We start from the raw sequence: 1,153,433 nt of genomic DNA, 5'->3' as shown, positions 1-1,153,433 counted from the left end.
CATTATGTAACCCAGAGTCATTGGTAGCTTCTTGTGGTTTGCCATCAAAGAAAGCATGCAATCTTATTTTCCTGAAGAATTTCTGCAATTCAACGGTTTGGAGAAAATTGTCGGTTCTGGGAGTAGGGACCAATCCGAGCCCTTTTTGTAAGACCCTCTCTTGTTCTTTGGTTAGCTGGTGGGAGGAGAGGTTGACTACAAGGCTCATTTTTTATTCGTTTTGCTCCGTGTGTCCATCCCTTGTGGTGTCGTGTCCTCCCATTGCACCCGTTTGTCGGTTGCGTTCCCTCTCTTTCGCCCTCGCCCTCTGCCCCAACCTCTGTCTAAAAAAGGCCTGTTTCCATGGGGGGCAAATTGTGGGGGGTACTGAGGTCCAAACTGTGGTATGGCATGGGGGAATTGAGGATACTGCCACATTGGGTGCCCCGAAAAATGTATTTGGGGATGGGGTAATGGGTATTGTCCCCGTCTTCCACCTCTTCCGCCACGTCGTTGGCGTAGTTGCCATTCGTCCCCACTGGAATTGCTTTCACTATTGGACCCTCTTCTCGAGGAGTTATTACTGGAGTCAGAGAGGTACCCTGTGCCTGACGGCGTGTAGTCCTTTTTAAGGTATGGGTACACTTTCTCCTTATCAAAGCGGTCAATGTCTTTTTGTAATTTATTGACTTTTTGTTTCATCAGGTAATCCTTGTGTTCACTGATCTCTTTATTGATTTCTGGCAGTTTCGTTTTGAAACCTGGGTTGGTGACTGCGTTTTTTAGCGTTGCCTCTAAAGCTTGGATCTTTTCTAACAGGGCATCCGCCAGATGCTTGGAGGTGTTTACGATCAAGATCAATAAGTCATGTGTGCACTTCCACGATATCTGAGACCATTCAACCTTGAATTGGCCATCTTCCCAGAATATCTTAGGGAAAAGCTTCACAATCAAACCATTAGGGGCGATATTTGCTTTGAAATATTCTGCCCTTAGTGCACCATGTAGGCTGACTCTAATCCATTCTCTTTTGAGATCGGAGAGTGTTTTCCAGTCAGCTGTGTTGCTACCCGATGCAGTGTCGTTATCCAAGTTTAAAATAGAGGGAGTTCTGAGAATGGCTGCAGCATCATCCTCACCAAAACTTAGTCCCTGCCCTTCCATATTGTATGGTGGGGGGACTGATTGGGGGATGTAATCTTAGAGACAGAGCCTGGCTTTATTTGGGCTAGAGAAAGGAGAAGAGTATGTGGGGGATAGAACTGATCTTACCCACCGGAAGAGAAACTCCTACGGGTGTTAGCCGTGCAAAGGAATGGATATCAAAGAGAGGAGTGGTGGGCTATTACTGCTCTAAAAGAGTAGAAGGTCCACACACGATGTGCCCAACTGATAAGTCCAAACAAAAGTTATTGTGTTGTTCCTGAGGAGGAGAAACAAAAGCTGCAGACTGGGATGCCGGTGAATTATGGCAGGGTAACCGGGCGGTAACCCATGGAATCCATTTTGTTGGATTTAATGCCCTCACACACCCTTTCAGGTGTCATGCTTCATCATTTGGGCCTGCTCCTCGTTGGGTCGGCGGTGCAATACCCAACGGGCAACACCTCGTAGAGGGGCTCTTTGGCGGAGATCTTTTTCCAACTGCCGTATGGATGAAGTGCGGGTGTGGGGCCAGATCAAAGGGGTAGACGTGATGTAGTGTGGGAATTTAAAATAAAGCTAGTGGTACCGGGAATACTTTATTCATAAAGGCCACTGCTTTAGTTAAAAACGATATTTTCTAGAGGAGGGTTATGGAAATTAATGTTTCCAACTATCGTCTAGAAATTCTAATGTTAGACGGGAAACCTGAGGGTCAGCCGAGCAAGGGGGAGAGGCCTCCTGGTGAGGGTCCTCTCCTCAGATCGTACGGACGAGCAACCACCCCCCCTACAGATGGACGCCACACAAAGATAGGTTCTTAACACATTTATCGGTATTCTTTGGCAGGTTATTGCAACAATACAGAAGGAACGGGATACTGGGATCCCTCTAAACTTAGTCTCTGTGGGAAGGGGGTAGCGGGACAGTCTTAGTACCGGTCTGGTACAGGGATGCTTGACGCACAGCTCTCAATCCTCGAGCTGGAGGGTTCTCTGGTATGGGCCGCGGCAGCGCCAGCAGGACTCCAAGGATGGTTCACGAAGATGAGCCGCGGCAGCGCCAGCAGGACTCCAAAGATGGTTCACAAAGATGAGCCGTGGCAGCGCCAGCAGGACTCCAGAGATGGTTCACGAAGATGAGCCGCGGCAGCGCCAGCAGGACCCCAAGGAAGGTTCACGAAGATGAGCCACGGCAGCGCCAGCAGGACTCCAAGGATGGTTCACGAAGATGAGCCGCGGCAGCACCAGCAGGACTCCAAGGATGGTTCACGAAGATGAGCCGCGGCAGCGCCCGCAGGACTCCAAGCATGGTTCACAAAGATGAGCCGCAGCAGCGCCAGCAGGACTCTAAGGTTGGTTGCAAGAAGATGAGTTCGTCTCGGTGTCTCTCGACTCCAGGATACAACTGCCTTCCTGCTCTGGAGCTGCTCCAGTTATAGGGCTGGTGCCCTTTGATGTCCAGACCCTCGCACTTGGAGGTCGGAGGGTCCGGGATGTGTGAGTCCAGACACCCAGCAGGGGGGTGGAGCCAGCGCCCAGGGAGGCTGGGGGCGATCGAACCCAGGCGGATGGGGGTCCATCGAAACTTCTTCCCCCATTGACTCGTCAAGTGGTCTCTTTACCCCCTGGTTGGATCGTGGTGCCTCGATGTCGGGGCTTTGCTGGGCCTGAGGCTGGGGTCGGGCCGAGGCCACGAGGCCTGATCGTGGAGGGTCCAAGATGGCGGCTGGGCCAGAGCCGAGGATCCGGGAAAGGGTCCGGACCAGCCGAGAGGGTTGAGGAGATGAGGTCGAGGTCCGTCGGGTAGAGATGGGTGCGGCCCGGAGGGGCGGCACTCGTGGAAGGTGGAAGGGGTCGCTCTTGGCCGGGGAACAGGGGTCGAGGTAGTCCGGGACCCGCCATGCGGGAGGAGTGGGGCCACGCCACGAGACCAGGTCCAAAACGCGTCCCCCTCAGCTGAAGGTAGGGAGAGTCACCCATCTTCTTAGGTATTCTCCTCGCCAAGGCGGAAGAAACGGGACAGGCCGTCTGCGTTGGCGTGGTCGTTGCCGGGGCGATGCTCCACAGTGAAGTCCATCCCTTGCAGGGAGATGGACCAACGCAACAGCTTCGGTTTCTCTCCTGGCATCTGCATCAGCCATTGCAGAGGTCGGTGGTCAGTTTGTACCCAGAAGTGGGTGCCAAAGAGGTAGGGTCGGAGCTCCTTGAGGGCCCACACCACGGCAAAGGCCTCCCGCTCAATGGTGCTCCAGCGCTGTTCTCGGGCCAGCAGACGTTGGCTAATGAAGGCTACTGGCTAGTCAATTCCCTCTGCATTGATTTGGGAGAGGACTGCTCCGACGCCGTGATCGGAGGCATCGGTCTGTACTATGAATTCCCGGCTGTAGTCGGGGGCTTGGACCACGGGGGCGGTGCACATTGCTGTCTTGAGGGTCTCAAAGGCGGCCTGACACTCCGGTGTCCATTGTACCTTCGGTGGGTGTTTCTTCGACGTGAGTTCTGTGAGGGGGCCCACAATGCTGCCGTAGTCTTTCACGAAGCGCCGGTAATATCCTGTGAGCCCCAGGAAGGCTCGGACCTCTGTTTAGGTGACCGGGGGTTCCCAGGCCCGGATGGCGGCGATCTTGGGTTGGAGGGGGGCCACCTGGCCACTTCCCACCTGGTGCCCCAGGTAGGTCACGGACCCTTGGCCGATTTGGCACTTGCTGGCTTTTATTGTTAGTCCTGCCCGTCGGAGGGCGGTCAAGACCTCCTGGAGGTGGTGGAGGTGTTCGGCCCAGTGAGGACTGTACACCGCAATATCGTCTAGGTAGGCAGCGCTGAACTCCTTGAGCCCCGCCAGCACCTTATTCACTAGTCTCTGGAACGTGGCGGGGGCGTTTTTCATCCCGAAGGGCAACACCTTGAAGTGGTAGTGGCCATCCGGGGTGGAGAAGGCGGATCGCTCCTGGGCGCCCGGGGTGAGACCGATCTGCCAGTAGCCTGCAGTTAGGTCGAAGGTGCTCAGGTAGCGGGCGGCCCCCAGGCGGTCGATCAGCTCATCAGCCCGAGGGATGGGGTGAGCGTCTGTTCGGGTGACGGCGTTCAAGCCCCGGTAGTCCACACAAAATCTGAGTTCGGGGGCGACGCCAGGGGCAGCGGCCTTGGGGACCAGCACGACCGGGCTGGCCCATGGGCTGTCGGAGGGCTCGATCACTCCCAGAGCAAGCATCTTGGATACTTCTGACTGGATGCAGGCGCGTACCCAATCGGGAACTCGGTAGGCCCGGTGCCGGATAGGTGGGCTATCCCCGGTATCGACATCGTGGAGGCACCAGGGGGTGACCCCGGGGGTGAGAGAGAATAGATCGGCAAATTGCTGTAATAAGTCTTGGCAGCCTAGGCGTTGTGCTGGGGTCAGGGTGGAAGAGAGGTTGACTCCTTCCACTGAGCCGTCTTTTTCGAGGGTCTTCAGGAGGTCGGGTAGGGGCTCGGAGTCCTCTTCAGCCCCACTGTCGGTAGCCATCAAGAGGCTAAGTTCTGAGCGGACAAAGTGAGGCTTAAGTCGGTTGGCATGGAGGACCCGGAGGGGGTTCCTGGGGGACTCCAGGTCCACCAGGTAGGTGACAGGGCCCTTGCGCTCCACCACTTTAAAGGGCCCCGTCCATTTGTCCTGGAGGGCGCAGGGTTCGACCGGGGACATGACCCAGACCTGTTGTCCCGGCTCGAACTCGATGGATGAGGCGTTTTGATCATACCACCGTTTCATGTCTTCTTGGCTGGCTTCGAGGTTGGCCTTGGCAAGTTCCCTGAACCGCCGAGTCTGGTTCCGGAGGGTCAGGAGGTACCGGTACACATCAGGAGGAGCATTCTGGGTGGTTACCTCCCATCCTTCTTTGACCAGACTTAGGGGACCCCGGACAGGGTGCCCATACAATAGTTCGAAGGGGCTGAATCCCAGGGACTTCTGTGGGACCTCCCGGTAGGCAAATAGGAGGCAGGGTAGCAACACGTCCCATTGGCGTCGTAAGGGCTCGGCTAGGCCCATGATCATACCCTTGAGGGTGCGATTGAAGCGTTCCACTAGTCCGTTCCCTTGCGGGTGGTAGGGGGTCGTGAACTAGTATGTGACCCCGCATTGTTGCCAGAGGGACTTCATGTATCGGGAGATAACGTTCGTGCCACGATCACTGACGACTTCTCGGGGGAAGCCCACCCGTGAGAAGATCTCCATCAGGGCTCGGCCCACCACGGGCGCTGTCACGGTCCGGAGAGGTATGGCCTCGGGATAGCGGGTGGCATGGTCCACCAGGACGAGTATGAACCGGTGACCTTGCGACGTCCGGGGCTCCAGGGGCCCCGCGATGTCAATCCCTACCCGCTCAAAGGGAGTGTTGACGACCGGGAAGGGTTGCAGGGGGACTTTTATTTTTCTGCCGCTCTTCCCGCTGGCCTGGCAGGTGGGGCAGGCTCGGCAGTGGTTGATCACGTCGTTCCTCATCTTGGGCCAGTAGAAATGGGTCACCAGGTGGCTGTAAGTTTTGTCCTGCCCCAGGTGCCTGGCGAGATGTACATCATGAGCCAGGTTCAGGAGGAAGTCTCTGAATCGGAGGGGGACTACCAGCACCCGGCTGGCCCCTAGCTCGGCAATCTTCTGTTCGCTGTAGAGAAGCTCATTGTCCCAATAGACCCAGTGAGCCCCCGAGGCATCTCCTGTGCTCTGGGCTGCGGCTTGCTGTCGGATCCCCTCGAGGGAGGGACACGTTTTTTGTTCTTGGCGGAACTGTTCTTGAGTGATGCCACCTTCTTGGAGCCACTGGGCCAGCTCTGGGAGGTCGTGGAGTGGGTCAGGTTCTTCGTTGTTGGGCCCCGGTGGACCGGGTGCGGGGGTGGTGTATTCTGTGGTTACGGGCGGTGGAGGTTCGGGCCACTCGGGTTCTTCAGTGGAGGGGATGGCGCGGGCGGCCATGGATCGGGTCGTCGCACAGACCCATTCAGGGAGGCCAAGCATTCCCAGGTGCTCCCTCCGCTCAAGTGCAGCCCAGGGGGAGCTCTCAAGGTCGTTCCCGAGGAGGCAGTCTACCGGGGCATCGTCTCAGACGGTCACTTTCAGCATGCCCGACACTCCCCCCCCATTCAAAGGGGATGCGGGCCATCTGGCACATGCTTTCGGAGTTATCTGAAGACCGTACTGGGCATAGCACATTGGGCAGGATTTGATCCGGGGTCACCAGATGGCAACGGACGGCCGTTACGCTGGCTCCCGTATCGGGGAGGGCTTCGGCCCGGTGTCCATTAATGGTGACCCACTGGCTGTACTTCTGGGTGTTGGCCGGGATGGGGGCCCGTGGGACCATGTCTCTCTCGCCTAGACATACCAGGGACATGGCTGCGGGTTCCCACTCGGGCTGGTACTGTTCACAGTCTTCGACTTCTTCTTCGCCTTGTTCCTCCCCTAGGGAGACGGCGTTGATCTGGCGGTTTAGTGGACCCGTGGCGTTGGATGGTTGGTTTCTTGGACAGTTGGGGTCATTGGCGTAATGACCGGGTCGCTGGCATTTGTGGCAGGTAACGTTGGAGCGGAATCCCGGCCGTGCTGTGGGGCTTCCTCTCCCGGCCAGGGACGGGGGAGTGCCAGGGAGAGGCACCGTGGTGGTGTCCCGACCCCGGCCCTGGCCTCCTCCTCCTCCTCGAGGACGGTGGGACCCCTGGGAGCCTCAGCCTTGATCTCCCGCCCAGTTCCGGGGGACCCGGGTGCTCTCCCATCGATCCGCTTCAATGGCGAGTTTCCGGGGCTCGGTCAGTTTACTGTCGAGGAGATGCTGCCTTAGTTCGACGAAACAGTTGTTGGAGAGGTGTTCCCATACAATGAGATCGAACAATTGTTCGTAGGTGGTGACCTGGCTGCCCTTGATCCACCCTTCTAGGGCTCTGCTAAAAAAGTTCACATACTCTACCCAGGTGGTACCGGGGATCCTTTTACAGTCTCGGAATCGCTGCCGGTACATCTCGGGGGTGAGCCCATAGCGAGTGAGGAGGGCGGCTTTCATATGCTCGTATGAGGTCATCTCAGCATCGGGGAGCTGTAGCAGGGCATCTCTCCCTTCGTTGACGAATCTCCCCGACAACCCGACACCCCTAGTCTTTTCGCGGAACCCGGTGGGAGGTCATAGCTACCTCGTAGGCCTTAAATCATTGCTGGATGTCGTCGTTCTTGTAGTACTCTCGGACAACGTTTTTGGGGATGTGGACCTTGGTGTCCGTAGAGGGAGTGGAGCTCTGGTTCTCGGAGACGCCGAGGTCCCTGTTTTGTTTCCTAATTTCTAGTTCCTTCAAACCGCGCTCGTGTTCGTACGCGAGTTTCTTCCCCTCCAGCTCCCTCTGGCTTTTATTCTCTTCCCGTTCTCCCTGTAATCGTAGGTGTTCAAGGGCTATCTTTTTTTCCGCTAGTTTCAGTTCCCCATCTAAGCGGGGTCTAGCCAGTTCCAACTCATGGAGCCGGCTCCTCTCTCGTTCTCAGGCCTCCTCGTGAGAGAGGCCCGTGTTCCTCTCTTCCTCGGGGGTTGCAAGGTTCTCAGTGATTGCAATGTTTTCGTTCGCTCCCGTCTCCACCCAAGTCTGTAGGGCCTGCTTGAGGTCGTCTTTGGTACTTAGTCCTGTGGTAGCGATAGCCAAGTCTATGCAGAATTGCTTCAATTCCTTGTGAGTGTAATCTTCCAGCCGTTCCATCCTGTTTCTTTCGTCGTCATGGTCGCTGTGTGTTTTTCGTTTGTAGTGGGGCGAGCTACTCTCCGTACGATTTACGTCGGCTAGAATCTCGCCGCTGGCCACCAATGTTAGACGAGAAACCTGAGGGTCGGCCGAGCAAGGGGGAGAGGCCTCCTGGCGAGGGTCCTCTCCTCAGATCGTACGGACGAGCAACCACCCCCCTACAGATGGACGCCACACAAAGATAGGTTCTTAACACTTTTATCGGTATTCTTTGGCAGGTTATTGCAACAATACAGAAGGAACGGGATACTGGGATCCCTCTAAACTTAGTCTCTGTGGGAAGGGGGTAGCGGGACAGTCTTAGTACCGGTCTGGTACAGGGATGCCTGACGCACAGCTCTCAATCCTCGAGCTGGAGGGTTCTCTGGTATGGGCCGCGGCAGCGCCAGCAGGACTCCAAGGATGGTTCACGAAGATGAGCCGCGGCAGCGCCAGCAGGACTCCAAAGATGGTTCACAAAGATGAGCCGCGGCAGCGCCAGCAGGACTCGAGATGGTTCACGAAGATGAGCCGCGGCAGCGCCAGCAGGACTCCAAGGAAGGTTCACGAAGATGAGCCGCGGCAGCGCCAGCAGGACTCCAAGGATGGTTCGCGAAGATGAGCCGCGGCAGCGCCAGCAGGACTCCAAGGATGGTTCACGAAGATGAGCCGCGGCAGCGCCAGCAGGACTCCTTAGACGGTTCACGAAGATGAGCCGCGGCAGCACCAGCAGGACTCTAAGGATGGTTGCAAGAAGATGAGTTTGTCTCAGTGTCTCTCGACTCCAGGATACAACTGCCTTCCTGCTCTGGAGCTGCTCCAGTTATAGGGCTGGTGCCCTTTGATGTCCGGACCCTCGCACTTGGAGGTCGGAGGGTCCGGGATGTGCGAGTCCAGACACCCAGCAGGGGGGTGGAGCCAGCGCCCAGGGAGGCTGGGGGCGATCGAAACCAGGCGGATGGGGGTCCATCGAAACTTCTTCCTCCATTGATTCGTCAAGTGGTCTCTTTACCCCCTGGTTGGATCGTGGTGCCTCGATGTCGGGGCTTTGCTGGGCCTGAGGCTGGGGTCGGGCCGAGGCCACGAGGCCTGGTCATGGAGGGTCCAAGATGGCGGCTGGGCCGGAGCCGAGGATCCGGGAAAGGGTCCGGACCAGCCGAGAGGGTTGAGGAGATGAGGTCGAGGTCCATCGGGGGAGAGCTGGGGGCGGCCCGGAGGGGCGGCACTCGTGGAAGGTGGAAGGGGTCGCTCTTGGCCGGGGAACAGGGGTCGAGGTAGTCCGGGACCCGCCATGCGGGAGGAGTGGGGCCACGCCACGAGGCCAGGTCCAACATCTATAGTCCGGTCGACATGTTTCTCGCTACTGTGAAATTTGATTAGCGATTCTTCAGGACCTAGTTGACTATTAGCAGATATCTAATCTTGTAAGACTGTCTACGCTACTTGAATGTGGTGTTTATGTGTTTGTATAACTACCACAAATGTGGTTGAAGGGGAAACAGTATTATATTACCCTTCTTCTAGTTGTGATTGTTAGTACCTGTCGAAAGAAAAGGGGAAAACATATCACAAACAGAATGGTAACAGGTGCATCAGTGACTGTAGAACTTGTGTATTTTTCATGCCAGTGAGAGTCAGGCGTGCCACAACACCATAACACAAGTGTATTAAACCCTCTCACTTGTGAGAATTTTTTGAGAGTGGCATGTAAAAGTATCTAAAAGCATTAGGATAAAATAGGAATACACATTCGGTATTCATAACTCACAGTCATCTAAAACTCACCTATAGTTAAAAACAATCAGACAACGACAGTGTCCAGCGGGTAAAGCTCCAGGGAGTTCTTTCACCACAAGGCTATGTAAAAGAAAAATCTTAGTGCCTTGTGATCTGTACATGTATACAAACTGACTTGATGGTAATTTTAATCAAATATGAAAAGCTATGTCTTGATGGCTTGTTTTATCTGGCATTACTCGAGAAAGGTGTGTCCCTATATATCAGCGTTAGGCAATGTTGTTGTAGCTCTAGGATCACCAACGGTTGTTGTTATTCTACAATTGCACTCGAAGTAAGGCTATTTTAGGCATATGCGCCGAGTGTAACCCTAAATAACAGATAAAGACTTATCGTTATCTAGCCGTATATCACTTACTTGGTAATGCCTGGGCTTTGCTGTATGCACCTACCCATCGCCGCTGGAACCGGGTGGAGAGCGAGGGAGGGGGAACTTCCGGTTTTAAAGAGTATGTGCCTTAGCTCTGATTGGCTAGCTTCAATGAGGGCCATCTTGTAGTGTCTAAAGTCATTGACAATGTGAGACAGGTATCGTATCGCCTCAGGTAGATAACAATTCGGCCATCTTGTGTAGGTGGGTTCCCGATGTTGACAATATTACATTAAAGTTAATCTAAGAGCTTCCCGTAGAGGGCTTTTTAGGAAGTGTTGTAATGTTATGCTCTTCAATGTAACTATACAGATATAGACAAGGGGGTTTGTAGATGTCATTAGAGGCTGGCCCAGGGTATATCTTCATTTAGCCCGTTCCTGTCAGAAGATAATCTATGGATCCAGCGCTGTTCTTTGTAGAATAACCCTTCCTTGGATACCTGTTGACTAGCTTCAAGGATAAGCCAGTGAAGAGAGTCTGGGTTGTGATTCGATTCCAAGAAGTGTTTACACATCTTGGTGTTGTTTTTCTTATACCTGAAATTGCTGCGGTGTTCGGATATTCTGGTTTTTATGTTGCGTGTCGTCATGCCAATGTAGTACAAGTTACAGGGGCATATGATCAGGTAGATGCAGTTTGTGCTGTTACAATTCGTGTGACCTCTCATTTCCCACTGGAATGATTCTGAAAGGACAATACTTTTGTATTTCTTAGTGAAAGGGCAAGCCGCACAGCCGCCACATGGATAATGTCCAGTAATGGGTGGTAAATTCCATAGTGTTACTTGGCGGTTTGATTCCTTAGTATTTTTTGGTCTAGTGTGGATCAACATATCTTTTATATTTCTTGACCTTTTAAAAGCAAACCTTGGTATGTCTATGTTCAAGGAACCAGTGTTAAGTATGGACCAATGGTGTTTTACGATTTTCCTTATCTGGTTGGGCATTGGTGTGAAAGTTGTTACCCATATCATAGGTTGGGTGGTCAGGGGATTCCTCTCTTTTGGTTCTAACAGGCTCTCCCTGTAATTGTTTTGTGCTCTCTTCATGCTTCTTTTGATATCTCTAGTTGGGTACCCTCTTTCTCTCAAATTCCTAGATAGGATTGCAGACTCAGTTTTGTATTTGTCCATTGTACTGCAATTGCGTCGTATTCTAAGGAATTGCCCAAATGGTAGAATAGATCGCTGGGCTGTAGGGTGATGACTCGCATAATGTAACAAACTGTTACGGTCTGTGCTTTTCTTGAATAGAGTGGTACTGAGGGTTCCTCCTTCGATACTTATTTTTAAGTCCAGGAAAGCTATGTCACTGTTGGAGGCAGTGATTGTGAATTTTAGGTATGGATTGATGTTATTAATCCATTCGAAGAACTGTGTGTATGAGTCTTCATTACCTGACCAAAAAATCAGGATATCGTCTATGTAACGTTTCCATAGCTTGATATTCCTGTGATAGGATTTGTCAATGGGGATATATGGCTCTCTTCGAAACTAAAATTGAGAAAAACATCACGTTTAATTTTTCTTTCTTACATAATAGCTTGTAATATCAGCATTTATCTCATCATAGTAACATTTGTAAATACAAACAGATTTATTTTTCCAAATCTTTTTAGAATTATTTTCTTTATGTCCCTTGAGGCTGATGAATATTTAGATACGAAAACCATCCTTTTGTTGATCGCCTTAGGTTTCTTTTGCAATAACTCCATCCTAGGTATTGTTTTTATCTTATCCAAATGTGCCTCCAGCAATTTCTTGGGGTAACCCCTATCCAAGTATCTCTGTTTTTGTTCAATCAAACTTTTCTCACATTCTTCTTCATTTGGAGATATTCTTTTAATTCCCACTTTCTAAATTGTGCAACATCTTTCCCTTAGAGAAAACACAGCCACTCGGTTATGACGACTTAATATTGGATTTTACTATTTTCCTACATTCGTGGTAAGAAGTCTCTGATCGTACAAATTCAATACAAGTGAAAATACCTCCACTTTGCATCAGGAGTAATCATATTTCCTTGTTCTTCTTTTCCTTCAACGCAGACCCCCGACGAAGGGGCCTCAGCCCCGAAATGCATTGGGTTTTGATCAATCATTTTTGTTTGGAAAAATAAATCTGTTTCTATTTACAAATGTTACTATGATGAGATAAATGCTGATATTACAAGCTATTATGTAAGAAAGAAACATTAAATGTGATGTTTTTCTCAATTTTGGATAAAAAATAAATAGAATGTACTAAAGGAGAATTTGTATTGTAGTAGTGCGTACTGGAGTCCTGGTGACTTGTAGCACCAGGCCACATACATTCCTTTGATCTAGTTAGCAGGCACTAATCTAGTACAGCACACATATCGGATTAACGTTCTAAACTAGTTGAAGCTGAGTGCAGCACCCTTCCACATTCATTTCTCTTCGAAACTAGCCATGTACAGGCATGCTATACTGGGGGCTACCGTGCTCCCCATGCAAGTACCCTGTATCTGATGGTAGTAGTTGCCTTTGAATTCGAAGTAGTTCTCTGTAAGGACCTTTTCAGCACATTCCATTATAAAGGTAATGGGTGTTGCAGAAGTCCATTCAGTTTTTTCAAGGGCCGCCTCCATAACACCTAGGGAGGCCCTCTGAGGGATGTTAGTGTAGAGGGCCTCAACGTCTAGGGTTATGAGGAAGTCAATGGATTGGGCTTCGCCGTAGTCTTGCAACAGACGTAGTAGATCTGTTGTATCTTGGATGTATGAAGGGATTTGCTTCACCAAAGGCTGTAGGAAGTGGTCGCAGAATTTTGATAAAGGTTCCAGTACCGAGTCAATGCCTGAGACAATAGGGCGACCCGGGACTGGAGTTACCCCTTTATGTATTTTGGGCAACGTGTAAAAATACAGAACCCTAGGGTTCTTTTTCACTAGAAAATCTGCTTCTTTTTTGCTTAGCCAGCCGTCACATTCCGCTGACTCGACCATAATCACAATAGACAATGTGAGGCGTTCTGTCGGATTCTGTGTGATAGCCTTGTAGTACCTAGTGTCATCAAGTTGCCTTTGACACTCTGTCTCATAATCAACAGTATTCATTAATACAGTTGCATCCCCTTTGTCGGCTTGTTTGATCGTCACAGAGGGGATGTTGGATAATGTGTCTAGAATGTTTGCTTCTTCTCCCGACAGATTGTTATATGTAGAGGTATTAGATAAGTTGTTGATACTGCTCAGAACTGGTTGCTCAAAAGTGAGTACCTCATTTGGTACCATGCCGCTGTGTGGGGTGAAGGTGGAAGCATTATGTAACCCAGAGTCATTGGTAGCTTCTTGTGGTTTGCCATCAAAGAAAGCATGCAATCTTATTTTCCTGAAGAATTTCTGCAATTCAACGGTTTGGAGAAAATTGTCGGTTCTGGGAGTAGGGACGAATCCGAGCCCTTTTTGTAAGACGCTCTCTTGTTCTTTGGTTAGCTGGTGTGAGGAGAGGTTGACTACAAGGCTCATTTTTTGTTCGTTTTGATCCGTGTGTCCATCCCTTGTGGTGTTGTGTCCTCCCATTGCACCCGTTTGTCGGTGCGTTCCCTCTCTTTCGCCCTCGCCCTCTGCCCCAACCTCTGTCTAAAAAAGGCCGGTTTCCATGGGGGGCAAATTGTGGGGGGTACTGAGGTCCAAACTGTGGTATGGCATGGGGGAATTGAGGATACTGCCACATTGGGTGCCCCGAAAAAGGTATTTGGGGATGGGGTAATGGGTATTGTCCCCGTCTTCCACCTCTTCCGCCACGTTGTTGGCGTAGTTGCCATTCGTCCCCACTGGAATTGCTTTCACTATTGGACCCTCTTCTCGAGGAGTTATTACTGGAGTCAGAGAGGTACCCTGTGCCTGACGGCGTGTAGTCCTTTTTAAGGTATGGGTACACTTTCTCCTTATCAAAGCGGTCAATGTCTTTTTGTAATTTATTGACTTTTTGTTTCATCAGGTAATCCTTGTGTTCACTGATCTCTTTATTGATTTCTGCCAGTTTCGTTTTGAAACCTGGGTTGGTGACTGCGTTTTTTAGCGTTGCCTCTAAAGCTTTGATCTTTTCTAACAGGGCATCCGCCAGACGCTTGGAGAAGTTTACGATCAAGATCAATAAGTCATGTGTGCACTTCCACGATATCTGAGACCATTCAACCTTGAATTGGCCATCTTCCCAGAATATCCTAGGGAAAAGCTTCACAATCAAACCGTTAGGGGCGATATTTGCTTTGAAATATTCTGCCATTAGTGCACCATGTAGGCTGACTCTAATCCATTCTCTTTTGAGATCGGTTCGTGTTTTCCAGTCAGCTGTGTTGCTACCCGATGCAGTGTCGTTATCCAAGTTTAAAATAGAGGGAGTTCTGAGAATGGCTGCAGCATCATCCTCACCAAAACTTAGTCCCTGCCCTTCCATATTGTATGGTGGGGGGACTGATTGGGGGATGTAATCTTAGAGACAGAGCCTGGCTTTATTCGGGCTAGACAAAGGAGAAGAGTATGTGGGGGATAGAACTGATCTTACCCACCGGAAGAGAAATTCCTACGGGTGTTAGCCGTGCGAAGGAATGGGTATCAAAGAGAGGAGTGGTGGCCTATTACTGCTCTAAAAGAGTAGAAGGTCCAGACACAATGTGCCCAACTGATAAGTCCAAACAAAAGTTATTGTGTTGTTCCTGAGGAGGAGAAACAAAAGCTACAGACTGGGATGCCGGTGAATTATGGCAGGGTAACCGGGCGGTAACCCTGGGAATCCATTTTGTTGGATTTAACGTCCTCACACACCCTTTCAGGTGTCATGCTTCATCATTTGGGCCTGCTGCTCCTTGTTGGGTCGGCGGTGCAATACCCAACGGGCAACATTTATTTATTTATTTATTTGGACATTTTTAAAGCGCCTGGTGACGCCAGAAGGCGTGTCCCCGCGCTATGATAAGTGAGCAGTTGCCAACCCCCCTCCCCCAGGAGCTACCTGCTAAAAAGGTAAGTTTTTAATTTTTTCCTAAACAGGGCCTCTGATGGCTCAAGACGCAAGTCTGGGGGCAAGACATTCCAGCACTTGGGAGCAAGGTATCTGAAAGATCTCCCCCCCATCCGCGCCTTCCTAACTCTGGGCACCACAAGTAGTCCCGTCTGAGAGGACCGTAAATTGCGGGTAGGCTCATAGTGGGACACCAAACTCTGAAGTGGCACAGGGGCTTTGCCGCTCAGAATGCGATGGCACGTTGAGAGGGCCTCGTAACACCTCGTAGAGGGGCTCTTTGGCGGAGATCTTTTTCCAACTGCCGTATGGATGAAGTGCGGGTGTGGGGCCAGAACAAAGGGGTAGACGTGATGTAGTGTGGGAATTTAAAATAAAGCTAGTGGTACCGGGAATACTTTATTCATAAAGGCCACTGCTTTAGTTAAAAACGATATATTCTAGAGGAGGGTTATGGAAATTAATATTTCCAACTATCGTCTAGAAATTCTATAGTCCGGTCAACATGTTTCTCGCTACTGTGAAAAATTGATTAGCGATTCTTCAGGACCTAGCTGACTATTAGCAGATATTTAATCTTGTAAGACTGTCTATTCTACTTGAATGTGGTGTTTATGTGTTTGTATAACTACCACAAATGTGGTTGAAGGGGAAACAGTATTACATTACCCTTCTTCTAGTTGTGATTGTTAGTACCTGTCGAAAGAAAAGGGGAAAACATATCACAAACAGAATGATAACAGGTGCATCAGTGACTGTAGAACTTGTGTATTTTTCATGCCAGTGAGAGTCAGGCGTGCCACAACACCATAACACAAGTGTATTAAACCCACTCACTTGTGAGAATTTTGTGAGAGTGGCATGTAAAAGTATATAAAAGCATTAGGATAAAATAGGAATACACATTCGGTATTCATAACTCACAGTCATCCAAAACTCACCTATAGTTAAAAACAATCAGACAACGACAGTGTCCAGCGGGTAAAGCTCCAGGGAGTTCTTTCACCACAAGGCTATGTAAAAGAAAAATCTTAGTGTCTTGTGATCTGTACATGTATACAAACTGAATTGATGGTAATTTTAATCAAATATGAAAAGCTATGTCTTGATGGCTTGTTTTACAAGACCCACATAGGCGCATACACGCCCACATTCATTGGGAGAGCTCCAATATTTTCAGCCCTGCCACATTAATTGCTAGCAACAATTCATGTGATACATGGGTTCCTAAACCACTACAAGATGGTGTCCACGATCCCCAGCCCATCACTGCTGACCTTTGATCAGCAATTAAACACTTCATACGGACCACCTTTCACCAATTAGGGCCGGATCGAGGGTTTATAAATCGAACAACCTCCTCCAAGTCCTCACTCCCGAGGCACAAGTTGGGGTAGGTCATTGGTGAAGTTCTCCAATGGCTGACATGAAAACTGGATCCTTGGCTTTACAAATTACGCATTTACCCATGCTAGTATTGCACGCCTCTACAAGCTTTATACAAGACAGGTCTGTATGGCGCTATTTTATGATTTCATATCTTCCTCCCCAGGTCAATGATTTTACATTCTGCAGGTACACTTATAGGGTACTTATTGTTTGAACACTACTTGTTTTATCCCTGGACCCAGACACTGTGTACATCAGTTATATATTTATGGTCCTGCATCTTGACTAATTGACAGTATGAAACATGTTAACCATATAAGTCACCAGGGCTCATTCTCTCCACTGAATAAGTTAGGCATACTCATTGATTAAAATTTGATTTGAGACTTGCCGAGTCATTTTTTAAGTCATTAATCGCTACATCAACACCTAAGTTTCCTCAATCTCCACAAAGGGCCCTTAACTTACACTTCACATCAAAGCTTTGGAAAAAGATCTCTGATGAAGAGCACCCTTGAGAATGCCCTCAGGCATTGCAGCACTGGCCCGACAAAGAGGAAGCCCGATGATGAAGCATGACACCCTCAAGGGTGTGTGTGTGTGTAGGCTCAAATGTAACTCCTCAGTCTAAGTCCTCTAGGCAGTGCTACAGCTGCATTCTTGGTCCTGTCAGTAAATCCTCATTCTAAGTCCTCTTGACAGTGCTGCAGCTGTGTCTCTGTTCATACATTCACTACACTCCAAACCAAAACACATATGTAAAAGACACTGGGCCAGATACATGACCTCCAGTTTGTAGCCGCAAAAAAGGGTTATAACATGTACAAATGCTATTTTGCAAGTCCCTGACTCGCAAAATAGCATTTGCGACTCTCGCTATTAGGAAGGGGCGTTCCTTCTTAATAGCAAGTCAACATGCTATGTACTAGTGTTTTGCGACCGTATTTGCGGCCTCAAAAGATTTGCAGTTTACCACCTACTTCAAGTAGGTGGTAAACCACTTGCAAAGGGGGACCCCTTCCCCTTTGTGAGTATGTTGGAAAATATTCTTTAAGAGCAGGCAGTGGTCCCAGAAACCACTGCCTGCGCTTAAAGAAATGAAACTGTAAAGTATTTTTTTTCTAAATGCAGCCCATTTTCCTTTAACCCCTTCGCTGCTCGTGACGAGCTCAGCTCGTCATGAGTCACACTGGAGCTGTGCTTATGACGAGCTGAGCTCGTCATGAACAATGGTAAATCCTGAGTTGCAGCACAGGAGGAAAATCTCCCTAACAGCCAAGGTGTTAAGGAAAACGGGTTGCATTAAAATAAAAAGCTGCTTTATTAAAAAACAGTCCCAGACATGGTGGTCTTCTGAGCCCTACAAAAGGGGGTGGTGATGGACGGAGCATCTGAATCAATCAAACACTCACACCCAGTCAAAAGATCTGGGTTTAATCCATCACTGTTCTTTAGCCCACTCTGCCACCCCAGTTCAGACATGGCTATATGCAAATCAGTCTGACCCTGTTGCCTCATGGGAACAGTCCAGCCCGAACTGCCAAGCCATGTCTTCCCTGGACCGGAAACAAGCTTCCGAGGATCGGTTTCTGGCATTCCAGCCGTCTTCAGCCCGGCTTGCTTGAATCCAGTGGCAAAGTCTTCTGAGCCCAGCAGGCCACCATCCGTGGGAGGGCTGTCATTTGTAATAGGCTCGCAAATTGTGAGAGACTCATTAATATTAATGAGTCTCGCAATTTGCGACCCCATTAGAGGTATTAGGGCATTAGGGGTATTAGTGAAATACATCGTTGTACATCGGAAAATGAGCATTGCAAATTGCGACTCGCAAAAGAGTCGCAATTTGTGATGCACAATTTTCTTGGCCGTACATCTGGCTCACTGTCATTTACAATGCCAATAGGTCTAACTCTAAAAAATGTGAGACCTACTGCATTGCAAATGTTTGTTAAATTAAGCTCAGAAGATGGCCCGCCTCTCATTGTTCACGTCTTAGCCCATCCTCCTCCACGTTTGAGTATAGTTTCACCACCGTCCCAAGAATAGTGTTGCCACCTGGTCAGTTTGATACAGAAATGATAGTTATTTTAATGTCCCACCAGTACAAAAATTAGAATCACCTAAAACTGATATGTTTGCTCCTTATCTGTACACACCACCTACTGCATTTCAAATGTTTGTTAAATTAAGCTCAGAAGATGTCCCGCCCCTCATTGTTCACACCTTGGCCCATCATCCCCCCCGACCCCGCCCAAGTTTGAGTATAGTTACACCGCTGCCCCAAGAATAGTGTTGCCACTGGGTCGGTTTGATACCAAAATGAAAGTTATTTTAATGTCCCACCAGTACAAAAATTAGAATCACCTAAAACTCGTATTTTTGCTCCTTATCAGTACACCCCTGAGGTATGTGTAGGGTGCTGTGAATGACTTTGTAAGTTTTAAAGTGTTGAGACAGTGTGGAGCATGGAATGCGATTAGAAGACGGTTGGAGCACTGGTCGCTTCTTGGGCTCTCCATACTTGTTACTTGTGACTATTTGGATACTACCAATAAAGATATCCATACAACAAAGAACAGCGTGATGTATTATTCGGCAATCTCACATTGGCGAGGAGGATAACCTGGTAGCGGTTCCTGGCATGTAAAATGGTGAAAGAAGGTGACGCTGTTACCACTTGAGAGCCTGAGAGACTAATTGCCATTTTTCTTGGGATACAGCGCTAATCCTAAGAAGCTCGGTTCCTGGTAATGTTTTGTTACTTCAATTACTAAATTAACTTTGCCTTCAGTCACAGGTCAGATACCTTTTGAGCTGATGAGATGAAGGTGTGTCAGCTCATGTCTTTGTCCGGATTGGACCTCGGGCATTATCAACAAGTAGGTGGATGGGAAAGTATTGGCTGGGAAAGCCAAAGCTACTAGTGATGAGGCTAGCAGGTTCAGGGAGAGTGAAATGGTAAGTAAGACTAAATGCAAAAAGGTTGTGGAGGTACAGGTCAGTGATTGGGTTCGGGTTATAGACCTTCTTGTCCAGAAGAAAGCTCTGTCCAAGTTTAGAGAACCCATCCAGGTAAAAAGGATGTGTGCAAATTCTGTACAGATAGCGAATAGACAATGGTGGAACTTGTCTCGTGTGGAGGTAGGTGGTGAGAACTCAGTTGGTCAAGAGTATATGGGTAGCAAAAGTGTGGCCAAGTCTAGTGAGGATTCGGTTGTGTCACCCAGAAGGAGTTCTCGTGTTAAAGAAATACACAGAAGATGTTGTGTCTAATTCCTGTGTTTTTAGTGTTGTGTGTGTTGTTTGTTGTGGGCATGCCATGAGGGGGTTTAAGTTTGTTGATTTAATATATTATGTATCTCTCCCTGGTCATTTATTTGTTAAGGGGAAGATGTGTGGAATGTGTAGAATGCTGTGAATGGCATTTGTAAATTCAGAGTGTTGAGAGAGTGTGGAGCGTGGAAGGTGATTAGAAGATGGTTGGAGCATGGGTCGGTTCTTGGGCTCTCCATACTTGTACCGCCGACTGGGAGGTACAGCCGACCCTAGAGGGAAGGCTGCTGTAACGGGGTGTACAAACGGGGCCCGCAGGAACGGAATATCCCTGTACCTCCAGGTGCTAGTCTACCCCTCGAAAAGGGAACGACCCAGGGTAGGTCCGACTTAACTCTTGTTCCCTCCCCTCCCCTCTCTCTGTCTCAATCACAGGACCCAGCGGCAACCTGGACTGAGATGAACGCTATGGACTGGCCCTTTAACTACGAGGACAACACCGAGTGGGAGGAGTCGGCATTCCAGCCCTGCCCCTCAAAAGGAGAACCCGACGCATCTCAGGTGTGCTTGTTCACCTGGAGGACGGAAGGCGAGAGTGTACGGAGGACGGAGATTCGGGAGGAGGAAGGTTCAGAACAGAGGAAGGTCGACGCCCAGGAGGAGAGAGCGGGAGACGACACTGAAGACCCTGAGAGTCAAGCAGCGGGAGAGGAAGTGGAGAGTCGGACGACAGGAGTGGAAAAGCGAGCAGAGTCGGCGCCTGCCCAGGACGGAGGAAAGCCAGGAGGCCACCGTTTCCACGAGCCGCCCAGCCACTCACCCAGGGGAGGTGCGTGGCTTCTCCAGGTACGTGACCGTCTCAGGGGCTGGGTAGGAGGTCAGCGTACGCTAGGTACAACCCCGCGGGACGTGTAGTTTTAACGGTATCCTTCAGGTACCCTTCACCGCCGTTCACTCGTTAACTGGAGCACCGGGAGTCCCCTCACTTCCCCTACCCTGCACCGTTTGTGAATTGGAACAGACCCCTGACACTTTTCTTTCTTTTCCTTTCCTCTGGCTGGGTGATCGCTGGAGAGCCACTCCGACAGTCGGGACGGACTCCGAGGAGGAAGAGACCCCTATCCGAAGACCGGACGGAACTCGGAAGAAGGAAAAGGCCATCCACCGGCGACGGAGTCGAAGCCGGTCACCGAGGAAATATCCTGCCCGTAAAAGCTGTACGGATCAACTGTTTGCCTCAATAAAACCTAAGTTGCCAAGAGCTCGCCTATTGCCCATCTCTTCTGCGCCGCAACCCGTACCAATTGTAACAGTGGTGGAGAATGCGGGCAACTTAAATCTCGATACAGAGATGGAAACCATTCTGCAAGAACTCGTGAAAGGACAGGAGAAGCTCGGCTGGGTGGCGGAACAACAGCTGACCTCGGCCCAGGCTGACCGGGAGATCCTAAAGAAAGCCCTAGCCGCCCGAGAGGAGACTCAACAGCCCTGGGTAGATCCCGTCGTCACAGGGGGATCTAGAGGGGAAGGAACCATCCCCCACGGCTCCTCTGCAGTGGCTCTGCAGAAATACCACGCCGGAGACGACCCTGATGCCTTCTTGCTAAATTTTGAAAGGGCCGCAAGGGCCTGTGGCTGGCCCATCAGCAAATGGCCCTTCTTTTTGGCACCCCTCCTGTCTGGGGAAGCACAAGCCGCCTACCAGGTCGCTAACCCTGACGGTGATACCTCCTACCACGATATCAAGAAGATCATTCTCGATCACCTAGGATTGGACACCGAGGCCTACCGAATACGGTTTCGGAAAGAACGGGGCACCCCCGGAGAGACCCCTAAAACCCTATTCGTGAGGTTGAAGATGGCCGCAGAGAAATGGCTGACCCCTAACACTAGCACTAAGACCGAGATAATGGACCGTATCTATCTCGAACAATTCCTGGAAGCCCTTCCCTATGCGACGCAGCGTTGGCTCCGCCAACACCACAACCTGACGACTGCGGAAGCCGTGGAGATGGCCACCACCTTCTCCAGAGCCCAACCTCGCTCCACAGGGTGGGAAAGTGAGCGCCACCCGAAGCAGCCCATGAAACCCGAGAGACGCCCCGTCCAACGACCCATCGACCCTCCGAAGACCCGTAGCTGGAAACCTGAGGGTCCATCTAGCTCGGGACCCCAATGCTTTGATTGTGGGAACTGGGGCCACATCGCCCGGTTCTGCCCCACGAAGAAAACCCAAGAGGAACCGATGGAGGTGGGATACCTGCCCCGGACCGTGCTTTACTCCGCGGAGATGGGGAGCACTTATCGGGTGAGTGTACAGGTGAACGGAGCGGTCATCCAGGCTCTCTTAGACTCAGGGTGCAGGCAGTCTGTTATTCAGGCCCCACATGTTCTAAGGTCTCAATACCTCGATAACCAAAACGTGGCAATAAGATGTGTACATGGGGATGTTAGGACATACCCCCTTGCCCAAATTCCCCTAGTCCCAAAGGGAGGACCCCAACAGCTAGTGAGGGTAGGTGTCCTCAATACCCTCCCGGAGCCATTGATAATAGGCACTGACAATCCACGATTCCTTCACTGGTTCAGGCAGAGTCTGGGAACAGGGGAACACCGCATGCAGTCAGCGAAGCCGGCCCTTTTAACTCCTGAACCCTGGGTAATGGACCGGAGCTTCAAATTCGCCCAGATCAACGACACCATCCTCCTTAATGCATGGGAGCAGGCCCACAGGGAGATGGACGACCCTCACCCCAGATACCCCCGTTTTCTCATCTCCAAGGAGCTACTGTACCGTCAGGCTAAGGAAGGCGAACCCGAACAACTACTGGTGCCTGTATCTTACCGAGAGCAAATTCTCTTTTTCGCCCACACCCATCTAGTGGCTGGGCACACCGGGAGCGAAAAGACCACGCAGCTGATCTTACGTTTTTTTTACTGGCCCGGTATATATAAGGACGCCCAACGCTATTGCCAGGAGTGCACCATATGCCAAACCATGAACATGACTAGACCACCGGCAGTGCCTCTCCAGCCCCTCCCCATTATCGGGAAACCGTTTGAGCGAGTCGGTATGGACATCATCGGACCGTTACCAAAAACCCGAAAAGGGCACCAGTATGTGCTGGTTCTGGTGGATTACGCCACTCGGTTCCCTGAGGCTTTCCCCCTCACCGCTACCACAACGAAGCAAGTTGCCGACAGAATGATCGAGCTGTTTAGCCGTGTGGGATTCCCAAAGGAACTACTGACAGATCAGGGGACCCCATTCGTATCACGGCTGATGAAAGAAGTATGCAAGTGTCTAGACGTGCACCAAATCAGGACTTCCGCCTACCATCCGCAGACGGATGGCCTCGTAGAGCGCTATAACCGCACCTTAAAGACAACATTGAGGAAAATGATGGAAGTGAATGGGAGTGAATGGGACCAGATACTTCCTCTGGCTCTATACGTTATAAGAGGGCAACGTCAAAGCAGCCTCGGCGTGTCCTCGTTTGAGCTCCTATACGGTCGACAACCCCGCTCTCTGATGGAGATGACAAGAGAAGCATGGGAGAACGAGGTTCCCGAAGAAACCTCAGCCACTCTGGATTATGCCCAGAGCCTCAAATCTAAACTGGGAAAGCTCCGAGACCTGGCCTATGCCAACATGGGGAACAATCAGCAAAAACAAAAACTATGCTACGATAAAGGCAAGCAGTGGAGACAGTTGAAGATAGGGGATTGGGCCCTCGTATTGTTACCCTCCTCCACTCAGAAGTTCCGTGCCAGTTGGACAGGACCTTTTCAAGTTGTCCGTACCATTGGAAAAACCACCTATGGGCTACAAATCGGACCCCGAAAAACGCAAACCTACCATATCAACTCTCTAAAAAAATGGTTGGGAGCTCCGCCCGCCTCCGACGTACGAATCCTGATGAGCAGTAATACGTCGCCTTCCACTCAAGACCAGCTGAACATCAATGATGAGTTAACCCAAGCACAAAGGAGGGATATTCAAACAGTACTCCACCAGCATGAGGGACTGTTCTCAGACCAGCCCGGACTGACCAACCTGGCCGAACATCGAATAAACACTCCACCCGGAAAGGTCATTAACATCAAACCCTACAGAGTTCCTGAAGCCCGAAGACACGCCATAAAGAAAGAAGTACAGGACATGTTGGAACTAGGGGTAATAAGGCCGTCCACCAGCCAATGGTCCAGTCCGATCGTCATGATTCCGAAGCCAGACGGTAGTCGGCGTTTTTGTATGGACTTCCGAGCCCTCAATGAGATTTCGGAATTTGACGCCTACCCGATCCCCCGAGTGGATGAACTCATAGAACGCCTTGGAGAAGCCCGGTATATCACGACACTCGACCTTACCAAAGGATATTGGCAGGTGCCCTTACGGGAGGAGGACAAGAAGAAGACCGCCTTCAGCACTCATGAAGGGCATTACGAGTTTACCGTCCTCCCGTTCGGGCTCCACGGGGCTCCCGCCACCTTTCAGAGACTGATGAACTCCGTTCTGGCCCCTGTAGCTTCCATGGCATCGGCCTATTTAGACAACATCGTCATCCACAGCAGGACCTGGGAGGATCATTTACTACACATCCATCAGGTGTTTCAGGAACTAGAGAAAGCCGGACTAAGAGTAAACTCCAAGAAGTCGCGGCTGGCCTACCAGAAGGTGAAGTACCTCGGTTATGTCTTGGGACATGGCATGATAGAGCCGCAGATTGAGAAAGTCCGGGCTATAGTGGACACCCCTTTCCCCTCCACCCGGAAAGAGATGAGGGCCTTCCTGGGGTTGGTGGGGTATTACAGGAGGTTCATCCCACTCTTTGCAGACATTGCCGCCCCCCTTACAGATGCCCTACGCCAGACAGGGAAATCCAACACTCCCATCAAGCCCACGGAGTGCATGGCCGATGCCTTCAACCACCTGAAGCGCATCATAACCACAACCCCTGTCCTCACCTCACCAGATTTTTCTGTCCCGTTTCTCCTCCATACCGATGCCTCGGAATACGGCATAGGCGCCGTTCTGTCACAGATAGGCAAGGACGGGCTGGAGCACCCTGTAGTATACGTCAGCCGCAAACTCTTCCCCAGGGAGTTGAAATATGCTACAATCGAAAAGGAATGTTTAGCTGTACGGTGGGCTATTGATAAACTTGCCTACTACCTCGAGGGCCGACCGTTCCACCTGTACACTGACCACGCTCCCCTCTTATGGATGTCTAGAAACAAGTCCAACAATGCCAGGGTCATGCGCTGGTTCCTGGCGCTCCAACCGTATTCGTTTACGGTGCACCATAAAAAGGGAACTGAGAACATTAATGCGGACTTCCTGTCTCGCCATCCGCTCCCCGATCGGGAGCGTCCTAGGGGGGAGGTGTGTAACGGGGTGTACAAACGGGGCCCGCAGGAACGGAATATCCCTGTACCTCCAGGTGCTAGTCTACCCCTCGAAAAGGGAACGTCCCAGGGGAGGTCCGACTTAACTCTTGTTCCCTCCCCTCCCCTCTCTCTGTCTCAATCACAGGACCCAGCGGCAACCTGGACTGAGACGAACGCTATGGACTGGCCCTTTAACTACGAGGACAACACCGAGTGGGAGGAGTCGGCATTCCAGCCCTGCCCCTCAAAAGGAGAACCCGACGCATCTCAGGTGTGCTTGTTCACCTGGAGGACGGAAGGCGAGAGTGTACGGAGGACGGAGATTCGGGAGGAGGAAGGTTCAGAACAGAGGAAGGTCGACGCCCAGGAGGAGAGAGCGGGAGACGACACTGAAGACCCTGAGAGTCAAGCAGCGGGAGAGGAAGTGGAGAGTCGGACGCCAGGAGTGGAAAAGCGAGCAGAGTCGGCGCCTGCCCAGGACGGAGGAAAGCCAGGAGGCCACCGTTTCCACGAGCCGCCCAGCCACTCACCCAGGGGAGGTGCGTGGCTTCTCCAGGTACGTGACCGTCTCAGGGGCTGGGTAGGAGGTCAGCGTACGCTAGGTACAACCCCGCGGGACGTGTAGTTTTAACGGTATCCTTCAGGTACCCTTCACCGCCGTTCACTCGTTAACTGGAGCACCGGGAGTCCCCTCACTTCCCCTACCCTGCACCGTTTGTGAATTGGAACAGACCCCTGACACTTTTCTTTCTTTTCCTTTCCTCTGGCTGGGTGATCGCTGGAGAGCCACTCCGACAGTCGGGACGGACTCCGAGGAGGAAGAGACCCCTATCCGAAGACCGGACGGAACTCGGAAGAAGGAAAAGGCCATCCACCGGCGACGGAGTCGAAGCCGGTCACCGAGGAAATATCCTGCCCGTAAAAGCTGTACGGATCAACTGTTTGCCTCAATAAAACCTAAGTTGCCAAGAGCTCGCCTATTGCCCATCTCTTCTGCGCCGCAACCCGCACCAATTGTAACAGCTGCTAACCCCACCCATGGGCGGCAGCAGAAGTGCACGAGAACACGAGAAAAAGGAAAAGGGTCAGTGAATGGCCAGGGCAGTTGCTATTCAAAAGACCCAATCAAGGAGGAGAGGCGTGGCCACGAGCATGGCCATAAAGGCGACCGGGACAAGCAGTTCACAGGGTTGTCGCCAGAAGAAATTGATGTCGGCACTACCTCAGATGCCAGAGGAAAAAGCTGAACAAAGATCACCTCAGAGATGATTCCCAATGAGCAGAGGTACTGGCGTCATTGTCAGCTCCACATCTGGCCGCAGAAGCGTGGACATTAGCGGGCGATTAACAAAGAAGAAGCCGAGGAGCACACATATACTCGAAGAAGACGGGAAGTGTATGGGCGATTATCAGGGGAACAGGAACAGCAGGGCCTGCAGTGCAGGCTTTCCAGAAGCACCAGGAGCCAATATGGCTTTGCTTATGAAGAGCAGCCAGGGTGTCCCACAAAGAAGATCTGGCGGATGACACTGATCCCAACATATAGGAGCATGCAGCCAGGATGGTGGTGCCCGCGAGGCCCATCAGGGGGCACAAGAACAAAGTAGCTAGCAGTACCTAGGAAAGCAGCCCAACTGGGGCATGGGTACATCTGACTTGGTGAGGCGTTCTCTTGGCAGGATGGGCAGCTTGGCAGGTCTCGCAGCACAGGGGAGGTCGGTGCGGGCAGCAGTGCCCGAAAAGCCATTGAAGTCAGCACTTACCAGATACCTCAGACAGTCGCGCCCAGTTTTTCTGAGGTAAGCACGGACTGGCATCTAGCAGGCTCCAGTCACCAAAGGGGTAGAGGGAGGGGGTAGCATATACCCTCGATTGATTTCTGCTCCATGCTGAATTTAATTAAGTCAGGCGCAGTTAAGAGTCTAGAGCACGGAGACGAAGAATGTAGGAGGCTGTAGACAGGAATAATAATTATGACCACAGGATCTATTCCTTCCCTCTAAAATATCTTGTATTGTACGTTGTGGTAAAAAACCCTATTGCAGCTGCACAAAATCGGACGCAACATAATCAATTCGGCTTATCTAAGGCTATTTAGGAGATTAATACCTCCCGCACAGGTGAAACTATGTTCAGGTCGGTGAGAATCAGGTCAGTGAGAATCGGAGGGGGGGGGGGGGCTGTTCGAGGAAAAAATTGCACTTTTAAATGAGAAAGGTCTTAGGGCCAGATGTACGACCTGCTAAATAGCGCATCACAAATTCCGAGCTATTTGCGACTCGCAATTTGTGAAGCGCTATTCTGCATGTACAACAGTGTGTTATTAACACTGTTTGCGAGGCTCATGAATATTAATGAACCTCTCGCAATTTGCGAGCCCATTGGGAATGACAGGCCCTCCCAGGGATGGTGGCCTGCTGGGCTCAGCAGACTACCATGTCTCGGACTGCTTTTTTAATAAAGCAGTCTTTTTTAATGCAGTCCGTTTTCCGGAAAATAGGATGCACTTAAAAAAGAAAAATTAAACTTTTCTGTTTCACTTCTTTTAAGGGCAGGCAGTGGCCTCTGGGACCACTGCCTGCTCTTAACAACAAATATTTTCCAATGTACTACCCATTCCCCTCTGCGAGTGACTTACCACCTACTTGAATTAAGTAGAAAACTGCAAGTTTTTTGCAGCCGCAAATGTGGTTGCAAAACACTAGTACATAGCGTGTTGACTTGCTATTAGGAAGGGACACCCCTTCCTAATAGCAAGAGTCGCACATGCTATTTTGTGAGTCAGTGACTAGCAAAATAGCATTCGTACATGCTATTACCCTTTTTTGCGGCGGCAAACAGGAGGTTCTTCCGTTTGTGGCCATAAAAAAGGCTTGTACATATGGTCTATAGTTTCAACTCCCCAGTTAATGCCTGGGTAATCTTAGAATGGCAGCAGAGACATGCGCTGCAAAGGGCCCGTCGCTACACAGCTGCTGATTAAAGCCAGGGACGCAGCAAACTAACGCAGCAACTTTATTCCAAATGCGTGGATGTTGCTCGCAGAGAGGTTACATTGCATCTTTGGTTCAGATAAATTATTGCATGCACAGATTGAGATACATGTCTGCAGTTGTGCCGGCAACCATTTGGAAATAAATCAACTGGGGTGTAAGAAAATGGAGGGAGGTGAGTGTTAAGCTAGCGGGACGCTGATAGTGGTGGCACATAGCAGAGGGTTAAACAGTGAGAAGTCACATCGCAAAAGCAAAGCAGCGGGTGTGCTCATTGGTACGCAGATAAGAGAAGCACTACAAGGGAAGAGAACTTGTTTACTCCTTGGAGGCCAAGCTTGCAATAGGGACATGTAGGTCCGGCAGAATATGGCCTAGACACAAAAACAGTGGGGCGTTTATAGTGGAGCAATGCAGCAAAAGAAACACAACACGCAGCACAAAGCTCAAAACTAGCCCGTCAGACGCGTTCAGGAAGCAGAAGGGTGTAATGTTGTGGAGGCAGTGGGACAGTCCACGTCTCCCCCTGTGTTGGGAGGTGGTCCCGATAGACCACCGCCCCCCTGTAAGCATGCTTGAATAAGTTGGCTCGGCATACGCCAAGCACAATGTCTTGTGTACAATAAATAGCCCAGGGCTCTGGGCGTGGCTCTGTTTAGAGCTGGCCACCACTGTAACTGTGCCTCTTGGGTCTTAATTGTGATTGCCTCCAGGCCTAGGCCTAGGCCAAGACACGACACTGGCAACAAGGTGGTTCAGCTCTCTGCTGTCCTACCTCTCACCCACCATGCCTGCCACCGTCATCTTCGAGAGCGCTCCTGTTGCACCTCTCAGGCCTGCAGCCTTTCTTGCCCGATCACCACTTTCTCCACCCACGCCGGTCTCTGGCCCTACACGCGCCTCAACTTCGGAACCTCAAGCACAGCCGAAGTGTTCCAGAACACCATCAAGACCATCTTGCAAGGGCTGGAGGGAGTGCTCAACGTGAGCAATTATATCTTAGTGCATGCTCCCTCCCTGGAAGAACATCTCCTACGCCTCAGTGCTGTGTTCACTCGCCTTCGAGACTGCGGATTAACCCTGCACAGGGAGAAGTGCGAATTCCTGAGGCAAGATATCAGATTTTTCGGGTATCGATTCTCGGCCAAAGGCATTGGACCAGACCGAGACAAAGTGAACGATGTCTAGGAGGCGCCCGCCCCCATATCAGTGTCAGGAGTCCGCAGCTTTTTGGGTATGGTCACTGTTGGACCCGGCCCTTTTGGCAGGTTCACCCCGAAACTTTTTGCTTTTGCCTAGCCTGTTTCTGTAACCTGGTGTTAGTGATTTTAGGTCCCTGCGCACTTTTTCACTGTGGTCCCATGGTAAAGTGCGTGCGCTCTCTGTGTGTGTGGTGAGTGACCTGCCCTCCCATAGGAATGCATGGCGGAATATGTGTGACCATGCTAGTTCCTGATGTGTGGGGAGTGCAGGGTCGAGTTTGGTATGTGCGAACTCGTGAGATTGAATGCTGCGCAATGATGTATGCGGCATGATTGTGTCTAGTGTGGAAGTGCCACTTCTAGAGGTTGGCATGTTTGTGTAATTTGTGTCCGGCGTGTGATTGGCTGGAGCTGGCTGGTGAGCCTGGCTCCAGGAGTCAGGATGGGTCTGCCCTGGTGGTGAATGGAGAGATTAGCATGCTGATGTGAGGGAGGGGTGCACCTGGGACCTGAATAAGGCTGGGCTTTCCCCACACAATGCTGGCTTCACCCCCTGTGGTGCGTCTGATGTCCCTAGCCTGGCCAGTGAAAGGGAGTTCCCCATAACCAGTTGTAGCTGGTTCTTACATTGCCTACACCCAGCTAGACAAATGGATTTCTGTGTATAAAAAGAGGCTGTGACCTCTGGTAAAATGGTCTTGTTTTTGCTGAATTGAATCAACCAGGGGCGTGCTGCTGCTGGTGGCCAGGGAAAGGCTTGCCTCCCTGGGCCCTGCCCAGCCCCTGGATGCCCTGGATGCTGGAGGACTTTTTTTTGGACCCTTCTGCCCTCTGCTCCTAGGAGGACTTTCCTGAGGGCCCTGGTGCTGTCTGTGCCCCCAGCGCATTGAGGGCGCTTTATTTCTCATTACTGGGCAGAGCGCTGTCGTTTTCCCGAGGAGGGAAGCGCTCCTGCCATTTCTTTGCCCCCGAGTGCTCAGGTGCCCACCCTGCGTCTTGACTTGCATTTATTTATTTATATACGGGTGCCCACCCCGTTTATGTGTGCCTTAGCGAGTGCCCACCTCGCTTCTACATTTGAATTGCCAACCGAGGGTGCCCACCCCTCATGTTGTGCCCCCAAGTGGAATCACCACCGCCGGCCAGGAGATCGTGTAAGGAGGCGCTGTGCCCGCCTCCCTACCAAGGGCCGCGCTGCCATTGGCGGCCCTCAAACAGGAAGTCAGGCAGGCCAGGCCGTGACGAGGGCGCGGCCTGCCACCAGGCGGAAGTGCGGCTGCGAGAGAGAGGTAGCCGGTGGATCTGCACGGGGCTCCCGTATGGTGGAGAGAGCCCCGTGCCGAAGGAGGAGATGCCGCCGCCTGAGGGAGGCTCCTGAGTGCCGCCAGGGAGGAGACGGAGAGAAGGATTGTCGACCGCCCCGCCTACCCCCCTCCGCGAGGAAGAACCCGGTGAGTGACGGGCTAGAGGGAAGCTCGGGCGGATGCTACGGTGCCTGTTGGGGGCACAAGCTGGAGCGGCCCCAGTTGACAGAGGGCTGCTCCCCATGTCCTAGCGGTATCTCGCTGAGCCCCGTGTGGCTCCCTGGGGGCCGGGTGATCGCCAGCGCCAGTGTTCATAGTTTTAAAGGCCCCGTGGGGGTCTCATGGCCTCGTGAGCATTTTTCTCCGGTGTTTGGGGGCCCATGTTCGTTCCACATTCTTGGGGGACATGTTTGCTTCAAGAGCCACGGTGGCTCCCCCGCACTCCATAAATTTGTTCAGAGCCTCAGAGCCTAGAGGGCTCCTGTGTTTGAGGGGCCAAAGGGCTCCAGGGGCCAGGTGTGTTTCCCGACCCCAGATGTCTCCAACGAGGCGACAGTCGATGTCAGAGCCTAGATGGCTCCCTGAAGTAAATTAGTTATTTAGAGAGCCTAGGTAGCTCCAACGTTGGCGCATTCCTGATAAATGGTTCCAGAGCCGCCCATGTTTGTGCCCACACTTGTGCCTCATTATGCTTTCTGAGCCAGATGGCTCCAGCGCCCCCATGCTTCTTTCCAGAGCCCAGAGGGCTCCAGCCATTTGCGGGCATGTTTTGTGTCAGAGCCTGTTAGGCTCCAACGTTTGGGGGCAGTTTGGTTTCCAGGGCTAGGGAGAGCCCATGCCGCAGTTTTCCTGCTGTCTCAGCTGCCTAGCAATTAGTGGGTAACTGCACCGTTTAGGCGCCATTTGAGTGAAAGTCCTTGTGAGGGACGGAGAGGGCACAGGGGTGCCAGGCATTCCACAGCTTTTTAAGTAACAAGGGAGACCCAACAGATAGCTAAGTACCATGGGTATAACAACGTTATAGTGAACAAAACGGTCCTTAGCTTAATTCAAGATCAACAAACCAATGCTGTATAGAAACACAATGGAAAACTATACGTGTTATAAAATTTCCAAACCCAGCCGGGAAAGGAGTTTATTTTATAAAGAAGCAATGTTCAATTCAGTAATACATTCGTAATTACAAGACACAAGCCTGTGTCGTACATGAAAAGAAGGAAACAGAAAGATAGCATAAGGGTGAAAGGGGTGTCTATCAGGCAAAGAGCGAGAGCAAGGACAGGGTACTGTTTATAGGTAAAAAATCAATCACAGTATCGCCTGGAGTGGAATATAAACAATCTTATTCATCAATGTTGTAAATATGAACCCACTCATGGGTGTCGACGTTTCGATCCCTAATTGCTCTGTAAGATACATGGGATCATCATCAGGACATTTGTAATGAACAAGACATGCCTGATTGTAAAAGAAGCCACGCAGAGGGATGACAAGGTGGTTTCTTCGGAGGTCCGGACGCAATAGGTAAAGTAGGATACTTAACCCGTATTGGTCGTTTTTCAAACGCGGAAATGGCGCTTGAGGTGCTCAATTTGGCAAGCCCACCGGGGTTTCTTTTGAACAAAAGAAATTAAAATAAAAATATATGTGTAGGTATCATGGACCATACACGTGGGATCCCAACAATGGGGATTTGGACGTCAGTCCCGATGAGGACTCGTCTTCCCGTGGCTCCTCGGTCGATGCCGAATGCCTTCTTTTACAATCAGGCATGTCTTGTTCATTACAAATGTCCTGATGATGATCCCATGTATCTTACAGAGCAATTAGGGATCGAAACGTCGACACCCATGAGTGGGTTCATATTTACAACATTGATGAATAAGATTGTTTATATTCCACTCCAGGCGATACTGTGATTGATTTTTTACCTATAAACAGTACCCTGTCCTTGCTCTCGCTCTTTGCCTGATAGACACCCCTTTCACCCTTATGCTATCTTTCTGTTTCCTTCTTTTCATGTACGACACAGGCTTGTGTCTTGTAATTACGAATGTATTACTGAATTGAACATTGCTTCTTTATAAAATAAACTCCTTTCCCGGCTGGGTTTGGAAATTTTATAACACGTATAGTTTTCCATTGTGTTTCTATACAGCATTGGTTTGTTGATCTTGAATTAAGCTAAGGACCGTTTTGTTCACTATAAAGGCATTCCACAGCTGCGCAGCACTTAGTACCAGCTGCAGCGTTTAGGTCCTTGGGATTGTCATCAGCTGCCCAGCAATTAGTGGGCAGCTGCAAAGTTTGGGTTTGCGCCGGTGGCGCACCCATGACTGGCACTGCATTGGCAGCGCGCCCTGACATTCTGGACACAGGGCATTTGAGCCCCTTCTTGAGATGGCCAGTTGGCCAGGGGGCTGGTATGTGGGTAGGGCGCGAGGCCCTAATGTGATTTTATTATGTTTATAATGGCAATTGCCTAATGTGTTTCATGGGCTAGAGTGATGTGGTGCTAGGAAATGTAATGCATTTAGTATGTTTTATGCACCCTGTATTGATACCTCTAGAGATGGTTTTTCCTGGTGAGGTTTATGTTAGTGAGAGTTTACTTCACTGTGAGTTACGCTCCTAAATGTGATTTATTCTTAGGAGGCAGAATCTAATGTGTTTAGACTAGTGAGAGATTGCCTACTGTAGTTATACTGTTTAGGCCTAAATGTGAGCGCTGCGTAATGTGCTTTGCCTTTATGCTTGTGTTATACTTCTAAAGGTGCTCATGCTTAGAAGTTTGCTTTGCCTAGTATGTTATACTAGAGAGGTTATGTGTCCATGCTTGATCTAGGCCTATGGTTATTAGTATTGCGTAGGGTGTACCTACCTGTTACCAGTGGTTACTGGTTGTGATCTATACTTGTTATTTGGTGTGACAGTTATGCTAAGTGCTAGTTCTACTAAGTGCTGATTCTGACAGTGGCCCACGTGGACCTGTCCTGGTGTAAATAATCCCTTGTGAATATTGCCCGTGCCAGTTGGCACAATGTATATTGTGTGGTTACTATCTGATGTGTTTTGACAATACAAAACTTATTTTTATATAACCTTGTGTGGAGTTCCTTTTGTGTTGTGCCTAGGATGTTGTTGCAGTTTACACATTGCCTCCGGGATAAGCCTGTCTACTCGTGCCAAGCTACCAAGGGGATGAGCAGGGGTTATCTTGGCGTGTGTCTCCCTTGCCCTGACTAGAATGGTGGTTTCTGCCTGGCTTTGGCGTAAGCCTTAGCCAACCAGAAATCCCAGTGCTAACAGTCACATACTGCGGACGCTTCATCAGAAACCTCTCGGATCTGACTGGTCCTCTGCGAGATCTAACCAAGACCACCACCCACTGGATATGGGGTCAAAAGCAAGAAAAAGCATTTCAGCAGACGAAAGCTGCCCTATCTGCTGATACCAAGCCAGTCTACTTTGATCCGCGGCACGACTCCCAGCTTGTGGTCGACGCCAGCCCTACAGGCCTAGGTGCTGTCCAGGCGCAACAACAAGACTGTGGCAAGTGGGCACCTATCGCCTATGCAAGCTGGACCCTCACACCTACTGAACAGCGGTATTCTCAAATCGAGAAAGAAGCCATCGCAATCCAATGGGGGTGCCACATATGTTTGTACGGTCACCCGTTCATAGTCATCACAAACCGTTGGTACCGCTGTTCCAGGGCTCCTCATCTCGCCCTCCCCGCAAATCGAGAAATGGATCCTGCAGCTCACCGTGGAATACAGACTTAGCACCCGGAACCCAGCTGACTTCTTGTTGCAGCACACTCGGCCAGCCACGCCTCCAGAAGCAGCAGCCACTGAAGATTACGTGCGGCTAGTGGTCGAAAGGCCGAAAGGTCCCGGCCTCTCCCAAAATCCCTGCAAGAGGTCATAACTGCCACACAGGACAATGACTGCATCCAAATCGCTATCCAGGCTGTATCTTCAGGCGACTGGAGCCTCCTACAGAGTCCTTCATCACAACGGACGGCATCAGCCCAAGCAACTTTGAAGTCCCTGCACCAAGTCCATCACAAATTGTCTGTGTCAGCCGATGGGCACCTACTGAGAGGCCCACGCCTTGTCCTGCCGGAGAGCCTAACAAGACAAGCAGCTCTTCTTGCACATGGTCCTCACCAGGGAATTGTCAAATCGAAGAACAGACTCCGCAGTTAAGTCTGGTTTCCGGGCCTGGACCAACAAATTGAGTCCGTGATGCAGCACTGCCCTGTATGCCTGGTGTTAGATCTGGGGGTCTCTAGTTGGCAATGGTATTCACCTTTGTCCAAATAGGTACCCTTGCTTCTAAGTCAGGATAAGGGGATTACACTCCTAAATAACCCTTGCTCCCCCCCTTGGTAGCTTGACACAAGCAGACAGGCTTATCTCAGAGGCAGTGTGTTAAGCATTTGTGAATATACACAGTAATACAGTGAAAACACTACAGATGGACACAACACAGGTTTCATAAAAATAAGTATTCTTTATATATACTTAACACAAGACCACAACGACAAAAATCCACAATACTGTACTTAAAGTTGACTTAAAGATGGTAAAAGTTACTTAGTTCAAGTTGATGATAAATGCGACAAAGTTCTCAACAAAGTACCTGGATGCATAACGCAAAGTGAACAAAAGGCTTGCAAAAGGGGAGATGCGTCGGTTCCGTGATCCGGGGGAAATGATGCGTTAGGTCTCAATGTTTGCGCAGAGTAGGGGATGCGTTGTGATGCTTACAGGTGTGGGGTTGATGCGTAGGTTCTCGGCTTGCGGTCCGGGTGAGATGCGCAAGATGGCGCATCGATGCGATGCGATGATCCTGGTGCGATAAGAGAAGATGGTGCCCTTGATGCGACTATGCGATGACTCTGCGATGATAATGCGTAGGCACCCTGGCAGCCTTGCGACAACTTTGTACTTTGGAGCTGGAACAGGTCCTGTAACACGCTTCTCCGATGATGCAATGGCAATTCTCTCGATGGCGTCACGCTTCTACGGTGATGCGACTGCAGGCAGCTTTGGATGAAGATACGCCTTCTGGGGGATGCGGCAGCGGCACGCTTCTCCGGCGGTGCAACAATTTCAGCTGCGACGGCGACACGCTTCTTCTCGTTGCGTTGCGTGTCCTGCTCCCAGCGACACGCAGGCTTCTGCAGTTAGAATTCCCAGCAAGGAAATTCAGGGGGGAGGTGGAGGTGAAGTCTTTTGTCCCTGAGACTTCAGCAGGAGGCAAGCACAAATTCAAGCCCTTGGAGAATATTCTGTAGATGATCAAAGTCCTTAAAAAGTTCCTTCTTCTTTCCCTTGGCAATAAAGAAACTACTGCAGGCCAACCCAGCAAATAGCACACTGGCAGAGGGGCAGTCCAAACTCCTGCAGCTTCCTTGGTTCTTCTCCTTGGCAAAAGGTTTCTTGTTACCTGAAATGATCTAAAGTTCTTGGGTCTGAGTCCCAATATTTATACTGCTTTTCACTTTGTTCTCTGAAAGCCTCTGCCTAGTCCAAACCAGTTCCTGAGCACTCTGTTTACAGGACTCCTTCTTTCCTTTCACAGTGCATGGCAGAAACATCAGACGCCCCACAGGAGGTGGAGCTAGCATTGTGGAGGGAAAGCACAGCCCTGGAGCGCTTTGTTGGCAAGATTCCTTTTCTTCTTTCACAGTGCAGGGCAGAGACATCAGCCGCACCCCAGGAGGTGGAGCCAGCATTGTGGAGGGAAGGCCTAGCCCTATTTAGGTCCCAGGTGCAACTCCTCCCTCCCATCTAGATGCAGATCTCCCCATTCACCACTGGGATGATTGATTCTGCCTCTTGGAATTCCCCAGCCCTGTAAATCAAACTCCAGACAAGGAATACACAACCTAGCAGAGGCAGGCTTTGGATAGTTTAGACAAGAAAATACCTACTTTCTAAAAGTGGTATTTTCAAACACAGGATGTTAAAATCAACTTTACTAAAATATGTATTTTATCATTCTGAGTTCAGGCATACTAAATTCGAATTTCTACCATGTTCCCTGAGTCAGTTAGGATTACAAAATGTAATAATTAACTGCCCATTCTGGCCTATGGAAAACAGTTAGCCTTGCAATAGTGTAAAACGAAAATGGCTGTAATTCACTATTAGGACATGCTACACACACCAGGGCATGTCCTACCTTATACTTACAATACACCCTGCCCTTGGGCCTACCAAAGGGGTGTCTGATATGAAGCAAAGGGAAGGTTTAGGGACTGGCAAGTGGGAGCACTTGCCAAGTTGACATGGCAGTCACAGACTGCACCCAGGCCTTGCAATGGCAGGCCTAAGACACACTTTACTAGCTGCTTCTGTGGGTGGCACAAACAGTGCTGCAAGCCCACCAGCAGCATTTATTTACAAGCCCTGGGCACACATGGTGCACTGTACTAGGGTCTGACAAGTAAATCAAATAACCCAATCATGGAATCACTAATTAATACATTAATTTAACATAGGGAGCACTTGCACTGTGGCACTGATAGCAGTGGCACAGTGCCCAAATCATAAAACCAGCAAAAACATATCAAAACTGAGGAGGCAATAAGTAAAAACTGAAGGGAGACACACGCCAATAATGCCAGGTCTAACACCTGGTAAACAGCCTACCAAGCAAGCCAGCACCAGTTATCACTGAAGCAGCTCCGAGTGCCCCCTGGGAGAGAGTGAGTGCTGACTTTGGCAGTCTGTCAGGAGGGAAGTATATGCTGGTAGTGGTAGACGACTACTTAAGGTATCCAGAAGTTGAGTTTGTCACATCTACATCCGCGGCCGAATTGATCCCTAAACTGGAGAAGCTGATAGCGACCCACGAGCTCTTCGGTGACCTCCACACAGACAATGGCCCACCGTTCACCAGCGCGGAAATAGCCGAATACCTCACCTCCCACAAGATCAAGCACCGCAAAATCACACCAAGAAGGCCCCAGGCCAAAGGGGAAGTAGAACGTCTCATGAGGACATTGAACAAAACGATTCAAATTGCCCTAGCCGATGGGCTCAATATCAAACAGGCAGTGTACCAGTTCTTCAGAGAATACCGGCTCACCCCTCATTGCACTACGGGCATATCCCCAAGTCGATTGTGTTTTGGCCGGACTGTAAAAGATGCCATCCCACATCATCCGTCATGGGCTGAGATGCCAAACCCCCAGAACCAATCAGACTACCAGCGAACCGGCGAGATAAAAGCAACAAAGCAGACTCCCTGAAAAGACACGCCAGAGATAGCCCTATTGCTGTGGGTGACCGAGTGCTGGTGAAAGATCACCTGCCCGGAGGAAAGTTCCGTCTGTCCTTCGAGCTCCACCTCTGGATTGTCACGGTGGTAAAGGGCACTATGGTGACTGCCCAAAGATTGCACGAGAAAGTAACCTGCAATGTATCATTCTTCAAAAAAGTCCCATCTGATGATGAGAGCGACTTCCCAGCAGCTGGCGGACACCATGAAACCTCCTCCAAGGGGTTCCCAAGACCCGACAGCGAAGTACCCGGACCTGATCAACCAGCCACAGTAAATCAGACCCCCAGTCCTGTAGCCGAATCGACCCAAGACTGAGATCCTGCAAGTGACTGGAATCCATCCCCTTGCGGCAACCCACTTGAACAGTCACCAGCGCCTCAGCCCCAGAACAGCCAGAACTGATACAACCTGCGACCCTGTCCGAAGCCCTCCCAGAAGTACAAGGACAATGTATCCAGTGGCTAGACAGCGACCGCTGGGCGGGCAGCAGCTTGGCTGACTGGCTGAGGAAGCTAACCAAGTAAGACTGTTCCATTCATACTTCGCCCTAGAAGTTGTGTTTATTGGACTGATAATTTGTGTACTGCTTTATTCTTTATGTTTAGTGGCGTTTGCATTTCCTTAACATGTCCCTCCTGCTAAAGGAGGAATGTAATGTTGTGGGGGCAATCGAACAGTCCACATCTACCCCTGTATTGGGGGTGGTCCCGATAGACCACCGCCCCCCTGTAAGCGTGCTTGAATGAGTCGGCTTGGCGTACGCCGAGCACAACGTCCTGTATATAATAAATAGCCCAGGGCTCTGGGCGAGGCTCAGTTTGGAGCTGGCCACCAATGTAAATGTGCCTCCTGGGTCTTAATTGTGATTGCCTCCAGGCCTAGGCCAAGACACGACAAAGGGTTTAATGGCTTACCACGCAGCTTCTGTGCGTTCTCGCTCATTTGTCGGCCCATGACCGCCTCTCACTGTTGGGATAGAGCTCAGCCAGAGCACCCACTGAGACGGAGCCTGTCTGCACAAGAAACTGGGAGTGGCAAGCTCTCCGCCTGCAACAGCCTCCAGAGAGCAGGGGCTGCCGGGAAGTTGAGGAGGGAACTTTCTTCATAATGTTCGCTCGGGAAAGGCTGCCTCTCACTGTTGGGATAGAGCTCAGCCAAAGCACACACTGAAATGGAGCCTGCATATACAACGAACTGGAGTAGCAAGCTCCCTGCCTCCGACAGCCTCCAGAAATCAGGGGCTGCTAGGACGTTAAGGGGAACTTTCTGGGTGATGTCCACTCTGGAAAGGTTTATAGACCTTTATAAAGGAATATAATATCACATAGAAATCATTTTCAAAGCCTGGGGAAAAAATGAAAACTGTTCACTGCCTTTACCTCATTTGCCAACCCCACACCCCACCATATGCAGCAATGTTAACTTTAGCAGATTTCAGTTCTTGACATTTACATATCCATCTGAGGCTACAGTAACTCAAAAACATGAGACTACATTGAACAGCAGGCCATTGCAACTTTGCCTTTTCACGAAAAGACCTCCTCACATGAGCTGCATTTTAACAAAAGCAGTTCTATCAGAGAATATTTCCCCTGAATTAAGGCGCTGAACCTAAAAACTTTTATAACCTTATCCCGAGCAGATCTGGGTTGACCATCGGGTGTAGCATAGATAAATGGACCGATCGAAGGGCAGTCAAACAAAAGTGCTCAGGGTGGAGTGGCCCTTCAAATTTATTTCCTGCAGCCTCTTTTTTACACATATGTAAATGCTATATTGTTTTCTAGCTGCTTTAATGGAATCTATGATAATTCAAATAAATATGCATTTTGTATGTTTGTTTTGTGCAGCCCTATTGTCTATCGGTTTTAAATATTTAAAATCATGTGGTTTCCGTTTCAGTAGACCTCACAACCCATCAGGTAGCAAGCATAGGAACTTTCTGGAATCTTTACTGTTTATCGTTACTAGCGATTCAATTTTAAACATAGAAACTGTGGCAGGATGGCAATAAAATGTAGGATTCAGACAAGTGTGACTGGAACCATGCAAACTATTTAAGAATTGTCACTGATTAAATTATTGTAATAAGGATAAATAAGTCCAGTAGCCAAGATGTAGATTGATGATGAAGGTGTAATGACGAAGTTCTAGATTTAGACAGGTAGATAGAATGAGCACCATCAGGAGCAGCTCCCTTGCTGCTCAGCCCATACTCCCAACTGACACTGCACAACCAGGCATCCCCAACATTCCATTACCTCACCATTCACACCAGAATTCCACAGCACATCCACTCTGGCTGAGCAGCAAGGCAGAGAAGCAGAAAAGATGCATTGCACTGAAAACCAGATGCCACACATCTTCCCCTTTATATAACAGCAACAAAATGAACACAAGAAGTAAAAGTAAGCATGTTAATAGAATAAGTGACATCAATGTGTACATGCTGCAAACAACGTAATGGAAACTTGCAAAGCAAGAACATAGAGCATTTCATGGAAAGACTTGCAATAAATCCCTAAGATGAAATTAAATGAAACATCACATTATGGAAGGAGAAGACATTACAAAGAAATAATAACACACACAACTTCCCCTTTTAGGAGCAAACTGGAAAATAGTAATAATAAATAGAGGATGTCAGATACCAACAATGATTTTATTAAAAGATCAAATTTAGCATGCTAAAAGGGCTGTAGTGAACAAAATAGTGTTCAGAAAACACATAAATGAGTCACCAACGCGCAGCAATAACAATATAAGTATATAAAGAACTCAGGACAAGACGTTCAGAGTCACGCCAGAACACACCAGTTGGCCAGACTAGCATGGAATATATAAACAACGAATGCAAATCAATGAAAAGTAAAAACGTAACAACCACAAAATACAAAAGGTACTCCCAACAAGAGAAACCAGAAAGGATTCTCTTACACACGTACTCAGAAAGAAGGGTGAAAATACACCCGCTAGGAGTACATAAAAGAATGAAATAGGTGAATAAACCTAAAATGCCAGACTATTCATGTACAAAACCTTTGCGCAAAGGTAGAATAGACCGTGACAAATTAATGGAAAAATCAATGTAAAGAGTCCCACATACTAAGAGTAAGCAAACCAAAATACTGAAAATGCACAAAACACATAGGTGACAAATCAACGCCAAATATATGCACCAAAGCCACATAGCTACAAGGCTATAGCATCGCATACCTCAACCAGAGGAAATTCCCAAAATGAAAACTTGTAAGAAACTAACTGTAAAGATAATAATTATGCAGGGAATGTATAGGTGACTAAATATGCACCCAATAAATTGTACAGATGCAAAGTCACTTTGCCAAAGGCTATCTAAACACAAACCTCAAACAGAGAAAAATATCCCCTTACGTTAAACTTGCAAGCAAAGTGCAGTAATGGAATATATAAAACACGAAGCAAGTAGGTGACAAGTCTTTGCAAAGTAATATGCAAAAGTGGCAAGTAACATAGTTAAAAGGCTATCATAATGCAATAAAACAAACAGAGAAAAATTCCATACAAAAATTTGCACACAAAAATATCATGCACAAAAATGACGTTGAAAAGTCCACCAGAATTTGCACACAGGTGTAGTATTGATGAAAGGACGCTCCCTGCTGCTCAGCCCTTCATCCAACTGATTCACACACGCACACATTCCAAACACTAACATTCCATCAGGCAGTCATTCTGGCTGAGCAGCAGGATACCATAACAGGTGGCCAAGGGCTATCATATTGCATACCTCAAACAGGAAAAATTCCCATAAGGAACTTATAAGCATAGTACTGTAAAGTAAATTATCATCAAGTAGGTGACAAATCCAAGCACAAAACTTTACGCAACAGTGGAAGGTCACATAGCAAAATGCTATCACCAAGCATATCTCAACAATGAAACAGCATGTTAAAATAAAGGAGAAAAGAAAAGAAGAAACGTATACTGTGACGATTATAAAGAGCTGGTAGTTCACCCCGGTGAGCGACTCTTCACCTGAAAACAAGGCAAGAAACTGAATCCTAACAACCACACCACAAAGTTCCTCAAGGTGGTGGCGGGAAAAATAATTGAAGGGTCAGCTCCCAACAACAGGAAGAAAAGGCAGTCATAGCGTAGAGAACTGCGTAGGGGCACCTCAACTCAGAGACCTTAATGTAGAACCCCTGTAAAAGAAGTAAAGTACTTGCAGTAAAACAGGAGTATCAAATGAACCTATCTGAAGTCCTCGTCGAAAATAATGGAGATGCTGAAGGGGTACGGCAAGTAAGCAGTGTGAGAAACATCTTCAACCTCTCAAAACTTTATTGCGACACCAGGCTAAAACCGTGCTTGGCAGAAAACACAGAGAAACGCAATACAACAGGGAACAGAATGCCTCCAAACGTAAGATGGCGGCACGTAATGTGACGACGCGCCAGATGGCTCCAGGCACGTTGAAGCATGCAGATGTTCAGAGGAAGCAATGCAGGACGAAGTGCAAGAGATGTCACAAGGAAATGGAATGAGGGCTTGCAAGGCAGAATGATGACGGTAAGAGCGCACGCGGGATCTGTGTGCGCTCGAGGAAATATTTAAAAGACAGTGGCGGTTCAACTGCCATGGTAAGGCGCACCACGGAGACCATGTAGAAATTTAAAATTAATAAAGTACTCACTACCAATGTCTCAAACCCACGCAAATAAAAGTGCTGGATGACTGCAAATGCTGATGATGTAGTACAAGGATCTCCTTCACCTTCAAAAGCTGTAGAAGTTGTTGAAACACGCAGCGACGGCAGAGACACACAGCAGCGAAAGAAGTTGACACTTTTCGCAAACAGGCGATACTCTCCCAAGACAGATTACAGCAGGCAGGAAAAATGTGGCAGAAACTGGGAGGCAGAAGGGCAAGTAGAAAACAAGGCGAGCAGGCAACATAACATAGAGGATGGGAGGAACTGGAACATTTTGGTTAGGGCGACCAATGGCAAGGTCACTGGTGGGGCTAAGAAGTGTCAGTATGCTTTAAAATGCATAGCTTGTGGTTTCCAGAGGTTTATTTTCTGGGAGTTTCTTGAGGTTTCAAATAATTGTAATCCATTAGATGACAATCGCAGATTCTTTCCAGATCATCGCAAAATGTAATAAGGGTAAATAAGTCCAGTAGCCAAGATGTAGATAGATGATGAAGGTTTATTGATGAAGTTCTAGATGTAGATAGGTAGATAGAATGAGCCCAACCAGGAGAAGCTCACTTGCTGTTCAGCCCATACTCCCAACTGACACTCCACAACCTGGCATCCCCAACATTCCATTACCTCAACATGCACACCAGAATTCCACAGCACATCCACTCTGGCTAAGCAGCAAGTCAGAAAAGCAGAAAAGATGGATAGCACTGAAACCAGATGCCACAATGATGTCCTTATCACCACCTTGCATGAGTAGATCAGTTAGCTGTCTTCCCTTATCGGCGGCATCATTAGTGTTATTACTTATTATTGTAGATAAAGGCTCTCCTTGGGCTACAAGGAACGCTGAATGCACTTTGAGACATCTGGTTGAGGAAGCACATGCACATCTTAGCACTGCATCTGATTTTTAAACTTGACATACTTCATTTGGGGATTTTTTACGTACATGTTTGCACGTTCCCTAAATGGAAACCAGGGACAGAAAGTTCACTGGTGTCAAAGTGGGTAGAGGCCTGAGCTGCCGACTTTGGGGAAATTGTCCAGCAGGTTCAGGGGCCCCCAATGGGAGCCGGTATTCAGTCAACCATAGGAGCTGTGTCAGTAGTTAGAACATCATCAGGCGAGGACTAATAGTTAGCGGCAAAGTATTAGGTGCACGCTGGACTACGACACAGTAAAAAATGCAGCCAGTGGACCAGGAGCACAGTCTGAATGCTTTGGAGGGGGCTCTTTTTGCCCAAAGAAAGTATGGAGGCAGATGGTGAGCTAGGTCCCACACAGTAAACGAGGGAATAGCTGTGAAACAGGACAACCTCAGACAATAACGCCTGGTCTGAAACGCAGATTATGATACATTGGGAGAACAGAATTCCCAAGGGGACTGCATCGGAGCTCGAGTCATAGCAGTATTTAACTTTTAGCAGGAATAGAAGGATGGAAGCAAGGGGTAGGTTAAGCACTCGCAATGAAAAAGAAAATAGAAGGGACCAGGGCAAAGGACAGCAGCCCCTGGGATAGATCATGGGTGATATTACATGAGGTGAACAAGATTTCAAGGGGGCGCATCGGGGCTCAAGTCATAGCCAGAAATTAACCTTGGTCATGAGCATATAATTTAGGAATCAGGGCTTCAGATTAAGCCCTTGCAAGGGGCGATTGCACAAGCCTCACCCTCTGAATGGATGAGGCGGGGCAGGAACAGAGATTAAGTCTGAGAACCCTTCCTCCAGGGTGTCCCCAGAGGTAAACAGACGAAAGGTTCAGCTGCCTGGCAGAGAGTGATAGGTTCCCCCGGAACATTGTACAAGGGCTGGAACTAATTTTTTTGTGGGCCTGAGGGGTGCAGTTAATGGTCGGTAAACCACATCCAGTGTGGCAAGTCACAAGGTTTAACAATAAATCCCTTCACATAAGGATGTATAAGGGCAATTTCCCGAACAAGGTTCTTGGGATGCCTTAATGGCAGGGACTCTTGAGACAAGTGCAATTTCCCAGACAAGGTCCTTGGGATGCCTTACGGCAGGGACTCTGGAGACAAGTGCCCGGACATGGTCCTTGGGATGCCTTATGGCAGGGATAAGATAAAATGGTCAGCGCAGGGCGGACGCGGCACTTGCATCCTAGGCATGAACATAGGGCCACAAACACCACGTATTCTGTTGAAAGTTGAAGCCTCAAAACCAGAACCCTATGTAACAAGTGAGTGTAGTATAGCTGTCACAGCAGATGGTAGCAATTTATGACAACCTGGAAGAGACATCATGGCTATAAGTTTGATGCTTTAAAGAATTAGACAAATTATGGTCATTAGGATGGTTACGGGATGGCTTGCGCTGTAATACAAGCCAAAATGAGCATGTTGATGATCATTGCCATCATGACAAGTGTGTACTAAAGTATGATGTGAATAAACTGCGGGGTTCTAATGCACAAAGGTCTTGGGGCCAGATGTACGACCTGTTTTTGCATGCGCAAATGGGTTTGCGACCAGTTTGAGCATGCAAAAACCTAATGGGACATTGTAGCGACGGCAACAGAGACTGGAGACGGAATGAGTAGAATCCAGGAGTTTCTTTTATTTGCAGGATACAAATAAGATACAAAGTATCAGGACCCATAGCAGAAGGAACTGCTCAGAGCGAAGGTCAAGAATAGAATAAATCTCTCAGAGGGAAAACAGTAAAGACAAATTGATCTCTGATACAAATATCCACAGAATTCATGAAGTCACAGGTAGAAATTAGGACACAAAGAGCAGCAAAGTATTCTTCAATTGATTCATCTCAGGCTTGTTTGCGTTTGAAGAAACTATGCCTTTCCAAAAGGACATTAGGTTCTTCGGAGAATTGTTTTTTAAGTCTTTCTTTGGCTTCAAGGTAAACATTCCATTTACCATCATCAGCAGGGCGTGTAAAATGAGGTAAGTTATCAAGATCTTTTGTGCAGCAATGCCAAGATGATTGTACAGAAGTGCATTTTTCCGTGCTGGTGAATATTCCAAGCCAACAATGCCAATGAGGTAATTTTCAAAAATAAGAATCCATTGTTTCCAAAGGATTTCAGGTTTAGCTGGTTTCTGAAGAAATGGAGGAGGATGCAAGCTACCACAACCACTTTGGTGTGAAGATAATTGTAGAGACTGTACCAGTGGTTTTGAGAACAGGGGCGGCTGGAGCAGAGCTTCCACAACCGAAGTAGTGGGTACAAATCAGCTGAAGAGCAGGCGATTTGATATAGAAAGGTACCGTTGGAGCCAAGCTCCCACAGCCAAAGCACGTCACAAAGCTGATTGATGAAGAGAAGGGCCGGCCTACGTGAAGAATGCAAACGGCGTCACAATGAGAAAAAGTAGTGCCGGCCCAGGAAAGAATCCTCTGGTTGTGAAAGCAGCGTCAAAGAATGTAAGCAGCGTCACAATGAAGAAGTGAAAAGAGGGAAACCTATGGTTGCTATGGAAGCGCCAATGCAGGTAGGGCAGCGCTGGTTGCTATGAAAGTGCTGATGCAGGTAGGGCTGATGCGTCACAAGGAAAGGCATGAGCAGGAAATTGAACGATGCACGCTGGCTCAAGGAAGGCAAGCTGAAACAGTTGAGGCCCCCGAGAGACGCCCAAAAATTTGACCTGAGGCTTGTGGGTCCCTGGGAAGAATATCAGTAGTCTCCGGGTCAATGCAGTTGGTGGAGAAGTTGTTGGCGTACCAGGACGAATAAAACGGGTGGAAAAATATAAAGGATTTCCCTTTTCTTCACCCCACTGTTGTAAGTAAACATGTAGGAATGACCGAAGTAGCCAGGAGGTATATTTTCAAGTAGAGGGTTTATTCATAAGAAGTTACAGGTTACAAGATAGTTTCATGAAGATCTCAGAAAGGTCATATGTAGATCCTAAATTGGTCCCACCAGGAGCAGCGTCTTGGCTACTCAGCCCACTCACCCCAACTGTCATTCTCCACACAAGCAGGCACACCAACATTCCAATCTCTCTCTCATCAGGCACTCCAACATTCCACACAGACACCACATTCATCCTGGCTGAGTAGCTAAGGAGAGGATGCATCAGGAGTAATCAAGTTACAACACATCCCCTTCCCTTGGCAAACAATGAACAACAATAGTCTACAACTTCTCTGCAAGGAAAAAGAAATGGAAGTAGTGTGGCAGGGATGAAAGAAATGAATAAGTAGAACAAGGAGACTAGAAAGAAGGGAGAGTGAAACAGTGCAAAAAGCTACAGTGTAAAAAGCTTCAAGATAGCACATCCCCTTCCCTTAAGGAAAGAAAAACAATTAATAGAAATAATCACACATTGCAAGTAAAACATAGCATGTAAAACACTGCAAGTACAACATTTGAATAAATCAAAAGTAAAGTACTGAGAAAAGAGAACATAGGATAAAAATGAGAAAAATATGATGAAGAGAAAGAAGCAAGAAAGTAAAGAAAACATTACAATTATTTGATTAAATGGGGTTAGGTGTAGTTAACAGACCCCATCGCGCGTGAACAAAGAAAGTTGCTCATAGCACATTACATTTCTCAAATAAAGTAAGAATTAGAAACCATAGCGCATAAAACTTGAAGATGGGTACTTCGCCCATAGCGCAACAAAACTAAAGGTGGATACACTGTCCACAACATGACAAATCCAAAGATGGGTACAAAGCCCATAGCGCAACAAATCCAAAGATCCAAAGATGGGTACAAAGCCCATAGCGCAACAAATCCAAAGATGGGTACACAGCCCATAACGCAACAAATCCAAGGATGGGTACACTGCCCATAGCGCAACAAAACCAAAGATGGGTACACTGCCCATAGCGCAACAAAACCAAAGATGGGTACACAGCCCATAACGCTAAAAACCAAAGATGGGTTCACTGCCCATAGCGCAACAAAACCAAAGATGGGTACACAGCCCATAGCGCTAAAAACCAAAGATGGGTTCACTGCCCATAGCGCAACAAAATGAAAGATGGGTACACAGTCCATAGCGCTAAAAAACAAAGATGGGTTCACTGCCCACAGCGCAACAAAACCAAAGATGGGTACACAGCCCATAGCGCTAAAAAAAACAAAGGTGGGTACACAGCCCACAGCGCAAAAAGCCCATTGAGTACAACAAAATAATGAGTACACACAAGAAACCGTAAATAGAAATAGAACACGTCATACTGCTACATGAGGATATGTAAATGGTAATGTGAGTGAGAAACTGCTAGGGAGACAAATCTAGGGAGAAAGAAATCAGTTGAAAGGGTGTGCACTACCCACACTGAAAGAATACAATAATTATATAGAGACCAGCTCTTATAAAACACATTCCCTAAAGAGAAGTCCTAGCGCCAAGCAAATACTTGCTATTAGAAACAAACTCATGAAAACCTACGCTCTCACTAAGTCACCACAGTATGGGAAGATGCTCAACACATGTATATACTAACACAGTATGTTTGACCTAACACACAATGTACCTAACGAAATAGCCACAAGGGAATAAGCTTAAATAAATATGCATGACACTCATGACTGCAAAGTCAAATAAGAACTAACTAATGTGCCAGACAACAAAATAATAACTAAGCTGTATGCAATAGATTAAACAATGTTTAGGAAGATAACAATGATATATAATAAATAAAGGCATAAGTGAAGTGGTACAGTTAATAAGAAATAAGTACTCATTGTAAACTAACATTAAAATAACAAAATGTCGAAGTAATGTGAAAGTAACTGTTCCACGTGAAAGCAAAGAAGTGCTGGTGAGCGGTATCTCACCCGATCCGAAAATGAAGGCTGAGAATTAAGGAAACACATCTTATGTACACTTTCAGTCAGTGTAAATACGGAGCAATGTTGATGTAAAGCCCAATTTGCCAACGGGAACTCCAGGTAAACCAGTACTTGTAAAGAGGCTCGTTATTACGATCCTAAGCAGGTGAAGACGATCTACTGCGGGATAATATCCGACAGGAATGCCAAGCGATGCTATGCCAATGCCAAGCCATGCCTCTTGAGATGCGGTGTCCCCGGAGACTCGAAGATCAACAATAAACAGAACGTGGATGACCAACAGCTGCTGAGGAGTCCACGTACAAATCCAAGATGGCGGCACGCTTGTTGACGGCATGCCGGGTGGTTCACTGCACGCCAGGGCAGCAAGACGTCTCATCAGCAGCATTCAGAACGTCACTGAGGAGGCTACGACCGTGTCCTCGAGATGTAGGTAAGTGCGTGCTTGAGCTTGTGGCGCATTTTCAAAATTCGAAACTGGCAGTTGATAATAAATGTACACGACAGGACAAGGATTAAGTCCAATCTTGAATTATTAAAAACATGTCTCACCTGTCCATCGGTACGGAGCATAGGCAACCAGCCAAAAGCGATCGAAACACCCAGTAAAAAGTAAGTCAAGTAGGTGCTTTTTTTTCCCTCACAGGACCAACGTACACTGCAGGTTGCACTCTCCATACTTGTTGGGACTTCTCCCTCTCCTCGCATTCTACATAGAATGTTCCCTGCGTGGAACACTTGGTTGATTCTTTCCTTGGCAGTTGCTGCCGGGGAGTTGCTGTGACTGGACGTCTAATAAAGTTGTGGTTCCACTTACCTGTCGTGTGGATCTTACTTCTCTTCAGTGGCGACGATCGGTGCCAGTTCCCAGCCTCCCCAACTCCGAGGAAGATCTCTGCACCCCTGTTTTTCGTCCAAATTTGTAATCGACATCTTCTTGTGGAAAGTGCTGTTCTTGGGCCCATCCTCATCCCCGAAGCTTCATACGGTGTCCAGTTTACCCGTCAACCTCCTCGATCCTTCCCGACTGAGGAATTAAGGTACTCTTTTCATTTTCCCTGTGCGACCGAGCCTTGCGCTACTCTCGCGTTATTACGCGATCGTGCCTGACCTGCCTGACGACACTAGCGAGACAATTGACGTTGCGTGTGGTGGCCATCTTAGAGCTTACTTGCATCCTAGCAACTGAAAGCAAGCCACGCAACAAATTCTCCGCTGATGCGCACAGCATAACTTGGCCAATCTCGAGCGCACAGCTATTTATGCTTATGTTTTATCGCTGATGCTCACAGTTCATCTTCTATGCTCCTTATATCCTCGATTCTACGCTGATGTGCACAGCAATGCACTTCCTTACTTAGTGACCAATATTAAGTGAGCACAACGCTATTCACTAGCGCAACGTTTTTCTGGCTCACTGAGCAAAGTTCCTGCATCAGTATTGTTGAGTACAGCATTATTATGCATTGTAATACATTATTTTATCATCGTTAAATGTAACATGATTGTGTGAATAATTTGAAATTTAAAAAAGTTTTCGAATTATTTTCTGTTGTGTGTACTGTGGCAGCAACTCACCCACGCAATGGATCGTGTTTTGGCTCCTCCTCCTTTCTTACAGACAGCTGGCACTTCCCCTATTCCGTGGGAGCAGTGGAAGGACACTTTTGAAGCCTATTTAGAAGATCAATAACAAACTGCATGTCATCATCAGAGGCAATCCCCTCCAACCACTCACACTCCGAAAGAGCACACCCCACAGAATCACATAAAGAACCAACAGCACAAACTACTTCCAAATCATCACACACAACACTGTTGTCGTCACCATTAGAAAGAGGTAGTCTGGATAAGTAATCAGCAACCAAATTCTTCGCCCCAGCCACATATTCAAGCTGATATTGGAATTCCTGCAGGTATGCAACGGTTACCACGCATATTTTACAACGCGGTACCGTTACAACGCTATTTTTACCACGCAGGTCGTTACAACGAAATGCGCTGGGGGGCGCTCCAGGATAGTAAATACTTTAATTTACTATCCAACTCCTTTCCCTAGAGTCCACGGGGACTGGAGTTGGAATAGTAAATTAAATAATTTACTAACCAGCGCCCCTAAACGCAAGTCGTTGTAACGACTTGCGTGGTAAAAGTAGCGTTGTAACGGTACGCGTTGTGAAAGTACGCGTGGTACCGTCATACATCCATTCCTGCAATCTGAATTGCCACTTAGAGATCCTTGGAGTCACCCTGCCACCACCCTTGGTCGTGAATAGATCAATCAAGGGCTTATGGTCAGTCCTCAAGATGAATCTATTCCCCCACAAAAAAAATTTGAAATGCAAAACTCCCCACCACATCGCTAGGGCCTCCTTTTCAATGGTGGAATAAGTCCCCTCAGCACCCCTCAAGGTTCTGGAGGCAAAGGCAATGGTTTCTTCGCGACCATCACCCCTTTTCTGCATGAGGACAGCCCCCAAACCCACATTGCTAGCATCGGTGGAAAGAATGCACAAGTCATTGATGTTGAACAACTTCAGAGGGCGAGCTTCAATAATCTCTTGCTTGATGATATTGAAGTTGCTATCACAATCATTATCCCAGACAAACTTGACATTTTTCTTGAGCAGGCCACGCATAGCAGCGGTTTTGGTAGAGAAATTCTTAACAAACTTGGAGTAATACTCCACCAAACCAAGATATGAACGTAATTGATCCTTGTTCGTAGGAACAGGAGCATTTTGAATGGCATCAATGATCTTGACTTTTGGTTCAACACCATTTTGGGAAATGTGGTGACCAAGATAGTCTACTCCGTCTTTAAGAAATTTGCATTTATCCTCCCTCAAAGTTAACCCACTAGACCTTAGTATGCTGAGAAAAAAGTTTAAGGGCAACAGGAATGGCACCCTCTTTTAAAATTATCCTGTGTTGGAAACCCTTGAGTTTGCCTAATTCCCCACTAAAAACTTCAGGAAACATGAGAGCCCACTTGGTGTTAGACACATGAGATATAGCAAGAGTCTTTGGTGATGCCTACATTGTAGAGTAAAATTCACACAATTCATTGTGAGATATTACCATGTTTGGAAGGTTGGGATCTAAAACAATGTTCACATCTCCTTGTTCATCCCACCCCAACAAATTGGTACCATCATTAACTATGAACACAACACAAGTAATGTGATCCCCATGAAACTCAAGTTTAACAGAACATTTCCCCAAAACCTCAACCCTCTTGCTATTATAAGCAAAAATCTTGATACTAGAAGGTTCTAAAAGTACATTAGAAAGTTTGCTAAAGTCAGTGAAATTCAACAAAGTAAAAGGAGAACCAGAATCCGCAAGGAATTTGCAGACAACCCTATCCACAGTTATTAAACAAGAAGGAGACTTTCTTTTCCGAAGGCCAGATGAAGCGGACAGTTCTACCACTCCGGCCTCGTGCAAAGTAGAAGACAGCATCAATAGTTCATAACATTCCTCATCAGATTCTTCTGAAATATACTTCACAGAGGGAACAGGCTTGTTTGTGGAAGTAGCTTTGCACATGCGGGAATAGTGACCTTTCTTCCCACACTTGTAGCAGGTTTGATTGAGAGCAAAACAAAATTTAGCAGAACCCAGATGTGACCTACTGCCACAACGAAAACATATTAATTCATTTTGCACAGATTTGTTTCTGGAAGAAATGTTAGATGGGACAGAACGGGGAACACTAGGCAAAACAGGTGCTTTAGATTTGAAAGGAGGTTTAGAATTCAATAATTTGACTTCCGTAGAAGAAGAGGTCGTTGATGAAGAGGAAGAATTCATTTCTTTAACGCAAAATTGAGAATGTTCAATACTTTTGGATAAAGTGAAAGCAGTCTCTAAATCAGGATCGCCAGAAGCAAGTAGTTTCTCTTGAATTTTCTTGTTGGAAGTCCTTTCAATAAGTTGATCACGTATGATCTCATCTCTGAATTCTCTGTAGTTGCAGTTGATAGCAAAAATGCGAAGTGCTGCCACAAAATCATCAATTGATTCACCAGGGGTTTGGGCACGTTGAAGAAATTTATGGCGTTCGAGTACGACGTTTCTCTTGGGAGAGAATCTCTTGTCAAGAGTTTTGATCAAAGTGGCATATTCGTCAATAAGAAGTGATTCTCCAGCATCACCACCACTAACTGTAATGCTGACCACTTCAAGAGTCAAAGTTTTTAATATGTTTCTGCCTTCATTGCCTAGGTTATAGATAAGCAGGGCTTTTTTCTTTTTGCCAGTAAAGGTATCGCCATCGATAGCTTCTAAATACGTTGGTATTAAACACGTTTGCACGTCGCTCTATCATCCTCGCAGCAACAGTTTGGTTGAGCGTTTCAACCGTGTTGTCAAAGAGCATCTTCAACTGGCTTTGGTGAATGGTTTGCAGTGGCGTCAAGTGGTTGCCGACATGTTATGGGCTGTAAGAACTACTCCGCATGTTTCAACTGGTGTTGCTCCTTTTACTTTGTTGCGTGGCAGGGTCGCTGGTACCAAGTTGAACAAAGAGTGGATGTCCAGGAAGGTTGTGGATGCTACTGTTTTAGCTAGAGTAGCTGATGTCAGGGCTTCGGTTCAGAGCAGTTATGGTACCAGATCAGATGTGTTGTCTTCTTGCAAGGTGAAGGTTGGCGATTGGGTGAGGATAAAGAAACCTGGATTTCTCCGTAAAGGGGAGTCACGGTTTTATTCTCCCAGGAAGGTGGCTGCTGTGAGGGATTATGTGGTGGTGTTGGAGGATGGAAGGGTTTGGAGTAAGAGTATGGTTTCTATCATTCCTGGGCCCATGGTTGAGAGTGTTGGGAAGCGGTTGGGGGTCAGTATTTCTCCTTCCGATCCCAAGGTGGGTGGTGTGGTGCACTCTGATGGAAACCTTCCAGGGTCAGTTCTGTTCCTGCCAAATTTCAAGACTATGTGATGAAGTAATTCCTATACCACGTGGTGGGTGCAATGTATGTTGTGATGTTATCATACAATGTTAGCTTTTCTTTATAATTGATGCATTTTATTTACCTTGTTCCCTTCTTCCTTCAGCTTCTATTCTTTTCATTTTTGCATTCTTTTTCCTTCTTACCTTTTCTTTTCTTTTGTTTTCTTTGTGAAGAAAGGGAGGTGTGTTGGGACTTCTCCCTCTCCTCGCATTCTACATAGAATGTTCCCTGCGTGGAACACTTGGTTGATTCTTTCCTTGGCAGTTGCTGCCGGGGAGTTGCTGTGACTGGACGTCTAATAAAGTCGTGGTTCCACTTACCTGTCGTGTGGATCTTACTTCTCTTCAATACTGTACACACATTAGGAAATAGGCGGGTGGCAAACAGGTTTAGTAGTAAATAAAGATAACACTGTTGTTTGATCACTTGCTCCGTTAAAGCGCTGTCTCCAATACTAATGCAGTTGGTGCTTGCTGCACAGTGAACACAGTTACACTCTAATGAAATGAAATCCATGTCCAGATAGATCGGCAGTTTGCTAGCCTTCATAGTAGCAGTCAATGCTGGGTTGGTACTAAACAAAAGTGTGAATTTTCCCAGCAAGCAGGAAAATAGGAACGTGAATCGCCCTGGGCAGGCTGTCCAGGTGGTGGAGGACACTGGTGGGACACGGGAGGGCGTTCTTTTCCTTCTTATAATTTCAAAGTTGCTTAGCTTTGTTTCTTGTCAGAATAAAGTTCAGAAAAATTGTAAGTTTCCTCACCTCCTATATTCTTGTGGCTGTAGCACGTAGGGTTTCTTCAAGACTGTTGCCAAAATGTTGTAAGTAAACATGTAGGAATGACCGAGGTAGCCCATCCTCGTCGCCAAAATGTTGTAAGTAAACATGTAGGAATGACCGAGGTAGCCAGGAGGTATATTTTCAAGTAGAGGGTTTATTCGTAAGAAGTTACAGGTTACAAGATAGTTTCATGAAGATCTCATAAAGGTCATATGTAGATCCTAAATTGGTCCCACCAGGAGCAGCGTCTTGGCTACTCAGCCCACTCTCTCCAACTGTCATTCTCCACACAAGCAGGCACACCAACATTCCAATCTCTCTCTCATCAGGCACTCCAACATTCCACACAGACACCACATTCATCCTGGCTGAGTAGCTAAGGAGAGGATGCATCAGGAGTAATCAAGTTACAACACCCACTCCTGGTAGCAAATTATGTAGCGACGGCGAAGGAGACTGGAGATGGAATGAGTAGAATCCAGGAGGTTTTTTTATTTGCAGACTACAAATAATTTGCAAAGTATCAGGACCCACAGCAGAAGGAACTGCTCCGAGCGAAGGTCAAGAATAGAATGAATCTCACAGAGGGAAAGATTCTAGAAGGGAGAATGGCAAGAAAGGAATGGAAAGAATTAAAGGGCAACAAACAGACAGAGAGAGGAAGGAGAAAAGACCGGTGGGGAAAATAGGATATTACAGACATGTGCAAACCCTATTTAGCGAGTCGTAATTTATTTGCGACTCGTTAAATAGGATTTGTGATTCGCAATTAGGATGGGGCGTTCCAAGGGCGTCCCTTCCTAATTGTGACTCGCTACCCCATGAAAGAATGTTTTGCGACCGAAATTGTGGTCGTAAAACACTTTAAATGTACTGCCCTCTTCAAAAGGGTGGTAATGCACTCGCAAATGGGAAGGTTCCCCTTTGCAAATGCAGGAGAAAATATTTTTTAGGGACAGGCAGTAGTTCCAGGGACCACTACCTGGACTTAAAAAAATGAAACGAAAAGTTTCTTTTTTTTTTAAATGCATCCCGTTTTCCTTTAACCCTTCTCTGCATGGCTAATTACCCCACGGTGCGTGGGGGTGAGCGCGGCACCGCTGTGCTTGTGACGAGACCAGGCCGTCATGAGTCACAGTGGAGCTGTGCTCATGATGGCCTGATCTCGTCACGACCCCACCCACTCATTAATTCTCCCACACAGGAGGGAAATTATTCGCGTGTGGGCGGAGCGGCGCCGTTATGATGAGACCCGGCCGTCATGAGCACAGTTCAACTGTGACTCATGACAGCCTGGTCTCGTCTTGAGCACACAAGGGGTTAAGGAAAAAGGGATGCTTTTAAAAAAAAATGCTTTATTTAAAAGCGGTCCCTGACATGGAGGTCTGCTGAGCCAAGCTGTTGGAAGTCCAGAGGTCAGGAAAGGAAGGACACGGAAACGTAGAAAAGAGCAATGGGGTTTAATCACACGTCTGCTCGTAATCAAGTCCAGTCAGTAATAATCAACCTCCCATGACAACAATCCCAGCAAGATTCCACATCTCTTAAAACATAACATTCTAAACATGACACGAGTCAGTCACGAGCTGGGACAAAGAATCACGCTTGTGTCTGCTCGTTTCAACCTATAATGTTCCCAACACACCTTCCCCCCTTGAAATGAAAAGAAAAAAAAATGAGTAACAATAAATATAGAATTAATTAATGACAAAATCTTTGTACTTAACAGGTAGGCGATGGGTGCGCACAGTCCTAGGATTTCCGGAGATTCAACCGGAAAAGGAATGATTCCCTTGGTCACTTTGTTGCCAAAGATCTAAAAATACATTGCTGTCATGGTCTTCTTGACCAGAAGTAACACCTTTAAACAAAGAGATTCTGTTTAGATTCCGAACAGAACCACCATCAACTCTAACAGCATTCCTGAATACTTCAATTAGTTTTTTGGGACTGGACCATATGGGAAAACCCTTATTAACACCTTCTTTTTTTTATGCGAATTAGATCACCAACATTTATCATATGCTTAGTTGTAGAACCTATTTTTGCTTTCATAGAATGTTTCATTCCGTTTTTAAATAATTCAACTCTGCGTTGGACTGCCTCATTATCCACACTTAAAAAATAATTGAATCCACTTATATTTTTCTTCAACCACCAAGGAGCCAATTTGGTGCTATGTTTGTGCCCTCTTAAAAAGTTCAAAAGGACTGATCAAGGTGACAGAATTGGGAGAAGTCCTATATGCCCATAACATGGATTGTAACGCATTACGCCAATTTAAACCACCCTTAATAGACAATTGAATAGCCTCTTTAACAACACGGTTGAACCGCTCAACCTGACCATTGGCCTCTGGGTGGAACACAACAATTCTCCTGTGAGTAATTCCACATTTCACCATAAAATCCTCCATCTCTTTGCTAACAAACTGGGGACCGTTATCAGTTACAATTTCTTGGGGGATCCCTTACCTGCAAAAAATGTCATCCAAGAACTCAATAATATTACGAGAAGTGACTTCCTTAACCATCTTGACCTCAGGCCATTTGGAGTAGTAGCCTATAAGAACGATGCCTAAAGCTTTATGCTTAGGTAAACTGCTAAACGGACCAATGATGTCTAAACCACGTTTACGCCAGGGACCAAGAGGCAAATCAATAAGATGAGGTTCGGGATGTAAAGCCACAGCAGATTTGTCACTATTTAAACAATGAATGCAAGAACGTACAAAATGGTCCACACAACTGTCAATGCCTGGCCACCAAAAAGATTCTTTGACACGTCTCCTTGTGAAAGAAATCCAGAGAATTGTATTCTTGAGAGAAAAAGGAGGTATAATTGTATCTCCCCTCAAAATTAAACCATTCTCAACAGCAAGTTCTTCCTGAACTTTAAAAAAACTCATCATGTCCCCTGATAACTTCCTCTGTTCAGGCCAACCTTGTGCCTAACACTTCTTGACATTACACAATTCTAAATCCTTTTCCATTTCCAAAAGCCAAACATCTTCTTGTAAATGTTATTGTTCACCATACACTAAATTAATGTCACGGATGGTGAAAGCCACTTCACAATCTTCATCTTGGGCCTTGTCTGGAATTTTGATAGGCGAAATCAATCTGGACATGCAGTCAGTGTGTACGTTAGCTCTTCCTTGAACATACTCTATCTGAAACTGGAAAGTCTGTAATCTAGAAGCAAGTCTTGCGAGATGTGCCGACTTAGGGCCTCATTAGGATGGCGGTGAATCCTCATCCTCCGGGCCGGCGGAAGCCACTGCCGGCCCAGAGGATGCGGATTCACCGCCGCGGCCACAGAATACACCCACCGCCAGATTAGGATAGCGGTGGGATTGTGGTGGGACCAGCGGCGGACGGCAGGACCATCCGCCGCTGATCCGTGGGTGTGGAGGGCCATTTGGTGGCGGTGTCTGCAAGACACCGTCAGCCAAATTAGGATGTGCATTGTCACATGCTTTTCCACAGCGGCTTTTCCGCCGTGGAAAAGCATGCGGTCTTTGGTGTTTTGGGGCCCGTTGCGGGCCCCCAGGGTGTCGGGGTGCACATGGGGGGTACCATAGCATTTACATGCACAAAGCGGCAGGCACCGCGTGGTGCCTGCCGCTTTGTGCATGTAAATGTTAAACAAGCCTTTTTAACCTTGCGGCGGCTGCTGCTTCAAGCAGCACCCGCCGCAAGGTTAAAGATACAGGATGTGACCGCCAGGGTGGCGGTCACATCCTAATTGCACCGGATGACCGCCGCTGCCCCTGCGGACGGTCCCTCTGTTGTTAATAGAGTTAAGTAGGCAGCAAGACACGTCTTCAGGTATTAAGATACATTTATTAAGTTACAAGATAAGATAAGACAGCAGAGCAGTAAAACCCCACAGCTGACCAGACCAACTGCCAGGGCTGGAATCCTCAACACCACAGATAGAACACACATAGGTAACATGGGAGATAGAGAAGGTAGGAACACTAAGAAAGGACTACGGACACCAGGTAGTCATTTTGATGTAAGTATAAATATACAACACCCTCCACCTCGAAGTGGCGGACGGATGCAGGTCCGTCCACCATCCTTATGAGGCCTATAGTCCTGCCTCCACCCGGAGCCATTAAAAACACAAGAGGTTTATGGTCAGTTTTTATGATGAATTTTGTACCCCACAAAAAGGTTCTAAAATGTTCAGCTCCCCCAAACACACGCTAGTAATTCCCTCTCTATAACGGAGTAATGTTTTTCTGCATCTCTCAATGCTCTAGAAGCATACGCAATAACCTACTCTTTTTCATTATCTCTCTGTAAAAGAACACCACCCAAACCGGTGCTACTAGCGTCTACCATGACAATGCATTTCATTCTACAAACAAAAGGTTTGAGGCATGGGGCATTCACAATGAACTCCTTCAATTTTTCAAACGCCTTAGTCATTTAACAGACATCTAAAAGGATCTGCTTTAGAAAGAAAAATTTGGTATAAACTTTGCATAGAATTCAATGAGACCCAGAAAAGCTACAAGTTGTTCTTTGGAAGTAGGTAATGGAGCTTTTACAATGCTTTCAATATGGTTACGTTTAGGTGTGATCCCCATTACACTAATAGTATGCCCAAGATACTCTACTTCGTTTTCCTTGATTTTGCACTTATGAAGACGGAGAGTAAACCCATTTTTTGACAAAGCAGCAATAACACATTCTAGATTTGCATCATGTTCCTCATCATTTTTGCCGTAAACAAGTATATCGACTTGAAATGCAAAGGCACCATTTAGTCCCTTCAAAGTGTCTCTCGTGAGTATTTGAATCACTGAGGCAGCACTAGCAAGGCCAAAAGGCATGCAACAATATCTGTAAAGACCTTCAGGAGTGAGGAAAGCGGTGATGTTTTTAGATTCCTCAGAAAGAACGACTTGGTGGTATGCTCTAGCCAAATCAATACAAGAAAATTCCTGTGCACCCGCTAGAGTGGAAACCATCTCATGAACATTGGGTAAGGGGTGGGCATCTACCCAAATGGCATTATTCACACTGCGAGGGTCCACACACAACCTAAGCTCACCTGAAAACTTAATAGAAATAACGATGGGAGAAACCCAAGGAGATGACTCAATAAGTTCTATGATATTTTTTGGGCATAAGTCTTTAAGCAGATCTTTCAATTTGTTGCTGTATGTGAGAGGCACGTTCCTCACTTTATGACGAACAGGAACAACGTTGTCATGTAATTTGATGACATGTTCAAAACCTTGATACTGTCCTAGGGCCCCACTAAAAACATTTGGAAATGATTTCCTTAAATTATTCACAAAGTGGGTATTCTCTTTGTAGGAAAAATCTTGGGACTCAACAACATAGACTGGGGGGTCAGCTCTGGGATCAAGTTTAATTCCTAATTGTTGTTGATGCAGCCACCCTAACAGTGATTGCCCTGATCTTGCTACATGGATTTTCTTAAAAGTATGACAGCCAGAAAATAATAAATTGGCACAAAAAAAACAACTTGATCAATCGTGTGTCCTGTGTAACCTCCAGGAGATCCATCAGGTAGTGAAAGTATTTTCTTAGGCCACTTGTCCTGAAAAACGCTTAAAGAAATAATGATGTACCATGCACAGGAATATACAAGAAATTCTAGATCAATGTTATCAACAGTAATAAAACATGAGGGAAATTTAGTACATTATCCACCCTCACAAATTTTAATAACAGTGTTAACTTCGTACTCATTCTCATCATATGGACTATCATTATCACATATGTCATGAATATAATTCACTCTTCTAGGAATTGATCTACAAAATTTCCCAAAATGACCCTTCTTGTTACATTTTGAGCAAGTTCTCCCTATTGCAGGACAGTTTTTACAGTCAGCTAGATGTCCGTCGCTTCCACATCTGTAGCAAAGTAGTTGAGAATTATTTTTCTCATATTAGTGGAGAAGTGTGGCTCAGGGGTTAGAGGCGGCAGACCTGGAGCTTGAGTTTCGGCCCTGGACCAGGGTTCAATTCCCCGCCTCGGCGGGTCTTGGGCTCAATAATCCCACGGACTCGATAATTCTCGCTCCGGTGCCTTCTCGACTCATGGGTTCACACTCTGCGACTCTGGGCAATAGCTTGCTTAATCTCCACATTGGCCCTTCGCGGCGGGATGCCTGGCTTTCACCTTGTGGATACCCTTCCAGGGCTATCTCACAGGGGAATACCAGGACGGGTTCCCTAAGCAAGCGCGGAGATGCCCCAGGGTAAGTCCTGCGCTATATAAGTTTCATACACACACACACACACATATTTGGAACTTCTGAATTTGCTATCAATTTTAGATGAATTGTCGTTTCTCTGTGAAAAATATTTCCTTAGTTTATCAGGCTCCTTAGAAACATTAAAAATATAATTTTTATCATTCCCTCTAATTTCTTTCACAAACTTTTCGGAGCGTTCAATGGATTTGGCTATATCAATAGCATTATTCAATGACATATCAGAAGTAGTCCAAAGACGTTCTTGAACTTTCTTGTTATTTGTCCTCATTAAAATGTGGTCTCCAAGAACCTGTTCATATGAAATGTGCTCAAAATCACATGTGACAGCTAATGACCTGAGGGCTGATACAAAGTCTTCCACAGGTTCATCTGCTCGTTTTTTCCGTGAAAAAAAAATAAACCTTTCCATCACAATGTTATTCTTTTTACCAAAAAGCAAATTAAGTTGCGAGGATGCATACTCATATGAATTAAGATTACCTGGATTATGAAGTGCAGGTAAGGTTTTAAATTCTTTCAAGGCAATACCACCTAACAATGTTTTAACAGAGAAAGTTTTCTCTTAGGTTCACATTCCTCACCCTCCAAAACCCCGACATAGGCTAGAAAAACAGGTTGCCAGATCTCCCAGGACATGGGAGGATCACCTGGTGATGATGGAAATGAAGGAGGAGGCACAATACCTGACATTGCAGGTTGAACAATAACAATGGTTAATTTAATAATACAATAAGAAAAATAAAATGATATTATTGTAATACAAAAATATATATATTAAAGAAGCACTGTATATATATATATATATATATATATATATATATATATATATATATATATATATGTGTGTGTGGCACGCGGTGTGCGTGTCACCGATGGATGTAGTAATTACCACAAAATCCTTGATGCTTCGAAATTCTGATGCTGCCACTCTAGTACAAGCTCCGGTAGAAGAAGCAGTGTTACTAAGATACAATAACAACCAAAATGACGCTCACGCTGTGATCCACTGCGTGATTACGCTAATTAACGTAGCGTGCGTCAGATGGAGTTTCTGCTGCAAAGGCTGACTCATTTGGAGTTCCAAGAAGATTTGAATGGAGTCACAAGTGACAAAATAGTTAGAATTCTATAGCAGGACCGGAGGCTTCTGATTATGCTTTCTCATTTCTTTACTGCACAAACAGCAGCCAATGAAAAGTAAATTACAATGGGTAAAAAACAACATTTCCCATGAGGCTTTGAACCACGCCTCTAATGACCGTAACCAATCACAATAGTAAGAAGCATATAAAGTATAGAGACACTAATCTGGCCTCCTCTTTCTTTGCTGCTCCGCAGCCCAGATAAGTGCTCTCTACTTTATATGCTCTTACTTGCTCAGTCAGGCCTATGCCTAGTGTATCGCCTTGGCGCTCTGAATTTCACTGTTATCGCTGTTTTTTCGTATACATTTGCTATTGTGGTTACCTTATGCGCTGTGCCGCTATTGCGGACTGTTCGATTGTTACTGTTGTTATTCCCCCTTCTATCCTTTTAGCTTCGTGATCGGAGCTTCTCCCGCTCCGTGTCCCGACTCTGTTTGAGGTGCGTGTTGCGCCCGTAGGCCCCCGCTCTCTCCCTTTGTATCGCTGCTTTCAGCGGCTGCTTGGATCGCGGTCCGCGCCTGTGAGGGGTTTAGCCCCCCCCCTCTGGGAGGGAGGTGCACGTCGGAGCCCTGAGAGGCCCTGCGTGCGTCTCTGAGGTCTCGCGCGCGTCAGTGTGCACGCGCAGACCTCCGATTGTGCCTGCTTGACGCTCTGCCCCCGGCTGAAGTCGGGATCTACGCAGCATTGGCCAGGAGCCGAAGGGCGATTTTTGAAATCTATTAGCAGCGTTTTACACCGCAAAATTGCACCGGAGCTTCCCAGCATTAACCCCTTGCTTTCCAGTGAGTGAAGAAGCAGGTCATAATTTTTGGAACCCCTTCTCTGGACTGCAGAGAGGGTTACTCACTCCATTAGTCCTAGAATTGGACTTATCCTTCATATATTTACCTGGTATTTCTGGCCTCTGTGCCTGGCACTTCCCCTTATCAACGCCCTCGCCTGGGCTAGTAACTGTGCTTCCCTCTGGGGACTGGAGTGGAATTGGCTAATTCCTTGTGAATATGGCAGATACTGAATACTGCGATGAGGAGGGTGCTGCGTGTGACTATCAGGGCAATGAGGAATTCTATGAGGAAGAATTCATGGAGGATATTATTGACAAAAAATTGGACGCTAAACTTGACAAAGCCCTTTCCTCGGCCCTTCTGTCCTTGGCCAAGAAATTAGAGCTTTTAGTCCCTGGTAAGCCTCTTCCCCTTCCTGGCAAAGATCTTTCCCGTCCCCCCCCCCTAAGAAGGTGGCTTCTGATCCGGCCTGGCCCCATGCCCAGTCCTATGATAAGATCTATAAATCAAAAATAGTATTTTTCAGCTGACAAGCCTTTATCCTCCCGCCTGCCCCCCTCCTCCTCCCCTAATGACACCACTACTGATACTGGCACTGATACGGACTCATTGGATGCTGCTCCTCGCAAACGCACTAAGAAGCGTAAGCATGCCTCTCCTTCTGTCACTCCCTCTCCCTTCTCCTTTGACCCGGCGGACATTGTACAACCTAGGTCCTCTGACTGGGTCCTCCCCTCGGCTGTGGTGGAATACCTGGAGTCTCACCTCCGTAAAGGCTTTGATAAAGAGGTAAGAGCCTGACTTAGGTCCTAGTGTCCCCGCCCCAATTTGCCCCACAAGGTGGCCGTTACCCCGGACATTGACCCCTCCATGACCACTTTTCTGAAAAAATATAAGAAAGACCCCAAAAAAGGGATTGATCGCGCGCTCAAAGCGTGCCAAGATAAGGTCCTTGACCTTTTGGGACCTTTGGCTAAGATCCTGGACTTGGCCCTTCAAGCTCAAGAGACAGGGGATGCCATCCACCCGGAAGTCCTAGCGGGTTGGGCACAACGGGCCATTTGCATGCTGGGAAATGCCAACGGTGCTCTAGCCTCTGAAAGACGGAAGTCGGTCTTGCTCCGGATTGATCCTCAGTTGGTAGAGTTGGCTTCCCCGGAGCCGGGTCCTTTGGCGGAAGGACAGTTGTTTGGGGACAACTTTGTGAAGGACATTGCAAAATTTGTCAATACATTTGCGTCCCTGGATAAATCTCAGGCCTCCTTGAAGAGGGTGTTGCACAAGGTCTCTAATAGGGCCGGACGTTGCAGAGGACGCTCGACCGGCCGCTATTCCAATTAAAGCCCTGAACGAGGTTACGCCCCTAGGCGTGGCAGGGGGTACACACAGGAACCGGACCAGGCTGGTTTTTACCCGTCAAGATCCCGCTGCTTCAGAGGCCGCTATAATCGAGGGGTCAACAGAGGCTACAAAAATTTCGATAATCAGTCCTCTGGTAAGTCAGGGGTATCCTTTGGTCCCTCTAGGGGGAAGGTTGTGTCATTTTGTAACGAACTGGATGAGTCTCACTGCATGCTTGGGTCCTACAGACAGTCCAGGGCTACGTGATAGAGATGGTGGAGTGCCTCCTGCAACCTTTTCCCCCTCCTCCTCTCCTTTTTTCCCATCTCGAACAGAGTTTTATCGACTCAGAGCTGGAAGAGCTTTTGACAAAAAAGGCTATTGCGGTAGGACCCTTTATTCCAGAAGGCTTCTGCAGCAACGTCTTTCTAGTTCAAAAGAAAGGGGGTGGTCAACGCCTTGTATTAAACCTGAGAGACTTCAACCCCTTTGTAACTTATTGCCACTTCAAGATGGAAGGCATCCATCTTTTACGAGACCTTCTGTTGGAAAACGACTGGTGGTCCGATTGGACTTAAAAGATGCCTATCTGACAGTCCCCATCTGCCCCTCTCATCAGAAATATTTCCTGTTCCCTTGGAAAGGGCGTTGGTATTGTTACAAGGTGCTTTCCTTCAGTCTATCCTCAGCCCCTTGGGTGTTTACCAAGCTTCTCAAACCGGTGATCTCTCGCCTTCGAGAGATGGGAGTACGTCTCATTGTTTACCTGGACGACATGCTCATCCTAGCCCAAGACCGGTCCCTTCTTCTCACTCACTTGGAGTGGACGACGTCCTTGCTGCAAAATCTGGGATTCGTGATCAATACCAAGAAATCGGTGATGATACCGAATCAGCAGATGGAATTCCTGGGCTTCCTGATAGACTCTGTTTCAGCGCAACTGCTCCTTCCCCTTCACAAGATCAGGCCCATCAAGAGGGAAATAAAATCCACTTTGACCAAGGAGAAGCTTTCCTTGCGGGTGCTGGCACGGATTGTGGGCCTTCTAGCCTCATCGATCCAGGCCATTTTTCCCGGCCCCTTACACTCCAGGGCCCTGCAGAGACTAAAAATCTTTTACTTACAGAGGAAATTTCATTATGATCATCTAATCCCTCTTTCACCCGAGGCCCGGGAGGAACTCCAGTGGTGGCTGGAACACATGTCAGCCTGGAATGGCCGAGCCATCGTCGGCGCAGCCCCGGATGTGGTAGTCGAATCAGACGCCAGTCAGTGGGGCTGGGGCGCTTGCTGTGGAGAATTTACCACAGTAGGACGGTGGTCAGCAGACGAACTCTCACTACACATAAATTGTCTAGAGTTGCTGGCAGGGTCCTTTGCCATCAAGTCTGTCTCATCGCTGAAGAGCAATTGTATACTCCTCCGAATGGACAATGTCTCAGCGGTGAGATACATCAACCGATTAGGGGGACGAAGTCCCGAATGCTGGTCCAGATTGCGAAGGAGTTTTGGCATTTCTGCCTGGATCGCAAGATCTCCGTGGTGGCGGAATACCTTCCGGGGAAATTCAATCAGGTAGCGGATTGGAATTCCCAGTTTCTCCGAGACTTCCGCGATTGGAGACTTCACCCATCGCTGTTTTCTCAGATCATGATTATGCGAGGCCCCTGTCAAGTAGACCTGTTTGCGTCTCGCCTTAATGCCCATCTCCCCCTATTTTACAGTTGGAGACCGGATCCAATGGCTATGGGGACGGAAGCGTTCCTTCACCATTGGGGGCAACGGAGGAATTATGCTTTTCCACCGTTTGCGCTGATTCCTAAAGTAGCGGCGATAGTGTGTCGGCAGAGGGCGACAATAGTGTTGGTGACTCCGTTCTGGTGGACTCAGTCGTGGTTTCGACACTGTTAGAGTTGTCTGTGGATCTCCCCTTCCGGCTCCCAGTCTTCTGCAGGACCCAGTGGGGGCTTGCCACCCCTTAATTCTGCAGAACCAGTTGACCTTAATGGTGTGGACGCTCTCCGGAGACATGAATGCCTTGCAGGCCTTTCACGAGAGGCTTCCGGCTTTCTGCAGCAAACGTGGGCTCCTTCCACCCGGAAACGATACTCTGCATCTTGGAAGAAGTGGGTGGGTTGGTGCCTTTCAAAACAGGTGGATCCCGTGGGATCAAATGTGACTGACATACTGAATTTTCTGTCTGAACGGGCAGCCTCAGGTCTGGCTTACAGGTCGGTTAATAATTTCAGGTCGGCAATTTCTGCTAGTCACGACCACATTGAGGGTAAACCTGTGGGGATGCATCCCTTGGTTTGTAAGTTGCTTAAAGGTGTGCGTGTGGCCAATCCTCCTTGGCCCAGGTATTCCACCATGTGGGATGTTACAAAGGTGCTTAACTTGCTGGAATCCTGGCCCACTAATGGTGAGTTATCTTTGAAGCAGCTCTCTGCCAAGCTCACTATGCTTCTGTGTCTCATTTCATGTCGTAGAGTTTCAGATGTGAGAGCTTTAGATTTGGCTCGTAGGATGTTTTCCCCTCAAGGTGTCTCCTTTGCTATTTCACGAAGAACTAAGACCATGTCACGTTCTGTTGAGTATCCCGCCTTTCCGCATAACAGCAAGCTATGTGTGTTGCAGTGTCTCAAATGCTATGAGGAACAAACTATTGCACACAGGGTTGATCCTTTAGGTCAGTTGCTGATTTCTGTTCAGAAACCCTTCAAACCAGTTTCTGCATTTACCTTGGCCAGATGGGTTAGATGGATTATGTCGGAGGCTGGCATTGATATATCTGCTTAAGGTGCTCCTTCAGCTAGAGGTGCGATGGCCTCTAAAGCCTATCTACTGGGTTCCCGCTTGGAGGATATCCTTAAAGCGGCTGATTGGTCTTCGGACTCAATGTTTAAAGTGTTTTATTATAAACCTATTCCTCATGTTTCTGATGCTGTGATTGAAGAGCTTTGATTGATGAGCTTTGAACCAGCATAATCAGAAGCCTCCGGTCCTGCCATAGAATGCAAAATTTTCTAGCTATCGCGACAAGAATTTTAGATTCTATTAAGGACATTGAGGCGAGGATTATCCCACCCGTTGGGACAGTTATGTAACTGTAAAGTTGTTTGGAATTATGTTGTTTAACAACTTTGTACCCGCCCTCTGAGAATTATAGTTTGTGGGCTTCGTTCTCAAACTTCTTTTTCTGTTTCAGGAAACGACTCCAACAAGAGTTAAGTACCTCCTATGGATTGTGCTGCTGACCCTTCCTGGTGGAAGATGTTTCTTCATGGTTATGGATATTTTCTCCGTTGAGAAGTCCTAAGGAACTGTTCTCTCCGTTGAGAGTTAAAGACTTGTTCACTGTGACTTGACTGTTCGCGCAAAGAAAGAGGAGGCCAGATTAGTGTCTCTATACTTTATATGCTTCTTACTATTGTGATTGGTTACTGTCATTGGAGGCGTGGTTCAAAGCCTCATGGGAAATGTTGTTTTTACCCATTGTAGTTTACTTTTCATTGGCTGCTGTTTGTGCAGTAAAGAAATGAGAAAGCATAATCCTCGCCTCTGTGTCCTTAATAGAATCTAAAATTCTTGTTGCGATAGCTAGAAAATTTTGTACTCCTGGCCAGTCAAAAGATGCGGTAAGATTTCCTCTCTTTAAATAATAAAGAAAAATAATAGAGAATGCAATCCATACAAAGAAATGAGAAATCCTCACGTACGATGATCTCCACAGATAAAGGGCTCCTCACTCGTTTAGTGATCCGAGACAAGCTATCAAAAAAAAATAAAGTTATCATTAAAATGAATATTGCGGTGAAATTAATCCCATCCTCGTCGCCAGTGTTGGAAGTCCAGAGGTCAGGAAAGGAAGGACACGGAAACGTAGGAAAGAGCAACAGGGTTTAATCGCTCGTCTGCTCGTAATGAAGTCCAGTCAGTAATAATCAACCTCCCACCACAATCCCAGCAAGATTCCACATCTCTTAAAACATGTCAAGTCTTAACACGACACGAGTCAGTCACAAGCTGGGTCAAAGATTCATGCTTGTGTCTGCTCGTGTCAACCTATAATGTTCCCAAAACCAGCAGGCCACCATACCTAGGAGGGCCAGCCATTCTCAATGGGGTCGCAAATTGCGAGTGCCTCTTGAATATTGATGAGGCATGCAATTTGCGAACCCACGGAGAATTGCTAACAGTGACACATGTCATTTTCCGAGTCGCAAATTGCGAGAGGATCACGAGATGCTCGCACAGCTGGGGGGAGGGTGTTAATTGTGATTATTTGGATACTCCCAATTACGATATCCATACAACGAAGAACAGTGTATTCGACGATATCGTAACACATTAAATGTACGAAAAAAAACTATTTAAAATGTTTTGCAGCCACCCTTAATAGCCCGACTGATAATTTAACAAAAACAGAAAGGCCATGTTGACAACGAATACAGATGTCATATAAAGTTCAATTTAAGCTCTCCGCAATAACCAGCACTGAGTGGTGCTTGTAAATACCCAACCGGGTACAACGGTAGACACCGCCTGGGGCGCCGGCTCACGCGCGGCTTCAGCAAAGCCTTCCGGAGCAGCTGGACGGTTGTCTCCGATGTTGCTGTTGGTGCGAATTCGTTCCGGGATGGGCGGGGCTTTTTAAATCTGGGCGGGCCACTTTTCCCTAACCAATCGTACGATTTACGGGAAAGCACAGCCCGAAGCTCTCAGTAGCACCGCCTCTTTGGCATGTCACTCACTGAAAACCTAGCCTAGTTTCAATTACCTTCCTCTAGTTTTCATTTATTGAAGTTGGCTGAAGTAGGAAGCGCAGCACAATCATTCGTATTCCTAAGAGCCTATGGCGGAAGGTAAGGCCGTCGTTGTGTGTTTCCCATATAAATTGCGAAGGGTTGATATGTAGAGATGAGCAAGCTTGGTGGCACATGAGAAAAATTCATCATGTTTTGGGATACGGTTTCCATAATATTTGACCAAAGAGGGTGATTTTTTTTTCTTCATTTCGCTAAGTGCTGTCGTAGATTGTGTTTTCCTTTTGAAGGCAGTGCTTTAAATGTGCAGGTACTGGCTATCTCCACTTCTTTAAAAAAGAAAGTACCAGCACTTGTGAGCAGCGCCGCAATACTTGGAGAGGTTGAGGCTCTTCTCGGTAGCAGTAGCACCATAATCGAATGAAAGGCTGAGTTGCATATCGCCCTGAAGTATCTAATCATTTGTTTCCCTAACCCGAATGTATCTGCTGCCAAGATGACTTAATTAGTGTAAGACACAGCTCAGCGATCTGCATGATAACATACTGAACATATAGCTAGGGTGGTTAATGTACTTGCTACAGAGTTCTGTGTGTAATCAGATGGACGAGGAAACATTTTAAACGGTTAATGTGCCTTGCGAAGAGCATTCCAGGCACAGCGCAGATCACGTGTTTAAACCCGAGTACGATATTTCAGTAGTTTCCTGTATTTTTTGCAGCGATCATTCACGTGTAATAAGCCCATGTGCAGTAGGTTATTCACCTGCTTACAACATGTGCACATAAGCATCAAGATGGAAGTGTGAATGCTCCATGAATAAACTATGTTTCCATTGTCTCTATTGAACATGGGACGTGTAATATCATACAACCAGCAATTACATTGGTCTCCTCTTGTTCTTCTGGTATTACTCGTATTTTATATAGGATTTCTTTATTTTATCGTTTTTTAAACTGTAACTGTTTTATATAGGGGTTTCTCTTGATCAAGATAACAGGCATGGTGCATCATTGTTTCCCCTGATGACCTACTGAGTATTTGCAGACATCTGACACCCATGCCATGGCACAACTCTTGACAAACGGGATTGCTGATTGTTATAGATGACAGCGTGGTCTGCCAGCCTTTTTAGGTCTTGCTTGAGAAAGAGCATACGCAGTTTCTTGGTTAGACATTATGTTAGCTTATAATGGGCTTAGAGCATGCCCATTCTCACCATTGGTTGGTTTTATCGTCCCTATTATTTCAATGCTTCTCTTTGGTTAGTCCTTGCCAGCTTTACTTCCTCTTCATTTGTTTGTCCCTCCTTTGAAGCATGGCCCAAGTACTGCTTCCATTCCTCACTTTTTTCTTTTACGCCTAGGACTCCAAAAGTTCGAATATGCTTGCAGTCCTTCTCCTTCCCATTCTTCTTCCCTTCTCCCACTAGTTGTTGCCTTGTCATTGTTGCTTGCCACATCAACCTCCGCCCGCATTGTTTCTCAACCTCTTCCCCTGCCTCTCTCCTCTTGTTTGCTTGCCCCAACCCCCTACCCACTCCCCTGTTGTTGCTTGCCTCTTCCTCCTGCCAGTAAAAAAACAGTTTGATATGGCCCACTTTGGCTGCCTCATAATAATTTTTTACTAACATTTAGCCATGCTGCTGTACAATCCAGCTAAAACGCATTGGCAAAGCCAATGGCTTTTGCATTGATGAGACCCATTGTCTTTTCCAGTGCTTGTTCCTTTTTCTTCCATTGATCTTCGAACAGGTTGCTGGGTATCGAACATTTTGAAAGAGGGTGATTCAAGTAGACTATTCTTGCTTCTTTGGATTCACCTGACTCTTTAAGTATGGTGGCAAGATGGGGCAGGTAGCTGAGGTTGACAGCTGTGTAGACAACACAACCCATCTTCAACTTTATTCTTGCGTTGACAAAAAGCCATTGAAAATTAGCAAGGATAGGTGTGATGTTAAATTTCTAGGTAGATGGCACAAGTCTGGCCGCTGCATGTAGGACAGTATTCAATGACATAAGAGCACTGTGAGGGTTACCTTTATCCACCGCTGGTAACACACAGAGGTCAGACCCCTACTGAAGAAACGTTTCCTGACCACAGCAAACTGAAGAACTTCCAGGCCCATCTCTCTGATTTCCTTCCCAGCTAAAGTTCTATAGAAGGCCATCAATTGCCAACTAACCCAACACCTGAGAGAAACTACCCGAAAGGCACCTCCCAACCCGGCTTTCGGTCCAACCACATCACCAAGACCACCCTGATTGCTGCCACCGTCAACATCAGGACCCTCCTTGACCATAGGGAAACTGCAACCGTGGTCCTACTCGACCTCACAGCAGCATTTGACACCATATCCCACCACAGACTCATCAGGAGACTTCAGCACATCAGGATCTAAGGAGATGGTCTCAAGTGGATCTTATCCTTCCTCACAGGTGGAACCCAGAGAATCCGTCTCCCGCCCTTCACTTCGGATCCTAAAAGCACCATCTGTAGCGTCCCTTAAGGTCACTTTAGTCAGCACTTACATGATGCCCCAGGCAAACATTTTCAGAACCCATGGCATCAACATCATATCCTACCAAACAACACCCAGATATCCTCTCGCTCCCAGAAGACCCCTCCACCACTAACTAGGGCCAACTTCCACAACTGCATGACATGTGTCGCCGACTGGACTAAGAACCACTGCCAGAGTTCAACACAGACAAGACGGAAGTGCTGATTTTTGGGAACAATACCCACCTGTGGAACGACATCTAGTGGCCCTCCGAACTCGGACCCATGCTGACAGACCACACCCTCAACTTTGGCATCATTCTGGATAGCAAACTCAGCTTCCACACCCTCCACTTGCTTTGAAAGATCTTCAGATGGCTCCCCATTAACACTAGGAGAACTGTCACTCAAATCTTTATCACCAAACGGCTGGACTACACCAACGCTCTCTATCCAGAAAACTCCTGAGTAGACTCCAGATGATTCAAAACTCAGCTGCCAGACTCAAACTCGACCTTACCAACCAGATCCACATCGCCCCCCACCTCAGGGCCCTCCACTGGTTCCCCAACCAGAAAAGATTCCAATTTAAGATGCTGATACATGCCTACCAGCTCAAACACAACCAATGTCGAGCACACATCAACCGCCGCTTGAACTTCCTCCAGACACCTGCGCTCTGATGCCCTTGCTCACACTCCCCACATCGGCCGGAGCTACAGTGAAGGGCTTTCCTTCCTCTACCTTGCCGCCAAGTCCTGGAACAACCTTCTCCATTCACCTCCAAACATCTTCTTCTCTCCTGGAATTCAGAAAGGGACTCAAGACCTGGCTCTTCGACTGATCCCAGCGAGGAGCTAGCACCTGGATACCCTCGCGGATGAATCGCCGCGTTTTATAAGTCTGAGTTGATTAATTGAAGGACTTCTTGAACCGTAGAGAAAAAAGGAAAACGTTTTTTGGAGGGTTTAACAAACATCCAGGCCTGCATCTTGAACTCGATGGCACACAGTGAACGCATGACAAATGACATTGCTGCAGAATGTTTGAATCTATATGCAATCCTGTAAGTCGGAGATTAGTGTTGCTTATGACCCTATACTTTTCTCAATTTGAAGAAAAGTTGGTCTCTAACTCCAACAAAGTACTGTTGTCTCTTCATGATGGCAGGTTTGTTCTGATCATTTTACCTAGTCATGTTTAGAGTTGTCGTAATAAAGGGCTATGCAGTTTGATATTTTTCATCTTGTTGGAGTATGAACTTCCTACCAGAGTCATTTCTGCTGCTTGATTGATTGACATGTTATGTTGCTTTTCCTTCAGTTCTCTGGCTCTATCTTGATAATCAGATCTTTATTATCAATTAACGTCAAGTGATATTTTGTTCACTAATGTGGTCGGGATTTTCATAGGTTGGACTGTCCATGTCAAAGGCAGCTGCTGTGGTCCTGTTCCCTTTCTTTTGGGGGTTTTGTTTCATGTTATATGTTCAGTTCTAATTGGTGTGTTTCACCCTAAGCTCTAAAATAAGCAATATAGAATTATTTGCCTCCCTCAGAGTTTTACCCATCTTTTTATGTCTCCTTGGAGTTTTAGCGCAAGAGCTGAAGAGTACAGGAAACAAGGTATTATTTAATGGGTCAAAGGTGAGGGTTCTCCCAGGAATGGAATCTATGTTATTTTTAAATACTCTTTGTAAGACATATGAGAAGAGAATACATTGTGGTCATAGTTGTGCATTTTTAAAGTCCGAGACGAAGTTCAACGTCTGGTTCAGGTATAGACAGAGATTCCATATCAAATGATTTGGATAACTCCTTACTGCAGTTGAAAGCTCGGCCCAGTGCCAAAATCTTCTTTCCGAGGGGGTTGAGAAGATGTTTGCTACATCCTATGGCCTGCTTGGACATAGCGAGGTTTGATTTGATCAGGTGTAAACTGGGTCCTCTATTGCAGGCAGAATCTCACTATAAATCAAATTAACCATAGCCACCGGAATACCTGCTGTCACCTCTTGATAACCCGTCTCAGCTGCATAGCATGTGAAAAGGAATTTATACTGCCTTTTGTCTATTTCGCTCCTGTGGAGCGAGAGTTATATCAGCCAGAGCAGTACGCATCGCATTGTCTGACAAACACGGCGCAGTCTACTTTCCTTACCCCCTTATCACCAGCATTCTAAGTACTACCTTTGGCAGTGGGAGAGGATAATGCTTGTTGGTACTGCTTATCACACTTACACTGTTGCTGAAACTGATGGTCTTTGTGTTATAAAGTTTAGTTGCTGTAAAGTATCTCTGATACTGTTAAATATTAAGTCTGGGAATAAATCCACCCATACCTCTCTAAAACTAAAGCAACATTTTCTTCACAGGGCCTGGACACTGAGCACCAAGTCAGTGAACACCTTATCCAGAAGTAATCAGCCAAATCTCTTATCCCCACGCCGATGTCACCGAAGCAAATTAGCCACACTGTAAGTCTTCTTACTCTTGACAAGTCTCTTTTGCTTTAAAGCTAGGTTTTTACTTAAAATACCTAGCCTCACATAAATATGTACCAGCGAGCACTCCTGTTGCTTGTTATCTCTCTTATGCCACAACTCCTAAAGTATCCCACAATTAGTTATCCATATGCCTTTATGCAATAGACATTTTATTTTCTTTTGTAGTGAATTTTTGTGAGTCTGTGAACCTTGCATTCATTGCCTGTAGGCCTGTTGTTGGAACAGTATATCGGCTCAGGAGCCATCCATACCCTCCATTACCCCTAGGAGATGGGCAAGGGCAAGGGGACTGTCCAACGTAGTATATCGCTATGTTCTGTCATTATTGCTGACCAGTATCTGGTGAGAACAGTGCAAGACCAGACCGTGTGAAAGAAGTCTGCACTGGCGTTCAGAAGTAGGAAGGACAAAGTTTGATCAGATGAGCTTTATAGAGGTGTTTGAAATACCTATTCAAGCAAGTATTTTGAAAGGGAATAGAGCTTGGTAGTCTACTGCAATACCATTTTTTTACAAGGGCCCAGTGAACCAGTGAGGGCTTTGTTACAGCACTTAAACTGTTTTCTAAGAATTGTAATTTAGAGGCTTTCAATTCATGATTGATAAGTTATTAGTTTGTTGCAAGATGTTTTAAAAAAATGCTCAAAAGCAGCTCTTGATATCCCACAATTCTACCATCTATATAGTTCTTGCATCACATTCAGCAATAAAAGGGCCTAAACAGTTTCTAAACAACTGCAAAATGATTAATTTAAGAGCTGTGCTTGTGTCTCCTCCTCACCATGTCCTTATAAGCGCTCGACCATTAACAAATGAGGGCACACTCTGAAACTGCACATGTTATCCAATATATTCAGTCAGAGCATTTCATTCAGCTCAAGAATAGGTTGCAGTATTTGAACCATAACACATTTTCCAGGCAGTAATGTGCTCGGCAGTCACCTGCTTCAAATGTAGTTCACTTTCACCCATATCTAGTTACTGGAATTACCCTGAGGTTTGGGCGGTATGTACAGATGTGGGAAAACTGGACACTTCAGCAAGGTGTGCAGAGGTATGTTGCGGAAGATCATGAGAGTGTGTGACAATACTGAGGAAGCATCTGTAAACAAATTGGAAGAATTGATTTTGGTTGTGGATATCAAGCACACTTGAATGTTGGAGACTTCCAGTAAATGTGCTGATTTCCCACACTCAAGTACTAATAAATAAGTTCCCTGGTGATTTATTGGTAGATTTTGAGGCGAAGATAATGAGCATTATTCAAAGCACACGATTCTATCACCATCAGATGTTACTATAGTAGCATTTGAGGGTAGCAGAACTAACATAACTGGTTATTTTGGGCTAATATATCCTTTAAGGATTGCGTCATGGGAGGCAGAGTTTATGTGGATAAAAAGGGTTTGAATGTTTTGAGGCGGTGTCACCAAGCAGATTATAAGGTGATCTTAAAAACTGGCTGAGAAAGTACCAGTGCTAGTAGCAGAGAATAATAAAGTGGAGACATGGTGTGAGATATTCAAAAGTGTGTACAGTATTTGTTCAGGCACCATTGAAATCCATATGCCTGTAACCCAGATTAAAAATTATTGTGTATCACTTAAGCTCAACTTTTGGGTGTGCCACTTAGTGGACGTGAAGATCTTCACAGGTCAGAAATGCTAATCAAAGGGGAGTGAACAAGGCTGTTGGTGCTACATTGTGGCTATCTCACCTCATGTTGGCACATAAGAAATCTAATGAGTTGCCTGCCTGTGAATATCTTAGGTAAATGAATGAAACCTTGTTAATTGAGGATTTTCCCCTTCCCAAGACTGAGTATTTATCACGTAGTGGTCAAGCAAAGTGGTTCACCAGGTTGGATTACTGGTCAGCATATCACTTATTAATTCTGCCACATGCCATTTGGTTTCTCTTTAGTTGCTTCAACTAAATTTTCCCAGCCCAAATTCAACAGCATAGTTAAAAGATTTAATCAGGAGCTTGTGGATTGCATTTGAAGTACTTGGTGTCGCAGACGAGATGTGGGATAAAGCTGCTTGGTGCATTTGGGAAATGGGCATCTGAAAAGTGCAAATCCAACACAAGGTTGGAAAAATCCAGAGTAGCTCTTAGTCGCATAGAGAACATTACCAAAATTTGCAAGGTCAACGCATATTGTGAGGAAAGGTTTGTTAACGCTTTGTGACCTAGTCTGCAGCCTGAAAATCAGGTGAAATGTTGTGAGAGTAGTTGGACAACGGTGCCATGTCAGAATGTTGGTAAGAGCCCCTGGGGACACTTCATTGATGAAGTCTACAAGTGATGATGAAAAGGTTGTTTCATCAAACATTTCCAGCTTAAAGGAACCCCATCTCAGTACTTCATTTTTGAAAATCTTGTTTTTATTACCCTTGGATTCCATCCCTCAAAAGAATGTATAATGTCTACTCTGCTTTTGTTTTTTAGTTTATTATTTGGTGCTTTTAAAAAAAAAAAAATATGGTGACTGTTCTCTGATGGCCTTTGTTTAATAGAACATACCTAAAAGGTAAAAAGGGACCCCCTGAAACTAGTAACCGTTCCTAGGACAGGGCAACAGTACTTTAAGTAGTAACAATTCCTAGGCAACTGAATACTTGTCTAAAATCAGGTTTGACACATACAAAATGATAAACAGGAACTCAGTGTACTGACAGGCAAAAAAAAAGTTTTTTCATTTTATTATTGCGTATATAACATTCTGAATTGTAAAACAATCTCAATGTCAAACAAATATCATAAACTGACAATACATTTAAAATAATTATTTAATCAAATCACAAAGAAAGAGAAATCTCAACATCAAATGGAAAAATATTACAAGGGTTACAAAGAATAAGTAGATAAGATGACGATCTCTACCCGCGTTTCGGCGTAACACACGCCTTCTTCAGGAGAACCACTTTAATTTCTTTATACAAGAAAAACATACACATAAATTGACATAGTATATATAACAATAACACTGAGTCTGTTACAGAGAAAACATGGTGCATGAGACGTGTGTAATATAATGTGGTGTTACAACAAAGCACTCAGGGAAAGATAAACCAAAGGGATACAAAGCGAAAAATGAATTGAAAAATTGATGAAACAGAGTATACCAAACAAATGGAGAAAAGGCCCAAGATGGACCCCCGAAATAGTGACAAAGATATTAAAGTGTAGAGCAAAGAATATGTGTAAAAGAAAAACCAAATAGTATCCTGTGATGAAGACAAAAGATAGTGTGACCAGAAAGCATACTATAAAGTGCCCCAATATTTAAAAATTATTAAACCGTACCTAGAGATTTTATGTAATAAAAAGCCACGGTGAGCTGGACAACGTTCTTTAAATGATTGAAGCAGCTGTTAAATGAAATAAACAGGAAAGAGGGGCTTTAAGAAACCCTATTCAATGAAGCATCTAAGCAAAAAGTCTGTCTTGATAGTAGATAATTACCCATCTGATGCTTTAAAAGTGCAAAGTAGAAGATATACGACAACACAGGGTAATAGAATCAGGACTCCAGAAAGCAAGATCTAAGAAAATATATGTAATTATGTAAGACACATGGCAATTAAAGAAGAAAGATTCACTGAACTTTCTAAAATGGACCGTTTTTGTAGAACTACCTGATCGTGTCCGGTATAACAACCAGGAAGGTAAGTAGACCGCCAGAGATGAGGGGCTTAGTCTGTACAGTTGTAGAACTTTAAAAGCCGTCTAGTGAAACAAATAAAACTGAAATACACAAATTAGGCGAGATGTAATGAATAAACTCGTCCTGTTTTAAACAAACATTGCTGCCCTTCTTGAGGGGTGACTAGATTACCCACATATGGTTACCTGGGCTAAATTATAACAATGTAGATCCAAGGTCCGGGATGGACTGTCAGATATATAAGTTTGAAGGCGACGTCGAAGGCGCCTACAAATGATCTGGAACAAAAGACCAAACAGGAATGTTGTAAAACAACATACAAAGGTTAGCGTAAACGAGGAGGATATAAAAGACAAATCAAATATGCTGTACGTTTTTTTGTCACTACCGTGACATTTAATTAAGCTTTTCCGCTTGGCATCGATACCTTTTTCTTATCTTCCGAACTACAATTTGGCCTGGATTTTAGTGCACTGTTAACATTGACCGTCTGAGTACGTGCACCGTATCCCAACCAACAATCCATGTGCTACACTTCCTTGTGTCAATCTGTCACCCACATGATACGCAATAAAGTTTCCTCCGTTCGGATGAATTTTAGCGTTGCAGCGCTCTAGTTTTCAACCAGAGAGACGGCATTGTTTACCTCAGCGCAACCGTCCATTGGCGGACACCACGCCGGCGCACCGTAGCCACGCCCACCCCAGAAATGCGAGCACGCTCGCCCTGTCCACGCTACTTATTCCGCCCATCAGAACAGGGCTCCCATCGTCGAGACCCGGTTCAAGGGGAAGGTGCAGGTTTACATACGGGTGCCTGGCGTCGCGGGCGTGAGGGCTTCTGAGTCCGCATAATTTACACCAGCTAAGTACAATTGATTGCTCCTTTTTAAGTCTGTTCCCTTGTTCGTTTTTTGCAGGATGTGCCAAATACGCCATCACCCCCCTCCCGTGGTCTATGTGGTGATATCCTCTCACCTCCCAAGTGAGAACCTTCGCCTTGTTGCTATATTATTGCGGGGGAGAGGGGTCACCGGCCTTTGGCCCATTGATCCGCCTGTGACACACATGCAACGCGTCCTGCGCTGCCTAAGTGCTTACAATTAAAGCCTGTCTGTCCTCCATAGTGTCACCTATTCCCTTGGCCCCTTCTGGCGCATTGAATCACACACGTGCTCCTGTGGGCAACTTTCTATGCCCACCGGCACGGGCATTTTATTTTGATCGGCATTACACCGAACTGCTGTCTTTTGACGCAGCTCAGCACCCGCCTGCAGGCGGTGCCACTAACTTTACAGATAGTGTATTGATGTGTGTATTTGTCGGTCCACTTGAGCACTAGTCTCATTCATTTTACTCCCAAACTCGTGAGCATAAACTAATTGTTTGTATGTCTCTTTATGTTTGTGGGTGTCGTTTGCTTCCACAGGTACATTTTAATTTTTTTGAGGCCCTAATCCAGAGACACCTAGGGGTTCTTACCACCAAAATATTTTTATTTGTGTGGCCCCCCCTTCCCATTTGCACTTTTTCAGACGACTTTTAACTTTCACGTCCCTTGGTAGGGTGGGCATTAGCGTGTCCATACCGCCAGGGTATAATTCACCATAGGTCTTGACGAATGCCAGGTTAATAATACCGACATTGGCAGAAACATGTTGACCATCACGTAAGAGTATTGGAAACAGACCATTCAACTTAGTTGGTTTAGTTTTCCAACACATTTTTAATATGTCTTTTTGATCAGCCATTAAAATTAATGGCGTTGAAGCACACTGGGGTGGCATTCGGTCACTCCCAGTGGGGCCCGATGATGAAGCATGTCACCGACCAGGTCAGTGAGTGAGGGCTATCCAAACACACCAAATAGGTGTTGTTTTACTTTGTGATCAAATACCTTTGTGTTTTCTAACAAACTGCACTCTTTCATTGTTGTCCATAAGGAATACATTACCCAACAACATATCTATGTCAGCTAAATTCATAACACACGCATCAACTGTCTGGGACAACTCCTTATAATAACCACCAGGATTTTTACGGGGGTCAGGCAAAGTCTGCTTAAGAGCCAGGACCTCCGCTCTCTTCCAAGGAACATGTACCCACACTCGCTGAAAATGAGGCGGTGCAGCTGCAATACCTTGAGTGGCATCAGCCAAAACTGCCTCTCTCCATACAGGGGGAACCTCTCTCATCGGGTACTGCTTCACTTTTCTCCTAACAGAAGGGTCAGGTTCAATCAACGATTGAGAAGGAAGTCTACACCTAAATACAAGAAGCGTCTCTACCGCTTCCTCAACATCTGGACCCACTATCGTCCCTTTAGCAAATTCCGACTGAACATTAAGTAGTTCCAATGGAATTGGACCCAATTCATTATATTCCCATTCTTCACGGAGGAAAGTACACATAACATCAAAAACATACCTTTGTATTGGTGCCTCCCACTGCAGGAAGACATCCATAACCATTTGTGGACTATACTTGGAGGCATTCGAAACCCATCTACGAGCAAGGAGATCTAACACTGTCCGCTCCTCGGAACTAGGGAGCTGACTACGCGTTTGTTTACGTGCAGAAACAGGGGTCATATTCAGTGACCCAAAGAGAGGAGACAAAAGGCTAGCGACAGTCTCAGTCATTCGTTGTCGAGCAGAAGGAGAAGAAGTTGACATGAGGACAGGAGACAACGTGTTTTGAGGTGACAGAGACGTAGGGTCAGTAGCAAAGGAAGTCGAAGTTAAAGGAGAGTAAGGCAAAGGAGTTTGAGGCAGAACTGTTAGCAAAGCTGGCGGCCCTAGAGGGGACTGCGCCGGGGGAGGAAGAACCAACTGTGGAGGAACGGGTGGCTGGACAACAACAGGGGGTTGAACAACTGGGGGTCACAGAGGTGCCGTAGCACTCTGCACATAAGGGGGTGGTAATCTTGACAAATGCGACATCAAGGGATCCTTTTCAGGGTCATTAGTCACATTTGGAAGAAGAGGTGGCAAAGTGGGGTAACATTTGTCAATGGCCATGCAATGTTGTCTATCTGACACCTCAATCGCAAGATCTTCTTCGTCTACTTTAAACTGCCTAGCAGCTTGTATTATCGATATATTCTTTTCTTTCCTTTCTCTCTTAGCTTGCTTAAGTTCTCGCTGTTTGGCTTCCTTACGCCAGAGGCGAAAAGAGTCAAACATCGCCGACCGGGCTTTCTTCTTAAATAGCGCTACTTCTAGATTGTCTAAAACATCTGATTCAAAACTACCATGTTGGGGCCATCGTAAGACACCATCTTTCTTCGTATAGCGGACCCATACTTCATTAAACGTAATGGGACCCACGCCATGCTTTGAATAGAGCTCATAAGTCTGAGTTCCAACCGGAGGTATCGGACACGAGTCCTCCAATCGGGAATCCCTGTTACAACTACAACAAAACCATTTCCTAAATTTGCTAAGACCAGGCATCTTATAGCTCCCTAATCTAGCTTCAAACTTCAAGGGGTTATCAAAAACGATATACTCGCAAATATACGAGCCCCTTGGCAAAGACCGAATCAAAGAAACCCAAGAAACAAAACAAAGTCGTGGGAGCCACCCACTTGTACTTAACCAAAATGTCTGTCACGCCACCAGAAGACCGTCTAACGTCTCGCCTTACAAATCATCACAAGAGGTTCCAAGACAGGGCGACAGTCAGGGCAGCAGTCCTTCATAGCCGTTGGAAAGGGGAAGCCTTGCAGTAAAAATCTTCAGTCCACGTTCGACATGCAGGGGTCGATGAAGTGGGGGCTCTCCTCCAGAATTTCCTCACGAAGCTCCTCGCAATCTTCGGGCTTGGACCGGTACTGCTGAAGTCACCCCACTTGGGGGCCAGTTGAAGAACCGGGTTTTAGACCAAGCGGCGCCAGGGGCATGCCCAAAGTCTTCGGATTCACCTATCTTGGTATACAGAGACACGGAATACTTCTGGGTGGCGTCAAATACCAAATTTGTTAGCTGCAGCTAGTAACGGTGATCCTAGAAATACATCACGGTGTAAATTCTCAGGAGACTGCTCAATTTTGTATGGCGAAACATCTCTTTATATACCCAATATTCACATTATAAATGGACACCCACTGCACAAAATTCTAGCCAATAAGGTATATTTTCAAACAAAGTATCACATGACAGAAAACTCAGTTTGCAATAACCCAACCCAAAGTTAATTAGTAGAAATGCCCCAAATTCAATCTCCACAAGCCGGACAACCCATAATTGAAAGCACAATGCATGTAATGAAGATACATAGAAAGGAAGCAATGACCGATAACGAGCAAGATAAGGCATGTGTAAAGAAGCTAAAAGTTAACGATGTCCTGAACATTGATTGGCAATCTCAGACAACGATCAACCAAGAAAATTGGCTTAGCAGGGTTAGTTTCAGGTGAGGGGGCAGGTCCTTACAGTTCACCTTAGAGTCAAGAAGAACCTAGTTAATCTATACCGGTACGAAAAGGCAAGGTCGCTTTATTCGTTCAACCACATTCATCGTCCTATGTGATGGCAACACAAAATGGAGGCACGGACAAAATGGAACCCATATTCGAGACAAAGTCTCTGAATATGTAATGAACTCGCTAGTTAACGTGACGAATTCACTCCATATTAGCCGAACTTAATAAATACAGTACGACATCACCAAAATCGAGATTGAACCATAACAGGATTTACATAACCTCAGGGCCTGTTTGTTCTCTTGGATTACCACAAGCATTACCTACAAGAAACACAAATGCATGCAGTTGCCCATATCTTGTAAAATACATATACAAAGTGTTTCTTAAGTGACATCTTAAGTGAACAAACATTGATTCAGACACTTCTTTTTGAGTTTGGATCTAGATTTTGTTTTAATTACAATAACATTTTAATGTGGAATTCTGTGTTTGACCATCTTGCTACTCTTATTGTAGGAGAACATGTTTGTTGTGACTTGGTTATTGGACTAGTGTATGGCATTTAACATAAGACATGATGCTTGAATTGGTAGCTTTTCTTGATGGATAGTTTTAATCGGAAATCAATCTCCCTTCACTGCTGACGTTCTTGCTACAAGTTTGAAAATGAAAACGCTTGTGTTATGATTTCCACCATTCAGGTGGCTACAATCTGTTAATTTTCTCCCTGATTTCTCTTCCTCTTCCTGGTCCATTTTCCCCTCTTTACTTGTGTGTGCACCCCTCTAGCTAGGCAATTACCTGCGACCATAGGAGAAGTGGCACTGGCAGGACAGGAGAAGCACAGAGTCAGAGAGAACAGTATAGAGAGAAAGAAAGATGAGGTAGCCAGAAAGAAAGATAAAGAGGGTAATGGAGTAGACCAAGAGATGAAGCGTTGTTAGAGTGCTGTAGAGGAGCAGAGAGAACTTAGGATAGGAGAAGGAATGTAGAGAGAAGTAAATGAGTTCAGTACTCCAAGGGGTGAAGCAGGGAGAGGGAATAAAGAAAAAGGTAAAGGAAAGAAAAATAAAGGCAGGAAGAGGTAAGTTGACATGAGGAAAAACAACGATGCAAGGTAGAGAGAGCAAAATGAGAAAAGGTTTATAAAAATGGGTCAGGAAAAGACAGAAAAGAGAGGAAGATAGAAAGTGAAATATGGTGTAATTGAAGAGTAAGTTGTGTGACACATGAAATGGATAAAAGGAGATTAGGTTTGATAACCGGTAGAGAGTTATGTGATAGAGAAAGAGAATTACAGTGAGGTAGAGAGATCCATAAAGAAAGCGGATGAGAGAGAAAGTTGAGATTGAGGGCATGAGTTGAAATGGAGAAGAAGCTCCAGAGAATGGTGTGTGTGTGTGTGTGTGTGTGTGTGTGTGTGTGTGTGTGTGTGTGTGGTGTGTGTGTGGGTGTGGGTGTGTGTGTGTGTGTGTGTGTGTGTGAGAGAATGAATAAATATAGCAAAAAAAGAGGTGGGAGTGGATAATTAAATTAAATTAAAACTAACCAGAAAAGAGTAGGATATGTAGATAGATAAAATAAATCAAGCCAAAAGGGAAGGTGGTGAGATTATGTGGAAATCTAATGGTGAGATACGTTGAGAGGTTAGATAGTGAGAGTGTGTGATGGTGGAGAGAGATGTGTGGGAGATGTTAGGCAAAGAAAGAAATGAAATAGGTGACGGGGACAGAAAGAGCTGAGAGCGGGAGAGGAGAGGTAAGGTAGCAGGGAAATGGAGAGAGACAGATGTGAGGTAAAGATAGAGATGTTTCAGAAGTGAAGTAGGTGTAGGAGAAATAGAGGAGGGTTGGATGGAAAAAGAGCAGTGAGATACAATAGAAAAGATGTGACAGAGAAAGAGTTGCAGGAAAGTAAAATGTGAAGTTTTCTTTTCTCCAAACATTTATAACTTTGCGTGTGTGCTGTTCTGTACAGCACACATACACAGAGGGACACATTTTAAAGTATGTCTAAGCATAGTATTATGCATGCGGAGGGTAACCTTCCAGTACAAAAGCTATGCTACATTCACTCGGACACCTTGGCACTCAGTTGTGATAGATGTGCGTGTGTGCGCGCGTATGTTGATTTGTATGAGTGGCACTAGGCAATGTTGGAGTATGCCAGCACTTTGGAAGATTTGGTGCTATCCCACTCTTTCCCTTTCACGCAATAACGCGCAGTGACATTGGTTGCTGCATGGAATGGAAAAAAATTGTAAATTTGGCCCAAGATCTTTTTGAGCAGGCCCAGTAACAATTGGGAAAAAGAAGCTGTTGATGAACAACTGCCCCACCCCCCTTACCGGGGTGGGCCCCCTTCAAAGGGGTGGGCCCTGGGCAATTGGCAACTTTGTTCAAGCCTGAAAACATCTCCGGTCGGAGGGAAGCAAGGAAGGGCTGCGTTTCAGCATGGGACACTCCTGCTGTCTGCAGCGCCACAGTACCTGCCCCTGAGCCCACACCCATTCTGGTTCCAAGTAAGGGCTTCTGGCCGGTTAGAGGCCTCAAACTTTTCCGAATGTAAAGAAATATGTTACCTGCCTTCCTGGTTGGCTCTGAGGACCAGAGTGCTACAGATTTGCCTCTGCTTACCAAATTTAATGCTTATTTGACAGACAGCTTAAAAATTGAATCTTCTTGTTCTTGACAGGAAACAACATAACTCCGACATCGGGCAATAGAAATTTCTACCCCTTCCTTTATGAACACATGTGTAGATTCTGCCACAGAAAAATTGCACTAACTCTTGCCTAACATTGATTTTCAAGGCCTATTGTCTCTGTGCAAGAAGTAATCTTTAGTGCACTTTGGAGCATTTCTAAGTTGAAGTGCTACATATACCTATAATCAGAGGTTCCACAAGTTCAAGAGGGCACGCTGATAACTGCAGATCAGGCCCAGAAAGATGGCCTTTTCAGTTAGCCTTTCATGTAATGGTGATAAAATACTATGGAAACAAAGCTCCAAATCTAGGGTAAAGAGATCAAAGCTTTTGAAGCATCCTTGGTAGAAAAAAGCCTCGCTCTAAATATGTCACTCATCACATGAAAAGCATTTGAAATTACCATGTGTGTTAATGCTACATGCTGTCAAGGGCCCTCAAATATGTGTCCCAAGAGAAAGCCTTTTTAGGTCTTGTCTACAGATCGCTTTGTCTATCTGTCCGAGACCTTTCATTTTAAATATTTATAGAGTAGGTGTAAGAAATTGGATTATTATTTGCAGTGGGTAATTAACTGCCCTCCTCCAGGAAAAATCACATTCTGCTGAAATTAAGATGTGAAGCAAGGCATCAGCACATGCTCTTATCAAGCCATCATATCAATGTATTTCAACTTACTTCACAAATTGTTTACACATTTTAGTGTTCTCTAAGTACTATCGTGTTGGGTGCATTTTCTGTAAAGTTTGGAGAACATCGACAGAGTGACAGAGGAGAAACAAGAACATGGACATTCTGTTTTTTAAGGGAGATGACATGGTTGACTCTGAAGAAGAGAAAAGCACCAAATGCATTTGGCAAATTGAACATTTTGTGGGGTGTAAGAAAAAATGGGAATTTTAGACAACAATACATCACAGCAAATCATAAACTTGGATGAGCGCTTGTTTGTGCTATTGAACCAACGGAAAATAAGTCATCTGTTTTGAATCTAGGATGAGGTTGTTGTATAAATTTGGAGTCTGGCAAATGAGCACGTAAATTCAGCATTATATACTTAATGGCTAAGAACAAGTTAATTCAAATGGAGAGGGTAGACTGGAATATACAAATCATGCAAACTCTTACACCATTATACTTAGTCTCTCATTTATATCTTATTTCCATCTTTCACACATGACAATGGAGTTGTTAAGTAAAGTGAAGTTAGTGCTGCAACGTTTGAATTTCACATTTTTTGAGTTTTTCAGTTGTAGCCAGTATTGGCACCCGCAACAACGATGTCTGTCTTAACTTGCCTTTAACTTAATTTTTTGTGAATTTACATGTACAGTTCACTGTTCATGTCACCCATATTGATAATGTACAAAGTCGCGTGTTCAGAAATCTTTGGGTTTTAAGACCTCGGGTAGTCTTCTGAGCCCCTCTTGCCCTATTTGATATTTAGTACAATTTAGTGAAGCATATTAACGCCTGGTTGGAATTGCAGAGGTGCTGATGGGTGCTTGTTTATTCAAACGTCATTTGCTGTCACAAGCAAGGTGTTAGCAGACATATGGGTGGAGGATTATTTGTGATAAAGACAATGCATTTTCACTGTACTTCACCAATATACCTTCAACGTAAACTCAATGCCTACTGCCAACCTAGATCTCTGCATTATAGGATTGCCCCACTCCTGCCCACACCTTCCTTCAAAAAGTCTTGCACTGGCTGAAGCTCTTTCTCAACCTGGATAACCGAGCCACAGAACTCTGTTCCTTCCAGAAAAAGAAGAAGTAACGACCATCTTCAATTTCGTAGAACTAACAAAGTTGGCTATTTCCTCTTGCATGATTCAGTTGAACAGATCGCTGCTAAAGCAAACAGAATGGTGTGTACTTACCCCCACATCTTAGGCTTTGCTTACACCTTGCTGTGGCATCCCATGCTTGATGGAAGCTACAAGTTTCTTGCACCACAATTTTGGCAAATATCCCTACCTCACACACCTCACTCGGCACCTTTCAATTAAGTGTAGCTTCAAGACAGCCCACCAGGCAAGCTCTCACTCAGGGCACCTAGTACTCCATAAGAATCGAGGTGCGTTTCAGCCTTGTCTGGCTCCTGAGCTACTGTATACATTCTGCAGGACAATTAAACATTCTTGAGATATAATAAGCAACTTGGAATTGAAGGTCGCAAACAGAAACTCCTACAGTGTCAATGGCTTGATGCATGTATCTAGACTGTTCTTACAATTCCTTTGAAAGGGCATGGTGGTGCCAGAGAGATTCATTGTTGCGCAATTAGGGCACACGTGCAAAAATGGCACCATGTCTTTGGGGGCATATGGAATGGTGATCTTGACTCTCTTTTTGTCAATGTTAGCTTTAAATTTATAGCTCCAACTAAATGTTATTTGTAGTTCTCAGTCATTGTTTTGTCACGTTTGTTCTTCCAGAGATCCGCCTTCAGGAAATGGCTTCGATTAAATTTGTCCTAAATGTAACTATCTTCTCCTTGGGGTTAGCGGTAGGATTCATGTTTTGCCACTTGATGTTCACTGTTGTGCTTGAGGAGAAGCCGAGCAATCCAGCTAAAGTTCTGCATAATGACCCTCATGGAAGACATTCCGAAGAGAGAGCAAAATGAGAAAAGGTTTATAAAAATGGGTCAGGAAAAGACAGAAAAGAGAGGAAGATAGAAAGTGAAATATGGTGTAATTGAAGAGTAAGTTGTGTGACACATGAAATGGATAAAAGGAGATTAGGTTTGATAACCGGTAGAGAGTTATGTGATAGAGAAAGAGAATTACAGTGAGGTAGAGAGATCCATAAAGAAAGCGGATGAGAGAGAAAGTTGAGATTGAGGGCATGAGTTGAAATGGAGAAGAAGCTCCAGAGAATGGTGTGTGTGTGTGTGTGTGTGTGTGTGTGTGTGTGGTGTGTGTGTGGGTGTGTGTGTGTGTGTGTGTGTGTGTGTGTGTGAGAGAATGAATAAATATAGCAAAAAAAGAGGTGGGAGTGGATAATTAAATTAAATTAAAACTAACCAGAAAAGAGTAGGATATGTAGATAGAAAAAATAAATCAAGCCAAAAGGGAAGGTGGTGAGATTATGTGGAAATCTAATGGTGAGATACGTTGAGAGGTTAGATAGTGAGAGTGTGTGATGGTGGAGAGAGATGTGTGGGAGATGTTAGGCAAAGAAAGAAATGAAATAGGTGACGGGGACAGAAAGAGCTGAGAGCGGGAGAGGAGAGGTAAGGTAGCAGGGAAATGGAGAGAGACAGATGTGAGGTAAAGATAGAGATGTTTCAGAAGTGAAGTAGGTGTAGGAGAAATAGAGGAGGGTTGGATGGAAAAAGAGCAGTGAGATACAATAGAAAAGATGTGACAGAGAAAGAGTTGCAGGAAAGTAAAATGTGAAGTTTTCTTTTCTCCAAACATTTATAACTTTGCGTGTGTGCTGTTCTGTACAGCACACATACACAGAGGGACACATTTTAAAGTACGTCTAAGCATAGTATTATGCATGCGGAGGGTAACCTTCCAGTACAAAAGCTATGCTACATTCACTCGGACACCTTGGCACTCAGTTGTGATAGATGTGTGTGTGTGCGCGCGTATGTTGATTTGTATGAGTGGCACTAGGCAATGTTGGAGTATGCCAGCACTTTGGAAGATTTGGTGCTATCCCACTCTTTCCCTTTCACGCAATAACGCGCAGTGACATTGGTTGCTGCATGGAATGGAAAAAAATTGTAAATTTGGCCCAAGATCTTTTTGAGCAGGCCCAGTAACAATTGGGAAAAAGAAGCTGTTGATGAACAACTGCCCCACCCCCCTTACCGGGGTGGGCCCCCTTCAAAGGGGTGGGCCCTGGGCAATTGGCAACTTTGTTCAAGCCTGAAAACATCTCCGGTCGGAGGGAAGCAAGGAAGGGCTGCGTTTCAGCATGGGACACTCCTGCTGTCTGCAGCGCCACAGTACCTGCCCCTGAGCCCACACCCATTCTGGTTCCAAGTAAGGGCTTCTGGCCGGTTAGAGGCCTCAAACTTTTCCGAATGTAAAGAAATATGTTACCTGCCTTCCTGGTTGGCTCTGAGGACCAGAGTGCTACAGATTTGCCTCTGCTTACCAAATTTAATGCTTATTTGACAGACAGCTTAAAAATTGAATCTTCTTGTTCTTGACAGGAAACAACATAACTCCGACATCGGGCAATAGAAATTTCTACCCCTTCCTTTATGAACACATGTGTAGATTCTGCCACAGAAAAATTGCACTAACTCTTGCCTAACATTGATTTTCAAGGCCTATTGTCTCTGTGCAAGAAGTAATCTTTAGTGCACTTTGGAGCATTTCTAAGTTGAAGTGCTACATATACCTATAATCAGAGGTTCCACAAGTTCAAGAGGGCACGCTGATAACTGCAGATCAGGCCCAGAAAGATGGCCTTTTCAGTTAGCCTTTCATGTAATGGTGATAAAATACTATGGAAACAAAGCTCCAAATCTAGGGTAAAGAGATCAAAGCTTTTGAAGCATCCTTGGTAGAAAAAAGCCTCGCTCTAAATATGTCACTCATCACATGAAAAGCATTTGAAATTACCATGTGTGTTAATGCTACATGCTGTCAAGGGCCCTCAAATATGTGTCCCAAGAGAAAGCCTTTTTAGGTCTTGTCTACAGATCGCTTTGTCTATCTGTCCGAGACCTTTCATTTTAAATATTTATAGAGTAGGTGTAAGAAATTGGATTATTATTTGCAGTGGGTAATTAACTGCCCTCCTCCAGGAAAAATCACATTCTGCTGAAATTAAGATGTGAAGCAAGGCATCAGCACATGCTCTTATCAAGCCATCATATCAATGTATTTCAACTTACTTCACAAATTGTTTACACATTTTAGTGTTCTCTAAGTACTATCGTGTTGGGTGCATTTTCTGTAAAGTTTGGAGAACATCGACAGAGTGACAGAGGAGAAACAAGAACATGGACATTCTGTTTTTTAAGGGAGATGACATGGTTGACTCTGAAGAAGAGAAAAGCACCAAATGCATTTGGCAAATTGAACATTTTGTGGGGTGTAAGAAAAAATGGGAATTTTAGACAACAATACATCACAGCAAATCATAAACTTGGATGAGCGCTTGTTTGTGCTATTGAACCAACGGAAAATAAGTCATCTGTTTTGAATCTAGGATGAGGTTGTTGTATAAATTTGGAGTCTGGCAAATGAGCACGTAAATTCAGCATTATATACTTAATGGCTAAGAACAAGTTAATTCAAATGGAGAGGGTAGACTGGAATATACAAATCATGCAAACTCTTACACCATTATACTTAGTCTCTCATTTATATCTTATTTCCATCTTTCACACATGACAATGGAGTTGTTAAGTAAAGTGAAGTTAGTGCTGCAACGTTTGAATTTCACATTTTTTGAGTTTTTCAGTTGTAGCCAGTATTGGCACCCGCAACAACGATGTCTGTCTTAACTTGCCTTTAACTTAATTTTTTGTGAATTTACATGTACAGTTCACTGTTCATGTCACCCATATTGATAATGTACAAAGTCGCGTGTTCAGAAATCTTTGGGTTTTAAGACCTCGGGTAGTCTTCTGAGCCCCTCTTGCCCTATTTGATATTTAGTACAATTTAGTGAAGCATATTAACGCCTGGTTGGAATTGCAGAGGTGCTGATGGGTGCTTGTTTATTCAAACGTCATTTGCTGTCACAAGCAAGGTGTTAGCAGACATATGGGTGGAGGATTATTTGTGATAAAGACAATGCATTTTCACTGTACTTCACCAATATACCTTCAACGTAAACTCAATGCCTACTGCCAACCTAGATCTCTGCATTATAGGATTGCCCCACTCCTGCCCACACCTTCCTTCAAAAAGTCTTGCACTGGCTGAAGCTCTTTCTCAACCTGGATAACCGAGCCACAGAACTCTGTTCCTTCCAGAAAAAGAAGAAGTAACGACCATCTTCAATTTCGTAGAACTAACAAAGTTGGCTATTTCCTCTTGCATGATTCAGTTGAACAGATCGCTGCTAAAGCAAACAGAATGGTGTGTACTTACCCCCACATCTTAGGCTTTGCTTACACCTTGCTGTGGCATCCCATGCTTGATGGAAGCTACAAGTTTCTTGCACCACAATTTTGGCAAATATCCCTACCTCACACACCTCACTCGGCACCTTTCAATTAAGTGTAGCTTCAAGACAGCCCACCAGGCAAGCTCTCACTCAGGGCACCTAGTACTCCATAAGAATCGAGGTGCGTTTCAGCCTTGTCTGGCTCCTGAGCTACTGTATACATTCTGCAGGACAATTAAACATTCTTGAGATATAATAAGCAACTTGGAATTGAAGGTCGCAAACAGAAACTCCTACAGTGTCAATGGCTTGATGCATGTATCTAGACTGTTCTTACAATTCCTTTGAAAGGGCATGGTGGTGCCAGAGAGATTCATTGTTGCGCAATTAGGGCACACGTGCAAAAATGGCACCATGTCTTTGGGGGCATATGGAATGGTGATCTTGACTCTCTTTTTGTCAATGTTAGCTTTAAATTTATAGCTCCAACTAAATGTTATTTGTAGTTCTCAGTCATTGTTTTGTCACGTTTGTTCTTCCAGAGATCCGCCTTCAGGAAATGGCTTCGATTAAATTTGTCCTAAATGTAACTATCTTCTCCTTGGGGTTAGCGGTAGGATTCATGTTTTGCCACTTGATGTTCACTGTTGTGCTTGAGGAGAAGCCGAGCAATCCAGCTAAAGTTCTGCATAATGACCCTCATGGAAGACATTCCGAAGATACCGGAAGTGAGCAGCTCGTGGGGCAGATGAACTTCAACGCAGACATCGCACAACATAAAGGTATTTTACTTAAGTCTGACTGGAATGATCAGTTAAAAAAATAACGTACGCAATTACTTTTTTTGTGCACGTGACAGGAAATATTACATTTGGATAAACATCCGTGTTTTGTTAGCTGCATTGCAAGGTAATAATTTTAGATTGCCCTGCCATCAGCACTTCATATTAAGTGTATCATCCTTTCAGACTAACATGGGAAATACGTTTTGCTTGTCTCTCAAATACAAACTAAACATTTTTGTTAGTAGTATGTAGATTGTCTTGCCTATATTCTTGTTATTAAATGTTTTCCTTTAGTGGCACTTAGACATCACTATGTTGCAGTGGTGTTCAAGATACAGGCGTGACTAGCTGCTTAACAATATCCTCCTGTAACTACTTCCGTCCCTCCTACAAAAAGCCAAAATAACAGATGATGAATGGAATGCAGAACAAATCAAACATTCATCCCCAGTAGAAGATCTGGGTTAAATCCATCCTTCTTTTGCTCACCACGACACCCCTGTTGGGATCCAGCCATATGCAAATCAGTCTTGACCCTGCTCCCCATGGGGACAGTACAGCCCAAACTCCCAGACCAGGTCCTCCCTGGACAGGAAGCAAGTATCCTGGGACCGGTTTCAGGGTATCTCCCCTCATCAGCCAGGCTAGCTTGGGAAGAGGATGTAGCCTTGCAGTTAGAGCTGTCGACTTCGATGCTGGGGAAACCGGGTTAGAGTCTCGGCAACAAGTCTCAACATCCTGTGTTTCTGGGCAAATCACTTTATCTTCGAGTGCCTAACAAAAATACATGTGTCCGTCTGTAACGGAACTGGTGCTCATGTAAAGGGCTCTGATACCCGATGTCTTGTGTCTTGTTCGCGCTATATAAAACTCTTAAAAAAACAAAACAAAATCCAGTGGCACAGTGAGCACGGGACCCACGTCTGGGTATACCCTTCCCACTTAAGCTGACAACAGCAAAAAGATCAGATGATTTTGGAATGCTGAGCAAATCAAACATTCACAGAACTGGGTTTAATCCATGTGTTTTTTTGCTCATCAGGATCAAGACTGATTTGCATATGGCTGGCTCTAAACTGGGATGGCATAGTGAGCAAAAGAATGATGATTTTAACCCAGATCTCTTAACTGGGGATGCATGTTTCAAAAGTTTCAGCACTCTCTCCATCATCTTGTTGTGTTTACTCCTATAAAAGGTAAGCCCTGCCTCCTGTTCAGCTGTTGGTGTAATGTTTGCATAGTTATGTCCATATAGTTTGCAAGGCTCCTCTATGATGAAAGGAACTCTCAATTCGCCCTCCTCACTGCCCCTGGCCTCCTTTAAGTGTGTATAGATTTCCCTGCCACTCTGCCACCCCACAGCTTCTGTTACCATCTTTCAATCTTCCACTATTGGAAATTCTCATTAGCACCCAACACCTGCTTCTCCTTCCGCCATTAGTCTTGCATTGCATTTTCCTCACTGCTGCACAGGTCCAGTTCCTTGGCGCCCGTGTTCTCCTCCTCGACCAGTGACGCTGGACATCGGTTGGGAGGAGTGAACTGGCAGACAGTAGTTGGAGGCTACTCCTAAGTTGGACTTTGGGCTCTGGTGAGGCAGTAGTCACTGTGTGGCTGAACGGTCCCCTTTTTTGCCACAGAAGGTGACAATGTGTCCTACCTGTTTTGCCGCCATTTGATCATGCAAGAAGGCGCTTCTAATTAATTTGTTATCCTTCCTTAAAGTGTTAAGGTGGGAGAATTGTGTGCGTACTTAGCTATGAGCCATTCTGTACAACTTCTGTCTGTGATTAGTTCTTACGCTGCTGCTGCAAAGGTAGGAGGTGAATGCTAGGGTCTCTTGTAGACACCTTTCATCCACACAAAAGCCATAACCAATGGGCTTCTTGATGCCTGTTGTTTCAATCGAAGCTTGCTCTAAATTTGTTTGCTAGTACTTCTGTTTAAACATTAAGTAATAATGTCACACAGGCAGTAGCTTGCTATAGCAAAGATCTAAACCTTGAAGAATCTCTAGTTGTAGCTTGGCTCTTTATCATCCTCCCTTCAATTTTATGAATGTTGAAACATGACACAAGCATGCCTTTATCTGAATGACTATTGATTAAAATAGATGTGCATTATTTTCTTGTTGGTTCTTCTCTGCTTCCCTTTACCATTTCAGTAAACATCAGTGAGGTCTCTGTGAAGGCCATGCTTGGCACAGGTTGTTATCAGACTGCAATAAAAGATCCTATTCATGGATCCCTCTTCCGTCCCCTATGTTTACTGAAAAAAACATCCACCGTGAACATTTAAAAGACTGCCATTTCTCTCCAACCCTATCGATTCAATGTAGAGCAACGTATGTGAACACTTCACTCTCATGCTGATTTTCTCTTCAGGACGATGGGACACATGTTGGGCTCGTCCCCATATGTGTGGACACTTACTGGCACGGTGTGAAGCTCTACCTAGACTAATACATCCGCAAGGCCCCAAAAACATGTTTGTCAGTTATACTCTATGCCCCTCTTACCTGCTACCCACATTACTGTGATGACTGTAGTGCCTGTGGCCACAACTGGTGCTCAGAACATCATCTGTGTATCTCTCCTGGCAACTGCGGCACGTGTTGAGGCCCTTGCAGCTGCCAGGTAGAGCAGCTTGTAGCAGTTCAGGGCTTCCCTCACCTTCCATCCAGATCTCATCCCTGCCAGCGGCTTCAGGAAAACCAGACTCCAACAATCGATGTAGTGTTAGCCTTGATTACTTCCTTGCCCCAGATTCTGCATATATCCGTGTCCTAGCCACATCTTTTCTCGCCCCATTCCCACCACCCTCACAGTGGCCTCCTAACCTCCACAGAATCTCCCTGATCAAGCCCACTCTTGTCATCCTCAGAGCTCCAACACATTACTTCCGAAAGTGGCTGGTTCAGTTGAGCCGATGGCCAGGTAGGAGAAGGAACCTAAATGGTAAACACTAATGGGAGAAGATGGGATATTAAAGAGGATACCATTTTAACCTTCTTCTCTCAATTGATCAATGCATTTAAATACCATAAAGCACTCTGTGCAAGGGCAGTGGAGCAGAATAGAATAGAGAAGAAGGAAGAGGATGGGAAGGGGGAAATAGAAATGGAAAGAGAAGAGTATAGAAGTGAGATCTAGAAAACGAAGAATAGGTTTTTAGCGTTCAGCTGAACAGTCTGTAGCAGCGTTTCTTGACCTGTGATCCGTGGACTCCTGTGGGTCCATGAAGCCTATACAGAAGGTTTTTGACTGCTTGGAAAATAAAATAATATTAACAGATAATTAAAGTGATTATATAAAAAAAGAAACAAAATGTAAAATTGGAAATTTTGAAACGTTCTGTAAATGTGACCGAATTTAAAATTTGGAGGCTAAAAATTAAGATGGTATCCCCAGATTATATTGTGGGAGTAGTATAAACTGATCATACATAATATAGTATGGAAGATGGGTGGCCTCAATCGATTTAAGAAAAACACCAACCTTCTAATCAAATATAAAAATATTCTTTTTTTATGTTTGTGAATTAAGTAAAATATTTCATTATGTATTTTTTAAATGTATTTTTGAGTAATGGTTTGTTATTCCAATCATCAAAATTTCTTAAACTGGTGCTCTTGACTTCCAGTAATGACTCTTTAGGGGCCCCGGATTCCAGTAATGATTAAGAGGGGTCCACAGATGTCATAAGGTTAAGTATCACTATATATAGCCTTGCTCATCACCAACAGAGCTATGGAGGGAGTCCAACATGCAACCCTATAGGTACTCTGTGCGTGGTGCTACTCTGCTAATGTTTCCCCAGATAGTCTGCATCTCACTGTATCAATGCAGTGTTACTTCAAACGTCTCCAATAATAGTTTGCTGATTACAGTGTTCTTTTATTCTTTAGATGAGAATCGAAATCTTGCGGATAGCCTTTTTAAGAATGTACGCGTCCTCTGCTGGGTGATGACTGCACCTCAGAATCTGGAGAAGAAAACCCGACATGCGAAGGCGACCTGGGCTCAACGCTGTAATAAAGTGCTGTTTATGAGTTCAGTAGAGAACCAAGACTTCCCAACTGTGGGGCTAGAAACAAAAGAGGGCCGGAATCAGCTGTATTGGAAAACAATCAAAGCCTTCCAGTACGTGCATGACCATCACTTGGACGATGCTGACTGGTTCATGAAAGCGGACGACGATACCTACGTTGTGCTGGATAATCTGAGATGGTTGCTATCCAAACACAACCCGGAAAAGCCCTTGTATTTTGGGAGGAAGTTCAAACCTTTTGTGAAGCAGGGTTATATGAGTGGAGGCGCTGGGTATGTGCTGAGTAAAGAAGCTCTGCGTAGATTTGTGACTGCATTTAAGGAGAAAACATGTACTCACAGCTCTTCTGTGGAAGATCTTGCCCTAGGCAAGTGTATGGAAAAGATTAAAGTGGAAGCTGGTGATTCCAGAGACCCTCTTGGAAAAGAAACTTTCCACCCTTTTGTTCCAGAACACCTTCTAATTAAAGACTATTTACCAAAAGACTTTTGGTACTGGAATTATAATTACTATCCTCCAGTTCAGGTAAGATCTGCATTCATAATTCGTTGGTTTATTATGGTACTTTCTTCTCACCCCAGATAAAACCTGATTTCAAATTTGTAGTCTCTGCTGGCAAGTTGAGTGTGGTGCTAACAACCAGAAATGGAGGTACCAGTGTGAGGCTGTGAGCACCGTTGTGTGAGTGGCAAGTTCACAGACGGAGTTAGTCATATCTCTTCTCACAACCAGTTCAAGCACCTGCTCAAGTTAGTAAAAATGTGTTTTATGCAAGTGCCATTGATGCGTAGAATAGCAACACTTTGTTATATTGCTCGTCATTTGTGTTCAAATCAGGAAGGGCGGAGGATTCCTTTGTATTTAACCAGAAGCATTTTTTTCCCCTCTGTTTAACAGTGTCTGGACTGTACCCTAATGCAGACGCAATCCTTGACCGGTTGCAGGTGCTTGCAGCCCACATCCTGTGCTATCCATCAGTGCTTGGGTTGTGCAACCCACCTGTAAAATGGCTAGGGTTATGTGTAGGGCCATCTAGATGTTGCATGAGCCTCATTACACCTTTGATAGGTTGGAAGCTGTGCACTGTGGGTTAGCATATAGCACATCCCTGGACGGTATGTGATAGCCTGTAGCATGTCTTGATAGGATGTGGTAGCATGTAGCAGAGTCTCATATGCATTAGGGACTAAAGTAAGTTCGTGTGGTGTCACTGTGTGTGACTGTTTCCCACAATGAGTGTTTGCATACCCGAAGAACCAATTTAAAATCATTTTGTCAAGGTCTTGTAGTACATTTCAATTAGCAAGCCTACTTCTCAGGCTAAACTTGAAAGTTTTCCAATAATGCAGTATTTAAAGCGTTATAAAACAGGACACTTCATACTACGTGCTATGCAAAAACAGGTTATAAAACGTGTTATGCTACAGTCACTTGTCTACAAATTCCGTATTTTAGTATTACTCATATCTCTTATTTTCACCTTTCGGCCTCTGAACAAGGAAATCCTCTGGGAAACAAAAATGTACCCTTCATTTTTTACGTAGATCAATCTCTGCAGCCTTTCTTTTTCTGATATTCACATCCTTGGTCGTTAACTTTGCACTTGCATTCTTTGTGCCTTTGTGTACAGTCCAGTCCCAATGGTTTGTCCTAGCTTTGTCCTTGGGTTTCGAATTGCTTTCTTTTTGTAACACCCACTTCTGTTAGAGGTTAGTTCTATACATTCAGATACATTTATCTAAAAAATATTTCCCTAAGTTCACCTTTAAAATAAATAACAACTCCTACTAATAAATGTCGGCATTAATGCAAACACTTTCTACTTTTTAAATTTAGATTTTACAAATGAGAAAACAACGAAAATACAATATAAACTGCAGCATCTAGGGAAAATTGTGTCCGCCACTTTATAGTTGCCTTTTTCAGGCTAGTCTAACTTAATTTGAATCAGCGTTCAACCAGAAGAAGCATGTTATCATTGTTTTACTCTATCCGAGCAGGACTAGAGATCTCTCTGGGTATGTAACTTGACATTTCCCCCATTCATTTGGGTTGAGGAATATTAATCTCTTCGCTTCCCAAAATTAAAATGTTCTGCTCCCTGCAAAGGACAGGCATAATGCAAGGATATGGGATTTATTTTTCGGCGGACGGGATATCCGCCACCATTTTGACATAGTAACCCGTCTGTCAAGAGCTAAATCTGGCACTTAGTCTCTCCCCTCTAGTACTATGGATGGATCCATACCTGATTAATAAAAGGTTTCCCATTCTCCTGTCTGTTCTCATGTTCTAATAGCTTGCAGTTGTTTTGGTCTGAAGCCCGCCTGTTGGAGCCAGCTGATGGCCAAGTGCTATTTATATACCATCAGAAACAGGATTAGATCACAATTCTTTATTTATGTACTTCTTTATATTGGGAGAACTGTACCAACCACCACACTGGCCCCATCGATCTGGTCAGTGTCTACTTCAAAAAAGAAGTTCAGATCTTTCAAAGATTTCTCCTTCGACAACATAAAGCTCAAACTCCTCCCTGACCTTACTACTTTCACGTCTTACTTCAGTACCTTTCTAACTTTCTTCACCTAATTTCTTGAAAACCATCAGAATATCTGCACTTTAACTAAAACACACAGAGCGATCTTTTCAGAGCTGCTCATGCAGCTGCACTGAGCAGCAGTGGGAGTCTTCCGAGGTCTACACACAACAGCACCCTGCTTAAACTGTTTTCAGTCTCTAGACGGAGGTTTGTCATGGCGTCGGTGGGTATCCGGGTTGGTGGTGTGGTTTGCGGCCCCATGGCTGTTTAAATGCTACCTCACGGTGACAATTCGATCTCCTTCTCGTCAGCAGCAACAACACCAGTCACTTGGCTCACTGCAGGCTTCCCGACAGTACAGACTTCACACGCTTCGCTCCAGTTCTTCATGAACTATAGATATGGACAACGGGATCAAGGGTCACTCCTGGGTCACTCTATTAGGTTTGACTCCTTCATCTGGTCGCTCCACATAACGAGAACATTCTGGGTCTTTCCTCCTGGCTCTCCTGCAGGAACAGGCATACTCTTTACCTCTCTTAGCACATAGGCAGTTTCTGGTCAACAGGGGTACGAGTGCATAAGTAACTTAAGAGTTAATTTGCGGAGAAGATTGAGAACAGAATAGGGGAAACTGCAAACATGTAGGACACGCACTTTCGGAGCAGTGTAGTTCACTATGTCACATCAGCCACTATAGGGCTGGCCAGAGCGATGCACTTCCCTGGTCAGTCTAGGCAGAGTAGTGTGTAGACATCCCATCCGAGCCAACGAGTATCTGACAGAATCAGTTGTTCTGACTCCTTTGCATTCACTGTAGTTCACATCCAGACTTTCATCCCTGCACCTTTAATATTTTACTCTGTTGTTGGTTCCCTTTTCCCTATCCCTCTTTAGACTGCAGCGTTTTTTTGGTATCTTTGGTGCTTGTTCTTTCCTTGCACTTCTATTTATCGGTGCTTAAGAAGTGCTTAAATTCGACTTCGGTTCTTCAACTAGATTCTTGGCTTGTCTAAAGGCTAGTCATATACTACCTACACTCTGCACTTGGAAGTCAAATCATTGTATGTTTGCTTTACTCCATGAGTATACGTGTCCTTCCTTCCTTATTGTGCTCACCCTCTTTTGACAGATATGTCTACGTCCCTCCACTTGGTCCTAGACGCTGTGCCATTACTGTTGGACTTGTGAATCCAGTCCAGGTCTTCAAATCACCTCTGTCCTCTTTACTTCGGTGTTTGGCTCCCTACCCTCCAGCCAACGCAATGCAGACAATACACTTCCACTACCTGAGACAGTTAATTAAACCCTCAGCCTTTGCCCATACTGCAGCCTGAAGCCTCCAAAATAGGTCCCACTGGCTTCCATACTCAGAGAGACAGACACACACACACACACAGATAAACACAGACACACACACACCGCACACACACAGACACCGCACACACACACACACATACATACTTACACAGACAGACTCACACACACACACACACACACACACGCACACACAAACGCACACAAACACACGCAGACAGACATAGACACAGTCACACACTCACAAAATTCACACAGGATGTCACTACACGTTTCTAGGTTCCACATAACAGTGGAACTTTTAAACACAAGGGTTCAGTAGACCAACTCTCACTGACACAAAGAAAAAAAGGTCGACACACACTTCAGATACACAAAATGCATTATGATTCTACCACCGCTTATGTGATACAACCAGGATAGGGACAGTAGATCCCTGCCTACAGTAAAGGCATTCCAGGTTACAGACCAAGTACTTGAGCTCGCATTGCCTGGGGTGGGTTCAGTCAGGAGGCTTTATGGTCCAAGAATCCATTTTCCTTCAAAGGAAATAATGATTTTATTACAAAATGTAATAAATATAATATTAAATCGTTTTTTATTAGCATAACACATTGCATGAAAGTACATTACATTGCATTGCATGGAGAAGTGTGGCTCAATGGTTAGAGCGGCAGACCCTGATGCAGAAGTCCAGCCCGGGACCAGGGTTCAATTCCCCACCTCGGTGGGTCTTGGGCTCAAAATTCCACGGACCTGATAATTCTCGCCTCGGTGCCTATTCCAATCATGGAGTCCCACTCTGCAATTCTGGGCAATAGCTTGCTTAATCTCCACAATGGCCACTACAACGCTAAGGATGCCTGGCCTCCACCTTGGGGGTGTCCAGGAGTGGACGCCTCACAGGGAATGCCATGATGGGGTCCACAGCGGTATTCGTACAAGCGCCTTGAGACCCTTGCGGGTGAGTATTGCGCTATACAAGTATCAATTTTACATTATCGCCTTCAACCCCTCGGGCCAGCTACAATATAAGCAAAGAAGAAAAAAAAGGCTTATGATTTATAGGTTATCTGTTACGTTAGCTGACACAGCATGCCGCCTACAACCCATCTTGGGCCGGCTGCGTAATGTGGGGAAACCATTAACGGACCTGTCATAAGGATATATGCATCTTAAGATCTACAACACAATGGGTATGCATATCACAGTGAGATGCCGAGTCGGTATATCCCACTAGAGGCGATTAAGCCTGCCTTTTAGGGTGAAAAAAAGGAAACATAAACCGAACAATAATTAAATCAAAATTAAGAATCCCAATGCCCTCCCCTCTTCAGGTGAGCTAGGAACTATACACTAACAAACGGGTACAGTCTGGTGTGTTGGTTAACGGATCCCGAGGGGCCCAATGAGTTCAATCAGGATACCATGAGCTAGCCGCCTTCCTGAGTCTCGGGAATCAGTCACAAGATCGGAAGGTAAGCGGAACATGACATTTCCCGAAATTCCGTGGATAAAATTGTGATAAAGGGGGCCCAGATCTTGGCATATTCAGCTTTGTCCCCTAGATTGGCCATAGATGTCTCTCCATGTCAGAAAGTACCACCATTGGTGCAGCCATAGTGTGTGTTCTGGGATCCTGCCTGTCCTTCAACCAGCTAGGAGTACCCCATGTTTAGCATTCAGTGCCAGAGCTATCTGCCTAAGTTTGATAGAAAGCAATGGGAAGGTCAGTGCGTTGCAGAATCCTAAGATAGTGTAAGCAGGGAACCTGGGAATGGAGGTGTCAAAGGCCTTATCTATTTCGTCAAGGATCTTGCCCCCGTATCTCTTAAGCTTCGGGCAATTCCACAGCTAGTAAAGGAGGGTACCTAGACTCCCGCAGCCACGCCAGCAGAGGCACTCGCACTGGGGGTTCCATTTGGTTAAGCGAGCTGGAGTGAGGATACAATTTTAAATGCGGTCTCCGTGTGGCCCATAGAACGTGCGTTGGGTGGGTCCTATAAAAAATGTCCTCCCACTCTTTGTCCAAGCGGGTGCAACCTATTTACGCATCCCACCGCGTCTGTCCTGGGTCGGGGCTCTCTTGGCGCTCTGGGTGAGGAACAAATAAATCTCTGAGATGAATTTGCAGTAATCTTTTTTCAAGAAAAGCCACTTCTCAAACGGTAGCATTGGTCTACTAACCAGGGGGTGCATTAGGGGACCTGTTGCCTAATGCAGCATCTGCGTATGCAGGAAGAGGTCCGAGTCGGCGAGGCCATAGTCCGCTCGGAGCTGGTCGAAGGGGATGGTGCCCTGCAAATCAAGCAAATGACCTATGTGCTTGCACCTGCTCTCTAACTTACGCCTGCCAACCTCCTTTTCCATTCCAGGAGGGAATTCGGGGTTTAAAAAGATGGGCAACAGGGGGAGGGGATTGCGTTAAGATTAGCCCGTTAGGACACTCTAGGAGAGGGTCCCATATGAAACGCTCAATTTCAGTTTGTATGTGTGCGAACGAGCTCGGTGGAGGCAGCAAAAGGCAGAGTCTGGAAGAGCTATAAGGCTTGAGGCAGGACGTTCATTTTAACCGCTGCCAATTTACCAAGCCACATTGGAGGCAAGCGTCGCCAGTGAGGAAGATCATTCCGAATGCTGGGGAGTAGGAAGGAGTAGTTTACCGCTGCGGTCTTGTCCAGGCTCTCATGAAGAAGCAGCCCCAGATATGTGATAGCCTCTGTCACCCAGTCAAAGTCAAATCGTGCACACAAGGTGTCCACTGTCGGGGGAGTACGGTTCAGTACTTGTGACTTCTGTAGATTAATTTTGAATCAAGATACCTGACTAAAAGCCTGCAGATCATCTACCATGGCCCGCATGGAAGTCATGGGGCGCGATATTAAAAAAATAACATCGTCTGGGTAGAGTTTAATTAAGTGGCGATCAGCCCCAAATGGGATACCCTGCTCCTGTGGATTGTCTCATAGTTTTTGGGTAAAAGTTCCATATACAGAGCAAATAGTTGGGCGGAGAGAGCGCTACCTTGCCTGGAGCCCCTTCCCACCGCAAAGTCGCTCAAAAGGGCCCCATTAACCCTGACCGCGGCAGTCGGAGAGCTGTAGATGCTTGCGATCCACTTGCGAAACCCGACTCCTAGTCCAAAGCGCTCTAGATTGGCAAACAGATATGGCCCGTGCACGCGTTGGAAGGCTTTCTCGGCATCAACTGTCAGCAGTAAATCCTCTTCTTTAGAACGGTGTACCTTGTCGATTAAATGACAAATCCTTTTAGTGTTGCCTCCGCACTGTCTACTCGGGATGGAACCAGATTGATGCGGGTCAATCAATTCGGGCATGAAAGGATTCAGCCTCTGGGCCAAGATGCTAGAGAACAATTTTGTGTTTATTCAAAAAGGAAATCGTCCGGTATGAGCCGCAAAACACCAGGTCTTTCCCTATTTTAGGGATGACCGAGATAGTCGCCTGCAGCATGGTAGTCGTGAGAGTACCCGTGTCTGCAAAAGAGTTTAAATAAGCGGTTGAGCAGCGGAGCCAGCTCTGCGCAAAAGGTCTTGTAAAAGAGGGCACTGAAGCCATCCAGACACGGTGCCTTTAAGAGTTTCAGACAGGCAATGGCAGATTTTACCTCTTCAATCTGGTTAGGGGCCTCCAGCCCTTCCGCCTCACTAGTCGGAAGCGGGGTGACTGCTGCACTGCTCAGATACTCACAAGGGTCCGTCAGAGGAGTGGATTCGGCAGAATAAAGATGCTCATAGAAGAACTGAAAGGCAGCTGCAATGCCAGGATTGTCCGAGGTCTTAATAAGAATAATAAACTTTGATGTTTTTTCCCTACCTGGCGGCCAAGACATGGAACTCCCTCCCCATCCACCTACGGCTGACCCAGGACCATCTCTCCTTCAGGAAGCAACTCAAGACCTGGCTTTTCGAGCATTAACGGACTCCTCCCCCCCCCCCAGCGCCATGAGACCCTAGCGGGTGAGTAGCGCGCTATATAAATTGACTGATTGATTGAATGTACTTGTAGTAGTGGGGAAGTGTGGCTCACTGATTAGAGCGGCAGACCCTGATGCAGAGGTCTGGCCCGGAACCAGGGTTCAATTCCCGACGCGGCGGGGTCCTGAACCCAAAAATGTCCACAAACTCGATAATTCTCGCCTCGGTGCCTATTCTAATCATGGGGTCCCACGCTGCAACTCTGGGCAATAGCTGCTTAATCTCCACTACGGCGGCCCACCCGCTGCGGGATGCCTAGCTTTCACCTTGGGGATGCCCAGTAGGGGTTATCTCACAGGGAAAAGCCAGGACGGGTTCCCAAGGCAAGCGCCTTGATGCCTTCGGGTGAAAAGCCAGGACGGGTTCCCAAGGAAAGCGCCTTGATGCCTTCAGGTGATACGTGCGCTATATAAGTCGCAATACAATACAATACAATAGTAATGTTATTTGTGTAAATCCCGTTGTAGGAGGCTGCACTAGAGGACAGATGTATGAAAGTCTACACTTATGTATAAATATACACTCTAATATCGTGATTAGCAAAATATTTGTTGATTTACACCTGCGTTTAGTTGTAAATATACACAAATAAATCTAAACATGTATATTTACCATTGTGAAAAGGCTCAAAGTCTCGTGATTTATCGCTTTGCTGGGTTATTCTAAGGCCAGCTACACGACCAAGTTGGATTTTGGAACTATGTCCAGTATAGAGTAGAACAGCTCCCTCAAATAAGATCTGTCCGTTCACTTTGCTTGTTGTTTGAGGCCGCTCACGTATATTCTCTCTCCTTGCTCCTTCTCCTGCTCTAATTTTCTTTCCAGGTACTCCCCCCCCCCCCCCCCCACCCCCCCCCCCCATACTTTCTAGTCTCTGCTAAGTATAATTTTTCAATGGTTCGACGGCTTTTAACTTCTACACTTCTGGATCTAACTGCATCTGCGTCTCTGTGCATGTTCTTATTCTTCATGCCCAGGGTTGACTTAAAATCTTGAATATTGTGCTCTTTTTCTTTCATAAGGTCTTCCTATATGTCATGTCTGAGCAAGCAACTGCCAGGCACTGTGCAGGCCTGCTCATTGTGAGGTTCCGTGACAATTGTAAGTGGTGTTTTCGACTCGCACGAATATGGTCGAGTCTGGTATCTACGAACCGCAAATGACGAGTTTAGTAAGTGTGCGCAGTTTCGCTGTGCTAACTTAAACCGTTCGTTTGTTATGTGGGTTTTTCATCTGTACCCACGGGTTCCATCTTAGATACGGCATCCATTTTGTCTCTTGCCCTCAAGTAGCCAGCGAACGGACGCTGTCCGCTTCGCGACCCTGGGACTCCCCAGATATTGGCGGAAGACACATGTTCTTTGTAAGTGTCTTTATGACGAGGGGGTTGCTGCTGTAAGGCAGGTGGCGCCGCTCGAGGCTCATCTTGCCGCACGGACTTATTGTCTCAGCCGTGCATCTCATTAGGCGCGTCCCTTTGATGCCTGTATCTCGTGTTTCCCGATACCTCCCCTTTTACACCCTTTCCGACCTCCCCACTGTCTCCGTCTTCCTCTGCACCTGTCTTCGTTCCTATTTCGATCTACTTTACTGCTGATTGGAATTTGCTAATGGTGGGAAGATGGGTTTTTACAGTTGGGAACCGCCAAATGTTTCCGCACTTATGTTCCGGACCTTGTGTGTTCCAAAGTGACCAAAGCGACCCCTCTGGGAGCTAGATGTGGGAACTGGGTTGTAAACTTTTGTGTTCAATGTTATCCTATGGGTAAAAACTGTATAAAAGGAGCGATCCACAGAACCAATTTGAAGCAGTCTCCCCGAACTACACTTGATGTACTTCCTGTGACTTCTGTGTTCCCTGCAGCAAATAAACCTTGAATCTTTGACGCCGAAGGAAGTGTCCCGTGTCTCTGTGACTTGTACGCCGGAGCAGGTTACCCACGAAGGTTTCAGGTGTTGTGCCCTGGCACCGCTGGGTCCAAAAGAACCCAGTCCTTCAGTTGGCGCCCAACGTGGGGCTGCATCAGTGGTACCGGTCCAAGCCCGACGATCGTGAGGAACTTCGTGTGAAATCTCCGAGGGAAGGTGCACCCCGCTTCATCGATCCTGTTGTCGAAATAAGTGGCCCGAAGACTTTTCCCGCGAAGATTCCCGCCTCCTGACGGCTGCGACGGACTGCTGCCCTGACTGTAGACCTGTTTTGGCGCCTGGCGTAGACCTTGGTATAGCGAGACGATTGACGGGCCTTCCTGAGGACGCCATCGATCTTTGAGTTAAGTATTTGTGGGTCGCTCCCAGAGTTCTTGGTTGTTGACACTTTAGCGAGTGTTTTTGTTGTACACGCTGTGAGTGTTTTTGTCGGTGACACTTTGCTAGCGTATTTTGTTGTTGTGTTGTTTGACGACTGCAGCCGCCAAAAACCGAGGGTTTTGTTCTTTGCTGGGACTTGGTAAATCCCGTAACCCTTGAAGTTTGTGAAACTCGACTAGTGTGCAAGATGCCTGGTCGCAGTACTTTGTTCAGTTGTTTTAGACCTTGTGGTGCGGATTCCCTGCTGGAGGACTCATGTCCGATACCTCCGGTTGGAACTCCTACTTACGATCTATATAGCAAACATGGGCTAGGCCCGATTGCTTTTAACGATTATTGGATTAAATATACAAAGAAAGACGGCGATCTTCGTTGGCCACCTCACGGTAGCCTCGAGGCGTCGATCTTAGATAATTTGGAAATAAAGTTGTTCGAACGTAAATCTAGGCCGGCCATGTTTGATGCCTTTCGGTTGTGGCGCAAAGAAGCCCGACAGAAAGAAATCAGACAGAATAAATGTAGTCAGCGAGATAATGTTGCTACTATAGTGAAGAAAGCTGAGCAGTTTCAGCGTGATAAGGAGGATAAGGATAAGGAAGTGTTTGAGAGGCTACAGCGTATGTCCATAGATAAATGCTATCCTGCTTTGCCTGTGGAGTCGGATAAGAAGGAAGAGGCAGTTGAGGATCCCTTAATGTCCTATCTTATGAAGTCACCACCTCCGTACGTACAGGGTACCGCAGCTCCTGTGGTCCCTGCAGTACCTGTTCTTCCACCTATTGTTCCTCCGCCTGTTCCTCAACCTGCACCCGCTCTTCCGACTGTTCCTGCTCCTTTGTCTGTTTCTATTCCTACTGCTCCTCCGCTTCCACATACTCCTGCTCCCGCTACTGCTCCTGTTTTGTTAACCCCTGTTGTTGCTACTGTTTCTACTTCTCCTCTTGTTAGTCCTGTGTCTTACTCTTCTCCCTCTACTCGTAATCGTAACTCTCCCCTTGCGACAAATTTCTTTCAGTCGCTCGGACCTGTTTTTGGGTCTGCTGGATCTGATGGTCCTCAGAGACGTAGTCAGCTTCCTGGTAACAGAGAACGTGTTGCACTATATAATATGGCGATGGGTTGGATGGTAAATCCTCAGAGAAATCCACCTCGTGTTGTCCTCGAAACGTTTAATCAATTCAACATACCAACTCAGAGATACGTGTTTGACGAAATGTGCAAGTTCCTACATGATCAGATAGCGGCCAATGCGCCTGACGAGGTGCTGACCGCCCTGTCTGAACTTCGGCTTCAGTTCGCAACTGGACTGATAGTCGATACTAATGTCCGACGGGCTATTGAGCGGTTGCTATCTCTTCGTCCCGCTCCCATTCCTCATGCACTGTTTGTTGAGGATATTGAGAAACAAGATGAGTCTGGCCAATACCCTATGCGTGAAGTTCCGCCAGTTTGGATGCCAGGTAATCCTGGGGCAAACCCCCCGGTTCCGCCATTCTTCCAGAGAGTATGGATACATCTCCCATGGAAAAGATCGGAAGTGCTACAGGTGAAGCAATCTCTGCCTGACCCTCGCAAAAATCCTGCAGGGTATTACAAAGAATTATCGCAGCTCGTAGATGCTACGGTAATGAATCTCGCCGATATCGACATGTTGTTCGGTAATGTCGTACCGCAACCGGTATGGGCTAAGATTCGTCACCAAGATCACGCAACTGAATTAGGTGGGGATTGGGCAGCCATTGTAGCGTCAGATGGGTTGCAAGACGGTGGTGCTAAGCCTGAACAATTGATTACTGCTCTCCCTCAGCGAATAATAACGTTAATGAAGACTCTTATGCCAGCTATGAGGGTAAATTGGGACAAGTTGTCAGCCTGTAAACAAAAGAAAGATGAGAGTGTTTCCGATTTCTTTACGAGGTTCGAAGAAGCATTCATTGATCATAGTGGACAGGATATGGGTACTGAGGGTGGACAGAGGTTGTTTGTGGATAAATTCGTGTCGAACTTGTTGCCCGATTTGAGCAATAAATTAAAGAATTCGGAAAGTGCATGGGCCGTTTCTACCTCAGCTCAGATATTGGCTACGGCACAATATTACGAGAATAGAGAGAAAGAGGAAAATGACCGTGCTGATAAAAAGACGAAAGAGCTAAAAACTAAAGTGTTGCTACAACAAGCGTATCCGCCACGTACTAATCAGAGTGCGCCTCAGCAGAATAGATCACAGTCGCAATCGAATCGATCGCAGCCGCGTAATGATTCCTCTTTCCAAAGATCTTCGTTAGGGTACAATCAATGTGCTTATTGTAGACAGGAAGGACACATTAAATTCAATTGCCCTGCCTTAAATGAACGTAATAGTGGTAATTCGTCTAAAGGAGGCCGTGGTGGTTCACAGCACGCATCACGTGGTAGAGGTCGTGGTGCTCAGAATGATCGCTCTGACAATTCATCAAATTCTAATAACTGTTTCGATCAACGTGGATCATCGCAAGGACGATCTGCGCAGTACAATGTAGACGATTATTACGTCGATCAGGGAACTGACGATAGTAATTACTAGGACAGCCAAAGACAAGGAGAGGGAGTGGTATCAGTTCCGGTTGATCAGAGAGGGCCTTACGTCGCAGTTGCTACATCGGGCGTCGTTGAGCCTTTTCTGTTGGACACTGGTGCAGCGAAAAGTTCTATCATGCATTCGAAACTCCCTGGCGCACCTTTGTCTGGCTTAACAAATGTATCCGTTGGATTCTCTGGCGCCCCCGTTAGCAATCCCGTTTCGCGCCCTTTGCCCCTTCAAATTGGGCCACGTGAGCTCCAAGCTCCGTTGATTTTGACCACTGGTTGTGGTGAAAATCTTTTGGGTCTGGATTTGCTTAAACGTTTGTATGCAACATTGTATTGTTCTCCTGCGGGTGTAAAGCTTACGTTAGGAGAGAGGGTAGTCTCTCCCATGTATTTGTCCCTCGATAAGCTTCCACCGGAATTGAGTTCTCTTCCTGCGTCTTTGTGGGCGACGGGTCCAAATGATGTGGGCCTACTTGATATCTCCCCTTATGTTGTTCAGTTGAAAGCTAATGTGCGGCTGCCACGTATTCCCCAATATCGTATCTCCCTTGATGGTGAGCGAGCTTTGTTAGCGATCATCTATGATTTGATCGAGAAAGATGTTATTGAGGAGACTCGGGGAAACGTGTGCAATAGCCCTGTATTGCCCATTCTTAAACGTACTGATCCTACCAAACCGCCTGTTTATCGTTTTGTTATCGATTTACGGGAGGTAAATAAAATTGTGGTTCCTCAATTCCCTGTTGTGCCTGACATCACGGCGCTACTGACTCTGATTCCAGCTACTGCATCATGGTTTTCGGTGATTGATTTGAAAAATGCCTTTTTCAGCATCCCGATTGCCGAAGAGAGCAGGGACCTTTTCGGTTTCTCTCTTGGTGGACGTAGCTTCCGGTTCAAACGCGCTCCTCAGGGCTACTGTGAAAGTCCATCGATTTACAGTCAAGCTTTGAAGGGTCAACTGGATGCGTTTAGGTTGCCGGTTGGTGCGGCTTTAATCCAATACGTCGACGACTTATTGGTGGCTGCTGATACTCAGGACATTTGCAAAATTGCTACAGTGTCGTTGTTGCAACATCTCTGTGAGTTAAATCACAAGGTGTCACCTTCTAAACTCCAATATTGTTGTCAAGAAGTAACCTATCTAGGTCACTTATTGTCAAAGGAGGGAAGGAGATTGACCCCAGAGAGAATTGCAGCGATTGCGCGAATGGCTGTGCCACAAACCCAAAGAGATGTGCGTGCCTTTCTAGGTATCACGTCGTACTGCAGGCAGTGGATTCCTAATTTTTCATTGCTAGCGAAACCATTGGTGGCTCTTACGTGCAAGGATGTTTCAACTCCTTTACCATGGACGGAAGAATGTCAGAAAAGTTTTTCTGAATTACGTGATTCATTGTGTTCGGCTCCTGTGTTAGGTACCCCTGATTACAGCAAGCCGTTCACGTTATATGTTCACGAGAGGGAAGGTTGTGCTTTGAGTGTTCTAACGCAACCTTTTGGTGGTAAGCAACGTCCATGTGCATATTTTTCCTCGACCTTAGACCCAGTAGCTAGAGCATTGCCAAGTTGTTTGAGAGCAACTGCGGCAGCTGCGGTCTCCATCCGACAATCAGCAGGATTGGTCATGGATAATATGCTTACGGTGATGGTTCCGCATGCAGTCGATACTCTTTTGAATCGAACGAAAACTCAGCACTTGACGAGTGCGAGGTTGTCTGGGTACGAATTGACGCTCTTGGCAAGCCACATTCAGATAAAACGTTGTAATGTCCTAAATCCGGCAACTTTGTTACCAATTAGTGCAGAGTCAGATGAAGTAGCAGAACATGACTGTTACTTGCGAACGGAAGAGGAAACAAAAGGTCGAGTGGACCTTAAAAACACCCCATTGGAAAACCCGGATGGCACCCTGTATGTGGATGGGTCATGTTTTAAGTTGCCGAATGGCGATGTGACTACTGCTTATGCTGTTGTAACATTGAATACTGTTGTTGAGACTGCAAGATTGAATCAGAATTCTGCCCAAGCTGCAGAGCTGATCGCTCTCACTAGAGCATGTGTTTTAGCAAAAGGGAAACGTGTGAATGTGTACACCGATAGCCAGTACGCTTTCGGTGTAGCGCATAGTTTTGGACGATTGTGGCGAGAGCGTGGTTTTTTGACGTCGCATGGCACGAAAATACAGCATGGCCAGCTTGTGAACGATCTTTTGGATGCATTGACTTTGCCTGAACAAGTTGCAATTGTTAAGTGCAGTGCGCATCGTAAAGTGACGGATGATGTTGGTCGTGGTAATGCGTTTGCAGATGAGATTGCTAAGGAGACTGCCCGGAACCTTAGCACTCGAATGTATGTGACGAGTTCGGTTAGGTGGCCTACAGAATCAAGTATGTGTGAAGATACTGTTGAGAGCGTGAAAGCAATTCAGAATGAGGCCACTGAGACTGAAAAGACGAAGTGGAAGGAAAGTACGGGAAAGTTGGATGCGAATGGTTGTTGGATTGATTTGTCGGATCAGAAAAGATGGATGTTGCCTGATGCGTATGTGCTGGCCGTTGTGACAATGGCACATGGGTTAGCACATATTAGCGCGAAAGGCATTTGCAAGTTGCTGGCCGATGTGTGGAAGAATGATGGTATTACAAAGTGTGCTGAACGTCTGGTGAAGAATTGTATGGTGTGTATAATGTACAATCCTGGCAAAGGAACCCCAACTCCCCCTGGCAGTTTTGCTCCTCCTTCGTATCCCTTTGAGGTGATCCAATTGGACTTCATCCATATGGAGCGATGCAATAACCTGAAATACGTTTTGGTTGTGGTTTGCGCATTCTCCCGATGGATCGAGGCCTATCCCCTCAAAGACAATACCGCTTTGTCTACTGCGAAAATCCTACTGAAGGAATACTTTCCTCGGTATGGAATGCCTAGAGTCGTGTGGTCAGATAACGGAAGTGAGTTTGTTGGAAGTGTGATGAAGAGTGTGTGTAAGGGCCTTGGAATTAATCAAAAATTCCATAGCGCCAATCATCCCCAGTCAGCTGGATTAGTTGAGGGATACAATGGTACCCTTAAACTAAAACTAGCGAAGATTCAGGCTACGACTGGACTTTCGTGGCCTGATGCTTTGCCCCTAGCATTACTGTCAACTAGGGCGACTGTACACTCCCGAATAGGGCTTAGTCCCTATGAGATAGTGTTCGGCCGTCCTGCGAATGTGTGGGGGGTTCCTAGGCCAGGAATATTCTCTGATCTTGAGTATCCGATGTTGATTGACTACTTACATGACTTGACTGCTAAACTGAGGTTAATTCACCAACAGGTTTACGACGCCTTGCCAACGCAGACGGAGGGTCCGGGCCACCAGCTCCAGCCCGGGGATTGGGTGGTTACTCGTAACTTCTCACGCAAGAACAATCTGGACCCCCGATTTACCGGACCTTACCAGGTACTCCTGGCCACGAGGACTGCCGTTCGTCTTGAGGGGCGGAAAAATTGGGTACATGCTACCCATTGTAAGCGAGTCCCTATTCCTCTGCCGGCAGACCCGTGGGTAAGGAAAGGCATTGCGTCAACAGAAACAGGAACATTGCCGGCGTTTGTACCTTTTAGCGACGCACAGCTTGTTGGAGAACCCTCAGCGCAGCAGAAAGCCACTGTTGAACACTTGTCAGCAAAAGACTCAAGACCAGATCAACCAACTGATCAGCAGGACGCTGTCTCTTCAACGGATCCTTTGTTCGACGAGCAGACACGTCCCGGGAAACATCGATATTCTTTGCGATCTCACACTAAGGACAAATAAAATTCTCTTGCTTTGCTGAAATTGACAACTGCAATATCTTCGTTTCCCATGATCAATTTTGAACATTCGTATTATTGAAAATTTTCTGTACATATATCAAGCTTCTTCCTTGTATCTTTTTACTTCCACAGCTGAGAGACACTGTGCCTATATATATATATATACATATTGTGTATTGAAGGCCGTAGGGCCGCGCGCGTACTTCCTTCTGGACAGTAGGTCTTGACGCTAGGTTAAAGGCCGTTGGTTCCTAGGAACTCCTGGGGATTGACTATTGCTGCACAGAACGAAGTGCGTCAAGAAACGTTGCGGACGGTCATAGGGAATGGCATTCTCGAAGCTGAATGATTTGGAAGGGGCTCAAGGCTATAGATTCAAGCTGCAGCAACTCAGTCGTACCAAATGTTTTATATTTCAATTGTTTGTGTTGTTTTTGACTGCTTCTGCATTATTGGCGGGTGGGGTGTATTACACGATGTGTTACTTCTTACCTGTTACTCTTACCCCTACTCCTTACCCTAATCTTACCACTACTGCTTCTCCCCATTCCTTTCACATGTTACCGGAACACGAGCAGGCTAGACGTGTAGAATTCCGCAACAATTCCTTTATTCAGCTCCTCCATCAGCATCAGTTAGTGGTGAACACTACTAATTGTTGGGTGTGTGGGCTGATGCCACATACTACGGATAAGGGAATTCCATATCTGGTGTTACCGTATAGTTCCCAAGGGTCAGCTCGAGCATTCCAAACAATGTTTCGAAGCGCACTGGGTTTCCACCCCATTCACGAACAACGTTCCCCCTACTCTGGTCCTACCTCGTATCAGAAGTTGCTATCAATGGCAATAGAGGATATGGAAGATGAGATCCATGATCCTTTTCTTATCCCTGAAGAAGAGGTGCAAGCTTATAGGGTCCTAAGTAGAGGGGAATATAGTAAGTCTATTAATGAAAAGCAGCTTAAGAGCTCGCCTCCAATATGGGTCGTACCCCAAACTGGTAATTTGTGTCTTATGGGTCGTGACCGAGGTCTGCAAGCCCAACTTGGAGAAAGTGCTTGCACTGAAACCTACATTGTGCCAATGTCCTCGTCCCCTGTGTTTCTGGCTGCCAAGGGTACCTACTTTATCTGTTATGATCGTGCATACACATGGTTGCCCGCAGACTTCATGGGCTCATGTTTCATTGCAAATTTGTTGCCTCCGACGTTCACTGTAGATGCCGATTATCATAAGACTAGAGTTGTACGAGGCGTAGTTAGCGAAGAGGATACTGCCGGTCAAGAGGCAGGAGACTTTTTCAAGGGTTTCCTCCCGTTTTGGGGACCTATGGTTAATAGTAGGAACCTGAGACAGTTGACTCGAGTGGTAGAATCGACAGCTAATATTACTGCCAGTGCCCTTGGTAATATCACCACAGAACTTCAGGCGGAGAGACTTATGACGTTACAAAATCGTATGGTTTTAGATGTCATCTTAGCAGATCGCGGTGGGGTATGTAAAGTGATCCATTCGAGCTGCTGCATTTTCATTCCAGATAATGCTCCTACTGTCTATCAAGCCATCTCGAAGTTGCATAAGATCTCCGAATCCATACACGTGGATGTAGGGGATTGGACGCTGCTTGGATGGTTTTGGGGCCTGATGTCGACTTGGGGTTGGAAGATTCTGATGATCATCGGAGTTGTGGTAGTGTTCCTGTTCACGTGTTGCCTTTGTGTGCAGTGTGGTCCTGCCTTATGTGGCCTCTGTGCTACAACGTGTATGAGACAACCATCTGCTACCAAGGGGACTCGGTTGGACAGAGCTATGCTGCAACAACATCTTGATGGTCTGATGAATATCGAATATGATTCCGACTAGTGCTTGCCTACATGAGGGCAAAAGGAGCGTCTGAGGTTCCGTGACAATTGTAAGTGGTGTTTTCGACTCGCACGAATATGGTCGAGTCTGGTATCTACGAACCGCAAATGACGAGTTTAGTAAGTGTGCGCAGTTTCGCTGTGCTAACTTAAACCGTTCGTTTGTTATGTGGGTTTTTCATCTGTACCCACGGGTTCCATCTTAGATACGGCATCCATTTTGTCTCTTGCCCTCAAGTAGCCAGCGAACGGACGCTGTCCGCTTCGCGACCCTGGGACTCCCCAGATATTGGCGGAAGACACATGTTCTTTGTAAGTGTCTTTATGACGAGGGGGTTGCTGCTGTAAGGCAGGTGGCGCCGCTCGAGGCTCATCTTGCCGCACGGACTTATTGTCTCAGCCGTGCATCTCATTAGGCGCGTCCCTTTGATGCCTGTATCTCGTGTTTCCCGATACCTCCCCTTTTACACCCTTTCCGACCTCCCCACTGTCTCCGTCTTCCTCTGCACCTGTCTTCGTTCCTATTTCGATCTACTTTACTGCTGATTGGAATTTGCTAATGGTGGGAAGATGGGTTTTTACAGTTGGGAACCGCCAAATGTTTCCGCACTTATGTTCCGGACCTTGTGTGTTCCAAAGTGACCAAAGCGACCCCTCTGGGAGCTAGATGTGGGAACTGGGTTGTAAACTTTTGTGTTCAATGTTATCCTATGGGTAAAAACTGTATAAAAGGAGCGATCCACAGAACCAATTTGAAGCAGTCTCCCCGAACTACACTTGATGTACTTCCTGTGACTTCTGTGTTCCCTGCAGCAAATAAACCTTGAATCTTTGACGCCGAAGGAAGTGTCCCGTGTCTCTGTGACTTGTACGCCGGAGCAGGTTACCCACGAAGGTTTCAGGTGTTGTGCCCTGGCACCGCTGGGTCCAAAAGAACCCAGTCCTTCAGTTGGCTCCTGAGTGTCTGTGTTCCTCTCTGACATTTCTCCTTGCTCAACATTCCCTTAAGCAGTCTACTTTAAATGGTATTCAAAATCTGACATGGGTCTTCTTGTGTGTTCCTTTTGGGATATTCCACCTACTTCAGTGAAAGAGATTGAACCTGGCCATCGGGCATTTCTCAGGCGAGCTATTTCATGTGTTGCTTAGTTAAGTTTTCTGGGGCGATGATACATAGCCCTCCCAAGCAAGACCACAGCACCCCACTCGTCTTTCTCATGTTACAGATGTTAACCAAGTTTCTAATTCATTTTTAGGTCTTGCCTAAGCCAGCGCATGCGTTGCACTGCAAGACATTTAGTTAGTGGGTTTTGAAAGGGCTACCACAGGCTTTTGCTGGCCTCAAGCCTGCGGTTACGCGCTCTTGCACGCGTGCAGCCGCCATCTGTCATTCCTCCATCACGGGTCATTAAGTGCATCGCGATCATTTTCACTTTCGCTGCCGCTTTACTTTCACGGCAGCGCAGCCAATGCTTGTTTATTCTTCCTTCAAGCGTGCGCCCGGCCATCTGTGTTTCATCAGAGTGGGCGCGCTTGTTTTTCCAATGTTTGTTTCATGTAGTGCCTCTTGCCACCTATCCTGCTCTAATGAGTGCTAAAGCTAATCAGTGTTACTTTTTACCCAGTTTTCCTCTTAGAGAGCGACCACGGAAGGATGAAAGGCTGATTTTGCATTAGTGTCATTAAATCGCTTGACTTACTGAGCATGTTTTTAAGTCCTTGTTATTTAAGTGAGAACACCAGCATGGTGTATAAGAGGCACATGTGTTTGTTTTTGACATCTGATGTACTAATCCATTCAAAGTGAATGTTATTGCATCAAGACCATTTCGTACCATGCTAGGGTATTTTACCGAAAGAATGCACTATTGTTATTTGGGACTTGTTTCTCAAATTTATCCATTGAAATTATGAATCCGCACACGCTTTAAAATAATGAAGGGCCCCGAAACCGAAAGCATGAATTAAACAGCTACCTAAAAATAATTATGCCAGCCCTGAAACTAACTCTCAGACCGACATTTGCTAATCAGACACATCTTCCCTGAATGCTGCCTGCAAACACTCCTCTTCTCAGCGTGCTTTGTTTCTGGAGTGCCCGCGCCTGCCAGCTCTGACCTCTTGCAACGCGTGTCCCGCTGCAGCGCAATCTTTAAGATCGGCAGCTCTAATCCGCCCACTGCATTGTACAGCCAGTGACATTAAATGCGATGGCTTAGGAGCATTCCTGTCGCTGTCTGCCCGGGTGCCACCAGCCTGCCAGTCTTTGATGTTAACCCCATCACTCACACATCAAATCTGATAGAACATCTGCTCTCTTAATGGAGGCTTTGAGAATCAGCATTTCAAACCCTGATTGTGAACTTAGAGGACCTTCGACACGCCCAAAAAATGTTGACCTGCAAATACAAATTCCCTCTGTTAACAAATAAAGTGCTTTACCCCGGACTTTCTCTTGGTTACTCTCTTCATGGTTTCTAATCTTTTGTTTTTCAAGAGTATACCTAGGGACAGGCCTACTGCCTTTGTTTACTTTCACAATACATTTTTATTAATTTTATAACATCTGACATAATTCCCAATCACCCCTATATCCTTCCTCATTAGTTTATGGGCTGCATTGTAACTTTCTTGAGTGACTTTTCGGGGCCTTACGGGGGGGTAGTAGGGTTCAACACTTGGGAGAGTGTTCTGGGGGGCAGGGGTTGTAAATGGTTGTGAAACAGACAAGGGGTCTGTTTCATGATGGTCACCACGCAGATCCGCCCAGGCATCGTTCGCGCACGTGACGTCAGCGAGGTCACATAAGTCCCACCCCAGTGCGCCTACGTCAGTTTTTTCTTTTTCCGCGTGCAACGCGGATCCGGTTCATGCTCCCGGCCTATTTAGGGCTTTCCCTTCGCTATTACGTGTGTTTGTGGACGTCTGATGTTGGGGATGGACCCTCACCTCATTTGCATGTGGTGTTTGGGGGAAGATCATGGATCCACTGATTGAGAGGCGTGTCAACGACTGAAGCCGAAGTCGCGGCGGGAGCGCTGCATGAAACTTCTCTCGGCTTGCAAGTCCAGATCGGCTTCGTCGCCTCGCTCAGCCTCTGCTGAAGGTTTTCGACGCAGCCATCATCGTCGCCGTCCTCATCCATCCTCTGTGCTGCAAGAGCGTCGCTCACCTGTTGGTAAATGTCGCAGTTTGTCCCCGAGGGCTGGTTTCTGACCTGTTGGGGGCGTGGGCTCTCCGCAGGTGATGCGGCCCCGCGTATTGTTCCCCCATCCACCGGTTTCCCGGTGAGGGGGCGTCGAGAGCCCAGATGAAGACATATGCAGCAGCTTTGCAGGCCTCGCTGGCTTCTCCTCCTCCTCCGTCCCCTCCTGGGAAGTCTGCGGATCTCTTGCATGGTGCGGGGCCCTCCACGGCGTCGCCAGCGGCTCCAGCGCTGACTGGCTGGAGGATGTGGTGCTGTTTGGGTGCGGCTCTTCGGGGCTTCCTCCTTTGGACCACGGGTCGCATCCCCGAGCTCCTCTCGGCCCTGTGGACATGCCTTGTCTGAGGCCAAAGTGATGACGCTACGTCGCCGGTGGCTGCTGGCCCTGGCGGCGCCACAGGGGTTGAGGGACCCCCCTCGTCCCATCATGGGTCGAGGCTGGCGGGGGACTCCTTGTCCCTTCTCGTGGCCCCCCCTCGTCCCTCCTTGCTAACGACTGCCTAGCGTGTGGTCGAGTCGGCCTTGGCAACGTCATGGGGGTCGGCGGGCCCTTCTCATCCCCTCATCGGTTGAGGCTGACGGGGGTCTCCTTGTCACTCCCCGGGTACCTCTCGTCCCTCCACGCAGGCGGCTGCCTCGTCGGAGGTCGAGACTGCGCTGTTCCAGCACCGTCCCTTGACCACCTCGGCTCTGGCCCAGCATCGGTCTCCTGTGTTGTGTGCTGTGGCGAAGGCCTGTCCGGAGTCGCCTTTGGCGTTGGATGATGACAACGCTCTGCTCCAGGTTGCGGACTCTAAGGCACCGGACAGTCGTCGGGTCGTGGACTCGTCTTCGGACATCCCCTCATCCCCGGAGGTTGGGCGGCTGCTGGTGTCCTCGCCGGAGACGGGCCACCGCATTGTGGCTTTTTACCCCGACGTCTTCGAAGGGTGGTTCCACGCTGTTGCCGCGGTTTTTGCAGAAGGAACCGCAGATCCCCCACTTCTCGGGCCTTTTTCTCCTTTCCGGGCCTGGCCCCTCCCTGCTCCGATTGGCTTCGTAGATGGCCTCCTTAGCCTACAGCCGTCCCCCACAGAGGAGCTGCTTTTCCCATCGCGGGGCCTCACGGAGGCAGGTGCGGCCTTCATTCGCGCTGTTTCCACTGCCGTGATAATTTTGTGCGTGGGTGACCCCTCTGCCCAATTTCCCTCGGATCATCTTCTGTAGGTTCTCCATCAGGGCTCTGGTGGTAGGGAACTCCTGCATCCCTTTTGAAGGTTCGTTCCATTCTTCTATTGTGGGGACTTGAAGCTGTCCTGCCAAGGGGGACCCGGTGCCCTAACACCTTCTGCACTGGCACCTTCCAGCACTGCGTGACCCTGTGTGTCTTTCCCTCCACCCCTCTGCCAGTGGGCCCCTTTTGCTGACTGCCTTTCCCTTCCTGCTGTCGCTGTTGTCTCCACCATCACGGGATGCTCGCTAGCTGGCCTCTTGGGGGCGCAATATGTTCGCTTCCACCAGTCGGCATCTCGGGCCCTTAACACTTTGTGTGCTGGCTTGGGCAACCTCTTGTTTGTGGGACTCGGCGGAGTCCCTTGGGTCTGCAGCTTCTCAGGAGAGTGCTGGTGTTGATTTGCGACACCATGCTTTAGATGGCCGGGAGCTGGCAGCGTTTATTCTTCGCTCCGCTCTGGACATTTCGGAGGTGCTTGGTCGTGCCATGGCTTCTTCGGTTTTCCTTCGCCGCAATGCTTGGCTTCGGGACAGTGTGTTCCCGGAAAATGTTCAAGAATGGCTTGTGGATCTTCCCTTCGATGGCACTCTTTTGTTCCACGCCCCAGCGTGCTCTGCCATTCGGAGGTTCTTGGCGGGGCTTCGGCCTCTCCTCCTCCTCCTCCTCCTCCTCCTTCTTCTCCCCCTCAGTGAGTTGATCTGGTTTTTGGGAGCTGTCCTTTTGTCGTGGTGTGTCGCCCCGGTTGTGTGATCTGTGTGCTTCATGTGCCTGCGAGTCCTCTTTTGTTGGGACTGTGACTCTGTTGGCTGCCCCTTCTTTACTTTGTGTTTTTGTTGTTATCTACACCAGATTAGCCCTGAGATTAAGCCTTCTGTTTTTTTCTCTTTGGCTGCTTAATAAACCTTCGGCGGGGGGTTTTACCCGCAGATCTTTCTGTTGTCCTCTGCTGCGAAAGTTTCTTCCTAAGAGGGTTCCCATGTCTTGGGACTTAACATACCCTATGTGGGGTAGTGGTAGCTGTTATATAGCTTGTTCTGTGCTGGGGAGTTGTGGTTGCCCTCAGGCCTCTGCTCTCCATGGCGTTATGTACATTGCAGGTGCAATTCCTTTATTGTTGGGTTGGAATGCCTTGGTGGCGACCCGGGGTGTCCCTCTCCGGGGCTGCTCCGCTGTTCGCCAGGTCTGACCTGCTGTCTATGGCCTGGCATTGTGGCTCTGGTTCTGCTTCTTTTTGGGTCATGTGTGTGGACCCCTCTCTGAGGTGTGTCTGGGCATTTTATTCACTCTTATGTTTTCTGTCCTGAGGGCTGGGATGGTTTTTGTATTCCTCCCTCTTTCAGGCACAGCCTGCCCAGTCTTTCTGGGTGCCTCGGGCTACTCTTCCTGCTTTCGGCTGCTTCTTGCTGTTGGCGCCATTCTTTTGATCTTCCTCTTCCTTGCCTTTGGCTTGGATGGAGGTTCTGTTTCTTTGTAGGGGCGTGCGGTGCTTCGGTCTCCCCGTGCCTTGCCCTTGTTTCCTCTATTAAGTGTGAACGGGCTTCTTGTTCTTTAATTTCTTCTTCCTACCCCCTCTTTGGGTCGGTGGTGTTCTGCTTGTAGGTGTTCCCTTTCCCTGGAGGGACGAGGTTCCTCACCCTGTAAGTTGAACTGGTCCCCTGAAGGACCCTCTGTTATGTCCAGGCTGGTGGGGTCCTTTCACAGATCCTCCTTCCCCGTGGGTATGACTATGGTATCTATTCTACGTGAAGGAATCACTGGCTAGTAGTCTCTATCAGATGTAAGAGTTACTTACCTTCAGTAACGATGTATCTGGTAGAGATGATTCTAGACGCAGATTCCTTCACGGCCCACCCTTCCTCCATGTTCTCCGTGGACCTTTGGTTTGGTCTTCTGCACTCGCTTCCCGGTGGGGTGCTGTGTCTTCAGTGAGTGCATTCTCTCGCTCTTTGGCGGGCTGATCTGTCTTGTTGCTTGTGCCTTCCTTTTCTTGGTGCGTTGGTGGATGGGTTTAAAAGGTAATCTTCTGCCCCTCTGCTCTGGTAGCTCCAGGATTGGGGGCTTGTCTTCATTCTCTTCCCTCCTCTCACTTTCCCCTTTTGTTCATCCTGAGGGTCCTGTCCCCTCTGCTACCCTCTGGGCTGGGCTCCTTTGGTCCTGCCTTTGCCCTTGTTCCTTCGGGGGGTGGTAGCCCTCTGAGATTTGTCGTTCCTGTTTGTCTTGAAACTGGCTCTCCTTCATTGTCTCCTTTTTGGGGTTGTAGTCCTGCTACTTGTTGTCATGGAGTTTTGCATGGGTCTTTGTCTCGGGGGGGGGGGGGGGGGGGGGTGAGCGGGACATGCCTACATACTGACAGGGCGGCTGCTCAGGGCTGTGTTCCTTATTCCTTCCCTGCCTTTCGATACTGTAGTGTTGGCACTACTCCATTTGGTGTGTTCGTCACCAATCCTTTTCCAATTGTTTCTGCTTTCCGCACACTGTTCCCACACTCCCACAGTTTTGTCTGATGGCTCCGCGTTGTGGCGTGGAAAAGTTCTCCGAAGAAAACTGATGCAGGCGCGCTGGGGTGGGACTTATGTGACCTCACTGACGTCACGTGCGCGGACGACGCCTGGGCGGAGCCGCATGGTGTCTCCTCCCACCTCCACCGGCGCCCAGGGATGCTTTGGAAAAAAGTTTTCTGGACCCAGTCTCACGCCTGGGGATAATTCTACTTGAAGGAATCTGCGGCTAGAATTGTCTGTACCAGGTACATTGTTAGCAAACGTAAGTAACTCGTACTATAAGGACCTCTGAGCACCCATCCAACGCTACTCAGATGTTCCATATAGTTGAGTATCACCAAGCTCAAAACAGGATCAACAATAAAAGTAAACAAACAGTTGCAGTCCCAACCAAACACAAGACCCAGAACAGCACACACACTTGCAGCATAGCTGAGAGGCATGAGGTACTATAGCAGCCAATGGTTCTTCTCCAACTCGGCTTATCTCATTGGAAGTCAACAAAGAGCTCAACTGCAGGCACATATTCTTCTCACCCCTATGGGTACTCAGGAGGATGCTGAAATGGGGAGTAGCATCAAGTGTTTCTCACGTCCCACCCTGTGATGGGGTAGGTGGGTAATGAGGGAGTGTTTAGTCACCTAGCCGGGTCTCATGCGAGGATGATGCAGGCGCCGTCTGTGATTGCTGTTGGTCAGAGAGAGGTGTTGGAATTTGAAGGCCTACATTAATTACATTGTTGAAAGATTCAGAAAACAGGATCATCCTGAAAACAGGACAAAATATTTTTGCTCACACCTCCTAGCTGTACAGACCTCCGTTATTCGGCCACTGAAAGTCGGTTTGTTTGATGTAGGTTCTAGTTCACTGTCCATCAAGCATGGAAGGGAAAGTGTGTAAAGAATTAGATAGGCAAATAGTGTTTGACCGTTTGCCACCTAATTTACCTGAAATAGCTGTTCTGTTTCCCCCACTTTACGGGGCTTGGGTAACCAAGCAGAACCCCAGTTAGGGAAATGTGCTGACGATTAGCCTCACAATCTTTTTTTCTGTAATCACCTTTAATGAATACAGGAACATTGTAAGCTTCGAAGTACCATGAAAAGCATATCCCTAAATTACAATTTTGCATACACCCTTGATGCTCGTTTCCTTCATATCTGCTCTAGTCTTGAAGGGAGGCTTAGAGACCGCTTCGGGAGTTTAGTAGATAAGAACACACAATAATTAAAGAGGGACTTTGGTTCAGCCCCCTTCTGCAATGTCTTTCATAGAAGTGCTGTACACGGTTTTGGTTCAGCCAACAAGACAACTGTATAGAGTCTGGTGTGTTGCCACACAAGGGGGATGAGCGCAGCAGAGGTGATATAGTGCCAAGGGCCATATCTGCACCACCTGGGCTGTACTCGTTTCACGCTCTGCTTCTGTGTGTGCCCCGGAAGCCGTCAGTCATAGCTTTACAAGATCTACACAGAGTGAGGAGCGCCACCCGCGATGTACTTTTCGTTAGCGTAGGAGACAGCTGGGTTTTTAGGTCGAGCATATACGGCTTACGCTGTCACTTAGCGACTGACCTCTTGTGTATACTTTAGCAGTTGAACTCCTCCCATTGGTGCCAGATGGTTTTTATTTGGCTGTGTTACTGTTCATCACAAAAACATGTTTGCCAATGGGTAATCCTCGTTTCATGTCCCTCCTTTTCGTTGCCGTTTTGGCCGGATGCAGCACTGCCTGTACTATATTGTTATGCCTTAGGTGTTGATGTCTATGTCTGAGGACTTATTTTCTTGTTTTTTTTAACGGCACTCTGCCAACGTGAGTCTTCTTTTCCCCAGTAAGGCAGTGCTCATCCGAACCCCAACGGATCTTAACACACAACATCTCTTGCTGTGCGTGAGGCTACTTCGGCGCTCTGCCAAAGTGAGCCTTCCTTTTCCCCAGCGCGAGCGCTGCTCATCAGACCCCCGCCGATTTCTTCACACACTGCACCTCTTTCTGTGTACGAGGCTACTTCTGGACGCCTGCCTGCACGCATGGAGCTTGGAGCTTTGGTGCAGCCTACTTAATCAGGAAATGCGCTGTACTCCTACGTTTATTCAGCCATTTTTAGTGGCTTGCCTCATTTAAAACAAGCAATGGCATAGCCAATAGCTCTCGCTTTTGGGACTGTAAGTATTTAGTAATGCAGCACAATATCCTTGGTGCAACAAAATTAACTGCTGCATGCTTAAAGACTTATAATGTCCCAAAGGCGAGACCTATTGGCTATGCCAATGCTTGTTTATTTTGAAAATCTGGTCACCCTACTCTGACTAAGCATCCCACAGTTGGGATAGGATGGCCACAGTGGCATTATCACCATCCTCTGACTATAATGTCCCAAAGGCGAGACCTATTGGCTATGCTAGTGCTTGTTCATTTTGAAAATCTGCTCACCCTACTCTGACTAAGCATTCCCCAGTTGGGATAAGATGGCCACAGTGGCATTATTACCATCCTCTGACTGAGCATACTGGGAAACATCCTTTACGATGCAACTTTTACCACGCTGTACCTTTACAACGCAGGTTTTTCAAAGCAAGTCATTACAACGACTTGTGCTGGGGGGCGCTCTAGGATAGGTAATAGTTTAATTTACTATCCAACACCTGTCCTACTATCCACAGGGACTGGAGTTGGAATAGTAAATTAAACTATTCACTATCCAGCACCCCCCAACGCAAGTCGTTGTTACGACTTGCGTTGAAAAACCTGCGTTGTAAAGGCATGCGTGGTAAAAGCATGCGTTGTAACAACGTACATCCAGCACACTCAGTACAATTGTGCATATGTATTACTCAAATCAGGATTGACTGAGCCATATGTTGAGAACTGTGTAGATGGCGCATTTCTTGTGTGTTAGTACATGATTCTGATCCTGTTGATGCATTACACAAGTGCCTTTTAACAAATGTCCAGCCGTGGAATGTGCTTTTATCTTAAGCATGCCTGTGGGAGGTGAGTGTTTGCAGCCAGCAACGAATATTTTTACTCCAGGGTTGGCCTTTCTTCTCCAGGGAGGCAGTGAAGAAAATATCACATTATTTCCACCTGACATTAATTCATTGAGCCCCTGTAAATACAGGTTTAGCAGCAGCGTCAAGTAGCCTCACCACCTAGCCACTATTGTCCATGCACTGCCAATGTTTCTATTTCTGTTTAAATTAAGAACTCAACACTGGAATACAAACCGAAAGCACTACAAACGTGTTTTTGAACTGAATACTCTATGCTCAAATCCTTATTGTTGAAGGCAATGGAGACTTGTGCTGAAAAATGAATACTTGAGTTTATCCTCGAATTATTACTGAGGTGACGGCTCCTAGTCCTTTAATAATCCGACATGCACAAAAACGCGCTATTTGTCTCTGAGTTAAGTGGCTCCAACCCTGGATGAAAGCAGTGGGGTAAAAGGCTTCAAATAACCTCGGCCACAATCAGGTCCATTATATTTTTACGCCACCCTGCCACGCCACATAAACAGCTAAACAATGCAGCTATGGTTAATTTCAGTGAGATGCAGTTTCCGCCTGTACATTGTATCTTTTCTCCGTTTTGTAGTCTTTCTTCTATTGCAATGGCATGCACTGTACTGACTGACATTCCATAATCTACAGCTGGACTATGAGTGGACTAATGACATCATCGCTAAGTGATAGATGTCGCAATTGTTTCTCTCATTCCAAGTACAGATGAAGAACTCCCAACAGACGGAAAAGACTTTATCCAGAGCGTACACTTCGCATTTTGATGCATTGTGGGCTGTGTAGATGTTCCTGTATTAGTACAATAACGTATTACGGAAACTAGGTAGATGGACCAATGAATGATGCAAGCCAGGAATGGGGTGTGTTGTCAGAACTGGGTTGATTGTCTCAGAAGTGAGATGCTGAAAGGAGCCTTCGGCTGCAGGTCAGAGTATGTATGTGTGCGTGATGGGAGTCTTGTGCTTATCTCCGTATTAGAAAATTGCTGCATGGAGCTGGCCAGGATAGAGGTACATTGAATGAGCTCCCCCTTGTGACTCAGGAGTGGGAGAAGCAGCGTTGGTTTGGCAACTTACTTGGTTACTTGGGGGCTCTGCCTTTAATAATTGGCCTGCTGTTCTTTACTTCGTGTTTAACTGCTGGCGATTCGTGTGGTGTGTAAATGCTGAAGCTAATAATAACAAGGATACATGAGGCAAATTAAACTGACGAAGAGGGAGGGGGAGAAGGGAGGGGGGAGTGCGAGCAGAGGAGCATGATTCACAGCATAAAAGACACAAATGAAGCTGACCAGGAGGGAGGGGGAAAAGGGAGGGGGTAGTGCAAGCAGAGGAGCCTGATTACAGCAAAAAAAAAACAGATGGCAGCTGTGCATGTGCACGCGCGCGTGAACGCAAGCTGGAGGCCAGCAAAAGCCTCTGGTGGCACTTTTAAAAGCCACGTGCTAAATGTCTCGAAGAGTTGTGGTGCCCACCTAATCGCGCACTGTTCACTTGGTGCACCGCACCTTATCTTTTAAGTTTTTTGAGTATACACTGTAAACCGACTCTTTTTCTTGTATTATCAATTTTAACGTTTAATCATGTTTTTCTTTTTCAACATTTCATATAGTTATTCATTGTTTTCATAACGACATGCATTTGAACTCAATATTTAGTCCATATCACATTAGTTCCAATACATTCCAACATTGTTCAAAAATCATATTAACAATTTTCATGGTTGAGCCCAGTGCATTTCGGCACCATTTTGGCGCCTTCATCGGGGGCAGTTCTGAAAAAGTAAAAATACATGGTGTAAGTGTTTAATCTTACATTTTAATTGGGGGTTCACGTGAGTTTTTGATGTGTAGGTTTGCATACCTGAATATACCTGTTGTGTGACGTATATGTACGAGGATCCGCCTCTAACGAAACAAATCTGTCAAAATAAATTACAAACTGCTTTAGCTCGCTTGAACATTAGTAGCTGAAACCTAATTGACCTCTCATAGATTGACAACATACCTCGTGATCTTTGCCGTTGTATTCTGAAACAACAAATGTAAACAACCTTAAAAACCTGCTATAATCTCCAATGATCACTGAGTAAATCAAAAAAATCTCCACTCCGTACCTTATCTTCTCTTTTAACTGGCGTCTAAAAAACCGAAAAAGAAAGAATAATAAGTTGCCATTGAGCTGCCGACTCGTGTGGCTATATTCACTGCGGCTCACCATTATGCCAGAGTAGCTCGTACCTGTATGTCCTGCGTACTCTCCTTAATCAAACACCGTCGCCCTGCGTATGCTTTCGTGACAACTCCGCTCTGGATTCATTAGTTATGTTAACTCTGCGAACTCCGTGGAAGTTGCGTAGTCGAAAGATAAAGATAAAAAACGGACTATACGCTTTGCTCGTTATCAGCAGCGGTTCTGACTTGACGCCATATTCAAATGGTAAAAGTTACCCCCTACTAGGTAAGCTCATTAACACGACTCGCTCGATATCCCGGGGAGTGTAAAACGAAAACCAAATATCCACACTACCACACAATCCTATTCATCGTGTATGTTTGTTTAACTTTACCTGTGTACGGGATCCTACCTAGTCTACAAAGACACTTATGATGTTTAGCAAATGTGTTCGGCCATGTTGGAATGTCGTTAGTGCAAGCATCAGTATTGTCACTATAAAGTGTTATGTTGCCTCATGATTTCTTACAACAGATATCATGTTTCAAACAAAATAGTAAACATACAAAATGGCATTAACCTGTACATTTTTGCAAATAATTTTGACATTATCATCTAGCGGTACTATTAAGAATGTTTTTATACATTTGTATTCATTCTGTACTAGTCTTTTCGTTCAGTATGCTTGTTCTAAATTAGACTTGTTCTATGCTGACTAATCCAACTTTTATGTTCTGTGATTCTAACCTTTATTTTCCTCTCCGTTTTGCCTATGTACATTTTGCCACACGGGCATTTGATGCCATACACAACGTTCTGTGCATTGCAGTCACTGGTGTGTTTTAATTGTATCTGTTTTCCTGAAGTTGGGTGCGTGCAAAAATTGCCTGTTATCACATTGTTGCAATTTATACAGTTGAGACAGCGAATTGTTCCTTTGTATGTTGCTATTGTCGGTGGTTGGTGCTTATGTTTTAATCTCTCTTTCAAGTTTAATCCTCTGGTGTATGCGTGTCGTGGAGGTTCTTTGAATAATCCATTAACATCTCGCTCGTGTGGCAAAATGTACATAGGCAAAACGGAGAGGAAAATAAAGGTTAGAATCACAGAACATAAAAGTCGGATTCGCAATGAAAATCTAACTTCGCCATTAGTACAACATTGGAGACAAGAGAAGCATAGCATCTTACAGCTCAGATTCTTGGTCCTAGAACAAGTACACACAAAACCAGGGATCAATATCCATCAAAAACTGTTACAGCGAGAGTTGTTTTGGATCAAATACCTTAACACCATGGTACCCACAGGCCTCAATGACAAATACGATCTAGCTTGTTACCTTTAGTCAGCATAGAACAAGTCTAATTTAGAACAAGCATACTGAACGAAAAGACTAGTACAGAATGAATACAAATGTATAAAAACATTCTTAATAGTACCGCTAGATGATAATGTCAAAATTATTTGCAAAAATGTACAGGTTAATGCCATTTTGTATGTTTACTATTTTGTTTGAAACATGATATCTGTTGTAAGAAATCATCAGGCAACATAACACTTTATAGTGACAATACTGATGCTTGCACTAACAACATTCCAACATGGCCGAACACATTTGCTAAACATCATAAGTGTCTTTGTAGACTAGGTAGGAACCCGTACACAGGTAAAGTTAAACAAACATACACGATGAATAAGATTGTGTGGTAGTGTGGAGATTTGGTTTTCGTTTTACACTCCCCGGGATATCGAGCGAGTCGTGTTAATGAGCTTACCTAGTAGGTGGTAACTTTTACCATTTGAATATGGCGTCAAGTCAGAACCGCTGCTGATAACGAGCAAAGCGTATAGTCCGTTTTTTATCTTTATCTTTCGACTACGCAACTTCCACGGAGTTCGCGGAGTTAACATAACTAATGAATCCAGAGCGGAGTTGTCACGAAAGCATACGCAGGGCGACGGTGTTTGATTAAGGAGAGTACGCAGGACATACAGGTACGAGCTATTCGGGCATAATGGTGAGCCGCAGTGAATATAGCCACACGAGTCGGCAGCTCAATGGCAACTTATTATTCTTTCTTTTTCGGTTTTTTAGACGCCAGTTAAAGAGAAGATAAGGTACAGAGTGGAGATTTTTTTGATTTACTCAGTGATCATTGGAGATTATAGCAGGTTTTTAAGGTTGTTTACATTTGTTGTTTCAGAATACAACGGCAAAGATCACGAGGTATGTTGTCAATCTATGAGAGGTCAATTAGGTTTCAGCTACTAATGTTCAAGCGAGCTAAAGCAGAGTTTGTATTTTATTTTGACAGATTTGTTTCGTTAGAGGCGGATCCTCGTACATATACGTCACACAACAGGTATATTCAGGTATGCAAACCTACACATCAAAAACTCACGTGAACCCCCAATTAAAATGTAAGATTAAACACTTACACCATGTATTTTTACTTTTTCAGAACTTCCCCTGATGAAGGCGCCAAAATGGTGCCGAAATGCATTGGGCTCAACCATGAAAATTGTTAATATGATTTTTGAACAATGTTGGAATGTATTGGAACTAATGTGATATGGACTAAATATTGAGTTCAAATGCATGTCGTTATGAAAACAATGAATAACTATATGAAATATTGAAAAAGAAAAACATGATTAAACGTTAAAATTGATAATACAAGAAAAAGAGTCGGTTTACAGTGTATACACAAAAAACTTAAAAGACAAGGTGCGGTGCACCAAGTGAACAGTGCGCGATTAGGTGGGCACCACAACCCATCATAACCATACATTAGCTACTAGGAGTGACTATCCTAAATAATCGCGGCACCAGTTGGTTACAATACAAATAAAGTTTATCAAGGAGTGCTCCTCACAAACTCAACTTACAAATGTCTCGAAGAGACAGCGCATGCCTTGTCTCAGGTGAGACCTAAAAATCTTGGGGTGGGTTTTGTGTCCCTGATGTATTGTTCTTTTGCAGTTTAATATACTGCGAACTTGATTTGCAGGTATTGGACCACTTTGCATGAGCACCAGTTGCATTACACAGTCACGTTGTGTTTATTTTTAAGGCACAGGGATATTAAGAGTTTTGCCAGACTCAGGACATGTAAGGGACACAGCTTACTTTTTTGGACATGTAATATTATCGCACTTGGCAACTTTATGAAATCAAGCGCCATTGCGGAGTTTATGGATATGAGCAGTTGCTACGTGTTGTGTACCGGAGATACTTTGGTTGGGTTGTGCCCCTTAGTACAAGCATTTTCGTGGTTTGGAATAGCTCTGTCCACACCAATGGAGCAGCCTCTGAAAGGGGCATCGTTGAATCCGCATGACTAACAATGGTTTAGATTGACATCCACTGAATACACTCTTGTCAACATACATTCCTCTCGCTCCTAGTGGGCATCAGATGCAAGATCCTACGGCGGAGAGGCATGGCCTCTGTTTGACCCCCACCCAGTGTGCCAGGCGAGCTGCGAAGGGAGGCCCCATCTGGAGCCGCGGCAGCTTGCCTGGTGCCTGCTGCTTGCAGGGGCGGAGTGGCTCGCCCCTGCCCCTCGTATGAAAGTATTTCTGTGAAGTGCACAGAGATGTGCTAGTTCAGTTCACAATGTTCCCTCCACCCTAATACCCGGTCACACTGTGATGTCTAGCACAAGTGTCAGTGAGGTCAGATGGCTTAAAGTGATGCAGTGTAGCAGCACATAGCAAGTGCCAGCTATCAACAGTGCTTGCCCTTGATCAATGGCTTTGGATTTAGAGGTTTTGCCTCAAAATGCCTCTTGTGTCACATCACTTTCTGTTAAGTGGATGGCTCTCGTTTTTTTCCAGCTTTTAGGCTACGTTTTCCTGAAAAAAAACGTTTTCATATACATGTGGTTTACACATCTGAAAGACAACCCCGCAAGTCTACCTGGTCCCAGATTTTAATTTCTGTCATTCGAAGCATGGCCATCACTTGGTTTATTTTTAGTATTTTAGTGGCAGTGCTCACTGCAGGACAACTTTCAGTTATTATATTTTCTGCTCCTAAACCTCTGCCATTGGTAAGTGAATGTAATGAGGCGCAAATCTCATCAAAGCTGCTATATTTTGATATGTGTTCTTTCTACATAAAATAAGCAAGAAGTCAGTTTTTAAAGTGTAATATACTTTTTTTTAAACTGGGTTCAGGTTGGGAATACCTTGCTAAACAATATCACATGATTCATAATAGTGTCATTTATTTGGCACTGCCCTTATCAGAAAAGTGGCAGTATGTTGTGGGAATTCTGCGAAACTGCATGAATCAGCACACTGAAGTAAAGAAACAGGATACACGTCATTTACACTTGTTACACAACAATTTGCAAACATCAGAACCGCGAAAAGCAACACAGTGGTAGAAAACCAACACTGTTCTGGATGAACGATTGTTTGAAGCGTAAGGTAGTATTCCAGATAATTACAACGAATTTCTCAAGCATAACCTAAAATCTACAATTGCCATTTATTTGCATGCAGGAGATAGTTTTCAGAAATACGGGTAAACCTAAGGGCAACTGGCACTTGCAGTGCAATAGGTCTCACATTTGCGAAAGTTTGATCTATTTGCATTGTAAATGAAAATACCTTTTATTTTATGTGCTTACAAAACTTGCAAGTGGCGTTTACGCGCCGCCTGCAGGTTTTATAAACACATAAATAAAAGGCATTATTATTTACAATGCCAATATGTCAAACTCTCGCAAATGCGAGACCTATTGCACTGCAAGTGCTTGTTTCACTTCTCTTACAAAGGCCACACTCTCCTTCGGCCTGCTTTTCAGCCGCAGTTTCAGCCCTGGCTGGAAACCATTATTGTCTAGGGACATTTACTATGTTACCTCTTTTACCAAACCTGAAAAAGGCGAGGAGCTGAAATAGGGTGCAAAAAAGGGCCACAATGATGAAATGAAAATGTTGCAAAGATTATCCTCTAAGCGTATTCTGGATGGGATAAAATGAACAAATATCAAATTTAGATTGAGCTCAGTTGATACATGAAGAGGATAATAGAACTTCACTGTAAAAACGAAGGGACGTTCCAAAGGTCAATTTAAGGGAATCCACTAGGTAAAAAACATAAGAATACATCTGTGGGTTCCTAGCTCTTTGCATCCATATCTGCTAGCCTGCCCCTATCATTTTCGATTATTGACTCATTTCTGTCTTAGAACATTGTCTGACTGATAAGCATCGGCAAAGCCAATGAATTTGACTTTGATGTGCTGCAACCTTCGGTTGCAAAGACACCCTGCTCACCCTGTAGTCACACAGGAACACCGCTTACCATGCAGACACAGCGGGACACCATGCAGTCAGGCACACCATTCACCATAAACTCACACAGTCACAACTCACTCTACACTCAGAAAGAGACACCACTCCCCCTGCATTCATACAAGTGCACACGGCTGACCCTGCACCTACACCAACCCTCAACGTACACACTTTGACTCTGGAAAAACTACACTTGGGCACCTTACTCACCTTGAACTCTGTCGCACTGCTTATCTTCACTCAAAGAGGTACATTCATACACCCTTAGTGCTCACCATGCATGAAACACACTGTTCACCCTGCACTCACACAGACACTCATACGGAAAATCCACTCAGAATACACACCAAAATCCTGCAACCAGAGACATTTCTCACCCTGTACTCACAGTAAACCCCACTCACTAGACACTTAGCTGCAAAGGACTGCCGTCCTTCCCACTTTGCTTAATTTCCAACCTGAGGTTATGCTGTGGTCACAGTTCAAAGCCAGAAAGTTGTGCTGAGGTTTGACCATCCATCCCACTGTTGACTCCTCTCCCTGCAAAGCAGCGATCCCAGGATGTCCCTCGTAAGGCACACGTCAAGCATCTCGTGAATCACATGAGTTTTGCAGGTTAATCCTAAAATAAATACCTCTGCCCTGTATAAGTATGTCCCTGGCCTTCTACTGTAAAGTCGAATCATTTCGGGCTGGTTTGTGTTACTGTACTATCGAGGAGATTCATATCTGCATTACGATTCATGTGAGTAGGAGTTTAAATAGTCTCTGGACATTCTGCTTGGACATCAGTGACTTGAGTTTTCAAGTGTTGCCCACCAAGATCGTTCATAAAGCTATCATTGGCAAGGCCTGCTTAGGTATTGGTTTTGTCTTTTTTGCTGTTACCATTTTTTTGGTATTGTAGTAAACCAGTGTATCTGGTGGTCAGCATGGCTAAAAGTTGAGAGGGGGGGCGTTGGGGGGGGGGGGGACGCAATAACGCAGCCAGTGTTTACTGCTTTTTTTATTGCCGCAAGAGGTAGGGCTGTGTGAGACCACACTGGGCATGGGAAAACAAAAGCTCTATATGTGGGAGGGCTGCCTACATAGATAATGGATTGGGACTGTCGCGTGCAATGGAGGGAGGCAGGAGGGTGCCAACCCCAGCAACGGAAAAGGAATAGACCCAGGGCAACTAGACCCAGGGCAACACAAACAATGAACAGAAGGAGGGACGGAGACAAGAAGGAAAAGGGTAAGCGAACATAGACAACAAATGGAGGAAGGACAAGTGAGGGCAAGCTAACACAGAAAGCGAATGGAAGGTGGGATGGTGAATGGGGCAAGAAACAAAGAACTTAAGGCAGGGGCGGGTAGGGGCAAGTTGACTAACACAGGAGAAACACGGAGGGAACTGAAGTATTCGAAGGAGCTAGCTGAAAAAGACACACTGTGGTGGAGTGCTTAAAACCTAAGGAAAAGCATTAAAAATGCAAAAGGTCTTGTCTTTTATTAAGTTAAAGCCATTTGCTTTGCTATACATTACCATTAGCAAAGCAAATGGCTTTAACTTAATCAAAGGCGAGGCCTATTGCATTTTTAATGCTTGTTGGGGTTGCTGGCGCCTATTGTTGATCCCAATCCAACACTGGGCTGGGCAGAGCAGAAAAGAAGGCTCAGAAGTGACATCATGATTATGAAATGACTGTCCATGGAAAGGTCACAGAGAACAGCCAGCATCCTCTCCCGCCGATGGTAGAGGGACAAAAAGAGTAAATGTGACCATGAGGGCAGCCAGAATCCGGTGGATGCCGCCGGTCTAACCTAGGATGGCGGGGCAGACTGGAAACAGCTGGTGGCAGGGGGTTGCCTTCCAATATATTCGACTTCCGACCTGACAAAACTTCACTAGAGGAAGCGGAGGAGAGGCGTCCTTGATAAGGACAGGCAGCACGAGGCTCCAGGAGACGCCGTTGGTGATAAGTGAAAAGGGAAATTCAAATAGCCCGGCGAGTTGGGGGAAGGGGGGGGGGGGAGTTCACAAGCACATAGAACCCCTCCTTCTTAAGCACACACTGGGCTCTGCTCCTTATCGGGTCACCCAGCAGTCCCTTTGAAGCCTGCCACCCTCCGAGTAGCTAAGCAGCAGACAGCCGGGATAAAGGAGCTGTTATCGGCCTTTCTCCCTTGCAGAGTTTCACTCGTGTACACACACAACGGGGCAGAGAATGTCAACTGAAAGGGACTCTGTGCGACTTTTCAAACAGGTGCCTTGGCAAGGGCACCTGTATCAAAAGTCCTATTTCAAACGGTGGTTTTCCTCATAGAAAGTCAGGCATGGGTGTAGGAGACACTAAATTTCTGGAGGGGACAGGGACAACCATGTGGACTTTCCAGTGACCCTATACAAATCGCCCAATGTGCGAGACCGTACGCGCGTTAAAAGTATACAATCGGGGGGCGTGGCCAAGGTGGCGGCGGAGTAGGACGTGTTGTGAGTCCCCTCCGGTGCCAGGCCCTGCATAGCATCAAATAGCATCGGCCCCGGGGTTCCCCTTGGACTTCAGGCAGCTCCGGAGTATCCCGAGAGATGGTGGCCGCCAGTACGGAACCTCCCGGGGCGTTGGAGCTGATTTTTGCCGCCTGAAGCCGACGGAGGCCCTAGCGGCGGGTCGGGCCGATACGCGAGCCCGTGGCGGCACCGGGCCTGTGCAGACGGAGCAGAGCGGAGGACTGTGGAGCATCCCGGGGTGCGGATCCTGCTATATCAAAGGCTGCTGGACCCCCGGTGGGGCTCTGAACTGCTCGGTCCTTGACGGCCCGGGAGGGGGAGGAGCCTAACGGCCGGGTGCCCAACCGCCGCAACGAGGCCGGCCAGCTAATCGAGGCCGGGGACTGCGGCCTAGAGCGGTGACGGAAGAAAGGCCCCCGACCTCCTTCGACTGCTTGGACCCCTGGCGTGTGGCTGATCCCTGAGGCGGAGGATCACACGAGCGGAGGGAGTGCCTTCTGGGGCGGCGGTGAGTGCAGCAGCCCCCGGTGGAGACAGTGCAGAGACTGGCTGGGCCCCTGGGTTGTATTACCGGGCACGGAGGCGAGGGACAGCTCTGGTGGTGATTCATGTAGCAGACTCTGCTGGGCAGGGACGGTCCACGTGGCGAGGAGGCCGGCTTGGGGGAGGCATCACTGGCAGTGGAACGGAGGCCTTCAGTGAGGGTTTGACCTTCCCTCTCCCCCCCGAAGCAGGGGCAGCACACTGGCAATGGACACTGTGAGCACGGGGTAAGACAGCGTGGACAACCGGGGGCTGGGAAGCTGATAGCGGGGAACCTGCACGCATGGTGGACAGCAGGCACCGGTCATTCACGGAATCTGCGCATCTCACACCGACAATACCCCTAGTCTGGAGTTGCAGTGGCGAGCTAAGCCAAGAACGCAATACCTGCGTGGACACAGTCGCACCAGCACGGACCCCGGTACCTGAGCTTGAACTGTACGCGGCCGGCCGGCGCAAGGGGGGTAGTCCTGCCTAATCGCGACGCTGTCTCTGGCATGGTACACTGGTGGGCCTGCTTTTGATCACTGGGCCTGGCGGCCAACCTGCCTATGCTGTTTGCCCTGGTCTGGTTCAGCTGAAGGGGAGGGACTGCGCTACCCCTGTACACCATTATCGGACTTACCTGAAGAGTTGGGGATACCTTGTCCCCGCCACGACTGCGGTTCCAAGATGACCACCACACTTCGCAAGGGTAGGCCGGGGAAAGACGGAGCCCCTAAATCTTCGCAGCAACCGGCCTCTCCGGGAGCCAGTGGCTCATCAAAGCAATCGGATGACGAGGCGCCGGCCACTAAGGCCTTTATGACGGAACTCTTCGCCTCCATTAAAGAGGATATCTCAGAACTGCGTGCGCAGTTGGCTTCGGACTTGAGGGAAGTGCGGAGGGACGTGGATGGCATCGGAGAGCGAGTGGCGACGCTGGAGGATCACGACCTGAGTGTGGCGAACGATGTGCACCTGCTGCAACAAGACATCATCCGCCTCACCGAACAGAACCTGGATTTGCAAACCCACACCGAGGATTTGGAAAATCGTTCCCGCAGGAACAACATTCGCATTCGGGCGGTGCCATGGGACGGGGAGGCGGGGGACCTGCGTGTTTACGTGCAGGCCCTGTTTTTGCAGATCTTGGACGAGGAGGATGTGCAGGAAATACGAATGGACAGAGTAGGGCTACCTCGGCGGGGGGGTCCTCCGCCGGACATCCTCGTGTGTGTTCACGATTTACCAAGTGAAAGAGCGCATACTGCGAAAAGCAAGAGCCATCCAGTCTTTGCAGTTTAGGGACCACCGCCCGCGGCTCTACCAGGATCTGGCGGCCTCAACTCTCCGGAAGCGACGAGAATTTCGCCCCGTGACCTCCTTCCTCCGGGACCGTGGAATCTCCTACTCCTGGGGTCATCCCTTTCGTATCATCTTCCGGTGGCAGAACAGGCTGGCCCAGATTCGTTCTCTTCAGGTAGCAAAGGACCTCCTCGGCTTGGATGACGTCGCACCATCCCAGGAACCTACCGCATCACCGTCGAGGAGGCGCCATCGCTCGTCCTCATGGCATAGAGTGGGCTCGTCTTCCGGACGTCAGCGGCCGGATCGGGCTGCCAGCCTGCAGGAAAGAAGAGATGCGGTGGCGTCGGTGGCTTCGGCAACGTTGGCTGACTCCCAGCAAAGCTCAGGAGCGGCCTGATATTTTGTTTACTAGGGTCTGGCGCAGGAGGGGCTCTGGCCGTATGGTGCAAGGGCTTTGGTTGTACTTTTGGAGAAGACGCCTCGGTCAGTGGCCGTGGGGGTCACCTTTTCGGCCCCCCTGCCCTGCTTCCAGTCCAGAAATGACCTGTCGAACTATGGCCTACTGGAACTGTTTGGAGACTGGTTCAGGTTCAGTGACTTGAGTTTTTTCTTCTTCTTTTCCTTGTTCCTTTTGTTGTGGGGTGTGTTGGGGGGTGGGAGGGGATGGGGTCGGGGAGGGTCAGTGGTGGTGACAAGAGTGCTAGGTGGTATGTATGGCTGAGTTGCACGTTGGAACAACGGAAGTTGGGGGCGGAGGGGACGTACTCAAGATGGCCTGTTGTCCGGCGGGAGGAGTAGGGTGGGCCGTGGCGGGTAGATCATCGGTAGCATATGTGGCGGGTGAGTTTAGGCCTCTGGGTGGGGGACCTCATGGGCTGGCTTTAGCAGGGATCGGGGTGACACTATGTGATGCCTGTTAGCATAGGGACTTGGAATGTTAAAGGGCTTAACTCGCCGCAGAAACGACAAAGTCTGGAAATATGTGACTGATCATCAACTGGATGTGGTGGGTCTCAAGGAAACTCACCTAGCGCGCAAAGACGAGCTGCGCCTTAGACATAAGGCTTACCCTCTTATTTACAGGTCTTCGGCTGCTACGAAACACAGAGGGGTGGCCCTCCTTTTCCGCGCCACGCTGCACTTCCAACCTGTAGAGGTGCGTAACGATAAGGATGGCCGATGGTTGATGGTGAAAGGGGTTGCTCAGGGACGAATGTGTACCTTTGTGGTGGTTTATCTTCCTAATGTTGGCCAAAATAAGTTCCTACAAGACTTGCTGCAGAAGGTGGGGGATTTCGCTGATGGGCACTTGTTCCTCATGGGGGACTTTAATTTGGTGTGGGATAAGGTTGTGGACAGCTCTAGGACTCACAGGGCTGATACGGGTGTGTTTTCGGATGCAATACAACAGCTGATGGGGGAAATGGGGATGGTTGATGGATGGCGATTTTATCACCCTACTTCTCGAGATTACACATTCTTTTCCCATGTACACCACTCCTACTCCCGCTTAGATTATATTTTCCTCAGTCAGGCCCTTAGGGGTGATGTCCTCGATTCCACCATTCTCCCGCTATCAGTCTCCGACCACAGTTTGTTGGTCCTCACCCTTCGCTGGACGTCATCCGGTAACGGACAGCGGAAATGGTACTTCCCTGCCTCGGTGGTCAGGGATGACGCGTCGAACAGGGCATTGCGGGGGGCCATTAGGAGCTTTTTTGATCTCAACCCCACAGCGGACACATCGGTAGTTAATACTTAGGACGCCTTTAAGGCGTCCATCAGGGGTACGTGTATAAGCCTTAATGCCAATCTTAATAGGCTGCGGCGGAAAGACCGGGAGGACTTGGAGGCCGAGTTGGCCAAACTCGAACAGGCGCACAAGCTCAACCCTTCGAGGGCGACTCTGCGTCCTCTTACGGCGGTCTGAGGGAAACTGAGAGCCCACTACAACAACAGGGCTGAACTCACGATGTTGAAGCTGGGGCGTCAATCATACTCTTCGGGGAATAAGGTGGGTAGGCACCTAGCGCGTCAACTGCGCGACAGGAGGGAACGTGAATATATCGGTGGGATTAAGGATGGCGCGGGCGTATTACAGCATAGGGACGAAGTGAAGGCGGGCACCTTTGGACGCTTCTATGAGGCCCTTTACGCAGGTGACGGTCTCGACACAGAGGCACAAAGGGAGTACCTAAGGCGCCTACCACTTCCTCAGATATCGAAAGAGTGGAACAAACTGTTGGAGGCCCAGGTCACTAGGGAAGAGGTACTCGAGGTCATCAAAAATCTGAAACTACACAAAGCACCTGGGCCGGATGGCTATACAGCCGTCTTCTACAAGACATACGCCACCGAGCTCTGCGACTTCTTAGTGTCCCTCTTTAATGATATGGCCACCTCTGGTTCCGCGACCGGAACTCTGGCGGAGGCGGTAATTACGATCTTGCCAAAGCCGGGGAAGGATCCTACTCAGTGCGCTTCCTTCCGCCCAATAGCCTTACTTAACATAGACGCTAAGCTATATTCGGCGATTTTGGCGCGCAGGTTACAAGACCTGATGCCAGCAATTATTCACCCGGACCAGTCCGGATTCATCAAGGGGCGCTAGACTCATGATAACACACGGAGGGTGGTGCACCTCATTGAAAAGGCGGATAGATTCGGCATCCCGGCGGTCCTGGTTGGGTTGGATGCCGAAAAGGCCTTCGACCGAGTGGATTGGGGCTTCTTGTTTAACACGATGACAGCATATGGCTTTTCGGATAAATTTATTACGATGGTGAGGGCCAATTATTGCGACCCCAGGTCCCGGGTGACAGTGAATGGTCACCTATCGGCGTTCTTTCCACACTCCAGGGGTACCAGGCAAGGTTGCCCTCTTTCACCACTCCTGTTCGCTCTGAGCATTGAGCCCTTAGCGATGGCAATATGGGAGAACGAGGGGATTCGGGGCATCCCTTTCACGGGAGAGCAACATAAAATCACGCTATTTGCGGATGATGTGTTGTTCTTGGTTGGCGGATCCGGAACACTCACTACCCTGCATTAGGGAGGCCCTGTTGCAGTTTGAAACAGTGGCCGGTTTCAAGGTCAACTATAGTAAGTCATATATCTTGAACCTCACCCTATCGCAGGCAGAGGTGGAACGAGTTCGTCCTTTGACGCCCTTAGCATGGGCCACTAACTCGATAGTCTACTTGGGGGTCCATTTGGCGTCGACGGTGGGTGGATTGTTCTCAGCCAACTTCCCCCCCTATTAGCGAAAACAGGAGCTGAACTGGACAGGTGGAAACCTAAATTCCTGTCCTGGCTGGGTAGGATCCACTCTGTAAAGATGGTTCTCCTTCCCAAATATCTATACTTATTCCAGGCGCTGCCCATTCCACTGGATAGCGATTTCTTTCGACGCCTCAGGACTCAGATATTGCGATTTATATGGCAGGGTGGGCGGGCGCGCCTTCCCTTTACGGTCTTGCGTCGACCAAAATCTGAGGGTAGGGTGGGACTCCCGGACCTGCAGCTCTATTATAAAGCGGCACAACTGAGGGTGTTAGTGGAGTGGTCGCAGCAAACATCGGAGAAGCACTGGCTCCACATGGACCGGAGTGTTGCTGGTAGATCAGTATGGGACTTGGCGTGGAAGCCCAAAAAGGACCGCCCCCTAACGCTTACATTAGCACCCCTACAGGGATGACGTTGAAGGTCTGGGACACACTTGCTTCAGACGAGAGGTGGACCACATTCCCCTCACCCTTCACACCTATACACTTCAACCCAGCCTTCACACCGGCGCTCCAGGAGGGACCCTTTGATGCCTGGAGGGAGGGGGGCTGTAGAGCATTGACCCATTTGTTCCATGGGCAGGATCCTCTGTCCTTTACTAACTGTATGCGAGACTACGGGATCCCTCCGACTGAACGATATCACAGATGCTCCACTGGGCTACGTCGCCTGGAATACGGGAGGCGGCTACTAGGCCGCCATCGTTATTTGAGGCCTTCCTGCTGCAGACATCTACCGTGAAGGGAACTATCTCGTTCCTGTATCAGCTCTTGCTACGATCTGTTGAGGCCCCTCGGCCTCGTTACATGGAACAGTGGGAGGAAATGGTGGGGAGAGATATCTCTGATAGCGAATGGACTGCCCTGTGGTGGGACCTGACCGCGTTTAATCACTCACTGCACCTGAGGGAAGCGCACCTTAAGACACTTCTGCTATGGTATCTCTGCCCGACTAGGCTCCATCGCATATATCCGACCGCGTCCGATAAATGCTGGAGGGGTTGTGGGCGGATCCGGAACACTCACTACCCTGCATTAGGGAGGCCCTGTTGCAGTTTGAAACAGTGGCTGGTTTCAAGGTCAACTATAGTAAGTCATATATCTTGAACCTCACCCTATCGCAGGCAGAGGTGGAACGAGTTCGTCCTTTGACGCCCTTAGCATGGGCCACTAACTCGATAGTCTACTTGGGGTCCGCCATATATGGTGGGACTGCCCGGTGATTCGGCCTTATTGGGAGGAAATTCTCTCGCACATTAAGGATATTCTTCAATATCCCGTCGAGAATTCCATCGCCTCTGTCTTGCTGGGCCTCCGGGAACCTGGTCTGGAATACCAGACTCGGGCGGACAAGAAGATCTTGTGGCTCTGCATAGGAGCGGCCAAGCTCACGCTGGCTGCCGCTTGGAAACAGAAGGGGGCTCCAGCAATTTCCCTGTGGCACGCAAGGCTGTGGAGGCTTTTAAGTATGGAAAGAATGGCGGACATCTTCCTGGGGAACTTCCAACTTCAGTGGGGCCCGCTGGTTGCCTTTCTCTCTAAAGGGTTGCCATCAGCTGTGTGTCCGGCATCCTTAAGATCACTACACCTCTTTCAAGTCTAGAATGAATGATAGAATGGCAATTGGGGCGTATGGTGTCACCACCATGGGGCGGGAGGGTGGGGACTGGGAGGGGGGGTTTGTTTGTGTTTCTTTGATCTTGGGCCCTCTGGGGTGCATATTGCTGGGCTCCTTGGCCTCTGCTCTCGCTGCACAGCATCTTCTGCTTATATGTCGATAGGTGGATTGAACTTTTGCGTTCTCATTGCAGACTTAAGTGGGATCCTGATGTACGAACTTTGACCTTGACTCTACTCCTATGTGATGTCATCGCTAATGGTCGACAAATGAACCCCTCTGTGCGGGGAATGTATGGCACCTGGGGGGCCCCTGTTTTGTCTTTTACACTGTTTAAACCAAAATAAAAATTTTACAAAAAAAATAAAAGTATACAATCTCATAGTTATGAAGAGAAATATTGAGAAAGGCAGGCAAGTAGTCACAGTCTGCAAGTATGCTTTACTTTTATTTACATTCACAATAAAGTATATGACACAGTCGCCCTCATCCTCCTCGACCTCTCCGCAGCCTTCGACACAGTCTGTCATAGCACCCTGTTACAACGCCTCAGAAACATAGGAATCCAAGGAAAAGCACTGGAATGGATCACCTCGTTCCTTGCCGGAAGAACACAGAGAGTCCGCCTCCCACCATTCAAGTCAGAGGCCACTGAAGTCATCTGCGGCATGCCACAAGGATCTTCACTCAGCCCCACCCTCTTCAACGTATACATGAGCTCCCTCGCGGCCATCGCACGCCAACACAACCTCAACATCATCTCCTACGCTGATGACACTCAACTGATCCTCTCACTCACCAAAGACCCTAACACCGCCAAAACAAACTTACATAAAGGAATTAGAGAAGTAGCCGAGTGGATGAAGCTCAGCCGTCTGAAACTGAATTCCGACAAAACAGAAGTCCTTATCCTAGGTACCTCCCCCTCCGCCTGGGACGATTCGTGGTGGCCAGAGTCCCTTGGAAAAGCACCCATCCCGACGGACCACGCACGGAACCTGGGCGTCATTCTGGACTCCTCACTCTCGATGACCAGACAGGTCAACGCCGTTTCATCATCTTGCTTCAACATCCTTCACATGCTCAAAAAAACATTTCGCTGGATCCCCACCGAAACTAGAAAAATGGTCACCCACGCACTGGTTACAAGCCGCTTGGACTACGGAAACACCCTATACGCCGGTACCACCGCAAAACTTCAGAAAAAACTCCAACGCATCCAGAACGCATCAGCCAGACTCACACTAGACATTCCGCGTAAAGACCACATTTCTGGTCACCTGAAAAACCTCCACTGGCTCCCCGTCAATAAGAGGATAACATTCCGCCTCCTAACCCACGCACACAAAGCACTTTACGAACTTGGACCCGAATGCCTCAACACACGACTTTCCTTCTACACCCCCTCCCGCCAGCTACGCTCCTCCCACCAAGCCCTTGCTGCTGTACCTCGCATCAACAAAACCACCATGGGAGGAAGATCCTTCTCCTACCTGGCAGCCAAAACCTGGAACTCACTTCCCACTCACCTTCGCCTCACTCAGAACCACCTAGCATTCAGAAAGCAACTTAAAACCTGGATATTCGGCAAGCAATTCCCCACCCTTCTCCAAGCGCCTTGAGACCCTCTGGGTATGTAGCGCGCTATATAAATCATTTGAATTGAATTGAATTGAATTGAATCTTGCATCTTCATGCACCAAGAAAACAAAGGCGGGACAAAAAAGGAATAATAAACTAAACGCTCTTAGCGACATTCCTACATCTCAAAATGCAATCGGACAAATTAGAAATTGTTTTTCTTGCTGCAGGAATCTGTTTTAAAATGATGAACTTTATTTTAAAAAGCCAAATAATTTCTTGCGCCGTTCATTGCAGAGGACAAATTCTTTCTCTATTCTATGCAGGTCAACTGAGTCCATCATCTCTTTATGTATGTTGCATTGTTTTTAAAAAAAACGCTTTTCTTCTGGGGAAACATTTTTTGAGTGCAACTTGCTTCAAACAAATAATAAAAAGCCGCCTATTGGATAACTTGTGTTATTCTCCAATGAAGCGGCCTTGGCGTTTCGGTGATATTTACACCCCTCCACCTGGCCTCGACGCAACTGTAATGTTATAACCTTTGGGATTGGAGGGAGGGGGGGGGGAGGTTATGCTTGTGCATGTCAGTGTGTGGATAGAGTCTATTAATCTCTTAAATCAATAGACCAAATTATATGTAAATGGCACCAGAAACTATGAATCTAATTTTATTGCACAACATCCAGCGCCTGGTGTTCAGTATAGCGACTTCAGAAGGATGAAATGCTGAGTCAGCAGTGATATGTACATCAGCACATATATAACTTAGATGGCAGCAGTAAGTCTTTTGTTGTTTATTTTAAGCCCATAATACATGAGTGCGCACCTAGTTAAACAGCACTGAGATTGTGACATGATGAGAACATCTAAGCCGACACAGCTCCTCCTTTCAGCAGCGCACTGGTTGCATTGCATCATTGTGTTATGTTGTGTAATGTCATTGCTGGACAGCTCACTGGAGCCCCCCATACACCTGCGAAGACCCCATTTCCACCTCTCCCCCCCCCCCCCACCCGCCTGCGCCCGTAATGCCGGCCGTGACTGCATATTTTTCTAAACTGCATCCCAAGGTCTGATTTAACAAGGCTAAAGATATCCTGAACTCTGAAGGTATTGTCTGCACTGAATATTTTGAAAGCAGGAATACTTAAACGGGCTCGGAGGGATTATTGTGAAAATAATGGTGCTGCTGAACCGGAGCAGAGAGTTGAAGCGGCGGCTGTGCGCCTACAATATTTCACCAACCCAGGCACGTGACCACAAAGCCTGCACCAGCCTCAGTGCCCCAATGAGAGGTGACGGTACTGCAATGTCTGGAATTACCTTCCTTTATAATGGTTGTCATTATTACTAGTGATAACTGGTAATTCCCCAATCCCCACCCTTCCCTGCTACCCCTCGTCCCACCCACCCCCATCCCTTGCTAAACGTGTGTTGGAGAGGTGCTTGTAATGTGTGGAATAAATTATTGGCCAGGGATGATTACAGGACATTTTACGATTATCACAACTTTATGTTAACTAATAGTTTACACTTGTCGGACCACTGATTAATAAAATGCAATTGGGCCTAGAATGAATAATACATATGCAAACAAATGCTATTGACGTTCGTTTCTGCGTGTATATGCATGTATCTGTGTGTGCATTTATATTTTTCGAAAGGGCTGTCATGGCTGCCCTGAAATTTGGCAGATGGCAAAGGTTTTCGTGAGGCCTATTTGGAATGGAGGGATCTGATGCAAACAGAGCACTTGCCCCTTTTTCTGCTGTTAGCAAAATGATTGTAAGGATATTTGCAATCATGGACCCTCTGTGACATCCAAGGTCACAGCTTTTGACCCGTTGGTTGGGCACAGATGTGTGCAGACGGATAGGTACTCTTGTACAGAAGGGCCCGAGGGATCCGCATCACTGAGAGAAGTGAGGCAGAGCTGAATAGAGAGACTAGAGGACCAAGAGAAGGATCTTTGTAGATCAAAGGGCAAGCAGAGTTTGGAGACAGAATTCAAGAGGATGAGAAGGAGTGTGGGGTAGCTGCGTTCAGAGAGAGAAATCACAAGGAGGTGTGAAGAGAACACAACTGGGCTCTGAGGAGGTGAAAAAAGGACTAGCGTGCTGGTGAGGGATCAGGCTTGTGGTACGTTGAAGAGAGTGCTATAAATCAATAGTGCGCTTTTCCTGCCAAATCTCTGTTTCACCTACTCTATATGTAAAGGCAGGCCTCATGAATGCGTACTGAAAAGCATTTCCGTGCATCCTACCAAATTATTGCACTCCGGTTATTACATGAAGATAATTGTGTTTTGACTCTCTCCAGCATTAAGCAGCCCGTGGGGAAAATGAGCAGGTATTTTTGCATGGTAATGTCATATGCACACTTTGTTATTCCCTTCAGCCATTAGTAGGGCAAGTTAGGTTTGCTTGCTGTGCTCGCTCGCCATAGTGCACTCGGTCACAACCTGTACACCCCACACCCCACCACTTTCAAATGTCACCAGGCGCCCCTGGCAGTGTAACAGCCCTTGCCCCTACTTACAAGTTAACTGAACGTCAGTCACTTCAATGATATAGGAACTCACGCAGGAGGGAGCTCACACTTTGTGGGAGTGTGCGGCTGCCTGCAGCCCTTCCGTCTTCAAGCCGGCAACAGACATGGGGTGAGCCAGCAAATCAACCAGAGCCCTGGCTACAGGCAGCTGAGGTGAGAACTAAAGAATTACCGTAGCCTCAGGGGTGCTGCGCCACACAAAGAGTTCAAAAGGGCAGCGGCAGGGGGGCGAGTGGCCTCTGACGTCACCTCATGCTGTGACTATCGGATCATTGGCGGCTCACAGACGGGTAACTGGAGAGGCGCCAGGTCAAGTGCAGGGCCATTAGGTCACGCAATGGCCTGCCAATCTCCCGCTCAGGAGGTAGATGGGAAATTTGTTTGACCCCTCGTCCCCCCACCCTTGTCCCCTGTGTCTCCCCACTCCAAAATCTGGGGGAATATGTCCCCAGCGTCCCCCACAGTTCCTACGCCCATGAAGTCAGGTGCCATGGTGTTAAAGGTGTGCATCTGTATAGAGAAAAATAGAAGGTACCCTGCCAATTATTTATAGAGGTCCCAGCTAGAGGATCCTACTGTGATAAAGAAAGGGGGTGGTTAACCCAGAGGCTGAGGCTGCACAGGACAAAATTAAGTCATTCCAAACAGGTTCAACAGCATATTGTGAAAAAATACATATTTTTTTATTTTTTTTCTCTTCTTAGATATATTCAAATGACATACATGTATAAATTTATATATTCACTGATATTCCAAAAAACACAAAGACAAAATTTCTTTTCAGGATTAAGATCTGCCCACACTTCATACAAACTACCACACTCATTCACACAGGGATTATTCTAACTACGATGGAAACTTTCAACTCTCATTCATCCATTTCTCTAGTCCTGGTGCAGACAACAGTAGATCTTAATTTAGTTGTCTAACGCGGGGGGTTCATCCAGGAAGATGGTATTAATACGGGTCCTGATGTACTTGGAGAGGGTTGCCGTATTCCTGGGACAACGTGCCGACGCGCGTTTCGGTGGGAAGCCAATAAGGCCACACCTGACGAAGGTGTGGCCTTATTGGCTTCCCACCGAAACGCGCGTATGTATTTTTTCACAATATGCTGTTGAACCTGTTTGGAATGACTTAATTTTGTCCTGTGCAGCCTCAGCCTCTGGGTTAACCACCCCCTTTCTTTATCACAGTAGGATCCTCTAGCTGGGACCTCTATAAATAATTGGCAGGGTACCTTCTATTTTTCTCTATACAGTTGTTTTCTCCCCCCTTGGCCTGCCTACATATCTCTAAGAAACCCTACGGGGAGCCCCCTTCTATTGTTGTTAAAGGTGTGCATAACCGCGCCCCTGTGTTTATGTACATGCACATGTTAAAGGACATACACACTTAACTCAGAATTTCTCACGTTAGTGCACACGCTGCTGAAAGTACAGCTCGGAAACACTGAGTAGTCAGTTGCTTCATACTGTTTCCGAGCTGTGCACACTTTAACTCCGAGAAACTGCAAGTTAATTATATACAACTCTCTGGTCCACGTGAACATACACCGGAAACACCCATTACATCAATGTCAATTTATTACGGTGCTATCGCACCGCGACTTTTACATCGCAGGATCGTTGACATCGCATGCTTTTACTACGCATGCTACAACGGCGCGATGCCATTAACATCGTTTACAATTACAACACATGCGATGTTAATGGCAGCTTTACAGGCCTCGTGCAAATGTGTATCACGCCAAAATAGGCTCCCTAACTTCCCAAGTGCCACCATTTTTTATTCAGCTGCTTTTGACGTCACCGGCAAACACCAGCGCAACCGAAACTGGCTACAATCTAAAAGAAAGGCCCTGCTGGTTGGGTGAGACAACTTTTCCTTGTCAGCAGAGCATCGCAAACAAAAAGTGTAGATGCTGTGCAAAATACAGACAAGCCCCCTAATTCAGCTTAAAATCTTTCCAGTGTACTGACAGCTCAAAATCAATGGCAACTGCAAACAAGTTTGCTGCACTTTCTACCTCTTCTGTAAAGTCACGTATGAAGGCTCACTGCTATCGCCTTTTCTTCCAACTCTTTGTCCTCGACAACCAGCTTTACAGGCCTCGTGCAAACTGGCTATGTAAACCTGAGATGGTGGGACCGTATGATGTGTGTGTGGTGGGTGGGTCGATGGATGGATGCATGATGTGTGGGTGGATGGATGGATAAAAGTGTGGATGGGTGCATGATAGCGGATGGATGGGTGTATGGATGGATGCATGGATGGATGGATGGATGCATGGATGGGTGTATGGGTGGGTGGATGGATGTATGGATGAATGGATGAGTGCAGGATGGCGGATGGATGGATGAATGTATGGGTCGGTGGATTTATGGGTGGGTGGATGTATGGATGGATGGATAAAAGTGTGGATGGGTGCATGATGTGTGGGTGGCTGGATGGGTGAGTGGATGGATGGGTGGACGCATGGATGGATATATGGGTGTATGTATGGATGGATATATGGAATGTATGTATGGATGGATAAAAGTGTGGATGAGTGCATGATGGCGCATGGATGCATGGATAAGTGTCTGGATGGATGGATGCATGGATGGGTGGATGGATGCATGGGTGGGTGGATGTATGGATGGATGGGTGCAGGATGGCAGATGGATGGATGTAAGGGTGGATGGATGGATGGGTGGGTATCTGGATGGATGGACGGATGGATGTAAGGCTGGATGGATGGATGCTTAGCATAGTGTGCCGACCGACTTGTATTTTGCTGTTTCCGTCATTGCATCCAAATAAATGATTCAAGTCACATCATAAATCCAAGTCAGGACTATTGGCTTTGTAAGTGGTTGTTAGTTGCACAAGATAAATATGCAGCAACTATGGCTTGTATATAATATTGAAAAAGCTTCCTTTAAAGCCCTGGTGACACAACGACAATGTTGCTGCTCCTAAGATTCAAAAAGAGAAGGGAAATCCAGAGAGAAAATGGTTCTTTAAAGAATTTCCCTTCCCCTCCAACGTTCACCTGGCATGAGGTCATGCCGTAACTTCTCCAATAGTGAGAAGTGAGAAATGTGAGCACGCGCATCGATGTACCTGCTGTCACTGCAGTCCGGAAGAAAACGGACCGCCTGTGCCAGGGCACAAAACAGTGCCCGATAGAGACCCGTTTGGAGGTGCTCAGACCCGATGAGACCTGGCCCACTTAAAGCCCTGCCCCTTCATAAAGAACACTAGCGACCGTAAGTAGTCTCCAGCTTTTTCCTAGCTCTTCTAACTTTTAATCCACCTTCGAGAGTCTCAGGCGTTTTAAAGTTGTCTCTCTCTGCACTCGCACCAACCACTAATAATGTTCAAACTTCACACCTGAATATTGCTTGCTGCCCGTGTCCACAGCTGGGGAAAGATTTAACCTGAAGGAGAAACTATTTTTGGGCCAGATAGAGTGTGACAGGCAGCCATGCTCATCTGAGACAGCCCGGGCGGTGGTATGCACGAAGAGCACAAGCTGGCAAATTCTTTGTGCATTAACCATCGCGGTCAGGGGTGGTCGTGGGAGCAGCGGGCATCCCTGGCACTGGGAGCAGCTCGCATAGCTGGTGGAGCCGTGGTCACTCAAAACAAAAATCAAAGGCAGGACTCATGAGGGCAATTTTATTTACAGAAAACAAACCATCTGCACAATATATTGGCATTCCTTGTGCTGTTTTCGAAGCCAAATATTGAAACGTCCAGTGTGATTCTACCAGGCACAGAGGTTTTTCCTAGACACATAAAAATACCTGCAGCTGGTAACGATCGCTTACAAAACGAAACAAGCATTGGCAATACCAATAGGTTTTGCATTGGTATGCCTACAATGTTTTTATTGGAGTGGTGACTGACGGCTGGCAAGCATATGCCATTGACAGTAAAATATTAAATTAATAAAGAATAAAAATTCTGTAACGCAACGGTGCACCAAAAATAAGTAATCTATAACACTTCAATAGTAAAGAAAAAACTTCAACAGACCAATCATCTGACCGAAACCCACAATATGAAAATTATTAAGTGTGTGTGTTTTTATTAAACTTTATTAATTCATTTTGTAAAACGTGAACATACATGAATATAAATATTTCTATTATTTGTTTTGAAACATGAGGCTGGAAAGAAAGTTTAACCTGTCTCTAGGCCAAACCTACAAAATGGAAAAGTAGAAAGTGGCAGATGCTGCTTTCAGGACATCGCAAGTATTAAGAATGTATGAGTCTCACTTCCACTGACCCAGAAGCTTGAGGCAAACTACTATGAACATCGCCTGTATCCAAGAGCAAAGAACCCGTTGTCCTGACGCGCGATTTAAAAAAACTGCGATGTAATACGCGACCAATAGGAATCACCGCAGTAGCGATGCAACAATGTACGATGTAAAAACTGCCGGGGAAAGACACTTTGCAATGTATTTGCCGCGTTGTAAAGGCACGCGAAGAAAAGGTTACCGATGTAACGTCATACAACCACATACACCCTCATGATATGAACCCAGAAGTCAAATAGTTTCTGATAATGTCCACTCAGCAACAGGAAATCTACGAACTAGCACAAGCCAGAGATCACGAGTCGATGTCCTAACTACCAAAAACAATGAAAGAGCACACGCAAAAAAAAGCGCTTGCCAGACAGCTACTGTTTATTTTTGCATTGTGCTTTCACTTTAAGCGCAATGCAAAAATAAACATGCGGCCTGTTTTCCTTCTGTCGTGAAAGGTTTCTTGTCTTTATAGGGCAAAGTGTTTGAAACACATGGCCCCATAAAGATAAGAAACCTTTAACGACGGAAGGAAGTCAGACGAGTCTGTCCAAGTAGGCCGTCTGACAAAGAGAAAATTCTATGTCGGACAAACCCATTTTCAAATTGCTGGCCACCATTTAGCATAAATGGTGACGCCGGCCAATGGAAAAGAGGGGCGGGGCTTAAACCCGTTACTGAAAGCTACTGAAAACATAAAATCTCGCTGAGCGAGCTGCGCATGTGCGCAACCACGCCAGCCGAGACCTAAAAAAAAAGTAGCAGGGTAAGGACACAAGTAATGCATACATGCTCCATGGGTGGGACAAACACACAAAGAGGAAGGAAGCCTACAACAGCTGACCAATAAGAAACAAGCATATGACTGTTACAGTGAAGCCAACCTGTGGTAAGCAAGGGGTGTCTCTAAGCCCTCTGATAGAAAACAAAAGGTTTCAAAGAGTTTTCACATGCGCTGTCTAGCGAGACCTTAAAATCTCTTGAAAATTTCAAGCATGCACCATGCAGGAGCAGCGATGGGCATTAACTATAGAACAGGCTGTGCCAGATCATTTCAGGTTAACATTAAGTGATTTTGTTTGGTACGGTCTCTTTCTGCTCCTCTGCTGGCCTACTCAATGTGAACAGGTAAAAAATATATTAGTGAGAGAAGGAAGTAAAGCAAGATGTCTGCCGGGGCTTCAGAGAGAGTTTGTGGTTGCTGCCCACTTGCAGTGGTGTCAAAAAACACACTTAGACCGAGTGTGCAAAGTGTGCTCCTACACCAAAGGATATTCAGTATTGTTTTTAATACAGTAACAACGGGTTCCATATACAGTGTTTGCTGGCATTCCCCCAGAAAATGGAGAGATGGAAACTGCCAACATCATTCTCCCCCACCTGCTGCGGTTATAGCTATCCATATGACACTTCTGCCATTCCTAATGGCAGGTATGCCTTCCTTGTTGGATTCATTATGTGTTTGGGTCTAGGACTATGGCTTTAGTTGGTTTCATTGTGTATGGGAAGCTAGGGGATTTGCATCGCTTAGGTGTTCTGTATCTTCTTGGCCTTATAGCCGTGTATGAAATAATTGTGGCAGGTTTTTTAGGGATTGGGGTGTGCTTTTGAAGTGATTTACTATTTTTAAGTGTCAGGGGTGTTCTTAAAAAGGGGGCTTGGAGGGTTTACTCCCAATAAAAATATATTTAAAAAAAAAAGACACAAAGCTATTGTTCTAATCCTCATATTAGAAGCAATTTATTTTGTGTAGAAAATTCAAGCTAGCAAAGCACTATACTCGCCAGCAGAAGTGCGCAACTGACACACATTTCGTTGTGATATTACACAGAGAATGTGCCTGTCGCTGCACTCTCCCTGTGGCACATTGCCCTGTGTTCTCCGGGGTAACCTAGCTTGGTGTTCTGCTGTCATTCATCACTCTGTCGCCTCACAACACTACTTTGTACATTCTCCTTTGTGTCTGTTAGCCTGTGTCCACAGATGCCTGTATGAATGTTTTTTCCTTTTAGAGTTGGCCTCGGTGCAAGTGAGCTTGTGTGCCAAGTCTGCATGTGTGCGTGCACCTTGTGCACTGCGCATAAGCACTGTGGGAAAATACAATTTTACTATTAAAACTATCTTTGTCCGTGCATATTCTAGTTACTGCTGCTTTGCATTTTTTGCCCAGTTAATGTGCCAAGCATCCGTGTGACAAGCAAGTTGTTCCTAAATTTCTTCACGGTGGCTTGTTCCACGTGGCATTTTCTTTCATACGTTTTTGGTTTATCACCTGGAGCTGAAGTACTCGTTAACAAACATTTGCAAAGCAAACACTATTAACAAAGGAGTCGTACAAAGTATCATTCAGTTCTTCTTGCTTAAGCACTATGCTGAGGGCGAAGAGTTTCACACACCTCTCAAACAAGGGCAAAGCTTTCTTTTTGTACCTTTGAAGGACTTTTTCCATTACAGTAATAGTAATTTATTGTAATGTCACCCAGGGCAGTTTTTCACGACCTACGAGGTTATTTTATATCTGATAAATCAGAAAGTGCAATTGTTTGATACCACACTAGACTAACAGCTAGATTCATGAAGCCAAATTGCGATCGCAATAGCTGTGAAAAAGCAATTGCGATCGCAATTTGTAGAAAAGGTATTCAACAAACAAAATAGCGAATTCGCTAAATATTTATGCAAAATCTCTATGAAATTTGCAGAAACCAGGAAGAACACAATCAGCGAATCGGTAATAGCGAGACAGCAGGTATTCTGCGGATAAAAGTGCGAAATCGCTAAAAAATCGCTATTGCAATTCATGAAAAATCGCAAATTGCAAAAAAAAACAAAATCGCAATTTGCAACGCGCAAATTAAGGAGAACCCAAACCAGGTGGTAACCATGAAAGAAAAATAAACACATCTGAAAAATAGTATTACTAAGTACCCACAGGTGCTGGCTTGAACAAATACACTTAAGGACATGCAGCTGGAGCCTCAGGACTCTCACAATGTCAGGACTCTACATGGTGTTCAGGCGGCGAAGGCTACAGCAAGCAGTACGGAACAGACGACGTATCCAGGAGCGGATATTCCGTCAGCGGATCACCCTACTGGGCCAAACCAGGGAGCAGATCTACGCAAAGTACCGCCTAAGTGGGGCAATAATAATTAAGCTGATCCGGGATCTAGACCCCCTCCTGCAGCACCCAACAAGGAGGACCAACGCCGTCCCCACACATGTGCAGGTATTGTGCAGCCTGCACCTACTGGCCTCCGGAAGCTTCCAGGGAATAGTCGCTGTTGCAGGGGGTATATCCCAGCGCACCATGTCCTGCTGCCTAAGGAGTTTCCTGGAGGCCATGCCGACCCGCCTACACCACTACATTTCATTTCCCACCAGCCAACAGGACTTGAAAGAAACTAAGCTGCAATTTTACAATGTAGCCCCATTTCCACACATCATAGGATGCATTGACTGTACCCACATCCACATCTGCCCACCTGCACAAACAGAATACATGTATCGGAACCGCAAGTCCTACCACTTCCTCAATATACAGATGGTATGCAATGCAAAGACAATCATCACGGACATAGTAGCACAGTACCCGGGGAGCACACATGACTCCTTCATATTCCGGCACAGTGGCCTCCACACACGACTGGCCAGGGGAGACTTTGGTGAAGGACACCTACTGGGTAAGTACACATGCCACACAACAGTACAATATGCTAATGCCGCTGCGCTGCACAGGCACTCACCCTCTGCTCCTATCATGCAGGTGACAGCGGCTACGCTCTCCGTGATGCCCCAATTCCCCCTATACCTCAACCCAGCAACACCACAGCAACGGCGTTACAATGCAGCACACATTCGCACTAGAAATTGCATTGAAAGGACATTTGGGCTTTTGAAGAGCAGATTCCGCATACTGCACAAGACTGGTGGGGCCATCAAATACGATCCAGAGGTCTACTGCCGCATCGTGGCCGTGTGTGCTGTCCTACACAACATTGCTACCAAGCGCAGGATACCTGTAGACATCTCAGGCAGTGAGTCAGAAGGGGACAATCGGCCACCTGCACATGTGCGTCACGCACGCGGGGAGAATCCAGCCGAAGGACACAGGCGCCGCAACAAAATCTGCATGAACTATTTCTAGTGGACCCACTCCCCACACCCAATACTCAACTCATGCATGACAACATTAATAATGACATGAGGCACTTTACATTATTCAGAATTTTAGTTACTGTTACTGCACAATAAACATTGCATTCTGAAAAGTGTTCAAAGATTGACATATTGCGTCATATGTCCAGGTGAGTCTGAATGGCATGCTTGTTTTGTCAGCATGTGGCCTCTTTGGAATGCACCACAGTTCAGTGGCGTCTGCGGGTAGTTGCCCCAGACCTCCTCTCTACGTCCTCCTCCTGATTTTGCCGTGCGGCGGCAGAGGGCCTGCTGCGACGGGGTGCCACGACCGGTGGTATGGACTGGCTGCTGTGGCTTGATGTTGCCTCACTGTTGTCGTCTGCCCCCCCCCCCGCCTGGCCATGGACCCTAACCTGCATGCCCTGCATTGCCACTGATGTGTTCTCCAGGGCTGTAGCTACGTCCTGGCAGCACTGCACCATTTGCACCTGCATGGCCAGGGATCGTTGCGAGAGCTGTGAGGTGGCGTTACCAATCATGTGATTGGACCTCGTGTACGCCGACAGGCGGGTCAACAGTTGACGGTGTCGGCGGCGATTGACATTCCGCTGACGGGACATTGCCTGAGTGTTGGCCTCCACAGCTGCAGTCATTTGTGCGACGTTACGTGCGTCTTATCCAGTTGGAGGTTGATGGCGGCTAGGTATCGGGCCTGGGTCTGGTGAACACTCAGCATCCTGCGCTCAATAGAGAGCCCACCAGCTCTAAAAATTCTGCCCCTGCCAGCGCGGGATGTATTGGTGCGCGGCTGCCTGACCAGACCGCTCGTCTGGCTCCTCACAGCCGCAGGGCGGCGGGTTTGTTGACGACCTGCTGCTGGTGTTGCAGGTCGCACTGCTGGCTGTGTGCTGCGTGGTACGACTGCAGTGCCTGTTGTCATGGGGGTGGCATGGGCCACAGGGGCGGGTGGTGGGATGACCGGTGTGTTCGAGGCATGTGGGCCGCTAAATTCATATCTTGTGCATAGATCGCCGCCTAGTGTTGGGTCCGGATGATTGCACCTTGTTGTCCTGTGTTAGACCTGACATCATTGGCTTGAGTCTCTCCTCCATTTTTTCTGTTGGCCTCCACTGTTTTACAATGTTTTTGCTGGTATATGCTTTGGGCGCCGTGCCACTGCTGATCAGTGCCACAGCGCAAGTGATCCCGATGTTAAATTGATGTATCGATTGTATCGTTTGGCTTATTTGGTTTACTGTCAGTCCCTAGTCTAGTGCACCAGGAGTGCCGGGGCTTGTAAATACAAATGCCGCTCGTGGGATGCAGCACGTGTTGTGCCACCCACAAGAGCGGCCTCGTAAAAGAATGTCTACGGGTCGGTCATTGCGAGACCCACGTGCAGCCTAGTGCTGTCACGCAGACTGCGCAAGTATACCTACTTGCCAGCCCCTCAAACCTTCCCTTGACTTCATGTTAGCCACCCCTATGGTAGGCCTACAGGCAGGGTGCATTGTAAGTATAAGGTAGGACACGCCTGACCAAGTTGGCATGTCCTAATAGTGAACAACAGCCATCTTCGTTTTTCACTATTGCAGGGTAGCCTGCTCTCCATCAGTTAGAATGGGCCGCTGGGATTATTAATGCTATAATCCTAGCTGGCTCGGGGAGCATGGTGCAATGTCGAGTTTGGTATCCCTGAACTCTGGGTTTAATTACGCATCCGTTGGTGTGGATGGTTTTTGGACTCTGGGTTTGAAAATAGCACTTTTAGAAAGTGTCTATTTTCTTGTCTAACCATATCCGGTTTCTGCTGGTCTTGCGTGTGTGTGACAGGAGCTGGGTGGCTCCACAGGTCTGGATGAGTCAGTGTGGGATGAGTGGGACATTTGCGTTGAGAGTAGGGGGAGAGTAGTTGCTGATAGCCTGCCCTGCCTGATACAATGCTGGCTCCACCTCCTGCTGGGCGTCTGAGGACCCAGCCCTGCTCAGTGAATAAGCCAGGTGCTTCTGCCTGGCTCCACCCACAACAGACCCAGGATGTTGGGAAAGTCCCCGGCATGGACAAAGGGATCAAAGCCGAAAAGGGGTATAAGAGAAGGACCCCTGAACCAAGAATTTAGATCACTTCTGACAAGGAACCCTGTAACCAAGGACAAGAGGCCTGCTGATCTGAGGACTTGCCTACCCCTTCTGCCAGTGTGTTGTTTGCTGGGGGGAATCCTGCAGTGCTTCTTTATTTTTGCCAAGGAACCAGGAGAGAGGAACTGTGTGTGTACTCTCACGCTTGCTAAGAAAATCTCCAAGGACTGGAAGAGTGCCAGTCTCCTGCTGAAGTCACAGGGCTAAAGGACTTCATCTGCTTTAAGTGCTATTTGTTGGAACCTGTGAGTCCAGCACCTCTGAAAGAACCAGCAATCTCGACGCCGACGGACGTCGCCGAATCCAGCTCGACGTAGTGGGTAACGGCCCCAGTGTCCCGCTTCCTCGACGACCAGCCGCCGGGCCCGACCGACGCCAGCAGCACCGCCAGTGAGTGGGAGTACGGCTCCAGCTCCAAGGGACCTCGTGTCTGCACCGCTGCTGATCGCATCGCCCTCGTGCCCTCTCGACGCCGTGAGCGCTGCTCACACTTTGCAACCGCATCATCGACAACGACGCCTGCTGAGGCCTGATCAACACCGAAGACGCGACGCCGGATTGCTAGACGCCGCTGATCATCGTGTGGTTCATTTTTCCTAAGGTACTGTGTTGTTGGGGGTCCGTGTGACTCCGGGCTCGACGTAGCGCTCCTCGCGGTCGACGCCGAACCTTTGGATTAACTTTACCTCGACGTCGTGTAGCTCCTGTGTGAGTTACCCTGATGCTAAGAACTGTGTTTCCAAGAAGAAGATTTGCTTTTGATACTAAAGACTTTTGTGCTAAAGAAGAAACTACCTTGAACTATTTTTCCCTTCCCAGAGTATTTATTAAGATTGTGTACATTCTTGTCGTTATTTGGTCTTGTGCTAAGCCTTATATAAAAATCTTTATTTTTATAATACTACTGTGTCGTGTCCATTTGTAGTGTATTCACTTTATTACTGTATGTGGTCATAAATGCTTAACACACAGCCTCTGAGATAAGCCTGTCTGCTCTGCCAAGCTACCAAGGGGGTGAGCAGGGGTTATCGAAGGGTGTGATCCCCTTGCCCTGACTAGAAAAGGTGTGTCCCTATTTGTCAGAAGTGTATACCTCTGCCAACTAGAGACAGCCAGTTCTAACATCCTGGAAGAGTCTTTGAAGTATCACGAGATAGGTGGCTCCTCCCCTGGACTACAGTGCGCATGGGCATCCTCTCCATCCTCAGATTGTTTTTTTACCGCCATTGGGTTCGGATGTGTTCCGTGACACTCGTTCGGAACCTATTGGAAAAACTTGCGTCGGTATTGTACTTCGTTCAGTTCTGAGTTAATTTATCCGGTTCCCGGATACTTGAGCACGTGTGCTCCCAGCTTTTTAGCCCCGATCGAAGGTTGACATTGACAATGGAATTCCAGGCCCCGTTTAAGCGTTGCCCCGTCTGTAACGCGAAGTATCCTCTCTCCGATGTGCACCCTGTGTGCAACAGATGTCTGTCTCCAGACCATGACGAGGAGAGTTGCTTGGCCTGTTCGAAATTCAGGTCGGAAGAGGCGCTCGCTCTTCGACGTGAGCCGACACTACCGGCGCGGAGAGCGTCGGATGTGGAGGATATCTTCGAGGCTGGGGACGACGTGGACGTCCAAGAGGAGGAACCGGAGCACTTCTCCGACCCGGCCTCCTGTCCAGAATCTTACTACGGAGACGAGGTACACGATGAGAACATCGAAGACGATGAAGCCATCGAGGTAAGAGACGACGGTATGGCCATTGGAGCCGCAGAGGGCGGTTCCAGCGATGAGCAAGACCCGACCGAACATTCGGGTCGAAAGTGACACTGTCTTGTCAAAGGCTCAGATCGAAGCATCGCCGGAAGGACTTAGCCAAGATCTTTATACTCACTCTACAGCCCCGCAATCTGGCCCGGCTAAGAATATTTCAGAGCCTTCGTTGGGTGCGCCTTCGAAAACGAAACCGAAACTGACTAATGACAAACCGAAACTGAAACTGGTCAAACCAGTATTCGTTTCGCAAAGCCTCGTTCCATCGGATCCTAAGAAGGCTCAGAGTGTCATTGCCCCTTCGGGGTCACAGAAAGGTGCCAACCCAAAGATCGGTACATCCAAGAAGGTGCCAAAGGCCCAAAGAGACGGAGCGACGTCATCTAAGGCTGCCCTCGGGGCGTGGACACTGAAGACTGACTTGAGTCGCAGCCCCACCTCAGTCCGGATGCATGCAAGTTGATGCTGGTGAAGGTTCTCGAAGACAAGCACAAAACGGCCGCGTTGGAACGTGACGCATCAAGCCGCGGCCATTTTGGGAATCCCAGCGCAACGCCTCGCTCGAAGTTGGCGATGGCCGTGAAAAAAGTCAAACAGCCATCGTGGCCTCCACCTATAGTTTTTGGACTGCCTCCGACCGCAAGACCTAAGCGTCTAAGCCAGCACAGGGCACCGACCCTGGTAAAGTGATGTCAAAACTTAAGGGAACGTCCGCCACTCCTGAAGGCGTCGGTTCCACTCCACCTTCTTCTGAAGGCTCAAAGAAGTTGTACATTGACTCTGCAACCGGAAGACTCACCCTTTTCAAACGGAAGATCTTGCCGGAGAAGCCGATGGAATCCTATCAAATTCCACTCAAAAGGAAAAGAGACTCTGCTTCCTCGCCAGTTCTTTTCGAGTCCATAAGGCCTTATGGACAAGCCTTTACTCTTCCCCCACACACACTAAGGATGGTGGGGGGGATGACCAGAATGACGAGCAATTCAACTATCCTGATGAATCTAATCAGGATGACTCGGAGGATGTGCTCGACGATCAAGGCACGGCGGACACCCAGTCTTACCAAGTGAAGACGGCCCCCGCAGAGGATACTGCGGCGTTCAACGCTCTAATTGAAAGGGCAGCGTTGAACCATGATGTGGTCATGCATGCAGACCCAGTTGAGGAGGACTTTCTATTTGATACCTTCTCTACGTCGGACAGATCAGTGAAGACGCTGCCGATGCTGAAGGGTGTCCTTAAGCACGCCAATGACATTTTCAAGGACACAACCATAGCAAGGGTGGTGAACCCACGTATTGAAAAGAAATACAGGCCTGCCCCTGTGGACCCTACGTATATAAGGGGTCAATTGCCGTTGGACTCTTTGGTGGTCTCCAATTCCCGGAAGAGGGCAAACTCACAAACAAGTGGTGATGCTCCTCCCCCAGACAAAGAATCTAAAGTATTAGAAGCCTCTGGGAAGCGGGTTGCTGCGCAGGCAGCGAATATTTGGAGAATAGCCAATACACAAGCTCTACTGGCTAGATACAATAGGGCTCACTATGATACCCTAGAGAAATTGTTGCAACACTTGCCTGATGCATATAGAGAGGGGGCGGAAATGTTGATTCAGGAAGGGAAACTGATATCAAACGCTTCTATCAAGTGTGCCCTAGATTCAGCAGACACTGCAGCCAGGGCCATTAACACTAGTGTAATGCTAAGGAGGCAGGCATGGTTACGAATTTCAGGGTTTAAGCCAGAAATACAGACAAGTTTGCTCAATCACCCCGTTAACCCAGATTTCTTGTTTGGGCCCGAAGTTGACACGATTCTTGAAAAGAACAAGAAGGACACCGAGACGGCTAAGTCTATGGGGGGCTTGCAGTCTCAACAGTTCAGAGGGGGTTCTTTTCGTCGCTCAGGTAGTAGAGGGCCGTCAAGGGGGCAAACATCTCAGCAAACACAATACAATAAAGGTGGTGCACAGACCACCTTTAACAAGAACAATAGAGGTGGATACCGTGGGAACAGCTCCAAAGGCAGAGGACGTGGAAATAATAACACCAGGTCCTCAGCAAATACCAAACAGTGACGTCTTGTCACTGCCCCCGGACCATATAACACCGGTCGGGGGACAACTCCAGCAGTTCCTGCCAGTCTGGGAAGGCATTACCACAGACAGGTGGGTGAGGCAACTTATCCAGTACGGGTATTGTTTAGAACTGACATCCACTCCACCCGACATACCACCAAGACACCATCCTATGTCCGCAGAGCACTTAACCCTACCAAGGGATCCAACCTCTCCATGGTCAATCTCTTACAGAGGCATGTGACTGCCTTGTATTTCCCTGCAGCAGTCACCACATATTGACATCCCAAAGAGGTCCGAGGCTCAGTATAGCCCTACTTCCAGTGCACCCAAATAGCTGCCGTAAGGGCTGTGTGTAAAAAAGTCTCCCCCTCTTAGCTCAAATAGCTCCTGCAACACATGGAAGGGCAACATAGTCACATCCTCGTAGAGGTCCCCAATGGTAGACAGCCCTTTCTCCTCCCAGTCGCTCAGATCCCGCCATGAGCCCCTGTATGGGAGCGCCTCACACATAGCTAGTGGTATATCGGGAGCATGTGGCAATACCATATCCGTTCACTTAACACTCCTCCTCCAGCACTGCCTCAGTGTCTTAAGGTCCTCAGGGAGGTCGCCCAGCCGAACGGGAAGGTCCAAAAGGATTTGTGACAGCAACTTCAGCTCAGGCTCTCTCCCTCTTTCCTACTCTGTGCCTCTCAGCCTTGCCATCAAAGCTGTGTTAACCACTGCAATTGGCATGCCAAATAATACGTCTCAAAATCCGGAACCGCCCATCAACCCTCCGGGCGCTGTAAAATAGATAAAGCTACTCTGGGCGCCTCCCAGTGCCCCATTAAAAGCCGGTAATCTTTGATTAAGTTGCTTGAACACCCGCGTCGGTATCCAGACCGGAAGGGTTGTGAAATAATAAAGCAATCTGGGGAGAGCCACCATTTTAAGTAAGGCCACTCTGCCCACCACCGATAGTGGCAGCATGCTTCAAAACTGCCCATCAGCCCTCTTAGCACTCTCAGCACATTCCCTTCTAACAATTCCGACCTATCATGATATATCTGAACCCCCAAGTACGGGAGGCATCCGGTTTCCCATCGCACTCCTGCCACTCTCTGCAAGTCCCCTCTGGTATTGTCTGTCGGAAATAGACAAGATTTGGACCAGTTAACTCTGAGGCCAGACACCTCTCCTAATGCATTCAGTAGTGCTTTTGCCCCCTCCACTGCTCGCTCCGTATCCACCAAGAACATGAGTAAATCATCCGCATCCAGTGCAATATGGTGGGTCTGGCCTCCCATTCGTAGGCCCCGATAATGCTCCCCAGTTCTAGCCTTCGCCGCCAAAGGTTCCATAGCCAATGCGAATAGGAACGGGGACAACGGGCATCCCTGCCTCGTACCCCGACTCACTTTGCATGCTTCAGTTATCCCCCTGCCTGTCCTACCTCGTGTCGTGGAGGACCAATAATGCCGTCCATGCGGTAAACTCATCTCCCAACCCGAAGCCCGCCATGACACTGGATAGATATGGCCATTCTAAGCTATCAACTGACTTTTTTTATATCAACTGCAAAAAGAACTATTGATGGACAGAATGCAGAACAATGTCATACATTCACCCCAGTACAGAGATCTGGGCCTAAATCCATAGTTTTTTTGCTCACCATGCCATTCCAGTTTGGACCCAGCCATATTCAAATCAGTCTTTACCCTGTGACTCATGGGAACAGTCCAGCCTGAACTGCCAGGCCAGGTCTTCCCTGGACTGGAAACAACCATCCTAGGACCGGTTTCGGGGTTTCACCCCACTTCAGCCAGGATAGCTTGATTCCAGTGGCATAGAGAGCACAGGACTCACGTCTGAGCATACCCGTCTCACTCGGGGTGACAAATGCAAGAACTATTGATGGACATTCTGTCCATCAATTGTGTGTCTTTTGTTTTCTATATCAACGGCAAAAACTGCGGCAGTATCTTTTGCATAAGTGTCTGAGTCAAGCACCTGTAACAAGCGCCTGATATTTAAGGCCGTGTTTCGAGCCGAGTGGCCAAAATACGACTTAGTATTTTATAATCCTTGGAGAGTGGGCGATACGCTGCTCTATCCCACACTGGCTTTCCTGGAATAATACCCACTTCCCTTGTGGAGGTCGGGAGGTGGCCCAGGCATCGGGCCTCGTTATATAATGCCACCAAGTGTGGGCTAGGAGTTCAGAGTAACTTAGGTAAAATTCAATCGGGAGGCCATCTGACCCCAATGTCTTGTTCCGTGCCATGTGTTTAATTGTTGCCTACACCTCTCTCACTTCAATATCTCCTCTCAGTGCCTCCACTTGCTCATCGTCCAATCGCGGGAGTTGCAGTCCACACATAAACTCGGCTAAGTCCCCTTCTGTAGAGGATGTCTTACTCCTGTATAGTTCCCTGTAAAACTCATAGAATAACCTGTTGATACACTTTTGGGTAAAACAGGCTTATCCTGATCATCCCTGGTCTCTAATATCGGCATCCCTCTTCGTGTCGGGCTAGCTAACCATGCCAACAGGGCTCCCGATTTGCCCCCTTCACATGGGTACGGGCAAGATAAGATTTATAGTCAAAGCAGCGCAAACGCTCTACCTGTCCTGCTACCTCCTCTTTTGTCTCAAGCAGCTCTGCTTGTTTGTCAGGCCTCTTGGTCGGTCCCTTTCCACCTCTCACAGCCGCCGTTCCGCTTCCGTCACTTCGGCCAACAGAACCTTTCTTACCCCTACTGTCTCAGCGATACAGCGGCCCCGGATCACCACCTTAAAGGCATTCCATTCCGGGGGGCGGAGCTAGCCACAAAGCGAGAGGGCTGCTTGTTAAGCGAGATCCTCGCAAATGCCTTATATATCCTTAATAATTCTTCCAACACGCACCTAACGTGAATGCAACTGGTAGAGAGTTGAAACCATCGGCAGCGAGAGCACTCGAGAGCCAAGACCTGCCCCTGGTAATACCCAAACACAGCAAAAAAGAGACCAAAGAATTGCGGCCTCTGCTGCAAAAACGAAAGTAAAGCCAAGGACAACAGTGGAGAATTGCACCGAGACATACGTCACGCAGCGCGGGCGTGAGAGGAGGTCGGCCCGCTGCAAACATATATCTGACCCCGGACTGCGAGCAAAGGACCGCGGCTGCAGGTGACAGGAACACGGCGGGCGCAGGGGCGATCCGACACGCATCGGGCACACACAGGCGGCATTGAAGGAGATACCATGCAGGTGGGAACCGAACCCTGTAGCCCGATCAGAGATCTGCACACTTCACCCACCGGATTGGACACTGCGGCCCCCACTTAAAAGAGACCAAAACGGGAGAAAAATACACTAGCAGGTGCCTTGAGCAACACGAGCGAGAGAAGACAGACCAGTGTGAGAGGCGCTCCTCCGTGTGTGCAGGGTAGGTCACGAAAGTAAGTGAATGGCGTAACACTGGTGCAGAGTCTGCTTGGCAACACTGGAAATGTGGCGCAGGTGAATGGTAGAGGAGACGGCCTGGACAAGTAAGATATGCGGACCCTTCGAGCGCGTGGGCCCCCGAGTAACAAGGACTGCTAGTGATAGTCGTGAGCACACACAGCTGGATCCTAGGGCCACCGGTGAGACTCTCACTGTGTATACTATAACACCCTCCTTAGGGCCCCGATGTGCATGGGGCACCACCCCCCTGCCCCCCTTCTGGTTCCTCACGCTGGAAACACTGCTGCGGCGATGACATAGGTGGAGAGGCCAAGACTGAATAAACCACAATTTCAATTCACATATGGGTGGGCAGCGTTCTGGAGAATAGGCGCTGGAGATTACAGAGCTGCTGGTCCACTGGAATCCTCGTATGTAGGTGTCCCGGACGGAGTTAAAGAGGCACCAGATTAGTATAACAACACGTATTACACAGCGAATTTCCTCAATCACACCTCTATCTGACTATAGAACCCACACCTACACCAGAGGCCCAAGTCCCAACTTGGAACAGCGCTAAGACTAGAAAACTTGTTTGCGGGCCGGGCATCCTCTGTGGTATAGACACCGTCTACACTACTGCACAGGCCGAGGCGAACTACTTGGCAGCGCCCCTACTTTTGCGCTGCTATAGTCGGCGAACCTGCGGGCCGGGAAGATGCGCAATCGCACCATGGGCAAGCCAGACCGTGCCCAACCAAAAATAAACTTTGAGCAGGCGCAGAAACAACAAGAACACAGCCCTGATGAACAATCGACAGCGCAATCGACAGCAGGGGCTACAGGAGGAGTCCAGGCCGCACTGTCAAATATTGATGGCAAAATTGACTCCTTGTCATATAGAGTTGACAGGACGTCCGAACGAATAGACAAACTCACGGAGACAATAGCCATGGCAGAGCGCAGGATATCCGAAGCTGAGGATGGCCCAGTGCTGATCGACGTGAAACAGAACAGGATGGAGAAACAACTGGCGGCAATGATGGTGAAGACTGAGGACTTGGAAGCAAGGTCCCGAAAAAACAACATCCGCTTAACGGGAATTTCAGAAACAACAAACACTGGTCCAATGGAACGTTATGTGGAGCAGCTGCTCATATCCATGCTGGGACGAGACACCTTTTCTAATATCTTCATTGTCGAGAGGGCCCACAGGTCGCTAGCGTCAAAACCGCCAGCTGGAAACCGACAGAGACCGATTATTGCGAAAATCCTAAACTACAGGGATAGGGATGCAGCGCTCCGAAAGGCCAGAGAACTGGGTAAATTGTCTCATGAAGGTATGGACCTATCCCTGTACCCAGATTTCACGTCGTCAGTGCAGGTAGCAAGGAAAAATTCAACACAGCGAAACAGAAACTAAGAGATTTAAATGTACCATACTCCATGCTGTACCCAGCCGGACTCAAAATCACCGACGATGGTAAGACGCGGCTCTTAACTGAACCACAGGGAGCGCTGACGTTTATACAACAGAAAGGGCAGATGAGCACGCGGAGAAGATCGCCACGAGGAGAGCAAGGGGAACAATCCACCACGTCTGATGTTGAGTCAACAATATATAATAGACATACGATAGACATTGTGGTGAACCGTCTACGTGCTGAAGTGGGCACTCCCTACTAGGCGGTGTCCAACATCGTATTCTCAGACGATGCTTGAATACAGGGTGATCTACAATATGCAGGACCAGATAAGTTGACACTCAATATTTGTAGTCTATAATTTAATTGTGTCGCCACATCTAATAAATACCCATGTACTGATTTGTGCCATTGGCCGCTGCTGTGAGGGTGTTCTCTAACAACCCTATTCAGGACTGATGTAACGTGTTGATATTCGTAATATGTGCAGCTAGGGCGTTCACCCATGTGGCCTACGCAACAAGCAACGGGATGGCAGCTCTGACTCCTACGTGTGAACCACACAAGCCTTTGCATTGTTTTTTCCCTTTTTTGTTTTGCGGGGACATGATGTATGTTATTGTTGAGAATGTCTCCACTAGTAGGGGGATGGTGGAGTGGGTGGTAAAGGGAGTTAAACAAAAAATTCTAACTGGCACTGAAACAGCAGTCAGACACAGAGGAGACACTATCAAACACCTTAAGCACCTACACTGGATAGATGACGGAGACTCGACAGATGACTGACACTCTGAAACAGCGTAGATCGCTGACGTTCCTGACCTGGAATGTCAGAAGATTTCACAGCCCACAGAAAATATGTAAAGTGCTAGCATACTTAGATATGCGTAAAGTAGATGTGGCCTGCATACAAGAGACACACCTGACAGACCTCAGAGAGAAGCAGATAGGCGCTAAATGGGCAACATATAGGCTGGCATCGTCCTATTCCTCATATTCTAGGGGGGTCCTGCTCTTGGTGAGACGTAACACACTTTTAACGCTTATTAAATCTGTAAAGGATGATCAAGGACGCCATGTGATAGTGAAAGGTTGCTTTGGCGGCACAGTGTTAACAATTGTTAATGTGTATGGACCAAATAACGATGACCCCTTCTTTTACGCACAACTCTGGACGCAACTGCCTGATTTTCAACCCACTGCCGTCCTATGGGGCGGGAATTTCAATACTTGCCTAGACCCCACACTAGACAGGTCAACCGGGAATGATAGGTGGCCCCACCCCCGCGGCTCCGCGTGAGTCGCCGACGCGGCCTGCTCCATACCCTGCGGTCCCTGGCCAAGGCGCGTCGCCCGAGGAGATCGAGGCGGCCCTCATGGCCATGAGGGCACTGTCTCCTCCGACGGGGCCTCCGGCGCCTGCGGGCCCTGTGGTCCCGTCAGAGGGACCTAGCAGTTCGGGTGCTCCTGCCTCGACGCCGTTGGGTGCTCCGGCCCCGGCGGCGCCGACGGCTCCGACCCCGGCGGCGCCGACGGCTCCGACCCAGGCGCCGCAGGGCCCTTCAGGGTCGACGCCGGCTGGTCAACCGGCCTCTCCGGCTCCGATTCCATCGGGGCAACCCCTGGCGCCGCCCCCGCGCGGCGCCGGGTCTCTGGCTCCGGGCGGCGCCGCCCCCATTCCCTCTCCGACTCCCGACGCGGAGTCGAACCGGCGTCACCCGACGCCGATGGGGCCTGTGGACCCCGGGGAGCCGGTCTACATTGTTGATTCCGAATATGGTGAAGATGTAGATTACGGAGAGGAGTGGGAGGGGTCTGAGGACCCTCTGACCCGTGAGTGTCAGTACAATGTGGACTGGACGGGTGACGCCAGTGGTCTGGATGACTCCCCCAACCCTGGCTTTGTCTCGCCTCCTACCGTGGCTTCGGAGGAGGGGGCAGCTTATTCAGTGGTGTTGATGAGGGCTGCCAAGGCCTTGAACCTTGAGCTCCCCGTCGCGGCTGTGAGGACTAACATCCTCACTGAGGTCCTCAAACCGCAGTCATGCCCACAGGAGCCACTGCTGCCGTTCAACGAGGCCTTAACTGATGTTCTTTTGGGCACGTGGTCCAGGCCCGCTTCAGGTTCGCCTGTTGATAGGAACGTGGCCAGACGCCACCGTCCTTGTACGGATGACCCCAAGTTCTTGTCGACCCATCCCACCCCTGAGAGCCTGGTGATCCAGGCCTCGACTTCCCAGACCGCATTCCCGTCGGCCCCGCCCGACCCGGAATCTAAGAGGTACGACCAGTATGGTAAGAAGGTCTTCTCGTCCCTCTTGGGCCGCTATACCCACTCTCTGTGGGATACGGTCGCGGACCTGCTGCCTGAATGCCCGCCGGAGGTACGGGCTAAGCTCGGCAAGGCTATGATTGAAGGCCGAGACGCAGCAAGATACTCCATCAGGTGTGGTCTTGATACGACCGACTCACTGGGCAGAGCGATGTCCACGACGGTGGCGATTCGTCGCCACGCCTGGCTGAGATCCGCCAACTTCTCGGCAGATGTCCAGAATGCATTGATGGACATGCCGTTTGATGGCAGTCGCCTGTTTGGCGACAAAGCGGACCACGCGCTAGAGCGCTTCAAGGACTCCAGGGTCACGGCCAAGTCCTTGGGTCTCTCGACCCAGCACCAGCAAACGGGTTCGTTTCGCTCCTTTCGTGGCCAAGGAAGGGGCGGTCCCACACGTGCTGCCAGCCACGCGCCGCAACAGACTTATCAATGCGGTGGCGGCCGTGGAAACCGCTGTGGTGGCGATCGGGGACAGCGGCGGGGTCAGACCACACCTCCCCCCACAGCATCTGCCACTAAATCCTCCTAGTCCGTGCTTTCAGGCCCATGTGACGCCAGTGGGGGGCAGGGTTCGCCATCACCTCTCCCACTGGCGCACAATAACATTGGACAGGTGGGTGCTGCAGCTTGTCCGAAGGGGCTACTCCCTCCCCTTCGAGACCACTCCTCCAGCCATGCCACCGCAGAACCACCGTGTGTCGGGGGACCACTTGGTACTTCTGAGGGAGGAAGTTACGGCCCTCTTGGCCAAGGGGGCCATCGTGCGCGTTCCTGGGCCATAAGTAGGACGTGGTTGCTATTCCTACTGCTTTCTGGTACCCAAGAAGGACAAAGGGGGCCTACGTCCTATCTTGGACCTAAGGAACGTCAACGGCTTCCTCCGGAAGGAGAAGTTCAAGATGTTGACTTTAGCTCAGGTCTTGGCTGCTCTAGACCCGCAAGACTGGATGGTAGCGTTGGACTTGCAGGATGCGTATTTTCACATCCCCGTCCTGCCGGCCCACCGGCGTTACCTGCGGTTCACGGTAGGCCACGAGCACTTTCAGTTTATCGTGCTCCCCTTCGGCCTTACCAGCGCCCCACGGGTGTTCACCAAGGTGATGGCGGTGGTCGCAGCCCATCAGCGCAGATTGGGGGTTTCAGTCTTCCCCTATCTAGACGACTGGTTGTTGAAGGCGGGCTCGCCCCAGACAGTCGTCCACCACCTTCAGATGACGGCAGACCTGCACGAGCTGGGGTTCTCCATCAATGTGCGGAAATCACACCTGTGTCCCTCTCAAAAGCTCATTTTCATCGGAGCGGTTCTCGACTCGGCGCAGTTTCGTGTCTATCCCCCGGGATCGGCGAGTCCAGGATATACAGGCTTTGATTCCCATCTTTCAGCCGTTATCCCGGGTTTCGGTCAGGTTGACGCTGCGGCTGCTGGGGCTGATGGCTTCCTGCATCCTTCTGGTGCATCGCGCCTGGTGGCGGATGCAGGCTCTGCAGTGGGACCTGAAGTGTCAGTGGGCCCAGCATCAGGGCAACTTGTCCGACCATGTCTTGATCTCGGAGGGCACTGCGAGACAACTGCAGTGGTGGCTTACGGACCGCGATTGGGTCAGAGGCAGATCCCTCTCCCTTCCCCAACCGGAGCACGTTGTTGTGACGGACGCGTCCCTCCAGGGCTGGGGAGGCCACTTGGGAGAGGCAGAGATGAGAGGCATCTGGTCTCCGGCCGAGTCCCGGCTCCATATAAACCTGTTGGAGCTCCGGGCGATTCGTTTGGCACTGAAAGCATTCCTCCCCTTTGTCAACGGGAGTGTAGTGCAGGTGTTCACGGACAACACCACCGCCATGTGGTACTGCAACAAGCAGGGCGGGGTGGGGTCGTGGACCCTTTGCCAGGAGGCTCTGCGCCTCTGGCAATGGCTGGAACGTCAGGGCGTGACTCTGACGGTACAACACCTGGCAGGTTCTCTGAACGCCAGGGCGGACGAACTCAGCCGTCGGTGCTCGATGGATCACGAATGGCGTCTGAACTCGGACGTGGCGCGAGGCCTCTTTCTGCAATGGGGAGAGCCTTGGTTAGATCTATTCGCCACAGAAGAGAACGCGCAATGTCATCAGTTCTGCGCGTTGGAGTTTCCAAGACGGCCTGTTATATGCCTTTCCGCCTATACCACTTCTGCCCAGAGTGCTGAAGAAGATCAGGCGCGACCGGGCCCAAGTCATCCTTGTGGCTCCGGACTGGGCTCGAAGGTACTGGTATCCCGAGCTACTCAGCATGTCAGTCGGTCCCCCGATCCGCCTGCCACTTCAGGAGGACCTTCTGTCGCAGCAGCAGGGGACGGTCCTCCACCCGAACCTGTCCAGCCTCCACCTCCATGCGTGGAGATTGAGCGGCGACAGTTGAGGCCATTTGACTTGCCTCCTGAAGTCTGTGATGTGATTCTGGCAGCCAGGCGTTCCTCCACGAAATCGGTATACGCCTGTCGGTGGAACAAGTTTGTGGCATGGTGCACAGCAAAGGCTGTGGATCCTCTCTCTGCCCCTCTTTCTGAGGTTCTTCTCTTCCTTCTTTCTCTTGCCCAGCAGGGCTCTGCTCTGGGCACTATCAAGGGCTACCTTTCTGCCCTTTCGCCCTTTCTGAGGCTGCCTGATCAACCTTCTTTGTTCAGGTCCCCCATTGTAACAAGATTCTTGAAGGGCATCACTCACATGTATCCACCTGTTCCGTTTGTGATGCCTCAGTGGGACTTGAACCTGGTTCTAACCTTCTTGATGTGTGCTCCCTTTGAGCCCCTTCATTCCTGTCCTCTCCGTCTCCTGACTTTAAAGACGGCTTTCCTGGTTGCCATCACCTCTGCCAGGAGAGTGAGTGAGCTCCATGCTCTTTCTGTCAAACCTCCTTTCCTGTCCATTCATCTTGACCAGGTGGTTTTGAGAACTAGACCTTCTTTTCTGCCCAAAGTAGTCTCTGCTTTTCACATCGGGCAGTCCATCACCCTCCCTTCCTTCTTCCCGCCTCCGCATCCTTCAAAGGATGAAGAGCGGCTCCATCGTCTGGACCCAAAACGTGCGCTCTCATTTTATATGGATCGCACACGCCAGTTCCGGGTGGATGACCAACTGTTTGTTGGCTACGTGGGTGCGAAGCAGGGACGGGCGGTACATAAACGGACCATCTCTCGGTGGGTCGTTCTGTGCCTCAAAGCGTGCTACTCTTTGGCTCGGAAGGAGCCTCCTGTTGGGCTGAGGGCCCATTCCACTCGGGCCACGGCGGCTACTACTGCCCTGGGCCGGGGAGTCCCCTTGCAGGACATTTGCCAGGCGGCTACGTGGGCCTTGCTGCACACCTTTGCGAGGCACTACTGCCTGGACAGTCAAGTCCGGAGGGATGACTTCTTTGGCCGTTCTGTCCTCCAGGACTTTCTGGTGTAGGATTGTATTGGTTCGCAGACCCACCACCGGGGTTGGTATTGCTGGGGTATCTATTCTAAGGTAAGGAATCTAATACTAACCTGTTTCTTTCAGATGAACAAGTTACTTACCTTCGGTAACGATATATCTGTAAGAAACAGTAGTTAGTATTAGATTCCTTACCGCCCCACCCATCCTCCCCATTCTGCGAACTGATACCTAGGGTTAAGGACATCCCTTTCAGGGCCCTAGTTTCAAATGGCACCAGTGTTGGTTCTCGCATGGCTCTGCGTGTTCTGGCGTGGAAAAGCTGTGTGCAAAGAACTGACGTCAGCGCGCGGAGGCGGCGTCTATATACTCCAGCGACGTCATCACGGCGCAAGACGCCGACGACGGACGCGGAGCCGCAGGGGACGCCTGCAGACGACCCCTACCGACGCGCAGGGGTACTGCTACGCAAAAGTTTCCGGATCCAGACTGACGCCTGGGGATATTCTAAGATAAGGAATCTAATACTAACTACGGTTTCTTACAGATATATCGTTACCGAAGGTAAGTAACTTGTTCATCCGTACCATTTTTGCGCTATACCACCACATAGATCTGGACATGCCATTAGCTGCGGCTCCCTTAGACGCCGCCAAGGCATTTGACTCGGTGGAGTGGGACTTCATGTTTGTCACTCTTCGTACAATGGGGTTCCAGGGCCATTTCTAAAATGGATATCACTACTATATGCTGCGCTTAGAGCACGGGTCAGAAGAAACAGGTACACATCCAGCCCAATAGAGATTATGCGAGGTACCAGATAGGGCTGCCTCTTGTCACCAATGCTCTTTGCCTTAATCCTAGAACCACTGGCCTGTAAAATTAGGCAGAAGCACCCTCTGAATCTGCCTTACAATTCGACCTCTGGCCCGTTGGAATTGCGTTATATGCTGATGATATGGTCATTTATACCACGCACCCTGATAGGAACCTAAACCCACTCATTAGAGAATATGTCAGATATGAGCAATATGTAGGCCTCCGAATAAACTGGGATAAATAGATTGTGATACCTCTCACTGCCGGCACATCGGAACCGGATCTGGAAGACCCAGTCAAATATTTAGGGATCTGGATTCATCATGATCCAGAACTAGTCGTCCGAAAGAACTATTGCAAGGCGCCGGTGAGACCAGAAGAGAAGGTTGATAAATGGATTAAAATGCCTCTCTCTATGGTGGACAGAATAGCCCTATACCTTTTTTGGAATATACCAATATGGTTAACCACAGCCTTTTTTGTCAGACTACGCTCTATTTTGCAACAACTGACTTGGACAGGTAAACAGGCCAGGACTAGTTGGAAGGTCCTAACATAACCGTACCATCTAGGAGGATTTGGGGCGCCAGACTTCCACTTATACTTTCTCTGCACACAGGTGCAACATGCACACTACTGGATGAAACCCCATGCATACATCCCACACATTGCGGTGGAAAAAGATAGCGTATATCCTATGCCATTTATTGCACTTATAGCCGACCCGATCAAGTATACACCGTCAGAAAAGATACACACAGCTCAATGCACTTCTAGGGCGTGGCATGAGTTGGCACATAGAGCACATAAGCTACCGGTATATGCACGGGCGTTGCCCACGGCGAGACACCCTAAGCTTACGGTAACGCAAGGAAAGAAAATACACACATTGCTGGTGGAGATTGGGCTGAATACTATGGGACATATATTCCCACATAATAAATTCATTAAATGGACAGATTCCTGACTATGTGCCCATCATCTCCCCCTGAAGAAATTTGCTTACTTACGATTACGCACGGCAATCAGGTCACTGTACACTACTTTTCCAGACAAACACATGCAATTGAACACATTACAAATACTGTTATCGGCTTCTACCCGAAAAAACTTGATGACACGCCTATACTACGCGGCCCAAGAGGAGCAGGCTGAGAAGTCTAATGCAGCAGTAGGTAGATGGGAAACAGCACTGGGTGAGACAATAGACAAACATGACTGGCAATACAGCTGCACACAACTCACGCTCCTCACGTCAAACTGCAACCTGCACATTATTCATTTCAAATTCCTTCATCAACTATACTACACGCCGGCTAAGCTACACAGACTAGGCCTTAGAGAGACAGATATCTGCCAGAGGTGTAATGCACCGAGCGCTGACTTTTTGCACATGCCATGGTCATGTCCACAACTGCAGTTATTTTGGAATGATGTCACTAACACACTAACTGAAATGTTACTGGAACAGATTCCTAACACCCCCTTGGTGTGCGTTTTAGGAGTCAGGAAACTTAAATATGCTAGACGTAGGAAATTCTTGTCAGTTGCACTACTGCTTGCTAAGAGGCGCATAGTGATAAGATGGGGAAGCAAAAGACCCCCTAGACTTAAAGATTGGATCGCGGAAATTGATGGCTTATCTCAAACAGTTGTAAAGATCCCAAAGCCAGACTCCATTTTGAACTTGTTAAGTCACCCTGTCTGCCTTTGGCCCATATGCCGCATGTCATTACATTTCACAGAACTCATGAAAGTGTCAGTGTACACAAAAAATTACTTTGCTAACACCGAAGATGACACAAGTCTGCTATGTGTTCCCTGATACGATAATTTCAAGGTATGACAGTGAATGTGCAAAATAAACATGCAATCTGAATTGACGTATTTTTGTCATGCTGGTTCACACCGGTTATGTCTTGGACTAAGTATACAGTCCCCACCAGAGTAGGGTAAAAGTCTGTGGTCCACCCTACAAAAAACCCATGAATTGACCACTGAGGGTGAGGGAGAGAGCTCTTCGCCCCAAATTATCGCAAGAGGTCTTGCCAGAATGTCGCAGTATCCATTCCTATGATGAAAGCCAATGCAGAGAGAAGATGAACGGAGCCCAGCTGATGTGTGCTTTCCGTCCGAGGGAACACTCTCTCCTGGCTGAAGTCTGATAACCATAGCTTTTCCTCTGCGAACAGCTATGCAGTGCATTGGTTTCCAAGAAACTCTAGAGACAAGTTAGCTACTCCATGCCTTCATAGTGTGGCGCATGTTAGAAATGTCCATATTATTCTCGCTGTTAATGACTTGTACTAAGCAACAGGATGAGACTTTTAAATATATAGTGTCTTTCCTTTATTGCAGTGCTTGTGTGTGGTATTGAGTTTGAATTACCATTGCGACCCTGACCTCTTTACGGGGCTGTTAGTAACCCAGGAAGCACGGACAAGAATATCAAGTGGGATTGTTTGGGGCTACAATAACCTGGAATTTTATGCTCAAACTTTGGTGCACTGAACCAAGTTTGAGCACCTGTGGGTGGGAAAGGCAAATCTTGTAGAACTATGTTAGAACCCTAGATTATGCAACAATACATTTGGGAATCCCAGCATTTCCATCTTTGGACGATCTGATCCTCAAGTCCAAGTCTCCAGTGATACTATCACACATCACACATCACATACCACAGCAGCTTTGCTGATCTGGACTTTTCTATCAACAATGTCTTAACTGAAGCCCTCTCAGCTCATCGTATTCATAGAGGCAGTACTGAACACTGCAGCGAGTTGAGCATTCACCCCTCCTCAGACGATAAAGTATATTCAAGTTGTGATCAAATGTTTCGGGGCAGAGCACATGGTCCAGTCCTGATGGTCTTAAGCTGGTTAGGTCTGCTAGTAACCTCTTAGTTATCCACGCACACTGGCACATAAGGGTTCTCAATTGGTGCCTCTGCAAACAACGATTTTGACACGATGGAGATCTATCACATGTTGTGGTGATCTTGGGGGACACTGCAATTGGTTTAATTTGATTGATTGTGGAGAAGAACCTAGCTGAAGGGATGTCCTTCTACCCTTCTTCAGCGGATAGCAGAGGTAATGGACGCGTCCACTATAGTGTGGAGAGCGCACCTGGGGAAACTGGAGATCAGAGGCCTCTGGTCTTCAGAAGAGAGGATATTGCACTTCAGTCTGCTAGAGCTGATATCAATGTGGCCTGTGCTGAAGACTTACCTTCCAGTCTGTCCCGACCTTGATAGATAACACAACTTTGATCCAGTATGTCAACACGCAGGGAAGAGTTGTGTTGCACCTTATCTTCCAATAAGCAATAGGAGACTGGTCCCTAATTCAGAAACACCATATCTAAGTGTTTGCCAACCATTTTTAGCCCATGTTAAGAATGTCGGGACTGACAGATGCCAGTGATATCTTTCTAGCTGTAATTGGCGTCTCCACCAGAGAGTTGGTACAATATATCTTCGCTCTTTGGGGCACACTACAGGAGGATCCTTTTGCAGCTTGAAACAATGCTCATTACCCTCAATTCTGTCTCAATTCTGTGACCTCCAGGATCTGTTTCCTGTACCTTTAAGGGACCTGTTTCGTTTGAGGTGAAGCTATCCACTTCACCATGCATTTTTTACTATACTCAGTCTGTCAATAAACTTTATTGTGTTTTTGTTTAAAAAAAACATAAAAGTTACACAGATACAATACATAAAAACAGTAAGGTAGTGACACAATTTAAAAGAAAAGGTCCAGTACCGCACAGTAAATCATCTTAAAACACTCTACATATCCATACAATGCCTTGATTTCACAGATGCTTTTAAAAACCCTACTATAAAAGAGATACAATCCTCCTTCAACAATTGGAGATACACAAGGGCTGGTCTAACTTGTTTAAAATTCATCTTTTGTAAAATGGGAACTAAAAAATGCCTACGGGGGAATTCATACAGTTTACAAAAGAACACAAAGTGCAGCAGATCCTGCTGAGATTTTCCGTCGCTGCCGCAGGACTGGAATGCCCAGCCGTCCTATGCAGGGAAAATCAACTCCTGTTGCCCTCAGTGCGCTATCTAGTTCATTTATATAAAAATTGAATTAAAAAGGCACCAGGATACATCCCTGCCAGACTCCCATCCCTGCCAGACTCCCCTCTTAATATCAAAGTCCCTAGGTCCCTGTAAATCCTGTTAGAACCTGATATTAGCTTTAGTGGAAATATGCAGGTCCTCAAGAAAATTAACAATACAGGTCTCCACCCCTATTACCGTCATGGACTGCCACAGTTTGTCCCTGTTTACACTGTCAATCGCATTTGACAAGTCCATGAAGGCAAGATAAATAGATCCGGGGCGAGCAACCGTATATTTGCTCAGTATCATAGATAAATTAAGACACTGAGCAATGGTAGAGCGTCCCGGCCGTAATCCGTACTGGACAACCGACATGAACTTACGTTCATCTGTTGATAATCTTTGTAGGAGAATGCGCCCTACCACTTTGACCACGAAATCTGTAAGCGAGATCGGTCTATAACAATGGGTACTGGTTCTATTTCCCTTATTAAAAACAGGGACAATAGTTGAGGAAGCCCAAGACTTGGGACAATCACTCTTTGCCGCTGCATTAAAAACTGTTTCCAATATCGGCGCCCAGAATGGAGGGTCTGCCTTAAATAAGTCTGGGGGGGTCCCGTGTGGCCCTGGTGCTTTATTGATCGATAAACCTGTAATGCCATCCAGGATCTCAGCCCTGTCAAAGGTTAATACCGGATCCTTTATATCCTGGCTTTTTTTGGGATGGGGCACCTGAGGGCAATCAAACATAGATTTAAAATAAACTACCTACTCCTCTGTGATGTATGAATCTAGCCCCCCCTTCCTGATCAAAAAGAGGCCTATTCACAATACTCCAGAACCTCGAGCTGTTCTTAAGAGTGCTTGAGTCGATCAGCTCCTTCCAAGCTTCCTCCTTCAAATTATCCTTTTGCTTGACCAGGGCTGCCTTATATTCCTTTCGACAAGCACATACGTTGGACTGAATTCTCGGTTTGACTGACAGGGGTTCTCTCAACCTTTGTACTGCTCTAGAGCAGTGGGAGTCAAACCACCTGGGACCATATGAGGCATTTTTGCTAGCTGGGGAACCTAAAATGTCACCAACTTTTTGCACGAACAACTCGTATGCACCAAGAACCTGATTAGGAGGGGCACCCTCCATAGTACATAGTAGTACTTCTTGGGCACAAGATATTTTTACAAAACTTGACAGGGGACACCTGAGCCCATTTTAGTCTTCGCTTGCCATCTGTCGGTCTCAGTGCACCCCTAGATAAAACAACCCCAGACTTTGCTGTTAATGGGCCCGACATGTAAACTGTTAGTGGGTTATGATCGCTGAATTCACTCTCCACGATATCAAAACCATGGAAGGAGAATAGCAATAAGGAGGAAATTAAGATAAAATCAATAAATGACCCCCTACCATGCCCTTTAAACGTTGACACTGAGAACTTAGTATGTGGGTCAGTTAAAGACATCAAGGCCACCAAATCCAATTCATTCATCATATAATTTAGCAGTTCCCCCTGCAAATGATGTTCAAAATGAAAGCCCCTCATACGTGGGCAGCCCAGATCGGAAATGCAAGATAATGATGGGTTACCACAGGGGTGTATGTTAAAATCCCCAGGAAACCAGGAGGTTATGTAAACGGAGTCCCAAAGATTGTCTTATGACCATTCCCAAAGTGGTGATATTAGAAGCCTCGTGTGATAGGCTACAGAGTTCTAAAAATTAACAATCCCCCCATCTGGAATCTCCCCTTTTTACTGACAAAGCCAAAATTCCAGGATGGGTAGTTGGTATTACCTGGATCTGGAAGTCAATGGCTACCGAGATAAACACAACTAAACCGCCCTTTGGTCTTCCACTCACCAATGGGATAGCCGGGACAAAGAAAGCATTGTAACCTTCAAGAAATAGGTCACAATCCACTGACCATGTTTCCTGAAGGCTAATTACCGTAAATTGCCTTACATATTGTACCCACAGAGGGTCATGGAGCTTGTTGGCGAACCCAGCAATGTTCCAGCATAGGAAGTTGTTAAGACTAACATCTAAGGGCCTTGAGGCTGCTTCCCCTGGGGACTGCGTGAGAACAACCAGGTCCGGCTCAGGGGTTAGTCAATCACAATCCTCCAAACCTGTTAAAGCAGCAAAACGATTGTTTGATGTTAATAAGAGGTCAGTGCCGAACTGCCGGTCTAATTCCGGGGGTGGGTAAACCCTGGGGTTAAGCTGTTGCCTAATGCTAGTCTACTTGGCCGCCCACCTCCGGGAAATACTCTGGGGACTTTTTCAATCATGTCCCTAGGCGGACCTGGTTTATAGAAGTAACCCAAAGGTAAAACCCTAATGACAGATCCCTGTGAAGGGGAGAGCCCATTATCCCCAGCTAATATACGGACAGCAATATGTGGGTTATCAAAATATACAAGCACGCAGTCGCCAGAGCCCATTTTGCGTATGTTCCTTATCCAGCTGACCTTGCGAGCCATGAGTATGTTTCTAGTCAGGCCAACACCTAGGGTAGTATTATGTGTAAACCAGTGATTTACTTTGTTCATCAGCTGCCCATAATCTTCCTTAACGCCTTTGGGGAAGGAGGAGACACTCCCAAAAACCACTACATATGGGGTGGATTCAGGTGGAAGGTCAATAATAGGGAGGCTTACTATCTGTATGTCCCTTCCCTCTGGCCTCTTTACCTTGTGAGACACAGATGATCCTGCCCTAGTAGGGAACTGGCATGACATTTCTGTAGTGTCCACCCTATCAGTTCTGGTGATTTTAGAGCTGCTCTTATCCACCACCTCGCTATTCACTCTAGCCTCTCTACTGAACCTACCCCTACTCCTTTACCCCCCGGTGCCAATGAGGTCTTTACTAGTGTTTGTGCTAGCTGAAGCTGTATCTGACTGCTTGCGACCCACCAGCCCCTCTCATTTTAACAACCTACCTTCAACAAAACCAATTTTTTTTAATAATTAGATCTAGTAGAGAAGACAACATGGTTTCTAACCTGCCCCGGAAATTCACCTCCTGTGTTCTGTCGATAGGTTGCCCCAATATTAACTGGTTCGTCTGAGTGGTGAGACCCTCTTTACAAGCATTCATGGTCGGCACTGCTAATGTCTTCCTTCTGGTAGTGCCCGGGGTCGATTTATTTAGATTGGTTAATCCCCGCTTCTTCCTTTTTACAGGGGGTGGACCAATGATACCAGTAGACTTCAGTTCGGCCTTCTGCCCTCTAGTTGTAGTTTTAGATTTACCAGGGCTAAGTTCTTGCTCCAGATATGAGCAAGAGGCTGATTCTGCCCTCAGAATAAAGGCATCTAAAGTTCCTGCCACACTTTTCCCCAGATTTCTCTACTGTCTACTCATATTGACTATCTCAGAGGACACTAAATTAATATAGGTCTCTGCAGGGGTACTAAATCGAGTTTGGGACAAAGTGACTTATGCAATATACAAAGTGCAAAATGCAATACAGTACCAGAGAGAAGAAAAAAGTAATCCAACTATAAAAATTTCAACAGGTAATGTGTTAGCGCGAAAAATACGGAAATGCATATATGTTGTTTAGCAGCAATGATATAAAAACATATAGTCCAAATAATGACACAAAAATAGAAAGATCGATGCCAAATCGATGCCAAACCCTAGATGAAAGTGCCTAGTGCAGCAGTTCAGTACTTAAGGCATAAAACAATACAATATCAACAATAAAAGCTCACAGAGCAATATGTTTGTGCTATAAGTGCAAAAGTGTAAATAAATGGCAGTAATATAAAAAATTTAAAGTCCGTATAAAAAGCTGAGATACCAAGTGCGGAACGGGCACCAGAGTTTAAAAATCAAAGTTTAGGCCCCTGTAGTTTTTTTTTAGGTAGAGTTACAAGTGGTCCTGATATAGTATGATATAAGGGGATTGAACTCTTAACAAGAGGACATCAATACTACCAACGAGCTCAAGAATGGCAGTAATGTCGAGTGCAAAATAGTACCTGCAACAAACTCAGTCACTAGTCTGTGATCCAGATCCTCAGATGAAAGGGGGTGGCCCTGCCTGTCTCTTCCTGGCTGTGACTGGCGCAGACAGGCCCGCCCGTCCCGCGCTGCGGGAATCCACCGATGCTTTGATGCGCCTCTGGGCGCCTTCAGGTGTGGCAATACGGTGCAGGGGAGCCTGGGGATTGGAGTCCTGCAGACCAACTGTGTGTGGCTCTCACCCCGGTGCTGCTGGCAGTGCTTCTAGCGTTAGGTAGGGCGTCCCTCGCTGTGGGAGTCCACCGATGCTTTAATGCACCTCTGGGCGCTGCAAGTGTGGCACTGCGGTGCGCGGGAGCCTGGGGATTGGAGTCCTGCGGACCCGCTGTGCCTGGCTCTCACCCCGGTGCTGCTGGCAGTGCTTCTGGTGTTAGGTAGGACTGATGCTGATGATTCACCTAGACAGGGCCATAGTCACCTTAATAGTCCTGTACTGGCAGAGATGGGTGTGGTATGCAGGCCTGCTGTAACTAACGTGTGCCCCTTCTCCCTCACAAGGTAGACTTCCTCTCAATCGGAGCAGCAGGTGCTGCACCCAAACTTCCAAAGCCTTCACCTTCATGCCTGGAGATTGAGCGGGGATACCTGAATGGTTTTCTCAGCCTCCTGAAGTGGTAGATATTATCTTAAGTGTTCATATGCCCTCCACCAGGACTGTGTACTCTGGAAGATGGAGTAGGTTCATAAATAAATTTGGATTCAGTGGTGTGGAGGGAATGTCACTTTGTGTGCTCAGTCCTCCATAACTTTTTAGTTTAACTAGTCCTCCTAACTTACCTACTGGTTGAGTACTGCTTGGGGGATCTTTTCAAACTCTGAGGAATCTGCAGGTGGCAGCATTTATCAGAAGAAAAGGTTTCCTTCAGGACGTTTTTTTCTGGTGGATACCTTTTTCTCTTCCTCCGTTTTCTTTCCTGCCTGCCGATCTGTGGGTGGGTCATTTGTTGTTTTCAGTGTCTTTAGAGTGCTGAAGACTTTTACTTCCATGTTTTAATCGAAGCGTGGATGTTCTCCTAATTTTCCAAAAAGGTATTAAAGTTCTTTAGAAGGGTGTTCGCTATGAGTTGATCTGATGAGAGATGAGTCCAAACGACTGTCTATGTCGCAGTCGGAAGGTTTGATCTTCTCTGTTGACCTTGGTTTGTTGATAGGATGCTGAGCTGGGAGAGTGGGATGGCAACGTGGTCAGCCTGGTTTAGAGGTGTAGATGAGATGGGCCTTTGGGGTGTGTTGGTTGTGTGACATAGTTTTCAGTTAGTTAAGAAAAACACTCTGACAACGTCACAAATATATAAATATGCAGTCAAATGTAGAACCACAGAATAGCAGTTGTTGTCCACACAACAGACACAATAGAAACCTTGATTACAAAGAACAATGGATATTGTATTGTACATACATTTATATAGTTCTTTATACCTTTAATGAGTAACCAAGATGCATTCAACATCTACTGTTTGAGTAATGCATTGAACGGTGTCCTAGTGCTGTGCATAAGTGTATATAATACTATTTCAGAAAAGTAAGAATTGCAATCCTTTAGCCAAAAAGTGTAGCTCTTACATTACTGTTCATGATCACTAGCTGACCGTACTCTGCATTACAATGCAGAATGTAAAGAACGCAGCCTATATGGAATATACCAACCGTGATGTTTGTGTTCAAAAGTTATTCAGCCCGGAAACTGCCTTTTCTCTGATTTAGGATTCGTTTTCCACAGTATTTCAACTTGAACCAAGACACAAAATGCATTATTACAGCATTTGGTCATAGAATTCAGATAGTCCTGCACAAAGCATTCCGTATATCATACTGTTATCGTATTTAATTGTCGGTTATTTGTACTGTCCATGGCCTTGTTCATATCACAAAGTCAATCAATGTGTTTAAATATTATAACGGAGCAATAATACCAAAGAGAAAAAATATCTGTGCAGGCAGGGGTGCATGAGAGTGCTGAGTGTTACACAAAGCCCAAGAGCCTCCATTAGGAGAGGTGTCATCTTTCTTACAGACAGCTACAGTGGTAGAGCACCGTCGTTCATAGTGCTTTTAAAATTATGAAGTATGTCCTCCCACTTATTATCCCCGGGGCATTTGCGAAGGCCCTTGGCTTCCTCGTCTCAGGGCTTTGCTCCCGACCTTAGCCGACTTCAGAGTGGTGAGCTGCCAGGCCATCTACAGGGAGAGGGGACTCTTGCACTCTCCATCTTAAGGTTATGGCTCCCTTAAATAGTAGTACGGCAAGTCCAGAAAACTGAAAGTTAGCTTCTTCTTTTTGGTTCGCTTGAAGTGGCTCAGAGCACATACCTCTCAGCTCAGTGGAGAAGTGTGGCTCAATGGTTAGAGCGGTAGACCCTGATGCAGAGGTCTAGCCCGGGACCAGGGTTCAATTCCCCGCCTCGAAGGGTCTTGGACTAAAAAATTCCACTGACCTGATAATTCTCGCCTCGGTGCCTATTCCAATCATGGAGTCCCACTCTGCAACTCTGGGCAATAGCTTGCTTAATCTCCACAACGGCCCCCACAACGCTAAGGATGCCTGGCCTCCATCTTGGGGGTGCCCAGGAGTGGACGCCTCACAGGGAAAGCCAGGATGGGTTCCTCAGCGGTATTCGTACAAGCGCCTTGAGACCCTTGCGGGTGAGTAGTGCGCTATACAAGTATCAATTTTTACATCTCTGAAGATTGAGCAAGCCTGTGATATTAGTGAGTAAACCAGGGACTGTAGGCCAATAGCCAGGTAGGAACTGCAGCTTTAAAGCATGTGCTGGAGATCTACTGAGGAATCCTCACATTGGGAATATGTTGCTCTGGGTCCTGGGTAGAGTTTGTTAATTTTGTCCGTGGACAAATATGCTCTGTGAAGAACATTGAGCTGAATGTATTTCAATCTGGTGAGCGTGAAACAGTGTGCGGGTATGCAGGATATGTGCCCTGTTCTTTATCTTGCAGCGCCCTTCCTATCTCTCTCCTATTCTTAACCCCTTCCATGCTCATGACGAGCTCAGCTCGTCATGCAGTACACTGCTTGTGTGCTCATGACGAGCTGAGCTCGTCATGAAAAATGGGATTTATAGATCATCAGCGTGGAGGATGAATTGCTGTAGCATTGATAGTGTTAACGCAGACTCTAGCAAGATCTGCATATGTTCTCCTAAGGATTTATTTAGCCAGCTCACTAGCCGACAGCCCCCCACCGATCTTGAATAGTGCTTGAATGAATGTTTGAGGTTCTTTGGCTGTCATAACTCAGATTTCTTGGCATGTTTTAATCTCAGTTGTGGGCTAAGAATTGACCTTTGAATTGTTGCTGAATTGCAGCCAATGTGAGGAGTTGTCCATCCTGAATAAATCACCCAGTGTTGTAATACCCATTGCTTTCCAAAAAGCCCGGGTCACCAACTGTGAACGTACCCTGATAATTCAACAACCCCAAAAGAGGGATGGAAGGCACATACGGCACCACATGTTTAGCAAAGAGCAAGCATCGGCAAAAGTAGTTCTGGACTCGCTGTATTAGCCGAGATTGTTCCCTACATGCAAGGAAACATTTTAGCAGGTGTTGGTTGTAGTTGGCCTTTCCCTGAACAGGTATCCTCCAGTGAGCACCCCAAAAACCAATGGCTCACCTATAGCAGATGTGGCAATAGGTAATGGTGCTTGAAATTAGAGGTCCTTAGCCCTCCCTTTTGTGTCCGGAGTTGCAGGTTAGCCAACAACACTCGGCGACAGCTGTTGCGCCAGATAAGGTCCCAAGAAATTTAAGGTGGAAGCCATTGAAGCCTAAAGTTTCCCCTGTATTAAGGCTGTGTATGGCTTCCCTGACCTCGTAGTCTGCTATGGGGGCGTCCATCATGCCTCATTAGTCCAATTGGACTGAGGGCATCAGTATCTGAGTTAGGAATTCCTCAATCATGGGTGCAAGACTGCATCAATTTTGGTCTCCAGAGACGTTCTGGTCATGCCAATGGCCTTTAGGATAGCGTCCAGTTTATTAGTGTTGCTAATGGGTGTGGTGTTGAGTCCATGATTGGAGAATCCATGCTCTTACCTGTGAGAACATTCACTGGTGGCTGCTGGGTTGATCTAGCCCCTTATTCCTCCTCATTCCTGAAGCATCCGTTTCCTTCCGGAGAAGCCAGACAAGGCCTTTTTCTGCTCGGGTCTTAGGCCAATCTGGGGTCCCTAGACCAAGGGAACCAAGTACACGGGCACCTTGAAGGGTCTGCTATCTACCACACAGGCCTGCTAGCCATGACCGCGTCTGCAGGACAGGCACTTTCACACTGGATCCCTACAAAGTCTTTGTCCGTTTCGACTTGTAGGTTGTAATGTAGACAATGGAGTAGCTGTGGTGCAGTTTGTCTTTAACTGGGTATGAGCTCTGTAAAGGGACTCACCCACGCCAGCTGTGCCACCTGAAAGAGCGGGCTCCAACTACAGATTAGTCCCCTCTGGTGGCGGGCAATTGGGCCTTGACTGTCTGCTAGACGGGCACATGTAGAGTGAAGAATATGTGCACAATGCTGGAGATGGAGCACCACATTCACATTATACACTAGCGGGGAGTGTGCCTCAGCGCTTGGCCCTACTGTAGAATGCATGTCCCACGAAAATCCCTACGGGGTCCCCCTCAGAGAGTTAACGTTTATTGACAGTTCCCAGCCATAGGACAACAACACAGTGCCCAGCGACCTCAAAATGAAGGGAAGAGAGCCACAATTGAAGATGGTAGACCAAGAGAGAAGGTAAGGAAAGCAGGACCCTACCTGTCTCGCTCCTATTGTTTGTGATGGCTTCAGCTGGTGCCCAGTCCATTGCAGCACAATTAACATATAGCTCTTTCATATGGTTCAAGGCAATGCCAACCAGCTCAGTGGCTGAACTACTCCATCCCCTCCTCCCTGCCCCTCCATGATTGTGGTTGTTACCCTGCTAATCCACTCTGCCCATCACCAGCCTGGCAGCAGTATCTGGTGAGGAAGAGAGGGAACATGTTGGTGTTTTGGGTCAGTGTCTCAGTGGAAGGCATTTTCAACACAGATGAGAAAAGCAGCAGGGCAAAAGAGTTGAGCAGCTAGTTAACAAGCTTAGCTATAGCCTTGAGAAAGCAGAGGGCATCCAGCAATTACACTGAGTAAGCATGTCAACCGAGCTCACGCAGGTCTGTGTCAGTGTTGCCCGGCAAATTACTAGTGTGTTTTGAATAGTTTATGGAGAATTTCCATAGTTTGAAAAATACTTCAAATTAACAATTGGGTTTTGATTTAAGCCAATTTTGATGCACTTATATCTGATGTTAACTGCCTGGAGATATTAAGCCTTTTAATCAAGGCCCTTAAAACTTTGTGATATAAATTGCAACGTTTGGTTACATTTTGTTCCTCTGAAGAAATGTCTGTCAAACTGGATGAATTTTAGGTTTGGTAAACCAGTAAGCTTGTCTTCTCGGAGACATATTACTAAATAATAAATATGGTGGTTGTTATAGTGATCTTTTTGTCTGTGTGTTGCTTTGCAAAATAGCGAAAGGAGTTAAAGATGGTACTTGCACAAGTGTATAGGAAGAGAGCAATGTCTTTTTTCATGATGCAGCATCAATACAAATATATTTATTTGTTCCTAGAAACTTCGGAAAACAAGTGTTGCTATGATATATTTCTGAAACATTTCTCTTTCATTTTAGGGTGCTGGCTGCTGTTCAGATCTGACAGTGTCGTTCCACTATGTTGACTCTACAAAAATGTACGAGTTGGAATACTTCACTTACCACCTCCGTCCGTATGGATACAAATACAGATACAATCCCGTCTTACTTGAGAATATAAACAAACAATTTAAAAAAGACACAGCTGATAAATCTAAATACTCCAAAGGCATTGTCTAAAAGATATTGCATCTGTGATTGATCAAAAGAAACAATCGCATTCTTGGATGGATGCAACTTTATGAACCGAAGCTGCGCATCAAGGTCAGACTTCAAGAACAGCGTTGGATTTCAGAGGAAGGGATATCTGATCAACCAAGTTAATGATTGTCTGCAACATGGTTTACCTGCAAACCATTGACTAGAAGTTGTTGGTGAAATTGCAAATGTTCTTTGACACTCCCTGTACTGAGCACCACGGAGCCTGCACCTTGCTTTCCAACAATGTTTGACTAACGTTCACTATACAGCCGAGGTGATTTCATATATTTCAAAACTGTTTATCCTTCAATGGAATATATGAGTACATTGTTAATGGGTGATTTCATATTCAGCTTTTTATATCGTTTTTTTAAAGGCTTTTAAGTTATTGGCCCTCTGTGGGTCCATTTTCAAGATCGAACATATTTCTAATGTCTGCATTATTACAAAGGGTGTTGGATTCCACGGAATTTCACAACTGGGCATTTGGCACTATTTTCTTAATGCAAAATGCCCTCTCGCATCCAAAAATGTATGCAAGAATGCATTCTGTCTAAACAAAAATAGCGGGCGGATTCGTCATTTGGCGCTATTTTCTTAGCGCTAATAACACACAAAAACATTCAAAAATGGATGCAAGCATGAATTTTCCCTAGGAAAATAGTGTGGCCTTCAAGCGCCCTTACCTACTCCTCATTGATTTAAAAGTACTAATCACAGCAGAGTATGTAAGGTGCTGAGAGATAGTGGTTTCTAATCACTGAGGGAAGAGGGAGCAGTCCCTCTACATTTAGAAACTGCAGTGAATAAAACTTTTAATCACTGCAGAGTATGTAAGGCCGCCGAGGAGGTATGCAATGCTTTTTAAACACGGGGGAAGAATGAGCAGTCCTTCCATCTTTAAAACCCCTGCAGATTAAAGTAGTTAATTCGCCAGTGAAATTTATCTGTAATTCCACGTCACAAGAGTAATGTGGAATTACCAAGTTCCCCCCGAGTCTGCTGGCGGGATAAACAATTCCGCCCAGGCCTAATTATTACTTCTTATTTGTAGCAAGCCCAAATGATCTATATTTGCCTTTTATAATCTATTCAGTTTTTTTAAAGTTCTTCTGTTGAAGTTGTTGATTGAAAAGCCTTAGGGCCTGTTTTAGAGTGTGGTGGAATGCGTGCTTCATTGCAGCGGCGACAGAGTACCCTTACCCTGTATGTTGTACTGAAGGTCCAACTGCCTCATTTGAAGACCCTCAGCACATCAGCGGCGAGCAGTACTCCATCCCTGCCATTGACATACACCCCCCACAGAGTAAGGGCTGTCCGAGGTTTTGCCATGTGTCCCCCCTATTTAGAGTGGGCGAACATATGGCAGGTTTTTACTTTCGCTTACCACCATTGAAAATGCGGTAAGTGAAAGTGAGAGCATTTCATTAGCCCCTACACCATGGGGTAAAGGCCATTTCTTTTTTTTCAAAAAGAAAATCCAGCTTTGTAATTTTCTTTTCGAAAATATAAAAATAAATTGAAAGTGCGCTGTATGGCTCACTATCGCTTAACGAACTGTACACTTTCAGTACATTGACAGGATCATCCTTCTTCCTGCTAGTGTCAGAGATGTCCACTGAGGCAGAAGACATTTCTAAGTAACTATTCTAAATCAAACCCTTAATGTAATTTAACCGTTCGTCTACGTAGACATTTCTAGCAATAATCATTATTGATCGGTCTCAGTAAATAATTATTTCTGGTTAACTTAACCCGAATGTGTAAATATACATGAAGACATTTCCATGATATTTATTTTTATGTACCCTTACAGGTTTTGTATTTTTGCATACTTAGTCTATTTATCTTGCCCAATGAAAAAACATTGTTTTTTTTTGTTTTGTTTTTCTTTGTTTGTTTTAAACCATTTGCTGATCTGACACTTACAATATTGAAAGTTCCAAATCACATCTTACCAGAGCGGTACCTGCGGTTTTCTTCTGTGAGTAGCCACTTGATTGTTCAAGAAATAATCAAGGAAAATGATGCTCGTTCCAAGGGCGAGGCCAGCGGATCAGGACATGTCAACTAATGAACTTTCATGGATCAGACAAAAAATATGGATAATTCATGTGCATTGTATAAAGCACCAAGGGGCCTATGTTAGGAAAATACAGCGAATTAAACATCTATTTATTTAGCGCACAGGGTGGGTTACCTCTCAAGACTGTCAGAGGAAACACAAATAGTATATTTTTTTAGTGTCCCGACGAGTATTGATTTAACTAAACTTGACACACTATAGGACGGCCATTATTACACTGGAAACTAGATACAGCATGCACCATAAAGCTAGACGCTCACACCAATCCTATTTTAAATTGCTTTTCCCTAAGGTTTTCCCTGCCTGTGGTTAGTTTTTGGCCATTAAAATAGGAATCTCTAATCAACGTTCTACCTCCACTCCTGGAAAACAGCCAGTGACAACAAAAAACTAAAGCCCAGAGTTAGAGAAGGGCATCATCTCCTTTTTTGTGTTTTTGAAGGCAATTATCTACATTTTGATGCAAATACGGTAATCTGGTGTTAATGGACGTAAAAAGGACAAACATTTCCTGATGTAGAAGAGCTTCGAAACCTAAGAACAAGTCCAGCCAGATGACTGAAATAAGGGCATCCAAGTATAGATTTCCTCCCCAGCCCAGTGTTATTTAAAGAATGTCTACTTTCTTCGAGCATTTTATTGAGTTTATTGCCTATATTTCAGCCATATCATTTGTCTGCATTCCTTGACCTTTTGATGCCTTTCCAAAGCCTTTCTTATTCTGCTTAACTGCGTTCATGAGACCTCCTTGCAGCATAAAGTGAGCCTAATGAGTACTAATAGTTTGCTAACTCATGAATGGTGTTAATGCAGTAGCAGAAGGTAGATAGGGTAGGTGTTATCACTTGGATTAGATCCATCCATTAAGTGTGTGACTAAGAAACATTTATCATACTGTTTGTGCTACTTGGCGCCCTGCATATTATGTTAACACCTTCTATTTTAGTTTGCAGCTTAAACACAGTTATGTTTCTGTTTGTTGTGACTGTAAACATCGAAGTATTTAAAGTGTTAGTGGTACAAAATAGACCACCTTCTGTTATGTTCTAAATTAACATCTTTGGTGTGATAATATTTATATCGGTACCACTGCACATGCAGGTTATGTGAAGTATGAACTCTAGAAAGCTTCATTCAAACCATTATATATTTAAAGAATATTTTGCGGAAAACAAGCAATGTTTATGTAAAATATTGCCCTTTTTCCAAGCAGTAAACAGATACTATTCTATGAAATTACAGCATCTGTGCTGATATGCAAAGTGCTATTTTGCCTATTTTCACTACCAAAAGTAAAATCTGTATTTTCTAAAGATTTTTCATGTTTTAAGTGCCTTTTAACATTTGAATAAATGACTGTAAACTATGACCTGCACAATGTTAAAAAAATAAATTATATATTTCGTAATTCTGGCTTGAATCTAACTAGTATGCAAATATATTGATGATTTTGTGTGTGCGTATTGATTCTGATGCGAGTAGGTGGTGAATGGTGGTTGGTTTACTCCTTGTTAGCAGGCAAGATGAAACACGTTTGCCAATCGAGTACCTATGGGTCAAGATATACCATTGTTAGTTGTTTGTTAAACCACTGTTAACTTTTTGTGGCGGTTTAAAGATGCAAATTTGATGTGTTGTTCTGTGCCTCACAGTCCAGTCCACAGAGGTAAATAGGTTGTGCTCAAGGTTGCTTGGCTCATCCTTGGTAGCTAGGTTGATGAGCAGCAAGTGCATTCATCTTTAAAAAAGGGGTTATCCCAGATAAAACAAAAAATTGAATCTGTAAAAGCTCTGCTAAAAAAGGAAGGTTGAGCCCAGTATACGCACTTAGGTGATTGCACAATCTCCTTCATCACCTAAGCACGTCTCCTAGCCCCAAATCTTCAGGCTACGGCCCGCAACCAGTCTGCAGCGAGCAGACCTGGACATGGAGGGAAACGGCGTCTCGTTGAAGGCTCCTTCAGGGTCTCCCCTATGCACAGCCTCTTTTCTGAGCCATACGGATATTTCCTGAAGGTGCGTGGCTCTTTGCAGTCCGAGCAAGGCATATATGGCTCATCTGCAAGGTTGGAAGTCGGAAGGCTCTCCTCTCCCTCACAACGCCGGCTTTCAGGTTGGTGCTGCAGCGTGTGGCGGATTGCCTCTGAAGGTAGATTTAATCACTGTGGCTTATTAAGTTTTAGGATTGCCTCTTTGAACTGCTGCCCTGAACAGCTTTGAAATGCTGCTATTCCCCTGGTTCCTTCGCTTATATTCCCAGTGGTCCACTGTTATACCTGCTGCTCAGCCAGTATGAGTGTACTGTGTCGAATGTTGGTGCATGGTGATGAATTGGAATGTTGGGTCCCTGTGAGTGTCAGTTGGAGTATGGGCTGAGGAGCAGGGATGCTGATCCTAGTGGGGCTTACATTAGAGATTCACATTTAGCTTATCCTAGAAGCTTACTAATGGAACTCATTATCTAGAACTAAGAAAAATAAACCATCTAGTTACGGATTCAATTCTGCCTCGAACATCTAAAACACAAGGCAGAATGCTTCCTCCGGCCCCCTGGTTTAATGAAACCCTTCGCACGGAAAAAAAGGGCTGTAAATCCCTCGGAAGGGGTTGGAAGAAGAAATTATCACCCAAGGCAAAAAACACAGAATATGTAGCTGCATTGAAAAAAATACCATGCCTTGTGCAAATCTGCACGGGCAAGCTACTATACAGAATTGATTACCAACGCCCAACACTGTCAAAAGACTTTGTTTAAAGTAGTAAATGATCGGTCTGCAGCTAGCAAGTTCACACCGCCCCCTCCCTTTCTCAAGCACAGCGTGACAAGCTTGCCTCCTTTTTTCTGAGCAAAGTAGAGTTCATTCACCGGCAATTAGAAGTAGATGCTCCCATGTTAGTGACTCCGTCAATCGCTGGCACCCAATCGCTTGGGCTATTGGACCTGCATCCCTTTGACTGTCAGCCCATAGTTAAGTCAGACAAGTCCTTGGAAATCGGGGCCTGGCCCCTTTTGGACTTAGTACTACTGAAAACTTTACTGGCCACCATCACGTCTGGCTCTCCTCTTGATCCCCTCCCACCATCAAAACTTAGATTTATGGATGAGGCTGCCCTCACAGTAGTTCTGGATCTCCTCAACTCTTCCTTGATCACGGGTGAAGTACTTCAGAATTGGAAGCATGGCTTGCTACTCCCTCTGCTCAAGAAGGATGACCTTGACCCTCATTGTTGTTCAAACTTTCCTTCCTTTCTGTTTTTTCCAAAATTCTGGAAAAGCATGTTAACACTCACCTCTCTTCCTTCAACACTGGTTATAATCTGCTGCATCTGTCCCAGTCTGGGTTTAGGGCAGGCCACAGTACCAAATCCACCTTACTAGGCGTCACAGAACTACTTCGGCAAGAACTCTATTCTGGTGGGACTGCCACCCTTGTCCTTCTGTATCTGAGTGCGGCTTTTGATGAGTTCTCACACTCCATTCTTCTGGATTGATTGGAGGCATAAATCGTTGTTGTTACCTTGAGGTGGCTATCTTCCTTTCTGAAATATCGAACGTTTCAGGTCTCATCAGCAAACAATACATCTATGACCCTAACACTGACCTTATGGGTTCCACAGCGCTCTATATTGAGTCCCCTGCTTTTTAACATTTACCTTCGCCCCTTGATGGAAGTGATTGAAGAGTCTGGCCTTACCGTATTTTCGGTACGCGGGTGACTGCCAGAATATTTTCTCACTATCTGATGATTGACAAAAATAGGAGTACGAAGTTCCTTGGTGATGTAGTATCACACAGAAAATGTCCTAGCTAGTGTAGTCTGACACTGTATTACAGGAGGTCAAGGAGGGGAATTCCTCCTTTCGGAACTAGGGCTCTCACATACCCAGCAAGCTAGGTGTCATGCTTCATCATTTGAGCCTGCTCCTCGTCGGGCCGGCTCTGCAATGCCCGATAGGCATCTGATGCTCATAATCAAGATCCTTGCCCACTCAGGCAAGGCCTGTCTAAAGTTGTCGCCCTTTGGATGAACAGAAATGCCCTAAAACGTAATGGCAATAAAACCGAAGTCCTGATTCTGGGAAACAATCCCGAACTTTGGGTAGTTATCCACTGGGGCCTTTACCCTTGCCGGTTAAGGTTCAGAATCTCGGCTTCATCATTGATAAGGATCTTTTCCCTTAAGCTGTAGGTCTCCAAGCTCACAGCCTCTTGCTTTTCCGTTCTTTAATGGCAAAAGAAAATCCTCTGGCTGAGTCCTCTAAGTGCCCAGAGAACAGTGCTACAGGCCCTAGTATCGTCCAGGTTGGACTTTGAGAGTGTACTATATCTGTGTGCTTGCAGATCATCCAGAACGCGCCCGCCCTCCTTTTCTTGCTTCCTACATATGCTTCCATCTCGCCCTCGCTCCTTCTCCTTATTAGGCCTGGAACTCTTCCGGCAGCTCTCAGGAACTGTAACTCGTTGCTTACTTTCCGTAAGAACCTGAAAAGCATGCTCTTCAATTGCCCTGACTGGGTTCTTGCCACCTGGTATGTTGCTATGGCTCCAGTTTGCTTTAGAATCTCTGCTTACTGTCTGTTTTTTCTACATTTCTGACTTTTCAAAATGTTTATTTTGGCAGGTGAAAATGGTAGTTTAAAACTGCACTACAGGTTGCAGTGACAGACCTGAGACATGATGTACAGTCCTACTATGAGGATTTTCGCATTCCAATTTAACAAACTATCCATTGTTGTTTTTCAGTGCCAGGTAATTGGAATGGTTTATTTGACATGAGCTTCTACAGTGTAGTTCATACTTCAACCCATTCCCTTGACGTGGTTTTTCAGTCAACACTCAGTGCTAGGTAACAAGAGTGAAGTTCAACTCTGTTCTAGCTTTCTGCACTGTGGTTGCTGAAGGCTTCATAGTTCAGGTTAATACCTCATAGGCATCCTCCACTGCTGCCCAGTGGTCACACCATGCTCTTTGACACTGGCTTAAACACTGTCTGGTTCCCATACTACATTCTCCAAAAATATCAAGATTAGATCAAGGAGGCTATGTGGTAATCTTTTACCGTCTGTTGTTATTGCATTAAGTGATTGAAGGCAGGAAGCATTTTCAGTACTCAGGACAACTGAGAAGAACAGGTACCTTCTACGGCTTTGCTGCGGTCAGTACTGAGCTTGAGATCTTCCTCACCTACTCCGCTCCTACTGCTTCTTGCAACTTATCATTTACAAATATCTGATTTGCCCTCCTATTTATTTTCATTGCAAGAGCTAAGCCGGACGCTTTTTAGTATACTGGGGCCGTATTACAGAGAGCGCCCTGGGTGCGCAACAGGTGTCGGTGCCTGCTTTGCGAGCCCCTGGGGCACATTTATATTACAGAAGAGGCTGCAGATGCTTGTGCGGCTCCTTCTATAATACCATTAGTGCTGGCGCACATAAAGCGTCAGCGCTGTCTTCAAAAAGGCATTTCCTCATTTGCATGGGTGCGTGCCTCATGTAAATGAGGGAATCCCATTGCGCCCGCACCATATTACCAACGTGGACGCAGAGGCAAAAAAGCCCTCAGGAGGCACACTGACAGTGCTCCACTTTAAAGGTGGCACACTGTCAGTGCGCCTCCAGGGAGCAGCCATATGCAGGGGGTAAAGGGTGTGGACACCCCAGACGTGTCCTTGCAGGCGGGAGCTGGCATTGACTGCACCTGCCTGCAAGGGCATCTCTAATCTCCTTTAAAAGTGCAGGTGGGCTGCCTCCTGCACACTGAAAAATAGAGCAGCTGCTCAGTATTTCACATGAATCTGCTGCAGGGCAGCGCAAGTTCACAGCTGCACTGGGGACAGCTTATTCCCCATAATACCGCGCCCTTTCCTTCATTGCACCGGGCGCACCTTTGTAATGGTGCGCCTTGCGCAATGATGGTAAATGCACCGCATATGTAATACTGCCCTTGATGTCCAAGACTTCTGTATTCTGCCCAATATTTTCTATCTTCCGTTGCCATCAACATCTTTTTGCAGCTGTTAGGGCCTCTATTCTTTCATTGACTACACCACCTACTCTTGGCCCTCAGTGCAAGATGTCTCCTGTTTGACTTCAATCCCACATGGGTTCACCACGTGGTTACCAGGGCATCTCATCTCAAAGTTGTAAACTTTTTCCAAGATGTTTTCACGTCCCAGTTTATCCATAACTTACCAGAGCACTCTTTTATAATGTGTCAAGTACCTACACTGTTTGATGTAAGAGGAATAATGCAATTGGGTCACAAATCTTTGATTTTTATTGCCACTAAAGTACCACACCTGTTTAGAACATAGCATTTCCACCTTCATAGCCGTCTGTGAGTTCTCATGGATTTCTAACACTTAAAGTCAAATTCTGCTTCCTAAGCACACTGAAAAGGTCCCATTCTTCCCACAAAGAGTTTTTGCAATGTTTTCTAAGCTGCCCACACCGTACCTCTGCAGTGGCCCACCAGAATCATCTGTTTACCAAATTGATGGAATAAAGAGTGCTGGCCTCTGGGCCGCATCAATTTGTTCCGCAGGAAAAAGATGATAAATACAGGGATTGATGGGGAGGCTATAAAATAGCATCTATGAACATAGATAGCTCTAATATAAATGATGGGAGCTTAAGCTATTTATGCAACAGAGGAGGGCACTGCAAAATACTCTTTACATTATTGTAGTGAGGTGAAGAGATCTTCAACAGTTCCCGACACAAAAAAAGCTGTAATACCCCTTGCACATGTCGAAATCAAAACTCTCAAGGGAACTTCTTTTCACTGAAGCTGTAATCCGTAAGATGAAATCGAAACATCCTGAGGCGGAACATGTCGGACACGACTGCAGTCCAACAATCAGCCGTGAGCACACTGCTGAAAGAATTTACAGACATTAAAGTATCCCTCGGCACAGAGAACTTGGTTGTGGCATCCGCGACCATTGAAGTACAGTCGCATAGGTTGGAGATCACCTCTTTTTATAAAGAACTGACCTCCGCAGAAAACCGATTTAGAGACGTCGAGAGGTGTGTTGACACACAACCAGAATGGGGCTGTGGAATTGTACACACTATGGATAAAAATTTATTGATTTGGGAGATAAAAGCAGCAGCGACAATGCCCATATTTATGGGAATATCTAGGAGGCCAAGAAGGAAGATATGAAATCGTTCATCTTCACGGTCACTCCAAACCTACTATAAATAGCTTTTGATCAATCTTTAGAATTCCAGTAGGTGCACAGAACGAGATCTTGCAGTATCAGCAAAATTACCTAACCACGTCACATGTTGATGTGTTGTCTGTGACCAGAACCGATGTACGTTGTTACAATGCATGCTTTTACCACGCATGCTTTTACAATGCAGGTTTTTCAACGCAAGTCGTTACAACGACTTGCGTTGGGGGGTGCTGGATAGTGAATAGTTTAATTTACTATTCCAACTCTAGTCCCCGTGGATAGTAGGGAAGGTGTTGGATAGTAAATTAAACTATTACCTATCCTAGAGCGTCCCCCAGTGCAATTCGTTGTAATGACTTGCGTTGAAAAACCTGCGTTGTAAAGGCACTGCATGATAAAAGTTGCGTCGTAAAGGATGTTTCCCGACCAGAACTGGTGAAGGAAATATTCACTGTGGAAATAAACATGAACACCTGGACTATACCCTTTTGAAACTGATTTAGTGTATTTTTCAGGACACTAGTATGAGACCAGTACTAAAAGGAAAGGATTCCTGACACTTATACTATGCATATGAAAAGGTGGAGATAAAATACGGCTAACTGGACCCTGCTATGAAGTGTATGGAAGAACAATGGAATGCAAGGAACCAGAGGATCTTGAGAAGTTGCTGGAATCAATGGATCGAACAAACATTGAGACGTTGACGACAAGACCAGGACTGCATGAAAATGTAAGGGGTGGTGTGGAAGGCACTGATAGTGAGGGCCACAAGCAAAGACTCAGATGGGACAAAGTAACACAAAGATTGTCACAGGGAGGCAAACGGACAACTGAAGCAAACTGCACGGGGAACACAACCAGATTACTTCTTAATCTGTGAAGAACTAAAAGTTGGTTTATTTAAATTCATAGGTACAGTCCTTCCTGAACATTGTAAAGAGTAATGAATATGAGGAGGAATCCCAAAAAAGGGCAGGCTCTGAGATGTGGGAAATTACAGGTAAATAACAGAAGGAAGGAGGCCTTGGTCTTCCACAACTTCACCTTTGGGGTGAAGGACCTAGATCTTTAGGATTCCACTAAGTGCAGGGTAGCCTGGAGAGCCCACTTTCCTATCACTAAGATTCAATAGCTATGCACAGATTTGACATGTTATATAAATGATGGGGTCTAGGAGCAGCAGTGTCATCCGAATCAAGGAAGAATTTGTGATGCTTACTACAGTAAAGATGTGGTAACCCAGTGTAAAAAGTATTCCATTTTGGTAAATTGCCATGGTGGGTTTGGAAAGATAAGAGTGGTTTTGGGAAAGTGGCGCCATAGGTTGGGATGTAGCTCATAGATAAGAAAGTTACATTTGTAGTGTCCGGGATTAGATGCAGCCCTAGTGTAAAGAATTACCCAATAAATAAGCATCTGTGGTGGACAAACCAAGGGAAGAGATCAACAGCAGTGGAGAAGACCCTTGCCATCTCTACTGACGCAGTAGCTCTCCTATATCTCAACAGAAGCGTTAACCTACAGTAGCCTGGCTGCTTTTCCCCATGGGATGGAAGAGTTTATATATAAGAATCTCCAGTTATCAGTCAGATGCAGTACAACTGTCAATACAGAGGGTGCACTATCCTGTATTTTAACTTACCAAGGTAATTGAAGACATTGTGGGGGGGGCTGGGAAAGCATGAATAGGAGGGGAACCAATGAGGCATATGACCATTGCGAAGAGTAAAGCAAAAAATGTAGAATAGCAACTATAACAACTAATTGAGACTCTAACTTCTACACGTGCTAAATCGTCCACTTAGGGCACACTACTAGCATTAACTAAAGGAAAAATATGACGTAAACGTATTGGCTCTGCTCATACAGAAATGTTCATCTCCAATCTACCCCACTCCACTCCAATCGATCCCACTCCAAATGATCCCACTCCTATCTATCCCACTCCAATATACCCCCACTCCAACCTAACCTACCCCACTTCAATCTACCTCACTCCTCTCCTCTCCAATCTGTTTGGAGAAGTGTGGCTCAATGATTAGAGCGGCAGACCCTGATGCAGAGGTCTGGCCCGGGACCAGGGTTCAATTCCCACCTTGGCGGGTCTTGGGCTCTATTTCCTCGGACCTAATAATTCTCGCCTTGGTGCCTAAAATAATCATGGGTCTCACTCTGCAACTCTGGGCAATAGCTTGCTTAATCTCCACAACGGCCCCAACAGCGCTGGGATGCCTGGCTTCACCTTGGGGGTGCCCAGGAGTGGGCACTTCACAGGGAAAAGCCAGGAAGGGTTCCACAGCGGTATGCGTACAGCACCTAGAGGCCTCAGGGTATAAGTGCACTATACAAGTACGAAGATTTTTTAATCTACCCCACTCCACTCAACCTTATTCAAGTCTAACCCACTCCCATCTACCCCAATCCAATCCACTGCACTTCACTTTTCCCCACTCTGCTCCAATCTACCCCAAATTATCTCACTCCACTCTACCCCACCCTAATCTACTCCACTTCACCCAATCTAACCCACTCTAATCTACCCCACTCCACTTTACCATAGTCCATCCCAATATACCCCACCCCAATCTCCACCCCAATCTATTCCACTCCAATCTACCCCACTCCAATCTACCTCACTGCAATCTACTCTAACCCACTTCACCCTGTTCCACCCCACCCCACCTCAATTTACCGCAACCCACTCTACTCCAATTTACTCTACTCCAATCTGCCTCACTCCAAACTACCCCACACTGATCATCCCTCTTAAGTCTACCTCAATCCACTCCAATACATAATCTTCCCAATCTATCTCACTCCATTCCAATCTCGACTCCACTCCAATCTTTCCAACTCCACTCTACCCCTCTCCAATCTACCACATTCTACTTTACCCCAATCTACCACATTCGATTCTACTCTACCCAACTCCATTCCATGCAACCACATGCCACTCAAATCGACCCCACTTAAATCTATTTTAACCCACTCCACCCCAGATTATCCTTCTCGAATTTACCTCATACAATCCGCCCACTCCAGTCTACCTTAATCTAGTCCACTCCAGTTTACTTCACTCCACTCCAGTCTACCCAACCCTAACAAAATAGCGCATGCACGAACGCACACACGCACAAATGCACGCACACATGCATGCACACACTAACGGACCCACGGGCACGCAAAGGCACACAAACACCCAGAAGACGAAGGGCCGCTCACAAGCAGACACGTGCACACACAACATATTTATACATTGGTGCACACAAAACACACCTGGAAACATGCACTCACACACCCAGACAGAAACATGCAGAGAAATACACACACCCGAGGGCGTTTACAGAGCGAGAGGCAGGCACGTGTGCACACCACTGCTGCACACACCTTCACATCACAGCTCCAGTGCACGAAGGCACTTTTACATGCACTCAAGAGACTTATTTTATATTTTCTACAGATAGAAGTTCCAACCCTGACAACAGAGGATGCCTCCGAAAGTGAAATGGTTAAAGTGACACTTGCCAGTTAAATAAACTTTCCAGATAGTTCCAGTGGTATGCAACACTCTTACCGATTGTGGTCATGGAGGAACTCGTCTACACATGAACTTCAGATACATCATGGTGTGTTCACGAAAGCGGCCTGTTTGGGATTCTTCGGAAAGATTCACCGTGCGTGGCGTCAGCTGTTTCTCTCCTTCCCTAAGTCACACATTTGACACCAACAGGAGGGTGGTAACCAGTGCTGGAAAGTAGGGGAAACTTGCCGGAAACTGGTTCTAGTACCAATATCTGGGCCGGATCCCCATGGACGTATGCTGATGCTGAATTTGCCCTGCTGTCATATTACCTCGCGCACACCGGCTCCTTGCGCATGCACCGCTGCCATGTCTGAACTGGGGTGGCAGAGTCGTCTAAAGAACGGTGATGGATCAAACCCAGATCTTTTGACTGGGTGTGAGTGTTTGATTGATTCAGATGCTCCGTCCATCACCACCCCCTTTTGTACCGCTTTTGGCCGCCATAAGTGTGGCAGGGTATACTCAGACGTGAGTCCCTTGCTCACTTTGTCACTGGATTCAAGCAAGCTGGGCTGAAGACGGCTGGAATGCCAGAAACCGCTCCTCGGAAGCTTGTTTCCGGTCCAGGGAAGACATGGCTTGGCAGTTCGGGCTGGACTGTTCCCATGAGGCACAGGGTCAGACTGATTTGCATATAGCCATGTCTGAACTGGGGTGGCAGAGTGGGCTAAAGAACGGTGATGGATTAAACCCAGATCTTTTGACTGGGTGTGAGTGTTTGATTGATTCAGATGCTCCGTCTATCACTACCCCCTTTTGTACCGCCATGTTTAGGTCAGGCAGTGATGCGCTAGACAAATCTAAAAGTTCGAACTGTGTGGACTAAAACTGTAGTTGGTGGCTGCTGCTTCTGGACTACACGGAAGTCAGAACAGCCACTCAAAACAAAGGTAAGAAATGCAATTACAACACTAAGCCAATATCAAGCAGCAGGGGAAACTACCAGCTGCTTGCCAACATATACAGATTACTTAAGGTCTCGCTGAGACAGCTGAGACGAAGGTAAAACCCCCCCTGACCCAAACTTGGTCTGATCACAAATTCATTGCTTTCAGCCTTAGGGTAGATGGTAATAAGGCTACTAAAACAGTAGTTTAAAACAATGGAAGGCCTACTCCATGTTGGGGGGAAATTATAGAGCATCCAGATCTCAACAGCTGGGTGAAGGAGAGCAAACCCTCCATGCTAGGGAACACTATGCTTGATAAGGGCTATAGGGGATAGGATGAAATCTCGAGGGACAACGTCTAAATCTAGGCAAGGGAAAAAATCTGCCCTCTGGTTTACGAGTGTACTAAAAGAAACACTAGGAGAAGTGAGAGTCCTGGAACGCAGATGGCGTAGCCATTATGATAGGAATGAACAGGAGGTGTACAAGACAGCTAGGAGGCAATATCACGCATCGATCAAACATACTAAATCCTCTTATTACACAACTATGATCGAAGCCACAGGAAATAAGCAGAAGGAAATCTTTCAAATTGTTAACAGTTTCAGGAATCCTAAAATCCTAGCACAGGAAATCCCGCCATCCCAGACTCTATGTGACGAGATAGCGGATTTCTTCGAACAGAAAATACACAATCTCACGAAAGATTTCCCTCAGGTCAAGCTGGGTGAACTGGAGGCAAGGGACAACATTTACATTACATTTACATTTACATACAATATAAATATTATAGATTCTCACTCAGCATGCTGGAAGGCCTTTGCCCCGATCAGCCTGGATGACCCCTTCCAAGCTATATCCTCAATTAAGTCGGGATCACCGTTTGACCCTTGCCCCCCCCCCGCGCTGTTAAAAGCTATAATAGAGGAGGCCAACCCTGTTATAAACTCCATCATTAATTCATCGCTCCAGATGGGCGAGATTCCTGCCCACTGGAAAATTGCACACAAAAAGGAGATAGGTCCTTAGCGGGGCTGAGGGAGGGCTGGACCCTATATTATTCTGACATACACAAGCTTGCCCTCTTTCTCAGTGAGTTTATGAATAAGAACCAGATAAACAATTTCATTAAACCTGGTCCGGTATATTTATTTGTACCTTTTTTTAAGAGATTATTTAAAATAAGTTTTTTTTGAATGGCAGAAAGATAATACACAATACAAAAAAATTGAAAACAATCTTACTTAATCCACATTTGACACAAAACACTTACACATTATACAAAAATAAGACATCAAGTGTTACATCCAACAAACAATACAAATTGCAGTGCCACAGTTTTGCAATATGTTAAATCATTTCATAAAGAAAGTTATTTTCATGGAGAGAGCCAATTCTATACAAGAGAAAACAAGCATGAAGCAATTTTATTTTAAACCACACTGGATGTTGTAATTGGCTCTTGCTGGTTTTGCCGACGCGTTTCAAGTTTGGACCAGGAGTGTCCAAACTATCATCAGGGCTCTTGTTACTATTCTGGTAGGATGTAGAAAAGCAGTGTTTTAATACAACCAATTGGCCTCTTTTTCAGAGATAATACCGTTTGGATAAAATTAAATGTACCTGTATGTTTGTGTGAGGTTGACCTGTAGTAGTTTCTATTTGTGGACACAATCCTTGTTTCAGGTCTCAACCGGGGACACTTTTACACAAAAACAATCTGGGGGGTGAACAAAAAGAATTGTCCACATTTACAATGCGTAATTATATGGCATTGCAAAAAGCGATTGTTGAAAGTTAAGGAATTCATACCTTAATCAGGAAGATCTTGCAATATGAGGAGGGGCGGAGGAGTCTCTTTACTTGCCGTTAGTCCTGTTTTAAACAACACATAACCTACTTGTAAAACTTAAGAGTATTTAGATGAAAATTTAAGTAACTCATATATGTAACACATATATCGTACCTGTGTTGAACACCACTGAGGGATTACTTTTTGTCAATAATTCTCACGTGTACCTGTGTAAACAATGTACTCGCGAGTGCATAGCTGTTTATAACATTGCCGCAATGTCATACATATAAGAACAGAATGCGGTGTTAATCATACCTGTATCCTTGCTGCGCAAGGCAAAGCCTCGCGCCCCCAATCTACGGCCCCAGCTGGGGCTGTAGAAATTCGGAATCGTTTTCTTTATTGTTTACGTCTTCCGATGTCAAGTCCGTCGCGCTCTAAAAAGAGACGCATTAAGGGTCACTATGCGCTATGCGAGATTGGTATTACGAGTAAACGTGACTCGCGGCCGCTTCTGTTGCATACCTTTTTTACAGGGTTCTACTTCTGCTGCATTACACGGTGCTCCTCAATCGCTGGCGGTTCGTTTGTGACCGCGGCGGCCATTTCGGCAAGGTTAAAAAGGAGACCGCTATGAGGGTAGTGCATTCTGGGAAATTGAGTGTGTTGAATTCTAAAAATGTGTTTCATCAACATCGAGCGATCAATACCCTCATTTGGAGAATGGCGGTATACAGGCATCTTTCAATGCAGGCCCACATTGCGACAATTAGATCGCACGATCATAAATCAGAACATTAGTCATACATCCGTATTAGCGACACAAAAGTCGTCTTGACAGTGACGGCTGGACAGTATGGCGCAAAATCAATGCAGACCCAAATTGCGACAATTAAATATCACAATCTTAATTCATGCATACTTATTGGCGACAGGAAGTCGTCTTGGCAGTGACAACTTAGCAGTATGGCGCAAAGTCTCAATTCCTTGACAACTCTGACATGTTATTCAAGCCAGTCATTATACAGTTAAATTTCAAAATGAGGTAGGCTTCCTTTTCAAGTAACATTTAATCAATGTCTGCGGGGCGCTGTACATGACTCATTGTATGTAAAACGGTCCACCTGAAATCATTCTCATTGGGGGACATCTCAATGAAATGTTCAACCATCGGGGCTGTAAGTATTTTCTTTTTAATCCTTGACCTATGTTGTCCTATTCGGAGATTGACCTGCTGGTTTGTTTTACCTATATAGATCCTGGAGCATGGGCTGATAATGGCATAAATTACGTTTTTAGTTTTGCAATTTGAAACCCCAAGGTGCTTCCATTTAATTCCCTGGTGTTGAAATTCAATGCCTTCAACGGTGCTGCCACATGACATGCAATTGCCGCATCTAAGATGCCCTTCTAATGGTTTCATGTTCCATAGCGCACGGAGATCATGTTTTGGTTGGGGCTTTGGGAGATCTGCTCTCACGATTTGTTGGCCCAAACTCTGATTCTTTTTGTATGCGAAAATGGGACGCGGGAAGGGCCATTCTAGGTCTTCCAACAGGTGCCAGTTTTTTAAAACTGCCTGTCTGAGCTTATGCGTGTCAGGCCCAAAAGTGGTGACGCATACCAATCTGTCCAGTTCTTTCTTCTCCTTAGTTTGTAGCAGGGTTTCCCTAGGGGTAAATCTCGCCCTTTTTTAGGAATGTTTCAATAACTTGCGAGGATACCCTCTGTGGATCATTTCATTACAGAATGTCTGTGCATAGCCTGACAAAGCATTGTTGTCAGGGGTACCACAGGGCTCGAGTTTGAGCCCTATTCTTTTCAACCTGTATATGGTCCCCCTGATCAAATTAATCTCCTCATTTGACATCCGCACAATAGCTTATGCTGATGACACGCAGCTAGTCCTAGTCTTGGACGAGGACATGGCCAGTGCTGAACAGACTTTGAAAGAGTGTCTGACTGCGACTGTTGGTAGATGACAAATAATCATCTGAAGTGTAACTCTGCTAAAACGAAAATTCTGCCGTTCGGTCTAAACAACTCTTTTTCCCCCTCAGTCGTGTTGGCCAGAGAGTGCAGAAGCCCAGCCATGTACTATCATAGCAGCACGAAACTTAGGGATCAAATTTGATGATACCCTTTCGTTCAAACAGCAAGCAAGGGAAGTAGCTGGCTCATGTTTTAACATCATAAAGGGCCTTAGGAAATTTTTTGATCTACTACCCTTGTCAGCCAGACGTACAGCTGCGGTAGCGCTTATTACATCTAGATTGGACTACTGCAATAGTCTGTATGCAGGGGCAAAAAAATCGGCCCTGCATAGACTTCAGATGGTTCAGCATGCGGCCGCAAGACTGGTACTCAGATGGCCGAGAAAATCTTAGGCCTCTGCTGCGCTGGATGCTCTTCACTGGCTCCCAATTCAGAAGCGTATTCTGTTTAAGGTCTTGACAATCGCCTATAGGTCTTTCCATAGGCAAGGCCCATTGTACCTTCACAAAAAGTTCAGGCGATACTACCCCTCCCGCGAACTTAGATCCGCTACAGCCAACCTTATGAATGTCCCAAAATTCAAATTGGCCACTAAGGGAGGAAAATCCCTGGTGGTAATAGGAGCTAGGGCATAGAATAAATTACCCCATCAGCTTCGCGCAAGCACCTCTGAACTGAAATTTAGGAAATCTCTTAAAACATGGATCTATAGCCTGGCGGACTCAGTATGCAAAGTACTAATGTGAGCCGGCGTTTTCTAGGGGGGGACGACAGGGTAGCTGTAACCATCTTTCAGCTGTGTGAGTTAAAGCGCCTAGAGGCTCCTTGGAGTGGTAGTGCGCTATACAAATCCACATCACATCACATCACATGTAGCACATGCGCTGCCAAACGGGAGACCTAAAAAATGACAAGAAAGAAAAAGTAAAGCTGAAATTAGAATAAAATACTGGAAAGCAGAGATGGATAGAAGATCGGTTGAAATGAAATATGAAAATAAAGAATCAGCAAATTGAAGGAATTCAAGAAGAAAGAGGGATGAGACAAGGGGCAGAGAAAGTATAGGAGATGATAAAACAAGAATGTGAGAATGGAACTAAGGGAGGGAGAAATAGAAAGCAGAAACAAACATTAAACATGAATACAAAGGATAGAGAGCTCAAAGAACACCTGAAAAAAGATTGGGCAGAACAAAAGAAAAATGGAAAAACGGAATGAGAGGATAATGAAAAGGGAGGAAAGAAACAGAACACAGGAAAAAAGATGGAGAGAAAAAAGGGAAGCATACATCAGAGAAAGAAAAGGAAGGAAGTAAAGAAGTTAATGTTGGTAAATGTACAGTTTTGGCCGCACTCCTTTCAAATCATGCTGTAAAATGCATCATTCCGAAGCTTTTTCCTCTGGGCAAACAATACCTACTGGCTCCTTATTAGAAAGGTTCGGGATCACTCACTTAGCTAGGACATTTCGTTCAATGTGGATCAAAGTGTTGGGGGGGTATTTTATTTTTCTGGCTACTCCCTTGTTCTGAAATATATGTTAAAAGCCGGGCACTCTAACTCAGAAAAACCTTACTTCGGAGTCTCCCTTACAGCAACTTCACCTTATGTTTGTCTTCTCCGCTTCCCTAGTTGTCAAAGCCGCACCTCAAAGGGCTCCTCGCCCAGGCCCGCCTTTATTTACCACATTCTTTCAAGGAAGGGCAGCTACATTTATTATTCTATCCCAAGCAAGGTGGAAATTGCGTGTCAAATGTTTACTTGAAATCCTGTATTTCTGGCTCTTCTGCATCTTTTGGGTGTAGAAAAAAGGATGAAGAAATGCCACTTCACTGTAAATGAACAAACAGGTGGGCAACCACGACACATGTAGCAGTCATTGTGTGTGTATTTGCTCACCTTTTATGCACTAACTGAGGTAATCCGGTACATGAAACCCTCGGAGCATATTCTGCAAATATAACCCGTCACGAATAGACGTCATCACGACAATGTCCTGGAAACACGCACTGGTATTACCTATTGAAGCGAATTGTCTCTGCTACACGGGCACTTCTGCTGAGAAAAGAGCTGTTCTGCACTGCGCCAAAGCTCTATTTTACCTCCATAAATACGTACAAGTACAATAAAGTAAAGTCTCCAAACAGATGCAAGACAGTCATAAATTAAAGTGCAAGGCAATAAAAAAAAACAGAGCCCCGCGGCATTGTGTGAATAGGAACTTTTATTTCAACCAGGCGTCTTAATTTTATCCCAGCTGATGTCAGTGGTGCAAGTGCTTTTGCAAAACTTCAGAAAAGTTTGTGACTTGTGTTTTTTGAGAAAAAATTGATTTTTTTTTTGCCATCTATTTTTCATTCATTTTGCATCAGTTATGGGAGGGTTACTAAGCTTTAATAAGGTGCTTTGCTTGTAAAATGAACCGTATAATCCGCTTAAAGCGCGTGCTCCCTTATCCTTTGAAGCAGTGTTGCTCCTGGTTGTGGTCCTGGCTTCTGCAGGGCAGATGTGAAAAGACATGAACGTGCACAACATTACCACTCGTATAGTTGTATATCATGTGACATCCTATCGTCATGTATTGTACTTTATTGGCATACCTATGCTCATATGTGGTATTCTGTTAAGGCTATGTTGTGTGACTTTGTTGCAGCATTTGCATACATCGTTCACTGCCATGCACAAACAACATTAGCAAACTAGGGGTATATTTATTACCCAGTTTGCTCCTCGTTTGCACCACACACCGTGGTACAAGTGGGGCACAAACCTTACATGCCACACAAGGCAGTGCTTAATTTGAGCCGGTGGTTTCCGGTGCTGGACCCAGCACTTAATTGTTTTCCGGTGTCCGGCACTTAATTGTCAACACTGCACTTATTACAGTCTGACACATGGTGGCCTCCTCGTCTAATTTAGAGATGAGCAGAACAACAGTTGTTTATGAATACAGCATACATAAAAAAATGACTAATACCGGCCGCCCCGGCCATTCCTTTAGCTTTGGGGATCTGGAACAATCTGAAGTGTCGCACTTTCAGGCGAGAGAGATGGTTAGTAGTTGTTTTGTCAGCGATGACAGGGGTGATGGGTGGTGCAAGCTGCAGTGGCCTCCTGGTCAGTGCCCTGGCACTTAATATTTTACAAATTAAGCACTGACGCAAGGCCACCTTGCTTGGCCCCATAAATCTGTCGCAAAGCAATGAGTGCAAATGACTGCTTTGCCTTGCTCTGCCCTGGGAAGGCGTTGCGGGAGCGTTCCCACCAGCGCTCACGGATTTTGACGCATTCCCAGATTTAACAGAATTGGTGAACCAGGGGATGCGCCAAAAACATACGCCACCCAGGGGAGGCATAACGAGGAGAAATATATTTATTTCTCCTCGTTACTTCCTCTTCTTGTGTGTGCTGCGCCAGCACACACAGAGAAATATGCCTCAGGGGATTGTTTTTGTGTAGGAAGGTTCCCCTTGCTGTACAAAAACAACCCTGCATGCTACCATAGTGCACGGGTGACTGCGTTGGAGCTAGGCTGCCCAAAGGGCGCCAGCAAAGGAGAAAAGGCAGGAACGTGCTGTGTTGACTTAAATACAGCGCGTTCCTGCCCCTTCCCCGTCACACAGCGCAGCAAGGTGACTTGCTGCACCGCATGACAATTTCATTTCGTAAATGTGCCCCTAAGTATGCGTTGCTACAGTGTGTGCTTTGGTCCGTCAGTTAATATTCTTGTTAACTACTAGTGTTGTGATCTGTTTTTTAGCAGGGTCAATATTCATAGGTAGTGCGCATGCCGTTATGTGTTTAAAGCATTCATTACTGTGTGTGTGTGATTGTGCCCCTGTCTGCTGCTTCATCCTATCCTTAGCTTCCCTATCCCTGCAGCAGGCAGAGAGGGATCCAAATATGTTGCACAGAGGCTCCCAAAGATGTAGTGGCGTCGCTAGTTGGGAATGTGGGTACTGTTTTTGGCGGTGGTGGGAGTTGTGTCTTTCCGACTACCACCATCCCCCCCGCCCTGAGAACAAGTAGTCTGTCGGCCGCCAAACCACCCCCCCGAACATGTCGTCCATTGGCCATCACCCCCCCCCCCCCCCCCACCCCCACCCTGAACAAGCCATCCATTGGCTGCCGACACCCCCACTCTTACCTGCACCCAGGTGGCAAACTTAGGGGCTGCCCTGAGTGGCGGTACGTCTAGCTACGCCACTGCAGAGATGAAAAAGCTCTGTACACTTCTGGACTTCTTTTGGGGGGTGTCCTAGCCATGTAAACATAGGGGTAGGTGTACATTGTTTAAGCTGCTGGCTGGTAGGCCTCCAAGTGTTTAGCTCTTATGCGGTCTGGCGATGCAAAAGAGACTGATGGACTTGTTGAGGTGATTGGACTGCAATGTCTTTACCCAAAAACACACATTGGCAAAGCCAATAGGTCTCTTCTTTGGGACCTATTGGCTTTGGCAATTGCTTTTGGTGGACCCTACAGCATCGGGACACATACTGGGTGGCATCTTTAAAATAAAAAATTACTTTGACAAAGCCAGTAGCTCTCACATAGTTGAGACCTTTTGTATTTATCAATCGTTGTAAATTACAATCCTGGTCCTCATATTATTGACCTCGAAGAATGAAAATACTTGCCAGACCTGCCATATTCAAAGCTATGTTGTTAGAAATGGGGTTCTCTAGTTAGCCGAGGTAGGTACCATTGTCCAAAATGGGGATATTTGCTTCTAGACAGGGTAAGGGGATGCACACTTTAGATAACCCCTGCCCACCCCCTTGGTAGCTTGGCAAGAGTAGACAGGCTTATCCCAAAGGCAATGTGTGAAGTATTTGTACCAACACTCACAGTAACACAGTGAAACCACCACAAATGGGCACCACACCAGTTTAGAAAACAAAGTATCTTTATCTAAACTAAACAAGACCAAAGTGACAAAAATCCAACATACACAGTTAAAAATAGAACTTTCAAAAGGTTTCAAGAATTTGTACCATATGGATGCGTGACTTTTCACCAAAGTACCTGTAGAGGCGTCAGAATTCCAAAAGCCAAACAGCTGCAGAGTCGAAAAATAAAGAGATGCAACACTCCTGAGACCGTGGGGAGGCGATGCAACAGTTTTGTGACAACCAGAGGACCAGTTGTGTCGAATCCGGTCTGTATGGGGAGTGATGCGTTGATCCTTCGTGCCGGTTCCGGTTTGCAGGTGATGCGTCGGGAAAGCATGCCTCACAGGTACGATGCACGGAAATCCTGGATGCGCCGGCAATCGATGCGATGGCATTGAGCGGCGCTGCGTCGGCCCTCTTTGGCCGCGATCCCTTGATGCGTCGATCTTAGCAGTTCGTCACGTTTCTTTTTTCTTCCAGCTCTCAAACAGCAGCAACAACCTCCTGAGGCCCAAAACTGGCACATGCACCTCTTGGCAGGCTAGAACTCACAGCAGCAGAGTTCACTAGAGCTGGCGGTGAAGTCTTTGTGTCCGTGAGACTTCAGAACAGGAGGCCAGCTTACTTCAGGCCCTTGGAGATCTCCTTCAAGCAGGGGACACAGCCCACAGCAAAGTCCTTCTCCTTTCCTTGGCAGAAACAGCAACTGCAGGCCAACCTCGGACACACAGCAATGGAAGTACTTCTCCTCAGTCTTTCCGGCTCTTCTCCTTGGCAAAGGTTCCTGTTGAATTCCAGGAATGATCCAAAGTCTGGGGTTTTGGGTCTGATGCTTATAATAAACTAGGACGATTCAGAAAAGGGGGTGGTGATGAACAGAGTGTCTGAATTAAGCAGACCACTCTTACCCAGTCCACAGATCAGGGCTTGATCCATCAACGTTATTTATCTCACTGCACCATCCCAGTTCAGAACCTGGCTCTATGCAAATCAGTCTGTCCCTGGCCCAGTGCATCATGGGAACAGGGCAGACTAAACTACCAAGCCAATTCTTCACCAGAAAGGAGACAAGCTACCGGTTTGGTCTGCCCTGTTCCCATGATGCACTGGGCCAGGGTCAGACTAATTTGCATGTAGCCAGGTTCTGAGCTGGGATGGTGCAGTGAGCTAAAAAACGGTGATGGATCAAGCCCTGATCTTTGGACTGGGTAAGAGTGGTCTGCTTAATTCAGACACTCTGTTCATCACCACCCTCTTTTCTGAATCGTTTTTGTCCACCATAAGCGTGGAAGGGTATACTCAGATGTGAGTCCCTTGCTCATTGCACCATCAGGATTCAAGCAAGCTGGGCCGAAGACGGCTGAAATGCCAGAAATCGGTCCCCGGAAGCTTGTTTCCTTCCCAGTATAAGAATTGGCTTGGTAGTTTGGTCTGCCCTGTTCCCATGATGCACTGGGCCAGGGTCAGACTAATTTGCATGTAGCCAGGTTCTGAGCTGGGATGGTGCAGTGCGTTAAAGAACGGTGATGGATCAAGCCCTGATCTTTGGACTGGGTAAGAGTGGTCTGCTTAAATCAGACACTCTGTTCATCACCACCCCCTTTTCTGAATCATATAATAAACTAGGAACATGAACACGCATTGGAGAAGCCGGCAGGTTTTGAAGTGCTTGGCTCCAGGCACCCTGCTGCTACACACAAATAAAGGTGACTGCCCGGTATTTACAGTAACAAGTCATGACATATGTTTATGTAGCACCTGCCACGAAAAAACGCAGAATTCAGCAATTAAATAATTGCAGCCTCAAGGCAGTCAAAGAATGAGGCACAACCACCAAGCCCTTTCTTCATACAACTTTATCTGGGCTACCGAGGTTGAACAAAACATTTTGCGAGCAGAGCAGCCTTTATTCAATATTCTGGCGTCATACCGGAATTAGGAAAAAAATACTGACAACATTTTAAGTATACCTATGCCACTATAGTGCCCTAAATAGAAAGTATTGTGCAACATGTGATGCTTTTGCAAGAATCAACGTGCAAGTGTTTGTGAAAATGCAAGTGTGCTGCCACACCAGCTTTGCAAGATATATTTAAATTAAAGTGGAAACAGTGTCTAGAAAAAGCAAGCAATGGGGCGGGAGGGGGAAGGGGCAGTACAACGAGAGGGAACAGGATGGCTGAGGTCCCGCTACGCTGTTAGAAGCCAACGCCAGCAAACCAGCCTTTTTTCTTGTGGGGAGTGACGCTGAGGGCAGCAAGAGGCTGCCAACACCTGTGGGGGCACTTTGGCAGTATCGCACGGGACTCCGAGGACCAGGAGTCTGTGCGGCTGTTCACCTGCGCAGAGCTCCGCCCCAAACACACCGGCCCTCATAACCACTCGCCGGACCCGCTGGCGCGGGTCCCTCTTCGCTGTTAGAAGCCAACGCCAGCAGAGCAACCTTTTTTCTTGTGGGGAGTGACGCTGAGGGCAGCAAGAGGCCGCCAACACCTGCGGGGTCACTTTGGCAGTATCGCATGGGACTCCGAGGACCAGGAGTCCATGCGGCTCTTCACCTGTGCAGAGCTCCGCCCCAAACATATCGGCTAATATAATTGCAACCGGGCCACACAGCACGGGACGCAGCGCGGGACGCAGCGTGGGATGAAGCCCGGACAACGGGCGGACAGTCTGTGACAGTCCGGGACAGGACGTGACTGGGCTGGGCCAGGGACCCTGATTTACATATGCTGTTGGGCCTCCGTGACCCTTATACAGTAAGACCAGAAATCATTTAATCTTGTATACACATATTGTGTTTATTTTAAAAACCTAGTGCCAATTATAGGCGGTTCGTTTTATTCTGTGCAATTCTGAAAGGCTTTAGTTTGGTTCTTTTAATTATTATTGTTAAGTTTGTCTAAACAAAAGGCTCCCCTGGTGCCTAACACTTTGGATAACTATCTAGTGAAGGTTGTGAGTAAAATTAACAGTGAGAGGTGGCAGTCGCTAGGGATAAGTTGTTCCTCTACACCACCTACTGCACAACCTTTAGCAGTTCTACTGGCGCAGGATGATAGTAGTGGTATCAATACTTTTGTCTTCTCTGTTAGTGATATGCCTGAACAAAACATTCCCTACATAGTTGACCTAGAAGAGTCCTTAGACACTACGGCACAGCACCCACCGACACCTGTGCATAGAGTGGTCAGAGCGTGTAGGAAAGTTCAGACCAAACGTGGGGGGTCACGTTCTGTTAGAAATAGAGTAGTTTCCCCACTCAAAAACCCAGATAAGGATGATGACATCATGGTGAAAGGTGATACTGTTAAACTGGAGGCCTTAGTAAGTATGATTGACTTGAAGATTAAGGGCATTATTAAACCTCTTGTGGCTAAAATTGATACGCTTACCGCAGAGGTTAATAGACTAGGAGGACTCCTTAATAAGTCAGTGGAGTAAGTGGGCAGCTTATCAGCCCTAGTAACAAGTAACTGTGATACCCAGGATGTTCCCCCTGGGAGAGGGGTAGGTGGCAGTGAGAATGTTGTACGGAACCCCCCGCCCACCCGGCCCCCAGCCGGCAACAATAGCCAGGCTGTAATAACAGATGAAATGAAGGAGGGCTGGACTGAGGTGAGACGAAGACGCGCCACTAACCTCCCTCCCGATTGCGCACCATATGTGGTAGTCTTAACTAATGTTCCCCCGTCCGAGAACGAGAATTACCAGGAAACACACGATTCTTTAAAAAATAAAACGGTGTCCTGGTTGCATAGACATTGTGGTTTTCCAATTGCATTCTTTGACCAAGTTTTGACCACCAGAAGGGTTAATTGGATAGGGAGCTCTAGGAAAAGTTCTAGGGGAGATTGTGTTATTGTAAATTTTAAACACCCTCAACATGCTGCCACTGTACTTTTAAGAGCTGCATCCTTACCGGTCACTGATAAAAATGTGTGTGCCCGCTCGTTAGGTTTCTTTTATAGCCACCTTAATATTACCACCCAAGGGAGTAGAGGAAGTAGACCCTGTACAGTCACCCATAGGCCATACCCTGACATCACAATGCAAAACCAATTCCAGGCCCTAAATTCTCTGGATACGAATGACTGACTTGCACAGGCAGGACATCCTCAACCCAGGGAGACTATTAGCCCCTATGGGGTTGTTTGTAAAGATATTGTTGCAGCCCCAGAGTTAACCATTATAACTGAGCCACGCCGGGTGGCGGTCATAAGAGTTCCATCTGAATGTGGGGAAACATGTAGGACAAACCAGAATGAGAGGGGGGTTGAAATGATGGACTGATGTCAGATAGTGATTGTGCAATAGGTAAAGGCACTACATTTGTCTGCTGGAATGTGGCAGGATTGAAATTGAAGGAGAGGGATCCGGGATGGCTAAATTTTATTAATGCTCATGATGTCCTATGTTTTCAGGAAACATGGCATAAGGATGATGTCAACTATGAGGGATTTGTCTCTTATAACTTACCGGCAGTGGGTGTGGGATCAGGTAGAGCCAAAGGGGTCTACTCACACTTGTATCGATCTTTTGCCCAATTGTGGTTAAAAAGTATATACCTGTGGGCGACCTTGTGCAGATCCTCTGGCTTATTGAGGGCAAAGACCGTAACATCCTATTGATTAACTATTACAACAATGTTTTTGATGGCACCAGGGCTAAAGTAGTAACAGATTTAGCTGGTGCCATTGAAAATGTATGTTTGGAAGTGAATGTTGTATTTGATTTTATATGGGTAGGGGATTTTAATACCATTCTATGCGATTTGGCATCACAGAGGGTTTGTGGGGTCACTAATAATGCTGGGTGGGATGTTTTGCGTTTCAGGCACAACAGCTATGGGGAAGCATTGCATGTGCTCATGGGTTGCCATGATTTGGAAATAGTGGAGTGTTGTAAAGATGCTAATGATTTACCGATTCCCACTTTTAAAAACTGGCACACTAGTTCTACAATTGATCATGTGATTGTGTCCTCAAATATTATTTCTTGTTGTGCTCCCCCTAGAATTGAGGTAACTACATTACGCAACCATAATTGTATTATCCTGGAGACTATTTTTTGGGCCGGAAGTTCAACTGATGTAGGAATCACAATCTCCAATGTGGAACCACATAGGACCAACGGTGTAAGGCTAAGATGGGCAGGAGAAAAGGCCCACGAATTAATTAGTTCTATAATTAAGGAGAGTATGTTGGACATTGTTTTTATTTTAGAAAATAGATTTGACCTTGTAAATGTTTTATTACTTTTAAAAGAAATTAATATTGCTATTGATGCAAAGTTCATCGGACGTAACAGCGGGCAACGTAGTAATGGACCGGGCTGGTTCGACCATCATTGTACTGCTGCATTAACTGACCTTAAGCAGGCATTAGCAGTAAAGCCTCGGGACAAAAATCTAATCATTAATTTGAGAACGGAATACAAATGTGTGCTCAAACAGAGGAACCGCGAACTGCAGCAACAGGCTTGGGATTCCCTCAACCAAGCAACGGAGTTTAAAATTGCACCTTATTTTGGGCCATGGTTAACTCTCGCTTTCTTAAGGATGAAAAAATACCCGAGCTAACCTCAAATGTCCCGAGTGAGGGGTGGATAGCCCATTTTTCTAATATTTTTTACTCTAATAAAGTTACAGATGCCTGCTCTACGAGGTGGTCTGTTCTGCCGCTGGATATTTCTGTTAGTGAGGTTGAGTGCGGCATACGCGCTAGTAAAGGAGGGAAAGCCCAGGGCCCGGATGGGGTCCCTATAGATGTTTACAAAGCTGCACCTTTTTTGACTACCGTTTTTAATGCAGCTGTGAGTACTGAGGCCCCTTCAACTTGGGGTGAATCGATTATAGTACCAATTTATAAAAAGGGAAGCAGGTCTGATGCAAAAAATTATCGCCCGATCTCTCTCCTTGACTCATCAGTCAAGGTCATGAGTAGGGTTATGCTTGTGAGATTAGAGGAATGGGTGGAGCAGGATGGCATACTGGCTGACAGCCAGTTTGGATTTAGGAAGGGTCGGGGAACGCTCGATCAGTGCATCAATCTTGATCTACTGATCGGGAAATACACCGAATCGAAACTTGGCTCCTTGTACCCCTGCTTTGCAGACCTGAGCAGTGCATTCGATATGGTAGATCATTCTCTTTTGTGGCCAACCTTGTTGAAGTTAGGAGCACCAGAAGGCCTAATCTTTTTCCTCGCAAGGTTGTACGAGAAATTGAAAACTAGTGTGCGCTTTGGGACTAGAGGAGAATGTACTCCAAAATTTAGTGCTAAAAGAGGCATTAGGCAGGGCTGTGTTTTGGCCCCCCTCCTATTTATTTTATTTCTTGATGGAGTTGATGCTATTCTAAAAAAAGTTAATGCAGATGCCCCCCAGATCAAAGGTGTCCCGGTACCGGTGCTATTATACGTCCATGACGCTGTTTTACTCTCTAGAACCCCTGTGGGTCTACAGCGGTTAATGGATAGTTTTTCTTCCTTTATTAAAGATAGAAAATTAGTAATTAATAAAGGGAAAACACATACAATGACCTATGGGGCTAAGCTAAATTGTTAAACACTTTTTTATAGATAAAGAAAAGGTGCAACAGGTGGACAAATTTTGTTATCTAAGTATTACCTTCTCTAATGACAGGAAATGGACCAATGAATTTAACAATGTCCGGAATAAAATGGCAAAGAATGCCCATGGTATTTACAGGTTTGCTGCAAAGGTAGGGGACCGTCGTACCAGGGATATGCTCAATATTTACCAGGCTAGATGTGTTACTATAGCACTGTATGGTGCTGGAGTATGGGGCCACAGCTGTGTTCATAAGTTACAGTTGGAGGAAAACTTATTTGTAAAGAAACTCCTGTTTTTGCCCACCTCAGCTCCAACCGAATTAAGTCACAGTGAACTAGCCATTGATTATTTAACTGACCTATTATCCCCTAGGCCAATGATGATCTGGCGGTCTATTTGGCTTAAGGATGAGAAGTCCTTTAATAGATCTATTATTGAGGACTGTTTACGGTTGGATAAATATCGAGAGATACCCTGGGTTAAATATGTTGTTACTTGTTTTTCAGAAATTTTTAACTTGAACATTTTAAATGACCCCAGCGCAGCAGCAATGATTCCTAAGTCGGAAATGAAAAGTATATTCCTGAAGTATGCGGGGAGGAAGCGGGCAATTGCAACCGGATCAATGTCCACTGTCATTTTTTATAATAAGTATAATATAACGGAAGGTTTCCCTTCTTACTTAACTATGGTGACTAGGCACTCACATAAATTTGTGCTAACCAGACTTAGATTTGGGATGGCACATTATTTAGTAGCCCACCCAAATATTAAGAAACATTCGACTGGGCCATGTCGGTGTGATGAGGTATCCACCCAGAGCACTGTGCACTTTCTAATGTTTTGCAAACTGTACACTAATTTTCGTATTGCCTTTTTGAAACCCATGTTCGGTAAATATGGCATACGTACAGTTAAACAAGCTATGATTTTAATTTTTAACTTGCAATCGGAAGATATCTGTTTTTATATTGCAACATTTTTTAATGAGTGCATCAATTCTAGGAAAAGTATGTGTTTTAATGAACTTTGACTATTAACACTAGATGTTTTATACCATATGTAACTTTTATATGCGTTCTCTTACGAACTATGATTATCATCACTAATTGTAAACCTTAGATGGAACATTTTAATTTGTACTGTTATATTTTGTTTGTGCTTTTATGGTCATCTATATGCACCGAATAAAGCTTCATGAATTGAATTGAATTTAATTCCAGGAATGATCTAAAGTCTGGGGTTTTGGGTCTGATGCTTATACCCCAAAATGTCATTGTTCTCTTTGTACAAGGGGCTCTGAGCCCAGTTCAAACCAGTTCTGGGGGGCACTCTGCAAGTGCACAACAACATCCATTGTCAGTGTGAGCCTTAGCTCCAGACACACCACAGGGGGTGGAGCCAGCATTGTAGAAGGCAGGGGCAGCCCTAATTCAGGGACAGGTGCTACTCATCCCACCACTCCAAATGCAGATCAGTCATATTCAGCCTAGTGCAGACTCATCCAGACTCCTGGAGCCACTGCACCTCCCCAGCCCCTGTCACTCTAAAGCCCGTCAGTCAATCCACAACCAGGCAGGGGCCCACAAGATGGTTTGAACAAGAAAATAGCCACTTTCTAAAAAGGGGTATTTTCAAACACACAATTTAAAAACTATCTTTACTAAAAGATGTGTTATCATATCCTGAGTTCAGGGATACTAAACTCAATGTTTCCATCTTATCCCCATGTAAAGAATGCTTGTAAAATGTTACAAAGCATTCCCCATTCTGTCCTATTGGGCAAGATAGCCTTTCAACAGTGAAAAACGAAATTGGCAGTATTTCGCTACCAGAACATGTTAAACACACCAGTACATGTCTACCCTTTCACATACACTGCACCCTGCCCAGGGGGGTACCTTGGCATACCATAGGGGGCCCCAATATGTAAGGAAAGGGAAGGTTAGGGCCTGGCAAGTGGGGGCCCATGCCAAGTCGACATGGCGGTTGGCAAACTGTGCACAGGAACTGCGGTGGGAGGCCTTAGACAGCTTTTCAGGGCTACTCATGTGGGTGGCACAATCAGTGCTGCAGGACCACTAGTAGCATTTGATTTACCAGCCCTGGCACACTCAGTGCACTTTACCAGGGCCCTACTGGTAAATCAAATATGCAAATCATGGATAACCAATCACAATAACAATTAACACAGAGAGCATATGCACTTTAGCACTGATCAGCAGTGGTCCTTTTTGCAGGGTTTTCTGTAAGTTATCTGGAGTGCTAAAGCCAACAAACACAGGTCAGGAAAAAATAGGAGGAAGAAGCAAAACGTTTGGGGATAACCCTGCAAAAAGGGCCATTTCCAACATATGTCCTATAGGTTGAATGCAGATTTCAGCAACAGATGCACTCGCCCACTGAGTTATCCCACAGTCGCCATATCTGTAGGGAATAAAGATACTTGTGCCTCCTTGCTCACTTATGTATCCTCCAGTGATTCAAGTGTGATTCTGCTGCAAAGTTTGCACAGCAAAAGGAAAACAAAAAGCATGTGACCATTGCTCCTTCCAGCAGTTATTTATTGCAGATAATAAACTAGGAACATGAACACGCATTGGAGAAGCAGGCAGGTTTTGAAGTGCTTGGCTCCAGGCACCCTGCTGCTACACACAAATAAAGGTGACTACCCGGTATGTACAGTAACAAGTCATGACATATGTTTATGTAGCACCTGCCACGAAAAAACGCAGAATTCAGCAATTAAATAATTGCAGCCTCAAGGCAGTCAAAGAATGAGGCACAACCACCAAGCCCTTTCTTCATACATCTTTATCTGGGCTACCGAGGTTGAACAAACCATTTTGCGAGCAGAGCAGCCTTTATTCAATATTCTGGCTTCATACCGGAATTAGGAAAAAATACTGATAACATTTTAAGTATACATATGCCACTATAGTGCCCTAAATAGAAAGTATTGTGCAACATGTGATGCTTGTGCAAGAATCAACGTGCAAGTGTTTGTGAAAATGCAAGTGTGCTGCCACACCAGCTTTGCAAGATATATTTAAATTAAAGTGGAAACGGTGTCTAGAAAAAGCAAGCAATGGGGCGGGAGGGGGAAGGGGCAGTACAACGAGAGGGAACAGGATGGCTGAGATGCACTCGCAAAGACTGGTTAAAGTTTAAAAAAAGTAGCTTCCACTGAAGTAACAGTGGAAAAGCACAAGTACTTGAGCCATGCTCCATGGGAGGGTTCAGTAGAGGAAGCCATCACGAGCTGACCAGATGCTTGCAGGGATATAAGCGTAAAAACTAAGCTAACAAATGGTAAGCGTTGGGATTGCTGTAGTTCACTGAGAGTAACCAAATGTCTCAAAGAGATAGTGCATGCGCTGCCTGGGCAAGACCTAAAAATGTGTTATTCTACTACCATGCATTTTGTTTGTGTCCACAGTGTTGCCACAGAAGTGCATGGATTTATTACCCTTCAAGTTGATCACGGAGGAGAAGTGAAGTCTCCTGATCTTACACAAGAATGGTGAGATAATAACTGGGAACAGACAGTTGTACTGCCAGGGCTTTTCCCCCTTGTGTTGAAGGTCTCATGAGTTTTACATGAGATGGTTGGTATAACAAACCACTGGAAACCGACCTGCTACATATGCTGGGCCTCCAGTCCAAAGTGCCGCAGGACAGTAAATATCTAAAAAAACATTCAGGGTTCTCAAGTGGGGGTATTATCAAAAAGGCACATTGACTGGGTACCAGACTTGGTAGAAGGTCTGGCTGACCACAGCCCCTTGAGATAAGCTTTGGAAGAGTCCAGCTGCAGGTGGACGAGCAGCTTTTCGGCAATCGTGCGGATTGAGTTGTGAAAGGAGGAAGCAGATACTGTTGTGGAGGGAAGAAATGGGCTCCTGAGGTCTTGTTAGCCAACACGGACCTCGTGAGAACACCTCTTTGCTTACCGAAAAGCTGTTCGTCCACCTGAAGCTGGACTCTTCCGAAGCCTGATGTGAAGACCCCTTTTCAAAGACCTCGAATTCCGTGTCCAAAACCGGAGAGGGGGAGAGGCGGAGAGGTTTCACGTGACTTTTGGACTGTCTTCAGGAAGTAGGACACCGGTTACGAGTATCTTGAAAGTTTACGATTTGGAATATTGAATACTACACTCGGGAGAGCACTCTACGCATAGACCCCGAGGAGTTTGGTAAACCTGAAGCACCTCGAGTGTGTGTTTATGTAGATGGGATCAGAAAAACCTTCGTGATCTTGGTGACGGCTCACTTAGGTAGTTTTAAGCTACTGTTTGATTGCAGGAGACACCGAAGGGAGGTTCAGACATGGAAGCTGAACCATTCAGAAGATTTTGAACATTGTTTCATTCATATAATTTGTTGTACGTTTAGCCCCTGAAGAAGGGTTCTGAATGAACCCAAAATGCATTGGGTTTTCATACTATTCTCACATTTTTTCACACATGTATATCTGGTGTAGATGTCATTTAATTTGATGAGCGTTTTTGCCTTATTCACCTGAGAATATAAAGAATATGATACATTTCAGCTCTGGCTGCCTATATTTTTTGTGATGTTATAACAACGCGATTTTGATTCTGTTTAATTCAAGTTATTGTTGTGGTTTAAATGAAATAGGATGATAAAAATTTGAACAAACTTTAGTTTAAAAAAGTAGGCATTAGTTGCCATTAGCTGTGCGTCACACAGTTCTTGGTCCTTCCAAGAACTCCACTTCACATTGTATTACGATCCATGATAGTGGCATGTTAAAGTTGAAAGATATATGTACACATCAGTCATGGAACCAATACACTCGATTGCTCACCAGTGATGGTGAATATCAAAAATGTTGAACTGTCCATAAATCGGAAAGGAGTTCTAATACAAGGGTTGAGAATCCTGATTCCGAAGAGTCTGTAACAGAGAATAATTTAGGTGACTCATGAAAGATATTGTGGAATTGTTGCCACAAAACAAGCTCTCCGATAGCAAGTCTGTTTTCCTCATCTTGATGACATGATTTGAAATAATTGAAAGACCTACCATCTACGCAACTGCCTTTCTACAAAAACTACTCACCACACCATGAACATGTCAGAGCTCGAGAAGCATGCATGGGAGAGTTTAGCTATTGACATTTTTAGTCAATTTGACAATGGACAGCACCTGATGATTGTAGATAAATACTCACGATTTCCATTAATTGAAGATCTATCTAGATCTAGAGTTAGCCTTGAGGCAAGATGGCGCCTGCACTTCAGGCGTGTTTGTGAGAGCTCCGTTTGGGCGTCCTGACAAGTCGTACCTGAGCTTTGGCGGCGGCGTTTCTGGTGGCTGCTGAAATGCGTCTTTGACTGCTGACCGCCGGTGTTCCGCTGCTGTTTTTTCCTGGGCTTTGTTATATTCTACAGCCGTGCGGAAGAAGCCCTTGAGAGCTGGAGCTGTAGCATTCTTGGAGCACTTTGGCCGTAATCCTCTGCCCGGCTGGGAGGCGCCTGTTGTGCCGGGACGGGCGTGGATGCTGCAGCGGCACCTGGGGAAAACCACACGCTGATTTTTGGTGCAGCAGAGGGCTGCTGCCCGGCTGGGAGGCGCCTGTTGTGCCGGGACGGGCGTGGATGCTGCAGCGGCACCTGGGGAAAACCACACGCTGATTTTGGTGCAGCAGAGGGCTGAACGAACACCACGGAACAGATACTTTCCAGAAAAACGCTGAATAACAACTGCCGAGTAAGATTTATCTATAAACTCTGAGGCTGAAAACAAAAGTAGATTTAATTTAGTGGAGACAAAACGCCTGTATATTATTCTTCTTTATTAAAAAAACGGACTCTGAAGGGGCTAAAAGGATTTAAGGAAGCCTCAGAAGGTCTTCGGCTCAGAGAGACTTGACAAGCGGCAGATAAATGGTAGAAGCTGTGGAAAAGGGGTTTCTTTGTAGTTACCGGTATAAACAATATAACATTAGGATTTTTCAATATGCCCCCAAAAACTGCATGTGGTGGGAAAACTATACCCAGTGGTGACAATCCGATCGGGACTCGTGCTGCACTTGCGGCAAAATCAAGGCAAGATAATAGCAATAACGACCCGGATAACACCCAACTGGGCACCCCAAAAATTCCACAAATGTTTTCCAAGGGAAAAGTAGCAACAATAATTAATACTGACCCTCAGAATGATGGAGGAGGTCAGGGAAAGGGCGGTGTATCTTCGGTTAACGACCAAGATGAGACGCTAGTAGCTGCACTTGAACAGTTGATTGTTTCTCCAACAACCCCTTTGGCTATTCCATCCACATGTGCCTCTTCATCTGACCCCCTCGTATTATCAGAAATACAAAATGATGCTGCTCTCAATGGTAACGATGAAGGGGCCGCGGAATTGGATCCACCCCGATTTGAAGGGGTAGAAGGCGAAGGCGATGGTGACCCCACTGGCAGCAAAGATAGCAAATTTTATTCTCTATCAGAACTCTCAGAGGGGTCCGACCTGGAAGAGGATCTGGAGGAGGAGATTGAAAATGTGAGTAAGGAGAATACAAGTAAGGAAGCACATGCTAGTGCTACAGACGAAATGCGAACAACTAGATCTTGGAGCGAGGAAACCTCAGAAGGAGATCCAACCATCATAGACCAAGAAATAGAGCTGGATCTAGCAGACTCTATTCAACAAACCAGCTCTAGCCCAGGACCTCCTAATCAAATGCCAATTGATATTATACTGAAAGCTATTTCGGAGCAACGACTAGAGGCAAAAGCCGAGCACTTGAAAATGCATAATGCGTGCAAAAAACTACAGAACACGGTGCGACGCTTAGTCAAATCATGTAATGATTTTACAGATAGGATGGCAGAAGCGGAAGGACGTATATCCTCATTAGAGGATCAAGTAACACACATTAAAACCAGTCTTGATGACTCAAAAGGGCTGAAAGAAGACGTGAACTCTAAACTGGTTGATTTAGAGAATAGACTCCGTCGTAATAACCTACGAGTTTTGGGTGTTCCAGAAGGAAGTGAGGGGCATGATGTACAACAGTTTGTTGTTGAACTTTTTGAAGAAACCTTTCCCGATGTCAAAGAGTGGGACTGGTCTATGGAGATCCAGAGGGCACGTCGCTTCCCTTTTCGCAAACAAACGGCACGGAACACCCAAGCACAGCAATACCCTCGAGCCATCTTGATATCCTTGAATAACTTCTTGGCAAGACAGAAATTGTATGATCTGGCAAGGTCGGATAAGAAGCGCTCTGGGAAGGGTATAGAATTTTTTGTACGCCCTGATTATTGCCATTCTACTGTAGAAAATCGTTGGAGAATGCGCCAAATGATCGAACCATTTCAGAAAAAGGGTGCGCAAGCTTTTTTGCTCCAACCATCCACACTAAAGATTGTATATAAGGGTCAAAATAGATTCTTTACCGCTGAAGCTCTAGCAAAGGCATATCTGAATACATTAGAGTGAGAAGTAAGACTTGAAGATTAGAGATTAAGTGTATAGTATGGTATAAACTCGCTCTATCTAATGTTTGGACTTTTGGTCACGCCCAAACATCTGTGGTGCTCTCACATACATCACCGGGGCAATAGGTCCCTTTGCCATAATGTTGGGGAAGGGTCACCGGGGGGGTAGCAGTGCTGGGGGTGGGGTCTGGGTGGGGTGGGATGTTCACAGGGGGTGTGCTCGGGGTGAAAAAGGGAGAAAAAATTCAGTCAAAGTCATGGAATATCATGTTGAAATGAATAGTTTTTTTGATGTTGTTGGAATGGTACAATGGTATAACTTAATCTCTGCAATGAACTTCTATTTTTTTCATGGCAAACTCTAATTTTCGAATATGTTCTTTTAATGTATGTGGTCTCAATAATGTGCAAAAGCGTAAGCGCATGATGCATGAAATTCGGTTAATACAACCTGATATAATATGTATTCAAGAGACGCATATACCATGGGTGAAAAGACAAGTATTAACCGATCTTGGATTTATAGTGTTGGCTGCTTCACAACAATCTACTACGAACAGAAGGGTGGCTATCTTGGGTCGATGATCTGTAATTACGACGGGGAAGGTTAAAGTAGATAGTGTAGGACGTTGGACAATTGTGGAATGTGTCATCGATAATGTTGTGACTACGAGTTGTACAGTATATGGCTCCAATGTGGATGACACTGCAGTTATAGAATATTTATATGTAGAACTAGCCCTATGGAGTACTCCATTATTTGTACTGGGTGATTTCAATATTCATGGGGAACTGAATACATGGGATCCAAAATTTACTAGATATCTAGGTAGGAAGCCCAAGGTTTTTAAGGCTCTACGTCAACTATTATCCCAACATGGGTTGATTGATGGATGGCCTGTGACTCATCTGAAAGACCCTGGATATACTTATTTTTCTTCACCACACAAGAAATTTGTCCGAATAGATTATATTTTCATACCTAGATATATGGCACAAGGATCCAACATGTTTGTTAAACCACGTATCACCTCAGATCATGCCCCAATTGTTATGGAGTTACCTATATCTAATACTCATAGAACACAAAGACCCTTCACTTTTAATAGGAAATTCTTATTAGATGAAACATATGTGAACCAAATTATGGACTGGGCCCAGCAATTTCTCGATCATAATAGAGCTTCTACATCTTATGCAATGGTATGGGATTGGTTTAAGGCAGGGTTACGTGGTGAAACCTCTAGTTATAGCTGGAGTATACAAAAGAAAAGGAAAAATATAATGAAAGAATTAATACGAGATTTAGCCAATGCAGAGCATGATTTAATGCGCGATATTAGACTACAACATAACAGTGAAACATCACAAAATGAAGTCGCGAAACATAAAGCTAAGATAAACGGGATTTGGAGTCAGGATATAGCACAACAATATAAGGCGTTTCGCGCAGAAAGATATGAATATGGGGAAAATGTGGGTAGATGTTTAGCACAGAGAATGCGCGGGAGACAGACTATGCAGCGTATAAATTCTATAGAAAATAATCAGGGAATTCGTATAGAATCACCAGAGGGGATACTGCAGGTGTTTTATGAATACTATACAAATCTTTATACCCAAGAAGACTCCTCTTCTGACTTACTTAACCAATACACAGATAAATTGGAATTGTCCCATTTAGATTTGGCACAGCAGGAACAATTAGAGCTTCCTATCACAATTGAAGAACTTGAGACCTCGCTGAAAGAATTAGCCCTCGGGAAGGCCTGTGGCCCTGATAAACTTCCATTAGAAATTTATCAAATTTTATTCCCTATAATTAAAACAGACATGCTTCCAACGTTTTTAGAAGCTCAAAAGGGCCATCCCCCACCATCATGGGAAGATGCTAGCATAGTTATATTTCATAAAAAAGATAAACCTTCGCATTTACCTGGGTCGTACCGCCCCATCTCCCTCATAAATGCGGACGCAAAACTATATTCTAAAATCTTCGCCAATCGACTGAGTCAAATTGTCCCAACCTTAGTTTCTCAACAACAACATGGCTTTCTCCCAGAACGCGGTACTATCAACCATGTACACCGGGTTATTGCAACACTAGATTATGCTACTACACTACATAAAGACGTTGGATTGGTGTTTTTAGATGCTGAAAAAGCATTTGATCGCGTCTCATGGGCATTTTTGTGGGCAGTTATGGGGAAAATGGGATTTGGTTCACGACTTATGTCTGCGTTACAAATTATGTATAGGCACCCGAGGGCTAAGATCTGTATATCTGGACAAGAATCTATGGCAGTCAATATCACGCGGGGCACACGACAGGTGTGCCCCTGCTCACCCTTATTATTCGCTATTTATATAGAACCCCTGCTAAAGGCATTAATGTCATCTCAACAAATTCAACCCATGGTTCTACCGGGAGGCGATATAAAGGTGTTAGCTTATGCTGACGATATTGCAGTGGTAACATCTGATCCGGAATCTGCATGAATTGAAATAGAAAATCTGACAGGCGAGTTCGGCAATGTGTCCGGTTACAAACTTAATAGCCAAAAAACTCAGGTTATATGCTCAGCAGGTGTATGTACTAATGATAGCAGGGTTACTATAGAGGCCAAATATTTAGGTATTAAAATTAGACTTATGCCTCAACAGTTAGTTTTGTCAAACTGGGCAGATATATTAGTATCAGTAAAAAACCAACTTGACAAAATAGAATGTTTACATCTATCATTAGTAGGGAGACGTAATGTCTTAAAAATGACTATTCTTCCGAAAGTTTTATATTATTTCCGAGAAATACCACTGGAAATACCCACACTACAATTGAAGAAATTGCAATCTATAACTGATCGATTTTTATGGAGTGGGAAATCAACACGGAGAGCATCTAAATTTATGACATTACCAATCTTAAGGGGGGGCTGGGGAGTCCCGAATTTTGCACTTTACTATCTGGCATGTCTTATGCAAAATGTTAAATATTTTTCAATAGGTGGAACCCCACCCTCATGTGAAAGCCCAGATATTTTTTCTCTTTTATTAGGCCCACAATCCCGACAAATGTTACTTCGTTTCATAGAACCTAGTTATTACAAAAGAACTAGATTCAAACTTATATTGTCCGCCTTCAAAGGATGGCGTTCTATTCGGAAGCTTATCTCATTGGGTCGTATTAATTTTTATACTCCGTGTAACTCTATAGAACTTCTCCTGTTAATTTTTAGGGACCGTACTATGGGTATTTGGCGGGAAAAGGGTATAATAGCCATTGGTGACTTGGTTAAAAACGGTACTATTGCCTCATTCCAGGAGTTAAGAGATCAATTCAGTCTTTCGAAACATGACTTCTTTAAGTATTTGCAAATAAGGAATTTCATCTATACACATCCACATATTGTACCATTATATTCCAATGAATTTATGGAAATAATAAAAAAAACAACACGCATAGGGATCATTTACAATTACCTGTTAAATTTACATCAGGATGATATGGAACAGCAGGCATCAAAATGGTGTACGAGACTAGGCACATCTGCAGTACCTTTTCAAGAATCAATATTCATGGCTGATAAAATTATTCTATCTGCCAATTTATATTCTCAACATTACAAAACTTTATTTAATCTTTATCACACACCACTTAAAATGTTAAAATGGAGTAATGCAAATAATGGGAAATGTTATAGATGTCAATGTGATTTGGCAGATATTATACATATATTTTCAGACTGCCCTATATTAAAACCGTTTTTTGTATCCATAGAACTCTTTTTAGCACACATTACAAAATGCGATGTAAAAATCTCTAGAGAGATGATTATTTTTGGTTTATCGAATGATAATGAACTGTTTTTAGGTTATCAAGAGAATAGATATATCATATTCATGGCCATGGCTGTATCTCGCCTCTGTATATCATCAATGTGGTTAAAACCTGAAGCACCTACATACGAAATGTGGCAAGCAAAGTTTTATAATATTTTTAATTTGGAGTTTAATCTCTATCGCATTAAATCAATTATGAAAAAGAGAAGAGGGTACAAAATATGGCAGACTTTGATAGATTATTTGAATCATTAGCTATTATTATTTATGTTATTAAATAAGATAAAGCTGCAAAAAAAAAAAAAAAAAGATCTATCATCTACCTCTCACAAACGAGTCTTTGAAAGACTACATTTCATCTTTGCGATATGGTGTATTCCAGCCATAGTGAAGTCTGACAATGGCCCTTCGAGAGTTTAAAGATTTATTGGGGCATTTGAATACTAAGCATCAGAAGAGGACACTACGGTGGCCGCAGGCCAACTGACTTTGCGTTTTATGAGTACGCTAAAGACAGTAGTGCTGCGTGCTACTCTTCAGAATCTAGATTTGTAAACTGTGTTGAATTCTCCCTTTCAAGCTTATCGTTCAACACTTCACTCGACCACAAGTGAATGTCCTACGACACTGATGTTCAGGAGAGCAAAGAACACCAAGTTACCTCAATGGACCAGTCAGAGAAAGAAAGATGAGAAAGCAACTCTTGAGAAGGACTTTGTTAACAACCAAAAGATGAAAGTGTATGCTGACACAAGACGAAATGCCACACATTGTCTTAAGAAAGGAGATCTAGTGCTTGCGCATCAAATGGAGATAAGAAATTCTGAATCTCCATTTGATGCAGAACCTTTTCAAGTGGTGTCTACCAAGGGACACATGGTGACTGCATAGCGGGCTGGGAAGTCTATTACCAGAGATTCTTTTCATTTTTGACATATAACTAATTGTTCATCAGATTTAACTGTTGAAGGAGAGACTGGGTCTGAAACCTCAGTGGCTGATGTTGCCTCTGCACCATTGACACAGATCCTGGACAGTGATGGTGACAGTTTCCAAGAACAAGATCAGGTCGAACAATTAAAGCGCCAAAAAGATTGATTGAAGAGATTTAATTGTACGTGTTTACATATATATTTTTTGTAAACATTTAAGCCATTTTATTTAACAGAGGGGGAGATGTAGGGGCATATACACAATGCCCCTGTGGCACTTTTACGCTGCCAAAGCGGAGGTGCAGTGTGCCGGCCCATATTTACAAGCCACCCTAAGAGGCTTTTCATGGTTTTGTACATATGGCCCCCTTTCATGCATTACTCTGAGTGAAAGGGGGGTGCATTGGGTGTTGCTGTCTGAGTGAATCTGACGCATTCCCAGATTTGCAAGAATTTATTAACCTGGGAATGTGTCGGATTCTAACACCTCCCCTGGGAGGGCATTACATTGTCGCAACAAGGAGAAATATCTTTATTTCTATTCATTTCCTGCTCTTTTTATGTGTGCTTCATCCTGCAACACACATTGAAGAAGGAATATGCCATCAGTGATTGTTTTTGTACAGAAAGTTTATGGTGCAAGGGTGTCTGCGTTTGTGCAAGGCAGCCAATTGTGCGGAAAGCACCGGGATGCATCGTATTGCTGTAAATGTAATGCATCGGTGCACTTTCCTAATGACGCAGCTCAGCAAGATGGCTTGCAGCTCCGCGCTACATAATTTTCTAGTAAATATGCCCAGTAGTATCTTGCACATTACAAACAATGGAATCCTTTTGGTTCCTTGTAGATTCAGTGGAACTGTGACGTACGAGTTAGAGCAGAATACAATGAAGGCTGGTATAGAATGTGGTGTTTGCAGTTACACACAGATGAATAAAGACGTGTAATACTAAGCTCCATGTGTGGTGTAGTCATTTGCAGGTACCCTGGCTGGGAAGTGCGCTACACCCATTGCAGCACTTCTTTTCAACTTGGAAAATCTCTGACTATTGTCAGTGCCAAGGTAAACAAAATCTAGGAATTTTCCAATTATTTCACTATGATACTATCATTTAAAGATGCTCTGAAGAACAGCTTCTCAGACACTGAGAGATTAACAATGGCACATTAATTCCTAGTTAAATTTTGCAATTCCATTCTTGGCTGGAACAGCTAAGGCTAATTTGAAAAATACAGACCTTACGAAATGTTGCAGAAAGGACAGTGCTCAGACTTCCAAAGGGTTCCCATACGTTGCAGGCCTAAGGGAAACTTTTTCCCCTTCCTAAAACATCTCAAATTAAAATTTAGATTCTTGGTTCTAGCTCATACATGGGGTTAGGGAAGTTTCCTAACATGTCTGGTGGTGTCAGCCTTGGTGCTTTATATTCCAGTAACATGATCAAGGCGCAATAATTTGTATCTTATCTCAATCGATGAACCTATCAGGTATGTTGCCTTGCGTGAGCCACAAGATACATTTAATTAGGTTGGCTGGGTATCACTAAGGGGATCAGGTAGGGTAGTGCTATAGACCACTGATCCCTATGTGACATGGACTCATCTTCTCAATTTGTTTCGGTTTAGAAAAATGAAGCACCGCTTTATAAAGTCTCACCTATCTATTCCCCACTGATAATATTGCAAATTTACAAAAAAGTTCTTGTGAGGCAAGTCATAAAGATTTTCTCTGCTAAGATATTAGAGTCAGGATTCTATCTTCATTAGATGAAGCTTTCACACATTGGAAAGGCTTGAGTAATAAGTGTGAAGGTCATATTTTTTAATTCAAAGAATCTCCCTGCAAGAGACTGTGGTTGTTACATAAAGCACCTACCCTACTACCTAGAAGTAGGCCTTGCATATTGGTAATATTATAAATTACTGTCATAGGACCAGTTATATTCCAGACTCTTTGGAGAAGTCATTCTTACACCATTTATTTAAAAAAAAAACAACAACACTGGATAAGTTTTATCCAGAGAACTATCAGCAAAGCTCTAATTACTCTTGGTTGCTGAAACCTTGGGTAATGAAAGCAGCATGTCAGCTACTCGATGTTTTAGAAGATAATGACATTTTATGAGTTACCAAATCTTGCTTTCTTTCCTCACCAAATGAGTACCATTGAGTTGGGTAACAATAAACATCTTTTAAGAAAAAAATTAAAATTGAGATCTATTAATTACAATCTGGAAATGTCAATACAGTCAAGCACCTACAATAAGTATGCCTGTGAAACACATTTCATAGCAAAAATACATCCAGGATCAATAAAAAAATGGCAATACATAAAAACTGCACATAAAGTTGATTCAAAGAATACATCCAGCCAGCTTATGTTCTAAATAGGATGTCAAATGTGTGTTAAGTGGATAAAAAGCTTAATGTGCAAAAAGGCAATACGGTATAAACCAGACTTCTAGACCGACTCCCCATTTTCGATCAGAAACTGCCCCCAAAGTTTCTCAAATTTTTTAATCCCCCCATTACACAGTACATATAGTCGTTCGCTATTTCTAACAATTGTGGGGACCAGCAGTGTCTGCCACTTTTGAAGTGGAAGGGATTTGGCCACTGCAGTTGCAACGTGTAATATATTTGTTAGTTAATAGGGAAGGCCGGGAGCAGGATCATACCCAAAGACTTTCCATCAGGTGCTAGGAACTAATTTAACCCACCATTCAGTCTCCAAATACTGTAATATTTCATTCCAAAAATCCTGAATAAGAGGACACAGGCCCATTCCGTGATCCCAAATGGCAGCAGTCCCAATGGTACATTGAAAGCAGTGACCTGACAGGTTTGGGGGGACTTGTGCAAGGAATTGTGGGGTCTATATAAAAGCCATTTACTAAAATATATCATTCTACGCCCATTGCCTCCTCTAAAATGGTAAACTTTAGTGCATTCACTTCATCCACATCTTTGTTAGTTCCAAATCTTTGTATTTTTCCCATTTTTTAATTGCTTCTTAAGTTTGTTAGAAATGGCGGTCTCTAGTTAGCAATCGTTTGCACCTTTGTCCAAAAAGGGATATTTCCTTCTAGTCAGGATAAGAGGGATACACTACTGAAATATCCCCAGCTCACCCCCTTGGTAGCTTGGCACGAGAAGTCAGGCTTATCTCAGAGGATGTGTGTTAAGCATTTGCACATAACACAGTAATACAATGAAAGCACTGCAAAAGGACACCACACCAGTTTTAGAAAAATATCCAATATTTATCTTTGCAAACAAGACCAAAATACAGTAATCAGAAATATGTAATTTGCAAGAATAACTTTAAAATGCAGTTCCTTGAAGCCTGTAGCTCCGTTCGGGGCTACCAAGGTGCTGATAACAACAGAATCCAACAGTTCCGGCTGACCGCGTCGGTGAGGACTGGGGTGAGTGTCAGCAAACTTGTAAACAGTACCTTTTGATTCCGGCTGACTGCGTCGGTGCGGGGCGGTCATGGCAACCGTCGCTGTTGCGATGTGAAACGTAGCGGTGCGGCATGTGGTGCCCTCAAGTTGCAGGGCAGGCAGCGGCTCGGTGACACCAGGCCTGCGTTGCGGAGTGGGGTGGTGCTCATTGCAGTGCTGACAGGTCACAGTGCAAGTGGCAATGCCGGTTGATGGGAGCTGGCGTCAGTCGAACCAGACTGCGGTGTGTGATGGGGCGGTGCGTTGTGTGACTTACGAGCAGTCCCCCCAAACCGCAGTACGGTCACAGGTGTTGAGGTCAGCTTGCAGTGACGTCTTCGGTGAGACCAGGGAAGCAGAGTGAAGCGAGACGGTGCAGAGTGTGGTGCCCACAGTTCGTGGTGCAAGCAGCGATCATCGGTGAGACCAGGTCTGCGGTGCAAAGTGCGTGTTGCCTACAGGACACAGAGCCTGCAGCAGTGACGGTGTTGGCTGCTTTCCCCTCTGTGGCAACTGAAACCCACAGCTCAAGAGGCGGTACCAAGAGGTAAGTGAAGTCTTTGCTGTCCCTGAGACTTTGTGAACAGGAGGCAAGCTCTATTTCAAGCCCTTGGAGATACCCAGCAACGAGTGAAGAAAGTTCAGTCCAGTCCTTTCACTGCCCAAGGCAGAAACAGCAACTGCAGGCCAACCCAGCAAAGTAACAACACAGCAAAGGGGCAGTACTCATCCTTGCAGTTCTTCCAGCTCTTCTTCTTGGCATGTTCCCTTGATCCAAGCAAGTTCTCCGAAGTCTTTTATCTCCCTGAGACTTCCAACAGGAGGCAAGCTCTACTTGAAGACCTTGGAGAAAGCTCTAACAGCAGGATGATGAAAGTACAATCCAGTATTTTCCCTGCCCAAGACAGAAGCAGCAAGCAGCAGGCCAACACATTAGAGCATGCAGCAAAGTGACAGTTCCTCCTGACTGCTTTTAGAGCTCTTCTTCCTGGCAGGTTCCTTAGTTCAACAGTAATCTAAAGTTCTGGGGTCTGGGCCTCAATATTTATACCACATTTTCCATTGTCTCTTGTGGCAAAAGTCTCTCAGCTCAGTCCAAACCAGTTCTGTCTTCTCTGGCCCAGCTTCCTGGCAGTGGCTGGAGACAGCATTGTGCATGGGAGACCAGGCCTATTCAGGTGCAAGGAAATCTTCTCCCACTAGTCTAATTGTAGCCCAGGTCTAGTCAGCCCAGCCCTGACTCATCCAGAAGAGGCAGGCGACACCTCAACCATCCCAGTGGCGAAGAGAATGCACATCCCCAGCCCCTGTCACTCCAAAGCCAGACAGTCAATCCACAACCCGGCAGAGGCACATAGGAGGGCTAAGCAAGAAAATACCCACTTTCTAAAATTGGTATTTTCAAACACACAACACAAAAATCATCTTTACTAAAAGATGCATTTTTACATTCTGAGTTCAGGCATACTAAACTCCATTTCTCTGTCTTGTCCCAGTGGGAAGTTATACTTGTAAGATGTTACAAACTATCTCCCATTGTACCCTATGGGACTGATAGCCTTTCCATAGTGAAAAACGAAATACACACCAGTGCATGTCCTACTCTTCACATACACTGCCCCCTGTCCATAGAGGTATGTTTGGTCTACCTTAGGGGTGACTTACATGTAATAAAAAGGAAGGTTAGGGATTGGCAAGTGGGTGCACTTGCCAAGTCAACATGGCAGTAAAAACTGCACGCAGACACTGCAGTGGCAGGTGTGAGACACCTTTACATGGCTACTTCTGTAGGTGGCACAATCAGTGCTGCAGGACCACTATTAGCGTTTGATTTACATGCCCTGGCACTCTCCGTGCACATAACTAGGGACTTGCCAGTAAAAAAAATGCCAATCCTGGAAACGCCAGTCCATAAACACAATTTACATGGAGAGCATATGCACTTTACCACTGAATAGCAGTGGTAAAGTGCCCAGAGTCCTAAAATCTACAATAACAGGGTCAAAAACAGGAGGCCAAAAAGTCTGGGGGGTAAACCCGCTGACAAAACCAAGTCTAACAGGTTTAGATAGGGACCGTTCATGGAGGGTAGCCATCTTTTCCATTCACTTGGGCTTTTATGTTCGCAAACTTCGAGAAGCGCAGATACCACTGTTTGATCATAACTTATCAGTCTAGAATCCAAATCACAGAATAGTTTACTCAACATTGTATAGGAACCAAGAAGGAGGAAATCACCCTGGACCAACTTGTGAACATCCGACATATTTTGCCATCTCTCTCAGAGATAAGAAATCCACTAGCTTCTTAAACCCTGCTTTCGCCCACCTTTGGACGATATCGGGTGCCAAATTAATACCAGACACTGTCCCAAGTTCTGACAGGGGTATCACTGCTTTGATAGGGGAAATGGCTAAGCATGGGCGAATCTGGCTTTCGCGAATTTTGCGAATTTGCGAACTCGCAATCCGCAAAATCCGCGAATTGTCGCGAATTTGCGGATTTTTTTTTGTGTTCGCAAGGATTTTTGCCAGTTCGCAAGGGTTTTGTACCAGTTCGCAATTGCGAACTTGCATGTCGGCTCGCAACGGTCGCGATTATGTTGTTTCTACGTCTGGTTCATCATCACAGGTTCCCAGCACCCTCTGTTTCACCCCTGCCACCCTCTGTTTCACCCATGCCACCCTCTGGTACATCAATGCCACCCTCTGGTTCATCATCACTGTAGATTATGGGGGGAAAAAGCAAGCACACCTGCCCTGCTTCAACTGACATGAATTAATTTGGGGTTGATTTATTAATGAATGTGTCACTGTTTTAAAATTCCAGTCTGGCACCTGCTTCCTTATCTGTAATTTGCTTTCTGTTGCAGTGCAATTTTTTTTTCCAGGACCTTTGTGGCCTACTTGTAGCTATTCTATGAGCCTGCTGTGAGGGTCAGAGCAGGGTCATACAATTGTTGCAACTAGCAACTGAACTGGGAATTTGCGGATTTTTTTTTTTGTGTTCGCAAGGATTTCTGCCAGTTCGCGAGGGTTTTGTACCAGTTCGCAATTGCGAACTTTCATGTCGGCTCGCAATGGTCGCGATTATGTTGTTTCTACATCTGGTTCATCATCACAGGTTCCCAGCACCCTCTGTTTCACCCCTGCCACCCTCTGTTTCACCCATGCCACCCTCTGGTACATCAATGCCACCCTCTGGTTCATCATCACTGTAGATTATGGGGGGAAAAAGCAAGCACACCTGCCCTGCTTCAACTGACATGAATCAATTTGGGGTTGATTTATTAATGTGTCACTGTTTTAAAATTCCAGTCTGGCACCTGCTTCCTTATCTGTAATTTGCTTTCTGTTGCAGTGCAATTTTTTTTTCCAGGACCTTTGAGGCCTACTTGTAGCTATTCTATGAGCCTGCTGTGAGGGTCAGAGCAGGGTCATACAATTGTTGCAACTAGCAACTGAACTCTGGAGGGGCCCCAGTCAAGAAGCACTACAGGGAATGGCTACTAATGATGAGTTTGAACTTTTGCACCTGCTGAATGCTTTCACTTTTGCAAAACTCGTTTTTCTGCAGAACAGCATTACAGCAACTGTAATGCCCCAAACAAGCTTACTTGTGAAAGTTGATTTCTAATCCAAAAGTGATCCAAAGAAAGTCAAAAGGCCTCAAATCCAAAAAAGTGCAGGCAAATGTCAACCTGAGGAGTTATTCTGATAAAAATCATCATTTTCAGAAGGTCTATGCTGCTTGCTAGTGGATTTCTTGTGCAGAATTGCAATTTTTGTAATTTCCCGAGTGCGAGATTGTTGCTGCCCGCCGCACCTACATGTTCGCAATTGCGAACTTACACCGCACGCCGCAAAATTGTATCACCAAGAAAAAAAAATCCGCTGCGTGCGTATTTGCGGATTTTCGGTAAATTTGCGAGCGTTCGCGGATTGCGAATTTACCGAAAATCCGCAAAATCCGCGAGCGTAACGGATTTTCCGCCCATGCTTAGAAATGGCGTATCACGTAAAGAGATCAATCTGCTACTCTTATAACACACTTTTTTTGGTGACTTAACTGGTTTCAATGCATTAAATCTCATATTCTTAAAAAACTTGCTTCATAAAATAATTCTTGAAAAAAACACGTGACGCTTTACATTATACCTGGACATATACAGTGCAAAATAGGCGAAATAGTAATCCTTAAGATTGGGAAGTGCCAGCCCACCTTCTTCCATCCCTTCAAATAAAGTGCCTATTTTTTTTGCCAAATGAATGATATAAACATTGACTCCTCCTTTATAAAGTATGATGTAGTTAGAACACAAGGAATAGCCGAAAAGAGAATATTACACTAGAGAATCGACATTTTAATCAAGGACATCATCCCAAGGATTGTCAGATGAAGAAGATTCCATCATGAAAATAGATCTTGTATTTTTAAGAGCAACAGGGGAAAGTTAAGACCTTATAAATCCTCAATTCTAGATGAGTACCTAATACCCAGAGATGCGAGTTGACACACGAGGCTATATCTGGATGTAATATATCAGAGTTGCACCCACACAATATTATTTCAGTTTTCTTCCTGTTGATTTTATAGCCTCCCAATTTCTCGTACTGTGCAAAAAATTCTGATACCTTATCCTGGGCACTTTTACTACTATCAAGAAGTAACATAATATCATCGGCATTTCATTTTATTTTTCCCATCTTTGAAAGCAGAGGGCCGCTATATACATTCTCCCTATTTGCTATTGCCAATGGCTCAGTAAAAAGGCAAATAAAATGGGGGATAAAGGGCAACCCTGGCAGGGTCAATGCAAAACTTGTACTTTCCCCACCTCCGTAGCAGTCATGATAATATTGGCTTCTGCATTAAGATACATCCTATGCTTCTACCTTGTGTTCTGGGTGGGAATCCCGAATGTAGAAAGAATACAGATCATAGGGCCAGATGTAGGAAGCCTAATACCGGTCGGTAACGGCCGAAATTACTGAATTTCGGCTGATACCGACCGGTATTAGGCATTTGAGATGTATGGGCCTAATTTAAGGATTCAGTAATTTACCGAATCGGTAATTTAAGGAATCGGTAAATTACTGAATTCTTAAATACTGATTATGTAAATTACCGAATCCTTAATGTAGGAAGCACTCAAGTGAATGCTTTTCACTTGTAAGGATTTGTTATTTACCACCAACTACAAGTTGGTGGTAAATAACGAAAACCGTTTAAAAAAATTCAATTTTGTGCTTTTTTAACAGTGCCATGTGGCAGACATACATGTCCTTAGGGCATGTATGTGTGCCACATGTGCATCCATGCACTATTCAGGGTGGCAGAAGGGTGTCAATGTGACACCCTGCCACCCTTGTAGGTCTTCCCCTCTTACTAATTCGGTATTTAGCGATTCGGTATTCCCCTTTCATTCCTAAGGGCCTCCAGGCCTGGAGTTCCATAGGAATGAAAGGGGAATACCAAATCGCTAAATACCGAATTTTACCGATTCGGTAAAAATTACCGAATGAATACCTACATACCATTTACCGATTCTAAAATACAGAATCGGTAAAATTCGGTATTTTAGAATTGAAAAATTGTATTTACCTACATCTGGCCCAAAGTTTTCCAGACCACAAGGTCAAATGCTTTCTCTGCATCTAACAGAAGCACTATTGCTGTTGTATTGTTGATGGAGAAATAGTCTAATGGTTCGGCCAAATAATGTGTGTTTGTGCCTAATTGGCATCCAGCACTAAAAACATTTTAATCTGAAAGAATCAACTTTGATGTGATTAGGTTGAATTTGTTAGCTAGTAGTTTTGTGATCAGTGTATAAATCACGTTTAACCATGTATTTGGGCGATATGAGTTTGGGTCTTCACCATCTTCCCACTTTTTTTGAAAGCTCACAACATTCCCCCTATGAAATTATGCCAATATAGGGCCACCCTCTAACATTGTGTTGGCGACAAGTAGAAAGTAATCAACTAAAACATCTAGGATTTTTTTTAACTTCTGCTGAAAACCATCTGGCACACAGGCTTTACAGTTTGGGCGATTCTTAGTTACCTCAACCAATTCTTCTTTAGAGAAGGGTTGAGTGATATTATCCCCCTCCTCCTCGGAAAACATGGTAATATTGCGGTCCGCTTTGCAAGGAAATCTTTATCTACTGGTTGGTTTTGGGTATAGATCCATGTATAATGGTCCACCATAATTTCCCCCACTTTGTGCGGTTCCTTACACCTCGTTTCAGAGACCGGACATTTCAGAGCATCTATCTGATATTGGCAGCTCGTTCACATGCCAGGCTAAAAACCTCCCAGTGAAATTACTCTCCTCGTAAACATTTTGCATGTACGCGCAATTAAAACTTCACATTTTGTATAATATGCCTCACTTAATGCCTGTTTAGTTCTATCTAGTTCTCTCTTATTGAACTTAGACACATTTCTTAAAATCTTTTCGTAACTATGTTCATTATTTCTTTCTAAAGTTTGTTTTTGTGATTTATCCTTTTTAATTTTCTTTGCGTCCTTACCGATCACCAGCCCTCTGATATTCTGCTTTTAAGGAGTCCCATACTATACTGGGGATGCAGACCCATGAAACCTTAGCAAAAATTCCTTTATCTCTACTATACAGATCTGAACCCACCCTTCCTCCTGTAAATATAGTATATTAAAAACCCAACATCTGGGGTGTCCCAAGGTTTTCCCCACCACTATCTCTAGGAGGACCATTGTGTGGTCTAAAAAACCATTAGGTAAAACCCATTGATATTTAAAAACCAGAGCCTTTGAAAGTAGAAAAAAATCTATTGTGGAAGAGCTACGAAATTGTCCAAAAAGACAGGTGTATGCAATGTTTTTAGTGAAGGCGGCCCTCCAGGAATCAATCAATCTAAGAGTTTTTTTTATAGTTTTGTACGGTCAAGGTTTTAGGTTTTAACTGCCTCTAGATTTACTGAAGAGTCAATTCTTGGATTCTGCAAAACATTATAATAACCTCCCATCACAACTTCACATGGAATTTGTAATCATGATGGAAATAGCTCCTCAAAGGGCGTGACATTAACTTCTACTGGGGCATACAGACTTACAGATGTGAGGTACCTAGTCCACACTAGGCAGCTCACCCATCACCACTGACCACATTTGTCACAAGTCGAATCAACTACTTGGCACCTAGCCTCTTAGACAAAAACATTGCGGTACCCCGGTATGCCGCCTGGGCGGAGGAGAAGTCTCTACAACATGCCCAGGTTTGAAACATTGAGGATTCAGACAGTTTTCCTACTGGAATGTGTGTTTCGGGGAGTAAAATTACAGACAGGTTCTTCAGTGTGATCCAAGATTCAATTAAACGCAGTTTTTTAAAAATGTTGGGGCTAGTAACAATTAGGGAACCAACCTTCAAGATGTTATTCATCATTATCTTGACTTTCCTTTCCTAGTGAGACCATTGGTACAGACTAGGGGCCACCAAAGGTGCGTCAAGAACTTAGTGTGCCCAGGAACCATCCGATTTGACCAATCCCAAATTATACTGCATCAACCAGTGGTCTTCTTTGAGAAGGAGATATACGATCCTGAACTACCAGGCTAATTCCAACATCTGTGCTTTTAGTGATTATCATCCTGAGCTTCCAGTCTGAATTACTAGGACTGTATATCTTCACTATATCTCCAATATACCCTTTAAAAATAACCTGCAGTGGGACAACCACCAAATCATCTCGGCGGTTATGCCTCCCATCTGGTAATGTTAACATTACAGATTTATAAAGTTTATGCATGTAAAATCCATCGCAGATTAGGATCACTTTTTAGCCATTCTTTTACCTTCAACCCCAGAAACACCAACGATCACCTAACAATCCCACCCCCACACTCCTGCTGCCCCCTCCCATCCTGAGTCACCTTCCCACTCACACCTGACAAGCTCCTTCCACCCAAACTTATCTGGCACCATGACATTGTGCCTGGACCCAACTGCCCGTCTCCTCTGACCCCTCCAGCTAAATCTAAAGACTTATTAAGACTTATAAGAGATCTGATGAAGTAGCTCCTGTGCCTCAGAAACATCCCAAAATAGATTAAATTGCCCTTTTACCAGCACCTTCAATTTGGATTACTGCACAATCATTGCGTGAGCGCCCTGAGCTTTAAACAAGTAAAGCATTTTGACAAATTCTATCCACCGATTTGATCAAGAGGCCGACATATCAGGGAATATGCAATACAGAGAAACATCCGGTGTAGTAAAATGTCTCTCTTGAGTTGCCTTGGTTAAGACTTTCTCTTTAATATTATAATCATCACAGTTTATAAGTACTGTGCAAGGAAATTTTGAGTTGGAGGACTGGTATGCCTGCACACGGTGGGCTCCCGTTAACATCAGGTCCCCATTGAATTCGGTAAGAATGTGCGTTTTTATAAATGAGTCCTCCCACTGAAGCCCATGTTGACCCTCCCGTCCCTCTGGGACCCCCACAATGTGGAGATTAGCACATCAAGAATGATGTTCCTACCTGACGCTGAAATTGACTCCGGGGCAGATTTTTGAGACTCGTGGTGACTGCTGTTCTTTCCCTCGCGGCCGGCTTGGCTCCACCCCCCTGCAGCGTGAACGACCGGCCGGGCTTTGCTCCGCCGTTCCATCTCCACACTACATCCCCCAGGATCCCTTGGGGCAAACGCTGATGCCACTAGAGATCGCGTCAGGAGGCGCATATAGCCGCGCCAGGGGCTGAGTCCCCCGGTGCCTACCTGACGCTGAAATTAGCTCCGGGGCAGATTTTTTAGACTCGTGGTGACTGCTGTTCTTTTCCTCGCGGCCAGGCTTGGCTCCGCCCCCCCTGCAGCGTGAACGACCGGCCAGGCTTTGCTCCGCCGGTCCATCACCACACTACATCGCCCAGAATCCCTTGGGGCAAACGCTGACGCCACTAGAGATCGCGCCAGGAGGCGCATAAAGCCGTGTCAGGTCCCTCGTCCCGCGAGGACGCGCGCGGGAGAAGCCGGTAATAGCCCGGGACAAGGGCGGGACCGTCCAAGGCCGTCAGAGGCCAGAGGAGGCCGGGCTGGGCCCCCCATCTGACATCTCAATCAGCTAGGGGTGAGACGCTATTTAGACTCTGCAATAGGCTTGATTTGTTGTTAACTCGGGCTATGGGACTATTTTGATTTAATTGAGACTTTTATATTTAGATGGCCAAATCTTTACCTAAAGTGTGTTCTGGGGGTGGGGGTTTGGGACTTTGGACGCGTTCCTGAAACGAGCAGAGATGGTTGTGGTGAAAGAAATTGAACTTGTTGAAAGAAGGTTGTCTTTAAATCCACTTTGTCAATACACTCTTGCCAATAACAACCATAGAGTACTCTATAAATATCAATGCTCCCTCTGTTTCCCTGGGTAACCCTCAGATGGGGCAGTCTTAGATGTTAGTCTGTCCATTGCATCTGATTCTTCTGTGCCTAGTTTGCCACCCTCTCCTCTAGTCTCATGTACTAGGCAGTTACGCTCTACCTCAGTCATCAATAGCAATGTCGGCCCAGGGAAAAGAAAGGCTAATGACCCCCTTAAAAGTACCTGGCGAAAAGCTAAGCAGACAATAACCACAAAAATTTGAAAAAAGGGTCCAAGGGATATATAATTTAGAGACCCACACCTGATCATATCCCCAGCTCCTACTTAGTGTATAACACAAGAAACACAGGGGGTCTACCAGCTTAATACTAGAGCTGTAATGTCAAAACCGAGTCCACAAGATCTCAGAGTGTGTATATCACAAAGACAGTTTGTTGCTCTTATAATAGTTGCACTCCTAGTAGTGAAATAAACAGGATCACCACCATCACCAAAGAAATAAAGATAAACCTGGTTAGATACGGTACAACCTGTAGTAACCACTACTAGGAGTGCAACTATTATAAGAGCAGAGGCCCTGATAAATGCCAAGGGATTTACACCGATTAGGCAGAAACATGTTGGCCCTTTTATAGGCAGATATCTGTTACTGTCTTTTTTGCACCGTTCTGGTTTTTAATTAGGAGGTGTGTCTTGTCTGCAGAATAAAGTTGTCAGAAGGAGGGCATTCCATCCTATTTTAATTTCACTATTTGTTTTGTTGCACTTGTCTTTTCTACCATCAAAAGATCAGTCATCATGGACGTTTTGTTTATGTTGGTGGACCAAATCCCAAAACAGCGATAAGGTGCGGGTACTGTCCCTATGATCAAGGGATCAACCTTTATGCACAAGGGTTTGGCCAAATGATATGACTGATCATTAAGTCTGTTTGATGGAAACCCGATCTGAATTGTTTTGGACTGGTTAGCCATTTATCAATACCCTATGATGTAACGGTCCCTTCTATGCATGTACAGTTCACCTACTTCTCTCTGTTTTTTTCTCTCAAACACACTGTCTTTGTGAAAAGCTAAGCAGCCCAGGAATTGTAAAAATAAAAATATCTCGTCTGGGCAGACTAGACAGGACGGAAATGTAGAGTTACACGAACATAATGTAAATGATACTATGGGGGCAGTATGGGTGACTTTATTTCAATTATGGAAGAACGTTTGCAAGCATTTATTACTCCTGTTATGGACAAATTAAAGCGAATAGATGGTAGATTAGATGTTATTGAAAAATATATCAAAAATCAGGAATCCCAAATGCTGGGGTCGAACCAACTAGATGTATACTCTTTGAGTACACTTACAACAAGAGTAACTGATTTGGTAGACTCTATGATGACTCCAGTACCTCAAGTTGTAGTACCATCTATCCCTGCAATAGTTGTGGGAGCGGGGGTTAGCCAAGGCTTAAAACAGGGGCCAGTAGGCCCGGTGGGGAGAATAAGCCCTCCAGTTCGGGCTTGTTCTCGTGAAACATCGCTGCACATCCCCCCAGAAGCCAGCCCATACTCATTAATCTTGGCAAATGTCCCAAAACACAGGATGGTAGAGAGGAACATTGGACCACCCTTAAAAATAAGGCCCTCCATTTTTTGAGTGTTAAAACTGTGCTTAGGTCAACACCTGTTTGATAACTTTAAAATGGTGAGAAGGGTATCATGGGTGGGGAAAACTAAGAAGACTCTCAAAGGTGACTGTGTTATCATAAGCTTTGGCTGTCCAATGTTGGTTGATCATATCCTGAAACAGGCGGGTTCAGCTAGGATAAATTCTGACTATGTCAACGTTCTCCCCCTGGGGTTTTCTATCCTCCAAAGAATGTTAGAAGGTATGGGGAAGGCAGGGACAGTATCCAGTGAGCAACTCCAATTGGGCCAGTCGCACTGAGTAACAGGTATGAGGCGTTAAGCTCACTGAATATGAATGATTGACTCTGCGGTGAGGCAAGCTTAGATCCGGGAATAGCCAGTTCAGTTGACGACTGTAGAGTGCGCTCGCCTACTGAACTAGGTCTACAGGGCCCAGTTTCCACCTTAGAGATAGATAGTAATACTCTCACTTGTGATAGTTTTTTAACTATCACACTTAGTGAAGCAGATCGGGTGAGAGAAAGGTCCGTGGTACAACATACACTAGAAGGCTTTCTTGTAGAAACGGACACCCAGACTTTGAGGTCCATAGAGGAGTATGGTGTTGCTAATCTAGTGACATCAAACCCCGCATCTAGAGAAGGTGATGAAACTAAACAATTTAGATCCATCCTGACTGAGAACAAGATGGCAATTTTATCATGGAATATTGCGGGGTTGCGCTCAAAAAGAGGGGACCCAAATTGGGAGGCTTTTTTATAACCATACCATATCATTGCACTGCAGGAAACCTGGGACTCTGGAGAATGTTACTATCTGGACGGTTACCAATCATTTAATAAACTTGCAATACCATCGCCAATGGGGAGGGTCTTTTGTTACTATTTAGCCTTAAATTATTGTACAGAGCGGAGCTAGTAGTGACAAGCTCCCCAAATATTTTGGCGGTAAGATTGGAGGGTGACAACTTGCCCAAAATTCTGGTGTTAAATTTTTATAATTCTTTCACCAGGACTGATGAATTGGAACATTTAAGAGCACTGTCAGTGTTTCTGGAGGAATATAATGCGAGCAACGAGGCACGCTATTATTTGTTAATTCTTGGCGATTTTAATATCCATGTTTGTCACCTAAAGTGTCTGCAGAACTTTGATTCTGAACAAGACCCGTGGGGATGTACCCATTTTGAGCACACTAAGAGTGGGATGTATCTTGAGAGTTTTTTATCTGAGTTTTATTTGGTTGCCCTCTCACAAGGTGAAGCTTTGTTCCCTGTGTCGACTTTTGTTGGCCAAGGTCACAAATCCATTGTGGATTACATTTTTGTCTCATGCCCTGTGATGGACAAAATAGGTTCATTTGGTGTCACACAAAACGGATTTAGTGATCATAATCCTCTTAGTCTGGATATTAACATCAGGGCCCTAAAAAGCGAAAACGCACTGGCAGCTATTACAAATTCAAATATAGCCACTATATGCCAGGGTCGGAGAATAAGGTGGGAAATGATTACCCCTACGGATTTTCCAGAAGATCTGTATAGGAGTAATGCTGAGGATCTAAATATATGTACAGATATAAATTCAGACCCAATTGAAATACTCGGTGCTTTTAACTGCTTAACAACACAGATAAAGGCAAACCTGACTAGGAAAAGTAAGCCTCGTTATAAAAAGTTGAAAATTGGTTTGACCAAGATTGTAGTTATACGCACACTGCTCTCCTAGAAGCTCTAAAAGAATCCGATCGGGACTCACATAAGATTGCTGAGGCTAGAAGGGCCTATAAAAATGCTACTAAACGGAGCAAAATTGAGCTGAAAAATATGGCATGGGAGGAACTGACCAAAGTGAGTGTTCTGAAGAGTAGCACTTAATTTTGGAAAGTGATCAATAGTCCACTGTTTAGTGAGACAGATAACACAAATAAGGATTGTCTCATCGCCCCAGAAAAATGGGTCTAGCATTTTAGTGGTCTTTACGCAGAAATAAACCCTTCATGTTCTATATCACGAGGGGGGATTGCAGAGGCTGCCAAAATTATTTTTACAGAGGACGAAGTATTTGAGGCAATTGAGTCCACTGCAAAGGGGAAAGCTCCAGGGTTCCGGCGGACTTGTATAGGGCTGATCCGAAATATTGGGCAAAGATTTTAACTTCTGTTTTTAATGCAGCTACTAAATCTGGCCCCCCAGTGTCTTGGGGCAAGGCAGTTATCGTCCCAATGCAGCTACTAAATCTGGCCCCCCAGTGTCTTGGGGCAAGGCAGTTATCGTCCCAATTTTCAAGAAGGGATCAAGAGAAGATCCGGCATGCTATCGGCCGATCTCACTCTTGGACTCGGCTGCGAACATAATGGGTAAAGCTGTTTTAGACCGACTGTCAGACTGGTTGGAAGAGAACTCTGTCGTTTCGGACTTGCAGTACGGGTTCAGAAAGGGAAGAGGTACTGCTAGCCAGTGTCTAAACTTACATCTTGTTATAGGGAAATATACCGTCGCAAAGCAGGGGTACAGACACTTAGCATTTATGGATCTGTCCACTGCTTTCGACCTTGTAAACCGGCAAAAACTATGGACTTCCCTGTTTGACATTGGGCTGGACCCTGTATTGATTTCCTTCCTATCAGAAATTCATGAGAACACCAGCGCAGCAGTCCGCTACGACGAGAATGGGAGTCTGACTGATGCATGGCCTGTAAAGCGAGGAGTAAGGCAAGGGTGCATTTTGGCGCCCTTGTTGTTCACGCTCTACATAAATAATCTGGGGGATGCATTAACTCTAGCAAGTAAAGATATCACGAGAGTCGGTCAAAAAAGGATTCCAGCTTTATCATATGCGGACGACGCTGTTTTGCTAGCGAGAACGGCGAGAGGCTTGCAATCTCTTTTAGACTGTTTCATAAATTTTATGGACTCTCTAGATCTAACAACACATTTAAAAAAATCACATGCCATGTCAGTAGGTGGAGGGTGGGCGAAGAAGGCATCTTTTTTCTGTAAAGAGCAGGCGCTCTCTAAAGTACCTACATTCCCGTATTTGGGGATTGTCTTTTATGATAGAAGGTCGTGGGTTGCACAACGTGCGTTGAAAAAAAACATACTAGCGAGGGCCTCAGGTGCCCTGCTAGGTTTTTCAAAACGTCTGGGCTGTAAGCCACTCCCAGCCCTTCTGAAAATCTACAATGCTAAGTGTGTACCTATGGTGTCATATGGGAGTGAGGTGTGGGGTTACACTGAGGTGAGCGAGAAACAAACTACAGAAAACATCTTTTTAAGAAAAGTTTTGTCGCTCCCCCAAACTGTAGCTACTTTTTTTTTTAAACATTTATTGATAAACATGGATATACAATAGCAATTATATAGCCTCATCGGGTCGGCTGTCGACATTTCCAATGCTCATAACAGGATGAATGAAAACACAGCCCTTCAGCTGACAACCCTAGGGCCTGGCAGCAATTAAACAAACATGTCATGTCATACATTACATCACAGGAGGAATAAGGTCTTTGTTTTGTGTTTTTTGAAAACCAACCAACCAAAAAGTAAGAAAAATAACTGCAGAGGCTAAACGCAAGGCAGATACATAAGTAATCCTTCTGGGGAGGGAGCACCACATCTACAACTGTTACATAGTAACAAGTGAAATTGAAGCTACAATAAGAGCAAACGGGAGGGGGAAGGGGGAAAGAGAGCAGGCCAGCAATACATAGACAAAAATACAGACTAGAAGGAACATCACGCTAAGGGGAGTGTAACACCTCCGGTGGAGGCACAAAAGGGGGAGTACAAATTTCACCACGATACTGGTTCCACTGATTCCACACCCTCCCCACTTCTTTGGCCTGCCCCGAGCAATGTAGACTGTTTTTTCACGAAACATGCACCAGTCCATGTTTCTAGACCAGGCCGACAGACTGGGCGCCCTCGACGATTCCCACAATTGCGCAATGTCATGCTTAGCGATCATATTACCCAAGGTGGCCCACTGCGTCTGTGCTACATTATAATCATTGGGTTCCCACACATTCAACAGACACCTTCGGGCCTCAGGCAAAAGCGAAACACCCGTCACCTCGGTCATAACACCATGCACACGATTCCAAAAAGACACTACCGCCGGACACTCCCACAGAATATGAAGGAATGTACCCACCATTCCACACCTGCGCTTACACAAATCATCCGAGGCATACCCCATACGTAACAAGCGAGGACACGTCATGTACACTCGATGTAGGATTTTCAGCTGCACCAGTCTCAGACGGGCCGAGATTGCTACCTCCTTCGGGGAGGATATCGCCGCCTGCCAGTCCTCATCATCAAGTTCCAGTCCATCGCTGGTCCAGGCCTTACGGAGCTGTAGAAGAAGGTCCGCTCGGTCATTTATCAGCTTTTTATATATAAGCGAGATCGTACTGTCCGGGATATGACCGTCAAGTACTCTGTCCTCCAGGGGTGAGGATTCTGGAACGAGCGTGCCGGCCGGAAAAACAGAGGAAAGGGCGTGTCGGACCTGTAGGTACTGAAAGTATTCCCGATTGCTGAGTTTGAATTCAAGTTGCAGCTCTTCAAAAGTCTTTATCTTGTCTTTCCGCCAAAGGTCCCCAACCCTACTAATCCCAATGAGGTCCCATTTTTCAAAACCCTTGGTAGTCCACAAATTGCCTAACCTCTCGGCTGCGTAGAGTGGAGTCGCTCGAGTGAGAGTGTTTGAACAGCCCATAGCAGCATTAGCGTTGTACCAGACCCGCACCACGACTCTGGTGGGCCCCGTCAACGCTACATCAGACCGTTTGGAATAAAGCGCCCTGTTATAGTCCCCGCCCGGCAGCAACCATTTGTCCATAGCAAAAGCCGGGTTAGGAGCTGGACCATACATCGCATGATTAACTGAGCTCAGTTGGGAGGCCCAGTAATATCGTCTTATATCCGGTAACGCTATACCACCATCATACCAAGGCAGCGTAAGCTTAGCCAAGGCAATCCGGGGACGTCCGGCCCACAGCAGTTTTCTTTGTAGGCACTCGATCTCGCGGAAGTAGCTGGAAGGCACTAGATCTAGCGTGTTTTGGAGCGCATATAAAAATCTGGGGAGGGACATCATTTTGAATAGGGCTGCTCTGCCCACCAGAGACAATGGCAGTCTGCTCCAGGCTTTCACGTCCGCTTTTAGGCAAAGAAGCGGGGAGAGTAAGTTGCGCTGATACCTGACAGCTGAATCACGCGAAACATTGATACCTAAATACTTGAACCCGGTGGATGAAAGTTGTATTAGACAATTGCGTGGTACGAGCAGAGCATCGTCCGTGAGCGAATAAACACAGGACTTACCCCAATTGATGACCAGTCCAGAGTTCCTCCCAAAGGAATTAAGGACGTTGAACAATACCCCCAGAGATTTCCGAGTGGAGGTGAGGTAAAGAAGAATGTCGTCCGCATAAAGTGAGATGCGATCTTTAAAACCAGGAGTCCACCTGATACCCTTGAGGGACGGCTCCCATCGCAACCAAGCGGCCAAGGGCTCCAGAGCCAAGGCAAAAAGCAGCGGAGACAGCGGGCACCCCTGTCGCGTACCCCTCCCCAGAACAAAGGGAGCCGACACTCGACCGTTAACGACTACCTGGGCTAGTGGCTCCTCATAGAGTAACCGGACCCATCCGATGAATACCGGTCCGAAGCCGAACTTCGCCAGAGCTGCCCATAGGTATGGCCATTCCACTGTGTCAAATGCCATAGTGACATCCAAAGAAACCAAAATGGCCTGCTCACGTAGCGTCTCCGCCCTCGCCAGCACACCATGAAGACGGCGTAAATTCAACGCGGTATTGCTGGCCGGAATAAAACCAGACTGGTCCGGGTGCACCAAATCTCCGATCACTTTAATCAGACGGTTAGCTAACATATTTGCCAAGATTTTAGGCTCCACATTAAGAGTGAGATAGGTCTGTAGGAGGTAATGAATTCGCGGGGTTTACCCTCTTTAGGGATCACCACGATAGACGCTAAACGCTGGTCACGGGGAAGCAAACCCCTCTCCCTGGACTTCAAGAACATCGAGCGAAGATACAACGCCATTTTGTTCGTACACAACTTGTACAGCTCGATGGGTATGCCGTTCGGGCCCGTGGCCTTTCCAGAGCGGATGGAGCGAATAGCGAGCGCTACTTCATCATTGGAGATGTCCGCCTCCATTAGCTCTCTGTCAGATTCGGACAAGCAAGGCAAAGCGATATCCCTAAGCAAAAGATGGGAGTCTTCCTCCGGCCGGTTCGAGACCGCGCATACACCATCCGGAAGTGGCAAGCGAACTCCTCCACGATCACCAACGGATCCGTCACACGTACACCATCCACTCGCTCAACCACCGGTACCACTCGATTCAGTCTCTCCCGCTTGTCCAGCCAAGCTATCAGCTTCCCGGCCTTGTCGCCCACATCATACAAACGGCCCTGTTGCTCTCGACTCATGGCTTTCGCGGCATTCGTGACCAAGGCTTTATAATCAGACTGCTTCAGTTGCAAAACATGCACCTCTTCACGCGTGATCCCCCACTCAAGATCCCTCTCCAAAGCCACTATACCAGACTCCAGCTGCTCAACCTCTCCATTGTGGCGTTTCTTAGAGCTGGCGACTAGCGACAGCGTCTGACCCCGTATCACTGTTTTAAAGGCCTCCCATAGGGGCACAGACGAAGACACCGATCCCACATTTTCAACGAAGTAGTGATCTATGGCTTTAATCACCCAGCCCTGGTCTCCGGAACACGGAGATGCCAGGGATTAATTGGGGCGACCCGGCCACCTGCATCTAAATGGAAATCTATATGGATCCATAGCGGGGAGTGATCCGAAATGACTCTAGGCAAATGTCGGGCCTCTCGCACCGTTGTGGCCTGGGCTGCGGGCACAAGAATATAGTCAAGTCTAGCTAAGCTCCCATGGGCCCCCGGAGTGGAAAGTATATTGAACCTGCCCTGGGTGAAGCATCCACCAACAATCCACCATACCAAACGTTTCCAAGAAACCGCTCAAGCAGGACTGCGATGGTGTAAGAGCCCTGGGAGGATGTCGATCCTCCAGGCCGCTAACCACCTAGTTGAAGTCCCCTCCGACCACTAGGATCCCCTCAGGAAGCCTCAACACCAGTTTCTCCAGGTCGACAAACGTGGTGGCCTGCAAACCCGGGGGGACATATATTGAGAGGATGGCGACTGTTCTCCCCTCCCACCTACCAACAATCGCCGCATATCTTCCCCTATCGTCCAATATCGTTTCATCAATCTCCAGGGGAAGGGAACTACGGATCATAACACCAGCCCCTCTAGAGCCCGAAGTGAATCCCGAGTGTGCCACCAACCGGTAGCCCCTCCGGTTCATTGCATGGAACGTGTTCCCCACCAAGTGTGCAGTAATACAATGTCGGGGAATGGCGCTTCACATATTGGAGTACAATTCCCCGTTTTATTTTGTCCCCCAAGCCGTTGACATTCCAACTCAAGACTCTCAGCCCCCTACCCTCCATCCCGAGAAAGAGTAGCAGTGTCCCCCAAACCCCACGAAGGAAACACAGAATAAGCCATACAACAATATGTAGCCTCGAGAACAATGCAAACAGTAAAAAGAAAAGATCCCCCTCCCCCAAAATACCGGAACAACAACCCCCCACCCTGCACCCCTGCGATAAAACCAGAAAAACACCCCATTCTGCAGTGTGCCTGTCGCCCAACCCAAGAAAACTAAACTACAAGTAGAAAAGGAAACAACCCCCGGAGGAGGAAAAGTTCCAAACTCCCTGCCGCCCCAGGGTTTGTCTGTAAGAGTGTTATTGACCCAAAAAGGATAACAATCCACCGCAGCACAGTACGATGGTAAAACACGCCGGTGCCCGTACTCCTCCTGGTGCCGTTGGCTGCCTTCAGCACCTCTGGATTGTTCCGCATTGTCCCGTGGCATAGATAGTGTGTCCAACCAGTCACTGACCATCTCTGGCATATCAAAGAACAGCACCCGCTCATTATGTACGATGCGCAATCGGGCGGGGAAAAGCATAGCATATTTCATGCCAAGGTCTCTTAGTCTCCGCTTCACCCCAGAAAATCCCAGTCTCTGCTTCGGCACCGAAGGGGTAAAATCAGGGTAGAAGTTGATGGACGCATTCTCAAACTTGGTGGGGCCGCTAGTCCTCGAGGCCTGCAAAATGGCGTCTCTGTCCCTATAATTGAAGATCCGCGCAATGATGGGTCACGGTGCAGCCCCCTGTTTGCGTCTGCCGCCCGGGACTCTGTGGGCACGCTCCACCGCAAAAAGGTTACTCAGGCCCTTAGGGGCGAGGTAGTTGAGGATCAGATCTTCAACGAGTAAGTCCGTCGATTGATCGGCTGAGGACTCCGAAACTCCGACTAAGCAGACATTATTGCGCCTAGCGCGACTTTTGAAATCCTCAAGCCAGCGGGCAAACTGGTCACTCGAGGTCCGAAGAGTCCGGATCTCAGTCTGGAGATCGGAGACATTGGTGGTGAGACTGGCTGTTTCGACATCCAACGACTTGACTCTCTCATTAGTCTTGGCCAAGTCCGCCCTAATCAAGCCTACATCCACCGCCACCGTGTCGATCTTGGCCGACAAAGTTTCGTATTGTTGGCCCATCAATGATTGTATACTCGCAATGGCGCCCATCACATCTCGAAGAGTTGGCTCCTCCGACTCAGGGGGGCCACCACCAAGGTCCTCCGGGGTTTTGCCAGTCCCGCTGGGCGAGCCCTTGTTGCGCGCAAATCTCTTCATAATGGTGGTCTGAGTTACGCCACCACGAGTCGCGTTCTTGAGGGACCGCTTGTCATTATCAAACTTGCCCGCCATGGTGGGCTGCGCGCCCCTCCGGGGCTTTTGGGACCTGTTGTAAATGGCTCCCCACAAGGAAAAACCACGAGAGACTAAAGTGCAGGGCGTCGGTGAAGATCAGTCAGGCGAGTCCGCTCACAGGCCAGCTTGATCACTAGGCAGCCACTTCCAACCTTCTTAGCCAGGAAAAGCGAAACCGAAAGTAGACCCCGGGTAGCCGTCCCCTTCCACACGCCGTTGTTGTTCAACTACTTTCGGGGTGCTCCGGATGCCCAAGTCCTAGGATGAACCACGGTGTAGGCCTTCAGGCTTCAGGAAGGAGTAATTCGGGCGTCCAGCATCCGATTCAAAGTTTGAAAAAGGCCTTGCAGATCAGGAGAGTCTCAGCTACTAGAACCCGTCGTCAGAAACAGGATTTGCGCCAGGATAGACGGGGGAGGCGGCGAGGGTCTCGGGAGCTCACAGCTCACGCGACCATCTTGGATGCGCGCTAAGCTCCTCCAGCTGTAGCTACTTTTAATGTACATGAAGACTTAGGTGTTGGCTATATCTCAGATCAGATTGCCGTGGCCCCATTACTGGGGTGGCTGAGAATATGGGCGCAGCAAGCTCCGAATTTAAATAAATTAATTATTCAAGATTATTTGTCCTCAGACAAGGCCTTTGCTATTCCCTGGATCCGTTATATTAAAACTCAAATGGATTCAATGGGTAGCCCTGAGCTGTTTACGAATCCTAGGGCCTTAAATAAAACGGCCATAAAAGCCGTAAAGTCCCAGTTTCTGAACAGACTAAAGCTACAGAGGGAAGGAGAGGAATTGGTAAAGCCATCAGTGAGAAGTTTTGTAATGCTGAGTATTGGGCAAGGAATCCAGCAGTACTTAACTTACATAAACAAGCTGTTTCACCTTTTTGTGCTATTAAGGTTTGAGCACAACATGCTTCCATGGTTGTTATCTTTTCCAAAAGGCTTTGCTAAATGTGGGACTTTGGGGCCTTGCCCATGTGATAGCTGTTCTGAGCAAGATATGCTTCACATGATCTTTTTTTTGTAAGTTCTATGTATTCCATCGTAAGAAATGTATTGTCCCATTATTAAAGGGCAGCAATTTTGAGCAAGCCAGACCGGCCCTGACCTATTTACAAATGCTTGGGGCCGTGGTGGTCTGTTTTTAGGGTAGCGAGTTATATTACAGGTGCCATCAGATGCCGAAACAAATTACTGTTATCTTAATCCGCACATGCCAGGCCCCTCCTTGCATGGACATTTTTTAGTGCAAAATTGATACTGAAATGAGTATTTAGATGGATTTTGAAATACTCTGTGGGTGACAAACTGTTTTTATTTTTATATATTTATTGTGTAGCCAACTATATAGCACTGTCACTTTGCAATGTATTTAGTGGTGCCATCTGTTTGTATATAATCATGTAGCATGAATAATTCCGGAATGAAATACTGTTTTGTGCTTTGATGGTTTTAAACTTTTTAACCGAATAAAGCAAAATTTTGACTTTGCCTTTGAATGATTTTCCAACTCCTCGAGTTTGTTCTCTACCATAGATTTTTGCTTTTGAAATGTGTCCACTTTTTGCTGCATCTGAGTAACCTGGTCCTATAGCTGTGAGATCCTGGTCTCCGCTTCTTTCAACCTCTCTGGGATCTGGGCCATGGTGTCCTCGACTTTGGAAAGTCTGGCATGTAAAGGAGATTTTTCTGCGGTTTGGGAGATTTTAAGATCCCTTATCTCTTCAAGTATAAAAGTAAGCATACTTTTTGTCTCCCATTGCGTCATCAGTTGTGTGTCTCCCTGTGGCGTGCCTCCATTTGGTCTGGAAATAACACGATGTGCGCCTTTTCGCCTCCTGATTCAGCCTGTTCAGAAGGTTGAGACAAAGTCAAAGACTTCTGTGCAACAGGAACTGATGATTTTGATATATCGGGAACACTACCAGATGAAGCAGCTGGCGTTGGAGTGTAGAAAAAAGGTACGGGCAGATGACCTTTTTCAGAGTTGCCCGGCGTTAACCGCCTCTATACCCATTCAAGTTACCAAACACAGAGGCAGGCGCTGGAGACCGGAAGGCAGGAAACAGAAGTTTTATTCCGACGGAGCAGAACACATCAAATCAGACAACAGGGGTATCTTCTCGAGGTGCTCTAACCGCATCTCTGAGGCCTGGCCTCTTATACACAGGTTTACGATCTTTATTGCATGTAACACATTCTTGCAATGTTTTGCAGTATGAAAGGACATCCTCGGAATCTCCCCTTCAGGCCCGTTCCCACACACATTTACAGTTGAAGTCCCCACCCCGGTCACAACAGGTGATGATTATCGCGCAGTTGGACATTCCGCCGATTCACGGAATGTGTGGGGTTGATCGGATCTCATAGGGTGGGGGCTTTGATCAGCTCGGGGGTCCTTTGATGGGGGGAAGCTTCCTACTGTACGGGGGGGGGGCAATAAACAGTATCCGCAGGGCCAGGTGGCGGCCTGGGAACAAGGGAGACAAACGGGCACACAGAAAAGGGGGGGGGTTGTATCAAAGGACCCGGGACCATGAAAGGAATGAAGGGAGGTGTCGCGCTGGGAACAGGATGGGATTCCGAGGCAGAGCTGCGCTGGAGAGGGGTTTATGACCCAAGGCATGAGAGAGCGGGGGTTGTCAGCGTGCGGGGGATGCTTGCGAGGTTAGGAGAGAGAGAGAGACTCGCTGGCCATCAGCGAGGGGCAGGGAGGCCATGGTGCTCAAAATGGCTGCCGCTTACGCGCACGAATGGGCTCGAAAAGGGCAAGATGGCGCCGATAATGTTGACATTTGCGGCCTAACTTTTAACAGTCCTCCCTTTTCAACATATCTAGCCAACTTGCCTACTCAATGTCAATCTTCATCAAATTCCTAACCTCGGCATCATATAATGCTCCTATGCGTTCGTTTCCAAAGTCCACGGTCTTGGGGCAAATACAATTTGTACATAATGAACACAGAGGTGGCAGACATTGAATTCCTAAGCATAGGCCGCATATTACAACTACAGGAATCAGGATAATGGTGAACAGTCTCCAGCCCCAGTTCTTAACGGTGTTCCAGAACCAACCACCAAGCGACCATTCTTCCTGTTCCTGGTGGACTTCTGAAGAGAGTCTGTGGAGATGTTCGATGGCTTTGTACACTGAGGGTGAATTGTCCGGTATGTATGTACAGCAGCTGGACCCAATAATGCGGCATGCTCCACCACGGTCCGCAAGAACCACATCTAGGACAAGGCGGTTCTGGAGTGCCACCAAGCGGACCGCTTGAAGCTCGGCGGTGTTGTTAGCAAGGATACCAGCTGTGATATTCATTGTTGTCTCAACTGCCTGGGTCAGATGTCGGATGGCACGGCTGTTTGCCATCGGGCCCCAGAGTGGAACAAGTCCCTTCATAGCATCGAGGAACTGCGCTCCTGTTGAATCGGCCTGTTCAATATCCTTGGCTCGTTTTTGTCTATGATGATTCGCTGGAGCCACATAAGTCGGAGGAAGGATGAAGGAGATGAAACAAGTGCCCCCCCAGCCTTTGGGGAGCCAGGTGTAAGCCTTTGTGCCGCAGACGAAATACATGTTTGGGGACGACACAAAGGAAGGTGGATCAGTGGAGTCCAAAGTTCTGGTGTAACGGCAGGCGCTGCGGCCCACCAGCTGTGTCCCAAGCCCTTCTATGCACATGTGGCCCATGACGTTGATGACTGACAGGGCCACAGTCAGAGTGGCAGCCGTTCGTTTCCGCAGGTAGGAGAAGGTGGGTCTGGTTGGATTGTTGAACTCCTGCATTTCAATTCGTTCTTTAGCAGGGATGTCCATGTGGATTGAGTCGTTGGAGGTCTGCGGGCAGAAGTGTGTCTTTGTTTTGTTTCGCCAGACCCCATGATAGAAGTGCGTCATGGTTTTGCTGGAGGTGGCATTGTCTTTATAGCTTTCTTGCAGGAGGATCAGCCAAGCAAGGCAGGAGCCATGAACTGAGAAGGGTGAAGGGATGAATGGTATTGAGTGTCCAGTGGCGTGGGGTAGCAACCCACAGATCCAACAGTTGGTGGCATTGGTGGCGAGATTGTGCTGGTGAAGTAGCTGTACGAAAGAGTTATTCCAAAACTCCTTTCGCCTCTCTCTGAGTTGAGGAGAGAGCGAAATCAGATAATGTTCCTTCATGGTGGTAGGCTGAACAGTGGTCAGGAATGTTTCGTGAGCAGGTGCATTTTCTTTCATAATCCAGAGTGTGGTCATGAGGAGAAGGCAGAAAAGGATTGTGATGAAGAGTGCAATTGTCTTTGAGCTGTGGAGTCTGTCTGTTCTTGGGTTTCTGTAGTGGGTATTTCCTGTTGCTGGACTTGTTGAGCGACACAATGCCACACTAAAGCTAAAACTGGCCAAGATAGTGGCTACCACGGGTCTGAAATGGTCAGACGCCCTCCCACTGGCATTGCTATCGATGCGTTCCACCCCCACCAAACATCTTTTCTTGATGATGGGCAAGATAGGGCTGTTGCAAAAGTTGCTAACCACTTCCTCTACCACTCCTGCGTCTATCAGTGACTGAATAATCTTTACCAATGCCTTCTCGCCCTCGGGCGATATCCGATATTGTGGAAGTTTTGGGAGTGTTGCGTCTGGTCGGACAGTAATGTGCACTGGGTCAATCATCATGCGCCCTACGTCCGAATCCGTCTTGGCCCACAGGTACGGAGGCAGAGTGTCAAGCAGGGATGTGTCAGCGTCAGTGATGGAAAACATGCGTCGGGAAGGGCAATGTCTAAGCAGAACGGGGTTGTCGTAAAGGAAAACTCGAACTCCGTCTTGAGAACATCGAATTGTCGCTCGGAAGTGTTTCAATAAGTCAAGTCCCATAATGGCGTCAGGGCTATTGGAGGAAAGCAAAAACGTGGTGTCAGTGGTGTTGTTTTCTAAGTCGAAGAGGATCGGAGCGGACAAAGGGTTAGTGGAGGGCGTTCCATCGAAACCTGTCGATGTTATAAGTGAGCCAGACAAGGGTGCCCTTGGAATCAGTCGTTTAGATAACGCACTACGTGTTGCGCCAGTGTCTACCAGAAATGGAGACTTTGTACCCAAGACCTTAGCAGTGAGATAAGGGCCTTGCTGGTCAACATAGAGCTCGACTGGATCCCTCCCTTGCCCTTGGCAGTCCTATGCAAAGTCGTGGGCGTCATCGTAGTCAGATTGCTGGCACTGGTTCTGTCTGGGTCGATCAAATGTATTTGGTCTGCCTGATCTGTCGTTAGTCGTGTCAGCTAGGGGCCCTCGCTGCTGTCCCCTATTTCTCGGTCCACTTGCTATGTCCTTGGGGTCTTTATTTCTGATTATTTCCAAAAGAACCGGGCACTGGGATTTCCAATGGCCAGTTCCTTTACAGAAAGCACACTGGTCCTCTCTAATGTCTGTACGTCCAATGTGGGGAGTCAAAGTGCGGTCCTTGGGAGGTGCAGTCTTAGGGACGTTCGTCTGATAGTTTCCCCGGTATTGGTCTCGTCCTATAGTCACCCCTTGCAGTTGTGCAATCATCACCCTCTCTTTCAAGTCCTTCTTCTTTTTCTCTGTTGCTCTATCGTTTTCATTTTTCTGATGTTCATAATATTGGGCCATCTGGAGGATAGCCGTAGGTTTGGAGGCTGCCCAACTACTCTCGCTGGCCTGCAGTTTCTGGGAGACCTCTGGTGACAGACCCTTAACATAATTCTGGACAAACAGATGGTGTCCGGTTGCAGTGGTCATGTCCTGGCCGCTGTAATCGGAGAACACCGTTTCAAACCGGGAGAAGTAGTCCGATACATCCTCCTGGGGTTTCTGGCGACAGGCCGTTACTATCGACCAGTCCACTTTCTTCTCTGGAATCAGGGTTTTTAATTTCTGTACGATTTTGTCTGGGAGGTCTAAAATGGATTTCAAAGGCTTTTGTCCAGATTCTCGTTGTTTATCAATGCCATCGAGTTGTGACCAGGTATGTCCAAACAGCTCGAGGTGGTCGACTTTCCGGATTTGCTTCCACACATCAGCTGGTAGACATAACCCGAAGAACAAGTCGATGTCAGCCAAGGTCATAATCGTTGAACCTAGGGCTGTACCTAATTCAGTATAGAAGGCAGTGGGGTTTTTACGTAGGTCAGGCAGAGATTTCCGGAATGTCAGAATCTCTTGCCGGTCCCATGGCTGGTAGACCCAGTTGTACACTACCCTTCCTTTTGCATCTTTGTGGTTTGCATCATCGTTAGTCCCTTCACCTCGTGGAGGAACCCAGTAAGGGGCAGCCTCTCGTATCGGCATCATAGCGTTAGATTGCTCAGTTCGTGGTTCGATCGCTACGGATGTCATGGTTTTAGCTCCCGATTCTTGTTCAGTGAGGTGGCGGAAAACCTCAAGCGTACGCATAAGGAGGTCCGTCACATCACACTCGCCCTCATCCCCGATATCGACCTTCCGGTACAGAGTCGTTAGGCTCTCGGGACCTTTGTCTCGATATCGGTCCTCGTATGCGTTCAAGACATGGTAACACAGTCGTACGGTAAAATGTCGTCTGTGACTCCCTGTATACGAGTTAAACATATCCGTGATAAACTCTTCATCTTCCTTCCTTTCTACCAGTGTCCTTGCTATCTTGTCAACCCCTGCTCGCTCATCTTTGCCTAGTCTACTCGTTCTTGCAGTACCAACCCTTCGGGTCTCAGGGTCACCTAACGTTGTCGTTTGCGTAGTATCTAATACAAGGAGTTCGGCCGGCACAGAGGCCATGGGTGCCGAAGCTGTGGCGCTACTCTCGTTTGTACCTGGGGGTGGTGGGTGCTGTGCTAAGGGTTGGGAAGGGGCATAGGGAGGGGGCATGTAGATGATCGGAGGACCTAACAAAAGATCATCGTTTGCTCGCTGTTTCGAGGGTAATTCAGGGTAGAGCGTGGAGGGTGTTCTAACCGGGCACTGGTTTGATGTTTCCATTTCTAGTTTCTGTTTGGCTTCCTCTCTTTCCTTTATCTCTTCTTCTAGTTTCTGAGCAGCTAGGTGGGCTGCTTTTCGCAGCTCTTTTCCCAACCTACTCTCAGTTCTCTTTTTACGTTGTTCAGTTTCTTTGCGCCACATGCCGAAACTATCAAGCATAGTGGGCGTTGTCTTGTTTTTACCAAGGGCTGTTTCTAGCGCGTTTATTTTATCATCATCGAAGGATCCTATCAGTGGCCACTGACTTTCTCGATCCTTTTTCGTATATTTATGCCACAGCTTGCTATAGGCTATAGCGATCAATCCATGCTTCATGAACATGTCCTTATTAGGGGTGCCTTCCAGTGGAGCCGGATGGTTCATCTCTAATAAGCGGTCCGGGCTAAACAGGCTACCAATCAGTGGGGAGAAGACAGGCATGACGGATCACAATGGGGACAAAAAGTCAGCACTACCTATCTTATCACTGCGTGCAAAGACTAGACAGAATATTTCTATTCTACGTTGTTTGCAGGCAGTGAATACCTCATGAACCAATATCGAACAGTCAATGTTCGGTCAATCAAACAATCAGTGGGGAGAATAAGTAGACCCGCAAAAGGTTTGCGTCACCTACCCTTTCACTATCTGCAAAGAGGAAACCTGTTCTTTCCTGTTTGCAGACAGAGAATCTCCAGAAAACAATCCGCGAACAGTAGTTCGGGTTCAAACAATCAATCAGTGGGGGAGAAAGATAGGCACGACGGCTGCGTTACCTATCCTTCACTGCTTGCAAAGAGAGAGCCTGTTGTTTCTCCGTTTGCAGACAGCGAATCTCCAAACAAATCAACAAAGAGTAATACTAGTATTTTCCAAACAATCAAACAATCATTTCGCAATTCGTCGTGTTTACACGACCTTACCCGGACCGCATGGACAGTTTTCTTGTCTTCCGAATCCAGCGCCCGATCGTCCTCTATCCTTCGTAGTCCTCGCGGCACTCCTGATGGTTCCCAGTCAGGACCGTAGATCACTCGAGAGAGGTCTGTTCGGAACCAGTGAAGTTCGGATGATCGGCTGTCAGACGAGGGTCTATCGGACAGGAGCTCTCCCGATCGTTGCAGTCGTTCACTCTGTCGTCAGGACCTCTCCCACTGGATCCACGAGTCGCTGATGGGCCCCACGTTTGGGACGCCAATTGTAGAAAAAAGGTACGGGCAGATGACCTTTTTCAGAGTTGCCCGGCGTTAACCGCCTCTATACCCATTCAAGTTACCAAACACAGAGGCAGGCGCTGGAGACCGGAAGGCAGGAAACAGAAGTTTTATTCCGACGGAGCAGAACACATCAAATCAGACAACAGGGGTATCTTCTCGAGGTGCTCTAACCGCATCTCTGAGGCCTGGCCTCTTATACACAGGTTTACGATCTTTATTGCATGTAACACATTCTTGCAATGTTTTGCAGTATGAAAGGACATCCTCGGAATCTCCCCTTCAGGCCCGTTCCCACACACATTTACAGTTGAAGTCCCCACCCCGGTCACAACAGGTGATGATTATCGCGCAGTTGACATTCCGCCGATTCACGGAATGTGTGGGGTTGATCGGATCTCATAGGGTGGGGGCTTTGATCAGCTCGGGGGTCCTTTGATGGGGGGAAGCTTCCTACTGTACGGGGGGGGGCAATAAACAGTATCCGCAGGGCCAGGTGGCGGCCTGGGAACAAGGGAGACAAACGGGCACACAGAAAAGGGGGGGGGGTTGTATCAAAGGACCCGGGATCATGAAAGGAATGAAGGGAGGTGTCGCGCTGGGAACAGGATGGGATTCCGAGGCAGAGCTGCGCTGGAGAGGGGTTTATGACCCAAGGCATGAGAGAGCGGGGGTTGTCAGCGTGCGGGGGATGCTTGCGAGGTTAGGAGAGAGAGAGAGACGGGCTGGCCATCAGCGAGGGGCAGGGAGGCCATGGTGCTCAAAATGGCTGCCGCTTACGCGCACGAATGGGCTCGAAAAGGGCAAGATGGCGCCGATAATGTTGACGTTTGCGGCCTAACTTTTAACAGGAGGCGAAGGAAGTGGGGCGGCAAACTGAAAGTTCTCTGACACTTCTTCCTCTGAGCTCCTGGCAGATTTAGATTTACTGAACAAAGGATATTCCTTAATTTTTAGAAGACCGACCTCCTGACCCAGGGTAGGGTCCATGGAGGTCCCCCTAGAAGCTGTGTAGGAGAGTCTGCTCCAATTGCCGCACTGTTACAGCTGAGGTGTGACTGATATTTAACTCCTCCATATCCTCAACCTCAGAGCGTTCTGCAGAGTTTGTCCCTCCTTCCTGATCATGATTGAATGGATTAAGAGGCATTATCAGATATTTATGGAGCAAGGTTGTGCAGTTAACCCATTCTGTGGCCTGCCTAATACACAAGCTTTTTAACCCTTCCATCCAAAACTGTTGTATCTAGACTGGCTGTAGTGCATTGAGCTTTGGAGTGACTATGCATTTTTTCCGCAGTCTTCTTCTTTGAAGCTTAAGCCGATTTTCTAAGGCTTAGGTATTTACTTTTCTTTCAATCTTTCTCGGCTCCCCCCAGCGACCCTCAGCCGGGTGTTGACTCCCCGCCTTGTGTTGAGCATGCAGTGCTGTGCCGAAACCCCCAGGGGGAAACCTGGTGGCTTTACTAGAAACCTGTTGCCCAGCCTAGTTACTTTGCACAGTTAGCTACACAAATGGCGAGGCACACAAAAAAGTCCTAAACAGTACAACTGGCTTTAGCCACTCAAGTGTCAAACGAGAAGTCCATAAAACGGTCTTGATTTTTCTTTGTATGCCTTTTATTCCATATCAAGCACGATTTCCAAAACATCCTAAACAGGCAGCCAACACGTGTTTTGTCCGGAAGGACTTTCTCAAGGCTGCAAGTAACATTGAATCTCAAGTTAAAATTATGGATCACATAACAATATCCATATGTGCAATTAAAAAAGGATAAAAAGGCAGTATGTGAGCTGGTGACAGTACAAATATTGGACTTGTACCCATATGCTCCCAAGGAGGAAAGACACCACAAACTAGCGCCAAAAATAAATCAAAATTAGAAAAACAAGTGAAAACTTGCACCTAAATATAGAAAAGGTGCAGTAATCTTCATTCTGTATATGTCCTTAACCAAATAGCGAAAAACCACCCATAAAAAAAGGTGGTTCCCTTCTCCAGTTGGCAGAATGTCAGTTACAGGAATGCTGAATTTTTTTTAAAAAAAAGGAATACCCTCATTCCGTGGCAAGAGAGAAACACAGTTTTTGTGACACTAAAGTGCAGGGTAGATGACATCCACCATCCAGAAAATGATTAGTCAGGAAGGCCAGCTAGTATATTGGCCAGCTGGTAAAACCGGGAAAGACGCAGAATGTTCCACTGTATCTTACCTAAAATAAGATAGTAGACCATTATGTACTTTAGAGTTCCTTGTCCATGTTATAACGTGTACCACCTGCATTGAAGGTGTGACACCTGGTGAATATAAGAAAGTACATAATAACTCACAATCTATGCATCACAAAAATAGTAGGTGCCATCCCACCGTACAAAAAAATAAATACAGTCATGGCACCCCTGGGTACGCCGAGGCTCGGCAAGAGTAGTGGTAAAGGAGCCGCGTTCTGACTTTCTTAGCAGCCTCCGTTACTCACGCGCAGCTCCGCCATCACTGCGCACATACCAGCTAACAATAAACATCTGTTATTCAGCGCCAAGATGCCCTTCGGAGAACGTTCTTTTTACTAATGCACGTCATGTTTTGTTAATGATCTGAGACAGCACTGATGGACAGTCAAAACACTGTCTTTGAATGATGGACAAAAGTGGCCCAGCTTTACTCATCCTTCTACATTTGCTAGCAGCAGTCAAACCCCTTGATCACATTACGCTTTTCTTTTGGAAAGGACGAGGAGGAATGCAGGGCAGTCTGATGTAGCTACCCCCTGGCTGAAATAATTTTGCTAGGGTAGGAAATCATGAGTGGTGTTATGTCTGGGCATGATGGAGCCAGAGGATGTCGAATATGGAGGCTGTAGTGAACATGCCTATCACCACTTCTTGTCAGTCACTTCAGCAGCTCTTATCACATCTTGATTTATAAATCCAGAATTACACTGACAGCAGACTAGTTGTATTCAATTTTTCTAATTTCCCTGCTAAAAGGGAAGAAGAGGATCTTGGAGATACTTATTAAGAAAGTAAACACTTGAATATATTATAGATATGTAATTCTGAATGTCTCCAAGGCTCCAAGAGATCTGATTTTAGTTTTAAAATCAATTTAGCATGCAGCACTTCTTTCAAGTTAGCAAATCTCTGGTTGTTGTCAGTGCCAAGGAAAAAAATACAAGAATGTTACTATCATATCACTTTTACTATACTGATCCCCCAAAACAAGCCTTTCTAAACTCTTTTCTCTGACTCTTCCCCTCCACATGCCTTTTTACTCATACCAAGCCTCCCACTACTGCTATGATCTAAAAGAAAAGGAGTCTAAATTATTCACTCTTCTATCCCTCCTTTTCAATCAAAATAACAGACTAACATGCCCACTTCTCAAATTTCATATTTCACTATACTAATTCACCGCTAATCCTTTATGGGTTCCCGAGTAGTGTGTTACTCACTCAAAAAAGCGCTTCAACACCTCCTTTACGGGTAGCAAGCACTATATAAATGCAGACCTTTTTCCCTCTTCTATCCCTCCGCTATCCTTCTCAATCCAAATAACTGACTAATATCCACCTCTCAAATTACTTTCATATTTCACTATACTAATTCACCACTGATCCTTTATGGGTTCTTGAATAGCGTGCTACACGCCAAAAAAGCGCTCCAACACCCCATCAGGAGTAACAAGCGCTATATATATATGCAAACCTTTGTCCCTCTTCTATCCCTCTGCTACCCTTCACGATCCAAATAACAGACTAACATATCCACCACTCTAATTACTTTCATATTTCACTATACTAATTCACTAATTCAACCCTAATCCTTTAATGAGTTCTGGAGTAGTCTACTACTCGCCAAAAAAGTGCTCCAACACCCCATCAGGGGTAACAAGCGCTATATATATATGCAAACCTTTGTCCCTCTTCTATCCCTCTGCTACCCTTCACAATCCAAATAACTAACATATCCTCCACTCTAATTTCTTTCATATTTCACTATACTAATTCAACCCTAATCCTTTAATGAGTTCTGGAGTAGTCTATTATTCGCCAAAAAGTCCTTCAACACCCCATCAGGGATAACAAGCGCTATATAAATGCAGACCTTTTTCCCTCTTCTATCCCTCTGCTATCCTTCTCAATCCAAATAACTTATTAATATCCACCACTCAAATTACTTTCATATTTCACTTTACTAATTCACCACTAATCCTTTATGGGTTCCGGAGTTGTGTGTTACTTGCCAAAAAAAGTGCTTCAACGCCCCATCAGGGGTAACAACCTCTATATAAATGCAACCCTTTTTCCCTCTTCTACACCTCCACTATCCTTCTGAATCCAAATAACTAACTAACCTATCCACCATTCAAATTACTTTCATATTTCACTATACTAATTCAACACTAATCCTTTGTGGGTTCCGGAGTAGCATGCCACTCAGCGAAAAAGCGCTTTGACGCCTCGTCAGGTGTAGTAAGCACTAAATAAATGCAGTTACAATACAATACAATACTATGATTATATCATTTAAACATGCTGTGAAAAAACAGTTTCTCCCAAACAAAGAGATTAACAGTGGCATTAATTCATAGCTAGGTTTAGTAATTGTCTGAGGGCTGGAACAGTGAGGGCTAAGTTAAAAAAATATAGGTCCTGCGAAATTCTGCAGTATGAACAGTGCTCAAATTTTAAAAAGGTCCACAGGCCTTCGTAAACCGGCGTCTACTTCCTACAGCATCTCAAATAAAAATGTAGAACCTTGGTTCTACCTCAAATTGATTCACTGTAGCGTGCCAACGTGTGGTGGCAATATTTGTGGCTTGAATTCCGATATGGATTTTAAAATCTTACAAAAGCTCCAACTGCCACTATAGGGTATCAGGAAAAGGAAAAGAGGAACATCTTTGAAATTGTGGGTTTCTAACGCTCTAGAATCGACTCCCGAAGGAGTATCTCTGCGCAGTAGACCGCTGGGGAACCCGTCCTGGCTTTCCCTGTGAGATGGTCCCTACTGGGTATCTCCAAGGTGAAACCAAGCATCCCCGGCGTCTGTGGGGGGCCGTTGTGGAGATGAGGCAAGCTAATGCCCAGAGTTGCCGAGTGTGATCCCTGGTTAGAGTAGGCACCGAGGTGAGAATTATTGAGTCCGCTGACCCTGGTCCACGACCCTGCCGCGTCGGGAATTGAACCCTAGTCCCGGGCCGTCCTCTGCTCTCGGGTCTGCTGCCTCTAACCAGTGAGCCACACCACTCCACAAAGTATCTAGTATCTATATTTTGCATGGTCTGGAACATGCTACTGGCTGAGATTAGAGGCATTGCAAACTCAAATAGCCATAGAGAAGATGCACCAGACCCAAATGGCTTTCCAACAGCTATTTTTTAAAGAAGGCAAACCGTTCTGGGCAAGACTCCTGTAGTTTGTATACACGAGCTTAATCTTCTCAAACACTATTCCCTTCTAATGGAAAGGCTCCACTCTTACTCCAATCTACAAAGTGGGGATCAACTCAGACACCGTAAACTACGGTCTTATAAGACGTGCTATAGCATTCCTGGAAGTGGAATCTAAATACTTTGCTGGCTGTCTCCTTGAGGATCTAGTGTCTAGGGCCACCGAGAAGAACCTTATCCAGATCAATCAAACAGAGATTGCAAAATGAGTGAGAACAGTACCAAATTTACTGGCTATATCTTTGCTGTTCGACCAATCCAAGGCAACCAAGCAGTCCCTTTATCTTTCCTTTATAGACTACAAGGTTGCTTTTGACCGAGTAGACAGAGGAAAGCTTTGGCCCAATTTGGCCAAGTGAAATATACCTGATCCATTTCTGAAAGCCCTGATCCTTTCTCATATGGACACTTGGGTCAAAATCAAGCTAGGTGACGGTGCCCACCTATAGAGGAAGATCCCAGCCCATCAAGGGCTGCAGCAAGGGTGCATGCTACCCCCCCCACTCTCTTCTCAGCTGACCTGCCCACAAGCTTAGCCCAGGTTAACTCGCGCCCACCTAAACTGGGAAAGATACTGCTACCATGTCTGATGTACACTGACGACTTAGTGCTACGCAGCCGAACACAAAATCGGTCCGCAAAGTCTTCTATGTGTTGCAGCAATGGAAATTAATCTAAAGAAGTCGAAAATAATGACTCTGTGAAAACAGGCAAGTAGCCTCTAACAGTGGCCCCTGGGTACGGACAGTTTAGTGGAGGTAAGTGAGAGAGTACAAGTACTTAGACATGCTTCTCGACAGACACAACTCCTTCAAACAGCATCTGGAGCTTATGCGCCAGAAATCAGTAGCTCTCACGGTAGCCTTCAAGTGCATAAAAGCATAGCGCCTTTCACGTATCTCCTTCTTCTGAGAATAATCCAAGCTAAACTGGTTCCAACCATCGCCTATGGAAGTCAGTACCCCATCGGGACCTGGGGCCTTTCCCCCAATATTCTGACTTATAGCCTCCTCGACTTCCCACCGAGTTAACTCTATTGAGGTAATGTTTGTGGGCGGGGTATATTCCAAGTCAGTGGGAACTAAGGCATAGATGTTTGCAAGTGCTGTTCCCAGGCCTCACTAGTTATGTTTCAGTTAATTTTTCCCTCTCCCTGCTTAAACTGTTTCATTTCTTTTACTGCTGCCCAACAAAGTTGACTATTCTTGTTCTTTGCAGCCAAGGCTAGACAGTCCCAATGCTAGTCTAGAACTTCCTTTTTTCTTGCAACGGGTACTTGCTTATATGTCTTCCGTAGGCCTCTGACCTCCTGCATATTCCTGAAATAGGTCTTAAGAGTGTAACATAGTTGGCGGTTGGCAACAGAACATTCCTGGCTAAACCATTTTGGTTTACTGCTGTGGGGTTTTATAGGTCTCATGAGCTCTTTCTTAAAAAGGGAGGAGAGTTGTTCAAAGGCTGTAGTCACTGGATGGGACGTATACTCTCGCTAGGGCATGCCATAACAACCGGGAAGTTCTCTTTAATAACTTTCTGGAATAGAGTGCCAGGTGCAACTGCCTTCCATCTGAATCTAAGATCATCCGATGAGGCTACTTGCTCCAACTTCCATCAAATAGTGTGGTCTGGGGCCAGGGAGAGGACAACCTCAATTGGGTTGTGATCTCCAAAACCAGATGCAATAACTTTTCATGGTAACAGCAAGCCCTCTAGATTTGGCAATATAAAAAGATAGTCAATAGTAGACATGTAGCCTCTGCCCCTGAATGTAGGTAGTCCTTCTGAGCAGTTTCCTAACACATCCATAGCATTGGCTAATTCACATGTAGCCAAAAACGATGCCAGTTCAAGTCTCCTAATGCCAGATCTAGTCTGTACACAAGAAGAAGTATTGATGCAGACAGTAGTATTCCAGGAATAGGAATGGATGTTAGCAGAGCTCAAACTAGCATTGCCCAAACAAAAAAATGGCAATTGGCCTCTATCACTTACCGCACTCTGTAAGGACAAAATGTATTCAAACAAAATTGGAAAATTGGTGTTTGGTACATTCTTCAAATCATTATTGTAAAAATGATTTATATATATAGAGGGCCTCTTTGGTCCTTCACTGCCTGGATGTTGTTATCAGACGGCTCTAAACCCTTCACACAGCTTCTGCTTTGATATTCACTCAGATAGCCAGTCCTCCTACTGCATGGCCTGCTTTCAAGGGTATTGCTAAATTATAATAGCAAGCAAAATCATCAACAAATATTTTGTGGGTAGTCCAGGCTCTTGAAACATTAAAATATCAAACTGGCTGATACAGGTAAGCTATTCCGGGCTCAGTAGTTGAGAGTGGAGTCTCGCAACATTCCAACTCAGGATTTTTAATGTTTGGTTAACATTGCATGTGTGGTGGGTTGGTGGACCTTTAGGGGATGACTCAATTTCCATACTGGCAATTCCATACTGGCAAATGCTGGCGCACCCTCATCTATTGGGTTAGATCTCAGTCAGTCCAACCCATCAAGGCCTTCTAAGATGGAGAACCTATTACTGTGTTTGATCAGCTGTGGGGAATAAAGACTTCCTAGTACTACTGGTCTGTAGAAATAACCCATAGGGAGAAAATCAATTTTGGAACTAGGGCAACCACAATCCTCCTGCTGTTTTAACATATTAAGCACGCTCTGGGGTCTTTCAAAATTGATATCAATAAAATCGCCCTGTATATCTTTGTTCTGCCGACCAAGCCACCCAACCCTCCATACCATCAAAATGTCCTTACATCTTGCCAGACTAAAATGTTTGTGTTTAGTTAACCAGTCCATACATGTGTTCCTCAGTTCCCCCACTTTCCACTTTGTGAATCCCTCATTGGGGGCACACCGGCTAAGATCATTACGTATGGGCATGCTGTAGGTGGTAAGTCCAGTTGATCCTTGCTGGGAACGTACCTTACAACATGTGGGTGGTTGTGGGTGCAAATGCAGGCGGTAAGTGATTCCGGCCATGCCCCTCTATCAATGGAGGGTGTTAGTTCCATTTGTGTTGTGCTTTTATTAATTGCAGTGATAATGTCCCCTACCATTGTTTGTTTAACAGACTGGATTGATCTGCAGGACTGCTCGGCCTGGGCTGCATTAGTCAACCACCCCTTTATGGGTAAATTTAGAGTCTGGGGTGTAGATGCCCTATTTAGAGTGTATTTTGAAGAGTAGAAAAGGGGTCAGATTCATTCCATATCAATATGCCGTGCTGAATTGTGTCCAGTCTCTTCTTAATGTTCGCCATATGTTCCAGGAATGACTTTAGTTTATTATCCAGTATGATATTAAGTTTAGAACAGTAATGATATCAAAACAGGGAATCTAGGAGCAGGCCAGCAATTCCTTCAGAGTCCGGGGTTAGCGTATGGTGTGGGTGTTGTGATTGTGGATTAGGGGCTGATGCTGACTAACTGGGTGTATCCAGGTAAGAAGGCGATTATTGGTACTGGCAACTCAGCTAAGCTGCTTCCTTCTCGTGGGCACCTGTTTACCAGTTATTCTTTTCCTCTTTACAGCTGGAGCAGCAGGAGGACAGTGGTCCATTACCAATGTGGCAGGCTCGAGAGGGACTGAATTAGGAGCTGGTTCAGTGCTTATGCTTGAATTAAGTGTCCTCTGTTGTGAGGGAGTAATTTCCTTAGATTTGGTTTTACTAGCCAGCTTTCCACCTTCGCCTTCGGGTTTTGGTGACCTCTCAGGCCCAATGACAATCTGCCCTCTTTTAGGTCTATCTCTTTGGAGACTATCCCCACAACTATTTCTAACATGGAGTGAATGTTAACAGTGGGGCGTGATGTAACAGAACTGCCTTCATTTTTGTGTTTCCCCATAATAATGTTAAGCTCTGCGAATTTTTGGTGAGGGATTTCCGGATCCTAGCTCCAAGAGGAGAGGCCCAGACCAGCATAGTCCGGCCGCAGACAGGCACAGATGGGTCCGCTCTTTGCCCTGGATCCCCTGCGGCTTTAAAATGCCAGGTTCCAGGTCCAGTTGTGCAGGTTATCTCTGGCTCCCAGAACATGGATTCCAGCCAGTCCTTCACTCCCTCAAATCAATTATGGCCCACACGCAGCACTCCAGCTCTCTTAGAGACAACACTGTGCGGGCACTCCCTCTCCCATGCCTAGAGACAGAGCAGTGTTGTTTGCCCCAGTAGTTGGCTCCACCGCCATGTGGACTCCTTGCGTGCATCTGTCCCAGCACTGGTAGTCCCCTGCGTCCTACCTGGTGTGCAGTTCCTCATTTGGCCGAGTCATTGTGCCCAGACCAGCAGCAGCAACAGTCGCTGGAAGGAACCGACAGTGCTGCTTAGAGGAGAGAGCGTGCACCTGCCGGGGGCCGCTGTGTGAACCACGTGCAGCTCGACTTTGCCACACAGGATGTGTACTCAAGAGCACCTGCGGAGAGGTGACTTGCTATTCAACTGAACGCTTCCATGCCCCTGGAGTGGGTAAAACTGGAACTGGGCCTGTGAAGCTCAGTGTACTCTCTGCCTAAGCTGCAGCACCAGAGACACTTTTGACTAATAACAAATGAGTCAAAAAATAACTCTTAAGTACTATTTACTAGTTAGCATTCCCTGGTACGGCCACAAGTGAATGGGGAATAAACTAGGCCATGTGATAAGAAAGAAGTTGGGACAAACATTTTCCCAACAACTATTAGAGCCCCAACTTCAAGGAGATTGTGTTATAGCTAACGAATGTCATTATTTCTTTGAATGTGTAGAGTTAGAAATAAAATACTTTTTGACTTTGAGTTATGAGTTGTGTTAACTTACCTGTATCTATCCTTTGACTGCTCGTGCACAGCTAGCACTGAGAATCAATTGCAGAAGGGGTACTTGGCCAGTTGATCAGGATCCATAGTAGGTTGGACCCATAAGACATCAGGAGTAAGAGGCCTCAACCACCACGATTGGGCCTAGTAACACCTGCGTTGCCCGTGGCTCCCTGAAAGGGGTTTTAACAGCCTCCATCTAAAGCACCACCACTCATGTCCGAAAATCTGTTCAAAGAAATTAAAACTAAGGAGCCTTTTTAGTCGAAACCAATAATATCTTACAAAGAAGTAAGTGATAAAGTCTCAATAAAAGAATAACAGGTTGACCTGAGAAGTATTGATTCTCTGGACGTATTGGAGAAAGTTCTTCTCAAGAATCTGACTGAGAATTTGGAGAATAGAACCAATGGAAATAACTTAACACTTTTTGGAATTCAAGAAGGTGGAGAAGAAACTCATAGGATCACTTTCTTGAAGCTAAATATTCCTAAAATAGCAGATTATATTTAAGGCTTAACAATCATGGAGCTCATCAGATTGAACACAGGTCATCATGTCTTGATAAATATTCCAAACCAAGGAGCATTAAGATTCTTTTTCTTAAATTTGTGTATCCAATGAAGTTTTTTTCATCTACAAAGCAGATAAAACAGATGTTCTTGTCTGGTCTCAAAGCCTTTGTCGCACGCGATGTTTCAAGCATGACTGTAAACAAGAAGAAGGAATTCCTCAATCTTTCTCTGGTGTTGATATCTTTCAATGCTAAATATGGTTTGTTCAGTCCTTGCCTGTTGAAAGAAAGTCTCAAGCATTGAGCAACCATGTTTGACAAACATTCTAAACTGAAGAATTCTCCCACCTGAATACAGCAGTAGAAATGGACGTTGACAGAATTGATACTTCATGATGTTTCTTGTTTATATGTATATAGTAATCTTTGTTTTTGTACATGTAGTTATTATATATATTATTTTCTTTCATACAGGTAGAATATTTAGAGATAGTGTGAGTGATGTCTTTTAAATTGCTTTTGCTTTGTGTTTGTAGTTAGTGCACTATGGGGTTTTTCTGATGCAGTGTCACTCTAATTTCCTTATTTTTGAGTGGATATGTTTGTTACTTTGGTATATTTCTCCTATTGCACGTCATCATTTTACTGCATCTTTATATTTACTATTACCATGGTCATTTGCCTATATACCTATATGTCTATGAGTGCTGTGGGCTAGACTGCCAGTTTTCTGTTTTGGTATCTCACTATTCATCTTTGTAAATTCATCTTGAATTGCTGTTTTATGGCTGTGGCCATGTTTAATCTGTACCATATTTTGTGTTTTATATCTTTCTGAAAATGTGTGTTGTTTTTCTTTCCCTTTTTCCTATGTATTCCATTTATACTTTCTTATTTGCAGTTTCCAAACTGAAATTTTCAATAATACTTTTTCTGATATTATATCGTACATATTTCTATTAAAATGTATTTTCCATTTAAATGTAGGGTTTATTTGCAGGTACTTGGGATTTTAAGAGATTGGTTGCACAGTTAAGAGTTAAAAAAACATCCTTTCAATGTGCCAAATTCAAATGCCAAAAAGTACTGTTATAAGAAATGCACCTTTTTAAATAAAGATATACAAAAAAAAGATATTGGATTGAAGAAATATAATATTCCCCAATAATTAATAACAACATTGGTGTGGTTATTCTGTGTCACAAATCTTTAAGACTGTGGGGGACATTTACAATAAAATGTTGGAGCATGGTGTTATTCCATAATCGGTAATGCCACACTCTGCAAGTTAGGTATTAATGGCTCTCTCTATGACTTTAGCTGGAAAAGGCTAGAGCGAGATGAGTCTCTAGCTGCTGAGGGTATTAGGGTCTGCTATTGGTTTCTTCAATAGGGTGTTGACTTCTGCATTTTTCCAGGAAGACAGAAAGGTGGCAGTGGTTATGGAGGTGTTGATGATAGTTGTGAGTGTAGGGGAAATTATGTTTCTTCCAAGATTGTATTTAAAGTGGGGGCAAGACTCTGAGGGGGCTCCTGAGTTGATGGTATTCATCAGGACGGTGGTTTCTTCATTCGAGAGGGGCTTCCAGTTGCTTAGCTGCTGTTTGCCAATGAAGGAGGTGTTTCGCTGGTCTGGTAAATTCATATCGGTATGCTGTAGGTCGTATGTGTTGTAGATCTTGGGAATCTTCTGTTTGAAGACGTTTGAGAGGTAGTTGCAGAGTGCTTGAGATGGGATGTTGTTGTTGTCAGCTGTGGGATTGGAGAACTCCTTGACGATGGCAAAGAGTTCTTTGCCGCTGATGGAGCTGGCTTCGAGTCTGAGAGTTAGGACCTTTTTCTTTGCGTCTTGTAGCTGTTGGTGATCGAGGTTGAGGGCAGCTTTGTATGTCGATTTTGAGGTGGTGTTTTGTCGAGTCTCCATTTTCTCTCAAGTAGATTGTAGTGACACTTGGACTCCCAGCTGGGTTGTTTGTTGTTTTTGTAGATATTGTTTCCAGTGTGAGCGATATCATTGGTGCCATTTATTGAAGCACTTGGTGTCGACATCGAGGTTTGTGGTGTGGCTGAGTGAGCGTTCCTTATAAATCAGGCCCATTGTCTCTTGTGCTTTTGGTTTAAGACACATTTGGAATTCTTTGGCTGATAGTACACAAATCAAGAGTAATATCTGGCAGGATTTAGTAAGTTTAGACCATTTTTCCTTTAAAGATATTGTAAGTATAACACTGCAATCCAGATCCATGTTGTCGCCTATGATTAGCCATTCTTGTTTATTAGCAAACACTGTTGTTGAAAACCTTTCAGAAAACAATATATGCTTGAAAGTCTCTGTCTGGTATAGCAAAAAGGATGTCTTGTTGCTATTAGTGAACTCTATGGATATTAATTTGTTCATTCATTTGTTTGTTCGAAGATTGCACATTCATTAAATATGTTGGGTTTTTCCGATGTTTTAAGGTAGGATGACACTTTTATTTAAGCATTACAGCTGCATTTGCTACCTGACTCTTTTATTTACCAATATAATAAATGTACTCATTTTACAAATAGTTTATTTTTTGGGGTGGTTTTAACAAAAATAGCAGGGCTGTGACATGAGAGGTAAACTAGTGTAAAGCAATAGCTTTAAAAATGCGTACCTCTAATTGAAAAAAACAGTGAATATCTTGTCTAAAGCATGGTGATATGCAGCATCACAATCATAGATAAACTTTACATCTGTACTGTCATGAAGAATATGTTGTGATTACTCTTGACTTTTTTGCCTAAATCTTAAACAGATATGTTTAAGCATGTTGGGATTTTAAACCTCCCTAAATTGATACACCTGCATGTTTTGTAATTTTGTTTGCCATTTAATGGTTATACAACAGGTACATATCTATAAATCTTTGGATTTATGAATGTAGTCTGATTAATTACCTTATTGTTTTTTGAGTTAATGTTATTCCCTTTGATTATACTCTTTTATTTTCTTTCTAATGTTAATTGTGCAAACATTAAACGTGTCTTCTTTTCACTTTCTAATTTCCTGTACTGTTTCCTCTTATGTGGTTGAAATAGAAAAGCATCCTTTTGTTATATTCATAACCTATGTTTTCCTTTTTCTTTTAACGGTATTACTATGAAGGCTTGATTATGTACAACTGTGCATGTTTTATGATCTAATGTGACAGGTTAGTGTATATCAAAATGACTTTAAATGAAACTTATTAACGTTTAAAAAAGTAATTGTGCAAAAGACTTACTAATACTTAAATTAAGGTTTAGAAGAACTGAGGAGTGCAAAAACAGGAAATGGCAATAATCCCATGTTATGTAATGCATTATTAACATGGTATTTTCATTTAAAAAAATTGATATTCCTGTTTTTTTGTAAATGGAGTAATTTAAAAAATGAGTGAACGACAATAAACGTGCAAAGTACACAAAACACATGATTAATCACTATAATACACAATTAAGCTACAGGCCACCATGGGGTCATTGACAGAATATCGGATCCCTGAACTTTTTGCCTTTCTCCTGTATTTTTTCTGACTTGTTGTTGGCTGTTTTATGACTCTGGGTATATGCTCTCCCTATTGTAAATTGATGTATGAATTAGTGACTCCATGATTGGCTGGTTTGATTTACTTGTCAGACCCTAGTACAATGCACTGCGTGTACTCAGGGCTTGTAAATCAAATGCTGCCGGTCGGCTTGCAGCACTGGTCGTGCCACCCACAGAAGCAGCCTGTAAAGTGTGTCTCAGGTCTGGCAATGCAGATTCCTGTGTGCAGTCTGGTATGGCCATGTTGACTGGGCAAGTGCACCCACTTGCCATTCCCTAAACCTTCCCTTTTCTGCATATTAGTTAACCCTATGGTAGGCCCAAGGGCAGGGTGCATTATAGGTAAAAGGTAGGACATGCCCTGATGTGTGTGGCATGTCCTAATAGTGAATTACAGCCATTTTCGTTTTTCACTATTGCAAGGCTGCCTGTTCCCCATAGGCCAGAATGGGCAGTTTGATTATAACATCTTATAATCCTAACTGACTCAGGGAACCAGGTAGAAATTCGAGTTTAGCTTGCCTGAACTCAGAATGATAAAATACATCTTTGAGTGAAGTTGGTTTTAACATTCTGTGTTTGAAAATACCACTTTTAGAAAGTAGGTATTTTCTTGCCTAACTGTCCAAGCCTGCCTCTACTAGGTTGTATATTCCTTGTCTGGAGTTTGAGTGACAGGGGCTGATGGATTTCAGGATGCAGGGTGAGTCAGCACAGGGTTGTATAGAGCTATCTGCATGTAGATGGGTGGGAGGAGTGCACCTGGGACCTGAATAGAGCTGTGCCTGCCTTCCACAATGTTGGCTCCACCTCCTGTGGTGCGTCAGATGTCCATGGCCCACACTGTCAAAGAAAAGAAGGAGTCTTGCCAATAAAGTGCTCCAGGGCTGCACATAACTGGTTTGGACTGGTGGGTACAGGACCCTCTGCCTTCAGAGGACAAAGGATTTTCTAGCATAGATATTGGGACCCAGACCCAAGAACTTTAGATCACTTTTGGGAAACAAGAAGAACCTTTGCTTAGGAGGGGACCAGAGAAATTGAGGTGGAGACTATTCCTAAGCTGAGTGCTGTTTGGGGGATTGGCCTTCAGTGGTTGCCTGACTGCCAAAGAAAGGAGAAAGGACTTTGTGCTGGTTTCAAATCAACTTGTAAAGAATCTCCAAGGGCTTGAGATAGAGCTTACCTCCTGCTGAAATCTCAGGGACAAGAGACTTCACCAACCATCTCCCCTGCTGGGAATTGAAGTGCCTGCTATTGAGCTGGGCCTTCTGGGAGACTGTGTATGGCTGGGAGCTGGAAGCGCGACTTAAGACGAAGAAGCGTGTCCCCTCAGCAGCCATTGTCGTCGCATCACTGGAGAAGAGTGTCACTGTCGCAGCAGATGCCGCCGCATCACCAGAGAGGTTTGCCGCCGCTGTCGCCATTGCATCACCCAAAGCGCCTTGCATCACCGGAGAAGAGTGTCGACATCGCAGCAGATGCCGTTGTATCACTGTAGAAGCATGTCGCAGTGCCTGTCGCAGCTCAGAAGAATCGTTGAGTCACTGCACGGCCATCCTGCGTATATGCATCATTGTCGCATCAAGAAGAAGACGCTGTTTTGTTTCATTGCACCGGATCTTCATCGCATCACAGCGCTGTTGGTCGCATCACCATGGAAGCACAGTAAGAAACCGACGCATCACCTCCCCATGCAGAGAAGAACCGATGCATCTCCTCCGCAGCAGTAGGGACCACATGCATCACTGATTTTGCGTGCAAGGAACCGACGCATCACCTTCCCTGCAACACCTTTGTTGTATAGCGTTATGCATCCAAAGGTACATTGAGCTCAAAGTGTCGCATTTTACATCTAAAGAGAACTAAGCTAATTCTACCATTTTTAAGTACAATGTTGTGGATTTTTGTCGTTTGTGGTCTTTTGTTAAGTCTATATAAAAATACTTATTTTTATAATACAACCTGTGTGGTGTCCATCTGTAGTGTTGTCACTGTGTTACTGTATGTGTTCACAAATGCTTTACACACTGCCTCTAAGATAATCCTGCTTGCTCGTGCCAAGCTACCAAGGGAGTGAGCAAGGGTTATTTTAGGAGCGTACCCCCTTACCCTGATTAGCTGCAAGGGCCCCTATTTGGTCAAAGATACCTACCTCCGCCAAATAGAGACCTCCAAATCTAACATTGGTGGTCAGTGGTGAGATTTTGGACTTTTGTATATATATATACAGTGATTGGTGAACTCTACTATTGAGTGCGGACGAAACGCGAGCACATACATTTTGGTAATTGTTTTTTCTGGGGTTTTCTATTTTTGACAAGAACTGACAAGATTAACCACCATGGATAAAGCAGCATCCATAGCATCTGTTGATTTTGATTGGGCAGAGGAGAAACTAGAATGCTACAATGTGAAACAGCTGAAGCACTTCTGCAGGAGATTTAAAGTTGCTATTACCGGTCTCTCCAAGAAGGAGGAGTTCCAAAAGGCGCTGAGGGCCTGGGTCGAAGCAAGGAATACCCCTTAGAATGAGGAGGGGGCTGAAAATGCAGAGGAGCAGCTGGAAGGGCCATTGGATCCAGGGGGGAGAAGAGCACCTTCCCCAGCAGGTAGCAGTGTTTCTGCCAAGGGCATGTCCCCCGAAGAGCTGGAGGACAGGGAGAAGAGTAGGATGCATGAGATGGAGCTGACCAAGCTCAAGTTGAGTGGGCAGTTAGAATTGGAGTTGCAAACTAGGAAATTGGCCCAAGAGGAAAAGAGGATGCAGTTTGAGCATGAGTTGAGAATGAGGGAACTTGATTTGGAGCTCGAGAGGTTTGAGGCCATGAGTGTCACAGCCCAGTAAAACAAAATGTTTGTAGCTCAGTAAGTGAGCTTTGCTGAGTGAGAGGGGGAATCCAGCTCAGATGGTGGCAGCAGAATTGGGTTATCTACTGCTGAGGGAGTAGTACATACACCCAGAGATGTGGCACCTGACTTGAAGGAGGGGGTTAACATACACCAGGAGGTTAAAGGACATGAGGTAGCTCCAGTAATGCGCAGTCTCCCTGAGGTAAATGGGAAACTGACGCAGGGTTTCATGGTCCTAGTGGTGGGTGGGACACACCAATGTCTGTAGATGAGAGGTCCAGGGAGAGGGGTTCCCCCAAGGTTGAAGTCCTGGTATGTGAGTGTGAAGACCGCCCAGAAGAATGTGGGTTAAGTGACAGAGACAGTTAGATACTGTCTTGCCAATCTCAAGAGAGGTAGAGTGGTGTGGAGCACGTGTGCGAGGCACTGGATGGAGAGGCGAAGGATAGTTTGGTTAACCCTTGTAGGGGGCTGTGTGATCCAATCATGGGAGAGCATATTGTAAGTCCCTGTTTTCCAGAGGTATGCCAACACCTGTTGGAGAGTGAGTACTCTGACCCCAGGGAGCTCACATTGGAAGCAGACCTTTCGGTGGATTCCAGAGGGTCTGGAGAGTCACAGGGGAGTGGTCCTAAGAGGAGTGGTTCAGGTATCTTTCAACACAGAGTGGTGGAAGAGGTGCAGAGTAGCCCAGCTAGGTCCCGGTGTAGTGGGAGGGGAGTAGGGTTCAAGTTGTTGGAGCTTTAAGAATCCCTGTAGCTTGGAAGAGGAACCCAGTCAACCAGCCATTGGAATCACTTTATTAGTTCTGGGTTCAAGCAGTAAGGCAGCCCTCAAGCAGCAAGACAGTCCTCTGAGGGTACAAGGCAGGCCTCAAGCATCATTGTAGTCCTCTGAAGTACTAGACAGGCCTTTGAGTGTCCTCTACACGTCTAGGAATGTACTGAAGGGTTCATCAGAGGATCCAATATTTATACCTTGTACCAGCCTCTGAAGTGGGAGAAACTTCACATTTGGTTTTAAAAGTTCCATCCTCCCCTGCCCAGGCTCCAAGAGGACTAGGTGACAAAAGACTAGGGTCAAGTTTCTGAGTGTGCTGGAGTCAGCTCCTTTGAAATCTAAGTGTGGCAGGGAACCGCTCAAGCCCCTCCCATCCAGGCAGGCTGCCCCATCCTGCCAACACTAATCCCTCTTTTCCCTCACTATCTGGAAGCAATACACAAAGCCAGCCACCACTCTATTCACAGTCACGTGACCCAGGAAACAGGCTGCAGGCACCAAATGGTTAGTAAAAGAAAATTCCAACTTTCAGAATTGTCACTTAAAATCCAACTTTACCTTTAAAGAGGATTTTAAAGTACAATTCTTTTGAGACCAAACATGATATTTCTACCTGTTTCTAAACAAATGTTATCACTTTTTATTTTTGAACTGAGTTTTATATAGTGCGAACTTGACCTGCAGGTATCGGGTATCAGAGTGCTTAACACGAGCACCAGTTTTATTACATAAGGACACATTCATTTTTTTTGTTTATTTTTTGTTAGGCTCGGGGAGATTAAGTGATTTGCCCAGAATCACAGTATGTTGCGCATCCTTTCTGAGACTCGAATCCGGTTCCCTAGATTTGATGTTGCCCACCCTGGCTGTTAGGCCAACTCCTCTCCCAAGGATGAAATAAGGCAACCTTATGTTATTCTATGCGAGAGGTAGGCCACACAGTAGTGAAAAACTTATTTGGGAGTTTTCACTACAAGGGCATGTAAAACTTAAAAGCACATGTCCAACCTTTTAAATATAAGGCATCCTGCCTCATCTGCTCTTTAGGGCTTCCTTAGCGGTGACTTTTATGCATTAAAAAGGGAGATTTATTCCTGTCAAAATGTTTGGCAGTTCAAAAATGCGCACATGCTGGCAGGCCTGACGTGTTTTAAAGGGCTACTTAATTGGGTGGTACAGTAAGGGCTACAGGCCCACTAATAGTATTTAAGTTACAGGCCCTGGATACATTGTGTTCCACTTTAAGGGGGACGTTTATGTTAGTTAAATGTGCCAATTAGGTGTAGGTCAATTTTACCATGATTTAAGGAGTGAAGACAACTACTTTAGCACTGGTTAGCAATGGTAAAGTGCACATCGTCCTAAAGCCAACAAAAAAGAATTTCAGCAACAGGAGGTGGGAAGGCAAAGAGTTTGAGGGGATATTACACCAAAGGATGTCAGGTCTCACAGCATATAAACATAGAAACCTTAGAAAACCCTTCAGAATGGGTAGGTGAGTGGGATCGGTGAGGAATTGTTTCTTCTGATCAGTTCTTTTAGAAAGTGCCTATATTTGCATGGTCAACCTCATTTTTGTGCTGACTGCTAGTACTGCCCCGGCTCCAGCATATGTGCTCTTACCCCTAAAACATGGTAAAATTGGATGACTCCTAATGGACATATTTAACTTCCCAGTAAGGCCACTGTATAACAGCAATAGCATGGAATAGTCAAATGTCACCCGTGGACTGCAGCACATGTTGTGCAAGTCACTAGGCTGACGAAGGAAACATGGTGCCAGGACTACCTGAGTACTCTCACTCCTGTTAAACCTGTAGGCTAACCTGCCCAAAAAAACTTTTTGACAGGAAAGAACCATACCATACACCAGAAATCCTGATAACATAAGGGATTACATACTTACCTGTTTTCAACATAAACTTGTGATAGATCACAGTGATTGGGGCCACAATTTAGCGGTCAGGTAAATAAATCAACCATCATTATGATGGGCATGGATCACGCAGTACATCAATTATCATTGGTGCATAAATAGTGAAGCAGTTGACTTCAGCCATGACAGCAACACACCTCTCTATATTTGACTATCAATTTGTACCTAGTGGGTATACTTTCCGACTGAGTAGACTCCAGTAAGGACTACCTGACCCCAATGCAGTTCATGAACTAGCTTTTCAGAAAGACCCTCTCTTCCTAATTTCAGAGGCCCGTTTGTGACACCAACCTCAGCGTCTGCACATTCTTTCCTCACACAGAGCTCCACGATCTCGCATCTGACCTTCACCTCCTCTGTTATCTTTACATTCACCACTGTTGTCTGTTGCTCCGCGCAAGCACGCTTAGCAACTGTATCTCAACCAGCTCTTTCTTCACTTTTCCTAACCGAAGCATCAACCTGTAAAGCCTTGCAATATGTGTTAGTATACGTTTCGCCTCAACACCATGTCAGTGCTGTCATCTGTGCCCTGGTGGTGTCAGAATTATCAGAATCACATCCTAAGAGATCTTGCATCCTTTCCATATAGGGGTGGCACCAGCTGTCTAGATCCTCCCTGTACTCTTCCTTCTCGATGAGCCTCCCTTCTTGAGTGTTGGGCCTTGATTGGTGCTGTCGGTGCTTCTGAAGAGGAGCCAGAGTCAGCTGAGGTGGTGGCAGCACTCGAGTCAATGATGGAATGGGTGCCAGTACAGGTACATCTGGAGAGGATCCCTGTGTTGATACGACTGGCTGGTGCCAAACAAGTTCCTAGCGGAAAGAGGGGAGGGAGCGCTCCGCACCATGGGACAGTCTGCTGGCAGGAACCTGAGTGGAGTCCCATATAGTCCCATAGGGTCACAAGGTGCTAAAGAAAGGGCCGATTTTCACCAGCAAATAGCCTACACATCCTGCAGAAACAGGGTCGGGCTTGCTCCTAGTGCCAGGGTAGCCCGGTACTGGCATTACAATAGGTTTCAGCAGAAATGGAGATGGGAGAGTCTCTGGAGCTGATATCAGCATCGGTGGTACAACAGGAGGCTCTAAAGGTTGAGATATTTGCACCAATTCTGGCTGCAAAGAAAAAAAGGCTGCTGGGGGGGGCGTTCCAACGCAGTGCTTTAAAGAAGACTAGAGAAGGGGTAAAGAACTATAGAAACAACAATATGACATAAATGACCTCTCTCTCTTTCTCTCTCTCTCTCACTTTCTGATACAGTCCTTTTTCGATCGAACCTAGATGGTGCTTGCTTTGTCAGACACACACAACACTCAGGATAATGTTCTGCCTGGACACAAACTTATAAGGTTCAAAATGAGAGACCTATTGGCTATGCCAATGCTTGTTTTTATTGAGCCTTCATTTTTTCCCACTTTATAAGATTTAGAGGAAGGGGAAGAGCAGGAGTGCGATCTAGAACTCAACCAAGAAAGATGTTGAGCCCCACAGTCGTCCTGAGTGCGGGCCACGAAAAGCTTGGCCTCGCAAACCTTGTTGGCTCTAGGAAGCCTGCTGATCGCACGATCTCCCATCATGCCTAGAGCCCAACCAATACAGACAGTCCTCTTGCAGGTATTTAAGAGACAACTGTCTGTCACAGGAGTAATAGGGCTTGAACGCTGACATTTTAGTTATGATATCCCTAGCTCACTTCTCTATAATTAGCATTTTTTGTTGCTTGAGTAAAGTCTCTGAAGACAAAGCCACTGAGAAGTGAGCTGCAGATCAGATCGAAGGGTTTGGAGAGGATGTGGCCTAACGGCCAGAGCTGCCAACTTTGTGGCTGGGGAGCCAGGTTTGAGAGTTGGCATTGGCTCAACATCCTGTGATTGTGGGCAAATCACTTAATCTCTCTTGGCCTACCGAAAATGAATCCGTCCTTGTGTAAGGTAACTGGCGCTCATGTAAAGTGCTCCAAAACCTTTGGGTCGAGTTCACGCTACATAAGTCCGCAAAAAATAAAGGACTGACGACAGTTCAATGGGGTGCTCTTTGACTCGGTAACATCACCACAACCTTGGTTCTGATGCAGTGATGGAGCCAGTCTCCACATTCAGGCAGGGAGAGCTATCTTAGACTTGTCCATATCCAGTCTGGTGCATGGAATATTCACCAGATCAGGAATCTGCAGCCTGGAATACCCATGAGAAATAGGTTTAAAGGATAGCAAACACTACAGAAAAAGTACAATACAGCACAGGTTGAAGCAACTGTCTCACAGAAGACCCTTGCTGAGTGTCTTACAAAGAGCACAGGCCCAGCAGGTCACTAAAGTCAAGTCAAGTCAAGTCAAGTCAGAGAATTTATATAGCGCACTACATACCCAGAGGGTCTCAAGGCGCTAAGGGGGGGGAGGAGGATTACTTGTCAAATATCCACGTTTTAAGTTGCTTTCTGAAAGCTAGGTGGTTTTGGGTAAGGCGAAGGTGAGTGGGGAGTGAGTTCCATGTTTTAGCAGCCAGGTAAGAGAAGGATCTGCCTCCCATGGTGGTCTTGTTGATGCGAGGTACAGTGGCGAGGGCGTGGCTGGAGGAGCGTAGTTGGCGGGAGTGGGTGTAGAAGGACAGTCTTGAGTTGAGGCATTCTGGTCCGATGTCGTAGAGTGATTTGTGTGCGTGGGTTAGCAGTCGGAAAGTGATTCTTTTATTGACGGGTAGCCAGTGGAGGTCTTTCAGGTGACCAGAGATGTGTTCGTTGCGTGGGATGTCTAATATGATTCTGGCTGAGGCGTTTTGGATTCGTTGTAGTTTCTTTTGGAGTTTAGCGGTAGTGCCTGCGTAGAGGGTGTTGCCGTAGTCCAGTCGGCTCGTGACCAGAGCATGGGTGACTGTTTTCCTGGTTTCGGTGGGGATCCAGCGAAATGTTTTTTTGAGCATGCGAAGAATGTTGAAGCAGGATGAGGATACGGCGCTGACTTGTCTGTTCATTGAAAGTGAAGAATCCAGGATAACGCCTAGGTTCCGTGCGTGGTCTGTCGGGATGGGTGCTTTTCCAAGGGCTTCCGGCCACCAAGAGTCGTCCCATGCAGAGGGGGATGTACCTAGGATGAGGACTTCTGTTTTATCTGAGTTCAGTTTCAGACGGCTGTGTTTCATCCATTCAGCAACTTCTTTCATTCCTTCTTGTAGGTTAGTTTTGGCGGTGCTGGGGTTCTTGGTGAGAGAAAGGATCAGTTGAGTGTCATCCGCGTAAGAGATGATGTTGAGGTTGTGTTGGCGGGCGATGGTCGCGAGGGGGCTCATGTATACGTTGAAGAGGGTGGGGCTGAGAGAGGATCCTTGTGGTACGCCACAGATGACTTCGGTGGCCTCGGACTTGAATGGTGGAAGGCGGACTCTCTGGGTTCTTCCGGTGAGGAACGAGGTGATCCATTCAAGTGCTTTTCCATGTATTCCGATGTTGTTGAGGCGTTGTAAAAGGGTGCTGTGGCAAACTGTGTCGAATGCTGCAGAGAGGTCGAGGAGGATGAGGGCGACTGTGTCTCCATTGTCCAGTAGAGTTCGAATGTCGTCTGTTGCTGCGATGAGGGCGGTCTCAGTGCTGTGTTTTGCTCGGAAGCCAGATTGTGAGGAGTCGAGGGATTTGTTGGCTTCGAGGAAAGCGGCGAGCTGGTTGTTGACAGCTTTCTCGATGACTTTGGCCGGGAATGGAAGGAGCGAGATGGGGCGGTAATTTTTGAGTTCGGTGCGGTCCGCTGTGGGTTTTTTCAGAAGGGCGGTGAGTTCAGCGTGTTTCCAGTTTTCCGGAAAGGTGGCGGAGTTGAAGGAGCAGTTGATGACGTCTCGAAGGTGCGGTGCTATGACGGAGTCTGCTTTGTTGAAGATGTGATGAGGGCATGGGTCTGTGGGGGATCCTGAGTGGATGGAGTTCATCAGGCGGATGGTGTCCTCAGTGGAGATTGGGTTCCAGTTGTTAAGGGTGTTCGCGGGGGGAGAGTGTTCAGCAAGTGGTTGGGTGGGTTGGGCTCCGGGTTGGTTGTCGAAGCTGTTGTGGATGTCTGCAATCTTGTTGTGGAAGAATGAGGCTAGGGAGTCGCAGAGGGCTTGAGAGGGGGTGATGTCGTTGGAGTTGGCCGAGGGATTGGAAAACTCCTTGACGATGTTGAAGAGTTCCTTGCTGTTGTGGGCGTTGTTGTCAAGTCGATCCTTGAATGCTGTTTTCTTGGCCTTTCGGATTAGTTGATGGTGAGTGCGGGTGGCGTTTTTGAAGGCGTCCTTGGTGCTGGTGGTTGGGTCTTTTTTCCACGCTTTTTCAAGGGTGCGGCAGAGTTTCTTGGACTTCTTAAGGTCATCGTTGAACCATGAGGCCTTCTTGTTGCCAGGTTTGTTTTGACGTTTTTTCAGTGGTGCTAAGGTGTCGGCGGTGTTGGATAACCATAGGGTGAAGTTGGCGGCGGCTAGGTTTGGGTCCGAGGAGTGGGTTGGGGTGTTTAGAAGGAGCGATGAGGAGATCTGGTCGGTGGTGATTTTGTTCCAGTTTCTTTGCAGAGTTGGTTGGAGGTGGTTGGTGGGTTTGGGCTTGTTGTAGGTGAAGTGAACGCAGCTGTGGTCAGTCCAGAGGAGATCCGTAGTGTGGCTGAAGGAGACATGATTGCTGGAGGTGAAGATGGGGTCGAGTGTGTGACCTGCGATGTGGGGGGGGGAAGTGACCAGTTGTTTAAGTCCGAGGTTGGCGAGGTTGTCCAGGAGGGTGGTGGTGTTGCGGTCGTTGATCTTTTCAAGGTGAAAGTTGAGGTCTCCCAGAAGGATGTAGTCTTTGGAGGGGAGCGCGTGTGGAGTGATGAAGTCCGTGATGTCTTCACTGAATTTTGCGCGGGGTCCTGGTGGTCTGTAGAGGAGGGTGCCTCTGAGTGTGGTTTTGGGGTCGATGTGGATCTGGAAGTGAAGGTGTTCGGAGTTGGCGAGGTTGGCGTCAGAGCTGGTTGAGATGCGGATTGACTTCTTATGGACGATAGCGATTCCTCCTCCTGTGTGGCTGGTACGGTCTTTGCGAGTGATCTTATAGTCTTCAGGGATGGCAATGGTGATGTCTGGTGCGGAGGAAGCATTCATCCATGTTTCCGTTAGGAAGGCGATGTCTGGAGAAATAGTGTCTAGTAGATTCCATAGGTCAATGGCGTGCCTGTGGACTGATCGGGTGTTGAGAAGGATGCATTGTAGGTGGTTGGGGTCGGGGGTCAGTGGTGTGGTCGTAGCGGAGATGTTGTCGGTGCCGCTGAATTTGCAGGAGTAGCAGGAGAAAGGTCCATGGGTATATCCAGGGGCGGCTTGGACGCAGGTGGGGGCGCGACCGGGGTTAAGGGCTAGGAGGGTGGCGGCATCGTAGGTAATGCGGGAGGGCTGGGCAGCGCGAGGGGCAGGGGGTATGGCGCTGGGCGCGGTCCAGGCGCGGACGGGCGTAGACGGGCTTACCTTTGGCGCACCTTCGGCGCGGATGGGGCGCGGTCGCTGCGCGTGAACGCTGCGCGCGGGAACTACTGTCATATGTGGAGAGTGGAGGGGGAGGGGCAAGGGCGTCTCAGCTGGGAGGCGGGGCGGGCACACGAGGAGGCAACAACTAACAAAATGGAGGCGGAGGGGGGAGCAAACTGGAGGTGAACGCGCTAGCAGCCTTAAAACACCACAATGAAATGCACAGAGCGCAAATGAGCAAAGCGGTAAATCGGCACATAGTAGGCAATATAAATGACACAATACAAAGCAAACGAAGCAATGCAGCGCTATGAAACCAGATGTCTGTAGGGACACTGGGAGCGACCACTCAGCCTGTGAGGGGAGCGAGTCACGGCGCTTACCGGGAGAGGAGCGCTATTTCTATACAGTGGGAGGGCGTCTCAGCTGGGAGGCGGGGCGGGCACACGAGGAGGCAACAACAAACAAAATGGAGGCGGAGGGGGGAGCAAACTGGAGGTGAACGCGCTAGCAGCCTTAAAACACCACAATGAAATGCACAGAGCGCAAATGAGCAAAGCGGTAAATCGGCACACAGTAGGCAATATAAATGACACAATACAAAGCAAACGAAGCAATGCAGCGCTATGAAACCAGATGTCTGTAGGGACACTGGGAGCGACCACTCAGCCCGATTGCAAAGCAGCATAGGCGATTACTGCCTACATGACATGCTCGGAGACAGCCACACATTTTTTTTGTGGTTATTCTTAAGCCAAACCTGGCTAAAGCTGTCGCATGTAACTCAGGTCACTTGCCAGTTTTGAACATATTTTTAATTTCAAAACATGAGGACACATCAGCTTCCAGAAGAGGCACACTTGACCTATTGCTATTTCTGCTCAGATAGTCTGAAAAGATACATTTGTACATTCTCTTCTTTTTAAAAAAAAAATCTTTTTATTGAACGCCTTTTGACACAAATTAATTACATTGGTAGCGTTACATTTGTCAAGCATATGTCCATCCGTGCAGCACTTTTAAACATGTGTACATTTATATAATAACCTAAACCGGAAAAATATGTATTAACAATCCCCCCACACAACCTTATCTTCCTCCCCCCCCCCCTAAATTACAGTGCGGTCTCCCTCCTTCCACTGGCTTTACTCCGGTGTTCTCTGGTGCACTCCCTTCTTCATGCGATCCCTCATGTACAGGTCTGTACTTATATGCCAGTTTTAGCTAACCATGCAAAAGTATGTGTGATTGTATACAGTATATAAAAAGAATAAATAAAGAAAAAAGACAAAAAACTTTTGCTGTATGAAAGTTGCCACTGCCGTGCATCTCCCATGCTAGTCCTGACTGTGCTGCGTCTCCTGAATGTCCCCTCGCCGTGCTTCCCTCCCTCCCTCCGTGTCTTCGTTGTTCTCTCCGTGTTATCTATGGTCATCCTGCCCATGAATGCTACCAACTCGGTTACGTTCTCCTCCAACTTATCATCCCTACGGATCTTTTTCATGTATATTTCCTCTGCTCGTGCCCATTCTAATACGTCCTTACGCCATAATTCTATGGCGGGCGACCTCGCGCTCATCCATCCTATAGCCACCCTCCTTTTTGCCAACACCAACTCTAACTGTAGAAATTTCCAGCCTATTTTGTCCTTCCTGGGTTTCTTAACCATGCCCAACAGGCATTCCCTCATAAGTGAAGGGACCTCCTAAATCCTCCTCCCATGCTCTTCTAACGGCATTTCCCTCACCCCTCTGCCCTCCTTCAAGGTTCTATATAGAAAGGTCATCATGTGTCTCATCCCTCCCGCGGTCAGCAGGAGCTGCAAAGTGCCACACTCCCTTGGGCGTTCGGGAAGTACATCCATATCTCCCTCGCCGTGGACGTTATTTTAGCGTATTGAAGGAACTGTTCCCTTGTCACCCCAAATGCCTCCTGTGCTTCTGCAAAAGTCAGACATGTCTATCCCAGGTATAGGTCTCCCAATGTTATGTATTCCCCGCTCTCCATCTCGCCATTGACATATCCCTGTCTATACGACTAAACGGCAGGAGCGTCCAGATATCTAAATCGCTGGCAAATGGCAGTTTTTTAAACACTCTCTTAATCACTCGTTCCCATATCTCTGCTGTTTGTCTTATAAGATAAGGAGTTCCCGCAGGTGCCCTGTTTCCTAGCATGAGCAGCTCCACCAATGAGAGCATTCCATGTGTTCCCCTTAGCATTAGTTTCCCAGCGTTGTCCTCATCCGGCGTATATCATGAACCGTATACAGACACCTTGGAAGGAGCGCCATCTTGGCCACTGCCACCCTCCCCATAGTGGAGAGCGGCAGCACATTCCAGAACTGGATGGATCGGGTTAGCCCCAAAATCATTGAGCTCACCACGAAGCACTCCTGGTCTTCAAGATGGCGGCCGACTGTAACCCCCAAGTATCTAAAGGACAACAACTCCCATCGTACATTATCTTCTTTAAATGTATATTGTTTGCATTATTAAATCATAAATGTGTGATGTTGAGTGTTGTTTCATTAAAAAATGTGCTATTATAAAAAGCAGGGAAACCACAAGGCGGATCACCGTTTTATTTAGGTTCAAGTATTTCTCCTTTTCATACCATACAGTACTGTGATATAGTTCAATGGAATAACATATTTCAATACGTTTGTAAATTAGTGGAAAGGTAATATGAGCGACTGAAACCTAAAATAATGTCACACCAACAGGAGAACTCACCATTTATTAAAGCCACCTTTCTGCAACAGCAAGTCTTGTATTATTTGCCGAGAGGTTTTATTAATATTATGACGATGAAAGGCTAATTACTTTGATTTCAGTGAGAGAGTGGAAATCGTTACAGTATGTTATTGTGAGCATTATTCTTCATTAAAGTACAATGTAATAAGTTGGATTCACTGCCATGGTCAAATAAGCTTTACCTAACTTGCTTTGTGAAAACCATGTTATTATATTCTGTGCTTTAAAAAAAAATGACTACTGTTTATCTTAAATATTTTATTCTTAGGGGATATAAACTCATAGGAACAACGGAAATCTTATGTTCTCAAATATAATGAAAATTGCATTCTTGCATACGAACTAGGAACTTTGTATAGACACATTTATAAATTAGGAATGTAGGCAAAGTACCTGTGCTTGATCAAAAGAGTTACAACTCTAAATTATGTCCCTACGAATAGTTTGATACTTTCGCAAACTGCATGCTAAAATAGTTTAAAACTTAAAATTGTTGAGTTTCATTCACATGGAATATTTATGTGTTTGAAAAACTGTTTGTTTGCATTTGCTGCTGAACATCAGTGTCTTTAAACAAACTGAAATAGGGCATTGGTATAACAATGTTGCTCAATTGTTGTCCAATGTCTAATATTCTTTGAATGTGAGCCTCAGAAGATATGTTTGTAAGTAAAAAATGTTTAATACAAACAATTAGATATAACAAAGTAGAGGGAAAAGGAAAATATGATAATGTGAAAACTAACATGAATGGCAAAGGAAAAAGGAAATAATTTATCTGCAAAGATATACAATAACCCTTTACATAATTTCTGACTGTTACTTCTTCATTAACCCCAATAATATTTTTCTTAATACCATGTTGACTCTGAGAATTTATAGCGGAGTAGGATATCCCTTAAGTTAATCATGCTGGTCCCTCCGTTCTGCTGCACCTTCTTCTTAACCCTTTCACTGCCTAGGTGTTTGCATACTAACTAACTAAAGAAATGTTGCCCTGAATGTCTGGAGTCTGGCAACATCTCATATGTGTGCAACTAGTAGCGCAGATCACAAAATTGTGGCAGAATTACTGCTTATGTTGCACATTTGATGAGAGGTTTCAAACTCGGGCTATATGGAAATTATAAACTCTTGGATGCCTAGCAATGCATTTATACGTCATAAAAAGGTGTCATCAGGATGCCCTTATAACATGCATATATGTCACTTTAAAAAAAATTGTACCCTCTTGGGGGTGCTTGTTTTGTATGTTTACAAACTGCTTCAGTAGTTTGGGATGGGTACACTTTTGATTTTTGTTTAGGCTATGAATAAATCAAATAAGCATCTAGTTCCTTAAGGGGCCCAGATATGTGTGTCTGAGTAAAGTGAAATCAGAAAGTGGATGTTGGAAGGAATAATCCTTGTACCTCCCTTTCCAACCCCCACCTCCTGATTTAGTTCTTTTGGTGGTGGGGAGAGTTGGGCTGCTCCCCCCATCCTCCCACCAGCAGATAAAAGTGGACTGAACTGGTGAGAATATTGTAGTTTCTTCATGTTGTGTTATTGTGTTCTATGTTATCTTGTTCCTAGCTGCTCAGCCAGTGTGAATGTTCTGTGTGGAATGTTGGTGTGTGGGCCATGAGTGGAATGCTTGAGTAACTGGGTATGAGTGGTGACAGTTGGTGGAAGGGCTGAGCAGCTAGCAGGCTGCTCCTGGTGGGGCTGCTCTACAAAGCTTAACTGCTACTTGTTTATCTACTTGAACAAACCTACTTGAACCTCATCAAACAACGTGGACTACATTACTACAAATATCTATCTAGAGAAGAACTGAGTGCACGCAATTTTTCTTGTTCTATATGGAGTTTTAAATAGCGTGAACTTGACCCGAAGGTTTCGGGTATTCGAGCGCTTTACATGAGCACCAGATGCATTACAAAAGGACAAATACATTTTTTTAGGCACTGGGAGATTAAGTGATTTGCCCAGAATCACAGGATGTTTGCCGAGATTCGAACCCAGTTCCCCAGCGTCAAGGTCGGCCACGCTAGCCGTAAGACCACATCCTCTCCCCATAATACCAGTCCATAGCCGCTTCTGTTGCCCTACCCTCAGCTTGATCTTTAGACAGATTTGGGAGGAGTTAGGGAATTCCTCCCAGACCCTTCTGATATGTAAGTGAAGTCACACATATACTAATGAGGTGAAGTGAGCAATGGGCCGTCTTATTCTGGAGTCTGACTGAACCCAGAAAGGACCACCAAATTCCTTTTCCCATCCCAAACTACTGAAGCAGTTTGTAAACATACAAAACAAGCACCCCCAAGAGATGACAATTTTTTTTAAAGTGACATATATGCATGTTATAAGGGCATCCTGATGACATCTTTTTATGACGTATAAATACATTGCTAGGCATCCAAGAGTTTAAGCCATCACTTACAATTTTCATTATTCTAACACTAAGCAGCCTTTATACTTAACCGAATCAACCCCCAAATGTAATCTAACAAAATAACTTTTACCATTCCCTAACTCTTTTCATTACCCTGAACCTAACCTTACAGTTAGTTAAGTTCTCCAACTCATACTCTACTCCAAACAGAACTTTAAACCCCCAGCATAACTTAAACCTACCCAAAATACTCCAAGCCCTAACTCATGCATTTTTTCATCAACTTCTTTCTTCTTTGTCATATATTCTATTTTTTTAGTCTTATTTTGTATGTTCCAAATTTTTATCTCTGCATTTTTGTTACTCTATCTTTTTAATTTCTTTTTTTTACTGAAACCTCAAGATCCTCAATGCTAGATATCTGTCTGTCTGTTCAATGCATGCTGTCAGCAATTTGACTAACCTGTGCTTAGCCATACATTAGAACTATTTACAGTTTAGAGAAAGATGTGATGAAAGTTCCAGTCCAGGAAGATGGTACTGTATTCAATAGAGATGTTATATGAATGCTCTTCGATTTTTTTGTCATTAGACTATGGGCCAGATGTATCAAGATTCCATTTTGCGAATCCTAAATAGCGATTTTTTGCAAATCGCTATTTAGAATTCGCAAAACGGAATGTATGTACAAAATCGCTATTTTTTAGCGATTCCTTATCATTCTTTATTTGCGAATTCGCATTTTGCAAATTCGCAAATAAAGAATAATTTCCAATGCGTTCCTATGGGCCAGGAGGCCCATATGAATGATAGTGCAATACTTCTCAAATTGCGAATTCTCAATTTGCTAATCGTAATTTGAGAATTATTTCAAGGGTGCAGGGGTGTCTCAAAGACACCCTGCTGCACCCCTGAAATATACATGTGTGTGCATGTGGCACACATACATGCCGTATGGGCATGTATGTGTGTTACATGCCACCCTCACAAATGCCAAATAGGGCATTTGTAAAAGAAATCGCAAATTACCACCAAGTACAAGTTAGTGGTAATTTGCGATTTCTTAACTCAAAATCGCACTTCCAAAATGTGTCATACATATCATTTAAGGAATCGCAAAATTTGCGATTCATTAAATGATATGGCAAAATAAGGAATCGCAAATAATTGCGACTCCTTAAATTGCGATTTTTTCATACATATGAAAAAATGCAAATCGGCCGTTTGCGAGTCCCAAAAGCCTTGATACATCTGGCCCCTATGTGTATGTGCACCTTCAAACTCCTTTATTCAAATATATGTTAAAGGTCATGAATCCAAGAGATAAAGAAAAAGAAGCTTACACAATAGTTCACTCTCATATGCTGTCACCTATGGACACTGATACTTGAGAAATGGAAATACTGCTTAATGTGTATTCTACAGATGTATCTGCGTTTTTCACAAATGAATGAAAACACAACTTCAACAAGTTTGAAAACGCGAATCATGTTACAAAAATAAAATTCAGGATTGTCCAGTTTCCAGATGTAATTGTCTGTATTAGTAACACTGTGACCTGTAGACTGTTTTCATGTTATTAGATCTGTGGCATGCTGATATGTTTTTCAAAATCATCCTCCATGTCTTTTCTTCAGTCATGGCCATCTTCATCTTCTGAATGCTAATAGAAAAAACCCCAATTAGCTTCATAAAATAAATTTCAATGTATAAATACTAAAAAGCATTTACAGCATGCTGAACATTTTACACAGCTGGTCTTGTACATGTACTAAATATTACTGCATGCATAACTAAGTAGCATAAGTTATAATGATGCCTCTTACTAGGAGGGCCATAATGCAGTTTCCATGTTAATTCTTTATCTACAGTTGCCTCTAATGTTGCCCTCAGGTGATCAATTACAATGAAGGGTCATGTCCAGGCAGCATTTGCCACTCACTACGTTTCTGGAAACTGGGTGTGGATTGGTTATAGTGGCGGTAGAAATAATGCGAACACATATGGGAGTCTTTTTTTATTAACAATATCTCAGCTATATCTATAGTATTCCCTCGGGTAGATTTGTCAAGTGCCTATTTTTATTATAGTGATTTGGTTTGATTAGGTGCATCATTTATGATATTTCTACCAGATAAAATACTAAATTGGTAAAAAGTTGATCTGAACAATATTCTTAATCTTTATATCTTTTCAACTACTGACTTGTAAAGGAATGTCAAAATCAAACATTTTAAAAACTTTCATGCAGAAGTGGTTGTCCCCCAAATGGTGTTCCATGAAATTGCCACAATTTAGATGGCTTGTAGAGTGTTCAATGTAATACAACTCAAATCTCAGTGATCATAAATTCCAGCAGTCCATGACAATTTAAAAAAAGAAATGTCCATGATTTAGAACATGTAATACATGTACTTCCCTATTATAAACATTAGTGGGAACTTTTTAAATGCTAATTTTAAATATCTGCCTCTAAACTTTATAAAGATGTGGCTCTAAATAATGGACACTGGTGATCCCTCGCTATTGCTCTGTTGGACCGCTCTTGCCCACCACTGGTTTGGATTTTTTCCTGGGGGAAATTTGTGCTTCGATCTTTATCTGACAGGGGAGAATGAAAACAACCTTGGTACAATACAGAGTCCTTCATTGGTTCTATTTAATATCTGCAAAGAGCCCATTTGACATGTGAAATAAACATGTAGATTTCATAGTAATGCAGATGATACACAAGTGACAGTCCACCTACCTAAAGCCCAAGAGTAATGGATGAATGACAACCGGCACGTCATAAATGAGAAAAAGGCTAAGGAGCCAGGGCCGGCTCTAGGCTCATGGTGGCCCTGTGCAGGGAGCGTAGGTGGGGGCCCCGGCTAGTGCATAATGGCACCTGTCCTGGCACACGAATTTACCGGGCAGTCAGATACGCTCCAGTCTTCAGTTCTTGTGTACAACTACGGTCAAACATTATGTTTAGATGATGGAGCTTCTATTGACAGTACTTCAACACGGGAGCGGACCCCCATAGGTGGCTTATTTGCACACCGGCGCAGTCACTTAACCACTTCAAGGAGAGCATTATTTATATCGTACAAGTATTGCATAACATAGAAGGTGTGTGTTCAAGCCACTTACAAAGAAATAAATCACTTAGTAACGGAACATGATATATTGCTGGTGTGGTGAACGACTTAACGGGACTGACATCATCAAAACCTAATAGGGGCATCAGACAACTTATTGCACCTTAATCGTTTATGTCTTATTTTGTATTTGTTTATTGTGACAGCAACACATGTTGGCAATAAATGATGTGTACCAAACATAGCATCCGGTGAGGGCACAAAACATTTTAGAAAGGCACTTTGTAATAACTGAATGTTTTACAGCGATGCGCATTGTAACATTTTAGCGGGCGCAGAATGTCAGATGCACAAATATTTACTATCATGCATAGACTCAGAACGTCTTACTGGAGCGCAGATATTCCAATTTACAAAGGAAAACAATAGAATATTGGTGTTAATAGCCTGCGTTTTACCTGGATCTCTTACAGGTGCAAGGATTAAATATGAAGCCCCTGGGACGCAATTATACATTTAACTAGTCACCTGATAGCAGCATGCAAGCTGCAGAACCTTTAACTACAGAACACACGTGGAAACTTTCTGGGACTCAGAATATTTCAGAAGGATGCAGGCGTATTGTAGCATCTTGCAAGAGCACATCATTCCCTACAGAGGCACATACTTCGCATATTGCAGAGATACAACCTCACATAGTTACACACGCGTGTCGTGTCTCATGAACATAATGTGGTGCAGAGACAAACCATTCAGTACTATTGACTACTAGACTACGCTGCGCATCAGATGTTATTAACACTCATAAATCATATCATTACTAGGCAGCTCAACTGGAAAGACTGGCAGGCAATTATACAAGCCATTATAAATATATTTTGTGAGCACAATCTCTCACCTGCGTTATTTGTAAGGTCGGAGTCGGACTCTCGGGGAAGAGACTAGTCGGACACTACAGGTATTCTAGTGTCTCTATCGATGATCAGGGTGACAGGACGAGGACGGTTAATTTATTTGTTCTAGACTTTTAATTCTTCTCTCAATGAATCTCACGACGATGTGACCGTGACGAGTCGACGCACGATAACCGAGATGTAATGCATTTAAGAGCAAGACTAAAAGCTACAAACTTTGACGGCGTGTGAAACGAAGTATGATGATGAATATTAGATTAATCCAGTAACCCTGGATTTTTCTGTCAACTGGAAAAAGCTCTCCCGGGACTCATCTGGGGTGTAAGTGCAATGAAGATACAATGATCACACCTAACTTCAAACAACCACAAGCAAATGCGTAATTACTTCCTTGAGAGCGCAAGCCTCATTGCGGTGACCCGTAACCACTAATCGTTGGGGTCAGAGAGTAGCGTAGTAAGGCCATTGAAAGCCTCGTCATGGATGGTAAAAGCTATATACATACAATTATAACACAGTGACTTGTTACTTTCTCTGCGCTACGTTGGATGTTGTAGCGTAAAGCACGCGTCATGTTAACAAAACTTCCAAGACCTGCTGCCTGCACCAGCAACCAACTGTAAACTCAGCGTGAGGGGCGAGGCGGCCGGACAGGCTCAGGTGCAGCACGCGGCACTGCGGTCACCTCGCAGGAAGGGGCCGCTGCTGCCGCAGCCCGGGCGGGCGCGAAGGGTGAGCGCTGAGGCGCCGCACTTGCTCTGCAGAGAGGAGTCCAGTAGTGCGGCCGCCTGCAGGAGGCAGTAGTAGTGCTCCATCTCCAGCGCCGAGATCTTCTTCAGGTCCTGCGATGCAGCCATCCCGCGCACCGCTCATTGACGCACTCTCCCAGTGAGGCGCCACTCAGCGTGACGTGACCACACAGCACCGTGACACATCACTGAGCGGCTAAATTGCGCACAGCGCGCGGGGGCTGTCCCAGGGCTGTCACGTCGTCATAGGGGTAAGATTGAAGATTGACGGCCCTGGGACCCAACTGCTGGCTGGCTGCCTGGGCAACTTCAAGTGAAACCAATGACTGACTATTGTAAATAACAACAGCGCTCACGCGCGCCGTCGCTGCCATTGCCCGGAGGCCGCCAAATCCTGCCAGGGGGCCGCCAGTGATCCAAGTTCCGATCCGATCCTCGGCTCGGTTGGTCGTCGTGGTGGCCCCTCTGGTTTGGCGGCCCTGTGCAGGTGCACAGTTTGCACATGCCTAGGGCCGGCCCTGAAGGAGCCTTTTCCCCATATGCTTTTTGTAGTATGTGAAGTAGTACTAAAGTAGTACTACTGGCATGCTACAAAATGCTATTCAAAAACCTACATCTGGAAACGTATGCCTCTCTTAATTTTTCTATGCAATTATTTATATATATATGTTAGTGGTGAAATTGATATAAAATGAATAATTAAATATGATTTTGTCTTTTAAAAATTAATAATTAACTTATTTGGAAAGAATCATTACATTATATTTTTAAACTTACATTAAAAATGTAAAAGACATTGCTAAAATATTAAACACAACTTTTAATTAAATCGACTAAATATTAATACAAAATTAAAATGCTAGTCAAGTTGGACTTTGTTATATTTTCTTGAAACATGTATATTTATAAAACGAACTAATATTGTTAAAATATGTAATTATTTATTAAACATTTAAACATTATTTTGAAGGGTTATTGTGATGAAAAATGCTGCTGTATTAGTTCTAGTTTAAAATTAATACTTAATAAAACATTACAATGACTCACTTCCAGAAGCACAGGACAACTTGACTGGCAATACCATTAACCCTACTGACATTGGATCTTGGATTAGGTGGTGATTCTACGCCGATAATTCGATTTGCAAGATATGTTTTGAATCAAGTTAGTTTTTTGACACTCGGAAGTGTCCCAGGATGTTCAAGCTGAGAGGCTCTCGGCAATAATCACCCGGCTGCACCACCACTGCTCTCTCGCAACTGCCCGCTATTGCAGATCCGGAAAAACCGGAGAAAAGAGCTGAGGGAAAAAGTGGATAAGGGCAGGGAAAGCTGAGTGCAAAGACCATCGAACCCTGGGTGTGCAAAAGACCTTGCCAAAACCAGCCCAGTGCAGCTCTGTCTCCTGTTCTGGCCCGTGCTCCTGAAGAGGAGCGTACAAGCTGGTGAGTTAGCATGTTATGATTCTCCTGTTGTGAGTCGCGGCGGCCGTTAACAGAGTAACCCGGCCCGCCACAGACTCTTATTTCCACAGTATCTAAGTCGGCAAGAGACGGAACTACAGCTCCCGACAGGCCTGTATGGGAGAGACGGAGAGCCAGACGTCACGTACGTCGTGACGCAGACCAGGAAGTAAAGTGAGCCGGTGCAACCAGAAACGCTGCCGATAATTCGTTTGGTTCTGGTGGCTTGTTCAGTATTCCGGTAAGATCGTTCCAATATATTTGCATTCCAGCCTTTGAAGATCTCCTTGCGGCGGTTCAGTAATCTACAGACTCGTAGATTAATTCATTCTGTTCACTTGGTGATTTAACTGTGCTGCCTGAGGTATCTTTGACTGGATCTTTGTTTCAACGGCTGCACATGGTGTTTGGTGGAAATCCTTCCCCTGGTTGAACTTCTTGAAAGACTGTGGGCTCTGAGGCTAAGAGTCGTGGTCTTTTATCCTGTGTTTCGTATACCTCAGTTCAACTATACGAAGGATTCCTTGGTAGGGCTCTGACGAAAGAGCGAGAGGCTTATTATCTCGAGTACTTCACTTGTTGTTATGGTGGAGTGGTACCCGATGCATTGAGTACAGACAGTGAACTGATTGTTGTAGTATTCTGTGTTGGGTTTGGTGCAAGGACATTCTTATGCGGCACCTGGTGTTCTTGTGACAACGATAACAGAAATCTCAAATCATCAACTGCAGTGTTCAAAGTTAAGACATATTAACAATTGATCCTGCCATTTATTTCTATCTTTTGTTCCTATACATTTTAGGAGAGTAATAACCAGGGAGAACTGTCAGTGGGTTTGGTTAAGCACGAGAACTATGTTTTCAGGTGTGTTCCCAAAGTGATACATATATATATATCTATGTATAGTCCCGCATGTCTGACCTATGGTGAAAGGCTTGTTCTCTCATTTTCAGCTATCCAAAGTCCAGGTTCCAACCCTTGAACTCTCCTAGATATAGCTCCTCGTATTTTTCTTTACAGGTAGGCAGGGGGTTGAATCTATACATAACATAAGGGAAATGAAGTCTGATTTTGTTCTATGTATTCAAGAGTGGCATTGTATTTGAACATCTGTTACTTGTCGTTCCAGATCTCCCTCCCCGCTGTTCCCTTCCTTTCCTTCCTGACTTTCTATCTCTCTATCATCTTATTATTCCCTCGTGTGACTATCCTGGTAGTCTGTGTATATCACTTCAGACTCCGGGGACGTCATGAGATGGAACTCATAACATCATCGGTGTAATCCTGAAGAGTCCTTGACCTGAATCCTGACATAGCAGGCGGCACAGCAGATTTCACCCTACCCTGCTGAGCCCCCACCGTCCAAGGTCCTACACCCCTGCGCCTGCCAGAAGAAACCAACGAGGCTAAAACTGAAAATGAAATGGAAACATCGAAACTCATGAGTGCAGCTGTCGTCAGTCGATAGGCGCGGAGGGAGGGCCCAGGAGTTCTTCGGAGGTGGCCTGTTTAGTTCCGGGTGCAGCCTGCGGCACTCCTGGAGACCCCACTCATCACTTGTAGTCCTGCTTATCCTGCCAGTTTCCACAAGTTTCTTCTCAGCATTGCCCAGGATTCAGGACAGACCAACAGCCCCGGACCCATAATCTTAGGATCATGGAGTCAATGGGGCACATTTTACATCATCTTTGACAGCCCGTTCACAAGTAATATGGGTCAAGGAATCAAGTAATTGGCCCTCTGCCTCCCCGCCACCTCACCTCCTTCTTCAATCAATCAATCAATCAAAGCATTTGTATAGCGCACTACTCACCCGGAGGGTCTCAAGGCGCTAGGGGAGGGGGGGGTCCGCTACTGCTCGAACAGCCAGGTCTTGAGCTGCTTCCTGAAGGCGAGGTGGTCCTGGGTCAGGCGGAGGTAGGTCGGGAGGGAGTTCCAAGTCTTAGCGGTGAGGTAGGAGAAGGACCTTCCCCCTGTAGTGGCTCTTCGGATGTGGGGGACGGCGGCGAGGGCGTGGCCGGTCGATCGAAGCTGGCGTTTGGGAGCGTAGCAGTTGAGGCGGCTGTTGAATTATCCTGGGCCTTGGTTGTGCAGGGCTTTGTGTGCGTGGGTGAGGAGACGGAAGGTGATTCTCTTGTTGACCGGGAGCCAGTGCAGGTCTCTCAGGTGTCCGGAGATGTGGTTGCGACGGGGGATGTCCAGGATGAGTCGTGCAGAGGCGTTCAGGACCCGCTGGAGTCTCTTCTGGAGTTTGGCGGTGGTTCCGGCATAGAGGGAGTTACCGTAGTCCAGTCGGCTGGTGACGAGGGCCTGGGTGACCGTCTTCCTGGTCTCGGTGGGGATCCACCGGAAGATCTTGCGTAGCATACGTAGGATGTTGAAGCATGACCAGGAGACGGCGTTGACTTGTCTGGTCATGGAGAGGGAGGAGTCCAGGATGAAGCCAAGGTTGCGTGCGTGGTCTGTTGGTTTGGGTGCGCTGCCTAGGGCGGGGGGCAACCAGGAGTCGTCCCAGCCGGAGGGTGAGGATCCCAGGATGAGGACTTCCGTCTTGTCCGAGTTCAGTTTCAGGCGGCTGTACTTCATCCATTCGGCTACCTCTTTCATCCCTTTGTGTAGGTTGGCTCTGGCGGTGGCGGGGTCGTTGGTGAGGGAGAGGATCAGCTGGGTGTCGTCGGCGTAGGAGATGATGTTGAGATTGTGCTGGCGTGCGATGGCTGCGAGGGGACTCATGTAGACGTTGAAGAGGGTTGGGCTGAGTGAGGAGCCTTGAGGAACGCCGCAGATGACTTCGGTGGCTTCTGATCTGAACGGGGGGAGGCGGACTCTCTGTGTCCTTCCGGCGAGGAAGGAGATGATCCACTCAGTGCCTTCTCCTGGATTCCGACGTTGCTGAGGCGCTGTACTAGGGTTCGGTGGCAGACAGTGTCGAAGGCCGCGGAGAGGTCTAGGAGGATGAGGGCCGCTGTTTCTCCGTTGTCGAGCAGGGCTCGGTTGTCATCGGTTGCTGCGATCAGGGCGGTCTCGGTGCTGTGGTTGGCCTGGAAGCCAGACTGCGAGAGGTCGAGGGATCCGTTCGTCTCGAGGAAGGCGGCCAGCTGCTTGTTGACGGTCTTCTCGATGACTTTTGCGGGAAAAGGGAGCAGCGAGATGGGTCGGTAGTTCTTGAGGTCGGTGGGGTCGGCTGATGGCTTCTTTAGTAGGGCGCTGAGTTCGGCGTGCTTCCAGCTCTCCGGGAAGGTAGCGGTGTTGAAGGAGGTGTTGATGATGTCCGGCAGGTGTGGTGCGATGACAGCGTCGGCCTTGTTGAAGACGTGGTGAGGGCAAGGGTCGGTCGGAGATCCGGAGTGGATGGAGTTCATCGTGCGGACGGTGTCTTCGGTGCTGATCGGGGTCCAGGCGCGGAGGGTGGTGGTGGGGGGCGGTGGTTCGGTCGTGGCGTGCGTCGGTTGAGTGCTGAAGCTGTTGTGTATGTCCGTGATCTTGTTGTGGAAGTAGGAGGCGAGGGAGTTGCAGAGGTCTTGCGAAGGGGTGATGTTGTTGTTTCAGGCGTTGGAGAGCTCTTTAACGATGTTGAAGAGTTCCTTGCTGTTGTGTGCGTTGTTGTCCAGTCGTTCCTTGAATGCAGTTTTCTTGGTGGTGTGGATCAGTTGGTGGTGTTTTCGGGTGGCGAGCTTGAGGGCAGTCATGTTGTCCGGTGTTGGGTCTCTGCGCCAGGCTTTCTCAAGGGCTCTGCAGTTCTTCTTGGAGCTCTTGAGTTCGTCGGTGAACCATGGGGCTTTCTTGCTGCTGGGTCTGCTAGGCGGGGTCCTCAGAGGGGCGAGGTCGTCTGCGCAGTCGCTGATCCACTTTGTGAGGTTGGTGGCCGCTTGGCTGGGGTTCGTTGCGCTGATGGGTGGGTTCTTGCTCAGGGAAGTCGCGAGCTGGTCGGCTGTGATCTTGTTCCAGCTTCTGCGTGCAACCTGTTGCTGTTGGTGGTGGATCATGGTCCTTTTGAAGCTGAAGTGGACGCAGCTGTGGTCCATCCAGTGGAGTCCGGTGGCGTGGCTGAAGGCGATGTCCTTGCTGGGTGAGAAGACGGGGTCGAGTGTGTGTCCGGCGTAGTGGGTGGGGGTGGTCACCAGTTGCTTGAGTCCGAGGTTAGCGAGGTTGTCCAGCAGGGTGGTGGTGTTGCGGTCGTTGTTGTTCTCCAGGTGGAAGTTGAGGTCCCCGAGGAGGATGTAGTCAGCGGAGGGGAGGGCATGCGGGCTGACGAAGTCGGCGATGTCCTCGCTGAATTGTGTGCATGGTCCCGGGGGTCTGTAGATGAGGGTGCCTCTGAGGGTGGTCTTGGGGTTGATGTGGATCTGGAAGTGCAGGTGCTCGGCGGGTGCGAGGGTGTCGTCTGTGTTGGTCGTGATGCGGATGGAGTTCCTGTGGATGATGGCGATGCCTCCTCCTGTCTGGTTGACGCGGTCCCTCCGGATGATCTTGTAGCCATCCGGGATGGCGATGGCGATGTCGGGCGCTGAGGAGGCGTTCATCCAGGTTTCCGTGAGGAAGGCGACGTCTGGGTCTGTGGTGTCGAGCAGGTTCCAGAGCTCGACGGCGTGTCTGTGGATGGAGCGGGTGTTGAGCAGGATGCACTTCAGGTGGCTGCTGCTGTTGCTCGTCGAGGTCTTGGGCACTGCTGGAGTGGTGCAGGTCCGGATGCAGGTGAACTTGCAGGAGTTGCAGCAGAAGGGTCCGTGGGTGCGTCTCGGGGTGGCTCGGTAGTAACCCGGGAATCGGCCGGCGTTGATTGCGTTGAGTTCGGTGGTTGCGTAGGTCCACCCTCTTCTTCAGCATCCATCACGAAGAGGGTGCGATTGGAATCCGGTTGACCAGAGGAGTACAGCCGCAGTGCCCACTACTGCACAGTAACAAAAACAAAATCAGATTGTCCCTAGAGGAAGCATTTGTAAATCATTTAAAATTTGTACTAATGTCACGTTCATGATCATTTAGTCTACATACACAGGGATTATATGCACATATACCAGATTGTATCAAAACACAGTATGTTTTATTCCACTTAGAATATCATCTCTTGATACCTGGCAACAGACATACTACTGAGGTGCATACATTAATTGCAGTAGTATTCAAAACACCTTTTTCTTAGGCTATGGATAATCAAAACACCATGTTGATGGAAATTAAATGCAGCATCTCATCACATTTACAATCTGTGTAATCAACAAATAAGCAAAACGGTGCTGAGCTGCAAAATCGGCACCGTTTTGCTTATTTGTTGAAAATATACTGTGTTTTGATACAATCTGGTATATGTGCATATAATCCCTGTGTATGTAGACTAAATGATCATGAACGTGACATTAGTACAAATTATAAATGATTTACAAATGTTTCCTCTAGGGACAATGTGATTTTGTTATTGAATATACCCAGTCCTGAGGGGATTATTGGGTGGCTTTATTGTATTTAGCACTACTGCACAGGGCAGACACACACCAGTCATTGTATCATTGACCAGCCCCAGAAACCGGTCCCCTCTTAGGGAAGAAGAGGAAGGGAAAAGCCGAGAGGTGGAGAAAAGGAAGCAGTAGCTCCCTCTTAAAGCCGCAAGAAGATGACAGCACCAAATAACAGCAACCACCCTTGTCAATGGAAAGGCCTTAGGTTAGCAGGTATATTCTTGAGGTATTACAACGCATCCTATGCAAGGCAGAGAAGGGAGTGTAGTTGACTCAGACCGTTAGCATTCGCTGTTTTAACCTTGACGCAACTCTCTGGAAAAAATCTTGCTTAGTGCCATACGCTCCTTATTTCGACCACAATCAAAGCTGGGCGACTTCAGAAAAGAGCATAGAAGAATGAAAACACAGAATGCGCTCAGGCCGAAGTGGAGGTAAACCCCCGCTGCTGCAGTGAAAAAGAAAGGGCCATAGGACAGCTAACACCAACGCCAAACGTGAACCTCCACCTCAATTAAAAGTGAAGAGGCAGAAGTCCCCAGCCTCCACAGAGGGTTCTTTACAAAATTCTCCTTCATGAAAGAAGACGGCTCAGCATTTTACCCTATGCAGGAGGAGGTAAAGGGGTTTTTACCAGCATTGCAACCCCCTTAACACCCAGTCTTGCTGGACCAATGCTGCTCCACACAAACCTGGGTGAAAGGGGTCTCAGTACCCAAAGTGCCTCACCTGCACAATCTTTCTGCCTCAATTCAACCATCATAGCTGCAACTTCGTTACTTGAACAGCAAATAGATAGGCGGTTACAGACCAAAGGAAACAAACTCCAAACCAATTGACCCAGCAACGCAAGTGGAGGAGGTCCAGTTGACCAACTGGTCCATATCTTTAACAAATCTCAGTGGGCACAAACCTATCTCTGACATACCACGAGATGACTTATCAGGAACACAACAACATAATTTGCTTGAAAAAGGATGTTACTTCAAAATTCGCCAATTATATTCACTGACTCATCAGGTAAAAATGATTCAATATTTATTGACTAACTTTAATTCATACTGGTCTCACAAGATTCTATCATCAACCTCCTGCCAAACATTGGTTGTGGAGGCAACTATTATTATTATTTCATCACTTATAGAGTGCACTGTCACCCTACTGAGATCATGATACGTGAGGGGGTTCTCACCAATTTAGTAGGGTTATACTTTAGGGTAGAGCCATATCTTCAGTCTCTTCCTAAACAGGAAAAGATCTTCCAACTGTCTCAACTCATTCGGAAGATTATTCCAAAGTTGTGCAGCAGAGTTACTGAGAGCCTTACCTCTTGATTTCGCTTTTTTGACTTGTGGTACCTTCACCATCTTGCCGAAGGAGAAACGAAGGCTCCTAGCAGGGGTGTACCATACAAATTTATTCTGTATTGGCTTAGGTCCAGATCCATGCAAAGCTTTGAAAACTATGCAGAGAGATTTCAATTGAATTCTTTGCAGAATAGGTAACCAGTGCAGCTCTGCCAGAGCCAAGGAGGCAGATGAGCGTCTCGGCCTCTTCAAGGCTAGCCTAGCTGCTATTGTTTGAACTCTCTGGAGTCTATCAATCAGATTTTTAGGAGACTCCAGCAGCAAAGAATTGCAATAGTCCAGCCTGCTCAAAATGGTACATCGTACGGCCATTCCTCGGGCATGAGCTGGCAGAACCTGAAGAACTTTACGAAGGTCTCTGATAATGGAGAAGCAGCTCACCACAGTTGTATTTACTAGAGATTCAAGAGTCAATTTATTGTTAAACATGACCCCCAAATTCTCACCTTCTCCGAGGGGGCAGGTGGCGTGGCTGTAGGCATTGGCCCGAATTTGATGGGAAGTGGCGGGGTGACTTCCTTGCTGCAAAGTAAAGAACCACGGTCTTATCGGCATTAAATTGTAGGAAGTTCTTTCTCAGCGCACGTGCCGTGTGCTGCAGGCAGGCATGGAAATCTTCCACAGATGTTGAAAATTCGATAACGGTGAAAATAAACAAGCAACACATGCTAGCCTGGAAATAGATGGCCCCAGCCCCCAAATTAATCCTGGGGACGGCCACCTCCAGCAAGTCCCAGGCTACCCTCCAGGTCATAGGCGGCAAAGCAGCAGTGAAAGACCAAAAATCATTTTGGGGAAGAGATAAGGTAGAGTGAGGATTGGATCTGCGGGAAAGCCTAGGCAACTTCAAAGAGACAGCTATAAACGGGGTGGTAAGTACCTGTGTGCAATGAAGGTCACAATATGAGTGCAAGATGAAACTGGTGCGTTAAGGTGAATTCAAATAACTCACAGTGAACCCGGCCGGGTTCTGTATGTGCCATAATGGAGAGAGGGAAAAAAGGAAACATGAAGACTGAGTTTAACAAGCATTTGCAATGCAATAGGTCTCGGGTTAATTAAGTTTGAGCTATTGGCATTGCTAAATATTGCAACACCAACTGCAACAAAGCTATTGGTGTTGCATTATTTAGCAATGCCAATAGCTCAAATTTTAATAATGCGACACCTATTGCATTGCAAATGCTTCTTTTCCTGGTTGTTGGTACCTGTGGTGGGGCACTACGTGCGTCTATGCGCTGTACAGCAGAACACAGTTCTGAAGAAGTGTATAGTGCCCCACGCTGGTATACCCTAACACACTACGAAGGCCAGTCCGATGCTGGCGTGAGGGGGGTGGAAGGAGGGTGGGGAATCGGGGGGGGGAAAGAAAAGTTAACGCCGTTCCAGATGAGGGGGCTGATGTTGTGTGTGGTGGGGTCGAGCTGTAGGCCGTCTGTCTTTACTTTATGTCCTTGCTGGTACACAAACAACATTCCATGATATCGGAGCTCGCGCAGCTTTTACCTTACAGTGGAATGAGTTCCACTCAGGTCACTTTGGGTGTGTTTGCTACAAAAGCATTTGGCCTTTAAGGCAAAGGGTGTGCCAGCTCCGGTAGGTGATAAAGAATTATTGTATTTTTCTTCTTTATTTGTATTCTCCTAAGCTCAATTAAAACGTATCCCACTGCTTGGCAAAGTCTGTTTTCCATGTCCATAGTCCTTGATGTCCAGTCTCCAAGGAAGCATCAATCATATTATTTTTAGTTCGGCCTCGTAATTCGTTACACAAGAATATTTCAAAAGGCCTAATTCATGCTGAATCATGGAATGCTGGGTCTGCCAAATGACGCAGAATACGTCTTGTAAACTCATAAAGGACAGACATGCTCAGACGTCGATTACTCACGGGCGGTTGCTGCGCGAGGCACAGCCACACCGACCTTGGGATGGGCTTCCTCTCAGACAAAAATGAAGACGTTCAAGTTTAGTATTCTGCCGCGAGTCCAACCCTTCACATGCTGTTCCTTCGCTTTGAGGACTGCAGAAGACGCAACTGTAATATCTTAAAAACCCCAAGTTGTGCCAGTGAGCCCTGTAGCAATAAAGCATCTAATGGGGACATGAAAGCGCACACCATCATCACTTCTTTGACTGCATCTCTCGGGGCACTGCATTCTTTTCTCAACGTCAGACGCATTCTGGTGAAGGAAGCTGTGGGAGGGCTGGGGTGGGTAGAAGCATCTCCCACAACTGCTTCCTCAGGCAGATGATGAATGTCAAAGCTGAAGAGCAAACATGGGGAATCACAGCATGCAGGATGGCCCCAACAAAGGAAGAGAAGCCAGGCATGGAGAGGAATGGAGATGACAGCATTTACCGAGGTTGTGACCCAGCTCGATGTGTGTGGTAATACAACAGCTTGCAAAAACCAACATGCGGTGGCTTGACAATTCAATACCGCCCACGCCATGCTGAATGAGGCCTCCCCGTCACTTAACTAGGAAGACACTCATTGATATAAACAAGCTGAAGGGTTTATACGCACTGTAGTCTTTCACTTGGACATGAGAGCAACGCGTGCGCAGTAACAACATCGCAGCGTCGGATTCCGACGTGCGCCTCGCGCGTTTCTCATCTCCTGTCAGCCGCGCGCCCCTCTGCAGACTCCCCCTGTATTCCAGAGAGGCGCGCGACGCGATCCGCTCTGCATGCAATGCTGTAGAGACAAGACCTGGCCGCGCGCACAACGTTATCCTATGGGGAAACACTGCGCGCGGCCAGGTCTTGTCTCACTTCGGCGTTCTCAGACTGCTGAGACGTCGACTATAGTTCTCGGCGAGAACGCGCTTTCAGCGCGTTATAGCCGAGACCTAAAAGCGGTTCATGTGTACTGTTCAAGTGTTAAAGCTAACCGCCTACGGTAGACTTACCACTTGTGCTGCTGACTTGTCAATTAATGTAGTCATGGTGATGGCGCATTGGGGATCTGGCGCAATGTATAGCCGATCAGGGTAAACGATGACTCAAATGTGGGCGAACGTTACTGAGGATAATACCTAAATGAAGGGGAGAACTAATTAGGGAATGCTTGCTTTGACGAAAAGACCGCAGTAAAGTCTTTCAAGTATGTGGCTTACCTCATGTATTAGCGTTGCTGGTACGGAGCACTTCCCGAGTGAAGCAGTCGGCTCTGGCAGTGATAGCCGCGTTAGTCGGCGTCCTCGCTAGGGAACTGTATTAACGTTAGAGCGTGCGCAGGGAAAAATCGGGAAGAGGAAAGATAGATGTGGTCACGGGGGCGATACCAGATGAAGTGGATCTGGTTGGGGCTCGAGCAGGTGTTGTGCAGATGGTGTGTCAGAGGGAAGTGGTGAAGTGTGTTGTCTACGGGCATAAAGCCTAAATTATATGACCTTTGGCTGCAACATTGCGATGTACACGGCATGGAAATAACAGAAGATGTGACACAGTACGGACATATTTACAAACATACTTACAAACTGCGGACAGATGGCAACAGCGTAAACCACCATTCACGCAATTTTCCGTGGTTATATCATATCATTGGCAGACAATTACACAGAGACATACGGGTCAATGGTAGTGCTATAATAGCAAGGATTCATCTCTTTGCTTAGCCAGTGAAAATGAACATTGTCATAGACAGATTATACATACATATCATTTAGTCCTGCTATTTACATGGTGCCAGCATGTGTGGTAATATTGTTATGTTACTACAGACAGAACTGTGAAGGTTAATTGAGCGTAGCATCGGCATCGTGTTATGGATCATAGTGGTCTGTCAAGGCACATTTGTCGGTGTTACTAAATCAGTGGACTGTACATGGAACCCATTTGAGCGTGTCTGAATTACTGTGTAAGGGTGGCGAAAAAAACCACGCCATTCCTCTGCGGAGTTAAGGCCCTCTAGGTTTTGGCCAGTTTATAGAAGCGGACGTCAGAATTCTCCAATTCTTGTTGACTATCTTTTTTACATTGTTTGAAGCTATGTTATAAGTTGTAACACAAGTCAGTAGGTCTTTCTCCGGTGGTTTTTGTGTAGATTCCAAGAGATTTTCTCTGTGTTGGTTTCTTGCCCTTTTCTTGCATTTATCAATGATTCTCTGTGGGTAGCCACGGTTCTTGAGTTTATCACAGAGATCATTTGCTTGCCTTTTGTACTCTTGTGTTTGCTGCAGTTGCGTCTTAGTCTTACAAATTGGATGTAAGGGCATTTAACAACAAAAAATGGGGATCCAAGAAATAACAAGAGTTAGACTCAATATACGTTGCATCATAATAACGCATAGCACAGATCTCAATATCATATCACTACCAGGCTGTGTGCTAACGCGATTGTTAGTTCTAACAGATAACCGTATTGAGAGTCATCTATTAATCATGGGCATTGAGCGAGAAACCATTGGTTACCTAGAAGTAACAATAGTCAGACATATTATACGTTGCATGGATTTTATCATAACAACGCAGCAAATATAACAGCAAGGTCACAGGCCATACATAACGAAACAGGACATGCCAATCACTACAGTATTATTTACATAGAACTACAGAACGTAGAGAGACATTTTGCTACGTTTATATTTATGAGTTAAGATGAAACTTTCTTGAGTGAAAATTTTGACCATCTCTGTATAAAGAACTGAGAGAGATTTTTTGCCTAAGAGATCTCAAGTGGCCTCACAATAAAGAATTGCCATTTTTATGTTGTTGCTTTACAAGAATACACGAACTAAAGACAGCACTGATAGGAAGCTGACCAATTTCATACTTCTCTATCTGGCTGTGTTCCTTTCTCCCTACCCCCTACTTCTATTTATACAGGTACTGCTGGACCTCACCAGAAACAGATTAATATATCTAATTCCTTACACTTCTTCTAGAATAAATATTCCTGAGGATATCACACACAGAGACGCCCACAGTCTCACCACACCTTACCACCCTGGTCCCGAAGAAAGCCCGCCTGACCCACAGAGGCAACATAAGGGCTGAAACATGTCGACCACCTTTTTTAACAATGTTTTAAGTGCGGGAGATCCGTAACCAAATCTCATTACACACTACAACCAATCTTTTAAATATTATCTTGAATCCAGATCTATTAAACTCACACCTGACTGTACAAGTATTTTTTAGTCACCTTAGCCTATGACACTAGTATCCCTGATCACTACTGCACTAACCAGGGGTGCACCTCCCGGTGGAGGAAGCATGAGCACTAACCCCATGATGATGCTGTCACGTGATTAACAGTAGAGCGGAGACTCAAGATATACCGCTACCTCTACCATCTGCATGTGAATGAGGGTTTTTTTTATTGGGACACTGAAAACTGAGAAATGCTAACCCAGGTTATGCTAGACCAAAGGAGACCAGCTCGGGGGCTTTGAGTCTGCGATTCTGGTGCAGAAGATATGGGACACTGAAGGAGGGGGCAAATGGATCCAGTAAAGATGTGGGAGGGGCAGAAGCATTGCTGACATTATTTATTTTTGCACCTGAAAGCTTCTGTTTGAATCCATCCCCTTCTGCCCCATCCCTCCTTCTTTTCTCCCGTCCGCCAACCCGTTCCTGTCCACTCCACAGAATTCCACACAATGCTACTCCACATAATTCAACCCCCTGCATGCTACATAATTATATTCCACATAATTCAACTCCACAGAATTCAACACAATGCCACACAATTCTATACAATGCAATTTAACACACAAATCCACAGAGCATAATTCCACTCCACACAACACATTTCAAAACCTCACACAATTCCACTTAATTAAAATTCAACAAATTCCACTCACATATTTTCACTATGCTCAATTGCCACTTAATTCTACTTCACATAATACCACTCAATGCAATATACCGCCACTCCACTATAATCAATATATTTACACCATACACAAAACAAGTCAACTCCAGATAATTCCACTACACATATTTTCATTCCACACCTCATAATTACACTCTACATATAACCATTCAGCAGCAACACACATAATTACACTCCACAAATTCAACTCCACACCATGCCACATAATTACATTTGAAACAATTCCACTACTCACCATGCTATATACTTACACTACACATATTTCAACTTCCCACCACATAAATCCACTACACTCCATAACACATTATTACAATCCACTCCATATCATATAATTCAACTCCACAAATTTCCACTCCACGCCATGTCACATAATTTCCAGCCACATAATTTCACTCCACAAAACATATTTCCACTCCACAAAATTGAACTCCGCCTCATGCCACATAATTCCACTCAACATATTTCCACTAAATGCCACACAATTCCATACTACACAATTCAAATCTATACAATTCCACACAGCACAATTCCACTCCACAAAATGTCCACTCAGCACCACACAAATCTATACTGCACAATTCCATGACACATAATTCCACACCACATAATTCCACTACACAACACACATTTCCACCCAACAAAAGATAATTCAACCCCACAACATAAAATTCCAATCCATGCCACTCCACACCACAATGCTACTCCGGTCCTTGTCACATAATTTTACTCCACACCGGACAACATAATTAAACTTCACATAATTCCACTCCGTTCAATGCAACATAATTAAACTCCACATACTTCAAATCAACACCACACAATTCTATGTTACACAATTTCACAACACACAATTCCACGCCACACAATTCCATGCAACACAATTCAACACCACACACCTCAATTCCACCCCACACTACATAATTCCACACCATACCACATAATTTCATTCCACGCCAAATAATTCCACTCCACAGGAACAAAAGGAAAAGATAGAGATAGAGGCCATAATCTCCAAGGCGATATCTATGGGCTTTGCAAATGCTTGTTTTTTTACTTTTTTAAATGTATACCTTTTTCCTTTAAGGAAACGGGGCTGCATTTAAAAAAGAAAGTTTTCTTTATTTCAAAGAAATCACAGACATGGTACTCTGCTGTCCCAAGCAGGCCACCATGCCTATTAATGTAGCCCATTGTAGTGGGTGACAATGTACAACCTACCTGATGCATATTATTGAGGTAGGTCAAATTGCAATCCATTAGAAATTGGTATTTTGAGAACCACCATATTAGTACATATGTTAGTTCTAAAAATAGTAATGGATTTGTTGAAGTCGGTGCGCAAATTGCAACCACTTCTAAAAAATTCATTTTGTACATTCCATTTAAGGAATCACAAATTGTGAATCCTTATTAGTTGCAATTTACAATTCCTTAAATGGAATCTTTGTACATGATGGTCCAGGTCTTTAAGTGTTTGATTTTTGGCACCAAATATGCCAGAAAAAAGGAAGAAGAAAGGTGTAGCGAAATACAAGTAGGCTAATTAATTACTGAGGTAAAGACAAAGTTAATGCTTTAGGTATTTAATTCGATGACAGGATAGCAATGACGTAAAACTACTTCGTAGGGTGTGGCTACTTTTAAATAAGCCCCAGCATGCGAAAATGACCAGAATGATGATATGGGCATACATTTACTATTTTAATCTCCTGGTGGAAAATTCCTCAAAAAATGACATCTGCTAGATACGGACAATCCCAAACCTGGCTTCTCGAGTCATTGCGAATGTTTTTAGTGTTAGTATTTGCCTCATAAATTTGGCTAAACCACAGTGGATATAACGTTTCTACAGATGTATGCAAGACATTTAAATGGTGGGAGGTGTCGAAGACTTTAAAAATTGTGCCTGTACCCCAGTACGGGTATAGATATGATAGAGCACCATGTTATTCTGAAAATTGTAGGGGTGCACCATAATCCCAAGTAGTCAGCACTCGCATATTTAGAGGGCCATGTTATTGTGTGACTTTATAATGTAGTACTAGGCCGGGGATCAGTGCAATATGTAGTTGTGTGCTTATATCATTTGAAGACTAATGTAGTGCCATGTTCAAGAATATGCCTTAAATAATGTAGAAATTATTGCTTTGTGTTTCAAATGTTGCATTAGATTGAACGTGCCATTTTAAAAGTTGCACGTATAGGTTGCCTATTATAGAAATGCGTGATGCTGATATGAGAAGGAATAATGTGTAGAAATGAAATGAAATATTGCTTTAGAATGGTTTAAATGTAATGCTTATGTTGTATTAGAAATGCATTTAAAAGTGTAAAGGCCTGAGACATGAAATTGCCAGCAGAAGCCTAACTGTAGTTCTCTTAGCATAACTAGAAGGGCAAGGTTGAATGTTGTCTTTGGGAAAAGGCTCCTGTTCGCAGTTGAATTTCGAAATGTAACTTAGAGCGTGTACAAGATTGTTTCTCATGCATTTCTCTTGCAGGTACAAGTCCATATAGCTTGTAAGGTAGAATAATCCATTGTTTTAGGAGTTAGGTTGGTACGGGTGAGAACGGAGGGAGTCTACTGGTATGCAAAACTGCAACATTTGGCGGAGAAGGTGCCTGGGACCCAAAGACACAGCAACGGTTTTTGGAAGAAGATGGATCTGTGCTGGAAAAGTACGAGGGGCTGCACCTGCCTGAAGGAGGTGTGCCATGGGCGGGCCTACTGTTTTGGGATTTTGTATTAGATAAAGTGCCCGAGGGAGGAGAGTCAGTCGCAATTGGAGTTAGAGTTAGAGTCAGTTGGAGTCAGACTGGGTCCTGTCTAAGGCAGTCCAATTGGAAATGCAGTTAGACAGGGGTCTCAGTGGGAACTAGGCAGGAGAAATTAAGGAGCATATTAGAACGAGCTCAGTAGCTTGGACTACTTACTTGGAAAAAGTGAATGTGCTTCTTAGGGAGCCTTCACAGCTGACACCTTTTTCTCTTGCCTGGGAGATATGCTAAGTAGGGATGTCTCCTTAAAGTTAGTGTAGGGATAGACTAATCTTTTCTTTCCCTTTGGAGCAGATGCAGTTGAGACTTCCAGTGGGAACTGTTATTGCTTGCTCAATGCTTCTTGAACTTACGTTGCTTTTTATTCTTCGTCGTCTGAGACTCCTGCGTAGGATTATGTTTGTATTAGTGCCAGTTTATTTCTTGAACCTCTTGCTGAGGTGCTTGTATGTCCAGTTGTTTTTGGCTTTGTAATACATTTCAAACTTTACTTTGTAGTCAGTGGTCGTTTGGATTGAGATGTATTTGGTCTTTGGGAAATTGTCATAAGTATGAAAATAAAGAACATCCCTTTACACTTCTTTGCAGACTAAAGAGATTCAATCGGCCAGGGATTCTAAGGATTGGTAAGGGAAAATCTGTATGTGAATCCCAGAATCATAAGATTTGAGTAAATGAACCTTTTTCTTGAATTGATGTTTAGGGGAAGGAACTATTATATATTTGTACCATGTTTTTATTAACCGTATTAATAGTGTGACGAGGCCTAACGTTAAGCAAGTAAGTTACTTGTTTTAAAAACCATATATGTATTATGAAATGAAATCATATGAACTCAGTGTACAGCCTTACACGTTTTCCAACAACACAAATCAGTAATAATTGAGAGTGCATACATCTTAGTTTAAATATTTTGTATTTCTCCATCGCTAATGTGTGCGCGAGGAGAGAACCCAAGACACCTCTTGCATAAATCAGCACACTCATCTCCCATACTTCTTTTAGAAGGACTGTCTGTGTACTGCAGGAAGATATCCGAGGAGGGTGGGTTTGAATTGACCCAGAGCCAGTGTTCCTTTTGTAGAAATCCTACAAATGAAAACTATTGCAGGATGGATCAGGCCTTCATCTGCAATGCAGCAGATTTGTTGCAAGCTAAATGGAAATCTGCAAGCTTCTCAAACACAGATCCTGGTTACTTTACCACCTATGCCCCTCCAATGAGAAGGGTCTCAATTCCAGTGATCAAAGTTTCTCCTAGATGAAATCTTTCCTGACTGATACTACTGTCCTGACAGCAGTGGCAGCCAGGAAAGATTTCTGTTACAAGTGCTCGCCCCTAGTGCCATCCAGCAATAGTCCTACGCCTTCCACACACTGCTCAGGGCATTGCCACTCAGGATGCCATCTGCGCTGGTGTGAGAGGAGTCATGCTGGCAAGGAGTTTGGCTGTCATGTGCTGCACAGCTGGAACACCCCTCCCATCACCAGCACAGTCACTTCTATCTCAGTGAGAGCACCCCAGGTGCAGTGACTGTATGCCCCATTTTAGTGGCAGGCTACAACAGGATCAAAGGAACTACTGCAGACTCAAGTATCCCAGGATCTAAGGACCCATCAGTCTATAAAAGCCACACCAAAGGAGCAGCAGGTGCCTGGCTTTGCACCTTTTTGATGAGAAGAAGCCTCTGCTTGGGCACCACTCCGCAGCTGTGTTCCCACGCTTGGGCTCTGCTCTTCTCGGTTGTCCCTGGCTCAGCCAGTCGAGATTATCTTCAAGCCAGATGTTGAGAACATCTTCCCAGAAGTTTTCTGTTTATAGTGATACTTGAAACTCCTCCTGAAGCAGCACTGCTAAGATTTTCCTTGCATCCTTAAAACTATCAAACCTCACTCTGCTCTGCTCCCTACTGTGTTATTTATAAATACTGATCTCCATGTCCTATTTGAAATGTGTTGGTATATTTTTAATTAGTAAATATTTTTGCCCAAATCTGTTTGGATTTTGTAATATATTTATTTCTCAACTGGAACGTAGTTTTGGTGTTGCTGCTCTTGTTCTATGTGCCATTTTCTCTGAGGAAGGCCTTGCCATGTGTGATAAGCTTTGGAGAGTACTCTCAGGATGCCTGGCAGAAACATGTTTACTTCTGGGAGCTAGATCTTGTGTGCTTCGTAGGTGGAGAACCATACACCATATTGAAACTAAGGTCTCGTGCTGCCATAGTTTAATCATTTTCAGTAGAGAAGGCAACAGTCTCTTTATCCATAAGAACATTTTGATCATTTGCATATTTTTTTCTTTAGGATGAAACAGGGCCTCCGCACCGACTGCGAAGGCCCATTGTGAATCTGGTCCACCGTACATCAGGTACCCAATTGCCAAAAGAAGAGAGGTGCATTTAACAAGGGTGATATGTTAAAGCAACTTAAATAAGTGTTCTGCCATCACGAATTAAACAATTCAATTAGTACTAGCCAAGCACCCTAAAAATATAACAATTAAAGATATTGGGCCATATGTATCAAGCAGAATTGCATTCGCAAACGTCGAAATTCTGCGAATTTCGGCGTTTGCGCTCGCAATTTTGCCAAATGGTATGTATGAGGCAAATCTGCGTGCAAAATAAGGAATCGCAAAATTTGTGATTCCTTATTTTGCGATTGCATTTAAGGAATCACAAATTTTGCGATTCCTTAAATGCAATGTAAGAAGCACCAAAAAAGTGCAATTTGGCCTTAAGGAATCGCAAATTACCACCAACTTCAAGTTGGTGGTAATTTGCGATTTCTTTGAAAAATGCACTTTTTTGCATTTTTCAAAGTGCAATATGAAGCACATACATGCCCTTAGGGCATGTATGTGCGCCACATGTGCACCCATGCTTATTTCAGGGGTGCAACAGGGTGTCTTTTTGACACCCCTGCACCCTTGAAATTGCATTCTCAATTTGGGATTTGCTAATTGCTAATCGCAAATTGAGAATGTCTTCCCATTCATTTCTATGGGCCTCTAGGCCCATAGGAATGAATGGGGAGGTATTCCTTAATTGCGAATCGCACTTTGAGATTTGCAATTAAGGAATATGTAGGATTCGCAAAATTTATTGCAAATCCTACATACATAGCATTTTGCAATTCTCAAATAGCGATTCGCAAAAAATTGCTATTTGAGAATCGCAAATGGAGCTGTTGATACATATGGCCCATAGACTTTTCTATACGAATACAGCAGCCAGATGTGATAAGGCTGTATGTAGTCAAAGTGGGGGGAACACAAAGAGTGACTAATAGGGGCAGGTCAATCATATTTTTGCTCCCATCACCAGAAATGAAGCAGCCCCCCATCCAATGAGCTAAGCCTAACATGCCTCTAGGGACACCTGCTATTCTTTTTATCAGCTTGAGATAATCTCTGCTTATTGTACTGTTAATATTTTAAGGAGAATCTCTCTCTCTTCATGAAGATTTTTCAGAATATGCTCCTGATTTAAAGGTAAAGTTAATGCATTCTATTGGCACACACTATACCCAGAGGAATGAATCCTCCTGGTTCCCATTAAACAAATAACTACAGAGCTCCACAACTGTTTGCCCTTATATTCAGTCACCAACCCCCTTATGATTAAATGCGCCAGAGTACGGCTACATTTATCAAGAAAAACGTGCTGTACCAGTGAATAATATGTACACATAGAAGCATATTTGAACAAGCTGCTTGTTAAAAGCTTTCCCAGAATAAAGAGCTGGCAATCCTTTTCCCCAGATTGTAGGCTGTAGAATAGTTATATAGAATATTTTCCTATTTTGTGACACAATTTCAGATTTTTGTGCCTGGGCATGAACGTAGAAACTATCCATTAAGTGTGTGTGGCGTGGGATTTTAGGGTGGGCTGAGTGGTCTATCTAATGTAGGCATTCATTTCTCATCACAAATTGTGTACCCGGGAATGGATAATTTCGGAATACAAAACTATTGCATTGTTTCAACTCATCCTCTAAGGAACCGAGAATTGTTGGAAACATCTGTGTTATTGCATAGATCTCTGCTGGTAATTCCTTATTAGTCGACCCAGAACACCCCGATAGTGTGGCAATTTCACATAAAACATTACTGCGCAACTCAGATTTACTTATTCGTCTAGAAATTCTTGTTATGACTGAATCATATTTCCTCCACACCTAGAATGAAGACCTAAAAAAAGGGCTCATAGATACTAGGGCCCAGATGTATCAAAGGCTTGCATTGCCCTTGGTTCACATAAGGCGACACAAGGCAATGCAAGCCTTTAAATCAGATTTAATATGCCATGCAGAGCCACTTGCGTGGCTTAATAAATCTAGAGTAAGCAAGGAAGCGAAGCGCAGCGCAACGCAACGCAACGAAAGGGCTTCAGTGAGATTTACTAAACCATGCCAAGTCACCTTGCATGGCTCTGCATGGCATAGCAAATCTGGAGTAACGCAATGCAGCACAAGTCGCTGTCTTGCTTTACTGTGCATAGGGAAGGCTTCCCAAGGGTGGAGCATGGGTGTTCTCACCCATAAACCTACGGCTTGGGTGCATTTCCAGATTTAATATAACTAGTAAACTTGGGAATGCGTCAAAATCCTATGCCTTTCCAGGTGCGGTATATCGAAGAGAAATATGTTTATTTCTCCGTGTTATTTCATCTTTCTACATCTGCTGCATTCTGCAGCACACAGAAAGAGCAAATTGCCTCTGGGAATGTTTTTTTGTGCAGGGAGGGGTCCTTTCCTGCACAAAAACAACCGTGGCTGTAATACATGCATCCTTACACCATGGCGGAAGAGTGTCTGCGTTGGCGCTTGGTATCCACCAGTGCGGCAGTACAAAGAGAGAAGCAGGAATGCGCCTTGTTAGTAATTATGGCAGATTCCTGCTTTTAGCGGTACAAAAGGGGGTGGTGATGGACGGAGTGTTTGAGCAAATCAAACACTCACACCCAGTCAACTGATTTGGGTTTAATCCATCACCGTTCTTTAGCTAACTCCACAACCCCAGTTCAGACATGGCCATATGCAAATCAGTCTCACCCTGTGCCTCATGGGAACAGTCCAGCCCGAACTGCCAAGCCATGTCTTCCCCGGACCGGAAACAAGCTTCCGAGGACCTGCTTTCTCCATTTGATGCAGCGCAGCACTGCAAATTGTCTTGCTGGGTTGCATTGCGCCACATGATGATAAATCTGTCCCTAGTTGTTTTCTGTTACTCGTTAACCCAGTGGCTTAGCTAGACCTTTGGCCACCTGTGGCGGACCCTGGATTTGCTGCCCCACGATGGCCGCAGGTTTGGGGGGGGTGCTCGCTATCCCTGCATTTGCTGCGACAGCCGCAGGTAACAGCGAGGGGGAGACCCCCAAAACTCGCACGCCCCCCTCCATGCTACACCACTGCGTAAACCACTTGAAATATTGGGAGTACTACTTGCTCAGAATGGGCACACCAATTCTGCCTGGTACAACCTAGTGAAATTTATGTGGGGAAACCCTGCAATATCTGATTTTTTGCAACTAGAAAAGGGGGAGGGTGCAGTATTACCACATGATCCCTCATTCCAACTTGACGAGCATGCAGCAGTAATACCACATCTGACCATCTGACCAAAGCCAAACTCTGCAGTATTGGTACCTCCATGTGTACATCTTCACTCGCAATACATACAAAGCATCATTAGAAACCAGATGTGAACATGCAAACCGCCGAAGAGGCATCAACACACTGCATGCAGTAGTCTCTGGTCCATAGGCTGCAAAGTAACTTACTTGCTTAGTTCCGGACACACCATTCCACACACTCCTGTTCGGATTCAAACTGGTTGTTGTTTCCATCGCAGCCACCGTACCAAAATCTTGCACATGAGTTTGCTTCCTTATCATAGTACCACTTTACCACATATTTTCGGCATTCTCCGGGTTTCAATGGTTCTGAACATCTGGGAGCTAAACAAAATAAACACATATATTAGACATTAGCACTCTATTTCACACACCCCTAACAGAATGGGCTATTTCCCTTAAGTATTTCCTTCCCTAAAGATTAATTTAGAAGAAGATTCTCTGATAAAGCTGCTTCGTGTCTACTCCATAACCCACTCTAAAGAAACAGAGAGGAACACATCTTCAGAGAGGAGGGGAAGCTCCAAGTTCAAGAAATATTTCTACATTTCATGTACATTCGAGTAGTAACACTCATCTAACAAGGATTGGAAAAGCCAATAGGTTTCACCTATGCGAGATCTAGTGGCTTTGACAATGTTTTTTAAAACTGCTGCACAGCTGTGTGAGCTGCTGTGCTACATAGCATAAAGTAAAAAGCCAAAAAACAATATGACGTGGCCAGACCACGTCATAGAGCATTTGTTTTACTTTAACCTATGTACATACAAACAAGTAAATGTTGCAGTTACCAGCATGTCAAAGTGTAGCTAGCTGGAACGCTGAGCATGGAGAGGCTGTGGCATTAAGGCCAGAGCTGTTGACTTTTGCACTCGGGAATTAGGTTCGAGTCTCAGTGCCAGCTCAACATCCTGATTCTTACCGGTGGCTCTCAAAACCCTTGGACTTCTATCTTCTGGCCAGCAGAGTTGGGAGCGCCCCCCCCCCCCCCTTCCCTCTCCCTCATGAAAGGGCCTTGGTGTTACAATCAAAATGGACCTTTCAATGAAAACCCACTTTGGAACGGTGATTTCCACCTGTTTTTTCCAACTTCGTAAAATTAGGAAAATGAGTAGATGCCTTACCCCAGAAGCAGCCATCCAAGTTATCATGTCCTTGGTAATCTCACATCTCGATTATGCCAACTCCACTTACTTTGGCCTTTCTGGGTAGCTGATAAGAAGACTGCAACTAGTGCAAAATCAGGCAGCATGATTTATTTAAAACCAGCCAAGATGGCACCATGTCATCCTCTCATGAAGAAACTGCACTGGCTCCCAATAACCCAAAGCTGTGCATTCACGGTTGGATGCCTGATATTTAAATCACCCCATGGCACATGCCTGGAATTTATTTCCACTCTTATCCAGAGGTATGTCCCCACCCGGGCCCTTCGGTCCTCCCATCTGTCTCTGTTAGCCATTCCCTCCTATAAGTGGAAAAGAACCGGTGGATCCCCCTAGTTTTGGAATGCACGCCCTCTCAACATTAGAGCATCTCCATGTTACTCTTACTTTAAGAGACGATTGAGAACATGGCTGCTTTCTCAGGCCTATGAATGATTGATCTTATGAGCAGCAGTTCACTTCCTCTATAAGTGCCATGAAACCATGTGGTCTACATGAGCTATACAAATTCCTTTAACATTTCATAACATCCTGTGATTCTGGGGAAATCAGTGAATCTTCCTGTGTCTCTAAAAATTGATGTGTCCTTGTGTAATGTAGCTGGTGCTCATGTAAAGGCTCCACGTCCAGTGGCAGCTAGCATGGATCTGGGGTGGCGGGGCAGAGAGGCAGGAGGGGAAAGGGGCAAAAAGAAATAGAATTCAACTTAACTCCTCGCCACTTCTCTCCTCCTCATCCCTCCCCTCTGGGGCTGAGCAAACCAGTCATGGGCGCTCTACATTTTTTCCATGTAGCCTGCATGGAGCCTACATAAAGAAAATGGCCTCCCTACAGGCGCCTCGCTGGGTGCTACCTGCACCAATCACAACGTTGCCATTGCAGCGTTGTGATTGGCTTACAGGAGGGGAGGGGAGGGAGCATGCCTGTTCCTGTTTAGGAGCAGGAAAAAGTCAAACGCCGTCAGGTACGTTTTTCAAAAGATTTTCTTTTAACCCCCAGCGCGATCCCCCATGTGACCCCTCCAAACCCCCCCACCCCCCACGAGTATTGCGAGCTGCAACTACACACAGAGCACAGGATGAGCCCCTTGCAAGCCGATAGGGATATAAACAGGATACCTAACCTCATCAACACTGTAATTGTAAGGTGGATCACCCAGGGGTTTGATGGGTAGGCAAGTAGTCAGAGGCTCTAATGGTAAACATGCCTCATCATCTAGGGTTACGTGACAGTCACATTCTGAGCCTGTACACAGCTACAGAGGAGAGCTATGCCATCCGTAACAGGGCATGGTCTTGCAAGATAACACAATTGTTACAGATAGCACAGGTTCAAAACATGGGCAGGCTATGACCTCTCCTTCTTTCTGAGCTGTGATGTCTGCAGTGCATGCAGTAACTCATGGAGAAGGGAGGGTGAAGGGGTACGTTACCAGGTCGAAAGCTGATTACACGCATACAGACACACCCATTAGTAAAATGTATGGGTCCCGGGAGTGAAACATTTGGCTTTGCTAATGCTTGACTTCTTTCTCCTATATGGCCACAGTGGATGCCATTAGAAAATGGCTACTGTGGGGGTGCGCATCTCTGTGGCGGATATCTTTGAATGGAATTTCTTAAAGTGTAAGAAAAACCATTGATAGGTGGCCACTGTGGATGCATGTGTGTGCATCTGCAGTGGCAAATCTTTCAATGTGCTTCTTTATATTTTAAGAAACTCCATTTAAAGAGGTTTGCCATGGATCTGTGCGCACCTGCGGCTGCCAAATGTGGGGCTTGTTTAAATAAAACTAAATACACTTGAACATGCCAAGTGCACGTGTTTGTATGCGCAAGTGGCTATATTGGAATGGTTAAAAACATTTAAGATAGCCTCCTGGCCATAGAGTGGTGGGTGTCATTCAAAGCAGGTTTAGAGTCAGGCACCAATGGCCTTTGGATGGGGATTAATAAAGAGAGCAGCAGGGAAAGAAGAGAGACCAGGAAGAGAGAGAAGGAGAGAAAAAAGTCCCTCATACATACTGCAATGAAAGATTTGATGTTCACTACAGATAGATGCAGGCCGTCTAATCAAAACACTGTGGAAATGAAAAACTCCTTGGGTGGGGCAAACATAAGGATAAGGAGGAAAGTCATCCAAGCAGGAAAGTAGGATAGACGAGAAAACCGTCCAACCATGAGTAAGGGACTGACCCAAACAACTGTTAGAAATATGCCTGTTAACAATCGGTTCTGTTAACAATAGGTCTTCCACAACACACAGTTAAAGCTGCCCTTAGTCAAAACCTAAAAACAGTGGGTGAGAACTGTATACTGTGATGTGAAATATACATTTCCTAATGTCAAAAACAGTCGGCAAAACCAGCTCATTTCATTCTATATTCTAGACACTGGTAAAAGCACTGGGTTGATGCATTCTAGGCAGGGAAACCAGCATCTCTGATTGTTGCTTATTTACTGGCTGCTCAAATGTCACTACGGATTGCAGCATCATTCTCAATATTATCTTCGAATTACTGAAATTGAAACTTGTTAAAATATGTTATCACTGGCAGACTTTGCCAATCCCATGATTCTGTGATATGTAACGAAGCATCTCCACAAAATAACAGCTGAGTGGAGCTGTGTGATGTGTGAAGGCATCTTTTCTAGGTGCGTGTTGGGCTGGAGAACAGTTTACAACCTGGCTTAGGTTTCACAAGGGTTGCTCAGATGCTTTCACTGTGCTGTACATTTTTGCTCTGCAACTACTGGTTTTTATAATGGTTGGTAAATCACCTAATGCTTTGTGTGGCTTTGCGCCATTCGCACACGTACACACAACCTTCATAAGTAGCCCCCCTTTTTATTGCAGACACATTCATTTCATGAATTAGCTCAACACTGAGCCATCACACATCTGGAAATCTTTATGAAGCCGTTCATGCCCCCCCAGCTCTGTTCTGCAGCCTTGCCCTGATTACCTTCCATAATTCTTACACAGATTATTTTCAATACTGTTTCCCTTTAATTTATTTCTAATGTGAGTGATGAGTGCGTCTATTACAGAGATTTTGCAGAGAAATGTTGTGTTTATGTTTCATGCGACATCCATTAAAAAAGTTTCCTTTAGATCAAAACAGGACCTCACATATGAGAAAGGGGAGATTGTCTCAGAGATTAATTGCAGTAATATTAGTGAGCTGCTGCTGTGTTACAATAATAAAACACAAATCACTGTCCTTGAATATTAGATGTAACAACTTTGGAATTTGGATGAATGTGCCTGTGCACTGTCAGTGATCAGGCCAAAGATGGCCTGAAAGAGCTGAAACTGGATCATACATTCAAAGGTGTTCTAAACAGGGGCCTCCAAAATACGATCAGTCCCGGGCCCCCAAAATCCTTAAGATGTCCCTGCATGAAGCCTCCATCAGATGAGGCTTGTACACAAGGTACTGGATCTCTGCTGTCAGATTCATCTGTAAATGTCGTACTCTGAAGAGATCCCCCTTCCCATTCAACTTCCTATGCATAGCCTGTTTTTATATGCAGTTGAGTGAATCACGATTTGAAGGATCATTGTACTCCCTGAAAGGTACGCTAAAAATCTAAATAGGTAAATGCTACCCTGAGGTGAAGCGCATTGAACCAGGTAGATACAGAAATAAGCCGCTGTGACACTGGTCATGTCAACCTTTGACAGATTTTTTTGAGCGACATTTACAACTTCAGGTGCTACATTAGGACTCACATGCAAAACTGCAAGGCATGCAGTCACAGAGCACAGCGCAGAAAGTCACCTTGCTGCGCTGCATGACATTGAAAGGGCAGGAATGCACCGTATTTAAAAGAATACAGTACATTCCGGCTTTTGTTCCTGCGCTAGTACCATTTTGGCTGCTTAGCGCCAACGCAAGCACCCATGTACCATCTTGAAAGAGTGCCTGTATTGTAATCAGAATTATTTTTGTGCAGGAACGGGTAACTTACTGCACAAAAATAATCCTGAGAGGCATGTTCGCCTTTAAAAGTGTGCTTCAGAATGCAGCTCACATAGAAAGAGGAAATAGCGAGGAGAAATAAAGATATATCTGGATTCAGATCGAGGCACACCACTGAAACTACCATGCTCCACATCGTGGACGATGCCCTCCTAGCCCTAGACCAAGGCAAAACCACCTGCCTTCTAATCCTCCTAGATCTATCCTTGGCTTTCGACACGGTCAACCATGAAAGACTACTCGAACGCCTCAAACTCAGGATGGGTTTGGATGGCTCTGTCTTAGAATGGTTTAGGTCCTCCCTCCACAACCGATCACAGAGATTCCTAATTAACGGCAACCTATCAGCTCCCACCCCGGTCACGGTTGGAGTCCCTCAAGGTTCAGCCCTGTCCCCCACAATCTTGAATCTTTACTTAGAGCCGCTTACCGAAGTTCTTCGTACCGCTAACATCTCCTACCATATGAACGCGGACGACACCCAAATACACATTAATACTTCATTGCTCGAGGAGATCCTCTCCCTGAATGAGGCCCTGAAACTGACCGTCCAATGGCTCGCCTCTAACCAACTCAAACTCAACGCAAAGAAAACTGAATTTCTTCTAATATCCTCTACAAAAGCCAACCCGGAGATTCAGATGTGGATCAAGGCCATCACAGCCTTAACCTGCCCGCCGACCATCGTTGACTCGGCCAAATCTCTGGGTATAATCCTCGACTGCAACCTGAACATCCGGGACCACATCAACTCTATGGCTAAATCAGCCAGGTTCCACCTGAGGTACCTATGGAAGCTGAAACCCTTCATCGATGCTCCTGACCTAAAAATGGCAGTCCAAGCACTATTTATCTCTAGGCTGAAATATGGCTGTTCCACCCTCTCGGGATTACCCAAGATCTCCTTGGCAACTTTAAAAGCCTGCCTCAACGCGGCCGCCAGACTACTTACTGGCATTAGGATATTCGACCACATCTCTCCACATCTGAAAGCTTTGAACTGGCTTCCCTCAAGGCCAGAATACAGCTGAAACTGGCATGCATTACACACAAGCCTCTATACGCAAACCCCCCGGCTTATCAGGCACTAGTGGTATCTGGAGGAAGCAGGAACTCCCAGTCCCCCAGAGACCTCTTGCTCCAACCTGCCCGTTTTCAGGAAAAAAGAACCTACAATCGGGCTTTCTCCGGGGCTGCACCAAGAATTTGGAACTCTTTCCCACCCACCATCAGAAGAATCCCTTCTCTAGCACGCTTCAAAAAGTAGGCCAAAACTTTCCCCATGGGTAAATCCCTCGTCTAAGTTCTGCCTTCAACCAACACAGTGTGCCTGACTAATCTAAGACTATCGCCTTTACCTCAGATCACCAATTTACTCCACCAAGAAACTGTGTTTTTTTTTTGCAGATTCTAACTGTCATTGTAGCCATACACTTGTGTCCCTCTTTTCCCCTATGGGTCTAGCACCCCTGCCCCTCTCCAATCGTTTTGTATACTTCTGTACTTCTAAGCCTTTTGTTTGTTTACTCTGTAAACCTTATAAAGCACTCTGATACCTTCACCGGTCAAGTTTGTGCTTTATAAAACACTAAAATAAATAAATATCCCCTTTGACATGCCTCACCTGGGAAGGTGTAGCATTTTGGCACATTCCGAGGTCTACCGCCTCTGGTGAATCGGGGAATGAGTCAAAATCCATGGGAGTTACGTGGGAACACCCACGCAATGCTCATGGAATGCCTTCCCAGGGCAGAGACTGCCCATCTACACTGATCGTCTTGATGTGGTTAATCATGCTCTTCAACCTGAATAGGGCTCTGGTAGGGTCAGATGGCTAAGTAGTGACAAAGGATCACCTTCCAACCTAATAAACAAGCGCTTCCGCAGTAAATCTTGACCAACATTTCCTCAACCAATTCAAAGTCATCACACATTCTTAACGCTAAAAGAATACGTTTTCACCTAGATGATTGGCTGTGAGCACAATGATGCCACAAACTAAAAAGTTTATGTTCCATCAGATGACTCAATAAGGCAATTCCAGTTGACTTGACTGGTGTGTTATATCAGATATTCTGGATGCAGATTAAGCTGGTCAGTCATAAACTCATACCCGGCTGAAGTACACATAGAACACCTGGTAAATATGCTGACATGGAAATGGGGCATTGCAGATGCTATGGAACTAACTGGAAAAAACAAAATTTGAGAATATGGTGCGAGGAATTCAGTTCTGACCCGATTAGCTATCCTAAAGTTTTGGATTTTGGACCACCTGAGTTTTTTAACCTCTGTTGAGAGTTAGTACTACTAACTGTGTCTCACTCAGTGTAAGCTCTGCTAAGATGGACTTGAGTACTATATGCCAGTGTCTGCCTTCTAAAATAAGATCCGGTGCTGCACAGCTGGGGTGGTAGGCACTGTGCTGGTTTGACCACCAGCGCGCATATGTGTGCACCCGTACATGGCCTGAGTGAGTGAGTCTACTGTCTAATTCAGTTCCGTCCCTCTGTGCTGGTAGCTTATTTCAGATTGGGCCTGTAAATATAATTTATTTGGGCATTTCCAAAAAAATCCTCATTTGTTTTTTGGCTGCAATGTGAGTCTGTATTGCTAACTATGAGTTTGTAGTACTTCATTACAAGTCTGTACTGCTTTGCTGTATTCATCCTGTAGGTGAAAGCTGCACCAGCATATGAACTCCGCATTGGCTCCACATGGAGAAAAGATTAACATCTGTTTCTATAGCTATAAAAAAAACTCCCATGTGCAAATGTAATATTGATTTGGCCATATTTGCACTCCTTCAAATACTTTGGGTGTTGCAGTATTTTACTGAGTCAATCCATATTGGGTTTCAAACTATAAACTACCCTACTGGGCCAAGTTATTGAAGTGCTGACCACAAGGTAGGACTAAACCTACCCCCAGACAATAGACCCTTTTGGAGAGGATTAGCCTGCTTCTGGGAGAGGAAAAGAGTAGGAGAGAAATCTGTATGGGCTAATTAACCCCCAATTACTGACATGCCTGTTAGCCAGACCCCCTGTCTCTACCCACAGGAAAGGCTCTCTTTTTAATGTTTGGATTGATGGAACCACCTTGCTGTGTCAGTAGGGGTGGAGCTAAAGTCTTTTGAAGTGCTGTGGCTGACCAAAGCTTGAATTTACAATTTTTTGAAAACCCCCAAAACACAGTGCAGTTGGTTAAAACAGGGGTGAAAACATGATGTGACATCTTTGGATTGAGAAGAGTGGTCCACCTTTTAGAACGCTCTACCTTTACTTTTATGACAGAGGAAGAATTCTGAGAAGCCCTGAGACCTGCAGAGGACAAGGACAGATGGGCCCTACGTGGATGAACTCCTCTTTGGAGTGGAGTTACACTCTTACCATGTCAATATACAAGGAGTATGCAGTTCCTAAAGTTGTCATAAAGGCGAACACCACAAGTGTATACCCATGGTAGTGGTGTTTGGTGGAATGTGAATATTCAGGAGCAAAAGCCCTCACTCACCCAAATGAGTGGCATGCTTCATCATTGGGTAGCTCCTCATTGGGCTGGTGCTGCAGAGCCCAAGTGGCCCCTTGCGGGGACTCTTTGGTGGAGATCTTATAGAATGACATGCTGTAGCAAGCATATAGTGAGGGTATTTGAAAGGTGCAGATTGGAAGGGAAGTGAGTGAAATGTTAAAATTGACTCAGGGCCACAATACCACTATTTTATTATAATAATGGTTCTTGTCAAGTTTAAAATACAGAGTAAAACTAAACAGGAAATAAAGTTCCTTTTTGTTTATAAAGTTAAATACTGTCAGGGTCAACATTTTCCTTGCCTTGAATGAAGACATGAATGATCTGTGGCAATTCTTCTGGACTGTCAAGTTTTCTAATCTACAGAGGACTGGGACAGGTGTTCAAACTGGTAAAGTGCCCAATTGAATAAATCACTTGTGAAGTGTAGATGAGTCAATGTCCCGTACTAGAACTATAATGAAGAGAGGAAAAGAAGTCCGATCTGAAAGAAAATTGTGAGAGAGGCATTTGATTTTAGCCATCTCCGTCAAGTCTTACCATTGTAAGTGCATTATTTAAAAGCAGTGTTTAGTATTCAACATGGATGCATGTCAGGATGATCATGGCAAGTGGCCCCTGTGCATGGTACTGTCAGTGGTGACAGACTGGACATGACAAACATAAAATGAACACATGTCGGACACCCCACACTCAGTGTCAAGCACGGTGAAGGTCAGCAAGAGAAACATCCACTATGTCTTACCCTTATTGAGTATTAATCAGGTCCCTTGGTTATTGCAGGGAAAACTGTGCTGTGTGTGGTCTCTGGAAACCGACAAAGTATAGTCAACATAAAGCCCCAAATTGAGAAAGTCCAAAAAAAGGGGGAAATGGAAGATATTCTCATGGCGTTGAGCGCGGTAATTGCCGGCTGACCTAACCTCTCACTCCAATCCCGGAGGTGCCACGGGAGGGGAGGTCATCGCTAAAATATCTGCTGTTTGCGCCATAGCATCCTGTGTCGGCCGTGCCTCCTCGTGTGTGGGAGCGGCACGTCACAGCATGCGCCTGTCACTATAGCATACTGTGGAGGGACTCGACAGCTAGAAGGGTAGCAAACGGAGGGGCACGGCTAAGCGGTGACCATGTTGGAGTGTTACAAGTCACAATATACGTATACATTAAAAGGTGCCTGATCTAATAGAGAACCAGAGTATGTTATATCCGCAAGGGACTTAGGAAAAAAATGTGTGTCAAAACAATCTTGAAAGGGAGGAATATATATCAATGAAAATCCAATACAGGCCGTAAAAAAGATCTAAGTGTGTGTTATATTAATCCACCTGTAAGGAATGGATACAAGATATTCTGGAGTGACTAATGTTGAGCACTCTAAGCAATATCATCATTGAGACCAGTGATATAGGTTTGGAGGCGGAACACCCAGTATTCTTTTCTATAAAGTAGAGTGTTTTACTTGCATTGTGCCGGGTCTCCATGGTTGTTCATTCCAGATGCACAGATCCTGAGCTTTCCCCCATTAAAGGGCGAGCACTTACAAAGAATATACTCTAGAAATCTGAAGCAATTCAGAGGCCAGGAATGTAAAATCCCAAACCACTGATGAATGGAGCACACCACTAGGAGCAAAACATAAAGAACATGTAAATGGTTCTTCCTGGCCAGCTATACCCTGCTTTGCAATTGCTGCTCGTGAGCAACACTCCAAGACAACACCAGATTACGGAAATAGTAAGCGGGATTGCATCAGAGGCCATAGGGCAAGTGGAAGTGTACCATTTCAAGGACAGGATTGGGATTCCCCATGTTCCAGTTTCATGTACGAAAAGGGAAAGTGACCCTGTGGTATTGTGGACCGCCACTGCACTTCACTCACAGGAGCTCCCACAACATGCTCGTTTCCCCTGAAGAGGGCCAGTGCCCATGGGCATTGAGGAGTGTGTTATGTTCCTTTAAGATCTGCATGGAATCTCCATCTTAATGATGTGGTGGGAATTCCTGCGTGATGTCATCTTGTTGGCATCAGGGACAGTTGGCCCAGCTGCATCTGGCAAGAGGCTGTTTGTGGTCTCTTCTTCGTTATGAATAAATGCACCTTAAGTTAATTATATGGTGTTTATGTGCCTTTCATCACAACAGAGTGACATTGTGCTGCGCTTAAAAGACCTCCGGGGGAGAGCCAGCGCCCCAGGAGCACTGGTGTGCCTCACCCACTCCCCATGTCTGTGTCTGGAGTGAGTGCACAGCAGTTCCCAGCCACACTGACAGCAGGCTGGAGAAGTAAGTCGGCTCCCTCATAGCACTCAAAGACTCTACCAGCCGGGCAGGATCGGGAGGGCGGTGGGGCTCCCTGGTGGCCCCATTCACAAGTTTGGCATGTATCCCAGTTAAGGCCGAGGCACCTGGAAATGAACTAAAAAACACCACAAGATTCTCAAGAAAAGAAAAGAAAATGGAAAAGCTGAGCGGCCACAGCACCTTTTTAAAGGGAGTGTAATGGCTGGCTCAGCCCCATTAGCCAGCAGGGCGATGACATAAAATTGCATAATAGCCTGGATGTACTCAAAAGAGGACAGTGGTACCAGGTAAGTTGGTTGTACTTGGGGGGGGGGGGTGGGCTACCCACAATGAGCTCCAAATAATTTCAGTTTCAGTCACCCCAGACCCCTGGGGCACAAAAGCATAATCCCGGGACAATGTACTCATTGTTTCAAGCACTTTAGGAGATGTGACTTTCCTTTTAAGGTGTGGTTTGCACCAGCCTTTGTTGCAAGACCCTGTTGTTGCTTTGCAGCTAAGTGGATGGTAAAAAATACATCATAAACTGTGCTATATTGAACACTGTAAACCTTTTTGACACGCAGGCAGCAGACTGTAAATCATTGCATATGCTTTTTGTTAGACCTGGCACCTTGGCGTGAGTCTCCCTTCCACTTTTTGCTGATGTGCCTCCGATGTTTTGCTGGTTTTCCGATACTCAGGGCACTGCGCCACGGCTGATCCGTGCCGCAGTGCAAGTGCTCCCTACTGTAAATTGTACATACGATTGGTATCCATGATTGGTGCATTGGATTTACTGTTAGTCCCTAGTAAAGCGCACAAGAGAGTACCGGGGCTTGTAGATGCCAATACTGCTGGTGGGCCTGCAGCGCTGGTTGCGCCACCCACCGAAGCAGCCGTAAAGATGTGTCTGGGAACTGCGACCGCAGAACCCGCGTGCGGTCTCGTACTGTCACGCTGGCTGGGCAAGTGTCCCCACTTGCCAGCACCGACCCTTCCCTTGACTACATATTAGTCACCCCTATGGTAGGCCTACGGGCAGGGTGCGTTGTAGGTGCAAGGTAGGACAAGCCCTGATGTGCGTGGCATGTCCTAGTAGTGACTTACAACGAAGACCGTATTTCACTACTGAAGGCTACCGGCTCCATTAGGCCAGACTGAGCTGCGAGGATTATTACACCCTATAATCCCTGCAGGCTCAAGGAGCATGGTAGTGAGTCATGTTTAGTATGCCTGAACTCGGGATAATGAGATATTTCTTGTAGTCAAGTTTATTTCAGTATCCTGGGTTTGCAAATGCTACTTTTAGAAAGTTAGCATTTGCTTGCTTAACCATTTCAGCCGCCTCTGCTGGTGTGTATCTGACTGTCTGGGATGTGTGAGTGACAGGGCTGGAGGGATGACAGGTGGTGAATGCGCAGATTACACCTTAGTGGGAGGTAGGAGTGCCTCTTGACTCGAGCTGTCACTGTGCTCGACCTCCACAATGCTGGCTCCACCCTCCTGGGGAGCGGCGGATGACTCTGCCGGCACCTGGCCCAGGACGGGCGAAGCTCCCATCAACAAGGTACTCTGGCCACTCCTGTCCGGACAATGCTGGCTCCACCCCCTGTGGGGCGTCTGATGCGCCTGCCCCTCACACTGAAAGCAGAAGCCGGAGTACACCCGCGGGGGTACTCCAGAACTGAGAGTGGCTATGCAAAGGCCCCCCTGGCCTGCGAGAACAAAAGAATTGGCGTATAAAAGACGGAGCCCTGCTCCTTGAAAATTAGATCCGGTTTGGGCCACAGAAGGACTCTGCCCTACGAGAAGGACCGTGAGAGACAAGGAAGGGTGCTGACTCTTGCCTGTGTCTGGTGCCTTGCTGCTGAAGGAGAGGAAGACAATAAGACTACGAAAAGACTATTGTGCTACTTGTGCCAAACTCTGCAAAGAGATCTCCAAGGGCTTGTAACTGAGCTTGCCCCCTGACCAGCGTCCCAGGACCAGTGGACGCTACCCCCTTGGAAAGCGACTGCGGGGGCTGACCATCGCCGCAGCACTGACGGAGGAATCTCCTCTAAGGCATCAACATCCTCCCGACCACCGTGACCGGGGCCCAAAGCAACAGCAGAAGCAAAGTGAGGACCAGCCGCCGCTGGCCCGAACACCGTGACCGCAACTGCACCGGGAGCCCGAGAGCAAAGCAAAGGAGGACCCGTCCGGTCCGAGCTATCGAGGGGACTGCATAGCGAGCAGTCACTCACCTGCAAGGACGGACAGTTGCCCTACGAGAATCCGCAAGGTCGGTAAGCCTGCCCGACAGCCCAGCTGTGAGCCCACAGCTGCACCGACACTTGGCTGGGTACGTCCTGCACTTGGGGACCGTACTGCCACTTGTCACAACCGCACAGCCGCCGCCTCCAGGGTCGGAGCGGACGACGAGGAAAAGGACCCTGCCGCCACAGAACACCGCTGCCCCGGACGACCAGTGACCTGCTCGGCCGAAGAGCCGCAACGATCAGCGACCCCGGGAAGGCAACGCGACGTGGGACAGATCCCTTGGAAGCCGCCGGCTCCACAAGAACTTTGAAACACCGGCCTACGGGCCTCAAGAGAACTTCCATAAGAACTGTGGTAACCCAAATTACGTAACTTGCAACCGTCTTCATAAAGTTATTGACTGTATTCACAAGCCTGCTTAAAATCTATATAAAGATATATATTTTTACAAGAATACAGTCTGGTCTCGTTGTGTGGTGGGTTGGTTGTAAAGGTGTACCTGATGCAAGTGTTTAACCCTAGGTGCCCCAAAGATTAGCCTACGACTGCTTAAGCCACACTACCTAGAGGGTAAGCAGAGGTTGTCTGGAAGGTAACCCTCAGCCCTGACGAGGAAGAGAGAGTCCCTGCTTGTCGCTAGTGTTGCACTGCGCCAACTAGAGCCTCCCCCTTCCTACACTTTTAAAACACAGAAATGTGGCATTTTCCTGAAATGTTTCCATATTGATTTGCATTGTTCTAAATTTATATTTTGCCTTTACGTATTGTGTGACACCCTGACAAACCCAGGCTTGACTTTTCATAAATGTAACCATTATGTTGTGTGAGGCATATGTTATTATCGTGTCTTTATGGTTCCTGGCTTGCTGGGTCAAGTTTGTACAGTTGCCTCTAGAGCAGGTGCTTCAGGGTATATTTAGGTGGTTACTTGACCTGTGGGGTCTTACTTTAGTGAATGCCCTCTCATGCTTGTGAGCGCCTTTAGAGTGTGTCACCATATGTATTTCCACCTGCATTCTTGTATATATCAATTTGTTAATATTTAACTTGCGTGTGCAATAAAGTACTTTTCTGTTTTTTAGGAAAAATCCCTGACTGGACATTGCATCATCATGCGTTGTTGGTTGCTGAACGCCGTGTCTCTAGCCCACAGCATCCCACCTGTTTAAGCCTTGGACTGATTCGTATTGCTATCCTAAGAGTTAAGTACGAAAAAAGGGTACTTAGTTACTAGTTGGGGTCTCCTCAAAACAGGACACCAGTGGCAAAGGGTTACAATTGGGGCCCAGTACCAACTGCCTGCTCCACGGCCACCTGTCATGGATTCCTTGCATATGGCTTCTGTATTTCCCATATTGTGGTGAATGTTATATATACATATCCACTTTAAGTGTGTCACAATTATCTTCCACGTCTATGTCAGAGAGTAATAAAGCCCTGTTTCACAATGTGAAGAATCTTCTCTTGTAAGTGTCCTGTCTTTTTAGAAATTTACAGCCATTCACAAGAGGATTCCTAGAAATCTATGACAAACATCAATTTCCATTAGTGCTTTATGATACAAGGTAACCTGTAATTTGTGCATAGAAACCTGTCACTAATTTCCTTCTTACAGTCGAGTTATGTCATCGCTAATCACCTGTAATACCTAAATGAGCAGCTGCTCAACGTTTATAAGTTATTACAGTTGAGTTTGGAAGCCACAATGCCTGCTGCCGAAGCCAACAGACAAGGTGGAAGGCAGGTCACAGAGCATAATTACAGTTGTAGCTTAAACAAGAAAAACTGGAACTGGCTTCTACTATTTCTGAAAAGAAAAAGTGATTAGCAGGAAGTAGATATCTATGGTAATGTTTATCTTTCCCACAGTATATATTATTGCAGGAAGGAGAGAATATGCGCATTTTTCCTCAGAATCTTGGACGCAGCATTTTAACCTGAATTTTAACAAAGTGATTCTAACATCTTTTTGCAAATATTTGCTAACTGCTTTTGGTGTGTTTAATTCTGCAGGACAGATTCTGCTCTTATTCTTCTCTTCAATTAACTCGGCAAATAGCCTGATCACCACCATAGCTGTTAATTTGCAAATAATCTACTATTTTAAAGAATCCTGGGCGCTCCCGTGTTGCGAGGATGGATAGGCAGACTCTGGCAAGCATTGGTTTTGAGTAACTTCCTAGCTTGTGCTTTACCCAATAAGGGACTCACATCTACTGTACAAAGATTCCCACCCGTGTATCCAAACGCCTGGGCTAGCCTGTGCCAATGCCAGCTTTGAAGCCAACTGTTATGATCAAGCTCCACAGACCACCTTTGGCATGTGAGCCGTGTTGGCTTTTTGCATTCAGATCATCTTCATATGGAGACAACAGCATCACTTGCCATCAGCATAAGCTGTCATGGTAGGGGCTAGAGGCGAATGCCTTCCTCTATTTCTAGTTTTCGATCCAGCATTGTAGGATAGAGATTTCTCTTTTAGTATGGTGACTTGTACTGACCGGAATCACCAGGTGAGGAAAGTCATGTACTTCCTGCAGGTGGAAGTGGCTGCTCTCTGGTGAAAACAAACAGATACTGCAGGCAGGCGCGCAACGCCCATAGGGCTGAAAGGGATTCAGCCCCCGCCGTTGTGTGTCTCAGCCCGGGCTGCTGCAGCTTGAGCAGCGGTGGGCTCGACTGGGCAGTGTCTGGAGTCTTATCTCTGGCATGCCCGAGTTTTTCACAGGTCTTTAAAGATTGTTTGCATAGTTAGATACCTTTGTAAAGTGGTTCCCGAGGCTTAGTTTTTTTCTGGTTCCTGCAACCCCTGGGCCCCCACTCTGCCTTAGTGTGAGAATGCATTTTATGAAAAGGAATATTTAATGTAGGGTTGCCAAAAGAAAAATGGTAGCCATTTTTTTGTTTGTTTCGTCTTGACACTAAATAGGGTTATATATGAAAAGTATGTATTCATTTGTAATGTGACTTTTCTGTCTTTTTTCCCTTTAATTATCAGTCATGGATCATTAAGGCAGTCCTAGAACACAATTACAAATGCTTTCTATTTATATGTGCTGTTCCAAGTATGCACAGATATGTACTGAAAATATTCTTTAGGTGACTGCTTATTTTTGTACCGTCTGGGACATCAATATAATGAGCCTGCAACCCTAATCACAAGAGTAGAAGTTTGTTGCAGGAGGTGAACAATATTTATTTGCTCCACCCTCGATCCCTGAACAGGGCAGTACTGGAAACACAAACTAGCCTTGGCAATTGAGTCAGACCAGCCGCAAGGGAAGGGGGGGCATGGGAGGGTGCAGGTGGAAAACACAGCAGCTGCTTTTGGCACAGGGGGCGATATTGCAGCACTGCTGCCAAACCGGCCTCTTGTACCAAAAACGGCCACCACCAGTCCAAAACCGGCCCTAACCCTTCAAGCCCACTGAAAAAACGCCTGATGCCCGCTCCGGCCAGTCTGGCCCTGTCCCTGGATAATACCATAATAGCAATAGTAAGGAAAATTCTTTATTGTATATTTAATAAAAACCGTTACAATATACCAAGTAATAAAACCACTTTCCTTTGTGCACTATATACATAAAATACAGATTATAAAACTACCATTAGAAAAAAAGATAAAAACACAGCTACAGGGGTTTTCCTATGTGAATTAGTAACTTGTGCAGAGTAGTTTAGATAACAGATTATAAATCAGCCAAAGCAGTTCGCAATATCAGAGTTCAAAAATTCGAGTTTGTATTGACTTTTAGGTAATTTTTCAAAGTTGATAACATATTTAATAATTTGACAGATGAATTGAGGACCCTCTGAGTCCAGCGCATTTAATATCGCTGAACGACATGTGCGAATACCTTTTGCATTGAACTTTTCCCTAAGTAAACTCCGAAAATCATGCTCTAGCATTGGGCAAATGCAAATCAGGTGGATCATGTCTTGCACTGCAGCGCCACATAGGTTGCAATCCTTCGGGCCAGGGGACCTCCAGCCTAGCTGGTCGGCGTTTGTTGGCAATTTTCCCATACGTTGCTTCAAATACTTTAATTTTAAGTGTGGAGGGAAGGCGAGACCTAGATACGCAGCTGGAACCGTTTTTATAGGGTTGTATTAATATCCATAATAGCAATAGTTTAACTTGTATCTGAAACCGTACGCCAGCCCTCACTAACATGCTGAGTTACTTCAAGTGTCTGGGAATGCACCATGCTTTCAAGCAGCTCATTCCTCATTCACGCCCTTCACTTTCACATTCACCCTGCCCTTACAGCGATCACAATGCACTCACACTGATCACCAATTACGCATACCATTTACACTGCACTCACTATGATCACACATCACTTATGCCAATCCCCATGAACTCACACGGGTCTCCCTCTCCTTAACCTGCGGTCACATGAGCACACTGCTCACTCTGCAATCACAGTGATCGCTCTGCACTCAAAATGCACTGGTGCTGTTCACCCACTTCCTCACCATGCAGTCACACAAGCACACTACTCTCCCTGCCCTCATCGAACCCTTCACTCACCTGTCCCCCTCACTGCTCACTCTGCAATATCACTCAAACAAGCCCATCACTAACCATACATTCAATCGTCCCACTCTGCACTTACATCCGCACCCAAATTCATACGGTCACCGCACTCACCCTGCAGTCACTCCTCTCATCCTACTCTCACACTGCTGCATCGCTCACTGTGCCCTCACACGGGCACTCCTGTCACCCACACACCACAGAGGGCTAATGTGCCTGCTACAAAGAATGTGTACAATGCAAATCACAGAACTGAGTGTGAGTAAACTATGAGTAGCACTATAAAAAAAGAAATGTTTGTCAGAAAGGGGCTATAGAGAGATGAGGTGCATTGTTGGCGAGTGGTAGTGAGAGAATTCATGGAGGAGGAGGAAGTGGGGGAGGGGTGCAAAAAAAGACTGTTGCACTGTGCGCGACCAGTGCTTGGGGCAGCAATGGCTGAGAGTGAACCCCCTCACACCCGAAGTTTGGGTCTAGTTGCGCCCCTGACTGCAGACATACATATATAGTGTGCATTCTAGTACCCAAAACTCAGTCTTCGTAAAAAATACGACAAGATTCAGAAGAACATTGCAGCAACCTATTATTCTTATGGCTAAGTGATGTGATTGTTGGCATGCGTTTTAGTCATTGATACAACTAGTGCCACCGTCAACTGTCATTATATTGCTCCTAACTCAAGTGTAGCTATTGTTTTGGGAATTGTGGTGGGAGAAGTCAAAATGCAATTTTTTTCAACCTCTGTAAGTTAAACATTGTTGTCCATTATTATGAGAGTTGTGTGCCCTAATAAATGTCATTTTGAGCGTGGTCTTCGACTTTACCATGTAGAAGATCGAATTTGATGATTTTAATTCATTAGTTTGTTGTGTCCGTTTGTTTGTATTTGTTAAGTTAATTTATTGTGTTCATTGGTGTTATTAATAGTTTGTGCTTCTTTGCTTGTTTGTAAAAACTTTATTTCGGCCATTCAGGCCATAAAAGTACATGGAGGACAATACCCACAATCTTACATAAAAATTTACAATATTTACACTTCCATACTATATACACTGTTTAAAAGTACAAACTTACAAGTTCAGTTTGATAAAAAGGTGCAAAACAATCATTGCACTCTGGTCTAAAAAGAACATCGGGTTTTGTCAAATAAATCCTCCCCTAATATTGCTTTAAAAGTCTTCTCCTAGTATACCACATTTTAAAACCGCAAATACAATTGAAGGATCAGTATCATATTTTAGAACTCTAAAAGCCTCTGTACAAAGTGTAAACCTTAGATTTTTACATATTTGGATTATCCAATGTTTGGGGGATGACGCATAGGCCGGGAAAAACAACAATACATGCAGATCAGTTTAAGCCATTGTTTTACAACTGGGACACATACTTGAGTTCTCGTGAGCCCATGAACTGGTGTACGCAGCCAAAGGTAAATTCCCCAATCTGAATTGAAAATACAATTTCCTAGCCATAGGTGGCTGGATTGCATCTAAAAAGGGTTCCTTCATGTACACCTCTTTCACTTGTAAGAACTCCATTGTCAGCCTGCCCTCTTTAGTGCTCTCCTGTTGAGACAGCAGATTGAATTGCCTGAAATGTTCTACAAGATCCACCCTAGATGTCGTGGGGCAGGATGACTCAGGAGACAACCATCGCTCCAACCTCCCAAGCCTCTTCAGAAGACTCCTAATATGGGCCAGCCATGGTATTCTGCTGGGATGAGGTCTAGGGAGGAGATCCTTCAACTCCTCTTTGTACGGGTTCAGCTCGGGGGTTGTCCATAACCTCCTCCAAAATGTCAAGGGCCTAAGGTCAATCTCTTGGTCAATTGGCCTCATACCCAAGTCCATGCAAAGGGAAACTAGAGGAGTACTGTGTGGTAGGCTTATGATCTGTCTCATGAAGGTATTTTCTAGCTTCACAAGGTCCATAGAGGAACTATGCCCCCAAAGTTCAGCGCCATATAATGTTGCCCCTATTGTTCGGGCTTTATACATCTCCACTACAGGGGCTGCTGGCTTGAAAATGGATGTTCTCAACATTTTCATTATCCCACCCGCTGTCTGAGTAAGCCTAAGCTGTGCTTTAGTCATCTGGTGGCCCCACCCAAATTGTTCAGACAATGTGATGCCCAAATAGTCAAAGATCCTAACTTTGTCAAGGAGGGTACCATTAAGAGAGGGGTTTGGACGCAAGGTTTTTGGAGGATTGAAGACCATAAATTTGGTCTTAGATAAATTAATCTCCAAACCTCTCATGTTACAAAACTGTGCAAACCCATCCAAGATGCGTTGGATGCCTAGGGGGGACTTGGACAATAACAAAGTATTGTCTGCAAACATCAATGCAGGTATCCTCCCTGTGGCAAGCTTTGGGGCATCGATGTCTTTTATATTGTTTAAAAAGGCAATGAGCCCGATGATGTATAGACAAAATAATGTGGGGGCTAGTATGCATCCCTGTCTCACCCCCTTTCTGACAGGGAAGCGCAAGGAGAGTTCTCCATGTTTTCCGCATCTAACCTGTGCATAATTGTCTGTATGTAACCGCACCAGCACATTGAATAGGTATGGAGGAATGCCAAGCTCACCAAGCACCGCCCAAAACTTCTTCCTTGGCACAAGGTCGAATGCTGTCTTCAGATCAACGAATATAAGCTAGAGGCTGCCACCCTCCATCTTCACAGTTTTCCAGAAAAGTAGCTGGAGTCTGAATATCTGGTCCACGGTTGATATATGTGATCTGAAGCCGGCCTGGTAGGGGCTCAAAATTCCCTGCTCCTCCATCCACGCCTGAATGCGGACCAATAGACCCTGCCCATCAGCTTTTGGGTGTTATCAATTAGGCTGATGGGTCTGTAGTTGGTAGGCAAAAGAGGGCAACCCTTTTTAAAAATGGGTACTATCGCTGCACCTTTCCAGGTGTCTGGAGGGTTCATCCCCTTCACAATAGCATTAAATAGGGCAGCCAGATAAGGGGTCCAAGCAATGGGCTCCTCCCGAAACAAATCCCCCGGGAGTTTGTCTAGACCCAGTGCTTTGTTGGGTAATAAGCTAGTTATCACACCTTGAACCTCCATCAATGAAATGTCCCCGTCTCCCTCCTGACAGTTCTTCATGATGTTGCTCGAGATATCTAGGCTTGGGGTGCCTTCCGCCTCGCAGTCATACAGAGACCCAAAGTGTGATTCCCATGCTTCGGGCAAAATGTTTAGCTCTATAGCTGTGCTTCCCCCCTCCTCCCCAGAGCTAACTAGCCTCCAGAACAATTTGTGGTTGTTATCCTTCAGAGCAGTCCTGATGGCCTCTCACCTTTCTAGTTCCCATTCTTTCTTTTCCTGGTGCAAGATCTTCCTGTGCTTTATTCTGGCTAGTTTGATTTTTAGCCTATCATTTGCTTTAACCGCTTGCACAAGCTCTTGTTTTGTGTTGCGGCATTTGTTATTATACCAGGGGCATTTGGGTCGATCTAATGTCCTCTTGGCTGATACCGGGCAGAATACATCTGCCAACTTTGTTACTAACTCCTCATGGATCACTTTAACTTTATGTCTGTCCTCTATGGGTGCCTCTACCTGTCCCAGCTCCCTCATTCTGGCTATCGTGGGTATTGCAAGCTGATAAACTTCTGCCAGTTTAGGGGGAGATTGCTGGACACAGTTCCATTTGACTTTCCTTCGATTGTTGGTGGATACTAAGGCACCTGTGCTAGTTATCGGGTATGGGCAAGTAGTAGATAAGCCCAAACTCCTCAGCTTCAGTGTTACAACCAGAGCATTATGATCACTGTCCTGCCTCTGTTTTTACATAGAAGTCTTGAACTTTCTCCCAGGATCTCGTTTCAACCATGATATAATCTATTAGTGAAAGCTGACCATTGCGATTGAATGCAAATTTACCAGGACGGTCAGACTTTGTCCTCCCGTTACAAACCCTCAATGAATGGGACAGAGTGAATGAGTGGATTTGCATGGCTAGAGGGGACCAGGCTTTGATTGGGGTGATCTGTGGATCGGGAATTGACCAATAAAGGTCTTCTTCTGAGGTGACCTCCTGAAAATTGCCAGTTAAAGGTTCGAATTGACAATTGAAGTCTCCTCCTATGATCATCAGAGTTTCTGGATCCAGGGTTGTGATATAGTGGCCGAGATTGTCTATGGTAGCAGATTCTAGTCTATTAATCACCGTCCTAGAATAGACATTAATTAGGGCAATTTTCTTCTTGCCAATGAATGTCAGCAGAACACATTGAATGTCGTTAGTAGGAGTTACCAACTGCTCTGCCTTGCATCTGAGATGCGTGCCCACCCAGATCGTGAGTCCTCCAAATGGCCCCCCCTTCCTTGGTAGCCAGGATTTTGAATGGTGCGAAGCCTACCCTCTGTTGTTCTTCACAGGTCCAGGTTTCTTGGAATATGTAAATATCTTGGCTGTTCACAAGAGAGCCCCAGTCAGGATATGTTAATTTGTTTCTCAGTCCTGCTAAGTTCCAAGGCAAAATCCATAGATAGTTACTCCTCAATCCTACCCCTATTGGTGTCTCCCTGGAGAAGGAGTGGGGGGAGGGAAGTTCGTCATGATAGATCCCGGCTTGTTTTGCAAGTACTAGGCTAGGTGCTCCCATATCAGTATAGCTTAACTGGATTTCGGGAAGGATGGGAGCAGCCTCCTCACTCAGTGGACCACCCTCCAATTGTGGGCTATGCCATTGGTCTAGTACCACACCACTAGCTCCATTCGTACCTCTATCAGGACAGTCCTATTCAGTGAATTTGACGGTATACTGTTTCTTTGCTTTAACCACATCGATGCTAGGCATTTTCCCCTGCTGTGCTGGGGATGATCCAAAGTAATGGTTTCATGACGAGCTCAGCTCGTCATCAGTGTACGAGCAGTACACTGCATGACGAGATGAGCTCGTCATGAGTGTCGAAGGTGTTAAGGTAGGTGCTGCTAGTATGTTCCACCCACCTTTATTAGCGTGACCTGCTACTGCCCTGGAAGGAATGGTGAACGCCGTTTCAACTGGAGGGTAAAAACTCTTCTCCAGTACCAGATGTGAGCCTTGCGTCATCATTATGGAATAGAGGGAAGCAATTTTTAAGACTAATGCCGAGGCCCTCACTACGAAAGACCCAGGTGAAACTGGCAATTGCAACAAAAACTTATTATTTTAGTCCTTGCGCAAACAGATGCTTTGTGGCAATTAAACATCCGCCACATTTTTCCTCAGTAGATTTTGGCAGTCAAAACCAGCCCAAAACATACTGGGGCAGTAAGGTCCAACCCAAGGGTTTGCATATTAGTCCCTATTTTCAGTGGGAAATTAAAGGTAATTATGACACCTGATATAGTCTGATCCCCAGATCGCACCCTGTGGTATATTTACGCCAACCTCACCCACCCTACCCGTAATGAGCGCCCAAGCGGAGAGAGACTGCGATGAAGTACACGAAGGTGCAAAAGATGTTCATTGAAGAGTGTTGAGGACAAGACTCACTGCTTGGAAACCTGAATTTATGGTCAGATAAAATCTATCTAGGAGAATGATGAGCATTCTTTGGAATTACCAAAGTACCTGGAGTCCACACAGATATGTGGTCATGCCCAAAGGAATGCAAATTAATGCAGCATGAAGCCATTTAGGCCATGATATTTAGCTATAACCTAAGTGATGTTACATGGAAATTGACACACGAAAATCAGTGCAGCTTGGTCAGAAGAATGTTCAGAGCAAGGCCACACAATTAGTTTTAAGATAGATTTTGACTGGGATTATTCCGAAAGAGGAACACTAGTAACATGTTAGGAAATAAGAGTCAGAAAGCTAAAATTTGCAAGAGAGGGGGGATACTGAATGTGATTAGAGATGAGGAATAAAACCTGGAAGAATGAGCCTGGGAGACCAGTGACAGAACTGCAGAGGTGAGACGACATTTGTATAGAGGCAATGGAAAGGCTAAAAGGCAGGAAAAACGAGAGTAAAAAAGGCTAGGAGAAGGGAGGAGTGAGAAAGAGACATTGACAAGTTAGGCAATATTGAAATTATATTCAGATTAATCAGATTTCCCAAATATGTTGAGTAGCAAATACCTCTGTGACCAATAGCTTCCAGGAATGGCTCTTTTTCACGAAATGGTGGTTCTTCTAAAATCAGATTTGGTGATGGTGAAGCAATGGGACTAAAGGAGTCTGAAGCTTTTTGAGTGCTAATGGCGGTAGGGAGAGGTAATAGAGTTTGGTCTGGGATATCTCTCCAAGTCTCTATTGCACCTTGAAATGTCTCAGGCTCCCGTCTTCCTTCAGGTGGACGCACCTAGAACATTAGAAATATGACTGTTATTATAGTATGGGTCATCTGCGGAATTAGCTTTTCCAAGATTAATACAAATTGCAAATATGGAGGAGGACTGAAACCAAATTTCTTTCAACAGCTAAAATATCTAGCGACAGATAAGAAAAGAATTACCACATACACGTTTCGAAAATGCACTCAGATTTATCAATGACTATTTTGGGGCAGATAATAGACTGGCCTACCCACAGTTCCTTTGCCCTCAGGGTTAACACAACATGTCCTTTGAAATGCCACTTTTCAGCAGGGTAATTAGATGCAAGACCAGTCCATTATCCGCTGCTGACCACAATAACAGGCATCATTATAGGGATATATTTATATATATATCATGGTTGTCAATCTACTTTATATACGCTCTTGTGCGAGTCTTATCCTGAAATGCAGGTGACCAATAGCACCCAATTGGCAAAATGGGGTCTGGCACTGCTTCTCTTCAGTTGTGATTGAAACAAAAATAGTGAAGACAAAAGCAGTGTCTCACTTCTCCCTTAATTTAATCATATTTTCATCCAGTCTGTAGCAAGACAATGATGGTTAAAGGAGTACTCCATTCCTGCCGCTAGGCAAGGAAGCAATAGTTCTACTACAAGACACAAATGCGCGAGACTGGTGATAGTAGTAGGTAGTTTTCCATGACAAGTCCTCTCTGTAAAGCCTCTTTCGGACTGTTTCCCCACTGGAAACAAAATTGTAAAGAAAGCAGTAGTGCCCTATTTCTGCCTTCATCTAATGAAATTTGCAATCTGTAAAAAATCAACGCTACTTTAATTAATATTCCCTTCTTGTCACCAGGCAAGGAAGCAATGGTTCCATATAAGTGGAAATCTGTCTCTTAAAAGAGCTATTACAGCCAGTTCCATGAATTCATGACTGGCGATGCAATAGGAAGCTGTACATGATGGGCCTCCTCTGTAAAGCATCCCTAAGATTGTTTCTCCACTGGAGAACTCTCCTCTCACTCGGTATTGATGCCTGGCAGTGGGTGAGAATCCAGCAGGGGTCCATGAGCCGGGGGAGAGGAAATCGTGAAAAAAATGTGCCAGAGATTGCAGCAGCTACAAATAACTTGTAATCCCTTTCTTACACTGGTCCACTCCCAAAAGCAGGGCCTAAAGTGGGAACACAATTGGTCCTGTAGAAATAAGACCTGAGCAGGGGCATTATGTCTTCCTGTGGGTATGTTAGAGCAGGCTCTATCTAAAGGGTTGCTGGTAGTCAGACGGGTTAGTGTCTTGGTGTGTCCACTTTATGGAGCAAAACAGAAACATGGGTGGTTAGGAGGCATTAGCCTCCTAGTGGTAGTTTGTATTTTAGCCATTTTGATACTAGCATTCCCTTTAATCACTTCATGGCTAATGTAATATGGGCTCCAATAGTGACTACATACTATGAATATAGGGGCCCAATATATTAGTCACTGGTCTCAAAAATCTGGTCACAATTTGATAGCAGTATTTTTGGTGACCAGCAAAGTAGTTAACAAACCGACCTATGACTAACAGGTTGTTTTGCTAAATTCCGATTCATAGTAGGTCGCAATCCAACCTACCTCATAAATATAAATGTGGTCGGTTGTATATGTGACACACTCTGATCAGTGGTCTACTATGGTCAGCAAACCACCATGTCTGTGATTGCCTTGATAAGATACATTTTTAGGTCAAACCTAGGCAGCACGCATGCGCTGTGTGCAAGACCTGCTGTACCTAAAAAAACTACTTTGGTCCCGTCTCCTGCTTGCCATACGTTCATTCCAATGTTGGTTTTTTTGCTGCCTCATTTGTTAGCCCATATTTCACGTCCGTTCAAATTCAGAGGAATACTGACTAAGTACAGTTTCCGTACATTTTCATTTTTGAACAGTTGTTTGGGCAGGACATTGTTGCTTTCAGCCCCTTGCTGCTTGTTATTAGTTGCTTTCCAACCATCCGCTGGTTTTAGAATGTTCCCTTTGATCTTCCATGTGTATATCGGGCTTCAAAGGCTTTCACTTGGTCTCTTTTTTACATTTGATTAACATTTCAGCTTTCCAGTCACTGCATTTTGTTTTCATCGTTAACGCGGTACCCGCTTCACGATTGTAGTGCTTTATCTACTTCTATTTACTTTGCCGAGGATGAGCACTTCCCAGTAGTGCACGTTTTTTGTTTCATCTTTAAAGCATGTCCGCTTCACAATCGCCTCGCTTAATTTTGTTTATTAATTTTAGTGGTAAGGGTGGAGCAGGTTATCCATTTTTAAATTGTATTGGCGTCGTGAACCTTCCCAGTAATTTTAACATCATATAAAAAGGTAAACAAATGCATTCTGGTATTTTCAATGTTGGCTTGCTTTTCTGAGGTGCAGGTAAGTTTACAACATTGCAAAAATTGCTCCATGGTGCTACCTAGCGTGCTTCCTATATTGAGCAGTTCATTTTGCTGTGCTTCAAAACGCAGCTTGAAAGACACCCAGCAGGATGGCTAAAGAAATGGAATTGGCTAATTCACACACTGTAAGCTCCGCTGTTGCAAATTAATTGTGTTATGGTAAGGAAATAAAAGCTACAATGCCCCTTGAACTAGCAGGGGCTTGTCACATTCATTCTCTGCTAGTTTGGTGTGACTGAGGAACAGTTTTCATATTGTCAATTCCAAATATGTGCATATAACAATAGCTGTAGGAAAATGCCCGCATTATAAATTGCGTAGTTTTTGGTGGTGCTCCCCACACCGCATGCATTTTATCTTGGTATCACCATGCATTAACTAGAGGTTAGTTATTTTTTTTAATCTGTTTCTTAGAAACGCTGCCAACTAAAGCACTGTGCTCAGCATTACAGTGTTTCCTGCTCAGGTTCTGATGTTTGCTTTGTCTGGAATACACAATATTATAAAAAGAAGAATTCAGTCCATTAGAAGCATTGCCTTTTCTAATTCTAGTTGATGCTTATGTAATCCTCAGGTGTATTATTTTTTTGTTCTTTCTGATAAAATGTTCAACTACATCATGAGTTGAAAAAACCACTTCTAATCCGTGTTCAATGAGAGTTTTTCTTTCTATGTGGCTTTTGAATACGATAAACACACGTTGTATGCCTTTCCTATTCTCTACTTTTATCATTATTTGCCTTTAACAATGTACATATGTATATACTGTGCCACATTTTCTGTGTGAGACAATACTAATATCCAAAACAAAATTTTTTGATCACAGTTTAATACGAATGTTTTTTTGAATGTATTCACATTTAATTTCTTCTGAATTTTGTTCCATATAGCTCGAGAGTGCGCTATGGCGCTGCCTTAGACAGATGCTACCATTGCTTATTAATTATATTTGACATTTAAGAATCTGGGGGCATATTATCAAGGGGGTTTATCTCCGCTTTTTTGGCTTTAAAAGCCAAGAAAGCGGAGATAAAATTATCTCCCTATTACCTAGCTGCCACTAACACCAGTTAGCGACAGCTAGTAGGAGATAGCGACCATCTTGGGCCCCACTTTGCATGTCAGTGATATTTATCACTAATGACATGCAAAGTGGGCGTGCCAAGATGTTAGCGACTGGAAACAGTCTCTAACATCGCTATCTCCTATTACCAACTTTTGGAGATATTCGCGCTAAGCTTGGTAATATGCCCCCACAAGTTTGCCGCAAGGTCTTGCTGGTATTTCTTGTGTGGAGCTGAATGTGAGTCCTATAGCAAGATGTTTTTCATAACAGGAACCATGTGTGTGTATGATCGATGGCAGCGTCTCCTACATATCTGCCATTGCTGTCAGTTTGGCAGATTCAAGCCGTGTAAAGCCTTGAACAGAGTTCTGTCAAGATACTTCGCTGGATGTGGTATTTGTCTGCCTGTGTTTTCGGGCTTCTTGTTTATGGATGCTGTGGCAATAGGCTGTGCTACAAGTTGCCAGAATTTACTTATATAAGTTATAGTCCTTAGAGATTGGTGTACAGAATGCCAGTTGTATAATACAAAATGTTATTATCAACAACATACATTAATTCCATTAATGTATTTTTATTTACCATTGGTATATTTCTTCCGTGCCTACCTTTTATATTATCTCACGATTTGAGAGTAAGCAAATTTACAACGTTTTATTTAGTAGTTCGAACTATGTCAGTTGTTGGAGTTGAGGCACTGCAGAGCCAGCCAATCAGCATCATTTCACTCAACACCACACAGTTCCATGCCACACAATTCAACTCCACATATTTCAAATACACACCACATAATTCCACACTAAACCATATATTACAACTACACAACGTAGTTACACAACACACCATATATCTCCAAATCAGACCTCAGATTTCCACATCATACCAAAAAATGTACCAGCACCCCATATAATTCAATTCCACAACATACCACCACTCCACAACAACATTCCACACAATTAACTCCTTAAAATACAATCGCATTCTATATAATTCCAGTACTATTAATACCATTCAATTACTATCCACATAATTCCACACCACACCATACCACATATTTTCACTACACAACTCCACACCACAACACAAAATTCCATGCCATACAATTCCACAACAAACAATTCTAAGACAACCCATCCCTACCTTGCACTTCCACCAACCCTGTTATCTCTTCCTCACATACACCCACTGCCCCTCCCATTTCTCCCTCACACTCCCACAACCCCGGCCGCAGCCCATACAGATAAGAGTGGTGGGGCAGGGTTGGGGGGTATTTGGCAGACAAGCAAGAGGGAAAATTAAATACATTATTCATTTTCCCTCATTGTTGTTTGTCGAAACCCCCCCACCCAGCCCCACCGCCCCACCGCTCCTACCTGCACGGTGCGAGGCTGACTACCCCCTCACATCTCGCAATCCTACTGCCCCCTCATCTCTCCCTCACACTCCCTATCTCCTCTCTATACTGCCTGCTCACACATACTACCTTCCTATACTTCCTCGTGCTGTACATTGGTCCTGCTCTCTCCTTCACCCCCGTGCCCCTCCCACTCATCCCTGTCTCTCTCATACTCTCTCTAACACTTCTCTCTCACTCTCTCACTCTCTCACACACTCCTCCCGCCTCTCTCATTTGGTTCACTTAAGGTCTTCAAGCATATTTTCTTCCCCATAGCTTTTCAAGGTTTCTGACCCTCAAACACGCTCTCCTCCTCTTCTTAAGGTGTCTTCTGCATTCACAGGCTCTCCCTATTTATGCGTCTATGTCCTGCTCTCCACTTCTTTCTCTCGTTCTCACATACTGTTTCTGCTCCTCTGTCTGGAATTCATTCACCACTTTGTGCACAACCTACTCATCCATCTCTATCTTCCTTTCTATCTATTCTGTGCACCGCTCACCCCTATCTATTCACCAAGTCACATAATTCCATTACACAAATACACTACACACCACACAATTCCACCATTAACAATTCCAAATCAACCCACATAATTCACCTTCACACCACATACATCCACTCCACTCCAAACAAAAGCACATAGGTGAAAGAAACTGTCATTTACAATGCCAATAGCTCTAACTCTCACAAATGCAAGACCTTTTGCATTGCAAATGCTTGTATTTAATGCAGTTCGTTTTACTTAAAGAAAACAGGGCTGTATTTTAAAGGAAAAGATGTCTATTATTGAGAGATGGCAATGATTGCCAACAAACTTCTTTTTTACCTTCACAAAGTTGAAAGGGCTCCAATGGGACCCCTATTTTTTGCAAATGCTTTACCACCTAAACTTGGAAGTCAGGTAATTAATCAATGTTTTACAATCAGATTTCAGTCACAAAACATTGATACATTGCAAAGCAATTCGGTAATGGAAAGGAACACCAACAACCCACCCCTTCCAGATGCATACTTGGGGAGGCAATTCCATTTTAGCAATCGATAAAACTTTACTGATTCCTAAATTGAGATTACTATATTTAAAAAATCATTTTTGCAGTCACAAAATCCAAATCAGAGTGTTTGCAACTCTAAAAATGCTCTTAGACTCGTATGCTTCAAGGTATTTTTCACCTGTGGTGAATCTGCTAAAATTGTGATCTGCATATATTTTAGTTATTGGTCTGCAAGTAGTACAAGCTATTGTAAGTTCTCAAACGATTTGCATTTTTGCATTTTGCATTTTTGCATGATAGCCCTTTGTCCCTATGTTGGGGCTTAGCTTTTACGATTATCTTTTCATAGTATTGTCCACATCAATCTAGTGATTTTGACATTTATCATCGTTAGTGCCAAAATTGTGATGTAAAAGGCCAAGGGTACCCTTCCCATCAATGTACAGACAGAATGACAAGTTTGTGAACCTATTCCTAACTATAATACACAACTAAATTAATCACACTCTCCATATCTTTTCTAAGAGAACATCCATCTGATTGTAAAAACTTCCTTTTTGGTGTGTTTTGTAATAGAAAACGACATCTTCCTGGGAAAGCATGTGATAAGATGCAAAGTGACCATAGTTTTCTAGCTTTCTCGCATTTTGTAGAACTGATGGAAATGCCCTTATAAACTGTTAGAAAACATGATTCCTGATTCTTTATGAAAATCAAAACAAGTTTTAACATATAGACGAAAGAATACGCATGTTCTTAGAAGAGTTTCATTTTAATTATGCTTTTTATTATGTCACAATGGATTTGTTTTCAGAGCTTTGCTAAAAGAATTGCAAGCAATTCAGTTATGTGTAGCATGCATCTTCATTATGACAGTGGCGGGGGCAACTAGTACTCTATGAGCTCTTTGAAACAATGAATAATGCTGTCATCTCTTTTGCCTTCATTACAGCTGTATCCACTCTTGAAGGTTCTGACCTACGGACCTCTGATTTTTCGGGTAAGCCAAAAAAGCAAACCTTATTGTGCCTAGATCTGTCTTCTGAGTCTTTAAGGAGTTGTTGGAGGATCATAGTTTTGCTCATCAATTGCAGCACATTGGCTGTCGTATGTCCTCAATGTCCACTGCACCCACTTTGATTTCTATAGCAATAGAGTTGATTTAGTGCTTCAGTACGGTTCTTGAGGTGATCACTGTCTGGAGCACTTCACGAAGGGAGGGCTCCTTCTCATGTGCATCAGATTATGTCATTCAATTTTTCATTCCTAGCATCAAAGGACAAATCCTTCTGATGCTTGCTGAAGGCATATTCCAGCCGGTGTGTTCGTCCATGCTGTTACCAAGCCTGTTTACCATTGTCCACTTCAAACACAAATCCTTACGGAGCCTCAAGACAAGTCTTATATGGTTTTCAAGCCCAGCGTGTCCTTTCACCTCCCTTTAAATGTGCGTATCACAACAGCGAGTTGTGCATTAGTTGTGCCTTCACCTTTCCTGGTTTGTAGGTTGTAGCAATGACTCCCATGGTGTAATCACTGATTAGTTCCCATACTTTCATCCCACAAATTCACTTCTTCATTTCATGAAATGGTCTCTGGAACAAGGTGGGAAATATGAAGGGCAACAATCAGAACGACCACCTCTGACACCACCAACAATTCCTTGAACAGAGTCAGCTGTATGGCAAACACTCAAACTGTTTTTCCTGCTATAAATCCTAAGATTTGTTAGCCACTTCCTTTGCCTTATCTCTCCCAGATTATGGTGAGACTAGTCGTTCATCTGTCTTGTGGGTTCAGACTCATGCAAGTTGTAATTCTGTAAAGACCCAGGTTCCCATTTATGGTGTCCCCTCAGCATAATATGCTGTATTCAGGAGGGCACAACCGGCCCCAAATACCTTCATCCATTTAATGCTGATATATCTCACTCACTGCCAGGCATGTGGACAGGTAGGCCTCGTCACTGTCAGCCAGTGCTCATTCCAGCCCTTCCCCGCTCACCACCATTGATCTATTTAGAGTTACTGCCTTTCAGAAACTGACTTGCATAGAGGGCCACAGTTGTCAGCAGTGCTTCAATTTAGAAGCCTTGTCACGTCTGACTGTTCTTAACAATGTTTGCCCTCACTACTCTGCCATCTCCACTCTAGCACCAGTTAACATAAAATATAACACTTTGGGGAGCCAAAAAGCCTCATACATGCAAAAGATAAGCACAAAAATAGCGAGCAGAACAGCAAATAATCAAAAGACATTTGCCATTTTACAGACCAGAGCTTTCACCCAAAAAAAGGCCATTTGGGCTTGAAATGCTAAAGTGTATGCAAAATTGAATTCTCTCTATATAAGTCTATGGGGGAAAACACGTGACATAAACATGTTACTGAAGTACCAAGAAGAGAGGTAGGGAGAGTATCTGACACTCTTGTTCCCCGGTCAGGTATCAATCAACAAAAGAAGAGTGTCTGGGAGGGATTTGAACCAGATTTGGAGCACAATAACAACCCCACTAGGGTGTTTAGGAAGGCCCTCACTCACCACCTAGTGATGACATGCTTCATCATCGGGCCCCACCAAAGAGACCGAATGTCTCTTTGGTGTGCTGCAACGCCAGGACTACTGCGGAGCTGGTTGGTGAGTTTAGGGCGTGTTGGGTGGGAATGAACAAAATAGTGAGTGATGAGGGTATTTAAAATTGTCAGTAGTGTATCTGAAGTATTTTTATTAAGTGATCACTAAAGACAAAGGTATAAAATATGTGAGGATTCAGTCCACTGTTAATTGAGTGAGAGGATCCTAGAGAGTTGTCAACATGTTTCTTGCCATTGAAACGGTTTTACTTTACCCGGCAATTCTTCAGGACTGGGGTGTACTAAACCCTGGCGGTATGGGCACTCTAAGGCCCACCCTTACCTAGGGACGTGAAATGTGAAAATTATAAAGATGGTCCGGTTCGAGGGCGACGTAGGTACACTACGGGTGCCGAGCGTCGAGGGCGGTGTGCCAAATACGCTCCCACCCCCCTCCTGAGACCCATGGTGTTTATTCCCAACACCTCAAAAGTGCAGAAACGGTCAGTAGAAGCCTCCTAAACCAGGAGTAATTAGGAATCACTTTATATTCCTAATTTGTTTTTGTCACCCTTTTTTATAATTTTCACATTTCACGTCCCTAGGTAAGGGTGGGCCTTAGAGTGCCCATACCGCCAGGGTTTAGTACACCCCAGTCCTGAAGAATTGCCGGGTAAAGTAACACCGTTTCAATGGCAAGAAACATGTTGACAACTCTCTAGGATCCCCTCACTCAATTAACAGTGGACTGGATCCTCACATATTTTATACCTTTGTCTTTAGTGATCACTTAATAAAAATACTTCAGATACACTACTGACAATTTTAAATACCCTCATCACTCACTATTTTGTTCATTCCCACCCAACACGCCCTAAACTCACCAACCAGCTCCGCAGTAGTCCTGGCGTTGCAGCACACCAAAGAGACATTCGGTCTCTTTGGTGGGGCCCGATGATGAAGCATGTCATCACTAGGTGGTGAGTGAGGGCCTTCCTAAACACCCTAGTGGGGTTGTTATTGTGCTCCAAATCTGGTTCAAATCCCTCCCAGACACTCTTCTTTTGTTGATTGATAAACATGTTACTTTCAGCAAAACATATCTCATTAAGATGTGGCAGGATCTTCTCATGGAGAAAATGCGAGACATCCTTGAAGCAAAGATATAATACATGAAGACACCGCTCACTTCATTCATTTTTTAAAACCAAGCTTCTAGTTAGTTGCCAGCATCGCAAGCGAGGCTATGTTTTTCTGTGAGATGCAGGGAATGGTCAAACGCACTACTGCAAATTTAAATACTAGTAGGCCTACTAGAGCCATGAATCTTAAAAGGCATATTGAGGCAACAGGGCACTTCAGATTGATAAGAAAATAGTGCATATTGTGATATACAGGTGCAACAAGACGGACGTTAAAGAAATAAGAATACAAGATTATGTTTTCACACACCACCAGGGTATTCAGATGATGCTGTATAAAGTCTCTGGTGCCTCAAAGGCAGACCTTCTGCATCATCCAGAGCCTGATAGCCTCTTCACTATGTGCTCTGCACCATCGGTGGCCTCTGCACACTCCATTCCCAGCACCACCAGCAGTCTGTTATGTCTTGTTCGCTGCTTGCCCGCTTCTCCCATGGATAAGTTCTCCTATCCAGATGAGCAGCCAGCTGGTCAAGGGGGGGGGCTCGATTGTAGCCTCATGGTGACCCAGAGGTCCAGTGATCACCCAATTGTCTGCTCTCTCGACTCAAGACCGACCAACGCTCTTTTTGGTTGTGTTACCAGCAGTACCCCAATTCTAGTTTTCAGGATATTTTTCCCTGGAAGGTGGAACAATCATTGAGCACTACTAAAATACAGCCATCGTGCACTGCACTTAGCTACGCCCTCCTCAATGAGGCCGACTCATACATGGGAGGAATTGGGGAAAGAGCGCTCCTTTATCGCTCTAAACCAATGGGGGAGGAGATAGCATAGGGAATGAGCTAAATTAAAGAAAAACATGCATTTCTGGAAGCTACACTAGAGGAGTGAATGTCAGAGTGCAGACAAATCTCAAAGTATGAGTATGATTTAATGTTCAGGTTATATTTTAAGATAGCAATTAACTAAAAACTCAAACATTTTAATACCAGAGCCCTGTTTCTCTTTTTTTCAGTGAAAGATCACATATGTGTGTGTCCAGTTCCTTGCCAAAGAACACATTGCTCAATATCATGAGTTAAATATCACATCTTGCAAGGCACTAAAATATAAACGAGATTGAAAATGCCTACCTTAACCTGTTAAATCATTACAAAGGAAACCTGCTATGCAAAACGTCTGACATCTAACTTGAAAAAAGTGAACTGTAAGAAAATGTGTTTAATGGTCATGTGAATATTGATTGGAATTATTTTGATAGCAAATTATTTTGTTTCTCAGAGTTCCAGCGAAATACAGTACAATAACAATTTAAGTAAGTATGCATCAGCAATAATAGACACATATGTTGTCTGTCTTTTATAAGTGTGTTTTAACAAATAAGGGAATCCAAATATTTGGTCAGGGACCTTCAGGCACAGTAATTTTAAATTAACAATGGTCCCTAACAACAAAAAGGAATGAATAAAATAATGTTATTTTTATCAAATGTATTGCACACAAGGAACATATAAGTGGGGTCACAATTTGTCGTGAGAAATACAAGCACTGGCGTTGCCAATAGGTCTCGCAGTAGGAAAGTTGGAGCTATTAAAATTGCAAATAACAATGCCTTTTATTTTTGTTTTCATTTTAAAAACATAAAGGGCTTTGTCATTTACAAAACCAATAGCTCCAACTTTCCTACTGCGAGACCTATTGTGCACTGCACAGTGTGTGTGAAAGTGGCACTGCGTGGGTGTGAGTGGCTTTGAGTGAGTGTCGTTGCGTGGGTGAGTGGCGTTGCATGTGTGAGTGGCGTTGCGTGTGTGAGTGTCGTTGCGTGTGTGATTTGCGTTGCGTGTGTGATTGGCATTGCATGGGTGAGTGTGGCGTTGCGTGTGTGAGAGTGGGCTTGCGTGGGTGTGAGTGGCGTTGTGTGTCTGAAAGTGGTGCAGTGTGGGTAAAAGTGGCACTGCGTGGGTGTGAGTGGCGTTGCGTGTGTGAGTGGTGTTGCGTGTGTGAGTGGCGTTGCTTGTGTGAGAGTGGGCTTGCGTGGGTGTGAGTGGCGTTGTGTGTCTGAAAGTGGCACTGCGTGGGTGTGAGTGGCGTTGCGTGTGTGAGTGGCGTTGCGTGTGTGAGTGGCGTTGCGTGAGTGGTGTTGCGTGCGTGATTGGCGTTGCGTGCGTGAGTGGCGTTGCGTGCGTGAGTGGCGTTGCGTGTGTGAGTGGCGTTGCATGTGTGAGTGGCGTTGCATGGTTGAGTGGCGTTGCATGGTTGAGTGGCGTTGCATGGTTGAGTGGCGTTGCATGGTTGAGTGGCGTTGCGTGGTTGAGTGGCGTTGCGTGGTTGAGTGGCGTTGCGTGGTTGAGTGGCGTTGCATGTGTGAGTGGCGTTGCATGTGTGAGTGGCGTTGCATGTGTGAGTGGCGTTGCATGTGTGAGTGGCGTTGCATGTGTGAGTGGCGTTGCATGTGTGAGTGGCCTTGCATGTGTGAGTGGCGTTGCATGTGTGAGTGGCGTTGCATGTGTGAGTGGCTAAATGTAGCACAGGGAGACCTCCAGCGGTAAGACAATCAAAAACAACTTAGAAAACATTTCACAGTATGAAAAGATCAAACTCATGAACGAGCGTGATACACCTCAGCTAAACATCATGATAAATAACAACACACATTAGAAGTGAAACTGCAAGTACAGAAGGACCAGCTTTGCTTGTTTAAAACTCAGAGGCAAAAGAAGAGGACATATGTACTTATGACATATAGGCTCAAAGTGTTAGAAGGCAGGTCTTGGGCAGAGGCAGAGTACTGACTTAGGAATGACTGTGAGGCGCATTGGTGTGAAGCACATCAAAGGGCTTCTCCTCCCGTAAGCCGTTTCGGGAAACTGAAAGTACGGCCGGCCTGTGGCCGGCCATGAATAATTAGGGGAGGAGAAGCCCTTTGATGTGCTGGGCTCTGAAAAGATCCATGCCTTCAGAGCAGGATAAGTTGCGGCCAGGCCTCATCGGAGAGCTGTTTGGCAGCAAAGGGCCATCTCCCAGCACTCGTGCTGACGTAGCATACTTGGCGAGGCACAGATTTGCTGGCTCTGTTTTGGGTGGGGAAGGACCCAACCCGGCTGATGACGCATCAAGCTGCAAGAGCCAGAAGATTCCAGCACACAAGAATGAAGTTGGCAAAAATCAATTATCAAAGGAAAAGAGTCTTTCAGTCTTTAAAGCGGTAAATCACACAAATGCGTGGAATAAGCCCAATTACGCACTCCGTAAAAAAAATGAAATAAAATAAAATAACACTCCCTTTTCTGAATGCAGCTCCGCTCAGAAAGACAGCTAGTTCCGCCCTTCACGGGAAACATATTGTTTTCAGGCTTAAAGAGCAATCCAGGAAAAGCACGTGAATTAAAGGTTTACAAGCTCCATGCTCGGTAAACAGTACTTACATCAGGAAGCGCACCCTGATGCAGATGAAGTGAGGGGCTCCCAGTGAGGGGGGGGAGGGGGGGGGGTTGAGGCGGGGGCAGGGGCAGGGCAAAAACTAACGGAAGGGCCGAAACACAGCACCATTTGCACTACTAAGTTACAGAGTGAAAAGACTTGGCAGACTGCTGCATCCTTTCAAACTGTCTTTGAAGCCTCCGTGTACCTAAGCAGTCAACGCTAGTTCTGTAATAGGAAGAACACCATGGCAGGCACACTCATTGCAATCTACGCCGCCTTTTTAGAAATATTCAATGACCAGAGAGAAGAACAATAATTACAGACCTATTTACAGGGGAAGCCTGGAATGAGTGCTGCAGGGATAAGAGGAGCAGTAGTGACTGGATATCTTTAAGCTGCCACGACAAAGATGAGAAAGAAAGGAATAAAACAAGGCTGTGATTGCGTGGAGAGAGAGGGGAGGTGCTGGTGTGGGAGGGGGAGGCTGTGATTGCGTGGAGAGAGAGGGGAGGTGCTGGTGTGGGAGGGGGGAGGTGCTGGTGTGGGAGGGGGAGGCTGTGATTGCGTGGAGAGAGAGGGGAGGTGCTGGTGTGGGAGGGGGAGGCTGTGATTGCGTGGAGAGAGAGGGGAGGTGCTGGTGTGGGAGGGGGGAGGTGCTGGTGTGGGAGGGGGAGGCTGTGATTGCGTGGAGAGAGAGGGGAGGTGCTGGTGTGGGAGGGGGGAGGTGCTGGTGTGGGAGGGGTAGGCTGTGATTGCGTGGAGAGAGAGGGGAGGTGCTAGTGTGGGAGGGGTGAGTTGCTGGTGAGAGAGCGTAAACTGAACAAAATGTATGAGTGCACCAGAGTTACAAGTAGTATGCACGAATCATAAGAGAAATGCTATGAGTGCTGAATATATATTCACCTATACTCTGAAATGTGTAGTTAAATCTAGGGATTTTATATAGAAGTGGAACTAATGCAGAAATGTGTGAACATGTATAATCTTATTAGACGTGATTAAATCCTGATCCATGTCATGTAGCTGCTAATGTAAAAATGTCGTGCTGCAAAGCACAGAACAGAGTAGGCCCCAGGGCCAGAGCTGAAAGGGTGGGGAAAGGTATTCATTTGCACGACATGGATTGCACTAATGTTATTTAGTAATTCTGTTTTTCCAAAGGCTTATATTTTATAGATGTGTTTATATAATCATAAAGTAGAGTATTAAAATGATATTTTGATTTATGAAGGGATTTGAAGAGAATAAACCTCTGCGAGAAATGTTGTAGGCCTGAGGTGATCAAAGAGCTTCTGATTTGCACGTACTGGTACAGGCCGAGCTGTGTCAGGGAAAAAAGTTGCAAATCTTCTGTTAGAAGTCTATGGGAATGGAGATTCAGCTACGGATGTCTGTCTGCATATGAGAGGGGGATTCAATTAATAATTGGATGAATAGAGTTTTGCTCAAGAGTCTGGTGCAGACATGGAGGAGGGTTCAGGAATGTTTTAGGGGGTATCGGCGGGCCGGAGAAGAGTCTGAGAAGCAAGGTCAACGCTAACGCACGAGGCCCAAGGGAAGATCATCATGGAAAAAGCCAGAAGCAACACCACATGAGGGGCGTCTCACGAGGGGCGTCTCAAATGTTGTTGTGATTTTGTATTAGGGTCAGCACCCCGGGGTGGAGTTAGAGCAGATGCCTGAGGACCCTTTAGAGAGCGGATGGGTAGGCAGAGAGGGGTCATGACTGGCGATCATAGGTTTTCACCTAGAGACTAAGAGTGGGTGATCTTCTTAGGAAGTCATTCACCGCTGACACCTTTTGGTACGTTGGGACTCTGTTAAGTAGGGATACCATCTAGAGCAGGGTAGGGACAGCCTAACCTGAAACCTTCTCTCCTCTTGTAAATGACGGAGAGATCACAATATGTGTCGATGCTTGCAGCCCTTTTGATTTTGGAATTAGTTCTAGTCGTGTTCTTTGCTCGCCTGAGGGCTTTTCGAGAGCACATGTTTGTAGTGGTGCCCATATATCTTTTGAATCTCATTTTGAGATGCCTGTACTTGCAGTTAACTTTGACTCTATAATAAATCTTTAAAAGCTAGAAGTAGTCTGTGGTTTTTTCAGAGTCAAGCCCATTATTGAGCAACTAACTTGGTATTGGATGCACTTTCTTTCCTCAACGACAGGCAATAAAGGTTCAGTTGACCAGAACGGGGTTTAGATCTATAGTGATAAGATAGAGATCTACAATCTCGCCCTTGCAGTTGGTAGCTATAGAGGATGGTTGCCTTCTTGAGGAAGGTGATCTAGGCCAGGTTAGATTACCCCAAGGCCCCTAGAGATCGATGATCGGAAGAACCGCCCGCCGAAGAAGGTCCGGATGACGTGAGACAGAAAAGCAGCAGTATCGGTCGAGAGTGAGTATAAAGGGTCATGCGTGTTAGATTGCGGTGTTTTTGTGTTGTATCTATGTTGTAATGTCTGGCGGAGTTGAATGCCTGTAGAGTGACTGCGGAACAGGTTGTGAGCGCGCGCAACCGGTGCAAATCTTAAGTTCAAGGAGAGCTTAGGTGGTTCGGGTGTATCGGACATCCAGAGTAATTGTCAACCAATGTGAAGGGGGCAAGGGGGTCATGAGGTACCATTGATCGCCCGCAGGACCGTGATAGGGGGAACGTAAGTGTGAGTGCGTGAGTAACGGACGCTGGTCGGAAGTTACTGTGTGTAAGCAACCTATCAGAGAGACGGAAGACATTTCGTCAGTTGTGGTGACAATTACAGATAGACTGTGGACGTACAGTCAAGAGAAGTGACGGCTTGGTCAGAAGTAGTCATTTTTCGGTGTATGAATGGGACGCATGTGTGACCGGGAGACAAGCTGAGAAAGGAGGGGTGCTGCTGCGAAGCGGAGACGAGTGACGTCAGAAAGTGCCGCGCAGGGATTGGCCGGCCGGAGCAAGACCGCGCTGTGATAGGCCAGCTAGCAAAGCCGCGCTAGGATTGGTGGATTGTCATCAGGAAGTAAACAGAATAGAGAGGCTGGAAATTGTACGTTTAATCATGAAATGTTTTAAATGGTTAAGAGCGGCGTTTAAAAGAGAGAGACGAAGATCTTATGATGGGGAAGAAGCCCCGCCGGAGGGTACGCCGGCTTATTATATGGCGACAAATGTTGGGTTACACACTATAATGTGGATTTCAGAGTGGAGTAAGATCACAGAAGGAAATGAGGAACTGACGTTTCCAAAGTATGGGACGTTCAGATTAGAGGTGCTACACCGATTAAAAGCAGTCATGACCTCAATGAGACCTATGCCTAGACCGACCCAGTTTGAAGCTCTCAATGCATGGATTAGGGCAGCGCACGAGAGGAACCTGAATAGACGACAAGAAAGGGTGAAACGATCGGTAAGAGCAGTGCAGGATGCCAAATGGGATGCGGATGCTAAAAGATGGAGAGTGAATAACCTAGAAGTAAATAAACTGTACCCAGTATTAGAGGTGGCAGGAAACAAGAGCCCATGTGAGGAGGATGATGAGAGCAAGACAGAAGACAGCCTGATAAATAGGTTATTAACAGATAGGCCACCCCCGTACAATAAAGAGACGGGGAATGTCGAGCCATGCAGGGAAGGGGGGCCTAGCATAGGGGAGTATGGACCGCTTACCACTACAGATTGGGATCCCACGGCAAGTAAAGAGTTGTCTCAATTTAGTCCGGCGCAGAAGGTAGTCGGAAGGTTTGTGGTACAAAGAGTGCCAGAAACAGAGTGTGCCACTTCCTACGCACTGCCAGATGCCCTGCAAGTACCTGTTACTATAGGTCCTATAGTATCGATTTATGACCCAGAGAGAGCAAGAGGGGAGGAACAGGTACGACTGGACAGGGAGAGAGCAGAAATGACAAGGAGGAATGATACAATCAATTCCCCAAGTCAGTTGACAAGACCGAGAGATTGGAGCACCCCAGTTCATACAGCAGTAGATCCAATAGGAGATCCGGGAGGCCCTAGATGGCCAGAGGATCTGAGGGGATCAGGACGGAAATCCTTCCAGGAGCTAAGTGAGTACATGAAGAAATGGGATGAGGCGGTGGAGGCTCACAAGAGCATCATAGCAGCGGAAGCTGGAAGGGAAAGCCAGGACAGCAGGACCCGGACTCACTGTGGGGCTGACGAAAGCAGTCCGGAGTGGGACGGGAAGGGTCAGGACAGTAGAGGAGACACTTGTCCTACCAGGAGAAGAGGGAGACCAGACCTGGAAAACAGGAGCCCCGAGTGTGGGGGGGTGTCTCGCCCAATTCACAGCGAAGGGGATAGGAGAACGCAGGAGTACAGGAACAGTTTTAAGTGCACCCACTATGCGTCTGACAATAGATGGCAGAAGGAGAGTTGCGAGAGGTCTCGCCATAACCCCTGTGACTACGGACAGGAACGCAGTCCTGGGGAGATGGGGAGCCGAGAAGGAACCTACCGAATCTTGAGTGACACTAGGCAACGAGAAAATAGCGAGAGAATGGAGAACAGCAGGGAATCCTACCAGGGAGCAAGAGAGGACAGAGAGAGTGGACAAAATGAGATTGGGGGAAACAGGCCTGTGTTTCATCACCTTCCAAGACAGGATGGCCGAGCATGGGACCTAGAGAGATGGGAACAAGGGAGAACTCTCCTTAACTCCCCTGAGCCCAAGCGTAGGACTCGAAGTTGGGACGGGAGAGAGACTAGTGAACCCCCTAAAAAAGACATACTGCGAGCCGAGATAAAAGCCAAGAGACTTGATGTCGCCAGCCTAAAATCAGATCTGGATGACATGGTGGATGGTACCTTGCCTCTAGAGAGAATGGAGATGTATGAACAGGATGAGATACTGTTCATGGCAAAGGACATCACTCGGAAAGCGAGAGTGGCACATGAGAAATTAGTCGAACTGGCAGGAAAATATATGGTAGACCTGTCAAGGACCAAAGCATTACAGGGTAACCATAGGCTACATTATTCAGATCAGGACCTAGATGAGAGAAGAACAATAGGATTAAAAACACACATAAGGGAACTGATCACGGGAATAAGGACATGGAGAGCGCTGGATAAATGGGAAGAAAGGTGGTCCAAGAAAGGGACCGTTAGGAGAAGCATGATTGGGATGACCCCAGAGGGAGGACTGCAGAGAGTAGAGGCATACCCTTTGCGTGAGGTTGCAAACGGGAACTATGTGCATGTGCCGTGGAGTAGGGGAGACTTAGCAGCCTTTACCAACTCCTTCCCTAAATTGAGGGAGAACCCAGTAGAGTGGTACAAACAGGTGGAGAGGTTCGTAAAAATCTCCAAGGTACTATGGATAGATCTGAACACACTGTTTGACATAGTGGTACCAGGAGACTTGTGGACAGCATGTAAGGTTAGTGCTGAGTGGCTCACAGCAGAACCAGAGAGAGATGCACGGACCAATGGACCGTCCAAGACAGTAATGGTAAAATACGAGAGAGTGATAACTTGGCTGAAAGACAAGGTGCCAATGCAGGACATAGATTGGGTCAAAATAGATCGAACTAGACAGGAACCCAAAGAGACAGTTCATGAATATTATGAGAGATTGCGGAAGACGTTTAAACAATATAGCGGGTTGGATGTAATGGACCCGAAAGACATTGGGCAGTTTGTGTCTAAGTTTGTCTTGGGTTTGAGACCGGATATTAGTTTAATGATTCAGCAACACTTGATTTGTTGGCAAAATAAACCTTTGGACGAAATTCTGAGATATGCTAGGTACTGCTGTGATGAGATAGACTCAAAGGCAAAGAAGCTAAAAGAAAAGCTGATGGTGGTACAGATGCAGTCAGCTGGTAAGGGTGGGCAACAGCAACAGCAACAGGGAACAGGGACTGGGGGTAAGAAACAGTATAGTCAGAACAAGGGCAATGAGGAGAACTCCACCTTTAGACCTAGGATAGACATTGCGGCATTGAAAAAGACGACCCGGTGCCACCAGTGTAACGAGGTGGGGCATTGGAAACGCGAGTGTCCCTACAACGTTGAAATTGGAGAACAAGAAGTAGAGGAGGAAGAGGCTAAAAGCACTCCAGGAAAAGGGGTAACGCCGTACCAAGGGAAGGTGGTCAAAGGGGGGACCCCAGCTCCGCGAGCTCAGTTCCCTCAACCACCCAGAATAGGGACAACGGGGAAGACCTATAGACAGATGCCTCTGTTTGTAGGAGGAGAGGAGTGCTATTACGTTGATCCCTTAACAGGACAGAGAGTAGAGAGAGAAGACTGTACCCTCGGGGCAGCCTTAGATGTGGACCAAAGGGGACCCTATGTTGAGGCCGAAGTGGCAGGGTGCCCCACGACATTCTTAGTAGACACAGGAGCCACCCGATCCACGATAAGATCAGCCGCAGTTCCAGGCCTGCCCATGTCTGGAGAGACCATTCAAGTGGTGGGGGTCGCAAACAGGAGAATAACGAGCTCATTGACGGAACCGGTACAGGTGAAAATAGGGAAGTACAGCGATGAGCATCAGTTTGTGGTTTGCGACTCTAGTCCAGTATGTTTATTGGGAAGAGACCTATTGTGTAAATTAAATTGTACAATATATTGCACCCCGCAGGGAGTGGAGGTATTAACCAACGATGATGACGCTGACTTCAAAGTCGCTAATTCAAGAATATGTGTGGAGCTGTATCCCACGTTGACAGTGGATGAGCTCCCCTGGGATCTAAGGGAGACAGTGGCACCAGAAGTGTGGGATTTCACTGGGGAAGAGATTGGACTGGTCAAAGGAGTGGACCCAGTGAAAATAATAGTGAAACCGCATGCTGAGTTTCCAAGAACACCCCAATACAAATTGACTCCAGAAACGATTGCAGGAATAAAGCCCGTGATCGAGTCCATGATTAAGCAGGGAATACTGAAAGAAATCGTGGGTAGTCCGTGTAACTCCCCGATTATGGGTTTGCAGAAGCCCAATGGGAAATTCAGGATAGTGCAGGATCTTCGAAAGATTAATAACATAGTTGTCTCATGTTGTCCAGTGGTACCGAATCCATCAGTGATATTGTTTCAGATACCGTTCCAAGCTGAATGGTTCACTGTGATAGATCTTTGCCAGGCTTTCTTTTCGATCCCATTGGACGAGGATAGCCATTTCCTTTTCGCTTTTAAGCTGGAAGGTCGCGTATTAACATGGTGTCGTATCCCCCAGGGGTATACAGAGAGCCCATCGATCTTTAACCAGCTGTTGAAGAAAAATCTTGAAAGTCTAGTGCTGCCCCAGAAGTCAGTTCTGGTCCAGTACATAGACGACCCCCTGGTGGCGTCAGAAACTGAAGAGGCTTGCAGGGAGGACTCCATTGCTTTGCTAAATCATTTGGCCGCAAATGGGCACAAGGTGTCCCCGGGAAAATTGCAGTACTGCCTGACAGAAGTACAGTACTTGGGGCACAGAATTGAAAAAGGAAAACGAAAGGTGTCACCAGACAGAATAGAGGCGATCATGAAGATGAATGCGCCCAAAACACAGAGAGAGGTCAGGATGTTCCTAGGGATGGTGGGGTATTGCCGACAGTGGATAGCAAACTTTTCACTGAAAGCAAAACCCTTGCAAAAACTGACGCACAAGGAGGTGAGTGATCCGGTACCATGGGACAAGGACTGTTTGATGGCGTTCCTACAGCTGAGAGAGGACCTGTGTCGTGCTCCTGCTCTGGGAATGCCAGATTACGATAAAATATTCTTGCTCTACTGTTGTGAAAGAGAGGGTTGTGCTTTGTCTGTGTTGGTCCAAATCCATGGGAATGCCCGTAGACCAGTTGCCTACTTTTCGGCTACCTTAGACCCAGTAGCCGCAGCGTTGCCCGGATGTCTCAAATCCGTTGCTGCAACAGGTGTCAGCATCGAACGTTGTGAAAATATAGTCATGGGACACCCGTTAGAGGTGTACGTGCCACATTCGGTTGAACTGTTGATGACCAGGACCAAAACACAGCATCTGACCAATAGCAGGCTCACGCGTTATGAGCAAGTCATTCTTGCTGCAGAGAACGTGACCCTCAAGAGATGCTCTGTTTTGAACCCTGCCACCTTGATGCCACTTCCAGGTGACATTGATGATGATGTATGTACAGATCATGATTGCCTTGATGTGACTGAACTATGCACCAAACCAAGACGCGACATCGTGGATGAGCCACTGACGGACCCTGATGAAATTTTCTTTGTTGATGGCTCATGTGTAAGAGACGAAGTTGGGCAGTTGAGAGCAGCTTACGCTGTTTGTACAATTACTGGAGTTGTGGAAGCCGGATGCCTGGAAGGAGTACACTCCGCTCAGGTAGCTGAAATTATTGCATTGACGCGTGCCTGCCTGGCAAGCAACCAAATTCGAGTCACCATATACACCGACAGCCAATATGGTTACGGGGTAGTTCATGATTACGGGCAATTATGGTCTCAAAGAGGCTACATGAACATGACTTTGTCAGGTTCCCCCATCCATAATGGAGAGTTTGTGCGGTTGCTGTTAGAAGCTTTGCAATGTCCAGCAGGTATTGCAGTTGTAAAATGTACCGACCACACCAGGAATATGGACTTCGTGTCACAAGGCAATAGATATGCCGACGAAGTCGCCAGGTATTGTGCAGAACAAGGGTACTCTTTCACAGAGGTAGAAGTGGGCGGAATAAATGTAAGAACTGAATTAGCCATGATATTGGAAACTGTAGACACTTGGGACGAGTTAAAATGTATGCAAGAAAATGCACCCGATTTCGAAAAACAAACGTGGGAAACTGCAGGATGTGTAATAGGTGAGGCGCATTTCTGGGTTTCAGCAGATGGAAGAGCAGTGTTGCCCAATGAGATGGTGAACCCAATGGCCAGACAGATACACGGTCCAGTACATCTGGGGAGAGATGCTATGCTGAGGGTGTTCAGGCAAACCTGGTACAACCCTAAGTTCAGAGTAGCAGCAGAAGCAGTGTGTCAGCGTTGTGTGACCTGTCAGCAGTTGAATGTAGGAAAAAGAACACCAGTTGCATTGAGTCACATAGGGAGGTCTGGAGGTCCATTCAATAGGATGCAATTGGACTTTATTGAAATGCCAAGGTGCAACCGCCTTCGTTATGTCCTGGTGGTTGTTTGCATATTTTCCAGATGGGTCGAGGCATACCCTACACGCAGGTGTGACACCCTCACTGTAGCCAAGTTATTGCTTAGGGAACTCATACCACGATTCGGGGTACCGGCCTCTTTGGAATCAGATAGGGGAACCCATTTCAACAGTGAGCTTGTGAAGATGATTTGTGCGGCTCTGAACATAGACCAGAAATTGCATTGTAGTTATCGACCAGAAGCTTCGGGAATTGTGGAGCAGATAAACAGCACCATCAAGAATCGAATTGCCAAAATGTGTTCATGAACGTCCCTGAGTTGGCCTGATGCTCTGCCATTGGTCCTTATGAGTATCCGTAGTACCCCAGACAGAAGAACGGGACTGTCACCGCATGAGGTGTTAATGGGGAGGGCAATGAGATTGCCATCAGTACCAACTGCTGCACTGTTAAACATCACAGATGATATGATCCTGGACTATTGTAAGGGGCTGTCTGACGCCATTCATTCTGTGTCCCTTCAGGTGCAGGCTGCCGAGGTTCCGTCGTGCCAGGACCTGTGCCATGACCTGTGCCCTGGAGACTGGGTGCTTGTGAAGAAGCACGTAAGAAGAAACTGCCTAGATGTTCGTTGGCGTGGGCCCTACCAGATCATCCTGATCACGAACACTGCCGTGAAGGTGGGAGGCCTGCCCAACTGGATCCACGCGTCTCATACGCGGAGGGTTCCAGCACCTCTGGAAGAAACAGCTCCTCTCTCGGATGGAAGTCCAGCTGAGGACCGAGAAGCCATAGAGGGGGCCAGCCAAGCTGTAGAGGTGCCAGAAGAAGCTGGGAACGCGTCTGACCAGGCTGAGGACGGTCAGTACAACAGCGAAACGGACGACGCTACCGAAGGGGAAAGTAGCTGGGAGTACGATTCAGACACCGACCAGTCTGAAAGAGAGCGAGAGCAAAGCAGAAGGAGAAGGAGCAGAAGGGTAAGGCGTGGAGAGGCCAGCTGGCCGCAAAGGAGGAGTTCAAGCCTGAGGTCAACTCCAGAGAGAACCCTTGCTCCAATATCTGAAGATTCAGACCCGGAAGAAGGTGCTCAGGGCTCTGAAGCACCAGATCTAAGAAGGTCAAGAAGAGCACGTGTGCCCAGCAGAAGATACGCCACCCCTGAGTGGACATATCTGGCGACAAATGTCTGGGGAACGAGCGACAGGGAGGATACGAGCGGTGCTGGTGACCAGCTCTGAACCCATCATCACAGTAGAAGTACAGCTGTTAGTGCCCGGAGTCGAAGCAGAAGGGTCACTAACGTTCACACTCCCCAACCCTCCCCGCCTAAGCAAGTTAAAGCACATGTTTTTCACCGAATTGCAATTCCCCGACTTTGGAACAAAGATAACAAGTCATGAAGAGCACATTCTTCGTCTGGAAATATTGAACTATGCTATCCGAGCTGCAGGCACAAGCCTGATTGTAGATGCTTAAAGACTTTGTAAATAAGCAAGAAAAAGAAGACTACCTAGCGCCTAGGAAGCAGAAAATCTTAGGGACCTTCCTATCAGTTGACGGAGAAGGGCTAGGGTTGTCTGTGTTAAAGCTTCAAAAAGACTTTTGCAAAAGGAGACTGCCAGCTTCCAATTGTGTGATTCTAAAAGACTGGTTGATCAAGAGAGACTGTAAAGGAATAAAGAAGAAAAGAACGTTGTGTTGAAATAGAAGAAAAGAATCATACTGTCTGAAGAAATGGAAGCCGGTAGCCCGAATCGTAGAGCCAAATGTATAATAGGCACACTAATAGTAGGAGTGATACTTCTAATAGCTTTAGTAGTTACTGTATCATATGTAGTGGGACATGAGAGAGAGGCAAGGGTACCAGGCGAGAAGTCTGTAGTGACGCCAAGACCCACCGTTGCTGGTAAGACAGGAGAAAGCATACATGAGAAAGCGTTATTAGCAGCAGAAGCTCGTAGGTTACATATGGATGAGTCCCAAGGCGACTTTAGGTCAAATGCTTATGCCAAACTTTTGTACGAATACGTGGATGCCATGGAGGTCAAGGATTGCTACGTCTGCATGCAACTACCTGCGTCTGTAGACGAAGGCATTAGATATCATCACCTCCCGCTGACTTATGGCATTACATGTAGCTTATTGCTTAGCATATTTTATGGGAGAGATAGTTTTGAATATTATTTCTCTAATTATGACTCAGTGTTACCAGAAGTCCCAAACTACAAGCAAATGAACAAGTGGGACTACTGGAAGAGTGAAGACAGATTGGCGAAGTTCTTCATACCTTGGGATACCTTAGATACTTCACATGCCCGCAGAAATAACCTGACATGCAAAGTGTCAGAAGTCGAGAAGAAGTTTATAGGGCAGGTGGATGATCGATACAGAAGGCAAAAGATTTTGAAAAAATCAGGACAATGGAAAACAGATTGGACCGAGGAAGAGAAGGCACACAAGAGGAAGGGTAGTAGTGGTCCAATAGCTTTGGATAAAACGCAGAGAGGGAAGTTATGTCTTCACAGAAGTAAAACGTACTACGAAAATGTATTCGTAGGAGAAGTCAGTTGTGAACATGCTTTTAGATTAGAATATTACTCTAAGGATTTCTTGAAAGGAATGCAAGTGATTCCAAATGTATATTTTGTATGCGGAAGAAATGCCTACGTGAGACTACCTGATAACTGGTATGGATCATGTTACTTGGCAATTGTCTTTCCCAAAATATACCATGCTCAAGACTTAGAGATCATCGAGGGCAAAGCCTCGACAAGAGGGAGAAGAGATCTAGGAGATGCAGAATTAGTTGGAGATGTATTTGGAGCTGCATTTCCTATCTTAGGACTGATCCTCAATGATGTCAAAATTAGGCGACTGGCAACAGTCGTAGACAGGTTGTCTGCCAGCACTGCTAGATCCTTAATGCTGGTGGAAGGAGAGATGCAATCGATAAGGGCCATGGTGCTTCAGAACCGTCTTGCGTTAGACGTCCTGCTAGCAAAAGAAGGCGGAGTCTGTAAGGCTTTGAAGGTCCAGGAATGTTGCACTTACATTCCAGACAATTCAAAACCTCTTGAGAAGGTCATTATGAATATAACTAATATTCACAAGGAGATCGAAGACCTAACTAAAGTAAATGTTTGGGAAAAAGTGGGTCATGGAATGGGCGAAGTTGGAGGTTGGTTCGCCAACCTAGGGAAGAGTTTTGTATGGTATGTGCTGAAACCTATCATCATAATAGTGATCTGTGTGATCCTGTTGTGGGGATTGGTGAGGTCATACCAATGGTATAGATCAAATAGATTGGAAAGATCCAGGAGAGAGCAGTTACAGAGATTGGCTGCAATGCAAGACAATCAGTACCGGAGTCTGAGGGCTCTGGAAACGCAGAAACGAGGGGCATTAGCAATTAGTTCAGTTTAAATGTTGGTGATGACCCTTAGAGGTCATCAAAGGGGGGAACTGAGAGAGCGTAAACTGAACAAAATGTATGAGTGCACCAGAGTTACAAGTAGTATGCACGAATCATAAGAGAAATGCTATGAGTGCTGAATATATATTCACCTATACTCCGAAATGTGTAGTTAAATCTAGGGATTTTATATAGAAGTGGAACTAATGCAGAAATGTGTGAACATGTATAATCTTATTAGACGTGATTAAATCCTGATCCATGTCATGTAGCTGCTAATGTAAAAATGTCGTGCTGCAAAGCACAGAACAGAGTAGGCCCCAGGGCCAGAGCTGAAAGGGTGGGGAAAGGTATTCATTTGCACGACATGGATTGCACTAATGTTATTTAGTAATTCTGTTTTTCCAAAGGCTTATATTTTATAGATGTGTTTATATAATCATAAAGTAGAGTATTAATATGATATTTTGATTTATGAAGGGATTTGAAGAGAATAAACCTCTGCGAGAAATGTTGTAGGCCTGAGGTGATCAAAGAGCTTCTGATTTGCACGTACTGGTACAGGCCGAGCTGTGTCAGGGAAAAAAGTTGCAAATCTTCTGTTAGAAGTCTATGGGAATGGAGATTCAGCTACGGATGTCTGTCTGCATATGAGAGGGGGATTCAATTAATAATTGGATGAATAGAGTTTTGCTCAAGAGTCTGGTGCAGACATGGAGGAGGGTTCAGGAATGTTTTAGGGGGTATCGGCGGGCCGGAGAAGAGTCTGAGAAGCAAGGTCAACACTAACGCACGAGGCCCAAGGGAAGATCATCATGGAAAAAGCCAGAAGCGACACCACGTGAGGGGCGTCTCACGAGGGGCGTCTCAAATGTTGTTGTGATTTTGTATTAGGGTCAGCACCCCGGGGTGGAGTTAGAGCAGATGCCTGAGGACCCTTTAGAGAGCGGATGGGTAGGCAGAGAGGGGTCATGACTGGCGATCATAGGTTTTCACCTAGAGACTAAGAGTGGGTGATCTTCTTAGGAAGTCATTCACCGCTGACACCTTTTGGTAGGTTGGGACTCTGTTAAGTAGGGATACCATCTAGAGCAGGGTAGGGACAGCCTAACCTGAAACCTTCTCTCCTCTTGTAAATGACGGAGAGATCACAATATGTGTCGATGCTTGCAGCCCTTTTGATTTTGGAATTAGTTCTAGTCGTGTTCTTTGCTCGCCTGAGGGCTTTTCGAGAGCACATGTTTGTAGTGGTGCCCATATATCTTTTGAATCTCCTTTTGAGATGCCTGTACTTGCAGTTAACTTTGACTCTATAATAAATCTTTAAAAGCTAGAAGTAGTCTGTGGTTTTTTCAGAGTCAAGCCCATTATTGAGCAACTAACTTGGTATTGGATGCACTTTCTTTCCTCAACGACAGGCAATAAAGGTTCAGTTGACCAGAACGGGGTTTAGATCTATAGTGATAAGATAGAGATCTACAATCTCGCCCTTGCACTGGTGTGGGAGGAGTGCTGCTAGGGGAGGAGAAGCCTGATGCCGGATGGGGGCGGGAGAGGCTGGGCTTGCATGCGATGCGCGTGCATGTTCACGTGAACTTCATGAAAACCGCGGGGCTGAAAGCCCTTTGGTTTGAAGAGAAAATAGCCGACTTGAATTCTCCCCATTTCCCATTCCTGCGGAATGGTAAAGGCGAGACCTAAAAAACAGAAAAAGAAAAAGGCTCAGGCATATACAAAGGCTTGGAGTCCAATGCGTATTTAACCAAGCAAATACAGAACTATAACACCATAGTACAGTATAATGAACAATACTATAAGTATCACGGCGTACAGAGTCGACGGCGTTTAGATCCCATTTAACTAGATACCGGGATCCTCATCAGGACATAAGGGTATATCCCTGAGACTGATGCCCCCGAAGGTGGGCGGTTTTGGCAGGTCCTATATCAGCCATAGGTCCTGAAGTCAAGAGTCCGAATTGGAGCTGTACAGAGGACCCGAAAGAAAAAACGGTCCTGCACTTAATTGAGTGCTGATGTGCCGGGTGTTCCCTTAGGAACTGGAACCATTCATTTCCAACTGTGCGGTCTGAGTCGGGTCTTCTGTAATACAACCGGAACTGCAAGACGAGTCCGGTAGCAGGAAGCTGATGGAGCATGATTTTTAAGAATGTTTTGCTCAATCAAATCCTGCTCATTGGGTGAAATACTAATCTTTAGTTAAGAAACATGACCAATAGAGTGTCTCGTGAATACATGAAAGTTTAAAACTGCATCGTAAAAGCACACAGAAGTGTCACAAACTGGTTTGAGATTAATTCATTCATGACAGAGATAGAAACATACTAATGTGCTGTGATAATAATTTGAAATGTAAAAATGCAAATCATAGTTTAGCAAAATATGATTATGAAAATACTTAAGTAAAATGATTCCTGCTTATAGTTTCTTTGACATGAAAATCTAATAGAAAGTGCTTGCTTATATTCTAATGAATCAGACTATGTTTATAAGTTTAATGAAATGATGCTTCTAGTATTATTTCTTATGCATTTCTCTAAATGTTTTCAAGATTAGCATGTTTACTTATTAGAAAATGATCATTTAGTTGTTTCCCATGTAGGCCTCGTAATTTGAAATGTATTTTGTTTTTATTATTTCCTTCAGATAGACTAAAAATGCTGACCTGATTGCATTGTAGCTCTGAGTATTATCGCTGAAGTTTCTTTCCTACAGTTTGAATGACGGACATCTTCTCTGTAACTCAAAAAAAGAACTGTATCGACCTTTTTGCAAGCTCAGAGGAGAGCGTGTGGAGTGGACATGAGATGTTGCAAATGTATTTCTTACTTTCGAAGGGAAGTGATATTATACATTCTTAGAAAACAGTAAACATTGAACAAATATATTATGTATGGGTTTCGGACGAGTTGGGTTAGAAAATGATCACCCCACGGTGGCACCACAGATTTTGACCAATAGAAATCATGCAAACTGTGAAAAAGTTATTTTGTGAGAAGGAATTGATAACATAAGAAGATATAGGGCCTAGATGTAGGTAATTCTATTTTACCACTTCTTAAATACCGAATTTTACCGATTCGGTATTTAAGAAGTGGTAAAATAGAGGGGGGGGGTGTAGGTATTACAGATTCTGTAAATACAGAATCGTTAAGATTTGGTATTTACCGATTCTGTAAATACTGATTCGGTAATGCCCATTGATTCCTATGGGCATTGAAGCCCATAGGAATCAATGGGCATTACCGAATCAATATTTACCGATTCGGTAAATACCGATTCCAGCAAGGGTGCAGGGGGTGTCACTTTGACACCCTCTAGCACCCCAAAAACAGGCCGTTACTGACCGGTATTTGGGCTCCTACATCTGGCCCATAATTACCTCGTGGGAAAAGGACAGGCGCGGCTATTTTCCCTGCAAAAACGCCTGTAAATATTACTTCTGAGAAGGCGAGTCCCTCCACAACCGGTCCTTCTTTATCTCAGTTTAAGGAGGTCTCTATTACTCAGGTCAGGGATTTTTTGTCACCTATTAAATCAGGCTCTGCCCTTGACCCATGCCCTTTTAAAGTATTGCTACCAGTTTTGGAAGTTCTGCTCCCAGCCATCACTAATATATGTAATACTTTGATTACCACAGGAGTCTACCCCGCTGACCTAAAAAAGACATTACTGAAGCCACTGCTGAAAAAACCAAATTTAGACAGGACTGAGCTCAAGAACTATCGACCGATTGCCAATTTGCCCATCTTGGCTAAAGTTGTCGAAAAGGCCTTAAACGCCCAACTGTCAGCCTTTATAGAACTCCATCAATTATTGGATGATTCTCAGTTTGGTTTTCGCCAACATCATGTGACGGAGACGGCCCTGATCAAGGCCACAGAGGATATCCGAATCATTCGTGATGCGGGTGGCACTGCGGTCTTGATATTGTTGGACCTTTCAGCAGCATTCGACACGCTCGATCATGCTATTTTGATCGACCGTGTCGAAGATTTGGGGATTAAGCATAAGGCTAAGACCCTACTGGCATCCTTCCTTGCCGGAAGGACTCAGGTGTTCACCATAGGGCCTATTCAATCTACCACCCTGTCCCTGCCATGCGGAGTCCCCCAAGGCTCATCCCTGAGTCCGACACTTTTTAATATATACGTGTCGGACCTTGCCAACACCATCAGAGCTCATGGGATGAGCCTTACTTCCTATGCTGACGATACCCAGTTGGTCTTGGCCATCAGAAATGACGGACAAAAAGTGGCTGATAACTTCAATCTGGGCATGCAGGCTATAGGAAGTTGGATGGCCGCCAACTGCCTCAAATTGAACTCGGATAAGTCCGAGGTGGTCATCTTTGGACACTTATCCCCAGATTGGTCTTCCCGCTGGTGGCCACAGTCCATGGGTTCACCGCCCACCCCAGTCAGCAAGGTGAGGAACCTGGGTGTCATGGTTGATGACAGGCTTACTTTTCTTCCTCATGCAAATCAGATTGCTTCCTCCGCATTTTATAAACTACGAATCATCAAAAAAATCCTTCCTTTTCTCCCTACTTCAGCTGGCAAAACCTTGATCACGTCCTTGGTCTTATCCACCTTGGACTATTGTAATGCTCTATTCTTGAATGCCCAAGAGAGAGTCCTCAACAAGCTGCAGACTATTCAAAATGCCGCTGCCCGACTGTTGGGTAACATCCCCAAATTCCAATCAGTCTCGAGCACTATCAGAGAGTTGCATTGGCTCTCCATTAGGAACAGAGCTAAGTTTAAGGCTCTGTGCATTGTCTATAAGGCACTGCACAACCAGGGACCGGCCTTTCTGACTCAACAACTCATCCCCTACCGGCCCGCTAGGTCCCTGCGGTCCTCTGATCTCTTCCAGCTGGAAGTACCCCGTACCAAACTGGTCTCATGGGGTGACAGAAGATTTCTTGTTTCCGCACCCAAACTCTGGAACTCCTTGCCGCTAATCATAAAGAACAGTCCCTCTTTGTGGTCCTTTCGAAAACAACTCAAAACTTGGTTATTTGACCAATAAGTAGATCCTCCTTTAGGGCTGAATTTAGCAGATATCAGCGCCGAGATGCCCAAGGGCCTTTGTAGCGCTTTACAAATGTTTAAATAAATAAAATAAATAAATAAATAAATCATGAGCCTGACATGCTGTCAGTTTGAACTCTGATTTTCCCTGAACTGAACTTTCCTGATTACCTTCGTACTTTACCGGCTGTTGAAGTTGAGCAGGTCAAATCCTTCAGCTGAAGAATTGATGACTCGGCTATTATACTCTGTTCTTTAGCATTCTTTTGGGCTCATATCGTGTCTTGATACTGAAAAATCTACAACTGATTCTTGGTTTGTATGATTCCAAATTGCATTTAGTATTTTGCAATGTATTATCCCCCTCTTTCTTCTCTCCCTCACACAAGATGATATTTGATGACGTATTTGCTCTAAGCTGTGCTGTATTGTGATTTACCTGTATTACAAAAGAATTACTATCAATTAAATAATTATATTGTAATTGTTGTGCTTTGACCATTCATTTTGAAGTTTAGATAAAGGCATTCTGCTGACTATTCCATGTGTTTGATTTTTTTATTGATGATATTATTGGTTTTGTGAAACTTTTATTATTACATTGACACTTCTTTATTCCAGGTTCTCATGAAGGAGTAGCTTTCCGTCTCTAATTACCTGAGTCCCTATTAGCTTTTACAAAGATTTATCAGAGGACCTTATGGTTGTGATACATTGTAGAGTTTCAATGGGCCAAACTCTGTGTTATTGTGAATAGTGTTGCAGAGGATTGAGTTTACGGTGTGGTAGGTAGCTCATGTCTGAGCCTACAAAAATATTTACACACACTTCCACTGGATCAACACAGATGGGTGAAAAACATTTCACAACTCAAGATACGTTCAGTAGCAGCAATAAACCACTGGCCAATCAAATTTTTTTTTTCATGAAAAAAGGAGACTTTATATACGACCACAAAGTAAGATACTTTGTGGGAATTGAAGAAATTGATGTACATAAACAGCATTCATTTCCCTTCTTCTCCCACTCCTCTCCCTGTGAGCACCATGAATACCGTAAACTATTGACCGTATCACTCTGCCAGTAAGAGCCCATACCTATATGCATATGCACAGCCATTCTAGGCACCATGGCCTTTTACCGATTGGAATCCCCGGCTTCCCTCCTGCGCGTATCTTACACCCCCTCTCTCATGCATAGACCATGAAACCCTCTCCCTCTGCGCGACCCTGCTGTGAAAGGCAACTCTCCTGCTTGACCCGCACAAAACCCCCCCATTCCCTCTTGGAGAGGCATCCTTCGCCTTAGCTGACATAGCCCTCCCCAGCTGCACCTGACTGCCCCCGCTCTCTCTTGTACGGGTCATAAGGTCTCTCTCTCTCTATGTGACTCTGTCCCCGTGTCCACCCTGGCTCCCCCTCCCTTCTCCTCACATGGGCAAGCCGTAAACCTTCTTCTTCTGCAAAACCCTGTCCTTGAGAGCCACGGCCGCGCCTGACCAACACCTCCTTTCCTTCCATGAATGCCCCTCTGTTGACAAGCCTTCCCTCCGCGCTCGATTGCCCACGCAGCATGAATACCACTCCTTTGATGACCCCTTCCCCGCCCCGAGTCCGGCTGACCACACATGTCCGAGGCCATCGCCTAAGCCAGGAGATACCATTTACTGCCCTTATTGTATGAAGTCACTCCTCTTCAAAGGACCCACTATTGATCCTAGCCACCCCACCCCCTGGGCTATGATCAGACGCACACATCCTAAACAGTTGACGGAACACTCAGCTGCGTGATTGCCCTCCCCTCTTATCAGCAGGTCAAGGGTCCCTATTGTGAACATATGTGGGGTAGGATTGACACGAGGATTATAGGGATGTCTTTTCCTTTGCGTCACACTGTCCTGATTGTACTATCAAGTGTTTTGTAAGGTATAAAAGAAAGAGTCTCAGCTCACTTGTTAGAGCACCTCCTGAAAGACACCGTGTTTCGTGTCCGAAATGACTGGCTCTCCTCATGAGAATTAAACTCTGTTCTTGATTCCTGCTTCCAGCGCCCGTCTCTTTATTTGGTAACTATTCAACATGGGAACTAAGAGGCGGTTTGCGCCAACGGCCTGGGCATCGGTAGTAATCTGGGCTCCTGTTCCACAATTGGCGTCCCAACGCGGGGTCCATCAGTGACATAAGGTTCGGTAAGAGAGATCCAGACGAAGAAGCGAACATCTAAAATGATCGGAGTATACCTGCCTTGAGAGGGCCCTAGCCCGGCTGCCGATCAAAAGAACTTCGCCAATTCTGAACGGACCTCTCTTGAGTGACCTATTGTCCTGACTGGAATCCCACAGGAATGCTACATGGAGTAAGAGAACGATCGGGCGCTGGAGGAGGAAGTCGAAGAACTGTCCGTATGGTCCGGTCCGGGTAAGATTAAGTAGGGTGTTTTTACGCCTGATTGGTAGGGTGGTTCTATCCACCTGATTGATTGATTGATTGTATTGGAATCGGTATTTGTATACTGATATTGTTGGTATTGGTTCATTTAGCTTTGAAGGCTACTTGACATATTGGTTCTCTTCTGGAGAACGAGACATTCTCTGTTTGCAAACAGCGGCGAATAGGAACGTCGTCCCTCTTTGCAGATCGAGAAGGGTAGGTAATGCAGACTTTTGTCCCCGTTGTAATCCGTCATGCCTACCTTTCTCCCCACTGATTGTTTGAAATCGATTAATAATCGATTGTTGCTCTTTGAGATCTTCCCTGTCCACAAACTGAGACGAGTAGAAATATTCTGTCTTCCTTTCTGGATAGCGAAGGGCAGGTAATGCAGACGTTTGTCCCCGTTGTAATCCGTCATGCCTGTTTTTCTCCCCACTGATTGGTTGGTTGCCTGGACATTGTTGTTCCAGGAATTGTTTCGTTTGAGGTATTTTCTACTTGCAAACAACGTGGAATAGAAATATTCTGTCTAGTCTTTGCAAGTAGTAAAGGGTAGGTTATGCCCCTTTGTGAATTCGTCAGTCCTACCCACTCCCCACTGTTTGGTTATTTGGGGGGTAGCTCGCATGGTCCGCCCAGGAGACTACCCTTATGGAGGACATATGCTCCCCGCTCATGGGCCATTTAGTGGAAGTAGACCATCTGGTCCGTCCAGGAGGCTACCCTAGTAAGTGGAAGTACATCGCTCGGTCTGTCCAGGATGATACCCTAATGAAGGAATATATGTTCCCCTTTTGATCGATAATCTAGTTCCACCCCGGACCATTTATTGGAGGGAACTCGTCTGGTCCGTCCAGAAGTACCCCCTAGTGAAAAGGACACATAAAAAATATGAAGTGATCACCGTTCCCTACTAACAGAAAGCTTTAGCTCGAAACACGCTAAGGAAGAGAAAGAAAAATAAAAAGAAATCAGGCTAAGTCAGTAACCCCCTGATGAGCTTTCGACTTCACTAAAAATAAGAAACATTAGAAACAGTTCGTAATAAGAAATATAAAATGGCGAAAAGTTTGACAGCAAAAAAAAAAGCCACAAGGTAGCTAGGCTCTACTGCCTATTCCTGCTCCCAACATGTCTGCCTCATTTCCCGCCACGCCCAAATAACGGTCACATGAAATAGAAACAATCCAATAGGTACCTACCCCCATTCCGGAAGCTCCCGAAGTGCAACAGGTCCGCGGTTACGCCCATCCGGAAGGCGAGGCCTCGAGGCACGAGGGGCTCGCCTGGCCGCGGTCAGTAGGAGATGATGTTGGGCAGGCGGTCCAAAGAATGACAGGGACCTCTCCATCCCTCCTCTTCTGCCGCCCTGCAGGCCACGGGGAGAGAGGGGGCTGTCTTGCCTCGGCCACCGACCACCCCTCTCTCACCCGATCCGGCTTTCGTCGAAGGCCGAAGCCAAAGCGAGGATGGCGGCATTTCTTTGTGCTATAATGACCGCAACTACACCCAACGCCTGACAGTTGCAGGTAGTCCCGCCACATGCCATCGCCTGCATAGTTACAGGTAGTCCCGCCACATGTCGCCCCGCCACATGTCCACCCCTGGAGAGTTGGAGGTAGTCCCGCCACCTGTCAAAAAGGAAAGGGGGGGCTGTCTTGCCTCAGCCGCCGACCACCCCCCCCCATCTTCAATAGCCAGCACGGCCAACATCGAAGCGACGGAGCCGAGGAACGGTGCGGGGTCGCTGGAAGGGGGAGGTGACGCGAACGAGCCTCCCCCACCTCCCTCCAGGTGGAGGCTTCCAGCGACACCCCAATGCTCTTACTTAAAGAGGGTCAACATCAAAAAGCGGTCTTTTGCCCAGGACGGGCACGCACCCCATGCCTTCTCTCCTCAACCTTGAAGATTCTATGAGAGCCGGGGGGCACCCCGATCCCTCCGCATGGGCGCCCCCGCCCCCTCACTGGGAACCACGACATCGGTGCAACTCCTGCCGGCGCCAGCCTCGGATGGGAAATGGCTAAAATGCAGCCACGGCACAGACTTGTTCAGTTCCGGTGGAACACCAGAATGACCCGGTAGGAAAATTGTTGCCGCCCTCCCCACTCTTTGACTAATGGTCCATATTGTTAGAACTGTTAACCACATGATTCAAAACATTTTTGAACTTCCAACGGAAGGTTCTGGTCCAACTACGAGTCATTGGAGATATTCTGACTGTGCTGGAACTCGCCTGACCCCACCCAAAATGGCGCCGACACAAAATGAGACTTTTTGAATAAACTTTGTTGCACCCTGACCACGCAGCTTTTTGCCCCGAGATATGTATGTAGTTTTCTTGGATAATGAAAGTAGATACAAAGGATATTGAGTATGTGCTTGGACAATGAACTGACTTAGGGTGGGTACTGATTATGATTTGGAAAATGAATTGGTGTAATTTAGGTAATGAATGAACATTGGATAATGAATTTATGAATTTATTAAAGATGAATTACTGACATGCATCATGCTTGCTCTGTAGGGAAGTTTAATACGATTTTATTGCACTGCTGCACTTTATGCAAAGAACTGCCACCAACTTCGTTCTTCTTATGTACAGTTTCAATCTGCTTCGTAGCCGGCCCACTGAGTTGTAGGCCTGTATTTGTACCTCAACACTTTTTATTAAAAGTATTTTGAAAAAGAAAGCATGGTTGTAGCAGCTGCATTAATGAGTTTTGGATGTCTTACTACTGTGAGCGAAGAATAAGTATGATGAAAGATGTAGATCAAAAAGGATCAGATGTTTAGCAGCTACATTATGTGTCACAGGCAGCCAGAAAAGTGTTTTAGACACCCTTAAAACGACACCACAGAAATGCCACCTGACCGTCACCCTTGCACCCGACAAAGAGGGTTACGACCAAGTAACTCATGTAGATACGCAGATCGTCAATGATTATCTATCTGACATTACTGGTCCCTCTGGGCTTAAACGCCGAGATGGTAAAGAAATGCAGTACGTGGAGATAGGTCGAGTATGTGGTAGGTAAAAAACATTTTCGGACTACTGCATGCTGATGTACTTTGAATGCTGCCCCCCACCCCTTCTTTTTCCTCCCTTCTGCAGGTCACGTCAGAACGTCGGCTGAAATATGGGAGAGCGATGGTCGAACCACCGACGAAAAGGGAAGGAGGGAATATGTGCATAGTCCTCATAACGATAAGTTTTTAAAAGACGTAGACTTAAACATGACTGTTCCTCCTTAGAACATAGCAACTGGGAGGATGGACTGACATAGAAACTGGACAGGTACTGAATGACGAAAAATTGACTAGAAATGACGCGTTAAATAATGTAACTGGACGTTTGACTAGGTAGGGAAAGGACAAAGAAAAATATACGGGTAAGGGTTACCACGGCACCACCCGTCTGGGAAGTTAGAAATGTTGCTGATGTTCAAAATGCACTGCCCCCTTTCTCACACTCTTATAGATATAGCCAAGCTGTCCGACTGTTCTCCCGATCAATACTTGCCGTTGCCTCAGCTTGGAGAACTTCCCACCAAAGGAAGGAACTGAAAAATGGTTTAAGATCCAACCATGGGTAAATAACGCGACCAGGTTAATTTCTGACCGACCAACCGAGGTGTAAGTATTGGCAAATTGAGAACACTCACAGAGATAACGGGCGAGAAAGAAAAGGAGGGAAGGGTAAAAAGAGCTAAGCACGTAGATAAATAGGATAGTAAAGATACGTAGGATATAAAACAGATCTTGTTGGCTAACAATTGTTTCCTGTCTTGTCGTGAATGTCTTATATATGTGTAATGCATGTGCCGTCTTCCCTGTCTGAGTTTGTGTGTGTGTAATGTACGGATTTATGTCTTCCCTCTGTCTGTATTTGCGTGTTACCTGACCTTTGCTGTTCTGTGTTGTGAGCGCACTAAATGACCTATTTTCGTACACGTCTCTCTCTCTCTCTCTCTCTCTCTCTCACCACCCCCTTATCTCTCTCTCTCTCTCTCCCTCTCTCTACATGTCATACGTGTACCGAATGGCTCGTTTAGATTGCGGACGACTCTCACTCTCTATGAGAGTCTCCCTATTTTCTCTCCCACTTTTTGGTAAAATTGTGCCCCACCGGCACCAGTCTGATTTGATACATATTGAACGCGAAGGTGTTCAGCGAAATTGACCGAAACTAAAATGATTGTATCTCGCCATATTACTGCCTCTCCTTTCTGCAAAATGAATGAACTTGAATTGGCTGAAAGGGAAAGGACAGGTAAGACGACTAAAGTCCCCCAAATCTGGCCATTTATAGGGGAACTGTATGTCAATGGCACCTTATGTCTGTTCTTCAGAGACGAACGCCAACGTCTAGATTGACCCCCAATGCCCAGATTGCCCCACCCCCCCCCTTTTTTTGCACCCAAGCGCGAGCGCCCGAAGCATCCCCGCCCCATTTTGATAGACCCCAGTTGCTGTCCCGGAGATAAACATGATGACCATGAGTAACTGTTGACCCTCGAGAAAACCTTGTTTTGCCTGACTCTCGATGATGGCACCCCCGCCCTGTTTGAAAAGGTTAGCCAGTCCTGAAGGGAAATGCTCCGTAATGTTGAATATGATGTAATGCACAGTTGATGGGAATCTCATTTATCCTCACTTGAGTTATAAATAGGACGATGAATAAACCTGCCATGAACTCAGTAGGAATGCTGACACATGCACTGCTTGGTAATGGACCTCTGACTGTGACCAGTGAGCGTATCTCCCAAATGCGTAGAATTGAGGAAGGAATTCACATGCGTAGATATCTTCTCCTGCCATTTCTCTAAAACCTTGTCTTGTACCTATTCAAAGATTCACGATCACCGAAGGAGATGGGTCAGATGTGACGTACAGCCTGACTGCAGATCTTGGGACACGTGTGACCTCGACCAAAGGTGGAGCGGCAGAGCAACAAGATACGGGACGAGACCGCAATTTCAACGTGGAAAATGAAAAATGGCGGGCCGCCTTGAAGCCCTCCGTCTGCTAACCCACGTGTGCCTGGAGTCTCCGCCCCCCTTCTTTGGGCCCGATTGATGGGCCTGCCTGCTTGTTATCCTTTGCTCCCTTGGTCCCTTTTGTGTGTCCCAGGAACTCTGACCCAACTCCGCCCTCTCTCTCCTATCGACTATTTGAACCACACTCACCCTCTTTTCCACGTGACTTTTTGCCAAAGGAAAGAACTGCATTCCAGTGGGAATAGGGTGTTGCCACGGAAAATATAGGTGCCGAGCATAAGGCGCCGCCAAACGGATTGTTTAGGGAACAGGACTGTGGTCTAACAGCAGAGGACTGACCGCACCCTGCAACGCGTAAGGATAGAACCGAGCTGGACCTATAGCTCCACCGCCGGTGCTCAACAGCGCCAACGAAAGTACACGGACTAGAGCCTACCAGTGATGGCTCAATGATAAAAAGACACTGTGACGAAGAAATCTTGTGTATTGAACTGAATTCCGCTCTCAACTACCTGGTCAAAACTGTTCATTGGTCACATTTTTTTAGAAAGATTTATGCTATGTAGTGCGTTTAATTGTCAGGAACACAACGAAATGCAATTTCCTATGTGCTGCATTCTGCCCATCACCTCAACTGTCTATGATTGTACGCCAAATGTTAGTATCGACAAAATGCTAATTCATCCACGATGCCTGTCTACCCCATCAATTACAAAAATGACTGCTGTAATGTAAAAAGGGGCGACTGTGGGAATTGAAGAAATTGATGTACATAAACAGCATTCATTTCCCTTCTTCTCCCACTCCTCTCCCTGTGAGCACCATGAATACCGTAAACTATTGACCGTATCACTCTGCCAGTAAGAGCCCATACCTATATGCATATGCACAGCCATTCTAGGCACCATGGCCTTTTACCCATTGGAATCCCCGGCTTCCCTCCTGCGCGTATCTTACACCCCCTCTCTCATGCATAGACCATGAAACCCTCTCCCTCTGCGCGACCCTGCTGTGAAAGGCAACTCTCCTGCTTGACCCGCACAAAACCCCCCCATTCCCTCTTGGAGAGGCATCCTTCGCCTTAGCTGACATAGCCCTCCCCAGCTGCACCTGACTGCCCCCGCTCTCTCTTGTACGGGTCATAAGGTCTCTCTCTCTCTATGTGACTCTGTCCCCGTGTCCACCCTGGCTCCCCCTCCCTTCTCCTCACATGGGCAAGCCGTAAACCTTCTTCTTCTGCAAAACCCTGTCCTTGAGAGCCACGGCCGCGCCTGACCAACACCTCCTTTCCTTCCATGAATGCCCCTCTGTTGACAAGCCTTCCCTCCGCGCTCGATTGCCCACGCAGCATGAATACCACTCCTTTGATGACCCCTTCCCCCGAGTCCGGCTGACCACACATGTCCGAGGCCATCGCCTAAGCCAGGAGATACCATTTACTGCCCTTATTGTATGAAGTCACTCCTCTTCAAAGGACCCACTATTGATCCTAGCCACCCCACCCCCTGGGCTATGATCAGACGCACACATCCTAAACAGTTGACGGAACACTCAGCTGCGTGATTGCCCTCCCCTCTTATCAGCAGGTCAAGGGTCCCTATTGTGAACATATGTGGGGTAGGATTGACACGAGGATTATAGGGATGTCTTTTCCTTTGCGTCACACTGTCCTGATTGTACTATCAAGTGTTTTGTAAGGTATAAAAGAAAGAGTCTCAGCTCACTTGTTAGAGCACCTCCTGAAAGACACCGTGTTTCGTGTCCGAAATGACTGGCTCTCCTCATGAGAATTAAACTCTGTTCTTGATCCCTGCTTCCAGCGCCCGTCTCTTTATTTGGTAACTATTCAACATGGGAACTAAGAGGCGGTTTGCGCCAACGGCCTGGGCATCGGTAGTAATCTGGGCTCCTGTTCCACAATTTCATCCACTAACAATACAAACAGCCCCCTGAGGTCTAGTGTTTACTGGCAGTCCCATGTGTTCCAATTCCGTCTCACTAACAGTAGTGATAATCCCCCATTCATTATAGGCAATATAAAGGTTAGGCCCCACTAGCCACCTGAGTCTCAGGAATGCCACTCCGACTCTGTTTGAATCAAAAGTGTTCTAGTGCCAAAGCGCTATCTGGCAAGCAAGTTGCCCCAGGGCCTTCTGGCCCTTCACAAAGTGTTACTCTCACCAGCAGGGATTGTCAAACCGAACACACAAGGGCATCACTCTTGCGGGTGCAGTGGATGCAGCAGCTGCCTCAGGAAAGTTTCACACAGGCTGCTCCGCAGGGGCTGCGGCTGGGTGTCATTGGCGCTCTTCTGATGCAGCGGTAAGTTGTTTTTGGTCTACCTCACACACGGGAAGGGGGAGGGGTTTATTTTGAAAGCTTCTGGTTGTGATTCTCAGTCAGGGCTCTGGCCTGCAGGTGTCACCAAGGTGGCCTCTCATACAAAGATGACATCAACTAGGTTCTGAACCTTGCCTTCCTCCATTGGCACCCTTTGGCATATAGGGTAACCACACCTGCTTTCCACTCAGGCAATGACCTGATCAGCACAGCAACAGGTGTTTCTTAATGGTAGCCCTGTCTGGCATAAGAGGTTTCCGGCTTACACACTGCAGAAGGACGACGGCACAATCCCATGCAAATTTTGCTGTAGCACACCCTGGCAAATGGGGCTACCGACTTGAACTTTCACACAGGCAATGGGCGGATTGGTGCAGGAGCCATCTCCGCACACCTTGCTACTTGGATTCACTCACCAGGATCCCACACTGGATATTGCTCCCTCCAGCGCTCTCCTCTACCTCACTGGTCATGGCAAGCACTGGTGTCTCAGGCTCCAGAAGCAGGTGGTCTTGAATGTCCCTGTATGATGTCCTCTCACCCAGCTGGGAGAGTAGAAGGCCCTAGCCTTCAGTTCTGGCCACAGGCAGAGGTTTTACGGAACGTCCCCTCCTCACACAGCCCATCTGGCTGCTTGACAATTTGGCATTTTTGGGGAGCCACGGGCTCCCATTCTTATAGTCCATTTCTATGTGCCAAATGAGATGTAGGGTATGAGTCTTTAAAGTTTGTGTTGGGGTTCTGATTCCTTTTGAAATGCCCTCCAGAAGCAGTCTGTCACAGCAGGAGCAATTCCAAATCGGACAGCCCCAGAACACAGGCCATGGGAGTGACTAGAGGTTCACACCTGGATATGTGTATCTAAAGGTTACCCCGGGCCACTGACCTACTGTTTCTCATATCAGCCCGATCTACTTCCTGAGATGTGCCAAGGCTCCTTTCCAGTGACCTCTCTCTGAATCATAGAGCACCCTTTACTTTTTTTACGTTTTGCTATTACGTAATGCTTAGCTGTGGTCCCTGGACAGTGCAAAGTAAATGGTGTTATGGTGTAGCCCTAAAGTCGTTTAACAGTACCCCTCTAATCACATCACTCAATTTCCACCCAACATTATTGTTACAGAAAGAACGTCAAATGCAATTTTTCAGCTTGGTAATGTAATCAGTGGTTAGTGTAGGCTTACTTACTGCACGATCTATGCTTGGTGGAGGAATTGTAGCCTTAGATGGTTTGTCGTCGTGTCCATTACCGTCGTTAGATATTCTAAATTCAGGGGCACGTGATGATTTCTCCAATAAACTAATGTAAGTATCAAAGTCCTTCTCGCAGATCTTTTTGAAAAGCTTGTTTTCCAGCGCTGGAAAGGCGAAATAAAAATATTAACAACACAGAGATTTGAAAAGGCAAGAGCAATCCCAGAAATAATATGTAGGTTTCAAACATCTAATCAAGAAAAAAATTACATTTTCTGAACAAAATGGAGAGATAAGGAGAAACTTCCGTCTATGTGTTGGTAGTTGGGCTAGAACAGGTGTTGATGTGCTTTTTATGTTGCTCACTCAATAACTAAATGCAATACGAGTGTAGCGATCGCTACCATCAGCAAAACACAAGGTAGAGGATTTCGAATATCCTGTCCATGGCGGAAAAACTACAAGTCCCAGAAGGCCATCCGGCGCTGGGGGTTGGCTCAGTGGGAGGACGTGATATAAGCGCCATCTCCGGAACGTAACGGGGCTTGTCAATCGGATTCCGTATTCGCTCATTGTGGCTGAGCCTTCCTTGCTTCAAGTCAAGATTCCAGAGAAACATCGCCGATCAAAAGCCTGCGTGGCCAGATCTCCTAGTCTGCACGACGCCGAGCAACAGCCAGCGTGGTCAGAATTCTGTAGACTACCCAACGCCGATCAACAGCCAGCGTGGTCAGAATTCTGGTGGAGAACCGTTGGTCCTGTAACCATTCCAGTCGTGCAAGTACCAAGAGGAAGCGGGTTCGCCTCCTCTTTAATTGTTGTGTCTTGTTACTAGTACAATCGGCGTCTTTTCAGCCGCCATTTCTTGTTTACATTCCGGGGAAAAACCTTGGTGCCTGTTGTCAGTGGCTACTGACACAGTTTGGTAAATGTTCTAACATAACCACCAAGATACAGTGGGTTTATTACGTGGAGGTTCCACGTTTTTGTTAGTGTATATTCAAAGGCTTATTTGAGATTACTAACTAAGTAACAGCGGAGTGACGTTAACTCCTCTGTACTTCTGGTCGCCTATTTGTTGGGTTCTGTATTTTGAGGATTCCTTTAAGGATACATGGGGTGGAGAAACTGGTGAGTATAGGTCAAGAGGGAAGGGATCCTGGGTGCCTGCATATCGTACTGTGGAAGTAATCCTCTCTTCTCTGTCTCCCCTACCTGCAGAGTCCCAGTACCAGTCACCTCATGGTAACAGACCAGACGATATCTGACGTGCCATTCCCCGATGCCAATCTACCTCCCGGCCCCTATTCGTACAGGTCCAAACAGTGGGTTTATTCCATTGTGGGGGTTTGTGCGGAGCGGAGTCGGAAGGACTATCATCTATCGTCTCTGCGGGCCATCGGTAGAAGGTTAGTGGCGCTTGCGTACTCTTGCGCTACCCTCAATCCTGACAGATTGACAAGCCCAAGAATACAGCCCTGCCTAGACGATGGATACAAATGCCACTCTTACCGCCCTGTTGGAGAGTTTTACAGGCCTTCAACAGGAAGTCCAGAATTCCCGGTTAGAAAACCAGGCGTTATATAAAGAGATATCTGAACTACGTAAAGACGTATCAGATCTAGCCATGAGAGAGCCGGTGGCGAAACCATTGATTCGGCCGGCCACTCTGCAGCCTCCCCCTTCCTTCCAAGCAGGGGGTTCGCTCGCAGCCCCTTCCACTTCTGCGGAGGCCACACCGACTGTACATATCATCCAAAATCATGGTATACCCCTGGCTCCACCCGAAAGGTTTTATGGGGACCCAAGAAAATTTGAAAACTTTTTGAATCAATGCCGTTTGCATTTTCTATGCAAACCTATGGTCTTCCAGGACGAAGCATCCAAAACGGCTTTTCTAATGTCCTATATGGGAGGGAACGCGTCCAGCTGGACTATTCCCTTGCTCGAAAGAGACGATCCCGTTCTACATGATTTTGCTGCCTTTTGCATCGAACTCAGGAAATTGTTTGATCGGAAGTCTCACATGTTGTCCTTGGATCATGAATTAATGACCTTGAGACAAGGGTCCCAAGATCTGTTGTCTTACATCACGACATTCAACCGTCTCATTGTAGAAACAGACTGGCCGGCCCAGAAACGGATCTCCTTGTTCTACCAAGGACTCCGGGGGGAACTAAAGGATGTCTTGGCTCAGGTGGTGCAATTACCAACTACCTGTGCGGAGTTAATAGACCTGACTGTCCAACTAGATCACCGGCTATTGGAAAGAAAGGGAGATAGAAGAGGGGGAGATTACCGACCCTCTTATCCTTTATTTAAATCCCGACAGGGGGTAGATGACAAAGCTAAGACACCCGAAGGACCAGAACCCATGCAAATAGGGGGAATACGTGGGCCCCTTTCCCGGGAGGAAAGAGACAGGCGAAGGAGGCTGAAACTCTGTCTCTACTGTGGTAAAGGGGGGCATTTCATCAATGACTGCCGGGCAAGGAATTATGTCCCTGGAAAAAATCCCCTTCCCCGAGGGCAGGCAGTTCTTAGTTCTGATGAACCGGCGGAAAACTGTCGGTCTTAAATCAGGTAGAGACCTCTGGTTTGAGACGACCTCTTGATCCGGTCTCTCCTTTTGTAGCTAATACCTTACACCCTGCAGTCGCCCATATGAATGTAAACGTCGCTCTATGGGTTGCCAACCAAAAACCTGTACAGGTAGATGCCTTGTTAGATTCGGGTGCGACAGGTAATTACATAGACCAGACCTATGCCTTTCGTATGGGTATTCCATGTGAGAAGAAAGCTATACCTGAAACGGTTAAAACTGTGGATGGTACCATACTAACGTCAGGCCCAGTAAAATACCATACGTTGGCCCTCGTAATGAGGTTTGGGGAGGATCACTGTGAATATATACAGTTTGACTTGATCGATGCCCCTCAGTTCCGGCTCATTTTAGGCATGCCCTGGTTGACACTACATGATCCGGTGGTGAGTTGGGCTTCCCGTACTGTGAGCATGACCTCTGAATATTGTAAGGAACATTGTCGAGAAGGAATGCATCACGATTTTCCCCTTGTTCCTTCGATCGCAACCTTCTTGGCTCATGAATGTGTGGTGGATGCTTATTGTTGTGCCAGCACTCTTCCGGAAGAGTACATATCCTTTCAGGCCTTGTTCGATAAACAGACCGCTACCCACTTACCTCCACATCGTACCTACGATTGTCGGATTGATCTCGTTCCAGGCGCTGATATCCCCTGTAGTAGGGTGTATGCTCTAACAGAAAAAGAAACGTTGTACCTCAAAACCTATCTGGAGGACAATATAGCATCTGGGTTCATCAGACACTCTACTTCCCCGGCCTCGTCACCCATGTTTTTCATACCAAAGAAGGATTGCGATGAATTAAGACCATGTATAGACTACCGCGCCATTAACAGGGTGACCATCAAGAATCGCTATCCTCTCCCCCTCATTCCGGTATTGATGGATCAGTTGAAAGGGGCGCGGTACTTTACAAAACTTGATCTCCGTGGGGCTTATCATCTAGTCCGTGTGATGAAAGGCGACGAGTGGAAAACTGCATTCCGAACAAAGTTCGGTCTCTACGAATACCGCGTGATGCCCTTCGGCCTCTGCAATGCCCCCGCCGCCTTCCAGTTTTTTATGGATGAAGTGTTGAGGGGGTGCTTGGAGACATTTTGTGTGGTCTATATTGATGACATTTTGATCTATTCCGTGTCTCTAGCCGATCACATCTCCCATGTGAAAATCGTACTGGAAAGGCTACAGCAGAACTCCCTGTACGCCAAACTCGAGAAATGCCTTTTCCATGTACAGCAAGTAGCCTTCTTGGGGTACGTGATTGACGCTCACGGATTTCGTATGGACATGAGTAAGGTGGATGCCATCATTACATGGAAAACGCCACGGAACGTTAAATCGGTGCAAAGCTTTCTCGGATTTGCCAATTACTATCGGCGTTTCATACAAGATTTCTCCAAAATCATCCATCCCATCACAGCCCTCTTGCGAAAGAATGTTCCCTTCAAATGGGGAGTGGACGCCGATTCCTCCTTCCAACTCCTCAAAGAGAAGTTCACACAGGCCCCCATCCTTCGACATCCAGACCCCACGATTCCGTTTGTTCTGGAAACTGATGCTTCTCAGTTTGCTCTAGGGGGAGTCCTTTCTCAACGCCATCCTACCTCTGGTCAACTCCACCCGGTGGCTTACTACTCCAAGAAACTCTCTCCGTGTGAAATCAACTACTCAATCACCGACAAAGAGCTTTTGGCCATCAAAAGAGCATGCGAAGAATGGAGGCATTACCTTTTGGGAGCGTTGCATACGGTGGAAATCATCACAGACCACCGCAATCTCCTGTTCCTAAAGACGGCGAAGGCCTTGACTCCTCGACAATTGAGGTGGACCCTCTTCTTTTCTGACTTTGATTTTGTAATCAAATATAGACCAGGAACTCGCAACGGGAAAGCAGATGCGCTATCCAGGTTGGGTGATGGAGAAACTACTACCTGTACTGAACCCCCTTTTATCTTGCCAGGAGCTGATTCCACGGATAGAGCTATCGCCTTGATCACCTCCGAAGATTTCCTGGACGACGTTCGGGTTGCCCTAAAGGACTTCGATATTGCTGACTGGGTACAGAAAGAGCCCGAACATCGATGTGAGAAAGATCACTTGGCCTATCATTTCCATGCCTTATATATCCCCAACCCTGCATTACAACGCAAAGTCCTAGAATGGTCTCACGATTCTGCTTTAGGGGGACACATGGGCATCTTTAAGACTATCGCCATTGTGGAACGTTCTTTCTGGTGGCCTGGGGTCAGAAAGGATACCAAGGAATACGTGCAGAACTGTGCTATCTGTGCACAGGGGAAAGCCAGTCACATCAAACCTCCAGGACTGCTACAACCGTTGCCCATTCCACCCAAACCTTGGCCCACCTTGTCCATGGACTTTATTGTAGAAATGCCCCCGTGTGAAAAACAAACTGTGATCCTGGTAGTGGTGGATCATCTCACGAAAATGGGACATTTCATTCCCTTGCCAGGCCTTCCTTCCTCCAGTGAATTAGCCAAAGTCTTCCTCCAACACATCGTCCGTCCACATGGATTACCGAAAGTGCTGATCACTGATAGGGGGACACAATTCACTTCCCGTTTCTGGAAGGCTCTCTGTGCCATATTACAGATTGATGCGCGACTCTCGACGAGCTTCCATCCGCAAACTGATGGAAAAACGGAACGTCTAAATCAGACTTTGGAGCAATACCTGCGGTGTTTCTCTCTACAGAACGCCTGCGAGTGGACCGCACTCTTATGGTTGGCAGAGTTCGCTTACAATAACGCGGTACATACTACCTTGGGATGTTCCCCCTTCTTTTGCCTCTATGGATTCCATCCTAACATGCTCCCGTTTGAATGGCCTGCTGAATCTATGGTTCCTGCCATACATGAACACCATGCTCATCTTCGAGCTATACTGATTGAGGCCCGGGATAATCTCGAACATGCTCAAGATTCCCAGAAAACATATGCGGATAGGAGACGTACTCCTGAGCCTGAATATAAGGTAGGGGACAAGGTATGGCTTTCTACGCGTAATCTACATATCAAAGGTCTGACGAAACTGAAACCGAAGTATGTGGGTCCCTATGGCATCTGCGAGAGGATAAACGCTGTGGCCATGAAGCTCTCATTGCCTGTATCATGGACTATACATCCTGTCTTTCATGTGTCACTCCTGCGTCCGTGCCTCCCGAGCGTGAGATTGCCTGATCGTCCCCATCCGGTGGAAGTCGAAGGCCACGAGGAGTATGAGGTGAGTTCTGTTCTGGACTCCCGTTTGGTAAGAGGTCGCGTCCAGTACTTGGTGGATTGGAAAGGGTTTGGTCCCGAGGATCGGACCTGGGAACCCTTGGACCATCTGCATTGTCCCGACTTGGTGGAACAATTCCATGAAAGGTTTCCGGGGAAGCCGGGACGTCCGCCGGGACGGCGGTCCACGAGAGGGGGTTCTGTAGCGATCGCTACCATCAGCAAAACACAAGGTAGAGGATTTCGAATATCCTGTCCATGGCGGAAAAACTACAAGTCCCAGAAGGCCATCCGGCGCTGGGGGTTGGCTCAGTGGGAGGACGTGATATAAGCGCCATCTCCGGAACGTAACGGGGCTTGTCAATCGGATTCCGTATTCGCTCATTGTGGATGAGCCTTCCTTGCTTCAAGTCAAGATTCCAGAGAAACATCGCCGATCAAAAGCCTGCGTGGCCAGATCTCCTAGTCTGCACGACGCCGAGCAACAGCCAGCGTGGTCAGAATTCTGTAGACTACCCAACGCCGATCAACAGCCAGCGTGGTCAGAATTCTGGTGGAGAACCGTTGGTCCTGTAACCATTCCAGTCGTGCAAGTACCAAGAGGAAGCGGGTTCGCCTCCTCTTTAATTGTTGTGTCTTGTTACTAGTACAATCGGCGTCTTTTCAGCCGCCATTTCTTGTTTACATTCCGGGGAAAAACCTTGGTGCCTGTTGTCAGTGGCTACTGACACAGTTTGGTAAATGTTCTAACATAACCACCAAGATACAGTGGGTTTATTACGTGGAGGTTCCACGTTTTTGTTAGTGTATATTCAAAGGCTTATTTGAGATTACTAACTAAGTAACAGCGGAGTGACGTTAACTCCTCTGTACTTCTGGTCGCCTATTTGTTGGGTTCTGTATTTTGAGGATTCCTTTAAGGATACATGGGGTGGAGAAACTGGTGAGTATAGGTCAAGAGGGAAGGGATCCTGGGTGCCTGCATATCGTACTGTGGAAGTAATCCTCTCTTCTCTGTCTCCCCTACCTGCAGAGTCCCAGTACCAGTCACCTCATGGTAACAGACCAGACGATATCTGACGTGCCATTCCCCGATGCCAATCTACCTCCCGGCCCCTATTCGTACAGGTCCAAACAGTGGGTTTATTCCATTGTGGGGGTTTGTGCGGAGCGGAGTCGGAAGGACTATCATCTATCGTCTCTGCGGGCCATCGGTAGAAGGTTAGTGGCGCTTGCGTACTCTTGCGCTACCCTCAATCCTGACAACGAGATATTGCATTATGGGGAATAAATGCATAAGAGCTTTGCATTTCCCCATACATTTAAAGCTAGCACTGAAGAGAAACAGGCTCCCTGCAGTGTCCCCGGTACAATTTTTTATGCATTGTCTCTCTTTGGCTTTCTTTGTATTTTTTCGTGTGAAGGAGACTTTTGTCACACGTCCCCAGACGAGTTTTCACATTGTTTGGCAGGCTGATGGATGATAAGGGGACAGATTGAAGTGGTCGTCCTCTAAACATGGGTGGATACCCCTATTGGCCGGCCCTTGGCAGAGTGTAGCTGTGGATGCTTTACAAGAGGCATGTCATGTAATTAAGAGCTTGGCCTGAAACTTTGGCAAATTCATAAACAGTGTGAGAGTCTGAAGAACTATTAAATACAAGAATCTAAAGTCAATGATACAAAGGTCTTTGGAAGGAGGAGTGTCCTTTTGAGCCTCTCAAAAACTCCTGTTCTCCCTTTTACATCACTTTCTTCTGCAAGTCCTTCCTTGGTGTTAGGCACTTAACTTCCCACATCTCTCTTTCTAGAGTCCCCCCAACAGCTTCTTTTCCTTCTCTTCATTGCTGTCCTTGCATTCTCCTTCTGCATGCACTTCCCTTAGTCTCCTCCACTTCACTATCCTCTCTTGTTCACATAAACACTCACACCTTCTCCTCACTTTCATTTTGTGTCCCTTTGGAACTGTAATATTTCAATTGTTGTGTATGTCTGTCACACATTTCCCCATATAATCGGATTAAATTTCGCACCTATTTGACCAGAGTCACTCTACTAAGAGGCCAAGAACTTGATGGGCATACAATCTAAACAGCTGCATGACCCACTAATGGGCAGTGTAATTACAATTGGCACTTATGTGACCATAGCCCATTGATGAGGAATGCTGGATGTGGATGTAGATTGAACTCCGTTATGACCCACTGACGGGAACTGTAATTACAAATGGCATGTACATGGCCATAATTTTGTGCTCTGCTGAAAGACCAAAGAGCAGATGAGCATGCAGTTTCAAAATCTGTATGACACACTGAAAGGCACTGAAATTACATTTGGCATATATGTGACCAGCACTCTTTGCACTCTGCAGAAAGGCCAAAGACTGAATGAGCATGTTGTTTGAACTCCTTTATGGCCCACTGAGAGGCACTGAAATCACAGTTGGAACATATGTCATCACCATCGCTCCGCAGAGAGGCCACAGATTGGATGGGCAAGTAGAATATTTTTATGACCCTCTGACAGACAACGTGAGAAACTCATGTTGCCTTCAGCCCTAAGTCCAGAGCTCTTGATCGTTCTGACCAAGAACACCCATTCTCTCACTGAAGTCGCCAAGGGCCAGATGTAATAAGGATTTTTATATTCCCAAATGCTCTAAATTTGTCGTCTGAGACCTAAGAATGCTCTTTCAGTTGTACAAATTCCATTTATGAGTCAGAAAATTACCAGTCGCAAAACATTGAACAGCTTCGGAGACCTCGAAGGAGGTAGTAACCCACTCACAAAGAAAAAGGATCCCTTTCCCTTAGTGAATTAAAAAAAAAGATTTTAACGGGACTGACAACTCTCAAACAAACAAAGCGTTCCTTTTTTAAAAATAGCCACATTTTCCTAAATGAAAACAGGCTGGATTAGATCAATGTGTGTCTAGTTTAAAAGCGATCACAGACATGGTGGTCTGCTGACCCCAGCAGGCCACCATCTCTATTATGACCTCCAATCGTAGTGAGTTGCAATTTGTGACTCACCTCATCCATTTTCATAAGGTAGGACCCACTATCGACTCTTTTTTAGACATGCATGCTCGTACTTAGAGTTTTCAATCCCCCTCTCTTCCTTACACAGGAGTTCGATCCCACGCACAACCGAGTATTCCTGCCGGTCTGTGTCCGCAAGGCTTCCCAAATACGGTTAAGAGACTTACCAAGTCCACCCCTCCACCCACCTTTTTTAAAAAAACAGCATGTGAATTTCAAGCAGTAATTGTTCTTTCTATCCTAGATTCCCTTGATACTCCACTGCCCCCTATTTTACCTAGTTTACATCCTCTGCGCTGTACCCTTGGTAAGCACCCTCAACTTGCGATCCAATTGACCACCTCGCGGCTTAGTCACTTTTTAACTCACAATACGTTCATTGCTCACGTTTATCTCGTCGACATTCGGCAGGCACGTCGCTTTTTTAGCCTCACATTAAGGATATTCTGTACCACGACTTAGAGGCTTTGTCAACCCGGGCTGCGGCCACTGTGATCTTCACGCACCCTCATTGCCCTTTACCTTCCGTGATCGTACTAGTCTAATATTCTTTCTTCGGCACCCGAACTATCACAAATTCAGTTGTTTTAACTAAGTCACCATCACAACTACTATGTGATCTCTCTAATACTGTGAGTTCTTCTAATTAGTGCATTGTATGTATTTTTTCCCCCTCTTTCCTTTTAGGCTACTGTGGCTTGTACTATTTAGGCATCATTCTGTCCTGATGATGATCCCTCTGATTTTATAATGGGATCGAAATGCCGTCGACTCTTTTAAACACCATATACTGTGAATGTGTACTCCTTTGTTAGGCTCGTAATGGTGTTGAATTGAATTTCTGTTATTGTGTAATTTACAGAAAACTACAGCTTTTGCCTAAAAACCCTGTTCTTTCCTTCACCATGCCAATCTGTATACGTTTGGGTACAGGCTTGTGCCCTACTTCGAAGAATTGTTGAAGGTATCTTTGTGTGAACTCTTTTTCAAAAGTAAAAATTGGACCTATGTCCGGCTGGACAAGTCATTACTGAATATAGCTTCCACTGTATCTATATTTATTTTTGCTCGTATACCTCCTATGCATGGGACCACTGTTGCCCTATAAACTATGTTCCCTGAGGTACTGTGCTGACTCGTATGGGTGCCCTTGTTGTTTTATATAATAGAAAAAAAAAAGCTATTACAGCAGGCACATAATGAGTCGTAGATTAATGACATTTAGACATTTGTGTAGAAAGTTCTGGAGTTATAACAAGTAATGAATTCATAAAGTAGTACTGTGAATGTACCTTAAATTGTTAAAACTATGTTGAGGCATTACGAAATGTAACTTTGCATGCAAAAAAAGCATTTCCCTCCTGCCTGATTGTTTATCATCATGGCCACTGGAATTAGGACCAAATTGTGCGGCAAGGTTTACTAAATTATGAGACAAGAAAATGCAAATTTTGCAGCACATTTGGTGATAGTATCAGTTAATTAATTTTTCATTTTTACACGCTAATACTGTTTGGACACCTTTTTCACCTTATTAACACTAGTTTTACTCCCAAATACAGCAAAACACATCTGCAAAGTGAATAGTCAACTTTTGGAAAGTGCCTTCTGCTGCACACCAACACGCGTTGCCTCATTTTTATAAACTTTTGATCTGTTTGATCTAGAAACAAACTTTTTTGTTAAAATCTGAAAATTATGCAGCGGATAATGGGTCATATGGCAAAACCATCATTGTGGCAAAAATGCAGCAGCCCCAGAATCTCATACATTCAGAGGCTCTGTTTATCATAAATGAAACAGGTTGTAGCACACCTACCTGGTAGAGTTAAAAAGTCATCTATCTGGTACACATGTTCACTGTCCGGATCTGAAGCAATGAGGTCCATTTCCTTTCGAAACTCAACAAAGTTAGGGTCACTCTTGCTGACCACTCCAATCACAAAGATTTCAATGCTGCTTGCATGGGCTTCACTCGCCACAACCTCCAGTTTCATTTGTTCCCGAACATCTGCCTGCCCATCTGTAATGACAATGGCCACTTTTCTCACATCTGGTCGCGCCGCCTGGAATATTTCGTTTGCTCTTTTAATGGCACTAGCTGTGAATGTTCCTTCTCCAAGGTACTGCATTTGCTCAACAGACTGCTTAATCTCCTCTTTTGTTGAGTATTGCTGTAGGGTGGCCATCAACTCTACTTGATGGCTAAAGTTTATAATACCCACTCGGGTGGTAGCTTGATTGACAGTCACTCTATCAATGACTGTTTTAACAAAGTTCTTGATGATTTGAAAGTTGTCTGGACCCACGCTTTCAGAGCTGTCTATCACAAAAACTAGTTCCATGGGAACTTCTTTACATTCCACTCCACAACCTGAAAGACAAATAGTTTTAGATGAAAACCAGTCACCGCATTGGTTGACAATTGGTATGGAGCACTAACCACCACATACCTTTCTCCCACCATTCACCCCTGGACCGAACATTAAGTGCCTGATTTATTAATTTATCTGCATTACAGGATCTAGAGTAAATCAGTTTGTTTATAATGGTGTTGACATATTACCATGGAATTCTAAAATAATATTTTTGTTTATGTTTGTTAATGTGTTTATTAGATATGTGATAGGCTGTTATCAATTATAATCACTGAACATTCCTGTCTCCCTTTCCTTGTATCCAAGGAAGTGCCTCTCCATCACGGGCAGGCAGAAGCACAAAGACTCTTTCTCCTTCTGACAGGGTAATATCCTAACCTCCCTCCTGGCAGACCACCGCACAGTCAGGCCTCTGCCATCTGTTATGTATCCTAAAAGATGCTGACCATGCGCAGGACAAAAGACATACAAGAAGCAAAAGCAAATCTGAAATACTGGAAGTACAGTCAATGGGAAAATACCGTAGAATGTTTCACCCTACTTCTCTCACCTTTTCTCCATCTTCCTCTCTCTCTCTCTCTCTCTCCCTCTCTCTCTCTCTCTCTCTCTCTCTCTCTCTCTCTCTCTCTCGTTTAAACATTACAACACACAAACACCACAAGCCATCCAGTCCTCAATGCCTCACACTTGAAAAAACCAAACACATTTATCGATAGGCAATCCTAACTCAAAGTACATGATGGACTATGAGGGGACACCATTCAATGCAGTAATGTCCAGTATAGGTGCAGGAAGACTGACTACATATCAGATGTTTAGGATAGTCACAAAACGTGTATTTACTAGTACACAAGTTTCACATCTCTGCCTTTCTCGGAACTCAAAATTAATTCCCGGAGTGTTCCTGGGAATCTGCATCTCTTGCAGCTTTCCAAATTCCCAAAAAGTCAGAATGTGCTCAAATGTAAATTATAACTTGTAGGAAGCAAACCTTTGAACTTTTATGTGGCAGAGACAAAATAGAGGTGAAAAGCCATCGTAAATAGCGCTGTCTGTATCAATAGCTTTGTTATTTGGGCGTGTGACATTAAATGAAAATCACATTTTTCAGAAGAAAACATACAGCTATACTGGCTTAGCAATGGAAATAGTAAATACTCAAACATTAACTAGCCAAATATAATATTACATTAAAATGTGTTGGATTCTTGATCTTACCACAGATTTCAAGTATAAGCCTGATAACATCTTCTTTCTAAAAAGAGAAATATTATGAGCTTGGCATTTTGTCCATCTTTGTTGAGCTTTTTTCAGTTCAATGAAGTTCACTTTTGTAGATATACATCTTACACTTATGTAAATAAGGTATCTTGTGTGCCAAATGTTAGTTGTTCGCCTGACTTATGTGCTTCACTCCTAAGTAAATCAGATATCCTAGACTCTAGACGTCAGTATATCACCTAACATATGTGCTGCCTTCCCATGCTAATAAGGCATCATGTATGCCAAGTGCTAGCATATGGTCTGACTTATGTAATGTACTCCTAAATAGATAAGGTACCCTGTGTGTCAAATGTTAGCCTAATGTCTGTCTTATGTGCTGCACTCTCACGTAAATAAGGTATCCTGTGCCAACTGTTAGCAATAGAAAAGATAAGTCTGCACCATGGTACACTCCTTCTCTTTGTAACAAGATTGTGAGAAGTAGAAAGGTACTGGAGGAAAGAATATAGTAAGATCAGTATACACAAATACCAGGAAAAAATTAGACTCTGCCAATTGGAAATTAGACGAGCCCAAGCAATATACTATGAGAAAAGAATTAAGCTTGCCTCTAATTCTGCTCCAGAAATGTTCCAGGTGGTAGAAACACTATTAGAGCCTTCCTCCAAAGGTCCATCCTCCTCCTCTCGTTGTAATGATCTTGCATAAGAAAGTGCAGGATATTTATTCAGCGTTCCAACCCTCTATGGAAGCTTTGACCACTGAGGATCAATCACTTTTCTCTCACAATGTGCTCACTGCATTTCCCACCCTCAGCTCAGATAACCTCAGGGACAATCTATCCAAAGTCAAATCAGGCTCACCGTGGAGCGGATCCTTCCAGTATTTTAGAGAAGGGTGCAAAGGAAATTCTTCCCGCTTTGATAGACCAAACCTTTCACTGATCAAAGGATTTATCCCTCCTACAAGGAAAAAGGCAATGATGAAGGAGTTGCTGAAAAAAAGCCGTATGGGTAATTATAGACCCATTTCTCTCTTACCGGCCATGAGTGGGCTCCTGGAGAAGCGTGTGAATTCCATGCTAGTTGATTTCTTAGAAAGCCATGGTATTCTTCATGACACTCAAACCGGATTCTGTCCACACCATGGCACTGAGACTGCCCTCCTGTCAATGGTGGAGGATGCTAAAGAGCGGCTGGATCGTGGAGGGATGGTAGCCATCATCCTCCTCGATCTCAGTGCAGCATTTGACACTGTTACTCACAACATCCACATTAAAAGAGTTAATGGCGCTGGAATCTCGGGTTTCACTCTTGAGGGAATCAAGTCCTTTCTGAAGAACAGGTCCTTCCAGATTTTTGAGCGTGGCTACGGTTCTGTTTCCTTTCCACTTAAATGCGGTGTTCCACAGGGCTCCTTGTTGAGCCCCACACTTTTTAACCTATATATGAAGCCATTGGCAGATGTCGTCCAACCCTTTAGAATTTCAATTGTGACCTATGTGGATGACACCCAATTGGTTTTCTCGCTCACACAGAATCATAACCCTCACTCTGCCACCCTAGGCTAATGCTTGGAGAATGTTGCCTCCTGGATGAATAACTCCTGTCGAAAACTGTATGGAAACAAAACTGAGCTCCCGATTCTTGGCAATAATCCAAACCCCTTGTTAGATTTGAGCTGGCCAAACTGTCTTGGTCCTGCACCTAATCCCAAACCTGCCATAAATTGTCTGGGTATATGGCTGGCCTCCTCTTTAAATTTGGAAGCTGAGGCAAAAAAAACTTGCAGAGCTATGCTTTGGAATTCTTAGGATGAATAGAAAAATCTTTCCTCTACTTCCACCACTTTCCAGGAGGCTAATGGTCCGGCCCTTAAACTTTCTCGCCTGGACTATGGAGCTTCCCTCTATTTAGGGGACCCCAAAATGACCATAAGGAGGCTACAAGATGGGCAAAATGCAGCTGCTTGCACCCTCCATAATGTTCCTAAACATCACTCCTCTCGCTACAGTATCAAATCCCTTCACTTGGTGCCCAGTAGCAAAACGTATTAAGTTCAAAGCACTGTGCATTGTCCACCGGGCATTTCTGAAATACCGGGCCTCAGATCACCCATTCTCTGAGTTCTCCCTATATCCCTGGGCGAACCCTTCGCACCTCTAGTGCCTTCCTTGCCAACTGCCCCTCTATCAGAAGATCCAGATGGGGACTTCGGTCCTTCCGGTTCCATGTAGCTAGACTGTGGAACTTCTTCCCCGTACCCCTGAGATCCCCCACAAAGGAAGTTCCATGCCATAAATTTCTAAAAACCTGGCCTTTTCTGAATATTCCCCTCTGAGGTTTTAAACAGTCGTCTCACACCGACAGCACTGGGATGCCATTGAGAAGCCATGTGCTATACAAGTGCAACATAGAATAGAACAGCGAATCGCCTGGCATATGTGCTTCACTCCCACGTAAATAAGGTAACCTGTTTGCCAAATGTCAGCATATCACCTGCTTCATGTGCTGGACTCCCAAGTAAATGAGATAACCTAGACGCCAGATGTTAGCATGTTACCTGACATATGTGTTGCCCTCCCATGTTACTAAGGCATCATGTATGCCAATTATTAGCACATCACCTGCCTTATGTGCTGCACTCCCTTGAAAAAAACACATCCTGTATCCCAAATGTTAGCGTTTCAAATGACTGACAAACATAATCTTCTCCTCCGTGTATCTTTACAGTTTGAAACAGCATTTTCCCAATATAGGTCACTCTCATTTCAGTTCTCATTATCTGAAATGATTCAGAACACAAGGAAGCACGTGCTAATAAGGTGCGAATGGTCTGAAGCATTAGAAGGATTTGCCTACTCTGCTAAAACTTTATTGTAACCTGGGTGGTGGGGATGTCTCTACTCAATTATGGATTAGATCTTATGGTGGGACACCAACATTTCCAGCCATTGAAAAATTGCTGCAGCCACCCCACAACCTCACCCTTATTTCCTGTCGGTATGGTGTTCCTTTGGTAGGAGGACTGCTTCTAGATTGAAACCTTGGTAGGGGGTATATAGGGTATAGATTTGAGCTGCAAACTTTCTCCTCCACTGCTCTTCCTACGACCATGATCTCAGAGGGAACACATCTGCTGGACAACTACGCAGAACTTGGGTTTCCTCTAGATGGATCTCTGTCGTAGTTGACCCCTGGCCTTCAACACCACTCAGGACATCTAAGACTATGATTACGGTAAGCTTGATTAACTATGATATGCGCAGTAGTTCCTGTTACCCCACAAATCCCAGTTGGGATTTCTTGGATCAGCACCACGCCACCCGCATTTTCACACTGTAAATCATGAAAGATAAAACCAGCTAAAACTTACCTTAGGTAAAAGTGCCTGATAAATAACAAGAAATGCAGGTTTTGATGTGTCAAGCCTCTTTTTTCAGGCTGTGATCGTAATTGGGTGATATTTATCGTACCCCAACAATCTCGTTTCCTGCAGTGAGTGAATATATCAGGTGAAATAAATAATTCAGCGTTTTCCAGGCTGACTGTAATCAGGGCACAAGCAGGGCCACACTATGGTGCATGACAACAGGGACGTCCTTGTCTTACTGATGACTTTACCTGGACAGTCATTGAGCAAATCCCTGAAAGCCCCATCAATAATGACAAGAAACTACTTAGCAAAGAGCAGAGATGGATATACCGTCTCTCTACTGCTACACATGGTCTGAACGATGCCATCCCCTGGAACTCCTTGACCCACCTGTAAATCCAGGGCCCAACTACCTGTCCCGTGTTAATTGAATAATAACCCGCTGAGCCTGATGGCTCTAGATGTTGGGTCGCCTTGCCCATCAGGTTTGCCTGGATAGTGAATAACTTTTTGCCTTGAGCGCTAATACCCCAATTATACTACCCACCAGCACCAGGTGCGCTTTACCCTAAGGGCTCCAGCACAGGAGCCAGCACGTGTACTAACTATTAAAGCCCCAATCACCCGTACACATGTATAAGAAACTGATGCGCTAAACTGCCAGCGCATACCGATAGGATTCCGATAGGTAACGCTCCTACTACACGCATGCGCAGCAGACCTGATCCACCGCGCATGCGCCGGTTGAACGAACCGCACCGGGCATGTGCAGACATCGCCCACTACACTGCGCACCAACGCGGAAGAACCGACACTCACCTGAGCGCGATCATGACTCGGCATACACGAGTCTTTCCACCATTCCTCCCATCCTCCAGGTGCACTCGTTCCACCAATCAGCCTCAGTATATAAACCAGCAGCACAGGCCATACCTTACCGGTTCTGCGAAGGAGGCACAACAGGTCCAAAGCCGGCGCTGGCCAGAAATCCTGTGAGTATGCTGGAACTACCACCTCAACTATGGGTAAGCGCTATCGCTATTTTCTCCCTACAGGTTTCCTAACCCCAGTGGTCCACCCTTTATCTCCCACATAGGGTCAACCCCTTGCCACTTCAATAACCTTGAAGAGGAACCAAGTTAAAACAAGCGTAAGAAACAGCTCTTACGCCTCATTTTACTCACTTCTTTCACCATTGTTGTAAAATTTCGTTTTTTTAAACCACTTCACCAGCGAAGTTCTAGTGCGATCTTTCACCATAATGGTACCACCAATACCATTACACTTGAGCCGCTTATAGCCTGCACCTCATCGCTGTTGAGCCGGCTGCCATTACATATGATCCATATCTTGTAGTGACTCTCTTTCCTTTGTATGTTTTGTCCTTGTCCTTTATGTTAAATGTACAGGTGATCTTGAGAAGGGAAACCCCCCCTCTCACAGTTAGATACACTTTAGGGCGTGTAGACACATATCCTACACTGCACACCCACTAGTTTTAATCACACACACCCCTTTTATCAGTCCTGAAGAAAGCCAGCATATTGATAAGGCACTGGCTGAAACATGTTGACACTCTAAAGGACGTAGGAGGTCGTAACTCGCCTCTAACGTCCCTCAGCCTTATTTTTAACCGCTGACGGAGGCCCAATTAATAAAGCTTCTTTACCCTCCTGGGTACTGGGACCCCCGCCAAGCCGTTATAAACTCACTATCTCACCACCCTTCACCGCACACACAGTGACATACCTGCTCCGCTGTAATCAGGCGTCGTAGCACACCCGGGACACGCTAGGTGTCACTGGGTGGGCCCGATGATGAAGCATGCCACCAACTAGGTTGGTGGGTGAGGGCTTTCTAAAGACACCCAACAGGTGCCACCCCCAATCGACAAAACTTAACTGAGTCACCATGATCTTTACAATATAAATATCATACCTACCCCATTCATAGCTAGTCTCTTTTTGATTAATTGACATATAAACCGGGGATCTGGACTAGCTTTCTGGTCCTCTCTCTCCCTCTTGATACACGCACGTATTGGCAGCGCGCAGCTGTGAGAGCATATCCGACCATGGCCGAAAACCATGGCTTAACCTTTACTGAAAGTGACTTGGCAGACATACTATCTGACCCGTCATTCCAAGCAGATTTCAACATCTCTAGCACTATCGCACAGACCACTGATTGGGAGACCCTAACAGAGAAAAAGCGTAACAGGATACGCACTATCCTCCATGGGACAATCCTGGCCCAATGTCTCAGAACTAATTCAGCTCCAAGGGGACTTTTAGTATCCAACGCACCCAGGATCATCCTTGATGATCCCACCTTCAGGAAGGACTGGGCCCAGATCGCTTGGCACTGCACCAGGGACTGGATGATACTCATCCTAAAGACAGCCAAATGCCTGCCAGACACATTAATGCTTGAAATAGAAGAAACAGAGAGGCACTTCAAAGCTACTATTACGTCATACAAGAAAAAACTGGATGACCAGAATAGAGAGATCAACGAGTACAAGGACTACCTGACCCAGTCCAAATTCAAAAAATTCGACAAAGATCTCAAGAAATTTTCTTATGCTAAAGTTTACCCATACTCGGAGGAGAACTATACCCCACCTACCAAGGAGACCAATGTGTCCAACTCCTCAGGTGACAATAGCTCCGTCTCCAGCAATTCCAGCAGCGGATCACAAAAACGGGGAGGAAGAGGACGAAGAGGTCAACGCTGGCCCAACCATTGGCAAGGAGGACAACCAAACCAATTCTATGGCTTTCCACCTAACATTGGCCACATGCAGAACCCCTACTATGGTTTCCCCAACATGCATCCCCCAGGACCGATGCCGCTCTTTGCAGGCAACCAGGGCCCAAATTTTCCTTTTTTAGGACGGGGCCACAGGACACGGGGACGCAGAAGACCAAACCAACACAACAACGCACAGGTTTATTGGGCAGAAGAGGAAAACCCTGTCAGTTCCAACACACGCCAGAAGACAAAAGAAGCAACACCAGGAACGAGCAAATAGCAAACCCCACGGACCAACCGTCACTGGTGTTCAACCTATCCAGTACCCCACTATCCACAAAGGAACAGTCAGTCTTGGAAAGGGGACTGTCATTCGTGCCAACCACCAGACTTGACAAATTCAAGTTACATGCTGAACTAGCACAATTTTTCAGAAAGCTGAAACTTAAGTCTTTCTTTGAGAAACCAACCCCCGACACAGCACAAACTGACAACAAACCCAATACCACGGGCCTTAGAGTCAAATCTACCTTCGTCCCACCACCCTCTACCATCCCTGCAGAGATCACAACCTTTGAACAGGCAGTATACCACGACATTGAGAATCTCAACCCAACCAAACACTTCAATAACCTATCATGGGAGGACAGACAAACTATACTACGCCTTCAAAACAACCCCACGCTAATAATAAAACCAGCAGACAAAGGGGGAGGCATCGTCCTCCTTGACAAAACAGACTATGATACTGAATGTCACAGACTACTCAGTGACAACAGAAATTATCGCAGACTTGACCATGACCCAACAGAGCAGCTGCGTACCACCATCCACACACTTGTCAAGAGGGCTGCAGACTCAGAACACATCTCCAAGCAGGAGGCCGAATACCTTTGCCCTGAACATACTAGAACGCCATACTTCTACACGGTACCCAAAGTACATAAAGGGGTAACCCCACCCCCTGGTAGACCAATAGTATCGGGCATCAATTCTGTGCTAGAACCACTCTCTAGATACTGTGCCTTTTTTCTAAACCCCCTGGTACAACAGACCCCTACCTACATAAAGGACACCAAACATCTGCTGCAGGTAATCAACAACATTACCTTTGACCCCGACACCCAATTGCTGGTAGGGCTTGATGTGGAAAGCCTTTACACCAGCCTCCAACAAGATGCCACCTTACAGGTACTACATGACATCCTGGAAGATTCTCCCTGGCCGTACCACACCCCAAGGAGCTTCGTACTGGCCTGTGCAACCCTCGCCCTCAAAGAAAATTACTTTGAATACGACGGCACCTTTTACCTACAAACAAACGGAACATCGATGGGCAGTGTTTTCGCGCCGAGTGTGGCTGGTTTGTATGTACATCATTTCGAAAGCACCAACATTACTGCAGAATCCAACCCGTTCAGACATCATATCCTGAAATGGCACAGGTATATTGATGATATACTGGTCATATGGCAAGGCGCACAGCAAGAGCTAGATAGCTTTTTAAACTGGCTTAACAGCAAAGACCCATACCTGAATTTCACAAGCACAGCCAGCAACTACCAACTCCCTTTCCTAGATCTGGAAATCACAGCTAAAGATGGAACCCTCGTAACCACCACGTATTACAAACCCACAGCGAGGAATTCGTTGCTTCACTACACCAGTTTCCACCCTCGCCCTCTCAAAGAAAACTTACCATTTGGCCAGTTTCTCCGTATTAGAAGAAACTGCACGAATGTGAACGATTACAAATCACAATCAGCAGACCTAGCTACCAAACTAGGAAACCGCGGTCATCCAAAGGCCATCTTTAAGAAAACACAGAAAAGGGCCAGAAACCAAAACCGGGAAGCACTCCTCGAAAACATCGTTAAAGAAGATGAGGAACAACCTTACCACTACTTACAACACTGCCTCCAATGAGGTTGCAAAAATAATCAAGAAACATTGGAAAATCATCAATTCAGGACAGAGGAACTGGGAACTTCCTATGTTTGCTTACAAGAGGTGCCATAACGTGCGAGACCAACTAGTCAGCACCCGACCAAAACCACCACCAAAACCACCAGAGAACACAGTACGCAATGCATGGGGCCTGCCTAGGGTAACAGGACACTACCCCTGCAACGACTGCAGCGTGTACCATCTTACTTCTCACACCAAAACTCTGAATCTCGAGCCTAACAAGATCTGGTCCCAAAGGAGCCACACCAATTGTAACTCACGGAATGTGATTTACCAACTCAGATGCACGTGTGGCCTTAGATATGTGGGGAGGACCACACGCAAAGTCAGAACCAGGATAACTGAGCATCGTAGCACCATGCGATGCAAGAAGAATATCAGTAAGTTGACTAACCATTTCATCACCCACTGCCACACACTCAATGACTTTACCTGGACAGTCATTGAGCAAATCCCTGAAAGCCCCATCAATAATGACAAGAAACTACTTAGCAAAGAGCAGAGATGGATATACCGTCTCTCTACTGCTACACATGGTCTGAACGATGCCATCCCCTGGAACTCCTTGACCCACCTGTAAATCCAGGGCCCAACTACCTGTCCCCTGTTAATTGAATAATAACCCGCTGAGCCTGATGGCTCTAGATGTTGGGTCGCCTTGCCCATCAGGTTTGCCTGGATAGTGAATAACTTTTTGCCTTGAGCGCTATTACCCCAATTATACTACCCACCAGCACCAGGTGCGCTTTACCCTAAGGGCTCCAGCACAGGAGCCAGCACGTGTACTAACTATTAAAGCCCCAATCACCCGTACACGTGTATAAGAAACTGATGCGCTAAACTGCCAGCGCATACCGATAGGATTCCGATAGGTAACGCTCCTACTACACGCATGCGCAGCAGACCTGATCCACCGCGCATGCGCCGGTTGAACGAACCGCACCGCGCATGTGCAGATATCGCCCACTACACTGCGCACCAACGCGGAAGAACCGACACTCACCTGAGCGCGATCATGACTCGGCATACACGAGTCTTTCCACCATTCCTCCCATACTCCAGGTGCACTCGTTCCACCAATCAGCCTCAGTATATAAACCGGCAGCACAGGCCATACCTTACCGGTTCTGCGAAGGAGGCACAACAGGTCCAAAGCCGGCGCTGGCCAGAAATCCTGTGAGTATGCTGGAACTACCACCTCAACTGTGGGTAAGCGCTATCGCTCTTTTCTCCCTACAGAATTCCTAACCCCAGTGGTCCACCCTTTATCTCCCACATAGGGTCAACCCCTTGCCACTTCAATAACCTTGAAGAGGAACCAAGTTAAAACTAGCGTAAGAAACAGCTCTTACGCCTCATTTTACTCACTTCTTTCACCATTGTTGTAAAATTTCGTTTTTTTAAACCACTTCACCAGCGAAGTTCTAGTGCGATCTTTCACCATAATGGTACCACCAATACCATTACACTTGAGCCGCTTATAGCCTGCACCTCATCGCTGTTGAGCCGGCTGCCATTACATATGATCCATATCTTGTAGTGACTCTCTTTCCTTTGTATGTTTTGTCCTTGTCCTTTATGTTAAATGTACAGGTGATCTTGAGAAGGGAATCCCCCCCTCTCACAGTTAGATACACTTTAGGGCGTGTAGACACATAGCCTACACTGCACACCCACTAGTTTTAATCACACACACCCCTTTTATCAGTCCTGAAGAAAGCCAGCATATTGATAAGGCACTGGCTGAAACATGTTGACACTCTAAAGGACGTAGGAGGTCGTAATTCGCCTCTAACGTCCCTCAGCCTTATTTTTAACCGCTGACGGAGGCCCAATTAATAAAGCTTCTTTACCCTCCTGGGTACTGGGACCCCCGCCAAGCCGTTTTAAACTCACTATCTCACCACCCTTCACCGCACACACAGTGACATACCTGCTCCGCTGTAATCAGGCGTCGTAGCACACCCGGGACACGCTAGGTGTCACTGGGTGGGCCCGATGATGAAGCATGCCACCAACTAGGTTGGTGGGTGAGGGCTTTCTAAAGACACCCAACAGGTGCCACCCCCAATCGACAAAACTTAACTGAGTCACCATGATCTTTACAATATAAATATCATACCTACCCCATTCATAGCTAGTCTCTTTTTGATTAATTGACGAAGTCTCAGGTAGCCCGCTGCCAAGTGCATCAAAATACCGAATAAGGTGGTATTCTTCGCTAGTTTCTGATCTCCACCTCAATACGTTCCCAAAGCAATTCAATGACCTCATGTTAATGCCAGAAGGTGCTTTCTGGTAACTCTTACTAAGGAATAAATTAGAATGTTTAGCAACAAAAAAGCCCATATGTACAAACCAATATTGTATTTTTTTACTAGTCCGAATCGCTATTTCGGGCCATTAAAAAATGCAAAATTGCCTTTCGGTATGTACGAAAGGCATAAACAGCGTCACAAAATGCCATTTCTACCCAGTAGAAATAAGCAGTTTGCGAATAACAATATTGGAAATCGCAAATAGGAATTTCCTATTTGAGATTCAGTAACCGCATGTACATAGCATTTCCAAAATGCGACGTGTCACAAAATGGGCATTTAGGCAACGCTATTACCATTGAATCGGATCTGATGGTAACCAGAGGCAAAAGTCTAAAAGTCACCCTGTGCCTGTAAGTAAGTTTTGGATACATAGTACATTATGTATGTTCACTTTGAGATAATCTTGTGGCCCCTGATCTGATGGCTATTTTTTCCGTTAGGATCACAAAAACTGATGACAATAAGAATTAGCAGCTTTTGGTTTACCTCAGATGTAAGTAGATCCTTAAACGCCTTTGATTAGCCCCACGATGCACGGATGGTGGGGTTATTGTCATGATACTGAGAGACACCGTAACTTGAATGAATAAATGAATGAATATTAGCTTTGTAAAGCGCGAACTTTGCCCAGAGGCGTCTTGATCACAGAACGTGTGTAGTTATCCTTTATCGATAGTTGCAGGTATATATTTATGGGCTCGATGTAGCATTACATGGTGGCTTATGTCCTTGTGAGCATCTCCTGACTATAGGACTCCATACATCATTATTAAATGTTCCTGGTTAGCGACCAGAGACCGTGGGACGATAGCTACACTGAATCACCAGCACAGGTATAGATCACAGGGTTTACGCTTGGACCCCTGCAGTGCGATTATTACCACGGCACACTGAACAGTAGTGAACTCATAAGCACACGAAGAGGGCTGGCACTCCATTATTATACAGAGTGCAGTTAGGGGCACCATATTTCTTAACCAATATGGTTGTCCTCTAGTTAGCTCCACCACAAGTTTGCACATGGGAGATACTGGGCACTGTTCCGTTTGGGTAGTAGCATGCCCTCCCACTTGGCAGCACATCAGGGAAGATGGCATTCCCAACACTGCTGTGCACTGTTTGATTTTGCACCATATTCACCTCTTGATTTGGGTTTTTTGTGATTCTAACACTTGATGGCGGTTTTTGTAGCATCTAAGCCTCCTTACATTACAACTCCTTCTGGACGTCTTCATTCTTTTTCCAGAATGGTTCGTTTCTTAAATGGCAATTTCCTATTAGGAAATCAAGATTTTGTGATTTTTTAATAGCAAATGTGAATCCGTATGAATCGCTATTAGGAAATCGCAAGTTACATATATTCCAATTTTCGAATCCCTAATAGCGTTTTTTACGGATTTACTATTTGGGAATCACAGTTTTGGAATTTCGTATATATGCACCATTATCTTTCATATAGTGGGAACTGCATATTTTGGTTGAAGATTTTAATATACGTCTCCGGAGTTCTATTTCCACCAATACATTTCTTTTAGTTTAGAGGATTTCCTATAGGTTGTAGAGATGACATCCAGGAACCCCTCCCTGCAGAGCTTCCGAAGACAACTGTTAAATTGTTTGACCTTGTCTACACCTGCACAGGAAAATCATCAAAATCAGAGAAGTGGGACTGAACAGAGCACGTGTCAAATCCAACCACAGTCTAAAGATGCTAACTGAATTCATGAATACATAATGTATGTATGTATGGATGCGGTATCCGTGTCGAGCAAACACAGCCAAGGGATTTGTTTGTATAATAAATAAATACCTAGGTTCCGTGGCGCCCAAACTGTGTTAGATGTTGCCGCCGGCGGCTGGCAGTGCCTGTGGTGTCTAGAACGTGTCCCGCCGGACATTATAGTTACCACCACAGCTGGGGCGGCTGCTATTCATCTGAGCCTTGCGCTGAAGATCCAATTCAGTCCTATTGCTAAGTAAATCTCTCTGTTGACTCCCAAAAAGATTTGGCAAGGACAATAAAAATGACGCTGCCTTCGCTGAATGAATTTGTTCCTTGTGCATACATTGAGCAGCGCTCCACATTTAAACTGGCATGTCTATATTCTGAGTTGTTCCAAGTCTGGTTTGAGTAGCGTGCCCAGTATTGGTTTTCTTTGCATTCTGGAACTTGAAGTCCAACATTTACAATGGAACACAATGTACAAGTGACATAATTCAATGAAAAAACATGACTGGTTAATCAAAAGCGTTGACATATGCAGACTGCAACATGATAGTACAAAGTAATATATATAATAAACTAAAAATATACTCACAGTTAGGCCAGCTTCACCTTTTAACCCTGAAAATCCCTATAAAAAAAAAAAACAATGTTTAAAATCTAAGCTCAAGCCATCATTCTTTTCATTATGCCAATAAGTGCATCTATTTTGCTTAGTTACCTAAAATATTTCCCCTACATTTAAATTCAAAATTAGAAGGAAAGGCTACTGAATATGCCTCTTAATCACTATGGAAATGGTTAGGGAGACATTTGGAGCATATCACATTTGTTTTTTTCTAAATTTTGACAGTGAGGTTTGCAGAAGTAAGTCTTCCAGATGTAAATCAGTCACTGTGGTGTTTGCTTGGCTATATTTCTTGAATACTCAAATATTACAATGTATCATTTATCAACTCACAGTAGCCACATGCGTAGTTTCAGTGAACTCCTATTCCACTCTTCCGTCATCTTAGTGTCTCCATGTTGACATCTATGGAATGCTTGTCTTCACAAATGTATTGGGTAACTACCACTGCTGAGTGCTTCAGCAACAGGGATGGTGCTAGTGATACACCTTCCATCATCTGCTTGCAGCAACATGATCAGAAATTTAACTTTGCCGGCATTCATCAGGTCACACACTGTATGTGCAAGGTCAAAACATGGTTAATCAGGGCAAAGTCTAAAATGGCTTTCATCTGTGTGTAGACCAGGTATAGGAAAGTCATCCATTTTGCCCTGCTCAACACCATTGTTTTGACTGATGCTGACGGTTACTGACTCTAAAAGTACCCTGGGCTCTGCTAGCCAGGACCGGGGCCAGTGCGTTGTCTTGTAAAGGTATATGGTAATTGGTATTATTCTAATTGGCCAAGACAACCTACCTGGAAGGCCCTAGTGTGTAGTAGGGCAAGTTAGTTTAGAGACCACAGCAGACTTAATGCACCTAAGTGTGCACTGCTGTGGTGTCTGGTGTAATTTTAAAGCCAGGCCTGCCTTGCAAGCTGATTTTAAAATTAAACTACATCCAAATTCGACTTTGGAATGAAAAGTACTTCCAAATTCCCAAACTATATTTTTATAGTTTTAAAGGCACCCCTAAGGTCTAAAGTAGGTGCCTCAAGGGTATGGTGCATTGTCATAAAAAGCAGGGACATATACAAACATAAAGCAATTTCACTGGCTCCAGTGAAACGCCGGGTTGATTTCAAGGCACTCTGCCTAGTACATAAAGCCCTATTTGGAGGAGAGGCAAAGGATGTGCAATCCTTGTTTCCTCGCTATGTACTGTCACGTCTCCTAAGATCCTCTACCTCTGGATTGGTACGCCTTTCAAAGATTACAAAAATAATGTGGGGAGGGAAGCACTTTTCCTTCTTAGCGGCTAAGCCATGGAACTCCCTTCCTGGACAACTGAGATTTCAGCCCAGCAGGTTTCTTTTTAGAAAAGAAATACAAATCTGGCTCTTTACTCATCCCTGAAACCGCCAGCTACCGTCCCTGAACACCACTTAGCACCAAGACGCCTCGGCAATAGTGTGCTCTAAAAATAACTCAGTCAGTCAGTCAATCAGTCAGCCAGCCAAAGTAGGTTTTATATGCCCTGGTAATTCGGAGTAATGTAACACACCTCAAATCTCTGATTCACATTACTCTGCGCAAGTGATGCATTCCATGGGCGAAGCAGGGGGTGTTCCTATGTAAATCCCATGTTTTTTGACACAGACCCAGAATTACCTACCCTGGCAAACCTGGGAATGCGCCAAAAAGATACGCCTCCCCAGGTGAGGTGTAACAAGAAGAAATATCTTTATTTCTCCCCGTTTTTCACTCTTTCTATGTGTACTGAATTTTGAAGCACACATAGAAACAGGAAAACTGCCTCTATGGATTGTTTTTGTGCAGGAAGGACACACTTTCTGCATAGTAACAATCCATGGTGCAAGGGTACCTACCACACAGGTACCCTTGCGCCATGGTGCCTGCATTGGCACTAGGCTGCAGAAATGGCTCCAGCGCAGGGGGAGGGGAATGCGCCATATTTGATTAATATGGCACATTCCTGCCTTTTCACTGTGATGCAGGCCAGCACAGCAAGGTAACTTGCTGCACTGCCCTGCACCACAATTATCGCAAATATGCCCCTAAGGGTCACTAAGAGGGGAAGCTTTTGACCGGGACAAGGCACTAATCCTATTTGACCCGCAGTTACACATAATTGTCTCCAAAGTTCAGTTCAGTTCAGACAAGCTTTATTCGACGATTGTCATAAAAGCAAACAGTACATACATATAAAGTTTATGAGATATAAGAATACCAAGTTAAGAAATAGTAAAAAAAAAAAAGTTTTTCATTAGAATTTACAAATATGTACACATAAAAACCATAAATTCATCATATGACTAAATTCGTTAGAACACTAAAATTAAATAAATAGATGATCATTAAAATTTGGTTTCGGTAGTGTGAGTACATTTTAAACTTTGAGCATTCTACTTCTGATAGCCCAAGCCCAGCCCAAATATTTTGCCACAGCTATGCAAACTATCATATCTGTACAGGATCGGATGATACGAACTGCCATAGTCCCACTAACGGGACTCATTACCCTGCACATTGGGCGGAGCCACGTTCTCCTTGGCTCACTGTACACTGGGCATTCGAATAGCAGGTGACCAATGGTCTCAGGACGAGCCAAACATACCGGACAATCATCCTTGGCCCCAGAAGACCATCTACTAGTGAATGCCCCAACCGGGAGGCTCCCAACCCTCAACTGAAAATATAATTTACGATCAAGAGGTTTTAAAATAGTGTCCCAAAAGGCTTCCAATTTTGGGACATCCTTAATATCCAAAAACATTCCGGTCAGTGACCCAGGGTCGACAGACCTAAAAGTCCTTGAGGCCACAAATTGCCAGTAAAGAATCTTTAGAATCTTTTTTGGTGGGAACCTTGAATTTGTGGGGTCCTCCCACAGGTTCCCTAGACCCATACTAGTTAGGAGGCCCCGAATGTGGTTTAACCACTTGACCTTGTGAAAGGTGTACTACTAATAATGTTGAGCCGGCCCTTTGCGGAGATGTCTAATTCCGGCATAGTCCAGACTCTCCTCCAGTATAAAACAGGACGAAAGAATGCTATTGGGGATAGCCCTAGATCATAGTGGAGAGGTTTCATGGGGGTACATTGCGGTAATTTTATTAAATTCCTTAAAAAGGAATTTTCAGAGATTGACATCCCTCTCAGACTTTCGCATCCCCAGATTTCGACTCCGTACAAGGCGGAGCTGACTGCTTTGCCATTGTAAACCGCCAGTACCGGAACTATTGGCTTAGTAAATGACTTCTGATGTTCTGTGGTCAAGGCTCCAGTTAACTGTCTGTGTCTTAAGGTGGCCAATTCAATATGATCTTTTCAGGACAAATTACGGTCAATACAAACACCCAAATAGGTAAATGCTTGGACTCTTTCCAGTGGACGCTGATTCATATTCACCGTAACCTTAAAAGATTTAGAAGCATTAAAAGTCATAAACTTTGATTTCTGTGCGTTTACTTCTAGACCAAGTGCGGTACAAAAATCTTCAAAGAGCTTCAAGCCCTTTTGAAGCCCGCTAGGTGTTTTTGATACTAAGAGACAATCGTCGGCAAACATTAAAATCGGAACTTTTGCTCCTGCAATGATCGGGGCGTCAATGCTAGAGTTAATTAAAATCTTTGCCACGTCATTAATGTATAAGGAAAAGAGAGTTGGCGCCAGGACACAGCCCTGGCATACTCCAGTTTCCACTGGGAATTGTGGCGTAACATTCCTGGGGCTCCCCCACCTAATCTGTGCGTAATTATGTTCGTGGAGTTTTTTAACCAACGAAAAACGGGGCACTGGCAGTCCCATGTCACTAAGGACACTCCATAAGGTGGGGCGGGGAACCAGGTCAAATGCCGCTCTTAGATCTATAAAAGCTGCATATAAACTTCCACGTCCAATCAGCACGGTCTTCCAGTACAGCATAACAAAATGCAGCACCTGGTCCACCGTGCTGATTGAAGTTCTGAACCCTGCTTGTAAATGGGATAAGATCTTATTGTTACATTCCCAGTCAAGGATTTTATTTAGAACCAGCCTGCCAAATATTTTTTGGTAAGTATCTATCAGGCTGATTGGACGATAGTTACCTGGCAGTGACTTGTCTCCTTTTTTAAAGACAGGTATAATCTCCGCCCCATTCCAAGATCTCGGTATAGGGGCTCCCCTAGCGATCAGGTTGGCCAGAAGAAGTATATAGCAACCCCAAGAGTTCTGGTCATTTAAGAAAAGATCTGCAAGTATACCATCAATACCTGGCGCTTTACCAGGGACTACCAAATCTAAAGCACAATGAACTTCCTTCAGTATGAAAAGATAATTAGTTTGGGGCTCAAGAGGGACTTCCGCTGATGGTTGGGTATCCTGCCTTTTAGCGTATTGGGGCTGGAAGTATTCTACCCACTTTTCTTGGGGAATCCAGTTCTGTGGCTTATCAGGGTTTCCCTCCACACCCCACTTATAGACATTCCAAAATCTGCAAGTGTCTTTACAGGAACCTGCTTCCTTAAGGTCTGTCCATCTTTTCTCATCCCAAATACGCTTGGCTTTTAGAACGGCATTTCTATACCTCAGCCTGGCTGCTCTGATGTTCTCAGCGGGATCAAATTTAATTGCCCATCCCAAATCTAGACGGGCCTTCCTGCATTCCCCTGTATACCACCGTGGCGGTTCCATTGCACGTAGACCTTTGTGCTTACAGGGTTTAACAAATAGAGTCTTTAATTCATCAAAAAGAATTTCATGGATCCTAGTTCCTTCCTGCAAGCTCAAAATGTTATTTTCCCCTTCCGATAATGACAATAAATCTAACTCGCCTGTCCAAGCTTACTAGATATAAAATCCATATTCTCTTTATGAAGGGAAACTTTAGGCCATCGGACGTGGCGTAAATCATTTGATATCAAAGTATCATGAGTGGGGGTAGGAGCCATTATAATCCCTGGGTGAACAAAAGGTTCCCAATAAGTAAGGTTCATAGACAGGGGATTGTGGTCACTCTCGAGCCTGTCAATGATCGTCATGTCTTGGAGGTGTTTCCACAGGCCCAAGTTGAGCAGAATATAATCTATTCTGCTCTTGCGTGAACCATTTCTTTTTTTTTTTTGGTAAAATTTTTATGTGAACCACTTTTAAAGGTATGTGCCCCAGTCTTATCGCCTAGGGTGCTTCCATTTGCTGCTCTTAAACCTTTATTTAAGCAAATGGAATTCATTTGGACCACTTTGTCTGACCATTTACTAACCGGTTCAAGATCCAGTTTGGGAACCCCCCATTCTCGGTCCTCCTCCTCTGACTCATTCCAGTTTCCCTTCATAAGAGGCTCAAAATTTACATTAAACCCCCCCCCCTCCCCCCCCCCCCACAATAACATTAAAAGGTGAACAATGACTTTCCAGTAAGTCTTCCAAGAGTACAAGGATCTCTGATTTTCCACCCCCCGTACTCCTCACATACATGTTATAAACATACACTGGAGCTAAATTCGGAAACTTAAGTTTTAGGACCTGGAGATCTCTGTGATTAGTAGGAATAGTATTTACTACTACCCTCAAGTCCTGTCGTAACCAGATAGTTAGCCCGCCAGATGGTCTTCCCCTTCCTTCCTTAACTGCATGTATACTTTCATTTGGATAGCCAGGGAAATGCACTTCCTCCAATGCCCATGTCTCCTGAAATAGGCATAGTTCATATCCTCGGATAAATGTTGCCCACTCAGGTGACTCTAGCTTAGATTTTAAGCCGGCTACATTCCACGAAAGGATAGAACCATGACAACTATCACAGGTTTCAGGACAAGACTTCCCTATAAGGTCTTGATAGGTGGTGTGAGGAATAGGGTCATCAGAGGGACTCGGACCTATGACTTGATTTATAGAAGAGTTTACTCGGATACAACTCGGACACCCTCCAGATATAACTTTTTTGGCATTTTTACTGGCTGAATCAGTAGGGGATAAGATAGAATCATCATTAGAACAGGCCAGTGGAGCTTGGATTATAACAAGTTTTGGCAGAGTACAACTAGGAACCTCTCCTAATGGGCCACTATTGTAGGCTTCACTAGCTAGTTCATTTTGAAATGAAAATGGTAGTCAATCGTTCTGGTCTAATCTAGAACTTTCCGCAGCTAAACTAACATCCTGATTCCCTTCCGTAGGCTACCAGGGGTGACGGGGGGTTGCTCTCATCTGAATCCTTGAGTGGTCTGGGGAACAGGATCTAAATTCTAGGTTCAGTAATTCTCCAGCTACCGTGGGATTTCTTAGAATCAATTCTATACAATCGTAGGCATCACCCTGGAAAGTTAGCCTACTTGCGCTCAGGATATCCTCCCGGATAACAGATCTACATCCCCTTACATACCTAATCCAATGGATAGCTTTGTTCGTCAGGGAATCTGGAGATTCACGTCCCCTGCCTATAAGGAGCTTGGGTATGTTGATCAAGTATACTGGGGGGGCTTTGGCGGGATTAAGATTTGATGTAATGGGGCCTAGATTTGATCCTACATAGCCCATTTGCTGTCGGCTAAGTGGGGGGTTATGGCCAGCCTGAGTCGGCCTAGATGATCGATTATCTACAGATTGCCTTGGTGCACCCCTAGTTGAGGGCAAATTATGTCCATGAGATGGACGATTCTCCAAGGGCACTAAATTCCCTGATCTAACAGGCTCAGTTGTCCTAGAATGTTTGGGAGCAACTGAATTTAGGCTTGGTTTTTTAATTGCCGAAGAGGTTACATTTCCTACCTGGGTTAATGCCTTTGCCTGAATATTACTAGGAGCTTTTGGTATTACTACAGCTTTGTTTTTCTCCGTCTTTAGGCTATTTACAGCAATGGTTAAAGTATCAATTTTCACTTGCATTCCCTTAATTAGGGCACATAAGCGTGTTACTAAGCTAAGCAGAGGTTTGTCATGATGATCGTCCACCTTTGGAAATACCTCGGTGGGGATCTCAGTTGTGCTTAGAAGAGATCCAGTCGAGTCCAGCCCACCGTCCGGATAAAGGTTTTCAATGTGAGCTAAAACCGTGAACTTATTAGTACAAGGTAAGTTAAAAGTACTTTCAGTGATCTGTTCTACATCTAGTACACAAGCATCAGGATTATCCTCAGCAGCCTTTGTTGCTGGTAAATTAGCCTCTATAGATTTACCCAAAAGCATTCTGGGAATGACTGTTGGCCCCTTCTCTTTGCTCTTAGCACCCTTTGTTCCCCCAGGGCTGGCTTTATCGCCAGCTTCTCCCACTAGAACAGGGGTGGCTGTTAGCAAGTCAGTACAGTCTGTAATCAGTTCATCAATTCTGTCAATCTGGTCCAAGACACAATTGTCTCCCGCATTAGGCTGGCGTTTTTTTACAGGCTTACATTTCTGTCTCTTAGCACGTTTTCCCCCCTTGGCTGCCCCTCCAACAGAGTCTATGGGGTCCTCCAAAATGTTTCTTTTCACCATAGTTCCAATCCTATCGGGTCACAGACAACTAGTCGGGTAGAATATGTACAGTACATTTTGTTGCTGGATGCAAGAGGGGGGCCCGGCCCGGCCTCGTCCGGCCCCTAATGGCCACAAACGGCCCGCCCTTTGCCCAGGCTTAGCCCGGAGCTGTCCCGTGCGCGTCCCGCGACGCGGGTGCTCTCTGTGGCGTAAGTGCACCTCCGGGGTCGGGACTGGGCGTGCGTGGCTTCCTGCGGCAAGGCAAGGGCCGCTGGGGGATGTTGTCCCCGGTCCGTCCGCCGCGATGTCAGGCAGTAGGAGCAGCTGGTGACAGGCAGGAAGGCTATGCGCTCCTCGGCGCCCGGTGAGTGGTTGAGTGTCCCCCGCTCCCCCGGTGCTCTCTGTGGCTTAAGTGCACCTCTGGGGTCGGGACTGGGCGTGCGTGGCTTCCTGCGGCAAGGCAAGGGCCACTGGGGGATGTAGTCCCCGGTCCGTCCGCCGCGATGTCAGGCAGTAGGAGCAGCAGTGACAGGCAGGAAGGCTATGTGCTCCTCGGCGCCCGGCCGTGGTTGAGTGTCCCCCGCTCCCCGGGTGCTCTCTGTGGCTTAAGTGCACCTCCGGGGTTGGGACTCGGCATGCGTGGCTTCCTGCGGCAAGGCAAGGGCCGCTGGGGGATGTAGTCCCCGGTCCGTCCGCCGCGATGTCAGGCAGTAGGAGCAGCTGGTGAAAGGCAGGAAGGCTATGCGCTCCTCGGCGCCCGGTGAGTGGTTGAGTGTCTCCAAAGTTAAGACTGACTGCTCTTTTGCAAAACTACCAAGGGTTGAGCAAGGATTAATTTATTCAGACTTGACTGGACCTATCAGTGATTGTAGTATTATTACTAACTGAAGGGGAATACCCCTATCTACTAATAATCTACTTTACACAAGGTAATTTCTCTGGTATCACTCACCCATCTAGCCTCATTACACAAATGACTGGACTAGAGACCATACACAGTTAATCATGCGATAGATTGGTTCAACGTTCATCAAAGAAAAAACTGTGAGTTTATATCAGGAGAAAGGGTTGTATGACGTTACAACGCATGCGTTTACCCCGCATGCCGTGGCAACACAATTATTTACCCAGACTTGCTGTGAGGGGTGCGCTGGAGTTTGGAATATCTAGTCTGGTCAACAGTAGGGAAGGTGTTTGAGTTAAATCCAACACCTTATACCCCTACAGCCAGCCATTTCGTTGTAATGGCATGCAGGGTAAAAGCATGCATTGTAATGCTTGCATTATAACGGCTATTTCCCAGGAGAAAGACTGGGTCACTGTTCAGTGGGACACATGTCCAGGGATACTGATGCACGGTTATGAGAGAAGAACAGTCGAGTTTGTATTGTTTAGATCACAGACTGTGAAACCATTCATTAAGGTAAGGTAGACAGTGTAGTACAATTCATTGTGGGACAAACCCTTTTTCTATTTATCAGGGCAGAGGTCGTGCAATCAGTTACCAGTAAGTGCTGCTTTTGGCTGAAGCTTCTCTCCTAGTTGTGAGGTGTTTCTGGCCTTTGTTCCTCTGTGAAGGGCTATCTTCAAGGGGAGCAAAGCTGGCCACAAATATCGTCTGGAAATGGGATATTTCCCGGCCTGTGATTTCTGGATGGTACTTTAAGATGTGCCTTCACTTCTACACACTAGGACAGGTGGATCCTTGATGGAGAGTGACCTGAGAGGAAGTGGAGTAGCGGGGCCTTCTCAGCAATGCCAAAGAGAGAGCATTGTGGTGTTATATAAGTTGTGGGTGGCTCATGCCTACTTCATGCACGTGTAAAGATCACGCTGCAGTTTATTGATTTCTTCAAAGCATCAATGGTCTCTGGTCATTTAGTCACATTTCAGATTTTGAGTTGCTGGGAAAAGTCTCATATCCTCCGAATTCGTGGCCACATCTCCCCTCCCATCCTGTGAAAAGACTGTCTTTCAATCTTTAACATTTTAGCTAGGAATACTCTTTCACATACTCTTACATCCCTTTGTAAATTAGCCCTGAAACATCCAACTCCATATTATTAAAAGTGCAAAGAGGGCACTGCCCTCTGTATTTGTACTTACAGTATATGAATATTTCCTGAATGTTCTCATTTTAGATATTTTGTGGCCAATTGGCTAAAGCAGGCTACAGGTCAACAGCATGCTAAAGAGTACTACAGGAGGGCTACTTTGCTAAATTCCAAAGTGCATTTGTGAATAGATCCCTTGGAATCTACTATCCCAATTTCACAATAAATGCACAATTTAGAATTATTGTAAAATGTTCTCTTTTCATCGTTAACAAACATGCCCCTTGCTATGGGGACTCTCAGTTGATGAAAAGGATAGATGACATTGCATGTAGACACCTCACCTGGGCTAGATATAACTGTGAAGTGATAACTTGAGGTTCACCCGAGTTCAAATATTAGTCATAAAAGGATATACAGGCAAGATTCATGCAAGCACTGCATTCAGATGAAAACATTCAGATATCTATATTCATGTGTGTGGTGATGGAATTGGAAAAATATCTCTCCTGGATCCCATAGATTGGGGTCGAGGTGTGGCATAGGAAAGGAGGTGTAGCCACGAGGGGTGGAGCTTGAAAAGCTGAGTCTGGCAGTCAACTTATGCATTTATTTAAAGGAAATCTGCTCCAAGAAATTGTCAACAGGGACACATTTAACCTCTTCCCTGCTGATGACGGAACCGCTCCGTCATCAGCTGCGGTGGCGCTGTGCTGATGACGGAGCGGTTCCGTCATGGCCCGCCCGTCGCTCATGCACGACGCGAATTCCGCGCCTGCGCTGAGCGTTCTATTGAGCGGACGCAACCGACGCTGGTGACGGAGTGGTTCCGTCACCAGCATGCGCCTGCCGCTTCTCCGCCCCGCCCCCTTAGCACTGCGGCAGAATAGTCGCCGCAGTGAAGGGGTTAACAGTAAATCCGTTGTAGCTTACTTTATTGGTCACAAAGAGGGTTTATTTCAAACTATTTGGCAGATTTGACTCCTGCTGCTGAAATCTTTGTAGGCCCAGCAATTTTGAGGGGATAACAATTTCTACAAGTATGGATGATGTGTGGCTCCTACACCTTATCATCCTCATTACGTTATGTAACATTTCCTGTACGTTTATTTTCACATCTGTATAATTTTTTGTTTCTCTGTGTGATTTGTAACACTCTGACTGCCTACACTGCTATGAGCAGTGCTTTAAAATAATTAAATATAAATAAGCAGGTGTAATTTAAATAATTACTTTTGTATGTACTCATATATACAGTTAAATCCCGCATTCTTACAGTTCATACACATTTCTTACATGGAACTTTGAACAAAGTAAAAAAAAGTACCTCCAAGTCATAGTTTGTCTAAAATATTTATTAAAGGACTGTGTGCCTTCCTTCCCTTCCATTGGCATTGGCATCTAAGTGTTAGGATCCAGATGGTTACCAGCACGGTGATACCGGAGCAAAAGAAAGGTTGGTGGCCCTTTAATTCAGTCCTTTGCTTTGTGCACAGCAGTAAAAGTTTTACTTTTTTTTAATCACTGAGTTTGCTGTTTTACTAGTGATGCTTTTTAAAAAGCAAGTTTGCCCGTTGTGCCATGTATTTTGTTATTATTGTTATATGAAAGTGACAAAAAGAAGCTGTTACCCAACCAAGCTCTCAAATTTTATGCAGCAACAATCTCACAAGGTCTCACAAGGTCACTCAAACGCTTTATAATAGCAACTTTAAAAATGAGCCAGTAAATAAATCACCATCTAACTGGGCACCTGCAGTGCAAGCAAAATAATTAGTCCTTTTTTATATACAAAACGTTTATTAAATGTTTTGTGCAGTCTCAGAGTGAAGGGAACCATTGGGGGAAATGGGTTGGACAACTGCCCCATGCAGTGTGCTGTGGTGGGTGGAAGCAAAATGCAAATGGCAATTCAACAGACCAATGGATGAAGCATGCTGACCAAAAGCATAATTATGTATATTTTGCATGATTTCTTGGGAAAATAGCAGTCTGACGAGGCAGTTAAAACTGTCTCAAAGGTCAGATCTAAAAAGGTGTTATTGTGATCTGCACTCCAAACCAGGTGTCTGAACAAAGGCGGTCCTTGTACAGATGTAGTTCAGTCAACAGGACGTTATAAAACATTTACATATTGTATGGTGACAGTCAGATTTGTTGATACTAATTATCTTTGACATTCCTGTTTACATTGTGATTAGGTTATGGACCTGTTTCTTTGATTTTTATGTAGTTCTATGCGGTTTATATACATAATAAGTCACCGGGTTGACTTTTTGTTATTTTTACTTTTAACATAGTGGCTGTGATAAAGATGCATAAACTAGAAAGTCTTACCCTAGGTCCTTGAGGTCCAAGATCACCAATCTCTCCTTTGTCACCCCTTTTTCCCACTTCACCCTTTTGTCCATGATCTCCCTGTCACAAAGCAAGAGCAATAACGAAACAATCATCAGGTGTAAATAAACAACTGTGTTGTGGTGCACAACAAACGACCACAGGTTACATGTAGCATGAGTGAAGGTACTTAGGAAACAGTGGGCCTGATTCTCAAAGGTAAACGTACATGTTTGTGTAAATTTACAATTGTTTGCTATCCACAAAGGTATTTTATGAGTAGTATCTTTATGACTGAAGAGTCTTCGCACATAAAAAGATAGGAATGTACACAATTGACTTACTGAAAGCCAAATTAACAGGCACTGTGCCAGGAAACTCGTACTACCAATCCATATTCTGCTTCTTCTGAGGCAGAAGGAAAATACTTATCTTTTCAACTTTGTTGTAGCTGCCTGTTTTCTATAGGTGAGAACTAAGATAAATTCAAGCAAATGTTCGTACTTCCCCATGGATCCTTGCCAACCACCAACATTCAAATCAATTTTAAAACTGGCCGCTGTGTCAATAAATTTTTTATGGCATGTGCAGCCTCTTTCCCCCATTGCAAAACCTGCAGCTGTGACTCACATAAAAAAATAAAACCTGTCTGACCATGCACATTTTAGGCTTGTATCAAATTTCACCATCTGGACAAACTAATAGCAAAAACAGTGCTCGACCAACTCCAGCTATTTGTGGAATCCACCAGGTTCTTGGATCCTCTTGATTTTGGCTTCTTCGGCCCTAGAGGGGTACTTAGTAGTATTATTGTCTATAGTCAACCTTTTGTGCAAATCTACTGAGAATGAAACTTAAGCATCTACAATTACACAGAGGACACCAAGAACATGCTCATAATAAAGGTACCTAATTGGGACCCTACCAATAATACGCTGCCAAATAAACATAACTTTTTGCTCTAAATTCTCACATTTGTCCCCCACACATCTAGAGCTGGTTTCAACTTAAAATGCTTAGGTGAATCATTAGATTACTGGGGACTGGCTTCACACAAAACCTTAAAGTATGCCTCTTCAAAGTATGACTTAGTCAAGATAACACATTTGCATTTTCTTTACACAGAATCCTCGTTGTCTCCAGGACTTTTACCTGATCTGTGACAGGGCACACGAAACATCAGTTTTGATTTAGAAGAGTTATACAGACGTAGGATTGAAGTGGGGATGCACTCACCTTAAGTGTAATGTAGACGCTGCACCAGAAATGTTTGAACTTTTTAATTACGTTTTGAGTACAAAAGTACACCCAAGAAGAGGAGTAAAAACATTGTTCTCAACCAGTCCACAGCTGCTCTTAACTAACCTTCACACACAAACACAGCTCCACAATCCACACTCAGACCTACCATACACAGAGAGGAATGTATCCTATATAAATTATTATGCCATCCAGGATGCCTGAACGATATTTGGCTTTTACCTTTTGCCCAGGTATTCCATGTCCAGGTGAACCCTTTGGTCCAGGTAAACCTTTATGTCCTTGTTCTCCCTGTTGGACAAATGAAAAAATAATATTACAGAGAGAAATGGGATAGAATGATTATATAATACTATTTTTAAATAGTGGAAGTTGTTTTTATCACATACAGCGTTCATTCGAAATGTTCTTTTTGAAATTGATTTTTCAAAACTTTTAACAGGGTTCTTAACGTTACTCCATAAAGGGAGTGTGTTTTGCTGAGGTGCCTTCAGTAGACTGTTACTTCAAAATGAGGCATACCAAACCTCTCTATTCCAAGAAAATAAGGGTAAAATATCTGTGTAACACCTGAACCCAACCTAAAACCAAAACATTGCCTACTGTGAGTACAAAGAAGATCTACACAATGTAAGTGCAACTTGTTAGTGCCCACACAGTGCATGACAGAAGCCCTACTAATGACACTTCACAGAGATTCTAACTCAAGGCTGGACTGGTACAACACAGTAATTGTGTAAATCAAGAGTTTTGCCATGAAAAGTTTAGCCATGATAAAAAGACAACGTAGGGGCACAGTGCACAGAGAGTGAAGAAAGAAAAGAGCTATGCCCACCCATTACGCATCTGGCTGTCTGGTTTCCCCGAAGCGGCACAGCAGTACCAGTTTCCCACTGTATTCAGAGGTGGTTTTATCAGGTCCCAGACATCTGGCCTGGATTCGGTAGTGAACCAGTAGGTTAAAATAGGAGAGGTACCCCTTAACGAGAGTCAAGGGAAATAGGGTTCACCAACCAGTATAAAAAAGCCATTCCCTTGAACAAAGTCATATACATAAACACTATAAATGAGAAAAAAAATTTAAGGAACTATGACAATTAGATCTGGAGTAAAAAATTTAGCAAAATTTATTGTATACAGTAAAGTTAAAAAATCAGAAAATATAATAAACTGCTTAACACAGGTTAAAATAGGAATTATAAAAAAACAGTACATAAACAATATTGACCCGCAATATTGCTAGAAACATACAGAAAAAACAGTAAGACATATGATTTGTACAATACAAGGCGTGTGTTCTGATGCTCTTTTGGGACAACGTAATGTACATATGTGGTAATACTGTATCAACAACGATGTTTGAGCCACGAATCACACTGTATTAAGGCGTCGATGCGTTTCGGTGGTCTTTTGGAATTCTATCCACCTTTATCAAGACAAAAAATCAATTTCTGTCGTGGTGTACATATGGTCCTAAAAAATGGATACACAGTGCAATTAATTACATGACAGTGTACTTGTTGTTGAGTTTAACTTGTTTACGTTTACATAGAAACTGTTATTCATGTTATTTAACTAAAGATACATACAGTACATGTCTAGGTACAGAATTTCATAATCTCATACGGGGCTAAACAATTTTAACACATTGTGCTTATTCAGATTTAACACACATATCATATCATATGCACAGTGTCGCTCTGGGTACTGAGTTTCAGAGTGGATGAAGCAAGTTCTTATCCAACACAGCTATTAATTCACATAATCCTGTATTGGCACATAAGGGTATCTTGCCTATGTGGTGAAGGAATAGCTGTTACATGCACATCTAGGGCCAGTTTCTCAGGGTCCAAAGGGACAGGGAAAGCTACTAGAATCTAATCTATAGTGCTGTTTATTGCCTATCTCTTGACTTAGCCCATCTGGTAATCAGAATTTGTTGTTCCATATTGAATTAATCGACTATATCTCAAAAGGTGATTGTTACCTAGATCTAATTGCTTAGATGCACTGTTTAAAGCATCAAAGGCACATTAATTTCTATTTGTTTAACAATGATGCAGAGGGATAACTTTCATATGCCAAAAACTAGAATTTGCTTAGGATTTTACCTCTTTGGTATGAGAGACCGATCTGTATGGTTAGAATGATCTTCCTCTATGGTGGCGTGGTTGATTGGGCCGAGAGTGTCTTAGAGCAACGTTCGGGCTTTGTCTTTGTAATTGTCCCTGATGGGTAAATTACATAGTAATGTACAAGAGAGAGTGTATTCCATTGTTACTATGTAAAGATTAACGTAACCTGTATTGATACTAGAATTATAAATATTAGATTTGCATTTACCTTATCCGTAACGTGTTGAAAGTTTATGGTAAGGTGATTCAGGTCTGGAGTCAAAAATGATTCCTTGTATAATAGCTTTTATTCTGGCCTTGTGGTTCAGAGTACCTGCGATCTGTAATCATGAAATGAATTTATTATACCCAAAACTATTTTCTATAGTTCCTAACTTATCCCTAGTGCAGACTCTGGTATCATACCTGTTAGGTTGGATGGCAGTGTACCGTCAAATTAATTTTGTTGCACAGCGTTTTAATTTTCAAATGCGCTGCGAAGAGGGCGTCTTAGTGAGCGTCCTCAAGGATACTGAATTAAGCAGTAAACTTTAACGTGGAAACCTCTGCCCCAAGTGCTTACCTCTACGTCTGCTGGCGGCTGCACGCTTCTCTGGTCCTAGTTCTCCAATGTGAGCCAGAGAGCGGCTCGCCTTGGTTATAATCTATGCCTTCGTTCTTTATTGGTTGAGTTGTTGACCAATGGGAACTTAAGGGAACAAGCTATAAGATTAGCATAACAGGGCTCGAAATGCCTCTGTTTAATTGGATGAAAACGCTGGTGTTCTTCATTGGTTAAGTAGTTGACCAATGAAAGTAAAGGGAACAGGCTGTCAGAATAGCATAACAGAGCTCGAAATGCCTCTGTTTGATTGGATGAAAACGCTGGTGTTCTTCATTGGTTAAGTAGTTGACCAATGAAAGTAAAGGGAACAGGCTGTCAGAATAGCATAACAGAGCTCGAAATGCCTCTGTTTGATTGGATAAAAATGCTGGTGTTGATGGCCTGCGGTAAAGACATATTTATTACATATCAAACAGAGGCATTTCGAGCTCTGTTATGCTATTCTGACAGCCTGTTCCCTTTACTTTCATTGGTCAACTACTTAACCAATGAAGAACACCAGCGTTTTAATCCAATTAAACAGAGGCATTTCGAGCCCTGTTATGCTAATCTTATAGCTTGTTCCCTTAAGTTCCCATTGGTCAACAACTCAGCCAATGAAGAACGAAGGCATAGGTTATAACCAAGGCGAGCCGCTCTCTGGCTCACATTGGAGAACTAGGACCAGAGAAGCGTGCAGCCACCAGCAGACGTAGAGGTAAGCACTTGGGGCAGAGGTTTCCACGTTAAACTTTACTGCTTAATTCAGTATCCTTGAGGACGCTCACTAAAACGCCCTCTTTGTTTTCCTTTTCTATCGGTATCTTGTCTTTGATAGGGAACAAAGACTCACGCTACTGGGGCAAGACTTATGCGCCTCTGGTCTAACGCAGCACATTTGAAAATTAAAACGCTGTGCAACAAAATTAATTTGACGGTACACTGCCATCCAACCTAACAGGTATGATACCAGAGTCTGCACTAGGGATAAGTTAGGAACTATAGAAAGTAGTTTTGGGTATAATAAATTCATTTCATGATTACAGATCGCAGGTACTCTGAACCACAAGGCCAGAATAAAAGCTATTATACAAGGAATCATTTTTGTGTCCATACCTGAATCACCTTACCATAAACTTTCAACACGTTACGGATAAGGTAAATTCAAATCTAATATTTATAATTCAAGTATCAATACAAGTTACGTTAATCTTTACATAGTAACAATGGAATACACTCTCTCTTGTACATTACTATGTAATTTACCCATCAGGGACAATTACAAAGACAAAGCCCGAACGTTGCTCTAAGACACTCTCGGCCCAATCAACCACGCCACCATAGAGGAAGATCATTCTAACCATACAGATCATACCAAAGAAGTAAAATCCTAAGCAAATTCTAGTTTTTGGCATATGAAAGTTATCCCTCTGCATCATTGTTAAACAAATAGAAATTATTGTGCCTTTGATGCTTTAAACAGTGCATCTAAGCAATTAGATCTAGGTAACAATCAACTTTTGAGATATAGTCGATTTATTCAATATGGAACAACAAATTCTGATTACCAGATGGGCTAAGTCAAGAGATAGGCAATAAACAGCACTATAGATAAGATTCTAGTAGCTTTCCCTGTCCCTTTGGACCCTGAGAAACTGGCCCTAGATGTGCATTTAACAGCTATTCCTTCACCACATAGGCAAGATACCCTTATGTGCCAATACAGGATTATGTGAATTAATAGCTGTGTTGGATAAGAACTTGCTTCATCCACTCTGAAACTCAGTACCCAGAGCGACACTGTGCATATGATATGATATGTGTGTTAAATCTGAATAAGCACAATGTGTTAAAATTGTTTAGCCCCGTATGACATTATGAAATTCTGTACCTAGACATGTACTGTATGTATCTTTAGTTAAATAACATGAATAACAGTTTCTATGTAAACGTAAACAAGTTAAACTCAACAACAAGTACACTGCTATGTAATTAATTGCACTGTGTATCCATTTTTTAGGACCATATGTACACCACGACAGAAATTGATTTTTTGTCTTGATAAAGGTGGATAGAATTCCAAAAGACCACCGAAACGCGTCGACGCCTTAATACAGTGTGATTCGTGGCTCAAACATCGTTGTTGATACAGTATTACCACATATGTACATTACGTTGTCCCAAAAGATCATCAGAACACACACCTTGTATTGTACAAATCATATGTCTTACTGTTTTTTCTGTCTGTTTCTAGCAATATTGCGGGTCAATATTGTTTATGTACTGTTTTTTTATAATTCCTATTTTAACCTGTGTTAAGCAGTTTATTATATTTTCTGCTTTTTTAACTTTACTGTATACAATAAATTTTGCTAAATTTTTTACTCCAGATCTAATTGTCATAGTTCCTTAAAAAGTTTTTTCTCATTTATAGTGTTTATATATATGACTTTGTTCAAGGGAATTGCTTTTTTATAGTGTTCGGTAGTGAACCTGCAGGAAGCTGCTGCAATGGGCCTCCACCCCCCCCCCCTACCTCACTCTGAAACTAAGCCCTCACTACCCAGCTGCTCCCACGTAGCTACTGAAAGAAAAGGCCTCCCCAAACATTTACCACCCACTCGAAGCAGGTAAATGTGTCTCAGAATAACAAAATCATTTAGGGAACTGGTGTTGGAGCAATACCCTGCAAATGTGATGGAGGAAACCCCTCCCCCAAATCACAAGTAGATGATTCATTGTATTGCACCTGTCCTGTCATTGTAGCATGAGTTGTGTCGAGGAGGAAACTGTGACAGGTGACAGGTGTAACCAAACCACCCACTGAGCTGCACCTGCATGAGTTACTACATTGACACTGCCCCTCATGACTTGCCCCAATGGATCATGCCTCATATCTCACCAGACCCTCCATCCAGGTGTTCTGCCCTCAGGAATCCACCTCATGACTCTAAACCCATTCTGAAGCCCCGATTTGCGGTTCTCTTCTGTGACCCCTGGGGTAGGGGAAAGAACTTTCAAGCTGTGGAGACCAATAATAGAAATGTTCCTGACATGCTGATAGTTTCATCCAACATGTCAGAGAAATGTATGTGGCTTTGTGTACAAGGCTACTTCTGTTTAGGTGAGAGTTTTGAACATACGGGACTCAGCTGAAGTTGGTGGGGGAATTGAGACACCTGATCTGCTGCTCTTTTCTAGTGAAAACATGCCTGCCGAAGTTCTTCGTGCTGTAGGAGCCAGCGGTGTTTGCAACAATGTCTTCCACCAGTTTCTAATGGGCCAGGGGACTGAAAGCCAAAGAAGGCAGGGATTGGTGGGAAAGGCATTTAACATTTTATGACAGAACTCAAGTTACCACTCATCACTGAATTAGGCTCTAAATTAAGTGACAACACTACAGTGAACATACATCCCTTCCCAGGGTCAATTTTGAGGACATAAGCATTGCAGGGGCGTAAGTTATACTTCGCTCAGGGAACTATAACTGCTGAATTTCTATGGTTTTGTACCAGTGAAATCTTAGCCTAAGTATAATGTCCCTGAAACCTTTCGTTCTTTCAGTAAATTTCTAAGTTTTTTTAAATTCTATTTCCTGACTATAGCATGCCTGTAACCTTTGTATTTTTCAGTGAATATATATATATATATACCTTCATGACATTTTTGTAACACAATTTATCTCTGTAAGAGGAATGCTGATTTTCTATGATTTCACGATGAACCTTTTTCAAGATTTACACCTTTATTTTTGAACTATTACTTGAAAAGACAATTTGGGGCATTTGCCACTTAACTACAGAATAAAGTTAAAACTCTATCAAAATTAAATGGTACAGTTAGTAGAACATAGAAAGAAACCTCAGCTCAATGTTCATATAGATACTGAGCACACATTTTACCATCACGCATGGATCAGTAATGCTAAAGACTATATTTACCTTGTTCCCCTGAGTGCCGTATCCAGGAGGCCCAGTTGGGCCAGGCAAGCCTTTCTGACCAATTGCACCCTGAAGGAAAAATATATAAGAGCCATATGTTACCAAAAGCTATATAATTGTCTGATGAAATACATGTCCTCTGCTCCAATGGATGTGCAACCCTTGTCCACGAGGTCTACATTTTTGGCAGGTTTTCAAGATAAGCACTAATTAAAAGTGACTACCCTTTAGATCTATTGGAATCGATTCAGACATGTTTTTTCGGCTACAAATGTACTAAGGCTGGGAATGGCTATATATTCACCTGCTAAGTATTCAAAAAAGAAAACCAAAATACCAAGCAGGTGCACATCCTTTTACACCAACATAATTGTACAAACAACTCCACTAAAGTTATGCAGGTGTAAGTCCCACAAAGGCGTTGGGAAGCAGGAATAACAAGAATAGGTTGCTTGTAAGTTTACGAACACTTAAAAACACACCAGTTTGAGCATTCACAAAAGCCTCTTTGACAATGTTTGGCCTTAGAAATTATTTTGTCTACAAAGTTATAATGCATTTGTAATACCATCAACTTAAGACATAATTTCAGAGGTTATCAGAATTTAGATGCAAGAAATTTAGGTTGGCTGAAACCTGAAAGTTTACTGGCTGTAGTAAGTGTTGTACCTACACACCAGGGGCATATTCCCATTACCCAGTTTTGTAAATTTTCAAACCAAGTTCAAAAAAGGCTCAGAGATGTACCAGGGATGTTTGATTTTTTTGTGTGAAACTTTTATTAAAGCTGCCATGAATTCTAACAGACTTTTGACCATGTCTGCATATATATAGTAGTGCGAACCTATCCAAAAGGGCAGCCCAGAGCTGTAGAGGGTAAAAGCTAAAATTACTGACAGCAAGTGCTTGAAGGGTTAGTTGGATTGTGAGAGCAGAAGTGGACTGTTTATGCATTGTGATTTGGTGTTTTTTAAAGAGGTGTGCAATCAGCTCCTCCCTAAACTGGTGCAGTGTTGAGACGGTTCTGTTAGATTGTTCCATAACCTGGCTGCATAGATGAAGAGAAGAAGGCATGGGGCTTATTCACGTCTTCGCCTCCAGTCTGTTCGTATTCTTACTGCAGGTGTATGAAGAAGCACATGAGGTAGTAAGCTAGATAGGCATGTTTGTTGGGCGTAATGGCACAGTAGAAAATGCAGCTCATTTTAAAGATGGCTTGAGCCGGCAAAGGGAGCACATAGAGTTATATCATGGTGGGAGTGATGTGCTCAGATTCCTTCAGTTCCATGATTATGTGTCCATCAATGCGTATGATGTCTTCAAGGTGGTCAGTGTAGAGTCTAAACGGTCATGATGCTGGGCATGCTTAAAGTACAAGGACTTAATGGCAGTTTTGAAATCACTTTCCTGGAGGAAGGTTTAACGTTCTTTAATTAAGTCAGTATCTGTCCTGGCACTGGGCAGATGCAATAATCAACTGCTGAAGGATTATTCAGTGACACTCATGGGCAAAAGAAAAAAGATATTGATGCACAAGGTTCAGGGTTACATGAGACCTTTGAAGAGCGATGCAGGGTCTTTAGCCGAAGCTGCCCTTGTCTCTGCCATATGTCGTCAACATGCTGGGATTATTGTGCTAGCATCAAGTGATGGCATCAGTACGACATAAGTGGGGGTGTCTCAGATGGCATGAAGAACACAATAATTACCTTTTGTAATGCTCCTTCTGGTCTTCCCCCAGACCTTTTTCCCTTTTCCTCCCGTTTTGCTGATTCTTTTTGTTGCCCTTAGGACCTTGTGAAGTGGTATCACATATACCCAGTAAAAGATAGGACATGTGTGTTTAATCTTTACATGTCCAGGTAGTGACAGACACCCAAATGCCTTTTTCACTACTGTGAGGCCTACCTCTCTCCTAGGCAAGCATTGGGAATTTCTTAATACACTTCTAAGTTGTAATTCATGATCAGAGAGGAGTAGCTTTTTCATGTTTCATATCTTTGGAATGGTACTAATAAATCCTCTGTACTGGTAAAGCTGGATGTAACATTACTGTTTTAGAAATGCCACTTTTAGAAAGTTGATATTTCTCTACACTTACTATTATGTGTGCCTGATAGCCTGATAGCCTGACAGCCTGTCTCCAATGCACTTCTGGGATGGGTGACTACGCTTTGTACATTCCCTTTAGACAGCCACAACACTGGAAGGATAGGTGTGTCTGAGTACCCATCTACATACATCTGCATTCTGAAGGCCTTGCCTGGTCAGGATAGAAGGGAGGAGCTAACACTTCACTTGTATAGTCTGTGTCCTGTCCTCACACAAAGGACTGATTACCCCCCCTGATAGCCTGGCATACAAGACTGGGATGAACGGGATACTTGTACACGTCAGAAAGCTGCTTTGAAGTCACCCCCACATCAATGGCCCTTTTGGGTATAAATAGTGGGTCTCTGACCCCTAAAATCAGACACTACTGGACTTGTAACTGAAGTTCTGCCAGAAGAACTGCAATACTGCTTAAAAGATTCAACTGGACAGCTGATCTGGAAGTCCTGCTTTTCTGTCTGTTGCCCTTCTGCCTGCTGCTCTCTGACTCTGCTCAAGGACAGCTGGTCTCTGCCTTCACTCCAACTGATCTCCAATGGCTTGTAGGCATGTCTCCTGTTGCTTAACACTCAGGGATATCAAAGTATTTACCCCTGAACCTGTACCTGGTTCACTGGAAGTGGCTCAGATACTTGCAACACAGATTTTGATGCATCTCCTGTCTGCATGTAGCAGAACTGATACATCTACCCAGATGCAGGAGTAAAATCGACACATCACCTTGGAACCAACCCTTTTCCTCCAGAGATCAATGCATTGCACCGCATATCACCCCCACTGTAGCATGTTGAGGTCAATGTATCCCCTCGACTGCATGGCAGAATCTGGCGCATATCTCAACGCCTCTAGACTTTAGCACCTGTCTTCGGAACTGACTCATTGCCTTCACTGCATGGAGAAGATTGACTCATGCTGCACATGCGGGCCTCAACATCAACACACCTTGCTGATTTTGACCAGGAAATGTACTTTGTTCACTGGGGCCTGTGAGGGTCCTGTAGCCAGCCAGTGGCCCATAGCGATCAGCCTGAACTTTGACTTTGCCCCGGTCCAGCATGACCTAAAGTTACTGTAACCGGGAGGGGTGGCCCCCGCCCCCTGTTACCCGGAGTGATCCCGTAAAATGTGACCCCCCCCTCTTGTTTCCGCAGGTATCCGAGACCCCGAGCTGGAACCGAGTGGAAGAGAAGTACAGCTGTGACGAGGAAGACATGGAACACGGTCCCTTTAACTGGCCCGAGCAGGTAACGAGGAGGAGGAGACAGCCATCGCCTTAAAAGACGCCCAGCTGCAGGACCAGGTGTGTCTATACACCGGAGGAGCGGTCAGAGCGGATTGGAGTGGAGGTGAGGCGTGGAGCAGAGGAGCATCGTGGAGCGGAGGAGAGGCATGGAGGAGAGGAGCATCGTGGAGCAGAGGAGAGGCGTGGAGCGGAGGAGAGGCTTGGAGCAGAGCAGCAGATGGCGGCGTGTCCTGGGACGAGAGCGCGTTAGCCGAGGAGAAGAGGAAGGAAAGAATCGAGGAGTCCACAACATCGGAGGCGAGAGCAGGAACAGAGGTTGGCGTTGCTTCGGAAGCGGGAGCGGGTGCGGATTCGGGAGCCTCACCTGCCGGGAAGGAGAAGCCGGGAAGCCGACGCCTCGGGTTCCTACGGAGACCAGCGGGAGTTACAGATCCAGGAGGACTACGGACACACGCGTCGCCCAGCCACTCCCCTGGAGGGGCGTGGCTAACAGAGGTGCGTGAAAGGGTTGCGGGGTGGATGCGGCGCCAGAGACGGGGAGTACCCTAAAACCCTTAAAAGTAAAGTCCCTGTGCACTTCCCTCACTTTCCCGATAAAGACCTGAGCACTGAGTGAACCCTCACCCCCTTTTCCTAACACTGAAAGTCGTGCCGTACATTATACTTATACCTCCTCTGTTTCTGTCATCCCCTACGGTGGAGCCTGGGCCAAGACGGATCCCGAAGAGAAAGGAAGGCGGAGCCCGACCCGTCGTAGAGAGGAGGGAGTAATCAGCAGGAGTCGGAGGGAAAGAAGCCGGTCTCCTCGACGACTTCACCTCAGGAAGACCTGTACAGACAGACTGTTTAGCTCAATAAAGCCGAGTTTGAACCCTACTAAGACTCGTCTATTGCCTATCCCCATACAGCCCGTCACAGTAACGTTTTTAGCAGTACTTGCTTTGAAGCAATTACTGCATTTATTCTTTTAAAAGTCAACATCTCAACTTCTATACATTGGATTCTTGTGGTTTGGGGTGTGTTTTGTGGAGTTCTTTTAGGGTGTATTCATTGTGTTACTGTGTGAGTGTGTTACAAAAATACTTTTCATATTGCCTCTTTAGATAAGCCTGGCTGCTCTGAGCCAACCTAACAAAAGCACAGGTTATTTTTTAGTGTGTATCTATCTTACCCTGACTGGAGTGTTGTTTCCTGCCTGGTCTGAGTGCATACCTTAGCCAACCAGGAATCCAATTTCTAACAATAGTCTATGTAACTGCAGATTCCTCATCTTAAGAATACCGCAATGGCCAGACTGAGTCCAGAATATTCTCTCAACAATGATTCCTGTGTGATGACAAGTGGCACTGTGTGGCTCGGTGGCTAACTTGTGCCAACCCGTAAGCGATGGAGTTGGCTTCATATAGGCACAAGTCCTGAGTCCTGATGTCACTTTCTTAATATTTCTCCTTCTTTGTCCTCAGACACTGATCATTGTAAAATTGTTTTTGGTGACAGTGTGATGAAATCTAACTTGGGACCTTATTACACTGTGTAGATGTCCACTCCACAGAATGGTGAGAGGCAGGGCATGGAGGGATCTGCAATTAGAGAGTATCTACCAGAAAAAGCATTAACAAAGGTTACTAACATGTTATTCTGCTAAAAACCTCTAACGGCAGATTACTCACCATTAGACTTCAGCAGTAGCTGTACTTCCTCAAGACGAAGGGGCTGAGGAGTGACCTCAAACCAGAAAGTCTTGTAGGACCAAGAAGGCAAAATGACCCTCACTGCAGAATTGCAAGTCAAGTCAGTTGCAGAATGTAGGCATCAGATTCCGCATCTTATTGTGGCAGATGTCCAGGACAGAAACTGACCTTGCCAGCACCATTGTTGCAAATTTGGCACTGATGGAATAGGCCCGCAGGACTTCAGGGGATCTTTTCTTGCCAAAGAAAAACAAAGAACTAGGGGGCATAATATCATGCAGGGCGTTAAAAATTATTGCCGTTTAGCGGCAGAAAACTGCTGCTAAAGTGGCGATAATAGGCTTGATAATATGTCCTTGTGAATTCTAATAGAAACCCATGTTCTGGTGTGAACATGGGCTTCTATTGGAATTCTCCAGGGCATATAATAAAGCCCATTATCGCCGCACTAGCGGCAGTTTTCTGCCGCTAAAGCGGCGGTAATTTTAACGCCCTGCTTATAATATGCCCCCAAATGAAGCCCCAACCTTGGCATGACAAAAGGTTTCGGAGAAAACATACATGTCAAATCTTTCAGAAAGTGCATCAGAAGAGGAAGGGGAAGACTGAGAAGTTAAACACAAACAAGCCAAAATGACCAACTCTTGACTGAACCCACAGAAACACCTTGCTGGACCAATAACAAAACAAATAAAAATACATCAGAAAGTTTGGGCTGCATTAGATCACAATGACAGGCACCACACCACATCACAAAGTTCTCCCAGTGTCCAGCGTAAATGGAGCTTGTTGAAGAATCCAAGAACAAACAGGAGATGTGAGAGGAATTAGGCATTTTAGCACACATCTCCCTTCCTTTACTAAATTATCTAATAATATTTTGCTTTTCCGTGGGTATGTCAATACAACACTGTTGCTGATACTGTAGATCTGACACTGAAGGCATCTATTTTAGGATGCATACGCCCTCACCCACCGTAGTAGCCTGCTTCATCATCAGGCAGTGCTCCTCGCTGGGCGGGCACTGCAGTTCCCTGCAGGCCTCTAGGAGGGGACTCTTTGACAGAGAACTTTTTCTCAAGCTGTTCAATAGTTTACCCTGTGCCTATCTCTGAGTGGGAAGTGTTAGATTGGGATGGAGGATTACAATTGGCTATGGATTGATAGAAGCTACTATTTAATAATCAGAGAAAAAGCAGTTCAAGATTAACAAGCAATGGCAAAGACAATAGGTCTTGGCTATGTGAGAGCTGTTGGTTTTGTCAATGCTAGTGTCTTTTAGCATTGTATCGGAAGTGCTCCTTTGGAACCGAAACAAAATCCTGGCCAAAGCACTGCAGTATCAAGGGGGCTATCTATAGGGGCCTATAGATAGATCCTTTGATGTTGCAATGCTTTGACCCAGGATTTAGTTTTGGCTGCAAAGGGAATCTCGAGGCAGAGTACTAAAAGACAGAGAAAGAATGTTATGTTACTTTAACACACTTATTGTGCTACTGGTTTTGAAAGGGCCTCTTGGTGCTACCGGCTGAACTGCGGTTTAAGGCAAAAAGTTGACTACTGTTGAGAGCCACTTCAAAGGGAGGGTTGAGTAATGCCGGATGAAAAGTGTGCGGGGAGAGGAGCGGCGAGGGGCAACACAATGAAAAAATGCAAAATAAAAGTAAAGAATACAGGGGTATAGACAGTTCTTGGAGGAGGAGTGGTAGGGAGAGTAAGAGGGGTGTGGCGTAACAGGACGATGATACTTAATTCAATGTATTAATGTGATATGGCAAACAGGCAAACATTAGAACACCAAAATTTGTAAATTAATAGCCCGACTGGAAACATTGTGCCCCAGCTGACAGGCAGTGCCACTGCTCTTGGAAGATAACTAGCTCCACTTGCTGAACAACAATTGTGAGGAAGCGTGTGACTCTGGTGTTCTCATCAATGACTGCTCCACCCCTGGCATGTAGAAATGTTCTATTATGTTCTGAGGGTTGGTGGTGGCAAGAAGTTCAGAATAAGTCATGACTCTGCAGGATCCCTGACGAGGCCTCACACTGGTAGTACATGCCACAGCGCAGCAGTGTTAGCTGTATAGATCAGGCACAGGTAAGCTGACCACTTCCTCGCCCCCATGACCACAACACCAACTACAGCCTCAGTGTGCTCATCTGAAAGAGGTCAGAGAGAGGCTGTATCCGCTTTCCGCCATCATCTTCTTCAGCAGCAGTACTGTGAAACACCAGAAAACCTGGCTGCTAAAGCGGGGAGACAGAAAGAGGACAACAGGGCAGCATCAGTTTGTGAAGAAGCAGCCGCCTTATTGGATTAGCAGATACTTCCTTGTCCATTGAAAAATCCTTTAGAATATCCATTTATGCTAATATTTTTCCCAATAATATTTATATGAATTTATTTAATTATAATAATATTCATTCAGTGATTTGTTTCCAAAAAGTACATTGATTTTTATTTTAGTTTCCATCCCACTACACATCTATGTTCCCTTGAATACAAATACATCAATGATATTGTAAAATGTAAAGTGTATTCTACTTAGAATATCCCTATCTCATTGTTTCACCCCACACGTTTACCATTCAAAATGGGCACTTAGTTTCCATCCAAAGTGAAGGATGTGCTCCTGCTGTTGTACGTTTGGGCTAACTGCACTCGTAGTCTATTCATACCACACACGCGTCAACTCCATTCAGTGTTGCAGACAGGATTTTGCACAAACACTGGTGCATAAAGGAATGCCAGCCCTTCCTCATAGAATGCCACATAATTGAGGAATAAAAAGGAGTACACCACCCAGAAGCCAACACATAAATATAACAACTGCGAGAACGATATATCATTAATTGAACGTAAAATTGACTCAACGTTAAAACACTGGTATTACAGCTCAGTTAAAACAAGCAGCAGCGGGTGAGCAAGATACGGCAACCAATGATGAACTTAGAAGCAAGTAAGGAGGAGACAAGCAGTGATGAGGGTGGGTGGATGGTTCAAGCAGTGAAGCGGGAATGGGTTGGGGTGACGGGCAAGTAACACCGGGACATTAACATTTCAAAGTCAGAAAACAAAATGTAAACAGGCGCCCTCGGAAAACAGCATCTAACAATTGACCTCGGTCTTTAAATGCACAGCAAATGTGATGAGATAAGAACAAGATTTACAGACCTGTTTACAGAACGTTGCTGGGAGCAAGTGACAACACAAGTGCTCATGTGAATTACTCTTAAGCAAAGAAAAAAGTAGTTCCTATAACAGTTCCTAAAATGGGAGCAGTGGATGGATAATAGTAATTGATCCATATTCTTGCCAAGGGCTAAACACAGGAAGACGCATAACGGAAGCCTGCCAGGGACAAATGGGGAGAAAGAATATGAGAGTGACAATAGAGCCAGCAAATAGCTGGGCTGAAGCACACATATTGAACACAACAGTCTCTTTGAGACAGCCCATGCGCTGTCTAGCTGAGACCTAAAAACAGTACTTAAGAACCACTTAAGGGAATAATGGACATTTGGTTCTTGAACCGTGGCCAACATGTTTCATGGCTTATCCACTCCTGCATGTCAATGGAAAATTCATCAGGACCTTGTATAAGTGCCCTAATCTTCTTTAGGAATTTGTCGCTGTGTATTTAGTCAAGTATTCCTATATTGCATCTTCACAATTATAGTAATCATTTGCAAAAAGTGAAAAGCACAAAATGTAAATACAGGGGGTCTCACATTGGAGATCAGGAATCTGTCCAACCTGTTGGAAAAAAATGTTGAACAAACATAAAATAGAAATAGAAAAAAGCGTGTCTATACGTACACACAAAAGAATGAACTCCCATGTACTGAAACCATGCAGACTTGTGAGCCAGCATATGAATTGAAAGTTTACTACAAAATGCAAATACTGGTAATTATAATAATCAAGTGAAGAAACCTCACCAGTTACTAAAGGTGATGAGCCCCTTAGAGTACCGAGCCGCTAATCATGTTTGCTAGCTGACAAAATTATATATGTTTAAGAAAAGTCATCAGTACAAGGCTCTTTGTTTCTTAACCCTTTCGATGCGGGTGACGGAACCATTCCGTCATCAGTCACGGTTGAGCTGTGCTGAGGACGGAATGGTTCCGTCACGACCACACCCAGGTAAGGAATGTTCAGCACAGTGCTGAAAATCCTGCTGCACGGATGTGGTTAAAGAAATATTTGCCCAAAGAGACCGTCATGGTAAACACTTACTTCTGGTATGGAGAAATGTTGTCAAGAACCTATCCGCTTAATTGCACTCCCAAAAGTGGCTAAACACTGATGGGGCGTGGTTATCATCCCAACACTGTGAACGTATAGTGTCACGTGGTGCTGACCAAACCCTAACCTACACCTTAGAAGACATCAAATGATATGGAATTCTCTAGACAGATGGAGGTGTAAACGTCCAGTTAGGTGGTGGTGCGTAGGTGGCGGTGCCGGTGGGCGCCATGTTGGATGTAATAAAAAAATTCTGAAGCAATATACGCTGTATTAAAAAAGTAACAATATCCGGGATCAATTTCCCCATATTAGTTATTGCAATTTTCATTTGTTTATTATCACCTTGGAAAAAGGCGACTTTTTTAATAAAAGAACCCTGAATGTAAAGTATGTAAAACTAGGACCTTTGTAAGTGCTTCGAAAAAGAGTATCTAACACTACAGTCTAAATGTGAGAGCAGGAGATAGGTGTAGTCTATCTCTCACAGATATTTTATCATGTCCTTTGATATTACATGTTTGGCAAAAAGGGTGATACTACAGGCTCTATGTGACAGTGGGTGATTGACAAGGTTCAGCATTCTTAGTTGTTCCATGTTACTATATAGGAATGCAAATAGATTTATAAGAACTCCTATAGGGTGCGCCAAACAGAGTTGACTTAAGAGAGTTAATTCTTTATGAGAATCATCAAGTGCATTTCATCGCACAGACCATGAATATTGGTACGGAGTCTGAAAATCCAGCGTTGTTCTCGGAGCCGTAGTCTGTGATGTTTAATAGGTCTATCCTGTCATTTTTCCAAAACAATCCACTTCATGTCGTTCGGAGTGTGTTGTTTGGAAACATAATGATCTCTGAGTTTTGTTGCTGTTCCTTTGCACCTGATTGTGCTACGATGTTCATTGATTCTTGTCTTTACCAGTCTTGTCGTCATGCTTGTATAGAACATTTTACAAAGACATTGAATTAAATATACACTGCTATTTGTATTGCAGTTTGTGAAGTCAGGTATTTTTCATTTGCAGAATAAGTCAATATATCTTTTTACTTCTGTTAGGTGGCAAATACTACAATCGCCACAAGGGTAATGTCCTCGACCTTTTGGAACCCCCATTGTAGTGTGCATGATTGGGTGAGTGTAGGTTTCCATGGTCGTGCATGTACCAATTGATCCCTTATATTTGTGGCTCTTTTAAATATAAACAATGGTTTTGGTAGGTTCATTTGGCATGTATTTAGAACGTTCCACTTTTTATTGATGATCTCCTTAATAACACTATATCTCGGGGTGAAAGTGATAATGCATGTTTTCCAATCCATCTGTGGTTTGGGACAAGTTTCCGATAGTTAATCTCTATTGCTGTTTGGTGCCCTCTTTCTTGTGTTACAAATTTGATAATGTTGATGACTTTGGATATCCTTTTCTGCTGAGTTTAGTGGATAATTCGACAGCTCCCCTGTCATAGTATTCCAGATGGCTGCAATCCCTGCAGAGCTGCAGGAACTGGCTGTATAGTAAGCTCTGTTTCAGAGCTTTGGGGTGATTACTACCATACCATAAGAGGCTGTTAAGATCTTGTGGTATGTTTTTGTTGTTAGTATTTCATTTTCGATCTTGATTGTGAAATTCAAATAGGTAATCAGGTCTGTAGAGTATGACTGAATTAATTTTAGATAAGGATCAAAAGTGTTAATCCAGGTGAAGAATGTTTCAGATTTTGAAATATTGTTGTGCCAAATTATCAGGATGTTGTCTTTGACTCTCAACAATAGGGTTATTTCTCGGGGTGGGTGGGGAACTCCACTCTGCCGGCAGAGTTAGTGAGTTTTGCCACTCTTCTTTGAGCCGAGAGTTTGGCAAAAACTCTGCCAACCGCCGCATGGCGGAGTTTGCTGCCCATCATAACTGATCACCACGTTATCTTTGAACATCTTATCTGTTTGGGCCATGTTGATGATTGCTGTCAAGGCTAAATGTCCATTTCAAGGGCCGTAAGTTGTCTCAATGCCACCAAACTGGTAAGGCCCGATCAGATTCAAAGCCAATGTTAACAGCCGTCTTTGGCCCAAAATGTGCTTCTGTGTCATGCAAATGGAAGTCCAACGCTTGCGAGAACAAGCAGAAAACTGCCTTCCTGGCATCCATGTGAAATCTGTGCCCCCAACTCCCCGGGAGCATCACTTTCTGCCCCAGTTTGTGTTCGGCTTCTCCTGCATTTTCTGGGTACCGTCTCCCCATGTCTCTGTGCACCTCCTCCTCTTCTGGGCTCTGCACTCCTCCTCCCCAAGTCCAGTGGCCCTCCTCTTCACAGGGCTCAGTGCATCTCCTCCCTGTCTCTCTTCACTGTGCTCTTCCCCTGGCCCGCTCTGTGTTGTGCGCTGCAGGCTCTTCCTCCCTCGCTTTCTGCCAGCCACAGGGTCTGCTCTGCTGTATGGGGAGCGGAGATCCGGGCGGGCCTAGAATGGCGATGCCACATCCAAGGTGAGTACATGGGCTGAAGAGCCACAGCTACCTCAGTGCTGGGACTCTCCGAAGCAGAACCCGGCTCCCTCCGCTTCCCAAACGGGGGACAGAGCAGCACCATAGGCTTCTCTCCACTTAAGGAATTTATGGTTCTTCCAAGACCTGCGTGATCACCATGCAGCCTCTGCAGAGAAAGGTGAGTACTGGCCGTACTCTTTGTCTCTGCTATGAGGCACCCCAGAACTGAAGTCTGTGCAGGATACCAGTAAAAGGGGTGGGAGACATGAGCACTTAATAGGGGTGTACTTCAGAGGTCCAAGGGAGTCCTGTCGTTTTTAGAGTGCCCATTCTCCAATAGAGAAATGCTGGTGTTAACAATACTTTCAAACTGTTATTGCTGGTGGGAGCAGAGGAATTCATAGTAGTAACCCCCATATATTTTAGTCAGTTTTTCATATCTTCGAGCAGAACTAAAAGAAGCTTATAGACCAAGTCTGATGGGACTATTATCAGAGCGACTGCTTGAATTCTGCTGCTTGAGGAACTCTGCAGAATCTCGTGGATTTTTAAGTAACTGTAGAATTCCACTTAGTAAAACTCCATGAGTTCTGCCCACCCCTAGTTATTTCCTGTTCTAATAGATTCTCGTTGTTGAAGATGAATAGATTTTTCAAGATGGTGCATAAAGAGACACGCTAAACTTGGAGTGAATGTGCTTCCCATGGAAGTTCCCTGGGTTTAAAGGTATACTTTGAATTCAAATTGGAAATTGTTAACTTTTAGCAGTAAAGTTGCACATGCCATAATGAAACTCACAGATGTGATCGATATCCAGGTGCAGGTGGAAGAGTTGCATCTTGCGGGATGCTTGTGTAGAGGGCCTTTACATCAAGAATCATTACCAAATTCCCTTCACCTTCTAAGTGAATGGTGTCTAGAGGGTTAAGCACATCTTTTGTGTGTTTCAAGAAGGAGGGTGTGTCTGCCACTAGATGGTGAAGGAAAGAGTTGCAAAAAATGGATACAGGTTCCAAGATAGAGTCAATTCGAGAGACTGTGGAGGTTCCTGGAGGTAGTGTTTTCCTTTTGTGAATTTTTGGTACAATGTATATGTGATTTGGGATTTTTTTTTAAATAAGCCTCTCTGTTGGGAATCCGTCCTATAGTCTCGACTTCATGAACAATCATCTTGATCTTTTTCTCAAGAGTAGTGGTGAGGTTAGTGTTGATTCTCTTGTAAATCTTATCATCTGATAGAAGTCATAGATATTTTTTCCTACAGGCTATAGCAGACATAATTACGATAGCACCTCTTTTGTCCACTGGTGTGATAATGATCCTTCTGTACTGTCCAAATTGCTTCACATTCTTCTCTAGAGATATTCTGAAAAGTGGTTTTAGGATCAAGCTTGAAGACCTCTTTGAGGATTGCCTGTTCGAATGTATTGAATTCATTCAGTAATGTTGATGACGGGGGGCTGATGGTAGAAGGATTTCTTAATCCTGCATTTTGAGCTTTCTCTCTGTTTGGTTTGTTGTGTAAGAAATATTTTAATCGGGTTTTCCAAAGTAATCCTGAGCATTCACATTATAGTTTGAAAGGGTCATCCTTTGGCCAGGGAAAAAAGCCAAGGCCTCGGTTTGGTACCTTTATTTCAGTATATATATTAACAACAGGAGAGGGAGGATAAACAAAAGATCACTTCTGTATCCCCAATCATAAATGCAACAAACAACTAAGGAGTGACTTGTTGGTGCTGTGGGCAAAGAAATAAAGCCAGGAACACCAAAGGAAAAAACCTCCCACCAATAGTGACAAGGCGATATTGGAACCAGAATTGGGAAAAAAGGGTGAAAACACATACAAAGTGAAAAACAATACCTCATATTTATTTAAGAAGAACCCTCACTCACCCTAGTAGTGACATGCTTCATCATGGGGTTCCCACTGGAGAAACCGAATGCCCCTCCAGTGTGCTTCATAGCCTGATTTACAGCGGAGCAGGTTATTGTGAAGTGAACTTGATAGGTATGTGTTTAAGTGCAGGTGATAGTGAGATGTTAAAAAATATTAGTTGTACCAAAAACAACTTTATTTGCTGGTCAGCTAATATTATTAAAAGCAGGGTGTGGGATATTGGTAGTGGTAATATTCTTGACCACTTATATCCCTTCAAAAGCAGGTCGCCATGTTTCAGCTGTCTATATTAATTCATGCAGCTTTCTTCAGGACCATTAAAGTGAGTATCCCTGGTGGTCCATGCTCGCTAAGGCGTGTCCAACCAGTGGATATATAATATGTGAAAAAATGTATTATAAAAATACCGGCAATATTCGGTTTCTGCAACCTAGTTTTTCAGGGGCCCAAAAAATAACACGATATTATTGTGCTATCATCAGGAACCTACTTGGTCCGCTGCCGCCGCCCGAAAAGTCACTTTTCGGGCGTCGGCAGCAGACCAAGTAGGTTCCTGGCGGCAAGTCGCTACTAGCAAATGGCTATAGCGTGAAGAGAGCCTCCCCCGCTTAGCCTACTGATGATAGTACAATAATATCGTGTTATTTTTTGGGCCCCTGAAAAACTAGGGTGCAGAAACCGAATATTGCAGGTATTTTTATAATAAATTTTTTCACATATTATATATCCACTGAAAATATGTATCATGCAAGTCAAAGAACACCATCCAGTTTAGCCAGAGCAGAGAAGGTCTGGCCAGAGTGAGCATTTTGAACTTGCCTTTCTCAAAAAGACTGTCAACTGCTGGAGATACAGTATAGGCTTAATGTCTCTGTTCATCGGCATGAGGAAGAATCTAGAGTAGCATCCCTTACCCCTCTCCAAGTGAGGTACTCGTTTAATGGCACCCTTGGCCAGGAAAATGTTTACTTCCTGCATTAAGATTGAGGATGGGATACTGAAATTTGAGCTGGCATGGGGGATTTGAACCTGGGAATAAATGAGAAGTAATGTGTATCCCCTTTGAACAATTTGCTGACTTTTGGTTGTCGAGGGCCAATAAAAGTGGCTCTGGAGACACTGCAGCATGAATGACCTTCTCCACATCCTCTGCCTCAAAAACGCTTGTCAGTTGCTGTAATGTGTGAGACTTCTGACATTGCTGATGAACTAGGCTTCTGGAGCAATCCCTAAAGAACAAGTACTTACATTTGTTAATGCTCTTTCTAGTGGGTATTTTGTCTTTTTCAGATTCCTCTTAAACTATACCCGGGCTACTAGACTGGATCTGGAGAATTCTTTTTCAGCAGTGATTTTGAGTTTTAGTATGTTGCATCATGTGGCTCTGGGCTGGCTCTGTGCTGCCCCAGAAATAATGGAGCAGAGACACTTATAAGCATCACCCCCACGTGCTGTTGTCAGTTTCTTATTTTTCCCCTTTTTGCGCCATTAGAGATGACACACAAAACAATTATTGGTGACAGTGTACTAATCACTAACTTGGGACTTTTTTAGATATTGAAGAACCCACTCCACAGAATGGGGAAGGGCAGTGATGAACTGTGGTTGGAAAGAGAATCTACCAGAAAGTGAGTCACTGACAGCACATTCCTCATCTTTAGAATAAGTAGCAAAATAGTACCTCCCATTGGTGTAGGGCCTGTTTAGTGGGATAATCCCCCATAGGATATTTGTCTTAGTGTCAATGGAGGGCAACATCGATTTTAGTACCTCAAAAGCCTCTGAACCACAACCATAAATGAGGCACCTTCCTGTGTTGGTGCCCCCAGTGGCGAATAAAGCTCAGCTTCAGTGGCGGTGTTATGCCTATTGCCATTTTGCAAGTATACTAAGTATAATGCATCATCAGTATAAAGAAGGCCATCACCTTCCCCATTTTCTTCAGTACCCTCGGATGCTCCTTTGTCTGGTCTAGGATGGGAGTTAGAACCAAAAAGAGAATAGAGCCTCTGCTAATAGTTGCTGCTTGGTTGAGGTGTCGGGTTACAATCAGATAACATGGCATCTGATGGCACTTTACTTATTTGTGATTTGACATTGCTAATGGATCATTGATCAGCACTGGAATAGCCAGCAATGGCACTGGTGTTATAGAAATCAGCATGAACTATGGAAGGTTGTACAGGTATTGTTATGAATTCTAGGGGGTAAACATAATCAGGGAAGGCCCTGTGGCACTGTGGGACCTAAAGGCACACTAGAAAGTACACTAAAATTTGAAACACTGCCTCCTTGAAGGACTTAATCTGCTGCAGGATTGAAAATGGCATAGGAAACTCAGGGTGTGTCAGGGCCAGTTGAGCTATGGCAGTGACCTCGATGGAGTGCACCTTAGATATTGACACCCTTGCACTTTTTCTTTGGAAAAAGAGTGGTTCAATGGGGCTATGTCATGCTTCCCTTTCTTGAGCTTATGTTTGGACTTTGACTTACCTGGAGATTTTGAGCAGAAAATGGAGCGATCACCAGAATGGCCTCATGCCCGGGAGTAGTCCTGTGATTTGGACCAGGAATAGGAACAGCATGATATCTGAGAATTCTTCTTATACTCACAGATGTAAATCATTGCCTCACTGCCTCAGATCAACTTCAAGAGCATTATGGGACATTGGTCACATCACTTGGAGTAATGACCAGAGCCCAGGCAGCAAAGACACTCCTCATGGGGGTCTGTGACCGAGTTCTACTTGCAACAGTATTGATATGGCTTGAAGTCTATAATTTTTGGAGGGAGATTTTCTAGAGCATATTGTCTGAGATACAATTTGGAAAGTCAAAGACCAACAAAGATGGAATTAAATCTCCAGATCTATGTTGAAGGTCTGGAAAGAAAGGATCTGACAGTGTGCAGGGGTGGTGCCTATATGGAGCTTTACTCTATCCTTTCTAGGATGTAAGGAGCCGCACAATGCCACCTTGCTGTGCACAGGCGCATTGCTGAAAAGTTCCCTAGATAAAGTCTGACACCTGGGGAATATTATAAAGCTAAATAATCTGTACTTAGAAGTATCCATCAGAACTTTCTGTACTGCTGGCGGAATTGACAGACTGAGGACAATAACTCCAAGATTAACATAACACATGCATTTGTAAATCACATTTATCACCCAAGGGTCTCAAGGCGCTGAATAACAGATGTTTGTTGTTACCCAACTCAATGGTACTCATTTTATTGACCTCAGATGGATGAATGGCTGAGTGGACCCACCGGGCTTTGAACCTGTGACCATGAGGTTGAACACAGGCCCCTGCAGTGGATGCAATAGTCCACTGAGCCACCAGACCCGGCTGATTATGTTGTGGCTTGGCTATCTTTAAAAATGCTTAAGTGCCAAGTTGCCTTGTCTTAAAAAATTCTAAATCTGTACCCATTGGTGGTGTCCAGCACACAGTACATATTTTGCTACCTCCTATCCATCCTAAATAGTTTGGGCAAGAGACACCCTGTGGTTCTCCAGATGGCCAGAAATATCTTGCTGAACATTTCCCACTTGTGAATGTATCTGTTTAGAAGCCACTCTGTATTTGAGAAACATAGAGCAAGACTAGCCAAATGAAATATATTTTTGCTGAATGCAAATTGATCCCCTATCTGGAGCGATCAAGGATAAGGCATTTGAAATCATTTCTCAGAAAAACAGGGTTGCTCAGAGCCAGTCATCCTGACTAGAGAAGCCAAACATGTTTATGAAATAGCGACAATGAGGGTATTTTGCGGGCCTTGTTAAAAGGCAACAGAGGTTCTGATGAAGACAGCCTGGTTAGAGTCTTTCAGTCAACAAATTGGCTTTGTTTCAACCATGGGCAATTGTAAATCAGACAGGTCTGCTGCTGTGTGCACTACTATTGGAAAGGAGGAACTTTATTCCTTGTTGAATCTGGTGATAAGTGAAGTACAGCCTTAGAGGAGGTGTGTAGCCCACTAGCATTCTGTAGTTCTACACATAGTCCTTCCTCAGTGAGACGAGAGTGGAGCAACAGTCTACCTCGTCATCATCATCAGTTTCAGAAGAAAATTTTGTAGCTCTGGACTCCATCAGAATCAAAGCCAAAGAGGACCTCCAGCATATGGGAATATCAGGATCCTAGAGGAGGCTAAAGATCTTGTTGAATAACCATTGGCTGCACCTTGCTGTTCTCATAGAGCGGCATAGGCCTGGCATGGGCCAGTGTCTGTTAGGGGGTCAGAGAGCAGTATTGGGATCAGATCAGGCATCAGCACTAGTGTCAGCATGGCAGGAACTTGCATAGACCTTGGAGCCGAAGAGGAAGTCTGGACCAGCTTTAGTATAGGCTTAGAAAGTGGTTCCAAAGTCGGCAGCTGGCGCTGTGGGAGGGCCCATCAGTGGATGTCTGACTGGAGGCCCCTGCTGCTCCATTGTGCCTGAAGGTGCAAAAGAGGGAGCCGGCAGCGTCTGAAAGATCTTCAGCATGGCAGGTAAAATGCGAGCAATTCCACACCAGCAGTGGTGCCAGATCAGTTTTAGAAGACTTTCGAGGCAGTGAGCCCTTTGTGTGTTGCCCTTGTGATTTCTCACCTGATTTTAAGCAGTGGGATGAGGTTGAATCCCACATGTCTTTCTTGCACTAAGAAAGGAATTAACACCCTGTCTCTGTGATGATAGGTAGGATTTCCTTAAACCTATCACTGACGGAAATGCAGTATGGGTTTTGTTTAACCTAAGGACCAGGATGATGTAGCGATGCGAAAAACAAGGCAGGGCAAAGTAGACAGAGGACTATACAATTACTAAGGGTTAATGACACTAGATAAACACAAAAGTTTTTTTTAAAAAAACAAAATTAAAATGTATTACCTCCCACTCGGGTTACAATCTAGAAACTATTAAAAACAAATTAATAAGAGCCACCTTGGGTGGTCAATTCATACGTCAGAATACAGTTAAAATCAAACAGTCATATGTGATCAGAAGTGAAAAAAGTCGACGCGGCGTTTCGGTGCTTTGCTATTCTTCACACCTTCTTCAGGACGTTCACTAAACTTGATATCTTTAGTGTTTCTCAGGTGGACATATCAAGTACTTTCAGCGGATTTCTGAAGATTAATACACGGTTCTGCTCTCACAGGAGCTTAAGTGTTAATACACCACCGTTCCATGTGCACGGAGGGGCCACCGATGATTCAAGAATAGAAGAATCCTGTGACAATTTCAGGTAATACACACTATTTGTCTCGGTTTTTGTAGATTATCGAATCTGGATACTCTTCTTTTTTTTTTTTTTTAACTTTATTGACAGGAAGAAATAGTGGTCAGTCAGTTGTATACAGTTTTCCGGCAATCGTTACATACTGTGTAAATCAACATTTCTACAATTGACGATCGGCCTTCCGGTAGCCCGGACTGCGTTACCCATGGCCTCTCGAGTTTCACATACACATAATTGTTCGTTACAGCGTGCAAGTAACAGCTCCCTGATAACCCTTCCCTCATATATCAGTGATGTCAGCTTCTCATTTTCTGCAAAACATTATCAACGAACTTCCCAACTAACCCCCCCCCCCGAGTCGTCGTCGCCCCTTGTTCACCCACAACTCTTAGTTTCCTGTATCTCCATTCGCTCTGCGGAATACTGCCAGGTCAGTGCCACTCATGGTACATTGTCCCGCTATTGAGGCACCTGCCACGCCTGCATTCAGTTATTCCTCCTCCCCCTCCGAGTCTGAGTCTTCCCCCTCTGGCAGGGGTTCACATAACTCCCCTCTGTATCTGTTCCATGCCGCCCAGACCTTGTTCCACTTCCGTGGCGCTGCTCGAAGCACGTAAACTGCTCTTTCCGTCACCATGAGGACGTCCATGTTCTTGGCCCATCTACTTGCAGTGGGAACGTCTGGCGCCCCCCATTTCTGCGCTATATCCCGCTTAGCCACTGTCATAGCCAATGACGCCCAAATCAGTTCGTATCTACCCAAGTCGTTGGGGTCCCAGATGTTTAGAAGGCATTTGCGCGGTTCAGGTAATATGGAGAGTTTAAGGGCCTGGGAGATGGAACGGAGTATCTGCCTCCAGAATTCGCGTATTCGCGGGCATTCCCATAGTGTGTGTATAAGTGTACCCTCCTCCCCACAGCCTCTCAAACAAAAGGGGTGTGGTGCTTTCTGTATTGTGTGCAGCAGTGTCCTGGTGTAGTATATGCGGTGCAGGATTTTAAGTTGTACCAATCTGAGCCTACTAGAAATTCCGACCTCTTTCGGGGAGGCCAGCGCCTCATTCCATTCGAATTCATCTGTCTCACCTAGTTCCCTTTCCCATTGTTCTTTAAGTTTTAGCGTTGGATCTTTAAGATTGTTAAGCAGCTTTTTATAAGTGAGGGAGGTGGCGCTTTGGAGCATGAATTCCGTTAGCAGTCTGTCCTCCAGTGGGGAGGAGTCCGGTATAGTGGTACCTGTAGGGATTGCTTGCAGTAGTGCATGTCTAATTTGGACATATCGAAATGTCTCGGTGGGGCCAAGATTGTACTGTTGTTGTAGGTGCGGAAGCGGTATTACTGTGTCATTGTCCCAGAGGTCTCCTACTGTAGAGATGCCAATGGAATCCCATCGCTCAAACCCCTTACAGCCCCTCAGGTTTCCCAGTGTCTTTGTGTCCCACAAGGGGGTCATTTTTGTGATTCGGCCTGCCCATCCTAGACGGGCCTGTGCCATGTGCCAGAGGGTCGCCGTGTGTTTGGTCGGGCCATTCAGGGTCTTCAGTTGTGACTTGTTGTAGAGCACAGACAACATACAGTCCGTCCCAAGTTGCGACCAATCCGCCCGGTAGGCCGGGTCGTCTTTCGGGGCGTGAATCCAGTAGTTTATAATTTTGAGTTGGGCAGCCCAATAATATAGCTGAATGTTGGGGAGCGCTATGCCCCCCTCGTACCAGCTTTTTACAAGCTTGTCGTACGCTATACGTGCCGGACCCGTATTCCAGAGCAGGACAGTTACCAGTGCCGCAATTTGTTGAAAGTAGCGCGGTGGAACCAGGTGGGGAGTATTTTCGAGGACATAGAGGAGCCTCGGGAGGGCCATCATTTTGTATAATGCCGCCCTTCCCAGTAGGGTCAGGGGCAAGGCCGCCCAGTGTTTAACATCTGCTCGCAGGCGATCTATGGGTGGCTTCAGGTTGCGAACAAAAAAGTCTGCTTCCCCGCTTGTGATAACAATACCTAAGTATTTGAAAGAAGTCGATGCCGTAAGCAGCGGACAGTTCTCCTGTATTCTCGGCGCCGGACCTTTCAACGTATATAGGGTGGATTTTGACCAATTTAGAGTGTAGCCCGATGTTCGCCCGTGTGTGTCACACAAGTCTAGAAGGGCTGGGATGCCGGTGTCAGGTGTGGTCATGTAAATGAGCATGTCGTCCGCGTAAAGCGAGACTTTGTCTTCCCACCCCTCCTCCCATTTGATTCCCGCAAACAGGGGTGTGGATCTGATCTGTATGGCCAGAGGTTCGAGCACCAGTGCGAAGAGTAGGGGGGACAGGGGGCAGCCCTGTCTAGTCCCTCTGCCCAGTGGGAAACTCGGCGAAATGTGGCCGTTGGCCACTACCTGCGCGACGGGTTTTGTGTAAAGCAGTCGTACCCATTCTATGTATTTTGGCCCAAATCCCATACGCTCCAGTACCATGAAGAGGTATTCCCACTCTACCAAGTCGAACGCCATTTTAGCGTCGAGAGAGAGAATCACAGCCTGTTCCGTGAGGAGGTGCGCTCGGGCCAACACTCCGTGTACTCGCCTTAGGTTCATTGCAGTGCTTCTATGGGGCATAAAGCCCGACTGATCAGGGTGGATCAGGGTATGGAGGTGGGGCAGTAGGCGGGTAGCTAGAAGTTTAGCTAGTATCTTGGCCTCAATGTTCAATAATGATATCGGGCGATACGAGGTACATTCTGTCGGGGGTTTCCCCGGTTTGGGAATCGTTACAATCGTCGCCGTGCGCTGGTCGAGCGGCAGCTCTAGTCTGTCCCTGCTTTCTAAATACATGGCCAGTAGTGGAGCACTGAGGTCTGGGGCCATGGACTTGTACCACTCTACCGGTATCCCGTTAGGGCCCAGTGCTTTACCGGACTGCAGCGCCTGGATTGCCAGCTGGATCTCTTCCTCCGTCGGGTCTAGTTCTAGGACGTCCCTATCCTCTTGTGCGATGCTGGGGATAGTAATGTCTGCGAGAGTTGCCGTTGCCATCTGTCGTGTGACCCTACGTTCTGGTGTGTATATCGCCCGATAGTGTCTCGCTAACTCGCAAACTATTTCTTCTGGGTGTATCAGTGTTCGCCCCTCTTCTGTGTGAAGCCTTTGAATACCTCTCGCTCCATTCCCTCTCTTATCCAACCAGGCCAGCATACGACCCGCTTTATCTCCCACATCGTAAACCCTATGGCGAGTGTTTGCTATGTACCCTTTCTCAGTCGTTTTGAGGTGTGCTAGGTATTGTTGTTGTCTAATCTTGAGGGTGTGTGTCGTGGACGGGGAGGGGTCTGCCATGTGCGCAGTATTTGCTGTGTTGAGTGCAAGTTCTAAGTCTGCGAGGTCCTTCCGTGAGTCCCGTTTGTGTCCCGTAATTGTGGAAATGGCCGCCCCCCTGAGGACCGTTTTGTATGCCTCCCATAGGGTGGAAGGTGACACCACTGTGCCAGCGTTCTCCGCAAAATACTGCGCCGTCACCAGTTTTAGTTTTTTCCGAATCTTGGGGATTTTTAAAAAATTGGGGTAGATCGGGTAAATTCGGGCCTTCCTTTTCCCCCCGGTGGTAAGCGACAGGAGAATAGGAGAATGGTCTGAGATTCCCCTGGGTAGTGTGTCTACTTTGTCTACCATATCCAGTCCCTGACCCAATGCCATGAAGTAGTCTATACGAGAAAGGCTATTATGTACCGCCGAGTAATAAGTGTATTGTGTGTTCTCAGAGTGCAAGTGACGCCAGATGTCTGTGAGGCCTAGTGCTTCCACAAAGTCCAACAGCGGAGCAGCATCTCGGGGCCGGGACCTAGAGGGAAGGGTATCCTTAAGTGGATCCATGATTGCGTTAAAGTCCCCCCCAACAATCGTGTCGCCATCGGGGAGATCAAGAAGGAACTTGCCCAGTGCTGGCAGGGCCACAGAGTGTAGGGCTGGGGGAACATATACTGATATTACATTAAGAGCCTTGCCCTCCCACTGTCCATGGATCGCAGCAAAGCGCCCCTGGTCATCTGCCATACTGCGGGTTACAATAAAGGGGGAAGACTTTCTCACCAGTACGCCTGTACCCCTGGAGCCAGTAGTGAAGTCTGCGTGTACCGCCATTTTGTAGCCACGTCTGTCTAGAGCTTTGCAGGTGGACCCCGTGAGGTGGGTTTCCTGTAAGAGGACTATATCTGGGTTCTGTCGTTTTATGGCCTGCAGGACTAGCCCCCTCTTGATTTTGTCACCCAGGCCCCGTACATTCCATGTCAGCATGCGAAGTGGGGGAACCCCCCCGGCTGCGGAGGAGCCCACATTGGGCGTGTGATTAAGTGGCCTGGCCATTAAGCTGAAGAGGGAGTCGTGCACACAACGTGTGCAATGGAGTAACCCATGTGTCGATCTGTGCCGCCCTGCGTTGGAGATATACAGATGTCGGGGCGATAGTGCAATGTAGGTGTGAAACGACGACTACAAACAAATTTAAACATCCCAACATGTAAACTTCAATCCCATCCCCCCTCCCTGCTACCCTGCTCCACGGACAAACTCCCGCCCGCTTCCCCAACTGTGCAGAGTGCTTTAGCCCCCCCCTAGACATCTCACTTGCTCGTGGGGTTGGTGAGTCTCCTTCGGGCACCGCCTGTGCCCACCCTACTCAGCCGCGTCCGAATCACGGCACCCGCGGCCCACACAGTCCCAAAAGACTATTGTTCAGTTTCACACCGGAGCCACTTGTCCAGAGTCTAGCGGGTCTCTCTCAAGATCCGATAGTATGTCTTCCTCGCCTCCCTGATGCGGCGGAAGGGAGGATTGACTGGGTGTTGGTCTTTCAGTACGGTGTCGTGGCCGGTCTCGCTGTGAGCGGTGTCGCTGTCCAACCGGTCTCCAGCCCTCCAGCCAATCTTGAGCCACCTCTGGCGTGTCAAAGAACCAAGTCTTTCCCTCGGCCACTACCCGCAATTTAGCAGGGAACATCATGGAGTATGGCAATTCTCTGTCTCGTAGTGCCTTTTTGACCTCCGTGAAGGATTTGCGTCGCCTGGCCACCTCCGCCGTGTAGTCTGGGAAGAACGCTAAAGTCGCATTTTGAATCCGTACTGGTGGCGAGGTTCTTGCCGCTTGTAGAATTGCGTCTCTGTCTCTGAAATTAAAGAGCCGGGCCAGTACCGGTCTTGGTGTTGCCCCGGTCTTGGGCGGACCCCCCGGGACCCTGTGTGCTCTCTCTACCGAGAAGAATTGAGATAGGCCTTTGGGCTGGAGTTTACTTTTAATGAGGTCTTCTACATAGAGGTCCATGGCCCCTTTCCCTTCCGTCTCAGGAAGTCCTAGGATACGTATGTTGTTGCGTCTTGAACGCCCTTCCTGGTCGTCCAGCTTGTCGTGGAGGAGCTTGGTCACTTTCTGCATCCTTTCCATTGCCACTTGTAGCTCCGAGGTGTCCTCCACGAGCGATTTTGTGACCACTTCTACCTGCGAGACCCTTTCCGCCATTTTGTGAAAGTCCGCTCGCAGCAGGGAGACATCCGAGGAGATGGCGCCCACCGTCGTTTTCACCTCCGAGAGCGTTCTCATGATGTCTTCCAGCGTTATTTTTGTCGTTTTTTCTGCTTCTTGGGCATTCCCTGTGGAGGATCGCCCAGTATTCTGTTGTTGACCCTGGTGTCCATAGGCGAATTTGTCCAACTTAGCTTGCGTGGACCCACTCCTGAGGCCTTTGCCCGCCATGGTGCTGGGGCCTATGAAATCCAGTGGCAGGCCCTATGGGACCGTGACCTGCGCTCCGTCCGAAGTCGCCGTTAGTGGGTGTTAGTCTGATAGGTGGCGGATGGAGTGGCCCCCACCGGTGTCCGCGGAAGCCTCCCTGTGTGCCAGCGCGGGTGCTGCCCCCGATGCACTCGTTCAGGGCCGGAATGGCGCCTTTGCTCCTCGCCCCCCCGTCCACAGCTGACAGCGTTGGTTCTGGGTCCGGGCAGCCGCCCCCTTGCTCACCAAGTTTTATGCCTCTGTGTCGGTGCTGCCGGCAGTATGCGGGTCTTAAGGGTCCCCTCTGAGGTTCACCAATGCTGCTGGAATGGTGCCTACCCCCTGGGGCACCGACGTTTCCTTCCTTACGACCGGGGCGATAGTGTTGTGCACTCCGATGGCGCCCCGCGGTGCTTCGCCGCCTGCTAGGCTCTCGCGCTGAGGGGGGTGTCTGTGCCGCTTCGTGCGGCCGAGATTGGGGTCCCACTGACCTCGGTGCTGCTCCGGTCCCGCTCGGCGATCGCGGCAGTCCTCGCGCCACTGGATGACGCCGGGGGTGTTAGGCTCGTTCCGGGTTCCGGGTAGGGACCGGGGTGCGTCCACTTTCTACAGCCGGCCCGGCCGCACTTCCGCCGGGGCCTGGGTGCCACTCGAGACCGGTGCTGTTCCTCCGGTCCTAGGCCCTGACTTGTCAGACGACGTAGGTCAGGCTCCGGTGCGCTGATTTCCTCACAAATTGGACCGGTGACACCGCTTGGGTCCCGGACCCGAACGCCGCCGCTTCAGGCGTGCTAGGTGTCGGATTAATATAACGGATTTATCAGAAGGCTGCAGTGCCCTCGGGAGCTCTCACTCTAGGCGTCCGCCATGCTTGGCTGCTAGCCACGCCCCCCCGATACTCTTCTTTTTGATTGAAGAGGCAGGATGGGGCTCTGTTTTCGGGAATCCGGCCTCCCTGCTCCTCCGTGCTTCCGAGTATAGCGCTGCCGTAGTGATGATACGCGGTCTGGCAGACCGCGTATCATCACTACGGCAGCGCTATACTCGGAAGCACGGAGGAGCAGGGAGGCCGGATTCCCGAAAACAGAGCCCCATCCTGCCTCTTCAATCAAAAAGAAGAGTATCCAGATTCGATAATCTACAAAAACCGAGACAAATAGTGTGTATTACCTGAAATTGTCACAGGATTCTTCTATTCTTGAATCATCGGTGGCCCCTCCGTGCACATGGAACGGTGGTGTATTAACACTTAAGCTCCTGTGAGAGCAGAACCGTGTATTAATCTTCAGAAATCCGCTGAAAGTACTTGATATGTCCACCTGAGAAACACTAAAGATATCAAGTTTAGTGAACGTCCTGAAGAAGGTGTGAAGAATAGCAAAGCACCGAAACGCCGCGTCGACTTTTTTCACTTCTGATCACATATGACTGTTTGATTTTAACTGTATTCTGACGTATGAATTGACCACCCAAGGTGGCTCTTATTAATTTGTTTTTAATAGTTTCTAGATTGTAACCCGAGTGGGAGGTAATAAATTTTAATTTTGTTTTTTTAAAAAAAACTTTTGTGTTTATCTAGTGTCATTAACCCTTAGTAATTGTATAGTCCTCTGTCTACTTTGCCCTGCCTTGTTTTTCGCATCGCTACATCATCCTGGTCCTTAGGTTAAACAAAACCCATACTGCATTTCCGTCAGTGATAGGTTTAAGGAAATCCTACCTATCATCACAGAGACAGGGTGTTAATTCCTTTCCGTTGTTAAGATCCCCTCCCTGTCAGATTTAACAGGGGTCCCTCCATCTTTTTTGGACAATTTCTTGCACTAAGGGCATGGTTCCAATTTTGATTTAACTGAAGACATTGGCACTTGTACTGAGAGCGGCCCTGTGACTTAAAGCATGAGCACAACTGATGTTTCCGACACAAACTCTTCTTACGCTCTGCAACATATAGTTTTACCTCCTTTTCTGTAATCGTCATCAAGGGTCGTGGTTCCTGAAGTTGCCACGCAACTTGCATCCTGTTGTCTACGGGGGAGACTCTGTCCTTGCCACACTATCCGAAAATGTTGAAGTCGTTGGGAACAACAAAGTTGGGACAGGACCACTGGATCCACGTCAGGGAAAGCATGGAACTGACATAAGTGTACATGGGCTAGTGCTTATATGCGTCCCTGTTCTGTCTCTTCTACAGTGGTAAGAAATCACTATGGAGTCACACAGCACCACCTGTCAACATGCAGTAAACATTGCTGGGAGAATTTTCTAGATCTAGTCTGGTGACTGGCATAGTCTAAGGAAGAGGAATCTGCAGTTAAACGTATCTATCAGAATGTCTGCACTAGCTGTGTCCTGGTTGTAAAGGAGATCTCAGATAGAGAACATAAGCACGGATGATCCATTGGCCTGAAGAGGACAAAATGGTGGCAATGCCAATAAGATCCCAGAAGAAGGTGGTAGAACAAGACCCTGGAGTGTAACAGGGCCTGCAAAGTGAGAAATATATCAAGATCCTAGGGCTTCTTCTGCTTGGCTGGAACATGTTAGTGAGTGGCCAAGGTAATAAGAACTCAAATAACCAGTCAAGTGGTCATGGAGAAGGAAGACAGACTGAGGTTCACCACCATTGCAATACAGTAGAGATTTTTGATCTTGCAAAAGGAGACAGTAGCATGAGCCAGAGTAAAGGAAGTGGAAGGAGAAGTGGAAGTGGAGGAGGAAGCTACAAAAATGGTGAAGGCTGCAACAGGGAAAGGTTTGGTGGGTCAGTGAGTGAGTTCCTCTGCTACTTATTATGGTGCTCTCTAATCAAGAGATTAGGAATCAATAAATCAGTCTTCTCTTGAAAACAGCAATTGTTAGTCCTTGCAGAATGAGGTATAATCATAAATGAAAACAGGGTTCTTCAAGAAAACTGTGCCAATACAGTCTGATTGATGTAAACTCAAGTGTTTATAAGAAATATATGGAAAATAATAAGTAAATAGAACAACAATATAATAAAGAAATATTATTTTAATTCCAGATTACATGTTATCAATGGAGAGGAGCATGAGCTTCTGAAAAGGTCAGCAAATCCACAAATGGGTTTATTCAAGATGGTAGACAAATCATATCTCTTCATTCAACAAATTGTGGATCTTATGGCACTTCATTTGAGACCTAAACAACTCCTGACAGTCTTGAAGAGCAGAACTATCAAGCTTTGGCTGAGAATGTAGATCTGCTGTAAATCTTGCAATTTCCTGCGTTTCTCTGAAGGCACAGAGAATTCTAATACCTCACCAGAAAATGAAAGAGAAGGAAAAACGAAGACACAGGAGTATTTGCTAAGATAAAGCCTTAACTGAAATATGGAGCGGTAGACTACCCTGGTCTTCTGTTTCAGTAACAACAAATAGTCAATATCCTTTAGTGAAAAAATGTTCTTTATTCAGATATTTCAACAAAAATGTGCAAAGAGTCTCAGCCAACGCATTTCGTTCAGCAGAAAAGAACTTCATCAGGGCTGAAAAGCGGTGTAACATAGATAATATATATATATATATATATATATATATACAAATGACTAAATGGACACAGGACAAAACGAGCAAATGAATATATATAGGACATAATTAAAAATGACAGCACTATAAGTATGTACAAATGACTAGATGGACACGGGACAAAAAAAGCAAATGAGTACATATAAAACATAATTCAAAAATAGCACCACAATATCAACACGGGACATGACCCCAAAGTAACAATATGTACACCTAAACTGTAAACAAAACTAATAACACAAATGCCAAATAGTGCACATAAAACATGAATGAATCATAGAACAGGCCAGTTTATATGGGGATATGCCGCACCCCTACCTATTTGAATGCAAACCGGTCACATAAGAAGTCAATATAAAAACAGCAATTATATCTTAGTACGAGTGTCCTGGGGGGATTGTTGACTGGTGGCCAGTAACCAGGTAAAGTGTGCATGTGTAAAATAGTAAAACAACAGACCGATACCTGCCGGTGTATACCCAGCAAGATTGTATGTTCAGAGACCATCATTGTACTGACTAATCTCCTATTTGTGTTCCGTGTATGGGATCAAAAAGTTTGTAATATAATAACAAGCATGGGCCTAAAGTTATGGACCCCAAGCAACTATGTTTTCAGAGTCCATCCTGTAATTGGCACCTACCTATGTATACCCCATATACCAGATCTATGAGCGATACCCTTCCTATGTACAAATAACCCCAAGTGGAGGCAGATGCGCAAAATGATGGCAATGTGCTGCAAAAGACAAATAGAAAAAAAAATGATGGACCGAATGTTGCACATTGGCAAAACATTCACCCCAGTCACAGATCTGGGTTTAATCCATCGTTATTTTGCTCACCACGCCACCCCAGTTCAGACATGGCCATATGCAAATCAGTCTTCACCCTGTGCCTCATGGGAACAGTCCAGCCTGAAGGGTGAGCCCAGACTTGGGTCACGTGCTCACTAAGCCGCAGGAGTGAAGCTATCCTGGCTGATGACGGCTGATAGCCAGAAACCAGTCCTAGGATGCTTGATTCCGGTCCAGGGAAGACATGGCTTGGCAGTTTGGGCTTGACTGTTCCCATGAGGCACAGGGTGAAGACTGATTTGTATACGGCCATGTCTGAATTGGGGTGGCGTGGTGAGCAACATAACGATGGATTAAACCCAGATCTGTGACGTTTTGTCAATGTGCAACATTCCGTCCATCATCTTGTGTGTTTTGCAAAAGACAAACAGGCACACAGCTAAGAGCGGTCCAATATAAAGAGTGCTACTGGTGACGAGATTGGAAAAGTTCATGAGAGGGAAGATAAATAAGTTGACGAGTATCAAAAGGTCGAAGGCAACAACAGTAGTTGGATGGGGGGGACAGAGACATTCATAAGCACATACCATATGTATTATTGAAGATCAATTCCAAAGGGTTCTGTGATGGTGAGGTCTACTGTTAGGGAATGACCGAATATCACTGTGGTAGCAGTCACAAGTGTGAGGGCGGCTCCGAGGACAGAGAGTGCCTCCTTGATAAGTGCCCAATAGAGAGATCTGCCAGGGGAGGTAAAGATGCAATCAGCCACAAGCAAAGGGTATCATGATAATATCCGTACCACCCGGGGAGGGTTGGAGAAAGCAAGGTGTGTGGCCTATCAGAGAGAGATGGGGAGAGTGCGTGCAGCGCCGAGCATCGGGGTATGGGGCGTGCAGTGTTGGTCGTGTCCAGGGTATGGAACCCGCTACTATGAGGGTCGAAGGGTGTCTAGACCCATGAGCGAAGATGGAAATGCGCGGAGAGGGCTGGGTGCATAGCTGGTCAGAGACAGACGGGGAGTCGATGTGCAGTGCCGGCCATCGCAGTATGGGGCGTGGATGGCTGGACATGATATTGTTATGGAAACAACAGCTGTTGTTGGTGGGAAGGTGCTGGGATCCATGAGTGCGGCTGAATCTCCGAGGTGAGACTCAGAGCTAAGGTGCAAGTAGCTCAGGGGGCCGCAACGTACAGGGGGATGACAGTATGAAAAGTAAAGACAAAAGCCCAAGCTAGAGGAGGCAAGCGGAAAGGGTGAGAATATCAGACAGAGCAAGCGGGAGTAGCAAGGGTATCAGGCTTTGGCCTTTGGCTTTGGGCCAAAATGCATCACAGGGTGCCGGCAGCGCATGGAGACAGGACAGCTTGGAACGAAGAATGGTGTGAGAGGAGGCAAGCGTGAAAGGCAGATAAGTGATGTGTGCGAGTGCAAATGGAGTGGGGCTGGGCAAGTCTTGAGTGATAACCCAAGTAGTAAAGCGGCCCGCTTACCTGGAGCTGTGGTATATCTGTGCTCCTTCCTCGCACCACCTCTGGATGATAGTGGAATTCTTTGGTGGGGAGGTGGGCCAGTATATAAAGAAAAACAAAAAAAGAAGAAAGAGAAAAGCGAGGTTCGGAAAGTATAACTGGAGGAGAGACTCAGGGGGGCATGACCCGTCAATCAATGTCTAAATCAGCTTTTCAGCCTGAGTGTGATGGAACGTTCAGAATGTAGAAAGAAAGCCTATAGGCTCATGGCATCTGAGGTTGCCGTGGGAACCCATGTGGTTGGAATGAAAAGGAAAAAAGACTTACTCTCCGTGCATGATGTGGAGCCCAAAGGCAGACAGGGAGATGAACCGGCGTTACCAAGTCCCGTAATGGAGGCAGAATACAGTTTAAAAATGCCCCATGTGGCAGACAAAACCAAAAAAGTATGTGGCGGCAGCGTTCAATACTGTTGTTAGGGGAACCATGGCGGTTCGAATAAAGCGGAAGACATACCAAATGGGCATGCACGTGCTCCCAAAATTCGGAAGCAGAAGACACTCTGGCAACCTATCATGCCGCAGTGTAAGCATATGAGAGTAAGGGATCCTCATGTGTAACATCGAAAATGCATGCAGCTGTAATCAGTGGTTCGAATGAAGCAGGGAACATGCATATGCGCCCAAAATTCATAGGAAAAAGACACTCCGGCATCCTATCATGCTCTAGTGGAAGCATATAAAAATAGGAAATGTCCCATAAATGACAACGATGGTGAATGCAGCTGTAATCGGTGATTCTAATGAAGCAGAGAATGTACAGTGTGGGCATGCAAATGCGCCTAAAGATCAGAAGAAGAAAACTCTCCAGCGTCCTAACATGCCGTGGACAAGGCATCAAAAACGAAGGAATTTCCCATATGTGACAACGAAAGTACATGCGGCTGAAATCGGTGGAAAAGAAAACTGAGCTGGTGTGAGAATGCACAATGGAGAGTGTGTGCCTTCTATATCCCATGTGAGGGCCAAAGCAGATGACAGAATGGTCCAGGTGCAAAGATGTTAGGTGCCACTGGTAATACAATGCGTGCCATTGGGTGGGTATGAGACCCCATTGGATCTGAAAGGCCATGTCGCAAATTAACATGGCACCCTGGCAACGCGTGGTGGTGGCGGGACCAGGTAGAATGTTATAATATGAGGCCGAGGGTGGCGATGGGTGTTCAAAAGAAGCAAGGATGCTGGTGGTCGCGGGAACACCGGGCCTGGGAACTATCATCCAATGGTCAGTGTGAACATACAGTCAGCCCCATGGAATAGGTCCCTAGACCCCAAGTGTTTCAAGTAAGAAAGTAGTGGAACTCATGGTCAGTGTTGTGTCCTTTGAGGACCGACTGCAATCTACATATCCATTTAGATTTGGTTTGTCTTAATGTTAGGTCTCGGCTGCCACCCTTTTTGTTGGGGGGGATGTGGTTGATTCCACAGAAGGTGAAAGACTTATCCCCTGCATGGGCCCTGTTGTAATGGTCGGTCATGGGGTATCATGTGTCATTGTTAATGGGGGCACGGCGGTGTTCTTGAATTTGTGTTTTGAGACATCGCACGGTGCTTCCCACGTATACCTTGCAGCATGGACACTCCAGCGTGTAAAGTACATATTCATTGTTGCAATTAATGAAGTGCCTAATGTGATTTACCTTGTCAGTGTTATGGCTGAATTACTTACATTTGTTACGGCCAAAAATGCACACATTACATGTGGTCATGTGTAAAAGCCAATTGGTGGGGTTGGTAACCAGGTATTAGTGGTTTTCTGTGTGGCCACATAACTGGGACACAAAGAGCCCCTGAGCGTGCGTCCCCTTCTATACACAAGAGAGAATGTTACACTAATGAGGGGATGCAGCTTTGGAATGTCCAGAAGCAAGTTCCAGTGTTTTCTAAAGGCCTTGAAAATGTTGCCACTATGAGCGGTATAGTTGGTGAAAAAAGAAACCTCGTCTCTAATTCTGCAGTTGGCATGTGCGCTATCGGATGTTGGTTGTAACTTGTTTGAGGGTTTGAGATCTAGGAAGCTTCAGGGCTCTGCGTTATGCTCTGATTAGGGTTGTCGTATCATACCCCCTGTGTGTGAAAAGCTGTTTGATGTCCGTGATGTTCTCCCTAAATCTGCTCTCTTCAGTACATATCCTTACCATCTCACCAAATGGAATATTGGAGATAACTGAGCTGGCATGTGCGCTGGAGGCATGTAAAATGCTGTTGCATGCTGTTTTTCTCCTGAATCAGGGTGCTGTGTATCCGGCCCTCCTTGATATAAAAGTGTATATCCAGGAAGTCAATACTCTCCTTGCTGTGTGACATTGTAAGTTGTACATTGTAAGGATTGTTATTCAGGTATGTGAGATATTCTTTAAACTGGGTTTCTGAGCCGTACCACAGACAGACAATGTCGTCTATGTACCTCCCCCAAAACATGATGTGTTTGGTCCAGGGGGAGGCACTTTTGTTCCAGGCATGCTCCCTCTCATACCAGCCCATGAAAAGGCCGGCATACGAGGGAGCGAACCTGGAACCCATAGCTGTCCCCTGTAGCTGATGGTACGTACCACCTTTCATCATGTTTGAAAAAATGATTTGTCAAGATAAGATCTATCATTTCCATGATCATGAGGTTGTAGGAATAGTGGTCCGCCCCCTCTCTGTCTAGGTAGTGGCGGACTGCCAACATACCGAATTCCTTGCAGATGCACATGTATAATCCTACTACAACAGGGCTGACAAACATTAGCTCGTCTGACCATGTGAAATCATCAAATTTGACCAGGATATCCTTACTGTCTTTTAGATAAGAGGGAAAGTTGGTAACATGCCTCTGAAATGTGAGGTCCACAAATTCCGACAGCCTTTCTGTCGGTGAGCCCACCCCGGAGATGATTCCCCACCCTTCTTCAAGCGCCTTGAGACCCTCCGGGTATGTAGCGCGCTATATAAATCTTTGACTTGACTTGACATGAGTCTACCCGGGGGAACCCACCTCCCTTGTGCACCTTGAGTAGGATGTAAATGCACGGGGCGCGTGCCTAGTGGATGTTCAGATATTTAAATTCATCATCAGTGAGGAGACATTTATTCCTCCACTCAGATAGTCGCTCATTGATGGTAGTCTGTAGGTCACTGGGCCCGATTCACAGAATGAACTTAAGACTCAATCCTAAACTTACTACTATTTTGGTATTCACAGAATGCACTTACTACTTTTGGCATTCACAGAATGAACTTACTACTTTTGGTATTCACAGAAGTTAGGATTTTTTCTTACGTTTGTCTTAAGACAAACTTAAGACAGACTTAAGACAGACTTAAGACAGTCTTAAGACACACTTAAGACAGACTTAAGACAGACTTAAGACAAAATCCTAAATTAAGTCTGTCTTAAGTCTGTCTTAAGTTTGTCTTAAGACAAACTTAAGACAAAACCCTAACTTCTGTGAATACCAAAAGTAGTAAGTGCATTCTGTGAATACCAAAATAGTAGTAAGTTTAGGATTGAGTCTTAAGTTCATTCTGTGAATCGGGCCCTAATGGGGTTAACACCTTCGGGCTGTTATGACGCTCAGCTCGTCATAACAGCCTTGGAACGCCCACGCGGGGATAGTTCCCCTGTTGTGCTGGGCGTTCCATAGCCCCACTGTGCCGCGTGATGAGCTGAGCTCGTCACACACAACGGGGCGCCGCGCGTGCCCCTTTCCCCCCGCACCGCGAGTGAATTAGCCCCGCGGGGAAGGGGTTAAAGTTAATAAGCTCATATCACTGGTGGTCTCCTAGTTGACGAGTAATTTCCCCCATGTAGTCCTTAGTATCCATGACGACTACATTCCCCTCCTTATCCGCTTCCCTTATGAGAATGTTATCATCTTTTTGCAGTTTATCCAATGCTTCCCTTTCTCTCTTTGTTAGATTATGATGATGACGTGTGTATGCACTGGTGGTGTCCAGCTTGTGTAACTCGCTTGTGATCATGTCTCCAAATTTGTCAATGTTGGCGGCACAAACTTGGACCTGCATCTGAGACCAGTATCACGGTTACAATTTTCAGCAAAATCTAAATCATTCAGAATGCTTTGAATATCAGGCCTTTCCTCATACTCTGTGGACAGTAATGTTTGCACCTGTCTTATCTCCTCAATGGTTCTGTCAACAGAAGGTGCATTAGACACATTTGCGACAACAGTTGGTGTTTGCAGTGAAACAAACTCTTTTATTTTAACATGCAAAGGAATTTGTATTAATCAACATGTACATCCACCAGATCTCCGTACTGTGCCGGACAGAACCCCAGCCCCTTTTTCAAAACATTACATTTGCTTACATCTAGTTCCCTGTGGGACAATTTAATGATTTGTAGATCAAGTTTCGCATTCTGGGTTGCCTTTGGACTAATGTTATCCCCTGTGGTAGAAACTCTAGTCTGGTCAGATAGAACTGTGGACCCTAGTTCTTCTTCGGGCAGAGCTGCATATTGTGACTGTCTGCTCTTCCTCCTGTACTTCCCGCCTCTCCTTGTCTTTTGCAACCCTTTTTCTGCTGCCTGTCGCCCACTCTTAGGGCCAGATGTAAGAGCCGAAATACCGGTCGGTAACGGCCGATTTCGGTATTATTTAGTAATTGGCATGTAGGGGCCCTATTTTACTGATTCGGTAAATTTACCGAATCGGTAAAATACCGAATCGGTATTTTTGCCGATTCGGTAACTTGCAGATGTAGGTGGGACTCTTCTGAGTCCCACAGGCCTTACAGAATCGGTATTTTACCACCCAATCCAATTGGGTGGTAAAATACCGAATCCAGGTGTGCATGCACATGTGTGCATGCACACCTATGCCATGTGACAGACATACATGCCCTTAGGGCATGTCACACGTGCCTGAATTCGGGGTGCTAGAGGGTGTCAAAGTGACACCCCCTGCACCATTGCAACATTCGGTATTTACCGAATCGGTAAATACCGATTCGGTAATGCCCATTGATTCCTATGGGCTTCAATGCCCATAGGAATCAATGGGCATTACCGAATCGGTATTTACCGATTCGGTAAATACCGATTCTTACAGAATCGGTAATTCAATTACCGATTCTACCTAAATCTCCCCCCTTCTATTTTACCGATTCATAAATACCGAATCGGTAAAATTCGGTATTTATGAATCGGTAAAACAGAATTACCTACATCTGACCCTTAATCTTTCCAATTCTTTCTGGAAGTTGGTTGCCCCTTCTCCTAAAGGGACCTCGGTGTGCGACGGGGTGGAGGTCGTGCTTTCACTAGATGCCAGTGAAGTGCTACTGGTCGATCTATTATCCAAGCTCTCTTCTCTAGCTCTCTTTCTATCCTCTGTGTTGTTATTGTTATCATATTTTTTAGCAAAGGTATATATCCTACCGTCCCTGTAATCCCTGTCGTCTCTCTTAATCTTACGCATTTTCTTATCTCTCAAGTCCTGCTGGTGTTCCTCTATTACTTTGTTGAGAATAACATAGTATTTCTCCACTAGGTCTTTACACTCCATGGCTTCAATGAGTTTTTCTAGTTCATCAATTTCCTCTTGCAGTTTCTGCCCCTTTTCGCTAGCATGTTTGATTAATATTTTCATCATAGTATGTGAGGATCTTTCTAGGTTCTGTACCCATTCCCCCAAAAGGTCCCCACTCAAATGCTCAAAAGTGGGAAAGATAAGGATTCGTAGCCTCCTGGGGACTTTGTTGTTATCGATATACTGCTGGAGAGTGACACCGTCCCACCAGCAGGCAAGTTCTTTTTTTTTGATCCTTTGAAGTTGGATGAAGCATGAGTGCAGTCCTGTGCCTTGATGTTCAGTTAGGGGTGCAGCAGCTGCTGCACTAAATCCTTTGCCAAATAAGTCCTGTGCAAGCTCCTCTCTTATATCAATGAATTTAGGCATATTTGTAGAAGATGAAGGGATGTGCAAAACAGTGCTGGCCGGTCCAAAAGAAATCTGTGGAGGGCAGGGATCAACGGCGGACTCCAACGGCCGCACCTATTTGCTGCGTTCCCGTTATAAATAGTTGATGATGTTCCAGGGAACTAGATGTAAGCAAATGTAATGTTTTGAAAAGGGGACTGGGGTTCTGTCCGACACAGTACGGAGATCTGCTAGATGTACATGTTGATTTATACAAATTCCTTCACATGTTAAAATTAAAAGAGTTTTTTACACTGCAAACACCAACTGTTGTCCCAAATGTGTTTTGTTTTTAAATTTTTTTTTATTTAATGCGATTTTATATAGCACAAAATTTACCCGAAGGTGTCAGAGCGCTTTACATAAGAACCAGTTGCAAAACATAAGGACTTATTAGGGGCACATGCATCAACCTATTTAGGAAGTGCAAACGGTGCAAATCGGTAAATTCGGCTGTTTGCACTTCCTAAATACGTTTTTGGGATGCATGAAACATTTTTTCAAAATTCGTTTTTTTTTGCATTTCCTAAAAATGCAAATGCATTTAAGGAATCGCATTTGTGCGATTCCTTAAATGCAATGCATCATTTTTTTTAAAAATGCGAATTTTGAAATAGGAAGTGCAAATTAACACGAGGTTGACCGTCGTGTTAATTTGCGAAATTGTTTCAAAAAGCACAAAAATGCATTTTGAAAAGTGTCATGTTACAGACACACATGTCCTTAGGACATGTGTGTGTGAAACATGCACTTTAAAATACATTTCAGGGGTGCAGGGGGGGTCCTTTGGACCCCCCTCTTCACCCTTGCAATGCATCAACAAATTGCGATTTCCTAAAAAAAGAAATGCAAAACGGCATTGATTCCTATGGGCCTCTAGGCCCATAGGAATCAATGTAATGCCATTCCTTAATTGCGATTCGCAATAAAGAAATCGCAAATTCCGAAATTTAAGAAATCCTAAAAAATTTTAGGATTTCTTGATGCATAGGATTTTGCAATTCCTAAATAGCGACTCCTTAATTTTCGCTATTTAGGAAATGCTAAATCCTAGATTGATGCATGTGCCCCTTAGGATTATATGCGTTACATAAAAGATACCAACAGAAAAAATTGCAAATGTACAAGATGTAAAGTCACTCAAGGAAGAGATACAAATGGATATACTCTAAGAGTCACATAAGAAGGGTAGAGAGTACAAAGGTCTACAGCATATACTAGTGATTAGAGTTATCTCTATATACATATATATATGCCCAGAAAAAGCACTAAGTATGAAGTGACTTCAAGGCCACAGAGGGGATTGATCAGGGAGCCCTTTATTCTCTGGAAGTTGCGCAGCGTGATGCATTTCGGCTTTACAGCCTTCTTCGGACGCTTGCTCGCAACAGAATGGTGCCATTTCCCTCCATGAAAGTTCTGCGGTGCTCCTAATGTGAGGAGATCAGCTGACCCCGCCTGATTGGGAACAGCTGCAGTCAAGTCCGTGACTACAGTTCCCAGCCTGCAACATCAAGGTAAGTACCAAAGCGGGGTTAGTAGCTGTAGTACCAAGTCAAGGGGGGGCCATGTAGTGGCAGGCAAAGAGTCAGAGGTCCCTTGAGTCCCCAACGCCCCAGCCACGTTTGCAGGAAAAGCTGATGCAGAACTGTGGAGAGCGCTGTGTTAACCCTCTCCTCCGTGTAATTCACGGACTGCAGTTTGGCAGCAGCCCCATCTCTGGCCTGTTACTGTGGCGGTCCTGGGTAATATATATATATATACACATAGTAGATTTTCTCAGGTCAAGACCCCCCCAAAAAAAACAGAAGAGCAGAGTTCCATTAAGTGGGGTCGGAGGGGGGACGCAGTCACAGCACCAAGGGAGGGTGGGAGGGATACAAGGGTATGGAGGAAAGGCAAATCAGAAAAGGGAAGAAACATTTGAGGATCGTCAAGGGGGAAACGAGGGAAAAGGGTAAAGGATGAGAGAATGGACAAGATGGCGGGTCGGGTTCCAGAGAAAAGCGGCCTACTGTTGACAAAACCATTGAGGAGATAAAACAGGTGCAAACATAACTGTCGATAGAGAATGATGAATTGCCTGATATTCAAACCATTCTGAATGATTTAGATATTGCTGAAAATTGTAACTGGGATACTGGTCTCAGACGCAGGTCCAAGTTTGTGCCGCAGGGCGGTTACCACTCCAACATTGACAAATTTGGACGACATGATCACAAGCAAGTTACACAAGCTGGACACCACAAGTGCATACACACGTCATCATCATAATTTAACAAAGAGAAAAAGGGAAGCCTTGAATAGACTGCACAAAATTGATAACATTGTCATATGGGAAGCGGATAAGGGGGTAAAAGTAGTCGTCATGGATACTAAGGACTCCATGGGGGAAATTGCTCGTCAACCAGTGCTATGAGCTTATTAACTTTAACCCCACTAGTGACCTACAGACTACCATCAATGGGCGACTATCTGAGTGGAGGAATGAATGTCTCCTCACTGATGATGAATTTAAATATCTGCACATCCACCAGGCACGCTTCCCGTGCATTTACATCCTACCCAAGGTGCACAAGGGAGGTGGGTTCCCGGGTAGACCCATCATCTCCAGGGTGGGCTCGCCAACAGAAAGGCTGCAGAATTTGTGGACCTCACATTGCAGAGGCATGTTACCAACCTTCCCTCTTACCTAAAAGACAGTAAGGATATCCTGGTCAAATTTGAATATTTAACATGGTCAGATGAGCTAATGTTCGTCACCCTTGATGTAGTAGGATTATACACGTGCATCCGCAAGGAATTCGGTATGTTGGCAGTCCGCCACTACCTAGACAAAGAGGGGGCGGACAACTATTCCTACAACCTCATGATCATGGAAATGATTGATCTTATCTTGACAAATAATTTTTTCAAACATGATGAAAGGTGGTACCACCAGCTAGAGGGGACAGCTATGGGTTCCAGGTTCACTCCCTCATATGCCAGCCTTTTCATGGGCTGGTATGAGAGGGAGCATGCCTGGAACAAAAGTGCCTCCCCCTGGACCAAACACATCGTGTTTGGGGGGAGGTACATAGACGACATCGTCTATCTGTGGTCTGGCTCAGAAACCCAGCTTAAAGAATATCTCATATACCTGAATGACAACCCTTACAATGCACAACTTACAATGTCACACAGCAAGGAGAGTATTGACTTCCTGGATATACACTTTATTATCAAGGAGGGCCGGATACACAGCACCCTATTCAGGAAAAAAACAGCATGCAACAGCATTTTACATGCCTCCAGCGCACATGCTAGCTCAGTTATCTCCAATATTCCATATGATATGGTGAGATGGTATGGAGTCGCCGCATATGTAGTGAAGACAACAGATTTATGGAGAACATCACGGACATCAAACATCGTTTCACAAACAGGGGGTGTGATACGACAACCCTAAACAGGGCAGAATGCAGAGCCCTGGAGCTTCCCAGAGCACAAACCCTCAAAACAATTTACAACCAACATCTCCGATAGCGCACATGCGAACTGCAGAATTAGAGACAAGGTTTCTTTGTTCCAACTATACCGCGCATAGCGACAACATTTTCAAGGCCTATAGTAAACACTGGCACTTGCTTCTGGACATTCCAAAGCTGCATCCCCTCATTAGTGTAACATTCTCTCTTGTGTATAGAAGGGGACGCATGCTCAGGGGCTCTTTGTGTCCCAGTTATGTGGCCACACAGAAAACCACTAATACCTGGTTACCAACCCCACCAATTGGCTTTTACACATGTACCAGATGTAATGTGTGTATTTTTGGCCATAACAAATGTAAGAAATTCAGCCATAACACTGACAAGGTATACCACATTAGGCACTTCATTAATTGCAACACTAAATATGTACTGTACACGCTGGAGTGTCCATGCGGCAAGGTATACGTGGGGAGCACGGTGCGATGTCTCAAGTAGGGGTGGGCGGCCAGCTACGCTCTGTGCACGGAGTGTGCGTAGTGCCGCCTACTCCGCATTTTGCGGAGCGGGCGTAGCCAGGCGGCACTACGCACGCTCCGCAGACGGAGCGTAGCTGGCCGCCACCCGCCTCCCTCCCGCCCTCCCTAAATACTTTCAATGAAACGAGTAAAATAATTAAAACGCACTTACCTTGCCCGCCGCTGCCCGCCGCGTCCCCGGGGCTCGCTATCTGCATTCTTCCGTCTTGTTTACTAATGCGCATGCGCGGGCGGCCGCGCATGCGCATTTTCTCGCGAGAAATGCGCATGCGCGGCCGCCCGCGCATGCGCATTAGTAAACAAGACGGAAGACTGCAGATAGCGAGCCCCGGGGACGCGGCGGGCAAGGTAAGTGCGTTTTAATTATTTTACTCGTTTCATTGAAAGTATTTAGGGAGGGTGGGAGGGAGGCGGGTGGCGGGGCTGGCGGCCAGTGGTGTTTGCGTAGTGGGGCTACGCGGAGTGCAGAGGTGGGCATAGTTTCTCGCCCACTTCGCGTAGCTCCGCGAAGCCCCACTACGCCCACTACGCCCAGGGCTAGTCTCAAGACACAAATTCAACATCGCCGTGCCCTCATTAACAATAACACTCGATACCCAATGACCTACCATTACAAGGGGGCATTATGGAATCAACCTCATGCCCCCAACAAACGGGGTTGCAGCCGAGACCTGACATCAAGACAAACCGAATCTAAATGGATATGCGGATTGCAGTCGGTTCCTCAAAAGACACAACACTGACCATGAGTTCCACTACTTTCTTACTTGAAACACTTGGCGTCTAGGGACCTATTCCGTGGGACTGACTCTATGTTCACACTGACCATTGGATCATTGCTCCCAGGCCCTGTTTTACCGCAGCCACCACCATCCTTGCTTCTTTTGAACACCCATCGCCACCCTCGGCCTCATATTATAACATGCTACCTGGTCCCGCCACCACCACGCGTTGTCAGGCTGCCACGCTATTGCAAAGTGGCCTTTCAGATCCAATGGGGATCACATACCCACCCCATGGCACGCATTGTATTACCAGTGGCACCTAACATCTTTGCACCGGGACCATTCTGTCATCTGCTTTGGCCATCACATGGGATATTGAGGGCACACACTCTCCATTGTGCATTCTTACACCAGCTCGGTTTTCTCTTCCACCGATTTCAGCAGCATGTATGTTTATTGTCACATATCGCACATTACTTAGTTTTTTATGCCTTGTCCACAGCATGATAGGATGCTGGAGTGTCTTCTTCTTCCCAACTTTAGGCGCATTTGCATGCCCACACAGTATGTTCTCCGCTTCATTAACGTCACAGATCACAGCCGCATGCATCGTTGTTGTCATACATGGGACATTTCCTATTTTTATATGCTTTCACTAGGGCATGATAGGACGGAGTGTCTTTTGCCTCCGAATTTTGGGCGCAGATGCATGCTCCCCGCTTCATTCGAACCACCCATTACAGCCGCAAGAATTTTCATTGTTACACATGGGGTATCCCTTACTCTCATATGCTTACACTGTGGCATGATAGGACGTTGGAGTGTCTTCTGCTTCCGAATTTTGGATGCACGTGCATGCCCATTCGGTATGTCCTCCACTTTATTCGAACCACCATGGTTCCCCTAACAACAGTATTGCGTGCTGCCGCCACATAAAATTTTAGTTTTGTCTTTCCACATGGGGCTTTTTTAAACTGTATTCTGCCTCCATTACAGCATTTGGTTACGCCGGTTCATCTCCCTGTCTGCCTTTGGGCTCCACATCATGCACGGAGAGTAAGTCTTTTTTCCTTTTCATTCCAACCTCGTGGGTTCCCACGGCAACCTCAGACGCCATGAGTCCGTAGGCTTTCTTTCTACATTCCGAACATTCCAACACACGCAGGCTGACAGGCTGATTTAGACATTGATTGACGGGTCACGGCCCCCTGAGTCTCTCCTCCAGTTACACTTTCCGAAGCGTGCTTTTCTCTTTCTTCTTTTTTCGTTTTTCTTGATCTACCGGCCCGCCTCTCCACCAATGGATTCCACTATCATTCAGAGGCAGTGCCAGGAAGGAGCATGGATATACCACGGCTCCAGGTAAGCGGGGCGCTTTACTACTTGGGTTATCACTTTCCCACTTGCCTCCGCTCACACCATTTTTCATTCCATGCTGTCCTGCCTCCATGTGCTGCCAGCAACCTGTGATGCATTTTGGCCCAAGGCCAAAGCCTGATACCCTTGCTAGATATTCTCGCCCTTTCCGCTTGGCTCCTCTAGCTTGGGCTTTGGTCTTTACTTTTTCATACTGTCATCTCCCTGTACGTTGCGGCCCCCTGAGCTACTTTCACCTTAGCTCTGAGTATCACCTCAGAGATGCAGCCGCACTCTAGGTCATGACTTGCCCTTACTACTTTTCCACATCACTTCTGTCCTGCGTATTTTTATCATCACTCACGGGTCCCAGCACCTTCCCACCAACAGCTGTTGTTTCCATAACAGTATCACGTCCGTCCATCCATGCCCCATAACGCGATGGCCGGAACTGCATACCGTCTCCCCGTCTTTCTCTGACCCGCTACGCATCTGGCCCTCTCCGCCCATTTCCATCTTTGCTCACGAGTCTAGAGACCCTTCAACCCTCATAGTCACAGTTTCCATAACCTGGACACGTCCAACCCTGCATGCCCCATACCCCGATGCTCGGCACTACACATACTCTCCCCTTCTCTCTCTGAACGGCCACACACCTTGCTTTCTCCACCCCTCCCTGGGTGGTACGGATATTATCATTATACGCTTTGCTTGTGGCTGATTGCATCTTTACCTCCCCTGGCAGATCTCTTTATTGGGCCCTTATCAAGGAGGCACTCTCTGTCCTCGGAGCCGCCATCACACTCGTGACTGCTACCACAGTGATAATCGGTCATTCCCTAACAGGAGACCTCACCATCACGGAACCCTTTGGAATTGATCTTCAATAATACATACAGTATGTGCCTATGCACGTCTCTGTACACCCCATTCAACTACTGTTGTTGTCTTTGACCTTTTGATACTCGTCCACTTGTTTATCTCCCCTCTCTCTAACTTTTGTAATCTCGTCACCAGTAGCGATCTTTATATTGGACTGCTCTTAGCTGTGTGCCTATTTGTCTTTTGCAGCACATTGCCATCGTTTTGCGCATCTGCCTCCACTTGGGTTTATTTGTACATTGGAACTGTATCTCTCAGAGATCTCATATATGGGGTACACATAGGTAGGTCCTAATTACAGGTGGGACTCTGAATACATAGTTGCTTGGGGTCCATAACTTTAGACCCATGCTTGTTATTATGTTACAAACTTAAGTCCAGCATTTTTTGATCCCGTACACGGACACAAAGAGGAGATTAGTCAGTACAGTGATGGTCTCTGAACATACAATCTTGCGGGGTATATGCTGGCAGGTCTAGGCCTGTCGTTTTACTATTTTACACATGGGCACTTTACCTGGTTACTGGCTACCTGATAACAACCCCACCAGGACACTCGTACTAAGATATGATTGCAGTTTTTATATTGACTTCGTATATGACCAGTTCCATTTAAATAGAAATAGGTATGGGTGTGACATATCCCTGTATGTACTGACCTGTTCTATGATTCATTCATGTTTTATGTGCACTATTTGGCATTTGTGTTATTAGGTTTGTTTCCAGTTTAGGTGTTGAACGAATGTAAGTACATATTGGGGGTCATGTCCCGTGTTAATATTATGGTGTTATTTTGAATTATGTTTTATATGTACTCATTTACATTTTTTTTTCCGTGTCCACCTAGATATTTGTACATACTTATAGTGGTGTCATTTTTTATTATGTCCTATATATATTCATGTGCTCGTTTTCTCCTGTGTCCATTTAGTCATTTATATATATATTTATATTATCTATGTTACACCTCTTTTCAGCCCTGCAGAGGTTCATTTCTGCTGAACGAAACGTGTTGGCTGAGACTCTTTGCACATTTTTGTTGGAATATCTGAATAAAGACATTTTTTCACTAAAGGATATTGAATATTTGTTGTTACTGAAACAGAAGACCAGGGTGGTGCACCGCTCCATCTTCTCCCAGATTCCTGTTTATCGGCCTGGCAGTTTGCATCTCCCAACGGCAGGTGTAGGAGCAGTCTGTGTACACCAATTGTGAATACATCATCAACTATTTATAACGGGAATGCAGCAAAGAGGTGTGGCCATTGGAGTCCGCCGTTGATCCCTGCCCTCCACAGCCTTCTCAGAAATACCCGGCATAGACTGACATTTTTTAGCAGTCTGATATGCAGCCGTAACTTCAGCTGTGGATGGAGGGAATTCTAAATTAGCAAGGTATAAACCAACAGTTTGAGTGCGCAATAATGACTAAATATGAGCAGGTGCAAAGAGGACCTATCTACAATATGAGGGAATAGCTTACTGTGATCCAGAGTGGCATGGCAGTAATGAGACCAGACATTGACCACAATACCAGCACTGATACCTAGAAGGCCATGAAGTGGAAGACTACAAAACAGCAGCAGATGTATGGTAGGTAACAGCATATAACCAAGACAAGGTAAAAAGATGTGGAGGCACAAGACGAGGATTAATACTCGAGGAACTTGGAGGGAGGAAAATAACAAAGTTGGAACACATAAATCGAGTAAAAGTGGCAAGCCAATGCAACCAAAAAATATTGCCATGGAAGGAAGCATTGCAGTGTGTTTGAGAAATGATTCTACTACGGCTGACCTGTAGCTAAATCTCTGAGCCGAATGTTCCCACCCCTATTCATTTAGAGGTCTAGTGTTCCTCAGATATCATTACCCAGGACTCCATATTCCCGTCTCAATCACATGATTCTGTAACTGAAGCAAGTAGTGATTTGGAGCTGCAGTGATTGCAGGCCACAGGTCTGAACAGGTGTGATAGTGCATAAAGGTGTCAGTGATCCCTACTGAGTCAGCTCCTGAACTAAAAAGAATGTGACTCATGCACCATTAAAAGTCCTTTAAGTAGTCTACATTTATTAATGCCGAAAGTCAAAGCAATATGAGCCAAACCATGAGATTAATTTCAGGTTGATTTCAACAGCTGCCTTCTACTTCTACTTGATTATCATCTCTTCTTCTTGGCAGAAGCCAGGGTTGGCTCCTCCACATGGGCGGTGGAGCGTCGCCCCACTGCTTTCTCGCAGTGCGAGAAGCAGAAACATAAAATGGTATTATGAATGCCATTTTATGTTTCTGCTTCTTGCACTGCGAGAAAGCAGAAGAATTTGGTTGGCTGGTCCTGCTCCAGGCAGGGGAGGAGTGGCTTCCCCACTGTTGTGGGCGCTGACTGTTTGGTCGGCACTAGGGCCGACCAAACCAGTCATATGCACTTTCCTGTTTACTCCTGTAGGCTGCATAGAATAAGCGGCCTCCCCATAGATGTCTGTGGGGTCGGCGTCGCAGCCAATCACATTGCTGCCATTGCAGCATTGTAATTGGCTTAGAGGAGGAGAGGGAGGCTGCCTTCTTTCCGCTTCCTACCAGGAGCAGAGAGAGAAGGAGACATGACGCGGGACCGGAGGCGAAGGTAAGTTTTTATTTTTTTATTTAAATTAACCCCCCACCATCCCTGTGTGACCCCCTTCCCGTGTGACCCCCCCCCCCACATACACACACACACACACCACCCCTACCTACGACTCATGCCGGCCGCGACTGGCAGAAGCATGTTATTTGCTTTTAAGGGATTTGCGTGAAGACTGTTCAACCAGCACCATGCATGTTCAGCTATTTAAATGACAGCACTGTCGACTGTGGAACACAGGGGGAAGACACCATTTGGGACATGCCATACAAAGACCATCTGTTGACTCATTTTGTGCCTGATTCTGTGTTATTCATTCTGATGGATGTTCTTTGTGTACATGCATATGTGTGGGTATTTCTATAGCAAAAACCTAGCTACAGCAATAGAGCCCTGTTTTTTCATATATCGAGGCAACCACATCTCTAGCATAGGTCTGGGGGAACAAGACACAAATATCAACACTTAAATAGCCCTGGCTATGTTTTGGTGTTCCATTAGGTTCACCAAGTAACAATGCCTCATGTTTTTTTATTTTCTGTTTTTAACTGTCAGAGCAAACTGTCTCTACACCGTACATAAAACCGAACCCAGTATGAGCAACTTCCAAAATGTCTAATCATTATTAATTACCTATAAACACTTTATTTTAGATAATTAATTTTAAGTATCAAAACCGTTTTGGAAGGGATTTTCCTCTCTTGAAGCACCTCTACTTACATCACTACATTCATACTAGTTCACCCATAATTGTACACTCTTAATCCCTCAAATTCAAAGCATCCTAGCATTACTTGAGTACGTTTATCTATCTTAGTGGTAAAGGTGTCAAGTTAGGAAACTTCCAACAACGTCAACTCTAGATTTCACTTGAAACGTGCATTTAAATCCACCTTCTTGAGGACCCTCAGAGATCTCTTTTAAAAGTTAGCCAAATTGCTGTCACAGAAGAGATCTATCTAGTCATCCTCCATATATTTCTTCTACCATTCAACTCCTACACTTTCAAATCACAGTAGTTCATACAACTACTAGTTGGAGTCAGGATCTTCTTTTAAAATGAGTTAATGCTTTTATGACATGCTGTCGAATAAAGTTTGAATTTGAGTTAATGCATGATTTCACAGCTATTATTCAATGCTACTCCATCAGTGAGCAAATGCTTCATCAAGGCATGTTGGCTGGAGAATCCTTCTTAAGTACACATACTATGGTCCTCCACCACAGCTATCTGTTACTCATCTCTCTTGTAGCAGAGAAAAGCAATGGAGCCCTGTACTGGGCCAATCATAAAGATTGTGACCAGTGATCATTGATCATTTATAAGGCGGAGCATTTAAGTAGATTATGGTGATGTGAGAAGGGCCCTCAAATGTGTTGAGAAGTATAGTTCTCCAGTATTAGGGGTGTCTTTCATAGATTCACATGCTTGAATATTCCCCGTCGTCGAAGTGGGAGTCCCACGGTACATAAATAGCAGTAATATATATGCATGTATACATGAGAAATATCATAAATAAAATATACATACGTATAATGCAATAGAAATGAAAACTTGAAAAGTACCATAGAACAGAAGAGGCCCATTGAAAAGCCCAAGGGAGAATTCACTTTAGTAACATATTAGAATCATTATGTGTTGGTCCACATTCCAGCCAATCAGGCTGTAGACTCCTCTAGAACCTTCTCCTCAGAAGCCCCAGTCCTCAGATTTTCTACCGCACGTCGTGTGAAGGGAGTCTCCCTGAGCTCTGCTCAGTTTTTTCCAGTTTCTAGCTGTTTTTCTTCAGAAATGTCTTCTACTAAGAAAACTTTGTTCAAGGCTTGTCCATCCTGTGGTAAATTGCGCCTTTTTCCTGAGGACCCACACAGTAAGTGTATTTACTGTCTTTACCCGGACCACATTGCCTCTTCCTGCAAGTTCTGTCGCACTTTTCCCCCTAAAACATTGAGGGGTAGAGAGGCCCGTCTCCTTCTGTGGCTACAGAAGTTGAAAACATCTGAGAATGTGGTTTCTGATGCTGAGAGTATGTCATCTGGATTTTCTAAATCCTCTCAGAAGCGTGGGTCTGAGACTGAAGTTCCCTCTCCTTTTCTTAAAAAGAGTAAAATGTTGGGTTCTTTCAAGGATGTCTCCCCACAAGACTTGCTTCAGGGCGCGCCTACGGGACCTGGCTCTCTGGCGTCTAGACCCAAGACTATGCCCTCCTCTTCAAAAACGGGCATTGGCTCGTCGACGGGCTCGTCGACGCGTCCGTCGACGTCTTCAGCGACTACGAAGTCCGTTTTGGCAGTTTCCACATCGACGACTACTTCTTCCCTGTCGACCAGCTCTGCAACGACGACGACCATCTCGTCGACGAGCAGCCATGAGGTGAGACCCATCTCGTCTATTATTTTGATCTCGTCGATCAAAACGTCGACGAAGAAATCATCGTCTACGCGCCTTCCGTCGACGGCTCCTCCATCGACGAAGAGCAAGCCATCATCGTCGACGCCTGTTTCGACGACCGGATCTTCCTCGTCGACGACGTTCCCGTCGACGATTACATCTCCGTCGACGGTGACCGCCCCGTCGACGACTGTTCCGTCGACGGCTACTATCTCGTCGTCGAAAGCCTCATCGTCGACGGCGAAGAATGCAAAAAAATCTTCGTCGACCAAGACTAAGCTGTTAACTCCTACGCCGGTTTCTGCGGCGACGACACAAAAATAACCAGGGGGTGCTAAAACTTTGGAAATTCCGTCGACGGGCTCGTTGACGACGCACCAACCCCTACAGACTGCTACCACCTTCAAAGTGGTTACTGCCTCATCTCTCAAGACTGTACCACTCATACAGTTAAGTCCAGTAAGGAGTGGATCTCAGCCTCCGGAAAAATTGTTTCAGTCTGGAGAAGAGGAGTCTGGAAATGATTCTGAAATGGATCAAACTTATGAACCAGCATCCAGTCCTTCTGAATTACACATTAAATGTCAAGACTACAGTGACGAGGATGAGGAGGTGGATAATAACGTCGAAGATGGGAATGTACTTTTTTCCAATCGATAGATCACAACCAACAACTTACGAACAGGTTACGCAAATTCCTCTGTCATTGGTGCAAAACCTGCAACATATGCTGGACGACTACAATCGTAGGTTTCCACCGTCGTTGCCTCCTTCCCCAGCACCTCAAGTACACCGGTCTCAGTCTCCAGCTCCTCGACCTCCGTCTCCAGCACCTCGACCACAGTCTCCAGCACCCAGGCCTCAAGCTCCGGCGCCTGTCGCGCCTACGTCTCCTTTGGGTGCTTGTCCTGATACTGATGATGAGAATCAAACTCCTCGCAACACTGGGGATAATGACACTGATGATGACATGCAGGAATGGGACAATTATAGGGCACAGACACCCTCTACTCCACCGGCGTCACCAAGAGCTTCGCCACCAGTGGATGTCGCGAGTTTCCATAACCTTATGGTTCGTGCAGCGAAAAGGTTCCACTTAGCAATCGAGGCACAACAAACGGAATGCTTTTTGTATGATTTTAAGGACTTGCCTCACCGGCAAACGCATACCATCCCTATCATAGACCACATATGGGAAGAAGGTCTACAGTTGATGGAACGTCCTAATTCCATTCCAGCTGTTCTACCTAGATTGGACAAAAAATATAAAGCGCCATCTACTTCTCCGGCCTGTTTAGTTTCACAACCTAAGGCAGATTCTGTTATCACTCAGGCGGCGCAAAAAAGATCTCGGAATCCAGCCATACCCCTGACATCTCCGCCTGATCAGGATGGCCGTAAATTAGACTCAATTGGAAAGAAATTTACCACTATGGCAGCGACAACGGTGAGAGAATTCAACGCCTTAGCCATTCTAGGTCGCTACGACCGTCAAATGTGGTCTGAGATCGCTGGTCTGATCCCTCAAATGCCCGACTCCATCCGCGATGAAGAGCAGGCCATCATTCTCGAAGGAGAAAAAATGTCAGCAGAAATAATCGACTGTGCCGTCGATATATCCTCCACTGGCTTCCGACAACTAGCAGGTGCTGCAGTCTTGCGCCGTCAAGGCTGGCTGAAATCAACTACCTTCCATCCAGAAGTCCAGTCCAGAGTGTTAGATTTACCTTATGACGGTGAATCTTTATTCGGTAAGCATGTTGATGATGCTTTGGAACTTATAAAGAAGGACACAGATACAGCAAAGTCCTTGACAACTCTCCAATATCGGAAACGGCCATTTCGTGGAGCACGCGGTAGAGGAGGAGGAACCTCTACTTTTCGTGAAACAGGCCAATATCGAGCATACACTTACAACGATAACAGACAAAGAGGATCCTATCAGTCCCAAAATCGTTCATCCACCTCCAGACCTTACCAGCGTAAGTCCAATTACAGAGGTGGTGCGAACAGCAACAAAAAACAATGAGACGACTGTGCATCTTGGAGGTCGAATTTCTAAGTTCTTCTGCAATTGGTCGCACATTACCAACGACCAATGGGTTTTGGACGTTGTTTTAAAAGGACATACCCTGGAATTTACGAAATTTCCCCCCGCTCGCCCGCCTTCGGGTCCACCTTCTTCCCATTTCAAGGAACTGTTGGCCCAGGTGCAGCTTATGATCAGGAAAGGAGCCATAGAATTGGTACCGCAAGGTCAACGCGGCAGGGGGTTTTACCCCCGTTTCTTTCTAGTGAAGAAAAAATCAGGAGAGTGGCGCCCCATCTTAGATTTGAGAGCCCTAAACAAGTTCATCGCATCAAAGACTTTTCAGATGCTTACCCTACTTCAAATCTTGAATTTCCTCATTCCAGGAGAGTACTTTTCAACAATAGACCTTCAAGATGCATATTTCCATGTGCCTATTCATCCCAGGCAAAGGAAATACCTCCATTTTACAGTCGGCCAATTTCATTATCAATTCAAGGCCCTACCATTCGGCCTTCGATCAGCACCGAGGGTATTTACCAAGATTCTAGCCCCGGTGGCTGCCCACCTGCGTTTACAGGGCATCCAGTTCTATCCGTATCTGGACGTAGCCTGATAAAGGCCAGGACTTTTCAATTAACGAAACAGCACACACAAGTCTGCATATCCCTGTTCGAAACGTTGGGCTTCTCCATCAATTGCCTAAAGTCACACTTCCAACCATCTCAATAGCGAGTTTTTCTAGGAGCCTCGCTCGATTCTCGGCTAGGGCAAGTGTTCGTTTCACTGGAGCGACAGAGCCGAATGTTACAGAAAGTTCAGTTCCTGCAGTGAAGGCAGTACGTTTCTGTCCGGATGTACAAATCATTCCTCGGCATGGCTTCTTCGTGCATTCAACTGATTCCCAACTGCAGATTGCACATGAGAGTCCTTCAGGAAGAACTAGACAGCCAGTGGAAGCAGGTATCGGGGTCGTTCGAAGACAAGATCCATCTAACGCCCCGCATTCAAAAAGCTTTGGAGTGGTGGGCTCATCCTCCAAACATAGCGACAGGTCGTTCATTCATGGACGAACCACCAACACTTACACTAACGACAGACGCTTTCCTAGAAGGTTGGGGGGCACATCTCGACGGGATGTCCGTGAAGGGAAAATGGACGGCGTCTCAGCGCACTTGGCACATAAATCGCTTAGAACTACTGGCGATTTTCTTGGCCTTGAAGTCCTTTCAGAGAGTAGTGCAGGGACAAACATTGCTGGTAAGCATGGGCGAATTTTGCGGATCTCGCGTTCGCGAATTTTGCGGATTTGCGAATTCGCAATCCGCAAAATCCGCGAATTCCCTCAAATTTGCGGATTTTTTTTTTTTGTGTTCGCCCGTGTTTCTGCCAGTTCGCGAGGGTTTTTACAATTTCGCAATTTGCGAACTTACCTGTCGGGTCGCAAGTTTTGCGAACTTGTTGTTTCTACGTGTCCAGCCTGTTTGGGACACTCTTCTTCATCACTGCCACTCTCTGTCACCACTGCCACTCTCTGACTACTCATGCCACCCTCTGGCCCACCCATGCCACCCTCTGTTTCATCACCACACCCTCTGGTTGTCCAGTGTACATTATTTTCGGCAAAGCAAAGCACACCTTCCCTGCCTCAAGTGACCTGAATTAATTTGGGGTTGATTAATGTGTCACAGAATATTTTTTTAGCTGGCACCTGCTTCCTTAGTGCGCCCTGATTAGTGATCTTTTGCACTTGCTAAGTGCTTTCATTGTTGCAAAATTAGTTACAACACCTGCCCTGCCCCAACTGACAATAATGAATTAGGGGCTGATTAATGGATTTTAACTTCCAGCCTGGCTCCTGCTTGTCTCCCTTAGCTGTAATTCAGGACCTTTGTGGCATATGTGTAACTATTCTGAGGTTCAGAGCAGGGTCACATAATAGTTGCAACTGGCAACTGAACTCTGGAGGGGCCCCTCGGGAAGCACTACAGGAAATGGCTACTAATGATGAGCCTGAACTTTTGAACCTGGCAAGTAGTTTCAGTTTTGCTAAGATCGTATTTCTGCAATTTAGCACTTATTCGCGGGGCGCGAAGTTGTACTGGGAAGCCGCGAACTCACGCGAACAGTGCGAGCAGTGCGAGCAAAATCCGCTGCTCGCGGATTTGCGGATTTTGCGGGAGATTCGCGAATCTCGCGGATTGCGGATTTCCCGAAAATCCGCAAAATCCGCGAGCGAAACGGATTTTCCGCCCATACCTAATTGCTGGTGAGGACGGACAATACCACCAGCATGCACTACATCAACAAACAGGGTGGCACAAGATCTCTCGTGCTGTCACAACTGGCACAGGAAATATGGGATTGGGCTCTCCAACAGCAAATACATCTCCAAGCTATCCATGTACCAGGTGTGGCCAATGTGCTGGCGGACTCGCTCAGCAGAGCCCTCTCGGACAACCACGAATGGGAACTCAACCAACCAACGTTGGATTTCATCTTTCGACAGTGGGGCCGACCACAGTTGGATCTCTTTGCAACTGTTCTCAACAGGAAGTGTCAACGGTTTGCGAGCCGGCATCCACACAAGGAGTCGAGCGGGAATGCCTTTTCAATAGACTGGTCGAACGACTTCATCTATGCATTCCCTCCACTGCCGCTCATTCCTCGTCTGTTACACAGAATGAGATTCCAACTATGTCGAATAATCCTGATCGCACCCAAATGGCCGAGACGTCCTTGGTTCTCAGATCTTCTTCTGTTCTCTCTGACACATCCGATACAATTGCATCCTCTGCCACATCTTCTCACAATGCAACAAGGTCAAATATGCCATCCAGATCCAGCATATCTCCAACTTCATGCTTGGAACCTGAGTACAATGAATTTGCACACATGAATATCGACAAAGATTGTAGGGCAGTGCTAGCAAGTGCTCGCGCCCCATCTACCATCAAAACTTACCAGTTGAAGTGGAAGCGTTTCTGTGCTTGGTGCTCCACCACTAAAACACTGGATCCCATGTGTGCTCAGCCAGAACAAATCTTGCCGTTCTTTTTGTCTCTAGCAAGATCAGGATTATCACACTCCACTCTAAAGGTTTTTCTAGCTGCAATCTCTCGTTTTCGCCATGATGGCGTAACATCTTTGTACTCCTCCAGGATAATCAGGCAATTCTTCAAGGGCCTTTTTCGGATGTTCCCACCAATCCGTCGGCCTCCACCTTCTTGGCGACTGAACTTAGTTTTGTCTCAACTACTTTTGCCTCCATTAGAGCCCATCCATTTTTCCAATCGAAAATTCCTCACTTGGAAAGTGGCTCTGTTGCTTGCTCTGACCTCATCCAGGCGCGTCAGCGACATCCAAGCCTTTACTATACAGCCACCGTTTCTACAGTTCTCCAACGAGGCTGTTACTTTGAGAACAAATCCCAGTTTTATTCCTAAGGTTCCCAGTGACTTCCATCTCAATGAACCTATTGTCCTTAAGACTTTCTTCCCTGCACCTCAATCTGCAGCGGAACGCTCTTTGCACACTCTGGATGTGAAGCGCTGCCTTAAATTTTACATTCAACGCACAGCTACATTTAGAAAGACTGATCAATTGTTTGTAGCATATGGCCCAGTGTGCAAAGGACAACCTGTAACTAAACAGACTATCACCAGATGGATATCGTCTGCCATATCCTACTGTCATCAACGGGCTGACAAGCCCCTTCCTGCTCCGGCTCGAGCTCATTCCACGAGAGCTGTGTCGACTTCTGCTGCCCTCTTTGCGGGGGTACCTCTGAGACACATCTGCAGAGCTGCTATTTGGTCTAGCAGCCATACTTTTACGAAGCACTACTGCCTGCAATCAACAGATGCCGCGGATGCGGCAGTAGGTCAAGCGGTGCTGCGGAATCTTTTCCGATAAAAGTGAGCCTCTGTTGCTTCCCGCCTCCAGTCATAAAGGTTTTGTCATGTTTTGGTTTTAAAATTGCTTATTAAGTGATATGTTTTGCCAAGACTTAATTGTTATATTCCTTTATGACTAATGTATATTTACTGCTTTCTATTCTTATTCAAGCATGTGAATCTATGAAAGACACCCCTAATACTGGAGAAGAACAAAAGTTACTTACCTGTAAACTGTGGTTCTCCAGTATTGGTGTCTTTCATAGATTCACATGCGACCCTCCCATCCTCCCCTCAGAGGCTCTCTCTCTTCTCCTCAAGCATTTGTACTTACTTGTGCTACGAAAATCTGAGGACTGGGGCTTCTGAAGAGAAGGTTCTAGAGGAGGCTACAGCCTGATTGGCTGGAATGTGGACCAACACATAATGATTCTAATATGTTACTAAAGTGAATTCTCCCTTGGGCTTTTCAATGGGCCTATTCTGTTCTATGGTACTTTTCAAGTTTTCATTTCTATTGCATTATATGTATGTATATTTTATTTATGATATTTCTCATGTAAACATGCATATATATTACTGCTATTTATGTACCGTGGGACTCCCACTTCGATGACGGGGAATATTCAAGCATGTGAATCTATGAAAGACACCAATACTGGAGAACCACAGTTTACAGCCCTAAAAACACAGTGAGAAATCTAGGAGTGTTAATAGATCAAACACTTACCTACAAGGACCACGTAAACCAGGTGGCAAGCACCTGTTTCCGAGCCATCGGCATGCTAAGGAGAGTGTTTCCCTACCTGCCAGACTGCCATAGAAAAACACTAGTACAGGCATTAATCATCAGCAGAGTGGATTACTGCAACGGCCTTCTTTTGGGAGCAAATGAAGGGCAGATCAAAAAACTGCAAGTAATCCAAAATACGGCAGCTAGGTTAGTCCTTAATGCCCCCCCTAGGACTCCCTCCCTTCCCCTGCTGACCAAACTTCATTGGTTACCAGTGAGAAAACGAGTGCAATTTAAGACCCTATGCACAATTCACAAAAGTGTGATAGGTAAAAGCCCTAAATATCTGGCCAACATCTTCCTGCCTTATGCCCCTGGGCGTATCCTGCGCTCTATGAACCAACAACTTCTGCAGGTGCCCAGAATTAAGAAGGCCAGACAAGGGGGGCGAGCCCTAGCCCACCTTGGACCAAAGCTCTGGAACTCTCTGCCTTTTGAGATAAGGACACTGACCAATCATCTGACCTTTCGCAAGGTCTTGAAAACACATCTATTCCCCGTTAACTGAAATAATCTCTCTCTCTAAATACTCCATTCTCCTCTTCACTCAACATCTGAGGATTCACTTACTGGCAAAGCGCGGAGATACCCCTTTGGGGGTCTATTCTTGCGCTATAGAAGAATATAAAATAAAAATAAAATAAATACAGGTAAGTAACTTTTGTTCTTCTTTGACGAAGTGTGTCTTCAGTTCCTTCCCGATTAGGAGGTTCAGGTAGTCCCGATGTCAGCAGGGACATCATTACAGATCCTGGGCCCGCAGACAGAGAAGGCCTCTCTCATGTGGTTTTCATTTTTAGTGATCTTTGCCTCCAGCTTGGAGGTGTCATTTGCATTTGCGACTGACGTCAACTCTCTAGTTGATGTATGTATGTATGTATGTGTGTTCTTATATAGCGCTCAACTTACCCTAGGGCATCTCGGCGCTTGCATTGGGAACCCGTCCTGGCTTATCCCTGTGAGATAACCCATACTGGGCATCCCCAAGGTGAAAGCCAGGCATCCCGCCGCGGGGGGGGGAGTGTGGAGATTAAGCAAGCTTAATGCCCAGAGTTGCAGAGTGTGAACCCGTGATTAGAGTGGGCACCGAAGCGAGAATTATTGAGTCCGTGGACAATTGGGCTCAAGACCCTGCCGCGTCAGGAATTGAACCCTGGTCCCGGGTCTGACCTCTGCTTCAGGGTATTCCTCCTCTAACCAGTGAGCCACACTTCTCCACATTGATGTATCTGTTTCATGTGCAACAGCTTCTCTTTGGTGACTCTACTTCAAAACATGAGTCTGACTCACAATGATTTTACTGTGACTTGTTCTTGGTATACTCCTAGCTTACTCCAGGAATTCAGGAGTAAGTCAGGAGTATTCCAAGGGTAAGTCATGCCTACCACACAGTAAACTATTTGTGAAACAAGCCCAGTACATTTCCTCCTCGTAATAATTCAAGAAAAGCATCTAATATACATAAAATAGGCAGGATTCATGTTAAGAGAAGGCTGTACAATTTGTTAGTCATTGGATAAGAGTCGTGGAGGATGCAAAAATTGAGAAGTTGGCATCTGGGCCACACACTGTTCCCACTGCTTGTTACATACTTTCAACACGAACAGCCGTGCACAGATCATTAACTTTGTATCTATGATATCCTGTCAGAAGTAGGAGCAGCAGGCAGTCGTTAGCTTCTATTTACTTGATAACAACCTGCCATTAGGACCCAGTGTTTACATATTCTGATAGCTACTGTGTAATGTGGGCCTCCGCCTCCAGGTACTGGCATTTCTGATAAATTCGCATTTAAGTGAAAACAAATATTGCAGTCAATCTTAGCCCACACGGTATCTTTCCTGGCTCACAAGCAAACCTTTCAGTGAAAATCTACAACGAGCAAACATTTTGCCTGTGAAGCTAATCAACAAAAAGAAGCACACATAATCAGTCAAATTTGTAGGTAGTAGATTCAAACAATCAAATGTGTTTATAACACAGGTGATAAGGGCATTGGAACCAATTCCTTGAGTTGTCTGCTAAATTTCGTTTATTATCTTCAAGCACACTTTGCAATCTGGTATCAGCAAGTGCACATACCAGAGCCCATATTAAATATGCAGTTATATTGTGGAAGTACTTGAAGCAGTGTACTTCACCAGAAGTAAAAATCCACTGGCAAATAATACTGCGGACGTATCTTCACAGGCAGTGAGGCTTATTGAGTGCGGACTTGCCCCAAAAACAAACGAACCATGGCCCGCTGACGCCCAGCAGTGGAAGCCACCGCGGATTTGTGTGCTAATAGAAGACGAACATGTAAACACGGGGTCTCGTTTATGAGGCGGTGCGTCACTTTTACGCCGCCGGTGCATCACTTTTTGTGACGTACCAGTGGCGTAAAAAATGCGCCTTGTTGAGCCATATTTACAAAGTGACGCATCTAGGTAGATGCGTCACTTTGTAAACCCCTGCGCCACATTATACCTGCGCCAGGTATAATGTATGCAAGGGAGGCGTATTGACGCAAGAAAGGGTCATGGAAGAGACGCAGTGAAATCTATGAGATTTCACTGCGCCACTTCTAGGACTCAAATGCATCAAAATCTTACGCCTGCCTCACAGCAGGCGTAAGACTGACGCAGGCCCTTTCACATGGGAGGACACTTTGCTGGAGTTGCGTCACTTTTGTGACACTCCAGCAATGCGTCACTTTTGCGCCATACAGATATGTCACAAATACTCACGTATCTGTAACTCCTTGCGCAATGATGCGTCAAACTGTAAATATGACGCATAATTGGTGTCGCAAGGGCGCAATGAAAAGTGACGCACCGCTGTTTTCACGCAGCGATGCATCACTTTTCATAAATGAGGCACACGGAGTCTAAAACAACCATTTGCTGGTGTATGTTCGGTATTGCTGTGACTCAGGAGTGGGTTTGTTTCCATTGCTTGGGGATGGGTAAAAGAGGGAAGAGGCTCACTATAACACGTGCAGGGTTTCTTTTACGCTGTGCGGGTTTTCTACTTGCTTTGAGGGATGTCCAAATAAGGCCTTCCTACTTATGGTTTTTAACGCAAATATTTTAATAAAAATAAAAAATAAAAATAGGGGCGTGAAACTGTTAATAATTCAATGTAAAACATCATACATAATGTTTTAGTAATCATAAACTTCATTAATGTAGCGATTTTACGTCATACAGGTTTTTAATTAAAGCCTTAAGACTCGACCTGAACTCTAGCAAAGCAGGATCAGTTAATACATGAAAGGTTTCTGAAACATCATAGTCCCAGGTAGTAAAAAATCGGCCTGTTACAATTACAATTTCTCCTCATATCGTTTTTACTTTCCTGAATTGATAATGCATCTTTTTAAGCTTCATACCAAAAAATAAATATAAAAATATTACCTTTAAACCAGGCAAACCTATCCCTCGTGGCCCGGGGGCTCCAAGCGGACCTCTAATTCCAGGCTGACCCTGAAGGAACACACAAAAGCACTAATATTTGACTATTTTCATAAACCAATAAGGTATGGATATATCTATATTGTTTTCATGAAGGTACTTACACAGAACACCAAATTAATCTAACAAGGTTATTAAAGAACTGTATGCAGTTTTTAACCCTTAGTATTTTAGTGTTCTCCTATAACATTTACAGATACATTGGCTAAAGCTGATAAAAATTCTGATAATAGAAATGAACTAGCGTCTTCTGGTTATTCAAAAAATTACTCATAATAATGGATGGAGCTGCCTGATACAAAGTTATATTAACCATTCCTATTAATGTCAATAACTGCAAGTTCAATACTTTTGTTTTTGAACTGGAACCAATACCATTCCTAACTAAAGCTTTGTACCGAGGCAAATCCAGGGACTAGTGCCATTTTCTACGTTTACACAATAAAAAGTAACATAGATAATAATAACTATATCCACTTTTTTATTGATAGAGATACAGGGAAGTAATGGAGAAAGGCGTGCCCGCCATTTTACTTATGACTTTGGTACTGGAATGTGCGGTGGGACCAACCCTGCACTATGTGTCGTTGAGCGATATCTCCATAACATAAATAATACAATTTTATTCAATCCGATGTGCATTTTCGCATTAGTCCTGAAACACATGCAGTTATACTGAGACAAATCTGCTTAGAATAAACCATCCTTGCTTTTAGTAGACCAGGTAGTGTCGCACCTCCTCCATTTTCAAGATTGCTAAATTGTGCTTAACTGAGATTGATTGATCATGTTCCATAAGTTGATCCATCACAGCTTTCTGCCAGACCTCTTTGATCCACAGGTTTGGAAAACTACAGCTAAGACCATTGGCTGAACAGAGAAACAATATGCTAAAATCAGAGTACTGTACCTTGGGTCCAGGGTCCCCTGTTCCTACGACCCCTTGTGGCCCTGAAGGTCCGGGCAATCCTGGTGGCCCCTAAACCCAAAGAAAATTGAATGCAGTCAGTGGCTTGTTCAACCCAGCAGTGAGAGAAGCGTGGAACACATCATGTTAAGCTTGACACGTCTCTGTCTCATACAAATTTCCTTTTGTGAAACAGTCTGCAATAAATCTACAGTTAAGTACAAGCATTGATTAATTAATCACTCACACACATCACGTTTTACTCCTTTGCTAGTGTTCCTCCCGTTGTTTACATTTGAAAGAAACAGACCTTAAAACGATTGAATAATTGACAGAATCCTCAAATATTGTGAATTCCATTGAAGTCTAGTGAAAACGCTGCTCGAAGAGGAGACACGTTGCTAAAATTACCGTAACAAAATCCATCCACTCACTGTAATATTCTTAATGTAATTGTATGTGCTAGCACCAGAAGGTTGAAAGGCTCTTATTGAAATTGAAAGGCTCTTATATAGCGCATGGCTACTCGGAAGCATCCCAGCGCTTGATGTTAAATAGAAGGGTGATGCAGAAATTGAAAGATGGAGAAGGCTAGTTTATGGCCTAGGAAACAATGCTGTTTTTAGCTGTTTTCGGAATACCAGCAGGCTGGGTTCTAAGCGAAGTGATAGGGGAAGGGCATTCCACAGCTTTGCTGCATTTCGGGAGAAAAGGCGGTCCCCAGATCGGGCTTTGTTGGTCCTGGGTGTTATAAGGAGATTCTGTTGGTTAGAGCGAAGGTGCCTGGATGGAATGTATGGTCTGATCATATCCTTCAGAATGGGGGGGCCATTCCCATAGAGAGTTTTATGGACCAGACAGATAGTTTTAAAATGGATTCGCTCTTTTATTGGGAGCCAATGTAAGGCCCTTAGTGCGGGGGCTGCGGTGGTACGGCGGCTGGTTCCGGTGAGTAGCCTTGCTGCGGAATTTTGAGCTATCTGCAGTTGACGGATGACTGAAGTGGGGGCTCCTAAGTAGAGAGCATTCCCATAGTCCAGCCTCGATAAGATGAGGGACTGGACTATGGTTTTCTTCGCAGTTTCAGGTAGCTGGGGAAGAATTTTACGAATGGTTTTTATTAGGCCGAAGCACGTAGCCACTGTCTTTTTTGCCTGAGTTTTAAAAGAAAGCTCCGTATCGAGCCAAAACCCTAGGCTTTTTATCTCCGTTTTGGGGGTAGGTCCGGGTCCCATGCAGGAGGGCCACATAGAAGGGGTGTTAAAAGTGGCCTTTCTTCCAAGCAACATCAGCTCGGTTTTTCCTCCATTCAGTTTTAGATGGGAGGCATCCATCCATTCTGCGACTTCACCCAGGCAGCTACAAAGATTGTTCTGAGGGGAGTCTGTCTGGGTGAGTGAGACTACTAGCTGGGTGTCATCAGCGTAGCTCACCAGTTGGATTCCGAAGGGGGCTACTACCTCTGCCAAGGGGGCCATATACACATTAAACAGTGTGGGGCTAAGGGAGGAGCCCTGTGGTACCCCACATTGTAATGGTATTGGGAGGGAGCAGTTGGTATCTGAGAAGACCTTGAAGAATCTATTGCTAAGAAAAGATTCAAGCCATTCAAGAGCTTTACCTGTGACTCCAATTCTTTCTAGACGGGCAAGGAGGACACGGTGATTTACCGTGTCAAAGGTGGCGCTGAGGTCCAGGAGGATAATGGCCGCGCTGCCACCTGCGTCCAGAATCCTCCTGGATACCTCAACTACCCTCAACAAAGCTGTTTCAGTTCCCTGTCCTTTTCGGAAACCTGTTTGTGTGGGATGTAGCAGGTTTTGAGACTCCAAATAGGATGCCAGTTGTTTATTGACCCACTTTTCAGCAAGCTTGTCGATACCGGGGAGGAGGGAAACGGGGCGGTAATTAGAGAAGTCGTCAGGGTTAAGATTTGGTTTTTTTAACAGGGCCTTTACCATGGCTAATTTCCAATCTTGAGGTACTATCCCGGAGTCCAAGGAGGTGTTGACAAGATCAATGATGTTTCTACTAACATGGGGGAGGAACAATTTCAGGATAGACATAGGGGCGGGATCAAGAGGGGAACCACTCTTTATGGAATTGAAAAGGGAGGGGAAAAGGTCATCACTGAGAGGGTGAAAAAATGCTAGATGAGGTGAGGTAGAGTTGATATCATGTCTCAATGGAGGATTGAGCTCTACTACTGGGGGTGGGGGAAGGGAAAGTAGAATTTTTTCAATCTTCGTGGCAAAGAAGTTTGCTAGTTCGTTGCAACGAGCACCAGATTCTTCCGGTGAAAGATCAGATGTAGGGGGGTCAGGGGCCTTAATCAGCGTTTTTACTATTCTAAACATTTCTCTCGGAGCGTTGGTAGAGTTCTCAACTTTTTCGGCATAGAAAGTGGATTTAGCTGCGTTGAGTGCCATCTTGTATTTCTTGATTGTGAGTTTGTATTTAATTTTTTTCTCCTCGTCAAAAAGTTTTCGCCATTGTCTTTCTTCTCGTTTGCACTCCTGTTTAAGGAGTCTCAGCTCTGAATTAAACCAGGGCTGTTTGTTCGGACCTTTTTTCTTAGAGAAGCGTGTTTTAGGAAGCACACTGTCTAATGATTGTTCTATCCATTGATTAAAATCTGTGTTGGCCTTGTCGATATTTTGATTGTTTATAGGTTCGTTCTGCTTCAGCGAGTCTATCCAATCACTGGGCTCTAACTTTGTCCATCGCCTACCTAGAGTTTTATGAGGGGGTTGATTGGTACAAGGTCTGTTAATTTTCCATAAGAATGGTACTACCATGTGGTCTGCCCAAGGGATAGAATAAGGTGCGGATGTAGACAAGTTCGCGACATTGGAGAATATTGGGTCTAAAAGGTTGCCTTTTAGAGTGAGTAGGGTGTTGAACAATCAAGTTGAGTTGGCATGCGGCTAGGTCTTTGATTAATTCCATAGCAATAGTGTCCGAAGGGTTGTTAAAATGGAGATTCAAGTCTCCTAACACTATAAAATTAGATACCATAGTGGCTGAGTCCAGAATAGTTTCAATTAGTCCTTCAATAAATTGGCCAACCTGGCCGGGGGGACGATAGATTAAGAGACCGGAGATAGAAAGTTCTGGAGAGTAGGAGATAGAGAATAGTGTGCTCTCACAATCTAGGATAGTCGTGTTAGTCAGGCGACAGGTTAGATGTTCCCTATATAAAATGGCGATCCCTCCGCCAACTTTAATTTCTCGATCTCTATGTTGGATCAGGTATCCAGCAGGTAGGGCCTGGGTAATGTCGGGACCGGAGGACGGGCCAAGCCACGTTTCTGTTAGAAACAAAACGTCCACGTTTAGATCTTCGATCAGTAGAGCTATTTCTGTGGAGTGCTTTGGTAAGGAACGGCAATTAACTAGTGCCATCTTTAGAGCAGTGTCCACTGTCTTATTGTTTTGTGCTGGCGTGGTTTTGGTAGAGGCCTCAGTAATACTGAAAGGGCAGTTATTACAGGAGGGGGACCCGAGACCAAGGTCAATCGAATGGCAGCAAGGTGATGGGAGTGTCCTATTGAGCGTAAGTAAATGCGAGCGGGAGTATGTTATAGGGCATGGGGTATAGAAATCAGGAGTCTTGGGCCCTAAGCCCGACTGTGCGCGAACGGGCGCAAACGGGCATGACTCTGGCACAACTCCGGCGCAGGTCCGGCACGTCTGCTGTACGCGTCCGCTGCGTGGAGTCATGACCGTTCGTTTATATAGCGCTGTTAGAGCGCGCGATTGGCCTGGCCCACACCTAATATGGCCGCCAAGTTCTATTCCCAGCCCTCGGCGTCGATACTCAGCCGAGGCCGGTCCTGGTAAGGGAGGAGCACAGAGGGCTTAGGAGGGCTAAGGAGTCTCTATTCTATAGCGCTTTTTGGTCAAGCGCTGGGCAGCACGCTAGGGAATGCAGACTTTAAAAAAGATTTTGCAATCAAATACAATTTTACAAAGTTAAAATACACTTCCTAGGGTTTACAAAACAAAGGTTAAAGAAAGAGACCTCCCGGCTTCCGCCTCAGGAGGGGAAAGGGTCCTTCTAGTATTAATCACTGGAGGTTTGTTCTTGCTTCCGTTTTATAGCGCTGTTAGAGCGCGCGATTGGCCTGGCCCACACCTAATATGGCCGCCAAGCTCTATGTATGGAGTGAAATTACTTAACTTGTGAGTAAACATATTTAAGTATTGGATTTCCTTACCAGAAGTTCAAGTTAGGAAGTTACAGGGCTGGATTACAAATATTGTAGGCTCCACTAATAGCAGCAGATACTAAGGGATTCCCTGAACCTTTTCCAAGTTCACGACTGTGTGCAGGATTACGAAAGTGCACTGGACAATAGTGCTCGCAGCAACAACGCAGAGCAGACCGCTGTCAATGACATAGCAGCGGTCCAATGCATCACACTTTTGCCCATGTCCCCCGCCCTATGAGGTGGGATTACGAATATAAGTGCATTATTGACCTCACCTCACTCATCTTTTAGCTGTCTGCTGGCATGTTCAAAGAGAAGGTGATACACTAACAACCCAACTCTCCAGTGACAGATGAGAGTGCAATGAGTGCAGGTGACTCGGAGCAGGTTTAAGGTGTCTGGCGTTCTCTTTTGTGCAATGCTGGGTCCAAAAAGCATTTCTTCCATGCAGCCATTATCGGGTCCAGAAACGCCTCATTAAACACAATCAAAGGCTTCATAGAACATGTGGAGGGATGCAAGGTTTCTGTCAAAATGTTAAACTACACTTCCACAGAAACCAAAGTCAATTCCTTAGCCGCCATTACCTAATGAGCAACTGTTGTGAAAGAAGAGACCTCTTCCAACGCTGAGCCAGAGGGGTAGGAAATTCCCCTCATGGTTCTGATGAAGTCTTTGGGCCACTGGTATCATTCCAGTTGAAGTAAATGCCAGTGTCCATATTATAAGGTAAGAGGAGAAGATCCGCTTTTGAGCCATCATCGTCTGCTTCAAAACCAAAGCATCTGAATCCTTGCCACAAATCTTTTCCAAGCAGGTAAAACTCTGGGGCATTGAAGACACTCACATAATATTTGTTAGAAATGGGATCCCCTGGATGGCTGAGGTATGCACTCAGGCCAGGCAGGGACCACCACTCTAGTCAGGGTTAGCTAGATATGCACTAAAATATAACCTGTGCTCACCCTCTGGTCGCTTGCCTCAGAGCAGTCAGGCTTATCCAAAGACACAATGTGTGAAGTAACACAATGAACTCACCACAAAAAGACTCCACACTGGTTTACAAAACTAGGCCATTATATTCTGGACAAAACAAGACCAAAACGACAATCCAAAGTATAGAAGTTGAGATATTGAATTTTAAAAGAATAAATGCAGTAAAGCGCTTAGAAACAAGTTAGCTAAAATGTTCACTTTAGTTCATGCTGGACTTGGACAAAGTTAAAGTTCATGCTGAACGCAATAATGCGCCGGTCAGCTACAGGACCACACAGGCCCCAGTGAACAAAGTACCTTTCCTGGTCGCAAACAGCGAGATGCGCTGATGTCGAGGCCTGCACGTGCAGGATGCTTCGATCTTCTCCACGCAGTGAAGGTGATGCGTCAGGTCAGAAGACGAGTGCTGAGGTCAAGAGGCGTCAAAGATTGCGCCAGATTCTGCCATGAAGTCGAGGGGATGCATCGATCTCACTATGCTGCAGCAGCTGCAATACAGTGTTTGATGCATCGATCTCTGGAGGCAAAGTGCTGAATCCGGTGCGATGGGCCGATTTATCTCGTGCAACCAGGTTGATGCATCCGGTTCTGCTACACGTAAACAGGAGATGTGTTGAAATCTATGTTACAAGTGTTTTGTCCACTTCCAGTGAGCCATGCAAAAAGAACACTTGATGGACAGAATGCAGAACAATGTCATACATTCACCCCAGTACAGAGATCTGGGCTTAAGTCCATTGGTTTTTTGCTCACCAAGCCATTCCTGTTTGGACCCAGCCATATGCAAATCAGTCATTACCCTGCACCCAATGGGAACAGTCCAGCCTGAACTGCCAGGTCAGGTCCTCCCTGGACGGCAAACAAGCATCCTAGGATCGGTTTCGGGCTTTCAGCTCCCATCAGCCAGGTAGGCTTGACTCCAGTGGCATGGAGAGCACGGGACGTGAGTCTGGGCATACCCGTCCCACTCAGGTGACAAATGCAAAAAGAACAATTGTTGGACAGAATACAGTACATTGTCACACATTCACCCCAGTACAGAGATCTGGGCCTAAATCCATCGTTTTTTTGCCCTCCGTCCCATTCCAGGTTGTTTGCGTAGCACTTTTCACTCTAAATGTGATGGGTGTGCCCAGACGTGGGTCTCTTGCTCACTGTACCACTGGATTAAAGCTCGCCTGGCTGTTGAAGGGTAATACCCAGAAACCGGTCCCAGGATGCTTGTTTCCGGTCCAAGGAGGACCTGGCTTGCAGTTCGGTCTGGACTGTTGATGAGGCACAGGGTCAAGACTGCTTTGCATATGGCTGGGTCTAAACTGGGGTGGCATGGTGAACAAAAGAATGATGGATTTAACCCGGATCTCTTGTCTGGGGGTGATTGTTTTATTTAATTAGCATTCCGTCCATCATTTTTTTGTGGGATGGATATGCCCAGACATGGGTCCCTTGCTCACTGTGCCACTGGATTTAAGCAAGCCTGGCTGATGAAGGGTAATACCCAGAAACCGGTCCCAGGATGCTTGTTTCTGGTTCAAGGAGGACCAGGCTTGGCAGTTCAGTCTGGACTGTTCCCATGATGCACAGGGTCAAGACTGATTTGAAAATGTCTGGATCTAAACTGGAGTGGCATGGTGAGCAAAATAATGATGGATTTAACCTAAATCTCTTGTCTGGAGTGAATGTATCATTTATTCAGCATTCAGTCCATCATTTGTTTGCGTAGCACTTTTCACCCTAAATGGGATGTGTATGCCCAGACGTGGGTCCCTTATTTACTGTGCCACTGGATTCAAGCTAGCCTGGCTGATGAAGGGTAATATCCAGAAACCGGTCCCAGGATGCTTGTTTCCGGTCCAAGGAGAACCTGGCTTGGTAGTTCATTCTGGACTGTTCCCATGAGGCACAGGGCCAAGACTGATTTGCATATGGCTGGGTCTAAACTGGGGTGGCATGGTGAACAAAAGAATGATGGATTTAACCCAGCTCTCTTATCTGGGGGTGAATGTATGATTTGTTCATATTCCGTCGATCATTTGTTTGCGTACAACTTTTCACCCTAAGCGGGATGTGTATGCCCAGACGTGGGTCCAATGGTCACTGTGCCGCTGGATTCAAGCTAGCCTGGCTGATGAAGGGTTAAACCCAGAAACCGGTCCCAGGATGCTTATTTCCGGTCTAAGGAGGACTTGGCTTGACAGTTCAGTTTGTCTTGTTCCCATGAGGCACACGGTCAAGATTGATTTGTATATGGCTGGGTCTAAACTGGGGTGGCATGGTGAGCAAAAGAACTATGTATTTAACCCAGATCTCTTGTCTGGGGGTGAATGTATGATTTATTCAGCATTCCGTCCATCATTTGTTTGCGTAGGACTTTTCACCCTAAGTTGGAAGGGTATGCCCAGGCATGGGTCCCTTGCTTACTGTGCCACTGGATTCAAGCTAGCCTGGCTATTGAAGGGTAATACCCAGAAACTGGTCCCAGGATGCTTGTTTCCTGTCCAAGGAGGACCTAACTTGGCAGTTCATTCTGGACTGTTCCCATCAGGCACAGGGTCAAGACTGATTTGCATATGGCTGGGTCTAAACTGGGTGGCATGGTGAGCAAAAGAATGATGGATTTAACCCAGATCTCTTATCTGGGGATGAATGTATGATTTTCTCACATTCCCTCGATCATTTGTTTGCGTACAACTTTTCACCCTAAGTGGGATGGGCATGCCCAGACGTGGGTCCCTTGGTCACTGTGCCACTGGTTTCAAGCTAGCCTGGCTGATGAAGGGTAATACACAGAAACCGGTCCCAGGATGCCTATTTCCGGTCTAAGAAGGACCTGGCTGGGCAGTTCAGTTTGGGCTTTTCCCATGAGGCACACAGTCAGACTGATTTGTATATGGCTGGGTCTAAACTGCGGTGGCATGGTGAGCAAATGAACGATGGATTTAACCCAGATCTCTTGTCTGGGGGTGAATGTATGATTTATTCAGCATTCCGTCCATCATTTTTTTGTGGGATGTGTATGCCCAGACTTGGGTCCCTTGTGCACTGTGCCACTGGATTTAAGCTAGACTGGCTGATGAAGGGTAATACCCAGAAACCGGTCCCAGGATGCTTGTTTCCAGTCCAAGGAGGACCTGGCTTGACAGTTCGTTCTGGACTGTTCCCATGAGGCACAGGGTCAAGACTGATTTGCATATGGCTGGGTCTAAACTGGGGTGGCATGGTGAGCAAAAGAATGATGGATTTAACCCAAATCTCTTGTCTGGGAGTGAATGTATGATTTATTCATCATTCCATCAATCATTTGTTTGCATAGCACTTGCAGTGAGCCAGGCACGGGAGAACGGGCAGGTATTTTGAGTTCCTTGAATCTCAGGCAATAGGAGGCAAGCCAACAAGCCCCTGGAGATCACTTGGATTGAAGACAGAGTCCAGCTCTCCTTCAGCAGAGTCTGAGAGCAGCAGGCAGGAGGGCAACAAACAGAAAAGTAGGTTTTCCAGATCAGCAGCCCAGTGGAGTTCTTTAAGCAGCAGAGCAGTTTTCCGGCAGATCTTCAGCTACAAGTCCAATAGTGTCTGTTTTTAGGGGGTTAACGACCCAGTTGTTATACCAAAAAGTGCCTTTGATGTGGGAGTGGCTTCAAAGCAGCTTTCTGAAGTGCACATGTATCCCTTTCAACCCAGTCCTTTCTGCCAGGGTATCTGTGGTGGGTAATCAGTCCTGTGTGTGGGGACAGGACACAGCATATTCAAGTGAAGTGGTAGCCCCTACCTTCCATCCTGCAAGGCCATCAGATGTAGATATATGCAGATGGGTATTCAGACACACCTATCCTTTCTGTGTGTGGTTGTCTAGAGGTAATGTACAAAGTGTAGCTGTCACCCAGCACAGCCGGTTATTGGAGACAGGCTGCGAAGCACACAGTTATAAGCACAGAGAAATTTGATTGGAAGGCCACTCCTGTGGCAGAAGAAGTGCTGCATGCCCACTGGTAGTATTTAATTTACGGGCCATGGGTATATGGTATAACACTTTGTTAAGTAAGTCAACTATACCAAAAAGGTGTAAACAAATTATACCATGTTTAAAGGAAAGAGCTCATGCACTTTAGCACAGTGCGTAATTTGTAAAAAAAATCTAAAATTTCCAGGGCTCTAGTCAGCGGCCACTTCCACTTGCAATGCCCATTGCTGCTGTCAATTACAGTAACAGCAGAACTAATAAGTCACACTCTTACAAGTGTGACAATTCTGACAACTCCAGGGCCCCAAAGTTAAAAGAATGGCTTTGGAAGCAGGTATTAGCCATTCTTAATGTATATTGAATTGTGCTTATCTCTGAATTAAAAAAAACAGCACCACCATGTGGCAGACTGTCATAGATACCAGTGCTGACAATTAAGTGCTGGTGCTGAGCAGTAGAATCACCAGCTCAAATTAAGCACTGCTTAAACACCAGTTAACAGTGGTAAAGTGTGAAGAGTCCTAAAGCCAACAAAAAGAAGGTCAGAAAAGAGAAGGAGGAAGGCAGAAAGTTTGGGGTGACCATTTAGAGAGGTCCATTTTATAACAATGATTTAATGTTAAAATGTGCCCACTTTCTCCTATGCCACAAGGATCAGGTTTTTTGACTTGTTGGCCAAGTGGGCGTTGCCATTCCTGACTTCAACATCACTGTTGAGGAAGGACCTGAATGCATAGAGACGGTGCCCTGGATGGCTTCAACTTCACTTTAGGTACCAGGACTGGCACTCATAGAGGTGCAGCATTGGAAGGTATCAGAGTATCCGTAGTAGCCAAGCCTGCAGGAACAGACTCCCCCCATGGGAAGTAGCCCAGAGTGTTTCCAAACCATCCTGAAAAGGTCCAGCATCACTAGCCCAAAGGCCTCAATCTGAGCAAGGCTGGGCGAAGGAATGGAAACTCCAGTCTCAACTTCTTAGGTGCCTGAGTTTGCTTGATATCGAAGAAGAGCCTGGCATTAGTGGACTACCTTAAGAAATCAACCGGTCCCAAGAAGGAGACCGCTTCTTTGAGGAAGAAGAGGATTTCTCTTTCTTAAGGCACTTACTGTTCTTTTTGTGGGGCTGTCTTTTCAAAGAACATACCCTGGAACCATACTGTTCTTTAGGAGACATAGTTAAATTGGGATGCTCCCTGTAGGCCTTACCCAAAGCTAACTTGGTCTCCCTCTCCCTGGTGGCCTTTTGGTGCATGAAGGCACCAAAATAACATGGTGTGAAAAAGGGATCTGACTTAAAACATCACATAAGGCTATTGTGGTGGTTCAGAGAGGGACATCATCTTGCATCACTGTCTGCAATGCTTGAAACCTGAAGTCCTCTGAGTAGACATATGACCTGGTCAATAGCTGAAGAATCTGTTTGAAGATGTATCGAGCAGAAATAAGCTTTAAAATCTGACATGGACACCCGCTACTGCCATAACGGTAATTCAATTTCTGACATGCTAGGTGAGACCTTGCCTTGCCACAATCCTAGAATCCAAAGTCTTGGAACAAAATCGAGGCATAGTTCTAAAATTGCAAATAGGATCAGATGTTTTCCATGAGAAGTGGAACACAATTTGCTTAAAAGTCCTTAAGAAAAGCTGGTATTTGGATAACAGGAGCTGGATTAGGCTAAGTGCTCTTGGGACAAAATGAATGTTTTTACCCACTTCTTGGACAAGGAGCATTTTAATATTACAGAGTGAGAAGCAGCCGCGGTCGGTAGGGGAGTACCTGCCGGGGCGGTGACGTGGGGAGTGGGAGGGGTAGGGTGGGGGTTAGTAATGTATGGAAAATGGATGTTTGCAGGTGAGTGAACATATAAGTAGACAAACGAATTTCGTTGTGTGCACTGCATCCCCAAATGCAATGCAGTGCACGCAACGAAATTCGTTTGATTTACTTATATGTTCACTTACCTGCAAACATCCATTTTCCATACATTACTAACCCCCACCCTGCCCCTCCCCACGTCACCGCCCCGGCAGGTACTCCCCTACCGATCGCGGCTGGTGAGAAGCAGATGCTTGTGCAGCCCTTTCTATAATACGAATTCTGACAATGCACATTTTGCTCCAACGTGATCATGAAGGAGCGTTCCCTCATTTCTATGCGAGTGTGGCTCCATGAAAATTATAAAACACTCCATGCACATATTAAAGACATGGCTGCAGAGGAAAAGAGGGCCTCATGAATTACAATGACTGTGCACCATTTAGAGGTGATGTATAGTAAGTCTGCCCCAAAGGGCGCCCCTTGAGATGGTTAAAAAGGGTACCATATATCTCATAGACATCACTCACTGCACCTGCATGCAAGAAGATACCTATCCGCTTTGAATTGGTGGGTGGGTTTTTGCCTGCACAGTGAAAAGCAGTCCAGCTACTTCAAACAGCTAATCCATCATTCACTAATGTGCTGTTCGCAGTGCAGGTGTGTAAGCAGTGCATAAGTGTAATTTTGTGGAGTGGTCCGGTCTGCGCCGGGCACACCCATATCAAAAGGTGCATCATGGCACAGTCTGGGCTAGTGCAACCTATTTTAAATGAGGGCCCAGAAATCCCATTTCAGAAGAGGTTGCAATCTATCTGAACTAATACAAATCCAGCACATGATAGGTATAAGCAGGACATGCCCAGAAACCTCGCCAAATTTGGATAAACCTTACTGATTGCAATGAAAGAATGATCCAGTATCCATAGAAAAAAAGTATGCAAATTACCCACATAGAATGTATTGTTTAATGAATGTTTTTGAGTAACTTTATCAACCTTCTATGTAAGTATAAACTTTAGCAAGGGAAGTGCAATCAGTGCTTAATTTGAGCCTGTGGTTTCCGGGGCTCTGCACCAGCTCTTAATTGTCAATACCAGAGACTGTGACAGTCTGCGGCAAGATGGCGCTGTCTGACTAATTTAGAGATGAACACAACAAGTGTTAATTATTAATTCAATGTACATTAAAAATGGCTAGTACCTGGTGCCCGAGCCGTTCTTATATGCTTTGGGGTCCTGAAATAGTCTGAATTGTCACACTTGTAGGGGTGTGATGGTTACTAGCTGTATTGTTACTATCACTGGCAGCATGTCAGGGGCAATATGTGCTGGAAGCTGCAGTGGTCTCCTGAAGAGGGACCTGGCAATTATTGTTTTGCAAATTAAGCACTGAGGGGCAGATTTACAAGCCCCTTGCGCCTACAGTGCATCACATTGCGCGATGCACCAGTGGTGCAGCCTGCTGAGTGATATTTACAAGCACAGGTAAAGTCACCTTGCACGACTTAACCTGTGCTTTTAAATATAGCCCCTGTTCACACAACCGTTTGCGTGTTAGGGGCATGACATGGGTGTTGCTGTGGGTGTTCCCACGCAACACCCATGTCCACTGATGCATTTCCAGATTTACTAGAAATCGTAAATCTGGAAATGCGTCAGAATGCTACGCCACCCTTTGGGTGGCGTAGCAAGGTGCAACACTTTTCTCCACATTTCTCCTTGTTTTTTTCTTCTTTCAATGCTTGGTGCATTCTACAGCACACATTGGAAGAGTAAATAACCTCAATTGATTGTTTTTGTGCAGGAAGGTGCCACTTCCTGCACAAAAACAATCTCCCCACGATGCAGGCGCCCTTGCACCCTGGTGCAAGGGTGCCTGCACCGGCGCATGGCAGCAGTTTGTGCGCCAGCGGAGGGGAAAGCACAGAGATGCAACATTTTGTTGTAAATATGTTGCATCCCTGTGCTTCGGAACTAATGCAGGGCAGGAAAATGACTTGCGACACCGCGCTACGTTAGTTTCTTGTAGATCTGCCCGCGAGTGCGTTCTTAAAATGTTAATGATCTTACTTTAAAAAAAATTAAATATCCAACCTTGATGGGGGTAGCAATGGCTTTAACAGTGCATATATTATTTTTGTTCAAACTCTTTTAAATGATAAAATGGAGATTTTATTCGAAGACGAAAAAAGGTCTCCCTTTTCACATGCGATATTTGACATATTTCTCAAAACGAACGTGAATGCAAAAACTCAGAGTTCTACTCTGGTGTTTATTTTAAGCACAGATTGGAATTGCGGTTATTGTGGCAACGCCCTCTGCAGCCTCTTAAACGTACATTTCCCCGCATGTGCTCTGATCAGGGTGTGTAGTTAGCCTCAGGGGTTTAGATTTCAGTTTAATCACAGTATGCCAAGAAATAGTAAAGGTGTCGTACACTTCTATATTTGCATTTGATGGTTTCCTCGTCTTGGTGACCTCACCCACTAATCTGTTTGTTCCTCCTAGTACTCGCATTGGGCGTTTCCAGAGTAGGAACGCGGAGAGAAGGATTATTTGCATAGTGATGTTGTGACGCACTAGTTACACAGAAGCGTCATTGTTTCATGGTGGCTAGTTTTTGCATTGTGAAATGGACAATTACACACAGTATTATGTGGGATAGTTTTTTGTATTATTTAATTGCTGCTGATGGTTTTCAAAGAAAATTCGATTATGCTCTAACAACCATACCGAAGGAAAAATAGGTGCACACGTGGTCCATATTTATCAACAACGGATGAGCTGGGCTGGCCATGAAACAAAGAGTAAGGTTGGTGCAATATGAACTGATTACTCACTGCTGACCTGGCAGTTGTTTGCAGCACACTGTTAAATAAAGAGATGAGGCCCAGCAGAGGTGATAACAACAGGCCACTGCATAACCAGTGCATTTAGAGGTGTGGCAGAAAAGATGGGGTATAATTTGTGGAGACTACATTACTGACATTTCCTGATGTTTTTTTTTTTACCACCAGCTATTTCTTCAGCACCTTTCTTTCGCTGCTGGTAAACAGTGCTCTATTACCGTGAGGTTTTTGCAGTTGTTACTGTCACTCAGATTCAGATTCAGATTCAGATTAGCTTTATTCGATTTTTGTTACATAAAATCATAAAAGCAACATTTCATATATATACATACAGTTCATACACAATAAAACATTTTGTTAAAACAGTATTAAATCAGTTTAAGGTACTTCGCTAATCATTAAATTCCGTTTTCTTAAAACATTTTTTAAAAATCCAGTCATCACCATGGTACAAGTAGCGTTTCCCAGTTGCTGCAGGCTAAGAAACGCAGGGCGACATTGCCGACAGGCACCTTGTTTGAGATACTGTTTGATCCACCTTTTACGCTCACTCTCATACAATTTACAAAACAATACTATATGATGTGATGTGATGTGATGTGATGTGAAAGGTATTTGTAAAGCGCGACGTACACTATACAGTTTCTTGGCGCTGGTATAAAAAGGACAGAGGGCACCGCCTGGGCAGGGCAAGGGGGTACATAGCAAGAACAGAAGAAGAAAAGGAAAAATTAAAAGGGCCGGGGAAGAAAGAAACATTTAATTGTACGGAATGCGGAACAGATAAGTCTTAAGGAGAGATCTGAAATGGGTATAGGGAGAAGCAAGCCTTATGTCCCGTGGGAGGGCATTCCAGAAAGATGGAGCAAGGAATGAGAATCTTAAACCTCCCCATTTCTTACGCTTGACTCTCTGGACTTTGAGTAGAGCCGAGTGAGCCGAGCAAAGATTGCGGGAGGGGATATAGGGATGAATGAGGGAGGAGATAAAGGTAGGACCTAGGCCTGCCAGAGATTTAAAAACCAGGCAGCCCAGCTTAAATTTGCAGCGTTCAGAAACAGGGAGCCAGTGGAGAGATCTTAGTAGGGGGCGGACGTGAAGATGCCTCGGTTGATGGAAGATGAGGCATGCCGCCTGGTTCTGGACAAGCTGCAAATGTTTGAGTTGATAATCTGGGATGCCTACGTACAAGGAGTTGGCGTAGTCAATCCTGGAGACGACTAACGCCAACAGGGCTAAGGTAAGCGCCTCGGTGGTGAGAAAGCGCACGATTTTCCGAATTTTGCGTAGTTGGAAAAAACAAGAGGAGACAGTGGTGTTTATTTGGGGCTTCATCGAGAGATCTTTACTGATGATAACCCCAGACTTTTGGCTGAGTCAACTGGACGAGGGGGAGGACCCAAGCTAGTAGGCCAAAAATTGGAGTGCCAAGGGTTGGAAGGCCCCCCGACAAGAACCAATTCGGTCTTGTCGGGGTTAAGCTTAAGGTGATTTGCCCCCATCCAGTTGCTAATGTGACAGAGGGTGGCTTGAAAAACTAAAACCGACTGGTCCGAGGGGTCGATGTTGAAGACCAGCTGGATGTCGTCTGCGTAATTAAACGCAGTGACATTCCTATCTCGGAGAGACCGGATCAGGGGGGTAAGATATAAATTAAAAAGGAGCGGGGATAAGGAGGAGCCCTGCGGCACGCCACAGGTCAACCCCACCCTGTCAGCGGAGAACTGGGATAGCCGGACCGCCTGTTGGCGTCCGGTAAGAAACGAGCGGACCCAGTCCAGGGCAGTGCCCCGGATGCCAGCCTGCCTGACACGGTCGACCAGGATAGCATGGTCGACCGTGTCAAAGGCGGCCGACAAGTCCAGGAGCACTAGGGCCTGACTGATGTTAGAGTCGGCCCCCCTATGCAGTTCTTCCATGACAGAGAGTATGACCATCTCTGTGGAGTGGGTCAGTCTGAACCACGCCTGTTGAGAGTCGAGGAAGTGAGATTGCTCCACAAACGAGCTCAAGATGTTAGTGACGTGAGATTCGAGCAACTTGCTAAGATAGGGAAGGAGGGAGATAGGGCGGAAGTTGCTCATGATCGTGGGGTCAGCTGTAGGTTTCTTTAAAATAGGCACTACCTCGGCTGCCTTAAAGGAGCTAGGGACTAGGCAGAGAGAGAGGGAATTTTTCAGAAGTGCCAAGGGGGGCTGGACAAGCAGTGAAGGCCTCGCGTAAGATTTTGGGAGGGCAGCAATCAGTGGGAGACCCTGAGGTGACTTTGCCTAGAAGAGCGGAAAAGTCAGCCTCCAAAATGGGGGGATCTGAGTGAGAGAATGGGGTTGAAAGGGTCAGCGAGGGACCCGGGCCCGATGCCGAAATGCTGTTTTTGATTTTTTCAATCTTTTCGACAAAGTAGTGATTGAGAGAATCGCAAAGCCCCTGTGAGGGGAGAGGTTTAATGGAGACCCTGTCAGGGTGAGATAGTTCCTCCACGATCGAAAAAATATCTTTAGCTTTATTAGCTGACTCCAAAATTTTGTTGGAAAAGTATAGGGATTTAGCTGACACAATGGAGGACTTGTACCCTTTGAGTAAAATTGAATACTCTAGTCTAGCTTCAGGGGCGTAATTTCTACACCAACGGCGCTCAGCTTGTCTAAGCTCGAGTTTCAGGGCTTTAAGGTCCTCGGTAAACCATTTCTGGGCGTCATGAGGGCGCCTAACTTTGACCCATTTTAGGGGGGCAACCACATCGCTGGCCGATTCGAGCGAGCGGGTTAAGTCAGAAGCTTGAGTGTCTATTGAGTCGTATTTGGGGGGAATGGAGATGTTGAGTAAGTCAACAAATTGGCTAAAGTCAGCTCTATTCCAGTTCCGTGCCGAGAAGTTCGCCTCCAGAGGCCTATTGGGGAAAATAGGGGCTTTAAGGGTAAAAGAATTAAGGGAGTGGTCAGACCATGCACACAGCAGTATAATGGGGGCCGAGATCTCTAGGTTAGAGGTCCATACCTGGTCCAATATGTGGCCTTTTGTGTGCGTGGCAGAGTTAATATGTTGACAACAATTCAGGCCACATAAAAGATCGGAGAAGGCCACAGAGCAAGCACTCTCCTTCTCGTCCAGGGGCCAGTAGTTGAAGTCTCCGAGGACTAAGATTTTAGAGTTATTGATAACAACCTGAGACAATAGGTCTCCAAACATAGTTGGAAAGTCAGGCATGGGCTGAGGGTACACAGTCAAAATATTGAGTTGTAAATATCGACCTACCATAATATCGAGTCTGAAATATCGAAGGTGCATAATATCGAAGGCAAGAATATCGTAGGACAGAATATCGACCCAAGGTAAGTAATATCGAAATACTTAATATCGATGTAAGTAATATCGAAGTAAGTAATATCGATAGCATATATATCGATGTTACTAATTTCGATGACACTAATATCGATATTTGTATTATTGTATAGTTTTTTATTATGTATGTGTTATATGTTTAATTTAACTATTTAAAATAATTACTATTATATGTGTATAAATTTTATTTAATAATAAATAATTTTATAAGTAACTTTTATGTTTTTGTACCGGAGCGGGTTGTGGGTTTATAGGGGAGTAGGGTGGGAAGTAATTTAATTATGGTAAATTGTTTAGTAATTAGTAGGATTTATTAATAAATTATAATTAATTGGTAATTATGTGAAAATAATAGGAAAATAATTTTAATTAATTTATTAATTGATATATATGTTCTGTAGCAGGTTGTGGGTTTATAGGGGAATAGGGTGGGAAGTAATTTTATTATGGTAAGTTGATTAATAATTAGTAGGATTAATTAATAATTATAATTAATTGCTAATTAATATTGATTAATTGGGAAAAAAATTAATTGATTAATTGATATATATTTTCTGTAGCGGGATGTGGGTTTATAGGGGAATGGGGTGGGGAGTATATTAATAATAATTAATTAATTAATATATGTTTTTATAAATTTATATTTAATTTATTGGAACATAATTATTATTAATTAGTTAATTAATTATTATTATTTTGTACATATTTAACATTATTAATTAATTGGTAATTAAATAATATTAATAAGTTACATTAATTAGAGTTATTTATTGATATATAATTTTTAATTACTGTTAATTAATTAATTGGGGAAAAAATATTAATTATTAAATTATAATAATTACAGCTAATGTGATAATATATTTACTTTATATGTTATTGTTAATTATTAATTAATTGCTAATTAAATAATAATCATTAATTTTGGGTAAAGGAGTATTTTTAGTGTTTAGGGTTAGTTTTCAGTTTTTGGGTAAGGGGGTATTTTTTGGTTCAGGGTCAGTTTTCAGTTCTTGGGTAAAGGGGTATTTTTTGGTTTCAGGGTCAGTTTTCTGTTTATGGGTAAAGGGGTATTTTTAGTGTTCAGGGTCAGTTTTCAGTTTATGGGTAAGGGGGTATTTTTTGGTTCAGTGTCAGTTTTCAGTTCGTGGGTAAAGGGGTATTTTTTGGGTTCAGGGTCAGTTTTCAGTTCTTGGGTAAAGGGGTATTTTTAGGGTTCAGGGTCAGTTTTCAGTTTATGGGTAAAGGGGTATTTTTAGGGTTCAGGGTCAGTTTTCAGTTTATGGGTAAGGGGGTATTTTTGGGTTCAGTGTCAGTTTTCAGTTCGTGGGTAAAGGGGTATTTTTTGGGTTCAGGGTCAGTTTTCAGTTCTTGGGTAAAGGGGTATTTTTAGTGTTCAGGGTCAGTTTTCAGTTTTTGGGTGGGTATGGGGGTATTTTTTGGTTCAGTGTCAGTTTTCAGTTCGTGGGTAAATGGGTATTTTTAGGGTTCAGGGTCAGTTTTCAGTTTTTGGGTAAGGGGGTATTTTTTGGGTTCAGGGTCAGTTTTCAGTTCTTGGGTAAAGGGGTATTTTTTGAGTTCAGGGTCAGTTTTCAGTTTTTGGGTAAAGGGGTATTTTTTGGGTTCAGGGTCAGTTTTCAGTTCTTGGGTAAAGGGGTATTTTTTGAGTTCAGGGTCAGTTTTCAGTTTTTGGGTAAAGGGGTATTTTTAGGGTTCAGGGTCAGTTTCAGTTCTTGGGTAAAGGGGTGTTTTTTGAGTTCAGGGTCAGTTTTCCCTACTGTTGTACTCTCTGGAGTAGGAATAGAAATTTTTACCCTTACGCTATGCAACGTTTTATTTAATTAATTGTTAATATATCAAATATTTATTTTATTTTTTATATTACTTACATTTTATTTATGTTACTTTTTTATGTTTGTAAATGTGTTAGTAAATTACAATATATTTCATTAATTTATAAATTCGTAAAATAATTATTAATACTTATTGTTCAATGTATATATATTACATATTTACTGTATATATTTAATTATTGTATTCTTAATATATGTTTTATTTATTACTTTTAAATATTATTAGATACTTTTAAATATGTTTCTTTTATTTATTAGTCATAGACTTAATTTTACATTTATATATTAAAAAAAAAAAACGATATATTTAACATCGATATTTTTAACATCGATATTTTTTTTTCGATATTTTTGTACTTACCATGTTGTAGATAGGATGTCGATATTTTTGCCCTCGATATTGTTGACTCGATATTCTTGTAGGTCGATATTTTTGAAGTCGAAATTCTGTCAGTGATTCGGGCTGAGGGGGCGGTAAACTAAGACACAGATAAGGGGTGACACAGAGGATTCCAACCTAAGTGCTAAGCAGTCAACCTGAGGAATACAGGGTACGGTAAGAACAGAGAATCTGGTTGGAAGCCTAATGATGGCTGCCACTCCCCCTCCGGATTTGCCAGAGGCCCTGTTGGCTTGAATGATTTAATAGCCAGGCGGAATGGCTGTCAGGATGTCAGGAGAGGATCCGTCTTGCAACCAGGTTTCCGTTATAAACAGTATATCGGGACTATCGGTCTCTAGAAGGTGGAACATTTCCGTCTGGTGTTTTGCTAGTGAGCGAGTATTAAGGTAGCTCACTTTAAGCTCAGGGTTGGGGGGTAATATGGGTAGAGGGGGGTGGATAATGGGCCGATGAAGGGGAGAAGCCAAGCAAGCGTCAAGCTCAGGAAAAACTTCTCGGACATGGCCCAGACCCAGTTGATCAAGCTGCAACCCGGCAGTCAGGGCGAGGGGCCAGGGGGCATACAGGTTGAGCAGATCGGTAGAGGAGTATTGAATAAAATGGTCAGAGTGACTTGCCCCTTGCCCCGTCCGGCTGTGGACGGGCGCAGACGGGCTTACCTTTGGCGCGCCTTCGGCGCGCTGACGGCGTGCCCGCTGCGCTCGCCCGCTGCGCTTCCGGGGAATGCACATTGATGTAGGGTGTTGTGGGGCGTGGCCTCACAAAGGTGGGCGTGGCCAAGGGCTTGGCGCGAAATGGCGGCAATGGTTTCTCAACCCGCGGCAGCGCTAGGATCCGCTGCGCGGGGGAATTTTGGCAGGAGTGCAGGGGAAAAGTGCCCAGAAGTGAGTAGCAGTTCAGATAGAATAACAACAAATACAGTGGTTTTAAAAACAAATGTCGAGCGATTTCTCCCGGCTGTGCCTCAGGAGTGTTCAGTGTCGTATGGCGCGCTGAAAGGTGGATTGCACCAATATACAGTCACATGGGCAAGGAGCAAGGGTTCTTGACCAATCATTTTTACTTGGGAATGTAACTAACCGGTGAAATAAATTAAACCTAAATCTTGTTAAAATGAATCGATCAAAGCCCAAGTTACATAAAGTCAAATCTGGCTGGATTGTGTAGTTAGTCAGCGATAGTTGATGCTCACTAACTGTTTTCTTCGTCATCTCTCCTACACACCTTAAGAGTTCAAAATGAGCCATACATAGCCTCTTCAATTCAGACTTCGAGATGTTCATGATTGAGACTGGATTGCTAAAATACTCAGGACGTTGTATATCTATAAATATTTTCCTGATGTACTCAAGCCAGGCTATGCGCTTTACGTTTTCACGGGCCATGACATCCTTTATTATATCCTGGTTTAGAACAAGGGCCTCTGAGGCCCATACTCTGCGCCAGAGTGGAACCGGTTGTAATTTAATCAAATCGAATATGTAGTCCAACCCCATTTCCTGATGGCAATTAAAGACTGAGGTACCTTTCGGGAGAGCTAAAAGGTATCTAAGGAAGTTATTTTCTTCAACTTGAATCGCCGATGTGTTCTGATACCCCCAGATCCCTGCCCCATACAATGCAACACTTCTGCATTTAGATATATAAATCTTTAACATGATTTTAGGGGGTCTTTTGCCCAACTTGGCGGCAAAATTTCTTATTGCTCCAATAGTGCACTTAAAAGATAGGGTCCTATTCTTAATCTCGGGCCCCCAGGAGCCAGAGCCCTCAATTATGACCCATAAGTATGGGAAAGTTTTGGTGTGCTCAATTACAAGTCCCGATGCCTTAAGGTTTTTACAACTTGCACGTCCCTTCCTACACCGCATCACATATGATTTTTTAGCATTTATCATTAGACCCCTTTCTTTCATGAATTCAAGATATTTTGTTAGGGCTTTCTGCGCTCCCACCTTGGTTCTCGCCATCAGTACCGCATCGTCTGCGTACAGAAGTGATACAATTGGGTTACTTCCATACCTGGGGGAGTCTATTTTGCAAGCACCCAGTTCTTCCTCAAGTTTGTTCGTATAAAGGGTAAAGAGAAAGGGGGCCAATACGCACCCTTGTCTTACCCCTTTTTCTATACTGAAGGACCCAGTGCACTCTCCCCTCAGTCCATATCTAACCTTGGCAGTTGCCCCGAATACAGCTGCCTTAAGAAGAGTACAATGGCAGGCTCAACTTCCATTTCCTCAAGAGTCTGCCACATCTTGGAATGTATCACGCAGTCAAAAGCTGCGGATAGGTCAACAAAGATGGCATATAGTTGACCTTCTTTAGCCCGAGTGTATTTGGCTTGTAACAAAACAAGGTTTAGAACCTGCTCTACTGTACCCATCCCTTCACGAAAGCCATACTGTACAGGACTCAAAATATTGTGTTCCTCCGCCCATAGTTGTAATTTATTTAAGACCACCCTCCCCACCATTTTCATGAGGGAATCTAGTAAAGAGATCGGTCTATAATTTGATGGGGACTCCCTGTCCCCCTTTTTTTATATTGGTATAATAACCGATTCTGACCAGGTACCAATAAAACCTATTGCACAGCAGGCCTGAAGAACCTGGGTACAGAGTGGGGCCCAAAGATCTATATTACATTTAAAAATGTCATTAGGGATCCCATCCGGTCCCGGGGCTTTATTATTTTTACTAGCTTGTATAGCCATCTGTACTTCCTGCAGGGTGACCCCCATAGTAATAGGATGACAATTGCCTCCTCTCAGCGGGCACCCTATTAGTTTTTCATCTATCGTGGAGGGCCCCTGTTTATTTTCATAAGCCTTTGAGAAGAAGTCAATCCAGGTTTTTTCATCTATGGCGATTTCCAGCCTTTCTACCTCCTTTTTACTAAAGAATGGTGCGTTGACTGCCTCCCAGAAGGCCCTGGGATCTCTACCCTGTGAGGCAGTCAACAGGTTCTGCCACGCTAGGTACTGTCACTCATCAAAGACATGCAGCAGAGTGGGTAAATATGCTGGGTAACCTGATTACAGGAAGAGTTAACTGAATCCCTACTTCCCGATCCCTTTCTAAACGAGGACAATGACCACTTGTTAATTCACTAAGTGAAACATAGAAACCTTTTGCAGTATGCAGGTACAATGAAAAACCTGTCCTGTGTACATCTCAAAGGCAACGAGGAACAACATTTGTATTACATTCCTTTTCAGGAATTCATGTTTACATTTTTAGCATTAAAACGTGATGGCACTATAAACACAATGACATAATAAGTCATGAAGAGTATGATTGTGTAAAAAAAGAAAACTTTTTATGAAAGAGGCATGCTATTTATTAAAAATGAGAAAAAGTGCAAGCATTCCTCCCATCAACCTTTGTGTGTTTCATGTACCTCCCTAATGTCCCTGTGTTTCATGTACCTCTTCTATGGGTCCATAACTCGAGTGAAATTGGTCCTGGTTAAACCGGTCCTGGGTAACGTGTAGCTCTATCTTTACTCATGATTTTCTTTTAATGACATTAGTAAAATCATGAAGTCTATTGAGGATAAAAGGGGAGCCCATTTTAAGCTGCTCAGCAATGGATTAGTTAAGCCAGAAAGAGGCTTCAGCCTAATGAAACAGCAAAGAGAAGACTGCACTAGTCAAGTCATTCAGATGACTAGATCAGCAGGCATTTTCCAAGCAGTTCATAGCTCCGTTTATAACATTCAGTCAGTCCGGCACCTTGGTTTCCAATAACTTATACTACATGCATATGCACTGTCCTGTCCAAGTACAGCACAAGACGAAAATCACTCTCTTGCTTTATAAGCATCCTGACAGAAACCAATCAACTAGTTCCTTCAAACCACAAAAACAGTTCCAAAATTAAAACATAAGCAGCTAAACTTAAACATTTCTCATGTGTACAGACTAACAATTCAGCAAAACATGATTAAAATAAAAAAAATATCCAGCATGGTATTACATGGATCCATAGGACATAAGGAGAAAAGATAGAAACAGTCTTTATTAAACTGCAAAACAATTTAGCAATGGATACAATAAACTGTATTGCAAACACAAAATTCATACGACAAACTAATTGCACCATAAATCTCCAAATACACCAATAACTTTCCCTTCTACTAGGAGCACTTCATTTGTGAGACTTGGTATAAGCAAGGGAAATGTTGGAGATTTCTTACATAGGAAATTGAGAGCCATTAATTGATTGGATGTTACAATCATCAAATTCTAGTTACCCTTAAGCATGGTCGGACTGGCCGTAGCGGGCACCAGGTATTTCCCCAGTGGGCTGGTGGGGTGGGGGCTGATTTTGTGCCCATAGGGACCAGTTTTGCAGCAGTGGTGCAATATCGGCCCCCTGTAACAAAAGCGGAAACGGTGCTTCCTGCTAGCTCCTCCCCTCCTCTACCCCCACCCCTCTCCCAGGGCCAGTCGAGCAGCAATCTGCCAGGGCTGGTTACTGTTCCGAGTCCGTCTTTGCCCTTAAGTGACACTGCCTGATAGATGTCTGAAGACATTTTAGGGTTTTGTCTCCAGCACATGCAGAAAGAAACCTTCAAGGATGATGGTTGCATTCTTCTAGATTTAATCATCTTCTTTGTAAGGATGAGGATTTAGCTTCAAGGACCTTCTGCTTTGGAGAATGAATTGCCTCACACTAAGGTCACTTTTAACTCTGTAACTGCAATATTCTGGCGCCAAATGCATGCCCTGGAGACCTTGCTGAAGCATACTCATCTTAAACATTTTAACAATGTCATCCACAAAGAGGTTATAGCTTTCACTGGGCATGTCAGCGTATTATTTATAACATAATTGGAAAATAACAATAGCATAGACTTGTGTGATGACTAAAACCCATTCTAGTGTGTATTGTTAGGACAACCAAATCTACTGTCATGGAACCAATATGCAAAGTATGCAGTCTTCTAGTCCATAATGGATCAATAGATGAAAGAAACGTCATGTGCTCAGGGAGATAAAATGAAGCATCCCCTGAAGAGTTCAGTCTTATATAAAGGAGAAGGTCACATTTGTATATAGACTGCAGCAGAAAGTCACCACAAAGTTGCTGCCAGTCACATTTTAAATCAGGCCCTAGAGTCCCACATTTCAACCAGTGTGCACTGCACTATCAACCTCTCTGCAATACCTAATAATCCATACTTTTTGATAAAGCTGAATGAGAGGTCAGCACTCCATTTTAGTTAAAAGATCAAATATATGTGTTTTAAATTTCTACTTTAAGCAGTTTTCATGTCCCACTGACTCAATGTATCGACTGTCCAGAGAAACCTTCTCTGTAGGTGATAATGTGCTTTATAAAATAAAAGTAAAGTGTTCATGAAAAAGTGTAGTTACAACAGCTTCTGTGGCACACTTGAACAGTTCATGGGTCCACCCATAGTCTTTCTCTGCTTGTGAAAGGTGGTTGCTAAAAAACAATCAATCACTCTCTTTCTCTCTCTCTGCACACCTAGCAGGAGAATTGTGCAAGTTTTACTGCCAATAATACTTACCAATCATCTTCCACACATTCCAACAGGGAGACCAGGAACCACTCGTACTTTACCTGCGATGGTCAATACAGTTTGACTTTGTGAACGTGTGCACTGATGCCCACGTTGCACCCTGACAAATATTTAAGACAGTCACTTCACATGCCGAACCAGTGGTAGCAACCTTAGCCCTGGTGGAATGGGCCCTTAATCCTTCTGGAGGCTGCTTTCTTGGCCATCATTTAACAGATCTTAGTGCAAACGATTATCCACTTGGACAAAGTGACATTCTTCACAGCCTTACCTTTCTTTGCCCCACAGAACCCCACAAAGAACTGATCATCCACCTAATGTTGGCCAGTGAATAAAGAAAAAACATCAACAAACTTGTATGCTGTGTCGTCATCCTTGGGATTAAGGAGGGAGTTGTTATATATATATATATGTATGTGTATATATATATATATATATATATATATATATATATATATATATATATATATATATATATATATATATATATATATATATATATATATATACTACCCTGCATACACTACCCTGCATACCATTCGTCATCCTCTGAAGAAGAAGGCTCCGCCTTCGAAACGCGTCAGGAAACTACACGAAGCAGGAATTAACTTGAACCCTGTTCCGGTTTGCAGCCACTGAGCAACTTGTGCTGAATAAAGCCTTACCAGGAAACCCCGCGAGTGTGGCTGGTGTCCTTTCACCTGAGCGAACATATTTGGAAGGTCCCATCACCTTCCTTTAGCTGCACCCGCCTTGGAAGAGTGAACGGCGTCTTGATGGGGTGGAGCGTGGTAGTAAAACTGCAATTTCGCCGAGCACCGCCACGCAGCTTGATGCAACGGGTCCATGATGGCGAGCATCCCGCTTGTGGGGTATAGATCATATACTTCTCCCCAACTCGATCATCACATTGCTGCCTGGTTGGCGAGGGGTTCCAAGGAGGAGGCCACTTCATTACATATGCAAACCCCGAACTCTGTCGCAACTCTGCGAGTAGGCATCACGGCAGGACTTCAAACACCACAAGGCACTGCGGTCATCCAGGGGCGTGCCTCGAACCATAAGAAGGGTGTCCCCTGCCACTACCCTGCATACCATTCGTCATCCTCTGAAGAAGAAGGCTCCGCCTTCGAAACGCGTCAGGAAACTACACGAAGCAGGAATTAACTTGAACCCTGTTCCGGTTTGCAGCCACTGAGCAACTTGTGCTGAATAAAGCCTTACCAGGAAACCCCGCGAGTGTGGCTGGTGTCCTTTCACCTGAGCGAACATATTTGGAAGGTCCCATCACCTTCCTTTAGCTGCACCCGCCTTGGAAGAGTGAACGGCGTCTTGATGGGGTGGAGCGTGGTAGTAAAACTGCAATTTCGCCGAGCACCGCCACGCAGCTTGATGCAACGGGTCCATGATGGCGAGCATCCCGCTTGTGGGGTCTAGATCATATACTTCTCCCCAACTCGATCATCACATTGCTGCCTGGTTGGCGAGGGGTTCCAAGGAGGAGGCCACTTCATTACATATGCAAACCCCGAACTCTGTCGCAACTCTGCGAGTAGGCATCACGGCAGGACTTCAAACACCACAAGGCACTGCGGTCATCCAGGGGCGTGCCTCGAACCATAAGAAGGGTGTCCCCTGCCACTACCCTGCATACCATTCGTCATCCTCTGAAGAAGAAGGCTCCGCCTTCGAAACGCGTCAGGAAACTACACGAAGCAGGAATTAACTTGAACCCTGTTCCGGTTTGCAGCCACTGAGCAACTTGTGCTGAATAAAGCCTTACCTGGAAACCCCGCGAGTGTGGCTGGTGTCCTTTCACCTGAGCGAACATATTTGGAAGGTCCCATCACCTTCCTTTAGCTGCACCCGCCTTGGAAGAGTGAACGGCGTCTTGATGGGGTGGAGCGTGGTAGTAAAACTGCAATTTCGCCGAGCACCGCCACGCAGCTTGATGCAACGGGTCCATGATGGCGAGCATCCCGCTTGTGGGGTCTAGATCATATACTTCTCCCCAACTCGATCATCACATTGCTGCCTGGTTGGCGAGGGGTTCCAAGGAGGAGGCCACTTCATTACATATGCAAACCCCGAACTCTGTCGCAACTCTGCGAGTAGGCATCACAGCAGGACTTCAAACACCACAAGGCACTGCGGTCATCCAGGGGCGTGCCTCGAACCATAAGAAGGGTGTTCCCTGCCACTACCCTGCATACCATTCGTCATCCTCTGAAGAAGAAGGCTCCGCCTTCGAAACGCGTCAGGAAACTACACGAAGCAGGAATTAACTTGAACCCTGTTCCGGTTTGCAGCCACTGAGCAACTTGTGCTGAATAAAGCCTTACCTGGAAACCCCGCGAGTGTGGCTGGTGTCCTTTCACCTGAGCGAACATATTTGGAAGGTCCCATCACCTTCCTTTAGCTGCACCCGCCTTGGAAGAGTGAACGGCGTCTTGATGGGGTGGAGCGTGGTAGTAAAACTGCAATTTCGCCGAGCACCGCCACGCAGCTTGATGCAACGGGTCCATGATGGCGAGCATCCCGCTTGTGGGGTCTAGATCATATACTTCTCCCCAACTCGATCATCACATTGCTGCCTGGTTGGCGAGGGGTTCCAAGGAGGAGGCCACTTCATTACATATGCAAACCCCGAACTCTGTCGCAACTCTGCGAGTAGGCATCACGGCAGGACTTCAAACACCACAAGGCACTGCGGTCATCCAGGGGCGTGCCTCGAACCATAAGAAGGGTGTTCCCTGCCACTACCCTGCATACCATTCGTCATCCTCTGAAGAAGAAGGCTCCGCCTTCGAAACGCGTCAGGAAACTACACGAAGCAGGAATTAACTTGAACCCTGTTCCGGTTTGCAGCCACTGAGCAACTTGTGCTGAATAAAGCCTTACCTGGAAACCCCGCGAGTGTGGCTGGTGTCCTTTCACCTGAGCGAACATATTTGGAAGGTCCCATCACCTTCCTTTAGCTGCACCCGCCTTGGAAGAGTGAACGGCGTCTTGATGGGGTGGAGCGTGGTAGTAAAACTGCAATTTCGCCGAGCACCGCCACGCAGCTTGATGCAACGGGTCCATGATGGCGAGCATCCCGCTTGTGGGGTCTAGATCATATACTTCTCCCCAACTCGATCATCACATTGCTGCCTGGTTGGCGAGGGGTTCCAAGGAGGAGGCCACTTCATTACATATGCAAACCCCGAACTCTGTCGCAACTCTGCGAGTAGGCATCACGGCAGGACTTCAAACACCACAAGGCACTGCGGTCATCCAGGGGCGTGCCTCGAACCATAAGAAGGGTGTTCCCTGCCACTACCCTGCATACCATTCGTCATCCTCTGAAGAAGAAGGCTCCGCCTTCGAAACGCGTCAGGAAACTACACGAAGCAGGAATTAACTTGAACCCTGTTCCGGTTTGCAGCCACTGAGCAACTTGTGCTGAATAAAGCCTTACCTGGAAACCCCGCGAGTGTGGCTGGTGTCCTTTCACCTGAGCGAACATATTTGGAAGGTCCCATCACCTTCCTTTAGCTGCACCCGCCTTGGAAGAGTGAACGGCGTCTTGATGGGGTGGAGCGTGGTAGTAAAACTGCAATTTCGCCGAGCACCGCCACGCAGCTTGATGCAACGGGTCCATGATGGCGAGCATCCCGCTTGTGGGGTCTAGATCATATACTTCTCCCCAACTCGATCATCACATTGCTGCCTGGTTGGCGAGGGGTTCCAAGGAGGAGGCCACTTCATTACATATGCAAACCCCGAACTCTGTCGCAACTCTGCGAGTAGGCATCACGGCAGGACTTCAAACACCACAAGGCACTGCGGTCATCCAGGGGCGTGCCTCGAACCATAAGAAGGGTGTTCCCTGCCACTACCCTGCATACCATTCGTCATCCTCTGAAGAAGAAGGCTCCGCCTTCGAAACGCGTCAGGAAACTACACGAAGCAGGAATTAACTTGAACCCTGTTCCGGTTTGCAGCCACTGAGCAACTTGTGCTGAATAAAGCCTTACCTGGAAACCCCGCGAGTGTGGCTGGTGTCCTTTCACCTGAGCGAACATATATATATATATATATATATATATATATATATATATATATATATATGTGTGTGTATATATAGATTGTTAAGAGGTTTGGTCAACTTCCAACTGATGCACCAGCTATCAGAGCGTGCCGCCATTTGACTGATTTGTGAAACACACACACAGTGTTTGTATGGTCCCTTACAGATCTCAAGGACTGGATGTTGTTTCATGAAGGAATACCAGGATGAAGTCCCTCGTTCTATATTGTCTTCCTTATGATATAGGAAGATAAAATGCTTTGGATTATTATACCATTGTCCATTTGTGTCACCAGATTTTCTCTACAGAGTTTTATAAACCAGTTACAAAGCACCGTCTTTAGACAACAATCATTTAGTTATTTATGCTAGACATGAGTAAATGCAATTGTTTTAAACAAATATATATTTTTATTGATGACATGAGGACAGAGTAGCAGCAAGAAAGAAAAACAGAATCACCATACAAAATAAAAAAAACAACAAACAAACAGGCAAGTTTAGCAAACTACAGAGGTTAATACATTTTGTGAGGACGGACAAGGGGGGGGGTAGCCTTCCAAAAGCAAAACCATTTTAAAAAGCATAGCTTCCTGTAAGCTACTAACCATATTCCTAAAGAAATTCTCCCCAAAATTTTCCTAGTTTATATAATGCTCTTACGCCCCTGATTTTAGCTAGTGCGCATTCCATGTTGTATGTATCTTTGACTATGGCCCACCATTCTGCCGTCGATGGTGGATCCCGTACGATCCATGCTCGAGCAATAGCTAACCTAGAAGAAGCCAGTATAATACTGATGAGTTCTCTCAAGCTATAATCACATGATTGTGGACCCAGTAAGATATCTGTAACCGTAAATTAAATAGATCTATTAAGTTTATGAGACACAGTCCTTTCCAGTCCTCCCCAGAATGTTAATATTGATGGGCATGAGCAAAACATATGCGCTAAATCAGCTGCGTATAAATCACATTTTGGACATCAAGTCCGATCACTAATTAAATTACTTGCTGCCCATTTTGAGGTACGTGCAGGGGTGTAATAGAGAGAAAAAATAGTTCTGTATGATTGTAGTCTTAAACTGGAAGAGTATACTGATTTACGAATAGTGTCCAGTGCAAGGGATATAGGATTAGCAGTAATGGTAGACCCCAATTTCTGACTCCACCGTGTAGCTAATTTCCCACAGTCACCTTCTTTTTGAGAGTTAAATCTTTTGTATGCAAAGCTAATCAATGATCTATCTTTAGCTAAGTGAATGCATTCCCATATACTAGAATCCGTCAATTCAGTATGTTTAAGGCTACGTAAAAAATAATCTCGGATTTGATAATATTGTAGGCGCATGCTCTCCGTAACGTTATAAAGAAGTTGGAGTCTCCCGAACGTTGAAAACCCAATATTATCATATGAATCCCCTAAGCTTTTAATACCCAAATCAGCCCATTGTCTCCCTCCCTCATCGTGGAAAATTCCTGGGAGAGCTGGATTGTCCCATAAGGGTAATTTAGGATGGTATATCAGTATTTGGAATTTACTGACAATGGCCCTCCAGATATATACTACGTCTCGTGCAATCTTAAATGTAACCCTCTTGAAGTAGTTTGGGTCGTTGATACGATATAGGAACATTGTGGACTCTGTTCCCAACATAAATGCATAATAAAAAAAAGGTTCCTTGCTAGGGTGTATCAGGCTATAAATGCGCCCTAAAAATGCAGACCAGAAATATATTTTAAAATCAGGAAAGTCAAGGCCGCCTTTTCCATAAGGTAATTTAAGTATTTCAATTGCACAACATGCTTTTTTATAACCCAAAATGAAACTGCTTAGTATGCCATCTAGGCACTTAAAAAAAAGATTATTAAGACGTAGTGGGATAGATCGAAATAGATAGATACATTTGGGGAGAATCTTCATTTTAATTAAGTACATTTTGCCAATTAAACTGAGTGGAACCGTATGCCATTTTTTAAAGATAATAGCTGTGTCTTTTAGCAATAATTCATAGTTTAAAATGGCTATCTCTTCTGGGCAAGCAGAGATGTCTACTCCCAAGTAAATAGCAGTTTTGCACACTCCCTGAATTGGGTGCTTTGGTTTATAATTCATTATTATTTGTGTCTTATTGGTGTTCAGCTTGTACCCAGAGACTGCCCCGAACATCCTAGCCTCCGTGATAATCCCTGTCATTGCCTCAGCTATATTAGTTGAGTAAACCACGATATCATCTGCATATACCGTCATTTTAAGGGTGTCTAAACCAGATTAGAACGGTACTATGCACGGGTTGTTTTGTAGTGCCACTAGGAATGGTTCGATAGACAGAGCGAATGATAAAGGCGACAGTGGGCACCCTTGACGGGTACCACGCACAATAGGAAATGTACCCGACTGTATCCCTGCATAGCAGACTTTAGCTTGAGAATTATCGTAAAGAGCCTTTAACCATTGCATAAATAAACCCTTGATGCCAAATCTATTCAGCACAGCCCAAAGATAATCCCACCCAACTCGGTCGAATACTTTCTCAGCATCTAGTAGTATCATACTGAGTGGGGTGGATCTAATTTTAGCAACGTCAAAGGCTGTAAAAGCTGTGTTTATATGAGTCGTAGTGTCCCTGCCAGGTACAGATCCATGCTGTTGTGGGGATACTAGAATAGAGATTACTGGAGCAAGTCGATTTGCCAATATTTTGGCGAATATCTTCGCATTGGTGTTTATTAGCGAAATCGGTCGGAATGACCCACATTCATCCGCTGTTTTATTCTTCTTTAGAAAAAATATAGTTTGAGTAATATTCCATGACTCGGGGGCTTTCCCCCCTTGTCCCATAAATCCGATCACTTAGCTAAGTATAGGGGCTAATTCCTCAATACAGTGTTTATAAAGCTCTAATGGAATGAAATCTTCCCCTGATGATTTGCCAGACGGCAGAGCAGAGATTGCCAATCTAATCTCAGCCAGAGTAACTTTTTTTATCAACATATCTGCTTGCTCTGCATCAATGCGGTTCACTTCGTTAGTCTGTAGATATATATCAATGTCGTCAGGCCCAGTTGACTTTCAGGAGTATATAAATCCTTATAGTATCTAGGAAACTGTTCAAGTATCTAAGGGGGATTATTATATGTCACTTTATCAGGGCCTTTAATAGTCCTAACTGATGTTTTAGCCTTACTTTCTGCCACCTTATAGGCTAATACTTTTCCTACTGTTTCACCACCCTCATACTGGGAAAGATGATATTTGTGCATTTTAATAAGACTTTTTTCTCTCAGCGTCTGTTTTAAAGCAGACTCAAGATCAATTAGGATATAGCCTAATTCATCTCCTAAATTGGAACCCTGTGAGAGCGCTGCCGCCAACTGTTTTTCTGCGTGTAAAATTTTCGCTATAGTATCATCTATATTCTTTTTATTTTCAAAGTTCTGTCTAAATATATACTGCTCAGTGAAACCCCTGATGCTAGCCTTACAGGAGTCCCATACCACATTATGCGAGGCTGAGCCAGAATTAAATTCCAGAAAATCCTATATATGAGCCTTAAGTTTAAGTATAAAATCTGCATTAAGCAACAAATATCTAGGGAATGGAAAAGAGCGGTAGTTTAATTTCTTTGTTAGTATTTTAAAAGAAAGGCTGATAGGGTTATGGTCTGATGTGACCCGCGGGCAAATCTCCATGTTACTTGTTTCCAAAATATTATCTCATGCCCAGGCCATATCTACGCGAGAGCATAATTTATGCGCGGCTGAGTAGTAAATGTAAGCTGCAACATCAGTGTGTAATACCCTCCATGCATCTTCAATAGTGTGGATTCGCCCTATTTCTCTGATTGCAGCCATGTGTTACGCATCCTCCTAAATACCACCCGTCTGGTGGTATCAATATCGTAATTCATAATGCAGTTAAAGTCACCGAATACCAGGCGCTCCCCCTCCCATTCAAGAAGTTCCATATTAATTTTATATATAACGGTTGGATCGTCTATATTTGAGCCATAGACCACACAAAACATGTATTTCATACCTTCTATAATAAATTGGGCAATGGCCCATCTACCATTTTTATCTGTCGAGGTTTTAGTAGTCTCGGCTTTGAAGAATTTTTTTTGTAAGATAGCGACCCCACGAATTGACACATTTAAGTCAGAACTTATAATAACATTATACCCCAATTCTTTAAGGACATTCCGACCCTTATAACATATATGTGTCTCAGACAGTAAAACTATGTGCGGGCTGTACATCCTTAGCTCCTCAAAAACTAAACGCCGTTTGTTCCTACTATTTAGCCCTGCCACATTCCAGGCTAGACACCTTACTCTATCCATAACAATGATTTTCTCATCTCCCCACGTCCCCTACACGTTAAGAAAAAAAAAGAAAAAAAATGTAAACAAAAAGCCTTGCCACATATTGTCTTTCTAGAAACTCGCCTCATGTCAATTTTACTGATTTTACCCTCTCCCAAGACCCCTAAACCCTCCGCCGAACCCATTCCTTACCATCAACACCCACCCCCCCTTCTTCGTAGAGGAGGATTCTTCTCTTTAACCAGCTGCAGTTGGTTTAGGCAGCCAAAAGAGTCGCAGCTGTGACGACCCCTCTCTCCCAAAGCCACACCAGTATCTCCAATACCACCATATGTAGTGCAGAAAAATACATCATTACATAATTGATCCTAAAGCCAATTTTCTACATTTAGCAAATCGAAGGGCATAAGATAGAAAAAGGGAAAAAGCAATTCCCTTTTTTTTAGTCAAATATCAGAAATTCTTGCACCTCTACCTACATCATTTTAGCCCTTTATGGTTTTAGATCACTAGGGATAGTCAGTCACTATATTACTGTTCTACAGATTTCTCATTGGGTTCTCTCCACCATTTATTCAGCATTTTTTCCACTACTTGGTCATCAAAAAAAAGGACAGCTGATACCAGAAGGAGGAACAAGATGGCGGACTGAAGCCTCCACGGAGAGCAGCAGCAGGCGACCCTCTCTTCCACCGATATTCAGAAAGTAAAGTTCTGATTGAGGCCCCATTTTTAAAATACTAAGGATAGCTCCTACCTGTGAAATGCTCCTAAATCCACAGAACTATCGGAGCTTTTTTGAGGGTCTACCGGTAGCACAAAGCTTTGTGGGCCTTGGAGGTGGCGGTTAGCGGTCAGCAAGTGCGGCTTGGAGGCGGAGAAGCGGTTTGGAGTTGGAGGAGGAGTGGAGGCGGACCTCCGGCCGGAGGACGCGACGAGAGTGAGACTGCATGATTCTGCTTCTACATTGTCGCTACACTGTAACGCGAGCAACGCAAGCAGTCCAGGCAACAGTTTGTGTGGTGAAAGCTTCGGGCCAGCGGATCAGTGGGTGATGAGTTTTTCTGCAAGTACCTGGACTGCTCAGTGAGTATAGTGGATATGAAATGACCTGGAGGCGGTGTGGAGGTGGGTTCAGGGCTCGGACCTGACATACACCGGTACTGGAGGAAAGTCTCTGAAAACAAGGCATTGAACAACGGAGCCTGAATCTGAATCTGAATCGGAAAAAAAGTATTGGATGCTGCGATTGAACGGGACCCGTGTGTGGCTGCTATTACGGGCGAAACACCCGTCTTAGATGAAAATCCCTGGCCGACTGGAGCCACGCTTGTGGGCTTCTATTTTCACCTATCTATCCCAGAGCCCCGCGGAGATTAGCACGGAGAATAGTGCACAGACAAGGATACAGCATCCTCAGTACTGGGAGATGGTGCCTAAAAACCCAGCGAGATCCATGCGAGCTGGTAAGAATGTGGTAACTGAAGAAGTTAATAATTCTGGGAATGAAGGGGTTGCACATGAAAGAGTCGGTCTGCCTCTAATCAAACCCCCAACATTACAGTCCCCAAAAGTAGCCGTACACTCAGGTAGCAAAAATGGAAGTGAAAATGGACAGGTGGTCGAACAATGGGAGCCTAATTGTAGCAATGCCGTAACCCCAATAGAGCAACAGGGCAAGAATGTGGCATCCAAAGACTCATGCTATAGTGGGGTTTCCGCTTCAGCCCCAACTCAAACTCCTGCTAAAGAGACTGCGGGAGCAAGTGTGGGACTGACTAGTGTATTGTCACGGGGTGCTGGGGTAGATGCAGGTGCAGGCGGAGCCACTAATAACGGGACACTGGTAATGGCTGCAAAAGTAAAACGGTAATTACAGATAAAGAGCATATAAGCCCCGCTGGAATTTCATTTGGGGGTACCTCGCTTAACAACCTGGATTTATCAATACTATCCACCGGCACTAATTATGAGCAACTCTCCCCAAATAACCATGGATTAAACTCGATGCCAAAGCTGGGGGAAAAGATGGGCACAGCTATAGACAGTGCTACAGCAGGACATGACTCTTAAATTGACTCTGAATTTAATTTTGATGAGTTTAAAGAATTGGATGAAGTCATACCCAGGAAAACTCACAGCATGAGTAAAGGCTCTGCTGTAAAAAAAGCTAGAGGCAAATCGAGAAACAAAACTAAAAAACCATTGCAGGGCAAAGTGGGGTAAAAGCTAAAACTATTGCTGATAATAGCCCTCTACGAAAACGGGTGCAAGTCAAAGGCGGGGTAAAGACGATGGTATTATGGCTGTCAGGGAACAGTCCAGGGTAGGGAGCTCCCACAGAAAATGAGACAAAAAGTATAAACGCACCTGACAACTGCATATCAATCATGTCTGGTCAAAATCCACCGCTGGCCATACTCACCGCCAATAATCTGACTCATAATATGGATAACCAGAATACGGGTTTGAATCAAGCAACTGCCCAGCTGCAGACCGAGAATGGGACCAGTAAAGAGGATGTATAACTTAATTTGATTGTTCAACTCCTCAGTGAACAGAGACACGAATCTCAGCAACACTACATGCAAATGCGTGAAGATAATGATAAAATGCAACAGTCTTTAAATACTTTGGAAAATAAACTAGGTGGTCTCACGCTAGAGATGACAGAGCTACAACAAAGGGTTGCAGACACAGAGGAACTTTCCACTCGTACAGAGGTATGCGTTAACAAACATGAGACCCAGATCGCAAACCTGCAAACCAAAATTGAGGATATGGAAAATCGACAAAGAAGACAAAATCTTCGAGTCTTTGGCATACCAGAAGGAGCTGAAGGTGGAGACCCACGATGGTTCAGCTTTTTCAAAAGGCATTCCCGGATTTATCGAACTGGGACTGGGACTCGCAGTTGCAAAGGGTCCATAGACTATCCTTAGTTCAACGGAACAAGGATAATCAGTACCCCCAGCCTTTTTTGATTTATATGGGTAATTTTTTGTTAAGGCAGGCGGTGTCATTGAAAGCTCTACCTAACAAGCCAGTTTCTATGGAGTCAATAACTTTTTTCGTCATATCAGATTTAAGTAAAATTACTATGGAGAAACGTTGGAAGTTACGGCAATATATAGATTCAATTAGGCTCTGGGTGGTCAAGCTTTTCTACAAGAACCGGCGCGTCTAAAAGTATTTAAGAACGGTCATACATTTCTTTTTTTTATGACCACGAGTAAATGCAATTGTAAAATTTATTTTCTGGATATCTGTCTCCGTTTTGGCATGATTACACTTTTTACAGATTTCTGCCTTCTTCAAGAAGTGGGCTTTTCTGTAGAATTTTTTTTCACATACATGATCTGTTATTAAGGTTGTTCGTTGGGATACATAACTAAATTGCATTACTTACCATTGAACCAGGAAAGCCTTCTCCTTTAGGTCCTATGGGCCCTGGTGGTCCGGGAGCACCCTGTGGGCCCTAGACAATAGAAATGAAACAAAACAGTTAGGACTTGAAAATAAAGACAACTGTCATTTTGCAAAGAGAACACAATTGATTATTGGGTATGTGGTGCAAATCCTTGTAAGATATTTTGTATAATGTGGTCACTGCAGGTGTTATAAAGCACCATAATGAGGCACATTGGTGAGAGAGTGAGAAGAATGGTCACTGCCTATTTGAATGTGGGGATTTCTTTGTGAAATGAGAGGAATGCAATATAGTTTAACCCCCACAGAAAGCGCAACAACAAATTCTCTTTTCTATCTCCCTGCTCTCTACCTGACCTACATAAAAGGAGGGTTTACAGACCACAGTTCTAGCAGAATGGAAGAGCCTGCATGTGTTCTTGAAATGCTCTGGATCAGGACAGCACTCATGTTTGGAGCATAATTAGGTACACCCTTCTACCTAACATTTGTATGAGACCTGGGAAAACTATTTGATGCAACAAACTAAGGGGCCGATTACGATGGCGGGCGGACAAAGTCCGCCCGCCATCGTGGTGCAAATTAGGACGCGTCCACCACACTGGCGGGCACATCCTGTATGTTTACATTGTGGCGGGTGGCACAATGTAAAAACACATGTTTTACATTTGAATGTACAACGTGGCAGAAACCGTGCGGGCCTGCCACCTTGTACATGCAAATGTAGGGGGTACCATAGGTACCCCCCACGTACAGCACCCCACCCCCTACCCCCCTGGGGGCCTGCAACAGGCCCCCAAAGGCATTTTCTGCCTGTCTTTTTGTGGCAGAAACTCCGCCGCAAAAGATAGGCATTTTAATACCCACAGCGGTGCCTGCACGGCACCGCCTCCATTTACTCCCTGTACTTGGTCCCGCAAGGTAGCCAGAACAGGCCCGCCTTGCGGGACCGGGGTGGACGGTCATTCTGTCCGCTGCGGTACCTTTTCCCTTCCCACCGCCATCCTAAAATGGCGGTGGGAATTTTAAGGTCAATGGCGATGAATCAGCGACCGCCTGGACGGCGGGCCTCACCGCCGGCCCGGTGGTCGCGGATTCACCGCCATCGTAATTGGCCCCTAAGTTTTGATCTGGTTTCAAATTTCTACAGATATACTGCACTGGACCTATTATGCACCTAGCATCAAATAAGAGATGAAAGTCAGAAATAATTATTGCATGAACCGCATCTGATTACTGCTTGAATCCCCTTTGTGGCATAGTTGGGAACACCCAAGTGTTGTCAAAGTGAGTTTGCTAGCTCCTAGCCGTGGTCGAAGAGGCAAGAACCATCCTAGATGCGGGAGGATCAGTGACAGTGATCCTCCTGGACTTGAGCGCCGCCTTCGACACGGTGGATCACTCCATCCTTATCCACCGTCTTAGCATGGCAGGAATTTCCGGTACCGCCCTGTCTTGGATCAAATCCTTCCTAGAAGGCAGAACCTTCCAGGTGACCGACAGCTCAGTTAATTCCAGCGCTCTCCCCCTCCAGTGTGGGGTCCCCCAGGGCTCCTCCCTGAGCCCCACACTTTTTAACGTATACATGTCTCCCCTCGAAGACATCGTAACTCCATTCGGCATAAAAACTGTTATGTACGCCGACGATACCCAGCCGGTCGTCTCTATAAACCAGTCGACCAAATGTCTGGACAACTTGTCATCTTGCCTCCAGAATATCTCTCAATGGATGTGCGATTCTCGTCTGAAACTTACCGGAGAGAAATTTGAGATCCTCCTTCTGGGGGACCCATGCAGACTCCCCCCTTTCCTCACCTGACCACCTTGCATGGGATCACCCCCTATCCCCAAGACTGAAGTTAAGAGCCTTGGTATCTGGATGGACCAGGACCTCAACTTTAAAGTCCAGGCTAGAAAAACCGCTGGCACACGCTTTGGCCTCATACAGATAGCTCAAAAAATCCTGCAATTAATCCCCTTTCCGTCCAGGAAACTGCTAATGCAGGGGCTAGTTAATTCTAGACTGGACTACGGAAATGCCCTATATTTAGGTGCTCCCTCATCGGTCATCAACAGACTGCAATGTGCCCAAAACGCCTCTGCCAGACTCCTGACCGGGACCAAATCCAGATGCTCTGCCAAACCTGCCCTCAGATCATTACACTGGCTCCCGATTCAGGAAAGGATCACCTTTAAAACCCTCTGCATCTCACATAAAATACTTCAAGGCAGAGGCCCGCCTATTCTGAGACCTCTCATCAAACCACATCACTCCAACAGACAGCTTAGATCAGACACCCTCTCCCTGGCCAGTGTCCCCAGAATAAGAAAGGCCCGCTCAGGGGGGCGACTGTTCTCATAAAATGCTCCAAAGCTGTGGAATTCCCTCCCACTCCCCATCCGAAGAGAAACCAACCTATTGGCCTTCCGTAAGCGATTAAAAACTTGGCTCTTCCCATAAAACTCTCCCCACAACTTCCCCCCTCTGACTGCTGCAGGTTGATTGTCAGCGCTGGGACGCCCCAGGGTAGCTATGCACTTTACAAATCTGAAATCAAATCAAATCAATATCCTTTGATTGAAGAAATCGTTTTTAAAAAACATAAAGTTGTAGTAATAGTTCTAACTCAGACAGTACTGTGTTTAATAATATAGGAAGGATGAATAAAGTAGAACATTTTTAACAGGCCACTATACACAACCCATAGTAAGAGTTAAAAGTACAGCTACATGGACCAGAAGGGAGTTACTGAAGAAATTCCTCTAGGAGGTGTCAGGTGAAATTGAAGAGGTACTACCTCTTCTTAATCCTAAAGCCATAAGGGCACCACTTGAACAACTATGTCAATCTAAGCTGTTGGTATTTATTTTAAACAAAACAAGGGGACCCTATGTGGTATACAAGGACCTTGGGTAATGATAATTTTGGAGAACAATGGCTCTTGATGAAGGTTAGGTAAAAGCAAACAATGAGTATGGACTGAAATCAATACTATATTGCTGCTGTCCATCCAGTCATTGAGCACCGCGCAGATCATAGCTGTTCACTTCCGGATCCCATGCCCTCGGCCAGCGTCCCGCGAAATTTGATCACAGATCATCGAGCCGCCTCCAATAACACCAACGCGCTATCCAATTCACCTGCCCTCATACAAGTTCCCTCAAGCCTACCGGCCCCTGGCAATTCCTAATCCCGTAATGGTCATTGAGCCATCCTAGGCTACCACTGCATGGTCTTCCTTAAACTCCTTGATGCATACCACCGGAAACATTCGGATCTCTCGAGCGACCAGCTTGAAGGCCACAGTGCTTCACCCGACCCTATCCTGACCTCGCACAGCTCGAGAATCCCTGCCACGCACCGCTCATGGCTATATGTCTTTCAGGCATCCATCTATTTCTTTCCTGATGATGATCCCATTATCCTTTTAAAATGGATCAAAACGTCATCGACTTGCTTGACACCGGGTCTACAAACGTATTTTCATGCAACGTGTATCGGTTGTGTTCTTTATCTCGCATGTTTTATCTTTCACATTTGCAAACACGCCGCGTGCCTTGCCTGATTGTTTGTTTTCTCTGGTATTTTTGTTCACTTTAATGTTTTGGATGCAGGACTGTGTCCCACTTTATTTTTGCTTCTCTTGAGGCTTAAAATTGCCATTTATTAAATTCTTCTGTCCGGCTGGAGAGCAGCAATAAATATTGATTTCAGTCTATATTCATTTTTTGATTTTACCTAACCTTCATCAAGGGCCATTGCTCTCCAAGAATAATCTAAGCTGTTGGAGCCGAATTGAAAAATCCAGATGCTGATGGTAGAATAATAGCAGAGCATGACTGGGATCTTGTTAATAAACAAATTATATCAAACACCACAATGGAGAATAACAATGTATGGGTGAATGCCATATGTACCACACAGCACAAATACACTACAAAGTAGTAGTAGTACATTACCCCATGCCCTCTCTTGAAGGGTGCGAGCACAAACAATTGAAAAAATAACCATAACATTACCACCAGTAATTTTCTGGGAACATTTTATGTGCACACCACCTAAAACATTTCTACTAAACTTAGGTGGAAATCTCCGCCTATGCTATGTAGAACTATGAAGTGAAACGAATAGGGAAACAGCCATCGCTTGAGGAAAATCAATCACACCGCCAAACAGTATTATTGGAAGCACATAAGAAAGGCCCATACTGTGTGCTCCAACAGCTTCTCAATGTACTTACTGTAAGAGGTTGCAGATCACATGTCACATATATTTTTGTTGTGTGTCATTATGTGTCTGTGGTACAGAACAGGCAAATTCTCAGCTTGCAACTTAGTGAATTGCATTTGGTTAGTATGTGAACTAGTACTACATGAGTCATACTTCACATACTTAAAGATGTCTGTGTGAATTGGCTCTTTTATGAATTATCCCAGTTAGTGAATAACATTTGTCAGTAGGTAGAGAAGCACTACTTGTGTACTACTTTATGTACTAAAAATGCTTTTGAAGATTAGGCTTTAGAATTAAGCAAAGACTCTTTCAATAGTTGGTCCTGACAGGTGAGCCCTACCAGACTCCCCAGGTGCTTGGGCAGGATGGTGGGTGCACCCTGCCAAGAAAGTATGATGATTGTTGCAGAACATTCAAATCTGCTGGGTAGCCAAATAAAGACGAAGGTTTCCAATGATCAATGACAGCCTATGCTGTGGATGCGTAGAAGTATAAATACACTTGCAATTATAGTTTGCCATGTAGTAAAATTCTCTGTGGGTCGTAGCACATCAAGAGAAACACACATAGTTAACATTTCAAGCTTATCTTTGGATGATGTGTGAGGACAGATCATTTCCAATTGATTCGTTTTGTAAGCAACCCAAAACGGGATCTCATCTCACTTTGTGAGTGCTTTGCCCATAATCATATTAGCAGTCTGTGGATTGCTTGTCTGCACTGGAGCAGGTGGCTATCATCTGTAGCACATATTGCTGAAATCATCTAGATATAGTTATTAATTCAGCTAACAAATATCTTAGTTCTGGGACATTCTTGCATACGGATAAGGAATATAACCAGCAAATATGGGCCAGATACCACCAGGAAGTCCTAAAGGATCCATTCTTACAGCTTCCAAAACATGAGGGAAAATTCCCCTGATACCATGCTTGATTTTGTTGATACCCTATATGGATTTCCAGTCTTTGATATGGTTTGTAGTTTTGAGGAATGGGGCAGATTTATAAGAAAAAAAATGCCTAATGTTTGGATCTACTAGTTCACAATACACCCTTGAGTAAAACATTTGAAAGGGTTATGCTGCAGTTGCTGTTGCCACTAGAATTACTTGATCCCCTCCACCTCAGAATCAAAATGAGATTAAAAAATATAATCGAACGGGGAAAACCCAAGCTTGCAAACCCTTCAGGAGAGAGGGAGCTACTGTCTGAGGGAGGAAACCAACATTACAATAGATGTCTTTGCATTAGCAGTTATTGGTGCAATCTTGCATGTGTATCCCAAGAGTACTCAAAGCTAGGGCACGTATTGAGCACCATGATACATTTTTGAAATGCTAGCACCAAATACGGCTCAAACTTAGATCCCCTAAACCCTCTGACTGTAACCTATGGATCTCGCAGGCACTACTTGAGGATGTTGGGATGGGGCAATGATCAGTTCTGTGAGACTTCAGGATTATATTTATGATTAGTGAGTTTCAAAATGTCTTTCTGCCACAGTAAAACACAGAAAAAATCCACACTATGGGGTGCATTAGGATGGCAGGCGGATGGCCGGTAGCAACCACTGCACCGGCGGCGGACTTCCGCCCGCCACCGAAACCCTGAAAACCGCCGGTCCGATTAGCATTGCGGTCGTGACTGCAGCAGTGTGATTTTCCGCCCGCCACTTTTCCGCCAGTTGCAGTCCGTCCGCTTGCCTGGCGTGCTGAGCTGGCCTGCTACAGTTGTGGCAGATCAGGGCCAAGCACCGCCTGCACGATTATGATGCCGGCGGTAGCCAGCCTTCCGCGGTGGTGGAACCGCCATGGAAAGGCATGCGGAGAATGTCTCTGGGGTTTCATTGCGTACCCCCAATGTGTTGGTGTGGGTGCACTAGGGGGTACCATGCCCCTGTACCAGGCACTGTTCAGTGCCTGCCACACAGTGCAGGGACATGCAGGATATGCTTTTTTGGACATTGCGGCAGTGCTGCTGGCAGCAGCACCTGCCTCAATGTTAACTGCCAGAATCCGACCGCCGGGGTCGGATTTCGACTGCGGAGCATACTAATTGGACCAGCGATTTTCCTGCGGTACTAGCGGGTGGGGTTTTCCTGCTACCATGGCGGTCGGAGTGATTTTCCGACCGCCATTCTAATAGACCCCTATATATTGAAGGCTTTATAAACGAGCATTGTAAATCGGTCTCACATTTGTTTGTGTTGAAGCTATTGGCATTGTAAATGGCAATATATTTTACTTATGTGATATGGAGTGTATGTAAGTGGTGAGTAGTGGAACTATGTGGGTTGGATAGGATTAGTTAGTTGTGTGTTGTGGAGTGGATTTGTGTAGTGGCATTATGTGGCATTATGTGGCATGGTGTGCTGTGGAAATATATGGATAGCGATTTTGTGGCATTCAGTGTAGTGGCATTATGTGTAGTGAGATTGTGGAGAGTGGTAACTTGTACAGTTTAATTATTTGGTGTGCAGTTGAATTTTGCGGCACAATGTAGAATTGTGTGGTGTGGATTGGATGTATGTGGTGCTGAGTCATTGTGTTGTATTATGTGGTTTGGTGTTAAATTATTTGGTGTGGGTTAGAAATGTGTGGAGCTGAATTTTGTGGTATGGAACTTTGTGTATAGCTTTGCGTTTGTGGTGATGGAAAAGAACAAATAGGTAGGAGCTAAGCATCAGATCTATGAGTTTAAAAAAAAGGAAAGAGTTGGAGCTATTGGCATTGTAAATGTCTCTTACCTATGTGTTATGGATTGGAGTGGATGTATGTGGTGCGTACCAATTATATGAGTTGAATTGGACTTGTTCGTTGTGGAATTGTGTGGTGTGAAATTGTGTGATGTGGATTTGTGTAGTGGAATTATGTGGTAATGTGTGCAGTTGTAATATGAGCATTGTAATTATGTATTTTTGAGTGTATTGGAATTATGTGGTGTGAGACTGTGTGTAATGGAGTGTAAGTATGTGGAATGGTATTTTGTGTTGTGGAGGGTTATGTAGTGGAGTTTAAATATGACATCGTGTACAATTGAATGACTCTTTAAAAAAAAGAATTATCAAAAAATTTCGTCTAGTTTTCTTTGTCCTTACAATGCTGGCAACCTCCTCCAGCCTGTTGTAATGCTTCTTTGGTATAACTTTTATTTGTTATGCACGGACATAAACAATAGGAGGGTGGAGATTGAGAAATAGTACCTGAATTACAAAAACGAGCAGCAGACAGACACTAGGAGAGAATCAACAGATGCCAGATTCTGAGGGCACACTGAGGTGGGGCTGAGTAATGCTGAAGTGGTGCTGAGGTGATGGCATGCTGCTACAGATGTGATGCTCAGGTGATGCTGAATTAAACTCAGGTAGTACTAAGTGATGCTGAGGTAGTTGTGAGCTGGTGTGGAGGTGGTACTGAATGTTACTGAGGTGGTGCTGAGTGATGCTGAGGTGGTGCTGAGTGACGCTGTGGCACTGAGTCATGCTGAGGTGGCGGTGCAGCGCTGGTGCTGACGTGGCGCTGTGTTGAAGTGATGCTTTGCTGATGCTGATGTGGTGCTGCATGGATGCTGAGTTGCTGCTGAGGTGGTGGTGGTACACTGATACCGAAATGGTGCTGTGCTGTTTATGTTGTGTTTTGGTGGTGCTGCGCTGATGCTGAGTTGGTGGTGAACTGATGAGGAGGTGATGCTGAGGTGATGATGAGGTGGTGCTGAATGATGCAGAGGTGGTGCTGAGTCGGGCTGAGGTGGTGCTGAGTGCGGCTGAGGTGCTGGTGCTGCGCTGGGTCTGAGGTGGTGCTGAGCTGGTTCTCAGGTGGTGCTGGTTGATGAGTTGGTGCTGTGCTGAGGTAATGCTGTGCTGATGTTGAAGTGGTGCTGAGTTGCTGCTAAGGTGGGGTTGCTTTGGTGCTGAGCTAGTGGTGATGCACTGACTCAGAGATTGTGATGTGCTAATGCTGAGGTGGTGCTGCGCTGGTACTGAGGGGGTGCTGAGTCATGCTGAGGTGGTGCTGCTACACTGGTGCTTGGGTGGTGCTGAGCTGGTGCTCAGTTGGTGCTAAGTGATGCTGATGTGGTCTTGTGCTGAAGTGGTGGTGCACTGATGTGGATATGGTACTATGTAAATGCAGAGGTGGTGCTGCGCCAATGCTGAGTTGGTGGTGCACTGATGAGGAGATGGTGCTGAGTGATATTGAGGTGGTGCTGAGTGATTCTGTGTGGTGCTGAGTGATGATGAGTGGTGTTGACGTATGCTAAGGTGGTGGTGCTGCGCTGGTGCGGAGGAGGTGCAGAATGATGCTGAATTGGTGCTGTGCTGATGCTGAAGTGGTGCTGCATGGGTCCTGAGTTGCTGCTGAGGTGTTGCTGTGCTGGTAGTGGTGCACTGATGCAGATATTGTGCTGTGCTAATGCTGAGTTGGTGCTGTGCTGATGTTGATGTGGTGCTGCGCTGGTGCTGAGTTGGTGGTGCACTGAGGAGGTTGTACTGTGTTGACGCTGAGATGGTGCTGCTCCGATGCGGAGGTAGTGCTGTGATGATGATGAGATGGGACTGTGCTGATGCTGAGGTGGTGGTGTTCAGGTGGTGCTGTGCTAATGAGGAGATGGTGCTGCTCTGGTGCTGCACTGATGCTGAGGTGGTGCTGCAATGGTGGTGGCTCACTTATGAGGAGGCGGTATTGTGTTGAGGCTGAGGTGTTGTGTTGAGGCTGATGTGCTGTGCTGATGCTGAGCTGGTGCTGAGCTGGTGATCAGGTGGTGCTGAGTGATGTTGAGTTGGTGCTGTGCTGAGGTAGTGGTGCACTGGGTGGGGCTGCTTTGGTGGTGGTGCATTGATCCTGAAATAGTGCTGTGCAGTGCTTATGTTAAGGTGGTGCTGCGCTGATGCTGAGTTTGTGCTCCCCTGGCGGTGCACTGATGAGGAGGTGGTGCTGTGTTGATGCTGAAATGGTGCTCAGGTGATGTTGAGGTAAGGCTGAGTGATGCGGAGTCCCTCACCACCACCCTTTAACAGTGTCCCTTAAAGCTCCATAACCACTAATGTTCAGATGCATTTAATTAGTTATAAAGTGCCACACAGACCAGTGTAGTATGTCGTAGCAATTTGCATCACACACAAATTACACAGCGACAATCACTCATACGTTTATAAATTAGTGTAAAGGAAATGTTACATAATACAGAAGACTACAGGGTGTAGGATTCACAAGTCATGCATATTGGTAGGCAGCATTGCTAAAGAGTGCTTGGGCCCCAGAATCACAAACTCAGAATTGAAAATAGAACACCATTGTTGGGGGTTCTCTTAAATAAAAATAATCAATTTCCATCCAGATGAACCCCTTTTGCAACTTGAATATCTCCTCTAATCTTTACTTTGCAGTGCATGCAGTTCTTTGATGATAGTTATAAATTAAATTTTCTGTTAGGATTTTAAGTTATAAACTGTAAGTAACAGAAGAGCAGTAACCCATTGTCCTATTTACATTTCATGCACTTTGTAATCTGCATGGTACACTTTCTTCACAGCTGCTCTATTAACCCTCTGGCTACCTTGCAATGAGTTAAAACTTCTCCCACATGACAACTCTGATTTCTCCAGCCAGAACATCAATCACCGGAGTAATCGTGACATTCTTATTGTCTGGAAATTGCAGGAGGCCAGAAATGTGTTAAGTGCTTTCAAAAGTAAAATAAACTCAGAAACATTGCCCCTCTGAAGTCAATATCCAGTGTGATAGATCACAGAGCCCTTGTGCTGGCCCTGTTTTCTTGTTCTGCTTTTATTTAATGTAATACATTCAAATGCACATTTTAAAGGGGACATTTTTCCAGAAGGAAACATTTTGGCCTCAGCGCTGATAAGGAAAAAAACTTCCAACTGCTCAGCCAGCAGCCAAGCACCAGTCCTGGAGGGGAGGAAAAAATACAAGCAGCATGCATATTAAAGTATCATTTCAAGCTGTGTTTAAGTTTTGGTTTAACTTTTTACATGATTTAGAGCTGCAGTAGCTAGAAAGCATTGTTGGGTGCTGCTGGCTTCAGACAGGAAGGACAAGATGTGAATGCTGCAATAAAATGTAAGCAGTTACATTTGAGCACCCGCAGTGTAACAAGAGGTTCAAAACATAATAAGATAGTCCCCCGCACTGTAGTATAGTTCCTATATTCCCAATAGGCTCTGCGCATTAAAATAATATATCCTATAGATTTGATGTAGGACTTAGGTCGACTAGGTCTCTATTGAATATAGTAGACTTAATTGTGAGTGCCAGCTAGCTCAGAGGTCACTAGAAACTTTCTCGAATACACAAGAAGGAATTCGTTTCTGACAACCGCATAAACATGACAACTTTGTTTCCCCAAGAATAAAACTGATCTTCGGAGTTGTGGAAACAATAGATAGATATTTTTTACAGTCAATCGTGCATGCTTCGTTTCATCAGAGGTGCAGAGAAATAGAGACAAGAGTTTTCAATGAAAGGGTTTATTGAACAGTCTTCTTTCTCATGCTAGTAAAGTGAACTGCTACAATTGTAATACTGGTTGCAAAGAATAATGCGTACAGTAAGACGAGTATTATAAAGTAATACTGTAAAAGCATTGTATGGTTCCTAGACCATAGATAAATATATACATAAATAACAAAGGCTAAAAACATACCCAACAGGTGCTTCTAAAATACGCCTACCCGAATGTACCTAACCTAAGTCTAGTACCAGGGAAGAAGTAAGTGAGGTGTAGCATAAGTTTAGTTTTTCTTTGCCAAGAATCTAACCAAGATTCTCTTAGGGTCTAATCAGCTCCGTACCTTTGTTTTAGAATGAAGGAGGTCTAGTATCTCTGTCTCGGGACTTGATTTCCCAACACCCCGCGAGGGGAGCTTGGAAAACCTAGAGCTGGATTCTCAGTGAGAGAAAGGCAGCCTCTCTGTCAGTGCGTCAGCTGGAGGATCGGCTTCCTTCGGCACTTGCTGTAGCGAGCTGCGTCGGGCAAGTAGATAGTCGAGCTGCTCCGAACCACTGTGTGTTCGCTAGGGCAAGTGTAGGCATATTTATGCCTTGAAGGTGCCTTGTTTGACGTAAAGTCAGACATAATAACGTCACCAAAGAACCCCAAAGGAATGGTAGTTCTTTGAAAACGCCATGATTTCTAGGACAAATCAATATTCAAGTAAGGGGATGTCCCTGACTGCTGAAGCCGAGTTTTCCAAGAAATCGTTATGTCTGTTTGGAACTAGTAGAAGTAGCCATGCCTGTATTTGGACTGGTTTGGTTATGTCTAAATATGGGTATGATTTCCATGTCTATTTAAGGGCAATGAGAATTATACCTATATAAGGTCATGAATCTGTAAATTACGCTTGGATTCTAAAATGCTACACAACATCACAAAAAGATGAACAGTACAAAGTGTAATGATATTGTACTAAGTCCCTGCTCCTTGGAGGAAACAGGAGGGACAAAGAGGCAGGACTGGCCAATAGTCAGCAAGGATTTTTAAAGGTCACAGAAACAAACAAATGAGAAGCAAGGAATGGCACTTGGCCCACAGAGATATATGGATACTAAAGTATACAAGAGGCCGTACGCTTACGCTTGACCTAAAAATGAAGGCCCTTTTCTGATGCAGATTTTATCAATACATGTAACTCCAAAAAGAAACAATACAGTGGCAATGAAAGTGGTTATCAAAAAAGTATTCAAATATATTGCAACATTTTTATAGTATTTATTAAAACAGAGCAATTATGTTTTTGGTAGCCAATCCCTCCTTCTAACCCCTCACTAAATCTTTGTAGTATGAAAGTGCCCATCTGAGTTTCTCAGATGGCCTCAAACCTGCATATGTTCGCTGAATAAAAGAAGTGTTTTCAGTCAGATATTGTGCTCTGAGAAGGTCACAGCCTGTCTCTATTGTGGAGTTATTGAGCTGAGAAATTTGCAACTGGAGCTGAGCCCTGAAAGCTCATGAACTTATTTGAAGACTGATAAGAGAGAGGGAATCGTATAAAAATCCACACTTTGTCTCTTGGCCTGTACATGAGATGGAATTCGATAAGCTTCAGCATTTTGTTTCATCTTCTCTTTAGGTTTTAATACATTTTCTTTAATATTTCATCTTAAGGTCTTCAATTTATTTATGAATCCAGTAGGCACTGGATCCAGGCCTATTTCTTGAGAATTAACTGGAAAGGCTCTAGGGTGTGACTGTGGCATGGACGTGAAAAGACTGACTTATCTTCTTTGCACCCTTTGCGTTTCGCTATTGGGGAATCATCAACAGTCATGTATGTGGAATCCTCACACTGACATCACAGCCCCAGTTACCACCTGTGCTCTAGTGAGTATTCCAAGAAGGCCACTTTCAGAGACTAGAGCCCAACATAGCACAGTAATACAAAATATAAAACAAGGTGAGTTGGACTAAATACTGCCCGCTAACTCCACTTGGGAATTTGGTTCTAGCCTTAAACAGCGAAGTGACCACTTTCAAACTATAAATGCACATTCTGCGAAACAAAGAAACACAATTACAGAAACTCAATAGGGAGGAATCAGAAAAAAGGATGTGCATGCAAAGTTTTAGTACAGGAATGTATTGCCTACTGTGCCCTTTAAAATGTTTTATGGAAACTCAAATGTATGAAACAGGAAAGATGTATTATGAATTGATACTGAACTAGCAAAGGGTAACTTTTAAATAGGCGGTAGAAGAAATCAGAAATGTATTTACCAGATGCACCGGGTTTAGAAAATGTACAGGAACACCGCACATCCTAATTTCTTTCCTCGTGCATACTTCACCAGGAAGTCCTGGTGAAATGTGTGTGGGAAAATGTGCCGGAATCAGTGTGCAAGCACCATTTTCCACAACCATTCCCCATTCCTCAGGGGAAACTCAGAATACTGTGGTAACATTACACCCTAGAATTGCCATATTTGCAGACTTAGTAATTCTGGGTAGTCTTTTACCAGTGTGGTATCCCTGCGCGACATATAATCAGGGTATATGTAGCGAAAAGAGCTTCCACAGGGATTAATCACGAATACCCTTTCCACATAGTCCAAATAAAAACACATATCTAGATCAAAGTGTATTGACATTTATTTATTTGAGATCCAGCACATTGAGTGCTTAGTCTTCAAAGACCATTATTTAGGAAGCCGCCTCTGAAAAAGACTGCGGAATTCATTAATGGATGGGGGTAAAGGGGTAAAGAGACCGGATATGTGTTTATTTGAACATTTAATTAAAAGCACAACAAAATAATCAATATCGGTAACACTAACAGAGATAGAATCTCACATTTATCAGTAACACATTAGTTCTCAAGATGTTATCCCTCATATACATAACAGTTCATCTATGGAATGACTGTGTGAGGACATTACAGCTATAAATGGATCTTAATAACTCATTTGAGTCAATCTACAACCGGGCTTCCCTTCAGCCTATCAATACAGAAACATAATAAAACATGTATGTTTATAACCATAAACTAACATTTTCTATGGAATTTGTTCAATTGTTTCTATTTTTGTTTAACTACCTTCTCCGATCCTCTACTATATGGTTACTAACTACCATGAAACATACATTTGTCTTTTTAGTTACTCATTTTACTCCTTCAATGTCAACATTGCTTTTGATCTTTATATTTTGTTTCTTTTTGTATAAAGCATATACACATGACTTCAAGAGGTAACAGTGCTATGTACAATTGTAACTAATAGAAACATAATTACATTCAAATATAATTTACTAGGTAGACATATGATATTAAACTGAATAATAATGTAAAAACAAGTCTATGCAAACAACTTTAAACATTACCTTTTGAAAATAGAAAATCAGATGGACACCATAGGGGATGTTGAATCTAGACCTGGGAAAATATGATGGTCCGAACCCTACTTCACCTGAATGTTCAGATGCTGTAGATATTCAGAGGCAATTCACACTGGAGGTTTGCCTGGAATCTTTTATTATTATTTTCCTTAAATGTCCTATCATGGAGTTCAGAGGGCTATAGTCAGTCTAATCTGTCTATATTGTTCATGAAAGCCTTGGCAGCTATTCCCTAATCAGTGTGAAGTGTAGAAGAAAGTTCATCACCATGAGAAGAGATTATTGGTGTAAAACAATATCATGTGATGCACATACCTTTGGGCCTACTATTGAATTGCCGGGTTCCCCGTTAGCTCCTGGTGGTCCAGAAGGTCCAATGTCCCCCTACAAATACAGAAAAGGACAGAGACACACTTCAAATGCTTGTTCTTTACAAGACAGTAGTCATATGGACATTAGTATGGCACACTTTTTTCTTTCATGTTGAAATATTCACTTATATTCACAGAGTTTAACCTATCAGCTTGATGACAATGTGGAACATTGTACTAGAGAGAGTATCATTCAGAATTTGGCAAAACCCTTGGCCCAAAACTAGAAATCCCCCCCATCTCATTTACAGCACTTCTGGGTTGCAGTGTCGAAAGCCCAGCCATATTTAGGGATTGGTCTCCTCCATTGATTTTCCCTGTCTGTGACTACCAGGAGTTGCATCGCAGACCTGGGCAAGACAACGAAAAGCAAAGAGAAATTTAAATTTTTACATTTTTAATTAAAATCTTTTCAACTTACTAGCCCTATTAAGGGGCATTGCCTTTGTAAATGAAAAGGGGCATAGACAGTGTGTCCGACAAGTTCAAGGAAGGGTTTGATACTGTGCTGGAACATTGCTTTTACTATATTTTACTGGGCGTAAATACTTGCCTCGAATTTGTTTGAGTGAACAAGCACAACTGCCTTCTTGTGGATTTGGGAGCATACTTTCAAGCCCCTATGCCACCACGATGTCACTTTTTCAGATGCTGTGGTGGCAATAAGGGCGTTGCCTAATTTATAAGGCAGCGTTAAGCCATTTAACGTGGATTAACGCTGCTTTGTAAATAAGGCACCCTTTCAAGCTACACCTAGTGTGAAAGGGGAGGGCAATGGGTGTTGCAGTGGGCAATTCACCACAACATCCATTGATTTTGATGCTGCCCCCGATTTTCAAGGGTGGCGTAAATAGGAGGCAGTGCCAAAATTAAGACCAGGGAAAACCTGATCTTGAACAGGCAAAACGCGGAGAAAAGCTTTGTTTCTCCTCGTTTTTGCTGCTTCCACACATAGAAACAGCAAAATGCCATTGATTGTTTATGTGCAGGAAGGTGTACATTCCCGCACATAAATAATCATTGAAAAAAATGCAGCTTCTATGTGTGCTGCATTAAGCAACACACATAGAGTGCAGCACTTGTGGGTCCACAAAAGAGGTCTAATGAAATGAAATGAAATGAAAAACGATTTTTAACGCGCAACTAAGCCCAGGTGGGCGTCAAGGCGCCTGACCAAATAATACCAAATAACAGAGACTAATCCTAATTACAGATATGCCCTGACAAGAAGAATTAAACCCTGCCATTGACTAATGTGGGTGGCTTTTAAATCAAAAGAGGCTGAGTACAATTTCTACCCCTCTTCTCAGGTGCTGATATGTGTTTCACGTCCCCCAGCTTATACATTTGTTTCTGTACAGCACACGGACATGAGTAATAAACAGTTACATTTTTGCTTGTATCTCAAAAATGGCTAGATAAAAAATTCCCAAGACCTATAAGATGGCCTAAATTAAATTAAAAAATGAGAAGATGTGGAATCCCTTTAGAACTTCTTTTTAAACAGTTGACAAATCAACATCATAGTTGACACACTTTAGGTTTCATTTAGGAACTCTTTTCCCTTAAATATCATGCAAATTGGCCACGCGAGAACACAGTTAATAAAGGTGCACTTACAGAATTTGTAATGGAGGTAGGTGTTAACCCGAATTTTGGAGGTGCAACTGTCTATATAAAGTTCACTCAACGTTGTCAGGCGAGGCTGACTACACAACACACAAAAAACATCAAGAATGCATTGGGAGGTATCTAAAGTTAATGTGTGTTGTATTACCCTCACAAGTCATTCAGCTGAGAAACGTATTTGGTGAGGGGCTGCTCGTTTTCTAATATTAAGTATTTGTTCAGTTCCTTTCTTGTATTTGTTAGACATTATGGCATTTCAGTACAAATCACATGCTCACGTGGGATTTGGTTTACATCTCTGCTTACAAAATTTGCTATTGCCTGTTATTTGGTTGCTTTTGGGTGACCCTGCAATGCCTGCTGCTGCTAAGGTATTATTAGGTCGCAATTAGTGTTTGGCAAAGTGGGAGCTGTACCAAACTGTCTGCTCGCTCACCCCATACGGGTAGGAACTAGTGATTGTGTGGCAATGGTACCCCTAGCTGCATTACCTGCATATATTAATTGGTGACACAGGGCCATCACCTTCCATGCATCACAGGTCCACCATATTTAGGACAGACCTCTCAATGTAGATCTTCCCTTCTCGGTCCCACATACGAGGCTCAACAGTGTGGCCCCAGAATCCTCCAGTCTCCTCCGGTCTCTCATTCTCCTCTGAAACCCCTGGGCTTCCTCATTGACTCATCTCTGTCCTTCAAGAATCATACCAAGAAAAAAACACAAGCCACCTTTCTGCACAAAGGTAGGTTACTTCTACCTCCTACAAGCGATTGATCCATGTTCTAGGTCCTTCTCCTATCACAAATGGACAGAGCCAGCTCTCTACTCACTGGTCCTCCCGAGTCCTCTGTATCAATCTAATTCATCCTTTAAGGAACAACTTGATTGATCAGATATAATTTACCTCCAGAAAACTGCTCTGGCTACATCTCCCAGGCAGGGCATATTTAGAGCTGTTTGTATGAGCAATGACTTCGTCTTAACCTGAATATGTCTTAATCTAAATACCGTGAATCTCAAATCAATTTGTTTTGTAGCTTCAACACTAAGTGGCTGAAAACAAAAAGTCTCCCACACACCAACACTTTCCCGTGCCCATCACAGCTGCTCCTTGATTGCTTCAATTCAAGAAAGACATGTGCAATGGGACCCCCTCAAAAAAGTAATTTATGGCCCTGGAACCGAGGGGAGCAAGAAAACACAAAACAAGAGGGGTGTTCCTACAGTGGCTGTATAATTCAATAACGTGTATACATCTCTAAGTAATCACAAGGGGCAGTGACAGAAGGTAAAGTGCAAACAAAGTTCATTTAGAAAAATATTTATTTATTCTTTTTTCAAAAAAAAATTTCTAGATATAAATTCATATAAATATTATTATTCAACAAAAAAACCTTTTTTAAATTAATAGGTGTAATTGTTGGCCCTTGTAGCGGGACCCGCTACAAGGGCCAACAATTACACCTTGGTGCCCTTGGACCATATTAGCATAGTCATCTTGCTATTTGGAATCCAGTTCCTTCTCCATTCTTGTATGTGGTATGAATGTAGAATGATTGTTAGCACGTGAGTGAGGTGTGGTGCATGATTGCTTTTCAGGGGACCTGTTAATTTGCTGTTGTTTTTATGACTGTCTTGTGCTCTTTATGAAATTTCTCAATTAATCTATGTATTACCTATTAATTTAAAAAAGGTTTTTTTGTTGAATAATAATATTTATATGAATTTATATCTAGAAATTTTTTTTTGAAAAAAGAATAAATAAATATTTTTCTAAATGAACTTTGTTTGCACTTTACCTTCTGTCACTGCCCCTTGTGATTACTTAGAGATGTATACACGTTATTGAATTATACGGCCACTGTAGGAACACCCCTCTTGTTTTGTGTTTTCAATTCAAGAAAGCTCTCAGGGCCCGATTCACAGAATGAACTTAAGACTCAATCCTAAACTTATTACTATTTTGGTATTCACAGAATGCACATACTACTTTTGGTATTCACAGAAGTTAGGATTTTGTCTTAAATTTGTCTTAAGACAAACTTAAGACAGACTTAAGACAAACTTAAGACAGACTTGAGACAGACTTAAGTTAGGATTTTGTCTTAAGTCTGTCTTAAGTTTGTCTTAAATCTGTCTTAAATTTGACTAATTTAAGACAAAATCCTAACCTCTGTGAATACCAAAAGTAGTAAGTTCATTCTGTGAATGCCAAAAGTAGTAAATGCATTCTGTGAATACCAAAATAGTAGTAGGTTTAGGATTAGGTCTTAAATTCATTCTGTGAATCGGGCCCATAAATCCCACCTCTTCAGAATCTTTCTACCATACCAGACTGCAGACCTTCCCTTCACCTCCACCCTTTATGATGGCATGTTTCTGATCCCATTTGTATTTTCAGATACTTATCTTTAGTTCACAATTGAAATGCACTTGTATGCTACTGTATCATATCATGTTTCTTTGCTCGGTATTTTTTGGAGCAAAGGTACTGCTTTTGAAATATCACCAATAAAATAAACGTATTTTGTTTATATATATGGAGTTTAAATGGTCTTTTGCACTGACGGTAAGTGAGACTGGCTTAAAAGAAGCACAGGGGTGATATGCTTTCAACCTCGTCTGTTTTTCATCGTTCTGAATGAGACATTATGAACAAGTGGCCGTTATGTTACCTTGGTTATGTGGGGCACAGCAAAACGTTGCTAGCCTAAATAGTCAATGCAGTTATTTGCAAATAAAGTGTGGAACGTAGCTTTTTTCTAGCAAATAAAAGTAGCAGATCAATGACACCTTGCATTTTGTTCATGACTACATCCTGAAAGTATTGATTGCATAATTGTGGTCTTCCATCTTCAGCTTGGGAAGGCTGCAAAGCTTTCAAATGATTGTGTCTGAAATATCATGCGTTCATTACCTTAGGTCCGGGTGATCCGCGAACGGATGGTCCAGGCATACCCATGGGTCCCAAACTTCCAGGCTCACCCTGATAAAATAAAGAAAAACCCAGTTTCAAATAAACACAGGCTCATCATTTGCCCCTCATAGTTTACCCTACATTTTCTATTTCATTGTTTTCAGTTACAGCTATTAAATGTGTAAAAAAAATCGCTGTGTGGAATATTGCATTAAAAATAACAAATAGTGTCATTTGCATCTGTACAGTAGTGCAAAAATGGGAACACATGGCCAGCGATCCATGTTGACAGGGTTGATCGTCCGGCTGCACACGCGTTCCACCACTGGGGGCACCCCCTTTCAATGAATTGTTTTCCTGACTCTTTAACCTCTTTAATTGAGACAGATGGCCAATTTGTATGCACATGGCCGTTTTGCTCAGTAAGTTCCCAAAGGAAACCCCTTTCCTTCTAAATAGTCTCCTGAGCATACATTGTGTATATATACTTGAACTCACTTTCCTTTTCTATATTCAGGACTGAGGGTGGGTCACAGCTGTTTATGTTAAACTGTTATACAATTATTCCAAGGTAAGTATGGTAGTACTTCATAATTTTGCTTGCTCGCAATATGGTTCTTTGGCTACATGCAAGTCCCTACCTACGTTCACCACCTACAAGGGGGCAGTGTGGATTTTTTTCCTTCAATTTCTGAACTTGCCCAATCATTGGTAGGTCTATTGGAAATCACTTCCCACTGTTTGCTCTTTTTTCATTGACAAAGTGTTCAGGGCCAATTTCCCCTTTTATACCCTTGCACGGTGCAACTTAGAAGTGATGAGTATCCTATGTCCTGAAGAAGGCCCCCTGATAATGGATTCTGCTTGGAGATTGAAATCTTCATTAACAGTATTATACTGTTTTGGACTTTTTCTCGAGTGAGTAGGCAGTTAGTCAGACAAAACTTCAGGAGTTGTCCTGGTGGTCTAGTCACTAACTTTATTACCCAAAATCTCCTCACGTTGATGGTTCTTGTTGTAGTTGTGGCTCACTGTTTTTGCACTTTTTATTCAGTAAAGCCCTGCTTCATTACTCCACAAAGCTACACTAGTACAGTTGATTGCCACAATTGTGTGACATTATTGCTAATGACAGAAGAATCATCACCAGGACTCTAAGAATACATGAGCCCGAGAAAAATACAAGGTGGGCACTAATCAAAGATTGGTGAAGACACCAACTGGCTAAACCCAGCTACAACTCTGCAAGGATTGTATAGACTTCCAAAGTCATCAAAACATGCCAGTGTAGTTCGGATGTGGCCCAGGGAATCTGGTAATGTGCGTGGGCAGAGTGGCAGTTACTAGAATGTAAAAGAGCTTCCAGAGGAGTACTGCGAGATCTTCCTGGAATGAAGACAATACTGCTTGAAAGGAGAGCTCTGGCAATTATTGACAACTTAGCGCCCATCCTTTATTTTTCTCGGGCTCATGTATTCTTAGAGTCCTGATCCTTCTCTCTGTCTAAAGGATCAAAACATTTTTGACTAGTTTTATGGACACAATTTGATTGTAAGTACATAAGAATAAAATGGGCCATGTTGTTCTTACTTGATACACACTATTGATCACGTATTGTAACATGTGTGTACCACTTGTATGAGAGCCCAAAGCTTGTTTCTCACCACACAGCCACTGCACCATCACATTGTTTTTAAAGTTTTTTTACGTATGATTGAATAAATTGATCATATGATGTATTTGTAAGTTGATTGTGATATCTATGTTCTTGGGGCCACTGTTCTTCATGCATAGGCTTACCCAGAGTCCCAGGTGGCACTGGGGTTCTCTTGTTACCAATAACTTAGAGGCAACTCAAGCACGCAAACTTGCTTGTACGTTCTCGATCCTGGCAAATAAATCTATCCAGGACGTTCCCACTGATGCAAAATGTATTGCACCACACTGAGGAGGAGACGATCTGCCAAATGACGCCTGCTTAGTGTGCCCACTCCAGCATTCACGGACCCAGCTAGGTATTTAATGTCCTCAAGGATGTTCTGCTGGTCCAGCACATCCTGAGATGTAGAAACTCCTGGCACAAGATCCAGGAACCCACTTTGCCCTGCATGTTCCAGTACCACATGGCATAAAAGAGGTGCCTTTTGTAAATAGCAGGGAGGATTTGAGATCCACACACTTCACTTGAAGCTCCTGCAGGCTGATATGGAGTTGGCCCTCCACTGGGGTCCAGAGGCTTCTAATCACTACTCCCAGCTGGCTCCTCGAACCTATCAGTGATGCATTTGGCAAAACCATAAACTCTGGATATTGCAGAGAGAGCTCCAGATGATAGGCCAGGTTGGCATCTACCAGCTACCCCTGCAGTTCCTTAGCCATCTCTTTTGAGATGTGAATGCAAGTGAAGAGGCAACACTGATGCTGAGCCTACTGGGACCTACATGAAAATACACGATCCTCAAGTGCAGAGACACCTTCCAGTTTCCTGAGTCCAAAGCAGAAAGAATGTGAGACAGGGTAAGCATTTTTAATTCCTGGAGGTCCAATATAGGCCTCAGGCCTCCATCTTTCTTTGGTACAAGGAATAGCACCCATCTCCTCTCCCCAGTCTGGCATCCTTGGCCAGAAAATGGTTTGTTTCTTGAAGCAAGATTCTACAATGGTCCTCTGAAAGTCGTTCTGATGTGAGGAGAAGATGGGCAGGGAGGAAATGAATGGTAGAGCATGGCCCCTGTGAAAGATTTGTAAGACTCTCCTATCTGTCTTGAAGGGTCTCAAACTGGGGAGCAAATGTTGTATGTTGGTGCCTACTGACTGATTATTGGCCTTTGAGGGTAAGTTAAAGCACCTTTGCAGCTACTGCAGCTGTGGAAGAAGAATTAAGGGAGGACTGTCCTCACTGGTGTGGTCAGGCTTGGTCATCCCAATTCGGCAGGCTCTGATGTTTCGACAAGTTGAGAGGGCTAGAGTTCATGTAAGCTATCCCCTCAGAAGAACCCCTGCATATTTTGTAGTGTTGGTGGAACTGCTTAAAAGGAGAGCAGAGTTACAAAGATCATGCTGTGGCTTGATTATCCTTAAATCATTTAAGCCTTCTCTCCAAACAGTTTCTAGCTATCAAAGACCATGTCCATCAGGGACGCTTGAACATCTCCTGAAAACCCAGTTTCTCTCATCCAGGTGTGCCTTATAAGCATGACACTGATACTACTAGCTTTGTCAATATAAACTGTGGATTCCACAGCAGCAAGCAAGACATACTTCTTCATGTCCTGGCCACCATGTATCATTTCAGCCAGCATGGCTCTGAGATCTTCCAGGATGTCCTGCAAGATCTCACTCTCCATGTCCCATAAAGCATGTCTGCACACTACGTTCAAGGTTCTGACTGCAATTTGACGCTAGAGGCCAGTAGTGAGCAGCGAGCTGCAGCTGCAGCGCGAGAGAGCGAGAGAACCGAGAGAACCGAGCGGAGCGCCCAACGGACAGAGGACGCCAACCGCAAACTGCAAACCGGTAAATTACAACATTTTGCCGCATCTTTCACCGTGCCGGTAAGGATCAGCCGCTTACAGCATCAGCGACAGACAGGAGATCGACGGAGGGGAACCTACGGGAAACGACCGCGCCACCCCTGCTTTCGGCTGCTGCTGCCCCGCGCCCGCCTGTCTGCATTGCCCGCCCGCCCCGCCCTTACTGGGCCCGGACTCGGCCTCGGGCTCAGGGCTCAGGGTTCAGGTCGGCGAGAGAGCGGGTGCTGCTGGGCGCAGCTGAGTGCGGTGCGAGTGAGGACCTGGCTTCCCAGCCCCTAAGTCTGCCCCCAAGTCTGTCCCTAAATCTGCCCAGTTGGGGGTGCGACTGCAATCCAGCGGCATAATCCAGCAACACCCCGTGCAGTGGACAGGCAGGGGTCAGCGATTCGGGGTGAGGGTGAGGCCCAGGGGCAGTACGCCACTGGGAGTTTGCACCCCAATTGCTGCCAAGAGGATAAGCAGATAAGTGGCCCATCAGCTGTCCAGCAGAGCACCAACAGCGGCCCGCAATTGCAGGACACCTAACATCAACAACAAGCTCAGTTGCGATTCTTGCTATCATCTACTTACCTACCCACCTAGTTAACCACCTAGTTAACCATCGAACCATCATAGGCAACCTATCCATCTTATCCATCCTTGACCCGGAGTGTGACCCAAAGTGTGAGTGGGCCAGTGGCAAGTGACCACAAGAATTGTGAGCGCTGAACACCCACGGATGCGAAGGGATAGCGCTGTAACAACAACACTTCTACATACTCCCCTGCATACATCCCAACTGCTGTTTTTTTCCAATCGCCGCGGCTGCAGGCTGTAGGTAGTGTGAGCACTGGATACAACAGGAAGCGCTGTGATAACAACACTCCTGCATGCGACCAACTGCTGTTTCATCAGTCGCGGTAGCTCCAGGCTGCAGGTAGTGTGAGCGCTGGACCCAACAGGAAGCGCTGTGATAACAACACTCCTGCATGCAACCTGAACGTCGCCCCTGCCGCCATAGTCACCACCACTCTCAGCGGGGAGAGAGTGCGAAAACACGAAAAACAGCCCTAACCTTCAAGAACAACAAAGTTATCCCCCCGGGTCCACCCGTGGGGTAAAATGAGATCAGGGAGGCCAAGAGTAAACCCTCCCAGGAACATTAGGAAGAAGACCAAGGCCAAGACCAATTTGCCTGCGCAGATCCAGCCACCTGACCAACCCCCTAGTCTAATACCCCCCATCTATTCGATCTTTGGAGCAGCGAAACCTTCGGGGAAGTTCACTTTTATGAAAGATCCGATGTCAGTAATCTACTCAACGCCGGCGAGCCTAACCGGCCTACAGAAGCCGATGACTCCGAACATCTGTAGCATAACGGCGGAGACAAAGGGTTTATCAGGAGATCAATCAATCCAATTACCCACACTCACAACGTCAAAAGGGACTGAGACGAACCACATCCACATGGAAGAAGTCCACAACCCAACGAAACACACCATGCAATGTCAAGTTCAAGTCCACAGGGACAGCAACACACACAAACTCCCAGCACGAGCTGACACAGAGAAACATCTATCAGCAACACAAGCCTTAGGCACAGTCCCAGATATTACGCCAGAAGGCCTAATAAGCAACGCACTACTAAATACTAGCGAACTGAACTTAAACATGCCTAGTAACCAGCGATCAGGCAGTAAAAGGGACAGTCCCATTAATAATAACCAACGTGACTCATTGGGCAAAGCTTACCTAAGTAATCATTCAACTCCTAGACCGGTTTTACGTTCAAATAAAAGCCCAGACTTGAAAACAGCTAAATCAAAAGATTTACACCTGGTACGGAAAATGGAAACTGTCACAACAATTACTAAAGACAAGTCCGTAAGAGACAGGGATTGTCTATCCATCAACACAACTCAAAGTACTACGGATCAACCTAACACAAGTGACAAATTACTGCTTGCAGCGCTGGAGGACCTAGTCATAACAATTCACGACTCACAACCAGATATTCTGCCCATTTCGCCAATCATAGGTCTATTGACCAATAGTTCGGCAAAGATCCTCAGCACAACAAAACCTGTACAAGGGAATGAACCCTTCACTCATTCAAGCAGCTGTGGTAGGGATAAGGGCAATGCAAAGGAAGTGTCTATATTAGAGATCTCAAGCTCCCTGACACCTGATATAGTAACTATTGAAAGAAATTCCAACATCAAACAAACATCTTTTCAAGAACAGATACACAGAATACTATCCAGCGATCAGATCACACTGGAGCCGGCAACCGCTCTTAACAACAACAATGAACAAAGTACGCAATTAGAGATCGAGTCAGACACTAAAATCAACTTAGAATCAATAATTACATTACACAAGGCGCTTGGATGCATACTGGAAACATCAATAAAAACTTTAAACATGCAGTCGGACAAGCTTGACGTACAAATATATTTAATGGGGTCAATGGCCGAGCATATAGCCGGCATAAATAAAAAACTTGACAAAATGGCTGGCTCCTTCAACATCTTAACGGAACAAATTGGCTCATGTCTGCCAGTACACTCCTGTACTTGCCATCCAATACTGGAAAAACTCCAGGACTTGCCACTCATCTTGAAAGAAATTCTGCAGGAATGTAAGCAGACCAATTTAACTGCCACTAGCATTCAACCAAACGACGATTTGATTTCCTTTGATGATAATGCAATCCAAACAAGCAATGCCTGCAAACCTATGATCCTAGAGGCAGTCAACATAACCGCTCCCCACCAACAGCCGGCAGAAGGTAACGACATACATACCAACCTGCGCATTACTTCAAAATCTGACATCGCTCTAACCATTCAACAGAGCAGCACTAAACCTGTTACCACGCTCCAACCACCAGAAGCCGAGAACGGAATAAAATTAACCAAACGCCAGAAAAAAAGGGCAAGAAAAAACAGAAATCAACGTCCAAGTAGTGAACTTGAGCACAAGCAGACGTCATCACTCTTCCCTATCTTCACACAAGCCAAAGTCAAAAACAAGAGTGTCACAATGACCGACTCAACCCAGATGACGACACTCAAAGACAGAAAAACCAAGGATCCGATGACACTTGCAAAAATAAAGGCTCGAATAGTGCGACCAGATCCACCCAATAAAATCTCGCCAAATAAACCACTCCATCTAGTGGAGGTCACCTCTGCAAAAGCCCTGTGCAAGGGGCCCCCCGTGGGTTCAGAGCTCTGCGACCAAATGGAATCAAACGTTTCCACCGATCAAGATGACTCTATTGACGACCATTCAAACAAGCCGTTAGCAGTCAGTCAATACACATTGGGTAAACCCGATCCTTCCCCTAAACAGATATCAAGCACACAGAACCGGAGCAAGCATCCCACAACTACTGGGAAAGAACTAATAAACGAAAACCATGGAAAAGAAGGACCCAACAGCCAGGTTGTGGAAATGACAATCATTAACGACACAGCACCCCCATCCTCAATCACCGTCCCCAGTTTGGTCACAGACCCCAATAGACGCTTGGCAACTATCGCGACTAGGGAAAACCTTGACCTCATTAGAATAACCTTCCCAACTGACCATAAGGGACCGTACCCGGAAACCAGTAGGAAAGCAGGGGGCAGTCGCCGCCCGGAGAACTTGTTCGATGCAAAAGAGTGCCCGCTAGCAATGAGGCAAATAACAAGTAAAGCACGAGAAGAAAACTTATTAATCGTGCCACACAAGCGTCCCGTGCATAGTGTTCAATCTCCACCTGAAAACCGCAACTCTAGCAACATGAAAGTTTCAGGGTCTTGGAACCAAACGTACCTTCGCCAAATTGTCAAATTTGGTGACAATTCACCAATGGCAAAGGAGGGTGCCCCCAACGCTGGGAAACTTCTTTTTGTTCCCGAATTCGAACAACAAGGTCCGCAAGATCACCTAAACCGCGGGAACATACTTCGTTTAACATCAGCCATCCCTAGTCTTGGCTACCTTACCTCAGCAGACCTCCTGTCGGTTGAGTTTATAACATCAGAGATTGACCCAAAAAAAGAATGCACAGCTACGACATGGAGGGAGGCTGGAATGGTAACTCACATCCTCTCTGAAATGACTAAATTTAATGAATGGGGAATCCTCTTGAAGGAAATAGTCAAGGCAGCGTACCCATCTCCTCTCCTGAAAAGGCAGACCAAGAGCGCAAACTTACCACCAAGGAGTCGACCAACGCACTCGGTCCTACAAGGAGCAAGGGGAGCTGGAGCAGCAGATCACGAGCATCCTCAGTCGCCATTGTTACTCCCAAATTGAAAGCCCAGCAAGTCAACTAATATTGCAAGTCATGTCATAAACATTCTTTCCTGGAATATTGCGGGTGCTAAAGACATCATGAACAAAAATGGCAAAGCTGCCAACTGGGATTTCTACGCAATCATAGCCTTACAGGAAACGTGGCAAACTGACCCTATTGACATACCTGGCCGCTTGGGCTATCATGTAAGCGCAACCCGCCTTCAGCGCTTTGGGCGAGCCCGCGGGGGCCTCTCTGTCTACATATTAACTTCTTTAAACGTCAGAGTAACACAATCTCCAGACTCAACTGCGGACATGCAAATCTTAAAAATAGAGAGCATAATAATGGCCATAACCAGAACCCTTATCCTAATGAACATATATGCAAATCCAAAAAAATCTTCCAAAAAATTACTATTCCAACGTATTACCCTGGTAATCACCAACATGCGTTTAGAACATCCAGACTGGGAGATAATCCTCACGGGCGACTTCAACGCAAACCTCCTACAAACACCGGAGGACGAAGTGAACATCAATGCTGCAAATGAAGTCTGGAACGTCCTGCCGCAGGCAGTTTCTCAAGTAGTGAAAAAGGACAAGGAGGGTAAACAACTCGTGTGGGACCTCGAAAACCTTGGTCTCCGAGCACTAAACGGAAGAATCAACCAAGATAACCCCCCTTCAATGACCTACATTGGCCACAAATCCTGTTCGGTACTGGATTATACATTCGTTACCTTACCCCTGCTCAGTCAAATACAAAACTTCCACATCATCTGTTCTCTAGATAGCGATCATTCCAAACAACATCTTGAGATCGCAACGGAATTACCCGAACTCGAACTAGCTCCTACACTACTAGGTAACCTCACGACGACTAACTTGAAGCGACTCAAGTGGACAAGTGAATCCCTCCCACAAGTAGCTAATGACGCCAAAAAACTATTGGAAGACCTTCTGTCTGAGAATGTCCTGAGCCCGATCATCTGGAATAATTACTTGATGCAACTCCCCAGGACCAACTTAAGCAACGTAACAAGATCCTCTACTAAATTTAGGAACCAATTCAATAGATCAGCACTACCTTTAAAGAGACACCTGAAAAAACTCATACGTCAGGCACGCGGACACACCAAAAACGCTAGTGTTTGGACAGCCGTACGCAAGGTCAGAACCCAATACAAGAAATTAATATGGACGGAAAAACAAACCCTCCAAAATGAGTTCTGGTCCAAGTTATTGCACAACATCAAGAAAGCCGACTCGCGGGCCTTCTGGCTGCAAGTTAACTCTGTAAACCGGACAGCCCAACCAATAGGCATGGCCTGCATAACCGAATCTCAATGGTCCCAACACCTAACGGATACATTCTCAATTAACAACAAGAGTGCAGTCACCATCTTGCCTCTTGAAGCAACAGACAACATAGTGTGGGAAGACACCTCCTCAGTCCACCAAGGGACCAGCGCAAAGGTAAATGGTCCAATAGCTTCATGGCCCAGGCATGATGGCGAACAAAGTATTTTAAAAATAATTGGGAAAAGCAGGCAAGACAGCGCCCCAGGCCCAAATGGCGTTCCGCAAGCCATCTATAAGACTGACCCGCAGTATTGGGCTAGCAAGTTCAGCTCACTGTTCCGAACAGCAACCGACACAGGCAGTATTCCTGAGAGCTGGAGGGGAGCTATTATATCCCCGATCTATAAAGGTGGGGAGCGCAAGGATCCAAACAACTATCGCCTGATTGCTCTCCTCGACGCAGAATCAAAATATTATGCGTCACTGATACTTGCGGACCTGGCTGAATGGTCAGAAATGAACAGCAAAATACCATTGAACCAAACCGGTTTCCGGCGCGGCATGGGAACAACGACGAACGCCATGGCCCTATGCCTTATTGCCGAGAAAAGTCTACAGGACTCCCACGATCTTCATACCTGTTTCGTAGACTTTAAAGCGGCATTTGACCGCGTTAACAGGCAAATGCTTTGGGCGAAATTAAAGCACCAGGGCCTACCGGACTCAATTCTCTCGCCCATCATTAACCTTTACACTGAAACTTGGATGCAGGTAAAAGTCGACAATGGACGACGTCTGACCAGGAAGATCTACACTGTTGACGGACTAAAGCAAGGATGCGTCTTGGCCCCACACCTATTTAATTTATTTATGAGCGATCTGGCAGAAAGTTTGGACAAGGTTAACGCACATCCTCCCAAGTTAGGCACCCTTTGCCTAACGCACTTATCGTATGCGGACGATGTGGTACTCCTGAGCCAGACAAGAATCGGCCTCCAACGTCTGTTAGACGACTTGTCTGCCTACACAAAAAGGAACCTATTAACCATAAACATTAAGAAAACAAAGACAATGCTCATATCACGCCGACGCAAAAATCCGCCAATTTTTCAAATAAATAACTACCAGCTGGAATCCGTCAATGACTATAAATATCTGGGGGTACACCTAGACAAGCATTTAAATTTCCTGGTGCACTTCAAAGCCATGGAAATAAAGGGGGCATCATTATTGCATTCCTTCACTAACTTGGCAGCTGAGCTAAAGGGCCCTCTTGTCTCCCCCCTGCTAATTGTAATGAAAGCCAAATTATTGCCTACAATAGCGTATGGGAGCATTTTGCACCATGGGAAAAGCGCCACCCTCCTGGAAAAAATACAAACTAAAGTCTACAAGCGGGTCTTCTTCTTACCGAATAATTCTTCTCCAGCACAAGTCAGACTTGAATTTGGTCTACAATCCCAAGTCTTACTGAAAAAATATGAGGCCATTAAATTTTGGTACTACGTCTGGAGGAACAAGGAGAATAAAATGAACGATGCACTTTGGGGAGCGATCCAGACAAGCCCGAACTCTGAGTACTCAAAATATTTAAAGCTCTCACTGGAGGAAACTGAGCTCGGAGCTTTGTGGGAAACAAAACTCCCAGCCCCTTTATTCAACCAGGTAGTCAAAAGGACTGCCAAGAAGCACTCGTTCCTCAACGACAAAATAATTTTCAGTACCCGGTCCCACGCCTGGATGACTATTAAATCGTACACAAAGCAAGCGCCAGCCCCTTATTTAGACACAGCATTCTCGTTGAACCTTAAACGTAAATTCCTCCATTTAAGGCTGGGCATTTTACCCACACGACTAGACCAACCTAGATGGAGACCACAAGTAACAACTGAATGCGATCTCTGCGGTGCAGGTAACCAAGACTTTACACACATAGTCTGCATCTGCCCAGCCTTGTACTACGGACGGCGGCACTGGCTCAAGGACAAACTCAACGAGCTAGGAGTCCGTACTTGCCGGTCCGCGATAGTCCAAGTCTTATGCTCAGCGGACGCCCAATTGATCTGTAGACTAGTAAAATTCCTGGACAGCTTCGCGGAGAAAACAAGGCAAGCTGCTGCTTGCCGGACCCCCATCGAGACTTAAGATCACTGTTGATAGATAAATCTGTATTACACCAAATCCTGCTATGACTGGCCGGACTCCTTGTATCGCAAACCTTTTACAACGTAAACCTTTCTTTTAACTCCTTTCCTTTTCCTATTTATTTCCTTGCTAATATTTTAAGAATTCCGTTTTAACTGCTGTACCATATCATATATTGTAATGGTTTTAACTAACCGAACAATAAAGAAATGTACTTACTTAATTTACTTACGTTCAAGGTTCTAATAGCTAAAATAGTCAAAGAGAACATTCTCTTTACCATGGCATCAATTGGTTTTGACTCCCTATCCTGAGGATTCATCAGAAAGGCATTAGGAGTGATTTTACTTGTTGACACCTGTACCACCAGTTTTTCAGGTGTAGGAAATGATGTCCAAAAATGAGGAACATTGGGGGCCAGTCTGTGTTGCCTGCCCACGATTCAACTAACTTGAGGGCCCAAGTATGAATTAGAAGAGGTTGGACCTAGTTAAGGAATTTCAGTACAAGTTTTCATTAGTTTCAACAGCAGGCAACTGTTAGCCCATCACTTCTGCTGCCCTTGCACAACTACATCGAAAATACACTTTCTTCTTTTGGTGGCCAAATTGGCGTCTTCAGCTTAGCCCCTGGAGATATGTCTAGCCCACTGGCATTTTGCAAATCAAGATATAGCTTGTAATCAATATAATGATGTAGACATAGCTTGTCCACCTTCTCAGCATCAGTGCCATAGGGAACATTTTACATACCCTGAATCACAGCAGAGTAAGATCCAAATAATTCCCTAGCCTCTGATAGTACCTGTGTTGAGGCAGAAGCTGAAAAGTAGAGTCTATTTGCAAAGTACCTGGTTGCACCTTTGTAATCTCATAGCATGACAGAATCTGGAATGGGTCCCAGAGAGTCAGTTACTGCAGAGGAAGGGCCCACCCTTGGAAGCTTAACTGGAACTCCCTATGGCTCATGCAATCCAATGGCACGCCAGAGGGAGCTGGAAGAAAATGAAAGCACAACCTCATAGACTCCTTGAAAGCCAATATATGCTGCAAGACCAGGGAATTCGGAGCTTGTAGGGACCAGTTGAGGGACTGGATATGATTCTGAAGATTCTTGCAAGGTATGATCTTTCAACTAATGTCCCTGCATTCTCATTTAATTTCAATTGGCAGGATGGGATCAAGTCCTGCTTAGTTTTCTTGAACTTATGATGCATCTTTCGCTTCAACGTACTGTAAGACTTTGAGCAGGATCAGCTCCCTAAACGGGATCATGAGCTGCCTCATGACCTGATAACTTAGGTTTTCACCGTGACCTGTTCTTATGTTTCACCTCCTGCTCCCAGATCACCTTTAGGTGCATTAAGAAACATTCATTACATGACTTTATGTTGTGATCAGAGCCCATGTACCAAAAACACACATCATGTAAGTCCGTGACCACATCTGCTTCATGCCGTCGTAGCACAGCTTGATACTTATCATTTTTTGCAGCGAAATCATCTCTGGCACACTGTCTGAGATACATTTTAAAAGCATCAGAAAATCAACAAAGTTGTGAGTGGAGCTCCAGATCCACATCAAAGGGTGTGGAAAGAAAAGAACGGCTGTCATCATGCAAGATAGTGCTTATGCATGGCGCTGCAGTCATCTCAGAGCCACCCAGTGCCACATATCAGGTTACTGAGGCATTGCTGTAAAATTCTCTGGATGCTGTTTGGCGTCTGTGTATGTAATAAAGGTGAGAAATCTTTGATACTTTATAACATGGAATATTCAGCTTCCTGAGTGTGCGTTCTTCTGTTTTATTTATTAAATGTATACTAATCCCATCCCAAATTAAGCATATTCTCTTATCTGCATGCAGAAATTGTCTCAGTGTTAGACTTCTCAAAATAAGCGAAACAAGATAAATTGGCTATTGTTGAGCCTCTTGGAACCACAATCACTGCAAATGCAATATATGTGGAGATTCAACAATAAGCCAATCTGTCTTGTCAGAGACAGTTTCTGTATGCAGTTATGAGCATATGCCCATTTTGGGACCAGATCACCGCACACAATATTTGTTATTTTGGTCTCCTAAAAAGATAGAGAATTTACTTATGCCCAGAGGCACGTGGTACTCATGTCACGAGAGTGCGAGACATGTCTGTTCACATGTATAATACGACCTTCTGGCAATTATTCTTTATTTTGTTATTAGAATTTTTGTAAAGTCACTTATAATGCACAGTGTCTGATGTTATTTATGGATGTATAGGATCATATCACAAGATGGAGCGAGATTATGTTCGTTTACACACACTCTACAATGGTTTTAATGAGGAAGTGACAGAATGGCAGCAAATTTTAAAAAGTGTGGTTTGGCGTACTTCTTTAAAACTCAGACCCCAACATATTTAAATATAATATTGCGGAGTGGGGCACATGCAGCCCCCTTCCCCAAGGCCAGTTTGAGCCCTGATGACCGCCACCTCCCCAGCACAGGCTGATTCAACTTATAATTGGAGGGAAGCTGCACAGCCTCCTTCTAAGCTCCATGGCCACCTCCCTGTGGTTGAACCTAAGAAACAATGGAGGGAGGGCTGCGCTGCCCCCCCTCTTGGAGCATCTATTGGCCTTGTGGACTGCAGGCTCCAGAGCTGGCTCCTCCTGTCTCCAGAGGTGCCCACCCTAAGGAGAAAGCAGTTTGCTTTCACTTAGCAGCTCCCGCCAAGTAAGAGCAAACAGTAAGTCTGCTCCCAGTGAGAGGGAGCAGGACAACTGCTCCTGCTCACTGGGAGCTGAAAGCTGGAGTTTTCATTTGTTTCCCTGCCCGTTCTCATGGGAGCCATTTGAAAAGATTGCTCCCACATACAGTGAGCAGTAATTTTGGCTGCTCTCTGTGTGCAGGAGCAATGCCGGCTCCTGCTGGAGGCAGGGAACAGGCTCGGGCCGCAGGGGCATTTGGGCTGCCTCTGCGGCCTCTTTGTAGTCTTGTTGTCTTCTATATAGGAGGATGCATGAAGATTTCCAAAACAGATCATATAGACAATGGAATTGAAAACAAATTCTTGATACCACTACTAGACATTTACACAAATATCTTCACAACATAACTCATTCTCGTCTGGGTAAGGATTAACCCTTCAGTATTTACAAATGCAAAGATAATTAACTAATCACTAAGGAGCCAATAACTAGCTAAGGAATGTATGCAAGATATTTTATTGCCCCCTCTGAAATACACAGCTTACTAGAGCTACTTGAAATGGCAAATGAAGGACACATTTTGATGATACAATTTATAATCATCAAATCTCCCAATATCCAGAGCAATCCCTCTCAATCGGCCCCAACTCCACCACATCTTAATTAGTGAACTTTCCATGGAAGTTCTGTGACATGCAACCTTAAAAACAGCCATAGGAAAGTGGCACTGAAATGGTGATAATACCCAGACCTCCGCACTTTCCTAAAACCGTGACTGCTTTCTTCTTCGTGGCACAGGGGATTTATAGCACTATCCTTCCAACTTGTGGCAGATGAACCCTGCGATGAATGAGGCTGTGTTTTTCAATGAAAAGGCAATTGACCTCTTCCTTAGGAGTTAGTGCTTCATTTGTAAAAAAAACATAAGTGCCAGGGCCCTCGTGGAGACCACTGTAGCCAACACCACACATTGCCCCTGCCATGCTGCCTATGATAGTAAGAAAAAACAATTTGATTGACAGAATGTAGATCAATGTCTTACATTCACCCCAGTACAAGGATCTGGGCCTAAATCCATCGTTTTTTGCACTCCACACCACCCTGGGTCAGATAATGGCTTTATGCAAATCAGCTCTGACCCTGTGCCCCATGGGAACAGTCCAGTCCGAACTACAACAGCCATATCTTTCCCAGACCGGAATCAAGCATCCGAGGACCGGACCGGTTTCGAGGTAACACCTCTCATCAGCCCGGATAGCTTGACTCCAGTGGTGTGGAGGCTCTGGGACCCACGTCTGAGCTACCCCAGTACACTCAGGGAGAAAATTACAAAAAACAATTTGATGGACAGAATGTAGATCAATGTCTTACATTCACCCCAGTACAAGGATCTGGGCCTAAATCCATCGTTTTTTGCACTCCACACCACCCTGGGTCAGATAATGGCTTTATGCAAATCAGCTCTGACCCTGTGCCCCATGGGAACAGTCCAGTCCAAACTACAACAGCCATATCTTTCCCAGACCGGAATCAAGCATCCGAGGACTGGACCGGTTTCGAGGTAACACCTCTCATCAGCCCGGCTAGCTTGACTCCAGTGGTGTGGAGGCTCTGGGACCCACGTCTGAGCTACCCCAGTACACTCAGGGAGAAAATTACAAAAAACAATTTGATGGACAGAATGTAGATCAATGTCTTACATTCACCCCAGTACAAGGTGTTGCGTGCTTATCTAGGTTCCTGATCGATACTGTGACCTTATGCCCCTATTCGGCTATAAATCCATTTTATTCCCTATATTGGCATAACCGTTCAAGTGCGATTTTCTGAAAAGTCATCTCTGGCCTCACACGAACAGAGCCACATTCCAGCATGACTCTCTGCTACTTCCTTTGCGACCAATTAGTGCAATGACAGAGCAGCAGTCACTATCTGATATTCCTAGATAACACTCCGAGTTCTTCAACAAGATAAAAACTTAGCAAACCTGGAAATCCCCGCTTGCTATGTTTTGATTAGTAATGGAACTCTAATGAGCAACTGATAACTGTCACTTCCTAGTGACATCTTTAATTGACGTCTTATGTCCAGCAAACTTGCGTCAAACCCGGCACCTGTCAGGTATAAATATTACCAACGTTGCCTTAAGCAATGCGAGTTCGTTGCCTGTTGCTGATGCAAGCTGCCTGCATGACCCCGTGTTGGTGAATCTAGCACTCTGTCGCTGCAGCCTGCTATCCTGTGGTGGTGAAGCTGCTGATTACCATTATCGCCGCTACAGCGCGAACTATGGTGCAGTACGCTTAAGGAGCTGAACAGCCGTCCTCTGCGAAGACATCCAGCAGATTCCAGCTGCCCGCGGACGCTGTCACCCCTCCTTCCTCGACGCGCTGAAGAGAAGCCGCTGCATTTCTCGTGCAGAGAAATCCAGTCCCGGCGCTTCCGGTTTACCCTCGCGGGTGACTGGGATATCGAGAGAGACCCCTGAAGGAGATACCAATCCTCCATCATTCTATTCAGAGGTATGGTGTTGACTAAACCCTTAGACGAGAATTCTTGAAACAAACCTTGGCAAAACCAACTTAACGTAAAGCTACTTACTTACTCCCCTTCTCACGTGTTAGGCTTAGGTCAGGCACACTGGGGTAGGCTTAGTTAGAAGCACCAGTTGAGTATGTTAGCCTAATGTATATATGACTGTATATATGTTTTATTACTTTTAAACCATTGTATGGCTAAGAAACCATATCAATGCTTTTACAGTTCTATTTCGCAATACTTATCTTACTGTACGTACTTTTTATAATAATAATTATTGCAATTGTGGCAATACATTTCTCTTGTACGAGAAGAAAGACTGTTCAATAAATGTTAACCCTTTATTGATACACGCCCGTCTCTCTATTCTCTACATCTCGTGAAAGTAAACTGCACTAGACTGACTGAGTGAAATCTATGTCTATTGTTTCACACGACCCTAGAGATCGACTCTTGATCTGAGGAGCAAAGTTGTCATGTTGCACGGTTGTTGGAAAGCTGAATCCCTTCTTGTCTGTGCCAAGGAAGCTGATCACTTCCTATGCAGAGAACAAAGTTTCCAGTGACCTCTGAGCTAGTTGGTAACACAACCCAATTAAGTTTAGCATAGTCAGTGGAGGCCTGGAATATCCGCAGTTCCACGTCGATACTACTGTTTATGTTATTCCAATGCGCAGGGCCTAGTGGGAAACTAGGAACTACACTACATGGCGCCCAACGTTTGGTAAGGCGATAAACTAACGCAAGACTTGTAGAGTAACTCAGTCGTGCATATTTCACACCCCTTTCTCCCGTAAATACTCCAATAGACGTCTGGAGTGGGTGAAAGGTTAAAATCCGCCCGACCTTAGTAGGAAGAGATTCCTATGTAAAGCTCTGGTTTATTCAACGTTGAAGGATACAGTGTTCCAAAATATTGTGCACCTAATCTTTGTCTCCTTGGAGACCTACTCTGCAAAGCCTGCATTTTTAAAATGTCAGACAATGAAGAAGAAAGGGAAGCAGCTAGGCTGGCTTCCATACTAATAGAGGAAGACACGAGTCTCCTAGAAACAGACCCGGATGCTATTATCATCCCGGTCCACTTAAGAAGATCTATAACTTTAAAACTTATAGAGAACGGACTGACACCTCAAGGTGGTACAGTAATTTTCGTGATAGAGGCTCACGAGTATCGGCAGACAGAGGTATTCTATTCATGGATAAACTTCCCAGCGGTAAACGCTATAACAAAAGAGTTTCACTATTACAAAATAGAGGAACCTCCGGGAGAGTACGCTCCTTTCGAGGAGATTGAAATCCCACTTAAATTTCAAGAGCACCTGCTCTGGTTTAATGGCGCCCTAAAACACAATGATCACATAACCAGGCTCGGTCCACTAGGTAGACCAGGAGCCACGTGGCCGGTTCTAGCCAGCTACACACCACACCCTGACATTGCATAAATGTCTAGAGAAGAGCTGTTAGTACAGCTAAACACATTAATAAAAATACATAGGCAATTAGTCCAATATGTAATGCGGACTGCAACAGTCCAGCCAGCTGTTAATGTACCACAGCTGACCCCTCATCAGGGGAACACAAATAAAATTACACCACAGAACATACAGTCATGTCTTGGTAAAACACCCGTAAAACGGGAACAAATTCCTTTCTGGTTAGCCCAGAAAATCACTCAAATAGAGGCAGTATTTCCTGATACTACCCCTATTGAGAAACACAGAATCTTGACCATCTGCCTTCCTATGGGAATCGCACCACACGTGGAGGACTGTGACACTTGGGGTACAGTCTTTGCTTCCATTTACACAAAAACACACGGTGTTCCGTCTATGGCGGTAATACCAGAAGTGCTAAAACAGATTCAAAATGAATTCGGTCCAGAGCCCGCTTTAAATCTAGGTATGAAATTACTGAAAGACTTCAAGCAGGTCACGGCTATATTATTAGCCAACATTAGAGGAGAAGCAGCATCTGTGGCGATCCGCCAGAAGTTGAAGGAAACAGATATAAAAGATCCTGTTGAGCTTGCAAAAATCATAGAAAAATGCTATGAAGAATTAGGTAGAGACAGCTTGGATGGAAAACCAGTGAAGCCCCAACTGCTCGAAAATCCTGAAAAATTATTTATTAAAAATAATTTAAACACTCCTAAAAAGAGCTGGGATGGAAATAAACAATCCACTCCCAAGGAAAAAGTTTTCCAGTCCAGAGGAAGGTCTCCTCGACGGAGGGAAAGAACTCCGACTCGAGAACGCCAGTCTCCCCAGAGGGAGCCCTCTGAGAAAAGATATAACCTTAGAAATAGGGATAATCTAAAAAAACCTGATAGATATCAAAGTATTGATACACGTCCCTCTCGATCTTTTCCACAGAATTCGGAAAGAAGAGGACGGTCAGACCCAGGAGAGCACACCAAGTCCAAAGACAAGGAACCTGCTCAAAATAAGAAATCTCAATTTCAGACAAAGAAGGTAGCCAGTATTAGAGTAATCAACCATGCCGAGAATACTGAGGACACAGTTGAAAAACGGGGAGTGGGCATTGACAATGTTGGACAGTGCAGCAGAAATCAGTATAGCGCGCAAGATCTTGATGAGTCATCTGGAGACAGTGGACACGAATGAATACATTCAGGTTGAAACTGCCGACACCAGACTTAGCGAGCCCCATAAAATATACGAAATAACATTGCGTATAGAGGGTGATAAGACTAGGAAAATTAAGGGTCTATTTTGGGATAAGCTCTCAAACGGCTATGATATTCTGTTAGCTGAAAAAGATTGGCCCCCAGAGTTTGTCAGGGAGTGCCCTCGTGGCGAAGAAGTGATTATGCCTGCCTTCTCGAATCACATTCCGATTCATAAAAAATACACATATGCAAGGAAATGGGCAGTAGCCCAGGCACCTGCATTATATAAAAATCATGTAGGATGGGATGAGGATTCACCGCCTCACAAAATCCAACTAAAAAGTGAACCAACTGCCCAACGGCAGTATCCCATAAAGCAAGAAGCTAAAAAACAGGTCAGGGAGATCTTAGATCAACTTGAGTACCAGGGGGTGATTGAAACATGCACCTCTCAAATGAACAATCCTTTGTTTCCTGTCTCCAAGCCAGACAATTCATATCGTCTAGTTTTGGACTACAGACATCTTAATACATGTTGCAAAACTTTTGCGGTACAAAACTCGCATAGTGCAGCCCTAATGAATAACATAGTTAGGAAAAAATATAAAACGACATTAGACATTTCTAATGGTTTCTTTTGTCAAAACATTGCACCAGAAAGCAGATATTTGACCGCTTTCTCCGCATTTGGGTCACAGAAAAAATTCTGTCGACTCCCACAGGGGTTCAAGAACAGCCCAGGACTATTCTCAGCTAGGGTAACAGAGTTACTACAAATCTATGATGATGAAGCATTATCTTACGTAGATGATATTTATCTCACAGACGACGACTTGGATACTCACTTGAAAAGAGTGAACACCATCATACTTGGGTTCGCAGCAGAGGGTTACAAATTCAACTTTAAAAAGTCCCGAATTGCCCATATGACAGTACTATTTTTAGGGTACGAATTATCAAGTGAAGGGAAAAGCCTAGCGGACAACTTCTTAGAGAAGTGCGCTGTACTCCAAGCTCCAAAAACGCTGAAGAATTTACAATCAATTCTAGGTTTTCTGAATTTCGGAAGAACTTACATTCTAAATTACGCAGAGAGGGTTAAACCTCTCTACGAACTAATAAAACCTGATTTAAAACAAATCAATTGGACTCAAAAACACACAGAAATTTTGAGATCACTGCAAACAGACATGTTAGCAAAAACTAAATTAGATACACGTGACAACACACGTGATCTTGTAATCCGAGTCATCCCAGGAAGATGCGGATTCACGTACCTAACCTCTAATGAGGGAGAAAAGGTACCAATTTCAATTAAATCTCACTTGTACACACAAGCAGAAAAAGCATTCAGTCACACAGAAAAAACTGTGAAAGCAGTGCAAATCGCATTAGCAAATGAACGAGAACTAGCACACGGCAAACGGATTAATATCCTTACAACGGAATCCGCCTTCGAGGCGCTATTCAATCCAGTAAACCTGCCTGCAGTGTCACTGGATCCGAAATGGATACAGTGCATAGATTCTCTAGGAGCGGAAGATGTGAAATACTATTTCGCCCCGCAATACAAAGAACTGAATGATTTAGAATATGAAGAAGAATATCCTCTGCCAATCGAGATTCTGCCTCTCCCACAATACGCCTGTATAATCTATACAGATAGCTTTGTACAGCATTTCAACGTAGAGAGAAAATCCTACGATGCAGCATGTGCGATCATTAAAGGTCGTTGGCTGTGCGGTAAATTCAGGCCGAAAGTAACAAAAACTGAATCTGTAAGAAACTGTTCGGTTCAGAGAACTGAAATCAGATCTTTAAAGATGGCGCTCGAAAATGCAGAACGCGAATTCCCCACACTTATCTTGTGCGATTCTCATTTTTGCGTCAACTCTTACAACAATAAACTGCAGAGTTGGATCGAAAACGACTACAAAGATGACACAGGTGCCACAATAAAGCATAAAATGCTTTGGGAACAAGTAGCTCTTTTACACAAAGAACTACAAAAGACTCACGTGATTCACGCACAGAGTCTTCAACGTGATGGCGTTCACGTTGCAGGGAATTCATTGGCTAATACAGCCAAAGCGGAAGCAACTAAACCGGCTTCCGTAGCCACAAAAAAGCGTACAGATAAGTACATAGACGGGGAAACCATGCTGGTAGTAAAAACGACCGTAAAAGGCGACTGTGCAGCACTACCCGTGAACTATCCACTCAATTATGCATACGTAATCGATGCAAACTCCGTTCCTTTTGCTCGAATCCCTGGAGTGGGGGACAGAGTAATTCCAAACAGGAGCAGGAGGGGGTTCCTCTTACTGGAAGCACACATGGGATTGGGTCTGAGACACCAAACAATCAAAGCCTCTCTGAAAGAATTGCAATCAGAATACTGGTGGCCGGACATGAGTGAAGGAATTCATGACTTCGCAAAAAACTGTCCGGACTGCAACAGAGATCGCAGTGATGAACCGGCAAGTATAGTTTCAGAAATCCTAATAGACTGCATAACGCGATCTATCTGCGCACTCAAAGATGAGAAGCGCGCCCCAGTGTACACAGTTAAGACGAAAAGCACTTAAAAAATGAGGCCCCCAGCGCTCGGCTGACGCTAGAACGGTTATAAAAGATTTGCGAGTCTATATCGGCACATACGCAATTACCACGTTCCATTCTGACCAGGGTCCTGCTTTCAGCTCTCGAGCCTATAGGGAGGCCATGGCTAGCATGGGAATTGGGTTGCGGTATTCTTGTCCGTCATACCCCGGAAGGGAACAGTGTGGTAGAAAGAAAAAACTGTGACATAAAGCAATCTATAACAGCGAAGGTATTAGGTTCAGGCGCTGGGTGGGTCAAACATTTAATAAGTGTCCAGACTAGTCTTAACAACATGCCAAGAAATTCTCTAAAAGGTTTCAGCCCATACGAACTATTGTTCGGAATTAGAATGAGCGTTCAGGACCTCGATAGTCAGATGTCAGTGGTACAAGAAGAAACAACGCACTTTGATGTAAAAGACCGTTTGGCTGTTTTACAGGAACTGAATGAAACAAGAAAATCATTAAGCAACATAAAGTTAAAGCAACAACCAAGTACCACTGACGAGGCACCACCCGCAACAGCCCCAGCAAGGCCTGTCTGGATTCCAAAGATTGGGGATCTAGTCAGAGAAAAGATCGCGGTTAAGAAGGAATTTGGGCCTTCTTACAGAAAAGCAGTACCTGTCTTGGCAGTCACCGGAACAAGATCAGTTGTGCTACCGCCCCTTGCTGGTAAAAAGGAGAACAGAGTCGTGTCCATCGATCTGGTAAAACCACAAGCATGTGGCCTATAATCAACAGTGGGCCCAGTGGACTCCCAAGAAACAACAGAATACCCAAACTTGCAACAATCCAAGAGGTTCAAACTGAAAGACTAATCACATTCGATCAGCCTGCAGTGCACAATGAAGGACTATGCAATAATGCCATGGAACTCGTGCCTCTTGAAACACAGATTGAAACAGTTCGTCAAGAAACAACACCAGTCTACAATGATGTGGCATCAGAAAGTGCTACCGAGAGACAGATTGAAAGAACAATCCCATCAATTGACAGAACTGCCTCTGGTTATTTCATCAACTTCGACAACTTCTCTGAAGATTTAAACGAGCCCGAAGTGATGCCAGAAACAAAAAAGACTTTTAAAGAAAAAGCAACAGAACTCTTTCATCAACTGAAGGAAATCTACCTTATTTCCCCTTGGCTAGAGTTCTGGTTCGGTCTAGGTGTATTTTTCCTCCTGCTTTGGCTCATCATGGTACTGTGTTTGGGAAAATTCATTGAAGGAAAATATATTACAATGGACACAGCAAGTCAGAACATCAACCTAGTCCTGAAACCACACAGATCTTCCCACGTAAAGAAAAGAGAACTGTCAACAGTAAATGTCACAGCAATTCCAATACCTGGTGGGGTAGTATGGGAGAAAACAGACTATGAGATCTATGGTCCGGTCGAAATCCTGAAGTATCCTCATCAACTAAAGGTTTCCTTAAGTGACTTTATGACACCAAGTACATTCTCTGATGATTGGGACTTTAACAGTATTAATGACATGATGTCTGATTTAGTAATGTCAGCTAGATTCACAGATCATGATTATTTACAAGGTTCATCTAGTTATGAGCAGTTATTCTGTTACACCCACTATGGGGATCATTACTTGCATAAATCTGCACAGCCTAGAAATGTTTTTATGTATAATCAATGGGAACATTGTTCTACACCACCTAAAAGCAGTTCTAAAGCATTTTTTGAGAAATTCAAATACTTCTCAGGGTTTAACACCAGTGATGCAGAAACGTTTTATTATAAACTGTTAGATAAAACAGGAATGAAAACAATGCTGACAAATTCTAAATTGATATATTCAGAAGCATTTTATGACAAAATGATGACATTTGGTTTTGATTATTGGAAAAATAATATTGAAACGAAAACCATTTGGGGTACAAAAGATTGGCAGGTGCAAGGCATTGAAGCACTATTTAGAACCTGCATGATATCTGAACAAATGTTATTTTTAAATGACACAATAAACCAAACATCTTGTCTTGGCCTAGCTAAGAACAAAGACCTTAAAACACCGTCTATACCAAAGCCAATACCTGAGAATGCAACCGCAGATATTGAGTTAGACGTGTCACAAATTTTACATTTCAACAGAACACATCCTGATTGGAAAAAGTGGTTAATCTGGCCTACAGACACAAATAGCTGTCAAGATAGGTTCCTGAAGAAAACACAGGGTTTAAAAATGACCAGATTAGACCCTAGATATTCCCAGAGACAACATCCAGGGATTATAACAACATACAGTGTAGGGAAACTCTGCCTAGAATGGCTAACTACATCCACACTGGCTGAAATTAAGCAACACTTGTCTTTATTAAAAGATGGTGCTGATTTGCGCGATTTCATTCTTGGACCACGCAAACAGCGTCAAAAGCGTTTCATAGCGACCAGTATCTATGCTGCTTACAACGAGGCTTGGAAAGTAAAGCAAATTGAAACTGCTGAAAAAATACGAGAAATTGATCGTATTAATTTGGAGAAATCACTTTCTGTGGTAGACAATGGGTTAATGACTCTGTCTTCCAGAATATATTCTTTGGACAATATTGTATCCTCTGCCTTTGATGTGATAGACAGAGATTTGCTAATGTTACAACATGGCCAGTCTCAATTACGCTCTATTATAGAATTAGGCTGGACGCTGCAAAATCTTCGTTCAGGCTATGTGCCTTGGCGTTTAATCAACACAACGTCATTATTTTCCAGTTTTAACCTTACTGATAAACAGATCAGTTTGGCACAGAAAGGAGCAGACTATACAATCCTGAGAGATTACCATTGACAATGTCAGAGAGTCCTGTCATTGAATGGATAATACACGGAATTATCACAATTCCGATTACAACTTTCCGATTTAAAAAGTGCCTTGAGTACATACCTGCTGGCCAATATGAACAATTGGGTAAAGGATATGTAAAATCCGAATGGAAATTACTATACACTCATTCTTGCTATAGTGACAGTGACAAAAATGTATTTCTTAGTGGTGAGAATTGTAAACATTCACTAAGCGGTATACTTTTGTGTCAGGGTATTAATTTACACGGAGCATGTGATGGAAATTCAAACAACCTTTCATGCCACCAGCTAGTCACACCTGAAACTCAGATAGAGCCCTTCTTTATGCAACTCGCAAACGGGAGTTACATTCTTAGAACGGATCACAGATGTTGTGGCCTCGATCCAGGGAAAAGTTATCTAATACAAGTAACGTCCATGGTCAAATGTTGTATGCAAGCATTGTTCCCGAGCGGGCCTCCAGACATAGTGACTCCCATCTGGCCTCGTCTGAATCTCTATTCTATACGAATTGATACATTAAGCAAAATGAAATCTGTACTTTTACAGACAACAGTGCCTATAACGTCATCTAAAGAGACGTATGATCTTCTAGTCGCAAGGACGGCTACTGAGGTTCATGACCTTTTATCAACAAATTGCCCCGTGCATTTCGTAGAAATGTTCAGCCAACTCCTTAACATGTCTAGTGCAACAAGCATCCCAGGCATATTTAAGACAGTCTTTACGGGACTGCTAACACCCTTCCAGGCAATTTTGGGAATCTTTCCTAATTGTGTGCACTCCATTTTTGGCGGCATACCACTATTTTTGGGACTCGTTGCAGGGATTCTATTTTTGACCCTCCTGCTACGTTATGGCAAGCCTCGGCTCAGACATAGCTCCCATGGGAATGGAAGAGACAATCCTAGCAATGCGCTACAGGGACAGGATAACTAACGTCCTCGGATTGGCCAGGCTGAGAGATCTAAACATGACCTGGTTCCTTTCATTCAGACCGATATGGCAAAATTGCATTTTACCTGTGCTACGGTGTATGCTTTGCGGCGATGAATGCGTGTTGGACATCTGTCTTTCACTTCCATCAGCAGTACCAATGGACGTCGATACTTTGCTCAGTCCAGTAACGGCTCACGCATTGTGTTGTCCCCAGCGGCTACCAATCCTGATGACGGCATTCGTGGAGACTCCTGTACTACAGCCAAGTGGTAACAGTGGAGCGAGTGACAAAAGCAACATCATCCAGGTACAACGTTCTGTGAGCATTGCTGGTCCTGCCTTCGATGACAGCAATCATTCTCACACCTGCCAAGTTACAGCGCTATCTAATTTGGTTGAACTATCACCTGATTTTGTAGACCAATTCTTTGAGAGCCTGTCTGATACGATGTTCTCACCCACAGAGAAACAATAACTTTTTGAGAAGCTTTCCGACACACAGCGTTCCCATGAACTCTGAATTCGGCCTTCAGTTTTGATCAACAAAAACTGCCAGGAGCTTTGGAAATCTATTTTCTTTGAATTGGACAATTTTTTCTAATATTGACCTTTTTTGGCACGAACAATTCTTTGCTTAACGTAAAAACTATTCTTAGAGAACAGAAGCTTCACACTTCTATTTCTAAACACATCTAGAGACATAACAACATTACACCAGCCTCTAGCACACATGTTATTACAATGCATTTTTATGTGATGATTTATCTTGCCTTTCTTCTGTCAGAGGTACTTCATGTGTAATTCCTTTTGCATAATCGTTCATTGATTTCATATGCAATAATTTTTTGAATGATTACTATGCTTTAGAAAACGTACAGTACCTAAATTCCATGTATTACAAGTACGCCTATTTCGAATGCATTTATGTATTTTGGGGTGGGCAATGTTACACATGCATCTTATTGCTTAGTTTTAGTAATTTTAATGGACATGAAAACGTGGAGTGGGTGTTGCGTGCTTATCTAGGTTCCTGATCGATACTGTGACCTTATGCCCCTATTCGGCTATAAATCCATTTTATTCCCTATATTGGCATAACCGTTCAAGTGCAATTTTCTGAAAAGTCATCTCTGGCCTCACACGAACAGAGCCACATTCCAGCATGACTCTCTGCTACTTCCTTTGCGACCAATTAGTGCAATGACAGAGCAGCAGTCACTATCTGATATTCCTAGATAACACTCCGAGTTCTTCAACAAGATAAAAACGTAGCAAACCTGGAAATCCCCGCTTGCTATGTTTTGATTAGTAATGGAACTCTAATGAGCAACTGATAACTGTCACTTCCTAGTGACATCTTTAATTGACGTCTTATGTCCAGCAAACTTGCGTCAAACCCGGCACCTGTCAGGTATAAATATTACCAACGTTGCCTTAAGCAATGCGAGTTCGTTGCCTGTTGCTGATGCAAGCTGCCTGCATGACCCCGTGTTGGTGAATCTAGCACTCTGTTGCTGCAGCCTGCTATCCTGTGGTGGTGAAGCTGCTGATTACCATTATCGCCGCTACAGCGCGAACTATGGTGCAGTATGCTTAAGGAGCTGAACAGCCGTCCTCTGCGAAGACATCCAGCAGATTCCAGCTGCCCGCGGACGCTGTCACCCCTCCTTCCTCGACGCGCTGAAGAGAAGCCGCTGCATTTCTCGTGCAGAGAAATCCAGTCCCGGCGCTTCCGGTTTACCCTCGCGGGTGACTGGGATATCGAGAGAGACCCCTGAAGGAGATACCAATCCTCCATCATTCTATTCAGAGGTATGGTGTTGACTAAACCCTTAGACGAGAATTCTTGAAACAAACCTTGGCAAAACCAACTTAACTTAAAGCTATTTACTTACTCCCCTTCTCACGTGTTAGGCTTAGGTCAGGCACACTGGGGTAGGCTTAGTTAGAAGCACCAGTTGAGTATGTTAGCCTAATGTATATATGACTGTATATATGTTTTATTACTTTTAAACCATTGTATGGCTAAGAAACCATATCAATGCTTTTACAGTTCTATTTCGCAATACTTATCTTACTGTACGTACTTTTTATAATAACAATTATTGCAATTGTGGCAATACATTTCTCTTGTACGAGAAGAAAGACTGTTCAATAAATGTTAACCCTTTATTGATACACGCCCGTCTCTCTATTCTCTACATCTCGTGAAAGTAAACTGCACTAGACTGACTGAGTGAAATCTATGTCTATTGTTTCACACGACCCTAGAGATCGACTCTTGATCTGAGGAGCAAAGTTGTCATGTTGCACGGTTGTTGGAAAGCTGAATCCCTTCTTGTCTGTGCCAAGGAAGCTGATCACTTCCTATGCAGAGAAGAAAGTTTCCAGTGACCTCTGAGCTAGTTGGTAACACAACCCAATTAAGTTTAGCATAGTCAGTGGAGGCCTGGAATATCCGCAGTTCCACGTCGATACTACTGTTTATGTTATTCCAATGCGCAGGGCCTAGTGGGAAACTAGGAACTACACTACAAAGGATCTGGGCCTAAATCCATCGTTTTTTGCACTCCACACCACCCTGGGTCAGATAATGGCTTTATGCAAATCAGCTCTGACCCTGTGCCCCATGGGACAGTCCAGTCCGAACTACAACAGCCATATCTTCCCCAGACCGGAATCAAGCATCCGAGGACCGGACCGGTTTCGAGGTAACACCTCTCATCAGCCCGGCTAGCTTGACTCCAGTGGTGTGGAGGCTCTGGGACCCACGTCTGAGCTACCCCAGTACACTCAGGGAGAAAATTACAAAAAACAATTTGATGGACAGAATGTAGATCAATGTCTTACATTCACCCCAGTACAAGGATCTGGGCCTAAATCCATCGTTTTTTGCACTCCACACCACCCTGGGTCAGATAATGGCTTTATGCAAATCAGCTCTGACCCTGTGCCCCATGGGAACAGTCCAGTCCGAACTACAACAGCCATATCTTTCCCAGACCGGAATCAAGCATCCGAGGACCGGACCGGTTTCGAGGTAACACCTCTCATCAGCCCGGCTAGCTTGACTCCAGTGGTGTGAAGGCTCTGGGACCCACGTCTGAGCTACCCCAGTACACTCAGGGAGAAAATTACAAAAAACAATTTGATGGACAGAATGTAGATCAATGTCTTACATTCACCCCAGTACAAGGATCTGGGCCTAAATCCATCGTTTTTTGCACTCCACACCACCCTGGGTCAGATAATGGCTTTATGCAAATCAGCTCTGACCCTGTGCCCCATGGAAACAGTCCAGTCCGAACTACAACAGCCATATCTTTCCCAGACCGGAATCAAGCATCCGAGGACTGGACCGGTTTCGAGATAACACCTCTCATCAGCCCGGCTAGCTTGACTCCAGTGGTGTGGAGGCTCTGGGACCCACGTCTGAGCTACCCCAGTACACTCAGGGAGAAAATTACAAAAAACAATTTGATGGACAGAATGTAGATCAATGTCTTACATTCACCCCAGTACAAGGTTCTGGGCCTAAATCCATCGTTTTTTGCACTCCACACCACCCTGGGTCAGATAATGGCTTTATGCAAATCAGCTCTGACCCTGTGCCCCATGGGAACAGTCCAGTCCGAACTACAACAGCCATATCTTTCCCAGACCGGAATCAAGCATCCGAGGACCGGACCGGTTTCGAGGTAACACCTCTCATCAGCCCGGCTAGCTTGACTCCAGTGGTGTGGAGGCTCTGGGACCCATGTCTGAGCTACCCCAGTACACTCAGGGAGAAAATTACAAAAAACAATTTGATGGACAGAATGTAGATCAATGTCCTACATTCACCCCAGTACAAGGATCTGGGCCTAAATCCATCGTTTTTTGCACTCCACACCACCCTGGGTCAGATAATGGCTTTATGCAAATCAGCTCTGACCCTCTGCCCCATGGGAACAGTCCAGTCCGAACTACAACAGCCATATCTTTCCCAGACCGGAATCAAGCATCCGAGGACCGGACCGGTTTCGAGGTAACACCTCTCATCAGCCCGGCTAGCTTGACTCCAGTGGTGTGGAGGCTCTGGGACCCACGTCTGAGCTACCCCAGTACACTCAGGGAGAAAATTACAAAAAACAATTTGATGGACAGAATGTAGATCAATGTCTTACATTCACCCCAGTACAAGGATCTGGGCCTAAATCCATCGTTTTTTGCACTCCACACCACCCTGGGTCAGATAATGGCTTTATGCAAATCAGCTCTGACCCTGTGCCCCATGGGAACAGTCCAGTCCAAACTACAACAGCCATATCTTTCCCAGACCGGAATCAAGCATCCGAGGACCGGACCGGTTTCGAGGTAACACCTCTCATCAGCCCGGCTAGCTTGAATCCAGTGGTGTGGAGGCTCTGGGACCCACGTCTGAGCTACCCCAGTACACTCAGGGAGAAAATTACAAAAAACAATTTGATGGACAGAATGGATTTGGGCCAAGATCTTTGGACTGGGGTGAATGTGTGACATTGATCCACATTCGGTCCATCACCTGTTTTGTTTGCAAATTCCGCCATAAGTGCGCTGGGGATGCTCAGACGTGGGTCCCAGGCACTCCACACCACTGGAGTCAAGCTAGCCGGGCTGATGAGAGGTGTTACCTCGAAACCGGTCCGGTCCTCGGATGCTTGATTCCGTTCTGGGAAGGACATGGCTTTTGTAGTTCGGACTGGACTGTTCCCATGGGGCACAGGGTCAGAGCTGATTTGCATATCGCCTTGTCTAACCCGGGGTGGTGTGGAGTGCAAAAAAACAATGGATTTGGGCCCAGATCTTTGGACTGGGGTGAATGTGTGACATTGATCCACATTCGGTCCATCACCTGTTTTGTTTGCAAATTCCGCCATAAGTGCGCTGGGGATGCTCAGACGTGGGTCCCAGGCACTCCACACCACTGGAGTCAAGCTAGCCGGGCTGATGAGAGGTGTTACCTCGAAACCGGTCCGGTCCTCGGATGCTTGATTCCGTTCTGGGAAGGACATGGCTTTTGTAGTTCGGACTGGACTGTTCCCATGGGGCACAGGGTCAGAGCTGATTTGCATATCGCCATTGTCTAACCCGGGGTAGTGTGGAGTGCAAAAAAACGATGGATTTGGGCCCAGATCTTTGGACTGGGGTGAATGTGTGACATTGATCCACATTCGGTCCATCACCTGTTTTGTTTGCAAATTCCGCCATAAGTGCGCTGGGGATGCTCAGACGTGGGTCCCAGGCACTCCACACCACTGGAGTCAAGCTAGCCGGGCTGATGAGAGGTGTTACCTCGAAACCGGTCCGGTCCTCGGATGCTTGATTCCGTTCTGGGAAGGACATGGCTTTTGTAGTTCGGACTGGACTGTTCCCATGGGGCACAGGGTCAGAGCTGATTTGCATATCGCCATTGTCTAACCCGGGGTGGTGTGGAGTGCAAAAAAACGATGGATTTGGGCCCAGATCTTTGGACTGGGGTGAATGTGTGACATTGATCCACATTCGGTCCATCACTTGTTGTTTTTGCAATTGCCCCCCTAAGTGCGCTGGGGATGCCCAGACATGGGTCCCAGGCACTCCACACCACTTGGAGTCAAGCTAGCCGGGCTGATGAGAGGTGTTACCTCGAAACCGGTCCGGTCCTCGGATGCTTGATTCCGTTCTGGGAAGGACATGGCTTTTGTAGTTCGGACTGGACTGTTCCCATGGGGCAACAGGGTCAGAGCTGATTTGCATATCGCCATTGTCTAACCCAGGGTGGTGTGGAGTTCAAAAAACGATGGATTTGGGCCCAGATCTTTTGACTGGGGGAATGTGTGACATTGATCCACATTCGGTCCATCACTTGTTGTTTTTGCAATTGCCGCCCTAAGTGCGCTGGGGATGCCCCGACGTGGGTCCCAGGCACTCCACACCACTTGGAGTCAAGCTAGCCGGGCTGATGAGAGGTGTTACGTCGAAACCGGTCCGGTCCTCGGATGCTTGATTCCGTTCTGGGAAGGACATGGCTTTTGTAGTTCGGACTGGACTGTTCCCATGGGGCAACGGGGTCAGAGCTGATTTGCATATCGCCATTGTCTAACCCAGGGTGGTGTGGAGTGCAAAAAAACGATGGATTTGGGCCCAGATCTTTTGACTGGGGGAATGTGTGACATTGATCCACATTCGGTCCATAACTTGTTGTTTTTGCAATTGCCGCCCTAAGTGCGCTGGGGATGCCCAGACGTGGGTCCCAGGCACTCCACACCACTTGGAGTCAAGCTAGCCGGGCTGATGAGAGGTGTTACCTCGAAACCGGTCCGGTCCTCGGATGCTTGATTCCGTTCTGGGAAGGACATGGCTTTTGTAGTTCGGACTGGACTGTTCCCATGGGGCACAGGGTCAGAGCTGATTTGCATATCGCCATTGTCTAACCCGGGGTAGTGTGGAGTGCAAAAAAACGATGGATTTGGGCCCAGATCTTTGGACTGGGGTGAATGTGTGACATTGATCCACATTCGGTCCATCACCTCTTTTGTTTGCAAATTCCGCCATAAGTGCGCTGGGGATGCTCAGACGTGGGTCCCAGGCACTCCACACCACTGGAGTCAAGCTAGCCGGGCTGATGAGAGGTGTTACCTCGAAACCGGTCCGGTCCTCGGATGCTTGATTCCGTTCTGGGAAGGACATGGCTTTTGTAGTTCGGACTGGACTGTTCCCATGGGGCACAGGGTCAGAGCTGATTTGCATATCGCCATTGTCTAACCCGGGGTGGTGTGGAGTGCAAAAAAACGATGGATTTGGGCCCAGATCTTTGGACTGGGTTGAATGTGTGACATTGATCCACATTCGGTCCATCACCTGTTTTGTTTGCCTATGATAGTAACAACACAACTTCTAACCATAATAATCCTACAAGTGTGACAATTCAGACTATTCCAGGCCCCCAAAGCTATAAGAATGGCTTGGGAACCAGATTGTAGTAATTGTGAATGTATATTGAATTAATAAATAACTGTTGTTGTGGGCCTCTCTAAATTAGCCAGAGAGCGCCACCTTGTGGCAGACTGTTACAAGCGCCGGTGTTGACAATTAAGTGCCAGTTGAGAGCAACCACCGGCTCAAATTAAGCTCTATATGCATCCAAGCTGAATTGTTGCACTGCTGCCAAAGAATTTTGGTTAAGAAGAGTGTGTCATTAGACGTTGCTGAAATGATGATCCTTTATGGCCACTTCAAACTAATGGCGCATTTTACAACCTGTGATTGTAAGAGTCTTTGCATCTATTCCAACACTGCCCTAGTAGTCTGTCAGTAGTGTATGTGGGCTTGTGTAGGGCAGCCTTACATGAGATCTGAAGAATATGACAGCCTATTCCCGGCCAGGATATTGAACATAACCCAGGACCATTCACAAATCAATAAAGGCACAGCAGGTAAGATCCTCTTCTGAAAGGTTTAATGGGTTCTCAGCTACAAAATCTTTTTAATATGAAACTGGACCTCAAGGTTAGTCGGAACCGATCCACAATAAATCGCTGAGAAAAAGACCATGAGCCCAACGGGAGACTCTAGTAGTCTTGACAAAACAGACCTTTAAATAGTTTTGTTTGATGAACTTGGCAAGGGAAACAAAGTCGAGCATGATAACACAGTAACTGAGAAATCAATTTGGTCACACAGATTGCATGATTTAAAATCAGGCTCGACTTTGTATCCTTCCCTAAGATTTCCATCATCAGGCTTTCACTTCCCTTTTTCCATTACTGCTTTGGAGGTTTTTAACTTTACAACACTAAGCATAGTTGCCCTGTGTGCTACTAATTGAATCATGGTGTTTTACTTCCAGATTCCCTTGCAAGAGTTTACCATCTGAATATTGAGGCATTAATATCAACTCGCCAAAATAGTGTGACGAAAATATCGATAGCCAGAATAGCATGAAGGTAAGTTTATAGGGAGCAATAGGTTTACTATACTAAACTCGACACATATGTGCCTTATTGATATTAGCCAGAAGCTGTTGGCATATTCCAGAAATTAAATTTGACCCGCAATGTATTTTTTCGTAATTACATGCTAAACACAAGGGCCATATTTACAATGCCCCTGCAGCACTTTTACGCCGCCGTAGCGTCACTTTTGTGATGTTCTGGAGGTGCAGTGCGCCGGTCCATATTTACAAGGCCACGCAAAGCCACCCTGCGCGGCTTTTCATGGCCTTGTAAATATGGAGTAAGGCAATGCCTAACTTTGCGTGGAAGGGGCGTTCAATGGATGTTTCTGTGGGTATTCCCATGCAACACCCAATGTTTTTTAAACTGCCCCAGATTTACAACATAGTATAAATCTGGGGCAGCACCATAAATAAAGCCTTCCCAAAGCAGCCATAACGAGGAGTAATGTTTACATTTCTCCGTGTTTGTTACTCTTTCCAGGTGTGCTGCATTCTGCAGCACACATAGAATGAAGAAAACACCTCCTTGTTTCTGTGTTAGAAGGTATCCCTTCCTTCACAAAAACAATCATGCTAACAACACAGACAAGCCAAAAGCCTCCATCCATAAAAACAAGCATTTACAATGCAATGGTCTCGGCTTTATTAAAGTTAGAGCTATTGGCATTGCAAAGGGCATTTTTTTTATTTTGTTTGTTTTTTACATAAATAAATGGTATTGTCATTTACAATGGCAATAGGTGAGCATTAGAGAGTAGTAGAGAGTATTAGCGGACACAGAGCCACACACACACACACACACACACACGCAGCCACACACACACACACACACACACACAGCCTCACACACACACACAGCCACACACACACACACACACAGAAAGAGCCACACACAGACAGAGCCACACACAGACAGAGCCACATACACAAAGCCACACACACAAAGCCACCCACACACACATACAGAGCCACCCACACAGAGTCATTCACATAGAGCCACTCACACACACAGAGCCACCCACACATAGAGCCACCTACAAAAAAAGCTACCCACAGAGCCCCACACAGAGCCCCCCACACACATAGAGAGCCCCCCCCACACACACACACAGAGCCCCCCACACATACACACAGAGCCACACACACACACAGAGACCCACACACACACACACAGAGGTTGAGAGCAGTGAAAAGAACAAAATCCCACCCTTAAATTTAAATACATACTCCGACAAATGAAGAATGCACGCTTATCAGGGGAGAGAACACCTTGCAACATTTACTCGAGAGCCAGTATGAATGACTAAACTTCTCTTGAGCTTAACCATCAGTATCTGCATTTTGGGAAGCGGGAAGCAGTCCACCCACATTTTTACGTTTACACAAATCCATTTAAACACAGAGCTCCATCTGTTCCAGTCGCCACTATCACAGAAAAACAAAAGGATAATTGCACCCTCTCAATTAACCAATCTGTACACCATTTATCAAGCCACTTTGAATACCAAGTGATAGTTGTCAGAAAAGCAATGTAGCTGGTTTCAATATAAAATGTGTGCAGTTCCTGCTAACAACTTCTGCTTGAACTCCTGTATACATCTATTTATTTGATCTAAATATTACACCTCCTCCTATCTCGCCATCAACACTTCCCTAAACGGGTTAAGCTGCAATAGCAACCTCTGAACATGTCTGGTGAGCATACTGAGACCTTTATGAAGCACATACAATTTGTCCGATGTTAAAAAGCCTCACTGGATTTGCAGGTAAAATCATGCACATGCTTAGATCTTTGCCTGATGTGGGGCATGAAAAATTATTAGACATTCAAGAAATTTCACCCTGAAGGGACAGGCCTGCCGTATGTGCAGTATGAACCAAGGTAAAGACCCCTAAATCTGAAACTTCTTCCTTCAAAGCCTGGCCTTCTACAAATTCGGTCACTGCTTCATCGAAGTAAGGAGACAAATATTTTCCAAGACCTTATCATCAGTACTGCGAAGTGGCAATCCATCATATGCATCCATTTTATAACAACGATCTATAAAATGTTACACACTTGTTGCAGAAACATTTACTGCTGTTGACCTCTCTCCCTCCTAAAGACATTTCTAGATTAACTTTCCAGCAAAGCTTCAGCATTTATCCCTAGTCTGCTTGCAATGGTTAGTATGTTTTTTTCTTTCACTGCAAGGGCGTCACGTCAGTGCATTGCGGAGGCCTGCTCAAGCCTCAAGAAAATCTGTAAGATCAGAGGCTGTAATCAGTCGGTGCCGGTCTGCTGAAGAAACAGAAACCTACCGCCTAAATCCATAGAGTTGTGTGCCATGCTGTTAAATTTAGAAAAATGCAGGAATGTCAACACTCTTTAGGCATACTTGCCCACATACTGTGGCACAGAAGAAATATAAATTACAAGTATGCATTTATATCTTCAATGTATTAGAATTGTGGATTTATTAAACATTAAAACGCTTTTAGATTACCAGTATTTGATATGATGTATCCTCTGTTGGAAACACATAAAATCGACATAAAACCGTAAAGCCACCCCATACATCCCTAAAATGCAACCTTCTATATTCCTAATACTCTTCACATTAGCAAATTAAAACAATTTTGTACGGTTCCCTATCATTATTAGCACAATGTCCGCAAATCTGTTTCCCCCCTAAAATAATCATTTGGAATATTAAATATAAAACCTGCTTTGCCTGTATTAATTACAATAGCACCACTACTTGCCTTTGCAACTGTTACGCTCATGAAATTGTATAATGCCCATTACACTAAGTAGAAGTGTATACCTGAAACACATTTAATTTCTTCCACATACTCCGTGCATCAAGCACCTCTGAGGGCAGAGCTGGGGTGTGGGGGAGAGCAGCTGCTCCGGAAAGCGTGGAGGGGGGACCCCGGGGCAGAGGAGCTGAAAGAGTCTGAACGGGGCAGAGAGACGGGGCTGAGCGGGAGGGGGTGTCTGAGGGCAGGACTGAAGGAGGGAGGAGCCACCTGGGACAGACTGAAGGGGCCCGGGGCAAGAAGGAGAGTGCACTGACCAGGGCAGGGAGACAGGCGAGAGAGGAGAGAGTGAGCTGACACCCGGACAGAGTGAAGGAGCCCCAGACATAGCAGCAGGTCTGGGGTCGAAAGACCTACTGCCCGGGACTGAGTCCAGGGACTCCAGGAGAGCAGGGCAGGAACTGCAGCCCTGGACAGAGTGACGGAGCATCCGGGCAGGACTGTAGGACAGAGTGATGGTGCACCCGGACAGAGCTGAAGGAACTACTGCCCTGGACTAAGTCAGGGGACTGCAGGAGAGCGAGACATGACATTTTGAAGCAACAGTTCAGTCTCAGTCACAATGCTTAAAAAAAATTCAACAATCTTTTTATTCGCTTATGGACATACCCATTCAGAAGTATATACCGTCGACTTATACTTAGATATACGTATATGGGAAACAATGCAGAAGGCTCCATACACTTGAGATCTTCACCTTTAAACTGCTCATCACTCACAATTGATTTTATTTAAAATAAAAACACTCGCGATCTTCACCTTTACACTGCTCATCACTCACAATGAGTACGTCCTGAGCAGGCACTGTTACATGTACTTGCAGTGTACCCCTGCTCACTGCTCACCCTCCCAGCACACTGTGCCCCCCTCCCACCCAGGCATGTACCCCTCCATATGACTTGTTCTGTAGGTAGTGCAGCCCTCTTTCTCTCTCCTCACCAGTACTTGACAATGGCGGTGACCTGGAGCGGTTTGGGCTGCTCAGGGTACAGGCGGCGGCACTCCCCGTAGATGGCCTGCAGGCCGGGGGGTACCAGGTCCCTGTCTATTCTGCGTTACAACTACGTCGCTGCTTATGAACTCCCAGGTGCCTCCTGAACACTTGGGGGGAAAACTTCACTCGCTTCCCAGCCGGGCTGGAGGATCACTGTAGCCGCTTGTTGCTCCTGTGCAGAGCGACCAGTTCTAGCTCTTCAATTGACTAAGAAGTTGCCAATCAAAGGCGTCGTTAGGCGGAGCTTCACCACGGCTTCCCAAATCGATGCTCCGCAGCAAAAGAGGAAGGAAGGCACATCGAGTGGGCCCTTTTCTCTCGCATTCCGAGGACTCCACACCTACCCCAAACAAGAGAGGAGTGCTCCATACGACCACGTTTCTCCGAAGCGAGGCAGAAATGCCTCGGAGAAACACACAGTCATTTTGCGATTCGGGGGCGTGTTTTTAGCAGTTGAGTGATGGATGACGTCACGGCGAAGAAAACTGCAATAAACACACCCCCGAAATGCAAAAAGTCGGGGCTTGAACAGAGTGGCGCCCCTCTTCTCCATTGGCTGGTTTCCTAAACGGAGGCCAGCCATTCGAGAAGAGGGGTTGGTTCAAGCCCCCATACTGCCAAAACATAAAATCTCGGACTCCACCCACTGCTTACGCAGTGCGACGCAGGCCGAGACCTAAAAATGGGATTACCCTTCTCATGCATGTGTAAAATTTGTAGAGTGTCAAGAGTCAAGATGTCCTGCTCCAAGTGGCTACGAGGACTATGGCATTTGATATTGAATAGCTGCAAACCGGATTTTTGGACTAGGATATGTTTTGTTCTTTGTGTGCAAAGTTCTCTGAAAAATGCTATCCTATTTGGTATAGGAAGGTTGACAAGCGAGTTGGTAGTTGAGCATCCTAAGAGCACCACGGAGGCATCCTGTAACGGGGTATGTAGAGTAGACTGCAGTTGTTGGATAGTGAGCGAATTGATGGCAGACGTCCAGGAGTATGGCTGATTTAGATACTGAGAAATTGAATATTATTACATCGAATGTCAGGGGTCTGGGAGAGGCGAGGAAGAAGCGGCATAATCTAGCGTATTTGGAGAGACATAGGGCACACATAGCTATGCTACAGGAAACACATTTCACCCTTAACAGAACCAATACCTTTGCAAATAAGTGGGCTGCACACAGAATCTTTTCCTCTTATTCCTCCTATGCAAATGGGAACAGCGATACTCATTAAAAAGCAGGCGCCATTTCATTTACCGGGGCATCATGGGACTCACAGGGCCTTTACTGCCTGGCATGGGGGAGACTGGGATCTGTATCCGTCACACTGGCCTGCTGCTATAGGCCCAATATAGACGACCCGCATTTTTACACCACACTATGGGCCAAGATATTCGAAATAGGCTCTAATCATTTTATTTGGGGTGGCGATTTCAATGTTACGTAAAACCCAGGCCTGCATTGGTCGCACCGGGCCCCTCATCACTACACCAAAGCACGCACAACCCTTTGTGACACAATTACCACCTATCAACTATTCGATGCCTGGCGACACACCCATCCACACACACGGGAAGAAAAGCATTACACACGCAGGCTGCGCCATGGGCGAGGCTAGACTATTGGTTACTATCCCGTGGGTTGGGCCCTGCAATAGACCAAGTGCGACACCTGACCAGTACATATTCGGACCATGCCCCAGTTAAGATCACTCTGTTCTCTTCGGACTTTGTTGTGCCACGCAGCTCCTGGCGACTTCACACCCCTAGCTTGTTAGATGCGGTTTTTCAGGAAGAGTTGCGGGACAGAATACAAGATTTTTTTAAACGCAACAAGGGGTCGGTGGATAGTGTAGAAGTCATTTGGGAGGCATTTAAGGTCAGGCTGCGTGGATTCTACATAGCAAAAGGGTTGGGAGTACTTAGAGACATAACCAACTAAATACGGAAACTGGAAGCAGAACTTAAATCGCTGGAAGCTGAACTGGCTGCGGCGCCGACCAGCTCTGCCCAAGTTAAGTTTAGAGAGACGCTCACAGACTATATGGTCGCAGCACAGAGGGAAACGCGGTTTCGGGGTAAACACTGGGTAGGCCGATGCTACGTTGAGGGGGAAAGACCAGGTAAGGCACTGGCGCATAACTATGCTAACTTTGTACTGGAAATAGAAGACTTGGAGGGAGCGGTATACCGGGACACAGCCAACATCCTCAATGCCTTTACACACCACTACCAACGCCTTTACACAACGAATAGGAAGGATGAGTTAGACTTAGAAGGTTACCTAGGAGATGTGGCACTGGGTTGGCTCAGTGACGTGCAGCGAACATTCTTATGTGCCCCATTTGAGCTGAATGGGGTCAGGGAAGCCATTATGAGCATGGAATCAGAGAAAGCTACGCGAACGGATGATATCCCGATAGAATTCTACAAAACGTATATTGACCTCATGGCCCCCATTCTGTGTCAGGTGTATGAGGAATCCCTAGAGGTTGGCTGCCTCCCAGCATTTATGAGGGAGGCTCTGATTATTTCATTATTGAAGCCAGGGAAATCGCCCCAACATTGTGACTCCTACAGACCGCTTTCCCTTCTTAACTGTGATGCAAAAATAGTGACTACGCTGGTCGCTACCCGGTTGAGCCTGTTGATGGAAAATCTGATCCTCTCTGACCAGTCGGGCTTTGTGCCTGGCAGAGCCACATCCCACAATCTGAGGACACTTTTTGCTGTTCTCAATAATGTCTCGCCTGTACTGCCCATGGCTGCTATTTTTTTTGGATGCCACTAAGGCTTTTGATTCCTTTGAGTGGGATTATATATTTAGGGTGATGTTGAGAATGGGTTTCCCCCCTCTCTTTCTTTAATGGATCAGGTTGTTATATCATATGCCAGTGGTCAAGGTACTTGTTAATGGACGTAAGTCCCAGACATTCTCTATCACTAGGGGTACCCGACAGGGGTGACCGCTCGCCCCCTTGCTCTTTGCTATTGCGGTGGAGACCCTGGCGGTGAGGCTACGGCAGCACCACAATGACAAGGCTTTGCGGTGTAATATGTGACAAATTCTCATATCCCTTTACGCGGATGATATCATGCTATATATCCGGAATCCACAAGAAAATTTGAATCCGATCCTTTGGGAGTTTATAGTATTTGGGAAACTATCGGGAATCCAAATTAATTGGGCAAAGTCTTGCATTTTCCCATTGACAGCATTCACAGTTCGATTCCCGTTGGATTATCCCTTGGAGTGGTGTGATGAGGAGCTACGATACTTATGGATACGCGTCACCAGAGACAGAGAGGAGCTCATGAATTTAAACTATGGCACTGCAATGACTCGAATAGCGGATTCTGTGACCCGCAGCATTGCATTGCCCTTATCCATGGCTGGCCGGGTCACATTGATAAAAATGGTGGTCCTCCCTTAACTGCTCTACTTGTTTTTAAATATCCCGTACTACCCTGGAAAAAAAATGTTCACGACACTCAGGTCATAGTTGACGCGCCTTGTCTGGGGGGGAAACAACCAAGGTTGCAATGGAATATCCTTATTAGGCCGTATGCCCAGGGCAGATTTGGCTTACCAAATTTCGAATTATATTACATCAGCGCACAAGCCCATTACGCATGGTTCTGGGTGAAGCAGCCAAGGCATATGCCACAGGTTGAGGCGGAGCACTGGCTTGAGCACCCCCTCCCATTGGATAGGGTGATTCATGAACCAATTAGCCCTAGAGACAAGATGCCGACCACCATTATATGCACAGTAGCGGCGTGGTATCACATTACAATCGCCCATGCTACATTCTTCATGCCTCTTCTCCAGGAAACACTGTTCCACGATTTCAGGAAGCGCGCCCATATTCACACATTGAGGGACCTGTATCATGATGGGCAGTTCCGCACTGTTGAACATATATTTCAGGGACTGGAACTAACCCCGCTTGACGTCTTTCTATATATCAGGCTTAGACTGGGAATCAGATCACTCACCCCGAATTTCCCTGATGAATCACAGGAGTTATCCCCATTACAATTGTTGCTTAAGAGCGCAACGGCTAAACGTCTTGTCTTCCTGATCTACCTGACAGTACATACGCAAAGGGAGTTGCTGGCTGCGCCTGCTCGCACACGGTGGGGGAGGAACTAGGTTTCGTTCTGACGGATGATCAGTGGGAATATTGTTGCCTGTAAATTGAGAGGGTGTCGTCCAGTAGCAGGCTTCGAATAATACATTATAAATTCCTATACAGGCTATATTATACGCCAGCTAGAATGCACAAGTACCATTTGAGGTGAATTACCGGGTTTTAAACTCAGCGGCGCCAGGGGCACACCCAAAGTCTTCGGATTCACCTGTCTTGGTATACAGAGACACGGAATACTTCTGGGTGGCGTCAAAGACCAAATTTATTATCTGCAGCTAGTAACAGAAATCCTAGAAATACAACACGGTGTACAACTCAGGAAACTGTTCATTTCTCGTAAGGCGAGGCGTCTCTTTTTATGCCCAATAGTCACATTACAAATGCACACCCACTGCACAAAATTCTAGACAATAAGATACATTTTTGCACGCTGCATCACATAGCAAAAACCTCAATTTACATTGTCCCAATCCACAAGTTAATTATTAGGAATGTCCCAAATCCAATCTTCACAAGCCAGACAAACCCATAATTGAAAGCACAATGCATGTAATGAAGGAACATAGAAAGGAAACAATGACAGATAACGAGCAAGATAAGGCATGTGTAAAGATCCTAAAAGTTAATGCTGTCCTGAACATTGATTGGCAATCTCAGACAACGATCAACCAAGGAAATTGGCTTAGCGAGGTCAGTTTCAGGTGAAGGAGTCAGTTTCTTACAGTTCACCTTAGAGTCAAGAAAAGGCCTAGGTAATAAGTGCATGAACAGCGAAGCCCATGCAATTTTGTTCGTTCGGTTACCTCCACGGGCCTACGTGATGGCAACACAAAATGGAGGCACGGACAAAATGGAACCCATATTCGAGACAAAGTCTCTGAATACGTAATGAACTCGCTAGTTAACGTGACGAATTCACTCCATATTAGCCGTACTTACTAAATACGGTACAACATCACCAAAATCGTGACGGAACCATAACCTCACGGGACAAGACAGAATTTTACAGAACCTCAGAGGGATTCGGACAGATGTGACAGGTGTTGTCCACCTGGGGAAGATTTTCTACATTTAGCCTGGGAGTGTCCGGACGTGAGCGAATATTGGACGCAGTCTTTGAAGTCCTGTCACCAATGATAAATACGCGCATAGAGCCCACACCACTGATGGCTTTGATCAGCTATGTCAAGCCGATGCAGGCAGTACACCGCAAATATGTTACCCTTGCTTTACTCATTCCCAAGAGACGTGTGGCCTGTCGATGGGGCAGAGGGCCGGCACTCAAATTCAAGGACTGGATTACTGATCTGGTGACATGCCAGGAACGCCTTACTACATACGCCGAACTGCTACCTTGTGCATCCAACCCTAGAGACATTTGGGCCCCCTTGACATGCTACCTACTAGCACAACAACAGCAGACGATGACATCAGGCACTGAACCAGCTGTGCACCAGTATATTTGAAGTACACATATCAGGGATGGAATGCCCTCCACTGTGCTTGGGGGAGATATGAGGGGAGGCTAAGTATTGTATATTGCAGTGTGATCTCTCCTATATCCTGCTGATTGTATGGACACCAGAAATCACTGCAGTAGTGATAAAATAGGGGGGATTTCTCGTTGTTTAGCTACTTGTTAAGAAAAAGAGATTAATGTATATTATACATGTGCGCTCCTTTTTTACCAAGCAAGTAAGTTTGCTTTTCATGTACTGATTATTGCTTGTAACAAGACTATGGATGCAGTTTTGTTTATTTGAAAAAAAACAATAAACAGAATATTTAAAAAAAAGGATTGCGAAGGAAGGACCTCAGTGGCCCTCTGGTGTTGGAGAGAAGGCAAATATGAGCACCCTGTGGTGCACTGTAGGTCACAGACAATGGAGGCTCACCAGAGATGGCCTGAAACACATACCCTGAAACCACCACTGGGTTGGGGCTCAGAGCAGTAAGGCAAGCCTCAATATACTATGCAACAAAACAACTACCAGTACTGCCACTCTACTTACACGAGGAGAAAGCCGATCTCCGTTCTTACTTCCGCATTTTGGAGAACGTTGTGAATTAGGTAAAGTTTAGAATGTGGTAGTTGATTTCATGATGTTATAAGGTGCAAATGTCAATTATGTGTAAAAAACTGTATAAAATGTAAAAAGTTTTTGAAATGTAAAAAACAAAATAAAAGTATAAGAATTTTTTCAGACAGAAAGAGAAGTCTAAATGACATATTGTTCCAGGTCAATATGTTTTCCAAAAAACTAGACTGTAAACAGAGTGGCAGTACTGGCAGTTGTTTTGTTGCACTGAAACACATGCCTGCAGGCCCATAATATAGGTTCTATTCCCATGGTCGGTTTTGGTCTTTGTTTTTATCCAGACAAGCTGGACTGCAGGAATCTTGTGGCTGCTGTGTGGGTTGGTCAACTGAGGTTTCCTGCTTACAGATCCATTTGTCAGCTGGGCCTTCTGCAGGTCTTCTAAGCAGTCGAAAATCAGTTCTTCTACTTGTAAGGCAGTAAAGCTTGTCTTCTCACACTATAACCAAGGTAACTAGGGTCTTCCAGAATATCATGCTTTGTCACTACTAGTGGAAGGACAACAATCAGCAAACTTTCTGTCCCTGGCATAAGTCTGCTGAGTCAGGATCTCTAGGGTTTCTAGGGTCTCCTAAAAGCCAGGTAATTACAAATTACTGGCCTGTATTCACCAGAATGAACTTCACTTTGGAGGTGAAGGTGCTAAGTCTGGGCCTAGGAAAGTGTTACAGGTTTCAAAGTTCAAAGGTTTTCTCCTTTCAAGAGGACACACATCCTGCTCTTCATACAGATTTTCATTGGTTCTGGGTGCACGTAGCAACAGGTCGGAGGTCGAGAGGTGATTACCTGTCAGAGTGATGCAGCCAAAGGACTCCAGTTGCTAGTCATGTGCATGCATTTTATAAAATAAAGGAGGGGGTACACGGCTCCCCCCCTCCTAGGGCATTTTTATGCCCTGGGGACCACCACCTCCCAGAGGCTTATTTATGTATTGTTGCAGGGGGCAATGCGGACCCCACTGGGCCCTGAGAACCACCACCTCCACGGGGCTTTAATAATAAATATGGTGTAGGGGGGTGCACGAACCTCCACAATCCCAGGGTCAGCTCCTGCTATTTCCCGGGGTGCTCACCCCAGGACAGAGCAGTTTGCTTTTGCTTGGTTGGGAGCCAAGGAAAAGCAAACACTCTTCTTCCATCTGGCAGGAGCTGTCAAAAAAAGGGCAGGAACGAGCAGAAAGAGGCAGAATAAAGGTCAGAGAGAGGCAGATTATAGGTCAGTTACTAGCAGAAAGAGTCAAGATAAGGGTGAGAAACAAGCAGAAAGAGGCAGAATAAAGGTCAGAAACTAGCAGAAAGAGGCTGAATAAAGGTCAGTAATGATCAGAAAGAGGCAAAATAAAGGTCAGCAATAAGCAAAATAGAGGTAAGAAATGAGCAGAAAGAGGCAAAATAAAGGTCAGCAATGAGCAGGAAAAGGCAAAATAAAAGTCAGCAGCAAACAGAATGAGGAAGGATAAACGTAAGAAACAAACAGAAAGTGGCAGAATAAAGGTCTGAAATGAGCAGAAAGAGGGAAAATAAAGGTGAACAAAGAGCAAAAAGAGTCAAAATAAAGATCAGGAACTAACAGAAAGATGCAAAGTAGAGATTAGAAAAAAGCAGCAAGAGGCAGAATGAAGGCCAGCAACAAGTAGAAAAAGGTAAAATAGAGGCCAGAAAGAGGCAAAATAGAGATCAGAAACAATCAGAAAGAGGAAAAATAAAGGTCAGAAATGAGCAGAAAGAGGCAAAACAAGGACCAGCAACGAGCGGAAAGAGTCAAAATAGAGATCAGAAACTAACAGAAAGAGGCATAGTAGAGGTCAGAAATGAGCAGAAAGAGGCAAAATAAAGGTCAGCAATGAGCAGGAAAAGGCAAAAATAATGGTCAGCAGCAAACAGAAAGAGGCAGGATAAACGTACGAAACAAACAGAAAGTGGCAGAATAAAGGTCTGAAATGAGCAGAAAGAGAGAAAATAAAGGTGAGCAAAGAGCAAAAAGAGTCAAAATAAAGATCAGAAAGAAGCATAGTAGAGGTCAGAAACCAGCAGAAATAGGCAAAATAAAGGCCAGCAACAAGTAGAAAAAGGTAAAATAGAGGCCAGAAAAAGGTAAAATAGAGGCCAGAAACTATCAGAAAGAGGCAAAATAGTGTCAGCAATGAGCAGAAAGAAACAAAATAAAGGCCAGCAATGAGCAGAAAGATGCAAAATAGAGATCAGAAACCAGCAGAAAGAGACAACATAGAGGTCGGGAACTAGCAGAAACATGCAAAATAGAGGTCAGAAATTAGCAAAAAGAGGCAAAATAAAATTAAGAAACGAGTAGAAAAATGGAAAATAAAGGTCAGCAATGAAACAAAAGAAGTAAGATAAAGGTTGGAAATGAACAGAAAGAGACAAAATAGAGGTCAGAAACAGCAGAACCTACCCAGGTGCTCAATTACTCACAGAACAACTCAGAGACTCTCACACCCACTCACAGACCCAATCAGACATTCATGCACCCATTTACAGAATCACTCATACTCTCTCACCCACTCACAGATCTACTCAGAGACTCAAGCCCTGACTCACACTCAGAGACTAACGCACCCACACACAGACCCACTCTGACACTCATGCAGTCAATCACAGAGCGACTGACACACTCATGGAGGCACTGGCAAACCCACTCAGACACTCATGCACCCACTCAGACTCCCACTTATAGACTTATGCACCCACTCACAGACCCAGTGAGATACCCACACAATCATCCACACACCCACTGAGACACTTACTCTCAAAAGTTACAGATTACAATTAGAAAATAACATTAAAAATCATAGATATTCACTTTAAAAACCAAAGGTTACAGGAACATTATAGTTAGGAAATGGATTTATGAAAAACATCGACATTTACTGAAAAAAACAAAGGTTACAGGGGCCTTATAGTTAGGAAATATAATTTTAAAAACCTTAGAACTTCACTAAAAAAATCAAAGGTTACAGGGACGTCATCAGTGATGTCACTGACCATGTGAAGAGTGATGTTATATGTGAGGTCATAAGCAGTGCATTGCAGGGGCATACTTTATAGTTAGCTAATATAACTATAACTGCTGAATTTCACTCGTTCTGAGCCTAATTATAACGTCCCTGTAACCTTTATTTATTCCCCAGTAAATATATATATGTGTGTGTGTGTGTGTGGTGTGTGTGTGTGTCTATATATATATATATATATATTGACAAAGACTTCATCTGAAGCCGAAATGCGTCTCTTTTGTCTTGGGGTCGTGGGTGACCCGATTTAATAAATAGAAGCCTTTTACCTACAGCCTGGAGTCCGTGCCTGCTTCATTACAGTTTCCTCTGAAGTTAGTTGTTCTGTTTATATATATAATATATATGCATTCATGCTAGCAAATTCCAGTTCTTAATGATATCCGCTGCTCTTTTCCACATTTGGGACTTGTTTTTTTATTCTTAAGCACTGTTTTGCACATATACTAGTATTTTCACCCCTATGCCCTAAAGAGCAATTTTTTGCTATCGTGGAGGCAGGATAATTTAGTTTCTTTAAGGCTATTGAATATGTACATTGCGTATTTGCACATCTATTAGAATATTTTTGTCATATATCACCTGGACCTGTCTACAGGAGGCAATGTGATATGTGCTGTTAAAAAGTTTAACTACATATGTATTTTAAGGACCCCAGTGATAAGTTTGGTGGTGTTTATCTATATTGTATTTATACTATTTATATATATCATTGTACTGTGTAGCTTTTTTTTGCACATGATCTGATAGCACCATTACCTCCCACTATTGTTTACATCAGCGTATTTGCACATTTGAATGACATCGCTAAAAATTGCTTAGGCACAGGTCATTGTTTACATTTTGCAAAATTTATATCAGTGTACTTGCACATTTCAGTATGATGCCATTTCTATGGCAAATGAACGTTTTACAAATGTTTTTAAAGCTATGCCTGTGTGTCAGCTAACACAAAGTATTGACTTGGCCCGGTTTTGAGCTTTAAGATTCTTATATGATTTTACTGCAATGTATTGGAACATTTAACATCAGCAATGTGCATTCATGTTTTTAGTATTCATTTTATAGCCATTCGGTATATATACAGTGGTTTCCTCTTCGTTAATATCAACTTGTGGAGTAACTTTTCCATGTTCATTCTCCTGCCGATCACGTGACCCGGAAATGTTAGAATGTTTAAATTTCCCAGTTTTTCAACATGTCACTAAGTGATCAAGGACACAATCCATGTCCGAAACGCGTCTTGAGACTTGCACCTTTGATTGAATAAAGCACTTGATATCGGCAACAGCACATTTTGTGTCCTTGGTCCTGTGTGTGCGCGTACGCGTGTGGATACTGCTAGCTAATATATATATGTGTGTGTGTGTATATATATATATATATATATATATATATATATATATATATATATGTATATATATATATATATATATACACTACACACACAGACACAGACACACACACACACATATATATATATATATATCTATCTATATATATATATATATATATATATATATTTATATAGATATATATATAAAAAATGTAAATGTACAGGAATTTATATAGCGCAAATCACCGAGCGGTTTCTAAGCGCTTGCTTAGGGAACCCGTCCTGGTATTCCACTGTGAGATAACCCCGGCAGGGTATCCGCAAGGTGAAAGCCAGGCATCCCGCCAAGAGAGGCCGTTGTGGAGATTAAGCAAGCTATTGCCCATAGTCGCAGAGTGTGAACCCGTGAATCGAGTAGGCACCGGAGCGAGAATTGTCGAGTCCATGGACATTTTAGGACTCAAGACCAAGCCGAGCCGGGAATTGAACCCTGGTCCTGGGCTGACCTCTGTTTCCAGGTCTGCCTCCTCTAACCAGTGAGCCACACTTCTCCTATATACTTTTTTTAAGTGATGGAAGGAAGTCTCACATGCTGTCTAGCTATCTGGACATCCTTTGAGAGTTCAGCTAGGAAATAATTAGCGTTACGGCAGTCTTGATATTTCAAAACACACAGAAACCTGCTCTTAAGAGTGGTGGAACAACTTAAGTGATGCAAGGACAGTCTCACATGCTATCTAGACATCCTTTGCGCGCTCAGCTAGGAAACCATTAGAATGATGAAAAAGCTTCTAGTAGGAATTCCCCTTGACCAAGTTAGTTATATACATTGGATGGCCTCGCCTTGTATTACCAGCGCCCAATAATTAGTTAAAATGAATGCACCCAACAACTCTAGGTAAAATGTAATTAACAGTTGATAACATAGTGCATCATTGAGGCACGTAAAAGTTAGTAAAAAGACATACCTTATTCCCCGAAGGTCCTTGTGGTCCTGGAGGGCCAACAAATCCTCGAGATCCTTTCTCTCCCTGATCACCCTGTACACAAATATAAATAAAATTACTTTTCAAATAAATTGAATAGATAGTACATCTTATAATATCTGGTGTACAATGAAAAATATGAATAGCTACTTCAAAGACATTTTCTAAAATCAATTAGTATGGAAAGAAGCATTCAAATAAAACTGACCTATAGTAAGATTAGTTTCATCTGTGCACTAATCATTCAGGATAAAAAAACTAACCATACTGCTTACTTATGTAGTTTAAGAAATAAAGCAGGGATAAAAATCCAATGTCGCATAGACAAATAATTGCATTCACTTATTAGATAATACTTTATTTACTTAAAGTCCATATTCATGCGAAATTAGTGCATTTTTTAAAATCCATCATGGTTGACAGAAGGTGCCAATAATAATGGAAGTTTCAGCCACTTAGGAGATATGCTAATTTTCCTGATGTAATAGGGTGGTTATTTGCGCTGTGCCCATTTCATAATATTTATAGCTTTATGTCAGCGAGGTTCCATTCAAAATAAAATACACAACTTCATGTAAACGCCCCTCACACAATGGTGCCAGGCTACAATCACTATGCACCAGTCAAACAAATTCTATTTTTAGGTACTTGTAAACCCCAAATTAAACTGTGCCTGGTAGTCTGGTAAGAGGCAGGTTGGCTTAACTTAGAGGCAATGTGTAAAGTATGTGTGTAACACTTTAAACAGTCAAACAGTGAAAAAAGCACACAAAAAGTTCCCACATGGGGGGCATGGTTTCGGCGCCACGCAAGATGGCCGCCTGAGAGGAGAGGTCTGCCTCACTACGGACAAGCTGTGGTCGTTTGGTGCTGGTTGGCACCTTCCTGTCGGACCTCAATAGTAGCATTCACAGACAGAACCATGGTCATGAAGAAGAGCTGCCTTTGGGAGTGAAGTGCAGTGCACTTCTCTTTATTTCCTCAACATCGCGGCTGCTTCACGGAGCGGCCGCCATTTTGTTTCAACGCTCCTTCACAAGTAAGGAATTTGGGAATGCAGCGTGGTTGATAATTCATTTGGTGGCTGACCTATGACTTTGCAAGGATGAAAAGAGCCTCTGCAATATCTGTACTGGGACTCCATTAAAGGCTGGTTTTTAGAGCCTCACAGCTGAAAATGTGTGTATCTGGAGCTTTATGGTAACCTGAGGCGGCTTTTCATTGGTGCAGGTGATGTCAGAGAACACTTATCCATTCAATAACTTGATCTATGGCTCATTGAGTAGTCGCCATTTTGGGTTTTGCTGAAAGTCCACCAGTGGGAGTTTTCCTTTTTAAATGTAGCTGGTCCAAAACAAAAGTGCTGGGACATACCCATCTTTTTGCAGAATAATATCAGCCCCTGCAGTAGTTTCTTATTGAGGCTTAGCATAGGGCTGTCTTCTAGAGCCCCACTGTTGAAGAGTGTGTATTGGGAGCTCTATAGTACTCTGAGGTGACATTTCCTGGATGAAGACAAAGTTAGAAATACACCGGTGACATCATCATCTTGTTATGTGGTCCCTTTTTATGGGTAATTTAAAGAATCCACAATTTGTCTTCACCCCTAAAGGGCATTCTTCAGTGAAGCCTCTGCGTCACTCACCAACAGAAACCCAGTCACCTGTAATTCCTTGATACAGTTTGTAGTCAATACGGCTTCCCCACCCTCTTCTGCATCCAAGCAGTTGAAACATGATCCTCCTTTGCCTGACAAGTCCACGACTCCTAACTCCTTAGAGATGTTGTTGGAGGAGAATCGAGCTTTATGCCATTTTGTGCCATGCTCCAGCAGCAATCAGAAGAATTAGAAAATCAGAATAGGAGGAATAATCTATGCATTTATGGTCTGCCTGAAACTTTGGAAGGAGATGACCCTGTCTCCTTTTTTCCTCCTTTTTGCCAAAATTGCAGGACGTGCCCTCCTCAACCTCGCTCAGTATTCAAAGAGCCCATAGACTTGGCCCTCGTCCCTCGCTATCGGCTAGTCTGCCTCAAATGATGTTCCTATCTCAAGATGTCTCTAATGCCACTGCAGCTAGCTTTCTTCACCTCCGAGCTCTTCTTCACTCACTTGGAGTTAGATATGGCCTTTTTCATCCCTGCATTTTCAAAGTCACTTTCCAAAATAACACTGTGACGTTTGAAGAACCAGCAGAACTTATGAAGTTTATACAGTCCCATACTTTTAGTAATATGGATATTGCTGACCCATGTGCTAGCCACCCTGTCTTGTCTTCCCTCCTCCACGCCTCGGTCCGACAGGGTGGCTAGCACCGTTGAGCGGAGGGCGTGGAGGTTAGAGACAGTCACTTCCGCTTCTGCCTGTGAGTGACCGGTTAGCGGTCTAGTGGCTGTGAGGGAGGCGGGCTGAGGGCTTCAAAAGGGAACCAGAGACGTGGGGCGAGTGGCGGTGAGTGAGCAGTGGCAGGGCTTACAGCTGCTTTGCGCGCAGGCATTGTGTTTTAAACAGCGGTCACGCTGGGCTTTTAACTACGGACTGTGCTGCACAGCATAATTTTAATTGGTTTTCCTGTTTGTTTTTCGGCGGCATTCGTGGCGGTGATTCCGCCGGGGTCAAGTCCTAGTGGGCTGAGGCTTCGTTAACCCCCCGTATCCCCCGACTCACCGGACGCATTTGGGGTGACTGTCTTGCCTTCCCTCCTCCACGCCTCGGTCCGACAGGGTGGCTAGCACCGTTGAGCGGAGGGCGTGGAGGTGAGAGACAGTCACTTCCGCTTCCGCCTGTGAGTTACCGGTTAGCGGTCTAGTGGCTGTGAGGCAGACGGGCTGAGGGCTTCAAAAGGAGGATGTCCTTCCGGAAGCGCAGCGGACGAGCGCAGCAGGCGCGACGAAGGCGTGCCGAAGTGTCGCCAAAGTCGAGCCCGTCTGCGCCCGTCCGCGGCCGACTGCGGGCTAGGGCTAGAACCCCTGGTCCGGTCTGTAACATCTGCTGGGACAGGGAGCAGCTCCTTAGCCTACGGCCGGTGACCATTTGCTCCCGCCTGCATGGCATGTCAAGTGAGGATAAGGAGTGTGGCCAATGCCAGTATCGTTTCACCACCGTGCTGGATACCATCGAGGAGCGTGCCGCGCTATCGTGCGGACTTCTCAATGTGAGGTCACTGCGTAAGCACAGACACGATATCTTCGAGCTGCTCACGGAGAGAAAGTTCGATCTCCTGTTCCTCACGGAAACGTGGTTAGACCAGTTTTCCGACTCCGATATCATCAAGGCCATGCCTGAGAATTACTCCATGGTCAGGCAGGATAGGCCTGTGGGGAAGGGAGGAGGAATTGCTATCCTTTTTAAGAAAAATCTTGATTGTGCACTGGAGTCCACTCCGGTTGCGGAGAGTGAAGCAGGTACTTTTACTATACAAATACATGGGGGGACGGTGATTAAAGGCTTTCTTGTCTACCGACCCCCTGGGCCTTGCACCAAGTTTAGAGAGAGCCTGGTAGAGAGTCTTACCGAGGCTGCGTTACGTAGGGACAAATTTCTTTTACTGGGAGATCTGAATTTACACCTTAATAGCCCAGAGGATAAAGGAGCGGAGGAGTTCTGTAGGGACATCCAAGCACTTCAGCTTGAATTCAAGCTCTCTAGTCCCACGCATCGTCAAGGACATCTGCTGGACCCGGTGTTTGCTAACTGGGGAGGGGTTCAAGTCTCTTCAATTGAGCCAATTCCCTGGACAGACCACTCTCTGGTGGCATTCTCTATAAATAACATAAAACCTATAAAGTGTAGTCAGGCACCCCTGAACTATTCCCGGAGGAAATGGGCAAAATTCTCTTTGGAGGATTTTAATCTAGCACTGACAAGGGAAGGCCAGCCTGGAGGTGCAGACATTGACTCTGCTGTTTTCAACCTGAATAGGCGCATCACTGAGGCGTTAGATCAGACAGCGCCACTCTGCCGCACATCTGAGGGCGGACGCAAGGAAAGATCTGCTCCTTGGTTTAATGGAGAGCTGCGGCGGACAAAGGCAGAGTGTAAGCGTGCTGAAGGAGCCTGGAGGGTATCTTATGATGCTCAAGTCAGGGAACTGTTCTTAGCGAAGAGGCGGCTGCATCACAGACTGATCAAAAAGTCGAAGGCTGCCTTTTACGCAGGGAAAATTCTAGGGGCAAAAAACTCTGCTAAGGAGCTCTTCTGTATCTACAAGTCACTGACCACAATCGACTCGTCTGTTGACCCGAAGAGCTGTTCGATTGAAACATGTGACCGCATCGCCAACTATTTCTCCACCAAAGTCGAGAAAATCTACTCGACCTTCCCCAACCCTCCTCCCATGGGGGCTGAGTTTGAAGTTACGGCAGTGGGTAAGGAGATCCTGGGATCCCTCACAAATTTCATCACGCCACCTCCCGAGGAGCTGGTCAGGACGTGCCTCTCTGTAAAATCTGGCTCCCCTATGGTTGGGGGACAGTCTGAGTGTCCTGGAGCCTTACATAAGGCACGTCTTGGATATTTCCTTCAACTCTGGCACGCTTCCTGAGGGGTGGAAACAGGCGGTGGTACTCCCCCTCCGTAAGAAGTCTCACATTGGTTTTGAGGTGTTGGAAAATCTGAGGCCCATCTCACTCCTACCTTTTCTGTCCAAAGTGGCTGAGAAGGTAGTGAACACCCAAATCATGAAGCATGTAGAGGAGGTGGGTTTGCTCCACGATACGCAGTTTGGTTTCAGACCGCGTCATTCCACAGAGTCCGCCCTTCTCATGGCAACCGAACATCTGCGACAGGGCGTAGACGAGGGGCAAACCATGGCCTTGATCCTGCTTGACCTCAGCGCGGCGTTCGACACTGTAGCACATTCCACCTTGCTGCAGTGTCTGAGCAAAGGTGGCATCACCGGCACCGCGCTGAGGTGGATCCAGGCCTTCCTTACAGGAAGGAGCTTTCAAGTGAGGCTGGGCGACTACTACTCCAAAGGGGTACCTTTGGGCCAGGGCGTGCCTCAGGGCTCGTCCCTGAGCCCGACCCTTTTTAACTTGTATGTGGCACCTGTTGCTTCGATTGTGGAGAGTTATGGCCTCCAATTGGTAACTTACGCTGACGACACGCAGCTGGTCATCTCCCTGTCGCACGCGCCCTGTCTTGCTGCAGATGGCTTCCAATCGTGCATGAAAGATCTTGCCGATTGGATGGCCATGAATTGTTTGAAGCTAAACGGCAGCAAGACAGAGGTGCTGGTGGTAGGGAGAGCCCAGTCAGCCTGGCCGTCAGCCTGGTGGCCATCCTGTCTTGGACCACCTCCTGCCCCTTGTCAGGAGGCCAAAAACCTGGGCGTTTGGTTCGATGCGGCCTTGACCTTTGGGCCTCAGATCAATCGGGTGGCAGGAGTATGCTTCGGGGTCCTGAAGAGACTAAGGAAGGTCCTAGACCTTCTGCCATTGGAAGCCCGCCGAACCTTGGTGCATGCCCTGGTGACCGCAAGGCTTTGACTATGGGAACCTGCTGTACCTTGGGGCACCGAGTAAAAGCGTGGCACGTCTTCAGGTGCTGCAGAATGCGGCGGCACGCCTGATTCTCAGGCTGCCCAAAAGGGCGCCCTCGAAGCTGGCACTTCAAAAATTACACTGGCTACCAGTAAAGAGCAGAGTTGAGTACAAAGCCCTCTGCACATGTCACCGGATTTTATATGGTAGGGCGCCCCGACCTCTGAAGAAACTGATCAAAGCCTATGAACCTCCCAGAGCGCTCAGATCTGCGGGCGGAGGACTGCTGAGGACTCTCAGGATAAAGAAAGCTCGTATGGGAGGTAGGTCCTTCAGGCACCTGGCCCCCAATCACTGGAACAAACTCCCAGTGGACCTTCGCCTGGAACCAGCAGAAATGAAGTTTCGAGCTAAGCTAAAAACCTACCTCTTCACTAGATAATTGTGTCCTGCCAGCACTGTTTTCCCTGTTTTATGTTTTCTCACTGTCAGCGCGGGGGCACGCCGGTGCGCGTAACTCAGCGCTTTATAAATGCCCCTATTATTATTATTATTATTATCTACTATTTGATCTATTTATCTTTGTTTGTTTTCGCTTTCATTGTCAGATTCGCTAAGATATTGAATTATAATTTTCTCTATTTGTGACTCCTTAATATATCTCAGTTTGTAATTCTTCGAATGTTTTAATATATCTCAGGCTGTAACTCTTTGTATGTATTATTATATATCATATGTCTTATGTTGTTATTTTCTGTCTCCCTTCAGGTTCACCTGATCTAAAAATGAAAAAAAAATAATAATAAAAATAAAACAACTTCAAAACGTTAGGTCCGCTTTCCTTAATGTGTTTGGTCCTGGTGTGGCTTGGCCTCCCCTATCCTGGGGCGTGTCATCGTTTTATGTGTCATATCCACCCCTGTTCTATTTCGTTCTTGTTTTTTAAAGGTATGTTCTTTCAGTCGTCTTTTATGGATATGTACTGTCTTCTCTTTCAGCTTTTTTTATTTTTCCTTTTTACCTTTCCCATTACGGTTCTTTGTTTCCTTTCACCCTTTCCCTTCCTCCCCTTCTTCTTATCTCATTTCTGCATTGCTCTATCTTTTCTCACATTATATAAAAATCTTTTTTTTTATATGCCTCAATGTTCTCCAATACTACTTTTTGTTCATTATATATAATTCAGAATAATCTCATGGAATATTAAAGGATCGTTTAATCCAATTAAAAGACAGAGAGTGTTATCCCATTTAGGTAAATCTAATCCGGATCTGGTTCTTCTCCAGGAAACTCATTTTACACAATCTGAAGTCCTGAAACTTAAACAATCCTGGGTTGGTTATGTGTTTGTCTCCCCTTCGGTGAATAAAACAAATAGGGTTGTGATACTGGGTAAAACAATCTCTTAATGTTAACTTGGTTTCTCAGCAAATAGATGATATGGGTAGGTGGATTATAGTAAATCTTGTTATAGATAATCCCCCCCTTACTATTATGAATGTTTATGCTCCAATGCAAACTGATATTGCTTTTTTGGCCCTCCATTGCACAGAAGTGTACACAATTTCATGATTCTTACTTTGTTCTAGGAGGGGACTGCAATCAAAGAGTGGACCCATTTTTAGATAGACAATCCCGATCTAATTTTTTGTCCCATAAAATGCATACGCCATTTCACACTGTTATTCAAAAGGGAGCCTTGGTGAACTCTTGGAGACTGTCTAACCCAACTTCCAGAGTTTACTTTTTATTCTGCTTCTCACGGCTCACTTTCATGACTGGATTATATATTTCTTTCTAAATCCCTTGCACAGTTTATTATACAGTCAAATATTTCTCCAATTGTGCTTTCTGACCATGCTTTGGTTATTACAGACAGGGATTTGGTTCCTCCCCGTCCCCCTCTGCATTGGCGTAAATGTAACAATTATTTACTACAAGATACTCCGTTTTCTAGTTCATTTATTGCTTTTGCTTCTGATTTTTTCCCTTCAATGGACAATACAGAAATTTCACCTTCCTTGCTTTGGCATTCATTCAAGACCTCGGCAAGAGACTTCATTTTAAACTATGTTTCTAGGCAAAATAAGGCGTGGCTAAAAGAACATACTAGTCTTCTTTCATTCATTTAACCTTTAGAAAGGAAGTAGTTTTCCTCTAAACTGCCCTCTGACCTTAATGCCTGCTTAAATTCAAAATGACATTTAATTCTTTTTCAACTAAAGAAGCCTCTTCTGTGCTTCTTTGAAAAAACGTGTGTTATTATGGAGTGAGAAATAAAGCTGGCAAGTTATTAGCAATCTATCTCAAAGGTAGAAAAGAGTGGCACATTATCGATTCTATTTCCACATCGACACGCAAGTCTACTACTGATCATCAGGCTATTTTAAGAGAATTTGTTTTGTTTTACAAATCCCTTTATACGCCTGAATCAACTCCTCCTTCCTCTTAAATTCTGGATTATTTACCTCATACATCTCATTCTGTTGCTCCTGATTTGGGCTTTGATTCTTTAAAGAATGACCTTTCTACTGAAGAAATTGCTGTAGCCTTAAAAGCACTTAAATTAGGGGAAACGCCTGTCCAGATGGTTTCAGAATTCTATCTTCAAGTCTCCAACTTTCTTCTTCCTTATCTTTATCGTTTATTTATTAATTTTTCTGCATCTTCTTTTACTTCTGGCACCTTCCATGAAGCTATAATATGTCTTATTCTTGTGAATGAAAAAAGTATGGGCCTATTTCCTTGCTGAACGTTGTTTATAAAATCTTTGCCAAACTCTTAGCTCTTCGGTTAGAATCCTTTCTTCCACATCATATTGGTAAAGAACAATCAGGGTTCATTAAGGGAAGGCTTATATTGGATAATGCGAGATTGCTTCTGAATGTCCTCAGTTGAGCTCCTTCATTTAAATCTTCTCTTGCAGCCATAACAATTGATGCTGAGACGGCATTTGATAAAATAAACTGGGATTTTTTATTTCATTCTTTAAAATGGCATGGGTTTGGGTCTAAAATTATAGCTCTTATCTCCCTACTATATCATGCACCCGGGCTTCAGTAATGGTTAATGGCATAATTTCATCATATTTTCCTCTTAATAGGAGGTTAGACAAGGTTGCCCACTTTCTCCTTTATTATTTGTTTTAGCTCTTGAGCCCTTTCTTTCACGGATATGTTTTAACCCTTCTATCTTTGGCTTTCCTTATGTGGACCAACATTTAGAATTATCTGCTTACGCTGCTGATATTCTTTTCTTTATTTATTCTCCTGAGGATTTGCTCCCTTCTCTATTGCAGGACATTTCTCTATTTTCTGGTGTCTCTGGATATAAAGTTAATAAGGATCAAACTGAAATTCTCCTGCTTACTAAATACATATTCAGTCAATCTTTTTTTCTTACTGGGTATCAGTGGTTCACTTCTGCAAAAATTAAATATTCGGTGGTATGATTTACAAACTCTATTCCTGACACGGTTAAAATGAATTTGACGGAACTTAGTATCAAAATTGACAATATTCTCTCCTCTTGGAATCCTATATTTTTATCATGGTAGGGCCAGTTAGACTCTATTAAAATGATGATTTCTCCCTTACTGTTATACCTTCTTTCTATGCTGACAGTTCTGATTCCCAAACTGTTTTAAAACAATCAACTTACTGCTCCTTAGATTTCTTTGGATACATAGAAAATCAAGGGTAGCATTAGTCACTTTACAAAAACTGAAATCTGCGGGGGAGTTAACTTTCCTCACTTTTATGGTTATCATAGAGCTTTTCCTTTGCGCCAAGTGGCTCTTTGGACTTACGATTTATCCTCATCCTTTTCTCCTTTATGGCTAGATATTGAGCGCATCTCTCTCCTTCCTTTTAGCTTTAAAGAGATCCTATCTCTTACTGCTAAGACATCGCTTCTTCATTCCCCTATATTAGGCAACACAGTATCGCTGCTTAAATCCACTTTTTTCCCACTTACTCTAGATATGTCCTTGCTTTTTAAAATGCCGATATAGTATAACTCCTTACTTAAGGTAAATAATAGGCCTTTTTTTTGAGTACTTGGAAGGATACAGGCCTAATGTGGATATCCCAACTTTTCTATAACGATTCCCCGATCTCTTTTCCTCAATTTTGATTTCTTTATCACTGCCCTAAGTTCTTTTACACTCACTTTTTTATCACTGATGAATGTGGTTGTTGATGTTTATTTCTCTCTACAGAACTCTTCAAAGATGATTCTTCTCGCCTCAGGCATTACTGAATTTCTGAGAACGGGCCCTTGGGCTTCGGCTATTTATAAGGATTTCTCTCTACCTGACCCCTCCAGAATCAAATCCAAATCTGAGCTGATATGGGAAAGAGATCTGGGAGTTTCTTGAATGGTCCCTTTTTGGAATAATGTATGGGCACATAAATATAAAATCTCACTGGTATTACACAATCTCTATTTTCTGTCTACCATCATCTATATTTTACTCCCTTGCAGTGCTCCAAATTCTTCTCCAATACTCAGGCTAAATGTTGGTCTTGTGATTTTCCTAATGCAGATTTAATGCATATTTTATTCAATTGTCCCAATACCTGTAATTTTTTTGCATAAAATGTGGGCTCGGATTAAGAAGATTTTTAACTTGGACAACTCTTTCAATGTTGTCTATCTTTTTTGGGGAACTTTGGCCAATTTGTTCACTCCATCCTTTCCTAAAATCAAACTATTAGATATACTGTTAGCGATAGCTTTTCACCAAATTAATTTAAATTTGATATCATCAAATATGTTATCTTATAAAGTATGGTGGGATTCGGTGAGTTCTCATCATAAATTAGATACTATATATGCTATACAATGTACACCTTAACATAATGCGCAATTGTTATGGTTACTTCTTCGTTCCTATCTTAGCCAAGTTGATAGTGGTATATAAAGTGCTGTTTCTGTATTTTCTAAAAATGTTCACTCCCCGTGAATTGTTCTCTCTGTCCTCCTTTTATATTTATATTAGAGTAATTTTATGATATGTTTATTGCTACAATATTTATTTTATAAAATCAACCTAGTGGCAATATGTTGTTATTTCTATTGAACACGTATTGTTTGTTCTAAGTTCTCCATTTCACCTTCCCGCCCGCCCCTTCCTTCCCCTTCTTCCCTTCCCATTGAAAATTATAAAGACTTTAATGGTTTTTCTTTTTTTTATGATGTTTAATTCTGCATATGCACTTATGATCACTTTGGTTAATCTTATTGTATTGTTGTTATGCAGGTTATATGAATTTAATAAAGTCTTTTAAACACCTAAAAAGTTCCCATACTAGGTTGGTAAAATAGAGATGAATTTATTCATCAAGACCAAAAGGACAAAAATCCAATCAGTAGAGCTAGAGGGGGGCCCGATCTTTATCTACACAAGTTATTGAAAGTTCACTGCATGCTGATGCATAAAGGTTGTTTCCATGTATGACTTATTCCTGAGAATTCAGTGGTAAACCAGGAAAAATGGCTTATCACTACTCACAAAACAATCCTTGGCAATGATACAACAAAAGGTGGAGAACACTTGTGAAACACAGATAAGGTTTGTGAAGTGATTAATGATCAACTCAGAACCTAAGGCAAGTTTTTTTTTTGTCAAACATTTAATGCAAGGGTAAATGTTTGTCCTAACTTTTCCAGGCAGACAAATTCTATTTTTTACCTGCCACAAAACCTCCTAACAAGCTGTTTTACATCATAGTCCTACAAGAGTCTCGCTAATTAAAAATGTTAAGCATGCTGTAATGGGGGCCATGAGGGTTTCATGGTTAGACGATGGCAGCGCACCATGGCCCACATGCATCATCCCGGCATTTTGCGAGTTCTAAAGTGCGAAAAATAGCGATTCGCATTTTAGAATTCGCAAAACGAGATGCATGATTATTTTCGGTAAATTTATGCGATTCGGTAAAAATTGCGATTTTTACCGAATCGCATAAATTACCGAAATACAATTTGCGAATTCGCTATTCCCATTGGTTCCTATGGGCCAAAAGGCCCATAGGAAGCAATGGGAAGGCATTAGCAAATAGCGATTTTCACTTTGAAAATCGCAATTTGTTAATGCATTTCAGGGGTGCATGGGGGGGTCCTTTGGACCCCCCCATGCACCCCTGAAATGTATTTTTCGCAGCATGTTTCACACACACATGTCCTAAGGACATGTGTGTCCGTAACATGAATGTTGAAAAAAATGCATTTTCAGCGTTTTAAACACTTTTTGCAAATTTACCGAGTGATTCAACCATTCGGCAAATTTGACTCCCTAATTGCGATTTCGCAATTTTAAAAGTAATCATGCATTGCTTTTAAGAAATCGCAAATTTGCAATTTCTTAAAAGCAATCGCAATTTTTGAAATCGCAAAAATGTTGCGATTTCTAAAATTGCTTGATGCATCCAAAAAAGCATTTTTGGAATCGCAAACGGCCGATTTTAAGGAATCGCACCGCATGTTCTGAAACAAGCCATTTAGCAAGGTGGTCAACTAGAACTGCAAGAGGGTCCGAATGGCCAGTCAATCTGTGGAGCAAACATTCATGCGAGAATAATAGTAATCATTCATAGTGTCGCACACTACGTGACACATTACGTCATCTGCAGCGAGCTTGCACTTTGCTATCTTTTTTCCCTCACTGGATTTTCACTCATACCTTTGGCCCAGTTTCTCCTTTCCCAGCAGGCCCTTCTAGTCCTCTTGCTCCTTGTAGTCCTTGTTCACCCTGAATGAAAAGAGAATATTTTATTAGACGCCAGTGAACCTTTGCATATCTGCAGTCTAATGTGTATTTTATTTATAAAGTTTTATATAGCGCGTACGTGACCAATGCGGGTATCAGAGCGCTTTATATAATGATGGGAACAACAATCCGACAGGGCAGGATAAACGGGTAAACAAGAGTACTGCGGTAACAGAAGAACACATAAATACAGTAAATACAGTAAAGGAGCAGACGTGTGAGGAGGGGGTCTCAGCGCATTGTTTCCAGGGGGAGTAGTTACAATACAGGTTCAGAACGTATGCATAAGAAGTGCTTTGACTTCTTTTGAGAGAGGACGTTGAGGAATTCAGTCTGATTTCCGGAGGCAGGGCGTTCCAGATTTAATGTATGTTTAAAAGCAGGCGGCCACTGGGTACAAATAACACTAGCATTTATGGTACTTAGAAACTGCGGAAGTGTGTTTATGAAGTGATATATTACACAGTATTATTAAAACTATCGAAGTTGTCATTATCGTTATTGTTATTATATACTCTGATCTCTCTTTCAAACAAAAGTTGACAATTTTATTTGAATCTTGTCATCATTTACAGTTACTTCAAATTACTTTCCCTTTCCTGTCTGTTACCCACATCATCCTTGAAGTCAACGCTTTCACACAGTCTCATCACATTATATTTGAAATTGCAGTACATTTAGGTCTGCTCAGCAAGAACATACGAAACCTCCAGCTTATTCAAAATACATCATTCAGGACTCCATTTGAAAAAACATTGACAAAGTCAATATATCTTGATTGAGAAATCCGTTCCCTTTGCCAGTGATTATTTTGTATTAGATAGCCATTGCAAATCTACACATATCTCTGGCAGCTATGCTGAAGGTGGTCAGTAAAACAATACGTGTACTCGAAGATGGCTGCAACTGATGTCTGTGCATCCACGGCAGCCATCTTGGAATGCATTTTACTTTGTTATCAAATATGCTGGTCAAAAATAACTGCCATAGATTAACATGCATTCACAGAAGCAGTTTTGCACTTTCTTGCATTTGAAATACCCAGTGTGGATGCAAGTGCATCATTGGTGCCTTCCCATCTTCAAATGAGATTTGTTAAAAATAAAACAGAACCCAATAAAGGCATGCTTTCGGCACGTGTGTATATGTGTTATTGTCAGGTGGCCCTTTTTGAAAGTTCAGAGAACCATTTTAGGATGGCTGACCATCGACAGCACAGCGCGAAGCAAGAAAGCAAAACGTTTTTAAAAACTCTGGAGAAAATAGGACACTGGATGGAAGGTGGGAAGGAGGGTGGAGTAGGGAATGTTGTTATGTTATATTATTTGGGTTTTCATCAGAAGGGTATCCAGGTTCTAGAGCAGGCGTATAGGTCGTCTGCAGGGTGTTAATTAAAGAGCCAGGTCTTCCGCTTCTTGCGGCATTCCAGTAGTGAGATGGAGCCTCTTATGTGTAGAGGGAGGTTGTTCCAAGTTTTGGGTGAGAAGTAGAAGGCTAGGCATCAAGTTCTACTTTTCCGGATGTGAGGGGTATGTGCAAGAAGAGTGAGGCCTGGTGTCTGATGGGATAACGGAAGTAGAGGCAGCATTTGAGTTAAGCTGTTCCTATGTTGTGCAGTGTCTTGTATACACATGTGTGAGGAATTAGCATTGGCAGTGTTCATGTATGGGCAGCCAGTGGAGTTGTCTGAGGTGAGGTGTGATGTGGATGCATCGTGGGAGGTCCATGCCGAGACTCAAATCTGGTTCCCTAACTCAGAGGTCGACCGTTCTAGCCGTTATGCCACATACATCCTTAGCTGGGTATGGTATTTGGTTGATGGAGTGCCAGTTGTTAAGTTCATTGACTCTTCTGATGGTTTCTTGAGGTGGGGTGTGACTGAATCATGCTTCCAGTCCTCACAGACATTGTGGACTCAATGGAGGAGTTGATGATGTGAGTGAGAAATATGCTGATCACAGGTCCTCCTAGGTTGTAAATGTGATGTGGACATGGGTATGTGAGGGCCCCGGAGTGGAAGGTTTGCATGATAGAGGTGAAGTCTTCCTCACTAAGTGTTCTCCAGTTAGTTAAGTGTCCAACCAAGTGCTTCATATGAAGTTTGCTGTTGATGTCCTCAGGATTCGGTTGTTTTTCAAAGTTATTATAGGTCTTTTCAAGTTTGCTGTTGAAATAGTTTGAGAGGTTTTCGCAGAGTGCCTGAGAAGGGCTGATGGAGTTAGCTGAGGCCTCTGGGGTGGAGAATTCCTTTATGATGGCAAAAATCTCCTTGCCATTGCTGGACTTGGCTTCGGTCCGATTTGTGATGAATCTTCTCTTGTCGGCTCTCAGGAGGTGGTGATAGTGCCTGAAGGCAGCCTAGTTGGTTGGTCTGGTGCTGGCGTTGTGGTTGGCTCTCCATTTCCTTTCCAGCTGTTTGCAGTATCTTTTGGGGTCTCTGAGTTCTTCTGTGTACCAGGAGACCTGTTTGTTGGTTCTGCAGTGTTTGTGGGTTTTGATGGAAGCCAGAGTGTCAGTGCAGATAGTGATCCACTGGTTAAAGTTGGTGATGTCCTCGGCGAGGTTGTTGGTAGTTTTGGGTTGGTTAGTTTCAAGTGTCCTGTACAGGTCAGTTACCGGTATTCTGTTCTAGTTCCAGCTGGGTTGGTTGGTATTGACGGCAGCTTTGGCTTGTGGCATGGAGATTTTCAAATGGATGATTTAGTGGTCGGTCTATGTGAGTGGTGAGGTAGTGTGGTAGCTAATGCTGTTGCTGGAGGTGAAGATTGCGTCTAAAGTGTGTCCTGCTTTGGGTGTGCGGAGTCTCTGATGAGATGGGAAAGTCCTATATTGTGTACACTCTCGAGGATGTCAGTGGAGCAGTGGTCAGAGGGGTCTTCCAGGTGGACGCTGAAATCACCGAGAAGTAGGAAGTCCTTGGAGTTGATAGTAAGGGTGCGATGAAGCCTGAGATGAGGTTGCTGAATTTTCCTTGTGGACCAGTTAGTCAGTATGCCAGTGTGCCCCACTGGGTGGGGTTGTTTTTGTTTGTAGGTTGAAATGCATCTGTTTCAAGAAGAGGTGTCCTGTTGTATGACAGCTGTGCATTTGAGGGTGTCTTTTCAAATAATGGCAAGTCCTCCGCGGGATTTGTGTATGCTGTCCTGCTTGGATGACCACAGCGATGCCAAGAGATGATGAGGAGTTCATCCAGGTCTCCGTTAGGAAGAGAAGATCTGGTGTGCTGCTGCTGAGGAGGTCCCACGTTTTATTAGTGTGTTTTTTTGAGTGAGCGGGTGTTGAAGAGCATATATGTGAGAGTTCCCCGAAGGTCAGGATTGGTGTTTCGTGAGGTGAGAGGGTGATGTGGGTGTCGAGGTACGGGCAATGTGTCATTGTGAGTTGCTGCAAGTAAAGTGACAGTGGGAACAGGAGAATTGTCCTGCTGTGCTGTGAGGCACAGTGCAGTAGCTGCAGGTGGATGGGTGTCCTGGGTTGAGTGAGTGGAGGGACGCTGCAGCGTAGCAGCAGTTGGTTATCCAACCACAGGTAGTGGCACTGGGTGCGGTCCAGGCACAAATGTGTGACCATGGGATTATCTTTGCCTTACCAGCAACGCAGTTGCACAGCTGCCGCCATTAAGTTGGTCCTGGGAGGGAGGAGGAGGGCAGGAGGGAGGTGGGCAGCGCTATGGAGTGGCAGAAAGAAGCAACAGATACAGGAGAGCAAGTAAGGAGTGAGGGCAGGTGGAAGGAGGAAAAAGCATGAGAGAGGGATGAGGGCGCTGTCTGGGAAAGTCACAAAAGTAAGAAGTATGGAACAGTAGTATGACAAACGTATGAGAATTAAGAGGGACAAAATCAATGGACAGGAGTGAGTAAAAGAGGCACAAAAGTAATGTCAAAGAGTGAACAAAAGAGCCACAAAAGTATAAGAAATAAGTCCATCGTCTTTAACTATTAGATCTATATGAATGCCATGGAGTCCAAAAGATGAAAAACAACTTAAGGAATACCTAAAGAGCATCCAATGCCCTTGCATCACATCTAGGAAGGATTGTTTGCCTGGTTGCAGCCTTTGCCTATTATAATAAACTGAGTTTGTTTATGGTGTTTCATACACTTCTGGCTTTTCTAATTTTGTAAATAAAAGGTGCATTTATTACACAATTTAATGAAGAAATATATTTTTGACAGCCCAAGTCACATTCATTTCCAAGTAAATATATGTTACTCAGTCCACCAAAGACTTCTCAAGTTTGGAATACTGAGATTTTTGATAGATTTTTAAAAATATGTATTAACATGTTTGGAGGCAGGACACCAAATGGCAGTTTAGATGTTTTTTAAATGCCAACTTTGTGGAGATGAAAATGGTGAGTGCAGCAGAAAGCAACTGTGGAGGTCAAACAAAATGTGAAGGCATCAGCTCACTGACAAGAAGTTACTAAATTCAGGTTTTGCAAAGTTCTTCTCCAGGTGTGCGAATAGTGTCAGATTTTCAATCATGCATGTCTGACAATGTCAGTAGGTTAAAGAAACAGGGTCCTTTTGGAGCTAGATAATTATCTCCCAAGCACAGAGGAGACAAACACCCAATGAAGACCCTGGAAACCTTGAAAAGGGTATGTTCTAAGGTCCATGAACATGATCCAACTAAAGGTTTTCTGGCTTTTCGAGGTCCTGGTTGTAAGCTGCTGACTTTGCTCAGTTGATCAGACGACATTAGTTTGCCTGCTTCGGTAGATCTGCAGGATGCTGAGCACACTCTGAAGTGGCACGTGGCGAGGTCGTGGATATGTCACTGTAAGGAACATGGTAGCATTGCAGAGACAGTGTCATAAGAGGAGGCCATTAAGCTAAAAATGGTGATGTGAACTTTGATGTCACCACCTGGTCCCCACAACACTGGCCATTTAGACACAATTAAGATTTGCAGAGACAAAGTGAATCCTGAGCAATACACTAGCAGTTGCTCAGTGGGTCTGTGCAGAAACTTGGAGAGTACTGGATGAGAAACATGTATTGTATTATATTTTATTAGAATATTTGTATAACGCTACTACCCCTATGTGGAGCACCGAAGCGCTTGTTCACATGGTTAACAGGATACACCAATGGGTGGATGATTGGAAGAGTGTAGTCTTTGTTCTGAGCCAATTTGGGAAGTGTGTCCATGTTGTGCATGCTGATCATTGAGGTGCGGTTATGGGACGCAGCACTCAGTGGTGTGAGGAATGAGACAGCGTGAGAGATAGTTAAGCAGTTTTATAACTAATGTTAGACTGGCAGCTCTGATTAGCTCAGCAGGTCAATTTAGGGAGTTGGTAGTTTATATTTGATGTTCTCATCTGAATTTGTAGGGTGACTGTGGCAGGAGGTTGTCCACTCTGAACACATGGCTCTGACAGAATAGTTGTTGACAAAGAGTGAGAGGGAATCAGAGTTCTGTCAGTATAGATGGCTTTACAATTGACCTTTACATGATTGCCATTATGGTGGGTGAGGAATATGTCAAGATGCACAGTGCTATCATCATCTTCACTGACCAATTTTATTATAGGAGGTCAGTGCTCTACTTGGGTCCTGGAGTGTGGTCTATAAGGCTATTCTATGTAGCCGCTTGCTCCTACGACAGCAGTGATCTTCCTGGCCGGTTGTAGACTGCAGTTCAGAAAGCCGATCAGGACCACCCTCTTCAGGGGTGATCAGATGTCACTCTCTGTCATGTCTGCAGCAGCACAACTCTTTCTAGTCCTCAGTGGACTGCTGGACATCACAGTGGTATTTGCTCTGTAACAGTTTTAGTGCAGCTTCCAAGGCAGATGCGCAGAAAGACTGGGGGGCTCCTTCACAGCACAGGGCACTCTTTGCTTCGCTCTTTTTTCAATAGTCGCCTTTGTCTAGGTGCTCCATTCACCGGAAACATACTTGGCTTCTCCCCCTGCACTGTCAGCACTTCTGAAAGGGTCAGGCATGCTCCTTCTCTCCATCAGACAACAGGCAGGCAGCCAGGCACTTCAGGCTGACCCTCAGCTCCTTCAGCAGAAAGTCAAGACTTCAGGTGATGTCCCCTCGCCCCAGGGAGACTGGCTGTAGTCCTTCAAGTACTCTGTAGCACTCCCTTCCTTGGTCAAGAAGAATGTGGGACTGCCCCTCACTCCACCATGGTTGCATGTGCTGCCTCCTGTCTGTGTGTACTAAAGCTTGCACAAAAGATCCTTACCTGTCCTTGTTTGTTCTGCTGCTTTCTATATGTTGTTCTGTGTGATGGAAACTGATACATTCGGTCCCATTCAGGTGGCTGCAGTGTATGTGGAAAGATGTGCAACAGACAAAGGCTGAGAGCACTATGAACGTGGAACAGTCCCAGTAAACTATGCAGCCGGGTATGCACCTTCAGATAAACTGTCCCTGGCTACGGAGTATCTTTGGATTTTTTTGTGGCGCTGTGTTGGAGAGGGTATCCGCGTGCTATAGTGGTAAAACCAGGGGCGTAACAAAGGCCCCGGCAGCCCCGGGGGCGCCCCCGCGCTCCAAGGCCCCCTCACTCAGGCAGCCAGCAAGCCTCTCCAAGTCTTCGTAAATAAAATGGTGCGCAGGTCCTCCTCACACCATAAATTAAATGGTGCGCGCACGCCACGCCACGGCCTTTATTAAATCAATGGTGCCCTATAATTGTGACATTCCAGCCGCGGAGCCGCGCATCTCCGAGTCACATAGCCCGTAGTGCCCAAGAAGCGGGAGTTTGAGGAAGGCGGCTGGCAGGCTACCGGTTTGCAGGCGACGCCGTCTTTAATGCAATGAGGGTGTGGTGAAGCAGCAGTGCTGCCTCTGCTGTGCGCAGTCACCTTAGGTAAACTATACAAGGCAATAACGGGCCTGGGGAGTGAGTATCAGAGGCTGTTTTGACGAGATCAACCTTTTCAAAGGATCTTTTGAAAGCCGGAATAAAAATGTTTTTAGCCTTTTTTCCCAAAACCTTAATGTGTCTTCTTCTTTGAGGTCCATGCCAGTGCTTGTTGTGTTCTGCAATCGGGGAGTGACTGCCTTAGGGGTAGCAACTTGGGGCCTACACTCCGGGGCATCTAGGTCTACCTAGGCCTAACACGTGGCCCTAGAAATAACTGAGGCGGACTCTGGGAATAACTTTGTGGCTCTCCGTACGCGCGTCTGAATGCGTACGTGCGTGCAGGGCCTCTCTTTATTATAGTAGGTCACATGACTCAACGCTGCACGCTCCTGGCGTCAGGGGCATGCCACCTCCAAGAACATAACATTCCTCCTAAAACAAGGAAAAACAACAACAGCAACAACATTGTCGAACAGTCTATCATAACGTTCTTCATAGACACATTCTGCTTCCAGATATGATTTCGAACTGGTGGAGCATGGTTATAGACATTGCACTCATAATCTTTCCTTGAAACAGTCTTACGTGAAATAGTCGCGTAGCCGACAGGAGGGTGTGGGGTTTCTTCTCAGCCTGTGTTGCGACCCTCTCTGACTCGGAATGTCTGTCTCTGTGACTGGGGCCGTTCCTGGCGCCTCCCTGTCGGCCCCATCCGGATCTGGCATGTCCTCGAGGGCCCCAGCACCATCACCCGCCTCTTCACTCACTGCTCTCGAGTTGCTACTCTGGGTGACCTCGTGGCTGGGTGTTAGTTCCTGGTGTGCCGGATTAGTTGCAGTTTCAGTTCCATTGGCAATCAGTGGGGGACAGGATGCTGTTGGCTCCGGATGGAAGTGTTTGAAATGTGATACGTTCCTGGTTACTGTCTCCCGTCCCCGGACCGCTGTGATGCGGGTGCCTTTTACGCCAATCACTCGCCACGGTCCTTTTTCATAGTTCAACCTAAACTTGCCACTGGTTACCCTGTTGCGAAGAAGCACTACATCGTCTCTGTTGAAACGTGTCATCACCGCCCTTCTCTTCTGGCTGATTTTGGCAAAAATGGCCTTTCTTTTCTTCGCAATCCTCTCTTCATTCACCCCTTCCGGTGACCACTGTGGATGGTGAGGGATGGAATCAGTCACCACTCGCCCCATGAGGAGATGGGCTGGGGCTATCCCCGTGGTTGAGTGTGGGGTTTGCCGGTAGCTTCGGAGAAAGGTGAAGATGGCCATCTCTACTGATTGGCCTTTGTCATGGGCGATGCGAATGACTTTATTCAGGGTTCTCATAAATCGCTCTGCCTTCCCGTTGGCTTGAGGCCAGCGAGGGGTGATGCGTCGATGTCGAGTGCCGAGGGACGATAGATAAATGGCCAGGTCTTGTCCTTGAAACGGGGGCCCATTGTCTGTGCGGAGCTCACGCATAGCCCCGTGAGCGGCAACAATTTTCTCTATTTTTGGGATGACGCTCGCAGCATTTGTGCTTGTTATTATCTCCACTTCAGGATATTTAGAATGGTCATCGATCATTACCAACGTGTGCCTTCCATCCGGGAGGCTGCCAAAGTCCATACTGACCCTCTCCCATGGTTGTTGGGGCCGGGGCTCCACTATGATCGGGGCTTCCCGAGGGGCATCTCCTGTAACTTGACAAGCGGCACATGACCTCACCACCTTCTCTACCATGTCGTCCATTAGGGGAAACCACACTTTTGTCCGTAGCCGGGCTTTGGTCTTAACCATTCCCTGATGGCCCACATGTGCTAGTTGTACCACCTGGTCAGTTAGGGCCGTAGGTATTACTAGGCGATGCCCTCTCAGCAGGCACCCTGCCTCGTCCTCATTGAGTTCTTCCCGGACGTGATGCAGGCTCTCCATGATTTTTTGAGCTTCTGGTGTGAGCACCTTCCAACTGTCCTTGGCTCTGTGCCAGTTCGCCGTTCGGAGGATCTCTTTGGCCCTCTGGAGACAGGCATCCTGTGCCGTGGCATTCGCAATGTCCTCTATGGAGAGGGGACGAGGGCATGACCGCGCAACCACCCATTTGACATATGCCTCTGTTTCTTCGGCCTCATCCATTTCTTCCGGGGTGGCTCGCCTGGGATGGCGAGAGAGATAATCCGCCGGGTTCTTTGCTCCGGGCTGGTATTCGATGTTGCAGTTATATTCCTGCAGTTGAAGCAGCCATTTTTTGATGCGAGGCGGCGGCTTTGATGAGGTTCCCGAGAACAGGGCCACTAGCGGTTTATGGTCAGTCACCACTGTGAACGGCTTGCCGTAGACATACAGATGGAAGTGCCGGCACCCCCAATGGATGGCAATAGCTTCTTTCTCAATTTGGGAGTACCGCTGCTCTGTGTCTGTGAGAGATCTACTTGCAAAGGCAACTGGTATCCAATCCATTTCATCCCTCTGCTTTTGCATTAGGACGGCTCCCAGTCCTGCCGGCCCGGCATCTACTGCTATGAGGGTGGCGTTCCGAGGGTCAAAAAACGCAAGCGTGGTGTTGCTGGAAAGGGATTCCTTGATGTCTTGGAAGGCCTTCTCCTGCTCCGGTCCCCAGGTCCACGGGGTGGAGTCCTTTGTGAGGTCGCGCAGGGGAAGTGTGAGATTGGCCAGATCTTTGATGAACCTACCGCAATAATTAACCATGCCAAGGAAACTCCGGACCTCGGTGACTGTCGTGGGGTGTGGTGCGTCTTTGATGTCCTTTACTTTGTCAGGGTCTGGGTTGACACCGTCTGCCAAGAAGACGTATCCAAAGAACCCTATCTTGGTTCGTAGGAATTCACACTTCTCTCTATGGAGCGTAAGCCCTGCGTCTCTTAGCCTGCGAAACACTTGTGTTAGTCGGTGATTGTGTTCCGTAATGGTGCGGGCGTGTATCATTATGTCGTCGCTGACATTTATCACCCCAGGTATGCCAGCGATCAGTTCTTGGATGACATTTTGGAACACCTCCGCTGCACTGGAGACCCCGAAGCTGAGCCGGATGTACCTTCGAAGACCAATGTGGGTGGAAAAGGTGGTTATGTTTCGCGATTCCTTGTCCAGCACTAGCTGGTGATATCCCGATCGTAAGTCTAGCTTTGAGAACCAGCAGGCCCCAGCCATTTCTCCGATGAGGTCATCAATGGTGGGGGTGATGTGACGCTCCCGTTTTATGGCCGCATTGGGGAGGCGCATGTCCACGCAGATCCTGACTGCCCCTGGCTGTTTCGGTTTTCGGGTGACTACGATGGGCGACACCCAGGGGGTGGGACCTGAGACCTTTTCGATGATGCCAGCCGCTTCCAGTTTGCGGAGTTCCTCTTCCACCAACGGCCGAAGATGGAATGCAATGCGACGGTGTCGCAGAGCCACCGGCTGTACTGTGGGGTCAACGTGTAGGTGTATCTCACGGCCCTTGAAGCGTCCAATGCCCTCGAAGAGGTCCGGGAATTCTATGAGGAGTTGTTGTACTGATTCCTCGTGGACTCCAAAGGCGAATGTTACCACGCCTAGGTCTTCGGCTGCTCTGCAGCTCAGTTGCATGCCTTGTCCTTCTTCCGACACAAAGATGTTTGCTCTGATAGTCTTGTCCCCATGGCGGACTGCCGCTCGGAACTTCCCTCGGATCCTGAGGGGGATGTCCTGTCCATATGCAAAGACAGTGATGGGAGTGGGGCTCAGGGTCGGAGGCGTGGCCATGTTTCTGTAGAGTGAGGCGCTCATGAGGTTTATAGACGCACCTGTGTCCACTACTGCCATTATGTCCTGGTCCGCCACCTGGATTGAACATTGAGGTAGTGTTCTGGTGTGACGGGCGGCGGTGCCGATCATGTGTACTTTGTGCACCGATCATTCTTCCTCCTCGTCATCATCCATGTCGCTGTGGCTCTGTTCTCCTTCCTTTATAGTCTGTACTGCTTGGCGTGGCTTAGGGAATCTTTTCGATCGGCATACTTTTTCGAAATGGTTCATCTTGCCACATCCTGAGCAGCGTTTTCCCCGTGCTGGACATTCTGGTGCCGGGTGACGCGGGCCTCCGCAGTATCCGCATGAATGTCCAGATGCCCCACCCTGTGCGGGTGTCGTCTTTTTGTGCCACTTGGATGGTGTTTGGACTAGAAGCTTGTTGACAGGTTCCACTTTAACAGTAGCTTGCAGTGCGGCTTCCATATGCGCTGCCCTGGCTTTGGAAAGTTCCTTCGTGCGGCCGAGAGTTAGGATGTCGGCCAGCGGCTTGCCAGATTCTTCCAGTATTCTTTCTCTCAATTTGGCAGAGGCGCAGCCCTGCATGATTTGCCCTCGGATCTCTTCTGTTACATCTTGGAACCCACATGTCAGTGCCAGCTTTTTGAGTCTGGTGTAGTAGGTGTCCAATGACTCTTCCGGCAGCTGACGCGCTTGTCGGAATGCAAAGCGTTCATAGTCTTGATTGGCCATGGGTTCGAAGTGGGCATTTAGGGCATTTATCAACGTGTGATGAGTTTTGGGGGTCGCCTCTGTGAGTGTCCGAGCGATGGAGTGGATGTCCTTGCCACCTAGGTGGAGTACCATGGCCCGCTTTTGTTCCTTGTGGACTTTCGTGGCCTCGAAGAATACTAGGAGTCTGTCCACCCACTCTTTCCATTTCGGGGCGAGAGTCGAGGGCGCACCCTCCACCACAAACGGTTCGATGGGCGGAATCGTAGCCATCACCCCGGGAGCGCTTGATCAGGCCTTCGACGGGCCGGGGCAGCACCGGAGCCGGTACGCGAAGGGGCCAGACGTGGGCCTCTGCTGAGCACTGGGCCGTCGGCACCCGAGAGTAGGCCCGTCTGTGGCCGTGGACTATGCCACAGGGAGCCCGGGAAGGCGCGTGCGACCGGCGCACTTACCACGGGCGAACAAGGCCAGCAATGGGACAGGCAGGCGCCGCGTCCGCCAGATGCGTGAGATGATGCAGGGCGCTGCCCCGATCATCGGACCAGGCGGACCGAAGCGCGCTTCACGCACGTGCCGAGGGGCCCTGTGCGGCGCTGGGTGTAAAGCCACCGAGGAGAGAGTGCGCCTCTTGGGCAATCGTACCGATGCGCACTGCAGGCTGACGCTGGGCAGCACGGCTCACCTGCGATTCCCCAGGGATCAAAGTCTTCCCTCCAGGCGCACCTTGTGGGGGCGTGTGATGCCGCGAGGCACGAGCACCACGAGCCAAGGGACGGGCTCGCAGCCGCCTCACGGGACAGCGGGCACACACACACCCCGGGCGAGGATCCGGCAACCACCCTCGTCGCCAATTGTTGTGTTCTGCAATCGGGGAGTGACTGCCTTAGGGGTAGCAACTTGGGGCCTACACTCCGGGGCATCTAGGCCTAACACGTGGCCCTAGAAATAACTGAGGCGGACTCTGGGAATAACTTCGTGGCTCTCCGTGCGCGCGTCTGAATGCGTACGTGTGTGCGGGGCCTCTCTTTATTATAGTAGGTCACATGACTCAACGCTGCACGCTCCTGGCGTCAGGGGCGTGCCACCTCCAGGAACATAACAGTGCTCTCACGCACACGGGTAATTGTGATCCATAAAGTTCCCTTGATGTACCGATCTCTGCTTGTGTTATGTTAATTCTCGAAATAAAGCACCAAAGCTGCAGACTGGCTGGAGCTGAGGACCCAGGTTCGAATCCCAGGACGCGCCTCAACATTCTGTGCTTCTGGAGAAATCCCTCGATCTCCCAATGCAGCAAAGGCGTAATGTGCAACGTAATATGGTTTTTCTGCAAATTCATTTTGTTAAAAACGCGTGTTCAAGGTGAACTTTTTCAATGTCTATGCTATGGACTTTGCCGCAAAAATGGGGATGAATTACAAATCAGTCCTAAATGAGTTTTTTGTTTTCCTTTGCAGTTTTATATAGTGCAAACTCGACCTCATTATGTTGGAACGCTTTCCACGAGAACCAGTTACATTACTCGAGATCATATTTATTATAGATTTGCTCAGAATCACAGGCTGCTGAGTCGACGCCGGGACTCGATAGGGGTTACCCAATTCCGAAATAGGCAGCCCTGGCCGTACCGCCATACTCTCTGTGACTCTCTCTATTCCTTACGACATGGCAGAGAAATCTCTTTCAACTATAAATACGCAGGGCAGGATGGCTAGCCTACTTGTTCCAACAAGTGTTATTTTAATAGTAACCTCCAGTAAGCATTAAAGGGCATTTAACTGAAGATGTAGTTGATGACAAGCTTGCGTGTTGTATTTTACTGATGCAAACCGGTTAACAAGGCAGGAGGGAACCTCCAACTGTTAGTTTGGGGCATTGTTTTCAGTCAGTGATTGCACGTTTGTCTGTGTCGAAACTCTTTCTGGCCCTTTTGCTGTATGAACTCTCAAGCGATTCTGCAGCTTTTGTGTTTCTTAGGCCTCCGGCCGTATTCAAGGCTATTTATACAAATACACGTAAAAGCAGAAGGGAGGCTAAGATTAGGTCCCAGAGGGAGGTGCTATGAACTAGTTAAATATGAGCTTAAACTCTTCCTGAGTAGAGGTAGAATGGGCTATGAATTAATCAAATATTGAAGCAAGTTAGCCCGGGGGTGACAAGCATATTTAGAAACAAAATCAGACTTTGCAAAAACACATTTCAGAGATGGTATTGGTAAAATTGGAAGTGTAGAGTCCAATTTGTCCATGGATCTTAGAGAGGAAGTGAGAGTCAGGCCCGGTGGGTAGCTCACCTATAGTAATGTGCATACGCTTGGGACTTAAACAATGTTCATATCTCAGTAAATTGAAACTTTTCAAATTGATAACGTAAGCACTTCCATGGTTATGAGGCTGTCTGTTTGTAGTCTGTTCAGTTCAAAGACTTTTTTCAATTTTACAAAAGTAAAATCTTACTAGCCTGCAAAGATAAAAGCACTACATCACGTGTACACAAAAATAAAATATGAGCACAAAGCACCATTAAAAGACAATTAAAATCATACAGGTGTAATAGATAAAAACACATAAAAAAAACTCAGTAACAAGCATCGTCAAAGTTGTCACATCCACAATAAAAGTCCATCTACATAGCAATCTCAACTGGATAAGGAAAACAGGGAGGTGGGGCCTAGTGACTAGCACTGAAAACCCCTGACAGGTATCGTAACACATGAAAACAAATTTTGAGTGTCGCTAAGAGCCATAGATATAGCAAATCGAGTCTAGCCTGCCTAATAACCTAAGTTAAAAGGAGAGGTCCTAAAAACTTATGATGCAGGGTCTTAAAAATAGGATAAATAAGTACAATGTGGCAAAGTATTGCAGAGGGAGACCTAGTCACAAGTACACGGTGGCAAGTCCGCATTCATGAATCAGGAGCCCTCGGGAAAAAGCCGCTGATGGAATATGCCCAGCCTGAAATAGATCATTTCAAGAAGAAGATAAGGTTCTATGCCGGGAACGGGTTTAACCATGGCAAAATGAGGATATGTCAGTTTGGCCAAAGCAGAAGCTTCCCTCCAAGCTGCCACCCAGAGATGAAAGGCCTTCCTTAACCAGACATCTTGTTTCCTAATGCTTTGTGGGTTGGAGAATAGCTCAGGCCTCCCAAGGGAGTTAAGATTTCCCATCAGGGAATGCCGCCATGTTATATTGGACATATTATCTAAATTCAAACAATCCTGAATAACTAACCTGTTAAGGCTAAGTTCCTCCTTTAGCCACACTGCATACCATAAAAGGAGCAGCTGTGGATGGATAAAATCAGCAATGTTGGTAATCCAGAGCTTTTTGTGTAAAATCTCAGAGGGCTTATGCTGCCCAGTACCCAAGAGACATCTTATAAATCCGTTCTCCTCCACCAGGATCGGGGCTATATTAGCATAGCCCAAATCTCACATCCAAACGTGAAGATTGGAATAAACGTAACTTTATAAACATCAAGCATGATTTTCAATGGCTTCTGGCCAAGCCGAGAGAAGTCAATGACAATGACACTGGCACAGGCCCTCTTAAGGCTTCCAATATTGTTTATAGGTCGAGCCTACAGCGCCTGCGCTGCAGGATGATCTGTTGTATGTACTTTGTGGGATTTGACTCCTCCCATCGCTTTGGATTTGTCTATTTGGTTGTCTTGGAAAAATCCTGCCTTGACAGTGGGTAATTGGGCTTCCTGGTCCTCCTCTTTTTGAAGTTGTTCACTCTAGAGTATTGCCACATGGCCTCTATGTTTTTGCTTTTTCTCTATTACTTACTATTTAGGGCTGTTTTTGGTGTATTTGAACAGCTTTGCGCAGATGCACCCTTGTTTCCATTGGTTTTGTATGTGACCGTGTTTCTTCGCGTAAGTGAGAGCACCCGTTTATTTATTTATTTATATTTGTTTCAGTGTGCGCGGCCACTGCACTCCAATGTAATCAAGCACTTTCCTCAAGTGTTTGTTGTGGCACACACTTCACAGATGCGGCACTATGCGCTATGTTCTTTTACTTATTATTTACATCGAGGACTTCTTAGAAATGCCTGCGCCTTGAAATCCTGCCTTGCGTTTAGCTGCTCTGCTTTCACCCCTCCCTCTACCTCTCTCCATTGCTAGATTTGTCCAGGCCCCCGGTCTGTGGCCGATGAACATGGCAGCCTACTGTGACTAAGAGCATCCTATTGAGCAAGTATTTGATCGGGTTTCTGTTTCTGTTCCTTCTTGTGCTTAGTTTCCTAACCCTCCACAGTCTAAAAAAACAGAACACCTTGTGCCCCTGGCACTCCTCCCGCTTAAAATAATGTGCATGTGTGCTTTTGAGGGGTGGGGAATCATGCGGATGTTGCATCCGGCTTGTTTGTTTTGCAATGGCTTCCCCAAAGTGCACAGGTCCGGCAGCCCCAGTCTGTGTGCAGGCTCCAAGAGGAAGCTGCTTTGTGTACATTGGGAGTGAGATACGTTTTTGTTTAGATAGTTTTACATCGCTGGATTTACACTGACAAGACCACTCGATTGTGCTTGATATCAAACATATGTCCTTTTTAATAGTCCCTTCCGCTTAATTGTGGTAAGGGCTGGCTGAGCGTTTATTTCAATGAGCCTTTCAGTGTTGCCAAGTTGCTCTAGCCTTGAGTTTCCAGCACGTCCAGCTTCCATCATCCAAGATCTGCAGTTCCGGGGTCTTCCTCGTCTCATACTCTAAGTTTCCCCGGCGGAAATTGCACTGAACCAGATAAAAATGATTTCTCTGCAGCCAAATGCTGACGTCTGGCTCACGCTGGAAAGTGTCAATTGTTGTTCTTCTATTAAATTATAAGATTGTCAGACATTGTCACTAGGAATACCAAATTCAATCCGAGTTTTAAACTGTACAAACTGTTGTAATCTAAATTCTATAGCCTAATTTGTACTTTGAGAGGTGGTTAGTGACTACAACTCCCAAAATGCATTCGGTTGTTAAATGAAGACTTAGGTGGAAATGCAGTATAGTATAATTTGGTAAATATAAACAGTGTCTATTGATTTTAGTTTTTTATTATTAATTATAGTTACAATTTCCCATTTTTTTCTGGGGGCATGTATCCATTTTAGTGTCGAATATTCCATACTAAATGTTTACCGCAGTTAGAGTTTTGGGAAATCTCTGATCAAATTCGGAGGACTTGGCTTGGTTGCTTGATGTATTTTTGAGATGCACAGCTGCTCGAATGGCTGCTTGTCATGTGTAACACTTTCAGCCAGTCATGACATTTTAGTCAACAACACTTTGCCTTCTGGGACTTGTAGCTTATATTTTACCAGCGTATGTATTCGCTTTAAGAGGCACAACATGTAATGTGCTGTTGTCTAAGATCTCAAAAATAGCGTGCAGCTCTTTTGGCCTTAGTGGATGTCTTGAGGCCTTGTTACCTGGGCAATAAGATTATGGCCAGCACACCAAGAACGCGAGGTAACAAAGACCGTCTTATGACAATCAGAAAAACAAAAGGCCACAAATACCATAGAGGTATCCAAGACACCAACTAACAATACAATCCCGGGGGAGCCCGAAACGCCGCTCAGCAGCCGCCACACAGCCCCGCCTTCCCTCGGCCCTCAAGCAGCACCTACCTCTTCAGGAGACCAGCAGTAGCCTCTTAATTTGCATCACAGAGAATCCTCCGAAGCCAGGGCATCGTTTCCACGGTGCTGCCCAACAGTAGAGACAGCACAGAACACCAACTCATACTCACAGTCAGCCAGAGTGCAGCAGCAGCACATTTGACATGTCAGCCGCAGCACGGACCACATCTCCCATCCACCAAAAGACGTCACTGCTTCGACATGTCTCCAAGTACTTCAGATACCAGCACTGCCTTGCCACGTCTGCCAACAAACCAGACAGCGGCACTGTCTCGTCATATCTCCCAGCACATCACACAGCAGCACTGCCTCCCCTTGTTACCAAGCACCAGAGACACAGCACGTGTCTCACAGAGCAATGCATGTCAGAAACGAATAGGGTCTTTTTCGTATCTGCTAACTCACTTGACTGCAGCACAGCCTGCCAGTGTTTCCCAGTGCATCAGGCTGCAGCATTACTTCACCATGTTTCATAGTACACGAGATAGCAGCACTGTCTCACCCTGTGTCTCAGACCACCAGGCAGCAGCACTGTCTCACCCTGTGTCTCAGACCACCAGGCAGCGGCACTGTCTCACCCTGTGTCTCAGACCACCAGGCAGCGGCACTGTCTCACCCTGTGTCTCAGACCACCAGGCAGCGGCACTGTCTCACCCTGTGTCTCAGACCACCAGGCAGCAGCACTGTCTCACCCTGTGTCTCAGACCACCAGGCAGCAGCACTGTCTCACCCTGTGTCTCAGACCACCAGGCAGCGGCACTGTCTCAGCATGTGTCCCACCACACCAGGCAGCAGCACTGTCTCACCCTGTGTCTCAGACCACCAGGCAGCTGCACTGTCCCACCTTGTGTCTCAGACCACCAGGCAGCGGCACTGTCTCACCCTGTGTCACAGACCACCAGGCAGCTGCACTGTCTCACCTTGTGTCTCAGACCACCAGGCAGCTGCACTGTCTCACCCTGTGTCACAGACCACCAGGCAGCAGCATTACTTCACCATGTTTCATAGTACACGAGACAGCAGCACTGTCTCACCCTGTGTCTCAGACCACCAGGCAGCAGCACTGTCTCACCCTGTGTCTCAGACCACCAGGCAGCTGCACTGTCCCACCTTGTGTCTCAGACCACCAGGCAGCGGCACTGTCTCACCCTGTGTCACAGACCACCAGGCAGCAGCACTGTCTCACCCTGTGTCTCAGACCACCAGGCAGCTGCACTGTCTCACCTTGTGTCTCAGACCACCAGGCAGCTGCACTGTCTCACACTGTGTCACAGACCACCAGGCAGCAGCACTGTCTCACCCTGTGTCTCAGACCACCAAGCAGCAGCACTGTCTCAGCATGTGTCTCAGACCACCAGACAGCCGCACTGTCTCACCCTGTGTCTCAGACCACCAGGCAGAAGCACTGTCTAACCCAGTGTCTCAGACCACCAGGCAGCAGCACTGTCTCAGCATGTGTCTCAGACCACCAGGCAGCAGCACTGTCTCAGCATGTGTCTCAGACCACCAGGCAGCGGCACTGTCTCACCCTGTGTCTCAGACCACCAGGCAGCAGCACTGTCTCACCCTGTGTCTGAGACCACCAGGCAGTGGCACTGTCTCACCCTGTGTCTCAGACCACCAGGCAGCAGCACTGTCTCAGCATGTGTCCCAGTCCACCAGGCAGCAGTACTAGGTCACCGTGTTTCCTTAAGGTTGCAGCCTGGCCCTATCGGGGCATGAATTGCATTTACAGTGTTCATTAAATAGCACAAAAGCGCGACCTTGGGTGTGTGTGGCTGTTTACCGGTGACACATGAAGTAATAGTAGATGTTGTAGCACCCAGGATATTGTGCTGCATGGCTAAACACTTATAAGGTCCCAAAAGCGAGGCCGTACCACTTAACACTATGCTACTTTACTCCGTAATACGCCACTCATTCCTAAATACTATTTCATTATTACCCACTCAAATGTATACAACGGCATTATACACCACTACACTATAAACCACTACACTTAACACCACTCCACTCCAAGCCACACTACACTCTACGCCTCTCTACTCTATACCACTCTACTCTACATCACTCCACTGTACACCATTGCAGTCTACACTACACCACTCTAATGAAAACCACTACACTCTACAACACTTCACTTTGCAATCGTTTTACGAAAAAGAAATACACTCTACCCCACAATACCGACGCCAACTACTTTACACCACTATACTTTACAACAACATACACTACAACATTATTCTATATACCACTGCAACATAAGTCACGATACACTTCTGCACTCAACATCACTACACTCGACACCAAGTCACTATACTCTAAAACAATATACTATTCATTACTACACTCTATACCACTACAAAACATGCATCTTGATGCCACTACACTATACATTATGTCACTCCACACCTCTACCAACTACGCTATTCCACTGCAGTCTAAAACTGCACTCTATACCAATACATACAACATCACTTGAACTAATACACCCTACACCATTACACCTACAACTACTTTGCTCCACTGCACTTTATACCCCTACACAAAAACTACATTTTAATATATACCACAGCACACTACAACGCTACATGCATCGATCTATGCCATTGCACTATATATCAGTACACTTTAACAAACTACACTACATACTACTCTATTCTACTCTGTACCACAGTACTGTACCTCACTCCTCTCTGCACCACCATACTTTGCACCACTAAGCAACACATCACTACGCAAACTTGCACTTTAAAGTCTATTATGCATAACTACACTATATACCACTACAATCTATATTAATGCACTCAACACCTCTCAACTATACTACACTCTATGTCACTCTACATCGCTACACTGTACCTAACACTACTCCACTCTATAACACTATAATTCACTATAACACACTCTGCTTTACACCATTACACTATATACAACTATGAAATACTCCACACATTTATACTCTATACCACAGCACTCCATAAGACATTACATCACTACACAAAAATACCAATACACTCTACACCGTTTTACAAAAAAAATGCTCACTACACCACTACACTCTATACCAATATACTCTGCACCACTGCACATTCACTATGCACTACAACACTCTACACAACACCCTCTACACTACTACTATTTACGCTACATCACTACACAACACTATAAAACAAAACACCTTTCAACACTTTACTAAATTCTAATTAAATAATCTACTCTACAACACAATGCTCCCTCTACAATACTTCACAACACTTTAACCTACTTCATAACAATACTCTTCACTTCTATCCACGCCACTAAACTCCACTATATGGTTAGACCTATTGGCATTAACAATGCTTGTTTAATAAGGGTCGCCAACTGAGACCTGAATCAATTAAAATCCCCAAATAAGTAAAAGTATCCACCTTGCCTCAGACCTAACCCTGTACCATAAAGGTAGAGTTTTCGGTATTTTTTCGGCCCGGGACCATGACGTGAGATAAAAAAAAAAAATTGTGAGTAGGTCCAAACTATCCACAAAATCAATCAAAAAATGGTCTAACAGCCACTGAAGACTTCTAGCAATACGGGCGATAAGGACTGCATCATCTGAACATTTGGGCTGATATCCATGGGTGGTACATAGAGGATTCCAGAAGCTGGTAGGACCAGACCCGTAACATAATCTCGGTCTACCTTCCCTCCAAGATTACACGATTCAGTGCTCCCAGAGCGCAGCACCCTCCGACTTTAGATACTTTCTGCCCCCTATGGGGAAGGGGCCCACTCGTTCTCCCATGGCGGACTTTGTGATAGCCCTGGGTCTTGCGGATTCATGACGTACCCTCAACCTCACGTTACTGCAATACACACATCACTTGGGGGCCCACTGCAGCCTCTCATGCGTAGATCATATCCTTACACTGTCCATTCTGATCCCATTCTTTTGAGAGGTTCACCATCTTGCCAGAGGGAACCCTGATCACTCCCTGATCTGGGCGGTCTACGTCCTACTGGACAAGTATGGTCAAAGACGCATTGTGCTCAACCCTTGGTACCTACAAATACCCCACATCTGCACAAGCCTTCATGATGCCACGGAAAAATACTTTGAGGAGAATGAGAGTTCCATGTGATTGGCGCAGACCCAATAGGAGTCATATAAGGTAGTTATAAAGGGACACGACCTTTCACTGGCAGCAGGGCACATGAAGAAAAAAAGAGCTAAGATAGAGACACTTGTGCAAGAAATTCTAGAGATAGAGTCCAAGTTCACAGATAATGGACCAGAGAATCAAAGACACCTCTTGACATTTAAACAGATCGAATATAGAGGGGTGGCACTGGACAGCGATAGGGCCAGCTGCCACACAACTCAACACTGCCTTTACGAGGTGGGGTCTAAAGCAGGGAAGATCCTTGCCTGGCTATATAAGTGGAATGTAGCTAACCAATGGGTTTTGAAAATACTAAACGAAGATGGGGAACGGGTGAGGAACCTACAGGGCGTGGCAAATGTTTTCACAGCTTACTACATGATTCCCTACTCTCCGGCACACACTGCAGCTGCCAATGAGTGCTGTGAGTTACTTTCTGACATACAGCTCCCCAAACTCCCACAGCCAGTTAGAGACCTCCTAGAACAGGAGATCACAGAACCTGAAGTGATACATGGGATCGCACCTTGGCCTTTGGCAAAGCGGTGGGCCCCAACGGCATACGTATGGAATTAAAACTTACTGCATCCAAGATGGTGCCATATCTCCTGTGTATATTCAACGAAAGCTGTGAGAAGGACTCTCTGCCCAGAGATCAGAGGCTAGCTAGTATAGTGGTTATACATAAAAAAGGCAAACTGCCAGAGAAATGTGACTCATACAAGCCAATCTCGCTATTTAACACAGAGGTAACTGCTGGCCACCTGGTTGATCCAGGTAATCAGGACCCCTGTCCATCCAGTTTTATGCCTGGTATGAGTACCTCCCTCCACCTGTGGCATCTACACAGGGTTCTTGGGTGTACGAGGCTACTCTAGTATGTTCCTTTGAGGCGTGAATGGTTTTTAACACCATCGAATGGCAATTCATAGTTGAAGTCTTAGCCAAACTGGGCTTTCAGCCGGCGATTTATATCATGGGTGAGATTCCTCTACACTGCCCCTCTGGCCCAGGCGATGGTGAATGGGGTCCTAGCCCTCACTTTCCATCTACTAAGTGGAACAAGGCATGGATGTCCAATTTTCCCCTTAATGGTCGCCAGTGTCCTGGAACACCTGGTGGCCTGGATAAGAGGTGACCCCTGATTAGAGGTCTGAGATGGACAGAAGACTGGGAGGACATAAACTCCCTCTATGCCAATGATATTTTACTTTACAATTCAGACCCCGCACATATCCTTGACAGAGTAATGAATATCGTCAACATATACCGCCAGTACTGGGGCTACACCATGAATTGAGACAAGTCCCTCTTCTATCTCATACATGGTCCTGCACCTCACTTACCCTGAGACTGTGCAGCAGGGGTGGTGGAGAAGGGCTTCTGTTATTTGGGGATATGTATCACCACTAACCCTAAACACTTTAATGTCCATCATTTTGAACTCCCACTCGGAGCCCTCTGTAGAGTTGTCCGACAATGGAGAGCTCTGCCCCTATTGTTACTTGGGAAGGCGCCCTGTTCAAAAGGATGGCTTTACCGCAAATCCTCTATCCCCTAAAGAACACGCTGTACCCGGTTTCACCCTCCTACTTTCAAGCGATTGAGTCTGAACTCCAGACACTACTCTGGGATGGAGGTCCAGCCTGAATAGACCTTATGAAATTGACGAGAACTTGTCAACCACTGGGCTCATCTACCAGAGGGAGAGCCTGCCTACCATATTGACAGATTTGCCATGAAGCAGGGGGCTACATTAGGACCATATATGGAAGTTCAAGCATCTTTACTTTTCCTGCTCCAACAGTGATTATACTTTCATTCTAACACACAGCATTCAGGGCCCTCGGATGGTGGGGAGGATCACACTGGCCACACAGCCCCTAGGATGCAGCTCAATTGGGCATACTGGGGACACAAACAGGATTTGACTAATGGGACCTCATTGGCCTCTCCAGGGTGGAAGATCTATATACACAAGATGGGGTAATCCTTTTTATCAACCTCCAACACAAGTACCAGCTGGCACCTACTGAGGTCTTTTAATACTTGCATTACCACAAGTGTTGCCCAAGGGTGATGAAACCCATGCATCCTCGTTGCTCGAGAACAGGCTACTAGATGAACGTATGCCCAGAAAAGTGATCTCCCTTACATATCGTAAGCTGATCAAAAACTCCCCCAACACACTTGCCTGAGGCAACAATGGGAATGAGACCTTGAGGGCCTGGAAGATGATGAATCGTTTGAAGCATTAGCATCTACCCGGGAAGTGGCTATTCAGTCCTGATTCCGTCTCATCCAGTTGAAACTTCTACACAGAAGCTACTATGCCTGCAATACCTTGATCAAAATGGGCAAAACCGTCTCCACGCTCGGTTGGTGGAAATGTGGTCAGGAGGGAACATTTTTCCACATGATTGGGAGCTGCCCCATCATCCAAGTTTACTGGGAAGCAGTAGTCACTTGCATGAATGGGGTGTGTGGTAGCAACATGGAGGCCACAGCAAAGTGGTGTCTCCTAAATGATTGGGGAATGTCCGAACTTTACAGGATGGGCCAGTTGTGGACGACCCTAGCGTTAATAATCACCAAGTGCAGCATTGTTCACATGTGGAAGGCCGAACTGGCACCCAAGCTGCAGGACTGGGAAAATGGTATGGACTGGTCCATGCTGGCAAAAAGGTGGTCTATGAAGGAGGGGGCTGTCCACATAAATGGACCAACATTTGGGGGAATTGGAATGAGTATTGAGGATAAACTTTTCACCCAGTCCCTGTGGGTGCTGGCTGTGCTGCTTTACATTTGGAGATCACACCCGCACAAATTGCCCTGTGAATTGCCAAGCCCAGGACAAGGGCGGGCCCATCTGCACTTGTCAGCGCCTGACTGAGGCTGGGCCGGGCCATCTCTCCTTCATCTGGATATCGCCATGGGTAAGCGAAAATTGCCTTCTAACAGCGATGGGGGTAAAGTGAAAGCTAAGATCCTGCAAAATTGTGCCTTAATTTTCTCATATTTAACGACAGCTGTTGGGGCGTTAAATGAGGAAATCCATGATGTGAAGGAGCAGTTGGGACTAGGGGGGGATCTAGAGTTGGTAATATCCCCTCTACCACCCCTATGAAAGCCTCACAACACGAAATTCCGGCTGTTAACATTAGACAGATTTTGATGTGGAGGAGGGTGTTTCAACCCAGGTCGCACAATGCCCCACGACCTCTATTCAGGGACATGTGAATAAATCTGGGAGAAGCCTGGGTGGAGATGTTTCCTCTGCTTTGATGGCAGCCCCAAACAAAAAAAGGCGGAAAAAATGCATGAAGCAGGGGGCCAATACAGCTGACTTTCAGCCGAAGGTGGGGAGCGAAGGATCTTTGCGCATAGAGGACTGGGTCAAAGCACATCTCACCACTGTAGTAGGAGGCTTTATTTAAACACACTTTGAGACCTTTTTGGGTAAACCTGATTTCTTGTATTGAAATTGTTTTAGAAGACATTGTGACTAATCCCCCCTCCATAGAGCTAAAACTAAGTGAGCTAAGGGAGTACATTCTGGGGTTGAATGATAACAAGGATAACAATGCATCGACAATGTGGCGCATGGTGTTCAAACTGCTTCATGTCCGCCGCTGGCAGGACCATCGAGGGGGGCTCAACATACCATCCAACACTCTGGGGTCCCAAACCCTGACGACAATAAAATAGGAATAAATAATAATAAAGAGTCACAGCAGCTATCTGCGCAACAAATTCTCATGGGGTCCCACTTACCGCCTGTACAGCTAGAAACTCTCGTTCATAGAGAGCGGAGTAATCTTTCCATGCATGGGGGTGGTAATAAATGCAGGCTTCATTTACCCTCGAAGGCCACTCCTTTCACTGCGGTGTTAGTAGGGGTACCTCACCTTAAAGATAACATAAATGAGACCCCTGATAAATTGATCCGTAAAGTCAAATTTTGGTGTACCAAGCTGTTTGATGGTGGGGCAAAAGCATCATCTCACATTATAATGGCTAGGAGGGTGGAATGGATTGGTCAGGGTATGAAGAAGGATGAGGGTGACTGTGTCATTATAAACTTTTACAAGGTTAACATAGCTGGTCTCCTTTTTGAAGAGGGAAGCAATCATGGCCCGGGGGGCATTAAAGCGCTCCCCCTTTCGGTACCTTTACCGCCCGGTTGTGAGAAACCAGGGTAGAAATCCTGAATCCCTGTCTGGTTACCCTTCACAGAGAACATACAAAGGGCCAGGCAATAGATGTAATAACAGGGACAGTCACTTTTTAGGTCGAGCCCAGCGCAGTGCGCATGCGCTGCTCTGCGAGACTTCTTGTAATTACTCTGTGTGGGTCTGACTCCTCCCATGCATTGGGTTAGTTTTTGCATGTGTCTTTCTGGAATCAAAGCCTGCGAAGGGCTAAAGGTGGGTCCATGTCCCACCTCTTCTGAAAGGTTCACTCCCACTGCGTTTTGCCGCTGGAGCGAGCAGTGGCACGCAGCACAGCAGCTGCAGTGCCTCCTTGTTTTAGTAGTACTTCATACAATATCCGAGTGTCAACAGGGGCCTCTCTAAAGATATGCATTTCTAAAATGAACACTCCATCTCTTTGCATTCAGGCAGAGAATGCTAAGTTTTTGTGTAATATAAAGGACATAGTTTTACCGATGAATGAAGAGATAGGGAGGGCGTGATTTGTGGCAACTTTATATTTTACCAGTTTAGGTTTGTCCTTTCTTGGTGTGATGTACATTCCTGTAAAGGTTGCATTGCCACCAATGTTTTCTTGCATTTTGACAAGTTTGTGATGAAAAGCATAGCAGTCACGTGGTCTTTCCTTGTAGAGAAAAAAACGAAGTTTCCTGTTTCAGTCTGAGGTTTTTCTTTTCAGTGAAAAGTTGAAGCGAGTGCAACTTTTCACTGACGTTTGCCTGACATTCGAGCGTTGACAAGTTGAAGGCTCTACACTTCCCAGGTAAAGTTATAATATTGCACATTCTGACATTTTTTGAGGAAGTCAAAGCACCACAGAACTCCACAAAAAAAGCGTGTTTATATACCGAACCCTTACCGTATGTCTGTTTGAATTAATAAATGTAATTCTTGGCCCAGATAATAGTACTTGATTTGTCGACCTCTGAAGGAAGACTCGAAATATTTGCTCTGTCAGGATTCCCATCTGTGATTCAGCGCTCAATGGGGCTGGGCTATTCTACCGGATCAGTTTCTTCGCGATTTGATGTGGGTTTCAATGTGCATTACTTAATAGTTTGACACCTCATTGCCAGTATAGAGTATCAGTGGAAGAATGCATAATATATATATGTATACTTGTAAAGCGCACTATCACCTTTCAGGCATCCTGGCGCTGTATACCACTGTGGAACCCTTCCTGGCTTTCCCTGTGAGATGCTCCCTACTGGGCACCCCCAAGGTGGAGGCCAGGCATCCCAGCGCTTTCGGGGCTGTTGTGGAGATTAAGCAAGCTATTGCCCAGAGTTGCAGAGTGGGACCCATGATTAGAGTAGGCACTGAGGCGATAATTATTGAGTACGTGGACATTGAGCCCAAGACCCTGCCGGGAATTGAACCCTGGTTCCGGGTCAGACCTCTGCTTCAGGGTCTGCGGCTTCTAACCAGTGAGCCACACTTCTCCACATAATTGTTTAACTTTTTTTTAAAGACAAAAAGCGAGCCGTTTCACGTTTAGATCTCAGGTTGTCAATTAAAAGCTAGAGTGGCATTGCCGTATCTGAGGGCCGACGCTCCACTGACAGGCTGAGAGCTATGACAGTACTCTGGCATTAATAGGCACGGATTTATGCTCTTGGCGCACCTGTTTGGGAACAAATGCCCTACATTTTGAGCTCCTAGTGGGTATACTTCGGAGGACCGGGATAGAGGGTGGTTGCAATAGAAACGGTCCCTCTTTCACACTTGACCTGGTTGTGCGATCTTGGTGCTTTGGCTTCCTTTTTTATGTCCTGTCCTCTTTATTTGTAAAATTGGAATACGTTTCGTGCAATGCACAAGCAAACTAGTACAGGTAACTCCTCGCTTTTGATGTTGGAATTACATTGGCTTGCATGAGACCAGTGTAGTTGCTGTCTGGTCACATGCATGGCAACCGGAATGCATTTTACTTTGTCTGGGCGAGATTAGAAGAACTAGTTAATGTAACGTGGATGGTGTTGATTTGAATAAAAGCTAGCAGTTTTAATTGATCAATTTAAGTTATTATTAATAACCAACGAGACACAAGTTTAACACTTTTTTTTTTATACATCACTGCAGGCTCTCCTTGCTGGATTTTATAAGCTTTTAACAGTTTGGTTAGATTTGTAAATAACATCTGCGCGTGGTTTCATTTGGATTGACACCATGCTCGACATTTTTTACCCTTCTACCACTCCCCATTTTTTTCCATCTTGAATAGTAAAAAAAAAAGTTTATGTGTGTACGGTTGTCAAGTGCTCCAGACAGCAGAAGTGGAGTTAAGGCATTCGCCAGAGCCGCCCATTGCCCTTATTTGCTGAAGCTATGGCACTGAAATGTATTTATTTATTTATCCCTTTTGTAAAGCGCTTGGTTACACCACCGGTGTGTCCCTGCGCATCCCTGTGCTAGAAGCCGACTCTCAGTGAGGCAGCGTCGAGTACTCTACTCAAAACCTAGAGGCATGTGAGAGAAATTCAAGTGGATCTGCTCCGGTTTCATAGTGGGGGAACAACAATGTCTTTAGATTTTTGCAAAAGGTGGTTTCACAGGGTTCTGCTTTTATGTCTGCAAAGTCTGAAAAGAACCAATATTTGAATGCCTCGCTGTGAAAGGGTCGCTGCGGTACAATTGGCGGTGTCATTCTACCTTCTGGACTGACGCTGATCTATGGGGTAACTTACATAATGGATTTGGTAGCGCTGATGTGGTGGAGTCTGTCTCTAAGGAAAAGGGATGATGTAGTGATGTTGTGTCTGCTTGTGCATGGCCATGCTGTGGGGTATTGATGCTTGTGAGAATGTGCTGATGCATGAAATGTTGGTGTCGTTCGTGTTGTGATCCTGCAGTCCAGCTACAACAGAGGGGTGTGCTCATTAGGTGGACTTGATGTCAGCTTAGGACTTGTGGTGTTGGGCCACAGGCCCACATGGCAGGAAAAGATGGACACAGACAGCCGGTAGTATGGTGAGATAACTGGCCACGAGCACCTGCACCGGGCCCTTTTATTGGTGGGGCCACGTCACTCGTGACACCCTTGATAGATGGGTGTGGGGGCGCAGTGTGTCCAGCGCTCAAGGAAGTGGCTAGGGTTACAGCTTTCCGCGGAACACTAGAACGTGTCCCACAGGCCATTACAGGACTGTGATGAAGCTGCACACTGCATGGCTGGCCTCTGCGATGTTAACAGGGCTGCAGTGTGTAGTATGTGATGAAGCTGCACACTGCATGGCTGGCCTCTGCGATGTTAATGCCACTGGCCGGGCGACACGAAGGGGAGATAACGCGAGACAGCGTCTTAGTGCCACATGCCGCGCGAACACAACCAGCGCGCCGGCTCGGGAGCCGCCCCCTTTTGGATCGGCCAATCGGTGGCGAGATTGTGCAAGCTGGGGGCGGACTCATGGGATTTATAATGGGGAGAGCAAGCTGGCTCGGTCCTTTTCCGCCGCTATCTGTTAAAAGTCTGTCCTAAAGCTGCGCTCTATTCTGCAAGCCTCTGCTTTCTAATAAAGTGGCACTGTTTAACTTACGGTAAAGCGACCTCTGTACTCCGTAATAAAGTTATTTTGTTGATCCTTGTTTGCTGTTTGATAAAGCTACACCCAGGACTGCTGGCCGTTGTGCATGCTGTACTGCTCATCCATTTGTGATTTGCTGCCCGTGCCGCTGACTTACATTTGCTGTGCAATAAAAGTGTACTCTGTACTTCTGAAGTGTGTATTCTGTCGCACTTGGTAAGGCTTGTGTATTTTCTGACAAGCTTATGGTAGTTAACTTACTTTAGTATATGCTGTTTGTGATAGGCCTGCACTGTAGAACTAATATCAATCATATCATATCAAATTTAGTTGTATCAGTTATTTAAAACAATTACAAAAGGATAAACTTTAAAAAAAAAACTGCAAATTAGTTCATACAAATATGTAGGTGCATTTTTAACCCGCCCTTCTTTCTATGTATCGAACCCTCTAAGACATGTCTGCTCTATTATTTGGGGGAGGTGGGTTATATAATTGTAACTGTTTCTTGGGACACAATACAACAGTGTAAAGTGCTGATGCCATACTATATTCACTACGGGGCATATTATCAAGAATGGCGTTAAAAATTATTGCTGTTTTGGCAGCAGAAACCTGCAACTAAAGCGGCAATAATGGGCTTGATAATATGCCCTTGTAAATACCCATTGAAGCCTATGTTCTGGTGTAAACTTGGGCTTCTATTGGAATTCTTCAGGGTATATTATCGAGCCCATTATCGCCGCTTCAGTGCCAGTTCTCTGCCGCTAAACCGGCGATAATTTTAACGCCGTCCTTGATAATATGCCCCTGAGTTCGAAAACAGAAATTAAAGTGCGTTAAAATTTGCTCAATATAGCATTCTTAGCTCAGTGATAATTGTGGTTCTTGGAAGGTTGCTTTAGATTCCTGCAGAGAGCCTGCCTTTGGCGTTGCAAGGTGCGCCAATTACATGACACCAAGGCATTTCTCCAACTCTTTGGGTTTCCTGGAATATACAGTGCCAGAGGCAAAGTTATTTGTCTCCCACTTTCTTTGTGTACTAGTTTGATATCAGTTTCTGGACTTATAAGGACGTTGCAAAGGGTCTGGCTGAGGATGTAGTGCATCGCTGAGTATTTTTACAAATCTCTCGCAGCATGGGAGGGTGGGAAGCTCTGCTTGTGAAAAGCATACTGCTGATGCCTCTGTGTAAGTGTGGGTCCCTTGTTTCAGAAATAATTGCCGGAGTAGAATTCTCCTTTTCTTGATTATGGCAGGACAACAGCAAAGAAGGTGCGGCCATGATTTGTGTTTGCAATTACATAACCTGCAAGCACCTCCGTTGTCTTGGTTGGCCCATGCTGGATTGAAGTCCAGAATCGGTAGGCACAGCAATCGCATATACATAATCTCTCTCCGGGTTGTAAATTTGAGGGTAGCTGATAGATAGGGCTGAGCTTTTGCCACCAGATAAGAAGAGTTTAAAGGGCACACGAACTCTTGATTTTAAGGAAGCTTGATCTTGCTGAAATGAGGCCAGTCACACTTGTCTATTAAAGGTCTTTTTTCATATAGTATACGAAATAGGCTCCAGAGTGATCACTTGCACGATGCGTGGCAAAGCTTCTTTTTGCTCGTTCTGTGATAGTTGTGCATAGATTAACTGCACTTTTACAGGGATGCGGGTATGCTACTCACCTGTGCACCTCCTGTGATATAGCTACTTTCAGCACTATGTGTATTTAGGTCTGGCGTTCACAGGTATATAATATGTGCGTTCGAACAATATGCGATGTGTGCCTATTCACATACAAAATAAGAATTAGAGAAGTCAAAGGGTGGGCAGCTAACACCAGACCTACTGGCTTTGCATTACTTTTTTGAGAAGACAGTGCTGATTGCATGCAGTTTGTGTGTGTTAGACGCCTGGTTTCCCATGGTACGATTATTTCCTATATCATTGGTGCGATGAGAGGGCTGTATTGACATGTCTTTACCATGTAGCCTTTATCATGTGTGGTAAATATCTTTAAGGTAAGTGAAACGTATATAATGTTTTTGGGGACCCTTTTTTGCCATCTAAGCTTCCTTTACCACAACTCACCCCTCGAGTTACCAATACCTCCTTTTACCACCCACCCCATAACCCTAAATTTAACCTTACTATAAGAGATACAAATTTACCTTATATATTTACTTGCATGGTAAAGGCTGTTTCCTGTCGGGCGAGGGCACCTTTTTTGCTTTCCATTTTAGGTAGAGCATTCAAGACCTCTTGTATATACTTTAGTATATACTTATATGTGTATGTACTTTGTGGACTCTGAAGATCAGCCCCAGGACTTGTCTGCTTCCATTTAGGGACGTTCTTTCTGTTCAACTGCCACTATTTAACTGTCTAGATAGAAAACGACCAGTAGAGTTCAGTAAAATACCAGAATTACTTTCAGCTTGTTCAACTGCCTCTATATAACTGTCTTGATAGAAAACGACCAGTGGAGGTCGTAAAATACCAGAATTGCTCTCTGCTTGTTCAACTGCCTCTATTTAACTTTCTTGATAGAAAACGACCAGCAGCTGTCAGTAAAATACCAGAATCACTTTAGCATTCTCTAGATTCCAGTTCATATAAATTGTCTTCCACCCGTAGACAATAATATTTTTTCAAATCTTGTTCTTTCAGTGATTTGACCACCGAATGCCCTGATTTTGTATTAAAAACAAAGCTTTGGACTAGACCATTTTTTGCTGAAAGGCAATATTTCTCTCCATGTGTTCCCATACCTGGCTTGTCACACAGTTTGGTGCTTTTCTTCCCTCTATGTTAAACAACAGTAGATGTTTCAGCACCCAAGATAATGTGCTGCATAGCTAAATACATATTAGGTCCCAGAGGCGAGACCAATTGCACTGCAAATGCTTGTTTACTCTGAATCCGAATCATCAAACCTTAAGTTTGTCAACACAAGAGGTTGGTACCGGTGAAAGAGTAGCAGGGAACGCCTTACAATTAGCAAACAGATTTTTTCCCCCTGAGTCAGTTAGATTCCAATGACTGACTATCAAAATATTCCCCTACGCCTTTTACCAGTTAAATCAGGGCACTTCTATCCCGAGTATATTAACGAGGGAGAAAGGAAGATCGAAAGACATTTTTAAGGTACTCAGCTGGAACATAGCAGGCTTAAAGAATAAGAGAGATGGTCGTAGGTGGTTTGGTCTGGTAAGGGAGTACGATATACTGGAGTTTCAAGAAACATGGGAAACCGAGAATACATTTTGGCTTGACGGTTACACAACTTATTCGGAGTATGCACAACCCTCTGTAGCGGGCCGACCGAAGGGCGGTTTACTAACATTGATCTACTTAAATGTCAGGGGTAGTCATAGTAAACTGGATTCTGGGTTTATTAATTGTCTAGCGGCCGAGATTATCCCTGTGAATGCACCCAAAGTACGTGTCCTTAATTTTTATAATTCTTTTGAAAAATCGTGTATAATTGAACATCTATGCAGTGTAAATCACTTTATAGATTTATATACAGAGAAACAAGTCACCCAGTTCCCAATTGTTTTGCTGGGAGATTTTAATATTCATTTGTGCAAAACAAATTGTCTGGTCTCTGACGACCTTGGCCAGGGTTTTCACTTAGAGACACACTTTGAACACACTCAACAAGGGGGGTATTTAGAGGATTTTTTAGCTGAATTTGGATTGGCACATCCAAACCTGACAGAGGACGGGGCTGGTATTCCCTCCTTTAAGGGCAGGGGTATGTTTTTAACAATCTGTTACAAAATTGTTAATACAACCTTACATCCCCTGGTATTGGATTATGCTGCTCAATGGTCACATTTTAGTGACCATAATCCCATCCAGCTCTTTTTACGAGGGTGCCTTAAATGGAGAATATCGCCCCTTCACCTACCATAAAAACCAGGGATCAAGGTCGTAGACTTAAATGGCCAAGGTTGTACGAGATCTTTTTCTAAATGATTTTTTAAGAAGTGTAGGGAAGGAGATAGTTATATGTCAAGAGGGTAGCCAAGGGGGAATTGAGATTATCACAGCGTTTGACAGGATCTGTAAGCAGATAGCTAGTACCCTTTCCTACCCTAATACGAATACGAATGTATCAATAATGGCAAGAGGTGGTTTGATCATAATTGTTCAGTTGCCCAAAAGAAATTACTATCTGTTTAAAACAAAAACCTCAAGATCGAACCTAAATAGCTGCTCTGAGGAAAGACTATTAGCAGGCTTTGCGTATCTGCAAATCAGAGATCAAACATGAAGCCTGGTATGCACTACTGCCGTAGATGTTATTTAGAACAGTGCGAAATTCTGGAACATTGTAAATAAACCCTTCTTTTCTGGTCTTGGGGGCACCACTGTCGAATGTAATATACCGGAAGAGCTGTGGTTTAACCATTTTAAACACATTAACAGTGATCAGCCAGACCAGGTAGACATAGGCACCACAAATATGGCTGCAGCATGTAGCATGGATTTCTCTGAAAAAGAAGTGGCTGCAGTCATTGCCCAAATGACGTGCAATAAAGCACCTGGCCCGGATGGGGTGCCTGCTGATCTTTTTAAGGTGGACATTACGTTTTGGTAAAAAATATTGGCAAATGTATTTAATATAGCGTGTCAACATGGTCTGCCAAGAGCCTGGTCAAAGTCAATTATTTTTCCAGTTTTTAGGTCTCGTGTGGGTGTGGCAGCAAAGCTGCCCCGCCCTCGGAGAGATCTTGTAAACACAAAGGGAGACTAAGCCCCGCCCCCCCCTTTCTATTGGGTAGCGTCAGCGTTCATGGTAAACGCTGGCTTCCCATTAGAAGGGAGGGTTTTCCGTTGCCGCCCTGTCCGCTTTTGGAACGGCCCCTCCGGACATGGTAGCGTGCATTACGGCCGTCGTGACGAAGTTTCTTATCTGAAGCTTCGTCACGCTGCCTTGTTATGTCTCGCTAGTTTAAGTAGGAAGCAGCAGCAAAGTGATGCATGGCCACTCGCTACCGTTATTGCATTTCATATGCATTTTTTTAAACTTGCATTGTCCGTGTTTATTTAGGTGCCGGGTCTATTTACTTTCCCAGTCCGACCTCGGGTGCCGCCGTCCTGGAGGGAGTGAGAGTGACAGCAGAGTGAGAGACAGCAGAGTGAGAGTGACAGCAGAGTGAGAGACAGCAGAGTGAGAGTGACAGCAGAGTGAGAGACAGCAGAGTGAGAGACAGCAGAGTGAGACTGACAGCAGAGTGAGAGTGACAGCAGAGTGAGAGACAGCAGAGTGAGAGTGACAGCAGAGTAAGAGTGACAGCAGAGTGAGAGACAGCAGATTGAGAGTGACAGCAGAGTGAGAGTGACAGCAGAGTGAGAGAAACAGCAGAGTGAGAGAGACAGCAGAGTGAGAGACAGCAGAGTGAGAGACAGCAGAGTGAGAGTGACAGCAGAGTAAGAGTGACAGCAGAGTGAGAGTGACAGCAGAGTGAGAGTGACAGCAGAGTGAGAGACAGCAGAGTGAGAGTGACAGCAGAGTGAGAGTGACAGCAGAGTGAGAGTGACAGCAGAGTGAGAGTGACAGCAGAGTGAGAGAGACAGCAGCGTGAGAAACAGCAGAGTGAGAGTGACAGCAGAGTGAGAGTGACAGCAGAGTGAGAGTGACAGCAGAGTGAGAGACAGCAGAGCGAGAGTGACAGCAAAGCGAGAGTGACAGCAGAGTGAGAGAGACAGCAGAGTGAGAGTGACAGCAGAGTAAGAGAGACAGCAGAGTGAGAGAGACAGCAGATTGACAGTGACAGTAGAGTTAGAGAGACAGCGGAGTGAGAGTGACAGCAGAGTGAGAGAGACTCAGCAGTGTGAGTGTTCCAGAGAGAGCAGGGTATGATTGTGCGCTTACACGGTGCACTGACACACAGGAGCTAAAACAAAGAACTGCTGAACATGTGTCTTGGGAGCTTCATGGAGGCAGCAGGCCCTCTGTGAGGGGAGCAGCAAGGAGAGGATGCACCAACCAATCAAGCGCAACTACTCACATGTGACGGTCTTAAGGTGTGGGTAGGGGGCAGACCCTCTAAGTGCTGGGGTCACTGTAAGACCCAGGTCATGGAAACACAACAAGATGAAAAGATGCGTGTTGTTAGGTCTCAGCACTTTCATGAACACCTTACAGAGCATCAGAGGTAGCGCCTCATTTCATGAATCAGCCTGAATATTGTATGCTGTTCAAGCCCACACCCACCCCAAGCTAGAGGAGCAGGCTAGTGAAGTAAAAGTTTTTCAATGACATCCTTTATCTGTTGACATTGCCAAGGTTGTACGGTCAGGGTAAACAAATGATAGGCCCATGCACACGTGCTCGCAGAAGCCTGGAACATCTGTGAGAACTCGAGATTGCCATAGCAAACCTTCATCTACTTTGCATCTTCTTACAAAGAGGAATTTCTGGCTTGTGGGTCCCGCCATTCCATGTTCCCGGGTGCATCTTATTTAATGATATACCTTGATAGTACAATGAGTAAAACAAAAAAAACAATGCAATAGGTCTCGCAGTTATGTGAGTTTAAGCTATTGACATTGTAAATAACAATGCCTTTTATTTTTATTTTATTTTTACAAACTTAAATAAAAGCCATTTTTATTTACAATGCCAATAGCTTAAACATGCGTAACTGTGAGACCTATTGCATTGCAAATGCTTGTTAAAAAAGGGCAGAGAGGAGATCCCAGGGGTTATAGGTCTATATCATTGATTTACTCTGCGGTCAAGGTGGTAGGCAGAGTGATCCTTAGTAAATTAACAGATTGGATTAATGAACGCAATGTCCTGTCAAACCTTCAATACAGTTTTTGGAAAGACAGGAGCACCTTGGATCAGTGTCTTAACCTACATCTTCTAGTAGGGAAATATACCATAACCAAGAAAGGGACACTCCATCTTGCTTTTATGGATCTGTCCTCGGCCTTTGACCGAGTGAACAGATCCAAGCTTTGGGAGCCGCTGCTCTTACTGGACATGGGTAAAAACATCATGTATTTTTTGTCAGACTTGCACAGGGATCTTTCAGCAACAGTAAGGTTTGATCAAAAGGGTAATCTTACACAAGAGATTGGTATTATAAGAGGAGTCAGACAGGGATACATTTTGCCCCCCCCCCTGCTGTTCACCCTTTATATCAAAAATCTAGACTCGGCCCTGTGCGGAGCAAGCAAGGATAGCCTACGTGTGGGGAATGGATTGATTCCGGCACTCCTATATGCAGATGACGCTTCTTGCTTGCACGCACAGCGGTGGCCTACAGTGCCTTCTGAACTCCTTTGCTGATTTTATGGGTTCATTAGACCTGAATGTAAAATTTTCAAAATCACACACTATGATTATGGGAGTGAAGCCAAGAAAACCCAAAATGCATTACTGCAAAGGAAATGAAATAACTAGGGTTACTACATTCCCGGAGCTAGACGTCTTATTTGAGGACAGGAGCTCATGGGCCCCACAAAGGAAGACGAAGAGAAATGCCATGGCAAGATCGACGGCCGCTGTGCTTGATTTTGCTCGAAGGTTGGGTGCCAAGCCTGTGCAAGCAATGTTAAACATATACAAAGCCAAGAGTATTGCTATTTCGAATTATGGTTCTGAAATCTGGGGATACAGGGATTGTGAAGAGCTTCAAATAGTGGAAAATACATTTTGAGAAGCTTGCTCTCAGTTCCTTCTTATTTCATTCATCAAGAAGTTGTTATTGGTTTTGTGGTAGACTTGATTAGAACGGCCGTCTTTCTCAAATGGATCTCGATTTGGACCAATACAGAATTAGTGATGAACCAGGAAATTATACGAGACTGCCTTACACTAGATAGGGCAAGTAGCATTCCTTGGCTTAGCTACGTGAAAAGTATAGCAAGGCTGATAGGCCACCCAGAGGTATTTCATAAACCAGAACCATTATGTACAAAAGATTTGGTGTGGGCTAAGACCTCATTTTTAACATCTGCAGAAATAGAGGCCAAAAGTTCTTGAAACCTACTCTAGGGGCTCACCAAATTGTAAAAAACACTTATTTAATGGAGCCTTATGTAGACATAGTTTCTAAGCGCCAACATCGTTTCATTTGAACAAGACTGAGGTTTAATTATCTGCACTTTTTATTGGCCGAACCTCAGGGAAGGAGAAAGATAGAGGATCTGGGATCCATGCAATTGTGATAATTTTTCAAGCCAAGACACTTTACACTTTGTCCTGTTTTGTAAGCATTATTTACACATTCGTAAAAGCTTTATTTTCCCAATTTTAAATGACAAAGGTTTTTTCAGGCTAGGCCAGCACTGATATATTTGCAGATGCTGAATAATCCCTGGGAAACCTTTAATGCTGCTAGCTTCTTAGTTGCGGCAGTCAGAGAAAAGAAAAAAAGAGGGTTCACATGATCTGACAAATTAAATGTTTATCCCTTTTTAATGTGAAATATTTTTCTCTCTCATGAAATGTAATTTATATTATATAATTTGAACTTTTTAGTGAACTTTTCTAATTATGTTTAGTTTTAACCTGGACTGCATATCAATTATGATTGATTTTCGCTTAATGGTCATGCACTTTTTGGTTTTTACTCAATGGATAATTTTAATATGCTTTTAAGGTTTTAAATATCCGAATAAAGCAATTTTGACTGATTGACTTTGTGCAGAAACCCCAGATTTAAATTGAACCAATTCAATACTTTACATCACATTCACATCTCTCACAAAAGAATAGGCCAAAAGTATGATGAGCAATAGACAAATGTCTCAGGTATAATAAATCATCAGCAGTCTTTTCTCACATGGTCTGGAAGTGCACAGAGATTAGGTACTTCTGGTGAACTATGTTCACCCTGGTCTCTGAACTTTCTAATAGGTGACTGTAACACATCCCAACAGAGTGTCTGCTAGGACAGATTCCCAGAGTCAAAAACCTAAAGAAGCCAACTAAATCCGATTACCTAGCATATGTTTGAGCAAAAAAGAGCAACATCAGCACCCTACACAAAGCTGTGGCTAAAAGACCTAATAAAATGGGAAGAGGCATAGAATGATGATCATACAACCACAGAGAGGAAGGGCGGGGATGCATATGCATAGGACAACACCCTGAAATCCAGGGGACCACAAACTGATGAATACTCTCCTTGACCGGTTATAACCTAACTAAAGGTAAGACATCGACAATTATAATTGCAACAAATAGATCTATGCCACCAAGATTGTTTTAAAATTGAAAAAGTGAATGAGGGCTTGCAAAAAAAGAAGGTGAAGATTAATAACAACATTTGGGATGGAGTTACATAACCCTCAATGAAAAGTAGAACATCACACAAAAGACATAATCTGAAATATTTGGCATCAACTTGCTCGGGGCAACACAACATGTGGTAACTGGAGATAATGTAACTGCCACCCACAATGAATACTATATAGTAATTAGCTCTTATCTTGGTGCTTTACAAGCAACAATACAAAAGTAACCCGGATTTTTAAAAAAGCAAAGTTCTCTTTTTCCTTTTCTTTTGTGCAATACATTCCTGTTTATTTTAAAGATGTTACAAAATGAAAACTGTGTACTAAGGCTAAACAATTGTAGAAAGAGACTCTAATTTGTAAATATTTGAAAAATCGTTTAGCAAAAATGTATGGCTTAATATTTTTTTTTATGAAAGCTCAATAAGAATCAATTAAGAAAAAATCTATTCCTGAATAACTAGTCCACTAGCTTAGGATAAACCAGAGACCGTCCAAAGGTGCATGGCTTACTCTTTCCTTTGCTTGGTAATACTATGCCAGTAGTAGGGAATAGGTCAATCACTGCAAAAATTTCTTTGAAATTAAATAGGATTTAGTTACAAAACATTTTAATGTTTTTTTTGCCAGACATATCACATGGTCTTCATACTTTGTATGGTATTAATATGCTAGTTAGTGACTGGGTGTTTTCTATGTCACTGTTGAGGTAAGCCCTGTTAAGAAAGGATCTGGGACAACATGCCATAGTGTAATACTTCTAGCTAACAAAGTATTTGGTAGGTGACCTGCTTAGAATCGTATGATGATCCATCAGCACCCATCTCATTTGGCATCTGACAGGTTGTTAATGTCATTGCTCTTGACACTCTAATCCTTGTTGCCAAATTACGCTGGCCATACTGCCAAGCCACTTGATGCCAACTTTGTGCTCCTTTTATGTTTAGGGTACAGAACATCCAGGTAATGTCTGAAGTCTTTCTGGATCACAAAGGTAAGGAGCTCTAGCCCTTAAACACAGTGAAGGATAGTTTAATTTAATAATTAAAAACAAAGAAAATCACCTTGTAAAGCATGGATAACATCTTAATTTAATGTCAAACAACAAATGGGTACGTTACCGAGGCATATGATCTAGAATCTTATGTAACATAGTTTTTGGTTTTATTACTCAGCTCATATGGTGCCTGATTCACTCCAAATTATCAAGCGAGAGTCAGGTGATGAACTGCCTGGAAGAAAAGAAAGCATGCCAGCTTGCAATGTTGCCCGGCAGGCTGCATCTCTGTCCCTGGACTATGATACTGTCTCTGCCACTTTTGACCCGGAATAGGAAGGAAAAGGTCACTCCAGTTTATTGGTTAATAATCATTTGAGGTCCAGACTTTGCATTATAAAATGTAAGAGCTGTAGAAAATCTACCTTTCCTGCATGGCCCCCCTATATTTTCATCTGTTTCTGGACTATATTTGTGCTGGACTTAGAAATTTGTGTACTGTTACCCCAGTACTGTTACTCCAGTAAATGATGTACAAAATGCGCCCAGGCCCTGTAAGTTACATGCCACCGGTGGATTGCAGCATCGGTTGTGCCATCCACAGAAGAGGCTTCAGGTCTACCATGTGTACTTTGAATGTAGCAGTCTAAAAATCTGCTGTAAAACATATCATAACAATGCTTCTGACAAGCAGGAAATACTGTTTTTAAAAGGTCACCCCTAAGTACACCTTGCTGCCCACAGGGTAGGGTGCCTGATATTTTAAAAGTGGAACAATGGCAAAATTTAAAAAATGGCATGTTTCTCCAGTGATTAGTTTCCACATTCTGTTCTCCCTGGCATGGCTGTAGCTGAATACTAGAAAATGTCAAAATACAGATTATAAATCTTAATGTGCAACCTTAGCCAGGAAGTGACTTCGGAAGTCATTCAAAGACTATTTTTCATATTTAGCAAAAATCCAATTCAATATTAAAGTCTGACGTTGAATAAATACTTAGGTAAAGTAACTTTAGAAAGTTATGTTTTATTTGCCTGAACCTCGAGTTGGCTAATTAGGTTTAGCCTACTGAAAGCAAATGATAGCTGGTCTGACTGTGTTCGGCCTTAATAAGGTGCGAAAATGGCTCCCAGAGCAGTAAGAATGGCTTGGATGTGGGCAGGTGTTTTTTATTTCTCTTGCAAGAAAACAAGTTATAGAGGACCCAGCAACAAATTGTAAAATGGCCTGACCTGTCAAAAGTAAATGTAAGGTGAAAGATGGAGAAAGTATCCCTTTGTCCAACCCATCCAAACCAAATTAACTTTGGCTAGACACCATACTTGTGTGCAAGGGAGAGACGGTTCAATATAGCACACAGGCAACCAGGTTCTGTGATTAAAGATACATTTGTCATTCAGCCGCGGCCCGTGGAGGGAGCTGAGGTGGGGCAGAGAGGCGGGGCGGGGGAGGGGCAGGGTAGGGGGGGTGCTAAAAACCGGCATAAGGATAATTGGAGGTAAGTAAACAATTTAATTAATACAATGAATTTCGTAGAGTGCCCTGCATCGCAAAATGCGATGCAGCGCGTGCTACGAAATTTGTTTTATTAAATGACTAGGAAACATTGTGCGAATTTAAAGAAAATTGCAATTCTGCACCCATGCAAGGTTGTAAACCTTAAAGTGCTGATTTCAAAATTGTTCTGAAAATTGGGCATAAAGTTAGCAGTTACATACCTACTCCCTCTGAAATTTTCGCCATAGAAATGATATATTTGCTAATGAGAAAATGGGATTCATAAACGAATTACAGGGAAAACTGTGGCAGTTATAGCTTACTAGGAGTACTCCGGGAAACATTTCTAAATTCTAAAAAAAATATACTCCCAAAAATATACTCCAAAAGTAGGAGTAAACCTACGAAGGAAGATTTACGATTTATATAATTTAGCTGCCTCGTGAGACATCCGATCTGACTCCCCATGCTTCTTCTATGATTAGTCTTATCTCAAATGTGAATCACACCTGAATAGCCAGACCTTATTCATGAAGCATTCTTACTCAGGCATGCTTCATCGCTTTGTGAATCAAAAATACCTTTCTTTTAGGGAGTAACGAAATCTTATTCCAGGAAGTTAATGAGTAAGACACATCTTAGGCTAGAGTACGGCACAACTTCTTAAAAAATTTGCTTTATAAATCAGTCCTGATGATTCAGCTCACACAGGACGCTTTGAGGCTGGGACCCACAATCAGCAGCGTCTCCTAAGTTAAGGCGGAGGAGCGTAACCCCACCGCTCTCTGAGCAGTGCAACAAGGACAAATAAAATGACAATAACACAATGGTATCATTTTATTTTTCAGTACTGAGCCAGGGCGCGATGGGGCTGTGCTATCTTGGCGTACAGCAGCAGCCAGCAGGGAGGAGGAGTGGTGGGCACTCTTGGGGCCAGATGTAGGAAGCGTAATTCCGGTCGGTAACAGCCGAAATTACCGAATTTCAGCCGTTACCGACCGGAATTAGGCTTTTCATATGTAGGTGGCTTCATTTCAGATTCGGTAATTTACCGAATCGGTATTTAAGAATTCGGTAAATTACCGATTCTTAAAAATACCGAATCGGTAAATTACCGAATCTGAAATGTAGGGAGCACTCACATGAGTGCTTTTCCCATCTTAGGATTCGTTATTTACCACCAACTAGAAGTTGGTGGTAAATAATGAAAACCTTAGAAAAAGCTTTCTTTTTGCTTTTGCAACACTGCCATGTTGCAGACATACATGCCCTTAGGCTTTAAGTCATTGCACATGAACAGGCTGTAATGTAGCTGTCATAAATACTTCTCTTCTGCTAGCAAACTCCATGAACGCTTTCCACTTGTGGTATTAAAAGAAAAACGTATACATGCCCTTAGGGCATGTATGTCTGCAACATGTGCACCTATACACATTTGAGGGGTGCAACAGGGTGTCAAAGTGACACCCTGCCACCCTTCAATATTTTCCTCTTTTACCGATTCAGTAATTGACATTCATTCCAATGGGCCTCCAGGCCCATAGGAATGAATGGCAATTACCGAATCGGTAAATTCGGTAATTTTTTCTGAAAAATTACCTACATCCCATCCTCGGTATGATTCGGTATTTAAGAATCGGTAATCTGGGATTACCTACATCTAGGGATGTATTTGCACCATCTGGATTTTTAACACACTCCTATTCCAAACTCTCTTGGAATGCATTTCCACTCTTGAATAACATGAACCTTTTTCCTTATTTTACTATGAAATCGAAGCAGATACTTGTGATTATTTTACATGACATCCTCCCATTACTTACTAAGTCATTTCCCTCCTGCCTGTCGATGGGTGGGTGGATTTCCAATAAATTTTCTTTAAGTCATTGCACATGAACAGGCTGTAATGTAGCTGTCATAAATACTTCTCTTCTGCTAGCAAACTCCATGAACGCTTTCCACTTGTGGTATTAAAAGCAAAACGTATCCGGTTCTAATCATTGTGGAAATAACCACCCACCATACACTACTGACCACGGACGTTTCTCGCAGATGAAGGATGCTGGAGTTAGGAAGCGAAATTGATGGGAAGGAACACTCCTACCTCCGTTTAATCCCTAAAATGAAAAGGCTGCCAGCAATGACATTAAAGTCCGATTCATAGTCAGCCCCTTTGAATTCACAAGATGATAAACATGTTTTATACACGAATAAATCAAGAATATTTACCTTTTTTCCCATCTCTCCGTCTTTTCCTTGTAATCCTGGCTCTCCCTGCAATCCCTGCAACCCGGGATCACCCTGAAGAAATCAAAGTTTTAAGAAGAAAGTTACAAAAAATAATAATAGCACATACGTTTATTTAACACTACATTAACACTATTTTTACTTCCTACATTCAAATTTTGGAACATATATTATGATATACTAGATTATGTTATAGGCTATATCAAACTAAACCAGTGCACAGTAGACAAAAAAAAAGATAAATGTTCAATACAACATTTATTTGGCAGATCACAACACATGGCGTTTATATAAATTAATCCAGCTCTTTAGATTTCATTGCTTTTCTTTATATACATATAGTTACAGTCACATATTTTATGTATTAAATCTTTTATTGAGCAAAGATAAGCATCATGCACCTCACAACCTCATTCTGGCCGGCGCCGATCTGGGGAAGCCAAAATCCAGAGCCCCACTGTCGCCCACACATCCCTAGCGGGGTTCACTTTCGTTAACACAGCAAGCCGCCTACAACCCAACCGGGCCGGCCGCGTCAAAAGAGGTGCCATAGAGGTGCAAGCTAAGCAACAATAGTGCAAAAACGCAGAACTTTAAATAACCCCCCAGTACCCTTCCCTCCCATTCCCCCCCTCTCCTTGTCCAATATTGGGGATAAGTAGTAGGTCACTGTCGGTCCTCTACAGGTCAGGTGGCGCTGCGCGTGTCGGGGCTTTGCGCTTGTGGGTGCGCGTCTTGGGATCCGGGAGAGGGGTTTCTGCGAGGCGCAGCAGACACAGGTAGCGGGGACAGCTCACCTCTCGAAATTCCCCTGTTAGGAAGGTGAGGAAGGGCTGCCAAAGCACCGCAAAGTCCGCCCCCCTCCCCGCTGCAGCCAATGACAGTTTCTCCATCCCCAGGATCGCCCAGAGACGGTGTAACCAACCCAATTGTTGCGGAGCATGGGCGGCCCTCCAATGGGCCACAATATTCTGGACTGCTGCCCCCAGAGCCAGTGCGATCAGCCGCCCCCTCCAGGATTTCAGAGGATACATGAGGGCGTTCGGGAGGCCTAGTATGATGTAGAGTGGAGAAGTGTGGCTCACTGGTTAGAGCAGGCAGACCCTGAAGCAGAGGTCAGACCCGGGACCAGGGTTCGATTCCCGACGCGGCAGGGTGTTGAGCTCAAATGTCCACGGACTTGATAATTCTCGCTTCGGTGCCTGACCTAATCATGGGTTCACACTCTGCAACTCTGGGCATTAAGCTTGCTTAATCTCCACAACGGCCCCCCGCGGCGGGATGCCTGGCTTTCACCTTGGGGATGCCCTGTAGGGGCTATCTCACAGGGAAAAACCAGGACGGGTTCCCAAGGCAAGCGCGGAGATACCCCTTCGGGGGTCGATTCTGGCGCTATATAAGAAATACAATAATACAATAATACAATAATGTAGGCTGGGAAGCGAGGTAGCTGCATATCCAAGTGGGAGTCTATGAGGTCCAGGATAGGGGTCCAATATGAGCGAAGCGCATCGCAGCCCCACAGCAAGTGTTCCAGAGTCCCTAGTTCCCCGCACCCCCTCCAACATCTATCGCTAACCCGGGCGTCCCATTGGTGTAACCTCTCGGGCGTATGATACCAGCACGTGACGACTTTGGTTAGTGTCTCAGTGAGCCCAGTATGGTGTGCTGAATGCCTGGCCCTGTGGTACACCCCTTCCCATTCTTTCCTTGTGAGCTGTCGCCCCAGATCCCTCTCCCACCTAGCCTGCCCTGCGTTGTATGTGTGGACATGAGTGAGGAGCGCAGCTGTTGATAGAGGTCTGAGATCAGTTTTTTGTCCGAGGTGCGTGTCAACAGCCACTTTTCATAAGGCGTGAGGTGTCGTTGGGCTCCTGGTTGGATCGAGGGGTGAAGCACCCAGTGTCGTACTTGCAGGTATTGTAGGCGGTCCGTCTCGGCAATGCCGTAGTCCGTCTTAGCTTGACGGAACGGGAGGATCCCTTTGAGGTCAAACATGTCGCCCGCAGCTCTGCAGGGCGTCGCACGCCAAGCCGCGAACGCTCTGGTGTCCAAACCAGGCGTGAAGTCCGGATTGTCGAAAATGGGAGTCATTGGTGAGGGAAAGGAGGTCAATCCTTTGGCCATGGCCACTCTGTCCCATACTTCCAGAATGGTACTCGTGATTTCAGAGGCGTAGAGGTTGGGGGGTCTATGCCGGCGTGGCAGGAAAGGCACGCCCTGCAGGGTACGGCCGGCCACCGCCTGATCCTGGAAGAGCCAGTGCTTGCCTGACTCCAGTTGATACCACTCTACTAGAGTGCGTAGCTGTGCCGCCTGGAAATACAGGGTGAGGTCAGGTACACCAACCCCCCCGTGAGCAGGAGGCAAAGTGGCGAGGGTATGCTTAAACCGTGGCCGGCGGCCATTCCAGATGAATCGTGACAGCTCCGATTGGGTCTGTTGAAGCCACCCGGTCGGGGGCTTCAAGGGGAGCGTCTGGAACAGATATAAAATCTGCGGCAGCAACGTCATTTTGACTGCGGCAATTCTGCCCAGCCATGATAACGTAAGCGGTTTTCAACGCCTTAGCTGCTCCCAGAGATTCTTCGTGAGCGCCTCGTAGTTGACCCGTGCAGTACCCCGCACTGTCGGGGTCAGGAGGACACCCAGATAAGAGACGGAGGGGTCTGACCACTGCATCTTGAACTCCGCCTTGATCTCGTCCAACACTTCAGTGCGCAGCGAGATGTTCAGGGCCTCCGATTTCGCCTCGTTGATTTTAAAGCCCGAGGCCAGGGCGAAGGCGTGAAGCTCCACAAAGAGAGCACGCAGTGACTGCATCGGGTTGGTAAGGGACAGTAGGATGTCGTCAGCGTAGAGACTAATTGTGTGCGTGTCGGCACCGAACGGGATGCCAGAGATGAGTGTGTGGTGCCGCACTCTCTGTGCCATCGGCTCCATGTAGAGCGCAAATAGGAGCGGCGAGAGCGGGCAGCCCTGGCGGGTGCCTCTGCCGATGTCGAACCTCGGGGAAGTATGACCGTTCACCCGCACCGCCGCGTTGGGCCGGCGGTAGCAGTTGAAGATGCGATGGCGGAGTGTTTCTCCAAACCCGAAGTGGCACAACACTTGGTCAAGATAGGGCCAATGCACCCTATCAAATGCTTTCTCAGCATCGATGGTGAGGAGCATACAACCCGGCCTGGTACGTGACCCGGCCTCAATGAGGTGCAGCACTCGCCGAGTATTGTCACTGGTCTGCCGTTGGGGGATAAAGCCCGACTGGTCAGGGTCTATCAGCTGCTGCATATACGGCGCTATGCGACCTGCGAGTATGCCGGTGTAAAGTTTCAGATCTATGTTCAGCAGCGAGATAGGCCTGTAGGAGCCACAGTTGGTCGGGTCACGGCCGGGCTTAGGAATCACAGAGATGGACGCCTCTAGCAGATCGGGGTGTATGGCACCAGGCTGATTGAAGGTGTTAAACAGGTCGCGCAGGAGGGGGGCAATCTGTGGACAAAGGGCCTTGTAGAAGGCCGCAGTGTAGCCGTCAGGTCCCGGGGACTTCCCCACCTTGAGGCGCGATATCGCCGAGATTACCTCCTCCAGGCCTATAGGCCGATCGAGGAAGTCCGCCTGGGCCTGATTGAGGGTGGGGAGCGCCGCGCCTCGCAGATAGGCTAGGCCGGCATTGGGGTCCAGGTGGTCCGCATCGTAAAGAGCGGCAAAGAAGTTTCCGAAGGCCGCCGCTATGGCTTCGTCCTCCGTGATCTGGGTGCCACTAGCGGATTGAAGGGAGCGTACCTGTTGCCGCTGAGTCTGCGCCCGTAGTCTGCTCGCCAGAAGCTTCCCGCAACGGTCGCCCCCGGTGTAGTATGCGTGCTTGAGGCGCATGGCGGCGTATTCCGCCACGTCTTGGTCAAAGGCAGTTAGCATTTTCCTTTCGGCGCACAACTGGCGCCATGCCCGCGCCACCCCCCGTGCGTTGGTGCATCTGCTCCAGCTCCGCCACCCGTTGGGTGAGTTCGGCTCGCTTCAGAGCCCTATCTTTGTTGTTGGCGGAGGCGATGGAGATAAGTTCACCGCGTAGGACCGCCTTGAGGGCTGCCCACTGTGTGGCCTTAGTAGTGTCTTCGTTAGCGTTATGTTCCAGGAAGTGGGCAATCGCGGATTTAAGCCGTTCTTGGGTGTCGGGCAGTTGCAGAAGGCCGTCTCGTAGCCTCCAGTGCCGTTGGGGAGCCGACGCGGGCCCTATGCAAAAAGTCGCCACGACTGGGGAATGATCCGACAGCGAGGCCGGGAGTATCTCCACGTCCTTGACCTGTGGCACCAGTTGGGAGGAGCACAAAAAATAGTCCAGCCTCGCATAGGACTTGCGCGCCGCTGAGTAGTATCTGTAGGCCGTTGTTTGTGGGTGAGCATGTCTCCATAAGTCGATGAGGCCTAGATCTGCAATGTGTGCATGCCCTGCGGGCGTGAGTGCCCCCACCTGCCCGAATCTCTGACCCGAGCGATCTGCTGTGTTGTGGAACACAAGGTTGAGGTCCCCACCGAGTAGTAGGTGTGGGTGTGTGGTAGACGTGGCTGATTCTAGTGCCGTGTGCAAGAACTTTTCCTGTCCCTCATTCGGGGCATAGACCGAACCCACCAGCAGAGTGCGACCCGCGACCTGGAAGCTGTAAAGTAGAAGCCGCCCTTTAAGTTCAGCTTCTTTCTGAAGGACTCTCCCCTCGAATGATTTGGCCACTAAAATTGCTACCCCGGCTACTTTTTTCTGGGAGGAGGAGAAAAACTGCCAGGGGAAGGCGCGCGATTTAAGCCTGTGGTGGTCACCAGTGACAAGGTGTGTTTCTTAGAGGAGGCATATGTCTGCTTTCGATCGCTCCAAAAAGGACAGTATCGCCCTGCGCTTGTTTGGGCTGTTAAGACCCCGCACATTAAGTGAGAGTATCGTCAAGTGACGTGTCATGTCGGGCGTAATAGGAGAGATGCTAGGTCCCACCCGTGGGCAGTGGGCATGAGCCGTAGGACAATGGCTAGCACAGCGCGGGGGCGTCCACCGACTCTATCAGTGAAGTTAGAACCCCCTGGACAAGGAGAGCCCCCCCGCCCCACCCCCCCTTCCCCCAACTCCCCCCCAACCCCAACCCCAACTGGTGCAACTCCCCCCTCCCGGATCCCCCCCCGCCCCGTTATCCAAACATTGAAAAAGGTTCGAACAAACATAGTCCCAGGTCCAGGTGGGAGTCCGCTGGACCCGTGGTAAGGTAGTCTCTTGGTAAGCAGGCAATGGCAACGGTGTTGGTGGATGAAGCACGGTCTCGTCCGCCGCCATTGGCAGAACGGGACTGGGACAACGGAGAAAGTGTGTTGGGTCCGATGCCGCTACTCCCGCCGCCGGAGCGAGCAATCCCGGCCTCATCGAAATTGTCGAAGCCTGTGCAGCTCGAGCAGATGTCAGCCACTGTCCGGTTTCGCTAGGCCCTGCGCGACGGTCTCCACCGCCGCCTGCTGACCCTCTTCTATCTCCTTAGTGGCGGGGCGCTGTGGTCTGTGGCGACGTCGTTGCTGCTTCCATCTCCCGGCTGTGTCTTCACCGGTGGTGCCCCCACCCGAGGAGTCCTCGTCCACCGTCGGCTCGTCGATGCCCAGGAGGGTACAGGCCTCCCTGAGGGAGCGCATTTGGTGGAGGTTGTTGCCCATTTTAAACACCAGTCTAAAGGGGTGGCCCCAACTGTAGGAGATGTTGCGTTTACGTAGTTCAGCCGTGACCGGCGGAAAGGTGCGGCGCTTCTCCAGGGTAAGGGCTGCGAGGTCTTGGTACAAGGTTGGGGAATGTGCGCCGAAGGTGATCGGCGCCAACTGGCGCGCCTTGTTGAGGATCTCCTCTTTGGTCCGGAAGTCTTGTACGCACACAAGTATGTCCGCCGGAAGGGCCACGTTAGCCCTAGGTGGACCCGTTCGATGTGCTCTGTCGAGGCCTAGGGGAGAGTCCGCTGGGCGGCCCAGGATATGATTAAACAGGTCCCGGGTGAAGTGAAAGAGATCCTCCGTGTCCGGGGAGTGCTTCACACCCCGAATCCTAATGTTGTGCCGCCTGGAGCGGTTCTCCATGTCCTCGCCGTGGGTCTGGAGGTCCACTTGCTGATCATGAATGCGTACCAGCTCCTGGCGCAGCGCTTCGAGTTCCGCGTCGCGCGCGTCGCATTTCGCCTCCAAATCAGCCACTCTCTCCCCAATGGCGTCAGTGTCTCGGCGTACCTCTTTTATTTCTTACTGAAGTTCCTTCTTCAGGGCGTGTATGTCCTCGCGCAGGCCGGTAAAGAGAGACTCCAAGAAGGAACGTGTAACAGGGCCCTCTGGGTCCGTCTTTCCCAAGGACGGAGAGTCCGGGGCTTTCTTCTCGGGCCCCGCTCGGTGGCTGGTTGACACGATGTCCGTCCATTTCCCCATAGTGCCAGGGGTGAAGAGCTCCGTGATGGTGCGGGTCTTCCGATGTTCAGGGCCTCCGATTTCGCCTCGTTGATTTTAAAGCCCGAGGCCAGGGCGAAGGCGTGAAGCTCCACAAAGAGAGCACGCAGTGACTGCATCGGGTTGGTAAGGGACAGTAGGATGTCGTCAGCGTAAAGACTAATTGTGTGCGTGTCAGCACCGAACGGGATGCCAGAGATGAGTGTGTGGTGCCGCACTCTCTGTGCCATCGGCTCCATGTAGAGCGCAAATAGGAGCGGCGAGAGCGGGCAGCCCTGGCGGGTGCCTCTGCCGATGTCGAACCTCGGGGAAGTATGACCGTTCACCCGCACCGCCGCGTTGGGCCGGCGGTAGCAGTTGAAGATGCGATGGCGGAGTGTTTCTCCAAACCCGAAGTGGCACAACACTTGGTCAAGATAGGGCCAATGCACCCTATCAAATGCTTTCTCAGCATCGATGGTGAGGAGCATACAACCCGGCCTGGTACGTGACCCGGCCTCAATGAGGTGCAGCACTCGCCGAGTATTGTCACTGGTCTGCCGTTGGGGGATAAAGCCCGACTGGTCAGGGTCTATCAGCTGCTGCATATACGGCGCTATGCGACCTGCGAGTATGCCGGTGTAAAGTTTCAGATCTATGTTCAGCAGCGAGATAGGCCTGTAGGAGCCACAGTTGGTCGGGTCACGACCGGGCTTAGGAATCACAGAGATGGACGCCTCTAGCAGATCGGGGTGTATGGCACCAGGCTGATTGAAGGTGTTAAACAGGTCGCGCAGGAGGGGGGCAATCTGTGGACAAAGGGCCTTGTAGAAGGCCGCAGTGTAGCCGTCAGGTCCCGGGGACTTCCCCACCTTGAGGCGCGATATCGCCGAGATGACCTCCTCCAGGCCTATAGGCCGATCGAGGAAGTCCGCCTGGGCCTGATTGAGGGTGGGGAGCGCCGCGCCTCGCAGATAGGCTAGGTCGGCATTGGGGTCCAGGTGGTCCGCATCGTAAAGAGCGGCGTAGAAGTTTCCGAAGGCCGCCGTTATGGCTGCGTCCTCCATGATCTGGGTGCCACTAGCGGATTGAAGGGAGCGTACCTGTTGCCGCTGAGTCTGCGCCCGTAGTCTGCTCGCCAGAAGCTTCCCGCAACGGTCGCCCCCGGTGTAGTATGCGTGCTTGAGGCGCATGGCGGCGTATTCCGCCACGTCTTGGTCTAAGGCAGTTAGCATTTTCCTTTCGGCGCACAACTGGCGCCATGCCCGCGCCGCCCCCGTGCGTTGGTGCATCTGCTCCAGCTCCGCCACCCGTTGGGTGAGTTCGGCTCGCTTCAGAGCCCTATCTTTGTTGTTGGCGGAGGCGATGGAGATAAGTTCACCGCGTAGGACCGCCTTGAGGGCTGCCCACTGTGTGGCCTTAGTAGTGTCTTCGTTAGCGTTATGTTCCAGGAAGTGGGCAATCGCGGATTTAAGCCGTTCTTGGGTGTCGGGCAGTTGCAGAAGGCCGTCTCGTAGCCTCCAGTGCCGTTGGGGAGCCGACGCGGGCCCTATGCAAAAAGTCGCCACGACTGGGGAATGATCCGACAGCGAGGCCGGGAGTATCTCCACGTCCTTGACCTGTGGCACCAGTTGGGAGGAGCACAAAAAATAGTCCAGCCTCGCATAGGACTTGCGCGCCGCTGAGTAGTATGTGTAGGCCGTTGTTTGTGGGTGAGCATGTCTCCATAAGTCGATGAGGCCTAGATCTGCAATGTGTGCATGCCCTGCGGGCGTGAGTGCCCCCACCTGCCCGAATCTCTGACCCGAGCGATCTGCTGTGTTGTGGAACACAAGGTTGAGGTCCCCACCGAGTAGTAGGTGTGGGTGTGTGGTAGACGTGGCTGATTCTAGTGCCGTGTGCAAGAACTTTTCCTGTCCCTCATTCGGGGCATAGACCGAACCCACCAGCAGAGTGCGACCCGCGACCTGGAAGCTGTAAAGTAGAAGCCGCCCTTTAAGTTCAGCTTCTTTCTGAAGGACTCTCCCCTCGAATGATTTGGCCACTAAAATTGCTACCCCGGCTACCTTTTTCTGGGAGGAGGAGAAGAACTGCCAGGGGAAGGCGCGCGATTTAAGCCTGTGGTGGTCACCAGTGACAAGGTGTGTTTCTTGGAGGAGGCATATGTCTGCTTTCGATCGCTCCAAAAAGGACAGTATCGCCCTGCGCTTGTTTGGGCTGTTAAGACCCCGCACATTAAGTGAGAGTATCGTCAAGTGACGTTTCATGTCGGGCGTAATAGGAGAGATGCTAGGTCCCACCCGTGGGCAGTGGGCATGAGCCGTAGGACAATGGCTAGCACAGCGCGGGGGCGTCCACCGACTGTATCAGTGAAGTTAGAACCCCCTGGACAAGGAGAGCCCCCCCGCCCCACCCCCCCTTCCCCCAACTCCCCCCCAACCCCAACCCCAACTGGTGCAACTCCCCCCTCCCGGATCCCCCGCCGCCCCATTATCCAAACATTGAAAAAGGTTCGAACAAACATAGTCCCAGGTCCAGGTGGGAGTCCGCTGGACCCGTGGTAAGGTAGTCTCTTGGTAAGCAGGCAATGGCAACGGTGTTGGTGGATGAAGCACGGTCTCGTCCGCCGCCGTTGGCAGAACGGGACTGGGACAACGGAGAAAGTGTGTTGGGTCCGATGCCGCTACTCCCGCCGCCAGAGCGAGCAATCCCGGCCTCATCAAAATTGTCGAAGCCTGTGCAGCTCGAGCAGATGTCAGCCACTGTCCGGTTTCGCTAGGCCCTGCGCGACGGTCTCCACCGCCGCCCGCTGACCCTCTTCTATCTCCTTAGTGGCGGGGCGCCGTGGTCTGTGGCGACGGCGTTGCTGCTTCCATCTCCCGGCTGTGTCTTCACCGGTGGTGCCCCCACCCGAGGAGTCCTCGTCCACCGTCGGCTCGTCGATGCCCAGGAGGGTACAGGCCTCCCTGAGGGAGCGCATTTGGTGGAGGTTGTTGCCCATTTTAAACACCAGTCTAAAGGGGTGGCCCCAACTGTAGGAGATGTTGCGTTTACGTAGTTCAGCCGTGACCGGCCGAAAGGTGCGGCGCTTCTCCAGGGTAAGGGCTGCGAGGTCTTGGTACAAGGTTGGGGAATGTGCGCCGAAGGTGATCGGCGCCAACTGGCGCGCCTTGTTGAGGATCTCCTCTTTGGTCCGGAAGTCTTGTACGCACACAAGTATGTCCGCCGGAAGGGCCACGTTAGCCCTAGGTGGGCCCGTTCGATGTGCTCTGTCGAGGCCTAAGGGAGAGTCCGCTGGGCGGCCCAGGATATGATTAAACAGGTCCCGGGTGAAGTGAAAGAGATCCTCCGTGTCCGGGGAGTGCTTCACACCCCGAATCCTAATGTTGTGCCGCCTGGAGCGGTTCTCCATGTCCTCGGCGTGGGTCTGGAGGTCCAATTGCTGATCATGAATGCGTACCAGCTCCTGGCGCAGCGCTTCGAGTTCCGCGTCGCGCGTGTCGCATTTCGCCTCCAAATCAGCCACTCTCTCCCCAATGGCGTCAGTGTCTCGGCGTACCTCTTTTATTTCTTCCTGAAGTTCCTTCTTCAGGGCGTGTATGTCCTCGCGCAGGCCGGTAAAGAGAGACTCCAAGAAGGAACGTAACAGGGCCCTCAGGGTCCGTCTTTCCCAAGGACGGAGAGTCCGGGGCTTTCTTCTCGGGGCCCGCTCGGTGGCTGGTTGACACGATGTCCGTCCGTTTCCCCATAGTGCCAGGGGTGAAGAGCTCCGTGATGGTGCGGGTCTTCCGGGTCTTCCCGTTGGACATGACCCAACGAGGCCCTCCCCGGCGTGCTGAGCGGGTGCCACTAGCGTCAGTGATCTCAGGGCCCAAAGCTTCGGGCACACCACGCGCCGGCGGTCTCTGTACAGGCCGGGCCTCCGATGTCCAGCGCCCTACGTGCAGTGTGGGGGGGGCGTCCGGCTCCTTATTCGCGGCCAGGGAGGCTGTGTGGTGGCAGTGGGCCACCGAGTGGGGGAGCTCAGGCCGACCGCCCGCGCTCTCCCGAGTGTGGCGCGAGGCCTCCCAAAATGGCGGCCTGTCTCGCTGCTCGGCCCCGGCTGGGCGAAGGGAAAGGCGGGCGCCCTGCTGGAGGGGGGGGCCCACCGTCACCGTCTCACCCCTCCCGACCTCCTCCACTCCGCTGCGGCCGCCGCGCCACGTGCCGGGGGCCGGTCGTCCACCACCCGATCCTCACCTCTGGCGTCGTCGGGGGCCGCCTGGCGCCGCTGCCTGGGCCGCTGCTGCGCACCGGCAATCGTCCGGGCGGGGGCGGCTCCGGTAACTTGGCTGGGGTAGCAGGTCCGCAGAAGCCTCCGCGAGGGGTTACGGGAGGCCTCGCGCGACACCGCGCAGGCCGGACCTGCCGCCACTACCGTCGCCCGCCCAGGGAATCACCAAGGCGGTTTTCAGGCTCCGCCCACCTCGGCCTCACTTTCGCTGCTCCGCTCACTCCAGGCCCCAACGGCCGTGGCGAATGACTGCGGCAAGGATTGGGCTTCTTCCGCTGTCTGCGCCGCCACCGCCACCTCCGCCGCTGCACCGCCGGCAACAGGCGCCGTGTGAGACTCTTCGGGCCGGGATAAGTGCTGTGCTAGTGCTAGAAGTCGGCGACCGGCGGCGGGAGCTCGGCAAAGCACGTCTGCTCACACCGCCATCTTGGCCACGCCCCCCCAGTCACATATTTTAAATGAAATTATTCACTCCTCTAATGTAAAAGAAGCAAGCAACGAGTTTATTTATTCATTGTTCATACAACAGACCAGTGAATAACCAGGGGCAGGATGTACAAAGATTTTTTTTTTGTTCACAAACGACCTGATTTGCAGTTCGGTACCCTGTTACCGAATCACAAATTGGGTTTGCGATTTGGCATTAGGAAAAGGTGTTTTTAGGGTGTCCCTTCCTAATACCGAATCACAGTGGTATGTGTGAATGCTTTGCGACTGAAATGCAGTCTCTAAACAATCACATTATACAAATGGGAAGGCCCCTTTCCGCAACGCGTGTAAAAATATTTTTTAAGAGCAGGCAATGGTCCCACGGGTACATGGGTGTTCACTTTCTGTGTTTACTGTCTATGTCTGTGGTTGTTACAGTTAAAAATTGTAGCTTTAGCCTGCCTGTAATTGCATATTTTATCACCTGTGTTGTGTTTAAAATGTGTGGTTTTCCCTGCCCTTGATTGCCTCCATTTAGTGTGTTGTATTGTGGGATTTGCAGTCCAACCTCTGTAGTTTTTCCCTCTCATTCCTTGGTGACAATTCTGTTTTCCCTCCAGATTTCTCCTTTGCTCTGTGCTAAGACCTGTATGTTAAAACAGTGCACTCCCAGTCACCATTTTGTGTTCACAAGCCAGTGAATCCAGCCCCCTGCCTCCCCCCCCCTCAGCAACAGGGATCTTTCTACATCAGAGGGTGCTTCTGTGAAATGTTTAAACTGTGTTCTACTAGGGCCTGTGCACTTTGTTTTATGGCCAGCAAGGGGAGTAAAGTTTTATTCAAACAGTATTGTTAGATTTCAAGTTAGTGAGGGCCTTACCTGCTGCAGTCCAAAGTGTGGATTGAGTTTGTCTGTCTCCTAGGAGATTCTGAACAGGAGAAGCAGCTGCCTAGCCCCCACCCCCAGGCCAGCAGACCATTGGCTATTCAGCTACTAGGCAAGTCTGAGCCCTCCTCTCACACCTGCCCAGGCCCCTTATGGCCTTGCTGGGTGCACCCCAAATCATTTTCCTCCATCTTGTGAGTTGCAGCCTACCTGTGCCCAAGATTGCAGTGAGCAGAGTCCAGGAAGTGGTAAGGAGACAGACTAGTGCTGTCTCTTCCCAAGACAAAAAGTTGTTAAAAACGATTTTCACTTTCTGTGTTTATTGTCTATGCCTGTGGTTGTTACAGTAAAAGGAGGGGTTGATGTATATGGGGTTCATGGACCTCTTCTCCGCATTTGACCTGGTGAATAGGTCAAAGTTGTGGCAAATTTGATTAAATATAGGTTTTGACCCATCCCTAGTTAACTTTTTAGCTGACCTGCACTCTGGTCTTTTAGCTTCTGTTAGGGTTACCTCTGAGGGACGCTGCACCAGTCATTTTAACACAGAGAGCGCGGTCAGACAAGGGTGCATTCTGGCCCCCCTTCTCTTTACATTATATATTAATGCTTGGGAGCCTGCCCTGGGGGGGGGGGCATCACAGGACGTACCGCGTATAGGAGATCTGGTCATACTGGTTCTCCTGTACACGGATGACTCTGTTCTTTTGGCCCGCACGGGCGTTGGTCTTCAAAGGTTGTTAGATGCCTTTGGGACTTTTATGGAGACTTTGGATCTTAAAATAAACACTAAAAAAAATCCCAAGTTATGATTATAGGGAATTGCTGTAGGAAAAACAAAGTTAAAACATTCTTTTGTCCTGGTGAGGGTCCCCACATTTCCCTATCTGGGGGTCCTATTCTACGAAAGTGGGAATTGGGGCCCGCAACAAAAAAATAGAAGTATTGTATTTGCGAGAACAACCTCAGCACTCTTGGGATTTACAAAGAAATTAGGGGCTAGACCAGTAGAAGCTATTATGAAGGTATATAAAGCTAAATGTCTTGCGGTTGCCACCTATGGCAGTTCGATATGGTGTTATTGCCCCCAATACAGAATTCAGGTGATTGAGAATAAATTCCTGAGATCAGTTTTAACAGTGCCACAGTCTACTCCTACCTATACTATCCATACCGAGTTGGGGGTGGGATACGTAACTGACTTAATAAAAATAGCCCCTCTAACCTGTTGGCTGAAGACTTGGCTAAATCAGGAAATCTCCCTGAATAACATCATCCTTAAATATTGTCTTCTGTTGGAAAATGTCTCCAAGATCCCTTGGCTAGCATATATCTATTCTAGCTTTCATAAAATAGGGCGACCCAAGCTTTTTTCTTCCCCCGAGATTATAACACTTAAGGATGTCTCACAGACAAAAAATGCTATGTTGCACTTGCTGTCACTAGAGAGGGAGGAGGTAGAATTGAGGAAACCAACTGTTAAAGCAAACTTTGTTTTAGTTAACTCACCTGGACCTGAATTCTATCTTACCTTAGTGAATCGCCCTTATCATCGGCACCTTTTAACCAGATTTCGTTTTAATTTGATTCATTTGACGTTGGGCTGTTTCCCTAAATGGTGCACTCCGGAAAAGGCTAGCCCCTGTAAATATGATAACTTTTCCCCGCAGGCCACCTTACACTTCTTTATGTTCTGTAATTATTATTCTGACATTAGGAAGAAGTTCCTGCTTCCTATTCTGAGGGAGGCAGGGTTCTTACAGGTTAGGCCAGCCCTCCTGTACTTACAATTACTAAATACTCACTGTATAATATTTCATGTTGCTAGCTTCTTAGTAGCCGCTGTGCGGATCAGTAACAAGATTAGCTGTGCACCACTGACTCTGGATGATTTGGATTAAAATTAATTTCTTTTTTTACCGATTATGGCACTGATGTAGCAATGACAGTCAAAAAAGAATATTGTAGTTTTTAGCGTAATTTTATCAAAATCTTTAATGGATATATTATTTGTATAATTATTGCTGTTTATGTTGTGTAATATTTATATAATTGTACCGATGTCTTTTTATGATATTAATTTATCGAATAAAGTAGTTTGACTGACTGACTGACAGTTAAAAATTGTAGTTTTAGACTGACTGTAATGGCATATTTTATCACCTGTGTTGTGTTTTAAATTTGTGGTTTTCCCTGCCCATGATTGCCTCCATTTAGTGTGTTGAATTGTGGGATTTGCAGTCCAACCTCTGTAGTTTTCCCTCTCATTCCTTGGTAACAATTCTGCTTTCCCTCCAAATTTCTCCTTTGCTCTGTGCTAAGACCTGTATGTTAAAACAGTGCACTCCCAGCCACCATTATGTGTTCACTAGCCAGTGAAACCAGCCCCCAGCCCCCCGCCACCCAGCAACAGGGATTTTTCTACTTCAGAGGGTGCTTCTGGGAGCTGTTTAAACTGTGTTGTACTAGGGCCTGTGTACTTCGTTTTTTGGCCAGCAGGGGAGTAAAGTTTTATTCAAACAGTATTGTTAGATTTCAAGTTAGTGAGGCCCTTACCTGCTGCAGTCCAAAGTGTGGATTGAGCCTGTCTGTCTCCTAGGAGATTCTGAACAGGAGAAGCAGATGCCCAGCCCCCACCCCTAGGCCAGCAGACCATTGGCTATTCAACTACCAGGCAAGTCTGAGCCCTCCTCTCACACCTGCCCAAGCCCATTAAGCCCTTGCTGGGTGCACCCCAAATCATTCTCCTCCATCTTGTGAGTTACAGCCCACCTGTGCCCCAGATTGCAGTGAGCAGAGTCCAGGAAGTGTTAAGGAGACAGACTAGTGCTGTCTCTTCCCAAGACAAAAAGTTGTTTAAAAAACGATCTTCACTTTCTGTGTTTACTGTCTATACCTGTGGTTGTTACAATGAAAAATTGTAGTTTTAGCCTGCCTGTAATTGCATATTTTATCACCTGTGTTGTGTTTTAAATGTGTGGTTTTCCCTGCCCATGATTGCCTCCATTTAGTGTGTTGAATTGTGGGATTTGCAGTCCAACCTCTGTAGTTTTCCCTCTCATTCCTTGGTAACAATTCTGCTTTCCCTCCAAATTTCTCCTTTGCTCTGTGCTAAGACCTGTATGTTAAAACAGTGCACTCCCAGCCACCATTATGTGTTCACTAGCCAGTGAAACCAGCCCCCCGCCCCCCAGCAACAGGGATTTTTCTACTTCAGAGGGTGCTTCTGGGAGCTGTTTAAACTGTGTTTTACTAGGGCCTGTGCACTTCGTTTTTTGGCCAGCAGGGGAGTAAAGTTTTATTCAAACAGTATTGTTAGATTTCAAGTTAGTGAGGCCCTTACCTGCTGCAGTCCAAAGTGTGGATTGAGTCTGTCTGTCTCCTAGGAGATTCCGAACAGGAGAAGCAGATGCCCAGCCCCCACCCCTAGGCCAGCAGACCATTGGCTATTCAACTACCAGGCAAGTCTGAGCCCTCCTCTCACACCTGCCCAAGCCCATTAAGCCCTTGCTGGGTGCACCCCAAATCATTCTCCTCCATCTTGTGAGTTACAGCCCACCTGTGCCCCAGATTGCAGTGAGCAGAGTCCAGGAAGTGGTAAGGAGACAGACTAGTGCTGTCTCTTCCCAAGACAAAAAGTTGTTTAAAAAACGATATTCACTTTCTGTGTTTACTGTCTATCCCTGTGGTTGTTACAATGAAAAATTGTAGTTTTAGCCTGCCTGTAATTGCATATTTTATCACCTGTGTTGTGTTTTAAATGTGTGGTTTTCCCTGCCCATGATTGCCTCCATTTAGTGTGTTGAATTGTGGGATTTGCAGTCCAACCTCTGTAGTTGTCCCTCTCATTCCTTGGTGACAATCCTGTTACCTTACTCCAGTCAGGCTTTTTCAAAATGGCCTGGTGACCGACCCCAGCTGTTGCCAAATACCTGTGGACTTCTTTCACATGGTGTGGTCCTGTTCTTCCATAACATGTTACTTGGAGGCGGTGGCGACTGAACTATTGGACATCTTCGACCTCACCTTGGAACTCTACCCTTTGCTGATCCTCTTAGGAGTGGATGATGGGGTGGGTGCTCTGGGGCAGACAGGGCTTTCTTGGGAACTGCTCTTGTAGTGGCTAAGAGAGATATTGCTGCAACTTGGAAGGCCCCCAGGTCACCATTGCTGACATTGTGGAGGTGTGGACTGGACAGGTGCGCGCAACAGAAAAACCTGTGTATGAGGCCAGGGGATGCCTGGCTAAACATGCAAGAGTTTGAAGTAAATGGCTTGGGGCTTTGGAGTGGACGCTGGAGTAGAATGAAAATACAACAACTTATAGGTTTCTTTCTTTCTGTGTCTGCTGGTTCGAACAAGCTGCCGGGCTTGCTGCAAATTGTAATTGTTACTGACTGATCTGTTTTTATGCTTGGGACATGTGACTTGTTAAAATAAAACAATAGCATTTGTTTATAAAGGAAAAAAAAATGTTGCATCTCTGGAGGCCTAGGCAAGGTGCTATGGCTACCGAATATGATGGAACTTCAGTCGTTACATTTTTCAGGTTTGTCTTCTCATATCTTTTGACCATGTAGCTTGAAGCTAGGACCCAAGATGTTATTTTTCCACTTGGTAGGCAGCAGGGTCCTTGTCTACGACTGGGATGAGGCAGATGGAATTGAAGTAATCAGTATTACTAAGACGAATACCTTTAGTAGAGAAACAGTTAAGCAGAAGGCAGTGAATGCAGAAATTAAGTTATGGGCAACTAACCAGTTGCATTGCTATGGGAACATGCAAAATGTAATGTTACAGAATGAAAATCAAAGAATCTGACCTTTTATTTGTTGTCAGCGCTCTCATCTGCTACTTGTCTGTATTTTTCAGTACAGCATTATACTCTTTATTGGGCTCTTTTGAACAACGCAGATTATCTGCCAAGCTTCTGGTTAACCACTTTACATGGCTCCATGTGTGTCCAAGTCGCGAGGCTAGTACCCATGCTCACCTCTGCACGGCTGCATATAAAGAGTATGTGGGTCAGGAATAACCCTGTGGCACTGTGGTTCTTGGCTAATCCTGCTAAATGGGATATGCATAGGACTCTCTGACATGACAGTCCATATGCATGCATGCATATGGATGCACTCCTAGTGACCAAGCTTTAACCCCACCTCATTTTGGTCAAGTCAGCTGAGAGTTACATACAAGGGGTGTGATTCACAAAGTAATATATTAATCTGTACCTCTGGCTAACACCCACATTTGGGCGCAAATGACAATATTTTGAATTAGAAAGAATATCAGCTGTACTCTTAAGAGGCTCCCACTTCTTAGGAGTATCACTAGAGTAATTATTCACCCATGAATAATTGTAAATAGAGTTCAACTGCATATATCTAAATGCACTTGCTTCAATTTCTTTTTCTCCACAGAGAAAATACTCTTACCCATTAAGAAGCCCATTAAAGGAGAGAGGATATGGATTTAGGGCTAGAGCTGTCGACCTTGACGCCGGGGAACCGGGTTCGAGTCTCGGCTAATTACTTAATCTCCCATGCCTAGCAAAATGAATGTGTCCGTATGTAACAGCAACTGTTGCTCATGTAAAGCGCTCTGATACCTTCAGGTAAAGTTCACGTTTATAAAACTCCGGGGAAATAAAGCAGCCCTTTCCATTTGTACAGATTAATTCAAGTTCCCCCTGTGCCTGGGACGTACTATGGGAAAATCCAAACAAGAGTGTAGACCAATGCTGCGCAACGTTGACCAAAAACAACAATTTGCCATAACAGCAGAATAGCACTCCCACTTCAGCGTGGTCAAAACTCAGTCTATCTACTACTATTAGAACAGCACGCACATAATATATTAAATAAAACCTACATTTCAACATACAAATAAAATAAAGTTTCACTGCACACAATGAAGACATAGCTCATTGCATGATCGCCAGGAGTAAAGGTCATAATCAGAACTTGATACACGTGCAAATATGAATACAGTTTATAACAACATAAAATAGTTAATTGGAATCACAAGGACAGTGTTTTAAAGACTTACTTTAGGGCCTGGTGCTCCAACTACCGAAGGCCCATGGGGTCCTGGAGGTCCGGCGTCACCTTCTTCCCCCTAGACAAGAAATTATTTGATGTACGGTTACTGTTTACATTGTTTCTGCAGCTCATTCCAATACAGCAATTTGGCAAGATGGCTGTCCTAGCAAGATGCTACCATTTCTCTATATATCAGCCTTTCGGTCTTCATTGCAGTTGCATTTCCCGCAAATACTATTTGTACTTACTAAGGGCTGATTATGAATTTGCTGATCTGGTGTCTGCCAAACTCATGCCAGTCCAGCAGTAGAAGTGTGGCTACTGCCACACCGGGGGTCCGACCGCCATATTACAACTTTGGCGGTCACACTGCCATTGGACCGCTGCAACTCCTGGGGATCCACGATCCCTTGGCAGTGGTGAAGGTCTGGGGCAGCAATATCCTGGTGGTGCTGCAGTATTTTACGACTATCCAGACCTCCACACTTTTCATGGAAGTGCGCCTGTCATGAAAAGTGTGACAGTCAGGAAAGTAAGGGGGCCCTACAATGCTCCAAGGGGGCCCTACAAAGCTCAATGGTGCCCCTGTGCATGGGGGTGCAGGCTTGTGGGCACAAGGTGCCCCCCTCTGTGCATGCACCCCTGTTCCTGCACACCATGGACTGCCCAGTCCATCCATGCAGAAACTGACTTTGCTGCTACCTTTGCGCTGCAGTTCTAAGGCTCACATATGGGCCTTAGAACTGCACCACTGCTGGGCCGCCAAAGCACCACCAGATAGGCCACGAGAAAACTAGTAGTCTGGTAGGCAGGCAGCAGTCAACTTGGTTGTGTGGGAGCAGGGCTGTGGCGTGGCAGCCCATTAACACACCACCAATGTCCTAATTAGGCCCTAAGACTTTTGTGAGTATTTCAAAATAGTTCAATTTCCTTTGAGGGGTTACTTTAGAAGGACTCTATGAATGTGTTGTCATTCAAGCTAAAGAAATATGTCCCCATTGTCCTTTGAAATTGATAATGAAGGACATTGACAATGAGTCGAAACATGTTGCTTCTTGTTTGAGCTGGGATTGTGAACATTGGCTATTTTTACAAATATGATGAACTGCCACATCTCTATCCCATTGCAGGTTCAACAAAGAAACTTACTTGACTTCATTAGGTCTTGTTTTCAGTCTCTTTCTGAGATAATAGTTAATACATCTATGTTTAACCCAAAAAATTGGAATTTGATGGAGAATGAGAACACTAAGAAGGTACGACATATTGGATGCCCCAGTGTTATGCAGGTAGAAAGTGCATGTAACACTATTTAAATTGCATTCAATATGCATAGCCATTTCATGCGTCAACAACAAAATAAGAGGCTGAAGAAAAAGCTTTACAAAATAAGAACATAGCCTTTCATTTTAGACATAAAATACCTCGATAGTTATAGGTCCTTTGTTGAACCCCAGTAATTCAAGGCCTTATGGGTGAAACTTACGTGTGTCAATCCACTCAAACAAGTAAATATATTACATACGGGGAACTGGAATAAACGTATTTAGTGCGATGAAGAGGAAGAAGATAGCTCCCATTTACTTTTCATTTAACTAATTTGTAATTGTAAATTAGGCTTTAGATTAATTAGAAGGGATTCTGAGTTCTAAGTAGATTGATAAAATATTAATGTCAGAGAGGTTTGTATTAAATGATGAACTTGCCTGCTGCTCATTGTTTCTCGCCTTTTTTATTGGTCAGAATTCATTTGATGCCATAGACTGAACAACTCATAAACAATTGAGAGCTTAAATATCCGGACCGAGTGCTATATTTTAAATATTTCATCAGAATACAAAAATTAATAAATAAGAGGAATTACAATGTTATATATAAATGTAAATATGTAAGAAGTTTAAAGGGGTATTTAGTCCATTAAGTTACATTGACTTATGTATTAATTGGCTAACCTTAAATAAGTAATTTACATTTGTGAAACCTATCAGGCACACTGGTAGTGAATGAAGTTGCAAAAGTTATTGAAATGGTTGAAAAAGGTACACTAAGGACCGGATTCCTAAAAAGGCATTATTGGAGTATGTAAAGTAGTACTCCATCAGTACTACTTCACATGCTACAAAATGCAATTCACAGACCTTCAGCCGGAGATCTCCACCTCTTCCTCTTGTATCTTTTCTGTACAGAGGTCTCCACCACATTAACAGAGATCTATGCACTTGTACATATAGGATTTGGTAGTGAATGTGGAAAAGAAAAGGACAAGTGGTGGAAAAGTGAGAAATAATTATAAAAAAAATGTGTGGAGTTTATGAAAATTGTATATATGTTTATGTGTGTCTGTTTGTGTGTATTAAACATGCATGTATAATACTTTCTAAATTGGGTTACCTTTTATATGTAAGTGAGGGTAGGTAATTTTTAAGTATTTTTAACAAAATTAAAGCTTCCAAAATGAATTACTATTTTTAATTAATTTAAAATGTAACAGAAAATGTATTTTAGGTGTAAGTACGTTGCACATTTTATATGGAGACCCAGGTTTGTATTGTTTGTTATATTTATTTTACAACAAATTAATTTTCTTGATTTTTTTTAAACAGTAAACTACATTAAATGTCCCTACATTTTCGGCCACGGTGGCAGAGATCGCCAAAAAGATTTGGAAAGTTACTAACAGTCACTGTAGACACATAAATTCTGTCATACGAGTCTATACTGCCGTATTTGAGGGAGTGGTGTATCGTAAGTCTATAAACTAGAAATATGTCTCAAAATTGTAAATAGTGAAAAAGTGTAGAGTTACATCTAAATGTAGCAGTAGTTCTACATGCGAGTAGGTCTACACATGCAACCTTACCTTTGTGGATCAGGCTCTTAGTATGCTCCTTTGTAATAATGAGTGCAGATACTGCTAATATGATGGTCTGTTAGTGGTCTGTCCAATGCAAATATTTCTGCATTTTGTTTCATTTTAGCTAAGCTGGTTTTATAATATCACTTTTGTATGAACTTCATAACAATGCTGCAGTACCAACTAAATATTGTGTATTTGTGTGGATTTTGAAACCAATGAGCTTGAATGGGCCTCAATAAACCTGAATTGATTTGAGTTAAACATGGTCTCCTAATTTGTGACTTGGGAGCACAGATGCTTTTGCAACTAGGCCTAGGTAAAGGCATAACTAAGGTGCTCAGGCATGCCAGATTCAATCCACACAATACACTAAAGTCAACAAAGAAATAAGCAAAAAGGCAGAAAGAGCATGATATAAAAGTAGTAATAGTGTTGTATCTAAATACCACAAAATTGTGAGGCAGAACACGGAAGCGGTCTGTTTATAAAATTCAGCGAACCGTTCTCTTGGCTCCTTAAAATAAATGTTGTTTAGAGACCCACTAAAATCAATATGAGTAGAAAAATAGTCAGATATTACTTGATAATTACTTTTTATAGTAAAATCGGAATCAAAGCCCAAGACAGGCTTCATGTGAGTTTGGTGGTGAATAGAAGAGGTTTGGACTATTTGGCAAAGTACGGTCAGGTTTATTACAGCTCTTTCCACAATACTATAGTTTATAGATTTGATACAGCAGAGAAGAAGGTGAGATAATAAGAGAGAAAAGTAGAAACTAATTTACAAAAATACAGCACAAATAACTCAATACAGATTAAAATCGATGTAACGTACATTTAAGTCACCTGGGAGACCTAAGTTCTACTTTGAAAACCTCGTTTAGCACTTTCATTTTGGGAGTAGGACTCTGGTGACTGAGCTGTATCTAAGACAAAATGCAGGGAGTTAGACCCATGTCTCTAATTCCCACCTCCGGTTCATTCAGGGGCTGTGATAGTAAAGATAAAGTTCTTTCTTAGACCCTTCTTATAAACAGCTTTTTAAGTAGGATGAGGCCGGTAAAACCAGTTACCGGCCCCATCAGAATTATGAGATCTATGGGAAAGTCACAGATGTCTTAACTTTTACTCCGAGAATTTGGCTGCTGAAAACAGCCAACATTTATTTGTAAAACTATGAGGGAGAATGTGGAGTTACCTGGTGAATAGGACACTAATTTACTAACTCCTCAGTAACTCTTCATTTTTAAGTGGGTACTTAAAGTTCAAATTGTCATGGCTTATTTTCCCCACCCACGAAGTTGCCAGTATCCTGGTATCAGAAATTACAGGGGGTGCTGAGGAAAATCTTAACAAAACCAAAGGGGATGATGGACGGAGTGTTGAACATTGGTAGCACTCACCCCCAGTCAACTGATCTGGATTTAATCCATTATCATCCTTTAGCTCACCCTGCCACCCCAGTTCATACATGGCCATATGCAGATCAGTCTGACCCTGTGCTTCATGGGAACAGTCCAGCCCAAACTGCCAAGCCATGTCTTCCCTGGACCGGAAACAAGTATCCTGGGCCCAGTTTCTGGCTAATCAGCCGTCATCAGCCAGGCTAGCTTGAATCCAGTGGCAAAGTGAGCAAGGGACCCACGTCTAGGCATATCTGGCCAACTTAGGGCGCACAAAGCAAACCCAAAACCTAGCCCATTTACCAGATCACTTAAACATGAGGGCTTATGTCTTTTTCTTAAGTCTTTCTTCACTACATGGCTTTACATTTGTTTACCCTTGTTTGCAAACACGGAGACGGAGGGAGGTAGAAGAATAAACAATAGCACTCATTTAAGTGTAGTACAGAAGAAGTTCAGTATTGATGTTATATTCGTGCTCTGTTGGGTGGTGCCTTCAAGTGATGTTAAGCAGGGTCAAAAATGTGGAATGCCAAACAACCTGACAGGATTGGGGATATAATAGTATGTTTCATGAATTATTTATCTCTAGTGTCCTAAACGGCTCTTGTCTTTTGTAGATAGCTGGCTAAAAATATCAACATTTACAATGACGTGTAACTTTTAGAAATACTGATGATGCTGAAAGTACATGTGCCAGGATACAGCCAGAATCACCACCAGCACCTGTTAAAGGCATTCTGATGATATATCTGGCCCATTTTGGATAAGTTCCCCTATGCCACTGGAGGCATCAGGCCTACTGCCTCTTCTGCTACATTCTTATACCTGCACAGAGTCATACCTGGCCACCGGTACCAGGGAACAGATCAATGCCTTCAAATAACTATGTATGAATCAAAGGAAATCAAGGTAAAATAATGGCATATTCAAACATTGCCCCGTTGTATGTATGTATGGAGGTATGCATGTGTAAAAAAGTGGGTTATTAAATGGGGTTGGGTGTCGACCATGAAGCCTAAGACCACACACTTTTCAGGGTAAAACCTAGTTTCAATATTTAAATTGGGTTCAACTGCCTGGTAGCTATGGCAGAGAGTGCACAGGTTTAACCTAGGAAGATGTTTAAACCATTTAGCGGTAAGAAAACAGTTAAAAAGTCCAAACAGAACACAACAAAAATCCCACAGCTTATTTCTAAAAATAGAGAAAACTTTAATTTGCAAAATCACACTAAAACAACAAACATCCAACAAAGCAATCTGATTTTTTAAAGATTTAAGACAAACAGCACTAAGAAAAAGTAAAGTGCCAATGATTACTTAGTCACTGTTTACGGTTGACCTTGACTTAGGTGTGATTTCAGGCTGAATTAAATGGAGCACAGGTTAGATAAATAATAATAATAATAATAAAGAGCTTATAGAGCGCTCAGTAACGCCATCTCGGCGTTACTGAGCGCTCTATAAGCTCTTTATTATTATTATTATTATTTATCTAACCTGTGCTCCATTTAATTCAGCCTGAAATCACACCTAAGTCAAGGTCAACCGTAAACAGTGACTAAGTAATCATTGGCACTTTACTTTTTCTTAGTGCTGTTTGTCTTAAATCTTAAAAAAAAATCTACCAAGCATATTGTCCTGGTAAATGATTTTACATTCTGACTTGGAGTCTGAAATGGAAGTCGAAGTCCTCCAGTGGGGCAAGGTTACAGATTGTATTCAACAAAGCCCTCATGAAGATGGATAGCCATGGATGAGGTTGAAGTCCCACAAAAAACTTCAAGTGGGCGAAATGTACATTTTGTAGTTGCCTAAGTCCTGTTGTCTGGAGTATACTTTTCTCACTTTCATGTGGTCACGATTTCTACCTTTGGACTTACGATCTGATTAAGATGACAGCGGTATGTGTCCAGCCGTTGCGTTTTCAGCAGTCCGACTACCGCCTCCTCGGAGGTCCGAGCACCCGATTATGGTCTGTGCCGTGAGACCACCACAAAACCGCCTCCACTGCCGACATTTCTGCTACCAAGGAGGAAGAGGAAGAGACAGCCAAATCAGTCCTTCCTGCCTTTCCATCAACCTTATCCTGGTGGGGAACAGCCAAACGAGACTCAGCGGAAAGGCAGGTAATGAGGCATATAACTCACTCAAGGGCGAATGTGCCCCTGTGAAATGTGACTGGTGCTCATGTTTCACCCTCCAAGGCCTTCTGTTTCCCTTGCTCAACGTAATGCAAGAAAGCAGTGCACCCGACTGGCTGGAGGCACTGTAGCATGGCCTGCAATGGCTTTTGGCTCATTACCAGAGTCGAAGCAGGCCGTTGTCATGACACCGCCACCCACAGACCGCCAGCCTAGAGGGAAACATGTGATACAGCAGACGAGATGCCGCTGGTTTGCCAGTGTTTTCTGGACTGCTGCTGCGACGGGTAGCAGGAAAACCGCCTACGTTGTATTTATATTTATTTATTTATTTATAACAACATTTGTAGAGCGCGAACGAAGGCCCTAGGGCATCTCGGCGCTGATAACTGAAATGTTTAACCCACAAGGGTTCAGGATCATAAGTTAAAAAGCCAGGTTTTCAGATTTTTTCGAAAAGACCAGAGGGAAGTGCTAGCCTTGATAGAAAGAGGAAGGTTGTAATTAGACCTTAATCTATTTTATGCCACTCCAAATATGCCAGTGGGCCAAGCTTAGATCTACATCTGACAAAGTCCTTTCAATATCAGTCTCTGTTGTCACAGGGACCTACTGATGCTCCAGAAGTCTTGGACATATAGAAGTTTTCAGAATTTGTGGCACAGCTCCTCATGGTCACTTATAAGGCTCACTGGACCTCAGGGACAGCACTTAGAGGCTAAGCCTCACTACAGAAGACGCCACGAGGAGAATCCAGTCCAGGTACAGTTGTTAGAGGCTAACTGCTCATGCAAGGAAAAAGCCACATTGAAGCTTGATGGGTCCCTATAGCCACACAAGTCAGCAAACTGACCCTCGGAATCTACTTCTTAGTGAGCAGTCCCACATTCTCAGATTCATCAAACTGGGTCTGGGCCCAGTTTCTCAACCACTGGGCAAGTGCCAAACAGGCTAGAGAGAGCTCAGGTGACAACTGAGTTCTCTTCCCCAGGACTCACTTAACTATGAATGAACAGGTTTCAGCCTGGTCCCCTTCAAATTAATGAAATCCCTGACCGCCCCCGCCCCCCCAAACTGCCCATACAGAGCTGACATGTGTCACTTACCTGACAGTCAGGTTGTCCTGCCAAAAGGCCTAAGCCATTGTTTCTGCTCTGAGAGGAGTTATCACACCTGTTTAAGGGAAAGCATTTGCAGAACTATCTGTCAGCAGGCTAATGCTACTTAGCCCACTGCAGGTTAAGGCAGACAAAGCAAACATTTTTAAAATGCACTTTTCCTAAGTATTTATTAAAAATCTGACGACCACTGAATTTGGTTTTAACAACCATCAAAACAGAGTTTGGATTGTCCTAGAAGCGTGTCCCAATCCAGAGAATTATGATATTATTTGAACTTGAGCTTTTTTCATAGGAAAGAGTATATAGCTTTTGAAAGATACTAAGTGTATGTAAATGCCAATATTACATTTTGTGCATGGAAAACTTTTACATTTTCTGCCACTGAAACTTCTGGGGCTAGGCCTACTTAGGGGTGGCTTATCTAGTATTTGAATATAGGTTTCTTTCCTGCGAACAAGGGTTATTTTGAGGGGCAGTCCTGCAGGTTTAAAAACTACATGATTTAATATCATCATGAGGGGGAAAAAAGGACAAACCTTTGCACAGCCTCCCTTATAATACACTATTCCATAATGAATGAGTGCAACAACTAATAGGGGCACCACTTAAAAAATAAAACTGATGTTTCTTGATAAGAAAAACTCATCCACTCTTTCATGATATGCTTCATCATTGGTATCCTTACCCGGTCCTGATAAGGTAGAACTAGCAGGACAGACGCAACCTCATTTTGAGGGGATTCTTTATAAGAGGCTCCTGGATATGGAAAGGGATTCAAGTTACTAAAATTACCTAAAGTAAGATCCAAAGACATTTCTTTTTATTATGAGTACCAGGGGTTGGGTTAAAACACAAATGATGTCTCAAAACTTCCTTAAAAAGTTAGACATGTTTCAGCCTGTATTAATGCCCAAACGGGTCAAAGGCTTTTTTCTGGCCTAATACAGATCCCTATCCAAATACTCCTTCATACATACTAATTCTAAAGGAGAAATAGTTTCCTACTAGGTCGAATCCAAAAACCTCAGTGGATGCATAAAATGTTTTGGAATTAGGACATTTTGCTTGCATATGCACAACTCGGGTGATGATAAAAGCATAGAAGTGAAGTTCCCAAAGCAAAAGTATAGGAAAAACTGCAGATAAACACACAAGGTTTGGGTAGGTGTACACACATTCTTCCTTTCTCCTTATCCTAACTAGGGAATATCAAGTCCACATGGTTGTACTAAGGGAGTCACCCACTGTAGTCACAGACTTATATCGGATAAAAACATTGGGCCCGATTCACAGAATGATCTTAAGACTCAATCCTAAACTTACTACTATTTTGGTATTCACAGAATGCACTTACTACTTTTGACATTCACAGAATGAACTTACTACTTATGGTATTCACAGAAGTTAGGATTTTGTCTTAAGTTTGTCTTAAGACAGACTTAAGACAGACTTAAGACAGACTTAAGACAAAATCCTAACTTCTGTGAATACCAAAAGTAGTAAGTTCATTCTGTGAATGCCAAAAGTAGTAAGTGCATTCTGTGAATACCAAAATAGTAGTAAGTTTAGGATTGAGTCTTAAGTTCATTCTGTGAATCGGGCCCATTGATCCATTCTACATCACATACTTCAGTCACAGTTTCACATGTATGTCAACATTGCCATTATCACACATACTCCTTTGGCATATGGTCCTTTAATGGTAGCAGTGTGATGGGTTTCCCTTTCATGCGTTCGATACTCCCTGGAATCATCATTTACATCTCTATCAATGTCTATATGCAACAATTGAAGTTCATTTTTAAAAGCAGGGTGGAAAAAATGCACATGCCCCATCATAGGTGGCAGTGGGTCTGGTCTCATTTTCATGCTTTTGATACCACAAGGTACCATCATTCGCATCCTTTTTAAGTGCCCATAATTTGTCAAGGTTTTTTTTAAATGGAGCCAAAAGAATGGCTCTAGTAAATAGTACCACTGTCACCTAAAAAATCACAACCCAAATTTCAAATTATATGGAGGCTAAGCAGGACTATTTGCTTACATCAATGTGTTTTAATGGTCATGAAATGCCTCGTGCCTTATTAATATTCACAAAGGATGATATTTTGCAACCATGTGCAAATGTTCATTTTGCAATCAGTGATGTTTTGCACATTTCTGCAATCGGAATGTTGACTTCGTTTTGCTGATGGCAATGATAGTCTGCATCATTGATGTGGTAGCCACAGGCGCAGTTACCATTGGTGCAGATGGTGCAAGGAATCAGGGCATGCAGCAGGTGGGAGGGGGTCCAGTCTTTCCTGCCACAACAAACGTTATTTCAAAGGCAGCCTGTTCAGATTTTTGATTTTTTTAGAAACAGTGCTTGCCTGTGCTTACCTTTCAGGGGGAGATGTACAGAGAGAGTAGCGGCGAAGTGAATAATATAGAAGAGAGAGGAAAGGGATTAAAGAAAAGAAGAGAGTGAAAGAACAGGGAGGAGGGCCGGAAAATGTCGTATGTAATGTTTAGCGAGAACGATATAGGAGATAAGGATGAGCAAAGTGGGCAAGAGAAAGGAACCAGAAATAAGGAGATGCAGGCGAAAGGGGATGAGGATGAGTGAGAGACAGAAGAGTGCTAAAAGAGAGACTAAGGAAGCAGAAAAGAGGAGAGCATCAAATGGAGGAAGGAGATGAGAGGAGAGTGAAGTGGAGTGGAGTGGAACTAGGGATGCGAAAAGTAAAGAAGAGTAGAATGAGAAGCTTGAAGACCTGTGAATGACATTAATGTAGCAGTATTTAAATACCTGCTGGATACGAAGTACATTAGCTTAAAATAGGGCGCATGACACTCAGGCTACACCACTAGTAGTAACTCCACATCAGTTTTAAAGTTGAACCTAAAATTTATGCCCAAACGTAAAGATGCAGAAAATGTGGCTCTGTGCATTAGTGACCTGCATGCAGTAACTAAAATGAACACATAAGCGCGATTTCCTAAAATGCCTCACAAATATACAAATTTGAAACTGGCTGCTAATTTCTCAATAATATTTTGTGCTGGACAGAGTATTTGTGCTTAAAACAACTAAATTGTAAATGAAAAACACAAATGTCTGTTAAAACGCAAAAATGTACTCAGTTCTGTCTAAACTTCTTCTTCAGTAAGCATGATGTTTTTATAACGATATTAAAATCATTGGAGCAGTACCTTAGGACCAGGCAGACCCACTCCTGGGAAGCCTCTGAAGCCAGGCAGGCCTTTGGGACCTTGAATTCCCTAAACAGCAAACACAAAACATAAACAAATGTAGTAGTCAAACATACTGTAAAGAATGCAGTTTGTGGAACAGTATTTTAGCATTACAATTGAGAATCCTACTTGGGGAACCCAGGAGAGAAAATCTCCTTTTTTAGGGTTTGCGGGCATAGCACTTGTGCTGTGCTTGTGAAATCTATTGTGTTTATTTTAAATCTTAAAAGGGGCTTACATTGGACCCTCCTGCTCTTGGTTGATTTTCATTAGTTTCTGTGCTTGCCACCTACTTTACCTCAGTTTCTATTTCCTGTTGTCCCACTGTATGTTTCTCTCTTCTCAGTCTCCCATCTCAGGTACTGTGTTAATCCGCTTTGTGGGACTTTTTTTAAAGCTTTAGCCATCACAGTGCGTGCCCTGTCCTTTTTTTTTATTTTCTGGCAAGCGCATGGCTCTCTACAGTTCGTCTCCATTCCTCATGTTCCTCCCCCCATTCCTTCCTTCCACAAACCACTTCAATAACAACCATCAACCCATATCCCAAAACTCTGCCCTTGTAAGACTGCTGCATCTTGGAGTCAGACACCACTCATGCTAATAAGAAACAAGTGTGGCTGGCATGCCTCATGGATGGTGGGGTGCGCGGATAGAGGGTTTCCGTGGTGGGCACGTTGGAGGAGGATGTGCGCATAGTAAGAAACAAAACGCTGGGTCCCGCGTCGCTGCTCCTGCTCTCCTGGAACTCAAGGAACAGGAAGTAGGCCCCACTGACCAATCACAACGCTGCAATGCAGCATTGTGATTGTTAAGCACCCAGGCTCCCTGACCAGCAGTGTTGTGATTGGTCTGAGCACCTTAGTTGGCTGCTCAGCCAGGGAATGTGGGCCTGGGCATGTTCTTCATGCAGGTTGTAATGCAGCCTACATGGCGAAGGGGGAAAGTGCACATGACTGATTTGGGTGCTCCGAGAGGGCTGACCAAACAGTCATTGTGCACTTTGGAAAGGGCAAAGCACTCCTCCCCTGCTCCGTGAGCAGAGCAACCCCGCCCACAAAGAGGCAGGAAACACAAAATGATAATACCTGAAAGTTTATGTTTCTGCTTCTCACACTGCTTGAAAGTAGTGGGGTGACGCTCCTCTGCCACAGCGAAGGAACAGCACCTGATAAGAAATCGGGAGACTACACTGCTCTAGGAGTGATTAATGGCTGTGTTTGAGTGCACATTTATGCATTTTAATTATTACAATAAATCTTAACAATTTCTTAGAAGCATTTGAGGCCATTTAACTCGAAAACAACACTTGAAATGTATCAATAGGCGATGTTTTTGCGCTAGATTGTAAACTCCACAAACCTGACTCTACAAAACTGAAATGATATGCACAACCTTTCATCTTCTCTCTTCTGGCTCACAGGGAATGGAGGCTCTGTAGCAGGCATAGTCTGGGCACACCATTCACTCCCTGACAGGAGTTACGACTGACTGAGCTCCTAAACCCCGGTGCTCAAACCTAGCAGAGAGCAGTCACCAGGGAGATGCCCTATGAGATTAGTAAGTACGTCCATCCATTGCAGAGATTAATGGTTGGCTTCTGTGATGGCAGTGGAGACCAACTGTGACTGCCTTGCTATAGAGCCTGGCATAGCTTGCATGGCGTTATGCACGGATTGGCTGCGGCAGGCAGAGCGCTTGTGCTACACCCACGTTCAAGGGTGTTTTTACTGACAATGGAAACACAAGCTGACAATCTAGGCACCCTGTGTTATCTTTACCGTAGTCTTAATACTGGAATCATCATGTTCCAGCACTTTTAATGGCGATCTGTAGTTTTCCAGTTTGTTTCTTTCTAAACCAAAAGCAGATCTGCAAAAATAGAATCCAAGTAAAAGTCACAACAAAGTATGTTAACTCTTTAGAGTCTCTCTTGAACTTTGAGACAGAGCTTGGAAGACGCTACAGGCGTTGCCCGAGGATCATTATAATGAATACACACAACTCTATTGTAAAAAAAACAGGAGCAAACATACTCCGCTCCGGGTGATGGATGTATCTTCTATGCATCATGTGTTAGCGCTATAAACCAACATGCTTCCAAATACCCAACACAGGCCTCTAGAAGCTGCAGAAGAACGACAGACAACAAATCGTGGTTCACTTTGAATGGAAGTGATTTGCAACCTGAAAGTGCAGCTATTCTGAGTTTTTTAAAATGTCATTCATCTGACGTGCCCGTCCCACTTAAGCTATGATGCTCAGACTAGTTCAATGTGTAAAGGAAAGCGCACATAACCTTTCTTTGAACCACAGGACTAGTAAATTATTTAGTGCTGCAATTTCGTTCTAAACAATAGCAGCACTTTCACCCTGCTTGAAATTCTTCAGAGTAATACTATAATGGCAGATAGCCAATTATGAATCGTTTTAATGCGTTTCTTTTTAGGTTTTGCCTGCACGGCGCTTGTGCTGTGCTTGTTAGGTTTCGCCTGCACAGCGCTTATCAACAGAATACATTTCTTAAGTACTTAATTGGCCGGTAACTGTTTTGCATCATGCCCTCCCTTGACGGCTTGTGAACTTTGAAGCTGGTCAGAATCAAATAAATATCCCTACAGCCACTGAATGAGCATAGCAAGGAAGGGTGCACCTGCTGCTCAATGGAGTTCGAAGGGGTTCCTCTTCTCTTTGCCCAGTTTCGCTGCAACTTGTTTGTAAACTGCACTAGCCAAAAACTCTTCTTGGTTGCAGCTATCCTGCCCAGAGAATAGGCGCTGTGACCAGAACATCCGAAACCTTTATTTGATTCTTTCAAAAATCCACATTTCCATTTTTTTTCATTTTTACCACCCAAATTTGACTCATTTCTTCATTTCTTTTCTCTTTGATGTTTTACTTGCTTGCTCTTTTTTCCTTAAATCCATACTTATCTTCTTGCTTCCTGCCTCAATCTCTCCTTCCCTCATGATTTCATTTGTTGGTGTTCTTGTTATTTATCCCTTTCAACTCGTAACATAATGTCTGGCATTCATAGACACCTTTCAAATATTAGTTTACCCAAAAAAGGTTTTACCCCTGCTCATCAAGCTAAAACTTACAACAGCAAAAATATGAATAATCACATAGGCAAAACTTATAGCAATTACCAATGCTTGTTATAAGTTGGATGAAGCCAGCAGGGATTCGGTTCTACTACTGCTGCAGACGGCGAGCACAAAATACACAGGCCGGGCGAGACATTAAAAGGATTATAGACTGACACCGAAGACGCTACCACAAGGAGACGATAGGTTACAAGAAACAGCCTAAATGTAGCCATATTGAAAAGGGATAGGTATAGCTAAAACGACAAAATATATTCTTCCCGAGACTGGAAATCCTTGCATTGCAGCTGATGCATGTTAAAATCTTAGTAGTTCCAACAATTACCTAAAAACGCGGGAACTCTGTTTTTGAAACACGATTGGGAAACTCACTATGCAGCATCAGTGCGTGAAATCAGTCGTCACTCAAACGAAATATAGCGCGAGGTCATTTCTTGACCCTTACAGCCACCTTGCACTCACATGTAAATATGTACTTTACTCCTATTTTAACCTAACGCTGACACCTTTTTTTTTTTTACAAGATAAATATTTAACTTGTTAGCGTTGTAACTGTATATATGCAACTTATTAGTGTTTTTCTATATTGTGTACCTTTGTAACTATAAATATGTAACTTATTAGCATGTTTATTCTTTATTGTGTACCTATGTAACTGTATGTATGTAACCTTTTAGCGTGTTTTGTCTATCTTGTGTACCTTTTGTAACTCACCTGGTTCTTTTGTAAAGCGCACTGACACCTTTGGGTAAAGTTCGCCCTACATAAAACTGCATTAATTAAATAAATGAAAAGGACCTGGGCAGCCGCGGCCCGTGGAGGGAGTTACGGTGAGGCAGGAAGGCAAGGCGGGGGAGGGGCAGGGTGGGGTGCTAAAAACCTGAATATGGATAATTGGAGGTAAGTAAACAATTTAATTAATAAAAAGAATTTCGTAGCGCGCGCTGCATCGCATTTTACAAGAAATCGTAAATCTGAGGCAGCGACAAAAGCTGTCACGAGAAGCTGTTTCTTGTGATGTCTTCGAGGTGACCTGCAAATGGTCCCTGGAAGTGTGTCTGTAACACTTCGGATTTTAATACAGTAGTGGCGCTTGGCCAGGGTGGTGGAGCATTCGTTGCCTGGTAGAAATACAGCCATGAACTCTCTGGCTCTGAACATGGTGGCCAACATGACCTTCATTTAAGAATTTTGAAAATTACTCTTCCATAAATGACACTGGTTGTTTACGGTTAATTTACATGGTATTTGAGCACAGTTTAACTCTACATTAAGTAGTGTCTGCATTAGGTAGTATCTGGGTTGCAATTTTCTAAAAGCCAATCAAAAGAATGCATTGATTGATCACGAACAATTGATGATAAACACATTTGTTTGCAATTGGTTGATGTCATTTGTCACAGTTCATGCTCAAAGAAGATGCTGTGTGACTGTGCAACGTTCCATAGTTCTCAAAACATCAATCAAGTGTGTGTCTAAGAAATATTCAGGCAAAACGTACTTCCAAGATTTTCCATCCTGATTATAATTTTTTAACAAATCCACAGACCAGTTATGTATTTAGGAATTTTCTAAAGCATGTAGTGTTACCTTTTTAATATTTCAGAACGCTGGAGAAGTTAGCGGTGTACAGATTTGTGATAGAACGTATTTTAGAGCCGTTCCTAATGTTCTTCCTTCTGATTCGAGAGATATACAGTCAGAGAACATGTCTAAAGAGTTGCGTTTTCAGGTGTTTCCGACTCAATTGCCGCTTGTTTTGGATCTCAAGGTAGGATTAAGGGCATTAAACAATCTGGGGCTCTGTACTGCAGGAATCGGCCACAAAGTTTCATCCCCTTAAATGATCATTGAAGAATCAGGACGAGGGTAGTAAGAAACCAGATTTAGCAAATATTTTGGCCTTTTTCCCATTAGGCTTTATGGACTGTACAAAGAATTGTGAATTTGATCTTGGATTGTACTGGAAGCCAGTGAAGAGATTTCATGATAGGCTTCACGTGGTCACGTTTGTGGAGATTTGTGTGAAGTCTGGCAGTTGGTTTTGCATCCTGTTCAATCTGGCTATTATCTTCATTTGTTGACCAATGTAGATGATGTTGAAGGATTCTAGGCATGCTATGACAAAGACTCTGGTCAACTCAACACGGTGGTCCATGTGGTAGAAGTGGAAGGATTCTGTAAAGTACGGGCAATTGAAGATTGATACCTTTGAACGCTGCTCTGACTTTTGTAGAGAGAATACAAGTTCAATGTCAAAAGGTATTCCCAGGTTCCTGGCTTTTTGTGAGGTTGAAAGGGGGATTCCCCTTGCCACTGGGCCAGTAAGAGAAAGGATAAACTAGTGTTTTCCCATTGCAAAGACATGCAATCATCATTCAGTGGTGCATAGGGCTTAAGCCCAATGTGATGCTGTTATGATTATTAACGTTATTATTTATCTGGAATGGATTTGCATGTGAGCTGTATACACTTGGAAGTTCAACTGGTGCTGTTTGACAAGCTGAGCCAGGAGTCAGGTGTATGCTTGAAACTACTGGTGAGAGAGGATGACCCCAGGGAAAGTTCACAGGATACCATGGCATCAGTGACTCAAATAATATAATCCTGATTCTTTGGCTGTGCTTGGTTAGGAAAGAACGGACCGTGACAAAACAGCACCAGAAACACCCTCCCACTGTTTGAGCCTTTTAGGTAATGATCTTAGGGTGAAAATGAAGTCTCTGGTCCTGAAAATGGTAGCATAGAATGAATGAAGAGTATTTATAAAGCGCACAGCTACTCAGAAGAGTGTCCCGGCGCTGAAGAGACCTCAAAACTAGTCTGCTGCTGTCCCTACAGGGCAGGGAAACTTAGGATGAAAACCAGAAGAGCCAAGTTTTAAGCATCTTCCTAAAGTTGAGTATGTCCGTCAACTGTTTGGGTGTCCCCAGAAGGAGGTTCCAGGCACATGCAACCTGCACTTGGAAAGAACGACCTCCTGGGCGGGTGCAGCATATATTGGGGATAGAAGCCAGATGCAATGAAGATGACCTCACGGTTCTGCAGGGTGCATAAAGTGTGACTCTCCTTCTGAGGTAATGTGCACCTGTGTCCTGCAGTGCCTTACAGGCCAAAACCAAGGCTTTGAAGCAAATTATTTTTCTAACAGGTAGCCAGTGGTGGGCCTTCAGGTGAGGTGAGATCTGGGTTCTGAGTTTAAGCTGGAGGACAGCCCGGGCGGCCACATTTTGGACCACCTGCAATTTATTTAATAGGTATTCTGGGAGGCCTAAGTATAGGACATTGACATAGTCCAGTCTGGAAACAATAAGGGCTTGGACAACGGTTGTCCTGTGGTCAAAAGGCAGGAGGGGAAGGAATTTTCTGAGGATCCGCAGGAGGCCAAAACAGGATCATGCGACTGACTGGATTTGGGCTTTCATAGACAAGGAGTCATCCATCTTGACGCCCAGGTTCTTGACCATGCTGACAGAAGAGAGGGGTGTGGTGACATATCCAATGGCCACTATTGTTTTGACTCATCCGTGGGTGGGGATCCGATTTCTCTGAGTTGCATTTGAGCCGGTTTTCCCTTAGCCATGCAAAAACCCTAATCAGATGTTGATCGATCTTTTTAGCTACAAAGTCTGCACCCTTGTCACAGGTGAATAAAAGCTGCTAAAGGAGCAAGGTGAGACATACAAAGGTTGAAAAGTGTGGGGCTCAAAAGTGAGCCTTGTGGGAGACCCACCTTCATGTACGGGATGGGAGCAACAAAAGGGTGAGACCAGAACTCTTGGTGTCCATCCTTCAGAAAGGAGGAGAACCACTTCAGAACCGTGCCACCAAGACCTCAATCCTGCAATTTGTGCAGTAGTCGGTCATTTGGCACAGTATCGAAAGCCGCGTAGAGGTCCAACAGAATTAGCATGGCTTTACCCCCCATATCAAGCTTCTCCTTGATGGACTCTGAGATGTCTGAGAAGAACTCCAAAAGGGTTTTTTGAGAAAGATTGGGATGTATGAAAGTACAAAGGTACCTACCTAAATGATTTACTAAAGTAAATTTAGGGTAAGAAGACTGCAGTTACACCCAGTAACTACTGTGTCTTAAAAATGTAACTTACAGGTGATTCGCCACTAGCTTTCTTGATAAGAAAAAACGTTAAAAAAATGACATCAAAGTGACAGTTTAGATTTAGTTAAATTTAACCAATACTATATTTTTTAAATTATTAACTTTGGATCCTACATAGTTACCTGCACTCCTTGAATACCAACACCAGGAGATCCCATGGGGCCTTGAGGTCCAGGTGGACCAACTTCACCCTGTAACAAAAAATATGTAATTTATACTGTCAAGAATGACATAAAATGTACTTGCTCATGGTCTCATCTGACCCCCACATCTTCTAATGCTTGTGGCACCATTGATTCTGTTACTTTTTATGAATTTTAGAAGTAACAGGGAATACATTGTATAGTAATAACATTGCCCCTTTCTCACAGTTAATTTGTAGCATGTACAAAGGAATTCTGATTGTGAATGAATGAATGAAGAAGCTCTTCAGAACTGACTCCACAACAATCATTTGTAATTCAACCCGTAGGTGTCTATGACACAGAATTCTAGAAGTGTTGAGAACCTGCCAAGGCGTTTTGCCATTGTAGAAAATAAACTGTTATAGCTTCCACTATCACAATAGAGAAGTCATACACCAAAGGCTTCTATGACATACTACTGCTTTCAAAAATATCTTCATGCACAAATATTGCACGAAAACCATTGTGGTACGAATTATAGAGGATAAATAGTTATGATGCAATTCACGTGAAATACAAAAACATCATCTCCAATATGCAAGATTATATAGGTAAGTGCATATATTTAAACATATAACAAATATTTATATATTTAGAAGGCCTAATGGTGATAGCCAGTGGGTAGCTATAGTTTGAACCAATTTTTCCCATAGACAAAGTATTTTTTGTTTTGGTAATAACTTTGACGCCTATTGACGAATCTTTACAACATTTTCAAAACTAATGTACAACTTACTTGAGGTGATATATAGAAAATGTCAGGATGATTTCTGAAGCGGGGCTGAGAAAAAGTTGGGTCCAAAATCGCTTTTTCCCCATGCAATGTCTATGGGGATTTTGTATTTTTTTTAACACGATTACAGCCCGAACCGCTGAACAGATTTACACGAAATTTTGCAGAAAGAAATACCTTAGTGTATAAATGGTGTTTTTTTTGTAATTTGACGTTAATCTGGTCAGTAGTTTCGGAGATATTAAATAAAGAAATGTATTCAAATCAAGGGGCATGGATCTATTGTGGATCCACCCACGAGTGATCCGCATATCCAGGAGAAATTGAATGCCCCGATTGGCTAGCCGCGACCTGAGAGGAAAGTTGAGGTCACCATTTTCTTTTGTCTGTTGGCTCGGGGAGGGAAAACTAAAGTGAGAAAAAACACATAAGGGGTCAGAATAGGATAGGACAGTGCCTACATTTTTCAGCGGATCCATTGTGGCACTCAGTGCGACTCTCAGTGTAGAGCCGCGCAGAATCCATGAATCAAAAACGCAATGGAAAAAAATTAACACCAACTCATATAGCAACCCCCCACCGCCCATGGCCAAAGGCTGTGCACAGCATGGGGTTAGGTGCATGTGGTGGGGTTGGCCACGGTCCAAGCCCTGCTGCCAACCCCACCATGCATGGCCAAAGGCCATGCACAACAGTGGTTCTATTAGAAATTCACTGAAAAAAACAATGTTTACAGAGTCGTTATAGTTTAGGTTTATGTTTTACCCACACAAAACCATAGAAATTCTATATCAGGACCGGAGGCTTCTGATTATGCTGTCTTAATTTCTTTACTGAACTCACAGCAGACAACTAAAGTAAAACTACATAAGTAAAAAACATCAATACCCATGAGGCTTTGAACCACGCCTCATTTATCACAGCCAATAACTGCATCACAAAGTATACAAAATAGAGAGGCAACATACTGGCTTCCTCCTTCTTTGCTGCTCCGCAGCCCAGATAAGTGCCTCTCTATTTTACATACCTTGCACTTTGATGCTTGATTATTACATTATTGCATATTTATGACTATTTTCTTATATTTTATTTACTATATAGTGGAGGCGTTTTTCTTCGTGCCCTTGTGCGCGCTTTGTGATTGCGTTTTTTCCCCTACCCCGGAGTGCTGCTCCGTTCTGTGTGCCCCGCGCCTTACCGCCTCTTACTTTTCCCCCATTTTCCGAGCACGTGTTGGGCTCTAGGCGGTGCCCTGTGCAGACTGCTTGGCTGTCACCGGTGTTGCTGGTTTTGATCGCGGTCCTCGATTGGAGGAGTTGGCCCCCCTCCCCAGGGAGTGAGACGCATGCAGGGCCCGTCCGGGTCTCCGGCATGCGTCTCGGGTGCGAGCGCATCTTGGTGCGCGCACAGCCCCTAATTACTGCCGGACCGATGCCCTCTCCTAGGCTGAATCAGGATAAAACTACGCAGCAGGCCAGGAGTCAGTAGGGCTATTTTGAGCAGCTAAAGCAGCGTTTATTCAGTCATTGAGTTTCCAGCATTGCTCATTGACATTGCCCCTTGAATTCCAGGGTGCCTGGAAATACTTTTCCAGGGTGCCTGGAAATACTGCATGCAATTAGGGGTTTCAACCCTCTATTAGTCCTAGAATGGGACTGGCATTACTCTTTGATCTGGTATGGGTTTTTCTGGCTCCTGGGCCCCGGCACTACTCCCAAACAACGCCCTACATTACTTAGGGCTGACTACTGATTCCCTCTGGGGATTTTTGATTGGAATCTTTGTATTCTTTAAAGACTATGGCAGATTGTGAATTCTACAAAAGGGGGTTGCTGGACTGTTCCAATGGAAGATTGAGGGAGATTTAACTGGCGTGACCAAAGGTGTAGGAGTAACACCCTGGGGCATCCATTTTGTTGGATGGATTTGCCTTACACACCCAGAAGGGTGTTATGCTTCATCATCGGCGGTTGCTCCTCGTCGGGGAGGCGGTGCAATCCCCGACGGGCTCACCTCAAAGAGGGGCTCTTTGGCGGAGATCTTTTTATCCAACAGCCTTATGGTGAGGTGTGGGTGTGTGGGCGGGGATGGTGTGTGGTAGTGAATGGGATATTAAAATGTAGCTAGGGGTACCGGAATTCACTTTATTCTGGGGGTCCCCTGGCTGCAATTAAAAATAAGGGGCTAGTTCACTAGGTGTCAACAAGTTAGGTCAGGTGACTCTAGATGAGACTAGGGGTGAAGGTGGTCGACATGTTTCTCGCAATGGGTAATTGCCCGCGATTCATCAGGACCTTAAGAAGGTGAAAAACAACATGCTAGTGTCATGTGTATACTGGTGTATGTTACCTCTGTGGGTTGTCCTATGCCCAATGGTCTAGAACTAAAAGCCACATGAGGGGTCGGCGGGGCGAGACATCAGGGATGAGCTCGGCGGAGAAGGGTAGGTCACAGAGCACGGACACAGGAGATTCGAGCTAAAACCCAAGGGCTCATCCCTGATGTCTCGCCCCGCCGACCCCTCATGTGGCTTTTAGTTCTAGACCATTGGGCATAGGACAACCCACAGAGGTAACATACACCAGTATACACATGACACTAGCATGTTGTTTTTCACCTTCTTAAGGTCCTGATGAATCGCGGGCAATTACCCATTGCGAGAAACATGTCGACCACCTTCACCCCTAGTCTCATCTAGAGTCACCTGACCTAACTTGTTGACACCTAGTGAACTAGCCCCTTATTTTTAATTGCAGCCAGGGGACCCCCAGAATAAAGTGAATTCCGGTACCCCTAGCTACATTTTAATATCCCATTCACTACCACACACCATCCCCGCCCACACACCAACACCTCACCATAAGGCTGTTGGATAAAAAGATGTCCGCCAAAGAGCCCCTCTTTGAGGTGAGCCCGTCGGGGATTGCACCGCCTCCCCGACGAGGAGCAACCGCCGATGATGAAGCATGACACCCTTCTGGGTGTGTGAGACAAATCCATCCAACAAAATGGATGCCCCAGGGTGTTACTCCTACACCTTTGGTCACGCCAGTTAAATCTCCCTCAATCTTCCATTGGAACAGTCCAGCAACCCCCTTTTGTTGCATTCTCAGATACGGACACACGCTGTGACTGGACCTGCCACCACTCTGAGTGGTAAATAGTGTCTGTTGATCAAGTGATCACATTGTCTTCCTCCCTCCTTTTGACAAAAAAAAGATTGTGAATTCTACCAGGAGGAGGTTGCTGCGTGTGAAGAGCAGGGCGATGATGAGTACTATGAGGAAGAGTCGATGGAGGGCATTATTGATAAAAAGTTGGATGCCAAGTTAGACAAGGCCCTGTCTTTCGCCCTGTTGCCCATAGCTAAGAAGTTGGAACTTCTGGTTCCCCCTGGTTCTTCCATTCCTCCCTCAGGATCTCCCTCGGTCCCTGTTCCCCTCACTCCTGCCGAACCCCCAGGTTTATCATGGCCTCACGCACATAAATATTCGAAATTATGTAAGTCCAAAGAGAGTTCTAAGGATGGCGCCCCTGCCCCTCCCCCCCCGCCCCCCCTCCCCCCCCCAGTCCTCTCCTATTCCTGTTCGGGATACTACTACTGATACCGACACGGACACAGACTCGGCCCATGACTCCCCTCGCAAGTGCGCCAAAAAGCGTAAGCACGCTTCTTCCCCGGTCCAACCTTCGCCCTTCCTGTTTGATCCCTCAGACATTATACACCCTAGGTCCTCTGACTGGATCCCTCCCCCCTGCTGTTGCGGAATACATGCAAATTCATCTTCGCAAGTGTTTTGATAAAGAGGTTAGGGCTCGACTGAAATCAGAATGCCCACAGCCAGACTTGGCTCACAAGGTAGCCCTCACTCTGGACATAGACTCAGCTATGACCACCTTCTTAAAAAAGTATAAAAAAGATCCTAAGAAGGGGATTGATCGCTCCCTCAGGGCGTGCCAAGATAAGGTTCTTGACCTTTTGGGCCCTTTTTCAAAAATTCTGAAGTTGGCCCTCCAGGCACAGGAGACGGGGGCGCTATTCACCCCGAGATCCTGGTTGGATGGGCGCAAAGAGCGATTTGCATGTTGGGGAACGCTAACTGCGCTTTGGTCTCTGAACGGCCACTGTCCGTATTGCTTAGGATTGATCCACAGTTGGTAGAGTTGGCCTCATTGGAACTAGGTCCTCTGGCTGAAGGGCAGCTTTATGGCGACAAGTTTGTGAAGGACATTGCCAAATTCATGAGCATGTTCGCTTCCCTTGATAAATCACAGGCTTCCCTTAAAAGAGTGCTTCATCAGGTCACTGGTAGGGCTGGCCATGGCAGAGGGCGCTCGACCGGCAGGTACACCAATCCAAGTCCTCAGAGAGGCTTCTCCCCGAGATGCTGAGGTTACACCCAGAAGCCCCAGCAGGCCGGCTTCTACCCATCCAGATCTTATGGATACAGAGGCCGCTTCAACATGGGTGTCAACCGTGGATACAAAAACTTTGACTCCCAGTAGTCTGGTAAGTCCTGTATGTCCATCGATCCCCTAGACAGCAGGTTGTTGCATTTTGTGGTCAATTGGATGAATCTCACGTCAGATGTGTGGATCCTCCAGACCGACTAGGGCTATCAGATAGAACTGTTGGATTCCCCTTGTCTGGTGTTTACCCCTCGTCCTCTCCTTTTTTCCCTTCAAGAATAGATTTTAATAGACTCAGAACTAAAAGAGCTTATGGCCAAATGGGCTATTGCCGTAGGACCCTTCATCCCCAAAGGATTTTGCAGCAACGTCTTTTTGGTTCAAAAGAAGGGCGGAGGTCAACGATTAGTCTTGAACTTCAGAGATTTCAATCCGTAGTTAGTCTACAGGCATTTCAAGATGGAGGGCATCCATCTTTTGAGAGATCTCCTGCTGGAGAAAGATTGGATGGTCCGGCTGGACCTGAAGGATGCTTATCTTACAGTACCTTTTTGCCCCTCACATCAAAAGTTCTTGCAATTTTAATGGAAAGGGCAATGGTACCGATATCGCACTCTCCCCCTTGGTCTGTCATCGGCCCGTGGGTCTTTACCAAACTCCTGAAACCAGTGGTTTCCCGCCTTTGGGAAATGGGGGTGCAACTCATTGTGTACTTAGACGACATGTTAATTCTGGCGCAAGATCAGGCCCTTCTCCTCACACACTTAAAGTGAACAATGTCTCTTTTACAGGATCTGGGTTTCGTCATCAATATCAAGAAGTCAATGATAGTCCCGTGTTAGCAGATAGAATTTCTGGGATTCCTGATAGACTCAGTCTCTGGCCAACTTCTCCTCCCTGTGGGAAAGATCAGGTCCATAAAAAGGGAGATCAAATCCACTTTGTCCTAACAAATGATTTCTCTGAGAGTTCTGGCGAGAATTGTGGGTCTGTTGGCATTCTCGATCCGAGCCATTTTCACATGTCCCATGCACTACCGGGCCCTTTAAAGACTCAAGATCTTTTACATTCAGAAGAAATTCCATTATGATCACCTCATTCCCTTATCCCTGGAAGCTTGGGAGGAGCTTTGTTGGTCGCTGGAACACATGACCGCCTGGAATGGGCGAGAGATCTTCGGCGCAGCCCCGGACGTGGTTGTCGAATCTGACGCCAGCCGATGGGGCTGGGGTGCTCGCTGTGGAGAATTTGCCACAGGCGAACGTTGGTCAGCAGGCGAACTAAAGTTGCACATAAACTGCTTTGAGTTGCTGGCCAGCTCCTTTGCCATCAGGTCAATCTCACCTCTGAAGAGCAATTGTTGCATCCTTCTCCGGATGGACAATGTCTCAGCTGTGAGATATATCAATCGACTGGGGGGCACGAGGTCCCGTATGTTGGTCAACATAGTGAAGGAGTTCTGGCACTTCTGCCTGGATCACAAGATCAATGTCAAAGCAGATTACCTTCCGGGGAAGCTCAATCCGGTGGCGGACTGGAACTCCAGATTCCTCAGAGATTACAGCGAGACTTCACCCCACTCTGTTTGCATGAGTATGTGAGCCCATGCAAAATAGATCTATTTGCTTCTCGCCTTAATGCCCAACTTCCCCTGTTCCTCAGTTGGAGACCAGATCCGAGGGCAATGGGAACGGACACGTTCCTTCACCATTGGGGGCAGCAGAGAAACTTTGCCTTTCCTCCGTTCGCCTTGATCCCGAGAGTGGCGGCCTTTTTCCATCGACAGACAGCTTCAATAGTGTTGGTGACACCTTTGTGGAAGATTCAGTCGTGGTTTCCCACACTATTGGAATTGTCTGTGGATCTTCCTTCTCAACTTCCGGTGTTCCTGACGCTTCTCCAGGTCCCAGTGGGAGCATGCCACCCATTGGTCCTGCAGAACCAGCTAATTCTGATGGTGTGGACGCTCTCTGGAGACATGAGAGCATTGCAGGCCTTTCACAGGCGGCTGCCGGCTTTATACAACAAGTATCCAGCTTCCTGGAAGAGATGGATGGGTTGGTGCCTTCAACAGCAGGTGGATCCCGTGGGATCAGATGTGACTGAGATTTTAAACTTCCTTTCTGAGTGTGCAGAATCAGGCCTTGCTTACAGATCAGATAACAACTTCGTGTCCACTATTTCAGCAGGTCATGATCATGCTGAAGGTAAACCTGTGGGGATGCATCCTCTGGTTTGTAAATCGCTTAAAGGTGTTCGGGTGGCTAATCCACCTCACCCCAGGTACTCGACCTTCTGGAATCTTGTCCGAATAATGCAGATCTTTCTTTGAAACAGCTATCTGCCAAGCTCACCATGTTGTTATGTCTCATCTCCTATCGGAGAGTGTCTGATGTACGAGCCTTAGATATTGCTGGTAGAATGTTTTCTCCACAGGGTGTCTCTTTCGCGATCACGAGATGGACGAAGGTTTGTCACGTTCAGTGGAGTATACTTCTTTCCATCATAATAACAAGTTATGTGTCCCTGTCTTACAATGTTTGAAATGTTATGAAGAGCGTACTATTGCACACAGGTAATAGTACGTTGGGTCAGTTGTTAATTTCAGTTTCAAAACCTTTCAAACCAGTCTCTGCTGTCACTTTGCTAGGTGGGTTAGATGGGTGATGTCAGAAGCAGGTATTAATATTTCTGTATATGGTGTCCATTCTGCAGGAGGAGCTATGGCCTCCAAGGCGTACATGTTGGAATCTCGTTTAGAAGACATCCTTAAAGCAGTGGACTGGTCTACAGATTCTATGTTTAAAGTTTTCTATTATAAGGCTTTTTCTCATGTTTCTGATGCTGTGATTGATGATCTTTGAACCAGCATAATCAGAAGCCTCCGGTCCTGATATAGAATACAAAATTGTCCAGCTGTTGCGACAAGAATTTTAGATTCTATTAAGGACACGAAGGCGAGCATTATCCCACAGTTGGGACAATTTATTTCAACTGTTAAGTTGTTTGATGTTATGTTCATAACAACGCTTTATGCCCACCCTACGAGAAGTGAAGTTGTGGGTTCCCTTTCTCAATCCTGTTTCTGTTTAAGGAAATGATTCCAACAAGAACTGACTAGTTACTCCAGATGGAGATGCATCGTCTTCATGACAGAAGCAGATGACTTTGCGTGCTGTGGATTTAATTCTCTGTTGAGAATACATAAAGGAACTGTTTATCTCTCCGTTGAGAGTTTGAGACTTTGGTTTTGGTTCGTACTTATGAACTGAGTTTGCGCAAAGAAAGAGGAAGCTAGTATGGTGCCTCTCTATTTTGTATACTTTGTGATGCAGTCATTGGCTGTGATAAAGGAAGCGTGGTTCAAAGCCTCATGGGTATTGATGTTTTTTTACTTATGTAGTTTTACTTTCATTGGCTGCTGTGAGTTCAGTAAAGAAATTGAGACAGCATAATCCTCGCCTCTGTGTCCTTAATAGAATCTAAAATTCTTGTCGCGATAGATGGAACATTTTGTATTCAGCAGTTATAGTTATACTTATCCGAAGAAACTATAACTTGTACCAACAAGTAACTTTAGGCCATACTGTATGACTATATATTTATATTTATATTTTACAAACACATTAGTAAAATAAATATCAGTCAAAAATCATACTAAATAGAATTGAAAAATGTAATTACATAAAAAATATACTGTAACAAAGAAACACATTTAAATTCAAACATTCAAAAATTAAAAGAAGTGTGATAAAAACATAAGAAACCTCACAAATACTAGTATAAAAAAAATATATTTATTTATCCTCATAAAACAGGGAATGTTTTAAATACTATACTGAAAGTAACAAGCACACAAAATTGAAAATAAATATAAACAAAAAATTGAATTCCATTAAAATGAAATATTAATTAAAAATCTAACCTAAATAAAACTAAATTAACAATGGATATCCAACCAAAAATAAAATGTACCACTTCCATTCAACCTAAAAACCAGTAGCAAAAGTACTGAACTTTAAAAGAGGTCAGATTTATTATTTCAAATTCCAATGTAAACAACAGTAGGGAAAGCCTAGGGCTACGAGGGATCCGATTTTCTATTCCCACTCCAAACTAAGCAATAGTAGGGTAAGTTTTGGACTTTGGGGGGGTCAAATTAACTCTTCCTACTTCAATCTAAGCAACTGTAAGGAAAGAATTGGACTTTGGGGGGGTCAGATTTACTGTTCCAACTCCAAATAACTAACATTGGTGAAAGCACTGGACTTTGGAGGGGTCATATTTATTAGTCCTACTCTAAGCTAAACAACAATAGGGGAAACATTGGACTTTGGAGAGGTCGAATTTACTATTTGCACTTCAACCTGAGCAACAGTAATGAAAACGCTGAATGTCAAAGAGTCAGATTTACTATTCCCACTCCGACATAAGTAAAAAAAGGGAAAGTGTTGGACTTTTTCAGTAGTTACATTTACTGTTTCCACTCCCATCTACACAACAGAAGAGAAAGCGTTAGATTTACTATTCACACTCAAAGCTACATGACAGCAGGGAAAGTGTTGGATGCCCCCAGCTCCACGTGCAGAGACTGGAAAAAGATATCAGAATATCAGTGCAACAACCCTCTCTGTTCTCACCTCCCAGACTCAACACCCAAACCAGAACAAGCAGCAAAAAACTCAGTGGATCACAGATTGCCCCGATACGCTTATCCCCACCAAGACAGACAGTTTCAAAAGACCAACCAAAAGAGGCAGCTGGTTCACCAAAGAATTGGAATCCACCAAGTGCAACTGCCGGCAACTAGGATTGAAGTGGCAAATCAGCAAAAAGACAAAAGACTGCACCGCCTTCAGGATAGCACTGAACCAGTACCACCGCCTCCTGAAAGAAGCCAAGAAGAAAGCCCTAGCAGGCCTCATTGTAGTCAGCAGCAACCACAGCGAGGAACTCTTTGGCATCATGAAGGAATTCTCCAATACCATGGTTACCGAGAACAACATTACAACATCCGAGGAACTATTCGACACCCTTGTGACTTTTTCCACAACACGATCTCGGCCATCTACAAAACTTTGTACCCTAACCCCCCGCCACTGACTGTATCAACCAGCTCATGAACACAAACCCCGAACACCTGCTCACCCACTGGAACCTCATCAACGCACAAGTCACTATCTCTATGATGAATTCTGTGCACTCGGGAGCACCCATGGACCCATTGGCAACAAACTCAGGAAAGTCCTCAACACCTCCATCATCTCGGCCTCCTTCTCTGAGGACTGGAAACAATCAGAAGTAAAGCCCTTCCGGAAAAAAACATTCACTGACAAAGCTGAACTGAAGAACTACTGGCTCACCTCTCTGCTCCACTGTCCAGCTAAGGTTATAGAAAAACAATCAACCAGCAACTCGCCCAACACCTGGAACACCACAACATCCTGGACCCCTCCCAATCTAGATTCCGAGCTAACCACAGAACAGAGGCAGCCCTGATTGCAGCCACCAGCTACATCAGGGCCCTCCTGGACTGCGGCAAAATGCCAGCTCTCATCCTCCTGGATCTGTCAGTATATTTTAACATCAAGATGACCTTGTTCCTCTCCAGAAGAACTCAGAGGATCTGTTTCCCTCCGATCACCTCAGAGCCCCAGAAGATCATCTGATGTGTTCCACATTGATTGTCCCTCTGCCCCCCCTTCAACACGTACATGACCCATTTGCCCTACACCATCAGATCGCATAGACTCAACATCGTCTCATATCCCAATGACACCCAGCTCATCCTCTCGATTGTCCAACGACCCCTCCACCACCAGAGCCAACCTCAGCAGAGGCATGATAAACGTCACTGATTGGATGAAGGACAACTGTCTTAAACTCAACAAGGACAACACATAAGTCTTCTTCTTTTGGAACACCTCAACCTGGAAACAAAGCATGGTGGCCCACGGGACTCAGTACACATCCTGCCCGACAGATCACGCCTGCAACCTCAGCACCATCCTGGACAGCAAGCTATCCATGGAAAAGCAGATCAACGCAGTCTCATCAGCCTGCTTCCAAAACAATTTGCATGCTCCGCAAGATCTTCAGGTGGCTCCCAGGCAACACCAGAAGGACAGTCATGCCAAACCTTGTAACCAGCACACTGGACCATTGAAACACACTCTACGTAGGAATCACTGCATGCCTCCTAAACAGACTACAGACAATACAAAACTAAGTGGCAAGACTCATCCTCGACCTCCCCAGAAGGACCCACATCACACCCCACCTCAAGAAACTACACAGGCTCTTGATCCAGAAGCGATGCCAGCTCAAGATGCTGACCCACGCTGTCAAAGCACTGCACAACAAGGGACCTGCATACATCAACGAACGCCTGACCTTTCACCAACTGACCAGACACTTTCCATCTGCCTCTCTCTTCTTCGCATACACCCCCCGGATTGGTCGTACCAACAGCAGAGGATGCTCTTTCTTGTACCTTGCAGCCAAGGCATGGAAAAACCTTGCCCTGCACCTCAGAACTTCCCCCTCGCACCAGCCTTCAGGAAAGAACTCAAGGCATGGATGTTCGAATGAACAAACTACTAGGCAGCAGCCAACTTCGCCAGCACCTCGAGATCCTGCACTCTATAAATGATTGATTGATTGATTGACTTTGCAGGCATCAGGTTTCCTAGTATCACTCCATTGTAAGCAAACTCAGGGAAAGTGATGGTTAGATTTACTATTCCCATTCTAATCTAAGAAACAGTAGGGCAAGTGTGAACTCTTAAGAGGTTAGATAGACCATTCCAATTAATAACATTTTTTTTTTAAATTAAACACTCAATAAAATAAACATATTTAAGTATGTTTAAAATAAAAAAATTACGGATTACAAAAAATGTCATTACATTGAATGTAGAAAGAACACATTCCATCATACCAAAAAATAAAAAATGGTATACAAATTAAAACGAATACACTTCCTGACTTACTAACCAAAATTACTATCAACAAACTAAAACATTATAAATAAACTATTATTATTATTATTAAATTAGTTATTAAAGAAAACATTTATAAAATGAAAAATCTAAAACTCATTATGAAATTCGAACTGAATACAGGGATCAACTAGCCTAAAAACAACAAATATTTAACATGACATTTAATCAATTAAATAATGTACATATTTAATTATGGAATAATCTTTTAATTAATCACAAAATGTATTATGAACAAAAACCTTCATAATATTTTAACAACGTCTCCTCTCAAAAATCATCAACATCTCCACACCACAAGATTGCACAGGAAAGTGTAAGGGTGAAATATGACAAAAAAAGAAAAAAATGAAAAACACTGCTACATTAATATTTTTAAGGGGACATTTACTGGAGTATAGTGTTTTTTGCATTTTTTACCGATGTATTTCTTTAATTTTACACTTAGGGGCCGATTCCGATTCGGTAAACTAATCTGTGCGACCAAATCGAATCCGTAGCCCTTTCTGTACGACTCGTCCAATTACCGTCTGAATCCCGTAGTACGATTCGTAGGAAAAATATATGACCGAATCGTTGCGAACCGTACGAATAGCAAGGGAAAATCCGTACAACACGGACCCTCAAAGTGAACCGTACGAATCATAAACATGCTGTACAACCCGACAAGTACGATCCAGACCGGGGAATCAGAATGAGATTCGTACGGAAAACATCACGTATGACCGAGTCGTATCACTATTGTAATGGAGCCTTACACGAGCGTGTGTAACGCACCGTACCCCGGCATTCATGGCGTGTGTACACCGTACCACAGCAATCATGGCGTGTGTACGCACCGTACCCCAGCATTCATGGCGTGTGTACGCACTGTACCCTGGCATGTGTACGCACCGTACCCCAGCATTCATGGCGTGTGTACGCACCGTACCCCGGCATTAATGGCATTTACGTCGTGTCCCGAAGATGCGGTTTGGGTCGGGCTTTGCTTTTCCGGACGTTTTGAGCTCACGTAGAAAATGAGTCGTACGGAGTGTCGCAGAGACAAATCGTACTTGCTGGGCCGGAAACTGCAGCTTAATTACGTACGAACGTCGCGTACTGCGTGTTCCGGATACAAATCGCACATATTTTTTAGTTGTTCTGTTTCAGTACGATTCGTACGGAGATCTGCTTTGGATCCAAATTGTACTTCATTGTACATCCAAGGACGTTTACGGGTACGATTTGTACGGGAAATATGTTCCGTATGGCTATTTGTAAAGGGATTTTACCGAATCGGAATCGGACCCTTAGTCTATGTTGTGGGTTTTGAGGGGAGTACCATGTACTTAAAACCAATTGAAAAGATACATTTTAAAAACACTGTACTACACTTGTACTCAGATGTACGAACATTCACATTTGCGATTCGCAAATTGGGTCGAATTGCGACTCCCAATTTGCGACTCGTAAAACTGAATGTACAACAGTGTCGCAGACTCTGTTTGTGATTCCCAATGGGGTCGAAAATTGCATGCCTCATTAATATTCATATGAGGCAGTCGCACTTTGCGACCCCATTGGGAATGGCTAGCACTCACAGAGATGGTGGCCTGCTGGGGTGAGTAGACCACCATGACTGTGACTGCTTTTTAAATAAAGCATTTTTTTAAAAAAATGCAGTTAAAGGAAAACGGGATGCATTTAAAAAAAAAAAAAACTTTTCAGTTTAATTTTTTAAGGCCAGGCAGTGGTACCTGGGACCACTGCCTGCTCTCAAAAAATATTATTGCACCCATTTACAAAGGGTACAGCATCCTCTGGGGACCTCTTCCTGTTTGCAAGTGGCTTAATACCCTTTTGAAAAGGGTGGTAAACTGCGATTGTTTTGCGACCGCAAATGTGGCCGCAAAACAATCATACATTGCAATCAGACCCGCTATTAGGAAGGGTCTTACATCTGCCCTCAAGTTTCCCCTTAAAACACTAAGCGTGGTCTTAACTATATTTTGCGCTTTTGATTTGGAGGAGCGAAATATTGATTAGACTACACTTAATCTGCGCTCTGGGTTTTGAGGGGAAACATTCGGCCCGATTCACCAAGGTACACTGAGACGAAAGTCTAACTTTACAACTTTTGGTACTCACAAAGGCATTTACGAGTAGTACATGCAATTTGTGAATACAGAAGATCTAACGTTACGACTTTCGATATTCAAAAAGGACATTTGCAAGCAGTAAATGCCCTTTGTGACTACAATGTCTGTAACTGCTTTTTTAATAAAGCAGTTTTTTAAATGCAGTCTGTTTTACTTAAAGGAAAACAGGATGCATTTAAAAAAGAAAAAATTATTTTTTCAGTTTCATTTTTTGAGGGGAGCCAGTGGTCCCTGAAACCACTGTCTGCTCATAAAAAATATTTTCGCACCCATTCACAAAGGGGAAGGGGTCCCATGAACCCCTTCTCGTTTGCAAGTGGCTTACCACCCTTTTGAAAAGGGTGTTAAACTGCGATTGTTTTGTGATCGCAAATGCAGTTGCAAAACAATCATACATCGCAGTCAAACTCGCTATTAGGCAAAGAGACACCCCTTGCATGCCCCTTCATAGTAGCGACTCGCAAACCATATTTTGCGAGTCGCTGGTAGGTTAGTGACTTGAAAAATATGGTTTGTACATGGGGCTGACGAATTCCCATTAGCGACTGCAAAAAACGGAGGTGAATCTGTCCCCAAGTTTCACCTTAAAATCCAAAGCGCAAACTAAACTTGGTCTTAACTATTTTTTGCACTTAGATTTTGGAAGAGCGAAATATTGTTTAGACTACACTTAGGGGCCGATCAGGATTGCGGTTTTTCCGCATCCTCGGGGCCGGCGGAAGCCACCGCCGGCCCCGAGGATGCGGAAAAACCGCAGCGGACTGACCAAGGACCCACCGCCACATTAGGATGGCTGGTGGGTCCTGGTTTCCGTCCGCGTTTCCCGCCGTGGAAAAGCATACGGAACTTCACTGCGGGGGCCCGTTGCAGGCCCCCTAGGTGAAGGGGGGGTGGGGGGTGCACATGGGGGGTACCTATGGTACCCCCCTGCATTTGCATGCAGAAAGCGGCAGGCACCGCATGGTGCCTGCCTCTTTCTGCATGCAAAAGCAATGCGTGCATTTTTAACATTGCCGCGGGTGCAGCTTGAAGCTGCACCCGCCGCAATGTTAAAAATAGAGGATGTGACCGCCAGGGTGGCGGTCACATCCTAATTGCACAGGAGGGAACTCCGCATGCCATGCGGAGGTTCCCTCCTGCTCTGGGGTCGCGGACGGACGCAAGTCCGTCCGCGATCCTGATCGGCCCCTTAATCTGTGTTCTGGGTTTTAAGGGGAAACATAGGGCCCAATTCCCCAAGATACACTGAGTCGAAAGTCTAACTTTACGACTTTTGGTATTCACAAAAGGCATTTACGAGTAGTAAATGCCCTTTCTAAATACCGAAGATCTAACTTTACAACTTTCTGTATTCAAAAAGGACATTTACGAGCAATTCAATTCAATTCAAAAACTACTTTATTCGAATATTTAAAATCATAAAAGCATACTATTCAATTACATTTTTAAAATCACATTTACAAGATAAAATAATCATATTTACATATAATACTATCCAGCAATAGACGTAGAATTAAATGGGCAGAATTGCTGGAAAACCCGTCCAACATTCAAAGGCTGTATGCGCTAGTCGTCCCTGCCCTAGAAAAGGTTGAGGGTTGCATGCACCACCCAGTCGATGACACGGAGCCCTCCGCTTTAGAAAAAGCCGAGGTATCTATTCCTTTGCTTCCTAATTCCGCACAGCTCAATGCCCTTGGTGCTATTCACTCTGACCTATGCACCAACCTGGCAGAAGTGCTGAACCCTGTAGCTAGGCCGAAGAAGCCTAAGCAGAAAAGAGTCACGTGGTTCAACGCTTCCTGCAGGAGAGCAAAAGCCACATTACTAGAGTCCCTTAAAATACGAGATACCCCAAGTAAGATCAGGGAAAAGCGACTGGCTTATAAGTCAACCCTCCGCAGTGCCAAAATAGAATGGGATGAGGGAAACTGGTCCGAAATGACAGCCGCCCTTGCATCACGAGATGCCCGAACTTTCTGGCAAATCGTTAAGCACGGCTCAGCTGAACCTCTAGCGGCAGTAGAAGCAAACATAGCACCCTTTGTCTGGGAGGAACATTTTAAAAATCTATATAAAGCACATAACAGGGACCAACTGGTGACCCCATCAGAAGACATAATGCACCAACCCATCGAAAGCGTAGCTCCCATGGATGGATTCACCGTGGTGGAAGTTACTACTGCAATCACGGCCCTGGCTGCTGGAAAGGCGCCAGGTCTTGATAGGCTCCCTGGGGACCTATACAAACACGAGGTCAAAATTTGGGCCCCGTACCTTAGGGTGCTGTTTAACTCAATCTTGAATGGCATGCCAATCCCCCCAACTTGGCTGGGGGCAGAGATAGTCCCAATCTTTAAGAGGGGATCACCTCTGCTCCCAGTCAACTATAGGCCAATAAGCCTGATAGGCGTGTCACAAAAACTGTTTGCCAGGCTGTTGCTGAATCGCCTGCTGGATTGGATGAGGGAACGTAATATCCCGAGTCCTTTCCAAGCTGGCTTTAGGGAGAAGGTCTCAACCTCAGACCAGGTCTTCCGGCTTGTCCTCATTTTCTGGAAAACGGTGCAGCTGGAGGGTGACAGCCTCTACACTGTATTCGTGGACCTGAGGGCGGCCTTTGACCTGGTCCCCCGGAAAAAGCTTTGGGAGGTGCTGGCCAAATTGGGTGTCCCTGAGGGTTTGTTGGAGATGATTGTTCGTCTTCACAGTGCCAATTTTGCACAGGTGAGGTGTGGCAAGATGGGGGCATTGTCTAATAGGTTCCCCGTTGACAGGGGGGTAAGACAGGGTTGTGTGCTTGCACCAACCCTGTTTGGCCTCTACGTCAACGGGGTTATCTCTCATCTAAACGGGGTCGCTAACACTGACGCTCCTAAATTAGCTGGTGTTAGGGTGCCGGCTGTCATGTTCGCCGATGACACCCTGCTGCTTTCAAAGTCTGCAACGGGCATCCAGCGTGTCCTTGATGGTTTTGCGGACTTCTGTGAGGACCATGGTCTAGAAATCAACACCTTAAAGACCAAATTCATGGTCTTCAACCCCCCATCGAAATTCCGCTTCAGCCCCAAAATTGGACAGAGCAGGCTTGAGAGGGTGAAAACTTTTGAGTATCTTGGTGTCATGCTAAACGATAGATTGTCCTAGAACACGCATCAGGAGAAAGCACTCCTTAAATTGATCCAATACTCGGGAGGCATCATGAATCTTCTGGCGAATAACAAATCTTCGATCAGGCCCATAGGTCCTCCGTTACAGATCTACAAGATACAGGCAAGGGGGGCTGCGATGTATGGGTGTGAACTTTGGGGCCATGTAGGAACATTAGATCTGGTGAAAGAGGAGAACAAATTTATTCGAAGGGTTGTAGGACTCCCCTCTAATACGCCCCTTGTCCCTCTTAGGTTGGACCTCGGGCTACGACCACTAGACGAAGAACTGGCTTTTCACCCTCTGGCTTACTGGCGCAGGCTGTGGGCAACCCCGGAACTGGCCAGCTACAGACAGGGATTACAGGAGGTGCTCGCCATGCCCAATGCTGGGAAAATTAAGTGGCTTAAATTTATTAAATCAGAACTGGAGGGTCTGGGACTTTCGAAGATGTGGTCTGATCCCTTAGCTGCTTGCCCACTTATTCCCAAAAAGAAATTAGCTAAGGCATATCATGACAGTAAACTAATGGAACTTTTTAACCACCAAAAACCTGGTTCATTGACAGATTCCTTCATATGCTTTAAGGACACTTACAACTTTGAACCAACTCTAGATAAATTGCATCCTCCTTCGCTCAGGAAACTATATTTGCAGTGGAGACATGGGTCTCTCCCTATTAGAGCATTCACAAGCAAATGGAGCGAACAATCAGCCAGTATCTGCCCAGCATGTAGAACGTCTGACGAATCTGAACTTCACATACTTTTTTTCTGTCCGGCTTACCGAGAGATTCGTAAGAAATGGATAGTTCCACTATGCAGAAATCTGGGATTTGTGGAGTGTTTGGCTGCCCTCAGAGTTTTGAAATCTAATCTGACTGACTATATTGTGTTTGCAGTGGCCAAATACCTGGGTGCTATCTGGTGTCTGAGAAGAAAATGTCTCAGGGCTGGCAACTGACCTTAATGCACCAAGGACATGATATTGTAACAAGGAACTCTGTCTTTTAACAATAATGTTTGATTTTATATTGCATAAATTTCCATTTAAAAAAAAAAAACTTTCTAAATGAATGTTCTAAACGTCTTTTATGGTAAAAATTTTACCGAAATAAAGATTTTTGAAATGAGATAATACAATTCATACAGACTAGTCTTGGAGTTCATCAGGTGCACAGATTTCCAGAATATCTTTTCAAATATACACATGATCTATAAATAAAATCAATAGTAATTTTTATTCAAATGTCTAATCAGTTAAATCTTTGTGGTCTCTACGACATTGAAAGTTACTTTTACTCTCACTCACAATTTGATTCCTCTAAGTGTCTAGTTTTTTTGTTACGGATAGATGTTACAATAAAATTTGCTACCCCAAACATGACAACCGAGGATTCCATCATCTGTAAGTAAAGTAAGGCGGGTTTAGCTTGAATAAAACCCATATTTTTCAACAGTGGTAAAATAAACCTTTTCCTTCCTTCCGTATAAAATGGACAAAAAACCAAAAAATGCATAGTGTCCTGGTATGAGTGATAATCACAATTACAGGGGGCGGCATCCTCCTGTTTACTCCACTCCCTATAGTTTCCCAATAACACATGCAATTGATTAAATCGGAATTTAGTTAAAAGCCATCTATGGTAAGGTTTAGTAACAATAGTCAGGTATGGTTGAATAGACATTGTCAAAATCAGTAAATAATGAGCCCTTACTGTCGGTTTACAAAGTTCCTTGGCCTCACGGTCCATTTCCCTTGATTTTATAAAGTTGGTTTTTACCCAGTTAATATCAGCTTTAACTAGGGTTTCTGGGTTTGAGAATATTTCTGGGCGCCCCAAGTAGTTAGATGATGCTTTAATATATGACAACCATTTTATTTCAGCTGCTTTATTTAATGCCATGCAGTCCTTAATGATCTTTTGGTTAAGGGCCAGGACAGGGCTTATCCATATTTTAATCCATTGCAGGATAGGGGCCATATTCAGATGATCTGAGATGTGATCCATCCCTAACTCTTGATGTACAGCAAAACTGGGAGTTGATTGAGGGAGGCCCAGCAGCCAGCAGTGCTCGTAAGAATTTATCTTCCTCCCTCTGTATACGAGTTATATCCTTGTAGCCCCATATTGCAGCCCCGTACCTAGCTATGGCCACAGTTTTCGCTTTGTAAATAGACAATATTGCTTCCCCTGGTTTGCCACCCAGTCTCTTAGCAAAACCAAGAATAGCAAATGATGATCTCTTTATGGCAGCCACTTTATTTAATAATTGGGGGACCCAGGAACCTACATCATCAAAGACCACTCCTAAGTAAGTGAAGACTCTCACCTTAGTTATTATATTAGCATTACACGACACTGTTTTAAATTGCTTTCTGCATTTCCCTATAGACATAACATGGGATTTATCCGTGTTAACCACCAAGTCTAACTTATACATGAACTCTCCAAATGAATCTAGCAATTTTTGTAGGGTGTTAGGTGTTCTTGCCAAAAGTACTGTGTTGTCTGCGTATAGGAGTACTGGGATATACTTTCCTCCCATACGCGGAATATCTGTTGTTACAGTTGCCAAGACTTTCTCTAGAGAGTTAATGTAAAGTGTAAACAACATTGGTGCCAATATACAGCCTTGACGCACCCCTCTGCCCGATTTAAATGTGGCGGTACATTTTCCCTCTTGTGTCATTCTGATTGTGGCCGATAAATCCCTATGTAGCTCGGCGAGAAAATTTACCAGAGCCTGGTCCAAACCCAACTCCAGGAGCATTTTCCACAGCTTTGACCTATTGACTAAATCAAAAGCTATGGATAGGTCCATAAATGCCCCAAAAATTGAGCCTTTTGATGCTATTGTATATTTATTCACTATTAAGTGTAGGTTTAGGCATTGATCTTGCGTGCCTCTTCCTGTTCTAAACCCTTATTGGGCGTCACATAAAATATCTTTATCCATCACCCATGCATTTATTCTTGTCAGAATTACTTTTCCTAATATCTTGATCGATGTATCGATCAAGGAAATAGGACGGTAACATTTTGGGTCCCCTCTCTGACCCTTCTTAAATATCGGTATTATAATGGATCGGGACCAAGTCTTGGGGAAGGATGAAGGGCTAGAATTAGCTGCTAGGTTAAAAACATTAGCAAGTATTATGGACCAGAGCTCGGGGTTGGCTTTGTACAAATCAGATGGTACCCCATCTGGTCCTGGTGCTTTCCTAACAGAAGTTTCAGTTATCGCTAACTGTACCTCTTTGATCGTGATATTCTGTAGGGGCCCTACTGTTTCTTTAGGCAACGTCTCATAACTATCCAATACCAGATTACTGCCATAAACATTCTCAAAATGGGTTAACCATTTTAGTTCAGTGATGTTTACTTCTAATGGTGCATTTTCCAGCCCATTAAACAAGGGTGAATTGACAATAGTCCAGAATTTGGAGCTGTTCCTCGGGGTTTCTTTTTCAAAACGTGAGTCCCATGCACTTTTTTTTAGATCATTTCTCCTTTTATGAAGTGTCATTTTATATAATTTCCTTAAAAAGGAAACCTTACTTTTATCTCTAGGTTTCTTATTTAGGGCTTGTAGGAGCTCACCATGTATTTTGGTGCATTTATGATCAAACCATCTGTGCTCTTTATTTGGTTTATGTAATGTCTTCACCGTAAGTTCTGAATTCACCTGTAGGCAAATCTTTTCGAACAAGTCTATTACCTTACCCCCAAATCTAAGTGGGTCAATGCAAGTGTCAATTTCATCTCCCACCTTCGATTTAATCTTGAAGAGGAGCTCCTCAGGAACGATTTTGTTCCATTATAACCTCCTTCCCTGGTCCTTAATTCGAACACTAGTGATAACTTTATCAGTCTCCATATTAATAAAAGAAAGTGTTGTGTTAGCCAGTTCCATAACCACTGGGTTATGGTCACTAAACGTAGATTGAATAGCATTATAATATAAAACAGAACTTAATAATACAGGGGATATAAACATATAGTCAATTATAGTTTCGCTTTCCCTGGCATTGTATGTAGGTACCCAATCCTTTGTATCTGAGAAGCCAGGCTCAAACAGATCTGGTGGTGATGCTTGACCTATCGGCGGCTTTTGACACCGTCCCCCATGACCGCCTCCTATCTAGACTCTGGGAGATAGGTCTAAGGGGGACGGTGTTCAGATGGTTCAGGTCCTTCCTCACTGGCCGGCAGCAAACGATCTGGGCTCCACCTTTCTCTGCCGCGATGCCGCCTCTGGAGGTCGGAGTGCCGCAGGACTCAATATTGAGCCCCTCACTCTTTAACATCTATATGACCCCTTTGGCGGCGCTTGCGGAGAGTTTTGGGGCTCAGATCGTATCGTACGCTGACGACACTCAACTCCTGTTCACCTGTGACAAGGGACAGGACTTCGACGGGGCCTCCATCCGGGGCTGCCTTGGGGCTGTGTTTGACTGGTTTAGTCGGCACAGTCTCAAGTGCAACTCCGACAAGCCCGAGGTTCTTTTCTTTGGCTGCCCCGTCGACCCCAAATGGAAAGACTGGTGGCCGGCAGCCATGTTTCCCCCTACTGGCGACTCAGGAGCTGCCAAAAACCTGGGTATTCAGATTGATAATTGTCTCTCCTTTAGGGCCCAAGTCTCAGGTTTAGTCGGCAAATGCTTTGCCATTTTAAAGATGCTGAGGAAGTTCCTGCCGCTCTTGTCCTTGGAACACAGGAAGATCACTGTCCAGGCCCTGATCGGCTCCAGGCTGGACTATTCCAACGTTCTCTACCTTGGTCTGCCTGACTACCTCCTATCGCGTCTCCAGGTGGTACAGAACTCGGCGGCCCGTACAATCTTCGGCCTCCCTAGGAGAGCAAAGGCCAGTGAGCTTCTCAAGATTCTCCACTGGCTCCCCATGAAGAAGCGTATCATCTTTAAGACCATGACCATTGCATTTAAAGCTTTGCATGGTATAGGTGCCCGCTATCTTCAGAAATGGGTCAGTTTCTATTCTCCAGCCAGATCCTTGCGCTCTTCCTCTCAAGCCAAGGCTGCCACTCCCTTGATCCGGCGTGCTCACTGTGGCGGGCGCTCTTTTAAATTCCTCGCCCCGCAGATATGGAACGATCTCCCTCTCTCCTTGAGATCCAGCTCCAATCTTCTGGCCTTTAGAAAAGACCTGAAGACATTCCTCTTCCTGCAATAATCACCGCCTGTGTATCTATGCTTCTGTCACTTGTCTGTTTCTTTCCTCTCTGAACTTGCTGAGGCTCTTACAGCGCCGGGACACTCCTCGGAGTAGCCGTGCGCTATAGAAGCATCCCCTTAACATTAACATTAACATTAACATCTACCTCTGTAAGCAGTTCCTCTAGGGCTATTCCCTTTACAGAGTGTTCGAAGTGTTGATAACTTGAGTAGGCCGGGTAGTCAGCCTCTGAAAACTGACAGTTTAAGTCACACAAATGCACATTAAAATCACCCATTAGGATGATGGAAAAAAAGTGGTTTGAACTTCTTTGTATGCCATTATGAATGTGGTCAATGCATCAAAGTGCTCTTTTGGGGAATCACCCTGTGGTGCATTATAGAAATTAATATATAAAACTTTGTTTTTATTTGGCAAAACTTCTAGATTTAAGCTCTTTCACTGATCCTGCAATGTTAACCGTGATTAAAACTAACAGTCCTCCTTTATCCCTACCCGATTTAGATATACATGAGGGTACAAAATAAGAGGTAAACCCATCCACCCAAAAATTACATTCCCTGTCCCATGTTTCTTGCAATACTACTATATCATATTGCCTAAGAAATCCTATCCATGTCTTATTGTCCCTCTTAGCACGTAATCCTGCAATATTCCAACTCATTAGCTTGACTGAGGTCACCTTTCTTCCTGTTGTTCTATCGATGGGGTCAGATGTTTAGATTGGCATTTCTTTGTCAGTCAATCAATGTCCTCCAATTGGGATAACGCTGAAAATCTGTTTGACGTTGTAATACCCTCAATTGATGCGGCACTAGTATAGTAGACTGCTTTGGGGTGCAATCCATATTTTCTGGTTGCCCAAGTCTGTAGCGGTGTTAGTACAGTTTCTGAGTTTCTTACTGGTGCTGTTCTCTCTTGAAAGTGTGTGGTCTAGGAAATAAAAACCCCAGTGGTAGTGCTCTTATCTCTCCCTCTTCTGGGGGCATATCTGTCGCATCCCAGAATAACCGTGATGCTTCATGTGGTCTACTGAAATTCACAATCAGACAGTCTCCCTTAAGATGTTTTTTGGTATTTCCTACCCAACTCACCCGTCTTCCCATATTAATATTAGCAGAGAGATTTTTCCCCCCGTACAATTTTCATCACACCACACCTTAATATTTCTCATTAGAGTATCATGTGACTCTGACTCGCCAGTTTTGAGCGGTGGTACATTAACTAGTATGGCTACATAAGGTGTGGCCTCTGGGGGTAGGTGCACATTTCGTTTCCGAGCCACATCCTTGTTCTTAGATTGCTGTCTCTCAGTCAGGGAGTTCTCAGGGTAAGATTGTGTGCTGTCTTTGGCAGTAGTTTGCCTACTCTCTTCACATCCCTTGACCCGGTCTGTTAGTGTCATTCCATTGTAATCCATATTGGACATTGGTCGATTCAGGGCTGTTGATGTACCGCAGGCATGAACAGGCCTCTTGGTTACACTAGCCTGAGGTCGTGGATTTTTAGGCAGGTCGATATTATTGGAAACCGCTGAGTGATCCTTTGAAGCCAGAAATGTGTTTATACTTTCGCATTTTTTCAATATTTCTAGAACACACTCTCTTAATGTTTCAGTGATATCACTGCAAATTTGGGATAGAGTGGTTTCCAGCTTTTCAGTAAATTTATCCTCAATTAAATCTCTCATCGAGGTTTCAAATTGTCTAGATGTAACTTGTCCTTGTTTCATTTTAGACGGTGTAGGTTTTATTGCCCTTTTTGACTGCTTCTTAACATGCTTATTAACTGCGGTTCTGTCCTTCGCCATAGGTATGTTATCATTTGAGATGTTTACACCCACTTCCTTTTCTGTGTTTACTCTACTGGTGGAAGGGGCGGTCTCAGTCATTTTTCTACTAGCGACCAAGGGTTCCAAGGGAGTGTGTTGTGAGTCAATTACTGGGGATTCAGGGAGCTCAACTACGGATGCTTCAAGTCCCAATTCACGTTCTGTAGTTGCAATCTCCTTATTTAATTTACCCACAGCAGAGGTAAGATATGACAGAATGTTTGACGGGTTATTAGAGCGTCGAGGAACTTTAGATTTGACACCACTCACAGTATGAGAGGTTTGTAGCTTACGCTTACCCATTTTGATCGGTGCTTCTTAGGGGGGTGGCCCGTCCCGTACCCTGTCGTCCCTGGACGGCCACAGACGGCCCGCCCTTTTCCCGGGCTTCTCCCGCGCGCGACTCGCGGGGCGAGAGGCGTTCCCTGCTAATGAGGCACCTCCTGGCGCGTGTCAGGCGTCACGACCGCCGCGTCCACCCCGGGGCAGCTGGGTGATGTAGTTCCCCAGCTGCTGCTGCACCGGGTGGATGGCGTTGAAGGCGCTGGCCGTTTCCCTCACGGCGCGGTTCTGATGCAAGGCAGGGGGTGAGTGTGTTGTCTGCTTAGCCGTTCCCCTCACGGCAGGCTTGGCGAAGATTTCTGTGTTACGAGCAGTAAATGCCTTTTGTGAATACCAAAAGTCATAAAGTTCGGCTTTCGTCTCAGTTTACCTTTGAGAATCGGGCCCTTCGTGTAGTATAGTGCACTTAAAAAATGCGCAAATCAAAAAATTATAAAAATATATAAAATAGTACTGTGCTTCACTACATTTACCATTAAAACCCATAACGCAGACTAAGGACCCGAATATGACTTTAGCGGTCCAACCTCAGCAGTCAGGAATACGCTGCCAAGCCGGCGGCATCCCGAAAGCCGCATTAAGAGCTAACCGTCATCGTTGCAGCGGAGCAGTCATGATGGATGTATGACGTTACAACGCATGCTTTTACCACGCATGCTGTTACAACGCCAGTTTTACAACGCAAACCTTTACAACGCATAGTGCTTTGGGGTGCTGGATAGTGAATAGTTTAATTTACTATTCCAACTCCAGTCCCCGTGGACACTAGGGATGGTGTTGGATAGTAAATTAAATCTATTCCCTATCCTAGAGCGCCCCCCCAGCGCAATGCGTTGTAATAGTTTTCGTTGTAAAACCTGCATTGTAATAGCACTGCGTTGTAAAAGTTTCGTTGTAAAGGATGTTTCCCAGTCTTGATGGCAGCAGGCTGTGTGTCTAGGAAAGACCTGCAGCCAATGCCCGCTATGCTGCAATGCATCTGGGTGGTCGGGGCACTGTTTCCCTGCAGCAAGGTCTGCAGGAGAAACAGTGTGTGCAACCGTGCAGATGGCATGGGGGCACCCATAGGTGTCACCATGAACATATCTCCAGGGCACACCAGCCCTGGAGACATAACTTCACCCCCAAAACCTGCCTTTCCACCAACCAGTTGATGATGTGCTAAACATGAAAAAACTTGTCGGAAAGACAGTTCATAATGGGAATGTTGGCGCTGCTATCCACACTTCTGCTGCCATGGGAGCTCTGCTCTTGGCGGAGGTGGTGGTCTGGAGGCAGTATTGAGGTGGTCTCACCACAAAACCTGTGATCGGACCGCCGCAGTGGTGGCATTCAGACCATCAATGTGGGTAAGACGGACCCAGAAACAGTCTAAACAATATGGTAGTACATTGGTACTCAGCAAACTTTTTGTATATTACTGCATGTTATGTTAAAGGAATTTATTATAGCACATGACCCACACCCAAAGGTGTATCTCCGTGCTATGCAACCAGAAACGGCAAGTGTGAGTAGACCAATTAATACATCCATGTTTTTAGAAGATTTTGAAATTTCAAAAAATCTTGGCACATCCAGATTTGCAGAGGAAGCTTGTTCCAATGAAATGGGGCAAGATATGAAAAGGATCTGTCACCTAATCTGGAGGTGCGGATTCAATAGACTTTAAATAAAGCCTGATTTGAGTATCTAAGCATCCATGCAGGCTGCTATTTACTGACTTTGACATGCAGATAAGAAGGAAGCCCCTTAGTAAATGCCTTATGGGTCAAACACCACAATTTAAAAAAATCGGGCTATAAAATATATAAAATAATAAAACAACTTTTACTTACCTTTACACACTTATATAAACTGACTCATCCCTTCCTATAACTATATTTACACTTAGAAACTCAGAACACAAACAAAGTCTGGCCTAAAAAATATATCTGCCTTTTACTTTTGTGAGGCCAGCTGTTAGCCAATCATAAACTGTAATGGCATCAGCATGTACCACAGTATACTTCAAAATTACCATGGTATACAGTGTCCCAATAAATCTCTTTGTTTATTTAGCCTTATGGGCCTGATTCACAATGATAAACTAACATTTTTCTGTAAGTTTACCATTGTTTGCTATTCACAAAGGCATTTTAATGGTAATATCTTCACGACTGCGGAGTCTCCACACATAACAAAATAGAACAGTCCTATCTTTTTATGTGCAGAGACTCTGCAGTCTTAAAGATACTACTCCTAAAATATCTTTGTGAATAGCAAACAATTATTAACTCATACAAAAGTGTAAGTTTACCTTTGTGAATCATACCCTATAACTTCACAACTTCACAAACAAAGCTCTCTTTACTTCACATAATCTATATTTCATACACATTTCTTCTACATTCTTTCAGCCATTTTCACACTACATCTCTTTAAACAATATTATACGACACGCCACTCTACTCCACTGTAAGACACACCACTCCACTCTATGACACGTCATTCCACTCTATGACATCCCAGTTCACTCTACACCACTCCACTCTACAAACCTCCACTCTAAGACACTATCCCACACACCATTCCACTCTATGCCAGTGATGTAGAGGGACATTGAGTCAAGTGGTGTGGAGTTGACTAACATAAAGTCAAGTGGTGTAGAGTGGAGTAGAATATAGTTGAGTGGTGTAGAGTGGAGTGGCATAGAGTGGAATGGCGTACAGTGGAGTAGCATAAAGTATATTGGTGTAGATTGGAATACCGTACAGTAGAGTGATGTAAAATGGATTTGTGTAGAGTGGAGTGGCGTACAGTAAAGTGGGAACAAGAGGAGTGACATAGAGCAGAATGGTGTAGAGTTGAGTGACAAAGAGTGGACCCTGACCAAACTGACTTTATCTCTAATCGTAGCATCTAATTGAACTTCCACTCCCTATTTAGAAAATTACAAGAGGGCCACCCTGATCACACGAATGTGATAGTCATGTCAACAGATCGGGAAAGGTATTTGACATGCTTAATTGGTAATATATGTTGGAAGTACCCTGTCACCTTGGGTTTGGAGGCATGATGCTCTGTCAAATCTCCCTTCTTGATAGAAATCTCGCTACTGGGGTGAAGTCTGGCAATATAATATTGACTCTCCTTGAGGGATGCTGGGTAAACTAAACGTGGGTGCCCCCTCCCTCTAGGCCCTTGCAACAGAGCCCCTGAAAGGCATAAATAGAAATGAAGGTTCCGGAAGTAGACTAAACCTAAAGGAGGTTGATTACACAATCTCCTCATATGCAGATGACTTAGCACTGGTTTTTTAAAGACCAGCAGTTGCAAAATTCGGTCACTACCTTGGAATTCAAGTTTGCCATTCTTACACTCAACTCAACTGCTCATCTCCCTATCACAGGCACCCACTTTAGCAGCTGCCAATTTCAAAACCTGCATGCAGGAGCTTGCAGGCTGGATGAACCAACACTGCCTGAAGCTCAATGGTTCAAAAACTGAGGTCCTAGTGATAGGGGGTAATGTTGCTAGTTGGACTCAGGAATGGTGGCCTCCTTGTCTGGGTCCTCTACCTATCCCTTGCAAGGAGGCTAAGAACCTGGGGGTCTGGGTTGATCCCAAACTCTCCTTTGAGAGCCACGTTAATAAAGTAGTAGGGAAATGTTTTGGGGTATTGAAGACCCTAAATCGTACTCTGGACCTTCTTCCTCTTGAGGCCAGACGTACCATGACCCAAGCATTAGTCACCTCCCGTATTGATCACGGTAATGTGCTGTTATTGGGGACAACAGAAAAGAATATTAGAAGGTTGCATGTCCTTCAAAACACGACAGCACGGCTAGTACTCAAACTCCCCAAAAGAACTGCATCTAAACCGACTTTGGCTGCTCTTCATTGGCTCCCTATAAAAAAGAGGATCCTGTTTAAAGCGCTTCTAATCTGCTACAGGATAACCTCGCTGAAAGCCCCTGAATACCTGAAGGATCTTGCCATCCCTTATGTGCCCAACAGAGCTCTTCGCTCCACGGGCATGGGTCTTCTTAAAGTTCCTCGTATAAAGAAGGCCAGAATGGGAGGCCGCTCCTTTCGTGTGTTGGCTGCCAACCACTGGAACTCCCTCCCAACGAACATCAGATTAGCGGAGTCTGAAACAACTTTTAGGAAACTCTTAAAAACCCACCTGTTTACCCTTTAGCTCTTCACTCCATCTTGCTGCTCTCTCCACAGCGCGGGGACACGCCGGGATGGCGTCACCAGGCGCTCTACAAACTCCTTATTATTATTATTACACCGACCTGCTGATGGGGAATCTCCAGAAAGGTTTTCAATCACTCAAGGGATGTGTAGACTTTTCGAAAACCCTGCTTACCTCTGCAATGGGTAAAACAGCCCTAGGTAAGAAGTAAAGCACCCTGGGGCAAAATTACAATGAAATGGGGCGGCATTGCAAGCAATTTAGCTGTGCCACGCTGCGTCATTTCAAAAACACATGGATGCACAGTATTTAAAAGAGGGGCCCCCTGTGTTTTTGCTTGAATCAGTGACAAAAAAAGCTTCCTAGTGCTTGCCCAGGCACCCTTGCCCCACGGTGCAAGAGTGCTTGCATGGCAGGGATTATTGTGTTTGTGCTGGAAGGTACACCTTCCGGCACATAAACAATCAGAAATGGTGTTTTGCTCAAAAAAAACAAGGAGAATTAAAAGTATTTCTCCTCATTGCACCACTCTAATGCCTCCTTTTCAAAGGCGTAAGGGTGCTGCCTCAGATTTTCAGATCCTTGTAAATATGGGGCAGTGTCAAAAAGCAATGGGTGCTGCGTCAAAATGCCCACAGAAACACCCATTGCACGCCCCTTTGCCACAGAGAACTGCTGCAAGGGGGGTCATATTTACAAGGTGGTGTTAAGCCACGTAAAGTGGCTTAGCACTGACTTGCAAATATGGAGCACTGCATTGCGTCTCCGGAGTGTCAGAAAAAGGGACGCTACAGTGGTGCAAAGCCCTTGCAAATATTCCCCCTTGTTTCTAGATTATTTCACAGTCCTCCTTATATGGGCTAATAAATCATTCTATAGTGAACTTTATTATTTCTTAGCTCAATTGATTTAGGCTTTGGGTAAGCAACAAATTGCTCAAAATAAGATAACATTTCCAATAACATAAGCTGGCTTGGATGCAGTAGATTTCAAACAATATTACTTAGCAGTGCAGTTACAATGGATACTGCATTGACTGTATAAGAAAGGCACATCTAAATGACTTGACTGCCCAGGATTACTCTGGTTGATGGGACACTGATGAACCTCATCCTGAGATGTTTGGGTCCAACTGGCATAGGTATGAGATTGCACCGTACAGTGCGGAAATGCTGGGGCAGCTTCATGGTTCAGACCAGACAATCCCAGATGTTAACCCCGGCCCTCCTCTGGGTGGGACTACCAAGGCCCCACGGTCATTTTAAAACTAAGCAACTCATGGCCTGGAAGAGAGTGGAAATAGCGACAGTAAGTGACTGTGACTCGTTCGGGGTATTGAAAACACTTCAGCAACTGACTTAGGAAGACAGATTGCCTGTCACTTCCTACTCTTTGATTGCACCAGACATCTTCACCCGGCTAACTACAACCTTGTAGTTGTGCCTACATTTAAAAAGGGTAAACAGACAAAATATTGAGTCCAAAATATCGTTTGGACATAATATTGTGTATAAAATATAGATTGGACAAAATATCGACTGGAAAGAATATAGACAGCAAAAATATTGTTTTTAAGGTAAGTAATGAAATATCGAATGTAAAAAATATAGCTAGTTAAAATATCGAAGTAAATAATATAGATTGTTAAAATTATCGATTTTTTATAATATCCAATTTTTATAGTGTTTTATATGTTATTATATGTGTTAAAAGTGTGTATTTATGTTATAAATAATTTAAAAGTAATGAATTTTGTGTTTTTTATTTTTTGCGTAATTTAATTCTGTAGCGGGTTGTGGGTTTATAGGGGAATAGGGTGGGAAGTAATTTAATTATAATTGATTAAATATGTAAATGTATGTATTTGTATTAATTTTTAATTAATTGTTATTTTATTTATATTTGGTAATGATTTAAATTTTAATTGGCAATTAATTTTAATTAATTGATTAATTGCTAATTATGGTAATTTTACTAATTTATTTTCTGTAGCGGGTTGTGGGTTTATAGGGGAATAGGGTGGGAAGTAATTTAATTATAATTAATTAAATATGTAAAAATAATATTTTTTATTTATTTATAATTAATTGTTAATTAAGTTTTAATGTGTAAATGATACAATTTTAATTGCCAATTAATTTAATTTAATTGAATAATTGCCAATTATGTTAATTTTACTAATGTATTTTCTGTAGCGGGTTGTGGGTTTAAGGGGAATAGGTTGGGAACTAATTTATTTATAATTAATTAAATAAATCAATTGATTTAATTGTATTTAATTTGAATTTATTGTAAATTAATGTTTAAATCTTAAATTATTAATTGTTAATTTGTAATTAATTAGTATTAATAGTTAAATAATTGTAATAATTAAATTTAATTTGTCATTTTAATTGATTAATTATTATATTATATTAAATTCGTAATAACTTTTAATTATTTTTTTATACATATTAATTTATATTTATTGAAATAATATATGAAGTATTTAATTTCCTTACTGTTGCACTCTCTGGAGTAGGAATAGTAATTTTTACCTCTACGCTATCCAACGCTTTCCCTACTGTTGCACTATTTGGAGTGGGAATAGTAATTTTAACCCCTACGCTATCCAACGCTTTCCCTACTGTTGCACTCTTTGGAGTGGGATTAGTAATTTTTATCCCTACGCTATCCAACGCTTTCCCTACTATTGCACCCACTGGAGTGGGAATAGTAATTTTTACCCCTACGCTATCCAACGCTTTCCCTACTGTTGCACCCACTGGAGTGGGAATAGTAATTTTTACCCCTACGCTATCCAACGCTTTCCCTACTGTTGCACTCTTTGGAGTGGGAATAGTAATTTTAACCCCTACGCTATCCAACGTTTTCCCTACTGTTGCACTCACTGGAGTGGGAATAGTAATTTTTACCTCTACCTTTCCAACGCTTTCCCTACTGTTGCACTCTTTGGAATAGGAATAGTAATTTTAACCCCTACGCTATCCAACGCTTTCCCTACTGTTGCACTCTTTGAAGTGGGAATAGTAATTTTTACCCCTACTCTATCCAACGCTTTCCCTACTGTTGCACCCACAGGAGTGGGAATAGTAATTTTTACCCCTACGCTATCCAACGCTTTCCCTACTGTTGCACCCACTGGAGTGGGAATAGTAATTTTTACCCCTACGCTATCCAACGCTTTCCCTACTGTTGCACTCTTTGGAGTGGGAATAGTAATTTTAACCCCTACGCTATCCAACGCTTTCCCTATTGTTGCACTCACTGGAGTAGGAATAGTAATTTTTACCTCTACGCTATCCAACGCTTTCCCTACTGTTGCACTCTTTGGAGTGGAAATAGTAATTTTAACCCCTACGCTATCCAATGCTTTCCCTACTATTGCACTCTTTAGAGTGGGAATAGTAATTTTTACCCCTACGCTATCCAGCGCTTTCCCTACTGTTGCACCCACTGGAGTGGGAATACTCATTTTTACCCCTACGCTATCCAACGCTTTCCCTACTGTTGCACCCACTGGAGTGGGAATAGTAATTTTTACCCCTACGCTATCCAACGCTTTCCCTACTGTAGCACTCACTGGAGTGAGAATGGTAATTTTAACCCCTACGCTATCCAACGCTTTCCCTACTGTTGCACCCACTGGAGTGGGATTAGTAATTTTTACCCCTACGCTATCCAACGCTTTCCTCACTGTTGCACCCACTGGAGTGGGAATAGTAATTTATACCCCTACGCTATCCAACGCTTTCCCCACAGTTGCACTCTGTGGAGTGGGAATAGTATTTTTTACACTTCTGCTATCGTACGGTAATAATATTGGATATTATTTCATTATATTATGTTAATATATATATATGTTTTAATAAATATGATTGTAATTTTTTTTTATAACTTTCATTAATTATTTAATTATTATAAGTTAATTTAAGTATTTTTAAGTATATTTTAGTAATTCATTTTTAATTTTAATTTAATTTAACACTGTTTTTAATAAACTCGATATTTTTTAAAACTATAATTTTTAAACGATATTTTGTACTCGATATTTTTGTACTTACCTGTTTGTAGATACAAACTGGATATTTTGTCTGTAGATATTTTTTCCTCAATATTTTTGCAAGTCGATATTCTGTCAGTCGATATTATGTCAGTGATCCTTTAAAAAGACCACGTGGGGTGGTAGGGCTTTTTCGTGGCCGCAGAAAAACTTTGGAATTCTCTTCCACACGATATCAGGGTTCTTCAGGACATAACACATTTCAGAAAGCATTGAAGACCTGGCTTTTCACTCATTCATTCTTGGCCAGTGATTTTCCTAGGGATAGTAGTCCTTTCCTCTGTCTTTGTCTCTGGAGCTCTCCCCTCTTTAGCGCCCTGATGCCTTTGGTATTTGTGCACTTTCTAAATCTACATCATTTCATCACTTCATAATGTACATTTTGGGGAATTGGAGGAGGACGAACTTCAAACCCATGAGCTACTACTCAGTCTGAGCGAGAGCAGCCAGACAATGGCATGGATGCACAGAGCACTTTAGACAGAGACAGATGCAAATGGGACAAGGGCATGCAAACAGAATTGTGTGTCTGGAACTGGAAGCGAACACTAGAATGCACTCAAAGTATCTAGAATTTCTGTTTTAAGAATATCCAAATAATTACACTCACAGAACATACCTGGCTCCCAAAAGGCTCAATATCATACATGCAGAAACTCGATCATGTTCCAGAATGTTGTGCTAAACTACATTCACCGATATAATGCATGTTAGGGATTTTCAGTCACCTGAACCTAAATAAGGTGGGAAAAACATTTTTGGACATTGCGTTGCTGTTGGTCAGAAGAGGCATAGCCATGTCGTTGCGCTCCACAATAGCGCCACTGCTGAGTCAATGTAATAGAGAAATGTAGAGATGGCCTCAGAATGAAAGCCTCGCTCTACATCACGATGAAAATAGAGGGCTTCGCAAACGACCCAATTCCCACTTATAGGTTGAGGTCTTATCCACGTGAATTTATGTTCCCTGGCCCAGGAGTAAGACTAGCACAGGCAGTGTATGTGTTTTTCTCCTCTGACAGTACCGCCTCTGCTATGGACCAAACCAGAAGCCCACTAAACCCAGTATAGAAAACAAATGGTCACAGTAGCAACAATTTTTAGAAAAGGAATAAATTACATTCACAGCGTCAATTTAAGCATACTCTGCATTTGATGCGATTTATTTTCAAAGCATTAAGCACATTTGTTTAGGCATTCAAGTTCCTCTATGAACCCAACACTCCTACCTAACCCTCCCTTACACTAGAGCACTTTTTGATTACATGAGTATTCATGACGCTAGAGCAACTTGATTGCCTAAACAAATGTGATTAATGCTTTAATGCTTTGAAAATAAATCGCATCAAATGCAGAGTATGTTTAAATTAACGTTGTGAATGTCATTTATTCCTTTTCTAAAAATTGTTGCTACTGTGACCATTTGTTTTCTATACTGCTATTTCTACCCGGGTCTGGTAGCATTTCGGGTTACCCCATTGATACATAACTCTCAGCACAGTATAGCACCCATTGTGTGACTGCCTGCCAATGAATACAACACTGTCGACTTAGACCGATAATTAACCCTGGAACTCTTGCCACCACTTCAATTCAATTTCTCTTGAAGGGCTTAGCTTCGTGATTTGTGACCCCTGTTTGATTCACAGTTTAGTTTTTTTCCAAGTCTTTTTCCATTGTCCCTCCACCAAATGCATGCTTTTATATACCTGCATCCGCTTAAATGTCTGTTAATGGCATATCCCATGCATAACTTACTGTAAAATTATTGCTTCCTCCCTGCATGTGCATTATGTGATCCACAGCACTATTTATTATAAAATATTCATATGTGTTGATAACGGCTCAAAGTACAGAAAACTCATTTCAAAATGTGCTGCACCGAGTGGTAATGTTTACTCCACCAGATATGCCATAAAATAATCAAATTTCCCAAGTCCTTAGCATCACTTTGACTAAGTAAGATTTCAGTACACACAAACACTAATGCATGTCATTCCCCCATCATATTCATTTTATGTTAAAATTTGCACCTTTCCACCATACATAACCACACCAATTATAACAAGAAAACACTATTGCTGCCCTGTAAGAGTGGCAAGTCGTGTGTACTACGTTACCTTATCACCCTTTACTGCTGGGCCTGGTGATCCAACAGGACCCGAGGGCCCCTCGGAGCCCTTTTCACCCTGAAATATAAGAAAGATGTGCATTGACTGCATTGAAAGGAGACACGCCCTCACGGGCAGACACACAAAGGGGCATATTATCCAGCACGGCGTTAACATTATTGCCGCTTTAGCGGCAGAAAACTGACGCTAAAGCGGCGATAATGGGCTTCATAATACGCCGAAGAGAATCCCCATAGAAGCCCATGTTCACACCAGAATATGGTCTTCTATGGAAATTCACATTTTCAAGCCCATTATCGCCGCTTTAGCTGCAGTTTTCTCCCGCTAAAGCGGCGATAATGTTAACATCGTTTCTTGATAATATACCCCAGAGTTCTTCTGATATCAACGAGACACACACTCCCAGTCAGGGGTTTACATTTACTCATAACCGGAACACAGCTCGTATGCATCTGTCTTGTCAAACACCTTCCCTGCAATGCTTACAATGCTATGATGCACGTGAGATTTCACATCTGTACGACCACATGTCTTATGAGATATGGGTAAAAAAAATTATTTTAGTTACTAAGGAGTCCAACGTTAAACGCTTAACTGACATTTTTATCCACAGAGCACTGTAGACAGCAAACACTCTCACAAGTCCATGACTCACCAGTACATTTCCAGAGATTAGTACAAGGCAGGGCGAAGTGACAACACGAGTTGTAAATTACGTAACACATGCTTACGGCTACACATTTTTGGAATTTACGAGTAGGTGTTTGTAAATTCTATGGCCTAACTATGCCTAAACTGTCCTTTTGTAAATTAAGCAATAGGTTAATAGAACTAGCAAATATAGCTCAGTTATACCTCTGCCCCTAAACTTTTTTTCCCTAATCTTAATATTTTTCTCTTAATTTTCATCATGAAAGATATATTTCCTGAAATGCTTTTCCTTCCTACACACAGTATACAATAAGAGAATACTGGTGAACATTCCCACACTCTTTGCATCACTTACACTTGGAGTATTCAGGGACGGGTTAGATGTACGCTAGATGTGCTGAAGGTGTGGGAAAACAGTGCAAAATTATAATAAGACTGCGCGTGCTTCCCTCATTAGCTTTGCAATTATAGACCATTGAGTAGACGTGCCTCAGCAACACCCACCTCGTAGACATCAGGGGTGTACTTATGTACAGATAACTGGGAAAAGCACAATTAAGTAATTCACGCTCACAAGTGCTTCTTTAACCAGCAGGGCCGGACTGGGAACCAGAACCGGCCCTGGCAAAGTGCTCGGCCGGCCCCCCTCCCCTCCCGGAGGGAGGGGGGAGAGGTGCGACCGTGCTCTGTGACAGGGCCGGTTTTCGGCCGTTTTTGTTACAGGGCCGTTTTTGCAGCATAACGGCCCTGTAACAAAAACGGCCCCCAGGGGCCCAAAACCGGCCCCCAACCATGCGGCCCACCGGGGGATTGCCCGGTGCCCTCAACGGCCAGTCCGGGCCTGTTAACCAGTCTTTATGAATGCTACAAATAAATACCTTTCTCTGCAAAATACTGTTAATCAGATCTAGAAACGCCATTTCCTAAAATGCACCTTTGTATTTTATTGTGTGAAATACACCTAGCTGTTTCATTTAAAAAAAAATAGGTATAACACAAAGATATTTAGGACTTAGTAATTCTTCGTTATACAAAAAAAAATCCCCTCTGTCTCCTCTTCCTGTCCACCCTCTCTGTCTAGTCTGTGAGGAGGAACCAACAAGGGCCATGCCCTATTTACTCTCCTCTTCTAGTCATAAAACCTCTTCTTAATCCTAAATCGTTCCCTCTCACCTTCTTCGTCAACTATGTTTACGTTGGTCCTTTAGCTTAGACTACACCCTTGTTTAAATATTCTGCCTAGACTGACATCTCTCCACCCTAACTAAACCCTAGTGCTTCTATTCTTCCTATGTCCTAGAACGTCTATTCCTACCAATATCACAGTACCTCCACCCTGTAGAACCTTTACAGCACCCATACCGAGTATACCTACCTTACGCTATATAGTAATAACTATACCACTGCGTATTTCTTGATGCCTCTACCCTTCCTATACCCTTGTGCATCAATCCGTACCTATTCCTGCCTATTTTCTAGCTTCTCTACTCTATCACCTAGTCAATCTTGCTTCTCTTCCCTATACCTTAATATATATACTAATACCCTAATATACCTATTCTCTACTATGTGTTCCCCATTTACAACCTAGTCCATTCACTGCTGCCTATACTCTCTTACCTTTACCCCTACTGATATCCTAGTTTACATATGTCCTTCTGATACCCTGGTACCGCTGATACCTGAATCCTTCTCCCCATATACAACTATACCTCTATTAAAGTTAGCCTAAAGCCTATGTCTATATCTATGTAGGGGTATTTATAAAGCGCAGCTGCTACTCCAAGGATTGTCCTGGAGCTGGTTGCCGAAAAGTGACAGCTGCGGCAAGAAGGACCTAAGGGCAGGAAAAAGCCAAGTTTTCATCTTCTACCGGAACAACGCCGTTGACTTGATGCTTTTAAGGGTCAGAGGCAGTTTGTTCCAAAGGGATGGGCCCAGGAAGGGAGGGCCTTTCCCCCGGACCGGGCCTTTTTGATACGTGGGGTACTAGCTAGGAAAAGATTTGCGGAGCGGAGATTCCTCTGTGGTGCATAGAACGAGATCCTGTGTTTCAGATAGGCAGGGCCATTCCGTAAAAGGCTTTGAGAGTCACAAGCAGTCTCTTGAAAATAATCTTTTTACTCACTAGCAGCCAGTGAATACTCCTAAAAAGGCTGGGTATTTGAGCATCCCGGGGGAGCTCGAAAATAGTTTGAGCTGCTCCATTCTGGGCCAGCTGAAGCCTATCCATCAGGCATGCCTAAGTAAAGGCCGTTCCCATAGTCAAGACGTGATATGATCAGGGCATGGATCACTTGTCTGGCCGCCAAGGACAATAGGAACAAAAACCTCAGAAGACGCAAGAGGGCAAAGCAGGTGCCCACTACTGAGTTTACTTGGGTATGGATTAGCAGTTGACTATCAAATTTAAAGTCCAAGTTTTTCACCACCTACCGTTGACACTGGGGGGGAGCATCCAGTGGCCAGAAGGACTGCAAGGGTGTCTCTGCATCTGAGCCAAAGAAGAGCGGCTCCGTCTTTCCCGCATTACATCTAAGTCTATTCACGGACAGCCACCCAAATACCGCTGCTGACCTAATTAACTTGCCTGGGCAGGGCTTGTTCTTCTTCCACATGAACAGCAGTTGGGTGTCATCTGCAATAGACACCATTTGCCCCTAAGGATTCTGCCAAAGTAGCCAGAGCCGTGAGGAGATATTGAACAGAGTCGGGCTCAGGGCAGCACCCTGGGGAACACCAACCTTCAGATTGTGGGAAGTGGCCAAGTAGGGATGGCACCATACCTCCTGTCCCCTCCCCTTGAAGAAAGATGGCAGCCATTTCCAGGCCAGCCCCTTAATGCCAATTGAGTGGAGACAGGTCAGGAGAATATGTTGCAAGGTCATATCGAAAGCGGCGATAGGTGTAACAGGACCAGCATCTCCCTGTTACCCACTTCCAGACCAAATCGGATAGAGTCAACTATCTCCAACAGCGCTGTTTCTGTACTGTAATTAGGTCAAAAGCCTGATTGGCTGGCATGTAGTAGGCAGTTCCTGTCAAGGTATGATGATAATTGCTGTTTCACATGTTTCTCTAGAACTTTAGAGAAGGCAGGAAGGAGGGAAGTTGGCCTATGGTTGGATGTGTCAGAGGGGTCTTCCTGGGGTTTTTTGAGCAGCAGGATAACCTTCACGTGTTTCCATTTGGTAGGTAGGGTGGCTGACGCAAGAGAAATATTCAGTATCTGATTCATAAGCGGGTTAATAGCCTCTGCCCCCAAGGCAAGAATAAAGGAGGCGTCCGGGTCCAGCGGGGAACCTGATTTGAGACATTTTAAGGCACCCAGGGAATCATCCAAGGGGATAGGAGAGAAAGAGTTCAGAGAGTGCACTCCATCATTGATGATTGGGTCATGGCCAGGCTCTTCCTGGTTACCTATCACATTCAGAACAGCAGTATCCATGCCAAATTCCAGTATGTCATTTCCCGCACTGGGAGGATTGGAGGATTGGCAGAATGGTATCAATTTTTTCCCGAAAGAACAAGGAGAGTGTCTCGCACCATTCCAGGGATGGAGGTTTCTGATTAGAGCCTACTTTGGGAGAGGAAAAGGATTTAACAATTTTGAATATTTCTCCAGAGGGGTTTCCTGCCTTTAGAATTTTAGACTTAAAGTAGGATTTTCTGGCTAACTTAATTTCTCTATAATACTTCCTTAAATCTGCTTTATAGTCAGCTTTGGCTTCTTGGCAGTACTTTACCCTCCGTAGTCTCTCTTTATGTTTACAGGCTAGTTTTGCTCTTTTGAGAGAGGGGATGAACCAGGGGCTGGGCACTTTCGAGCAATATTGGGTATTAGTTTCTGGTGCTAGGGCTTCACAGGTAGACTCAATCTAGTTATCAATCTGGCTTACATCTTCACTGATATTGCCAGTGGGAGAGGGCTTAGCAGCATCAAGCCTGTTGTTTAATAATTCCGGTTTAATTTTGATAGAAGCTCTTACCGTGCAGGGTAAGTTGCATTTCTTAGGAGGAAATTACAAACTTTTGCCGATCTAAACCTAAGCATATAGTGGTTATTCCAGACCAGAGGAATAGGAGAGTCAGCTTCAAGAGGTATTAAAGTGAAGATTTGGTCTAGCGTGTGACCAGCCAGGTGAGTAGGGGCAAGGATGGTTTGTGTAAGGCCCATAGCTGCTAAGTTCTCCAGGAGTTTTTAGCTTTCTTATACCTGATTGCAATCCATATGTAAGTTAAAGTCCCCCAGAAGGACACAATGTGCATATATGAGGGTCAGAGGAGAAAAGACTTCACATAAAGAGGATGCAAACTCTTCAGAAATGCCAGGAGGTCTGAATATAAGGACCCCGGATATAGATTGTTTAGATGAGAGGGAGAACCCTAATATCTCCGCCCCCTCCAATTCCATATGGGGCAACTGGGTCAGAGTATAACAATCCTTATAGATAATGACAAGGCCTTCCCCTCTGCCCGTATCTCTGTCTTCCCTTACACTTTTAAACCTCTTCGGTACTGCTGACCAAATGTCCTGACCCGAGGAATCGGTAAGACAAGTCTCTGTGACAAATGTTTTGAAGCGTTGTTTGTAACAGAGTGTCATGTATGTTATTAGCATGTTTTGGGAGGGAGCAGGCATTACTCAAGGCTTCCTTAATCCGAGGGTGTAGCTCAGAATGACGTGAGGAGGATTGCTCACTATAATTAGTGTTGAAATTACAGGATGAACTCTTGTTTCCTAGGAGGCCTACAGTATATGGGCTAAAAGGTATACAACTAGGGGCAGGTGCCAGATTATGGAGTTGCGTAGAGCTGTAGGAAAGGATTGTATGACTTAACAACTACTGCCTAAACCACGACTTCTTTTACAACGAAGGGTAAACCACAACTTTTTCTTAACCACTACATTTTAAACCACTACTCCCTAAACCACGACATTTTTAGATTTAATTCCATATTCTGTTCGTGAATCTTATGCTTTTACAATTTTTAAAATGAAAGCAACACTGCCATCTCCTGACAAAAACCGGTAATTTTTTTAAAACTAATTTCTTCAACAACCTTTGCTGTATTTGATTTTAATCTATTACGATTTTAATCTTCCACGTTTTTTTTACTATATATATTTTATTTATTTTTTATTTGTGTTGGAGCCCCCCCATACCCCACATCTACCCTTTTAATTGTTTTCCTAGCATGCTCCAGTGTTCTAAAAGTTGTGGTTCTATCCTTTGTTGTTCCATCGTTCGTGGATGTTACCTTCGTGGTTCAGCCCTCTTCGTTGTTCACTCTTCGTTATTCCGGTGAGAGAGCGCAATTTGAATAAAACGTATATCTGAACCATATTCACAAGCATATCGCATAAACGTAGAATTTATAACGTGAAGTTAACACTTGTAGTGTATAAGTTAGCCGATGTAATCGAAGTAATAGGAAATGTATTCTGTATTTACTCTAATATGCATTAGAATTAGGAAGGCCCGTATACATAGTGGGCTAATATAGAAATGTATAGTAATGCTTAAGAATAGTAGAACGTGCAAAACTAAATAGACGTGTGTAATCATGAAACAGAGAAAACGGCGAAACGTAAAAGTAACGAAATGTGTAGAGAATGTATAGCACGATGTAAGCACGAGAATAAATGTTGCGTTATATGTAGAATGTATTCACTTATAAGCAAACGATTTGCTAAATTCGATTATATATAAATGTGTGTTAAAGGTTATACTGTGTAGAAAGCTTTTGTAGGAATGTTAGAAAAGGTTTAGTCATATGTGATTTTAACCTAACTGACCAAGAGTTCGCAGGAGTGTAGTCCGCTGTATGTAATTTAGTGGGCTCACAGGAGTCGTGAATAGCCTTGATCTGAATGTGCGAGACAAGAGTCAAAGGTCTTGCTAGATTTAAGGTGACAATGCTGGACGAAGTTTATGGCCTAAACGTGATAAGAGACGCTTGGAATTCGAGTCTTGTTTAGAAATGACCGTTCACAGGACCAACTAAGGTTACGAATACAGTCGTAAAGAGTAGAGTTCTGCTGAGGTGATAGACTTTTGCTCCGAAAGTGTCAAATGAAATGTCGAATGAAGTCACCAGCAAGAAGACGAAGATGGCGTCTAAGGAGAAGGGTCAACTTAACGGACGACGCGAAGAGATGAAGCCATGGAAAGAGCAAAGAATGACATCATGGGGAAAGTACGTGGTGGGCGTCGAAGAGGCGTTCCACCCATACTGTGATTGTGTATTTAGGGACAGCACCCCGGGGAGAAGATAGCACAGATGGCCTGATAGCAAGTTAGCAGGAGCTCAGAGCAGATGGTCTGAGGAGCGAGCGCTGAGAGAGATCAGAGCGCAAGAGAGCAGTAGGCCGAGGACCCTTAGAGAGCGGATGGGTAGGCAGAGAGGGTACTGCTTCTCGACATAGGTTACCATTAAGGGTTAAGAGAGTTTGAACTTCTTTGGAAGTCAAACTGCTGACACCTTTTTAGGTAAGGAACTTGCGAAGTAAGGGAAGTCACATAGTACAGAGTAGGGACAGAATTAACTTGTTTATTCTTTTTGTAGATGACGCAACGGGACCACATTGTGTCGATGCTTTTAATCTGCTGATTCTTGAATTGACTTTAATTGTACTCTTTTGTAGACTGAGGTTCTTTAGGGAATTTATATTCCTTCTAGTTCCTGTATACTTATTGAATCTTATCCTGAGAGGATTGTATATGCAACTTTTCTTGATTTTATATTAAACTTTTAAAACTTCGACAGTCGTAAGTGGTCCTTCAGATTTGCGTCAGTTTATGGGGTTTATCTAACCTATGCGGGGTTTGTCTTTTACTCAATGACAGAAAATAACCGATCCAAATTGATGAATGAGATTAGAATCTGAGTGATCAAAAAGGGTATCAAAATCTCATTCCCCGCAGTTGGTAGCAGAGAAAGATGGTTTTCTTCTTGAGGAAGACAACCTAGGTCAGGTCTAGATTACCCCAAGGTCCCTAGTCATCGACGACCAGAAGAAGAATCCCTGCCGAAGAAGGTGCTGACGGTGCGTCGAGAGAAAAGCAGCAGAGTCGGTCGAGAGTGAGTATAAGGGTCATGCGTTGTAAGATTGCGGTATTTTGTGTTGTACTTGTGTTGTAATGTCAAGCGGAGTTGAATGCCTGTAGTGTGATTGAGGGAAGGTTGTGAGCGCGCGCAACCGGATAAAATCTTAAGTTCAAGGAGAGCTTAAGTGGTTCGGGTGTATCGAACACCCAGAGTAATTGTTCACCATTGTAAAGGGGGTCATGAGGTACCATTGATCGCCCGTAGGACCGATGATAGGGGGAGCGTAAGAGTGAGTGTATGAGTAACGGACGCTGGTCGTACGTTTACTGTGTGTAAGTAACCTATCAGTTAAGGCGAGCGTCTGACCGTGAGAGGAAAGACGTTTCGTCAGTTGAGGTGACAATTACAGTTAGACTGTGGCCGTACAGTCAGAGAAAAGTGATCGCTTGGACGGAAGTAGTCATTTTTCAGCGTATGAATGAAAACGCATGCAAGATCGTGAGACGAGTTGAGAAAGGAGGGGAACTGCTGCAGAGGGGACGAGTGACGTCAGCGTAGAGCCGCGCTGAGATTGGTCGGTCAGCGTAGAGTCGCGCTGGGATAGGCCGATTAGCGAGAGCCGCGTAGGGATTGGTTGGTTTGTCATCGGGACGTAAATAAGGAAGAGAATAGAGGAAAATCGTAGATTATCGAAAATGAAGTGTTTTAAGCGTTTAAGGGCGATCTTTAAGAGAGATAGAAGAAACTTGTATGCCGGAGAAGAAGCTCCACCAGAAGGCACACCAGCTTATCATATGGCAGTGAATGTAGGCTTACACTCGATATTATGGATCTCCGAGTGGAATAAGCTAACAGAAGGGAATAAGGAACTGACGTTTCCAAGATACGGGACGTTTAAGTTGGAAGTATTGAACCAACTGAAAGCGGTAATGCTAGCAACAAGACCTCTACCGAGGCCAACACAGTTCGAAGCCCTTAGTGCATGGTTTAGAGCAGCACACGAAAAGAGCTTAAAGAGACGCCAGGAAAGAGTGAGGCGATCGGTAAAAGCAGTGCAGGATGCTAAATGGGACGATGAAGCTAAAAAGTGGAGGGTGCAAAAGATAGAAGCAGACAAACTGTTCACAATGCTAGAAGCTATGGGAGAAAAGAAACCTCTAGAAGAAGATGAGGATAGCGAGCCAGATGAAGATCTGATAGAGAGACTATTAACAGATAGACCACCTCCGTACAACAGAGAAGCCAAAAGTCCTGCATTACAGCAAGGGGACGGAGCTAGATGGGGGGAATATAAATCGCTCCCAGTAACAGAGTGGGATGCCAAGAAAGGTGAGGAAGTACCTCAATCTAGTCCCGAACAGAGAGTAGTGGGAAGATTCGTGGTCCAGAAGGTGCCAGAAACACAGCATGCAAGGTCGTATCAAATGCCCGACGCTTTACAAGTACCTGTTACCATAGGCCCTATAGTGTCAATCTACAACCCAGAGGGGGTCCAGCAGGAGGAACAGGCACGATGGGACAGGGAAAGGGCAGAGATAGAGGGAAGGAATAATACGGTCAATTCCCAGAGGCAGTTGCTAGGACCAATGAGTCGGAGTACCCCACTAGATTCCGCAACGGGTCCCTGGATAGAACAGGGGGGTCAAAGAGGACAGATGGATCTGAGGGGACCGAAACCGAAATCCTATAAGGAATTAAGGGAATATTTGAGAGAATGGGATGCTGCCGAAGAGACTCAGAATAAAAGATTAGAAACAGGAGCAGAATGGAGAGACCAGGATAACAGGATCCTCTCTCACTGCGGAGCTGGCGAAAGCAGCCCTGAGTGGGAGGGAGGGAGTCAAGGAAGCAGAGGAGATACTTGCCATACTGCCAGTGGCAGTAGACAAATGTGCGACGACAGGAGTGCAGGGTGTGGGGGAGTGCCTCGCGTCATCCTTAGTGAGGGGGAACGAAAGACGCAGGAGTACCGAGATAGTTTCAGGTGCACTCACCATGCCCCGAGAGAAAACGTGCGACATTGGAATCACGGGAACATGGAGAGTCGTGAAGGGTCTCGCCATGCATCCGGTGATCATGGAAGAAGTCAGGGGAATATAGGGAGTCGCGAAACGTCTCGCCATGCATCCGGTGATCACGAACGAGTTCGCGGGAACATGGAGGACCGTGGAGGACCCTTCATTCTATTGAGCGACACCAGACAGCAAGGGATTTGCAGTGATACAGAGCAGCACGGAGGATCTTATATTGTATCTAGAGAAACCGAGCCGAAAAGACGGAATGTAGTGATGGGGAATGGGTTAACGTTCCACCATACCCCAAGGGAAGATGGAAAAGCTTGGGATCTAGAGAGGTGGGAACAAAGAGATGGAAGAAGAACTCCTCATAACTCACCTGTGCTTAGACGTAGGGCGCATAGTGGAGGTGAGAGGGGTGTGAGTGAACAACCTAGGACTGACGTACTGAGAGCTGAAATAAAAGCAAGACGGCTTGATGTAACGAGTTTAAAATCAGACTTGGATGAGATAATTGACGGCACAGTGGCAATAGAAAGGTTAGAGCTGTACGAACCGGATGAAATACTGTTTTTATCTAAGGATGTGACTCGGAAAGCAAGGGCAGCTCATGAAAAATTATCTGAATTAGCGGACAGGTATATGATAGACATGTCACGAACTAAAGCATTACAGGGTAACCATAGGCTAAATTGCACGGATCAAGATCTGGATGATCGCAGGACGATTGGGCTGAAAGTACACATAAAGGAACTGATCCTGAGTATCAGAGTATGGAGGGATTTGGATAAATGGGAGGAAAGATGGTCTAAGAGGGGATCCGTCAGGAGGAGTACACTTGCGAGGTCCCAAGATGGAGAGCTAATGCGAATGGAAGCTTTCCCTTTGCGAGAAATCGCGAACGGAAGCTACGTGCATGTACCCTGGAGTAGGGGGGATTTAGCGGCATTTACCAATTCCTTTCCAAAACTCAGAGAGAACCCCGTGGAGTGGTACAAGCAGGTAGAGAGGTTCGTGAAGATCTCTAAGGTACTGTGGATCGATTTGAACACCCTGTTTGATATCGTAGTACCCGGAGATTTGTGGACGGCATGCAAGCTTAGTGTCGAATGGCCCGCTTGTGAGCCTCCGAGAGATGCCAGGACGAATGGTCCATCAGATAGAGTCATGGAAAAGTACGAGAGAGTAATAGCATGGTTAAAGGAGAAAGTGCCAGTGCAAGACATAGACTGGGTTAAGATAGATCGAACAACTCAGGAACCTAAAGAGACCGTTCACGAGTTCTATGAGAGATTGCTGAAAGCATTCAAACAGTATAGTGGGTTGGATGTCATGGACCCCAAAGACATAGGACAGTTTGTGTCGAAGTTCATCCTAGGATTGAGGCCAGACATAAGCCTGATGATTCAACAGCATTTAATTTGTTGGCAGAACAAACCGTTAGATGAGATTCTGAGGTATGCAAGGTACTGTAGCGATGAAATAGATTCGAAGGCAAAGAAACTTAAAGAAAAGCTGATGTTGGTGCAAATGCAATCAGCTGGAAAGGGTGGACAGCGGCAACAGGGAACAGGCACACCAGTAAAGAAACAGAATAATCAGAGCAGAGATGAGGAAGAAAGACCGAGACCGAGGGTAGATATCGCGACACTGAAAAAGACAACGAGGTGCCATCAGTGTAACGAGGTAGGACATTGGAGACGCGAGTGTCCCTATAATGTTGAGACGGGGGAGTTAGAACAGGAGGAGGATGAGGTTCAACCCAGCATGGTAAAGGGAACAACAGTCCCGAAGGGAAAGTTTATCAAAGGGGGGAATCAGACTCCTCGAGCCCCGTTCCCTCAACCGCCTCGCATTACAAATGGAGGGAAAACCTATAGACAAATGCCATTGTTCGTAGGAGGAGAAGAATGCTACTACATTGATCCTCTTACAGGGCAACGAGTGAATAGAGAAGAAGACTGTACTCTAGGTGCAGCCCTGGAAGTAGATCAGAGAGGACCATACGTAGAGGCCGAAGTAGCTGGATGTCCTACGACCTTTTTGGTGGATACGGGGGCCACTCGATCCACTTTGAGATCAGCGGTAGTCCCAGGTTTGCCAATGTCGGGAGAGACGATCCAGGTGGTAGGAGTCGCAAACAGGAGGATGACGAATCCTCTGACAGAACCAGTATCAGTGAAGATAGGGAATTACAGTGATGAACATCAGTTTGTAATCTGTGATTCTAGCCCTGTGTGTCTGTTAGGAAGAGATCTGTTGTGTAAACTGAATTGCACAATACATTGCACACCTGAAGGAGTAGAGGTGCAGACCAACGATGAGGATGCCGATTTTAAGGTTGTAAACTCGCAGGAATGCGTGGAACTATATCCTACCTTGACGGTGGAGGAGCTTCCACAGGATTTGAGGGAAACAGTGTCAGCTGAGGTGTGGGATTTTACTGGAGAAGAAATAGGATTGATCAAAGGGGTAGAGCCAGTAAAGATCATGGTAAGACCCAATGCCGAGTATCCGAGAATACCACAATATAAGTTGACACCGGAGACGATTGCAGGAATAAAGCCTGTGATCGAATCCATGATTAAACAGGGAATACTGAAGGAGATCGTGGGAAGACCATGTAACTCCCCGATTATGGGTTTGCAGAAGCCTAGTGGAAAATACAGAATAGTGCAGGACCTACGAAAGATTAATAATATTGTTGTTTCATGTTGTCCAGTGGTACCGAATCCATCAGTGATATTGTTTCAGATACCGTTCCAAGCTGAATGGTTCACCGTGATAGACTTATGCCAGGCTTTCTTTTCGATTCCTTTAGATGAGGAGAGCCAGTATTTGTTCGCTTTTAAGCTGGAAAATCGCGTTTTAACATGGTGTCGTATCCCTCAGGGGTATACAGAAAGCCCATCGATTTTTAACCAGCTGCTGAAGAAAAATCTTGAAAGTCTAGTACTGCCCAAGAACTCGGTTCTAGTCCAGTACATAGACGACCTCCTAGTTGCGTCAGAAACTGAGGAAGCTTGCAGAGTAGACACCATCACCTTGTTAAATCACTTGGCCGAGAACGGACACAAGGTGTCTCTAAGTAAATTGCAGTATTGTCTGACCGAAGTGCAATACTTGGGCCACAGGATTGAAAAGGGAAAGCGGAAGGTGTCTCCAGACAGAATAGAGGCGATCATGAAAATGAATGCGCCTAAGACACAACGAGAAGTCAGGATGTTTCTAGGCATGGTCGGTTACTGTCGACAGTGGATAGCCAACTTTTCACTGAAGGCAAAACCTTTACTACAACTGACGCACAAAGGAGTAAATGATCCGGTACCATGGGACAAAGATTTTTTGATGGCGTTTTTGCAGCTGAGGGAGGACTTATGTCGTGCCCCGGCTTTAGGAATGCCTGATTACACAAAACCATTCTTGCTTTACTGCTGCGAAAGAGAGGGTTGCGCTTTAGCAGTTTTGGCCCAGATACACGGAGATGCGCGTAGGCCAGTTGCTTATTTTTCGGCTACATTAGATCCAGTAGCCGCAGCGTTGCCCGGATGTCTCAAATCCGTAGCTGCAACGGGTGTCAGCATTGAACGATGTGAAAGTGTGGTAATGGGACATCAGTTAGTGGTGTACGTACCGCATTCTGTAGAATTGTTAATGACCAGGACTAAGACTCAGCATCTGACGAATAGCAGGCTCACACGCTACGAGCAGGTCATATTGGCTGCCGAGAATGTGACCCTAAAAAGATGCTCCGTCTTGAATCCTGCAACTTTGATGCCACTTCCAAATGATATTGATGATGAAATTTGTACAGATCATGACTGCCTAGATGTGACTGAACTATGCACCAAACCGAGACCAGATATCGTAGATGAGCCATTGACTGACCCCGATGAAATATTCTTTGTTGATGGTTCATGCGTAAGAGACGATATTGGTCAGCTGAGAGCAGCATATGCAGTTTGTACAATTACCAGAGTTGTGGAAGCCGCCTGCCTGGAAGGAGTACATTCCGCTCAGGTAGCTGAGATTATTGCTTTGACCCGTGCCTGTTTAGCAGGTAACAAAATTCGAGTCACCATATACACCGATAGCCAGTATGGTTTCGGGGTAGTTCACGACTATGGGCAGTTATGGTCTCAAAGAGGTTACATGACCTCCTCGGGTTCTCCAATTAGGAATGGAGAATTCGTGAGATTATTGTTAGAGGCATTGCAAGGTCCGACAGCCATAGCAGTTGTCAAATGTGCCGCGCACACGAAGAATGTAGACTTTGTGTCGCAAGGCAACCGTTATGCTGATGAGGTAGCACGTTACTGTGCAGAACAAGGTTATTCTCACACCAATGTAGAAGTGGGAGGAATACAGGAAAGAACTGAATTGACAATGTTGTTAGACACTGTAGATACATGGGACGAGTTGAAATGTGTTCAGGAAAATGCACCAGATTATGAGAAAAAGGGCTCGGAGACAGCTCGATGTACAAAAAGTGAAATTAACTTTTGGATCTCTGCAGATGGGAGAGCCGTTTTACCAAACGAACTTGTTAGTCCAATGGCAAGGAAATTGCATGGATCAGCACACATAGGTAGAGATGCTATGGTGAGAGTATTCCGACAAACGTGGTTTAATCCGAAGTTTAGAGTAGCGGCAGAAGCAGTATGTCAGCGTTGTGCGATCTGTCAGCAACTAAACGTAGGAAAGAGAACACCAGTCACAGTGAGTCACATTGGGAGGTCTGGGGGGCCTTTCAATAGAATGCAGCTTGATTTCATTGAAATGCCTCAATGCAATAGACTCAGATACGTTTTAGTGATTGTCTGTATATTTTCTAGATGGGTTGAGGCTTACCCGACACGTAGGTGCGATACACTCACAGTAGCGAAATTGTTGCTTAGAGAGTTGATACCGAGGTTCGGGGTGCCATCCTCTTTGGAATCGGACAGAGGAACTCATTTCAATAGCGAAGTAGTGAAGATGCTATGTTCAGCTTTGAGTATTGATCAGAAGCTCCATTGCAGTTATCAACCAGAAGCTTCAGGGATTGTAGAACAAATCAACAGTACAATCAAGTCCAGACTTGCCAAAGTTTGTTCATCAACATCCCTGAGTTGGCCTGATGCACTTCCATTGGTTCTTATGAGCATACGTAGCACACCAGATAGGAAAACAGGTCTGTCTCCACACGAGGTGCTAATGGGAAGAGCTATGAGATTGCCATCGGTTCCGACTGCAGCGCTATTGAACATCACAGACGATTTGATCTTGGACTACTGCAAGGGACTATCTGATGCCATTAATTCTGTGTCCCTCCAGGTCCAGGCTGCAGAGGTTCCATCAGCACAAGACTTGTGCCATGACCTGTGTCCGGGGGACTGGGTCCTGGTGAAGAAGCACGTCAGGAAGAACTGTCTAGACGTGCGCCGGCGAGGACTGTTCCAAGTCATACTAGTTACGAACACTGCAGTAAAGTGTGGAAGTTTGCCCAACTGGATACACGCCTCACACACCCGAAGAGTGCCAACACCTCTGGAAGAAACAGCTCCTCTCTCGGATGAGAATCCAGCAGAAAGCGGAGAAGCCACAGAGGGGGAAAGGCAAGCTGTAGAGGTGATCGAAGAGGCTGATCCTGTGTCGGAGCAGGCCGACGACGGTCAGGACACCAGTGGGACCGAAGTCGTCTCAGAAGAAGAGAGTACCTGGGAGTTCGAATCAGATACCGAACAAGCTGTGAATGATCAAGAAACAAGTCCAAGAACAAGGAGCAGGAGGACAAGGAGTGACGAAGCTAGTTGGCCGGAGAGAAGGAGAAGGCCAAGCTTAAAAGCAAATCAAGAGAGAACCCTTGTCCCGATTTCTGAAGAGTCGGATCAAGAAGAAGAAACTACGGATTCAGGCTCTGAGAGTCCGAGAAGATCGAGAAGGGTACGTGTGCCCTGCAGAAGGTACGCCACCCCAGAGTGGACTTATCTAGCAGATGTCTTGGGGACAGAAATCTGGGAGAGTGAAAGAAGTGAAAGTGATCGATCTCGATCCATTTGTGGCAGTGGAGATATGGATGTTGACGCCTGGACTCGAGACTGAGGGGTTACTGACTTTCACACTTCCCATACCCCCATACCTGAGTCGGATCAAAGATCTAGTGCTAAATCGATTACAGTTTCCGACTTTTGGTCATCAAATACCAGAACAAGAAGAAAAAGTCATTCGTTTAGAACTATTGGAACATGTTATTAAAGCTGCAGGTACGAGAATAATTGTAGATGCATAAAGACTTTTGTGTGTAAGCTATAAAGAAGAAGATAACCTAGCGCCGAGTGGAAAGAAGAATAAAATTAGGGATTACATTTAGAGGACGGAGAAGGGTTAGGGTTGTCTATTGCTGAAATGAAAAAGACATTGTTGTGAAAAGAGACTTTGTTGATAAAGAGCACTTTACAGACTGAGAAAGCAAATAAAGCAAACCAAAGACTTGAAAAGAAACTTTTCTTCGTAAAGGAAAGAGCTACGCTGTTTGATAACATGGAGAACGGCAACCCAAACCGAAAAGCCAAATGCATAATAGGTACACTAATAGCAGTAGTAATTTTCCTTATTATTACAGTAGTTACCACATCGTACATGGTAGGACATGAAAGTGAAAAAGAGACAACAGATGTAAAGCCTGTAACGACTTTGAAACCTGCTCTTGTTGGGAAGAAGGAGGAGAGCAATGTCATCCGTGAAAAGACGTTACTGGCAAATGAAGCTCGTAGGTTACACGTAGACGAGTCACAGGGAAATTTTAGGTCAAATGCATATGCCAAGTTATTGTATGAGTATATCGATGCCATGGAGGCCAAAGAATGCTATGTATGTATGCAACTGCCGGCTTCCGTAGACGAAGGCATCAGATATCATCATCTCCCACTGACTTATGGGATAACATGTAGTTTATTGCTCAGTATATTTTATGGTAGAGAAGGATTTGAGTACTACTTTTCAAATTATGATTCGGTACTGCCTGAAGTCCCGAATTATAAACAAATGAATAAGTGGGACTATTATAAAAAGGAAGATCGATTAGCCAAGTTCTTTCTTCTTTGGGATACACTAGATACTTCATATGCACGCAGAAATAATCTGACTTGCAAAGTGTCAGAGGTAGAGAAAAAGTTCATAGGACAATTAGATGACCGATACAGAAGGCAGAAGATTCTAAAAATGTCAGGACAATGGAAAACTGATTGGACCGAAGAAGAAAAAGCACACAAAAAGAAGGGTAGCAATGGTCCAATAGCTTTGGATAGAACGCAGAAAGGAAAGTTATGTTTAACTCGAAGCAAGACATATTATGAGAGTGTATTTGTAGGTGAAGTAAATTGCGAACATGCTTTTAGATTAGAGTACTATACGAAAGATTTTATGAAAGGGATGCAAGTGATTCCTAATGTATATTTTGTATGTGGAAGAAATGCCTATGTAAAACTGCCTGACAATTGGTATGGTTCGTGTTACTTGGCAATTGTCTTCCCCAAAATATATCATGCAAAGGATTTAGCGATCATAGAAGGAAAGGCTTCGACAAGAACGAAAAGGGAAATAGGAGATGCTGAAGTAGTTGGAGACATATTTGGAGCGATGTTTCCTATGTTAGGTTTAATACTTAACGATGTTAAGATCAGGAGACTAGCTACAGTTGTAGATAGATTATCTGCAAGTACTGCAAGGTCATTAATGCTAGTAGAAGGAGAGATGCAGTCGATTAGGGCAATGGTTCTTCAGAACCGACTTGCTTTAGATGTACTGCTAGCAAAAGAGGGCGGAGTCTGCAAGGCTTTGAAGGTCCAAGAATGTTGTACTTACATTCCAGATAATTCAAAACCACTTGAGAAAGTCATACAAAACATTACACAGATACATAAAGAAATCGAAGATTTATCAAAAACAAATGTTTGGGAGAAAGTAGGTCATGGAGTAGGAAAGGTTGGAAGTTGGTTTGCCAACCTTGGTAAAAGCGTTGTGTGGTATATATTAAAACCTGTATTAATAGTATTGATTTGCATAATCACATTGTTAGGGTTAGTGAAATTGTACAAATGGTGTAGGTCGAACCGGTTACAAAAATCCATCAGAGAGCAAGAAAGGAGATTAGCTGTTTTACAAGATCAACAGTACAAAAGTTTAAGAGCTCTCGAAACGATAAAAAGGGGGAATCTTGTAACTTATTCAAATTGCATTTAGTGATGACTCCTAGAAGTCATCAAAGGGGGGAACTGAGAGAGCGCAATTTGAATAAAACGTATATCTGAACCATATTCACAAGCATATCGCATAAACGTAGAATTTATAACGTGAAGTTAACACTTGTAGTGTATAAGTTAGCCGATGTAATCGAAGTAATAGGAAATGTATTCTGTATTTACTCTAATATGCATTAGAATTAGGAAGGCCCGTATACATAGTGGGCTAATATAGAAATGTATAGTAATGCTTAAGAATAGTAGAACGTGCAAAACTAAATAGACGTGTGTAATCATGAAACAGAGAAAACGGCGAAACGCAAAAGTAACGAAATGTGTAGAGAATGTATAGCACGATGTAAGCACGAGAATAAATGTTGCGTTATATGTAGAATGTATTCACTTATAAGCAAACGATTTGCTAAATTCGATTATATATAAATGTGTGTTAAAGGTTATACTGTGTAGAAAGCTTTTGTAGGAATGTTAGAAAAGGTTTAGTCATATGTGATTTTAACCTAACTGACCAAGAGTTCGCAGGAGTGTAGTCCGCTGTATGTAATTTAGTGGGCTCACAGGAGTCGTGAATAGCCTTGATCTGAATGTGCGAGACAAGAGTCAAAGGTCTTGCTAGATTTAAGGTGACAATGCTGGACGAAGTTTATGGCCTAAACGTGATAAGAGACGCTTGGAATTCGAGTCTTGTTTAGAAATGACCGTTCACAGGACCAACTAAGGTTACGAATACAGTCGTAAAGAGTAGAGTTCTGCTGAGGTGATAGACTTTTGCTCCGAAAGTGTCAAATGAAATGTCGAATGAAGTCACCAGCAAGAAGACGAAGATGGCGTCTAAGGAGAAGGGTCAACTTAACGGACGACGCGAAGAGATGAAGCCATGGAAAGAGCAAAGAATGACATCATGGGGAAAGTACGTGGTGGGCGTCGAAGAGGCGTTCCACCCATACTGTGATTGTGTATTTAGGGACAGCACCCCGGGGAGAAGATAGCACAGATGGCCTGATAGCAAGTTAGCAGGAGCTCAGAGCAGATGGTCTGAGGAGCGAGCGCTGAGAGAGATCAGAGCGCAAGAGAGCAGTAGGCCGAGGACCCTTAGAGAGCGGATGGGTAGGCAGAGAGGGTACTGCTTCTCGACATAGGTTACCATTAAGGGTTAAGAGAGTGTGAACTTCTTTGGAAGTCAAACTGCTGACACCTTTTTAGGTAAGGAACTTGCGAAGTAAGGGAAGTCACATAGTACAGAGTAGGGACAGAATTAACTTGTTTATTCTTTTTGTAGATGACGCAACGGGACCACATTGTGTCGATGCTTTTAATCTGCTGATTCTTGAATTGACTTTAATTGTACTCTTTTGTAGACTGAGGTTCTTTAGGGAATTTATGTTCCTTCTAGTTCCTGTATACTTATTGAATCTTATCCTGAGAGGATTGTATATGCAACTTTTCTTGATTTTATATTAAACTTTTAAAACTTCGACAGTCGTAAGTGGTCCTTCAGATTTGCGTCAGTTTATGGGGTTTATCTAACCTATGCGGGGTTTGTCTTTTACTCAATGACAGAAAATAACCGATCCAAATTGATGAATGAGATTAGAATCTGAGTGATCAAAAAGGGTATCAAAATCTCATTCCCCGCACCGGTAAGTAGTTGTTTAAACATCGTGGTTAAGGACGTTTCCCGGCGCAAACGGGCTTCCGTTGGTCAGTTGGTCCGTTTTTGCAGTGACCTTGTTTAAGTGATTGTGGGAGAGTCGGGAAGCTAGAGAGCGCAGTCTCAAAATGCCCGCTCTAGCTGTCTCAAGATGAAAAATGGCCGCCATACACCAACTCTCACGTCGGCCGACTAAGGAACCCCAACTGCTCCATTCAACCAGGCAGAAGTGGTGCGTGTCTACCCAGAACCCAGATCAGTGTCAATCCTTTCCCTTCTCCATTATATTATTCCTTTCTCTCCTTATCTGTTTTCTTGTGTCACTTTTTCTACCCTTTATTGTACTGTCTCTTGTTGATATTTTTGTTGAATTTCCTTGAAATCTTCAAGGAAAGTGTTTTTTTCAATTTTGAAATGTACAAATTAGACAAAATGAAATTTCACCAGCTTGCAGTTATCAAGCTAGTGTTTTCCTTTTTGTTTTTCTTTAAAAAAAAAATGTTTTACTCAGCACACTAAAGCTAAATCTCAATGATGGCAGAATGAGAACAATTTATGAATTTCATATCTGAATCGTGAAAAGTATCTATTAAGCACTAGGCACAATTAGACCTAAATCACAACAAATTACATTGTGTGTATTTCATAGAATAATTCCGATGGCTAAGATTTTTTTTTGTCCTTTATTTTCTACCTTTTTGTCATTCTTTTAATCATTTCTAGGTGTAACATTGGACTCAGAAATAACGCAACAAAAAGGTTTTATGTGATTACTAAAGTCCTGGAATTGAAGAGGGAATAATTAAAAAAAAACATTGAGATACCTGTGGAGCTCATTATGCACCCTGGCGCTTATCACTTGGTCCATATTTAAAATGGAACTTCAGTTATGGTGCATTTATTCAATCAATCAATCAATGACACTTATAAAGCGCGCTACATACCCGTAGGGTCTCAAGGCGCTGGGGGGGGGGGGGGGGGGGGGGGTGCCGCTACTGCTCGAACAGCCAGGTCTTCAGCTTCTTCCTGAAGGAGAGGTGGTCTTGGGTCAGGCGCAGGTCGGGAGGGAGGGAGTTCCAGGTCTTGGCGGCCAGGTAGGAGAAGGACCTTCCTCCTGTAGTCGCTCTTCGGATGCGGGGGACGGCGGCGAGGGCGTGGTTGGCTGATCGGAGGTGGCGTTTGGGAGCGTAGAAGTTGACTCGGCTGTTGAGGTAGCTCGGGCCTTGGTCGTGTAGGGCTTTGTGTGCATGGGTGAGGAGGCGGAAGGTGATTCTTTTGTTGACTGGGAGCCAGTGAAGGTCTCTCAGATGTCCGGAGATGTGGCTGGTTCGTGGGATGTCGAGGATGAGTCTGGCTGAGGCGTTCTGGATCCGCTGGAGTCTCTTCTGGAGCTTGGCGGTGGTACCGGCGTAGAGGGCGTTGCCGTAGTCCAGTCGGCTGGTGACGAGGGCCTGGGTGACGGTCTTCCTGGTCTCGGTGGGGATCCACCAGAAGATCTTCCGTAGCATGCGTAGGATGTTGAAGCACGCCGAGGAGACGTTGTTGACTTGCCTGGTCATGGAGAGGGAGGAGTCCAGGATGAAGCCCAGGTTGCGTGCATGGTCTGTCGGTTTGGGTGCGGTGCCCAGGGCGGGAGGCCACGAGGAGTCGTCCCAGGCGGAGGGTGAGGGGCCCAGGATGAGGACCTCCGTCTTGTCCGAGTTCAGTTTCAGGCGGCTGGTCGTCATCCACTCGGCTACCTCTTTCATTCCTTCGTGCAGGTTGGCTCTGGCGGCGGTGGGGTCGTTGGTCAGGGAGAGGATCAGCTGGGTGTCGTCGGCGTAGGAGATTATGCTGAGGTTGTGTTTGCGTACGATGGCCGCGAGGGGGCTCATGTAGACGTTGAAGAGGGTGAGGCTCAGAGATGATCCTTGAGGGACGCCGCAGATGACTTCGGAGGCCTCTGACTTGTACGGTGGTAGGCGGACTCTCTGTGTTCTTCCGTCGAGGAAGGAGATGATCCATTCCAGCGCCTTGTCCTGGATTCCGATGTTGCTGAGGCGCCGTACTAGGGTGCGGTGGCAGACCGTGTCGAATGCCGCGGAGAGGTCTAGGAGGATGAGGGCCGCTGTTTCTCCATTGTCCATCAGGGCTCGGATGTCATCGGTGGCGGCGATGAGGGCGGTCTCGGTGCTGTGATTGGCTCGGAAGCCGGACTGTGAGGGGTCGAGGGATCCGTTCGTCTCGAGGAAGGCGGCCATCTGCTTGTTGACGGTCTTCTCGATGACTTTGGCTGGAAACGGGAGGAGCGAGATGGGGCGGTAGTTCTTGAGGCCGGTGGGGTCCGCTGTTGGTTTCTTGAGTAGAGCGCTGAGTTCGGCGTGTTTCCAGCTCTCAGGGAAGATGGTGGTGTCGAAGGATGTGTTGATGATGTCACGCAGGTGGGGTGCGATGACAGCGTCGGCCTTGTTGAAGACGTGGTGAGGGCAGGGGTCGGTCGGTGATCCGGAGTGGATGGAGTTCATCGTGCGGATGGTGTCTTCGGTGCTGATCGGGGTCCAGGCGTGGAGGGTGGTGGTGGGGGGTGGTTGTTCGGTCATGGTGTGCGTTGGTTGGTTGTAGAAGCTGTTGTGTATGTCCGCGATCTTGTTGTGGAAGTATGAAGCGAGGGAGTTGCAGAGGTCTTGCGATGGGGTGATGTCGTTGTTTCCTGCGCTGGGGTTGGAAAGCTCTTTCACGATGTTGAAGAGTTCCTTGCAGTTGTGTGCGTTGTTGTCCAACCGGTCCTTGAATGCTGTTTTCTTGGCGGCGCGGATCAGCTGGTGGTGTTTCCGGGTGGCAAGTTTGAAGGAGGTCCTGTTGTCCGGTGTCGGTTCCCTTCTCCAGGCTTTCTCGAGGGCTCGGCAGTTCTTCTTGGAGCTCTTGAGTTCGTCGGTGAACCATGGAGCCTTCTTGCTGCCGGGTCTGCTAGGCGGGGTCCTCAGTGGGGCGAGTTCGTCCGCGCATTTGCTGATCCACTTCGTGAGGTTGTCGGCGGCCTGGCTGGGGTTCGCTGAGCTGGCAGGAGGGTGCTGGCTCAGGGAGGTGGCGAGCTGGTCTGCTGTGATCTTGTTCCACTTTACAATAAAATAGTATTGACAAGTAAACCCGAAAATGCTGCATTTCTTCTGTGCGTTGGAAAGTGGAAAGTCCGAATGGAAATAAGTTTGCCCCCTGACCTATTCTATGTCAATGGCTGACTTTAATTTGAAAAGATTGTCTTTGTATGTGGCCACATTGTATAATGAAGAATAAGCTTTTCTCCTCCAGTTGTTTGACAATAATGTTCTTTTCTTTCTATTTCGGTTCTTTATGGGACAATAATGTGAAGTGCACTCTATGACTTTCCTTGGAGATAATAGTTTTACTCAGATGTTAACAGACGTATAGTAATGGAAAAGCAGTTCATAGCTTTAGAAAACAATTTGCAAGTATTGGAAAATACTTTTATAATGCTGGAAAATATTTGTACAGTATTCAAAATCAGTCAAAATAATGGGCAGAAGGTCAGGGGCATACCATGCAAAGCGTTAAAGTTTCTCTCTTTATCAAACATAACAGAGTTTAAAATTAGGGAGATTATAAATCTGGTGAAATTCAAGACATTACCCACCACTGTAGAGCAGTACTGAGTACAAAAGTCAATTGTGTCCTGATACTAGCAATTCTATTTAATGTGCAGGCAGCTGCTTCAGAGTGCTCATCAAACCATGAGCCCGGTCTGTTCACCAGCTTATAGAATATGTGTTCTCAGTGAAAGGCTGCTTGGTGGTGCCTGATAACGAGCGACCTGAAGAGCTGGGTGTGAGCAAAGATTGTTGTTTAACCAAATCCATCGACCAGCAATCTCAGTGCCTTGCGCATATATAACAATTGTTCCACAGGTATTCAAAGAAATCGATCCACTTTCACACTGACCCCACAAATAATATTATTTTCTATTTTAATAAAATATCATGATTGTTAAACTGTACCTTCTGTCCTTGAATTCCTTCTCCTGGCAAGCCTCTCTCACCTGGCAATCCATCGGGACCAGGAAGCCCCTAAACAGAATATGTTATCAAAATGTAATGAAAAGAGATTACACTGAATGAGTATTCTACAACATTTTACATATAAAATGTGTATGCAGATATTTTAGCAAACGTAAGCGAAGATTTCCTGTTGCCTATTTAAAGTGAAACATCGATTATTTTCCCAAAAATAGTCTAGACGGTCCTGGTGTTACCATGTGATAACATTTAACATGTTTTAATAATTTCCAGTACTGTAATATCAACAATACTTTAAAGGCATTTACTGATAAGGCGTGTTACACCTTAGCCCAGCTCCTGCAATTGTTTAGTGAACACAACGTAGTTAAAATCAAAGAAGCAAAGATGGACTTCAATCTTGGGTCACTCGAGGTTAGTTGCTACCACTGCCTTGTGATTATTCATCCCTGGGACTGCCATTGCCACCCCTGGCGCAGGGGCAATCAAGGCAGAAACAGAAAGTAAAGAGGATTCTATTACAGGACCGGAGGCTTCAGATTATGCTTCTCAAACTTTACTGCATCAACACAGCAGCCAATGAAAATATATTATTTTCTCAAGTAAACAATAAAATACTACATTTCCCATGAACACCATGGTATAGGCACGCCCCCACAGTCCATAAGAACCCCTTGCGTGCACATCACTTCCTCTTTCTTTGCTGCTCAAGCCAGAGTTAAGTGCACCTCCCCTGGGGTCCCCTCACTCTGTTTGTGTTTGGGTTCTTACCTGTGGGGTTTATATATTGCTGATTGTCCCGTTCAGGGCGTTTATTTACTTGGAGCCAAACGCTCCGTTTCATGTGTTTTATGCTGTTGTTTCTAGTGTTTACCTGTTGGCGCATGCGAGCGCTATAGCACTTAGCTCGTTTTTCCTGACAGAACCACTTTTCCTGGCCGCCGATCGGGCTCTGCCCGCTTGACATCGCGCCTAAGGAGCGCCGATTTGCTACGGTCCTTGACCGGCAGGGGTCCACCGCGTTGTCCACGGAGCCCGGTACCGGCAGCCTTAGAGGCGCGCAGAGGCTTCCCTAGTCGGCCCTGACGCTCAGGCCGGGTGGCTCTCGGTCGACGCGCGCGCCCAAACGCTGCCAATTTGGGCTATATTTTAGTAGGTTTTTGGTAGCGTTTGGGCGGCGCGCCTCGCTCCGACTCCTCGGCATTCGGAGAGCGCATTTTCGCGCTCTCTTCATTCCGGTAGGATACCCTGTGTGACCGCCAGCCTCAATAGATCGACTGGTAGTAAAATATTCAGCCCAGAGTGCGCACACGCTCTAGGTATTTCAGGGCCAGGATCTTTGATCCTTTTTGATTACAGCATTGCTGAGGGGGTTTGGGAAACGTTGCCTCATTATTCTGTGTGCTTGGGCTGACCCCCCCCACTACCCCCTATACACCCAGTGTTATTTCTTGGACTGCTTTGCAGATTGTGTACCTTCACCATGGAAGGTTGGGGGAAATATCCTGATGAGGAATACAATGATGGGGAGGAAATTATGGATGGTCAGCAGGAGGCTGTCCTTGAAGACAATATTGTCGAAGCATTGGATGCCTCGGTCCAGACTTCAGTAAATAAAGCTATGGAGACGAAAGTCCCACAGACTGTGCAGCAGGCACTGGCGGAGGCACTACGACCCATTCGAAAGCAACTGGAAGGTTTTGCTAAACGTCACGGTTATGGGGATAAGAAGAAGAAGAAGCAGGCAGCCACTTCTTCCGCAGCGGACTCAGCAGACGCAATTCAATGGCCGCACGCTCAATCATTGGCTTCTCTGCCGCCGAAAGAGTCATATAGTTCCCAGTATATGGGTGGCAAGGCCAAGGCTAAACGCCCTATCCCTGTGGACACTGACACTACCACTACTAACACGGACACAGGGACCGATACTGATACATCGGAGGAACTCCCTCCTCCCCCGAAGAAAGCCAGAGTTGATCCTAAGCCGGCTGAGGACAGGATCAGGACATTTAATTTTGACCCTTCAGAGATAGTCCACCCCCGATCTTCGGATTGGATCCCGCCACCGGCGGTCTCTGAGTATTTGCACGAAAACCTACGGAAGGGCTTTGGTAGGGAAGTTCGAAACCGCTTGCGGTCAGAATGTCCACGCCCTGAGCTCCCGGACGGAGTGGCAGACACTCCCGAGATTGACGCAAGTATGGTTACCTTCTTGAGGAAATTCTCCAAGGACCCCAAAAGGGGATTAGACAGGGCTTGGCGGGGCTGCCAAGACAAAATGTTAGACGTAGTGGGGCCCCTGGCTAAAATCTTGGAGATGGCCTTGAAGGCCAAAGAAGGTCAAGGGACAGTGAACCCGGATATCCTGGCGGGCTGGGCTCAGCGCGCCATTTGCCTGATTGGTAACGCCAACTGCGCAATCTCCTCGGAGAGGCGCAAATCTCTATTGCTCTGGATGGACAGCAATTTGACGGAGCTGGCAGATGTGGAGCCGGGACCTCTGGCCGGAGGATTCCTTTTTGGAGATAGGTTTGTAAAGGACGTCACAAAGTACGTCGGTACTTTTACTGCCCTGGACAAAGCACAAAGTGGAATAAAGAGAGCCCTTACACAAGGGGTTTTCACCAGGGCCGGACGAGGCGGGGGTCGCTCGTCAGGCCGAGGATACCAGCAAGGCCCCCAGCGTGGTGACTTTGGCCGCGGACGTGGGGAGTGGGACTCCACCCGTGGTGGCACCTTCTACCCGTCCAAGAGGAAATTCAACCGAGGACGTTTCCAGTCGGGAAACAATAGAGCCAGCTTCAAATCACACCAGAATACCGGTGAGTGCCACAGATGTTTCCCTTCTTCCATTGGGGGGGCGCACCCAGCATGGCGCAGTGGCGGACTTTGACGCAGGATGCGTGGGTGCTACAGACGGTTCAGGGGTTTCGCCTAGAGTTCTACTCCAGCCCAGCACAGGCGTTTCCCCCTCCACCTCTCCATTTTTCCCTACAAGAGCGCAGTTTTATAAGCGAGGAGGTGGAAGATTTGCTGAAGAAAGGGGCGATCTCTCGTTGCAGACAGGGTCCCCGTACTTTCCTCAGCAACGTCTTCCTTGTCCAGAAAAAAGGGGGCGGCAACAGGTTGGTGCTAAACCTCAGGGAGTTCAACCAATACTTGACGTACAACCATTTCAAGATGGAGGGTATTCACCTCCTGGCAGACTTGCTGCAGGAAGGGGATTGGTTCATACGCCTAGACCTCAAGGATGCATATCTATCTATACCGATTTTTCCACCTCATCGCAGGTTTCTACAATTCATGTGGGAGAACCAGTGTTACGAATACTCGGCTCTTCCCTTCGGTCTTTCCTCGGCTCCATGGTGCTTTACCAAGGTGATGAAGCCGGTGGTAGCATTCCTCAGGGAACGGGGAATAAGACTGATTATATACCTAGACGACATCTTGATCATGGCGCAAGACCAAGTCAGTCTTTCTCGACATCTGACCATGACTACAGCCTTGCTGCAAAGTTTAGGGTTTGTGATCAATCTGAAGAAATCAGTGATGTCTCCGACACAAATGATAGACTTCTTGGGATTCATGATCGATTCCCAGACCTCGCAACTACGTCTGCCTCAGGCAAAATTGCGGGACTTGAAACAGGAAATAAGGAAGTTGCTAGACGGAGAAGTGGTGACCCTCAGGACGTTGGCCAGAGTTGTGGGTATACTGGCATCGTCCATTCAGGCCATATTTCCGGGGCCGTTGCACTACAGAGCACTCCAACGACTCAAGATCCAACACCTACAAAGAGGCCTTTCTTATACCGATTCGGTCCCTCTGTCGGAAGAGGTACGGACAGAACTACAGTGGTGGCTCAGTCACGTAGACGCATGGAACGGCAGGGCGATCTTTGGATCCCAGCCAGAGGTAGTAATCGAGTCCGACACCAGCCGGTGGGGCTGGGACGCGCGCTGTGGAGAGGTTTCTACAGGCGGCAGATGGTCAGCTCGAGATGCACATCAACTGTTTGGAACTGCTGGCGGGGTCGTTCGCGATTCGCACGTTATCCCCGAAGCAGACTTCCTGTTGCATCCTCCTCCGACTGGACAATGTGTCGGCGGTGAGGTATATCAACAAGTTGGGCGGCACGAGGTCATCCATGCTTGTTCAGATAGCCAAGGATTTTTGGCACTATTGTCTACAGAATCAAATATCGGTGATAGCGGAATATATTCCGGGCCAGGCCAATCAGGTAGCGGACTGGAATTCCAGGCACTTGAGGGATTACAGCGATTGGAAGCTTTTCCCTCGTGTCTTCCATTGGCTGCCGGAGACGTGGGGACCGTTTCAGACGGACCTGTTTGCATCCAGGCTGACTTTTCAGATTCCCCGGTTCTTCAGCTGGAGACCGGATCCATTGGCAGCGGCGACGGATGCCTTTCTTCAGGACTGGTCTCGGGGGACCCAATATGCCTTTCCCCCGTTCTTATTGATCCCCAGGGTGATGACGCAAGTGATCAAACAGAGAGCGGAGATTGTCATGGTGACGCCGTGGTGGACGTCACAAGCGTGGTTTCCCAAGCTCCTTCAGTGGAGCTGCGACAGTCCGAGGATGCTCCCGGACTCGAGTTGGTTATTGCAGGGCCCTCAACAGGAACAACACCCGTTACTAGTAGAGGGCAGGATGTCGCTGATGGCATGGAGGCTTTCAGGCAACAGTGGCAGTTGTCAGGCATTTCGGGACAGGCTGCCGAGCTCAGCAAGCAGGCATGGGCACCTTCCACCAGGAAGCGTTATTCCTCGGCCTGGAAAGGCTGGGTGGATTGGTGCTTGGGACGACACCTGGATCCCGTGGGGGCAGAGTTGTCCCACGTTGTGAACTTTCTAACCGAAAAGGCGGGGGTCGGCCTGGCGTACAGGTCGGTGAACAACTTCCGTTCAGCGATTTCGGCAGGTCATAAGCAGATTGACAGGAAACCGGTAGGTATGCACCCAATGGTATGCAAACTCCTAAAGGGCGTCAGGGTAGCCAACCCGCCCAAACCCAAGTATGCTGGGTTATGGGATGTATCATTGGTTCTGGATTTATTCAACAAATGGCCGGTCAATAATCTTCTTTCTAGAAAGCAATTGTCTGCAAAGCTAGCTATGTTGCTGTGCTTATCATCTTGCAGGCGGACTTCTGATGTAAGAGCGCTCGACGTTACAGGTAGAGTGTTTTCCCCGGAAGGGGTTTCTTTTCATATTACAGGTCGCACAAAAACTTTATCGAGACATATTTCATACAATGCTTTTCCTGCAAATGAAAAATTATGTGTGGTTCAATGCTTAAAATGTTACGAGGAATGTACTAAGGCCTTGCGGCCGCAGGGTTGTAATCAATTGTTAATTGCTGTTAAAAAACCCTTTAAGCCGGTGGTGGCAGCCACAATAGCGAGATGGCTTCGTGATGTGATGAAAGAGGCTGGTGTAGATACGCAACTTTTTGGTGCTCATTCTGTGAGAGGCGCTATGGCGTCCAAATCATATGGTTTAGGTTCCAGTATTCAAGATATCATGCGTTGTGCAGATTGGTCGTCTGAATCGACATTTAAAACCTTTTATTATAAGCCGGTGGGTGACATTACTTCTGTTGTGTTTACTCAGCGTTAAACCAAGCATAATCTGAAGCCTCCGGTCCTGTAATAGAATCAAAAATTTGCTAGCATTCGCGACAAGAATTTTCAATTCTATTAAGGACACGGAGGCGAGGATTATCCCACCCGGCGTAATATATTGTATATCAAACGCTTACCCACCCAATTTTTCAGTGTTTACGGTGGTGTTATTTCCTTTATTTCAGGAGCTGAGAAAAAGTCGGACTGACAGACGTCTAGAGTCGAGATGACAATCTGAAGTTCTTCTTCCACGTTGGAGGATTTGTTTGGTTCACGTTATGGACTGATTGTTTGGTTCGTTATGGACTTATCGCCTCAAAGAAAGAGGAAGTGATGTGCACGCAAAGGGTTCTTATGGACTGTGGGGGCGTGCCTATACCATGGTGTTCATGGGAAATGTAGTATTTTATTGTTTACTTGAGAAAATAATATATTTTCATTGGCTGCTGTGTTGATGCAGTAAAGTTTGAGAAGCATAATCCTCGCCTCCGTGTCCTTAATAGAATTGAAAATTCTTGTCGCGAATGCTAGCAAATTTTTGATTCTTGCATCTTTGTTTACTCTTGCTGATTGCCACACTCTGCCTTTCCCTCAGACTACAACGGTCCTGAAGGTCAAAGTTTGGAACATGCCTGTTCCGGTTGAAAGGGTGAGTAATGTCACTTCCGCTACCATTTTGATGGAATTGATGTACTTGGTAGTGGTTCGAAGAGGCTTTCTGCTATGATGGGTATGTTTCAGTCATTCACTAGGATAAGTATAGAGTCTGTTTAAAATTAAAAAACCTTTCATGTGTATATTGAAATAAAATCGAACTTGTCTATGTCCCCTTCTTTTAAACCTTCTATGTTTGGTCCTGTTCCTGCTCCTCCAAATAAAACCTGTATGATATGCCTGATGATGTCTGCGAAACAATCTGTATAATTAACAACAATGTGTGAAATAATGTACTTTTAATTTTGATCACACCTTGTGTTTTAGTTACAACTACAACGAATAAGAAATAATGTATATGTCTCTGCAACGAATATGAACTAATACATATGTTTCTGCATCGTTAATCTAAATGTAAACACGAGATCTGTTTACTTACAGGTGATCCTGGCTCCCCAATTCCTGTGGGTCCCAGTGGCCCAATTCTTCCTTCTTCACCCTTTTCGCCCTAATGGAAACAGATATTGTATATTACACATCCATGGAGGCGTTCCTCCTCTGTACACTTCCCATGAGTTACACTTTGAAGAATCAGCTGTGTTCAATGTACTTACGTGGAAAAGCGCACTAACCCACGGTGAGATCCCAGCGCCAACTAACATTGGTGTAGAAAACTACGCTTGGACGTACGTAAACTGCAGTCAGAAAACTTTCCAAATCAGTTATCGTTAAATATACAAAACTGCGTGTATAACAAAAATATATTCGACAAAATGAGGGGGCAAAACTAGCGTGAGGAGGAGGTATGCTTTCTCAGCAAATACAAAGGCATAAAACAAAAGCATAAGGTAATACCTGAGGTAGCTCGTTATTAAGGAACAGATAGAAAAGCCTTCGAGTAAAATAATTAAAAACACGATTGATTACCATTAGCAATACGGGGGGCGGGGGAGGAACTTTGAAAATGGAATAGATGTTCAAATGAGTCAACTTCACCACTGTCTTCAGAAGTGGCTGAGATGAGAGATAGCTGTCATAAATCTCTCTAATATTACTAACCAACCCCATGAGAAAGGGAGCAGAGCACAGGCTTTCAGGCCAGTCTAACATCAGACCAGGTACACCTGCGTATCCTAGGGCTTGGACTTTGGTCTTACAGTTGTTTAGGCGAAAACATCTGTTGTGTATCTAGTGCTAGACCAACCTCGGGCAACCCCCACCTCAGTTGGGTCCCTAGAATTTCTGGGCACATCCAGCAGCAACTGGGTGTTATCAGCAAAGAGCTGACACTCCTTGGTAAGCGGGGCCTCTGGGAGTAGAGATTGAACAATAACGGGGACAGCTCTGAACACTGAGGACTGGGGAAGCGGAAGAGAGAAATTATCTCATTGAACTCAAGACAGCACCGTGAGTTCCCAGCATCTGGTCTAAATGTTACATTTTAATGGTTCCATCCATGGGGTCAAAGGTTGTGGGGATAACCATTACAAATTTCTTTAGCTATGAACTCTATATTAAAAACTCAAAAATACAAAAAATTAAAAGATCCATTCAACAGGCGACTCTCTGTCAATCGGGCCAATTAACTTCTCTCTCATGACTGTCATCACTATTCCAGTGCACTTGGAAGGGCAAAACCCAGGCTGGTTATCTGAAAGCAACGTCTTTGTCTCTAAATAACGCTGCGGTTGATCAGTGACTTCTACTTACATAGGTTTAGCCATGATTGCAGGGTAGATATTGATATACAATTCTGAGGATTTGATGAATCCAAGGCAGCCTTTTCTTTAATAAAGGCAATTCCATTTCCTTCTTCAAATTCAGTGGATAAATGCCTTTCTAAAGAGAGTTATTAATAGGAAAAAAATCGCATTTCACACTGCTAGTCAGGCTGTTTCTATGCTGTACACTAGTGCAAAAACCAGAGGTGGAAGGTGAGCGTACATGTCCACCAACTTTTAAAAAGTGAGAGTTTACTACTTCTTCCAGGATTACTGAAATACAAGGGGGTCGTGTGTTTGTGTGGAGTTGTTTCGGATTCCATGGTTCCATGGAGAAGTGTGGCTCACTGGTTAGAGAAGGCAGACCTGGAAGCAGAGGTCAGCCCGGGACCAGGGTTCAACTCCCTGCCTCGGCGGGTCTTGGGCTCAAAAATTCCACGGACTCGACAATTCTCGCTCCAGTGCCTACTCGATTCACGGGTTCACACTCTGCAACTCTGGGCAATAGCTTGCTTAATCTCCACAACGGCCCCTCGCGGTGGGATGCCTGGCTTTCACCTTGTGGATACCCTGCCGGGGCTATCTCACAGGGTAATACCAGGACAGGTTCCCTAAGCAAGCGCTTATATACTTGGTCGGTGATTTGCGCTATATAAAGACATGTACATGGTTAAATGGCATTTTCAGGACTACACTGCCACTGATTCGTTGAAAGTGTGGTGATGAGGTGGAGTACTGGGGGGCGTGGCTTGGATGCCGAGGAGGTAGGCAGCGTGAGCTCGGAGCTCCGTGCCCGATCCCGGAAAATATCCTGAATATCTGATCGGACCCCGATGTAACCAGTATCATCCGGTACTGGAAGGCACTGCGGAGGGCCCGGGGCCCACGGAAGACGACACCGAGCCATTCCACAGCGATATTTCGGCTTTGAAAGTTGGACCCAGGCGAGAAGTCGCGGACCCCAAAATGGCGGCGAGGGCATGAGCCTCTGAAGCGACGGAGACATCTGCCTGGAGACCTGCTAAGGACTGCTCCCTGATGACACAGGGGTGTTGACGGCTGCATCGCGCCTCTCCCCCCCAGGTGCTGAGTGGACCTTGGGCGCGCCCTCGGGCGGAGACTGGGGACCCCCCCTGGTAGGGGCGACGACAGTGCGATAGTGACCCAGCGACGAGAACCCTGGGCCCCTGGCACGACTGGCGCCGGCCGGGCTGCGTTCATTCAGTGTTTCCTGCGTTTTGGAGATAACTTCGGACCCGGGAGCCCTGCCGGAGAGTGGAACCCAACGGCAAACGGAGGACGTCCAGGACAGTACCCGAAGGCCACCGAACGAGCCGGCCCAGATGGGGAAGACGAAAGGGAAGGGAGATGGCGCGACCGATACTGAGGCCGCGGAGGGAGCAGAGCGAGACCAAGCAGCATTGCAGCGGATGCAGGATCGTATCCTGGAGGCCATCGCCACCACAAAGGACGCCCTGCAGCAGGATATAGCTCAGGTGGCGACGGGATTGGGCCTCCTGAAGGCCGACCATGACAAACTTAAGGACAGGGTGAAGTCCGTGGAGACCACGGTTAAAGAATTAGCCCCGGGCCAAGCCACAATGAAGGCCCAGATGGCGGACGTGATGGACCGTCTGAAGGTGCTAGAAAGGAGGGCCGAAGATGCGGAAAACCGAAACAGGCGCAACAACGTTCGCCTAGTGGGCCTGCCGGAAAAAATCGAAGGCGACGACATGGTGGGCTACCTTGATAATTGGTTGCGGACGGAGGTGGCACCGGAAGGATTGTCCCCCTTCTTCTCCCTGGAGCGGGCACATAGAGTTCCAGCGCGCCCGCCGGCCTTGGGCCTTCCTCCTCGCCCAGTGGTGTTTAAGTTGCTCCACTACCGGGACAGAGACTGGCTCCTACAGAGGGCGAGAGAAGCGGGGCCATTTCAAGTGGATAACAACAGAGTCACCATGTTCCCGGACTATACATTTGAGACGCAGCGGCTCCGGGCGAACTTTCTGTCCCTCAAACGGGAGCTCCGCCAGGAAGGCATCAAGTACTCCCTGTTGTTCCCTGCCAAGCTAAGAGTGGTGGTGGATGAGAAAACATTATTCTTCACGACCTCCGCGGACGCTTGGGACTGGTGGGACACTTATAAAGCGGGTACGGATGGTGCTAAGGCCAGGGAGGAGGAGGCTAAGGTGGCGCAACCGGTCAGGCAATCCCAACGGATCAGGAGGAACCGCAAGAGGACCGGAAAACCATCGGTGTCGCTGACGGAGGCGGAGAGGCAGGCGGCACTGCAGGCGGTAGTGGACTTATCTAGGACCGCCAGGAGTCGGTCCGGGAAGGGCACGGAATTGGAAGACCCGGGCACGGGCTCAGAGACTGGACAGTCGGAATTTGGTGGAGCCCGGGGCCCTATTGTGACGCCGCAGACTTCGGGGGAGATACTGGAGGCGTGTTGAACTGAACTGGTGGAGTGAACTCGTTGGCTGGACACCAGGGCACTGGGCCCGCAGCAATGGAACGTTATTGATTGAGGTTTTGGGGAGCTGTAAGGTGGGGATTGTGGGATGGAGTGCACGGGGCTGATTTGTTTTGAGGTTCCATTGCATTGAGCCACGCCTTACTGGCCCCTAAGGTCACCGCAGTGGGGACTGCGACTATTACCGCCTTTCCTTGAGGGGTGGTCGGGAGTGTTGGTTTGGATGGGGGTACTTCCAGCTGCGGGGGGGGCCTGTCCTGGGGGGGTGGGAGATGCGAGCAGTTGGGGTTGCTCGGGGGGTAGTTGTTGTTGGAGGGGTTCAGCTTCCTGTTTGGAGAGGGTGGGTGGGTGGACCCGTGGTCGCGGGACTTATGCGGACATTGTTCTTTGCTCTTTGGTCTGGTTGTGTAGGGGGGGATGGCTAGTACTGGGGCGCTGAAATGTGTGACCTGGAATGTGCGGGGTATGCAGTCCATGACGCGCAGACATAAAGTCCAGGCGTACCTCAAGCGTAGGGGGGTTCATATAGCTTTCCTGCAGGAGACGCATCTTAACAAGCAGGAGGGGGCTGCTTTGCAGAGGCGCTGGAGGGGGCAGTTATTTTACGCGACATTTTCGGCTTTTGCAAGGGGGGCACTGATTTGGATACGGGCGGGGGTCCCCTTCCAGGTTTCGAAGTCAGTGGTGGACCCGGAGGGCAGATATGTAGCGGTGGAGGGGAGGCTGAGAGGCAGGGTGATATCTCTCTGTAATGTGTATGCTCCTAATGTAGACCTACCCGCCTTCTTGTCTACCATCTCGGGCAAACTGGCGGGTTATTTGGCAGGGCCGGTCCTTTTGGGGGGGGACTTCAACTCGGTTGAGGATGTGTTACTAGATAGATCCCATCCCCCGCTGCGCGCGTCCCCAGTGCATAGGGTCGCTAAGCGTAGATTGGAATGGCAGGAAAGCTGGGCCCTCACGGATGCATGGAGGGCGTTGCACCCCACCACTAGGGACTATTCCTTTCACTCGCACCTACATGACCTGCACGTGAGGCTGGATGCGTTTCTTTGCTCGGCGTGTGTGCTCCCCGCGGTGGGAAGGGCGGAATACTTGGCCAGGACGTTATCGGACCACAACCCTTTGTTGATATCTCTGGAATGGATGGTGACTGTTAACTGCGTGCCAACATGGCACCTGCAACCTGACACCCTGGATGACTTGTTGTTCAGGGAGGCCCTGGGTGAGCGCATTGAGAGATATTTTGAGGAGAACAGTGGCTCGGCCTCCACTAGGGCGGTCGAATGGGATGCGTTTAAGGTGGTGGTGCGGGGACACTGTATTGGACACACGGCAGGGGCCCGGAAAACACTGCTGGATGACTTAGATAAGGCTGAGACGCGGCTGAGGGACCTAGAGCAGAGGCGCCCGAATCACCCTGAGTTGCAGGAGGGGCTTAGCGGGGCACGGGAGGGGCTGGCGGTAGAGCTAGAGCGGCTGCGCAGTTTTGATCACAAGGAGTACATGGCAAGGGCGCATGCGGAAGGTGATAAGGCGGGGTCGATGCTGGCTTGGCTTGCTAACCCCGTCCGGAGGGGTGTGCCGATCATGGGGATCCAGGAGCCAGGGGAGGAGCCCTGCCACACTCAACCCGGGATCCTGAATAAGTTTTGTGCTTATTATGAGGGGCTCTATGAGAGTGGTGGAACGGGAGGGGCGGACGAGCTTGAAGAGTTTTTGGACGGGTTACAGTTGCCGCGAGTGGAGGACTCGGAGGCGGAAGAGCTAGGTCGGCCCATCTCTCTTGGGGAAATAGGTTGTGCTGTAAAGCAGATGGCTAGAAATAAGACCCCGGGACTCGACGGACTGCCAATCGAATTTTATGGTAAATACCTAGAGCACCTTGCCCCACGGCTGCGCGAGGTGTACAACGAGGCACAGGCGAAGGGCCGACTCCCGGGCTCCATGTGCGAGGCCCTCATGATCCCGCTCCTGAAACCGGGCAGAGAGAGTGCGGCTCTGTCCTCGTATCGTCCGTTGTCTATGTTGACGACGGACTACAAGATCCTCAGTAAAATTCTGGCCAACAGACTGCTGGTGCACATGACGAACCTGGTTCACGGTGACCAGTGTGGCTTCATACCAACACGCAACACCACTCATAACATTCGTAGGCTCACGAGACTGATGGGTGCGGACTGGCCTGACGCCGTCTCCCCATTTGTCCTCTCCATTGATATTGAGAAGGTATTTGACAGTCTTGAATGGGGTACCTGTATGAGGTGATGCGTCGCTTCGGGCTGGGGGACAGATACATAAAATGGACCAAGGTCCTGTACACCGAGGCGGTAGCGAGGGTTCGGGTGGGCACACTGATATCGGGAAAATACCCGATTAAACGTGGCACTAGACAGGGTTGTTCCCTATCCCCGCTCCTATTCGCGTTGGCGATGGAACCCTTCGCGGCGGAAGCCAGACTGGGCCGCCACTACGCAGGCTTATCATTTAGGGGGAGACCGCAATTCATATCCCTGTACGCAGATGACCTGCTGATGTTTTTGGCCGATGCGGGCCCCGAACTTCAGGGGGCGCGGCAGCTACTGGGGCAGTTCGGCCGGTTGTCGGGCCTGAGGGTCAACTGGCCTAAATCCTGTCTGTTCCCCCTGAGGCCGGGTGAACCGTGCCCACTCACTGCTCAGGAACTCCGGTGGGAGCCGCGCTGCCTGCATTATTTGGGGGTCTATGTTTACCACACCCCGCCCGACCTCCTGGAGGGCAATATTACTCGCTGCATCAACGCTCTGCGGGGGTCCATGGACTTCTGGGCAACTCTGCCATTGTCCCTGGCGGGTAGAATCTCCCTGCTTAAGATGATAGCCCTGCCCAGGCTTTTGTACTATTTTAGGACGCTCCCGGTGTGGGTCCCGAGTTCTGTTTTCAAACGCCTAAGGTCATTGCCTTTTTGTGGGGCACGGGAAGGAGGCGCATAGCGCTCAACACCCTGTTGCGCCCCAAAGATGATGGAGGGATGGCGGTGCCGGATTTTGAAGGATACTACTTAGCCGCGCAGCTGCAGACCTTTACTCAGGAGGTGGCGAGGGTGTATAGAGGCCCCGAGGACGCGAGAATGGAAGGTACCCCGCGACATGTTCTGGCGTATATTACGCTGCACCAGAAGCTCCGGGTGGGAGACCTGACGGTCGAGGAGCAGACGTTCCGGCTTTGCTGGGACCGAGCCCGTAAGCGGGCGGGTGTCCGCTTTATGTATGCCCCCGAAATTCCGCTGGGGATGGTCACCGCCCTCCCGCATGGAGGCGACTGGTCGCGCTTACTAGGCTGGGAGGAGGCGGGAATACAAATGTTGGGTGACCTTTACGAAGATGGGGTGTTGCTGCCGTTCCAGGGCCTGCAGGAGCGATTTGACCTTCCGAGGGGCGACTACTTGCTGCACGCAGCAGTCACAGGCGCCATGCAAGCTCACTGGGGGGAAGGGCTGCAGGAGCCAGGCACCTCGATGGCCTGCCAGTACACCATGATGGCGGCGGGAACCTTTAGGGCTGTCACGTGCCTGTACGCTAGGATGCAGCGGGAGGCCTTGCAGCCTTTGGCGGCCCTGAAGGCCAAGTGGGAGCTGGACCTTCAGGTGGAGATACCAGACACGACCTGGAGCCAGTTGCTAAGGCGGGCACGGAAGAGCTCGAGGAATGCCAGGTTTCAATTGATTCATTTCTATATCATCCACAGGGCATACCTCACCCCCGGGAAAATCCAACAGTATTTTGGGGCGACCGACGCTGCCTGCCCCAGATGTAATACAGTTGGGGCGGATTTGTGCCATATGCTGTGGGAATGCCCCTCTCTGGGAGACTATTGGCAGGAAGTTGGGCGGGCCCTTAACGTCGCGACGGATAGGGATATCCAGTTTACCAAAGCGGTTGGTGTCCTTCATTGGTTCCCGCACACGCCTAGGAACAAGATGACTAGTAAATTTATGGACCTGGGGCTTATTCTGGCTAAGCGGGAGATCACAAGGAACTGGAAGTCCAAAGCGGGGCCCACGTATAAAAGATGGTATGGGGAATGCCTGAGATGGGCCGCGTGCGAAAGTACCTTACGGTACCAGATGGCATGGAGGTTGAATGATGAGAAAGCTCTGGAAAGGGCGACTGCATGGGAAGTGATGGTGCAGGCGCTCCGGGATGTGGACGATGAGGGGCAGGATGGCGAGAGCGAACTGGACAGGGCGGACCCCATCACTACACAGGAGAACACACCTTAGTGAAAGATTACTTCCTCCTGCATCACACCGGACACTTTTACACTGTTAGTCCAGCGCAGAGCGACCACGGGGGAGGGTGGGTAGGAGGCTGCTTTGGAGGGATGTTGGGGTACCGAAATTTGGGGAGGGGGAGGGGTGAAAATCGCAAAAGCAACCCAGGGTTATTTGCTTAAGGAAGCGATCAGGCATTGTAAGGAGCTACAAGAACTGGGCAGGGATGAGGACACCCGCGCCAAGGCTGAGGTGACCCCCGAATGGAGATCGACTGGATCATACTAAGCCTGTACATGTTATATTGTAACTGATAATTGTATTGTCTGTACATTTATATTGGTGATGCAATAAAAATGATGTTAAAAAAAAAAAAAAAAAAAAAAAAAATGAGGTGGAGTACTGGGGCAGCTAACAGGATGCTGTTATCTTCGACCAGGCCTGCACAAATGACATCCCCTGGAATTTAGAATGGCAGGATCAGAGTGGAGGAAGGTATCATTTGAATAAAGTGAAAGCTGTATCATTTGTCAAAGTAAGGTAAAGTTTCAAAGTAATACTATAAGAAAGTAATGAAATATATATCTTAAATTGAGTCTTATAAATACTAGAAATGTATATTAATGCCAGACAGAAGGTGGTAAATAATTGCTCCCTTTCCAGAATGGTTTATATGTTAAGTTTGAAAGTAGAAATCCTTGTTCAATCAATCAAACAAATCAATCAATCAGGGTCTTGTATGGCGCAGCTGCTCACCCGTGAAGGTCTCAAGGCACTGAGGGACGAGGGCTGCTGGTCGGACTGGGTAGAGGATCAATCAAAGAGCCAGGTCTTGAGGTCCTTCCTGAATTAGGTCAGCAAAGTGACTTGCCTGGGGCGGAGAGGCAGGGTGTTTCAAGTCTTGGAGGCGAGATAGGAAAACGACCTTCCTCCGGTTCTGGTCTTGCAGATCGTGAGGACAGAGGAAAGGGCGAGTTGGGAGGATTGGAGTTGTCTGGCGGGTAAGTGAAATGTTAGGCAGTGGTTCAGGTATGCTGATCTTTGGTCATGTAGAGCTTTGTAGACATGAGTGAGGAGCTTGAAAGTGATTCTCCTAGTGACTGGGAGCCAGTGGAGTTGTCAGAGGTGTTGCATGATGTGACTGCGGCAGGGGATGTTGAGGACCAGTCTGGCTGCGATTCTTGGGACATTCACTAGTTTTTTTAGCTGTTTCCGGTTGACGGCGACGCAGAGGGAGTTGCCATAGTCGAGTCTGCTGGTGATGAGAGTGTGGTTGACCTTCATTCTGGATTCTGTAGGGATCCATCTGAATGTATTTCGAAGCATGCGGAGCATATGGAAGCAGGCCGAGGTTTGGCATTTCATAGTGAGGGGTAAGTCCAGTTTGATGCTGAGGTAGCATGTGTGGTCCGTCAGGGTGGGGGGAGATCCCAGAACAGCTGGCCACAGGGAGTCATCCCAAGCTTAAGGAGTGGGTCCCAGGATGAGTACTTTTCGAGTTGAGCTTGAGGCAGCTGTCTTTCACCCCGGTAGCAACAGCCTTCATTCCACTGTGGAAGTTGGTTCTGGCAGTTGTGGGTTCATTGGTGAGGTAGAGGGTCAGCGGGGTGTCTTCGACGTAGGCGATGATGTTGAGTCCATGGCTTCAGACGATGGCTGAGAGATGGGCCATGTAGATGTTGAAGAGGGTTGGGATCAGGGAGGAACTCTGGGGCACTCCACAGCTGATCTCTGTGGTTCTGAGTGGAACAGTGGTAGTCTGACTCGCTGGGTCCGGCCAGTGAAGTAGGAGTGGGTACTTGTCATTGATGCCGTTCTCATGATTAAGGTGCCATAGGAAACTGTGTAGAACGTGGCTTAGAGGTCTATTAGGATGAGGGCTGCGGTCTCGCACCAGTCGAGGAGGGAGCGGATGCCCTCTGTGGTGGCGAGGTGTGCCGTCTCCATGACGTGGTTGCCTTGGAAGCCAGATTGGGAGGTGCCCAGGTCGTGGTTCACTTCGATTAACTCTTTTTGGGCGTTAATGGCCTTCTCGATGACCTTGGCTGCGAATTGGAGGAAGGAGATGGGTCTGAAGTTTTTGAGTTCCGTCAGGTTTGAGGACTGCTTCTTCAGCAGGTGATCGATCGTTATGTGATTCCAGTCATCTGGGAAGGTGGCAGTTTTGATGGAATGGAGCAGTTAATAGTGCGGCGAAGCTGGGGGTGATGGTGGCAGCTGCTCTGCGGAAGATGTTGATCGGGCAAGGATCCATCAAGGCTCCAGAGTGGATGTTCTTTGTGGTCTTGAGCTTGTCCTCTTTTGTGAGCTGGGTCCATCAGAGTACGGTCTGTTGGGGTGAAGCTTGGTTGTGTGCAATGGTGGCAGGCGTGGTGGCCGGGTCCTAAGCTGTTATAGCTCTTTCTGCTCTTGTGGTTGAAAAAGGTGCTGAGTTTATTGCAGAGGTCTTGGAAGGGGGGGAACGTCTGTGGTCTCGCTGTTAGGCCTGGCAAACTCCTTGATGATAGCGAAGACTTCTTTGCTGTTGTGGGCGTTGGCGTTGATTCTGTCCTGAAGGGCTATTTGAGGATTTGAAGATTGATTGAGTTTCCATGGTTTTTTGTTCCTACAGCTCTTTTCGAGCTGTCTGCAGGTGAGTCTGGACTCAAGGAGGGTCGGAGTGAACCAGCTGGACTTCTTGGAGTGTTGCTTTCCTGGTCTTTTCTTGAGGGGTGCCAGGGTGTTGGCACAGTTGGAGATCCATTGGTGAGGTTGTGTGCTGCGGTGTTGGCATCCGTTGGCACTGGTGGAGGGGTTGTGCTAAGGGAGTTGACAAGAGGTTCTTTGGTGGTCTTTATCCAGCTATGACGGGGGCGATGGTGATGGTGGTGTACGGCGGGCGTGACGAAGGCAAGATGCACGCAGTGATGGTCGGTCCCGGAGAGTTTGCTGGTTTGGCTGCAGCTGGTGGAGAAGGCAGGATTGAGTGTTTGTCGGGCTGTGTGGGTCGGTGTGGTGAATAGCTGCTTGAGTCCGATGTTGGCAAGGTTCTCCAAAAGGAGACAGTGTTCTGATCACTGGGGTCGTCCATGTTGGGCTGTCTATGTGGAAGTTGAGGTCTCTGAGTAGTATGTAGTCAGTGGAAGCATCACAAGGTTGTGCCAGTGCAATTCATATATTGGATTGAATACAATCCTAAAATTAAAGGATAATAATATTTGCCAAGAGCAAATACCTACAATACTCATAAAAACAAAGGGCGCTCCCATTTTGGTTAGAACCTTTTCAAAGCAAAGCAGATTCTTTAACAATCTGCTATGCACATACTTAGCTTCAGATGAAGCATCTACTGCCGCTGCCTCTATTCTCTTCACTACCAAGTTATGAAATCTATCCAGAGTTTCCATTTTGAATATTTGCAGCATAGAAGTTCTATTCAAAGTGAAGACAGTGCAGGTGAGTACAATTATGACTCTATAAATGCTTATTGTGTATAAAAACCCTTATAATACAGTGAAAGTCAATTGGCAGGTTGTGCTAAGGAATTCTACTATCATACAACTCTCATACAAGGAAATTAAAATACTCATCTAGACAACTGAAGTAACAGAACCATTAACCCTGATATTTCTATACTTTACTTTACAAAGGGAGTGCCAAATACGGATTCCAGGAATATATTCTAAAATGAAGAAAAATTATAAAAAATTTGAAAGGTTAACATTAAGAAATTTTCAAAAATAACTATTAAGGAGACTGTCTGAATTGGGTTTCTACAGGAGTGCACATTCAGTCAAAAGAAAGGTTTTGAAGAAACCTGTCCATAAATTCAGGACCGAGGAAAACTATCCTTATACCTAATAACTATTGCCCCAAAATTCTAGTTAGACAGCTTAAAATAATTAGCTTTATCAATATTTGAAATCCAATTCCCCTCTTGGGCCACTTTTTTTCTACAGTTTTTATCAGGACAGTGTGGGAACTCTGGATGGTGGGATTTTTGTGGATCCCGGCAGATTCCAAAAACTTTCCTTCACAGACTTTGGGGAAAGTTTAAGGTCAGCAGGTCATTCTTGGTAATATAATTCTGTGGAATCAATTCAAATCACAATACCCTGGACTCTCCTGAGTATCTAGTTTTCAGAAATGTCTAGGTTTAGTAGGTTGCCTAGGGTGGCAGCTGAGCCCAGTCCCAAATACAGCAGCTATGCAAATCGCCAAATTGGGTAAATTTCCATAGCAAAAATTTGAAGTCTCAATGTTGCTTTTTGGGGCCTATTGTGTTCTAGGAAATAGGCTGAGTCACCCAAGTGGGATACCATTTGTATTGTGAGAAGTGAGGGAATACAGAATAGTACAACATTTATTATTATCCCTTGAATATTTCTTCATTTTCTGACTTCTAACTTAAAGCCATCATGCAAGAAAGAACACATTTTGCGAAATGCCCTCCAAATCACAATAGTATAGGTAACCCCACATTCAGATTTCTACAAAAAAATCATTATTCCTAAACTCAGTATCTTGGGCACTTTTTAAAAATGCACACATTTTCTTCATATTCTTTTTTCATTCTTTAGATTTTTTCACATGAACATCTACATGGCTGTTACACAATAAAATATCATAATAGGCTGCAGCTCAGACATGGACTGAGGAATATATTACTTTTGTAAATCGGCCATTGGGGCAAAGAATTACAGATGACAATGTTGACACCTGTTTATAATTTTCCTTAATTATTTTCATTATTAATTTCTTGTGGACAGTCACAAGTGAGTTACACAAATGACCCCGCCCATGCTGAATTCTTCAAGTTTGTCTAGTTTTCAGAAATGTACAGAGTTCCAGGATCTCCCATTGTTTTCACACCTGTTTCAACAATAAACTGCAAGTAGGTATAAATGTTCTTAAAAATGGGAAGATGGTTTTCCTAGAACAGATAAGCTTTTGATGCAATTTTTTGAAAAACAAAATATGCTATATGTTGTCTATTTTCTCAGTTCACTCCTGGAGGATCCATAAACCCTGGGTACCTTTAAAATCTCCAACATGTGGGGAAAAGGGACACATATTTTGTTTTGATACCTTTCGTGAAAAAAACACTTATGAAGGCTTAAGCGCAAAGTGACTCGAATAAAAAACAAAAGGTCCAGCACTATCAGGGGAAGTGGTGCCTCAGCAGTTAAGGGGTAAACATTATACAGTAGCTGTCAAAAAACAATGCAACATTTAAAATGTTTTACATTCAGTAAGATTGTAGTGGTAATATTCTCATAAAGTAATGAAAAGTGCACTGAAGGTAATTTTGAACAACAAACAGGAATCAATATAACCTAACTAAAAATTGAGTGGTAACAGTTTCAATCAACTTGTTGGAGGAAAGCCTTCCATAGGAGGGTTCTCTGCTGGAGAAGAATATGTTGCTGGAATAAACTCTGCAGCGCTACTCTATCTAGAGGAAATTCTGCCAGTACCACTTTGTGTACATATCCAAGATTTTTTCATTACCATCATACTTTTAATGGGGTCCTCCTTCAAATAATAATAGCAAATTAATGACACAGATTTGCTTTGCTGAATATTATGAAAATTGTGACCTTTACCGTTTATCATTGCCATAGTTTATGTTCTATTAGTAGCACAACTATATTGAATCTTACACTTGATGCTGTCTTGTAGAATCAACACTAGTAAAAAGAAAAAGTACCCATAATTACCTTTACGCCCTGATGTCCAATACCAGGTGCTCCCATTGGACCATAAGGACCAATAGGGCCAGGCTCACCCTAAAATTTAGGAAAATAAAGAAGATTATGTTAATAATGAGACCATACCAACTAAGGTAAATGCTACAAACAAATAGCACTATGAAGTTCAAAAAGTTATCTCAGTACTAAGATGAGTTGCAATATTACATTGTACATGCATCTAGGCCCTATATTTGCTTTGTGCTTACTAATGCTCAAACCTTGATGGTGCAGCACTGTGTGGCAAGACACTGTAAAACAATTCAGTCCTATATTGGCCCAGAAGGTTCACTGAAATATAGATCTTCATTGTTGAAGAAACCATTTTGGTTTAGATCGTAAAGAACTTGTGGCCTGATTTACAAGAGGATGGTAGTGGAACATGATACAAAAAATAGCTACATATCCACTCAATTAACAGTTATGTATGGTAAGACACTTCCACCAGGGCATCCGGGTCGGAAGAAGGAGTAGTACATACTTTGCCATAGTTGAATTAGTCAGAAGTGCTGTATCTATAGTGTTAGATATCGCACCATGAAAAATGGTTATAGAAAGGGTGGATGGTTTTCTCAAACCTATGTGCTGTAACATGCTTGGAAACACCCCGTTCATTTTTGGGAGACAGCTTATTTGTGCACTGTCAATATGCACTGACTTTGAAGGTGCCTTTCAAGTTCCATTTCTTTTGGTGAAAATGCCACCATTCTCCATCAGGGTCAGTCAACCTTTTTCAAAAAACTTCCATCTGATCAAAATGGGTCATTCAACAACAGAAACAGTAGCTTTGATGGAGAAACCCCAGGCACCATGGCAGCAAACTCGAAATGTGTGGATGTCCATAACATATGTTGACTAAAACGTAGATTTGCTACACTGGTGGATGGCAATGCGTGTAACAAAATTCTGAATCACCCACTCCCCCTGCATTCACTACAGCTCTCCATTGTCAGAATAAAGTATAGCAAAAATTGATGGAAGGAATGCTTGAATTAATTTCAGCCACTGGTAAATACTCGGGCTGCACCCCCCTCCATCGTTATTTTGCACACCATGTAACCTCAGTTTTCAGTTCAAAACAATTTTATTTGGGTAAAGAATATGAAGGAATGCAAATTACAATAATAGCAGAGTTACCATGTAACCTCAGTTTTGACACAGCCATACACAAAACAGTCTTCATCCTGCTCCAATGGGAACAGTCCAGACTGAACAGCCAGGTCAGGTCCTCCCTGTACAGAACATAAGCAAACAGGACCAATTTTGCCTTCATTATGGCTCATCAGTCAGGTATAGCATGATTTCAGTTATACTTTTGTGTCTCTTAGTGGGACAGGTACGCCCAGACATGGTCCCATGCACACTGTGTCAGCTAACGATTTTGAACTTTCGGCAAAGGAAATTACCACTGAGTTTTATCTCCTTTTTACGACCATTACCAACTATACACATCTTCATTTTCAGCCTTGTAGAAGCCCTTGAAGAACTACCTACTTAGGGTGAAACATGTTGGATGAAGTTCTAAGGAACAACATGATGTGCTCAATATCTCAAGAACATTGTTACAATAACACCTAATGTCTGTTTTGCAAATCACCTGTTCTCTTTATTTTGCACTGGAAAAGATATTTAAATAAGTAAATCTATAAGATGACATATTGCCACTAGGGCACATGCCCTTTTCTATAATACCTCACAAGGCATTGCAAAAGCAAAACCTATTAATGTAATTTTTCTCCTCTTTACAGAATGCTCACAAGAACAGTTAGCATACGGTTCTTTCCACCTGTTTGTAATGCTTGACTTGTGAATTGTACACTATTTATGTACTGATTCAAGGGTATTTTTTATGTCCATAACAAACTATACATACTTTAATTTTCAGCTTTGAGGAATCCCTTGAAGAACTATCTATGTAGTGCGAAAAATGTGGGCCTGAAGTTCCTGTAAAAAGTATTATAATGCCTAACCTTTGTTGTGCAAATGGATCAGGTCTATGTTTTGTACTAGAAAAACTATTCTAATAAGTGAATTTATAAGATATTACAGCCATTCAAAATGGTATCTAGATTCTTAGACTTCAATTAATCTCAGTTTATATTTAAGATTAAGGCCAACCCTGGCCTGAGCACAGAGACACTCTTTTCATTACTTCTCTTTCCTGTCTAATATAGGCATTATTAAAAGGTATTTCAATTACCTTTGTAACTTGCAAACTTAAACATGTTGGAATCAAAATAAAGTGTTAAGATAATTATGGTTTATGCTCAAATTAATATGATTTTTTTAATGAATAACAAATACCTTCAAAGGCAGATAACCCATGAAGGATTGAACATAACATCTGTTGAAATGAATATGAGGGTTTAAATGAAAATAACCTACACTTAACTAAATGACATCTTGAAAAGAATATGGTAGGCAATGAAAGAACACGTACAAATTAAAATTACATATCTTCAAATTAATACGAAACGCTGTTGTGAATATCACATGCATGGAAAATTATAAGATGTACACAGAAATTAATATGACACGCTTCGCAATTAGTACGATAAAGTTTGAGATCAATATGACTTTAGTTGAAATTAATCTGAAACATGGAATGCATTGAAATGAGTATGCAACACATTTAGATCTATAATGCACTGAAATAAATGTGATTTTCGTTTAAATATTTGAATGGCATTAAAATGTAGGAGCTGCAATAAATGCTAGCTGTCATGAAATGGACATGATATATTTTGAAATTACCAATACCTGAATTAAAATTAATATGAGATATATTAAAATAAATATGATAGATAATGGCAAATAGGCTATGAAATGAATATAGCATCAGTGAAATGAATATGACAGTTTGAAATTAATGTAACTTGTACTGAAATTAATATGACATGTACTTACTTAACTTGAACATTTTGCAATGAGTGGAATGCTCATTAATACATTGCCGAAAATATATTCACAGTGTTAGACGTATGAGCAGTAAATTAAAGTATTTCAGTGTCTGATGTCTTCCAAAATGGTGCACATAGAGAAATAGAGTGAGTGTATTAATCATTTGTCTGCGTACTACATTTTTCAGGAAAATTCATATTTGTACAGGTGTATTTCTGACATGTATAACAGCCCACAAGTATTCCTTGCAAAATAACATAAATGGGCCAAAACGTTTAAAATGGAACTTAAATGCTTTGAAAGGACACAAACAATAATAGCTGCATCAAAAAGTAGAGTACAAACAAAAGGTTTATCAGTACCTTGTCTCCTTGAATTCCCTTTGGGCCTGGGTCACCAAGAGGTCCGCTGATGCCCTGTGTTAGTACAAATATTATACAGTTGTCATCTGTGTCCATGAAAGACTGATTCACGCTGTCTGTAGTCCTCCTCACACATAATAAAATTAATTCATTACAACACAATAGAACACCACAATAAACTACTTCAGTTGAAGCGTGTATGAGGAGTAAGTAAAGGTGAATCGGGATAATCAAATGTAAAGCTTGATTTTGAAAAAGGCAGTCTTCAGGGACTTTAGGAAGATCTGATACCTGTTTTTGTCATTCAGGAATGAGGTCCATTTTCCTAACTTTTGAGAAGAGAAGGCCTGATGTATATTTTTTCCTTTTTTAACATTAGATATTTCAAGATATATACAGGACTTGGCCGTTGTAAGAAATGTAGTTACTGGTTGAAGGGGGTGAAACTCTACTCAAGCAGGAACCACAACCCTTGTCAGGGTGAAGTCACAAACAATCCTAAATTAATCTGTGCTCAACCCTCACGTAACTTGGCACAGAGCTGTCAGGCTTAACTCAGAGGCAATCTATAAAGTATTTGCGCAACACTTCAAACAGTAACTCACTGAAAAAACACCACAGAAGGATACCACACCAGATTTAGAAAATAGAGGAGTGATTTTTAGTAAATAGAACATGACCAAAACTGCAAGAATCCAACCAGTAGACCCAGAGATATGCAGGTTTTAAGATTACAGCAAACAATGGTGACAAAAAAGCACAAATGTGCCAACTGGCAATATCTGTTCGCGCTGGACCAGGGCAGAGTCACAAGTTCAGGCCGACCCCAATGGAATGCAGGCCAGCTAGAGGGACACAGTTAGGCTCACTGAACAAAGTATCTTAGGTCTTGGTTGCAAAGCGTTGTGAGTTTCCGTGCAGAGGATGCGTCACGCAGCCAAGGTAATGCAATGCATCAGTTCTGAGGTGCTGTGGAGCTTCAATGCAAAGTCATGCATTGTCATTGAGGATACCGTCGAACAGGGATTGCAATCTTAAATTTATGTCCAAGGATGTGTCACGCAGTCAAGGCAATGTGTTGGTTCCGATGAGCTGTGACGATGCGATACAAGAAACTGAATAATTTTTTAGGCTGCCATCAATGACGGATGCAGGGGCTTTGTTGGTAAGCATCACACAGGCAGTGGTTTGGATGCAGGCTGCGAGGTCGATGCAGAGTCCTTTGAGTCATGAGAATCCTCACCGCAGAGGTGATGCAGTGGTTCGGCTGGGGTTTGCGGCACCCAGCAGAGGAGATGCATTGGTTCTGCTGGATCAACAGATGGGCTAGCAGAGCACCTTTAGGCTTGTCGTGTTCTATCTAGGACCCCGATCAATATTGTGACCTTATGCCCCTATACGGCTATAATCAATCCATACCCCTATAATGGCATAAACGATCAGAGCCATATTTCAGAAACTCGTCTCTGCAGCTCATTAAAGTATATGACACAGCAGAAGCCACTATCTTAGATTCCTAGATTACACACCGAGTTCTTTTAACAGATAAAACCCCCAGCAACCTGGGAAAGCCCCGCTTGCTTTGTTTTTATTAGTAATAGAACTCTAATGAGCACTGTAAGAACAACCTGTTCTTAGTGACATCTTTATTGACGTCTTATGTCCAAAAACTTACGTCAAACAAGGCACCTTCCAGGTATAAATAATACCAACATTGCCTTAAGCAAGTGCGATGGTGGTGGTGAATACTGGAGCAGAACAGCGGTCCCTTGCAGAGCCCAGCAGATGCGAGAAGCCCACTGACGCTGCCCCTCCTCCTCCTTGACGCGCTGAGAAAGACGCTGTCTTTTCTCCTGCCGAGAAAATCCAGCTCCGGCGTTTCCAGCCTACCCTTGCGGGTAACTGGAATATCGAGTCCTGAGGGGAGATACCAGACCTCCAACATTCTATTCCAGGGGTACGGTGTTTACTAAACCCTTAGAGAGAATTCTTGAAGCAAACCCTTGGCAAAACCAACTTAACTTAAACTGCTACTTACTTACTCCCTCCCAAGTATTAGGCTTAGGTCAGGTACACTGGGGTAGGCGTAGTTAGAAGCACCAGTTGAGGACGTTAGCTAAATGTATATATGAATGTACATATTTTATTTATTTTAACTATCGTATGGCTAAGAAACCATATCAATGCTTTTACAGTATTATTTCGCAATCCTCCTTTTACTGTACGCACTTTTTATAATAACAAGTCTTGCAATTGTGGCAATTCATTTCTCTTGCATGAGAAGAAAGACTGTTCAATAAATAATATCTTTTATTGTAAACGTCCGTCTCTCTAGTCTCTGCATCCAGGTGAAAGTAATTTTGCACAACTGACTGAGTGAAATAGCTGTCTATTGTTTCACACGACTCTAGAGATTGACTCTTATTCTAAGGAGCAAAGTTGTCATTTTTATGCGGTTGTTGGAAAACTGAATCCCTTCTTGTCTGAGCCAGGGAAGCTGATCACTTCCTATTCAGTCAAGAAAGTTTCCAGTGACCTCTGAGCTAGTTGGTACAAACCCAATTAAGTCTAACATAGTCAGTAGAGACCTGGAAGACCGCACTTCTACGTCTACACTGCTGTTTATGTTATTCCAATGTGCAGGGCCTATAGGGAAAATAGGAACTACACTACAGGCCCACTTCCAAGGGTCCTGGACTGGGTGGCACCACTTAGTAGAATAGGACTTACAGATGGCAGAATCCAGCTGCTGGGTTCAAGGTTGTTGGAGCCTTCTGTCCCTGAGGCTGTAATCAGCAGGACCAGACAACCAGCCCTTGGAGTCACTTTGGAGTCCTGGGTTCAACAGATGCAGGCCCAGATCTTATCACCTAGTCAAGAGAGCAGCAGGATAGCACAGCAGGGCAGCAGTCCTTCAATGCAGCAGCCCAGCAGAGTAGCAGTCCTTTCAGAAGCACAACAATCCTTCTTCCTGGCAGACTATCGAAAGGTCCAGAAGTGTACTGAAGATAGTGTCTGAGGTGCAATATTTATACCAGGTGCACTCCCTCTGGAAGGTGGGAGAAGCTTCTAGACGTTTCCCTTTGAAGTCCCCATGCAACCTGCGTTCCCTGTCCTGGCTCCAGACCAATTACAGGGGGTATGAAGCCTGTTATATGGAAGCAGGACACAGCATATTCTAGTTTAAGTAGGACTGCGCCCAGCTTCACCCTCCCATCCTGCCAGTGATGACCCATCCAGGCACACCTAAGCCCTCTCTCTTTGACATTTAATATGTTTTTTTACACTTCATACAATTTTGAATTTTTTAAAATAAATACAAGTGTCTAGTTAATTGATTCACCAGTGCTAAATTTGAAAATCTATTTAGGTTTGAAACTTCCTAAAACTTTTCAAAATTGTAATATAAAATCGAGCTTTGCCTTTAGAGGTGATTTTTATTACAATTCCAAAGGCTCCAAACATGAACTGGTTACCTCCTCCTATTTTGAAATTACAGCTTACAAAATGTAATAACGTAGCTCCAATGTTATCCTATGGGAGGGGTGTGCCTTGCAGGAGTAAAAATTGAATTTAAGAGTTTTTCACTATCAGGACATGTAAAACGTACAATTACATGTCCCACTTTTTTAAATACATTGCACCCTGCCCTGTGGGCTGTTTAGTGCCTGCCCTAGGGGTGACTTCTATGTTTGAAAAAGGAAGTTTGGGCCTGGTAAAAGGTTTATTTTGTCAGGTCAAAAGTGCAGTTTAAAACTGCCTACACCGGCAGCGATGGCAGTCCTGAGACATGTTTGAAGAGTTACTTAGGTGGGTGGCACAATCAGTGTTGCAAGCCCCCTGGTAGCAATTAATTTACAAGGCCATGGCATATGTAACCACTTTACTAGGGACTTACGAGTAAATAAATTACATATACCAATTGGGGATAAGCCAGTGTTACCATGAGTTAAGGAGTGAGCACATGCACTTCAGCTCTGATTAGCAGTGGTAAAGTGCACACAGACCTAAGGTCATCAAAACAAAACCAGCAAAAAATGGAGGAGAAAGACAAAACTTTAGAGGAATGACCACACTTAGACTGACAGATCTAACAGTCTTAGTATCTACTGACCCTGAAATTTTAAATGTAAGAAAGTGGATTATTAATTGCAAAGGATGTGAGTCCTTCACAGGGAGAAAGTCCACTATCTTTCCTTTACCGGCAACCAAGTAGCAAAATTGCAGCTTCCTTGAATCTCTAAGGGTAGTGAAACAGAGCAGTCCAGTCCTACTCGAAGGAGGTGAAGTGTGCTAGTACCCCAGCTTGCGAGTACAAAAAAAACAACACTCAATAAATCATTGTCCAGGCAGACCGTTTTCTTATAAAAAACGAAAAGTACTTCATTACATTTACACACTTCTGAATACTGTGCATACATTTACAAATATGTACCATTAGATAGATGTAAATACCTTTGGTGACACCCTTAGAATAGTTGACACCTCACCCTATAATCAGAATACCCCACCAATACTAGACACAAAACAACAAGGTGCCAATATCAGAAAAGCAAACATACTTCTTTGTCAGGATGTCAGCACATTGCTAAAAGCAAACATAGATCACAGAAAACTAATAAAACACAATCTAATTCACTATGGATGGTATCATCTTTGAATAAGCTTTATTGATACATATAACATTTCACTATCAATATCAACATTGTTGATAAAGCAGTATTAATGCAATTCAGTATGTGCAAGAATCGTTCTTTCAACCTGCTGGTACTCATTCTTATGCTTTTAACATTCTGGTACTGCAGCTTTATGAGCAAAAAATAGGGTCCCGGACTCCAAGCCTTGGAACAAGGGGCACCAATGTAACCCCGGGGAGACTAAGGGCCCTTCCCACAACACCTTTTAACTTCTTGTTTTCTTGATAGCACACCAGTGCCAGTTAACAACATTTTAGAAAAATAATTAAACAAATTAGAGAAATTAGAAAACAAATTGATATGGGCATAGTTACAGGAACACCTATTTACTAACTATTTATGGCCCAACATTATTCCCATAGGTTTGCAAGTTAAAAACAAATCTGCTATATTTGTTGATAACGCTGAATTTAAAGAAAATTTTATTTTTGTGGCTAATAATTGCTCTCAGGACTGGACTGTATTGGGGGTGGACACAACCCTTGAGTATGCGAGGAAATTGACTAAAGATATAGCAGGTTGGAAATGGCAGATATTAGATGATGTTGTTTTGATGAATGCAAACGAAACTTTGGAGAACCTTTAAAAGGCAGTATAGGACTTCAGAATTTTTTAACCACAACAATAAAATAGACGAACTTGGCAAGGAAATAAAAAAACATGGACCTGATTATGACTTTGACGGTGCTGCGTCGGCTTTGCGCCCGCACACCACCAACAAAGCCATGCATGGTATGCCTGCCAGATTATGAGTACAACTCATGTCTAGCAGGATTTTATTTTGCGGTTCCCACGGCGGCGCCCTGAAAACGGATACCCCAATGGGAACGCAAACACAGTGATGGGGTGCATGCAAACGGGGGGCACATGTTGTGCCACCCTGAATTCATCCCCATGGCAGCAGGGCAAAAGGGTCCTGCAGTGCCCCGTTTGTTTCCCACTGCTAGTCTTTTCATGGCAGGCTCACTGCCATGAAAGGGCTGGCTGTGGGGAAACTCGAAACATGCTCGGCGGACCACCTTGCATATTGGATAACCCTGCTGCTGCGTCACAGCCAGGGAACAGTGGTCCCTGTCGCAGCGGGTGCAGCAGTCCAAATGACTGCACCAGAACGAGCCCCGGGCATCACAGAGGGGCAACAGATAGGCCCACAACTCCCTATACATATTGATAGCGATGAACAAGACGAGGCAGCAATAGATCTCTCCTGTTTATCACCTTTTGATTCAGACATTGAGATCCAAGGAGACAATTTAATGGAAAACTCTGAAGAGGCAAGCAAGGCCTCAGGATCAAAAATGGGTATCACTGACCCTTTTGGAGACGATATGGTTGATCCATTGTTAATCAAACATCCCCTATCTCTCGAATGGCTACCATCCCAACAGGTAGAAGATTATATTAGCTTCTGGTTAAGAAGGGAGATCCCGAAAGAAGTAAGATCCAGTTTGAGATCGGAATGCCCTCGTCCATCCCTTCCAGACAAAATTGCTTCCACCCCTGAACTCGACCCTAAGGTTGTCGCTTTTATAGTCAAAGGTGCAAAGGACCCAAGGAAGGGCATAGACAAAGGTCTTAAGTCATGTCAAGACCGTCTGCTTGATATAATTGGTCCCCTAACCAACATTTTTGACCTGGCCGAAAGCGCATATGTTGATGGTACTCCTATTGATCCCAAGGAGTTACGTGCCTCCTTGGCAATGCGAACACTGCCATATCAAGTGAAAAAAGGGAGGGGATAATCCTTAAAATAGATCCTAAGCTAATTGAATTGACTAACAAGGAGGCAGGACCCACCTCCCAAGGACTCCTATTTGGAGAAGATTTTATCTGTGAGATGGCCAAATATGTAGGGGCGTTCTGCTCGATACAAAATTAAAAAAGTCTTCCAAGACAAAATTTTTGGAAGGGCCGGGAGAATGGGGGGTCAATTCCCCAACCGTGGCCAATCCACCTCAAGACCCTTTCTGGGACGAATATCTAGATTCCAACAGACATCATTCTACGGGAAACAAACCTTCTACCCTCAGAGGCAACGCATGAGGGGAAGACCATTTCGTAGCGAAAGAAGAAGCAGAGGTTTCTAAACAGGTAGGTGTATCGAAAGACCATTCAGATGACCCAATAAAAGTGGGAGGGAGACTAGCCCTTTTCTCTGCGAACTGCACATTGATAACTCAAGACCCGTGGGTCCCACAAACCGTCAAAGGTTACAAAATAGATTTTATAGACATCCCCTTCCAATCAAAAACACCCCGCGAGATGATGTTCTCCCAAGAACAGAAAAAACTAGTATCTCAAGAAGTTATGGATCTTTACGCAAAAGGGGCTATAATAGAGAGCTCACAGACAGGTTTCATCAGCAATATTTTCTTGGTAGAAAAGAAAGACAAGACACAGCGACCTGTAATGAACTTAAAATGTCTAGACGGGTGGGTATCTTACCACCACTTCAAGATGGAGGAAATACACCTCCTGAGAGATGTCTTGAGAAAAGGTGACTGGCTAACACGCTTAGACTTAAAGGACGCCTATTTGACCATTCCAATTTGGCCCCCACACAGGAAGTTCCTCCAATTCACCTGGGAGGGATAACTCTGGGAATGTTGTAGTCTTCCATTCGGACTATCCTCCGCCTCTTGGTGCTTCACTAAGGTCTTACGTCCAGTAGTAGCGTGGCTAAGGGAAAGGGGGGTAAAACTAATAATCTATCTGGATGATATTCTGCTCATGGGTCAGTCCAAGGCGACAATTTCTCACCACACTGACCTTACAATCCAATCCGCCTTCTGGAGCAGCTAGGCTTTGTCATAAATACAAAGAAATCTTGCACTACCCCAACCCAGGAAACCCAATTCCTGGAGTTCATGGTAAACACAGTATCAGGAGAATTGAAATTACCAAGGGGAAAGATAAAGAAACTCAGAAAGGAATTAAAAAAGATACTTTCTCTGGAAGTCTTCCCTTTGAGACTTTTAGCCAGAATCCTGGGTCTCCTCTCCTCAACCATTCAAGCGATCTTTCTGGGCCCTCTACACCACAGGTCCTCCAGAGACTTAAAACAAAAGCTCTGAAATCGACTCTGTCCTACATTCAGATGACTTCCTTGGAGGAATATTTAAGGAAATAACTATATTGGTGGCTGAAAAATGCAGAAGCTTGGAATGGCAAAAGCCATCTTGTGGGAAACCCCAGATTTGATAATAGAATCGGATGCGAGTCTGGAGGGTTGGGGTGCCACATGTGGTAACTCTTCCACCAGAGGGCAGTGGACACGTGAGGAGAAGAAATTACATATCAACTGCCTGGAACTTTTAGCAGGTTCCTTTGCGTTTTGAAGCTTCACCCAGAGTTTATTGAAATGCTGTATAATGCTTCGCATGGACAATGTCTCTGCGGTGAAATACGTCAACAAGATAGGAGGACCACGTTTGAAGGGTCTGACCGATATAGCGAAGGTTTTCTGGGACTATTGTGTGACCAAGGGACTGTCAGTCACGGTGGAACACATCCCGGTTTGAACAATGGTGTAGCGGGCTGGTTCTCGAGGAATTTCAAGGACTCCAGCAACTGGAAGTTAAACAGGGAGATATTCTTGATTATCAAAGACCGATGGGGCCCCTTCCGGATGGACCTCTTCACAGACAGATTAAACACTCAGATGCCAAACTTTTTCAGTTAGAGGCTGGACCCTCAGGTATCAGGGGTGAATGCCTTCCTCCAGAACTGGCGAGGCTTGAGGTCATATGCATTCCCGCTATTTGTAATGCTTCTGTGTCCTTAATAAAATCCAGATTTTCTGCCCACAAAGCTGTGAAAAATCTAAATTGTCCATCGACTAATTTGGTAACACATTGATCTCTTATCCCCCAAATCTGATCAATGTGTCTGGACCTGTGTTGTTCTTATACTATTTTTTTTTTAATTTCTTTATTAACAGGATATATGAATTTGTGTTCAACAGTGCAGGTTATTCACAGTACATAATTCACACATTTGTATATTATGATCGCACTGACAGGATATATACATTTTCATTTTTTCGTTAGTTTTGAAAAATCTCCCAACCTGAACTCCCCCCTCCCTCTCCCTCCCCCCCAGGCACTGTCCTACTCACAGTTACATCCTCTCGTGGTGCCGGACACTCTTACACATGGACATTTCGTGTGATATGATAACTCTGCTACAGCCGTACTAGAGGCATATAGGATGTGACACTTTTATTAGACACTGTTCGTGCACCTGTAGTTGCGTGCAACGGGCCCATCCTATTAGGTGTAAGCTTTATGGGGGGCGTTATATTATTTGGATTTGTCTTCATTCCTGTTGTCCCATATCTATGGTGTGATCTGAGTCTGTATCATTCCCTGACTCAAAGGACCCCAGTAATGCATTCCATTCCAGGGAGATGGGGTGCTTCCTGAGCCCTCTACGTTCCTCGCGTTGCAATGTCGCACTCTCAGCCTTCCCCCATCTCACTAACTCCGCCCTCCATATCTCAGGGTCTGGTGGCTTGGGTGACTTCCAGCTAATGGTTATTGCACGCTTCGCTAAGATCATGGCTAGATCTGTGAATCGTGTGCCAACACTCTTTTTCCGCTCCACGGGGCCCAATCCCAGAAGGGTATATTCCACTGTGGTGTATGGTTTGGCGGGGACTAGTCTAGCCAGGTCGGTCTGTACTGTGGTCCAGTAATACCCTAGTTTAGAGCAGGCCCATAGCATGTGTACTAGTCGGGCATCCTCCACATTGGGCATGTATTGGGAGTATCAGGGAACATAGTGTGTAGGCGGTGGGGAGTCAGATATGCTCTGTGCAGGAGCATGAGCTGTATGAATTTGAACTTCTGGTTTCTCGATACCTTTTTAGGATATTTCAAAATCCGGTCCCATTCCTTATCCCTGAGCGGTCTCCCAATATCGTGTTCCCACTTATCTCGTATGGGTTGCAGTGAAATAGCCCTGCCCTCTCTTATACCATGCGTTATCCATCTGGTCAGATGGCTGCCAGACCCCATCAGATACTGCATCGTGAGTAGCGGGTTCGTGGGTGGCTCTATCCCATCCGGGGCCCATACCTGTGTTATGTAACATTTCAATCCTGAGTGCAGTAAGAACGACCCTCCAGGTGTGAGGTGTGTAGTGCGAAAGTCTTCGAATGTCATCATCCTGTCATCATTAAAGAAATCCCCTACTTGTGTCACTCCCAAGTCATGCCAGTCTGTAAGCATATGGTTCGAAAGCGTTCTCAGTCCAGCTGGTAGCCCTAGCAGTGGTATCGTGGGGGCGTAAGTTGATGTGGGAGAAGTGTATTTCACTGCTCGCCTCCAGTGTTCATTCGCTATGCGGAGCAGGGGGGGTGTTGACCGCGGGATCTCTGCCCTTGGGAGTAGCAGGGCATGGACACTCCCCTTGTTCCATTCCGAGTCAGACATGTCAATTTCGTGGAGATTGCATCCTGCCAGCCAGTAGGCGAGCCATTGCAATTGACATGCGAAGTTATATGCCCGAAGGTCTGGAACCCCCATACCACCCGCAGTCGTGGGGAGCTGCAATTTCTTCAGGCTGATACGTCGCCTCCCGGGGCCCCAAACCAATTCAGTCATCAGGGTATCTAGTGTTTTGAATACGGTGGCAGGAATTCTCAGTGGCAGACCGGTAAAGTAGTACAACAGGCGGGGCAGGACCACCATCTTGGAAATAGTCACCCTGCCAGCCACTGCTAGTGGTAGCGTGGTCCAGAATTGCACTTGTGATCTTAACTTCGTTATCGGCCTTCCTATGTTGCCATCTAGTAGATCCCTTGAATCTCTGTATATTTGTATCCCAAGGTAACGAAAGGTGTGTTCCGCCACCTGGAAAGAATAGGGTGCAAAGGGAAGGTGGGTTTCCACTCTGGTTGCAGAGAAGAAAAATCCATACGATTTGGGTTCGCTAATCGTAAGGCCCGACATGGTGCTGAAGCTATCAAATATTTCAGGCACAGGTTTTAAATCCCCTCCTAGGTCTCCGAAGTAGAGTATAATGTCATCCGCATATGCTGATACCACATGCGTCACCCCGCCTCTCCGTATGCCCCTGTGTTGCGCAGACTCGCGGAGTTTGCATAGTAAGGGCTCTAGTGCCAGTATAAATAATAGTGGGGATAATGGACATCCCTGCCTAGTACCTTTTGCTACTTCCAATTGTGTTGATATGCATCTGTTTGTGCGGATCCGCGCCGTCGGATATGTGTGGAGCAGCTTTACCCAGCTAATGTACTCTGTCGGTATCCCGAAGTAGTCGAGTACCGCAAACATGTAGTCCCGTTTGATTGAGTCAAATGCCTGTTTCAGGTCTAATGATATGCATCCCTCCGCGTCTGTCCGTCCCGTTGCATCTAGCATGATTTGGCTGAGTCGCCGCAGATTCATAGCAGTGCTCCTGCCCGGCACAAAGCCGCACTGGTCCGGGTGTATGAGCGATGGAATATATTGGGCCAGTCTAGTTGCTAGTATTTTACTTAATATTTTGTAGTCCGTGTTTAGTAGTGATAGTGGCCTGTAATTTGCTATATGTAGGCTGTCTCTGCCCGGTTTCAGCAGTGACACTATTAGGGCTTGCAGTGTGGACTGTGGGAGGCCCGAGCTTTAAGTGCCTCTTTATACACCTCTAGGAGTAGTGGTGCCAGAAGATCTATGAAGGCTCGTTAGAATTCCACTGGAACCATCCGTGCCCGAGGCTTTGTTCCGTGGGAGTGCGCGAATAGCCTGGCGTATTTCTGCTACCGTGATAGGCCTCGCCAGCTCCTTCCTCTGTCGTTCCTCAAGCTTCGGTAGTTCCAACCCCTCCATGAAGTCCCTGAGAGCCCCATCTAGCATAGGGGTGTGCGGGCAGTATAACGTCCCATAGTAGTCTCTGAATGCTGTGTTCACACTCAACTGCGTTTTTGCCATGGACCCCCCTTGGTCAAGTACCTCCATTATGGGCAAGTGTATCGGGTCATCTTTCACCAGTCGGGCCAATAAAGGTCCTGCCTTATCCGCCTGAGCATGTTGTCTACTCGTGTACTCTCTGTAGTCTAGGATACGTAGCTCTTCTAGCAGTTCTGCGTGTTGGATGTGTGCTTCTTGTAGTGGCGTGAAGGGTACATTCGTGCCGGCAGCTTCACTCTCTAACATGGCTAGGCGCCCCTCTACTTCCCGGAGCCTGTCCATCACAGTGTGCCTCATGCCCACCCGTGTGCTCACCGCTTCTCCCCGGATCGAAGCTTTGAAAGCGTCCCACTCCACTTGGCGGGAGCTCGCGGACCCACTGTTTGTGTCAAAGTAAGTTGCGATGGCCATCTCGAGTGTTGTGCGGAAAGTCGTGTCTTCCAAGAGATCTGGTGTAATGCGCCAAGTTGGTATGGGTGTTGGGATCCTGCCCCACTGGAAGCTAACTTCCACCGGGTTGTGGTCCGAGAGAGTTTTACCCATGTGTTCTGCTGTCATGACCGACCCCAGTAGTGATGTAGAGCAAAAAACATGGTCTATTCTGCTGTGTAATTTGTGGGGTGGTGAATAGAATGTGTACTCCCTGTCTAAATTGTGTTTACCACGCCATGCATCTGCTAGGTGCCAACCCTCTGCCCATTGCGCTAGCGCCTCAGCTTGTTTTCTACTTTCCGTAGCTTGCAATGGTGGGTGGGACCTATCTAGGGAGACATCCAGGACAGCATTAAAATCCCCGCCCATCAACCAAGGAAAATCTGCCCAGTCAGCTAGCACTCCGTTAAGTTTCACTAGGAAGGCCGATTGGCTCGAGTTCGGCGCATATACACTACCCAATACAACAGGGGAACCGGCCAACAACCCTCGGACGAATACGTATCTGCCTTCAGTATCTTTCCTCAGTTCCACTAGTTGAAAGGGGACTGAGTTCCTCAGCCACACAGCTGCCCCTCTCGAGAAGGCTGAGTAAGAGGTAGCGAACAATTGTCCCTTCCACTTTTTAAGCAACTTCCCACTTTCTGAGGTCGATAAATGGGTTTCCTGAAGGCAGGCAATTTTGACCTTTCCGCGATTTAGTTGAGCCAAAATTCTATGCCTTTTGTGGACTGACCCCATGCCACGGACGTTCCAAGTCCACAACTTATAATCATTGAGGGTCCCCATTCCAATTGGTAGCAGGTAAAGTCGGTGAGGACCGCACTATGAAGCAGGTGTAGTTAGTCAGCCATGAGTCTCGTGCCTGTACAAAAAACAACCCCATAACTACTAGGTCCCTGAATAAAACCCTTTGGGATCCAAACAGTACCGCCCAACGTGGGCATGCCTTACATTGAAACATGTCTATATGGTGGGGAGCTGGGGCCACTTACACCTGTCCAGAGTCAGTTGGTAGCACTCCATTGCACCCATAGCAAATAGGGCCCCCCCGATCGCCTTGCATTCAGTTCATACGTTACCATCCGACGTCTTCCCCAGCAACAGTCATAGGTCCTTCGCTTCTTGTGCTGTGATCTTGGGGAACAGTTGTAGACTATCAGCCGAACCCGACACCTCTGTGTGTGTGGCGGAGTGGCTAACTGAGGCGGCAGGGTCTTGAGCGTCGTGCTCGGCCAAGGCGGCCGTTGTCAGTTGACCAATCCCCTTGGTCCTGGTCGATGACGACCCTCCTGAGGCCGTGTGGTGGTTCGCGTGTCCCATGGTCGCTCCCGTCTGGCTCCGTCCTTCCCGGTGCGATGGTCCCTCTCTCCGATCCTCCTCAAAGGGGTCCTGCATGTTCGGGGGTGTCAGTGTTACCTCCATCCACTCCGCCGCTTCCTCCGGTGATTCGAAAAAGTAAGACTTGTTGTTGTAAAGTACTTTGAGCCGGGCCGGAAATAGCAGAGCATATTTCAGGTTCCTGTCTCGCAGCTTGCGTTTAACTCCCAGGAACGTTGATCGAGCTCTCTGTACCGCCGGGGTGAAATCTGGGTATACCGAAATAGTCTTATCTTCGTAGTTTTCTACCCACCTTGCAACCAAGGTGGGTAGAAAATGGCGGCCCTCAAGGCTCTTTAGGGACTGTTATGCCTCACTGCCGGTATGCCAGCATATAGGGGGGGGAGGGGGTGGCAGAGTCCAAACGCTGTTTCCAGAGTGCAGCAGCATGGTGGTATGCCAATGATCTCCGCTCCTTCCCCCCGCACCGTACCTTCCACCAGGCAGCAATAGGGGCTCGGCAGACAGTGTCCCCGCAAGTGATGAAGTCCGCCGCGCTGCAGTCGGCGCCCGTCTCAGCCCCTCCGATCACCAGCACACGGGGCAGGGCAGCGGTGGCAGCGCCTCCGGGGAGTCAGCACAGGGCGGTGGGGGCAGGCGCGTCCCGACGGGGATCCAGTGCGGCCGGCGCCGCCTCCACTCCGAACGGGCAGGATTCGCCGGCAGCCCACACAGGCAGCGCCCTCGCTGGTCTCGGACAGCTCGTGGGCTTCGCAGGTCTCATTGCTGTTTCCCCGAGAGCCGGCTGCTGGTATGCGCCGGCTCACCTTCCCACAGCGGCTCAGGTCACACCCGCATCATCCCCTTGCACCAGTCCGCTGCCGCACCATGAGGGCTAGGCCGCGCTCAAGCCGTGGTCCGTGTCCGGCCGCCGGTAGTCGTCTGTGGCCGCAGATTGCCGTCGGAGGTTCGCATCGCCTCCCAGGGACCAAGGGGGATATTGTGGCGATCAGGGGTGCAGGGGTAGAAGGATATTTAGCTGGTGTTAATGGTCATGCACGGAGCCTCTCTAGAGCACGTCCGCCATGTTCGGTCCTTGGCCACGCCCCCCCTGTGTTCTTATACTATTCATTGCAAACAATTAGATGGTGGCCTTATCTTGATTTTGTTGTGTTATTACTTGCATTATGTACCAAATATGTATTTCTTTTGAGATTGGGAATGGAAACATCTACTATCAGTGACTATGTAATGGGACACATTTCAGTCCATCAGTCCTTTTTTGTGCTCACAGTGCGACTAATTTAGGGGAGCAAATATATAAACCAACGATATGCAAATAAATATTGATCTGCCACATAAGGTGACAGCGCATACCGAACGGCCGGGCCACATCACCGCTGTATGAGAACGTAAGTAATTCCAGACATGTTTTATAATGTCCCCCTCATGTCACCCTAACATGCACAATAATATATGGTATTTTAAATGTAACTCGCAGGGGTGATGGCAGCAGAAAATCAACTAATCAGCAGCTCCCAAAATTCCTTGCTACCACCACAGACCTCCCTGCTGCAGTCAACCCTCTTCTTATCTCTCCCAATGACTAATCAAAGTGTAAGATGTGTGTCCCAGGACCACTGGAGTGCTCCAGAATTGTCCCATAAATCAAGACAGGTTACATAACATAGCAGCATATGTGTTTGCGTGTCACAGAGGTCGGCCTGTGAAAGGAGCCCATTCTTGACCAAGAAACTAAGCCTCACAGGACAGTTATTGCAATAGTCTGAAGGTAGTATTGGTAATAGCTCCTGGTGTGCTTACCTGTGGTCCTCTAAGTCCCCTCTGCCCAACGGGGCCTTCTGGGCCCTATAAAAAAAACAGTTACAAGAAACAAATGAAGGGTTTTTTCGGAGCTAAAGCGTATTTTTTCATTAAATTATGTTTTAAGATTTCACTATATCTGGCATTACAAAAAGATGTTCATGTTTTCTATCAACGCGTCCTAATTTGCAGCGCTGCATTTTTACATTTCGTTCTCTTTTTGCATTTAATTTTCTGAGGCACATGTGGTTAATTTGATGAATGTAGTTAATGAACAATATTCCTTTTAGAACGCATTCTTCGGTACCCAAAGCAATATTTTACAATTCCTTTAAAAATAGTGAGCTATATTAGAGATGTCAGTGCTGGGTCACTCAGGAAAGATTGACTAGAGGGGAAAGAGGCTAACCTCAAGCTAGTGAAGAACAACGTTACCACCAGGACATGCTAAATACATGGACACCGACACATATACACACGGAAAGCTCCCACTGCCAGGTGAAAGAGGTATATTCGGGTTTTCAAATACTTTTGGTTCTTTTTGTTCTGAAATGGCTGCCTTCCTGGCTGCCTTCCTGGATTAATTGCGGATAGCAAAAGAGTGACCATGGACAGAGCATGCACTTAGTTAAATGTGACTAGTATAGGACATATGATAAATAAAAGTAAAGGGCGCCAAAGGTATTTAAGTCACAGCAGCTACAACTGACAGACTTGATATTTTTACTTATTGGCTGTAGCCAAATGTGTTTTACATTAAAACAGGACATTGACAAAGTTATATAAAAAAAAACTGTGTTAGACTAAAACAAAATCACTAAAAAGAGATACAATATTATTATAAATGTTGGCATCATTCAGATATATGCCTTTCCCAAATTCTGTGCTACATTGTGTGGGGTTTGCCTAGCAGTTGTCTAGTTTACTAAGCTCAGAGAAGGAAGTCAAGTTCTTTGCTGTGTCAAGAGATAGCTCTGCATTTGTTGTGAAAGTAAGTGGTACCTTCCCCTATGTAACCAATAATTTTCCTGGTAATGTAGAGTGGGTTAAGAGGCGATGGCACCTCCATGGTGGGAAAACTTAAGAAAACTTGAAACACTCATTACATCATAACCATTTAATTGTACCAATAAGTCATTTAAGCATTCATTAGTTTAAGACCGTAAAAAAACGAAAAATATTTGCCTCTTGCCCACTTTTCAACATATACTAAAATTATAAATTCACTCACATGTTAACAAACAAACATATCAAGATATCAGACATTTGTCGTGTCATATGTGATTTTTCCAGTCGTGAGCACTGAAAATACATTTTCTGCACAGGGTGACTGGTGCTGGTTCATCACCATGTGGTACTGGAAATAGAACATTTCCTGTTAACACAGAAGGTTTGAATAATGAAGTATAGCTTCGTGTACAATTACCAAAAGTTTTTCTGGGAAACACGTTTATCTGGTTAAAGCTAGCGAAACATGTGCACAAAACACAGCTCATTAATGGAGAAAGTGATGTGGGAATCCATAGGGGATACCTTGAAAGTCATGGGTAATTTCCCATCCCAAAACTACTGGTATCAGTCATTTTGAGTGTAAAATTACTACATTTGAATTTCTGATGAAGACCTCAATGGGAATTACATATTAAAATATATGTTGTGAGTTGCCCACATTTCTTGGTGCAGAGTTCACACCAGGCGTTAGATATAGATAGAGTATATGTTCTGATGTTAGCAAATACTAAACAGTAATCACAATTTCAAGGTATCACTCTTTCTACTTACTTTTTCTCCTTTTACACCTGGTTTTCCACATTCACCTCTTTCACCCTAACAGAGAACAAGGTATAACAAATTGAAAACATGCACTGGTATTTACAGATAAAACACTTGTGCCATTAACATCATCATTTGTGACATGTGGACCTGGGCTAAAATTATCCCCTCCTAGGGATCATGGAACATCGTTGATGCTGAGTTACTAAAGCAATAAATCGACTTAGCTTTGGATGAACAAAGAGACTTTACCAACATAGTGGTTTGACCAATGATTGTTTCGTTCGATTAGTGTGCCATAATGACAAAATAATCAATGTCTATAAAATTGTCTCCCTTTTCTCTATAATATGAATGTGTTGAAAACTTGGAATGATTGATTGGTCTTAGAACATTTCTGGTGTGACATTTGTGACTGTAAAGAACAAGATTTGCCATGTGAATTTATTGGTATATTGAATGTATAAATTGTATATTTGATACACTTTTTTAACTGGTTTTGTATGGAGGAATACAATTATATATTGGAACTTTGATTCTATCAAGATTTCTTGGTGATATTGATTACAATTGGGTGTGAATGGTGTGTGATTTGCAATTAGGCATTTTTGATATATTCCCAAAGGGAATTTAATTTTGACTGACAGTCTACTTGGTGCCCTTTTCCTTTGGGTTGTAGGGGGCCCTCTCCTGTTTTTTTCTTCACATCTTAGATGGCTCCTGGATGAGGGTGGTACAGCAGCACTGATTTTATTAGATCTCAGTGCAGCCTTTGACACTGTGTACCATTCCATTCTCCTGGAAAAGCAAACGTCATTGGGCTTGCAGGGTACTGCACTGGCCTGGATGTCTTTGTTTCTTGAAGACCATTCATTTCAGGTCTTCTCAGACAGTGCTAGATCAAAATCATGTGCACTTGTTTGTGGCATTCCCCAGGGGATAGCGTTAAGACCAATGCTGTTTAACATCTATGCAGGTCCCCTTGCGGAGGAAGTTGACAGCTGCATCTTAACTTTGTTCCATTATGCAGGCGACGCACACACCATCTTTGCTTTATCGTTTGCACAGGGTGATGGCATCAGAACCCTGAACCTATGCCAGAACAGGATTTCCACATGGATGGGTGCAAACTAACTTAAGCTCAACAGCGCGCAGACTGAGGTTATGGACCTGAGAAAAACTCATCAAATATGGGTTTTTCAGCATTGCCCAGAGTCTGTGGATAGCCTCCCAGATTTGTCACCCAAGGTAAAGTACCTCGGGTTCTGGTTGGATGAGAAGCTACTATAAAGACGCAGGTAGCCTCCACTTATCTCGCAGTTCTGAGGTGGGTAAGAAAGATCATAGGAATAATACCACTCTATGCCCAGAAAACTGTGATTCTAGCATTATTCTTGTCCAGAATTGATTACAGGAATATCTTATACTTGGGGGCCGAGAAGGCAGTCATCTGGCACATACAAGTAGTTCACAATGCTGCAACCAGACTGCTCTTTTGCCTTTCTAAGCATTCATCGGTGTTGTATCTCCTCGGGGGAGCTTCACGGCTCGCAGACAAACATATACAGCTAAAAGCCTCGTGCTATATGCACATGGCACATGGCAAGATTCGGCACTACACCACACTATATACAAGATGTGGTGGTGTCTTATCAGCCCTTATGCCTGCTTCGGTCATCTAACTAGCCTTTGTGTAAATTCCAGAGAATTTGTCTAGCAAGGATGGAGGGGGAGGGAGGTCATTTTCATACCCTGGTGGGAAGCTCTGGAACGCCCGTCTGGAATCCCTGTGAAACTACTTTTCTTTTATGGTGTTTCGCAAGGTATTGATTACTTGGCTGTTTTAAACTAGAGGCTGTACTCATTTGTTCCGGGTGCAGACAAGCACTTTATAAGACGCGATAATAGCAATGATAATAATAATTCCCTATAGCAGAGATTGTTCACTTATGCTGTTTCATGGGCGGGTAGTGAGTTGTATAATCATGCTTGTACTTAAGTCTATTCTTCAGTGTTAGATTAGTAGTGTGCTTATAACACAGTGCATGTTGAATATCCTGGGTTCCAATTTCGGACAACTGAGTATGTGTTACCTGCAAACGTAGGTGAACACCCGCATACCTGTAGGATTCTATGTGTTCACTTTGTCACCCAAGCAGATAATTTCAGACTGTAGAAATCTATTCAGATTTACTTCTCTCAAGGACAGGAATAAGTGCAGTTCCAGGGAGGGAACTTCTCATATTTAATGGGGTGTAACAGTGAAAATTATTTTCCTGTCCAGAAACATAAACAATCTAATTGTGCAAATATGAATTTGCATCAGAAAATTGCTTATGTTTCAATTTCCATTGGCTGGCAAATTCTGTTTGAGTAAATGTTACGGATGACAAATTACTCTTGCTATAAATTTCCAAGAATTCTCCAGGGATTCTTCATGAATCCCTAAACAGTCTGTATTTACTACACTTACTAATAAACCAATGGTAGGAAATATCTGTGTGCTTGTTTGTGAATCTGCGATTAACTTCCAGTTTGGTCATGTTTTCGAGGGTGAAATGTCCTCTTAACTTTTGGCATCCAATATTTCCTTTAGTTTCCAGATGATCTCAAATGCGTGCCACTTACAAGCATCATAACAACATGAACCATGCTGAAGGATGAGTTTACTATGTTTCCACAAAAGCATTATTGGTTGTAATGAATCTAGGAGTTCATTATTACACATACACATTTCTTTACACGCTGTAGGACTGGCCTGTCGGGCAGTCTTGCATTGCCACATGAGCCAGATATGGGCTGTTGTGGTAGTCCCCTCATGGCCCAGGTGACCAAAACAAAACCAACAGACTCACTGGCCCTTTCAAGGTGACCCCTCTGGCGGCAGTGTCATACTGCCAGAATGCCACACATGCCAGTCCATTGAAAGTTAAGGAGATAGGTCCCGGGATGTGGGGTAGGCTGGACCGTGTATAATTTTTGGAAAAACAAGTGCCACCCCCACCAATTTTCAGTGCTCTTTACTGCGAGCAAACAAATCAAGAAATGAATCACCGATTTGTTTGGTATATTTATTTTTACCTGTTGTTTAAGAAGTTCAACGTATAAGTTTAAACGAGTTGTCCGAGGAAGACACTCAACATATAACCAATACTAGACAAAAAAAGAATATATATCACAAAATTCACGAAAATAATTTCAAACAAGGGAGAACACACAATTAGTGTAATACATATTTCATAGTGAATGGTCATTTAGCAACATTCATTTCATAGTGAATGATCATTTAACATTCATTAGATTGATCGGAACATTTGCTCATCCAAAAAACAATATGTACTCAATGAAGGAGACACGTTCTAGGAAAACAATGGAAGAATGCAGACGAATTAATCAAATAGCCAGTGGAACCAAGAAAACAATTATGTATTCTCTGTGCATTCCTCCAATGATGCCGACGCGTTTCGAGACCGTGAGACAAGTTAACGGACTCTCATCAGGGCTCATTCAATCTGGATCTAAAAGTGTGTGTTAAAAACAAAAAAGAGAGCGACATGTCACCATTGTGTTCAGTACCCGGGTGACTGCCCCCACTGCCCCTCTAGGCCCTTTTAATACCTGAAAGTGGCTCCGGAGGCCTGATCTCGGGGATCTGTGTACACCAAAACTTGTAGTGGGACCTTGTTATCTGTAAGATAACATAGAACTTAAAATGCCGTCAGGCATTGCATATTCATTAAATACACACGCGGGGAGACCCGCGAAACATCAAGAAAGAAATCATCGTATTCATACCTAGGACAGTACCGGGATTACTCCCTGCCCCTTTCTTATTTCAAATGTCCCGTCATTCCTTCTTTGGACCTGTGGAGTGCGAACCAAAGTAGCCGCATTAGGCTATTGTACCAACTCACAAATTAAGGTTGCGCAAACGATATTTACAAAAACAAAGATTTTGCAGCCGCCTACCTGGAGACTCAGCGTTTTGTCAGTGGTCTCAGGTAAATGGGCGTGCTGTTCGTTCTGGTGGAGGCAAGAGAGCGTATAATTGTGTTAAAAGCCTGCCAGTAGTCATACTGTTTGTGTCGGGCGGGGTGAGTTTTTAAATCTCAGATGTTAAGTGCAAGTTTACCTTAGCTTCAGTTTCTGTGGATCTCAACCAAATCAATAATCCTTCGTGCGTTAAGGTGAAGCAGGTAGTGGCAGAGTGGCACTTAATCCCATATATATGTCTGTAGCCTGTCAAACAAAGGCGGAAGACTCGTCAGTAAACGTCTCCATTTGCGCATACAAAGCGTAACATTGAGTGTTGTGTGGAGCACTCACCAGCTCAGTAGGCGCTCCGTTGTCAGTCTATTCAGGTTCGATTCCGAATCAGTACTGCCATGTTTGGGGCGGAGTTATAAACCTTTATTTAGCGCATAGAATTCTGGGACATGTAGTTTGAAAGAGGTAAACAGGATTAAAGCCTCGATACTTCAGACATGGTGTTTAATCCAGTTTGGGCACTGTTAAATCGCATAATTAAGTACGCCTCCTTGCGCAGGAGGGTTTCCTCGATATCAACAAGACCTTTTTTAGTGGGCATTGTATACAACACAGTCCAGGAGAAATCAGTTTCTGTATGTGATTTGTCAAGAAAGTGTTGGACCATTGGGGCACTGAGCACTTTATTTTTGATACGAGATCGATGCTGTGTTATCCTGGTGTTCACCTGCTGGTTGGTCTTCCCTATGTACAATTTAGGGCAACCGCAGGTGATGGCGTACACAACATTTTTGGTCCTGCAGTTGGAGAACCCTTTATTGGTCCATTTTACCTGCTTGTGTTGAAATTCAGAACCTTCTAGGCAGGACCCACAGGACACGCAATTACCACATTTGTGGTGCCCCTCAACTGGTTTGAGGCCCCATTTGGATAAGAGGTCTTGCTTGGGTTTGGATGTGGCAATGTCGGCACGTACCAAGTGTTGGCCGATACTTCTGTTTTTTCTGTAGGCAAAAATCGGCCTGGGGAAGGGACACTCCAGTTCTTCCAATAGGTGCCAATTCTTTAGGACCATTTGTCTGACGCGATGTGTGTCAGGACCAAAAGTTGTGACACTTGTTTTTCCAAAAAATACACATGCCAGTCCAGCACTAACTTTATGAATGATTTGCTTATACATAGTAATGCTGAGGGCCCGATTCATAAAGGTAAACTGACACTTTTTTGTAAGTTTATGTTTGTCTTCCATTCACAAATGAAGTTATGGGTAGCATATTTCCGACTGCGGAGTCTCCGCACATAAAAAGATATGCCATTTTATGTGCGCAGACACTTGTAAAGACACTACTCGTAAATCCCTTTGTGAATAGCAAACAAACGCAATCTTACACAAAAGTGTAAGTTTACTTTCTTGAATCAGGCCCTGAGAATCAGTGACACAAATCTGGATTGTTAAAATGGCTGAGGTAATACAACTTGGATAAGATAGGGTGACTGTGGTGAATGCTAAATGCAGTGATCAATGTTGGCTGTGTTAAAAAAAATAGAGAGTGGCATAAGTCACATCACTGTTTGAATCACATTAGTGGCAGACATAAGTTGTATTACCCTGAGCAGCTTGGTAATAACTTTCTATCAGATAATTACCTAAATACATCTAGGGTATTTGAATCAGGTAGGGGCAACACTGTCAAAGTATTGCTCGAAGGTGCCTTCGAGTCTAAGCTTCGTTATGATGTAGAGACATTCTACTGAGTATAATTCCTGGAAAGGTGTGCTGCCATCTTATTACATTTTGGTTTGGTGCCTTACCTTGTCTCCTCGGTATCCGGGAGCACCCTATACAAAAAAAAGAAAATAAAGAATGTTAAAATGTAACTGTACGGAACTGCAGTAAAAGGTCATGCAACTAACTTGTCGATATTCACATTGCCTTCCCAACGATCCAGGCATCGGTTAATAAATTAATAAATATATTTCTGTTTTTTATGTATCATAAAGCAGAAGAATAGAAAAAGGATTAATAAGTATTTTGTAAAATGTTTTTTGAAGTTGATAAACCTTAACATATTTCTTTGACAAACTTCCAAACCTATGTATGTTTATATGCTGTCTAGCCAAACGATTTTAGCTAACCTACTTGCAAAACAACCCTCTCCCCTGCTGCTGCAACTCATTTATCCTCATCAATCCGGCTTCATCCCTTGTAGGAATACATTCCCGAACATCCATAGACTTTGTCACCTGGTCAACAGCAATCTATTATGAGCTACCAATTTGGCTGTTGCTGTTAATATGGAAAGGGGCTTTGACATCTTAAGTTGGGAATTCCTGTAGGTGGTGATGGAGGAGATGGACTTTGGGGTAGAGTTCAGGATGCTGGCTAGACTTTTATACACAAACTCAACAGTGCACATTCAAAGTGGCAAGATTATCTCTGAGGCTTGGAAGGTGCAGAGGAAAACCAGCCAGGTTTGCCCCCTGTCCACTCTGCTGTTTGCACTGGTCATATAGCCAATGACTGTCATGATTAGGGGGAAAGAATCGTCTACAGGCGTGGCTTTGCATAGTCACATGTACATAGTTGCACTATGTGCGGATCATTTACCTTAGGGACCTTGATCGTTTACAGTAGTTTGAAAGACATTCCGGTCGGAAACATAATAGGAGGTCATGTATACTACCTCTGAAACCCAAGCAGAGCACCCAGAAAGAAGACTGAAGTGAATAGAAATGCAGACAAGGCAAGAGGAAGAAGAGGTTTATTTACTGTTTTCTAAGTTCTTCTTGAAATGACTGAGTGCGAGAGCCAACATTCCAAACTGTCAAAATAAGCACTATCACATGGATGGGGGAGTAGGCATCGATGTACCATAGTGGAAGGAATAAAATGATGTAATATAATCATACCTAAATTATTGAAATATATATGACTTAAGATAATTATAACACATCTCCCCACCATAAATTAGCAGACATAAAAGTTAATTTATAACAAAATCCTTTTGCCAAGTTTGCACTACTCTTTATCTTTGAAGATTGCAAAGCCTTTACCATTTGAGACGGTAGTGGTTGAATCTCGGTTGCTATTTTGATTTGTCGGTGTTCCATCTTGGGATTTAGCAAATCTATCCATGGACCACTTCTGACCATTTTCAACTATCACAACACTGTGTTTAAACAGAACAATGCCGTAGCTTTGTAGAATTTGTTCACCTTACCACACTCTCTATCAAGCCTTTTCGCCATAACCTAGTCACTCACTGACCAACTTTGCCTTTTAGCACCATGTTTTAATTCATACCATTCTTTGTATTTACATTGGTTCTTTAGCACATTGTCTTTTGATGTTTCATGGTCTACAGGCATTCTTTTCCCCTCACCAATACAGAATGGACAAAGCTCTGTGCATGGATTCCCTCCCTTAAGTAAGTTGAATGGGAAAACTCCAGTGTTTAGGTTTGGTGCTGTGAAATATGACCACAGAAGCTTTTGTAATAATTTCTCCACACTAAAACCATTGGCAACTGCTAACTGTGTGTTGTCTTTTAACATATGGTTGACCCTTCAACTAACCCACTGGCTCTAGGGTAGTACAGAAATGTTTTCTCATGTTTCTCTAGAAATATCTGCTAGAAAAATCTTAATTTCTTGAGATGTAAATTGATCTCCATTGTCCTTCACCAATATGGAAGGTTTACGTTCTATGCAAAAACTGTCCCACAAGAAATCGTTAAGGTCTTCAGTAGTAATGTAATGCAACATTTTTGTGAAAATCCAATGACGATTGTAATCAATTAAAACAAATATGATTTTGTTACACATTCCTAGTGTATCAATGGGACCAATAATATCAAGGACAAGCTTATCCCAAGGTTTTTCAGGCACTGACACAAGCTACAAAGGAGCTCTGCCTGCAAGTTTGCTTTCATCGCTTAAGGAGTAACATGTAAAATCCTTTATTTTTTGTTCAATGAATGCATCCATCCTTGTGAACCAGAAAGTGCACCTGGCTTTACTCTAGTTGAAACTCCTCCCTAGATGACCTTCATGGGCAAGATCAGCAATCGTATCCCACAAATCCCTTGGAGGTATCATTTTGTCATTTCAGAAAATTACATCATTGTCATGGATGTTGAGTTAAATTCTTACTTCTCAAAAATCCCTAAACTCTTTGTCCAAATCACTACGCCTCATAGGTTAACGCTTGCTGAAGTAACTCCTGATACAATGGAGAACAGAACATATTTTACTCTGCTCAGACTCAGATATGGCAGGTACACTTGCTTCAGGTATGGAAAAGTCAAGGTTTTTTCTCAACCTCAAATTTCTGAAAGGATAACCTTGAAAGGAATTCAGCCGGTTGATTCTGATTTCCCCAAACATACTCTATTTCAAAGCAAAATCACTCTAAACTCAACATCCAATTAGCAATGCGGGGTGTGACGTTATTTATCCTCTTGGAAACAGAAGGTAAGAGGTATCTGATCAGTACAAATTGTGAATGGCAGACTGCATGAAAAGAACTTGAAGCGTTTTCCGTTCAGTCTCACACTAATGCCTCCTTCTCCATCACAGAGTTATTCATTTCAACTTTGGACTTACATCTTGACGCAAAAGCGACAATGTTTATCATCCCAAACAAAAGTTTCCCTTTTTTGGGTGATTACGCAAAATGCAGCTAATATCTGCTAAGGTTTTTACGTCATCACTAACACTTTATTCGGTTTTTGCACAGAAAACCTTGAAAGTCAAACAAACACAATTAAAAGTCACCATCTGACACATGGAAAAACAGTACAGTGTGACCATCATGGGCCCATAAATAAAAGGTTAAAAAACAAGCACTATAGCTAGAACAAAGTGTCAAAAATATGAAACAACATCATCGAAGCACCACAAAGTACAAAATTGGTCATACGGGCTGTATCAAGAGAAATAAAGCTGTCAATCACGATCCCATAAAATACAAAATTGTAAAATTGGACCATGTTGAAACCTGATTCATGTTAGCACAATAACAGGCAATTGTCCATAAAGGTTAATCACAGGTGGACCTAAGCCTAAGAGCAGCCTTTAAAAAGCTAAGAACATACAATACTGAATGGCTTGAAAACAGTTGTAAAAAGATAAAAGCAGGTCTAACCCACCTAAAACTTACTTTTCTAAGAATAGGGATAATAAAAGACTTTCTCAGTACCTCACAAAAACTTCAAAACATTAAAACGTGCATCATATCCTGTGGAGACTTTCCGTTGCAGCCACAGGGTGGAGGCACTGCACTATATATGCACCAAAAGGATGTGCTAAAAGATACTGAAAGAGGTCCAATAAAAATCTGGTTCTAAAAAACTAAAAAAACGGTCATGGTTACTTTTAAACCATAAAAGATAGGGTTCAGTTGATGACACAGTTTTCAATAAAAAAATACCTACGCACACTAGACCTCCTGTTGGAAATGGCCCTTTTTGCAGGGTTATCCCCAAACGTTTTGCTTCTTCCTCCTTTATTTTTCCTGACCTGTGGTTTTGGCAATAGGACTCTGGGCACTTTACCACTGCTAATCAGTGCTAAAGTGCATATGCTCTCTGTATAAATTGCTATTATGATTGGTAATCCATGATTGGCATATTTGTTTTACCAGTAGGTCCTTAGTAAAGTGCACTGAGTGTGCCAGGGCTGGTAATTCAAATGCTACTAGTGGGTCTCCAGCACTGATTGTGCCACTCACATGAGTAGCCCTAAAATGGTGTCTCAGGTCTGCTACTGCAGTGCCTGTGTGCAGTTGTTAACTGCCATGTTGACCTGACCAATGTCCACACTGGCCAAGCCTAACCCTTCCTGTACATATTAGACACCCCTATGGAAGGCCCAAGGTACCCCCTGGGCAGGGCGCAGTGTATGTGAAAGGTAGAGCTTGTACTAGTGTGGGTGACATGCTTTGATAGTGAATTACAGCCATTTTCGTTTTTCACTATTGAAAGGCTATCTTGCCCACATGCTAGAATGGAGAATGCTGTGTATAATGTTAACCTGCATATCTTCCCTTAGGAGCAAAATAGAAAATCGCAATCTGGTATCCCTGAACTCAGAATTTAATAACCCATCTGTTAGTAGGGATGTTTTTTAAATCCTGTGTTTGAAAACAGCACTTTTAGAAAGTGTCTGTTTTCTTGTCTGACCTTTCTGTGTACCTTTGCCTGTTTGTGAATTGACTGGTTTGTGAGTGACAGGGGCTGTTGTGGCTCCAGGAGGCTGGCTGGGTCAGCCCAGGGTTAAATAGCTCCATCTGCATCCTGAATGGTGGGAGGGGATAGCACCTGGGCCTGAATGGGACTCTGCCCTGCAGTTGCTTTGCTGCCAAGGAGAGGGGAAGGACTTTGCTGTGTGCTTTGTCCCCTTGCTTAATTCTCAGCGATATTCACGCATTTCGCCGCTATCGCTGGATATTTTAGCACAATGGAGAAAAACTTTGCTAATAGCATGTTTTCTCCGCTAACATATCCAGCGATAGGCAGCAATAAAAAAAATGCGCTAAGCACATTTTGCGATAAATATCGCTATTCCTTGGTAATATGCCCCGTAGTGACTGATTTCTGTCTGAAAGACACCCAACCTAATGACAATCAGAGGAAACAGTTGCATCAGAGGTGAGTTTAAAATAGTGGGGGTGGGAAGCCTCACCATTTGGTTTCACTAAGCATGTACATTGTGGAAGACCACCAGGATAATTTAGCAATAGTCAAGATTATTAATGTGAAGGTGTTGTTCAGAGACCTGGTGGTGTGACAGAGCAATTGAAAGCTGTTCTTACATTTAATCAATAGTTTGTGGCTGTGGTGGTAACTAGAGTGGATTTGAAAACCTAGATTTCTCACACAGCCAGAGGTTGAAAGTGGGGTTGAAGTCAGGGTCGACAGAGATGAGGGGTTGGAAATAGATCATCTCTATTTTACAGGAGTATACAAACTAAATGTGCCAGGTGGCTGTGAGACAACTCACATTTCTGACTTGAAGGGAGAGTTCAAAAAGAGAAGATCTGTGTGTCATTAATGAAGAGGTGCTAGTCTATGCCAAATGAAGGATGATTTCACTAAAGAAAATAATGTAAACATAGATGAAGGAGCGAGCCTGGGTTTTGGAGAATGCCTCTGATGAGCTTGTGTGCTAGACGACTGAGAAGGAGAAGTCAGAGAGGTAGTAGAAAACCATTTGAGTAGCTAAGGACATTAAGCTGTGTTGGTGATTCCGAAGGACTGAGCATGTGATCAGAGTTGTAGGGTTATTGACCATACTGCTTGCTTTGTACGCGTACCGTGCTCTACTGCTTTTTGGCAATGTTTACAGTATAGATATTCCATATATATATAGAGACATGCACACATGGGAGTAACAGCGGGGCATGCTGCAGAGGTTGTTGGATGATACGTGAGGTGGAAATCTGCATTTGGACAGGAGGGCCAGCGTAAGGGGGTGGGAGGAAGGGATGCCAGTGGGTGATTGTAAGGATAGAGGGAGGAGTGTGGGTTAGTGTTTGGGAGGTGCGGATGCTTTGAAGAGTTTGCAGTCATTGGTGTACTTCATCACCTTGCATAGATTTATGATTTATTGGTTGTGTGGCCCTGCTGGGCCCAAAGGTTTATTTCAAGCCAAGAAAAGCAAGAAGGGTGGAGAAACAGTCAAAACAATGAACTGGCGACAGTCATACACCTCACACACTTTCCAATTGCACAGTGGTTGCAGAGAGACAGAAACCACCAAAAACCTGAGGCCATCTACCCCCTGTCAGGCGAGAACAGGAGGGCCCTTTCCAGCTACAAGTAAGGAGCCACAGTGAACATACATCACTCACTCAGTAGACGCTGTAAAGCGCAGCAAGTAGAGACCAGGTGTGACAAATGCAAACATAAATGAGTACATCTGCTCCCACTCAAGTGCAGACTTATGAGCTGTTAGAAATCATAAAGGTTTCTAAAAGTACTCAAAGAAACCTGTGGCTGTCGCAGCATCACAGGAGTACCCTGGCAGCTTTCCAGGAATGCTCCAGAAAAACCTCTGTAAATCCTTATTTACTAATATGAGAAATCATTTCCTTAGTATACCACAGTGCAAACAAAAACGCCTTGCATGACTACAATTGCACTTGGCAACATTTATCCTCCTAGGGAAGGTATTTCTTTGTATGGAAAACACCCTTTCCCCACTCCACGTAGGCGAAACAAACACCCCACAGCTCCCGCAGTACATGGAGCCAGACGGCATTACATGAAGGGGGCCCTTCAGCTTGTCTACAGTAAATGTGTGTCTCTCTAAAGCAGCTGCAGTGAAAGGCATGCTGTGAGCTGACACCGTGCAGACACAGGACTGCAGAGAAATATAGAAAGTAGTACTTTGTGTCTCTTTCAGACATAGTCTACAAGGCCCACTTTGAGAGTGGGTGGTGGCCCAGGGTAGAGTGTTTTTCACAGAGCACTGCTCATCTGAGAGGGAAAGAGGTATTCCTGGACTGACCAGGTCCATAACTTGGGCTGCCACTTTTCTCAGAGGAAAACACCAGCCAAAGGGTTCTTTGTTGATAATTCAGCAAAGGTCCAAACATGCTTCTTAAGTAGAACTTTATTTGAAATTGTCTTTTTTAATTTTTGAACATGGCCTTTATCGTTTTGTTTACCTTAATTATCAGTCAGGGGACATTAGGGCAGCTTCAGAACCCACTTTAAAGAGTTTTCCCGCAGGGCATTAAAATATAGGTCATGCCGGTATAAAACCCGCCAGGTGGCACCCCTAGTCGTAACATAGACCACCTAGATCCATTGCGACGCAAGGTGGTCTCCTAAACTTCAGGGGCTCTTCGATTCTTCGGGTGGCCCCAGTTCCGCTCCAAGGCCAGTGAATATCTGTGATGTATGGCAGACTCATGTGGCCCTCTTCCCGTTAGCAGGGAAGCCCCATCATTTGACGTTGCACCACTAACATCCCCTTGTCAGTTTGGGTGTGTTTCTTTCTCGTTGCCACCAGGAGTCGGATCTCCTCCTGCCATTAACAGTGGTAAATCAGTACAAAAACATTTACATTCACAAATGTTTAGAACATTTCCCCTCTTAAACACCAACTCCCTGCCTGAAGAAGTAGATTTATTGCCACGAAAATGTTAGTGTGAGCAAATCTCTTTAGAAGTGCATGCATATCTCCCAACTGGTGTTTGTCGCCCTTCTTGGACTGGCCTTCACCCTCAAAACTATGAATTTGAATGATTGTACTACTGAACATCAACACCAAAAATATGAAGGTAGAAGAATATCAAAAACAGAATATTGAGGGACAAAATATTCAAAGGTAAGTGCATATATAGAAGCATAGAATCACTACTGCTAAGTCGACATCTATGAACCTTTAACTCCTTGGCCGCAGTGGTAATTCCGCTGCGGTGCTGGGGGGAGGGCGGTCCGCGCTGTGCCGCCATGCTCGTGACGGAACCACTCCATCACGAGCCACGGGCGCGCTGTGCTTGTGAAGGATTGGTTCCATCATGGCCCCGCCCGCTCAATAGAACGCCCGCGCAGGCGCGGAATTCCTGCTGCGAGGGTGGGGCGACCGCGCCATGACGGAACCACTCCGTCGCCAGCACAGCGCGTCCGTGGCTCGTGAAGGAGTGGTTCCGTTACGAGCACGGAAGAGGTTAAGATATATGTGCTATAGGTATATGTATGTGGAGCTAGGTAAAGAAAATCTGGACTTACTTAGCGGCTATTTTATTTATGATATTCTGTCCTTGATATTGTGGTTTTGATATTCGGGGTGCATGCCACTTGGATAATATCAATCATCCTAAAGAACGTTTTTCATTTTTATTGATTTAAAACACCCTCCGAAATAGCTCAATCTCAACAGTTTCGGAGGCTAAAAATGTTGAGGTAAAACCACCTCTTGTGAATTACCCACGTATTTTGTTAAAAATGGTATCTGCATGAGTAAGCTAAATTTACGCAAACAATAGCTTTCCAATGCAGCCACTGGAATAAAAGGAGCTCCACTGAACTCCAAGTTATTGTCACAGAGTAAAGAGCCGATGAGTGATGGATGGAGATTGAGGGAGTTGGACAAGCCAGGTTTCTCACTGTACAAAAATGCGGACAGAACTGAAATGATGGGCGTGGGAATTGCAAGTGAATGTATAGAGAAACAGAGCGATTCACTAGTCTTCTACACAATGCTCCTACAATGCAACTCTTCCTCTAAATGTATGGCTTTCAGAAACGAGTTCTGTCCAGCAAGAGAATGAATCACAGTCTTATCCCCACCAGTGCAGCAATGTGTGAACCCCTTAGGCCCACTGAGGACAAGAAGGGGTCTTTGTCGCATTCCATAGCATTCCACACAGCTCTCTGTTGTGAATTCCTCCACGAGTAACGCAGCAGATGCATCTGTGGAATGTAACTTAAACAGCAGCAGCATTATCGCCAAGACAGATAAAAAAAATTGTGAAATGCATTTCGTATCTTGGACATACTTTATTGGAGGATCATTTCTAACAATGAATTTCACAGCCATGCCACGTACAATGCGTGGAGTGTTAAGCACTATGGGGTATATTTACAAGCCCCTTGCGCCGCCGGTGCGTCTCTTTTAATATGAAAAAAAGTGACGCACCGGCGGCGCAAGGGGCTTGTAAATAAGCCCTAAGGGTCTGCTGAAACTTTTGCGCTGCCAGAGCGTCTCTTTATGGACATTCAGGTGGCTCAATGTGCCAGCGGCATATTTATAAGGCCACATAAAGCCACGTTACGTGGCTTTTCATGAGCTTATAAATATGTGCCCCTTTCACGCAGGAAACTGCATGAATGGGGCGTTCCATGGGTGTTGCTGGGGGTGTTCCCAGCAACACCCATGGCTTTTTGACACTGCCTCAGATTTGCAAGAAATCGTAAGTCTGCGGCAGCGCCAAAATCTCACACCTCCCCAGGGGAGGCGTAAGGGAGGCACAACGAGGAGAATTATCTTTATTTCTCCTCGTTTTCTAGAAAGAAGAAAAATAAGTTTCTTGTGATTGTTTTTGTGCAGGAAGGTTTACCTTCCTGCACAAAAATAAGCATCCCCGCAACGCAGGCACTCTTGCAATATGGCGCAAAGGTGCCTGCATTGGCACACAGTAGCCATTTGTGGACCGGCGCAGGGGAAAAGGACGGGAATGCACTGTATCCAATAGGTACGGTGCATTCCTGCCCCCTTCTTTTCCCATAGGGCAGCGCAGCAGCGAGGCCTGCTGCAGTGCCCTACGGCAAAAAGCCCATGAATGAGGCCCCATAGTGGGGATGTTATGCACAAGGAGTTATCAGGAAATTTGTACTATGATGCGAATTAATTACAAATTGCTAAAGTGATTTTAGAATAAAGCATTTGAAGTACTAACACAGTTGTGGGTAAAGAAGCGTTTCTTTTGACAAATAAAGTGATGGGTTCCATGTTAGGGTTTCCTTCGTTTGGGATTTCTATACCATAAACATTTTAATATACAATAACCGCACTAACTGTTTATAAAAACTATTATAAGACAACAGATCATACATTTACTAATGTTTTTCACGTCCGCTTGCATGATACAAGGCAACACAAAAGATAGCGCCAATACGTGCCATTGTAAAGGCATGCATGCGCAGAGCTACATAGCGATGCATAATAAAAAAACTAAATTGAACATCAGGAAGGAGTGTGCAAGAGTCTGACACTAGAAGAACTAAAATACTGGTGCACAATAAACTAGGGTGCGTCGAGGACAATATGGAAAAAATGTAAACACACATTAAAAAGGAAAAAAATGCCTTTCTTGAGCAGACTCATCAATGGGAAAAATTGCAGTAATTAATTTGTCACTGACGAATTTGTTTTTATTGACAATGTCAATCCCACACAGAGCTGAAGGCAGGAGATGATCATCCATGGTTGGTGGCCTCCTTTCATGGTGTGGATTTTTAAGGTATAGAAAACTGGCATCTTCATGATCTTATACATAAAATAAATATGGTGCAGTTGCACCCTTGTTGGTCAAAAGAGCCGCTCTACACTGAAAATACCTTGCACCCGTGAGACAGAGGTGACTTTTTTGCACAGAGTGCTACTACCTGCACCATCTCAGATTTGACACACGTAACAACTGTGTGTGTATCTGTGTGTGTGTGTTGTAATTTGACAGCGATTAAGTTGAGCGTTAGCGAAAGACATTTGAGTTTTGCCGTTATCTTAGCATTCGATGGCATCCATTTTGAGTTTGTGGCGGCCATTTTATCTGCCACGTGTTACCTCGTGTTGACCATGTGTGTTGTCCTACCTTTCTGCTTATGGCCTTTGAATCTGCCCGGCAACAAGCTATTAATAGCATCTCTGTCCTTGCTGCTGACCGTTAGGGTCCACATCTGTTATTCGTTAGCCATAGATTGGAATGTGTTAGCCGAGACCCCAAGACTGTTAACTCCTCCCACTGATCGATTGTGCTTCTCGATATTACCTTGTATGGACATAAAATATGCTCTTAAGCTTTGTACCACCTTCTTTTGAGCCCCTGTGTGGGTATAAATAAGCCTTCTGTCCGGTAGCCCTTTGTGCTACTTCTCACAGTGCCGAAGGGTACTGTCCGAACTTTAGCACCACCTCATGAGGTGTAATAAATTCTATGTTTTGTATTTCCAGTTTCCGTGCCAACTTTTCTTTTGGGTCTGAGAACTCTGTGCGCAGAAGGGCGAACCCCTTGCACTAGCGGGTCTGGCTGAGGCCTGCACGACAAATTGGCGCCCGGCACCTGGGGCTCATCGGCGACTCGGATGCCCGAAGGATTGGTCGTGACGAAGGTTCGGAACGTCGCTGAGGACGCGATCGCTGCCGGAGGAGACCCGAGTCTCGGCACCCGAGGTGCTTCTTCCTTACTTTCCGATCCGACCATCCAGGCGGCGCCGGTCCTCGACTGAGATCTCTTCTGCTGGTCTGCCGTGCAGTGACCGTTTGGTCGAATTTAGAACTTGGCAGTTGGAATCTGGACAGCCTATGATTGGTAAGAGCCCTGTTGTAGGTTTTGGAATTTGGATGCCCTTGAGTGGTAAGGTAGTTTTAGGAACGCTTACCGTGGCATATTTGTATTTGGGATAGACTTGTCTACATTGGCTCTTGTTTGATATGATATGATATGATTTGATATGATTTGATATGGATATATGAGTTGCAACCCATATAGGCAGGCAATGTGAGGACTTTTCCTCCACTTTTGATATGTATAGCGTAACGTACTAAGAAAGTACCTTAAGCGCTCTTTCCCTATAGTAGTGTATATTTTGCACTATTTTTGAGCATGCCTGTTCCCCGCGCACTTCGAAAGATGTGCTGCTTGTTTGGTGGTACCAGTTTACGATTTGAGGAATCGCAGCCGGCTCCCCCCGAGGGGACACCTAATAGAGAGATGTACATAAAATTTGGTCTTCCTGCCATAATGTACAGCACGTTGTGGCACAGGTATACCAAGAAGGACCCTGAGTTGCGGTGGCCACTGTATCGGTCATTTGATGCGCGTAAGGTTGAGTATGTGGAACGATGTTTGTTTGAGCGAAAGTCTAGGCGTGATATGTTTGAGAGTTTGCGAATGTGGGAGAAAGAAGTACGGCAGCAAGAGAAGCGTGAGCAAGCGTTGATTGAGAAAGAGCAGTGGAAGAGTGTGTATGAGAAAGCGCTTGAATTGAAAAAGAAGGAAGCGAAAGAACTGCAGGAGCGAGAGGAGAAAGAACGTAGGTTACAGATATCTGGCCAATATCCTGTCCGTCAGCCTCTCTATCCTGTCCTTAATAAACCGCAAGATGATTTTTTGTTATTAGATCGACCTCCACCTCCGTATGCCATTCTGTCCGCTCCGGCAGGGGATGAAGAGGACTCTGATTCGGGACAACAGAAAGCGCGGGACACTCGATCCATGTTGTCTACTGAACGAGCGGCCCACATCAGACAGACTGCTCGTAAAGCAATACATAGCACTGATCCTGCTTCTGATGTTTTTGCTACGATAAAGGGTTGGACAGAAAAGGAGCAGATATATTTCACTGCGTCATTTACTGATGAAGTTGTAGAAATGTTCCGAAAACACTCTTCAGTGTTAGAACCTGCTGATATCGCAACTAATCGTAAACAGTTACATGACGGTACTTTTTTTTTATCCCAGGTAGAAGACGCGATTAGACGATTAAAATTCGAGATGAGGCGACCCATCTGAAGGAGCAGAAAAAAATTGCGGACAACGTTCCACAGTCCAATCCGCCCGGAGAAGCGCAGTCTCCTATCTTCGTGACAGATAAGATGTTACCAGTTGTCATGAGGCCTATGCGGGAAGCCGCGCCTTTGTATGTTCCTCCTAAAGGAGCGGGTGATAATGACGATAAAAGTTCTGTTGATGCCAAGGGATATTTTATTTAAAATTGGGTATACACCCCTTGGAATAGAGCAGATGTAATGGCGCTTAAAAATGCATTGCCTGACCCGCGTAAAAACCCAGCCGCCTTTTACGAAGAAGTTGAGGGCGCTCTAAATTCCTGTACTATGACTTTAAGCGATACAGATCTGGTTTTCGGTCTCATTTTGCCCCCAGATATGTGGGGGACCGTTCGTAAAATTGATGATCGGGCTGTTTTAGGTGCTGAATGGAAGGACTTAGAGCGCATGGATGCAGACAGAGAGCCCTCACAAAAACCACATCGGTTGATATTAGATCTTCCTGCAGCCATTTTGACTGAACTTAAAACGATCATCCCCCCTAAAAAGATTGATTGGACTGTCTTAGCATCGTGTAAACAAAAGACAGATGAATCGGTTTCTGACTTTTTCACACGTTTCGAAGAAGCTTTTCATGATTTTAGTGGCCAGTCTTTAACAGATGATACCGGCAGGCATTTGTTTGTCGATAAATACGTTACGAATCTGTTACCAGGGATAGCTAGCCGCCTAAAAGCTAGCAAAAGTTCTTGGACTACTTCCTCTCCGGCCTCTGTCTTAACGATGACTCAATATTACGAGCGCCAAGAAGCGGAGGCGAAGGGGAACGAGGACAAGAAATCAAAAGAGTTAAAAACGAAAGTTATGTTGGCCCAAGTATATGGTCCGCCTTCTAGAGGTTACGATAGGGGCCCCGACAGAAATTATGACAGAGGTGGACAAGCACCACCTAATGCTCCTTATGGTCGTACGGATTTATCCTTAAACCAATGTGCATATTATAAACAGTTGGGTCATTGGATGCGTAATTGTCCGGCGCTTCGTCCCCAGCAGGATGCTAGGGGGCGTGGCCAAGGGAGAACTGGTTCAGGTTTCTCGGAGCCTCGAGGAAACACGAACGATCGTGCCCGATCTGACATGAACACACTCTCACAGAATAGACCAAACACTTTTGATAGGCGAAATCAATATCAAATGTCTGATTATGTTCAGCCCGATTTGTATGATTCTGCTCATGCATAGGGTTGCCTAGGATGGGGTAAGGAATGAGTTGAAGTTCCAGTAGATCAGACGGGTCCCTATGTTACAGCACATGTTTTGGGCTCTACTGATTGGTTTCTGGTTGATACAGGAGCTACACGTAGTGCTTTGTCTAAACAATTGGTTCCGAGGACTCCCCTGTCTGGCACAACTATTACTTCGATAGGTTTCGATGGAACGCCTTCCCTTAGCCCATTGTCACAGCCACTCTTATTTTATGTGGATAAATTCGATGCTCCATGCCCGTTTTTGCTTTCCCCTAACACACCAGATAATATTTTGGGTCTTGATATGTTGAAATATTTTAGAGCCACGATACGATGTTTTCCTGAAGGGCTACGAGTCATTTTGAATGATAACAAGAATTTATCTTGTCAAAGAAGATATTGCATTAGCCTCACTTCCCGAATCCTTGTGGGCTACTTCAGACACTGACGTGAGTCACATGGTCATTCCTCCGGTCCAGATTAGCGCCAAGGAGGGAGCTGTGTTACCCCGATTACCACAATACTGCATCTCACAGGAGGGAGAAGATGCACTCATACGAATTGTGCAGGATTTGATACGAGTTGGGGTTGTTGAGGAAGTCCCATACAATGTCTGCAATAGCCCGATTCTTCAGATTTTGAAGAGAGATACTGACACACGAGTTTACAGATTCATTATCGATTTGAGGGAGGTAAACAAAATTGTAGTGCCGCAGTATCCTGTGGTCTCTGATATCACAACACTCCTTACTTTGGTTCCCCCAACTGCCACTACATTTACTGTGATAGACTTGAAGAATGCTTTCTTTTCGATCCCTATTCATCCTGATAGCCGATATCTGTTCGGTTTCACTTTGAATAATAGATCGTATCGATTTTGTAGAGTTCCTCAACGCTATACTGAGAGTCCAAGTATTTACAGTCAAGCATTAAAAAGAGAACTTGATTCTTTCGTATTGATCAGAGGTGTGGCTCTCATACACTATGTCGATGACATCTTGCTGGCAGCCGACACTCCTGAGCAATGTGAAACATGTACTTTATCTTTACTTTCTTTTCTTGCTTCACATCATCACAAAGTTCCTCGAAAAAAGCTGCAATACTGTAGACCAAAGGTAACCTACTTAAGTCACCTTTTGTCTAAGGAGGGACGTGCATTGACATCAGATCGCATACAAGCAATTTTAGATACACCAGTCCCTACCACACAGAAAGGAGTACGTGCATTTTTGGGTCTTACTTCCTTTTGTAGACAGTGGATTTTGGGATTTTCACACATTGTTAAGCCCCTTTTAGCACTTTTGACGAAAGATACCCCAGTACCCCTTCCATGGACAGAAGAATGTGAAAGTGCTTTTCGACAGTTGCGACAAGCTCTTTGTTCAGCACCAGTGTGAGGCACACCTGATTATACGAAGCTTTTTACACTTTATGTACACGAGAAAGATGGATGTGCATTGTCATTGTTGGTTCAGTTACACGGCGACAAGCAACGTCCGTGCGCATACTTCTCAGCAGTTCTTGATCCTGTTGCTAGAGCATTACCTGGATGCTTTCGTTCAGTTGCAGCAACAGCGGTGTCAATTCGACAGAGTGAGGGAATTGTGTTGTCACACAAATTGTTAGTGTTAGTGCCACATGCTGTTGACGCCCTTTTGAATCAGACAAAGATGCAGCACTTAACTAGCGCTCGTCTCACAGGATATGAACTGACATTGTTAGCTCCCCACATTACATTGAAGAGATGCGCAACTTTGAACCCAGTCACTTTGTTGCAATATCCGGTGACTCAGCCTCAGTCACAAGAAACGCACGATTGTATTTTTCTGACTGAAGAACAGACAAAGGGTCGTATTGATTTGCAGGATACGCCCCTCCCAGATGTAGATGGTGAATTGTGGGTTGATGGGTCCTGCCTGAAGCTACCAGATGGTACGACCTCAGCTGCATATGCAATTACCACGCTTGAGACAGTAGTAGAGACAGCTCGCATACCACAGAAATCGGCTCAAGCAGCTGAGCTGATAGCTTTAACACGAGCATGTGAGCTTAGCGCTGGTTGGTGTGTGAACATTTACACAGATAGCAGCTATGCCTTCGGAGTAGCGCATGATTTTGGCCTACTCTGGAAGGAAAGAGGCTTTCTTACATCGCACGGAATACAGATAATGCATGGAGATTTGGTGCATACTCTTTTGACTGCATTGACATATCCGAAGAAAATTGCCATAGTGAAGTGCAGTGCACATAAGAAAGTAACAGATAAGATTGGACAAGGAAATGCTTTTTTAGACCGTGTAGCACGTGAAACTGCGATGCAGAGAAGTACCACTTCTATGTACGATAAGGTTTTCCTCCCAAAATGCAGGACCGCCAGCAGTCTGCTCATATACGATGTGCCTCCGTCAATGTGGGGTTCTGTGGCTCGTACTATCTGTCCACTTAATTCGAGACTTCTTATTGGAAGGACCTAAAAAGGCCTAACTCGAGATTTCTCATTGGAAGGACCTAAAGAGGCCTGACTTTATAACAACGAGATTATCCTTATATTGTGGGAATGTTGTAAATTTTATCCTGATGAAGGTGTTGGCTGATAAATCTTATTGCCAAAGCCGAAACGCGTCGATACTCTTGTAGACTGGGATACACTAAATCATTGGACTAAGATAACGTTTCCAATTCAAAGACATCTCTACAAAATTGGAGCATGATTTATATAAGTTAGACCACAGAATACCTTTGCAATTTTTTAACCAATGTGTTGTGTTTTATGTTCCCACCTTGTGATTATTTTCTGCTTGTACTTTGTTAGGATACATTGGTTATCCTTTTTTATTGTGAGTTTTTAAAGGTATAATAAACTGTATAATTTTTATAACTTTCTGACTATTCTTACGTCATCATGTTTGCTGCCTAGTATGAAAATCTGTATTGCGTAGTGTGTGATATAGATGCAAGGTTTTTTGTCTGCTTGGAATTGGTCCAAAGGGGGCTTTATTTTGTGACATACTGTCTTTTGGAACCCTACCCCTTTGGTATTCAGGGTCCCTCTCTTTAATTAGATATAAATGCTTGTATACCATCCAAACGAAATGCCGTAAAAGCGCAACAATCGTTGGATAAGGAGGTAGTGAATATAATGTGCATAGATATACGAGATGAATGCACAGATTACCCAAAAAGAGCATATGTCTTTAGCTAACGCTAAAAGGGTTGTCTGTTGTAATTTGACAGCGATTAAGTTGAGTGTTAGCGAAAGACATTTGAGTTTTGCCGTTATCTTAGCATTCAATGGCATCCATTTTGAATTTGTGGCGGCCATTTTATCTGCCACGTGTTACCTCGTGTTGACCATGTGTGTTGTCCTACCTTTCTGCCTATGGCCTTTGAATCTGCCCGGCAACAAGCTATAAATAGCATCTCTGTCCTTGCTGCTGACTGTTAGGGTCCACATCTGTTATTCGTTAGCCATAGATTGGAATGTGTTAGCGAGACCCCAAGACTGTTAACTCCTCCCACTGATAGATTGTGCTTCTCGATATTACCTTGTATGGACATAAAATGTGCTCTTAAGCTTTGTACCGCCTTCTTTTGAGCCCCTGTGTGGGTATAAATAAGCCTTCTGTCCGGTAGCCCTTTGTGCTACTTCTCACAGTGCCGAAGGGTACTGTCCGAACTTTAGCACCACCTCATGAGGTGTAATAAATTCTATGTTTTGTATTTCCAGTTTCCGTGCCAACTTTTCTTTTGGGTCTGAGAACTCTGCCCGCAGAAGGGCGAACCCCTTGCACTAGCGGGCCTGGCTGAGGCCTGCACGACAAATGGGCTTGCAATGGCCAACACCAACACATCCCTCTGTATATCACGTGTGCAATGCATTGAGGCAGGAAGCTTCATACGCCTGCCTTCCGCAGTAAACAGTCACAGCTCTTGTCAGTGTACATCATCAGATTCTCTCAAAAAGTCCATTTATTAATTCATTGTACAATTCCAATTTTGCTACATCAAATTTCAGGTTGGCAAAATAAATGTATATATATATTTGATTTTCCATTAGCTTTAATGTGTTTGAAAATATATATATACAAGATTTAAAGTACTAAGTCCAACTATTTTGTTTTAGCTGGCACATCCATTTTTGTTTTCTGACTCTGCTTGTATGTACAGTGTCATGTCTTCACTGGAGGTATGCCTGTCTTCGTGATCTTCACCCATACTTGTGAATTAGGCAGCACATTCTGTGTGTGACGTCAAAATGATGGAAATCCCATTGTCATTGTAGTGAATGATGAAAAGCTTGCTTTCTGGGAAGACTTGTTCCAACAGTACTATTCAAAATCATATTACTTCTTACCCGGCGTAAACAAATTTAATGCATGCTACGCTTCGCATATACCAAAATTGAGTGGAAATGTGAGTAATTCAAGAATGCATTTGCCCCTAGGAGTGTTGTAGTGGAGGGTGTCTGCCTCAGTCACAACGGTTTTGTTATCCTCAGATGTAACAATGTTATTGTGAATCAGCACTGCCACTATCACCCACTGCCAAATCTGCAATAGTGTTAACATAACCCACTTGTCCATTCCACACTTTTAAAAGAATTTGGTTTCAAATTACTGTGTACTAAACAGGTGCATATCCATCGTCTACCCAATCACTCTTCTAACGCAGGAAAGTGGTGAATACCGCGTCCACCATTGACATTAATAGACACTATGGGGTCGATTAGGATGGCGGACGGACTTGCGTCCGTCCGCCACCCCTGAGTAGGAGGGACCGTCCGCATGGGCAGCGGCGGTCCCTCCATGGCAATTAAGATGTGACCGCCATCCTGGCGCTCACATCCTGTATGTTTTACATTGCGGCGGGTGCTGCTTGAAGCAGCACCCGCCGCAATGTAAAAAATGAAAGCAGTGCATTTGCATGCACAAAGCGGCAGGCACCGCGCGGTGCCTGCCGCTTCGTGCACGCAAAGGCAGGGGGGTACCATAGGTACCCCCCATGTGCACCCCCCATGCAACCTTCACCCAGGGGGCCCGCAACGGGCCCCCAAAGTGAATGTCCGTATGCTTTTCCACGGCGGAAAAGCCGCCGCGGAAAAGCATTACTTTCCCTACATCCTAATATGGCTGGCGGTGTCTGATAGACACCGCCAGCCATGTTAGTGCTTTTCCGCCGTGGTCGCCTTCCGACCGCGGCGGAAAAGTGGAGGACAGATTGTGAGACCCACCAGCCATCCTAATTTGGCGGTGGGTCTTTCAGGCCTCCTCGGCGGATTTCCCGCATCCTCCGGGCCGGCGGTGGCTTCCGCCGGCCCGGAGTATGCGGGAAATTCGCCATCATAATGACCCCCTTAATACGGCAGCCAGTACATCCACCCCTGTTCGGTGGTGGTCCCTCATTCTAAATAAGGCTCTATGTTGTGAACGTTTGGTTTAGATAGGTACAATATGTTTTTGTATTAAAAAAAAAGAATTATAACACAATTGTAAATGTTGTGGAGCCACCATGGTTTACATGACAATCCTTGACAGAAAGTCCAAGGTTGGAGATAGCACTGGATAAGATGGCCTACATTGGGTGGATGCTCCAACCCTACTTCAATTGGATCCACCATGGGAACATTTTCAGAAGCTGCACTGTCTAGTATTTAATTTCCCACTCTCCATAAATGAGGCGAGGACACCAAGAGGAGACTTTCTCTTTTACTGGGCAAGTGACCCGTAACCACCTACCTCTGAGGTCCCTCATCAGCTATGACATGTTAAATATGTGTATTATACTGTGTAATTAAAGGCATTTCACAGAGGTATTTTGCGAATGTGAATGAAGAATTGTGCAATCCAGTCTACATACCTCTGCACCTTTTTCTCCTTGCTCTCCTTTCACAGCATCGCCCTTTTGAGATACAAAAAAATTATGGTTAAACAATATATAGCTACTACAAGCATATAACAGGTAGCAAAGGTTCAGTGTTGTTCGTCTGTTTGCTTTTATGTTTTTTGTAAAGCATAAAAGAATTGTCAAAAGACAACTTGAAAGTAGAAGACATTCTGTAAACACACACATAGAATAAAGGTGACACTTATGTCATTTTTATAGAAACTCAAATATAAGGGTTGTACATTGGATTGGAAAATATTTCTTTCTACAAGGGTTTCTTCTTACAGAGGATCCTAGAGCCAATTAAGCACATCCTATTTATACCAGGTTAGTTTTCATCCCATGTTCTCCTTGCAAAATATATTTATGTGTACAAGTACGTTTGTGGCTTTTATAGTACGAACTTAGGGGCTCATTAGGATGGCGGGCGGACCTGAGTTCGCCAGCCATCCCTGTGGTGTTTGGACCGGCCACCAGACATGTGGCAGTCCTGCACCATGAATAAGGATGTGACCGCCACCATGGCGGTCGCATTCTGCACTTTAACATTGCAGCGGGTGCTGCTGACAGAAGCACCCGATGCAATGTTAAAATCGCATGTCTGGCATTTCACTGCACCACATGGTAGGAACCACACAGTGCCTGCCACTTGGTGCAGTGAAATGTAGGGGGGTACCATATGTACCCCCCATATGCACCTCACCTCCCCCAGACACAAGGGGTGCCAGCAACGGGCCACTATAACCCGATCCCCGCCAGCCTTTCCATGGCGGCAGGCCTTTCATTTCCCATATCCCATATCCTAATATGGCGGACGGTGCCTGCTAGGCACCGCCACCATATTAGTGGCCCTGCTCCGCCCGCCAGGCAATCGTTACGAGTGTCACCGGCGGAAAAGTGGCAAATGGACTTTGCGTCCGCCGCAATACCCACCACCATCCTAATATCGCAGTGGGTAAATCTCATTGTGATGGCGGAACGATCGCCACTGCCGGGGCTGCGGTGGCGATCATTTCGCCATTCTAATGAGCCCCTTAGTCTAAAAGCAACCAAAAGATTTACAAGGAGCAAAGTACAAGGAAGAAGAACTGCAGGCAGACTGGTACAGTTGAGGGGCAGCGGAGACATGAGTAACTTAAAGTATGGAACGTGATGGCAGCGGTGCTGGCAACAGGTCAATGAGTAATCAGTTGATCTTCATTGCTGAGAGCCAACCTTGAACTTTGCTGTGGCTGTCTGTCACAGGCTATGAGCACATATTATTTTTGTATGGGGTTTATCTTGAGGCACACCATTGCCAACCAAGCTTACGTTTAGATGGTCAATGTCATGCTCAGCAGAGACTTTCAGCTGTCATTCACATACTGATTGATAGTGACACTCTTATCAGCCAGCAACATTCCCAGAAGCCCCATTTTGAGGGTGAAGATCATTGGTGAGAGGAAGAGCATAGGGGAACACCGGAGAACTCGCAAATGGGCTCACCCCTACAGTAAGTAACCTGAAGGAATTTGGATCCACTCATCAAGTAGGACAAGACAATTGCAGGACAGCACTGAAACCCAGTCTAATTGCAAGTGTTTTGAGTAGGACTTTATGTTTGATGGAGTAGACGAAAAACGATGACAATACCGTATGATACAGGACTTACCACTGTCAGTTTTCTGAAGTGCTTCAATTACTTGAACAGATTCTAATTCCATGCTACATTGTGGCCTGAAGGCAGTTTAGTAGTCAAATATGAAGGTGTTGGAGTTGATTTTGTCATACGATTGGTTAGCAACAGATTTGTTATGATGCTTGTCAAGAATGGTAGGTGAGGGACTGGATGATAGTAAGCAAGGCCTTAAGCATTCAGGTTTTGCTTTTGTAATAGGGGCAGGATCTGTCAAGATTTATGAGAGTCTAGGAATATCTTTTGGATGAAGAATGCATTGATGATGCTGAGTAGTGGTGTGCAAGCCCATCAGTATAAACAAGGGGAACATCTTGTCTTCAGAATAGGTGGCCCTAAAAGAGCAGAGGAGTCTTATTAGGTAATTGAAGGCTAGGGGATTGAAGGCTTTCAACTTAGGAATGCTGTCCAGAGGAATCATGATGTTTTTCTCTGGAGCTGCCTTGCCTTGTGCTTTCACATTTTATGTGTTTCTTGTCCTTGTAAAGCTGTTGACTTCTGTTTGCTTTGCACTTTTTTTGGAGTGTTGACATGTAGGGACAGTCACAAAGTGATTGATACAAACAAAATATATGCTGATTTATTTTCTTTAAGGAATTGATGGTGATTTTTGCTTAGTAGGAAGCTTTTTCCTCTAGGATGGTGTTTATGTAGGCTGTGTAGAGGTTGCTCAGAGTCATTAGGTCTTCTTGCTGGTGTGAATATCACTGTTTATTTTCTTGTCTTAAAATGGTATATTTTCTGTCAATGAGCTCTTCATAAAGTATTATGAGGCAACCCTGAACCCTGGGAGATTGGATCATTGAAGTGAAATGAAAACAATGGTTCCCTGCGGAGAAAGTTTCCAGCCTAAACATCCCAAACAAAATAATTCAAATTCGGAATAAATCCGTATGAATTAAAGAGATAATTTAATTCAATGTAACAGCTCTACACTTGATTTAATTATAATTAACTGCATTTGTATGTTTTGAACTTATCTTGTGTCTTGTATATATTTGTATAGCAGAACCCTTCTGGTCCCTGAAGGACTCTGTAGGAAAGATGTAAGAGTTCAGGTGTGTCTAGATGTGGTTAAATAAAGTTGGTGCAACACAAAAAGATGAGGGACGGAATGATGGACGGAATGTTGAACATTGTCAAATATTCACCACCAGTCACAGATCTGGGTTTAATCCATCTTTATTTTGCTCAACATGCCACCCCAATTCAGACATAGCCATGTGCAAATCAGTCTTGACCCTGTGCCTCATGGGAACAGTCCAGATCGAACTTCCAGGCCATGTCTTCTCTGGACCAGAATCACGCATCCTAGGACCGGTTTCGGGCTTTCAGCCCTCATCAGCTAGGATAGCTTGACTCCAGTGGCGTACTGAGTACGGGACCCACGTCCGGGCATAGCCTTCCCACTTAGGGTGAAAATGCAACACAAAAAGATGATGGACGGAATGTTGTACATTGTCAAACATTCACCCCCAGTCACAGATCTGGGTTTAATCCATTGTTATTTTGCTCACCACGCCACCCCAGTTCAGACATAGCCACATGCAAATCAGTCTTGACCCTGTGCCTCATGGGAACAGTCCAGACCGAACTGCCAGGCCATATCTTCTCTGGTCCAGAATCAAGCATCCTAGGACCGGTTTCGGGATTTCAGCCCTCATCTGCCAGGATAGCATGACTCCAGTGGCGTAGTGAGCACGGGACACACGTCTAGGCATTCCCTTTCCACTTAGGGTGAAAATACAACACAGAAAGATGATGGACGGAATGTTGAACAGTTGGTAACATATTGCGAATCAATTAACGGTTGCACTTTGAAGAATAAATATGTGCGCCACAGAGCTCCATATGTGGCAAAGTCATTTCTATGCTACCAGGCCGTTGAGGACGCAATGTCCACCTTATGTCCATCATCAATTGGTTGTTCCAGTGGTATGGTAATGTGATCTTTGTTTCTCAGTGAGGCTCCACTTTGTTTCTTTGTGAGGCTCCACTTGTTTGTAGTGTTTCCCTGCCACAAGCAGGGTTTAGGCATAGTGATTTTTCTATGTCTATTGTAATCCACCGACCTAGACCTTTCCAAATATTTTTATTGTAATTAAGTTTCCTGGCTTTTAATGTTTGCATTTAAATTCACTCTATTTTTGCAGTATTTCAATTGTTATTGGTAAACTCCTTCTATGCACACCCGTAGCTCCTATATTTAGAAAGCTGGTGCATGTACTGTCCACACAGCAGTGCAGTTTGTAGCGTGGCAGCAGTAGTGCAGGGTTTTTTTTTTACTCTCCACTGTAAGTCATGATTTTGCCATTTTTTTAACTTTCGAGGTTATGCAGTTGGGTCTTCTATTTTTCTTCTTCAGAACTCAGTAGCCCACAGCACAGATCCTCAGACAAAGCTTTTTCTAAACTGAGGGTGTCTTCCCAGGCGATAAGAATCTTTAAAGCTTTTGATCAGCTCTTCCTTCTCATTGTCTTTGTCACACGCGGCTTTAAAAAACAAACGTGATAAGTCATCACTGTCTATATTTGATATATTTTATTAGGAAACTATCATAGATGGTTGCGTATCTCTGAATAGTGATGCCTTAATAGGTTGTTACTTAAATTTGAGCTTAAGCAGTAAACAAGTTTTCTTTACGGACATGACATTTAGACCTCTGTTTTGTCTTCCGTAAGTAAGTATTGAAGATCCCAGTTTTTGACTGGCTTTACCCAGTGTTAGTGAGTTCTTTTATTTGGCACACCCATGGATAAATCTGTAGTATTCTTTGGGCTATCAAACTTGGCACTTACTCTCAAGCTTTTGTTCTACGCACATTCATGTCCCAATTTGTTCAGGTGATATTTGACCAAATGAGTTTGCATCCTTTGCATATTCAGCAATACATCTTGATTTATACTCTACATCATGGGTATATCCCCTAACTGGTATGCTTTTTAGGTCTCGCCTGGTGAAAGCAGCGCATGCGCTGCTCTCGCCATGGAGAGGACCTTTTGGAATCAATTCTCCCTGTGGGCTTACTTCCACGCGTCTGCATGGACAAAGATGGCTGCTCTCGCCATCTGTCCAAAGCAGACAGCATGCGCGTGTCGGTCGGGACTGTCGACAGTCCCACGCCATTTTGTTGTCATATCTTGAGTCTTCCCGTTGCACATGCGCGCTCGCATGGCGGCGTGCTTTTAATTAGCATGGCCTTAGCGCGATCGCTTTTACTTCCGCACGTTCGTGCTTGTTATGGTGTTGTAGTTCAAGTCAGATGATAGGAATAGGACCGCAGTAGCCCCACCTATTCATTTGCATGCTGCGCGATGACATCATGTGCGGTCAGCTGGTGAATGTTTACAGCTGAGGGGAGCAGAGAGTGCAGCGAGCGGAGCATCGAGGGCACTGACTCAGGCTGGCAGCAGAGAAGCAACGTCTGCTGCGACGGGCAGGTAGGGACCGTGTGGTGCCTGGCAAAGAGGAGACTGTGGAAAATTACACGATACTCTGTGGGACAAACCACAGATCTGTGAAGACCCCGCGCATGCGCAGCATTCCTTCAGCTTAGCCTCCCCTCATCTTTCCATGACAGCCCCCCTTTTGCTTTTGTTCTGGTACCGCCCTGTGTAATATGGCCCGTCCAACCGACGAAATGCTTGTCTTCGGACTCAAAGGCACAATCAAAATAGAAGAAGGACGCATGCTGTAGTTAGTAGCTAGGTAGACACTTTCATGAAAAGGGAGGATGAAAGTAACAGCAACTTGAAGTTGACCAATTGAAGCATCTGTAGATTGACAGCTTCTGTGGAATTCCAGCAACTTGGAGTAGACCCCTAGGAGCATCAGTAGATTGACAGCTTCCGCGGAATTGCAACTCTTTTGGAAAAGACAAAAAAAAATCTAAGACTGTTTTGTTAACTGCTTGGACTAATGTAGCTATGCAGTAGCTCTATGTAGTGCATGGCAGTTGTAATCAGTCCTGATGTAGTACGATGCCTACAACTCACCCTCATTTGTCGGTTTGACACCAGCAATATTTCTCCTTTAAGGTCAACCTTTGTGCAATATCAACCATCAAAAATTAATTCCCTGATCACTCTAATGGGATCGTACTCTTAAACATTTTGCCTCTTGCTCATTCGTGAGCCACATGTTGATAGCTGTAGGTCACACTTCACATAAGGGGCATGTTGTTTGGTTTTTCCCTTATAACTTTAGGCCCACCTGCCACACAACCAAAGTGCGGTTGGCCAAGACTCTTTGGAGATTGCTTGAGAACAACCGAGAGGGCGATGGAGGTCTACATCCAGAGAATTGAATTTTCCATTAACTTTCATTGAGTTGGAGAAGTTTTTAATAGGGAGACAGCTAAATTATCATTTGTAGCAAGCAGGTAAAAACAAAATGTACATGTTGCACCTTATTGATTCATACCATATTTTCAGATGTGACACTCAATGTGGTCATTTGGCATCTATGCACTTCAAACCATGACTTTTTAAGCCTACCGAAAATACTGACTGTCCTTCTCCCTAGAGCCAAACTCTTGAGGTCATAGACTCAATTGTGAATAGACATGGAACTACTGTGAACATTGTGATGAGCCCTCAGCTTTAGATATGCATCTTGGGGTTGGTCCATTTTGTCCAAGACATTCCCAAACTAGGGTTTCTCCAGATCTGAACTCAATTAGCTCGCAATCATAAGCCCATTTGTTTGTCTTCCCAATGTTATTCAGACATTGGCTGAATTCACCAAGACCTAAACTGTTATTTCATCCAACTGTGCAAACAACCCAGCATTTGTAACCTGTGCATGGTCAGTGATATTTTTTCATCTCTGGTCTGCCGCTCTTGCTGCTTTGAGTTTGACCTGATGAAAGCTTTCTGTCAGCAGCGAACAGCACCGATATAATTTTGGAGAACCAATAACTTATAGTTTAAGTGGTAGAATAGACAACATAGCAAGGCTTGAGTGAGGGGATGGAATGAATCATGGAAAATGTTGGCAGTGTCACTGGGATCAGGGAATAACATGCCTCGATGGTACCCACTTTGTATTGAAGCAAAGAGACCTTGCTCTAGTCTATCTTCCAGTGTGATAGCATGGTTGTCTAAAATGGGCATTTCTTCAAAGTGCACCAAAGTAGAAAAAGGGAGGATGTACATTCTCCAAAGAAAAGTTTGTAGAGGACCCATACGCAGGTATACATTCAATTCCGAGAGGTCATAGTGACAAAACAACTTTGCTGCTCTGAGGAACCACCAGCCACATAGGTGGACCTAAAATGAAAGCCTATATGAATCTCTCAGCTATAGACCTATAGCTGCAAATATAGCTGGTATAAGTCGTCTTTCATAAACAGAAATTTAGAGTGATCACTTCTAGGAGCCCTTCACCATAAAGAACTGTTTCAATTGTGCCCAGGCACTCAAAGCCATATACATACCTGCCAACTTACAAAGTATTTTCACAGTGAGACGAGGGGTCGGGCCTGGTGCCCATAGCTTAGAAGCACTCTGTCCCTAACCACGTCCCCCCACCGCCTAAAAAAAACCTCAATTGAGGCTGTCGCTGATGTCCTGAGGGGTTTTCACACATTTTATGGAAATCAGCTGCTTATCACCACAATAAACGAGCTGGTAATCCTCTGTTTACAGTGGTTTCCAGAATATTTTCCTTGCCACCATGTTTTTTTGGCTCTCCACTGGGTGACCATGTGAAGCGAGCCGAAGTCATGTGACGCACTGCAGCACCGTGAGTTTGCAGGTCTCCCAAATTTGTTGTTTATCTATGATGACCCCTCCTAATAGCCCAACATCTAGAACTATAAAGCCTGTCCATAAAATTTATCATACATAGTTAGATTTGTGTTTTGTAAAGTGTGCTGATATTCAAGAGGGCATCATAGTGCAAAAAATAACCAATTTCGGGGCTAGATTAGGGACTTGGAGAGTAAGCAGCCATGTTTGTTCAAATGGGTGTTTAATAGGTTTGGGGCGCTCATATAGCCATTTCATCCAAGCTTTACTCAAGAGGCAACGCAAACATTTTTAGACAAAGCAATACAATATATAGTATGAATAACAGAGAAGACTTATTTTCTTGACTTCATGGGTTTATACCATGTTTGTGTAACCTCTTCAGAGCTTTAGCCAACACGTGTTTCGTCGTTTTGGGGGAACAGCCCCTAGGACTTCATCAGGGCTATCTGATACAGGAATTCTCTGCAGTCAGTCCTCAGTACTATATATTTAAGTCTTCCAGTTTTCTGTTTTTTACAGATTTTTGCAAATAAATACAGACAGAAAACAATGTTTTCCCAGTCTGTATTTATATTTAAAAGTGGAAAAATACTGAAAATTGTGCTTTTTGCAAGACTCTCCATGGTGTCTTTCGTGACTTCCAGTCAACAGCTGAGCAGATGGACAGCACAGAGAGTTAAAAAACAGGATGCGGTTTCCTTAAATAAAGGCATTTGTTAACCTATATTTGTAGTATAACGCTAATATTGACCTGTGAGTGTGGTGTTTTGTTATACGTGGCTATTTAATTTGCTAAAATGTAACAGACATCCATGTATGTGTGCACTATCAAGAGTTAAACGTTTAACAGCTCCATTTCTTCTCAAAACACAAAATAAATATGGATAAATACCAATAAGAAGGCCAAAAAATAAATATGAATATATACAGACAGAAGTGTTAAAAAAATAAATACAATAAAACCAGGAGCTCACTATATATTGTACTGATTATGTCGAATATTTTTGCACGTGCCTATTGGTTGTAGTTAAAGCAGCAATATTTTCAGGTTTTTTTTCCAAAAAGATTGATGAGATTCTGTGATTCGCAGATCACTCCAGTGTTTTGCAACCAGATAGCAGAGCACTCACCAATACTCTAGCGTGAGAAGCATGGGATTGTGATTAGATTGGAGCTTGAGAGTGAACAGAGCAAGGAAGGTGATTGCGTTGAGTCTTCTCTCCAACATTTATTATTCCAGAGTTTGCAGGGTTTTTAGTGGATCACACATAGAGATTTAAAAATCAAACTCTTTCCATTTGGAAGCCAGTGAAGACTAGGTAGATGAAATACCACTGATGGCCATTTTGAAAGTTTCAGAAGTACCCAGGTTGCCGTATTCTGAATGACCTGCAGTAGATTAGGAATATAGTGAGAAAGACCGAGGTAAAGATAGTTGGCATAATCCAGTCTTGAGGTGATCAAAGACTGCACTACTGTTTCTGTTTCCGGCAGAAATGGCATTAAGTGGAATTACATTCCTATGAGTTCTGACTTAGTAAGACTAAAAAGAATACCCCAGCATTTTTCAGCACTAGAAATAGGACTACACTTCAGTTCTTAGCCATCTTTGACTGTCAAATAGTTGACTGTCAAAATATATATATTGTAGTATCAAATATTGCATACTCTGATCTTCATTAACAGTTGTTAGGAGCTCTCGCACAGAGATCTCCAAGCAACAACAAGCATTGGCATAGCCAATAGGTCTCACCTTTGGGACCTTATAAGTGTTTAGCCATGCAACACTTGATGTTGTTGCACCAAGGATATTGTGCTGGATAACTAAACACTTATAAGGTCCCAAAGGCGAGAACTATTGGCTAAAACAATGCTTGTTTTAATTGATGCTGCAGTACATGTGCCCCCAGTAGGATTAGGGTAGATGCTAATAAGCTTGGCTTTCCTTTTTATTGCAGGCCGCTACCATTGTCATTTTGTCCAGATGATGATCCTGATGAATCTGCTTTAAACATGGCCCAAAACATTGACAATTAAAGTAGTGTACTGATATGATTGAGCATGATAACCACTATGTACTCGCCGTTGGAGTCTTGCCAAAATGACTCTATTCTATCAGCCCCTAGATAACAATGTGCATATCAACTGTGTTTGAATATAATTTTTGTAAAGCACCAATGCACATCTTCCTCACTGATGTTACTTTTCACTTTCACTGAGTTGAATTTGGAGCACCTGCATTGTAATTTGATACATTGAATTAAATTATCTGTTTAGATCATACAGATTGACTTTGCATTTGAATTATTTTGCCTAGGAGGTTTAGGTTTGAAACGTCTCCCGCAGGGATCCATTGTTTTGCTTTGTAGTCCATGAGCTCCTGAAAGTATCCTAAAGCAGCAGACTTGTCCTTCATGAAGTAGAGTTTGTGAATTGCCATCATCTGAGAGGATGAGTGATTTTGGCAAGATTACACAATCCTGATCCTTTTTTAATTTATTAGTGGTATACGACACCATCACATGGGTAATTCTCAAGTATCACCTACAAGTCATTGGTAAGGTAGAGTCTGCTTTTGATTGATTTCGTTCAAACCGAGAGTTAATCCTGTGGTATGCCCCAGGGCACCTTGCAGTGAGCGAGCCTTTTTACCACAAACATCAAGCCTCTGGTGCATCTAAACCACACCTATACCTTTCACTTTTTTATGTACAACAGCCTCTTTGGGAGTGATGGTTTGAAAGATCCAACAATATGGTGGAGGTCCAGGTCTGGATAGGTAACCACAGGCATACATTAACTCAGTTAAGACTGAAGCAATGGAGGCAAGTGGCAGCAAGGACCCAAGGGAACTGACTGTCTGGATACAGGAACTTGGTGTTTGCCCTTAAGCCTGGACATGTTGTTAATATTCTGGGCTTCAAGTTAGGTTACATTTATATGATGGGCTCATGATTTTAACAATTACGTCAGCTTGGTTTCTATCAGGTGAGCCAGCTTCACAGTATTCTTTCCCCCAAATCCAGAATGTCACAGGTCATGTCCCAGACTGGACCCGTACAATATGATAAGCTTCAACATGCAGTATTCCTTGCTTTCACTTTTTTAAGTTAAAAGAAATAGTACTAAAATGCATCAAGAACTTTCATGTTACAGAGGAGAACTTTTATCACAGTTCATCAATATTGTTGAGCCATATGTAGAATTTGGGAAACTTAACATAATTCTATGACACACAAGCTGTGCAAAAGTGAAGTTGGAATACTTTACATTCAATTATGCTGTTGAAAATGTTAGGTACACAGCCATCAACATACTCTATTCAAAGTGATCTGGTATATAAACCTTTGTTTACTGTGGTTATCTCAGGAATGGTACCCAACAAAGTACTGAGCAGTGGTATGCCTGTGCACCAGGTGCAGTCTGTCTGGCTCGAGTGCCGGGAGATATCTGTTCCCACAACTGGCAGGGCTTTTTCTGGTGATAATGGTGTATATAAGTTTGTGCGGGGAATTCAAGAATTCGTTCTTCTGACCTCGGGTGTTGAATGTGATCTGCTTGTCTCAAGTGAATTCAATGACTATGGGCATACTTCTACATAACTCAGAAAGGATTTGCGACATTTCTGTCTCCTGCCTTTTTGTGGTGGTTCTGTGTGAATGCTGACAATTTGACTTCTAATCCTGTGAGTTTGATTCCTGAAACTCCTTTTCATGTTTTATCAACTGGGTTAAAGCCGTTTCAGCTTAATAGTTCTATAACATCTTCCCAACTCAAAATGGCTACGATCACTTCCTGTGATCTATCTTCCAATCTTTCGACCGCTGTTCATTTCAGTGTCTTTTAGATGTGATTCGATTCGTTGCAACGTTCCTTTCATGTTGAATGCTCACTCTGGAACCTCTTAACACTTCTTGTTTTGTCTGCTAAATCTGAGGGGCTGCAGGACAGAAGGAAGAATGCAACGGACGAATGAACTAGTTGGAAAGGGAGGGAAAATGAACAAATTAAGAAAAACAAGGGATATGGGAAAAGAAGCAGGAAGGGAGGGAGAGGTGTTAGAAAGAAGAAAATGAAAGAAGTAAGAGAGGAAGTGATGAAGTGAGGAAAAAAGGAGAAACAGAAGGAAGGGTTGAGTGGAGTAAGGAAGGATGGTAAACGTTTACCCTGAAACCTTTACAACTCAGGGAATCACAACGCGGTTGTTATAATGACCGCGTTGAGATTCTGCATACCATTACTCCGTGAGTCAGAACAACGACTTGCGAAAGGGGCGGAGGTGTTAGATTTAAAATCCAACACCTTCCCTAGTGTCCGCACAGACTGGAGTTGGAATAGTAAATTATACTATTCCAACATCCAGCGCACCCCTTCCGCAAGACGTTGTTCCGACTTGCAGAGTAATGGTATGAGGAATCACAATGCGGTCGTTGTAACGACCGCGTTGTGATTCCCTGCGGGGGAAAGCCAGCAGAATAACGTCATAGATTCAGGAAGGACGGATGGAAGAAGGGATGAGGGGCTAAAAGAAATAAGGAATGAAGGGCGAAAGGAAGGACGCGAGAAAAGAAGGATGTACGCTAGGAAGGAGGATATATATATATATATATCCAAACAGCAAAGTTGCCCAATATAGAGAAGCCTCTCAGGTAGGTTTCAAATAGTGTTTTTATTCGGAGCAAGCTTACAGAGCGCTGGGCAGGAGTCATCACCTGACAGTACAAAGATGCCTGATGCGTTTCGTGCAAGAAGCGCACTTCTTCAGAGGCAAAAATAGTTTGTTACTGCTCGTCATCATGTCTTTTTAACTGCTACTTCATGCTTTGAGGGCGTTGACTCACCTCGAGCATTCTGGAAACAGTAGTTCGCTATTGTCAGCTCCAGTGAGTTCGTTTGCAGTAGCGAAATGGATCCAAATATTAAAACCACAGTGGGCTGCGAGGACTTCCCAACACAGCGTCCTGCAATGTGTCACTTCTCCACACGACCTTCCTCCCTTTCGAGTGCTGCCTCCCTAGACGCTGCATGGGTCCATATAGCAATGGCCGGGCTTCTCCCCGACCTGGGCTGGCCGGTCAAATCCAAACAACAAAGTTGCCCAATATAGAGAAGCCTCTCAGGTATCTTTCAAATAGTGTTTTTATTCGGAGCAAGCTTACAGAGCGCTGGGCAGGAGTCTTCACCTGACAGTACAAAGATGCCTGACGCGTTTCGTGCACGAAGCGCACTTCTTCAGAGGCAAAAATAATTGGTTACTGCTCGTCATCATGTCTTTTTAACTGCTACTTCATGCTTTGAGGGCGTTGACTCACCTCGAGCATTCTGGAAACAGTGGTTCGCTATTGTCAGCTCCAGTGAGTTTGTTTGCAGTAGCGAAATGGATCCAAATATTAAAACCACAGTGGGCTGGGAGGACTTCCCAACACAGCGTCCTGCAATGTGTCACTTCTCCACACGACCTTCCTCCCTTTCGAGTGCTGCCTCCCTAGACGCTGCACGGGTCCACACAGCAATGGCTTCTCCCCGACCTGGGCTGACCGGTCAAATCCAAACAACAAAGTTGCCCAATATAGAGAAGCCTCTCAGGTAGGTTCAAATAGTGTTTTTATTCAGAGCAAGCTTACAGAGCGCTGGGCAGGAGACTTCACCGGACAGTACAAAGATGCCTGACGCGTTTCGTGCCCGAAGCGCACTTCTTCAGAGGCAAAAATAATTTGTTACTGCTCGTCATCATGTCTTTTTAACTGCTACTTCATGCTTTGAGGGCGTTGACTCACCTCGAGCATTCTGGAAACAGTAGTTCGCTATTGTCAGCTCCAGTGAGTTCGTTTGCAGTAGTGAAATGGATCCAAATATTAAAACCACAGTGGGCTGGGAGGACTTCCCAACACAGCGTCCTGCAATGTGTCACTTCTCCACATGGCCTTCCTCCCTTTCGAGTGCTGCCTCCCTAGACGATGCACGGGTCCACATAGCAATGGCCGGGCTTCTCCCCGACCTGGGCTGGCCGGTCAAATCCAAACAACAAAGTTGCCCAATATAGAGAAGCCTCTCAGGTAGGTTTCAAATAGTGTTTTTATTCGGAGCAGGCTTAGAGAGCGCTGGGCAGGATTCTTCAACTGACAGTACAAAGATGCCTGACGCGTTTCGTGCGCGAAGCGCACTTCTTCAGAAGCAAAAAGAATTTGTTACTGCTCGTCATCATGTCTTTTTAACTGCTACTTCATGCTTTGAATGCGTTGACTCACCTCGAGCATTCTGGAAACAGTAGTTTGCTATTGTCAGCTCCAGTGAGTTTGTTTGCAGTAGCGAAATGGATCCAAATATTAAAACAACAGTGGGCTGGGAAGACTTCCCAACACAGCGTCCTACAATGTGTCACTTCTCCACACGACCTTCCTCCCTTTCGAGTGCTGCCTCCCTAGACGATGCACGGGTCCACATAGCAATGGCCGGGCTTCTCCCCGACCTGGGCTGGCCGGTCAAATCCAAACAACAAAGTTGCCCAATATAGAGAAGCCTCTCAGGTAGGTTTCAAATAGTGTTTTTATTCGGAGCAGGCTTAGAGGGCGCTGGGCAGGAGTCTTCACCTGACAGTACAAAGATGCCTGACGCATTTTGTGCGTGAAGCGCACTTCTTCAGAAGTAAAAAGAATTTGTTACTGCTTGTCATCATGTCTTTTTAACTGCTACTTCATGCTTTGAAGGCGTTGACTCACCTCGAGCATTCTGGAAACAGTAGTTTGCTATTGTCAGCTCCAGTGAGTTTGTTTGCAGTAGCGAAATGGATCCAAATATTAAAACCACAGTGGGCTGGGAAGACTTCCCAACACAGCGTCCTGCAATGTGTCACTTCTCCACACGACCTTCCTCCCTTTCGAGTGCTGCCTCCCTAGACGCTGCAATGGTCCACATAGCAATGGCCGGGCTTCTCCCAGACCTGGGCTGGCCGGTCAAATCCAAACAACAAAGTTGCCCAATACAGAGAAGCCTCTCAGTTAGGTTTCAAATAGTGTTTTTATTCGGAGCAAGCTTACAGAGCGCTGGGCAGGAATCTTCACCTGACAGTACAAAGATGCCTGACGCGTTTCGTGTGCGAGGCGCACTTCTTCAGAGGCAAAAATAATTCGTTACTGCTCGTCATCATGTCTTTTTAACTGCTACTTCATGCTTTGAGGGCGTTGACTCACCTCGAGCATTCTGGAAACAGTAGTTCGCTATTGTCAGCTCCAGTGAGTTCGTTTGCAGTAGCGAAATGGATCCAAATATTAAAACCACAGTGGGCGGGGAGGACTTCACAACACAGCGTCCTGCAATGTGTCACTTCTCCACACGACCTTCCTCCCTTTCGAGTGCTAGCTCTCTAGACGCTGCACGGGTCCACATAGCAATGGCTGGGCTTCTCCCCGACCTGGGCTGGCCGGTCAAATCCAAACAACAAAGTTGCCCAATACAGAGAACCCTCTCAGGTAGGTTTCACATAGTGTTTTTATTCGGAGCAAGCTTACAGAGCGCTGGGCAGGAGTCTTCACCTGACAGTACAAAGATGCCTGACGCGTTTCGTGCGCGAAGTGCACTTCTTCAGAGGCAAAAAGAATTTGTTACTGCTCGTCATCATATCTTTTTAACTGCTACTTCATGCTTTGAGGACGTTGACTCACCTCGAGCATTCTGGACACAGTAGTTCGCTATTGTCAGCTCCAGTGATTTCGTTTGCAGTAGCGAAATGGATCCAAATATTAAAACCACAGTGGGCTGGGAGGACTTCCCAACACAGCGTCCTGCAATGTGTCACTTCTCCACACGACCTTCCTCCCTTTCGAGTGCTGCCTCCCTAGACGCTGCACGGGTCCACATAGCAATGGCCGGGCTTCTCCCCAACCTGGGCTGGCCGGTCAAATCCAAACAACAAAGTTGCCCAATATAGAGAAGCCTCTCAGGTAGGTTTCAAATAGTGTTTTTATTCGGAGCAGGCTTAGAGAGCGCTGGGCAGGAGTCTTCACCTGACAGTACAAAGATGCATGACGCGTTTCGTGCACGAAGCGCACTTCTTCAGAAGCAAAAAGAATTTGTTACTGCTCGTCATCATGTCTTTTTAACTGCTACTTCATGCTTTGAAGGCGTTGACTCACCTCGAGCATTCTGGAAACAGTAGTTTGCTATTGTCAGCTCCAGTGAGTTTGTTTGCAGTGACGAAATGGATCCAAATATTAAAACCACAGTGGGCTGGGAAGACTTCCCAACACAGCGTCCTGCAATGTGTCACTTCTCCACACGACCTTCCTCCCTTTCGAGTGCTGCCTCCCTAGACGCTGCACGGGTCCACATAGCAATGGCCGGGCTTCTCCCAGACCTGGGCTGGCCGGTCAAATCCAAACAACAAAGTTGCCCAATACAGAGAAGCCTCTCAGGTAGGTTTCAAATAGTGTTTTTATTCGGAGCAAGCTTACAGAGCGCTGGGCAGGAATCTTCACCTGACAGTACAAAGATGCCTGACGCGTTTCGTGTGCGAGGCGCACTTCTTCAGAGGCAAAAATAATTTGTTACTGCTCGTCATCATGTCTTTTTAACTGCTACTTCATGCTTTGAGGGTGTTGACTCACCTCGAGCATTCTGGAAACAGTAGTTCGCTATTGTCAGCTCCAGTGAGTTCGTCTGCAGTAGCGAAATGGATCCAAATATTAAAACCACAGTGGGCGGGTTAGGACTTCCCAACACAGCGTCCTGCAATGTGTCACTTCTCCACACGACCTTCCTCCCTTTCGAGTGCTAGCTCTCTAGACGCTGCACTGGTCCACAAAGCAATGGCCGGGCTTCTCCCCGACTTGGGCTGGCTGGTCAAATCCAAACAACAAAGTTGCCCAATACAGAGAACCCTCTCAGGTAGGTTTCACATAGTGTTTTTATTCGGAGCAAGCTTACAGAGCGCTGGGCAGGAGTCTTCACCTGACAGTACAAAGATGCCTGACGCGTTTCGTGCGTGAAGCGCACTTCTTCAGAGGCAAAAAGAATTTGTTACTGCTCGTCATCATGTCTTTTTAACTGCTACTTCATGCTTTGAGGGCGTTGACTCACCTCGAGCATTCTGGACACAGTAGTTCGCTATTGTCAGCTCCAGTGAGTTCGTTTGAGAAATGGATCCAAATATTAAAACCACAGTGGGCTGGGAGGACTTCCCAACACAGCGTCCTGCAATGTGTCACTTCTCCAAACCACCTTCCTCCCTTTCGAGTGCTGCCTCCCTAGACGCTGCACGGGTCCACATAGCAATGGCCGGGCTTCTCCCCGACCTGGGCTGGCCGGTCAAATCCAAACAACAAAGTTGCCCAATAATGTGGAGAAGTGTGGCTCACTGGTTAGAGCAGGCAGACCCTGAAGCAGAGGTCAGACCCGGGACCAGGGTTCAATTCCCGACGCGGCAGGGTCTTGAGCTCAAATGTCCACGGACTCGATAATTCTCGCTTCGGTGCCTGACCTAACCATGGGTTCACACTCTGCAACTCTGGGCATTAAGCTTGCTTAATCTCTGCGGCGGGATGCCTGGCTTTCACCTTGGGGATGCCCTGTAGGGGCTATCTCACAGGGAAAAGCCAGGATGGGTTCCCAAGGCAAGCGCTTAGAGACCCCTGGGTGATAAGCGCTATATAAATCCAACATACAATACAATACAATACAATACAATACAATAGAGAAGCCTCTCAGGTAGGTTTCAAAAAGTGTTTTTATTCGGAGCAGGCTTAGAGAGCGCTGGGCAGGAATCTTCACCTGACAGTACAAAGATGCCTGACGCGTTTCGTGTGCGAGGCGCACTTCTTCAGAGGCAAAAATAATTTGTTACTGCTCGTCATCATGTCTTTTTAACTGCTACTTCATGCTTTGAGGGCGTTGACTCACCTCGAGCATGCTGGAAACAGTAGTTCGCTATTGTCAGCTCCAGTGAGTTCGTTTGCAGTAGCAAAATGGATCCAAATATTAAAACCACAGTGGGCGGGGAGGACTTCTCAACACAGCGTCCTGCAATGTGTCACTTCTCCACACGACCTTCCTCCCTTTCGAGTGCTAGCTCTCTAGACGCTGCACGGGTCCACATAGCAATGGCCGGGCTTCTCCCCGACCTGGGCTGGCCGGTCAAATCCAAACAACAAAGTTGCCCAATACAGAGAACCCTCTCCGGTAGGTTTCACATAGTGTTTTTATTCGGAGCAAGCTTACAGAGCGCTGGGCAGGAGTCTTCACCTGACAGTACAAAGATGCCTGACGCGTTTCGTGCGTGAAGCGCACTTCTTCTGAGGCAAAAAGAATTTGTTACTGCTCATCATCATGTCTTTTTAACTGCTACTTCATGCTTTGAGGGCGTTGACTCACCTCGAGCATTCTGGACACAGTAGTTCGCTATTGTCAGCTCCAGTGAGTTCGTTTGCAGTAGCGAAATGGATCCAAATATTAAAACCACAGTGGGCTGAGAAGACTTCCCAACACAGCGTCCTGCAATGTGTCACTTCTCCGCACGACCTTCCTCCCTTTCAAGTGCTGCCTCCCTAGACGCTGCACGGGTCCACATAGCAATGGCCGGGCTTCTCCCCGACCTGGGCTGGCCGGTCAAATCCAAACAACAAAGTTGCCCAATATAGAGAAGCCTCTCAGGTAGGTTTCAAATAGTGTTTTTATTCAGAGCAAGCTTACAGAGCGTTGGGCAGGAGTCTTCACCTGACAGTACAAAGATGCCTAACGCGTTTCGTGCGCGAAGCGCACTTCTTCAGAGGCAAAATAATTTGTTACTGCTCGTCATCATGTCTTTTTAACTACTACTTCATGCTTTGAGGGCGTTGACTCACCTCGAGCATTCTGGAAACAGTAGTTCGCTATTGTCAGCTCCAGTGAGTTCGTTTGCAGTAGCGGAATGGATCCAAATATTACAACCACAGTGGGCTGGGAGGACTTCCCAACACAGCGTCCTGCAATGTGTCACTTCTCCACACAACCTTCCTCCCTTTCAAGTGCTGCCTCCCTAGATGCTGCACGGGTCCACATAGCAATGGCCGGGCTTCTCCCCGACCTGGGCTGGCCGGTCAAATCCAAACAACAAAGTTGCCCAATATAGAGAAGCCTATATATATATATATATATATTCACTGAAAAAACCATAGGTTATAGACCATATATAGTTAGGGATTAGCATTTACAAAACCTTATTTTACTCACACAAAACCATTGAAATTCGCATATATAGTTAGTTGCACTAACTATATATCGCGCACCCGCAATCCACTGCTGACGATGTCACATATTACATCATTCATGACATGGTCAGTGACATCACTGATGACATTACTGATGACATCATCCAGTGACTGTATGTTTCTGTAAAGTTAAAATATGTTTTACATATTGAATAATGATTGGATGTATAAGTGTCTGGATGAAGGATTTAGTAGGTGCATGACAGACTGTATGAGAGAGTGATTAAATGTGTCTCACTGAGTGCATGGGTTAGTGACTAAACTGTCTTAATTTGTGCATCATTATGTCTGTTGTTCTGTAAACTGCTGCATGTGTTGATCAGTAGCTATATGAGTAACTATATGGGTTATTGATTGGTTGCCCAAGTATTTGTATGGGAGACTGAGTGTGTGTGTGTGGGTGGCTGGGAGGTGTGTGACTCTGTGCATAGATGTGTGAACAGTTGATTCACTAGATGTATGGGTTCAAAAGTGCATGTGGAATCAGCTGTGTGGGTGGTTGACTGTGTGCATGAGTGTATTGGTGAGTGAATGGATATCTCAGTGCTACATGTCAAAGTAAGAACATATGTAAAACACAGTACATGTGAGAGTTGACATATATAAATAGCTGTGCATAAGAGCCAGTGAATGTGTCAGTGGCTGCATGGATCATTGTAAACTTGTATCAGGGATTTATAAGAGAGTAAATATGTGTTAGTATATGTTTGAATAAGTAAGGTGTGTATAACTGTATAGTTGAGGAAATGGAGGTGTGATTGATTCTTTGCATGACTGACTAGGTGTATGAGTAACTCCATAGATGAGTGACAATCTGTGAGTGTCTGTTTACACAGAGTGTATCTAAGGTTATATTAGAGTCTGAAGAGGTTCATCGTATTATCACATGAATGATGTCATCAGTGATGTTATCAGTGATGTCATTTGAGTTGTCATCAGTGATGTCATCAGTGATGTCACTGACCATGTCATGAATGATGTAATATGTGACATCATCAGCAGTGGATTGCGGGTGCGCGATATATAGTTAGTGCAACTAACTATATAAGCGAATTTCAATGGTTTTGTGTGAGTAAAATAAGGTTTTGTAAATGCTAATCCCTAACTATATATGGTCTATAACCTATGGTTTTTTCAGTGAATTTTCAAGGTTTTGTAAATGCTAATCCCTAACTATATATGGTCTATAACCTATGGGTTTTTTCAGTGAATTTCAATGGTTTTTTAATAGCAAATATCAAAAGCTGTAAAATATATTCTTCTTTTAAATGAAAAATATATTTTATATGTTTTTATTATAATTTTTTATGCATCTGCCAAACCCTGACCTCTTAATAGTGCACTGTGGTGGAAATGATTTTGGGACTATGACTGGGGTTGGTCTGGAATTGCTTTTAACCCCTTCCATGCTCATGACGAGCTCAGCTCGTCATGAGGCACAGTTGAGCTGTGCTGATGACGAGCTGAGCTCGTCATGACACCAGCAAAATGGCAATTTCCAGCACAGGGGAAAAATAACCACAGCAGCGATGTGGTTAAAGGACACCTTTCATCAATTGATGACACTTTTTCCCCAAGTGCCATGCCTTAGTATATTCCAATATATGCCAAAGACAGAAATGGAACTGTTCCAACCAATTTTGTCCACAATTTGAGAAAGCACGGAAACATGTGAATAAATCTGTTTCTGCTTACATGAGAGACTTTAGAATGGGTTCAATATACAACAATAACTTGCGTTACAACATGCAAGACATCTACAGAGGAGATGGTGTTCACTTCTCAGATGAGGGGAATAGAATATTCCTCCTGAATTTTAAACTGTGCATTGAAACCTACTTGTAGGTACCTAAATAAGCCACAGAACCCAATAGCTCTTTTCTGAGCTACCCTACCTCTGATCATTCAAAACGATTATCTTTTTCTAACTTTTTTCACTATTTTTCACTCAAGTACGCTCCCCGGTTCGCTTACCGGTGCGCGTACCGGGCGCTCCCCGCATGATTTTTTGAAAAAAATTTTGGCCTACATGAGCGTCCTAAGCCCCCCTCAGAAAACCTAGAGGTCAGAAAGTATCTACCGTGCCCCCTTCTACCCATTCCGAACATTGTTTGCCCTCCATCTTGTGTCTCAATTCTACCGACACACAAAATGGAGGACTCCCGTAACGCTGCCGGTGCGCGTACCGGGGAGCGCACCGGTGAGCGCTCGCTAAAAAAAGGTGGGAAAGTAATTTACAGAAAAACCACTGGAGACACTTTCATCAAATATAGAATAGGCCCTACTACATAGCAGTCCCTACCATTTACCCAAATTTGATGGAATTCCATTGAGAAAATTATGCTGTAGGCCTGACTAAATATCCTGAGGTAAATTACATGACAGAAACACATATGAAGTGTTAGAATTGACAACCAATGAAAATTTTACTTTCATTTTCTACTATTATTTCAAGACATTTGATTGGTTATGTACCTGAATATATATAAAGAAAGAGAGAGAAACACAGCCATTTTGACTACTACTTCCTGAAGTACATTTCAAGAGCATTTTCACTGTCAACTTTAACTTCTTTTTCAAAGGTAAGATATAATTTAAAACATTTGAAAGGAGAACTATGTTATGCACTTTAAATTAAATAAGGAAAACGTTTTCAGATAGTTACATACTGTCCCTCTATAAGAGTTAGTCATTGAGAAAGACTTAATTATTTAAATTATTGTTTGAGTTAGGCTTCTGTGATATAATTATGAATTTACTTAGGCTTCATCACAGGCAATTTTTAATAGTTCTACTTCCTGCCTGAAACCATGCACTGCCCAAAGATTACTTCACTGTTAAAAACTCACAAGCACCTGTCTGAACTTAAACCCAACAGTGCCCTATCTCCACTGATATATTTTTTAATGCAATTTACAGCAAGAAAATGGAAGCACAGCAAAAAGAAAATACAATTTCATTTGAAATTAAGATTGAAAGCAATCCAAACCAAGAAAAAGAAGAACTAGACTTTATGGATGAATCAGAAGACCAAGAATTATTAAAATGTGCTGAAGAATGTGAATGTGATTCTTGGAATGAAAAGGAGGACATTCCTGATGATTTAATGTTACAAATTCTTTTAGATTTTGAAAAATCAGAACAATAAATTTAAATTTTAAAAGTTAAAATTGTTTGAGACATTATTCTTTTTAATATGAAAATTATGAAATAGTACCCAAAAAGATAAAATATAAACTGAGACTTAAAATATACTGTGCAACTTTTTTGTGTTACATAGTAAGTTTGCTCATAGTTACTTCCTTTCTCCCACTATATTATCTCCAATGTGTATTTAACATCTCTTTATCATCTCCTGCCTCCATGTTCTTTCTGCTTTCCTCACAGACTATGCTATGAATTCCATATACCACAATAACTTCTGAAACAACATGCAAGATATCTACAAAGGAAACGGTGTATATTTATTTTTAGACTCTGCATTTGTACCTACATGTTGGTACTTACATAAAAAAAAAAAAAAAAAAATACAACAAAAAGAACAATTAATAAACATACAATATTTGAACATTCTTTCATTCTTTTTTCCATATATTACGCTCCCCGGACAGCTTCCCGGTGCGCGTACCGGGCGCTCCCCCGCAAAAAAAACGATAATAAATCTTTTTTTTGTTGCCCCGCGGGGCCCTTTTAAAGCCCCCTCATCAAACCTAGGGGGTCAGGGAGGATGTACTCTGCCCCTTTATGCTCATTTCCCCCGATGTTTTTGCCACCTCTTGTGTCTCGATCCTACCGAGACACAAGATGGCGGCCGTTCCGGACTGTTTACAATGTTAACAGACACCGGAGAGTCAATCAGCTTCACTTCGCGAAGTTCCATTACGCGTCAGGTACGCGAAACGGGGCGCTAACCGGAGCGCTGTCACAGATATATCTGTTTTTTAAAACGTTAAATTTCTCAAAATCCACTGGAGCACATATATTAAGACATAGCAAAAGCACGTCGGGCAAACCATATCTACAATTTTGCCAAGTTTCGAGTAAATCCATTCAGCCGTTCGAGCTAAAAGTGATTCCAACCGCCCTATGGAAAAATGAATGGGAAAAACGCGTTTTGGGACCCCCCTTTTTTCTCGGCCCCCCCTTGACGAAACCCCCCCAAATTTTCAGGGGCTGCTCAGAAACAAAATGTGCCATTTTCCTGAATATTTCAGCCAATTCCGTCCACAAATGCCAAAGTTATTCGACATAGAATTTTCAGAAATCCCATAGGAAAAAAATCCTAACTATATATACCTACTGGCGACCGCCAGTAGGTATTATATATATATATATGTGATCAAGGCAGGGATCTGCTGAAACGCGTCGTGAAGGACTGGTGAAATAAACTGAACGAAAAGCACTAAGAAGGGTCTGCCTCGTTTTCTTTCTGACCCTAAGGGAGTTGGTGGCTGAAGCGAGCAATTCCAAAAAAAAAAATATATATATATATATATATATATATATATATATATATATATATATATATATATATATATATAAATAGAGAAAATATTCTAATACTGTTTCCATACTTCCAATTTTGAGGTAGTTTTTACTTCTGGTCAGCAGTGGCGGCTGGTGAACTTCAAAAATGGCAGTGCATACATTGCAGCCTGTCATTAAGCTTAGCAACATAGCAAGAATTCTTGGCTAGTGATCCACTTTTGAAAAATTAACAGCCATACGAAACTTCTGGACATTGCAGTCACATCTGCACATTTCTGTTCATTTTGGTTTCTGGCCCGCCTTAAACTCTAGTAGCTCTCTGCGTCTTATCTTCACACAATAAATAAATAAACACATTCAATTTCATACGTCAATGACCTATATAACTGGTAATTTCAAACTAATGATTTAAAAGTTACTTTCTGAGGTATATGTACTTACACTCTCTTGAATAGTTTATACTATCAGTCTGGATCATATGCAATATACATTTGTTCTTTAGTGTCCCATTCAATCTCAACAAGGTACAGCATTACAAAATCCCAGGGGCCTTTTCAGTGATAGGGGTGCATTGTCATTCTGTGACATCATCGCTCCCAAACATTTCTTGACTAAATATGAAATAGTCCATTAGTTCATGTTAACTAAAATGTTACTCATTCCGACACAGCTAAAAAATAAAACATAATAATTAATCGACTATAGATTTTCCTTATTTGTCAGAAATTTTAACCAGAGTGTATTTTATAGTTATGGATATTTACAATATCTACTGTCAACAATTATTTAAAAATACATAATTTTGTAGATCTAATGCCCACTTACCGCTTCTCCTTTGAGACCTGGCTCACCTCTTTCACCTGGGGCACCGTGCCGACCCTAAAAACATATATCATATATTACTATTTATTGAAAGGTGACATATAGTAATACGTAGATTGTGTAGTTTTATGTGATAGAGGGAAGCATGCACAGCATAACACAATGTAGCCCTAAAGTATCCTATGAAAACAGACGGGATGGAAAATGTACCTCACGCACAATCCAGTCGAAAAGTCTACTAATAAAGAACTCCATTAAGACAGAGAGACCATTGTGTTTGCATTATTGCTATTAAATTCATGATTCACTACCATCTGTGTGGGATTTCTCGGGAACACCATCTGTCTTTCATATTTGTGCAGAAGAAAGAAAGCTTGACTATTCCACAGCAATCAACACAGAAATAAGCAAAAAATAGGAAACTGCGATGGAAAATTAGTAGCGTATTTACATTGGGAAGAAAGTGAGGCTAGCTTTGCAAATGACAGATAATAAGAGAACTGGAGACAGAGAGATTCACAGGGTAGTCATGACACATTTGTTAGTACTCAGACATTTAGGGATACTGGCAGGGTAAGGTGATGTCTGGTGCTGGGATGTGATCGGGGGGTCTATATTAAACGTAAAAAAAAGTATCATAAAAGGTTTAAAAAGAAACAGTGGTAGTCTGGAAAAACACACTCAAGTATCAAGAAGACCTAAGAGGTCATTCGAGTAAATGTTTGTGCTTCCCCCATTTATTCAGCAAGCAAAATATCAGAAAGATCAGACACCGTCATCAGTTTGGAGGGGACAGAAGAGCTCCCCACTGGAACAGAAATCATGCAGTTGCAGCTTCTCAATGAGAAGCCCCTCTCCAGATTTGGGTGCAAAGTAGGCGCCTTCCATTGCCTCTCCACACTGACCTGTTTACACTTCATTAATACATCTGTGCAACTGGTGCACAAGGGTAAAGCACCTTCATCCCGCATCTGTGACCCCACATGCTATCAGAACGCGGTTGTTATAACAACAGCGTTGTGACAATGCATACCATTACTCCGCAAGTCGTTACAACGACTTGCGGAGGGGGGAGAAGGTGTTGGATTTAAAATCCAACACCTTCCCTAAAGTCCGCATAGACTGGAGTTGGAATAGTAAATTTTTCAATTCCAACATCCAGCGCCCCCCTTCCGCAAGTCGTTGTAACAACTTGCGGAGTAATGGTATGTGTTGCTACAACGCGGTCGTTGTTATGACCGCGTTGTGACATTATGCGGGATAATGGTATGTGGAGTGAAGAGGCATATTTGTGCACAAGACAACTGTGAGCGGGGAGGTCAGGCCATATCTTGAAGTTCTAAGGACTGAGTATCATTAGTTGTACAAGCAGAAGATAGATATATCATCTGGGATTTTAAAATATCTAAAAAGGAAAAGTTGCTGGTTGACACTCCTCACGCTCCCCATAGTCAGCCTAGGCTAGAGGTGCCTCAGGTAGGCAATCTAGGTTCTATGTTTGTTAATGGAAGACTGACAACAAAACATAGATTGTATATCATTATGTGTAGTAAAGTTAACATGATATTGCCCAAAGAGTCCTAATTCGTTGCTGACTGCCCTTCAGTCTTGGCATAAGTGATGCAGATGGATCAGTGATTGGTTCACAATCACCAGCCTTGAATATGTGGAGGGAGAAAGGACTTTACTTTGTTTATTTATATATTCATATCAAGGTACGAGCATTTTAAACAGAAAGTCATTGCATAGCATCCAATCACTGACATACCGCGCAGTTTCATGGTGAATTAGTAAATTGTAGGACAATGGTAGGTAAGGCAAGGACAACTTTTTGGAGTAATGTACATAATCAAGCAGACCCGAAGGGTGATTCAGTAACTAAGGTGATAGGTGAGGGGAAACGCCTAGGATTATTGCAAGCATGTTATAGTAGGGAAGCTTTAGTGAGACCTTAGAGTGCAAACACGTTTTTTTTTTAATGATAGGGATTCCCAAGCTATGAAAAACTATTGATTGAAGCGTTATTGGACATTGCTTCTTATCTTATGATGTATGTATCATAATTAGTGGTATTGGATGATTTCAATTAATTGCTAGAAGAAAAGGGAGAAACACTGGTTATGTATGATGTCTGTAGCCTTAACTGAAATTGTGACCAAATCAAGGCAAGGTTTTTGCCATACGCTCGATGGATGGATTTTATTAAGATATTTATGTCATTCAGTTTTACATCACAGTACACTTTTCAAATGTCAGTAATATTGCCATTTCCATTGGTGTCCAAAGCCTGAAACTATGGGATGTCTTGAATCCAACTCTAAGGGCAAAGCCAAGAAACTCCTAAAAACTGATGCGTTTAGATAATCAGTTGATTAAGTCCTGCGGGATGATAAGAGTGCACTCTCATTTACAAATCTGGCAGATCAATGCCAACAACTCTTCCAGACTGGATCACAATTGTTTCATAACGTAGCCTTTCAACATCCACAATCAGTAATTCCATTCACAACCAGAGATAATTTCTAGGAAGAGGGTTTCAGGAAACCTTGTCCTTACTGGCAAAACCCATGGCTTAGTGATGCAATGTCTTGACCAAATCACTCTATAGCGCCTGGATACACACAAGGGTGATTAGCAGCGCTCTACAAATTCACATCACATAACATATAGCAGCAATCAAGGAAAAACAAAGGGAATCCCAACAGACCTTATCAAACCTCCATCCACAACGATTTTACCATGGCATTCAACTCTGATTTTCATCATTTAATTCAGAAAACAGGTCAACGTGTCTATTGTCTATTATATTGTTTCACAAGATAACCATTCGTGCTCTGATGCCTTGTGAACTTACAAGCACAACCTTTCTCTTAAACGGAGTGAATAGTTTTAAAACTCGTTCTCTTTAAGGAATAGACATGAAAACACATTTCACAAGTTAAAATAAGTGCATACTTCAGGTGTTCCACCTAAATAGCCTTGTACTTCTATTTATGTCAGGAAAACAGTGGACACTGGCGGAGCAGTGTCCAGAGGTGTGGTGGAGGCTATTACCAGAATTTAATAATGTTCTCTAATTTGTACCTTGCCTATACTTAAACCAGCATTTATTTAGTTGCATGAGAAGGTCATTCAACCCATGATCTATTCCTTAATTATATTGTCTCATTTACATGATTTCTATCCAAAACATAACTTACAGAAGCCCATGGGGTCAACCTCCTGTCTGTGGCCAAATGCTAGTTAAGAATCATGTTCCAATTAATGCTGACTCATACCAACCTGAAATCTTTAATTCTAGTTAGAGCCACTGCTTTACATCCATCCACTGATGTTTTTTATTTAAATACTGCTATTGCTGAATCAGATGATAGCATGAATTTGATATACTTACGATTCTGTTTTACAATAGGTTTCTGCATGGCATTCAGTTTTAATACTAAATCCCCTTCCCTTAGTTTTGAGAGGTTTTCCACTTTATTGAAGAGTTTGTGCGCTTCTTGGATATCATGTATTTCTGTTGTCTATGCTTCCTATTGCCAAACCTTCCGTTCCTGAAACCTCAATTTACTGTAATAACTTGAGTGTGACCAGAACATGACCTTACTACCTCCATCTTGAACCACACTAAGGGGCTGATTAGGATGGAGGATTTTCCGCATCCTCTGGGCCGGCGGAAGCCACCGCCGGCCTGGAGGATGCGTAAAATCCTCTGCGGACCCGCCAAGACCCACCGCCACATTAGGATGGCTGGTGGGTCCTGGTTTCCGTCCGCAGCTTTTCCGCCGCGGTTGGCTTACAACCGCGGCGGAAAAGCACTAATATGGTGACGGTGTCTCTCAGACACCGTCAGCCAGATCAGGATGTGCTCGGAAACATGCTTTTCCGCGACGGCTTTTCCACCGTGGAAAAGCATGTGTAACTTCACTGTGGGGGCCCGTTGTGGGCCCCCTAGGTGAACGGGGTGGGGGTGCACATGGGGGGTACCTATGGTACCCCCCAGCATTTGTATGCAGTAAGCTTCAGGCACCGCGCGGTGCCTGCCACTTTCTACATACAAATGCAATGCGTGCATTTTTAACATTGCTGCGGGTGCAGCTTGAAGCCGCAACCGCCGCAATGTTAAAAATAGAGGATGTGACTGCCAGGGTGGCGGTCACATCCTAATTGCACAGGAGGGAACTCCACAGCCCATGCGGAGGTTCCCTCCTACTCAGGGGTCGCGGACGGACTCAAGTCCGTCTGCGATCCTAAAGACCCCCTAAGTGTCTCCTTACAACTGGGTAGGTAACATCAGGTGAATGGTATGTCCTAGAAGAAAAAACATTACTGTATATCGAGTCACCTCTGTCTTTGTAGCTGGTTTTACCACACAGGGCCTCTGGGTCGTGAGTGACATCATAGGCAACTCGAACTTCATTGTTTATTTGAAGTCACTAACAACTCCCAAGTTAAAATCATCTCTGTTATTTACTGCTACCTGTGCATAATTCAAAGTTTTACTTCTCCTAGGAGCCTGTAATTGGAACAACATGTATTAACAATGTGTCTATTAGTTACAATAGCACTTTTTAATGCTTTTAGGGTCTTGCATAGCATCAAACTAACCTTTATTTTAGTAATTTCTTTAAATACCCGTTAAATAGAAATATAAAACTAAATTCCAAATTGACAAGCAGTCAACAGCCTGTTATCCAGTTGAGACTGCAGTGTAGACACTTATTTATTTTACTATTAATATTGCATGTTTAGTTTATAATTGTATAGAATTAAATCCTGGTAGACTTCTGACTTTCCATGTGCTTAAACTGGCATGACAAATTGTGTTTGACTTCCTTTATAGCTTGAGGTACCCGATATTATGTAGTCTAATTTCAGGAATTGCCAATGCCTTTATTGATCTTGAGTATGGATTATTACACAACACTGTTGCCATCTAACTTAATCCATGTTCAAACCAGAATGCCAAAATGCCCGGTATCCAGTCCGACCCTGACCATGCCTAAAAAGTGGATAACAAGTGAGTTTGGTTTGCAAAGGCTACACCAGAGGGTCCTGGGGGTGGGGATCCTGTTGAGGAAGATCTCCACCTTTCTGACTAGTCAAGACTTTGCTCGCCCCACAAGCTAGACATGCGGGGATCCAGGGCACCAAAGGGAGAATGCCCTTGTTGGCCCTGGGTGTTTATGCACCCCACACTGTAGCAATTGGGGTAGGATTTACTATTTCCACTTCATAACTAACAGTTAATCAATTAATTAAATTGCATAAGTTATCAATTACATAAATGAATTACATAAAACATAATTAAACAATAAAAATAATAATTTAACTATTGAAAATCATCCTACTCAAATTGCAACAGCTCAGCTCTTAAACTAACAATTTCTAATTAAATGAATAAACAAATCGTATACCATATAAACGTACAAAATATATTAAAACACATTAAACACAAATATTACTCAGGCCTCGTAAAATCTACTCACCCACTTGCTATGGCGAGTCAGATTTGATCAGAGAGCTATATTTAGGGCCTACTAATCCATTCAGGCAAGCTGATAATGAGCAGGTGCTTTGTTCACTCAGAAAGTGAAGGAGCAATAAAGATGCCTTTAACCCCTCCCCTGCTGGTGACGGAACCACTCCGTCATCAGCCGCGGTCGCGCTGTGCTGATGACGGAGCGGTTCCGTCACGGCCCGCTCAGCACACCTGCGCGGCGCGGATTCCGCACCTGCGCTGAGCGTTCCATTGAGCGGGCGAGGCCGTGACGGAACCGCTCCGTCATGAGCACAGCGCAACCGCGGCTGCTGACGGAGCGGTTCCGTCACCAGCGTGGCCCCCCGCCCCCTTAGCACTGCTGTGGAATAGCCGCCGCAGTGAATGGGTTAAATCTTGTTTTTATCTTGTCACATTGACAAAGGTCAGAAGTCAGTTTATGTCTTCTTACAATTTCTTTTCTTTCTCTGACTGCAGAGTACCAGCATTTTGTAAAGTTTAACTGTCTGTTGTGCAGGACAAAGTGTGTGAAATTAAAGGCTTTAGGGGGTCAGGATTTCTTTCTAACACTCAACAATTAAATAGCTAATGAGATAACATTGAAAAATATATTTCAATAGTTATGAAAGCACATTTTTTGTAAAGCTGTGAGTATCTTAAGAGGATGAAACCAAATCAGAACACTTGGTGATGTGCAAATCGCAAATGTGTTTGCCAAAATCCAATTTTCCCACATTATTGTTTATACACTATATAGTTTTATCAGTAAAACTACATGTTAATGGGAAAGATTTTGGCCATTTTAGTGGGAAATTTACTGTCTGTAAATGGCAGTGTGCTACTACATCATTCTTTAGTAATACAGGGCCATATGTACAAACCTTTTTTGGGGTCGTAAATGGCCCATTGAACAGAATCACGTCATGTGCGACTGCAAAAAAGAGTTTTAAATTGTACAAAAGGCAAATTGCGATTCCGTAACCTGTCATCGAATCTCAATTTGGGTTTGCAAATCGGTATTTGGAAGGCGCGTGTTTAGTGCCCTTCCTAATACCCATTCGCAGTGATATGTGTGAATGTTTTGCAACCAGATTACGGTGACTAAACATTCATTTTTTACCAACACCTCAAGGGTGGTGGTAACCATTCAGAAATGGGAAGGGTTCCCCTCGGGACCCCTACACATTTATGAATGTTGATACAAATGTTTCGTAAGAGCAGGAGGTGGTCCCACGGACCACTGCTACTTTAAAAAAATCAAAATTTAACGTTTCATTTTTTTCTTTTCAAACTCATCCCGTTTTCCTTTAGGAAAAACGGGCTGCATTAAAAAAATATATAACTTTATTAAAAACAATCAGAGACATGGTAGTCTGCTGACCCACCCCAGCAGGCCACCATCTCTGTTATAGCTGCAATTCCTTAAGGGTCATAAACTGCAACCTACCTCATTAATATTCATGAGGTAGGTCTATTGTGACCCCATTTGGAATCGCTATTTCAAACTTCTAGGTCTCTGTGCATTAGGACTGCGATTCCCAAATTGTGATTTGAAAAGAATCACAATTAGCACATCACAAATTCTAGATTCTGCATATAGCCCCATATATAAATTAAAAGTACATTTTTAAACATGAACTGAATCTGTTGACTTGGCCCTTTTCCCTGACTTTTTTCGCTTTTCGCTCCCCTAATTCAGGATGCCCCCCCATCGTAATAAAGTTGTATAGTGAGGTTGAGATGTCTGGTGTAATGTTGAAACCAATCCTAAGGTGCAGGTGCTCTCTTCCCCCAACATGGCTGCCACTGGCCCCTGCTACTGCAGCGTGGTCTTTTTAGGCGCACTCTAGTTGCCAGGAGCTGGCTGGAACCCTTAAACATTGTTGCCATACCAGCCTGCCTTGCCTGCCCATAGCTAGACTAGGGAAGCTCCTGGAACCTTCTAGAATAGGGGCAGAGTCTGTTTTGGCCGCCTTAGAGGGTGGTCACCTGACCTGGGCATATATAAAGAAAGGAGGGAAAGTTTTTAGTCAGTTGGGGCTTCACTGACCTGGGGGACCCTACACAGGAGAATTAGGTGGTAGGGCCTAGTCAGAAACCTACACCACTGGGGGTGACAGGATTTAGGAGCTGTCCACCAAGCTGTGTGAGGAACACTGAACTAGCCCACTAATCTGGCCCGGCGGGAGGGGAAACCAGAGGCCCTTTTCCCTGACTTTTTTCGCTTTTCGCTCCCCTAATTCAGGATGCCCCCCCATCGTAATAAAGTTGTATAGTGAGGTTGAGATGTCTGGTGTAATGTTGAAACCAATCCTAAGGTGCAGGTGCTCTCTTCCCCCAACATGGCTGCCACTGGTCCCTGCTACTGCAGCGTGGTCTTTTTAGGCGCACTCTAGTTGCCAGGAGCTGGCTGGAACCCTTAAACATTGTTGCCATACCAGCCTGCCTTGCCTGCCCATAGCTAGACTAGGGAAGCTCCTGGAACCTTCTAGAATAGGGGCAGAGTCTGTTTTGGCCGCCTTAGAGGGTGGTCACCTGACCTGGGCATATATAAAGAAAGGAGGGAAAGTTTTTAGTCAGTTGGGGCTTCACTGACCTGGGGGACCCTACACAGGAGAATTAGGTGGTAGGGCCTAGTCAGAAACCTACACCACTGGGGGTGACAGGATTTAGGAGCTGTCCACCAAGCTGTGTGAGGAACACTGAACTAGCCCACTAATCTGGCCCGGCGGGAGGGGAAACCAGAGACCACCTGCAGTGGCCTGCTGAGGAATCCTGTCAGCAGCCTTCAACTCAACCCCCCCTTCAAGGAACCATGAAACTAACTACCAAGGGCGCCAAAACCACCAAGTGCCAAGAAGACACCCACCTGCTCTAACCAGGACTACTGGGGATCAACCAGGTACTGGACTGTGCCAAGTCTGCGCCCCTCTGTCTCTACCTGGGCCCCTGCGCTGCCCTGATTGAAGTGCCTCATGTGACTGCACCGCCTGCCTAGCGCTACCCCACTGTGCCCTTGGGAAGCGCTGAGGTGCTAGAGACTATGGTGCCCTGAAGAGCTGTGCCCGCAAAGAGCTACTGTGGAGCCCGCCCCCAAGCACTATCTCTGCTAAGCGCTGGCTCTTGGTGTCCTCTCGAGGAGCTACGATCGTCCGCCTGTTGCCGGCGCCGCGCTGCGGTGGGCCTCGGAGCCCTGCAACACCACCCACCCCGCGCTATGCCTGAAGAGCGCTAGCGGCTCCACTCACCGCCGCGGCCCTTGCCGCCTCGACGGAGCCCCAGACGCCGGTCGCGGGCGCTTCTGAAGTGCCAACCTCAACCCCCCCTTGACGGCCCCCGGGAGCCAGGAGAGCGCTGCTGCATTGTTTTACTGGGCCGCGCTAGGCCCGACGAGGCCTGAAGTCATCATGCTGTCCTCAAGTGATGGGGGCGTCGGAAGTGACTCCGCCCCCGCCGCGCTCTGATTGGCTGCCAGCGCCGCGCCCCCATTGGTCCCCGGGTGCAGCCAGGCCCAGGAAGGTCCAGGACCGACGAAGGAACCAGCGCCAGCGCTCGAAGAGAGCGAGAGCCCCCATCAGCCTCGGGTGGAGTGGCGGAACCGGGTGGGCCTCCCTGGATAGGCCCCTTCCTTCCCGAGGCCTGCTGGAATCGTCGCAAGGGCCCGGAGTGGGCCAAAGAGTGAGGTAAACCCCCGGGGAGGAGGGCGGAAGGCCTGAGGAGGCCCAGAGTTTGCCCCTCCCTGGGGAAGACTTAAGACTGGGCCCCGTTGGTCCTATTTGGCGCCCCTTGAGCGCTGCACCAGGGCCAGGGCCCCTAGACACACTGTGAGGGCCCCACGGGATAAGAGTTAACCCCTGCCTGGTGTACAGTTAAGTGCCATGTCACGTTAGCCTATTGCAAGGCTTAGCTTGAATTAGATGAAATGCTCAACTGTGTTGGATGCCTTGATTATCAGAGCCTCATGAAATGTTTAGTAAGGGGTAATGAAGCGTTTATCCTTACCTGCTGCGCTGGTTATTACTGATGTGATGTTCTCCTTGATTAAGGAGATGTTTACCCTGGCCTGAGGAAGTGCTGAGCTCTACTCAAAGTGATTACTGAGAGGTTTACTGCTAATTAATGAACCGTTTTACTCCAGCCACATTTCTTGTTTAATAACATGCGGATTTCTAACACAAGGAAATGTGTATTGCTAAGCAATGAAATGCTATTACCTAATGAAATGTTTATCTCTGATGGAATGCTTTGGTGGAATAGAGTTAATGTGATTACTGATTTCCCTGATTTTGATCGTAGATAAAATTAATTGATTTGAATCAAACATATTGGTGTGGCCTCAGTCATTGCGTGCATTTATTGTCTTGGTGCATGTGTGTGCTGTGTGGCCACTTTACACCTGAGCCTTTGGGTGCCTACCTGCTCGAACCAAGCTACCCACCGGGGAACTGGTGACCCCAGTTTCTACACAGTCCTACCTCTGCCCTGATTGCAATGCTGTTAGAGAACTAAGAGGCAAGTCGGGGATCACATGTACCCTATATCTGGGCTAGATTCTTATGATAAATGGAGCAAACGTATAGGGCCTTATCACAAGTACGGCTGTCCTGGGACCGCTGTACATGTGGTGGCGGTATGACCACCACCACCTCTGGGGGCTGTATTATGAAGATCGCACTGACACCACCACAGGACCGCCACCTCTACCAGAATCCTGGGTCCCATAGCAGTGGTGGTGCATAAAGGGGCCTGAATATGGTGGTGGTGCCGGTGCCGGCACTGCCAAGCATATTCTGACTTGCATTTTCCAATGTTCATTTCATGGCGAGGCCCACCATGAAAAGGGTGGCAGAGATGCAGGTAAGGGCACATCTGGCAATTGGGGTACAAGTGGGGAGGGGGCACCTACATTTGCACCTTTGTCCTTGCACTGTGTAGCATGCACAATATGGTAAAAGCTGCACCTGCAGGAACATGGTGCAGGCTCTCACACTGTGGCAGTATGCTGTGTAGGTTCTTCTATGAGCCTTAGATACCAACTGCTGTGAGACCACCGCCGCACCACCCGCCCACCCTGGATTAAACTTGTAATCTGGCAGGCAGGTCCACCACAGGTTCTGCAGTCTTCCTGGGACCGCCGCGGTGGCGGACCCAGTAAAAGACCACCAAACTCGTAATACGGCCCTACTCTAGTAAATCAAACAAAAGAGGGGTTTATGTACAGCAGATATTCTGAGCTCACATATTTGAAGGTGCCCTCAATGTGGTCATGAAGAAAAAGGAGGCACTGTAAAATAAAATATTTGCCTAGGATCACACAATTTGAGACAAGTACATTACCTGCAGGTCTAGTAAAATTTTTATGATTTTTCGAGGTCTGTTATTGTAATACTTATACCTTACAATACTACAATAACTAGAATGTTTCAAATCAAAATAATTAAAATAATAAAAAAAGCAATAGTAGATTCAACTATATTCAAGAAAAATATTATATGCAAGTATATTTAGAAAAAAACAATTTAAATAACTAAAACACAACCTACCTTCAATTTTAAGCCCCATGATTTTCTATACCTCACAATACTCTGGCCATGATATTTTTGATTCAATATTTGTGTCAGGTACCAGGAACTGTCTATGTCAACTCGGGGCTCCTTGCTATTTTTCATTAATCATCCACCCCACCAGCCACATTTAAAGTCAATAATTACAATTTGTAGTATTTCTAACTAGTTGAAATGATTTGCTCACCCCAAATGTTTGTTTACTGGAGGTGCTACTGTACATGTTGTCTTTGAATACGAAAGTGATGTATCTAATAAGATTATTTAAGGAAATGTCTTCGTAATTACTTATGGTATACCAATCACACCTTACAGGAAGAGCTACTGGAATACAGTGATTCTGCAGCTAATGGTAATAGCTCATAATGAAAGAGTTGCCCAAACAATTGATCACTTGCCACATAATTTGCAAGTCTAAAAAATTATCAAAGGTTACAAAAAAGCTGTGTATCCATTGTGGCTTCTAACACTGGAGGATTTACTGGGCAACCTTTTCCCCTGTTGACTGCAATATTCAGGCATTTAGAATGAAGGAAATTCTTACTAGATGTGTGTCAGAATATCATAGATGTTAATATTGTCCTACAAGAATAATGTAACCAAATGTTTGACCAACAGATCATCATTGAGACAGGTATATTTCGGTAAGTATAAATTTACCATTTTTAGCTTTACATCTACATATTTTTAAGATATACATGTATTTAACTATATAAATTTAGACTGTGGCATGGAAAATAAATGTGACCCAATAACATATTATTTAGAGCAAATGTACAAACAAATGCATATTCAAACATTAATTAACAGTGCATAGATCAAATTTGAGTTCAATTACCCAGTACTGTAAAATTGGCATGGGACATACACTGTTTATTGCCTCCCAGACTGCATGTAATAATTTCTTTACACAAGGAAACAACACTCCTAATATTCAGGATGGCTATTCAATGTGAATGTATCTTACTACACAAAATTAACCACTGGCATTCCAGTTTTGGTTAAATAGATTTTATTAATAATAAATGAACATGAAAAAATGACTTGACATAAACCATATATGCAAATGCGCAGAATATAAAATGCGTTATTAGGGTAGATAAAGAGCATCATGAGTTACTCGAAGCTATGCCTTTTGTGAGTCGTGGCCCCTCCCCACAATTCAACAACAAACAGCACAGTACATTCTTCACATCTGCATATATACTATGGGGCTGATTACGATGAAGGTTGGAAAGCTTCCGACCTTTGGTCGGAATCTTTCCGACCCCCATCGTCGGTTTCCATTCTGACATTCTGATTATAGATCACCCGTTCGGAATTTCAACTTGCCGGTCATTCCGGCTGTATTTTAACGAGCTGAAGGAGCCTGTCAGCCAGCCGGATCCAGCTCATAATCCCAAAGGGCAGGTCTTTCCGCCATTAGGAGTACGATGCATGGTTTCCAGCATGGTTTCCATGCTGGCCTATCCGACAAGGAAATCATGTTGGGAAGCGTGTTTGGAAGTCCCCAGCAGAGCCCCCTGTGTGTGGGGCCTCCGGTTGGGGGTCAATGTGCCCCCCTGTTTATCCGTGCCCAGAACCTTAAGGTCCCTGGCACGGGGTGCAGGGATGAACAGCACCTTCCATTTCCCTATGGGCATGTATTACAGCCGTAATGTATGCTCCCATAGGGAAATGTAAGAATGCATCCGAATTAGGAGGTCGGGACCGCCGACCGGAGATCGGTCAGTCCCTGGACCAAGACAATGTCGGGAAGACTTAAGTTGGCCCTACAAAATATCACCCAAAAAATGTTAGTAGAAGTATTGTCTTCCTATAGTTATAATAGCAATGACAAAAATATTGTGAAAGGAAATATCGTCAAAAACAGGGTAAGAATATTGTTTTCATAATGCATTAAAACTGTACAGTAATGTTTTAAATTTAAAATATTAATAAAATACCATCCGAACGACATACATCATATATAATATATAGATATATAATATATAATACTTAAATATATACAGTATTTTACAGTAAAGAAACCAGTTTTCTAGTATTTAAAATGAAAACAGTAAAAGTACATTCAATTTAAAATTGTAAAAAATATACAACAAAAAATAACAACAGTTACAACAATTATAGAAACATATATAACATTTATAACAATTATGTAAACTACTTTAATACATATAAAAATGTAAGTTTAAAAAGAGTGTTATAAAAATAATATAAACCATAAACAAAAGAAACAAGTTACAAAATATGAATATGCAATCTTAAACAGCAATATAAAATGACTATAAATGCAGTTTCACAAACACTTTATAAAATATTTAATTTTCCCAAAATTATATGACTATTTTAACTCCATCCTATTAAACAGGCACTTAGCTGTTGGACGTCAGAGTGGTTATATTCATTATTTCCACCAACTGTAGGGAAAGGGTTGATCTCTGGAAGGGTTATATTTACTATTCCCTCTCCAATCTAAGCAACAGTAGGGAAAGTGTAGGCCTCTGGCAGTGTTACATTCACTTTTCCCACTTCAATCTACATGAAAGTAGGGCAAGTTTTGGATTCTGGAAGACAGTGTTAAACTTTGGGGGGGGTAGATTTTCTATTCCTACTCCAATGTACGCAACAGTAGGGAAACTTTTGTACTTCGTAGTGTTTAGATTTACTATTCTCATTTCCGTCCAAGCAACAGTAGAGAAAGTGTTTAACTCCAGAGGGTTTAGATTTACTATTCCCACTCCCCCTAAGCAACAGCAGGTAAAGTGTTGGACTTCGGAGGGGTTAGATTTACTATTCTCGCTCCAGTCTAAGCAACATTAGAGAAAGAGGTGGTCTTAAGATAGGTTAGACTTACTATTTCCACTCCAGTTCAAGCAACAGTAGAGAAAGTGTTGGACTAAAGAGGGATTAGGTTCACTATGCCCACTTCACTCTAAGATTTTATTCCCAATCTAAACGACATACCAGTAGGGAAATTGTTCGACTCGAGAGGGGTTTTATTTACTATTCAGATGTCAGTATAAGTTATAAAGATATAAAACCCCAACAATACAGAAAATGTAGGCATTTGTAGGGACTGACTACAAACAACAATTCAACTCCTAATCATTTTGTACAAAATATGTAAATACCTAAAATCAAATACAAATTAAATTCATGTAATAGATTATTATATTATATTATAAATAGCTAACAAATTATTAAATACATGATAAAATCTTGAGAATCAAAACAATTTACATACAATGTACTTCCCTATCACAAAATACTAAAAACAATAACTTAAATAAAAAGTAAGTTTTAAAAAGAATGACTTTAAAAGAAACCAATTTTCATTAATACAATGCACTCTACAAACATTATTATTAAAACAGTTGATATTATTAAATAAAACAAATAATGTGAATAATATTTCCAACAATGATAAACATAAATGATTATCCATCAATCAATGAAATGTTATTAACAATGTATTTAACATATATTATAATTTCAATATTTCCCATCCTTTTCCCCTGTAACACCAATAGCCATCTACTAAAAAATACATTACTTATAAAAATGAAAACATTTAAATATACTGTAAAATTTAAATAAGAATAAATGAACAGAACTATCATGAAATGAAACAACCAACAACCCACTAGTAAAATGTAAAAATAAATCTCGATTATTAACAATACAATTATTTAAATCTTTAATAATCAATTACATAGTTAATAAACAATTACAAATGCATTGCCATCAATATAAAATTATAATATTATCATTAAACTTCCAACCCTATTCCCCAACAAAATATTACATCATGCTACTGCACTAAAAATAATGCTCAACATTTAAAAAAATTAAACATACATCAAAATTACAATTTAAACTTAAATTAATAAAATATCAAACAATTAAATAATATAAATAATTATCAATCAGGTAAATATGTAATGTAAACTACAATAATTAATTAGCAACACCATTAAATCAATTGTAAGTATAATGTAAGGTACTTCCCAACCTATTCCCCTACAAACGGAAAAACCAGCTACTGCAACTAACTCAATCAAAAAAATATAAATTCAACTTTTTAGATAACAAAATATATTACAAAATATTAATAACACTTATACTAACAACACCTAAAATTATAATAATGGTATAACTAACACATATTATATTATACACAGAAAAGCTAATATTGTTTAGCACAATATTATTTACCCAAACAATTATATTCTTGACAGCACTATTCTGTGACATGATATTTCTGAACTGATGACATTTTTGACACAATATTCTTGTATCTTGATATTAAAAACTTGATATTTTGTTTTTGTTTAAACATCCTACCAGTGTGTGTCTGAACATGTATAAATATATAAACAAACATATATGAGATGCATGTGTTGAGTTATTTTTAGTGAACCTATACTTAGCTGAATGTAATTACCTTGACAATACTATGATAGGCAATATTTTTACAACAATATGTTTGCATGATAATAGTAAATCCATAACATTATGATATTTGGTACCATATCTGCTCACCAGAAGGTGCTCATATATTTTGCTATTTGATGTACTAGACCCATGTAAAGTGGGCAAGGAGCTTTAGCAGGACACAAGCATCCTTTTCATTTGCAAACACATTTAAAAAAAGTAAATAAAATACTTCATCTAAGTTTTGATGCTAAGATGTTGCAAATGGCAATAAAGGAATCAAATAATGGCAGCTGTAAGTTTAAAGAAGGTATTGCCCAGAAAAACTGCACGTTTTTAAGTTCATAGTGAGTGTTTTTATTGATAATTTAAAACACTGTTGCAGTCTTCTTGATCCAAATGTACGTTTTAATTTGTATGTCCTCAATGCAGAAGATCTTTTCAAGTGACTATTAAGATTATTCTCCCCAATATTTGGCAACTGTAGCTTCATAAGTTAAATGAAAAGACCTCAAAGAGAATTTTCTCCCTCATCCAAAGAAAACTGCCCTCACATTCCTTCAAACCCCAAACATTGACAACCAACCCACAAACCTAACTCACGGATAAATACCATAGTCTGAAAATTGGGCTAATTAAAAATGACTAACTCTATTTTGCTAAGTAGAATTGTACATAATATGTATGAGGCAATAGCAATCTTGTGCAAACCCTGTTTACTGGATGATCCATTTTGTGTTTACTTTTTGTTTTTTTATGCTTGTGCTGACCACATACAAGATATGGTTCTAGCAGAACATGCCTTGCTGGAATTGTCTGCTACAACTGCATGTACTGCACTAGCAACATTCACCATGTGACTTATAGTAAATGGACAGGCATAATAATGTTGCAATCCTTTTTTTACGTTAGTGCACATCTCATGTACATTCGTATCTTGACTAAATGCATGTTGGATGTTTAAAAAAGTGATTATTTGGTGAGTGGGGTTGCCCACCTCCAGGAATAATAACACTAACTAAAAAGTACTAACACCAATAAGAGTCTATGGTAGCTGTAGACTGGGACCTAGGAGCAATTTCAAGCCAGCCACGATGGAGCATGGTCAAATACACCAAACAGGCTTGCCCCAGTCAAAGATTTTAACTTCTGACATAGGGGTCGATTCTGATGTAGAACGGACTGGAGTCCATCCGGCATTTGTTGGGAACTGGAACCGAACGACCCCCTGTCATCGTTTCCAGCCCAGCAAGTAGGATGCGACCGAACCCTGTTCGGTTGCAATCCTATTCTTTACAATGGAAGCGTGCATTCCGAATGGAATGCATGCGCTCATTGCAAAGAGCAGAGTTGCACCTCAAGGTGCCTGCCACCGGGTGAAGGGATCAACAGGGGGTACCATAGGTGCCCCATAGGCCGCCATGCAGGGGCCTTGCCCCGATAGGGGTCCTGCTGGAGGCCCCCAAAGTAGGATTCCCACAGTCTTTCTGTGGGAATCTTTCATCGGAATCCCTCAGTCGGATTGAGCCGCCCAAGGGTTTGATGGAGGGTTTACGCATGGCAGCCGGGCTCTTTGAGCCCGTCGGATGCCATTCAGAAATCAGGTTCGGATTCCTTTTTGACTGACCCCATCAGAATCAGCCCCATAGTATTTTGTATGGAGCTCAAAATCCTACAGCGGGGCAAGCCTAAAGCTGTATCCGAGGAAGGTGCATCAAAATCAATCACTGTTGCCATAAGGTCCCTGTGACAGCTCCAATGGGCATTGAAAGTCCAAACATTTTATAGCTCTCTACTTTTCAGATTTTCTGGAGCAGCTCCTCTGGGTCACTTCTAAGGCTCCTGGAACCTAAGAGACAGCACTTAGCGGCCATGACTCACTCCAGGAAAGTCCACCAGCAAGGTTCAGTCCAGGTCCAGTTGGTACTCGTCATTTCATAACTTCAGGATAAAGTCCTCTTGCAGCTTGTTGCGTGCCTGGAGCCACAAAGGAGTTCAGGTAACTGGCCCTTACAGTTCACTTCTTTTTCCTGGGTACAAGAAGGAACAGGTCCTGTCCGTCAGTGCTCATCTCAGGTCTTAGACCGCAGGTCCAGTCCTATTCTAATCTTCCAAAGGTCCAGATTTTTTTCCCAGGAGATTGCCTCTGTGTCATATTTATGGTTGACTTTAGCATGTGGGTGGGGCCACTCCTGACTCCATCCTAGCACATAGAGAGAAAGGTCCCAGAGGCACCCATACCCACTTTTGCAGCAGGTCCTGGAAGCAATCCCACAGTGCACCGTTAACTTGAAATTCAAGATGGGAAAACATTCCTTCCCTTGTGCAGAGTCTATGTGCCCACCTAAAGGTGTGACTATGGAGAAAAATGAGCAGCCCTTCCTCACTCTAAACAGGTTCTGTAGGTAGTTTCCTTTCCCTCTGTATTTGGTGCCAGCCTGTGGGGGATTAAAGATTGCCTTCGCAGGTCCTACCTTACCTCTGCTTTTGACAGGGCATGCCCTTTTATAATTTAATGAAGTTCCTGTGTCTACTCTAACTGATCTTCCTGTAAGGGGAAGAAGAAAAACACTTCTCCACACTCAGAATATTCATTGTTCCTGCTCTGGGAGCAGTTGGCATGCATCATTATGGTGAAGCACTTGGCTTGATAGTTGATGGAGGGCTAATGTAAATTAGCTTCCGCTAGCTTCAGGCTGGGAAAGGGCACCTTTCTAAAAGTTACTTTTCTTAGACATGTATTACAAATCCTACTTCATCAATGAATTGGGCTTTTGATAAATATTATAAATAGTTTATGAAACACTTTTGCAGCTGGTTCCTGTCTAAAGTTACAGATTACATTTTATAATCTGGACTTTGCCATTTTCTAGTGTTCAGCTACAGCCATGCCAGTGAAAAATAGGTTTTGTGGCCTGGCCACTGGAGGAACATGCCCATTTTATTTTCCCACATGTTCCACTTTTAAATATCAGGCACTTTACCTTGTGGGCAACCAGGTCACTTATTATTATTTAAAAGCAGGGTTTCTCACATGTCATACAGAGTTATTTTAATAAGGGTGACATCATTTGTTTATGCTGCTGCAGTCAGGCTACACATAGTAAGCCTAAAGCCATGTTTTCCAGGCCCACTCTGGGTATGGCACAATAGCTAATGCATTCCCTAGGTGGCATTTATGGCATTTTACTTCTGAGCCCTGTAGACATTTTTCATACCATATGCTAGGGACTTGAAGGAAAGTTATATAAGTAATTGAGGGGTAAGCCAATTTAACCGTGTTTAGAGGGGGAGCACAGGCACTTTACTCCTGGTTAGCAGGGGTATAGTGCATAGAATTGTAAAACCAAGAAAAAATAGGGTCGAGAGAAAGTCGAAAAATCTGGGGTGACCATGCATAAAAGGCAAATTTGCTACAGTGGACATCAGTGAGAAAAAGGTATGTGAGTTAATTGCTACTCATTAGCAGATGGTGAACATGATGGGAACCTTGTGCTAATAAAGCATCCAAAAAGTCCTGATTTTCCATCTGATGCACTTCTCACATGAAACGGATATAACTTGTTAGTCTTATAGAAATTATTCATATAGCTTGATTTAGATTATGGCAGACCAGACACTTCATCACAAATCATGACTGATATCTTGTCTGCCATATTACAGGTGCATTATATCCTATAACACGTGTAATACGGCGGGCAGGATATCCATCATCTGCCGAACTCTAAATCAGGAACTCAGTCTTGGGATATCCACGTCCATATCTTCACTGCATTGGGTAATATCCTAAAAGCTATGGACAGGAACACTTGTAACAAGTAAACCATCTCTACTGACTCAATACCACTAGTTTATCGCCTCCATCTATGTGATCTCCCAATTATCACCCACACGCCTCTTGGGCAATAAAACCAGATAGCCAAATACTAGGGTTAATCAATGTAGTCCGAAGCGTAACATGGACAAAAACCTACTGCTGCACTGACACACCGAATTACTTTGCATGGCTAAACACTTCGTTCGACATACCTCGTCCTGAAGAGTTCAACGTGAGAACCAAAACCAGTGATTTGGAGCATACTTCCATAAACATTCCCTCTAATGCACCACACATACCCAAACACTCGGATATCAGATCCCACAATCTAAATACCACACTCTCCAGTGGTAGACAGCCTAAATACAATCAATGAACAATCTGCCCTAACAACCTCAGAAAAACTCACTAACACAGACAGAAATGCTGTCAAGGACCACTGAAGCTCAATCTCTTATATCACCCACCTGGCAGCAAGTGAAGGAGGTTTTCTTGATGCTGCCACTGATAACTCAACTCGTGTGATCAAATTCCTTAGGCATTACAACAGCCATTAAGAAACAGGTGACCTTCTTCAAATCCTTCCAGACTGTAACCTACCACAACACTGCCCAATCCAAAAGCCACACTTTAGTTTCTTTCAAAATCCTGACCTTAACGCACCCTCCCCATGCCACACCGAAGACAGAAAAAAGAATCTAGAAACCTCGCACAAAAGCATATGCAAAGCTCCCGTGTCTGTGGCCAGTTTTCTATTACAGAAGCTTAGAGTGCTGCTTTTGTTAGGCCTAATCTTTGTGCAACAGACTCCATGGAGCCACATGAGCTTGTGGGACACGAAGTAGAGCACAGAAAGATGCAGGGTGCACAAACTTCCATTACAAATGGCCTGTGCACATTTGTGCTCGCCTGTGTTTCCATGAGTTAGCGCCTTAGAACCAGAGCTGTTGGCTTTGATATGGCGTATTGGATAGGATGCAATGCCTAAGAGCATGGTGTGTTTTACTTTGTTCTACAGTACCTAATTTTCCTATTAATATGTTTTGACTGTACTTTTGGAAATTATACTTCTAATATGAAGATCTGATCTTATGTGCTGAGATTCTGTGAAGGTTTCTGATGATAGTATAGAGCGTTGCAAACAGATTGCTGATGCTTATGTAGTAGTGTGCTGAGAAACACTAGAAAGAATGAAAGAAACTAATATTGATTCTGAATAATGCTCATAACTATGAGGTGCTGCCTCTACTGGTACTCTGCTAAAGCTAGCAACCTCTATCTGCCTTACAGTTTTGGGTAAATCACTCTCTAGTCTGAAATGCTTTCTTTTAGTTTAAGACCAGGAATCCCAGCTTTGGGAGATGTCTTGCCTAGGAATTCCCTGCTGGATAAGGTCTGTGTTACATGATCGTTCCTACGGAGTCTAGGCCATCATTTCTAACATTCCGGGTAAAATAATGCTTTCTTTGACAGGGGAAATACTGTGAATGTATGGCGGTAATTCTTGCGGAACATTTTTATACTCTGAAGAATACAGCTTTTGGCAAGAAATATGTTAGATAACTATTGTCCAGCAGGAGACAGCATCTACAACGGGTTAAACGTTTGCCAAAGACGAGCAGAATATAATTTTACCATTATAAGTCGGATAGAGCCCTGCTGGACAGATGGTTTGTTAGATATTCTCTGGTTCAAGATCATTATTTTTTCTTATTTATTCTGCTCAGTAGTAATGCTTGGCATACGCTTTCGACCTGTCTTGAAACTGCAATGTGATGATGACGTTTCTTTCGTGTTGGCTGGTAGGACAATCTTTGTTGGACCCACAATTACCTCCTCCACTGATTCCCTCACTAGCACCCTCCAAGGGTGACCCTCATCTCTTCATAGCCCCTCTCGGACATGTATTGATTTTGTTTTACAGCGCTACTCATATCAGTGTAGGATGTCAGAGCACTTTACTACACCCGCTTGTTATATAGAGACAATGAATCATACGTGTATAGATCAGTGTAGATGAAATATTACAAAAGAACACGAGGACTACAACGTGTAGGAGTGACATATCATCCTTACTGGTAGGCAGTATATTTTAAGAGTTCTTGGCCTGGAGAAGCACAAATTCAGGATTTAAAATGTAGCCCTGGTTGGGGTTGGCTTGACTAATAAGAATGTATTTCTACCCAAACAGACCCTTTTTAGAAACATTAGGATACCAAACAACTGGGAGAAAAAGCATAACGTTCTAACCTATACCTTGTAATTTACATGTAGTTTGCCTATTGCTCTTTGATGGCACTCCATAGCTCATTCGTACAAAAAGGATCTCTGAGACAAAAGCAGTAACCTACTGAGCTATCTACATAAAATACAACTGTGCGATCTGCATAGAACAGGTTCTTTGTAGCTGGCATATTAACTCTCTGCCCTACTTTCTAATGATGCGATACAAAAGGGGGTGGTGATGGACGGAGCATCTGAATCAATCAAACACTCACACCCAGTCAAAAGATCTGGGTTTAATCCATCACCGTTCTTTAGCCCACTCTGCCACCCCAGTTCAGACATGGCTATCTGCAAATCAGTCTGACCCTGTGCCTCATGGGAACAGTCCAGCCGGAACTGCCAAGCCATGCCTTCCCTGGACCGGAAACAAGCTTCTGAGGACAGGTTTCTGGCATTCCAGCCGTCTTCAGCCCGGCTTGCTTGAATCCAGTGGCAGAGTGAGCAAGGGACTCACGTCTGAGCATACCCTGCCACACTTATGGCGGCCAAAAGTGGCACAAAAGGGGGTGGTGATGGACAGAGCATCTGAATCAATCAAACACTCACACCCAGTCAAAAGATCTGGGTTTAATCCATCACCGTTCTTTAGCCCACTCTGCCACCCCAGTTCAGACATGGCTATATGCAAATCAGTCTGACCCTGTGCCTCATGGGAACAGTCCAGCCCGAACTGCCAAGCCATGCCTTCCCTGGACCGGAAACAAGCTTCCGAGGACCGGTTTCTGGCATTCCAGCCGTCTTCAGCCCAGCTTTCTTGAATCCAGTGGCAAAGTGAGCAAGGGACTCACGTCTGAGCATACCCTGCCACACTTATGGCGGCCAAAAGCGGTACAAAAGGTGGTGGTGATGGACGGAGCATCTGAATCAATCAAACACTCACACCCAGTCAAAAGATCTGGGTTTAATCCATCATCGTTCTTTAGCCCACTCTGCCACCCCAGTTCAGACATGGCTATATGCAAATCAGTCTGACCCTGTGCCTCATGGGAACAGTCTAGCCGGAACTGCCAAGCCATGCCTTCCCTGGACCGGAAACAAGCTTCCGAGGACCGGTTTCTGGCATTCCAGTCGTCTTCAGCCCCGCTTGCTTGAATCCAGTGGCAAAGTGAGCAAGGGACTCACGTCTGATCATACCCTGCTACACTTATGGCGGCCAAAAGCAGTACAAAAGGGGGGTGGTAATGGACGGAGCATCTGAACCAATCAAACACTCACACCCAGTCAAAAGATCTGGGTTTAATCCATCACCGTTCTTTAGCCCACTCTGCCACCCCAGTTCAGACATGGCTATATGCAAATCAGTCTGACCCTGTGCCTCATGGGAACAGTCCAGCCCGAACTGCCAAGCCATGCCTTCCCTGGACCGGAAACAAGCTTCCGAGGACCGGTTTCTGGCATTCCAGCTGTCTTCAGCCCGGCTTGCTTGAATCCAGTGGCAAAGTGAGCAAGGGACTCACGTCTGAGCATACCCTGCCACACTTATGGCGGCCACTTTTGGCTTACATCTCCTTCTGGCTTCTAGGCCCCTTCTAGGGGCTGGGGTAAAATGGAAAGCTTGGCCCAGTTTGCATCCACCTACATAGTTTTTGCCCAGGCAAAAATGAAAGAACTATGTGATGGAAGCAGCAAAAATAAGAGATCTAAGCAAGGGAGGCATTGCAGTTCCCCATGCACCATCCAGTCAGACTTATGGAAATCTACCACCAGCAGCGCAGACACAACTGGCCAGATGTAGGCCATAAAAGGGCCAGTTCAAGGTGTATCGATGTAAGGATGACCTGAACAGACAAATATAGAAGAAGCTCTTTACGAACTCTCAGAACTCAGCAAAATTACATAAATGAAGTGTAGGCAATAACTAGGTAAACAAATAACTGACATGGAACAAGTAAACAGTCCTTCAGCTTAACAATACCATCTTGGCCCCAATGAGGCCCAGAAGCGACTAGATGATGAAAAGAAAGAGACGCCAAACCAATACCAGAGACTGCAGACTCACTGATAGATACACCCTGAAGGCAGCAGTCCAGGTACAGATACCACAGTACAAGAAACCCCAGGTGAGGCAGGGCGATGGTGCAACCACTAGCTCCCAGTAAGAGAGCTTTTGCACCCAAACAAGAGAGAGGCCCTTTTGATTTTAGAAGTGCAGAGACTTTGAAGGCACAAACACTCTTGAATTAGAGCATTACCAGAATGACTTGGCTAGAAGTACTAATCACCCAGAGATAGCAGGGTCTATGTTCTAGGGGAGAGCCCTGAAATGATGCAGCATTTATACAACAGGACACACATAAGAAGCAGAGTAACGCTGGCAGAGAGACAATAGCACAGAAGACAGTAGGTGAGCGAGGGATATGAGCAAGCACCGGTGCAAGATAACAGCACAGCTGGAGCTGAACAGTGGGAAGAGGAGGGCACTCCACTATGGGGATTGGCAAAGGGTAGATCAATGTGGCATGAATCTCTTTGGGTGCCATCATAAAGGGAGGCATTCTTGTTATTGATGTAACAGCTTACCCCTGCTAGAATTCTCTGGATAGGAGGAGTGGGAAGATGAAGTGAAAGAGGTCAGACACAGATGTTGGGAGTCACTGTGTATTAGCTCTGAAGGGTAATATAATCTGCAAACCATGTTTGACAAGTAGAGGTTGATCACTCCTCCCACCAAACATACAGGTGGTTGGGTGTGCCAAATCTAAGGGAGGTAAAGGGAGGGAAAGAGAAGGTGCTGAGCAGTGTGTTCCTGGAGGAGAAGGCGCAGCCCAAGATGCTGCAAGGAGACTGAAGGACACGGGGAGCATCAATGTAAATTTCTGAGGAACTGAGAAATATTTGTGTGAAATATTGAGAAGAAAGGCTGATCTGTATACAACACATCCACAGTGTCTTAGCTGATCCTCTCATGAATCGCAGGAGGAAATAAACTGACATCAATTGGCAACTTCAACATGTAAATATGATAACATTGAAGACAACAAATACCAAGGTATTCACATATCAGTTGACCCACAGTACAAAGAAAAAAGGGGAGGTGGTGAACAAATGAATGTCTTATAACATTACCTAAAGGCCTGCCTCAAAGAATACCAGGAAGAATGGAGTAAGATACTCACAGTGGAAATAGAACCCTTGTGAAAAGTCCTGAAAGGATACTTAGGTCATCTGATATAAAAAGTACAAACTACAGAAGGTGATCGATAAAAGCTATTAAAATTAAAAGTGCCTTATCTAAACTAAACTTGACATACTCCAGCTACAGGTGATGGATGAGGATTTGAAAACAGAGTTTGCAATTATAAAATTAAGTTGGGATAAATGAAAGGAGATGCAGAATTTGATGAATGCTAGAGTTCTAAGAGATCAGTTCACCCAGGTCTTGTGACTGAATGAAGGAAACCGTGTGGGCACCAAAAATGCCAGCAGAGGAGCACCGAGGAGCAATATCAAGGACCAATACCCAATCACTTTGTTAGACAAGGTGACACTTTTCCAAATGTAACGGTAGCCCCGAGAGAACACTGCCAGGACCACTATGCAACTGTCAGACCCTCATTTCTTTATGGGGTTGGTTCAATGGCTTTGGGCATGCTGGTAGTGTTTAGGGCTCCGACACCCAAGGAAATGATTTTCTGGCACACCAGCTCAGACCATGGCTTTGAGGATTTTGTATGTCTGCCCACATGTCCAGGAGAAAGGGTCATACATTTCAGCACGTTTACAGATCAAGGACTGGGACTTGGAGGATCCCCACCCCAGGGTTGCTCCCTAAATGTGGCCTAGCACTAATTGAGTCCCTGGCTTCTTGAAGGCTCGATAAATGCTAGGTCAAGGCAGGTGGCTTAGCATGGGTACTAAGGGTCTGGCTGTTTGTGTCTCATTGACTAGTGAGGTTAGGTGGTCCACTGAGACAGTTAATAATGTTTCAGAAATTGTCAAGTTTCCACACCCTGAGGAGAGAGCACATGTGTGATTCATGGCCCCTAATTTGAGTTTTGCTACATGTGCTCTCAGGGATTGGCTGGATCATTATTAGTCGCTTCTGGAACACAAAAGTGATACAATGCCCTGAGAGAAGTTTTTTAATTATCAACTGGGGAAAAAGAACCTGTGATCTGCATCACAGGTGAGTGAGGCCTAAATGAGGCCAGTGTTGGACTGGCATATCGGGAAATCTGGCAGTGCCCAGAAGGCAGATCTGATAGGTCAGTGTGTGGGCCAATGTTTTGGCTGCTTTTGAGGTCCACAGTTCAGTACTATGTAATTTTCCAAAAGTTGGTAGAATTTTCCAGCAGTCCCCACATATAACTGTAGAAATCTATACTCGCCCTTTTTATTTTCACACTCCGTCCATCATCTCCTTGTGTTTGCTTTGTTCGCCCTAAGTTGGCAGGGTATGCCCAGACGTGGGTCCCTTGCTCACTTTGCCACTGGATTCAAGCTAGCCTGGCTGATAAGAGGTGGTACCCCGAAAACCGTCCCAGAATGCATATTTTCTTCAAGGAAAGACGTGGCTTGTCAGTTCGTGCTGGACTGTTCCCGTGAGGAACAGGGTCATGACTGATTTGCATATTGATGGGTCTGAATTGGGGTGGCGACGTGAGCTAAAGAACGATGATGGATTCAACCCAGATCTGTGACTGGGGGTGAGTGTCTAAAAAGTTTCAGCGCTCCTTCCATCATCTCCTTGTGTTTGCTTTGTTTGCCCTAAGTTGGCAGGGTATGCCCAGACGTGGATCCCTTGCTCACTTTGCCATTGGATTCAAGCTAGACTGGCTTATGAGGGGTGTTACCCCAAAACCGGTCGCAGGATGCTTGTTTCCAGTCCAGGGAAGACCTGGATTGGCAGTTCGGGCTGGACTGTTCCCATGACGAACAGGGTCAAGACACTCAATATTGGTCAAAGTCTTGAATTTACAAGCAGCAAGCCTGTTGCTCCCAGTGGCAGGTAGACACGGTGCCATATTTATAAATAAAAAATACAGGCATTTTTTTAATGAGAGAAATTTCAAACAAAGAAAAATATTTCTATGAAACATTAAATCTTAGTGTTTGTCTCCACTTTCAATTAAGCTTTTCACATCTTAATATTGTATGAGGCATGTTTCTTAACTTTGAATTCCTCCCATTTAAATAAACAGCTGTAATTGTCAGTTATAAAAAGATGCCTACTGTTGCAAGTGCAACACTTTGGTAGACAATTGAAGTGATGAGTTTCATGGAAACCATATACACATAAAGTAAACTCTTCAGTTTAATTTTTTCTCCCATTTCAAAAGTGTTGCATTTACACAGAGCAGGCTGGTAGACACGGTTTCAAACAGTCTCATATTATAACTGATAAATACAGCTATTTTTTTAAATAGGAGAAATTTAAAGTGCAGAAAATGTTGACATATTATGACATTTTTTGCAGAACATTTTACTGTGCTTTCCCATTTAAAACAAGCATTTGCAATGCAATAGGTCTCGCATTAAATACGTTTGAGCTATTGGCATTGCTAAATATTGCAACACCAATTGCAACAAAAGTCTATAAATTGTAGGCCAAAAAAATGTGTATTTATTTTTGTAGCAATGGTGGCATGCTGCGCTTTAGATGAATAGGTTTAAAAGTAAAGTGTGTCATACTGCGATTGCTACAATAGTTAATTGTGGATGTGTTAATAATTGATGTGTGCACTGATGGCTGGTGGTGTGTGTGCCTGTAAAAATTGTGCACTGATGGCTGGTGGTGTGTGTGCCTGGTGGAAGTGTGCACTGCCGGCTGGTGGTGTGTGTGCCTGGTGGGAGCATGCACTGACGGCTGGTGGTGTGTGCTTGGTGAAAGCGTGCACTGACGGCTGGTGGTGTGTGTGTGTGTGCCTGGTGAAAGCGTGCACTGACGTCTGGTGGTGTGTGCCCGATGCAAGCGTGCACTAACGTCTGGTGGTGTGCCTGTTGGAAGCGTGCACTGACGGCTAGTGGTGTTTGTGCCCAGTGAAAACATGCACTGACGGCTGGTGGTGTTTGTGACCAGTGGAAGCGTGCACTGACGACTGATGGTGTCTGTTCAAAGTGCGCACTGGCAGTGTGGGTGTGTGTGTTGTTGTGTGTGTGGATGTGTGTGTGGTTGTGATTGTGTGTGTGGTTGTGTGTATGTGTGTGGTTGTGTGTGTGTGGTGTGTGTGTGGTTGTGTGTGGTTGTGTGTGTGGTTGTGTGTGTGGTTGTGTGGTTGTGTGTGTGGTTGTGCTATGCTATGTTTTGTTATGCTATTCTGTTTTGTTGTGTTTTATTATGATATGCTTTGTTTTGCTATGCTATGTTTTGTTATGCTATGATATGCTTTGTTATGCTATGTTTAGTTATGCTATGTTTTGTTATGTTGTGTTATGCTATGCTATGTTTTGTTGTGTTTTGCTATGTTTTGTTATGCTATGTTTTATTGTGTTTTGTTATGTTATGCTTTGTTTTCTTATGTTATGCTTTGTTTTGTTGTGTTTTGTTATGCTATGCTATGTTTTGTTGTGTTTTGTTATGCTATGCTATGTTTTGTTGTGTTTTGTTATGCTATGCTATGTTATGTTAAGCTATGCTTTGTTTTGTTATGCTATTCTAAGCTTTGTTGTGTTTTGTTATGCTATGCTTTGTTGTGTTTTGTTTATGCTATGCTGGGGTTTTTGTGTTCTGTTATGCTATGCTATGTTTTGTAATGCTGTGCTTTGTTATGCTATGCTATGTGTTGTTTTGCTATGCTATGTTTTGTTATGCTATGTTCCGTTGTGTTTTGTTATGCTATGCTATGTTTTGTTAGGCTATGCTATGATTTGTTGTGTTATGCTATGCTTTGCTTTATTTTGTTATGCTATGCTTTGTTATGCTATGCTATGTTTTGTTGTGTTTTGTTATGATATGCCATGCTATGCTTTTTTTTGTTATGCTAGGTTTTGTTTTGTTATGCAATGTTTTGTTGTGTTTTGTTATGCTATGCTATGTTATGCTATGCTATGTTTTGTTGTGCTATGTTTTGTTGTGCTATGCTACACTCTGTTTTGCTGCGATATGCTATGCTTTGTTATGCTATGCTATGTCTTGTTATGCTATGTTTTGTTGTGTTTTGTTATGATATGCCATGCTATGTTTTGTTTTGGTATGCCATGCTATGCTTTGTTTTGTTATGCTATGCTATGCTTTGTTTTGTTATGCTATGCTATGTTTTGTTTTGTTATGCTATGTTTTGTTGCGTTTTGTTATGCTATGCTATGTTTTGTTTTGTTATGCTGTGCTTTGTTATGCTATGCTATGTTTTGTTTTGCTAATCTAAGTTTTGTTATGCTATGTTTGATTGTGTTTTGTTATGCTATGACATGTTTTGTTATGCTATGCTATGTTGTGTTTTGCTATGCTATGTTGTGTTTTATGTTATGCTATATTTTGTTTTGTTATGCTGTGCTTTGTTTTGCTATGCTATGTCTTGTCTTGCTATGTTTTGTTATGCTACGTTTTGTTGTGTTATGCTTTGCTTTGCTTTATTTTGTTATGCTATGCTATGTTTTGTTATGCTATGCTATGCTATGTTTTGTTGTGTTCTGTTATGATATGCTATGTTTTGTTTTGTTATGCTGGTTTGTGTTTTGTTATGCTATGCTACGCTCTGTTTTGTTGCGATATGCTATGCTATGCTTTGTTATGCTATGTTATGTTTTGTTATTCTATGTTTTGTTGTGTTTTGTAATAATATGCCATGCTTTGTTTTGTTATGCTATGCTATGTTTTGTTTTGTTATGCTATGTTTGGTTTGTTATGCTATGCTATGCAATGTTTTGTTATGCTATGCTTTGTTTTGCTACGCTATGCTTTTTTTTGCTAGGCTATGTTATGCTCTGCTATGTTTTGTTGTGCTATGTTTTGTTGTGTTTTTTATTCTATGCTCTGTTTTGTGTGTTTTGCTATGCTTTGTTATTCTATGCTGTTTTGTTATGCTATATTCTGTTGTGTTTTGTTAAGCTATGCTTTGTTATGCTAGGTTTTGTTACACTATGCTATGCTTTTTTATGCTATGTTTTGTTATGCTATGCTATGTTTTGTTGTGTTTTGTTATGCTATGCTATGGTTTGTTATGCTTTGCTCTGTTTTGTCATGCTACGCTATGTTTTGTGATGCTATGCTATGTTTTGTTGTGTTTTGTTATGCTATGCTATGCTTTGTGTTGTTATGCTATGTTTTGTTATGCTATGCTGTGTTTTGTTGAGTTTTGGTATGCTATGTTTTGTTGTGCTTTATTATGCTGTACTATGTTTTGTTATGCTATGCTATGTTTTGTTTTGCTATGCTATGTTTTGCTATCCTGGTGTGTGGTTGTGTGTGTGTGTGGTTGTGTGTGTGTCCGGTTGTGTGTGTGGGGTTGTGTGTGTGTGGGGGGTTGTGTGTGTGTGTTTGTGTGGTTGTGTGTGGTTGTGTGTGTGTGTGGTTGTGTGTGTGTGGTTTTGTGTGTGTGGGGTTGTATTTGTGCGGGGTTGTGTGTTTGGGGTTGTATGTGTGGGGGGTTTGCATGTGTGTGGTTGTGTGTTTGTGTGTGGGGGGGGTTGTGTGTGGGTGTGTGTGTGGGGGGGTTGTGTGTGTGGTGTGTGTGGGGGTTGTGGTTGTGTGTGTGGGAGGTTCTGTGGTGTGGGGTTGTGGTTGTGTGTGTTGGGGGTTGAGCTGTGTGGGTTGTGGTTGTGTGTGGGGGGTTGTGTGGTGTGTGTGTGTGTGTGTGTGTGGGGGTTGTGGTTGTGTGGGGGGTTGTGTGTGTGGGGTTGTGTGTGTTGAGTTGTGTGTGTGGGGTTGGATGGTGTGTGTAGGGTTGTGTGTGTGGGGTTGTGGGGTTGTGTGTGTGGGGTTGTGTGTGTGGGGTTTTGTGTGGGGGTTGGGTGTGTGCGGTTGTGCATGGTTGTGTGTGGGGGGTTGTGTGTGTGGGGGGGTGGAGTTGTGTGTGTGTGTGGGGGGGTATGGTTGTGCATGTGTGGGGGTTGTGTGTGGGGGGTTGTGGTTGTGTGTGTGTTGTAGGTGTGGGGTTGTGTGTGGGTTTGTGTTGTTGTGTGTGTGGGGTTGTGTGTGTGTGGGGTTGTGTGTGGGGGGTTCTGTGTGTGTGTGTGTGGGATTGTGTGTGTGAGGGGGGGTTGTGTGGGGGTTGTGCATGTGTGGGGGGTTGTGTGTGTGGGGGGGGTGTGGGGGTTGTGTATGTGGGGTTGTGTGGTTGTGTGTGTGGGGTTGTGTAGTTGTGGGTTTGTGTGTGGGGCTGTGTGTGTGTGGGGCTGTGTGTGTGGGGGGTTCTGTGTTGCATTTTGCTATGCTATGTTTTGTTTTGTTATGCTATGCTATGCTATGTTTTTTTTTGCTATCCTATCCTTTGTTTTGTTATGCTATGCTATGTTTTGCTGTCCTATGCTGTTTTGTTATGCTATGCTATGTTTTGCTATGCTATGCTTTGTTATGCTATGATATGTTTCGTTATGCTATGCTATGTTCTGTTGTGTTTTCTTATGCTATACATTGTTTTGCTATGCTATGTTTTGTTATGCTATGTTTTGTTATGATATGCTATGCTTTCTTATGCTATGTTTCGTGATGCCATGCTATGCTATGTTTTGTTGTGTTTGGTATGCTATGCTATGTTTTGCTATGGTATATGTTTTGTTTTGTTATGCTATGCTTTGCTATGCTATGTTTTGTTTTGTTATGCTATGTTTTGCTATGCTATGATATGGTGTGTTATGCTATGGTATGCTTTGTTTTGTTATGCTATACTTTGTTTTGTTATGCTATGTTTTGTTTTGCTATCCTATGCTTTGTTTTGTTATGCTATGCTATGTTTTGTTGTGTTTTGTTATGCTATTATATGTTTTGTTTTTCTTTGCTATGTTTTGTTGTGTTTTGCTACGCTATGCTATGCTATGTTTTGTTATGCTATGCTGTTTTGTTGTGTTTTATTATGCTATGCTTTGTTTTGCTATGCTATGTTTTGTTATGCTATGCTATGCTTTGTTATGCTATGTTTAGCTATGCTATGTTTTGTTGTGTTTTGTTATACTATGCTATGCTTTGTTTTGCTATGCTATGATATGTTTTGTTTTGTTATACTATGTGTTGCTATGCTATGTTTTGTTATGCTATGCTATGTTTTGTTATGCTATCTTTTGTTCTGTTTTGCTATGTTGTGTTATGCTATGTTTTGTGTTTTGTTATGCTATGCTTTGTTTTGTTATATTATGCTATATTTTGTTGTGCTATGTTTTGTTGTTTTGTTATGCTATGCTATGTTTTGCTATGCTATGCTATGTTTTGTTGTGTTTTGTAATGCTATGCTATGCTTTGTGTTGTTATGCTATGTTTTGTTATGCTATGCTGTGTTTTGTTGAGTTTTGGTATGCTATGTTTTGTTGTGCTTTATTATGCTGTACTATGTTTTGTTATGCTATGCTATGTTTTGTTTTGCTATGCTATGTTTTGCTATCCTGGTGTGTGGTTGTGTGTGTGTGTGGTTGTGTGTGTGTCCGGTTGTGTGTGTGGGGTTGTGTGTGTGGGGTTGTGTGTGTGGGGGGGTTGTGTGTGTGTGTTTGTGTGGTTGTGTGTGTGTGTGGTTGTGTGTGTGTGGTTTTGTGTGTGTGGGGTTGTGTGTGTGCGGGGTTGTGTGTTTGGGGTTGTATGTGTGGGGGGTTTGCATGTGTGTGGTTGTGTGTTTGTGTGTGGGGGGTTGTGTGTGGGTGTGTGTGTGTGGGGGGGATTTGTGTGTGTGGTGTGTTTGTGGGGGTTGTGGTTGTGTGTGTGGGGGGTTCTGTGGTGTGGGGTTGTGGTTGTGTGTGTTGGGGGTTGAGCTGTGTGGGTTGTGGTTGTGTGTGGGGGGTTGTGTGGTGTGGGGTTGTGTGTGTGTGGGTTGTGGTTGTGTGTGGGGGGTTGTGTGTGTGGGGTTGTGTGTGTTGAGTTGTGTGTGTGGGGTTGGATGGTGTGTGTAGGGTTGTGTGTGTGGGGTTGTGGAGTTGTGTGTGTGGGGTTGTGTGTCTGGGTGTGGGGTTTTGTGTGGGGGTTGGGTGTGTGCGGTTGTGCGTGGTTGTGTGTGGGGGGTTGTGTGTGTGGGGGGGTGGAGTTGTGTGTGTGTGGGGGGGTATGGTTGTGCATGTGTGGGGGTTGTGTGTGGGGGGTTGTGGTTGTGTGTGTTGTAGGTGTGGGGTTGTGTGTGTGGGGTTGTGTGTGGGGTTGTGTTGTTGTGTGTGTGGGGTTGTGTGTGTGTGGGGTTGTGTGTGAGGGGTTCTGTGTGTGTGTGTGGGATTGTGTGTGTGTGGGGGGTTGTGTGGGGGTTGTGCATGTGTGGGGGGTTGTGTGTGTGGGGGGGAGTGTGGGGGTTGTGTATGTGGGGTTGTGTGGTTGTGTGTGTGGGGTTGTGTGGTTGTGTTGTGGGGTTGTGTGTGTGGGGTTGTGTAGTTGTGGGTTTGTGTGTGTGTGGGGCTGTGTGTGTGTGTGGGGCTGTGTGTGTGGGGGGGTTCTGTGTTGCGTTTTGCTATGCTATGTTTTGTTTTGTTATGCTATGCTATGCTATGTTTTTTTGCTATCCTATCCTTTGTTTTGTTATGCTATGCTATGTTTTGCTGTCCTATGCTGTTTTGTTATGCTATGCTATGTTTTGCTATGCTATGCTTTGTTATGCTATGCTGTTTCGTTATGCTATGCTATGTTCTGTTGTGTTTTCTTATGCTATACATTGTTTTGCTATGCTATGTTTTGTTATGCTATGTTTTGTTATGATATGCTATGCTTTCTTATGCTATGTTTCGTTATGCCATGCTATGCTATGTTTTGTTGTGTTTAGTATGCTATGCTATGTTTTGCTATGGTATATGTTTTGTTTTGTTATGCTATGCTTTGCTATGCTATGTTTTGTTTTGTTATGCTATGTTTTGCTATGCTATGATATGTTGTGTTATGCTATGCTATGCTTTGTTTTGTTATGCTATACTTTGTTTTGTTATGCTATGTTTTGTTTTGCTATCCTATGCTTTGTTTTGTTATGCTATGCTATGTTTTGTTGTGTTTTGCTATGCTATGCTATGTTTTGTTATGCTATGCTGTGTTGTTGTGTTTTATTATGCTATGCTTTGTTTTGCTATGCTATGTTTTGTTATGCTATGTTTTGTTATGCTATGCTTTGTTATGCTATGTTTTGTTATGGTATGCTATGTTTTGTTTTTCTTTGCTATGTTTTGTTGTGTTTTGCTACGCTATGCTATGCTATGTTTTGTTATGCTATGCTATGTTTTTTTATGCTATGCTCTGTTTTTTGTTATGCTATACTATATTTTGTTGTGTTTTGCTATTCTATGTTTTGTTATGCTATTCTCTATGTTGATGTGTTTTGTTATGCTATGCTTTGTTTTGTTATGCTATGCTAAGTTGTGTTTTGTTATGCAATGCTACGTATTATGTTATGCTATGTTTTGCTTTGTTATGCTGTGCTTTGTTATGCCATGCTATGTTTTGTTTTGCTATGCTATGTTTTGTTATGCTATGCTATGTTGTGTTTTGTTATGCTATGCTATGTTTTGTCATGCTATGCTATGTTTTGTTTTGTTATGCTATGCTTTTCTTTATTTTGTTATGCTATGCTATATTTTGTTATGCTATGCTATGTTTTGTTATGCTATGCTATGTTTTGTTGTGTTTTGTTATGATATGCCATGCTATGCTTTGTTTTGTTATGCTAGGTTTTGTTTTGTTATGCTTTGTTTTGTGGTGTTTTGTTATGCTATGCTATGTTTTGTTGTGCTATGCTTTGTTTTGCTATGCTAGGTTTTGTTGTGCTATGTTTTGTTGTGCTATGTTTTGTTGTGCTATGCTGCGCTCTGTTTTGTTGCGATATGCTATGCTTTGAAATGCTATGCTATGTTTTGTTATGCTATGTTTTGTTGTGTTTTGTTATGACATGCCATGCTATGCTTTGTTTTGTTATGCTACACTATGTTTTGTTTTGTTATGCTGTGCTTTGTTATGCTATGCTATGTTTTGTTTTGCTATTCTGTTTATTGATTCTATGCTTCATGTGTTTTGTTATGCTATGCTTTGTTTTGTTATGATACGCTATGTTTTGTTGTGTTATGCTATGCTTTGCTTTATTTTGTTATGCTATGCTATGTTTTGTTATACTATGTTTTGTTATGCTATGCTATGTTGTGTTTTGTTATGCTATGCTATGCTAGGCTTTGTCATGCTTTGCTTTTTTTTGTTATGCTATGATATGTTTTGTGATGCTTTGCTATGTTTTGTTGTGTTTTGTTATGCTATGCTATGCTATGCTTTGTTTTGTTAGGCTGTTTTTCTTATGCTATGCTAATTTTTTTGTGTTTTGTTATGCTATACTATGTTTTGTTATGCTATACTATGTTTTTGTTATACTATGCTATGTTTTGTTTTGCTATGCTATGTTTTGCTATCATGGTGTGTGGTTGTGTGTGTGTGTGCGTGTGTGTGGGGGGGTTGTGTGTGTGTGGGATTGTGTGTGTGGGGTTGTGTGTGTGTGGTTGTGTGTGGGGTTGTGTGCGGGGTTGTGTGTGTGGGGCTGTGTGTGTGGGGTTGTGTGTTGGAGGGTTGTGTGTGTGTGTGTGTTTGTGTGTGTGTAGGTATGTGTGTGTGTGGGGTTGTTTGTGTGTGGGGTTGTGTGTGTTTGTGTGGTGTTGTGTGTTTGTGTGAGGGAGTTTTGCGTGTGTGTGGTTGTGTGTTTGTGTGTGTGGGGGGGTTGTGTGTGTGGGGGTTGTGTGTGTGTGTGTGTGGGGGGGGGTTGTTTGTGTGGGTGGGGTTGTGGTTGTGTGTGTGTGGGGTGTTGTGTGGTGTGGGGTTGTGTGTGTGGGGTTGTGGTTTGTGTGGGGGGTTGTGTGGTGTGGGGTTGTGTGTGGGGCATTGTATTTGTGTGGGGGGGATTGTGTGTGTGGGGTTGTGTGCGGGGTTGTGTATGGGGTTGTGTGTGTGCGGAGTTGTGTGTATGGGGGAGTTGTGTGTGTGGGGGGGTTGTGTGTGTGTGGGGGGTTGTGTGTGTGGGGGGATTGTACGTGTGTGAGGGGGTTTGTGTGTGGGGGGTTGTGTGGTTGTGTGTGGGGCTGTGTGTGGTTGTGTGGGTGTGGGAGGGTTGTGTGTGTGGGGGTGTGTGTGGGGTTGTGTGTGGGGTTGTGTGTGTGTGTGGGGTTGTGGTTGTGCGTGTGTGTGGGGGTGTGGTTGTGCGTGGGGGTGGGGTTGTGGTTGTGTGTGTGGGGGGTTGTGTGGTGTGGGGTTGTGTGTGGGGTGTTGTATTTGTGTGTGTAGGGGGGATTGTGTGTGGGGTTGTGTGAGGGGTTGTGTGTGGGGTTTTGTGTGGGGTTGTGTGTGGGGTTGTGTGTGTGGGGTTGTGTGTGTGGGGGGGTTGTGTGTGTGTGGGGGGGGGTTGTGTGTGTGGAGGGGGGTTGTGTGTGGTGGGTTGTGTGTGTGTGGGGGGGTTGTGTGTGGGGGGTTGTATTTGTGTGGTTGTGTGTGTGTGTGGGTATGTGTGTTTGGTTGTGTGTGTGTGGTTGTGTGTGTGGGGTTGTTTGTATGTGGGGTTGTGTGTTTTTGTGTGGTGTTTTTTGTGTGTGGGGGGAGTTTTGCATGTTTGTGGTTGTGTGTTTGTGTGTGTGGGGGTTTGTGTGTATGGGGTGTGGGGTTGTGTGTGGGGTTGTTTGTGTGGGTGGGGTTGTGGTTGTGTGGGGTGTTGTGTGGTGTGGGGTTGTGTGTGCGTGGGGTTTCGGTTGTGTGTGGGGGGGTTGTGTGGTGTGGGGTTATGTGTGTTGGTTGTGTGTGTGGGGGCTTGTGTTTGTGGGGTTGTGTGTGGGGCTGTGTGTGGCGTTATGTGTGTGGGGTTGTGTGTGGGGTTGTTTGTGTGAGGTTGTGTGGTAGTGTGTGTGGGTTTGTGTGTGGGGGTTGTGTTTGTGTGGGGGGTTGTGTGTGTGTGTGCGGGGTTGTGTGTGTGTGGGGTTGTGTGTGTGGAGTTGTGTGTGGTTGTGTGTGTGTGGGAGGGTTGTGTGTGGGGGGTGAGTGTGGGGTTGTGTGTGTGGGGGGGGGTTGTGGTTGTGCGTGTGTGTGGGGTTGTGGTTGTGTCTGTGGGGGGTTTGTGTGGTGTGGGGTTGTGTGTGTGGCGTTGTATTTGTGTGTGTGTGGGGTTGTGTGTGTGTACGGGGTTGTGTGTGTGGGGGATTGTGTATGGTTGTGTGTGTGTGGGAGGGTTGTGTGTGTGGGGTGTGTGTGTGGGGTTGTGTGTGTGTGGGGTTGTGGTTGTGCATGTGTGTGGGGTTGTGGTTGTGTGTGGGGGGGGTTGTGTGTGGGGCGTTGTATTTGTGTGTGGGGGGGGATTGTGTGTGTGGGGTTGTGTGTGGGGTTATGGGTGGGGTTGTGTGTGGGGTTTTGTGGGGGTTGTGTGTGGGGTTGTGTGTGCGGTTGTGTGTGTGGGGTTGTGTGTGTGGGGGGGTGTGTGTGGGGTTGTGTGTGTGGGGGGGGTTGTATGTGTGTGTGTGGGGTTGTGTGTGTGTTGGGTTGTGTGTGTGGGGGGTTGTGCGTGTGTGTGTGGGGGGTTTGTGTGTGTGGGGTTGTGTTGTGTGTGTGGGGCTGTGTGTTGTTGTGTGTGGGGGAGGGTTGTGTGTGTGGGGGTCTGTGTGGGGTTGTGTGCGTGTGTGTGTGGGGTTGTGGTTGTGCGTGGGGGGGGGTTGTGTGGTGTGGGGTTGTGTGTGGGGCATTGTATTTGTGTGTGTGGGGGAGAGTGTGTGGGGGGTTGTGTGTGGGGTTGTGTTGGGGTTTTGTGTGGGGTTGTGTGTGGGGTTGTGTGTGTCGGGGGTTGTGTGTGGGGGGGTTGTGTGTGTGTGTGTGGGGGGGGGTTGTGCGTGTGTGTGTGGGGGGTTTGTGTGTGTGAGGTTGTGTGGTTGTGTGTGTGGGGTTGTGTGAGGGTTGTGTGTGTGGGGTTGTGTGTGTGTGTGGGGTTGTGTATGTGTGGGGGGCTGTGTGTGTGGGGTTGTGGTTGTGTGTGTGGGATTGTGCGTGTGTGTGTCGGGTTGTGTGTTTCAGGTTGTGTGTGTGTGGGGTTGTGTGTTTGTGTGTGTGGGGTCGTGTGTGTGTGAGGTTGTGTGTGGGGGGGGTTGTGTTTTGGGTTGTGTAGTTGTGGGGTTGTGTGTGTGTGTGTTTGGAGTTGTAGTTGTGTGTGTGTGGGGTGTGGTTGTGTGTGTGAGGGGTTTGTGTGTGTGGAGTTGTGTGGTTGTGTATGTGGGGTTCTGTGTGAGGGTTGTGTGTGTGGGGTTGTGTGTGTGGGGTTGTGTGTGTGGGGGGTTGTTTGTGTGGGGTTGTGGTTGTGTGTGGGGTTGTGTGTGGGGTTGTGTGTGTGTGTGGGGTTGTGTGTTTCAGGTTGTGTGTGTGTGGGGTTGTGTGGTTGTTGTGCGAGGTTGTGTGTGTGTGAGGTTGTAAGTGTGGGGGGGTTGTGTGTGTGGGGTTGTGTGTATGTGTGTGGGTGTGTGTGTGTGTGTGTGTGGGGTTGTGTGTGTGTGGGGTTGGGGTTGTACGTGTGTGGGGGTTGTAGTTGTGTGTGTGTGTGAGGAGATGTTTGTGTGTCATTAATACTAAAAGCATCTCAAAATAAAGGAACACAAACATCGAGTTTGTGGAAAGAGAAAGCACATTGTAAGTCAAACAGGCGCAGCAAAGCATTAACACAACAACGTCCTTTGATGTTTGATGTTCTTTGAACGAGAACATCAAAGGGGCGCTGATCAAAGGGGCGCTGCTAAAGTGATTGCCGGCGAAAGTGAGTGGTCAATGGTCAAACAGGGAGTGTATTATCTTTACCCTACAGCTGATTGAACAAGCTTTGGAGGTAGAGATGATCTCATCCAAAGAGGTGGCCAAACACATCAGTGCAAGTTACCAGGCCATGCAAAAAATAAAACGCACACAAATAATTCAGTAAAACAATCCCTTGGTTTGGAAACAAAGCAACATGTTTGATATTGCACGTTTTTTTCCCACCATCTCTTTAAGGATGCGATGCAAAACTGTTCGTCACTGTTCCAATAAAAACAAGCACTAACAAAGCCAACAGTAGGGTGCAGCTGCAGAAACGGGGGGCGGGGAGCACATTCCTTTGAAGTGTTTAAAGTCTGATGCAGGCTACAAGCAAACCAGCATGAGTGCGGAGAGAGGCTCACAGGGTGCCAAATGGTGTGTGATGTGCACGCGCCTGCACACATGCACTGTAGGCAATCCGCATGGAAAAGCCTTTGGCAGCATTTTTGAAAGTCCCTTACTTAAGTCTCGGAGACAACGCATGCGCGTTGGCTCAGTGAGACCTAAAAACGGATGTATGTTTGTGTTATACATGTAATTGTGCCACACATGGCAAAAGGTATTTCCTGTGCCAAAAGTACATTCAACACAGGCTCTCATTCATCCATACCCATATATCTTATTGAGACGCTCATATGTTTATAAATCCCCAAAGACCACACACTCACTGACACACATGGCAGCCCCGTCATAGTGCCCCAGTCAAAGTATTTTCTTCAAACCATAGAAACTTGCTCTATGGACATTATGCTCAAAGTCAATGAACTGGGCGTGGGGGTGTCTGGTAACAATGCACGAGTTGCTTAGCCTCCAGCAGCTCACAATGATTTTCACTGATCAGAGCTAGCCCTCACTACAGAAAAGTTTAGAGACCCCTGCAGTAGCCTGAGTGGGATCCCAAAATTCATCTGCAGTGAATGGACTTGGCTTGCATATTAGCAGGTCATAGGGAGAACGTGCCAGAAGTAACGTACAGCATTTCATAATCAAGATGGTGTAAACTCAGCGAGTCCTTTGCCAGCTATTTCTACAGTCTTAACTCGTTGAACCTTTGGCGTGTCTGCTGCCTTTCAGCTCTTTATTTCTCGCACTCCACACACACACCAAAGATTGTGCACCACCCAATCCAAAGAATAGGTTTTAGAAGTGGACTCATGGGAGGAAAACTACACAGCATTTGGGTTACTTATTGGTGTACTATATTGATGTTTACCAATGTTTAATTTATTAAGGTTTCCTTCCTGGTTTATGATGATGTTCTGACCGGGTTTTCTGCTCCTTTTTGAGTGAAGGTGACTTTATCCTGCTATCATTCTAATAGGAGGATTAGAACCTCAGACCTGGCCTATTTACCAGGTGTTTGACGTAATTCCCTACCCTTTTCTGCATCTTAGGGTCTATAAACTTATGTTAATGAATAGATTCCTTAGTATTAGTAATAATCAGTCCTTTTGTAAGGTTGCTAGCATATTTCTGATGGACTTATGCTTATTTCGGGCCTTGTAGGCCTCGAACGGGAGAGACTCCATCTTTCTTTCTGCCTCGGCTGCTTGAGATGCTTTTAGGTCAAATGTAATGTTTTAGTTATAAGGTGTTGTTCGCTTGGAGAGAACCGGCTCAGGCTGGGCCTTATCGAAGGATTGTATTTTTCTTCGTGTCGAAGACATAACATCAGGCCGGCTGGCTGAGAACGTGTCCTTGGCACGGGGTGGTACAAGAATTTGGTGGGAGGCAGGTTATTGGCCGTAAATTTCCATGCATGAACACAGTTCCATATTAGCGAAAGCACGGAGAGTTCAGAGTCAGTCCGTGAGTCAGTTAGTAGACGGCAGCTAGTCGTTAGCATTATTGCAGTTAATCAACTCAAGGCAGACAGTCGCCATTTTGAAGTCCGAGAAAGATCGAGGGCTGATACTCTCTCAGAAAGATTGAAGTTATTTTAGTTGGAGCAGTTGGCGAGCTTTGATACTAAGATCAGAGCATGCAGAATGAAGCAGTTAGCGGAGCAAACGAATACTAGAGCGGCAGAACCTGATTTATAAGATCGAAGTTAGAAGGTGAACATAGTCCGTGATTGAGAGTAGAGAGGAGTAGTGCAGAGCAGCGAGAGTGAAGCAAACGAAGTAGAGAATAAGAAGGAGGTTCCAGTGACTTAGAGGGGAGCAGAGGAGACAGAGCATAGCGGTACAGACGTGTATCCGTGACTGCAGGGGTGATCCTAAGATGAGCCAAGGCACAGACGAGAAGGGAACCCAGATGACAACTGAGCCCAGACTTCATACTCATAAGGTGACGTCGACCCTTTCTTATTAGCGTGCACACACATTCTAATTCTTTCTTTTGCTTTTCAGGCTATGTGTTATATTGCAGTATTATATTGTTATTATTGTTTAAATAAAGGGACCCCAGTTCTTAGTGAACATCTGTGCAAGTGTTATTATTCATAATAAAGTTAACTTTTTTTCTAGTCAGATGCTGTTATGTGAACAGATGCATCTCCCGTCCAGGTAAATGGTAACTGAGCAAGGGAGTAAAGGAGCACTTACATTGGGATGTAACCTTTGCATATTGTAATTTGGCCATTCTTGTGTGAAAGGATCGACCTGTCTATCTATCACATAACCTATAATATTATATTCCCAGTAGATATTAGATATATAGAGAAACTTCCCAAAGAGAGAGAAAGAGCTGAAGGTATTCATAGGACAGTGATAGTCGTTGTGTAGCGGCGTTAATGAGAGCATTGATTGTGATCAATGTGTATACCCACAAGATTGTGGCTTGAGAGAGCAGTGACTGTGGTCAGTGTGTAATGAGATCGCTGCTAGGGAAAGTGGCGTTAGTGAGAGCATTGACTGTGGTCAATGTGTATACCCACAAGATTGTGGCTTGTGTATGTATGAACTAGTGAGAGTACTGGGGGGATACAGTGCCTATGCCCACAGGATTGTGGCTTGCACGAGCACTGATTGTGATCAGTGTGTAATGGTAAGAAATCAGAACTGCCTCAGGGTAGTCTAGTCTGGGCCTATGTTGCCGCGAGACTATAAGGTATGAGTGCGGTGTGGAATAATCAGTGAGTATTTCTAGTAATCCCTATAGATTTAGTGGTGTTTCTGATGATATAAGCTTGTATATTGCTAATTCCCCATCCTCAGGTAGGTACCCAGGTGCCTTTTGTAAGTAGGTCCTGAGGAGGGAGGTGATTACGTTTCGGCTGGGTTTGGTGGTGTTTTGTAAGCTGATTCTACCTGGTCCGAAAATCCGGTCGTTACAAATGAGTAATGCAAGTCTTCAATGTTTGCTTTGCGTTTGGTCGTCTGCACATGCAAAGTGTATTTTTGTGCATCTGCTGTCCCCTTCAGATGCGGCCGTCTGCCAGTTTGATTTTACTACAATTATATAGTTATATATAGGAGTTTTCAGCCTCTTGGTTCTGTCATTCACATCTTTCTTTTAAACACTCCGATCTGCATCAAGGGGAAATGTTCAGCCCACTGGCTGAATTCATTATGAATTAAGGCTTACTGCCTTTTCACAAGAAGCACATCAACACACAAAGTAGCTGTCTTCAGTGGCAGAGAGTTCTAATCCAATGTGTGCTTTTTTGAGCCCAAAACAACCTTTTTGCCTTTAGCCAATGTTTTTGTTTAGATTAATGATGACCTGGCAACTTGCCTAACAATAATGTTTCACAAAAACCATGACAAAACAAGAATTGCCAAAAGGCAAGCGGTAAACGTCAGACCTACTGGATTTTCCAATGCTTGTTTTCTACAGATCATCGGTTGCCATCTGCCAATCATAGCATTGCATGCTTACAGGGAATCCCCTTACATGATAGTCAAGCCCACTGACTTCATACGTCCCCACCAGATTGGGGAAACCCTAAACAAAATTCCCCCATGTAATGTGCTTATCTCTTGTTCATTTCCTTCACTTGTCATTATATTCTAACCAGCGCTCAGGATGACACTCCCTCTGGGCTTATACTCAACCCAGGAGGAAGGAAGTCACAGTGGTGGTTCCCCTTATCTCATGCATACACATACAGTCCTTATGGTACCGCAGTATTACACAACAACAAAAAGAAAAATAATGGGTGAAGCAAGATTTCTGACATCCTAGCAACAGGTGAGCCCCATTACACTTCTGCAAGATGTGGCACAGAGAAAGATCTAAAAAGCAATAACCTTGAAAACGTCAGTTGTAAATCAGAGAGGAAAATCCCACTCAGTACTCTAGGAAAAAGTCAGCAGACTCTACAGCAAGAAGAGCGCCAAGAAAGAAGCATTAAGAATACCAAGAGGGTCGTATTACATGTCATCTGTAACTTCAATACAACTGGCGGTGGTATGAAGAGGAAATCTATATATCTGAGAAATTACACTGATGTAGTTTTGCCATCCAATTCGGCACCCTATACATTTGACATCAGAGCTTTGCAAATTTAAAAGAGTGTAAGCGTTTAAAGTGTTAGCAGTACAAACTAAACTATTGGCTAGTGTCGCGAACCAGCAGGGCCAGTGTTGGCATATGTAAGGGGGGCTAGCGCTGCGCTGCAATCAATGGCCACACACATGCTAGTCTCTGCCGGAAGTCACGAGCAACTCCAGCCCCTTTATTTAAGCTCTCTGGCCACGCCTGTCCAGAGAGTGATACAGTGTTTGTGGGTGCCTCCGGGGCCTTGTCCACAGCAGGCAATAACTAGACCACTAAATCCCATCCCAAGTTAGTTCTTCAAATAAAAGAGCCAGAGCCTACTAACATGCAAAGTCAGCCAGTCTCAGATTGGGCCTGGGATTCGGCCTGAGGTTGTTGTGGTGCTGGCGGCTCCCCTGCTCCCGCCGGGACTCTCTGTTCTCTGTCACCAGCCGTTGTCCCTGGACTGAGGGTCCCAGCTGATGTTGGCGTCGCAGGGCTTTGAGTTGGGTTCTGACCAGAATTGTACTCGGCCACTTCAGTCTGGGGTTCTCCGACTCCTGACTGCTCAGTTTCTTACCATGTACCATCTGGTGTGGGGACTCTTTTGAACCACAAGATGTATCTTGTTATCACCTCTCCTTCTCATTCTACGGTGACGGCTGTCCCTCTGGTTGACCTTACAGTCCACAGTCCCGGTTCATAGGGAGTGCAGAATTTTCCTACACTCCGATGATTTCGTATCAATACAGAACACCCTGGCATCAACACTCGGGCTCGTGCTTTCCGCTGATGAATCGCTTTGTCGTTGGTCATTTGCCTCCTTGCTTGGGTGTAAGTTGGGTCGTATGGCTCTTGCTTCCAGTTGTCGGCCATGGGTAGCTTGTCACTCCGGGGTCCTGTCAGCATAAGGGACCATGGATACCTTTGTGTTGTGCAATGAGGTGTGCTGAGAAATTGCCGTAGAACGACTTCCGGGTCAGCCTGTTCAGCCACTGCTATGCACAAAACATTGTTCGTGGTTCGCATGAACCGTTCGACTTCACCATTGGCCTGTGGCCACTGAGGGGTAATCTGGGGATGTTTGACTCCTAGTCGTGTCAAGAAGTCTTTGAAGTCACTGCCCTGGAATGAGGGACCATTATCTGTCTTGAGGACGTGTGGCAGGCCAAATAGTGCAAACGATCTTCTTAGGACACGCTGCAGATGAGCGAATGCCGTGGATGGTAGGACATAGTAGGTAAAGGTCTATAGCTGAGTCAGTCAGACTGTTGACATGAGCAGTAACAGGTCTGAAAGAATTCATATATATGCCTCCCCATTTGGTTAACTAAATTTGCAACCCATTGATCAAATTTAGGCAAAAATAATCAAAATTCATGTCATTTTATTTAGTGATAGTTTTTTTCAGTATTATTTGTGTTATAAATTTCTTAATTAAATTCCATAGAATATATCATAGTTAAAAATGCATATAATCGCTTAAAGGATGAAAAACAGAACAAACAAAACAATAGACAAAGATTGATGGGGAGAAGGCGGTAGGTGGAACAAGGCGGTAGGTAGGACTACGCGCATTTCAGCGTTATCGCCTTCATCAGGTCACCGTCTTATTGCACTGAAAATGAAAACAGAGTTTGGGCATAGGTTAGGATCCTCTAAGAAAGGCTTGCGCTGTGGGCTTCTTATGTTGTATCGATATGCTGCAGGAAGTAGATACTTTTAAATACAAAAAATAGCCTTGCTGCAAATGTTGCATATGAAGGGGTCTGATGACGATAAGCTATATATCTTCCAACCAATTCTATGGCGCCATCTCCAATGGATAAGGGAAGGGCATAGCTGCGAAATCGAGAATACTTGTCTTGTTGATGGAATCCATTCCGCACTGATCGCCTGCGTAGGATACAGACGCCGTTCTGTTTGACTTCTAGTCGTGTCAGGAAGTCTTTGAAGTCACTGCCCTGGAATGAGGGACCATTATCTGTCTTGAGGACGTGTGGCAGGCCAAATAGTGCAAACGATCTTTTTAGGACAGGCTGCAGATGAGCGAATGCCGTGGATTGTAGGACTTCCACAATGGGATACTTGGTGTAGCTATCGATTAGAACAGCCGTCACTCTTCTGACCGGGAAACTTCCAAAATCAAGGCTCACCCATGACCACGGCGTTGGGGCACGGTCTTCGGTTATCACAGGCGCTGGGGCTTCTGAGCTGCCAGTGAGTTGACAGGCTCTGCAGTTGCGGAAGACGGTGTCCACACTTTCTTCTAGACCCGGGAACCATAATTTCTCCCTCATTCTCGACTTCATTCGACCAGTACCTTGATGACCCTCATGTGTGAGGATTGTTGCTCGCTCTTGTAGGCTTTGTGGTATGATGATGAGCGATCCTCTCAGTATGATCCCGTTCTCTGCCGAGCTGAGTTTATCTCAAACTTTCCAGAATTTTCCCAGTCAGGTCCTGTCAGGTTCACTCCACCCCTGGATGTTCTTGAGGAATCCTTCCCACGAGCCATCCCTTAGAGCATCACCTACTCGCTTGAGGATCATGTCTGTGTTCATGTGGGCCTTGATCTCTTCTATAGAGAGAGCCCGCGGGCATGACCACTGGGAGATCATGTTGACAAATTCCTCTGTTTTCGTTTCTTGATCGGAGTCCGTTTCGGCTCAGTTTGCTGGATGATGTGACAGGAAGTCGGCTGGGTTTTCCGCACCTGGTCTGTATATCAGCCCCATCTGGTAATCCTGCAGTTGGATCACCCATCTCTCGATCCTGAGAGGCGGGTGAGGTGCGGTCCCTTTGAATAGCGGAAGGAGAGGCTGATGATCTGTTACTACTCTGAATGGTTGACCACTCAAGTATAAATGGAAGTGGTTGCACATCCACTTGATGGCCAGAGCCTCCCGTTCTATCTGTGAGTAGCGGGCCCCCGTCACTGTAAGTGCTTTACTTGCGAATGTTAGGGGAACCCAAGTTCCTGGTTCAGTTTCCTGGGTGAGCAGGGCTCCTAGGTCTACCGGGCTGGCGTCTACTAACAGTTCTGTCGGCCGAGTTGTGTCGAAGTACGTCATGGTTGTGTTGTCCAGTAGGGCTGACTTCACCTTTCTGAAAGCCTTCTCCTCTTCCTGGGTCCACCGCCAGGTGGTTTCCTCCTTGGTCAGGTTTCTTAGTGGCTCTGCGATTGTGGCAAGATTTGGAATAAATCTTCCCCAGTATGGTGCCATCACCAGAAAGCTCCTCACTTCAGAGGCACTGGTTGGCGCGAGGGCGAGTCGGATTGCTTGGGATTTTCTGGGGTCCACCTTGACACCCTCCGTGCTGAATAGGTAGCCAAAGAAATCAATTGTTTTGCTTAAGAATTGACATTTCTCCTTGTGAAGGGTCACTCAATGTTCTGTTATTCGCTGAAGGGTGGCTCCGAGTCGACGGTGATGATCTTCAATTGTTGCTGAGTGAATGAGGATGTCATCACTGACGTTGATGACCCCCTGGAGCCCCGATAGGATCTCTCTCACGCCATTTTGGAATATTTCTGCAGCGGAAGATATTCCAAAGTTCAACCTTTTGTATCGCCGAAGCCAAAGGTGGGTCGAAAATGTAGTAATGTACCTGCTTTCCTCCGCAAGTTCTTACTGGTGATAACCAGCATTCAAGTCTAGTTTTGAAAACCATTGGGAGTCATTAAGGTCGGCTAAATTGTTGTCAACCGTTGGCGTTAGGTGTCTCTCCCTCTTTATGGCCTGGTTGGGCATCCTCCTTTTTATGGGGTGAGTGGCGGTCTTAGATTTAGCTTTTTGTAGTGTTGCGACCCCATGACGTTCACTGTTGCTCCTGTGTCGATCAGAGCAGGGCTTAATTTGTGCCGGTGCTTTCCTTTGCTTAGCACCAGCACTTTCTTGACAGGGCCGGGTCTACACTCTTGCACTGCACGCACCAGGCGGACGTCACATTTTTCAATTTTAGTTAATTTTACACTAGTACTGGGTGTGATGTCTCACTCACTCTGTATGTGAACTCCACTGTCAGACTCTCATGCCGTGCCGCTGAAGCGTGTTTTTCTCATCTCCGAGGAGTGAATCACTCACAGAGTAGTCACACCCACACTGGCTGTATTCTGTATTATTATTCAAATTTAAATAAACTTTAAATAAACTTAACTGTGTGATGTCATCATGGCGGCAAATGGGCGCGGCATCATTGCACTTCGCCACTTACTTGCTGCTGCGGGCGGGCCGGAGGTTTGGGCACTTTTTTGGGCTGCATTTTGGTTATGTGATGTGGTAGGGGCTGTGCGGCACCGTGCGCAGATTTTTACACATTGCCACGCCCAGCCCCCAGCATAACCAGCGCATGACCGTCTGCAGCGTGCAACAGGTAGCTGAGCTCGCTCAAGTCACCACCAGCGGAGCATCGCATTAAAGTCGGCCCGGTCCCCAGCCGCCCGAGGCCCGACCCGCCCCGAGTGTGTCTGGTGGTGGTGCCGTGGTGGTACTACAATTAAGCAGCAGCAGTAGCACCAGGCCGTCCGGACCAGGCCTAATCGCAGCCGGTGCAGGGTGTGTCTGGCTGGCTGCTCTGTGTCCCGAGTCTGGAGTCCCTGCAGCCCACCACACAGCAGGTAACGGGTAAGACCAACGACGTTAAGACAGTACTAGTACTTTATCTTTATCATGACACAGACACAAACACTTTTGTGAATTGTCTTTCACATTTTAACCGTCCCCGCTCCCCGACCCTAAGTAAAGTTCCTCCTGCTGCCTAAACGGAACCAATGCCAGGCAATAATCCAATAGGGGAGGCTGCCGCAGTACGGACCTGTCACCTGCTGGGGTTAGACTTTGTATGACATCTAGAGACTATAGACAACTCGAGTGTAGAGAAAGCTAAGGCCCGGCTGCCCAGCGTGTATGCACATTCGCTTTCTTTGTTGTACAAACATTGCGCGCAGCAGCTGCGGCCATGTAGGATGAATTAGGTTGGTGTTGGATGTTCCGCAATTTTTTCTAATTGCGGATGACCTCATCTGACAGGTGCAATTACAGAGGTAAGGCAACACCGTCTTGTGGGGAAATGACGCGGGACCCGTGCTGCATGAAGGGCTGTCATCAAAACACCCAGGATTGGAACAACACTGTAGCACCTGGAGACTTGACTTTGACTTTCTCGTGACCTAGAATCCCTATGAACTTCGGATGAGCAGCTCCATATTCCATAGGATAACATAGCACTTTGTTAAAATGGGCAGACTGCTGTCCGATCCATGCAAAAAAAAGGTGTGTGGCGTGAGCAAACAGCCATAGTAGCAGACTGGGATCATCCTCACTCTGGCCATTGTTAGGTTTTTCTGGCTCCAGTGAACATGCAGGCCAACCAACTGGATGCTGGACGAGGACGTCTGGACAAAAGTAATAAAGGATGACAAAAAAAACAAATAAAAGTTGATGGATGGAAGGATGTGTTGTCACGAGGAAGATTTCATACTCAGCTCACCTATATTTATAGATGTTGGAACTTCATGCAGCCCTTTTCTGGGCTTTGGTGTGGGGAGAAGAGTGCTCCAGGTGCCTTATTTTTTATGCTTGTTGTTGTTGGCTTCCACATAGGCAAATCGATCAGCCACAACAGGGAAGACCATGAGAGCTTTAGCAGGGTCTTTATACCTGTTGCCAACCACGAGGAAATGGGTAGCGTAGGGTGCAACTCTATACACATAAATCACCACAGCAAAGTCCACGGAGGTCTGTTCAATATTGTTGATCTTCCTTGAGGTGGGCCGATGTGCCAGTCTGTATTCCCACTCTCTGGCACTCAGGAAAGAGTGGACATACAGCCAGTCTGTGCCAGTACCCCTCTCTAGCTTGAATTTGCAAGCAGCCAAGTTCACAGAAGAGTTTACCTCACACAGAGGGGTTTCTGAGAAAGGCACTACTTGCCCATCTCATGGAAAGTACTGAGTTGGGCAGTGCCTATCTGTCACCAGCCTTGTATAGTCTCTTGTAGTCAGGTCTGGTGGGAAACCTTATGTATTCCAAAGACTTGAAAAGACAGGAGCAGGCTAGGAAGAGTAATTGGGGTATGAGCCTGCCTACCCTTGTTGTTTCTGTGTGGGCTGATCATGATGCCATGCTCCATTTTGCACTCAATACTTAATTTAAAAAAATGGTTGCAATCACCTAACGGTAACCCTAACATAAAGACACATGCATCTATGTCGATTGCAAAATAGCGTCCGCATGCACATAACGTTAGTGAATATTTCGACTACAAAATAATTTATAAACATGAAAACAGCGCCATTTGTCCCTGGCCACTGTACATAATTAAGAATGGCGGATAGGCATGACTCCTATGTGCATCTAGTGCTGTGCTCCCCAGACTACCATAAATGCACCCATCAGCCCGGGCTGGTTAAAAAATGTTGATGCTAAGGTGGCAACCCCTTCAAGACTGTAGGGTGAAGATTTAAGCAACAACGGAGAGACTATAAAGGCTTAGGATCTTAATCTTTAGGGCTACAGAATAACAAAACATAGTTCGATCTCTTAATTGTCTATGAGCCCTAGGTCTGAATATACCTCAGGGTAAATGTCTAAAATCTAGGTACAAAATACTCTTCAATACACCTATGGTTAGATGTATAAAATGAGATCAGCCATCAGCTCCTCATCCATTCTGTGACTTTTCAGAACATTTTGGTTAATTTTTGTCACATAACTTATGTAAAGGTTACATCTTTGAACTCTTAGACTCTCTTAAAAATATTATTGTCCTTTCCAGAAATCGGCTCATAAAGCACTGGAATTGTCCCAAATCAATGCAAAAGTGATTTTAGCTAATCTATTTCAAAATTGTGCTTTAAATGTACTTTTGGTTTAACTTTTTCAAAGTTTTCCCAGGGCAGGGGAACCTCCTCTCAAAACCTTACTATGAGAAAGGCTCCCTTGCTGAAATTCAGATTTATTGGGTTTTACATCTGAACTTTAGCAGTGCCAGTTGAGGATGTGGGTGGAGCAAAATTGTGGGTGGGGCCAGTGGAGGAAATGGGCGGAGCCGAAGAAAAATAGGTGTGGCCTCCAAAAACCATTTCAGCACCTGCACTTCATATTTTACAAATTAAGCACTGGATCAGAGCCATTACCGGTGACCCGGCGTTCTCGATGTTGCATTTGGGTTGTGGTCGACGTCTCCATTTGAGGTCGGTTGCGAATGATATGAAGTAGCATTCTTCGTCTTCTTCCGTGGACGAGTCTTCCAGGCGTTGGTTGCGGAGAGTGGTAGCTCCTGCTGGTCGTGAGGCAGTGGGCTCTTCCAGAGTGAGATGTATCACGGCTCTTGTTAGTGTTCTCCGCCCTGGGTTTCCTCTGCCTCGCACACCTACCCTGCATACACTTGCAAAGTGGTTGGGGAATGCCACACCTGGTGCAGGTTTTTCCTCGCGCCGGGCAGTCTTCTTGAGGGTGTTCCTCCTTTCTGCAGTATCCCCACTGTGCCCACCGTAGGGTTCTGGTAGGCCATCTCCCTCGCCCACTACGGGATGGCATGCGGATGGCGTCCGCTCGCTCCGTCTTGACGGCGACTGTTTGTTCTGCTTGTTAATTGAGCGCAGCTTCCATGGCAGTCGCTCTGATGTCCGACTGCTCATGTGAGCGAGCCAGGATCAAGATGTCTTTTCAGGAAATGCGGGGTTGCCGAAGGATGAGGGTCCGCAATGTCCTGTTGCGGCACCCTTGGATGGCTTGTGCCCTCACTTCTTTGGCCTGATCGTCCTCAGTGCACGTGCTTGTTAGCTCTCTGAGATGCTCATGGTACGTGTCCATGGACTCTCCTTCTTTCTGAAGGGCTTGTCTGCGTTTGAAGCGTTCATAATCAGGGTTGAGCTGAGGGTTAAAATGGGCGTTTAGGGCCCTGACTGCGGCGTCATAGTCTGTTGGCTCCCCAGTGTCTGGCAGGTGGGCGAACAGCTTGTATATTTCGTCTCCTGCGAAATGTAAGAGTAGCGACCTCTTAACATCTCCATCTGTCTCCCTCGTTGCTATGAAATAATTGTCGAGGCGGCCAATCCACACCTTCCATCTAGGTGACGCGGTGGCGGGTCGATTAGTTCACTAAACGGAGGTAGTGCGTTAATCTGGGAGTGCATCGGATGTGGCGGCGCAGACGAGGTTAAGGGCTGTTGAGCCATTGGTGCAGCTTGATCTACCATGGTTTGTTCCTGCCTTGCAGCCTCACCTGCTCCCTGTCCTGTGCATGTGACGTCCTAGTCACTCGCGCCCGTTGTTCTGTGCTTGTGTTGCAAGGGTTTGTGTTGGTTGTGCCAATGCTTGTTGCTTTTTTTTCCTCCTCTCTACCCAGCAATCCTTGGTTGTGTCAATGGTTGTTTCGTTGCTGCCTGGCAATTGTTTGTTAATGCTCTCTTCTTTTGCCTCATGGGGATTTGTCTTTGCCACTGCTTGTTGCCACTTTGTTCCTTTTGACCTCAACAGGGGGAAAAATGCTGGTGCTGTGTGCCGGACTGCTTGTCCTCAGCCTTTCTCCTTTGCTCTGAGCTGCTTGGGAGGTCTAGGGGCTGTTCCGTTTCCTTAGCGCTTTCACTCGCGCTTGACTGGGCTCGGCAGTAGCAGGGTGTTTCTGCACATGCGCGCATCCAGCATGGCAACGTGGGCTCCTCGGCCCCGTTTTGGAGTTCCAGCGTGACGCGTGTGGGTATCATAAGCTTGGGGCACCAGTAAACGCTGAGCTGCGCCGCCCTCTGCTCACCATTAGGTCCTTGGTGTTCGCCGCTCCTCCCGCTGTGTTCTCGCTACCGTTCGAACTCCGCCGAACTCTGCGCACGCCGGCGCCGTCCCAGCCACATCGCCGGTATCTGGACTTCTAATGTACGCTGAGCCGTCTTGGGGGTGTGTTGTGTTTTCTTAGGTGGCGAATCTGATCCCACCCTCGTCGCCAGTGTCGCGACCCAGCGGGGCCAGTGTTGGCATATGAAGGGGGGCTAGCGCTGCGCTGCAATCAATGGGCACACATACACATTGTATGCTAGTCTCGGCCGGAAGTCACAAGCGAATCCGGCCCCTTTATTAAAGCTTTCTGGCCACGCGTGCCAGAGAGTGAATCAGTGTTTGTGGGTGCTTTCGGGGCCTTGTCCACAGCGGACAATAACTAGACCGCTACAGCTAGTACTGAGCAGGATATATTCTTTCAAATGAGTCTAATACAATGTAAAACGGATAGACATTCAAAACTGCCAATTATAAAGCACCATCTACAGGACAATATCTTGCCCCCTCACTTTGGAATTCCCTTCCCCTTCTGTTGTGTACTGAACCCTGCTACCTTAAGTTTCGCAGACTGGTAAAAACTTGGTTATTTAACCTGTAATTGCCCTCCTTCCGACTTTCCTTCTCTCATTTGGTTTTAGCGCCGGGAAACCTACGGGTAGCTGCGCGCTTTATAAACTTAAATATAATAATAATAATAATAATAATAATAATAATAATAATAAATATTCCTGAACTGAAGGAGTAGATCCTGTAGAAGAACATCCATACATTGCAGAATTTATATGTATTTTGGTTAGGCAGAATAATAGACATTAAAATAACCAATACAGCACTGAACATCAGAATGACATGTGGCACACTGGGGACCCACAGAATATCAATCTTGCCTTTGTGTGGGTTGAAATGAAGCCAAGGCTTCCTGCCAAGGTTGTGAAGACACAGCCAAATAGAAGATCTGGCATTGCTGGACCTGATAAAATACTCGGAGGCTTCACAGCCTCGGTCAATGGGGCAATGGGCACTGCAAATCAGAGTAGTACTGGTAGTCTTTGGCCATGCCAGGAAGATCGAACTGAGATGGTTATTAGGTACCTAGAGAGGCAGGCAGAAACATCTTTATTGCAGCCCAATCACCAAGCCATCTTTAGAGATATTGGATTGTGTAGCATTCCTCAAGGCACTTATTATCTTTCCATTTTGTATGATGCCCATGCACTACATTTCAGAGTTCCGATTACATCAGAGAACCTGGAATTAATCTGTTGTAGACTAAGAAAGTGCATAATAATAGGTGACATTTTTAAAAGGCAGCAGGATAAAAATCTATTGTAATGTTGAAAAAGGAATTCAGCATTGGAGAGCTCCACGACTCTTTGTTTTACCCTCCTTGAAAAAAACAGAAGCTGTAAAGGATTCAAAGGTTATAATATTATGTACAGACTTCACCGCTGCTTACATGGCTTTACACAACACTAGGGGGGTCATTAGGATGACGGGCGCCATCCCATCGGAATTCGGGACCGCCCGCCTAATACCCCTTGGGGGGTATTAGGATGCGCCTGCCATCCTGCATTTATAACATTGCAGCGGGCGGTGCTCTCTGCACCGCCCGCCACAATGCTACAAATGCATGTATGCATCTGCATACACAACGCGGCAGGCACCGCGCGGTGCCTACCGCATTGTATATGCAAATGCAGGGGGGTAACACAGGTACCCCCCCTTGTGCACCCCCACCCCTCCTTCACTTTGGGGGCCCGCAGGGGGCCCCCAAAGTGAAGACCGCATGCCCGATGCCGCCATGGAAAGGCATCTGTCCTTGCCCATCGTAATATGGCTGGCGGTGACTAATAGTCACCACCACCATATTAAACCTTTTCTGCCCCGGCCGCTAGGCGACTGGGGCAGAAAAGCGGCGGACGGTCTTTCTGTCCGCCGCGGTCCCCCCCGCCATACTAATATGGCGGGGGGATTCAGGAGAGGATGGCGGGCGGATTGCCCCCGCCAGGATGGCAGTGGCTACCGCCAGCCTTTCAACTGGGAAAGGGGGGTGGCTCCATATCTTTTTTACTTGTCCACTTTTAACCCAGTTTTGGGAGAAAGTGTTCTCCGCCCTTAACGATGGCTTACAAAGAAAATTAAAACCAAAGGCAGAGATAGCACTTTTTGGCTTAGTAGGGCAGACCCAAAATACTTCAATGTCCATGAGGAGGAAGCATTTATAGGAATATCCTCTTTAATAGCACGGTCCCTGATCCTTCAGAATTGGAGGACAACTAAAGTCCCAGATTATCTAAACTGACATAAAAAAGTCCTACGCATAAAAACATTTGAGGAAGCTTATGCAAACAGGGTAGGTGCTATTAAAAGATTATCAGCAGTTTGGCAATATATGGATAAAGTAGGTCAAGTGTGAATCGAACTTAGACAATATAATTATGATATTAGTGGAATCGCTGAAAGCACTGCACTTTATTCGATAATATCTCATGGCTACTCCCATGCAGGGGTAATGAGGAAGGAGAGCTAAATGGAAATGTGGGTATAGGGGGCACATAAGTAAAATGTGGATACATTTTAGTGGGGGATAGATGGGAAAAGCACTTTTGGGGAGTTAAATGCACAGCACTTTAGTTTGAAGAGAGATGCTAAACTTCTGCTTCCCCTTAAGGTCCATTGCCTCGGGACAAGAGGTAATAATAAATGGATTATTACGAAATACGAGTTTTAAATGTTAGGAATTAGATTACTATGTATTAAGATGAAATTAATAATCTGATCATGTATAAGATGGTATGGTTAGTGCTGATAGTTGTGTGGTTGGGGACTTGGGGGTTGTATATGCACTCCAAGGCTAGTTATTTGCCCAGTCGTTTTTAGAATCATTGTAAGTGTTTTTTTTGTGGGGAGTAATCATAATGAAACACTATTCCAATGAATTAGTCTCTTTATCTGAATTTACTGTTTTTATAGACTTTGTATAAGATTAATAGCACTGCACTTTATTATCTGCAATTTGGTTAGGAGGCAGTACTACGCATTCAAAGGAAGAAATAGTTATATTCATTGTGATTTTTAAGGATGTCCGGTTTTTGTTATAATTCTGCGCAATAAAAATAAATAGAACCAGATGTCATCAAAAAGTATTGTGAAGTGTAATAAAATGGATTTTTATTTAGGGTGGTTGACAGCCCACTTAAAGGAATAATTCCAACTCTTGTAGGGTAAAACCTCAAAGTCACTAAATTAAGCTGCACTCAAACCCCAGGTAGTTATGGCACAGAGCAGACAGGTTTAACTTAGGTCAATGTGAAAAGTATTTATGCAGCACCTAAACAGTAATAAAGTAAGACTGCAAAACAATAAAACTCTCAAGCCGAATTAGAAAGAAGCAACCTAGACAGGTGATCTGGAAGGAGGCGTGCCAGAATGCTTTTGATACAGTCAAGGAGTCTATCTGCACAGCACCCATGTTGAAGGCTCCTGATTTCTCCAAACAATTAATTAATCATTGCATAGGGGCCATGCACTCACAGCTAAATGAAGAGGGCCAGGATCAACCAGTAGCCTTCATCAGTTTGAAGTTACTTCCCCAGGAATAGAGGTGGACCTCAATAGAAAGGGAAGACTTTGCAGAGATCTGGGCACTGAAAAAGTTGGGACCATACCTGTTTGGTTCTCACTCCCGAGTTCAGACAGACCACAGACCCTTCAGATGTCTAATCCAATCAGGGGAGAGAATCCCAGACTGTTGAGGTGGTCCATCTCCCTGCAGATAATGGACTTTACAGTGGAACACCATTCTGGAACAGACCACGCCAACGTTGATGGTCAATCCAGTGAAGAGAGCTCCATAGGGGTTGGAAAAATCTCCACACTTTCAGCTGGGGTAACCTGTGTTAGACCTGGCATCCTGGGTGTGGTTTATTTCCTAACTTTTTGCCTTCAGATCTCCCATTTTGCTGACTTCATTGTTGCTACTTTAAGATGCAGCACACTTTACTGCTGCTAACCAGTGCTACAGTGTTTGTGCTCGCTCCTTACAACATGGGAGCATTGGCTTACACCCAATGGCATACTTAATTTACTAGTAAGTCCCTAGTAAAATGACACTACCTCTGCCCAGGGCCGGTAAATTAAACGCATTGATTGTGCCACCCATGTAAGTAACACTTTAAACAGAATATGACTCTTCACTCCGCATACCATTACCCAGCATGCTGTCACAACGCGGTCGTAATAACAACCGCATTGTGACAACGCATACATTACTCCGCATGTCGTTACGACGACTTGCGGAGGGGGTCGCTGGATGTTGGAATAGTAAAATTTACTAATCCAACTTCAGTCTGTGCAGACTTTAGGGAAGGTATTGGATTTGAAATCCAACACCTTCTACCCCCCTCCGCAAGTCATTGTAACGACTTGCGGAGTAATGGTATGCGTTGTCACAACGCGGTCGTTATAACGACAGCGTTGTGACAGCATGCTGGGTGAAGGTGCTTTACCCTTTAAACATATCTCAGGCCTGTGTGTGCAGTATTAAACTGCCATTTTGACCTGGCAAAATAAAACGTTTGCCAGGCCCACACCTTTCTCTTTAACAGCTATAAGTCACCCGAAGGTAGACCCTGGGCAGCCCAGAGGGCAAGGTGCAGTGTATTTAAAAAGTAGTACATGTACTTTTCAGTTTTACATGTCCTGGTAGAGAAAAACTCTTACATTAGTTTTTCAGCACTGGAAGGCCTACCTCTCCCATAGTATAACTTTAGAGTTAACTTATTACATTTAATAAGCTGTGACTTCCAAATGGGAACAGGCAATTCATTCATCTTTGTCGTCTTTGGAATATAATGAAAAATCCTAACTTATGGTGAAGTAGGATTTTCAATTACAATTTTGAAGAAGTCCCTTTTAGAAAGTTGGCTTTTTCCTGTCTTAGCCATTTGATGCCTGCAGACTGTCTCTGGGTCACATGACTGAGTGTAGGTGACAGTTGGGCGTTGTGTATTCCTCCTAGACAGCAACACACAATACTGAGCTTTGGTGTGCCTGATGGGCCTTCACTAGCAGGATGAGAGGGAGGAGCTTGGCAAAGCCCCACTTATATTTGAATAGGCTGTGTCCTGCCACACCACAAAGGACTGCATACCCCCTGTAGTTATTCCGGTGCCAGGGCAAGGAAGACAGGGCACCTGTGCACTTTAAAGGCTAGTCTCTAGTAGCCTCTCCCACTTCAAAGGCAGAACTGGGTATAAATATTACACCTCAGATATCAACTCTTCATGAGTCTTCTGGACCGGAGCATTACATTGCCAGGAAGAAGGGATGCTGTGCTGCTGATAGGACTGCCACTCTGCTGCCCTGCTGTGCTGACCTGCTGTACTCTTGCTTAGGTGTGAGGCTTGGACCTCCATCTGTTGAACACAGGAGCCAAAGTGACTCTAGGGACTAGTTGGCTGGCTTCCTGATTTGAGCGAGCCCCTGGACAGAAGGCTGCAACAACCTCAACCCCAGCACCGGGAAGCTGCCATCTGTGAGTCTACTCTGTCAAGTGGCACCATCCCAGTCCTGGACGCTTGGAAGTGGGCCTAAGGTGCTCTGCCAGTCTCTGTGGCTCCAGCGGAACTGATACATCTCACCTTTTGCAGGGCACAACCCTGGGCAGAAGTGACGTATCGCCGACTCATCGTCACTGCTACATTGGTTTTCTCCATCACAAAGACCCGCATTGCATCGCAGTCCACCGCCTCATCGGAACTGCCGCTGGACAGCACATCCCCAGTGCAGGCCCTTGCATCCTGCATCAATGGCAGCCTCAGTGACGATTCCAGACTCCACATCACAGCCTCGCAGTTCCTTCGTCCCAACTGCGCCACAAAAACTCGACACGAACTTCACATTGCAAGCCCTTCTCAACAGGATACTAAATGATTATGCAGGACCTCGCATCGCAGCCTCGCTGCATCTTGGAACCAATGCATGGCATCGGCTGTGCGATGAGTCATCAACGTGGATCTCCGCAACGCTCTGCAAACCAGGATTTAGGGTACTCTGTTTAGATGTTATGTTATGTTATGTTAGGTGACACTTGTAAAGCGCACTGACACCGAAGGTTTCCTGGCGCTGAGTGACAGAGTAAGTGAGTGCAAGGTCAGGGTAGGCAGGATTAGCCTGAAGAGGGGAGGAGGAGGGTTTTACGCAATTTCCTGAAGTGAAGAAGAGTAAGGCTGGACTTGATGGGAAGAGGGAGAGAGTTCCAGAAAGCGGGGGCTAGATGGGCAAAGCGACGACCGCCGAACTTCTTGGTTTTGATTTTGGGGGCGGCTAACAGATGAAGATGGGCTGATTGGAGGTTGCGCGTAGGTCGGTGTGGGGTGATGAGTGCGTTCAGAAAAGCGGGGCTAGTGGAGTGAAGGGCTTTGAACGTGAGACAGCCCAGTTTGAAGGTCGCCCTTTGTTCCATAGGCAACCAGTGGAGTCTATGGAGCAGAGGTTTTACCGATTGCCACTTAGGAGTTTTGTAAATGAGGCGGGCCGCCTGGTTCTGTACTACCTGGAGGCGGCAAGACAATGATTGCGGGAGTCCGTAGTACAGGGAGTTAGAAAAATCCAATCGGGAAAGTACCAGAGAGAGGATAACCTGGACCAGTGCGGCATGAGGCAATAGGCAACTGACTTTGCGAATTTTCCGGAGCTGATGCATACAAGAGGAGGTCACCGCACTTACTTGGGCTTTAAGGGAGAGCTCTCCATCGATGATCACACCCAAACCTTTCACTGATTTGACCGGGACTGGGGAGGATCCCAGCTCCGCAGGCCAAAATTGCGGGCCCCAATGGGCAGGGCTAAATCCAGGGAGAAGAAGCTCAGTTTTCCCTGGATTTAATTTAAGTTGGTTGTAATTCATCCAATGTTGGATGTGGATCATGACGGTGTGGAAGTTACTGATGGCATTCGGGGAGTTAAGTGGAAAGACGATCTGCAAGTCATCAGCGTAGTTGTACACTGTGATGTCCCATGACTGAAGGGAGTGAATCAAGGGCCGGAGGTGAAGGTTAAACAGTAGGGGCGAAAGGGGGGAACCTTGGGGGACTCCACAGGTCGTGGGGGTTTTGTCCACTGTATATGGACCAAGGCGGACGGCTTGTGTTCTTCCAGTCAGGAAGGACTCCGTCCATTTAAGGGCAGAACCCTGGATGCCTGCCTGCTCGACACGGTGGAGAAGGATGTTATGGTCCACCGTGTCGAACGCGGCAGACAAGTCCAGGAGTACGAGGGCTTGAGGGATCCCAGCATCGGCATTCCTCCTCAGTGTGTCTAAGACAGCTATGATGACGGCCTCGGTAGAATGAGCCGGCCGAAAGCCGGCCGGCTCATTAGGCTCGAGATGGCAAGAGGTCTCGATGAAGCTTGAGAGACATTGGGTGACATGGGCTTCCAATAGCTTGGAAAAATTGGGTAAGAGGGAAATGGGGCGATAGTTAGAGGGTTCCAAGGGGTCCGCGCCAGGTTTCTTGAGGAGGGGCAATAGGATGGCCTCCTTGAAGGATCTGGGGACAATACCGCTGCTGAGAGAGCCATTCAGCAGGGGTAGGATGCAATCGGGTAAGTTGAGACAAATATTCCGCAAGACCGAGGGAGGGCAGCAGTCTCTCGGTGAGCCCGATTTGACCCGGGTCGCGAGTTCCGCTAACGTGTTGGAATTGAGCATGGGGAATTGATTGAAAGATAGTGGATTGTTGGGGGAGATGTCCAGGGGTTGAGTCTGAGGGAGAGGGGGTATTGAGTCCTTAATTTTCATGATTTTTTCAATAAAGAAGAGATTGAGGGTGTCACAGGTCTCTTGAGTAGGGGTCTGAGCTGGGAGGGTTCTGTCGTCTGTGGTCAATTCATTCATAATTTTAAAGACCTCCTTTGATTTATTGTCTGCTGACGAAAGTCTATGTGAAAAATGCTCCGACTTAGCTAGGGTAACAGCAGTTTTATATTCTTTGCGTGCAGCAATATATAACAATCTAGCTTGGTCAGAGTAATCGCGTCTCCAGGTCCGTTCCCGCTGACGCACTTTCAGCTTATGCTGTTTAAGGTCGTCAGAAAACCATCTATGAGAGTTATGGTGTCTAGTGCGAGGGAATTTAGTTAGGGGGGCGAATTGGTCACTGGCCGACTTTAGCCAAATGCTGATGTCACCTTCCATTGCATCAATGTTGGCAGGGGAGATGATGATTGGACGAGTATTGGCCAAAGTTGTAAGAAAGCCTTGGGAGTCATATTAACTCCATTTACGTGAAAGGCCACCAGCCATCAAGGGGTCAGAGATCCTGCCAGCAACGGTGATGGTGGTGTCTACAAGGTAATGGTCTGACAAGACGCAGGGGGAGATAGATGGTTGAGATAAGACTAGATTATGGGTCCATATCTGATCAAGAATGTGGCCTTTGATGTGGGTTGGTGAGGAGACTTGTTGGGACAGGTTCAGACTGTTGAGAACTTCATGGCGTCATTAAACCAATAATTAAAATCGCCAAAGAGAGCGAGTCTAGAATGCAGTGTGAGCAGATTGGACAACTGTTTGGTCATGATGGTAGAGAAAGATGGCATAGGGTATGGGGGTCGGTATGGAGTAGGAGCGCTAGGGCGCCAGCATCAGTTTTCAGACTGATGAGAAGGTTATCTACCTCGGGGAGGGTGAGGGAAGACGAGGAGATAACGGCGAGGTGCTTTGATATAATGGCAGCCAGAATGTCAGGGAGGGAGTCTGCGCTTAGCCAGGTTTCTGTGAGCAAGAGTATGTCAGGTTTATCAGTAGATAGCAGGATGTATATATCATCTTGGTGTTTGACCAAGGAACGAGTGTTCAAATACGTCACCCTGACGGAAGTGTCGCTCTTGGCCAGTTTAGGAAGAATGCCGCAGCTGGGTGTATGTGAGACTGAGCGCGCGAGGCCAGCTGTATTTATGCGCCTGATGGTTGGAGGAGATGGTGGGGGATAGGGGTGCTGTAGCTCTCTGAGGAATTTGGCCAAATAGGGGATAGGTTGCTGGCGCGGACGGGCGCAGACGGGCTTGCCTTTGGCGCGCCCGCTGCGCCCGTCCACTGCGCGGCCGGGAAAGACACATGATTAAATGGAGGGCTGGAAGGGGTGTGGCCTAGCTTAAAGGGGGAGTGGACTGGACAGAGGGCTTCCCCAGAATGGCGTCAATCCTTTGAGCGACCCGTGGCAGCGTTTAAATCGGCTGCGCGGGGAAATGTGCTGGGAGAGATTGTGGCAAAGTGCAGGGAGCAGGTAAATAGTTAAAACACAAAGTATACAATTTTTAAAAAACACTCGTTGCTCCCAGCTTCCGCCTCAGGAGTTCGAGGCTGTCTGGCCGCGCGATGGTTTGAGCGCGCCTTAAATGAGGGTGGGGGCGTGGCCTAGCGTAAAGGGGGTGTGGCCTGGACAGAGGGCTTCCCCAAAATGGCGTCAATCCTTTGAGCGACCCGCGGCAGCGTTCAAATCGGCTGCGCAGGGAAATGTGCTGGGAGAGATTGTGGCAAAGTGCAGGGAGCAGGTAAATAGTTAAAGCACAAAGTATACAATTTTTAAAAAACACTCGTTGCTCCCGGCTTCCGCCTCAGGAGTTCGTAACTGTCTGGCCGCGCGATGGTTTGAGCGCGCCTTAAATGAGGGTGGGGGGCGTGGCCTCGCGTAAAGGGGGCGTGGCCTGGACAGAGGGCTTCCCCAGAATGCCGTCAATCCTTTGAGTGACCCGCGGCAGCGTTCAAATCGGCTGCGCGGGGAAATGTGCTGGGAGAGATTGTGGCAAAGTGCAGGGAGCAGGTAAATAGTTAAAACACAAAGTATACAATTTTTAAAAAACACTCGTTGCTCCCGGCTTCCGCCTCAGGAGTTTGTGGCTGTCTGGCCGCGCGATGGTTTGAGAACGCCTTAAATGAGGGCGGGGGGCGTGGCCTAGCATAAAGGGGGCGTGGCCTGGACAGAGGGCTTCCCCAGAATGGCGTCAATCCTTTGAGCGACCCGCGGCAGCGTTCAAATCGGCTGCACGGGGAAATGTGCTGGGAGAGATTGTGGCAAAGTGCAGGGAGCAGGTAAATAGTTAAAACACAAAGTATACAATTTTTAAAAAACACTCTCTGCTCCCGGCTTCCGCCTCAGGAGTTAGATGGCCTAACTGGATCTCTGTAGCTGGCCTGCAATCCATTGTGGTCAGCCTGCACTTGTGATGTATCCCAGTCCGGCGCAACCAGATATCTGCTGTTGGCACTTTGTGCTTTTTGGAGCTATTTTTAGTGAAATGTTTAAACTTGTATATCTCCCGCTGTACTCATTGGATTTTTGTTGTTTTAGTCTTGTTTTATTTATTTAAGATTCCTCTACTGTTCTGATCTTGTGTAGGCTCCTTTTTGTGTGGTATTTCCACTTTACTGCTGTTTGAAATGTTCCACAAATACTTTACACCTTGCCTCTAGGTTAAGCCTGAATGCTCTGAGCCAAGCAACCAGTGGGTTAAGCACAGGTTAATTTAGGGTTGGCGTGTGCCTCACCCTGACAAGGATTATGGTTGCTGCTTGACCAGGGTTCACACCCCAGTTAACCAACAGCCCAATTTCCTACAGTCCATGTTGGCCTTACTGCAAACAGGCCCAAAGTTCAGTGTGTCAGGGCATGTCCAAGTGGGCAAAAGTCTTTCCTTACTCTAAACTTAGGCTCTGAGGGCTGGGGCGTGTGTGTGTGGGGGAAGTGTACTATGTTAATCTTAGGATGCTCCCACATTTAACACTACAATCCATATTGTAGCAGGTACTAAACCCACAACAAACCCAGAAAAAGACGGCTGGTAGGACAAAAGCAGGGTCCTTAAGCAACCATACAGTGGATACCCAAGAAATGTCTTTGCATCCTGTTCCCTCCCTTTCAAGTACATCCCATGTGTTACATCCGGCTCAACAGACCTGTCAAGTAAGAGTTGACACTCCTGTTAAAAGAAGGCCACAGCCCGAACCTGAATATTTTGGTGAACCCTGAGGAGTCATCTCTGCCCATATAGGCCAGCCTATTGTTGCTGTGTGGGGCATTTCACACCCTTTTCACACCTATTCAAGGCTAATAACTGGCTGGGAGCTGGCAGAAGTTTATGCTAATTAGCCTTTTAACTGTTCAGGTGGGTAAAGGCTATTTTTCAACAAGTTACTTTTCCTTAATATTTATTAAAGATCCGACTTTACCACCAAATTGGATTCTTAACAACTAATAAAAATAGTTGATTAATTATTTTCCTGAGTTAGCAGTATAAGTATTTTAATCTGCGCTCTGTGCTCTGGTTTTCTAAATAATACAGCTCGGGCTGCAACATTGAAAGCACCTTTTTGGCCCTTATTACTTTAGGATCATGGTAATATTAATTGCCTACATGTCCCACTTTTAAATACCATGCACTATACCATGTGGGCTAGAAGGCTTGCATACCAGTGACATTAATATTCAAAAGGGAGGTTTTGACCTGTCAAAATGGTTTATTTTGACCAGTTTATTTCACTGCTACAGTCAGGGTACAATGGTAGGTGTAAATCCGTGTTTGTACTGCCACTATAGTGAATGGCATAATAGATGCTGCACTCTAATAGTGGCATTTAAATTACAGACCCTGGGTACACTTTGTACCATATACTAGGGACTTTTAGGCAGGATACATATGCCTATTAGGAGTATGCCAATTCAACCATCTTTAAAGGGAGAGTACAACACTTTACTACTGGTTAGCAAGGGTAACGTGCACAGAGTTCTAAACCCAGCAACAAAAATAGGGACCCTCACAGTCACAAAACCCATGATGACGATGCATGAAAGTTGGCTTATCTACACAAATAATGTGATTCCATTGGCCTTTCAATACGTTGATCCGATATGATTTGGAGCAACAACAAATTTCATGATTTACGTCAACCAATGATCATGCACATCAGCAGATAGTAGGGAATCGTCATATCACATGCCCTTAGTGCCTTAGAGTTTGTTTCCTATTCACTACCCACAAGTAAATAGGCAGTCGCTTTTTGCACCTTTTCTTGTTATTTGTCACTATTTACTGATGGTTGCCAATGGCTGTTGCCTTTTCTTGCCTTCTGGAAATGGGGTAATTGGAAATGTTTTTCCCAATCAACATCCACCCATGCAGTTCCGAGGCTCCAAACCAAACCGAGGAAGGTTGGCTGATAGAAGTTGTGAGGTTTGAAACTACATAGAAAACACCATGATCAGTCAAAGATCAACAGAAAGTAACAGTCACCAGTTCTCATAAAGGTTTCTCTCAGGGCTCCTCCTACGTAGAGAACTTTAAGATATTTTACTGAACACGCAATAACAAGAGCATTTTCTTTTATATCTGATTGCCAAATTCTTGCAACTTCTTAAGAGAGTGATTATTAAATATTATCCACTACAGCACTGAGCTTGTTAAGGCTAATCTCAGATTATGTAGATTAGTTACATTCAGATCGAAGGTTGTCAGGCAGTTTCTAGGCTGAAATACCAGCAACACTATTAAATGTCTTTCCATCTTCAAAGGGAGGTTATTTATGAACTGTTAACATGTCAACAACAAGATGCTGGACAGTGATCCTTTGTTTTCTTTGCAAGCAGAAAACTGCAAAATAAGGACATTCTGTTGTTGTGCCAAGGCTACTGGGACAATAGGATATGTGTCTAGTAATACAGTTATCTCTTATAGAATGTTCTTCTGCAAGATACTCTAAAGTGCGAACCCCTTGGCCTGTATTTCACATAAAACTAGACAAAAATGTTACAAAAGATCTATATTCCAAAAACACTTCACATCCTCCTGGAGTTCCTACATTTAGTTTCAGTGCAATACCTCAATACTTTAATTTGAGCCGGTGGTTGCTTGTCTGGGGCAATAACACAAATTTTGGGGGGCCCGCACTTATTTCCTCGGATCAAATATTTCCCGAGAGCAAGAGAGGGAAAACACACATACAGAAAATAAGGAAGGAGAGAAAGATTGACGACTCAAGAAGGAAAGCAAGAACCTGCTGCAAAAGTGAAATAAATGGGTGGTCAGTGTCTCACTGCATTAGAGAGACCTGAGGTGAATTCCAGACTATAGAGTTTTAGTATTCGGCACGCTGACATTTAATAACGCCGACCGAGCTTCCTAACAGCGCTTTGGGCATTGGCTCTCATTATTTTACAAATTTTGCACTGCCTGGATATTTCTGTGATTTGAATCTGAGGAAATAATGCAAGTCTGTATGATTGAAGATAGTCATTATATTGTACAGTTGTAGCAAAATTGATAACCATTCCTCGTAGGGACCAGAGAGTTAGTTTGAAAAAAACTCAGGAGTGAGACAGTCATAAGGAAAATGAGGAATTTTCAGAGCCATCAATACTGTTTGCATTGTACAGAACGCACTCGGACTGCTCAACCAATGAATGAATGAGTGAATGAATACTTTAATAAGTGCATAGTTACTTAAAACCGTTGCAGCAATCAGTAAAACAAATTCATCCTGGCATTAAAATTCAATAGACAAAGTATTTATGCTAAATAAAAGAAGTTAAAATACAATCCAGGTTATGCAATGGGCTAAAATGTTATTTTTAGAGCTTACATAACTTCCCTGTATAGCCGGAGTTCCCCTTAGGAGTTCTGTATTACGACAGGTCTTTCTGCTCAACCGATTATTCAATTAATATTCTTTCATCGGTTTGTAAAATAAATCATAAAAATTACATTCATAAAAGAAGATAGCAAACTCATACTAAGGTAAAATAATATGGACTCACGTAGTTTAGCTGAATACTTTTGAAAACAACCAATAGCAGTGCACAAAGCAGAAAGCTCAATAACACCTGTATAAACATCAGTGCTGCCCTACCTCCAATAAAGCCAACATCCTTAAGCAAAGGTACAAGGTAACGCGGAAGCATCCATTTATTTAAAAAAAAAAAAAACACAAAAGAAAAGTAAACGTATTTGGGTAGAGTTCTCCTCACAAGGACAACAACATACTAAGGGCCAGATGTAGGTCGCCCAATACCAGTCGTAACGGCCGAAATTACCGAATTTCGGCCGTTACCGACCGGTATTGGGCTTTTTAGATGTAGGTGGCATTTTTCTAGGATTCGGTATTTTACCGAATCGGTAATTTAAGGATTCGGTAAAATACAGAATTCTTAACATACCGATTTGGTAAATTACCGAATCCAGGATGTAGGGAGCACTCAAGTTGGTGCATTCCTCAGATAAGGATTCGTTATTTACCACCAACTACAAGTGCACCCATACACAATTGAGGGGTGCAACAGGGTGTCAAAGTGACACCCTGCCACCCTTCAATGTTTTTCCCCTTTTACTGAATCGGTATTAAATACCGATTCGGTAATTATCGACACTTACCGATTCGGTAATTTTTTAACGAAAAATTACCTACATCCCATTTACCTATTCTTAAATACCGAATCGGTATGATTCGGTATTTAAGAGTCGGTAAACTGGGATTACCTACATCTGGACCAAAATGAGAATGTACCCAGCATAGATGGAAAGGACGTTGATGGTGGATAACGCCCAACCTATTATTGATAGCTATCTCTACCTTAAATTAGTAACTAGCGATAAATAACAATCCACCCCACAGGGATTCTTCACCATTGCATAATACCTGACAGTAGGCTTTTGGAGCACAACAGATTCCCTCTGGAAACACCTGCAAAAGGCATTCTTGTGCCCCAAACTATCACTTTTAGGATTCTGCTAGGGCCTGTAAATATATTTGAAAACAGGCTTTTGACATCATTACTCCAGGGAATCTTCGAATGATCATACATTTTGAGGAAGTCAATAATTATGACGCAGGGTAGCAGGATTGGGCCAGATAGAGAGCAATACCCATATAAGAAGTCCTTCATATAATTTGGGCCCAGTTCTTCATTGCAGAAAAATGGGGGCTGAGAAGTCAATATAATGTATTGATATAACAATGCCCCCCAATACTTGAGCCATAAAAAACAATAGGTACATATTAGCTTTTGTACATTTCAATCATGTGTTTAATGTTACTGAATGTATTGGCAAAATTAAAAACAGTCCCTTCAGACCGTAAAAATAATTTTCTACTGGATGAAATTAAGGAAGACCAAAGACCACAGGAATAAGAAAATCACACCAAGGTAAGGAAAAGCATAAATGTGTTCAATCTTTTTTATTTTAATTATCATAGTCCTAGTCTTAGTAGACTTTGAGTCACAAATCATCACATGGGTTTTGGAATAACTGGTATCCAAATCAAGGTTGGCCATAAACTTTATGAATGAATCAAATGTTTTTTTGCCCTGTTAGCAGTGCAGGACAATAATACAGCATTTCACGAATGAAGAAGAGCTGGAATAGGGTTATGTCCAATTTATGGAATATCTTGACTGCTGTATACTAGATAAGCATTCAAATTATTCGCATACAAAACAAAAGACTAGAAACTAGGACAGAGCCTTGCTGCAATCCTCTGGAAAGCTTAAAAGACTCAGGAGCTGATTGTGATCTTGGTGGATGGGATACCCCGTCACAATATCCCGTCCGCCATATTACAAGTTCCATAGGATAAATAATAATTGTAATTTGGCAGATGGGATATCCGTCACCCTGTCAGCCAAGTTTGGATCTGTTAACATAGTCAATAGCACTGCTGACGTCCACAGAGATCCTATAAAGAGAGCCCTTAGAAGCCTTTGTACATTTACTAATAAGCAAAGGCTTAAATATTGTTCAATGATCCCCAATCCCGCCCTAAAGCCACATTGAATATCAGTATTGTTATTATTTGCCGCCCAAGTAAAAATTATTTCAAGGAGGACCTTCCATACAACTTTATAGGAGAAATAGGTTCATAGCAGCTAGGATTACTCCTAATACCATTTTCTGATATAGTGTGACCAAAAGGGCAGCAAGAGATAATGGCTGATTCAAAAGACAAAGGGGCTCCTTAGGATTGTGGAAGGACCGCCAGCCCTGAGGTGGCAGTCCTTCTGTCCTCCAATCGCGATTTTAGCCTGCCAAATTAGGATGGCGGGGGGAATCTCACTGCAACTGTGGCGGTCAAACAGACCGTCCGTCACAATCCTTAGGATTGCCTGGCGGAGTGGTCTTTATCAGTAATATGACGATGGTGCCCAGCAGGCACCGCCTGCCAAATTACGATGTTGGCTGTAGACAGCCTTTCTATGGCGGTGGAAAGACCATGGAAAGGCTGGTGGGGATTGGGTTGGGGGGGCCTGTTGTGAGGCACCACGGTGCCTGCCATTTAGTGCTGTGAAATTTCAGACATGCTGTTTTAGTATTCCAAAAAGAACAATTGAAGGACAGAATGCAGAGCAATGTCATACATTCACCCCAGTACAGAGCTCTGGACCTAAATCCATCGTTTTTTTGCTCACCATGCTATTCCAGTTTGGACCCAACCATATGCAAATCAGTCTTGACCCTGTGCCCAATGGGAACAGTACAGCCCGAACTACTAGGCCAGGTTCTCCCTGGACTGGAATGAAGCATCATAGGACCGGTTTCAGGCTTTCAGTCCTCATCAGCCAGAATAGCTTGTCTCCAGAGGCATGGAGAGCACGGGACCCACGTCTGAGCATACCTGTCCCACTCGGGGTGACAAATGCAAAAAGAACAACTGATGGACAGGATGCAGAACAATGTCATACATTCACCCCAGTACAAAGCTCTGGGCCTAAATCCATTGTTTTGGTGTTCACCATGCCATTCCAGTTTGGACCAAGCCATATGCAAATCAGTCTTGACCCTGCACCCAATGGGAACAGTCCACCTGAACTGCCAGGCGAGGTCTTCCCTGGACTGGAAACAAGCATCCTAGGACCGGTTTCAGGCTTTCGGTCCTCATCAGCCAGGATAGCCTGACTCCAGCAGCATGTAGAGCACAGGAAACACATCTGGGCAAACCCGTCCCACATGGGGTGACAAATGCAAAAAGAACAACTGATGGTCATAATACAGAACAATGTCATACATTCACTCCAGTACAGAGATCTGTGCCTAAACCATTGTGTTTTTGCTCACCATGCCATTCCAGTTTGGACCCAGCCATATGCAAATCAGTCTTGACCCTGCGCCCAATGGGAACAGTCCAGCCCAAACTGCCAGGCCAGGTCCTCCCTGGACTGGAAACAAGCATCCTAGGACTGGTTTCGGGCTTTCAGCACTCTTCAGCCAGGATAGCCTGAATCCAGTGGCATGGAGAGCAAGGGACCCACGTCTGGGCATACCTGTTCCACTCTGGGTGACAAATGCACAAAGAATAACTGATGGACAGAATGCATAACAAAGTCATACATTCACCCAGTACAGAGATCTAGGCCTAAATCCATAGTTTTTTTGCTCACCATGCCATTCCAGTTTGGACCCAGCCATATGCAAATCAATTTGGACCCTGCGCCCACTGGGAACAGTCCAGCCTGAACTGCCAGGCCAGGTCCTCCCTGGACTGGAAACAAGCAACCTAGGACCGGTTTCGGGCTTTCAGCCCTCTTCAGCCAGGATAGCTTGACTCCAGAGGCATGGAGAGCCCGGGACCCACATCTGGGCATACCCGTTCTACTCGAGGTGACAAATGCACAAAGAACAACTGATTGACAGAATGCATAACAATGTCATACATTCACCCAGTACAGAGATCTGGGCCTATATCCATCGTTTTTTTGCTCGCCATTCCAGTTTGGACCCAGCCATATGCAAATCAGTTTTGACCCTACGCCCACTGGGAACAGTCCAGCCCGAACTGCCAGGCTAGGTCCTCCCTGGACTGGAAACAAGCATCCTTGGACCGGGTTCAGGCTTTCAGTCCTCATCAGCCAGGATAGCTTGACTCCAGTGGCATGGAAGCTGTCAGCAGCACCCGCCGCAATGTTAAATGTCAAGATCCAACCGCCATGGTGGTGGTCGCATCCTGATCTGGTGTGCGGGACCGCCGCATGCATGGCGGGCGGTCCCAGTTTACACCAGGATGGTGGATAGACCTGAGTCCGTACGCCATCCTTATGACCTCCAAAGAGAGAGACTCTAAAGACAATAAAAAACAGAAAGTGAGCCAAAAAAACTACAAAGTTGGAACTTCCAATCCCCGACTCACCTATTCAAAATAGATCTGACACAAGCACATGTATGGACCTGATACTAGAGAAATTAAACTCTCTCCATGACGTTCCCAGGTCAACAAAATCAAACACTGATTTTCTACAACTAGAAATACAAGGCCTAAGTAAAGAGGTCCACAACATAACCTCCAGAATGGACGAGGCAGAATTCAGAAATGGCAGAGTGGAGGACCAGACGTCTTCACTTTAAAAGAAATCCGCTAACACAGACAAAATATTGCATTGCTTGAGAGCGAGATTGTGAACCCCGAGGACAGAAAACGGAGAGGAAATATCAGAATCTTTGGCCTGTCAAAAAATACAGAGAAAGAATATGACTAATCTGTGTCCTTTCTGGAAATCTGGTTACCTCAAGCTCTAACAATAGACTGTAAGAGGGACTTTGAAATTGAAAGGGCCCATAAATTAAAGAACAGAGTGTTTGACCACTTGAAAACACCCCGACCAATGATCTTCAGATGCCTCCGCTATGGCCATACAGAAAAGATCTTTGACCAAATAAGGACAATGAAATTCATCATATGGAAGGGTTGCAGGATTGGGATTGCATAATATTACACAAAAGTAACTATAAACCACAGGAAGAGATTCCTCACCCGAAGAAACAAGATGAAAGCAATGAACAGCTCCTTCTCCTTTGTAGGCCATTCGAAAATGAAAATCACGGTGAATGGGAAACATCATTCTTTGATGAACTGGCAGACCTGGAATCCTTTTTAGACAACTTGACTCAAATGGAAATGGACTTATAAGGAACTTGCAATGTATTCTCTGCTTACCTTTACTCTTGCAGTTTGTACCCTTACACTAATGTCTTAATAACTGTCTCACTAACCACACTGCTCACATAAATATTTGGGAAACAAACCCCCAATAGTATACTGACTCCCAACAACCCCTACAAGTATGCTACTTTACCAGCAGGCAACAACACCCAACTAACCACCATAGCTAATTTGCCCTATTGGGCCCTAATAGGCCCATTTGGCCCTAATGGTCTCCACAGCTAGTAATACCCTGAATCCCATTATCATAACTCAAATTAAAACATGACTGACATGCAATATTAATATAACTCTATCTAACTAACTCTACCATTTTACCTTCTTAACGCTTGTCACTGGGTGGCTTTACTTCATACAAACCTGTTCACATCTCACTTCATCACCTTTGCTACCACATCACTTATAATGCAAGAATCTTATGTTCCAGTAACACTGCAAATACCATAAGTCTCATATGCCTTGATATCAGAACTTTAATTAAAATCCATCCACTTTCCCCACCAGTACACCCAGAGCACCCAAACCTCAACATATTAACTCCTGAACACAACCAGGATAACCTCCCCACAAACATCATCCCTCTCTGATTCAGGGATCTATCTAATGATACAAAATCTCTGACCAAATTAGAAATAAAATAATATCCCCATATAACATGGCATATGAAATGTTAAAAGATCTCACCCTCAATGCAAGGGTTTCAATCACCCTGATAAGCGAAGGAAAATTCTAGACTACTGTGCAAAACTCAAAGGTCACATAATTTTTCTACAAGAGTCCAAAATTGGTCCTCTAGAATGCAATGCAATGCACTATCATTGCATTTATAGAACAACTTGCTCCCCAGTATTTAAGAAAAAAAAGGGTAGTCACACTAATAGGCAAAAAAGCTGCACTTTCTGTCACAGACTATTTCAGTGGCAGATGGTTAGTTACGAAAGTCAATAATAACACTTCAACCTTCTATATAGTGGTTATATATGCCCCCACAGCGGATGACCCTCAAATTTGGATCACCTTAAACAAAAGACTATGTGAACTACCAGCTACCTAAGGTGTAATCCTAGCAGGAGATTTCAATCTTCCTTGGGATATCCTGTTAGACAGAAGCTTCTCCTGTAACTATAGACCCAACAACTCATATAAATAATTGAGAAACTTGTGCAAATAATACTGCTTAAATGATATGTGGCGCCTACACAACCCCACAGGAAATATGCTCACTTTCTACTTACATCCACATAACACGCTTAACAAAATTGGCTACATACTCACAAACAATATTTTCTCGCACTGAAGTCTACAAATCCCACCACCAAAACAAATCTTAGTATCAGACCACACCTGCGTCCCCCTCGAACTATGAACATCCCGAAATATGCCCAAGTAAAAGCAATGGATAATTAACAGGAAAGTACTCCAAGACCAAATATTAAAAGACAAAATGAACACCGCATTTTCAATTTAGCAAAGAACACTAACAAAATCTCAGCTAAAACCTTATGGGGCGCCATGAAAGCCACAATTAGAGGAGTACTCATTAACATTGTGTCTAATATAAACAAACACACAAATAAAGGTTTAAATAAGCTAGAATAATTCATAAAGCAATATGAAAAGAATTTTACCAAATCAAGAAATCCAGAATTCCTATTCAAAATGAATAACCTTGAAATACGAATAAAATAAAATAACCAGAACCCTAGCACATACTTGGATACAAATAATAAGATAAAGAGATTCAAAGAATTCAATAAAACGTGTAGAACATTAGCCAATTAAAGTTTAAAAACAACAATAGCTGGAATAAATCCGGAGCTACAGTCCTTGACCCTTTAAAAATTTGCAGTACCATTCAGGAATACTATAAGGAGCTATATAACCAGGACTCAACATCCTCACTTAGCAATTGCCAAAAATACTTAGACAAACTACAACTACCAACCCTTAAATAGTCCAATAACATAATACTCAATCAACACATCTCCACTCCAGAAATTAAACAGGCAATCCATTCTCTCAAACCTGAGAATGCTCCAGGGCCTGACGGCATCTCAGTCAGTTTTTATACAAACTACAGAGAGAACCTAGTACCCCGTATTGAATCCCTTTTCCATCACTTCGTGGCCACTGGGAATATTTTAGGAATGGCTTCGGAAGCCACAATAGCTGTCATTCATAAAGATGGGAAGGACCTTCTCGAAGTCAAAAATTACATGGCATAAACATTGACTGTAAAATCTATGTGACAGTTCTAGCACTGAAATTGGAAAGAGTCCTCACCCTACTAATACATCAAACGCAAACTGGTAATGTCAAGGCAGGCTCATATCTGACAACGTTAGACTGTTTGCTACATCACTGAAAAGTCAAAAACACTATTGTGCCCTACAATCCCCATAGCTTTAGATGCAGAGAAGGCCTTTGATAAGGTCCCATGGTCCTTCCTGCACTCACTGATGTCCAAAATAAATCTGAGCGAGGAATCTATATGTTTGGTCTTTGCCCTTCTCAGACAGCCCTCTGCTCGAATTTGAGTCAAGAGATATTTCTCAGACAAAATATACCTTTTGCAAGGGATGAGACAAGTTTGCCCACAATTCCCTTTAATATTCCGGTTAGCCATTGAGATCCTCCTTACAAACATCAGTGGAATAGCCTTTGCAAATAACACATACAAAGTCGCTGCATGAGCTAATGATGTACTAATATTCTCACAAGAAGCAAATGTTTCTATCCCCACAATATTGGATGAAATTAAATAATACGCAAAGTTTTGGGGTACCCTCTAAACCGTGACAACATGGAGGTTTCCCCAACTAAACAATTTATGCATACCCTCAACATTAACCAATACAAAACTACATGGGAAACTGTCCCAAATCAAATGCCTTGGGATACACTTTAGGAACAATCTGAAAGACACAAGAAAACCAGCTGAAGATAGCCTCTACCTAAATTTTAAAGAACTGCTTTCTTCATGGACTCCTTAATTCATGACCTGGTGGGGACAAGCGAAATGTATCAAGATAATGATAGCTCACAAATTAACTTTATCTCATCCATGCTACCTTTTCAACTCTCGAACAACTTCTTCAAAAACATATAGTTTTTTATATCTGAATTCCTGTGGAAGGGTAAGCGGGGTAGAATCTCCCCCTCAACAAATTAAAAATGAGCAAACTCAAAGGCTAACTTTTATAAATACCAACTGGCCTTTCTAATTAATCAAGCTACATGGTGGCCTCGCCCCTAAGCCAATGATAAACCCTTATCTACACATCAGAGAGCATCTCACAAACCAATCTCTCTGATCTTGATACTAACAATAAAAGCCCTTAATAAACATAATTCCCAACTCATTATCAAGGAAACCATCTCAAGGTCCTCGACAAAAACTCTCCAACTAAATCCAACAATCAGAATATGCCTCTCTTTAGAGCAACACAAAACTCATGGTAGAAGGGAACTCCTTCATTTTGGATTATATTGGGCTGATAAGAACATTCTATAATCCGAAACCTTGGTTACTCAGATAAGTCCAAAATGTTTGCCGAACTACAGGCCAACTATAACCTGAACAACATTGACTTTTGCAACTTCTTAAAACTCAAGGTAGTTATAAATAAATGCAACAGACCACAAAAATAAGACCTCATCAACCTCCTTACAAAGCTGTCCAGTCTACCTCCTATAGCAGCTAAAGGTTACAGAATACAAACCCCCAGCAAGGCTAATAATAGGTTAACATCAGAGATCCAAAATAAAAGGAAAAGTCCTTTTACAACAATTTACCTCACGGTTGTATCCGACATTCCCTGGATAAATATTTGGAAATTCTTCCTAAGTTACAAAGTATCTCCCATTCTCACCCAATGAAATTTCTGGACACTTCATTAGGCCTAATGGGCACCTGAAAAACTCTTTAAGATGTATTTTCTAGATTCTGACCAATGCTGAAATTGTCACGAAGTGTCAGGCTCTCTCCATCATATGCTATTGCACTGTATGAAGTCGAGAACATTCTGGAAAGAAATCTAAAACATAATACAAGAAATCTTTGATAGGGAGATCTCCCCTAACTCTCATGCAGTGACCATAGGTCCAATGTCCCTCGTACCTATTACGAAACTAAACTCCAAAAACCTGAGGCTTTTAGACCTACTATTAATGACAGGAATCATGAGTATCCTATGTGAGTGGAAATTATTTCAGGATATATCCCACTATGCATGGTTGGCGTGGATGTGCTTCGCAAGAAGTGCAGATAACCCACTGCTCAACAACAACTTTAGTTCCCAAGTGCCTGTTACATCCTATATATATGTGAAACATTACCTACTCTGTAACCCTTTCCCTTTAAGTGCATGCGCCATGTTATGTTTCCTATGATGTTCTATATTCCTAACAGAGCTTTCCTCATACAGCATTCTGCTGTCTTTGTCAGTTGTTACCTGGACACTGCTGTGTTAGGATTTGATGCTGTGCTGAACAATAAATCATCTTAAAGCTACCTTTTCCTTGGATTATTACAAAATTTGGCAACGAGGACAACCCTACTCCAGCCATTATCAGCACAGGAGCGGAGTTTGGACCCATTTCTACAATTTTTTGGGAAAAATTGGAAAATTTAACTTATTTTTCGACCTTTTATTTCATTAAGGAACATTTTGTTTTCATCTACTACTTTGAACTTTGCCTTCACGAAGAATTCATCTAATTTGGGAACCTGGAAAACTTTCTACTATTTTCTACAACTTCTGCATCTTTCAATTTACTTGTACCTGCCATTTCCTTCTTCATACTTTGCGGTTCCACGCTTCTCGGATATAAACAAACAATGGTCCGAGACCTATGTATTTCAGAATGAACAATGAGTTAGAACTTATTCAATTAAAGGGCATATGTTATTCAAACAGCCCTGATCAATTAATGATAGACTTAAGAGAACAGGCAACAGCAGCAGACTCCAAATGTATGCAATATTTTTAATCTATTGTCATATTCAAAATTTTGAACACAGTTCACAGTTTATATACATTGCCCCGTATTAGAGCGTGCAGTATAGCAAAAGTGTGTCAAAGAATGTGAAGGTGATGAAAAATGAAAAGAAAGGAAGTCACACAAGATTATAAATAAGACAATTTCAATAATTTCAAAAGACATCCAACCAATAAATGCCGGAATAGTACAGCCTGACCACTTCAAATAGTCCACAGAAACTCCCTAATATTACTCTCAAACATGGAATGTTATAAATGTCTGCACCAAATCACAGAGAGATCATTAGTGGTCCAGGTTTTTAAATAGGTGTTGACGTTTCGACTCGTCTTGCGGCCTTGCAGTTGTTTATGCCTGGGCCATGCGAGTCTTCTTCAGGACGTATAAGACGGGGCAACACAGGGATCTCATTGATGACCCCTTGTTGGGGAGTAGTGGTCGTAATTCCCACTTCAACTAGGATCAGTCCATGTGATCCAAAAATCCTATTGTTAGGTGCCTCCTTTCGAAATTTTGATATCTGCTCAAGCTGCCTGAAAGTTTAGCAAACATTGGTAATTGGCCATCTCTATTTTTGGATATAATTAACACAACAGAAGTCATCAATCCAGCGCGGTGATTTGCACCAGTAAAATTGCGATGTGAATTAATAGAACACTCATGACTGGGCTCTGGACTTTGACCTAAGCCTCCTGTTGTCAAGACATCTAATTGAAAGTATACAACTATCAAGAATAGAAAACCCACAATTAATGAAGAGAAACCTGGTCAACCTATCAATAGGATTTTTGGATCACATGGACTGATCCTAGTTGAAGTGGGAATTACGACCACTACTCCCCAACAAGGGGTCATCAATGAGATCCCTGTGTTGCCCCGTCTTATACGTCCTGAAGAAGACTCGCATGGCCCAGGCATAAACAACCGCAAGACGAGTCAAAACGTCGACACCTATTTAAAAACCTGGACCACTAATTATCTCTCTGTGATTTGGTGCAGACATTTATCACATTCCATGTTTGAGAGTAATATTAGGGAGTTTCTGTAGACTATTTGAAGTGGTCAGGCTGTACTATTCCGGCATTTATTGGCTGGATGTCTTTTGAAATTATTGAAATTGTCTTATTTATAATCTTGTGTGACTTCCTTTCTTTTCATTTTTCATCACCTACACATTCTTTGACACTCTTTTGCTATACTGCACGCTCTAATACGGGGCAATGTATATAAACTGTGAACTGTGTTCAAAATTTTGAATATGACAATAGATTAAAAATATTGCATACATTTGGAGTCTGCTGCTGTTGCCTGTTCTCTTAAGTCTATCATTAATTGATCAGGGCTGTTTGAATAACATATGCCCTTTAATTGAATAAGTTCTAACTCATTGTTCATTCTGAAATACATAGGTCTCGGACCATTGTTTGTTTATATCAGTATAATACCCAGGTCCAGTACTTTTTGGGTTACCCCATTTCCTTAATGGGTTCCACGCTTCTCAGCGCGTCTTGGCAACCGATTGTGCATGCTGTTTCCTAGCAACCACACTCGCTTCGTGCTGATCAGCTGTGACTGCTTCATCGTAATAGCGTCGCTCTTAAGCTCAAAGGCGCTTATGCTGTTACCCGTGTGTATCATTCAAGAATAGACGCTTTTTAAAAAAAAAAAAGGATTTGGGCAAGTATTCAGGTATTTCTGTGATCAACGTCTTTGAAGACGGAATCCACTGCGCTACACTGCTGGAATCGTCATTGCTGAACGTCATCACGCTGCTCTACGAATCATCACGTGACGCGCGTCACGCTACGTGCCTCCATTTTGTTGATTCTGGTTACTAAGCAACCGCCACACCGCTCTTCTTCCGTGTTATGCTAACATCTTCAAGCAGCAACGGCGCTTTTGTTTTATTTCAATCGCTTTTAAGCAGCGTTTCTTTGTTTTACGATTTACCGTTTTTCACATTATTTTTCTTTTCTTTAGTTTTTGTTTTGCTCCTCTTCTCATCATACGATCTTCAAGACCTGAGGAACCTCAATCAATTTCTTTAAAGGACTTCATCATTCAGCCTGAAATTCTTTGGCATTGCTTCATTTCAACAAGTACATTACTGTTTATCATTTCTTTTATTTATTATTGTACAATTTTTTTTCTTTTTGTTATTTATTGCAATTAATTTTAAATCATTTTTTTTTTTCTGGGGGGGACAAATAGTATTATTTGTGCATTGTGTTTATATAACTCATTCTAGTTGCGCATTGTGTTTATATAGCTCTTTCTAGTTGTTGGTATTTCTTCTCATAATGTAGTTTGACCCTCCTGCTAAATTTTTGCAAATTAAAGGGGATCCTCCAATGCCTTGGTCAAGGTGGAAGGAAGAATTTTTCAACTATATGAGGGCCATAGATGGAGAACGTATGGGAGCAGAGAGAAAAAAAAGTATTTTACTGCATTGTCTAGGATCCGAGGGACAGGAGATCTTTAGAACTTTACCCCACTTGTCAGTTCCTACTGGTAGTGGTGATACCATGAATGTTTATACTGAGGCTCTTGGTAGACTTGAGAAAAGATTTAAACCTACAGCTAATATTGCCTTGAACCGTTTCAAATTTTATACCAGGGCACAAAAACAGGAAGAATCTTTTGATGATTTTCTCACTGCTTTAAGAGCTTTAACTTTACACTGTAATTTTGGATCCATGTGCGATGAAATGATCCATGATCAAATCATTGTTCATGTCAAGAACAAAAAGGTTCAGGATAAATTGTGGTGTATTGGTGACCCTAATTTGGAAGAGACTATTGCTATTGCTAAATCTACTGAGATGTCAGAAAAATGGATGGACATAGTTGGTAAACAAAGTTCTAATGTTAGTAAGAGTGGAACTGATGAAGAAGTATGTTTGGTTAAACCCAAAGTAGAGGCTAAAAATGCAATTCCTTCTCATTTTAGAGCCCAAAATACTTACAGTGCTAATTATAGGAGAACAAATTTCTTCAATAGTTCTCCTTCATGTTTTAGATGTGGTAGCAAAACACACATTGCTTCTTTCCAAGGCTGTCCTGCTATAAACAAAACATGTAACATTTCCAATAGAGTGGGACATTTTAGTAATGTTTGTAGAGAAAAACGATATAACTCTCAGTTTAGACCAGGACAATTACATATGCCTTCTAACACTATTACTCCCACAAAAGTATCTACTATTACCGTGTCTGATGGCACTGAGCAAGATCTTGACCGTGGTTATGTTGTTTCCATAATCCAAAGTGGGTGTATAGTGTTAACTAGTACGAAATCCCCAAAATGTATATTCCAAGTGTTTTCCATTGATATTGAACTTATGGTGGATTCTGGGTCCCCATGGACTATAATTACCAAGGAATATTTTAATGACAAACTAAAATCTGTCTGTGATTTTTCCACTCTACAACCTTCAGATATTCTTGCAGAAGGTTTCAATGGGAACAAGATTGATATTGAAGGATTTTTTAAAGTTCCGTTAAGCTTTAGAGGAACATCAGCTTTTATCAAGTTATACATTGCTATGAAGGGAGTCAATGTTCTGGGCTGGCATGACCAATGGGAACTTGGCATCACATTAAATCCAAGGGCCAAAGATCCCATCTCTCTTTGTAGTGAGCAGGAAATGATAAATTCCGTTTGTTCAAGTGATGGAAGTCAAGATATTATTTCCTTTTGGAGCAACAAGTTTAGTAAAGTTTTCTGTGAACGTTTAGGGAAACTAGAAGGTTTTTCACATAAGATTGTGTTAAAAGAAGGAGCACTTCCTGTCAAACAAAAGCTAAGAGGAGTTTCTCTAAATGTTAGAGATGAATTAAAAGAAATGTTGAATGATTTGTTAAAAGACAATATTATTGAGCCCATTGAATCGTCTGAATGGGTTTCGCCAATTGTTTTGGTACGCAAACCCGATCAAAAATTGAGAGTGTGCATTGATTTGAGAGCACTTAATTCTAATATTATTATTGATTGCCATCCCCTGCCTAATATCAATGAGCTTGTTTCCCTTTTTGATGGTGCGCAGATTTTTTCCACTTTAGATCTCAGATCTGCGTACCATCAAATTGAACTTACGGAAGATTCCCAAAAGTACACAGCATTTATCACTCCCATGGGTCTGTTTCAATACAGAAGGATGCCTTTTGGATTGGCATCGGCTGCTTCCGTTTTTCAACGCGTGATGTTCCAAATTTTTAGAGACCTTGATTTGTTCGTTAAGTGTTTTCAGGACGACATATTAATCTTTTCAAAAAATGAGTTGGAGCATGCTTCACACTTAAATGAAGTGTGTAGGAGGTTAGAGAAATATGGTCTTACCCTCAAAGCACACAAATGCAAGCTTTTTAGAAAATCTGTAGAATATTTGGGACATACCCTGTCTGGGGAAGGTTTAATTCCAAAAAAATCCAATGTTGAAGCCATACTCAATGCCCCTGCCCCGAGCAATAAGGAACAATTATTATCGTTCTCGGGCATGTGTGAATACTACAGCAAATTTGTGGTTAATTTTGCTACCAAAATGGAACCATTAAGAAGATTATTGAGGCAAAGTAATGAATTTGTGTGGGAAGCTGAACAAGAAAAAGCATTTACTGATATCAAACATGATATTGTCAATTCTCCTACTTTGAAACCTTTCAGAATGGGTAAGAAATGTATCATCACCACTGACGCTAGCTTGTACGGTTTGGGTTGTGGGTCATCCCAAACTGACGGGGTCATGGAATGGAATGTAGCTTTCTCGTCTAGAACATTGAATGAGACGGAACGCAGGTATGCCGTTATTGAACGGGAACTGCTTTCCTGTGTGTGGGCAATTGAACACTATAGGATTTACATTTGGGGCAGCGAGTTTATCTTGAGAACCGACCACAAGCCGCTTGTACATATCTTATCAGTTGGTGGAGGTTGGAACTCTACAGCAAGGATTGCGCGTTTGGCATCCAAATTACAAGAATATCATTTTACTATGGAATACATTCCTGGTAAAAAAAATGTCACTGCTGACTGCCTCTCACGTCTTCCTTGCCAGAATCAGGAAGACAACGTTAATAGTATTAGTGAAGTTGATTTTGTTTTAAACTTGTCTGATGTGGTTGCTTCCCAGTATCAAGATATCACAGAGCAATTTTGGTTGAAATGTCAAGATGAGGATGAGAGATTTGGAATGTTAAAGAGCTATCTTTTTAAGGGTTGGCCCAATAAAAGCAGTGTCAGAGATGATTTGCTTCCTTTTTATAATATAGCTGATGAGTTGTGTTCTGAAGGTGAATTGATTTTCAAATCTGGAAAATGCATTCCACCAGTGGGTGTACAGGAGCTTATCCTCAAGTTGGCACACAAAACGCATCCTGGTATTTCAGCTATGAAGCGTTTAATAAGGCTGAATTTTTGGTGGCCAGGTATGAACAGGTACATTGACCGCACAGTCAGGGAGTGTAGCAAGTGTTGTACCAAGGATAAGATGTTAAAGTTGCATGTTCCTCCTCTTAAAACTGTTAAGTGGCCTGAGTTTCCTTGGAACAAAATAGCTTTTGACATTTCAGGTCCCTTCCATATATTACCTGAGGCCTCACGGTTTGCATTAGTCATGATTGACTATCACTCAAAATGGCCTGAAGTGAAATTTGTGGCTAAGGTTACTTCGGAGGTTGTGATTACGTTCTTTAAGGAAGTTTTTGCAAGGGAAGGTTGCCCATCTGTATTGGTGTTGGACAACGGTGTACAGTTAGTGTCATCTGAGATGCAATCTTTCTTGCAAACGTGCAACATCAAACATATTCGGACTTCCCTTTATGAACCGCATGAGAATGGGCAGGTTGAACGCTTTAACCGAGTACTGAAGAGTTTTGTTGTTGACTCCATTAAAGATAAGGGTAATTGGTTGAATGTGCTTAGGGAGAAGCTTTGGACCTATCGCATAACTCCCCACACCACTACAGAAGTTAGTCCGTTCAAGTTACTTAAAGGCAGGGATCCTGCATCCAACATTTGTCCCTGGTGGTTTAAGGAAAAATGTAAGAATCTAGGTGAAGGCGAAGTTGACATCCAGGATGTTGCAAATAGAGTTAGTTGTAAACAGAGTAAGTCTGCTTTGTGGTACAACAAAAGGTGGAAGACAAAGGAACATAGTTTTTGTGTGGGTGATTGGGTCAGGATTTTGAAACCTTTTATTGTTAGCAAAGGTACGAGTAAGTTTGGTAGACCCATTCAAATTAAAAGAGTTTTCAATAATTCTGTCATAACTCAAGATGGCAAGGTCTGGAATTTGAGTAAAGTTGCGAAATGCCCAACACAGAGTGATTTGCAGTCTCAATGTCATGACAATCTTTCCCAATGTGACAATTCCAATGGAAGAATTGATTCAGGTCCTTCTTCTGACTCTGTAGCATCAAGAGTCAAAGATGATGTACGCGTCAGAAGAAGACCTACTACTCTACAGGATTTTGTATGATTTTGTATAATATGTTTTCTGTTCTTTCTTTTAATGAGGGAGATGTGTTACATCCTATATATATCTGAAACATTACCTACTCTGTAACCCTTTCCCTTTAAGTGCATGCGCCATGATATATTTCCTTTGATGTTCTATATTCCTAACAGAGCTTTCCTCATACAGCATTCTGCTGTCTTTGTCAGTTGTTACCTGGACACTGCTGTGTTAGGATTTGATGCTGTGCTGAACAATAAATCATCTTAAAGCTACCTTTTCCTTGGATTATTACAGCGCCACACAAGCTATTAAATAAAATGGACTTATCCATTCAAAAAGTAAAGCCACCATAATCATCTCATCAGCCTCGTCAACTCACCCACAGAGACCAAATGTATGGCTGGGGACCCCTGAGTTAAACATATATCTTATTTACCACTTTAACACCTCCATAATCGAGCATTTATAAGTGGGATACCTGTAAGTGGTACAAGACCTCCCACCCATCTCACCAAGCTGATTTTTACCACCTTCCTTTCACATTCCACTCAGTACAACCCATACCACTCCTTCTTTACCTCCCTCATTTTACCTCTATCCCCCCTCCTCCCCTGTTCTATTAGGTACTGTTTGCAATCAACAATGCTTTGTTAATGATTATACATATCTTCGTTATAATCCTGGGTCTGATTAAAATGTCAACGTTATTGCGCATAAGATGCAAGCATTGTATACACTTTTGTATGTTTTTAAATCCCTGAAATACAATTTAAAAAAATTGGGGAAAAAAGCTGATAGGAAATAATGTTAAATTTTGTTAACTTACTTTAACATTTTAAAAGTATAAATACATTTTGTTTAATTAAAAATATATATATAAATAAACAATAATCATAAGTCTATTATAAAGTATGTTAAGAACCTTCTTCAATATACAAATTGATGTGACCATATTTTGATAGAATAATTACATTATTTTATATTAATGTTGTACATTATATTTTAATAATGTTTACCACATAAATAAATATAAATGTTAGACTCTAGGTAAATGTTTTACAATATAACTCTTGAGAAAAATTATTTTAATTTAATATAGTCAAAGTAATTCAAATATTTAATTCTAAACTAAGTTAAACCTGCTATGTTTTATTAATTCCGTTCTACATTCAAACTAAATAGTTTAGATTAATTTACTTTAATTTATATCATAAAAATAGTTTTACTATTTTTTTAAACTGTAATAAACTTTTAAAATGTTCCCTAAACTTTATCAGAGGTTGAACTCTGCCACGGTGGCAGAGATCTCTGTCTATGTGCGGATAGTTACAAGTAGTAACTTTACACTAATAAATTATACTCCAATGCCTGAATTAAGGGATGTAGACAAGTAAACCTACACTTTGTAGTAAATTTACACTCGTTGGCTATGTTTAGGTGATTGGCCTAAAGTTGTGATCTAACTCCAAAGTGTAAGAGTAAACTTACTTGTACATTTACTAATGTGTAAGTTTACCCTTGAGACTAGCCCCCAAAGAGAGTATCCACTGTTGAAGTTCTGAAGGAGAAATAACAATATATACCACAGAGGTGAGAAACCTCATGGTCATGCTTTATATGAATGTCTAATAGTGAGCTATGGATACTAGAAAGAAAGAACTCATAGTCGTCTTCCAATAGACAGATGCATCCCTATATGTACTAGTCTGCTGAAACTGGTTCCATACATTCACTCTATATAATTGTAAATGTAAATGTATTTATATAGCGCATACAACACCTGAAGGGGCAGTGAAGTAGTTTTTCAGTGAGTAGCACACTACCAGTGAACCTAAGATTAGCAGTTTGTAAGTTGGTACAATTTTGTTCTTTTCTTGTGCATTAGTTGCTTTGGTTTTTATGTTTATTTTCTTAAGTTTGTGATCTTGATTACATGCGTGTTTATTTGCATTTGGAGTAGGAACAGAGTGATTGATAGGAATGGATATGTAAAGGGGAAGTAGTACATTTTTGTAAGTAGCGGTCATTTATGCTTGTTAGTGTCATGTATGCTTCTTAGTTGGGTAACATGGCTAAAAAGGAGGGGTGGAAGTTTGAGAAGAATGTTATAGAATTCATAGTTGTCAGAAAGGTTTGGGAAGAGAGAGAAGGAGAAGGCATGGGAAGGATGGATGAGTTTTTTTATAGCAAAAAGTAAATAATTAATATATATGTGTGTGTGTTTGTCTGTGTATATATATATATATATATATTTATATATATCTTTGTATACTCTGCAACCAGCGTACTTAGTACCGCAGAATAACGAGCCACCACGCAGCAAGTAAATATTTCAGGAAGCTTTATTCTCTCACATCACGAATCTTCTCAGGCATGACGCGTTTCAGTTAACAAGTAACCTTGATCACATATATATATATATATATATATATATATATATATATATATATATATATATATATATATATATATATATATATATATATATATATATATATATATATATATATACATATATATATATATATATATATATATATATATGTATATATATATGTATATATATATATATATATATATATATATAGATGTAGATGTGCACACAAGATGCTTATTGAAGTTATGTTTGCTTGATTAAATTTGTCTGTATAAATATACCCATATGTACATTGAAGTGGCAAAATGTACATGGTCAGTTGTCCACATTTATCTTGTGGTACAATTTTTATGGTTGCAAAAAACTGTATAAATTAATGTACACGTGACACTTTTTGTAGTTAGTATTGATTCCCTCTATGTTTTGATTAGAGAGGGCTTATATTGGCTCTACAACTTCCTTATTGTCTGTAACCTTTTTATAGTATAAGGAGTTGTCGATTAGCCCAGGAACAGGCAGGCCATACCATTTAACAATATTAGATGATCTTGGTCATCAAGTCTTTACTAACAAATTACTGGTAGTAGTGAAAATCAATCAAATTAAGGTGAGAATGTATTCAGTACAAATGTTAAGATCCAGAAAATCAAAGAATTCAACATAATATGCTGACCATATTTATTTAAGAAAGCTACACCGGCCAACCATGTCACCCTATAATCTTAGACCAGGATGTTTGATAGTTTCATCCCAAGGTATTGTAGAACTGAGGTGAGTATTAAGAGACTGAAAAATAGAGGTTATAAATAAGGGGTCATGATCACTAACCTCAATTTCAGGGGCAGAATGGGCAAGGATATTAGCAATAAGCTCCCTGGTTGTAATGATATATTCATCATAGATGAGTAAATTCAACCAGAATAGGTAGGGATAAATCTGATTTCTGGATAGAGGGGTTCATACATGTTCATACATTTTCTATCTGTCCGAAACTGCAAGTAATGCTTTGCCTCGTCGATCTATCTTCAAATTAGAAATATGGCTATTATCAAGCAAAAAATAAATATTGTGTTGAGTTGATTTGGAACCCATATTGATGTTACAATCAGCACATAAAATTAGAATATTGGCAATAAGCTCCCTGGTTATAATGATATATTCATCATAGATGAGTAAATTCAACCAGTTTAAGTAGGAATAAATCTGATGTCTGGATAGAGGGGCTCATACATGTTCATACATTTTCTATCCCTCAGAAACCGCAAGTAATATTTTGCCTCATAGATCTATCTTCAAATTAGAAATATGGCTATTATCAAGCAAAAAAAATATGTTGAGTTGATTTGGAACCCGCCTTAATGTTGAAATCATATCATAAGACAACGGTTCCTGTGGTATAATCCTATATACTATGTATTCAATATATGGCTTAATAGCAAATTCTAAAGACACAAGAGGGTTGGCAGGGATGACAAAAAGAATTGCACAAACAATTTTGGATAAACCTCAATAATGTTTATATACTTCAAAACATTAGTTGCATAATTATGCAATTATATTCAATTTGTCACATAATCGTGTGAAGACAAAAAATAGGGGAGTGCACTGTGTCCCAAGCGTACATATGAAACCAAAAATACCAATGCAAACGACATACATTAAATACAAGCATTAAATACAAGCACAGTGGTTTCTCATAGGATGACTAAAAAGAAGGAAAATGACCAAAATATTAAAAATTTATTGTTATAGTGTCTATACACAATCCTAGGCACTAATTTGTAGGTTCAATTCCTTGTGGCGTCGACGGTGTTTCGACCCTCAGGGATACGGGTCTCATCAGGACAGGGCATTGAGGGACATCTATAATTAAAAAGGACGAGGTGGGAGTGAGTATAGTATGTGACAGTTTTAATCAATTAAGTATGTGGACAAGGGACCAAAGTACCTGAGAGATAACTTGTTCTCACCCATGCATGGGTTTGCTTTTAAATATAGCAACATATATTTTTTAAAGCAGCCCGTTTTCATTAAATGAAAATTGGATGCATTTAAAAAAAAAAAGTTTCAGTTTAATTTTTCAAGAGTAGGCAGCGGTCAGTGGGACCACTGCCTGCTCTTAAAAAAGTTTTTGCAATCATTCACAAAGGGGAAGGTGTCCCCTGGGGACTTCTTCCCGTTTTCAACTTGCAGTAGGAGTAAAATGCTAATGTTTTGCAACCAGTTTCCAGTTGCAAAACATTCGTACATCCCCCTGCAGCTCGCTGTTGGTAAGGGACAAGGGCCAGATTGGCTATCGGGCTTTCCTTAATAAACAATGCAAAACAAATGTTTTTAAAAGTACGCCTTAAAGCTATTTGTTTTGCATTGTTTACTTAGAAGCGCCGGCAGCCCCCAGCAATAAAATCAGCCCCCCCGCAGTGAACCTGGACACCACCCTGCCACCCCAGCAAAAAACACCCAGTAGCCAGTCCGGCCCTGGAACAGACGCCCTTAACACGCCCCTTCCTAATACCAACTCGCAACCCTATTTTATGATTCGGTAATAGGTTACCGACGCACAAAATAGTGTTAGGACACATAAAAGGCTATTTACCAGTTACAAACAGCCTGATTATCCGTTTGTAGCCGTTAAAACCTTTTGTACATATGGCCCTAAGTCCTTATCATCTACAGCACTTAGAACAGAATATTGGTGAAAAGAGAGAGATTTGCAGATAGAGCAGATGCAGAAATATTAGTTTCACAGTAAAAAGAAAATGGCTGAGGACAATAGTATGATGGTCTGGATAAGTACCTAATGGGAGAGCATTAATAATGCAATATGAGTTTCTGAAATAATTACGTTTAAAAAATAACTCCAGCAAAACAACTGTATTGCTAAAATTTGATCACAGCACAGTTTCTATTGTAATATTTGGGAGGAGGGCCAACCCAGGTAATAAGTCTGACAAATAAAATATTGCCTTACAGTGGCAGATCAATATTGACTCTGTTGTGAAGCCAATGTACCACCTTATTTTTAAATTTAGTGCAGGTCTCTGTTTTGGTTAGTCAGTATGTTTGTTAAAACCATTGCAAAAGTACAAGTATACAGAGGAAAATTAAAAAGAGATAGGCATTAGTATTAACAGGTGGAGACATACTGGGGATAAGCAAAGACACTCATGGTACAATTTTATGTATATGAATATTAGGAATAACAAAGATAATATGAGGATTATCCTCCTTTTGCATATTGACAACAGAGTCAGGCAGTTCCGTGACTTGATTTTATCAAGAGAAACAGTAAAAGTACCATGGACAAGCTTGAGATACATAGGAGCATTGAGGATTGAAGATACAGACTTTTCAAGGGCTGGGAGACTGTCAAATAGATTATTAAAGTTAGGTTTGACTATAGATTCCAATTTAGATTGTAATTGAGAAACAGAAGCACAGTCACAAAACTGTGGTCAGAAGTCCTCCATTCAGTGAATTTGAGACAGGATTAGGTGCTCAGAGAATGCTGGGAGACAAAGATCTAGAAGGCCAAGCCATTCTGTCTTTTTCCCGCTGAACTATGAGGGCATGGTCTCAAAATGCAGCACAAAAAGATGATGGATGGAATGCTAAACATTGTCAAAGATTAACCCCAGTACAGAGATATGGCCCTAAATCCATTGTTTTTTTACTCACCATGTCATTCCAGTTTGGAACCCGCCATATGCAAATCAGTATTGCGCCTGTTCCTCATGGGGCCAGCCCATCCCGCTCTGCCAGGCCAGGTCTTCCCTGGACCGAAAGCAAGCATCCTGGAAACCAGTTTCAGGATATCACCCCTCATCAGCCAGGCTAGCTTGAATCCAATGGCACAGTCAGTGTGGGCCCACGTTTGGGCATACCCTTCCCACTTAGGACGACTAAGGGGCCCATTATGATGTCGGGCGGATTGCCCCGCCAGGCTGGCGGTAGCCACCGTCAGCCTGGCGGGGGCAATCTGCCCGACATCTACACTCGTTTTCCCCCCGCCATATAAGTATGCCGAGGGGGACCTCGGCGGACGGAAAGACCGTCCGCCGCTTTTCCGCCCCGGTCGCCTTGCAGCCGGGGCGGAAAAGGAATAATATGGTGGCAGTGTCTATTAGACACCGCCAGCCATATTATGATGGGCGTCTGTAGGTGCCTTTCCGCGGTATCGATGCCGCCACGGAAGGCATGCGGTCTTCACTCTGGGGGCCCCCTGCGGGCCCCAGAGTGAAGGAGAGGTGGGGGGTGCACACGGAGGGTACCTGTGGTACCCCCCTTCATTTGCATAAACAAAGCGGCAGGCACCGCGCGGTGCCTGCCGCTTTGTTGATGCAAATGCATCAATGCATTTTTAGCATTGTGGCGGGCGGTGCAGAGAGCACCGCCTGCCACAATGCTAAAAATGCATGATGTGCCTACCACTGTGGCGGGCACATCCTAATACCCCCCACGGGACCCCCGCCCTTATGGTGGGCGGTCCCGAATTCCGACAGGATGGCGGGCGGACATCCTAATGAGCCCATAAGTGTCAGAGCTTCCACACACCACATGCCTGCTACTGAGGCTTGCAACCCAAGCTATACTGTCCTGTTACCGGTCCATGCATGATAAACCAACATCAGGGACACATGTTACAAGAAAAGGAATCCAAGATCATGAGTGTATCCTTAAAAGAACTGGATGACAACCATAGCACAACTATCGTTCCCTTGTATCGCACACCTTTTCTTGGTGGCTTGAAGTCTCGCCTATCAACGGGTTGACATGGTGTTCAAAAGATCAGTTCCGGTTCATTCTCCTTAACTGGCCTTCCTAAATGATCGAAGAGTTTCTTCCCACTCACGAATATGTTAATATGTATAGTCTGGTGATATCTGGATTTGGGGAGCTGTTAGTAGATGGGTATGTTGTATGGTGTTGTTTTTCATCTGCTGATATGATAAGGCAGACAGGTATAACATCTTAACTATTATTTGAACGCTCTACACCCATGTGCCATAATCAGATGCTTATAAAATAATAGAAAAAACAGAAGTGGCATGTGGCCTAGGTTTGTAGTTGAAAGTAAAACATACTTACGGGCGGCCCTGGGGTGCCTGTTTCTCCCTTCTCACACTCGCAAGTCTTACGGTTACACTGCAGAGTAAGGGAATGAACGAAATATTATACATTTCATTTATTATTTTAATTGTTAAAGAAAATGGCATAATAAAATCTAATACCATCAACAGTTGCACTCAAAAGACGAAAACATTGTTTGTTTTTAATCCTTGAGCATGTTTGGAACGTAGCAACAAAAATACTGAGTAAATGATCAGAGGACAGAACTGGCTCTAAAATATTGTACTCATTTACCTTTTGATGTTAAAGGTAAATTGTGAAAACATTATGCTACGAATAACCCAAGACATGGGTCATTTTGCCACTTACGTTGTATAAGTGGAAAACGGAAATAAATACAATATTGAAAAAACCTTTTCAGAGGTTACGAAATAAGTGTTTGATTAACAATTTTTGCATACAGAAATGTCTAATATGTGCACGAAATTTGAAATTATAGTCAGCACTTTTCCTAAAATAGAAAGCATTCCCGAGAGGCCACCGTGCGCACGCGGGCATGTGTTTGCATTGTGAAGCACCTGCCACTGTTATGGCTTTTTCACCTTACACTTCCGACATTGACGAAGGCCATTTCAGAACGGTAAAGTAAAATAAAATCAAAAAGTGCGTGAGAGCGCCAATGCAACTAAGCAATAACAAAGCCAAATAGTTCGGTAATCACCTTTTAAAGACAAAATCCTATTACATTGCCAAGGCTTGATAATTCTGAGATTCTAGTTTTCTGCCTCTGTTCAGGTTATTTATGCCGCACCGGACCTCATCCTTTGTATCATAGTGCTGGGTATTTCTAAATGTGCAATTGTGCCTGTACAATTTCCTGACATGTACTTAAACCATGAGTAGTTCCCCCATGTCACATGGTATCTGCCATTGGGTACTCTTTGAAAGGCTCGCAAACTCAGCATCCCCGACACAACTCTGTATCCTGAGCATGCAGCATCGTTTACCACTTTGCATCCTTTCAGTGACACCCTCTCTGCTTGGAATTAGTGGTGATGATCTGGTTTTCAAACATACCCCCATGTCCACACATACTTTTAAATGGCTTTCCACTGCACAATATATTACGTTTTTTGGAAGACAGATGTGCCGTGCCCCCTCCAATTCAATCCTGGCTTGAAGTTATGTAAAAAGTGGCAAAATTCGAGAAAATTATGTGTAAGCTAAATGATAACTTGCAACAATTTGATTGTATTTGGGGTCCTTTTCTGGATCTATGTGACAGCTTTAACATTGCTCTCATATATATGTAGGAATATAAGCACTTAAGATGTTTTGTTCGCTTTGCATATTCAAAGGATGTGCTGCCTTCCAGCATGAAGATTCCCACGGAAGCCTCTCTGTGCCCCGCTTGACATTTCCAGTCCTGCCTACATAGAACACTTTTTAAGTGGACACTGGCCCATTATGTAGCTCCAGCTCTGAAATGTCTCACTCACATCCCCCTCGCACGCTCGCCATATATAATGCAGGCTCACACAAGCCCCCACGAACATTGCTTCAGTTTTCTTTAACCTATTGTAGTGTTCGTCATACAGCAGGCACAACACAACAGGAGTTGAATTAACCTTTTATTGTGAGTTCAGTAGGTGAGGGAAAATACAGCGACCCCAGCCACAGCACTAGCCACAACAGGTGGCAGCTTCACTCTGGTCCCCCGGCGCTCGCCTTGGAACGCTGGTCGCGGTGACATTCTAATTGATGTCACCGCGAGCAGCTCCATTACATGCGTAGCTGCGGGGGGGGAATAAGGGTGGAAGATACCACACATCCCCCTTCCCTGCGGAATGAAGAATAGGGTTAAACATCAGAATCAAAAGTACAACAGAAAAATTACATCATCACATACTGTTCCAGATGTCTTGGTGGTCTGGTCATTCTCCGGCTAGCCCTTCCACCCGTGTGAGGGACCGGCCACTGTTCCCTGAGAGGGGGACCCATGCTCCTCTCAGAATTTCCTTCTCCCTCACATGCTCTACGGGAGTCTTGCCCGGGGGGGGAGGGGGCGGTGATATCTCACTACTCTTCCCAGGTTCCAGATCTTCCCTTCCTTGGTCTTAACCGCATTCCTGAACAATTTTGTGATCTTGGTCGGCCTACTGTATCCTGACCAACTTGCCCTGCCAGTAGGTGTCCTGATCTTAATGTTGTCCCCTACTTTGAGCTCGGCCTCCTGTGTAGAGTGGAGTCTGTCGAACCTTTCTTTCCTCCCAACCATGGCTTTTTCCTGTCTCACTAACCCTTTCGCTTCTTTGGAGTGATCCGACCATCCCTTATGCCACTCCATCCAACCTGGCGATAGTTTGGTGTTGGGTATCCTTGCTCGAAGCAACTCGAAAGGGGTGACTCCCGTCGTTTGGTGTGGGGTGAACCTGTACGCTTCTAACCGCCTCCATACTTCTTCCTTCCAATTCATGCCACTGGTCTTGGCTAACTGAATGCTCTCCTTAAGGGTCTTGTTAAAGCGCTCAACCATGCCATTGGTCTCAGGGTGATACAAGGCACACCGCTTGTGTGTGATTCCCCTCTCCTCGAGGAAGTCTTCCATCTCTTTCGAACACAGTTGCACTCCATTGTCCGTGAGGAGGCTGCTGGGTAATCCTTCTCTAATAAACAACTCTTGCAGGAACTCAATGACGACCTTAGTTGTGACTTCACTCACCAACTTCACTTCCGGCCACCTGGAGTACAGATCCATAAGCACTAGAATGTACGGCGAGCTCACTTCTCCCGTCAATGGGCCAATGATGTCTAACGCCAACTCTTCCCAGGGTCCTGAAGGTGGTGGCCTGCACACCATTGGGGGTGTCTGTTGTCTCAGTACTTTATCGCTGATGCTACACGGAACACAGTCTCTTACTTTTCTTTCTATTGCGAGTTCCATGCTCGGCCACCAGTAGTCTTCTCTCAACCTTTGTTTTGTCTTGGTGATGCCCAGGTGGCCATCGTGAGCCATATCTACCAGATTCTCTCTCACTTTCGCGGGAGGTACCAATCTCGTCCCCCTGAACAGGCATTCATCGACTACGGACAGCTCATCTTTGACAGTCCAAAATGGCCGTAGAGCCTCATCTTGTTTATCTTCATGCTTCCATCTGTCTTTTACTCTTTTGCACACCTCCTCCAAGACTTCGTCTTTCCTTTGTGCACTTTTCCATGTTTCTTCACCTATCGCCCTCTGGATGGCGCACACATTTTCCATTTGATAGTCTTCAATTTCATCATCCACCTTCTCATGCGCTTCTTCCGCTTCATTTTCTTGCACTAGCCTTGACAAACAATCTGCTGCAAAATTACGCGTTCCAGGGACGTACTCGACACAGAAAGTGTATTCCTGGAGGCTGACCACCCAACGCCTGATCCTGCTGGAGATCGCGTCCAGGCCCTTTTTGTTGAAAACCTCCACCAATGGTTTGTGGTCAGTACGAAGGATGAACTTTGTGCCCCACAAGAAATCCCTGAACTTGCCCATTGCCCAGAATACTGCTAGGGCTTCTTTTTCGATTACCGAGTGGTTGTTTTCTGACTTCTGAAGGGATCTTGAGGTGAAAGCTATTGTTTCCTCTCCGTCTCTGCTTACTTGAGTGAGGACCGCTCCTAACCCTTTTGCGCTAGCGTCGGTGGTGACTACTGTCGCACGGTTAGGTATGAAAGACTTTAGGCTGGGTGCTTCTGCAAGCGCATTCCTCACGTCCTCAAACTCTCTCTGACACTCCTGACTCCAGTTGAACACTGTCTCCTTTTTCAACAGCAGCCTGATGGCATACGTCCTTCCTGCCAGGTTTCGTATGAATTTCCCGTAGAACTCCAGCATTCCCATAAAGGACTTGATATCGTCCTTGCTCCTTGGGGGCGCCAAATTTGCAATGGTGTTATGGAGCTCCGCTTTGGGACGGATACCTTCTGCCGTCACCTTGTGTCCCAGGAAATCCAGTTCCGCGCAGCCAAACACGCACTTTTCTCTCTTCACTGTTAGACCTTGTGACCGAAACCTGGCCAGCACTCGTCTCAGCCTCTCATCGTGCTCCTCATGGTCTTTCGCAAACACTAGCACATCGTCTTGATAACATACGACACCAGGAATCTCCTTCAAAATATTCCCCATGAGCCTCTGAAACACAGCTGCCGCAGAGACTAACCCGAAGGGCATCCTCTTGAACTTGTACACCCCCATGGGCGTCACAAACGCTGTGAGTTCTTGCGACTCTTCGTGCAGTTTGATCTGAAAGTACGCTGAGGTAAGGTCTAGTGTGGAGAATACTCTTGCACCCTCCAGCATGCTCATCATCTGGGTGATGTTGGGCAGTGGGAAACGGTCGACCACGACCACTTTGTTCAGAGCCCTGAGATCAATGCACAGCCGAACCGACCCATCCTTTTTCTGGGCGGCCACGATAGGCGCCAGCCATTCCGTTGCATCCACTGGTTCAATGACTCCTGCCTTGTACAGTTTCTCGAGTTCCATCTTCACTGCTTCCTGGACGGCAATGGGTAGCTTCCTGACCTTGGCCACCACTGGCTTCGCGTTTTCTTTCAATTTGATCTTGTGGCAGTAGTTCTTCAACATCCCAGCTCTTCACTGAATACCTCCTGTCACTAAATCTTCCTTTGGCTCTTGTATCTCCTGTATTAAGATTTGGGGATTGCTATTGGGATTAAGATAGATCCCCAACTCCTTCTGTGCCTGCCAACCCAAAATGTTATCACCGACTGTAGACAGATACACCTTAGACACTGTTGTCCTGTCCTTGTATTCAATTTTGTCCCAGAAGTAACCTTTCATTGAGATGGGGCGACCAGCATATCCCCCGGGCCTCACATCCATTTTCCTCAAGATTATCTTCCCCTTGGACACTCGGGAAAATTCTATCGCACTGATTATTGTTATTCTTGAACAGGAATCAAACAATGCTTCCAAATCTGTACCCTTTACTTTTATAGTGTCTTTAGGGCTGCAGACCTGACCTTCCCCAACTTGCACGACTATTTCTTCACATGTAGTGTCTTTGAGGCTGCAGACCTGACCTTCGCTCACTCGCACTACTATTTCGTCACATACTGTGTTGGTCCTGTCTTTACCCTGTCTGTTGAATCCCTGTCCACTTTTGCAATACTGCCTGAAATGACCTTTCTTTCCGCACTTGTTGCACGTGAACTTGAGGGCAGGACACTCTTTGTCATTGGCCATGTGCCCTTGTTTACCACATCTATAACAGGTACCCTTGAATGACCATCCCGAATTTTTCTCTTTCTGCTCTTTACTCCCTACCTTCTGGCCCTTGATCACAGACACAGCCTCACATTCAGTCACAACCTTGCTTACTTTGGGTTTGTCTTCGCTTCTTTTTTCACTAGTGTCCTGCTTAATTTCACTGATGCACATTAACATGTGTTCTACTTGTTTGGCTACTATTAGAACCTCCCTCAGGGGTGGGTCATCCTTCAGCCACAACTCCTCGTGTACACGCTCCATCCTGCAAGCCAGCACGAACTGGTCCCTGATCCTTTCCTCACATGCACCACCAAACTTGCATGTTGCAGCCAGTCTTCTTAGTTCAGAGACAAAATCTTCAATAGATTCCCCTTCCTTCTGTACTCTTTTCCCAAAATGATATCTCTCCATTATAGTGCTAGTCTTTGGGAGATAGTGCAAGTCTAATTTCTTCAAGCTTACTTCTAGCTCATTAAGACCTCTAGCTTCCTGTGCCCCTAGATCTGGGAGGTGATCTAAAACCTCTTTACATTCCCCTCCTAGGTAATACGCCAATAATGCTACCTTCCTTTCTAGCCCAAGGTTTGGGCCACACACAGTGGCATAATTTAAGAACACTTTTTTCCACTTTTTCCACAGAATAGTAGGTTCCCCAGGGTTAGTCAAGAAAAAGGGTGGGGGCGTTACACTCACGCAAAGTCACTACAAGCCCTCCTATGAGTCAATTGTGAAGATAAGTACTGGGTACTACGGGGTATAATCAAAAATGGTAGGATACTAGACGGTAATGAAGCAATACAAATGCCCCCTTCCCAGGAGATTTCCGCACAGGATCAATTAAAACTGTGACCTTACAGATAGTATAGTCAAAACATTTGAGTATGGGAAGATGCAAAATGAGTAAATTCACAAGTAAAACGATGTACATGCACTCATCCCAAAAGGATTTGAAGAACAGAATAAACTAACCCTGTAACTTTAAAATTAATGTGGGAAAAAGACGTTTTAAACCACTAGGTGGCACTGTGGTACACTCGTCGATACCCCTGAGGCAGAAGCACACATGAGCCACTGTCCTATTGTCGTTAATTCCCAAGGCGTTCCCGTCTGAGGAGGATAACCCACTGTAGTTCTTACAAATCACGGCAGTGCTGGTAACCAAGTCTATGTCCCTGGGAGCAGACGACGACAACGCCGCAGGGGAGACACAGGTAAGGTTGCAGGCTTCTCAAGGATTGCGGCTCTTGTTGACGTTTCGATGCCTCAAGTTTAAGATCCGGGCTCACACAGTTTCCAAGGTACAGCGCACTACTCGGTAGAGCGAAGTTCACGCCACCCGTCACCGCAATTTGCAAAATCCAGTAAGACGTTGACGCTGAAAGGGGAGCTCGTGTCTCTATGCGTTGACGATCTCAAACTCGTGGGAGTCACGAGGGTGGTCCAGATGTCACTCACAGCCAGCATCAATCCACTTTTCAGGTGCCGCCAGCACCTTCATCAACAGTCTAAACAGGCTGCTCGCTAGCGCCTCGCAGACGTTCCCTGCATTGTACGCCGCATTCCCCTGTCCAGTTTTCACCGCTGGTGCTCATTCACGCAGAGCATGTCACCATTCTGCTTTACTTCACTGCCGCCCCTCAGCTCTTCCTTGAAGTCCGCCACCACTTCGCACAGGAGGTGTGCTCCTATTTCCCACTCACAGCATATACTACTGCACAGTGCCAGTGAACGTAGCTGACAATTGACCACTTACGTTGCTTTTCTTTTCATGTGCCAGCTCTTGTTCTATACAGTCCCTTCTGATGCTGATATACTTCTTCTCCTCACCGCAGTCGATTGCAGCGCTTCAGTCTGCCTCGGGAGTTTCAAGGATGAATTCCTCCAAATTCTCACCGCGCTACTTGTCCTCGCGGGCGTGTTGAGGTCGCTGTCCCCAGTTGATCCTCGTCGCCAGTGTAGTGTTCGTCATACAGCAGGCACAACACGACAGGAGTTGAATTAACCTTTTATTGTGAGTTCAGTAGGTGAGGGAAAATACAGTGACCCCAGCCACAGCACTAGCCACAACAGGTGGCAGCTTCACTCTGGTCCCCCGGTGCTCGCCTTGGAACGCTGGTCGCGGTGACATTCTAATTGATGTCACCGCGAGCAGCTCCATTACATGCGTAGCTGCGGGGGGGGGGGGAATAAGGGTGGAAGATACCACACCTTTGTACTGCATTTCTTCAGGAGGTGCTCTTTCCCACTGAAATAACACAAATAGATATATCACATAACTATTGAGATTTGGGAAATTTCAAAGTCTTGTAAAATGGGAAAGATGAGCGACCTTTGACACTCGGGCAGCGCCTGAGGGCGGCTGATAAGCATGGTTAACTCTCTTTTTATATAGTGGGCCCCTGGCCTAATAGCTTGTCATATCCAGTTATATTGGCAATTGAATTCACACATCTTGCTTACTGACCCAAGCCGAAAGTAGAAGGTTTAAATAAAAATTCCCTTCCTGAGACTTTCAGCTAATGTACAAAAATCCTTGCAGTTTCCAGAAGCTTCAGTCTCCACCTTCCAGAGCCTAATTTGAACCGGTGGGGGCCACAGGACAGGCACGCAATTTTGGTGATCTACACTTATTTTTTTCCTCTTCAGACATTTCTGAGAGAAAGAGAGGGAAAACAGATAAGAGGTAAGATGAAGGAAGAGTAAGCCGGAAAAAAAGTCACAGCGTAAGAAAGTAGGAACCTACAATAGTGAGATAAAGGGGTAAAGGGTGCCCCAAGGGAATTAAAGAGGCCTGGGGTGGATTCAAGAATGTGCAGTCTTTGTCTTGGGCACACTAACATTTAATAGCAACAACCGTGGGCTTCTAAGCAGAGCTTCGGGCACTGGCCCTCGTTCCATTACAAATTAAGCTCTGCATCTCACTGGCATCCTCTGGTCTGGATGACTTGCAATTTGCTGTTGAAGGTGGAGGGAGAGGGGTACCTCTTCCCTCTTGACGTCAAAAAAGCTCCTGCCCTTTACAAGGTATATTCTTAACATGTTTTATTCCAGGAATCGCGACACCCAGGCTTGGGGATTTGACTTAGTATTGGGAGCGCAGTGTCTTCATGCCTCCATGGTGGCATCCGGTTGTAACCAAGGAAAAGTTACTATAAGAGATGTATGTATGAGTTGTGATTGTTAGACATCAACAGGCTGATGAGAAAGGCCATACCGGGGCTTCTCAGGGTGGGTACTCACACCAGGGTGCTGTTGAAAAGGAATGGTGTCCACAACCCATGGTGTGACACCTCGAGGCCAGGACTTCCCAGAGGATGACGCTGAAAGGGCAGGTGAAGTACTTGATATAGAAGCTGACGACCTGGCTCCTTGTGCTTGGTTGACCTGCTGTAGGCCCAGAGCTGCAGGCTAACCCAACCTGGCATTAATGACTGGGCAGAAAGAGGGGGCTAAAACAAGCTGCAGGTCATCGAGGCAAGGACTGCCAGTGCATCCTTTAGGCTAGGCAAGGTCATACACACCAGGATGGCCAGGTGCTGTGGCGGTTGCAGGTGGAGACAAGGGTGATCATGACCAGGCAGCTCCTGATACTCAGGTGTGGGGTCCTTCTGACACAGCACCACTTCCATCTATGATAGAGGGCAGACAGAGGCATCAGGAGCAGCCTGTCATGTCCTTTAGGATAGCCCTGTCATCTATACTGCATTTTACATACAACATCCCATCCACACGACTATAATGATTCTAAACGGGTGACATTTTACCTAATAGCTTGCTCCTGTCTCTTCGACACCAGGTTCTGAATATTCTATCTGAATCCCTGTACCTGACATACATACACATGTCCCCAGGCATTGCAGATTTATTCTGTATAAGGGTCACCACTTTTTTCATCCTTGGCCAACAGCCAGCTGTGCATGATCGCACTTGTTTAGAAAAACATCGGTGATTCTTGCTTAAAAAATATATTGGTTCTAGAAAAAACACAGGAGTGACCACTTTAGTATAAAAGACCCTTACTCCCCCCAACAAATTAGAGAAGAATTCCTTCCAAGCTGATTCTTGGGTCCTGCAAGCTGAATTTCCCAAAAGCAGCGGTTTGACATCCCTTGCGGGTTGTCATCCTCGACTCAGAGATCGGGTCCTTCATTCTAAACCATCAGGTGAGGGAGCTAGTTCACCCCTAAGGATTTCGAGGCTGCCCATACATACACCTACACATCCAGGTTAGGCTAGGTACATTTTAGCAAATTACTTAGGGCGCACATTTTAGAAATATGCAAGTGCTAAAGTTTTTTTATCTAAACTGTTTATGTTCATCGTATTAGCAATATGGTAGAAATGTATCTACTATTCACTATATTGGTACTAGCATTCTCTTTTGTATGCTTCTGTCTCCTGATTGTCACTACACATATGTTTTACACCAGGCTGTCACTGGACCAATAAATTCTTATTGGAACATCCTAATAGCCATGCTGTGTGCTTTCTGAGAGGAAACAAGCAGGAGTGTCTGAGCGAAACGTACTGTACTGTTTTCCACGATCCCTGAGGAATCAGGGTTGTCATGTTCAGTGGTTGTCAGAGACTACCTACTCCACTGTGGGAAAAAACGGGGGAGTTAGTGGCACTGTAGAGCTAGCTGGTCTAATGGCTGACATATCCTGTGGGGGTGTCCAGACGTGGTCATCCAAAACGTGCAGGTCCTGGGGAACTCCTAGGAACTACACGATAAGCCTTCCATTATTGCTGGTGAAGGAAAAAGAGAGATATGTTGCAGGGAGGGGCTGGCCAGAGTATGTAGTCTTTACTCTGATGAGAATCTGTGTACTACATTCAAAAATGATATTGTGGAACACATTTCTGGGCAAAAATATAAAGTGGGAACAAACGTCAGAGCCAGCACTGCAGCTTTTTCTGCTGGTTCTGGGCTGAGTCTCCGTACCGGTGTGCTGATACTAGGAGTGTGGCAATGTTTATGCTTTTTTCCATGTTCTACAGAGAGATTTCACCTTTTATGGACTGATTGTTGAAGTTGCTGGCATAAGGACTCTGGGCACTGTGAAAGTGCCGCTCAGTCTTACAGTGCACATGCTCTACTCCAGAAAACATAAGGTTATATTGCTTATACACAATTGGCTTATTTATCTTTCCAATGAGGCAAGGGTAAGTTGGAGGATGAAATGCATCTTTGGCATGGAAGTTAAATGTCATATTTGTATCACAATGTATATTTAAACCACCCACTTGTATCTTTAACATGTACCACTCTAGGGAACACCATTGTGTCCTGGCTGGCCGCGTTGTATGTACACTGTGGCAACACAGGTCAGAGTAAAGTGCTTTGTCATGTACAAAAATAAACTTTTGTTCATTAGCTAAGACACCCTTAAGCGTGTCCTTAAAATGCATGACGGGGTTCTTAATTTTTAAATCGGCACATACTTAAGGAAATGTATGTCCCACAGTGACCAGGTTCCGAAAAATATTTGATGCTGTGTTCTGAAAGTTCATAATTTTCCTGCATGAGAGCCTGATTGTAATACATGTATAGTTTTACAATTTCACCAGCACAAATTATACAAACATGCTTGAAAGTTTATTTACTACTTTATAAATATCAAATATAGTGGTGAAAGTAAATCTTTGATATCTGTAGCTAAAAATTACAGTAAAAATTCACATTTAAAAATCACACTTTCTGTCTGATGGTTACGTAGAATTGCACATATTCGGGTGACATGCCCTTCACATAGTTTCTATAATTGGCATTCCAATTAGGTTTGAAGTGTTGTGCTGCCAGGAAACAACACACCAACATGTCTATATGTCGTATTTGTAGAGAGCGAGCCTAGCCTAAAGGCAGAGGAAGCCTGTATATGGGTCAAAGGCAAAAACAGTCAACAAGTAATAATACTACTGAAATACATGAAAAGTATATCCACCTTGTGCTTGGGAGCAGTGCTTAATTTGTAAAACAATAAGTGGCAGGGGCCTCACCAGGAGGCCACTTCAGCTTGCTTTACCCATTGCTACTGCCGACAATGCCAATAAAAGTACCTATGCCAATACTAACCATCACAATGCTAGTGTGATAATTCAGCCTATTGCAATATAGAATTTAGCTATAGAATGCCTTGGGCAGCGGGTATTAGTTGTTTTATTGTATATTTATTTAATGAATACAAACATTTTGATTTCCTTATCTCTAAATAACACAGACATTGCCACCATGTGGCAGTTATCATAAGTGCTGGTTTTGTCAATTAAGTGCAGGTGCCATGCATCAGAAACCACTGGCTCAAATTAAGCACTGCTTGAGGGTTTGACCATGCCAAGAAATGTTGCAACTTCTGTATCTAAGAGTGAATGGTCAGCAGAGAGCACACAATTGCCAGTAGCAATATCTCAGTAGGCTTTGTATGACAATCATATACTTTAATCTCTACTCTTTGTATTATTGTCACGCAGTGCAGTGACCTCGTGGTGAATGTTATGAAGGGGGCTAGAGAACGGTGATTCACCGAGTGTTTGACCACAACCAATAATTGTGCCATAGAAAAATTGCTTCATTTTCTCTTTCCAGTTTTACATGTCTTCTGGGAAGTCACAAAATGTTATCTACCCTCGGTCTAGGGGCATTAACGATTGTTCATGCTTGGGGACGTTTATGATAATTATTGGTTATTTATATTCATATTCATCACCATTGGTGGCCAATAAAGTTCACTGATGTGAGAGGTCATTAATACTTAATGCTGCTTGGTGTCATGGATGCCAAATAATGCCTAGGTCGAGTCATGCTCCTTACTGCTAGTTTTGGTATAGTTACTCTGCCTTGGCGCTCATAGTGATGTCAGGGTTGATGTCAAATGTAAAATTTATAGTACTTCATGTTGCCTATTAGAGTGGTAACTGAACTTTGGGAGCAGTAGTGTACTATTGCTGCATTGCGATCCAGCGTTCCTTTAAGAGGAATGTCTTCAAGTCACTCCTAAATTGTATAGGGGGATGTTGTTCCAGATTCTGAGTGTGCAGATAGAAAAGGCCTGCTGATTTGTTTTTAATTTTGTTACAATTCTTACTCTCCAGTCTGATGGTTTCCTGGCTGTAGTTGTGCCGAGAGCCACCAGAGATGGCGATCTTATCAGGAAAAGCAGGAGTGCAGGTCGTGATGGCTTTGTTAATGATGCAGCTGGTTTTGAAGATGCTATGGCATGCAAGGGGAACCAGAGGAACTCCATCAAGATGGGGTTGATGTGATCATATTTCTCCAGGCCCTGGATGAGATGTGTTTCATGATTTTAAAATGCACCCTAATCCAGGGGGCTCAGCACACAGCTATGAGTGAGAAATAGCCATAAATGTAGAATTCCTAAAGGCAAAGATTCCAACCACAGTTTAAAGAGGAAGTTCTTTTTCTGGGTTCTTGGGCCACTATAAATCTGACAGGAGAAAATCATGATCTATTAAAAGTTTGGCTTTAATGGCGTGATGGAACAACATGTTTTAGAAATTGGGTCTCTAGTTGGCAAGGGTATGCACCCGGTACAAGTAGGGAACACAATCCTAGTCAGGGTAAGCTAGATACACTCTAAAAGATAACTTGTGCTCACCCTCTGTTAGCTTGGCACAAAGCAGTCACACTTATCTAAAGAGGCAATGTGTAAAGTATTTGTGCAACACACACACACTCAGTAACACAATGAAAATATCCAAAAACCCGGGACATGTATCGGGTCTAGAGATCATCAGTCCAACAAGTACCTACTTGCACCCACTGGGGTGAACAACTCAAGAACTCCATGTACCAGAGACCCTAGGGGCGATCCGGAGGAGGGGCTAGCAGTGTGCGGTCCATTGCGATTGTATCACAAAAATACTTCACACATTTAGAATAATAGAGAATATTTTTATGAGTACAACAACAGCAAAATGACAAATATCTAATAAGTAGAACCAGAGTTATGAATATTAAAGAATAAATCAAAAAGTAGTACTTAGATGTCAATATCTCTAAGGGGTGACTTGAGGTCTCGCTGGACCGGGGCAAATCCAAAGTACAATCTGACCGCGATGGAGGGCAGCCGGCTACAGGACTCATGGAGGTCCCGCTGAAAAAGTTCCCTGGATGGAGCAAGCACTGGCATTGAAGACTCAAAGGTTCGGTTTTGATTCACAAAGTCAGTTAGATGCGTCATCGTTGAGTCTCACAGTCAGGTCCCACGTTGAACCCCTTATGATGCAAGCACTGCGTCATTGTCAAAGCTCCAGGCAGGTTGAGCTGTGCAGGGATGTATTAGGATCCGCAGTACGTCAGCGTCGAAGGGCACTGTGTTGGTTCCGATTGGCGCAAAGTCATCACTGCATCATTTTTGATGGTGCGGACAGCAGAAATCACCTCCCAAGGGCCAAGGACTGGCAGGCAGTGGCAAGAACCACTTGGTAGGGAAGGACTCACAGATGGTACAGTTCCCGAGGTGTTGCAGAGTTGCAGGAAGTATTTGATGGCCCAGAGACTTCAGAGTAGGGGCAAGCCAGCAAGCCCTTGGGGTCATTCGGGGTTCAAGTGAGAGAGGCCCAGTACTTGTCCTCAGCAGGGCAGATATAAGCAGGCAGCAGCGCAGCCCAGCAAAGCAGACAGCAGTTCCTTCATAGCAGCAGTTAGGCAGAGTGCCGATCCTTGTAGCACAGCAGTCTTTATTCCTGGCAGGGACAGGAGCTTGAGCTGGTTTCCCCTTTTTGGCAGCTAGTTTGGGCCATTGCTCCAGACTCCAGCCCTCTTAGACTTGCATCCTAGGCAGCCATGGACCTTGTCGTTGCTAATCCTGGGCGGAGTTTGCAGAGTTCCGCTATGCTGAACTCCCGAAGTGCAATAAAAACTCTGCCGCGCAACGCTGAGCTCCATAAGCGGCTGAGTGCGTTAGATAAATGCGATTTGTGGTGATTTTCAGTGCTGGGTGTTTGTCCGCACTGTGCAATCATCGTGAATGGCTCCATGCACAGCACAAGCAGGCGCTGTTTCCTTTTTGTCGCTTGAGTAGATTTTTTACTCAAGCAGCAGCTTTCTCAATGCCAATGGACAGTTTCTCAACGCAAGCGGTCAATAGGAAACGCAGCCACTCGCAATGTGAAACCCGACCACGTTGAGAAATCTTGCCGGGAGGTTGATTTTCCATGCTAACACTCGCCAACTTGACGAACGTGAACGAGGAAAAATCTCACTGGGTGGTGGATTTTCTTCGGTCGTGCTCACCAACATGACATTGACGAGCGCGAACAAGGAAAAAAACTCTGCTTCACAGAGCGTAGTTTTACGGAACTCCGCGAGCTCCGCGTTACGCGGAGTGCGAAAACTCGACAAACTCTGCGAGAGGAGCGGAGTTCACCGCCCAGACTTAGTCGTTGCACAGATCCCATCAGGTAACCCCAACATCTCCAAATGAGCCTTTAGCTCCATTTCCTTCCAGATAGTGTGCTCAAGATAAGGTCATTACCAAGCACACAGTCCACAGGCATGGCAGGGCTCACAGCACCATTCAGGAGATCTGAACCCACTGCCCACTTAAATGGAACAAGGGCCACAGGATAGTGACCCTCTCTGTTGTCAGCCACCACAACCTGGAGGAATTCATTGAGAATTACTTGCTCTGGGGACACCAGCTGACTCCTCACCATAGTCAGGCTGGCACCTATATCCCTCAGACCTTCAACACCTTGCCCATTGATGTTGACCTATTGCCTATACGTAGTAGTATTTGAGGGCACATTGATCTTAGGAACCGTCTCACTGTCACCCAGGGACACTAGGGTAATCCCACTAACTCCCTCCCCATGAACTAGGACACACTTCTACCCCTGCACTACACAAGAAACCTCTATATTCATTCCTCCAGTGGGAGGTGGTGCTCATTTGTACATTTGGGATCCCCCTTGTAGTGACCATATTCATAGCCCTTGATTGGCTTGAGCTCCTGAACTTTTTTAGGGTAGTTTTTCTTCTAGTTGCAAGACTAGAAATGAGAATCAGACTCTTTCCCCTGTGAGTTGTTTTGAGGGCATTTAGAGAATTCTGTCCTTTTATCTTCACCCTTCTTCTGACGGGAACCCCTTTAGGAGTCCCCTCCAGATACCTTCATGGATACTCTGGTGCTGACCCAGATGATCTACACCCCTGCGGCTAAGGAAGCTGGCTATCAACTAGGTGTTGGTGGAGCTCTAGAAAACAAATATCAAGCATTTGCTCTTTTAAAATTAAGTTGCATGGCCCTGAATAATCATCAACCTTGCAGCCCCTCACCCTGCCCTTCAGTGCCTTTCTGACATAATCCTAGAAATCCACCCATGTTGTGATGATATCTTGTGGCTGCCCCTGAATCTAAGACTATACCTCTCAGAGGTCAATCCAAACTTACTGACTAGAATGGCCTTCATAGCAGTGTAGCAAGTCTGTTCCTCTACCTCTAGCACGAGGAGCGTGTGCCTCCCTACTGTGGTCCTATACCTCTATAAATTACCACCCCAGAACTCCTCCGAGACCTTGTGCACTCACATAGTCACTTCATAGGCTGCAAAACATTTGTCTATGTCACCCCCCACCACATAACTGGGCACCAAATCCTTTGGAATCCTGACTCACTAGCAGACATTGCAGGCATGCTGCCACCATTGTTGTTGCTAGAGCCCACTTGAAGGGCTCTAATGTCCAGCTCCTTGAGGTTGAGCTCATGGGTCATGTTCCTCTGCTCCATGGCCAGCCTCCTCTCTTCTCGAGCCTCCTACAATTTAGCAAGCTCAAACTTTAATATCCTTTCCTCCCTACTGTCTGCCAGCTCCTCGGAGGACAGGTTGCTGGAGGAGACACTGCTCCCCGGTCTGGGAACCTCTACTGCTCCTGGCAAGTTGTTGGCCCCTTCAACAGGCAGTCCCAAATCCACATTGGAATCCAGGATCAGGTCATCCTCCTCCTCAGTAATTTCCTGCTCTTCCTCTGGATTGTCATCCCCTGATACGTAGGTCTTCGCCCTGGCTCTCAAAGCCTTCTGTCACTCCACCTTCCTGGTAAAACCCCTTGTCAACACTTGACAGTGCTTACAGAAATCAATTACTGCAGGTTCAGGTGCTGCAGAGTTAGACATGGTTTTAGCAGAAAAATCAAAAAGCCAATTAGGGAGAATTGAAAAAGGCTCAAATTGGTCTTAGTATAGAGTTGTAGTGAACAATGAGTTACTCTCTGGTATTGTATAAACACAAGTCCTATCCTCACCACTGATCACCAGTGTTAATGTTAATGTTAATGTTAAATTGGTCTTCTATAGCGCACGGCTACTCCAAAGGAGTGTCCCGGCGCTTTTATTGGTGACCAGAAAAGACAGACAACAGCAAAAACAAAATAGATCAGTTACAGAGGACTAAAGGAATCCAGCACTATAGAAGGAGCGTCCTAGCGGGCAAAAAGCCATGGCTTGAGGCCCTTTCTAAAAGTCAATAGATTAGATGTACTGCGTAGAGTCAAAGGGAGAGAGTTCCAGAGTTGCGGAGCTTGCAGCCTAAAAGAGCGACCTCCAATGCGGGCCTTTTTTACTCAGGGAACTACGGCCAGGAACAAGGACTCCGATCTCAATGATCGGGCCGGATGGTAAAAGGCGAGCCTCCTTTGGAGATATTGAGCTCCCGAGGCATGCAGAGCCTTGTGGGCCAGTGTCAGAGCCTTGAACACTATCCGTTTCCGGATAGGCAGCCAATGGAGCGACTGCAATAGGCTAGAGACTCTGGCCCGCCTGTGGAGGCCAAAGATGGCTAGTGCGGCAGTGTTCTGGACCACCTGCAAGCGTTGCAGGAGATACTCCGGCAGGCCAACATACAATATGTTGGAATAGTCCAATCTTGAGCCAATAAAGGCCTGAACCGTAGTCCTCCTATGTTCTTCGGAGAGCAGAGGGAAAAACTTCCGGAGCATCCTAAGGATGCCGAAACAAGTTCCCGTAAGAGCCATAACCTGAGATCTAAGCGTCAGCTCGTTGTCAATCTTAATTCCCAGGTTCTTTGCTAGCTGGGACGAGTGCGCTGGAGGGAACATGTCGGCAGGCCACCATTCATGCCAATCTGGGTCAGATGGGCAGCCGAAGAAGAGTATCTCAGATTTATCTGAGTTGCACTTGAGGCTGTTTAGCTGGAACCATTTAAAAACAGCCCCAAGGCACTCACGGATACTCTCTCCATCAAAATCTTCTCCCTTCCCACAAGTGAAGAGGAGCTGGGTATCGTCGGCGTAGGATACGATCTGGGCCCCAAAGGACTCCACCAATGTCGCCAAAGGGGTCATAAAGATGTTAAAAAAAGTCGGGCTCAACACGGAGCCCTGAGGGACTCTGACTTCCAGTGGCAGCATCTCGGCGGAGCTAGAAGAGGCCCAGACCGTTTGTCGACGGTCAGCCAAGAAGGATCTGAACCAGCTGAGCACCGTCCCCTTCAGACCGATCTCATAAAGTCTGGCGAGGAGACCCTCATGGGGGACGGTGTCGAAGGCCGCCGACAAATCAAGCATGACCAGCATAGCTTTGCCTCCTATATCCAGCGACTCTTTAATGGCTTCAGACACCTCCAACAGCGCCGTCTCTGTGCTTAAATTGGGGCGGAAGCCAGATTGGGAAGAATGTAACAAATCGTGAGACTCCAAAAAGTTGGAGTGTACGATATGTACATGTTTCTCCAAGATCTTCGTCAATGCGGGGAGGAGCGAGATGGGCCTGTAGTTGGCGGGAGCCTCCGGGGCAAGGTTCGGCTTCTTAAGGAGAGGGATGACCATTGCCTTCTTCCACGCCAGCGGAACCACCCCCTGGCTCAAGGAGAGATTCAAGAGCGGATTTGCGAGAGGATTTACGATAGCCGCCATTTTCGCCAAAAATTTGGCCGGGCATGGATCAAGAGGCGACCCAGATTTAAGATTGGCCATAAGTGCCAGTGATGAAGATGCCGAAAGTGGCAGAAAAGCTGCCAAGACTGGACCTGGTGGAGTTGGAAGAGCCAACTCATCCTCAAGGCTGGGATGAACATCAACCAGCCTTGTGGGAAAGGAGTCCTGAATCAACTGTATTTTGGTGGTGAAGAAGTTGGCGAGGGTAGAAACCCATGACTCAGACGGGGCGGCCTGAGTCACATTAGATCGCGGGGTCGTGAATTCTCTAACGATTGAGAAAATCTCCTTACAGGAGTTGGCTGCAGCTTCAATTCTCCTGGCAAAGTATCCTTTTTTCTCCTGGAGAATTTCCCGGTGATAGGCTTTAACCATTGATCTGTAGGCAAGCCTCGCCTCAGCATCATACTGAGACCGCCAAGCCCTTTCGGCCACTTTACACTGCTGACGAGAATGTGCCAACGCTTCGGTGAACCAAGGGGCAGAAACCCGTTTGGATGTTTGTTGGGGGGGAATCACAGGTGCAAGATCGTTCAGCCTGGCCGTTAGCCACATCTGCAAAGATTCTAGGTCCTTATCCAAATTACCCGTGAAAGGGAGAGGATGGTCCAGAGAGGCCTGGGCCAGCATCTCCGCAGTTACCCGATGATATGCCCTGGATGCTGGTCCCTGATGTCTCGGGACAGTGCTAGGTGTTTTCTTAATGCACAGTATGCAGAAATAGGCCAGCCGGTGATCTGACCAAAGTACCGTCAGCACTGCCGTCACCTCAATAGGGGACGTGGAAAAGACCTGATCCAGGGTGTGGCCCTTGTCATGGGTCGGTTCAGAGAGATAGGGAGTCAGGCCTAAGGGTGCCGTAATGTCGAGCAATTTAATTGTGTCAGGGTCAGAGCTCTCATCCATGTGAAAATTAAAATCTCCGGCCAGTACGCAGTGTTCCGCTCTTAGAGTCAGCGTCGATATTATCGACTGAAGCTCATCAAACAAGGACCCTGCCGGGCCAGGGGGCCTATAAACTAGAAGTCCTTTAAGAGATTGTTGGGGTGTCAGTGATATGGAGAAGGCAAGGGATTCTGAACCCGTGATGGCCTCTATGGGGATGATAGAGGACTGCACAGGTCCAGTAGTATACTTCTAGGTAGGGTCAGAGCTCCAGTATTTATACCCAAATGTGCCTTTGAAGTAGGGGTGACTTCAAAGTTGGCCCTTGAAGTGCACAGTCCCCATTTCATATCAGCCCTGTCTGCCAGGCTATCTGTGAGGGGTAATTATCCATTTGTGTGGGACACAGGACACTACCTATTCAGGTGTATTTGTCAGCTCCTCCTCCGGTTTCCTGCCCTGGAAGAGTAATCGGAATGTAGATGAATGTAGACTACTTTCCTGTCATACCCACCCTTCCTGTGTTTGAGGCTGTCTAGAGGGAACACACAAAGCGTAGATGTCACCCACCACAGATGTGTATTGGAGACAGGCTGCAAGGCACACAGAGCAGTAAGAGGACAGAAATGTCCAATTTCTAAAAGTGGTATTTCTAAAATAGTAATGTTGAATCTAATGTTACCTGTAAACAGGATTTATCGTTACCATTTTAAAATTTTGAAACATGATGCAGCTACTCCTTTCTAAAGAAGAATTACAGTTTAAAAGTGTATTAAGGAATTCCCAATGCTAGCCTATGAGAGGAGAAGGCCTCACAGTAGCAAAATAATAATTTAGCTGTTTGTCACTTCCAGGACATGTAAAACTTAAAATTACATGTCCTACATCCTAGTTACACAGCACCCTGCCCTTAGCACTACATATGGCCTAACTTAGGGGTGACGTATGTGTAATAAAAGGGGAGTTTAAGGCATGGTAAGTGGTTTTATATGCCAAGTCGAAGTTGCAGTAAAATGAGCACACATGCCTTGCAAGGGTAGGCCTGAGACAGGTTTGAAAGGCTAATTCTGTGGGTGGCACAACCAATGTTGCAGACCCGCTAGTAGTATTTTAGTACAGGCCCTGGGTATATGGTTCACCACTTTACAATGAATCTATAAGTAAACTAAATATGCCAATCATGTATGCACCAATGTCACAATGTTTAGAGGAAAAGCATATGCACTTTAGCACTGGGTAGCAGTGGTTAGGTGCTCCGAGTTCTAAGGCTGACAAACATACACAGCAAAAAGAGGAGGTAAGAAGGCAAAATGTTTGGGGAAGACCACCCAACGGAAGACAGGTCTAACAACATGAATATAGAATTGTCTCTCACCCAGTTCAACAGATAAGGCACAAGACCTAGTACAAACATTTTGAAGCAGTAGTTAAGTAAGTGATCAAAAGTAGCAGATCTGGTGCTCTCTCATACCTTTCTCAGAAAACAATATACTGCTATTCCATGAGTGAGCTATTCTCGATCAGTCACTTAAATAATAAGAAATAACAAAAGTTGACCGTCATGGCAAAATTTGTTAGTACTAAACACCAGAGACTATCTTGCCAGATGCCCTCAAAGATCTAGATTTGAGAGAAATGTTGTGAAATGGCTACCAGTTTGTGATTAGCTCTTCTTCAACAACTTTAAATAAAAAGTAATAATGTGCACAACTCACCTGCTCATTAGCAATGGTACCCTGTGGAAACAAAATAGCAAACACGTCACTCAGCATAACTTGAATGCAATTAGCATATTTATGTAAGTAGTTTTACGTCAAATGTTAAAAATAACATGAAATAATTTGATAAATAATGAGTCTCACTGTATATGAAAATACTGATGCATGTTAGTGCCAAGAGATAATATTACATATACAGACAATTTTCTCTACGCATTGAAACGGTTTATATAGCTGTATAGCTGACAAAAGCAACTTGGCAGTGTGTAGAGCAAAGAGGGTGGATAAACGGAGTACTTGAAAAGTAGATCCACCTTGTGCAAAGGGGTCAACAAATCTTACAACTGCTGTATCTAAGACTGGATGGTCAACAGAGAGAGTAACAAAATAGCCAGTGGCAATATCACAATAGGCTTTGTGAGGCAATCATATATCTTTGTATGGTTGTCACTCAGTGCAGTGACGTTAAGGTGAAAGCTGCAAACGGGGTTAGAGAACACACAACTTTTTGGATGGCCCACAGAGCAATTCTCTTCATTTTCCCTTTACTTTTTTTCATATCTCAAAATGCTACCCTCGGTCTAGGGGTATTAAAGATTATTCATGCCTGGGGACGTTTATGATTATTACTAGTTATTAATACTAATATTCATGACCTTGGGTGGCCAACAAAGTTCACTGATGTGAGAGGTCATTAATACTCAATGCTGCATGGTGTCATGGATGCCAAATAATGCCTAGGTTGAGTCATGCTCCTTACTGCCTGGGGAATTTGAAGCTCATTACTGCTTGGGTCCAATTTCAGCTCCAAATGTAGCAGTGATTGATGCTCTCTGATCATGACGTCACTGAGGCTTCGTCCTTGCTCGCAGCTTTAAGTCTCAGGGCTTAGAGATGCTGTGAGAAGTTGGCCCAGTATTTGCTGTCCACTAATTAAAGTGGGCACCTTGCACCAGTCCAAACAACCCTTATGGTGGTTTAAGAGGTCAAAGATAACCTTAGAAAGCTATCCAAGTGGTAACTGTGGAGAGCAGCCTTCAGGCTTAGTCTTGAAGGAATGTTAAGCAGCTTGTTTTACCAGAAGGCAACCTTATAGTATTGGTTAAATGAAAGGAGAACCAAACAGTAGTTATAAAAATATGTATTTATTAATATAACACTATCTAGTACAACACAGTATCTCCTACAAGGAGATAATCACAAAGCACACAATACTTAAGCACAGAAATGACAGTAAATAGCATTAATACACAGTGGGACTAGGGGGGACCAAACCATATACTAAGAAAGTGGTATAAGAACCATGACTCAAGTCAAGACTATGTCGAGAGGACATGGAATCGTTCTGACCCCAAGCAATCACCCAAGGCGAGTAAGTAGGGACCCACGGAGGACGGTGCAGTGTGGGAACACGACCGCGTGCTCCGTACAATTCTATGGGAAAGTTGTGGTTGAAGTTTTAGAGTTTAAGGACCCTTCCCAGTGGACTTCAAAGAAACCCCATGGAAGTTAGGAGGTTGGAGAGCGACTCCACTCGTGGATACCGAGATACCCAAGTTACCTATCCCAGGGATGCCGGGTGCAAAGGTCTGAAGTGGCGTCGGAAACTGCTGTTGAACCCGATGGAGGACTTCGAAGAAGAGTCACTGCTGGAAGGAAGAAAAGTGTCAGCGGGAATCCAAAGGTGGATTCTTGTCGAAGAGTACCTGAAGCAGAGGGAACTGAGTCTGGGTCACTCAGGAGTGACTAGGGTCTCGGTAAACAAAAGCCCACCGATGTCGGGTGCTTCAGGTGCATTGATGGAGTTCTTGACTCTGCAGCTACGGGAACCAGGAGACGTCGTGGATGACCAGGAGCCAGATACGAGCTGTCCCACAAAGGATAGCGAGTACTGAGCAGTCAGTGTCTGGCTGGAGCAAAAACAAACCTTGGCAACAGCAACCCACGCAGAAGGTTAAGGATGTGTACGGTTCGGACCAGCAAGTTCCTGGAGACTCACCACAGCAAGGGGAGTCAGGGTAGGCCTGGAGCAACCAGGGAAGCCCAAGAGAAGCACAGTTGACCCTCAAGTAGACCCACAGGCCGGAGACACAGGAGTCGCAAAAGGACCTCAAGCGATTTCACAAAACAGCAGCCCACGGAGCACTTGGTGTGAGAAGGCCGGAGTTCTTGGTAGGAAATGGTGCCAGAGGTTGGGGCAACTTGACGCCCAATGCACTTGTTTGGGAATCACCAACAAGCATATGCACTTGCAACTGTATGAGGTGAACAGGGGTTCAAGTATTGCAGCCCCCACAAGGGCTTATGACCTCAAAGTTGGTGAGAGGGCAGACCAGCCCTCAAGTGATGTAGAAACCCACCTCCTGTGTTGCTGATGCTTTTGGAGTCCATAGGAGTTCAGGGTCAACAGACCGGACAGCAGTGTTGTGGTGCCTAAGAATGCAGGAGAGGGACTCCTTCACTCCAAGGGTGATATCTTCAGTTTTCCTTGATGCTCCACAGGTCCTGCATGGATCCTGCATGGTGTATGGGCATAGGCAGAGCTTCAGACTGAGAGGGAGATGAGGTTGAGCCCAAATGACCTCTTGCGAAGTCCTGAGTCTCCAGACGGTCGTAGTTCAGTGGTTTCTGGTTCAGAATCTTGTCCACGTATCTAAGGTCCTGCAGCCAGGTAAGCCCATATGTACCCACAGAAGAGAGTTGGCAAGTTTCAGGCGACACTCCCAGGGGAGGGTCTGGACAGTGGGGAGGTTCCTCACATGTCCTTTGTCCAGTTTCGCGCCAGAGCGGGAGTCAACAGCTCCCAGGACCGATTTGAACTGGACAATGCACAGGAATAGCTTAACAGAACCATCAAAGAAATAGACGGCCTCTTTAGCAGATGGAGGAACCTTCCCTTAACCGTCTATGGGAAAGTCAACTTAGTAAAGATGGTCATTTCTACGAAGTTTTCCTATTTATTTACTACTAAACCCCTGGCCTTTCCACATAAGAGTATTAGTAAAGTACAGAGTAAGATTGGGAGTTTTATTTGGGGGACAAAGGGGTCAGGTTGGCCTGGAAGAAGCTGAGACGCAGACTCAACAAAGGGGGGCTGGCTCTTCCTGATATTAGTTGGTATGCAGTAGCATTCCAGTTTAAAGGCATTCGGATGTTACTTGCGAAACCAGAAGAGTCAGCCTGGGGAAGGTTGTTGTGAGAAATGTATTTATTTATTTTATTTATTTAGGAAGTTTTCTATAGCGCTGTCAAGACCCGGAGGTAGCAGAGCGCTTTACAGTAATAGAATGACAAAAATCTGTATAAACATATGCATAACATAAACATGAACATAACATATGTAAGGTATAAGCATTCAAAGATTGACATTGTAAGCGGAACATGGGTGAGTTGCCGAGCTTCTTTGGATATGGAATTCACTGTAGTCACATAGTTCAGGGGTTGCTTGCTGACCCCGGTTATCCGCAGCCAAGGGAGCGGATCAGGAACAGGGATTTGAGTTGCCTTTTGAATTCCACAAAAGAAGGAATAGTTCTGATGTGCGGGGGATGGAGTTCCAGATTTTGGGGGCGTTTCCAGTGAAGGAGCAGTCCGCTGTTCTTTTCTTTCTGGTTTTGGGTAGGATGAGCAGGAAGGAGTTAGAGCTTCTCAGATTCCTGGCTTGGCCTCCTTTTTTGAGTTTATTTGCCAGGTATTCGGGTTTGCCGGTATGGAGGGCTTTGTGTGTTAGGCAAGCCGTTCTGAAGTTACTACGCATTTCTACTGGGAGCCATTTGAGTTCCTTGAGTGCTGGGGAGATGTGATCCGATTTTTTGATGCCGGTAATCATTCTAGCTGCAGCATGTAGTGTTGTTTTGATCGGTGCCAAGTTCGATTTCGGGTTGGCTGTTAGGATTGCGTTCCCATAGTCTAGCCTTGACAGTACCAGAGATTGAGTGGCCAGTTTGAGATCCGTGTTAGGAATGTAGGGTTTGATCTTGTTCAACAGTCTGAGGTTAAAGAAAGCACATTTGGCTGCATTCTTGATGTGTTTTACCATGTTTAGTTTGGGGTCTATGATGATGCCAAGAGATTTAACAGAGTCGGCTAGAGTAAGATTTCCTTTAAGCGCATCGATAGCTTTTAGCCATTCGGTGATTTGCGGGTTGTCTTCCTTGTTCGAGATGAGGAGTGTCTCAGTTTTGTCTGGATTCAGTTTCAAGTGATTGTTTGTCAGCCATTGTTGAACATCTTTCAGGACAGCATTTAGTCTATGTATGTCAGTGAGAGAGGAAGTTTCCAGATACATTTGTGTATCGTCCGCGTAGAGGTGAAAGCGGATGTTGGCTTTTCTGAGTAACTTGGAGAGTGGTTCCATATAGATATTAAAGAGCTGGGGCAAGAGCACCGAACCTTGGGGGACGCCCTTATTGACCTGTTGGATTTCGGAGGTGAAATTCTTGATTTTTATTATTTGTGTTCGGTTGTGTATGAATGAGGAGAACCATTTGAGAACAACTTCGCCGAGGGCTGCTCTTTCTTGAAGAGCCTTGGTGAGGAGTTTGTGATCCACCGTATCGAATGCTGCAGAAAGGTCAAGGAGAATGAGGAGGCAGCATTTGTCTGAATCTAGAGATCCGTGGATATCGTCTATGATATTCAGCATCGCTGTTTCTGTGCTGCATCCTTGTCTGAAGCCAAACTGGAGGGGGTCTAGGAGATTGATGTTGTGCAGATGGTGAGTCAGTTGCAGGAGTACACATCGTTCCAATGTTTTGGATAGTAGAGGGAGGTTAGATATTGGTCTGAAGTTGTTCAGGTCTGTTGAGTCAAGACCTGGTTTTTTCAGCAGGGGGGTAACTTGCCCAATTTTTAGGCAGTCAGGTACCACTCCGTTTTTTAGGGAGCTGTTTATGATTTTGCCCCATATAGGTGCAAGAGAGTGTTTCATTTTCTTGATTAGTGAGGGAGGAATGGGATCAGAGATATGAGCTGATGGTTTGGAGGACGAGATCAGCGAGATTATCTCTGCGTCTGGGACGGGGCGGAAGCTAAGCCAGGGGGTGCTCAGAGAGCCGGGAGAGAGAGCCTGAGGAGCAGCTGAACTGGTCTTCTTGGGGTGTGAATTGTTGGGGTCAAGTGAAAGTTCAATTTTTGTGATCTTTTCGTTGAAGAAGTGGGCGAAATTGTCGCAAAGATCTTTGGACGCTAGCACAGAAGAAGACAGTGGTTTGGACGTTTGTTGCCTGATGATGCTGTACAGTTCCTTCGGTCTATTTTTGGCTTTGTCCAGAGCCTCGCGGAAAAAGCTGGATTTTTTGTTTTTGATGTGGTTGTTGTATTTCCTTCGGGCTGCTTTCAGTTGATCACGAAGGATGGCCGTTGGGTTGTTTCTCCACTTTCTTTCCTTGGCTCTTAGAGTTCTCCTTTCTGCGTTGAGGTCAGCGTTGAACCACGTTCTGGAAGGGATAGCTCTGCTTCTTTTGAGCTTTAGTGGTGCAAGTTTGTCGAGTATGGACACTAGCTCGGAGTTGTAGCAGTCGGTGAGCTCATTGGTGGAAAGGTGCGCTTTATTGTCCGGAAGCAGAGAGCTTAACTGATCATCCAGGATATCCAGGGGTATTTGAGAGAGGTTTCTTGTCCATTTGGGGGGGTCTTGGGAATGGCAAGAGCGGAAGGAGGAGGAGATGGTGATGCGTTCTTATATAAATTTGGGGCTCCAAAATATTTCAAGCGAGTACGCCTGAAAGTTCTGAGGGCAGCTCTGGAAATATGGTACAAAGTTAGACTCAAATGGGAGATAAGTTATTATTCAGACTCTAGCTCCTATTTTGGACTCACCCGGAACACCTTGCTGCCTTAGAGACAGTCTGGTGGTACCTTTCAAGAGAGAGGGCATAACTATCTGGTCCGACTTGGTAGATTCAGAGGGGATCCACCCCTGGGAATTTCTGAGGACTAGGATTGGTACAGGGTTTTCCAGATTCAAATTCAAATACCTACAGCTGGTATCATGGTTTGAGGAAGTAAGAGGGAATGCGGATATTGAAAGACTGTGTCAATCTGTACATCCAATAAGGAAAGAGATATCAGTGTGGTATAACAATCTATTAGAAGCTGAAGATTTGGAGATTCCATCTCTATCTACAGCCTGGAATCAACCCCCCCTTGAACGCTCAATAGATGCCCTTTTCAAGCCCTCACTGAAAGTGATTTATAAATACATCAAACCTGCTAGCCTAAAAATTAATCACTGTTTGTCATCAATAGGCTGTATTACACCCTAGCAAAGATAGCCAAGTTTGCACCAACTCCAATACCAAAATGCCTAAGATGCATGACGCCTATAACCAATGACCTGCACATCTTTTTTGAGTGTTCTGAATTAAAAATCTTGTGGAAGGAGATCGGTGACACTCCCCAAGATATTTTTAAGGCCAATATTGATGTTAATTTGTCACTAGTTTTTTTCGGGGATGATGGTTCATTTTGTCAGACAGCAATGCAGTCTCACAGAAGGAGAGAGGTCTGTAAAAAGTGGAAAGACCCCCTACCTCCGAAAAGGCAGGACTGGCTTAAAGCCACATTTGCTATGGCTCGCCTGGATTATGAAGAGGAAGGGGTCAAGCTGACAAACATCTTGCGGCCCCTCAAGAGTTGGGGACGTAACCTAAGATTAATATAGCTGGTCCTCTGATTACACCATGTTCCCTCACAAGTGGGAACGGACAGGGGACCTAAGCGAGTGCGGTAAGCCATGAGGCCCTCAGATCGTAACATCGGCTTCATAAGACCCGCGGAAGCTTATTGGTGAGATGAGGACAAAAAAATAAAAAAATTGAGATTAGGTCAATAGTAAAATTACTAGCATTTCATTCTGCATATCTACTTCTTGACTTTCCTGTCAATGATGAATGTAAGCCCCTTATAACGTGACATTTTCATAGAGAAATTTAAATATTATTATTTATGTATTTGATCAATAGCATGATCATATACAACATAAAATCACGAAGCACATAATATTTTATGAAAACAATAAAAAAAACGTAGTTTAAGGTGACATTGACTTCCCGGTCCTATACTATACAGTGTTTTAAAACAAGATTGTAGTTTATGTTTTTGCCGTAAAATCAAAGATGTCAGCTAAAAACACCCATATTAAAACAATTCAACCCCATCTTTTCCCTACTGTCCCACTGAGTCACCTTGCTTACCCTGCTTGGTCAATAGACCTACATCATGATATTATTTTACCACCTTAAGCCTCTGCCACCAGGCGTAAATCAGATATCTTGATATTGTAAAAACAAGTCACCTTGTCGTATCTGACCTAAATATGTGTAGAGCATCAGAGGGACGTGAAAAAGAAAGCAGCCGGTAGGTCGGGCTATTCCAGGTTTTTCTTAAGTTCACATAGGCAGGACAGAAAAAAATAAAGTGTTCTATAGTCTCTGGGGTAGAGTGACAGGATGGACACGGAGGGGATACAGTAACATTTAGCCAACTAATTTTCATTACATTCAATGGTAGAACCCCAAACCTAGATTGGATGTAAAGCGCCCGTGCATGGGGGGGTTCCACATAGTACATATACATATCTAACTTAAAACAGCTTTTGACATTTAAAAAGGTAGAAGTTAATGGGCTGAGTGACCGAACATCAGTACAAGAAGATTCAACAAAATCTCAATACTTCTTTTTTAGCAGGGGACCATTTTATTGTAATGGACTACGGGTCCTTCCGCATTATTCCCAGGCCCAGTCTAAAAAGCCACTCCTTAACCTTGTTGAACCAGGGCAGTCTTCCTGGGTGTCTTTGAAGAATTAATAATCCCTCCACTGTGTTCTCTACAGGAAACTGGGTGTTACTGGTCCAAAGACTTACCCAAAACATAAGCACCTCAAGCACAGCAACATGGGTAAATAAACTTTAAAAGTAATTTAAATATCTTTATCATGTCCACTCTTACCACATTCCTTTAGTTAACATGCAATCAAGTGTTTCCTTCTCCACTGATAGACCTTATGATTCAAATGTTGCACCAATTTACTTTTGACTTTCCCTACCATTTCTCCAATTGTTTGGTGGAGATCATGACTTTTTAAAGACTTGAGCAAAATATTCTGATGTAATAGCGCCAGGATCAGTTAACTGTAGCATTATAACATCAACCACAACTATCATTTCATACCGCCCACAGTGCTTCTTATAGACATGACATTACAATAACTAAGCTTAATTTTGCTTCCCATAACGCGAGCTATTAACGTGATAGCAGTTCCTAGGCCCCTACCAAGACCTTGTTCAGTGCCTAAAAACGTGCTTAGGAGCACCTTCAAATCATTCACAATAACGACCAATCGCTAATCATCCTCTTATCCTTCTTGTGACTTTTTTCACCAGCCTTCCTTGATTTCAGACTCTAATCCAAATTCTGTTCAGGTTTTATGCAATGGCACCCATTATCAACATGTGTGGAATACATTTAAATCAGCTACCAGAAAAACAAATATCCAGCCTGAAGCCCACCAATTAATTTCCAGGCGGCTTACTCAAAGTTTGTCAGACTTGACTTCCCCACAGTGAAACCAATTTACAGAATTTTCCTTTAAGCGGAGTTCCTATATGTTGTCTTCTGTTTATCTAGGTCTTACCCTCTGTATAGTTCTCAGGCAGAAGTCCATCAAGCCAGGGACATGCGAGATTTCAGGATATTCTGAAGGTCCCTCACTGATAACCCGTATTCTATAGCATTTGTTATTTTTCAAGACCATTACGTGTTAAATTGGTCCCTGATCTGTAGAGCCTGCTACCGCTATTCCATACTTACTAGATGTTCTTCAAGGCCAATGTTCTCATCTTTCTGGATGTCTCTGAATCTGACTTATATATTAACTGTTCTACTCTTATGCCTGATGACATTTTAAACGTAAACTGTTAATGAGTGACTTGTTTTAAATCTTTTGTACAATTTAACTTTGATGAATTCGGCATGTTTTTATTTTTAAACTTTTAGGAGGGAATGTTGTTACTGAATAGGTGGGAAGGGAGTATCTGGGAGTGAAGCTATTGTCAGGAAAGTTAATCACTGTTTTGCATTTTTCCACATAAGAGGCACCGCGCTGACACCCACTTTTGGATGCCGCCAATTTTGGTTCAGCAGCGCACAGTTAGTGCTCTAGTGTTTTGGGGAGCCAATGAGACAGCCAATGAACAGGCCAATTGGAGGCATATTTAATGGTAGAGGCAGCGCATCCGTGCACACATAGATGGACTGCTTTACTCCTATGCCTGATGACATTTTAAACTTAAAATTATAATGATTAACTTGCTTTGCATTTTTTTATATAATTTAGCTTTACTGAATTCGGAATGTTTTTATTTTTAAACTTTTAGGAGGGCACGTTCTTACTGACTAGATGGGAAGGGAGTATCTTGGGGCAAACCTATTGCCAGGAAAGTTGAGCACTATTTTGCACTTTTCCACATAAGAGGCACCACTCTGAAACCCACTTTTGAGTACCGCAATTTTGGAGGCCTATTTAATGGAAGGGGAGAGCAGACACACTTGGCGAACATGCCTCTGTGCACCAAAGGCAAGCCCATCTGCCCAGCCAGCTGGGGCCAGTCTTAATGCCCAATTGATTTCCTACTCAACGAGGGAACTCCTCCAATTACACAAGGTAGGACACAATATTTCTACAGAACTTGTGAATACTTTACATTTCCATGGTATCTTAGAAAAAAAAACACGTAAACACATGGTTAGACTGACAAGGATGGGCAAATCAGTCTGGACAGACCTACACCAATTAAGTATTCGTGGTCCAAATCACTTTGCTGACCTTATTTCAATACATGCTCCCTAATTAAACATAGACTGAAAGAGACTTTATTGAACGTACTAAACCAGACTTAATGCTGATTTGTGAGTCTTGGTTGGCTGAAGAATCCACACCTGAATTGATTGAAGAATTCCCAGAAGAATACTTACTCTTTTCAAGAAAAGGTTGAGGGGTAGCTACAATTGCCAATAAATGTTTAAAGATTTCCCAGCTGCAGTGCAATTTATTTGCTAATATGAATCTGCTATTACTTAGAAATTTGATTGAGAAATAGCACAATAATAATAATAATAATAGTTTTATAAAGAGCAATGTTTACACTGCACAGTGCGTCCCTGTGCTAGGACCAGAACCTCTTCTAAAGCTGAGGGCACTATATTAAGAAGAGCATAGGCCTGATCAAGGAGATCCGGCAGGCGAAGCTATCCTAAGATGATCCAAAAACTCAGGTTTTAAGCCTCTTATGGAAGATCAGCTCAGATGAGTTCATCCTCATTCGGTTCGTTAGGGAATTCCACATCTTTGCTTCTTGGAAATCAAAAGCACGGGATCCTAACTGGGCTCTATTTACACAAGGTACTAGAGCTAAGTTAGCGCCAGCCGATCTACGGCTGCGCTGTGGATCATAGGGTTTCACTAGTGAGGACCGATATTTCGGGCCACTGCCATGGAAGATTTTTTTACAGAAGCACATGGCAAAGAAATATATTATCTTGTCTAATGGGAGCCAGTGTGGTTTGGCGAGGGGTGCACTGGTAGATGCACTTCTGGATTGATTTAATACCAGTCGCGCCGCTGCATTTTGTACCCTTTGTAGTTTTTTCAACCTACCCTTCTCCACACCAAGGTAGAGGACATTGGAGTAGTCTAACTGCATGGTCACCATAGCATCTACTATGGTTTTCTTGGCGACAAAAGGGAGCAGATCCAAGATCTTTCTCAGGATTTAGAGGGTACCAAAGCATTTCCCGGCAACACTATTTATCTGGCTCTCAAAAGACAATTTGCGGTCAAACCATACACCCAGGTATTCTTTCTCTGGGTTTAGGGTCTGGAATATGAACCAAAACATCCTGCCACTAAGCAAAGGTCCTGATTCACGTTGACTCTTAGGCAGTTCTTAGGCAGTTCTTAGGCATCCACTCGACTAGCTCAACCAGGCAGACTTTAAATTGCACCGCGGCATCTTCCCCTTCCTGAGATAACGTCACAATCAGTTGCGTATCATCGGTGTAGGACACACATTTCCCATTGTTCTTCTCCATGATCTCAGGAAATAGCTTGGCTATTGGTGTATTGGCCACCCCAATATATGGTAAACTTCAGTCAGGAACTAGTTGAGATTATCTGTCCTCTCTTGATCCAGTTCTGAAAATGAATGGTTATTGGTGATTTCAACTTCTGTCTAAATAACCCTAGCTCTAAATGCAAGAACATTTTAGACTGTATGCCTTCCTTGGGATTTCACCAACATATTGATAAGCCTACTCATGTTAAGGGGCCTCTGCTAGGTCTATTGTGGACACTAGGTTTAGAAATAATGGATCTTAATATACAGTCTTGCATTTGGTCTGATCATTCCTTGACTGGATTTTCTACTCCCAGCTGGAGCAAATTCAGCAGTCTACTGACAAATTCGAAAGTGGGGTCAAGTTAATCTCCAAGAGATGGAGGTCGTGCTTGCCCATATAACCCTGACATTAGGGGGATGGGTGTTGGCAGCATAAAGACAGTGCAATCACTGGCTAAAGCCGTAGCAGATCACTTTACAGCAATGCAAATACAATGTATAGCTAAACAAGCAAAGGCAGCTCACTGGTTTAATAAGGAACTGCAGGAAGCTAAGCTTAAACTGCATCAGATTGAGCACCAGTGGCGTAAAGATTATCAGGATGAGCATAAAAACAAAAGCAAAGAGTGAAAAAAGAATATAAAATCAAACTTCAATTGGTGAAATCCAAATTCTATAGTGACCAGATTTCGAAAGCTGCCAATAATCAGAAGGAAACCTTTCTGATCTTAGATGACCTTATCTCCTTGAAGAAATTAGATGCCGATACGAAAGCATCCAAAGACTTACAAGACCAGAGCACCTTAATATTTGTTATGAACTAGATGGCAACCAATCATCTAAAGTACAATTACGACAAAATGGAAATTATTCTGCTGAGAAATGGGATCACTGGAGCAAATACTTCTGGTTTGAACAAAAGAGAGAGTGTGGGTAGTTGGGGATCACACTACCGAACCCCTAAATAATCTGTACAAACAATGAGAGAGAGTGTCCCAGGGAGGAAAAAGTACTTGTGGTATAGAAAAATGAAAGAGTGATTAGAAAGGAAAAGTTTTTCCTGTTTTAGGAAACCCCTCACTCACCAACCTGGTTGGTGACATGCTTCATCATCGGGTCCACCGAAGCAGCTGAGTGCTTCTTGGGTGTGCTTCGACGCCTGAACTACTGCGGAGCTGGTTTTTTTTTTGGGAAAGACAATGTGTGTGAGTGAATTTCAAAAATATATTTGTTGTACTCCCTAAAACTTTAATTGAAGCAACAAGATAAGGTTAAAAACAAGTGTGATACTTTTATTGGCTAAATTGACCAAGAACGTATCGGTGAATTAAGTGATAGTGATGGTCAACATGTTTCAACTTGTGTATGTTAGTGTTAGGTTTTCGTCAGGACCAAGATCTGAAACCGGGAGGTCTGCACACGCTAAGGTGCATCCATCACCTGGTTTCACTACTAGCCAGACCGTGTACTTACGGTAAGACCACTCTACAGACTTCTGTGTAGGAGTATTCCTTATGGTAAGGCCACTCTACTGCCTTCTGTGTAGGAGTATTCCTTATGGTAAGGCCACTCTACAGCCTTCTGTGTAGGAGTATTCCTTATGGGAGATTAAAGGGGGGCTTGCCCCATGGATGCCATGGGGGGAGCTGGCTCACAGATGCATTGTTCTGAAGCCTTTTCGTGCAACCATCAAACCTCCTGGTGTTAAAATAAAAAGAAAAAAAGAAAAAAAGAAAGGAAAATTTTTCCGGGATCCCGAATCTTCGGATCCCGGGAAAATTTTCCTTTATTTATTTATTTATTTATTTATTTATTTATTTTTACCTCATGTCACTTTTAAGCAAATTGCAAGTTGTTACAGCCGTTTCATGGTCCTGGGCTCCCTCCGGCTGACTGCACATGCTTAGGTCTCCCGACCAACTCCTTATGCTGGAGTTTTAAGGTGTAATCATTGGACCGGGAGCCTTCACACTTCGATATCTACACAGTCTCAGATCTCTGCCCATAGTAATAAGAGGTTGCCAGAGGCTATTTGAGATGTTACCTATACTGGCAACATCAAGACGAGCCATTGCAAATGCAGAGTTCAACCATTCTTCCGTCCTTGGGGGGTTGGGGTCTTTCCATTTCATGCAGATTTCCCTGGGCGCTTATAAAATAAGGCACAGTAAAAGTCCTCTGTCCTTCGCTACCAAGTTCTTTGTTAAGGAGCAGTCATCGGCAAAAAAAGACAAGAGTCCCATTAACCGTGATATTTATACCAAAAATCTTGCGCAAGTAACCCCCAATCCCTTCCCAAAATGCTACAAGGTTTGCACATTCAAAAAAAACATGGATGTCATTTGCTTTAGGGGCCATGCATCTATAGCATTTCGAGCCGAGCCGAACAGCATCGGAGAAATCCCCACTTATTGGCAGAGGGCCCCCGATCAAAAAAACCTCAGCAGAACACTACTGAGGCAGTTCACAAACAGCGCTTGATCGTCATTCAAAACATCGCTATGCTGCGAGTTAAGATGAGTGCAACCGCGGCCGTTAAGCTGGCAGCCGCCATGTTCCTCCCCCAAAATTTTCCTTTCTAATCACTCTTTAATTTTTCCTATACCACAGGGACTTTTTCATCCCTGGCACACTCTCTCTTATTGTTTATGCAAATACTTCTGGACCAGTGATCTCAAACCTGCACCTACCCCATCACCATCTGCCAAGAGTCTTTGGGTCGTGATAGGTGGCAATTTGACACCTCAACCTCAGATAGGAGCAGTAGTTTCCAAATGCTCCTTTCTACTAAAAACTCTGAGGAAATTGACTCCTTGCTGTCTTTTAATGCTAGGAAACTTATTGTAACAGCAGTCTTCAATTTTTGATTAGACTAGATTATGCGAACTGCAGTTTACATTAGCTTCCAGTACATGAGCGTATCTGTTTTAAAGTATGTTGCAAGGCATTTAAAAGCCTGAACGGAGTAGGCCAAAGCTTCTTGGCAGTTAGAAAAGAAAGAAAGACTATCTCAAAATCTGAGATCTGGTCAGGCCAATTGGCTGGTCATTCCAGGATTCCGGAAACAAAGATCAGGGGAACATTGGGGCATATTATCAAGGGGGTTTATCTCCGCTTTTTTGGCTTTAAAAGCCAAGAAAGCGGAGATAAAATTATCTCCCTATTACCTAGCTGCCGCTAACACCAGTTAGCGACAGCTAGTAGGAGATAGCGACCATCTTGGGCCCCACTTTGCATGTCAGTGATATTTATCACTAATGAGATGCAAAGTGGGCGTGCCAAGATGTTAGAGACTGAAAACAGTCGCTAACATCGCTATCTCCTATTACCAACTTTTGGAGATATTTGCGCTAAGCGGGAATATCTCCAAAAGCTAACACCTACCCTGAGCAGTTCTTAGCCATGTTATCCAATGGTAGGTGGATAACATGGCTAAGAGCATTAGCTCGCTAATGCATGAATGTCGCTGACTTTTCAGCGATATTCATGCTTTGCGGCGATTTTTACCGCATTTGCGTTAAACCTTGGTAATGCCAAGGTTTATTTGCGGTAAAAATCGCCGCAGCGCTGCGGTAAATTTCTGTCTCTAACCAAGCAATAGCGATAATTATCGCTATTGCTTGGTAATATGCCCCATTGTTTCTCAGCTCTGGCCCCGTCTACCTGCAATGCTTTACTCGATGCAATTTGATTGGTGCACGAGCTTGTGAATTTCCGTAGACTACTGAAAACATGGCTAGTCAAGCAAGCCTATGGCATTAAGTAACCGTATCTGTTTTTTATCAGTCCATCTACTCTAGCGCTAAGAAACGTTTGGTCAACGTGCGCTTTATAGCTTATAATAACATAACATGTATACATCATTCATTTTCTACTCCTTTTTCTATGTCTCCTTCATAATGTGTATCCTTGCTTTTTATCATACATTTACTTGGAATATATTCTAGTTTAATCATTAGGTAGTAGCCTCAATGGCACTTTTGCCTGGAAAAACAAATTACTGTATGAGAAACAATTCTAGACAGATGATGCTCAATGTTAGCTCTCAACAAGTAAACTCTTCTCTTGCCATACTCAAATAATGAGCTGCATTGTTACAGTGGCCCATAGAACAGCAAATGGCATTATGAAGTTAACTGTATGACAACATAGCCATCTTCAACACCCCTCTACTTCTCCCTTATCTAATAATGTACAACAGTTTTTACAATCTGTCTATTCATAAAGGTGTGGCGTGTGTTGCTATTTAATCCTTACACATGCGAACTTTGGTTTTTGGATCAAAGAAGGAGAAAATAACATGTATTTCTTTGAATTGCTTATCTTTTTAGTTAATGAGGAATATATCAACTAAAAGAATGAGCAATTCCTGGCCTTCACCCTTAATAAAAACAGAGGCATTTACAAATGTTGTAAATATTTTACAGATAGTCTTACCACCTTGTCAGACACAACTATCAATGCAATAGCTTTAATTTGTTTGAGTATATGATGTACTTTAACTACATTTTGCTTTTAGGTGTTGTCATTTATTGGTATAAATATTGTGAGCTCATAAGCAGACCATTTGGTTTACGGGTTATGGTGCTTGGCTGCTGTATGAGTTTGGATTGTGATTCTTAGCATAACTTGTAAATTTCTGTAACTGTTCAGTTTTAACTTGTAACCATAACTGACATTAACTGTGTTTATTAGGTGCATTTCTGTAAAAATATGTTATGGTGTTACAGTACAGCCAACCATATCTTCCTTTAAGCTTCGTTTTTAATATATATAACTATATAGTAGTATATGTTGTTATGGTTAAGTCACTCTTTCCATTCCTAATAACTTTAATGCAGTTGGATGATTCTGCTGGAAACTTTCCAAAAGAAATGTACATCAATTTTGGGATCTTCATGGCAGTTCTTTTGTGCAGATCTGTAAAGTAGGGGCAAAAAAGGAGGGAGATCCTGTAAGTGGAATTGCTATTTTTAATTTACATAGGATTTTCTGCTCCTTGATACAGAAAGAATAGCTGACAGTAATTACACCAAATTTGGTATGAAGGTAGAACTTTACTCAAGCAAGTCACTTTACTGGTTTGGAGTAAATCTATTCAGTAGTTTTTAGAAAATTAGTGTTTACAAACTTTCTCGGTTGGGCATGAAGAGGTCACATTTTAGAGATATCTTGACATTTACTTTGCAAAGCTATTCGTATCCAAAAATGTTAAAAATGTTCAAAAACCTTTGGATAAGGAAGCTTTTTCCCCTGTCGTCTGTTTCAGCTCTGGGAAGTCAATGTCGAGTTTACAGAACCAAAGCCCTCTGATTGACTGTCGACATAGCCAAGAAATATGTTGTAGCTGCCTTTTCAGGAACATAGGGCATGGGGCTTTGAGTCCTGAAAAAAATATTGATGGGGTACATAAGAGGGTAGGGTGGGTACACTCTGAACCTCAGGCCCAAGAGAGGGTCCCAAAAGGACCACTCCATGTTGTAATGTAAACTAAAGTTTAATTTTGACACTTGTTCTTAGATCCTGGCAATGGATTTGCGGTCCACCAGGGTGCCCGCCCCCCTCTCAATATCCATGAATGACAGTTAGGGACTAAGAAATACAGTACAAGCGCCACAGTCTGGTACCCCAATCTCAAGTTTCATGGACCCACAGTGACCTGTGGCTAAAGGATCAGGTTCCGAAAATGCAGACTCTGCCTAGGTCTCTGAAGCTTGCCCTGTGTATTCTGTACCAGTGTCTAAAGTTTGCACTGGATTTGAAGTCTCCATTTATGTTTTGTTGGGAAATGCAACCCCAGTTTTGAGATTTGTAAAAAGAAAAAATGTTAAATGAAAAAATTCAAGCAGGGCTTTTTTGTTGACCCGTCCCTGTAACTAATCCCTGCTTTGCATAGCCAAAGGCTAAGTGCAGCAAGGGTTGGCTGACCATGGCAGGTTGAACACTGTGCAGGCATGAAGACCAGATTCTGCAGCCAACCCTTGCTTGCCATTAGCAGTGTGGCTTGGCTTCAGGCAGTATGAAGAGGGTGTTGGCCGCCCACGAAGGGTTGGGCATGGTACACGGCCATAAGTGAGGCCCTGCAGGCAATTGCCACTGTTCATGTCCTCAGGCTGTGCGCAGCAAGGATTGGCTGCCCATAGTGGACGGAAAGCAGGTCATTGCTGCAGGCCAAGCCCAGAATCAGAATATGTGGACTGCGTTCAAAAAGCCCCAAAAATTCACCGATAAAACAAATGTTAAAGTACAGTTAGCTTTACTTATGAGAACTTAGCATATGCTTAAAAATTACTTAAAGAGTCAACTAATCATAACTCATGACTCTGTTATGCAGTGCTTATGACCTCCCATATGACATCGCTCATGACATGTTAACTAGCATCATTGATGACATCACGGATCCCATCTCAAATAACTACACTGATGATCTTACTGATGACATCATCCAGTTATACAAATATTCTGCCATCAGCCATGTGCAACAGGGGTTAGACAAATGACCAGGCCGGGCGCCCAACTCAGTGAGCGACCACCAACACTGTACACAGCCTTTGGCTATGCGCAGCGGTGGCTGTCAGCATGGTCTAGCCACAGACAACCCTTCACAGGCAGGCATTCCCACTGCACATGCCCATCAGGTGTCCTAGTGGGGGTTGAGCGAACAGCATGAGCCTGGCCCTCCACAAGCAGCCAATCCCTCACCCACAGCAAACATTTGAAAATTATTCCTAACCATCATGTTCAATTTCCTCTTGACAGCAAAGAAATGGGATTGGCTCAATCGGTGACTAGCTCTAAAACTCCCATGTGTTGTGATACCTTGATGGCAAGGTTAAGAGCAAACAGTTTCCTATATTATTACCACATGTCTTTCACCCATGTCTCTTGCACAGTTTTGAAGGAGTCAGTAGTGTTCTGCAGCAGCATATAACAATGCCTGTATTTTGATGTTGTAGACAAAGCACCACAAAACAGCACATCTATCACAAAGAACAATAGAGCAAAATATCACTTGGTACAATATTTCATATGGTGCTCAACTGCAACTCTGAGGAAGTTAGCACCACCGGAGAAGTTCATGTGTGTATAGATTGGTAGAATAACAGGTGGTTCAAAAGGAAATATACATACACAAAACATATCAAATGGACCTGTACAGCTTACCAGCTTATTGACCATCCTGTCGAGAAGAGTAGGGTCATTAAGGATCAGGATGGGTTCCGAGGGTGGATCGCCAGATATTAAGCGGAGTTTGGCTGCGTTGCTTGCTACTTTAGCACTGTCAGAAAGGCCAATGGTGATGAATGTGATCCCCAGAGCTCTGGCAGCTTCGGATGCACTCTGGACATCTGGGCTCTTTGGATGGTCAACACCGTCTGTCATCAGCAAGGCCACTTTGACGCTTTTAGTGCGGCCTTCAGTCCTGAAAATCTGAGTCGCATTGGAAATTGCATAAAAGGTATAGGTTCCTTGCCCAATGTAGTTCATAGATTTAACTATCTGCTTGAAGTTCTCCAGCCCAGTCCATTCTTGGAAAGGGTGATCTGTTCTGACAGAGCTGCTGAATTGCATGACAGCCAGCTTCGGAGTGTATTTCCCACCATTGTCCCGCTTCATCTGAAAAACCTTCTCACCAAACTGAGTGATAAAATTCTTTTGCTGGTCAAATAGGGCATTTTTTGCACTTTCAGAACTGTCCAAGATGAAAATTACATCAACAGGGCAGAAAGAACCTGTAAAGGAATGAAACATTACAAGTAAAAATCTGGACTTAATGGCACCTACATTCATTTTTTTTAGGCTAATGACAATTAAGAGGTATTTCCCTCTGCGTGCATTCACAGTTACCTGCCCAACCTGCACTTGTGAAAAAGAGTTGAAGGCAAAGGGCAACTATTAGCCATTAACAACTGACAGCAGTCGTAAGACTTTTAGCATCAGTGAGCCCCGCCCTCCCCCATCCGATATTAGACACATATGCCCACTGTGCTCATCTGTTTCAGGTCCATGATGTACGCTTCAAGTGATCTTAGAAGGCAGCCAAAAGTTGGGCCAAAAGTTGGGCCAGTGGTGATTTCTAAATATGGCAGACGGTAGTCCATCAACGTGGCAGGCGTAACATCGTCCTCCGCTACCCTATTCTTGTTTCCAACATATGACATGTAAAGCGCTCTGATACCCGCATGGGTCTTGTTCGCGCTATATAAAACCTTCAAATAAATAATTAAATACCCTGGCGGATGGAGTACAATTCTTCAAACTACCGATCAGGCCTTTGCTAAAACTGGAGTAGGTCCCCTACTCGAGTCTACAAGTTTTGTACAACCACTGTTTATGGTCCATGCTTTCACAGAGTTTTGAGAGCCATAAAATTAATTATTTGCAAAATACATGAACCAAATCAGCTTGTGGAGTGGTGGCCAAAGGAAGACAAGAGATGCATACCAGTGGGCAACCATAAGTGTTTCTTATCTGAGGTTTTATATTTGTATTAATAAAAACAAATAATATATGTTTTTGTGACAGCAAACGTCAGAGAAAAAGGATTTAGGATGAGTCTATGATCACTTCCAAGCGTCCATTATTCAGAGGTGTTGTCAGGACAATAAAATTAAATCAACAAAAATATACTTTTCATCAACTAAACAATTATGCTACACGTTTGAACTCATTCATATTAATGACCATAAAATGCTTAGTACTTTTGAAGAGGCAGGATCTGTGCACTTGATTTGTCACAAAATATAGTATTTTACTTTAAAGCAGGATATTTTCTTTTCCTTTCAGCAAGCAGTGCTTAATTTGAGCTGGTGCTGCCAATGGGGGCCACCAGCACTCCTTTTTGGGGACTGACACCTATTTTTCCTCATTAGACATTGCCCAAGAGCAAGAGAGGGAAAAACACATGAATGGGAAAGAAGGAGGAAGAGAAAGACAGAAGAACTGGCACCAAGAGAGAATGCAGGAACCTGCAGGAGTGAGATAAAGGGGCAGGGAGTGTTTGGCAGTGGATTAAAGAGTACAAAAACTATTTGCGCGACACACACATCTAATATACAACACAATACAGGAGGTCCCCCTATTCTGTATTTAGGGCAGGACTGCCTCTAGTATTTATCTAGGAACAACCCCAGTGTGTGTGTTATGTATTAAGAAAAACAAGTCCAGTGCCCAGGGATGAAACAAAGTGCAAGTGGAAATATGCATAAAACAGCAGTCTCTGTGGGGACCTAGACATTACAAGAATCTCTACTCAGGTCCATGATCGGTTACAGAGTGATCCTGCACTGGGGCTGTTTAGGCTCATTGCTGATTGGGACTGCCTGAGGTTATTGGGGTTCATTACTGCCTGAGTCCATCATGGCCATTGTTATTTCTAAGTGTTAAAACTGCAGAACATGCATCCATCCCCTGGTAGAGAGTGACAACCAGTGCTTAATTTGAGCAGATGCTTTCAGGTGCTCAGCACCTGCACTTCTTTCACAGGGCCGGGGCTACAATTTCGGAACCTGCAGGTGGTGGTCTCAATATTAATTGTTCAATTCTAAATAAAAAGAACAACATACATTGCCTTGTGACTGGCTGGTAAATGTTCATAGGCAGGCCGGCATATGCCTGTCCAGGCAGGCATGACTGTGTATCACCACGTTAGTAATGATGTCATCACGCTGATCACAAATCCAAGAGGTCATCGACAAACTATGTCTTGCATTCTATTCCCAGGGTCTGGTGCACCCTGCCACTGCCTGAGCCTAAACCTCCCATTGGAGAATTGTAGCTGAGGGCTGACTCATGACAGAGTTGAGGCAAGGAAGCTGCAAGAGCGCATTTGGAACTTGGGAGTGAGGGTTCTTGAGGAAGAATAAATGAAAGTAAGTGTTCACTTTCCACTTGTTGCGTAGCCAAAGTATCATATCTCGCAGCCCTGCATTGCTGCTATCCTCAATGTGCTCGATGCGGCTGCGGCCCAACACAACGTTTGTGCGCCATGGTGTCACCAGTAGAAACTGTCCGCTGCACCCCAGCAGGGTAACTGCTGAGCGTGAGTAAGTCCAGTAGGCACCACAGCCATACTTACCAGTATTATATATATTTACAACAAGGGGTGGTGAGGGACAGAGTCTCTGAATTAAGCAGAATACTCTCACCCAGTCAAGAGATCAGGGCTAGATCCAACACCGTTTTTTAGCTCACTGCACCATCCCAGTTTCAGAACCTGGCTGTATGCAAATTAGTCTGTTCCTGTCCCAGTGCATGATGGGAACAGGGCAAACCAAACTACAAAAGCCAATTCTTACACTGGGAAGGAAACAAGCTACCGGGGACCGGTTTCTGGCATTTCAGCCGTCTGCGGCCCGGCTTGCTTGAATCCTGATGGTGCAATGAGCAAGGGACTCACATCTGAGTATACCCTTCCACGCTTAGGGTGGACAAAAATATTTACAACAAGGGGTGGTGAGGGACAGAGTCTCTGAATTAAGCAGAATACTCTCACCCAGTCAAGAGATCAGGGCTAGATCCAACACCGTTTTTTAGCTCACTGCACCATCCCAGTTTCAGAACCTGGCTGTATGCAAATTAGTCTGTTCCTGTCCCAGTGCATGATGGGAACAGGGCAAACCAAATTACAAAAGCCAATTCTTACACTGGGAAGGAAACAAGCTACCGGGGACCGGTTTCTGGCATTTCAGCCGTCTTCGGCCCGGCTTGCTTGAATCCTGATGGTGCAATGAGCAAGGGACTCACATCTGAGTATACCCTTCCACGCTTAGGGTGGACAAAAATATTTACAACAAGGGGTGGTGAGGGACAGAGTCTCTGAATTAAGCAGAATACTCTCACCCAGTCAAGAGATCAGGGCTAGATCCAACACCGTTTTTTAGCTCACTGCACCATCCCAGTTTCAGAACCTGGCTGTATGCAAATTAGTCTGCTCAATTCAGACACTCTGTTCATCACCACCCCCTTTTGTAAATCGATTTTGGCCACTATAGGTGTGGCAGGGTATACTCAGACATGAGTCCCTTTCTCACTGCTCCATCAGGATTCAAGCAAGCCGGGCCGAAGAGGCTGAAATGCCAGAAACCGGTCCCCGGTAGCTTGTCTCCTTTCTGGTAAAGAATTGGCTTGGTAGTTTAGTCTGCCCTGTTCCCATGATGCACTGGGCCAGGGACAGACTGATTTGCATATAGCCAGATTCTGAGCTGGGATGGGGCAGTGAGATAAATAACGGTGATGGATCAAGCCCTGATCTTTGGACTGGGTAAGAGTGGTCTGCTCAATTCAGACACTCTGTTCATCACCACCCCCTTTTGTAAATCGATTTTGGCCACTATAGGTGTGGCAGGGTATACTCAGACATGAGTCCCTTTCTCACTGCTCCATCAGGATTCAAGCAAGCCGGGCCGAAGAGGCTGAAATGCCAGAAACCGGTCCCCGGTAGCTTGTCTCCTTTCTGGTAAAGAATTGGCTTGGTAGTTTAGTCTGCCCTGTTCCCATGATGCACTGGGCCAGGGACAGACTGATTTGCATATAGCCAGATTCTGAGCTGGGATGGGGCAGTGAGATAAATAACGGTGATGGATCAAGCCCTGATCTTTGGACTGGGTAAGAGTGGTCTGCTCAATTCAGACACTCTGTTCATCACCACCCCCTTTTGTAAATCGATTTTGGCCACTATAGGTGTGGCAGGGTATACTCAGACATGAGTCCCTTTCTCACTGCTCCATCAGGATTCAAGCAAGCCGGGCCGAAGAGGCTGAAATGCCAGAAACCGGTCCCCGGTAGCTTGTCTCCTTTCTGGTAAAGAATTGGCTTGGTAGTTTAGTCTGCCCTGTTCCCATGATGCACTGGGCCAGGGACAGACTGATTTGCATATAGCCAGATTCTGAGCTGGGATGGGGCAGTGAGATAAATAACGGTGATGGATCAAGCCCTGATCTTTGGACTGGGTAAGAGTGGTCTGCTCAATTCAGACACTCTGTTCATCACCACCCCCTTTTGTAAATCGATTTTGGCCACTATAGGTGTGGCAGGGTATACTCAGACATGAGTCCCTTTCTCACTGCTCCATCAGGATTCAAGCAAGCCGGGCCGAAGAGGCTGAAATGCCAGAAACCGGTCCCCGGTAGCTTGTCTCCTTTCTGGTAAAGAATTGGCTTGGTAGTTTAGTCTGCCCTGTTCCCATGATGCACTGGGCCAGGGACAGACTGATTTGCATATAGCCAGATTCTGAGCTGGGATGGGGCAGTGAGATAAATAACGGTGATGGATCAAGCCCTGATCTTTGGACTGGGTAAGAGTGGTCTGCTCAATTCAGACACTCTGTTCATCACCACCCCCTTTTGTAAATCGATTTTGGCCACTATAGGTGTGGCAGGGTATACTCACACATGAGTCCCTTTCTCACTGCTCCATCAGGATTCAAGCAAGCCGGGCCGAAGAGGCTGAAATGCCAGAAACCGGTCCCCGGTAGCTTGTCTCCTTTCTGGTAAAGAATTGGCTTGGTAGTTTAGTCTGCCCTGTTCCCATGATGCACTGGGCCAGGGACAGACTGATTTGCATATAGCCAGATTCTGAGCTGGGATGGGGCAGTGAGATAAATAACGGTGATGGATCAAGCCCTGATCTTTGGACTGGGTAAGAGTGGTCTGCTCAATTCAGACACTCTGTTCATCACCACCCCCTTTTGTAAATCGATTTTGGCCACTATAGGTGTGGCAGGGTATACTCAGACATGAGTCCCTTTCTCACTGCTCCATCAGGATTCAAGCAAGCCGGGCCGAAGAGGCTGAAATGCCAGAAACCGGTCCCCGGTAGCTTGTCTCCTTTCTGGTAAAGAATTGGCTTGGTAGTTTAGTCTGCCCTGTTCCCATGATGCACTGGGCCAGGGACAGACTGATTTGCATATAGCCAGATTCTGAGCTGGGATGGGGCAGTGAGATAAATAACGGTGATGGATCAAGCCCTGATCTTTGGACTGGGTAAGAGTGGTCTGCTCAATTCAGACACTCTGTTCATCACCACCCCCTTTTGTAAATCGATTTTGGCCACTATAGGTGTGGCAGGGTATACTCAGACATGAGTCCCTTTCTCACTGCTCCATCAGGATTCAAGCAAGCCGGGCCGAAGAGGCTGAAATGCCAGAAACCGGTCCCCGGTAGCTTGTCTCCTTTCTGGTAAAGAATTGGCTTGGTAGTTTAGTCTGCCCTGTTCCCATGATGCACTGGGCCAGGGACAGACTGATTTGCATATAGCCAGATTCTGAGCTGGGATGGGGCAGTGAGATAAATAACGGTGATGGATCAAGCCCTGATCTTTGGACTGGGTAAGAGTGGTCTGCTCAATTCAGACACTCTGTTCATCACCACCCCCTTTTGTAAATCGATTTTGGCCACTATAGGTGTGGCAGGGTATACTCAGACATGAGTCCCTTTCTCACTGCTCCATCAGGATTCAAGCAAGCCGGGCCGAAGAGGCTGAAATGCCAGAAACCGGTCCCCGGTAGCTTGTCTCCTTTCTGGTAAAGAATTGGCTTGGTAGTTTAGTCTGCCCTGTTCCCATGATGCACTGGGCCAGGGACAGACTGATTTGCATATAGCCAGATTCTGAGCTGGGATGGGGCAGTGAGATAAATAACGGTGATGGATCAAGCCCTGATCTTTGGACTGGGTAAGAGTGGTCTGCTCAATTCAGACACTCTGTTCATCACCACCCCCTTTTGTAAATCGATTTTGGCCACTATAGGTGTGGCAGGGTATACTCAGACATGAGTCCCTTTCTCACTGCTCCATCAGGATTCAAGCAAGCCGGGCCAAAGAGGCTGATATGCCAGAAACCGGTCCCCGGTAGCTTGTCTCCTTTCTGGTAAAGAATTGGCTTGGTAGTTTAGTCTGCCCTGTTCCCATGATGCACTGGGCCAGGGACAGACTGATTTGCATATAGCCAGATTCTGAGCTGGGATGGGGCAGTGAGATAAATAACGGTGATGGATCAAGCCCTGATCTTTGGACTGGGTAAGAGTGGTCTGCTCAATTCAGACACTCTGTTCATCACCACCCCCTTTTGTAAATCGATTTTGGCCACTATAGGTGTGGCAGGGTATACTCAGACATGAGTCCCTTTCTCACTGCTCCATCAGGATTCAAGCAAGCCGGGCCGAAGAGGCTGAAATGCCAGAAACCGGTCCCCGGTAGCTTGTCTCCTTTCTGGTAAAGAATTGGCTTGGTAGTTTAGTCTGCCCTGTTCCCATGATGCACTGGGCCAGGGACAGACTGATTTGCATATAGCCAGATTCTGAGCTGGGATGGGGCAGTGAGATAAATAACGGTGATGGATCAAGCCCTGATCTTTGGACTGGGTAAGAGTGGTCTGCTCAATTCAGACACTCTGTTCATCACCACCCCCTTTTGTAAATCGATTTTGGCCACTATAGGTGTGGCAGGGTATACTCAGACATGAGTCCCTTTCTCACTGCTCCATCAGGATTCAAGCAAGCCGGGCCGAAGAGGCTGAAATGCCAGAAACCGGTCCCCGGTAGCTTGTCTCCTTTCTGGTAAAGAATTGGCTTGGTAGTTTAGTCTGCCCTGTTCCCATGATGCACTGGGCCAGGGACAGACTGATTTGCATATAGCCAGATTCTGAGCTGGGATGGGGCAGTGAGATAAATAACGGTGATGGATCAAGCCCTGATCTTTGGACTGGGTAAGAGTGGTCTGCTCAATTCAGACACTCTGTTCATCACCACCCCCTTTTGTAAATCGATTTTGGCCACTATAGGTGTGGCAGGGTATACTCAGACATGAGTCCCTTTCTCACTGCTCCATCAGGATTCAAGCAAGCCGGGCCGAAGAGGCTGAAATGCCAGAAACCGGTCCCCGGTAGCTTGTCTCCTTTCTGGTAAAGAATTGGCTTGGTAGTTTAGTCTGCCCTGTTCCCATGATGCACTGGGCCAGGGACAGACTGATTTGCATATAGCCAGATTCTGAGCTGGGATGGGGCAGTGAGATAAATAACGGTGATGGATCAAGCCCTGATCTTTGGACTGGGTAAGAGTGGTCTGCTCAATTCAGACACTCTGTTCATCACCACCCCCTTTTGTAAATCGATTTTGGCCACTATAGGTGTGGCAGGGTATACTCAGACATGAGTCCCTTTCTCACTGCTCCATCAGGATTCAAGCAAGCCGGGCCGAAGAGGCTGAAATGCCAGAAACCGGTCCCCGGTAGCTTGTCTCCTTTCTGGTAAAGAATTGGCTTGGTAGTTTAGTCTGCCCTGTTCCCATGATGCACTGGGCCAGGGACAGACTGATTTGCATATAGCCAGATTCTGAGCTGGGATGGGGCAGTGAGATAAATAACGGTGATGGATCAAGCCCTGATCTTTGGACTGGGTACGAGTGGTCTGCTCAATTCAGACACTCTGTTCATCACCACCCCCTTTTGTAAATCGATTTTGGCCACTATAGGTGTGGCAGGGTATACTCAGACATGAGTCCCTTTCTCACTGCTCCATCAGGATTCAAGCAAGCCGGGCCGAAGAGGCTGAAATGCCAGAAACCGGTCCCCGGTAGCTTGTCTCCTTTCTGGTAAAGAATTGGCTTGGTAGTTTAGTCTGCCCTGTTCCCATGATGCACTGGGCCAGGGACAGACTGATTTGCATATAGCCAGATTCTGAGCTGGGATGGGGCAGTGAGATAAATAACGGTGATGGATCAAGCCCTGATCTTTGGACTGGGTAAGAGTGGTCTGCTCAATTCAGACACTCTGTTCATCACCACCCCCTTTTGTAAATCGATTTTGGCCACTATAGGTGTGGCAGGGTATACTCAGACATGAGTCCCTTTCTCACTGCTCCATCAGGATTCAAGCAAGCCGGGCCGAAGAGGCTGAAATGCCAGAAACCGGTCCCCGGTAGCTTGTCTCCTTTCTGGTAAAGAATTGGCTTGGTAGTTTAGTCTGCCCTGTTCCCATGATGCACTGGGCCAGGGACAGACTGATTTGCATATAGCCAGATTCTGGGCTGGGATGGGGCAGTGAGATAAATAACGGTGATGGATCAAGCCCTGATCTTTGGACTGGGTAAGAGTGGTCTGCTCAATTCAGACACTCTGTTCATCACCACCCCCTTTTGTAAATCGATACTTACCAGTATTGGCAGCATTACTGCTGGGGACAATGCCTGTGCTGTAGCAGGCAGGGTCACAGCAAGCTGAGCAGTGGATGCCAATGCCGTTGTCATCCCTGGACCTACTAATTACAGGCAGCACTAGCAGTGACATCACGGGCTGTGCTCAAGCAGCCGCCTGTTCCGCAATAAACCCAGTCATACCACACTGATTAATATATGCAAAAAAGTATTTTCATTTGGTCACTTAGAGCAAAGACTTAGGGGTAGACAACAGATCAAGGTTAGAAGATAGAGACTGAGGCAGTGAGAATGTTGAAAGTGGGGCTAACCTGAGGAAGACGTGAGCGGTGGCCTCTGTGGCAACATTTTCAGCACCTGCACTTCTTTTTTTACAAATTAGGCACTGGTGACAACTGTATTCTCTCAGAATAGGTGGGAAATGCAGAGTGACAGTTGTTATCTGTCAAAGGAAGTAGGTTCTAATACTCTTTAGGCTTTTTAAAGGGCAGAATTTAGCTGCTGAATCTTAAATGTTACGGTAATGCATTCCACAATAAAGTATGCCTAGGTGAAAAATGTCCTCCATGAGTGGACTTTCTTTGTCATGGGGGCGGGGGTGGCATAAGGTTCATGCTTCTTGGCCATAGGCGTCACATAGATTTGATAAATCTGTAATCGTTTTTTCAGATAACTGATGCAGTGCCAAACAGTGTTTTATGAGTCACGGCTACGATTAAAACATTGCTTTCGCCTAAACCAGAAGGAAGTGCATGACTTTTGTATCGGTGTGATTTGGTTTTACTTCGGAGGTTGCAAAATGCAAATGGAAATTGCCTTCTTTTGTGTCCACAAACAGGAAACGTCAATGGATATGTTTTGACCCAATAATGGTACTTACTCCTATATTAGAGGTTGGACTCTTCTCAGCAATTTTAAATGCATGTGGGCTAAAGGAATGTTGGTCTTGGCCCTGCCTGAAGGGTCACCCCCAAATGTTTTGCCTTCACCCCACCTATTTTTGCTGAATACTTTTTTATAGGCCTTAGGACTCCTTGCACTTTACCACTGCAAAACTGTGCTAAAATGCTAGTGCACTCTCCCTAAGCCATGGTAAAATTGGCTTACACTTAATTGCCATATTTCATCTATGTATAAGTCGTTAGTAAAGTGGTATACCATATACCAAACGCTTGTAAAATAAATGTCACTAGTAGGACTGTAACACTTATTGTGCCACCCCCTTAAAATATGTCCCATGCCTGCCATTGCATCCTGTATGCAGTTTTAAGCTGCCAATTCGACGTGACAATCTAGCCTCCTTGCCAAGCCTTAAACGCCCCTTTTATTGCATATGTCACCCCTATGGTAACTAAAAGGTTGGACATGTACTATTACGTTTTACATGTCCTGGCAGTGAAAAACTCCTAAATTCATATGTCACTACTGTGAGGCTGACCACTACCATAGGATAACATTGGATTTCCTTATTACATTTAATAAATACTAACTTTTGATTGAGGACAGATGGACTTTTCATGTTTGATGTCTGAGAAATTGTAATTAAAAATGTCCTTTTACTGGTAAGTTGCAATTTTGAAATGCCACTTTTAGAAAGTTGGTAGTTTCCTGTCCTGTCCTAACTATTTTGTGCCTACAGACTGTTCCTGGGTCACATGACTAGGTGTAGTTGGCAGTTGGACTTTATTTATTCATCCCGGACAGCCACACAACAGTGGGATTAGATATGCCTGATGGATCATCACTGGCCAGAAAGGGGGCGGAGCTGGGCTCAGCCCCACTTGCAACTGAATAGGTTGTGCTCTGCCTTCACACAAAGGACTTGTCACTCCTGCATTGTTCATGCAGCCAGCTTGAAGTCAGGACTAGGACCTTCAGCCCTACTCTTCAGTCTGCTTTCTGGATCTGCAGAAGGCCTTTCGGAGGATTGCCTGCTGCTGTAACAGGCTGTGCAATTCAGAAGACTGCTTTGCTGCACCTGAAAGGACTGCTCTGCTGCCTGAAACCTGCCTTGAACCCTCATAGGCCTGTCTTGCTCCTTGGACCCTGTTCACTTCTGAACCCAGGACTACAGAGTGACTCAAAGGGCTAGTTGGCTGGCCTCCTGATCAGAGTTTCAGGGACAGAAAAGGCTCCAACCATCTTGAACTCACACCTGGACCCACCCATAGTGAGTCCTAACCCCCCAAGTGGTGCCCCTCAATTACTGGATACTTAGTGGTGGTACTAAAGGTGGCCAGCTAGGTAGGATCCCGAACTTGGGACTTAAAATATTTTTGGCTAAACACTATTCTAAGAATCGAGGAGAGACCAGGACTCGCCTGTTTGTCTATCTGCTGAAGGTGCATTGCTGTACGGCCTGGCTTCATGGCTGCTCCAGCTACATTCTTCCCCACAGCAGCAAATCCAGTTCAATGCTCTTTTGACGAAGGGGTATCCGGCCTCGTGGAACTCTGGAGATATTCGACTTCCAAAAAAGTGACTACGTCCAAGTGAAAAAATCTTCACCGTGGCTCTGTGCAGCAGCTCACCGAAGATGGCGACACTCCCTCCTCGGACAAAGCCGCCAGCCTTGCCCCACTGAACTTTACTTTCTCAGAACATTTTTCTACAAATGTATTCTAAATCCAAAGGTAAGCACCGACTAGGCTCAACCCACTTCTTGTATCCGACTTGCAATCCATCTCAGTCCTCCATATTTTTTGACTCAATGTCCGTGGTTGACACTTTGATTTTTAAGGTGCTATTTTTCATCTTAAACTTCAAAAATTCCTAACTCTGTTTCTAGATATTTGTCATTTTTGTGTCAAATATTTTGCTAAAAGTTACTCTATTATTCTGAATTGGCGTGGGATTTTTCTTGTGTTGTGTTTTCAGTTTATTACTGTTTGTGTGCTGCATAAATACTTTGCACATTGCCCATAAGTAATGCCTGACTGTTTTTGTGCCTAGCAACCAGAGGGTTAAGCATAGATTAATTTAGTGACTTTTGTGGTTCACCCTGACAGGGATTGTGGCTGTTGCTTGATTAGGGTTAACACCCCAATCAACAAAGAACCCAATTTCTCACAAGGAACAATTAGATTCACCTGAGTAAACATAGGTACACTATCATCAAGGTAGACTTCAGGAGTCTTCACCTTGTCTTCGGACACAATTTCAGAGTTATTTACTTCAAATGCCCGGTACTGGTTTTTCATCTTTTTTTAGAAAGGCATTTCTTCCAACCAGTAGCAACTCCGGTCCTCATTTAGGGGCCCATTAGGATTACGGGCGGACTTTGTCCGCCCGTCATCCTACCGGTGATGGGACCGCCCGCCATAAGGGCGGGGGTCCCGTGGGGGCTATTAGGATGTGCCCGCCACAGTGGCGGGCACATCCTGTATTTGTAGCATTGTGGCGGGCGGTGCACTCTGCACCGCCCGCCACAATGCAAAAAATGCATTTTCACATTTGCATATGCAAAGCGGCAGGCACCGCGCGGTGCCTGCCGCTTTGTATATGCAAATGAAGGGGGTACCATAGGTACCCCCCCTGTGCACCCCCACCTCGGCCTTCAACAGGGGGGCCCACAGGGGCCCCCAATGGCAACAACCGCCTGCCTTTTCGTGGCGGGATCACCGCCGCGGAAAGGCACCTATGGCCACATATGCAAATATGGCTGGCGGTGTCTGATAGACACCGCCACCATATGAAACCTTATCCGCCCCGGCCGCAAGGCGACCGGGGCGGAAAATTAGCGGGCGGTGTTTGCCACCGCTGCGGTCCCCCCCGCCATTGTAATGTGGCGGGGGGGAAAAGGGTGGCGGGCAGGCATTTCTGTCGGGCGGATCGCCACCGCCACCATGGCGGTGGAGATCCGCCCGACATCATAATGGAGCCCTTAGAGTTTGGTGGAACAGATCCTCTGCCATAAATATGATTCAATGATGGCCTGCTCTATTGATAGTTAGGGGAAGATCCAAGTTTCCAGCAGCGTAGCTCCAGAAACCTTCGAGTGGCAGCCTGCCCCATATGGCTGTCCTTCCGTTGTACTTTTTTCCTGTTTAGAACCAACAGGAAATGGCTGGCACTTCTAATTAGGAAATAATACAAACCATCCTAAGGGGCTAGGAAAAAACTACCAAAGCATCAGGGCCATGATATTTTTTCAGAAACAAGACCCTGCTTTTGGGTTTGCTCCTGAAAAACAAAAAAGGGTCAAAACACCATGGAACATTCTCAACCTACTTCTCTGCCTTCTGTGTAGCCGCCACAATGGTAGATGCGCATAAAGCAGTGATATCCCTGCCAAACAGGTGGGAATCTGATAAAATTGTGGGCCTCTGCTAACCTGGCTGGCTGACAAGAAACCAGCTGAGGTCTAAATAACCTCCTCTGTTTTAGCTGCAATAGGGCTAAGCCAATTTTCATCCATAAAGACTTGGATTGACCAGAATGGAAATTCAGCTGTTCTATGATCTTTAAGAGAGATTTCTATTAGTGAAACATCACTTGAGTATTGTCTGCACAGTTATGGGAAGGAACCTTAATGTGCAGCAGTTGCTTATGGAGAGGCTGAACATGTTCCTTGAAAAGGAGTGCTGACTGTCTGGGGCAATAAAGGTTTACTACAGGCTTATGGAATTGCTCCGCCTTACTTCCCAGGTTCAATGATATTCACTAATACAAAACACATTTATGCCTCATTAAATCCAGCGGCCATCTAAGACTTCTTAATAACTGGAGACACTAAGTCTCATTACCACGTGGACTGTGTTGTCAGGGGTGCCTGTGGGTCTGCATGCATGGGTGTTTGATTGTGTGATGGTTTCTGTGTGCATGGATATTTGTGGGTACATTGCTCTGTCTGCATAAGTGCACAAATATGCAAAATCAATGTCAATGTGCATTGAACATTGAAAGTCTGTGTTCATGCGCTATACAAAAGTCTTACCTGTTGGCTTTGCCAATGCCTATTTCACATTGTCTTGAACAACTGTGAAACTCTTATGTTTCTGCCTCTTTTATGATCTAGGACAGTGGTTCCCAAACTTTTGACCCATTAACTCAGCACTGGAAGCCGGGGACCCCCAGCAATTTGCATGATTTAAATTTCAAACATTAAAAGAGTAATTAAAAAAAATAAACACACATGTGCACACAAAACAAACACTCAAATTAATAAGGATTTTAGTATTTTATATTGAAAGAGTTTTCCAAAAATGGAAACATTTAATGGGAAGGTTGGTACTGCATCTTTGTGATTACCTTTTAAATGATTAATTTTATTACGCAGTACAAGGCTCCTGCTCCTGCCAGGGGCAAAGTGGAAACCCAAAGCAGCCCTGGCAAATGTGTTCAGACCAGTCACCATACAGTGCACACCAGGTGCAGTTAGTGAGCCTGCCCACTACAAAGGGGGCTTTGGGAAGTTCTCCTCTCAAGAAAATATAGGATACAATGGTGCATTCTACAACACATTTTTCATTATATATTGAATTGTATTAGCTTTTAAAGAATAGTAAATTAAGGCCTGACTTCACCAGGAAGCGACAATCTTTGTTGGGGTTCTTCAATGATTCCCTTATTACCAACCTTCAACAGTGCCTCTCATTTCTCCATAGCACACTTGTCACATGTATTTAATTTGTTTTATAGCATCTCTCATACCATTGTAGGATGTCAGAGCACTTTACATCACACGCATATAAAGACAATGAATCATACCTGTGAATCAGTGTATAGAAAATGTTACATAAGGCAAAGGGGACTACAAGGTGTAGGATTGGCATGTCATCCATACTGGTAGGCATTTTTAAGGAATGCATGGTCCGGAAAAACACAAACTCAGGATTCAGAACATAAATCAGTGGTTAGCATTGACTTAGACAATAAAAATCTATTTACACCCAAATAAACCCCTATAGCAGCATCAGGATAATGAAAGACTGGGAAAACACATAAGTTACTAACTTGTTCCATGCAGTGTGTAAGCAGCTCTTTGATGACAGTTTATAGGTCACTCTTCTAGATTATGATTGTCTCTTATGAGCTGCAGAGTAACACAAGAATATTTGTGACAAAAGCAGTAACCCACTGACTTATGCACATCAAATACTGTTTTTTAAAATGCATGGTATACGTTCTTTGCAGCAGGTATATTAACCTTCTATGCTACCTTACTGGACAAAACTCTCATCTCTCTCCAGCAGGTACATTCATCACTGGGGTTATCTTGACACTTTTATTGTTGCTCAAAAACTGCTCATTCTACAAGGAACTTTGCCATGCTTTTAAAACTGCTGCCTGCGGACCCCCTGCGAATGAGTAACGGACCAGAGTTTAGGAAACACTGATCTAGGAACATAGGCTTGCTAATTTTCTCCCCAGTCGTGAGGGAGTCACTGATTACCTTTTCATGTTTCTGGCAGAGTTCAATGTGCACACAAATGGCCTAGTAGTGAATGTAAAATGTATGTTCTGAGGCTTTGTGCACCTATCCTTCCCTCTGTAAACACTTCCATTAGTTAAACTAGACAGCCAGGTAAATACAGCACTGCAGCAGTGGCACTCGTACTGAACACAAAAATGGCAACTGGTATTTGTGGGCCCAATTTACAAAGACTTTTGCAATCATAGGTTAAGGAAATATGTGCACATGACATGATTTTATGAGCACAAATCCTGGCAGGAGAACAACTGTTCTCAACAGAGGGCTAATCGGACACATTAAGGCCCTGGTTTAGACATTAGCAGACAAGGTACTCCACGCAAACGTGATGGAGTACTCTGACTGCCAAACTCCCTGTTCGCCTGCCCTATTTTGAGTCGGGAGACTGTCGGAATTCCGTCATTGGAGTCAAAAAGGAGTACCGTTGATCAAATACTGATGGCCCAACAGAGTAGGAGCCGTCGGAGGAAGGACTTTACACTGCCAATCCTATATAGGGTGGATGCTGGCAAGGCTTCTTTTCCTGTCTATGACTGCCAGGAAATACCTGGGGATAAAGGCTAGAAAAAAAATAATGACTCCACACCCTGGGAGAAAGCTCCATGGGTGTTGGGCCATTAGATGTTTGTTTCCTCTAAAACAAGCTCCCACTTTGGGATCCTACTTTTTGAGTTTGTTTTTATTGAAAAAAAATATTTTGGAACTTTTGACTGCTTAATGTTACCTTCTGTCAAACTGTTCATACATTGGCAGGAACTGCCATGACAGCAGTTCCTTTAAATGTACAGAGTTGCCTGAGGGCCTATGGACAACGTAAATTTGGTAGGTGGCATTTCCCTGGCTATACCAGAGGAATGCCCTCGGTCAAACTCAGTCTCAGAACCTGAGACCCTCATATTTGTCACAGAGCTCTCAAAGGGGCCTGTAACATCTGTTATGGTCCCATTTGGGAATCATTAGTGATGCAGAATGACTACACCCGGTACTCCCAAGTACTTTAATCCTACATTTTTTACCCGGGACAACTCTCCATGTGATCGCAGAGTATTTTGTCACTAGTAAAAGTCCACAAACATGCGCATCCATACAGGAATTTGTGTGGAAATACTGTTTCCCACATGTTATTTCATACTGCGTACTAGCCTACAGGGCCGGACCGGGAACCGAAACTGGCCCTGGCAAAGAGTTCGGCCGGCCCCGGGGTGGGGTGCTAGTGGGAAGCATAACTTTGTTACAGGGGGGCGAAATTGCAGCTATGCTGCAAAACCGGTCCCCAGTTACAAAAACAGCCCCCCAGGAGCCAAATGCGGCCCCCACATGGCGTCCCACCAGGGAAATGACCGGTTTCCACTATGGCCAGTACGTCCCTGCTAGCCAATTGTGGATCACTTTGTAACGCTATTAATGTGGGCATTTACCGGCCTTTACATCCGGGTCATCCAAAAAGTGATTTTTAAAATATATCCAGCTCACTGTGGGAGCATTACAATGCACACACTGTCTCAGAGATCGGCTGTCAACAGCTGTAGAAGAGCACATCTGCTTCTAAGGAAATATTACAGCTTGAAGGTGGTGCGTGGAGAGAAATGTGTTCAAACATGCCTCTTATACTGGAGCCAGGGCGGGATGTTTTGCTATGTTTGCCAGACAGAGCATCTTTGCTTGCCAAACGCTATGTTAGAAGTCTCTGGCACAATGCTGTAAGCGCGACAACTCCAACTGAACATTTGAGGTCTCTTTCAGTAGCTCTAAGAAGAGGTATTTTTGGTGGTTATTTATTTTAAACCCTTCGATGCTCATGACGAGCTCAGCTGCTCATGAGGCACGGTGCTCATGTGCTCATGACAAGCTGAGCTTGTCATTACCACACCCATTTACATTGACCTCCAGCACAGGAGGGATATGAGTCAAGCAGCCAAGGTGTTTGAAACAGGAGTTCCTTTCTGCTAGTAAAATCTGCACTCTGGCTGAAACCAGATCGAAATATTCAGAAAAGACTATGTTTCCACTTGGCTTGATACCAATTCAATGCATATTTTTTAAAGTTCCAGTTTTCGATTGCTGTGACTGTGGCCAGGTTTTGGACTGAGGTCTTTAAAGCCCATCATTGTTGAGGCATGAACAGCCTTACTGCCTTTTCCATGCCTGCCCACAATTTACATGGCTAGGCCATTGAAAATACAAATGCAAGCTGGAGGAATCTGCCAGTGATCAATGCAGAGTGTTTTGCTCAGTAGCAACTTGACTCAAAGCCACACACAAGGGCCTTATTAGTGTAGGGAAGTGGAATTGTAGGAGCTTACTGCTGCGCCAAACTATGAGTAGTCTGATCTTGCTGGACTTGAAACTACAAGGTGATGACAGTTAGGAGTTCAGCCCACCTCAAACATGCTGCCTCCAACACCAAAAGAAGTAGACAACACCCCTAACCCCCACAGTGAGGCCAAAGCCTCTCCTGGCAACAACTGCCCTCCCCAGCCAACATCCCCTGACCCATACTGCACCCATCATGTTTTCCACAAACCCAGAAAATGAGAATATTCAAGAGAATCTGAGAAGCTGTGCAGATTTTCACCCAGTTTTTCCTGCATTTCAAGGTCTGCATAGTTATTCTCATTTACGGTGGCTTCCCCATTATCAAATATTTCACTGCACCTCCTGCTGCCTCAAGCAACATTATCCCCTCACAAGACCTTTGCAACAAGCGTTTGGAATTCTTCTGTAACAAAATCAACTCCATGTACAGCATCTTCGAGCCTCAACTGGAACCCGTCACCATCAAAACTCAACTTCCCATCACAGTCGAAGAATGAACCCTGACCTCATGGCTTCCCTCACCTCTGTCAAAATAGATTCTACCATGAAGACCATTCAATCCAGGGGCCTGTCTGACACTCCCATCACGCCTTCACCAAAGGACTCCTACCAATCAGCGAAGCGCTAACACTCATCCTCAGTGCCTAAGGGCGCTCATCGCTGCCACAACCAACATTTGCATGATCCAAGCCAGAGGAGACACAACAGCCCTCACTCTCCTGGACCTCTCTGCATTACAGCCTGACACCCCAATCTCATCAGACACCTGCACAGGATTGGCATCCAAGGACCCGCTCTCCACTGGATCTGGTCTTCTCAACGGATAAAACACAAGCCGTCAGCCTGGTACCGTACTCCTGGGAAGCCTGCAAACTCATCTGTGAAGTGCCTCCCTCACTTGCTGTTGAAATTCCAACAAGTCACTTCCCTTTCTCCCCTCTCTGCTCTAGGGGCACTTTTGAAAATAATTAATAAGATAATAAACCCATGTACGCCCAGTGTGATTAAATAACACTGTGTGTCAACTACAATATGTGTTTTTTTGAATAATTGTCTTTGATTGATATACTTTGTGTGTTCACTTATTGTTTACTGGGACCACTGTTCCTATGCAGTACGTTGAAATTCACGCATGTCGTTACCTGGTTTGTAGTGTTTGAAAATAATAGATTAAAACTGCAGTGCTTAAAGTTCTCAAATGGAGTCCCGCACAATTTGAAAGGTTACTAGATTACTGTTTCCATACAGAGCCTGCAGGACCGTCATGCCTTTTAAAAATATTAAAAAATGTTTGGGACCGACGAGTTATGTGCACTGCATAACTTTATATCCGTCACCTGCACATTCCATCACATTCATGGCAAGAGCGCACTGCACGACTTGCCCGGATACAATCAAATAAATGAACAATTATGGACAAGTAAAGCTTCAGGGCACTTACGAAAGCCTCTGCAGTGGAAAACCCCGATTCCCCAGGCTCGGCCCAACATATGTGCACATCTGTTCTGAGGGTGGCGGCTGAACAGCAGCTCAGGCAGCCTCAGTTACATTGTGGATACAGGGACTCACCTGAACCCCGAGTCTCATTTTTCAGGGGGACCCCGCCATTTTTTCTTTATTCGATGGTAAACTTGATTCCCTTCTGGTACACAGATTTGCTTCGGTGGTTAAAAATGACATATATATTCAATGTCTAGTCTTACCCTGTACACCCTCCTGTCTTGCTGCGGCGCTTGGCTTCAAGCCCTTCCGTCTGCTTTGTCCATAGCCTGGATGACTGCCAACCACAGCCAAAAACCAAGCACAAACGGCATAATGTCTCTTCCACATTCTGACTGCTGTCCAAGTCTCCCCTCTGAATGGAAAAGACATGTTTTATTACTGCTGTACTCATGGGAAGAAACAATATGCCTGTTATTTATTGACGCGCCCCATAATCAATTTTTTTCTTTACTCGAACAAGATAGATGCTTTTTAAATGTTAAAAATGCCATTCGAATCAACTTAATTACACAGAAATATAAAGTTATTACTCATCATAGTACTTTTGGCATTCACAGTTCGGGAAAAATCTACTATCCTGGAGCTGATTCGTACTTTTAAAAGCGACCATAATAGTCTAATCAAAAAAGACAATATTTAACCCAGAAATACTCTGAAGTATCTTAATTTCAATATATAATAAGGTAAACATGGAATGCTGATGGTAATAATCATAATAATAGCAGGAAGAAGAAGAACCAGCAACAGAATTGGTAGCAATGAAATAAGTATTTTTATTGTTAAGGCTAATATTAACTACTAACAAGATTAAGCTATGTATCACATTGCATATGCATTTCAAACTACTTACAGGAGTGAGTTATATTTTACATATAGCTTATATATTATAAGTTAAGTGTAGATCAAGAATAACAGTTGATATGGTTCCCAATATTTGGTTTTTTAGAACATTATTTAATGATGATCTCAAATTGTCCTGAAAATATATGCCAACATTTTCAATGATTGATAACATAAATGACTGTGCCATTAGCCAAATATCCCAGTTTAATGCATCTTTTCAGATAAACCAAAACGACCTTTTGTTGAAAAATAAGGTAAAGTTAAAAAAACAACTTCATGCAGCAATAGTATACACTTTTGCAACTTCGAATCCTATGTGCATAGGCTAAACTTAAATGCCTTACTCATTTGCCAATAAAAGGATATTTTTGCTTACCTTAGGAGATGATCAGAGTGTACATTAATAAGTCCACATCTTTAAACGTTTTAAAAATAAGCAAGAGATAAATGCAATCAATATTTCCGCATGGATCTGTCCCACTGCAAACAGCAGGCTCACGCTTCTGGTACAAATATGATCTTTTGAGCATGTTTTGTAGACACCGTTGGATCCAGAGGCGTGGGCAAGAAGCCAGTTTCCGAAATCTGGGAGGTGGGCCACATAGTTCATGTTAAAGGAGCATTGTCTACAGAAGTCAGAGGCTGTGAGACTCTGGTCCGGATGCCTTCTATTTAAATTGCTTTATCCTGTGTTCTTTTGATGGGGATTGCACGAACCCTGGGGGGAAACAAAACAACAGAGCACTCAGGCAAGACTGGGTACAACTCAAGGCTTTAGAAACAACGTATGGTAGGCTACAACAATCTACTCATTGAGAGCGCCCACAAGCCTTCGAGACGGGCACAAAACACAGCGCAAAGGTCACGCCGATGTGTGGAAGTGCAGCCTTGAGAACACAGCGGCAAAGCGCAGAGGCCACCAGAGGACACTAGGCATTAAACCACCAAAAACCCAATTATTCCAATTCACAGGAACCTTTCTGCTGTCTTTAATGTAACCGCTGCCAATGAAATAGAGTCTGCTTTTTTTTTTCTTATTGGGCATTTACAGCTTGTCCATGGCTAGTCCAGATCTAGTACCATCTATTGGGTGAAATGTATTTAAAAGGTAGGGCATGTACTTTTAAGCTTTACATGTCCTGGTAGTGAAAAACGCTTACATTAATTTTTCACTACTGCAAGGCTTACCTCTCACGTAGAATAACATTGGAGTTACTTTATTACATTTTATAAGTCAAATTTCCAAATGGGAACGGGTGACCAGTTGATGCTTGGGGTCTCTGGAATTGGAATTGAAAATCCAAACTTATGGCGAAGTCAGATATTAAACTACAATTATGAAAATGCCCATTTAGTAAGTTGGAAAATTATTATTATTTGGTCATTCAATATTGCGCATGACTCACTCCCAGAGGAGTATCCCGGCACTACGCTTCACGAGAAGAGAAATGGAGGGAATCTAAAACCACCAAGTCTTGAGCCCCTACTTAAGGGAGGGGAAATCTGGGCAAGTGTGAATGCTAAATTTCACATTGAAACATCTCCACTCTCACCACGATTCAGCATGACGCTCTGGCAGCCAACTCTTTGAGCTACAGCATCGACTGCTAGCGGGGGACCACTAAAGCGAAGTTCCGGTTCGCCCTCCAGCGATGCCTCGCCTGCACTTCGCACTATGCTGATAGCCTCCCACGATGCTCTCCATGCTCTTCGCAGCTACTACAGACATGAACGTGACTCTTGGCATGGATGTGAGTAGGTAAACTTCAGGGAATCCAACCTAGTGATTGCAGCTGACCTACACTCCATTGCGGTCGGCCTGAAAGTGTGACTTTGACCCAGTCCAGTGTGACCAAATATTTTGCCGCTATTTTCACAAACATCTTTAAAAATTCATACCACATGTTCTACTGATTGGGTTTGTGTCATTTTGGTCTTGTTTTATTTAATGGATCCTACTCTATTTTCCTAACTTGGAGTGTTATTTTTTTTGTGTGGTGTTTTTGACTTTATTTCTGTTTAAAATGTCGCACAAACACTTGACAGATTGATTTAAGTTAAGCCTGACTGCTATGTGTCAAGCTAACAGAGGATTGACCACAGATTAATTTAGGGTTGGCTTGTGCCTCACCCTGACATGGATTGTGGTTGCTGCCTGACAAGGGCCACACTCCAGCTAACTCACAACCTAATTTCTCACAGGAATACATTCTGACACTTGTCAAATGGCCCAGGCCCTTAGGAACACCATTTGGAGGTCAGGAGTCAATCTAGGGAAAGCCGCCAGTAGGGCCTAGGGCACATCCAGTTAGAAATAGTCAGTTTGGCTTTTCATGGAGGGGAGCTTCTTTCAAGTTTACAATTTTGTGTCCTTGTAGCTTACCAGGAGGCTAGCCACAAGTCCTTGGACTCCCCTCTTTTGTACTGGTTTCAAGTGTGAGCAGGTCCAACCCTTGGTATTCCTCTCCACAGGTTACAGTTGGCGCAATCTTCTTTCAGAAGTCGAAAGGGTTCAGCAGGTGGAGTCCTTCTTCTGTCTTCCTCATGTCCAGCAATGTTTTGAAGAAGGTACCCAGGGGTGCCACTTTGATGCCTGGCACTAGCTTGTGAGTGGGGGGAAACTCCCTGTCCAATAGGGAAAACATCCAAGGGGCAACCCTACTCACTTATCATCACCTGGGGGTTGGCCCTAAAGAATCCCCCAGTGTCATGTTCTGCCAAAATCCAACCTGGCAGAATCTTTCTTCTTCTGGTTAAAGCTCTGGGAAACACCTCTGAGGTGTTTCTGTGAAAATGTGAATCTCCCCGGCAACACAGTTTTGGAACAGGTTTTGCCTTCACTGGGATTGGTTCAACTCTGGCTACTTGGACAATTGCAGGGGTGGCCTAGGTGTGAGTTACATCTGCGGTGAGAGGGGATGCCCCATTGACACTTGCAGTTGGTGGTCACATCCCCAGGCCATCCTGTCAGGAGGACATCACACTTCCTCACAGCCAAGGCCCTTTTGTTGTCTATCATGGAAGCTATTCACACCTACCAGAAGGCGGCCAGGTGATAGTAGGGAAGTGATTCTTAAAAGTCTGCTAGATGCTTCAGCCAAGAAAATGCCAATCTTCTAATGTTTTCAGTGAAAAACGACTTTCTAGATTTTTCAGTGCCAGGACACATAAAACATAAGTACACATGTCCTATATTTTAAATACTGTACACTCTGCCCTATTGGCATGTAGGGGATGCATGGCTAAAGCACGCGTTCCTGTACAATACTGCCCGAACAACAAATGTGTCTGAACAACACATTGCTTTACCACGCATGCCTTTACCACTAATGCCTTTACCACACAGTTTCATGGTAGAGGCATGACTGGTGAAGGGATGTGTGGTTCCGATCACACTACACCCCCCAGCCCTGAGTCCTAAAATCTACCAGACCCCCCTTAATGCTAAACACTACTTCTACCCCCAGCCCTAAAAACTAACCTGAGCCCTATAAACTATAAATTTCTTCGACATTTTTTTTTACAACTTGATTGTTGTGAATTTAATGTCGTGCACCGAATTCAGAGCTAGCAGCATGATTAGAGTCTGAGTAGTCTAACACCGTTTTCAGTTGAATGCTGCTCTTCTGGGTTCTCCAGCTGTTTCTTTGCCTTGGGGACTCAGGGAAGTTATCTTCAACATATCCTGTGCCAGATAGAGCATCAGACAAGTGTACCATTTAATGACGGGTTAGTATGATGTGGGAAGGGTCTGTACCTAAGAACAGTGACTCCTTCATCTCTTTTTCTCTTGCCCATTGCATCCTGCAAGTCGGGGTGCTTGTGTTATTGTTCCCTGGGATCCGAGCGATGATTAGACCTTAGGTTTCATATTATGATGCAAGTTTCACTTTTGGGTGCCCCATTCGTAATTGTAGGGAGTTTTCTTGCTTTAGCTTGCGGTCCAGGTATGTATCAACGTGTCCCCATCTCATCAAGCTACATTTAGATAGAGATCTTTACTGATGTTATTGATGGAGCAAGGATTCGCATGTTACGCGACTTGCTTGAATTCAAGAACCTCGCATAATGTTAACGTAATAATCAATTTGTTTCGTTTATTAATCTGGCACTTTTTCACTACACGCGGGTGTCCCAGAGACGCTTGCCTATGTGTTTGCTAATCCTAACTACGCTTGCAGCTAATATGGTCGCTGCTATGCGGGATTCCAGTCTGCGCATGCGTCGGTCATACCCATGTGATGTGACGCACTTGTAGTTATGGAGGGAATTTTTCGCTCATGCGCAGTACTGCTAAACATGGCTGCTTTGTTCTAACATGCTCTTCGCTTGCCACCGCTGGTTTTGCTCAGCTGTTTCGTTCTGCTTAACTCCTAATGCTATAGATATTATAAAGTGAGGGGTGTAGTGAAGCCAATCATGGTATACAGTGTATTCATTTTTTCTGTGTTTCTAAATTGTTTTTGCTTACTTTTCATGTAACATTTTCCGGGGGCCTGGGAGAGAGGTGCTACTCCATCTTGGAAGCCCATGTGACACCAATCACGTGATGGGGGACAAGAGAGTCTTGCAGCAGTGGAACTCAGCCAGCTGGCTGCCGAAGCTGAGATGCTCCTGGTAATCGACCTGTGCCCCAGCGAGAAGACTCGAATACATACCTACACTTGTAACATTGTAATATTTGTAATCTGTACGCTATTGTTTCTGTATTCCTATGCCATGAGAACTGGAATCTAAGGGGTGGGTTCAAGAAATTGAATACTAATTGTGGGAACACCAAATTCTAGGTGGTGACAATGACCTAACCACCTCTCTTGTCCAATCCGAAGTTGGGGATCCTTTCACTTGCAACATTGGTGGGTGATCTACTGACCCAAAAACAGTATAACTGGCCTAGGTTTAGCTGGAGAAATTGTCCGACTTGTCCGCGTAGCTGACCTGTCACTGACCCTACGAACTCTATAGGTGATTGATACAGAGAGCTGCAGAGCACTCTGTCTATAATTTCCACAAACCTAGTCTGGGGTGGAGAAACCTTTAAGTGCTGGCGAAGCACTTTGCTGGGAGATTCGAGAACCCAATCGGGGTTATTGGCAGATTCCTTGCAGAGAAGGGCGTAGCGCAGGCGTTGCATCCAAAGCTGCAGGTGTTGGTCGTACCCTTTGGTGAGCCCAGTCCTGATCCATATCCCGGGGTGATCCTGTCCTGACTGTCCATGAGCTGTACCTGCTCGCCTACTGGCATTCCAAATCCTTGAGGGTCCTTTCCCGTCTTTACCAACTGACCCGTGGCCAGGGTTAGTCCTCATTCTGTCCTAGGTAAATATAAATATATGTGGGTGTTTGTTTATCTATACCTTTCTCTCCTATTTTCCTTAATAAAGCAAATCTTGCCTATGTGAATTATCTCTGACATTTGACCTCTTATGAAAGTATTTTTCTAGCATGTTCCTTATCATCTCCTTACCCTTACTCAAACTCTGAATTGTTTATATATTTAGTATATTCCACTGTTACCCTCCCTATAGAAATTGAATGCATATTAAGTATCGTTTTTTCTAAATCTTTCAGTATATTCCAATTAGCATTTAGTAGAATGTTCCCTTGTTCTTACCCAACCTTCAGTAACGTAATACAAATCTGTTAGATTAAATCAGCGTGTTCCCTTTTTCCCCTCTCCTTTATATTTTTGAATGTTAGATGATCCTCACGTTAATTCATAGTTATACTATTTTTCTAATCTTGGTCATAGATGTTTTGATCTGTGTAAATTTCATTCTCATGGCATACGAAGACTTTTTGATGATTTAGATAAAGTTTTTAAAACTTCTTGCGTTTGTGGTTATTACATGGTGTAAACAAAATAAATGTATATGGTATTGGAGTTATCTGCTTGAATCTCAATCTTAGCTCCTGGTCCATTGTGATCATAGGTACCTGTTTTCGAGGATTGGTAAGTCAGGTACACGGAAATATATAGAATGGAAAATCCCCGAATTACTGATAGCGGTGTGTAGGTTACCTGATTTATGGAAAATAGTGATAAACATGTCTTGGGCCCAGTAGTATACATTTGGTAAATAAGGATCGGGTGACCTGTGCGCTCTATCATTATCATTTTAATTGATTGATTGTCCATCTATGGTGTGGTGAATTTTGAGGTCTAGGTATATCTGTTATGTGTGTGGTGCTCTAATAAATAGCTATATATTGTTATAAATGCCCATACTCTGCTAAGACATTAATACTAAAATGCAACCTTGAAGGCCACATCCCTGAAAACAACTGCATTTAAAAAACAATGCATTTTCCACCAATAAGACCCTTAAAAATGAAACCTGCACAGCAAATACCCATGCTAAACCACAAGCACCAAGAAAAAAACATTGCACCACCTAGTAGAAGTCAGAGCATACCTAACTTGGACAATGGAGTATCTGAGGCAGCTTAAACAGAAAAAGGCACATCTGATCGAAATGGCAATATTATTCTCACTGCAACCTCAATCTAAGCGTTGCCTGGACTTTTTCACCCCTGCACTCTTGTAAAATATCAACTAAGGAGCAAGCTTCAAATGGAAAACACATCCTGGCAATAATGCCAATTGAATCCCTCAAGATTCAAACGCCATCAACGGGCCCCTGGCAGCCACGCACAGTATGCCCCTGCAGCCCTCCTTCACTTATGCAGGAAATCTTCTTCATTATCTATAAAAACACTGCAGAGACAAAGTCATCCTCACAGATGACTGTGAATGCATCAATGCCATGGATCAGGCCAAACACTAGAGACGAGCAGACATCTCCAGAAGCAGGAAAGCTTTACACCTAAACAGAACCAGAAAGTCAAGCACAGCCACACACACTCTAGACCAGAACATCAGGCTTCCTCGCCGGAAATCCATGTGAAGCTTAATAATCGCCTCCCGCTACTCAGCCCACATGCATGCACAAAAAAAGCACTGTACCTGCAAATGACACCAGCCCCAAGCAATCACAAACAAGATATTGAAACCACAAAGGCCAACAGGACCAGAAAAGCACTAGAAAGCATGATGCCTACTTGGTCAATGATGAGGAGCAAGTCCCTTGATGAAGGAACAGCAAGATCGAACTGCCGCACAACTAAAATCCCAAACTACCGAATGGAATGACCAGTGAAGCAACAGCTCACTGAGTGACAGCACAGTTGACTGGTTCTTGGACTGTACCGTGGACTTCCAGCGACATGACGGTATGGGAAGAACCTACATCAAAACTCACCCCGGCATAAACAAGCATTAGTAAATGCATTAGGTTTTGCCTATGTGATTAATAATAAGTTGTTTTTTGTTGTAAGTTTTAGTTTGATGAGCAATTGTACAATGTAAGTTACTGAAAGTCTGTTAAAGTGTTATGACTATGCACGAAAAGGTATAGTGTTCAAAAAGGTAAAGTGCGGGTAAGTAATAGCAACATTTTGAAAAATTAAATGATGAGGGAAATAATAAAATTAATTGATGTAAAAGCAATATTATGTGTTTAAAGGAGTTCTGGCAACTTTTGGGCCCGGTGCCACTGCACCTGCTGCACCATTCAAATCATGCCCCTAGTGCCTACAAAATAACTGCATTTGTGACTTCCTGTTTAGAAGTGAAATATTGCAATATTTGATGTTTATAGGAGTTCTGACAACTTTAGTCCTGGTGCAACTGCACCTTCAGCACCATTCAAATCATGGCCCTAGTGCCTGCTAGATAACTGCACTTGTGACTGCCTTTTTAGTAGTAAAGTTTAGCAGTATTCTGTGTTTAGTGTGGTCCCTTGAGCTTCTTTTGAGCCTGTACCACTGTACTTGCTGCACCATTCAAATCAAGCCTCTTTTAACTGCAAAATAACTAAAATTGTGTCTGCCTGTATAGTAGTAAAATATAGCAATAGTAGGTGTTTAGAGCAGACCATGACCAATTTTAGGCCAGGTGCCACTGTACCTGCTGCACCATTCAAATCAAGTCCCTTTTACCTGCAAGGTAATGGCAATTGTGACTGCCTGCTTAGTCGTCAAATATAGCAATATTATGAGTTTAGAGGAGTTCTGACAACTTTTGGGCCGGGTGCTACAGCACCTGCTGCACCATTAAAATCATGACCCTGTTGTCTGCAAGGTAACTGCACTTGTGGTTGCCTGTTAAGGAATAAAATATAGAAGTATTAGGTATTTTGCGGGGTGCCTGGTACTTTTTGTCCTGGTGCCACTGTTCCTGCTGCACTATTGGAATCACGATCCTAGTGCTTGCTAGATAACTGCACTCATGATTGCCTGTTTAGTTGCAAAATTTATCAATATTGGAGGAGTTCAGACAACTTTTGGACCCAGTGCCACTGCACCTGCTGCACCATTCAAATAAGGGCCCTGTTGCCTGCAATATAACTGCACTTGTGACTGCCTGTTTAGTACTAAAATATAGCAATATTTGGTGTTTAGTGGAGTTATGACAACTTTTCTGGCCCGGTGCCACTGCACCTGCTCCCCCATTCAAATCATGACCCTAGTGCCTGAAAGATAACTGCACCTTTTTAGATGTGAAATATAGCAATAATTGGGGTTTAGTGGGGTGCCTGGAGCTTTTTGCGCAGGTGCTACTGCACCTGCTGCATTATTGAAATCATGACCCTAGTGCTTGTTAGATCACTGCATAATATTAGGTGTTTAGTGGAGATCCGACTTTTTTCTCCCAGTGCCACTGCACCTACCTCACCATTTAGATCAAACCCCTTTTAACTGCAAGGTAACTTCAATTGTGACTGCCTGTTTAGTAATAAAATATAGCAATATTAGATGCTTAGAGGAGTTCTGACAACTTTTGGGCCCGCTGCCACGGCACCTGCTGCACCATTCAAATCATGACCCTGTTGTCTGCAGGGTATCTGTGCTTTTGGCTGCCTGTTTAGTAATAAAATATAGCATGGCTCTTGTATATTAACTTCATTTTCAGCGTGCAATGTTTATTACAACATTTAGAATTTGATCATAATGGCCAACGGGCATATGTAGGTAGGTGTTTTGCCATCGCAAACACTGCGATTTGCAGAATCCCGGCTGTATGCGATCGCAAAAGCGAGTGTTCCGATGTAGGTAAGTATTTTGCCTCGCAAGAATGCGAATCGCAAACTTAGCGATTAGCAATTCAGCGAGGCAATGAATCTGCAAATCAAATTGCGAATTCGCAAGGTGCGTGTCAGTATTTGCGCAAATCGCAAATATTGTTTACGCAAATTGCAAAAAATCGCAATTAGCGATTTCACAAAATTCGCATTTTTGCACTTCTCTAATACCACCAACTCTGACCAGGTGGTAACCAGGTGCAACCTATTTAAACAGGCCCACAATGCCACTGGGTCTTCTCACAATGGCTGGCCTGTATGTGAGAGCCAGGAGGCTGCAAATCCGAGAGGCTGAACAGAGAAGGAGACGCCAGGAGAGGATCTACAGAGCACACATCACCCTTTTCCAGCGGACCAAGGAGGACATCCATGTGCACTACAGGCTACACCCAGACAGTATCCTGGAGTTGATAGAGAAGCTGACACCCATACTTGAGCCCCCCCACATACAGGGCACACACCATTCCACCCACATACAGGTTTGTGCTCACTGCACCTCCTAGCATCAGGGAGTTTTCAGGGGGTAATAGCCGCAGCAGGAGAGGTCTCCCAGAGTGCACTTTTGCGTTTCTTCCAAGCTTTCCTTGATGCTATGATTCAGAGGATGCATCACCACATACAATTCCCAGACACACAGCAGGCACTTGACCAGACCAAACAAAATTTTTACCAAATAGCACAATTCCCCCACGTGATTAGCTGCATAGACGGAACCTATGTCGCACTGTCCCCCCATCACACAATGATTATGTGTTTAGAAACAGAAAATACTCTCATTCCTTAAACATCCAGGTAGTCTGCAATGCTAAACATGTAATCACAGATATTGTAGCAAAATTCCCAGGAAGCACACACGATTCCTTCATTTTCCGACACTGGTTTACATCACATACTCACAAATGGCGAGTTTGGAGAGGGACACCTGCTAGGTAATTGCATGGCACAAACACACACAAGTAGGAAAGGTCTGAACTGGGAGGACAGTACTTAACATTAACCTACTTATGCTCTGCAGGTGACAGTGCATATGCTGTGCGTGACTACATCCTCACACCCTACGTCAATCCAGCCACAGCAGCAAAGCGGAGGTACAACAGTGCCCACAGAGCCACAAGATGCACCATTGAGAGGACCTTCGGAATCCTAAAGAGCCGTTTCCGGTGCCTCCATAAGAGTGGAGGTACCCTACAGTACAACCCTGAGACATGTTGCAAAATTGTGGTGGCCTGCGCAATGCTACACAACATCGCTACCAAGAAGGGCACCCCAGTGGATCTGACAGATGCCGACACATCAGATGAGGAGGATCCAGCTCCACAACGCAGACGTGTAGGTGGAGCCGGGGCAGCTGCCGGGCACCTGAGACGTGATGACATCACACAGAACTACTTCTAGGTGAGAAATGAGTACACAATGCCAAATGATGATGTTAAAAAAAATATGTTTATTCCCTTAACTGCAGGATTACTAATGTCACACAGTATGACTGTAACTATGTTGGTTGCACATGTTGATGTCACAGTGCCATCATTGTTCAGAGTCACTTAGTCCATATGGCATGTGTTGCCTCACAAGATTTGGTATCAAAGAGGAGGAGTGATGGGCTATTACTGCTCTTGACAGAGTAGAAGGTCCAGACACGACGTGCCCAACTGAAACGTCTATACAAAAGTTGTCGTGCTGTTCCTAATGGAAGAAAGAAATTGATACAGTCTGTGATGCAGATGGATTAGGACAGGGTAGCCTGAAGGTGACCATCATTTTCCATTACTCTCCTCTAGGAAATCGTTTTTAACTAAAGCAGTGGCCCTTCTGAATAAAGTATTCCCGGTACCACTAGCTTTATTTTAACCCACAAAATCACGTTTACCCCTCAGTTCTGGCCCCATACCCGCGCTTCATCCATACGGCAGTTGGAAAAAGATCTCCACTAAAGAGCCCCTCTATGAGGTGTTGCCCGTTGGGTATTGCACCGCCGACCCAATGAGGAGCAGGCCCAAATGATGAAGCATGACACCTGAAAGGGTGTGTGAGGGCATTAAATCCAACAAAATGGATTCCCAGGGTCACCTTCAGGCTACCCTGTCCTAATCCATCTGCATCACAGACTGTATCAATTTCTTTCTTCCATTAGGAACAGCACGACAACTTTTGTATAGACGTTGCCTCACAAGATGCCATAGGTTCATGTTGCCCCTTCATCTCTGGCGTGCACGCCCTGTTGCCCCTCTTTCGGGCTGCGCACTGGCCTCACTGCTCTCTTCCCCTGCTCTGCCCTGACGCCCACTCCAGCGTCTTTCTGCAGGAATTGGAGGAGTTGGGGTGCTCTTGGAGGACTGGCCATCAGTGTCCAAGCTGCCCAGTGTCCCAATGCCACTTGTGGCAACAGCACGCATTTGGTCAACCGTATGCGTAATCTGCACCAGGCCCCTACCCACATCCTGGCAGCAGTGTGCTATTTCGTGTTGCATGCTAACGCATCTTCTAGCTAGCAGGAAGATGGTGGTGGATTGGCGGTTCACAGCCTTAGTAAAGAGGTCCAGGCGGGTGTTTCGGCAGTGTTGTTCCCTGCGCCTGGCCAGCCTGTCTCTTCTGATCTCCCTACAAACAGCCTCCACAGCTCCAGACATGGTATTCACCCCGAGCCACAACCCTGACATATGGCGGTTGTGTGTGGCTAGTTGGCGCTGTATTGACAAAATTCCTTTGCTTTGCAGGCGCTGTGCGCGTAACATGCTGCCCTCCCGGCCTGCAAACACTGTGTCTGTTTCGGAGGAGGCATTGCTGGTGGTGGCCCGTGCCCTGCATCTTGCACCACTGCCGCTTGCAGTTTGTGCACTGGACTGTGGTGTGTTCTGACTTGGGACTTGGCTTGGACCTGCCTGTGACTCCTCATCGGCATCTGTTGACTCTGACGCCATCAGTGGCAGTGACGGAATGATTTTGCGCCGTTTGGGTGGCGCTGGTTGTGTTTCTCTTGTTGTACCCTGCTCCTCCTGCCCTGCCACGTCCACATTTGTAGCTGTCTCCACCCCTTCAGCCACTGTATCCTATGTTGTTGGTGGTGCTGTAAAATTAAATGCACACATTAGTTGTGTGTCATGTTTATGTTTTTACAGCATTAAAGTTTGTTATACAACTAATCACATGACTACTACTTGTCTATTTTGCACATTGCAAGTATGACTCCTCCCTATGTACCCTTTGTATGTGTCACAGGACCAAGTATCAGTGCATGGGACTACATTTCCCATAATGCAATTCAAAGTGAGCTTGTGCACATGTACTGGATTTCTACTCAGGCATGGGTGTTTGGGGCTGCGAGTGGGATGGGTATGTTTTGGGGATATTGGCATGCATCTTACCTTGTCTGGTGTCTGTATTTTCTGAGCTGTCCAGATCAGCCATGCATGTCACAGACTCAGGCATAAGTGTGTCCTCCACCAACTCATCCAGGGGCGTCGGCTCTGGTTCAGTTGAAGTCCAACCTCCAGTCGCTTTTGCCTCTGCTAATCTGGTGGCCACCCTCTCCTTGGATCTTTGCCTCATGTCCTACCATCGCTTGCATAAGTCATCAATTGAGCGGTGGGTTACGCCAATCGTGCTTACTCTCTCTTGTATGTCGTTCCAGATTCTCCTCTTCCTGGCCTCTGGAACACGGAGTGAGCTCTTTCCAAACAGGAGGTCATGTTGCCTCACAACCTCCTCTGTTAGCACCTCAAGGTCCCTCTCAGAGAACTTTTGTTTTCTCTTTCTGCTGTGTTCCTCTGGCTGCTTGTCACCCCCCTGAGAATCAATTTCAGCTTTTTGGAAATGCAGTCTCCCTCCTCACAGTCTCTCAGGCAGCAAATGAATCAGACGCAGGTGCTGGCAATCAGGTGCAGCATGGGCAGTCACACTTCCCGGTTGTGATGTCCTCATTCTGCAAATGGATTTCTATTTTCCGTTTTTGAGATTCCTTATTAGCGATTTCGCTATTAAGGAATTGCTGTTTGAGTAATCGCTTTTTAATTCTGCGAATTTTTGGTAATCGCTATTTTTTGGCAATTTTGTACCTACATCGCGTTTTGGGATTCCGAAAATGCGATTTTTAGAAAATCGCATTTTCGGAATCGCAAAACATATTTTACCTACATATGCCCCCAAATAGATTAAGTTGTAAAATTCAATCTGATAATGATTACAAAGAGCAAAGAAAGGTACTCAGGCATGATAGGAACTGGCACAAAGTTCTAAGGCTAAAGCATCTGCTTTACACAACTAAGTAATAAAAAGCAAGCATTCCAATTATACTGTTAGAAGATGTCTGCCTTTTATGTGGGAAGAGATCTTATCTTGACAGTGAATAGGGCTTAAACAGTCTGAACAGCTTTGTTAGAGGTATCTTAAATGCGTGCAGCCAGGAGAAGTTAACAAAAAAAGGTTCCACACAAAAGCGAATGAACACAGTAATTCGGTATTGGGAACTGATAAGAGCCCCCTTTTAAGATATATTAAATACAAGGGATTTCACAAGCACAGCGCAATCTCTGTGCAGGCAATACCTAAACAGGAGGATGGTCAGATCAGAGGCAGGCCTCTTTTCTCATGCAGGTTGAGTGAATGTGTAACAATATTGAAGCATTTTGTGATTACATGGGACTAAACTAAAATCCCACAATGTATGCAAAAATATATCACGTCCATGCTTCGGAAAGAACATTTGGGTGGCGCATCTGCTGCCTGTTTAACCACAAACACACTGACCCAGACATAGAAGGGCATTGAGCTCTTGCTGGGTGGCCTGCAAGCCAGATACTGCTGCAGAGACCCTTGCCGCCGCACCCCAGCAGAGGACCCCCCACCCACACAATATTTAATAATAGTGAAGATTGTTTCAGTGAAAGTGATCGTGAAGCTTGTCTGGAATACTTGTGTGAAATTAGAAAATGCTGGTCGGCTGTCATGTTATGGGGGCGGATACCATTTTTTTTGTTTTCATTTTGCAGAACAAAAGCCCCTTATAGGAGGGGTGGATTTCCTCCTGCAAAACCAAATATCAATGGCCCTAATGCACAACAAATAGAGGTTGTGGTCTCACGCCTTGACTTCCGATCTTGGAGCTGGGAAACCAAGGTTCGAGCCTCGTGTCGACTCCACATCCTGTGATTCTGGGTAAATCACTTAATCTCCCCGTCCCTACAAATAAATGAATATGTCCTTGTGTAATGTAACTGGTGCTCATGTATAGCGCACCAATACCTTTGGGTTGAGTTTGCGCTATATAAATCTACAACAACAACAAAAAATCTATTTCTTAGCAGGGACCACCATGCTTTCATGTTGGTCCCTGGCCATAAGAACGTACGGTTGAAGGCCCATCTTACTGATTAATTGATGTCATAAAATTCTGAAGCGTTGGCTATTAGGGCTCAATATATTAGAGCCAGTTAGTTATCTGTCAGTTTGAGGTGGGAGGGGGAAGCGAGAGTACGTGGCTTTGCGAGAGTGAGAGGAGTGTGTGAGAGAGAGAATGAGTGTGTGAGAGAGTATTTGTGCATGTTTGCTTTCTCTCAGGGTTGTGGAAGCTGTGCCACCTAACCCAGGTTCAATAGTTTCCGTCTGGGTCTTTGCTCTTTCCTCTAATGGTTCTAGAAACTGGGGGCATATTTACAAGGGCATTGCACCACCGGAGCAGCTCTTCTTGCGACAATCCGGAGGACTGTGCCCTGCTCCATATTTATAAGGCAGCACTAAGCCACTTTGCATGGCTTAACATCGCCTTGTAAATATAGTCCTCCTCAAAGCAGTTTTCTGCACCAACGTGGCATGCAATGAGTGTTGCTGTGGGCATTCCATTGCAACACCCATTACTTTATGATACTGCTCCAGAGTTACAAGGATTTGTAAATCTGAGGCAGCGCTAAAAATGTACGCCTCCCCAGGACAGGCGTAAGATTAGCACAATGAGGAGGGGAACGTTTATTTCTCTTTGTTTTTTGCTCTTTCTATATGTACTGTATTCTGCAGCACACATAGAAGGAGCAAAACACAATTGATTATAGTTTTTGTGCAGGAAGGTGTCCCATCCGGCACAACAACAGTCATTCCTGCAACACAGGCACCTTTGCATCATGGTGCAAGATTGCCTGCGCTGGCGCTAAGCTGCTTTTTTTGCGCTGGGGGTGAGTACAGGAATGCGCCAAATTGTTGCAATTATGGCACATTCCTGTACTTAGAAAATGACGCAGCTTGGAGCAGCAAAGCAAAACTGCTTGCTGCACTGCACTGAGCAATCTTCTTGGCAATATGCCTCCCGGAGACTTGAAATTTTAATATCTTACACTAAGAAAAACAAAGTGAGGGGTAGATGCTTCAACTAATCTCAGCCACTAGTGGGAAGGGAAGAGGGACTGGAGTGCGTCCTGCGTAAACACCAGTGGGTGAGCTTAATTCAAGTGTCCTACATTTCACTTATTTGTTTTTCCGTTATAAACTGAGACATTTAGAAGTAGATTCTGACTTCTGCTGTTTAAGGGCTGCATGAAAACCATACCCAGACCCATAGCTGAGTGTGGCTACTGTTCCTTCACAACAGGCTATGGGGTGACTGACAGTTGATATCAACGGAGTCTAAGAGAGGGGGTACAGGCTATCGTGCCTGCCGCAGCAATGGGAGAACTGCCTCCCAGCCCTACCTGGTAAAGGTCTTACAATCCCCCCTAATTGATCCCTATTGGCTCTGTGTGCATTGTGCAGTGGTTCATATGTGCTCTTTGGCAATGTGAAGGGTCAATGGTGCGAATAGAGAGTACAGGAGCTCCTGCAAGAAATGATGGCTCGCTTCAAGGTCATCTTCATCATCCTCCTGCTATTACATCCATCCTCTCTGCCAGCATGCTTCAGTGTTAAGTCTGTCCTCGCTATCACCAAGCTAGACAGGCCCTGCTGACATCTAGGCTGGCTCCCCGGGTACGCGTCCCAATAGTTGGTTCCCTAAATCTCATAACCTCACCTGCTACCCCTAACAGGTCCCCTAGTAGCTTGAAGCGGAGTGGGCATACCCTGCTGTTCTTCCATGAGATTCCATAGGGCATGGAGATCTTGCAAGAGGACAGCATCCATCAGGGAAAGATCCTATTTAAACCACCCCTCTTGGATGCTCTCTGTTGTACTCATCCACGCTCTGCTGGGAGCTTACCTGTTTGGTCCCAGTCCCTTTCCCACCTGGCTCATTTTCGGACACCTTTTGACTAGTCTTTTGATCTCCTAGCCCATGTGACCCCGAAATCCTCTGAACTTGCAAAATAAAACAGAAAATACTAAGCATCAGTTAGTGATGCCCACAAGGCACACTTGACTTAACAAACACAGATTTGCAATAACAAAGACTATGTGCAAACACTGAACATTTGGTAACCTTAGAGCAAGTAACCAACTGCAAGCAACCCTTGTTGCCTGTAACAAAGAGATCTGTTACCAGGAACCAAGGAACAAGTACCACTCAACACAACAGATTGGACAACGTTCTCCTTTGCTTATATACAGGTGAGTATTTGTGTACTGGTGTGGGGGGTTATTTAACACTCGATTGTTGTATGGGTATTTTGGTGTAAGCTCCAACAACTGTACCTCCTATCATTGTGTGTTTATAGAGAGCTCCCATGAACTATGCAGATGAAGCATGATCTTGAGGCTAGGCTTAGTCACAGATAATCTACACTCCACGGTGCAGAAGGTTAATGGTCCTAGGTCTATTACAACCAATATGGATTTGGTTCCAATATCTCAGTCCTGAATCTCTGTCTCGTGGAACATCTTTTTCCTGACAGACGTTACCCTACTTACCAGTTCTTGAACTCACCGTCCCTTTCCAGTGTTGTGCTGAATGTCGCCTGACAACCAATGACCTTGGCTTGGCTGAGAAACAATAGTTCAAGCACATATGTAAAATTCTAACTTGCAACTGATCTGGAAAAGCTTTGGACCATGCATGATGCTCTGATTGGAAGAGTGTTCAAAATTCAATTGCGGTTCACATTTTAGTTGGCTCTGGTTCTCTGGCATTGCATCCAAAAGAGGATATCCAGCTAATAGTTACACTTGTCTGAACCTCTGAAGAAGACTGTGTGAACCAGAGATATGTTTGCAGGAACATGACATTGCTGGTCGCTAGACTGGACCTCCAAATAAACCCTTCTTCTATGACCTGGAAAAAGTAGAGGATGTAATACAGATTGTGAAGAGAAGAAGGATGTTGATCAGGAAGATCAATCAGCAGAGCGCAGCTGCCTAAAGTCTTTGAATGGTAAGGTAATATTTTTATTTGTATATGATTAATTAAAATCTTTACAAAAGTATAAAAGCCATATGACAATAAAAAAATGATTTAACTTTTTTTTTTAAATGCAACAATTACTGTGCCTAAAGTCTTTGAATGGGAAATTTAAACAAATGAACCAACAATTCTATCTGCTACATGGAAGACCTAGCAGAAATGCAATTAGGGTCACTGAGATCCCACTAACATCACAACATTCAACTACTGGCCTTGCTTCAGCCCTTCTAAAGCTTAATTTGCTAATATTTCAGGTCAAGCTATAACTCCATCAGAGATTAAACAGAGCTGAAATTGTCCTTTGTAATATTTTCAACAGATTTTGCCTTCGTCACCACCTTGAGAAGAGATAACAATGCTAGGACAAGGGATGCCTAAGGCCTAGTGTGCTGTAGTTTGATCCATCCCAGGGTGTTTCCATAATGCTCCTCACTGACTGCCACAACCACCAGTATGCCTGAGCCAGAACAGTGCATGTTCTGGCTCAAAGGGACAATGACATACAGGTGTGGGAGAGACACTGGGACTCAGTGGTAATCTAAATGCACTTCAATAGGGGCTGATAAAGGAGATCATGGTTGATTCTTGACCTGCACAAACCATATCACAAATATAGCAGCTGCCATAGCCTAAGAACAACTATCAGAAAGGCTTGACCAAATCTCACAACCACACCCATCCCCAACTATAGAGCATTGGAAGGGAGTAGATTACAGCAGAGCACAGGTCAGCCCAGGGAAATTTCTGGAGGTAAACAACCCCATGGTGAATAGAGCTCAGAATATTTTTGGGGAAATGGCTATCACTTTGTGTTAGAAGGTGCTTCTGACCATCTGAGCCGCCCAAATTTTTCACTTTTTGAATACCTAATTGTTGAGCTTTTACTGTGGGAGAGCCTCGTAAATTGAGACTCACCCACAGTGAACTCATGATGAAAGAGACTGCATTTGGATTTTACTGGTGTCCCCCTAGCTTGATAAGGCCGCTGTGCTGCAGCTGGAGTAAGTGGCACCGGGCTGGTTACATGCGGACACTGGTGTACATACGTGAGCACACTTGTAGGGGCTGCACAGGGGAAGATTCCTGGTGTATGCAGGCAAGGAGCAGGTGCAGATAGAATGGTGTGGCAGGAATTATGCAGAGCTGGGTCTGACATGCTAGGACATGGGAAGAAACATGCCAGGGAAAGTCAGCGTGTTGTACTGTTTTTCACTCCATTATTTTCCTATGAGGATGTGGAGCCCATGGGCTTGTTTCACTTTCCTAGGGCCTACAAATTCCAGACACGCACTACAGTCCACTATAACTTGTGTGAGAAGAAGTATTCTGCAGAGTCCAAAGCCATATCTATACTACTTTTGGGTCATCCAGAACTGTCATATTGCTCTGACTCAGCTCATAACCTGGGCCTGGCTGGGGATTATCTTGCCAGGCTGGATTAATGACCTTCCTTCCAAAGGTAAAGTCCTCCTCTCCAAGAAGAGAAGACGGGTGTAGCTACAGGTTAATCCATCAGCAGCTGTCACCTGGTGCCAGGCACCACGCTGCACAAGGGAGAAGGCAGCACAGAGAGGGGCTTTCAGACACCATGTGGCATGAGAACCCTGGACGACCCCATTTTGAACAAACCTAGAGGCCTGGCAGGAAGGAGGGAGCAGGGGCAGAGAAGTGATCTGTCGCTGTTTTTATAGGACAAACAGAGACTTCCTGCCATCCCCCTCCTATTTCTTTAAAAAGTGTTTGCACAGGAAGAGAAGCTCTCTCTGGGGTGTAGTCTGCAGAGGCAGAGGGTGCTGGAGCCTGGCGCGTTGGAAGGAGGAACCCCCTGACTGTCCCAGGACCATGAACAGCACCAGGAGAAGAGTCCAGGACCAGTGAGCAGTCGATTGGGCCTCTGCGCAAGGAGAAGAGAGGCCCAGGAGGAGAGCCAGGTGAAAGCCTGGTGCAGAGAGCCAGTGAAGACAGCTCCATGCTGAATGCACCCTCCTTGAAACCAGGAGGGCAAAGAAAAGTGCTCCCAGTGGCTGGTGTGCACCTCAGGGAGCGAGAAGAGGCCAGAATTGCGACGATCTGACCCCTGGGGGCTTAGAAATACTTCCCAGAAGGTAGCTGACCTTTGACCTCTGGAAGGAATGACGACGAAGCGCGTCGGGCTCCGCCACTGGTCCATGATGTGCCCCCAGGGTGGGTCAGATCCCAGGGGCTGCCCCAACATGAAGAAAAGCCGGGGAGTTCTGTCGACCTCCCCGTGAAGGCAGGGAGCCAGGAGCCCACCCTGGCCCCCGGCGATATGGGGGGGAGCACCATCGTGCCCCCTACAAGGAAGCCTGAAGGGGCCCGGGACCCCAACTCCGGGGCCCGACACCCAGAACACCCAGCCGGGGGCACCATCGCGCTCCCTGTGAAGAGCTTCAACCAGATGCCAGGAGCCCATCCTGGCCCCCGAGGACACTGGATGCTGGGGTCGCCATCGCGCCCCTCCCCACCCCCCGGAGGGTTCCCTGGAGCCCAGGACCCCAACTCCGGGCCCGATGCTGGTGGCAGAGGAGTGGGGGCGTGCCGTAGAGCAACCCTCCTCATAACTAATACGAAGCGAGGGAGTGCCGGTGTGCTCCCCGTGAAGATGGAATCGGGGCCTGGGACCCCATCCCCCAGCCCCGAAGAAGAGGCATGTCAGGGAGCGCCAGCGCGCTCCCCGTGAAGCTGGTGAGGGGGTCCGGGACCCCATCCCTGGGCCCGAAGTGTGGGAAGGCGGGGGGAGTGCGCTGCGCTCAACCAAAGACATGCCGGTCCTGCTGCTGCCACCGGGTCTGCCCACAGGAGCGGGCAGACCAGAAGAGCAGCTCTGGCTCCTGCGGCCACACACAAGAGTGTGGGCCGGACCGGGAGCCAGCCGGAGCAGCCAGGGGTGGGATCCCTGGGCTGCACTAACATCTAGCAGTGCCATAAGGTGATGTTCCGTGATTCTGAACCCGTTCAATAAAGGTCATCGTATCAAGATGATTTTGGTATCAGCGGACCGCAAATGACAAGTGCAGTATGTACGAGTGTTTTCGTCGTAATCGATTGATGGATACACTGTGTATTTTAGCGATTTCGCTCGAACCTTCGGGTTCCATTTTGTGTACGGCAGCCATTTTGTGGTTGCCCTTACATAGGCCGAGCGAGTTTTTGGGACACGTACACCTTTAGCTGACTTCTGTGTGACCTGAACGAACTGACTCCATTGCCCGAAGCTGACCTTGTTGAGCCAGTTCCTTGTTAGGCAGCTGGTCAGATAGAGATCAAAGAACAGGACATTGCTGAGTTTATGGTACACGCACACACCCTTATATCTTGCTTCTCATCTGTTGCTGTTCCTTCTTTTATGGCCTATTTATGATTTGGGTTGAGGTCCTTTTATTATGGGTTTGTCCGGCCTGTCCGAGCAAGAATGTTGGATTTTGCCTTGTCATTTATGGTGGGCTGGACAACTGAAAGTGGGCATGTCGTTATGCGATATCCTTTGAAATGTCACTGTGTGATTGGACAGTTTGTAAGTAATTGATGGTAGTCAGGAATGTGATTTTTAGCATAAAAGACGATGTCTCGCAATACGAAAATTGTACAGTCTCTGGCGAACCACCTGTGTTGTGCTTCGTAGACCTCTGTTCCTGGTTGCAGCCAATAAATTTGGTATTTGACGTCACCGAGAAGTATCCCGTGTCTCTGTATTCTAAGACAGGTGAACCCGAAGATTTTGGGCGTGCCCCTGGCGCCGCTGGGTTCTAAAACCCGGTTCTTCAGTTGGCGCCCAACGTAGGGCGACTTCAGTGGTACGGGTCCAAGCCTGAAGATTGTGAGGAGCTTTGTGTGAAAATTCTGGAGCAAGGCCTGCCACTTCATCGACCCCTGTATGTCGTCGTGGTCCGAAAGTCTTTGCTGCGAGGTTCCCTGCTTTCTGACGGCTACGAAGGACTGCTGCCCTGACTGTCGCCCTGTCTTGGAGCCTTTTGATGATTTGTAGAGTGAGACGATAGACGGGTCTTCTGGCGACGTCATCGATATTTCAGTTAAGTATGAGTGGAGTGTCTCCCAGTCCTTAGTTTTGTTTTGGGTATCCCCTTGGGATCTTTGATTTGGGACTTGCAAGCTCCAAAGCCGAGGGACTTGTGTATTCACAAGGCTATCGTATTCAATATTCCCTTGAAGTTTGAATCTAGACTAGTGAGCGAAGATGCCTGGTCTTAGCAGACTTGGAAAGATATTTTGTTGTGGTTGTAATAGGGATTCCCGATTGGAGGACTCGTGTCTGGTGCCTCCGATTGGAACTCCGACCTATGAGCTCTATTTAAAACATGGCGTGGGCCCTATCACGTATAATGAAGTATGGATTAGATATACTAGGAAGGATGGTGTCCTAAAGTGGCCCCAATATGGCAGTTATGACACAGAAAGAAATTAAGTTAGCGAAGAGAAATAAAAGAGAGAAAGGTATTTCAATAATGCAAGCTGCTATACAGTTTAAAGATAACGAAGAAGAACAAGCGAGTGAACAGTTGCACAGGCAACGTAAAAAGGAGATTGATAAGTGTTATCCAGCTTTGCCACCTCAACAGCAAGGTGCAACGAAGGACCTTGAGAAAGATCCTTTGATGTGCCTTCAATTGGCTCCTATTCCTTTGGTGCAGCCTTCTCAAGGGCCGATGACTTTGCTACCTGCTCCGTCTCCAATTCCTACGACTTTGTCTCCTATATTGTCTACTACTTCCGATACTCCTTCTGATACTACTTCTACGTATACTTTGTCTCATCCTGTTTTTCCTCCTGTTCTTCTGTCAACTTCTCCTTCTGTTCGACAGAGAATGACTGATACTGTTACTGGTCTCTTTTCTCCTCTCTTTGGGTCATTAGGTATGACCCCTGTTTCGGCGTGTACACAGTTGCGTAGCCAACTGCCAGGTCCCAATGAGCGGGAAGTATTGGATCATTTAGCACGTAAATGGGTTACCATTCCTTTACGATATGATTTAGAGTCTGTTATGGATGTCTTCCATCAATGGGAAGCACCGAAGCAGAGATATGTTTTCGAGAAGATGTGTACTTTCCTTCGTGAAGAATGGGAAGATGGTGATTTGGGACATACTCCGCCTGAGTTGTTCCGTGTACCATCCTAGTTTGCGAAGGGAACTATAGTGGGTTTCGAAGTTGAAAGAGCCGTTGTGACATTGTTGTCGTTTAGGAGTGAGTCTCCTTCTCAGCCGATGTTTGAGCCTGATCCTTCTGTTAGGAGGACAGTGCGTCAATATCCGATGAGAGAGGTTCCCCCAGTTTGGAGAGCGGGAGATGTAGCTGCTAATCCACCTATTCCACCACATTTTCAGCGTGTTTGGGTACATGTTCCATGGATGCGAGCTGAAGTTTTGGCCCTTAAGCAGACTTTGCCTGATCCACGTAAAAATCCTGCACGGTACTATAAGGAATTATCACAGACTGCAGATTCATGTATTATGAATTTAGCCGATATAGACATGTTGTTTGGGAATGTAGTTCCACAGCCTTTATGGGGATTGATTCATTATACGGATCATGCACAAGAGTTAGGTGATACATGGACTAATATTGGTGCCGCAGATGGCCGAAAAGTTGGTGGTGCTAAACCTGAGCCTTTAGTTGCAGAACTCCCTGGTAGGATTATTAACTACATGAAGACATTGATGCCTGCTATGCGAGTAAACTGGGACAAATTGTCTGCCTGTAAGCAGAAGAAAGACGAAAGTGTGTCTGATTTCTTCACTAGGTTTGAAGAGACGTTTATAGACCATAGTGGTCAGGACATGAGTACGGAAGGTGGTCAACGATTGTTTGTCGATAAGTTTGTGCATAATTTGCTTCCAGATTTGTGCACTAAGTTGAAGGATTCTGAGAGTTCTTGGGCTGTTTCTTCGTCAGCACAGATATTGGCTACTGCACAGTACTACGAGAATAGGGATAAGGATGAGAAAGATAGAGCCGACAAGAAGACTAAAGAGTTAAAGACGAAGGTTCTTTTGCAGCAAGCGTATCCGCCTCGTAATAATCAGCGTGATTATCAGCAACCTCAGCAGTATCAGAGAAACTTGCAAAGGTTCAACTCTTCTCAACAGCGTTTTCCTGTAGGCCCTAATCAGTGTGCGTATTGTAAAGAAGAGGGTCATTTCAAGAATAGTTGTCCGGTTCTGTTACAGCGCACGAATGGTGCTTCTGGTGTGAGAGGTCGAGGTGTTCAACAAGCTCGTAGAGGTAGAGGACGTGGTGTGTTTCCTCAGAATGCGCGTTCCCTGCCTCCACAGAATTCTATGAATCGTTTTGATCAACAGAATGGTGCGTCTGGTAGGACGGCTCAGTACTATGCGGACAACTATTATGTAGAAGGTGAGAATATGGATGGTAATGATTGCTAGGACAGCCATAGACAAAGAGAGGGAGTTGTTTTGGTTCCAGTAGATCAGAGTGGACCTTATGTTGAAGTGATTGCATCAGGTGTGTCAGAGCCTTTTCTGCTAGATACTGGTGCTGCGAAGAGTTCTATCATGCACTCTAAACTCCCTGGCGCACCTTTGTCTGGCTTGACGAATGTTTCAGTAGCTTTTTCTGGCGCCCCCAGTTAGTAATCCGATTTCTAGTCCGTTATTTTTTTCTGTTTGACCGTGTGAATTCGAAGCACCCCTTATTCTGACGACAGGTTGTGGTGAGATCTTGTTGGGATTGGATTTGTTGAAAATATTGTATGCGACATTACATTGCTCTCCTTCAGGAGTACAGCTTACATTAGGTAAGAGAGTGATCTCTCCGATGTATTTGTCTAAAGATCGACTTCCAGCTGAATTGTCTTCTCTTCCTGATTCTCTTTGGGCTACTGGTCCTAAAGATGTGGGTCTTTTGGAGATTCCACTGTATGTTGTGACGCTGAAAGCGAATGCTAGATTGCCACGTATTCCCCAATATCGGATCTCTAGTGATGGTGAAAGAGCACTTCTAGCGATTATCTATGATCTGATTGAGAAAGGAGTAATTGAAGAAACGAGGGGTAATGTGTGCAATAGTCCGGTTTTGCCTGTTCTGAAACGTACCGATTCTTCACAACCGCCTGTGTTTAGGTTTGTGATCGATCTTCGCGAGGTGAATAAGATTGTATTACCGCAGTTTCCTGTTGTGCCAGATATTACTGCTTTACTGACTTTGATTCCAGCTTCTGCCAAATGGTTTTCGGTGATTGACTTGAAGAATGCTTTCTTCAGCATCCCGATTGCCGAGGAGAGTAGGGATATTTTTGGCTTCTCTTTGGGAGGCCGAAGTTTCCGGTTCAAGCGCGCTCCTCAAGGCTATTGTGAGAGTCCATCAATCTATAGTCAGGTTTTGAAAACACAGCTTGATACGTTTGTTTTACCTGATGGTGCTGCCCTTATTCAGTATGTTGACGACCTGTTAGTTGCTGCTGACAATGAAAAGATTTGTAAAGAGGCTACTTTGTCGTTGTTACGTCATTTGTCTGATTTCCATCATAAGGTGTCTCTTTCGAAGTTGCAGTATTGTCGACAAGAAGTGACCTACTTAGGTCATCTCTTATCGAAGGAGGGAAGAAGATTGACCCCAGAACGAATTCAAGCGATTGCGAAAATGAGTGTGCCAACGACACAGAGAGAAGTGCGTGCTTTCCTGGGTATTACGTCGTATTGTAGACAGTGGATTCCGAATTTTTCGCTTCTTGCAAAGCCTTTGATAGCCCTTACTGTTAAGGATACTCCGAATCCTATTCCTTGGACTGACTAATGTCAGAAGAGTTTTTCAGAATTGCGTGATGCGTTGTGTTCGGCTCCTGTGTTGCGTACTCCTGATTACAGTAAGCCTTTTACACTCTATGTCCACGAGAGAGAGGGATGTGCATTGTCAGTTTTGACACAGCAGTTCGGCGATAAGCAACGTCCATGTGCGTATTTTTCGTCGACTTTGGATCCGGTAGCTAGAGCGTTGCCGAGTTGTTTGAGAGCTACAGCAGCAGCGGCTGTCTCTATTCGACAGTCTGCTGGCTTGGTGATGGATAATACATTGATTGTGATGGTTCCACATGCAGTGGATACCTTGTTGAATAGGACAAAGACACAGCACTTAACTAGTGCTCGGTTGTCAGGTTACGAGTTGACACTCTTAGCGAGTCATGTGCATATAAAGAGATGCAACACGTTGAATCCCGCTACGTTGTTGCCGATTTCAGTTGAGGCAGATGTTTCTGAACAGCATGATTGCTTTCTTAGGACAGAGGAAGAAACAAAAGGGAGAATAGACCTTAGGGACACTTCTCTTCCAGAGTGTGATGGTACTTTATGGGTTGATGGTTCGTGTTTCAAGCTTCTGAATGGTGATACGACTGCGGCATATGCTGTTACGACTTTGCATACGATTGTTGAAGCTGCACGTATCGCACATAATTCAGCGCAAGCAGCAGAGTTGATTGCATTGACAAGAGCGTGTGTGTTGTCGAAAGGGAAATGAGTGACTGTGTACACTGATAGCCAGTATGCGTTTGGTGTGGCCCATAGTTTTGGACGTTTGTGGAAAGAGCGTGGGTTCCTGACTTCCCATGAAACTAAGATTCAGCATGGTCAGTCGGTGAATGAACTTCTTGAGTCACTTACCTTGCTGTTTCAAGTTGCGATTGTGAAATGCAGTGCGCATAAGAAAATTACTGATGATGTTGGTCGTGGTAATGCGTTTGCAGATGAAGTTGCGAAAGAAACGGCGAGAGATGTGATGAGTCGAATGTATGTTGCGGGTCCGGCAAGATGGGTTCCAGATAGAAGTATGTGTGAAGATACGATAGAGAGCGTGAAGTCCATTCAAGCTGAAGCTACAGAGAAAGAGTTGAATGGATGGAGAGAAAGTAAGGGTAAATTGGATCCGAATGGTTGTTGGGTTTAGTTGTCAGAGCATCAGCGATGGTTGCTGCCCGATGCGTATGTGCTTCCAGTGGTTACGATGGCGCATGGAATGGCTCATATCAGTGTGAAAGGGATATGTAAGTGTTAGCTCCAGTATGGCAAAATGCAGGAATTCCTAAGTGTGCAGAGAACTTGGTTAAGAATTGTATGGTTTGTCTGATGTACAATCCTGGTAAGGGAACTCCATCTCCAGCTGGTCATTTTGCGCCTCCGACGTATCCGTTTGAGGTTTTGCAGCTAGATTTCATCCACATGGAGAGGTGCAACAATTTAAAATATGTGCTCGTGGTTGTTTGTGCCTTTTCGAGATGGGTAGAGGCATATCCCCTGAAAGATAACACTGCCTTGTCCACAGCTAAAGCCCTTGTTAAGGAATTTTTCCCTAGATTTGGTTTGCCGAGGATGGTCTGGAGTGACAATGGGAGTGAATTTGTGGGTCAAGTGATGAAGAGAGTGTGTGATGGTTTAGGAATCCGTCAGAAATGTCATGCTGCAAATCACCCCCAATCAGCTAGTTTGGTAGAATGCTATAATGGCACCCTTAAGCTGAAACTGGCCAAGATTCAGGCGAGCTCCGGTCAACAATGGTCCGATGCCTTGCCATTAGCACTTCTGTCAACAAGAATGACTGTACATTCACGAATGGGACTTAGCCCCTATGAAGTAGTTTTTGGTCGCCCGGCAAATATATGGGGAGTGCCGCGGCCGACCAAATTTAGTGAAATAGAGCACCCTGTATTGCTTGATTACCTTTACAAATTGACAGCTAAATTGAGTGTTTTGCATCAACAGGTTCATGATACTCTGCCTCAAGCATCTGAAGATCCAGGACATGTTATCGAACCTGGTTCCTGGGTTTTCGTGAAGGACTTCCAGCGGACTAAGAACGATCAGCCCCGCTGGATTGGACCCTACTTGGTGCTACTGTCCACGCGATCAGCAGTGCGAGTTCGCGGTAAAAAGAACTGGATCCACGGAGTACATTGTAAGAGGGCTCCTTTGCCTATGCCGTACGACCAGTGGGTCCAGAATTGTATTCCTGACTCTGAAACTGAAACTGTGCCTCGTTTGCTGCCTTTTAGCGATGCATGTTTGATTGGGACGAACACTGAACGAGAAAGCGACGATCTTCTGCAAGAAGCTGTGCCTCAGTCAAATCGTTAGGACACTTCCGAACCTGAACTTTTGTTCCGTGATCAGACCTTGCCTGGCAATTTGCGACCAAGAGTCGTGGGACAAATAAAATGAAATTCTTTCTTTTCTATTTTTGAAATTGTGTTCTCTCCTCCGAGGAACTGTTTTGATTTTTGTTTTTCGAACCGCCATCCTGGTTCAGCTGTACGGTCGCGGTGCAAAGACTTGGGAGTGCAAGCCGAAGACACTAGGTCGACGGTTCTGGTTGGTCTTAGGGTGTTCCCTAGACTGTCAGACGCATTCCTTAGCACGGAAGACCCAACCGCCGCGAACAGCACGGTTAGAGGATGTAGTTTTTCGAGATGGAGAGACCTGTTGAAAGAATGAGCTTCAAGAGCAAAATATGTACAGTGATGAGCAGAAAAGGTTTTTTAATATTATGTTTGTTGATGTTATTTAGTTTAATGATGTTTTTGATGGGATATATATTATTCTCTTTTCAAGTGACGTTTGCACCCACTACACAACCTATGCCTCCTCCTACTGTTTCCTCACATTCTTTTCACCCTCTGCCTGAAAATGAGTCCATTAGGAGATTGGAATTCGTTAATAACTCCTTTGTTCAGCTTCTGCACCAACACCACCTAGTAGTGAACACGACTAATTGTTGGGTGTGTGGTCTTATGCCTCATACTTCTGATAAAGGTATTCCTTACCTGGTCCTGCCTTTTAGTTATAATGGTTCTGTGTGGGCATACAGAACGATGTTCATCTATCCTCGTGAAGTTTACCCCCTACGTTCTGTGAAGGATAGTCCAAAGAATAGTGCTCTAGTTAAGGGTATAGTCGATATGATTAGAGGAATTAGTTCCTATGAGACTATCCCGAGAGATGAGACACTAGCGTATATTGGATGGAACGTTACTGGATATGGAGTTAGTCTGAGTGAGAACCAGCGAGCGAAAAGATCCTCTCCAATTTGGATTGTACCCCATCAGGGTCATTATTGTCTGCAAGGTAATGGCAAGAATCCGAGATCTCAGTTAGGGAAGAGTGTTTGCACTGAGACGTATGTTTTTGCGTCCCAGACTTTCCCATCGATTCTAGCAGCTAAGGGTACCTATTTTATCTGCTATGATAGAGCGTGCACATGGTTGCCCCCTGATTTCTCGGGCACATGTTTTGTTTCGTTCTCCTACGTATACAACTGCGGCAGATTACCACAAGACGAGAGTTGTTAGAGGTGTCTTCAGTAAGGAAGATACTGCAGGACAAGAATAAGGAGATTTCTTGAAGGGTTTTCTGTTGTTTTGGGGACCTGTGGCTAACAGCAGGAACATTCGACAGTTGACGAGAGTGGTTGAGTCCACCATAGTTGAGACTGCCGGTGCCCTTAGTAACTTGACTGCTGAGCTCCAGTCGGATCGCCTTATGACTCTTCAGAACAGAGTTGCGTTAGATGTTATACTTGCAGATAGAGGAGGGATATGCAAATTGATTCAATCGAGCTGCTGCGTTTTCATTCCAGACAACGCTCCGACAGTGTACCAAGCCATTTCCAGGCTATATAAGATCTCCGAGTCTGTACATGTGGACGAAGGAGATTGGTCGTTAATGGGATGGTTTTGGGGATTGTTATCCACCTGAGGATGTAAGATTCTGATGGTTATTGGGATGATCTTAGCTATCCTTTTCCTGTTCTGTTTTTGCGTACAGTGTGCTCCTGCTATATGTGGCCTTTGTGCTACTTCGTGTGCAAGGAGACCTGTCCAGAGAGAGCTGCTAAGTAATAGGATGATGCTACAGCAACATCTTGATGATCTGATGAATATAGACCTGGATTCAGACTGACATGAGTTTGGGTTTATTGCCTATGTAAGGGCAAAAGGAGGGTCTGAGGTTCCGTGATTCTGAACCCGTTCAATAAAGGTCGCCGTATCAAGACGCATTTTGGTATCAGCGGACCGCAAATGACGAGTGCGGTATGTACAAGTGTTTTTGTCGTAACCGATTGATGGATACACTGTGTATTTAGGGATATCGTTCGAACCTTCGGGTTCCATTTTGTGTGCGGCAGCCATTTTGTGGTTGCCCTCACATAGGCCAATGACTGCGGCCGAGCGAGTCTTTGGGACACGTACACCTTTAGCTGACTTCTGTGTGACCTGAACGAACTGACTCCATTGCCCGAAGCTGACCTTGTTGAGCCAGTTCCTTTTTAGGCAGCTGGTCAGATAAAGATCAAAGAACAGGACATTGCTGAGTTTATGGTACACGCACACACCCTTCTATCTTGCTTCTCATATCTTTCTGTTCCTTCTTTTATGGCCTATTTATGGTTTGGGTTGAGGTCCTTTTATTATGGGTTTGTCCGGCCTGTCCGAGCAAGAATGTTGGATTTTGCCTTGTCATTTATGGTGGGCTGGACAACTGAAAGTGGGCTTGTCGTTATGCGATATCCTTAGAAATGTCACTGTGTGATTGGACAGTTTGTAAGTAATTGATGGTAGTCAGGAATGTGATTTTTAGCATAAAAGACGATGTCTCGCAATACGAAAATTGTACAGTTTCTGGCGAACCACCCGTGTTGTGCTTCGTAGACCTCTGTTCCAGGTTGCAGCCAATAAATTTGGTCTTTGACGTCACCGAGAAATATCCTGTGTCTCTGTATTCTAAGACAGGTGAACCCGAAGACTTTGGGCGTGCCCCTGGCGCCGCTGGGTTCTAAAACCCGGTTCTTCAAAGGGCGGAGTGGTTGGGTGGGACAGGGGCCCCATGAAGCGGAGGAGGAGTCAGGGGCCCAGGTGGGACCAGGCCCCTGAAAATAAGAGAGAACCGGCAGGGGGTTGGCTCCCCGAGCCAAAAACACTCACCTGGGGGTCCAGGTGGTGACGGTCCCCCCAACGAGCCTGGCGATGTCGGAGGGCCTGGGTGGGACCGGCCCCCGTGAAGTGATGCATATGGCGTGGCTCTGCCCGGCACTGCGGGACAGCCGCTGTTCTAATACTCACGACAACGAGGAGAATCGCCCCATATGGGGGTGCTTTAGGGACTGCCTTAAGAAGTAAAGTGCTGAGTTGGGGATGTCTGGAGAAGGGCATCCCCTGGAGGTAAGGAGGTGTAATTGCACCACAAATCCATTTAACCACGTTATTTCTTTCTAGAGGGACTGAAAGTCACATCTGTAATGTGAAGTAACTGTGTAAGGTGGAGTCATAAGCAAAGTGGGGTTAGGTTGCTAAACATTCCTGCGAGGGTGTCTGGCTGTATATGCTTAATCCTGTGATTTCATCTGTGATGCCTTTAGGGGCTGTAATTGCGATGCATCCTAGTGATCCACAAATGTGATGAGTACTATCATTCTAAAGTGATGCTTAAACATGTATTCTTGCTGCTGCGCTTAGGTGAAGAACCCAGACTGTTAGCCCTTAAGATGTAGAGGTGTATACTTCATAGTCAGTAGGAAATGTTCAGTCAAGGTTATGTGTCACCAGGGCAGGTGTGCCTATTTTAAATGCGTGTTGAGGTAATGGGTTGGGTCATCACTGGGATGACGCCAGTGCGCAGGGCCCTCGCTCTAGGTTATGTTCAACTAACTGCATTAGGGGACAAAATGATGTGCATACATGGGAGTGGTGGTACTAGACCCCCCTAGCGGGAAGGGAGGAGACGTTATGCAATGTCACAAAGTAATCCCAACAGCTTATGTATATTTGTAAATTGGTGCATAGTATTGAGTAGTGTGTGTGTTATATAAATGTACTCTTACTTTTATAAAGCAAAGTACAGACTGGACAATCAATTATTGAGTGTTATTCATGCACCTGTAATGGCGATTACTAGATCACACCACCTCCCTTGAGTAAGCCTCAGACTGCTCTGCAACGTTACCCTCTGAGAGTCAGGCTCTAAAATTGGGTGTCTGGTTCCCAGTGAAGGACAAATGTAGTCATGTTATTTGTGCCGGACTCACAGATACTGCCTAGTTTTCCAACACTTTTCTACCCATAGTTGTTCTTTGTGCAGTGCAACTCAAGGCCTGCCGCACTCTGCATCCAGTCAGGCATCTGATAACTAAATCATTGCAGGCCACACTTCTCTTGAGCCCGTCAGCTGCCATGTTTGGAATGTTGCATCATACAGCATTGTGCTGTGGCAGTTCCAAAGCAGGAGTACGAGGAGTTGAATCGTGCTGCATCAGTTCCAACCACAGGACCACAGCTGGGCTCACAGAGCACTTTCAGGCCCACTTCCAAGGGTGCAGGACAGGGGTAGCACCACTTAAGGGATATGACTCACTGCAGACAGAGTCCAGGTGCTGGGTTCTAATTGGTTGGATCCTTTGCTTTCCCTGAAACTCTGATCAGGAGGCCAGCCAACCAGCCCTTGAAGTCACTCTGGTGATCCTAGGCTCAAGATGCAGGACCATTATATTCACTTGGGCAGCAGGGCAACAGAGTAGCAGTCCTTCTTGCAGAGCCACACAGCAGTCCTTCTGAGTCTTCCACAGGTCCAGTGGTGTACTGAAGAGTTGTGTCTGAGGGTCCAATATTTATATCTGTTGCCCACTTTGAAGTAAGAGAAGGTTCTGGAGGTTTCCACCCCCAAAGATGTTGGGAATTCTATGCCTCCCTTCACTAGCCCTAGTTTGTTTGGGGTCACAATAGACTAGTGTCAAATGCTTTGTAAGTATGCACAGGCAGAGCTTTTATAATGTGTAAGTGTGGTAGGTGACAACTCCTACCCCTCATCAAGTCAGATATGGCCCATCCTGCCAACACCTATTCTTCTTTGTCTCACTGTCTGGGAGCAATATACAAAAGCCAACTTCCATCTACACCTAGTCACATGACCCTCGAAACAGGCTAATGGCACTAAATGGTTAGGATAAGTGAATGCCAACTTTCTGAAAGTGGAATTTTCAGAATTGTGACTTAGAAAATAACTTTACCATTAACAAGGGTTTTAATTTACAAATATTTAGACACAATACTCAACATTCCAACCTGCTCCCAATTAAAAGGTATCACTTATTAAATCTAATAAGTTAACCCAATGCTATCTTATGAGAGAATACATATCCAACTTGAACACTGCACCCTGCCCTATGGGCCTTTTAAGGCCTAATCCTGACTTATATGTATTGAACCGGACGGTTTTGGCCTGGTAAAAGGTGTAATTTGCTAGGTCAAAATGGCAGTTTAAAACTGTACACAAAGACTGGTAGGCCTGAGACATGTTTAGAAGGCTACTTTAGTGGGCGGTAGAATAAGTGGTGCGTGCAGACCCACTAGTAGCATTTCATTTACAGGCCCTGGATACATGTAGTACCACTTAACTAGGGACTTACAGGTAAATTACATGTTCTAATTGGGTGTACGCTAATGTTACCAATTTAAAGGAGATAGTACAAGTACTTTAGCACTGGCTAGTACTGGTTAAGTGTGTGGAGTCCTAAATGTCAACAAAAACGGGTTCAGAGATCAGGAGGGTCCTCCAATTTGCCATGCATTATCCCCCAGCTTGGAGGGGTTGGAGTTCCTCCCTGAATTTAGCCAGCTGGAGGCGAAGGTGTTCATGGAGGACTTGGAGACAAAGAAAATATCCCACATCTACCAGACACTAGTCACGCACAGTTCCCCTACGCTGCAGATGCTCCGGGAGCAATGGGAAGAAGATGTGGGTGAGTTGGAGGAGGAGGACTGGAGGGAGGCTCTGGCTGCTCCCAGGGGTGCGGCCATAGCCATGGTTCTCTGCCTCATCCAATTTAAATACTTGCATAGAGTCTACTTTACCAGGGTTCCCGTCTGGCGGGCGGGGTTGATTGCCTTACCGGACTGTTTCCGCTGCAATAGGGAGGAAGGGACGTTCATGCACACAGTCTGGAGTTGTGGATCTCTTGTCGGTTTTGGAAGGGGGTCTTGGCCTGTCGGTCTGAGGTGTTGGGATGGGTGCTCCCGGGTACGCCTCAGTTTGCCCTGCTACATGAAATGGACGGGGTGGGGGGGGGCAATCTCTATAAAAGGCACCTTATGTTACTAGGACTTACAATGGCCGAAAGAGACATTGCTAAAGTGTGGAAGGATCCACAGGCCCCGTCTGTGACTGTTTGGAAGAAGGGGCTAGATTTTTGTATGGGGCTGGAGCAGCCGATATTCGTGGCCAGCGGGTGCCCACAGAAACATTATAAAATTTGGAAGCGCTGGGCAGATTATAGGGGTCTGTGGCTTGAAACCCCGGTGTAGCAGGAGGATCTTCCCCGGGAGGGGTGATGGGGCAGGTGGTTCAGAGCGGAGAGACATGGGGCTAGGGAGGCGGGTGTGCTTGTACCTGTTTTATTTTTTGTGCTGTATACTGATCGATATGAGTGGGTTGGGCCAGGTGGTGGCTGTGCGACTTGGGGGGTGGTAGTTGGGGTGGGAGAGGGAAGTTTGGGGGATGGGGCTTGGGGTGGGAGAAGGGGGGGAGGGGGGATTGTTTAAAGGGGGTTTGGTTCCTCACGGTATACACCTGTTACAATGCAACTTTTACAACTACCTACTATTACAACGCAACTTTTACAACGCATACCATTACAACGCATTGCGCTGGGGGGCGCTCTAGAAAAGGGAATAAGTATAATTTACTATCCAACACCTTCCCTAGTGTCCACGGGGACTGGAGTTAGAATAGTAAATTATACTTACCACTATCCAGCACCTCAAAGCGCTATGCGTTGTAATGGTATGCGTTGTAATGGTCGCGTTGTAATAGTAGGTAGTTCTAATGGTATGCGTTGTGACATGGTACATCCGTTCCTCACTCGCTAATTTATGCGTGTAAAGTGAAAAGTTGATTGCCTTTGATACTGACATGTTTGCGATCTGCAGTCGTCCCTGGGATGCAGGGCCCTGCATAACCTGTGCAGTCTGACAATAAAATCTGTTTAAAAAAATAATGAAATCAGGAGGGTAATGGCAAAAAGTTTGGTTATGACCCTGCAGAAAGGGCCAAGTCCAACAGGTAAAGTGCAAGTTGCTTATTTATTGGGAAGACCATATGGAAGATACCATGAGACCAATACACCTACAGTGGCACTGTAGGTGTATTGGTCTCATGGTATGAGACAGTGGCACTGTGTGGATAATATTTGTAATCTAACTTACAACATTGCAACACTGGGTTTTTATATCTGGGCAGTGGTGGGTGCCTTTGCTACCAATGGGCCTTCAAAGTAGCAAGACACAGATAATCGACACAACTTGTTTTATTTGTGACTTCATTTTCTCAAACATGTAAAGATGGTGCAATTGTTAAACATCCCCCCTAAGTGAGGCAGTTATTGTGGTGCTTTGGCAATATGAAGGGAACATATTGTAGTGAGTATCTTCATTTTGTAATGGTCCTTACATAGTCTTTAAACTATGATCCCTGAAACAAGCAGGTCTTGCAGTCTGCTGTAACGTCTGATGTTGATTACACTTTGATCCGTGGTTGTCAGTCAAAGACATGAGACAGGTAATGCAGATGTCTTTTTCTAATGCCTCTGATTCTACCATTTCATGTTAACCTTCGGCTCTCCATTCACATGGCATTGTTATGTCATGTTATGTTATGTTAAGTTATGTTATGTCATGTCATGGCATGTTATGTTATGTTATCACCATTTCAGTGAGCTTTGGCCGCTTGTTCTGCTTTTCTGCTGCTCTGAAAGTGTGAATAGGTCAATTCTCCACAATGATTCACCACACAGTAAATCACAATGTCTGCCTCATCCTCTTCATTTGTATAAACGCCATCTTCTGTTGGTATCTCTTCTGCTATCACTAACACAGTGCTGCTGGAGAGACACAGCTTTGACAAATGTAGATATTTACGAGTATGTGACTGCTACTTTGTAAGTGTGATTATTCACAGATATTACTGATTTACTAGTCACACCCCCTTCATAACAGTTTTACACAATACCCTTAGTTAATGCAGGCATACTCTCTGCCTGGACCCATATTTGTGTTCACTATGTTACACTCACACTGATTTTGGTAGAAAAAGCTGTGCATTACAACATTATGAACACACATTTAGGCATATAAATCTTCACCCATAAATTTCATGTGTCATTTTGCCCTCTCAAGGCAAATATTGAATACTTAGGGAAGATGTGTAGTAATCTGCTTGTTAAGTAATGCACCTTCCCTGCCCTTGTTCTCTGCCTGATGCTCTAACAATATGATGTCATTTCCTTTTTTCTTTTTTAAACGCTGTTTTCACAGTAATGAACACTCACATTTTCCAAGAGCTGTCTATGAGACTTCTTTGATTTCTACATTAAGTTTAATAAAATCGATTAGGTCGAAGATTAATACTTCTGAAAGGTTGTAATTCACCACATGAGTACATTTATTCACCCATTTTTGTGAATCAGAAACTAGGGGTCATCGGAGGCCATTCGGAAAACTGATTTGGATTCCCTTCTGACCGACTCCATCGGAATGGTCGGTTGGAAAGGAATACCACCAGCCGACTATGATGCGGGCTAGAAAGCTTCGACCGACGGTTGGAGGCTTTCCAGCCCGCATCGTAGTCGGCTGGTCATCCTTTCCGACCAACCCATTTCGATGGGGTCGGTCAGAAGGGAATCCAAATCGGTTCCCCAAATGGCCTCCTATGGGCTCGGACAGCCCCTCTGCCATTCGGAAACCCTGCAGTAATCCTGCAGCCTCGCTCTTTCTGGCCGAGGGATTACGATGGCAGATTCCCACTGCCTTTTGACACAGAATCTGTCTTTGGGGGCCCCCAGCAGGGCCCCATGGGTGCAAGGCTGCCGGATGGTGGCCTAGGGGGGCACCTCTCCACCTCTGCTCTTTGCAATGCTCCCATTGTAAAGTATAGGATTGCGAATAGGGTTTGGTTGCATCCTACTTCCTGGGCTGGGACCGTCGACAGGAGGTCATTCGGTTTCAGTTCCAAACTGATGTCGGACAGACTTCGGTCCGTCCGACATCGGAATCGGCCCCTAGGTGTGCAAAATGTCAGCACTGCAAAGATTTCATGTGTGTATGGTAAAATAAATAATGAAATTGAAAAATGTGAATTCTTTTACTTATTTTTTTATTCAAGGAAATATTGTTTTCATTAAATGTCTTTTCTTTTTGTGCTCTCCTGTGGAAATGGTTCTATTCCCCACACTTACGACTGACTCATTAAGGTGTAACTACAGATAAGTGTGTGAAATGCAAAGCTAATGTTCATGTACACCCACAAAGCTCCGAATGCATTTAATTTACCTCACCTCTCCCCTCTCACTTCCTGGAAACGCCTACTTCTACTAATCTTATTCTTAATGTCACCCTACTAATGAAGACGTTTCTCCTACTTTGTTGTAGAGTTGCAGATAAGCCCTCAGCGTGTGTAGCAGAGAGATTCAGTTCTGGAATTACCGAATTGGTTGTTTTGGCCATGGTATAATATTAAATTATGATTCAAATTTCCGACCAGCTGTTTATTATCTGGTACTAGATTTACGATTTTATCCTTATTATTTGTATGTTTAAGTTGCAGGACAATTAATTGTCAAGTAATAAATATTTTAAATTATGAGTTACCCTTGATTTCATGGTATCCCTAAAACAGATTTCTCGAGAGTGATCTGGTTGAACCGGTCTGTGGAAAACCCTTAAAACAAAGATTTCCTCTGACTCTTTTATGCAGACAGCTCCTATGTGGATGCAGAAGCTCCCTTTCTTAAAATAAAATATGGCCCAGTTACAGGCACCAAGTTAGTACGTTGTTTGGTGCATTCCTCTTTACACTGAGTCGAAAATACTTGCTATGCAGCTGAGCGATTAAAATGCAGCAGATGAACTGTCTGTTGGAACAGGCTGCTCTTTTTCCATGCGTGGGAATGGGAAACAAAAGTACTGTTTCTTTCCAGAGAACAAGAAGTGTTTGGCTTGAAAACTTTGTCTGGTCCTGCAATTGGGAAAGGCAATTGCTCTCGCCTACGAGAGGTATTGGATTCGTCAAGGTTTTTCTAGCCATGCTGTATAGCAGTGCGGTGGTTGTGCATCATGGCTGAAAGTAAAAAAAAAACAAGCATTTGCAATGCAATAGGTCTCGCATTAGGAAAGTTTGAGCTATTGGTCTTGTAAATTACATTTTTTTTTATTTATGTGTTGGTTTTGAAAATAGCTAAATTAATAGCTTTGTCATTTACAATGCCAATAGTTCTAACTTTCGCAAACGTGACACCTATAACCTAGGGTTGCGCTGAGTGATGCTGTGGTGGTGCTGAGTGGTGCTGTGGTGGTGCTCAGTGATGCTGTGGTGGTGCTGCGTGGTGCTGTGGTGGTGCTGTGGTGGTGCTGAGTGGTGTTGTGGTGGTGCTGAGTGATAATGTGGTGGTGCTGAGTGATAATGTGGTGGTGCTGAGTGATGCTGGGGTAGCGCTGAGTGATGATGTGGTGATGCTGAGTGGTGCTGAGTGGTGCTGTGGTGGTGCTGAGTGATGCTGGAGTGGCGCTGAGTGATGCTGTGGTGGTGCTGAGTGGTGCTGTGGTGGCGCTGAGTGATGCTGAGGTGGCGCTGAGTGATACTGTGGTGGTGCCGTGGTGGTGCTGAGTGATGCTGGGGTGGCGCTGAGTGGTCCTGTAGTGCCGCTGAGTGATGCTGGGGTGGCGCTGAGTGATGCTGTGGTGGTGCTGAGTGGTGCTGTGGTGGCGCTGAGTGATGCTGAGGTGGCGCTGAGTGATACTGTGGTGGTGCTGTGGTGGTGCTGAGTGATGCTGGGGTGGCGCTGAGTGGTCCTGTGGTGCCGCTGAGTGATGCTGGGGTGGCGCTGAGTGATGCTGTGGTGGTGCTGAGCGGTGCTGTGGTGGTGCTGAGTGATGCTGGAGTGGCGCTGAGTGATGCTGTGGTAGTGCTGAGTGGTGCTGTGGTGGCGCTGAGTGATACTGTGGTGGTGCTGTGGTGGTGCTGAGTGATGCTGGGGTGGCGCTGAGTGATGCTGGGGTGGCGCTGAGTGATGCTGTGGTGGTGCTGAGTGGTGCTGAGTGGTGCTGTGGTGGTGCTGAGTGATGCTGGAGTGGCGCTGAGTGATGCTGGGGTGGCGCTGAGTGGTCCTGTAGTGCCGCTGAGTGATGCTGGGGTGGCGCTGAGTGATGCTGTGGTGGTGCTGAGTGGTGCTGAGTGGTGCTGTAGTGGTGCTGAGTGATGCTGGAGTGGCGCTGAGTGATGCTGTGGTGGTGCTGAGTGGTGCTGTGGTGGCGCTGAGTGATGCTGAGGTGGCGCTGAGTGATACTGTGGTGGTGCAGTGGTGGTGCTGAGTGATGCTGGGGTGGCGCTGAGTGATGCTGGGGTGGCGCTGAGTGATGCGGTGGTGGTGCTGAGTGGTGCTGAGTGGTGCTGTGGTGGTGCTGAGTGATGCTGGAGTGGCGCTGAGTGATGCTGTGGTGGTGCTGAGTGGTGCTGTGGTGGCGCTGAGTGATGCTGAGGTAGCGCTGAGTGATGCTGTGGTGGTGCTGAGTGATGCTGGGGTAGCGCTGAGTGATGATGTGGTGATGCTGAGTGGTGCTGAGTGGTGCTGTGGTGGTGCTGAGTGATGCTGGAGTGGCGCTGAGTGATGCTGTGGTGGTGCTGAGTGGTGCTGTGGTGGCGCTGAGTGATGCTGAGGTAGCGCTGAGTGATACTGTGGTGGTGCTGTGGTGGTGCTGAGTGATGCTGGGGTGGCGCTGAGTGGTCCTGTGGTGCCGCTGAGTGATGCTGGGGTGGCGCTGAGTGATGCTGTGGTGGTGCTGAGTGGTGCTGTGGTGGTGCTGAGTGATGCTGAAGTGGCGCTGAGTGATGCTGTGGTGATGCTGAGTGGTGCTGTGGTGGCGCTGAGTGATGCTGAGGTGGCGCTGAGTGATACTGTGGTGGTGCTGTGGTGGTGCTGAGTGATGCTGGGGTGGCGCTGAGTGATGCTGTGGTGGTGCTGAGTGGTGCTGAGTGGTGCTGTGGTGGTGCTGAGTGATGCTGGAGTGCGCTGAGTGATGCTGTGGTGGTGCTGAGTGGTGCTGTGGTGGCACTGAGTGATGCTGAGGTGGCGCTGAGTGATGCTGTGGTGGTGCTGAGTGGTGCTGTGGTGGTGCTGAGTGATGCTGGGGTGGCGCTGAGTGATAATGTGGAAGGGAAGGGAAGAAAGAAAGAAAGAACGAAAGAAAGAAGGAAAGAAGGAAGAAGGGAGGAAGGAAAGAAAGAAAGGAATGAAAGAGAGGGAGGAAAGGAAGGAAGGAATGGAAGAAAGAAAGAAAAGGAAGGCAAGAAAGGATGGAAAGGAAGGAAGGAAAGGAAGGAAGGAAAGGAAGGAAAGAAAATAAGGAAAGAAAGGATGAAAGGAAAGGAAGAAAGGATTCTAATTGCAAGTGTCAACATGAACAGGCTTGCTTTGAAGATGTAGTCCCCAAATTTGAGATTCCATGACAGAGAGGGGCCTTGAAGGACGGAGAGGTGGCAGGCAGAGGCCACGCGCGGCGGACATCAAAAGAAGGGTGGGAGGGGAAAAAAAGTTTGAGCTATTGGCATTGCTAAATAATGCAACACCAATAGCTCAAACTTTAATAATGCGAGACCTATTGAATTGCAAATGCTTGTTTTTAGAGTGTTCAGCACATTACTAATTAAAGCATTTGTAAATGAACGTTTTTAATGGTTTACGTATTTTCTCTTTTGAGGAAGACAGCAATTAGCGAGGATTGAACTGTGGCAACGCTTTACATCATTACCTCTCTCTACCATAGCCTGCATTTTAAAAGAACACATATACACTCTATGGTTATCAGGACCAGGGAACCCCAGTTAAATGTTATTGGGCCTGTGTCAGGTGTACCTAGGGGAACAGGGGCACTTAAGATTAAAGAGCATGACATGTTCACCCTCACTCCTGCCCAAACAAGTCAGAGGAAGGTAAAAAACAAGAACAGAAGTGAAATATTAACATCTTTTTGTGACATTTGTAATAAAGCTTGAAACATTGAGAGTACATATTTGATCCAGTTGTAGTTGAATGGTTGCACAGATTGATGCTGTGGTGGCGCTGAGTGATGTTGTGGTAGTGACGAGTGATGCTGTGGCGTTCAGTGATGCTGTGGTAGCCCATAGTGTTTGTGAATGCTTGAAGCTTGTGCTTGCCTGACGGTGGTGCATGCCTTACGCTTGTGCATACCTGACGCTTGTGGATGCCTGACGCTTGTGGATGCCTGACGCTTGTGGATGCCTGACGCTTGTGGATGTCTGATGCCTGATGTTTGTGGATGTCTGATGCTTGTGGATGTCTGATGCTTGTGGATGTCTGATGCTTGTGGATGACTGATGCTTGTGGATGTCTGTTGCTTGTGGATGTCTGTTGCTTGTGGTTGCTTGATGCTTTTGGATGCCTGATGCTTGTGGATGTCTGATGCTTGTGGATGTCTGTTGGTTGTGGATGTCTGATGCTTGTGGATGTCTGATGCTTGTGGATGCCTGATGCTTGTGGATGGCTGATGCTTGTGGACGCCTGATGCTTGTAGACGTCTGATGCTCCTGGTTGTCTGATGCTCCTGGTTGTCTGATGTCTGATGCTTGTGGATGCCTGATGCTTGTGTGTGTCTGATGCTTGTGGACGTCTGATGCTTCTGGATGTTTGTGGATGTCTGATGCTTCTGGATGTCTGATGTCTGATGTTTGTGGATTTCTGATGCTTGTGGATGTCTGTTGCTTGTGGATGTCTGTTGCTTGTGGATGTCTGTTGCTTGTGGATGTCTGACACTTGTGGATGTCTGACACTTGTGGATGTCTGACTCTTGTGGATGTCTGACGCTTGTGGATGTCTGACGTTTGTGAATGCTTGACGCTTGTGCATGCCTGACGCTTGCGGATGCCTGATGCCTTTGGATGTCTGATGCTTGTGGATGCCTGACGTTTGTGGATGTCTGATGCCTAATGTTTGTGGATGTCTGATGTTTGTGGATGTTTGTTGCTTGTGGATGTTTGATGCATGTGGATACTTGATGCTTTTGGATGCCTGACGCTTGTGGCTGTCTGATGCTTGTGGATGTCTGATGCTTGTGGATGCTTGATGCTTTTGGATGCCTGACGCTTGTGGATGTCTGATGCTTGTGGGTGTCTGTTGCTTGTGGATGTCTGTTGCTTGTGGATGTCTGATGCTTGTGGATGTCTGATGTTTTGTGGATGCCTGATGCTTGTGGATGCCTGATGCTTGTGGACGCCTGATGCTCCTGGTTGTCTGATGCTCCTGGTTGTCTGATGTCTGATGCTTGTGGATGCCTGATGCTTGTGTATGTCTGATGCTTTGGACGTCTGATGCTTCTGGATGTTTGTGGATGTCTGATGCTTCTGGATGCCTGATGTCTGATGCTTCTGGATGTCTGATGCTTCTAGATGTCTGATGCTTTTGGATGTCTGATGCTTGTGGATGTCTGTTGCTTGTGGATGCCTGTTGCTTGTGGATGTCTGTTGCTTGTGGATGTCTGTTGTTTGTGGATGTGTGACGCTTGTGGATGTGTGACACTTGTGGATGTCTGACGCTTGTGGATGTCTGACGTTTGTGAATGCTTGACGCTTGTGCATGCCTGACGCTTGTGCATGCCTGACGCTTGTGCATGCCTGACGCTTGTGGATGCCTGATGACTTTGGATGTCTGATGCTTGTGGATGCCTGACGTTTGTGGATGTCTGATGCCTGATGTTTGTGGATGTCTGAAGCTTGTGAATGTCTGCCGCTTGTGGATGCCTGCCGCTTGTGGATGCCTGATGCCTGATGCCTGACGCTTGTGGATATCTGATGCCTGATTCTTGTGGATGTCTGATGTTTGTGGATGTCTGTTGCTTGTGGATGCCTGCCGCTTGTGGATGCCAGACGCTTGTGGATGTCTGATGCCTGATGCTTGTGGATGTCTGATGTTTGTGGATGTCTGTTGCTTGTGGATGTTTGATGCATGTGGATGCTTACTCTGACTAACAGTGCTACAGTGCTGGGACACTCAGACTTCTAAAAAGCAATCAAGGAACTTCTAAGTCTTGGACTCACTACCGGATCCTAAACTAAATGTTGCCTCGCGTGAAGGCGGGGTAACCACTGCCAGTAGACAGGGAAGAGGGTCTCAAGACCTCATCTGGACAACATCAGAGTGACAGCATTAAGAACACTACGTATTGTTTGTGTTCGTATGCAAATACTACTTTTGTCATAACAGAAAGTATCTTACTGGATATTCATTTATTGGGGTTGCTGAACGTATTTTGAATCTTGCGCCCGTGTAGACCGAGCACCAATGATTCCGTTTAAGGTGCAATGCTTTTAATCACTGTTAAACATGTCTCATGTGGTGTTTTTAAGACTATCAGCCCCTCCGATCTCGCTCTCACACCCGGCCTCAGTGCCTCCACACGCCAAAACACTTCCTCCCAACAACTTGGCAGCTAAGTTGTGAGTGTAACAAGTGAGTTGGGGGACTTTGTACAGATGTTTGTGTTCAGAGCCAGTTACTGCTCGGAAGTAAGCATGGGCGAATTTTGCGGATCTCGCGTTCGCGAATTTTGTGGATTTGCGGATTCGCAATCCGCAAAATCCGCGAATTCCCGCGAATTTGCGGATTTTTTTTTTTTGTGATCGCCCGTGTTTCTGCCAGTTCGCGAGGGTTTTTACAATTTCGCAATTTGCGAACTTACCTGTCGGGTCGCAAGTTTTGCGAACTTGTTGTTTCTACATGTCCAGCCTGTTTGGGACACTCTTCTTCATCACTGCCACTCTCTGTCACCACTGCCACTCTCTGACTACTCATGCCACCCTCTGGCCCACCCATGCCACCCTCTGTTTCATCACCACACCCTCTGGTTGTCCAGTGTACATTATTTTCGGCAAAGCAAAGCACACCTTCCCTGCCTCAAGTGACCTGAATTAATTTGGGGCTGATTAATGTGTCACAGAATATTTTTTTAGCTGGCACCTGCTTCCTTAGTGCGCCCTGATTAGTGATCTTTTGCACTTGCTAAGTGCTTTCATTGTTGCAAAATTAGTTACAACACCTGCCCTGCCCCAACTGACAATAATGAATTAGGGGCTAATTAATGTGTCACTGAAAGAATTTAAAGTTCCAGCCTGGCACCTGCTTGTCTGCTCCTTTAGCTGTAAATCAGGACCTTTGTGGCATACAGTTAAGGTCAGAGCAGGGTCACACAAAATAGTTGCAAGCAGGCAACCGAATTCTGGAGGGCCCCCTCAGGAAGCACTACAAAGAATCGTTACAAATCATGAGGTTGACCTTTTGCACCTGCTCATTGCTTTTGCTTTTGCTGAAATCGTTTTTCGGTTTTTTTCGCGCTATTCGCGGGGCGCGGCGTCGTGCGAAACCGACCGCGGAAGCCGCCAATTCGTGCGAATGAGCATTTTATTTTTTTTGCGGCTTGTTGTTTCGCGAGTTTTTTTGCAGTATTCGCGAGCCGCTTGCAGCGCAACACGCGAATTTACCCCAAGGTCGAGTACGGGCGCGGCCATTTTGTTTCCGTGACGTATTTCCGTTTCCGCCCGCTATGTATAATCTCGCGCAGTAAGCGCATTGCGAGTAGAGGTTCGCACGAGATCGCGCGGGAAATCTACAGGTTCGCACGAGATCGCGAGGAAAATCTCGCGCGAACTTTCTTTCGCGCTCGTGAACGGGCGCCGGCCATCTTGTTTTTCATTCATTTCCTGTGTCTGGGCATGGTGTTTAATCCTCTTGGTATCTTTGCCATCCTTTGCTTGTTTTCAGTTTTTTTTTTATGATTTTGCTTCTTATCTATCCCTCTCTTTTCCTAGCTGTATATTTTTGTCTTTTCTGCTATTTTTCTTTACTTTTAAACTACTTTTTTAAACTCTTTTCTTTTCTTCTTCCCTATCCTATTCTTTCTTAATTTTCTACTTCTTCCTACCTTACCTGCCCAGACCATGGTCAAGCCAGGCGCCGTGAAGCTGCCCAGGCACTTGAGGGCCGCAGCGGCGGCGGGGAGTAGTGCTGGACCCAGTGGCAGGACAGCATGCGGGAGATTGAGGGGGGAGCAGGTGACGCGACGGGAGATATTCAGCCCGGAGGAAGTGGGCGCGCTGGTCTACTTCGTCCAGCGCCGCCTGCCCAGGACCATCGCGGGAGGCGGCAGGATCGCGGCCGGCGGCTACAACATGCGGGAGCGCCGGAAGCGGTGGGAGAAGGTGTGCTGGGCCATATCCCACCTCTACGGGGTCCAGCGCACCTACAGCCAGGTCACCCATCGCTGGACGGACCTCCTGGACCGCGAGCGCGACCTGCTGGACCAGCTCGGCTTGGAGATCCCCGGGCTTGGTGAGTAGTAGTAGCCATTTAATCACTCACTACTATGATGTTTTCTCCTGCTCTGTGTTGTTGTATTGCAAATATTTGTTTTTTACATGGAGCAAGCCAATAATGCCGCTGATGACGATTACATTGTAGTTAAATTATATTTCAAAATCTTCTGTGCATTTCAGGTGCACTGCTCTCCTTCTCAGTGGCGTTGCTACTATGCTTATTTGTTTTCTATTTCGTGGTCTCATTGGCCTGAGTAACTATTATGTATGAGTGTACTTTACAGAACTGCGTAATGCTAGACACTAGGGGGCAGATTACATTTACAAGCCCCTTGCGCCACGTTTACGTTGCCTTGCGTGACGCAACAGCGGCGTAAACGTGCCGCATCCCTGCGAGTCATTTACAGCATGACGCATCTAGGGAGATGCGTCACGTTATAAAGCCATGGGCCTGCACCACAATGGGTGCGTTCCTAGTACGCAGGGTGGGCAGTCCAGCGGCTGTGCGCCTCGCAAAATTGCCTGCGTGAAATGTACAAGATTTAACGCAGGCACTTCTGCGACGCTACTACGTCAATTCAATTCCTTATGTCTGCTCGAAGCAGGCGAAAGGACTGACACAGCATGTTAAGTATTGGGTGGCCCTGAGCATTACTGGAGTTGCATTGCGTTGGCGACGTGACTCCAGCGATGCGCCGCTCTTACGTGACGAGATGCGTCACGCAAGTGCCTACCCTTGCGCCAGGGCGCGCCGCATTGTAAATGAGGCACATCTGCCGTGTCGCAAGGGTAGTTTTGCGTGACGCATTTGATCTGGCGCATCTCTGGAGATGCGCCAGAACGCGTAAGTAAGTATGCCCCTAAGGGGCAGAATTGCAATTACCGTCGCATCCCTGCAAAGTAGCAGGGATGCGCCATTAATTGTGCGGCCCGCTACCACCACCAAACATGGTGCGCCGTATTTGCAATGCGGCGCACCATGGGCCCAAAACGTCACCGAAGCTTTACTGCTGGAGTTGCGTCGCAACGATGGCGCAGCTCCATCAATGCTCTGGGGTACCCTATCTCCCCAATGCTGGGTCAAGCCGTACGTCTGCTTCAAGCAGGTGCAGGGTTTGTGTGACGCATCATTGTCCTAAAGGTGACTGATTGATATTTTGTAGATTTCCCTCAGCCACTATTAGGATGTGTTCCAGCGCAGGAATGCCCTCCCTTGCGCCGGAACGCCCCCTGATGGCGCAGGGCTTTATAACGGGATGCATCTCCCAAATGCGTCACGTTGTTATAATATTATACGCCGCACCATGGCGCCCTTTTTTGTTTAGCTGCTGCGTCACAAAAGTCACGCAAGAACGGCGCAAAAGAGCCGCAAGGGCTTAAATCTGCCCCTTCCTTTGTAACCCTGACAATAAGAAAAATAGTGGCGGTGGATTGATAGTTTGACTATTTAAATGACTGGTAATGTAGCAGGCAACTGTTAGTGTTGTCACTGATCTGACTGAAATCACAATGGAGTTTGTCTGTCACTTTGCGTCTTGCCTGCGGACTGCTGCCTGCCAGTCCTAGGTGAACGTTTCAGTACTTTGTTTAGTGAGTTTCGTGACTTTCGAAGTCACAGGTCCGCAAATAAATGAAAAGTAACCATAATCAATATAATTTCGCGGAAATATTTTGTTATTGTTCTTTTGAAATGTTTGATTTGGTTGACATTGACAAGCAACAATCATCCATGTTTTCTGTTCTTTCTTTCATGTTGTACGTCAGCTCCCCCCAGGGGCGAGAGGAGGACACAGGAGCAGCAGGCGGCGGATGCTGTTCAACAGGGCCAGGATCGGGCAGGCGAGGGCTCCTCTGCTGGCCCCAGTAAGTTTTCATTTTAGACTAGTACCTATTTTTCCTAGCGTTCCTCATTTGACTTTTTTCAAAATTGTCTTTGCTCTTCTTGTAGACTGTATCTAAATTGTTATCCTGCCTCTACTATGACTCCCTGTGGTATTACTAGATTATTCTTATTAGTCTGTCTGTGTAGCTAACTAAGATTGCACGGTTGGCGAAACTCCCATGATTCTAGTCAGCAATAGCTCTATCAACTTAGTGCAGTCCTCTGGGATTGTCCATAATGTCTTTTGAAGTGTTCTATCTGGACTCATGCTTGCAAAAATTGCAAAACCTTTCGCTCAGTCACTCTAGTCTGGACCAAAAAACACAGATTGTATTTAAGTTTAAAAGCTTTATTAAAAGTAAACACATTTATTAAAATCAAGTCATAATAAAACTAAACGTTTAACTGATAATGGAAAAGTGGTTAGTGCTGACGATTAATTGAAGACATTTCTTGTGGTCGAGCCGAGCTCTCACCTGGTTTCAACTTGATCTTGTTGTTAGAAGTCCATCTTCTGTCTGTGTGGAGAAAAATGGTGCGTGTTAAAAAAACAGCCTTCATCAGTTGTGCCAAAAAGTGCAGCAAGACAACCTTCCCTGGAAAAAGGGACATTTTTTTTTTAACTTTAACGTAGACAGTCACAAATTACATTGTTTTCACATGTCTTCATTCCTAGACCAAATACTAGTGACTAGTGAGTGCTTTATTCTAACATTCTTAAATGTACTTTGTAGGTGGAACATCTGGTGGCGGGGCCAGTGTGGAGGTGGTGGTGCTCGACACGGAGGCGGAGGGCGATTCTTCAGGGGAGGAGGCGGCGGCTGTGAGAGTTGAGACGGTGGTGGTGGCGGCCAGAGGTAAGCTCTTATATATTCCTTACTTATTGAGATTGAAGACTAGCTGGGAAGGCAAGAATATGAGATGCATGGCTGGGTGAATGATGAAGCAATGATGGGTGGAAGGACAACAGCCTGGGTGGGTGACACAGAAACTGTATGTGTCCATATACCTGGATCATGCTACTATCTGACTCTTAGATAGCATATGTGTATCTAGAGCAGGGGTACTCCTAGTACGGCCCGCGGGCCGGTGATGGCCCGGCAAGCCTTCCTTGGCGGTGCGCAGACCTTGCAGACAATCACTGCTCCCCCGGCCCCCACAGAGCAGAGGCTTTTTTGTATTTCACCTGTTAGCGCCCCTGCATCTCCACTCTGACAATCACTGCTCCCCCGGCCCCCACAGAGCAGAGTGGAGATGCAAGGCCACAAAGAGGTGAAATAGAACAAAGCCTCTGCTCTGTGGGGCCGGGCAAGCAGTCATTGTCAGGGTGGAAAGCAGGGGCGCTAAAACAAACAAAGCCTCAATAATATGTTAATGGTCTTTTAAAGACCTGTTAAGTACTTTGGTGTTGTTGTCTGTGTGTGCGCGTTGAGGAAGCGGTCTCAACCCGGGCTGAAGGCTGACACAGATAGACACACACACAGTGAGATGACAGAGGGGGAGGGAGAGGGAGGGCAGGAGGGAGAGAGAGATGGAGGGAGGGCAGGAGGGAGAGCAGGAGGGAGAGAGATGTATGTAAATGCTGGGTCTGGTGGCTCAGTGGATGAGGGCATCTGCTGCAGGGACCTGTGTGCAACCTCATGGTCACAAGTTATCGTTTTGCTTTAGCCCCGCCCCCTCTGACTCCGCCCCCACCAGTGCGGCCCTCGGCCCCAAACTACACTGTAAATGTAGCCCCTGAGAGAAAGTTTGTGAGTACCCATGATCTAGAGAGAGTAGACGGTCAGTGGATGAACTAAGTGTAACTTTGAAGAGCATGTAACACTGCACCCGCACGTCCGTTCCAGTGTAGGAAAGGCAAGGAAAAGAACTTTTAATTTTGTCCAAATACTACCATAAATAGTAGCAGTAGTTTGTATTGCAAGCACTGCATAGATCCGGTTATTATGGTGGCCACTCCCTACCTCTCTTAATAAGTTTAGTAGTACTCAGTCATTCATGTGTGGATGTATCACTGGTCACTCAATAAAAAGCAAAGCACCTAAAGTCATCCCATATATAAGCAAAAACATCCCATGTGAAGTGATAGATAATCAGATTATTTATCTTCTTCAATTTTCCATTTCTAGTACTCATTTCCACTGTAGGGTGAAAGTTAAATTAATTAAGCAGTAGCCCTTGAGTTGTAACAGAGTATTCTCAGTGCCACCCGTAATAGAAAAGTAAGAGCTTCACCACCTGCATGTACTGGACGGGTACAGTAACGCAACGGCAACGCAAGTCTAGGTCACTCCTCATGGCGTGCGTCTCTTTTTCTCGGGTGCAAGTTTACTGCGCTGGCATTATGCCGGCTTGCAGAAAATAACGTACCAATTTTCCAAAACAAGAGATAAGAAGAAGAATAAGACTGGTGTACTTTCATAGTCGACTCCAATGGAAGTCCACAGTGCTCGTAGAATTTGTTCCTTAAACTCCCACTAATGTTAGAGCAAGGATGAAGAAGTGTGAGGTTAGATAGATACTGGCCTCAATAGTTATGTAATGCGCTTGCAAGTTGCTAGTTGTACTGCAACACAAATTTCTGCTGAATGATTGAGTTAATCTTAAAGAGCATTGGTTACAGACTATGTCTTTCTTTCTTCATATAGGTTCTCCTTCCAAACGAACAAGGAGGAAGGAGCTGGCTAGAGCGGCCCGGCAACGGAGGATCGAGGCCACTGTTGCGGAATATCGGCGGCTGGTGGCCCTGGAGGACGTGGAAAGTGTGCAGTCGACAACTACAACAACGTCGTCTGCATCGGCCTCCGTGGCCCCACGGGCTGCCACCCAGCACAGTGGTCCACCCAGACTGAGCCGGGCTGCCAAAGGCAAACGCCACCGCCGAGCAGCAAGGCCAACAGCTGCCTCTCACAGGCATTGCACCTGCAAGGCAGTGAAGGCACGCCTGCGCCGCACTACCCTGATGGTGTCCCGCCTTCAGCAGGAGCTCGCCTTGCTCCGCGAGGAGCATGATGCCCTGGCCCAAAAAGTTAACAGCATCCACCCATAGTGTCCCTTGCCCCTTTTTTAGAGACTTTTGGGGGGTGGGAATTGGGAGTTGGGTTTTTGGGGACTTTTGAAGGACAATCGTTGGGGTTAGGGAGGGTCTTGCGGGAGATTATTTTGTTAGGGATATAAATATACTTTTTCAAACTTTATCTGAGCATACCTGTTTTTTACTGCTTGCCTGGTGGGTGGGGGTTTAACGTTGACTGTTTTCCTGAAAGTTTAGTTCCATTTTCTTCCTTTAAGTGTAAATGCCCAAATGTTTTCAACACTAAGTGCCTCTCACAGACTAAGTGAAGTGAATCCAAGAGTCCTAGGACTTTAGTAGTACTACCTTCAGTCTCTCGTCTCTCGTACTAATACTCCATTATACCCCCAAACCACCAAACGCTTATCTTACCTGTAATTTGTGTTTGAAAGTAGGGCTAGACCCAGGGCTGGCTCCACGGGAAACACCGAATAACGTTGGCAATCTTGGTCGGATAAAATTTCCTCATAGCGGTGGTACTAGTGGTGTGACACAGTGGCAGTTGCATGCCTATGAAAAAAAAGAAAATGAAATCTGGTTTGTCCTCCTGAGCAATTCAACGGTACAACTGAGAATATAGCAGGTGACAGAAGTACAGTAGAGCAGTGCCACATTGTAGCCTAACAAATGGTAAAGTATAAGTACTAATTCGGTTGAAGTTCTTTCACATTAGCAATGGTTCGTTGTCAAGCAGAGTAAGAATATATCCTCGGATTTCTTCACCAGCCTGTTGCTATCACCTTATCCTCCCCACCCAGCAAGTGTGTGGATTTATTGCTGTAATAATAATTTAGTCACACATCAATCAAAACCACACAGCCCGGGGGAAGAGGGTTAGGGTTTGAAAAATGGATGGGTACGGGGGTTTTTGGGAAAGGTTTTGGGAGACAAGAAAAAATAGCACAGCATAGACAAACTATTGTGAACATAAACAAATCTTTGGGTACAAACCTATCCATCAATCTTTGAAAGTGCATACACTACTGCATGCATGTCAGTGAAAAGTAAGTAGTACATTCGACAACTGTGGAAAGAAAGAATGCGACAGTACAGGGCCTGTGTGGAATTATTGATAACGATATTCAACATAAGGTCTCTGTAGCCAGATACCCGAGAGCCTTGCTGGTCACTATAAATCCATTCACAACAACACTCAATGGGGTTGGTCTGGAAGGTGTCAGGTTTACTCCCCGTGATCCAGTCGATGCAAATATGGTTCCACCTCCAAATGTCACCAACACCCAGAAGTGTAAACACAGGGTGTTCGAGCCATTAGGCGGGGGAGAAAAATAACAAACTAAAATAAAAAATGTGGGATGGGTAAAGGTAGGGTCAGCAGGGAAAGGATACCTGTAACAGAAGACAAGACAGGCATCAGTGAAGTGCTGTCCTAACATACAAGGGTACTCTCATATAGTCTCACTAAATAACCAAGGAAGTAGACAAGTACCTGAGCACCAAGAAAACATGACCTTGGATAGGAAATACTATAGCCCTTCTGCCACAATCTGTGAGGAAGGCCTAAGAAACACATAAACATATAGTTAACGAACACACTCCTGTCGCACCAAACACACTCGCGTTATACTAAGACATCAAACCCACTACTCACAACATACCACAAACATGGTAGAGGACTCAATGTACAAAGGGGGTTCCAAATAGTCAAAGCAAAGATGTATGGTCCAACAAAAAGGAAGAGGGAAACGGTAGTGTGTAGGAAGCAAGAACTACAACACTGCGCTCTCTAAGTAATGACCCAGTAGAGAATCTTTGGTGAAGGTCAAACAGAAAAACGTAGTTGCTGTTGCGACCACCACTGAATTCTGCCAACAACACACCCCACGGTGCACTACACAAAGAGAACTGGGGTAGCCTGTAGTTACCTCACTACATGCCCAGTTATGGAGGTCCTTTGAAATACACAGTTATACAACGGAGACGCGTAGTTGTCCTTACTACCGCGCTCCGTTTTAATAGTACAAAAACGATCCCCGATGTGAACGCTAACACGTGGTATAGACCGCCACTGTGCTCCGCCACACACAATTCAACCAAACAGGAATTCATCAAAGCTAGAATTCTGTTAGAAAACAGTCACAGAACCTCCCTTAACAATCCGTTCAGGCAGTAATCAGCTGACCGCACGGGCGGCCGAAGAGTTTAGAGCGGCTTTACCTGAAGACGCGTGAAGTCCGTCTACCGCCAAGGACAGAACACGGAAGCGCTCGGCCTCAGCGCGGGGGGGGGGAAGGTGATAGTCCACAGGAGACACGATAGAAAAGCATGCAGAGCGTCCGCTCTCATGCCGGTGCAGAACAGAAACCAGAATAACGCGCAACAGGAAGCGCGTCTGTTCCCCAGATAAACTTCCTGCAAGTCTCCCGCCTACTCATGGGAAATGTAGTTTCATAGTACGGTAGGCGCTTAGGGGCTGCGTAACCTGACAGAAGGTATAGTAGATAGAAAAGGAGAAATTGCTTTTTTTCTAGGTGTCCCCTCACTCACCAGGGTTGCCCCTTGGTGACATGCTTCATCTTTGGGGCCATCCCAGTCCTCTACGGCCTGGGGCGTGCTGCGACTTGCGAATTACGTAGGAGCACTTACAAATGACTATGTGTGGTGCAGATGTGATAGTGGAGTGGACTAAGTGATGTGTTAAGGGATCAATTTAGAAGCCTAGAGAGAGCCAAGAAATGCAGTCACAGTCAGAGAAAAAGGCAAGGGATACTGTATGTATGTGGTTGTAGTGGTCCTGTTGGAAGTGGTAAGTAAGTTGCCTGCAGAAAAAAAATCCTCCTATTAGCGGCACTCCTCCATTGCAGCCGACGCTTCGTCCATCGATGTTGGTCACCAGAAGACACCCTGTAAAAAAAAGCACAGCATAGACAAACAATTGAACATAAACAATTCTTTGGGTACAAACCTATCCATCAATCTTTGAAAGTGCATGCACTACTGCATGCATGTCAGTGAAAAGTAAGTAGTACATTCGACAACTGTGGAAGAAAGAATGCAACAGTAAAGGGCCTATGTGTAAATTATTGATAACGATATTCAACATAAGGTCTCTGTAGCCAGATACCCGAGAGCCTTGCTGGTCACTATAAATCCATTCACAACAACACTCAGTGGAGTTGGTCTGGAAGGTATAGTAGATAGAAAAGGAGAAATTGCTTTTTTTCTAGGTGTCCCCTCACTCACCAGGGTTGCCCCTTGGTGACATGCTTCATCATTGGGGCCATCCCAGTCCTCTACGGCCTGGGGCGTGCTGCGACTTGCGAATTACGTAGGAGCACTTACAAATGACTATGTGTGGTGCAGATGTGATAGTGGAGTGGACTAAGTGATGTGTTAAGGGATCAATGTAGAAGCCGAGAGAGAGCCAAGAAATGCAGTCACAGTCAGAGAAAAAGGCAAGGGATACTGTATCTATGTGGTTGTAGTGGTCCTGTTGGAAGTGGTAAGTAAGTTGCCTGCAGAAAAAAAATCCTCCTATTAGCGGCACTCCTCCATTGCAGCCGACGCCTCGTCCATCGATGTTGGTCACCAGAAGACACCCTGTCCACTGCCTGCCTGATGCTGAATTGTGGCTCGCTACTGTGAAGCCTGACTCCATCCTTTTTTCCCCATTGCAGAGACTGAAACCCGGCCTGTAATTATTCAACTAAAAACAGGAAGTGATATAATATTACAACACCACTGATAAATAAATATAAGGTATGTAGGCTGTGGAGTGCAAAAAGTCACAATTTGATTTTCCTAGTAGACAGTACAATATTTTTGAAAGTGCGTACTCTGAGTCACCTTTTGAAGGATACATAAGTATGGGCAAATTAATGTAGCGGATCTTGCCCCTCAAGCTAGGTGTACTGTAAACTGTGTTTTAGAACAAAATTAGATCTTCCTAGCAGTGCTCCCACCCAGACCCTTACTAAAGCCAGTCGCAAAAATGTAGAAGACCCCCAATCAAATCTCAAAAAACAAGGCCTAGCAGAAAACTGGTGACAAAACTTACTTTGAAAGTAAAAGTAGGCCGAAGTACCCCCTTCCTAATTACCCATTACCCACCGTGGATTGCATTCAAACCACTTGCAAGCAACCAAGCAAAAGTAGCCATAGCCAGCATCGCTCCAAGACTCGAAATCCCCCCCACTCAAACACATGCAATAGAAATACTGCTAACCCTAACGAACCCTAAGTTAAGAATAGTGGCAAAGGCTTTCTTTAACTATGCCAAATCCCCCCTTTCCCACCATGGATTTTCTTCAAATGACTTGCAACCAAAATTACACATTCTCACGAGTGCTCTAAGACCCCAGAACTCAGTTGGAAAAATCTAGAACACCCCGAAACACATGCAATCCTGCTGCTAGGGCTAACCCTAACGAACCCTAAGTTACAAAAAGTGCCAAAACTAAAGGCTTTTCCGCGCGGATTTTGTCCCAACCACTTCTACCCGGTATTAGACCTTCCCAGGAATGCCCCAAGACCCGGCAACCCACCCGCCAAGAAGCATAACACCCCCAAACAGGCCAAAAGCAAAATCTCATACTTGCAATATTTCTGGGCCTTCGGTCCAAACGCGCTGCGTAGCTAGGCCATAAGTCGGGGTTGGCACGACGGATTTCCTGAAAAGCAAATGCAATCAAGATTAGAGTGTCCCAGCAGTGCTCCCAGACCACGAAACTCACCCACAAACACCAGGAAGCCCCCCAAACAGGCCCCCGAAAACGCTACATAGAGCAAAATGTCAGAAATAGCCAAAAAAAAAATCGGCCTGGATTTTGTCCCAACCACTTCTACCCGGTATTAGACCTTCCCAGGAATGCCCCAAGACCCGGCAACCCACCCGCCAAGAAGCATAACACCCCCAAACAGGCCAAAAGCAAAATCTCATACTTGCAATATTTCAGGGCCTTCGGTCCAAACGCGCTGCGTAGCTAGGCCATAAGTCGGGGTTGGCACGACGGATTTCCTGAAAAGCAAATGCAATCAAGATTAGAGTGTCCCAGCAATGCTCCCAGACCACGAAACTCACCCACAAACAGACGGAACCCCCCCTAAGAGCACCTCAAAGGCAAGCAAGTCATCAAAAACACAAAAAAAATTCCGCCTGGGATTTGGTCCAAAACACTTTTATCCGGTATTAGAGCTTCCCAGCAATGGCCCCAGAGCCGTCAACCCAGGAGAAAACGAGTAGAAGACCCCCAAACAGCCAAAGAGCAAAAGTACAAAAATGGGGACTTAGTCAATTTTTCACAAATTTCCCAAATCACTCCGCGCGCGCTCTGCAGCTAGGCCCTAAGTCCCCTCTGCCACCATGGATTTGCTTCAAACCTCTTGCAAAGTAAAGTATATATAGCCAGCAGTGCTCCCAGACCACGAAACTCACCCACAAACACCAGGAAGCCCCCCAAACAGGCCCCCGAAAACGCTACATAGAGCAAAATGTCAGAAATAGCCCAAAAAAAAATCGGCCTGGATTTTGTCCCAACCACTTCTACCCGGTATTAGACCTTCCCAGGAATGCCCCAAGACCCGGCAACCCACCCGCCAAGAAGCATAACACCCCCAAACAGGCCAAAAGCAAAATCTCATACTTGCAATATTTCAGGGCCTTCGGTCCAAACGCGCTGCGTAGCTAGGCCATAAGTCGGGGTTGGCACGACGGATTTCCTGAAAAGCAAATGCAATCAAGATTAGAGTGTCCCAGCAGTGCCCCCAGACCACGAAACTCACCCACAAACACCAGGAAGCCCCCCAAACAGGCCCCCGAAAACGCTACATAGAGCAAAATGTCAGAAATAGCCAAAAAAAAAATCGGCCTGGATTTTGTCCCAACCACTTCTACCCGGTATTAGACCTTCCCAGGAATGCCCCAAGACCCGGCAACCCACCCGCCAAGAAGCATAACACCCCCAAACAGGCCAAAAGCAAAATCTCATACTTGCAATATTTCAGGGCCTTCGGTCCAAACGCGCTGCGTAGCTAGGCCATAAGTCGGGGTTGGCACGACGGATTTCCTGAAAAGCAAATGCAATCAAGATTAGAGTGTCCCAGCAATGCTCCCAGACCACGAAACTCACCCACAAACAGACGGAGCCCCCCTAAGAGCACCTCAAAGGCAAGCAAGTCATCAAAAACACAAAAAAAATTCCGCCTGGGATTTGGTCCAAAACACTTTTATCCGGTATTAGAGCTTCCCAGCAATGGCCCCAGAGCCGTCAACCCAGGAGAAAACGAGTAGAAGACCCCCAAACAGCCAAAGAGCAAAAGTACAAAAATGGGGACTTAGTCAATTTTTCACAAATTTCCCAAATCACTCCGCGCGCGCTCTGCAGCTAGGCCCTAAGTCCCCTCTGCCACCATGGATTTGCTTCAAACCTCTTGCAAAGTAAAGTATATATAGCCAGCAGTGCTCCCAGACCACGAAACTCACCCACAAACACCAGGAAGCCCCCCAAACAGGCCCCCGAAAACGCTACATAGAGCAAAATGTCAGAAATAGCCCAAAAAAAAATCGGCCTGGATTTTGTCCCAACCACTTCTACCCGGTATTAGACCTTCCCAGGAATGCCCCAAGACCCGGCAACCCACCCGCCAAGAAGCATAACACCCCCAAACAGGCCAAAAGCAAAATCTCATACTTGCAATATTTCAGGGCCTTCGGTCCAAACGCGCTGCGTAGCTAGGCCATAAGTCGGGGTTGGCACGACGGATTTCCTGAAAAGCAAATGCAATCAAGATTAGAGTGTCCCAGCAGTGCCCCCAGACCACGAAACTCACCCACAAACACCAGGAAGCCCCCCAAACAGGCCCCCGAAAACGCTACATAGAGCAAAATGTCAGAAATAGCCAAAAAAAAAATCGGCCTGGATTTTGTCCCAACCACTTCTACCCGGTATTAGACCTTCCCAGGAATGCCCCAAGACCCGGCAACCCACCCGCCAAGAAGCATAACACCCCCAAACAGGCCAAAAGCAAAATCTCATACTTGCAATATTTCAGGGCCTTCGGTCCAAACGCGCTGCGTAGCTAGGCCATAAGTCGGGGTTGGCACGACGGATTTCCTGAAAAGCAAATGCAATCAAGATTAGAGTGTCCCAGCAATGCTCCCAGACCACGAAACTCACCCACAAACAGACGGAGCCCCCCTAAGAGCACCTCAAAGGCAAGCAAGTCATCAAAAACACAAAAAAAATTCCGCCTGGGATTTGGTCCAAAACACTTTTATCCGGTATTAGAGCTTCCCAGCAATGGCCCCAGAGCCGTCAACCCAGGAGAAAACGAGTAGAAGACCCCCAAACAGCCAAAGAGCAAAAGTACAAAAATGGGGACTTAGTCAATTTTTCACAAATTTCCCAAATCACTCCGCGCGCGCTCTGCAGCTAGGCCCTAAGTCCCCTCTGCCACCATGGATTTGCTTCAAACCTCTTGCAAAGTAAAGTATATATAGCCAGCAGTGCTCCCAGACCACGAAACTCACCCACAAACACCAGGAAGCCCCCCAAACAGGCCCCCGAAAACACTACATAGAGCAAAATGTCAGAAATAGCCCCAAAAAAAATCGGCCTGGATTTTGTCCCAACCACTTCTACCCGGTATTAGACCTTCCCAGGAATGCCCCAAGACCCAGCAACCCACCCGCCAAGAAGCATAACACCCCCAAACAGGCCAAAAGCAAAATCTCATACTTGCAATATTTCAGGGCCTTCGGTCCAAACGCGCTGCGTAGCTAGGCCATAAATCGGGGTTGGCACGACGGATTTCCTGAAAAGCAAATGCAATCAAGATTAGAGTGTCCCAGCAGTGCTCCCAGACCACGAAACTCACCCACAAACACCAGGAAGCCCCCCAAACAGGCCCCCGAAAACGCTACATAGAGCAAAATGTCAGAAATAGCCAAAAAAAAAATCGGCCTGGATTTTGTCCCAACCACTTCTACCCGGTATTAGACCTTCCCAGGAATGCCCCAAGACCCGGCAACCCACCCGCCAAGAAGCATAACACCCCCAAACAGGCCAAAAGCAAAATCTCATACTTGCAATATTTCAGGGCCTTCGGTCCAAACGCGCTGCGTAGCTAGGCCATAAGTCGGGGTTGGCACGACGGATTTCCTGAAAAGCAAATGCAATCAAGATTAGAGTGTCCCAGCAGTGCTCCCAGACCACGAAACTCACCCACAAACAGACGGAACCCCCCCTAAGAGCACCTCAAAGGCAAGCAAGTCATCAAAAACACAAAAAAAAATTCCGCCTCGGATTTGGTCCAAACCACTTTTAGTGCTTCCCAGCAATGGCCCCAGACCCGTCAACTCACCTGCAAAGAGGTAGAACAACACCCCCACAACTGCTGAGTCTTTCTTCATTGGGCGTAAACCAGCCCTCTGCTTTGATGGAAATAGGAGTCTGGAGGAGGAGGATAGAGGAGCATGTTCTTCTGAACTTGTGAACCTGAGGAATGCAGACTGCGGCACCTTCAAATAAATTAGCAAACAAGTGAAGACAGTTCTGCTGATGGGCTTGTTTTTGTGATTATCTGATTAAAGTTTGAATTATATTAACTGTGCACAACAAAGAAAGACAGACACACAGGAATAAAAGTGAATAAGGGTGAAAAAGAAAGTTATTGATTCGTTGTCTCATTTTCAGGGCTCGAAGTCGGAATCACGGTCCAGGAATAAGAATAAGGCTTCGTCATCATACTCTGCGAATTCAGGCAGGGTGAGGTCAGTGTCACCTGACAGAGTAGAAATTCCCTCATCTATGTTGCTGGCCACCTCCTCTTCATCCGGCACGCTCTCTCGTACTCTGAAATCTGGTGGTATGAGGTGCTGATTCATCTTGATCATTGTTAACCTCTCCACATTTTTGGGCGAGAGGCGGCTCCGTTTGGGAGTTACAATCCCACCAGCCGCACTGAAAACCCGTTCAGAAGACACACTTGCGAGTGGGCAAGACAAGTAGTTTAAAGCCAGGTTGGTGAGCTGTGGCCACAATTCTTTTTTCCCATGCCAATACGCCAATGGGTCAGAATTAACATAGACCTCTGTTGAGTCATTCAGATAGTCCTTCACCATCGACTCAAGGTCCTCATCCAAGGTTCCTCCACTTTGCTTAGCTCTTGCTGTGCCTCTGACCTTTTGAGAACCAAACCCACGCAGAGCTAGCCAATCCTCTTCAGCCTCCAATGTTTCTGTTGTCTTTCGTGCAGATGATCCGGTTGCCGGTGTCTTTAACGGCTGAGAGGTCACTTGTGCCACAGCCACAGGTGCAGAAGTGGATTGTTTTGACTGGGGATGGCCTGCTGATGTACTGCCATTTCCTTCAATTTCCAGCCGTTCTGTTTCAAACTTCTTGGCTGACAAGGCTAGCCAACGTTTGTACTTTGGAACATGTTCATCATTAAAAGGAAAGAATGCTTGGCCTGCCAGCGCCTTTTTGTAGCGTGGATCCAGAATAGTAGCACAAATGTAATGCTGTTCTGAGTGGATCTTTTTAAGACGTTCATCACCTTGTAGGAGCTCTAATAATTGCTCAGCCAGAAGCAAAGAGTCTTGCTTTTTGTCATCTTTTCCAAACACAGAACACACCTCCTTCAGTTGGTCCTCCAGCATGTACAACAATGGGATAGCTTTTCCCAAATTAGAGTCCTCCTTGCTGACTGCACGCGTGAAGACCTCAAAAGGACGAAGCATGCGTGTCAGGCTTTCAACTATGTTCCATTGCGGCCCACCCATCCTCAGCTCCTCTATACCCTCTTTCAAGAAATATTGATCGAGTTCCGTATACTGCTCATACAGACGCTCAAGCATGTAGAAGGTTGAGTTCCAACGTGTTACCACCTCCTGGATGAGTGCTTTCACTGGCATTTGACATTGATATAGCATGCTCCTCAGCTGCTTCCGGGCCTTAAAAGAATGCCTGAAATGCTTGCAAATTTTTCGGCAGGTCTCCAATACACCGTACGCTGCACTGCGTTTATTACCCAAGAATTTTTGGACAACCAGGTTTATACAGTGCGCCAAACACGGCACTCTGAAATAGTAACCGTCCCTCATGGCCTTAACTATATTGGCGCCATTGTCCGTGGAAACATAACCAACCTTGCGTTTTAGTGGGGACAGACAGTTAAGGACCTTTGTGTTAAAGACATCCAAAATGTTTTCTGCTGTGTGACGTTTCTCCAAACCAAACATGGCTAGTGTTGCATGTTTCCGAGCACCTTTAAAAACAATGTTAGTGTCAACACCTGAGTTTAGCTTTGCTTTAGCCCCTGAAAAAGAGACCCAGTGTGCAGTGATGCACATGTAATCAGCGCCTGCGCCACTGGTCCACATGTCTGTTGTCAGATGTATAGTGTGAACAGCACTCTTCTGCAAAGCTGCCCCAATCACCTTCAGAACATCTTCATGTAGTGCTGGAACCGCAACTCGGGCAAAATAGAACCGGCTAGGAACCTTCCATTTAGGGCAGAGCGCTGTCACTAATTCTAGAAAACCAACCCCTTCTACAAAAGAAAAAGGGAGAAGGTCCAGAGCTAGCATTTTAGCCAGCTTAGTGTTATACAGACGGGTCATTGGGTGGTTGCGTTCATATTGCGCTTCTGTAAACAACATCTTTTTAATGTTGCCCTGGACCAATGATTTACGGGATGATGATGATCTCTTCGACCCAGTTACGCTCGCTGATGAACTTTTCCGCATTGATGTCTCACTCTCTCCCACACTCTTAGTGTGGCTCCCATGGGGTGTGCTGCTGACATGGGAACTGGGTGTAAGTGAAGTGTTTGAATCGTCTTCTTCTACCTCCTCGTCATCAGCAGATGAAAAATCAACGTTTTCATTACGTGCAATTCCGGCTTTCTTGACCGCCTCTAGGTGCGGAAACCATTGGACAGCGTGCCTTCTCTCAAGATGACCTCTCTGGCCTCCGGTACCATAGTTAGAACCAAGCTTACCACGACCAACTCGAAGCTTACAAAGGCTACAAATGGCTACGTTTTCCTTTTTTGGGCAAACACTAAAGAAGTCCCAAACTGGAGACTTGAAATGTCTTTGGGGGCCGGAGGAGGCGGCGATACTGGTGGTGGTGGTCCTGCTGCTAATGCCAGATGAAGTGGAGGATGTGGATTGCCGAACTTCAGTACGTTTTGCACTTTCACCACCACGAATTGAGGTCGAGGACGAGGTGGGTACCTTCTTGCGAAGAAATATGGAAGCGGTAGGTTTTGGTGTACTACTTAACTCCAAATCTAATGATTCCATTTCCATTGCCTCCTCGCCGACATCATCATCACGCTCAGCAGCTTCTAGGGATAGGGTCAAAATGTCTCTTTGCTGCATGCCCGGTGGGGCTGCAGTGACCTTTGTGATGACTGGCTCGTCGTCATCGTGAGAGGCTTCATCACCAGCAGTATCTGTCACTTCTTGTTGAGCCTCATCACACTCCATAGGTTTGAGTTTTTGGACGACCTTCCTTTTACGCTTAGGTACCGGTGTCAGATCATGGTGTGCCTCACTGTCAGACCGCAGTTGTGGTTCCCAAGACAGATCACTTGCATCAGAAGGAGGTGGGCTTGAAGAAGATGTAGACACCCCCCTTGATCTTTTCCTTGCTAGGGATGTGGAAGACAATGAATGATCATCAGGAGGAGTGGCTTCCAATGATACCTCGGCTTCATTGTCGATTTCCTGATGTGCCCCTACTTCGGGAGGAACAACTATTGTGGGCACTTGTGAACCTCCATGCACCTTTGCTTGCGCATCTCCTTTTGCTGCCTCTCCTTCCACATGTACTTGGGCGTGTACTTGCACATGGTGTTGTTGTTGCGGCTGTGTTGATTCAGGGACATTGCTGCTACTTTCTTGCGATGAGCCAACATCACTGGTCGATGGTGATTGGAGAAGTACACTGACTGCCTCTGAAGCACTCAAGGGCTTTGACTTAAGTTGGCGTGGTGGTGGAGGCACTGAACCCAATGGAGCAGGGGTGCTGCTCCCAGCTTGGTCCCCAGCAGAACCTGCTGCAGCAGGCGTACTTTTTTTTTTGCTCCCAAAAAACGTGGCGGGTGGCACACCAGCCTCCTTGGTAACTTGCTTCTTCTGCTCCTTACTAGCAACTTTCTTGCTAGAGGAGCTACGGAGAACTTTCTTTGGGGCCATCTTCTTCAGAGCAGGTCAGACAGCAGGCCGCAGTTGCACGAATTGTAGAGTTGTCTGAGGCCAGACGTGACGTCGCGTGACGTTATGCTGCACACACACACCGCTGCAGGACTTCTTCCTGGCACTGGTGGTTCTCTTGAGTCTTGTGCACCTAAAAAAAATGGAAGACAGAGGAACATCAGTTCAGTTATAGAGCACAAAAAAAATCGAAAAACACTGCAAAATCAGCACAATCCCAATCCATCCATGCCCTCCATAATGTTTAAATTCAAGACAACCCACAGAAAGACTAGGCCCATGCAAGACTCCCTACCCCTGGGCATAAATAAAGGTTGAAAAGTAGGCAAAATGGTTGGAGGCCTAACAACAAAGCCTGCATTCAAAATGGCCACTTGCCTGCCAGCACATGGCCAGTGCCTGTAGCTGCACTCAAAATGGCCACCAGCCACATGGCATGTCCCTCCCCATGAACACCCCCAAAAATCGAAAAACACTGCAAAATCAGCACAATCCCATTCCATCCATGGCCTCCATGATGTTTAAATTCAAGACAACCCACAGAAAGACTAGGCCCATGCAAGACTCCCTACCCCTGGGCATAAATAAAGGTTGAAAAGTAGACAAAATGGTTGGAGGCCTAACAACAAAGCCTGCATTCAAAATGGCCACTTGCCTGCCAGCACATGGCCAGTGCATGTAGCTGCACTCAAAATGGCCACCAGCCACATGGCATGTCCCTCCCCATGAACACCCCCAAAAATCGAAAAACACTGCAAAATCAGCACAATCCCATTCCATCCATGGCCTACATGATGTTTAAATTCAAGACAGCCCACAGAAAGACTAGGCCCATGCACCACTCACTACCCCTGGTCAAGGCCCCAACAACAGGTCAAAAATCGAAAAACACAGAAAAATCAGCACAATCCCATTCAATCCATGCCCTCCATGATGTTTAAGTTGAAGACAGCCCACAGAAAGACTAGGCCCATGCTAGACTCAAATACCCCTGGTGAAAAGGCCACAAGTACAGGCCCAAAAAACGAAAATCACTGAAAAATCTGCACAATCCCATTCCATCCATGGCCTCCATGATGTTTAAATTCAAGACAACCCACAGAAAGACTAGGCCCATGCAAGACTCCCTACCCCTGGGCATAAATAAAGGTTGAAAAGTAGGCAAAATGGTTGGAGGCCTAACAACAAAGCCTGCATTCAAAATGGCCACTTGCCTGCCAGCACATGGCCAGTGCCTGTAGCTGCACTCAAAATGGCCACCAGCCACATGGCATGTCCCTCCCCATGAACACCCCCAAAAATCGAAAAACACTGCAAAATCAGCACAATCCCATTCCATCCATGGCCTACATGATGTTTAAATTCAAGACAGCCCACAGAAAGACTAGGCCCATGCACCACTCACTACCCCTGGTCAAGGCCCCAACAACAGGTCAAAAATCGAAAAACACAGAAAAATCAGCACAATCCCATTCAATCCATGCCCTCCATGATGTTTAAGTTGAAGACAGCCCACAGAAAGACTAGGCCCATGCTAGACTCAAATACCCCTGGTGAAAAGGCCACAAGTACAGGCCCAAAAAACGAAAATCACTGAAAAATCTGCACAATCCCATTCCATCCATGGCCTCCATGATGTTTAAATTCAAGACAACCCACAGAAAGACTAGGCCCATGCAAGACTCCCTACCCCTGGGCATAAATAAAGGTTGAAAAGTAGGCAAAATGGTTGGAGGCCTAACAACAAAGCCTGCATTCAAAATGGCCACTTGCCTGCCAGCACATGGCCAGTGCCTGTAGCTGCACTCAAAATGGCCACCAGCCACATGGCATGTCCCTCCCCATGAACACCCCCAAAAATCGAAAAACACTGCAAAATCAGCACAATCCCATTCCATCCATGGCCTACATGATGTTTAAATTCAAGACAGCCCACAGAAAGACTAGGCCCATGCACCACTCACTACCCCTGGTCAAGGCCCCAACAACAGGTCAAAAATCGAAAAACACAGAAAAATCAGCACAATCCCATTCAATCCATGCCCTCCATGATGTTTAAGTTGAAGACAGCCCACAGAAAGACTAGGCCCATGCTAGACTCAAATACCCCTGGTGAAAAGGCCACAAGTACAGGCCCAAAAAACGAAAATCACTGAAAAATCTGCACAATCCCATTCCATCCATGGCCTCCATGATGTTTAAATTCAAGACAACCCACAGAAAGACTAGGCCCATGCAAGACTCCCTACCCCTGGGCATAAATAAAGGTTGAAAAGTAGGCAAAATGGTTGGAGGCCTAACAACAAAGCCTGCATTCAAAATGGCCACTTGCCTGCCAGCACATGGCCAGTGCCTGTAGCTACACTCAAAATGGCCACCAGCCACATGGCATGTCCCTCCCCATGAACACCCCCAAAAATCGAAAAACACTGCAAAATCAGCACAATCCCATTCCATCCATGGCCTACATGATGTTTAAATTCAAGACAGCCCACAGAAAGACTAGGCCCATGCACCACTCACTACCCCTGGTCAAGGCCCCAACAACAGGTCAAAAATCGAAAAACACAGAAAAATCAGCACAATCCCATTCCATCCATGCCCTCCATGATGTTTAAATTCAAGACACCCCACAGAAAGACTCAGTCCACCCACCACTGAGTAGCCCTGGGCAAAAGGCCCCAAAACAGCCCAAAAATCGAAAATTCCAAAATTTTAATTGCAGCAACTGTATTGCCCCAAACAAACTTACTTGTAAAATTTCTAATCCAACAGTGATCCAAAGAAAGTCAAAAAGGCCTCAAATCCAAAGATCCAGCAGCATCCACAAAAAGTAATCCTTCCAGCTGCACATCCAAATGAAAAGTGACCAGGAGATGGACAAAGCACTGGGAGGAGCCTGCTGAACAGGAACAGGAAGTTGAAGACTATGGGGCACTTCCTTCCTCCCACCCCCTGCCCCCCTCCCCAAAATGGACTCCTCGCTAAAAAAGTGCAGGCAAATGTCAAACTAAGGAGTTATTCACATAAAAATCATCATTTCTAGAAGGTTTATGCTGCTTGCTGGTGGATTTCTTGTGCAGAATTGCAAATTTATATTTTCGCTCGCCGCATCTCAAATCTCGCAATTGCGAAGTACCGCGAGACGAGATCTCGCCGTACTCGCGTTGACAAACTATCGCTGGCAAGCCGCGATGACGTAATCGCGCTCGCCAATTCCCGCGGGATCACACAGCAAGATCCAAAATGGCTCAGCACTCGCAAACTATCGAAAAAAACAACTCGGCAAACGATGATAAACGCCGCGCGCCGCAAAAATTGTATCACCAACGCCGCGCGCCGCCAAAAAAATCCGCTGCGTGCGAATTTGCGGATTTTGCGGGAAATCCGCAAATCTCGCGGATTGCGGATTTCCCGAAAATCCGCAAAATCCGCGAGCGTAACGGATTTTCCGCCCATGCTTACTCGGAAGTAATAAAAGACTGACCTCTGAAGACAGCCCCCCTCCTCCCCCATGCTGCCTTACTTTATTCATACCAATAGGGGGTCACCCTCTTTTGATTAATAGTATTACTTTATTCACCAACAGCCGGCAATGGAGTAAAATGTGTTCCTGCTTAGGGTACTATCCAGTCTGTTTTGGCCATTAGTATTTCTTGAATGAAACCGAAATATCCAGTGAGTTGTCAGTGAGGGAGATTCTCTCACGAGGAATGCGAGTGTCACCAAGCAATGCCTCGAGCACTGGAAGAGCACAGCATGCATGCGGTCCGCTGCGAGACCTCTCATCACTGGGGCAGAGGAGCAGTGCATGACAATGGCCCGCCCGGCCTCTCTGCTGCGAGCCATCTGTCACTTTAAGCTGATCCACTGCGGAGACAGAAGCCGCAGCGTTTAGGCTGAATAATTTACAGCTTTACCCTGGCAGCGGCTTACAATGACCCCGCGTCAGGAAAATAACAATGCTACTGAATGCCGACTGGAAAAAACACGAGAAGGCAGGCATCGATGCGCTATATTCGATGATCCACCACACCGCCTGGGCAGGACACTTGTTGAAAGAAATACAGTGAAAAGCGTGCAATAGAAACACGCCAGTATAATATGAGCTCTCCCTTCACCAATCAGCATAGTTGACAATCTGTTGACTTTCCGCTGAGGGAGGGGGTTAGTCATGAGTATAAGAGAGAGAGATCCATTTAAGCTGAAAGCAAATGGACAGTTTTAAGAGGGAGATAAAAGGTTCGAAAAGAGGGTGACCCATTGATGTCTGTGGCCTGTGGATGCATTTTCTCAGGATGGTGAATATGTGATGAAAGAAGATGGCAAAGGCACAAAAAAAACAAGCCTAACAGGGGCATAAAAAACGCGGCCGCAAAATGAAAGTAAATAAACGCGGCCGCAAGATGAAAGCCTTTGATGCAGCAGGGGGCATAGCGAATCCCTTTGAAGTAAAGCTGCTGGCGGCACCACGCAGGGGAAGCAATAGATGGCTGGCTTTAATGTGGTGATGCAAGGCAGGCAGGCGTATTGAAGCTCGTGCACGGGACACATGCACTTCTGGGAATCCGCATTTTTTGAGAGCCTAGTTTAGCTCTTAGTTTAGCCCCAATAGGTTTCGAGTTATAAATAACTCGACCTAAAAAGCACTATGACACAGCAAACCGGAGCTGTTTTTTTAAAAATATTACTGGCAGGGATTGAGGGCAGGGAGAGAGGCAGCATTGAGGGTGAGTAGGTGGGTGCTCCACAAGGACAATGGAGGGCTTGGGGGTGAAAAAAGCGAGGACTTGGCCAGTAGTGTCTGCTTCACACCACTTTTCTATGGTGGGTCGAAGTGATACATGGATAACAGAGGTCAACATGGACAACGGATTGAGGGTGGGTGGGGGGTCAACCTTGACAACTCAAAGAGGAAGGGTAGGGAGCAACATGGACAATGGTGGGATATCAGGTTGGGGCAATACGGACAACAAAGGGAGGGTGGGTGGTGGGGAACATGGACAATGGACAATGGAGGGTTAAAGCATGGACAACAGAGGGATAGAGGGTGGTTGTTGAGCCAACACAGACAACAGAGCAAGGGCAGGTAGGGACATATTCCAGACAATGGAGGGAACCCGGGTGCTGGGCCTAAATGAACAATGGAGGGAGAGCTGGTGCGTAGGCAACACCAACAACAAAGGGAGGGTGGGTGGGGGAAACACGTACAATGGAGGGAGGACAGTTGGGAACAACACAGACAATGGAGGGTTGTTGGAAGGGGCTTGGGGCAATTAGGCGGATAACAGAGATTGAGGGGAAAGGTGCTGGGGCAAGCAGACAGACAGAGTAGGTTCAGCAGGCAGGGGGAAAACGAGGGGGAGAGGATGTGGTCCGTTGGTTAGACTGCCGACTTTGGTGCTGGAAACCACGGTTCGAGCCTTGGGGTCGCGTCCACATCCTGTGATTCTGGGCAAGTCACTTAATCTCCATGTGCCTGAATGTGTAACGAAATTGGTGCTCATGTAAAGCGCTCCAATACCTTCGGGACAAGTTTGTGTTATATAAAATCTGCAACAAAAAAAGGGGGGGAGAAGTACACAAGGCAGCTTTAAAAAAAGCATTCTCATAGAGTACTTAAAAAAAAGAAAAAAAAATGTAGCACCTAAATAAAGAGCAGTGGAAGGACACAAGTAATGTGTCCATGCACACAAACAAAGTGGAAAGAGGTCTACGGCAGCGGTCAATAAGAACAAGCAAAAAAAAGTGACAATTAAGCCAATGAACAGTAAGCAATGGGCTGTCTCTAAGCCCACTGTTAGAAAACAAAAGGTCCTGCAGGAGAAAGTGCATGATCTGTCTTCTGCGAGACCTAAAAAGAACGAACCAACAAAGTACGGCCAAATCAATCCTACTGCCACATAACTACGGAATTTGGTTATTTCTGTGAATGTTTGACAAAATCATACTTATGCGTTTTGTATAGTGAATTTTAGTAGTAGTAGTAATACTTTATTCGATAAAATATTTATCATAAAAGTAGACAATCTTACAACCTTAGAATTCGTCAGTCCATACAACAATCCGAATAAAAAAGTAAAATACACTCAATATTAAAAAGTACTATATAATCACATTAAAACATAAAAACCCAGCAGCATAGACTTCAAAAGGGTCACAAATAAAGTGCATAAATGATCTTCAGTTTAGGACAATTGTTTTAACCTACTCAAGCGAGTCAACCATGCGCTGCCCAGAAATTTTGCCACAGCGCAGACCAAGACTAGCGATGAGGGGTCCGTAACGAGCACCCTCATGGCCATCTTGTGACATCTAAGGCCCAACTCCCTGCATATCTGCTTTAACCATATCTTTCTTGCTCCGCTATATGCTGGGCAAGCAAAAAGGAGGTGGGCCACGGACTCCTTTGTGGCAGCACACCCGGGGCAGGATTTATCTAAAGAGCTTGAAACATTCCAGCATGCCGTGAAATCCTTCACCGGCAGAGTCCCAAACCTGAGTTTTAAATACAGTGCTCTGTCTAGGGGTTTTTGTATATAGTCAAGGAACGGTTCAATTTTCCTAACAGGCTTAAGCTCTAAGAACCGCTCTGTTAAGGTACCCCCGGTGTCTCTGCGTAAACCCTCCTCCTGACCCAATCCCAATAAAGTTTCTTTATTACATCCTTTGAGGGTGGTGTTTGGGTGGCCCATGCGTCATTCAAACCTAGTTTTAGAACCAGCTGTCTGAGGCTATTTAGCCACTTGATCTTGTTACCCGCACTGAGTGAGATTATTTCATCCAGGGCGGCCACATAGTTTGAAAGCTACCCAATAAAGTAGCGGGCGCAGACAAACTACGTCTGCTAGGGATCACCTACCCATGTCTTGACATAATGGTTTTAACGGGGTAGAAGAGGGAAGGGACACCAGATCACGCAGGAATTTATTGTCATATTTCACTAAGTCAGGTATGTTCTCGAACCCCCACATCTCAACACCATACAGTGCCGAAGGCAATGCTTGGCCTTCAAACATCGAGGGGGCCGGGGCTACAGGTTTACTTGTCGACTCTCGCTGCTCCCAAAGGATCACTCCAGAGACACGCTTATGGTTTAAAAGCATTTTGTTAAGGTGGTCCTTCCAGTTCATCCGACTATTGACCCTTACCCCCAAATAGAAAAATGAGTCTACCAACTCCAATGGGGTACCATTAAGGGAGACATTATTCTTAAATCTCTTGGAAGGAGAGAAAGCCATAAGCTTTGTCTTAGAGGTATTAATAGAAAGACTAACAACAAGAAAGGTGGGGGAGGGTGTAAGGGGCAATATTTAAAGACCAGATACACTCCGTACCCCTGACTTAACCTTACTAACTGCAGGAAGGGAACTGGTCTATTTGGTGTGATAGAAAGACCAACAAAAAAAGAGCAACTACAGTTCCCCAATAATACATAACTCGCACAATCTCAGGCTTGAGTTTGGTTTCCATCAGCCCACCCATTTGACGGAACTTCGTCATCTGGAAAACCAAGAGAGCGGGGTCACCTATAGCCAAAGATGGTACTTAGGCAGAAGTGCTGGGCCTCCTGCTCTCAAACCAGTCTCAGCCTCTTTATTTGTTCAAGGTATGTAAGGACTGATGGAGTGCAGTGCAAGTGAAAAACGTGGGTGCAATAAAAATGACTAAAAGGACAAAAAATATGTTTATTAGGAATTGTCCTGATGCCATATGTTAAAAACCACCTGATAGTATAGGATAATTGGAACTATCTATAAGCTACAAGTGGGGTCGACATGTTTCAGCCGTAAAGCTCATTGGCTCGGCTTTCTTCAGGACCTTGTGTATAAAAGTGCTACTGCAAAAAACCTTAAGTGAACAAAGTATTGTGTTAATACATTTTAACCAAAATGAAAAAGAAATCAGTGGTTTATTACCACCCTACCATCGTCGGTACCTCGTCATGGTCTTCGAGCATATTGCTCGAAGACCACGACGAGGTACCGACGGATAGAGCGGGGCCTCTACCACCGAGCAATCGTCGGGTGAGGTGAGGCTCACTCCCACAAAAAGCTGGGGATGAAGAAGTAGCTCGTAAACTACCCACACATGAGATACATGTCTGGTAGGGTGGTAATAAACCACTGATTTCTTTTTCATTTTGGTTTGAGAGCAGGAGGCCCAGTTCTTCCGCCTAAGTACCATCTTTGGCTATAGGTGACCCCGCTCTCTTGGTTTTCCAGATGACGAAGTTCCGCCAAATGGGTGGGCTGATGGAAACCAAACTCAAGCCTGAGATTGTGCCAGTTATGTATTATTGGTGAACTGTAGTTGCTCTTTTTTTGTTGGTCTTTCTATCACACCAAATAGACCAGTTCCCTTCCTGCAGTTAGTTATGTTATGTTATATTATGTTATTAAGTCATTTATAGAGCGCGCTAACACTGATTAGTTTCTTGGTGCTGAAATTGACAGTAACACAAACCAAGGTGAAAGAGGAGGATTAAAAAGCTTGTCTAAAAAGCCAGGTCTTCAGTGCTTTCCTAAAAGGTAGGAGGTCTTGGCAAGATCGGATCTCCAGGGGAAAGGTGTTCCATAGGCAGGGGGCTAGTGTTGCAAATCTACGTCCACCAGAGCATTTGAGTTTAAAGGGGGGGGGGTCTGGAGCAGGGCTAGATGGAGTGAGCGGAGGTTACGGGAGGGGACGTGTCTGGTGATCAGTTGATAAATAAATTTAGGGCGTTTGCCATGTAATGACTTGAAGATCATACAGCCTGCTTTAAAATAGCAGCGTTGTATGACTGGAAGCCAATGCAACTTGATGAGAAGAGGAGTCGCCGCCTGCCATCTGGGTTGCTTTAGGATCAGCCTAGCAGCGTAGTTCTGCACCATCTGGAGGCGCTTAAGTAAATAGTTGGGGAGACCTAGGTAAATGGCATTTGCGTAATCCAGGTGGGACAGGACAGTGGCGATCACAACCTGGGTAATCGCTTCAGGCGTTAGTAATCGCCTGACCTTCCTGATTTTTTTTAGCTGGTAGAAGCATTTGGAGACCACTTGTCCCACTTGTGTTTTTAGTGAGAGATCACTGTCCACAATGACTCCAAGCGTTTTAGCCGAAGGTGAAGGTTGCGGAGCTTGACCCAGGTCTGCAGGCCAATAGTGAGGGCCCCAGTACTTAGCACTGTCCCCCGTCAGTACCGGTTCAGTTTTACCTGCATTTAATTTCAGTTGATTTTGATCCATCCAGGATTTAATAAACCTCATGGTTGACTGGAAATGACTCATCGAGTCTTCGGAGTTATCAATGGTGAAGAGTAGCTGCAGGTCATCTGCGTAGTTAAAAACTCTCACCTGTTTGTCCCTCAAGGTTTGTATAAGGGGGAGTATGTATATGTTAAAAAGGTGAGGTGATAGGTAGGAGCCCTGTGGCACTCCACATGGGATGGCTTGTTTAACACCGGTCAGGTCCCCCAGGCGCACCGCTTGGGATCGGTCCTCCAAAAAGGACCTCAGCCAGCAGGCCGCCACGCCCCGTATGCCGGTCTGTCCGACACGGTCGATCAAGATGTTGTGGTCGACCGTGTCGAACGCGGCCGACAAGTCCAGTAGTACCAGGGCCTGGGGAGAACGTCTGTCTGCGCAGTCTCGGAGTGTGTCCAAGACTGCGGTGATCACTGCCTCCGTAGAGTGTGCTGGCCGGAATCCGGCCTGATGAGGGTCAAAGCAGGAGGACTCCTCCAGGAAGTTGGAGAGGTTTTTCGCCACGTGTGCCTCTAGAATTTTCGCCAAGTAAGGCAGTAGGGAAATGGGCCTGAAGTTTGCCTTGCATCCAGGATCCGCCCCGGGTTTTTTTAATAGGGGTATAACCGTCGCTTCTTTAAAAGTAGACGGGACAATGCCCGAAGAAAGGGAGTTATTTAAGAGGGCAAGAATAGGGGTTGGGAAAGTGGAGAAACATTCTTTTAAGATGCGAGGGGGACAGATATCCAGTGGGGAGCCAGATTTGACTCTCGTCGTTAATTCAAGGAGCTGATCATAGGTTATAGGTTGAAAGTTGGTAAGGGTGGCAGAGCCTGTCCTTATTGCCATACCAGTCGTGAGTGGGGTCTTCGGTTGAGGAATGCTCGTTTTTATGTCTGTGATTTTGTCACTAAAGTAGGAGTTGAGTGAATCACACAGACACTGGGTGGGGATTACTTTAGGACGGACATTCTCCAGATTGGTCAGTTCGTTGAAGACAGAAAAGATGTCTTTGGATTTATTTGATGAGTCCAGATTACGAGAAGAAAAATACTCCACCTTTGCAGCAGAGATGGCATTCATGTATTCCATTACATAAGATTAATAGTAAGACCTCTGTCCTCGCAGAAGGTGCAAAAGCGATCTAACAGCTTTTGAAGGCCAGAGGGGGTTTTCGAAATCAAAAGGGTGTCATCCGCAAAGAGCAGGGTAGGGGTTTTTTCCCCCGCCAGGGATGGGGCATTGGCAGGGTCCACCCTCAAATGGTCCACCACCCCATTCACGTAGAGGGAGAACAAGGTCGGCGCCATTACACATCCCTGGCGTACTCCTCTCAACACAGGAACCCTTTCTGTGAGCTGACCCTGAGAGCCCCATCTGGCCCTTGCGTAGTTCCCCTCGTGTAATTTCACAATAAATTCCAGGAGAGCAGGGGGGGAACTCATTTTTTGTAATACCCTCTATAACTTAGAGTGTGGCACTAAATCGAAAGCTGTTTTAAGGTATATAAATGCCATGTACAGGCTGCCCTTCCCAATGGTCACGGTCTTCCAGTATATGGTAAAAAATCGGAAGATCTGATCCATTGTGCCCACCTTTTGTCTGAATCCCGCTTGGAGATGGGAGAGGATATTCTCCTCATCCATCCAGAGCCCAACCCGAGCAATAATAACCCTGCCAACCACTTTCTGGACCTTGTCAATCAGACTGATCGGTCTGTAATTGGCAGGGTCATCTCTTGCCCCCTTTTTAGGTTTCGCCTAAGTGAAAGCTGCGCTGCGCAGCTTTTCACAAAGGTGAAAACCTAATGAGAATAATATGTTGGTTGGGAATCCGCCCCTCTGTTCCATTGGCTAGCTCCATAAATGGAGGCTAGCCATTGGAACAGAGATCTGTCCGTCATGGCCGGACCAGATTCGTGGGCGTTCCCGCGATTTCTTCCCTCTCCGCCCCTCTGTGCGCGTCATCTCGGCGGTGGGCGGGTTTTTTTATTTTTTTTTTTAGGTTTGTTTTCTTCATTCCAGGCCGACCGCGGCCGGAAGAAGTCCAGGTGAGTGCCCGTTCCCGCCCCCCCCTCCCGCTGACCGTGCGCCGTTCCCGCCCACCCCCTCCCGCTGTCCGTGTGCCGTTCCCGCCCCCCCCTCCCGCTGTCCATGCCTTTCCCGTTCCCCTCCCTCGTCATGAATGAGGCCAGGCTCTTCCTCTCTTGTGAGGCAGTCGTCTTCCTTCCTCGTGAAAGAGTATGCCCTATATTCCTCGGCGGTCGGCGCCAATGAGGGGACCTTCTTTTCCCGTGTGAATGACCATGACCTCTTTCCTCCTGCTTCCGTGATGGTGCCTTCTTTCTCTTTGTTTGAATGAGCATGCTCTCTTTACACTCGCGACAATTAGGGTACCATCCATCTACGTGTGTAGGCGCAGCCCTCCTTCCCTGCGCGACAGTTAGGGAGCCGAGCCTTCCCTCTATGTAAATTAATAACTCTTTTTATCTCCGTGCCAATGAGTGAACTTTCATACACTCCATGTGAATGAATGCCTGTTTTCCGTTCCCCTCAAGTGTGCCTTATTTCCCTTCCTATGGATGATTTCCTTCACGTCATGTGCAATGATGGCTGGACTCTCAAATCTCTCATTGTATGCAGCTGCACTTTATCCTGTATTTCTCTCGTATGGTATGTGTGCTAAAGCTCCACTGTTTCGTGAATCACGTAGGGCATGTGTATAGGTGCTACACATATAGCCAAGGCTCTTTCAATGCGCTATATGTCCGTGTTGAAAGATATCTCTTCTTTTTCATTTCTATGGTCTCTCCCTCATCATGTAAGAAGCGTGTTCTCTTGTTCGTTTAATATGTGGATGCATGCTCTCTCCTTTCTTCACTCTGTGTCTGTGCCTTTCCCGTCCCCCCTCCCGCTGTCCGTGCCTTTCCCGACCCCCTCCCGCTGTCCGTGCCTTTCCTGCCCCCCTCCCGCTGTCCGTGCATTTCCTGCGGGAGATCCACGTTAGCAGCAGAGGTGCTGCAACAGTCACTGGCTGCTTGATCTCCATTTATAGAAGGCATTTGGGTATAAGGTCAGCTTAGTTGATCAATGCAGGGATCGTCTGTGTTGTGGCTGATTATGGGTAGACTGGATTTGTGCTTTCTTTGGATCTTTTCAGGGATTGCAAGTGTCGTGCTGTTGCTGCTGAATGAGTTTGTCACAGGGTGGGTAAGGGGGGGTGAGTACCCCCCGAGGTGTAAAGCCCACCTTGACTATTGGGGGGCATTGGTTCCAACAAATGGTATTCTTAACCTACAGCATCCATACTTCCTGGATAGTCACACTGACTCATTGCTCGATGGCAGAGGTTTCCAGAGATGAGCGTGATTCACGGGCACTGATGTGCTCTTAAACACATTAGGGGCAGCGCTGGTTACGAGTCCAGCTGACTTGCATTACCTTTCCTGTGAATTAAGGGTGTCGAGCGCGGTTCCGGCGGTGTCTATTTCTGTCCGATCACTATGCGGTGAACTCTCAACCCTTAATCAGGCAGACGCGAGCTACACCCTGTTGCCTTCCGGTGCATGCGGATGCTGTGCTTCACGAGTGGCAGTAGGTCAGCAGCATAGTGGTTATAAGATGGAAGGCACTAATCATGGGCGCTGAGTGTGCAGTTTATTCTACTGTCCGAGCCTGAGGTGTCCGGGCAAAGCACACACTGATCCTTCTTCAGTGCCTGGGACTGTATGTCGTGTACTTTCTGTGAGTTCTGGGTGTCCCTGTGCAGCACGTATAGATTGTACTGGTGTTTCAGTTCTGGGTCCTCGGACGCAGCCTATGCAGGTTGTTTTTCGGGTCTGGAGTTCAGGTTACAGATTGTACAGGCACTGAAAAGTCTAACGCATTTCTTGTTCTTTAGAATTCAAGCCCAGGAAATTCCTAATATCAGGCATACTGCTATAGAGGATATATATGAAATATGTTGACAGGGCACTTGAACCTTATAATCAGTAACAGATATAGGTACTTTGGTTGCATAAGGGGTTTCTGTTTTTGATCATAGGAAACATTTCTTGCCTTAGATCAGTATGTTGTTTCATTTGTTATGACTAGGTTGACACTTTAGCATCTGTATATTTTTTCCTCTGCTTTATCTGTATATATTAATGAACACTTTTTAATGTTGTTTTTTATTTCGTGCACAAAATGATATGTTTCTGATTTTATATGTATTATAAATTGAAATGTGTAATGAATTTTCTTTTTACGTATGTTTTTAATAAAAAGTCTGTGAACGGTATAAAGTAGTTTGTGACCAGTGATTATAAAAAAATTACTCAGAATAGGGAGTGTGAGTGAGTGAATCACCTTTTCCAGGGATTGGTTTTAGACTTTTCAGTGTCTGTAGTACCCTGTTCCCTGGAACATGTGGGGTCTTCTCTCTTTTTGTTGACTACAGATTGTGCAGGTCCTCTGTGTTTTGTGGACTATCGGTGTCTGCGTGCAGGTTGTTCTGCTGTACGTGTGTTCTGGGTATTCAGGCACAGCATGTACAGGTTCTTCTGGTGTGAGTGGACTTGGTACCCCGACCTAGCATGTGTTGGTTGCCCTGCTGCCTGGGTGTGTCTGGACGTAGGATATGCATTTTTATGTCTGCTGTGCTGACACCATCACCACGTATAAGTCGTTTTATTGCATATATGCTTTGTGGTGGTTGTACTGTCTTGACTTTTGTGTTGAGGTGCATTGGTTGCAGTTTATTGTACTGTATTTTTTGTTTTTGGTGTCTGGGTGGAATATATGTAGCTTGTTCTGGGTGTCTGGGAGCAGCTTGTGAAGGTTGTTATTCAGTCCTCCAGTTCTGGATGGCTGGGTACAGGATGCACAGGTGGTTGTGCTTTCCTAGAGTCCTGGTTGTCCGTGTGCTCCATGGGCAGTTTGTTCCGCTGTCTTGAGTTCTGGGTGTCCAGGTGCAACATGTGCAGGTTGCTCTTCTGTGTGCAGTTTCGGGTGTTGGGAGCAACGTGTGGAAGTTATGGGTGTGTGGGAGCAGGTTGTGGAGCCTGACGACCGGACCTCGAGGAGTGCACAACATGTGCAGTTCGTTCTGCATTTGGGTTCGTGGTGTACACGCACAACATGTGAAGGTAGTTCATTTCAAGTTGTGTGTGTTTGGAAGCCGTATGCGCTATTTGTTGCAGCCCAGAAGTTCTGGGTTTTCAAAAGGTATATGCTCAGTTTATTCTGCTTTCTGAGCTCTGGTAGGTCACCGATATGATTAACTTGAAGTTTACACTTAAATCATGCACCTCATAATTTACCCATAGAGAGGTCACTGACCTCATTCCTCGTTGGATCCCATTAACATCCTAATTACTCTAGGACCTCAATAGCTGGGTGATCTCATTAATCGCATAGCTCCCCGACTCACAATATACCTACAAAGCTCAAGGACATCATAATTAATCGGCGACTCCTGTAGATCTAACAGTTAGCCTAAGATGACTTTAAGGCGTATCATGATCACTATTACGCTGTAGTTCGGTACAGATCATAAATAACTTGCAGATAGATGCCTTAGCTGCTGATCATCATCACTGGTGACCTGCAGCTTTTCTACAGGTCACACTGAACTGACCTGTAAATTCTGTGTAGCTCACAGATCGGGATTATCTCGCGAACTCTGTGTTTTACATGTCACAATCTGTGACTTCTGGACAGCTCACTTTCCATTTCGCAGTGGACTGGATCCTTCAGTGCGATTCACAGATCACCATTAACCTGTGACGCGCCTTAAATCAACAGCTGCCGTAGAAGATTTGCCTGTACTTTCTCGTGGAGCATGACTAGAAGACGTAGAACTCCCCCAGAGTACTAGTAAGTGCCATGTGGATAAGCACATGGTCCTAAGGTGTCTTCGATGGGTCTCATCAGCACCTCTTTGAAGTAGCTGACCCTTGTCACACCACCACCAGCTGCTTGCCTTGCACATAACATGCATAAACATTCCTCTTTTGTGCCGGAGGATGCCCTGGGACACATAGTTGTTTTTAGGTTGAGCCTACTAGACTGCACTTGCGCAGTCTGTTGTAACGCACATTGTGGGCTTGGCAAGAATGCACAGAGGCTTGAAGCCCAACCCTTGCTTACGACTGGTTGGCTTTCCAGCCACTTATTAGCTTGCTTCTTAATAATCACATCTGTCAGTCTTGTGTTTGTTCCTCACATGGAGCATTGTTTGTTTACTATGTCTGTTGATTGGCTGGCTTCGGTGCTGCCTCTGTTTGCTTTTTAAGTGCAGGTTATTTCTTTTTGGTTAGGCACTCCATGGGAGTGCATATTTTTTTCTCCAATTGTCTCCTTTTTAGGTTTTGCCTGTGCTTCCCTGCCCCCTGGCTGTGCTTGCTTCCCTGCCCGTGCTTGCTTCCCAGCCCCCTGGCTGTGCTTGCTCCCCCGCCCCCTGGTTCCCCTTCCCCTGGCTGTGCTTGCTCCCCTGCCACCTGGCTGTGCTTGCTTCCCTGCCCCCTCGCTGTGCTTGCTTCCCTGCCCCCTCGCTGTGCTTGCTTCCCTGCCCCCTGGCTGTGCTTGCTTCCCTGCCCCCTCGCTGTGCTTGCTCTCCTGAGTGTGTGTGTGGCTCTGGGTTGGTGAGTGTGGCTCTGGGTTGGTGAGTGTGGCTCTGGGTGGGTGTGTGTGGCTCTGGGTGTGTGTGTGGCTCTGTGTGTGTGTGTGTGTGGGTGTGTGTGTGTGTGTGTGTGTGTGTGTGTGTGTGTGTGTGTGTGGCTCTGGGTGTGTGTGTGTGTGGCTCTGGGTGTGGCTGTGTGTGTGTGGGTCTGTGTGTGTGTGGGTCTGTGTGAGTGTGGGTCTGTGTGTATGTAGCTCTGTGTGTGTGTGGCTCTGTGTGTGTGTGGCTCTGTGTGTGTGTGGCTCTGTGTGTGTGTGTGGCTCTGTGTGTGTGTGTGGCTTTGTGCGTGTGTGTGGCTCTGTGTGTGTGACTCTGTGTGTGTGTGGGGGAGGCTCTGTTGGTGTGTGTGGGTCTGTCTGTGTGTGGGGGTCTGTGTGTTTTTGTGTGGCATTTGCCAGAGATTAAACTATTGGCATTGTAAATGACAATGCCATTTATTTATCTGTTTTCAAAACCAACACATAAATACAAACTTTGTCATTTACAATGCCAATAGCTCAAACTTTTCAAAAGGCGAAACCATTGCATTGTAAATGCTTGTTGTACACAGTTATCACCTCGGCACCCTTCCATGAGTCCGGCACTGGATGTCCCCTAGCGATTAGGTTCATAATTAGGGAAATAAGGGAAATATAGTGAATTGTAACATAGACCATTTCAGAACATTGCTGCAGAAGGAAAAAACCAAGACAGTGGGAAGTACGAAGAACATGAGAATTAGAATCAAACAGTTTGTGCAGAAAGAAAACAAGATCTGACATTCATTAAAAAAACAAAATGTAATTGATTTTTCCATCAAGACACTCCTGGTGCTCAACATCGCACTCAGAACATTAACACATTTTAAATCAATAGGCATTGTTTCGCATTTACTCTGGCTTAAAGCTATTCACAGAAAATCTTTCTCAATTAAGCAATTAACAACATAGGAGATCTGTCATTCCTTGTTCGGTACCATACTGACACTGCTCTTAGTTGAAATCCTGCTTGAATCGTTTGTTTTTTACGAGTACCTGAACTAAATGTAAGCAGCTTCGGCTCAAAGGCAGGGGCTAAAGTAAACTGGTCACTAATGTCGGACCTGTGGTGTCCTGGTCAGGACCTAAGAATAGACGGACACGGGACACGTGTAGTGCTGTTGGTGGCGGTAACTAACCTGAACACGCCCAGAGCCCTGGGCCTTTTATTGCTTAACTTGCGTGTCCACGCTTACGCCTGGACTGGACCAAATTTATTTATTTATATTTATAGAAACATTTGTAAAGCGCGAAACGAAGGCCCGTGGGCATCTCGGCGCTAAGTAACTGCAATGTTTGGCCAACAAGGGCTAGGAGATCATTGATTAAAAAGCCAGGTTTTGAGGTTTTTTCGGAAAGACCAAAGGGACGTGCTGGTCTTGATCGAATGAGGCAGTGTGTTCCATAGTTTTGGAGCAGCCACAAGGAATCTTCTGTCACCCCAGTTGACAGATTTAGTACGGGGATCACCAGTTCCAAGGAGCTGGAGGAGCGCAGTGTTCTAGATGGACAGTAGGGGGTAAGGTTCTGAGTGAAGAACACTGGGCCAGCGTTGTGTAAAGCCTTATATACCAGGCACAAGGTTTTAAACGTAATCCTCTTCCTCACCGGAAGCCAATGAAGCTGTTTTAAGGTGTGTGAAACCGGATGGAATTTGGGGATTCGCCCTAGGAGCCTGGCGGCCGCATTCTGTATAGACTGCATTTTCGTTAACACTCTCTCCTGGGCCCGTAGAAACAGAGCGTTACAATAGTCTAGGGTGGAGAGCACCAGGGAGCTTACCAGCGTTTTCGCAGTGTTTTCAGGTAGAAAGGGCAGGATTTTTTTGATGAGCCTAAGTTTATGAAAGGCTGAAGAGGATATCTGGTTGGCATGTAGTAAGAAGTTCAGACGGTTGTCGAACATGACTCCCAGGTTCCTCACTTTATCAACCGGGTCTGGGGGCTGGCCCATGGGTGACGGCCACCAAAGGGGGGACCACTCCGGGGAGAGATTGCCAAAAATTACAACCTCCGATTTGTCGGAGTTTAGCTTCAGACAATTGTGTGACATCCAGTTCCCAATTGCCGACATGCCCTTGTTGAACAGGTAGGCTTTCTGAAGCCCGTCGTTTTTGACGGCAAGGACCAGTTGAGTGTCATCAGCGTATGAAGTGAGGCTCATCCCGTGTGCCCTGATGACATTGGCAAGGTCCGACACATAAATGTTAAATAGTGTCGGACTAAGGGATGAGCCTTGGGGAACTCCACATGGTAGTGACAATGGGGAGGATTCAAAAGGTCCCACAGTGACGACCTGGGTCCTGTTAGCCAGGAAGGAGGCAAGAAGATTTTTGGCATTGCCTTGAATGCCTATGCTCTCGACACGGTCGACCAAGGTGGTATGGTCGACCGTGTCAAAGGCCGCCGACAGATCTAGTAATATCAGGACGGCAGTGCCTCCCGCATCCCGGATAGATCTGATGTCGTCCGCCGCTTTGACCAAGGCCGTCTCAGTTCCGTGGAAGCGACGGAAGCCAAACTGTGATTCATCAAGGCATTTATTTTCCTCGATGAAGGAAGAGAGTTGGGCATTCATAATTTTTTCCACTATTTTTGCTAATAGTGGGAGACTGGCGATGGGGCGGTAACTTTTAAGTTCTTCTTTATCAAGGGTGGGTTTTTTGAGCAACGGTTTTATTAGGGTTTTCTTTAGTGTGTCGGGATAGATGCCAGTGCTAAACATGGAGTTGCAGATATTGGTTATTGTGGGTAAAACTGCATCCATAATAGGTCTCAAGACCTTCAAAGGACAAGGGTCAAGGGCCGATCCAGATTTGATGGTGGATATGGTTTTTAGCACCTGCGGACACGTGACCTCGCTGAACTGCGAGAGAATGGGTCCTTCAGGTTGAATTGATGGCCTATGGGAGAGGGTACCGTTATTGGCGAAGACCCTGTAAATGTCATCAACTTTGCTGAAAAAGAACTTTGATAGAGCGTCACAAAGGGTTTGGGACGGGGGAGGTGTGAGATCCACAGAGAGACCCGCTAATTGTTTGGTGGTCTCATATAGGCATTTATTGGAGTTTTGTGCGGTTTCAATTTTATTGCCCCCTTACGCTCCAGGGGTAAACTATGTAGGAACAGTGGGAGGGGGCGTGTGCTGCAGTGGTACACCCCACTGTCAGCAACACTACATTCCTCCTTCACCTAGGGATAAAACAAACTGGAAAAACACAAATGCACACAAATGTCTTTCTGGTCAGCGGAAGTGCTGTGACCATTAAAGCTTCTATGTTCGACAATGTCCGCCAAACAGTCTCTGGTGCAGTCTCTGGATTTACTGACAAATCCATAACATATAAGATACAAAATAGAACAGTCTTACTTTATTCTCGGCGGGGTCAGCCATCTAGATCAGTTCACCGCCAGCATTGGGCCACAAAGTCTCGGTACCTCTGGGAAGGTTTGGGGCACAGACGTAGGCTGTATCTTGCTTGGCTGCGACCTTCCGCCGCGACTGGGGGTGGTTCCTCTGCCTCTCTAGTCTCGTCGGTGCGGGGGACTTCAGCTGGTCTCTCTGGCTCCTTGTTGCTGGGGGTGATGTCACTTGTTAGGAGTGTCGTGATGCTTGTCCCGGTTGGTTCTGATGGTCTGCGCGGTGGACTCAGGTGCCAATCATCCGGTTCTGGGTCTTCTCCTCTCTCGGGTACTTGTTTGAAAAACGAAATGTTCCTTGTGACCACTTCTCCGTTCCTGACAGCCGTGACCATTGTCCCGTTTACCTCGGTGACCCTCCAGGGGTCCAGCTCGAATGGCAAGCGGAACTTCCCGCCGGGATGGCGGTCTTTCACAAGAACCGCGTCCCCGACTTGAATGGGGCTGTCTGCGGCCCTCCGCCTTCGGGATGCTTCCTGGTTGTTCTTGGTGCGCTGTTCCATGGACCGGTTTCTGGGATTAGGGGCTAGCTCCCACATGGGGTGGTGTGGGATGGTGTCAGCAATAGCCCGGTTAAAGGAGAGTCGGTTTGGAGAGACTCCTGTAGTGCAATGTGGGGTCTGGCGATATTCTCGGAGGAATTGGTAGATGGCTAGCTCCAGACAGTGACCATCGGCGACTGCAATTTGGATTGTTTTGTTCAGAGTTCTCATTAGCCTTTCGACCTCTCCGTTGGCCTGCGGCCATCTTGGTGTTATCCGTTTGTGTTTGATGCTATGGCTCTGAAGGTACTCTGTAAACTCGCTGCCATTGAACGGGGGTCCATTGTCTGTGCGGACTTCCCTCATGATCCCATGGGTGGCGATGATCTTTTCGAACTTTGGGATCACCTCAGATGCCGCTGCCGATGTCACAATTTCTACTTCGGGGTAGCGAGAGAAGTCATCCACCACGACAAGCATGTACTTGCCTCCGGGAAGGCTGCCGAAGTCAGCACTCACTCGTACCCACGGGGATGTTGGTCCTTCTTCGGTGATCACCGGTGCTGGAGGGTTTGGTAGGCTCGTCCCTAGGCACACTGGACAGCTATGAACCACTTCTTCGACTGCTCTGTCGAGTCCAGGGAACCACAACTTGCTTCGGAGTCTGTTTTTAGACTTGACGATCCCTTGGTGCGATCCGTGTGCCAGCAAGGCAGCTTGCTGGGCAAGGCTGCTGGGCAGCACAAGGCGCGGGCCTCTCAGGAGACATCCTTCGGCTGAGACGGATAGTTCGTGTTTGACTTGATACAGGGCCTTCAGGATAGCTTGGGCGTCTGGAGTGCGAAAGGATGCCGGGCTCTGCAGCGCCTTCCAGTCGCCGGATTCTATGGCATGGATCGCGATCTGGAGGCAGTCATCGTCCTTAGTGGCTCTCGCTACTTCCTCCAGGGACATCGGACGTGGCCGTGACCGTTCGACGATTAGCCGGACGTACTCCTCCGTGGCTGCTGCTTCAGCTGCTTCAGCGTCGGTAACTGGACGGGCGTGTCTTGACAGATAATCCGCGGGGTTCCGCGTGCCGGGTCGGTATTCCACAGTGAATTGGAACTCCTGCAATTGCAGCACCCATTTATTTTTCGATTCTCGGTGGTGGGCGAGAGGACGAGCCTTGGAAGAGTGGTATGAGGGGCTTATGATCAGTGATCACTGAGAAGGGATGTCCATAGAGGTAGATATGGAAATGGCGGCACCCCCATAGAATGGCGATTGCCTCACGTTCAATTTGTGAGTAACGTTGTTCGGTTGGCGTCAGTGTGCGGCTGGCGTACGCTATGGGGGCCCACTCTCCGCATGCTTGACGCTGCGATAGGACCGCACCCAGGCCAGTGGGGCTGGCATCAACTAGCAGTTGTGATTCGTGTTGCGGGTTGAAATAGGCCAGGGTCGTGTCAGCCGACAGGGCTGCTTTGGTGTTCGTGAACGACTCCTGCTGTTCCGGGCCCCACATCTAGGCGGCATTTGACTTAGTGGGGTCGCGGAGGGGCCCTGTCAGATCCGACAGATCCTTGATGAAACGCCCACAGTATGTCACCTTACCTTGGAAGCTGCGGACGGCTGTCACAGACGTGGGGGCTGGCGCGTTGTGGTTGTCTTTGACCTTTTCAGGGTCGGGGCCCACTCCTTGGTCGGAGAACTTGTATCCAAAGAAACTAATGTCCTTGCGTAGAAACTCACATTTGTCCTTGTGGAGAGTTAGCCCTCTCTCCTTTAGCCGGTTGAACACTGCTTGGAGGCGTCTGATGTGTTCTTCCAAGGTTGGGGCATGTACCAGGATATCATCGCTCACATTGAGCACACCGTCGAGGCCTTGGAGGACATTGTGAATGATGTTTTGAAACACCTCCGCTGCGCTTGAGATGCCGAAGTTTAGCCTCGTATATCTACACAGGCCTGCGTGGGTGGAGAAGGTTGTGATTGGGGGCGAGTCTGGGTGGAGAGGGATCTGATGGTACCCCGACCGCAGGTCCATCTTGGAGAAGCACTTGGACCCTGCGAGCTCCCCGATGATGTTGTCAATGGTCGGCGTCAGGTGACGTTCTCTCTTAATTGCTAGGTTGGGGAGGCGCATGTCCACGCATATCCTTACCGCTTCGGGTTGCTTCGGCTTTTTGGCCACAACAATGGGAGATACCCACGGCATGGGTCCAGTCACTCGCTCGATGATGCCAGCTTGTTCAAGCATCCTTAGCTCAGCTTCGACTTTGGGCCGGAGGTGAAAAGCGATCCGTCTGTGCCGGAGGGCTACTGGGGCTACCGACTGGTCAATGTGGAGTCGGACGGGGGGCCCTCGTAGGCATCCGATGCCCTCGAACAGCGAGGAATGCTCTGCAACCAGATGGTCCAATCCTTGGGCTTGCACTGTTAGGTCAAAGTGTATGAGCCCGAGCTCCCGTGCCGTCTTGCAACCAAGAAGGAACCCTGATCCCTCCTGGGATACGTAGATCTTTGTCTGTAGCTGCGTTGAGTCGTGGGACACAGTCGTCCAGAATACTCCGCACAGGTGCAACGGGCGCCGGGTTCCATAGGCAAACACTTGCCCTCTTGTGGGGTGAAGCGTGGGGGCGTCTTCGAGGCCTTGGTACACGCTGGCGGCCATGAGATTTATTGTGGCGCCGGTGTCGATGAGGGCTCTGACTGCTTGGCCATGCACTTGGACGGTGCACATCGGTTCGGTCAAAGACGCGGCTGCTAGGGTATTGAGCATGCGCACCACGTGGACTGACGCGGCGTCTTCTTCGTCATCGTCCATGTCGCTGCTGTTCGACGTATTCTGTAGTGGCGCCATCTGTCGTACCCTCCTGGGTGGGCCACTCTGCTTCTTCCTTTGAGACGATAAGCAGACACTTGCAAAATGATTTGCTTTTCCACACGCGCTGCAGATTTTGCCATGGGCCGGGCAGGCGCCTTTGTGGGGAGTGGCGCCTCCGCACCACATGCAGGCTTGATCGTGGGTGGACTGGCCTTGTTTCGGCCGCCCTTTCCTGGGATGTCTCATCCGGTTGTCTGTAGGTTGCGACTTGATGGCACACACGGGTTCTGTCTTGATTGTTACCGCTGGTTTTGGCTCCATGTGGGCAGCGCGGGCCTTGGAAAGTTCTTTAGAGCGCCCTAGGGCAAGAATGTCGCGCATAGACATGGCGTCCGTTTCATGCACCCTCTCTCGCAGCTTTAGGGAGGCGCATCCTTGTATGAATCCGGGAGAGTGCACGTGCTGGCTAACTTTTTGAGCCGAGCGTAGAACACATCTACGTACTCCTCTGGGAGTTGGCGTGCTTGGCGGAGTAGGAAGCGTTCGTAATCCGCGCTAGCAAACGGCTCAAAATACCTCGTGATGGCGTCCCGTAGGGTGTTATATGTGTGTGGCGGGTCTCCCTCCGTGATGTCTTTGGAGATGTCGTGGATTGCTTCACCCCCGAGGTGTAATAGCATTGCGCGACGCCGCTCTGCTGCAATGTCTGCTGCGATGAAATAATTTTCGAGCCGCTCCACCCATTTCCTCCACCGGGCAGCCTGGGAAGGGGGGGTACCAGTGACTGCGAAAGGCTCTAGGGGTGGTACGTTGGCCATGACAGCTGGTACTCGCTAGGAGAGGTCGGCAGGGGGGCCTTAGGCAGGTGTGGTGGGCTCCAGCAGCCACCAGACGAGAAGCAAATGCAGCTGGAGGCTCTCAGGTGCAGAGGAGCGCTTGCAGGCCCTTTTCCGCGGGAAGCGTGAGCAATAGCAGGGCCGGTGACACGCAAAATGCGTGAGGATTGGCAGGGAGGCCGCGCAGCGCGTTGACCACGTGGCGCGGGGCGCACACAGCGCATGCGCGGGCCTTGCGAGGGAGCTGCCGGGGCTGGGCCCGGGAACGAGATGAGGCCTGGGTGCCGGAGGCCGCGGGCAGCAACAGGGAACTTGAGGTACCTGGCTGTGGCGCCTGGAGCCACGCGGCAGCGGAAGTCCGTGATTGGCGGGGAGAGCAGGCTGAAGACGCTCCGGGGCACTGGCAGGCACCATAGAAGGCGGCAGCAGGTAGGCAGGCGGCGACACCGGGGTAGGCCACGCCGGGCCGTCGGCGGCACAGGAGGGGCGCCGGGGAGAGCGCCACGCAGGCTGGAGGTTGGCAGCTAGGGGTAGCGTGAGTGGAGGCGGCAGGGCACGCTGTGGGCCGGACTGCTAGCCACCTCGTCGCCAGTGTGGTGTCCTGGTCAGGACCTAAGAATAGACGGACACGGGACACGTGTAGTTCTGTTGGTGGCGGTAACTAACCTGACCACGCCCAGAGCCCTGGGCCTTTTATTGCTTAACTTGCGTGTCCACGCTTACGCCTGGACTGAACCAAAGACCCCTTACGCTCCAGGGGTAAACTATGTAGGAACAGTGGGAGGGGGCGTGTGCTGCAGTGGTACACCCCACTGTCAGCAACACTACAGGACCCTTGACCCTTCAAGGATCTTCTACCACACTCAGGTTTTTTTAAAGGGGTATTGTTTTATCAGGTAGGTCAATGAGAAATTGAGGTTTCTAACAAGAGCATAATGGTTTGTCAGATTTTGAAAGCACAAAACATAACAAAAGCCCCCCAGTGGTCATATTTTGGAAAATCATTTAATCAAGTAAATGCAAGTCACAGTACGGGAATCCATGGCATTCATTTTACTGCTTCTTATAAAAATGTATAATAAAATCGGGATCAAAATGAGTCTCTTGCCTGCATGCCACGCGTACATTCTTCCAGATCACTGCTTTTTATTTAGGATCAAAGGTGGGTTTGTTCATTAAAACACCTAAATACTAAAAGGCTTCTACATTTGAATATCAATCATTTCACGGTGTCCTCTCCATCACCGTGTGCCGCGTTCTGTTGCCTCTACACCAGTCACAATCTATGTTGTATTCAGTAAATGCACAGTACTCTCAATATTCTGTGGCACACTTTGTTAGTATGATACAAATGCAGGGGTCAACAGTAAATCTAAGACGGTAGACCCTCTCTCTGAACTGCCTTTGAATCAGTATCTCAATGTCCTTCTAAGAGGAAGAAGACGCGTGTAGTTCTGTTGCTATTTGAGTTTGTGCTGTTATCGCTCCCAGATGTTATCCTTCACAAGAATTGTCCTCACTTCCTTGTTATAATGAACACAATTCAAACACTTTGGGACCTACTATTACATTGGGGTCAGAGGTGCTTGCCAGTCTCCTTTCAAATGCCTGTGAGCAGGTTAATGAATTTGCTTGTGTGCCTGCAGTGATTCTGTACCTTGAAAACACCTGAACCCTTCTTTGCAATTGTCCAGGATGAGTTTCTGCTTCACATACCCTTGCAGTTTCTTTTATGACTTCACTTTTCAAGGTTTTCTTTAGGAATGGAGGTTAGAAGGTGGTTGACCACTGTACAGCACATGCAGCTTTGTTGTGGGCATCTTATGAGGAGCTGGTGGCTGCATATTCTGGAGTCTCAGGACCTGTGGCACTCAAAAGAGAAAAATTAAGTATAACTACATGTTGTCAGCTACCAGAGATGGGAGAACTTCTTCAACAATGCAGCTGGGCACGGTTCCACTGGGAGGTCGGAGGGTTTGCTGTTCTTGGCCAGACACATATGTTACCACCTCCTTCGATCAGGTCCTAAAGAAGAAGACAGATACATGAATAAGAAGTGAATAAGAGGTTGATAAAGTAAAAGAGCTGTGTTGTTGATGATGCCTACATAGATATTAGAGACCAATGCCTCGTAGGTGTCCAGCAGATCTTCACAATGTTGCATGGAGATGCAGGGTGCCTTTTCAACACTTCGGCATTAGACATGGTTTGAAAAATATTAAAGAGCCCCTTTGATGCATGTGGCGTTGTTTGGCTTTTTTTGCAGACTTTACAATTTTGTGATATCTACATTTCTAAATGTTGCAGATGGGTTTGGTCTGTTTGTGACAAAGTGTACCATTTAAGTTACAGTTACTGGTATTTCCTCTTCATTGAACTCTGGTCACTGTCAAATCACGTCTCAGTGGGTTTGATCGGGGAACATCCTTTACAACGCAACTTTTACCACGCAGTGCTGTTACAACGCAGGTTTTACAACGAAAACCATTACAACGCATTACACTGGGGGGCGCTCTAGTATAAGGAATAAGTTTAATTTACTACCCAACACCTTCCCTAGTGTCCACGGGGACTGGAGTTGGAATAGTAAATTAAACTATTCACTATCCAGCACCCCCAAGTCTAATGCCTTGTAATGGTATGCGTGGTAAAACCTGCGTTGTAACAGCATGCGTGGTAAAAGCATGCGTTGTAACGTCATACATCTGTTTGATCTTATGCTTTTGTGTACTACAATATTGTGGTGCCAATTGATTTAGAGAGTATGATGTCATGTTGTGAAGGTTGGTGAGTAAGGCCTCGGGATCACAGCAAATGGGAGGTTTTACATTTGCTGCTCTATAAACATGCTTTAACTCTTCCTCACGAATATTTTTCAATTCCTTAAATATGAAGGGTGTTCTCTCTCACTAGGTGCAAGGGCACAGTTGATACCCTAGATAGATGAGAAGGAAATCACTTAGAAGTGGGCGCACCAGGTTTGCACAGATAGCTATTCAGATTCAGTGTTATGAATAAACACTCAGTCAAAAATGTGGTCCACGGTTTGATTAAGGCCACACAACACCGGCTGAAAACCCTAGGCCTTCTTGTTGTCTATCAGTTCTGAAATTAATCTTCTTTCCGAACTGAGTACCTACAGTTTAAAGTATCCCATGATTATGTTTTCTGAGCAACATATTGCAAATGGAAATACAATTTGACAATTTTTTCCAACTATATATTGTTGCAGCAATAAAGTTCATAGATGATTGACAGAGAAAACTAGGTATTCAGGTGTACAGTGCAGGATGAGAAACTCAGGTCTATGATTACTATGACGATAAGCTGCAATATATTGGCATCCGTTAATATACATAAACATAAAGAATTGTCTTATTCTTTTGACTGTAGCTGTAAGATAGCCAAATCTAATTTTGAGTAAAGCACATCACTGTTTCGGTCAGGCAGCCTTGATATCTTATAGGACCTTCTTGCATGTTTAGTAAATAATATAGAGATTTTTGTCTGTAACTGATTGAAAACCCCTATAGTGATAAATTGGGAGAATCAAAATAACTAGGGGAATCTTTTTTACATAATATTAATTTTCATCACAAACCTTTGTCACTGGTCTTAGCGTTGCTTCATAGACTCACACAAAAGCTCAAAAAGTTGTCACAATATGAACCAAATGAAATAGAGGGGCTGTGCAGACTTTACAGCGCAGCGATTACATCACAAGTAAGTACATAGCTGGTAAGTACATCAAGGGTAATGTTTATTTCGTGGTACTTTATCTCATAGATATCTGCCAAACACTGTGACTATGCATTGTAACATATTAATGGTAATAGTTGCTATAATTCACTTTTTTTCATTCTATCGATGTAACCCTTATTTATTTTGGGAAAAAAATGAATTAGACTGTATTTTTATTGCTAACGAAATATGGTTGCATTGTAATTCTGTTAACTTATATATATTCAAAGATAGTGCTCAAATATAGTAAAGAGAAAGTCCGTTGCCGATGTCAATGAAAATACAATTGACATAAATAAGGTAAAAACATGGCTGCCGTTGACACTGAGACTCTGAGTCCTGAATAAAAGCATAATCCTCTCCCGTGAGTGCTGGTCTTAAATCAGAGAGCTGCGATAACTACGCGAGTGTGCCCTCGTGTGACCGAGCACCCGCTTGTGAGTGTGGAATCTGTGGCACAAGACGGAGCATGATATATATATATATATATATATATATATATATATATATATATATATATATATATATATATATATATATATATATATATATATATATATATATATATATATATATATATATATATATATATATATATATATATATATGTATATATTCACTGAAGAAAACTAAGGTTAAAATAATGTTATTGTTAGGTGACAACATAACATTTTAAACTCAAAAATGCAGTTAAATTCACCTGTTATCTCTTGTGAATATAATTGGTGTCCTAAAGTAACATAACTCGTGCCCCCGCCATGCACAGTAAGGACATCAATGATGTAATTTCAGATGTTGCACTCATGTTATCAATGATGTCATAGATCATGTAATCAGTGAGGTAATATGTGAGGTAATTAACAGGGCATGGCGAGGGCACAAGTTATATTTATTTTAGGGAACGAGTTATAGTTACTAGAGACAACTATTTCTAGTTAATTTCTGGACCTGCAGCCAATTCCCACCATGCACAGCAGCGGATGGCCCCTGTAGCCACCCCACACCTTCAGCTGGGCGTGATGGGGATCTGGCTGCCCAGGGTGTGGGGGGCATGGTCTGGTTGCGCATTCACCACGCACTGCTTATGACCTCACATGTGCCATCACTCGTGACTTGTTTAATGACACCATTGATGCCATTACTGACGTTCTCATTCATAAGGACCCTGTGCATGGACATAATGATCCCACAAGGATAAAAACATAGGGGAAATATAGAGAAAATAGACCAGGCGGCAAAGTAGCAATAATTCACATGGATCAGATTTGATTCACCTTGTTTGTACCTCTCGCACCCTACTCTTGGACTACTTGAAATTCAACATGCAGATATCAATTTTGCTTAATAAACACCGCCCTGCCTTTATCCCACTACTCCTTCAGGAAATAGAAAAGCCTTCAAGGAAGTACCAAATGACTTCAGAACAACTACATCAGTGTTGTAGGACAACAACCTTCTACTTGGTGACTTTAACTTCACCTGAATCAACATCTAGGAACTGGGGCCCAGTGCTACCTAATCTAGGCAAATTAGCCATTGCCTCCTTTCCTCTTATATGACAGAGCAAGATAAACATCTCCTTTTAACAAAACATTGGTCACTCCTCCCTAAACAAACACTGTCAAAAATGTGCTAATGTAGATAAATAGCATTGCATATGCGGGTCTGTATTTGCATGTTATGGTATGTTATTTGTAAAGCGTACTATCACCCACAAGGTTATCCTGCCTCAGTGTATTAAGCCCAGAGTTATTTGCTTAGCCAGTTCCCTATTAAAATCCTTTCACATTTCGTATACAATAGTAATAATAAAAGTGTGAACCTATCACCCCTTAAGGCAGGGATACTCAGAGTACGGCGCGCGGCCGCATGCGGCCCTCCTGCCCTTTCATTGCGGCCCCCTGGTGGAAAGCAGCACCGGGCTGTTGTTCATTTAACAGAGGAGGAACATTCAGGAAGCTGTAAAACGGGCATATTTTATCTGCTGGTTAACTAAACTAAAGGTAAAGAAACAAAGAATGTTTTCTAAAACAACTTATCTTCATCATGCATCTGTGTTGCTTCCCTCTACTCCCACCTTTCAACACTCCAACCCTCCCCTGCTGGCATTGGTGCGGCCCTCAGGAAGCTAGGGACAGTACTTTGTGGCCCCCGGGAAAATGTTTGCAAGTTCCTGTCGTATCCACGACGGTCAGTAATCACTCGGGACACAGTTTGGGTAGGTGCACAGATGCTTCTTTATTTCGGTTGCTCATCAGTCTGTCATGGCACGTCTGTCCTCGTCCTCGTCTTGTGCATAATGTCCTTTCCTGTCCCCCGACAGGAAGTGGTGTCCGGTGACCTGGTCACCACCCTGTGACCCACAGGGTCCTAGTGTCCAGCGTCTATCGTCATCTGTCCTGGTCATCACATCTCCCCCCTTGTTACAACAAATGCTTTCCCCATGCACAAGTCCTTGCCCACACTGTGGAACGCCTGTGAGGCGGTGCGGGAGAGAGAGAGAGAGAGGGAGAGAGAGAGAGAGAGAGAGAGAGAGAGAGAGAGAGTGAGAGAGAGAGAGAGAGAGAGAGAGAGAGAGTCTCTACATTTCTTCTAGCAGTCTCTTTGTCTTTTTGCATTCTCTTCTTGGTCTTTGTTCTCCGCTCTGCTCTGGTCCTCTACCTTCTTCTTTGTGTGTTGTCACTTCTCCGTTTATTCCTTGCTCTCTTTCCTCCACTTCCGCTGTTGTTATTGCTCTTTCTTCTTCTTCCATTTTGAGCTCCTTGAAATGTGAGCTGTTTCTTGTTATCTTCCGATTGTCTGAGGCCGCGGTCACCATTGACCCTTTTACTCCAGTTACTACCAGCGGCTCCTTTGAAAAAGGGCTGTCGGATTTTCTTTGCTGTGTTTGCTTCACTATTACCATGTCTCCTTCTTTTAGTTGGTGTTCAGCTGCATGTCTCTTTTTGTCAGCATATTCTTTCATTTTCTTTTTCTCTTTGTTGTCTCTTTCTGCGATCTCTTGTCTGTTGGTGTCTGCTGTGGCTTCTCTCTGTGGTAGCCTCGTCTTGCTTGTTCTTCCTAACACCAGTTCTGCTGGGCATTTGCCCGTGGTGCTGTGAGGGGTGTTCCTATAGTCTCGTAGTACTTGACACAGCGCTTGTCCAATGGAGATCTGTGTCAATTTTGCTCGCTGGATGGCCCTTTTGATGGTCCCCATAAATCTTTCTGCCATTCCGTTGGCTTGTGGCCACAGTGGGGTTATTTTCCTGTGTTTGATCCCCAGGTAGTCCATGAACCTGCGGAACTCTTCTCCTGAAAATGGAGGGCCATTGTCTGTTTTCAGTGTTTGTGGTGAGCCCCAGGCAGCAAATATGTCGTCCAGCACTGGTAAGGTGGCGTTTGCCGATGTCGATGCCACTTCCCTCACTACTGGAAATCTTGAAAATTCGTCAATGACTACCAGCAGGTATTTTCCAGTCTCCAGTGGCCCATAGAAGTCTGCCGCTAGTTCAGTCCATACTGCCAATGGCAGTTCCGACATCCTCAGCGGTGTGGGCTTACTGGATGATCCTGTTACTTGACAGGTGTGACATTGTGACACTTCTTCCTCTACCATGCTGTCTAGTCCTGGGAACCACACTCTTTCTCTCAGTATCTTCTTTGTCGCTACTATTCCTCTATGCGACTCGTGTGCTATCTTAACTGTTCTTTTTCGTAGTCAAAGTGGTATTACAATCCTTGAACCTCTCATCAGAACTCCGTTCTCTGTCTCCGACAATTCTTCGCCTATCTTTTTGAACGCCAACAGTTCTTCTTTGTCAACTCCTTCTTCTGTGATGGTGTTGTTATTAATGTGTCTCCATCTCTGTAGCCTCACTATCGTTCCTATTGTCTTCATTGTCGGATCTCTTTTTGTCTCTTGTTCCAGTTCTTCACTTGTTATTGACGCTGGAGTGTTTTGTTTCACTATGAAATTGAGGTATTCTTCTGCCATTGTGGTACTATTACTCCGGTGCGGGAGCGGGTGTCGCGACATGTAGTCGGCTGGATTTTGATCTTTGCCTGGTTTGTGTATTATCTTGAAGTTATAATCCATCAGCCTTATTCCCCACCTTTCTATTCTCGGTGGTATTTTCGCCTTTGGGTTGCCATAGATAGTCACTAGCGCTTGGTGGTCTGTCACTATTGTGAACGGTTTTCCATATATGAACATGTGGTAGTGCTCACATGCCCATACCACTGCCAAGCTCTCCTTTTCTGGTTGAGAGTAGGCTCTCTCAACATCGGATAGGCTTTTGCTTCCATATGCTACTATTTGTCGAGGTGAGTCTTTCCCAGGTTTGTGTTGTGCTAGTATTGCGCCCAGGCCTACCGGGCTGGCGTCTACTGTTAGTTCTGTGCATAGGTTTGGGTCAAAGTATGCTAGGTGGTCGACTGCTGTCACTGAGGCTCTTATCTCTTCAAACGCTTTTGTGCACTCTGTGGTCCATTCAAATGGCTGCCCTTGTTTTGTCAGTTCTCTCAAGGGTGTGCTCACCGTTGCGAAGTCTTTTATGTACCTCGCGCAGTAGCTGGCAAGGCCAAGAAACGAGCACACGTCGGCGACGTCTTTAGGTTCACTCGCTTTTTCGAGCGTGTCTATCTTACTCTTGTCAGGCCTCATTCCTTTTCGTGAGAATATGTGTCCAAAAAACACTAGTTCTTCTCTCCCCAGCTCGCATTTCTTCTCGTTTACTGTCAGGCCCACCTCTACTAGCCATGAACATACTTCCCTCAGTGCCGTGTCATGCTCCCCGTCTGACTTTCCAAAGACCAGGATGTCATCGCTGTAGTTTAGACTGTTCGTTATCGGTCTTATTATCTGCCTGATCGTTTCTTGGAATATTTCTGCTGCTGAGGATATTCCAAAACTCAGCCTTTTGTAGCGAAACAGTCCAAGGTGCGTTGAGAAGGTCGTTATGTATCTGGATTGTTCATCTAGCTCCAATTGATAATATCCCTTGCACAGGTCTAGTTTGGAAAATTTTCTCATTCCTGTCATGCAGCTTATCATGTCATCCAGATGTGGCCCTGGGTGCCTTTCTCTCTCGATGGCTGTGTTCGGTATTCTCATGTCCACGCAGATCCTTATCTGCGTAGTGTCTTTCTTTGGTACAGCCACTATTGGGGACACCCATAGCGTTGGTCCTTCTGCAGGCTCAATGATGTCCTGGGCCAGTAGCGCCTTTATTTCTTCCTCTACTTGAGGTTGTAGATGTATTGGTACCCTTCGGTGGTGCTGTGCAACTGGCTTGACAGCCTCATTTATGTGTAATGTTATTTGTTTTCCTTTAAGTTTTCCTAGGCCTTCCGTTAGCTTCGGGAACTCCTGTAGTATGCTCTCTTTTTCCGACATGTGATACATCATTTTCAGTAGTCCCATTACTTTTGCTGTTACGTTGCTTAGTAGACATGGTGCTGGAATGTCTCCTCGTAACACATGTATTTCTTCTACGACAGTTTTGCCGTTGTGCGTCATGGTGTCCGTGAATTTTCACATGTTAGTTACAGGATTTTGTGCACCCCATGTAAATACTCTTACACTTGATGGTTGTAGCGGCGGCTTTTTCTTCATCTTGTCGTATTCAGTGGCACACATGATGTTGCACGTGGCTCCGCTGTCCAGTACAAATTTTGTTTGATGTGGCCCTACTTCAATTGTCACCCAATCCGTCTTCTTTATTGACTTCCTGTCTATTAGCCTGATATGTTCTTCTTCATGCCCTTCATCCGTGGTCATGAGATATAGGCGTTCTACTTTTCTTGTTATTTCTTCCTCTTCTTCTTCTGATTCCCCCGACGAGCTCCTCTCCGTCGCGTCCATGTGCCTTACATGTTTTGTTGTTGTTGTTCTTGGTTTTCCTGGCCTGCCACGTTCACTTTTGAATTGTCCACCTTGGCACATAGTGGCAAAGTGGTTGCTTCTGTTGCATTTTCTGCACGTTTGGCCGAATGCTGGGCATGGTCCTCTGTGAGGGAATTCCAGGCCGCATCTGTAGCATTGGGAACTTTGTTTCTTCGCCGCTTGTTCCTTGTGTCCTCCTTTCCAGTTCCCTTTCCTGCCGGTGTCTGTCATTCTATGTATTTGTTCTCCCTTTCGATCCATCTGCTTCGCTTGTATCATCTCTCTTGCTTCTGCCCTCGCAAGGTCAAGAATTTTCTCCAAGGTGATCGGTTCTTTTAGTAGTCTTGTGCGAAATTCCTTGTCTCGGCAGCCTTCTATCAGTTTGAGACGAAGTGCCTGTTCGTTGTCGTACTTTTCAAATTCGCAATATGCTACTAGCTTTCTCAGTCTCGTTGCAAAGTCATCCATTGACTCTTCTGGCTGCTGATATGCCATGTGGAAAGAATATCTCTCAAAGTCGACGTTTCTTTGCGGGTCGAACTTGGCCGTCAGACACTTTTTTAGTTTGTCATAGGTTTCTAATTCACTCGGTGGTAGTGTTATGAGGAGGTCCTCCACCTCATCCCCCACTAAGTTTAGCAGTAGATCCAACTTCTTCTCATTTACAACATCAGTCGCCTTCAGGTATCGTTCAAATTTTATGATCCACTTTTCCCACCGGATGCCCACTTGTGGCTCCGATACGACGAAAGGCACTAGTCTGCGGAATTGTGCACTCTGCGATTTTGTGTCTGGCATTTCTTTAGACTCTTTTGTTTCTGGTTATTTCTTTTGATATCTCCTTCTATTCTTTCTTTATTATTCTTCTTTGTGTGGTGATACTTTTTTTGTCCCCCTTTTTTTTGATTTCTTACAGTCTTTCTTTTATTTCCTCTCTTTGTTTACTCTTTATTTTCTGTGCTTTGTCTTTGTCTGCGCTTTTATTTCCTTTTTCCTTGTAATCGGCGCTTTTCCTTCGTTTTTCGATCTTTTCCTGACTTCAAGATGGCCGCCCAACTTTCCTGCTTCCTTATTGGCTCTCGCGCCTGACTTTAAGATGGCCGCCGAGACTCTCGCAAGACTTCTTGGCCAATCCGGGCGCTGCCTGACTTCAAGATGGCCGCCGCGCTTATTCTTCGTTTTGATTGGCTCCCACGCCTGGCCCCAATATGGCCGCCGAGACTCTCGCGAGAGCTCGCGCTGGCTTTGGGCTCTTCAAACTACGCACTCTTCGCGCTAGCGCTTAGCGCTTACCGGCTTTACTGTTCTTTTCTTTTGCGGCGGTCGGGGTGGGCTCCCACGTCGCTGCTGATGGCTGGACGGCGCTTCACTCTTCCCTCTTCTTCTTGGCCGCAACGCGATCCAGGGTGGGCTCCTGGTTTTAAAATCGTGATTTCTGGATTCCTGCACGCAGGGACTGGATCCGTCCTTCGTCGCCAGATGTCGTATCCACGACGGTCAGTAATCACTCGGGACACAGTTTGGGTAGGTGCACAGATGCTTCTTTATTTCGGTTGCTCACTAGTCTGTCACGGCACGTTTGTCCTCGTCCTCGTCTTGTGCATAATGTCCTTTCCTGTCCCCCGACAGGAAGTGGTGTCCGGTGACCTGGTCACCACCCTGTGACCCACAGGGTCCTAGTGTCCAGCGTCTATCGTCATCTGTCCTGGTCATCACAGTTCCTATGCCTTAAGGGTTTCAAGGCACTAGGGGCTGTCAGGGAGATTATGTGAGCTGTTGCCCAGAGTCACATGATGCTGAGCTGAGCTACCGCAGGCGGGAGGTGTGTGGGGGGTCAAGCTGCGAACTGAGTCAGCCACTCTGGCTCCTGCGCCTTACCATAAAACTCTAAACGGAAAAGGGGTAAAGTTGTTTCAAAAAAAGGAAAACAAGATGTTTTGACTAAAAGGTATGTTAGAGGGTCTATCTCTGTGGGCATGCAACATGTGAACATGGCATGACTGTGGTCCATTCATTCTGCCCGGTGGAGTCTGAGTATGCAAAAGAAAAAATTGATGGACGGAATGCTAGATAATGCAAACAATCAGCCCCAGTCACAAAGATCTGGGTTTAATCCATCATTCTTTTGCTCACCACACCACCCCAGTTTGAACCCAGGCACATGCAAATCAGTATTGACCCTGTTCCTTATGGAAACAGTCCAGCCTGAACTGCCAAGCCAGGTCGGTCTGAGAGCAGAGAGAGACGGTATAAGCCATGGCTGGGGCTCCCACCTGTGCCAGAAGGACTTTGAACATGGCTATCGATGAGATCATGCCTGATGCCAACTGTGACTTAAGTTGTGAGGCCACGAGCAAGGCATTGTGAGACTCAGTGGCATTATAGTACACAACTGACAATAAGCGTGAAACATCAGTGTGTGTGGTTTTAATATTATAATTGTGACGTTTCAACTAACATTTTTATCTGGGAAAGCCACTACAGCCATGACTACAAAGTTGACACTGCGAACAAAGTAAGTGGTTGAAATCTTGAGCATGTTTTGACTCCAATCAAATCAAATCAAATCAAAACCAACTTTATTCAGTTTTTCATAATAATAGAAACACCATAAAAGTTCATAAAATACATTTTGCACATTTGCTCAATTTATAAAAACAGTTAAAAAACAGAAATTATTTGTTACTGTCCAGTTTATAAAAAACACACTGTTCCTTGGGACTAGGCTATGACGTATAATCTTTGTACTCAGCTCATCAAATCTTGATTAGGGCAAATTGGAAACTCATCAATATCAAAGATTAGAGCGATGGCGTATGCAAAATTTAAGAAAGCGTGCAATCGCTTTTGCTATTAATTCATTTTCAAGATATTGAAGCGCCAAATATGCTGGGCGGCATTGGCGTAAGCCCCAATGTTTTAATATGGGCAGTAGCCAGTGTCTTCGGGGTGCCATAAAAAATGTACAAAATAATGTTGTATGTATAGTTGACTGTTTTGATTGAGAATCACAAGGACATGATAATAGTTTTGATGGCCAGTCATTCTGTATGGTAAAGGAGACCATTAAATAGAACATGTTAAACCTAAAACGTGTCAGCAGCAATTTTTTGAATTGGGTTACTCTATACGTCAAATAAGGTTCTACAGAGAACACAGTTTGTACCAATAGACTCTGCTGAACGGAAGGTTTCTGAATCTCTTTTAGCAGACGTACCTGGCGCAGATGCGCAAGGCATGCTTTCTTTAAATCTGCCTTTGAGATATTGCTTAGGGATAATGGATCTGTAAAACAATGTTCATATCCCATATCTGTTAGGAGGGCTTTAACATAAGCTAACCATTTTATCCTTCTGTAATGATCAAGTGCCTGAATGTCTTGTACAACGGATCTTGTTAGGTGACATTGTTCAGTAACCCAAATTCTACGCAATAGCATTACTGGCTTGGCTTTTATGATGTCTTCTAAATAGTCTATGCCCAACTCTACATGGCAGGCATATGTAGAAGAATTTTTCGGTAGTCCAAGTAAAAATCTTAAAAAAGAATTTTCTACTTTTTGTAGTTCAGTCACATTTGCAAAACCCCATATCCCTGCCCCGTAGATGGCGGTACTGGCACATTTGGCATTGTATATTTTTAACATTTCTAACGATGGTTTCTGGCCCAGTTTTTGTGCAAATGATCTTAATGCCGTGGTTGCTCTTCCAAAGGATAATTTCCTGGCATTGATTGCTGCCTTCTACTTAAAGTTTTCATCGATTACGATTCCCAAATATTGATATGTTGGTGTTCTCTCCAGTGCTTCTCCTTTCACAAATATTCTTTTGGGTTTTGCACTTTTTTCCCCGTATGCATAGTAAAAGTTTTTTTAACATTTAGGGTCAAATTTAAGCTCAACATGAAGTCACAGTATTTGTCCAATGCTTGCTGTAATTCCACAGGAGTTCTAGCTAAGATGACCCCGTCGTCGGCATATAACAAAGCAGGTATCTGCCGACGACCAACTGAGGGGAGATCTTTGCTTCCTTCCAACATGGCGGCCTCAAGCCCATTTGTGTAAAGGGTGAATAAAAAGGGGGCCAGCACGCATCCCTGTCTGACCCCCTTTTCCACTCTAAAACTTTCTGTGAGTTGGCCCTTGGTCCCAAATCTCACTCTATCAGTTGTTCCGGTGTAAAGTTCTCGAAGGAAGTCCCCAATAGGAGGGTCAACTCCCATTGTTAAAATGATTCTCCACAGCCTCGAGTGTATAACACAATCGAAGGCTGCGGACAAATCTACGTACACCATGTGGAACGCAGTCCCCTTAGCCTCCACATATTTTCCTGCCAATAAAGACAGGTTTATTGCTTGGTCTACAGTACCTAACTCCTCTCGGAATCTGTACTGTATTTCTGATATGAAGTTTTGCGCAGCTGACCACTCCTGCAGTCTCTCGAGAATGATCCGACCGGCGACCTTACCCAGAGAGAGTCCAGGAGTGAGATGGGCCTGTAACAGGTCGGGCAGTTTCGGTCTCCCTTTTTAAAGATCGGGACAAGTACTGATGTTTTCCATGATTTTAACAGGCCTTCTTCTGCGGTGGCATTTAAGACATTCATCAGGAGCGGGGACCAGAGATCTTCCTCATATTTAAAAATGTCAACAGGAACCCCGTCTGGCCCTGGGGCTTTACCTGTTTTCGAGGACTTTAGTGCTTTTTTTACCTCGTCGTGTGTAAAATACAAAGTTAGTGGATAAGTAACTTGATTCAATGAATCTATATAATCCATACCGTGTGATTTTCCTATACTAAAAACTTTAGAAAAATGGTTTACCCATTCGTTATTGGTGATTGCAATATCAATGGATGGTAGATCCTCTTTGTCTGTGAGATATGGAGACCTTACTATTTGCCAGAACTCTGTGCTGTCTTTAAGTTCCGAACTTTTCCTAAGACGCTCCCATAAATCAGCTTTTATCTCTTGTTTTCTGATTTTTAGAGCTAGGGCGTATTCTTTTCTTAGGCTAATGACCTCCTCTCTGTCTCTTTTGTCCCTTCCTAGCGCTTTCTTTAATTTTGAGTATGCTTTAGTACAGGCTGGGCTAAACCAGCCTTTCTTCACCTGGTTTTTTTGTTTATGGGATCTAGTAAGTGCCTTTTTTATATTTTGTGAGATAGCATTGAAGCTAGTTATTACGTCGCTACATTTTATCTCACACCCTAGACAGGTTAAGATATCTACGAACAGGCAAGGTCTGACAGTGGTGTGTAACCGCACTGGAGACCGTGAGGTACTAGTGGTGAGTGCATGAGAAGAAGGGTTGCAACAGTAGAAACTCTTTGTCATCAACAGGACCAGAAAAATTCCCATCAGACCACCCATGTGGTGGAATTGCATCACATAGGAATCAAATGATCATCCCGAACCGAATCTGACCAAGTAGTGTCGATCAGGAGGGGACGTCAAAGAAATGTGGTCCTGTTGTGACCCCAAGAAGTATTGTGAATAGACAGTGTGCAGTGCTCAAGGAAAGTGTAAGATAAAATTGACTACCAGGACACCGAAGAACATTACAAAGGGGGTCCGAGTGTCAAAGATTAAAAACACGCCAAGTAGTACGACTACTCAGAGGCGCTGTGCAGTGTGGTCGACATGTTTCAGCTGTTAGAGCACATAGCTCAGCTTTCTTCAGGACCTTTAAAACAGAAAAACAGCTACTGCAACTACATATGGAATGCATAAGTGAAAAATGTACTCATCCAGAGTCACATATAAACCATGAACTAGTATACTTAAGAGTCCACTGGAGGGAAGGAGAAGTGTCTTCTTCCTAACAGGAAAAAAGAGAAAACACAAGAGACAGTGTGTCAAGCACCACCAAATCTCACACGCGCACCCATCGTACACACACAGCGACCATGCAGACACACCTGCAGAAATAGATTCTATTCTGCATTTTAACAAGCATATTGTCTTGAATCACTCGGAGGCATTTCCTCTAGGTGATACTCACCCAGCTTTGTGTGGGTGATGGCCTCACCTCAACCCGGCAACCGCTCGGGAGTATGAGGCCCCGCTCTGTGGTATAGAAAAGGACAAGGTAAGCACACAACTTTACGATGTCCTGCCCAATGGTTCTATACAAATAACCAAACTGACGTGTGAAAGTGCACAAAATGTCACCCAACACCGAACATCACAAGGCTTCACAAGGGGTATACATATTCACAATTGTATCACACCCACTGTGGTCCTTAACAACACATAGAGTCCTGATATCTGTGTGCAACTTAAGAAAATACATGGTATATGTCCTGACCCCAAAGTGGAGTATTGCATGATATACACGTGCTATATGCAAGCAGGGATTCGTGGTGGCATTGTCCCTAAGCCAGACCTAGTAAAGGCTGCTCAACTCCCTACATATATTCAAAAACAGGGTGCCTAAGACCTCCCATAGTTGCAAGAGGAATAGTTTATATATAAATACATATGGGGCCCTGTTGGGTGATGCTGCGCTACCTGATAGACCGGGGGAATGCTGATCTTAACAACAATAAGAGGATAAGAGGTCTGCCGGGTCTTGCTAGACTTGCTGTTATACTATGAAGAGTTTACTCGCTAGACTGCAATATGAGCAAACTGACTTACCTCTCCGTCGGTGCTCTCGCTGCAGACCCGAGCGGAAGTGGAGGTGCAGAGTGCTAAAGACCTTCTTCCTTTTAAACCCGTTGACCGTAGAGTAAAGGTTGAAAGCAACCGCTGAGGCTCGCGTTGCGGAAGCTGCTACCTTCTCGCGCATGCGCAAAAGGAGAGGATCTCAATTCCTTTGCGCATGCGTTAACCCTTAGACTCGCCGGTGGGCTGAAATCAATGTGGGAATAGAGATTAAACAAGCGAGTGTTCTGTGAATATAAAAGGGCAGATCCATTATCAAATATACGGGCACAAAAATCAAATGGCACCGGATCGGTGGGTATTATAAATCAGAGCTCCTATCAACACGTGTCGTCAATGGGTGATAGCGCAAAAATAAATAACACCAATATCCCCATAGCGTGTGATTATTTATTTATTTATCTTGAGTTGGGAAAAGATAGTCCAAGATCAGGTTTATTTTAAAAGACAGCTACCCCAGGCCAAGAGTAAAAACAGCCCAAGTCTCCAACCGTAACATATGCGGTGGGACATATTTATAAAGTGGTACTTAATGAAAATGTCTAGAGAGAGACCACGTATAAAGTCAGAATCATGGGCACACAGGTGATAAAGGGTCAGTATGTTATGGCAGAGTAACCAAACTATATGCGGACCCTGTATGGGACTAGGAGTTAATGTCTCTAGACATTTTCAATAAATATTCCCCCCGACCCTCCACACACCTGTTTTGTTTGTATAAGGTTAAGATATCTGCCTTACATTCGGTGACTATTTCTGCCATAGTGGCTTTTTTATCAATATTTCCCCACTTTAAAGAATAGCCATTCAAAGAACCTAGCTCAAGATTTTGTTGGTCTAATATTGTCAATATGTCAGGTTCTTTTTGATTTTTTAGATCACTCAAGGTGATTATAATTGGGAAGTGATCGCTCAGCGGGTTTTTAACTACTTCAAATAGTTCGATGTTTGGGCCTTTATGTGCTGAGATCAAAACATAGTCTATCAGACTCATTAATCCCCTACCGTTAAATGTTGGTGTGAAGGGTACTCGGAAAGACCTCAATTCATTTGCGAAGCCCAATTCTAATTCTGTTATGACCTCGTTCATTTTTTCGCCCTCAATCGAGTGTGTGAAGTGTGTTATTCTGTTGCCATCATCTTCCTCAATTCCACACTTATCAGTGTTATTATTTCCGCATAGGTGGAGATTAAAATCGCCACCCCAAAGTATTATACATGATTTATTAACATATTGCTCCTTTAAATCTTGAAGAACTAGGGAAATCTCTGTGAGAAGGTTAATCAAGTCGTCTACTTTCATGTTGTTATAGAAATTTACTATGACATATATCCTCTGTTTAGTTCTCTTTAGAATAATTATTTGATAGTTCTCTTTTAATTTCAGAGGAAAAATGTCCTCGTTGCATAGGGTATTTGCTATGTAGATAATTAGACCACCACTACTTCTTCCAGATGGAGATTTTTTAGCTGGGGAAAAAAAGGTCTTATATCCGATTATATGTATTGGGTCGGTAACCCAAGTTTCCTGAAGACAGATAACACTGCTCGTGTTAACTTGGTTCAGGAAGTTGGGGTTCGTCACTTTAGCCAGCAAGCCAGCTATGTTCCAAAATGTTAGATGTATTAAGGAGGTAAGAGGGTTATGACTAGAGGGAATGGCTTTAGTTAATAGATTATCCGGTGGCACAGCACTAATTTTTATTTGTAATGGATTGGCCACATCGATCGATCCCATTCGGGTAGAAGGAAGAGAAATGTGTTTGTCGGAGGCAGTTACTATATCCTTTTCCTCTCTGTCTAGAATGCTATCTATCGCCTGCCCCTCTGAAGTGGATATATACATAATTGTCCCTTCGGGCTGATCGTTCTTTTGTCAATCATTAAAGTCCAGGGTAGACAGTGCACTAAACCTATTTTGGATTGGGATGCTGTAAGAATTGCCGGGTGCAGCAGCAACTTGATGCCAGCGAGGGTCCCTGTATTCTTTGTACGGCATTGTGGACAAATAGGGATGAGTCATAAAGTGCGAGTATATCTTGGTGTCTTTGTGTGGGGACATTCGGATAAGTAAATTTGGGATACTGATGTCAAAAGGGGGAGTTATTTTCTGTCATCTGATAGTGATCAAAAAGAGGAGTAACTAGATTAGGTCCCATAGTTGTGTGAGTTGTAATCAGGTGCCTGTAAAAGTATCCAACCGGGAGAAGGGTGGTATTAAATTCCCAGACCGAAGGTGGAGGAGCCCTTGCCAAGGTTTTTTCAGCCGATTGTGGATTCTTAAAACTTATGGATATACAATCCCCCTCGAATTTTTTCTTCAGGGGGCCTATCCATCCTACTCTCTGAACATGATTTATTTCTCCTGAGAATTCTATCGGAAAATTACAGTTTGCTATCAACCATTGCAAGATCTTATTTTTCAAAGAGGAAGAAGTTTCCTCCTGGTCGTGTCTCAGTGTAGGAACAACATTGACCAGGACCAGTACATAGGCACCACATTCAGGTGGCAAATCGATTTGTGGAGGAATCTGTCTTGAATTGTACGGCGGATCATGTAATGGCCGAGGTTTTTGGGAAGTTGGAAAAATGGCATTTGGTTGGTTGGATGTCTTTGTCATGCCATGGGATGCTACTATCTTCTTCCCTGCATTTGTAGTTGTAGCCTGGATGTTGGTGGTTATGATCGGGGTCAAACTACTTTCTATAGCAGAGTTATTTAAAGGACTTTCTCTGCTTGCAGAAACGACTGATTTTGGTTTTGTCCCCGTATCTACAAGTGGGATGGCTTTGGCTTTCAGTTTGGAAATTGTAGATTTGATAGTAGTTGTTTTTAAGCCTGTGTTAGTGATTATAATATCGCTAGGAGCTTTTTTGTAAACAGCAATAAGTTCCTCTATTTGTTTTTCAATACGGGCCAGTCTAGATTCAATTGGTGACATAAAGATGGCCAAAAGGTCACCAATTCTTTCGATTAATTGGTCATTTTCTGTGGATGCTTCGGGATTGACCGCACGCGCCTGAATGTTCCCCTGGATATCTTCAATTGGTACCCCTGTATGTATAATTATTCCACTAGCAGTGGGATGTTGGATTATACCTTTACTGGGTTGTGCTTTTGTTATATTACGTTGTTTTGCAACAGAGGGAATAGGTTTCGTTGCTTGCTGCATCCGTTTTCGAATGGCACCCAGGTCAGGTTGAATCTCTCGGGGGCAGCCTACTTGTAGATCTTTATGTTTTACTGGAGTTTTTACCAATAAAATGCTACCAAGAGAGGAGCGTTTAGTTTTTAATAGCTCTTGTGAAACCCTACGCTTAGCGAGTTCTAGGTCTTGTGAGACTCTACGCTCAAGGAGTGTAATACTGAGGTCAATTGCATAGTTTGTTCTTGTTATGAAGCTATCAATAGGGCCGATCATGGATGCTCCGGCCGCAGCTGTCTTGCTTCTGCTTCCCCTGGTGGACATTACAATATGCACGTAGATACTCTAGAAGAAAAAAGGTTCGCTTAACTCTAAGGATCTCAGAGCAAAATAGTACAATACCAGAATACTACTGGCCCTATGATGATGTTTATTTTTTTTTTTTGCTGGTCAAGATTTTCACGGCCAAAGTGCAAAGTCAAATAACCTACTTGGTATGAAGGTACTGATGTTAGGGGGGTATACCCAACCCGACCTCCTCGTCCTCGGAGGGCCTCAGAGGGCCCGCCCTTTGTCCGGGCTTCGCCCGGCGTCCCGCGAGACGGGGCTGATGTTGTATTAAAGCGCCTCCTGACGCTCCCCTGTGACACGGTTCGCCGCAAGGGCCTCTGGACAATGAAGTCCGCTCCTCGCCGGTCTCCACTCGGCGGCCCCGCTCTGGATGTCAAAGAGCAGCCGGGCAGCGGGAGACGGGAGGGCGGGTCCGCGCTGGATCAGAGGTTCAGTGAAGGGTTGGTGGCGTAGAAGAGTTTACTGGCAGCAGTAAGGCATGAGAGGTTCTCCCCCCCTCGATGGGGCTGATGGTGTATTTAAGCGCCTCCTGGCGCTCCCCGGTGACGCGGTTCGCCGCAAGGGCCTCTGGACAATGAAGTCCGCCCCTCGCCGGTCTCCGCTCGGCGGCCCCGCTCTGGATGTCAAAGAGCAGCGGGAGATGGGTGGGCGGGTGTAATGGCTGGATTTTCTGTTTAGATGGGATCAGCCCCCAGGGGCCCCTGTGACCCAGCCAAAACGTACTCACCTTCCCTTCTTAGATCGTATTCACAATGAGTAGATATACAGATAAATATACAGGTTGCACCTAAGAATGGGGAATGACAATATACATATACGGATTTTCTACAATATCTTATTCACATCAGTTGGCCTCGCGGTCACCCCGACCCAGACCGTTCTACCCTAGGGCAGATCTGACACACAATCCGGTGTGTCTACACACGGGCCTGCAGAACCCAATGCTCCCTTTTCCAAATTGTTCGCGATCCTGCGAAACTACACGTCAGTGTCCCTCCTGACGCTCTCACTTATTTAAGCCACAATCTGGTGGATTTACACGTCGGTATCCTTCCCGACGCTCTCATTAACGCCGCATATCAACGACGACCACATTCCTATGAACCATTATTGGGATGATATTTCGGCAATCTACTTGGGACAAAACTAAAATAATAACTTTGAATATGAGTCCAGATTATATAGTGTACTTCTTGCTTTCGGCATCAAAGGTCCACTCACTCCCTCTTTATTCGATTACCATCTACCTGATCGGGATTTCTCATCCGTTCACCTAAATAGTGCTCGACTAGGAATGTCGTTTACCGAGATTGAACATAAGCACCAGGTACACGATAATTCTATATGAATTAGGATATTTATTAACAATAGACATAAATCACATTACTATGCAGCATTACATTTGCAAAGGAAATAAAAGATAAAGGTTAGAGTGCACATACTACAGGTATTGGTCGGACATCACCTGGTTAATGGGAAGTCTGGATTCGGCAGTCATCTAGGCTCCTGTCTCGTCTCTGGGTCCTGGCTCGCCTTGCAGTCACCCTCAGCCGTCACAAGTACACGTCTGCACCGCTAGGCTCAACCTCGTCTGCTCTCCCTCAGGACCTCGGAACCTTGCTGTTTATTAACTACCGTCTCTCTCTCTCTCTGTATCAGTGCGCTCCGCGCCACTTCTCGTTCAGTCTATCTCAGAGAGTTTCGTTCTTAATTCTTTCTCCGACTTCAAAGATGGCGACTTGTCCACCATGAAAATGAATAATGGCAGAGATGCTAACGGCTAGATGCCGCCTACGGACTAACTGACAAAAAGACTAACACCTTCGCTAATATCAAAGCCCGTTCCTTCATGGAAATTCACGGCCAGTAACCTGCCGCCCACCAAATTCTTGTACCTCCCCGTACCAAGGACACTTTCCCAGCCGGCCGGCCTGAAGTTGTGTCTTCGGAGTGGAGAAAAATACATTCCTTCGATAAGGGTCAGCCTGAACCGGTTCTCTCCAAGCGAACAACAGCTTAAAACTAAAACATTACACTTCACCTAGAAAGCCTTCTCGAGCTACCAGGCAGAAAGCAAAATGGAGTCTGTCTCGTTTAAGGCCTACGGAGCCCATAATATGCATAGCTCCATGAAAAACAGATCGGCATGTTAGCAAATGAGTGAATCATGACTAATACTTATATATCTAACCCCTCACTTAAATTCATAAGCCTTACTCTAAGGAAAATAACACGCAAATGCCTTTATGTATATAAGACAGGGTCCCTGTCTATCGTCCTAATCCCTATGCTATGGGGGTGATAGGCTGGAGTCACTCTCCATCATTCTCCTTCTCCAAGGAGCTAGCAAAAAGACAGCCATAACATTACACCCCTTGACTCCAGTCTATTAACCACAAACTAAATGGAACTAACGTCAGTAGACGAATAATATGAAACAAAACTAACTGATCTACGAGCCTTAGTAAGTCTAAAAAATTGTAATAGGGAAGGGATACACTGAATAAAGCAACAAATTGCTATAAGGATGCAGACAGCAACAATAACCCCTCCCAAAATTTGTCGTAAAAAATGCATGTCAGGGAGCCAGTTAAAAAGCCAGTCAAAGAAACCCTGATCTATATGTTCTCTAATTTCTGTAGTCAAGTCGTGGAATTTATTAATATGGGATTGGATATCTCTAGAATGGTCAGATAAATTAAAACAGCATAGACCTTCAAATTCAGAGCACTCGTGCCCATGTTTTAACAACAAATAATCGATTGCTGCACGGTTTTGCAAAATAGCTCTACGTTCACCTTGGGAATCTAATAATAAATCTGATAAAACAGTAGATGTTTGGTTAATCGATTTGACCATCCAGCAGGCCATTTTGCCGATTGTTTTGGCATTATAAACGGCCAGTGCCGGAACACCAATTATAGAAAAAGCTAAACCAAGATATTCCGATCTAGAAAAAAGATGAACAGAGGAATCACAGTCTTCATGTAATGACATAGGGCCATATGCATCAACACATTTTCCCATAGACACAGAATGGGTAAAACCCTTTGATGCATCTGGCCCATAGAGTCTCGAACAATACGAGAATGGGAAGGGGGATGTGAAGAAAACATTAGCAAACTTAATCTAGTGATGGCACATGGGCCACCAGAAATATTCGCAGGAATATAGGGCCAAGATGAATTCCCGCAGGAAAAAAGCCATCCAGCTGGTAATAACATTGAACGATAATGGCTAGTGGCTACAACTAAACTTTTACAGGTCATATTGTTTTTCACTGAAAGGCACGAATTAGGAAGTCTCTTTGAACATAGCAAACGTTGATGAAATGAAAAAGTAGTAGCGGCTTGGAGCTTCAACCGCAAACATTCAGAAATGGCCTTAGGGTTGCAGGTCATCATGAAACAAAGATCACCAGGGGTAATATTAAAGGTAGTAATTCTGGAATTAATAGGGATATCGAGGTCTGAAAGAAGAGTACATGAGGGACAAAATTCATGGGCCGCGAAATCGCCCAGAATAACATTAGGTCGGGCATTGGATACATTAAACACATTATGTAAAGTTTCAATAGATGCAGGGACAGCAACCAAACAGGTCGATAAAATGTCAGTGACGGACTTCATGGGGGTAAGGCAAAAATGCGGAGAGTTCGTCACCCGCTTCGCGAGTGTAATCCAAAAATTCGACGAGGTGCGCCACGCGGACCGCGCGGCTCTTATTATCCCATCACTTGGCGTCGGTGGATCCTCTCCTCTCCCGGCGTAGCAAGCCAAAAGGAGTCCAACGCCGACACATCCCGCAGCAGCAGTCCAAAGAATGATCTGAAAGAATACAAACACAGGCCTTAATCATTCTCGTAAGTAACATTTATCAGCTGGGACAGCTTCCCAGCCATCTTTCCCTGGCTTCATCACCAAAACGGTGTTGTCATGACCGGTCGCAATAATATCAGCCTGTTCAGGAGGATTTTTAGGCGATTGCACCCATATTTTAGCTCCAGGAAGATCAGACGATCCGAAGCCTTTTTGTCCTCGCACAGTTAGCAACGTCGGGGCAGAGCCTTTCTTGATCTCACCACTGAAGACAGGCATAATCAATAACTGAGCAACACGGTCAGACTTTTTGATCAGCAAATCAGTCTCACTGCTATTAAGCAAGAGAACCTTAATCTCTCCCTGATAATCACTGTCAATCACTCCTCCGAGTACTTGTACACCTTTCAGGGCCAGGCCAGATCTAGGGGCAATTAATCCAAAACTACCGGCAGGTATAGAGACACCAATGCCAGTTTCAACAATGATTCGATCTTTTCCTGGGAAGTGTGCATCATTTAATGCATGCAGGTCGAGGCCTGCGGAACCTGGGGTTGCTCTACATGGAGCCAAAGCACCGGGGGTAATTTCCCAATATGTGACAGTGATCGCAACAGAATTAGGTTTTGCATCAACATGTGGAGGAAACAAACGCATCAAAGGAGATTCAGCATGTAACAAAGGACGATTGTTTAAAATCAATAAGGCTTGAAGTAGGACATCTCTCCACTGGCTGTAACGATCATCAGTCAACTTGCGCAACTGTTCTTTCAACAAGCCATTCATTCTCTCAATCAGTCCTGAAGCTTGTGGATAATATGGAATATGAAACACCCAGTCTATATTATTCTCTATACAGAATTCCTGCACCAATCTTCCACGAAAGTGGGATGCATTGTCCGATTGAATCTGAAATGGAACACCATAGTATAAAATAATTAGCTCCAGAGTTTTAATTGTATTCACTTGGGTAGCATTCTTGCAAGGGAAAGCGACCAAAAGGCCACTATAAGTATCAACCACTGTACAAATATATTGACAATTTCTGCTCATGGGGAGCGGACCAATATAATCAATCTGCCAAATTTGGGCGGGCAATTTACCTCGATGTAAGTGGCCTCGAACAATTTGAGGCACCTCTTTCTTTCTAGAATGCTGGCAAATGGGACAATGTAGAATGGCATCTTTAATTAAAGAAAAGGGAATATGAATTCCTCTATCAGCAGCCCACCTGTTAGTGGCTTTCTCTCCAAAATGTCCTGCTTTCTGATGGGCCCATTTCGCCAATCCCGCCAAATCAGAATCTTGCATGTCAACCACTGCCTCAGAAATTTTAGACTGTTCATCTGCAATATTATGGAAAAATTTGTCAATGGAGTCGATTGGAGTATGAGCATCCACGTGAAAGATTGTTACAGTACTCTGCGGAAGCAGTTCCCAAATATCTTGCCACAACTCTTTACCCCACAACTCTTTAGAATGCAATTCCCAATTATGCGAGTGCCATGTCGGCAGCCACACCGCTAGTCCATTTGCAGTGGACCAAGAATCAGTGAAAATATGACATGTACCTGGTAACTCCTGTTTCAAAACTTGGTAAACCGCATAGAGTTCAGCATATTGACTACTCTTACCGTCTCCAGTTGTGCTCAATAATTTCTGTGTAATCGGGTTATAGGAGACAGCTTTCCAATGTCTCTTGTCACCAATGAACTTCGCAGAACCATCCGTAAACCACACATGTTTCCTATCCTCCGCGGACAGATCATCAAATGATTTACCCCACTTCACAGGAGACTCCTGCACTACGGGAACCGAACACTCACTTTCAGCCTCATTGGAGGGCGCCTGCGCCACTCGCTCATGTAAAACCGCCACACCTTTCGGACCCACACGTGCCCTGTCCTGAATGTACCATTTCCATTTAATCACACTAGCCTCCTGAGCATGTCCAATTCGATGGGACTTTGGTGAACTCAAAACCCACTGCATGATAGGAATTTCAGGCCTCAAAATCACAGCATGGCCTAAAGTCAATTGCTCGGTATCCACCAGAGCCCAGTAACAAGCAAGCAACTGTTTTTCAAAAGGTGAGTAACGCTCACCAGCCTCTGGTAACTTTTTGGTCCAAAAACCTAATGGCACTTTTTGTCTGCCCTGCTTTTGCCACAAACTCCAATTGGCATACAGACCTTCCACGGACACATTCAAATCCACATCACCGTCACTCACAGGCCACAAATCCAAAGCATACTGAATAGCCTCTTTAGCCAAATTAAAAGCAGTCTGTTGGGGTTCGCCCCATTCAAACGCATTCTTTTTACGAGTGACTCGATACAATGGAGCCAAGATCTGACTCAAATGGGGAATATGCTGACGCCAAAATCCAAACAATCCGATAAAGGATTGTGCCTCTTTCCTATTTCTGGGAACAGCAAAATCAAGTATTTTTCGTTTAACCTGTGGAATCACCTCTCTGTGACCCTCATGCCAATTAATTCCTAGAAATTTTACAGCTTGGGATGGAGTTTGTAATTTGTCAGGGTTAATTTCCCAACCTTTTGCTCGCAAACAGTCAATGATCTGATCTAAATGAGACTGTACCTGGTCTTGCGTTTCACCTTGAATCAAAATGTCGTCAATATAATGACAAATCTGAACTTGTGGAATCGTGGGCACTTCAGACAAATGTTCCGCCACCAGCCGGTGACAGATCGTAGGACTATGTACATAGCCTTGAGGAAGACTCCGGAACGTCATTTGACGTCCATTCCATGTAAAACTGAATTGTTCCTGGCATTCGGGGGCAATCGGAATGGAAAAGAAAGCATTAGCAATGTCAATGGAAGCATACCACGTACCTGGATGCTTTTGAATTCTCTCAATCAATGTAACAATGTCAGGCACTGCAACAGTCAATTTAGGTGTATGTTTATTCAATTCTCGATAATCAACAGTCATGCGCCAAGAGTTGTCACTTTTGCGCACGGGCCAAACAGGATTATTCCAAGCAGATGTGACCGGAGTAATGACTCCCGCGTCAACCAAATCCTGAATCGTAGCTGTAATTTCTTCATGACCACCTGGGATGCGATATTGTTTCTGAGAAATCACTTTCGTCGCTAAAGGGATCTTAATAGGTGGCATGCGTAAACGGCCAACCCGTACAGGTCTGGTCGAAATGTACTGTCTAGTACCAAATTGATAATAACCATCATCCAAATGCAAAGTCATACCTTTCAAAATGTCAATTCCAATAATGTATTCCAAAAGTGGCACAACCAACACAGAGTATTCTCTACGAGGAATTCTACCAATTTTAATTTCAAGTGCAGTTTGAACTGCGGGTGTTTCTTTACCACCCAGACCGGTAATTGTGAAAGACTGTCCATGAAATTTTCTTGACTTACCATGAATTAAAGTGGCCTCCGCCCCAGTATCAACTAACGCTCGGGCCCTTTGGATATTACGATGTTTCCAAAAAATCTCAATATCTACATAGGGTCTGTAATCTCTGTGGGCCCACCTGCGTACCGGAGCTTGACCTATTTCCTAGTCATTTTTCCTGCGTTCCGTCAACCAAGACAGATCAGGGTAAATGTTCTCAGTTTTCTTGGGTATCAGAATTTCTTGTTCATATCCGTCTCCAGTACGAAACGGATTAGTATCGAATTCAAAAAGTTGTGAGTTACGATCAGAGAGTCTATTACGATCCTCCCTCTTTCTTACGTCAGGGGAATAACTCCTTGCATCTCTACATCTGCTAGAGCCACGATCATCTCTTCCTCTCTCACGATCATCCTCTCTCCCCCTCCCATCACTACGGCGGGGGGAACCACCACGTTCATAGCGCCGATCATCACGGCGATCAGTATTCACACGTCGTCTCTCATCACCACTGTCATCCGAACCACGATCATACTCATTCTTTCGCACACGACGGGCACCTTCCTTTCGATCCAAACCACGCTTACGAAACATATCCCATAGGATATTATTAGGTTCACCATCAATCTCTTCCCTTTTGACACCATCAGCAATGAGAGCAAGAAACATGTCACGTCTAGAGAACTTATAGTCCCCACCAGTACGACCCTCAGGTCGGGATTGTCTTTCAGGTTTAAACCATTCACCCAGCTCACCAAGCTGACGAACAGACTCGAGCACAGCAGACAAAGGATTGCCAGTTTGGTTAATTAATAATGTCATCATGACCTGCTTGTAAGCAACAGGAGAAGTACGTATAATGCGGTTACGCACAGAAGATGTTAAAAGACCATCCAATAACCTGTCAGCAGTACTAAGGAAGATACACGTTTTCATGACTTCTTCCTTTAAACGTTGCGACGCATCGCGCAGAGTATACCACGGCTTTTCATCAGAGGGCCAATCAGACTCAGTTGGATATTTATGATTACAGCCATCAGACGCAAGCTGGAGCAAAGAAGTTTGGACATTACCATTATAATTCCGAAAATGGTCCTGAATAGTAGAATCAGAACTCAAAGAGCAAAATCGTAAGCAATCAACAGCATCGAGCATAATACCGGAAGCGCCAAGCTCATAAAGACGCACCATCCAGGTAAGCAAGGCCTCACCAGGCCGTTGTTTAAATCGTTGCAGGATGTCACTGATCTCCTGCTGAGTAAAATCTTCAATACAGTCAAGAGGTATACCACCCGGATTACCAGGGGCTTGTTGTAATTTCCGTCGAAAGATCGGGTGAGCAGAAACTGCGGGAAGAGCTTCCGAGGAAGCCCGCATCTTAGATTTAACAGAACAATCAGGGCAAGCTACGTCATCCGCACGGGAAGAACGAGCACGGTCACCATCGGTAGTCAAATCAATGCACGAAGCAGATTTACAATCACGTCCGGAGCGAGAAGACTCGCGCTTGTCACCCTCCTCTGCCGAGGAGTCAGAAGTATGAGAATCCCAGATATTACCGTCCCACTCATCGGGGTTCCAATCCATTCCAGCTTTTGCTACAACCATACGCACTTTGCGTGAAGACACACGTCCACGACGATGTTTATACTTATATCGTGCAATACGGACCGCAGCCCTTTCGGCAATGGTCTGATATGTTTCAAGTTTATCGGCAAGCAATTTATTTTGACAACGCAACAAAGTGTGCGCATTTTGCAACTCGACACACTGTCCTTCCGAATCTTTAAACTGTTTCTGTAGTTGCACAAACCTCTCATGCAATATTCTGTATGCATTAAGAATAATCCACCCTCTGCGTCCTAAAATAGGAAGCTCATCACCCTTCACTACTGGCGCTTTCTGTAGGCACGAAATCACATCAGCAGGCTCCGCCTGCTCCAAGAATGAAGACCAATTTTCACTTAAACCAGTAGAATCAGCCCACTCACGGGCCAAAGCCTCGTAAGGCGTAGACTCCCAGCCGGGAATCTGGATCGGTAATTTAAAAACCGACTGTGATTTTTTCGCAAACATAATGACACGCAAAAAATTATATACACAATTATAAACAAAATTTTATACGTACAAGCCGAGCGCAAACCAACGAGATGAAAACAATACAATGCACACAGGCTTCGTAAACAGTTCGTGACGCCAGATGTAATGGCTGGATTTTCTGTTTGGATGGGATCAGCCCCCAGGGGCCCCTGTGACCCAGCCAAAACGTACTCACCTTCCCTTCTTAGATCGTATTCACAATGAGTAGATATACAGATAAATATACAGGTTGCACCTAAGAATGGGGAATGACAATATACATATACGGATTTTCTACAATATCTTATTCACATCAGTTGGCCTCGCGGTCGCCCCGACCCAGACCGTTCTACCCTAGGGCAGATCTGACACACAATCCGGTGTGTCTACACACGGGCCTGCAGAACCCAATGCTCCCTTTTCCAAATTGTTCGCGATCCTGCGAAACTACACGTCAGTGTCCCTCCTGACGCTCTCACTTATTTAAGCCACAATCTGGTGGATTTACACGTCGGTATCCTTCCCGACGCTCTCATTAACGCCGCATATCAACGACGACCACATTCCTATGAACCATTATTGGGATGATATTTCGGCAATCTACTTGGGACAAAACTAAAATAATAACTTTGAATATGAGTCCAGATTATATAGTGTACTTCTTGCTTTCGGCATCAAAGGTCCACTCACTCCCTCTTTATTCGATTACCATCTACCTGATCGGGATTTCTCATCCGTTCACCTAAATAGTGCTCGACTAGGAATGTCGTTTACCGAGATTGAACATAAGCACCAGGTACACGATAATTCTATATGAATTAGGATATTTATTAACAATAGACATAAATCACATTACTATGCAGCATTACATTTGCAAAGGAAATAAAAGATAAAGGTTAGAGTGCACATACTACAGGTATTGGTCGGACATCACCTGGTTAATGGGAAGTCTGGATTCGGCAGTCATCTAGGCTCCTGTCTCGTCTCTGGGTCCTGGCTCGCCTTGCAGTCACCCTCAGCCGTCACAAGTACACGTCTGCACCGCTAGGCTCAACCTCGTCTGCTCTCCCTCAGGACCTCGGAACCTTGCTGTTTATTAACTACCGTCTCTCTCTCTCTCTGTATCAGTGCGCTCCGCGCCACTTCTCGTTCAGTCTATCTCAGAGAGTTTCGTTCTTAATTCTTTCTCCGACTTCAAAGATGGCGACTTGTCCACCATGAAAATGAATAATGGCAGAGATGCTAACGGCTAGATGCCGCCTACGGACTAACTGACAAAAAGACTAACACCTTCGCTAATATCAAAGCCCGTTCCTTCATGGAAATTCACGGCCAGTAACCTGCCGCCCACCAAATTCTTGTACCTCCCCGTACCAAGGACACTTTCCCAGCCGGCCGGCCTGAAGTTGTGTCTTCGGAGTGGAGAAAAATACATTCCTTCGATAAGGGTCAGCCTGAACCGGTTCTCTCCAAGCGAACAACAGCTTAAAACTAAAACATTACACTTCACCTAGAAAGCCTTCTCGAGCTACCAGGCAGAAAGCAAAATGGAGTCTGTCTCGTTTAAGGCCTACGGAGCCCATAATATGCATAGCTCCATGAAAAACAGATCGGCATGTTAGCAAATGAGTGAATCATGACTAATACTTATATATCTAACCCCTCACTTAAATTCATAAGCCTTACTCTAAGGAAAATAACACGCAAATGCCTTTATGTATATAAGACAGGGTCCCTGTCTATCGTCCTAATCCCTATGCTATGGGGGTGATAGGCTGGAGTCACTCTCCATCATTCTCCTTCTCCAAGGAGCTAGCAAAAAGACAGCCATAACAGCGGGTCCGCGCTGGATCAGAGGTTCAGTGAAGGGTTGGTGGCGTAGAAGAGTTTACTGGCAGCAGCAAGGCATGAGAGGTTCTCCCCCCTCGATGGGGCTGATGGTTTATTTAAGCGCCTCCTGGCGCTCCCCGGTGACGCGGTTCGCCGCAAGGGCCTCTGGACAATGAAGTCCACCGGTCTCCACTCGGTGGCCCCGCTCTGGATGTCAAAGAGCAGCCGGGCAGCGGGAGACGGGCGGGCGGGTCCGCGCTGGATCAGAGGTTCAGTGAAGGGTTTGTGGCGTAGAACAGTTTACTGGCAGCAGCAAGGCATGAGAGGTTCTCAATCTTCTGGGTATGTCATTCCAAAAGGACAGCAATGCTGAATGCTGAGAATACGTGGAGCATTTGCATGGGGCTCATTACTAGCCCCACTACGGCATCTCACATTCCTTTCCAGACATACATTTTTCACCTCGTTTGCATTCTGATGGTATATTTTTTTTTTGTAAAAGATTTATTTATAGTTTGCAAAGTTGAAAGTAGAAAAAAGAGAGGAATAGAAAAAAAAGAGCAAGAGAAGGGAGAAGGAGAAAAAAAAAACAGGCGACATTCTGCCACATAACCCCACACAGGGGGTGTTAAAGAGCATTATTGCAAAAAAAGGATAAAGGGGAACCCAAATTGTGCATCAAGCGGGACGGCAACCAGCAGAGACAACAGGAGAGCTAATGATATGGACCTGCAGCCCACATTGTTCGAAGTGCGCACTGAAGTCCCAGCGGTTAGTGCAAAGTTCCCAGCTGAAGAAGGATAATCCAATCACGATCATAATCATAGCGTCCTCTTGCGAAAGCATATCAAGTCGCAAGAAGAGAAAAACAACAACCCCAACTAACACCCCGCCTCCCCCCTTTCCCCCCCCATCCCCCACCCCCCACCCAGTGGTGGCGACCAGCACTCATGCAAAACAGCATCATACACACCGGTGATTAAATTTGAAAGAGGTGAATTGCCCGTAGTGCTGAAGGGCAAACTGCAGAAGGCAAACCACGTGACAAAAATCTCACCAAGGGGCCCCAATTGAACATGAAGTTTTTAAAATTCCCCAGGAAGATATCTGAGAGTCGCTCCATACTCAGTAGACGCCATAGCTGTGCATGCCATAAGGAAATGGCAGGAGCAGTCGGGCTTTTCCAAGCGGCAGCCAAAGTCAGCTTGGCCGCCCCCAGGCATAGCCACATAATGCACTTATCAGCCCTAGTCTGGTGTTCAAGCAGCGGGTCCCTGAGGCCCAACAAGACAAAGTCCATTGAATCCAGGAGTGGGTAACCCAGCACATCTTTAATGTGGGAGAGGATCTCGGACCAAAATGGCCGGATGGTGGGGCAGTCCCACCAGATGTGGCTGAAGTCACCCAACATCCCGCAGCCCCGCCAACACCCTTCTGAGGTAGTCGGGAATATCCGGTGCAATTTGGACGGATACAAATACCAGTCGAATAGAAGCTTCATATGAGCCTCTCTGAGATCAGTAGAGTGGTTATGTGCCGTCACATCCCGCCATAAGCTCCTCCATTTGCTGTCGGAAATGTCCCTCCCAAGAGCACTCTCCCAGTGATCCATATACCGAGGCCGAGGGGACATCGCGGTGTCTAATAGCATCCCATACAGAAAAGAAATCGCCCCCTTCATGGTGGATGTGCGAAGAATAAAGGTTTCAAATTTCGTCAAAGGTCTGGTAGCTGCGTCCACCACTCCAGGGGACGTCGCCCAGTGCAGGAGTTGAAGATGACGAAAGCGCTCTGTTGGCAGAACACCATAATCCCTCATACAATTATGGAAAGTAAGGGGTGTGGCACCATGAAACAGGTGGGTGAGGGCCCTACAGCCGCCCTCCCTCCAGACACCAAAGGGACCTTCCGTCAACGCCGGAGGGAAGGCCGGGTTGAAATGGATAGGGGTGAACGGGGACGGGAATGTGGTCCACTGATCATCGCTACTGACCGTGTCCCAGACCTTTAACACCGTGCTGGTAGGGGTGCTAATGTACGCGTTTCTGGGCCGGTCCACCTTAGGTTTCCAAGCTAGATCCCAGATGGAACGTCCCGCAACGCTTCGATCCATATGGAGCCAGTGCTTCTCCGAGAGCTGTTGGGACCATTCCACCAGAACTCTCAATTGGGCAGCCTTGTAATACAAGTGAATGTCCGGGAACCCCACCCCCCCCCTCCAGTCGCGGACGTCGGAGAACCGCATACGAAAGTCGCGCCCGATCGCCCTGCCAGACGTATTTCAACATCAAGGTCTTAAGCCGGCGGAAATAATCCACTCCTATCGGGATGGGCAAGGCTTGGAAGAGGTACAGGAGTTTAGGCAGGAGGACCATTTTAAGCGCATGAATCCTACCCAACCACGAGATATATTTGGGTTTCCACCGCTCTAGTTCCGCACGAATCGACGCCAGCATCGGAGGGAAATTGGCCTGGAATAAGGCGCCTATGGTAGAGGTCAGCCGCATGCCCAGATATAACAGGGAGGAAGCTGACCACGAGAGTGGAGTAAGCGACCGGATCCGGTGCACCTCACCAGGCGGTAGGGTTAAGTTCAAGATGTATGACTTATCAAAGTTAACTTTGAAGCCCGCCACCGTTTCATACTCAGACAGCACTGCATGGACATGGGGTAACGACAACGCCGGATCTCGAACGGACAATAATATGTCATCAGCGAAGAGTGAAATCTTATGTTGCTCACCCGTGAAGGGGAGACCCAAGATCCGCTCGTTCTCCCGAATCGCCAGCGCCAACGGTTCTATGCTAAGCGCAAAGAGAAGTGGCGAGAGCGGACAGCCCTGGCGTGTCCCTCGGGAGTGGTGGAAACTCCCGGACCTATGACCGTTAACCAGCACCCGAGAGGTGGGACTGTTGTAATTGGCCTCAAGCATTCTTATGAATCGGGGCGAGAACCCGAAGGCCACCAACGTGCGGTGTAAAAACCCCCAATCAACGCGATCAAAGGCTTTTTCCGCATCAAGCCCTACCAACACCGCCGGTATGTGAAACCGCTCCGCCTTCTCAATCCAATGGATGACGCGCCGCAAATTGTCGTGAGTTTGTCAACCTTTTATGAATCCGGACTGATCTGGGTGGATCAGAGCCGGCATCAAGTCCTGCAGTCTGCCAGCGAGAATGGAGGAGTACAATTTAGCGTCCAGGTTAAGGAGCGCTATCGGACGGTAAGAGGCGCAGTTGGTAGGATCCTTCCCCGGTTTGGGGATAATAGTAATCATGGCCTCGGCCATGGTGTCCGATGTCCTACCCTCAGAGGCCATCGCGTTGAAAAGGGAAACTAGGTAGTCGCAGATGTCGGATGTGAATGATTTGTAAAACAGGGCCGTGTAATCGTCAGGACCGGGGGCCTTATGCAGCTTCAGAGCCTTAATGGCGTCCAGCACCTCCTCCCTAGAGATGGGGGAAGACAGCAACTCGTTCCATTCCCTAGAGACCTGTGGGAGAGGAAGACCACCCAAGAACGCAGACTGGGCCTCTGGATCTAGGGCGTCACCCGAGTAGAGATCCTCGTAGAAGCGACCAAAGATGGCCGCCTTGTCCACATCCTTATGCTGAACAGAACCCGTATGGTCCCGTATACCCCCGATGTAATCCCTCTCGCGCTTATCTCGAAGCTGCCGGGCAAGGTGGCGCCCAACCTTATTCCCCTGGGAGTAGGAGACACGTCTAAGACGTAGGAGGGTGAATTCAGCCCTGTTGCTGTAATGGGCCTTCAATTTCCCTCGTACCGCCGTAAGCGGGCGAAGGGTCACCCTGGAAGGGTTCGACTTGTGCGCCTGCTCCAGGGTCGCAAGCTCTGATTCCAGAGCTTCCCTCTCCTCCTGCCGAAGTTTGTTAAGATTCGCGTTAAGGATGAGGCACGTACCCCGTAAGGAGGGCTTGCAAGCATCCCACGTGGTATACACCGACGTGTCAGAAGGCAGGTTAAGAGTAAAAAAGTCTCCGATAGCCTTTCGCAGCTCCTTACAGGACACCTCATCCCGCACCAGTGCAGCTTCCGCCAGCAGTCCCCCCCTACAGACCAATGCAACCCAAGCACCACTAAACTATGGTCCGACAATGAGAGCGGGAAGATATCAGCCATTCGAATATCCCCCCTGAGAGCCTGGCTAACAAAAATGTGATCTATGCGGGAGTACGAGCGATGGACGTGAGAAAAGAAAGTATAATCCTTGGCCTGAGCGTGGACGAAGCGCCAGCTATCCACCAGTCCCAATTCGCCTACTTGACGTTGCGTTTCCTCCGAGAAGACACCAGTATCTGCCCTGCGTGCCCCCGAACTATCTAAATCCCTGTCCCACACCATGTTGAAGTCCCCCAGCAGTATCGAGTGCCCATCTACAAAGTCCCCCATCTTGTCCATCAAGCATTGCAAAAAAACGTTTTGGCCCGCATTCGGAGCATACACCACAACAAAGGTACATAAGCGGCCATATAACGTCCCTTTCACCATTAACCAACGGCCCTTCTTATCACCGCTCACCCCCAGGGGTTGAAAGTGGAGAGAGGCCCGAAAGAGGAGGGCCACCCCACTATGCTTCGTGGGCGCAGACGCCCTGTAGATAAGGGGGAAATGTCTATGGCGGAGTCTCAGTTCATCTCTCCTGGCCAAGTGGGTCTCCTGGAGGGCAACAACATCTAGGTGGTGGTCTGAAAGATACTTCCAGAGCTTCTGCCGTTTCTGCGGAGAATTGAGACCTTTCACGTTCCAGGTGCCTATACTAACAGGCATGATGAGGACATGAGACTCCTTTCTATGCGTTTGCTAAGGCATCGAGAGTCCAACCCCCAACCCCCGTCATTCACCAAACCACACTCATACTGAAAGTAATTATACAAAGACAGCCAGAATAAAGCCCCAAGCACCCTCCGGCCATGGGGGACCACACCCACCCCTCCCCAGCTCCCCAGAGAGGCCTCCCCCCTGCAAATCACAAGAAATGGAGAGGTAACATCGTAGCGCAAGATAAGAAGTGCAGAGAAGAACACCACTAGCGTCAACAACAGCACACAGACACCATTCTCGGTCGCCACCACACCCCCCCTCCCCACCAACCCCAACCCCAACCGTCCCACCATAGTACCAACTTCCAGAACTCCCTCCTTCCCACCCCCCTCCAGCAAACAAAGAAACAAGAAGACAGAGCTCAAGGCCCTAAACCTGAACCAAGCACTCAGCAGTTCCAATGGGCCACGGGTCACAAGGTCCACATCAGACTGGAATCGGGGTGGGGGCACCAGTTCAGGGGCCCCCAGGGCCACGGCCCGGGGTGTCTTCTCCAAAAGTACCATAGTACCCCGGGACCTTAGGGAGAGAGACTCTCCGGCGCCCAACCATCAAGGAAGTCAGGGATCATGCCGCTCCAGAGCTCTGCTGAGTATCTGCAAGCGTGGCCGAAGACCCTCTCTCCTGTAAGCTAGCAGCGTGGTCCGGACGCCACCGGTCCGGGGAAGAACCAACTCGATGCCACGAGGAAGATCGGCTCCGTCGCCTCGATGGGGAGGGATGCGCCGCCTGAGAGGAAGGAACGTCCTCCAGCCCCAGAAGATCTTTCGCGGCCTGCAGGGAGCTGATTTGCACCAGTCTGTTCTGCCATCGGAATATTATACGGAAGGGGTGCCCCCAGGAATACGAGGTGTTACGCTCCCGCAAGAAAGCAGTCACTGGGCGGAAGTCTCTCCTCTTCTGGAGCGTGGACGCCGCTAAGTCTGGTATAGTTGCGGCCGGTGGTCTCTAAATTGTAAGGAGGTGATGGCTCTAGCTTTCCGGAGGATACGCTCCTTCGTTTGAAAGTCATGCACACACACGAGGATGTCCGGGGGGGGGCCACCCCCTCGCCTAGGCAGGCCAACTCTGTGCACCCTATCCATTTTGATTTCCTGCACGTCCTCCTCATCCAATATCTGCAGGAACAGGGCCTGGACATACTCCCGCAAGTCTCCAGCCTCACCGTCCCAAGGGACCGCCCTAATGCGAATATTGTTTCTCCTGGAGCGATTCTCCAAGTCCTCCGTGTGGGCCTGCAGATCCAAATTCTGCTCCGTAAGGCGAATAATATCCTGTTGTAGTTGGTGCACATCATTCGCCACACTCAAGTCGTGGTCTTCCAGGGTTGCCACTCGTTCACCAATGCCATCGACATCCCTCCGGACCTCCCGGAGATCCGACGCCAGCTGGGCGCGAAGCTCGGAGATATCCTCCTTGATAGAGGAGAACAGTTCCGTCATGAAGGCCTTGGTGGCGGGCGCCTCCTTGTCCGATTGCCTAGACGAACCACTAGCCCCTGGGGAAGATGGAGGCTGCGATGATTTAGAGGCTCTGTCCTTTACCGTCCTCCCTTTGCGTGGCACATTAGACATCACGGAGGCCCGGCCGTGCCGTGGAGTCAAGGCTGTCGCACCCCCACCGGAGACGAGGACTGCTCAGGAGTAACTGCGTCACGGGCGGCTGCCGCCTGAACAAGATGTCCAAAAGTCAATGCAGGGATAGTGTCGTCCGGCAATAAGGCCCGGGTCCTCCGCCTCTATCAATCGGGCCACCAAGGCAGCCCCATGCCCCCGCCAAACCTCAACTCAGTCCACGGCCACCGGAGAGAGGACAGCGCGGGTCAGACAGTCAGCCCGCAGGGCAGAATAGGCCTCTAGTTCCGCTCACATGCCGGACCGGGGTCCACAGCGCAGGGCCAATGCCTTCGATCCGTAGTCGTTTCACGCCACGGGCTCCACCTTAGAGTGTTAGGTAGGGACGAGGAGGAGGACACTCGCCTCATCAGTGGACGCAGGTAGCCGTCTCTGCGCCGTCCAGTAATAGCCGCGCCCGGGCTGTACAGCTCCGCTGAGAATCCGAGGCACACCCTCCACGTGGCCAGTCGTCTGTTGAGGTCTTCGATCCGTTGCAGCAGAGTGCCCAAGATCGCCCCAGTGCCTCGATAGTGCAGAGCAACACTGGCGGCGATAAGGGGGCAGGAAGTGAACCGCTGCTCACAATGCCACGCCCAGCAGGCGCCGGCTCCACCGCACTCACAGGCCGGCCTCCCCCTCACGCAAGGCCGGTGCGTAATAGGCCGGGCGACGAACTGTCCGCAATGGCGCTGTTCGGTCACTTAGGGCCTCGCCGGGGGCACCAGACCTCTCCACTCGATGCCGGTGGTCTCTGCGAGCGTCTCAGAGTCGATTGGCACCCCGAAGGCGATGCTATACAATGCTTAGCAGGTCGGGCGCCGGAGCGACTCGAAAGCACGTCTTACTCCGACGCCATCTTGGCCACGCCCCCTCTGATGGTATATTTTCACTAAGGGAGAACACAGGCTCAGCAGAAGCTTGCTACCAAGGCTCTAGTGGAAATATTATCCTCCTGATACAGTGCAGGAGGTGCACGGTGGAGGTTTCACAAAGGGTAGTTGTTGACGAGGTGAAAAACCTAAACACTATTATCCCGATTTGATGATGGCCGTGCAGTACATGAGTGTTGTTGTATTCACAGTATTTCTTGGCCAAATCAATTGCAAAGGATCATTTTCCCAAATAGATTCCAGCGAAGACTTCAGAAATATTTGTTACATCTATGAGAAGCGTGCAAATGAAAGGCCGTCGAAATGTTTAGCAAGTACAAATACAACCTACTCCTACGAGACTGCAAACATTATGAGCAGGAATTTCAACTGGAGTACTATTATTAAGCCGTTCAAAACACGTAGCAGAGACCACAGATTTGATGTCAAAACCAGAGACGCAAAATTAACAACCCCCTTTAAATTAATAATGCAGCTGTGCCCATGAGTCTCGTTTATATTGCACAAGACACCCCTTTCTAGGAAACCCTGCACTGTACTCCGAATTCCAAATGATTTATACTTCATCTGTGCAATGCAGCTTCCTCTGTTTCTGCAGCTAGAGCGACAGCACTGCAGCATTCATACTGTAATGAAAAGAGCACATAGTAATGTAAGGAAATAAAATAAAGAACAAGTTACTTAGCTTTGGTTAAGCCTTATTTGATAGAGACTCTATCTATCTGCAGATTCCTTACCTTAGAATATTCCCCAGGCATCAGACTAGATCTGGAAACCTTTGATAAGCAGTACCGCTGCGCGCCTGTAGGTGGTGTCATTCTCCTCCACATGGCGTCGGAGGACGCACTGGAAATTATGTGCACAGTGCCTATATAGGTGCCACCCAGGTGCACTGACATCAGTTACATTTTGCGTCTTTCAATGACAAAAGTGCTGTGCCCGAGGAACACCGACTACTGATCACTGACCTATGAAGCTAGGTCCCTTAGAAAGGGCGAACCCCCTGAAACACTTTAATCTGTTTGCAGAGCAGGGAGGATGGGAGCGTTGGAAAGAATTTGCAGCTAGATGGAGTCTCAACCAGATAAGATTTTACCAAAGGTAAGTAGCTTGTTCATATGACAGAGACTTCAAGCTGCAGATTCCTTACCTTAGAATAGATGCCCAAGCAATACTTCCCCGGAGGTGGGGCTGCGATACAGATTAGACTAAAAAGTCCTGTAGGGCCGAATGGGAAATAGTGCTTCATAAATGTATGCAAAGAAGCCCATGTTGATGCTGTTAGATTTCCAAGACAGGAACACCGCGAGCTAATACAGTGGTCGCTGCCTTGGCTCTCGAAGAGTGAGCACACAAGCCCTGAGGGGGTTGCCTTTTAGCAGATTTTGATGCAAAGCACTATCCATCGCAGGATGGTCCATTTCTGCACTGACTTCCCATTCTTTGCTTCGACATACATCCATTAAGAGTTGATCATCCACCCGGAACTTTTTTGTGCGGTCTTTTTGTGCACTGTTTTTTGGGTCCAGCCGCTGGAGTTTCTCCTCTTCTTTAGATGGGTTTGGGGAGGGAATAAGGTAGGCAGAGTGGTAGACTAGCCTACGTTGAAAAGAGTTACCACCTTTGGTAAAAAGGATTCTGAAGGACCAGCTTAGTTTAATACTGAGGTTTTGCAGACCGTGCCTGTACCTCACTGACCCTCCTGGCAGATGTTATCGTCACTAGATGGGCCGTTTTGATGGTTAGCAGTCTGAGTGGACAGTTGTGAAGCGGCTCAAAGAGAGCGCACATCAGAAACATAACACCCAAATTCAAGTCCCACTGGGGCATAATAAAAGAAGCTGGTGGAAACATATGTTGGAGACCTTTCAAGAACCTATGTACAATAGGAGATTTAAGAAGGAACAGCTGTTGTGGCTACCACAGAAATGCTAAAATGGCAGAAAGATAACCTTTCAACTAAGGCTGGGCAGAATTTGCTGAGTTGTACTCCGCAGAATTGCAAGGAGTTAGGGGAAAACTCTGTGAAATTCCTTGGAGTTCTGCGCCCTAGCATGGTAAGGCGTCCTGACCATACCTTAGCCTCATTGGTTGGCTGGCGGCTATCAGTGGTGGCGCAGTCTACCCACCGGTCTCTCCTAGCCGCCACTGCCTTCGCTTCCTCTCCCTGCTCGCACACTCCCCTGATAAGGTAGGAGAAGGCAGAACTGAAGCCTGAGCCTCCACTGCTCATTTTCGGTCGGAAGTCGGAATCAATGCGGGAGCCTCAGCCAGCTTAGTGCTGCAGCTAACCCCAACTCATCAAGAACTGCAAAGTGCATACTGTATGACTTACAATTTCAGTCATAAAGAGACTTGATCCAGTTAAAGGCAAGTTGGAGAGGGAACTTAGAACTTTGTGGTTACAGTTCATGTGAATGTTTTTCAAGCTTCTATACCTTCACTAAACCCTTTTTTCTCATTTCCTCCCTTTAACTTAAGCCGATCTAAAAATCAAGACCAGTCAGAGCTAGGTTATGCTCAAGAAGGGGGAGGAACACGGGTGTAAGAAGTGAGTGAGGGAACCAAATAGATAGAAACACTCAGATAGCTAGAAAGAACCACATGTGCATTACATGTTTTTCAGACAGCCGGATTCAAGCATGTGAAACATAACAAAGCTCCAAGTCCCATCAAGTCTCAAGAGGAATCATCCCTATACCTTCTTCCTTCCCCAGTCTTACCCTAAGGCCCTCTGCGTGTTTAGTTACAGAGGTCATTGGGAAGAAGATGGCAGAGTAGTGATCCCTATCAGTGCTCCATACTAAGATTAATGATCGCGCCTGCACTGTATTGACAGTCACATCACTGAAATACCTACACAGCACGTTCCTGCACAGTGTGGCATGCATGCCACACTGTGCAGTAAGAGGTGTGCAATTCCATGGGGGCACTGCATGTGCCCCCCTGCATGCACCCCAGACCCAGGAGCGGCATGGGGTCCAGTTAGGGCCCCGTTAGTTGCCTTTCCACCACCCATCCCATGGCCGGTTCACTGCCCTGAAAGGGGGGTTGGACAGGCAACTCAGAATATGCGCGGTGATGCAGCAGCGGCACAGCCAGCATATTACTGCGCCCGATCGCTGCACAACAACCGCAGGATCATGGATCCCCAGCAGACGCAGTGGTCCTGTGGCCGTCCGACCGCCACACTAGTAATACGGCTGGCCCGTAGTGTGGCAGTGGTCAGACTGCCATCGCAAGTACAGTGGTCCTAGGGACCGCTGTAATCATAATAGGAAGGGCTCCATGGGTCCTGGGCAGTCCACCCCCGGGCATCCCTCCTCCAGGCCAACGGCATGGCAAAGTGCCCAGGACGGGCTCTATGGGTCCTGGGCAGTCCTCCCCCGGGCGTCCCTTCTCCAGGCCAACAGCATGGCAAAATGCCTAGGACGGGCTCCATGGGTCCTGGGCAGTCCTCCCCCGGGCCTCCCTTCTCCAGGCCAACGGCATGCAAAGTGCCAAGGACGGGCTCCATGGGTCCTAGGCAGTCCCTGAGCGTCCCTTCCCCAGGCCAACGGCATGGCAAAGTGCCCAGGACAGGATCCTTGGGTCACGGGCAGCCCCCCCTGGCATTTGGGCATGAGAGCTCCGGTGGCTGCCCTGGAAGTCCTGATGAGGGCTCATTCGCCTCCCGGATCCCATACAGGGCTCAAGGAGGTCAGGCACATTTGCACCTAGGGTCTCCTGAGCCTTGTGGTGCGCAAGGGTTCCCTGAAAGAGGGGTAGCCTTCTGCTGGATTACTAGGACAAGGTACTCTGGGACCCCTCTCAGCCTAGTGGTCCTCAGCCGGCAGCTGGACGGGCCAGGATACCACCTCAGCGTTGGGTCCGTCCCTGGGCCTGCCACCTGGCAAGCTGCCTTAGATGGGGTCCGGAGGGCCCGGGGATCCTCCCCTTGCTTGGCCAGGTTCAGGAACTCCGGCTGAGGGCCCGGGGAGGGCAGCCTCCCAATCCCAGGCTCCGTCCTTGGTCCTGCTGCGTGGCAGGTGCCCGGGACGGGGTCCGGAGGGCCTGGGGAGGCTTCCCCTGTGCCTCTGGGCCCGTTAGCCCTGGCTAGATGCAGGGGCCCGACCGGGCCCAGGGTTGGGTGCTCTATCCCTGGGCCCCTTCCCGCACCCTGCCGGTCTGCCAAAGGCTCGGGAGGCTCTCCAGCCCTTGTTTCCCACTGAATCATAGACAGTTCCAAATGACTGCTTACGATGCCTGCTACGCGTTCGTGCTTTTACTAACCGGATCAGAATCGGCCCATAAAAAAATGTACGCAAAGTATACAGGTAATCAACCTGAGATCTGCGGGGTCGGAATGGGCTCGATTCGGTTTCGGGTCGGATGGTGGGGGTCCGACCGAATTTGTCGGGATTGGGAGTCCGACCGAATTTGTCGGGACTGGGAGTTCAACCGAATTTGTCAGGATTGGGAGTCCGACCGAATTTGTCGGGATTGGGAGTCTGACCGATTGGGTCGGGATTGGGGAAGGAGTTGGAACATTCCTTATGTTAGACCGCCATCTAGAGCAAGTCGAGTAGAGAATGTGTTGGAGTAGTAGCGCTCAATGCTTTCCGATGGGGCGACCAGATTGCCGGGCTTCCCTGGAAGTCCTGATGAGGTGCCAGCAAGGGCTCCAGGAGGTTGTGCACATCCGTGCCCTGGGTCCCCTCCGTCACTCGGCACGCACGGGTTCCCAGAAAGAAGGGTAGCCTTCCTCCGGATTACTAGGGGCAGTGTATGCCCAGACACCCCTCCCGGGCAGTCGCTTCTCTGCGGGCGACTAGATGGGCTATGCTCGGACAACACCTCTCCTCCGTCCGAGGGGGACTCCGGCCCATGGCGTGGCAAACTGCCCCGGGACGGGCTCCATGGGTCCCGGGCAGTCCTCCCTGGGCGTCTGGGGCTCCCATCTCCAGGAGGCCAACAGCCTAGGAAAGTACCCGGGACGGGCTCCATGGGTCCCGGCAGTCCTCCCCCAGGGTGTCCGGGTCCCAAGAGCTCCGGTGGTCCTCCCCGTGCCTGAGCCCAGCCGGGGTCCCCGAGGCCTGCCCTGCACTGCGTGGAGAGGCAGGAGCTATAGCGAGAAGGCCCGGGGTGGGAAGCTGGGAGTCCTTTCGAACCCGGCCATCTGGTCGCACCTCTCCCCTCGGCCATCAGGTCGCACGCAATGCTTTCCAATGGGGCGACCAGATGGCTGGGCTTCCCTGGAAGTCCCGATGAGGTGCCATTCACCTCCCCAATCCCAGGGAGGGCTCCAGGAGGTCAGGCACCTGCGCGCCTTCGGTCCTCTCCGTCACTCGGTGCGCACGGATTACAAGAAAGAGGGGTAGCCTTCCTCTGGATTAATAGGGACAGGGTATGCCCGGACACTCCTCCCGGGCTGGTGGTTCTCTGCCGGGGACCAGATGAGCTATGCCTGGGCAACACCTTCCTAGGCGTCCGGGGCTCCCATCTCCAGGCCAACAGCATGGCAAAGGGCCCAGGACAGGCTCCACGGGTCCTGGGCCGTCCTCCCCTGGGCATCCGGGGCTCCCACCTCAAGGAGGCCAACGGCGTGGCAAAGTACCTGGGACGGGCTCCATGGGTCCCGGGCAGTCCTCCCCGGGCGTCCGGTGCCCCGACCTCCAGGAGGCCAACGGCATGGCAAAGAACCCGGGACGGGCTCCATGGGTCCCAGGCAGTCCTCCCCCGGGCGCCCGGGGCTCCCATCTCCAGGAGGCCAACTGCATTGCAAAGTACCTGGGACGGGTTCCATGGGTCATGGGCCGTCCTCCCCTGGGCATCCGGGGCTCCCACCTCAAGGAGGCCAACGGCGTGGCAAAGTACCTGGGACGGGCTCCATGGGTCCCGGGCAGTCCTTCCCCGGGCGTCCGGGGCACCCATCTCCAGGAGGCCAACGGCATGGGAAAGTACCTGGGACGGGCTCCATGGGTCCCGGGCAGTCCTCCCCGGGCGTCCGGTGCCCCGACCTCCAGGAGGCCAACGGCATGGCAAAGAACCCGGGACGGGCTCCATGGGTCCCAGGCAGTCCTCCCCCGGGCGCCCGGGGCTCCCATCTCCAGGAGGCCAACCGCATTGCAAAGTACCTGGGACGGGCTCCATGGGTCATGGGCAGTCCTCCCCCGGGTGTCCGGGGTACCCAACTCCAGGAGGCCAACCACGTTACAAAGTACCCGGGACAGCTTCATGGGTCCCGGGCCGTCCTCCCCCCCAGGAGTCCGGGGCTTCCTCCTCTGTCAGCCCTCCCCCGGGCATCTGGGCCCCCAGAGCTCCGGTGGCTGCCCTGGAAGTCCTGATGAGGGCTCATTTGCCTCCCGGATCCCAGCCAGGGCTCAAGGAGGTCAGGCACATTTGCGCCCAGAGTCCCCTGAGCCTCGCGGTACGCACAGGTTCACAGAAAGAGGGGTAGCCTTCCTCGGATTACTAGGGACAGGTCCAGAGGCCCCAGTCTACTGGCCTGCCGCTCTGCCAGGGGCCCAAGACAGGGTTTTACCGGGCCCGGGGAGCATCCCCCCGCTTCACTGGGTTCAGGATGTACGGCCTGGGCTCCATCCTCGGGCCTGCCGCATGGCAGGGCAGGTAGCCCAGGACTGTGTCCTGTGTGCCCGGGGAGGCTTCCCCCGTGCCTCATGGCCCGGTAGCCCAGGCTAGGCGCAGGGTCGGGTGCTCCATCCTTTGACTTCATCCCCCGTCCTGCGGCTGTGTCAAAGGCCCCCAAGTCGGGGTTCCGTGGTGCCCGGGGAGCCCCCCTCGCTTGTCTGGGTCCAGGAGCTCCGTCATGAGCACTGCAGCTCCATGCCCAAACCCATTTGACCCCCCCACAGCAAAGGGGTTATAGGCTGCTATCCATTCGAATGCATGCTGTGACATCGCATTCCTTTACAACGCGATGCCTTGGCATTGCAAGTCATTAGATCAACTTGACCTAGAGGACACACTAACCTAAGACATAATACAATTTATTTTTCAAACTCGAGCCTGCGCAACAGTAGGGAAAGTGTTGATATACTAAACCCTTCAGTGCTAATGACGGCTCCAGGCCAACACGATTCCAGTAGGGAAGGTGTTGGTATATTCTTTATGTTGGAGCGCCATCTAGAGCAAGTCCAGTAGATAATGTGTTGCAATAGTAGCGCGCAATGCTTTCCAATGGGGCGACCAGATTGCCGGGCTTACCTGGAAGTCTCGATGAGGGGCCATCCGCCTCCCTGATCCCAGCGAGGGCTCCAGGAGGTCAGGGGGGCCTCCGTGCCCTGGGTCCCCACTGTCACTCGCTGTGGGCAGGTTCCCAGAAAGAGGGGTAGCCTTCCTCCAGATTACTAGAGGCAGGGTATGCCGGGACACCCCTCCTGGGCTGGGGGTTCTCTGCCGGGGAACAGATGGGCTATGCATGGACAACACCTCTCCTCCGTCCGTGGGGCTTCGGCCCACGGCATGGCAAAGTGCCGGGGATGGGCTCCATGGGTCCCGGGCAGACCTCCCCTGGGTATCCGGGCAAGAGAGCTCCGCTGGTCCTCCCCATGCCTGAGGCCCAGGCAAGGTCCCCAAGCCCCCGGGAAGCAGATCCCCGGGCCCTGCCCTACGTGGGCAGGCGGGAGCCCTACCGCGAAGTCTCGGGCAGTCAGATGGGAGTACTTTCCTTACTGGCCATCTGGTCGCACCTAATGCTTTCCAATGAGGTGACCCGATGGCCGGGCTTCCCTGGAAGTCCTGATGAGGGGCCCTTCGCCTCCCTGATCCCAGCGAGGGCTCCAGGAGGTTGGGCTCATCCGCACCCTGGCTCCTCTCTGTCACTCGGTGCGCGCGGGTTCCCAGAAAGAGGGGTAGCCTTCTGTCTGGATTACTAGAGACAAGGTACTCTGGGACCCCTCTCAGCCTAGCGGTCCTCAGCTGGCAGCTGGATGGGCCAGGATGCCACCCCAGTGTTGAGTCCGTCCCTGGGCCTGCCGCCTGGCAAGCTACCTTGGATAGGGTCCGGAGGGCCCGGGGAGCCTCCCCTTGCTTGGCTGGGTTCAGGAGCTCCGGCCGGGGCCCCTAGGGCCCGGGGAGGGCAGCCTCCCCACCCCGGGCTCTGTCCTTGGTCCTGCTGCGTGGCAGGGTGTCTGGGAAGGGGTCTGGAGGGCCTGGGGAGGTTTCCCATGTGCCTCTGGGGCAGGGGGCCCCGGCTGAGTCCAGGGGCCCCGGGTCTGGTGCTACGGCCCTGTCCCCCAGCCTGTCGCACTGCCAAAGGCCCAGGACGGGTTTCTGTTGTGCCCGGGGAGCCTCCCCTTGCCTGGCTGGGCTCAGGAGCTCCGGCCGGGGCCTCTGAGGGCCCGGGGAGGGCAGCCTCCCCATCCCAGGCTCTGTCCTTCGTCCTGCTGCATGGCAGGGTGCCCCGGACGGGGTCCAGGAGGTCCCAGGGAGGCTTCCCATGTGCCGCCAGGCTTGGGAGCGCTGGCTGGGTCCAGGGGCCCGACCGATCCCCGGGTCGGGGGCTCTGGCCATGGGCCCTGTCCCCCAGCCTGCCGCACTGCCAAGGGCCCAGGACGGGGTTCAATTGTGCCCGGGGAGCCTTAACTTGCTTGGCTGTGTTCAGGAGCTCCGGCTGGGGCCCCTTGAGAGCCCAGGGAGGGCGGACGCCCCACCCCGGGCTCTGTCCTTGGTCCTGCTGCGTGGCAGGGTGCCCGGAATGGGGTCCGGAGGTCCCGGGGAGGCGTTCCATGTGTCTCTGGGCTTGGGAGCCCCGGCTGGGTCCAGGGGCCCGGCCGGGGCCCCGGGTCGGGTGCTCCAGCCCTGGACCCTGTCCCCCAGCCTGCTGCACTGCCAAGGGCCTAGGACGGGGTTCTGTTGTGCCCGGGGAGCCTCCCCTTGCCTGGCTGGGCTCAGGAGCTCAGGCCGGGGCCCCTGAGGGCCCGGGGAGGGCGGCCTCCCCACCCCGGGCTCTGTCCTTGGTCCTGCTGCATGGCAGGGTGCCTGGGACAGAGTCCAGAGGTCCCGGGAAGCTTCTCATGCGCCACCGGAGTTGGGAGCCCCGGCTGGGTCAAGGGGCCTGTCCGGGCCCCGGGTCGGGTGCTCCGGCCCTGGGCTCTGTCCCCCAGCCTGCTGCAGTGCCAAGGGCCCAGGACGGGGTTCTGTTGTGCCCAGGGAGCCTCCCCTTGCTTGGCTGTGTTCAGGAGCTCTGGCCCCTGAGGGCCTGGGGAGGGTGGCCTCCCCACCCCGGGCTCTGTCCTTGGTCCTGCTGCGTGGCAGGGTGCCTGGGACGGGGTCCGGAGGGACCGGGGAGGCCTCCCAGGTGCCTCCAGGTTTGGGAGCCCCGGCTTGGTCCAGGGGCCCGGCTGGGGCCCCGGGTTGGGTGCTCCGGCCCTGGGCCCTGTCCCGCAAGATGCCGCTCCACCAAGGGCCCAGGACAGGGGTCCTTCGTCCCATGCAGGCCTCCCCTGCTTGTCAAGGTGTCCGCGGGCCCCGGGTCGGAGGGACTGTCGGGTCCCTCTGGCTGCCCCCAAGGCTGGGGCCCGGCTGGGGCTCTGGGCCTCCGGTCCGCCATGCCCTGGGTGCCCGCTCACTCCTTCGTTGGGGCACAGGGTGGCCAGATGGCATCCCTTTCGTGCCCGGCCATCTGGTCACCCAGATCCCCTCGGCCATCTGGTCGCCCAGACCCCCTTGGCCATCTGGTCGCCCTGATCCCCTCGGCCATCTGGTCACCCGCGATGCTTTCCAATGGGGCGACCAGATGGCCGAACTTCCCTGGAAGTCCCGATGAGGTGCCATTTGCCTCCCGGATCCCAGCGAGGGCTCCAGGAGGTCGGGTACGTTCGCGCCTTGGGTCCCCTCTGTCACCTCGTGTTCACGGATTACAAGAAAGGGGGGTAATTTTCCTCCGGATTACTGGGGAGAGGGTCAGTCAGACCTCCTTGTGATCTGGCGATTCTGAATCAGGGGAAGGCAGGACCCGGGCCCGCCCACAGGGGCCCTCAGGGGCCTGGGTACGCACCTGCCACTCAGCCCCATTGCCGATGGTCCTTTTTCTCCGAGTTTGCTCAGGCAGGCCTCCGTGAGGTCCGGCCATGCCGAGACGGGGGCAGGCAGCACACGGGCCCACCCGCCAGGGCCCCCCGGTGCCCGGTAACGCTCCTGCCTCTCAGCTCCTTCCTGATGGTCCTCTTTCTCCGAGTTTTTTTTCTCCGAGTCCGACCTCCGATAGGTCCGGCGATTCTTAATCAGGGGAAGGTAGGACCCGGGCCCGCCCGCCAGGGCCCCAAGGGGCCTGTGCTACGCACAGGCCTCTCAGCCTCTTCCCGATGGTCCTTTTTCCTCCGAGTTTGCTCAGGCAGATCTCTGTGAGGTGCGGCGATGCCGAGACGGGGGGAGGCAGCACCTGGGCCTGCCCACAGGGCCCCCAGGGGCCCAGGTACCCACCTGCCTCTCAGGCCCCTACCCGATGGGCCTTTTTCTCTGAGTCTGCTTGCCCCTGGAGCGGGCAGGCAGGGGATGCTAATCCAGCATACCCCCTCCCTGCGCAGGGGGGCCTGCCAGGGGATTTCCCGGCTGTACTCTCTGATCGATTGGGCACTCTCGGTCCGTTTAGGGATGGACTGCTTGGCCAGCCTCGGCCGTTGTTTCAGAAGGAGGTGTCAGAAAAGTTACCACAGGGATAACTGGCTTGTGGCGGGCAAGCGTTCATAGCGCTGTTGCTTTTTGATCCTTCGATGTCAGCTCTTCCTATCATTGTGAAGCAGAATTCACCAAGCGTTGGATTATTCACCCACTAATAGGGAACGCGAGCTGGGTTTAGACCGCCGTGAGACAGGTTAGTTTTACCCTACTGATAATGTGTTGTTGCAATAGTAATCCTGCTCAGTACGAGAGGAACCGTAGGTTCAGACATTTAGTGTATGTGCTTGGCTGAGGAGCCAATGGGGCGAAGCTACCATCTGTGGGATTATGACTGAACACCTCTAAGTCAGAATCCCCCTAAACCGTAACGATACCGCAGTGCCTCGGTTGGCCTGAGATAGCCGGCCTCTCTCTGGGGGCCGGTGCGTAGAGCCGTTCGCTTGGGGCCCGGATCGCGGACGGAAGGGGGCCTCCATCGCCCTTAGTGCATCGCATGTTCGTGGGGCACGGGGTACTAAATCATTCATAGACGACCTGATTCTGGGTCAGGGTTTCATAAGTAGCAGAGCAGCTACCTCGCTGCGATCTATTGTAAGTCATCCTCTGAGCCAAGCTTTTGTCTCTGCGTGCGTGGGCGCCTGCGGACCCCCTCCTCCACCACAACCAGGGGTGGGTCACTCTGCCACCTGGCTGGTGGGAGGGATGTGGAGGGGGTAACGCGGGCCTGTTCCATCCCGTCCCTGGTCCACCGGGGTGCGGGGATGGAGGCCACCATCCCTTGCAGGTCGGCAGGGTGACCAGATGGCCTGGGCCGCTGGCCGGGCCTTACCTTCCCGCCGCTGGAGGGCAAGTCGAGCAGGGAGGTGAGCAGCAGCAGCCCCAGGGGAGGAGCATCCCGAATGGGTCCCTCGGAGCGCCTGGCCACCCTTGGTGGACTGCAAGGGCGACTGGGTACGGCACCCTCCCAGGCCATCCGGGTGCTGGGTCATCCCGGGTCATCTGGTCGCCTGGCTGCGTGACCAGATGGACTTGCGGGCAGGGCTACCAGATGGCCCTGCGGGCTGGGGGCCGGGCTAACTCCAACTTTTGTCCTTCCCCAAAGTTCTATAAGCCCCCACTACGTGGGGGCTTAATAGTCGAGGAAAATGGGCTCCCGGGCAGGCTCTCGGGGAGAGGACGTGGCCTGGGCTTAACCCTCCTTGGTTCCGGCTGAGGGTCCAGGTGCAGAGGACATGGGGTCCACCGGGGCCCGGGGAGGCTCTCCCCGGCCAGGATAGGGTTCGGAAGCTGGGAATGGGCCCGGGGCTTGAGCTACGTCCGGCAGGCCCGGGAGTGCTTGAGCCCCCGTCCTGTAAGCCATCGGAGGGTCCGGGCGCTGGGGACGGGTGTCCACAGTGTCCCGGGGAGGCTCTCCCCAGCCTGGCTAGGGTTTGGAAGCTGGGACCGGGCCGGGGCTTGAGCTCCGTCCGGCAGGCCCGGGGTGCATGAGCCCTCCTTCCTGTGAGGCATCAGAGGGTCCGGGCGCTGGGGACGGGGGTCCACTGTGTCCTGAGGAGTGTCACCACGGCCTGGCTAGGGTTCGGAAGCTGGGACTGGGCCAGGGCTTGAGCTCCGTCCGGCGGGCCCAGGGGTGCGTGAGCCTCCCTTCCTGCAAGGCATCAGAGGGTCCGGACACTGGGGACGGGGTTCCACCTGGTCCCAGGATGTCTCTCCCAGTCCCAGGTAGGGTTCGGAAGTTGGGACTGGGACTGGGCCCGGGGCTTAAGCTCTGTCTGACAGGCCCCGGGGTGCGTGAGTCCCCCGTCCTGCAAGCCATCAGGGAGTCCGGGCGCTGGAGATGGTGGTCCACCAGGGCCCGGGGAGGCTCTCCCCAGATTGGCTAGGGTTCGGAAGCTGGGACCGGGCCTGGGGCTTAAGCTCAGTCCGGCGGGCCCTGGGGTGCGTGAGCCCCCCATACTGCAAGGCATCGGAGGGTCTGGGGGCGGGGGACGGTTGTCCACTGTGTCCCGGAGAGGGTCAACCCGGCCTGGTTAGGGTTCAGAAGCGGACAGGCCCGGGGCTTGAGCTCCGTCGGGCAGGCCCGGGTTGCGTGAGGCCTCCGTCCTGCAAGCCAGCCGAGGGTCTGGGCACTGGGGACAGGGGTCCACTGGGGCCCGGGGAGGCTTTCCCGGCCTAGTTGCTTTCAGAAGCAGGGACGGGGCCGGAGAGCAGGGGTGGATGGCTTTATCCGCTACGCTGGCAGAGCGGAGTCTTCTGCCCACCCCTACCTGTGGCCCCGGGGCCCTGCAGCCCCGAGCCCTACAAGGGCAGGCAGGAGCCCTCCCGTGAAGGCTCGGTGGGCAGCTGGGTTCCTTTAGGTCCGTGCCATCTGGTTGCACCTTTCCCCTTGGCCATCTGGTCGCACGCAATGCTTTCCAATGGGGCGACCAGATGAGGTGCCATTCGCCTCCCTGATCCCAGCGAGGGCTCCAGGAGGTCGGGCGCCTTGGATCCCCTCCGTCACTCGGTGCGCACAGATTACACGAAAGAGGGGTAGCCCTCCTTCGGATTACTACGGACAAGGTATGCCTGGACACTCCTCCCGGGCTGGCGGTTCTCTGCCGGGGGCCAGATGGGCTAGCCTGGGCAACACCTCCCTAGGCATCCGTGGCTCCCACCTCCAGGACAACGGCATGGCCAAGTACCCGGGACGGGCTCCATGGGTCCCGGGCAGTCCTCCCCCGGACGTCCGGGGCTCCCTTCTCTAGGCCAAAGGCATGTCAAAGTGCCCAGGTTGGGCTCCATGGGTCCTGGGCAGTCCACCCCCTGGCGTCCCTTCTCCAGGTCAAGGGCAAGTTCCCAGGACGGGCTCCATGGATCCCGGGCAGTCCTCCCCCGGGTGTCCCTTCTCCAGGCCAAGGGCATGCAAAGTGCCCAGGATGGGCTCCATGGGTCCCGGGCAGTCCACCACCGGGCGTCCCTTCTCCAGGCCATGGCAAAGTGCCCAGGACGGGCTCCATGGGTCCCGGGCAGCCCTCCCCCAGGCGTCCCTTCTCCAGGCCAACGGCATGGCAAAGTGCCCAGGACGGGCTCCATGGGTCCTGGGCAGTCCCCCCCCGAGCGTCCCTTCTCCAGGCCAACGGCATGGCAAAGTGCCCAGGACGGGATCCATGGGTCACGGGCAGCCTCCCACCCCTGGCGTTTGGGCCCCGAGAGCTCCGGTGGCTACCCTGGAAGTCCTGATAAGGGCTCATTCACCTCCCGGATCCCAGCCAGGGCTCAAGGAGGTCGGGCACATTTGCGTCTAGGGTCCCCTGAGCCTCGCAGTGCGCAAGGGTTCCCAGAAAGAGGGGTAGCCTTCCGCCGAATTACTAGGGATAAGGTACTCTGGGACCCCTCTCAGCCTAGTGGTCCTCAGCCGGCAGCTGGACGGGCCAGGATGCTGCCCCAGCATTGGGTCCGTCCCTGGACCTGCCGTCTGGCAAGCTGCCTTGGATGGGGTCTGGAGGTTCCGGGGAACCTCCCCTTGCTTGGCCAGGTTCAGGAACTCCGGCCGGGGCCCCTGAGGGCCCCGGGAGGGCGGCATCCCTATCCCTGGCTCCGTCCTTGGTCCTGCTGCGTGGCAGGTGCCCGGGACGGGGTCCAGAGGACCTGTGGAGGCTTCCCCTTTGCCTCTGGGCCCCGTTAGCCCTGGCTGGGTCCAGGGGCCCGACCGGGCCCAGCGTTGGGTGCTCTATACCTGGGCCCCTTCCCGCGCCCTGCGGGTCCGCCAATGGCCGGGGGGGCTCTCCAGCCCTTGTTTCCCACCGAATCGTAGACAGCTCCAAATGACTGCTTACGATGCCTGCTACGCGTTCATGCATTTACGAACCGGATCGGAATCGGCCCATAAGTGTTCCTGATTTAATGTGTCACAATATTAGTTTCAAAAATTAATTCTTCTATATATGTCTGTGTAGCAACTCCCTGGATATTTAATTCCCCCCTCAAATATGTGAACATCTCCAAATATTTAGCAAAACAGGAATTAAGGAACTTCAGGTAGTTCGCAATTTTAGGTGTAGAGCACCTCCTTGATGTGAAACACCCTAATATTTGATAGCCCAGAATTAGAATATTACATATGTATATATGACCCCCCCCTCCCCGAATGCACTTTTCCATTTTTGGAGCTTAAAACATTGCACATAAAGGGAGGACCAACAGATTTTTAAGAAATGTTCCTTCTGTCTTATCACAATCATATTTTGAGTTAAGGCACATAATCTCAGCTCCGTTTAGCATTTGTGCAGGTCCCATTGCATGCGATCGTGTTTGGCGTGGCATCCTCTCACCTCGTTTACAGACTTTTCTTGGGTGGCACACCAATCTACTCCCGCCACCATTTTGCAATTTAGGGGCCAATTGTTTTTTTCCATGCCGCCGCAATATCTCTTTTTACCATCAGCATGCACGTGCCCAGGAACAACTTATCGGTATTAATATAATTAATAAATAAACAAAACTATTATAAAATAATATTTATTCAAATTAACAGAACAAAAGAAAGTACAACATTTCACTATACTAACTTGCACATCATTAAAATAATGAACATTACATTTAAATTAAATTATCCACTTTTTATTAATCTACCCACCATTATCCCCTAAAACCCCAATATCCCACTGCTAACAACTAAATATATAAAGCCATTATTTTTATACATGAAAACAATTAAAAAAACTAATTTTAACAGTTTCATAAATAATGAATTATCATCCTAAAAACATCAATGGAAAAATATTAAACATTTATATTCAAGCAAACTACAATAATTTACATACAAAATAACACTTACAAACGATATTACATACAATATTTTCAAATATCAATATTTTTTACAACAATACTAAAAACTCTAAAAACTATATTCTTACCTACAATATTCCTGTGAAAAGTATTTTTGACACCTCAATATTCTTGACACAGCACCAGGTTTACCTGAGTAGTGGACACTTTTTTAATTGAAGAAGTTTCAGATAAACCACACCTCTGGGTAATCATTGACATCTAACTAACCTGTAATGTTCATGTAGTTGGGAATTGGATGTGTGGATGCTACTAATGCTTTAAAATATTTCTCCAAGGAATATGAGGAATGAGCAACTGGATCTACCTTTACTGTGGCTACTCTTTTGCTGCTCTATGGTTCTTTTACCTTTCATCCAAAGAGTGTCCTTAGGCTCAAAAACATATTTAGCTAAAACATATGTCATTTATCAAATCTCAGACCTTCCATGCATTATTGCAGATTGAGAAAAGAACTAGGTCTTACTTCCCTGACAGCTCTGGACTGGACATTACATGTGTAAACCATTTTTGCACTTGTATACACACAGAGATTAACATCTCGATAAATTTACCTGTAACAAAGTGGTCTCCAGAACCTCTGCTACCTGGTTGGCATTATTCAAAAGTATTACTAGAATCATTACCCTGTTTAGAAACGCCTTCCCCCATGAATAAAGTACAACCTAAACATATTATAAAAGGTAAAATAAAAGGTGCTTATTATTTTATTTACTTATCCTCTTAATCCCTAATCTACAAAAAGTTAAAAGTGCTTATTCTATGAAGACACAGCCTTAGATTCCCATTTAGAGGTGAACACTAAATTAGCTTACCTAAGATTGAGTATTAGAAAATAAATGTTTATTAAGACCATAATCTTTTAAACAGAAAATAAAATATTTCATTTACATTAAAAATTTAAATCATGTAAAATCTTTCTGTGCCATTACAGGCAATAACCCACCCACGGCACATATTACTTCAAATACTGCATGGCATATAAAAACCTTGTTACGTCCATCCTTGCCTTTTTCCCGTATTGAATAAGAACAGGTTTTAAAAGAAGACATCTTAAAGTTATAAAGTATGTACAATCCATGAGTACATGAACATTAGAACAACAAACACATAGCCTAAAACCACAATTCCCATCTCCCTCTTAAAGAGCTTTCACTCCATCTCTGCATGTGTAACCTAGGTTTTACCTTATTCAGAATTTCAGTAGTGCACTACGCATGGAGGGATTGCGAAGCTCTATGAGGTGAGGGTACACATTAAAATCCCACCAGGACTCTCTTACGCAAAAGGGAGAGCACTTTATGGCCAGGTCACTTAGGTTCTTTCACCCTGGATTCCATAGAGTTTCCATTCTTTAATTCCTTTTTGTTAAAAGAAGAGCGCCTTCAATCCTAAACCTGTGTATAGGAAAATCATATGTAATCTAGTGAAGGCGTTCCTTCTCATATCTTGACCACAGTAGGTAACTTTAGAATATTTCCTTAAAACAGTGTTATGGCACTTTTACTTCTGTAATCGTTACCTGCTTATTCCAAAACCATGAGCAAAAGTTCATTATACTGTTCCAAAATTTTAAATTGGCTTCTATTTTTGGAGCTTAAAACATTTCACTTTAAGGGAAGACCAACAGATTTTAAAGAAATTGTTCTACTGTCTTATCACAATCATGCTTTGAGTTAAGGCACATAATCTCACCCCCGTTTAGCATTTGTGCAGGTACCATTGCTTTAAATCCGGTAATCACTGAATGTAGAGAGGGACCACCAAAGTCCCATTGGAATTTCCTTAGCCCTCCTACAGTTGTCAGTGGTCGAGTTTCTAAAGTGTCTAGATGCATTTTCCACTTTAATTTGTTACTGAAAATCATACCTATAAGAGGGTGTTTCTTCTTCTTCCCAATTGACCCACTAAAAGGTTTACATATTTTCCCTATCACCTAAATTATTGTTTTCTCCAAGATTATTTGTTAAGTAACTTGACTCACAATGTATTTGAAAGGCATCAAGTTTCCTTAGCAGCTCTACTTCCATCATATCCAAAATCCAAAGTTGTTAAATCATCAGCATATAGTAAACACAGAACATGTCTCCGTCCATGGGGAAAATTAGTGCACAGTCTATAGGGTCACGAGAAGCTTTGCAAGGCACTGTGTAAACCAGATGGGGCTATTATGCAACCCTGCCGGAGACCATTTTCCATTGAACCTTTGTGAGATAAGGTTCTGCTTTTGTATAAATCCACCATGGTCAATCCCCCTAGTAGACTACAGGGTATACTCCTACCTCTATATTTTTTCCAAATAGTCTCCCAATCCATTAGGTCAAAGGCAGAGCGAAAATCATCAAAGCAACAGAATATGTTACCTTGTTTTACCATTGCTCTATGGCCACCGACCAGAAGCTAAAGTTCTTATCTTTTTTTAATGAGTTTTTCTGAAATATGTCAACTCCTATTTGAAGAGATCACATTACTCATTTCATCCCACTTAGATTTATAGTAGATGATGTTATTTCTTTTGACCAGTGCTGTATGTTCTGCTCTATTTTATCTGATGTTCTTATGCCAGCTATCATTTCAAAATTGACCCCTTTTTTGCCTACATTTTCTCAGCACTGGGCACTGAACCAGAGAGGTGTTTTATTAGCCTTGAGCACCTTCTGGTATTTATTAGCTTTTTTTATTAGGATTAACTACTAAACAGTACACAATACTCCTCATAATATGGCTATACTAGTTAATTATATCACCTTGGTTGACAACTACACTATCAAAAATCAGTGGCATTTGCATCTGCACAAGTAATGCTAACTGTTTGTCACCTATCCGGGCTACCAAGAGGTTTGAAAAACTAACTTGCAAGGAAAGAACTTGTTTCTTTGGACTCATTTCCATATTTACTGCCACATTTAGAGGAAGATCATAACTCCTTCTTACATTAACTACCTCAAACTTTTTACACAACTCAAAGCATCAAAACTAAATTAACATATAATCAATAGGGTACTTCTGACTACCTTGTTTGATCATTTGAACAGCAGGGATATCATCCACGAATCATTCGTTAAGACAGATAAAACCCCATTCAGCCAGGCAGTCTGCATTTCACTTGCAGATTTTGCTTTGACAGATTGGCGGAATACAGCCAAGGATACATTATATCTCTCCTATCTATTCTCCTCGAATGGGCTGAGGCATAGGTTGACATCTCCCAGTATTAAGACTGGGGTGTTTTTATACAAAGAAAAAATAGTGTTCAGCAATTTAACCTGATTCATATTAAATTATCACCCAACGAAACATATGCATTCATCACAATTTGGGTACCAATAAAAACACAATTTGCATATAGGTTTATAAAACATGCTTGTAGTCATTCAAATTCAGTTCTTATTTGTGTAATTCCTTTTGCGATCTTGGTTGAATGTAATGAAACCACCAGGGGGACTCCCCATGCCCACTTTTCTTGCTTCTGTGTAAATTTGGGCGAACCATTTATCACCAGATAACCACATCTTTTGGAGACAGTTTATTACCTTTTCATCTAACACTTTCTTTAAATATTATGAGCTTAGCAACCAACTTAGTCCATGGGAATTCCAGGACAAGACCTGTATGTTATCATGGCACCCCGCTTCCTAGTCTATATCACTTAGACTACATAATCTATTTCCTGATGAAGCCTTAAGCACACACTACAATTATTAAAGACTGAATCTTAATTTTGCCAGCCCTGGCTGCTTTGTGGTAGGGTGATTTTTAAGTTGCCACGACTGACTCCCACCAATCTATTAGCACCTATCAAGGCATGTCTGACAAGGATGAATAAATCTGACTACCCATCAACCCTGCGTGATTGGTTAGGAACGACTTTATTACCCATTTCTTAATCTTAGGACTTGCGGGGTTAGCTCTTTCTTTGAATTCTGTAATATATATTACACACAGCACCTTGAGACCCTCACAGGTGAGTAGCGCACTTTATAAACCACTGATTGATTGATTGATTGATATTTTACCAACAAGAATCAAAAAGAAAAACTCAAATGCCTGCTCGTACGAATCTTTCCTCTCCTCAATTTGACATCCATCAAAAGAACATAATAAAAATGTAGCAGTCAATGTCTCACATTCACCCTTTCAATCTCATTTCAGATCCATTGTCTTGGAATGTCATATGGGAAGTTCTGCATATTGGAACCGAGGTAAGGACACCATTTAAAAATGGCGTAGCGGCCTGTCCGCAACAATGGAAAGATGGACCATATCTGAACATCCTCCCACAGACAAGCTAAAACCAGTTCCAGATTACTGACCGCTGGGGTCTCATCAGGCGACATGAATATGCAAGAATATTTAAACCCATTCACCACCATCTGCAGGCCGGATCCCCAGTCAGATCCCGGGAACCACCCACTACGGAAACACCACAGATTTAATGTGGAGGGACTGCAAAATTAGCACCTCGCAAATTACAAGATTTTTGTGCCTCACAATTTGAGAGGCACTATTTTGGATGTACAACAGTGTATTTCACACTGCTAGCGATTCCCTATGGCGTCGCAAATTGAGAATGAATATTAATGAGCCTCTCGCAATTTGGGACCCCATTGGGAATGGCAGGCCCTCCCTGGTATGGTGGCCTGCTGGGCTCAGCAGACCACCATGTCTGGGACTGCTTTTAAATAAAGCAGCTTTTTTAATGCAGCCCGTTTACCTTTAAGGAAAACGGGATGTATTTTTAAATAAAAATTGAAAAGTTTTCATTTCATTTTTTAAAGGCAGGCCTCAAAAAAAAAATTTCCCTGCATTTGTAAAGGAGAAGGGGTCCCCTGGGGACTCCTTCCCTTTTGCGAGTGCATTACCACCCTCTTGAAGTGTGGAAATTTGGTAGAGATCGCTGTTAGCATTTAGCTGAAGCCATTTTGTTTCCGGCACTCAACTTGTTGACCATGTGCTTCCCATGTGCTTTTTCCTTCTTCGCTGTTGCTTACCCTTGTGCTTTGCTCAAGAACTGGCTATACTTAGCCTCTGCTACTCTGCACATGCTCAGAAGAGTCTAAAGCTACCCATGCACCAGCTCTAGTTCAGTACTGTCAGGCTGTTTTAACTGAGGTCTGCAATCCATGGCCCCTCCTTCTTTGTTTACTGTGCATTCTCTGTATGACCATCTATGAGTGTAATATAATAATTCTTTATTCGGTTAATCACACAGAGAAACCATAAAAGAAGCAAATAACATAAGGAATTCATACATACATAGATTAAAAAGAAGACCATTTCATAAAAAACGTTTGTGCAGTTAAGCAAAAGGAAAAAAGGTGATTTTGTTTCAGAGAGTCTTTGATCATTAAATCGTTTTCTTTTACTTTTTCCTTAGGGCAGTTTGCTAAAGGTTTTTTCTGTGATTCAAAATGCATTTTAAAAAGTTTAAAACCAGGTAACAGACTTCTTCCGACTCTAAGGTTTGGAGTCTTAGAAAGGCTGGACGACATTGTCTGAGGCCCCATCGCCTGCACAGCGGAAGTATCCAATGTTTTCTGTGGGGATGATAAAATTTACAGAATAGCATGACGTGGATATTGGATTGGGTAGATTTCGCGTCGCAGGGGCATGGAGGCAGGTTAGGGTCCCAGGCTTTGTTTAACGGAAAGGCGACCAGTCTGTGAAAGAGGTTCAGTCTGAGCCTGGTAAGTAACATCCTCTCGTATATTTTGGTGTCGAGAGTAAGATATGGTTGAATGCCAAACGTTTGCTGGACTGTGTTTGCGTGAACCACTGAGGGTTTTGCTGACTCGAATGACAGTCTTAGTGTTTCCAAGTGCTGTAGTGCAAGTTCCTTGAGTTCCTTTTTTGGGAGAGCTACCAGTGATTCTGGATGGAGGTAGTGTTTTTCAAGGCCAAGGTCGGTGAAAAAGTTTCTGATGTAGCTAAGCCACTTAATTCTGTAGGCGTAGTCGAGTGACATTGTGTCGGCCACTATCGACTGTGATAGTGTGTTAGCTTCCGACGTCCAAATACGCCTCCACAAGAGTAGTGGCTGAATTTTAAGGAGATCCTGCAAGTAAGGAATTCCCAATTCCATGTGGGAGGCGCAATTTGATGAGCCTTTTGGGGTGGCAAGAAGAAATCTTATAAATCGATTTTCGATTATTTGGAGGGCTCCAACGTCTGTGTGACCCCAGATCCCTGCTCCATAAAGAGCTATCGCCTGACACTTGGCATTGTAAATTCTTAGGAGTTCTACTGGGCGTCTCCTTCCCAGTTTCCGAGAAAAGGTCTGCAGGGCTGCTATTGCACGCTTAAAATTGTGACATCTCGCCTCAACTGCTGGTTTCCATGTTAGGTTTTCGTCAATCACAATCCCAAGGTATGGGTATTGTGTGGTGGTCTCCAAAGGTTGACTATCGAGGAAGATGTTTTTTCCTTTCTTCCCCCTCCCCGTGGTCATGACAAAAGTTTTTTTTACGTTAACCTTTAGGTCCAGGGAGTTCATGAAGGTGGTGTATCTATTTAAAGAGTACTGAAGTTCGCGTGGGGTTCGGGCCAGGATGACGGCGTCATCCGCGTAGAGGAGCGCTGGAATCAATCTCTGTTTCATTTTTGGGAGGTCCTGGGCCCCTCTTAGCATCGCCTCCTCCAAGCCGTTTGTGTAGAGCGAGAAGAGAAAGGGGGCCAGGACGCAGCCCTGCCTAACTCCTCGCTCCACCCCAAATGATGCCGTCAGCTCGCCGTTCTTTCCGAACCGTACTCTAGCTGAGGCCCCGGAATACAGCTCTCTTAGAAGGTCCAGCAATGAGGGGTCCACGTTCATCTCTTTTAAGACTGTCCATAATTTGGAATGTGCAACGCAGTCGAAAGCGGCAGACAGGTCTACATAGACCATGTATACCGTCGATTTCTTTGCGTGCATGTATTTGGCCATTATGAGGCTGAGATTAAGTGCCTGCTCAACTGTTCCAAGACCTTCTCTAAAGCCGAATTGTAAATCCGAGATAATGGACTTTTCCTCACTCCACAGTTGCAGTCTCTCCAGAGTGACCCTTCCCACCACTTTGCCAAGGGAGTCCAGAAGGGATATGGGACGATAGCATTTTGGGTCCTGTCGGTCCCCTTTCTTGAAGATGGGGACCATGATTGATCTGGTCCAGGAGTCCAAGATGCCCTCACTAGTTGCTGCTATACATACTCTTGTTAAGATAGGTGCCCAAAGCTCCTGGTTGAACTTAAAAAGGTCCACAGGCACGCCGTCCGGACCCGGGGCCTTTCCGGTTTTGCTTTTGTCCAGAGCCACCAGAATTTCTGTGATGTCAAAAGAGATTGGGATTGGGTATTGTACTTCGTTGTGGTGGTGAGGTGGATGATCTGTAATTACTTGGTTTTTGAAAATTTGTTCAAAATGAGCTATCCAAGTTCCCTCATCTATTGCCACCTCTATCTTAGGAGAGTTGTTGTCCGAGAGAAAAGGGGATCTGATCGTTCTCCAGAAGTCCTTACTATTTTTTGATAGGGAGCTCTTATCTAGGTCGTTCCAGAGTTTCTCTTTCATTTGTTGTAGTTTTTGTTTACGTTCCAACTTATATTTCCTTCTCAGAAGTTGGATATGGCCTGCGTCCCTTGGTTTTTTATGAAGGGCGGTTTTTAGATCAGTTAGGGCTCTCGTGCAGTTGTGGTTGAACCAACCTTTCCTATCCGTGTGGTTGTTGGTTGTTTTCCCCGTAAGTAGTCTCTTGGCTAATTTCAATATTTCTGCAAAGTTCGACAGGACCTCAGAGTGGTTTAAAGCTGGGTCCAGGCAGTTAATGATGTGCGAGTATGCCTGTTTGACTAATTGTTTTGTGAGTTTTTGTGGGTCGATCTTTTCCCATTTTATAGAATAGCCATTTTGTTTGTGCAGTTGTAGTTTATTTTGGGTAAGGGCAGCTGCAATGTCCGTGGCCTTGGATCTATGTTCCGATAGGTGAAGTTCGGTCTTTAATGCATAGTGGTCACTTAGTAGATTGTATATTACTTGATGGTCTGTGACTTTTGCGGCAAGGCTATGGGACAGCAGGATGTAGTCCACTGTTGTCTGGTGGCCTCTAGCTACATAGGTTGGGTTAAACTGGTTTTTCTCAGCCTTCGAAGAGTTGGAAATAAATAAGTCAAACTCTGAGAGAGTGTTATTCAGGGCGTTGCCGGATTTATTATGGATGAAGTGAGCTAGTGGGGCGTCATTATCGTCCACGAAACCACAAATTTTGGTGTCTGCCATTGGACACGGGTGTGTGTTAAAATCCCCTCCCCAGATGAAGTGGGTCGTTTTGGAATTGGTCTCCCCATGTTGGGGGGATCTTAGTCTCTCCTGCATGTTATCGATGAAGGTAAGGAAGTCGTTTTCCGCTAAGTTGTTGTAGAAATTAGTGAGGATGATGGTATCTTCATTTGCAAAGGAGAGGGAAAGTGTCTGGTAGTTGGGGTAGAGTGTAGAGTGTAACACCTCCTATGTGAACCTGTACCGCCTCCTTTTGAGCTCCTGTGTGGGTATAAAAGACCCATGGTTCTTCTACTCCTTGTGCTACTTCATACACTGCCGAAGGGTGTTGTATGAATGTAGTTCCACCTCATGAGGTTTAATAAATTGTTTTCTTGACATTTCAGTTTCCGTGCCAACTTCTATTTGCCGGTCTAAGGACTTGTGTGCAGAGAAGAGCGAACCCCTAGCACTGGTAGGCCTTGCTGAGGTCTACTTCTACAAATGAAGGTAATTTGCGAGTGTTTTGCACCCACAATTGCAGACGCAAAATATTCTTACATAGGGTTGCGCTCGCTATTAGAAAGTAAGCGCCCCTTCCTAATAGCCAGTGGCGGCTCCTTCATAGGGGCGTTGGGGCATCGCCCCCTGCTTTCTAGCAGTGTGAGAAGCAGAAACATAAACTGGTAAAGCCTACCATTTTATGTTTCTGCTTCTCGCACTGCGAGGAAGCAGAAGTGCCTCAGTGCCTGGTTGGGGGCAGACGGGTGGGCGGTCCTACTCAACGGCAGGGGGGTAGTGGCTTGCCAAATGGTGTGGGCCCTGACTGCTTTGGCCGGCCCCAGGGCAGAACAAAGCAGTCATGTGCACTCCCCCGTTTCTCTATGTAGGCTGCATGCAGCAGCCTACATAGAGAAAATGAACACGGCTGGGGCGCTCTCTGCCGCGCCTCGCCAATCATAACGCTGCCATTGCAGCGTTGTGATTGGTGGAGGGGAGAGAGGGAGGCTGATTTTGGGTGACAGCTTCTTTTATTTTGTAAACCCCTCCCATCTCCCCCCGACCCCCAATGCATGCATCCACCCCACGCTATACCTCCCAGGCACCCGTCATGCCGCCACACGACTTCCTGTAATTGCTCTCTTTTTCCACAATGTACTCTTTGCTTTACTATTGTACTCTCCCTCCGTCTCACGTGGGCCATGCCCTGAGGCGCTGTGGCACTGTTCTGAGTATATAGTCTGGTTTCAGACAGGGGCCTTTTCAGTAGACAACTGAGAGAGCAAAGAGGGGCAAAGGAGGTAAACCGACGTCAATTAGCGAAAGCCCCCTCTGTGTGTTATGTCGAACTTTGCTAGGAAGGACTTTACTCCGAACTTTTATAGAAAAAGTGAATCCGAGACAATTCCGACCCGTAATATGTGGGGTTTTTTATTTGCCAATATTTTCTATATCAGTTGACAATTCTCACTTAGGCTGTTGAGTGAACTTATTTATTCATGTGAGCTTTCTTTGTATTTCAACCCAGGGCGTGTATTAAGCTAACGTCAAAACATTTCTGTTTGCTGTGCACTGACTGTGCGCAATGATTTTCTCTGCGGCAGGGTTAACACACTCCGTTTAACTGAATAGTTAAGCCTGAAATGTTAATGCTAAACTGTGCATTTTTCGGAAACATTAATCGATCTTTGTTCCGATGAAGCGCTTAATGGTGCAGTGATGTTAAGGGTTAATGACATTATTTGCTCCAGTGCAGGGTTAATGGTGCCTCGTGCCCCGTGCAGTCCTGTCAAAGGTTAATGGTGCACGGTGCAATCCGGTGAAGGGTTAATGACAGATTTTGCTCCAGTGCAGGGTTAAGGGTGCCTCGTTCAGTTCTGTGAAAGGTTAATGGTGCCCCTGCAGTCCTGTCAAAGGTTAATGGTGCACGGTGCAATCCGGTGAAGGGTTAATGACAGATTTTGCTCCAGTGCAGGGTTAAGGGTGCCTCGTGCAGTTCTGTGAAAGGTTATTGGTGCCCCATGCAGTCCTGTCAAAGGTTAATGGTGCACGGTGCAATCCGGTGAAGGGTTAATGACAGATTTTGCTCCAGTGCAGGGTTAATTGTGCCTCATGTAGTTCTGTGAAAGGTTAATGGTGCCCCTTGCAGTCCTGTGAAAGGTTAATGGTGCACTGTGCAATCCGGTGAAGGGTTAATGACAGATTTTGCTCCAGTGCAGGGTTAATGGTGCCGCATGCAGACCTGTGAACTCATTGCTCGACCGATGTGGCCTCCACCGCAGACAGGTGTCCTAATTGTTTTCCTTCATTCAGGGAATGGGGATATTTGACCAGACAGGACTGGCCATAAAGGGCACCGGGCAATCCCCCGGTGCGCCGCACGGGTGGGGGCCGATTTTGGGCTGCAAAATCGTCCCTGCACCAAAATCGGCTGAAAACCGGCCACGGCAAAGAGCTCGGAGGCATCTCCAACCGCCTCCCCCCCCTCTCCCCCCCCCCCCCCCAAGGTGGGGAGAGAGGGGGCCGGCCGAGCACTTTGCCAGGGCCGGTTGTGGTTCCCGGTCCGGCCCTGTATTTGACAGTCGCCAGCATGAAGGTGCGTGTGTGAATGCAGTGGCATGGTGCGTACTGTAGCTGCACAATGTGGATTTTGCCACATGCCCCAGCTTTAAGGTGTGCAGCATTTCATCCCGTCACACAGAAGTGCTGGGGAAGTGAACAGTGCTTGCACAGACTTGTCGGGTATTAATATTTCACATACAACTGTACTTTTAAAGCTGAGTGTGCTAGCATTCTCTTGTGGGATTATTAAATCAGCTCATTTGCATCCCAACGAGAATTTGGTATTATTGCATTGTCAAAATGCTAAAATGGCGTGTTTGTAATTATTTTGCAGCTTCCATTCACAGAGCTAATTTCCCCAAACTCCCTTTTTTATGAAAAAAAATAACAGACTCCAGACCATGACGTACACAATGTATGGATTGTGTGCGCGAGTGTCTCAGTCCATGGTTAGCTGTGAACACGTGTACATTATACTAAGTTCAGAAATATTGTATTAAGAGATCAGACATTGTATTTTCAGGGATATATTCATGATGACTTCCCAGATTGTCAAATGAATTATAGCTTTTTTGATGTATTAAGTCATTGCTTTTCATGCAATGGCATTTAACTGGGAAAGTGTTGTCAATATTTTATTTAAGGCATGGTGGAATATTCACTAGCACTATCATAGACCTGATAAAATACAACATACATCAGCTCAAGTTGCAGTGAAAAGAAGATGCAGTGGTTACCCCTGACTTCTTGCCTGTCAAAATCTTCATTGGACATATAGCCTCCTTGCTTTTAGGAAGGAATTAAAAACTTGGCTTTTTTCTGCATAGGGTTTCTCTTTTGGTCTTTTTTCTTTCAGTTTTTAGTTGTTGTGTTGTCACTCTGTATCAAGTTCTCTTCGTCAAAGCGCCGGGATGCTCTTCGGAGTAGCCGTGCGCTATAGAAGAAAATAAATAACATAACATAACATAACATATTTAGGAATGGTGAGGTTTTAAAACATTCTTCCATGTATTCACCTAAATTTCACTATTCCAATATCACGAACTGCACGTTTTTTGCACGTGTTGGATGTGCTATTACAGTCTCTTTATTGATATTGAATTCCTTTTTCCTCAATATTATTTACATGGTACTCTTTTGTTGTCACCGGTTTGTCACATAGAACATATTGATGCTTCTTTGGTTTATTTTATTCCTCATTTTGTTTAATATTTTCTCATAAAAGTTCAAAAGAAAGTGCTGTGTGTTTCTCTATAACTTGTTGTGCTTGAACATTAAGGTTTTGTACCCTGGGAATGCTCAGTTCAGTTTTCAGTTCATTAAACTTTATTTCGATTCGTCAACAGATTCATAAAAGTATACAATTTTTAAAAATCAGGTTTACACAGAATTATCTAAATTCCATATTAAAATGTTACAGTCAATCAAAGGAAAGAGAAGGCCATACACAATTAAAAATGAAAAAGTGCTTGTGCTATTAATCAGCAGGGACTAAGTACAACACCTTAGCTCTGCGAAGTTTAAAAATCAAAATTAACTACTACATTTGTAGACAAAACTTTAGTTAACAAAATAATTCAGAAAAGGGGGGTGGTGATGGATAGAGTATCTGAATTAAACAGAACACTCATACCCAGTCAACAGATCAGGGCTTGATCCATCACCGTTTTTTAGCTCACTACACCATCCCAGCTCAGAACCTGGCTACATGCAAATTAGTCTGTCCCTGGCCCAGTGCATCATGGGAACAGGGCAGACCAAACTACCAAGCCAATTCTTATACTGGGAAGGAAACAAGCTTCCGGGGACCGGTTTCTGGCATTACAGCCGTCTTCGGCCCGGCTTGCTTGAATCCTGATGGTGCAATGAGCAAGGGACTCACATCTGAGTATACCCTTCCACGCTTATGGTGGACAAAACGATTCAGAAAAGGGGGGTGGTGATGGACAGAGTATCTGAATTAAACAGAACACTCATACCCAGTCAACAGATCAGGGCTTGATCCATCACCGTTTTTTAGCTCACTGCACCATCCCAGCTCAGAACCTGGCTACATGCAAATTAGTCTGTCCCTGGCCCAGTGCATCATGGGAACACGGCAGACGAAACTACCAAGCCAATTCTTATACTGGGAAGGAAACAAGCTTCCGGGGACCGGTTTCTGGCATTACAGCCGTCTTCAGCCCGGCTTGCTTGAATCCTGATGGTGCAATGAGCAAGGGACTCAGATCTGAGTATACCCTTCCACGCTTATGGTGGACAAAACGATTCAGAAAAGGGGGGTGGTGATGGACAGAGTATCTGAATTAAACAGAACACTCATACCCAGTCAACAGATCAGGGCTTGATCCATCACCGTTTTTTAGCTCACTGCACCATCCCAGCTCAGAACCTGGCTACATGCAAATTAGACTAATTTGCATGTAGCCAGGATCTGAGCTGGGATGGTGCAGTGAGCTAAAAAACGGTGATGGCTCAAGCCCTGATCTGTTGACTGGGTATGAGTGTTCTGTTTAATTCAGATACTCTGTCCATCAGCACCCCCCTTTTCTGAATAGTTTTGTCCACCATAAGCGTGGAAGGGTATGCTCAGACATGAGTCCCTTGCTCACTGCACCATCAGGATTCAAGCAAGTGGGCCGAAGACAGCTGTAATGCCAGAAACCGGTCCCCGGAAGCTTGTTTCCTTTCCAGTAAAAGAATTGGCTTGGTAGTTTGGTCTGCCCTGTTCCCATGATGCACTGGGCCAGGGACAGACTAATTTGCATGTAGCCAGGTTCTGAGCTGGGATGGTGCAGTGAGCTAAAAAACGGTGATGGATCAAGCCCTGATCTGTTGACTGGGTAGGAGTGTTCTGCTTATTTCGGATACTCTGTCCATCACCACCCCCTTTTCTGAATCGTTTTGTCCACCATAAGCGTGGAAGGGTATGCTCAGACATGAGTCCCTTGCTCACTGCACCATCAGGATTCAAGCAAGCCGGGCCGAAGACGGCTGTAACGCCAGAAACCGGTCCCCGGAAGCTTGTTTCCTTTCCAGTAAAAGAATTGGCTTGGTAGTTTGGTCTGCCCTGTTCCCATGATGCACTGGGCCAGGGACAGACTAAGTTGCATGTAGCCAGGTTCTGAGCTGGGATGGTGCAGTGAGCTAAAAAACGGTGATGGCTCAAGCCCTGATCTGTTGACTGGGTATGAGTGTTCTGTTTAATTCAGATACTCTGTCCATCAGCACCCCCCTTTTCTGAATAGTTTTGTCCACCATAAGCGTGGAAGGGTATGCTCAGACATGAGTCCCTTGCTCACTGCACCATCAGGATTCAAGCAAGTGGGCCGAAGACAGCTGTAATGCCAGAAACCGGTCCCCGGAAGCTTGTTTCCTTTCCAGTAAAAGAATTGGCTTGGTAGTTTGGTCTGCCCTGTTCCCATGATGCACTGGGCCAGGGACAGACTAATTTGCATGTAGCCAGGTTCTGAGCTGGGATGGTGCAGTGAGCTAAAAAACGGTGATGGATCAAGCCCTGATCTGTTGACTGGGTAGGAGTGTTCTGCTTATTTCGGATACTCTGTCCATCACCACCCCCTTTTCTGAATCGTTTTGTCCACCATAAGCGTGGAAGGGTATGCTCAGACATGAGTCCCTTGCTCACTGCACCATCAGGATTCAAGCAAGCCGGGCCGAAGACGGCTGTAACGCCAGAAACCGGTCCCCGGAAGCTTGTTTCCTTTCCAGTAAAAGAATTGGCTTGGTAGTTTGGTCTGCCCTGTTCCCATGATGCACTGGGCCAGGGACAGACTAAGTTGCATGTAGCCAGGTTCTGAGCTGGGATGGTGCAGTGAGCTAAAAAACGGTGATGGATCATGCCCTGATCTGTTGACTGGGTAGGAGTGTTCTGCTTAATTCGGATACTCTGTCCATCAGCACCCCCCTTTTCTGAATAGTTTTGTCCACCATAAGCGTGGAAGGGTATGCTCAGACATGAGTCCCTTGCTCACTGCACCATCAGGATTCAAGCAAGTGGGCCGAAGACGGCTGTAATGCCAGAAACCGGTCCCCGGAAGCTTGTTTCCTTTCCAGTAAAAGAATTGGCTTGGTAGTTTGGTCTGCCCTGTTCCCATGATGCACTGGGCCAGGGACAGACTAATTTGCATGTAGCCAGGTTCTGAGCTGGGATGGTGCAGTGAGCTAAAAAAACGGTGATGGATCAAGCCCTGATCTGTTGACTGGGTAGGAGTGTTCTGCTTATTTCGGACACTCTGTCCATCACCACCCCCTTTTCTGAATCGTTTTGTCCACCATAAGCGTGGAAGGGTATGCTCAGACATGAGTCCCTTGCTCACTGCACCATCAGGATTCAAGCAAGCCGGGCCGAAGACGGCTGTAACGCCAGAAACCGGTCCCCGGAAGCTTGTTTCCTTTCCAGTAAAAGAATTGGCTTGGTAGTTTGGTCTGCCCTGTTCCCATGATGCACTGGGCCAGGGACAGACTAAGTTGCATGTAGCCAGGTTCTGAGCTGGGATGGTGCAGTGAGCTAAAAAACGGTGATGGATCATGCCCTGATCTGTTGACTGGGTAGGAGTGTTCTGCTTAATTCGGATACTCTGTCCATCACCGCCCCCTTTTCTGAATCGCTTTGTCCACCATAAGCGTGGAATGGTATGCTCAGACATGAGTCCCTTGCTCACTGCACCATCAGGATTCAAGCAAGCCGGGCCAAAGACGGCTGTAATGCCAGAAACCGGTCCCCGGAAGCTTGTTTCCTTTCCAGTAAAAGAATTGGCTTGGTAGTTTGGTCTGCCCTGTTCCCATGATGCACTGGGCCAGGGACAGACTAATTTGCATGTAGCCAGGTTCCGAGCTGGGATGGTGCAGTAAGCTAAAAAACAGTGATGGATCAAGCCCTGATCTGTTGACTGGGTAGGAGTGTTCTGCTTAATTCGGATTCTCTGTCCATCACCACCCCCTTTTCTGAATCGTTTTGTCCACCATAAGCGTGGAAGGGTATGCTCAGACATGAGTCCCTTGCTCACTGCACCATCAGGATTCAAGCAAGCCGGGCCGAAGACGGCTGTAATGCCAGAAACCGGTCCCCGGAAGCTTGTTTCCTTTCCAGTAAAAGAATTGGTTTGGTAGTTTGGTCTGCCCTGTTCCCATGATGCACTGGGCCAGGGACAGACTAATTTGCATGTAGCCAGGTTCTGAGCTGGGATGGTGCAGTGAGCTAAAAAACGGTGATGGATCAAGCCCTGATCTGTTGACTGGGTAGGAGTGTTCTGCTTTATTCAGATACTCTGTCCATCACCACCCCCTTTTCTGAATCGTTTTGTCCACCATAAGCGTGGAAGGGTATGCTCAGACATGAGTCCCTTGCTCACTGCACCATCAGGATTCAAGCAAGCCGGGCCGAAGACGGCTGTAATGCCAGAAACCGGTCCCCGGAAGCTTGTTTCCTATCCAGTAAAAGAATTGGCTTGGTAGTTTGGTCTGCCCTGTTCCCATGATGCACTGGGCCAGGGACAGACTAATTTGCATGTAGCCAGGTTCTGAGCTGGGATGGTGCAGTGAGCTAAGAAACGGTGATGGATCAAGCCCTGATCTGTTGACTGGGCAGGAGTGTTCTGCTTAATTCGGATACTCTGTCCATCACCACCCCCTTTTCTGAATTAGTTAACAAAATAGGCATACACAGTTTCCATTAATACTGCTCAATATCGTCTTCTAATAGTGAGTGCTAGCCTAATAAAACTAAGCACAGCACTGCATATAGCTGCAGTGGAAAATGACATCAAATACTCATATCCCTCCCTGTAATCACATGGTCGAATATCCAGCAAAACAGGTTTAATAAACCGATTTCTTGGTTCCTTATACAAAGTAAAAAAAGGACAAGATGCAGGGTGCATTGTGAAACCTTATTATTACAAGGACAAGGCGGTAGCCTCTCACACCAACCCCCTTGTTTCGGAAATGCAAACAAAAAATGCAATGTATTTAAACGAAATCTTGTCAAATAAAAGCGCCATTGGGTGTGTATAGTGAAGGATAAATAAAACTGATGCTGCAATTTACCCCTATTATATGATGTTTGTTCAGTTTCTTTTAGCATGCCCAGGGTAATACGATAAGCATTTTTAATTGTCGACTTTATATCCTTCCGAATAGATTCTGGGCTTTCATAAATATGTCCCGGGCCAATCTTATGGAAAGTTTCCCTCACATATAGCAGCCATGGGATCTGCATGGCATGTTCAAGTTTAGTGCAGTCTTTTAAGATTTCTTTTGAAAGTTGTAAATCTTCAGACTGCCAAATTTTCCCCCATAACAGTAAAGGGGAAACGTGAATGATGTCACTCACAAATTCTATACCCATCTCTGAATGACAAAAAATATTTGATGAACCGGATGGGATTGATAAAAGACGCTTTAGGAACTTATTTTCCATAATTTGGATCTTGGTGCATTTATGTATACCCCACACCCCCGCCTCATATGTTGCACGGGCACGCATTTGGCTTTATACAGGGTCTTTAATTCAGCAATCGTTTTTGGCCCACCTTGCTGGAAAAACGAAAAAGGGCCTCTATAGATCGAGTTGACTTCTGCACACGTGCTGATATTAAAGGGTCCCAACTCAGAGTTCTATTAAATAAATTTCCAAGATAATTAAAGTTATCAACTTTTTCAATGGTCACATTATTTACTACATACCTGCAAGTTTTTGTCCCTTTCAGGTCACAAACCATCGCAAAGGACTTTGTGAAGTTGACCCTAAGATCCAAGTCTGACATGAAATCATTAAAAGCTTTTAAACAAGCGTGCATGCTATTTGCAGTAAGGGTCATTAACACGGTATCGTCCGCGTAGGATAGCATAGGTATCCGTTTGCCATTTACTTTAGGGAAATCTGAGCAGTTTTCCAACAAATAATTTTCCAAACCATTTTTGTAAACTAAAAACAAGAAAGGAGCCAGAATACAGCCCTGGCGTACCCCTTCAGTAGATGGGATGGGCTTTGTCTTCTCGCCCCCCGGGCCAAATATAATCCTCACAGTAGTGGCAGCATGCAATCGACAAACCTGGGTAACCAGCGGCTCCTCAAACCCCATGGACACCATCATCCGCCATAGCTTATCTCTACAGACAGTGTCAAAGGCACTGGATAAGTCCATGAAGGCCAGGTGAATACAAGCTCCCCTGGCCCTCATGTACTTACCCATAATTAAAGCCAAATTTAGACACTGCTCCGTAGTCCCCAAACCTCGTCTGAAACCGTACTGTGAGTCCACAATAATACCAGATGATTCAGCCCATGCATCCAGGCAGGCCAGTATAACCCTACCCATCAGCTTACATGATGCATCTATTAACGAAATTGGCCTATAACAGCACGGGTCACTTTTATTACCCTTCTTAAAAATCAGTACAACTACCGCCTCTTTCAATGAAATTGGGATGCGCCTTACCACTATCGCTCTAAATACATTGAGTAACAAAGGTGCCCACACCTCAACATTATATTTAAAAAGATCTAAAGGGACTGCATCTGGCTCTGGGGCCTTTAACGAGATGCCTTTCCTTAAGGCTTCCACGACCTCAGGAAGAGAGAGTGAAAGACTAAATGTTAATGCTGAATCTAAATGAAGATCACTATTCTCCTCAGTAACAGGTGTCAAACAAATCCCTTTTGGATTAACATTTTTTGCATAATGTGCCTCCCAAATGTCTCCTGGTATATGTGTCACCATGTTGCCTTTTTCCTCACTATTGAGGAAGGGACGATTTATTACTTCCCAGAATAGCCTACTATCCCTCAAATCTGGTTTTTTTTCCAGGTCATCCCAGGCCTTTTTTTAAAATCTAGTTTACGCCTATCAATAGAGTCCCTATATAATTTCCTTGCGTTTTTAACCGACTCCTTATCCCGTGGTACTTGGTGTAATGCCTTTGTTAAAATTGTTTGAGCTGCAGAACATTCAACATCAAACCATTTACACTCTCTTAATTTTTTCTTGCCCATGGTTTTAAGGAGATGTGGTGCCACATTACCACAAAGTGCCTCAAAGTTCTTAATTACAATTTCAGGCGCAGAAGAGGGAGTTAAACAAATTTCTATCAATGCGCTATTTTCTCTAAAAATCTCTTCCTCCAATTTTCGTGTATTGACCTTGTCCCACTTAAGGCTTACCCCTTGATTCTGACTATATCTTATTGGCTGTTCGAAGGTCTGAATCTTCTCAGTCATAGGGCTTAAGTACAGGACTAGAGGGTTATGATCACTAACAGGATTCGCTTCCACCAGAAAATTATTCCTGTTAGAGACCAAGATAAAGTCAATTACACTCGTTTGGCCCCCCGTCCCTTGAAAAGTCGGTATTTCCAGCGATTTAGAGAAAGTTGGCATATCCAATACGCAAAGATCATTTATCACGATAATATTATTCAAGGCGTCACCTTGCGGTGAGTGCTTAAAGTGTGCCATTGGTTGATCATTAGGATCTACCACACTACAAGCCCTAGACCCACTAAATTTACACAAGGCATAATTGAAGTCCCCTACCCACATAATAAACAGTGAGGAGGAGGTATTAGTCACTTTAGCTATCTCCTCCTGCAATTTATCGATAACAGATGTGGCATGGTGGTCGAAGAGATTATAGTACCAGTTGATTAAAAGCAGAGGCACTGGAAACAAATCTGTAATCAGGAGCAATTGGAACCAAGGGGAAACCGTCAACATCAGTGTCTTAACGGTGGCATACTTTACAGAAATAGCAGTCAGTATACCACCCTTAGCCCTTCCCGCTTGTGAGGGCACAGCATACACGTTTTTTAAGGTTTTAAAAGGATTACTTTTTCTAATGTATTATACATTTGAATTAATTCAGACTCTAAATTTTGTATCTGCACAGTAAGCTGACTTATTGTATGAAATATTACTCTGAATTTACAATAAAAAAAAAAAGAAATAGGTATTATTGAGTTTAGTGCTTGGCAGTGTCATGCAGTGGGGATACCTATCTAAGTTCTTAGGCTACAAATTCTTACAGGCCGCAGATTCCAGGTGCGTTTGCGTGCTTGTGTTTGACTTTGATCATACATGTTTCAAAGTACAGGTAGTGTCCCATTGTGTAAAGCACATGAGTGGGGGGGGGCTGATGATAGTTTGAGGAGAAGCAGTGGCCTGTTTCTAGGTTGTTCAGTCTGTCTCCCTACGCTTGCCGCGGCGTGCTCCACCACTAATTTTACACCCCACCACTTTCAAATGTCACCAGTCACCACTTCTAATAGCGAGTTGCGAACCCCTACTTTCGAGTCGCAAAAAATTGCGACTCGCAAAATAGGGTTTTGTCCAGTCCCCGTGCTGTTTTTGCATGCACAAACGGGTTCGCAAACCCGTTTGCGCATGCTAAAGCGGTCGTACATTTGGCCAGAGGTTTCCCCAAAAATATGCAGGATCTGTAGCATGCAGGGCCCGGGTCTTCAGGGGTGGAGAGGAAGAAAAGTACATAATCTGCATATTACGCTATGCTATTCGACAGTCCCTCTCCCCATTTGAAGCACCGCACCTGTCAAGTCAAGTCAAGTCAGAGAATTTATATAGCGCACTACATACCCAGAGGGTCTCAAGGCGCTTAGATAGGGGAGGAGGATTACTTGTCAAATATCCACGTTTTAAGTTGCTTTCTGAATGCTAGGTGGTTCTGGGTAAGGCGAAGGTAAGCGGGGAGTGAGTTCCATGTTTTAGCAGCCAGGTATGAGAAGGATCTGCCTCCCATGGTGGTCTTGTTGATGCGAGGTACAGTGGCGAGGGCTTGGCTGGAAGAACGTAGTTGGCGGGAGGGGGTGTAGAAGGACAGTCGTGAGTTGAGGCAATCTGGTCCGATGTCGTAGAGTGATTTGTGTGCGTGGGTTAGCAGTCGGAAAGTGATCCTCTTATTGACGGGTAGCCAGTGGAGGTCTTTAAGGTGACCGGAGATGTGTTCGTTGCGTGGGATGTCTAATATGATCCTGGCTGAGGCGTTTTGGATTCGTTGGAGTTTCTTCTGGAGTTTAGCGGTGGTGCCTGCGTAGAGGGTGTTTCCGTAGTCCAGTCGGCTCGTGACCAGAGCATGGGTGACTGTTTTCCTTGTTTCGGTGGGGATCCAGCGAAATGTTTTTCTGAGCATGCGAAGAATGTTGAAGCAGGAAGAGGATACGGCGCTGACTTGTCTGTTCATTGAGAGTGAAGAATCCAGGATGACGCCTAGGTTCCGTGCGTGGTCTGTCGGGATGGGTGCTTTTCCGAGGGCTTCCGGCCACCAGGAGTCGTCCCATGCAGAGGGGGATGTCCCTAAGATGAGGACTTCTGTTTTGTCTGAGTTCAGTTTCAGATGGCTTTGTTTCATCCATTCGGCAACTTCTTTCATTCCTTCGTGTAGGTTAGTTTTGGCGGTGCTGGGGTCATTGGTGAGAGAAAGGATTAGTTGAGTATCATCCGCGTAAGAGATGATGTTGAGGTTGTGTTGGCGGACGATGGCCGCGAGGGGGCTCATGTATACGTTGAAGAGGGTGGGGCTGAGTGAGGATCCTTGTGGTACGCCACAGATGACTTCTGTGGCCTCGGACTTGAATGGTGGGAGGCGGACTCTCTGGGTTCTTCCGGTGAGGAACGAGGTGATCCATTCAAGTGCTTTTCCTTGGATTCCGATGTTATTGAGGCGTTGTAGAAGGGTGCTGTGGCAGACTGTGTCGAATGCTGCAGAGAGGTCGAGGAGGATGAGGGCGACTGTGTCTCCATTGTCCAGTAGAGTTCGAATGTCGTCTGTTGCTGCGATGAGGGCGGTCTCAGTGCTGTGTTTTGCTCGGAAGCCAGATTGTGAGGAGTCGAGGGATTTGTTGGCTTCGAGGAAGGCGGCGAGCTGGTTGTTGACAGCTTTCTCGATGACTTTGGCCGGGAATGGAAGGAGCGAGATGGGGCGGTAATTTTTGAGTTCGGTGGGGTCCGCTGTGGGTTTTTTCAGAAGGGCGGTGAGTTCAGCGTGTTTCCAGTCTTCCGGGAAGGTGGCGGAGTTGAAGGAGCAGTTGATGACGTCTCGGAGGTGCGGTGCTATGACGGAGTCTGCTTTGTTGAAGATGTGGTGAGGACATGGGTCTGTGGGGGATCCTGAGTGGATGGAATTCATCAGGCGGATTGTGTCCTCGGTGGAGATTGGGTTCCAGTTGTTAAGGGTGTTCACGGGGGGAGAATGTTCAGCAAATGGTAGGGTGGGTTGGTTTCCGGGTTGGTTGTCGAAGCTGTTGTGGATGTCTGCAATCTTGTTGTGGAAGAATGAGGCTAGGGAGTCGCAGAGGGCTTGAGAGGGGGTGATGTCGTTGGATTTGGCCGAGGGATTGGAAAATTCCTTGACGATGTTGAAAAGTTCCTTGCTGTTGTGGGCGTTGTTGTCAAGTCGATCCTTGAATGCTGTTTTCTTGGCCTTTCGGATAAGTTGGTGGTGAGTGCGGGTGGCGTTTTTGAAGGCGTCCTTGGTGCTAGTGGTTGGGTCTTTTTTCCAGGCCTTTTCAAGGGAGCGGCAGAGTTTCTTGGACTTCTTAAGATCTTCGTTGAACCATGAGGCCTTTTTGCTGCCAGGTTTGCTTTGACGTTTTTTCAGTGGTGCTAAGGTGTCGGCGGTGTTGGATAACCATAGGGTGAGGTTGGCGGCGGCTTCGTTTGCGTTAGAAGAGTGGGCTGGGGTGTTTAGAAGGAGCGATGCGGAGATCTGGTCCGTGGTGATTTTGTTCCAGTTTCTTTGCAGAGTTGGTTGGAGGTGGTTGCAACAACTCCATGGCAAGAGAGAACAGTAGGGGAGACAGGAGACAACCCTGCTGTGTCCCCCGCTGTACCGGGGATAACTGAGTACCTGCCACTCAGTCTGATGCTGTTAAATCGGAATACAATAGTTTATGGTAAGAAAAAAATCGGGACCCAAAATGAAGACGTTAAGAAGAACGAATGAGATGGGGGGAGACCATCTTGACCTGCCTGGCTTGTGGCAGGGGCAGGGCACAGCCTTCAGCGCCGTGGTAGACCTGGAGCGCCGTGAGGGCAACGGTGTAGTTCCCATCGGGGAACTACATTACTCAGCAGCCCTGGGGCCGGCGCACACCTCCCACCGCAGCAGCGCGCCCGGAGGCGCTTCATAGCCCGCGACCCCCACTCTCCCAGCGAGTCACGCGCGGGAGCTGCCCGGGACAAGGGCGGGGCAGTCTTTGGCAGTCCGAGGCAGAAGGGGGCGGGGCCACCCCAGAACATCTACCACAAATGGGTAAGCGCAAAAAAGCTCCTAACTGTGATGAAGAGGGGAAAAACGCTAAAATGCCCAGGCACTCCAAGTCAATACTGTCTTATCTTTCATCTGCGGTGGGGGCCCTTACCAAAGAAATCGCCAATGCTGAACAAGAATTGGGTTTGATACCGCCTGATCCGGTGGAGTCATCCATATCTGAGGCCCCACCCATTAGTATAGAGGGCCCATTGAGCGTAGTTCCCCCCTTACCCCTGGAACCCGTGGTAACTATTACAACTAACCCTGCTCCTCTGGCCACATCAGTCATCCCATTTAGTGCTCCCGATGAATTAGCGCAGCATCCCCAGCCGGCAGCCCAACCATCAAAGCGGGACAGGGGAAAAAAAATGAAAGCTGCATGTACATCAACCACACCCCCTGACCCTCTTGGCGATCAACTGGAGGCCCTTTTCGTTGCCAGAATTGAGCCAATGCTAGTAGGGATCACAAAGGACATTGTCGACACACTGAGCATATGCCTGTCCGACCTCCTCAAGGAATGCTCACTGTTGGACAAAATCATCAACTCCTATCCTTCGCCTGTGGAGATGCCCAAGAGGTGCACAATGCCCAAGGTCCTGGCAGGCCAGTAGGGGCAAGTTCCAGCTCCATAGCCCCCCTGCAGGGGGGTGATGGCATAGTCTCTGGCGGGCAGTGCCCTCCTGTCGCTCTTCCCGCAAACCAGGTGGGAAATACATCCATTCCTCCCCTACGGATGCAACCAACTATGCCTCTAAACAGGAAAATACTCCAAGCAAGTTCAATCTAAGCTTGCCTCCTGATGCCGCCCCCCTGGTCGCAGTGTTCATAGGGGTCCCACCGCTTAAAAAGGGCGAGCAGGAATCCACCACCGAACTTTTATACAAAGCGAAAATTTGGTGTGCTGACTCTTCCAGTGGGGTGGACTCCTCTGGCTCGCTTATCTTTGCAAGGAGGGTGGGGTGGGTTGGAAAAAAAACAAAGATCACCCAGGGGGACTGTGTGGTAATTAACTTTAACAGGCCCAATGTGGCAGACAAACTTTTTTGGGACGGTTCTGCCATAACTGCAAAGGACCATGTGAGACCTGTACCCTTGGGTTTTTTTTTAATGCCCTCCCCGGAGAGAGACTATGCTGGACACCGTCATCCCACTACGGGTTCAACTTTGATACCACATCCAAGGGGAGGCACCTCTGTGGGTCCCTCCCAATGCTGTGTTCAAAGGACAGAGGCTGCATTACTGTCATCTTACAAACAGATGGCGGGCGCCGTACCATCGGGTAGCGGGCTAGTTATTAGTAATCGCTTTGCCCCCGTCTGGCCAGGAGGGTATGGAGGGCATGGAGGACGTTGATTGACCACTAGCCTGTGTGCGCCCCCCCCCCCCAATAAGACCCCCAGAGGGGGAGGAGGTTACGGTATGTAAACTCCTTAGTTGGAACCTGACAGGTATCAAAAACAAGGTAACAAAGGAGGACTGGGTGGGTCTGGTCTCTGGATACAAAGTTATAGCCTTCCAAGAGAAATGGGATACTGCAGAAGGTTTTTGGTTGATGGCTTTACCAGTTTCATTATTGCTGCCTCCCCAAGTAGAGCAGGCAGAGCTAGGGGAGGCCTCATAACCCTTTTTTCTTTAGAACTTAAAGGGTCTTTGAACTTGGTCAATAATCCCTCCCCAAATCTATTGATAGTTGAAAGGTCAGTTTCCCCTTCTAAGAGTACTTTTTAAATTATTTTTTATAACTCAATGAATAAGGACATTGGTAATAATAGTATAGCTAGTTTAGATTTCTTTTTATCCTCTGACAGTCAAAACACACGTTTTATTCACAAGTTTATTCTTTTGGGGGATTTTAATATTCATCCATGCAATGGTCTCTGTGGACTACGCAGGGTTAGAAGGCCCACACTTTGAGCATTCTACAGCGGGAGAAGAGTTAGAAGAGCTGCTGGCCAATTATAATTTTTATGAACCAAAATTCACCTGAGGGCAAACCTAGAACTTATACTTATAAAGGCACCATCCCGGGGTCCATTATTGACTATATATTTATGACTCCAGGGATCTTGAACAGGGTAATCTCATATAACACATTGGTCTCTGTACACAGTGACCATAACCCGGTAGTATTGGAGGTGGCCTGGGGCAGCATATGGGGCCTAAGCCCCGTCCACTAGAGGCCCAGCCCACAGTATGCTCAGTGGACCAGGGGAGAAGGCTCAAATGGGCGAACGTGGTGCCTGATACTTTTTACGTAGAGTTCTTACCCAAAATAGCCACTTAGAGGTCTGTGAAAACATTACGGCCCCAGTCCATGAAATAACGGGGGCTTTCGAAGCAATTTGTAATCAAATCGCGACTGACCTTACGGTCAACGCAAGGAAGGGAGCCAGCAAGCATTATCGTTGGTTTGATGCAAATTGCTCCAAGGCACACAGATCTCTGATGCTTGCACTCAAACACATACCGAGGGATAAGATGAATATAGCGTATCAAAGGAGGCTATACAAGATGGCCATCAAATCTAGGAAAGAGGAAATCAAGAAAATAGCCTGGGATAACCAACTTAGCGTAGATGTTTTTAGGGACAGTAAACAATTCAGGACCATAATAAACCAGCCCTTTTTCTCTGAAACGTCCAACTCAGATATGGACTGTGTGATTTCGGACGATAAATGGATTAGCCACTTCAGTGCAGTATATGATGGAGAGTGCGTGGACTGCACCTTTAGTCCGCCTGCTGCCCCTGAGACAACCCCCCTGAGTTTTAACAAGGGTGAGGTGGAAAAAGCCTTCCATGAAACCTCAAAGAATAAAGCACCAGGCCCTGACGGGGTGCCGTCCGATTTATATAAACATTCCCCATGTCTTTGGGCGGGTGTATTGACTAATGTATTCAACGCGGCCATTGGTAGCTCCCACCCATCCTCTTGGGCAACTTCCATCATTGTCCCAATCTTCAAGAAAGGCCATTGTGATGACCCAGGTTGTTATAGGCCTATTTCTCTCCTGGACTCTGCCGTTAAGATCCTAGGCAGAGTCTTGTTAACTAAGTTGAGGGAGAGCATTGAGAACTGCGGTGAGCTGGCCAACATCCAATACGGGTTTAGGGAGAAGAGGGGAACAATGGAATAGTGCTCCAATTTGCACCTTCTGATCGCTAAGTATACGGTGGCCAAGGAGGGGTCTTTATTCTTAGCTTTTATGGACCTCTCCTCGGCCTTCAACTTGGTGAACAGATCCAAGTTGTGGGCCATGCTGTTGAGGATTGGGATAGACGAGGCCTTGGTTAGGTTCATGGCCTCTTTACATCAGGATTTGTCCGCCATGGTCAGGGTCACCAGGGAGGGAAGATGCATTCCCCAGTTTAAGTCCATGCGGGGGGTACGGCAGGGTTGCATATTAGCCCCCCTATTGTTTACCATATATATCAACGGTCTGGGGAGCTACCTGGAGGAGGCAGGGGGGGATGTCCCGCGTGTAGGAGAAGCTAAGATCCCTGCTCTCCTATACGCGGATGATGCAGTCCTTATAGCCTGCACTGGCAATGGCCTGCAGAGCTTGCTGCATGCATTTGGTACCTTCATGGATGACCTGGACATGAAGGTCAACGCAGGTAAATCCCATACATTGGTAGTTGGAGCACATAGGCGCAAAGGGAAGACTAAAACCTTTAGATGTAAGGGCCAAGAGGTTTCAAGAACAGCAACTTTCCCCTACCTGGGTGCGCTCTTTGATGAGAGGGGATCGTGGGGCCCACAGGTTAGGGCAAAAAGCCTATCAGTGGCTAGGTCATCGGCGGCCCTTATGGCCTTCTCAAAAAGATTGGGGGCCAGGCCGATGGAGGCCCTATTGAAGGTCTACAGCTCTAAATGTATCCCTATCGCCACGTATGGTGCCCCAATTTGGGGATACTTAAAGCTTGAGCCTATACAGAGAGCAGAAAATAGGTTCCTATGCTCTCTATTGTCAGTCCCACAATCGACCCCAACATATTCTATCCACGCGGAGGTGGGCATGGATTACATTACAGATAGGCTTAACTTGGCTCCGTTGATCTTCTGGTTAAGGACGTTGCTTAACAAGGAGTTAACCCTGAACCACTCTATAATGGAGGATGTCATGACATTAGAGCATCACAAAAAGATCCCCTGGTTGGATTATCTGAGGAAGTCTTTCGATCAATGAGGGAGACCGGAACTTTTTGAATCTCCTTCATGTATTAGAAACACAGATGTAGTGTTTTGGTTAAGAGGCAGTTCCTGACTCTGGCAAGATCCACCCGAGAGGAAAAAGAACTTCAGAATCCCTCGTGAGGTCTCATTATATATTAACAAGCTCTACTGCTATGGAACCCTATCTTAGTATTGTCACTAGACCTTTTCATAGGTTCCTATTGACCAAATTTAGATTCAACTTGATTCATTACCATCTGGGCAACTATCAGTTTTGGGCTAAGCCAGAGTCACCCCCCCCCCCCCCCCTGCTCCTGTGACAACTTCTCAACTCAGGATACTATGCACGTTGTCATGTTTTGCTCATTATTTTTAGTTCCCCGAAAGAAGTATTTGCTTCCAATTTTGAGGGAGGCTGGATTTACACAAGTCAGACCGGCACTTCTTTACCTGCAATCCATGAGTAATACCTGCATTATATTCTGTATGGGAAATTACTTGGCAGCAGCAACACGCATTAAATCCAGCCATGTAATTATTGATAGCATTTAACGACTGTTCCCTAATTGTTGCTTACATGATATTATGCACGGCCCTTTGCTTTTTGCACAAATTCCCTCATCAATTGTTTTTATTGAATTGTATCTGAAATAATCCTGAAAGTATATTTTAACTTTTTAAATATGATTGTACTTGAAGCAACTTTTGTAAATGTACTTTTGCACTTTTTGGATGGAATGTATGTCTTTTTATGATTTTACCCAAAATGGAATAAAAGTATTTTGACTGACTGAGTAATCCCAACTCATGGAGTTGAAGGCTTTGTTGATGTCAGCTAAAAGAATCGCCACTAGACCTCCTAGCCTATTGGCAAGTGCCAGCTCGCTGAATAGACATTGAATATTGTGGCGGGTGGGGCGATGAGTCACAAAGCCCGCCTGGTCTGCATGGACCAAATTGGGGACCAAGCGCACAAGCCTGTACGCAAGTGCCTTTGCCACAATCTGTACCTCTAGGTTTAACCGAGAAATTGGGTAATAAGAGGAATGCTTATCTGCCAGCCTGCCATGCTAGGGAAAAACCACAATCTCTGCATGGCGCGAATTGAATGGGAGGATGGCAGCCTAGGCTGCAGAGTATACTACTCTGAGCATAAGGTCCCGCAGTTTGGGCATATAAGCTTTATAAAACATGCATGGGAACTTATCGGGCCCCGGTTCTTCCCAATGTTCAAGCCCGCTAGAGCAGACGAGAGTTCATCTCCAGTAAGGGCACTATCCAGCAACTCACGGTCAGTTGTAGAAAGAATCTTGAGGGGCAGAGCCTGTACAAAATATACAATCTGCTCCCAGGATAGGACCTCCATACGAGCATGTATGCCCTTCAAATGAACAACAAAGCTGCGTGCTATCTTCTGAGGATCTGTGAGCAACGCGCCAGATGAGTTCCAAATTAGGGGAACAAGGGGGAGTGGAGAACACTCTGACATAGTCTGTGGTGCATTTTACTAGATTTATCTCCCATTGATAAATGCCACATGTCAGGATTGTTTGACCTCGTCTCGCATGACTTGATGGTATTGTTTCTCTAAGAGACCCAGTTGCCTGCATACCACCTGTTCTTATGCCTCACAACTTGGCTCATCCAATGCTGTTATTCGAGTTTCGAGGTTCACCAAGTCAAGTGTCTTATGCTGCCACAACTCTATGCAATGGCTAATGTCTACCCCCTTAATGTGGGTTTCAGAGCTTCCCAGAGCATCTTAGGTGATATAGTAGGTGTAACATTATGGGTGAAGTACGCTACAATGGAGCGGTCCACGTGGCAACCGTACTCCAGGTTCTGCAGGTACCTGGGTGATAGGCGCCAGCGGAAGGCTGGGCGACGGCAGCCCTCCAGGAGATGCATATCAATCGGAGAGAGATCAGACAGTACTCTGGCCAAAACTGTAATATCAGAAACTCTGTGTTGGTAGGGCGTTGGGACAAGGAAATAATCTAGATGGGAAAATGAGCCACAGGCAGCTAATAAGACTGTGTAGCTCCCATCAGCTTTATGATGGCCCTCCATACATCAGCCAAGCCCAAAGAAGAGATGAAGAAAGACAAGGGTGTTGCTTCAGACTTTGGGAGTGCTCCACTAGGGCACATCAATCCATCGTAGGATTCACCACCCTGTTCCAGTTCCCACCTAACACCATTAGTACCCAGGCAGATCTCCCCATAATTTCGTCATTAGCGCCACGGAGGTAGGACCAAGGGGGCAGGGGCATAAACACATACAAATGTGAAGGATTCCCTAAACAGTGTGCATGTAAGGTATAGGCCCTGTCGGTCAGACCATAATTTGATATGTTCATATGGGACAGTACTTTTAATCCGGATACCTGTAGCCCTGGATCCCCTCGTGAACCTAGAGCACAAGGCTTGGGAATAACTAAACCTAGCCAGGCACGAGATTTTGTTACCAATCAGCAGTGTCTCTTGGAGGAGAAGGATATCTGCACCCACCCTCTTGACATTCATTAGTACCACCCCTCTCTTAAGCTTAACTAGTAGGCCATTTACGTTCCATGATACTACCTGCAAGTGGTCTATTTGACCAGTGGGCAGAGGGTCACTCATAAAGAAGGAGGGTGTGAGTGTCGACAGGTGAGGCATGTGGGAAGTCAGGTGTGCAGCAGGGATGTAACACAATGATAAAACCAAAACATACCCCTCGAAAATGATATCCAAACTTTCAAGGACAGCAAACCCTCAATCCCCCCCCCCCCCCCATAATTTGGAAACAGGAAATATCTGCCGCAACGCAGACCACACCTGAGCCCCAATGGGGAGACCAGTCAAGTCTGACCCAATGATTCCCCGTAGAAAAAGGAAAGAACAGTGGAAGAAAGTAACCTACCACTCCAAATGTCTTACGGCCACACATAGAGGAGAGTACATTTGAGTTCAGAGGAAGCACCCCAAGCAGTGGCATAACAAAAGGCCCCACAGCCCCTGCGGTGCGGGGGCCCCAAGCACCAGGATCCACCTCTGGCACTGTGCACATGTGGTGGCTAAGATCTCATGACTGGGACCAGAGGGTAGGAGGCCCTCCAACTACTTTGCTGTAGGCCCCCCTCAAGTTTTGTTATGCCACGGACCCCAAGGGTTTAGATTTCCCATCAATGTTACTTGGAGGGTAAAGTGATCAATGCCAGGGCGTTGCAGACTCTACTCTCATCGCTAGAGTGTCTTCGGTCCGCCGGGAGCTCCTCCATCATGGATGTGATCTGTTATGATGTTTCGCTGGGGTCTTTGCCGCTCTGTTGCAACTGTCTTCGTGGGATGAATCAGAGTCCACTGGCGGGGGAGTGTGAGGTTTCACCTGCACCATCTCATCTTGTCCAATGATTCCCAGAGTACCAGCTCCTGCACATAACCAACAAGCAGAACTGATCTTAGGAACTCCTCTTTGGAGAGCTCAGTCATGGTTTCCTGTACTTCTAGAGATGTCCTGCATCTCTCCAGTCAAACCTCCTATGTTCCTAGACCTCCTGTTGGACACACAGAGGTTTCAAAACCCATTGATACTGCAGCGCCAGTTACTCCTCATGGCCTGGAAAATTTCAGGAGTTGCTGGTTTTTGCCAGACGTACCGAAACAGTCTACATCCTTCATCTCACAATCCTGGTCTGAGGCTGCCCATAAACAATAATAATCAGCATGGCAGAGGTGACTGTGTTGAAACGACTAACAGAAGATGGATACCTTGGGGGCCCAGACTTTTTTGTGATTAACTTCTTGGCAAAACTAGCTTCAGAAGGTCTAGCATACACTTCAGTAAACTACAGCCCAGCCATATCAGCAGGTCATTCCTTGCTAAGGGGCCATCCTCAGGTAAGTCGTGATGCAAGGCATTTGCCTCTCTAATCCTCCAAACCCAAAATACACACACCTATGGAATGTGAATACTGTGTTCTGATTCCTTTGGAGGTGGCCAGCAAACTCTGATTTATCTTCGAAACAGCTTTCCGCAAAACTAACAATGCTACTTTGCCTGGTATCCTGCAGAAGAGTATCAGACTTCAAAGCCCTGGATCTATCTGGTAGGAGTTTTTCCCCCACATAAGGTTTCATGAAACATATCTAGAAGTCCAAAACATTCTCAAAACACGTATCCCAGACAATTCAAAACAGTGTATTATTTATTATCTGAAAGAGTATGAGGACTGGCCAAGAAAATCCAGGCAAACCAATAGGGGCCAATTATAGATCGCCCTACAGAAATTTTACAATCCTGTTTCACCTGAGACTTTAGCGAGATGGGTAAAATGGCTAATGTCAGAAGCAGGTATAGACGTGAGCAGATTTACTGTCCACTCAGTAAGGAAAGCAATGAATTTCAAATCCTTTCTGCTAGTTGCCAGTTGGATCACATGAGAGCTGCAGACTGGTTTACAGACTCCGTTTTAAGTCTTTCTAATACAAACCAATACTAGATATCAGTTCAGTGGTGTTGGAGAAGCTTAAAACAAGCATAAGTTGGAGCCTCTAGCCTTGACATAAAATTAAACATTTTCTAGTAAACACATCTAGAATTATCAATTCTATTAACGACTTGAGGAGAAAATTATCCCACTTTTCGAAACAGTTTAATGATTAATCGTTTGATTGTTGCTACCACTATGACAATTCTCATGCATTATTGTATTTTTGTACTTTAAAATCCAAACTCCATATAGAGGTCACATGCATATCCTTTGTTTTATTTTAGGTTCGGATCAAATACAAGAATAGAAGCCAAGATGGATAAATTCCTGAAAAGACATTTAAACAATTCAGGTCTGGAATGGAGACCACTCCCAATCTACAGCAGTTATTCTTCTGCCGGATACGTTTGGGTTCCCTCCTCATTCTGTAGTCTTGAGTTCTGGAACGTCTTCTATATAAGTTGTACTTTAAGCATGTTTTGCAAGTTTCAAAGAAAGAGACACTAAAATGGTGTTGAGGACTTTTAAGTCATCAGGGACATGTTGACTAGAGCAAAGGGCATGATGTCATATAAGAATTACAGGAAATGTAGTTTATTTTTAAACATTTTAATGTGAATGGGTGCTGAAAAAAACTAATTTAATAAACAGCGAAGAAAGAGTCCTTAAAACAAATGAAAATTCTAGCCATTTTTATGTAGAAAAATGTATTATTCAACTCCTGCTTCAACTGCTTTGTTTTTTTTATTTTTTATTTTATTTTAAACCTTTATTGACATTTAAACCAAATACAAGTATGGGCCTACAACCCCGGGGGCCGGCCGCTAAGCAGTTGGGTTAGCAGAAAGCAATTTTAATCACATGCAGCACCTCGGGGAGCAGAATCTCCATGCTAGCGTACTCTTGGCCACTGAACAGCACAATTAGAAAAACAGGATATAAAAGGTTTTCATTTTATAATATAAGATGGAAGGATCAGGTGCCGAACAATTTCCCAGCAGCGAAAATGGCAGGCAGAATAGTAAACGTGTCAACAGTAAAAAGTAATCGATCAAATCAATGGCGCTGAAACAGGAGGTTCAGGATGTGAAGGAGTATTACGGTCAATTCGTGCCTGCAGTCACCTGCCCTAAGACCCAGAAAACACCACGAAAATTGAGGCACAGATGAAAAAGCAGGGATTGATACCAAAGGAAACCCACTGCGCTGACCCAGAAAAAGAAAAAGACAAAGAAGATAAGAGAAGAGAAAAAAGGCCATAGAAACAAAATAAAAACGAAAGATCCCCTCCCCCAACGCCCCACCCTGCACCCCTGCAGATGACTATGCCCCCCCCCCCCCTCCAGCAGTGTGCCTGTCGCCCGAGAACCAAACCCGAAATATAGAAGAGGAAGAGAAAAAGGAAAAAGAAAGGAAACCCCACCCAACGGGGAAGCCCAGGAGGGCGATAGTCGATGTGCTCCCGGTCTCTCCCCCCCCGCCCTATCAAAGGGGCCCCCCTAAGCCAACACAAGTAAAGTTGTCCACCATACAAAAATACCCCGGGGGGAACCACAAACCCCCCGCCCCGGAATCCGTCTGTTAATGAAGCAGTCCCGTTACCAATAGATCCATCATGAACGATTTAACCCACAATCTCAGCCTTGGCCCCGTCTAACAAAGTTGCTGAGTCCCTCGGATAAGAAGAGCCACATCCCCGGAAAGTCAAAGTTCACACAGAAGCAGCCGGAGCTTGAGTCAGCAATTAGGAGAGGAATAGCAGGTCCCACCGCACACAGCTTGCACCAACGACGTCCCTCCCCGTTTCCAAAGCCAAGCATTGTTCCATCCGCCATGTTGGGAGACCGATTGGGGAGGGGGTGCGACTCGTTCCGACACAGATCAAAGTGTGGGCCAACAGTGTCCAGGATGGGGGAAGCAGTGAAATGCTCCGATAACTGTAGGACCGATATTTCCGAGAACGTAAGAGAGTCACCAATCTCAGCACACACGAAGGATTCCGTTTCTTCGGGGGCAGGCACAGCTTCCAGCACCGGGTCCAAACACACCAGTAGGGTTTCCAACTGGGGGCAAGTCGTCTGCCGGGTCTCAAAGAGCAAATCAGGGCTCGTTCCCGGTCCTATGATCCCATCTGTTGCTGACAGCCAGTGATTGACCTGGGCCCTCACCATCGCACAAAGCGCCGCAACTTCCGCCATTACCATCCGCAAGGAAGGGCCACATTGTGTCCGTTCCGCCGGGTTCCGTACGGCCGCAGGCATAACAATCCCCACGGAAAGGCCCCCTCTCCGGGGCAGGATACGCCGGAGCAGAAACAGGCCGTGAGGGACAGGCCAGCAACACGCAGCAACGCGCGGCGGGACCCCCACCCCGGGGGTACCGGCGGTGCTAGTGCCGGGTCCCCGGGCCGGGGCCCCCCGCGACGCAGCACCGCGCACCACCCGTCGCCTCACCTCAGGTACAGCACCAGGCAGCAGATGGTTGCAAAGTAGTTCAGAGAAATTTTCGAAAGTTCCAAGGACCGGACCCAACCACCCTCTGCAGTCCGTTGTTGTTCACTTTGGACCCGGGTAGACCAGCAGTCGAGACCCCGGCTTCCAGTCTGGGTTAGGCCTCAAAACATTTTCGATGTTACTTCACACCAGAACATCAGAAAAATTCCGCGATCACACCATCGGGATGCAGACTAGTTCACCCACACGAATCCGGGGCAGGAGATCAGGATATTCGACAGGATAAGCGAGCGTAGGACAGGGGTCAGCGGAGCCGGGAAACTATGCGGCTATCTTGGTTGGTGTTGTAGCTCCTCCCCCTTCAACTGCTTTGTTAACTTAATACTTAAATTATAAAAGTGCTACTGTGAAAATCTTTAAATCAATCAAGAACTTTTTTTACACTTGCAGGATCTGCAATGAGGAGTAGTGATTGGAGTACTCCTCCAGTTGTGTCTATAAATGTTGATTGGCAGGACCATTACAATTACTGACAAAATATCATTTCTGTAGGACCTTCAAATTGGCTCATTAAATAATACTACATTTGACTTGTTTCCTAGACTTGTTTCCAAGGAAGTGCATATTGGTTTAAAATGGGGATAAGCTTCAAGCTTTTCTTGATCGGTTTTCTTCGATATTAATTTAATTTAATTTAAAAAGAACTTATAGAGCGCACGTACACTGAGTCAGTTTCATGGCGCTGGTTAGGTCCCTAAAAGAATGAAATAAAAGAGCTAGTGATGATAGGATAGCTAGGTGCCAAAAGCCTGCTGGAATAAAAATGTTTTTAGTGACCTCCGGAACTCCATGTAGGAAGAGGAAAGTCTTAAAGACAGGGGGAGGCCGTTCCAGAAGGTAGGAGCAAGCACAGCAAACTTCTGTCCTCCTGCTCGCTTCTTTTTGAACCGGGGCGTGGTTAATAAGGCTAAGCTAGAGGAGCGAAGGTCTCTAGAAGGAACATAGAGAGAAATAGCCAAATTAATGAAGGCCGGGGCTGTACCTGCTCTTGCTTGAAAAGTCAAGCACCCCAGCTTAAACCTGGCTCGTTCTTTTATCGGGAGCCAATGTAAGCTCTTGAGTAAGGGAGTCGAGTGATGGGACTTAGACAGGCCAAAAACCAGGCGGACCGCCTGGTTTTGTATTAACTGTAGGCGCTGCAAGGCATACGCAGGGGCTCCATTGTAAATGATGTTTCCATAGTCAATCATTGACAGGACCAAGGCCATCAGGATTAGCTTTAAAGCAGAAGTGGAAAAAAATCTGGCAATTTTCCGGATAAGTCGAAGTGTAGAGAAACAAGAAGAGACCACCGAATTAATGTGTGAGTGAAGGGTTAATTGGTTGTTGAGAATGATCCCAAGGGTTTTAACTGAATGAGAAGGGAAAGGAGGGGGTCCAAGTGAGGGGGGCCACAAAGAAGAAGACCAGGGATTGGCAGCGCCGCCCGTCGCCACAAGTTCCGTTTTATCCGGATTAAGTTTTAACTGGTTGGTGTTCATCCAGTCTCGGATAAATAGCATGACGGACTGGAAACTGCCAACCCCTGAGGGAGAGGAAAGGTCAAAAATGAGTTGGAGATCATCTGCATAGTTATATACAGTGACCTCCATGTTCTGTAAAGCAAAAACCAAGGGGAAGATGTAAGGATTAAAAAGTAAAGGGGAAAGAGCAGAACCCTGAGGGACATCACAGGTGACAGTACGTGGAGAGGCCGAGAAGGTGCCGAGATGGACTGTCTGATTACGGTCCTTCAGGAACGACTCGACCCAGGCAAATGCAAGCCC

General features: G+C 45.5%; 2 protein-coding genes across 2 annotated transcripts; one reads left to right on the top strand and one right to left on the bottom strand.

The window, feature by feature from the left end:
• Window positions 1-68,362: 68,362 nt before the first annotated feature.
• Window positions 68,363-187,649, top strand: C1GALT1 (core 1 synthase, glycoprotein-N-acetylgalactosamine 3-beta-galactosyltransferase 1). The gene is made up of 5 exons (XM_086941925.1): window positions 68,363-68,485; window positions 73,263-73,364; window positions 90,833-91,072; window positions 94,983-95,650; window positions 183,934-187,649. The coding sequence occupies exons 3-5, from the start codon at window positions 90,850-90,852 to the stop codon at window positions 184,132-184,134; spliced, it is 1,092 nt and encodes a 363-aa protein (XP_086798051.1). The 5' UTR covers window positions 68,363-68,485; window positions 73,263-73,364; window positions 90,833-90,849; the 3' UTR covers window positions 184,135-187,649.
• Window positions 187,650-288,846: 101,197 nt separating this feature from the next.
• On the bottom strand, window positions 288,847-978,799 carry COL28A1 (collagen type XXVIII alpha 1 chain). Its single transcript, XM_086941924.1, has 36 exons — window positions 978,663-978,799; window positions 977,644-977,795; window positions 958,210-958,778; window positions 939,924-939,944; window positions 919,154-919,210; window positions 829,611-829,664; window positions 805,603-805,644; window positions 786,071-786,097; window positions 780,281-780,325; window positions 778,499-778,543; window positions 763,312-763,365; window positions 760,019-760,087; window positions 746,310-746,378; window positions 739,554-739,622; window positions 715,940-716,008; window positions 680,706-680,774; window positions 673,318-673,386; window positions 662,603-662,671; window positions 644,517-644,588; window positions 601,639-601,707; window positions 589,452-589,523; window positions 540,637-540,705; window positions 536,032-536,100; window positions 521,609-521,677; window positions 484,819-484,887; window positions 483,852-483,920; window positions 425,297-425,365; window positions 418,860-418,928; window positions 417,378-417,458; window positions 405,513-405,548; window positions 392,771-392,807; window positions 390,994-391,548; window positions 380,285-380,454; window positions 338,532-338,754; window positions 314,817-314,993; window positions 288,847-289,040 (listed from the first exon to the last, which is right to left on the bottom strand). Exons 2-35 carry the CDS (start codon window positions 977,768-977,770, stop codon window positions 314,821-314,823), a joined length of 3,495 nt encoding a protein of 1,164 aa, XP_086798050.1. The 5' UTR covers window positions 977,771-977,795; window positions 978,663-978,799; the 3' UTR covers window positions 288,847-289,040; window positions 314,817-314,820.
• Between the last annotated feature and the right edge of the window lie 174,634 nt (window positions 978,800-1,153,433).

The sequence above is a fragment of the Lissotriton vulgaris genome, chromosome 10 (assembly GCF_964263255.1).
Source record: "Lissotriton vulgaris chromosome 10, aLisVul1.2, whole genome shotgun sequence".
NCBI classification, from domain to species: Eukaryota; Metazoa; Chordata; class Amphibia; order Caudata; family Salamandridae; genus Lissotriton; species Lissotriton vulgaris.
The sequence above is the reverse complement of the archived record's forward strand: the minus strand, read 5'-3'. Positions and strand labels throughout refer to the sequence as shown.

Excerpts from the sequence above, each read along its gene's own strand:
- COL28A1 (XM_086941924.1), bottom strand. The coding sequence starts at position 977,770 with ATGTGGAAGAGACATTATGCCGTTTGTGCTTGGTTTTTGGCTGTGGTT. Across the intron at positions 644,589-662,602 it reads TTGGAGCACCAGGCCCTAAA|GGTGATCCCGGGTTGCAGGG; the intron begins GTAAGTCTTTAA and ends TGATTTCTTCAG. Across the intron at positions 338,755-380,284 it reads CACCAAGCATAGATCGTGCA|GTGCGTCCACCTGAAGGAAG; the intron begins GTAAGTAAGCCT and ends CTAATGTTCTAG.
- C1GALT1 (XM_086941925.1), top strand. The coding sequence starts at position 90,850 with ATGGCTTCGATTAAATTTGTCCTAAATGTAACTATCTTCTCCTTGGGG. Across the intron at positions 91,073-94,982 it reads AGACATCGCACAACATAAAG|ATGAGAATCGAAATCTTGCG; the intron begins GTATTTTACTTA and ends TTTATTCTTTAG. Across the intron at positions 95,651-183,933 it reads ATTACTATCCTCCAGTTCAG|GGTGCTGGCTGCTGTTCAGA; the intron begins GTAAGATCTGCA and ends CTTTCATTTTAG.